This window comes from Artibeus jamaicensis, unplaced genomic scaffold (assembly GCF_021234435.1).
Source record: "Artibeus jamaicensis isolate MK-2021 breed Jamaican fruit bat unplaced genomic scaffold, CSHL_Jam_final contig_387, whole genome shotgun sequence".
In the NCBI taxonomy this organism is placed as follows: Eukaryota; Metazoa; Chordata; class Mammalia; order Chiroptera; family Phyllostomidae; genus Artibeus; species Artibeus jamaicensis.
This window is the reverse complement of record NW_026521812.1, coordinates 7,635,109-8,746,115: the sequence shown is the minus strand read 5'-3', so window position 1 is coordinate 8,746,115 and position 1,111,007 is coordinate 7,635,109. Positions and strand designations below refer to the sequence as shown.

At 36.8% G+C, this 1,111,007-nt stretch overlaps 5 protein-coding genes, 1 non-coding gene and 1 pseudogene across 8 annotated transcripts; 1 reads left to right on the top strand and 6 right to left on the bottom strand.

Moving 5' to 3' along the window:
- Positions 1-70,012: 70,012 nt before the first annotated feature.
- KIAA0408 (KIAA0408 ortholog) lies at positions 70,013-98,988 on the bottom strand. Its single transcript, XM_037139585.2, has 6 exons — positions 98,791-98,988; positions 80,975-81,207; positions 76,607-76,969; positions 76,431-76,510; positions 73,236-74,568; positions 70,013-70,584 (listed from the first exon to the last, which is right to left on the bottom strand). The coding sequence occupies exons 2-6, from the start codon at positions 81,107-81,109 to the stop codon at positions 70,411-70,413; spliced, it is 2,085 nt and encodes a 694-aa protein (XP_036995480.2). The 5' UTR covers positions 81,110-81,207; positions 98,791-98,988; the 3' UTR covers positions 70,013-70,410.
- Positions 98,988-135,157, bottom strand: SOGA3 (SOGA family member 3). Its single transcript, XM_037139584.2, has 6 exons — positions 134,060-135,157; positions 133,407-133,631; positions 131,488-131,646; positions 107,551-107,622; positions 100,573-101,748; positions 98,988-99,099 (listed from the first exon to the last, which is right to left on the bottom strand). The coding sequence occupies exons 1-6, from the start codon at positions 135,155-135,157 to the stop codon at positions 98,989-98,991; spliced, it is 2,841 nt and encodes a 946-aa protein (XP_036995479.2). The 3' UTR covers position 98,988.
- Positions 135,158-177,265: 42,108 nt separating this feature from the next.
- On the top strand, positions 177,266-191,465 carry CUNH6orf58 (chromosome unknown C6orf58 homolog). Its single transcript, XM_037147909.2, has 6 exons — positions 177,266-177,578; positions 181,446-181,532; positions 183,260-183,444; positions 184,359-184,459; positions 188,551-188,789; positions 191,350-191,465. Exons 1-6 carry the CDS (start codon positions 177,278-177,280, stop codon positions 191,463-191,465), a joined length of 1,029 nt encoding a protein of 342 aa, XP_037003804.2. The 5' UTR covers positions 177,266-177,277.
- Positions 191,466-237,445: 45,980 nt separating this feature from the next.
- THEMIS (thymocyte selection associated) lies at positions 237,446-401,181 on the bottom strand. 3 transcript variants are annotated; one of them, XM_053664928.1, is made up of 5 exons: positions 400,881-401,181; positions 355,545-355,703; positions 337,714-338,172; positions 322,389-323,440; positions 237,446-240,687 (listed from the first exon to the last, which is right to left on the bottom strand). In XM_053664928.1, the coding sequence occupies exons 1-5, from the start codon at positions 400,969-400,971 to the stop codon at positions 240,646-240,648; spliced, it is 1,803 nt and encodes a 600-aa protein (XP_053520903.1). In that variant the 5' UTR covers positions 400,972-401,181; the 3' UTR covers positions 237,446-240,645. The 3 variants fall into 3 exon arrangements, with proteins under 3 accessions (XP_053520903.1, XP_053520902.1, XP_037003837.2); XM_053664927.1 differs by lacking the exon at positions 237,446-240,687 and adding an exon at positions 251,468-251,614; XM_037147942.2 differs by lacking the exon at positions 237,446-240,687 and adding an exon at positions 251,468-251,614 and having other exon boundaries at positions 338,026-338,172.
- LOC119051237 (keratin, type I cytoskeletal 18-like) lies at positions 263,332-268,317 on the bottom strand (annotated as a pseudogene).
- Positions 401,182-453,760: 52,579 nt separating the features above from the next.
- On the bottom strand, positions 453,761-952,229 carry PTPRK (protein tyrosine phosphatase receptor type K). The gene is made up of 30 exons (XM_053664761.1): positions 951,909-952,229; positions 834,892-835,014; positions 762,204-762,475; positions 700,360-700,441; positions 697,959-698,074; positions 683,116-683,290; positions 649,025-649,318; positions 568,199-568,501; positions 555,893-556,002; positions 554,710-554,911; positions 550,409-550,514; positions 543,939-544,212; positions 541,220-541,256; positions 494,439-494,577; positions 486,408-486,568; positions 480,289-480,473; positions 478,481-478,568; positions 477,400-477,476; positions 474,624-474,660; positions 472,964-473,061; positions 472,083-472,199; positions 466,928-467,082; positions 464,697-464,832; positions 464,299-464,448; positions 463,266-463,439; positions 461,664-461,795; positions 461,412-461,537; positions 458,652-458,815; positions 457,992-458,127; positions 453,761-455,239 (listed from the first exon to the last, which is right to left on the bottom strand). Exons 1-30 carry the CDS (start codon positions 952,003-952,005, stop codon positions 455,186-455,188), a joined length of 4,320 nt encoding a protein of 1,439 aa, XP_053520736.1. The 5' UTR covers positions 952,006-952,229; the 3' UTR covers positions 453,761-455,185.
- A 65,151-nt stretch (positions 952,230-1,017,380) lies between these two features.
- On the bottom strand, positions 1,017,381-1,017,490 carry LOC119043668 (U6 spliceosomal RNA). Its single transcript, XR_005081467.2, has one exon. It is a non-coding gene; the product is annotated as a U6 spliceosomal RNA (small nuclear RNA).
- Between the last annotated feature and the right edge of the window lie 93,517 nt (positions 1,017,491-1,111,007).

Sequence of the window (1,111,007 nt, the reverse complement as noted above, 5' to 3'; positions counted from 1 at the left end):
GGAAGAGGCCGTGCACACGGGTAGCGTAATGTCCCCAGTAATCTGTGGATTTCTGTCTCGCGGACTAGATTGCCTAACTGCGCGATTATGTAAACCTCTCAGAATTTTGTCACCGACATTAGGGCAAGGCGAAACAACCCTTAAAATCTAAAATATAATTCCACTCCATCCATGAGAACTGGGCTGCCAGAATAGAAGTGAGACTGATTGAAAGAAAAAGAAATTTCTTGCATACCTGTGTTTACAGCTTGAAAGGTATACCCACACCGTGTGCTGCTTTTTGTTTCCTTTGTGAGTGTTTTACATTGTAGTTTTTAATATGAATCATTTCACATATTTTTATTTTCCTTAATGCTTTAGAAAGTATATATTTTGATTTTAAATCTACCATGGTTACTTAAATTTCCCAGGAATGTCTATCAAAGTATTGTTATCTGCTTCTACCAACACAAGGTATAAAATTTGTGTTTACTCATTCCTTTGTAAAATAATTTAGCATTTTTACTTGTTTATCTTCCTTTTTCTTTGTTTTAAATAAATAATCTGGTATTTGAGACACTTTATATTACAAAAACGTTATTTTGTATATTATCACTTATTTCAGTAGTTTTCCAAAGTTGCATTTCATTTTTTAGACCATGTTTAAATGACTTTAGACTTAATTTTATGTTTAAAACCATCATTTGTTTTATATAGCCTATTTCAACCTTTCATTTTAATTAACCTCTTACTTGGTTACAAAGGGGTTTAAAATTATTTTTTTTGTGCACTGAGTGGCTCAATGTGTTGGACATCGTCCCACAAACCAAAAGGATTCCAGTTCAGGGCACATGCCTGGGCTGCAGGCTAGGACCTGGGTTGGGGGTGTGCAGAGTGGCAACTCATCCATGTTTCTCTCACACATTGATGTTTCTCTCCCTGTTTCTCCCTCCATTCCCCTCTCTCTAAAAAATAAATAAATAAAATCTTTAAAATATATTTATTAGTTTTTGTTTGCTTTGTTCATTTTTTCCAAGTACATATATTGTCTGTTTTCAAAGGCCACGCATTGTTTAAACTCTTTTTATTTTTCCACATGAACTTCAATGGCTAGTTATTAATTCTTGACTACAAACTCCCTTTTCTCTGTAGACCTTACTGTCTTTTCAGAGAGACCTGAAGCCACTCTGATATTTGCCTTTTTTATAAGAAATTCTCCCTCTACCTATATGTTTCTGAGACCTTTATACTAAACTTGTAATGCTACAGATTACATTATATTTCATTACAGATCACAAAATATTGTTTAGGTGTGTATCTCTTTTCAATGATTATACATGAGCTAAGTGAACATTATCTCTTATCTATATATACAGTATTTTGTATCTCCCTGAAGAAAGTTTTCTTACTCTTCATCTTCTTATTTCTACAGTAGTAACTTAGTTTAGGTGGGCTTTCTATTTGTGGCTCCCATTTTTCCAGCATTTCTTTGGACCTCATTTATCTTGCATAACAAATTTTGTGCTCCTTGACCAATATCTCCCTACTTCTGCCTCCCCCCCCAGTCCCTAGCAACCACCTTTCTCCCTCCTTTGACTCATTTAGATACCGCATATAAGTGAGATTGCGCAGTGTTTGTCTGTCTGGCTGGCTTTTCACTTAGCATAACGTCCTCCAGGTTCATCCATGTTGTTTCAAATGTCAGTATCTCCTTTTTAAGGCTGCATAATATTCCAAAGGCTTTTTCATAAACTCTTTACTTTTCTCTTGGTTATGTAATGGAATGAAAATTGTATCTTTGCATTTATGATGAGCCTAGGAGTAGACAAAAGTTTGTTGTGTACTTAGCTTTGCATTCAAATTGAGAATGTCTTGAGTTCTCATTTTCTCTTTTCATGCAGGTTTAAAAAACAAATAGAAAATGGCTCTATCCCTGAGAAAAATCCTTATACTAATACTGGTGCATGGGATTTCAAACCAGAACAAAACAGTTTCTATGTAGATTGCTTCTTGAGAGACTGACCAAAAATCATTTACTGAAGAATGCCTTCTGCCACCTTTCTTCTGTGAAAAAATGAATTTCATTTGCCTAGTTTTTGCTATTTTTTCAGTGTAATTTAAGTTTTGCTATTTTTTTCAGTATACACTATCTCAAAATTTAGTTCATAATAAAAGTATGTCTCATCGAATAAGATTTTTAGCAGAATAATGCAAAGTACAATAATGTTCTTGACTTTCCATTCTTCACCTTGTAAAAAATATACTGCCCCCTAGTGGCAGTTTACATATATAACAAACCTAGAAATTTGTGCCCGGTAATAAATATAGTTCATTAAATTGAAATACAATTTTTCCTAAAACTAATACCCTAGAAAGTAGCATAACATGCCCTTTTAAACTTATTTTCATAGGAGTATGGTGGTGTTGTTGCTGCTGCTGCCGTTTTTTGCAATTTTATTTTGCAGGATTCGCTACCTCTTTGGCTTTATTTCTCTGCTACCTGCCTTCTTCCAGTGAATTACTTTTGTTTAATTCACAGCACATTCACAAGGACAATATGCTACTACCTGGAGTATGACGGGCTTTGTTATAAGATAAAATACTATTTTGAAATATAATTTAAAAATTTCATTTTAGAGTACATGCTACATATATGCATAGTTCAAAATTATGTGGGGTTAAAAAGTCTTCTTCCCCTCTCTTCTCTACCTGGTTCTCCATACTGATTCTTTATGTATTTCCAGAGTTTACTATATCTATTTATTAGATATAACACACGCATTTATTAGATCTATTATAATATAGTATGTATGCATGCTTTTTATATACATAAGAGGAAGGACACAGAAAACTCAGAATGTATTTATAAAAGTTGTATATTATTCTTACATGGCTAAACTTCAGTCATCTTTAAAGTACTTTCCATTTGATGCAATATACCTACTGAGACAATTTTTCCACTGCTAAAAATAGTTTTTGAACTTGGCAATTTTGATGCCTTTTTGTGCTTCTAAAAGAAGCATGCTTTTGTATTTCTTTAGTGCTTCTGCCATTTTTTGTTTTATCTCTTCCACATTGACAAAACATTTCCTTTTGAGGTCTTTTTTCATCCGGGGGAACAAAAAAACATTCCCCGGGGCTTGAATGGGGAGGGCGGGAGATAGACGTCGTACTGTATTTTGTCACAAACTGCTGAACACAGCAGGGTGCGGGGAGGTGTGCTTCTAAACTGCCCATCATGAAATTGACAAATGTGTTGAAAGAGTCTTCAAAAAAAACTCACCAAAGCCCAATGCAGCCTCTCACAACACCACCAGCTGGTGCACTGATACACATGGGTTTCTAGAACAGTCACCTAGTGGGGGAAGCCTGTACTACCAGGGCCCACGCTCCAGAAGATAATTCCTTTTTTTGGTGGGTACCCCTCATATATAAATATATGCATTCTAATACATTATAAATACACATTATAAGTAAATATATGACTATGATTATATACATACACACACTTATGGTACATTCATTCAAAGAATATTATGCAGTCTTAAATATAAGAATGAGGCACTACTTTGTACTGATACGGAATAATCAACTTAAAACGGGATATAAACGGAATATAAACTTAAAACGTGTACATAAACATAAAATATTTGTATGTTAATGTGTGTCTTTAGGGGTTGGCAAAAGTAGTTTTAATATTTTTATAGATCTAAAGTGTGCCTACCTGCAATAGTATAGAGTTGGTTCTTGTTTTTTCATCCAATATGACAAACTCTGCCTTTTTATTGGATTGTTTAACTTACTCATATTTAATGTTATTATTGATATACTTGTATCTGCCATTTGAAATTTTGTTTTCTGCGTCTAATCCTTTTTTATCTATTTTCTTCATTTCTTAGTTTGGCAATAATGAATATTTTCTAGTGTTACATTTCCTTTTTTAATTTTTTCTGTATTTTTGGATAATTTTTTAGTGGTTTGCTATATATGTTAGCTTAATTTATCAGAGTCTACTTCAGATTTATACTAGCTTAATTCTAGTAACATATTGAAAAATTACTCCTATGTAGTTTTTGTTTCTGACTTTTGGTACCACTATTGTTACACATATTATATCTATAAATGTTACAAACCTGACATTTTTATAAATATGAATTTATGAGGAGCTGAGAGAAGAGAAGAAAACAAATGTGCAGTTGTAGCATTAGTTATAGTAACCTTTACATTTATTTCTTAGATTTGAGTTATTATCTGCTGTCATATCTTTGCTCCAATTCATCTTTGTTCCCAACAATCTCCTTTGTGCCTGGAGAAATTCTCTTCAAATTTCTTGTTAGTTGGGTTTGCTTATAATCATTATTTTTTAGTTTTTGTTTATCTGACATTGTCTTTATTTCAGCTTAATTTTGCTCTTTGAAATTTTCAATGTAGACAAAAATGTCTGAACATTTTCACTCTGATATTTCTTCATAAAGCTCTCTTTGTGTTTTTCCTACTTGGAGTTTGTTGGACCTCTTGGGTGTTTCTCAGCAAAATTTTGTTTCTCAACAAATATGAGAAATTCTCAATCATTATTTTTAATTAGTTTTTGTGGGGGCCTTTGTTTTTTTGTTTCTTCTCTCCTTCTGGTGAGTTTACTGTTGTCACACATTTCTCTTAGACTCTGTTTATTTTTTTCTTCATTTTTTCCTTTCTGTTTTTTCAGTTGTATAATCTCTATTGACCTTTTTTTAATGAATATGTTTAGATTCACTGATTCTTTCTTCTGCCAGTTCAAACCTATGATTAAGTCCTGTCATGATTTCTTTTGGTATGGAACTTTCAACTTTAGAATTTCTATTTGTTATTCTTTATAACTTTTCTTTATTTTCAATATTGTCTCTTTGAGGAGACATTATTAACATATCTTATTTTAATTATTTAAATATGATTTTCCTGAATTCTTTGAAGATACTTTAATAGCTGCTTAGAAGTCTTATCTGCTATGACCTACAAGTGAACCCCCTCAAAAAAGTTTCTATTGCGTGCTTAAAAAAAAAAAAAAGAAAACAGAAAAAGAAATAAAAAATAAAATAAAAACTCTGTATGAGTCACACTTTCCCATTTCTTTGTATGTCTTGTCATTTCCTTTTTAGCTTTACATTTTAGATAATATATTGTTCCCTCTCTGGATATAATTACCTCCCACTTTTTGGTGCTTATTATTGATGTTTGCCTGTTTATTGTTTAGCTACTGGTGGTGCTGTCTTAGCTTGAAGCCTCCAATGTTTCTCTCCAGAGGGGACACATTCTTGCAACCAGTCGCCGGGGGTGAGAGTGATTTCAGCACGGCTGTCTTCCACTGTCTCTTTCCCTGAGCACACCCAGGGAAAAGTATTAGACTCCTTTCATTGCTGCCCTATCCCCTCTGTTTTTTTCACAATGCCCTTGAGTACAAATCGGTCCAAAGTTTGACACAATTAGATTCGGGCCTCATTTTAGAGGTAGTTTCTGAAGCCAGTGTATGGGGGTTGCTCTGACCTGAGGAATGAGTTTTGAAGGTGGTAGTTCTGTTCCTCATGAACATGCTGGCCAAAGTTCTGGCCTGTCACTCTCACCCCAGCTAATGGGCCCACTGTTTTTAAGAGCATCCTTAGATTTTTATCTTTCCCACCCTGTTTAAAATGAAGTTAGTTCATTTGAGAGAACTTCATAGCTCCCTGTTCTAAAGGCCTGTCTCTCCCCCTGAGAAAAAGTGCCTGAGCCATGGAAATGGAGTGGGGACTTTTCCTATGTATGGTACACTTATTTTAGGAGGAGGGTGCTGGGTGTAGGCAGTAGCCTGTGGTCCTTTTGTCTTTTCTCTCCTATAGTGGATTCTCTACTGGACACATAGCTGGGCTGAGAGAGATTTAGGCTCCAGTCTCTCTCAGCTGACACTTGCAATAGAGTCTCTGGCCTGTAAAGAGAAGCTAGATGCAAGAAGGGAGTCTCTGATCTCTCATGAAGTCACCTAGGTGTTTAGTTTCTGCAAAATATAGATGGAGTTTTTGATAAATGCTAACAGCCTGGTCCTTGCATAGCTGTTAAGGGGAGAGGAAACCCTGGGGTCTGGGCTGCACCTGTCTGGACTGAAGTTTCTTTCATGCGGAGCTGAAACAAGGGGCGGAGGAAACAGGCTGTAATTCAAATGCCCCAGGTTCTCACTGTCCTTACTGACTTGTAGTAGATTTTCTCCAATGATTATTTATTGCATCCCATTTGCCAATCTCCATGTGTATTAAATTGTTGTGATTTTTCAATAGTATATACGTTTTAACCAATTATGCATATTTGCCTTGGGACTGGGTCCATGGAGCTCCCCGGGCTCAGGAGTACCATTCCAGAAGTGGTACTCCTGAAATTCCTCACTTTTGAGACAGAAGCTTCAGTTAAGATAGGAAAAAAGAGAGCAAATGATTAAAAATAATTCAAAGGATAGTAGTGACATGAAGGCAAAGGCTAGGACATTATTCTTTGATGTTTTGATACGAGGCAGGATAGCTATAAAATCATAGAAAAAGTACAAGGAGTGGAGATACTTTCAATAAAGGCAATCTTGAGAGTCTGTGAATTTTAATGTTGAATGTAGGTAAGAACGTTAACAAAGTTTGACAAGTAGAAAAGACTGTTTTTTCCCAAGTGAACAAAGACAGTAGAGTTGAGAGGTCGCTGTATTTTTTTTTTTTTTTGATGAAGGGAAAGGTGTGGTGATGTGTCTTGAGGTAAAAAACAGGAAAACTAAAGTAAATTATGAGTGCTGTCCTTGGTCTTCTGGCTGCAGCTTCGACTTCCAACAGTGTCTGTGAGTAAATTGCGCTGGAATGTCCCAGTGTCCCAGTGTCTTTTTTTGCCTCCCCCAAAGATGACCTGTACCCAAGGGTTCTTTTGCAAGCAGTTGTTGAAAGTGCCAGGAACACAGGCGAAATGACACAGGAAAGCAAAGGAAGCATCACTGAGCACGCTGCAGTGCACAAGTGGAGCCTAATGCTTGGGGAAGCTCTGGAAAACAGTGCAAAATACACGTACAAGAATTGTCCCAGCCAGGGAACAGTGACAACTAGAGTGCCAGTGAGTCATTCATAAGTGTCTCTGGGGATGTCAGTTTACTTCCACTTCTGTCCTGCCGTGATCTCCAGCAAAATGAATGCTGGCAGCCCAAGGGTAGTTCTCCAGCAAAAATGCAACAGCTAGTTGTTAGAAGCCACGATGGTTCACATGGAAATGATGCTTGTGGATGGGGCACTAGGAGTTTTTCAAACAAACCAGTCTGTGCCCTTCTCTTTCCTTCATTTGCTACTCCAAATTCTGATCATCATTGTACACGGCAGTATGGAGAAGAGGTGCATGTAGCAATATCTCCTTCATGTAGTTGCCCCAGTGATTAACAGCTTCAGCTTATTGGTTAAAGACCATAGAAGTTAAATAAGAAAAAATTTCCACCTGGACTGAATGAGTCCATGAGCCTGAGAGACTAGGAAAGATTTAAAAAAAAAAACATTTATTAAGGTCTCTTAGGGCGTTGGGGGAAATGTAATTGTGAGTCCACAACAAAAGAATCAAAAGATTCCTGGGGTTGAGGTGAAATTGCAAGAACTCACATGATCTAGTCGGCACCACATTTGACATAGAAGGGTCTTAGGCATTCTAAGGGCAAGAAACGAAGATTGGGAATATGGGAGTTTTTATGATTTATGAACAGATTTCGTAAGTCAGTGAAAGATGAAAGAATCTGGGGCCTCATAGGTGGTAGATAACAAGGCAGAGCTGAAATAGGAGAGCACAACATTAGGCTAGAGAGGTAGGAGAAGCCAAAAGAGACCCTAATGTACTGAAAGAAGAACACGGAAGAGGCAAGAAAACCAGAGATCCTCTGGCAACAGAGTAAGGGCAACGAATAGGGAGGGAACGGCAGGAGGAAAGGGTGCAACAGAAGTGGAAACGTGGGGTTTAATTTTCGGGGCGGAGCTGTTTAGAGTGTCAGATTGTGGCTGAAGTGAAGTGGAGATAAAAGTTTGGGAAAATGGAGCTTGAGAAATTATGAATCCAAGCTTTCTGAGGAGTCGTTTGTGAATGTAATGGCAGGAAATAACAGGAAAAAGAAAATTATCAGCCTTGTATTAAAGTTTTGAAAGAAGATGATGTGGGAGGATGTTTTATAATAACTGGAAGAAGCTGCAATAAAACTTTGGAAAGAATAACATAATTTTCAAAATTCTGTATCATGTTCAAAGTTATTTTGGTATTTGACACAGATATAATTTGACACAGATATAATTTATTTCTGTATCATGTTCAAAATTATTTTGATATCTGACACAGAGATATAATTTGTCTTATTTCATGCTACCCACAACTTTAGTTTTTCTGATTCATGTGGAAAGAACTCACCTGAGAATAAGCTCTTCTTTAATGTTAAACGTTATTTGAAGATATGCTTATCTGAAAGACAACTTTTTGAATTTGATAAGAAGCTCTCATTCAATAGAATTTGACTGTTACCTAAGGAACGCAGCTGAGACCCGACTGCTCATCTGGTGAGCATTATTTCCATAGAGCATTTGCCCCGATATGAAAACAGCTTGTTCAACCTTTAAAGCATGTTGGGAAGCAGTCTTTAAATTTTGAACTGTACCTATCAACAACCTAATTATTTTATAATTACCAGTTCAGCAATCCCGCTAAAATAGAGCCTGCATTTCAGTATGACCTCGGGACTTTTCATGTCCTAGGAAACCGTGTCAGAGGGTGCCCTGTCTTAGGATGCCGTGTCCTGGGATACTGACCATCTCCCAGGGAACAAGGTAGACATGACTGCAGCTTTCCTGGAGAAGGAGGAGGTGACAAACAAACAATTGTCACAAATGTGATTACTGTTGGGAAAAAAGAAATAAAGATTTTATCCTAAGAACCCTGAAACACCAATCCAAAAGAACCTGTGCACCCCAATGTTCATAGCAGCACAACTTACAATAGCCAAGTGCTGGAAACAGCCTAAATGCCATTGGTAAATGAATGGATAAAAAAAAACTATGGTACATTTACACAATGGAATTGTATGCAGCAGAAAGAAGGAGCTCCTATCCTTTGTGATAACATGGATGGAACTGGAAAACATGCTAAGAAAAATAAGCCAGGCAGTGAAAGACAAATACCATATGATCTCACCTTTAACAGGAACCTAATTAACAAAACAAACAAACAAGCAAAATATAACCAAAGACACTGAAATAGAGAAGAGGCTGACAGTGACCAGAGGGGAGAGCGGAAGAAATTTCGGGGGGAAAGGGGAAGGATTTGCAGGAACAAGTATAAAAGACACATGGACAAAAACAAGGTGGGGTGGCCTGGGATGGGAATAAAAGGCAGAAAATTACTTGAACAACAATTAAAATTTAAAAAGAACTCATTACTCGGCAAAAAAAGAAATAAAGATTATTCCCCCCCATAACTGCTTAGTTTATACTAATTGGCAATAAATAAATGAATACAAAGATTGGGATGAAAAAACAAATCATTCTCATTGCAACATCTACCTGAATTCCAAGTGAATGAACATCACACAGTTTGACTTAATAATTTAAAAATATAATAAACATGCTTTTTGAGAGTACCTACTACGCATCCAAGTGGCTCACATACGTGAACGCTAATGGTGGTAGTGCCAACGTGGGCAAGTGCTGTTTTCTGTGCAAATGTGAGTTTAAGGCCTCACTGCCTCACCCCAACCACCTTTTCACCCCTTAGTCTCTGCTGTGGAGAAACCCTGTAGCACAGTTGAAGGTAGGTATTATTAACTTCATTTTATAAATGAAGAAACAGGTCGATTAAATAAATTGCCAAAGTCCTCACAGCTTAGAAATGCAAAAGATGTGATTTGAACTCAAATCTAGTAGAGATATTTTTCTTTACAGTGTTTCACTGAAGGTTATATTTCTTATTTGTATCTCTACTCAGAATTTAGCTGTATATTAAAAAAATCCCCTCTCCATTTGGTTTCTTATATCATTTTTAGAGCTTCCTCCACTTTATTTTTTTCTTTACTCAGATTTATGTCTGAGTACTTTAAGACAGCCAGCAAACATTTTTAACTGTGTGGCTACGTATCCTGGCTGATACAGAGGTAGGGAGTAGAGAGTTCAAAGCCAATATTCCCAATGTTGGTTAGATATTTCTAATTCCTGTTTTATATTTCCACTGAAGGTCTTGGGCCAGTTTGTCCTCAAACACCATCTTGGTATGTTCTGTTCTGCAAAAGGGTGAACTCCCATGACAGCTGGTTTATTGCCAGTGACCACGACTGGAGAAAAACAGGGGCAGGGGAAGATGAAGGCCATGGCTTTCCTCCAGCTCCTTGCCAGGGTGTCATAATTGGCGGCCAGGTTCTAAAGTGGCTCCAGCTCCGGCTGGATGACCCTGACCCCTGAACTCTGATAATGCCACTTGTGCCTTTTGTTTTTGCAGACTGAGACAGGGAAGGTAATGGTTTCCTGCTGTTGCGAATCTCAAGATCGTTTCACCTGTCCACTCGGCTGGGCTTCTCAGTTTCCATCACCACTACGACTGTCCCGCTGCAGAAAGTCCTGCTATGTTCAATACTCAGCTGTTCTTTGTTTTTCTGATCGGATCTTTACATACATCCGAAACAGTTTATATTTCATTATATAAAGCTCAGTGCATTTGTCAATTTATGTTTAAAAATATCTTCTTAGCCAAACTCCAGGTTTCATAAGGGCAGAGATCTGGCCTACTTTTCCTCACCCTGGTGCTGTGTAGTGCTTGCCAGACGAGGGGTACTTGAAAAAATGAATGAATGAACAAGACATGCAAAAAAGTTTTTCTGTCCTCAAACCATCTCAGTCTCCTCCTCACCTCTTATTGTTATCCTGGAATTATGAGGTAAAATAACAACAGAAAAACCAAAACCGCACTTGTTCTCTACTTGCTGCCACATATATCCTCAGATCATCGAGCCCCAAGAAAAGTCAGTTCACACATACACACCAACAAGTAGCATCTGTCCAGATAATTGAAATAAAAGTGGAATAGTTGAATGCACCAAAGGAGACCAAGGAAACTCTTCATGAAACTAAGTGGAGAAGCTGGCAATGTGGATGCTAAACCTGGTGTAGCATTGAGAACCGGACAAAAATCAAGTGAGCACTGAACACGCTTTATTGTAACTTGAAAGTTGTTCTTTCCTGTCATCTTTTTTCTGTCCAAAGATTTGAATGCATTATATAGGTCACTCAGCATTTTGAAAAGCATTACTATTACTTAATTTAGTGGGGAAAAGGAGAGAATTAATTTTGAAGTTTCAGAAATCTTAAAAGATATGTTAATTTTTAAGAGTGCTCTCTCCCCAGAAGTCACAATTTGGGCAGCCCCTGCAGATTTTTCAGATCTGTTTTATCATGAAAGTGCTCACTGTGTATCTTCCTGACATTTTTGGAAAACCTTCTATCCTTCTTTCTTCTCCTTCTTTCTGAGGATAGCAAGAGGACACTATGGTGGGGGAAAGAAGGGGTTTTCAGTTCAGTCTTTTGTTGCCATGATTGTGGAAAAAGTAACTCAGTTCCTGCAAAAAGAAAGCACAAGAATGCAAAGAAGTACTAAAACTAGGCAACAATCATCTAGTCAGCTCCAAAATGCAATGAGCTGAAAATGATCTCTTTGTGTAAAGAAGTTGCACAACATTATAAATATCCCTTTGGAATCCAAACTCTCTTATATTAGCAACATATCAGAAATGCTACTCTGGGATGTTCTTAAGCTCGACTTAGGATAAGAGACAGAGAAATCCCAGCTGTTGTTTTAATTTAAAATATCCACACAAAATTAAAATAGGTGTCCTGCATGAAGCCTAGAGAACAGTGTATCCCTTGTGTATAGCTAGTTTGGTTCCATTTAGAACAGGAGACATGAGGCGACTGAAGGGCTATAAAAATAAAGTCTGGAATAATATATTTTATACTATACAGCAGTACAGTTCATGCAGAAAACTGGGTATGTAACTCTGTAGCTGAAGTGGGGAAAATACACCCCTGTACCTACCAAACTGCCTGCATTCCTTGATTTTTCTTGATTACAATTTTCGTGGATTTTAGAGTATGATAAATTGCATTATTGACCCTATTCTTCTTCTTACTCAGTTCCCACCTCTTTGCCATGTAAGTGGACATTTCCTTTCTCTAGAGCTGAGCGTCTTCCCCAGCTTTTTACTTTGCTCATGGGATGTGAACAGATGAGAGGCAGGCAGAAAGTTGAAACGCACTTGAGGATGTGGGTTTAACCTACTGCATCTGTGTATTTCTGCCTTTATTATGGGAGACCATCCTTGGAGTAGCTGCAGATGCTGTTGCCTATACAGGAGAATGATCACACAGAGTAGAATCATACAATCTAACCAATAGGTCCAGGAGTAAAATAGATGCTCGTTGCTTTTCCGTCACTGACATTTTCTGGATCTTTGTGGGGAGGGCAGTGTTGTTGCTGACATATTGAGAATGAACACATAACACCTCTTTCTGTTGCCTAATTGTAGAGTTGTTTGAAAGAAAAAGAGGAAGAGGAAAGAGGAATTGGGCAAATAGTGAACAAATGCTATCTTTATTATTAAAATCCTCCTTTGGAAGATGGGGCTTAGTTAGGCGTATTTGAACACTGGCTTTATAACAGCGACTCCTGAACCCCATAGTTCTTCTCTTCAGCTGTGGCAGGACTGGCCAGCAGAGGTGGAGCCGTTCCCCCCGCACCTGAGGGAGGGGCAGAGCAGGAAGGAGGCTGTTTTGGGCAGGCAGGTCCCAAAGGCAGGGGAATGTGGGCAAGGTGAGATATGCACACCTAGTTCCCACTCTCCGGCTTACCTATAAGATCATTCCTGTCTCTAAAGTGGACTAATTAATGCCTACTTTTCAGGGTTCTAGGAGAGTTTAATTAAAATATAAATAAAGTGCCAATATAGTACGTGGTAGAGACTGTACTCAACAAACATCCTTACTGTTTCTCTACTCTAAACTGCCTCTATTTTGTGTCTTATTTATGTTATTCTTTTCATTTCTCTTCTTCCTATTGATTTTTCTCTTGTCTCTCCATCTTTCAAATTCAACTCTAAATTAATGATAATATATACAAGGTTGTATTTTAATCATTTTATGCTCCTTTTCTTAATTTACAAATCCAATGTATTATAGTTTATATTCTTTTATAAATGTCAATCAAATTAAATTAAATGTCTTTAAAATATCAGATTGGCTATTCAATTGATTTTCACTTTTTAGGTCTTTGACTCTTCACAATTCTGTTCTGAGGAACAATGTTCTGTTCCTCAGGATGTTTCTCTCAAATTTTTCATCAGTTTCCTATTTTTACTTGTGACTCTCTGTGGAGAACTTACTCATTCTAACTTAATATTTTTTATTTGCTTGTACTTTTGATTTCAAATAGTTTTAGATAGTTATAAATCAAAGCAATATGTAGATCACTAAACAACACTGTTGTGTTTCAATTTTCATTGCTTACGTGTTTTTGGTGGATTTAAAAAATCAAATTTTGAGGGATTGACACAAGAGAAATTATACAAATGTGCAGCACAGGGCCGTGGTGAAATGGTTACTCAATGGCTGGATGGAAGGAAGGAGGGCATGGGTGAGGGAGGAAGGAATGGAGAAAGAGAAAAAAATCCAAGAGCTGTCACCTGGCTGGATGATGTAAACACGAAAGGGGTGAATAAAGACTAACTGTTCTGTGATATCAAAGGGACAAGCAGTCCCACTTGTCCCTTTGAGCCTGGAGTGACACGGGCAAAGTCAAGGACCGTCTACAGTGTGACAGCAGCATGGGAACAGACAGCCTGAGTCCGCCCACAGGACAGTGTGTGTCAAGGTGATAGATAGAAAACTTCGGAATCCGTCCACGCTGGGCATGTCCAACTTACTTATAACATGAAAAATGATGCAAGGAATGACTGAAATAGTATAAAAACTTTATATACCAAAATACTTTAGAAGGTCAAAATAATAGTCATAGCTGAGCAGCATGAAAATTTCAACAATCAGCATGTACTCCAGCAGCTGTTTATTTGGGTAAAAAATGTCCTAAGATTTGAGGAAAATACATTTTTTCTTCTACAGCTCGTTTCATTAGCCTTAAATGGACAGGGCTCCACTTTTTCCTTTTGCACACACAACCCTACAGAAGGCCTGCAGCACCCAAAGCACTGCAAAAAAGAAAGCAAAACCTCCTTCCCTCAATGGCAATAACATTTGCTTCTTGTAAGGACCTGCTCCTCTGATCCTCCCATATTTAGTAAAGCAGGGAATAGCACAGTGAGAGGCATTAATAACACTGGCAAGTGTGGATGAGATCGGGCACGTTTGAGGTGGTATGGCTGTGAACAGCACTGGCAGGTTTATAGAGCAGCTCCTAAAAGTAAAAAGAAGATGAAGAAAGAAGAAGAAGAAGAAGAAGAAGAAGAAGAAGAAGAAGAAGAAGAAGAAGAAGAAGAAGAAGAAGAAGAAGAAGAAGAAGAAGAAGAAGAAGAAGAAGAAGAAGAAGAAGAAGAAGAAGAAGAAGAAGAAAGAAGAAAGAAGAAAGTGAATATAGTATGCATTTTAGCCAGATGAGATGAAACTTTTGAAACTTTTTTATCCAAACTACTTAGACAGCTTTTTTTGAAGTGTACTCCTGACAGCAGCAAATATTAATTTCCATTGTGTGGGACTAGTGATTTGACCTACAGTCTGTGTGGCAGACTTGGGTTCATTCTGGTGTCCTCAAACAGCCTAGAATTATGAGGTAAGGGCTTTTTTGCCCTTGTCCTGAGCACAGTAAGTGGAGGTAGCGTGCGCCCTGTTTCATTTTAATAAAGCTTCCCATTTCCTCTTGTCCAACTGTGAAGCCTTGTAGCTATCATGCAGAATATCTAGGAAGGGAGCAGAAGCAAACCGAAATGAGTTTAATTATTTTAGTCAACTCACTCGGCAATATCATCGTCGTGCATATCTAATGCACTTTATATTCTTACCCAGCTTCTTCTAGTTCTTGGTAAGAGAGCTAGTCTACAAGGAAGGGCTTTGCTAATACCAGAAGTGGAAACATGATATAGATATTGGTCACCATGTGGAGAAAATATCTTTTTATTTTATTCTCTCAGCAACAATGAATATTGAATTTTGCCTGACTTCTAGTGAGAAAATTATAAATTGTTTCCTTTGATTTATTGATTGAATTAGTTATATGAATATTCTTTCTAATATTAAACCATTTTAGTATCTCTTCATTAAAGCCACTTAAAGTGTATTACTTTTAGTATATGACTAAATTAATTTTGCTTCATTTTAATTTGGGGTTTAATGGTATATGTTATAAGAAAATCATTGTTTTGATTTTTAAGTGCAGATTTAACTTCTTGGATCAAAACATTATAAACTGTCTGACTTAAGTTTTTTGATGTCATATGTTATAATGTAATATTTTTACTACATGGAGACGACTCCATAACTGATAAACACACACACACATAACAACAGCAACACACACACACTGTTCATTGTAAATTTTATCAATTAATGTCTTGATCCTATTAAATAAATTTTTCTTGAATTCCTTTCTTTTTGAAATTGTAATATTTTTACTTATTTTTAAAAAGTATATGAATCTATTAAGTTGTGCATGAAAAACATGTTGGGGTGCTTATACATTTAAATTGATAGTATATTTTTGATGGGAAGAGGCTTAATGTATTGACATTTATTGTTATTCTTGAGACATCTGGTTTTATGCTTTCTTATCAGGCTTTGTTTCTTTTCTTTCTTTCTTTTACTTTATATTTATTCCTTTATTTTTTCTATAGAATATACTTTGAATCTATTAAGTATATGATAGATTCCAATAAATATACTTTCTTAAAATGTCCTTTTTTTAGATGACTTTACTAATATCACTATGAAGGGCTCAAAAATCCATGTAACTGAGTAAATCTTTTGCTGTAATCATCCACACGTTATGAAGGATTCAGAATTGGGAAATAACATCATTCATAAATATCATTCACCGCATCAACCTGTTACCTGGCACTTTAGACTGAATATCCTATCAGCATCTCTTTTGTATAACACTGAGGTGAATGAAAGCAGATTAGAATGGTCTTAGTTCTACTACCTCCAAATACTGAGCCCATATTCCGTAAATCTAAATTTATAAACATTAGCAAATATTAATATGTTCAGAGTATTTAAACAGTATAAATATTACATTTGCATTCAAATATTATTTTGCCATTATGTGTGTTCTTAAGAATAATAGTTTTGGAACTCTCTTTTTAAATAGGTTGTTTACTTCTTAGAGAGGCATACTGAAATATTATATATATGAAATGGTACATATGTGATTTATTTTGAAATATTGTGGAAGACAAGCAAGTTGTTCAGAGTATGGGATGGTATGAAAAAGCAGTGGGAGAATTCGACTTAGCGACTTCTCTGGTAAGTTTCTAGGTAACCTCTATTCCAAATATTAAAGCAGTGTTATCAGATTTTTGGTTTATATTCCAGTGAGCTTAGGCTCTAGAAATAAGTTTAGGTGATCACATATCATATTCCAGAAGAGATGTATTTGCATGAAATATGTATGGCACATTTTTTCTTGCTCTTTCAATCAAATCAGACTTAATAGAAAGAATTCTTACTACTTTACTGTTCCTTTTTAATCCTTAACGCTGATCTAGTATTTCCCCATTAGTTTCTGAAATGATTATTTCTCCCTTAGAAGAACATCCAGAAATACAACACAGAATCTTCTAACAGTATTATGTTGTCCCTGGTTTGATAGGAAGAATTTCTGAGTCGGGGAAACAAATGGTTTTCTTGGTCTAGGTAATACATAATTGCTTTCCCACTCACTGACAGCCAAGCAGCAGTGTCTTGTTCTGTGTAACACAAAGAATGGCTCATCCCAGTGGTTAACAAATTGTGTTTTAGAAACAGATCCTTTTCTTTTTCAGTTTAAATTTTACGTATTTAATCATGAGTCTGTGTGTGTATGCAAACATACATGGATAATCCAAATGGAACTTAATTCACTTCCTGCCTCAGTCAGGCCTTGAAGTGTGGGCTTTAAGCCTAAAATCTTTTTGAAAAAAAAACTGATATGGATATTATGTAGTTCTAACTTCTATCAATTCAGTAAGAACTAAAATATCTTCTATTAGATTTGCGATGCTTATTCCTCCACTTTGAAAACTAGAACATTGTAATGTTAGGTGGTGAAATGTTGATGAAGAAATTTGGAATCCATAGCTATAATGTTTTAAGTAGAGGCGGTAAAAGAAGAGAAAACCGAACAAAAGAAGTGGTGAGACTTCCTGGCAGCACTAACCTTGCAGTCTTGCATTTATGATGTTTACTTTTGGTTAATTATAAATGATTCTTTCAAATCTCTGCTTGACTGAAAGTACACTACATACAAGATTCATGATGTCGGTTAGGGCTGATGCTGCACCTTGTACCTGGTAGGGTTCTTGTTCTCCTAAGTCATAGTACATATTTGCCCTTGTACCTCTAGCCTATTTGGGATCCTGTTCATTCACATGAATGAATTCATTCAATTCATTCACAATACTTTATGTTTTCAAATTCTAACTCATAGGTGTGAAAATATAAACATCTTTGGTGCATTTATAGCCCATTCTTCACCTCCTGTGAATTATCTATTTGTTTTTGTGTTCTTTCCCCATTTTCTATTATTTTCTTCTTTGATTAATTTGTAGGAAAACATTTTACATTCTGAGTATTAACCATTTATGAATTATGTATTGTTAGAAGGTCAGCTGAGCTGGGAGGATGAGCTGAACTACCAGGTGCTAGAGTAATGGATTAAAACAAGAAACCAAAAAATGAGAGGGCCAGGCCTTTAATGACTCACTGCCATGGTGTAAGCAAGAGGCTAAAACTTCAGAAGGTGCCAACTTCCTGCTTCCTTTCACCTCAGTGGAAAGGCATGCCAGTTGAGGGTCAGGTAGGACAGTCCAGACACAGGGCATTGCTGGGGTTTGGGGGGTATTATTTTACTGTGGAGGGACTTTGAATAAAGGGCCCATCAGTGTATAAACCCTGGGATGGGGAGAGGATGAGGGGAAAGGGCTAGGAATAAAAACACGCTAAGTTGGAGGAAGGAAATGATTCAAGGTTTCCCCCTCTTCTGCCAGGTAAGGTCTCAGCAGATAAAGAATGAAAGGGAATATGTATAGACCACCACCCACCAGGGGGCCTCCCTTCAGAGGATGTCACACCAAAAAGCTGGTGAGGGGCAATGGGAGGATGGGGTTCTCCAGCTGACCCTGTCACAGAAAGCATTTGGCAGGGCTGAAAAAATGCCATATTGTGTTTTAACCAGGAGCAGGGCTTCTTATGGTACAAATGTCTTTTCCTGTCTGCTGTTTATTTTTTTAACTCCTTAAATAAGTTAAACTTTTAAATTTATTCAATTCCATCCTAAAGTCATATAGTCTCTTACCATTCCTAAAAGTTGCCCTTTTGCTTGTCATATTTAGGACTTGACTTGATAATGGTTTTTGTGTATGGTATGACATGAATTTATTTTTCTATATTTATGACCAATTATTTAACAGCATTTATTGAATTGCCCACATTCTCATTATTGATTAGCAGTGCCAGTCTGTTTCCAGGCTTACCACTCTGTTCTTTGGTCTTTTGTTTGCTTCTGAACCAACACAATATTGTGTCAATCATTACTGATTTATAGCAAGCACTGGAATTTTTTGTTTTTTTCTTTCTTTCTTTAAATTATTGTTCTATTAAAGTTGTTCTAACTTTCCCCCATTGCTCTTCCCTGCCCCACCCCCACCCCACAGTCAATCCCCACCCTGTTGTCCACGTTCATGGATCATTTATACTTGTTCTTTAGCTAGGTAGGTCCTTCCCCTTCTTTCTTCCCTCATCCCCCACCCCTTTCCCCTCTGGTTCCTGTCAGTCTGTTTTTCATTTCCATGTCTCTGGTTCTATTTTGCTTGTTTGTTTGTTTTGTTGATTAGGTTCCACTTATACGTGAGATTATATGGTACTTGTCTTTCACCCCCGGCTTATTCCACTTAGCATAATATGCTCCCATCCTGTCTATGCTGTCCCGAGGGTAGAAGTGCCTTCTTTCTTTCTGCTGTGTAATGTACCATAGTTTTCTGATCCACTCATTTACTGATGGGCACTTAAGCTGTTTCCAGCACTTGGCTATTGTAAATAGCTATGAACATTGGGGTGTGTAGGTTCTTTTGAATTGGTGTTTCAGGATTCTTAGGGTATAATCCCAGCAGTGGGTCAAAAGGTAGTTCCATTTTCAGTTTTTTGAGGAAATTCCATACTGTTTTCCACAGTGGCTGCACCAGTCTGCATTCCACCAACGGTGCACTAGGGTTCCCTTTTCTCTACAACCTCACCAGCCCTTCCTGTTTGTTGATTTGTTTCATGATAGCCATTCTGAACTGTGTGAGATGATATCTCATTGTAGTTTTAATTTGCATCTCTCTAATGGCTAGTGATGTTGAGTATCCTGTCATATGTCTCTGGGCCCTCTGTATGTCCTCCTTGGAAAATTGTCTGTTCAGGTCCTTTGCCCATTTTTTAATTGGATTTTTTTGTTTTCCTGATGTTGAGTCATATGAATTCTTTATATATTTTGGACACCAAACCCTTGTCCAATAATCATTACTGATTTATACTAAGCACTGGTATTTAATTGAGAAAATCCTTCCATCTTGTTATTCTTTCTCAAAATTGTCTTGGCTGTTCTTATCCATTAGCTGATTTATATACATTTTCAAGCTAGTTTGTCAAGGTGCATAAAACAAGTGGGATTTTGATAGGAGTTCATGTTAAATTTAGAGATTAAGATCTAATAATGAACATCTTTACTATATAGAAGTCTCTTCTGCATATACTTAATTTATTTCTTTAATATCTTCCAATTACATGTTCTTAATTTCCTCACTGGTATTTTTATTTTTGTTGTTACTATGATTGCTATCTTCAAAACTGTTTTAAACAGTTTATATATATGTATATATAATCATATATAATCTTAAGTCTTGTGAAAGATCCTGTTATTGCTCTTTTTCTTTCTTTTATTGTTGTTCAAGTACAATTGTCTGCATTTTCCCTCCATCACTTTTATATTATTAACTAAAATGTTTTCTACAGATTCTTTTTATACAAACATGCTATTTTCATATAATGACTACTTGGTTGATTTTGTCTTTAAGTACATTTTATTTTTCAATTACAATTTATATTCAATATTATTTTATATTAGTTTCAGGTGGATAGGATAGTGGTTAGATTGCACTTTACAAAGTGATTCCTCTAATATTTCAAATACCCACTTAACGCCATAAATTGTTATATATTTATTTATTTTACTTGTTTAACTGCACTGCTATGGGTTACTTTATGATATTCAATATGTTGATGACATAGTAAGCCCTGTTGTCCGACTCTTGATGGTAATGAAAGTCACCTGGCATTTCACCATCAGGCATGGTAATTTTCTGACAGGTTCCCTCTATTGATAAAGTTTTCTTCTATTTTTAATTTGGTATGAATTGCTGTGATAATAAATACTGAATTTTATTAATGTTTTTTCTTTATTTAATTAGATGATCAGATAAATTTTTCCTTCAGTATATTACTAATGTAGTGAACTCTATTAATAGACTTTTTATAATTTTTTAAAATCTTCATTATATTTTTTCTATTATATATAGCCCCATTCTACTCCCCCACCACCAGCAATCACCACGCTGTCATCCATGGCAGTGAGCCCTCTTTCCTCTTTGCTCCATTTTTCCTCTCCTTAACTCGCCCTCAACTAGCTGTCATCTGCTCTCCATCTATGAGTCTGCTCCCATTTTACTTGTTAGTTCAGTTTGTTCATTAGATTCCATATGTGAGTGAAATCATATGGTATTTGTCAGGTCCATCCATGCTGTTGCAAAGGGTAAAACCTTTGTTATGGCCAAATAGTATTTCATTGTATAAATGTCCCATAGTTGTTTTATCCACTCATCTACTGATAGACACTCGGGCTCCTTCCATTCCTGGTGACTGTAAATAGTGCTGCAGTGAACAGGGTACGCCTATGTTCTTTCTAATTAGTGTTTGGGGTTCCCTCGGTTATATTCCCAGTGGGAACACTGACTGGGTCAAAAGGCAGGTCCATTTTTAATTTTCTGTGGTATCACCACACTGCTTTCCACAGTGGCTGCACCAACCTGCATTCCCAGTGCGAAGGGTTCCCCTTCCTCCACATCCTCGTCAGCACTTATTGTTTGTTGATTTATTGATGATGGCCATTCTGACAGGTGTGAGGTGATATCTCATTATGGCTTTAATTTGCATTTCCCTGATAATTAGTGATGTTGAGCATCTTTTCATAAGTGTCTTGGCCATCTTTATGTCTTCTTTGGAGAAGAGTCTATTCAGGTCCATTTCCAAGTTTTAATTGGGTTGTTTATTTTTTTTGGTATTGAGTTTTGTAATTTCTTTATACATTTTGTATATTAACCCCATAACACATATATTGGCAAATATGTTGTTCCTTTCTGTTGGGTTGTCTTTTTATTTTCTTGATGGTTTCCTTTGTTGTGAAAAAAACTTTTGATTTGATGTAGTCCTATTTGTTTATTTTTTCTTTTGTTCCTCTTGCCTGGAGAGATATATCAAAAAAATATTGTCACAAGCAATGTCAATTTTGTTCTCTGTTTTTCTCTATGACTTTTATGGTTTCAGTCTAACATTTAAGTCTTTGATCCACTTTGAATTTATTCTTGTGTGTGGTGTAAGAAGGTGGTCTAATTTTATTTTCTGCATGTACCTGTCTAATTTTCCCAACACCATTTATTGAATAAACTATCTTTAGCCCATTGTATGTGCTTGTTTTCTCTGTCAAATATTAATTGACTATAAATGTGTGGGTTTATTTCTGGGCTCTGTATTGTGTTCCATTGATCTCTGACTATTTTTATGCCAGTAATATGCTGCTTTGATTACTGTGGCCTTAAAGTATTGTTTTATTTTAGGTAGTACAATTCCTCCAACTTTGCTTTTCTTTCTCAGGATTGCAAGCAGAGCAAAAAAAGAAGAAAAATGAATTTTAAAAAATGAGGAGAGCTTAAGAAACATTTTGGACATTATGCATAACAACATCTGCATCATGGGAATACCTGAAGGAAAAGAGAGTGAGTGAGAGACCAAGAACTTATTTGAAGAAATAATAATTGAAAACTCGCCTAATCTGGTGAAGAAAAAAAGATGCAGAAGTCCAGGAAGCTCAGAGAGTTCCAAACAAGTTGGACTCAAAGAGGCGTATATGGAGACAAATCATAATTACAATGACAAGGCTTAAAGACAAGGAGAGAATCTTAAAAGCCACAAGAGAAAAGCAGGGAGTTACCTACAAGGGAGCACCAATTAGACTGTCATCTGATTACTCAACAAAAACATTTCAGGACAGAAGGAAGTTGTATGAAATATTCAAGGTATTGAAAAGGAAGGACCTACAACCAAGACTAATTTACCCAGCAAGGCTATCATTTAATATCAGAAAAGAATTAAGGAGTTTCCCAGACAAGAAAAAGCTAAAGGAGTTTGTTAACACTAAACCAGCATTGCAACAAATGTTTGGGCTTACTTTAAGAAGAAAAAGAAAAGGAGAAAGAAGAAAAAAAAACAGGCAAGTAGTCTAACAATAAAATGGCTCTAAATACATATCTATCAATAATCACCTTAAATGTAAATGGCTTAAATGCTCCAACCAATAGACATAGGGTAGCTCAATGGATAAGAAAACAAGATTCACATATAGGCTGCCTCCAAGAAACCCATCTCAGATTGAAAGATACACACACCCATAGACTTTCAAATGTTAGAGTGTTATTATACTCTTGCTTGGAATTTGATCATGATGCATTATTTTAAAATACACTGTTAATTTAGTTTCCTGAAACTTCGACAATGATTCTTTTATCTATGCCTGTGAAACATCAGATTGCCTTTCTTGTTCTGTGCTTCATTGATTCTCATACTAAATTTTATTATTATCTGCTTTTGTTATGGCTTAATTATGTTCTCCTTCTTTCTGCTTTCTGAATTTCTTTTAGGTTACTGTACTTTTTAAAAATTTCTACTGTTTTTCCCCCATTGGCTTGACAATTATAAATTCTATTTTTCTTAGCTTTTTCTTTATAAATTAAATATGTATATATAACTCTGATTAAATATTGCTATGCAATTGTCTACTTTTTTGTTGTATCTTCTTTTCTTGCTTCCTGAATTAGACATGATGTTGCTATTTTATACAGTCTTTTAAGATAGACTTATCTACCTTTTTATTTTTTTAATTAATTTTTGATCATTTTTTATCTGGAATCATTCATTTATGGGATCATTTTTTTTCTGACATGTAATTTGGAATTTCCTTTGTTAAGGGTTTGTTGAAGGAGAATGACCTTATTGTTGTTCTGAAATGTTTTTATTTATTCACATTTTAAAATAATAGCTTATCCTTATATTTAATTACAGGATAAAACAGGTCTGCATTGGTTTGAAAAATTTATGGTTTACATTTGTAATTTGTGAGGTGTGAGGTCATGTTTGGCCCGGCTTTATTTGCTTGAGTTTTAGACTCCTGAGAGCTTGTATTAAACTTATGCCCAGTAGAGAAAGTGTTTTGCCAGACACTGGGGCTATGCCAATGAGGGCCATTGCATATATATTTCTCAGCTTGGCACTTCTGACACCACCCAGTGGTGTAAATTAAATTCCGGAGACTGACCAAATTATGCCTGTGTTTATAAATTCTCAAGGGAGACTTTATCTCACTTCTAGCTCAAGTTAAGACAGACACATTTTCTGATTGCATAGATTTTGCCCTATTTATCATTTCACAGAAGGCGTGGCCCTTCACAGATCACAGTTTTGTGCAGGGCTGAGAGGCAGGACTCGGTTTTATCTGCCTACCTGGAATGTCCCCACTGCCTTCTTCTTTTTCTGCCCTGTCCTCAAAATGCAGACCTCTAGATAACCCAGGTTAGAAAATACTCTGAAGGTTACTTTAACTCACCATTGTAAAGCACACAGAACAGTAACCTGCAGACAGAAAGCATTATATATAACAACACGTTAAATAAATAGACAGAAAATGTCACATAGAAAATGGTTGATAGGACCAGGAGTCTTTTTTTTTCAATTGTTGTTCAAGTACAGTTGTCTCCATTTTCCCACCACCACTTTCCCCTGCCCCACCCACCCTCAATCTTCCCCCCTTTTGCTTTGTCCATGGGTCCTTTATACACGTTCCTTAATGACCCTCCCCCTCCTCTCCCCTGTTATCCCCCTCCCTCTTTCTCTCTGGTTACTGTCAGTTTGTTCTTTAACTTGGAAAAATTACAACATTTTGTTAGGGTTGGGGTAAGTATACTGTGGTAGTTCTTTCTACTCAACTTCAAATATGTGAAAGTTGAAGATGTTGAAATAGATTTCCTCTAGTGACCTGAATGAACAGGATTAAAATTAATCCATCAATATATGGTAGTAGCCACTGCTGTCTGGAAGTATAAAATATAAAGGACTGAAATACCATCATTAAATTTATTTACAAACTTTGATGGCACATATATAAAACTTTACTTATTTTTTAAAAGTTTAAAATTAAATTATAAAACTTTAATATTAAAGTTTTTATAACATGATTATTGGCTCCACAATATTTCATAATGTGGAAATGGTATGATTTATTTAACCATTCCCTTGTCGTAGAGTTAATTTTTGCTTTTAAGAGTGCTCTGAAAAACATCCATATAAAATATTTTTTTAAATCTCTGGTAAATTCCTTAGATAATTGCTAGAAGAGCCAAAAGGTCATGAATAAGTCTTAAGAGCATTCAATATTTGTTTTCAACTTGTTTCTGAAAAGGTTAGATCAATGTACACTTCCGCCAGCAGCACACGGTCATGCCTGTCTCGTTTCTGTAATTTTCTTCTTGGGCATTTTTACTATAATTTTTAAAGCAGGAACTCATGTTTGCAATCTGTCATACCTAAATTACAGGTGTTACTCATATAATATATACTAGATGTGTCTTGTAACACAGATCCTTAGATATTGCAAAACTGATTGCTTCCGTTTGGTGGCCCTTTTATTTCTTTGTCCTAAAGGAGACTGACTATTCACAGTTCTGTACTCACAGCTTGAAAGTTGTGTTGTTTTAGATGCCAAATGCTACCTCCTTTTGCCACAATAGACATAGAATCTAAAAGTAAATCTATTTTAGATTCCTTCTCATATAACATTTTATCTTTCTACAATAGCATGAAGTCTTTGATATCTAAAAATGATATTTATTAAAGATCAAAGACCATATTCTTTAGAATGATTTTTTTTTACTTGTTAAAATTTGAAGGTTTTGATATTGAAATATAAATTTCACTCAATACATGGATTAGATTGTTATCCATGGTGGTCAAAAAAATTGAAACTGCATTTGCTGCTAATGTATTTCAGTAACTTATTTAAATAAATAAATCAGTAATCCAGAATGTTTGCTTTTGTCCCACACAAAGTTATACTGTGCAAACTTTCCCTGGGCAGAATTGTGGTATGTGACCAAATTATCCCATTAGATCAAAAGTGCATTTTCTACTGGCTTGAGTGAATCAACCTCATTCACTTATACCTTGATGTAATTTTCAAGCAACTCCTAATGTTCCACAGAGTATCTTTTTTTTTTGTTAGCATAGTTGACAAATCAAGTATCAAGAAAAGAGAGGGGAGCCAAACATCTAATTAAGCCTGATTAACTATGAAGGAGCAGCTTCACAGACCCCCCAGAGGACAGACTCATTCTTTGCCAAAGGGATTATTAGCTCTGAAGCAGTCAGGAAATACTGGCTTCCCACTCTGTGGGGAGGGGGCTGTGGACCAGTGAGGGGGGAAATTCCTTTACTGGGCTCATGTGCAGAAGAAGCCAAAATGGCAACCATAAAGGGGAGAAGACTACCCTTGGATAATCTGGAAAAATCATGGTATAGAATAAGGCTGCAAACCCCCTGGAAATTCCAGGGAAGGACCCAGCACAGCCCCAGCAAGAATCAGAAAATAGGTTGGATAATTTGAAAGATAAACTGCTTGTTCCTGAAACCAAGAAAATATACAGAGTATTAGTAGGGACCTCAGAGCAGCTGCTCCTGGAGCCTTCCTGCTTTCTACGTGCCCAAGGGCGTACTATTTCTTTCCAACCCAATGTATCTTGCCACTACACTTAAAATACCCCCATGCCTGTGCCCCAGAATTCTTTTCTTGTGACATCTCAAGAGCCCATTTTCTCTGGCAATAGTTTAAAAGTCTCTTCTTAGAAAGAATGCAAGCTTTCCTCTGTAAAGGCGCGAGGAGTCAGTCTACAGGTGGGCGAATCGTTTGGAGTGACAGACAGCCTTCATGTTATCCCTGAAAGAATGTTGCATAGCAGCCACTGACTGACTCCTCAGACAAGTAAAGCTGCCCTTGACCTCAAATGCTTCTTGACTTCACAGCTGTACCGGATTTAGGCAAATATGCAACTGGAACACAGTTGAGTTTAAAGATCAATATGATGAAACACAAGGCACTTGTTTTCCATACTGCAGTCATCATTTATATTTCACAAATGCTTCCTTTGATATCTTTTAAAGCTGAATTTCAGGAAAGAAAATATAACTGGAAAAAAGCAATTTTTGTAGAGAAAAATGTGTCTGTGCCATCTGTCTTTAAAGTAGTCATCATCTGTTTTTGTCTAGGTGAGTGCAGCAACTCATATTTAAAAGACAGCAAGATACAAACGAAGTGTAACTGGCACCTACTTTGAAAATTAAGTGAAATGTTATTCTTTATGAACTTTCAGAAACAGCCTGAAGTTTAAGACCCTTTTTCAATCAGTCCCCAAGGCTATAGCTCATGTTACATGGCTTCAGAACCCTGACTCTTAACCATTGTGTGTGGTGCAGCTGTCTGCTCTCTTCCCTGGTTCACAGTAGCTCACGATGCCTTGTTCCCTGTTATTCTTCTTAGGGAAACCCTCTTCACTTAAAGACGTATTGCAATTTATAAAAACAAATCCATACAGAGACAAGTCACTGTGAAACTACACAAGACAAAAGACAAAAATCTCTTAACAATTAGCCACAGAGGAAGGAAGAGACACTTGCTCATGATTACGAAGACTTAAATTGTCAGATTCACACAAAACACTGAGATGTCTGTAACATAAGGATGCCCCAAACTGTCAGATCCCATTTCCAGAATCCCTTCACCTCACCAGTATGTACTCAGTTTCAGAGTGCTGAGAGGTGACTATGGGCCAAGTTAGCACAGGAAAGTTACTGTACATTCCTTTCATTCTTTGGTATGCCAGCTGCAGACTGTTTACTATGACCAATCTGGATGGAATAGGTTGCCGTGATAAAACCATCCTTAGCTCTGTAATCTGTACATGCGACCCCTGCATGATCCTCATGTATTTCTTAGTAAATTCTACCAGTCAACATGTACAAGGAGTTCTGTTCAGGGTCAGCCTTGCTTCTTGTGTGTCCGTGTGTCGAGAGGAATGGATTATACACCTACTGCTATTCTTTCTATTCCAAACTGTAAAAGACTATCAGTAAGGTTACAACAAAAATTTCAAGAGCAACAATGAAATCTAGAAAAGATTACTATTGAGAGAAAAATAACTCTGGACTTAGAATTGCATGTTTAGCAAAACCTTTTAAGAAAAAGGGAAAAATATCAGAAAAATAAAAATCAACCTGTCTTTTGACCCAACAATTTCACTGCTAGGATTATATCCTAAGAATCCTAAAACATCAATATCAAAGAACCTATGCACCACAATGTTCACAGCAGCACAATTTACAATAGCCAAGAGTTGGAAGCAACCTAGGTGCCCATCAGTAAATGAATGGATCCAAAAATTGTGGTACATATACACAATGGATTCTATGCAGCAGAGAGAAAGAAGGAGCTACTACCCTTTGCAACAACATGGATGGAACTGGAAAGCATTATGCTGAGTGAAATAAGCCAGGTGTTGAAAGACAAATACCATATGATCTCACCTTTAACAGGAAGCTAAACAACAAAACAAAAAAGCAAGTGGAAAAAAAAACAAAGACACTGAAATAGAGAACAAGGGGACAGTGACCAGAGGGGAGAAGGAAGGGAAGTTAAGGGGAAAAAGGGGGAGGGATTTGGAGGAACAAATAGGAAGGACACAGGGACAAGAACTAAGGGGGGTGGAAATGGGAGGGAGGTGGGGAGCAAGGGGCGGGGGAGGCTGGGATGGGAAAAATAGACAAAAAACTGTACTTGAAAAATAACTAAATAAAATTTTAAAAAAATAAATGAAAAAAAAAGATTTAAACTCAGGCAAGAAGAGCGATTCCCGTGTTTCCTGAGGAAACACCCACGAGCCCAAGATCCCAAAGGTCGTCATTTTTCTTCTAAGAGTTTTACCATCATAACTCGTACTGTTAGGTCTAGTTTTAATTTTGGGCATCTATTTACTTCTTTTTTCATTTCTCCAAATATGTACATTGGACAGATCAATGGAATTATTAAGAAATGTAAACATTGTCATTGTTTTTGATGTGTACTTTAAACTGAATTGTGAGGGAGGTTATACTGACTCATACTATTTAGTGCGGGTTATGGGAACACAAGTTTAACTGAATTCACGGTACCGATGAATGCCGTCTTTCTCTTCTCTCCACCTTCACTGCGAGGTGACTGACACATGTCATTGTGGAAGTTGAAGGTGCACAGCTTGAAGATGGGACACATGTATATTAAAAATGATTAGCACAATAAGATTAGTTGGCGTGTCTTTCACCCCACATAGCTGTCATTTCTAAAACATATTTCCATTTACCAGGAATCTTTCTTCCCAAGGAAGTGAGGAAGACTTGGCTTCTTCATAAACAAATATGTGGAAAGAATGCGATCCCATAAATGACAATGGGCAGATTTCAAATACTTCATCTAACAAGTGAGAATTCAAACAATTAGTCAAAATAAAAGCACTCAGAGAACCACGTCCCAGTTATGGGCAGGCTTTTCTGCACACATTTAGTTATTCAGCAGGAAGTGACTGGCTGCATTAACTACCAAAGATTCGTTCTGTAATGAGAATGTAAATTACATTTTAGAAAACAGTATTATTTCCTCTCAAGGGAAAGAAAAACTGAATTGCATAGATTTTGGTCTTCAAAGACCATCAAAACTTATGATATAGACAAAAGGCTAGGCAAAGAATGAATTTCCCACGTGTTTTTATTTAAAAAATGTTGTTCATGGAATTTCAAGCCAGTAGCTTGTCAACGGCACCAAAGACTCAGAATCCAATGTGAGAAGCAGAGATCCCGGGAGTTTGCACAGCACACAGGCCCCGTCTGGAGAGAATACAGCTTCAGTCAGGCACACGGGGTTAAGTTGTGCTCTGAGATGCTGTGAGGGCGCTGTACGGGTTAGAGAACAGCTTTAACCGCCCTTCATCTTGGTAAAAATGAGAAAAGCAGCACCTGGTCTGGGGAGCCAGCCCACACTCTCTACTCCATCTCCGTTAAACATGGACAAGGTCCCAGAACATCAACAACAGACAAGGCCCTTCTACCACCGTGATGGATCGAAAGGAAAACAAGACTTGTCTACAGTCACTTCTAGCACAAACACAACAGGCTCCATCCGCTCTGCCTGCTCTGCTCCAGCAAGACGTCTGCAGATTGTAGGCTCCAGCGTGAGCCCCCCCCCAAACTTCAGCCTCCCATCTTGGGCCCAAAGAAAAAGTGTGTTCCCGAAACTATCTGTGTCCCAAACTCCAAGGGCGCTGATTTACACAGAGATAAGTCCCTTCCCCTGACCCCTGACCTCCATCCTCCAACAAATAAGATTCCAAATCCTCACGGTTTGATTGGTCAAAAAAAAAAAAAAGAAGAAAGAAAAAGGGAAAAATAAAAATATTATTTACAAATAAAAAACTGGGTTTACTACCTACATACTGTGCAGCATCAAGCAGCCTTTAGAAATGTGCTCCAGAGGAAGTGAGACCATCTCGGGTGGTTTGGGGTGCAAAAGGATTGCTGAACAGAGTGGTAAATTTCATCATGTTATTATGTGAAACTTACATGAATTAATATGAAAATTTTTAAAAAGCAAAAAGAAAAGAAGAAAATCCGACAGAAAGACAAAGGCTACTCTAGGATGCTTCCCTTCAAAAAATTTCAAAGAAGATATTCAGCACCACCGGAGTGAGTGGAAAGCCCAGGATACAGCGGCGGCGCCGGCAGGGGACTGGCGGGCGTTTTCGAGGAGTTTCCAGATGCCCAGTCGCGTTGGCGCAGGGGCTGCGTGGTGAGGCGGAAAGGAGCCTGGGGCGTTGTGGAGGGGCCCTGTGACTGGCGTCTGGCAGTGTGACTTTTAGGCCTTTTTTATATCAGCCCTGTCTCTATGCTGTTTCTAATATCCTCTTAGATCATTGTACTTACACTAGATTGTGGTCATTTATACACTGTCTTTCCTATTATAGTGTGAAGCGCTCTATAGAAATATCTAAGTTGATTTTTGTATTACCAAATACTTAGCAACTCCTGGTGCATAGTCTTTGCTAAAAGCATGCCCACTTAAGGACTAAAATACTTAACATTATGTTCCTTGGCTGCCTCAGATAGATTTAACTGCTTCGTTTGTCTGTGGTCCTGTATAGCCTGTACATATCCCTAACACGACACGTACTTGTTAAAAAATCTTGTCTCTGTTAGACCACTAACCCTCAGAGGATCAGGTTAATCTTTTTATCTCTTATTTCTGTCCCAAGACACTTCCTAAATGCTAGTTTGGTAAACGAATATGAGCCTGCGTGTGCTGGCGCAGCAGGTGAAACCAAAGTGCAGGATGGGTTGAGTTACGTGAGACGCACCCTCCAGGAGCTGAGTCAGTGGCACTGGAGTTCAGTGACACCACTGCATGACAGTCGGTTGATACTCAGAGGCCCTGTGAGCTAGTGGATCGCACATTAGTACCAGGCAACTGATTGTGATAAAAACAATGTACACCATGGAAATCAACAAATGCTACGACAAGGGTGTTTTTTATTTTTGGTTTCCCCAGAAAGCCGATTGTAAACCATTTACCAGCACCCACATTCGGACCCCTTGTCCTTGACTTATGTTTCCACATGTTATATCTTGGAAGGAAAGAAGGAAGACTCTGCGAATAAACAAGTCAGGATCCAGTTTCTCTACAGCTGTCTTAGTACAGACCCAGATCATTCACCAGTCACTTCCCTCTCTCCTTCCTGCCAAACCCGGGCAGTGAGGTCACTGACTCCAATGCTTGGCAAACTGGATTAGCTACGCTACATGCCCACCAACGGATGACTGATTTTCCACAGACTGAGAGGTTCATGCGCGAAGGGTTCTCCCCTCTCCCAGAGATGGAGGAGTGCACCGGAAAGAATAATTTTTTTGACCAGGTGTCTGTAGCTCCTTGCAAGTTATAGTACTTGCTATTTTTGTAAGTTTGTATCATTTTCTTCATTTTTCATGTCTGAAACTCAGTTTCTGAGTAAAGTCATGATCTTATGCTCACATTATGCGCACAGAATGGATTTCGCTGTATAAAATGAAGGAACTGACTTGGGTTTACTAGGAGAAAAAAATTACAAGACAATGTCAATGGAAGCCCTAAAATAAATAAACAAGAAAATAGTATTAGTAGTTATACTGTGAAAGTACAAACTAAACTTACCCAATTTGGCCAAATATATTGTGGTAAGGATGACAAGTTATCTAGATCATTAACTCCTTCGCACGATAAACACTATTGGCACAGCTATGGCATATCAGGCCCGGTGCTACGTGCATAGGATCCACTGGTGCACAGATTTGCAGTGTTTGATCCTTCCATGACATCTAAAATCCTGTGGGGGATCAGACAATGAAACGGACAATTCAAACACAGATGTAGGGAGGGGTCCTGACGAAGTGGTGCATGATCACTGGCTCCAGCTCCCGCCCTAAAGCAGAGAATGTTGATTCTACCATGCACCCTCCAAGGAATGTGTCTTTCTTTAACTTTGAGTCATCTCAATTGTAATATGACTCATCAAATTCTCTTTGTTGGGAGCAATAGGAATCGATTCTGACTATCATAGGCCAAACCAGAGAACTTGTCAGAGACTGTAGAAACATCTCACAAAATCAACAAAGAGATCAGAATACAAGGAGGGAAGGAAGAAGGCAGATTCAGGAATCCAAAAGCAGGAGGCTGTGAATATATTTGTCCAGATTCTCCCTGTCATTTAAGGAACTGAGCTCAACTAATTCTCAAGCTCCCTATCTTTTGATTGATAAGTTTGGCTCTGAAATCCACTCTTAGGTCAAATAACTATGTTGACAATGGTATTTTCTATAGATACAACCCTTAGGAACCCTTACTTCCTACTGTTGGGGTTGGCTACCAGGGAGGGCTGACTTGTGGGTCTCTTAATCACCTCAGAAGGTGACAAAAGTATCAGTTACTAAGAATGTAAATAGGAAAGAAGCACATAAGCAGATAAGAAAAGCTAATAGGCCCTGGCCAATGGCGCAGTTGGTTGGAATGTCATGCTGTGCACCAAAGGGTTTCTGGTTTGATCCCTGGTCAGGGCACATATTTAGGTTGTGTGTTCAATCCCCATTTGGGGCACATAGGAGAGGCAACCAATCAATGTTTCTCTTGCACATCAATTTTTTTCTCTCTCTCCCTCTTTCTTCCCCTCTCTCTAAAAATTAATAAACATAGCCCTCACCAGCATGGTTCAGTTGGTTGAGTGCTGTCCCAAAAAGCAAAGGTCTCTCATTTGATTCCCAGTCAGGGCGTGTTCCTGGGTTGTTGTTCCAGCCCCAGTTGGGCACATGCAAGAGACAACCAATCAATGTTTTTCTCACAAATTGATGTTTCTCTTCCTCTCTTTATCCCTTCTTGCTCCTCTCTCTAAAGATTAATAAAGCTTTTTAAAAATTAAAAAACATATTCTCAAGTGAGGATTGAAAAAAAAGATAAGCTGATAGCCAGAGTAAATGCAGAGAGCTTCTGACTACCATTGTCATTCCTGATCCACCTGGAAGGATCTATTAATTAGCCATGGTCAAGGCCACTGCCACTCAGGACTGGCTTTCTGAAGCTGTTTTTCTAAAGCAAGAAGCAGCAGAAGCTTGTAGAGTTCACCATGTCCTCTTCAAATCAATTCAGTTCATTCAGTCAATTCTGGTTTTTTTGTGTTTTTTTTACACACTACTGTCATTCACACCAGAAAACAAACATTTGAAGAGAAGAAACCTTCTGTAAACATGGGACACATACTAACAGCATCAAATGCCATGGACCCAGGGTGTGAGTATTTGGAGTCTGCTGTAAATTGCTTGTGCTGTAACCCTCCATGGGGCCACGGACCAGCTGACGGCAATTCAGCTAACACCCAACTCCTCTGCATTGCGATAAGGGCCAGGAAAATTCCCCAGACAATCAGGGGTGGTCTAAAATTTTATCTCTTCTTTCTTTCAATACTATTACTATTGCCTATATTTTTCCAGTGGAACTTGGGTTCTATTCTGTCCATTGAAAATATCCCTGGGACTTGCCAAATTGCCTTTGGTGCAACTTTTCCCCTAGGCTTCATTTTCAGTCTTTTAAAAAGAAATGTCATCATATTCCTAGGCAGTTTCATCTATTACCTTAGTTTTAATGTTTATAGACATTTATATTCTTACTTTTATACCTGTAGTTCAGACATTTCTCTGTGGCTCTAAAAAGACTATTAAATATATCTTACTGTTTATTCTCCTTAAAATTTAAATTCAATATTTCCAGGTGAATTTTCTTCTTGCCTTGAAAATTCACTTCTCCTATTTTTGCTATTGAGTGGATATTGTCAGCTGCTGTTGGCCAATTCCTTTAAATACTTTCCTTTGTGTTTGTAGTTCTCACATGTATGTTCTGCCTTCCTAACCTAGAAGCCATTAAGCTTACACCCACAAATGCTGTTGCATCTACAGTACAAGCATAAGAACTGGATTTTATACATTATATATAATAAAAGAAACTTTAGAAACTTCCATAGCGCTGAGTATTCCTTGTTGAAATAGTCAGATATTAGATCTGACTGAGGGGTCAGTTGCACACTATGGCATTTAGTTGGGTCTCCAAAGTCTTTCAATTTCCCTCAGGATGATACGAAGTGTGATCAGAAAGTATCCAGCCATGTGCTGTGAAAACTAGAGACTTCTACTGAAGAAGATACAAGGTACCAGAAACACTGTACATGGGACAATGATGCCTCAGCCTTCTTCAAAGTAGGCACCTTGGGACTTTACATAGTTCTCCCATTTGCCATCAGCTGCCCCATTGTATTTTCCTGAATCTCATCACGGGTCTGAAATTGCTTCCGTTTCAAAAATGATTTCAGTTTTGAGAAAAGCCAGGAGTTGCAGGGTGCCAAATCTGGGCTGTAGTGGGGCTGAGTCACCTGGATGATTTGATGTTCTGCCATAAAACTCTGCCTGAGACGTGATGCATGAGCGAGCATGTTGTCATGAAGCTGCCAATCTCCAGTTGCCAAACCTGCAGCCTTCTGAGTCATCCAGATAGGCTCTTTGGAGGAATGTTTAAGCTTAACTCAAAATTTGATGCAGATTTGTTGCTCTACTTGCTCAGTCATTTTGAATACGATGGCCACACAGTACACATGCTCACTTAATGGTGTCTACTGCCCCCACTGACTGGTGCAGTTAAGTTGTCATTTTTTCATTCATGTGCATTCATGTGCATTTCAGTCTACTCTCCTTGGCTGCCAGGTTACATGGATGCCATGCAAACTGTTCTGTTATATTAACAATGATTGGACTTTTTATGGACAGACCTCATAGATAGTGTCCTTAACATCCTCCTTTATAATTGGTCCTTACTAATCTATATGACTTGGTGTCACATCTGTTCTGTTACCTAGAAGCAGGGAGCTATTACCTTGCTTATAATACTCACATTTTAAACAACATCTCAAAGGACACTACTCAAAGACAATCACCCTTTTAACCTTTTTACAGTTATTAAATTAAATACAGTTACTTTGTTTTGCTTGCATGTCCTGTCCCTTGGGTACAAGTTGGCTATGTTTTGACAGAAAACTGTGAATTGACCATGTGAATTGACCATGTTTCCATATATGTTTTTTATTACATAAGATATTTTTAGATTTATAGACTTTTATTTTTTTATGTTCATTCAATGGATATAAATATAACTTAAAGAGAATTTATTTAATAGTCAAGTTAGTGCTCCACCTGTTGTTCAGGAGATAGAAAGTTTGGGCAAACTTGGATAAAGAACACATTGTGTGGAATGCTAAATGAACAGCTTTTGAATGAGATTTTCACTTAATGAGGCAATCAAGTAGTAAGAAACTGACTTGGTTGAGTTCTTGACTAGAACCAGAATAGCAACAACTTTGCAGGGAAAGCTTCTGAGAATACTGCCAGGAGAGATTCAAACCTACTCTTGTTCTTCTTATCAATGTGCAGCTCTCCATCAGGGCTGTGCAGGTCAGAGAATTCCTGGCTTTGGCTCCATTTGTGAACTGGTACAAAGCAGGTTCTCGAAAAATGGTGACCCCATGTTCCTGGGCTCAACTGCTTGACACTCTGCTTCAAACTAGTTTCTTTTGTGAAGCACTTTGGAAGTGAACAAAAAGTGGGTACAGCTTAGAATGACTTATTATTCTCCTGGATATAGAAATTAAAAGGGACTAGGATACTTCTTTTAACAAAGTCTAAGGCTATTTAGGATGGAGGAGAGGTTGGGAGCTAACATTTACTAATGCCTCGTCTGTGGCTCACTGTGCTAAAAGCTTGACAGGTTACCATGTTAAATCTTCAAAAAGATACTTTCTACATAAAATATTTTTCTATTTCTAAGGTGATGAAACAGGTTCATAGAAGTGGTCATTTTTACCATTGCACAGATGTAGTAAGGAGCAAACTTGGGATCAATTCTACAGATGTCTGATTTTTAAAAATCACGCTCTTTCTAACATGTGCCTTTTTTTTTTACAAAGTTTGTCTTAGTTTTGGGCTCAGTTTCTTACAAAAAATGAAATAGCTCACTTAAAATTAACCACTAAGTTTCATAAATTACTAATTAACTAGTAATTCCCTTGTGAATCAAATAAACATTAATAAAATAATATTTATAAGAGCTGCATGTTGATGTCATTGGCAGCATAAATTATTAAAAAGGGAGAGAAAAATTGAACATGTCTATTTTTTAGATGTTGAAGAAAGAGATATATGGCAGAACATACTCCTAACTTATTAACTATTTCTATTATAAACAATGTACTAACAACACTCCCCTTAGAATTTAATTCAACATCTCAGACAGATTTTGATATTCTGTTCTCTACTAAAACTAGTAAAATAAATGAAATCAAAATGCCTATTGTGAAAAAAGTCCAGAGATAAGCCAGAAATTGTTTTTGAATGAGAACACACACTTTAGAGGGCCAAGAAATCTCTGTACACTTTCACGTGACTGAGTAAGGAACAGAAGGCACTAGAGTGTGGGCTAGAGAGTATCGCACATTTTTGCAATGCTGTAGCTATTTCCATGACTAAAAATATGATGTCTTGGAATCATCACACAGCCAGGAATCTTTCACGTACAGACTAATTGGCAGGACAAGTGTGCACTTCATCGCAGTGACTGCGTGCTAGCAAGCTAGGTGGAATCTGCACAGCAATTGGATTGATCCAGCTCACAGGCAACCCATTCGCCACCCTGTCTCCCCAGGCTCATAATTCCCTTTCAGTGGCTCAATACTGACAAAATCTGAGGCCACATCTGTATATCATCAAGGAATGATTTTGTGAATGTGTAGCATTGCATCAAACATACAGCTTTTTGCCTATGGAATGTCAAGTCGATAAGCATTCATTTATCTTCCCATCCATTGATCACACAAAGTTTTCCTTTCTCATTTGGATGTTTGGTATCATTTAAATGTGATCCAGAACTTATTCAGAAATTAAAAACACTCCTTTCTTACAAAGTTGGAATTGCCAGCATGATATCACCGTTTGTATATAAATAACAGGCATGTCAATTATGCTGTTTCCTCCCTCACACGGAGCAGATGGCAAACTCTGACGCCTTCTTTCCAGGGGAAGCTTGTTTTGGCATTTCCCGTTTATAAAAGACTTAATCGAACACTGTTCTTCTATTTTTACTTTTGCAAAAACTGAACCTCGGAAACATTAGAGCTTTTCAGAGTACGTTAGCTCCGCCGGACCACACTGAGAGGCCTCATCTTCTACGGGAAAGGCCAGCACCCAGTTCCTGACACAGCTTCTTACTTTAGGCCTGGTGGCTCACTAACAGTGTGGCTTCTCTTAGCTCAACTACTGCCAAAGTCACCTTGAGTAAGGTAACACCAACCTCAGGCAACTTTACCCATGGTGTTGTCATTATTAACATTAGCATCACAACATTTTATAGCTATAAGGAAGCTTCTGGATCATTGGAGTTCCTCTCCTTTGTATTAGAAAGGAGGAATCAGAGGCCAGGCAAAGTGCTGGTTTAGATGGAAGGCTATCCCATGAACCAAGGTGAAGTTGTAGGGTGTTGTACAGAACATGCCCGTGAAATTCTTAGACACACGACTCAGAGTAACAGGCAAGGAATGACGAGACAGAGAGAGATGGTCTGCACCATAAAAATCCGTGGAAAGTAAGAATTGTCTTATGCCAAAAGGACAGCAGTTCACACAGTTGCTGCGCAAGAGGGATGCCATTTTTCAGGGGAGGACCTTTCTGCTGGGACCTGGCTGGCTGGTTTTACCTGGTAAATTGAAACTCCCAGGCCTTCTTTCTGGCATTGATTTGAGTTGTTCCTAAGCTTGAGCTAAGAACTCTTTTTCTGCACCCCAGAGAATTTCCATTAAAAAATGACAGTATGCATATGTATATTGATAGTCTATACATTTTGGACGGATAAAATTTTCTAGCTCTCCTTTTCTAAAATGTCTTACTGTTGCCGAGCAGCGAGTGGGATCCTGCTGCCTGGTGCCACCCTCCAGGCAAAATTCCAGAGGCAAAGGTTTGGTGATAAAGGGAAGAATTCTTTAGTCAAAAGCTGCACAATTTGGGAATAACAGCTTTCCACATGCATTAATCACTTATGCCTTTCAATGAAGGCTAAACTTTTTAACACCTGAGTTCCCTGATCATTCCTCCTGTTAGTTTTCAATTACCTTCTTTCTATAGGAATAATGTACAAGCTAAATCAACATAAAATACAAAAGCTACACTGTTTGGAAGAATGGCAGGCTTCTGCCTCACAGCCTGTCCCCTCTACAACACCCAGAGAATAACTCTGCCACACTCTGCCACACCCAGGCCAGCCCAATCCCAGGCTGCACCTGGAGTTTTCTCTCCCACCCAAAATCCTTCCAAAAAACCCTCCTTTGGGGAGCGCAGGCAACTGCAGCATCCAGGCATCCTAGAGAAAGAGAGCCCAGAGCCAGTCTCTGCTCTCTTTTTATTTTAAGTCTTCTGGCCCATAATTCAGTGTGCTCAGGAGGCGGTCAGCTTCTCAGCCAATCCCACTTAGGCTGTTTGCCATTGGCTCCGGAAGCCTCTTCCTATGGCCCCTCCCCCCTCCTTCCCAGGGATCTGATCAGATCTCTGTGTATCATTACCTCCACCCCTCTCTTTGGCTCTTTAATTTTATTCTGCTTTTATCCATTTGTTTGTTTTCTTCATTATTACATTCACTTATTCACATTTGTTTTTTTCTTTTTTGTAAAAAAAAAAGTTTTATTTATTTATTTTTAGAAGGAGGGACAAAGAGATGGAGAGAAACTACAATGTGTGGTTGCCTCTCACACACCCCCTACTGGGGACCTGGCCTGCAGCCCAAGCATGTGCTGTCACTGGGAGCCGAATGGGTAACGCTTTGGTTCACAGGCCAGCGTGCAATCCACCGAGCCACACCAGCCAGGGCTCATTTCACGTTTATTAAATACATGCTTTATATAAATGTGTATTTCACATCCTGGATGAGACATAAAGATGTATATGTTCTTTATTCTGGAGAATTTAATAGTGTCCTGTGCCAGATAGGTTTGTAAACAGATAATGTATAATAGCAGAATACTACAAAAAATACAGAATTGCTGTTGGGACACAGGAGGCAGTATTGCCAAATATACCTGGGGACATCTGAAGCAGAACTTGAAGAGTGAGATAACCTGGCCAGACAGAATGAAGAAAAATTCTTCCTTGCATGGAAGAATTAGCATGGCAATTCGTAATAGCATGGGCAAAAGCACGAGTTATAAAAGGGACTACAGTATTTTGTAAATGATAAACTTTTTCATGGGGCACAGGAAAGAGATGCTTTTGGCGAGATTGGGCGCGTTCAGGGTGGTATGGCCGTAGACAAAGAGATGCTTTTGATGTAACATCAGCAGAAGTTGTATGATTGGGTGGATGTTGGAAAAAAGAAGCTGCAAACTGTCTAGAATAGAAAATAAAATAAACAGTATATAGATGGCAGATGCATCTTTAAGCAAGTCTAGTAAGATAGCTTAGAGTTCAGTTTGGGACACTCGAGAATGGATAGAATCCAGAGGTCATTTGTGAATAGTTATTAGTGTGCTTTTTCAGTAGTTACAAAAACTGTTGTCACTAAAATGGGTGGTCTTGCCTGGTTCTCAGTAATCAGGAGAAAAAAGAACATGTAAGTACAGTAGCAGATAACTAACTTAAAAAATATTTTATTTCTTGCTATGGATAATAAAAGTTGAACCACATTTCTATTGTACTCAGTTCATTAACCCAGGAGACCTAATTAGAAGTGTTGCCCAGATTTCCAGTATTATCAATCTTGTAATTAGTTGAAACAGTTACATACACATTACTTGTGATACTAGTTATTAAGATAATTTGAATTAGAATGAGCGCAGTGAATACAGCTTATACAAAGGTGAAACACACATATTGCAAATAAATTAGATCATGATGGAAGAAATAGAGGAAAATAAAGACATTTTATATATATTGATTTACACCAGTATGTAATATGATTTCCTGCTTACTTGGTGCAAATGTCTATTGTTCTATGATATATCTACATAATCTATTAAAAAGTATTTTGAACCACTGGATTAGAACAATATATTTAATATATGTTCTTTTCTTTTTTCAAAACTTTTTATTTTAAAATGATTTCCAACTTATAGATAAGCTGAAAGAAAAATTTGAATAATGCATATTATCACAGTAGTTATCAAACTCAATAAATGTAGCATTGATATAATAGTTTTATCCAATTTACAATCTTTAGTACAATTTTGACAGTTTTCTTATAATATTTATGTAGCATTTTTCCCTTCAGTAGAAGACAAATCTAGGATCATACAGTGCAGAACGCTTTCTTGTCTCTGTATTCTATCATCTGGCATGGTTTGCTGCCAATGACATTGATATTTTGAAGAATACAGGAAATTCTCTTCTAGAACATTTCTGAATTTGTAGTTGTCCAATGTTTTCTCAGAGTTCGGTCCAGGTTAGAATGCTTCAGAAACGATGTTGTGTCCTTTACAGAGTGACATATTTGGAGGCACGCGTAGTCTACCTACTCCCTCCGTGGTGATATTTGATTCTTTTGCTATACTGTATAATTACTAATTTTCTCATTGGAACCATTAAACGATATTTGGAGGACACACTTTGAAACTATGAAAACACTGTGCTCTTCATCAAACTTATTTTCTACTCCTTACATGGAGATCTATCCTTAGATTATTCTTGTCCAAAGAAAATGGAGGCAAAATGTTGATTTTACACCTTGAGGACTCCTTCCGTGTTTGTCATTTTACTCTTAGGAAGAACCCTTTCCTCTCCTCTGTCAGTCTCCACAGTGGAGTGATGAACTCCTGTTGTGTTCAAGAGATTTCTGTTCTTATTTACATGCGTAATTAAAATGCCTCACGTTGCTAAGGTGGAGACATTTCAGGCCGCCTTCTGTGTTATTTTTTAATGCTTCCATTCTTTTTGTTTTTAGTTGTTTACTTATTTTGGTGAGCACTTCCTTAATTTCTGATACAACAATGTGTTCCAGGCTCATCTTGCACTTTCTTTGCCCCAATTCTGAAATGTGTCACTTTATTTTATCAGCTTTATGGAGTCATTTAAAAGATCTCACTTTTCAACACTTATGCTCTGGTTGGAAGGCTCAGTTGGTTAGAGCATCATCCTACACACCGTAAGGTTGCAGGTTCAGCCCCCACTAGGGGCATGTACTGGAGGCAACCAATCAATGTATCTCTTTATTTCTCTCTCTCTCTCTCTAAAATGGATAAACATGACTTTGGGTAAGGAATATATATATACATTTTTCCCTTTTTCAATGTTTAAAACACAACCCAAAGGTTTATTTTGGCATTCTGGATATATTATATTCTTTGTTATTGCTTGCTGAGTTAATGAGGAAAAATATTAAAATGTTTTTTAAACAAATAAGCAGCTCACTTTAAAAAAATTAATTACACTTCTGTGGATTAAAATTCAACACTAAGAGATCTCTAATAGAACTTGTAAATCAGAGAACACTGAGTTGGATCAGAATATTTTTCTTGGCTTCTAGGGCATGTTAACAAGGACCGAGGTGCTAATCACACAATTAAGTATTGCTGAAGTGATGGGAGCAACTGTAAGTTCTATATTTGTCTGTCTAACATCTGCTGTGTATTAGTTCAGTACATCTATCAGTTCTGGTGACACAGCCCTTCGCATTCTATCACAATTGTCAGCAGTAAAAATTTGCTTTCACCACTGATTTTTAAGCAGTTAGAAAGAGGACACATTATTTTCTTAACATGATATTTTTATTATATAATCCCATAATGACATTCTGCTTTTCGAAATAAAATATTGTATATTCATTGATCAAAAATATTTCACTTAAATTAAATCAGAATACAAAAATGGGGTAAGTTTGGAAATGGATTAAGACATCCTGATTCTGAAGGAGAAGAGGAAGATCAAGAAATTGCAAACTTATTTGAAAAAATACTAGAGAACTTCCCCAATCTGGAAAAGGAAATAAACTTCCAGGAAGTCCAGGAAGCTCAGAGTTCCAAAGAAGTTGGATCCAAGGAAACTCATACCAAGGCACATCATAATTACATTACCCCAAATGAAAGCTAAAGATAGAATCTTAACAGCAGCAAGAGAAAAGGAGACAGTTATCTACAAAGGAGTTCCCGTAAGACTACTAGCTGATTTCTCAAAAGAAACCTTATGGTCAGGAAGGGGCTGGAAAGAATTATTTGAAGTCATGAGAGGCAAGGACTTACATCCAAGATTACTTTATCCAGCAAAACTATCATTTAGAATGGAAGGACAGACAAAGTACTTCCCAGATATGGTCAAGTTAAAGAAGTTCATCATCACCAAACCCTTGTTATATGAAATGTTAAAGGAATGTATCTAAGAAAAAGGTGATCAAAACTATGAATAGTAAATGACAACAACCTTACAACTATCAACAATTGAACCTAAAAAAAACCCTAAGCAAACAACTATACTAGGAACAGAATCAGAGAAATGGACATCACAGGAAGGGTTATCAATGGGGACAAAGGTACAGGGAATAAGAAGCATAAATGGTAGGTACAAAATAGACAGGGGGAGATTAAGAATAGTATGGGAAATGGAGAAGCCAAGGCATTTATATGTACAACCCATGGACATGAACTAAGTGGGGGGAATGCTGGTGGGAGCAAGGTGCAGGGTATAGGGGAAAAAAGGGAGAAAAATGGGACAACTGTAATAGTATAATCAATACAATATACCTTACAAAACACCTTGATTCTAAGACCTTGATTCTAAGACAAGGCATTACACAATGAAATGAAATTGCCATCTGACCAGTTTTGTTTCTGTGGTGCATTATACAAGTTATAGGCATCATACTATAGTACTTTAAGTAACATAGATTATGTAGCTTGGGAGGCACATCTGAAGAAACCCTAATGACATACAAAGGAATGATTTTGCAATGAACGTTGCTGTTTTTTTCTGTGAGTACTGTTTTTCTTCTAGAAGCCTTTTTGTATTTGGGGGACTTTTTGAAAAAAAAGCAAAGACAAAGAAGTATCTTTTTTCCTTTTCAGTATTTTGGCCAGTATTTCTAAAGAAACAAATATAGTACGGTATGGTATGGTATGGTATGGTATGGTATGGTATGGTATGGTATGGTATGGTATGGTATGGTATGGTTGGTGTGGTATAAGAAATATTGTACAACATTTAAGAGCTTTTTCCAAGCTTTTGATGTGGCATCGGCAACTTAGGGGCTAATTTAGAAGACCCAGAGTCTGTGCCTCACCAGCTGAGTGATAAGTAGCATGAGGATCAACCGATTGTATGTAGAGTAGTTTCTGGGGTTGCCTTCCAGATTACTCCAACATATGGGATGCTTGTTCTCTGAGGCAGAGAGACTGCCAGCCTGCTGTGGTCAGACAGCTCAGGCCTGGGAGCCAGCTGGGTCTCTTTTCAAGTTGTGGCCACTTTTAAAGCTGTATAAACTTACACGAGGCCCTTAAACTCACAAATTTCACTTTCCTAGTGTATCAAGTGAAGGATGATAATAACCATTTCACAGGATTATTTTGAAGTTTAATTGAGATAACGTAATGAAAGTGCTCTTAATATTTTGAAGTGTTATATGCGCTTATTATTATCATTAATGTTAACATTACAGGTCTGCTTTCATCTTGTCTGGATGGTGAGTCACTGACTTTGAAGTCAACATGCGTAGACAATGTTAAGTATGTGAAAACTGTCATGAAACTCCTTTACTAAGAATTTTATTACATCAAGTGCTGTCAAAATACTTTTATAAAAGTACTCATTTATTCTGAACGAACACTTATAAATTACCTATAACTTATCACCTATACATTTATCACATAGTCCCATTTTGCAAATGAGAAAAATGAGGAATGGAAATGTTAAATTATGGACCCAAGGTTTTTAATTGGCAAAACTCATATTTGAACTTAGATCTGCCGGACTCCTGTCTTCCATTAATTCCTAACTTCAATGTTAACTTTGTTATACGTCTTATGAACTTTCATTTGCACCCAGAAGAAAGCAGAGACATTAGATGAAGGAAGGATTTTCTATGGGCTCTAATAAACTGTGTGTGGGACTGGGGATGCTCATTGGCAAACTTCATTGCGCACAACTGAAAATATCCTCAGAGATCATCACTGTGAAAGCTGAAAGGTAAAGGAGAACTTAAAAGGTGAACTTTGCTTTCTGTTTTTTCCAGGTGATAGACACCACACAAGAAAATTGGGAGACAAGTCTCTGAAAAGGGTTGTTTTTAAAAGATCAGTAAGAAAGTACAGCTCCTCTTTTTTCAGGTTTGTAAATTAAAACAAAACACATTCACCAATCAACAATGAAGCCTAGAACCAAAACAGTTACCAGTTACTCTAAAAACAAAAAAGGTGGATTAGCTGAAATCTAAGATATATGGTTCTTATTAAGAGACCAAATAACAAAAGTAGATTAGTAGGTTAATTTACAATTTGCTTACTATCCCACACCACGTTGAGTTAAAGCTCTCAAGAGAGACAACATATCAAGGTCTGTCTGGAGAAAGTCCAACCATTGTTAACTACAAGAAAGGTTTGCACAGCATTGATGTAACCTGGCAGCCAAGGAGAGTGGACTGGAATGTGCATGTGTGAACAATGATGACTCTGCTGTACTAGTCAGTGGGGGCAGTAGACTCAATTGAGTGAGCGTGTGTACCGTGTAGCTGTTGCATTCAACATGACTAAGTGAGTGGAGCAATGAATCTGCATCAAATTTTGCATTTAGCTTGAACATTCCACTGTGGAAACTATTCAGATGATTCAGAAGGCTTTCTGGGGAACAAATAATAAAGGAGAACTTCCCCTTTATGGCAAAGGAAAGAGACTTCCAGGAAGTCCAGGAAGCTCAGAGAGCCCCAAAGAAGGTGGACCCAAGGAGGAACACACCAAAGCACATCATAATTACATTACCCAAGATTAAAATGAAGGAGAGAATTCTAGAAGCAGCTAGAGATAAGGGGACAGTCACCTACAAAGGAGTGCCCATCAGACTGTCAACTGATTTCTCAAAAGAGACCTTACAGGCAAGAAGGGTCTGGAAAGAAGTATTCCAAGTCATGAAATGCAAGGACCTGCATCCAAGGTTGCTATATCCAGCAAAGCTTTCATTTAGAATGGAAGGGCAGATTCATTTAGAATGGAAGGGCACTTCTCAGATAAGGTCAAGTTCAAGGAGTTCATCATCACCAAGCCCCTATTATATGAAATGTTAAAGGGACTTATCTAAGAAAAAGAAGATAAAAAATATGAACAATGAAAGGACAGCAAACTCAGTTATTAACAGCCACACCTAAAACAAAAGCAAACTAAGCGGACAGCTAAAACAGGAGTGGAACCATAGAAATGGAGATCACATGGAGGTTTAGCAACAGGGGAGTGGGAGAAAGAGAGAAGGGAAGAAGGTACAGAGAATAAGTAGCATAGATGGTGGGGAGAAAATAGACAGGGGGAGGGCAAGACTAGTATGGGAAATGTAGAAGCTAAAGAACTTATGACACATGGACATGAACTAAAGGGGGGATGTGGGGGAGGGGGTGTGCAGGGTGGAGGGGAATAAAGGGGGGAAATGGGACAACTATAATGGTATAATCAATAAAATATGTTTTTTTTAAAAGAACGCTTTCAGGGATGATGCAATGAGTGCAGTGCAAATAAAAGTGTGGCATAAATGCTTCGAAGATGGTCAAGAATCTGTTGAAAGTGATCCATGTTCTGGAAGGCCTGCAACAAGCAGAACACCTGAGAATGTTGAACATGTATGGACTGCAATCAACAGAGATTGGCAACTGACAGTGCAAGAACTAGAAACTGATCGGGATTCCTTCCAAAAACTACTGTTTCTGAGAATCGATGCAGGATCTTGGCATGAAACTTGTGGCAAAACTTGTCCCGTGGCCTCTGCTACCAGAGCAGAAGTAACATCGTGCTGCAGTTGCTAATCACTTGATTCAAACCACTACCAATGAACCAGACTTTCTCAAGAAGGTCATAACTGGAGACAAATTGTGGGTCTATGACTATGATCCAGAAATGAAGGCCTAATGGTCCCAGTGGAAGTTGCCTGGTTCTCCACACCCAAAGAAGGTAAGGCAAAGTCACAGCAAGATCAAGACGGTGCTTACTGTATTTTTTGATTGGGAAGGTGTTGTGTATCATGAGGACGTCCCTCTAGGCTAAACAGTTAAAAAGGAGTAGTACCTCAATGTTCTCTGTTGGTTGAGAGATACAGGAAGGTGAAAACAGCTGCAACTATGGGCAACTGGTGATTGGCAGCTTCATCCTGACAATGTGCCCACTCATGCATCAGATCTTATGAAGAGTATTTGGGGAAACATCAAATTGCATAGGTGACTCAGGCCCACTACAGCCCAGATTTGGTGCCCTCCAGACTCTGACTTTCCCCAAAAGTAGAATTACCTTTGAAAGTGAAGATATTTCAGAACGTCGATGAGATTCAGGAAACTATGGCAGGGCAGCTGATGATGGTTTCCAAGACAGGATTTTGTAGAGTGTTTTGAACAGTGGGAGAGATGCTGGGAGAGCTATGTGAGGTCCCAAAGTGCCTACTTTGAAGGAGACTGAAGTGTCATTGTCCTATGTACAATGTTTCTTTTATCTTGTATCTTCCTCAGCAAACATCTTCATTTTTCACAGTACATGGCTGGATACTTTCTGGACAGACCTCATACATGGTTGTGGTTGGATTTGCTCTACTTGCTTTTGTTCACTTTTATTTCCTAGCCTTAAAATACTTATTTACTGATTACATTAGTTGGATTTTGCTTCATAGAGAGCCATAGCACAACTTAGCACCATACAGCAACATACATTGATTTTGGGCTCCTGACATTTTGTTTGGGTTCCACTGGTCTGCAGGTCTTTTGAGCGTCTGCAGTCAGCCCAGGTTGGCTGAGGGCTGGTCTGGGAGGCTTCCACCATCTCTTCGCCATGTGGCCTATCATCCTTGTCTCTTCTCTATGTGACCTGTTATACTTGACCTGACTACCCATGTGGGCTTGTTCTCATAGGCAGGCTCCAAGGTGCAGGTGCTTGTTAACCTTCTGCTGCTTGTGTCTCCTTTGCTAATACCCAAGTCAAAGATGCAAAGCAGATCCCACCTTTTGATGGGAAGGTCTGTAAAGTTAAATAGCAATGACATGGGTTCAGAAGGAGAAAGAATTTGTGGCCATTTTTAGAATCCATCACATTGATCTACATTTCAAAATGAACAATATAAAATTATAAATACACTTATAATGGTTATTTAATTTATTTATACATATTCTTTTAGATAAATGCAGATTATAGTTTCCTACTGTTTTGAGTTTTCTTGTATTGAAGCCTCTTTGTACCTCTACCTTGTTTATTATAGAACTTAACTAAGGGAAGAGATTCTACGTCGTGGTAAAGTGAATATGTCAGACATCTGTTATTTTTTTGCAATGTTTCCTTGTCAGTTTTTCTGGTATGTTAATGGCAAACTTGGTCTTCATTTTGGAAATGGTCCCTCTCTCATCCCAAATTCAAAGGGGTGGAGAGCAAGCAATGCATATCATTGAAACTATGCAAACCATCATCTCTTAATAATTTAAATCTGAAGTACTCATTCGTGAACGTAAGACAAGGCCCTAAGATTACCATGCAAGAGTGCCTGTGACTGCAATTCCCAAAGATGCCCTAGTTCCCATAGCTTAGCATCTTATTCAGCATTTCCTTTATTTCTGTGAATTTGTACCTTCAAAATATTTTGCTTTAAATAAATACATATACATTTAACATATGTAAACTTATTATATGTAAATTATATGTAAAGCAGAACACTTATGAAGATGTAAATATATATCTCAAACAAATATGCATGTGTTTAAGTTTAACAAAAGTTTTGTTGGCTATTCTTTTTAGCCAATAATAAATAAATTAAATTAATTTCAAAAAAGATATTACAGGTCCTGAATTTCAAAGCCTTACTCAGTACATTCTTTCTTTCAACAAATGTTCACTGAACATCAGGTCTGTCCAGGTCCTGTTGTTTGTGGTTGGGGTATATCGGTGAACACAGCGAACAGAAATTCCTGACTCCTAGAGTTAATGTTCTGGGAAAAGACCACAGGGCTGCAGTGGCTCCAAGAATTCACAGAAGAGTTGATCACTGGGCTCTGAAATGCTCAGAGCAGGCTTCATGGAGGAAGCAACAGTGAGCTGTGCATTTAACTGAGTAGAACTTAGAAAAAAGAAATAACACAATAGTAAATGTATTTCTGCAATGTGATATGCATTTTTAGAGTTATAATATTAATGTTTTAGTTGTTATTTGTAACAAAGCTTCTGAAATCTGCATTTAAAAGTGCAATTAAGGCCAATCTTGATGTAAAGCCTTCAAAAACTTTCCATTGCTTAGATGGCAATACCCAACATCCTCAGCAGGCTCTTCCAAGATCTGGCGCCAGCATTTCTGTAACACACTTTCTTCGGCCTTTCTTCTTTTTGGTCGATAAACTCTCGCCACAGTGGCCTACTTTCAATTCTCAGAGTTTATGAAGCTTTGTAATAACCTTTATGATCACTTTACTCAGAAGGCAATTTCCCCATTAGGTTGCTTAACTAACTCCTCCTTTTTCTCTACCTTTCAATTAATTGACATTTTCTCAGGGAAGCCTTTCCTGATGCCCTGGACTAGACAAAGACCGCTATTATGTGCTCGCGACATCCTGTATTTGTCCTTATTAGGAAGTTAATAGAATATAATAAACAGTAACCTGTGTAATTACTGGTTTAATATGTGCCTTCCCACTTGATTGTAAATATCTTTGAGGTCATTCAGTATTTGTTGAATAAATTAATACATTACACGATTGAGACCTTTTCTTGCTCCAATGAATGTGCACTGTAGAGATTGCTCATGTCTGGGGACAAATGACACTAAATACCCTCACAGTGAGATTTGCTAAAAAAAAAGAACTTTCCAGCAGAGTGTAACCTCTTCAGTTTCCCTTGTCTAGAACAAGCTAGAAGGTGCAAGAAAGATTGACAGTCTGTCATGAGTGATACTCTCACCTTACAAGCATCCATGCTATAGTCTTTCCTAAAACTTGGCTTTTGTCACAGACAGGAGGCCCAGGCTACCTATGTGGCCACCAGCTCTACAGGCAATACTGACACCAAGGAATAAAAGTGAGTCCACACAGGTGACTATGCTAGTCACTGGGCTTTTATCAATGCAGGCTCAACCAAAATCTATAATAACCCAATAACAAAAATAACCATTCAGAAATAATCAGCAATAATACCACACAAGGGAACTGAGGGATAATGAACCCGAGTCTCAAGATTTCAGATCCAGTCCAAGTCCAGGAGGCAGCCAGGCAAAGTCTGGCAAGGCAGAGTCTACGGTGGCTTCAGAGTCAGCGAGAGCAGGGTCCATCAGAGCAGCGGCCATCTCTTGGCTATCTCAGCTTGTTTAGTCTGTCTCAGTTGTTTGTCAAAGGTCTTTGCTTTCATACTCTTGTACAATGCAATCTTGCATCAGCCTCTGATTAACACATGCTGTTTTGTGCAACCTCGACAGGCACTTGCAGTTTATGTCCCTCTACTGAGCAAGCTGTGAGAGGGTGGTATTGCCCTTCAGAGAAGCATGTGTTGACCATGTGGTTCTGTGGGTGCTCAAGGGATTGCGTCATCCCTCTGAGTCATTGCTCTACTGTACATACTCTAAATATGACTTCTTTCAAGACCAACTTAGCTGACAGGACTAATGCCAGCTTAGTTTAATCCTGCTCTTCACACTGTAAAAATTTTCCTTTCTGTTGTCCCTTCTCACAGGAAGGCAAGCATATCCCTCCTTCATTTACCCACCTAGTTGGAGGCTTGCTGGTTTGCAAGATCTGCTGTTCCACCCTGTGGTTCTGGTGTATACAGAAATCTCTTTAGGGGAAGGTGACATAATGCATATATAGGGAGCAATCAAAAATAAAAACTGAGGTAAAAATCTTAATCATACTCATAGTGGTGAGTGAGATTTCCTGGAACAAATGCAAAAAGTACACAAGGAAGAGCATTGAAAACTGTGAGCCATCTACACTTAAGGGAAGATCAAAGGGAAGACAAGGCAAACTGAAGGATGGAAACCTGAGGTCAGGAAAGAAAGCAGAGAAGCTGCATGTCATGGAGGCCAAAGCAAATCTTTCAAGAAGACAGGCTAAGTTGGTGCTTTAAAGACTTACGCTGCAAAGAGGGGAGTATAACTCGATAACTTTCCATATTATTTCCAGCAAGGAAATTACTGATGGCACTGAGAAAGAATAATTTCACAGGGTTCATACAGATGACTGCCAGAATGATGTATATCAAAGAATGTCTGTGAGACAAAGAAAAGCTGCAGAAATTGTGATTGTGGGAAGAGAAAAGAGAGATGACTTGGGGTGTGTGGCATGTTGAGTTGGGGACGTTTTAAAGAGAGCATATCTAAAGATTCACAGGAAAGAGACTGTAGTGAGGGACAATCTAGGACACAGAAACAAGAGAGGGGACTTTGGATGGAGGAAGTTCCTTCCCAGGGCAGGAGGTACAGGAGCTAGTCTGCCTTTAAGAAGAGGAGGGAGTGGGGGCTGGGTGGCTTGATGTGAGTCTAGAAAGTTGACCGTGTTCTGCAAAATAGCTCTATTTTTTCCTTTCATTTAAACAGGTGAAGCAAACTGTTAAAAACAGGAAGGGCTGTGAAGTAGAGGGTTGGGGAAAACTGGAGGACTGGAATGTCCACAGGGCAGTGGAAGAGGGGTGACTTGGAAACGCCAAAGGGCCAGGCTCTAGGCCCAGGTAAGCTTGATGGTCGTCCTTTGCAGCGACACGCTGACCTTCAGAAGTGTCAGATTTCTTCTGGGTTTCTCAGCAGTCCCAAAAGACAAGAGAGAAGAAACTGCTGAACGGATATAAATCCCAGACTTTTCCGGGTGGACGACGTGGCTACATGCAAATACTTCTCCCTTCTCTTAACGCTTGCTATTTAAATTCACAGAAGAAATTCTAAAATTTAGAAAACAAAGGAAAGAGGAAAGAACACACTTCATCACATCAACAGACACATCAGTAGCATTTCATTATAATTATTTATACCTTTTAATACATACATGTTTTTAAAATGTGAAAATCAATGAATCAATGAGGTACATTTCCTTCAAATTTAAAATAACCGTTTACAATGATTAAATTATGTCTCAGTCATGTAGAAAACTCAGATTTATAATACTTTACTGGAAATGATTGGCAGTTGTCCTGAACCCTGACCTCCTTTTGATAACGTGCAGAAGGACTTATCCTCTTGGTCTCTTATCTGCTGTTGCTGGTTTAATAATTATCAAGTATCTTTTGCCCCAATTTAATGTAGTAAATGCTTTTAACATAGTTTCCCAAATTGCTCTGTTTGGATTGGAATTTTACATATATATATATATATTCTCCATAATCAAAGGCTCAGGCAAACTAAGTGTTCAGGTACTTAGTGCTCAGGCAACCAGCAACTCTTTCAAAAATGTTTATTAGAAGAATTATTTTTACATTATATGGTAAAAAGAGATGAGTCAAAAGGTTTTAAAAGTTTCTTGTGCTTGTTTTTCACTGTGACCTAAGTTAGAAGGAAAAAGCCCGTGAAACTTTTGCTGAATAGATCATGAAAAAAGGCAAACACCCACATGTGTGTATGTATCTATCCTCCAGAAAAAGAATAACAAAGAGGCTAACTCTGTTTAAATTTAAAGATACAAAATTTAAAGACATTAAAAAAATTCAGGGAGAAGGTTTGCCCTGCCTTTCTGACTTAACGTCCACTTGAACACTGATACCAATAGCAATGTTTTTGTTACACTTAGCCACAGTTTGCTGCGGTTCCTGATTTTATCCTTTGCCTCTTAATCTCTTCTCTCCCTGCCTGGAGCTATACACAACATTTCACAGCTCTGGCAGCCGAGTCCTGTATCTCCTCGGTTAAAAGGCCATTGGTGTTGCTCTTTAGTCTCCCACTTGGACAAACAGCGTTCTCTTATAACAGTTAGTCAGCTACTCAACAGTAACAGCTTTTTATTCTCTCTCTCTCTGCTACATCTTTGGCTGCTTGGCCTCCTGGGCTCTGACTTGGCCTGTTCAAAGTTCCCGAGCCTGATGCCTCTATTTTCAGTGGCCCCAGTCACCTCTGTGAGGGTGTTTGTACACTCTACCAAGAAATTTTTTTTGAAGTGCCTCATTACCACTTTCTTAAGGACAATGTGGGGGCAGCAGGGTGGTGTCCTCTTGCCTGTGTGCCTTTGGATGGAAACAGGATTGTGTCCTGGATACAACCCCAGTATTATAACTCTCAGGAAATACCTCTGTCATGAGGGTGGTTTGTATGTGTTTTTCACAGGGTGAAAGGAAGGAGGAGGAGACAGAAAGCAAGCAGATTTCCTGCTTTCTTTTCTCCTTTTACCACTTTAGCTTCTTCCCACTCACTGTTAATCTTGTTCTGCTCTGGGGCCTATGTTGAGAAGGTAAACTGACCCTCAGTCTCTCTGCTTCCCCTGCTGCTCCACGAGAAGTGCAGACCCCACAGAGATACCTCAGCACCTTTCCCCCCAACGCTCTCCTTCTTGTGGGAAGGGAATTCATCTCCCCACCCCTGTGATCAAGCCCCAGGCTCTACATTATGCTCATACACCTAAATATTCTAAATCCCTGGGTTACATTCACACTTTAAGTAATTCAGATTAAAAAGAGAGAGGTTTAAGTCAAGCTAGACTTATCTGAATCTGCTAGCTTTACTTAAATTAGCCAGATAATAATCCAAAGCATTGCTAAGCTTAACCTTGTGGAACCAAGCCCTGGCTGGCATGGCTTAGCGGGCTGGGCATCACCCCATAAGGCTGAAGTTTCTCTGGTTGGATTCCCGATCAGGGCATGTGCCTGGATTGTGGGTTTGGACCTTTGTTGGGGCATGTATGACCCTTTCTTCCTTCTTCCCTCAATCTCTAAAAAAAGAAAGGAAAGAAAAGAAGAAAGAACCTATCTGATAGACTATAAATCACTTTCAGTTACATTTTAAATTCAGGGTTTCAGGGAACTCTGAAGTCCTTGATTTCATAAGCTACTCAATGACTTTAATTTAGAAGGCAATTCTTTCATTATTTCAGGTCTCTGTGAGGAAGAAAGTTTTTCTGAGCCTGGTTTTCTGCGTACTCTGAGATCCTGCCATGCTCCAAGGGGTGCAGGCTCTTCCATTCATGGAGCGGGTATTGACTCAGAGTCCTTCCTGCCTCCATCCACACAGCCTGGTCATCAGGCTCACAGGAACTCCATAGGTAGGGATGAATCAGGGCTCAGCATAGCCAAAGGGGGACTTTGAATCAAAGCCTCAAATCTTGAGCCAGGTTCTTAACCACCCACCCTGGTTTCTGATATGTTCTTCTTCTTTCTATTTGGGGAAAGAACTGAAGGACCGGTGACCCCAAAGAATGCTGTCATCTCCCCGGGCTCAGAAATAAAATGAAAAAGGGTTATCTCATATTAGTTTTAGATTGTTCAGTGTCTAGTCTTAAGCATGGAAATAAATGTGTGCTATATATGTTTTGAAAATCTCAGTGTCTTATTTAATTCAATGTATTTGAAATATTATTATGTCAATATGTAACCAATACAAAATTATTAATGAGACATACATTCATTTTCATGGTGGCAAGTCTTTAAACTGTGTATATTTTATACTTACAGCACATCATTAATGATTTTGTCAAAACGAGGACAAGAAAAATAAATTTAGTGGAATGTATGGTGATTTATTAATATTTGTCTTTATGACTCAACATATCACCAGTCTATAAACAGAATACCAAATGTGTTAATAGTGATTAAATCCAGCCACCTTTGGTATTTTCCAAACTTTCAAGTGATATAAAAAGACCATAGTTTTGTGATTCTGTGGTTTTGAAGGTATGTGACATACAGAATATGGGCCTCTATTTGTACTTTTGCCCCAGGCCCCACCGATGTTAGGGGTAGAACTGATTACTTTCCCCCATACGGCCAGTCCAGGGGAGAGGAGAATCCACAGGCAGCCAGGGGCCCATTCTGTGATAGTACTTACCGCTGAGGTTTGTTATTCCTATATGTCGCCCTACATTCTCTGTATTTCTCCACAGCCTGTCCCTGTCAGCGAGATAAGTATTTGTGGACGAGGTGCATCAATGTGGTTTTGATTCCACAGTCTACAGGGACTTCCCCACGTATCCGTCTACCTGGTGCATGGCACCTCTGCGTGGAAGGTAGTGGCAGGAAAGGAAAGAGGTTGAGAAAGTGTGAAGTGATGATGCAACCATAATTTAAGTTGTCACCCCAGGTTTTCCATTTCAGTTTTGCTCTTTCGCCTTCATTTGATTGCTTCATTTTGGGTATGATTTGGATGAGGAAAAATAGGAGTCAGGAAAGCATTTGAAGTGTGGCAAATAGCATGAACAAGGAAACAGAGCAGAGCTGCTGGGTTTGACTGAAGCTCCCTGTCTGCGTCCAGAAAAAGATGGAAAACGTGAGAAAAAGCAGGGCTGTGTTGATAAAACCTTGCATGTCAGGTTGGGAGTTTGCATTTACCTCTGAGAGTTTTGTGCCATAATTTTTAGAGAATGTAATTGAAGTAAAGAAATCTTATTTTATTAATAAAAATACTGTTTCCTTGCTCTTGAAAGTAAGCTGATTAGTGGGAGCAGTACACCTTGCACCTGCTAATAATAAGCTCTTGAGGCCTACACCTTCCTTTCATTCTCCAGTGTGGGAAGGAAGCAACTAATCCCGACCAGCTGGTTCCTCAGTGTGTACAACTGGTCACTAGGGCGACCGGGAGAGAGAGGGTGTGTGGGTCTGTTCCCACGCTGCCATCATTTTTCAGCCAAATGCTCAAATGAGAAGAAATCTGCCACATTTTTTTTTGTACAAAGGAAAAGGAATTTCTTTTCTCAGTGGATGTCCAGAGGTAGGCAAAAAGTAAGTTACACTTGTAAAGTTTATTCTTACATTATTTATTAATTATTGTAACATTTTTCACATAGATGACTGTAAACCTCCTTCTGCCCATCCTTATATATTAGTTTATGAACTCCGTGTTTTCCAAGGCAAAGAAGAATTTTGTGTTTACAGTTTCTAAAAATTCTCAACCTAGCAGTTCAAGCAGTATCTTTAAAACACATATAAGACCATGTCGTCCATTGATTTAAAGGCCTGTTATGGCTTACTATTTTTCTTAGAGTAGAAACACAAGTCTTTAAACACCTCTGAGGGCCTTACACAACCCAGTTTCTCAATGCACCTTTAGTTCCTTTTTTATTTCTCTCTCTCTCTCTCTCTTGCTCACTCACTCTTATCTAGCCTTTGGCTCCTTTACTGTGCCTCTACTATCTGGACACACTGCTGCCTCAGGACATTTGCACCTGTTATTCCCTCTACCTGGGACGCTCTTTCCCCAGATACCCATGTAGTTCATCCCCTCAGTCCCTATGATCATTGCTCAAATATCACCCCATCTTCTTGGCAAGACCTGCCCACTCATGCTGTTTAAATGGAATCCCTACTTCAGCCTACCTTCTGCTCTTCTATTTCATTTTCCAACATACTACAAGTCATCACATGGAACCCTACATCTTTATTTATATATTTTCTGAGAGACAGGATTTTATCAGTTTTGCTTGTGGCTGCACTTGTCAAGACCTACAACAGTGCCCAGACCATGAAGGTGCTTGGTAGATGTTTGTTGAATGAAATAAATGAGGCTTTTTATTCTTCGATAATGGTACATAGCATTTGGGGGACTTTGGGGCTTGTTAAAGAAACTGTTAATCTTCTTATGGGTTTCTATGCATCTACAGAAATGTCTCCCATCCTTCTGAAAATTTTGAGGAGTGTGTTCATTAGAGACTTTCTTTTTTCAAGACCGACACAGTCAGCAAATTTTAGTCAGATGGAACGAAGATGACCTATTTCTTGTAGGTCATAGAACGGGGCTTGCCAAAGCCTGGGGTCTTAAAAAATTCTCCATGTGCATGCTGGGATGTGGGCACCATCTGTGGTCAGAAATATTGTTACTTAAACTGCCTAACCTGCCATTTCCACTCTGTTTTTTGATATGTTTGTATTTAAACTGTGCTAGTACCATAGTGCTTTATGCTCACAGACTGACAACTCTGGAAATGATTCAAAGACATGTATATTTTTCTCTACTTATATAAAAACATTTTAATATTTGAGAGCAGAAGACCAGGTTTCTAGGATGTCTAAATTGGTTGCGCACAGAGGCTCAATAAATATAGGTTGACTAGGTGCAGTGATGTCTGCCTTTTAATTATGAGAGGCAAATAATGCCAGAGAAATTATAGTCTTTTCCATGGGTATCAATTATATCAAGCTATTGAAAATCTGTATAAGAACAAATAACTATTGCGTGCCCTTAAAATATTAAGAAATTTAGAATCAGAGAATAGGAGAAAAGGAATAAGTGAGAAGATAATTTTCTGTTATATTGCTTCAACATTTATTGCCGATATTTAAGTGTCGAGAACATTTTCACAATATTAATTAATCTTATCCTGGTGTGTCTTGTTTTCATATGCTGTTATAAAAGTATTTGGTGTAGTCATAAGCATAACAAATCCTTAAAACCCATAGATTCTATGGATTCTTCATCAACAGAGAATTTTAGAAGAGGGGCAAAGTTCTATTAGACAAAGTACAAGTGGTATTAGCATTTATTCTGTTGCCTCAGCGTGATGGAAGTTGACTAATTTGGCTCTGAGCTGGAAATAATAGACAAAGGAGCAATGTTTCCTAACCCTAGATGTGAATCTGTTGGTATGGGTGTGTCTCGCAGCCTCGGCCCATTGATTACAAACCACTGGTCACTGTTACACTACTCACTTGCTCTCCCCTATCTCTTCTCAGGTTCATGGGAATCTCAAGGCTTTAGAAAAACTGCACTGTGCTTCAGGAAACTTTCAAAGTCCTCAAGAACAAAAACTATTTATTAGAGATGAAAATTACCCAAATTTCTTATTCAAAAATTATCCCTAGAATCTTTGGATATTGCTACAAAGAAGCATTTGACATCAGTGGATTTCCTTCAGCTACTGTCAACCAGAATGAGAGCATCTGTGATGGGATTGTGATAATTCCAAGACACCGATCATATTTTTGGCCAAACTTAGTGGTCTGAATATCTATTTTGCCATAATATAACATTCTTGAGTTCCTAAAAACAACTTATGAAAAATACTTTTGACTCAAGTACCTTATCGAATGAAGCCTGCTATTGTTTTCTCCAGACATAATGTCACTCCCTTGTTTCAGAATTTTCATTAGTTAAACATTGGTTTACTGAATAAGATATAGACTCTTAGCATTACCATTCCAGACTCACCTGAGACTCCCTTTAGGGCAAACGGGTCTACTTCCCACCCTCCAAATTCCAATAGAAATCTCAAGAAGTCCCATGGCCATGCTCTTGCCCTGGAGGTTGTCTTGTGCCTTACCTGACCTATTCGTCTAGGTCCAGTCAAACCCCACATCTGTCAGGAATGCTCCGCTGATCAGGCCAGGCTCCAGTTCTGACCTTCTAGACATTTAATTGACAAGAACAGTCGGAATCATGAATTCAATGTCACGCTTTACCTTTTACCTTTTACTACCAATGGTGGTAGTAATACCAAATTCACAGAGTTGTTGTGAAGATTAAACTTTGTAAACTCTGACAAGTTACAGAAATAGAAGATATATTGTTATAATTTCTGTTCAATTCCATGTAGGTTTGTATTAGTTACTGTTTTCTGTGTGAATACCTATTTCTCCATCCTAGAATCCTGGAGAGTGCTGCGAAGTTCTTATGCAGGGTGGAGCAAAAGTAGTTGTGAGTACATGAAACACAGGCTTTATTCTTGCAGTATTATTTATTAACTACTAAATTATTTTCCACTTGAACAGTTGTAAATCTACCTTTATCCAACTGTACTTTGTTTCTGCATTATGCCTGGCCATGTATCCTTTCTATTCTATGGGAACAGAAACATGTATCAATTAATGAACTATATTTGATACAATGATGAAATAGTTCTGGAGTATCTCACATTGGATATCTTATTCACTGGTTAGTAATATGTGATGGTAGAACTTAATCAATTTTGTCATCAATTGCAGGGGGTTTAGGAAAATTTAAACTAATCATTGTGGCAAAGATGACTGCACTTTGTACAATAATAAAAATCATATACCCCCACTCTTTGTCTCTCTGCCAGAAAACCAATGCTAACTTTGATCAAACATTACCAGCTATTCCCCATTTTCACTTGAGAAGTTGGAACCCAGGCTCTGACTTCAGTGTGAGTTGTAATTCAACCTCTTGAGGGCTGCGGGTGGATGGAACACAGTGGCTTTAATTAGAGTTTCAAACAGCTGACAGCAGTGGAAACCTGGGGGCAGGGTGGGGAAAGAGAAAAGATGCATTGTTTCAGGGACCTACTTTTTTTATCCCTTGATCGCAGACACCAGTGGCTGCTTCAGAGACTCGGGTCAGGGGAGTCCCCAGGGTTTGCTTTCATTGGGTCTCCAGGGGTAAGCCAAACAGTTTGGAAGAGAGCAAGATAAGTAAGTAATACAGCCAAAGAGAGTATTTTAAAAATCCACCTTTTGGTTATTAATATGTTATACAATCTCTTTCTCTATGTGAGTACAAAATGATCACAAGTGTCCTCTGAGACTTGGAAGTGTGGTGGAAGGCCCCCTGAGACGAGCCCTGCACTTTCTCCTCTCATCTTCCATGGCTGCTGTTGGGTAGCCAGCGCAGGCTCCTGGTGCTTCCAGTGTGGGCGAGGAGGGTGGGGCTGTCCCTGAAAAGAGAGAGAGATAAATTACAGGCCTGGTCTTTGCCGTGACTCCCAGAGGTTTGGGAGCTTTTAGAGTTTTTGATTGCAATGAGAAGAGGAAATCATGAAACTCAATTTAAAAATCACAGACAATCGCCGGAAGGACAAGGCAGAAGGAAACTCTGACAAAATATTGCGTGATTTAGAAAACTAGCTTCTGGCAATTCAGCAACATCTATTAAAATCTTTAAAATGTTTACTTTATTTACTCAGAAATCCTACTGCTAATAATCTTTCAAAATAAAATAATAGCAAATCTGAAGGAAAAAACTTTTATCACCAAGATATTACCAATTATATAAAATTAATCACAAACATTAAAACACTGACATTAAATGTATTTATAACATGGGATGTTGAGAGAAAAGAGTCAGACATAAAATAATGTTTATATTATATGATGAAAACTACTAAAACAAAATGACTTAGAAAATATGCCAAAATATTAATGAAATTATACTCAGGTACATGTCTTTAACTTTTCTATAAAGGCAAATACAATTTACAAATAATATAAGTGCTTTCTTTATTACCTTTTCAGCTGAAAAAATATTGCATTATTAATTAAGTTTTTCCAACAATTTTAAATTTTATAAAATGAGCTTCATTGTGATTACCAAGGAAGATACTTTATCTTATAATTAGCTTCTCTTTTCCTAACTGATGGTTTCTTTATCTTTTTATTAGCAGTTTATAACTCCTTTGTTAGTTTAATTCTACTCTAAGCTATAAATTCCTCTTTGCTCTAAATTCTTTTGACTTGGAAAAATTACAAGAATTCTTTTTACTTGGAAAGGTCGCAAGAATTCTTTTGACTGTCTGTCCCGTTTTCTTCAGAGCTGCATGTTGTAGGATTTCAAGCCTGGAAAATACATGTCAGTACCATCTTACTTCAACAAGGAGCTCCACAAGTATCCCTCGGAGATTAACTTAAAACCTTCCCTGCTTTTCAAAGCAGCCCATTTACTATTAGTTCCTGGTAGCCCTCCCTTCTGTCACCAGAAAGGGACCGGGACTGGAGTGGGTCTACCCCTGCACGGTCTGGAATGTGTGGGTTCTTGCCTTTGTACAGGGATGATTTCACAATCTGAGTCCAGGTGATTTTGAGGGTGCACTTATTAAAGCCAAGGACAGTGAAATGACAGTGTAAGATAGAAGGAGCAAGAGCAGAGCAGCAGGAGGGAGCCTAGCCAGAGCTGCCTTGGCCCTCTGGAAATGTGAGAAACAGTTGAGCCTAAGTGAGGCTGCCTTGGTCCTTTAAAAAAGACATCATAGATGCAGAAGAAGGGAGCCTGCTGGGCTGCAGGGACACAAGAAACAAGTTACAAAGACAAAAGGAGGGTCCTTGGACACAGGTCCAGGGGGTTGGCCCAGGACCAGCTGCTGCAGCCTGTTGATACCCTGGTTGCAAGTCTCCTTAGAAATCCTTGGAAATCCTTAGGCACAGGGGTGTGCAACTCACCCTGCACATGGCCCAGAATGGCTATGAATCTAACCCAACACAAAATTGTAAATTTACTTAAAACCCTGTTTTTTCTTGGTCATCGGTTTTCATTAGTGTTTGTGCATTTCATGTGTGGCCCTAGACAATTCTTCCAGTGTAGCCCAGAGATACCAAAAGGTTGGACACCCCTCCCCAAAACTGAGGCCAAAAGGTTGGACACCCCTCCCCAAAACTGAGCCCAAAAGGTTGGACACGCCTGCTTAGAGCTTAGGAGAAAGAAAGCAACAGTATATGCGGGAGGAGAGGGGAAGAAAGGGGTGCGCATGCTCCAGAGAGAAAGCGCCTGCACTGGGTCTTTTGTCTTAAGAGATTTTAATGTGAATTCTAAAGGCGGGAATTTTAGGGGAGGTCTCAGGAGAGGATCTCAACAGAATATTCCTCATTTAATATGCTGACACATCGAAATAAGTATATAGGAGTCAAGGTCATCCTCTGGTCAGATTCACCTTCAAGGAATGTCACTGGAGAGGGACCAAGATATAAGCAATCCTGTCCAGGTATCTGGAATGTGGAAACCCTGTGCTCCTAAATTGCCTTGGTTAGGGAAATGAGATCATGGGATTTATTAGCTGGATGAAAATTGCTTGGCATTCTAACTATCTCTCAGTTTCCCCATTCCATTTGCCAAAGATTTTCCCTAGCTTTTTATTTACTATTGTGCTTCACTTTGATCTCTGCTTTCCAGTTTTAAAATGCTTCATTTTTCTTTCTTTCCTCGATCCTGTGATGCTCCTTTGAGGAGCATCAAACAAGGAGAAATGTTTTAGTGTAATTCTGTCTCAAATACTGCATTTATCTATCTGTCATCTACTAATATTTGTGTTAACAATTGGTTCAGAGTACAATAAACCACTATGGTGTTTATGAACTGATTGTCGCTTAACTGAAGTTCAAATTTAACTGGACATTCTATGTTTATATGTGAAGATTAGCAACCCTCCTATGTATGGTCATCATAAATATGCTTATTGAAAGTTTTCCTAAAGGATGGTAATTTAATCAGGGTCAGGTAACTCAGAATTTCCTAGTGTATTATTTAAAATAGGTTATAGAGTAAACACAATAGAGCTCATCCTGCTTATGTAATTTAAGTAAACGGAAAGATATTTATTTAAAAGATTAAAACATATTTCCTCGTTCTTTAGGAAAAATTTCATTTTCCTATTAGGACACCAAAATGTAAACATTATTTGTAAGACTAAATTATATTTTGTTTGTATCCTTAAAATTTTTTCTTTTTCTACCTATTTGTTTCTATCACATTGTACATTAGTGATCTTATCTTTTTTGCCATCATAAAACATAGCAACATTTTTTTCCTATAGCCAAAAGAGTAAGTGCCTGTTTGCTATTAAGTCCTCTAGATTCCTCTTCCCCTAGCAGCTGTAGTTCACTGATATAAGGAGAGAGAACTTGGGATGACTGGTGTTGCCAGCTCACTTCCTCCTCTCCTTGGTAGCCAGTTAGACACTGCACCTGAGCTCTGGAAAACCCCCTTTCCAACAAGGCTATGTTATTCCATGACACTGTGAGAAGTTCTCCTTGTTAACCTGTCAAATCAGGTAGCCATTTCCTATTACTATTCCCCTCTTTCTCTATTACTATGGAAAATAATAGTACCCACTACCCAGTTGTAGAAAATGGGGTTCTTTATCTAGCGCCCTTTCCATGACATGCCCTCTGTCCCCCGCTCAGCACGCCTCTGTGGGTTGTGCAGGCTAGAGAGTGGTGTGTGCCTTGCTGTTTTTCCCTGCCTGTCAGTCTCCCCAGGACACCCACTTTCATTCATGCCTCCTGTGGTTAACCTGTGTGCCTGTGCCACCTTGCATGACACGTACTGCCTGAATCTGAAGACAGTAATAGTGAGATAACTTAGAACCACATCTGCCTTTTCGTTATAGCTTATGAGACCTAAAAGGGCCCTGATGCCAGTCTCAGACTGAAGCCAGAAAATCCAGTCGCTTCATGACAACCTTCTGAAAGCCATCTTTTTTTTCCATTCTGGAAATTTCCATTAGCTCTTTATAAATAAATTTCAGAAAGCAGAACTGTTAAGGAAAGTAAATATTTTTAAAAGTTAAGATTTCAATTAGATTTTGCCTCTAATATGTTTTCTCTCCTGAAATGGGTTTGAAATTTAAATAATTACAGAAGCTGTGTTTAATAAGTCATGAGTGTAAATTAAAGAGAAATGTTAGATGAATCAATGTATTTTTTGGCTTCATAAATTTAGGACAACATGGGTTAGAATGCTTAATTAGGGCATAGATATGAAATATAGTCTAAGTAATAGGACTGATTTATTAATCTTCTATTTTTTTTCAGGGGAAAGAGGAGTGATGGATCAATAGAATACTTTTGCGGTGAAAGATTTATTCCTAGTTTTTCTCTGTTATCAAAAATGAGTTAATATTCTGCGTATAATTTGGGTGGATGGGGTGGGGCACAACAAAACCTCTTTATTCTATGCTCTAACAGTTTGAAATTTCTGCCAATTTAAGCTTGTTAATTCTTTTTGTTAATTTACTGAGAACTAAGTAAATGATCATACTACGTTATTCTATTTTGCTCTAAAATATTGGAATAAACAGAAACAATGTTCTATTATTTTTTTGGTCATTTAAGGCCTTCGAAATCAAATGTTGGACTCTAGAATTTGTTCTGCAGAAGCGTTTTGGTTTTTGCCACTAGCCTTTGTGTCCTCTGCTGTGTGTGGCCAGGACTGGGAGGCTGCAGACTGCCTTTCTTAGGCTCCTTTGATACTTACTAGCAGATCAGAATGATACAGTCTCTTTTAAGGAAGAGAAAAGCTCCTAGCTCCTAGCGTATGAAAACTGTGGGTAGTTTTGCATGGTAATGAGGAGAGGTCATTTCAGACTTTACAATATAAATGAAAGCAGTGTTTTCCTGTATGGCATGGTTCTTACTCAGCATTCCAGTTCAGCCACAAAAGAGCTTCCAGTAGTGCAGCATCAAACGTGACCTACCCAGCCAGGAACATCAGCAACACTTAATCCCTAGGTGTTTTCTTTTTCTCCTTGCTCCTGTAGCCCCCATCACCATTTTATTCTTCCAAATATTCCAGTACTTATGTTGTCAATTTCTTATGTGTTTAAATTCCTACCATTTTTCCTGTCCCCCTGATTTAAACCCTAAGTACTGGTAAGAAGCCAGTAGAAACCTTTTACTACAGAGAGTCTATGTCTTTGGCTTCAGACGGCAAAGGCACCTTGAGAATTATCCTTCCTTTTGAAGGTATATAGTTTCACAAAAGTGATGAAGTATATTCATGTTTATGAAGTGGAAATGCAGTTGTGTGCTGTATTATAAACTCAACACAGATTTTTGGAATATAAATTTCACTCGAAGATTGTATTTCTAAAGGCAGTATTTTTTTTCACTCTAGAAAGATTTGGGACAGATAATTTTTCTAGTAAATTCTATTACACCTAAAAAAATTAACACTGATCCTTTACAAACTCTTCAAAAAAACCCTAAAAAATAGAAAGGAGAGAACACTTCACATTTTATTCTGTGAGGCCAGTAATACCCTCATATGAAAGAAAAAAATCTTGGTGATGCCCCCTTGCTGACATTATGGTCAAATATGTTTGGGATTTAAAAAGAAACTGGCCAGGTGGAAAAGATACGCTTAGTGAACGATGCTCCCCAGTTTGAATGCACCAGAAGGATATCCAGGAATGACTGGTTGGGAGAGGAACGCCAATTTTGCTCTTCATTTTAAACTTAAACACTAATAATTTAGCAATTTGATTATTGACCTTTATTAATTTTATACAGATAATTTATAGTAAAATAATCAGTAAATGACTTTTAAAATACATGAGGTATGTTTTTAATAAATGTAAAAACTTGCCCTGTTAGGTCGTGCAGACAGAGCTGCAGAGCTGATGTCAGGGGAAGGTCTCTCTCTGTGAATTGGATGAATCAGCAGCCTGGAGCGGCCCAGCAACCATTCCTCCTCTCACAGTTTGTCTTCATTTACTTTGTGTGCTAATGGGCTGCAAAGAAATGCTGAGTTTTGTTGAAAATTAGAAGAAATAATTATTTGGATGCTTATCTTTATAGATACATTTAAAGAATTCGGAGTTGAAAGTGAAAACTTGGTCTTTGACTTACGTGTATGCTGGCTTAGGCAGAGAAAAATGAAGAACAGATTTTCAATTTAGTGGAATAGCCCTTTTTTAAAATAGGTAGTTGAAAATATTGTAACGCTGGCTAAAACATGGGTTAAAATGATAGACATTTCCTAAGAATCAACAGTTCTCAAATTTGGCTTATTCAGCAAAAACATTTTATGATTGAATTCCTTAAAAAAGCAAGATTGTGAAAGCTTTCACTGGGTGTGATAAGACTGCAGCAGAATTAAAGTGTGAAAATTATGAAGAGTCTACTTCACTGACAATGAAATTTTGGAAGCTTTTAGTTCATTTATGTGATAAAAGTTACTGCACGTATTTGTTTTTCTTCCTTCAAAGGGCTCTTCAACTTATTTTTCCCTTAAGACAATAAAAGACAATATTTCATATGACATGAGTCACTTGATTTTTCAACTAAAAGATGCTTAACAAAACTTTCGAGTGTTCTGATCATTTTGCCTTATGGATTGGATTATGCTTATAAAGTTTTCGAGAAGTAAAAAAATATTCCAACCTGCATGCACATTTTTAAGTGGATTCACATCCTCAAAATATGGGGACACTATGACAAGAAAAGAAATTACTATATAATGTAAATTCAGATTGGCTCAATTTTATAAAATGAGTACATTCAGTTCAGCTGTGATTAAAAAGGAGAGAACATAATTTGTTTTTCTATTATAACATTAAAAATTTTGTCAACTTATTTAACAAATATTTATTGAGCCTACTATCTGCCGGCACTTTTAATCAGTGAACAAAGACAAAAATCCATATTTAAGGACTGTGAAAATCTTCAAATTAAAATTCCCCAAATTTAATGAATTTCAGACACTATTAGAGACTTTTAGATAGTATTTATTTTCTCCGCTATTAGAGAACGTTCCAGAAACACTCAAGAAACACTGATCTAGACGGTTTCTTACTTTCTGTAAATACCTAGGTAGCTAATTTGAGAACAGAAGGATGATTGAGAGTGGAAAAGTGAGGTGATGGAATGAGGTGGCACCTGTGTGCCACAGAACAGTCTGGGGGAACCTATGGCTCTCACAACAGAATGGAATAGTTCTGTGTCCAGACATTTCATGTTCTCAGATCCTACTCTTTTCTACTAGACAGCAATGGATCAACACTAGGTATTCTTGTTCTTGGGGTACCTTTTCCTCCACCCCATGCATCCCATTTCTTTTTCATTCAGACAGAGCTCAGAGCAGTTAAGTCCCACCTTGTTTAGTTATAGTCGCATTTCACTTCTTTTTCTTTGACGCTGTATTTTACTCTCAGATGCAGTTTTTCTCTATCCTTACCTACTTCCTACATACAATTCTGTGGGATATTCTAGGTGGTTCTTCTAAAAACAGACTTACTATTTGATTACGTGCCCATTTTTCTTATTGGAGAAAATAGTGGTTTCAATGTCTGGGGTGTAATTTTGCTCTTATGGTCTATTATATGAAGGTGTAGATGGCTTAATATATTTATCTGATTATATAAAATTTAAGATCCTGGTGATAGTCACAAGAAACTGACAACAGAAATTGAAAAGAGTATCATTCCGTAGCTCATCTTTGCCTGTCTTTTTAAATTCTTCAGAATGAGGTCCTCTGATGGCCTCCTATCAATTCCAGTTCCTAAAGATATCCCAGTGGGAGCTCAAGCTGCACTGACCCTCTGCTTATTTCGGTGTTGTGGTGATTTCACTTGTGTTCCTAAAAATGGGTCCTTCACTTACTAACCTACTCTTCTTCGCTCCCAACTTCAGTAATGATCTGGTGTGCCAGTGAAGACCTCTCCATTTTATTTTGGATAAAAATTTCCCTCTCTACCTCTAGCTGCATCTCTCAATTTCCTTTCATGCTGGTTCCCAGCATTGGGCTTCTAGAGCAAGTATCCTGTTTTTGCCAGTTTACTTCCCAGAACATTTCATTCTTACTCTCTTCCTGGATCAAGTGTCTGGTCTCAGCTGCTTTACAAAGAAGCTCTTCGAGGATGACTAAGTTCTGAGCAGGGTAATCCCTGGAGTCCTTGATGTAGGGCGTTTCCAAGGCCTTTGATTTGCCTGGGAGAGTCTAGCATTGGTTTTTGCTGAGTTAAAGTCACTAGCTTTGATTCCCTGGGCTACACAACCACCAGCTTCCTTTTTAATGGGTGACATGCCTGGTCTCAGCTTCTGTCTCCTGGAATTTCCTAGGAAGAACATATTAGAACCAGTGGTCTACTTTTTGAGAGTACTAACATGTAAAGACTATTGTCCCCTTTCACTCCTACATGTACTTCCTTTAAAAAATACTGTAAATAGCTCTCTGGCTTTCATTGAAGATTATCTATTTCACTCCAGATTTTATTAACTCAAAGAATCATTTGCCAAGTTAATTATAACACAAAATATCTTGCAAATATTGAAGTAAAAATATATTTTAAATAAAGCTAGGTTGAAATGTGCACATTTTGAGCTTAGACTTCATAAAAACTTTCAGCTTTCCTGAGGACCAGTGTAGAAAAGGAGGAAAATCAAAAACTGTGTACAGATGCCACAGCAAATGTTTCCACACCTATTTTATTTAGTAGCTTCCAATGACCAAAGTAGATATCAAGTAGTGGTTTTGTCACAAATGTGCCTAAAATAATTTTTAAAATCTCTGTAGGGAATCAGATTCTCTCTTTTTTAGTTCCAGATGTTTTCTCAGGATGACATGGGTTCTGGCTACATCCTCTATGTAGAAGAAAATCATGTTTTGTGCATGATAATCTGGTCATCTTCATTGTCTATGCAAAAACAAATAAAAGTTACAGATAACTTTTGTTCAAGTGAATTATGCAAACATAAACTAGAGTTTTATATTTGGCTTTGACATAAGACCATGTAGAGAACCCGTGCAAATGTTGTGCACTTGCACACCCATGCCCAAACACACACACAGAAACCCAATCATCCTTCTCTGCTGCACTGTATTCCTTTCTGAGATAACTCATAATATTAGTAATCATCATTTGAAATAACATAAGATTTTCCTTGCAAAAGTCTGCTAGAGAAAACTTTGATTCACACAAGTGTTTCTCATCAAATATTTCTAAAATGTTTACAAATTCCTGAAATCTAGCAGTGATGTCATAATGAAGGGTATGGTGTTGGGAAGAAAATGCCCATCCAAAGGAGGAAAGCACTGGCTAAAAATCCCAACACATCAAAAAATATTTTTCAAAGGTAATTTTCATTCATCTGATAGATTTTTCCACATAAACTTATATGCTAAAATAGAACAGTCACACGATCTTTGTTTTAGTTTCTTCATCTTTACAATCAAGCAGTTTGACTAGATGCTTTTTTTAGCTCTAAAGTTCTATGATTTTAGTCAATGTAAGATGTTAAAATGTGCCCCACTCTTTAAATCAATTGGTAATAGAAAAATGTGGCTTAAAATTATTGAGTTATCTATAACACTTTTAATTTACAGGTCACAAAGGCAAGTTCCAGGGATGTAACATGACTACCCAGTGACACCCAGCCACTTGGGTATCAGTGCCACTTCTTTCACATCTTCCTAATCATCAAATGGTTTGCTTTCAGTTTTGTTCTGTTTCATTAAATACTCCATATTCTTATTCCCCACCCCGGGAAAATCTTTAGTAATCATGGGGTGAAGTCAGTAATCTAATTTTGTAAAAGAGATCCTCAACATTCCGACTTGTCGTTAAAGGTCAGAACCACTGATCCCCATCAGCTATCCGGGACAGAGTGACACAGAGGAACAGGTATGTCACATTGGGCAGGCTCTCCAACTTTACACAACAGCATCTCTACCATGGCCATCACTTTATGCCACAGGCTGCCACCTCCCTAGCATTTTCTCCCTTCCAGGTGCAATGCACATTATATTAATGACCTCATTTAGTGTCTAGGTTCCTTTTCTCTGATAGGCTTCCTATGGAAAAGGATATTCCTGAAAGAAATAAGAATTTTAAAAGTGGATCAATAGCCCTTACTTACCACCTGCTCCAACCTCACATTCTAGTTTAATTCAAGTTCAACTCCTGGGTACTCCCTCATTGAAAAGTGTAAATCTGCCCACCACCATGCAACAGTCTTGAGCCTGTTAAGGCAGTCTGGGATTTGGAAACTATTTACTTGGTGTATTATAAAGTGAATTTCTGTAAATTGTCTGTACAGAGAAGGCTCTTTGGACGCTTTTGTCATAAGAATTTCTTAACCTTTTTGGTAGTAAAGGCAAAGCTTAAATAAACTTAATATCTTAATAACACAGTTGGTTTTATACAGAGCCAATGGAGAGTAAAATTATTTCTAAGAGATTCCATGTGGATTACAAGTACCTCAACATTCACATTTCTGTCAGTTCTCACTTAGATTTTATGTGTTCGCTGTTTGAAAACTGTGGCCAAAATACATATTTCTGCCCCTTACATTACTCTTGGGTACCAAAGTTTACTTTAAGGCTTTTTTTCATGTAGCACACTTAAAGAAACACATAAGAAACATCATTCTTCCTCTTCCTTGTTCACAACTAAGTAAATTATTCCTTTATCTACTGATTCTGAGAAAAAGGAAAAAGTAAATGACTTACCTCTAAACAGGTACGACTCCAAATAAAGTAGCTGAACTAAAACTTACAATTATAACAAAAATAGAATTCAACATAATTTTCTTTTTATATCCCATTTAAAGAATGTTTGTAACTGGATTTGACAAAATAAATTCATTTTAAGTCATGTTGTTTATAAGGCAGTCTCAGGATTCTGGCTCTGAGGACCAAGTATGTTTTTAAAGCTGTAATAGACTACCAAATGATGTATAAAAACTTTCGTGCACATTTTATGTTTGCTTCAGAAGGGTGATCGGTTACACCTGTGACAGTTTTCTTTATTTAAAAGAGTCAAATAGGAGACCAATGGTATTTTCCTTATGTGGGTTAAGAAACTATGAGTTGTCTATAGGGACCTACCAATGTTAGATATGCGTATAACTCTTATTTTTCAATGCAGCTGGGGCCCAGAAAGTGGTTAGTTAACATATGTACCTCAAATGCTTTAAGTGGATACCTATGAAAAGGTATACAAAATATAAATAGTACTGTATATTTTCAAAAATTTAAAATAAACACAAAGAATATATAGGTATACATGTTATAATTTTGAAGTCAACACTAGCACAAAAGTTTTCTTATCTAAATACATACTAGGATACTTCCTATTTCAACACATGCACCTGCAAACACATGGCCATGCACATAACCTTGCTTTCTGCCACTTGCAAGAAAGTTAGAATATACAATATAGTACATTGTTTCCACTTCAATCATATTGGCAAATTAATGAGGATGGCATTAAAAAGTCTGATCTAAGAAATCAACAGACAGGAAGATAAATATTCCATAGGTTAAAAACACTGAAGACTGATGGGAAGTTAAGATTTAAATTGCTCGTCCCACTGATCTTGAAAGACACAGAAGAGACAGGAAGACCTGTGAACCCTCGAGACGCGCTGTTGAAATATCTGAAATCTAGCAAATCCAGGCCAGAGACTCAGAGCACTGGTGCTTCAGATCGCAGAGAAATAGCAGAGCAGTGGGCAGTTCTCCGCAATGCGGGGGGAGCCGATGGAGATCTGGATGCCCATCTGGATGGCAGACGGCGATTTGCTGGTCTAGCGGGTCGGGAAAATCCTTTTCCATGTGAAGATTTCACTGCCATGGATTCCTAAGACAGAAGAAGATGTTCCTCTCACTATACCAGCACCAACAATGGGCTTAATATTTTATGAATCTCAACAACGGTCTTAATGCGTTAGCATATTTATGAGCAAGAAAGAACATCACAAACTAAAAATGTCATCTCATATTTGTGCTCTTGAATATTTTAATCAAGGCAATTTTAATATGTAATATGACATTTAATAATTTCACATTGACAAATTTTAACACAACTGGTCTCTTTTTAGAATTTTAAGTTTATTATTCAGTAGTTCATGTCATAGATAACTTTAATACAATGGAACTGCAGGTGCTTCTTGGTGGTATTTTATAATGTTTTAAGTTTTATTTAAAAACAAAAAGATAATTTATAAAAGAAACCTCCTTTTTCTCTCGGTATTAACATTTTTAAAGGTCATAAGCAAAAAGCACACAAACCATCAAATGATTTGTTTGAAGCTTTTTCCACTACTAAGAAGCAGTGTTACAAGCTCTCAAAAATTCTGCAATTGCTAATAGTTACTATCAACATAGCGCATCATTCATTTGATGGCCATACTTTTTTCCTTCTCTTCCTTTCCTTTTCTTTCATTTCTTCCTTCTGTTCTTTTTATTTTAAAGGGAGATAATCATTTTTAGAACCTTGCGATTAAAAAGCGCATGTAACCCATTTTATACCTTTGGTTGTTCCTGGCCTTTTCAACAAAGCCTTTGCTCTTTTATCTGCGATAGGCAGTAAGGATGGCCCCAATTTCTATGACAGTATCCTTCAGGTTCTTTTTCTTTCTTTGGAATCTTATTTTGCTAGAGGGAAGGGGGGTGAAGAACTGCTTTTAAGGATCCATAGCAGAGGACTCCTCCCAAACCTCCAATCAATGCAAAAATGAGGAATATGTAGTTCATGAGAATTCGGCTGGTTATTGTATGCATGTTTTTTATTTCCCACCTGAAGTTAAAGGACCTTACAGGTATTTATGGTCTCAACTGAAGTGAAAAATACATATACACACCCTCATGTTCACTGCAGCATCATTTACAATAACTAAGCTATGGAAGCAACCCAAGTGCCCCTCAATAGATGAGTGGATAAAAAAGCTGTGGTATATATATATATATATATATATATATATATATATATATATATATATACACACACACACACAATGAAATATTCCTCAACCATAAAAAAAACAAAATCTTACCATTTGCAACAGCATGGATGGACCTAGAGTGCCCTAAGTGAAATAAGTCAGAGAAAGACAAATATCATATGAGTTCACTCATATGTGGAATCCAAAGAACAATATAAATGAACAGAGAAAACAGAAACAGACTCATAGATGCAGAGAACAGTGATGGTTGCCAGAGTGGAGGGGGGTTTTGGGAACTGGGAGTAAAAGGCAAAGGGCTAGAGAAGCACGGATGGGTAGTTACAAAGTAGTCATGGGGATGTAAAACACAGCATAGGAAATAAAGTCATTAACGCTGTAATAACAATGTATGGCACCAGGTGAGTGCTAGAAATGTCTCAGGAGATCACTTTGTAAAGTACATAATTGTCTACCTACTAGGCTGTACATTGGAAACTAATAAAAATAATATTGAATGTAAACTGTAATGGAAAAAATAAAGAAACAAAGGCAAAGTAATTAATTGTGCCTTGTGCAAACTTGCACAAGGTTTCTGATCAAATAGATGAAAACTGATATTTAAGAGTAGGGTTTGAAAGCCACACAAAATATTTTTTTCAAATAAGAAGGAAGTAACCTGCACAACAATACATAGTTGTATTTTGTAAAAACAAGGATTTCTGAAGCATTAGCTAATTTTAACATTAAGTCACTTTTGTGCATTATGTATAATGCACAAGCTTTATGCATTATGTATAATAGGGTACTGTTGGATAGATCTTCATTGTGAACGCCAACCTCTTCCACCTCTTCTCCGCCAATAACTAATATAAAGATTACCCTCTTGAAAATTGTTCGGAACAAAAAAATGGACAACCCCGTTCCAAGTACATTTTTTTTTTGCATTTTCATGCTAAAATTTTATACAAATAAGAATGACCTTGAAATTGTTTAAGCTATAATACCACTTTTTACTGCAATGCACTGCCCATTGGCTCCATAAATAAGAGAGCTTTTTTAAGGAACTATTTCAAATGATGCACTTTACCCATCTTTGCATTTATGTGACTAAACCCATGAGAAAAATCATGAATCAAGTACTGAGAATGACTGAATTATTAATAGTTAATAGCTGAAAAGTACAAATTATTTTTTAAATATTTCCCACACGCTTAAAAATACTTTAAAAGAATTAAATTCTATAAATCAACAAATGTGTATTCAGAATACTTTTTCAATAAGTTACAGCACTTCATCTTCTCGAGGTTCTTAAAGCACACATACTATATTTATGTTATCCTATTTCAGAATTTTAAAATAAAGTGGAAATGTGCTAACCCCTTAACACTCCACTTTAACAAGCTCATGTTAAGTAACAATCATAAGGTTTATAGTTATTCACAAAGTGAAGGGTCAGAAAGTTAAGACATCAAAACATGAGCCTTCTATTTATATGAATGCAAGGGACTAAACTCTGACCCATGGCTGAACATGAAGTTCTACCAAAATACACTAACTTCTTTCTCACCTCGGTTACCTTTTTCCAATCTATTCCTTGCATCACTTGCTGTGCCCCACACATAGCTGTTTTTCCTTGAAGCTCTTGTTCTGTCTGGATTATTTTTAAATGCCGACCCAATGTGGCCCCAACGCTGACATCAGAATTATATTTGGGCCCATCATCCTTGAAGCATGTAGAATTTTGCAGTGCAGACCCTGTGGATGTCTCATAGGTTTTCAGCAGCTTTTCCACAACACCATAATTTGACCTAGGATCTGCTGATCTTGGTCGGCCAGACAAATTGCTGGGTCTCCAGTCATGCTCGTGGAGCACATTCCGATAACTGCTAGGACTCAGGTGTTCCTGCATTTGCCTGAGTAGGGCTGTTGTGGATTTACTGGTGGGATTATCAGGCACATGTTCTCCAGGCACAGGCACGTGGGTACTGGTTTTCAGAATATCAGACATACTGTCATTTTCTGGTACACCGCCTATATGAGTAATTAAGGTATCATAAGGCTTAAGATCTTGAGATGATTCTGAGCAGCTTTGATTTTGCTGTATTGCACGACAATTTCTATCTGTTCTAAATACAGTTCTGTTAAATTCATCAGTCTTTGCTGCCAGCTTTTCATTCCTAGTAGTCCTTTCAAAGCCACAACTGACACTTCTAAGTGGGCCACTGGTCTGTGTCCCTGAGGAGCTATAGTCATTGCTTCCATGAAGGTCAGAATGAGACTTAGCAGGGCAATCTGGGACCATCTTTTCATATTTCAACTTATCGGGGGTAGAGCAGGTTTTCTGAAACCACAGGGCAGAGGGGCTATTTTCTGTGCCTATCACAGGGTTGCATGACCTCATGCTTAATCCAACATTGTCTTTACATGGAGGCTTGTTATCTACTTTGGCTTCTGGTGCCAAAGAAGAAAACATGATACCATTTTTCAAAGTTTTCCCTTCATTTAGACACAGTGCAGGCATCTCATCATGCCTCAGAAGGACATGAGGACTGCAGTTCCTTTTGCCTGGACCCTCTTGGACCACCTGGCTGTTGAGATTTAAACTTTCCTTCAGACTTTCATAGGCTTGTTCAGGGTATGAGCTGGGAAAATTCCGAGATGTGCTTCGTGGAGGAGGCACTGGTGGAGTTTCATTACTTTGCAGATCAATTGTATCAATTCCGCATTTTTTCAAAGAATTCCTTTGAAGCATATCAGCATAGCTCAGATTCTTTCTGTTTTTCTGCTTTTCTTTCTCTAAATTTATTGGAAGAACGCACTGGCCATTGTTGATCCTGCGGTCTCCGTGAGGCATGTTAATTACATTCGGCATTTCCTGGAGAAAAGGATCTGACTTCATCCTAAACAATGATAAAACATGATGTCTTAGCAACAACTTTATTTAGGGTAAGTAATCAAAAAACCATGGCTTAAGCAAGAGATTTTTGCTAGAGGAGTAACTTCTTGCAGCATACTTTCTATGTAAGTCCCCTCGTCAAAACCTCCCAGTCTTTTTTACTGTGGGACTACCTCTCAGCGCTGCATTCTGGGATCTGTATACTCTGATGCAGACATTTCTCCAACTTTGGCTCTCATTTTTTCTATGACCTGAAACCTCACCTACATTCAGACTAGATCATGCATAGTATCTCATGTGTCTGTAATTAGCATTCCCATTTCTACAGGTGTTTTCTAATCATTTCCTTACCTTTGCTCTGCCTACTGAATTCCTATTCATTTTGTCATGTGAGATTAAGTTTCTCCCCTTGAATTTGAAGTACATTCTAACTAATGTAACAGAAGTCTGAATAAAAGTGCAACGAGACATGAGTAATGCCAAATAGAAGGTATCATTTGAAAGAAAAGTAAGAATTTTTTGGATGAGTGGCAAAGTTAACTGTAGTAAAAGCAGTGTTGCTAATTCAGGGAACAGCAAGCACTGTGGCGTGGATGGATCATAAGGCAGAGCGGAGAGGACAATGGCAAATAAGTGAGAAACATCACATAATTGTAATGACTTTGAATTATAGATTAAGAATTTTAAATTTCTTCCTAAAAACCACGAAGTAACAAGGAAAAGTTCTCTTCTCTTGAATTCAATAAAAATAAAAACTGAAATATAGCAACAATGAGGATTCTCAAACTAAAGTTAATTACATTGACAAATATAAGTCACGTTTATATCTTTTCAACTTATAAAATATTATGTGCTAGCTCACCATAAAGTAAAGGTAAATACTCATTAACGAAGAATAGTAGACAAAGGCCAAATGGGCAAGTAGAGGACAATATTATGAAAAAAAGCATAAGTGGATAAGAAAATATACTTTAAGTCAATAAAAATTTCTCTCTGAGCTTCCTAAGAGCTAAAGAAAAATTAGGGTACTTATTAATATAGCTTTCTAAGAGAAGCATTCTGCCTCACTTGGAGATACATGTTGATCCTAAGATAATCCATCTTTACTTAACTTGCAGAAAATTTCAGTTTATTTTTTAATTTGGCTCAAACTTACTTTTACAATTATATAGGTGTCTCTGAGTTGAAACAGTATTTCATAGCATCATACATATGTATGTACACATTTCTCATATGTTGTTCTGAAAATTATGTATGTTTCTATTATCCACATAATAGATGTACAGAAATAAATGACCCTTAGGTATAAAACATTTCAGTAGAACATCATTATGTAATTAAGACACCACATTGTTAAATCTGACATTGTTTAAAGAGGTATTTCACTGGATTAGCTCAGCTGTATATTCTTCTACTGTGTAAATACTCAAAATAGAAAAAAAACCTTCATTAGAATGTATTTGATAACTTATTACAAATGGTATACCTTAAATAAATACCAGAAGAGTAAAGTATTCCTGACAGTCAAATTACAAAGAGAATTAGGAGAAAACAAATAAGATTTGTTTAGTGAGATATGTTTGGGATTTTTTAAAAATTGGCTAGGTGAAAAAGACACACTTAGCAAATGAAGCTCCACAGTTTGAACATACCTGAAAGTACGCTCAAAATAAGAATTATTTTAAAAATTGTTTAAAGAATTAGCAAACAGAAAAATAATCAATTAAAGATTTTATCTCTTATCTAAAAACAGATTTTAATAACTCATTGTTAATTATGACTGAAAGAGTGTAAGGAAGTCACTAACTAAACACAGAACTTTTCTTGATTTTTCCAACACAAAATAATCATAGAAAACCAGCCTACCTTCTGTGGTTAGACCGCTTTTGAATTTCCGCTTGAAAGCTGCATAATTCTTCACTGACTTTGGCAAGTTCTTCAAGAGCCTTTATATACAGATACATATATAAGCAATAATGTGTTAGGACTAGGAAATGTAAATAACTTTTGGAAACATTCTCTGCCAGTCCCGGCTTACTTACTGTGTTGAGGGCGCCGGAGCAGCCCTCGCCCGTTTCCTCAGAAGTCCTCAGGTCAAGCCAGGCCCCACTTTCCTTTTGGTCATCTGTGGCCAAAGGGTCCATAAACGCTACCTTTGATTTTTTGGTTGCTTTTTGTTCCTTACACATTTGATTTCCTTCACTGATTATGCTCTGCTCTGTTTTATGTTCTTTTTCCAGATCATCCCTGTGATTCATCCCTGTAAATTCATGTGGTCCTGAATTGGGGTAATTTGGAAAAGATTCCACCACTCTATCTCGAATGGCCTTCTCACAATCAAGACCAATGACTTTAGCACGTTCACTCATGTTGATTTTCCTCCGAAGCTTTACTTCATGGCAAAGCTGTAAGGAAAACAAAGATAAGAATTTTTACCCCCTTAACTCAGACTGTTAATATTTTTGAAGTTAAGTACACTGTTTCCAGTTCTCTTTGCCATATGACTATATACTACACTGGGATATTATTCATGCTTATGCTTCTGAATAGTAAGTACTTCTAAAATGTGGATTAGCCAGAACAACTTTGATAAACCATAAAGACTACTTTTTATAGATCAAAGCATGGATGACAATTTCAGTCTTTCTGAGTAGAAATCAGCTCAGTCCAAAGTAAAATAAACCTGAATCTACACACAGATATCACTAAGATACAGAAGTACTGACATGAAATTAGAATGACCTGAATCAGTTACTAGCCATGCTCTCTCGTCGCTTTCAGAGAGAAGTAACAGTTTGACTAACATCAAAGCCATATTTTTAAACCATGAGCCCACCTGCACACCAACATTTACTATCAAAAGAGTTGACAATCTCATATAGTCAGTTTATTCTGTCCCCTAAAGTAGACATTTTGAAATCAAAGCATGTTTCTGTTGGAAATTATGTTGGCGAGGGCTGGTTAATACTGAGATTTTCTAATGCCAGGCTATACACATTAAAAAAAAAGTTTTTCGTGCTGATTAAGACAAACGTGACCCTGTCCTATGTGATATAAAAGAACTCGAAGGCTCTGACCATCTATTAGTCTATGTTCAAGTGGAGCCCAAATTTTTTCTTGATGACAATTTAGTTACCCTGCTGGCACTCACTCAGGTCACCTCTCGACAGCAGAAGTGGCTTCCTCTTCTGGCTTGAGTTCTGGGAAAGCTTGTCAAATTTCAAAGGAGGCTATCAAATAACAATCCAAGCAAATGACTACATTTTACAGTCACAGCCTATATTCGTACTACATCTACTATTTAAGGAATAACAGATTTATTGCTGCTCAATTATTTACCTAAATTTCAGGGGAGAGAAACACTATACACAGGTGACACCTGAAAGCTGCACAGTGCATTTACTTCCCTAGATCGCTAAGAGTCTGCGGTTGGACGAAGTCAGGATAGCATCACATTGCAGCCATGGCCCTGGTAAAATTATTTCTACTGAACTGCTCTGTGCATTATGGTTGTTGCTGGCCATGAGGATATTATAAGAACCCTCAAAAGCATCATGTTCAATCTAAGGATGCTGTTGGCCATGTTCTTTTTGAGGAGTCATGGGTTAAAACAAAAGTGCTCTAGTTTCAAAAGTAGAGACAGAAGTACCATGTCGGGACAAGTTTGCTTTTGTTTTCTGAATATTGAGAAATATGTACCTGATAATATTAGTGTTAGTAGAAAGACAGACTTGCTACATACATTTTATGTATGACTCTTCCTCTTGTCTTTATCTCACCTTTCTTTTTGTTTTGTATATGCCACTGCAAGTTCTCTTGGGAATTCAGGTGAGGTATGAGTAAGCAAATTACATAATGTTATTAATGGAAAACAGTTTATTTTGTGTAAGGACATCTGGTACCCAGCCCTTGACAATGGTTACCTAATCATTTGACCAAAGGAGATAAACAGAAAAGACTACAATGTGATAAAAATATTCCAGGCATCTATGTACTCTCTACAGCATTTCTATCTGGAATATAGCAAGTTTTAAATGATATAAGTATGTACATCCTGGTTTTACAATAGCAAATACAATGATCATGGATAGTGGCTGAATAGAGAATCACCAGCATCTTCATATTCAATGCTGGAACCTCTCACTGGAAAATATTATTACTTGGAATCACTAAAGCTATATGTGTGCTCCTAAAATATGTAATTCCCTAATATACAGTTTAATAATTTGCATCTGATTTAATATATAGAACTTAGTAATAAATGTAAACAGTGTATTTCTCTCATGGTATGTCATAGTTTTTCCAAGTATTGACTGACTTTTAATTTTAGTCTGAAATGAATCACCTTGATTTTCTGTGACATGTAAGGATACTTTCTTTCTCTTTTCCTCAATTTTTTCTACCCCCAGCTTTATGGCCTGTAAGAAGTGATGTGTAAAATGTACATTCTTATGGGTTACAAAGCTGGGACTGTAAAAGAAATACGTATTTGAATGATATGGGAAGCACAGCACTGGTGTTCAGGGACTGAAGAGCATCCTCTGTGAATATTCTGGGTCAGCCCATTCTCTAAACGTATTCCCTGGTTGTGGAGCTGTATACTGCAAGCAGCAAGGTGAAGAAACACATTATAGCCCTTCTTTCCCCGTGAAGCAGAAAGGAACAGTGTTTTTAGGGACTATCAGCCTAAGTTTAAAGTATGTTTAATACCCAAACTAAGCAAACAAGCAGAACAGAAACAGAATCACAGATATGGAGAACAGTGGGAGAGTGGCCAGTTTGGGTGAGGGTTCTGGAGGGAATGGGGGAAAAGGTGAAGAGATTAAGTACAAAATGGTAGTTACACAGTAGGCAGAGGGATGTTAAGAACGTGTACAGAAAACAGAGTAGCTGAAGAACTTATATGCATGACCCATGGACATGAACCAAGGAGGGGATTGCCAGAGGGAGTGGGTGGTGCTGGTGGGGGGAGCACAGGTGGGAAAACTGGGAGAACTGTAATAGTATAATCTATAAAAAGTTAAGTATATTTAATGCTTAGTTGATAAGGCTCATATTTACTACAGATGAAATCTACAGAGCTATCAGAATTACGTATTTTACAATGAAAAATTTAGCCAGACAGCATTGTTTTTGTGTGACATGGCTTAACCATTGGCTAGACTAATCATGACTCACTTAGTTATTTTGCTTGGATGCTACAGTTCTCTGAGACTCTTCCTAACCGGACCTTCCAAGCCTTTGGGAGCCACTGACTCAAGACTTTGGGTTTCTGACTGGAGTTGTGGATTCTGATTCGACCCAGATTGTCTTCTGGCTGATCCAACCTGAGTCTCGGGGGGAGGGATTCAGAGAGTGAGCAACACACCTGTTCCGAACACCGCAGGCATGAGCAGTGGGTCCTCCTCGCCACCTCTAATCATACACTACATGCCTGCCTCCTCATCTCCACTTTAGAGGAACGGTTTAATAGCTACTCTTTTTTAATTTTGTCTTGGTGCATGCCAATTTGTATTTTATTCACTACCAATTACATGGCTGTTAATAAAAAAATATTTGTACTACAAACACACAAAGCACCCGCTTTGACTGCCTCTGAATAAAGGCCAAGGAGTCTGCTAAAACAGTCACTTCGGCAATGTGCACAAAGCCATGTAAGTCAATGCCATCAGTGTCACCAGAACAAAGCAAGATAAGCATACATCGTTTTCAGTTGCCACCGGCTTGAATGTACATCCATGTAAATGCTTAAAGGAATATTATAGACTCAGCAGGTGAAGGGAAGGTTAATGGGAATGAAGTGACTATTTGTATCAGAGTCTCGGCATGCCAGTTTTGGTTACCTCTTCTCTAACACAGGTGCCGGCACGTGCGACTCACCGACCAGGGTAGTATCGGGCCCACTGCCATTTTCTGTTTGACAGACGACACTCCTTTTGAGTTTACTGTATTATCTAATATGTAATTTCCTTTGTAGACATTATTCATAAATCTTCTCAGGAAAGATCTGCATTTTAATGCTCAATTGTAATTTTGCTAATTTGTTTTACCAATTATGTTGTTCTTGCATTTTCCTCCTGGACCCAGTATTTGAAAACTCATGAAAAAAATGCATACTTTATTTTTTAACTCCAAGGCACTCTAGTCAGAAAATAATAAACTGATATGCTTTAGAGTGACATTTGAAGTGCTTAATTTTCATGCAAGGCTACAAAATAAGCCTAGTCCCTGTGATAGCACTGGGTAAGGTTACGCTATTTTTGGTGTGGTAAATGTCACCGCGACACGCATCTCTTAAATGAAATAAGGAAAATAAAAATAATTTACAATGGAAGACAAACTTCAACAGCATTTTCACTTTCATTATGAGCGTTACGTTTCCAGTGTATTCAAAACACACCAGCTGGTACCTCCTCTATCTTCTTCTGCATGATCTTCCACTGGGTTTCCCACTCCCGCCTTTCATTGTCAAACTGGTCCAGTAACTCCATCTTCTCCTTGTGCCAGTCGGTCTCTGGGTTCCCCCACTGCTCGTGCAGGTCCATGGCAGTGCGTGAGTGTTAGTGAAGGGGTGCTTCTGCTCGTCTCTGCCTTCTCTTTGTTGTTTTATTTGAAGCAGTCTCACTTGCCTTTAAAATAAAGCCTAATATAAACATAACAAGAGAGTTCCAAATCCATATGCTTTCTAGAAACAATTAATCATTTTGTCAAGAGCCACTGACATAAACAAACTGTAGAGAAATCGGACTCCAAAGAAAAGATAACAATTTTCTTAGAGAAACAAATACAGTAAAAAAGATAAGTATTGTCAAAAGTTTTTCTCTCCCTTTCTAAGATCAGACAGCAAAATTAAAAAAGGAAAAGATGGTTAAATGTACATGTATGATATAAGTATTCCTTTAACCAACCACCTAATCTAAACATAGAATGTTTCACAACTGTCTAAGACTGGAAATCTGAAGTTCAAGTGTCACATCTACACAACCATGGCAGGTTATACTGCAACAGAATCACTCCCTCTGTTCTGATTATGCAACCAGATTGTGTATCTCTGTGACTTAAAGTCTTGAGCCAGCGCTGGACTACAGTCTCAATTTTATATTCCGAGTTCCAGTAGACTCAAAATGTGATTACCGCATTAGTAAGTCCCCAAAGTTGGTAGTCAAGCTGAGACTGGTATATTAGCAAGAGACCAAACTCAATCACAGAACAGTATTTTCATTATTTTGCTTCAGCAAGGAAAATGTAAAAGCAGCAAAACTATCCTAGGAGCCAAATGTTAAAATGTACCCATGGTCTCGTTTCCCTCTCATAGATTATGTACCAGAACCAATTTAGGAGACTGAATACAGAGAATTAAAGAAAACACTGTGCTCAGTTTGGAGGGAAATCTCTGATCACATTAAGCTATACCTAATGTAATTAGATTTCTAGCACTTAGGATTTGTGTATTTAGGGTTTAAAGATGCAATTTAAAATACCAGATTAGACTTCTGCCAAGATGGAGGCGTAGGTAGAAGCACTGTGCCCTCTCACACAACCAAGTTTAAAAACAACGAAGTTTTAGCAACAAAAACGCAGCCATAACACAGAAAATTGAACTACACGGAAGTCTGACAACAATGAACCCTTCAGCCAAACCGGTAAGAGGGGCAGAGCCAGTAGCAGAGCAGGGTCAGGCAGGAAAGATCCACCGGACCAACCCAGGCGTGCACAACCCAGGTGCTCCGGCAGCTGTAGGCGGATCCCAGGTGTGGAGTAGCGGGTGGACCCACCGAGGGCTGACCACAGTCACACATTCGAGTGCAGATTAACTGCTAAAGGAGTGAAGCGGTGAGACAGACCGTGCAGGCCCCAGTGGCAGAGGGGACCGCCATTGTTCCTCTCTGACCCCGCCCCCACCTACAGCGTCACAAACCAGCGACCTGGGTGGCCCCTCTCTGACCCACCCCCATGTATAACATCACAAACCAGCGACCTGCGTGGCCCCGCCCTGGTGAACACCTCCTCCTACTTAACAGGCACGAACAGATCAAAACAGGGCTCAAGAACAACTCGGAGCCCCAGAGCCGATAAGTCTAAGAGGTGAAGAAATAGCTAAACTTCAGGTGCACAGTTCAAAACACTGGTGATCAGGATGCTTACAGAACTGGTTGATTATAGTCACAAATTAGAGGATCATATGAAGGCTAAACTAATTGAAATGAATAGAAATACACAGGAAACCAATAGTAATGGAAAGAAAACTGGGACGCAAATCAAAGGAATGGACTAGAAAGAGGAAAAAAATGACCAAACAGAAAAGGATGAAGAAACAAGAATTCAAAAAAATGAGAAAAGGCTTAGGAACTTCCAGGACATCTTTAAACGCTCCAACATCCGAATTATAGGGGTACCAGAAGGAGAAGAGGAACAGTCACGAGTGGGAACCTTATTTGAACAAATAATAAAGGAGAATTTCCTCAATCTGGCAAAGGAAATAGACTTCCAGGAAATCCAGGAAGCTCAGAGAGTCCCAAAGAAGTTGGACCCAAGAAGGAACACACCAAGGCACATCATAATTACATTAGCCAAGATTCAAATGAAGGAGAGAATCCTACAAGCAGCAAGAGCTAAGGGGACAGTCACCTACAAAGGAGTTCCCATCAGACTGTCAGTTGATTTCTCAAAAGAGACCTTACAGGGAAGAAGGGGCTAGAAAGAGGTATTTCAAGTCATGAAATCCAAAGACCTACATCCAAGATTGCTCTATCCAGCAAAGCTTTCATTTAGAATGGAAGGACAGATAAAGTGCTTCTCAGATAAGATCAAATTCAAGGAGTTCATCATCACCAAGCCCTTATTATATGAAATGTTAAAGGGACTTACCTAAGAAAAAGAAGATAAAAAAGATGAACAGTGAAAGGACAGCAAACTCACAGTTATTAAGAACCACACCTAAAACAAAAGCAAACTAAGAGGACAGCTAGATCAGGAGCAGAACCATAGAAATGAAGATCACATGGAGAGTTAGCAACAGGGGAGTGGGAGAAGGAGAAGGGGGGAGAAGGTACAGAAAATAAGTAGCATAGACGGTAGGTAGAAAATAGATAGGGGGAGGGCAAGAATAGTATGGGAAATATAGAATCTAAAGAACTTGAGACACGAGGTCATAAACTAAAGGGGGGGAATGGTGGGAGAGGGGTGTGCAGGATGGAGGGGAATGAAGGGGGGAAATAGAACTGTAATGGCATAATCAATAAAATATATTTAAAAATAAATAAATAAATAAAATACCAAATTAGTAACTCTAAGTCATCTAAAATTTTTGACATTTAGTTTACTTACATTAAAAGAGGATCAATCACAGTGTTGTTCCAAAGATGAAATGACATATAAAATGCAAAACAGTTTGAGAAATTCAATTTTTTTTCTTATTTTGCTTTAAAAATCTTGCTCCAATTTCCACTGGAAATAATTTTTATTAATAAAATCATATACTCTCTTAATGGGTAGAAAAGTGTGTTTAAAATGTTTGGATCTCCATCTAAGACAATCACACTTATAAGAAATCTAACTCTTCGGGTTTCTATGCCATGACCAAAATGTCTTAACTTAGCAGGTGGCAGTTTATACTCATTACGAGCCAAGTTCCCCAGAGTTACCAGCTGCCAAGGTGCTGGAATTGTGAAACGCAGCTGACAGAGCCAGGCAGATGCCCCACTTTGGGCTACAGAAGGCGGTCCCACATCACAGCCCAAAGAAAAGATAAACATTCAAGACTCGTTTAAACTTTTGTCAGACTGTTCTGAACAAGCATATCTGAGTGGCAGACCATTCCAAACGTATATGTTCTGTGCTACAATCTGGCAATGAATTATAACAGACAAATAACGATTAAAAAGTTAGTTCTACATGCAGGCTCCACCGTCAAAAACACCCTAGTAATACTGGGGTCTGTACTGTTTCTCTTTTCTCAAACAATTTGCTGTAGATACTCGGTTCAGTTTTACCTATTTCATTGGCACTCACGATACTACGACTAATTAAGTCAAGAAATTTCAAATTTAACCATTAACGATGGTGTCATGTCTCATTTTCAGCCATGTTCTTTTCCTCTTCTCATTTCCCACCCTCCCTCATCCCTTATTTTTGGACCCTTGTACACCTATGAGAAAATGACCATAAGTACCCGCCATAGCCAATGCCAGGTTGGCTCCAAAGACATGCATCAATGAAGACCCAACAAAAGGAAGGTAGTAAAGAATATACAGAATTTTGTTTTTTGTTTTGGTGAATCTGTCACTGATCTTGAGTATGTAGTAATCTTTTAGGTTCATTTAATAACTATTCACAGGATATGCAGACAGTAATTACTTTCAGAGACTAGCAGACTGCTTAAGGCTACATGTAATTAACTGTGAGCTGAAACTCTCTCTCTTACTAGCAGGTGCTTAACACTGCAACTTCTTAGGAGAGGAGTGGTTTGAGACGTCAAGAGATGGCTGCAGATTTCACCAAAGGACGTGTAGAAAGGGAATAGACTAATTTCAAAGTACCTGGGAAAGAGGTGTTATAACATTCTCTGTTTCATTCTAATGGTCTTTAAACACTGGAAATGTTCAGAAATCATCATAAAGTGTCTCTTACAGTTAGGTAGCAAGTGGCTCCAATTTTTCCTTATATTCCTAACTTTCCTTGAATCACGTCAAGACCAGGTTAAAAGGTGGCACCCCTTTTGTTTTTCAGGTAACTGAGGGTCATCCAGGCAAACTCTCAATCAGGTTTGCTCCTGGTAATGGGAAGCTACATGAAGATACATGTATCTGGATACATGTTCTCAAAGCAGACAGAATCTTGTGCTTAATTGCAAGGAGCCAAACTTATCACTTAATATGGAGAAAGGCCAACCTACAGAACTTCCCTTTTTCAAGGCCAGAGCAATTCCTAGTGCCAGGAAATGTCATAGTTATGGATCAAAAACAGGCCTTTGAACAAAAATGCCTACAAAGCAAAATCTGTGCCAATTTTGGGGAGAAAGTTTATTTCACCCTCTTAGCATCTCTGTCTTGTCATAAATGTCAAGTGTAATATAGCTGAATTTATTGTTTTCTCCTCCAAAAAATAAAGTGGGGGCCATAGAATTGTTGTGAGGATTAGGTGAGCAAAACAGAGAATGCTGAATAAAAGTGACTAAAAACGTTCTGGGTCATAGTGGAGTTTCATAAATGTCTATTTCTTGGTTTCTTCCTTCTGTCCCTTTCTCCCTTTGTCTTCTCCTTGTCTTCCCTCCCTTGCCTTTCCCTCTCTTCATCTACCCTTCCCTATTTTTTCTAAAATAAAATTAATGCTTTTGATCTTTAATTAGAAAATTGGTAGAAACAAGTCTAATGCGTGAACTTTCATATATTCAATGATTTTTCTTTGCACTCAGTAGTTTTCAAGTATTTCAAGGATACACTGAAAGTAAAATACTTAGGAAAGTTTTTTATTAGTGAATTTTTGAATAAATCAATCACACAGAATTGCTTTTGTTATAATTCTCCTTAAGTATACAACTTCAGAAACTCCAACTACTGAGGCAACTTTATAGGGACATAATGTTCAACAATGGGAAGTTACAGGGTGAAGAGGTTTGCCGGATTCAGAAACTCAGTGTTCCCTACTGAGGCCAACATGAAAGTTCTCTTTGTTCCTGGCTGTCACTCCTTTCACCCACAGATATTGGCATGTATGTGGGAGGGCAGAAAGGATCTCTGCTATGTGTACCCCTCTCATGTCTCTTTGATTCTCCATTTAATTTCATTCCTTTCAGAATTTCACTCAGAATAGAAATTGATCAGAGCAAACGGAAGGGTAGAGTGAGCTGCCCTCCAACTTCCTCCAGCTCTCAGGTAGCACTCTAGCTACATCCTGCTCCCTGAGGCTGGAAGCCAGAGCCGTGCAGTTGTGGGTGGGCCGCCTAAGGATGGCGATGGGAGGGAAATGGTTCTGGTGACCTTCCGGCCCAACTCTGCCAGGAAATTCTAAGGGTAACACAGGAGTCTCACAATAAATCATTTTCATTTTCCTCATCGGTCTCAACGGGTCACGGTAACACTTCTTTGAGGGGTGCCTCATTCTTACTACTCCTGGTCATCACCATTTCAATCTTCCCCAGTGAAAACTGCACTTTAGCCAAACAAATAAAACAGTGTCAGGGAAGTTGACTCCCTTGCTCCTCTATTCTGAGATTTTTTTTCAGCGTATTTGTTTCTTGATTTCTTATTTCCTCTTTCTAAACACATTACTTTTTCATACAGTTGAAGTTTTCATTTAAGAAGTTTACATATTCTGGCAGAACACCACACGCAGTAGGTACTTGTCATCCATCTCACAGTTCCTAGAAGAGTCGTTTGCCCTGGAGGTGCTTTGGTTCCTCCGAACTTTGAGGAACTGGGCGGTCCCATGTTCCCATGACAATATGCATCAGAGCAAGCCCGTTTGCCTTGAAGTTCCCTAGCCCTTCACCAGGCTATTATAAATCACTTGTATCATTTCAACGGGTTGACCAACCTTATTCCTCCCCTATTGTTCACTGGCAAATGCATCTTTCCACAGCCAACCACGATTTGATTTTATTACAGGGCAAAAGGAAATGGTTTTTATTGCTATTTCTTATTATTTCAGCATGTCCCTTATGTTCTGATAAGGTGAAAGAGATAATACCACATGCAATTTTGAAGAAATCAATTTTGCCTTCTCATCTTATTATCTTTTCTCCTTCCTTGTTTTCTCTCCAGTTGTATATTCAAACTACAAAACATCCTAGATGTACTGATTTTCCACCTCTTGTAAAATAAAACTTTGAAACTTTTGGCTTGTATAAAAAAAATCTAAAATTAACCAGCTTTAACAGAAGACGTGGTGGTAAAGGTTCTTACCTAAGCACAAATTAACCCATGAAGAATGGCGCACCCTTTACCTCAAATTACAGAAACATCTATCATGCAGTGAGAAAACCATCATCTTGGATGCAATGACATTTATTTATTATTTTTCATTGCAATTTTCAAATACCAGCAACCTCAAGGGTTGTGAGCTTCACTTTACAAATGCTGAAAATGCCCCACCCTAATCGAGACAGCATTCTAATAAACAGTTAGTGAAATACCACAGTAGGCAAAACCCTGTCTGAACGACTGGGAGGCAGTGTTTGAAAAACAGAGTCAGAGAGCAGATAGCACCGTCAGTCCAGAGTTGAGAAACCCACTCACAGCAGCTGAACCCTCTGCTCCCTGGGAGTCAGTACAATCCGTGACGAGCCCCGCCCCACTCTTGTTAAGACCAGACACAGACACCGACGACGCAGGCAGATGTTGAAATCAGCCTCCACTGAAACAGTTTCTATCGTTTCAATCATCTCAGCAGCAGCCCTTTTACATTTTGCCAGGATTAGTCGCTTGCTTTCAAACTGCCAGAAAGACACATACCTTCTAGCTCTGGGGAGGAATCCCATGGATGTTCGACCACTGGCCAATCTAGCAACGGAAGAACTGCTAGTTGTTTAAAGAGAAAAGTTTCAGCTTGGTGAAGCTTGCTTCTTTGCAAGAAATGCAAATGCAGTATAAGTCCAACCATTCAACAGATCGGTACTGACAAGTCTCTTTGAGACCTTCACCACTTTTCACAAATCAAAAAGCTGCCCAGCTCAGAGTCTCAGCAGCAGCCCGGACTACTGTGACGTCAGTTACTCGGAGGCGGCCTTCAAGCCACCTCTTCCAACCAGAGCTTTGTAACTCTAGAGCAGCTCCTTCTCTGGATAAACAACTCCAGGTCCAGGACATTTTTAGCTTTTATAATGGAGCTCAGTATTTTCAAACTTGCCAAGAGGGCTGGTGGCGATATCACACAATGACAATGGCCAATTTTACATCTTTTATTTGAAAACTCAACTCCCTTTCTTAGAGGCAAGAATTATCTCCCTGCATACCTCTCTCTCCTTTTTGGTTAGTATCAGAATGCACTTTTCCGTGCTTTTAGAGGTTGTGTCTGGATGTGGCAGAACACGTGGAACAATGCTTTATATATGATTTCAAAAGATTTGTGAATTGTATCCAATTTCTATCTTTAAATAAAGTAGAAATGAGACATAGTTAAAGACCAACCTCATACCTTCTCGAGATTCATAGCACCGCTTGCTGCCTGTCTCTACAGCTACAGTGATGTCTCTCTGCTGGAGAATATAAGATCCCATGGAAGAGGATGACGGTTACTACCAGAGGAAAAACGCCAGTGAGATTCCCACGTGCTGGTTTTCCATTGCGGTGGGCTGCAGCCCAAGCACACGGAGAGGCTCCTTCGAGCACGACCACAGGGAGCTCTGCTGGACAGGCCAGGACACTGTGCCTCCCCCAGCAACGCGTCTGGGCTGTGTGAGAACATTCATGCATCTGGTGGAGTTTGGTCTGAGGGACTGAGAGGAAGTGTCTAGGGCCATCTGTGTCTAATTCAGCAAATAAGCAAGGCAACAGTTTAAATGATAAGGTCTTGTCCTCAAGTCTGTGTGGTTGTTCACATTCGCATTATTTTTGCCTGCTTCCAGATAAGTATTTCATGAGGAACTAAAAAGTTTAGTGATAGTAACCTGTTTGCAGGACATACAGGACAACTGAATGAAACCGTACCTTGTGTTTTGAACGTCTGGCATCATAATTTGAAAGGCAGTAACAGCAATAGTTATGACAGTGATTGCCCGTGGAGAGACAGCGCTTGGTGAGGCTCCGCGCTCAGTGCTTTGAATATCTTCCCTTTCGGTCACCCTTCCAGCAACTGCGTCTGTAGATACTATTATCCCCACTTTACCCATAAAACCATGGCTCAGAGAGGTAAGGTACCTTGCCAAAATTCACAGAAATGTGCTCATGTGAAAGAGTTGGCTCTGGAACCAGTTTCTCCAACTGGGGATCCTGCGATTTTGTCACAGAGAGCTTGGTTTCAGTTCTCCTGCCACCACTGATCTGTGTGAACTGAGTGTCAGCCTCCCATACAGGGATAATTATATTTACTTTAGGAGATTGTTGTAAAAACATGAGAGATACGTAAGGGCCAGACATACAAGAAATGTTAGCTCATTTCTCCCTTCACCCTTAGGAAGACAGGAGGAAGATCCTGGTGTGTGGGAGGGGCCCTGAAGCATCTATACTGGATTATCTTGTACCATCATTCCCCCTTATCCACTCTTCCACTCCAGACCTCTTACTTTCCACGTGCCCTTTCTAAATCAAACGGACTGTTTTCTGAATCCTATGAGAAGTCCAGATAACAGGTAGCTAAGTTACAGGAGAAAGTATGTTGGGCTACATACTCTGCTCTATCACTCAGTAGTACCTGTGTCAATGTCCCTTTGCATGGATGCACCAGTCATTATCGACCACAGGTCCTTCACCTGCTTCTTGTCATGGTAAAGCTGACCCTAAACTACATAACATAAAAAAAACTAAGGAAGGACTGTAACAAGAATTTCCCCCCTGGTCCACCACTTGTTACATTTACCAACCCTTTCTGTGATAACTTTTCACCTGTTAGCTACAATTTCCACGGTATATTTCATACTCAAAAGAAACAAAGTCACAACTAGATGATAGGATACAATGGCAATAAATATTCAGCACAGGGTTTTCGAACCTTTCCACTAAAAACTTTAAGAAAACTTCAAGGAAAGTTCCTGCTGCTAGGGACATAAACTTAATGGATTTAAGAGACTGCTGCCGGTATACTCGGCCCGCAGTGATACTCAGCCATCTCCACATGCCTGACATTTTCGGGCTGGTGTCCAAGTGAACAGCTGAAAACCTTTTTGGAAAAATGCAGTATGTTGTATAATCCAGGCTACTCTTAAACCATTGAAATATTTTAGCTTTCAAATAGAAAACTGATCCAAATTTTTGCTCTATGTATTGCAGAAAATTTGGAATAGTCATTCATAACCAATAACATACTGGGTAGGAATGGCGTATTACGAATATGTAAAGAAGTGTATCTAATACCTGATGTAAAGCAAATGTAGCAAAGCCAGCTGCTGGCAAGAAACCAAAAAGAAAATCCTGGGGAGGATTTAAAAACGTTTATATGAATAATGATATTAAGGTACAAACTAAAGTATCCTGGAAAGGGCGAAAGGAGAATACTGAGTACATAAATGTCACTAGCAGGTGTTCCCAGACTTGCAGAATTGTACAACCAGGAAGACCTCTGAAATCATCCAGCCAGCCTTCTCGTTTTACAGCTGAGGAAAGAGGCCCCAGGGTTGAGACATTTGCTCAAGGTCACTAAGCCATTTATTAGCAACGCCAGGAACAGAATCCAGGTCTGTTCACTCCTGGTGGAGTACCTTGAGGTTTAAAATTCCAAGGCATTCAAGAGAAGGGAACAGACACCCAGGATAGAGTTTTGGGTATGAAAGGCTGATTTCTGGCTTGGTCAGATTTTAAATTCAGCTTTCTTCTAAGTCTAAATGAGAAAGGTGATATTCCATTTTTAAGGGTAACAAAGGAATCATAGCAGAGCATTTATTTTGATGACTATTGAAAGAGGCTTTTTCAGATAATATAAATCCTACATCAAAATACAAAAATAAGAGGATTTTAACTTAGTGGTGGGGAAAAATCTGGGAATAAGCACACCACCTTGGCCTCAGCATGCCGGTATACACCTGATTCATAGGTTTTTGTCTGAAAGATGACCGTGAAGCACTGTAAAGCAGGTATTCGTTCAAAGCTTTATGCTATGTCAGCCCTGGCTGGGTGTGAGACTGGGCGACTTCCGAATCCTTGTTTGTATAGCTCTTCAGCCCCTTGCTCCTTTACTCCTTAAACATATTTAGTAGAAGAGGTATCACATTTGTATTTACACTAACAAGGAGACAGGAAAAAATTGGGAAAGGGGCAACTTTGAAAAACTGCACTTGTTTTTATGCATATTAAAATGTAGAGGCTACTCTAGGTGACATATTTAAAATACTCCTTCCTTCTAGAATCATGTACCTTAGGATACATGATCTCAATTGTTTAGTAAAATTCTCTTGAATCTTAAATAAATTATCCTCCATTTCTAGGAAGAGAGGTCTTGGGCACCCCAATTAACATTTCACTTAACAAATAAGCTGTAAGCACCAACTCCGTGCCAGGTGTCGTGTTAGATCCCGAGAACCGGAAGAAGAGAAGTCCTTGCCCTCAGCAAGCTCTGTCAACTCTTGAGGATCCCTCAGGTGTGACTTGTAGCATGACTGCCCACATCCCGAGTAGCCCACTATCTGGGAATCTACTTACAGACTATGGGGAGGGCCTCTCCCGGTGGTCCCCACAGCCGGCTACCAAGGGGACCACGGCTGAGTGTTACTCTCAGCCTTTGCTGCACACCAAGGGGACCACAGCGGAGTGTTACTCTCAGCCTTTGCTGCACACTACAGTCCCTCAGAGAATTATTTAAACGTTGCTAAAGCTGAAACCTTCCCCCACACTTTCTGAATGAGACCATCCAGTGGGTGATGGCTGGGTTTCTCAGTTTCTGTACAGCGTCACACCTGATTCTGCCAAATTTGGCCCTGTGTTATTTGAGCTCTAGAATGACAGAGGTTGGACTCTGTGTTATAAAGTGGCACAATTTTGATACTCGTAAGGATATGGTTGGGTTATAAAATTATGACAGTCATATGCAGAGTGCTCATTATCCATGGAAGTTACACATTTGCAATGCTGGGTTTCAGCGCATGTGCTGGTTTGATTTCGGGATGATTGTGCCGGATGACTTCCCCCTAGAATCGCGGGATGCTGGCTCTCCTTCCCGTGCCGGGGGCTGGCCACAGGTCCACAGTTTTTAGCCAAGCAGATCTGTCATGGGGCTGTGTACAGGAATTTCCAGATGACGGACATATTCAAAAGAAACAGTTTCAAAACTATGTTCTTTTAAAGAACTGGTGTGTATTCTGAAGAAATAAAACATATTAGAAATGTGAGCTATTTAAAGTGAGTTTTTAAAAAGGGTTTTTAAATTTATGTTTAGTATCTCATTATATTACTTCCAGTTTTAAGACTTGGGAGATGTTGACAATATTGACAACAAAATGTAAATAATAAAAGGGACTGTTCTTCAGCTATCTCCAGAAATGAGCCTTGGGAATGACCCTTCACCACAAGAGGGCCACCCTGAGTCACTTCTCTCAGGGCATACTAGCAGTAAAGCAGGGCTAAGAGAGAAGCCATTTAGTGAGTATAAATGGAAAGACGCAGGAATTAATCTCCATTCCCCGTCATTCCCCACCCCCAGGGTTTTCTAGACCACCTATATGTCCTACCAGAAATGTGGGGTTTATCACCATTAGTGACAGCATTTCAGTAATTTTCTAATAAAATGCTACTGACAGAGGAAGTAGCATTTGGCACAGACAAGAATAGTAGCACACAGAAAGGACTGGAAGGAACAAGTCAATATAAGTCAGCTTTGAGTGGAGCTCATGAAGAGAATCTGTTTCATACACAGGGCGTGGAGTGGGGAGAGGGAGGGACAATCAGAATGTGGAACCGTATGAGTGGGTGCCGGATTTCCAGGGTCTCATGCGGCATCACAACGTGAGAAAGCACAGGTGAACGATCTGGAGGTGAGGGTAGAGAAGGGAGGCTCAAAGTCACACTTCAGTGTAGTCTGGGGCCCACTCTGATCGGAGGACCTCAGAGCCCGTCAGACCCATTCTCCACACCCCGGCCTCTTAGCAAATCTCCAACACGATGCCTTAACGGCAGTCTTGGCCCTTACACTATATCTGTCGTTGCCATCAAAATATTTTGAAAAGTAAGATTCCTATAACTTCATTCTTTCTTTTCCAACTATTTTGCATCCACCTGCTACTTGAATTAATCTCTCTACAAATACCAGTACTCCAAACAGTTTCTTACGAATAAACTGTATTCCCTTTAAAGTGAGGAGTGTGGCCAGAGACATGAGTTTCTCCTGGTTTCTCCTCTTGGAGCCTTTCTCACAGGATTGGTGAGGTCCAAAGCTGGGGATGCTCAGCCTCCACCAATGATCTCTTCTGGCTGCTTCACTGTGGTTTTTTTCCACAAATGGAGTCTTAGCAGTTAGGGTAACTTAACACTCTCCATACAGTGGCCCTGGTACCTCTGCAGAAACACATTTCCTTTCACACAAAGGAGCTCAGATTGTTAGGAGTCACCTAAAATGCGGAATAAATTAGTTTTTCTGACTTATGTTTAGCTCTCCCTCTGAAGCTCTAATTTACTGCTCTAGGCTGACACATTGGATGTTCTACTTAAAAAGTCTAACTCTGTTTTATCTGTCCGGGAGTTAATGATAGCAAGGAGTTACATGAATTGTGCAAAAGTTGTCCATGTTTAAAGGGAAAAAGAAAGGAAATTTTAAGCAATGCACCAAACTGAGCTGACTTTAAGAAATAAAAGACTCTCTAACCTATTTTTCTTAAAGCTCTTAAATTCTCTTCCCATACTAACTCATTTGTGGCCAGTGGCAAATTATGAGTTTCTTTCTAACCCTCACACCCTCTAAATTTTCTGTGGCCTAGGTTAAGGCAGGTTCTTTTGACGCGCACTGAAAGAACTGACTTTAAAGCTACATTATGTTGGACAACCTCAGAAAGGTGCAAAGGCTGTTTGCCAGCCTTCAAAAATCACTTATGCATTTTATTTGTTAACACAGATTAGATAAGCAGCTCAACTCATTACACTCAGAAGAGACTACGGAAAGTAAATTTGTAAAGCAACATTTTTGGAACCAGGCACCTCCAGAGCTCCGTCACTGGCGCGTGCTGCACAGGACACCTCTCCAGGAGTCGCACAGTCCTGATCCCGCAGGGCCGCGCTGCCTTCTGGGAGATGAGTCAGTGCTCTGAGCTTTTCTGGATGGTTACATGTTTCAGTTGTGCAGTCCTCCAACTCGCAGTTTATTTAATATATATTTCGGCTTAAGATAAAACTTCCAAATATTTATTTAATAGATCTAAAATGAGCTGACAATTTAAAAGAAAAATAATTTTTAAAAGAGCAAAAATAAACTGAGCTTGAATTATCCCAAACAAGACTTTGGTTTAGACAATATTCCAAGAAACATTCTAATACACAAGTCAATGAAGTTACATGAATATTTTTGAAAAAGCTGAATAATTCATAGAAACCACTGACTATATATTCTCATATCATAAATTTTATAAATTTATAAAATCATGCAATTTTATTTTCAGATATTGGATTTTGATAGTACCCTATTTTGAAAAACAGCTACAGGAAAACTCATACACCCATGAACAACAAAAAAAACCTTTTATAATTGTAATAATAAAACTGAATAACCAAGAAATGTCAATACATTTCAGTTTATTAAACATAAATATCTGAAATAGAAGATGAGGATCTTAGGACAACACAGCTTGGCTCGACAGTGGACAGCGAAACGTGAAGATTTCTAAGGTTTTTCCTCATTTCTCAGAGGCCAGCGTTACGCCTGCTTCCCCTGTTCTCTGGTCAAGTGAACTTGTAACTACTCTACTGAAAAGTTCTTTCTGGAAGTTTTTAAATAATTACCCACAACTTCAGGAGGACAGCAACAGAGTTAATTTAAATCTGCAAATGAATATTTTAGAATGAGTGAGTGTCTAAGCAGAGAATGTACGGACTACAGTGTATTTATGATGTTACACTGAGAGGACCTTTAGAGATTCTATGGTTTTGCACACACTTTCAGAATGCCCCAAATTTAAAATAGCGACCACCATGTCCTCCTGTCCCAGCTGATCAGCACAAAAGTACCATTTAGAAGCATTTAGTAAGTCACCACATTTAATATAGTCACTACAGAGGTTTTCCTGACAAGTCCAGGCCATAAAAGTTTTCTTATTCTGTATGAGTTTCCCACCAGTAGGCCGTTGAGAAGACCAGGACCTACTCAGGAAATGTTACTTTCATCCAAGTGTGTATGCAAATCACTTCATCTCCTACAACCTAAATCAAAATTACGCACAAAATCAAAACTATCTTTCACTAGACCTTTAACTGGTTTTAAGTACAGTTTAAGCAGTTGTATTTTCACAAATACTGTTTCTGAACTGCATCACATTCCAGTAGCTATGGTCAACTTTTCTCACTTTCTGACATTATCCTCTACCACTTTTCTCTTCAATCCTTTCATTGGTTTACGGTATCTGACCCAACAACGCATGACTCTATCAGATGGAAGGTGGGCTGCAGGTCTATAAGCATAGAGCTACGAACACTGCACGAATATTTGAAGTTAAGGCTGAGCTACCAAACTGACATTCCAAACTTCACTGGCAGCCGATTACACATCCGTTTGATGCTCTACCACACAGACTGGAGTGGAGGTTGGGGAATGCAGGCCAATACACATTCCCGGCTTAGCACTGAATTGTCCTTTGTTTTATGAGTTTGTGTTAGTTACGCTTAAAAATAGTCAACTCAATCTTTTTTCTTAAATTAGGTCAAAGCTACCAAAGACACTTCTTCCTATACCCAAGAATGTGTGTGCAAGGGAATTTTCTTCAATAAGGTTGGTTTGAATTTATTTTTAGCATGATGTTTAAATAGCACAGCTTCAAAATTGCAAATAGAAGAGTCTTTGTCTCACTAATTGGGGGATCTTCTCCTCCTGAGGAACAAAGAAGGCTTGGTGTTCTTGTTTTACAACTATCTTTATACAATTAAAGATAATGCAAGTAACAGGATCAAAGAGGAGATGAAATGATGCCGGAAACTCTTTCTGAGGTCCTGGGCACCGTCTTTGTTCACTTCTCTTCCCAAGCCAGTATCCCGTGGTGTAGGGGAGAGAAGTACCCTAAGCCTAGGTGTCTACAGAACAGCCCGAAGTTCCAAGGAGACTAAGGCAAGCGACAAGGTCACTTCATGCCCTCTGTCAGGTCAATTGCTGACATCATCTCCCAGCTACAAGCCCTCAGCAGTCCCCTACAATCCAGGCAGGTCTGGACTCCCTGGTGCGCCACTCAGTGCGCACCACAGTGCAGTAGAGGTATGTGTGCACACGCAGGGACACACTGCTGAATAGACAGAGCATCTACACTCCATTTTCTCATCTCTTGTGTATGCTCTTTACCTTAGTTGGGAGGGTGGAGTCAGTGGGCATCCATCATTTCAGGTGAATTTCAGGGATAGCATACTCTCTTTTCTGATCATTAAGGAAGCTTTGTGGCAGAAGTGGCTATGTAATGACAAAGAGGTGGTCTGTTAAGGTGTGTGTTTGTAGAGGGTCATCTTGAGGCTTTAATTCAGTGTGCACGTGTGCCTGCATCTCCCCGTGTGCATGACCCTGTGCACACGCAATGTTCATTATGGGTCTCCTTTGTGTCATATAGTATTCCTATTCGTCTTCTCTGATTTAGTTGGTTTCAAGAACCTGTATTAACAAAAGGACAGTTTTCTAACACTGTCGCCAGTGTGGAAATGGAACTGCTTTGTCATGGCCAAGACTGGGTGACAAAGGTGGAAATGCTCTAGCTTAAAGCCACACAGGCTGGTGAATGTCCATGATACTAATGAAGTGAACCAGTGCATTGCATAGATTTGCCCACAGGAATAATATTAGCAATTTGGGCAGGATAATTATTTGAAACTCTGATTTCTTTCTTCTAAAAGCCAATAAAGCGCCTCAGTCGTGTGACAACGCACAACATCTCCATATACCATCAGATGTGTCCAGGCAGCAGAGAATCACTGCTTAGCTGACGGGATCTGGCTCCAAAAGCAATAAATATTTCAGATAAATTTCAGATCTCAAACATTTGCTTTTGGTTTTTTGGTTTATGGGGTTTTTTTTTGCCAAAATAGTTTCTTTGGCCTACAGACTTATCAAAGATCCAACAGACAGAGTTTGGTTTTTAAAGTGGCTGCTTTCCTGAGATGAAAATTATAAAAAAGTAAATGTTTGAATAACTGCATAAATATAGCACTTATGTTTTTTCATTCCATTTTGTCATGAAGTTCTACCTAGCCTTTTGAATCTCTGGGTGTGCAGTGACAGATCCCACTTCTGGTTAACCACTTCTCACTCCCTCTCCTCCAAAACAAAATGAAATAGAAACCAAACGGGAAACAACATGGAGATTAAGAGCAGTTATTTTAAACTGAAATCTCGACAACTGTTAAGTGTTTCTCTTTAATAACTTATTACTCAAATGGAGACACTAGGGCATGAGGTCACAAAAGTCTGTTACCAGTCCCAACTTTTGTAGTAGAGCAGAGATTTTCCACATAGTATTCCTTATTCCAAGATGCAAGATACTTCACTACGAATTTTCATATCCTCCAACCAATCTGAGAGTATTTCTGAGTATGTGACTTGAACGACTGCTGTGATTTCTTAATTTTTAATGGCACTGGTGTCAATCTTCAGTGGCACTGGTGCCATCCACCTCTCCATTGGGTAAGTGACCAATGAGATGGACCAATGAGGGGACCTGGTGCACACAGCCCACTTTAGGTAACAGGAGAAGGGGGCTGTGGTTCAACAAAGCAAGTTTGTGTCTAGAGAGTAGTCCCTATTGGAACTACCCACTGGCTGTGGATTGCAACTTATTAAAATTCTAGAGAATGACTATATATTTCCCTATTGAAAACATTTCACATATTGTAATTCTAGCCTATTCTCTGCTCCAGAACCAGTTCTGTATGACAGTGACTTCTAGACGACAGGACTCCAGGCAACCAACCCGATTAGCAACTTAGGGTTCCGAGGTAACAGGTAAATGCAGAAATGCTGGTTTGGTTGCAAGCTGGTCACATGGAGTAGGATGGAAATAATTATTTTTTAAATGAACTAAGGCCTAATCCACTCTCATGCTTCAAAACCCATCTCTTTAGACAGAACACCATTAACATTGCAAACAATTACTTAGTTTCCATGAGGGTCACATTTCATTCATTCACCAAAATTTTCGTAGATATTTATTAGATGTCAAAATTATCCTGTTAGTCTGATGTAACCTAGCAAAAGTAGTTTACACACCTACATATTTTCTGGAAATATAGCCAATTTGCAAATGTCCAGCCTTTGAATTATCAGAATAGGTAACTACTGAGAAACAACTGAGAGATTTAGCCAATTTTTACAGTTGTTCTGCCAATTATTTTTCGAGAGGAGTACAAATTAAGATGTAAAAGACAGAAGCAAAAATTAAAATGATTAAAAAAAGTCACACTTACTTCCTTACCTGAAATATTTTAGTGCTTGGGCTTCTTATTGAATTTGCTAGTGGTAAGATGGGTCTTTTTAAAGAAATTAAGCAGTCTTCAGTGTTTTTATAGCATTGGTTACTACAGAAATTATACTTCTTTTACTTCTTGTCTTGAAGGGTGAACAAAAATAAACAAACTAAAAATACTACAATGAATGGTGAATGATGAAAGATTTACAGTACAAAGAACAGCGTAAAAAGGAAGACAAGTTTAAATATTGTTGTGTAAGAAAGTGATGAAAATAATACAAGAATGAGAATAAGTAAAATGATAGGCTGGAACATCTGGGAAGGTAAATGCAAAGAGAAAAAGAAGAGTTAATTAATAATAATTTTAGAAACTTCATGTCAACTAATCTAAGCATTCATTCAACTTCAGATAAAGCAGAACCCTCTTTTATGCCTCTGTGTACCGAATCTGAAAGCCTATTATTACATCCTTCCTCTCACCCTGCCTCTTTTTCCCCAAGGATCAAATTGAAAAGCCACGTGCTCAAAGTACCTGAAAAACTGCAACAAAGAAACTAATAAAAAATTCTTATTTGATACAATACATAAAAGGAAATAAGCCTCAACATTTAAAAAATTCAACAAGTGTTATCATAAGATTCTTTTTTCTTCCCATAGCAAAGCAGAACAACATGCAAGATCAGTAAGCAATAGGGCCGCAATTCTTCCAGTGGTGACTAACAGGCCAGTTAAATTAATGTCAGTCATGCTTGTGAATATGAACTGATTTCTTAATTTAAACCTGTTGCATATCTTAAAAGCCATGCATGCTGCTGTACTCCACGGGTTCTCCAATGGATACAGGATACCAGGCTTGCCACGGGGGGCGGGGGTGGCACTGCCTGTTCGGGTTTATAAATTGTCTCTTAGGTGGTTAACTCTAACAAAATGCATTGGTCTTTGGCCACCATACCTGGCTAGAGCAGCTCAGTCCAATTCATCGGGTGTGCCTCTACAATTAGGATGAAGGAAAAATGCTGGGTTTCCCTGTTCGGGAATAGTTATTACTGTTCCTCTGAATTAGTGTTGCCTTAAACAATCCTTCCTCAGTCCTGAGATTTTCCACTCTAGAGCTGACAAAGATACTTTTTCAGAAGTAATGATCATGTAACTTCAACTTCAACTTGGGGTAAAGGAGCAGCTTCCACTTATTCCTTTTGGTCCAGCCCTAGACCCAGGATCATCTTTTTCTCTCCCGGTTTCTACGTTTACCAGTGGCTATGCATCAACTTAGAAATTTTTAAAAATTATTTTAAACTCAATTTGAATCTTGGCTCAAAAATTACAAACAACTGAAGATTCTTCTTGCCGTTAGAGCTATTAGAATTTGTGGAATGATACTGAAAATGTTAGATTTTGTAAAGTTCTTTATACATATGACCTAGTTTAATATTCGGAGTAATCTTATGAGTAGATATTTAAAAGTTTAAAAAACCTCGCTCATTAATTAGTAATAGTAAAATAATAAGTAATAACAGTAGTAGTTATAAATCTTAGAAATCCTTTAATCTTTACACAAAAACTGTTGGGCTGGGCAAGGTTTCCCTTTAAAAATAACGGAGGGCAAGCAGTTACTAAGTAATCGGGTGATGAAAACTCAGGCCTGAAGAAGGACAGTGTGAAAAGTTCTGAGCTGGGGCTTCCCTAAAGCGGGGCGTGGGAGTCGGTGCACGGAGACGCCCCACGCGGGACTGCAGCTCCGCTGACCAGCCTCGCCATCGCCGTGGCTCGCAATAGGCAGAACTGTACCTGACTCACGGATATGGGCTCCTCGGTGCCGCGGTCGTCTGTGGACTTGGGCACCTCCAAACGGTCGATGAAAGTCTGCAGCTCTTTGCGAAAGGCCTTCATCTGCGCGTTGATGCGGTACAGCAGCTCATGCTCACGGATGCGACTGCCGTCATCCTCCTCGTCCAGCAGTCCGAACAGGTCCCCGTTGGCCACATAGATGCGCGCCTCCGTGATGATGGTGCTTGTGTCGGCGATGAGCCTGTCGATGGTCTTGCCCAGGCGCTCGGCCTCTGACCGGATGTCCTTCATTTGCTGCCGGTCGGAGAAGCTCTTGGGCCAGGGCCCGGGTGCCGGGTAGAAGGAGCGGGTGGGTGTGAGGCAGCGGATGTTGCGCACCTCCTCGGAGTCGCTCTCCCCGCCAATGGGCCCCTCGCGCTTGCGGTGTGGTGGCCTGGAGTCATCATCACTCTCCTTCTTGCCCGCATCACTCTCAGCGTCACTGTCGCGGGGGCTGCCACGGATGCCCAGGTGCGAGGCCAGGTCGTAGCGCTGCATGTTGGACATGAGCACGCGGTTCTCATACTGCAGCTGCATGACCTTGCCGCTCAGCTCATTGATCTGCAGGCGCGCGGCCTTCAGCTCCTCCTGCAGGGCCTCGGTCTTGGCGCTGTCGTGGTGCCGCGCGCTGTCGTGGGCACCGGACTTGTACTTGTACTTGTTGAGCTCCGCTGTGATGCGCTTGTTCTGCTCCTCCAGGTCGGCCACGTTCCTCCGCAGCAGCTCCGTCTCGTCTTCCACCAGCTGCAGGTGCTGCCGCAGCTCCGACAGGGATTCGCTCTGCTCCCTCATGAGCGGGTTGGCCGAGCCATTGAAATCTTCACCTCTTAGGTCATCCAGTTCCGCCTTTAAGCCTCTGTTCTCCACCTCCAGTTCCACAATTTTCCTGCCCAGGATATTGGCTTCTTCCTCCACCAGCCTCAGCCGCAGCTTGAGCTCAGCCTCCCGGGTGCTGGGAGGCCCCCCGGCTTCTCCTTTGGGCAAAGGACTGTCCAGATCTCCATAAAAGGATCTGTACTTCTGGAGCTCGTGCTCAAATCTGTCTTTTTCTTTATCAATCTTGGCCATTTTCTTTCTCATCAAAGCAGCTTCTTCTTTCACAAACTGCAGCTGGCATTTCAAATCTTCATTGTCCTCCTCATTTAGGAAAAGGAAAAAAGAGGATAGGAGACCATTTTTTAAATGTAAATCAAGAAAACAAACCAAAAGAGGCCACCTGCACAAATTATCTCTTTTTCTTGTAATCAAGATTTAATGAGAGAGAAAAAAAGAGACAGAGGTGTAATGCTTCCTATTTTCTCCAACAATTCAAATTCTTTGGCAAATAAAATATTAGGAGACTATTGCATTTTGACAATAAAACGAGAAAGGAATATAAAAAGAGAAAAATGTGGTCATCATTATTCAGAGCTTATTATATGTTGTTAACCACATGCAACCATTCAGCTGTCATTTCAAAAATGTTCGTTTTGTTTGCTTGGTTTTTTTTTAAGTGGTTTCAATCCTTCTGACTGTAATAAATATGAAACCTGTTTGCCAGAGGGAACATATAGTTAATAGGCACTCACTGCGACTAATTGATCATGGACTCAGTCAAGTTTTATAAAGTTCTTTACACATATGACCTGACTTAATGTTCAGAGTAATCTTATGAGTAGGTACTAAAATGGTTTTAAAATGTTCAGTAACTTGTTCAAGATTATGCAACAAATAAAGCAGCAAACAACAAAGGTGAAATTTGAATTCAGTTTTGCCCGACACTAACACTCAGTCCCACAATCACTCAACCATCCTGAAAGAAAATGACCTCACTCTTTATTTAAGAGAGAATTGTTTTTAAGGGCCTTTAAAGTAAGAGAGTTTAACACTGGAGTGGCCCATCCAAGGAGAAACTGCTAAGTGGTCCATCTAGATCACTTTTAAAATAGGATGTACTCCTGCGAGTCTGGAGTGGATATTGTTGGCTCTGCCTGGTAAAAGGATGAGGGCAAGACCCTATAGAAGTTCTCATACCTTCTTAGACAACAATTAAACCCTGATCATTAACTAAACTAAAAGAAATTACAGAAAAGTTCAAATCAATTCTTTCTTGGAGAGCTAACATCAAAGCAGATTATGTCTAGGACATAGTTCCCAAAATTCTCTACGTATGTGCTTTGGGACAATCATGTAACTTCAGTGGACTTTGGTTGCCTCATTTTTAAAATGGAATGGAAATACCTTCTTTTCAAGCACCAAGTTGGCTGTGTTTGAGATGCCTTCTGGTAAAGAAATAGCAGCCAACGATGGTGAAGGTAAGAAGAACAATGAGTTTCTGACAGAGATGTTCAGGTAATACGAACCAGAGCCTTTGAGGTCGAAGAGATGGAGAGCATGACTCAGGTCTCCCATCCTAATAAAAATGAGTGTGCAAGGGTTTGAGAGCTGCTGGGCGTACAGAGCATGACCGTCACATTCTTCATATCATTACATCCTCACATCAGCCCTGTGAAGGAAGTGACTCTACGCCTATTTTACACATAAGGCAGCTGAGCTTCAGAGAGCTTTATTAACAGGCTACAGCACAAGTTAATAAGCGACAGAGTGTATCTATAAGCAGACCAATTCCATTCAACCCATATTCTGTATGCATTGCTTCCAGAAAAGCAGCACTAGAGAAGAAAAGTAGAATGATGGGTGAAATAAAATAAATCAGATGTGCTGGCTTGTGTACATTCCTTTCTTCAACTAGAAGAAAGGAGAGAAGCTCAGAGAGAACAGAGAACCTCAGGAACACAGTGAGAGAACAGGGTGAGAACAGATGGCACAGATTTGATGCGAGAACGCATTGCACAAGGGGAGAGAGAAGCTGTCCTGCAAGAGACTGCACCGAGGCCCTCAGATTAATTCAGTGATCATGAAAACAAAGACACTTTCAGTGTTTAATAACACATTGAAGTGGAAGAATCAAAGATAACCCCAACATTTTGAGTTGAGAGGCTGTTGGGGTTTTTTTGCATTTAGTTTCTTTCTTTTTTTAGTTTTAGTATTTCTTTCAATTACAGTTTACATTCAATATTATTTTGTATGAGTTTCAGGTGTATTGCATAGTGGTTAGACAACTATATACTTTACAAAGTGATCTCCTCGATATTTTCAGTACCCAAGTGGCACCATACAGAGTTATCACAATATTACAACTCTGTTTCCTATACTGTGCTTTTTTACATCCCCATGACTATACTGTAACCACCAATTTGTACTTTTTAATCCCTTTCACTTTTTATCTAGTGTCCCAACCCCCCTCACCCCTGGCAACCATCAGTCTGTGCGTCTGTTTTTTTTTTTGTTTGTTAATTTATATTGCTCTTTTGATTCCACAGAAACTATGCACTCTTATGTTCATTGCAGAATTATTTATAATAGTCAAGCTATGGAAGCAACCCAAGTGCCCATCAAACACGAGTGAATAAAAAAACTCTGGTACATACATACAATTGAATATTATTTGCCCATAAAAAAGAATGAAACCTTACCATTTGCAACAAAGATGGACCTACAGGATATTAAGCTAAGTGAAATAAGTCAGTCAAAGACAGACAAGTACCGTATTATTTTACTTATACGTAGAATCTAGATGTCTTGATGGGTTGTGCCACCAATAACAGGGATTGAAAATGAACAAAGAGGAGCAAGTTTTACATGAAAAGTATGGGTTTGGGTCTATTAAAATTCTGCCTTTGAGGTGTATCAGTGGAGGGATACCTGTATGACAAGGATTACACTTCTGGTCCTGTAGAGAGCTCAGGTCCAGAGGAGAAGACATCAGCATGAGATGCCCAGAGAGGTGGGGTAAAGCTATTACAATGACTTCAGAGGCACAAAAGGAGGAGAACTAAAGCCAAGGAGACCAATAAGGAATGTTAAAGGTTTGTGCAGAGAGGGGACTGAGAATAAAAGGTTATGTAAGCCAACAACTGAAAACAGTGTTTGAATAGAAAAGTGACCAAGGCTATACATATCAAAAATAATTTTACCTGGGCTAGGTTTTGTTGGGAAGCAAGAGTAGGCAAGCTGGGAAGCTAGACTGGGCTACATGAATGGTAGAAGTCATTAGTTGGATGGAAGACAAAGCCTTGATTGGTTAAAATAAAAAAATGTTGGCAAAATGCTGCAGTTTAAATCTAAGCAGATGTGATATAAGTCACAGACTGAAGCAGAAAAACACTTGACTGGCCTATTTTGAGCAAATATAAAACAGAAGGCTATCTGATTTGTGTTTATGTAAGCTCTTCTACCCCAAAAAATGAAAACAAAAATTTTAAGACTTGAACATATACTGCTTGTAATAAAGTCATTAGGGGAAAGGAGAATGATGGGGATGGTAATCATTTTACTCTTTTAGAAGGAATCTTTTCACAATACGAAGTATGACAGTTTCTGCCATAGCATGAGTTGAATAACGCTGTATGCCAATGTGCCTTGCATCTTCATCTTGCAACCTCACTATGGCAGGCCGCATTTGGAACTGTGCATAGAAATACCATGCGTAAATGTTGAAAATATTAAAGCAGAGATTGCATGGGACGTGCCTTGTTGACAGGCACTGAGCAACTTATGCTTGCTATTTTCACAGTGAATAGTAGGCAAAAAAATTATAATGCTTTGAGATGTGAAGCAAGTTGTTATTTTCATGTACATTAAAGATGTCACTCTCAAGAAGACACAAATGGCATATGAGAAAGGGGAACATAAAGATGAGGAAGGAGAACATAAAGATGATAAAGGGCAAAAAGAAGTGAGCTGAGCCTGGTTTTGACTTGGCTACCACTAGAAGCTAAACTGTACAATAATAAAATATTAACTCATTCGATCTGCACAACAATTGTGTTACAATCCCTGTTTTACAGATGAGGAAAAAAGCATACATGGAGTAATAAGTAACTGATGTAAAGCCATACAGTCTACATGGAAGAGATTGTCTTCTAGGTAAAGCAGCCCTAAAGTTACTATTCTTCATCATTATGTAATACCATTTCTCATTACATAAAGTCACTGTGCTGCTGAGGGAACATGCAGGGTACTCATCAAAGAAGCTGAGGCAAATGAACAAAATGAAATACAAAGCTACACAAAAAATAGAAAGTTGAACCAAATCAAACTGTCATTAGTGTGGGTCAGAATCAATAGCATCTTGGCAATTTCACATGGCTATGTAAAAATGGGGGCATGGGGGTTTTCAAAAGCACATACTGAACATGTTGCAGAGTGCCAGACATTAGACCCCGGGGAGTCAAAGCTGAATAAGGTGGCTCCAGCCCAGAATATGCCCTGGCTGACAATAGAGATGAAGATGTGAACAAGAATTACCATAGAAAGGGATGTTTCCCCTTAACAGAAGTATGTGAATCAAAAGTCCTCAGCCTTGCTTGAGCCATAAAATCATCTACGGACTACTTCATAGTTGAGATCTCTCCCCCAAAACAGTCCCGTTCAATTTGTTGGCGTGGGTTTTTTGGGGGAAAAAAGACAGGTAATAACTCTGAAAATAATTTAATTACAAATGATGGCAGGGATTTGAAACGTCACAACAGCATACTTAGAAATTTCCCCGGACGTTTGTAACCATGGAACAAAAACTGGTGGACTTCAGTGCATCTTGCCTATTGAAACTGATGAAAGCTGTAAATGCTTTTTGCAGAAAAGTGCTCAAATGCATGTGGACTGGGGTCCATAGAGCCAGGAATAAATAGTGAAGAATTCTTGAATCAGACAAGGTTGTCAAAAAGAATACATAAACCTTAACATGGGAAATATAGGAATAAAACAAAAGTGAATTAAAAGAAACTGCTGACTAACGCTGACTTCAGATTTTAGAACAAGGAGCACAGAGCCTCTTCTCACTAAATAAGGTGAAGAGGATTCGTGGCCACATGGGGAATGATTCACAGCAGAATACTTAGTGTGAGGGGGCTAAACTTATGGCAAAGAGTGAGAAAGCTACAGCAACAACATATTTGACTTAACAAGGAAACTGAGAAAAATGTACGCAAAGGAGCAATGATCTTGGTATAAGACTCTGGACTATAAATGTTCTTGTGCAAGTACCAGAAGAAAAATTACCCATGAACAGAGCAGGCAGAGAAAGGAAAAGAGAAAATAAACATTTAATATGATATGCTTTTAAAAATATAACCAAGATAAACTTCTTCAAATTTTGTGTATTTAAAGTTACCATCTAATGAGAAAATCCTGTGAAAGAATAAACAAAAAGGTATAGTCTTCTAGATTCCAAAGTATGCATTTAAGTCAATATCTAGGCAAGTGTTTTTGCAGAGCCATAATGTCATTTCTGCCTCCATGTATTTCCTATTCTAACTTCTCCTTCACTACACCCACCAGTACCTTCTACTCACCCTGAAAGCAGAACTAGTCTTTACTGTGGCCATGTTTCTAAGGTTCTTGACAAGCCAATGTTGAATCCATATTTTAACTTTTATTTTTATAATTTTGTTGTCTTTCTTTTGCTTCTCCAGTCACTGGTATAGAGAATTACTTCAGTCTAGGGCTTAAAACCCTCACAAGCCCTCTCTCCCTTTGCCATCCCTTCCTACCCCACTTCTTTTATTACCCTCCCCTGACTCCATAGGAACAGCCATTCTATTGACCTTACTAATGATGAACGAACAAGATTAGCACCATGGGTACAGTTCTCAAACATAGGGACTCATAAAGTATTAATGACATTCTGCTGTGTGTAAATGCATTAATAACAAGGATGTTAGTGCTAACTTTGTAAGTAAAGGTATGTTTTACACTGCCTGTATCTATAGCTGCATAATCACTATGCATAACTTTGCTTTACAGGGGTATATGAGTATAATGTCTACTTATAGAAGTGGCTTATTAAATACATTTAGAGGTGCTTGGTGTACTAGTTGAAATTTTATTTCTACATACCTCTGTGGGAGTCTGTTGAGTCTTTTTTTCAGATTTTGGCAAATCTTTGCTTCCTCTTCTTTTTAAGGACAGCTGTAACAAAGCATAAATATATTCAGTTTGATAAACAATAATTTTAATTCAATTTTATGTTTTTAAATGTCCTAATCACATGCAACAAAACCAAGCCAAATGAAAAGCATTAAAGGAGAAAAATAACTCAAGCCAGATATATTTACATATATTTTTACTTTGGACTAAGATACACATCACAGTAGAAAAGGAGCTGGCAATTATCTAATTAATTGAGAAATATAGGCAACATTGTGAAAATGCAGAAAAATAACTGGACTAAATTTAAACTGATGATTCAATGTACTAGATATTTCAGAATTTTAGTTGAAAGCAAATTCTTACTAGCATTTATATTGCTAAAGAAAAAATAAGTCAAGTGGTTATGTTTGTAAAGATAAACTTTCAGTGGGTGTATGTGAAATTTGAATAATCTCTTTCCTCACCACACTTCCATTAAACCACACATGACCCAATACACACACACACACACACACATTGTGTAAACAATGGGCAGTGGTAGGGGTTGTGACATGTACAGGAGAGGGCGGACTGGGGATTAGCTTCAACTGACTGGTGTCACACAGGAGTGTGGGCTTCTTCAGGAGAAGCGAGAAATCTGGAATGTTATGTAAAATCTCCCTCATTTTATTGGTTGACTATCATTGAAATTGATACAAACAACAGTTTGTAGATCAAATAACACTCATCGAGTGCCAAATCATTTCATGGACTAGCAGCATATGATCTCTGGTGTTCAGTTCTATTTCTCTAGCACCAATATAACAAGGAGGGCCTCTCTGTATACATAATAACCCCTATGTATGAATGGCTATCACATACCAGACATTGAGCTGCAGCTACCATAAGGAAGCCCACAATTCTGCATGGGAGACAGGGAATCCAACAATTGCAGTGCTTCCATTCAATATGAAACTGAAACTACAGTGCCGAATAAATAGTCCATGTGGTTATTTTCAGTTTCAACAGAATATATTTCCCTATGTTGCTTGAAACAAAAGCTGTGGGGACTGACTCACCAGAACCAAAAGTAATATAGGAACCAATCAGCACAAACAGTCCCAGGAAAACCAAGAACACAGCGAGCTGAACTAGGGAATCCTGGAATATTCTGTGTAGCAGCTACCTACAGAGATGCCCCTGAATTCATTTCCTTATTTATTGAATGCTTTTACTTTCATTTTACTCCATTACATGTTTATTTAGTGTTCACCAATCTACTTCCTGAGGCCCCTGTGATACAACAAGAAAAAACAATATAGTCTCTGTTTTCTATGAGTGTTCCTACTTTATTTGGCAGTTCAGTCTACAATTTAATAGTGATGAAAGCAATGATAATGCAGAAACTATATTAATTGCCACTGATTAAGCACCAATTCATGTCAAACATTCTCAACTAAGTCTTAAAACACCCCTTAGCCTCATTTTTCAGATGGTAAACTAAAGCTTAGAGAGGTTGGATAAATTATATAAAGCAGGGTTCTCAAAGTTCATCCCAAGAACATAATCAGTCTCACTTGGTAACTCATTATAAATGCAAATTTTCAAGACCAACCCCAGAACTCAGAAGCTCTGGAGATGGAGCCCAGAGGGCTATGAATTAACAAGCTCCCTGAGTGATAAATGATGCACAATAAAGTTTGAGAAGCACTGGCCTAAAGTCACTACTTGGGGACTTCTGGCCAAGATGGAGATGCAGGCAGACACACTGTGCCTCCTTGCACAACCAAAATAAGGACAACAACAATTTAGAAACAAAAAACAACCAGTACTGACAGAAAATTGAACTGCACAGAAGTCCAACGACCAAGGAGTTAAAATAAACACATTCATCCAGACCAGTAGGAGGGGCAGAGTCAGGTAGCTGGTGGAGAGGGATTGCGTCAAAAAAAGCAGTGGCTTGTGGACCCCAGGCATGCAAGATGGTTGTGGGCAGACCCTGGGCACTCAGGCGGTGCTGGCAGACCCCGGGCGTGGGGTGGCAGCAGGCAAACCCAGCAAAGCAGCAGATTGTGGATGAGCACCACATGCAAGGTGGCTGGCAGACCAGGTGGTCCCATATTCACATGCAGATAAACTTGGCAAAACTGGGAAGTGAGACAGACTCAGGGTCCCAGTGCCAGGAAATAGAGCCTCAAATCACTGATTGAAAACACCTGTGGGGGTTGAGGTGCCGGGAGAGACTCCCAGCCTAACGGAAGAGTTGGAGAGACCCACAAGGTCCTAGGACATGCACAAACCCACCCACATGGGAATCAGCACCAGAAAGGCCCAGTTTGCTTGAGGGAAGTGGCAGAAGGGACTAAAATCCAGCAGAGAGCAGAGCAAGTACCATTGTTCCCTCTCTGGTCCCACCCCCACATATAGTGTCACAACCCAGCTACTGGGTTGCCCCATCCCAGTGAACACCTAAGGCTCCACCCCTCACAGTTGTATCAAGACAAAAAAAAATTGCCCAAAGGAAAGAACAGACCAAAGTTCCAGAACAAATACAACTAAGTGACGAAGAGATAGCCAACCTATCAGATGCACAATTCAAAGCACTGGTGATCAGGATGCTCACAGAACTGGTTGAATTTGGTTGCAAATTAGATGAAAAAATGAAGGCTACACTAAGTGAAATAAAGGAAAATGCACAGGGAACCAATAGTGATGGGAAGGAAACTGGGACTCAAATCAAGGGAGTGGACCAGAAGGAAGAAAGAAACAGCCAAACAGAAAAGAATGAAGAAACAAGAATTCAAAAAAATGAGGACAGGCTTAGGAACCTCCAGGACATCTTTAAATGTTCCAACATCTGAATTATAGGGGTACCAGAAGGAGAAGAGAAAGAGCAACAAGTAGAAAACTTATTTGAACAAATAATAAAGGAGAACTTCCCCAATCTGGAAAAGGAAAGAGACTTCCCAGGAAGTCCAGGAAGCTCAGAGAGTCCCAAGGAGGAACACACCAAGGCACATCATAATTACATTAGCCAAGATTAAAATGAAGGAGGGAATCCTAGAAACATCAAGAGATAAGGGGACAGTCACCTTCAAAGGAGTTCCCATCAGACTGTCAGCTGATTTCTCAAAAGAGACCTTATGGGCAAGAAGAGGCTAGAAATATTCCAACTCATGTAAGGCAAATACCTACATTCAAGATTGCTCTATCCAGCAAAGCTTTCATTTGGAATGGAAGGGCAGATAAAGTGCTTCTCAGATAAGGTCAAGTTAAAGGAATTCATCATCACCAAGCCCTTATTATATGAAATATTAAAGGGACTTATTTAAGAAAAAGATAAAAACATGTATAGTAAAATGACAGCAAGCTCACAGTTATTAACCACCACACCTAAAACAAAAACAAACTAAGCAAACAACCGGAACAGGAACAGAACCACAGAACCACAGTAATGGAGATCGCATGGAGTGTTAGCAACAGGGAAGTGGGAGGAGAAAAGAGGGGGAAAAGGTACAGAGAATAAGTAGCATAGATGGTAGGTAGAAAATAGACAGATGGAGGACAAGAATAGTATGGGAAATGTAGAAGCTAAAGAACTCATAAGTATGAATCATGGACATGAACTAAAGGGGGGAATGCGGGTGGGAGAGGGTGTGCACGGTAGAGGGGAGTGAAGGGGGGAAACGGGACAACTGTAATAGCACAATCAATAAAATATATTTTAAAAAGTCACTACTTGGTAAGAAGCAGAATCACGTTCTTGACTCAAGTCTTTCTAATCTTTCTGATCTATTAGATCACAAAGGAGAAAGGCTTAATTCCATCTGGAGCTGGAGATGGTAAAGAGAATTAGGGATGATTTCCAGAAAAAAGTAGCACCTTATCTTGAATCTGGTGGATGAGGAGTTATCCAGTAGAAGCTGGGGAGGGGAGGAATGGGACAACAAAGCGTTCCGTGGAGAAAGACCATTTCCGGGACATACAGAAATTCTGTGTGGTTGCACAAAGTGTGAGGAAATGAGTGACGTGGGATTAGGCGTAAGTCAATTTTGATGGCACTGAATAAAGTTTGGGTTTCCTCTCACCAAGGTCAAATTATCATTCTAAGGTAAATTAGGAGTATTAAAGGGTTTGAAGCAAGAAGTGTCCATAATCAGACTTTGCTAGAAGAAATACAGACACAAAGGTGGCAGTTCAAATGGCCAGGGGTAACGGTACGGCACTCGAAGAAAATGAGTAAAAGTATGCTCTAGTTCTGAGAACACTTTTTCTTTTGAGTCATAGCATTTCATTAATTCCAGGATTATCTGTTGAATTCTGTGGATATATGCTACTCTATAACATACAGTTATGACTGAGAAATATTTTATTCTCCCCCCAAGGAGCTACTTGTTTATGCTGATAAATAGATGCAGGTAATTAGCTAAAAAGAGAAGACAGAATTGACTAAGGGCATGAAATGAAGAACAAACAATAATCGAGAGTGCAAAGAAGCATTTGTGACTCCAGACCTGGGGGAACAAATCAGAGAAAATCACCCAGAACAGCTTGTATTTGAAGAGTGCAAAATTTCACTAGAAATAAAAACAAGTAAACAGCAGAAGAAAAGACCTGGGGAATGGATGTCTCACAGGTTCACTGATGTCTGAAATTAAATAATGCGAGTAGATGAACTTTAGAGATGAGGCAGAAGAAGCCACGGAAAGGAATGAGGTCAGGTTGTGGAGCTGAGAAATGTAGACTTTATCCTGTGGGCAATGTTAAAACAAGCCCTCAAATTAATGCAGGAGAAATGCTGAAACTAGGCCAAGCTTTCCTAAGAGGCAGCTTCTATTTCACTTTTATTTCAATATCACTCAGCTGGGTGTCAAACTCAGAGAAAGCTCTGAAAATAAGCTTTTCCCTTGAATAAAGGTATATTGCCTTTAAGGTGCCTCAAGAACTATAAGTACCTTTAAGTATCACATTTAAATGTTCAATACATATTAAATCATCTTTTCATATTCCAGTAAGTTTTTATTAAACTTGACTCTAATGGGAAAAAAGATGAAAGATTCATTTGGGAGAGAATGTTGGAGAAATAATGTAAGTGCAAAGACTCCTTTTTCTGTGAGGACAGAATGTCCTCAGTTCCCCCTTTGTCACCCTGCCCCACCTTCACCCGCAGCCGGAAACCTGCCTAAGGGGAGCAGTCTGGGAGGCTGCAACTGAATCTCAGATTTTCATCTTTATTCCCAAACCGGCACTTCAGATGGTCTCTAGAGAAAATTACTGAAAACATGTCTTGTCTACATCTTCATTCTTTGCATTCTCAGCCTCAACTTGTCCAAAAGAGGTTGCTGTTCTTTTTATCCACATTGAAGGCCAGGAATTAGAGATATTTGCCAAAAATTTGTTTGTATGACAATCATATAAAATGGATTGTTTGTGCTCTAGAAATGTTTTCAGCCTGCCTTTCTTCCTCAATTGAAATTTGGACCACTTCTAAATATGCAGCCTGGTTATGTTTTCAACAATTAAACAACAAAAGACAACCTGTCAAAAATGCTGCTGAAAGACCTATTATGTGTATAAAATTCTTTTATTTTTGATAAAATTAGCGAGAGAGCCATTCATATGACTGAATCAAGAAAGGGCACTAGAATTACTACATCTATGATTTGTTGAGCACATGCCATGCACTTTTCCGAGACCATAATATGTATCCACTCGGGTAATCTTGTAACAGCCTTCTGAGTTTGACACCATTATCTGCAGCACACAGAAGATAAATCACTCAGCCAGTGTTAGAACTGGGATGTTATACAGCTTCAAAGCTCTTATTCTGAACAACTAGATGACGCTCCAAAAAAAGGTAAGTGCAAGGCTATGTTATTTCCAAGTATATCTTTCTCTGAGGGTGTACACCTGGCTGCATGGGTTCGAGGGCACTATTTTACACATATTACATGTGAACTTCTATTAACCCCCTTCAACATAGGGAACAGCGGAAGTTACATACACACTCACTGGTTCTCAGAATCACCCTGTAAATACCGTGACTTCGGGACAACATTGTGGGGAGGGCTCAAGGCTACCGGTGAGGCAGTACCGGTTGACACAAGAAACTCATACATCCCTGTAGAAGCCCTCTTTTAGAGCAGAGTATAGATTGTTAGAGGGGTCTTCAAATGACCAATTATTAGCTGATCCGAAAGCAGGGCCATCTTGCTTGAAAAAGCTAAGGCAACATGATAATAAGTGGCTCTTCAATATTCCTATCATATATTCCACTTGGACAGGAACAATACAAAGGCCTCAGAAAGCTCCACACACACAAAAGGATTTAGGACTAGAAGCTTTCCCAGCGAGTTTTTTTTTTTTTTTACTCAGAGTACCTAGTTAATGACTTTTGAAACAATTATCATTAAAAAATTATTTTACGCCTTAGGTACTTGACCCACAGTAAATGTATTCTTTCTAAGCTATGAATGTCATCAGCAAATACAGACATTTACATTCCCTTCTAACTTGCTCTAGTTAATAAACTGGGTTGTAAGCACCATTGCATTTAGAAAGTAAAATGCATTTAGAAAATTATGGCTAAGCACTGATAGCCATCATTTCTAAGCAGAAATGATCATTTCTAGTGCTTTTTATATTGAGTGTGAACCAGCTTCTACCTTACTAATGCAGTGATATTAACTTGTATCAAGTTCAAAATCTTGTAAGAAATATGTTAAAAGTGCCATTGCAAAATGGCAGATGCCAAGTGGTGGTCATTAACAAAGGTATTTTAAAATTATTCTTTACACAATTATACATTAACATATTAGTGATAAAATTTTAAAGATCAGAATATTCAACAATCCCAAAATGCACCGAAAGGGAACAGAAGCAAGTTTTGAAGGCAATTCCTACATGTGGTTAAGAAGTGATGGCCCCCAACTGTGCTGTACAGTTTTTGGAATTAGTTACCAAATTTTAAAATGTAAGCAACTTACATTTCAAAAATCAAGATTTCCAGTTTCCCATTAACAATTAGAAGACCTGATTAAATTGGGTCTTGGTTACAGTATGGACACCTTGGCTTGGAACTGAATATTGATATATACCGTATTCAATTTGCACCACGGCTCTTAACACAGACAGCTTCAATCATTCATGTAACCTGCCCGGACTCTAGTAAAGGGGAGTGTTCAGACTTGCCTGGGACAGCTAGGGTTATGTATGTGCAAGAAGCTCAAGAAACCCAGACTCCCAGTTAGTGTTGAATCATTTCTGCACCACCTAGATGCTGCCTACTTTTCTCCCAGGAATCATTTCTGCACCACCTAGATGCTGCCTACTTTTCTCCAGGAGCTTGCTTCTATGTAAGGTAGGCAACACAATCCCCTTTATGGAAAACTTTAACACAACCTAAGTTAAAAACCACTTAAAAGTGATTAAAAGAATAAATCTACCTTATCTTTTATATTAAATGCCTCCAAATAATGGAAGCCAGTGGTCTTTTTTTCCAGGGTATATATATTTCCCAGTTCTTTCTGGGATTCATCTAGCGTATCACTTGGTTTCATGTCTAGCTTATGGTCAACTAAACTCCCTAAGCTTTCGGGGGGTGTGTGCATGTGTGTGTGTGTGTGTGTGTGTGTAAATAGCTGTGAATCAAATTGTCAGGCATCATATTTATTCATATTAAACTTCATCATGTTAATTCAGATTTATCACTCTAGTATGGTGACAACACTGTGAGTTTTTTGTTCTGTCCTTGCCTGTATCCTTTTCCATTGCTACTATGGAGAACTTTCCCTAGATATTCTTTTATTAGAGTATGACAGATATTTACTAGTGATATAGTTGAAATAACTTGAAAATAAAAGGCATAAGAAGAGTGAACTAACTTCTTACTGCAGATTTATAAAAACATAAAAACTTTTATGAGTAAACCACCACAATCGCAATCTCTGTGACTTCTATCCATGTATCAAGTAAACACAAGTCATAAATTAAGTGTAATTAGAGAATGTTTTTTCTACAAATCTTAAATGCATTGGAAAAAATCTTGTTTCCATGGTTTTATTTAATCAACTATTCCTAGGAAATTGGACCTTTCCAATTTTGAAAGATAGTGAAAATAGAGATGGACATAATTGGCTTAATAAAAAATTTAGAGGATATTTGAAAAGGCAAAAAACTGAACCCAAGCTTTTAAAACCAAACCACACATCCACAGAGTGTGTTTTGTTTGCACAAGTGTGTGCACTTCCATGAAACAATGATTATGAATGCATGCTTATAAATGTATGTGCATATGTGAGTAAGTATGTATATGTGTTTGAGCATGCTTGTGTATGCACATGCGTGTCTATATGTATGTGTTTTTAGGTCCTGGAAGAAATTTCAGCTCATACTGAAAATTGCTTAGTGAATTCTAAAACACAAGGACAACCAGAATTTCTGTAACCTCTACCCATATATGAAACAGATAACTTAAAATATATTATAGATATCAGAACACATGCTCACTAAAATGTCATAATTTGATTTTACATTACATTAAGAGGTACCTTGATATCCTTTGAAAGTGTACTGTATTTGATCAAATCATTCAGAACATTTCAAAATTATTTTGGAATAGATGGATGAGCACTAAATTTCTGAAACTTTAACCAAACTAGTGTCATATTCTAAGCTAAGTACATTTATGGAGTCCTTTGATATACAATGCTGAAGAACACATACATGAGTACACACACCTTTTTGAGACATAGAAAAACTTAACACTTAATAAATAATAAGTATCTGGGGAACATAAGAAAATGAGACACCACTAGAAGAGAATAAGATTAAATATTCTACATATTGAGGAAGTTACAGTAAGTAATAAAAAATGAAGCAGATTCATTTCCCAAAGTAATATTTTTAAAATAAATTTTACCTTGTTCATATTGTTAATCAAACTGAAAGAATTTTGAGTTAATATGGCACAAAGCTATCACTCTCTCTTACTAAAATATACTTGAAGACAAAAATAAAAATGTAACTACAGTAACACTAGAAAATAAGCTTAAGATTCAAGCATTTGCCAGAATCTGCAAAAAAAATTTCCTATAACAATGGGATCAGTGGAATTCTACCAAGAAACATAATTAGTCCTATATGTAGCCTTTACTGTCTATAGCAGAACAAATGGAGATGTAAACCAATCAAAACTAGATATCCTTATGTGTTAAAATGTTAAACATTTTGAAAATTGTTTAACATAAATTTGTCTTATGACCCAGCAATTCCACTCTTAAGAATGTACTCCAAATAAAATGAAATAAAACTTATATTCACACAAGGACTTATAAAAATATTCTTAGCAACATTATTCATAATAGTCCCAATCTAGAAACAACCCAAATGCCTGTCTGATGAATGGATAGTTAAAATGTGGTATCCATTGAATGGACTATTATTCAACAATAATAAAGAAATAACTACTAATACATGAGATGACATGGAAAAGCCTCAAAAACATGCCAAGTGAAAGAAGCATGAGACCACTTATTATATGATCATGTACAATGTCTAGGAAAGGCAAATCAATAGAAATACAGGGAGTAGATTAGTGGGTGCCTGGAGCCCAAAGGAAGGAAGAAATAGGGTTTAACAGGAAATTGGCATGAGGGATTATGTTTAGGTAACAAAGTGTTCTACAACTGATTTCTCATCATAGTTGCACACCACTGAAAATTCACTAAAAAGAATCACTAATATTGTTCAGTTGGAATGGGTCAATTATATATGTAAAATGTCTCAGTAAAGTTATCATAAAATTAGGCATCCAACACATCTACATTCTAACCCCATTTTCTTCAATACATGCATAAATATCACACAGACACTGCTTTATCACGTGTCTGGAGAAGAGGCCTAGCCCATTTTCAATTGCAGTTCTCCACTTATTAAAACTCCAATACAAGTAGGAAGCAAGCAGGAACTAGATGGTTTATAGTGCAATAAATCATGAGACACAGTCCTACTTTACCCAGGGCTTCTGGGGTAGGTACATAGGCAGAAAAGTCTTGGGAGTACCCATGGTGGGGTTTATTATTTTTCATATGCCTAAGGTAGGTAAAGAGCAATAACATCAGATCAAATTTTCCTCATACCCAGTATGTCTGAGTGCGGCAGTAGCGGTCAGGAACTGGGTCAAGCATATCAAGTTTTACTACAGCTTTGGATCTGAGAGTGGGCAGTAAGAGGGACTACAAAAAAAATTACAGTAGGTATCCTGAGTCAACACTGAATTTAAAAGAAAGTTTGACAATCAGTGATAATGTTTTCTAAAAAGAATGAAAAATAGAAAAGGAGATAAAAGTTCATTGGACTAAGTAAGGCATTTCAATAGGGAAAGAACAGTTTTTCAGCAAATGTTGCAGGGATTAATTGAAGCTCCATATGACAAAAAAAGAATTTAAACACGTAACTCGCACCATATACAAAAATTAATGCAAAATAGATTGCAGGCAAAGAGATTAAGACCTACCACCAGAAAACTCTTACAAAACCACAGTGGAGTGTATTAGATGAGTGGAGTGCAGAGAGTTCTTAGATGTGACATTAAAAGCACATGAAGAACAAATATTTAGAAGTTGGACTTTATCAAAATTAAACATTTTGCACATCCAAAGACACCAGTAAGTTTGTAAAAAGGGTACACCATAGAAGAACACATTGCAAATCACACATCTCATAAGATTTGTGGCTAGACTACATTGAGCTTAAATTAGAATTCAAGAACAAGTAAAAATACTCCAATTAAAAATGGACAAAAGCATAGATATGCATCAAAAATCTGTAGATGAAGAACAGACACATAAAAACACTCAACAATATTACAGAAAAACAAATTACCACAATGATATACCGCTTATACTCAATAGAATAACTATAATTAAAAAAACAAATGTTGGCAAGGATGTTAGTAAGTCGCAGCCCTTATCCACTGCTGGTGAGAATGTAAAATAGTGCAACCACTTTTGAAAACAGTTTGGCAGTTTCTTTAAAAAGTTAAACATAAATTCACTGTATGACCCATAAATCCTACTCTTAGATATTGAATTTCTTTTCTCAAGAGAAATGAATGCCCCGGCTGGTGTAGCTCAGTGGATTGAACGTGGACCTGCGAACCAAAAGATCGCGGTTTGTTTCCAAGTCAGGGCACATGCCTGGGTTGCAGGCTAATTCCTAGCAGGGGCCAGTTCCCAGCAGGGGACACATGAGAGGCAACCATACATTGATATTTCTCTCGCTCTCTCTTTCCCTTCCCTTCTAAAGATAAATAATTTTTAAAAAGAGAAATGAAAATGTGTTCACACACAACATGTTCATAAGAGCATTATTCATAGAAATAAAAAATCCAATGCTCATCAACTGATAAATAGACAAAATGTGGCACATACATACAATCAAATATTATTTCAAAGCAAAAAAGGAGTAAAGTACTGATACGTGGTACAGCTGGGATGATCAAACACTGGCAAACTGAAAGAGGCCAAATGCAAAAGGAAACATATTGTATGATTATAATTGTGTGAAATATTCAGAAATACAAAACTATAGATTCAGAAAATAGGTGCTTGGCTGGGGCTGGGGCTAGGGATGAGAACAGAAGGTGACTACAAATTTTTGAGATGATAGAAATCTTCTAAAGTTTTACTATGGACATTACACAATATTTACTAGTATATTTACTAGAAACCATTAAGTTGTACATTTAAAACAATTGAATTTATGCTATATAAATTATACTTCAATAAAGTTTTAAAATGTTTTGGTCAATAAAAAGAAGTAGTCAGCGAAAGAGAAAGGAAAAAATAAAAATATATGTCCACAAATTATTGACTCTGAAAAACAAAAGGCAGTTTTAAAAAATATTGTATTCTCAATAAAATTGTAAATGCGGTTGCTAGTAACTAAAATTGGTGAGACACAGAGGAAACTAAGCTCTGAAGAACAAGGGACTGTTGGAAATGAGAAAACTCACAAAGGACACCAACATTCAATGCAAGAATTAAATTTTGTACTGGAGTCTTTAAAGGGCATGGCTGACATAACAGAAAATTAATTCAACGATTCTGAGAACAAAGAAGAAATTGTCTAAGGACACAGGTGAAAAGGTTAAGAGGGCTAAAGGATGAGACAACAGCAGTTCAGTAGTACAAAGTAAAGAAAATCCTAGATAGAAAAATAGAGCGCGTGATTACCAATCCTATACTACAAGAAAGCTCCTCTGAGGTAATTAATATATAAATATGAATTTTCGGATAAAGGATCCATGTATTCTGGACATATATGAACAAAGACCATCACCTACGCACATCCTGGCAATATCTTTGAACTGGTTATTCTCCTTTAGCTATCCGAATGCATTCTTCTCTGCTTGCCTGTGTGCTTCAGTGGGCTGATCCCTACGTACTGTCTGACCCAGCCTCCTTCCCCTACTAGCTGTCTTCCAGTTGGGTTTGGCCAATAGAAGGCAATGGTGGAATACTATCGGGTGAAGGATAGGAAAAAAGATAGTTCAGGGTATTTCTGCTCCTTGCTTCCTCACTTTTCAACACCATATCTTAGCAGCTAAGACCCCACCAAGTGAAAACTCTTACTGGCTGTACCTTCTTCCCAGATTCCAGCTTTCACTGGCCCCTATAACACTATCACCACAGCAGTGTCTTTCTCTCTAGAGGTGGTGATGGTTTCCGAGTGGAGGTAATCTCTGAAGGCCTCACCAGCCCAACTTAAGAGTATGTTCCCTTAATCCTGCCCACATCACTGTGAGTAAACCTATCCACTTAATCCATCTAGGGTGAATTTTATTTCCTACTGGAGGACCCTGAATGATACAAAGGGTGAAGAACATACCCGTAAATATATAAAGAGAAAATAGTTTGGCATACAAAGTCAGACTGATCTCACACTTCTCCACTGCAAAACAAATACCAGAAGCTAATGGGACAAAAAGGTATAATGTGAGAAGAAAAAGTTTGACTCAATAATTCTATTCTGCCATTCCTGTGTGAAGTCAATCAAATGTTATTTTCAAAAAGGCAAAGGCTCAAAAAATATATACAAATTTTTCCTGAAAAAAAGTCAAGAACATTATTCAGTCAATTAAGTTATTTAAAATTGAGTTCTCAAAAATGTGTTTAAAATCACTGACAACATTGAAAATGTTTAAATATATAGAATTGTTTATAGGACTATATAATTACATATAAGGCAAAACATATTCTTTAAGTTGAAACTATATACTGTAACAATGAATAATTTAATACTAACAATCTTAGTCTATCATTTCATATTAAATTAACAAAGATCAGAAAGTAATCCAAGGAATTGGACTAACCAAAAGAATTTATAATTCCTTGTTTTATTCTTGATTTTAGTAATTGGGAAAATTGAGAATTGTACATGTATTAAAACAAAAAAAACTTAAAGTCAACACTAGTGGACTTAAAAATAAGATAACTATGTTCCAAATCATTGCAGAACATATTCTAATTTAAATATAGCCACACCTTTAAATAATGAATCCAATAGCTGTATTTCATCCTTGAAAGACAATAATACTTCCCTAAATTCACACAGATGGCTACCAGTTGAGAAACGTTTATGAAAATCTCTTCCTCCATGGACAAGAAGCAGTAGATACAATCACATGCCAACATATTAGTAGCTCACTGTGCACTTAAATACAGTAATCAATTGTGTTTTCTAATTATTTCTACTATTATTCAGGGTCCTTGGCCAATGCAATAGTAAGAACATTACTTTGTGAAGGAAAAATTAATGTACTTCAATTTATTAACCACTTACCGATATGATTTATTGGCTACAAGAACTGGAAATCATTTAGCTAGCCAGTAAATGAATGTAAAATAGTTTGAATTTTTTATCTGAAGTGCTTTTGAGTTCAATCATGCTGAATATAAATTATCCCATTAGGTGTACCATATAAGTATAAAGTGGGAAATGTCAGGAGAGAAACTAAATGGCATCTTTAAATGTCATCTTGGAATATCATTTACCATCTGGATAAAAATCAGTTAAACTGACCCTAAAATGTAAAAATGGAATTTGAACAGAGATATCAAATAAGTGACTGTATTTCCATTAAAATAAAATAGAATCCAAAATCTTCAAGATACAAATAAATTTTCAATTTGGAAAATACTTCCTAAAATACAGTGAAATTGCATGTTATATTTACTCGTATGTAACACAATGTTAGAGAACAAAGGAACCGAGCACCTTGTTTTCAAAGGAGCTAAAGATGAGCTCCTCAGACAAGACAGCAATCATATCTTCTCAACAACGCGTCTGCTGCCCAAGCTTTTATTGATAGTTCTGGCATGTATAACAGCCTCTGCGTGTGAATTAAATCGAAACACGGTTCTTAAAATCAGGAAGCATCAAGTTTAGGCGTGGACTCAATGAAAGGTACAAAACAATCTAAAGTATATTGTGCTTGAATACATTAGTCTTCTTCTCTCTGCTAAAATGTTTAAGAAGAACATTTACAGGGCAGCAAAGGCAGAAGAGACACATTTATCCAGACAAATTGGAATTGCCAGCTGGTCGATGAGAGCGAAGGCGGAGCGTGCAGCTGCGGCGTCCGCACATCCCCAGCCCCAGACGGGAGCAAATGTGAGCCGATGCTGATGCTGGGGGAGCAATAAGAACCAGGGACATGCCTCAGGGAAGAGGGACTAGGGAAAGGGGAACAAGTTACAGTGGATTTACAGTGGAAAATGTAAAGGGGAGTGTCATGGGAAAAGAGAGCAAAAGTGTTTCAAAGGCCTGTATAAAAGAACTGGAGTCCTATATAGATGAAAGTTCAATCTCACGGACTTAAAAATTCTTCCTAGGAGTGAAGTTTTAATCAGCTCCTCCACAGCGCTGTGGTAACAACATTGGATGTCCACATGGTTCCTTACAGTTTACAAAGCACTTTCACATGTATTATCTTAGCAAACAGACTGGATAAAAGAATAACTTTCCTCTAAAAGATGATTAAATAGAAAGTCAGCTATTAAGTGACCTATCTGAGATAACATGAGTTTCTAAATCTGTAAAGAATAGGGACGCGATCAACAGACCTGAACAGGTTTCTCTAGCCCTATGTTTCTAGGTATTTTGTTGTCATTGTTTCCAAAGAGTCTCTCTCTGTGAGATAAAATAGTCTTTCCCTCTGGGCACTTTGGTGGTCTTCTAGCACTGCTTGCTCAGAGCATTCCCTGTACATGTGCTAGAGGTGCAGAACTTGGAGATTCTAGGATCTCTAAGGTCCCTAAAGAGGAAAGGTCACTTGTGGGTCAAGAGGAAGATTCAAGTGGCCATGGAAGCGGCAGCCCCAGTAAAGAGGTTGTGATGCACTGGTCAGTGGAGACTGTGGGCTTGGAGGCAGACAGATGGTTGTGGATCCAGCGTGTTACTCCTGATATTAACCTTTCCCAGCCTCCAATGTTCATCTCTAAAATGAAGCTATTAACAAAATAATTATACATAAAGAAGCTGGCACAGTGCCTGGCTTCTAATTAGCACTTACTTAGCACATGGTTATCAAGCAACTGCAGCCCTGGGGTAATTTTCCATATCTCTTCAGCCAAATTAACTGCTGCATGGACTATCCCAAACACTGAAGATTTAAAACAGATTTAGTTGAATAGCCTTTGGGAGTGACAGCATCTGCAGGCTTCTCTTGTTGTCTAAATATGCATTTCACATTTTCTCAGCAAAGCACACAGAAATTAAACTGCAGACTGGGTACTGGGGTGGCAGAATTGTCCTCTTGTTCTTGAATTCCTATCTTCACTTCCCTTCCCAAAAAGCCTGTAAGAGCTTGATGCAGGGAAGACTTCGTCGCTTCTGGTGAATAACTAGGGTTTGAGAGAAGCAAGGTGGAGGATGGAGGAGGGAGCAAAGTCTCAGGAGACCTCTAATCCAGAAGCAGGGCGAATTCCACATCAGCTTCCTTCTCATTTTGTCTGTACTGCACTAAAGCAGCATGGAAAGAGGCCTGGTGCTGAGTCACGTTTCTTGTTCTCTGTAAAAGACGGCCTGAAATTCCTATCTTAATTTCCACTCATTCTCTTATCCAAAATTATTTGCTGTTTATCAGCTTTGGGTCAACAACCTATGGTTGTTGTGGACACAGTGATGAATAAGACAGACTCAGTCCTTACTCGCAGGGACTTCAGTGCAGAAGGGCAGGGGAGTGTGTGCAAATGAAATATGAAATAGCAGTTGTTACAGTATTACAGAAGAATGTAGTCTAATTACTGTGTCCCCGGCACAGAACTGGATGTTGAGAGTGCCACAGTGATCACACAGGTATGGCCCTGTCCTCATGGAGCTTACTCTCCTGAGGTAATGTGTATCAAAGTACTCGGTGCAGAGATGCTTGAGTGTAACTGCCGTCAAAATACAACCTGTACAAGGCTGTCTGTTCTAGCAAAAAAGTTAATGTGAAGTCAAATACTTTTCTCAGGCTGACATTTACTGTTCATCCTTTATATATACTGTACAAACACACACACACTCAATAAATATTTGCTTTAAAAGTTGGCTAAAATAAAGTCAGATCAAAGTTTTGGGGATTTGGCCTCAAGGAAAAAGCTGAGAAAGAGGGCCAAAGCTATTTTCCGCCACTGCTGAGGGCAAGGACCTTCTCAGGCAGCTGAGGGTGGCCAGGGGAGGGGGAGTGGTAGAGAATAGTTCATTACTGCCCCGAAGCCTACAGGCACCATCCCAGTGCCATCCTCAGAGTCTCTTCAGGAAGAAACTATCAATGGGTTGGTAATTGGGGGCTTTTGTCTGTCTTACACACAAAAGGGTAGCAATTAACAAGTAATTTGCAAGGACAAGTAACCCCTAAGAGATTCCTGTGCTCTTGTAAAGCCTTTCACCTTAACAAAACATCAGAGAAGTGACTGGAGGATGAAAATAAATAAAAAAAATACAACTTTTCAGATGTTTAACGGATAACCAGCAATCATTAACTCAGGTGCCACACCTCCCCCCATGGTGAGAGTCTGGCAGTCAGCCATCCAGGGGTGGAATTCACCCCAAAGAATTATATGGATCACTTCAGACACTTTCTGCACATGTCAGAATGTCTAGGTGCCATCATTCCATAATCTGCTTTATTTATAATTGGAAAAGAAGATGACTTATTTGGTTACCATGAGGTCTTTTGTGGCTTCCTGGGGTGGGATGCTAAGGCTACATCTGAAGTGTGGCTCGGATTATTCAGAAGCTCCACCTGTCCTCAGCCCAGCACACTGAGTCTTCAGTCCCGATTTTTTCTCTGAGCCAGGCCCTGAAGGCTGAGCAGTAGCAACAACCAGAAGCACTGCAGGTCTTAGCTTCTGTGATTCGAAACCGTTCAGCAGTGTCCTCAGCGAATGCAAACTCACTTTAATTCAGCGTTCTGCTGCCTCTCTCTGTGCATCCTCTGTGGCATCTATGGCCATACTGCAACAGGTAATGAATTACTGTTCACTAAATATCTGTCGATTGAAGAAGCTAAAAAATACCTGCAGTGATAAAATAGTAATAATGAAATGGAATGGCATACCTGGCTTTGAATAAAACTTTTAGGGAGTACAGAGATAGTAACTGACAAAGGAAACAAAAAATGACATTTTTACGAGAGCCTCAGAGATCACTCAGTTTAACTATCACATTTATGAACAAAGAAACCAAGGGCAATAAATTTAAAGTTACTTCCTCAATGTCACAGGGAATGAGCACTGAGTCTTCAAAGCCCATTTCCAGACTCCACGACACATGCCCATTCCAAGAAACCACACGCAAATTCACACTCCTGACAAAATACCTTAGTTTTTAACATTCTGCAAAAATTTTAATTCCTAATATTTTGATTACATAGATAAGAACTGACAATGTTTAGAGGCTCAACCATCCCTTGGTTGCCACGTAATAGAGTCTGTTCATATAATTGTCAACGTTTTGCTGTACTATAAATTGATTTTCTTCATGGTTGTTCAGGACGCCTCAATGAAGCTCAGAGGCGTCCTTATATCTGGTCACAGCTAGGAAAGGCTTTCTTTTATTCAATATCTCTCTCCCTGCCTTGATTGCTACTAAACTCGGGGCTATTCATAATAATGCATATTCCTTGGATTAAGATTGCCTTCACCTTCCTAGAATTCTTACTTGACCTAATTTTTAAACCATTATCTCAATGTTTATGATTTATTGTGAACCATTTTACATCCCTTTTTAAGATAGGTTGGATAGAGAAGTAAAAGATGTCTACAACTCTTTAAGTGACGTATTTCCGTGCAGAAATTTAAACACAGGTAAGCTGTGCATGTGTTCAGCCTAGAGCTCTAGACCCTCAGTTAAACCGAGAGAACCCAGGGCTGGAAACTTAACTCCCATGAATACGGTTTCTCAGCAAATTCAACCAACATTTCAGCATACACTGGTTAGATAATTTTTACAAAGCCCATGATGTTTGCAAACATTAAAATCAATGGATATTTCAACTGGAAAGTGTAACTCAATAGGACTTGCTTAACCAGGCAAAATCTTTAGTTTTACAGTGTCTCGCTGTTTCAAAAAGTTCCAAACTCCTGCTCAAAAGGGAACTGGGATCTAATCACTTATGTAGGGTGAGCTATGTTGACATTTTTATGTAAAAAATGCAGAAATTTAAAGTTTATAATAAAAGTTCAATATGCTTCAAAAAACAATCCACCAACAGGGTTCTTCTGATCTATGTACTATTTATTGTCCTTTGCTTTTTCTGGGGACTCAGCATATCAGTAAGAGAGCCACTTACCCAAGACTGAGTCTTGGGAATCACTTCACAGTGCATCTAATTACATATGCAGTCGCAACATTTATAATTCTTAAATAAGTGCATCTTTAAAAATATGTGGTGACCTCCTCAAAGACAAGCCTGTCTGTGCTTACCGGGCACACTATTCCTTGTTTTTAATTTCCATTTTCTTGCCTGTGTTATTTAGGAAACTACTGTCTCTGAGAACAACAGTCCCCAACCGTCTTGGCACCAGGAACCGGTTTCGTGGAAGACAATTTTTCCACAGACGGGGCTGGAGGGGGATGATTTCAGGATGATTCAAGCCCATTCATTTCAAGCTTATCTCCTGCTGTGTGGCCTGGTTCCTAACAGACCCAGAACCTGGGACCCCTGTCTGAGATGACATGACTGCAAGTAATAGTGTTGGATGCTTTTAAAAATATTTATGGCAATTTCATTTAAAAGTGTCAATGACTGTTTCATTTTTTTCAAACTATAAGGAAACTACCACAACTAAGGGGAAATACTTAAAACACCAAAAATGTTGCTCATTAGAACTGTCTCTTGGGCTGCTTCTTTTGCTAATTCATCCCTCAGCACTTCTCCTTTGCACTATATAACTTAGACCAACATGTGCTGTCAAAAGAAAGTATAGTTACAATCAGTTCTTTATTTTATGTATGAAAATAAATAGGTAATTATAATCATACAGCGCAAGCATTTGTCTGTGTTCTGTCTACAAAGGAAGTCTGGGTACAGATATACTCTCTACAGCAGAGGCCCTCCAAGACCCAAAACCCCAGAGACAGAAATGTAGAGCATTCATTATTTTTCAGTTCTAGAATGAAAGTTCATTGTGACAGATAGAAGATATTAACCAAATTCACAGAAAATAAAAGCCCCGAGATATTTGGTGCTATTGTAGTAGGCCAGTTAAGACCCCTCTGGAGCAAAGACCAGGAAAGTTAAGAGACTCTTTTTCTTTTAAGACTTTTGTGGGCCAGGCCAGAGGGGGCTGAGATGATACAGAGTGCAGATTCCGAAATGCAAGAGACCTAATAAACAATTAGCAACATCTGAGTTACTCGACTCTCTATTTTCAAAGGTCCTCTGTTGGTTATTCATCTGCTCAAATACGTGTTATTGACATTTCTGCAAGCACCAGACCTTAAAGGGGATGTGAGAAGACCCTCCCTCCTGAAGAACCCAAGAGTTCCAAAGCTCTGAAAACAAAGGTTTTCCTACAGCAGCAGGACTTCATGAAGAGCATGAACCCTTAATTAAACAAAGCAAAGACTCACCCTTCACAGACCCTCACTTTATGCTCTTTGTGCATTAACCTGTCCTCGAATTCAAAGTGATGGTCGTAGTTTCCATCAGATAATTTTCTATATAATTTTTTTAATGCTGGATGATAGACCATCATTTTCCCCAGGTTACATAAAAGTAAAGGCATTTCTTCTACTGCAAGAAAACATACTGCTAGTAGTGATCAGTGTTTTATAATCAGAGTGAGAATGCTGTTACGATTCCAAAGCAGCATCCAAAGAGCTCCCTCTTGTTTGCTATTGGCAGAACATCAGTTACTTCAATACAAGCAACACACTATAGTAAACTTAACTAATTGTCTCCATCCTGCCTCTAACTCAACTTTTCTTACCCCCAAGTGCTTAATTCATCCTCTCAGAGGAAGAAGATAAGCAGATGGATGTGAGCAGGTGCATAGAACTTTGTACAGCCACCAGCCCTGAGAGCAATTGGTCAACACCCTTGAAGCCAGTTAAACCTTTGGCAAATGGTTCCCAAACTCCAACAGATGGGCTACTGGTCCCCGTTGTGCTGTTCAACATCTACAGGACTGCAGACAAGAAACTAAAATCTGGGAGTTGGAGGGTTATTTCTCTCCAGTATTTTCTATTTCAAATTTTATGATTTTACTCCATAACTAGTGTCTTCTTTTCATAACTGAAAGCTTGGCCTGGTTCTATTTTCTCCACTGGTAGAATGACACAGAGGGATGACAGTTGTGTGGTTAGCACTCACCAAGGACATGAATGTTTTTATTTTACAACCAGCGAAGCAGATGGTTGACTGAAGCTGTTGCAATTATACAGGGACAAGTCAGTCTTCAAACTCACAGCTCCTACCTTACAAAATGAGCCAGATACCACTGTAGCTCAGTTTTAGTATTTATGCTCTCGGAGGGCAACAAAAGCACCATTACCAAAAAACGTTATGTAAATGAAACATTTCTGATTTCTAAGCATACTTTTAAGCTACTTTTTCTATTTCTGATTTTTCTGAACACTATAACGGTCAACCTTATATGAATGATTATGGAACTTTCTTACCAGCATATTTTTCATTTCCCCTATATTACATTTAGAACCCCTCAAATCTTTATCTTCCACTCTCTTGCCCTTCCTCTCTAGTTCTATGTCTGCACTCCTATATTCCCAAGCTGTACATGTTATTTCAGAGGCCATTTTTTAAATAAAAGGTTCCCTTAGAAGAAGGTATACTGCATACCTGTTCCTAAACTCCTTGTACTTTTACTGTTGTCGTCTCTAACCAGGGATTTGAATTTTGCTTTTATAATTCCAAGAAGAGTGCAAATTGCTTCTCTGGCGTGAACATACACACCCACACTACTTGGTGCTGCAAGAGTGTCTTCCCAATTCAGAGTTAGAACTCTGAAGGAGAAAACTGTCATAGGGAAGTGTGAGAGGAAAAGAATCAAAGTAGCGCATCTTTACAATGACTCTCCCGAGGATACTCCCAGGTTCCAGACCTTCTTTCCAGTAGCTAGATGATTTTCAATTTTAAGATGGGAGCAGCCCATCTGAAAATGGGACAGACAGTCCCATAACTAGTGGACAGCCAGTTTATAAATATTTTCCTCTTTTCCAGACATACAATGAAAATCAGAAAGTCCTAATGCTATTCTTATATCCAGGGTTCTAGTAACCAACCTGAAAAACATTTACACGGTACCGAATCATGAGGCGTTTCTCTTTTACCCTTGGTAAACAAATGAAGTTTGCTTTGACTTGAATAGTTTTAATTGTATACACAAAGAACACGAGAGAAGGCAAGTTTGGTATGAACATGGAATGAAGCTCAGTGGAATTGACAATGAACTTTCTCTTTGCTTGCCCATAAGCTGGTATTTGATAGTTACTGTTGTAGGGTTGAATTGTGTCCCCACAATTTGTATTTTGAAGTCCTAATCCCAAGTACCTGAGAATGTGACCTTCTTTGAAGATATGGTCTTTGCTGAGGCAATCAAGCTACAATGAGGTCATCAGAGTGGGCTCTAACCTAATATGATTGGTGTCCTTATAAGAAGGAGAAATTTGGACACTGACAGGTACAGGGAGGATGCCATGTGGATGTGAAGACAGTAATCTAACAAGACTTGGACTTGGACTTCCCTTCATAGCCCTCATAGAAGGGGTCAACCCATCAATAACCTTGATTCTGGACTTCTTGACACCAGAACTGTGAGGAAATAAGATTTCGATTGTTTAAGCTGCCCAGTTTGTGATACTTCATTGTAGCAACCCTAGCCACCCACTTTATTATTTGCCTGGAAATTAAGTTTTCAATTTTTGACAAATTTTAACTGTATGCTACTGTTGAAAAAACACATACTTATGTCTATTCAGTTTCACATTTGATCTCTTAACTTTAGATTTTTTAGAAAATCTATGCTTCTTTTTAATGGTAATGTCCTGGATTTCACAATAACATCTATTATCGCCACAGGAGATGCTGAAAATCCTCGAAAACAACATTTTACAACTGAATAAACAGAAGCAAGTAGATGTCAGAGGACTTTGAGTCACCAGTTAGTTACCGGAAGAGATGGTCACATGGCTCCCAGTCTCTGAGATTTTCTACTGTAGCCTACGGCCTCCCTTGGGTATTAGTCACTAATTACTTATTATTAAAATGTCATGTTAAATCTACTGCAAGTCAACTTGACATAATAAGCAGAAACTTAGATCACAAAAGAGTTTACCCCTCTGAAACAGTTATTACAATTCTTGACACATATTCTTAATCAGACTATTGGTAATTTCACTGGTACATACTCGATACAATGTTACACCATTTTGAAATAAGCACAGCAAATGGAAAACTGCAATATCTAAATTAGTCCATGGGAAGATTAAGATTTTCATTTCAACTCTGCATATTTAAGCAGAGAAAATGTTCAGAGGACCACTTACGTAATTTAGTAATTCTCAATGGTTTTCACAAGTTGTACCTAAATACTCTTAGGTAGTTCTAAAAAAATGTTATTTTATTATTTTAATTCAAGTTCTTATCACAAAGCTAATTGTTTCTTGATAAACCCTTTCTGTTTCTTTTCACTTCCAATTATTTTCTCCGACACTGCTTTTGTTAAGAAGATTTGGGGAAACGTGGTAGGAATCTTGAAATAGCTGATAGAGTAGAGAATTTTGACTCTTCTACCCTAAAGGGTAGAACTAAGATAACTTAGTCAAAGCTGCATTTAAATACGTTTCAACCCAGAACAAAGAAAACCTTTAAGAAGAGGCATGCTGTGATAGAACTTGCTGCTGCAGAACAGCTTTGAAGGGTTAGTCACTGGTGACATTCTAAGCACTAGACCATTTAGAGGCTTTATTCTAAGAAGGATTTGGGCAACAATTAAATTGTATTAGGTGGACTTTATGACCTTTTTCATCCTAAAAGTCCGTGGTTCTATGAACTCATTATTAACATCACAGAACTAGTTCTTCCTCTCTGTTTAAACGGAGGAAGGCTTATTCCTTCATACGCTTGACTCCCTTTGCGTTTGGTATGTGGACTTAATTTATTTTTATGCATTTAGAGTACACAGGTTGAAACATTATTCATGGCTCATATATGCCCAATTAGAGGTAGGGCTGAAGTCAAACTCTCATTTTTTAGACCAAACTCATCTAATCTGTTACTATATTAGATGAGAACAACAAACTGTCTTAAAATCAAGAAAAAATAAAATTATTTTAACATTCATGTTAGTCCTTGGAATTCTTTTCCGAAGAAACAGAAATCATCAGCACACCATGAGATACTCGAATACTAACCTCCTTCATTTTTTCCAATTCATTCTGTAAAGCCTGCTTTGCAATCTCAACTTCTATAAGCTGCTGCCTCAGTTTCTCATTTTCATCTTCTGTTGTTGTTCTCTTTTCTTCCACATTTTCTAATTCATGGTGAAGTCTCACAGATACATCCTTTGCAACCTAAATAAAATGTTTGTAACGATAAAATATAGTTAAAGGCAACAAAACATGTCAGCTACAGTTACATTCACATTAAAAGTATTAAAAGCCAACACTTACATAGTATTTATGATATGCAGGCATCATTCCCAATGTTCTACATATAAACTGTTGACATACCTAAACCATTTAACCCTCACAACAATCCCATGAAATAGGTATGATCATTATTCTTATTTTATAGATGGAAAAACTGAGTGTCAAAGACGTGAAGTAATACACTCAAGGTCACAGAGCTGACACGTGGCCAAGTAGCCTGGCTCTCAACCCTGTTCCCTTAACCTCTACACTATGCTATGGTAATAAATGTTCAATTGTGCTTTATCATGCGTAGAGAAATTTCACCTATCTTCTCTAATTCTATGAGGTAGACATTTCTATTACCACCCATTTTAAAGACCAGAAAACAAAGTTTTGACAAGTGGGGCGTGGGGCATGAATTTTTATCCTGGGCTTCCAGGTACTTTGTTTTAGGAACCACTTTAGTCCTTGAGGTTAAGTTTAAAGACAATAATAATAAAATAACTGTGCATTTCTGTCCCTTGTTCTGAGATTATCCTGGAAATTTTAGGGTTTGGAAAAGTAGCCCAGTCTTGTGTAGTGGCTCAAGACACAGGCTGTGTTTTTCAGACTGGGTGGGGAGCTAGCCTGGCTAACTACTAGCTAAGTTACAGGGCTGGGTGGAGGCTGGGCACCTAACTCCAGTAAAAGGTTCAGTTTAAGCACCTGTTAAATGATGCTGTTAATGATCCCTATTTTATATGTTTTTTTTCCCTTGAGAAATATATGAGAAAATAATATATCTAACAATGCTTGCCACAATGCCCAGTGCTTAGTAAGTGCTACACAAAGGTTTTAAAAAGGAAGAAAAATAATAATACATCACTTTTCATAACACGTTTTCTCATTGCTTCCTTTAAAATAAATATAGGATAATTACATTTGATTTTTCTACCTTGAAGTTAGATGCAATTAAAATTATATATGTTTTTGGTCGTCCAAGGCCATGAAGACAACACCTGACTTACAGTCGAACTGAATTAAACAGACAGACCCCACCTGCTTAAAAATGCACGTCAAAGTTGAAATTTCTCCACTGGGGGATTCTGAAGAACTAACTTCGCATTAAACAAAGAGACCGTGAAGTGTTTCACTCTCCCTGTACTTCCAAAAGGGGTCTTAAGTTGGATAGTTTTCCTGTCTGGGAGTTACAGAAGTGGTAAGCTCAACCACGAAGGGCTCCTGTAAGATAGGGGGTGGGGTCTTGTAGGGAGAAACCTGAACTTCTACCTTCCCGGTGCTGTTCCTATTCAGGGCTTCCACTGTGCTGGAGGAGTCTTCGTGGCAGTGCTCTGGAGTGCCTGATTCTACCTGACCTTCACTTGGAAGACCAGGTGGATTCTAGAGGTCAGACTATGGCCAGAGCCTGTGCTCTGCCACACCCTTGATTGCACCAGGAAGGGAGGCGCCCTATTCCCACTCCTTCCCTTAGAGCCACCGTCACTCCCGGGAGGGCCTACAGAGCTGGCTGACACACTCACTCTACAGATCCACCTGCCTGCCCTTCCCCTCCTTCCAGGACTGACATCTGTGGTCAGAGCTGCGAAACTCCGTGTCCCTAAAGCTCTTTGGCCGTCATCCCTGGCCCAGAGCAAAGAGCCCTGACCCCAGCCCCACCTGCCTCCCATGCCGCGCCCCCCGGCCCCAGCGGTGCCGCAGACCTTGAGGTCCTGCTCCAGGCTGCGCAGAAGCTCCCCGTCGATTTCGCCCGTCTGCGCGTAGCGGAGCCTTTTGCGCTCGGCTTTGCGGAGGCGGTACTGCAGGATCCGGCAGTTTTTGTTGGCTCTCTCCAACTCGTGGCGCATTTCCTGCAGTTGACAGGCATCTTCCTCGAAGAAAGTGTCCCTCATCTCGTCCATCTCGGTCCTTAGCTCGTCAATCTCGTTCTGGGGTGACAGGCCGAGGGGCAAAATCAGCCGCGCCCCCCACCCTTCTGCCATACACCGTGCGCACCCCATCTCAACTCCAAATCCTCCAGGGGACAGGCGTGACACGGAGAAAATGGGAAAAAACGGGCCCTCCTTAGGCTTTCTTTGGCGCTCCTGCTCTATCTAGCTCTTTCTATGAAAACGTGGAGCAAACCACGATAGAAAAAGGAGGGTCCAGATTTAGATTTACATGAAAACCTAACGCTACCAATCTCGGGCTGTTTTAAAGGCGGAAAAGGCCTAGGGACCCCCTCCCCTCATTTCCTGTTCTCCTCCCCCTGCAAGGCTCCCTAACAGGTTAGCAGCCTCTCACGGCCGAGACACGCCCTAGTCCTACGAGGCCCAAACTGCCCCTCCCCCTCCCGAGTCCCCCGCACCCTCCTCACCTTGAGAGTCTCGTTTTCCTCTCGAAGCTTCTCCATCTCCTCCTGCATTTCTTCTTGCTCCTGGAGCTGCTGCGGGTGCGGCTGCGAGGAAGGGGGCGCCGCCGCCTGCATGCCCCCACCGCCCGCGCCGCCCTCTGCGCTCTGCGGGGGACCCTCCGCTGCCGCCGCCATCGGGGAGGAGGAAGGGACTGCAAGAGATTCGCCAATGGCGGGGGCGCCAGAGACCGGGGAGCTGCGGCTGCCGCCGCCGCCGTTCTTAGTGTGTGCGTGAGCCGCGGCCGCCGCAGCTGCCGCCCGCTCTTTCTTGAGGTGGAACTGGATGAGCTCAGACTGCAGACATCCTTCCTTCCAGTAGCTCCCTCCCCCACTGCTGCTGCCCCCCACAACGCCACTTCCGGAGTTCCTAGCGCTGGGGCCCGGGGTTCTGACCGCGGAGGAGGACGGCGAAGGGGAGGCCCCCTCCCCACCGCCGCCGCCTCTGTGCGGAGCGCGCCCGCTTTTCCCTCTCCAGCCCCTGGGCGGCGGCGGAACGCCCCCCTCCCTTTCCCCGGAGCCGCCGCCGGCTCCTCCTCCTTCCCCAACCCCTCCTCCTCCTTCCCCGAGTGGAGGGGGTTCCCCGAGTTTAGAGGACACTGGCTGTAGCTCCCGGGGCTGCTCCTCTGTCGGGCCAGGCCTCCTGCCCACCACCGGAGCCAGGGTCGCCACGGGGGCCGCTTCAGCACCGGCCGCGGGCTGGACAGCTCCCGACACGGCCCCTTTGGCAGCGGGCGGCGCCGCTTTCTCCGCCCCGCCCGCGCTTCCTCGGGTGGCGGCCGGAGTCACCCCGCGGCCCCCGGTCTTGTTGCCTTGCTGCTGCTGCTGTTGCTGCTGCTGCAACTGCTGCTGCCGGACAGAATTGAGTTTAGTGCCTGCCCCCACTGGGGACCGGGTGGCCGTGGTTGTCTGTCGGACAGAATTGTCCCTCAGTCTGGCTGGTGATTGAGCACGCTGCTGCTTTCTGCTGCTGCCCTCCGGGTGCAAACGAGCCTCAGTGGCAGCGGTGGCGCCAGGAGCTGAGGCTGTGGCAGGGGCAGCGCCCCCGGTCGGTGGCTGACTCATGCCTGTCTAGGAAGGATCTGATCTACCAGATGCGATTTAGAATGGTCCATTACCAGATCATTCTCTTTCCTCCTCACTGCCACCAAACTTCTTTTTCAATCTGGAACAGAAATAAACAAAACAACAACAAAAACATACAGCATGTCTGCATATTACAGAGCAAAGGGTGAATTTTGTTATGCAAGAAAAACCCTAGAAAATGATGAGATTTGGAAGGCGCTTAATAGAAGCCTTGACTGGAGGAAGATGCGGAACTGTCAATTCTCCTTTTGCCGGGGGAGGCGCTCTCTCCAACCCACCCCACCTCAATAAAATGACGAGTGAAAGTAGCTGAACCTAACATTCTGAAGGATGAGACATATGAGACACTGAGTCAGAAAAGAATTTAGTGGAGGGAAGGTTAAAAAAAAAAAAGGGTAAAGTCAAGAAGAAGCATCAGAGGAAAAAGGAGATAATCATATGCTATAGTTGTCAATACCTTGATTTTTCAACTATGGTTTTTCTCACCTCAAATCTGGAATTTAAAGCATAGTTTAGTGGAGAGAGTCTTATTTAATATTCTCAGTGTCAGTTACAGAAAAAGGGTTATGAAGGTTCCTGATGAAAATTGCTATGAGTAAATGGCACTTTTCTCAAACAGCTCTCACACTTACTGTTATTCTTAGTTGGAGAAATGCACCCAATTTCCTTTAGACCTGGAGATATATATATATATTCAACTTCAGTTTCAAGAAAATAATGGCATTAGGAATCATCTACATAGTTTAGTCATTAACACTTTAAAGGGATTTTCTTTTATAAGCTTTGGGAAATAATTTTTTAAAATACTTTTAGAAAAGTTTATTGATGGCTCTGCACAATTTCTTAAATTACACATGATGATTTTTTCACTTATTCAAATTTCATACTTCTTGTTATTCATTTTAGTTCTAAGTGTAATTGCTAAAATATTTTATTTTTAAGCATCTTCTCAAATGATATATTGTAAGTAAAGGTATATTTTCCAAGTGTTCAGTCCTTCAAATTCCAAGACAGAATGACCTTACAGCTTGTGCATCTTGACTCATGGTGATAAGACCAATTGCTACTGTGCATTTTTTCACAGATAAAGCCATCACTGGTTTTTACAACCTGGAAAATAGCAAATCATTGCTTTCTGGGCTCTCCATAGTGATCCAGCTAAGCTAGTCATTTAGTCAATTGATTGACTAAATGTGCCTTTTTCTTAGAACTATAATTTTTCTCTAAAGCACTAAAAAGGGCATGACTAGGCAGAAAGTTTTGCTTTTTTCTCTTAAAAATACACCTATTTGGAGAAGAGATGCTTGCCAGTTACTTTACTAACATTATTCTTATTATCGTCTATTTTAAGTATTAAAACCAAGTCAAAGTGCAGTTATGCCTTACTTTATTTTTTAAAAAATACTAGAAAAATTAGCCTCTTCTCCACCCCTTTTCTTTTTTCAGGATCGCCTTCCAACTAAGTTTGAAAAATAATAGTGAACAAAGAAGATATTAGGGGAGAAAAGCAAAGTTTTTTTGTCAACTTATTTTCTATGGGTTCTCTTGGAGCCCCATGCTTCTAGAATATCTGACCTAGTTTGTCGGTGTGGGTCACACTAACGTGATCACCCAAACAAGTTATTTTGCCAGTGTCACCTTATTTTTGTTTTGAATTAGGCAGCATCACTCTGGAGCTGAGAGCCATCAGAGAACGCTTACATTTGGTTCCCACACAGCTCTAAGCCAGGAGGAAGCTTGGCTTCCACAATCAAAGGTAAACTGACTGTTACTGTTTCCAAAGTGACAAGATGCTGTGTCTCTCCAAGCTTTTCCCTATGGAAACCGTCAACCAAGCACCCCTGAACAGCCCAAACCAACATTTTAAACCTCCAATTTCATCTGCCCATTAACCTACCTTATATCTCATCCCCATCCCTTTAGAAATCCAGAATAACTGCTCACTTCTCAGCAGACGCGATGTTTCGAAGTTGATGTTAATCAACGGCGCTTTCCTTTTGATCTTCCGGTGACCTCAGGGTTTATTGTGTCTTTCAGAGATGAGGAAAGTTTAACTTCACAGCATTATATTCTACTTTCTGGCTGAGCACGACTTGGGGCCCACTCGCCCCAGTTCCACGCCCACTGGATTTCTCCAAACAATGGCGTTATCGTGCAGACTCGGTGGCCCCCTGAGCTGGTTACTTCGCGGCAGTCCGCGGCGGGGCTGGAGCTGCCGCTGGAGCCGGCGACCGCGGGAGGTACCAAGCGGTGCCAGACGCTCCCCAGGAAGTGCAGATATTCATGAGCTGACCTCACCGCACTGGGCAGGGGAGGGGGCGGGATTGCAAGGGAGGAGAGGGTAGAAGTAACCAAGGAGAGGCTACTTTCTGGAGGAAAGAGAAGGCGGGGACAGGGTAAGGCGTGAGGGGTGGCCAGAAGACAAAAAGGCCGAAGCCACGCCCGAGATGGAAGATCCGTAGCCAAGCTCAAACTCCTCGCTGCATTCCTGTATCCCGTACTTGGCAGACGATTCCAAAAACGCTCGAAATCGGATGCACTAGTTTTCTGCAAAGCTTTGTCCTCGGCTGGATCAATCTCCACCAATTTTTCACTTGAGCTCTTTTCACAGGCAGAAGGATGCAAACAGCCTTCCGGATGTGACCGAGGTCTCCCGATGCAGCTGCGAGGCGCTGGCGGGCGGCTGCTGGGAGTTCTCTTTGTTCGCTCACTTTAATTCTCAGTCCAGCTCTCCACGCGGTGCACAGTCCCCACCCCCATCCCGGGCGGAGTCACCAGGCGTCGTTTCCACGAGTAGATATGATTGCCAGACTCATGGTCCCACAGACAAAGAGTTCTTGAGATGCCACGACTAATTTAGTGCAAACCAACTAAATACCGGTTTACAGACATCGTTTACAGACAGATTTGACCTCGGCACATTTTCTTCTCTATCAAGTTCTAATTTCCACTGTGAATACTGGACAAATTGCTAGGAACCATGCTCTTTACAGTAATGCATGTGGGTTCATCGAGAGTGAATACAAAAGAGTTTAAGGAATTGGGGAGGGGGGGTTCAGAATAGATGCTTTAAAACGTACACTAATCCATGCGGTTCCACAGTAATAATAACACTTTAAAAATCTGGCTGGAAAAATTCTCTTTTCCCTTCAAGTTTCATTGGGGTGGGGGGGCGTGGAACCTGAAGGTCCCCTCCTACCTCTAAGATTTCCTTAATGAACTGAAAGATGATAATAAAATAAACACTGCATTAGAAAGGTTTTTCAATTAACTTTCTCTTAAATTTCATATAGTGGTTTTGTATCTAGAAGGAGCTCAATGTCTTGAAATAATAGTCGTTTATCTTAACATGAATTTTAATGTTTTATTTACCAAGAGTAACATGTTGAATTAAAATGAAATTGAAACAACTTAGGAGTAGTTTGCATACAAGCAATATTATTACAGCAAAATCAAAAAGATGTTCAACTCCTGGTGAATCATATCTCCAGAAATATACCAGCAAAATCATTCATGTATTCGTCTGCTCCAAAACAGATAAGTGCCCAGTTTATGCCTGGCACTGTCCAAGGTACTGGTTACTCAAAGAGGAAATTAAGAAACAGTCCCTGTTCTGGGAATGCTCAAACCTGCTGATGAGAGTTAGAATAATGTCTCTGTCATCATCTGGATAATTTTGGGTGGTGGAATTGCAATATCTGTGACATTTATAATTAATAGCTGAGACCTTGACCAACAAGGGAAAATAGAGGAATAAAAGGAAAGTAAAATGTAATCACAATTTATTTACCGTTTATATTGTGCAATTTGTCATTATGCAGCCACATTTGAGTCATGATTTTACTGATAAATACCAAGATCTACAGGCATCATTCAATTGAAATAGATACAAATGGATAAAAATATTTTTCACATTAATTTTTAAGAATAAAAATATTATGAACATAGTCTAAGAACAGAGAACATTCCTGCCCTTGTTCTCCAGGAACTTCTACAATGTTCAGACATCTATTTTTCAAATTTTTCCTAAGATAGCATTTATTTTAATGTAATGAGTAACTTTAAAAATAAAATCAAGAATTGATTATTATGCAGTCAATGTACTTAAATGTGTATATTAATAATTTAGTATGCAGTCTCAAGGTTGAAAGCTAAAATAAAACAGAATAAGTGTAAGTGATACTTAAGATGCTTCTTTATTCCAGTAAATATGCTAATAGAACTTTTAAAACGGGAATTTATCTTGCTTATTCCTTTATTTGCTAAAGTTGTATATATCCAATTAAGCAACCTCAGAAATGATAGTTCAGTGATTTGTCAGAATTCAGAAAGGCATCACTGTGTTTTAGAAGTAAACAGGCCAACAAGCTTTTAATGTCTGTAATAATGGATCTTTCCCTTTATAATACAGTAAGATGTGGATCTTCAATGGAGAAGGTTAAAGTCTCGAATTAAAAGCCTTTAAGAAAAACATGTCCTAAAAATCTACCTTTTTATTCTTATGACTTTTACCATATAGTTAGCTGTCTCTCCATCTATATTGCTTTACAGTTTGCAAGGCCCTTCCACTTTGTAAGCTCAAAATACTATAAAGTACATACTGTCTACTACACTTAAAATATGGAGTATTTTTGCTAATTAGAACTTGAACTGTGTCCTTTCTTCCATTAAATCTGTTTTTAATATTCTTCCCACGTGCCTCTTTTTCATGCTGTTAGCAATGCAAGAGAGATGGAGGCAGGAGGAGCCAGATGATCTGATTCAAGTGCCTTTATTTGATGCTGAGCTTACAGGAGGCTGAGTCTGGACACACTGCAGTCCCAGGGGGAGGCAAGAGTGTTGTTTTTTTTAAAGAAAAATCATGGGGCTTATGGAGGGGAGGGGAAGGGTTAGTCTCTTATTCTTCTGTGCAGGTGCCTCAGGGTTTAAGGATGTGAGCCAGAACTATGGGTTAGGTAAAGGGCTGGGCTGTTCCCAGGTACAGGAGGGTCAGTCTGACCACAAGCCATTCGGGCTGGCATCAGATGTCTATAGTGCACACTGGGAGAGAGTTTTGATTAAGGAGCTGGGCTACCAAGCAAGTCAGGATAATTGAGTCATGAGCAGTCCAGTGGGGTGGAAAACTGTCCTGATTGGATCAAGAGCAGTCTGGTGGGCTGGGAAACTGCCCTGATCCTCTCAGATGCCATGATTTACAAATATGTGTCTATAATCCGATTTTTTATCTGTATACTAGTCTGCTCATGTCCCTTTTGCATAGACTATATTTGGAGATAAAACTATCACCTCAGACTCCATATGAAATTTTTCTATCTCCCCCAACTGATATTGATTTTTCTTTTAATGGAGATAAACAGTATATTCTACATATATTTTTATTTTAGTGATATCATCATCTGATATACTTTCCCACTAAACACCGTCTTCTTCATTCCTTAATCTTCTCCCTTCTCTTCTATAGTTATTAAAAATACACACTTTCCAGATTTAGCTTTTCTATTTCCTGTGAAATCACCATAACAATTCATACCCTTATAATTCTATGTTTAGACTACTGCAAGTTCTTTCTTACTAGGTAAATTATTTCTGCCAAATCCACATCATCAAATGCTGCCAGTTTATACCTTTTATTAAACCAAAATTTCTTCATGGCACTCTGCATATGGTGACTACATTATTTTCAAACTCTTCTCCCTAGACTTCAAGAAACTGCACTGTCCCATCCTATACCAAAATGTTCCCGAATACTTCTTCACCACATAAACTCCCTGTCCTGGTTAGATTTATCGTCTCTTTCCTTATAAGCATGCGAGTCTCGTTCTGCTTGTAGGCTTTTCCTCTTGCCATTTTTTGTATTTACCTTGTCCTTCCTTTCCTGTCCAAAAGCCCCCATATTCCACAGCTCAGCTTGTTTCAAATCCTTCTGCCATATGATCTTAGGCAAATTAAACTTTTTGAGCTTCAGTTTTTTCCATTCACTGATTTATTAATTTATCTATACATTTAATATGTATTGTTAAATTCACATTATTAATAGTACCTAATTTATGTGATTATTATTATAAAGTAGTGATGGTAATTCTTCTTACAGTACATGAGACATGCAGTAGTCATAACAAACAATAAGTGATAATTACTATGTTCCCGGCATTATAAACTTTCAGTTAGTGTTAGTTATTATTGTCATTATTCATATTTTAGGACCATTATTACATCAGTTTGCACCAAATGCTACCTTTCCTGAATTTCTAAAGAACAGATAAATAACATCACACTGTTAGAAACACTTGCTTAGTCTTGGATTATTTTATAATTGTTTATTCAGATGGTACATATCTTCAAGTAGTATTCCTGTTTGTATCATTACTTCCAACAGGGAGTTAGACACACAGGGGCTGGCCATTATAGGAGCTGGATTATTTAGTAGACTTTTAGTGACAGAGAAAAAAAACTGACGTTTTTAGATTCATCCTCTTTTTTTAGAGTAATTTAGCTTGGATCTGTGCCATTGCCTTGACCTCCATTGACATATTTATGCAGTTACAAGCTGTATTTGTTCTCTGGATTGTATTTTAGATAATAATTTATGAATCATAAACTGCTTGGGTTGCAAATACCATGATCCATATTTTTTGTCTTGAAGCAGGCTACCTAACCCCTGTTATATGTTGGGTTAGGCCCAATTTTAGGCATCCCAATAAAGTTCATTCCACAATCTCCCAGAGTACATGTACACATTTTTAAAACATAACATTATGACAAAGACTAATGTCTAGTCACTCATTATGGCCAAAGTACTGTTGGATACCTGATTTCAACCCAGCCCATTTTCAATCTTATTTTAGTCTTAGTGGAAAAATTTCACAAGTCTGGTAGATATTATGTAAATGTTGTACATATTTAAGATTACCATTAAATTTCCCCAAATAGCGCTAGTGTCATAATTTAGAATCATCAAAATTTAATAGCAGTGTTTTAATAGTTATTTTAACTACTTGAAATCTTCCATCACCAATAATTAAACTGCTCTAATATGAGTACAGTAGGCTAATTCTCACTATGCCAGATCAGCAAGGATGCCCTAAGAGAACCCTAAGGCAAGGATGCCTTAAAGTACCCTAAGTTACTCTATACTTCACTAAGTATAGAGTAATTTTAATAAAAGGTTTTCATTTCTACTACCTGCTTTCCTTCCACCATGTTGTCTGAAAAAAAGAAGTCTAAGGGTCCCATGTATAGATTTAATCAATCAAAGATCTAATTAACTATAGATAGATCTTTTTATATATAGTTTCTTATATGATTATATACTGAATATTTGTTAAGTGAACTGCAAAGTTAGTATTTTCTATGTAATTGATTCAATTTTAAGAAAAACAACAAAATGGCACCTACATTTTCTATTATAATATTTTATTTTTCTTGTTTTTCGATATCAGTGAAGTTTTAAGCTAATGTCTGGTCACTAAAGTTTTGGATATTATGATATGCTATTAGAGGTCAGAGTACTCTTTTCTCTGACAGGATTCCACACTAGTTTTACTTTATTTTTTACTCAATGATATTTATTGTATATGTGTTCATTCAGGCACACACAATTTAGGATAATTTGAAGAGGGTTTATTTACAATAGGACTATCTATGAAATATAGATCAGATGTAGGGGAAACCACCATGGACACTTCAAAAACTTGAGGTTAACTGAAAAAGAGGATCTGTCACCACACTTTGTTAGAAAAAAGACACTATTGGCAATAGTAGTAAATCATTTTGGGTACAGAGTGGTCATTGGAACACAGAAAAAGAGATATGTATAGAGCATGACACCTTGAAAACAGTGATTTTCTACGGGGTGATATAGTCAGTTGAAAGGGATCTTACCTTCCTCCCTACCTCTGGTCTCCTAGGAACCTCCATTGACTAGTCCAATTAAATCCAGAAGGCTATGAAGATATTTGATGTGATCTACTCAGACCAGCCTCCTGTTTGGAAAGTAGATCTGAAAGAATCAAATATGAGTTATTCAGCACAGTAAACTACAATATTATCAAAAACTCAAAGAATTTAAAATTTCTATGTTCCATACAAACATATCTTTCATGTATGGTGGTGATTTTAAAATTCCTACTTTCAGAAAAAGCGTATACTTTGATTTGTTTTTCCAATAGTAGTAATGAATTTTTCTCTGTGGTTATTTTCAGTGGAATTACATATTAATTGATTGGACAAGCATATTTAGGATTGTTGTGGACCATGCTGCCTGGTTTTAGGAATTGTAACTACCTCCCATGGCTAAGGATGAGCGAGTGACCTCCAAAATGCAAGCCACAGGAGACAAAGCTTGTCTCTGGTAGCAAATGTCAGTTTCCTCTCCCTGCCCCCAAAGCATGGTCTATGTTGTTGATGGGTAAGTCCCCTCAGAGGAGGGGCAATCTAAGCCAGACATGATCACTGGGGAGGCCATCATGGAAGGACTCAGGGGGCTGCAACAAAGAGCAAGCAATAGACCTGTGCCCCCTCGGCTACCTGACAAAGCCGCAGTCCCCATGTCCTCTGGGAGAAGCACTTCCTGACTCTAATCCACTTAAGCCTGAAAACCTGATGGGGAGAGGTGCAGCTCCTTGCCTTGCTAGAGCGGTGGGAGGGGGGGGGGTACTGGCATTGGAAAGAATTCCTAAAAGTCCTGGGAAATCTGCTTTGCTAAGAGTGCTTTCATTCATATGTTAAGGGTCCGAGCAGGAAATGAGTATGTCTCCCGAAGCTTCTGCAACCCCCTTTCCTGACAGGCTCTGACTCAGACTAAGCCCTCAGATTTCTTTGAAATGTTATCTAATGCTTGATCCTTGCCGCCCTGTATTCCTGTGTATTACAACTCAATAAAAGCCTTTGGAGGAAGGGGCTCGAGGCCTTTTCCCCCTGAGAAACTGGCCACTGCTCAAGGCCCTTCCCTTCTGAGGGATTGGACACCTCTCCTCCCCAAGCAGATCATGTCTTGTTTACTTTCATCCATGGCGGATGGGGGACTTTCAGGAAAAATTGCCCCGCACAGGATATTAGTTTTACTTCTACATTAACATCATGTATTTTTAATTTTATTATTTTCATCACCCTTCATGCCCCCTATACCCTCTTCCACCTCCACCCACCTCCTTACTCCAAAATATTGTATATTTTTATTTAATTACACTGTCTTCCTAAATCTCAGTAATTTCTGTCTTTCTGGAAGGTTTATACATCTTTTGTGAGATTCATTCATAGGTATTTCATATTTTTATGCTATTGTTAAAGCACATGTTCTAATTGTTTGTTGTTCATCTATAGAATGGCAGTAGACTTCTGTACAATGATCTTATATGCATACACCTTGCTATATTCTATCATTTCCAATATTTTTTGCGGAATAATTTTTGAGTAGATAATTACATCACATAAAAATAATAATATTCATTTCCTCCTTTCCAGTCCTTTTGCTTTAAGTTTATTTTTCTTGTCTTATGTATGGTACAGGCTAGAAGCTCTGGTAAGATATTGAATAGAAATAGTGGTAATGAATATTACTAAGTGAAAACTTCCTTATCTTAAGATAGTGTATCCACAAAAATTAGCCACAGCAAACAGCATATTTAATGATGATTCATCAAAAACATCCTAGCCCTGGCTGGTGTAGCTCAGTGGATTGAGCATGGGCCTGCGAACCACAGGATCGTGGTTAGATTCCCAGTCAGGGCACATGCCTGGGTTGCAGGCCGGTTCCCTGCAGGCCAGTTCCCAGCAGGGGACGCACAAAAGGCAACCATACATTGATGTTTCTCTCTCTCTCTCCTTCCCCCCCTTCCCCTCTAAAGATAAATAAATAATAAAATATTTGAAAAAAAAACCATCCTATTTAAAATTATGATAAAATGAAGCCATGGAAGACTACTTTCACTACTTTTATTCAATATTGTACTGGAGATTTTACAGTGAAACAATTAAGGAAAAAATAAGATTAAACACTACAGTGGAAGCAAAATGATCATTATTTTAGATGACATGATTATTAACATTATTGACCCTCAAAAAATTCTAAAGAACACAGATAAATTATCAACACTAGAGTAATGAAATTTTGCTCTGTAACCAAAGAGTATCAACTTACAATGCATGATATTATATCTGTAACAAACAGAAAATATCACTTAAAGAGATATTATGTATTATTATACCTACAAAATACATCTACCAATAAATCTAATAAAAATGTATAATATACATTTTTTAAAATAAAAAACTTATTCAGAAAAGTTAAATAAAGCATAGCCAATTAAGAGGTGGATGTTAATAAATGTCAATAAAAAGATAGCATCCTAAACATATACATTTTTCTAATTAATTAATATGAAGTTAATAGTTAATTGATGGTTCAAAGAATACCGTTAAAAATTCCACAGATTTATTTTTTGAACTTTAGCAATTTGGTTCTTGTTTTACATATTAAGTGTCAGAGCCAAGAATAACCATGACAGAAAGTGGGTGAACAATTCCCTCTGAGATATTGTGTTTAAACTTTAATACTTAGTGGTGGCATTACAATCACCATAGCAATGATGGATTATTCAATAAATGATGTGAAGACAAATGGCTAAGTCTATAAAATTGTATGACTGTATTGGATCTTAAACCAAAATCACTTGAAAATGGTTTCATGACTAAATGTGAAAGGTGAAAAGTTAACACTTTATTTGTTTAAAGATTTTCTTTATTTATTTTTATAGTGAGGGGAAAGAAAGATTTTTAGAAAGACAAAAAGGGAGGGAGAAAGAGAGAGAGAGAGAAGCATCCATCAGTTTCCTCTCACAGACCCCCAGCTGGGGACCTGGCTGGAAAGCCAGGCATGTGCCTTGACGGGAATCAAACTGGCAGCCTTCTGGTTAGTAGGCCAGCACTCAATGCGCTGAGCCACACCAGCCAGCACAAAGTCTTAACACTTAAAAGTAAAGATTCGGAGACTGCTTTTTTTTAGTTTGGGATAAGGAAAGATTTTTTTTAAAGATTCTAAAGTGTATAACTCAGGTAGGAAGAATAGTACATTAGACTTTAATAAACATACAAATTTTATTTCCTCAAAGGGTGATATAAAATCATAATGAAAAGATAAGTCACAAACTGGGAGGAGCAGTGTCAAATTTGTAACAACAAAATGTGAATATCCAGAATATTTCAAAACATTCTTAAAGATCAGTGAAAGATTAACAGCTTAATAAGGAAAATGATGGTCAAAAGACACAGATAAGCTATCATAGAAGAACAAACATAAGTGGCCCCATAAATGTAGAAAATATACTCAACTGTGTTAGTAAAACAAAAGCAATATAAATGAACATACCACATCATACTCACCTTATTTTTAAAATATTAAAAGTTTGATACAACTAGTCCTGTCTGGTGTGGCTCAGTGGATTGAGCACCAGCCTGCAAACTGAAAGGTTGCTGGTTCAATTCCCCGTCAGGGCACACGCCTGGGTTGTGGGCCAGGTCCCCAGTTGAGGGTGTGCAAGACACAACTCATTGATATTTCTCTCACATCAGTGATGTTTCTTTCCTTCTCTTTCTCTCCCTTCCCCTCTCTCTGAAAATAAGTAAATAAAACCCTTCGGTAAAAAAAAAACTTTGATATAACTAAATATTGAATTGCAGAAGTCTTAGATATGACTGGTAGGGCTATAAATTGTACAATCATTTTGAGAAACAGTGTAATGTATGCGGAAACGTTGACAGAAAGCAGTTTCTATAACCTGGGGGAGGGGTTGAAGTTCCTTGGGTAGCCGAAAACCTTAGACAGAGAAATAGAAACCAGAGACACTGGGCGTCCCACGGGGCAGCAAAGTATCATATGATCAGCTCTAAAGGAACCCTGCAGGATAGAAAGGTCTACTATGAATTACTTATCTGTCTTATTTATATAAATGATGCCTAAGTATATTATTGTAAGAAGTTTTTTAAATATAGGAGTATGTAGACTAGAAAGTGAAGATCACCTTCAGATCTCTCTGTTCCATTTTCCTACACAAAGGTGATTCTTGCTGACGGTTCAGTGTGTCTTGCTGGCCTCAGTTCATACTTGCTGGTTTTTCTTGTGCATTTGCATTATAAATATATGGAATAAAGAATAAAATGTGATCACATTACGCATGTAATCCTGCTAAATTCTTTATTTTAGCCAAGCAATATGAGTTGGATGCGTTTCCCTCTAAGTTATACAGACTTACTTAATTCTACAATCTGTGCTTCGTATATATACCATACTCTGAATATTACAGTATATTCAAACGTTCATATTGTTTCTAACTCTTTACAAACAATAATGTAAAAACCCGCTTTGGGCATGGGCTCCTGTGCCCCTGTCTTTTCTGTGGAGTAGATGTCCAAAACTGAGCCACTGATTAAAATGTATCTTCCCCACTTCTTTTGAAGATTTTTGCCTTTACTCAGTGTCAGAGTGAGGTCTGAGTCCAGCCACTCTGACTTTGGAATGTACTCTCTTAGCTATTTCACTACTTTTACAGTACCTTAAAGTTCAGTGTAAATAGGTATCTTTTCTGTACTGTCCACTATGTTCATCAATCTACTCTTATGCTAACACACACTGTTTTAATTATTATGAACTCATAGACCATGTTGCTATCTGGTAGGTCATATCCCCTCATTTATTTAAATGTTTTATTGTCCTTTTATTTTCATCATTGTCTTTCATGTGATATTTAGAATTAGCACATCAAGCTTTGCGAAAATCCTGTTGTGATTACCTGACTTTATACATTTATTTGGAAAAATTAATGTCTGTAAAATGTTAGAGTATTTTTTGCATAGGAACATAATCTGTGCATTGAGTTTGATTTTTTAAATGGTACTGAACCATGTTTCTTTTTATTTTGTCAAAGACTTGTATTTTTCTTTTGGTTTTATTTTAAGATATTCTAAAATTTATTTTGATTTTAAAAAGCATATTTTTAACTATATTTTCCAATTATTTACTGCTCTGTGTGAAAACTATAACTAGTTGATTTTTGTCTCTACAATGATCTTATAGCTTCTGTTTTTTCATTTACTGTATTAAATTTCTCTTTGAAATAAAAAATATAAAAGCTTTTTGGATTTCCTTTAGAAATGAAGGATATAAAATTGTTACACAAAATATATAAAATTATTACTTTGAGAAAGGACAAAAAGAAAAAGTATAAAATTCACCAAATGTGCCCATAAAAGTAACTAAGTTTTATATGTATTTTGAGTTAGTCAATGTGGGTGTGAACAATTTTCTTTACTTAGATTATTTTTTCTTTGCTGTATTTTTTTGCTGTTTTTTTCTTTTCCATAAAAAGGTCTAAGAAAAAACATGTCAATTTATATTATTATGATACTCTTAAATCTTGCTTAAGCAACTAAAGAGTTCCTGATTCAAAGTGAAAACATTAGCAATCTATAACAATTTCTTTCATTTTTTTTGTGAATCTCAGCACCTTTGAAAGGCAAAACCTTTATACTATGAATTCCATTGATGGCCTGGGATAATAGTTGTTTGAGAATAAATAGAATATTTGTTTAAAATGTGTGTACACATACACCCCACACAATTCTATACCTGTGAAGTATAAAAAACAAAATCAACAAAGCAATAAACTGTATTTATTTGTAGGTAAAATGCCAGGAGAAGGCAGAACTAGCATAACGACAGGCTTTAGTGGTATATAAAAATATGGTACCTTTATCCGTGATAGTGTTTCCATACATTGTTATTTTAAGACCTTTATCAAAAAGTGATAATGGTTTAAATTTAAAATATTTCAGAGGAAATTAAAATAGCATGCAGTGCCAGATAAAAGGGGTAAGTATTTGAGTAATTCTCTTAAACATTTAGTGGGTTCCTATTTGGGGCTGCAAAATATACATACTAAAAGGAGGACGTTTTCTACTTTGGGGAAAACTCCCTGACCTTCTTCTCACACTCCTTTTTTTCCCAGAAACATTTTAATGTTAAGATATATTATTCAGGTATATTTTATAACTTTTTCACAATATTTATTTAGCGTTTGTAAAGTTCAAAGTAAAGTAAGTAAGATGAAGCTCCTTGCCTTGCAGATTTTCAAGGCCGAGCACGTCGTTCACTGGCGATTTAGGCAGAGGGAAGAAAATCTGTGAAGCTGTGGGAATGCCTTCTGCGCCTTTATTCAAGGGCGGGGCAATTCACACACCCGGAAGCTAGGCAAGCCCTGTGTCGTGCATCGGGATGTCCCAACTCCCTTATATACTAAATGTGCACAAAGCCAGCAGGCTGTCAAGATATGTAACAAAGCATGATTCCGTGCATGCAGGCCCAGTCTCAAGGCTATGGAAATGCTGCTTAGCTTAGTTGCCCAGACATCTGGGTGAAGGAGCCTGACTATATTTCCCCTGCACTCCTGCTTTCAAATTTACATTCTAGATTCTAACTAATGAATACTTTTAAGAAAACAGCAACATAAGTGCACATCAGACTAGTACTGATTTTATGAAGGAGCTGAAACTTCCTGGAGAAGCATTTATTTGGGAAAAAGCATCGTGGAACGGCCAAACCCAGACTGGCCTGAAAGAACCGCAAGTTTGACCCACTTATTGAATTCCCGTGGCAGACACTGATCTCTTTTCACTTTAACTCTGATGTGTCATTCTTTTCATTTAGTGCTCAAATCCCAACCATGAAGTAATGAGCCCACACATTGAACAGGGCCATCCATGTCTTGTTCACACTTCTATCCCTCCTGGGCCTTTGTACCTATTTACTATTCATAAAAATTTGCATATTTGAGTTGCAATGTTATGTTATCACAAATGTATGTGCTACTTTTCTCATAGAGGTTGTTAGGAATGTGTGTGGTCACAACTTCCCTATTTTTACACCCTTCCCCATTTCTAGCACAGGGCTTTGCAAAGTATGAGTGCTTCATACATTTCCTCAATTGCATGAGGTTGGTGTGGTGGGAAGATGACTCTAAGCAAAGGAAATGAGAGGTAAAGATGCAGGCAAGGAAGGAGGCCAAAGTGAAAGACAGCCTCTTTCTGAGGAGTGGTTGGGTATCTTCAGCAGTTTTCTAATATTGGTTAATAGAAAGTCCATTTTTCAGTTGTTTAATTCATAATTCTTGAATTGTCTTTTTCTTCTTATACACCACCTCAAGTAATTAGGTAGTCTTGTCAGCCCTAAATACAAAATAGATTCAGTATTGAGTCGCATCTCATACCTCTCTCACTGCAGTCCACGAGAAAATCACTTACCTGAAAGGATCTCCCTGCTCCTACCCTTGTTATCTTTCCTATGTGAGTAATGTCCAGAGGACCAGAGGGACTGACTTTTTCAATTATAAGCCAAAACATATATTGCCTTCAAATTACTTTGTCCCGAAAAAAAGGACATCACCAAGCCCTTATTATATGAAATGTTAAAGGGACTTATGTAAGAAAAAGAAGATTAAAAAAGATGAACAGTGAAAGGACAGCAAACTCACAGTTATTAACAACCACACCTAAAACAAAAAGCAAACTGAGAGGACAGCTAGATCAGGAGCAAACCATAGAAATGAAGATCACATGAAGGGTTAGCAACAGGGGAGTCGGAGGAGGAGAAGGGAGGAGAAGGTACAGAAAATAAGTAGCATAGACGGTAGGTAGAAAATAAATAGGGGGAGGGCAAGAGTAGTGTGGGAAATATAGAAGCTAAGGAACTTGAGACACATGGTCATAAACTAAAGGGGAGGAGTGGTGAGGGAGGGGTGTGCAGGGTGGTGGTGAATAAAGGGGGGAAAATAGAACAAATGTAATGGCATAATCAATAAAATAAAATTTAAAAAAAAATTTTTAATTACTTTGTCCCGCACTGGCTGGGTAGCTGAGTTGGTTGGAGTGTCTTCTCACACACCAAATGCTGTGTTTGATTCCTGCTCAGGGTACATTCCTAGGTTGTTTGTTCAATCCCTGGTCAGGGTGTGTACAGGAGGCAACCAATCAATGTCTCTCTCACATCAGTGGCTCTCTCTCTCAGCAATAAACAAATCCTCCTGTGAGGATTTTTAAAAATGGCCTGGTCCCTCTTCCAGAGCAAAACCCAAGGATATAGACTCACAAAGCCCTACATGATCTGGTTCTCTCAGTCTGCTCTGTTATCCTCCCATGTCCCCCTTTCACACTGGCCTCCTTGCTGCTCATAAATGATGGCTTTTTAAGTCTTTTATCCATCTTGAGTTTATTTTGGTGTATGGTGTTGAATGATGATTTTTGAAGCATTTATTTCTCCTGATTTAAGAATATTCATCTCCAAAATGGTTCTTCACCTCATCTCCACACTTCTCTGACTACCCAAATAATCTGACTACAGTAATTTGTGTCCATTCAACAATCTCTGTCATTCCTTCTGTGCTTTATGTTTTTCTTTACTGCGCTTATCTCCATCTAACATATTCTGTTAATCGATTTGTTTCCTCTCTGCCTCCCCACTCTAGAATGGGAGCTCCGAGATGGTAGCCATTCATTTTTGTTTCTGCTTTTCTTTTTCATTGCTCTATCCTTTGGATCCAGGACAGAGGATCTCAAAAAGCACTAAAATGTTTTATTCGTTTGAATAAACAAATGAATACATAAATACCAAGTAAATCTAAAAGAATTCCTGCAGGTTTCAAAGGACAAAACAGAGTTTTGGTGTGAAATGAAAGCAACAGAGGTACACTATGGATACCTGAGGTAGAGAAAAGAGGTCACCTGAAGTCACAGGATGTGTCCAAGGGAGACAAAGAGTAAGAATGAAGTTGTTGAAATCCAATCTGAGGTCATTGGAATCTGGTTTAAGAAAATAGTAATGGTAATAAAGAAAAGGGAACTAATTCAGATGGGACAAAAAGTGAATTGGCTGAATTGAATTTGGTGGGTAGAGGAAAGTGACATTTCATAGATACTCCAAATACTATGGTCTTAAAGAACTAGACCCTATTGGGCCAGTCCTAAAATGCAAAAGGTAGAAATTAAGGGTTTTTTTTTCAGAAGAGATGGAGGAAGGGTTATGGCTTGTTGATAATTTCTTTTAATAACTTTTGAAACAATGTAAAAGGGATTAATGAAAGTGAAATGTTTATAGTTGTAAAAGTCTGTTTTCAAGGTATGTTTGACTTTTTTATTTTATATTGTTCCTTCACACATCTAACAGCTATTATTTGACCTGTGCAGTAGTCAACAGAGAAGTGATTTTTACTAGTCTAAACTCATTTAGGGTATACTCTTGCTGGTTTCTCATAGTCACAAAAGTAGTAGAGAAGTCCTCAGGTTCTCTGTGGTCCCGAGTCCCTAGCAGCATCCCCATTTTAGGACTCCGCTTTCATAGATAGTATATTGACATAATGAATTTTAAGATTCTACATCTTTGTACTGAGACAGAGAGAGAGAAAGAAAGAGGAAAAGGGATAGAGAAAAGAGGAGGGAGGGAGGGAAGGAGGGATAGAGATAGAGCAATAGAGAGAGAGAGAGAGAGAGAGAGTTAGTTTATTGCTTTGAGCTTTTGCACTAGAACCCTACTATCTTCTGCTATTTCCTTTATGTTGAATTTTTGAGAATATAAGTACCTGAAAAATACATGTTTATCCCATGGTTTGTAAAGGAGGAATCTAGACCACTATATATTAATGGAATAAAGTCATACCACTCACCTACCCTCCAAAAGTGCTGAAATCTGCAGCAGCGGAAGGTGTGAGAGGGCGGAGCCATCCAGACTTGTAGGACTGAAGTGATGGCTGTCAGAGGGAACACCCATTTGCAAAGTGCTTGGCATTTCTGGGGGTTGTATCCCTTCAAGATGCCACTTAGAACTAATGGGTCACAAGCTTTCTATTTGTTCTCATTTCTGCCTTTTACTCTCTTTGCATTATTTTCTCATTGGTGTTTTTAAATACAATGAGAGTTAGACTTGAAGAGATTATGAGGTAAAGATTTAAGCTGTTGGGCTACAATTTTGAGTGGATAGGATGAGTGACCCCCTGGATTAGTAAGAATTCTGTTGGTTAAAATGATGGAAACCCACATCGAACTAGCTGAGGCAAAAAAAGGAGTATGTATTGGAAGATGCCTTGTTGTCAAATATGATTAAAGACATGTGACTAACGAATCCCTGGAAAGGCAGGACTATCGCAGGCTCCAGGAACTGCTTGAACTGGGGACATCCAGTTGGGACTCCATCTTTTGTAGTTGCTCTTCTGCTTTTCAGCTTCACTTCTCCCTACTTGAGGAGACCAGATTTCTGTCCTACTTGCCCAGCACCTGCAGCTCACACCTAGCTGCTCCCTCTTGCAGAGAAGCCCTGGCTGCATTTCTTAATTGTAGTTGGGAAGAAAAAAAGGGGGAAGGAATCTGAGTCAGTCTTATGACATCCTAGGCTCACCCTTGGTGTATTCAGCTCAGACCAGGAGGCCATGGCGTGAGATCTGACATGAAGACAGAGTCTTTTACTGATTTCACTGATGAGGAAACTGGGGAACAGGGAAGACAACTAACCTGTCCAAGTTGCTCATCTAGTACAATACAATTTGATCAGTGTCTACAGAAGTTATTAAGTAAATATTAGTTATAATGAAACTTGCAATCATTAAAAAGCATCTGGGAAAATTCTGAAACAGAAAACACCAAAAACAAGAGGGATAGACTATATTTAATAGGTTTTACAGTACCACCTAGTGGTGATCTAAAAAATTTCATCATTAATTCATATTTTACTAAGTGAGGAAGTTCTATTTTGTTTAATGTGATCTATAAAAAGCACCACAAAAATATATTTATAACACACTTGCATAGTTTATAGGCCCACTGAAGGACAGATTTAAAGAATCATTTTAATTGATATGTAAGAAACAAGCTTTGTTTGCTGATATTAACAGTAACTTTGAAATTTAAAAAATTTGCTATGAAAATTTTTGCAGAAAAATTTTCTAGTTATTCTGAAACACAGTACAAAATGAGCCAAATATCAAGATTTGCAACTGATAGTGGTAACACAGATGTTCTAAAGGCAGGTGAGCACCAGGGGCCCTTCCTGAGGATGTGCTCACTTATCCCAGAGGCCGCCACTGCAGCTGCTCTGCTCTTTGCTGCAGGGCTGGAGAGGGAGCCGCAGGCTCAGAGCTGCCCACAGCCTGGTTCCGAATTCCCATGTCCACTCCGGTCCCTCCCATTTGGGTGTAATACAGCCATGCTTTTCCCTTTTATAAATGTGTGATTTAAAATAATATGATTCTAGCACTTATTATTTCTATATACTACAGCACAAATTTAATGTATGAAAAATCTGATATTATAATATTGAAATATTGACCTCTTGACTGAATATTTAAAAACTATGTTTTATTGCTTTTAGAGAGAGAAAGAGAGAAATATTCATTTGTTGTTCCACTTTGTTCTACTTATTTATGCATTCCTTGGTTGATTTTGTAAAAAAATGTATTTTCCCATTACCATTTATTTAATGATTGATTCTTGTATGTACCCTGAACAGGGATTGAGCCCACGACTTTGGTGTATCAAGAGGATGCGCTCACCCACTGAGCAACCTGCCCAGGACCTTGACTGAATATTTTTAAGATTATGTTTTGTTGAACAACATTTTGTGTATTTTAGTATAAATTTATATTTCTAATGCAGAAATGATGAGTGCATGTGGTAATAAATTTGTCCCTTGAGCATCAGATGTGTATGTAACAAGAGATTTCACTTATCTGTGGAGAATTCAGTACATCACATAATTCTCTGGGTTTTCATGAGGTCATTTAAATCTTGATATGATACACAAGGGGAAAAATTCATGAGAAAGTACATAATTTGAAAGTGATATTTTTCCATTGAGGTAAGAGGATTTCATAATGTTCAAAAATATCATTCTGTTCTTCCTCCAGGTTAAAAAAAGAAACTGTTATTCCGGCTCTTTTTTGAATTATTGCTAATTAGTTTACTTTTCAATTCTTGCATTAGCTGACAGCATGGAAACAATTGGTAAACTAAGGGCTGATGAATACAATGGATTGAATGGTAAGATTTAAAATGAGATACATTTTGAGTGTAAATTTTATTTGTGTGAAAGAATAAGTTTTTAAATGGAATCTTAAAATATGTAATGTATACCAATAGTCATTTATTTATATGTAATATAATTTACTAAAACACTGGATATTTATTGAAACCCTCTGACTTTCTCATTATTATTTTAAAATGTATCATGTTAACCATAGTTTAAAAATGTTTCACAAGGGATATAGAAAGCAGCATCTTCTGCAATAGTCTCCCCCTTTACATCAACCTTCCCTGTAGAGAAACTCACTGATGAATCAGAAATCTTCTGGGATTCATCAAGAATCAACCTTCATTTATACACTCAGGGCTAGAGATCTTAGGGAGCCTGAAAGATTGAATTTGGTTATTCTTCTCGTTGGGGAAAGTGTACTGGTGAGCCCCTCTGTATCCAAGTAGGATACAGGATTCCTGGTCATCTTTAAAGCATGTTTTATTGTACATGGCACAATAAAAGGGGATGAGCACTATTATTTACCGATTTTTCAAGGCAAGATATAACAACCTCCTCTTGACAGTGACAAGGAACTGTTTTGCAAATTATTTAGTTACACTAAGGGACAGTCAGGTCAGGTGTAGCTATAAAGAATCCAAGCTGCTGTGTTTAAGGGCTAAGGAGTATCTGCTCATTTTCACCATAATGGCAGGGTCCTCCTCCAAGATCTTGTGGAATGGAATTGTTGGTGCCTGGCTTTGCCTCTCACTTGAGTTGAGGTTTAAAAACACAACTGCCTCCAAGATGCTACCTGAAAAAACTGGTACATTTATACAATGGAATGGAACACTATGCAGCAGAAAGAAAGAAGAAGCTCCTACCCTTCCCGACAGCATGGATGGAACTGGAGAGTGTTATGCTAAATGAGATAAGCCAGGTGGTAAAAGACAAATGCCATGTGATCTCACTTACAAGTAGAACCTAGTCAACAAAACAAGCAAAATATAACCAGAGACATGGAAATAAAAAACAAACTGGCAGTGACCAGAGCAGCGGGGTGGGGGTGCGATAATGGGGAGAAGAAGGGGAAGGACTAAGTAGAGGAACATGTATAAAGGACACATGGACAAACACTATGGTGGGGAGGGGGACGGATTGAAAGTGAGAGGGGGTGGGTGGTTATGGCAGAGAAGAGTAAAGGGGGGAAATGGGGACAACTGTAATTGAACAACAAAAATAATTAGTATACACAATTAAAAAATAAAAGGAGAGGATGATTATGCTGAGAGCTAACGCTGACAGGACCCCAGCCTTTGCTGAGTCAGTGTGTGAGGGAAAGCAGATGAAATGGCTTCTGTAACCTTCTTTCCCTAGAACCTCTGTAGTGTAATTCAAAAAGAATGGGGCCCCGAGGAAGGCATGCTTTAGTTCCCTTTGGGAACCAAGTTTCTGGTTCCATGTGGCCTTTTTACTCTCTCCATGTGAGACCCTCCCAAGTGAGTGGACTTCCAGATGGGTCCTTTCTAATTGGGACCCTAATGCTCTGTAGTTTTCCTTGGTTCCTTATATCTACTGATGCAAGTGACTAACATGCAAAAAACAAAACTATTTTGAGCTTCCCTTTTATCTAATAACAAATTGTTTTAAATATTTGAGTCAATTTCTGGTCTTTTTTTCCTGATTCATTTATCTCTTTGTTCTTTAGCCAGCCTCAAGTGTTTTGTTTACTTATCTATTCTCTTTCTTAGGTTTTATCTATTATTTCTCTTATTTTTCTTATATATAGGAAAGTCTTGGATTTTCTATTTTTATTTTAAAAATACATTGCTTTTCTAAACTTTTTTAACTACACTAACAGCTCTTTATTTGGTTATCCTGGATTTTCTAGGTAAATAATCTTATTGCTTATAAATAACAATAAATTTGACTCTTCTTTTTCCATGTCTACCCTGTTGATTTCATTCTCCTTCCATCTCTCTATCCTCCCTTCTTCCTTCCTTCCTTCTTTCCTCCCTCCCTCCCTCCTTCCCTCCCTTTCTTCTTGTGGGAGAGAGGAAATATCCTCCTTCCTCCCTCTAGCTCTTTGGGCTGGTTGAATAATTAAAATGACATAAGACATTAATAAGAATAAATCAATTTTAATTTTATGCACATGGAAACCCAGCATACATAAGAGTGTCAGAGACCCCCAAAATACATGAAAGTTTTAGAGACATAAAGGTAAAATAGCAAACACATGACATCCCGAGCTCATGAATGGGACACAGAGCCTGGGCTTCAAAGGGAAGCGGGCAGTTCAAAGGACTAATGGATTAAAGCAGACATTCAGTAATTAGATGTTTGCTCCACCACATACATAAAAATTTTGTGGTACCACATAGATACCATAAAAACAAAATTTTATTTTTGATAATGACTCTCATTCAGAGAAAGACCCTCTAATTTAGATTCTTCTAGGTGGTTAATGGAAGGGCGGAAGTCTCCCTTGAACCCACAGGATCTTGACTGCCTTGCACTCAGAATAACCCACACACCACAGCAGCACCTTTTGAGGCCACTGGTTCTGAATCCTTACACATTCTTTCTTGATTAAAGCTCTAAACCTGGGTAGCCAGCCTTCTGGTGTCTCTGGGCCACACTGGAAGAAGAAGAGTTGTCTTGGGCCACACATTAAATAAATTGTGACATGTAATTACAAAAACGTCTCATAATGTTTTTAGTAAAATGATGATTTTGTGTTGGGCTGCCTTCATAGCCCCACTGGGCCACATGCGGGCCCATGGGCCACAGGTTGCGGAACAGCAGTAGGCAATGGCTCGGTCTCATTTCGTTTACTTTATATTCTTCATGACTTTAATGTGAACAGCTAGGTTTGTTTTCATTTTGGTTTTCAATCAAGTACAAAGTTTGCTTTTGGCTTCACTTACTGGTGTACATTCTGCTCCAAGTTCAAGACAAGAGTTATGAGAGCCTTGAACCAGCTTCCATGCACCTTCCTCCAGATGCGTGCAGGGCAGGTTGGAAAACCCTCTCCCCTTCCCCCGCTCATCATCAGCCCTGATCTGGCTAGACTTGTCTACATCCCCTGCCCTTTAGAGCCGGACTCTGTTTTCAGATCTCCGAAAACTGTCTATTAGCTTTTTCACGTGAACTAGTGAATTATTGGGTGGTTTGCCATTTTGCAAGTTTAATTTCACCAGTATCATGTCTCCCAGAAATTGTTTGAAGTCATTCTTCTGCTTTCTCTTAATTTTTAGTATTTCTCTAAAAAATCAGTGAGAATTAACTAAGCATATCAGCTCAGCCAACAAACTTGAAATGGTTATGTTTCTTTTAAAAATAATATCTACAATTTTTAACTCTGTGTCAAAACATAAGTGAAATTTCCCGTCAGTAATACAGACAGATGGAAGTAATACATTAAAACCAAGCTGCTCACTACACACCAATGATGATAGCTTCCTTAAAATTATTATCCTGCCTAATATAATTAACCCTGAATTAAGAAAAGTAGTTCCAAAGAGAAAATATAAATACAAGGTGTCTCTTTCCAGAAGAAGTGAAAACTAAGCAAATGTGTTGATAGAGTGTTTTTATTCAAATTATTCCATGAATTATTTTCATTTTTTAAATGTTGGCAAAGAGCCTTCCGAAGGAGGAAAGTTGAATTTTAGATTAACACTGCATATTAATTACGAAAAAACCCTCTCTTATTATTCTCTCTGAATAACAAATATTTTTGAGTAGGGCCATTTTAAGTTTGTGCATAGCAATGGCTGATTTTTCAAAAGACCTACTGCTCTGATCTATGTCTCACAGCACTAGGTCTCACTATGTCTTCCACAGTGAAATGTCATCGAGTCACACTATTGGCAGGATGGCGTTCTGTTTCGTTTCAGCACATCATGGGAGGTTGGAAAGGAGGAGGACAAATATTATTATGAAGTTCATAAATAATATTAATTTTGTTTCGGCATTGAGGAATTTGCCCCTATGTATGTTAGAGCCATAAAAAATTCTGTAATTAAAAAAAATAGTTTCTTGCCACAAAGGGATACCATATAACCCTGAGAAGCTCTTTTCTCAGTAGTTTATATGCTTTTAGATTTAATTCAAAATTCAAAATGGGCGCGATGAGAGCTGCCACCAATTCATGCGTCTGCCCCTATGTTCATTCTCAGACCGATATCCTCAGACACGTTACAGGGTCGTTTTACTCCTTCAGTGGAAAAACACTGCTTCGGTCATACCCCAACCTGTTCTGTCTCTCAGCACACCATTCTCAAGCTCTCTGCTGTTCTTACCCTTTATACTTCACTCCACCAGTCCCCTGATTTCTATGATCCAGTTCCATGATTTGTAAGGTGAAATCTGGCTGATCTGTCAAACTAATTGTGAATCTAGCCATAGCCTTCTTTATTCTCTATGCTGCAATCCCTCCCTGACTTGTTATCATGACTATGTTAAAGATGCGATTATACCCAGAGGCTGCGCAATTTTTCAGGGACTGAATATTTGGTTTGACATGCCTCTGCCCCAAACAGCTGGAATCCTACACTGACTTCCATGCTTTCAATTGTACCGGAGCTGATCTATAACTAAGGTAATTTAAAAAAAAGAATCTGCAAATGTTAGCTCTTTATGGTATATCTTCAGATTCAAGTAACTCAGAATCTTACAGTTCTAGAAAATTTTGAAACAAGAAGTCTTCAATGACACAGAGCATGTTAGTACAATTTTCCAACTTTGTAACTTCTCCTGGTGATGAATTTTTTTTTTCCAAAAAGACAGTTGTGTGCCCCCTGCTGACAGGTTGCCTCTCTGGTGTGGTCACTTGGCTGGTGGAAAGGCCCACGTGTTCCCCAGAACTGTCTCTTCTTCCCTATGGCTGGAACCACCTCTAACTTACACTTGTGATTGGTCCATTGTTGTGGCCCTTTAAATGCATGCCACATTTCTGCAAACAAATGGCCCAAATGAAAATACTGCAATATCTGGGTTCTAGGCCTGCTCCTATTCCTGACTCAATGTGTGCTGTTGGGCAAATCAGTCTCTAGACTAGACCTCAGCTTCTAGCTTCTTAGGACATAAAATGGGTTTTGGATTATGTGATATTTAACGTCACTTCCTGTTCTAAACTTGAAACTCTCGCTCACCTCAAGGTTTCTTCTATATTTGTTTATAACTGGTTAGTATGGTCCGTTGCTGCTGGGAGGAGAAAATGAAGCAGTAGGGTAATCGCCAACTCCAGACTGTGAGGAAATTAAGTCCTAGTCCACATATGGGTTTTATTTTCCTTCTATAGACCATTTAATTTATGTCTACCCAGTGGTTAAAAGTTAAAATAGTAACTGACATTGCTTTTGAGAAGATTTAATAAATCAAACCCAAATGATAAATTTTCTTAGGGAAATGACACTCAGTCTAGGCCATGTTTTCTCACATCACTTCAGACAGTGGCTGGCGTATTTAGATCACAGAGTGATAATCCTCTTATCAATCCAGGTCTGAGTTTTACCAGAAAGTCAGAAAATCCAAAGGGCTAGAAAGTAATAGAAGGAGGCCCTGCTTCTAGAAACTGATGTGAAGACCTTTATAGCTTAAATGACCAGGAATTTTTGGTGGGACTTGGTTTTCAGCTTCTCTGCCCTAGGAAATTTGAAGATATCTAATTCCTGAATGTTCAGATACTATCGGAGGTTGTTTGTTTGTTTGTTTTGTTTTTCTTTAGACTGCGTCATTTTATTAAAGTTAAAATACAGGCTTGGCAAAGTTCATTTAGTTTTTAAAGTTTGGAATGTGCATGCAAGAAGAAAGTAAAATTCCTGATTGTCTGACATTTCCCTCACTTGATCAGTAGGGTTTCTACTTGTTTCCCTTTTTGTCATTTGTCCAGGCTGCTCCTGTGAGCCACTGCACAATCAGGCTGGTGACAGAGTCACTGGGCAGTTCAGGAGCTTCGGTGTGTGAAAGGACGGCCGCATGTAGCACAATGTAAGGCCAAGGAGCTTGACTGGCTGGGAGATGCAGAAGTGGAATACCGATCTCTGCCCTCATTCGAGGGGCCCTTTTATTTGAGTTCATCTGGCCACTTTAAATAAAATCAGTTTACTCAGAAAACAAAAGCTGAAATTAGGCCAGCATTTGGGAATCACTTAAATTCCATACAATTTATCTCAACCAAAAATTTAAAGCAGAGTTACAACTTCTCATTAAAAATAGTATGAACTTCAGTTAATAATGATGCATCAGTGTTGGATCAGTAATTGTATGTATCGACTCACATGAGATATTAACAAGAGGGTGAATGTGGGGGGTGGCATATTTGGGAGTTCTACATGCTATCTTTTCTACTTTTTTGTAAATATAAAACTATTCTTAAACTAAAAGTTTCTTTTAGAAAATCCCTAGATACTGCATTTAACCACAACGAGTTCTAGTATATTAAAGCTGGACAAATATGTATTTTTATTGATTCCTCAGTCAAAGATGATCAACAACTATAAACTCAAGGTAATGAAGTCCAGTGATATATTAGGTCATTACTGGACTTTCTGGGAGATCACTTTCATGATCAAAGAGCGATAGGATGTTTGTCAACACAGTAAGCACAAGTTTATATACTAAAACTACCTTTTGCAGGATCCGAGATTCAATTTTTTAATTTGTATAAACTACAATAAATTTTCCTTTCCTGTCATTAACAGTCTCTCGATTTTAGAGGTCCACTCAGGGAACTTTCTTCAATGGGCCACTTTTTCATGCCTGAACAGGCAAAGAAACTCGGCGTCTGTTTTAATAATGGAGGATCTCTGACATTAGTTTAATAAGAGATTCTATTGAGTAAACCTGTTAGCTTTTCTTTATTTAGATGTCTCTCTACCTTGACACATTTCTGGCCACGTAATTTTTACTGTAGAGGACTGAGGTGTGCATTGCAGGATACTTAGTAACATCCCTGGCCTCTGCCCACTAGATGTTAGTAGTGGGCAGAGTTAGTAGTTAGTTAGACCCTAGAGAGAGGGTCACACCCTCTTTTCTGGGTAGGAGAGCCCAAAATGATTCCAATTGTACCCTGGTCAGCAACATTGCCCCTACTTGAGAATCGCTGGTTTAAATTCACACTGGGTCTGACTTGTTCACCATAGGGCCTCCTGAGCCCGTGTTTTTAAGGGCCTTCTGTTGGTAGTGGCAAGCAACTTAATGACAACGGAGCAATTCTGGGTTGTATCCTATCTAGCAAATCTCTCTGAGTGGCACACAATGACCCTACATGTGACTTTAGAGAAATTTCTAGAGGGAGAAGTGTCTGACACCAGTATTTAGAATATATCACTCAGTGTGGACGTCTCACTCAATTAATGCCTAATCTATTTGTTCTCTATTTTGTTTCTATCTTGTTCCCCATACAGACCATCACTGACTGAAACATGGACCAACTCTCTTTCGCTCTGTGTCATTCCTTGTGTATTAGCTTTGTTATATTTTGCTACCTGTCTTGTGTATGTTAAATGGGGGATCCCTGAACTTGAAAGAGTCAACAATCCCCTGAAGGGAATTGCAATTTCTAATGGATATACTCATTGTAGTTTTATTTTTTTTGCTGACTGGTTTATAATGGCTATTATATTACTATATCATTTTGAAAGAAGAGCAACTGAAGGATTTCTAGAGAAAATATTACTCCCGACATTTAAAATATGTTGATTCTTTTCCAAAAAGCATCTTTACTAAAATTTATGTTACAGATAAAAAGAATTCAACTCTGAGTGAAGTTAATGGCCATGTTCACAATGTTACTATTTAAGAGTTTGTATCAGACCATAGAATAAGACTTGCTAACAGAACTGAAGAGCTTTTAAACAACTTAAAAGTTTCAGTAAGTGGGATAATAAGTGTAAAAAATGTTTAGGTCATACCCTCAAATGTGGTCAATACTTACAAATTAAACTGCATTGATGCTACCCCTTTGATTTTATCATATTTTAAAAATAATTTGAACATAATACTATAGTTTAAGTAAGACATAAAGTAATTTTTTGTAGACACCTAGACAGACAGGCTAACATCCCTTTGGCAAATTTTAAGGTTATAAATATATAAATATATGTGTTTGAGAAAATAAAGTGATAATAGCTAATATCTTTAACAAAGAGGTTGATTCTTGTAATTTATTCAGTATTTTAAAAATATTAACTTATTTCTGTCTTTTTTATGGCCATCTTAATATTCTAGAGGAAACTTCATACACTGAACTCATATATTAGATTCAATAAAGACACAATTATACCAAAAAAATTAATAATCTTTATATTTGTTTAAGTCAACACAATCAAATCTGAAACACTGTACTCCACATTACAGAGAAATTTTTATTACTTAGACCATGTTATATAAGTAGATTTTATAAATTAAGAAAAATAATTAAGGAAATAGATAAAATAGGTAAAAAGAATGAAAGACAATTAAACCAAGATGACAGAAGTGGCTAAAAATCATTTGCAAGGGTTGCTGATTTTGCTAGTATGTATATATAATACAACTAAATATATATAATGTAATTAAAATTTTATTTTATCAGTTAGATTGGCAAAGTCTAAATAAATTCTAATATTATTGCTTACAGCTGTTGGGGTATGCAAATTTACTTAATGAGTTATATATAGTTTAAATTAATACAACTTTCTTCATCTTTCATATGATAATGTCTCTCAAAATTTAAAGTTATACATGTTTTGACCTAAAGAAAAATTTCTTACTGCAGGTACACATTTTTTATTTAGCAAGTATTTGTTGTTAACTATTTTGCATCAAACATTATGTAAAATACTGGAAATAAAATGGTAAATAATATAAAAGTTTATTACCAATTAAAATATCTACGCTATGAGACTGGTGATATGTACTTACAATGTAGCATTATATCAACTTTAGAAAGGATGAAGTAAGTCCATAAGTGTAGGCATTTCTTAAAATTTATAAATGTGTCTGGTAAAATATGATATTAATTTACACATAAAAATAAGTTGAAAAGCTACATTTTTCCATTTTAGTAAAAAGAATTAAAGTATGCATCATAAAGAATATGAAGAATTTTTACCCAAATTTTGCCACTAAATTGTTAATTTGTTGGCAATATAACCATTAGCCTAAATGAATGAATAAGTAATTAAGAAAATAAGTTAATCAGGGTTAGATTGCCAAACATTTAACTACTACTTTTTAAATAATATAATTATTCTTTGCACTTCCCCCCAAATAACATGATTAGAAGACTATTAATGGAAATAATGTTGCATAAAAAGTCACTGTTATTTGTTCTAATAGTCCTTAACGATGATTAAGCCCAAAATACTGGTAATTATTTAATGATTGGTTGTTTTTATTAGGGAGGGTGTGAGACTTCCTGAAAGACCTACAATTAATGGGTCTCTTCCCATTTGTCCTCTCTCGTGGAGCAGTGCCTCTTCTCTTTTGCCACATGGTGGCAGCATCCGAACACTGCCACCCATTTCTTCTGGGGCAAGTACACCTTTTAGGAAGCACGTTGGTCGTGGTGCAGCTGGATCAGAGGGATGAGACTGGCCATGAATGATGTGCTGGGTAACATCTTCCCATGAAAATGTTCTCTGTCACAGAAGAAAGTAACAGGTAACATTCTGTTGCCATTGTGGGGAGAAACTTCCTTCTACCCTCAAAGTCATCACTGCTCATCTAATTAAATCTACGTGAGAACCATTAACAAGGGATAATAACCAAATTTAACACTTAGGTAGGCAAGGAAACCCCACATACATGACAGGATCAGAGACCCCACTTATGTGAGAAGTTCATGGGCAAAGTTAAAATGAGGTATATATGATATTCTGAGCCAAGGAAGGGGTAAGGTGCCTTGGGTCTTCAAAGGATCACTGTAGGATGAAAAACAAAGAAAACTAGTGAAACCCATCATTTCAAAAAATCAATACAATTTATAAATACACAGTTTGATTGATGGAGAGTGGAGCACCAATGACTGATATCAGGGATACGACAGGGCTCATCACTACAAATTTTACCAAGATTTAAGAATAACATGAACAACTTTATGCCAACAAGTTTTAAAACAAAAAAATGCTGATTTCTTGGGAGATTAAAACACAAACTCATAAAAAAAATAAATTGAAAATCTGAACAAATTAAATAAAGAAATTGAAGAAGTAATTTTTTAAAGTCTTTTTTCTAGACCCAATAAGTACTTTTCAGGCCTAAGGAAAAAATAATACAATTTTACACAAACTCTGAAAATAAGAGAGAGTAATTCTCAAGTCATTTATCAGGCCTATATTGTCCTGTTACCATCAATCACCAAAAGCAAGAACAGAAAATTACACACCAATGTGCTCTTTGAAGAGATACAAAATACTAATTGTAATATTAGCTAATTGAATCAAGCCATATATAAAAATCTGTCCTACATTATGAACAAATATGGCTTATCCCAGCATAGAGGTTTAATTTGATCTTTGAAAATTAATCAAAATAATTCACAGGATTTGGGAAAAAAAGCAAGATTATCTCCATAGGTTTAGAAATATTGAATGAAAAAAATTCTACATACTTCCATGTTAAAAATGAGGAGACTAGGAGTAAAAGGGCACTTTCACAAACTGAAAAAACTGCATCTGGGAAAAATCTATGAGTGACACTATACAGTGTGAGGCCAAAGTAGGCCTATAGTTTTTTTGTATGGAAAATGACACAATGATAAATAAATAATAATGCAAGTTTAAACTTGATGTTTCATGTACTCACAACTGTAAACCTACTTTTGCCCTACCCTGTAAGGGTTGCGTTTCACTTAAGAACAGAATCAAAGCAAAATATCCACTCTTACCACTTCTATATTTTATTGGAAGTTTTAGGACTATATAATACAATAAGAAAAATAAAATTGTGCAGACTGGAAATAGAAAATAAACTGTCTTTGTTTTAGACAACATGATTTTATACACAAAGATCATTATAAATATTAAAAAGAAGCTCTTATATAAACTTAGCAAAAGCATTTAATTACATTTTTCTATATAAGCAATGAACAGTTGGGAAGTTAGAAGAATCTGTTTAGATTTCTGTTAATGTATATATTTAAAGAATCTATTTACATTAGTATCGCAGACATAAAATTTTTAGGGTTACATTTACCAAAATAGATGCAAACCATAAATACTGACAATTAGAAATATTGTTGAGAAAATTACAGAAGACATAAGTAAATTAAAAAAAAACATGATTATCAAATGGAATGAAATTTAAGTAGGATTAAAATTTCAAGTCTCCTCAAATTGAATGCAGTCTTAATTAAATTACCAGCGGACTTTTCCTGAAAACTACCAAGAGTCAATTTATTCAAAATTAATATAAATTAATTTATGAGTATAAATATGCACATATTTATAAACAGAGCACCAAAACACATGGAACAAAATGTAACTCCATGAAAGGGGAAAAGGAATAATTCAACAATATAAGTTAGAACTTCAATACCACATTTTCAATAGTAGAAGAACTAGAAAGGAAATGAAGAACAATCCAGACAAATTGATCCACACGATCAAACAATTAAACCTAATGCACTTCTGTAGAACACCACACACAACAACAGACTGCACATTTCATATATGGAACAATGATTATTAGATATAACTAAATCTAATTAAGGTCTAACAAGTAATAAGATGTACCAACTCTGCTAGCTTTGCAACACACCCAGTTTGTGCACATCGACACTTCATAATATACTTCAGGTTGCATATGAACATGGGTTGATTTATTGATGATGGTCATGAAAGCCAGATTGTATAGAACAAATATGAAAACATAAAAGTGAATATGTAAAGCACCCCAGTGGTGGTAAAGTTACTTAAGCTTAAAGAAAAAAAGAACTGTCTATGTAGACATGGAAAGCCTCAGAGAGGAGAATGGATTATGTTGTGTATTGAAACAAGGTCAACATTTAAAAAATGAGAACAGAAAGGAAGCTCAATGCCACACAGAGAAGAGTACCTTAATGAAGAGGTAAGAATTCCTTCCTTCTGCATCTAAAGGTAACAACACAGTGATGAGTTTGATGGAGAGAGATAGTTTCAAAAAGGTTTAAAGCCCCCATGACAGCATTTTTGAATTTAAAACATTGCAGGTAAAGATATTTGATTAAAGGTCTTAAAGTTATCCTACCATTTCATTTAATTGTCTAGTATTATATAAGTAAAACAGCACTATTAATACTCCTTTTATTTAACTCCTTAAGTGTGAATGTGCATACATTTCACTACATAAGCATTGATGTATTTGATTACAGGATTTTGGTTTATATTCTTTTTTGAGGCTGCATAATGCATATATTACTTTTCTAAAAGTAATAAAATTGTAGAGGAGAAGTTCTACATCTTGAATTACTAGAGTGTTTATATCAGTTGTGTGTTGGTAAGCTACAAATCACCCCAAATTTAGCAGCTTATGACAACACTCATTCATGAGCTCACTGTCTGGGTCAGCAGTTTGGGTTAGGTTCAGCTGGGCACTGGCTCACTAATGTGACTTTAGTAATCTGTGGCTGGATTGAAGCTGGATGGTGTAGAATGACCTCGATCTTGGTGGTTGGCTGGCTGTCCTCTGATTCTCACCATATGTCTCTTCAGCAAGCTGGATGCAGCTTGTTTGCATCATGTTTGTTTTTTAAAAGGGCAAGAACAGAAACTGTAAGGCGTCATAAGGCCTATGCTTGGAAATTGCTCAACATTACTTTCACTACATTCTGTTGATAAAAACAATTCTCAAGTCATACCTGTTGAAGAAGTAGAGAGGTAGACTATCCTTTCATAGATGGAGAGGCAAAGATTTTGTGGAGTTTTTAACATTTACCACACTGCTGTCATTCATACAGGATTATGAACCTACATTATCACAGGAGGGAGAGGTGAATGTTCCTCTTTCTACTAGTGTCAAATTCTGAGAATGAGTTTTGATTTTCTTAATGGAATGAATGATAAAAGATGAGGATACACATGACAGGTAACATATCAAGTTGATTACTTCCAAAAAGAAGAATAGTGTTAAAAATCTATAACAATCACCATTAAAGCAAAGAAATGGTGGTAAAAGTGGAGTTCATGATGTTATAAGACCATGTGAATAGGGTGTTTAGTAAGAGTAGCATCCATCTTGGTGGATATACTCTATGATTTATAAGCTATAAGTGAATAAGGATGAGCAAGAGCTACACACCAGGGAAAAATGTGCGTCAACTCCCCCCCCCCAAAAAAACAAGAAAAATCAAACAAAGAAAAATCAAACAAACAAAACAAAACAAAAAGGAGAAGTGTCAGTAAAGACAAAGAAATGGAAATGTAGAGAATGTCTATGAAGAGACTGAGGATTCTATTCATTAGTTATTTAAAGTGGAGCAGAGGGCACAATGGAAAAACTCAAAGAGATGTAGTGTAGTAACAGAAAGTTTACTCAGGGGGAGTTTTGGTTTAGGTATATTGAAGGGAACCATAAATGCTTGAGATGTTTGATATAATCAATAAAAAAGTAATTCACTTTTGCTGACAGTGACATGTTGATTATAACCTAGGGAAAGGACGTGAAGATTTTAGGAAAAATATTTGTTTGGGTAATAAAAAGCAATCAAAATGTCATTGTATATGTTCCTTGATTAAATCAATTTGATGTACTGGTATCCTAGAACTGGCAACTTATTGAAAAGAAACAATTAGTATTTATCTCTGTGCAAAGATAAGTATCATTGACTTCTGACTATTGTAGTTAAGGTCATCTCAGGGCAAGAAAACACAGAAGCTATGAAGAAGGCATGAATTCAAGAATAAAGCAAGAGTGATTTCCATTCAGGGATAACTTTGAAAAGAGTGACATGTTTTCACTACCACTGTATACCCTATGTACTGGTCTTGTGACTGGTACCCCACCTGTGTATCAGGCCAAGCCACACACCTGGGAGTCAGCTTTCACTATCCTTTTTTGTTGTAGATAGCTCTGCTTAGTTTTAGGAATTGTATCTCGATCCCTTGTGGCTAAAGGGGAGAGGGACAATCTCTGAAATTCGAGCTGCAGGAGACAAAGCCTGTCTCTGGTAGCAAATGCTGCCTCAGTTCCTCTCCCTGCCCGTAAAGCTTGGTTGGAAGTCAATGAAGGGTAAGACCCCTCACAGTGGATGGCAACCTAAGCCAGACTCAATCACTTGGAAGGCCAGGACTGGGTTGGGGGGCTGCAATAAAGAGCAATGGACTCTGGAACCCCACCCCCCGGGCTTTGACAAAGCCGAGTCCCCATGTCCTCTGGGAGAAGTGGTTCCTGGATCTCTAATCCCTTTAAGCCTGATGGTGGGGAGGAGAGCAGCTCCTTGCCTTGCTAGAACGTGTCCTGGGGAAAAATCTGGAATCACAAAGACTTGCTGATAAACCTGTGAAATCTGCTCTGCTAAGAGTGCTTTCATTCATATGATAAGGGTCTGAGAGGAAATGAGTATGTCTCCCAAAGTTTCTGCAACTCTCTTCCTGACAGACACTGACTCATACTCTGAAGCCCTCGGATTTCTTTGAAATGCTATCTACTGTTTGATCCTTGCTGCCCTGTATTTCTGTGTATTACAACCCAATAAAAGACTATGGAGGAAGGCGCTCGGGTCCTTTTTCTCCTCGGAGAAACTGGCCGCTGCTGGCCTTTGTCTCCCCCGAGAAACTGGCCACAGCCCAATCCTCCTCCGCTAAGCAGGTCTCAGCATGTTTCGGCCATATTCATTCACTCATGTCTGTGTCACTCAGGGGGACTCGCAAATAAGTTGCCCCCACACTTTTTCCTTTCATTTGATATATATACAGGGGTCTGACACAAATAACACCCCTTTTATTACAAAATCATAAGTATATAATTCTGTAACATAACAATATCACACTCAAACACAACATATGACATTTTAGGTGAAATGTTCAAATTGCTGTCCATCTCATGCAAGACATTCACATATCCTACCAATGACACTCAAGCAGGAGTTACTTCTCCCGGACTATCTATATAGCTTCTTTTTTTGTAAAAAATAGACAGTTTCTTACAGAGAAGATGAGAGAGTCTTGAGAAAGACTTCCCATGATGAAAGCAGGGAGGGGGAATAGCAATTACTAGAAGAGGGACATAAAATTCCTCCTGGACTCCTTTTTCTTATTCTTTTATGGAATGAAAGCCCTAATCTGTGCATGAGGGAATAATAGAGCAACAAAGGGTTACCCTTAGGACACAGGAATAAATCCATTACACCTGGGAGAAGGAAACATAAAAGTCCTCTATATGTGGGGAAGGGCCTAGAATATACGCAGGGAGGCCCAGACCTAGAGCAGGAGGAAGGTAGACAGCACTTGTGCTGGTCACATCCCTGACCAGTGCCTACCAAACATGGGGGCTTCATCCTAACATTAGAGAATGACTCCTGTACCCCCAACCCCACCAGGACAACAGGTATGAAGCAAAGATAAACTTGAAGTACCGCTGGGAGAGCTAATGAGACTGAACTTCCTTGGAGTACAATACAGCAGAAGAAAAATCTGAGATGAAGGTAAAGCAGATATTTTTAGAAATCCTCTGGCAAACCAATCCTCAATATAAAACACAAAGGATCAACAGAAAAATTTGAAGCCTCCGGTTCACTGATTGCAACTATGACAACAAAACAAATATCACATCCTGCTCAACTAGATTAACACAACCCCCCACCCCCACATCCACACAAAGGTCTAACAGAAGGAAAGATGTGCCTATTGCCATGCAAAAGACATACATGTCTTTTTTCCAGCTTCAGTGTTTTCTTGCCCTGAGATAACCTAAATTCCTAGCTTAGAGTTCAGTGTAACCTGTCTTTATACAATGGTAAATTAATATTTATCATTCTTTTAATATGTTGTATGTTAAAAAAATTGGGGGACATAAAAAAGTCAAGGAAATAAATGTACTCCCCAGCTACAAAGAAATTAGCACTAGATTCAGATTATGTTACAGGTGTTGAAACTGTAACAGGGCACAGCCAAGAGGGGGACCCCAGAAAAGGATTTGGGATGGGGTCCAGAGCTCAGGGTGTCCAGGAAATATTAAGATGTCCTCACCCCCCCCCCTCCAGGGGGAAGGAACAAATGGAGCAGGGCCATTGAGAGCTGTTTTGCACAGCAACAGTTTTGCAGCTAACCTCTGGAATGATTATTTAATATATCTATAACCTTTAACTGGTTTCATAGATATGTTAAATAGCTATGGCCAGGTTTTGAGCCAGGGGGAAGAGAGTGGCTTCTACCCAGGATGTAAGTAGGGGCAGGTCCCCTGAGTTACAGTGCCTGCGTGAGAGCTTGGAATTGATTGGCTCCATGCCATGGGGCCATATCTGACAAGACTAATGATGGCAGCCCAGTAAAGCTGGGAGGGTATGAGAGTCCTGGCAGGTGTAACTGATTGTAGGAGGAGTCGGAAATGGGGCTGCTAAGGAGGATGGGCGCAGAAATTTAAACCAAGACCCATGGTAGGAGAGAGCCACGCGGTCTCAGCTGAGTTAAGACCTCCTTTTGCTGAGGTGAAGAGGGGGGGAACCATGAGGTTTTGGCCAGAGTGCAGACCCCTGCAACCAGATGAAAGAGAGAGCCATGCTGTTTCAGCAGAGAAAGGATCCCCTCTTGGCCAGGTGAAGAGAGAGCCGTGTGGTTTCGGCAGAGTGCAGACCCCCTCTTTCCCAGGTAAAAGGGAAAACCACGCAGCTTTGCCAGAATGGAGATCCCTGCAGCCAGATGAAAGGGGAGCCACACGGTTTCAGCAGAGTGAAAGAGTGCCACTCAGCTTTGCCAGAATGGGGACCCCTTTGGCCAGGTGAAGAAGAAAGCCACCCGTGCTTTTGGTCAGAGTGCTGACCCTTGCATCTTTGGTAGAAGAGGCCCACGCGGCTTTGAGGTGCCCCCTTTGGCCACGTGGCCTGGAAAGCAGGAGCGACTTTGACTGGAACTGGGTACAAAGAACTCTTGCCAGTGGACCATGAGAGGGTATCACTCACAGTACTTTGGATTAACTAGAGAGCCTGCCTGACACAGCTGAAGGTGCCAACAGCCTGAAAAAGGGACGTGTGCTCTTTTCCTGATTTACGGTACCCGGAGTTGGGACAAAGGGAGAAGGGATGGGCGCTGTGTGGGTGTAGATGTATACCCTAAAAGACTTTGATATTTTAGTGGAGGCATTAGGCCTGAATAGCATTAAATAAACATTTCATTTCCTTTTCACAAATCTCTGGCATTGAGAGAAGTCTTTCTAATTGGCGGCGGACAGAAGAGCCCAGTAGATATTAGTATTCCATCCTTGGGAGGGGCCCCTGTTCTGCAGCAGTTTTTGGCATCCCTAGGTGGGCCAAATATTGCCCCCCCAGACCTGTTGTTCGGTAACAAAACTATCTCAAATGGAATTTAAGCATCTTGATTAATATGTTAAAGACTCTAATGGAAAAAATGGTTAACATGTAAGATCACATATGTAATTTTAACAATGAGATAGAAATTATAAGAGATAAACAAATAGGAATGATAAAAATCTACATCATGACAGAGATGAAGAGTAGACTATAAAAGGCTCATCAATATAACCATCAGTATACTTTCTTGAGGTGACAACAGAATAAATGGTGAGCTTGAAAACAGGTGAATAGGTGAATAGATATTACCGAAACTTAAATGAACAAAAAAATAAAGAATAGTGAGAATGAACCAAGAAAAGATAATGAGGCAGAAGAAGTCTTTGAAATACTAATTGCCTAGAATTTTCTAAAATTAATGACACATGTAAAAATACAAAGCTATGAATGAAACACAGGAAACATCAAGCAGGATGCATAAATTTTAAAAAAATTGGCATATATTCGAACTGCTAAAAACAAAAGATAAAGAGAAATTCCTACAAGTATCCAGAGGGAAAAAGACTCATTATTTAAGTTACTCTCTAATTCGGTGAAGGAAATAGACATACAGATCCAGGAAACACAGTCCCAAATAAATTGGACCCAAAGAGGACCACACCAAGACACATTATAATTAAAATGCCAAAGTTTAAAGATAAAATCTTAAAAGCAGCAAGACAAAAGCAGATAGTTACTTTCAAAGGAGTTCCCAAAAGACTGTCAACTGATTTCTCAAAAGAAACTTTGCAAGTTGAAGGGACTGATAAGAAGTATTCAGTGATGAAAAGTAAGGACCTATGACCAGATTATCCAGCAAAGCTATCATTTAGAATGGAAGGGCAGATAAAGTGCTTCCCAGACAAGGTGAAACTGAAGGAGTTCATCATCACCAAGCCATTATTTCATGAAATGTTAAAAGAACTTATTTAAGAAAAAGATAAAAAATATGAATGTTAAAATGGCAACAAATTCACAACTATCAACAACTGAATCTGAAAAACAAACTAAGGGAACAACCAGAGCAGGAACATAATCACAGATATAGAGATCCGTGGAGAGTTATCAGCTGGGAATAGGAAGGGGAAGAATGGGGTAAAAGGTTCAGGGATTAAGAAGCATAATTGGTTGGGGCTCCTCCTTTCTCTTTAATCCACAAAAGAAAAAGGCAAACGAAATATAACCAGAGACATTGAAATTAAGAACAATCTAACAATAGCCAGCGGGGAGGTGGGAGGGAACATTAGGGGGAAGAGTTTTCAGGAACTTTTCAAGATTTAAAGGACACATGGATGAAACCAAGCGGGAGGGTGGAAGCAAGGAAGGGAAGTGGGATTGGCTGGGGTGGTGAGGGGAGTGGTGGGGGGAAAATGCAGACAACTGTATTGATCAACAATAAAGTAATTTTTAAAAAGGGAGGCAAACAGAAAAAAAGAAGCATAATTGATAGGTACAAAATAAACAAGAGCCTGTTAAGAATAGTATAGGAAGTAGAAAAGCCAAAGAACTTATATGTTTGAGTCATGGACATGAACTAAGTGGATGGGTGGATTGCTGGAGGGGTGGGGGTGCCAGGCAGAGGGGGGCAAAGGAGGGAAAATTGGGATGATGCTATTAACATAATCAATAAAATATATATATATTTTTTAAAGTAAATGAAATTTCTTGTATCCCCACCCCCATTGGCCTATTCAGAGTATACTCAGAATACATCTTATTTGCTAAAGACGAATAAAATCAAGTGCATTGAAAGGGTGTCTACTGCATTCAAAGCATGGAAGATTTGTGAAGAATAGACTTGAGTTGATATAAAAAGTACACTAGGGTTAAGTGGAGATGAGAAAGAGGAAGATACAATCTAACAGAATGAAAAGAGCAAATAGATTATTCAAAGGTGCAGTGCATTATTTCTCTGAAACAGAAGATAGATGGACAAACTGAAGAAGTTGACGTGACCAGGCTATTGTGGTCTGGACTAGGTTAAGTGAACAACAGGGTTTAATAGTAATTGCAAAATGATAATATTACTTCTTCAATGATTACTTTATAACTAATTTCTCTATCTGTATTAACTTCATTGTATGGTATTTTCAAAGGAAAGTCTAATGATTATAATTATATTGGTTGTGTGAGAGGGTACACATGATATGATATTGAAGGGAATACTCTTAAGGTTGACCCATTAAATATGATGATGGCATTGGTTTTAGAAAAGAATGTCTTTTAATATATATTTGTATATGCACTTTTTCTAAAGATGGAATATGTTTTTTATACCAGAATGTGTGTGTTCTTGATCCAGAATATAACAATTTCTAATTCTTCCCTTTCAGATTAATATGTTTGGGAAGTTGAACACTAAGTGACTAGAAGCCTACTGGGTAAGTCAGATGACAAAGTGAAGCAGCCGAATCCAGCTAAGGGACATTTAATCTGGACCATGCCAGGAATAAACCATGTGCTTGTCCTGCCATGAAACAGATGTTCCTAATGATGCTAGTAATTGGGTTTTCCAGCTGCACTCCTTATTAATAGTGAGGCAATCATTTTAACAATGTATAAGCAAAACCCAAATAGCAATGGTTTAAATAAGATAGAGACTTGTTAATCTCCCCAAGATGAAATCCAGATGTAGAGACTTAAGGATGCCTCATGGCTCCAAGTTATTTAGGATACAGACAGTTTCAAGCTTTGCACTCTACCATCCTCAAGATGGTAGCATCATCCTTACATGTCAAAATGGAAATTTAGCCATCACATCCAAAATCTAAGCCAAATTCTAGTAGGAGGGATAAGAAAGTGGCATGTCCTCATTTTTGTTTTGTTTTTTAAGGGTTATATGGGTATCATTTCCACTTATGTTCCAGTGGCCAGCACTTAGTAACATGGCTGCTTTTGTAAGACATATGGGAAATACAGCTTAAATTCTGGGTGTTCATCTTCCAAGCTAACATCTTAAGGGAGAAGGAAAATTGGGAATTAACCAGGAGTTTTTGCCCACAGATTGGGTTGGTCTATTGCATACACAGGCACACTTCAAGCTTCTTCCTTGCAGCAGAAATTACTATTAAATCAATCTTTTAAAGTACATCTTTATACATTACTCTAACTCCTACTACATCGATTTTCATACTTTCTGTGCACTACATTAAAGGTGTTTTATTTCATGAGGAAGAAATACCCTAATATCATTGGTGATATGTTTTGCAGTCAGTGTAGGTTGGGGCATCCTGGAAGGTGTCTGCTGACAAGTAGTTTACCTGTAATGTTATAGGCCATCCTGACCTGTTCTTTAAGTTTTGACATGGATGGATATCCAAAATTTAACTCTTTTATGTGTCAGCTAATTTATCAATTTCCTCTACATTAACCCCCAAACACTATTTGAAAGCCTTTGTTTTTAAGGGAGCCCATTCCATTATAATGAAATTGTAATCAACATAAATTTCTTTCTGAGTTAGAAATTATATGCCTGAAATTCAAGCCTATTAGACTTTGTCTTTTCTTCTAGAATCTAGAGATGCATGATTCACTACAAGAGCTAGTAGTTTTCATATTCAATAAACATACTAAATGTTTTAAAAGTTTTTTTCTGAGCCTTTTGTGAGAGATAAACTAATGGGTGTCTGTTTTCTCTCAAAGACTCATGTTCAAACATTTTTAAAAGGACTTCCCAGATTCATCATACAGATGTACTTATGGCTAAGATTCTTCACAGTGATGCAGGACAGATTCACAACTAAACCATAAGGAGAAAGACACAGGCAGAACCTGGAGTAATGCATATATAGGTTTCCTTATGCTTTCTTCTTTTAATGAACAGTCACATAGAGCACACTTTCCCCACCTGTAATGACAGTGTAGCAACACATGTGTGATGTTCTTACCCAGAGATGCCCACTAGAGACACAGTGCCCATGCTGCTTATTGATGACTGGTCATGCAGGTTTACTTAGGGAGTTGGTCAATGTACAAAAGTTTAGACTTTACAAGGAAAACGAGTATTTAGCATAAGCCATCTTGATTGCCTAGCCTAGAAACAGTGAATCAACCTTGTCACTTGACTGTAGATTAGGAATTCTGAGAACCAAGTATATAAATGCTAGCTAAGGACCAACTTTGCAAGCAGTGGTTTTTTTTTTCTTAAAGCAGCAACAAGTCTGCTATATAAATTCTTTATTCTTTTCTGTAAAGTAAATGCCCATATGTTTAAATTTCCAGATGAGTAAGGCAAAGATATATGTGCAGGAGTGTACTTAATTTCATAGACATAAAATACAATGTAGATATAATAACTGTTTTCTAAGTGATTAAATATTTATTCAATTAACAATAAATTTTCAATAGCTATGAAACAAATGTCAAACTGTGTTATTACTGTTATTTAACAAATAAAGCATCCTATTTGCGTTGGAAAGACACTCTTAGCACTCTATTGTTGGCAGTGAAAAGAACACTGCCACACAGTGTTCTGTATTGGCAAACACAGGATTAATTTTTTGGCAAACACAAATGAATACAGTAATTCCTTCCTCCATTTCCCAATAAAAAGACGACCACAACCTGTATCCCCAGCTTTGGCACGATGGCTCTCCTGTCTTTTTGGGCCTGCGTTCTAATTGTCTGCTTTTCTCTTTCTTTAGGGGAAGCAGCCAATCTCTCAGATCTGTATCCCCCACTATGGGAGGAGAGTCCTGGTCAGTTCAGTGAGTACAGGGTGGAGAATGGAAAGTCCATTATTAATCCCTGGATATATCCTGAGAGAATGGGGATGTATAAAATTTTACTGACCCAGACAGCCAGGTATTTTGAAAAATTTGCACCAGAAAATGAAAACAATATATTGTGGGGATTGCCTCTGCAACATGGCTGGCAATATAATACAGGTAAGAGTGACTCTTGTTTTCAATCTGATGACCTACCAGTATAACCACATAGTAATTGAGAAGTGGGACTCTATGATTGTCTTTCCATGGTTTTGAAATTGATTGTTTTCTTTTCTCTCCTCCTACATAACCATTATTTTTCTCCTTCTCTTCCATAAATCCTCCTTTAATGTGCTGCCTGTTTTGACTAGAAAATGCAATGAGCACACAGTATAGCCGCCAAACACAAAAAGTGTCATGTCTAATCTATTGAGCATTTGAAAAATATTTATTGAACTTCTACTAGTCCAGAAAGTCCAGACCCATTCTAAGCACTGAGGTGAACAAAACAGTCAAGGGGAGATATATTAAAAACAGAAGGCAACATCAAATTAGTTCGAATTTCTTCGAGTTCTGATTATGATTACCTTTTGGGTGATGGCATGTGGTGACACCTTGTACACAAGGATGTTTCTCTTCAAATGAAGTACATGCCAGGGGTCATGTAGAAGATATGTTTGTGCCAAAGAGTCAGAATCTAACAAATATTTTAGTTTTGGCATACAGAAGGAGCTCATGAAAAAGAGTTGCCTAGGGCATACTGATTAACACCACACAGAAGGAAATGAGTTCAGTTCCTAATGGAAAAAAAAAAACATAGGGAGATCAGTGTTTATCTGAGGTCTAAGCAGGGGTCACATGGAGAAGCTACTGAGGTTGGTGAGCAATCCGTCTTGGTAAGGAGATATCTTGAGACTCAAATCTATTTTTATGTATGCGGGTTCCCTTAGAGTCAGAAAGAGGACAGTTCAGGAGAAATCGTGAACGAATTGTTCACTACAGGAGGTATGTTAGCCTCAGGGGCCTGCAGGCTTGTGGTAGCTGGAAACTGAGTGGACTATAAACTCACCTAGTGATGGGCTCACATGTGCATAGCATTTTCTAAGAGCAGTGGGAGTGTGGGGTGTGGGGTGAAAGTAAATACTTCTGACAGTTTCCCTGACATTAAGAATCTTACAACATCATTGGGATGAAAAAGAAAAATTAAACAGGTAACAATAAATAACAACTCTTGGACAATAGTTAAAAGTGCAGAACAAGAAAGAGTGTGCAGTGAGCTGGAGTAATCACAAAAAATGGATTTGAACTAAGACTTGAAATGCTGACAGAATTTCACTCGAGAAGTAGAAACAAATCTCCTAGGGTATAAAAGACTGACCAAAAGTTGTGGTGTTCAGGTCTGGATGCACACTGAATATTACCGCTTAATTGAAAAATAGGGGGGGGCACACTTTCCATGAAAGGCTGAAGACTGTGCCTGTCTGGCTGAGCTGAAATACCAAGGATGTCCCACCAGAGTAGAGTGAAGGCAACCTGCATGGAGTAGAGCACAGTGAAGCTGACAATAGAGGAGCAGAGTGAGCAAACCTCTGGAAGCGGAGATGCCTAGCCAGAGAGGGGCAGTGCCAAAGAAGGTCTCAGACCCAGAGCTGGTCTGCAGTACTGCTGTTTTCACAGTGGTGCAGTAACACCGTTGAGCTCTGTGCACTGAATGGCATTTCCTTCTTCTCTCCATGCCCACAAAACACAACAACAACAACAAAACAACCCTCCAAAAACCATTGCCTAGGTCCACCATTAGAAATTCTAATCTGACTTAATAATATGAGATGTTAAGCTAAAGGACAGAGCCTGGAAACACCATGGCACAGGTGTATGTGATTGTGTGTAGGGTATGTGTGTGTGTTAAAAAAGAGCCAGGGAAAAAGAGGGAAGACAGAGAAAGGGAGTGAAGGGAAGGATGTTGTTGGAAGGTCAACAATGGAAGATCAAATTAAAGCAACATACTGTATTTCCTGATATGTAGGATTTAATGTTATTGATACATTGGGTAAACTTAGCTTAGGGTTTGGTTTTTCAAGTTTTAAGAGTCATAAAATTTTTTAGGTTCTGGAGCAGATATGTTTTTACTAAAAAAAAATTGCATGAAGCTGGCTGGGTATTTTGGTTTAGATGGATTAAAACAAGGTACTGGTGTGGCTGGGTTGAGATCAGATAGTGCAGAGACAATCCAGCTCTGAAATTAAGAATCTGAATGACTGAATGTTCACAATGACAGCCAGAAAGATTATTCAGAGAGAAAGGACAGGACATGGCTTCAGCTTGGACACAGGGGAAAAAAAAGGAAGAACTAAGGTTCTTGAAATGAAAGAGTACAAAATTGTATTCCTCTGAAAGAAAAAAAGGTATTCGATCTGGCATGGGTATCAAGATCAGTGTACAATTTCAGCCATATTCAGTAGAGGTGAAAACAAATCAAATAGGACATATGCTGAAGTGGGGGTCTAAAGAATATTTGTTACCAACATCAGGTTCATACTTGAAGGTGTTCTACATGGTGAACTCTTGGAGAAAGTAAGTGAGAATAAAAGGGGGGTGGAGTGATGGAAAGAGGAGGCGGGAGAACCCTCAAAGAAATGGAAGAGAAGAGATGGAGGAGGAGAGGTTTACAGACATCTTTAATTCTAGTTTTTCAGTCTGAGGATTACTCATTTAGGAAAAGTCACGCTTCTAATATTCATGTAGCTAATAGCATTGGCAATTCTTGAACAATCATTGCTTTGGGAATTATTAGGTTAAGGAAGGCTGAGTGATAGAGAATAATAAAAAGAAAGAAAAGAACTGAAGCTGTAAATGGAAAAGAGATGAGCGGAACTCATACACACAAAAAGAATGAAGAGGGTGAAAATGTAGAGAAATGAAAGGAGAAGAGAGTGGGTGAGCAGGAGAAAGGCTAGAAACAAAAGATGCTACATAATGGTCAGTAGAGTCATGAAAGCAGTTGAAGTAAATGAGAACAAGTCTTAGGTAGAAGCCAGAGAGAAGTTAGAAAGAGTGGGGAGAATAAGCTGTAGAGTGGTAAGATAATAAAGTAAAACAGTAAAACAAAACGAGACAAAAAACTGTACTGGGAGCAACAGTTGAAAAGGGGGGAAGAAAGTATGGCAGAAAATTTGAAGATGCAAAGGATAAGCATGGGAAAAATAGGACAAAATTAATCTGAAAAGTCAGAGGGGTTGAGAAGATATCAATGGTCATCTGATGAGAAAAAGAATGACTACCCTCATTGAAAAAACACTTTTCATGGGTTTTCTCACTCAACACACAACCATATGACAAAGTTAATATCATTATCCCCATTCTATAACTAAGCTATTAGTGGGAAGTTCTTTGTCAAAGGTGAACTGAGTAAATGACAGGGCAGGATTTGGTTTGCCTGTAGGCCTCTTTTAATCTATGTGCCTATACCTTCTTAATTATGAGGGGAAGAAGGGAAGGAAGTACAAGAGAGAATAATTACACAATTAAATAATATTTAAGACAAATAATTCAAAAGTAGAAATTTGTAGTATTACTCAAGACAGGAAAAAATTTGGTTCTGAGCAGAGAAATGAAGGGCAAAGAGTGAGAAGAAGAAAAATACCAGTGATCAGAAAATAAATGTTTGAACAGTCTGATGGTTGCCAGATGAGAGGGGCTTTGGGAGCTGGATGTAGTGGGTGAAGTGATTAAGAAATACAAATTAGCAGTTAAAAATAGTCACGGGGGCACAGCATAGAGAAAGTACCCAGTAAAGCTGTAATAACTGTGTGATGTCAGCTGGGTACTAGATTTATGGGGAGGATAGCTTCTTAAGTTATATAAATGTCTAACCACTATGCCGTTCATCTGAAATTAATATAGTATTGAGCTCAACTATAATTGAAACATAAAAATAATTTTAAAAATATTTGTGCATTCTTGCAAAATAATACACCCAATTAAGTGACAATTATTACCAGTTTCAAAATGTGCATAATAAATAATCTGTGCATCCCTCACTCCTAGGTCGATTAGCTGATCCCAGCCAGAGGACAGACTGTGGCTATGAATCTGGAGATCGGTTGTGCATCTCTGTGGACAGTTGGTGGGCTGGTAGGTTCATTGAAACAGAAAAGAGATAGTAGCCTTTCTCTCCAAAATGTGTTCAACATTAAGTTCTAGGTGCAGAGACAAAGCTTATGTGGTACTATTCCTTTGTTAAAAGGAATGTACTTCCTCACGCAACTTGTGGCCTTTTTTGTCACATTCTAGGATTTAATAGCCACAATGGCAATGATGATTCCTTAGGACACATTCTGTTTTTAGCAGAAGGACTGAAACGAGGAGCTGCAAAGGATGAAGGCCTCTGACAGACCGGTACTGGCAGTTAGGTAGGAGGTCCCACTAGTGACAGGGAGTCTGAGGGATGAGTGAAAATGAGAAATGAGATAAAAAGAAAATAATACTTTTGCTCGTTTTGCTAAGGGGAAGTGTGTTTAACTTTTAAACAGGTAAACATAGATTAGTCTATCACAAGTTATTTTATCAATCGATAATCTAAGGCTTCAGTCAGATATTAAATACTAAAATAGTCATAAGGCATTTTCTAATTCTCTGAATTTATTTAATTATTTACTAATGAAAGTAATTTACACACAATTTCTTAGGATATTTCTCAATAATTAGGAACAAAATCACTTTAAAGTTCACTTTCTTGGAGTGACACATATCATATACATCTTTACATATTTTTTAATATGATTTGATTGATTCTTCTCAAGCATCAACATACAGTCATGGCCACATCTCTGAAGTCAAATTTCTTCTCCCCTCACCAAATCAATACACTTCTTTTATTTTATCTTTAAAAGATCACAAATAAGTGTCAGCTATCATCTGGAATTTTGCTGTTGCTGTAGCTGGCCCTGAGTTCGACATTTACGTAATTGAAGTCTGTTTGCAGGGTGCCCCTGGTCCCCTTCACAATAACTGTGTGTTCCTTCAAAGCAATGTTGACATTTTTTTGAGTGTCAGCAGCCTGATTGCCAAGAATGGTCTTCATCCTCCCACTAGATGTAGAAAAAAGGGCTAGAATCAAGTTTCTTTATTGTCAGATTGACTTAATAGTTTGGAGTGTCAGCCTGATGCACTGGGGCGTCGGCTGCATTCACAAATGTATGTGTATAAAAATTGTTTGCATTACCACTGGGGGTCAGTATAAGCTCTGAGCCAACTATATTATAATGTCTTAATCTGCTGGAATGGGTAGCTTACATGTAGAGAGAAAAACATTAATTCAGTGTCAATTTAAATATCCAAAAATCTATTGTCAACACTTATCCAAAATTTTGCCTTAAAGACTTAATGTAATACAGGGACTTTGTGATATCATGGTGGCACATTGAACTTGGTTAAATAAAATACAAAATATCAATGCTCTAACCATATATACAATATTTTAGATAAAAATGTCACATCTTATGTTAAAATCTCAATTAGAGGTACAATATTTTTCTGTGCACAAGTAGATGCCTATCTTCCTTTCATACCTAATGGTTTGAAAACATATATATATTACCAAATCCATTAAAATTACTTTTTTGTTTTAAAATATTATAATCAACTACTTTAACTGATATTTATGTATGAGCATAGAGCTATGAATACAAGTATGTTACATTTATATATATAATCCTTACGAAGATTTTTAATTCTTTATAGTGATTATTTTATATATTTCTGGTTCGTGAGTTTTGCGCAATGGTTTACAGATTACTTAAAAATGTCCTTTATCACATTTGTTAGTGCTTGTGGTGATAATATATATTTTACTCTTACAGACATGAACTACTTCCTCTGTGCATTACCCTTCCTTGCTGCGGTTGATTCTGGCATAATGGGAATATCATCAGATCAAGTCATACTCTTGCCACCACCCAAGGATGAGATGAAGTTTTGTGTTAATGTTTCTACTTGCCAGTCATCCATTCCTATAGCAATGAGAAAGTGGAATATCTTCTACAAGGTTCTTTTCTATATTCGTAATTTATTCTTGTAGGAGGTGGTAAGACAATTTCTTTCTGTGCATAATGCTTTGGTTTAGGTTTTTGTGTGTATTATCCAGTATTTTCCTAAGTATAAAAATGTAAGTTTTTATGTAAGCTATATTAATATTGTTACATCGCAGCAGGGCATTACAAGTCATTAACATCCTCTGAACCAATAAAGCATTGACGCAAAATCTATCCACTCAATCTCATAAATAAATTATATGTAAATGTGAGAGCGAGCACCCAGGTTTCTCTCTGAATGAAACTATGCTGGTTAATTGGAACTTCAGGTCAAACACAGGCTAACTCTTGACAGAAATTTGATCATGGAGTTTGTTTGCAAATAGTCCTTTGGCTTATTTAAACTGCATCAATAAATGATCACATATAGGTAGAACTAACTGCTATGGGGCAATGAAAACCAACTATTCAATGACCAAGAAAAGATACATTGGTTAAACATAGACATGGACCAAGATCAATGCCAAAAACATAGATTTTCTAGCTTTATAGTTTTAGTTCCTCAGTATAGATAGGCTTAAATTAAATATTCTAAGACATTTTCTCTTTTCTTAAACTTTAATTTTTGTGATAATTTCAACTGTGACAGCAGAGGAAAAAAATGATAAACAAAAAAGTCCTGATTGTTGGGGAAATATTTGCAGTTCATTTCCTATAGATGCATTCAATATTAATACTAATAATAGATCATTATTATAGTCTTTCCAGAGTGTTAGTCACTGATGACTTACACAAATTAACTTTTAGAAACAAAATTCTCCTATTAAGTAGAAAATTGCTAAATTATCCATTTGAATAAGATTAAATTGTAGGGAGAGAAATTACTATATTCGCTCAAACATGAATAAATTTTCCCATTTCGCAATAGCGTTTGCAGTCACCTTTCAGTAGCTTTGAGGACCTGCTGAAGTACTTATGGGATGCGCATACCCAAACCTTGCATGATGTTTTCAAACTATTTGAACACAGGTAAGCATAGATCCCAAATTACTTTACTTAATATGGCAAATATTTTGAAGGTTTATTTATGCTTTTTTATTCTTCTAATGTGACTGTCAGTCTTCCCATTAAATAATATATCTAATTGCTGAGGTATTTATTGATGAGGTGTAAATATTTTAGTATGATCAGGGTCAGAAAATGTTTTGTGAAGGGGCACAAACTTGGGAAGAAAATCTCTGTCCTCTGTTTCAGTGTCTTTGGTTATATTTTTGCTTGCTTGTTTGTTTTCTTGTTTAGGTTCCTCTTAAAGGTAAGAATAGAGAACAGGCTGAAAGGGACCAGAGGGGAGAGGGGAGGGAATTTCAGGGGAAAAGGGGGAAGGATTCACAGAAACAAGTATAAAGGACACATGGACAAAAACTAAGGGGGTGGAAATGGGAGGGAGGTGGGGAGCACTGGGGGGGGGTGGGCTGGGATGGGAGTAAAAGACAGAAAACTGTACTTGAACAATAATTAAATTAAAAAAAATCTCATACCAACCAATCAACAAGTAAAACATACAACCAATTTCTTTATTTAAAAAGAGAGATTTTATTCATTATTTTGATCATAGACACACAATGTAATAGGTACACACTTGGGGTAAAAAAATCAACCAGCATCTGGGTTGTTAGCACACAAAATAGCCTGGAAAATTACCAAGTCGCTCCACATGTAAACCTGGTAGTATTATGTACCCAGATGTGAAGGTTTAAGAATAATTTGTGTTTAGATTATGAGGACAGTGTATAACTCAGGGTTTCCCAGAGAAATAGACACAGTAGGAAAGAGAGAAAAAGAGTGATGATAAGAAAGTAACTCCTGGTAACTCCTATAATTATGGAGGTTGGCAGATCCATAATCTGCAAAGCCAATGTCCAACTTTAGTTCAAGGCTGGCAACTGCTATAGACCCAGGAAGAACCTGCGCCCCAGTTTAAAAGGCCTCAGCTAAAGGAATTTTCTCTTACTCAGAGTAAGATTAGCAGTTTTTTCTATTTCAACAGTTAACTTATTGAATGCTGCCCATTGACATTGTGGAGGGCAATCTGCTTTTCTCAGTCTACTGATTTAAATATAAATCTCTTCCAAAAACACTCTCACAGAATCACCCAGATTAGCCACAGCTAATCCACAGCTGGCTGTGCTGTGGCACAGCCACCATCACAAATGCTATTTAGAGGTAGAGTTAACCCTAAAAGTGAGGTGGAGGGTAGAAATCTGGGTATGGTAAAAGAAACAAAAAACAAAACAAACAAATAAGAACAACAAAAACAATCAAGGACCATTCATATTTTATAAGTAATTTTGTAGATCCAAGCAGGAATGTTTGAGTATCTCATATTTCACTGGTTGTTTCTCTCGTGGACTTCATCATCCAGTAAAGTAAGTAATTAACCTGATTATCAGACCCACAAAACATTTCCTCCTCTACCCGTTATAATGGCTTGGACAACTTAGTTAACCTGGGCAACAGAGGGGTCTTCTCCCTTGGCAGTGTGAATGATATGACTTGTGGCTGCAGACATCTTAACTGCATTTAAGAACAAAGGCTTTCAATCAATTCGTGTCACTTAAAACTTCAAAAAAAGAGTTCTGCAAAATAGAATTCTTCTGATACCTTATGTTGATGGAAAGTGAATTGTTTAAGGATTTTTAAGATGGAAGATTTCAAATGCTTGCTTATGTCCCTTTTGATTTGTCCTAAAATTTTCTTTGAGTGCTTTTAGACTATTGGTTATTTCTTTAAAAAATGTAACAATGTAGAAGTTAACATCTTGTGCTTTGGAGTCAAACAGATTTGATTCCAGTAGTCTGGGGATCCCAACAGTGTTAAACTCAGTCTCACCACCTTTACACCTGTAATAATAATTTGGCATACCACACAGAATAGTTTTGAGGATTAGTTGAGGAGTCCATGCATCGTGCTTATCATACCTCTGGCACATGAGAAGCACTGAATACAAATTATCTGTTATCATCAAGACAAGAAGTAGTCGAGGGTACTAGAAAAGAATGTAAGCTGTAAAGCCAGATCTTCAGGATTTAAATGTTGGCTCTGCACTTTATTGGGGTGTAGAACTGTATTTCATCCAGTTTTTCTAACAAGAATGTAGTACAACTGATGATCACTAAACCTCAGTGCACTACGCATTTATAGCTCACACATCTGAGGTTAGCTGGACAGCTCTCCTGACATCTCCCGGGCTCACCTCATGTTGGTTGATTTTTGTTGGCTCCACAGGGCTGAGTGGGGAAGCTCAGCTTTGCTCCACTTTTCTCTTATCCTCCATAGGGCAAGCTTAGCTCTTTTCTACAGTGTTGACAAAATGGCAAGAGAGAGAAAGCAAGTTGTGAAAACTTAATTTGAGCATATGCTGTGTCAAGTTGGTTGATATCCTATTGGTTAATTCAAATCATATGGCTGAGCCAATGGTAGGTAACTATGCTGTTCTCCTTCCTCCCCACTTCCCACTGTAGCAGGGAAGGAGAAATGGAAAATTCTATACCAGAACACAGGGACACAGAGAGTGCTGAGAAATTGGGGTCTTAGGTGCAATCTACAAATGCTGGGGCACTTCCTTAATCCCATGTATTACTTTCTTTAAGTAAAAATTATACTAGCATTTTTAATTTACATAAAATATGCTGGACTCTGTGTAGCCTATATAACAAATAAAACTCTGTGGTCTTAGAGTATGAGATTGGCTTAGAGTATGCATATATATATAGTTAAAGTCAAAATTTTAAGATATATTTTTATATTTTTATTTGATCACATCTCAACTGCCATTAGATAAATTATTCAGTTATACAGTCAGTTAAACCATTTGGAAGACTTCTGGTGAATTACACTTCTGCTCATACGATCTCTGTGTCCCAAACTGGGGGTGCTCTCATGTCTTCCTTCACAATTTGTTTAATTTGTTGCTCATAAGGCTTTGAGGCCATGGCTCAGAATCCTTGTGAATTCACATATATTTTTGTTTTTATTTCATAGTCAGCTGTGATCTGACTAAAGATAGTTGACTGTGAATCTAGGCCACAGTTGTCTTTCATCAAGGGTTCACTGACCCCACTCTCTTACTTCTGGATGTTGGGGTCAGGCAGGAGCCCACAAGCATGGGAACCAAACACAGCAAGATTTCACCTGTGGGTTATGTTATAGCCCCTTTAACGTGGGGAAATATAATGTAAGCATTTTCTATTTAATGAACCCAGCATATGGGATTTGGAAACAGAAGTTAGAATATATTTTAATGAGAAAAACAAATTTTAAATATATGAATGACGCAGTACCATGGGAATATTGAAGAGGAGGAAAGCCAATTCTTTCTCAGGTGTGAAAAACCATGAAGGGCGTGACATCAAGGATGACACTTGAAAGAAAATGTAGCTGGTTTGCAAAGCAGAGAGTAGACAATGTTTCTGGAAGAATGAGTCTGTGATAAAAAACACTGCAAGTTGTTCAGCATGTTTAGATAGCTGATGGAGGCAGGAATTATGAATTACATAGTTATAAAATCATTTACCATATACTTATTCTTACCATTGAATAATTTGTCCCCGAAATATGTGAAAGAGTTTGGTTTCCTAGAAGACTTCATCCATGCAGGAAGAGTCTATGTATTTAGAAAATTAGAGAAGAAAAACACACACCTATTTCTCCAGGATGCTCAACATTTTAGGGGCCTCCTGACTTTAGGAGATCAATAGTTACAGAGAGTGCGTGAATCTAGCAAAAATGCTGTCTTGGAAACTTTGACTTTATTCTGTATATTTCTAAACAGTATTACTTATTAATAGTGTAACATCTGCTTATTATATAATATGTAAATACAAACCTTGTTAAGAGTGACAAAAATTCCAAATGTTAACAATTGAGTGGTCCTTTCAAGTTAAAAAAAAATTAACTAACTATACTTGTACTTTCAAAGATAGGACCTCAAGCCATTACATTTTAGAACTACGAATTACATTCTTAGTTTGTTAACCAAGGAGAATGTTTCTCTAGAAAATACTAAGCTAAAATTCTGCATGTGCTAGTTATAATTGTACATATATCCACTATTCTTTTAGGTTGGAATATTATTCTAAACCAGAAGCAGATTTTGAGAGAACATGGCTTGTGGATGTGGACTATATAAGTGCATTAAGGTTACCTACAACCTTGACCAGAATATATGAATTGCAGAAGAGTATGCCCCCACGAATGCTTGTGAATGGGGATAAAGTCCCCTTCATCAGTGACTTTAGCCAACGTCAAAACGTATTTCTGTTTATTCTAAGTCTTGTTCGAGATGTGAATAACTGGACAGGTAAGGATATTTTAAAAATAGGTTAAAGAAAATCAATAGTACATTGAATTTTAAAGGAAGAAATCATGATTATCTCAGAGATATATGTGTATATGTATGTATATATAGATGTTTACAATTATAACACATGCTTTCAAAGAAAGTCATGATTTCCCATGGGCATCTATTTTACACATTTTGATCCTTCCACTCATGGTCTGTATTTTCTCATAGGTTCTTATTGACCCATGAAGCTACCAGACTATGTCAAGTCTATTTTTTAATCTAAAATCTATATGCGTATATATAAATATGTATGTATATATATATACTATTATATCTATGTATATGACTATATGTAGCTATATAGTTGTTATAATATTCTATTTTTATTTACTTATACATGACTCTTAAGTTTAGGAAAATGAAAAGGAATTTCAGAATAAATCCTGCTACAGGTAATAAGGAAACTATCAAATCAATTTAGGTACACAGTCTCCTCCAGCTTTAACTAGTCATGGAAGACAGATTCTGCTCCATTTCCTCAACTGTAGGATTCTCTAGCAGAATGAAAAACTCAGTAATCTGTCATTGTATGTTTGAATAACTACATTATCACAGATTTTCAGATATGCTCTTATGCAGTGAACCAATCTTAAAACATAATTAAAATATTAGTATTTTTTAGATTACTAATATCTGAAAGATATAAAACATCTGAAAGATATAAAAGTGCAGTAAATACAACTACAAAAAGGCAAAAAATCTGAAAGATATAAAAGCACAGTAAATACAATTACATTAAGTGTATTATTTGAAATCTTATTTGCATTATTTCAAGTAACAAATATACCCACATATTTTAGGGGCTTCATGCAATTGAATTTTCTTGCCTGGTGGTGGTCCCATATTTTACTGATAAAGAATTCGGGGCTTTGTAAGTTTAAAAGCTGGTGAATGATCCAGTAGTTTGCATCCTGGAAGTATTCATTTAAAGCCTATCCTTTTTCTCCCTATCAAATCGCCCTGCACCCTGAAATCTGTACTCTAGGATGGTTAAGAATATGGTGTTTCAGCACTTTGCTATTGTTAGGTGTGTCAAGGTAGAACTGATTCAGTGTTATCAAATCTAAACATTTAAACTAACCTAACTAGTCTAGATAAAAAAGAAGAAAAAATAGCTATTCTTGGGTCTTAAGACATTAGTAGATTAGCTCTAGCCAACTGAGAAACATGAAAGAAATGCCCTCATCCACCAATCAGGTAAGATGTTACAACTACATGAGGAAGAGTAAAGGATGTTCATGAAAATTAAAGGGAAATCAAGCATTATCCTCTCATTGTCAGAGTCTAGGAAGGAAAAAATGTAGACCTGGGACCAATTGTTCTGGATATTTCTGAACTGTTACCTCTTGTATATTAACGATATAACCAGAAATGTTTTTTGTTTCAAAAATTGTTTTTAAAACTCTTAGTTATTCTTTACTTAAAACACATTTTAATTGCTGTATTTTTTCCTGATGTATTTAAAAGTATATTTAACACATATAAAGTTTTAAAGTCTAAGTATAAACACATGAAATGAAAATAAATCTTTTTTACCTTCTCCCTTCAATTACATTGTTAGTTGTTCACTCAATTTTTAAAAATCAGTCTTTGGTCAATATTTCTGGAACAATTGTACTTTTATACATAGAATAATGAAAATAAATGAATATATAAAACCTGCGCTGTTAACACAAATGAAATCATACACACGACTGTGGACTGCACATTTTTAACTGAAAAAATTTTAGAGCTTTTTTCTATATCAAGATGTATTAATCCAACTATTTTACTTGAAGTATATATAGTGCTTTATTTGATGACTTTATCATAACTGGAGATCATTTTATGTTATAAGGTATTGGCAATAAAACAAAAACTGCATTTTATGCATACTTTTTGGGCATAATTTATTATGTTAACATAAATTTGTAGAAAGGAAATGAATTAAAATTGGTGGATCATATACTGCACAATGGTACTCAAAAGAGTGTTCAGGAGTTTAAATTTTTTTCATAAAACTATGAATTAAGGTTCCTGTTTTTCTCCAACACCTCTCATATGGACAATTTCTATACTTTGTGCTGGTGTGTTATGTAGAAAATGTTACTTCACTATTATCTGGTGAGCTACCTAATTTTTCTTTTGATATTTATGTGAAGAGCTGGTCAATGAATTTTAAATTTAAAAATCTATGTGTGCATAGACAGGGACAACAGTGTGGTGTAAACCAGAAGGAAAGATGGGTGGGGAGAGGGGCAGGGGGTGAAAGGGAGGAAAAGTGGATACGAAAAGAGACTTTACTCGGAGCAATGGATGTACAATGTAGTATGCAGACTGCGCTTTATTGCGCTGTACTCTTGAAACCTATATGGTTTTGGGAACCAATGTCATCCCAATAAAGTCCATAAAAAATTATGAGTGAATCATCATGGAATGAATATACAATATTTGTTTGCAAAATATATAGAATTTAAATTAAACATTTTAATAGTTGGGCTTATGTTTATATGTAAAAATTTTATAACTTTTTCAGGTTCATTATCTTTGACAATATGGAAATATTTCCTGAAGACACAAAATGCAAGAGTGAAAACTCTAGAGGTCATAGAAACGATTCTTGAAAAGTTTAATTCAGCATCTCCAGAGTAATTAATGAGCTAACAGTACACATTTTTAATTTGTTGGACACAGCAATTTCAAATTTTAACTTGATCATAAGCATATGGTTTTCTTGTTTCTGTTGTTTTAGATTTATGCTCATTTGTTAGGATTTTGAACATGTATTCCTAACTATAAATTCTAATTTTGTTCTGATTATTTTACTCAATTAATAATTCTTGATTTATCAAATAATCAATATATAATTTTGAATATCTAAAGAAGTTTCTATTAAGCTATTATAAATCCTTGATAAAATAATAAACAGACATTAAACCTGCAATGGCTTTTTTGTTGTTATCTTATGTAATCTACTTTCATGACATTTAAAGCAATATTTTTCTAATTTACAACCCAAATCCAGAACATTTAAAAAAATACTGTCAATTAAAATTTTGAAATTCATGAAACTGAACTGACAAGCAGAGTACCTAACTGATCTGTCTTTTTGTGTGGGTGTGCATTTTCACTGCTCACACGTTTCTAGCAATTGTGTACTCTTTCTTCTCCTCAGTCCACATGTGATCATGAATGGTTAAGGGTGAAAGCGGCTCTCTTTCAGGAGACAAATGTACTGGTCAGAAGGGGTGACTCCCAGAGCTGACATAGGAAGGTTTCCCAGAGCTTTATCCCAGGCTAATTCTACCCACTAACTTTTGGGGAAAAATCATATACATTGGTTTAAATAATATGGCACTGGAATAGGAAGGCGTAGTTTAAATCTCAGTTCTATTGTTTTCCACCAGAGTGAACTTGGCCAATTTTTCTAGCTTGCTCCATGCCACAGCTTAGTTATTGTTAAAATGAAGATTATACAACCCAGTTCCAGAATTACTTTGAGAAGCCAAAAAAAAAAAAAAAAACCCCACACAAATCAAGTGACTAGGACTCTTGCCAGTGAATCATATGCATTTACAAAAATTAGCAGTTTTCACAATAACTGTTCTCAGAGAAGGAAGACACCATTGTAAAGTTGAGGAAGTGAAAACATCTTTGATGAACCAAGATGATGAATCAGTTTTTACTGAATGAAAAAGACAATTTTCTGGTCACTGTATGCAGTAAACTTTCTCCCTACATCTTCTTCCTGAATAATGTGAAATAACTACACATCTATGATATGTGTATACAAAACCAAATTCTCAAATTACGTGAAGACAGATGACACTAAAAAAGCAAAAGTGTTCTCAGTAAAAAAAAGATAAAAAATCAATAAACAGCAGTGCCCAGTAATACAGATTTTGACCCCATTCTGGTGTCAGGGAAGAAGGAATTTCAGCCCCCCCACCCTTTAGTTCTCACAGCTGTACTTACTTAATGAAATGATAAATTTAATATGTGTATACAGGAGAATCACAATATGATACAATACTCAGGTCATAAAATAAGGCTCAAAGAAGTGATCAAAGTAGGCTCATTTAAAAAAATTAATAATTTTATTTGTATAGAATCATTCAAAAATACTTAAATTTTCAAAAATTGAAAATGTTAGTTTTATTTATATAGCTTCTTTTTTATTAAATAGTTTACATTTTGTTGTGGTTCAATACAGTTTTCTGCCCTTTTTCCCCCACCACTCCCTGCCACCCCAGCCATTCCCACCTCCTTCCCCTGATTCTACCCACCCTTGTCTTTGTCCATGTGTCCTTTATAGTAGTTCCTGAAAACCCTTCACCCTTTTCCCCATTATTCCCCCCTCCTCCCTGGTTATAGTCCATTTGTTTTTAATTTCAATGTCTCTAGTTATATTTTGCTTGCTTGTTTATTTTGTTGATTAGGTCTGCTCACCCTAAGCCACAGGGGTTAGGTCAATCTCACCTAAGGGTGAGGTTGCTCACCCTTAGCTACAGGGGGTAGAGTTACAATTCCTAGAACCAGGCAGAGCAGTCCACAACATCATATGGTATTTGCCTTTCACCGCCTGGCTTATTTCACTTAGCATAATGATCTCCAGTTCCATCCATGCTGCCACAAAGGGTAGGAGTTTTTTAGACAAGAAAACAATATATATGTGAGTAATTGACAGGACAAAGAGAGTTAGTGCTCATTTGCAAGGAACCTAAGCAAGGCTTGGGCTTAGGTAGTAAATTAGTGAAGGTGTAACAAGGTTTATTTATGCAGGCTTTTCCAATTCTGGATTTATAACTCTTGCAATAATGCCATCTCTCAGCCCATATGAGTGTGGAGGGTACATATCACATGGAGATTTATTTCCTGCATTTCAAGAGACAGAGCAGAGCTGGAGCACTCCTCCTGCTCTGGCAGCTTCTCAAATCATTTTATTTTATTTTTTCACATGTTTTACTGTATTTATTATCTTTTCCAAGAAGTGAAAATGTGCAATCTCTTACATATCTGCCTACAGGGAAGACATGTAAGACATTTCTGTTCCACTAGAAATACCCTTATTGATTTTGAAGGCACCCAAAGACCAGTCTCCCTTCTAGAATTTCACCAGTTAAGGCTTCCCCCCCCTCATCCCTCATCGATTCCAATATCCTTTAGGTGGCATTTTTCTTGGAAGCCAACTTGGTCTTTTTTTTTTTTTTGCCATCTGGCCTGGTGATATCTTTTATTTAATGTTTTTTATTTTTTGGTTTAGTTTATCAGTTTATTTTTATTTTATTTTTTACATTGTTGTTCAATGACAGTTGTCTCCATTTTTCCCCATTACCCTCCCCTGCCCTACCCACCCCCGCTTCCCACAGTCAAACCCCCCCATTGTTTTTGTCCATGAGTCCTAGTCTGAAAGAATCAATGTGCCGGTGGTGGGATATCTTGGGGCAGTTGGCCCTGGGCCCCAAAACCAGCAAGCAAAGGTGACCAAGAAGAACTGTCAGACCCAGCCTGAGCCTGGAGCCGAATCCTGGACTGTCAGCATCACAGGACGTGTGTGGGGGTTGGGGATTAGAGCAAAAATAATGTAACAGCTCCCATTCGAACCATCTGAACAGAGAGGGGAGAGGGTCAGTTCCAGAAAGAAGGATATTTTTGACTCAGAAGTGTGGGCAAATAAGCCATGACTGTACTCTGTATGTGGAGAGGTTTCAAGGGAAATAAAGGTCTATCTATTTCTCTAGAGTTGGTCTACTATATGCTTGAATTTGGGGCATTCCATTTTACTGAGTCATTTTTTTAAAAGTTTAAGGCAGCATCCATATTAAAACAAAACAATTCTCTCCTAGGAAGAATGTGTAGCACCGATAGTTGCCTGCTGACTGTTATTCTATTTCACCCCACTTCCTTGCTGGCAAAAGGTACCTGTCTCCCTAGAAACTGGTAACATTCCCAGAACCTACCACCATTTCTGGTACATGGTCGTCACTCAAGAAATGTTGACTATGGAGTAGCTAACACAAACAAATTGGATGTGTAAAGAGCCCTGGCACAGCACAGTGAGAAAGCTCTTTGATTGGCATTTAAGTCCACATAGTCATCATAGTGTGGAGCAGCAAAGATCTTAGTCCAAGTCTCAGTTCTGCACTTTGGAAAGTTAAAACTCGGAAAACATACATACATACACAGATTTCTTATACAAGTGTCATGCAGAGTGAGTACCTGGAAGATAATTATAATAGCTAACTTATAAAGTGGCAAGGACTTGCCTAAATGCTTAAATATACCTACTCACTAACTTGTTATAACTCTTATGAGCTAGGTAGGTAATTACTATTCTCATTTCATAGATAAGGAAACGAGGTACAGGAAGAATAAGTGACTTGTTTAAGGTCACTCAGTAAGTATAGTATTATTGGATGAGCGCTATGGAAGTCATTACATATATATTAATTATAGTATTAATCTTAATTATAATTAGACTTGCAGTCATTAAGATGCCATTTGGAAAGAACCTGAAAAAAGCAGAACTGCAATGAAAGTTCTGTACAGTAATATACTATAATAGGTGTTATGTACCATCTAGTGGTGGTCTAGAGAATTCCATCATTGTACATATTTCACCCTGTAAAATCTAAGGCAGTTTTATTTTTCCATAATGATCTTTAAACAGCATCATAAAGTCAATGCATTTATAATCACATATTTACAGAGTTTATTAGCCCAGTAAGAGAACAGCACATATTTAAAGGATCATTTAAATTGATAGTCAAGAATACAGCTTTCCAGTGCTGATGTTAATAATAACCCAGATTTTAAAAATTTGGAATAAATTCTGTTGCAGAAAACAATTGTTCATACTCTCAGATGCAGTATGGAACAAGCTAGATGTCGAGGTTTGCAACAGACAGTGGTAAGACAGATGGTCTTCTTGCTGGGGAACAATTGCTTGCTACTACAAATGAAGTAAAAGGCAGGTGAGCACCAAGGGCCCTTCCTGAGGATGTGCTCACTTATCCCAGAGGCCGCCACTACAGCTGCTCTGCTCTTTGCTGCAGGGCTGGAGAGGGAGCCGCAGGCTCAGAGCTGCCCACAGCCTGGTTCCGAATTCACATGTCCACTCCAGTCCCTCCCATTTGGGTGTAATACAGCCATGCTCTTCCCTTTTATAAATGTGTGATGTACAACAGCAAGATTCTAGTATTTATCATTGCCACACAACACAGTATAAAACTTGGTATATAGGACACTGACCATTGACTTTGAATATATTGTTCAACATCATTTCATGAATTTTAGTACAAACATTTTTCTATCACAGAAGTAATATTTTATGGTGCATGTGATCAATCAACTTGCCACTGGAGCACTAGACATGTACCGCAATTTTTTATGGCTCTTTAGAGAATTCATCACATTATGTTCTAGAAGTGTAAAATCTGGCTAATATTCAGAAATCACCATTTACTTCATGGAATCTTTTAAATCTTTATATTATCAGCAAGGACAAAAATTACAAGAATGTTGATAACTTCTACATGAATTTCTCTTATTTTATCCTTCCCTGGTGAAAAAGAGCTACTGCACTAGTTTGTAAAAATTAGCATAATTAACAGTTTCTGTTTTAAATGCCAGTATGAGAACAGATTCTTTTTTGACACAGGTGAATTAAAGGCTAATTAATACAACTGATTAAGTGGTAAGACTTAAAATTTGATACCTTTTGAATATAAATCTCATTTATGTGAAAGGAAAGTTAAATTTTTTAAACTACCTTAAATAATATGTCATTATTATATTTTGGATTTGGTATGAATATGTAGATAATAACACATCTTCTTAAATATTTGTATAATATTAGAGAATTATCTGGCAGCCTTGCAGTCATTTAAAATGTAATACCTTAATAAAAATTTTGAAAATATTTTTTTGGGATACACAAAGCAGCAGCGTCTGAAATATCTTCATCTCTACCTCATTCCCTCCTTCCAAAGAAATTTAGACATGACCATGAAATTGCCTGGGATGATCAAAAATCAACATTCTTGTATACACTCAGGGCTCAAGACCTTGGGGAGCCTGAAAGAGTGGCATTTGGTCATGTTCCTCTGATTCAGGGAAGTGTACTGCTGAGCCTTCCATACCCAAGTAGGATTCGGAATTCTTGATCATCTTATGAACCATAGCCTTGAACATTACAATGAAGTGAACACTATTATTCACTAATTCTTCATGGTAAAAAATACTTAGCCTGCTCTTGGCAGAGACAGGAAGAGTTTTGAAAATTATTCAGAGACCTTGAGAACAAGTATGCTCAGGTGTGGCTAGAACAGGATCCTGGTAGGGATGTTTAAGGGCTGGGGAATGTCTGCTTGTTTTCACCACAGCATCAGGGTCTCCCTCGAAACTCTCATGGAGTGGAATTGAACATGCCTGAGTCAGCTGGTCCTGGCTCTGCCTCTAGAACTAAAGATTTAGAAACACAACTGTCTCCATGTCTTCCATATGAGGACAAGTTCTTCAAAGGATGGGTTGATAGGATGTATTGATAGGATGGGTTGGTAATGATGACAAGACTCCAACTGTCACCTGAGTTGGGATTATGTTGGAAAGGAGACCAGGCAGGAATAAGAGGCCTCTTTCTCCAGACCCTCTCCAGAATAATTCATAGTGGAAGTGGGGGAGGAGATGGGACAGGGATAGGGTATATTTTAATTCATGTTATGAAGTAAGTCTCTGGTTCAACATGGTCTCATTACCCTCTCCATGCAGGTCCATCCCAAGTGAGTGGATTCTCCAAATGAGTGCTTTTTTGAGCACCCTAATCTAAACGAAAGCTCCCCCGTGGATCCTTGTGTATCAGACAACACCAAATTTTTGTGTTCTCCATATCCATTTCCCATGTGTTCCTCAGTACCAGGTTTCCATGCAACCACCACCTTTAGGGAACCTTAAACCTGTACTTTTTGTAAACATCTGCCTAAGTTTCCTGCAGGCACAAAAATTTCTGTTTCATCCCTATCCTCCCTTCCTCTTTTCCTTCTTTTAGGCTCTTGGAAAACTTTCTAAATTTGTCTTCTACCACAAGTTGGAAGACTTTCTCGTGTGGGGCATGCACAACGGAGAGACCAGCCTGTCCACTAACCTGTTGTCTTCATTCTCAGAGCCTGAGATTAATCAGGCTTTGGCGATCTGTCACGGTACATTTTTCCTGTACCCAACATTCTGGCATCGTATAGAAGGCAAACTGAGAATAAAGTTAGCTTCAGGAAATGCAGGGTAAATCAGAGGAAGTGGTGGAGCCCATTTTAGCATAGTAACCCTTAGGATTATAGTAGGACCAACATCTCTAGGAGAACTTGCCACTGTTTTGTTTTGTTTTGTATGCATCTGCTCATACTTACTGCAGGCCCACCATTTTCTATTTTACTTCACTACTTCCTTCCAATATCACCACATATGAGGATTCCTTTCTAAGTGTGGCATTTACCCAGAGAGAGAAAAGAGAAGTAGGCCTAGCTCTTATCCTGCAGAACTATTATTTCTTGCACATTAACTGCCCCAACCTGACATGTCCCTTCTGTTCATCAGCACTCCATGCTATCACTAAGTACTTCAAAAAATTCTCAGTGATACCTAATTCCCTAAAGCTGTAATGTTTATTCATCATCATTTTTATTCTGGAAGGAAAATTTTCCAAAAGTACCCTTGGACCCTAGCCCCACCCCTCATTTCTGTCCCTGCAGATGAAGCAAGGTATCTTTGATGGATGACAACTGGCCAAAGCCCATGTATTAAAAAATTCCCAAGAGTCAAGAATCGTTGTGTTTTTCTCATTTATTCCAATGCTACATTCCCATTATCTTTTTTAAAACTATAGCTACAACTTAAATCTCATATGAGTTATAATGATGACTTTCAGTGAAATGGAAGCTTATAAAAATCTAAAGATGGCCAGAAAGTTACCAAATTTGTGCCCCTCCTGTCAGTGATACATAGATAAAAGACAACTTTCTTAGCCCCAGCCAGCCACTCAAGCAACTCAGTGGTGCCATGTGGATTGTGTAATTCAAAAAAGATTTTTTGCCTTTGGTTCATCTTATATTTTTCAATTTTATTTTGCATTTTTAAAAGGAAATAATATATTTGCATGTGTGGGTATTATGTGTAGAGAGTATAGATGATATGTATGTATAAACCAGTTGCTTATTTCTGGTTTTAGGCATTTAAAATAATATCAAACCTTCTTTTAGGCTAATCATACTGATGGAAGTACCCTAGGGGCCAGAATCATCATTCTCTGTGGAAGAAAGCTTTCTGACATTTGGGTAACTGTCCAAATTCATCATCTAAATTTTTATTTAAAATGTTCTGCCTCTTCACTATTGACAATGAAAATCTGTTCCTCCAAATTTCAGGAAACAGATTTAGGTAGAATAACATCCAAAATTCCAATCAGGTTTTATGACTTTTATTAATTTACCAGCATTTATCAGCTATTCAATTTAATCTACATTGAACAGTAAACATTTTATTTATTATTGATGCTAATTCAACAATGGTCAATTAAATTAATAGCAATAGTAATTCAAAGTTTAAAATAGGAAGCAAAGAAAAAATCATGCAAATATGTAGAAACCAATCTTTAACAACACTTTGCCTTGAGGAATTATCATTGCAGATTCTTGTTTTATTACAGATTTTTAGAAATATTTAATTAAAAGAATGAACAATGAATTCCAATATCTGTAGAAAAGGTTTCTTGCAACTTTTAACTTGATTAAAATTTTTCATACAATGAAAGACAGAGTTTCTAAAAAACAGTAAAGATATCTGAGTTGCAGATAAAATTTTTATTTTCATCCCAATGTTAAAATTATTTTAACATTTCAATTTAACTACTATGAAATTAGCATTAATAAAACATACAATGTTTTGATCTTAATATTATGTTATATCTTTATATTCAAAGTTATATGATACATAGTAATTAAAGAGAATAATGGATATTAGAGAATGAAAACTCAAAAAGTGGTGTCATTATTTACATGTCACACTGTTGCAAATTTAAAAAGTTTGCTGATATTCACTTTGGCATCTATGAAGAGATATGAACCTTATTTTTATTTTTTGAGACATAAATTTTAATAAACAATTTGCATCATTTTTGATTTTGTTTTTGTTTTATTTTGCAAGAATAAGACCTATGGCATACTTTTAAATTGCACTTTGACAATATCTAATCAATGAACTTGTTCCTTGTAAATTAATCTGTCATGATTCCAACAAATTAAGTTATTAAAAGTCAACATTGAATATCATTTTGCATTATCTAAAACAGGGAAGAATATAAATCCACTCAATGGAGAGCTATGGACTAATTTTAGAGAATGATGTGTAGCACTATTTATTGACTTGTTAATATATCAAATATATGGAGTTAGTGAAAAATGTATAGCAACAGCAGTGCCATACATTTAATCACTTTTATCCAAACAACATAGTTTTGTCAAATACTTTATTCCTTTGTTTACATCCACTAATTCAAATATTTTTTTTGCAGGAGTGAGCCCAAAACGTAAAAAACATCAGGCAAGGAATTAAGGTGTGAAGGCCAAGAGACAATGATGAAGAGGGTTTTATTTGCATCTAAGAACTTTCTGTTGCATTTTAATTTTTCAGTGGAGACATATTGAACACATTTAAAAATAAATATAGGGTGGACACTTCATAAAATATCTGATTGTATAACCATTTTGTTGTGTAGCTAAAACTAATGCAGAATAATACTGAATGTAAACTGTACTTGAAAAATAAATAAATAAAATATAGCTATAAAAATAAATCCTGTTAGGAAATGTAAAGAAGAATTTTGCATAGAACAAACATGTCAGAATCAATTGATCAGTCATGTGCCAGAAAGAAAGATACAAAGTCTTGAGCCTAGGACTAAAGAGCTTTTACCTCTATTGACCCATGTTAGGACACTCACGTTTATTTCCAATTGATTTATTTCATGGAAAGCTACTTTCATTAACATCGGAGACCCTTACCCCACCTTTAATTCTCCCCCATGGAAATCTCTGATTGGTGGCTGATCATTGGAGTTTATTCATCAAAAATGTCAAGAGTCAGGAACCACTCTTTTCCCCCCGCGCTGCTCCACACGATCAGGGAGGCAGGGCAGCCATACCAGGAAGCGGTCTGTTCTGCAGGCTAGGCTTTCCCCTGCATGGCTTTGCCAAAGTCTGGTTGAGGTAAATAAATGGCTATCTTTAAAAATGCCAAATAATGGAGACTTGAAGCCCCAGGAATATCAAAGCATAAAGGCTAAAGTATAAGAAATTCAGCTCATTTTCCAGTGTAAAACAAAACTTAAAATTTTCTGATTTCAAAAATGTAGCTGAATCTTAATTTTAAAACTTTAATACATGTTTACTGACTGACTATAAACCAGTTGCTCTAATGTAAAAAGATATATTTATTAATGGCATTTAATTCAAAATTTTAATAATTGAATTAATTAAAAATATCTGCCAAGGTGTTTGGCACAGTTTCTGACTTCTGAACATCAATGGGAGCATGCAATTGCTAGAGAAAGCTAGAAAACAAGGTACCTAGTTTAACTACATTCCAATTTGTTGTTTGCTTTATTTTTTTAAATACGATTTTATTGTAGTCTACAGTACAGAATCCATTCGAAACTCCTTAACAAATCCGAAGTCAATGATTATCCAAATCATTTGATTATCCAAATCGTTTGATTATCCAAATAATCTAGGAACGATACAGAGAAGATTGCCGTGGCCCCTGCTCAAAAACGACACCCAGCCCTGGCTGGCGTAGCTCAGTGGATTGAGCGCGGGCCTGCGAACCAGAGTATCGCGGTTCGATTCCCAGTCAGGGCACATGCCTGGGTTGCAGGCCAGTTCCCGGCAGGGGACGCATGAGAGGCAACCACACATTGATGTTTCTCTCCCACTCTTTCTCCTTCCCTTCCCCTCTGTCGAAAAATAAATAAAGAAAATATTTAAAAAAAAAAAAAACGACACCCATATCCACGAAGCATTCTATATTAAGAAAAAAAACCAAAGTAAAAAACATCTGGTAAACTTCATTTCACTTTTTTATTGCTCTGGAAAGGACGAATGATGGCTAGAAACATTATAACAAAAATTCATCTGATCCTTGAATGGTGGCAGAAATGTGACATCATCTGATGGGATTCCTATTATGCCAGAATCAGTCACAGCAAGGAAGGGTACTGAAGAGAGATAATAATTAAAGTCTGTGTAAACAAAAAATTATTAGTAATATCATTAACACACAAAAGGGGTTGTTTCTGAAGTAAGGAAATCTATCATAATCTTAAACCTGCAGATCTAGACTTGTTATATATCATAAGCAGTAGTTTTGCACACTTCAGAAACTCTCAGAAATTTCCTTTATTGTCTTATGTAATTTAAATATGCTTCTCTTAAAAACCCTATTCTCATCAAGCAGAATGGATTTATGTTGTAGATTCATTCTTTTAAATTATAAAAAGAGAATAATGGCACTGGACTTTAAAAATACTAATGAAATTCTAAAGCACACTAAGTGAAAAAGAAAAATAAGTTACTTATCTACAGAATGCTATACTTCTATGAGTTTTTATTCTAAATTTGCAAATCTGATGCATCTTTAAAATATTTTAAAATATAGCTATATTTTAAAACAAAGTTTTGTTTGTTAACATATCAGAAATTCCTACTTATGTGCTCTATAATTCATCAGATCTGTAGTCCTTTCAAGGTACTAACTCTACCTCGTATGGTAAATCCCTCAAACAACTAGATTCAAAGGCAGCAAGGAAAGAGAGAACAATCACATAGAAGTCAGTCTCTAATGTAGCAGCAGAGAAGTGTCTGTAATCATCAACTGTTTAGTCAAACAGGAGTTAATAAAATGACTATGGTTTAGCCTACATAATTTAGCTAGTTTATCCTCCAAACCATTATGATCAACTTGACTTTAGAAAATGCACAGGACTAGGAGAGCTTAGGGTAATCACAGTCATAGAACTTGGCACATCAGAGACACACTCTGGGTATAGATGCTTGTACCTAGTTCCAACATAGTTCCAAATTATTCATGCTCTATATTTATTTGCTCTTCAAACAGAAAGTATCTAATAAAGTTTGGCAAAGGATGACATGTACTTCAGATTGGGTATATATGTAGATGATACTCAACTATGTTCCTTGTGGTTACTCTGCCTAAATTGAAGAAGTTTTTGGTAAACTATCTTGTTTATCCTCTAAGTTTTTTAGAGATTCATGTTTCTGACTCTCTTTCCAACTAACCTCCAATATATTTTCTTAATTTAAATTTATTACCTTTCTGGTTCTTGATGCCAAATCATTTTTACCAAGTACTCAATATAGTATTTATGCTTCTGATTTTGGACTATTTGTCAAATTCTCTATTCTTGTATTCATCTAGTCTACTGGGACTCTGGCAACTTCTCCTGGGTTATTGCAAAGTCTACTCCTCAGCCAGGCTTTGGCAGTCAGGCATGAATCCATCCTTCCTGTTAGTAAAACACATTTTCCTGCATTCCTTCTTGGCAACTAGAGAAGGAACCACTGATATTTTGATTGTTAATCTAGTGGTTAAGAAGCAGCCAAGGTATTTAGTAATATAAAATACACAGGAATTCCAAGAAATTTTTTTGGTCTTGTAGATGACAAGTTGTTTTCTCACTTTTTGAACCTGAGTGACCTCTTTCAACTTCTTTCTACTTTGAACCTGAATCTTCAAAACTGTATAGTTGATTGTCAATATATACTTTATTTTGGACCATCTATCCTGGGCCTGAAAGAGTATTATTTTCATTGTACTTTTAAATTATTTTATTAAAATGTTCTAAAATTTTAAGTTACATTTGATGTTTAATAATATATTAGTTTCAGCTGTGTAGCATAGTGGTTAGACTTTTATATAACTTACAAAGTGATCACACTGAGAGGTCTTGCTTCCACCTCACACCATATATAGTTATTACAATATTATTGACTACATTTCCTATGCTGTACTTTACATTCCCATGTCTATTTTTTAACTGCCAGTCTGTACCTCTTAATCCTTTATCCTTTTTTTCCTGGTCCTCCAACACCCCTTTCAACTGACAATCATCGGTCTGTTCTCTGTGTCTGGGCTTGACTTGTTTTGTTCTATTTATTTGTTTATGTTGGTTTTTTAGATATCACATATAACTGAAATCATATGGTATTTGTATTTCACTCTCTGACTTATTTCACTTAGCATAATGCCTTTCCAGATCCATCCATGTTGTTGTAAATGATAAGATTTTATTCTCTTTTATGGCTGAGCAATATTTCATTATATGTATGTACCACTTCTTTATCCATTTGCCTTTTGATTAGAGCATTTAATCCATTTACATTTAAAGTAATTAATAATAAGTATAGAGTTAATGACATTTAATTAACTGTTTTCTGATTCTTATTTTTGTAGTTCTCTGTTCCTTTCTTATTCTCTTGCTCTTTTTTCTTGTATGTTGATGATTTTTTGTAGTGTTGTATTTGTATTCCTTTCTCTTTATTTCTTATGAATTTCTCTAGTTTTTTGGGTTGTAGTTACCATATGCTTCATACATGACCAGCTATATTTATAGCAGTCTATTTTATGTTCAATCACACTCTAAAATCACTAGTATTTTTACTCACCCCCTCTGCATTTATGTTTTTGTCATTATTTTACTGCTTTGTGTGTGTGTGTTTGCATGTCTCCCTTAATCTACTGTTGTAATTACACATGATGTTGTAATCTTCCTACTTTTGTGTTTTTACCTTTGTTCTAGCTTTAGTGTTGGTTAACTCACTGCTTTTATTATGTGGTAGCATTCATCAGTGTGGATTTTTCCCTTGTGATATTTATTTATTTATCTTGATTTTTTCCCTCCTTCTCCTTAAAGAAATCCCTTTAATAGTTCTTTTAATACTGGTTTGATGTTCATGAACTTCTTCAGCTTTTTTTTTTTGTCTTGGACAACTTTTATTTTTGAAATGTGCATTTATAAGACATGTTGTTTTTTCAAAATTTTGTCCCTAGTCAATTTACTTTTCTGAGCAAATCATTGAGAAGCAGCATAGATATTAGATATAGTCTATAGTGAAAGTGATCTTTAAGGCCTAAATAAGTTTCAATTATAAATAAAAATTAACAAAGTTTTGCAGATTGGGCTTTAGGGAAGCAAAGTGGTACAGTAATTTAAAAAATGGATTTTCAAGATAGAAAAGTTGGTGTTAAGACTCTACTACTAGCTTTTCTTTTATAGTAAATTATTCAACATCTCTCAGCTTCTATTTGATTATCCATACCGATAATAATATCATGAAAAAATTAAACTATGCTGCCAAAGGGCTTAAGTAAGGTGCTAAGTATGTAATAAATAGCAATTAGTTGGGGAAGGGGCTGGTGGTGTATGGAATAAAAAACAGAATGTCTGAAATACTGAGTATCTTTAAGGATCATCTTCTTTATATTTATCTAGAATTAACAATATGTTGTACATAATTCAGAAGCTCCAGCCTCATAAGCACAGACTGAACTATTAGGAGGCTTTGAAAATCACTCTGCAGAGTAAACAGAATAGGTAAAAAAATCTCTAGGATGAAAGTTTAAACTTTTAATAGACAGTCATGAGAAAGAGGAAAAATACACATATATTCCCCTACGAAAAATGCAAAGAGGGTTATTTCTGTCAGTAATATGGTCCATTCATGGCATTTCATTCACTTTGAGAGCTGGAAGCTTCTCAGAGATGCCAGCTTGTAGAAAACACTCCTGTCTAAGCGAGGCTCACAGAGTGTCTCAATTCTTCTGGTCAGTTGTTTGTTGCTAAATAACAAAAGATGCTTGTAATAATGCAAATGTACAGGAACTATTTTTCTATACAAATGCACCACATGTTAATCCTTGTTTCATTCTCTACTTAGCCTGAGTTTCTTGGAAATTCAGTCACTTCAAGTGAAGACCATATAGAAAAGAATTTCATGAAAATGGAAAGCTAGTTCAGTGAAGGAAGCTTGGTAATAAGAAAATTGATTCAAGGACTAGAAACAGTAAAGTGAAGTAGTGAAACCCTCTGAAACAAGAGGGAAAAAGAAGAGGGACTTTCTAGAGACCCAGAGCTCCAGCTGAAGCATCATATCTCTACTCCAGGTTCCCATCCCATTGCTTCAGTACAAGAAGAGAGTGGTTTAGTTACTAGACCAGATCTTCCTTGTTTTTCATTCTTTTCCTCAACCTGAATCTGACGGTGAGTAGAAAGGAGACTGTGTGTTGAGAGCCATTATTAGATAACTTTTTTTCATTTAGAATTTATGAGACGAAGATCAGGCTTCTAAAGGGGAGAATCTTTCTTACCTTAATTTGTGTGAAACTTCTTCCTGGGTTTCATAGTTGAAAGAAGCTTTTGTCAGAGTTCCTATAATGACCTCTTTCATAAAACAAAGGTGTTTAATAGTACCACTTTCTTTTATATCACACTTTAAGATGGTGATATCTCAAAAATGAAGACCTTGAATCCAGAGAGGGGCATTTCTTTTTCAAGCAGTATGCTTTTGCAGTTCACACAAATTTATTTTAAAAACTGTAATTTTTACCAAAAAGTTCATAAAATGTAAAGAAAAGGTATGCCAAATAATTTTACTAATCAAAATCATTTGATTAGGCCATAAGAAGGTCTGAATATTGGAAGATAATGATTATGTTGATTATATATTCTGTGAGCATTCAGATAGTTACATTTAAACACATTAACTATAATGACAATGATTCTCAGTAATGAAATAAGAAAAAAGCAATCTTCCTTGGAAATAATTAAAATGTACATACCTGTTTGACATAGCCTTCTATAAAATAAGATGAGTGTCCAGAATACATCGCCTGTACTGTTTTGTCCAGACCAAATAAAATATCGGTTTGTTCTTGTTTTAAGGATCTTATACACTTGTAATTGATCAACACATTCCCAGGGATCAATGATTGTTTTATTCTATACTTTCTTCATTAATTTGGTCTCCATAAGGGAGGTAGCTATCATTTTCATCTGTGGCTGAAACTGGATTTTGAACCATTTTCACAGTAAAGAAGCTTGAGAGTAGAAAAGTGGGGAACATCAAAGAAAACCACATCTTCACTGCCCATTGTGCTTAAGGTTAAGTCTCAAACTATAGCAAATTATAGTTGATGAGATTCACATGGTATTTTTCTGCCAATCGGAGAATGACGAATCTCTGAAGAGATGATACTATGACCAACCAGCACCTGCACAGCTAATGATATGTCATGATAATAAATGGGCATCTGCTAATATAGACTTGGCCATTAGAATGATTAATGGCTATTGTGAATGACTCAAGTAAATAACTTCCAAAGATAATTTATTAATGTAGTCAAAGTATATTTTGAAGCTTCACTTTCCTATACGTTCTCAATTTTTTAAACTAATAGCTTAGTTTTATCCCAAATTAATACTTTCATTCTTGCCTAAAAACTGTCTCCCAGCTGATAGTGAACAAAACAAAGAAATACACTTTTTAATTTTATTTTTCCTATTACCATTTAGTCCCCTTACACCCACCCTCACACTTACTTTTATCTTTGGGCCATTTCTTCTCTAATGACATTGTGTTATTTAAAATATGCTTTATTTTATGTGGCTCAGAGAAATTAAGCAGAAGGGAAGAAAGGTAACTAGAATTTATTTCTCTGGTTGTTTCTAGGTTTTGCCTGAGTTATTAGCTCATGCAATTTCAAAATAATTTCATGCTGAAGGCATTATTATTTCTATTTTAAGGATTTGATGACTGAAATTTTTAAAAGAACAGGCTAACATAGGCTGTGATTTGGGATGGAGAGACTCAAAACTTTGGGGTCTTCCTGTATAATCCACTATTTCTAATGCAACAAGTGTTTGGAATTCTGGAGAATTTGACAGTTTCTGATTGGACTCTACATTCAAGAATGGTTTTAACAGGGTACAAATATCTTAGTTCCAATAAATTACTATGAATCCTTCATTAAGTGATTATACTTTGTGTTTCAAATTCTAACATAAACTGAGAAGTCCAGAGGAAAGTAAACATTTGCATCAGATGTTAAAATATCAGTGACATTCTTATTCAAGAGGCAGGAAGATACAGTAGTCCATCTAGTACTGAATATCTAAAGTAGTGAGGAAATCTTTAGCATGGGTTATCTAAAAGTCAATCAGTTTCAATAGACGTTTTCATTTGATACCTTAGTAGACTGAATCAGCAGGCACCATCTACTCCCTATGTACTTCTAAGTGTCCCTGGAGAGGAATTTCCCTCGAGTACCCCTCGTGTGCATCTCCGTATACAATACTGAAGTAGGCAGCTACTTCCGATCTCTCACCCAACTTCAGCCATCAAAGTTACCCTCTTTCCTTTTCTGAATGCATAATTACAGTTGTATTTATAGCACTTCATAGTTTACAATGCAGTCATTTATTCACTAAATATTAATTGTGTACCAATTAATAGGCACTATGGTATTCACCAGCATATTAAGGTAAATGAATTGTCCACAGTGGCCTGAAGTGGACAGAGATATTTATAAACAAACTAATGAAATACAATGATATGTGTGTTAACAAAGAGATATAAAAAGGCTAAATATTTTGGGGTAGGGGTTGGGGAGTTGAAATAGGAAAATTAATTGAAACTGGGTGTTTTTCTAAAATTGAAAGATTAACTAGGAAGAGACAATGCAAACAAGGTATAGGAAATTCAGAGAGATAAAATACTATGCGCGAAAGCATTCAGAAAAACATATGAGCAAAAGAATGTTCTGAAAATGAGGGCCTAGTTGTGAACCATCAGAAATTGGGCTGCTGAGATAAGACATGATCAGATCATGAGAGTTAATTTACTCTAATTTAAGCCATGAAGGCACATTAAGTCACTTTATTCTTGGGAGAGATATTGTTCTTTGCTTTTATTTTAGAAAAAATTTGTATACCTATATTTCTAACTGAATCAAATCTAAGCACATATTTTCTGCCAATATTTTGTTTCATTTTCCTAATGAATGCATGATGATATAAATAAATAATCAGGTGGCTTAATTTAAAGTTAATTTTACAAAGAAGGAAACTTGGATTCTGCCCTCAAGCTCTCTTTCTACTCTCAGTGACCTGGGCAAGTCAATGATGTGTAGTTCCCTTGTTTACATAATCAGACAAAGGACAGTCTACATCTTGTCCAGCTTTAAACATGTATGATTCTAAGCTTCACTGCTTCTAAAACTTTTACCTGACCAGGAACAATTAGTAAGCTTTCAAAAGCATACTAGCAATGTATCAAATCTGCTGGCATGACCACACTCTAGACACTGCTGCCGCACCGTGTCACCACACACAAATGATGCACTGAAACTGCGGTGGCAGCAGCTCTTCTCTCCAAGCCTTCACCCGACTAGAGCCCTGAGATCTTCCTCACCCAAGTGTTCACTGTATTCGAGTCTCCCAAGTGTTTTTGAGCAGACTGTGCTGATTATGTTAGAGTCTAAAACTTAAGAGAGTGCTAAAGAAAATGAAAACACTAGAGTGCCTCACGGCTGCTAAAAATCAAATACTTTAAAAAGTTGCTTATGCTATTACAGTTGTCCCAATTTGGCCCCTTTGTCCTCCTCCTCCAGCCCCTGCTTTTCCCACAGTCAATCCCCGCACTGTTGTTCAGGGGTGATACATGTATGTTCTTTGTCTAATCCATTCACCTTCTTTCAACTAGTCCCAATCTCTCCCCTCCCCTCTTACAGCTGTTAGTCTGTTCCTTGTTTCTGTGCTTCTGATTATATTTTGTTTGTTAGTTTATTTTGTTTCTCAGAGTCTAGTTATAAGTGAGATCATATGGCATTTGCCTTTCATTGCCTGGCTTATTTCACTTAGCATAATAGTCTCCAGTTCTATCCATGCTCTCACAGAAGATAAGAAGTCCTTCTTTTTTTAATGCTGCATGGCATTAAATTCCATGGTGTAAATATATCACAGCTTTTTTATCCGCTCATCCACTGATGGGCACTTAGGCAGTTTCCTAGTCTTGGCTATTGTGAATAACACTGCTATAAACACAGGGGAGCCTACATTCTTTTGAACTGGTGTTTCGGGTTTCTTTGGATATATCCCCAGAAGTAGAATTGCTGGTCAAAAGGCAGCTCCATTTTTCATTTTGTGAGGAAACACCATACTGTTTTCCACAGTGGCTTCGCCAGTCTGCATTCCTACCAGTGGTGCCCCAGGGTTCCCTTTTCTCCACATTCTTGCCAACACTTGTTGTTTATTGAGTTATTAATGATAACCATTCTGACAGGTGTGAGGTGATAGCTCATTGTGGTTTTAATTTGCATCTCTCTGATGGCTAGTGATGTTGAGGATCTTTTTATATGTCTATTCCTTGGAGAAGTGCCTATTCAGGGCCTTTGCCCATTTTTTAATGGATTTTTTTGTCTCCTTGGTGCTGACGTGTATGAGTTCTTCATATATTTTTGATATGAACCCCTTATTAGATGTACCATTGGCAAACATGTTCTCCCATACAGTGCATTCTGTTTTCATTTTGTTGATTTAGCTATGCAGAAGCTTTTTATTTTGATATAGTCCCATTTGTTTATTATTTTCTCTGTTTTCCTTGTTCTAGGAGATATATTGGCAAAAATATTGCTAAGACAGGTATCTAAAATTTTATTGCCTATGTTTTCCTCTAGAATTTTTATGGTATTGTGTGGGGGCAACTTCCATAAGTCCCCCCAAGTGCCGTGGATAAGAATGAATATGACAGAGATATGATGTGAGCTGCTTGGGGAGGAGAAGCGAGCTGTGGCCAGTGTCTCTGGGGAGACAAAGGCCAGCAGTGGCCAGTTTCTCCAAGGAGAAAAAGGCCCCAAGCCCCCTGCTCTATAGCCTTTTATTGGGTTATAATACACAGGAATACAGGGCAGCAAGGATCAGACAGTAGATAACATTTCAAAGAAATCTGAGGGCTTTCCATGAGTCCGAGTCTGTCAGGAACAGATTTTTAGGGTTTCTTGCTGGAACCTTTAATATATGAATGAAAGCACTCTTAGCAGAGCAGATTTCACAGGTTTATCAGCAAGTCTTTGTGATGCCAGATTTTTCCCTAGGACACGTTCTAGCAAGACAAGGAGCTGCACCTCTCCCCATCAGGTTTTCAGGCTTTAGCGGATTAGAGCCAGGAAGTACTTCTCCCAGAGAACATGGGGACTTGGGCTTTGTCAAACATGGGGAAGGGGAGGGGGGTGAGAGTCCATTGCTCTTTGTTGCAGCCCCCCGAGTCCTTTCATGAAGGCCTCCCAAGTGATTGAGTCTGGCTTAGGTTGCCATCAGCTGTGAGGGGTCTTACCCATCAAGGACTTATGACCAAGCTTTGGGGACAGGGAGAGGAACTGAGGCAGCGTTTGCTACCAGAGACAAGCTTTGTCTCCTGCTGCTCAGATTCTAAAGGTAGTCGCTCACTCATCCTTAAGCCACAAGGGGTAGACAGTTACAATTCCTGAAACCAGGCAGAGCGGTCTACAACAGTATCGTAACTTATATTTAAGTCCTTTATCCATCTTGAGTTTATTTTAGTGTATGATGTAAGTTGTTGGTCTAGTTTCATTTTTTTTGGAAGTACCAGTCCAGTTCTCTTCACACCATTTGAGTTTGTCTACAACATACAATGGAGAGACTGTCTTTACTCCATTGTATGTTTTACCTTCTTTATCAAATTTTGACCATAAAGGTGTGGGTTTATTTCCGGGCCCTCTATTCTGTTCCATTGATCTATATGTCTTTTCTTATGCTAGTACCAGGCTGTTTTGATTACTGTAGCCTTATAGTATAGTTTTACATCAGGTATTGTGATCCCTCCAACTTTGTTATTTTTTCTCAAGATAGCTGAGGCTATTCATGGTCTTTTATGATTCCATATAAATGTATGGAATATTGTTCTAGATCTGGGAAATATGCCATGGCATTTTAATAGGAATTTCATTGAATCTGTAGATCATTTTGGGTAGCATGGACATTTTAATGATGCTAATTCTTCCAATCCATGAACAAGGTACTTAATTAAATAATAAATGGATCATTAATAAAATCAAGGAAAAAGTCAAAAGGTACCTGGAAACAAATGAAAATGAACATACAACAACCCAAAACCTATGGGACACAGAAAAATTAGGGCTTAGAGGGAAGTTTATAGCATTACAGGCCTACCTCAAGAAGATAGAGAGATCTCAAATAAGCAACCTCACCCTACACTTGAAAGAACAATAACAAACCCAGCCTAAAGGGAATAGAAGGAAGGAAATGATCAAGATCAGAGTAGGTATAAATAATATAAAGACTAATAAAACAAATTAAATTGCAATGAAACCAGGAGCTCAATTTTTGAAAAGACACACAACTGATAAATTTTTAACCAGACTCAGCAAGAAAAAAGGAGAGAGCACCCAAGTTAATAAAATCAGAAATGAAAGAGGGAAAATAATAATGGATACCACAGGAATACAAAGGATTATAAGAAAATACTATGAACAATTATAGGCCAACAAACTGGGCAACATGGGCAAAATGAATAAATTTTTAGAATCATACAACCTCCCAAGACTGAATCAGGAAGAACAGAACACCTGAATAGACCAATAATGACTAATGATGTTGAAATGGTAATCAAAAAACTCCCAGCAAACAAAAGCCCTGGACTAAATGCCTTCACAGGTGAATTTTACCAATCTTTTAAAGAAGAACTAACACCTCTTTTTTTCAAACTACTCCAGAAAATTCAAAAAGAGGGAAGGCTTCCAAGCTCTTTTTACGAGGCCGGTATTATTCTAATTCCAAAACCAGGTAAAGACACAAGAAAGAAAGAAAACTATAGGCCAATATCCCTGATGACCATCAATGCTAAAATCCTCAATGAAATACTAGCAAACTGGATCCAGAAATACAGTAAAAAGATCATACACCATGATCAATTGGGATTTATCCCTGGATGCAAGGTTGGTACAACATTTGCAAATTAATGAATATGCCACATTGCATAAACAAAATGAAAGATAAAAATCACAGGATCATATAAATTGATGCAGAAAAATCACTTGATAAAATCTAACGGCCATTTATGATAAAAACACTTAGCAAAGTGAGAAAAGAGGGACCATATCTCAACATAATAAAGGCACTATACAAAAAAAACCTACAGCCAACATCATATTCAATAGGTAAAAATCTAAAAGTGTTTTCTCATGATTGAATACTTTTGATGATGTGGTAAATAACTGTAATTCCCTATAAGTTATATAAAGAACTCATGCACATCAGATCTCTATTTGGGGAGGTCATCTTTAAAGATAGAAAGTCCCAGCACCTCACAAGTATTCAATGAATACTTAACAAAGATATACCAAAAATAAAAATAAAGTTATAATGGTTTGAAGGATTTTGTTAACTGAAGATGAAATTATGCATAGGATTATTTTTAAAAGAAAAAATAAGTCTCCTGTTTAAAATAGACCAGAGACATTTGATAGTCCTTTTAATCTGTCTTTAAAGAATTGATGGTGCATCAGAATACCTTAACAATACATAAGTCCCTAAGTCCAAACATTTGGTTCTTTTTTCCCAGATTCTATGTTCATTGAGAAATTTGGTTCCTTCAGTAGATTCCTCTACAAAAATAAAATGCCATGTCCAGACGGCATTCATGTACTACATGTTCACTTCTCTATTGTAAATAGTCTCTTCCTTGTTTGAGTTTCTTTTGCACTTGGTTAAGGGTTGCCAAGTTTCAGCCAGGCTAAGCACAAAAACAAAATTTACTTCCTATGTCTACAAAGATGAATTCCAACCCTTGGCAAGACAATTTAATTTAGGAGCCCATCCATGAGGAATTGACCAGCTTCACCTCCATTACAGTATGGTATAAATGCTTCCCATTCATTGAGTTTTCCGGTAAGTCAGCTGATACTTACTGACAGTTATTAAGAGTTAGGCATTGTGCTGGGCACTTGGACCATAAATTGAAAGACATTTTTTTCTTACTACCTGAAGCTCAGTCTGGTGTAGGAACACTGGTGAGAAGATAAATGGACATGACTTATCTGATGAGTGTTATCATAAGCAGAGTAGGAAAGAAAACTCAATCAGTGCTTCCCATTTTGGATCCACATAGTTTTGCAGACTTCATTCCTTACTTAAAAGCTACTCTTCTCTAGGATGAGGTATAATGGAATTTAGTGCTGGGGGGGACAAGGTGAACCATTAACCACAATGAAAAATAAAGGTCTCATATCCTCATCCTGTTGGTCACTTATATAATTTACAATTTATAAGTGTTTATAACTATCTGAGACTAGGTCTTATTTCTATTACATTTGTAACAGAATAATTTTGGACTTTTAATAGTCACTTAATTATTTAGAAATACCACTGCTAGCTAATTTAAGGGAAGATTTTTATGGTATTTTTTTAGGTGATTGAAAAGGGTTCTGGCCCTGGCTGGTGTGGCTCAGTGCATTGAGTGCTGGCCTGCGAACCAAAAGTGTTCTGGAACTAACTCCAAAAATGCCTGTGTGTAGGGCTACACACACACACACACACACACACACACACACACACACACACACACACACTCATCAGACACCAGCAGGACACTACCTACTAAGAGACAGAATTCGATTCCACAGGTAAAGGGCTTAGTCACACCAAGGTGAGCTCTCCTCCAGACACCAGTCACGAGCTCAGGTGCCTCACACCTATTGGCTACAAATCGGAGGTTCCCACAAACCCCTCCTTAGGTTTGATTAATTTGCTAGAACAGTTTGCAGAACTCAGGAAAATCTATTTACACACTAGGTTACTGATTTATTACAAAGAATAAATCAGTAACCCTTTAATAAGGGCATGAGTGAATAGCTAGATGAAGAGATGTGATACAGAGGGTGAGGTCCTGCATGAAGGGGCTTTTGTCCACCTGGAGACGGGACCCCGGACAGTGGCAGGTGACAGCATTCCGGTTTTCCAGTATGGAAGCTGTCCGGAGCAGGGGTGGCAAGCTGCCCTTCTGAGGATTTAATAAAGGCTTCTTTACACAGTAATGATGGACTCAATCATTGGTCACTGGAAATTAAGTTAATTTAAGCCCACTTGCCCTACCAGGAAATTGGGAGAGAGGAGTGCCTAAACAGTCCAACCCTCTAATCACATGGTTGGCTCCATTAGGCACCAGATCCTCACATTAACATAATAAAAAGCACTTTTATCATTCTCAGCATTTAGGAAATTCTGAGGCCTGTGGGAGCTGTGTGCCAAGAACGGTGGTCAAAGACCAAATATATATATGAGAAATATATTTTGGCATCTGAATGCCCCAACATTTATTTTTTATAAGTCACAGTATCTCTATAATGATTTATCATGTTGAAAAAAATTACATCACTAATGGGAAAATCATTGATTTTTTTTGTATTTCTTCTAGCTTTCCAGTAAAACATACATGTGAGTCTATATTTATAACTCCCATACTTATAGACAAAAGTACCTCAGTTTAATTACGTTTTATAGTATGGTTAAACATTTACATATGAAAATATATTTCATGAGACACAGAGATGAGGGGGGGGGGGGGGGGAGCGGGGGGGGGGGGGGATGGGGATAGTTTAAAAAAATGTGAAAGTAACTTTTTGCTATTTATATCCTTCAAATTCTCTTTTCTAATTTCAATTACAACATCTTTTTAATTTATAGCTTGAATATATTTATAAATATGGTTTATATTTTCTATGACTTTCAATTCCTGAAAACAAAATTTTTATATTAAAGTTGTCTGAGTTTGATATGATTCTTAAAAAAATTAAAAAGAAAAGAAGAAAACCCAATAGGTCTAAGAAAAAAAGGAAGTATATGTAGACTATTTAGAATTTGTGAGACATGAGCTAAAAGATAGGAATCAGGCCATCAGGGATTTGGTTATCACATTAAAGGAGTTTACATTTTTCATAATTACACCGAGTTTATCTGAAGAATGACCTGTATTGTGACTGGTTTCATTCAGCTTTCATTGCTGAATTTATTTTGAATTTTTAATAAAATACATTTTTTCATAAGTGCATTTGATCTTTTGTATAGAGCAGTAATTTATAGTAAATATTTTAATAAAACTGGTTTACTTGTATAAGGTAATTAATACTTTTAGCTATTAGATGCACCATCTGATAAATGTTGTATTTGTTTTGATTTTGCTTTTGTTTATCTGTTCAATATCATGTTGCACATTTTTACTTGTTTTGTTTTGTGGCCTAGATTCCGCAATGTCCACTAAAGGTATAAAGTGTGTAAGCATGATAGGCAATTGGAAAATGCTTTTTGAAATTTAGAGTAACAATGTCTACTTGGGAGTAACTTTTCATAGTTCAAAATTAATATAAATGGCCTCCAAAAATTAGAAAAAACTGTATTCTAAATCAATGGTCAGATACTTTGGTCATTCAAGGCCTTAAAAAATAACTGAAAAGGCCCTCGGAATAGTCTCTATCAAAGACTCTCTAGTACAGTCCAAGTAAACCAGAAACCTTCCTTATTGTACCACTTCTTACTGTATTATCCCCTTCTGTTCTGACGCCTTTTAATGCCTTTTGCTGACCTCCCAGAGAATCTGTTCTTGTCTTAGGTTTTGTCTCAGAAAATGAAAAAATAAAGTATCTCAATAAAACTTCAAGGCCAGAAGTCAGAACTATATAAGGTATATTTGAGCCCTGATTTGTGGTATATCATACTGAAAGTAGAAAAATCCAAATTCATAGATTGAGATTTTCACACTTTTTTCTTCCTCCTAGCTAGAATAAGTAAATTAAAAAAATCCAGATTCATAAGCAATATTTGAACAACAGTAGCTATCAGTTTGATTTGATTGAAATTGATTGAGCACTATACATAAAAATTGCAGAATGCATATAGTTTAAAATTTTTATAAGATTTTATTTGAGCCAGACTGATGACATATGATGAGAAGCAAGATTTCAAATGTTTCAGAGTATGACAGTTTTACAGGTTTTTAAAATTCATTTGAAATTAAGGAGAGAACATCAGGAAGATTCCATGGAAGTGAGAGAAAGCATCTGGGGATCAGATTACAGTGAAGAAAATAATGTGCTATCTTGAGGGTCAGTACCCCATTCGAGGGGTATTACTCTGTTATTTCAAAGGTGTGTTAACCTAGATTCACAAGAACAATGAACAAGGCTGGTTTAAAAGCTTTTACTAAAGAAGTTGTAGGCCTGGAGTGTGACTACCCACCATGACCTTCCCAGTTAGGAATTGATGATCAGAGCATCCTGTTAAGTTACTTTCCCCCTTTTCGATCCCCCCTTTTTTTGATCCACGGATTTCTGACTTTTGGCTACAAATCAGTGCAGAGCATACATTGATGGTGAACTTTTTGGTCAGATAATGTAGTTTCACAGTGCTAGGAAGGCTCATTCCTGGAAAGTTTCAGTATTGACATTATCTTGTTGACCACTGGTACAATACTGTCACCATGAGATCTGAGTTAAGGCCAAATTTTCCCAGAAGGGAAAGGTACATGGAAGGCAGTCAGGTCTATGGCTTTCATTGTGAAAAAAACCATTCTGGATCATTTCTATACATATTTGGAGGTGCTGGGCATCAGGACTTCAAAGTACTAATTTGGAGGGATAAAATTCAACCTATAACAGAGGCCATATCACTTGGCATTCCAACCATGTGACAAGACTCCTAGTTCCTCTGCATCCCCACCGATAATTGATGTTGTCGGTATTGTTTTAGTTATCCTGTGGGTATAGAGGGGTATTCATTGTATTCATTTGTTTAAAAGACTATATTTGACCACTGTATTGGTTTTGTTCTTTTGTCAAAAATCAGTTGGATTTACATTATGAAAAACAGCATGAAGATTCCTAAAAAATTAAAATTAGAGTTACCATATGATCTCATAATTCTACCCATGGGTATTTCTTTAAAGGAAATAAGATCAATAATTTGATCGGATATATGCACCTCCACATTAATGTAGCATTACTTATAATAGTCAAGACATGGAAGACACCTAAGTGTTCATTGACAGCTGAATGGATAAAGAAAATATGGCACACACACACACACACACACACACACACTATGGAACACTGTTCAGCCACAAAAAAAAAAATGTTGACATTTTGTTTGTCTTTTTCCATGAAAATAGACATTTTCACCTTTGCATATGCTGAATAATTTGGGGTGGATCCTCATCATCTTGACTACTGTGTTATGAGACTCAGTTTTATTTCAACTCCATGAAGAAGATTGATGTTTCTGTTTTAGCAGAGAATGTTCCTGGTAAAACTCTGGCCGTGATTTACTACCTATTTTCTGTAGGCTGGGGTTTCAACGTTGGTTAACTTTTTAAAGCCTCTGCAGTGCTCAGTGCTCCTGGATTGTCCCACATGCGCCCTACTCAGTAGTCAGTTTGGGGCCTGGGAAATATGTATTTATTAGTTCAGGTCTCAAAGTCTTTGGTATGCTAATATGAACCAGATCCATGCATAGGCAGGTAGAAATATGACCAGAACTTTTTAAAAATTGAATCTATTAGGGTGACATTGCTTCACAAAACCGCGCAGATTTCAAGTATACAACTCAACAAAACATTGTCTGCACACTGCACTGTGTGTCCATTGCTTAAAACATTGTCTTTCTAGCCTCATTTCCCCCCCTTTGCCCACCTCCACTTCCACCCACTCCCACCCTCTTTCACCACACTGTTATCTGTGTCTGTGTCTATTTTCTATTTTTGGTCAGTCCCTTCACATTCTTTCATCCATCCCCCCCCCACCCTCCTCTCTGGCAGTGGTCAGTCCGTTCCCTGTATCTATGCCTCTGTTCCCATTGTGTTCATCAGTTTATTTTGCCCAAAAGTTTTTAAATGAATTTGCAGACGGCCTTCTGAGCTCTCCCTTCTCCCTGAATCTGGAGCTATAATGTGTGCTAACTGTTGACAGTTGAGGAATGCTCAGGTTCGTTTCTATAATTAAAGACTAAACTGAAACCTTCTTACAAAGAATTTATTCAATGGAGAATACCCTATTGTTAGCAAAAAAAACCAAAAAACAAAAGAAAACCAGCAGGTAAAACGCTTTTTCTAAAAACTGCTGCCATACAGTTTATTTCTTTGTGATAGCACCACCCTGTGGTCTTTATGTCCCAGGAATCAAGTTTTCCTTTAGGATATTTCTTGGATTTCCTGAAAAGAAGTTTGTGGAACCGCACAGGATAACAGGCCCTAGCAGGGTCAGCATTATCAAAAAGGTGCTTAGAACCACAAGCATGTACCTCAGGGATAAAGATGGTGCAGATGAGGAGTTGGTTAATGGTTAGTTAACCTGAATCTAGACTCTAGACTCCATTTTCAGATTAGCCTGTCTTTTATGAACTATTTCAGACCCTAGATTCCTATCTTGAGGCATGGAAACATACAGCTGAGAATTAGCTATGTGTATGTATAGTAAAAACAATTCTGAAATACCAGTGAAAATCGATAGAAAAATAATATATGACTAACCCCCAAATAATGGATGTTTTAAATAGGCTTTTCTTTAAGTGGATGTTTTAAAAATTAAAATTTTGTGAATTTGAAGCTCAGTTATTGCCCTGGCTGGTGTGGCTCAATGAATTGAGTGCTGGCCTGCGATCCAAGGGGCTGCTGGTTCTCTTCCCAGTCAGGAAGGCACATGTCTGGGTTGCAGGCCAGGTCCCCAGTAGGGGGTGCATTGGAGGCAACAGCATACGGATGTTTCTCTCCCTCTCTTTCTCCTTCCCTTCCCCCCTAAAATAAAAAGCTCATTTGTATATCTTTGACAGTGAGGGATACAAAAGATTACTTAATTTTAAGACATAAAACATAAGGAAGCTTTTCTACCATGTTGACTGATTAAATTTAATTAAACACCAATTGCTTAATTTATTAAGATTTCAGAGAACTATAAGAGTTTTAAAATTAGCATGTAATTTCAGTCAGTTGACAAATGAATTCCTTTTAAGTTAATGCCTTCCAGAGTTACCTAATCTATTAAAATTGTTGACATTTATTTAAAATTACAGGTACCTATTCAATTTTGCTTCAGGATAGAAGAGTTACTAATAGAAATATGATAAAATTATGTAATAGATCTTTGAGAGTTTCAGATTGATTCTATTGTCAATCACTGTTTCTATATCAGCTTTTGTATAAATATCTGGATGTAGGCTTTTCCTAAATGATTTATTTATTATTTCAAAAATTATTGGTTTCACATAGAAAAGTTTAAATGGTAATAATAGGTATTACTATTCTTATAACCATGAATTCTTACCTATCTCAATTACACTTTCTTGATGCAGTTGATTCTGACATAATGAGATATTTTTAGACCAACCGACAATTTTGGTTAAGGGATTGGGTAATTTTAGTATGTATAACAAAACAAAATTATACATGTAGTACAATACTATAACAAAAATTAGCTGCCATTTATTCTTCTCAAAAGCAATAAAAATACCCAAATGCATTTAAACTATTGTGTGGATGGAAAAGACAATTTTTTTATATTTAAAAGTAGGTAAGATATTTGGTTTACTGAACTTCATATTTTCCTAAGAATGGAGATAACTATAATGAAAATGTAACATTTTGTAGTAATAATATTACTATAGGGTGATATATCATTATTACCCCTATTCAACAAAGTATTGACTATATTCATTCCTTTCTTCACAAGCTAAGTTAAACATATAGCACAGTTTTTTAAGTGATGAAGAAAGAAGTGTTTAGGTTAATTGAGATTTTAGGTTCTATCAAGGTTCACTCTTTATACAGGTATGATTTGGGAATTTGTTTTTGTAAAATTGACCATAAACAGTTTTGGGGGATTTAAAACTAAATATCTGTTGACCTAAGTAAGGCTTATGAATCATAGAAAGTAGGGTCTAAGTTTGATTGTAGAAAGCATAAGTTTAGCCCTGGCTGGTGTGGCTCAGTGGATTAAGCACTGGCCTGTGAACCAAAGGGTTACAGGTTCAATTCCTAGTTAGGGAAAATGTCTGGGTTGCAGACCAGGTCCCCAGTTGAGGGTGCATAGGACACAACCACACACTGATGTTTCTTCCTTTCTCTCTCCTTTTCCCTCAGTCTAAAAATAAATAAAATCTTTTTTTAAAAAAAGTAAAGCACAGGTTTATTATACTTTTATATAACCATTTTATTTTAGGATGTTAGATTTAATGCAGTATTATTTTCTTAGTTCCCATAAATGTTGTTCTAGCAGGGAAAATATAAACCTGTATTCAAAATCTGGCTCTAGCCATTTTGGATACTTATTACATTGTTTGGAAGCATTTTTGCTTATTTTTCTAGGTGTGTATGTCATACTACTAAAGCTCTTTGAGGATTAAGGGCTTTATATATGGAATGACCATAAAATGGTGTCTTTCTTTCTTTGATAACATTATAAAATGACATGTGCAAATAAAACTGTTTTCAGTGAGAGGAATTTTACTTTTGCCTAAACAGTAGTAAGTCTCCCCCTTTGGTTTAGCATTCACAGGCATCTTCTAGAAATTGTCATGATCTATTGAAGTATGGATGGATTGCAGGTAGCTTGCCCCCTGTAAGTGGCTGGCAACTTGTTTAATGATGAGTACTACTGGATCTTTATATTACTTTAAATCATTATTTCTTATTGATGCATAACATATTTTCTGTCATATATGTATCTCCTAAAATACTAAATTTTGCAATTTACTAGTAAAAGTTGTTGAGGAGAAAAAACCCAGAAAATATTTATCATGTTCAAAAAACAAAATTAGCAGAAAATAATGTGTGAACCAACAATCATGTACCCTCCCTCCAAGATAAAACATAAAAATTATAAGGACTTTTTCGAAGTCAATTTATCACCGATTTCTGCCTATAATTCTTGAAGATACAATGAAAAGTAAATTCTACATACCTGAATATTTTTTTAAGATTTCATTTATTTATATCTTTAGAGGGGAAGGGAGGAGAGAGGGAGAGAAATATCAATGTATGGTTGCCTCTCGTGCGTCCCCAGCTGGGAACTGGCCTGCAACCCGGGCATGTGCCCTGACTGGGAATCGAACCTCGATTCCTTAATTCACAGGCCCGCACTCAATCCACTGAGCTACACCAGCAAGGGCCATACCTGAATATTTTTGATTATGGAACTATACTATTATCAGAACACTCTGGAACATATATACCACTATAATATGACTGACGAGGAAGTACACAAAGGTCAAAGACAGTCACCTACAAGAATATTCCCTAAATACAACATGTAAACACAATACAAAACTGCCTGTTAACAGGTAATAATGTACGTGTACATGCTAGCAAAATGGGGTATTAATAATGACATAACCTAGAGCTAGTGACATAGTTTCAGCTTTCCTGATGGGTAGTTTACCTGGCATACTTGCTGATAGGACATATTCACCCACAAAAGTATCCATATTTGGATGAGAAAATTTTCTCTTCTGACCTTGATGGATCTGAAGAAACAGAGAAAGAAGGTGTTACTGCTCTCATGGATGTATACCTCCAGGGATGCATGTTTGAGGAATATGGGTACATGGGGTTGTCCCTCTCACTGACCTCTTGATTTATATTATTTCACCCCCTCTATATTTTGATAATCCTTCACGACTGACCCTATGATTGTGTGGTAAGAACTTTTAGCTGCTGAGGTTTCTGTGAGATGAACTAGGATTCTAACATCTTCAAGTGCTGTTCCTGTTTCTGACAACTGTTTACCTGAGCCAGGTGTTTCCAGGGTGTGCCTCCACGTTGCCGCTGAGCCTTGATTGCCGTTAGGACACCAGTGGGTGGGACTGACCCTCAGGCTGACTGGCCGTGTGGACTGGCCGTGGCTTCAGCAGACAAGCTGTGGTGCAGAGGCTGATTCCACTGAGTGGCTTTAGCCGGTTTGCCTTGAGGGGGCTGGCGGGGGGGGTGCTCTCCTACCTGCTGAGACCACTTTTGGGTGTGTCCTTTGTGTTGCTAATTAGGTGGTGCTCCCTTGTGGTCTGAAGCGGGCCCCTTGAATCATGCCCTTTGATTGACCTAGAGGTAATACGAAGCCTTTCTATCCTCTCCCCCACCCCAGGGCTCAGTACTTTTACTTCCTCCATTGTGCCTGCAGAGAAAAAAAGTTAAACACAAAAACCTGCCTAATTGAAGCAAAACTTGAAACTGCCTTACCTGAGTTTTGCCTAACACGTTCTTCAGATATCAGACATAATGATTTTTTCCCTCCCAAATCCCAATGTTCTGTTCTAGCCCTTCCCCAACTCCTAGTTATATAGCAAAGGAAGGAGTAGAAGCAACCGATAATTAAAAGTTTAAAAGTTACTCATTTAGTTCTAGAATGAATGTGCCCTGTTGAAATAACTCATAATTGAATTATCTGTAGTCCTTACAGAAAAATTTCTAAATTAGTATGGGTATGAAAGGAGGTTGGGTATCTATTAAAACATTGTACTAAGAATACCTTTTTAAATATCCAGACTGTAATGCAGATTTGAATAGTATAAGCTATCTCTCACTATAAAGAGATTGATAAGGAGATATAAAGAGATCCAGTGAAGAATTACAAGCATTTATAATGTGTTGATAATTTTAGCTTTTTATAACCTACAATTTTACTGAAAGCTAGCATTAGATTAGAAATCGTGTTTGAAAAACATGGGTGACAAAAGGGAAAAAGCAAGTTTTGGAGAAATATGACTGCTGAGATTTATAAACCAGACAACTAGCAACATCTAGTGGTCATTCTCATGACCAACCCCTCTCTATAACCTCACAGTTGCTCAGAATTCAGTCACATGCTGAGAGTTTTGGCAGGTGTAAGTAAGAAAAATAAAAGTAAAATAAAATTAGGAAACAATATAAGAGAAATATAAGCATCAGTGTTAATGTGTGTATACACATACACACACATACATGTACTGTTACAGGACTTAATTCTACCAACATTAATCTTAAAAATTAAGATTTTAAGACTCCTGTTATAGATAATTCTCCATTATTTTAACTGATAGAATTGGCAAGGATTTTGAACAATTACTTATCTTACTCAGCTGTTTGAAATCAGGCACTAAGAACAGCAGGTTTCAGCCCTTGAGTGCTCATAATCTGGCAGTAAGGGCTTGTATACATGTTAAGAAATAATAATAGCTAATAGTTACCTGGAGGCAAAGGAGTTTGCCTGGGTTTTCTATTTTCTATTTTGATAGTCAATTTATAAATAAATAATCCAACACCTGAATACAGATGAAAAATTGTCAGGAAAAGTTTGATTCCTACTAACATAATTTAAATGCTTTAAAAGATCATTTATTTTAAATATTGATAATATAATATTGATTTGACACTGAAAACATAAACATGATTGCATTCCAAAACCAGAGCGAGAAATGGAGAATAGACACTAATGTTTGTAATGGAGTGACAGACACAGGGTGGTGCTTCATCTGCATCTGTCACCATCATTCATCTTCAGGACAATTCTGGAAACAGATGTCATTTGCCACATGCCCCTCCCCACTCCATTTTGTAGACAGAGGAAGAGAGTCTCACTTCTGTGATCACACAGCTGGTAAGTGACAAAGGTGGGTCTGAATTCAGCATTTTGAAATTTTGAAATTAATGTTCTCAGTGCTTATCAACATTATGCATATACACTAAATTTATAATCTGGGCAAAAGTTTTAAATATGATATCAGCATTTATTTTATTTTTAATTATATTTTATTGACTATGCTATTACAGTTGTCCCAATTTTTCCCCCTTGGCTCCCCTCAACCCAGTGTCCCCACTCCCTCAGACAATCCCCACATTTTTTTTCATGTCCACTGGTCTTTTGTTTCAGTTCTTTGGCTATTCCATTTCTTATACTGTATTTTACATCCCCATGAATATTCTGTAACTACAATTTTTACTTCTTAATCCCCTTGCCTCTTCAACCGCTCTCTGAAACCCACTTGCCATCTGTCAACCATCAAAACACTCTCTGTATCCATGATTCTATCTCTGTTCTTCTTGTTTCTTTAGTTTGTTTTTCAGAATCCATTGCTGATAGACATGTATTTATTGCCATTTTATTGTTCATAGGTTTGATCTTCTTCAATAAGTCCCTTTAACATTTCATATAATAATGGTTTGGTGATAATGGACTCCTTTAGTTTTTTCTTGTTTAGGAAGCTCTTTATCTGCTCTTCCATTCTTTTTTTTTTAATACCTAATTTTTTATTTTATATTTTTAAGACTTTATTTATTTATCTTTAGAGGGGAAAGGAAGGAGAGAGGGAGAGAAATACCAATGTGTGGTTGCCTCTCATGCGTCCGCTGCTGGGAACTGGCTCGCAACCCAGGCATGTGCCCTGACTGGGAATCAAACCGCAATCCTCTGGTTCACAGGCCTGTGCTCAATCCACTGAGCTACACCAGCTAGGGCTCTGCTCTTCCATTCTTAATGACAGCTTTGCTGGATAGAGCAATCGTGGCTGTGGTTCCCTACTCTTCATGACTTTAAATGCCAATGCCTTCTAGCTTGCAAAGTTGCTTTGGAGAAATCATCTGACAGTCTTATGGGAACTACCCTGTAAGTAACTAACTCCTTTTCTCTTGCTGTTTTTTAACATTCTCTTTTTATCTTTAACTTTTGGCATTTCAATTATGGTGTGTCTTGCTGTGGACCTCTTTGCATCCATCTTGCTTGGGACTCCGTGTACTTTCTGGACTTGCATGTCTCTTTCCTTCACCAAATTAAGAAAGTGTTCTTTCACTAGTTTTTCAAGCAGATTTCCAATTTCTTGTTCTTTCTCTTCTCCTTCTGGCACTCCTAAGACGTGAATATTGGAATGCTCGAAGTTGTCCCAGAGGCTACTTACACTATCCTTGTATTTTTGGATTCTTTTTTTTATTGTTACTGTTTTAATTGGTTGATTTTTGCTTCCTTATGTTCCAAATCTTTTATTTGATTCTCAGCTTCATCTACTCTATTTTCATCTTCATCTACTCTTCTGTTGTTTCTTTATAATTGTTCTTTATTTCAATTAGTGTATCCTTCATTTCTGACTGGATATTTTTATGCTGTTGAGGCCTCACTAAGGTCCTTGAGCATCCTTACAACCAGGGTTTTGAACTCTGCATCTGATAGATTGCTTATCTCCATTTCATTTAGTTCTTTTACTGGAGTTTTGATCTATTCTTTCATTTGAGCCATATTTCTTTGTCTCCTCACTTTAGTGGGCGGGCTCTCAGTGTTTGTTTCTATGTATTAGGTAAAGCTGCCATGAGTCCCTGTCTTGGTAGCATGGCCTAATCTAGTAGGTATCCTGTAGGGTCCGATGGCACAGACTCTCTTATCATGGAAGCTGGGTTCTCAAGATGTGCCCTCTGTGTGGCCTAAGTACACTCTCTTCTTGTAGTTGAGCCTCTCTATTGCTGTTGGCAGGTCAATGGGAAGGATTTACCTAGGCCAGTCATTTTCAAGGACTGGCTATGACCACTGACCACAAGCCTCTGCCTTCCATGGTAGTATAGTGGTGCTCCAGTGTGGTCTGTAGCTATCCACTGGGTGTGAAGATACTTGGTTTTCCCTGGTGGTACCGGCCAGGGTCAGCCCCAACCTGTGGTCTGCCCAGGGCCAGAGAGCAATCCGAAGATGGCTGCTACTATTGCTGGGCTTAGAGGTTCCCAGGCAAGGCCAAATTGAGAACCTAGGCTGGCTGCTGCTTGTGCCAGGCCTGTGGGCACTTAGCAAGAGTTAATGAGCCCAGGGACCCACTGAGGACAGCTATTGCTTGTTTGAAAGAATTTAGGAAATTGTGAAGCATGAGCCAAGACCAAACATTTATATGGAAAAGCCCCTGTTAATAGCTTGGGTGAGCCCATCATTTGGGTGGGTCAGTACCTCAGGGGATTTCCAGGACAGGGCAAACAGCATTAGCCAAGTTGATGGAGTCTCAGATATGGCAGCTGCCTGTCAGCTCTGTGGTTTTGTGGGAAGAGGGTTCAGAAAAGGGACAATGGCATCTGTCTGCCTTTTTGTCTAGATAAAGCTGTCTCCTAGCTCTTGCTTTGATACCAGACACTTTAGTTCCTCTGCATATGCCATTGGTGGCTTTACTACCCTGTTGCTGGAGCTCGGAAGGAGTGAGTCTGAGTAAGTTTGTGTGTGGGTTCTTGAAGAAGAACTGCTCAGGATTCTGAATGTTTCTTCCACTGACTCAGTCCCTGCTGGTTTTTCCAGCCAGAAGTTATGGGGACTTATCTTACTGGCACTGGAACTCTGGGCTGGGGGTCTGGTGCAGGGTTGGGATTCTTCACTCCCAAGATATCCCCCCCAAATTCTTATCCACCACACATGGATATGGGGCCAGCCTATTCCACATCTTGTATCTCCTGCCCTCCCACCGGTCTGGATAGATGTGGTTTCTTTAATTTCATAATTGAAGGATTTCCATTCAACTTGATTTGTACTGGTTCTGAGTGATGGTTTTTCTTAGTTTAGTTGTAATTTTGATATGGTTGTGCAAACAGGCAACCATATCTGTGTTTACCTATGCTTGACCAGAAGCCTTGACCGGAAGCCTTTTTTTAGTTTCCTCATCTTGCAAGCCCTGTAGCTCCAGAGCCACATGTTGTCTTGAAAGATGCCTCACTGGTTAAATCTGACTTTAATTCAACAATGAACAGTCTTTAATTTCATTTATTCATTCAACTATTATGTAGGTACTCATGGAACTAGAGAAAGCTTAAGATAAAAATCTAGGTTAAAGGCAGCATAGTAAATTAAATTTATATAACATTAGAGATTTACTCATTTAAAAATCATGTTATTATGTGCATACAATGTGTCACTGCTGATATAAAGCCAAATGACACAAATCACTTGAATACCAAGGACTCAGTGAAAATATATGTAAACAGGTACTCACAACATTGAAGATATATTATTGTACTATATGTATTAAATGATAAAAGGAGTTGGGAATGATGTGGTATCTGCTTGAATGAATCTTGCAGAATTCTCGGAGGAGAAGTTTGAACTCTGCAGTTTACTAACTCAACTGAAGTGGGATGAAAGATTATGGTGTGTAATCCAGGAAGGCCATGTAAAAGGCAAGAAAGAGATGGAGAGAAGTAGAGGGATTTGAGGCATATTTAGAAAATAAAAATACATCAGAGGTAAAGACTCCTCATGGCTTTGAATCACGAGAAATATACATCATCACTAAGATGCAGGAGAGTCTGGTGCCATGAGAAAAAACTTTTGACTCTTGCAAGTTAACTGATCTAACAGGACATGATCAATATCTGTCCATCACTGACTGGAAATAGTATGGAGGAAAAGGAACTGTCTGGTTAAACTACTTATGTACAATGTTTACACTTTGTATATTTAGTTAACATACTGTAAATTGAAACTAGAACCGCGTTGTTGGGAGATTGTTGTTATTTACCGAAACCACTGTAACTGCAAATTATGCATATTGGAACCATGCAAGGCAATGACTGTGTACAATACACACATGCAACACTTACCACACCGAGGGTGTAAACAACTGCAAATTTAATACACTGCTGGTTGAAATGAAAAATAGAACAATCTGTGTAAACATTGTGGTTGTTTTTTAAAAGTTAGACACACCTACTACACAACTTGAACATTTTACTTTTAATTACTCAAGAGAAATTAAAGCATGTATCCATAGAAAGACTTATATACAACTATTCATAGCAGCTTTATTTAAAATAGCCCCACACCAGGAATAATACAAATGTCTATCAATGGACAAATGGATAAAAATCTTGTGTACATTTATACAACAAAACACAACTCAGCAAAATTAAGAAGAAAAAATTAATATATACAGTAACATCTATGACTATCAAAATAATCACACTAAGCTAAAGAAGACAGACAAAAAGGTACATACTCCATGATTCTATTTATAAAATCTCTAGAAAAAAGCTAATTTATAGTGATTGAAAGATGGAAACTATTGCCTAGAGACAAGGAGGATGGACAGAAAAAAATAAGAGGAGAAAATACTGAGGGACGGGAAGAAATTTTCCAGCATCATGCAGATATTTATTATGTTTATTGAGGTCATGGGCTTATGGGTATAGATATATATCCAAATTTGTCAAATTTTTCATTGTAAATATACACAACTTATTGTATATCAGCTATATCAGTAAAATTGTTATAAATATAAATATAAAAATATATTTATCCAATTTTTAATCTTTTTACTGTCATTAACTTTGCATTAGCTTAAATATAATATTACTATATATTTGTTCATTGGTAATATAAATTAATTAAAACAAATTTGATTAAAAATTTTAAATTGTTCTGACTTTTCATATCATAAGACAATAATTTTGATTAATTATTGACACAATATGTTAAAAGATCTATGTCATTCTTATTGCCTGGCAAATATCTAAAGATTGTTAGACTTTTTACCTTAATTATGTGGCTAATATGTCTATGTAATTTTATCTTTAAAAGACACATTGCTGCCAGTTTTTAGAAGATGGAGCTAATGAGGCACAGAAACATTTGAAAATAAATGAGCTTTTTTCCCCCACTAAGTTTTTCCAAATAATTACAAAATAAATGAGAATACTTCAAAATATTGATTACAGTTGTTGGATTATTAATTAACATAGAACTATATTTTTAAAAATTTTACTGAAATTCCTATTTTGGATTGGTTTAAATATACTCTGTACAAATAACAAATGATTAATATCCTAAAAAAGAATTTATTGAGCAAAGCATTTGAAACAATATTAAAAAATTATCAGTAAGATTTATATCTGCAGAAATTAGGAGAAATCATAGGCCATTACTTCAGTTTTCAAAACTTATGTTTAAACTTATATTTTGATATAACTAAGCCAAACTTGAATGTGGTCACATGTATAAATCAGAACAGGAGCATGTAGGAGAAAAGTGGTCAAAAGATAATCATTTGTCTTTTCTTGTCGCTGTTGTCATGTTTTGATTGGGTGTCTATGGTCCTGGCTGCTGTTAATGGTGAGGTGTTTTGCAAATAAAATTAAAATGAACAACTTTACATGTATAGTTCACTTCATACAAACTGATAAATGGTGTTTCAGAAAATACCCTGTTTCAGAAGCAAATAGCTCTTGGTTTGGCAATTTGGATATGGGAATCTGTGGAGCACTGTTCCTCTAGGCTGTGGCTTTCTGTAATGAGTTTCACAGAAGTGCAAGGAGAAGTTATGAATGGTGAACACTATGACAAGAGATCAGAAACTATTCTAAAATCTAATATAGCCTAAGCCATATCAATTTCAATGGCAAAACCCAAATCAAGACAACTAGAACAAATATATTCATTATTAAAAATGGAAATGCATCCCTAAGAAACAATACGCACACTAACAACCAATCTAATAATGCAATATTTTCTCTTTCTGGAATATTTGTCTCAAAACAAAGGGCAATTTTATGGACTAGGACAATTCTTTGTGTGCTGTAAAATTTCATTTTAAGAATAATAACTTTTAAATAATAAAAATATTGTATTTCATTTTTATTGATTTTATTTGGTATTTATTTTATTAATATTCTTCTTGTTAATTATTTTCTAACATCAAATTATTTCAAGCAGATGTTATTTTTATATTTTATCATATGTATTATCTCTTAAGAATGATAAACCAAGCATTTATTACCATTCGCTTATTTTTTAACTGAAGACCCCTGAAACTAAAACTGTCACACAACACTGTTCATTTTTTATCATTATGGGCACTCTAGTTTAAAACAGATAAATAAATTATTATTTTAACACAGGAGAAAACCTATGATTTGGAGGTTTTCCATATTGTCAGGAATTGTAACATTCCCAAATCCCCAGTATTAATATCTGTGGGGAACTTAAAAACACCGTTAGCAGTTTTCTTATTCACCACTTAAACTATTTCTGATTTACAGATTTACAGATAAAGTCTAACTTTACCTCTAACTTCCATGGCTAGGGGTATCAAACACAAGTTTATATTGGACTCGCCCATTAGGTTGTTCTAGGACTTTGCAAACCTATGCCCAAAATTTTACCTTCCCATGACTGCTGTGCAAAACATCTGAGCATTTTGAGTACATCCCTCTATGTGTATATCAAAATGAAATGATGTTTACTTGCTTAAACACCATTAAGTAAGTAATGATGTTTAACTTGCTTAAACACCAACCGCAATGACAAAAATTACCAAATGTAGTATAAAACAAAACATATGGTCTAATTTCCAATCTCATAAGGGAGTCTTTATGTAACAAACTCTGATAAAGGGAATTTATATTTTAGAATCTAAATGAGAAATTTAGATATCTATGTATCTATATATAGATAAGTTCACCATATATAGATAAATTTTTCCTTTTAATACCTTTAATACAGAAACCAGTAATCCAGATGAAATTGTTATCAGGTGATTATTTCCATGTAATAAGAGAAAAGAAATGATAAGGCAATTTTTCTCCAATGACATACTACTAGTCTAATTAAGGATATGAGCACTTATAAATATTTTTGCTACTATTTTAGTAATAGTTTATAACTTACAAATAAAAACTCTTCATGTATTTTTTTCATGCATTGGAAGTATTCAACCCAAGTTTGATGTTTCCTCACAATGCACAAAAAATATCAGGCTAATGTCTAAAAGAGTATAAATATTGCATGCATTAGGTCTTTTGATAATACTGACCAGTTTAGCTTTGATTTTGAAATATTGCAACAGGTACGAATTTTCCATAAAATGTAGAAAACATTTATTTTCAACAAAAAAATTCAGAATGTTTAAAGGAACACGCTGGACAAAATTAATTTCTTATTTTTTATTAGTGTGTGGGACAAATACATGAAAATACTTACCAGATTACATCAATGGGAAAATGCATTCTAGCCAAAACAGCACAGCTAAAACATATGCTTAATAATGGTACATATGATAAACTAAAATGCACCCAGAGAATTATAATGTGTATTTTGAGGGAGTTAACTGAATACCCACCCCTTCCTTTGGCCAAGTTAAATAATAGTGTTTTCCTTAAATTATTTTATCGTTTATTTATTGTGAATGAAATATTGCTGCATACAAAAACAACATATCTACAATACCATATGTATATATTACCTAACAATAAAATAAACAGAGACCCACTTGAGAGCATTTTGTGGAAGTAGCTCTTGGAGTAGCAGAGTCCACACCTTTCTTCTCCACCTTCAGTGAATTTCCAGCATTTGGTGGTTTTTCTTCTTTTGATACAGGATTTAATTCCTTTGCTTCCCTGGGGAATGGAGGCCTTTTGTCTTCTTCATGTCTTCTGGTAGTACAGAGTGGGTAACTACAAATTCACGTTGACTTCCACCACAATCATTAACGGCAAAAAAATCACCACCAACAGAATCATTGAAAATGGCCAAAAAGGGGTGGAAGTAGAAGATGGAGACTTAAAGTCGCTGATAATAAATGGAAAAGAGCAGTTGCTTCGAATTTATAAGCAAGTCCAGTCTACATTTAATTTAAAGCACAGAGTGAGAAATAACAGGACATTTTTTGAAGATTGCAAGTGATCTCTACCGTTAAATTGTTACACTCAACAATTTATATACAAACAATACATGCCAATGCTTATTTGTTTTTATTGCTGGGACAGCATGAATAGGACCTCTGCTTGTTTCTCTTTAAATCTACAAATGTTTGCATATACTTTGTTATTTATTAAGCATAATTCTGAGGCAGAAAATAAAATAAAAATAAATCATCTACATACTTACCTACAACCATAAGAAATAAACATTCTTATGCAAATTAAAACCACAATGAACTATCGTCTCACACCTGTCAGCATGGCTATCATCAATAAATCAACAAACAAAAAGTGCTGGAGAGGAGGTGGAAAAAGGGAGAACCCTAGTGCACTGTAGTTGGGAATGCTGTAGTTGGGGATGTAGTTGGGAATGGTGCAGCCACTGTGGAAAACAGTGTGAAATTTTCTCAAGGAAACTAAAAATGGAACTAATTAGAAGGAAAATGGAGACAATTATACTTAAACAACAATAAAAAAGTTAAAGCCAAACAAACAAATAGAAAACTAAGAATGGAACTGCTTTCTAACCCAGCAATCCCACTGCTGGGGTTTGAATATACCCAAATAATCCTGAGACATTAATTCAAAAGAATTTATGTGCCCCCATGTTTATAGCAACACTTTTTTTTTTTTTTTACCACAGCTAAGCTTTGAAAACAGCCTAAGTGTCCATCAGTAGATGAGTGGATTGAAAAAGAAAAAGCTGGTATATTTACACCATGGAATACTACACAACAGAAAGAATGAAGGAATTCCTAACTTTTGTGACAGCACGGATGGAACTGGAGACTATCATGCTACGTGAAATATTCCAGTTGCTGAAAGACAAATACCATATGACCTCACTTATAAGAGACATCTAAATAACAGAATAAACTAATGAGCAAAATAGAACCAGAGGACAGGTTCATGGAATAGACTGACAGCTGTAAGAGGGGAGGTTGAGATGGGCAGTGATTGAAAGAAGGTTAAGGGATTAGTCAATGAACACTTATGAAGGATCCATGGAATTGGAGGGTGGGCTGAATAAAAGGGCAGCAAAAGGGGAAAAAGTGGGACAATTGTAATAGCACAAACAATAAAATATTATAAAAATTAGGAAATAAAGGCACATGCCTTGGCTGGTGTGGCTCAGTGGATTGAGTGTTGGCCTGTGAACCAAAAGGTCGCAGGTTTGATTTCCAGTCAGGCCACAAGCCTGGATTGCTGGTCAGGTTCCTGGTTGGGTACACATGAGAGGAAACCACACATTGATGTTTCTCTCCTACTCTTTCTCCCTCCCTTCCCCTCTCTCTAAAAATAAGTAAAAATTAAAAAATAATAAAGGTACATAATAAGGAAGGAAAGAAGAGAGGAAGGAAGAAAGAAAGAAAAAAAGAAAGAAAGAAAGAAAGAAAGAAAGAAAGAAAGAAAGAAAGAAAGAAAGAAAGAAAGAAAGAAAGAAAGAAAGAAAGAAAGGTTTTTAATGTACCTAAAAGCCCTTAGGCTCTCATTCCAATCTCTCCTCTGACTTGACCCCAGGGATCAGTACTATTCTGAAATTTGTACTTACCCATCATTTCCTTCCTTTATCATATACATCAAGTGCAAAATTCTTTTTTTATAAAAGATTTTATTTATTTATCTTTAGAGGGGAAGGGAAGTAGAGAAGGAGAGAAACATCAATGTATGGTTGCCTTTTGTGAATCCCCTGCTGGGAACTGGCCTGCAGGGCACATGCATGTGCCCTGACTGGGAATTGAACTGCGATTGTCTGGTTCGGAGGCCTGCACTCAATCCACTGAGCTACACCAGCCAGGGCTATCAAGTGCACAATTTTTAAATGTGAAGCCCGATGCTTTTATATTTATGTGTATCTCCATATAGTCAGAACACAGATTACGACATAGAACGTTGCCAGCACCCTAGAAAGCTTCATTGTACCCTGTCCAGTCACTATCAACTCAAATGCAAACAGTATACTTTCTTCTACTAAGTAGTGTTGCATGTTCTTAAATTAACATCAATGCAATCATACAGCCTGTACTATTTTTGTGTCTGCTCCTTTCCTTCAAAATTATCATTATAAAACATATTCATATTGCTGCATGTGTCATTGCCCGCATGATGCTTTGTTGTTTTCTACAACTTACTTGTCTATTGTGCAGCTCATGGGCACGGATGCTTACCGTCTGGAGCTACTCGAACAAGTGTACTACAGACATCTTTGTATATGTTTTATTGGTCAGCGAAGACACTCAGTGTTGTTGGATTTACACATAAGAGTGGAGATTCTGTGTCACAGGGAAGGTGCATACTCAAATTTAGCTTTAGTAGATAACATAGTTTTTGACAATAGATGTATTACATTTAAATTTCAACTAGAAATATGCATGAGTTCTGATTGCCCCACACTTTCTTCAAAACTTGTTCTTGTCACTTAAAAAATTTTTTTAGCCATCTGGTGGATTTGTAATGGTATATGTCATTGTAGCTTTAATTTGCATTTTTCTAAAGATTGCTGTGATTTTGAGCACATTTACATATGCTCATCATCCATTTGACTATCCTTGTATATGAAATGCCTGCTTAAATCCTTCATGCTTTCTTAAAATTAGGTGGTCTATATTTTACTTAATGATTTGTAGGAGTTATTCATGTATTCCAGATACATGTATATATGGCAAATATCTCCATCCATTCTGTGAACTCTTTCAACATTTCTTGTTGATTCACAGGTCTTTATTTCTGGATTTTTCATAGAATACATCCTTTTTGTATTCTTTGTACTGAGAATTCAACTGATTGCACATCCTACCTGTTTTTGTTCATCTTAAAGGTCTTTAAAATTATTTAATTTGGATCATGGTTCTTGAGAGATTTTTCTTCAGCACCCTGGCTGTCTGCTGTTTGCCCATTTGATGCTTCAGTCTTATCTTTGTACCCTTCTTCTCGAATTTCACTATTATATGATGTGCTGAAAAATTACTTTTAGAAAAACCTTTTAAGCCATGCTATCTTTTCTAAATCTGAGCATTAATATTATTAATCAATTCTAAAAACTTCTTAGGTAACATCTTTGAATATTGCCTCACCTCAGCCTTGCACCATTCTCAATTTCTCCCCCTCTAATTCTAATTAAATGAATATTATGTCTTCTTAAATTCATTTCAATGTGTTTTAACATCCCTTTTATATTTTACATTGTCTTATCTTCCTTTGCATTCTGGGTGGTAACTTAAAATCTACCACCTCATTCACTTCCTCTACTGTTGTGCCTCAGCTTTAATAAGGGGTAGAAGAGAGATAGCAAGCACTGTGCAGAGCAAGAAATTGCTGGAGCCTTCAGACACCAGGCACTGTCTGGTGTCTTACATACCCAACCACTGCACTGTTCTCAAGCAACAACCAGAAGATGTTAAGAGTGTGAATCACATCAGCATAAGGAAGCCACAGGGGTTAGGACCTCTTGGCTCAAGTACATTGCTTGTCACCTAAAGGGGTGCGTATCTAGCTCTCATTCTTTAGTATAGCTCCAGTACATTAATGATAGAATATACACCAAACAATTGTGACAGAGTACATGGAGTCCTTAGATTTACCCTTTCATAAATAGTGCATTTCCTCTTAGCATAGGTCAAATATAAGTAGAGTCTTTTGAGCCACCCTCACCTCCCACTGAGTCCACTGGTTTCAGAGACCCTACCAGTAGCCATTTGCACATTTCTTAAGTTATAATCAAAATAGACATATGCACCATCTCTCAGAACCATAGAAATGATTCATTGGTCAGTAGAGAAAGAGCTATTACAGTGAAATGGCCAAGTTGAAATTATCTTCACTTACTTCTGGCCTATGTAGTACACATAAAATAATGATCATATCTCAGGTATATTGGCAGACATTAGTGCCACCCTCAAAGATTTAAGTAGATACACAGTATGATAGATATCATCAATAATTAGGGAGAAAAAATAAGATGGGAATGGAGAAAGGAAGAACCAGGTCAGGTGGAGGGTACAGTTTGTGGTAGTGTGGTCGGAAGGAAGTGAGGGAGGGACCTGGTGGATATATGAGCAAAAACATTTCTGGGTCAGGAGAAAGCAAATGTGCTGCCATGTGTGTGAGCAATGGGGGGGGGGGGGGGGCGGGCAGCATGGCTCATGCATAGTGAGTGGAAGGAGGAGAGGCCAGAGAGATGGCAGGAGTAAATTATGTTGAGTTTGATAGATCATTTTAGGAATTTTGGCTCTTACTCTAATTGAGGTAGAAAACAACTGTAGTGTTGAATAATACAATATGTTTTAATGAGATCATTCTGACTGCTGCAATAGGAATAGATTGATTCGTAGCAAGAGCAGGAATGGAGCACGGTTTCATGGTGAGAACAGTAATCCAAGAAGAGATGATGAAAGCTCAGTGCACAGTGGGAGAAGTGGAAGCAATAAGATGTGGTAAAACGGTGGGAATGTTTTGATGGTGAAACAGAGAGAATGCTTTAATTCTATTAGGTTCAGTTTTGTACTGTAGTCTACTGAGATATGCTTGGATCCCTATTCTGACTCTTCCTTGCCACAAGTTTTAAATGGCAATGGAAAAAAATTCAATATAATAAAAAAATAAAAGCAATGAAAAATACATAGCTTTTTCCTTTTAGAAATAATTTATACTTTAATATTTTTGACAAGCATCTAGAAATTTCACTAATGTTGACTTTGATCTTAAAACAGACATTTTAAAAAAAAGTTAAAGTTATATAAACAACACATCTCAAGAATGTTTTCCTTTATTCCATTTCTCACTCCACGTCCATCCCTTTCCCTTGACTGCTTGACTGGTAAGGCATTAACAACTCGCAGCCTTGGCAGCTTCCTACGCAGCCTGACCATGCTGTGAAATTTGGTCATTGTGTTCAACACTATCGGCCTCTGGTTTGGGATGGGTAGGGGTGGAGAGGATGTCTCTCTTTCTGCCTTCTTTAAAATAGGCAGCTTCCTTCCTAGTAGTGAAGAATTGATTTTGTTTTTAGTTAAGGAACATTGTAACTTACTTGTTATAAAATGATAGTTGTGTCACAGCTAAACATGACAGAGAACACACACACACACACACATGAATTAAAATGAGAAAATTTATTTTCAACCTCCCCAAATCTTCCATCAATGAGCATAAAGTTTATTACACTTTTCAATATCAAAGAACTGAAAGCCCAGCACACAGCAAAATTTATATTAAATTAGAAATGTTTTGTATGATTTCCACTGGAAAGCCCTCCATGATGTAAAACCAAACTAAGAGGGAGAGTATCCTGATTTTTCTAATCAAAGAATTGTACTTACTAAGTGTACACATTTAATTGTTCTCATATACCAAGAAAAATCACAACTAAGTATCCATTATTATTTGAAAAATAACACGAGCTGGCCAAAATTGTTGGGTTGAGAAAGGCCTCCCTGTGTGCTGCAATGACCACATGTGGGGCATCACGTGAAGAGATCTTGCTCTTAGAGGCCGAAACAACCACAGTGTTGTTCTCAGAAGCCATCCCAGAAATTTTCAGAAATTGTACATAATTAATACTATTACCACATCAAATTAATAAACAAGCTTTCAGATATTGTAAATCAGAACTCCTTTCACTTAAAAAGGAAAAAAGATAAGGGACAGTAATCCAAATCGGAGAAGTTATGTGTCACTTAACAGTGGAGTTACGTTCTGAGAAATGCCTCATCAGGAAATCTCATCACTGGGAACATCAGAGACACTCACACAACCCTGGATGGTATGGCCTGCTACACGCTTTGGCTCTGTGGTACAGTGTTGTGAACCTGTACAGCATGTTACTGTGCTGAATACTGTAGACAGCTGTAACACAGTGGTAAGTATTTATATACTTAAACATATCCCAAACATAGAAAAGTACAGTAAAATACAATATAAAACCAGAAATGGTACACCTGTATAGGGCATTCACCATGAATGGAGCTTACAGCACTACAAGTTGCTCTGGGTGAGTCAGGGAGTGAGGAGTGAACTCGAAGGCCCAGGACACTACTGTCTGCTACTGTAGACTTTATAAACACTGTACACCTAGTCTACACTAAATTTATAAAACGGATTTTTCTTTCTTCAGTAATAAATTAACCTTAGCTGACTGTAACTTTTTTTACTACATGTGGCTTTTAATTTTTGAACTCTTCAATTCTTTTGTAATAACATTTAGCTTAATGCACAGGCATATTTTACTGCTGTACAAAAATATTTTTTTCTTTATAGTCTTATTCTATAAGCCTTTTTTCTAATTCTAAAACTTTTTTTGTTACAAATGAAGGTACAAACACACACGTTAGCCCAGACCTGGACAGGGTGAGGCTCATCAACACCACCCTCATCCCACACATAGAGCTGCCATCTCCGTGAGAGCAGCGCCTTCTGGAACACCCCGTGAAGGACCTGCCCGAGGCTCTCCTTGAGGAGGTGCCACTCTTTTCAGAACTATGGCCATGATGGTTTGCTTGGCTCATTTGTGTTTTTCATTACAGATTTGCTTCTAAATAGTTAATGTATTGTGATTATCTTTTGGTATCAAGGGGTCAACATTTTCAAACATTTTGAGGAATTTTTGGAGGTGTGAAAAAGCTTTTGCTAAATGCTCCACTCAGTTTCCTCAGGGGTTCTTCTTCTTCTGCCTTGTTTTCCTTTTCTCTTGCCTAGTCTTCAACTAGTTACAATAACTTGTAAATCAACTGCTAAGGAACAACCTCTAAGAGCATCTCAAAGTCATCCTTATCCACACTCAGGTTAAGGCTGTGTGCCATCTCATCCACGGACTTGTTGATTTTTGCAGCCTTTGTGCAACAATGTTATGGTGGCTATGACATCCCTAGGCAATGGAAGTTTTCAGCTCCATTAGAAACTTATGGAACCACCACTGTATTTGTGGTCCATCATTGCCCACACATGGTCAAGGGATACCTCATGGTGTACCCCTTGTGTAAAACATTGCGTAAAAGATCTCTAACTGTAATTTCCTTTTTCTGTTGAAAAATTGATTCATCATTTGTTGTCATCAGAAATTCTTTGGTACCAAACCAATGAATAATTTCTGTACATAAAATAATGATGAGATAGAAGATGAACTAGTAACTTTTGTAAAGAGTATAACCTATGAATGAAACCAAGTCCTGACATTAACTTCCAATATAACTTCAATGAGAAGTTAACTTCTCTGTCTCTGCATTTTGTTGGATGCAAAATAATATTACCTTTATATACTTAATACATAATAATACATAAATAAAATGGTTTTCCTACAATCCTAATAAACATTAACCTACAGGGTTATCTAATATACACCACATAAAATGATAAGTATATTATCAGCACTTTGCTTATATTGCAGTCATGGACTCTGGTTGTTAGGAAACTCGGGAGAAAGTTATGGCAAAATCACTGTGACTCACCAAGGCTTGAACTGTTAAATCCCCAAACACCCTTATTTACAGAGTATTTCCAAAACAAACTAAAAATGTGAAGTAAAACTCATTTTTACAGTTCTAAGAAAATGAGATAAGAAAGCCAGCTATTTTAAATCACTCTCAGATATAATTTTTTAAAGTTAATTTTAAAGGGAATGATTTTAACACCAGAAAAATGGCAAAAACAACTGTGGAAATAGAAGTAAATACTTGGTGAGATGTCATCCTATTTTGTACCGGTTTTACTCAGGAACTGAAAGTCAAATAATTTTTCAATTGCTTAATAATTGTTAGTGGACATAACCCCCCCCAAAGCACACATTCAATAAATATGTCCTAGTAACAAGGAGATCATACATAAAGATTTTGGTACAACTGGGCAGACTATACGAATTCTTTACATAGGTCTCTTATTTGTTTTATCTCTTAAAACTTTTAAAGTTGTTTTCTTCTTTGCACGGGCAAGTCAAGTTTCTTGGAAAGGTTATTGGGAAGTAGTTGTTTTCAGCCAGAAGGCTATGCTTACTTTTCCATTGTAACATTTGTTCTCATCACCAGTGGCTTCAGTCAACTCTCATTATTTTTGATGTTTTTCATTTTTGAAGATTTCTATAAGTAAAGGAAAAATAAGAGGGATCCATCAGAAACATGTATTGGAAATAGCCAGGAAGAAAACTATTTGCTTTCAAATACCGTCTATAGGACACTCTCATGCGTATATCCTTTTTGAGAACAAATTGGGATAAAAATAAGAAGAGTCAAGAAAGTAAGAAATGTAAACTTTTTCGCTACAAAGTAAATATTTTCATGAGCTGGGAGATAATACTTTAAATTTGTAAAGTGTTTTTTCATTTACAAAGTGCTTTCCTTTGCATTTTTAGTTTACCCTCATAACAACTCTATGATGTAGGTCCTGTAAGGTGAAAAACTGAATTCACAGTGAAGTTAAGAGACTTGCTGCACAAAGAGAAGGAAGTTGGTTGTGCTCTAACATGAATATCTGGCTGCAGACCCACCACTCTGGCCGTGGCAGGGTGCCCATAAAATAGAGCCCAAACCTCATGGAGTTCTGACGGCCACGGAGGAGAAAAAGGTTACCTATAAATGTTAAATTGAAGAAAAGGCAACAGGTCTCAAGTCCAAGCTGCACTATCTAAAGCTTCTGATTAACATATACACAGATTTGCCTTTAACACAGTATTGTATTCATATTCAAGTAAAGAAAGCTACATTGCAAAAAGGAATTCTGTTTGTGTTCAGGCAAGACACTTCATTCTTCTCCAATATGGTCTTGTGTACCTTGGGTGGTGGGGTGGGGCGGTGGGTAAAAAACCCTAGTAGCTTGTAATAGTCAAAAGGTAAAGAAACCAGTCATTCTCTGAGACTCTTGCCCAAGTGCTCGTTAGCCTATGCCTTCCTCCCTCCTTTCCCTTCCCCCCCTTTTCTCTTCATATCATCCTTCCTTCTTTCCTCCTTCCTTTCTCCTTCCCTCACTCTCTTTTCTCTCCTTCGTTTCTGCTTTCTTTCTCTTCTCCCCTCTCTTCCTTTCTCCCTCCCTTTCTTTCCTTCCTTACCTTCCCTCCTTCCTTCCTTCTCCTATTTTCTGCTAAATACCAACTCTATAACCTTAAGAAAGTTATCTAACATTTATGTGTGTCATTTCCATCTTTAAAAAAAGAGGGGGAGCCCTGGCTGGTGTAGCTCAGTGGATTGAGCGCGAACCAGACAATCGCGGTTCGGTTCCCAGTCAGGGCACATACCCAGGTTGCAGGCCGGTTCCCTGCAGGCCAGTTCCCAGCAGGGGATGCATGAAAGGCAACCATACATTGATGTTTCTCTCCCTCTCTCCTTCCCTTCCCCTCTAAAGATAAATAAATAAAATCTTTAAAAAAAAAAAAAAAAGAGGGGGGAGGTATGATACTGCCTATTTTATACAATGTCTATGTGCCTATTAGGAGAAAGATGAAATGAGTAATGAAATGTAAAATGCTTTATATTTTACAGAGAGGAATTTTATTGTCTCACCAGCTGCTAGTTATTTTTATATGTGTGAAATAGAAAGACAAAATACACAGTTTTGTGACCTCTGAGGAGCTCACAGACTAATTGGTAAAGTTTACAAAAAAAGAGATGTCAAAGCAGAAAGGAATAGAATTTCTCCACCCATCATATTAATTCCCTGAACAACCTGAGTTTATTTTCACCGGTCAACATCTCTTCCCAGTGTTAACTTGGGCGAAGGGCTGAGGGCTGGGGGCAGGGTGAGGGTAGTCAGTGGCCGGAGGAGAGAAAGACAGCCCGGGTTCCCTGCTCCAATCAATTTCATTCCCTCTCCTCATCATCCACTTCCCCCAATTGCTGCCCTTCAATATTTTGGTCTTCCTTACATCACAAGCAGCAATGAAGCTGCACACTCCAGCATATCTATTATAGATGAAAGAACACAGGGTTTTTAGGCAGTATGCCCAGATTTTATCCCCAGTAGTATCAGTGGCTATCTTTGTGACTTTATTTGTAAAAAGGGATAACAACAGTATTTCTCCCTCACAGTGTTGCTTTTTTGGAGGGGAGAAAGGGGTTGAGGGCAAATGAAATAGCTATACTGTAGTATAGAAAACAGAATCTGCAGCCTTAGGTATGGTTTCTTGTTCTAAGACTTACTGGCTATGTGTCTTGAGGAATCTCTGAATTCCATTACCTTATTAGTGAATGAGTTTTGATAGTAATAACTAAATCATAGAGTTGAAGAAATATTAAATGAAATAATAGACCTGCAAGTGCTTTGTAAAATGTACAGCGTTACAGAGATATTACCTTCTATTAACATCTTTTATTCATGTAAAACTATTATAAGTCCATAGTTTGAAAGTTTAATCTGTCATCTTGACAGTTATTAGTCTCACTGTCCCTTGTCAATAAACTGATTTAAGATAGTACATAGTTAAGCAGAAAAAAATAGATGAGAGAATTAGAATAATTAGATTATCTCAACATAAAATAATAGGATTTTTAAACCAAAGAAAGGTTTTATTGATTTCTTGCCAAACTCTTTTACAGATAGCCATCCTAAGGTTGCAATTGCCAAATGAGTACAGTTCTGGCATGAATATTGGTTATTTTGTTACAGTAACAAATTACTTGCTCCTTATAATTCTAGAAGAATTTTTTTCTTTTTTTTTGTGCTATTCACAATGTAACAGCTTTGATACAACACCCTTGTAAGTTTAAGAATCATTATTAATATTTTCTCCATCACTTTAAGTTTAAGTAGCAAAAAATAAAATAAGCCAAGCTCTGAACAGTAGCCTTTGCTAATTTCTGTGATATAAACACTAATGCCATGACCAGTTTTCAGGTTATCAATATAAAGTTACTACACAACTGCTTGACAACTAGGAAGCACTAACAAATGTTATATTATTGTTTGTCTTCATATGAGGCTAGAAACTTGCCAACTTCATGGGATTTTTCGTTGCATTTTGTTTTGTTTTGCTTCTCAGGGCCTCTGGTAGGAGTCAGAGGAGTGGATGTGGGATAGATGCTCATCTCCAAAATGTTCCCAGACATTTTCAGGCCCTCCTACTAGACCCAGCTGGGAAAAACACTGTCTGGCTCAGGTGAGGGTGGTGGTGTCTTGGTGGGGAAGGAAGAATTGGGATGGTGGTGTGTTAAAGCTGGCTCATGCTGACTTACCAGAGCCCACTGATACATTTTCAGCAATTTTGTGAACTGGTTGTTAAAAACATAGCCATTATTAAAAATTAATTTTCTTAGATTTATAATTAAAGGAATTACATCACATAAAGGTACTACATACTAAAGCATCACATCTTAATTAATTTATATTTTAAAAACTATCAGTGTTTTTGAGGTTATGTGTACTTTACCTATACAGTGAAAATACCACATAATGGTATAGTGTTGAAAATATTCAGCAAGGGGTCTTACATGTATACTCATGGCAATTGTTTCTGAATACAGAAATTGTTTAATAGGTGCCATATGTTACAGATGGCGTAAGGGAGGTAGGCAATTCCAGTTAGAACTTCAAATAAGGTGGTTATAGAAGGTGTCATGTGACTATAAAAATGCCTGAAAGAGGCAAAGCTGAAAGCCATGTAGATTTTCGGAGGGAAGATTATGGCAATCAGGGAGAACAGCCTACATAAGCATCGAGGATGGAACACCCCTAGAGTTTCTGAGGAACAGTTAGGAGGCCAGTATAGCTAGAACCATGAGGAAGGGGTGGAGGGTAGAAAGACCACCAGAGGACTTTGAGGAAAGGAGTTCCATAATCTGACTAAGGTTTTAACACAATCACTCTGGCTCTCCCTCATTTCTGAGAATGGTCAGTATTGAGCAAGGATAGAAGCAGAGAGACTAGACAGGAAGCCAATACAAGGATCCAGATAAGAAATGGTGATGGCTTGGACTAGACTGATAACAATGACCATGGTTTACAAATAATCATATTTTAGATACTGTTTAAAGATAAATCCAATAGAACTTGTTGATGTAGCAGTTATGATGAGTGAGAAGAAAAGAAGGGTTGTTCACAAGTCTTCTATTGCATTATTTTTAAATGTGTGGTCCAGAGTACCCCTGTACCATACATAATCATCCAAGAAACATGTTGTAATAAATTCCCAGTTCCTACCTGAGAGCTTCTGAATCAGATTCTCTAGAGCAGAGGATAGAAAAATACTACTCTAAGACACCAAGTAAGTATGTTACTTACTTACTTACTTACTTACTTGGTGTTACTTACTCTTTGCATCTGGCCTCTCAAAACCACTCAGTTCTGCTGATAGAGCACGGAAGCAGCCATAGGCAATGTGTAAATGAATGAATGTGGCTGAGTTCCAATAAAACTTTATACACACGTCGAAATTTGAATCACATGTAATTTCCACATGTCAAAATATTTTTCTTCTTTTAATTTTTTCCAACCATTTAAAAATTTTAAAAAATTCCTATCATATAGGTTGTACAAAAGTAGGCAATGGGACAAATGTGATCAACTGCCAAAGTTGGACAACCCTTTTCTAGAGAGCAGATCCCAAGATTAAATAATATTTTTAGCAAAACTAAAAAAGTGGGGCCCTGGCTGGTGTAGCTCAGTGGTTTCAGCACAGGCCTGCAAACCAAACAACCGCAGTTCAATTCCCAGTCAGGGCATATGCCTGGGCTGCAGGCCAGTTCCCAGCAGCAGACTTGAGAGAGGCAACCATACATTGATATTTCTCTCCCTCTCTCCTTCCCTTACCCTCTAAAGATAAATAAATAAAATCTTTAAAAAAAAAGTAAAAAAGTGGCTTTTTATGTTCAAGAATTTAGACACTGAGAAAAATTTTGAAAATGACTTCTTGTGTTCCTTCTTGCTTTGTTTAGTTCCTGGGTCAAAATAAAGACCGGCATCTTGAATAAAATAAGAACTACGATTGGTTCGGGAAAACAAATAAAAGAAACATTTCCTGCCAACAAAAGAAAATGGTGAGAGGAAAATAATAAGATTAAAATTATTCATGAGAAAAATGAAGGAATTAGAGGGAGGCTCCGAAGCCTATTATTTAGTAGTAACCTTCATATTTAAAAAATTGCACTTACCATTAAAAAAGGGGAATCAATGACTTGCACTTAACTCCATAAAAGTCAAAGACAAAGGCCATCAGATAATCTAGGCCCTTGTTCTACCGAAGTTAAGATACTGTCAATGATCCTAAGAAAAACACTATTTTGTTACATGAAAGCAAACTGCCTATCACAAGTTGTACGGCACACACATCTCTGCTTGTAGCAGCCTGTATTGGGTCTCAGTTGTTATGTTTTACAACACAGCATCTCTTCTCTTTTTTATTTTATCATCTAATGCTTCAGTTGTTCTTTCTAATATTAACCTCAAATCATAAAATAACACTGGGAAAATAAGGAAAAGTTAATTCACTTAAATGAACTTATTAATCATAATCATGTTACCGAAACAGTGATCTTTCAGGTTTTAAAATAATTGATTTTGTTTCTTCAACTACCAATTTTCAACCTGATCTCTACTTTGCCATTATGAGCTTGCCTTCTTTGTCTCAAGATTTATCAAAGTTTTATTTCTAAGACCAAATACATTAGGAACTGACAATTTTTATTTTAGATTAAATAATTTTAAAAAACAAACTCAAAGACAGGTTCAAGTTCTAATAGATCTAAAACTATTCACAAAGAATTTGGGGATTTTTAAGAAGAATTTATTGGTGAAAAAATAATATGCTCATAATCTCCTACCAAGCATTATGAAAACTATAAAATGGTGACGAGAAGCTTGAAAAAAATGGGGTTTAAGACAAGGTTTCAAACAGGCTATCTCAGTAATGTTTTAGTCTAACACTCCTAACTCCTAAGGGCTGAAAGATATTTTTCTTCAAATTTCTAATAGATTCCTTCATAAACCAACATGAGACATGGTCAATATTATGCCACAGCAATTAATATGCAGTAAGTGCTAAATAAAGGTGGTTGATTGAGCTCTGTACTGATAGTATTGTAGTGTCTACTCTGTCTCATTTACATACTGTCAAGGGAAGCAAAAGATCTCTCTTCTCATTTTACAATCAGGAAACAAAATCACAGCGAAATGTGACAGTTCAGTCTTGGGTATGCCTGGTTGCAAAGCCTGCACATTTTCCTCTATCCTCCACCATTCCACAGACTCTTTTCCCACTGGTGAATGTCTCTGCCCAGCCACAGATTGAGAAGACAATCAAGTGAAGAGAACAGACAGAGAAGACAAAGTTTCCTTTGCCTAGAGAACTGTTTTTCCCTTTCAACACGGTATATGGTTTTGCTTTTATAATTAACACTCTGCTGATGAGAACTCCCACTGGTGAAGGCTGAGGAGTCAGTTTCCATGAAGAGCAAGCACTGCAGGAAATAAATTAATGTCCAGGGAAGATGAGGGGCAAGGCTGTCAGTACTCACACCACTGCCGAATGGGAAATGGTATTGGGGCTGTTCAAAAAATTAGAATGGCTGTAGGTTTTCCTTCCAGCATATTCTTAAACACGTAAACCTTCTAAGAAGAGGGAAATAGGTTGCTATAAAATGAAGAGCAATATTACAACATTTTACTCCAGGCTGTTCAATAGTTCCAAACTGAGATAGTATTTTCTGGAAATGTAAGGGAAATGCTGCTAGTGTTATGATTTTGTTTGTATTATGAAAATGCTGTATGATATTAAATACGAGAATAAAAAACATATCAGATTTTTGGATCACCAGTTTGAAGTCATCCACTATTTTAAATAAGAGTTTCTCTGGTCTCTGGAGTAAAAACATTAATTGCACTTAAAATTACACACTACTCACAATAACACTAATTGCTGAAGTGTTCTTTTACTAAAATTGAGAGACAAGCCTATATTTTATGCTATCCAAAGTACCTGACTCCTTATAGCATACATTCAGTCTTCAGTCAAGGTCTTTAATATAGAACCCTCATGTCTAATTCTCAAAGTCATCCAGATAAGGAACTGCCTCTGTTTCATTTCCCATCATAGAAGTGCAATCTGAAGTTTAACATTTAGATTAATGTTAAACCTAATATAACGACTTCTTTATATTCCTGTAGATGCATTCTTAATTTCTAGCTTCCAACGTGACCTCTGTGAAGAGTTTTCCCACAGAGCTCTGTCCTCTCCTCCATTTAATTCACCACAGTGTGTTCCTAGATGTGAGCGTCATTTCCATGTGAGTCTCACTGAGAGGTGAGCAGCGGTTGCATCACTGTGTGATATCAGAGTCAACACTTTCAGAATGGAGAGTGTACACCTCCTATTTTGTTGAGGAAACTGTAACCTCACCAAAAGTAAAGTAAAATATTTGGTGGAAGGCTACGTGTCTAGTTTGTGCAGAGCTGGGACTAGACCTTAGGGTACGTGCATTTATTTTCTTGCCTAGGGTTCTCACCACTTCGCAAGTCTAATTTATGGAGGATGACTAATGGGTTTAGCTTAAACGTACAGGGATAATTAGAAGAGCATAGTTGAAGCTTCAAAAGAAAGGAAATTCCATTAGAGAATGTTAATTAGGAGAGTATAAAATTTGTTCAGTAGAGAACACTTATGTAGGGCGAAATCAGTAGGCATATTTTAAAGGGTTATCCTTTCTGGCAAAGATTGCGGTTTCCAGTGAGACACATGGCGGGGGGGGGGAAACAGCCTCCTGTTTAGCCAGTCAGATTACCTGATGCAATCACTGCAATTAGTGAATGATCTACATAATAATCACATCCTCCGAGCAACTAAATGATACTCCTCTGATACCAAAAGCCTGCCCTTGGCTGAAGGAGGGAGCGCACCTTACCTACTGCCACGCCCCTTTCTCAGGGTCATCTGCACCCAATGATTGATTTGTGGGCTATAAAGGCCTGGCCCCCTTACTCCAACAGAAAACAACTCTGCTTTTGTTTCTCTGCCTTACATGTTGTTCCTGAGAACACTTATTGATAAACTTTACCTGCAAATTTGCCCTGGGAACAGGTCATGCAACAAATTGCTTAAAACAAACATTTGATCTTCAGACATGGCACCTACCAAGAAGAGCACTTAAACTTATTAGAAAGGGAACTCTGTGCTCTTCCCACTGCAGAGGTAAGATGGGAAAGGGGTTCGTTAGTGGGATCAGTGCTTCCTTGTCTCTGCACAATTACAGTGTTTTGTGGACTCAGAGGAATCGGTGACTCATCTCCAAAGAATATTTCTAATCACCTTCCATGTCTATAGGATTTATAGAGGTCATGGAATTCCCAAGAGGATATAGTTCTCAAAGCAAGAAAAAAGAGAACAGAAAGAAACTCAAAGATTGCAAGAACCACATGAGGTGGTCATAACCACCACTTCGCAGAATGTACTGCTAGGAAGCAGTTTTCCTTAGCAATCAACTCATAAGGATGCTGAAGTTCATTATAATAGCTATGATTCAATTGGAGTTTATTATGCACTATACCAACTCTAACCTATTTTACCTAATGTAGTTTTTGAAAGAGCCTACGGTGTAGTGTTATTATTAACCCACTTTTACAAATAAAGAGGTAGAGACGTTAACAAATTGTTTGTGGTACACAGCTAGTGAGGACAGACAAGATTTAATCATTCAGACACCAAAGGTTAACCACTTAATCATTCTACTTTCAGGGAACCATCCTTTTAGTAATGTATGAACAAAACAACCTGCAGACCTAATCACAATGTTTCTAAGCTAAAACATGAGCATCACCAAGCAACCAGAGTGAATGAGGGCCCCACAAAAGAAGGTAATCCCTGAGATCTGTGGAATCGCTCCCATCACCATCTGAGGGACAGGGAGCAGGGCCTGGCCCTGAGGTACAGTTTACTGTGCTCCCGGCTGTGGCAGCTGAACTCCTGTTAACAATTATGCATTCACACTGGAACGTCCAGGTTTTACACCCAATTCCAAAACAGAGAATTCCCTTTTGTATAATTATTAGATGCACATTTGAAGTGGATCCACTTCGTCTAATTGAAAGAATGAGATCCGGGTGTCTAGAAGGAACAAAACTAGAGAAACAGCAACGCTGTCTTAATCACATTTTTGTCTGTAACACGCTAGACTGTGACAAAACTGCCACTCTCACCCGAGGAAAGTTTAGACAGTGACTGCCTTATGTCTAAACACTAAAAACAGGGGAAAGCTCAGAAAGGGTATCACTCCCACATCTGAACTCCAAGGTGGTGACTGAATATTCAGAGAAGAGCTATTCCTTCCACATCTGGTACTTGTTCAGCGGCAAGCCAATGGGTCTTTTTTTTTTTTCAAACAAAGGAATATATTCTATATCTCAAGACAAATGAAATTGGAAGAATGACATTTCTGCTTTACTTAACTTTTGTGTTCTTACATACGGAATAGCCGTACAACTCTAATTCGTAATGGAGACAGTACCTGTAATGTATCATAGTTATAAATGGGAAAGTAAATGAAAATATTGCTCAGATGAGCATACTAAATAATTTCTGAAAAAATATGCGTGTTGAAATTATCTAAGCTAAGTAAGATTTTATTTCACTCTCTGGAATAAACTTAGGAGTCTCACTTGCCTAAAATCTCTACTGTAATCCAAGGACCTCTTTCTCCATAACCCATTGCGTAAACCACACAATGTATTGAAAGCAGGTGCTCCCCTTTCTGCAACATACTCTGCACTATTCATTCAGGGGGCAAAGCAGGGCTGCCCTGTGCTGTCCCTGGAAGAGGCTCACACAGTGATGGGTCAGATGACACGTTTTCTTACAATTGAAACAAAAGCTTTGATATCAGGAATTGTGTTATCTGGTACTTTTTAGGATCCATAGCCTTAGGAAAAAATAGTTTCTAATAAATTAATAATGGTTTGAGACTCAACACGCTGCAGCAATTTTTACTGCAGTAGTTGTTTCTTTTATAGTCACACTTGGTTAGCATTTGAAATTTGGAGGAATAGCAATATGCATGGTTTTCAAAGCCCTATCCAGAATTTCATTTTTATCACTCAAAGAGAGTCAATGAAAAGGTAATAAGAAAAGCTCTATGGGATATTTTTATCGGAGTGTCAGAAGCCAGTAAGCTAACTACATGAAAGAACACAGATCGTACAAACAGAGTTTCAGCAGCGACTCTTCAGAGGCTTTATATCTGGTATTGTGACTTTTACATGCCCTTGGAGGAAAAAAGGCTAGCTGCAAAGCCAGATAAGGAGGGGGAAGAAACAAATCATATGCTTAGGAATAATTACAGATTTCATTTTTCCTGCAAACTAAAATACAAAGTTTCAAAGATAAAGTGTAGTAGATACGGAGCTGCTTTGGTGTGTCTAAAATATTGCCCTTGTTAACTCATCCCAGATTTCCACAATATGGATGTTTGTCCGGGTAGTTTAATTGAATGCTATTGACTTCTCCACAAGTCTATTTGATCCTGTTTTCTTTTAGCAGAGATGAAAACTGTCATATCACCTCTCTCTGAACGAAGCTGTCGTAATTCAAGTCTGCATTGGATTACTTATCTGACTCTTGTTTAACAGAACCATCTCAATTATGTTAACTTCTTCTCAAGCCATTAATCCTTCTTGTTAATTCTAACAAAAATTTAAAAATGAAAATTTCACAATAATACAAGTAATCTGAAGTTCTTTGGCCATGAAAACTGTGAGAAAGATCTAATAAAAAACAATGAAAAGACCTATCATTAGCATGAGTGTTTAACATTATGCTACCCTTAAAAGTTTATTACAATGAAAGTTGCAGGTCAGGCAGTCACTCTGACTGGGTTATAAATTCTGCCCCCCACAAAAAAATAGTACACTGTGAATTTTTCCCAGAGGGGTGGCTTAACTGACCTGCGGTTACATCGGTGCCTGCTGTGGCAGTGCCCCACTCTTGCTTCTCTCTTTCTCCAGACTGACCAAAGAATTTTGACAACCAGCTGGGACTTTTGAATCCAGGCCAGCTTGATTGGAGTGCAGTTTCTTGGATATATCTACATGGAGACTCTGAAATGAGACAGGCCAGAGTGATTGATATTATGAGTAAATGATCAGTCCAAAATAAATGCTCCCCAGAGATATGACAAGGATAAACATTTATCATAGGGCAAGTTATTTCTTATATGTGAAACAGAACATTCCACATGTCAAATAGAATTACAAGTTATATTTTCATCAATATATTTTTTTAAATCTAGGTGGGGGATTTTTGTGGCCATCTAAGTGACAAGAATAAGAAGTCATCTCAGACAGAGAACATCATCTCCAAAGGCAATTTGTATATATTACTTTCTTCTTGTGAATCTTATAGAATATTCTTAATTTAGAACATTTTTATTCAGTTTTCATTTCTATAGTAAAAATCCTGCATTTCATTATATAGTTCATGATTACATACTGAATAATGAAGGGATTTCATTTCTTTGTTATTATCATTCTTTATATAAAACAAATCATAACATCAGCCTAAAAATAAATCACACTTGTACCAGTATTATGCAAACTTGACAAAGCTCCTCCAGTCGTTAAAGAATAATAATTCATCATAACCATGAATTATTTAGGTACAACATCAGTAAGCCCTAAAACTCATCTCACATATATGAGATGTCATACAGTCTTTGATGTTGTACTTGTATATTGTATGCTTCAAAAGAATCATCAGATAGGAGCAAAAATTAAGTCCTAAATAAGAAATTGAACTTTCAGCATTATACTTCATACACAAACTCACACTCCAGGTTTTTCAGTTTGAATATGTTTACAAAGTGTTCAGAAATTCATAAAATTAAAGTTAGCTGTTTTTGGCGATCCACATAGCCATTTTATGCTAACCAAAGGATAGCAAAATGAATGACTATCCTGAAATTCCTCCTACAGTTCGTATATAGCTTTAAATTAATTAAGAACTTGACTCAAATGCTTTAAAACTTGGAAAAGACCAATAAGAAAATTAAAGTCTAGTATGATTAAATGATTCACCCAAATTAACAAAATAAACAGTGCTGATTCTGGGGGATATGTCTCCTGACCCTTAGGTGCTCCTCATACCCTTCTATGATCCATTTGTTCATTCTATGATCCATTAGCTCAATGTGGTGGGTTACTTGTCCATATGGCCCCAATTCTTTACCCTCCCCTGGATCTATGTCATATCTATATAATTTTTCAGGGACCTCCTACTCTGACTTTTGACTTGTCTATGTGGATTCATCCAGACCAGCTAAATATTGGCACATGTAATAAAAACAGAGACTTGAAAGATGCTTACACAACTGGTTTTGCTCATTCTTATCCTTCCACTCTGCCATGAGGATATGCCTAGACCAGGCTGCTGGATGTTGACTGGGACAGAGAGCAGGGTCAGGTCATCCCAGTCATCTGAGTTGAGATGAATAACAGCCAGAGGAGCCCCAGACATTTGGGCAAACCCAGCCTAGATTAGCTGAAAATAACTCAGGTCAGCTAACCCCCACAGCCTCATGAACTAAACAAATTTTTTTGGATGCATGTTATTAAGTTCTTCTGGTGAGTTCCCTGAGTCTCCAAACCAGGCTCAAATATTGATTTGCTGTTACATAAAGCTTGCACAAAGCTCTGTTCTTCCCTGCCCAGTTGGACTCCTTTAAGCCTTAATCCTTCTCTCTCATCTCTCTCTTTCTCTCTCCCCACCCACTTATCATCACTCAAATTCTTACACTGTGTCTTCAGAACTTTGCTCCATGGTTTGCAAATTGTACTATCTACTCAACTTCCTTTCAGAACATTACCTTTATCTTTCTAAAATTTCATTCTCTATTGAGGACAGCACTCTGTGAGTAAAGATGGCTGCTTCTTCCTCCACAACCTACAAACCCTCAGGTTGATGATACTCTTGCCCATTGTGCCATTTATTGCATTATTACCTCAGTGCAAAAAAAAATCACCATTGCTCTGATATTTTTGCCATCTAGCTATGCACCATATCCCTCCTTGTTGGTATCCTCTACCTACTAATCTCTAGTAGCAATCCATTCTTCACTTAAAGACTGGATTACTGGATCACCCCACTTAATACCAACTGGATCTCCTTATTACAAATAAACTTTTCATTTCCCCACCTCAGCCTTTCTCTCCCAGAGTCACACTTGAAACCTGTCATAACCTGTCATTCCACTTCCAAAATCACTGAACGTCTTTCCCTTTCATCTGACCACCTGTCCTCGTTCATTGTTTCCACTCCAGCCAAAGCCCTTACCTTCAAGACTGTGGGTTTGTTGTTGCTATTGCTGTTGTTGTTGTTTCCAACCAGAACTATTCTTGGACGTCACTGGGACCTGAGATCCACTGATCTCTTACCTTGTCTACATCCACCAGCCCTCTAGGCTCTTGTCCCTTTCTCCTCTACACAGCTGCCTTCCTAGTTCTAAAGCTGGATGTTAGACTTTACCTTTGTTACCCCTGTGCAGTGTTTGACATCTTGTCACCCACTCCCTTTCCTGGCTCTGGTGTCCCTCCTTCTACTCTGACCACTCATTCTTATTCCCCTTTGCTGGTTTAAGCATTGACTGTTAAGTGTTTCTCAAGGTTTTGTTAACAATCTAGCTTTGTTTAGCCATCCCCGGATAATTTCAGCAATAATAAGATGGCTTAATTTAGCATCTATATGTTTATGACTCAGAGGAGGGACAAGATTTATGAAATAAAATGAGGCAGGAGGTTGTATAATATGATAAGCACTCGGGACTCTAACTAACGTCTTTTGGTTCTACAATCCCACCATTCTTCCTTCCTGACTTAAGTCTTGGCTGTTTTGTTTACCTGGAACAGAGATTTTTATCCTTTCTCACCTCATGGCACACACAAACTAATTACTAAAAGTCTGTGACATGCCAAAAATGTATATATTTTTGCTGATCTAACAAAAATAGGTATAATTTTGACCATTCTCACCAGTTGGCAATTATTGTGTTGGCAACTGTCATTTTTTTATTTGACAGTCTAAGAGAAAAGAGGCCAGTGCCTCTGACTAGTCAGGTGTGGTGTGTTTTAAAAATTCTTGTAGCACATCATTGTACTGTGGCACAACAGGTGAAAATCACTGTCCTAGAACCTTATCACAAACTCTTCCTCCTTAATTTTACTAAGTCTTTAGCTCCTTCAAGTTTTCCCTCACCATGTGGACTTTCGCCAGTACCTTTCTTTTCTAGTCTTTGAGTACCTTGTACTTGCACTGCAAAGCACAGTACCTGGTTTAATGTTTAATGTCTACTCCCCAGTTAAAAATATAAACCAACTAGAATAAGGACTATATATGTCCTATTCACCATCTTCAGTCCTTCTCTCAGTGTTTTAAATATAGTGGATATCAAATAACTACATATTAAATAAATGGAGAAATACATGAATAAAATATAAACTTCATTTTTACAACTTTTTCTTTGGCTAGCATATCAATGGCCACCACATAGTCACACATTCGTATGTTATGAGTGCTATCCAGTCACTCCTAACAGTTATTATTGTCATATAGCTGAAAGCCACATATACAGGGCCCAGCACAAATAATTCCCGTTTTTATTACAAAATCTTTTATTACAAAATCATAAGCATGTAATTCTGTGACATAACACCATCACACTCAAGCACACCATATGACATTATAGGTGAAATTTCCAAATTAAAACTACAAATTAATACAGCCATAGTATTACCCTACCAACCATACTCAAGTAGACCTTACTTCTGCTGGACCCTGTATTTTACCTTATTTCATCCATAAAAATACATATTGCAAATCTTGTGTTTTTATATAAACTCAATGCTATTATTGCAAACATTATAGTTGTGTAATACCTCACACATGTCTTCGGTTCAAGTGAGGACCATAGAATGGCTCTGTGAGGGAAAGTGAGACCCTGAGGACTGAGTGTGTGTGCGCAGTGGCTCTGTGTTCCTGAGGCACAAAACGGGGGCCCCACGGTGGTGAAAGAAAGAAGATTCTCTGTCAGGCACCGCTTCAGTGATGTCAAGCCTTCAACTTGAAGGTCAGCTCCAGAGGAAAATGAGAAAAAATAAAATGTATGCAAAGAGTAAAGAGAAACCAAATTTGAACTGGGATGCATCAGGCCTTTGCCACTGCGCTATAGTGGTACTCACTAAATAAATCCTCTTTTATTTAGTGTAATTTCCATTTAACTTGCCATTAGAAATGAATCACCAGGATCCTGCCTGTTCAGATAAAACAACTATTAAATTATTTCTCATGTTATTCTTGGCTTGTAGTTTGCACACTGCTTTTAGTGTTCCTGCCGAAAGCAACAATTCCGTCACAAGGTACTGAGTTTTTTCTCATGAACAGAGAAAAAGAACAAATAAACATTACCAAAAATAAGACTTCCATGAAAAAAATTAACAATATTTTCAAACCCATCTTTCATCTCATACCTAAAGCAATGTTGTTGGGTAAACATCATCATTTCCCAAACATTCACTGAGATTCCCAGTTCATGATTATACTCACTCGCATCCCCCCTCCCCGGGGGCACAGAAGGCTTGCTTTTCCTTAGAAAGCCACATAGAGCCTGACTTGGCCCAGGGACTAAATATCATTCACATTGAAAACAACATGAAGTATCCCAGATAAAGTCTTCACTTTATACTTTGTAAAAAATCACTCACTCTCCTAATAGACCAAAGAATAACCACCTCCTTCTCTGCTTATGTAGACAACTGTTCTTTCCACTGTCCTAATCTTTTTTTTATCAGAAAAGCAAATTCGAGTAATACCTGGGAAGAAATTTCTCATTAACTTTCTTACTCAGAATTAAATTCTACTTTGACTAAGAACAATAGAAACAGTAATTCAGGGACTACATATTAAAATGAAGAAATAAGATTAAAATCTAATCATAAGAAGTATAGGTTTGCGATGCACATCAAACTATCATTCCAGAAGAACATGTAATTTTCTATGTAATGTGTCTTCTAATGTGTGTGTGTGTGTGTGTGAGAATGTGTGTGAGAGAAAGTGTGTGTGTAGAGTATATGTGTATTTTCTTTTTTGTTTGCTATATGGTTGAATCATCATAATTTATAAGATCATCAAGTGGTTTTTAAAAACTCATAATATTCTCGTCATGTACTATAAATGAAGGCAAAAATGTTTAAACAAGAATATAAAAAGAAAAATGATCTAAACTTGATCATCCATGTAAATATTCTTCTCTTTGAGATAGTTGTCTCATGTTTTATACAACTACCATCTATACTCATAAACTATATCTTCTGCACAGAATGTATTCTTTTTACCCACTGAAAGAACATGCTTTTGAATTTTTCCCCCCAGTCCCAAAGACATGCTGTCATCGACATCATTCCTGTCCTTTGCAGCCTTACATTGTTTGCACAGAGGTTGCCCAGGCCTGTGATTGGCAGGCCTTGTATTCTGGGCCCATCAGAAGCCCATTTCCATCTCTCTCACTTCTCCTAGAACTTCAGACTGTGATCCTCACAAGTGAGAAGCCTTGTGGGCATCACTTAACCTTCCTCAGCTAGTGCACTTCCCCCTCTGATCACCTTTTTCATCAAATGGGACTATGTGGGTGGGTATGAGCTGGCCCTTGATTGGGGGCCTCAGCAGCAATCACAGGTGCATGCATGTGACTTGACACTTAGACACTCCTGGGCCCAACTGAGGTTGGGACAACCCCTTTCTCCCTTACCTGTTCCAATTACCACCAGAAGTTCCAATATATAAGAGTTTGAGTTTTCTATCTACCCTGCCCATTCCCTTGATTTGGAGAGGAGGCAATTGACCCATAGGAAAGAAAGATGCTTGTGTCTACTTCTTAAGTCATCCTAACAAGGGACTACCTTCCCACCTCAATTCTTTAAAGTCCCCCTTTATCAACTGCACTTGCCAGGACCAAGCCTAAGACAACACATCCCTGTCAGAACTATGATTAGAGACTTTAACAAGCAATGTAATGCTTGTTCATAAGATCAAAGATCTTACCATGTTCTTTGGGAAAGAAATCCTTTAGTTATTAGTGAGATGACTTTAAAGCTTTACATTCAAACACATGTTTTAAGAACATATCATGCATTAAAGAAACAAATTAACAGTGCTCATATATTTCAGTTGCATCTTCCTCTGTTTCTCCTACTGCACCTGGAAAGTAGACAATTTAACATCTAGAAGTGTCACCATCCTGATCTGATGCAGGTTTAACCACCTCTTGGAAAAAATCAAATTCTAGCTCTTGGCTGCAAGAAGAACTCAATACAGTCATACACTTTGACCAAAACAAGATGAGGAATTTCATTCCAGAGTACTCATGGTAGAGAAGCTCTTCACACACTTTTGTCAAGCTCAATTCAATCTGCTTTTTGCTACTCTAATCTTTTATGAATTTAGCCAAAAATAAAATGGATGCTTGAGGCAATACTCAACCAATATATTTTGATTTTAAAATGCAGTCAGAATAGACAGCTTATCTGTACAATTGTTATTAAGAATATAAATGAGAAGTCTGGCTGCCCTCAAAAACACTAGCGCTGTCACTCCAGATAATGGACGATGATGCAAAAGTTTGAGATTTTAAAGATGCTGTAACAAGTGCATCCCCTTCAAAATGCCAGGACAGTCTCACTCACAACATTGGTATTGTGAACACTGGAATGGTTCTTTGTGTATGGATCAATCTTCTTTTACTTTATTTTTCCCTCCTGGAAATTTTAAAATTATTAATTTCCATAGTTATTGTTATAACTTCCATAACTTCTATTTTAATTACAAATATCATAACTCTGAGTGTGCGAGGTAATCTGTGGCCAAAGGTCAGGAGAATTAATCTTAGCTTAAATTATAGAAATAGAAATTACAATAACATAAACTATATGACACACTTGCTGTTTAGATTACTTTTTGGTGAAATTAGTTTTGAATCAGTGGACATACGAATAGCATTTGAAAGGTGTCCAGCAGAGCAACTCTGCTGCAGATGGCAGATGGGAACCGCAGTGTACCGTATAATAGTTCTGTATCCAGGAGAAGTATTCTAAATTCAGTGCTTAAAAATTACATTTGAAATCATTTTCACTTTCTGGGTACTAAAACACAGCCATTCACTGTGAGTCTTTGAAAGGTATCCATCTTGGCAACCTGATTTAAACCATTGCTATATTATTATTTGAGCTAGAAAAAATTTTAATGAGCATGATTCATCTCACTCTTTCTCTGAGCATTCATATTATGTGAAGTGTTAAATGGCATTCTTGCCACCAAAATGCTGCTAAAATGAAAAAGCCCATGCTATTGTGAACAAGTGCCCAACATATGTGCAGAATGTAGGCCTTGAAGGCTGCTGCCCACCTACCACCTCAACATTTCTTTGAAACGCTTTCCTGTGAAGGCTGCCCTTCTCACTTGGTCCTGCATGCCCACACTATTCCCCAGCCCCTTATAAAGCATTCTCCAACACGGCCATCCAACACTATCTCTAAACTTCTACAGAACTCAGGCGTGACCTGAGTCGTCTCCAGGGTCCTCCCCTGCAAAGAGGGCATTTACTCATGATACTCTCTTCATCTCATGTTCTTGTCTTTTTTTGTCCCTTTACAAACATGACGTCAGAGGCCCTTAATGTTCACATCTAGTTGAATTTTTTTTTTCTTCTACTCCTTTTTGGCCTGCTGAAAGTACAGTCAGAACTTGGACCTCATTGTCCTTCGGAATTTCTTCGTCATCGAGATCTTGGATTCTGAGACTTTCCTCTGTGCTCACCGTACTTAACACAGCCCTTCCCTCTCAGTCTTCAGGTCAGTTCCGCCTGTCAGCCTCTTCCTTGCCTCACTTGTTTTCCTACTCTCAGTCCTTGGGACCAGCTTGTCAACAGTATTCTCACCACGGTTATAAGATTCTCACTTTCTATTTTATTCTCTTCGCCAGTGCCTAGATCTCACTGTTTTCTCACCTCCCAAAATTAATTCATTGCTGGTAATATAATCAATCATAATAATAATAATAATAATAATAATAATAAATAAAAATGGTCTTGTAATTTGTCTCTGACATAAATTCATGATGCCGGGAGACACCTGGCTCCTCCGACATCCCTCAGTTATCGGAGGATCTCTGCTTTGGTTCCTCGTCCACAGATGATATTTGAAATCTTTTCCTCTTTTGTGTCGCTCACAAAGTATGTAATCACTTAAGTCATTGGGATTGTGTCCATAGATAATCATCTTTGGACCCACCTTCCTTTTTCCTGTTTTAGAATGCACTTGATTTCTTACCTTTCTTACACAATGTCCCATCCTCTTCCTCCGCCTCTGACTGTGACACTTTCCCTCCCGTTTTCCTATTGACTTATGCACTCAGTTACCTTGCCCACTTCTAGAGCATTCTCCAACTCTGCCTCGCCATTGCCTTGTTCACTTTCTGCCAGACTTTAATACGAGTGATCTGTTCTTACTGCTCCTTTGCCTTTCCTCCCACTGACTTACTATATGGGTATCTACTGCGTAGCATCTGGTTTCTGTTCCGACCACTTGACAAAATATTTTCACCAGCAACTGTCTAATCATCGGTTATAAATCCCATGGCTCTTCCTCAGGCCTAGTAGTTCCCGAGCTTTCTGCTGCACGTAACTCTGTTAACCACCTCATCATTTTCAAAACATCCTTTTCTCCTCAGCCTCTACTGACACTGTACCCTCGTCTTTCCTCCGGAACTGCCATTCACTCATCTCCTTTGCTGTCTTATCTCTTTTCTACCAACTTCTAAATCACTGCTTTCTGAACCACTCTGATTATATCTCCTTAACAGTAAAAATTTTAAGCATGAACCATAAATGTGATATGGGTATAGTGCATTAAATTACATACATATGTACTCTACTAACATACATGCAGTAATGTACATTTACTCTACTAAGATATCATGTACATTATGAGACAAGATCAAAGTAGAAATATTAAAATAAATTAAAGTTAAGATAAAATATTTTAAGCAAAATTTTATTTTGAATATTAATAATATTGAGAAAATGGCTGAATGGTTTTTATTACTTTTCAAATCGTGATTTTATTTTTATTTATTTATTTATTTTTTGATACCACAAACATTTATTGAACACATACTACATTCAAGTTACTAGGGTAAGGGTTGTACATATTTCTTTCTTTTTCTTTTTTTAAAATATATTTTATTAATTATGCCATTACAATTGGTCTATTTCCCCCCTTCATTCCCCTCCACCCTGCACACCCCCTCCCCCAACATTCCCCCCTTTAGTTTATGACCACCTGTCTCAAGTTCTTTAGATTCTATATTTCCCATACAATTCTTGCCCTCCCCCTATCTATTTTCTACCTACCATCTATGCTACTTATTTTCTGTACCTTCTCCCCCCTTCTCCTCCTCCCACTTCCCCTGTTGCTAACCCTCCATGTGATCTTCATTTCTATGGTTCTGCTCCTGATCTAGCTGTCCTCTTAGTTTGCTTTTGTTTTAGGTGTGGTTCTTAGTAACTGTGAGTTTGCTGTCCTTTCACTGTTCATCTTTTGTATCTTCTTTTTCTTAGGTAAGTCCCTTTAACATTTCATATAATAAGGGCTTGATGATGATGAACTCCTTGAATTTGATCTTATCTGAGAAGCACTTTATCTGCCCTTCCATTCTAAATGAAAGCTTTACTGGATAGAGCAATCTTGGATGTAGGTTTTTGGATTTCATGACTTGGAATAGTTCTTTCCAGCCCCTTTTGCCTGTAAGGTCTCTTTTGAGAAATCTGCTGACAGCCTGATGGGAACTCCTTTGTAGGTGACTGTCCCCTTATCTCTTGCTGCTTCTAGGATTCTCTCCTTCATTTGAATCTTGGCTAATATAATTATGATGTGCCTTGGTGTGTTCCTTCTTGGGTCCAACTTCTTTGGGACTCTTTGAGCTTCCTGGATTTCCTGGAAGTCTATTTCCTTTGCCAGATTGGGGAAATTCTCCTTTATTATTTGTTCAAATAAGGTTTCCACTTGTGGCGGTTCCTCTTCCCCTTCTGGTACCCCTATAATTCGGATGTTGGAGCGTTTAAAGATGTCGTGAAGGTTCCTAAGCCTCTCCTCATTTTTTTGAATTCTTGTTTCTTCATCCTTTTCTGTTTGGTCATTTTTTCCCTCCTTCTGGTCCACTCCTTTGATTTGAGTCCCAGTTTCCTTTCCATTACTATTGGTTTCCTGTGTATTTCCCTTCATTTCAATTAGTTTAGCCTTCATATGTTCCTCTAATTTGTGACTATAATCAACCAGTTCCGTAAGCATCCTGATCACCAGTGTTTTGAACTGTGCATCTGAAAGTTTGGCTATTTCTTCATCGCTTAGATTTATGGGCTCTGGGGCTCTGAGTTGTTCTTGAGCCATGTTTTGATCTGTTCTTGTCTGTTACATATGAGGAGTGGAGCCTTAGGTGTTCACCAGGGTGGGGCTACCCAGGTTGCTGGTTTGTGACGCTGTATGTGGGGGTGGGGTCAGAGAGGGATGATGGGGGTTCCCTCTGCCTCTTCCTGCCAATGGGGCCTGAGAGGTCCGCAGTCTGTCTCGCTCCCTCCTTCACCGGTGCGAATGTGTGACCGCGATCAGCCCTCAGTGGGTCCACTGCCTTGAGCCCTCAGTGGGTCCACCAGCTTCTCTACACCTGGGATCCGCCCACAGCTGCTGGTGTGCCTGGTCTCAAGCCCGGGTCATTCTGGTGGATCTTTCTTGCCCAACCCTGCTCTGCTGCTGGCTCTACCCTTCTTAACAGTTTGGCTAAAGGGTTCGTAGTTGTCAGACTTCCATGTAGTTCAATTTTCTGTAGTTTGGCTGCATTTTTGTTGCTAAAACTTTGTAGTTTTTAAACCTGGTTGTGCGAGAAGTTGCAGTGCTTCCACCTACACCTCCATCTTGGTGAAAGTCTCAAATCATGATTTTATACTTTATGGTACAGCAATTCAATCATTCACTTTGTAATTCAGTGGACTTATATATTGAATTTTAATAATGTCACCACTAAAACATGCTGCTTCACAAAGATACGTGGACCCAAAAGAAAAAGTATGTTAATTGCTCTAGGTCATGATATGTATATTTCAACAATGTCTACTAATTTTGCAAAGATATTGAAATTGGCTAGAAAATTCCTATCTTCCCTGATGTCAAATGCTTTTTAAAAACAAAACAGATTTAAATTAGTAGTTAATTAATTAGTATTTTAATAATTGCACTTAAAACCCACTAAAAATTCCTCAGAACATTTTAAGAATGGTTAGAAATTCTGCTTCCGAGTTTTTAAAGTGTGCAAGATGAGAGGTTCTATAGGTTGTACCATAGTCACTGGATTGTTTTCAGCAATAAAAAGCATATGACGTTAAAACTATTTCCTAACAATCCGTTTTCCAAAGTTCCATACGGGATGATTCCTTGATCAGTCAGTTTTACTCCTTTTAATTGAAGGGCCAGTCAAGTGTGTATGTCCCTCTAGGCAGCAGATGATTGACAGGCACTTACCATGGGCAAGGTAGACAAATGTAAGCACTCATCTTTTTGTAAAATAAATATTAGTATTAACACATCTTTAAATTTCAAAATGATTTGTCATAATGCAATCAGTAAACCTTTATTTTTTTAATTTTTTAATTTATATTTTTTATCTTTCAATGAACTTTTTATTGGCCTTCTGCCCTGCCAAAGGATGTCCCACTCCACTGCTGTTAATGCCTCAAACCTTTGGTGTCCTTGACCTCAGACACCACTCTGCTGTCCACACTCCTGCAGGTCATGGTCTTTTGGGTAGTTTGTAAGGAGGGGCTCTTGTCCAGGGCATCGACAAGATGGAAGTCCTCCACGTCTTCCAGTAAGCTGCGGTAGGTGGCAGTCTCAGCCTCCAGCTTGACCTTGTTGTTCAGCTGGGCCTCATACTCCTGGGCCTGGTGTTGCCCCTCTGCCCGGGTCTGGGCCAGCTCTCATTCCAGGTGCAGCAGGATCTTGTTGAGTTGTTCCATCTTCACGACATAGCATCTCTTCACCTCCCTCGGGCTGTTCGCCAAACTGACCTTCAGATTCCTCATTGAGTCCAGGTCGATCTCCAATGACTAGACCATACGTTTCAGCTCTGTGAGTGTTGTCTCAGCAGTGCCTATCTCAGTGGTCTGCAAGGTGACCACTGTGGTGCTGTCTTTTATCTGATGGGACCAGTACTTGTCCAGCTCCTCTTGGTTCTCCTGAGCCAACTTGTCATACTGGGCCCAGATGTTTGCCATAATTTTGCCAACGTCCTGAGATTTGGGGGCATCCAACTTCATGGTCAACCCAGACTTGGCAATCTGGTTTTGGAGACCATTTACTTCCTCCTTGTGGTTCTTCTTCATGAAAAGCAGCTCCTCCTTGACAGTCTCTCACTCTGTCTCCAGCTGCAGCCTAGTGATATTGGTGTCATTAATGATCTTTTGGAGCCCATTGATGTCATTCTCCACAGACTGGCACATGCCTAGCTCCGTCTCATACTTGACTCTGAAGTCATCAGCAGCAAGACGGGCACTGTCAATGTGCAAAACGATGTAGGCATTGTCCACAGAATTTGCAGAGATTTGAGCCCTCACATCTTCGATGGTCTTGAAATAATGCCCCCAGTTTCTGATCTGGGGTCCCTTCTTCTCTAAGTTTTCCTGAATTTTGATCTCCAGTCTCCAATTAGCAGCCTCCAGGCTTCTCACCTTCTCCGGGTAGGAGGCCAAGCAGTCATTCGGGCATTGCATAGTCTTCTTCTAGCTCTGGATATGCCCTATGCCCACCAGACCCCTGGCCATTCCTGCAGCCAGGCCCCCAGATCCCCAGCTGCCCTGCAAGCTGGTGGAGCTAGACACAGAGATCAGGGAGCCCCTGGCACCTAAATAGACCCTGGATGCACTGCTGGTCGGCAGGACCTGGTAACTGGGTGACCGCATGGAGCCCAGGGTCTGGTAGCTCGTGGAGAAGCTAGAGCATGTGCTGAAGCTTATTTTGTTCAGGGAGGAAGGTGAGAAGCTGAGACTCAGGTTGAACCTTCAGTAAACCTTTATATGGCACAAAATAATGCCACAATCCCTTCCTGTCTTGACAGTGTCATGAGGACTCTGCATTTTTGTTTTACACTTGTGTTTCTATACACTATTGAAAACATTCTGCAACACTTTATAAACTTCTGGCTACTATTTCTTTGTTGCAAAAACTTGCTTATAATAATTCTGGGACTATATTTCATATATAGATTCATCTATATAGATCCTAAGCTTCCTTGAGGATCACTTTTAAAAATTCTAGACAATGCAGCTGTTATTTCAATAGCTGTACTTAGTTCAGTCTGCCTGTAAAGCAATGCCTTCACTACAGAGTCATTAAAAATAGGATAATGGCTTCTTCAGTGCATTAATTTTTTCATGGATTTCATTATTGAAACATAGTCTCACAAATATAATAAACATATATGTCAGGAAAAAACTGAACTCTTGTGTAACTTTATAGAAAATCTGCCTCACTAGAGTCACTTGTTCATTCGAACTAACAATAGCTAATACTTATGCTGTGCTTACTGTCTTATGTCTGTTTCATGTATAAGCATAATGAAATCTTTTGCATTTTTTTCCTAAACATTTTCCAAGAGTACTTTCAGAAAAAGAAATGGTTTTAATTTGTCAGCACATCATTTCTATTAACTTGCCCATTTTTAGGAAGAAGCAGGGTACTAAAATTATGTAGTTTTTTAAAATTACTGTTTAAAAAATTCAAATGAATTTATGTTAACTTTAGTGACTTTTAAATGTAATGAAGTACTGGATTAAGTATAACATAATTATAAGCAAAACTGAAAAAGCAATAGAAAATTGCTTTCATATTTTTGTTGCTTAACTTTAAAAATACATTGTTGATCACTATGGCTTTATTTTCTCAGTTGCTAAAATCACATAAAACAATATAAAAATATTGCAAAGTTTATTTTCATTTCAAATGTTTGTAAATCTTCATTTCAATCTTCGTAACTTCACATTTTTGGCTGACATCTTGAAGGATATGATTCATCATATTTTTTCCTCCTAATATAACTTATGAAACATTATTAGAAGTGTGAAAGTTGTCAGTTCTACTTTTTTAAAGAAATCACTCAGTTGTCCTTCACTTATATCATAAATACAATATTGTAATAAATTTACTTCCTGAAGAATGTAATGCTTTTAGAAAAATGCACGAGCAATAAGAACAGCTCCATGACTTGATACAAATTGAATGAGCCTATGTAACTACTACCCAGGTCTGGAAATCAAATATTAATACTCCGCTGGCAGCTTCCTCACGCCTAAACACAGTACATTTCCAATCTCTCTTCCTCAAAGCTACCCACTATTCTAACTTCAAAAATCATAATTAGTTCTCTTTCTTATTTGGAAACCTTTATACTTTGAATCCTAATATACATTCTCTTTTGTATCTGGTTTCTTTCTTTTAAAGTATAACTTTATAGAATATTCTGTTCTATGAATATACCAAAACTTACTCATCTCTTTACTACTGAAGAAACAATGTGATTTGTTTCTAATTTTTATCTATTACAAATGATGGTGTTATGAATATTCCTGTATACATCACTTAGTGCACATATATACATTTCTCTTCTGGATACGCACATACAAATGTTTCTGTAGGCATATAATTTTGTGGCCATAGGGTATGTATATGCCCAACTTTACCAAAAGGTTTTCTAGGATATACTCTTAGAAAGAGTATACAAAGTTTCAGTTTCTTCATACTCTTGCAAAGATTTGGCATTGTCAGTCTTTATTTAACCATCCCAGTGATTCTATAATGTTATCTCTCTGTGGTTTTAATTTATGTTTCTCAGATGACTGTTGTGACTGAATAGGTTTCCAACATTATCTTGGTCATCGTGAAGTGCCTATTTTGTGAAGTGACTTTTCAGGAGTTTGCCCATTTTCTCTACTGTGCTGTGTGTATTTTTTAAATGGATCTGTAAAAGTTTTTTGTGTATTTTGAATACAAGTCCTTTTTAGGGTCCTTTGTGCCTTGTCTTTTCACTCTCTTAATGGTGTCTTCAGTAGTATAATCTCTGATTGACAGGTTGAGTGCTTTTTACTTATTTTTTAAATAATCTTTTAAAAATCCTTGTTCATTTTGTTTTGGTTTTCTTTGACTAGAAAATACAATTTTCCAACACGTTGACCAGGTTCATCGAATCTGCAGCTCGGTGCACTTTCTTGCTGCCCCTGCACACCCTCAGCGGACAGCCCAGGCAGGGCCCCGGGCGCAGCTGTCTCTGGACGCAAAATTGAGATCCAGTGGCCAAAATGTTCCTGTGATTTCAGTTAATGGTGATCACCAACAGATGTTAACTTTATTAAATACAAACAAACAAAAAGCAGATGTTATGTACATCATGATAAAAGTAATGCTCACTCTCTGTGGAGCGGTTGTTCAAGAAATCTAAACCTAAATCTATCATGCTTCAAGATTAACTACCAATTCACAGGAAAACAAGTCAGAACACTTAAAAGGATGCCCACTCACAGGGAAAACAACCCTTCATGTACAACGTGAAGACACAAGAAAAAAATATACTTAATTTCAGAAAATATGAGAGTGTCCAGAAAGTATCCAGCCAATTGTGTAATAGGAAAAATAGGCATTTATTGAAGGTACAGAACACAAGCAACTTTGTACATACAACAATGATGCCTCAGTCCCCTCCAAAGCAGGCACCTTGGGACCTCACACAATTCTCCTAATTGCTATCAGCTGCCCCATCCCATTTTCCTGAATCTCATCAACAATCTGAAATCTCTGCCCTTTGAAAGGTGATGTTAGTTTTGGGAAAAGCCAGAAGTCGCAGGGTGCCGAATCTGGGCTGTAGAGGGGCTGAATCTCCTGGGTGATTTTATGTTTCACCAAAATACTCTTTAGGAGACATGATACATGAGTGGGTACTGTCATGACAAAGCTGCCAATCATTAGTTGTCTACAGCTGCAGCCTTCTGAATCACCGAAACAGTTTCCATGGAGGAATGTTCAAGCTTAACACAAAATTTGATGCAGATTTGTTGCTCTACTTGCTCAGTCATTTTGACTGAGACAGCCATATGATACACATACTCACTCAAGGGTCTACCACCCCACTGACTCCTACAGTGAAGTCATCAGTGTCCATGTGTGTGCATTCCAATCCACTCTCCTTGGCTGCCAGGTTACATCAATGTCATGCAAACCATTCTTATTATATTAACAACAGCTGGACTTTTTGTGGGCCGACATGGCAGAATATAGTTTCTTAAATCACCTCATTTGCCTAAAGTTGAGGTTGGGGGTTAGTACTCAGGATGACCTATCTAGGTCTCCTATGGTTTGAGAGAAGGAGAATTTCAGTCTTGACTCTACTCCAGAAGGTACATAGGAAACTGCAATTTGGAAAATGTTGCAGGAAGAGGCTTCGGTGCTCAGGAAGTGAGGTTGCAATTTAACAACGATGAGCACATGAATAACATAGAGTACTTGATGTGTTCAAAGTCAACACCAAGGATCTTGGGAGGTACCAAAAAGAACAACCAGACAGCTTCTGAATCAGGCAACACTATATTAAAGAGGCCCTGGGCTGTAGCCCAAAAACAACCTGCCTCACTTATTGGAGCCTCTGAAAACTTCAAGTGAGTCACCATGTCGGCTCTTCCGATGCACAGGCACTGATAGGTGATGAAGTAATATTGCTCGCATGGCCAATATTACTGTGTTGTCTGCTCTAGGGCATGGGATGTAGAGACTTATTTATTTAATGATGATCAATGTCTCTCCTAAAGAACTTCAGGGAAGTCAGCTGGCTAGTTTGTATTCTTGAAGATCTTGGGGCACTAAGCCTCCAAGCATTAATCAGACTACATACATTCATGGTAAATAAAATCATCAATAAATCCAGTCATTTAGATCTGGACCTGCCTGGAGGGATTTGTTGGTAGACAGTAACACAGACCAGATCCTCCAACATGGCCAAGTTCAACATCCATCATGGTATTTGCTCTTGGTTACTTACAGGGAATAAAGAGAAAAGGGAAGGGTGTTTGGATCCAGATGTCTTTTCCACTTATATATGAAATGCTCACATAATAACAGAAAATTTAGACATGTATTTATTTTGATTTCTTCATAATGCATGTCTAAAGTATTTTGAGAGGAAATTAATTTTATTACATATAGTTTGTATAGGAAGTGGAGAGATCTTAAATTTATACTGAGGAAATATTGACTGAAGTGAAGTTCACACACACATAAACATGCACACCTGCATACATCCATACACACACATACACACCTATATGCCTTCATACAAACATACTCAGCCGCATGCATGCATATGTAACATTCATACATGCATATGTAAGATTTGAAATTCTGCAGAAAATGCTCCAACTCACTCACACATCACTTTGAAGAGAGAGAGTCAGTAGTGAGTAAGAGTGATGATAAGGGATATTTAAGGGCTGAGTATTTATTGACACAGGTTTTATAACACCAGAATCTGGCCCCGGGATCATATAAACACTTTAAACACATTAAAATCTCTACAAAAGTACATGATCTGAATTATCTGCCAAGTTAAAACTCAGCTGGCAGAGGAACTGTAAGAGCCAAAGTTGATTAATCAAACTCAAGTACAAAAGGATTCAACAATATCCTCAAATGCAGACCAGACTGGAGTCTGGCTAAAGGCTCACCACGTTCAGACTGTTCAGATTTATGTTTATTACATGCCATTTTACTCATTCTTCTATATTTGTCTTGACCTCTTAGTGTGGTCAGAATTGTGTCTTACAGTACAGTAATTAGAGGGTTTACCCCATTTCTGAAAACTAGAAAATAACCAGTAGGGAAAACTGAAGGACTAAATAGAATAAAAACAATGTATGGGCTGTCCTGTAAAAGGTAAAACAATAGGAAAAAAACAAGAAGGAACTTGTGAAATAATCACAATATGGCAATTAATTAAAACAGCGTTCAGGGCTGTTTCATTTAAAATATCATGTCTCTCTTGCTTTAGAAATTAGGTAGTAAACAAATATTGGATCAAGCCACGGGAGGTTGTGACTTTATCTTAGTAGTAATTTTATACTGCCACCAGGTGGCAGTCTTCCCTGGCTCTTCACAGCGCCCTTCCAGAGTCTAGCATAGCTATTCACTGCTGAGAAAGCAGCGGCAGGGTATCTATGTCTATGCACTCAGTTCGAAAATGGGAAATCGGCCAGGACTCTGTGGCTCCAGGATTAAATGTCTTTCATTTGAAGAGAGACTTCCATGGGCAGAGGTTTTTATTTTTCAAGTCATCCATTTATCTTCTGGATAAAGGCTATTTACATAAACTCCAGGCTTAAATCGAGCTTCTCAGGATTGCAGTTGGCACCTTTCCTTGATGCTCAGGACTCCAAGGGGCTGGTAACTGCACTGGCGAATGTTTCAGAGTGTTGTGTTTCTTCAAGCAGAGCCAAGTGAGAAGTATTCAAATGCCACACATATCTCCAGTATTCTCATCTAATCTCAGTTCCCAGAGTATTTACTTAAAACATTTTCATTTTCTTGGCATTCGATTGTACCTTTCTTTGAGATATTTATGACTAATGTGTAAAGTTTGAGAATTTTGCTCTCTGAGTACATGTGCACAAATACATCATAAACTAATTCCAGAATAAAAGGCTTACCTCAATGATCAGTGACACATTCAGCAACCACCAGCAACTGAAATTCATCCACTCCCTATTGCTAGAAAACTTCAATGCCTTTTCCAAACTATTTTTAATGTCTACTTCTAAGAAATTTATATCCCCGATAAGGATCAGTATTAGTGGATTACTTTTTCCATAGCGGAATTCACACAACACAAGATGCTATCTATCCTTTATACAGAGAATAAGCTGTGAGCATTCTCACAGGGCACCTGCTCAGGGTAAATGGTGAGGCTTTGGGGAAAGGGACTTCTTAGGTCAGAGCATGATGGTGACTAGGGAGGCACATATGAGGTGGGGCTCTGTCCTTATCACTTGGCTTTCTTTGTTGAATGATGTAGAACACGCCATCCCAAAGCATGACTGTAAGAGTTCAGCCTCTTTGGAATACTAATTATCTTGAGCTGCGGGTACTTGACAAACAGCCAGTGCGGGGAGAGACCACCTCTGAACTCTCCTGATTGACCTAAAGACAGATCCTCCAAAAGGAACTTCATTGTCATAAATCTTCCCTGGAGTTTCATCAACCAGAAGTTTGGGTCTTAGCACAGGAGACGAAGGAAGTCATGACCCAGGCGAACTTGGTCACAACGATCTTACCTCTCACCTATTCTTCTTAGGGCCCCTTTATTCTACCGTTCCTAAAACCATTTACTCTCCCCTAAGAGACATATACAACCCCATCCCTTTCTCTATTAAGATGATATGTCGGCCTAAATTCTAAAGTTACTTCTTTGGGTTATTTAGTTTTCCTGGGTATCTTCCATGTATACTTGAGTTTTACATGTTAAAAAACTTGCTATTTTTCTTCTATTAATCTTTCTTTGATTATATAGGTTTCAGCCAAGAACTCATAAAGGTGGAGAGAAAAATTATTTTTTCCCTACATTACTTACATCTCACAGAAAAGGCATAAGCTATGAACAAAAGTATAAGCAACTTAACCCTGCCCTACATTCTCAAACTTTCCCCTCACCCCCTCCATACAAGGCAGTATGTTGCAAATCTAGAGAATTTCAACTGTTTTTATATGTATAATATAAACATTATTGTATACATACGATACTTGTATAATACAACATATATATAATATGTATAATATAAAAGCATTAAAACTCAGTATAAACAAGTTAAAAAAAATTCTCATTATCCAGAACTACATTCACAGTCAATCACAAAGAATGGGACTGTAATACAGTTAGTTGCGCAATAATGTATCATCTGTGAATACAATCATGCGTAAAAAAGGAAAGTTTTCTATGAATGAGGAATTAAAGACCAAATTATTTAGGCAAACAAGGAACGGCTGTAGTAGTTTCTATTCTAGTGGAAAACGGAGAAAGTTCTATCCTATTTCAATAGCAAGGAGTCATAGGTTTTTCATATACTTATAGTTTTCAACTTAACTTTAATACTTAAAATTTCTCTATAACTCTTATTCTGTAGCCCAAAGGATAAATTCCAGACTAAACTCTGCGACCTCTAAGATATTCAACACCCAATTTCACGCCTCCCCTCCTAGCTTTCCTTCGTACTTCTCCGAGTGTGCCCTGACCTTGCTTATTTTCCGGTGCATCTTGCTACATACTGTGCTCCCGGCAGTCTTCCCACTAGCTCACCTTTCAAATTTTCAGGGAGTCCTCAACACATATTTGATAAGTGAGTTAATCAGTTAAATAACTCACAGTGACTTTTCTGACTAGGCTTTTCTAAAAAATTCCAAAATGCCAGGGAAATATATCTATTCACTCTTCCTTGGGAGGCCCTGGACTACCTGTGGATTATATTAGCTTCCTTGGGCTGCTGTGGCAAATGACCACAAACTAATTAGCTGAACACAGCTGAAATCTATTCTCTAAAAGTTCTGGAGGTCACAAGTTGAAATCAAGTATCAGCAGGGCCATGTTCCCTTCAGGGCCTGGAGGGGAGAGACTTTTTATTTTTATTTGTTTGCCTCTTTCAGCTTCTGGTGGCTCTTGACAGTTCCTTGGTGTCCCTGCCTCCTTGGCTGCCTTACTCCCAGTTCTGCCTCCATCTCCGCATTGCTTTTTTTCTGTATGTTTTTGTGCATCTAAACTCCCTCACTTTCTGTCTCACAAGATATGTGCAATGGCAGTTAGGGTCCAGCAGTTAATCCAGGATCAACTCCTCCTCTCCAGATTCTTAATTTAATCACATCGTTGCCTTATAAGGAAATATCCATTCTTCTGCCATATAAAGTAATAGTCAAATATATCAGGTGATTGAGATGCAGACATCTTGGGGGAGGGGCCATATGCAGCCCACCATAACCTGAGAACAAATAATTAACCTTATGAGAACACGAAATTCAAACTGAGTTCAGGGTTTCTATGACCAACAAAATAGTTCCTGGTTAGACCTAAGCCCAGACGTTTCTATAGCTCTCAAAGGAAAGTTTTACTTACAGTGTCCAAGGAGATGGCTATTGCTAAGTGAACCACAAATAAACCAACACCTAGAAAACTAGAGGGTGCGGAAGACCCAAGCGATGAAAGGGTAACTTGGAGACAGTCTGGATCAGTGCACTCTGGTCCTGCCTATTGGATAGGCCAGTGCTGCAACTGTGCGGGGATGGACGTCCCGGACACACGCAGTCCAGATGAAGCATTTGGAGATAAATTCTAAACGTGGACAAGAAGCTCAAAATAAAAGAGCAATTTTCCCTTCTGAGGATCCAGGAGAGCAAGGGTGAACTGCTGTGGGGCAAAAAATAAATCAAAATCAATTCCACCTACCTCTAAGAGTGAGGAAAAAGGAGGAACCAGCCAGTGGGAAGGAAGAGGTGGAGTGTGAAACAGGGAGGGCCCGGGCAGCCTGCTTAATGCTGTAAACCTAACAAATTATTCCAAGCACATAAACTAAAAAGAAGCTTTGTATGATTCTGCAATCTGCCACTTTACCAACATTCTCGTACTCTAAGATTCTATTGTACTAATAGTTAAAAACATTTTTAGTAGTCATTTTAAAAGTCATTTTAGTAGTATTCATTGAAGGGTTCACATTCAGCTGGTGTGCACTTGTATTGAGCATTGGCCCACAAGCAAGGCACGCCATCACTGGCCAGGGCTCCTCTTGATTTTCTCCGGTATCATCCCTGACTATTTGCATGGGCATGTGAGGACAGGCCTGGAGAAGGAGCCGCTGGAGAGGAGGTCACTAAACCCTGAGGCATAGATTGTCCCCTGATTCCTCCAAAGAAAGAAACAGGAAAATAAGTAGAGCTTTGGCAATAGGAAACTAATTGTTTTTTTCCTGTTCTATGTTTTTTTTTCCTGAGGAGAAGGAAAAATTTTATCACAAAACCATCTAAAGGGGAAGGGATTACAATGTATGAATTGTCAGTTACAAAAACAGTCATGGGAGGGAAAGTACAGCATAGGGAATCTAGTCAATAACCCTGCAGTAAGTATGTATAGTGTCAGATGGTACCACACTGATCCGGTGAATATTTCCTACATTATATAACTGCATAGTCACTATGCTGTACATCTGAAACTAAGATAAAATTGCATGTCAACTTTAACTGAAAAGTTAAAAAATAAATACATAAAAATACAAAGGCCCTCTAAAACCCTTTAAGAACCCATGACATCAAGCGCTGGAAGCTCAGACACCCTCAGCGCCCTGGCAGCAGGGACCACAGAATGAAAAGGAAGGGCCATGTTTGTGATTGACTTCAGAGCTGAGGTTACCAGTTTGTGATGATCCCTGGTTAATGAGAGCATCTCGTCAGACAAGCAGTACTGAAGTTTGGAAGACTCTAGTGGGATTGAACATTGCTAGAAATCTTTATTAGAAATAAAGTTCAATCTTTGCATGGCCATAGCTCAGTGATAGAAAAAATAGAACAAAAATGCTCAATAAAGTGATTTTAATCAAACTCAGTTGCATAGCCAATCCAGTTATTTTCTCAAAAGTACCTCTTAATTGCCCTAAATGCTCCCAATGTCATTAAAATAATGATGATATACAAGGCCAGCCTCACTTTGCTGAGCTGCTACAGAAAGACACGAGAGCATGAACATCTTGATCATTTTTTCCTTTGCTATCTGAAAATAAAGCTAGGGTGTGGTTACATATGATTGTAGAAAATGAGAAGACTTATTTATTGAACAATTCATGATGGACATAGCATTAGACCTCTAAGGAGCATTTGTGAATTACTACCCCAAGATAAAACTATAAACCATTTACCATAAAAGTTTTTCAAGAAAAAGGAAATAAGAACGTATGGGACATAATATATATCATATGGTTTCATGATATATATCATATGATATATATAATATCATATGATACAGGTTATATGACCAATATAATGAATGATATGTATTATATTACCAGCACATATTTTTTATATATAATATTATTATTTTTAAATTTTATTTAATTGTTGTTCAAGTACAGTTTTCTGTCTTTTACTCCCATCCCAGCCTACCCCCTCAGGGCTCCCCACTCCCATTTCCACCCCCCTAGTTGTTGTCCATGTGTCCTTTATACTAGTTCCTGTAAATCCTTCCCTTTTCCCCCTGAAATTCCCTCCCCTCTGGTCACTGTCTGCCTGTTCTCTATTTCAGTGTCTTTGGTCATATTTTGCTTGCTTATTTGTTTTGTTGTTTAGCTTCCTGTTAAAGGTGAGACCATATGGTATTTGCCTTTCACTGCCTGGCCTATTTCACTCAGCATAATGCTTTCTAGTTCCATTCATGCTGTTGCAAAGGGTAGGAGCTCCTTCTTTCTGCTGCATAGAATTCCATTGTGTAAATGTAGCATAGTTTTTGGATTCATTCATTTACTGTTGGGCACCTAGGTTGCTTCTACTCTTGGCTGTTGTAAATTGACCAGCACATGTTTTAACTAAAAATCAAGAGTCTTTTTAATTTGTTGCTTTCATAATCATGCTTGAAGATAGGTCCACCTCTCTCTTCCCCTGGTCATTTATGTAGGGAGACATTTGCACAAGTTTGCTTGCCCACACCTGAAAAGCAATTAAATTTTATTGATACCATTTAAAAACCAATGAAACCCCACAAATATTGTAGCTCTGTAGGATATTCAGTTTTAACTGCTTAAGTTTGCTCTGCAAACTTACCATCTAATTTCATTTTTTAACCAAACATGTGGTTAATAATGTTTGTTATTATTAACAGAAGCAGAGCAAAACATATTGGTTCCCAATACATAAATTATTTTTAAAATTTGAAAGTTTACCATTTCTTTTAAGCTTTGCTCTTAAGTTTCCTGGTGAGTGTTCAGTACTTTTAAGTGTCAAGTAATATCTATGCTGCCTCATTTTTATTTCTCTTGGTGTTTTTTCTGATCCTGAAAAATGTTCCTAGAACAGCATTGTTTGCTGTGGCTTATCAAATTTTATTTGCAATAATATAAACTTAGACTCACAGAAGAAGAATCTGCCAGACATGTGATGCATTGTACTCCATAACAATATAAAAATGCAAAATGAATTGAACAAAGAAAGATAAGCCAACCGAGGACATACAACAGTTCTAGAATTCATTCCTAAGGCTTGAAGAATACAGAAGCCTGAGACACAGCAGAAAGTGCTCAGCTACATGTAATTTGATATTTAGCTTCTCTGTTCCTTCAGTGACCTGTGGAAGTCACTTACGGTTACTATGCTTTTCAGTTAGTCCTGTACTGTAACAACTTATTCTCAGAACAGACCTGCTCATCTAATCAATTTCTTCATCTGTAGAATGAGAATACAGTTACTGGCTGGCTAAGATAATGGGTTGAGACAGCTCAGGCTGGATGGAAGACAGAAAAAATCATCAGAACCCTGATAATTTCCCATGGATGGCATTAGACTCACAAACAAATAATATTTGGCACCAGTAAAAAATGGCAACAGAATTGGTTGTTACAGAATTAAAAAAATAATAACATAAACAAGCTCTTTGCAGGGCAGCTAAGAGCATCATATGAAATCATAGGGGGAAAGAGAATATGGATCATTGAGGAAACAGTATGGTAGTTCTTAAAGAAATTAAACTAGAATTACCATGTAATCTAGCTATGCAATTTTTTTTGTTGTAAGAGGTATGTCTAGAAAGCTGTTTCATATAATGAAGAAGACACAAGATACAAGAAACACTGTATACAGGACAATGATGCCTCAGTCCCCTTCAAAGTAGGTGCCTGGGAACTTCACACGGTTCTCCCAGTATCTCTTTCACTGTTCGAAAACATTTTGCAAAATCCATTGCCAGAATCGCCATCAGCTGCCCCATTGTATTTTCCTGAATCTCATTGATGGTCTGAAATCTCCTGCCTTTCAAGGGTGATTTTAGTTTTGGGAAAAGCCAGAAGTCACAGTGCACCAAATCTGGGTTGTAGTGGGGCTGAGTTAAACATTCTCAAATGTTCTCCTTGTTGCAGGCCTTCCAGAGCATGGATCACTGTCAACAGATTCTCAGCCATCTTTGAAATGTTTGTGCCAACTTTAATTTGCACTGCACTCATTGCATCATCAGATGAAAACCTCCTGAATCATCTGAATAGTTTCCATGGAGGAACGTTCAAACTTAACTCAAAATCTGATGCAGATTAATTATTCTACTTGCTCAGTAATTTTGAATGAGACAGCCACACAGTACATGTGCTCACTCAACAGCCTCCACTGACTAGTACAGTGAAGTCATCATTGCTCATGCATGTGCATTCCAGTCCACTGTCCTTGGCTTCCGGGTAACACTGATGTCGTGCAAACTGTTCTTTTTATATTAACTATGGTTGGACATTTTCCAGACAGACCTTGTATATTCAGAAGAATTGAAATCAGGGATGTAAATGTATATTTGTATGCAAATGCTCATAGGATTTGGTTGCCTTCACCATTGTAACCAAATTGGTTACAATGGTGGAAGCAAATCAGGTGTCCATTGACAGATAAATAAGTAAACAAATGTGAAATATACACACAATGGAATGTTATTCAGCCTTACAAAATGAAATTCTGACACAGTCTACAACATGGATGAACCTTGAAGGCATTATGCTAAGTTAAATATGTCAGACACAAAAGAACAAATAGTGTATGACTTCACTTATATGAGGTACCTAGAGTAGCCATATTCCCAGGGACAGAGAGTAGAATGCTAGCTGCCAGGATGTGGTGGGGGAGGAAATGGGAAGTTACAGTTCAGTGGGTACAGAGTTTCAGATCGGTAAGGTAAAAAGTTCCAGAGATGGATGGTGTTGATGTTCGCACAACAATGTGAATGTTCTCAATGCCACTGAACTGTATGCACTCTTAAATATTGGTTATAATTATTAATATATATATATTTACGACAATAAAAATATAGGAATTTTTCTTCCTAGGTTTTACATAATCATGTCTTAAAATTGTTATATATAAAAGAGCAATTTTCTTAGAAATATTTTACATGTGTAAGGATGAATCATTAAAGGAAGGAGAAAGAGGAAGTGGGCTATTCTTTCGGTCCTTCAGCATGCCAGGTGGGCCAGAGGAGACTAAAAGGCAAAGCGACTCTTCTTCTTTAGATTAAAATAATGATATCTCAGCTCAGGTGATAGTTTTGCATTACTATCCTCTTAATTTCAAGTTTATTACTTGACTGCTCATCATCTGGGCACCCGATTTTCCAGATATGAAGTCTAAGTCTGGCAAAATGTATATTACCCTTTAAAAATTGCTTTTGGCCCATGAAAAAAAACACTATACAGTAAATATAAATAACTGAGATCTGGAAATAAAACCATCATTTAAGCCATTGAAATTGACCAACTTTCCAATATCTGGTATCAGATACAATGATCAGAGTTGCTGCTAGAACAGATGGTCCACTGACTGCTCCAGGCAATTATTCTCCAATAAGTTAGAGAAGCTGCCAGGGTAGTCTGGTCCCTTAGCTCAGCAAGTTGAAGCAGTGGATCCTCTGGAAATTTTCAATGGAAACACAGTTTCTCTTTAGTAGTCTCTTCTTGCTCATTCTCCCTCCTTCGATTCCTCCATCTCCCTTAGTACACTTATGTTACCCCAGATCCTTTTGTATCAAATGTACAATTAAAAAGTAAGAGAGAGAAAAGACTAAGAGAAATGAAACACAGTGGAACTTATGTGGATGGCTCCTGAGCTTTGGAGATACTAAAACAGAATGCCCTAACTTCACGACGCAGTCAGCCAAGGTGACTGAAACCACTCTCACAGTCTAACTCGGGACAGCTTAAATTATTTCCTAACCCTTATGGTAGCAATTTAGAAATTTGTATTAAGAACATAAATATTACTATATTCTTGACCAATAATTCTACTGATGGGGAAATCTGCCTAAGTAACAAATCTTAACGATAAAGTATTTTATAGAGAAAAATTAGAAACAATCATTCAAATGACAATTCAAACTCCAAGTGAAGCAGAATAACTAGTGATATTGTGGTTAATCAATAAGGTAGATTTTATTTTTTTAGTATATTTTATTGATTATGCTATTACAGTTGTCTGATTTTTCCCCTTCATTCCCCTCCACCCTGCCCACCCTCTCCCACCTATATTCCCTCCTTTTAGTTCATGTCCATGTGTCATAAGTTCTTTAGCTTCTACATTTCCTATACTATTCTTGCCCTCCCCCTATCTATTTTCTACCTACCATCTATGCTACTTATTAAGCCATTTAAAAAAATGATCTTTTTAACACATAAATACCTATATGCTATATTGAGAAAAGCAAATAACAGTATGGTATATTATATAATGTATTTGCTCTATATATCAAACTACCATTGCTGGTCTGTTGGTATAAACATTGTATATTAGTATTTTGCCCTGTGGGTGGATTTGGATTCAATTCTAATTCAGCATACTGAATTATGTTCTTTAAAGAAAAAAGTAACTTATTATCTAGACCTATTCTCTTATATTTATAAATATAAATAGAATTTTCAAGGACTGCCCATACTACTAGAATAAGACTTAAACAGCATAAAATGTGTAATGTTGATATTCATACTTAGAACACTGAAACTATTCATTTCAAACTCAGTTGATGTCCAGCTATTTCTCTATTCCTCCCAAGTTATTCTTTCACTCCCTTCTACTCCCAAGCAGTAATATTCTATTAAGTATCATGAGGTTCTCTCTCACTACCATCCTCAAAGTACTGCTTCTTTATCATGGTCAAGAGAGCTGCTGAAGCTCCAGCTGTGCCGTTCACTGCATGGCTGATCTTCAACCTCCTTTTGATACATTTCTTGAAATTTACATATATCCTTTCATGCTCGTATTTTGTTTGCCATCACTTTGTCACATAACCAACCTAGCTGCAAATGAGGCCGAGAAAGAGTGTTATACTGGTAGCCATACTGTACAAATCAGGGATTCCATGTTACAGAGAAGGATGTAGAGAACAGTTAGAAAACAAATTAGCAATCTGTCATATAGCTTTTACTCTTTATTGCATTCCATAGTACCTAGTGCCTGACCAAATAGGTGTACAAGAAATATTTGATTAATAGTATTTTTAAAATCTAATTCAACTAATGTGAAGTTATTCAGTCACAAATTTGGAGAATAATCTAGAAATGCCAATTCTAGTTATTTACATTATGTAATAAATCAAAGATGTGCTTAAAGATTTAACAAGAGTGTATTGTTTATTAAAAGATTTTAATACTACAAAGTGTAAATCATAAATGACCAGTGATATAAGACTGATTATATAAATTATAGTATATCCATATAATATAATGCTATGCATGGAAATGTTGGCCTTATATTAAATGAATTAAAAAGAACAGATTACAAATCAGAGTGAGTAGAATTATAGGCAAGTTTAGGTTTATGATTATCTTGTTTTCAAAATAGTTTTCTACAACAGCATTTATGTACAAAAGACAGCTCACATTGAAGATATTTTTAGATCATATTGGGTTAAGTAATATCAGCATCAAAAGAGCATAGAGCCCATAATTCACACCAAATATTCCTTATACTTTGGTCAAGTGATAATCGAGAGGCACAAGAAAACTCATTGCATTTTTTCTAATGCATGTGTCTCTACTTCCCTCCCATTCTCTCTTAGGCACTTCCTTTTATAATATGCATGCACGCACATACACACATTTGCACTACTGCACACTTGTACAGAAAACAAGCTGGGTATAAATAAAAAATAGAGAAAATAAATTCACAGGGGAAACAAATCAAATTGTAGTAAGCCAAAAAAGAACTAAGAAATGCCACATTATGAAGATAACACATACAAAAAGCAACTTGATATTTCTGCTAGCATTTTCTACAATTAGCATAGCTGTGAGTTGGGGCTAATGTCTGGCAGAGTCTGCTGGTAGTCTTGCCTGTATGGGGTAGATTGTACTTATGTGGATTTATTCACTTGAAGAGTCTGCTTTACCAACACACATAGTCAAGATTTGATGGCCAAATGGAGGTGCTATGAATAGCGCACCAAAATGGGAATGAATAAATAAGATTACCTTGCTAAAGTCACAATTTCTCAGAAACTCAGTTTCCATTTTAACTTATAATAATGAAGTAATATACTATTTATGCCTTACTAAATTAAAATTTGACATTCACACTTCAAATATTTCATGCCTCAAATTATTTCATAATAAAAGTAGCCCTGGATTGAAAGCCAAGAGACATCAGTGTCAGTTCTCAGTCCCACTCTTAACTAGACAGTGCGTTAGGGGCTACCAGTATGCATGTAAATGAGGGAGTGAAATAAGATGAATTCTAAGGTCTCATTCAGTTTAACTTTCCATAATTCTTTGAGCATGGCCTTTATAACAATTTCACATGCCAGAATATCACCATCGGCAAAAATCTCCTCATGTGTAAAACCAGATCCAGCCCTTGAGGATATTATACCTAGCTGAATCTAGAGCTCACTGCAGGGTGAAAGCCATTCTTCTTTGGCTGGAAAAGCACATAATTATTTAGTCTGTGCCCCTCACAGTGTGGGTAACTTCTTTAGTCTCAATTGTTCAGATCTGACAAGAGCATAAAGATATGTGGTGATTATAAACTGCAAGAAGAGTAACTGAACTTGATATTTATTCAAACCCCAGGATTGATGCTCTCTATGTCAAGTTAATGAGGAAGAAAAGTCTTCACGAAACTAGATATGAAGCACCACACATCAGCAGCTTATTTTGAAAGAAGATTTGAAACAGAAAGGAGTGAGTCACATTCATAAAATGGCTCTATCATATTTCCACTTCTCCCTTAGGATTTTTGCTGCATATGCCATATGCTTTCATAGGAACTTGCATCCCTCCTTGCAGCAGTAAATGTACAGGTAAGTCTGAAATAGACGCTATGATAAGACCAGAGAAATTTTAGAGAATCTGTGAAAAAAGGTTAAGACTTCAATTAAGTAATCTTATTCCGTAAGAACCCGGCAAACACTTCCAGGCCATAAGGCTGAATGTTCCTGAAACTTACTAGATTGAAGATGAAATTTAAGCCATAAAATAAGCCTTATACTACCCTAGACATATAGCTGAGCTGGAAGTTTATTAGAGCATAATACATCACAGAGAATTGCAGCCAGCTCCACTGACCACTATAATACTCTGTCATGGGTTTCACAGAATATAGAAACAGATTTAGAGTTTTGAGTAGATCAAAGTATTAATAAAAAGGTGCTTTGCTTGATCTTTCCTGGGACACCAACAAAATGGCATCTTTAAGCTCTGCTCATTTCTTTATGAAATAGGAGCACTACCTCCTCAAGCACTTAGAGATGCTTATGAAAAATGTTTTACATAGAAAAAATGTGTAATGGCTTCATTATAATCATTGTTATTATGGGACATTACCACACTTCTTTCCAGGTGTCAATCAACTAATTCTATTGGACCCAGGTTGTAATGAAATAGCTGTCCTTGTGGGGAAAGAAAAAGTTACTGGTGTCCTACTCTAATTCACAGCATGTTCTAATCACCTTTAGGTGAAAAAATTAGTTTTTACTGGGACAAAAACAAGGAAACATGGTTTATATATTCTTTTGAGGAAAGCAAAATTTTTTGCCATAACATTGGACTATATGAAAAGTATCTCTTCATACATATATTTCAAGTACATATTTTATTTTTTATAGATCTCATTATATTTTGTATGAAATGTGAGGTATATCTAAAAAAGAAAACCCCAAATGACTCATTAATTTAAGTATAATTTTATTCATGTCTAATCACAAATTCTAAACTCAATGGCAATGCATCATTAATGAAAAAGCTATTATCCTAGTAAATGTTTGGATTTGGATTCCCATAACATTTGCACTAAACATAGTCAAACTAGATCTTCTTATTTGATGTGACACAGGAAAAATTGGATTGTCCTAAGATTGGCTAAGTACTGATACAATTTTAAGTTAATGGTTATAATTTATGATAAAATTGAAATCTGATAAAAAGTTGCTTGAAGAGTTCTGGTCAAGTGGAGGCATAGGTAGAAACACTTTGCCTCCTTGCCCAACCAAAAGGAGGGTAATGACCAATTTAAAAACAATAAGTAATCAGAACTGCCAGAAAATCAAATGGCATGGAAATCTGACAACCAAGGAGTTAAAAAATATTCATCCAGACTGGTAGGAGGGGCAGAGACAGGCAGCCAGGTGGGCAGAGAGGAACTGTGGCAAGGCAGAAGGCGCAGGCAAGGTGGGGTTGACTGATGGGGAAACTAAGGATTCAAAACCTCTAGTTTCAAAATACTGTGAGGGTTACAAAGGTGGGGGTGGAAGAAACTTCCAGTGTCACAGGAGAGTTCGTTGGAAAGTGGGACTAGAGCATAGCAAGTGGAATTGTTCCCTCTTTGACTCCTCCCCCACAGACAGTGCCAGAGGCTTACCCTTCTCAAGGGGAATACCTAAGGTTCTGCCCCCTTACAACTTAATAGGTGTGCCAGACAAAGAAATAAGGTCCAATGAAAGAATAGATCAAAACTCCAGAAAAAGAGTAAGTGATGAGGAGCTAGATGCAGAGTTCAAAACACTGGTAATCAGGATGCTCACAAAAGTGGTTGAATATGGTTACAAAATGAAGAAAGAAAATGAAGGCTACACAAAATAAAATAAAGAAAAATACACAGGGAACCAAAAGTGAAGAGAAGGAAACTGGGACTCAAATCAACAACTTGGAACAAAAGGATGAAATAAACATTCAACCAGAACAGAATGAAGAAAAAAGAATTTCAAAAAAATGAGGAGAGACTTAGGAACCTCTGAGAAAACTTTAAGTTCTCCAACATCTGATTCATAGGGGTGCCAGAAGGAGGAGAGGAAGAGCAAGAAACTGAAAACTTATTTGAACCAATAATGAAGGAAAACTTCCCCAATCAGGTGAAGGAAATAGACTTCTAGGAAGTCCAGGAAGCCCAGGTAGTCCCAAAGAAATTGGACCCAAGGAGGAACACATCAAGGCACATCATAATTATATTACCCAAGACTAAATATAAGGAGGGAATCTTAAAAGCAGCAAGGGGAAAGGAGAGAGTTACATACAAAGGAGTCCCCATAAGACTATCAGCTGATTTCTCAAAAGAAACCTTACAGGCAAGAAGGGACTGGAAAGAACTATTCAAAATCATGAAAGGCAAGAACCTACATCCAAGATTACTCTATCCAGCAAAGCTGTCAGATAAGGTAAATTTAAAGGAGTTCATCATCACTAAGCTCTCATTATATGAAATGTTAATGGGACTTACCTAAGAAATAGAAGATCAAATGCTATGAACAATAAAATTACAACAAACTCTCAACTATCAACAACTGAACCTAAAAAAACAAACTAAGCAAACAACAAAAACAGTAACAGAATCACAGAAATGGAGATCATATGGAGGGTTATCAGTGGGGAGGAGGACAGGGAGAATGGGGGAGAAAAGGTAGAGGGAACAAGATGTATAATTGGTAGGCATAAAATAGCTAGGGGGTGGTTAAGAATAATATAGGAAATGGAGAAGCTAAAGAACTAAATATGTATGACTCATGGCCATGAACTAAGGGGGAAGGAGTACTGGAGGATGAGGGGTGCAAGGCAGAGTGAGGATACACAGGAGAAAAAAATGGGAGAGCTATAATAGCATAATCAATAACATATACTTTAAAAAAAAGATGCTGCTTGATATTCATTTCACATTATTTAAATGCTTCACAAGGCATAAATTATACAAGCAGTTCCCGTCCTATATAGGGGTTGTATTCCTATACTTTGGCAAAAGTATTTGAATAATTTTTTTATGAAATCTTTCACAACCATGTGTGTAGGCTTTTGGACACTTTCATAACCGTTGCTTTAATGTTGTTGAAATTTAATACAAATCATATTTCAAGTTGATATTTAAAACATTATTCTTATGATGAAAGGTGTATGTATCTGCAACTCAGGATGCTATGGATAAATAGCATCATCATAGCCCCATATGCTTGGTATCTCTCCACCCTGCCATTCTTAGGGTGTCAGTTCTGCCCACTGGCCATCATCAACAGCAATCAGACTCAGGCAACACAGCCTGTTATTGCTCATGATAGGCACTGAGTCCCAAAACAAAAAGTACCTTGATACTTTTCAAGTTAAATGTTACCATAAGGAATTGGTTAGTTTGCCTTCCCAATATAAGTAAATTTTGGATTTCTGCTGACAGCAATGGAGAGGTCAAAGAATTGTGAGGTTTCCAAAAAATGTTCAACATTTCACATTTTTATCTAAAATATATATTTTTCCCATCACCCTACAGAATTCTGAAAGAAACCATCTGGCATATAAGATACTATTTTTAAAGCTGTTTTTATTTTATTTTGGTATCAACTTACTATAACTTTTAATTGTATGTTGCACAAATATTCTCCACAAAGTAAAAGCATAAAATCAGCAACATTCTCATCTCACATGTCATACTTTAGCAATCAATATTTAACACTAAATCATCCAAATACAGAAAAGAATTCATACTATATAAGCAGGTATGTTGTTTAAAAAATTCTCCCACCACCTTTTTAAAACAGTTGTTATCATTGTCTTTCAAAGTTAAGAATTTCCTCTCAACCTTGTTTAATATAACCTCCTAAATCTACATGTAAAAATATTAGTATGCAAGCAGGTTATCATTTCTATGACTTTAGAAGAACAGCCATATAGAGCTGCTGTCAGATTGAAAAGGTAGTGCACAAACATCTCATTAACTTGTAGATCAATGACAGGAATGTGACTAAAACTTCATAGACAAATTTTATCAAACCTAAGGTTATTACTAATCCATTAAACTTTTTGCAGCAGCAGAAAAGGTAAAAACTATTTATTATATGACATTTTCTAACAGAGTATGTTCATGACCAACTTCAAAAGGCTGTGTCTGTCACCTCTAATGCTACTTTTGATAAGATGAGAATAAAAGTAAAGAGATGAGAATGATCAGTATACGAAAAACATTTCAGAAAACATTCTGGCACTTGTAAATGGGGCTTTTGGTTTTTTGCTTCTGACTTCTCTAGCTGCCAGTCACCTGCATCCTCTAGCATTTTCCACTAATTATTAACTCTTTACTAATATGACATCTCCTTTATTCAGCCAAAGAAATAAAGCCTAGAATGATGGTGTATTTTCTGGTATATTAATATGCTACTCAAATTAATTCAAAAGTGAGTTTTATCAGAGTGGCTCATTGTTTAGCTTTTGTAAGGAAGGGTGCAGTAATTCCACTTTGGGCTCCAAAAACACCCACTCTGCAGTCCAATTATTTATGCCCTAATAAAATATGCCACTACAACGAGTCTTGATTTTTTTCTGCTAAATGGACAATGTATAATCACTTTTTCTTTGTTAGAAGGTTTCTGCCAATTTTTGTGGCAAAAATAATAAAATAGTATCATATTAAAAAATGGTCACCACCTTATTTTCTGAAAGGAATGGTAGTTAATAAAAAATAGCTGTACTGCAGGTTAAAAGAACATTTATTTATTCCATGGTAGAGTTTTCCTTTATAACTTTCTAGGATGATAGAAATATTCCATAGCTGTGCTATTCATTACACTAGCCACTAGCCACATGTCGCTATTTGAGCACTTGAAATGCAACCAGTTGAATTAAGAAACTAGATTTTTAACTTCAACTAATTGAAATGTAAATAGTCCCACATGGATAGTGGCCATATTAGCCATGGTATAATATATTACTGGATTCCACAATTAATGTCAGAGTTTCTGATGATGCATCTAAGCCTTGGATTATATGTATATGTCTATTCTTGAATAGACAAAAATATATTAAAAATATGACCATCTCCAAAGGCACTAATACATGTAGGCACTTTGTATGAATTCAGCATTCTGAGAAGGGTGGCTGACTGGCTGTATTAGCTTAAATTATTTAGTTGCAGTATCAACAATCACCAATTTTTAGTAGGTTACAATAGTATAGTTCATTTCTGATTCCTGTTACCTGCTTTTTTTTCCAGGGTGCAGCTATAGCTAGTCTCTGGGACCAAGTTGGAGTGGTTACTGTTTAGGTCTTAACAATTTTTTGGTAGGAAGAAGAGAACAATGGTGAATCCATACATTGGCTCTTAAAGCTTTGCTCTAAAGTGGCTCATCACATATGTCACATTTTATCAGCCAAGTCAAGATATATGGATATAAGTGTGACATTGGTGGTGCTGAGAATATTATCTTCCTTTAGGCATAGCCTAGTCTGGTAGAGCAGAATCAGATAGAGAAGAGCAGAAAATGTTTTAACAATAATGTAATTTATTCTCTATAGATAAATAGATAGATATACCACAGATATGTATGTATATGCATATACAGGCATACATATGTAGAATATTTAGACATATATACTTTCATGACATAATTTTAAAAGATTTGAATTGTTTGACAGTCTCTCTCTCTTTCTCTCTCTCTCTCTCTCTCTCTCTCTCTCTCTCTATATATATATATATATATATATATATATGAAACTAACAGAATACAAAAAATGAAGAATTGAGAATACAATAAAAATAAGATATAGTAAGAGAAGAGGGAGTAGAAAAATATCAAATCATAGGTCCTTTATTGTTCATAGAGTTACCCTTTTACAATATTTTCTTCACAAAGCCACTGAAAAGAACATTTCCAAATGCAAATTAGATCATGTTGCTTCTCTACTCAATACCCTCTGCTGCCATCTACCTTAGTCAGAAGAGAAATCTAAAGTTTGTGTCATTGCCTACAGGATCTGGCCCCTTGCTAACACTCAAATGCATATCCTACCATTTAGCTCTACTCTAGATAAGACAAGAACAGTCTCATCTCAAGGCCTTTGCATTGTGTGTTCCCTCTGCCTCTGTCTGTTCTCCCAGAAGTAGGCATGGCTGTGCCTCCTCCCAGAAGCGGTTATTCCCTAACCACTCTATCTAATGAATTAAAATAGCTGCCTGCCACCTCCATCATTTGCCGTACCCTATCTGAAGAATTTTCAATACTTATCAGTACTGAAAATTATGTTTAGCCTGAAAAATTGACATTGACTTTCCTTGAGTTTATAATTTCTGTCATCTCTTCTTCATGATCTTTTCTTGGAGCTATTACTTTAAGTATTTCTAGGCTAAATAAACAGATGGAAGTCATTTAGTACTGCCTACTAGTTACCATCTTTCATAAAAATTAAAGAAAAAACTAAGCAATCAGCTCTCTATCTGCACTGGAAAAACAAGGATAGGCAACTTCTAATAATTAGATAATCATAGAGCCTTACAGAAATTTGAAATATCTGGGTTGGAGGAGATGGGCAAAAAAACAAGGGGAATGTTTCCAGCATCCCTTTTTTTTTTCGATCAGTCCCAACATGGCTTTGTTCTTTAACTTATGGAACTGAAATTTAAGAGTTTAAGAAAGACAAGAATTTGCCTTATTTTCGTGAATAACTTGTAAAGGAAAAGTCCATTAGGAAGGAAAGAAAGAGCATTGTCATTTTAGTTTATTTACATGAGCCAATAAACTGTGTAGGTGATTAAAATATTCCTGATCCTTAGTATGCATTATATAATGCTTTATAGTCTGCAGAATGTTTTTATATACCTTTTATCATTGGATTATAAAAATCAAGACCTGTGTTATGGTTGTGATTGGATTAACTCATTAACAAGATCCCAAACAAAAGTTCATTTTAAATACCCAAAAATTGATGACTGTGAGAGTCAGGTGTTTCTGAGCAACACTAGGCTTCTGCATGATAGAATCGGTTATTATTACAAGTAACTTTAAAACAAAAACAAAACAAAATGCATTTGTCCTAGCTTCATTACTCTCTCTACCTACTAAAACCCATAAAAAATTACCTTACCCACTTGCAAATGACTGAAAATACACAATTAGAGATGGCTTCTTTTAGCTTAAAGTTCTGCTCTGTATAGGTCTGCCATACCAATATGTAACTACTGAGCATATGTGGCTACTGAATGCTCAAAGTGTGGCTCATTGGAACTAGGATGTGTGTAAGTATAATAGACACATGAGATTTTTCAAACTAAAAAGAAAGAATATAAATAATCTCATTAATAATTTTCTTTTGAATACATGTAAATCAATGAAATCAATATTTTGTAAATAGAAAGATAAAAATATGTACATCAAATTAACATGATTGGGTTTTTTGTTGTTTTTTTCTTAATATGATTACTAAGAAATTCAAAATTACGTATGTGCCTCACATTTGTGGCTCATATTATATCACTGTTGGACAGATAATTATGAGATAAACTGTAATAGATAAATCTTACACATTCTCAAAAGATGATTTAATTAAGGAAGCATAAATGAGAATACGAAGATACCTACCACCAGTTTAGAAAGACTCAGGAAAGGATGCAATGTAATCTCTATCCTAAAACGGGGCTGATTGAATCCCATACAATTTGTTACATGTACTGAGAGCTTAGTCACTACATGACATTGTACATGTTTTGTCCCATTTAATGCTCATAAAACCCCCCATGAGGTAGGTGCTAAATAAATGCTAAAGCCATTTGCTACATATTTTTCCATGGTCATTTGCCAAGAATTAGTTTGTTTTTCTCTTTCATTGGGTTGAAGTCTGCACACTTGAGACTTTTATTCTAGCTGTTTCCCTTTAAGATAGAATTAATACTTAAGAAATAGTAAAATATTGAAAAATAAAAGGGGTTATAAAATGTATATATGTAGGAGAATTCTGTGATCAACAGGATTATAAAATAAAGTCCTTGTTCAGTGTATACAGAGGTAGACTATCTTCAGAAAGGGCTTAAGTGGGACACTAGTCCTCTAACACCTGCCCTTGACTATGTAAGCCACTATTTCCTGAAATAATGTAGTACTTGGTAAGGATACAGGCCAGGCCATAAGGATGGGCGTTGCTCACTGGCTTTACCCGAAGGCAACAGTGATCATTGGTGATCACACTGTGACTCAATACCAGCTTGTGTATTGTCTTACATTTACATTCTCTCATTCAATTTTTGAATATCTATATGATCTTATTTCTTACTTAAAATTTCTGGAAGCTGTTCCAACTCTGCTTCTCCTGAAGTAATTAACATAAATGTTGTTCATTTTGTTTTCTCACCCTTCTTTCACATTTTAATAAAATTAGACCCCCAACTACAGTAGGAGTTTATGCTTAATTTTATCCTTACATCTCCATTTGTATAGGCCACCACCAGGGAAACCTCATTCACCGTGAATTTCAAAGCTTCATGTAAACTACAAGTGTCCTATTAATCTAATCCTGTTATATGAGACCCTTGATTTCTCAGGGGATACCCCCAGACTGTCAAGAATTCTCAAAGTCAAGGACACTATTATATCCAACAATTTTTTCCTTAAAAATTCAATAATGCAGAATGAAAAAAAATGTAAGTGGTCTCTTCAGACTTAATGGTTCTGCAAACACAAGGCCAAAATCATGTGTATAAAGCTATTTGAGGGATAAGAATCGCTACTTTCTTACATCTCTATATTGCCCACCAATATTATCAGTTGGCTATTTTCTGGGAAATATTTCACAAAGCAACAAAGTTTTCCTCACGTCATGAGTGTAGAAGATGATGAAGAGAGAACAATAAAAGCCCAAATTGAGATGAATTGTCAACTAGGAAAAATGGATGGGGAAGCTTACTATAGCACGCTAGCTAGAAGTATGAGAGAGTCAGTTCTATCTACAATAAATTACAAATTATCACATCCATTGTTTGCAAAATAATAAAGAGAATTTTACTGCCAAATATAAAAAAGTCACTCAAGCAATTTAATCAAAACTGAATTGTATTGTTACCATGGGTAGTTAGCTAATTATTAATAAGGAAGGAAACAAAGGGAATTGGACATTGTTGAGCCTAATGGACTGAGGAGCATAAGCCTGTTTGCTTTGCCAGGAAGTTATACTTCACACACTCCAGAGCATCACAGCATTGTCCAGGTGAGGATTAACACTCATTCTTTTTCCCCTTTGGTTCCAGATTATTGGGGGGTAGGCGGAGCTAAGCACATGCACAGAAGTCAAAAAGACACAGAGGGAGGTGCTTGACCATAGAGGCCTGTCAGTCTAACCTGGGAGAATGCTCTATTGGCTAGGGGGTGGACCCATTGGAAGCCAATATAAGCTTGGGGAATTGATTAGTTATTTAACTTTTTTTTATTTATGGAATTGAGAGAGAGAGATTAAGAGAGAAACACTGATTTCTTTTTTCAATTATTTATGTATTCATTGGTTAATTTTTGTATGTGCTGTAACCTGGGATCAAACCTGCAAACTTGGCATATGGGGGTGATGCTGTAACCAGCTGAGTTACCTGGCCTGGGCTTAATTAGTTATTTTTTAAAAAACTTCTTTGGGTCTTTCCCAAGCCCCAAATAATATAATCCTAAGGAACAATGAAGAGCTCAGCATGGGTCACACATGGGTCAGTGACCCAAGTTTTCTCCATGTACTGGTGCGTATTCTCTCTCCTTAATCACGTGGCCCTAACAGCCATGCAGCCAGCAGCCACGTGGACTCCAAATGCAGGCTCCAGGCAGGGGCCTGGTACAGCAGGAACACAAAGGATTTGTGTTCATGACTTGCATTATAATAGTCCTAAGCTACCTGTATGGGGACTGACACTGCTTAATAGCCAACTGCAGGCTCCAAAGGACTAAGCTTTAATATAAAACAGAAACTCTGCACACTGGCCTTTGTTTTGGCCTTGCTGAAGACACAGCTGGACTTTTTCATGGCAGGATGGATGGAGATGGGATACAGGAGCAGCCCTCCTCCGGAATAAAGCTTGCTGCACCTCAGTCTCCCATGTGTGGGTCCATGAAATGCTTTTCTCAGGATCCCATATGTCTTGCAGCTATTCAAGGCCAGGCGAGTTCACACAGGACTAGGGTAGACAGAAGAAAATTCACAGAGCCATGAGGATGTCTGACATACCTTTACTCTGGGGTGGGGCCATCACACAGCACAAGCTGTGTGTCACCACAGGAAGTCCAGACTCCCTAATATTCTAAGTGTACACAAAGCCGGCAAGGTGCCAATACTGACCGTCAGGTTATACAACAGAACTGCATTCTATGCATGCGGAGGTTATACGAACACTGCTAAGTTATGTTTGCCAGGACGTCCGGGCGAGGGAGCCTGACTGACACCATTTTCCCTGCACCGTGAAAGATCCTCACTTCCACCAGCAACAGTATTAGGTGTATTTGGGTGCTAACTGACCATTAGAGTAATCCTTGTGGAAAAAGCATAACTATTCTTAAATAAATCCTTACCGATACTCAATCTAGTGCAAGACTTTACTGAGTGGCTAATGAAAAGCAAACAGAAATTTAGCAACCCAAATTCAAAGGATTTGTGCTCATGACTTGCATTACAAGGTACACATCTGAAATCACTGTTTAATAGAGAATTCTAAAAAACTTTTTTATCCTCATAGAGAATACTCTTTATTGGTTTTAGAGAGACAGGAAGGAAGAGAGAGAAAAACACTGACATGAGAGAGAAACATTGATTGGCTGCCTCCTGTACACTCCCTGACTGGCAAGTGCCCTGACTGGGAATTGAACCCTCAAGCTTAGGGTGTACATGACAATGCTCCAAACTCTTAATTATCACCCAATGCACCCATTACATTGCAGTCTCACCTCTTCTACTGATTGCTTACTTCTTTGTGATGGCCACCAGGAATCCCTAATGTGAAATTCGTACATCTCATATAGCATTTTTGTCTGTTTGTTGTAGTAACTAGCAATTTTATTGACTGTAGCATGAACTTAAATTTTTGTTTTTATTTTATTTGTATTTTTTAAAGATTTTATTTATTTATTTTTAGAGAGAGGGAAAGGGAAGGAGAAAGAGAGGGAGAGACATATCAATGTGTGGTTGCCCTAGTGGGGACCTGGCTTGCAACCCAGGCATGTGCCCTGACTGGGAATCGAACTGGTGACCCTTTGATTTGCAGGTCCACGCTCAATCCACTGAGCTATACCAGCCAGGGGAAATTTTTGTTTTTAAGATGCTCAATTTAATGATCCTTTTGGTAAAATAGGTGTTTATAAGACAGTTAGACTCTATTCCATTCTACTTCCAGAAAAACAATAATTCCTTTATTCAGATAAGTAAAAAGATGTAAAATATATTCAATAGGTCCAATATAACAATTTGTGATAATTTATTCATGTTTTAGGATAGACCAGCCTCCCCCCAATGTTTTAAGTACATCTTCCCTCTTTCTCTTTTGGTCTCTTTTCTCTGAACTACAGCACACGAGCACACAGTTTTCTCTATTCAGTTCTAAGTTAAGGTATTTAATGATTTTTCAGTCTTACAGGTTGTAAATTGGTGTGAAAGTCCTTCAAAATATAACTGTTTTTTAAAAATTTAGATATAAAGTCATACAATATAATTATCAGTTCAATTATTCATATATTCAGACAATTGCTCAGATCAGAAATTTATCAGTTCCAAAAATATTAAAATGTTTCCAAGAAGTTCCTAAGTTACTCGTTTCTACAAAGTTACATGCCCACAGCCCAGTGACGAAATCTAAAGTGTCACCTTGTATTCCTCATATTGACTTTGCTTTCCACTCACAGGGTCTAATCTTTTTGATAGTCCTGGTCTTAGCTCCTACGGCATGTAGTACATCATTCTCGCTTATCAAGTGGCTAACGCTATAGAATTGTACCCTGAAGCAGCACCACATTGACCTCCATCTAAAATGCAAATAGTACAGTTTTTCAAATACAACATCAGAAAATAGCATGCATTTCAGTTCACTTTGCAGACTTTTCTTTATTAAGCCATTCTCTGAGTTTTGGTCACCCTTTGGCTCTAGTGAGATAGAAACATTAATTACATTTGCAAGAATTAGCTGAGTTCTTAAAGCTACACTCCAAATGAAAGGTTTAATGAGGAAAGAAACAAACTGAAATAAATCTAACATTTTTTAATGTTCCTATTAAATTGGACAACTATTTGAGTTAGTGCTTCTTGGTTTTCTTTAATCAGTAATTAGAACAGCTCTGGGGGTGGGGTTTAGGAGGTGGAAGGATCAGGCAAAAAGAGAAAGGACTCATGGACATGGATATTAGTGTGGGGATTGCGGAGGGGAGAGGGTATAAGGGGGATAAATGGTAATAAAAATACAGTAAAAATGATAATAAAGAATTTGTTTAAACTTTCATGTTATTTGTTTTTTATGAATAAATGAAATAAATACCAATTGTTGAGAACTTAGGTGCTTGGCAGTGTATAAAGTATCACTAAGTCCATACACTCAGGCATTGCTTTCTTCTGCCAATCAGACTTACTTTTCAGACTTAAGAAGATGTCATTTCTGCTTTATAAGCTAAAGAACCATAAAATTACCTTTATTTTCCATAGCAGTCCCTAACCTCACATTGAAAGTTGGAGCTGTGACAGTTTATAATTATTTATGGTTCACCGAAGCATCATTGAAAACCAAATATTGCACCATAATTTTTTCCTATTCCTTTTTTCTGTGTAATTATAAAACATATATACATATAATTAGTTCACTATTTTTCCATCTTCCCTCCACAGGATCACTGGAATCAGCATGGTATGTGTGTATAACACCACATACATGTATATATCATATAGAAATGTATAATTTGTGTATCTTTGGTGATTAAAAGAGTGCTTTATATTTTGTTTTAAACTTGCTTTTTTACTTAATACTATATTTTGGATACTTTATTTTTCAATACTTCTAGATCTGTCTCATTCTTTTAAAAATCTCCATAGTATGGACATTCTTAGTCTGTATAATTATTCCATTATTAATAGACAACTGTATGGTTTCCACATGTTCATTATTTGAAATACTGTCACAAAATTTTCTTATATAAACTCAGGTGTAGCAGGATTTTCTTAGGCAGTGGTAAGTGAAATTGCTAGGTCAAAGATTATTCATACAGTATATGAGAATGTAGCTCCTCATAACCTCTGGTAATTTAATTCTTAATCATTATTTTTCCCTGTTTTTGTCCCTGGTAAATGATCTTCCTTTAAAGTTTGCTTATGATTGATTTCCAGTGAGTTAAGAAGTGTTTCATATACTTCTTGGTCATTTTTAGTTCTGTAAAGTTTCTATTTATATTATTTATTCATTCTTCAGAAAAAGTATTAATTTGTTCACTGGGGGTATTTAAGAAAAAGTCCTTATACCTGAGCTAATAAAATGTTTTCTTTATAACTGCTTAAAGGTTAAGCTCTTGAAATGATCCTCTAGAAAAAAACTTGAATGTAATGTTTCTTTTAGTATTTAAGAATCACTCAACTATCTTCCTATTTCTGTAATTTCATAGACTACACTCCTATCCCCTTTACTAAGGATTGTCACCAACAGATTCTAATTCCTGTGGCCTTTTCCTGGGAAAACAGCAATACCTTTTAAATCTGATGTCATTATGATGTTTCCATTCCTCAAAGAGTCTAAAACCACAAGAAATTCTAGTGCATGATTTAGAAGTTCAATCTTTTCATTTAGGTAGCTCATTAAAAGGGTTGGGGGGACACAGTCTTCAAGGAATTGTTATTGTATCAGAAGTACAATTTGTTTATTAGACTTCTCTTGGCTCTGCCAGTCATAATCTACTTAGCATAAAGATGAAGTGGTTCTATGCCAAGTTGACAGCACCAGATAAGTTTCAGAATTCAATGTGTGTATATGCATAAATATATGCTGATTTAAACTTAAGTACCTATAGCTCCTCAGTTAATTTTTGCATGATTTTGAAGATAAAAAATCATTAAGAAGCTAGAGGTAATCTCAAGATTTTTGCTGACAAGAGAATAGAACTTTGGCCTGAAATGCACTTTCTTGGGAAACATAGAAAAGAATGTAACTTTTAATAACAGTTTCATTAGCTAATGTAGAATCATTGCACTCTATCAGAATGTTTTTAGAGTAGCAACTTATAAAAGAATCACTGTTTCTGATCATCACACATATTCCTGATATATTTCTGCATGACTAGTAAGCCAAATTTTAATGCCAGAAACTTCCAAAAGAAGTATTATATTTTTATAACATATTTGAGCCTCTTTATCCCATTTTCTATCATTAAAATGAATACCATGTTAAAAATACTCAGAGATCTCTTAAAAATACTTTATGTATTTAAAAACATTTTTTCTTGTTACTGATAAGTAGCTACAAATATAAACTTCCATTAAAAGAATTTTGAAAGATTTTTAATGACAACCGGGAGATTATGGATATTTTCATCACATACCTGACATCTGGTATCTTCTTCCTTGCCAAGATCTATATATGGCTTAAACTCTCACTTAACTTTGCAAAAAACACCCTTAGGTAGGAAGTCAAACAACTTAAATAATAATTAATATAGCAACAAATATTTAAGACTCTAATATTGGTGGCTTTGTGCTCAGAGGAAGTTAAGATTAGCTCAGGTTCAAAGATGGAAAATTGAAATTAGCCAATTTATTTATTTTTATTCTACATAATCTTATATTCTTATACGTAGTGGCTTATAACAGTGTCTCAGTTATCAACTCTGCATAACAAATCATCCCAAAACTAACTGGCTTAAAACACTACCATTTTAGGACCTCACAATTCCATGGGTCATTTAGTCCCATCTCCATGGGATGTCCCTAGGTCTGCAGTGTCTGAGGTGGCTCACTACATGCTTGGCACTTTGGTGAAGTTCATGTCAATTGGAGGAAAGCTTTTCTTGATCTGAAGACCATGGAATAAAGAAATAAGCTATATGCCCTAATTTACTCAACATACAATGAGGAGACAGAATCAAGCAAATTCTAATGGGCACTTCAATTTAAAAATGAATAATGGAAGCAACATAAAAGTTACTGGTCTCAAAAAAAAAATCAGATCCAAAAGAGTACAAGTTGCCATTTCCCTTTGAAAAGGAAGAGAATAGGATGAGTAGGACTCAAATATGTTCCCTAGGGGCTTGCTTGGCTGTTGGCCCAAAGCTCTGGACCCTTGACACTACCCCTTGAGTCATATTTTTTTCTTAAGAAAAGGCCTAAATCTGTAGTCAAGTAGTGTTCTGAGTCTGCTGCCAAGTAGTAGGAAGTTTAAGGGCTCAAGGCCTTTCTGTTTCAAAAGGTCTGTTCCTTTCAGTTTAAGCTGGTATAATTCTTTTTAAAACCTATGCATATGTGATGTATAAATTATAATCAAAGTGTTTTGATTATAAAATAAGTTTTTATTAAAAAATTTCTCTTTAAGAACTTAATCAATGTAAAAAAGAAATCAAACTGACAACTAGCTTAAATATATTGTTTGCCAAATGTAAACCTAAATATTAACCAGTTATTTATATTTTATGAAAAAATTGTCAATGGCCAGTGGGTTGTGTGGTGAAAATATTCACTTGCATTATATCCTAAGAACCCTGAAACACCAATTCAAAAGAACCTATGCACCCCAACATTCATAGCAGCACAATTTACAATAGCCAAGTGCTGGAAGCAACCTAAGTCCCATTGGTAAATGAGTGGATAAAAAAATTGTGGTACATTTACACAATAGAATACTATGCAGCAGAGAGAAAAAAAAGGAGCTTCTACCTTTTGGGACAGCATGGATAGAACCGGAGAGCATTATGCTAAGTGAAATAAGCCAGGCAGTGAGAGACAAATACCATATGATCTCACCTTTAATAGGAACCTAATCAATAAAAGAATAAAAGCAAGCAAAATGTAACCAGAGACATTGAAATTAAGAACAATCTGGCAGTAACTAGAGAGGAGGTGGTAGGGGATAATGGGGGGAAAGGTTTTTGGGAAGAACTATAAAGGACACATGAACAAAACCAAGGAGCAGGTAGAAGCAAGAGAGGGAGGTGGATTCGGCTGGGGTGGGGAGGGGAGTGATGGGGAGTAAATGCAAACAACTGTAATTGAACAACAATAAGATAATTTTAAAAAAGAAAAAATAGGAAAGAAAATATTTGTGGAAAAGTGTTTTCAACAAAAATGTTTATGGCAAAATGCTTATAGTGAAAACACCAGACATGATACATTTCATCTCTATTACATGCATCCCTCTGTTGATGGACATTTAGATTGTTTTCATATCTTGGCCACTGAAAATAATGCTGCAGTAAACAGATATCTCTTCAACATCTAGATTTAAATTATTTTGGATATACTTTGTATACCCAAAGTGAGATTGCTTGTAGTTCCATTTTTAACTTTTTAAGAACCTTCCACACAGTTTTCCACAGTGGCTGTACAATTTTATATTCCTATCACAAGGTACAAATACTCCAATTTGTCCACAACTTCAATGCTTATGTTTTGTAAAACAAATAATAGTCATCTCAACAGGCGTGGGCTGATATCTTGTGATTTTGATTGCATTTCCATAATGATTAGTGATGCTGAACACATTTTCTTATACATATTGGCCATTTGTATGTCTTCTTTGGAGAAATGTGTAATCTAATCTTTTGACTACTTTTTAATCAGGTCATATGTGGGTTTGTTGGTTTTTGGTTTTTTTGCTATTAAACCACCCTATTTTCTTATATATTTTGGAAGTTAACCCCTTATGTAATATATGGTTTGCAAATATTTTCTCCAATTTCATAGGTTGCCTTTTAATTCTGCTAATAAGTTTCTTTTCTATGAAGATTCTTTTTAGTTTGGTGTAGTTGCACTTATCTAATTTTCTATTGTTGCCTATGCCTTTGGTATTATACCCCCCAAATTGCTGTCAAGACCAACAATTTCAAGACCAATTGTCAAGAAGCTTTTCCTATATACTTTCTTTTAAGAGTTATATGGTTTTGTATTTTACATTTAAGTCTTTAATCCATCTTGCATTAATTTTTGTGTATGGAGTAATACACAAGTCCAAATCTCATTCTTTTGCATGTAGGGAATATTCAATTTTCCTAGCAACATCTATTAAAGAGTGGGTACCCTTGCCTTGTTCCAGATATTACAGAAAAAGTTTTCAATTTTCACCACTGAGCATGATGTTAGCTGTAGGCTTTTCATACATAACCTTTATTGCATTGAGAAAATGCTTAACTATACTTAATTTGTTGAGTGATTTTATCATGAAAAGGTGTTGAATATTGCCAATGCTTATTCCGCCTCTATTGAAGTGATTATGGGGTTTCTGGTTTTTATTCTGTTAACATGATGTGGTTCATTGATTGAATTGCATATGTTGAACCATCCTTATATTCCAGTAATAAATTTCACTTGGCCATAGTGTGTGATCTTTTAATGTGCTGTTGCATTTGGTGTGCTAATATTTTATTGAGGATATTTGCATCCATATTCATTGGGGGTTTTGGCCAATAATTATCTTCCCTTATGTGTCCAAGATCAATAGTAGAAATGGTATACAAAGACATCTAAAATTTGTCATCCATAAAAGTAATGAACACTGGCAAAACATCAGAATAAATTTTTTTCAGAACTTTACAAATTAACCAAATATTTGCAACAATCCAAGAAGACTTTATTTAAAAAATGACTTAATTTTGATGCAGACTTTGTGGTGTCTTGACTTGTTTAGTCTTACTCCCCATTCCCTAGCTCTATGGTAGCTCCGGAAGCCAGCCTCCTTGAAACCACGGTAGGTGTAAAAAACATCAACCTTGCAGCCACCAGAGGGGCACCCTGGGTTTGGAGCACCTCAAAAAACAGTATGAAGTTTCCTTAAAAATTAAAAACAAAATTACCATAGTATCCAGAAATCACATATCTGGATATTTATCCAATAGAATTAAAATTGGCATCTCAAAGAGATAAGTATACTCATATTTATTGCAGTGCTATTCATGATAGCCAAGATGTGGAAACAAGCTAATAAATAGATAGAAAAAGTGTGGTGTACAGTGGAATACTGTTCAGTCTTTAAAAATAGAAATTCTGCAATATGTTACAACATGGATGAATATTTCAGACCTGATGCTAAATGAATTAAGCCAGTAACAGAAAGAAAATCTTTGCATGATTCTGTTTATGTGCAGTGCCTAAAGTAGTCAAATTCACAAAATAAAAAACTGGAATGGTGGTTGCCAGTCGCCGAATAGAGAGGAAAATTGGAATTACTAATCAATGGGTGTAAAGTTTCAATTAAGCATGATGAGTACATTCTGGAGATCTGCTATGTAACAACTGTACCTATGTCCAACCACATTGTATTGTACACATACATGTTTAAGTGGGTGAAATATTAAGTATGTTTATAATATAACCACTTCTAAAAAGTCTTGTTCTCAGAGTACTGTCACTATGACACCAATCTGTGCAGCTCCTCGGAAAAGCCCCTTTTGTAGGACTTGTCATTACTTGACCTAACTGCACAACCTTTCTGGAAATAGCCCTATCACTAGTAAATTTATTAAAAACATTCATCTTCTGGAAACTGTGATATCAGGTTATCCCATCCATGTTCTAAATTCTTCCAATTTTCTTGTTTCATTTCAATCTGGCCCTCTCTAACACCCTTGCACACACACACACACACATACAGTGTCAGGTGGGTAGATGATAAGATAGGTAAATAAGTAGGTAGACATGTAGATGATAGATGATAGAAAGATAGACAAATAGATAACCTGACAGGACACAGGAAGTTTCTAGATTAGCACCCAGTTTATTATTCACAGACCATCTAGCACTGGCAAGTCTCTGAAAGGCATCACTGTTTAAAATCATCCTGAATAAATGGTGTTAAAATAACTGGTTAATTATTTGAGGACAAATTAAGATTTTGCACATACAATGGGACTGTACCACAGGCTCACAAAATAATGACATTCAGCTCCTTTGGGACATTGGCCCTTCCTCTTCACGGAAGAATAGTCTCTGACTTTAGAATGTAAGTAAGTATCTAGAGAAAAGTCTCTAAATCTATCTGAAGCAACAAAATATCTCTATCTTCCAGGACTGTTTGCTTTCCAGTCATTCATTAGCCAAGTTTGTTAGTGGTCTTTCCTCAGAAAGTTTGGACCATGTGGTACCATGAAAGCATTCAGAGAATTGCCTTCCAACAATCAGATCTTGGGCTTGAAGCTAAAGACTCCAGTGACCTTTCCTGATTTATTCTATAGCTCTTTATTATTGAATAACAAAAGGTTAGGGGACTAATGTAAAGGGGGAAGTAAAATGTTTTCTTCAGCAGTATTGGCATTTTTATTAAAGAAATCAATGATATTCATAATTATTGCCCTAGTCCGAACTATCAGAATGCTTGAGAATAGCCATTTACTGGCAGTAACATGACACTAAAATGTATTTTTAGATTGTGGGATCCTATCTGAAATACATTCTTTTAACATTTTGTCTGTATATAGTTCCCTGAAAAGACAAACAAAAAATTATCATAACAGCAGCTTGTACCTTTTTAGAATCTCTGAATAGGTAATAAACTTTTTTATCTTATAAATTCTGTGAAGACAAGGTTCCATCACTTAATCCTAAGTACTCTTCTGCCCACTTGCCCAGAACCTGACAAACTATTAAACGAATAAAATTGGCTTCATTTACCTTGATGTAGTAAAAAATATGTTCAAATAAATTTTGAAATCAGAACAAAAAGAGCCCTGATTTCTAGACCACACTTTAGAAACAACACTGGCATTCCGAGCATCACTAACGGTAATTGTGCAGGGCCCCCTTACAGCTACAATGACTCTGTCCCAGCAGAAATCCCAGCATGCAGCATGCCACATCTCTGCTCCAGACTCTTTGTGGGCTCTTCATCTCAGTCACAGAAGATCATCAGAGTTCTTTTCAGGGCCTATAAAACACTGCATTGCCTGCCCATCCTGGATAACAGTTGTTCTCTGTTAGCTTCTTTTGTTTTGTTTTGCAATATCTACATATTCCAAATAATGAATTGATGGTTTGACAGACAAATTGAATATAATAGCAGATAGCTTAGAAATAAGTCCTGGAGTTCTTTAGCTTTGCACTGAAACTGGATGACTTCTGTATATAATTCAAATATTTTCTCAGGTGTTTTAAAAATGTATTCTCTTGTTTAACTCCAGACAAAGACTTACTGAGCATCTTTAGGGGATAGTCATATACTCATTCCAAACATGATGTTTGCTGTACAGGATATCCCAGGTGTAACAATTCTGCTTAATGAATGAAGAATATTCAGAGATTTATATTTGTTTTATCTCAGAGGAAGATAAAACAGCCACTTAGTGGCTTAAAGCACCACCATTTTAGGGTCCGATTATCATGATGATTTTATAAGATTAAAAAAGTTGGTAGCAATCCTGGTATACAATCCATGTATACTGGTTTAACCCAGTCTTTGTCCATCTGCTTAGCACACAGAAACACAGATCGGCACAGCTGCAATGAGGAAAGTGATACACAACACCATCTCTCCAACAATTGGTCAGCAACATCATTTTTGTATGAAACAGAAATGTGCTTGCTTCTGAAGTTATGTTACTGATTTCCCTAGTTATACCACCTTTCATCTAAAGGAAATAGCTTTATTTTGCCCTGGCTAGTGTGGCTCAGTAGATTGACTGCTGGCCTGCAAAGCAAAGGAAATAGCTTTATTTCAAATCATAGAATTTGTAAGTAACACAAGAAAAAATTAGCTGTCTATTAGGTAAGCTGTATTAACTCCCTTTGATGTGCTATGATTTTCAGATCCGTTATTTCTTTGGATTTTGTCTTTACAACCACCTTGTGAGAAAGATGCTACTGTGCTGTTTTGCCTAAGATGAAAACAATAAACATGGATCCCATGTAAGAAATAATAGAGCAGGGAAATTGAAAGACACTCATGTACCACCTTTCCAGAAACATCAAGGGACCAACCATACAAAGTGCCTGGGCTTTGTGATCAGAAGAGCAGGAAGAAGGGCCTACCCTACCACTGGCCATGAACCTGGGAATCTTGGGCAAGCGGCTTTAGCTATGCATTGGTGATGATGATACATATATCACAAGGTTGTGTTACAGCATTCAGATGAGATGAAGTAAACAAAATCACTATGTATAATTATTATAGTTTCTAAGAAAGACACAGTTTAAAGAATTTCTAACATATCTGTCAATAACCAATGTTACAAAAATTTTAGAATCAGCATTTTGGTCATGTTTCTGGCTCTCCCTGAATGCTTCTCATTTTGAACTATTTACTGAAAATCCTGTGTTGCCAATCAAAGCTGAATTACTGCTTACCTCTACAGACCACTCTTTTGAAGACTGATTACCTTTTAACCATGATTAGAGATTTAGTTTTCATAATAGGGAGTAACAGCTTCTCAGTGTGGTCTGGCAAGGCTTTATAGAACAGCATCAGTCAGGCTGGCATGAGCTTTTATTACCCATATCTCCTGTAGCTGTACAGACAATGAGAAATCAACTTTGGTGAGCAGCACCGGTTATAACTGAACAGGTACACTTTTCTCTCAGGCCAGTCATGATGTCAAATGTTTGATTAGAAAGGACTCGTGCTTTTAGCTAAATGGGGGTAAATTTCTTTTCATTTGCAAGAACAAGCTCTTCCTTTCTGCCTTTCATACCATAGCTTCTTAGTGCCTCAGTTCTGGTCTTACAGTGCCAAATGGAAGCATAAATATGACACCCTTGAGATGCAGAAAACAATATTGTTGTATTTGTTTGAAAACAAATTGAGTTTGCTTCAGGAAGGCATAGCTGCACCACTGCACAAAATCAGATGCATTGTGTGATGGAGGAAAGAAAAGGGTCAGGTTATACACAAAGAATGGGTTCTGGTGGTGGCAACATGGGGCTGGAGTGGGTAGCCCTGGAAGAGAATGTCAAGAAGAGTCACAGATACAGGGAAACTTTAAGGTAAAACAGACAAAGGAGTGAATGGGACTATTGCCACGTGCATATTGAATGGAGCAACACAACCACCACGAATTGGGTTTTGGAAATGTAGGACCAAAATAGGAGAGGGTGATTCTTAAACAAGGCAGTTCTTGGGAACAACCTCCCAGAAAAGTAAGAAAAGAGAAAAGAGTGGCCAATTTCCTACCAAATGCAGGATTAAGAAGCTGAAACAGGCCCTATTAAATCAAGCATTACAGACGAGGAAAACTCTTCAGGTGCCACAGACAGACAAACAGACAATGTCACCAGGGCGGCCACCATCCCTGCCAAATACCAGAGCTCATTTTTTTTGGTACTTCCTGCTTCTTCTCTTTAACATTGTTCAGCTAGAACAAAGCAACCTTGTTGTTATTTCAAGAGACTCAAGTGAAGATTTTCAATTACTTTTGATTCTTTACTGGCCAATGTATAGATACATTGGCAGAATATTTAGGTTCAAAGAAATAGTACTGATGATTTTACCTTAACCTTATTTTATAGTCAAGAATGCTAAGATTTTCCTAGATACCCTGACAAACTAGTAATGGAGCAAGGACAAAAATCACATTTTCTTAATTTCCATATAATGTTTAATAATGATAAATATATATATATGTATACACAATATTAAAATATTGTAGAAAATGCTACATTTTGAACTACTGATTTAAGACAAGCCAGGTAAATGAAAGAACTCAAGTAAAATTTGAGAAACTGCCTCTCAAACAGATGGGTAAGGAATAGTTTAATAAATATATGGCACTGGAAAAATGTATTAACCATTTTTAAGAGATAAAGGTTTTTTTCATAAAGTATACCATATAAATTCCTTATGGATTAAAGAGATAAATAATAAAATATGAAATGGTTTAAAATAATCATAAATTAATCTGATTTTAAAGTAGGTCAGGCTCACTAAGCTTAAAACTACATAACTAAATAATGAGATTAAGTATTTTGAATATATTATGTAATAATGATTATTATAAAACAAGCAACCAATAAATAAATATGAGCTGATCTTGGATGGAGAAGCACTGATTCTGTGAGATGAAAGACTTGGAGACAATTAAGAGTCAAGGCACTAGTGTGTAGAAATTTCACTTCCTATTCCTAGCTATTCTCACCGGACCTTCAGCAAATTCATTTTTACTCAAAAGTAGATCATTCATAGTACCTTGAAAAATCAATGAGAACAGACTAAATTCATCATTTGAAGCACTAAAGGCCAGAGTAACCTGGACATAGATTACATTTAGAAACCTTTAGATCATGGACATAGTTGGAACACCTATATTGAGATGGTACACAAACATGAAGAGTGAAAGCATTAATAAAGAGGGAAGGAGGGAATTGTAGTAGTGATAGGTATGTTCATGGCATGGACTGTTGATGGTTTCATGGGTGTATACTTCCCACTAAACTCACCAAGTTACACACATTGATTATGTATAGCTTTATTTTTTCTTTTTTTTTTTTATTGATTATGCCATTACATTTGCTCTATTCCCCCCTCCCTTCCCCTCCACCCTGCATACCCCTCCCCCACCATTTCCCCCTTTGGTTCATGAGCATGTGTCTCAAATTCTTTAGATTCTGTATTTCCCCTACTATTCTTACCCTCCCCCCTATCTATTTTCTATCTACTGTCTATACTATTTATTTTCTGTACCTTCTCCCCCCTTCCCCTCCTCCCACTCCCCTGTTGCTAACCCTCCATGAGCTCTTCATTTCTATGGTTCTGCTCCTGATCTAGCTATCCTCTTAGTTTGCTTTTGTTTTAGGTGTGGTTGTTAATAACTGTGAGTTTGCTGTCCTTTCACTGTTCATCTTTTTTATCTTCTTTTTCTTAGGTAAGTCCCTTTAACATTTCATATAGTAAGGGCTTGGTGATGATGAACTCCTTGAATTTGGTCTTATCTGAGAAGCACTTTATCTGTCCTTCCATTCTAAATGAAAGTTTTGCTGAGTAGAGCAATCTTGGTTGTAGATCTTTGGTTTTCATGACTTGGAATACCTCTGTCCAGCCCCTTCTTGCCTGTAAGGTCTCTTTTGAGAAATCAGCTGACAGTCTGATGGGAACTCCTTTGTAGGTGACTGTCCCCTTAGCTCTTGCTGCTTCTAGGATTCTTTCCTTCATTTTAATCTTGGCTAATGTAATTATGATGTGCCTTGGTGTGTTCCTTCTTGGGTCCAACTTCTTTGGGACTCTCTGAGCTTCCTGGATTTCTCGGAAGTCTATTTCCTTTGCCATCTTGGGGAAATTCTCCTTTATTATTTGTTCAAATAATTTTTCAACTGGTGGTTGTGCCTTTCCCCCTTCTGGTACCCCTATAATTCGGATGTTGGAACGTTTAAAGATGTCCTGGAGGTTCCTAAGCTTCTCCTCATTTTTCTGAATTCTTATTTCTTCATTCCTTTCTGTTTGATCATTTTTTTTCTTCCGTCTGGTCCTCTCCCTTGATTTGAGTCCCAATTTTCTTTCCATTACTATTGGTATCTTTTGTATCAGCATTCATTTCAATTAATTTAGCTTCCATATGTTTCTCTAATTTGTGACTAAAATCTACCAGTTCTGTAAGGATCTTTATAACCAGTGTTTTGAACTGTGCATCTGAAAGACTGGCTATTTCTTCATCACTTAGGTCTATCGGTTCTGGGGCTCTAAGTTGTCCTAGAGCCATTTTTGGTCTATTCGTGCTGTTAAGTAAGCGGAGCGAAGCCTTAGTTGTTTACCAGGACAGGGGCGACCCAGGTCGCTGGTTTGTGACGCTGTGTGTGGGGGCGGGGTCAGAGAGGGAGCAATGGCGTTCCTCTCCGCTAGCCCAGCGCTTCCAGTCACTCAAACGCCTCGGGCTTGCTTATCCGATCCTAATTTTGCAAGCCTGCTGCACCGCGCGGGTTTCCCTTCTCACTGGTTTCTCCGCACGTAAATGCGCGCGACCGACCGACCCACCGCGCCTATTCCCTGTGCGCTCGGGCAGCCAGCTCGCTGGGCGATCAGCGCCCTCGGTTGCCTACGCGCACCGCACCGCCCCGGGAATTTTTTCTTGCTAACCTGCTCCGCTGCTGGCCTTGCTCCTCGTACCGGTCCAGCCGAGTATCTAGTTGTCCTTTGGACTCCGTATTGTCGATTTTCCGTGTGGCTTGGTTGTGACTGCTATTAAAAATAGTTGTTCTTAGATTTGGTTGTGCACAGAGGTGAGGTGGATCCTCCACCTACTTCTCCATCTTGGCGGAAGTCTCTATGTAGAGCTTTATATGTCAAAACTATAAAATTAAAAAATGAAATCCAGGAAAAAAGTGAACACAGCAAAGGAGGTCACAGGAGAAAATATAAAGCTCCCACATAAACTTTTAAAAAGAAAAGAGAAAGGCATTGGAATGTCAAAAATTATGTGAAATTGAGGGCTTATTTGATTTTTATTTGGACGTTAAAAAACTTGACGTTCAAAAGGATGACTGGTGATAACTGCATTGTACACACCCACACACAAATACTCACATACAGAAATATGCACACATGAGTGTATACATACACAAAATCTACACATGTACACACTTATAAAGAAGTCATTGAGCAAGTTGAACTTGATGGGATATAAGCAGAAACTAACTTATTCTTTTTCTTTTATACCCCTTCAAATATCTGTTCAAATTCTGTATAAAATCTTGGGGAAATCCCAAAGCTTTTAGTAAACAAATAGTACATTAAAATCCATATTTCTATAATAGTCACTTAATTCTAGGCCATTTTAGTATAAATAACCAAAGCTCAAAGACCTTCCCTACCTTGACTTCTCCCTGTAGTAACTTAAACCCTCCTGAACCTCCCAAATCTGTAGCAGAGAAAATATGGTTACCTTCTTGATTATTAGCTTTCTCCATCTCCTTCCCCTACTCACTAACTTCTCCTTTTTACTTCTCCAGCACAGAGAAAAAGGATAAACACTCTTGGGGTGCTGATGTCGCTGTAATTTGGATGTACAGACATGAAAACTGACCCATTCATTCATGGAATGCTTTTGCAGCATGATTGGAAATCATCCCACCTGGGAAAGACACGGTAGCTTACTTGCCTAAGGCTAACCACTTACAACTCTCACTCTCAGCTCTTGGACATTAGGAAATACATTTATTGGTCACGGTTCCTTCACCTCTAGTCTCCTGAGAACCCATACATTTGCTCTGCCATTGATGAAAGGCCAGTTTACTCTCAATATAGCTTAACCCCTAAGGGGAGAAACTCCAGTAATAGTCTCTTGCCTTTAGACTTTGTAGACATGGGGCAAATACCAGTTTCTATTTTTCTTGAACTCTCACAGCCCAATGTCAAAGGCCCCAAATGAATCATTTGATGGCCTCACCACATAACTTGAAGCGGAGAAGAAAAATCCAAGTTTTCTTTACCCATAGTGTTGGGATAAGAGGAAAATATGGGCACAAAAGTTTCAGATATCCCATGCAGCAATATTTTCACTGATACATCTCCTAGGACAAGGGATATAAAGGAAAGAATAAACAAATGGGACTACATAAAACTAAAAAGCTTCTGCATGGCTAAAGAAAACAGCAAAATGGAAAGGGAACCAACCGTTCAGGAAAACATATTTGCCAATGATACCTTGGACAAGGGTTTGATCTCCAAAATACATAAGAAACTCACCCAAGCCCTGGCGGGTGTGGGTCAGTGAATTGAGTGCCAGCCTGTGAACCAAATGGTCATTGTTTTAATTCCCAGTCAGGATACATGCCTGGGTTGCGGGTCAGGTCCCCAGTGGGGGGTGTGAGAGAGGCAACCACACATTGATGTCTCTCTCCCTCTGGCAATAAATAAATAAATAAATAAATAAATAAATAAATAAATAAAATCTTTTAAAAAAATAAAGAACTCACAGGACTCCACTCCAGAAAGACAAACAATTCAATTTAAAAATGGGCAAAGGTCCTGAACAAACACTTCTCCAAGGAGGCCTGTAGACACATGAAAAGATGGCCAGTATCACTAGCCATCAGAGAGATGCAAATTAAAACCACAATGAAATACCACTTCAACACCAGTCAAAATAGCCATTGTTAATAAACCAACAAACAAGTGCTGGCAAGGTTGTAAAGAAAAGGGAACCCTAGTACACTGTTGGTGGGAATGCAGACTGGTGCAGCCACTGTGGAAAACAGTATGGAATTTCCTCAGAAAACTAAAAATGGAACTGCCTTTTGACTCAGCAATTCCACTGCTGGGACTATACCCTAAGAATTCTGAAAAAACAATTCAAAAGAACCTATGCACCCCAACGTTCATAGCAGCACAATTTACAATAGCCAAGTGCTGGAAGCAACCTAAGTGCCTATCAGTAGATGAGTGGATCAAAAAAGTGTGGTACATTTATATGATGGAATACTACACAGCAGAAAAAAGAAGGAGCTGCTACCCTTTGCAACAGCATGGATGGAACTGCAGAGCATTATGCTAGGTGAAATAAGCCAGGCAGTCAAAGAAAAATATCACATGATCTTAGCTATAAGTGGAATCTAATCAACAAAACAAACAAATGGCCCTGGCTGGTGTAGCTCAGTGGATTGAGTGCGGGCCTGTGAACCACACGATCATGGTTCGATTCCCAGTCAGGGCACATGCCTAGGTTGCAGGCCAGTTCCCAGCAGGGGACTCATGAGAGGCAACCACACATTGATATTTCTCTCCTTCCCTTCCTCTCTAAAGATAAATAAATAAAATATTAAAAAAAACAATAAACAAATGAGCAAAATAGAACCAGACACTTGGTAATAAAGAAGAAACTGACAGGAACCAGAGGGGAGCGGGGAGGGGAATAATGGGGGAAAGAAAGGGAAGGGACAAGTCAAGGAACACAAATAAAGGACTCACGGGCACAGACAATGCAGGGAAGGACTGACTATGGCAGTGCGGGAGCCGGGGCAGGGGAGGGCAATGGGGAAAAAGATAGGATAACTGTAACTAAACAACAATAAAAACAAAGAAATTTCCAGGATACGATTAATACTGAAAAAAAAACTTCTTTCCTCACTTTGTTAACTTCTTAGCCTATTTTTTTTCTTGATCTGAGGTGAGGCAAAATGCCCTAGCAATTAAAGAACACTTGCTTCTGGCTTGCAAGATGCAAGACTGGCTAATGTTCTTGGTGCTGATTGTGGAACCTTCACTTTCCAGGTTCTGCATAGACAGTCTAGCAACTCACTGTGGTGTCACTTTCCCCAGCTGACCCCAGGGTGATCCGCCCTTCTGAGGGAGCTAAGACCATGTTGGGTTGAAGACCTCACTTCATCTAGTGACTAGCAATGGGCAAAGGACTTGCCCACTCCACAGCCTCCATCTGTATTTACTCAACCCTTATCCTGTAGGACAATGAGGTGAAGGTGACTGAGGACAAAATCAATACCCTCATTAAAGCCGCTGGTGTAAATGTTGAACCTTTCTGGCCAGGTTTGTTTGCAGAGGCTCTGGCCAATGTCAACATTGGGAGCCTCATCCACGATGTAGGGGCTGGACCAGCCCCAGCAGCTGGTGCTGCACCATGGTGGGGATGGGCCCTGCCCCCTTCAGCACTGCTGCCCCAGCTGAGGAGGAGAAACTGGAAGCAAAGAAAAAGAATCTGGCACATTTGATGCTGATGTGGGCTTTAGTCTTTCTCACTAAACCTCTTTCATAACACTTTCAATAAAAGCTAAACTAAAAAAGTAAAATAAAAGTAGAGATTAAAGAGTCAAATGTAACCATGTGTTAAACTACACAATGTGTACATATGGGTATATGGCCACATATCACTTACCACACATACAGATACATATAGAATTATACATGTATGTGTGCCTGACTCTATGTTAATGAATAATGAAAATATTTATAGAACAAAATATTAATGTGGTAAGATTACTGGTCATTTCCTTTTATTCTTTCTGTTTTTCTATTTCCTAAAATAATATGCCTTACTCATTAAATCCCTTAAAAAGTGTATGTATAAATAAGTATATAATAATGGATCTTATTTAAAGGTATGCTTTTAGTTCAAAAATAAAATAAAAGATCACTAAAAAAGAATCAACAACTCAGAAACAAACTGTCATATAGAGAAGTATATTATGTGATAAGGCATGAAAAATTGGAAGGAATCACTCAATAAATTGTATTGATATTTTAGAATTACCTTCATAAAATTCAGATGGATTTCGTAGTATATAATACATATATAGCATGTAGATTCACACACATGTATACACATATACACATATTTACCTAGGTATGTTAGCACATTTGTACATATTAAGTACATATATAAATTCAAATTCTAAAAAAATCAAAACAGAATTGATAAACATGTATTGAATCACTGGAACAGGGATAAGTTTAAAAGCAATAAAAATAAATGAAAAGGTTAACAGGTTTAGCTGCATAAAAATTGAATATTCCACACAGAAGTATTACAAACCAGTAGTCTGGAAAATTTATCTAAAAAGGTGACATTTTCAGGCTTTTTTAAATACATGGACTGTAAAGGAATTTATTCAAAGAAAAGTAAAGTTAAATGTCCTTTTTTCCTCCCTTTTTTTCTTTTCTTTCTTCCTTCTTGTTTTTTTATCCTTAACTGAGGACATGCTTACTGATTTTAGAGAAAGGGGGAGACAGAGAGGAAGTTAACTGCCTCAGCCAGGACCAGGACTGAACCTGCAACCCAGGCATGTGCTGTGACCAGGAAACGAACCTGTGACCTTTTGGTTTATGGGACGATGCTCCAACTGGCTGAACTACACTGGCCGAGGCCTTCTCTCCCTTTCTTCCTCCCTATTTCTTTACTTCTTCCCACAAGCATTCATTCATTGTTCTGTAGCAAATACAAATAATACATTCCTAAGCTTAAAGAAGTACAGAGTCCAATTAGTACCATAGATACAAAAAAGAGCCATTAGAGAAACACAAATTAGGAGCACCAAACACAGACTGTGAGCTGGGGGTTGAGAGGCAGAAGAGTGCCAAAGGAATTCTTTTAGAATAGGTAACAATACAGAGTAGTTTAGATAAAGGGTAAAGGACGGTTTAGAATTCTAAGTCTAGCACTTACTGGTGGCTCTCTTCCCTTGGGCAATTATTCCCAGAGCCTCCATTTCCCTGTGTATAAATTAGAACTAATAATAAGACTAATAGGGAAACTGAAAAGATTTAATGAAAATAATTTTGTTTTTTTAGGATTTAGAAAACCCCCAATAAATGTTTGGAATGATTGGGAACTCAGGAGAGAATAAAGTTTGCAAAGGGCAAAAGTAGTATGGCTGAACTACAAATGTAAGGTAAGGTATGAAGTGGAATAAACCTTGAGAAATAAATATGGGACAAATAATAAAAAAATTAAAAGGAAAATACAAAGCATTTTTAGCAAGAGTTCAACAGTAATATTTTCCCTTTAGAATGATGAGTATATCAGTGGTATGAATAATACATCTGAATATAGTATGACCAGAAATAAAAAGACTAGTTAAGAGACATTCTCAATAGTCCATAACAGAAGTCATGAAATCTGAAGTAATGAGGTATATATTCAACAGATGCTAAAGAAGTAGAATTTATAAGATTTAATGATTAATAAGTAGAAAGAGGAAAAAAGGATTGTTTTTAGATGTCTGGTTTAGTAAATCATGGTGGCATTTGCAGAGACAAGAAATACAGGAGGATTAAATGTGATTAATTTTTTGAGACATAGTAGCCCTTATATTGTCAACTAATACCCAGTTTCTCTCTACTTGCAGGTGTTAGGAAGAGTTATACCTTCTCATCACAAATAAACATAGACTACAATTTCTTCTGGCCAATTAAATAAGTGCACTGGATAGAAATAGAGAGAGCAATCCCTCACCAGTGCAGCATTCTCAGTTTATGATTCTCTGCCTCCTTATACCCGCACGATAACAACTGCCCATGTTCCAAAAGAAGGAGCCTATGTCAATATGGGTCCCTAATAGTGGAAGCTACAATTTTTCAGTTGTCAGAAAAATCTCCTTTGACAACTTACAGTCCGATAAAATTTTAAGTTACATACCAACTAATTACATTAATTATTTCCATATTTTTTGTGGAAAAAATAATAAGCATCAATCACCCATGGCTTGAATTTTAATTCTAAAATCATAAATATACTCTATGGTGCACAGTCTATTAAACTAGTGTTCATTAGTTCTACCTAAAAAGTAGTAATTCAGACTTTGGTCTTGAAAAGTTATTCAATGTTGATAAACATTAATTACCTGTACAATAGAGATAATAATTTGAGGACTAATTTCATTAGGTTTTTATAAGGATTAAATGAGTCTACATATGTAAAAAGATTAGAATAGTGAGTAATTCATTTAAGCACTCTGTTAATCATGCTCTCCTATTGCTTATTGTTAGGTTTTTTGTGCACCTCTTTTGTTCCTTGTATTTTAACCCCCTCACAGAAGTCCATCTCTTTTTTTCATGAACCACACACTCCCCAGCGTCTTCTTCCTCCCCCTCAGAACTTTATTTACTAATTACAGTAGTACCCCCACTCATGGTCTCACTTCCCACAGTTCCAGTCACTCGCTGTCACTGAGTCACTGAGACGAGTCTTGATTGCAGACCTTTGGATAGTTTACTGCACACAGGCCACCTGACAACCATGTGAGAGAGAATTTGGCTGGGGAAGAGTCTAATATGGATGGAACATGTAGAAATGATGACAGCTCAGAGAAGAAGCTGGAACCAGAGACAATGAGAAGAAAAATAGCATGGGTAGGGCAATACCCATCCTTGGACAACGGTGACCTTATGTGACTTTGTGTTTTATTCTATTTTATTAAGTGGCAATTGTGTACTTTTGAACATCAGTTAAGATTTGGAAAACATTTGACAGCAACAAACTTCTATTAAGGACCAACAGTATGTATATTTGTGTAATCTAACATAAGCATCATGTCACATATTAAAATTACATTCTTATCTCTTACACTAGAAGAACAGATGTTTTTGTTTTTTACATATTGTGTAACTCCATAATTTTGTAATCAACCCTTTTCAAATTTGTAACCACATCAATAATAGGAGACAATATATAGTTCTGTGGTCTTTAATGTATATATTTATTCTATTTGGCTAGCTTTGTAGTCAGTGGCCTTCTGATTCATAGAATTTCTTCCAATGTTTTTCTTTTCTCATCAGGTTTAAAATTAGCTATGTGGCTGGTTCATGGTAAATGCTTAGACTAAAGGCTTATCTTACAAAATGTTCTATTATAAGTGTATCTTGATGATTAAATAGTGGGTAGAGTTTTCTAAGACACTATAATCATTGAAGTTAGATTCTGGATGAAGTATAAGGGGAAAAAAGTTTAGTGTTGTTAAAGGCTGGCTGAGAGTTTGCCCTTAAATAATATATTGGTATTATCATTTCTGTCTCTATGAATTGTTAGAGTGTTTATGGGCCCTCTGATCTCTTAAATTCAAAGTTCATTTTGACTAACTACTCTTTTCTATTTCAAGGTAACTTTTTTTAAGTTTCCTGCTTTTTTAAATCTGAAAAAAATACTGATTTTTGGAAGCCTATCCTTACGCATACTTTTATAACCATCCCATACTCATTTCCCACCTTAACATTTATCCAGGAAATACAGTTTGGAAGGCAAAGCACACAAATCTGTGAATCTGACATCAATGAAAATACCACCAAAAGATTTAAGAGTAATTGTTGTCCTGCAAGAATCTGGGTAGTTTATCAAAATGTATTTGCTCCAATATACAGCTTATGTCTTACCACTTTATTTTTAGGCAATATTTTTATTCTAAAATAAACTCAAACTGATAAATATAGTAATAAAAAGCTCAGATAAATCTGTTTTGAGAATTAGAAAGCCAGCTGGAACTTCTCTCCTCTAGATTTCTCCAACTACTCTTCAGATTTCTAAAAATTTATAAAATAAAACTTAAGATAGCAAGCTCAAAGAACAGAACTTAAATATCTAGTAAGCCCACATTCAAGTCATTGATTCTAGGCCCTGAAATTTCTACAGGGATTATTGGACGTTGGCAATTCAAGTGCCCTCCCTTCATAAATACTGTGCATTGAACATTCCAAACTGCTGATTCTCCCATCATAATTGGTCATTCTAAACAGGGATTTCTAGGTGATGGACATTTAAGAAAATGAAAACTATTTTAACCCTTGTAAAAGCCAGAAGTCTAAAGTGAAATGATTGACTCCAAATTTCATTCAAACATCTTGGCAATCCATTGGGAAAATATATTTTTTTCTTTTTTTTTTTAAATTATTTATCTTTAGAAGGGAAGGGAAGGAGAGAAGGAGAGAAATATCAATGTATGGTTGCTCCTGGTGCATCCCCTGCTGGGAACTGGCTTGCAACCCAGGCATGTGCCCTGACGTGGAATCAAAGCACGATCGTCTAGTTTGTAGGCCTACACTCAATCCACTGAGCTACGCCAGCCAGGGCTGGGAAAATATATATTTTAATTGCTATATTTTTGCAGCTGAAAAGTAATACTAAGACTGAAAATATGATAATTTCATAGTTGGTGGTATTTTAGTTCTTGTCTCCACAGATGGGAGAAGGAGGTGAAGTACAGTATTAACTCATGTTTTTCATCAGCCCTTACTTACTCCTTAGGTGAGAACATTGTCAGTTGGTTGAAAGCTCAAAGAGGGCCACAAATTTGGTGCATTCAAGCATTTCTAAGTAGAATTTTTCTTCAGTTATCCCATCAGAAAACAATGTTCTTTGGACATAAACTCTCTAGAGAGAATGAGTATTTTATTAATAGTTTGATAAGTGGTTCATTGTTGGAGGTCAGAATTCTCTTAAAATCAGGCAATGTTTTCTAATGCCTTACTTTCACCAATTATTGTTCATTTAAAACTCACTTAAGCCATTCTTTGGCTACCAAGCTAGAAGTATTAATGTACTGCACGTCATAACTGGAGTGAAATTTTAAGTCATGATTCCCACTTCCAGAAACACAAACAGAATTTGTAAATATTCTGTATTTCTCAATGGGTACGGGTTTCTACCTGTGCTCATTGAGAAATACAGAATATCTATCTACCTGGAGGGTTTCAGTTGGAACTATGGTTTGGCTAATTTTCAACTCAGCACTTAATTTATTCATCCTTTGCCTCTCCTCCCATCTCTTTCATTTCCTCTCACTCAGCTATTTACTGGCTCATGTCATTCACTAGAATCCAAACCTCGGCACCTCAAAAATATGTATGTGTCTTGCTTTAAAAACAACTTGAATACTTGCTGAAAATATGCTAACATTATCTCACAGTTGAAATTCCTCAACATTTTAAAGAAAAAATTGTAAGTTCCCTCCATTTACTTATTAATCAGATTTAAAACCCAACTTTTATATTGTGTCTACATTCTACCTTTAAGCCTTCAGTCTTTGAAAATTGCTAAAACATTACTTTTCCTTATTCACAGGAAAATAGGCTTACTGCTTCTATGTTAGATGGAATGCAACCACTAATAGTGGGTCAATACCAGTCTGCAGAAGTTGGATATAAGAGTTGGTTATAAATCCAAATACTCTGTCTTTATACCACATCAGGTTAAAAACATATATAAACAAATCAAACTGTTTGTGTGAAATTTCTAAATTCTATAGATGACAAATGAGTGGGTATAATATTATTCTTTAAAGCAGCAATTTTCAATTGGTGCACCACAAGAATTTATAAAATATGCAATACCTATTTCATCAGGAGCACTGACCACTTTTCCCCTAGATAGTCAAATTAAAAAAAAAGGCAACAGCCAACATAGCAATAGCCATCCAGTGTAAATGAATCAAAATTATAACTACTTTTTTCAGATCAGCAAAAAAATATTTTTTTGGTGTGCCACAGAAGTTTAGTAATTAGTTTATGTGTGCCAGAAGATGAAAAAGGCTGAAAATCACTGCTCTGGAGATCTAGATGCAGCCCAAGAGTGTGGGTTTCTTGAACACTCCTCAGCCTCTCTGTCACATCAGATCACAAGTATGTCCCAGCACCCAGCCGCAGCTGTTGAAGTGTTCTCTGTGCAGCTCCCAGACACTATCGCTTTCCTTCAGCCTTTTCCAGCCCTCACTCCAATTCTGGTCCAGGGTTTGTTTTCTGTTCAATTCATGGTACCTTGCCATTACTGCCTCCCCTGCTCTTGGCCTTAATGTCTCCTATGGGTGTTCTTGCCCAACAGAAATCTAGAAATTCTGGCAGCAAAGTGGACGCTTGGGCATTAAAATGGCCAAACAGTGTTAGTGAAATGCAAGATTTCTGGTCCCAGTTGCAGTCTCTGAAGGAGTGGAATATCTCTCATCTTTCAACCAAAGGTTTGTTTTTCTATCTGGTTATGGGCCCTTTAATCAGAATACAGAAGTTACATTTCTCCTGTGTGGCACTCAGAAGTCATAGCCATATATATCTGCGACAAACACTCTAATGAGTGTATGTTCTTTCAAAGTCTCTGAAACTACTTACTGACATAGAAACTAACCTTTGGAGAAGAAGAGTCTACCCCACAAAATTCCTATTTAGAACACAATTTTAGGCCCAGCCTCATTTATTTAGTCACTTCAAAATATTGTCTTCATCTGATTAAAAGTCATAATGTACATTATGCACTCTATTATAAGCCTAAACATTTTTAAGGGTCCCTTGGTATATTCTCATCCCTTTGTTTAGACCCCACACATTAGTCTCCCAGTTAAGTATTATACTTTTAAAACAGGAATAAAACCCTTCAGCGTAGAACTTACTAGGCCTTGATATGTGCTGTTATCTCTGTTGATATCCACCTGCCTTGCTCAGCTGTCCATGCTAATACCCACAATAAATTCTCAAAGTTCTACTACAGTCCATTTTCTCTTATTTAGGTATTGCTAAAATTTGAGAAAAGCTGACAATATTACCCTGAAAAACAATGATTTCTATTGATCTTAGTTTCTATAACCTGACCATATATATTTTTCATTTCTAAATTTCTTAGATGATCCACAGGAAAAACAAAAGCAAACTTACATAATGAAGCATCTAATAGTCTTCTGTTCATATATAATAGGATATTTTAATGAGTTAAGTGTGTTTGAATATTTAAACTCAAATAACCCTCACAAATTGTTCTCTGAATTTAAAGCAATATTTCACACACAGCCCAAAATGTTAGATGCTTATTTTCAATGGTAGCTTCCTGCCTTTAGAATTAAAAATGAAAATGTTCTATCCAATCACTTCAAAAGCATACATACAATAGCTTTAATGTAGATATCAGAAGAAATATATGGGAGAATGACACTGCAATAATAAGATATAATTGGTTATAATAATTTTCCAGTAGATTATGCAGAAACTGACAGATATCTCATTTATATTAAAAAAGTATCCACTAAGCAGATTTCTATTTTCATGGTAAGAAAAATTGTTGAAAATGAGGAGGTCAGTAAGTCTAAACACATAATTTATAGTCCTCTTGACATTTTAAAGTGATTTCAGGAAAATGAAGCTCTTTACTGCACTAAATTTGATGTAACTATGTAATCATAAACAGAGAATCATAGACACTTTTCCATTGACTGATAAAGTGTCAACCAAGCAGAAATCTCCCGACATCACTCAACCTAGGGCTTCCTAGCTTCTGCTATAATGTTTTGGGGGACAATAAATCTGTTCTAACAATTATATTGAAATTGTCTTTCCTTGACTCTCAAGCAATGTTGTAATGAAAAATAAGAATGTACTCTCATCCTGGCTGGTGTGGCTCAGTGGATTGAACAATGGCCTGTAAACCAAAGAGTCACTGGTTGCATTCTGAATCAGGGCCCATGTTTGGGTTGCAGGCCACGTCCCCAATACGGGGTGTGTGAGAGGCAACCACACACTGATGTTTCTCTCCCTCTCTTCTTCCCTCCTTTTCCATCTGTCTAAAAATAAATAAATACAATCTTTAAAATACATACTTTTGATAGTTCTTTAAATGTGTAAAATAACTAATATTTTATCAAGTACCAAGTCATTCAAGTTTTAACTATTACTCAGTTCCCTCAATATGTTCTCAGATGAAAATGTCTCCAGGACCTTTTAACAATTTAACAAACAACTCTTAACATCTTAAGAAGTTTCAGTTTATCACTATTCTTTAGAAGTAGACTTAGAACTAGACACAATAATACACGTGAGGTTTGACTGCTGAAGAATTAGCTAAAAATTATTAAGCTGATCTAGAACCTCTATCTATAAATTTGGTCTAAGAGAGCATTAGTTTTGTTTTACTAGGTGTAAGATAATAGAAATATTATTTATATATATATGTCTCTGCCTCCAGCTCCTAGTGCAGAGCTCCTAAAATGCTTGTTATAATTAATTCCCTATGTAATACGAGTCCTAGGAGTATTTTTTGTTCTAATATTTCACCTTTGACCCTGGTTCCTGAAACAGGTCTCCTAAATCCTTCAGAATTTCCTGGGTCATAGGAGTATCTTTTGCTCTAAAGAGGAGAATCTGGGTGGGCTTTTAGGTGGCTTCTGGATGAGAGCTGGTCGTCAGAAAGACTAATCCATAAATAGAAGTTTTGAATTTTGAGCCCCAGCCCTCTCCAATTATCCAAAGGAGGAAGAGGGACTGGAAATGGAGTTAATGATTGATCATGCCTATGTGAGGAAGCCTCCACAAAAATCCAAAAAAGTATGAGGTTTGGGGAGCTTCTGGATTGGTGAAAACACCCACGTCCTGGGTGAGTAGCATATCATGACTTAGCTGGGAAGAGAAGCTCCAGACCTTGGGACCCTCTTAGAGCTTGCCTTCTCTGTCTCTTCATCTAACTACTCATCCGTATCCTCTATTATATCCTTTAACAAAATGGTAAATGAAAGTAAGTATTTTCCCTGGGTTCTGTAAGCCACTCTGGCAAAGAGAACCCAAGGAGGGGGTCACGGCAACCTGTGATTTGTAGCCAAGATAGATGAGAGATGTGGGTAACCTGAAGACCTACTACTTGTGAAAGGCATCTGATGTGTGTCTGGTGGGATTGAGCCCGAAGTAACCTGTGAAATCTGACACTGTCTGCAGGTAGATAGTGTCGGAATTAAATTGTAGAATAGCTCGCTGGTGCCTCCGAATCGCTTGGTGTGGGAAAACCTGCTGGTGTTAGAAGTGCTGAGTGTGGTAGTAATGTGAGAGTAAAGGAGAGTCGCAGGCAGAAGGCTGGAGATTTTTCCAAAACAGTAGCCTAGACACACATGGCTGCTTTGTGGATTCCTCTCTTAATAAAACACTTAACTCATTTTCATATGACATTCTGTCAAAAGGCATTTTTAAAAAATTTAATCTCTTTTCCTATAAATGCTTTCTTAGTAGGTTAGAATTTTTTTATTTCTGATTGTGATAGACATCTATTCTTTTGTACCTCCAGATCATCAAATATTGTCCCAGTATCTATTATTTGAGACAACTAGTCCTCATTCCCTTCCCCATTAATCTTGACTATTTTGGGGGCAGCAATGAGTTGACCGAACCAGGAGATGGACAGGTGATTCAAAGTCCTTCTCTTTTCAAACTGTAATCAAACAAAAATATATTCTTCCCTAGTGATGGAATTATGAGCTGCAGTAACTATAAGCAGTAGTGTGCCTGGTATGAATAAAAGTAGCTTATGAAAATAAACTAATTTGTGATGAAAAGTAAGAACCACTCTGGCTATGTTTGAGATCCTACTTCCAATTGGTCCTGGAGCTTAGCTCCAGGTTCTCCAAGGATACATATCTAATAAATTTATTAAAAAGAATGAGCCACTTTGACAACAAAACAAGTTCTAACTTAAATATAGATTTTTTTCTATTAAAGGTTTTTATTTATATCTCCCTCCTAACTTTATGCCCTCTGTTAACTTTCTATTGTTTTTATAACATGAACTGGGTGCCTTATGTGATACAAATTTACATCTGAAAGTTCTGTAAGTCAGAAATCTGACATGACTCTCACTAGCTAAAATCAAGGTGTCAGGACAGCCAAATTCTGCTCTGAAGGCTCTGGGAAAGAAGATTTCTTTGCCTTTTCTAGCTTCTAGGTACCACCTGCTTTCCTTGGCTTAAGGCTCCTTTCCTCCATGTTCAAAGTCAACAACAATGCATTTCTCTGGAGATTCTCCTGTCATCCCATCTCTCTGATCCTGACCTCAACTGAGAAAAGTCTTTTTAGGACTCCTAATTAAATTGGATCTACCTGGATAATCCAGGATAATCTCATTTTAAAGTCCTTAATTTTAAGCACTTGTACAAAGACTCTTTTGCTACCCAATACAACATAGTTTCAGGTTCTTAAGCCTTAGGGATGGAAACCTTGGGGTTGGGAGCACTGGACTGCTTACCAGTAAAACACACCCCAGCATTCCATGCCTCACATCACTCAATTCAGCAATAAACATGCATTTACCAGGAGAAGCCAGATACTCTCTACATGAACAGAAGCATGTTAATCAACATTATTTGGAAACAGTTGTTTAATTCACAATGACTCTTTCAAAATTGTTTTTCTGGGAAAAAATTGGCTGGCTTTATCTTCCTTCTTCTGAAGATGAGTTTGAAGGTCCTTATTGGATTTCTCTAGCATACAATCAGGATGCAATATTTGACATGTGGAATTATAAGTAGTTTCATACCCACATACTTGAAGCCTGAGGCAGCTATTATTCCCGCGTATAGAGAGTAAACACAGCATCTCTCTTTGTATTACTAATGGCTTTGTTTCCCGGAGCTGCTAGCACAACATCTGCCAGGCCGGAATGCACGCTTTCCACATGCCGCCATAGAACCACTGCCGGCCGGATAAACGACCCATGCTTCATGGTGTAAGGACAAATGCTTCCCAGACCCTCCGCAGGCAGTTTTCAAAAGGCAAAAACTTCAGGTAGTAACGAAGCTGCAACCCCTCCCCTGCCAAAAACTTTAGAGTAGTTATGGAGTTGTTGATTCTGTAATGATCTCATACTGCCTGCAATTTTATTGATTTTGTTTTTCAATAGAACTGTTAAAGATTCCAATTCTCAGATAGGCAGAATGTGGGCAGATGCTCATATGCTCATGCATCGTTCTGCCAAGATATTTTTACATCTTTCTGCACTTAAAACAAAATGAAGACGTGTGTTATAGATGCGCGCTACTGGTAACCCACCAGAAGAAGAGAGGTTTTTGTACACTCATTTTCTGGATGAAGTATTGTATTAAAACAACTCTAGCAAAAAAAAAGTGAACAGCTCTTTCAAAATAAAAGAGATTTTCTTCCGAGTAAACTTACCAAACATGCCTAATTACTAAAACCCATTTAAACGGCAATTTGGGTCAGCATATTCCAATGCCATCCCCGCTATTTCTAATTCGACATCAACTTCTTGTCACATTTACTGGGTAAGCACCAAAACATGAAATGCTGCAACAGCTTATGCTCTGTTGATGTTCATTCATCTACTGTGCGTCGAAAAGGCTCATTTCAGATACGGCTTGAAAGAAAGAAAAGTAAGCAAAAAACAAACTCAGAAGAGACTTGAAATAAATTGCCTCAAGAAAAACACTCAAGAAGGAAAAGTGCAAAATCACAGCCTTACCTTGGGGGACTTCGGCAGCCCCACGGTCTTTTCTTCCGCCACGTGTAGCAGAGTTAGCTTTGCTTCTCCCACTGCAGGGTGCTTGGGGGGGCGCGGTGGGGGGTGCGAGAAAGAGCTCTCGTATCTTCGCATCATGTAATACTGTTCTTCTGTGATCTCTTCAATCAGAGTCTTGACTAGAATTGATCCTGTATCCTGAGACGAATTACTATTAACTAACTGCACAGTCATATTCAAGCGACTGACAGGAAACTCCCAGCACTCAGTGGGGTTGGCAAAGTCACTTATGAGCAGGTAAGTGTCCGTGACGGTTTCCTCCAATTGCAGTCCTGGGGTAGCAGCCAAAATGTCTTCTTCGATGAAAAGATCTCGCACAGAGACCTTCACATTGAAGGGCCAGTGGAACCGTGCGCAGAGCTCAGAGATCTGGTACTGTTTCTTGTCATGGATCACCTCCACAAAGCCTCCTTCCATGTACAAAGGGAGCAGCGCTGTCTCGTATGGTTTTTTGAGGATTTTTTCACAGGCCAGAACATTCACCACTGTTTTGATCCCGTCGCAGAGGACTTCAGTCGTCTGTGAGTGATGCACTAGAAACTGGTCCCCGACAGACACGGATGACAACTCATCATGAGGGGGGTGAAAGGCTTTGGTGGCCACCACGTGGAGAGCTTCCTTCTCACTCTTCGCTATCTCCAGGTCATAAGCTGTTGGGAACTCCCGAGGTCGTCGCTTGAACTTGCCTTTATAACTAGTGGGGATTAAAAAGTGTCTTTTAGGAAAATTGCTTCTAATTTCTGAAGCTAAGATCCGAGATGCCTGATACTTTTTGTGAATCACAATGGTTTTCCCAGGCTGTAAAATGCTTCTGGGGAGATGGTTTCCTTGAGGTGCTTCTATGACTTCAGCCACCACGGGGAACTCTTTACTGGTCCTTTCAGAAAGATCCTGTGTAGACAACAGCTGAAGAAACCAGTTGGCATCATAACTGTCAGTAATGTCTTTGACTTCAATATCTAAACTGGGGAGGATGCGGACTATATCCTTTTGGACTGAAAAAAAAGAGTATGACATTTTGTGCATCAAAGTGTTGCTGTGAGGCATTAAAAATAAAATTATTTGTTGTTATTAACAGGATATTATAACAATTTATTTTTGACATCTTCCTACCACAATGTTTTATAGTATTTTCATGACCCAATATCTCCCAGCACCCTCTGTCAATATCTTTTTTTCCTTTTATGCTTTTGAAGATGAATAATGTAGAAGATAGGCCTTCTTTTAAATAAAATGTTACTTATATTATTATATCTTATATTATTAACCATTCATGTAGCATATGAAACCATAACTCTATACTTTGTTTCATATTACCTGCACATTTTGTGTACAAAGTTCTTGAAGAAACAAAATGAAAAAAACTATTATTTCCTTGAATATAAAGAAGAAAAAAATCAAGGCTTGTCTGTAGGCTGAAGGTTGGTAAAATTTGTAAAAATTCTTCATTAATAAAAGAGAGAGGGGCTAAAAGAACATTTCTTATCTTTATCAGTTCATTTTATGGGATTTAGCACGTGCAAACTTTTGAGGTTGGTGCCACAGGCTTCCTGGAGCACCAGGGTAATTCCAGCAACTCTAAAATTTCAGTTATTTAGACCAAAATGAACTAGGTTTAAGAATGGTAGAGCTAGCAACAGACTAGCTCATGACATTTCTCAGTTGAGGGAACAGCTAGACATTGGTGGAATAGACGTTGCTGAGGAATTTCTGGGACTCCCAGACTGATCCATCAGAACATAGACACTCACATGTGAACTGGATCTCAATCTGTGTTTGGGCACATGGTGTGTGCTGAGGGCAAGAAACTGTCTTAATGACTTAGGAAGACTTTCCCGATGCCAGAGAAAGGTTCCAGACCAAGCTATCTGACCTCAGTTAAGTTTTTGCTGTTATTGTTTCCAACTCCTGCCCTGTTTTCAATATTCCCATACCAAAAACACTGACAGTTTGCTAGCCTATCTCATCCTGCTAGATTTATCGGCAGCATTTCCCAGAGTAGATTTCACTTTCTCCTCATTGCATATTTGCCTCATTTACTTCTTTAGCTTACTTATGATTCTTCTCAATTTCTTTTATGGTTTCTTCTGTCATTCTACATACCACCCACTTCTTCCCCACACCTTCACACCTTTTCATGTGTCTTGGTTCTCTTCCTTTCTCTATCCACACTCACGCCTACTGTAATCTTACAGCCTCAAGTCTCTAAGTACCATCTGTATGCCGATGACTCCCCAAAGTATATCTCTAGCCAAATATTTCTCCTGCAGTCCAGATATCTGCTTAGGATCTCTACTTGGATAGCTAAGAGATGTCTCAAAATTAACATGCCCAAACTAAAATTCTCATCTTCCCAACCAAAACCTAGTCTATTTATTGTTTTTATCCTATCTCAGTTATGGAAGACTTCTTTCTCCTTGTTCAGCCCAGAGAGCTCAGAAATATTATTGCCTTTTCTCTTTTTCTAACACCTAACATCCATTACATAGAACTATGCTGACCTAAGCCACATTATTTCTTGTCTAATATATTTCAATGGCTTTCTAAACAGTTTTCTTACAGTCAAATCTGAATAGGCCAGCCAAATTTTTTTCGATGTTAAATTGATCATGTCTCTTTTTGACTTATAGACCCACAAGGGCAGGCCCTTTCATCCAGAATAAAAGTCAATACCCTTTCCATAGTCCGAGGTATCTCTTGGATCTCAACTCACTGCTGCCTCCCTGACCTTGTTTTTCATCAGGACCTTTCTTTGCATGGCATGTTTCACTGACACAAGATAAATCTTTTAGCCAGCTATATTTATGGCACTTGCTCTTGTTCTGCTTCAAGTCTACTTAACTTCATTGTAAATGAGATTTGCTCAGTAAATACTTGCCATAGACTGACCACTTTTGTCCCCTTAAAATTCATAAGTTGAAACCTAATCTCCAAAGTGATTGCTTTGGGAAGTGCTAACTTTGGGAGATGGGTAGGTCATGAGATTAGTACCCTGATAAAAGAGACCTCAGAGACGCTCTTAACCTTATCTCACGTGACGGCACAATGGGAAGATGGCTATGTATGAAACAGGAAGCAGACCTTCACCAGACACCAGATCTTCCAACATCTTGATCTTGAATGCCCCAGTGTCCAGAAGGATAAGAAATAAATTTCTGTTGTTTATAGGCCAGCCAGTCTATGGTGTTTAGTTCTAGCCAATGAATGGACTAATGAAAACTGTAACTGTGTCTGTCCCTTGCCTGCTCTATTTCTTTATTTTCCATGTTACCCTTCACCTTCAATTATTCCATATAATTTGCTTATTAATTAGTACCATTGATTATTGTTTATTTCCCTTGACTGGAACACATGATCCACAGGGACAGGAGTTTTTGATTGTTTTGTCAAACAATCTATCCCCATGTTTAGAATGGTGCCTGGAACATAGTAGGCCCTAAATAAATTGCATGAATAAAAAATAATTGCAAAACAATGTCTGTGATTGAACATTAAAGGATGTGATCCAGTTAACATGTGAAATTTCACTGGAAAGAAATAGTTTCTGTTGCTAAAACTCCTGCTACCATTATAGAATATACTGTATATTTTATATAAAACATGGCCCTTTAGGTTGTAACTTATCTTAATGGCTTATTAACTGCAATAAATAATTTATCATTTGGTTTCTACAAAAAATAATCTAGACATTTTAGAGTATAACAATAATCACGATGCATATGCTTTAAGAGACGATCCAACACAGGGAAATAGCACATACGATGAAAATCAACAGCTCATCTTAGATCCATCAGAGAAGTGAGGTCTGGAGGCAAACCATTACCTCTAAAACTGGAGATGGGTGAACGCAGAGAGTTATGGTATTTTTGGAAACAGAAACCACTGCTGGAGCCATCACTGATAAAGAACGCTTTAAGAGTAATTAACTAATTGTTGGAGACTCAGCATGGACAAGCTTGACAGAGAAAACTTCTAGATGGCCACGCTTAGGGGGATTTCCCCACACTTTGCTGAGTTGGCTCCAAAGAACCGCACCAGGTTCTCAGGGTAGAGTTCAAAGAAAAATCCCCTCATGCTTCAGGCAGCATGAGGGGAAAAGTAAACATTTTGAACTATACCCAGAGCATTTAGTTCTTCTTAAAAATAGAAAACTAACTACCTTGGTTTTTTTCCCCCAGAGTCTAACCCACAAAGGGCTAGGAATTACCCAACTCCAGGCACCTCTCCTTTCTCATTCGGGGAGGGAAATACCCAGATCCAACTTGCAATCCGCATGATCCACTTGATCTCACTAAAGGGGCAAGAGAGTGGTAACTGAGAAGCACTTGTAAAGGTCATAGAATTAGAGGCATAAAACTACTAAAATGACTGAGACCTAATCATAAGATTATAGGATGCTCCTCCTCCGCCACACCTTACTGAACATATCAACAGGGCTTCTATTTAATAATAGGATTACAATATCTTAAAATGGCATTTATGGCTCCATTTAAATAGGAGGTCTGTAGGAAAGAAAACAGAGGAGGCCAAAAACAAGGGGACTACATAAAACTTTTATCTCTGACACCTCAGCCATAGCAAAGAGTGAGCCCAGCCTGATCCCTAGTAAATAAATATAAAACCCCAAACTAAAGGTTTCTTTATCTTGGTTTCTTTTACCTGATAGATCATGTCTAGGTTTCAACAAGAAATTACAAGGTATTTTAAAGGGCAAACAATATAGTCTGAAAAGACAAAGCAAATGTCAAAAGCAGACTTAGATATGGCAGAGATTTTGGAATGATCAGAATGAGAATTTAAAATATGATAATATCCTAAGGGCTCTAAAGGAAAAAATGCAAGAAAAGGTGGATAATGCAAGCATGGAGATGGAAACTCTAGGAAAGAATCAAAAGGGAGTTGTAGAAATTAGAAACACTGTAACAGTGATTAGGAATGACTTCGACGGGTTCATCGGTAGACTAGACACAGCAAAGAAAAAAAAAGTCAGTGAGCTTAAAGACATATCAATAGAAACTTCCAAAACTGAAAAGCGAAAGAAATAATAATGAGAAAAAATTGAATAGAATATCCGAGACCTGTGGGGAAATTACAAAAGGTATAACATACATGCCTGAAAAAAATGGTAATGAAAAGAAAGAAAGGAAGAGAAGCCATATTTTAAGTAATGATGGCTGAACATTTTTCAAAGTTAATGCAGTTTAGACAACAATAAGCAGGATAATTACCAAAAAAAAATCAAGACCTATGCATATCATATGCAAAATACAGAAAGTCAAAAAAAAGAAAACACTTGAAGAAACCAGAAGAAAATAATCTTAACTATCTAAGAAGAATAAGAATTACATTAGACTGCTCTTCAAACCAGGAAAACAGAAAGACAGTGTGCGCTATATTTAAGGTGCTGGAAAAAATACCAACTGAGAATTCTTTATCCAGCGAGATTATCCTGCAAAAGTCAAGGTGGCAAAATATGCCGCCCCAAAATATACCACTTTAGCATAAGGATTATTTTGAGGTAAAAGTACTTGAAAAACAGCAGATGCAAGCAAATCATTCTGATCTCCCCCTTTCTTCTAGAAAAAGGAGATAAAAACTCCCATGTGAAAGATGTCCTCCCCTTACCAATTGCAAAGAAACTATGGAGAGTCAAGAGGGTTCTGTACAGACAGACCTTGTTACAACAATTCTTGCCTTCCTTTAACCTTCCCACAAAGTTTAGCTACTTTTCCACAACTGGACCTCTTTGTTTAACCCTATATAAAAGCAAGCGAGTTTCTTTTTTTCTTTCTTTTTTTTTTTACGATTTTATTTATTTATCTTTAGAGGGGAAGGGAAGGAGAGAGGGAGAAAAACATCAATGTATGGTTGCCTTTCATGCATCCCCTGCTGGGAACTGGCCTGCAGGGAACTGGCCTGCAACCCAGGTATGTGCCCTGACTGGGAATCAAACCGCGATTGTCTGGTTCACAGGCCCGTGCTCAATCTTTTTTTCTTTATTGCCTTATAAGTGCTCCGTGTCACACAAAACAGGTAAATTCGTAGGTAAAATATCTAAATTTGTATGCTTTTCTTCTCTTGCTCTGTTTAATGTCAGTTTAATGCTCAGGCTCAGCAGAAAAATGCTGATAAAGTAAAAACAAAACTTTACCTACCCTACAAAATAAAGGAGAAAGAAAGACTTTCTAATATAAACATAAATTAAGAGCGTTTCTCACCTACCTTGGAAGAAATCTAAAGGAAGTTCTTCAGAGAAAAGAAAAATGATATGGGTCAGAAACTCATATCTACATAAAGGGAGAAAAAGTGTTAGAAAAGGAATAAATGAAGACAAAATATTTTATTTTTCCTACTCTTACTTGATATAACTGATAACAGTTTGTTCAAAATAATAATAGCAATAATATCTTGGATAATTATAGCTCATGAATGATAAAATGAATGACAGTAATGTTATTAGGGCAGGGAGAGAGGAATTAGGAATACTTTCTTTAAGGTATCTGTACTACACAGGAAGTGATGTAGTATTATTTGAAAGTAGACTTAGATTATAAATGTCTATTGCAAACTCTACTACAACTAGTAAAAACATTTTTAAAAAATAAGTGATATGCTGAGAGGAGAGAAAATGGAATCACATAAAAAGCTCATTAAATCCACATTAGGAAGAAAAAGAGTGAAAGAAATAACACATTTAGTTTGGAAATGGAGAAAAAGATTAGATATGAAAGATGCTTCTGTAACATGAGCCATTAAAGATGGGGGGAATTACAAGTCAAGACAAGGAGGCATGAAACAAAGGTTATAATTAACATATAATCCAGTCTCGGCTTAAACTAGCGCATGGGGTCTGGACAGAACCACCGAAGGTAAGTCTATGAAGATGATCAACTCCTTGACTACCAAGCAGAAAAAATAACTATTTCAGGAGGATATCAAAAATTGGAAATTAAGAATGACCAAATTAAATTAAGAATTTGGCAGATTACTTTGACAGCACAATGGGAAGAGACACCAAAATCCAAACATTTGCTTTTCTTCCTCTACGACCTGCTATGAAGCTGCAGATGCCCCGTGTACTCACAACTCCAGCTGCCTGATTATTTTGCATCAATTTCAAATTTTACATACTTTGCTCTCATGTCTGTTAATAAAGTAAAATAAAATCCCTCTTGATTTTTAATACTATTCTATTTACTCTTGCATGTTTTTTGTTCTCTATAGTTGAAAGTTAAAGTAAAAATTTATACTTGTTTAAAATTACCTAGAATTTAGAAATTATACCCTAAGTGTTTAAACTGGAATGGGATTAAGTAATTTTTATGATAAATTGTGCTGTATCTATGTGTCCAAGGGAAAAATGAATAAATCACTTTTTGTTTTGTTTTTCTAATAAAAGAAAATTGTCATGATCATAAAAATATATTTAAAAAACAAGAGGAAAGAAAAACAAGATAAAAGGTTTATAATCTTTTTATCAATTTATCAGCTTTATGTTACCACTGCTTACATTTTAGTATATATAATTCTAGTCATGTGTATGACACATTGTTTAAACAAGGATTTGTGATTTTACAATTGGAAAATGTAATTCTCCCTCCACCTACCCACCTCAGCAAAACAAACAAACAAAAAGAAAAAGAAAAAACAAGCTCTAGAGCATAAGCTAAATTAGAAAATTTCCCCCCAAAATTATCTTGACTTCAAAATGATAAAGAGATAATAAGGCAGCAACTCAAAGGCACTTGGGACCTTCCTGGAGGTGTTTATTACAAAGTTTCCAGTTTCAAACTACCCTCAAGTAAAAATAATATATACTCATGCAACCTTAGTTTAGACTTCCCAATTTTTCTTTCCGGGCGAATGTGAATTGTTGTTGCTTGGGTGTGTTTTCTGGTTATTCAGAGGGAGCTCTTGTGAAACAAGCAAAATGTCCATTCCATTTTCTCAAAAAAGTCTGCACTGGTTTCCTCTTAATGTTGCTGAGTCATTTTACTAAACTTGGCCTTTATGCCTATTCTTTCAGGGAAAGCCCCTTTACAGTTAGGGCTAACGTTAACCATGAGGTGGTGCTTTTTTTTTTGCATTTCCTGCCCCAACAACTCTTTAGCTACCTGTGAATTTTGGGAACCCTACCCCAGTTAAACACTATTTAAAAAAAATAAAGATACACAGGTAAGCTTGGGCAATGTAGGGCAATGTGTGTTTTCTCGGAAAGTTAATATTTAAATCTGGAATATTCTCAGTCTCAACTTAGCATATAAGGACCTATCCTTTGCAATTGCCTCTGAATTCATAGCACAGGGTTGAAAATCTATTGAAGAAATGTTATTCAGGTGTCGAAGGCAAGGTGTTTTCTTCTAAACAAGTTTTATAAATTCTAGCACAGCAGTTCTCTCAGAATGTCCAGTTCTGCCTATATTGTTATTTAACAACAATAATAATTCACGTATTAGGTGGACATTTTCACTTTCTAAGTTTGTCATTTACTTTCCAAAATTGTACTTATTTCTCTCAAAAGTGCTTTGACAAATTCCGTCTCTAGCTCTCAGTTCCTCGGTGAATTTCTTTTGTTTACCTTTGCATCACATTATACTGTTTATGGTGATTATTAGGTGCACTAACAATTTCTGAGCTCTGTCTTATTCTAGAGTTTTAAATTAAATTTTATTTTATACTTCACGCCTTTGGTCTCAATTTTTTATGGCTATTCTGTGAATTTTTTTCTTATTTAGTTTCATTACAATAAGAGAAGCTATCCTGTGAATTCCCATTTTGTTAGATGGTTCTCCTCTGGTTCTACTGCTGTTTGTGTTTAGAAATAGAGAAAGTGCCGGTTGGATTGCTGACACCAGCAGCAGAAAAAAAGAAATCAGCATGACACTGAGAAATTGAGTTATGTAAAATGAATATACTGGCTTTTCATATGGGTCTATTTATAACACTGTTTTGTCTTTTACATTTCATTTGGTTTATAAAAGCTAAGAAAAGTGAATAGCCATTTCCTATACGGGATGATACACTTCAACATGTTTTCCCCACTGATGTTTGTGACGGTGAGTGGGCTATGGTACCTAGTTAGTTAACCAGACAGTAACCTAGGGACAGCATGGAAGAATTTTGTAGATGTGGGTAACATCTAAGTAAATTGACTAACTGACTTTGAGCAAAGGGTGTTCTGTTATCCCTGGTAATGTGCCTGAGCCTCGTCCATTTCATTGAAGTCCTTAGGAGCAAAAAATGAGGTTTCCCAGAGAAGAAGAAATTCTGCCTCAGGACTCAGCATCAGCCTTCCAGCCCATCTTCTAGATGTAAAACTTATTGAACCCATAATTGCATGAGCCAAGTCCTTAAATTAAATAAATTAGTTAATATACAATTATGTATATATATATATATATAATATTAACAATATGTGACATTATATATACTGTTTCTCTGGAAAATCCTGACTGATAAAACATTAATAGTTGGTTGTGTAAAAATAAATAAAGTTATATAGATGGTTAAAAACTATACTGTCCTCTGCTTGCTATTTGATATTCCTATTAGCAATAGCATGGCTGCCTAAACGGGGAAAATCAAATGGAAGCTGACTAGAGTATTCACTGAATCTAAGTATCATGCTAAATCACAGTATTTTTATAGACACATACTAATAAAAATTGAACTTATTATATTAATATAAATAATATCACTTTTGTGCCATGAAGTGAATATTTATGCTCCTTAGATATTAAATTCATGAATATCTCATTGTAATAAAGCAAATCTGGATGTGGTGAGAAAACCTTCTTGTCACCTAAATGAAAACTTTGTACCACACAATGTGTGTATATACAGAAGCAATTATTTTAGTTGCTTCATTCATTGATTCATGTATTTGCTTTATTGAATATTGAATATTGACTTTATCTCAAGCATTGAGAAGCTAAAAATAAATACATAAGAAATTGACTCTAATATTTTTATAAGTTACTGAAAATTATGTTTTATTAAAATTGTTTATAAATTATAATGATCATTTAACAATACTGGTGACCAGTTGTTTTAAGATTATACTAGGTCCAAGTAAAATTGTGGGTTAGGACTAATTTAAACAAGTAGTAAAGTTTATGGGTGAAATATGTTGCCCTCTATCCCTTTTCTCCCCCTAATTTACCAGTAGCAAAAAGGGAGAGAGAGAAAAGGTGCCATGAATCTAAGACATCTGCAACCCTTCAGCTAAATAAAAACGGAACTCAGATGGAAGGATGGTAACTCAGGTGGAAGAATGGTAAATGATTTGGCAGAACAGAAAAAGGGAAACCTAGGAGCCTCAGAAGTCTAATGAAAAGTCAGCTTTTTTCATCCCCCCGAAAGCCCCTTAAGCCTACAAATTGGAGGCATAAGGCCCCTCTGAAGGTAGAAGAGAACCTAGGTGGCAAAAACAAGGAAATTATTTGAAGTCTGAAAAGTGGGTAAAGCCAGGCTCCGACTCTAACCTGGGACCACCGCTTCCACCACTTTCTCTGCAGGAAACAGGAGGCAAAGGGTCCTAGAATCTGGAAACCAGGCAGGAGTGGACAGGGGAGAAGCACCCTGAAAGCCAAGGAGGTGAGGCTAAGTCTGTGGGGGGAGAGTGACCTCCAGATGACAGCACGGACATGCTTCTCCGTTCAAACCAAGTAAGATCCAGAGGAGAGACCCCTAGACATGAGTTTGTGAAAACGTGCCTGCGAGAAAGGTGGCAAAGTGAAAGAAATTCATACACGAAGAGATTGTAGATAAACAGCACATCACTTGTTCATTAAAAAGAGTCTCACATGCAACTACGAACAAATAGCAAAAAATATTTAGGATTTGACAAAAAACATTTAGCAAGAATGACAGACCAACATTTTTTCTTAAAAAGCTCAAAAGAGGCAGGTAAAGTGCAAGAAATGGTGAAAACTTGAAAAAATGTAAAATAGTCGCAGAGAGATAATGTATTGCTACTTTAAAATAAGAACACAATAGCATTTTTAAATTATGTAAGAAATAACTCTTGGAAATTAAAAACATGACTGCTAAAATTAAAAATTCATTAAAACAGTTGGAAACATAGTGAAAGAATTTTCCCTGAAGGTAAACCAAAGACAAGGAGACATAATGCAGAGAAGAAAAAACTCCTCGATCAGCATGGGGGCTTCAACGAGAGATCGGAAGTTACAGAAAAGACAAAAATGGGTAAAGGAAATTATCAAAGAAATAACCCCAGAATTGAAGGACCTAAACTTCCCCACTGAAAACTGCCATCACAGTGAAATAATAGAACCACCCACCACAAAGTTCATTGCTGTGAAACTTTTGAATACTGTGGATAATCTCTTAAGGGCAACACTGGAAGGTAGAACATGAGGGGGCAAAGCTTCCAAAATTCTGAGGAGAATTATTTCACCCTGAAATTCTATAAGTAGCCAAACCATCAATCTTATGTGAGTACAGAATGAAGATTTTTCAAATATTCAGGTCCTTTAATTAAATAATAACTAATCTTCTGTACCTATCTCAGGAAGCAAGCAGGGGATGGGCTTCTCAAAACTGTAATAAAACCAAGAATGTAATTTTTTGATTTCACAAATCACTAGTAGGCACAGAAGCAAGTCCAAGGGAAACCACAGGGATGATTTAAAATGTAAATTTCACCCTGGCTGGTGTAGCTCAGTGGACTGAGCGCAGGCCTGTGAACCAAAGGGTTGCTGGTTCCATTCCCAGTCAGGGCACATGCCTGGGTTGCAGGCCAGGTTCCAGCAGGGGACACATGAGAGGCAACCATACATTGATGTTTCTCTCCCTCTCTTTCTCCTTCCCTTCCCTTCTGTCTAAAAATAAATAAATAAAATATAAAATAAAAATAAAAATAAATACAAATCCCAGAACAGCACTGTTATGGACTAAATGTCTATACCCCTCAATATTCATAGTTTGAAACCCTAAAGCCCTCCCCTCCAATGTGATGGTGTTAGGAGACCAGGCCCTTGGTAGGTGATTAAAATGAAAGGAAGTCGTAGAGTGAAGAAGTCCTTATGAGTGGGATCAGTGACCATAGAAGAATCATGAGAGCGCTTGCTTCCCTTCTCTGTTCTCTGCCGTGTGAGGATCCAATGAGAAGCCAGGAGTCTGCAAGCCAGACTGGTTCCTCACCAGAACTTGACTTTGGGAGTAACCTGGTCTTAGACTTCCAGCCTCCAGAACTGTGAGGAATAGATTGCTGTTGTTGTAAGCCACCCGATTTGGGGTGTTTTTGTAGTAGCAGTCTGTGCAGTATAGGTCTAGAGAGCAACAGGTTCTAATCAGAGCATGAAATTGAAGGGGCCAGGAGGAATACTTGCAGGGAGAAAAATAATAGAAAAAAGTAGATCCCCTGATAGTTTGGTCTCTGTGGAAAACTGCATTGAAAGGTTTTGTTTTTTTTTTCCCCCCAGAGATGTTAAAGAATACTCTAAGACTTAGGAGAGGATTTAAAAAAATTAGCATGAAACAATAAGGTCATCGTTACAGAAAACCAAAGAGTTAGTTAAAGAAAATGGAATTATAGTAATTACCTACATCTTGATTCAGCAGTGTATTGTCACAATAAAGAAAATATTAATTATAATTCATCATATACTGAGAGAATTGGCTAAGGAAAGAGGAAGTAGAAATATAAGAGAATTAAATCTCCATCGCCATGGTAGGTGGTTACTGTTGAAAGTCAAGGTGGCTTGAAAATTAGCAAATTCCCTGTATGATTTGGAAAAGTAAATGGAAATACAGGAAAGCAGGGACCGCGCATTTAAAGGAATTATACTGGAGTAGCAGAATACGGGGGAAATTAGGGGATGATCGAGAGCACAAAGTTTGCTGACAAATTTGTTATGTCTTTTTGACATTATTTGACTTCTTTTTTTTTTATTTTGGTAATGATTGGATTCATTTTTAAAAATAAAATGAGATGGTCTTTCACTCAGAATGTGTTTTCCTGCTCCCAGTTCCACCTGTTATACAATATTCATATGCTTCCTTTCTAACACCACCTTTCTGCTTGTATGTCAGGCTTCTGCTTATAAGTAAATTAACAGGTCATATTTGAGCAAAAACTGTACCCCCAAATTTTGGAAGCCACTGTGTTTTTTCTCTTTAAGGGGAATGCAGCTTCCAACCCTTAAAATTTCAGGGAGGGAAAAAAACATTATTAACCCATACTTCAAAACATAACACCATTAAAAGATTTTAATGATAAAGGCTTCTTTTCTGAAACAAATTTAAGTAACTGATGTAATTTTTCATTTAGAGATATTATGCACTCCATTTCTTATACTAATATGAATTTCATCTTCCTGTAAAATTTAGGGGGTTCCAGGCCTGTAATAAGGAGTATACCCAAGAATTTCCAGGAACAAATATTTCATTTAAACTCCTTTTGCTTCTTTTCTCTTTTAGGAAGCCTATATTTGAACAATAAAACCATCTTTAAAACTAACATCGAGGGTTTGCTTCCCTATCTCCTACTCATCCTCCAGGTCATAGTTTAAATGCCATTTCCTCAGAGAAGCCTTTCTTGAATGATCCCTAATTAAAATTCCTTAAGTGTAACCATCTTGTTCAGATACTTAGGTTGTAGACTGGCCTTTATTTGCAACTGTGTGATAGGAGGTGCCAATGGTTTTAGAAAATTAACAAATTATAAAATGAGAAAATGCTCTAAAAACTATTTATGAATATTGAGGAAAACTCAATTACTAATTTTGATTGCACACTTTGGGATAACTAACAAAACACTAAAGTGAGTCCTGAAATTTTTTGTGACCTCATTTTTTGTTCAATTAAAAAATAATCATGCTGTGTCCTCAATCTCTTATAATATTAAAATAATCAATATTTGAGTGGGATTCCGCATCTATACCATTGGTTCAAATGAATTAATCAACTTGTGGTTAAATATTTGTGTGTAACAAAATTCAATATGTAGTTCTAAAACCTACCCAGATTTTCACATCAACTTTTTGTAATTGTATGGGTGACCAACAATATTATTAGGAGCAGAGTTATATTGAATTTGAGAGAGGAGTACACTTTGACCAAAGATTTTTACATACTACTTAATGTTCTCATCTTTTTCAGTTGCTCTTTTTTTTTCTTCGTTTTTTTGTTTTTCACCAATTTTATTGAAAACGGGGGAGTGCCGACAAACATTGGATTCGTTCCCCTTAGTCAGTTGTTTTCTTCTTTTTATGTAATACATTTCTATATTACATAAAGAACCTGAATAGAATCTTATTTTATTTTCTTTTTTAAAATGTTTATTGATTTAAGAGAGAGAGAGAGAGGGAATGAGAGAAAGAGATATTGATTCACTGCCTCCCATAAGCACTCTGAACAGGGATTGAACCCACAAATTTTTGGTTTACAGGACAGTGCTCTAGCCAACTGAACCACACTGGCAAGGGCTTATTTTATTATCAAAACAACTCCAAGAGGCAGGCAAAGGAACATCATTATACTTTTTGCATAAATACAATTTTTCTGGCTGATCCAAAGCCACCACCTACTAAGTTATTGATCCAAACTTAGAATTCAGGTCTTTTGACTACGAGCTCGGAACTCCTTGCTCCAGACTTGCCCTGATTATGTACTTCATCTTGCAAATTCAAGGTATTATTAATTCCTTTAGAGTAACAATACTCTCTCCAATTATTCCTATTTTAAAATGCAAATACTTCTCTGAAAATTATGTATTTAAGCAGGTCTATGTGTAAATTAATTTGTCACATCACTTCCCTTAAGTCAGAGGAACTTCCAGCTGGTAAGGAAGATTTATCACCAGTGATGGTGGCTGAAGCAAAGGTTGTCACAAAAACAGGAGTAAGGGACACATCAAGACAACTGCATTTTTACCTCTTTTTGACCACTTCCACACAAGAACGTTTCTTTCTAACCCCATCTGTTCTATATTTTAAAGTTGCTTTTTTTTCTGACCATGTAGAACAGTGGTAAAAATGAATGAATATCTGAATCTGTCTGTGGGAGACAGAGCAGCTTACATTTAGTTAGCACCACATAATTTACAATACATGTTTATATACATTATTCAATTTAATCCTTGGAGTGAATATGTTCTTTGCTTATTTGTGTATGGGAATCTAACTCTCAGGGGGCTTAATGGACAAGTCAGGGACAAAGTCCCATTTTTCACTCAAAAGTTTTTCTCTTTTCCAAATCACACAATGCCCCTGCTCATAGAGCATCATTCTCAGTGGATACTTACATTTCATCACACCTTGAATTTCGTAAACGGGCTTGAGTATCAGAGCACCATAAAAGCCTTTAGGGAATGGATTCGTTAAGTCCCACTTATTTGAAAAATCTGTGAGTTTCACAGTTCGCGTTCTGTTCTTGGGGATCTTCCATTCAACGATCTCCTTTAGAGTATAAATATGTTCATCTTCACACTCATAGAATTCTCCTTCTTGTGACAAAGGCAAAGTAAATGAGTGATTTTGATGATTCCTTATCACTCCACAGTTTACCATTATTTCTCCATTGATTTCTTCAACTGAGTTGAGTGTGATTTGCTCACCTTGCTTTATGATGAGATTTTCCAGTTTCATATCTTTCTGATGATAAAAGCAAGGATGCCCCAGTCTACTTGGTCCAATATGAATGGTCCTGGTAATTTCTTCCATAGTAAGGTATGGAGTTTTATCAGCCACAATCTTAAAAAGACCTAAGAACAGAATTGTGTGAATTAAAGACAGTTCTTAAAATGAAAGTTTTCTACAAAAATTGCAGTGAGGGAGTTATAAAACAAGTATAATGTAACTTTTCAAAGTAATGTATCTTTTTAAAAAAAGATTAGATATACTTTTGTGAATCCTAAACTCTTCTAGAAAAATTATAATGAATTGTCTGTAGCTGACTAGACCATCTGATTGAGGCAACATAAACGGAGACCAGAAAAAATTCCGTTGAGAGAGAAAAGGCCCCGTTCTTGGAAATGAGAAATCTGTGTGAGATACTGGCTCTGTGACAGTGAGAATGGCATTTAATCTCTTAAAATAACATGTTTTCATTTTTTTTACATGAGAGGATTGGATTAGACCAACATTCACGTAAATGTAATCTTTAGACAAAACAAAATTAAGAGATATTCTGGAAGGAAACTGTTTTATGGGTAAATTAATGAACAAAACAAACAAATGAGCAAAATAGAAACAGAGGCATGGAAACAGGGAACAGACTGACAGGGACGAGAGCCAGGAGGGGGGAGGGGCATAAGGGAGGAAAGAAGGGGAGGGGCCTAGCTAAAGGACAAGTATAAATGACCCGTGGACAACTGGGCGGGGACTGACCGCGGGAGTGGGGGGGTAAGAGGGGCAGGGGAGGGCAATGGGGGAAATTGGGATAACTCCAATAGAACAACAATAAAATAATTTGGGAGATTAAAAATATAAAAATAAAAATAGTTGAAATTTCTTGTCTAAAAGAAAAACAACAATAAACATAGGTCTAGATAGTGGGGATAGCAGTACAATACTGTGATTGAACTTAAAGACACCAAGTTGTATACTTTGAAACAACAGATTTTAGGCCATGTATATTTTACCACAATAAAAAAATAATTTAGATATTTCAAATTAATTTAACATTTCTCAGAAAATTTAGACATATCGTGACTCACAAGAAGGGAAAACAGCAAAGGTTTTAAAATTTCTTTGTTTAAAGAACTCTTGGTAAAATATCCACTAATAAGTCACAATATAACACACCACACTTTATTAGCACTTCATGTTACTCTCCTTGGAAAATACCAGGTTTGGTAGTTCTGGATTGAATGAATACTCTTATTACATTTCATCCTTTTTTCTCATTCTTTCTGTAATTTTGTCATAGTTTCACCATCTGAAATTTTTTTCTCTAATATTACCAGAATAGTCACTAATACACTGAATTTTTACTATTTAAGGTGCATCTTTTTATGGTTGTGTATTTAAGTGTTTCATTCTTCTCTTTGAATTACTTTGATTTAATGAGAACATCTGCTTTGTAGTTCAGAATTTATTTACAGCATAAATTTTAATAAATTCTAGAGAAAATATGAATAAAGGAAAATTACATAATTGCTTTCTGAACCTGAAAGTAAACTAATGATAATATTATATACTAGCATGCACAAAGAAGACAATGCATTTTTAAAAAACTTAGTGGAATGATATAGCTTGGAAAAGTCATTTATTAGTTTTACTTATATACATTTCAACCAAGTTCATCTCTATATCAAACCACTATTAGCCAAGTTATAATGTCTTTTATGTATATTTTGGTTTACTGTACAAGGACTTATGGTCAGTTAATTTTGTAGTTGATCTTGGCTCAAACAAAAAATATAAGATTTTTGTGATTTTTAGATGTAAACTTTCTGAAAAAGTGTGGGTGACAAAGTCCTGGCAGGAATGAAGAAGGTAGCACGTGAGATCTGTCCTGAAAACCTTTAGAAATTGAAAGCATTCACCCACAGCTAGTGGGCTTGAGGACCCTACGACAAAGAAACATTTACTTTGAAGGAATTTTTTATTTTACTATGTCTTATATCAGGGAAAAATCTAATAAAGTAGTATTCTTGAATTCTTTACAGTAAATGAAATGTGTGTGTGTTCATGTGTGCATATGTATGTCCTCACAACATTTAATCTCATCTGTCTGTGTGTGAAGGTTTATGTCTAAGGGTCCACAATCATTATCAGGGTATAGAAAATTCAGTAGTTTTCATGAAATAAGTTTTTAAAAATCGCTACCTAGAATCTCATAAATACTAGAGAAACACAGCTTGTTTTTGTTTTTCTATCCTAGCTGTATTGATGACATAAGTCACAGAAAATTAATTTAGTATCTTCTTTCTTGGGGAATTGGGTTCACCTAAGGTAATAACAGACCTAAAATGTTATGAAATAGAAAAAGCCTGAAGCCCTGAGGGCTACCATTATTTCAAGTTAATCACACACTTCAGTGCTGTCTTGTTGGACGTCTCTATTGCAAAATATAATCCATCTTTACATCTGAGTGTTTTACCTTAGAAAATGATTAAGTACACAGTTTAGCATAGTAAGTGACAGAGTGCAGAAAAATTGATTAACTTATTTCTTCATATACTATTATAGCCAATCCAAAAGTCCTTTCTTATAAACACTAGGGCATATATCTAGATAGTCATAAAGGAACTTCAATTTCACAATAAACTAAAGCACCATACACCTGATCAGGTTTAAATTAGACCAATACTGAATCTTCTCCACAAAGAATATGGTACTTTTTTACTAAAGAGAATATGATTTGTTATTTTTCCAAAGAAAAACAAAACATTTCAGGAGCTGAATAGTTGTGAAAGTGATTATAAAATAAGCCAATATATAGTCCTCATAAAATAAGTTAAAACACAGAAAATAGATTTCTATTTCCAAATTTTATTGTCACCTATTAAAATGGATGGTATTATTATTATTACATTGCAAGAAATTATTCACAAAGAGCATGTCACTTGAGAAAGAAAAATTATAGGAAACGGCATTAAATTGATCTGTTGAAAATTAGTCAATAAGTGAATTTAATATGTAAGATCTTGACTCTGAATCTTAGATTTTCAGGGAGTTTATATTTTTAACTAATTGTTAATGATCTGCAATCACTGTTAGTAACAGTAACAAATAAAATTAGCTTAGATATTTATGAGTTGGAATGATTGTTTTCATTCACATCCTTTTTCCTCACAATAATTACTTAAGGACAGTAAACAAATGCTGTCACGGAGGGGTCTGAAAGTGGCCACGGTTTTCATATTCAGGGCTCTCAAATAAGAGTTTTATGCTCTTGCCACCAGGCAGGTCACCTTCCTATCACAGGCATGGCTTACAAAGACATTTCTATCGAAACCATATTTACTCCAGCTTACAAAATATGTATGTGTCCTTCTAGAGCTGGTCCTCCCTTTGCATGGACCAGCCTTTTCAGCCCCTCCAGTATGGGAAGGGCAAGAATAATTTCCTAGTTCACTCTCCAAAATTCGTGCTCATCAGCTTTTCTTACACTTTTTCTCAATCTCATCAATTCCCACCCAAGAAGGAGTAATTCTTTAAATTAAAATTCCCAACTGTATATTAGAGTATTATTTAGTATACATAGCATGAGGGCATTATAAAGAATTTATAGTCTTTTCTCCCAGTCTAATCTTTAGCTTGCTTTTCTAGTTCTAAACAAATATAGTCCCTCCATCTTTGAAACAAGTAATCTCAGAGTGAACTTTACCTACTCATCCTCATCTTTCTCTTGTACCATTAATATTTAGAATTATTAAAACATGAGCAACTTACAAATAAAACACAAACATTTCACAGGTGGGCATATGAACGTTTGAAGAGGTGCCATAAATTCTCCATCATCATGTAGATCACAAAGTATGTTTTGTGTCTCTGAAGCTCAAGGGCTTAATCACAGAATTATACATTTCAGCCTTTCACTGGTATCTGAAATCATAAATTGTTTTTTCTAGCCTTTTATTGGCTAAAGGGATGGTTGTAAGGGGGGTGTTTAACATGCTTTTGGATGTAGAATGACTTAAAACTTTTAAAATCTAATAAGAAGGTGAACTGCACTGACATTTAAGATGTTGATGGGCACAAGTCTTATCTGTTCACAGGTCAGGTGGCCACGTGCCTATAGGAGCAGGTGAGGCCACTGAGGAGGCCCTGGGGCCACACAAGGCAAAAGGGTTGCTGGTGCTGCACACACCAGTTTATGTACTTTCAACATGCCATGGGTTACCTGGCCATATTGAAGTGAATTTCTAGAATATATTATCATAGTTTTAAATAAAATAACTCTTACTAATGGATACATGACTTGAAATACTTCCTGCAAGAAAACCATGTATTGGAATTAAAACTGATATAAACACAAGAATGACAAAAACATGGCGGAGTTGACATTTCCACTCCCACTCAAGCTTTTCTTCAGCCACATTGTAAGGTAAAATAATGGCATTCTAGTCTAATAAAAATTCAAGTGGCTGAACCTCCTTTAACAGAAATTTACAAAAATATGGATTCTCATCTACTGCCATTGTAAAGAAATTTTCCCTTGAGATACAAATATATGTCAAATATACACGCACAATTTTAAGTTCATACACATGTATTTGAGAGACATGTTTGAAAATTTTAATGCACTGAGGTATGTGAAGAAGATTTGGAGATAAATCATACTACTCCATATTTCTGATTATGTGTCTTGTCACTCTGCCAATAAAGCAAAGTAGGTATCACTTATTTTTGTGTTTGCTTCATCTCTTAAAAAACTGCAGTTTGTTCTGCAATTGAATTTCTAAACAGCTTTATTACTTTATACTTGCATATATGTATTTCTCATTTCCCATGCTTCTTGTGGTTTTTCTATCATTTTGTTATATTCCCAAGACAATTCTTGGGTCAGCATATCCTACAAAATCATCTTCAAAACTATGCCAAATCCAGTACTTTTACCAGAAATTCTAGCTCAAGCCTCTCTATTCAATTTCATATTGAAATGGAGGTGTGTGAAATAATGTATCAAAGCAAAAACCTCAAAATCTTTGAGCAAAGGATATACAACATATAATAACATGTTACATAATAATGTAATAACAATGTTCACACTATGAGAAAATTGTCCAGATTTCTCAGAGTCAAATATATTATTATTGAACATCATCAACTAATCAGTGATTCCAACAGTCTTCAGGGAAGAGTCTCCAAGATCGGAAATAAGGAATGTGAAGAAACATCAAAGTTCACAATAAGAAAAGTTTACATGGTAACTTAATTGAGTATTTGGGAAGGGAGAAGACATATCAAAGATGGTGACCATTTTTACATGTAAGATGACACAGAGTGAGTCTGTAGAATTTCTATGGTTAAATGTCTTTACGATTATAATGGAATTATGAAGAGTTTTTAATAGTTCTTCTACCTGGAGGTAAAACAAATAAGTCATAAAACCTACCAATTTATTTTTAATTCACAGTCAATTACTGCATTAAAAAATACCACCTTTTCTCAACTAACATAACATTTAAACTCCTTGAAAAAAGTGCTCCTGCAATAGCTAGCACATTTGGGATGTTCAACAAATAATTTACACTAATAATGTTAGGTCTTGAAATCAAATGATGTAGTTTGGTATCGCTGTCTAAATCTCTGTTATAATCATAGTTCATTAATAAAGTTGTCATACTGACTTGTTTATGTTTTGAGCTTTCTCTCCCCCAAGTGATGAGAAGGAGTAATAAACCTAGGATCAGGAGGGAGAATGTAAGAGATTCTTCTCATAAACCTTGGCCGGTGTGCAATCCCTGGACTCCAGTTCTTCAGAGTCTTGTCACTTGGGTTACAGGAAGACACACGGATGCATTGGGCTGGGAAAGAAACCCCACAGACCATACCCCAAATCTCTCACTAGGCTTTGTTAAGAGGACCTTCAAAATACCAGACTTAATACTCCTAGCCCTGGAGACTTTAGGCGATAGAATTTTCAGGGCCAGCGACACACAAACTTCCCAACAGTAAAGTGAAAGGGTTAAAAGTATGAAGTGTTGATTCGGACAGCCTGGGTTTAATTCTGGCCTCAGCCCTTTCCTCACTGTGTAAATCTGAGAACTTAAACTCTCAGGGCTACAGTTTCCTTTTTTGTAAAATGAAAAAAAATGTAGCATATACATCACAAAATCAATGTGATGGTTAAATGAGTTAATAAATGCAACATGCATAGAAACGTATAACATGCACCAAAGAAAGAAAAAAGAAAAAAAGAATGCTTATTATTTTTCCTTATTTAAAAAAAATTCCGGAATTCTAGGCCATTATAGAATGGTTATAAAATCTGAGAGATTAGTACCTCTAAGGCCAAGAGGATGAACTAGACATCCCAGATTGGATCAAATTAGGTAAGATAAACTATATAGAATCCACAATTCAGGGTCTGACACAGACTGAGCAAAAAATTCCAGCAACCATGTCTTCCATAGATTTTGCCAAAGTGTTTGCATATGGAAATGAGTCTCAGGTGACTTTTCTAGGTGGACTGCCTTCGGGGAAACATTTCCAGGTTGCTTTGAAGAGTGTGTCTGACCCCATGCTTTGATTAATTGCTTAGAATTTAACCACCATAATTTTATGCCCATAATAAGCAGATTACAGGGAGATGTAAGCACTTTTAAAATGCAAATATTGTGCTGCTTGTAGGTATTCACAAGGTATGCATTTTACACAGTTGCTGAAGTTCCCTTGAACAAAAGAAACAGCGAAATGCCAAGGCATTTTTGAAAATATGTTTTATTTATGACTCTGAAAGGTAGTGGAAGCCAACTGAGGGAGGAGTATACCCTCCCTCTGTTTTAATGATCTTAATTTTGCTAATGGAATGTTAGTGGAGAGAGTTTGGGAGCCATGTGGTGCTGATTGCGTTGTTCAGTATTGATGTTGCTTGCAAATTAAATGTACCTAAGTAGCCACCTGTTTATGCTTACGATTATGTAAAGCCCCATATGCTTCCCTCTCTACACATGGGAGGTAAATATTGAAAGAATTATTCTGGTGTGAAGGGTGAAAATAGCAGCAATTCCTCTATAACTGTCACACATGCTGCAGCGTTTCCTTCAGTGGCGCTTTGTCTGACATATTTGCTGATTTTTACCATTCTGTATTCAAAAAAATCTGTTACCCATGGTTATGCAAAAACAATTAAGATCAGTTTACATTAAATTCAAATAAGGAAGAGATATAATTTTCCGATGGAGCCGTAGGTTTTAAATAAATTCCAGAGCTTATGATTAAAATAGATTTTGATTTGCATGATGAAGAAAACTTTTTTTGCTAAATTCACCAGCATATAAAAAGGGACATTTTCTTCCTAAAGATATCATTTTGATTTCACATGACTAGGCAGGCAACAAAAGCAACCGCAACAAAAAACAACTAACTTGCATCACAAGAATTTGCAAATCTCACCTATAATCGGTGGCTTTTTAACTGGCTAGCACACCACCTAGTCCACAGGGTTGGCTGCAGAAAGCAGGTTGCTGGACTCCATCTAGAACTGACCTGGTCAGCAAGTGCTCCTGAGCAGTTCTGAGATCAGTTTCCTTAGCTCAATGGAAGATCTGGTACAGCTAACACCTGTGGAGCTACCTCAGGCTATTCAGAGGTTGGTCCTGACAGGGGCTCACAGAAAGACTGGAGACAATGAACTTGCTAATGCTGATTACTTTAGATATTGAAGATAAACGAATGGGAGCTTTATGTAGTTTGAGTCTGTATCAAGAGTGGTTTCAAGAGCAATTGTTTGGCAGTCTAAACATGACAGTTCCTGACTTCCAAATTAATTGTTTGCAAAACAACACACAATATGATAGAAAAAGATGAGAGCTTACCATACCACCAAAAACTATTAGTAGACCAACTGCATCCCACAGACAGAATTTACTTTCATAGTAAGACGGACAGAGCTGAAATGAGAACAGGAGAGTCCTGCAACCCTGGGTCCCATGAAACAGAGGAGCCTCTCTACATTTCCCAAACGTAAAAAGAAGAATTAAAATAAGAGGAATTAAAATCAGTGAGCACTTTTTATAGGCCACATTTTGTAGGAAGCACTTAATGACTGCCTCACTTATTTAATTCTTGGAAGAGTTTTACAAGATAAATAGCATTTGCTTTTTACCAACTTCATAGATAAAGAAATGAATAAACTGGTGTACTAAAATACATCAAAGAGGTCACCCAAGTCTTTTTAAATGTTTGTATTTTTTTCAATCTTGATATATACATATATAGGTATAGATAGAAAGGTTGTCACAACATTTAAAGTATACCAAATACATTCATTTGAATCCCCCTGTTTCACTTAATACTAAACCATGATTACACCTCATGTTTTAAAATATTTTTCACAAATTTGATTTTTTAATAACTGTGCAATACATTGTAAGGAATGTATCATAACATCTTTTTTCTTACTATTGGGTGTTTAAATTGCTTGTATTATTTTGCTAGCATACATGGTTCTAAGAGGCTATTTCCTAAGAGTTTATTCTACTAAGTGGAACCACTGAGTGAAAGCCCCCTCCTTAGCAGACTGCTGGTCTCAGGAGGGCAGGGACCGAGATACGAGTGCACCCCAGTCATCAGCCACTGTCTACACACAGATGAAAGCAGCGGTATTTGCCGATGGACTGGCAGGTGGCTCTGGTGACGTATCGAATTCATTTTTAGAAAGGTTACAACATTCTACATACCCTGCAGGTAGGTTTGAGAGTGACCTCTTGACGCCTTTCTCAACTTCATTAGCATAAGTGTAAAAGCTCCGCTGATAAATATGTAGGAAAGTTGTCATTATTGTTTCAATTTATAGAGTCCAGACTAATTTCTGTGTGGCTATAAGTCATCTAAATTTCTTCTGTCCTTTATTCATTTCCCACTTAGTGTTGTTCTAAGCCATTTGATTTTTCTATCTTACATTTTAGTGATATCTAGCATTTTTGAAATTGTGTCATTTTTGCTGTTGAAATTTTCTTCCTGTTTTTATTTTTGTGATGTAGAGAAAGTTCCTTTATATGTAATTGGATATATTGATTCTTTGTGGCTTTTCATCATATTTATCATCTCAAAGTTGTTTTCAATACAATCATAAAATAATTTTACCTAAAATGTAATTTTTTAATCAACTTCAAGTTTCTTTTGCTATGTAAAATTGATGATGCAATCCCATCTATTGCTTTCTCAATTGATAAGTACACTAATTTAATTTACTAAATAATCTTTTCTTTAATCCCAGATGTATAATACCAACTTTATCAAATAGAAAGTAATAGTCTACATTAAAGACTGTTTATGGTCTATCAGCAAAGGCTTAAATTCAGGAACACTACAGTCAAATTGGAAGCATTGCTCTAATGCTTATATAATAACTGGTACCACTATTACTAACTTACTCAGCTTTTAATTTTCTGCAGCATTCACTATAATTTATTCTAACTTTTTAATGGGTTTTAGTATTGTCATGATAAGTACTTCTTAATGTTATGTTTCTTAAAAATATATTTGCTTCAATATTTTCACTTCTTTATTCTCTAAAATGAACTTTAGAATTACTTTTTATTTACATTATTTTTTAAGGGTATTTTTTTAATTTTTAGAGGGGAAGGGAAGGAGAGAGGGAGAGAAACATCAATGTATGGTTGCCTTTCATGCGTCCCCTGCTGGGAACTGGTCTGCAGGGAACCAGCCTGCAACCCCGGTATGTGCCCTGACTGAGAATCGAACCACAATTGTCTGGTTTGCAGGCCCGCACTCAATCCACTGAGCTACACCAGCCGGGGCTAGAATTACTTTTTAAAGAGACAACATAATAATAATTATGATTATAGTATATGAATTAAGTTTATCACTGTGTTTATCTCATAAATTAATTCATGTACATTTGATATATATAATATTCAGTTTTCTGATTCCAGAACTTAAAATACGTTATTGTTTATTTTAATAAATGAATTTTAATATTATTTTAAAATAAATAAAAAGGGAGTTAGTTTTATAATACTATTACACTGTGTATAAAGATACTAAGCATAGTTGTTTTGTGCTTTTCCATGGCTTTTTAAAATTATATTACCATTATATGTTCTAAATGGTTATAAATGGAAAGTTAGGACTATGTATATTCTCCTGTATATATAAATGTTTGTTTTATTCATGTTTTATGTATATACTCACTAAATATTTTTCTTACATATTTTTATTCTGTCCTCTTAAAAACTAGCATATTACTCATAACACATTAAAAATGTTTGTTTAACTTGATTCCATTGGTTTCTCTGGATGATCCTACTGCAAATAATAATCATTACCTCATTTCTAAAAGCCTTCAAATTCATTTGTTCCTATCCACATTTACTTACTCAAAATTATAGAATAGTGTTCAATGAGAAGGACAGCAAACACCCACACGAGAGTAGTGTTTCTTTTGTCTGCCTTGCTGGGCCTTCCGGCTTGGTGTCCTAACCTGGCTACAGAGAGCCCTGCCTGCTCAGCCAGCGGGGTGACCTCCTGTCACCCTGCTACAGGCCGTTTTGTGGGATTCTGGGGGTTATAAATTCACCTGGCTTTTAAAAAATGATAGAGGGTTACTAAAAATCATGGAATTATAAACTTTAAACAGCTGAATTTTGTGCTATGTAAATTGTATCTCAATACTGCTGTTAAATTTTTTTTTGAAAATTGGGGAAGGGAGAGATGGATAGTAAGTAATAGCTTCAGAAAACAGTTGAAGTGGCCCTCTCATCAGTTCCTGGTGGGAATGTAAATTGCCAGAATATTTATGCAATGTGATTTGTCAATATTGCATCAAAATCTTTCAAAAATTCTAAGTTTTGAAGTCAAAATTTTATATATTTGAAATTATAATAATAATGAGATGTCCAGACCAAACTTCAATTAAAAGCTGCTCAGTATAGCATAAACTGCATAAGTAATCATTTTCAGAATGGACTTAATAAATTGTGATATATGTATATGAGGGACTATTATATAGAAAATATAAAATTGCTTTTTGAGAAATATTTGATAATATAGGCAAACCCTTAGAAATAAGCTTATGTCCCATTATATTAAATGTGTCTACTTGTGTGTGGCTGTATAATGTACTAGAAAACAGTGGAAGAAATGTAACAAATATTCATGGTAGATAGCTCAGCTGAAGGGATTACAGGGAGCTTCAACTTACTTCTCTGCATTTTCTACTGCTTTCTATTTTTCTATGAGATCGTGTGGTATTGAGAAAAATCAATACATTTTATCACTTAAAAAAATTGTGTTTCTTATGTTTTCACTTAAAACCTGCATGTGGATGTTTATAGCAGCTTTACTCATAATTGCAAAAATTGAGAAGCAACCAAGACATCCTTAAGTAGGTATATTGATAAATAAACTGTGGTATGTCCAGACAATAGAATATTATTCAGTGCTAAAAGAAATGAGCTATGAAGCCATGTAAAACCATGGGGTATCTTCAATACATATTACTAAATAAAATAAGCCAATCTGAAAAGGCTACATACTTTCCAAATATATTTTGGAAAAGGCAAAACTAAGAAAACAATAAAAAGATGAGTAGTTGTTAGGGGTTGTGGAGGAAGAGAGATGGACAGGCACAGCACAGAGGACTTTCGCAGCAGTGAAAATACTCTGTATGATACTATAATGGTGGATACACATCATTGTACATTTGTCTATACCCATAAAATGAACAAAACCAAGAATGAACCAATGTTAACCATGAACTTTGGCCATGATGTATCAATGCAGGTCATCAGTTGTAACAAAGTATACCACTCTTGTGGGGAATGCAATAATGAAGGAGACTATGCACAAATGTAAGGGTAGGGGGTAAAGGAGAGATTTCTGGACTTTTCACTCAATTTTACTATAAACCTAAAATAGCTCTTAAAAATAAAGCTTACTAACACAAGCTTTTGTTCCAATGGCAGAACCTCTACATCATTAATATATAATTATGTGTAAATATAATAATGTGCTTTACTAATGTCCAGTTGACAGAACCAAGGAACTAAAGATCTTAGTAGACATATTTTTAAGAAAAATCTGGTTCCGACATGGTGCTGTTGTTGAGGTAACACCATAAAGAAATGTAAAGGAGTTATGCATGTAGGAAAGGGAGTGGTGTGAGCAATATGTGATTAAATAGATTTTAGAAGACATATATAAAATGTTAACACTATGAAAATTTAGAATAGTGACAATTGTGGAAAAGCTGACTTTAGGATGATCTTTCTGGGAGCATGTTGGTCTGAGGCTTAAATGTACATAGGTGGGTGTGAAAAGAACATTTTAACCTAGACTTGAAAGGTCCGTTTATTTTCCAGATACCATACATCTTAGTTATTCAACAATCAAGGATTTAGAGAGACAATCTGATGATGTACTATGAAGCAGAAGAAAAAATAGGCCAGAAAAGGAACTGAGAATTAATGTAAAAGCCTAAACGTTTTGTGCACTTAGACTGCATCACAGATTTTTGCATAGTATATCTAGAATATCTCTTTTTGTCTAGGAAAGTATTTTGTATAATAGACATGGCTGAACTTATTTTGCTTAAGTGAGCACAGTGGGGAAACAATGCCTTAAGAGAAGCTGACCCAGAATAGTTCATGATTCCTTGAATAACAAATCATCCAAAAGGCAGGGAGTCTATTTAGGGATGCTCTGAATCATGTCTTCATAACATCCAGATGGAAAAATAGGAGCAGATTCTGCCTTGTACTTTGCCTCTTTTAACAAAAGTCCTTCAAAAAGCAGGAGCTAAAGAGGTTACTGACTATTAAGCTACTAAATATATTTCACCTAACAATTTTCTTATCAGGTAATTTCTCAAAGGAATTTATAAGCTGATATTGCTGTCAGCTTCTAAAAAATTAGGTATAATTATAAAATGGCTAACCATAAGAGATTTAGTCATTTTAATGGTAGATAAAACATAGAGCAATTAGCAAAAGTAGTTTTACAGTTTTGAGTATGTGAAACATAGATTTTATTCTTGTATTATTATTTATTATTATATATTTTCAATATGAACAACCATAAACCTAAAAGTAGATTTACTATAAAACCTACTTGTAGGTTTACAGTTGTTCAATGACTTTTTAGATATGATTCTAAAAGCAAAATCTACTAGAGAAATAGTTGATAAACTGGTAGGTGAACAATATCTTAAGAGAATGAGAAGACAATCAACAGACCGGTAGAAAATATTTATAAAAACCTATCTGGGAAAGAACCTGTAACCAAAAATGCATAAAGAATTCTTAAAATTCAACAAGAAGAAAACAAACAACCTGGTAAAAAAAGTAGGCAAAAGACCTGAACAGGCACCTTATCAAAAAGATAAGCACATGTCAAATAAATGTATGAAAGTACACCCATTTTCTGTCACTAAGGAATTGAAAGTTAAAACAATGAAGAGATAGCACTGGTGTCTGCATTTAGAAGGATCAGCACCTGAAACTCCAATGACACAAAGTGCTGATGAGGATGTGAGGCACCAGGAACCCTCGTTCTTTGCTGGAAGCAGCACAACATGGTGCAGTCACTTTGGAGGATAGTTTGGCAGTTATTTAAAAACCAAACATACTTTTACCATATGTTCCAGGGATCGTACTCCTTGGTATTTATCCAAAACAAGTGAAAGCTAATATCTACACAAAAACCTGCACATAAATGTTTATGGCAGCTTTATTGGTAATTGTGAAACTTGGAAACTACCAGGTTGTTCTTTAATAGGTGAATGCCTAAATTAACAGTGGCACATCCAGACAGTGCAGTATCATTCAGCGCTAAAAAAGAAGTCAGCTGTAAACCATGAAAACACATTGTGGAACTCTGATGTTGGGGAACCTGCTCATATCTAGAAGTTAAGTAGAATATGGAAAATCTCTGTACCTTCTGCTCGAATTTGTTGTGAAACTAAACTTGTTCTAAAAAATAAATTTTCTTTAAAAAAACAAAGGAAGTAAAATGATACACTAGGAAAGATCTACTGAACACAAAAGAAGGCAATAATGGAGGAGTGGAGAACACAACAGAGCTAAAACATATGGAAAACAAATAGCAAAATGGGAGAAGTAAGTCCTATATTATCAGTATTTGCATTAACTATAGATGAAATGAACACTCTAATTAAAAGGCAAGATTCACAGAATGGATTTTAAATCATCCAACTCTATGCTGTCCATAAGAGAAATGCTTTAAATTCAAAGATACAAATCCTTTAAAAGTTAAATGATAGAAATTAAGCTGGCACATAACAACCCAGAAAGAACAGGAGTGACTGCACTAAGGTCAGAGAAAATAGACTTTAAAACAAACGTTGTTACTAGAGACAAAGAAGAATATTATATAATAATTAAAGGGCTTATGGAGTCACTCCACTAATAAAAGATAACAGTTATGAACACGTTTACACCTTATATCAAAACCCTAAAATATATGAAGCTAGAGCTGCAGCCTTGAAAAGAAAAATAGACAGTTTAATGACAATAGTTTGAAATTTTGACACTCCACTTTCTATATTGGGCAGAGCTAGCAAGGAAATCCACAAAGAAGCAGAAGATTTGACAATACTGTAAATGAACAGACGTGTGTAGTGCACTCCACCGAGCCACAGAATGCACAATCTTCTTAAGTACATGTGAAATATTCTCTGGGAAAAGCTATATGTTCAGCCATAAAATGAATCTCAATACATTTAAAAGAACTGAAATTATATAAAGTATGTCTTCTGACCACAACAGAATAAAATTAGAAATTAGTAACAAATAAATTTGGGGGAAATTCTCAAATAAGAAAGAACATTTAAAAATATATTGAACTTTTAAGTTTAAAATCTAACTGGAACTAAAATTGAAAGGTTTGAGTAGAGGATAATTTTTTTAAATTTCCCTTTTGAAATTTATAAAAAAAAACATTAGTGGCTTTGATTTTTATCTTACTCCCTAGTGCTGATATAGACAAATTTGTGCCTATACCTGAGATTCCTTTTATCATGACCTAGAAGGTTTTTTTTTAACTAAACTATTCCCCAGTCTTCACCAGTCACTTTACTCCTTCATTTTAATCCTTATCATTGCAATAACATTAGGCATATATACATTTTCCAAATTGTTACTCAATCGATACAGGATGATTATGTCAATTGAAAACTGAAGGGGATATTCTAAGTAGCAACTTCCCAAGTTAAATTACTAGTCAAAAGCTAAGTGTTTTGACTACTATAATAAGATATACTCCTTCTACCAGAAAATTCTAGTTATTTTGACTTACTAAATATTTATTATACAGGTCTTCTAAACACTGTTGGGGCTACAGAAATAACTGAAATTCGATTCAGTCCTCAGTAACCTCATGATTTATTCAACAGATGGTGTTCATAAGACAACCACACAAAAGAACTTCCATGACATGCAAAATGTAATGAATGCAATGATTGAGGCATGAAAGCCTATGGCGATTCCAAATGTGATACACCCAGTTAGAGCACTTAGGAAAAGCTTCTTCGGAAGCAGTGGTCTCAACCATGGCTGCTCATTAGTCACACACTCTGGGCTTCAGAAAATTTCGATGACCAAACTTTAGCCCAGACCAAATAAATCAGAATTTCTCAGGCAAGTGGCCTGAGCATCAAGATTTTGTAAGTTCCTTTAGTGATTCCAATATGCAGCCCGGTTTGAGAATCATTGAAATAAAAGATGGGGTGAGGAACAAATAATTAGAACTCGATAATGAGAAAGATTTCCACTGAAAGGGGTGGAATATTGGAGCACTTGGAAGAACCCTCTCCTCATATAGATAACTTATTTTTATTCTCCAAACCTCAGCTTCAGTACAACATTCACTAAAAAGCTTTGCCTGACTCCACCAAGGATAATAACAATTAATAAAGGTAATAAAAGCTGACACATTTTATAGCCCTTGCAAATGATAAGTACCATTCTAGGCACTTTAAATATATTTCAATATTTGATCCTCCCAGCAGGGTTAGGACAGAAATAGCATTAGTATTCTTATTTTATATGAAAGGAGGATAAATAACTTGACAAAGTTCACAGCTGAGAGTGGCAGAGCTGGGATTCAGACATTGCATAAGGACTCAGAAACTCTTCTGAAGCATGACTAAGTGGAGTTAGATGCCCTTATCAAGACTCTCACAGAACCCATGTGATACCACAGATCACATTATAGTATAAATGTTTGCTAGATTTTTCTCTTCTGCGAATCATGCATTCAATAAATGATTATTGAGTGTATTCTCTGTGCCAGAAAATGTGCCTGTTACTAAAAATACAAAGTTTCTTGTTATATTTTATCTGTGGAAGAATTTTAGTTTATAGCAGAGGTTGGCGAACTAAAATTCACAGGCCAAATTCTGCTGGCCACTTGTTTTCATAAATATAATTTTTTGATCCATGCTCATTGGTTTATTATCTACAGTTTTTTTTTATGTTATGACATCAGAAAGGAGTAGTTGTGAGGGTGATGATCTGGCAGCAAAATCTAAAATTTACTGTCTGGTCCTTTGTAGTGAAGGTATTCCATCCCCTGGTCTAGAGAATCATACAAATAAGAAAATCACCAATGATTAAAATAAGGTACACGCCACAGTGCCCAATACACTGTGGGAACATAAAAAGAGAGATGTCTACATTAGGTTGGAGGGTCAGCAAAAGTTTTCCAGAAGACCTGGCTGGTGTGGCTCAGTGGACTGAGCACAGGCCTGTGAATGAAAAGATTGCAGTTCAATTCCCAGTCAGGGCACATGCCTGGGTTGCAGGCCAGTTCCCAGCAGGGGACACATGAGAGGCAACCATACGTAAACATACATTGATATTTCTCTCCCTCTCTCCTTCCCTTCCCCTCTAGAGACAAATAAATAAAATTTTTTTAAAGAAAAAAGTTTTCCAGAAGACATGCTATTTGGTCTAGTTGTGTAAGGCTGAGGAGAAAACCAGCCTTAGACTGGTTTTCTTAGAAAACCTTACACAAAGAAAACCAGCCAGACTTGTCAGCAAGTTCAGGCAGGAAAGTACAGTGGTGATCCAGAAAGCAAGAAAATGGCAGCTGGAATAGAGTTGCTATGTTTCATATATACTAATTAGTGCCACAGAATTTATGAAAATACATTTCATAAATGTATTTGATGAAATGTCTTTGATGTCTTCATTTTCTGCTATGTAGTACTGCTAGTGGTGCTTATAATTGAAACTCATCAAATATTTGTTAACAGAAAATATAAAGTCCTACGCAAAAGATGTTTATTTTAAAAGGGAAGAAAATAGTTACCTTCTATTAGTTCTTAAAATCATTGAACTATAAGAATTATGATTTTTTACCCACTGTGGTAGAGTAAAAAAAAACTACCACTTTTTCATTGTTTTCCATTGTGTGGGTGACTATATCTATTAACGATGCAGTTTTACAAATGCGAAATGGTTGCAATATACTCTACCTGGAAAATTCATAGGCAGTTCAAACGGTTGTGGAGATTCATGACCTTCAATGTGCTCACAAATTTCGGCTATTATTTTTTTAATTTTGAGACCAGTAATTTTAATCACTTCTCCTGTTGACAAACAGCATTCATTTCCAAACATTTCATAAATAGAGCCTGAAAAAAGAAGAATAAAACAGTTCTTAAAGATGAATTAAATCATGAAAAAAAAGATAAGAGTCAAAAACCTCATATTAAGTGTTTTTATTCAGTTCCTCTTGTAGCTACCTACTAAACGGGAATTTAATCAAGCTCAGCAAAATGTACAGCATGTTCCAAGAAAAATATTAGATTTTTTACTTTATCCATTGAGCAAGGTAGAAACAATCTTATTTTTGTTATTTTTATAAATTGAATTTATGGTTTCCTCAGAACCTTTAGTTCATCTTCCAAGGTCAAACTACAAATATGTTCTCCCTTATTGGGATTTATGATCTATTTTTGCAGGGTCACAGAATTAACTTCATGTGAGTCAACAATATTCTAAGTAAATACTGCAAACACAGTTGTGATACAATCCAAATCCAAAGACAGAGGGTCTGCACAGTAGGACTTTATACCAAGAGCATTGTATCTATTTCTTGACCTGGTTCTCTTCATCATTGTGCATGTAAGACTTCTTTTCATTTTCTCTCTTGATTTTTGACACATTTGAAACAATATTTTTATGGCAATAGGGGGCGGACCAGTCCAGATAAACTGAAAAGCTTCATTTTAGTTCAGGATTTCAGTCTCCTTCCTAGCAAACCTTTTATCACAGATGTTAGAGTAAGCCTTTCACTCATTTATTTTCCTTTCTTATCTCCTGGTGGAGGAAGAGCAAGCAGTGAAGTGACAAGAAGATGAGCAACAGAAAAAAGAAGAGGCGAAAATTCTGGATGATCTACCCCTAGTAAAAATGGAACAACCCCAAAACTACATCTTTGGGATATTATCAACTTACAGTTAAACAGTAAATAAACTGGTTTGATGTAAAGAAACATTATAAAACTGTAGCACTTAAGACATATCAATTTTCCCTTACCTTCAAAGATGATATGACAAAGATGATACCACCTTTACCACACTAACATGTGAACAACATAAACGTAAGATTTGAGGTTTGTTTTTGTTTTCCTAATTTTTCTCTATTGGACCCACTCTTCCTAGAATCTTGCCTGATATATAGCAAGCACCTAAAATATTTTTTATAGCATTAATGGTTGTCATAAAAGTTGTGGAGACTGACATACAATCTAGTTTAACTCTTTGATTGTATTAGAATCTCAACAGAAATTGGGGGCACACTCCAAGTAAAACAATTTGAGAAGGTTTTAACAAAGGGGTAATTTACACAGAGGCACAGTCCATTCTAGGCAATGCAAGAAGATAAATACCCTGATCTCACTGTTCTCCCTCCATATGATCCTCTGCCAGGCACCTCACTGGCCAGAATCAGCCAGAAGCCAAGGGACAAGGGAGGGGCTGATGAGCCCACAGGAGAGCGAAATGAAAATCCAGCACACCACACTTAACGTCCATTATTTAATAAAGACCATTTTGGCAGACATGCTGGTGTATCTGTTCCTCAACTTTTAGTATATATTTCCACAGATCCCCTATTTTTTCATAGTCTTCCCTTAACTACATGTGTTCATCCTTTTCATTAACTCTAAGACATAGCCTTGTCAGCCATCACAAACCCTTTGTAGAAAAAGTTGAGATAGCAAAAAATAATAATAAATTCATAGTGACAGTTTCCTCCAGTGAATTCAGAATAGTTCATTTCTATGGTTTTCATTTGGCAATTAATTGCATACTAACATTTTACATCTTCAGTATTATCTCATCCTGTACTTAACTTTTTATGACTTTAGTTTTTGTTACTGCCAATTCAATTTCAAGCTTTATGAAAGGAAATATTGCATTATATTGTTGCATAAATATAACATACCAACTTCCCTTTTTCATTTAAAACCTACTATGTACCAGGCATTGTGATTGACAGTTGGCATCAAAGATAAAATGCACAATCTCCCCCCCCCTCCCAACAGAAGCACTGTGTTGAAGGGAACAGGCAAGTAAGCAAACACTGAAACAGATCATGAGAGAGTTATAATTTAAGGAATACAAGGCATTGTGGGATAATACTGGAGACATTTAATTAAGAAATTACATGAGAAAGAGATTAGAGAAGGATTCCTGGAGGAGAAGACAGCTGAGCTGTTTCAAAGGAAGCCTGACAAGAAGTCAGGGCAGGCAGAGGCAATAATATTTGAAAGGTCACTGAGATGTGATACATTCTGGAAATTTCAAGTAGCTTGTTATGTCTCAAATATAAAGTAGAAAAAGGGACTTGGTAAAAAAAGAAAAAGAAGAAAAAGACAAGCAAAGTTGAGGGCATCTAGATCATGCAGCATCTTTATGAAATCATCAATAAAGTAAAAGGCCAATAAAATCCTGAAGCAATGTCAAAATCAAAGGATCTACATTCTCTGTTACCAGGGTTTAGGAACTAATACCAATTTAATGAGAGGTCATATGTATCAAGGTGCTTGTTATCCAGAGTCTAATCTATAGCATCACATGGGAGCTTGTTAGAATATTGGCCAGACCCCAAACCTGCTGAATCAGAACCTACATTTTTAACAAGGCCCCCAGATGATTCATAAGCACATTAATGTTTGGAAAGCACTGGCCAAGGCAACAAATGTACAACTGAAATAGTCTCTGTTCTGAGGTTGTTGTAGCAATAACTGGATAGGGAAGACCGTGCCCTGTAGAGGAAGCATTCAGTGTCACCGAGGTAAAGGATGTTGAAAATGGAAACAAGAAAAGGGAAAGATTTTACGTAGGTAAGTGATATGGTAAGACTTTTCTTTGTCACATAAAATAGAACATAATGTAACCCAGTTCATTTTAGCTGAAGTCTGTTGGGCTTAATTGCTTAATTTCAATGCAATGAATGTCTAATCGTAGATGTATATCAAGCTGACTGACTTGGAACGTCAACCTTTGCAAAAGCTCCACTGGAAAACTGAAAGATGAATTTATGTGACATTATATAACAAGTCATAGAGAACAGAAGCCAGAGAATTCTATGAGAAAATTCTGGGAGTTTTAGTCAACACACAAAAATCTTCTTACTCTTCAGGTCTCATTCCAAATGTGTTACTCCTTTAGAAAAAAGAAAATCACTTCTTTCAGTCGTAAAATGAATAGAACTTCATTAAAAGACTAATCTTTAACATTGATCAATAATTCTTTGCGGCTCTAATTTTCTCTAACAAAGAAAGCTGTTAATCCACTTTCAATAAAGAGAATGTTAGCCATACCCAATACTAGAAATGCATGTTCATGATAGACAAGAAGAAGACAAGAACATATCCGAACTTGAAGAGGTATTGTACTTTATCATCAACGCAATGCCTCTTAAGATATACTTTTTTTCCTCAGAAAAACTACAAAATGGTTTATTTAAAAAATAGCCAACTTTCATAATCTCAGAACAAGCACATATAATATGTATAAATGCCCTTTAAAAACTTGTCGAGATGAGTGTCCAAACTATTTGTGTGTATACAGATATTAAGCTTGTTTTTATTTCATTTTAACAAGACATGTATTTTGAATATGCAAATCTATTCAATCTTTACAGACTAATTCTTTCCAAGTCAATAGCATAAGTATTCAGGACAGTGCCAAACATCAGAGAGTACTAGAACAAAGCGGCCTGTTGCCAGTGATCAAACATTCTCCCTGAAGACTGTAATGAAAGGCCCACGTGCCTTTGAAATCACCTTCTCTAATGCTACTTTGCACAACAGAAATGACACATTAATACCCTTTTATGAGCTCATCTCTTATTTGACAATTCATATAAGCAATACTGTGATCACATCAGAAGAGCCAAAACAATTGGTTCAATAGATGTTTTTCCATTTCCTCTAAAAGTTAAAAATGTATGGTAGTCAGTGCAGAAGAAACCCATCTCAACCATTCCTAAAGATTCAGCTCATATTCCTGGTCTCTTTTAAACCTTCCTTGACCCCCACACCTAAGTGAGAATTAATTTTCTCTTGTGTGTATGTGTCTCCATCATAGACCTGATGTGATTATTACTGCAGCCCGCTATTAGGGCATTGTTTTCTAACCCTTGATACCATGCATATTTTGGAATTTATTATGAGTTCCTGGAGAAAGCTATTTCTTAACTGTATTTATACTTGTCCTCACATACACACTGCTAGTAACACAGTTTTTGTCACTTAGTAGATTTGTAGTAAATGTTGAATTATATATTAGCTTTACATAAAATGACAGTAAGTAATTTTGAATATAGTAGTAGTCCTTCTACACCAGCAGTTTAAAGCATGGGCAACCCAAAGCTCTAGCATGGGTTATATTTTCATCTGATGTTTCATATCAAATGCACAAGCACATGTGAGAGTAGCTGGCCACCCTCTGAACTACCTATACAAGGACCATTAGGATAGGCAACTCTATATTATGAATCTCTGCTTAAGTTTGCTACTTTACAATTAGGTTTTTATATTTCTGGACTTGGACAAGAAGTGAAGTGATAGAAAGAAATGATCTGATATAGGTTTGGAGGAGTTAAGATTGCATCTGTAAAGTTTGCTGGGTATTGTATTACAGTGTATATAGAACCACATCAGATTGGGTTGCCAGCAGAGATGTATCTTTAATCATCATAGTTAGATATAATTATTCTTTCCAATGTAGTGAAAAAAAACAAGCATGAAACAGCAAGCTTGCAGCTTTCCTAGAGGCTGATTCAACTACTTAGATATTGGAGTTACCACAGAGAGGTATATCTGAACATGGTAGAAGATGATCTTTCAAGGTCATAGACACTCTCTTACTCCACCTCTAAAATATCAATGCAAAAGACAGCAAAACACTGGCCTTAGGTAGTAAGAGAAATGTCCACACTAAGAAGAACTAAGGTATAATCTCTCTTATCTTTAAAAATATAGGGCACTTCTTGTATGTTGGGGATTTAAATGTTATTCAGAAAGTCAAGCTTAAAGACAGAAATGAGCTGGAGACTGCGGTGAATGTTGGTGAGTCTTAAGAAGTCTGAATATGGGGAAGCGATGAAAGCCACAACAAGTTGGAAAGGCTGGAGCCTGAGAGCCAATTAAGCAGCCTAATATAGTAGTGAGTCCAGAAAATAGAAAATGGCCAACTCTTCACTGTGTGAAGTGCATGTCATTTAAATAAGTTGTACTGGTCCAGGAAGAAAGATTCGCAGTTTTATACACCAGCTGAAAGCTTAATGCTCATTTAATGGTGGAATAAATTTAATAGATTGAATAAAACTATGCTAAGTGGGTTTGTAAGTTGGTATTATAGAAGTCATTATCGTGGTTTTTGTGTTAACAATGATCGGAGCGAAGGGAAGTGGGATGTGGGAGTATGAAATGAACATCCTTCCTCCACATCTACGAAACATTTCCTTATGATGGTGGAACAAATCAGTGGTCCTTCATCTCCTGACACTAGTATTGATCAAATGGTCCCCACGTTTCACTCAAATTTGAACCTTCAAAATGCTATCATTAATGATGATAGAATTTCTTATGTGAACAACATTGCATTGGAAGTTGGGCTTATCATTTTAGAAAGGACTTGGTTTCAAGTAATTTTATATACTCTAATATATTTGCCTATTGTTTTATATCCTAAATGCTAAAAAAGCTATTATAGACCTCTACAGGCATTTAAAATAGTAATCTTGGTCTCTACATTTATTAAAGGACTATAGATATACTGGTTGAATTGATTACACAAAGGTTCCAATACACTACAATGCATAAAAAATAAAACATCACCATATTATACATTTTTCCTAAATTCAAGTGTATTGAACACTTCATTAACTATTATGTTTATGAAGCATAGTTTAGAATTTGAAAGGTTTAGAAACATTTATATGAATTTTGAAGTTATTTTATACCCACTGAATTAATAAAATATGCTTGTATTTTGTATATTTTAAATTTTAAATACTATTTTTACAATAATTTATTTCCTTGCCTTTTATTAAAGTACCAGTCAATGATCGATTGAGAAAAGAAAATAAATTGGGCCTTCACCACACAGAGTGTGAATAGCTCTTCCATGAACCATTAATTATAAGTGAAGGACCGACCACACTCAGTGCCGGGAAATAGGATCTAGTTGGAGGGAGTTAGAGTAAAATGTGAACATACTGAAAAAAAAGGAAAGTTCTAACTTAATACATAAAGTTTTAATTGGTATTATTAACTCATCTATCTCAGTGTCACCAGCAGCCTGGGTGCCCTGGCTAAAACACAGGGATTTTAATCAACTTGACAGTAATAGTTCTAATTGCAAATTATTATATTGGCATTCTGATTTGTACACTATGTTCTTCTGAGTTGAATGAGGCAGTGCTTGAGCCTAATTGACCCTGGATGCGTTGAATTGTTAGACACACAAGCTCAAGCCCAAAGCCACAAGCAGGTAGAATCCCCTAGGAAATGAATTCTGTGAGTTCTACCTAACCAGCCTGTCAAGCATTCTCCATGACAGAGACAGCAAATGTCTAGAGAATATTCTAGAATTTCCCACCCCCCATCACTAATCATCCATAGCACATATGCAGCTGAATCCAGATGAGGCCTAATAATCATCTTCAGCATGAAGTTGCAGGTGACCATCCATCAGCTGAAGAGTGCATGTCAGGTATAAATTGCTTCCAGCCCAATCCTATACCATGATTTAGCTTGCATTCTTTACACCCCTTTGGTTGATATTTATTTTTACAGATTTTAACCCTGAGTTTAGGCTAATCTTCTACCCACAACAAGTTAATTAAAAGAAATCTGGCAGAATACAGATTCCCTTGATCCATCATTTTTCCCAGAACAACTATCTAAACTGAGGCATAAAACATCTAACTTGAGAACAACAACTTTATATAGTCTTATGACAGCTGTAGGGTGAATTTCAGTTCCATTTACATCTCTAAGCAAAGTGTCACTAATTTTACTGGTATCTGGAATCACTGAATCTCAGTATCAGACAGGAGCCTAAATATGACCTTATCCTACAAATATACCACAATTTTTGACCAAGTCTCCATACAATGTCTCTACTAAATGACTGTCCAAACTATACTTGAACACTTTCAGTGACAGAATTCCAATTATTCTAAGGTAATCTATCTATTTGTGAGCTACTCTCATTGCGAAAAGTTCTGTATTTTATTAAGTGTAATATGCATTCTTATGGGATATACATATTAGAACTCTTTTAGCCTTTGGAATCACACAAAAAACAACTATTGAACTTTTTCAATAGCAACTGTAAAATGTTGAAAGACAGCTGTCATTAGCTGCTCTTTATAAAAATCAATCTGTCAAACCATTGAAATATGCTCGGGCCCATGGCTTACAGCCCCATCTACCCATCATAAAACTGCCTAAAGCACAACTTCCATAAATGCAGCTGGCATGCTTGGATTTGTGCAACATGGTAAACTGTGCGCCCTTGAGTGTGTTCCAGGGGAGGCTTGAGAGCACCTGCCAGGAATGTTCAAGGGAAGTTTCGTCCTATGAAACTAGAAATCTTCATATGAGAAAAAGTGCAGCTGTCTCATACTAGCAAGATTTAGCTTTGCCAATGAAAGTAAGTCCTGTAGTATAAAAAGATGTTCTAAAACTGAGTAGTAAATTTAAGAAAATAGTATCTCACCAGAAGTTGTATTCTTCCTTTGCATTCCTTTCATCATCAAAGGCAAGACATGAAAATTATTTCCCCAGGAAAGAAGAGAGATTTAGTCATTGTTATTTCTGAGACTCAAAGATTTTTTGAATACTTGGGAGATAGCAATCACGAAAATATAGACTTTATTGGAAGGGGCACATATTTTTTTCACAGTGGTTATAATCTTTTTATGTGAACATAAGAATCAAATGATTAAAGATGATCATATAGTAGATTTCAGACAAGACTCAGTGTATGACATAAAGGAATTTTTGCCTGGCTGCCAAGAAAATTAGGGTTTGTTTTTCATTGCAAAGATGAAAAAAATCAGTATTTTAGTTTCTACTTCAAAAATGGGCTGTTTCTTGTTGAGAGAAGTCAAAACCAGGTCCTAAGGAAGAAGGTAATAAAATTGATACTTTGAAGTCATCTTGTGAAGAGAACACAGACACTCCAGAATATCTTCCAGGAGACCAACTGAAATGGAGAGAGGAGAGTTTAAATGAGTTATCTCAGAGAAGACTAGGTGGGATGGATTTGGAGAAATGATGTGAAAGAAGTATAGAAAGTGCCATAAATAGCCTGTTCAGCATCCTCTATGTTCAAACTCAGGAAGCTGGGACTGCAGTCTGTAACAAATGACCATTCTGATATGTGCTAAATTAATGTGAAAAAACAAGTTCAGTTGTTGTCTGTCAAAGGCCTCCTCCAATGGCTGCCTGAATATGAAGGAGAAAAGATACAGATTAAACCGCAGGTATCAGAGGCCCCCATGCCCACTGTTGGGTTTTACGACTCACTTGAGGGACTCACAGAATTCAGAAAGCTATTTCACTCACACTTACAGTTGATTACAAAGAAATGATACACATTAAAATCAGCAAAGGAAAAAGGTGTGTATGGCAGAGTCTGGGAGACCAGCTTCTTGTTGTCTTCTCCCAGCGGAGTCACATGGACAGAGCTTAAGCCTCCCAGCAATGTCAGATAACAGCATGTACAAACTACTGCCAGTCTGGAAAGCTCACCGGAGCCCTGGAGTCCAAAGTCTTTGTTAAAGGTCAGTGACATAGATACGCAATACCTGTGTCACTGTCCTGAACTACTCAATATTCATCAACCCCTTTAGAAGTCAAACTAACACAGCACGGCTGGCACCCCAGTCGAACCAGAATTGGAATTCACTACAAGTCACATTGTTAACATAATCTGTTTGGGCAGCCCAAGTTCCAAAGTATAAAAAGGTACTCTTATCAGGCCAAATAGTCCAAAGAACCACTCCAAAGGTCAGTCTTTTCTGTAGAATGCACAGAGTTTGAACATCCAAAGCCTGTTGAGTTAACCCTTTCCTACCTACCATATCTCAAGACTATGTCAAAGCTGTCCAAGACTTGTAAAGAGGAAAAAAAAGGTGTCTTTTGAATGAAGAGTTGGGTATTACTTAGCAGACCTTTTGGGAATTACTAATTCTATAGAGTTATGTAGCTTTTAATATATTACATTGACTTATAGAAATTGAGAGGTATAGAAATGATACTTAGCCTTAGCAATGCAAATGGTTATTTTCCATTAAAATAAAAAAAGATTTTTTAGTGCACATACAATCGATGTATATCTTGTAAAAAAGATAACCCTAAACATTACATATTTGAACATGATATCAGGTTTGGAAACAAGAAAATTCATCTGAGCATTTATGAATGTATTTTTGAACTGTGTGTTGGACCTGGTTATAATATTGCACTGGCTCTCTCATTTAATGAGTTAAATGAAATCTTTCATGTGTTCATTTATGCTTACATGACAGTGATGTTTTTAACTTTGTGAAAAGTTTGACTTTATTAATCTCACATTAGTTGTACAACATACCTTTCAATGTTACTAGTTATTTGTAAAAATGGAATTCTTCTTCCCAGAAATGCATAGATAATTCCATAAGGAAAGTGTTCAATATCTATATTTGGGTGGAAATGTTCAATAGTGAAATTTACCTGCCTTACATTTGTGAAATATTGTGTCTGATTTATGCTGTATATTTTCTTCCCCTTTTTTGCCTCATTTTCCCTTTACTTGTTTTCTGATTTAGTGAAGAATTTAAAAAATTGATCTAATGAAGAGAAGAGCAAAGACCTATGTTGTTTTCAAAATACATTAAATGTACTCAAGTCTTTCCATAAAGTACAATATTCATTATAAGTTACTTGCCCAAAATGTCTATAGTTTTATTTAGTAAATAAAAGGTATAAAATAAACACTGATTAACATCATTATACAGTTATGTGATTTCATAGTATGTTTTTGCAGATCAAATTACGTTCTTTTTAAGGATTTTTTAATCAATACAAGTCTGCAGCAGATAAAATTTCAATATCATTTATTTTTAAGAATGATAACTTTTTAAACTTTATTTCAAGAGTCTGACCGAGAAATTTTAAAATACAATAAAGTTCTAAATTGCATTCTAAATATTAAATTGCCCTCTTTGAAAGAGCTCACTCTCCCCATACTTCCACAAAGTTTTGCAAACAATGAGGAAAACTTCACACAAAATTGATCTGACAGTTGTAACATTTACAGAAATTTCAGTACTCACTTTTCAATTAGTTACTATCATCCACTGAGCTCTTCAACAATTTGGAGCACAATACCAGAAACAATCTAAAGATACAAGCAAACAAACAAAAACCAACCAACCAAATAAACAAACAAAACAAAGAATCCTTTTTCTTTGTGGAGTTTGCATTCTAAGTAGCTGGACTTGGGAGGTACACGCTAATGGTAAAGAATAAAATAAGTCAACTAATAGCTACTAATGCCAGGCACAAAGAATTGTAACTAAGCCTACTACAGTTTTTATGATTCTTGATAGATCTGATGGGAAGCATGAAAAAGAACAGTTTTCTGTGCTATAGAAGAGGATATTTGACAACTCCTTTTTGAAGACTATTATTTTCATCTTGCTGGGGAGGGAATCTGAAGAGTTCTTTTCATTATATAAAACACTGTTGTTCTTGAAAAAATGTAGACACAACCATGAGCTTGAATGCAGCTGTGCTTAACCAAGCAATTTCTCTGTAATATTAATTGGTATGTTTGAGTCACAACTCTTTCTCCATTTTGGGAAAAAAATTAATGAATGGTTGTGAACCCATTCCCAAAACCCCAATTCAGATGCTGAAACAAATACCGTAACAACAGTTGCTTAAACAAGAAATATGTTTATTTCTCTTTCAAGTAACAAGTCAATGGTAGCTTGTCAGAATATATATAGAATCTTCATAGCATCCAGCTTTTTTTTTCCATGTTGTTATTCTGGCCTCTTTAGCACGGGACCTTGTTTTATGTTCTAAGTAACTGTTCTAACTCCTACCATGTCATGTCTGAATTTCAGCCAGTAAGAAAGAGAGATGAAGAGGGGACAATGTTCCTTTTGTCTTAGTGGCATGCAATAGAAATCTCACACTTCAAATACTTCCACAACCTATTACCCCAAACTTAATCAAGTGGTAACATTAAGCTTCAAGAGAGCTGTGTAATGTCATCTGTAGCCTGGCAGTTGTGTTCTCAGCTGGAACCCCTGTTACTACAGAAGAAAGAGAGAACAGATACAATTAGAGAAACAGCTAACAGTCCCAGATCCAAAAGGTTAGTGAAAAGGTATGTATATTTCATGGTTTAAATTAGGCATAACAGCGCCTGTAAGTCTTACATTGTCTAATGGGTAGAAATTACATATTTGTGTGTTTGAAACACCACAGACAGGGGTGTTGTTGCTAAAGTTGAGGCTGCCGGATGGAATTTCAGGGCTGATTGTTATCTCCACTGAAGAGACACAGCTGTTAAACTTACTGCATATGTGCACACTTGCACACACACACACTTCCTTTCTGCATTCATTCTTAGGCATTCGTTGAGGTAAAAGTCACATACAAGAATGCCTTTTCTAGATTCAGGTTCATGTCCAGGGTCTACATTTAATAGATGTGTGGCAATAACTTCATTTGTAAAGTAGGAACAGTGCCTCAACTTCCTTATCTTTAAACTGATGATAGTAATATTACCTCAAATAATTATTTTTAGAATAAAAAAAGATAATCAAATTTTAGGCACACGGCCCAGCACCTGGCATCTTCTTAGGGCTTAGTAAATATTAATCATCATTATTATCATCATTATTATTTTACATGATATTGGTTAAGACTGAATAATTTAGTATAATGGTATATTACTGTAAGCTGGTGTGATTTTATTAAGATGAAAGATGTTTCCTCTTATGGATGGGGGAGGGGATTCCCTGAATAAAAAAATTTTTTTTGGTTAAATATATTAAGGAAGAGAAGATTATAGAAGAGAAAATAGGAATTTAAGAGAATGTAAATAAAGATACATTCAAGGTCACTTTTTTCCCAGCTTGTACCAATGAACCTTGTTATGCCACATAGGGGTTATAAGTATGTCAACATGTTGAACTTCCCATTCCTTAAAGTGACCCGCTCAGGTGTGTCTGGGGTGACTACTGGCTTGGGCTGGTAGCCTCTGGCTGCAAGTTGGCTTGCCTGTTTACCCCACATGCCAAAGTAACATTTCTATTGTGTATATGTGTCTGACATAATTTAAAGAGATAGGGAGAATGGTCCATGAGCATTCCTGATACAAAAGATAAGCTGCATTCTTTCATATGGAAGTTAGCTGAGAATTAACTGTTATACTAAGCAAGGCTGCAGCTCTATAGCCATTCAGAAAGAAGCCTTGAAAGATACTTTGCTTATTTACTTATTTATTTTTATCTGTTCAGCAAATTAACTAAATATCTGCTTTCTGCTAAACAAGAGAGCTACGAGAAGTACTGTTACAGGAGAAACTTGGTTCTTTTTGCTGATGCAGTAAAGAATAACAGATTAACAAGCCTATTAGCATGTAAGCAAAGTTTGTTATTGCTAAATTCTTGTGGAAGAGAACAGGCCTAGCTAAGGTGGGGGTGAAAGGGAAGAGCTTGGGTGGTAAAAGCAAGGCTGGCAAGAGGCATCGGGTCCTTTGTTCTGAGGACTTATATAGTTGGTGGGACGCTAGTGAGGGAGTTACATATTGATTGGTGGGTAAAGGTGGTGCCAGCTTCCCCTGAGGGGACATGACTACCCAAACATATGTGTGGGGATTCTTTCCCAGGTAGTGGAAATGGTGCATAGAATGTCAAGGGCTCCCCTCCTGCCTTCTAGGCCTCGGGATGTTTAAAATACCTGTAAATCTTAGTAAGATTGTTACAGAAGCTTACAGAAGCCTAGTCTCAAAGACTGTCCCCTCCTCCTGTACTATGGTAGTTTTGTTTGCATTGTGCCGCATGCCTGGCAATCTCACTGGACCAGGCTCAGGACTGCTGGGTCAAAGGACGAGACATGTGTCCCTTTGCTTCTAGCCTCCTATATTAAGTTCTTTGTTAGATTATAATGGCAGAGGTTCTGCCTTCATTTCCCCTTTGGCCGCTCATTCTTAGCTGATACCTGAGAGTACCACTGATGTAATTAAATGGTGAAGAAATATGTGGTCTCACCTTCATGAAATTTTTTCATACATTGGAATAAAAGATATTAATAAAACATCATACCAATGCATGATTACAAAATGATAATTACTATGAAAAAAATTACATGATATAAGGAGAAAGGGCCCGATCTTCTGGTATTCATGAACAGGGTATTTGTACTATATGTACTGATGAAATCATTCGACACATATTTATTGCCAGTCTCAAGCTCATAGTAAGTCTTATTAAAAGGCTTAAAGACCACTGTTTCTGGGAAAATGGAGTAAGATATATACCATCCTAAGTTCATTTATTCCAGACTTGAAACTGAAGGACCTGGCAATGCCAATGGGTACAGATAAATGTTTTTTAAAGCTCCAACAAAACTTGCTCTTTCTAACAAAGCAAAAGGAATGGTAAAGGAACAGCGTAGTATAAAAGAAAATTTCTGACAATAATCATTCCATTCAAGCTGAATACCACAGACAAAATTTTGGTTCCACAACCACCCACACCAGGAAAGACTGAGTAGAGTCCTTAGAATCCCCTCTTTGATGTGTCAGTAAGATGCTCACCCACCCTTTGCTGAGGTGGTGGCAGAAAGGGCAGGGTGGGGAAATGAGACTTGCATCTCTGTAAGCCATTAATAAGCCTCCACCCCCATCAGGAAAACTAAGTGGGGAGTTTGGACTTCCACCCCTACCCAGACGTACTGAGGTGCCTTTGTCCTCCTCACACTGGGGTGATATCAAAGGATGTCTAGGAAAAAAAATGAGCACTGTTATTACTGAATTGGAGGTCAGTAATGAAGCACGCCTATCCTTCCAAGTGTGGTATTGGTGAAGGCATAGCAAAGAGCCAGTACTCACACTCAAACAAGCAGTTAGAAGGATCCCCTCCCTCTTAGGGGTCAACAGAGGGTGAGGGTAAACTGGACTTCTAACCCCACCTGACAGTAATGAGGTAATACACCCCATCCCCTCCAAGAGAAACAAACACCAGAAACCAAACAGCAAAGATATAATGGCAGACTTCAGCCTTGACATATCAGTAATCATAATAAATGTAAATGGTTTAAATATATCAATAAAAAGATAGTGATTCACAGCGTGAATTTTAAAAAAAGACCCAAATATATGCTATCTACAAGAAACTTGCACCAAACATAACAACATAAGCAGGTTGAAAAGAAATTGGGTGGAGAAAGATATACCGTGCAAATATTTACCAAAGGAAAGCAGAAGGAACTATATTAATATCCTGTAGACTTGAGTAAATTAAACTACTAGAAACAGAGATGTACATTACAGAATGATAAAAAGGCAAATCTACCAAGAAGATGTAGCAAACTTAAATGTGTATATACCAGACAACAGAGGTGGAAAATATATAAAGCAAAATCTGGTGTACCTAGAAGAAGAAACAGATAAATCAACAATCCCAGTTGGAAACGTGGATCTCCATCTCTCAAAAATTGACAGACATACTAGATAGCAAGTGTATAGGAGAACAGTAACACCATTAAACAAAGAATCTAATCTACTTTTATAAAACACTATACCTAACAATAACAAATATACATTGTTTTCAAGTGCCCACCAGGACATATGCCAAGATATCTTGTGCTGTAGAGCAACTCTTAACAGATTTTACAAGTTGAACCATAGTATTTTCTAACTACAATGAATTAAACTAAATATCAGTAACAGGAAGGGAACATAAAATCTTGCAAACACTTGAATACTTAAGCACCATACCTACCTCCAAGTAATCTGTGATTGAAAACTTAAAGAAAATGTATAAAATATATATGAACTGAGTGAAAATGAAAAAAAAAACTATCAAAATTGTGAAGTACAGAACTACTGAGGGTGAAATAATCATTTAGTACTATAATTGAAAAAAGAACAAAAATTTCAAATCAATAATTTAACCTTCTTCATCAAGAACTTGGAAAAAATAGAAAAAATCAATGAAGCAAACAGAAGATTCTTTTAAAAGAGCAATGAAATTGAAAAGCCATTAGCAATTCCGCAAAGAAAAATATGCAAACTATTCATAAGGGGGAGTAAAAATCTGGAATTGGATGTAATTTGACAATTTAGGTTAAATGAACCAATTCTTTCAAGCAAAACCCCCACAATGTATCACAACTCACTTAATATAAAATGAATAAATGGTTCAGTACTAGAACTATTAAGAAAATTGATCATAATTACAGAATATCCAAAAAAGAAATCTCTAGGCCCCTGTTCACTGGAAAATTCTTTCAAAATTCTAAGAAAATATTTTCACCAATTCTATAAAATCCCTTGCAGAAAATAGAAGACACACCAATTTGTTTTTCTGTAGCTAGTATTATCATTATACCAAACCCAGATGAACATTACAAAAAAAGAAAACTGTGGACCAATATCCCTCATCAATATAGACCAAAAAATCCTTCACAAATATTAGAAATAGAATCCACCAGTATATAAAAATAATTATCTACTAAGCCCAAGCATGGTTAATCCCAGAGATAGAAGGTGGTTCCATATCCAAAAAGCAGCTTTGGCTGGCATGGCTCAGTTGGTTGAGCATCGTCCTGTGAAGTGGAAGTTTTCCAGTTCCCAGTCAGGGCACATGCCTGGGTTGCAGGTCTGGTCCCCCTGTGGGGCACAGGTGAGAGGCAACCACATCGATGTTTCTCTCTCACATCAGTGTCTCTCCCCCTTCTTTTCCCCTTCACTCCCCTCTCTCTAAAAATAAATAAAATCTTTAAAAATATATGCAAAACCCAACCAATGTAATCCTCTCAGTGGTGTCCGACCTGTGGCCCACAGGCTGCATGCAGCCCAGGATGGCCATGAATGTGGCCCAACACAAAATCATAAATGTACTTAAAACATAATAAGAATTTGGGGGATTGTGTATAGCAATATATGTAATGTGTGACCCAAGACAACTCTTGTTTTTCCTGTGTGGCTCAGAGATACCAAAAGGTCTAAAGAAGAAAAAAGTGTATAATCAGATAAATTAATACAGAAAAAGTACTTGAGATAGTTAAACACCCTTTCACAATACTAATAATAGCAATACTAATAATAACAATAATAAAAACTTCCTGAAAAACTAGGGAATAGGGTAACTTCCTCAAACTGACACGGAGAATTTGTCAGAAACAACTGCACAGACAATGGTATTCTTAATGGTTAGAGATGAAAGGCTTTCTCCCTAAGACCGTCCATTCTAACCACGGCTATTCACAGGGTCTTGGATGTTCTAGCCAGTGCGATCAGAGAAGAAAGGAAATAGAAGGCATGCATATTGGAAAGGAAGATATAAAACTGCCCCTAATTGTAAATGACATGATTATCTACATAGAAAATTCTACAAAATTGACAAAAAATTTCCTAGAAACTCTCATGTGAATTCATTCAAGTCATAGAATATAAGATAATATACAAAAGTCAATTGTTTGTATAACTGGCAATGAACTTAGGGACATTGAAAATGAAAATACAATTTACAATCTCTTAAAAGTGAAATACTTGTACATCTAACAAGACATGTATAGGACTTATATGGTAAATAGTAAGAAACATTGATGTGAGAAGTGAAAGATCTTTTAAAAATGGAGAGACATACTCTGTTCACGGGTTGGAACACTCGACATAATAAAGATGTTAATTCTCCCCAAATTGGTATCCCTGCTAATGCTCCTCATATGAAACTTTCAAAAAGATCTTTTATAACAATCAACAAGATTTTTCCAAAATGTGTAAGGAAAGGGAAAGGAACTAGAAAGCTAAATTTTGAACAAGAAGAGTAGGGTGGAGGGAACTAGACTACTGGAGTTCAAGATTCATTATACAAGTGCAATGGCCATCACTGTGGTCCTCGCAGAGGCACAGGTAACATGCACCAATGGGACACAGTGAGGTAGTGCCTAGCAACAGTCCCACAGAAATAAGTCCACTTGATTCTTGTCAGAGTTGCAGAAGCAAGTCAGTGGAAGGAAGATGGGCTTTTAAACAAATGGTGCTGGAGCAATTGGATATGCAGAGGCAAAATAAATAAAATGTTTATATAAATAAATAACCTATTACTAAGTCTCACACCATATACACTCAAATGTTGACTCAAAATTGAGCATAAATGTAAATGTGAGATATGAGAAACAAAAAAAACAATGGAAATTTTTAGGACCTTGGGTTAGGCAGAGTTCTTAGAATTGACATCAAAAGTATAATTCATAAAGGAAAACTTGATAAATTGGACTTCATCAAAATTAAACACTTTTGTTCTAGCAAATATGAAAGATGGAAAAGACAAGTACAGATAGAGAAAAAATGTTCATAAACCATATACCTGCCAGAGAAATTATACTTAAAATTTATAAAAAATTCTCAAAGTCAGATATATATTTCTATCAAACAATAATCAGAGAGTGGGCAAAAGACTGAACAATCATTTCACTGCAGAGAATATATACAAATAGCAAATGAACACATTGTTGGCCATTATTCATGAGTACATTAAAACCACAGTGATGTATTACTACATACCTAACAAAATGGCTAAAATAAAAAATAGCGGCAACACCAAATGCTGGTGAGGGTGTAGAGAAACTGGATGACTTGGACATTGTTGGTGGAAATGTAAAATAGTAGAGCCACTTGGAAACACTGCTTGTTAGTTTCTTTAAAAATTAACCAATAAGCACTATCAGCCTTTCATTGACTGGTATTTATCCAGGAGAATAAAAGAAATTCATACAAAAACTTTTATACAAATGTTTATAAGAGATTTGTAATAGCCAAAAAGTGGAAATAGTCCAAATATCTTTCATCATGTGAGTAGTTAAACAAATATTGGTAAAACCATCCTTTGAAGTACCACTCAGCAATAAAAATGGAATGAACTATAAATATATATTAAAAACCTTGGGAGGACTTCCGCCAAGATGGAGGCATAGGTGGAAACACTTTGCTTCCTCGCACAACCAAATTTAAAAACAACACAGTTTTAACAACAATAAATGCAACCAAACCACAGAAAATTGAACAATACGGAGTCCGAAAATAATGAACCCACTCAGCTAAACTGGTGAGAGGGGCGAAGCCAGCAGCGGAGTGGGTCGTGCAAAAAAGATCCCCCAACCCAGGCGGCGTGCAGGCAGCCAAGAGCACGGATCCCAGGTGCAGGGTAGCTACGGGCGGACCCAGGGAAGCCACAGCGCAGCTGGCTGTCTTCGGTCTCACATTTGCTCAAAGATAAAGCAGTGAAGAGACCAGCATTGAGACAGATCATGCAGGCCCTGGCGCAGGGCGGTGGGCTCGCACATTTGTGCTCAGATAAACAGGTGGGGGCAAGTGAAGAGGACCGCCATTGCTCTCTCTCTGAACCCGCCCCCACATACAGCAACACAAACCAGGGACCTGGGTAGCCCCATCCTGGTGAACATCTAAGGTGCCTCTCCTCATACATAACAGGCACGAACAGATAAAAACATGGCTCAAGAACAACTCAGAGCCCCAGAGCCAATAAATCTAAGTGATGAAGAATAGCCAAACTTTCAGATGCACAGTTCAAAACACTGTTTGCTCACAGAACTGGTTGATTTTAGTCACAAATTAGAGGAACATATGAAGGCTAAACTAATTGAAATGAATGGAAATGCACAGGAAACCAATAGTAATGGAAAGGAAACTGGGACTCAAATTAAAGGAGTGGATCAGAAAGAGGAAAAAAATGACCAAACAGAAAAGGATGAAGAAACAAGAATTCAAAAAAATGAGGAGAAGCTTAGGAACCTCCAGGACATCTTTAAACGCTCCAACATCCGAATTATAGGGGTACCAGAAGGGGAAGAGGAACAGTCACGAGGGGAAACCTTATTTGAACAAATAATAAAGGAGAACTTCCCCAATCTGGCAAAGAAAATAGACTTCCAGGAAATCCAGGAAGCTCAGAGAGTCCCAAAGAAGTTGGACCCAAGAAGGAACACACCAAGGCACATCATCATTACATTAGCCAAGATTCAAATGAAGAAGAGAATCCTAGAAGCAGCAAGAGATAAGGGAACAGTCACCTACAAAGGAGTTCCCATCAGACTGTCAGCTGATTTCTCAAAAGAGACCTTACAGGCAAGAAGGGGCTGGAAAGAACTATTCCGAGTTGTAAAAACCAAAGATTGCTCTATCCAGCAAAGCTTTCATTTAGAATGGAAGGGCAAATAAAGTGCTTCTCAGATAAGATCAAATTCAAGGAGTTCATCATCACCAAGCCCTTATTATATGAAACGTTAAAGGGACTTACGTAAGAAAAAGAAGTTAAAAAAAACTTGAACAGTGAAAGGACAGCAAACTCACAGTTATTAACAACCACACCTAAAACAAAAGCAAACTAAGAGGACAGCTAGATCAGGAGTGAACCATAGAAATGAAGATCATGTGGAGGGTTAGCAACAGGGGAGTGGGAGAAGGAAAAGGGGGGAGAAGGTACAGAAAATAAGTAGCATAGACAGTAGATAGAAAATAGATAGGGGGAGGGCAAGAATAGTAGGGGAAATATAGAATCTAAAGAACTTGAGACACGTGTTCATGAAATATAGGGGGGAATGGTGGGGGAGGGGTGTGCTGGGTGGAGGGGAACGGAGGGGGGAAATAGAACAAATGTAATGGCATAATCAATAAAATAAAAAATATATTTTAAAAAAAACCTTGCTTGAATCCCTAGAGAATTATGCCAGGTGAAAAAAGCCATTCCCAAAAGTTTATATGATTTGCTGTATATAACCTTTGTGAAATAACAAAATTATAAAAACACTGAACCGATTGATGGTTGAATCTGATTAAAGGCGTGATGGGGAAGTGAGAAGCGGGATGGGTCAGTATCACTATAACAGGGCAGCATGGATGATGTGAGTCAAGGCCACATTTGCTGCCTTGACTGTACCAGTGTCAGTCACCCGGCTGTGATGGTGTGCCACGGCTGGGTAAGATGTGAAGGTGGAGGTGGACCAGATGAAGGCTACATGGGATCTCTTTGTATCAGTGCTTAGTTGTGTGTAACTTTGCAATCATCTCAAAATAAATAATTCAATTTAAATAAATTGTGCGTGAGCTGCAGTGCAACTTTTCACACTACTGAAAGACTGAAAAAGTTGATTCAAACACAGAAACACGTGTTCAAGGTAATGCAGTACAACAGAAACATCCTGAAGAAAATCTGTAACCACAGAACTGCAGTAACTCCTTAGGAGAGTCATGGCAGAGAAAGGGCAGTAGGTTACACTGTTACTGTAGAAGACATAAACCTCCTCCCAGCTCTGGGACTCCCAGGGACTCTGGAACAACACTGCCCAGTAAAATAGAACTTTGGGCCATAATGGACATATTATAATTTGAGGTGCCCCGACTGCAGCTAACGGCCACATGAGGCCGGTGAACATTTGGAATATAAACTAATGTACCTGAGGAACTCAATTTTTAAATTTACTTGCTTCAGTTAATTTCAATTTAAGTAGTCATATAAAGCTACATAAAGTTATTGTATTGAACAGCCTGTCTGTCTCTCTTTCTTTCTCTCTCTTCCTTCCTTTCTTTTTTTACTAAAAGGAAAAATTGAAGCTTAAATGAGAGCCTACATTTTGCTTGTTCAAGGTGTCTCAGAGCTTTGGTAAATTCAGCATCCTTGAGTCACCTTCATTGTCCTCTCATGCTAATGAAGTCGGCAACAAACAATTTAAGGTGCAATCTCTTACATATGCAGTAGTCGATGTGCGATTGTGGCCAAACAGGGTCAGTCTGGATGGAGAGTTATTAACATTGATGAAAAGGGCATTTCAGAAAGCACAAACACCACTTTGCAAATTTAAACAAATTAACACATGTTAAAGGATTATCTGAAGGCAAGTGTCTTTCCAAGATGATCTAATCACAAAATAAAAAGTCAGTGATTGGAAGAATTTAAGGAAAGTGGATTCAAACTTAAGGCATTATAATGCTATTCTCAGAAAGTTCTAAGAGCAGCTTGCAGCATAAAGAAAGACACTAGGGGAATTGAGGGAGTTTTGCCATGTGCCTCAGTGACACGAGTATGAAGTGAGGACACCGTGGATAGGGTGACAGTTTCAGACACTGAAATGACCCCACGGGAACTGTTGAAAGAAAAGTAGAGACCCAGCGGATGATGGCGTACCCGTATGTGGAGATGCTGAGGAAAAAAACCCACCAAGGTCAGTTCTTGATTTAGTGTTTCTAAAGTTCAATGGTCATCAGGAGGCAGAGATGGTCTTACCCAGTTCCTCCTAAACAACTGTTTGCCAACAGGCTGCACCAGAATTAATGGAGGACAATTTAAAATAAAAATTATTGGGCTATAGTTCAGAAATTCTAAATCAGATTCACCAGAGTGCAACCCAGGAATATATATATATATATATTTAAGTTCCCTAGTAGATTTCAAAATTTACTTATGTTTGGGAACTGTTGGTACAAGTCACTAAATAGAGGAAAGACAGGGCCACATATGTCGACCTGGGAAATCAGGTCAACAAATTTAGAATTAGTTAAAATTATAAGAATAAAAACAAAACAAAAGCATTTCTATGGATAAATCAGCTCCACTAAAAGTGAGAAAAATAGAGCATCTGGGACACATATGAAGATAAATGCCTGATATTAGTAGAATGTGCATGTGATTTTCTTAAAATACTTCAGCACAGATAGCGACATTCATAAGTAGTTTCTTCAACTGTTTTAACCTATAGCCCTGAGAAAGAGATGAAGAAAATGCCAACAGGTACCGTACACTAATCAGAAATATAAACCCAGAATTACTAGTTAACCTGCAACAGATTATTTAGAAGTCTACATATACTCTTAAAACAACTGCTACAAGTGTCCTCTACATTTATTTCCTATTCACACAAAAGTTTTCTTGATTATAATAATGGGTATTAGTAAGGCTGCTTCATTGATGAAGTGAGTGGTGTTCAAAACGTGTTAATTAGTTCCAAACATGACATAGGCACTCCTGTTCTTGCAAAGGGGTATAAGAATATGTTGAGTCCAATATATACCCTATGCTTCACAGTCCTGGTGCTGCTGCTGATTCAAAGCAGATTTGTCACGTAAGTGGAAGGGAAACTGGGTCCTGGGCTGGAACATCGCTGCAGAAGTCTCTAAGGAAACTTTCCTGCAACGTGCTGTTGGAACATCTAAAAAGACAAATTGCTGGGACTATTTCCAGCTGACAAACAGGCCACATATCTGTTTTCATGCCAACTTGCAAATTAATGTTTTACATCTGGCAAAATTTGACCTAAAATTTTCTTTCATTGCATGAGACCATGTACTTTCAAGAATTGAAGTCTCTCTGTGTCTATTAAAAAAAAAACAACAAAGCCTGACAATGGTTAATGACCTAGTCATTTCTGGTCAGTTTGCAACAAAAGTCATTTTCTCACCCTGACTGGTGTGGCTCAGTGGGTTGGGTGTCATCCCACAAACCGATGTATCACCAGTTTGATTCTTGCACATGGGTTATGAGAGGCAGTTGGTTAATGTTTCTCTCCCTCTCTTTCTACCTCCTTTTCTCTTTTTCTAAAAATAATAAAATCTTTTTTAAAAGTCATTTTCTCCAGAAAGCTTGGCATGACTTTTTGTTACTCTTAATAAAAACAATGAGATTAATATTCACCAATGGGTTACCTTAATAAATAGGAGCTTCTGAATTTTACTGACCCAGTGAGACTGGATTTTTAAAAACATGGTGCTTCCTTGGATAAGTCAGCCTTGTTTTACAATGGATTCTGTTTAGAAAAGCCCAGCAATAAAAAAGCAATGCTAAAGGTCACTTGTCAGATGAATGGCATCTATCAGTTATTAATTTCACTGTCACATTTCAATGAGAACTTGTCAATGAATCATTTATTGTTCCAAGTAAGAGAACAGTCTTAATAGTAGAAATCAAAATTTCCATTCGAGTTTTAAGTGGTTTGAAGCACTCATTTAAGCTTCGAAGCATGTGTTACACCAAGTAGTTTGTTAAATGTCAACCTTTAAAAAATCTTTAGAATAATGTTCTTTATACTGAGAAACAAATGTTCTTTCAATTACATTATCTGAAAATTCATACTTGACCGAAAGCTTATCAGTCCAGGAGTGAGTAACCTGTTGTGAGTGTGTTTTTGTGGAGCAGGTCATGATATCTTTGTAAGTGTGATGCCTGCCATCATGAAGAGGCCTTGTCTTCTTTGAGAAGGTCATGGTTATTTAATGATCTTGGTTGCTACAAATTCAGCATACTGCCAAATCACTCACTGTTAACTAAATAAATGGTCATTCTTAAAGATTACTTTGTGCATTCCATTGCTTACCTGCCTCCTTATATTTAAGCATCATAACAACCCAATTAGAACATGGGCAAAGGACCTGAATAGATACTTTTCCAAAGAGGACATACAGATGGCCAACAGACATATGAAAAGATGCTCAATGTCACTAATCATCAGAGAAATGCAAATTAAAAACACAATGAGATACTATCTCACACCTGTCAGAATGGCTACCATCAATAAATTTTAAAAAAAGAAGTGCTGGTAAGGATGTGGAGAAAGGGGAACCCTTCCCAACCCTTGGTGGGAATGCAGACTGGAGCAGCCACTGTAGAAAGCAGTATGGAGACACCTCAAAAAATTAATATGGATCTGCCTTTTAACCCAGCAATCCCATTTCTGGGAATATATCCAAACGAACCCATAACACTCATTCGAAAGAACATAAACACCCCTATATTCATTGCAGTTGTATTTACAATCACCAAGATGTGGAAGCAGTTCAGGTGTCCATCAGGTGATGAGTGGATAAAACAACTATGGAACATTTACACAACGAAATTCTACTCGGCCATAAAAACAAAAGAAAATCTTACCCTTTGCAACAGTATGGATGGACCTGGAGAACATTATGCTGAGTGAAATAAGCCAGTCAGAGAAAGACAAATAATGTGTGATTTCACTCATATGAGGAATCTGATGAACAAACTGAACTAACAAGCAAAACAGAGACAAGACTCATAGATGGGAAACAGATGGCAGCTAGTGAGGGGGAGAGATTGGGGGGTGGAGGGGTTGAGCAAAACAGAAAAAGGACTCATGGAGGTGGACAACAGGGTGGGGACTGCTGAGGGGAGGGGGCAAGGACTAAATGGTAATGGAAAAATACAATAAAGGTTATATATTTTTAAAAAGAGTACACAAAAAAGAAAGATAATTGCTGATCCTGTTTTAGAAAAAATGTTTTAGTCTTCTTTCTATTAATAATCTGTGAATGGAATGATTGCACAAAAATGTGACTTCAAACAGGTCTCTGCCTCCATAAAATGAGGTTACTTTTGTTGATCTAGAATGCTGTGTCATTCTAAAAAGAATAGATTGACTAGAAATGTAGAAAATTACTTTTTAAAACAATGGACAAATTATGCGGGGGCAGGTGTAGGGGGAAAAATGAAAATGGATCCTCAGCGCTGTTAGGGAAACGGATTCCGCTGTCTGGGCTCTATGCGCCTGGAGAGGCCGGGGCTGGTGAGTGCGCGGGGGCGGAGGGAGCAGAGGCTGCGGCACCGCGTCCTTACAGTTTGCTGCGGGTCTTTGTGCTGGAGCTGCGCCTCCGTTTCCGACCGGACGTGTCTCTCTGAGTTGGTCTTCCAGGATTTACAGCCTGCCCTCTCTAGGCAGAAAGCTGTTGCATATTTTACCCACAGGCCCAGGGAGCCGGGCCTGCGTCAATCTCCGTAGGTGGCCCTGATTTAGGCCTTGATTTACACTCGATTCTGGCGCCCACTCCTGCACTGACTTCGCAGCAGGTTTAGCCCAGTCATCAAAGACACAGCGACCTCTTCCCCTTGGTATTTTAAAGCACGTAGTGGGCGTAGAGTTGATCTGGAGTTGTTAGGTGCCATCTCTATTATTACCCTGTTACTTATTTGCCCTTTCTTTGAGTAAAAAAACTTGATGGCAAGTTTGTTTATTTGAACCGCTGCACATGGTGGATACTCCAAGTACATTACTGTGGAAGAGATCTGTAAATGCATCAAATCTCACCTGACTAAAACACAAAACAGAATTATAAGAAGGAAGGGCCGGACTCCGTGTGATCTAAGACAAATTCAAGATTTTATTATTGCCGATTTTATAAACGATTTGAGCATGCTATATCACTGCTAATTAAAATTACTATAAGAAATGCATACAGTCTATTTACATAGAAATATATTTAAAATTAGTAACTGTTCTTAATGTTCAAATTCTGAGTGATCTCTGTTAATGAACAGTTAATTCAAAATTAACAAGATTTTATTTCAGAACTTCTGGAAAAGTTGTTTTTAAATAGGCCTTAAGCTTTTGCTGATTATAATATAGAAGTAAAAAAAATGTACTTTGGTCTGTGGTTAGAATTCACACATCATTTATGGGGCCAGTGTTCCCTTCTTTAACCAATACAGATGCTGACTCATTAAAACCAACTTATACCCTAGAGTAAAACTGGAGACCTAAATTTTCCTTACAAGTATCAGAATATTAAAGAGCTAATTTCATTACATAAATTAAAAGAAAACATGTCTCAAATACTAATAAATTAATTTTATTTAAAATAACAAAATCTTACCAAATTACAACTGTCCATTGCCATTTCCAAAGTATTATTTCACATGAAAAAAATTTATTTCATGTAGGTAAATTTTATCTCATTGCTTTTGCTAGCATCTTAGTTTTTAAAAAGTGTGATGATTCCCAATATTTATTAGGAGTAAAACAAAGTTGATGCCCCAGTCAAACTGTAATGTTTGGTGTGCGGTAAATGCAGACAACTGTAATTGAACAACAATAAAATAATTTTAAAAATATAAATGAATAAAATGTAACAGAAAAACTATCAAGGACTTGAATACTGCATCGAAGATACACATTTCTAAAAATATGTTTTCATATTTTTACACATTATTTAAAGTTGTTTTCAAGTCCTTTTCCCATTTTTTAATTGGGTTGGTTGTCTTCTTAGAGTGGAGTCGTGTAAGTTCTTTGTATATTTTGGAGATTAAACCTTTGTCTGTGGTATCATTGGCAAATACGTTTTGCCATACAGTTGGTTGTCTTTTTAATATAATACTGTTTTCTTTAGCCACACAGAAGCTTTTTATTTTGATGAGATCCCATTTGTTTATTCTTTCCTTTATATTCCTTGCTCTAGGGGACATATCAGTAAAAATGTTGCTGTGTGAAATATCTGAGATTTTCTTGCTGATGTTCTCCTCCAGGACTTTAATGGTGTCACGGCTTATATTTAAGTCTTTTATCCACCTTGAATTTATTTTGGTATATGGTGTAAGTTGGTCAGGATGGCTATCATAAACAAAGCAACAAACAACAAATATTGGAGAGGTTGTGGGGAAAAGGGGTCCTTAGTTCACTGTTGGTGGGATTGCAGACTGCTATAACCATTATGGAAAACAGTATGGAATTTTCTCAGAAAAATAAAAATGGACCTGCCTTTTGACGCAGCAATTCCAGTGCTAGGATTATATCCTAAGAATCCTAAAACATCAATTTCAAAGAACCTATGCACCACAATGTTCATAGCAGCACAATTTACAATAGCCAAGAGTTGGAAGCAACCTAGGTGCCCATCAGTAAATGAATGGATCAAAAAATTGTGGTACATATCACAATGGAATTCTATGCAGCAGAGGGAAAGAAGGACCTACTACCCTCTGCAACATCATGGATGGAACTAGAAAGCATTATGCTGAGTGAAATAGGCCAGGTGTTGAAAGACAAATACCATATGATCTCACTTTTAACGGGAAGCTAAACAACAAAACAAACAAGCAAGCAGAAAAAAAACAAAGACACTGAAATAGAGAACAAGGGGACAGTGACCAGAGAGAGGGGAGAGGGAAGGGAATTTAAGGGGAAAAGGGGGAAGGGATTTGGAGGAACAAATAGGAAGGACACAGGATGAGAACTAAGGGGGGTGGAAATGGGAGGGAGGTGGGGAGCACGGGGCAGGGGAGGCTGGGATGGGAGAAATAGACAGAAAAACTGTACTTGAAAAATAACTAAATAAAATTAAAAAATAAATAAAGTTGTTTTCATTCCCATTTTCAGTGCTTACTCACTAGTCATTTAACAGTGCTTAACAAAATGTATCAATATCATAATATACAGAAAATAAACTACCATACTTAAGGCAAAAGTTTTAATTTTATTTTCCTTTAATAAATGTTGCTCAATATTAAGTAGACGAGCAATAATTTGTACCTGTTAAAATAAATTTAGGCAATTAAAATCCCTAACCAAAATGTCCATTTCACAGCATTGGCAGTCTAGCAGCCAAAAAAAACTACTATTTTTATTTAAATCTTGCTCAGTCTTTTTTTTACATTTATAAAATGAAAAAGTAAGTAATCTATATTTATGTACCTATACAGAATCACATGCCGCACTCCACTTTTTAATCTTGTGTTGCGTAGTTGGGTTGGATACTTGGTGACAGTGAGTTAGAAATGTCTGAGAGTCAGCACCGTGGTGTGGATGTAAAAACTGTGCCCCCTGGTTCAAAACCGTCTGCGTTTTAGGACATCTCCATTTCAGTAAATAACAAAAAGTTTCTGGCAGTCATTTTCTTCTAAAACTTTAGAAAATAATACAGCTGAACTTACTCTTAACTGAGCTTCTTTTGCTTGTTCTTCAAATGCCTATTTCAGGACACTTTCCTAAAATAAGGCCTGCTGGAGCTAAATTTTAGGGTGACAAACTATTTTATTCAAGCACACATAGAGAAATGCACTAAACTTTTAAAAATATTTTGTGTTTTTAAACTTTAAACATTTTTATTCTTATTTCTAAAAATATAATGTTTAATTACATTGAAAGAATCATAGAGCAATGGTTTTTATTGATCTATAGTGTATGGCCTATAGGCAATCTAATAGTCAAATTATACATTAGCTGAAGTATCAAGTCTTAGATAAAAATGATTGCAAAAAAACAACATCATTTCAAACAAGTTTATACCTTAAAAATGTAGCCACAAGTGTAAGTTTTGCATATTACCAAATCAGTATGATTTCGATATATATTTCTTAAATGAACATAAACACAAGTTTTCCAATTTTTATTCTAATATTTATTTTAGTATCTAACCATATGCTAATAACCCTGAGCAAATTTAGATTTATTTAATAAAACATGATCAATTTTAAGTTTGTGGTAAAACAAATTTCACCTAATTTAGAGCTGAGGTATAAAAAGTTTTCAATTTTTAACATTGGTGAACTTGGATTGTCTCAAATATCAGTTGGTGAAACTCAATGGAACATTTTGTAAATGTAGAAAAATTCTACTCTAGAGATTTAATGCTTATTTTTCATAAATCTTATAAATATATGCTCATGTAAAGATATTGCTGTTTTGTTTTGGTTGAAATTTCTTTTTTAAAAGGTGAGAGGCCATACATATTTAATTACACTTTTATATAATTTATTTCCTCTTGAGTCTATATGAACTAATATTAGTATTGTAAGTGCATATTAAAAAGTGAAACTTTTTGCTTTGTATGAATATGTAAAGTATATAAAATATGAGTAAATACGTGTTAAATACAATGCTATAATTTTCAAATTTGTCCTGATTTTACTTCCAGTTCCTAGCTGACTAAATTAAGCCTGAAAAAAACTTAAATTTAGTTAGATATAAAATAATTATGATGGCATTAAAAAGGCATAATTTGTTGCTCTATGAACTTTATATATGCATCAAATCGATAAAAGTCAAGTTCATGTAACACATAATTCACTAAGTATCATTTTTCAATATACTTGTTCAACCAGCTTTAAAGTTAATACTTCAAGGTTACACTTATCAAATTGCAATTGGAACCAGTAATAAGTTATTAAAAGACAAAACAAATGTGTAACTAGTACTAGTTATTTCTTATGCATGTTTATTCTAGCAACCAAATTTGTACTGTCAAAGTGCCATTAGTAAATTGTTATCATATTTCTTAAAACATTGATGGTTCTATAATGATAGAATTCACTATAGAATCTTGTAAACTCTTCAGGTGAGCAGGGCAAGAATAAACTTTAAATTTTATCTCTAGGGCATATGTAGGTGATATGGCAAATAGGTGACCTTAAAAATGGATATAATAATAATCTCACAAGATATGGCCAGGGATTAGGTTTCTTTATAGAAATAATGAATTAAATAATTTAAGTAAGATTAAATACATGTGTACATATACATACTAAATTTTAAGATAGATGAGCATATATAAAGTATTATCTATATATGTTGTTTTAGATATATTCACATATATTTTTATATAGTCATACACATACATAAAATATATTTATGTATACATTATATATGTTTACATACCCAAATATATATACAAAGGGCATGGCAGAGTGCCTGACACATAATAAGTTTTATATACATAGGGCTATAGTCATAGTTAATAATCCATCATAAACAATGTGCTAAAAATATTTAGCCTTGACACTTTCAAAACTTATTGTTCTGTGTCATTTCTTTTTGTCAAACTACCCCACTTTCTCCTGCTTCTCCTCCAAAAGACACCTTTTGTTTTGACAGGCTCCCTCTCTATCCACACCTTCTATCTTGTTCTTTGAGACCTTTGTATTTCTTCTCAAATGGACTACAGGGTCATTCCTGAAATAAGACTTATTTCACCTATTTACAAATATGTTAGAAGTGACAAGTTGATGACTCCTTTTACTTCAGAAGTACGTTTTGGGTGATGTAATGTTCATTTGCACCTGAGTGTCCTATAGGAACTTCAGACTCATTGGGCTGTAACTGAATCATGCCCACATCTCCAAAACCTCTGCTGCTCTGTACTAATAGTTTCAAGTAACGTTTGAACACCCACCACATTTACTTAGTCCAGGGACCTCAGACCTGTGATCAACTCTTTTTTGCTGGATGCTTCTTACAAACTGTGAAGTTCATAAGATTCTACCTAAAAGGCTAGATTCTATCTGTTTCCTTCAGGTGCTATTAGCTCCTTATGGTTCGACTCAAATCCATCCGGTAAACCTGTACTGGAATCTAATCTATTCATCAGAGCTGATTTTTTTTTGTCTTAAACATCTTAAAAATTCTTTGGCTTTTCCTACATTTTAAAAATCATTTACAATGAACACGTTTTAATTTTATAATCAGGAAAACACATTAAAAATAATATTTTTATGGATTCCTATTGATTACAGAATAAATTCAATATCCTCATTAGAATTCAGAAGCCACTTAAAATATGACCACAAACTATGTAATTACCTACTGTTCCCTGGGTTCTTCTTGGGCCATATTTTAAATTTTCAAATGTATATAACCTTTAAACTCTTTTATTTTGAAAAATTTCTTATTTACCTGCTCATCTTTATTCTGCAAGATCCAGCAAAAAAATATATATATATACCTATATATACATATACATATATATGTATATCTGTACCTCTTGTTATGCTGCCTCTGACTTGAGTGGTAAATTGTGTTCTTCCCAGTGTTTTCAGGGTTTACACCTATTGGAGAAACTTTCACTTTCTATCAGACATATAGATTTTAAAATATCTATATCTTTTTACTGTCCTATGGAGTCCTTAAAGGCACAAATCATATTTTATTTATTTTGTAAAAGGAAGAAAGAAATAAGGAAAAATAGAAGAGAGAGACATACAACTTTACAAAATAATTTCCATGATTCTAGTATATTTTGGCAGGAAAAACAAATATATTATTTAATGTATTCAAAACATGGTACTTAAAATCTTACTTTTCACGAAGGGAAACTAATCTTTATGGCATTTAACACCTGGTATAAGATAAACTTTGAGCATTTTATTTATGAACTCATTTCAGCAAAACTGTGGTCTGACTTATGTAAATGTATGTGTGGTTTCATCAAGTATTCCTTTGCTTGATAAACAGTTAAAAGAAATTGCTCATGGTATCTCAATACATAGTGAAGAAAATAATTCTATCATTGTTTTAGCTGTTTTGCTAATTTGATTAGTATCTCCAAGTTTCCAATTCTTTTAAGAGTAAAATTTTGAATGTCCAAAAGTACCGTGTATGGTTCTCTACCATTTTCTCTCTGTAATCATTTCAGATCACTCTTCCCCTCCTTCCAGCCTCACTAGTTTCTCACTTTTTCTTAAACTATATTAACACATTTCTCCTATAACATTTTGGTAAAGATGTTCTATGAGTTTGGAAAGCCATTCACCCAGCTATCTGGGAAACTCCCTCACTTCTCCCAACTAGAAAGTCTTTTCTAACTGATTTGTTCATAGCATGCTTGATAACTGTATAAAGTTAGTTAATTTTTTTCATTACTTGGATTTAAGACTTTAGAAAATTGTGGCTAAGTCAAATGGAAATTAGATCTAAAGGTAAGAGATAAAATTCTTTAAAAAAACTAGGAAGTAAAGGGTTAATTCCATGGGTTTGGGGTGCTCAAACTCTGCATATTCCAAAGCAAGGATTAGGCTTTACAGGCTTCTGAGAGACAGCATCTGAACCCTTAAAATAACCTGTCAGATCAGAGTGTTATCCTATATCCAAAATCTCAGGCCACACCAGATAGTTTATGATAACAATGTTATTAATGGTGAATGTCTGTTTTGTACACCCATGGATCTGAATCACACTGTGTAACTTGACCTCTGGAGGGGTTGGAGACTCTGTGACTAAGAGCAGTTGCACAAATACCCCATGCCTAAGTCACCGTTCCAATAAAGATCGTGGACACCAGGGCAGGAGTGAGCTCCCCTAACTGGAAATACTCTGCCAGTGTTGTGACATGTGGTTTCCAGGAGACTTAGAGAATAACCGGCGACTTGTGCCTCTTTTCTCATGAACTCTGCCATACCTGCCCTTTTCCTTTGTACACTTTAATCCATATCCTCTCTGTGTAAAAAACCATAACTCTAAGTAAAACTACTTTTCTGAGTTCTGTATTTCCTGAAAATCATCAAAACTGGGAGTGATCTAAGAGACCCCCAATGTAAAACATTGGACAAAATTTGTGTGACTTTAATCACAAATATGAGTGCTAAAGAAAAAAATTGATAAATTGGATTTCATCAAAATTTAAAACATTTTGCTTTGAAAGATGTTAGGAAAAATGCATAAAATAAGTCACAGAAGAAAATATTTGCTATCTATATCTGAAAATACTTGTAAATCAAATATTAGAATAGAAATACAGAAATAATTCTCTTATTAACATTCCAATAAAATTTTATTTATAAACAGAGAAATTTAAATTTTGTATAATAATCACTTGTTACAAAATCACATTTTGATTTTTTCAACTATTTGTAAATATTTTAAAAATCATTCTTAGCTCAAGGACTGTATGAAAACGGGAAGTCTTCCATAAACAATAGATCCTAATGATAAAACTGGTGAGCTATGCTTAGTGGAAGCCATTCTCCTTACCTGTAAGTATAGAAGGATCAGTTCTAGGCTAATGCATATAGATTATTTTAGCTGTAGAAAGAACTGGCTCCACCAGGTATAACTCAATAACAAGAAGACAAACAAAGATGGGCAAACAGTATGAAGAGGTTTTTATCAGAAAAGACGTGTAATAAGCACATAAAAATTGTTCAATGTCACTTGTTATTAAAGAAATGCAAATTAAAAACTACAATGTGATACCACTGACCATAATATAAAAATAGAAAATAACAGGTTTTAGTAAGAATTTAGAGAAACTGAAATCCTAATACCCTGTAAGTAGAAATGTAAAATGGTACATTAGTCATAATATATCCAGAGGGAAATAATATGTCCTTTAATTGATATAGATAAACAAAATATAGAGTATTCATATAATAAAATATCATTTGCAATAGAAAAGAACAAAATACTTATGCATGCTACAACATGGATAAAGCTCAAAAACATACTAACTAAAAAAAGCTAAATATAAAAGACATACACTGTATAATTTATTTTACATGAAATGTTCAGAAAAAGATAATTTATAGACAGAAAGCAGATGAATGGTTGGTAGGGGCTGGAAATACCAGTGACGATTATTGGCAAATAGTTCAGGGGACTTCTTTGAGGGATGGAAATGGGCTAAAATTAGTGGTGGTTACACAACCCTATAAACTTGCTAAAAGTCACTGAATTACATATTTATAATGGGTGGACTTTGTGGCTTAGAAAATTATACCTCAATTAAGATGTGAGAAAAATCTGATAGAAGAAGACACAGAAATAAACAATGAATAACTTATATGGCATGGAGGAATGAGATAGGTGTTTGAATTCCAAAACAAAACAGAAGAACATAGTAGAAAGAATAGGGAATACAGGGAGGAAGTGCAAAATTTTTGCAGTATTAGATAGGGTAGTTAGGGTAAGACTTATGTTAAAAAGGAGTTAACCATGTTTGCATTTGGTAAAAGAGCTAGCCAGCTCAAGGGAAGAGACCAAGCAAAGCTTTAATTAAGGCCAGAAGAGTATCCCTCAGTTTGAGGAACAGTGAGGAAGTCAGTGTGGCTGGAAGGAGGATATTAATAAACAATAAACTCAGATAAATAATGGGAGCAAGAAGGGGGAAATAGGGCCTTATCACCCATTGTAAAAAATAGAGAACCACTGGAGGATTTTTAACAGAGAAACAGCATAATCTGATACACAATTTAAAAGCATGATTCTTTATGTCATGTGGAGAACAGATTTGAGGAGTGACAGAGAAGCAGGAAGCCCAGTTAAGTGGCTACTTTGATAATTCTGGCAATAAATTATGATGGCTTGAATCAAGGTGGTAGATGGTGGTTGTGGTGAGTAGTGAGATTCTGGATACAGCAAGGCAAAAAAAATTTTAGCATAAATTTTTCTCTTTTTAAAAGTTAATTCATACTTTCATAAAAAGTAGAAGAGAATACATGAAAATGTTAATAGTATTTCTTTCTGTTTGATGCAGTTTTTGGTAATTCTGTGCTTTTGCATTTCCTAACTTCTCAGCTGTGTCACTGAATTATTCCTATAGAGCAAAAATATTTTTCTCAATATTCAGTTCATTGAACAAGATAATAATGCAAACCAGGTGTTTTTGCCATATTTTTAATTCAACACCAAAATGGTTACATATGTGAATAGTGATGAGTGCTAATATTAGCAATATAAAGAGTATTCAAGGAAGAAATAAGTTCCCTGAATACAGAGTGGTGAATCACTCTTCCATGAACATGTGGTAGCATTATTTCCCAAGGAGCTTCCTTGACATTTCATGACTCTCTCCAGAATAAATCTCATGGCTAATTTTTAAAATTGGTAATAAGTGCATTTCTAGAAGTAATAAATACAACTTGTATCAGTCAGGAAAGTTTCAATTATGCTGAATGAACAAAATACCTCAAGGTCTCACAAAATTAAACAGTGTAGGTATATTTTTCATTCCACCAGGGCAGGGTCTCTAATAACTCTAGTCTCCCAGGAAGCCAGACTGTTTGAGGCTCCATCTTGTAATGGTCTATCAGGATCAAATGCATTAAATTATAAACTGGTTCCTAAAAACATCTGTCCCCAAATGGTACACATTCTTCTGCTCTCATTCAATTGGCCAGTGTAAGTCTTATGGCTGCAGAAGTGTGGGAAAGCACAATCCTATGCTGTACTCAAATGGAGGAAATTGGAATAAATGAACACTGTTTTTAAAAATTCTTCACATTTTTTTCTTAGCTACAAACCATTCTTTCAAAGAATTGAGGGCGATATAATGGCACAGGTCAAGGCAGTTATGTTGTGTATCACAATAATTCATGCATAGATTACATGATCTTTCATGGATTTGTGATACAGTTATGTTGTCTTCCAATGGGGTTCTCTAAAGTGGGTTGCATATTCCATAGTATATTACAAGATGTGAGGTAATAGAAGAAAATATTAGAACTATGACTCATATTTGTTTTTTAAAGATTGTATTTATTTATTTTTAGAGAGAGGAGAAGGGTGTGAGAAAGGGAAACATCAGTGTGTGGTTGCCTCTCACACACCCGCTACCTAGGACCTGGCCTGCATGCAACCCAGGCATGTGCCCTGACTGGGAATCAAACCGGCCAAACCTTTGGTTCGCAGACCAAATCAGACCTTTGGTTCGCAGGCACTCATTCCACTGAGTCACACCAGCCAGGGCCAATTCATATTTGTTTTGACATAAAACAAATACAAAAATTAAACAATGCTACTATTCAATATAAAAGTTTTCTAATATTTAACTTTAATATTTGCTAGTATTTAATAGGCACTTCTATTCCTAGCACAAGTTTTTTATCAGCTGCATATAATCTGAAGAAACTTAAAAATAAGATTTATGAAGGTCACATACAATAGTCACCAACATTAATGATAAATCTGCTCTAAGTATGTGTTATGTATAGTGTGTATATGGTGTTTATTGTGTCTTTATGAAGTACCTTTAAGAGCTATTATTCAAAACAAGTACTTAAATAAAATAGAACCATTTATTTGAATTATTATAGCATGTGGTATTAAATGAACATTTTCATAATATTGAAGTATTCGGTAGTGAAAATATGTTATATATTCCTTTTTTTTAAAGTTCATTTAAAAAAATTTATTTTTAAAGAGGGAAAGGAGGGGGGAAAAGAGGGAGAAAAATATCAATGTGTGGTTTCCTTTCATGCATCCCCCACCGGGGACCCATTCTGCAACCCAGGCATGTGCCCTAGACAGGGAATGGAACCAGTGACCCTTTGGTTCACAGGCCAGCATGCAATCCATTGAGTCAAACCAACCAGGGCTAATATTTTTAATAATTTTCAGTTATATTGCTTTCACTAAAATATATTGATAGTTGATATAATAAAGTTATCTTTTATGAAATAAAATATATTTTAAGAGAAAATTAAAGTTATTTAAAACATTGTTAATTTCATCTTTATCCTCTTACAATTTTTATTATTGTGTATATTTTAGAATGATCATAAAAATCAGTAGAAAAGTTCATACTTATTATTTTTAACTGACAAGGTTTGTGATCATATAAAATCCTGATAAATTATATTATAGATGGGACATTCCAGCCATGACCTTTCTCTGTGGCCAAAACAGACTTTTCAGTTGCCTACTTGAAATCTCCACTCTGATAAATATTTATATTTAACGTGTCAAAACAGAACTTTTGCTTTTCCCACCAGACCTCTTCCTCCCCTGGCCATCGTAACTCTGTCAAATATACAAACACCAATCTAGTGGCTTAGCTCAAATCCTTGCAATTATCCTTTAGTCTCCACCTCTCATGCACACTGAATCCATTACCAGGCTGTGACATTTCTATCTCCAAAGCATACCCTGACTGGTCATTTCTCTGCAGACTAAATCAAGCCACCACAGTCTGTCTTTGGGACTGCTGCATGGTTTCCTGATGGGTCTCATTGTAATTCTGCCCTCTTCTCCCAACAGCAGCCAATGAGTCTCCTAAAGCAGCAGTCAGGCTCTGTCGATCTCTTGCCTCATACTGCTCATTGGCATTTGTCGTAAAATCCAAACTCCTTGAAATGCTCTTGCCTACTCCTTAAACCTCTTCTCCTAAACTCTCTCCTCTCTGTTTTCTTCTGTCTGTACAAGGTACAGGGATATTTTTTCTCTTCCTCAAACAGACTAAATTCTTTTTGGTCTCCATATGTTTGCATGGCTGATTCCTTCCCAGCATTCAGTTCTCTATCCCTAAATCAGCTCTTTAGTGTGACTATATCTTAGAGCCCCCACCTGTTCCCCAGCCCACTCTGTACCAAATTAAGTATTACTTTGGCCTTTGAGTCCTACGCAATCCATACCTCCCCACCACATCCCCAAGCTCATCCCCCACCATCCTTCCCTGCAATTGCAGTGCTTCATTCCCACTGACCTCCTCCTGTTTCCTAATTAGGAAGAATGTTATGTGATTTGTACTTGCTCTGTCCTCAGCATAAATGTTCTTCCAGATATGTGTCAGGCTCATTTCCTCCGTTTATTCTGGCCCCTGCTAAATTTCATCTCATCCAAGGTATCTGCCCTAATTACCCTATCAAAAAATCATTTCTTCCCCTTGCCTCGTTTCACTACCTATTTAGTCCTTCACAACACTTGTACGTATATTAAATTTGTCATTTGTTTCTCATTTGTCCCATTCACAAAAATATAAGTTCCAACAGGGTAAGGGCTTTGCTTTCTTCCCCCACTATAATTCTAGCCCCTTGAAAATGTATTATTGTACTTTATATAAGCTATTCCATGCTCATATTCACTTGATGTTTGTATATAAAAGATGCTGCTTATGATCATTCTTGTATAATCATGATTTTTATTTTTGTAAGTGTATTTTAAGTTAATTTCTAGAGGTCACATATTCGTGCACATGTTATATGAAGATGCATATTTCCCAATTGATATTCTGAAATCTGTAACAGTCTACACACCCAACAACTGTGCTTCTCCTCATTTTAATATACACATGCTTACATTGGGTTTTGTCAATCTTTTTTTTGAGATTTTATTTTTATTTATATTTAGCGAGAGAGGAAGGGAAGGAGAGAAACATCAATGTGTGGTTGCCTCTTGTGTGCCCCCAAGTGGGGGCTTGGCCTGCAAGCCAGGCATGTGCCCTGACTGGGAATCGAACCAGCGACACTTTGGTTTGCAGCCCATGCCCCATCCACTGAGCTACACCAGCTGGGTCTTGGGTTTTGTCAATCTTTTTAAGATCTGTGACCTAAAAAGTGATTAAGTGATTTCTTTTTTATTTGCATCTTATTATTAGTAAACTTGAAAAATTTTATTATGATTCTGACATTTGAACTTCTTTTTTTATATATATTTTCTCATTTTAAAATGTCACATTAATTTTTGTTTATTGTTATTTAATAATGCTTTATACACTTACATATTTACACACTGTCTGATGCATATACTACAAAAATTTTCTCAGTTTGTAGTTTGACTTTCATCTGCATTTATGTATTTTAGTTTGTTTTTTTAATAAGGAAATTTCTCCTTTATAAGTCTAACTTTTTCACTTTTTAAAGCACCTAGTTGAATATTTTTCTATCATTTCTTTTATTGTTAATGTTTTAACTTTTAATACTTTTTCTCCATATTTAATTTATGTTGGTGTATGTAACAATAGTGAAATTCAAATCAGTTGCATTTTACTTTTTGAAAAATGGTTGCTCAGTTTTCCTCGTAATATACCAACATGGTAATCATAATAGTAACACTTAAGATTTACTGCAAGATTCTTAAAGGACAGTCATTCTGCTAAATATTTTACATGCAATAGCTCAATTAATCTTCACCTCAACCTTCAGGGTTATGATGAAGCCCATTTTTCTTGAGAGAGACAAAACAGATTCTGAAGGCTTTAAGTTGACCATGGAATCAGCCCTCATTTATAACAGCCAGGACCCAGAGACCTGGGTTTACAACCCCAGTGCCATGCTTCACATCAACAGGGCAATTTACTAGGTGCTTGAGCAGCATATGATTGATGGCCATGCTGCTTATTATCACTGTGGTTGCAAACTGGGGGTATTCAATCCAGTACCATAGAACCTTACACAACTTGATTTTCTCAATTTCCCTCAAATCTCCTTTCCCCGAAAATCTTCTGTCCTGAAATCATCACCACAGTGTGGGCCAAACCTGGTTCTCTGCTGCCTACACTGATACAACAAGCAGAAAAGATGAAGAACATGCACTTTAAACAAAATGCCAAAAACTTGAAAATAAATGCTTAGAAAAAAATGTTCCAAGAGAAAACTGGATTAGTAACATTATCTAACAACCTAGAACTTAATGAAAAAGTCATATAAAAGAAGAACAATAATAGCAGAGTAAGGTATAGCCCTCATTAACACAAACAGATGCAACAACCTCAAAAATATGACCAAACAAAAAAGCGGAAATAAGGAGTAAACTAGATATATCAACAGCTGTTAAAGGATTTTTTTTTAATAGCCCTCTTAAGAAATGATGATAAAAACCACAAAAAAAAAATAAGCAATGAGAGCAAGATCAGCACAAAGAAACACAAAACTTGGGCAATTTGGTATTTACTGAAAGATGCTATACCAAACAACAAAATATGTGTTTTTTAAAGCACATATGAAATATTTCATTGTAAGATATGGTTCATGCCATCAAGCAAGGGAAGCCTCACTCAATTAGAAAGACACGAGATAATGCAGACTATTGTTCTCTAACAACACACAATAAAATGATCAATTAAAGCAAAAGAATAACTGAAGGAAATCCCATATTATCAGTAAATAAATAACTATCTATTGGATCAAAAATAATGAATTGTATTTGGAACTGAGTAATAGAAAAACTACTACATGGCAAAATTTATGGGTAACAGTTACATATTAAGAGGAAAAATACAGTTTTAAACATTTATCAAAAATCAACGAATGTTTTTTTAAATGATTGCTTGTTTAACCTAGAAAACTAGAAAAGGAGCAAATAGACAGACGCAATAAAATAATAGAGGTCAAGTTAGAAATCAATGAAAGAAACAAAACAAAACTAAAAAATTATAAAATTAAAGAGATCTATATAACTGAAAGGCTACATGAGGTTCATGGATTAGAAAACTTAAAATGGTGGCAATTCTGTCCAACCAAAGCACTGTTAATCAGAATGCCAAGAGGGCTTTTGTAAAAGTTGATGAGTTAATTCTAAAATGTATATGAAAATTCATGCTGCTAAACCTGGGGGGGATAATAAATTGAGAGAACATTATATAATAGTTCTCAAACTAGCAGTTCTCAAATTTGGGTGCATGTCATAATCATCAGGGAGAATTTTAAAAACCTCATGGTAATGCCTTATTTCCTACATAATTAAATTTTTATCTTTTGAGGAGAGACTAGGCATCTCTAGTTTTAATACTTCCCACATATTTCTAATGTGCAACTAAGTTTGGGAAGCATGGCTCTGCCACATATTATTATGTTTAATATAAGTTGTACATTACATTGGTGCAAATCTATATTAATTAAGACAAGGTGAGACTGGACAGCAATTACATAAATGGAACAGAATAGAAGCTATAGAAAGAGTCCCAGTCATGTATGGACACTGTTTATGGCTAACATGACGCAGTTAGAGAGAAGGAAAAAGGCAGTTTGTCCATAAAACTACTGTAACAATTGTCTCCATAGAAGAAAAAAGTAAACATTGATCTCAACTTCAAACCATATCCAAAAACAAAAAAATTTCTAGGTAGATGCAGATCTTAAGGAGAGACTAAAAAACAATGAAAGAAATTATCTTCCACAATAAACAAATGGGACTACATCAAACTAAAAAAGTTTTGCATGGTAAAAGAAACCATGGACAAAACAAAAGGCAACTCGTTGAATGTGAGAAGATCCTTGCTTATAATTAAGGGTTAATATCTAAGATTTATACAGAACTGATACAACTCAACACCAGAAAATCAAACAATCCAATTAAAAATGGACAGAGGACCTGAATAGACACTTCTCCAGAGAGAATGTACAGATGTATGAAAAGATGCTCACTGTCACTGATCATCAGAGAAATGCAAATTAAAACCACAATGAGATATCACCACACACCTGTCAGAATAGCTGTCATTAATAAATCAACAAACAGCGAATGTCAGTGAGGATGTGGAGAAAAGGACACCTTGTGCACTATTGGTAGGAATGCAGATTGGTTTTGTGCAGCCATTATGGAAAACAGTGTGGAGGTTCCTCAAGGAATTGAAAATGGAACTGCCTTGTGACCCAGTGATTGCATTTATGGGTATATATTCGAAGAAACCCAACACATTAATCACTACTTTGAAAGACAATATATACTCTCATGTTCATTGCACCATTGTTTACAATAACCAAGCTATGAAGAGCAACCTAAGTGCCCATCAACAGACAAATGGATAAATAATGGTGAGATTTTGTTTGTATATATATATATATATATATATATATATATATATATATATATATACAACTTGGCCATAATAAAAGAATGAAATCCTACCATTTTCAACAGCATGGCTAGACCTAGAGGGAATTTTGCTGAATCAGACATAGAAAGATAAATACCATATGATTTTACTTATACGTGGAATCCAAAGAGCAAAATAAAAGAACAAACAAAATACGAACAGAGTCGTAGACACTGAGAGCAGACTGATGGCTGCCAGAGGAAAGGAAGGTTGGGAGACTGGGTGAAAAGATGAAGGGACTGAGAAGTACCAATTGGTAGTCACAAAACAGTCATGGGGATATAATCAGTAATACTGCACTAACTAGGCATGGTGCCAGGTGGGTGAATGAAATATGGGAGGACTACTATATAAAGTATATTGTTGTTTAACCACTATGCTGTGTATCTGAAACTAATACAAATAATACTGAATGTAAATTGTAATTGAAAAAAAAAAGAAATTGGAAACTTAAAAAAAGAGAAAATATTCTTATGAATTTGGGGTAAAAAAATTCTTTGACAAGACATAAAAAGAAAGCAATTATAAACTGAATACAATACCATTAAAATTAAAACTTTCATCAAAACACACCATTTAAAAAATGAAATATTAAGGTATAGACTGAGATAGATATCTCAGCATGGATAACAGACAAAGGGTTAGAAATCCCAGTGTATGTGTGTGTGTGTGTGTGTGTGTGTGTGTAGTGCATGTATATAGTGTATATATAGCATGTACATATATATATGTTGGAATATATATATATTCCAATTGATTAAAAAGTTTAGCCCTGGCTGGCGTAGCTCAGTGGATTGAGCGCGGGCCTGTGAACCAGAGTATCACGGTTCGATTCCCAGTCAGGGCACATGCCTGGGTTGCAGGCCAGTTCCCAGCTGGGGAAGCATAAGAGGCAACCATACATTGATATTTCTCTCCCACTCTTTCTCCTTCCCTTCTCCTCTCTCGAAAAATAAATAAATAAAATATTAAAAAAAAAAAAGTTTATAAAGTCCAGTGGAGAAATGGTCAAGAGACATGAACAATGTTTTTATACAACAGCATCTCCAAAAGGCCAGTAAATATATGTGTAAAAAGGTGCTTAATTTCATTAGTCACCAGGCAGGAAGATGCAAACTACCAACACTATACTCAAGAATAACTAAATTATAATGACTGATAACATCAAATGTTGCCAGGGATATAGATTAATCGAAACTCCCATACACTGCTGGTAGCAATGTAAATTGGTATAACTACTAGGGAAACTTGTTTTTCATTATTCACCAAAGCTGAGTATACACATACATATGACATAGAAATTTTGTTAGTTTATATACGTGACTGAATATACATACATGTGTAAGCACATGTACAAAAATGTTCGTGATGACGTTACTGGTAAGAACTCCATACTAGACATAATTCAGATGTCCACTAGCAGTAGAATGCACTAATAAATCGTGTATATTCATTCAATGAAATGTTATACACATTGAAATGAATAAACTATATAGAACATCACTGATTAATTTTTAAAAGATTATGTTGAGCATATATGCCAATTAGGAAATGATACATGCTATAATTTTTTATTTATATAAAGTTCATAAATGAACAAAAGTTATGATACTGATCACCTTTGAGGAGGGTAAAGGAAAAGGATTGAGGGAAAAGCACAAGATGAGATTTCTAGAATACTTGTAATTTTTTATTTCTTGACAGGATGGTGGTTACATAAATGTAGTTCCTTCATAAAAATTCCTCTACGTATATACTTTTCCCCCTTGATTGAAGTATCGCAGAGCAGTAAAGTATTAAAGGATGTAGAGCTCTGCACATATGGGGAGACATACAATATTTTTTTCTAAGACTTAATATCAAAATGTCAAATCTTCCTAAGTCAATATTGGAAAATCAATATAATCCAATACAAATTCTAGTTCAATTTCTTAAGTAACTGACTGGTTTCTTTAAGAACATATTCAAAACCATCTAGAATAGCTAAAGTCAAGTTAAATAAAAGGAGCAAAAGCAGGGATTGGTCTATACATGGACTACGTATTAACACATTTCAGAGCCATAGTTACAAAAATAGGGTGATCTTGGCACAGCTGAGGAAAAAATAGACTAATGGTATATAAGTGATATTTCCAAGACAGATTGTTCCAGATGCAAGTTTAAATATAACGTACAAGCAGCAACACAAATCAAAGGGGAAAGGATGGCTAGCTGGGTAAATGGTACTGGCGGGTCAGGTTTATTTTATGGAAAAAACCTAAAATTGGATCCCTCTGCACCTTAGAGCAAAGTGTCCTCCAAATGAATTAAAAACTGAATGTGAACTACAAAATGGATAAACTGATATAAAATAATGTAGGAAAATATTTTGGTAACCTGGAAATAAAGACCAACTTTTTATATGTGCTGAAAGACAAATACCATATGATCTCACCTTTAACAGGAAGCTAAACAACAAAACAAACAAGTAAGCAGAAAAAAAAAAACAACCCAAAAAACAAAGACACTGAAATAGAGAACAAGGGGATAGTGACCAGAGGGGAGAAGGAAGGGAAGTTAAGGGGAAAAAGGGGGAGGGATTTGGAGGAACAAATAGGAAGGACACAGGGACGAGAACTAAGGGGGGGGGAGGAAATGGGAGTGGGGTGGGGAGCAAGGGGCAGGGGAGGCTGGGATGGGAAAAATAGACAAAAAACTGTACTTGAAAAATAACTAAATAAAATTAAAAAAAAAATAATAATGCTTTTAGGTGCCATAGCACCTAGGTAGCAATTAGGTGCCATATTAATGGTATCATAATTGAAACCTATTTGTTTAATTAAATTACCAGGAAATAAAGGCTATGCGTCACAGTAAAAAAAAAAAAAAAAAAGCCTCAATAGCACAAACTATGAAGCAAAAAAATGACTGGGGGCTAACTTGTAAACAAAGATATATTGCATAATATTGTATACATGGAAAAATGTGTTTTGATTCCATAAAATCAATATACAAGTGAATTAAACAAACCCAATATTAAGCTGATGATAGCTTGCATCAACAGGTGTGTGTGTGTGTGTGTGTTGAATCTGACATTTGTCAATCTTTGTTTTATTTTTATAATATAATATCTAAAACCTTTTTTCTATGACAGGTTTATCTACCAACACTTCTTTAAGTTACTTTCCTAGTAGTTTTACTGTATTTAATTTTGTTACTGCATCAGTTCTACCACCATTATGACAAGAAATACATGTTTGCCTAGAAGACACCTCTTTTTTTTTTTAATCTATCCAAACTAACTGCTTAAAGAATCTCTAGGCCTTAACAGGCTTTTGCTGAATGAACATAGTGAATTACACGAAAACACGTTAACTTACTAGTCAATAATTCACATTAATCCTGACTTTTCAACATGAATTTTTAAAAACTATCCTGTGATTAAAAAACATTAATTTCTATACCTTCAAATAAGGATGGCATCATTTAAAGAATGAGGAGTTTGGCCCCATATAGAAAGGGTGTAAGAAGCACTGACTAAGGCAACACAAAAAGTGGTTAAGAGCTGACTGAGTTTTTCTTTCCAAACACCGCCCTTTTAATAATTATTTTTGTTTTATAAAATGAAATTTTATTCTCTATATTCTAGAAACATAAATATGGATAACTAAACTTTTCGGTCTTGCATTACAACCAATTTCAAAGAAAAGGCAGAAATAACTCACCATTCGAGTTGTACTATTTGGAAGGCTATGAAAACTCAAGAAGTTTCACATAATTCCTGTCCCCTATTTGCCTGAGTCCTATCTATTTCTCTCTTCTCTAATACTCTTGGGTCTTGACCATTACTTTCTCTCTTTTACGATCACCTTTCCTTTAACAGAACTCATACATGTTCTATTAAAATTCTTCCTCAAATTCCCAAGAGTATACACCTTATAAGTACTTGCAGCCAGCCAACAGACAGGAGAGGGTGCTTACCTTCAAAGTAGATGCCTGACTGGACTTCCAGGACCCTGGGCAGAGTCCTGAGGTCAAGGGAGTGGACAAATTCTTCCAGTGACAATGCCATTGCTCCGACTTGGGTCTCTCGCAGACCTCGTACTTACAGAAGCCTGTGGCTTCTGGGTGTCACTTGCCTGTCAGTGCAGACCCTGCTCATGATCCCTCCCTCAGCCAGGCAGGGATATCACATTAGAGCCCAGCTGGGGTGGTGTAGCTAGAAGTGGGGAGGACAGTGAGGGGGGAGGGAGGAGGAGGCAGGGGGCAAAAGGTGTTAGAGCTCTTTTTGTTCTGGTTGTGGCTTCATTTCCTTCTGACGCTGAAGTAAAACAGGATGGGGGTGGGGTGAGCTTGTCTGAACAGACATTGCCCTGAAAGTGAGGTTTGATAAGTAGCTCAGTGACTGTTGCTAATCCAGGTGTGCACCTGCAGTTTGGGGTCAAAGTGCTTGTTGACTCCCTTGACTTATAAGAAAAGAACAGAAATGCAGGACTGAAGTCTAATCTTAAACAAGTCTTGATCTTGATTCTTTATCTCTTTAGTTCATTTCTAAAGTTTGCCTTTATGCCTTATTTGCATACTCAGTGCTTTTATATTAAATTTGGGTCTGAAAGTGCTTTGTGTCAGCAATTTTCAGAAATTTGATACTGTGGAGAAAGGATCGAAACCACTTTTTATTCATCCACAATAAAAATTTTGCTGAATCTTAAAGGAGAGTGGGGCAGGGGTATAATATGCAAAGTGATACAGTAAATTAATTCAGTAAGTTAACATGAATCTCCACACTATAGTGAGAGTATCTAAATTTGTCATGAGCAACCTGGGTTTCCTGAGTTTAGCTCTGCTTTTGATTTACATGTTAGTCAAGCCTTGTCTTTGCTGTTCTTTATTTGTCTCATTTATCAAGTGAAGAACACATAGGAGTCAAATAGATTGTACAATTTCTTTCCAGGCTAAAATTCTGCAATTCTGATCCTATAAAAACAAATCTTAAAAATCCATCCTTTGTATTTAGAGCTAGACTATACAATTCAGAGTGATATTTTCTAAGTCTCTTTAAGGGGGAAGAAGGGAAGACTATTTGGTATAGATAGAAGTGAAGGATGCTAAGAAGCTGCATCTAAACAAACTCTCTGTCTAGCAACTGTTTTATCTTTAGGATGCAGAGAACATGGCCAGAATAGAGAGGGTCAGCTCTCATCACAGCTCTATCATATCCTTCACATAAATGACCTAGTAATAAAATATAGTACTACCTTACTTTGATATAGAGCTTATAAAACTTCTGCAGCTCTTATGAGCACACTCGATACTTGCAATAATCTGCCTGAATTCATTTCTTTTTTCACAAGACTAGAATTTATGGGGTCGTGTCATTAGTTTTTTCACTGGTAGCTTCTATATTCTCACTTGCATTTTTTTTTTTTGCCCTAAAGTCTCCCAAACTTGATTGCTCTGCCTTCTGCACCCCCCTCTCCAAGCTTAGGCTCCTTAATTGCCTGCAAGCACTGGGTAAAGCCTAACAGCGTACGACACACAGTGGAATACAGGAGAAAGGCTCCTGTGCAAGGCTCCTTAAAATCATACATCTGTTAGCACTGGTGCCTCCACAGATTTCATTTGACATCTCATCCATACTGGACTTTACTCAATTTTTTTATATTGATAAGTCAACTTTCTATACTACTAGCTAAAGAAGTCATTTTAAAATATCACCAATCTTTTATAATTATCTATTCTACCCTTGCTTCTGCTCTTTCAACAGATGATCCTTTCTGTTACAATCTGCTTCTCTTATATTCCCAGTCATGGTTAAGGACACTGCCATTCTCTTAGTTTGCCGAGCCAGAAGGCTGCATCATGGGGTGTGCCATCCCCAGCCTCCAAAACCCTCATGCACTGGAGATGGCGATACTCCGTATCTCTCACTCTGCTCTGCATCCCCACCATGCCCACTTCGGTCTTGATCATAATCACTTCTGACACCGTGGGCAAAGAAATGCTGATGTGAACTCCGAGACAAAACTGACAAAGAGGAGTATTGAAAAGGTATTTGAACCACCAGGGGTAAAATGAATCATTAAAATTTAATCATTGAAACTGAAGATTACAGGTATAGCAGTAGTCAGACAAATGCTACTATAGGAAAGGGTGAATTTCCAAAGCAGTAGAAAAACATATTCTATTCCAATAAATCTGATCAATGCTCCTACCAAGGCCAATGTGAAATATGGATAATTTCTTACACATCTGTTTCAAGGAACGAGATAATTATCAGGGCAAACGGAACTTGAGAGATCAATGTCCTGAAAGGTGAGAAAACACAATGAGGGAACACAATATTCTGCACTTCTTTCCCATCAAAACATTTGTGGATTAGAAACTGGAACCACGAGAGAGTCTGAAAAGCAGAGCAAAGGTGAGGGTTAAGGAGGAGGGAAGCTCAGTTGATTTTTTAGCAGTTTCACATAGCTAGAAAGACAAAAATTGGAATTTGGGACCATCAGGCATCCAGGAAAACTCAAAAAATGAATTGTGCAGCACCACTTTTCCCCTTCAGAGGTTTGCCTTTCAAAAGCAGCATGAGGTTGGTTTCGTGAGACATCAGTTAGAAAGTGATCAGTAGTAACTTGAAGAAGCCAAGAAGTGCCTTCTAGCTGTCTCATAGTGCTGGGAAGGCAGGGCCTGCCAAGATGCAGGGAGGAGCTCCTGTAACTGCCTTTTGCTTTCAGCTGGGGCCCCAGAAGTCTGTGTTTCAAAAGAAAACAGTGACTATCAATAGAACCTGCTTTCCCTAGACTAAAATGAGCTTAATCCCTGATTGAGCTAGGGTGCTCTGCTCCATTTTAGCTGCCAGACAAAAGCAATCAGAAATCCTGCCACTGAGAAAAAGGAACCAGAACTTCTATAACTTTTAAAATGCAATGTCTAGAATTTAATAATTAAAGAAACTCAGATATAGAATTATTAGGCATGAAGTTTAAAATAATTTTGATGAACATATTCAAAACCAGAAGAAGGAGAATTTCAGAAGAGAAGTACCATTTATAAAAGTATCATTGAGCCCTGGCTGGTGTGGCTCAGTGGACTGAGCACGGACTGTGAACCAAAGGGTCGCCTGTTTGATTCCTAGTCAAGGCACATGCCTGGGTTACGGGTCAGGTCCCCAGTAGGGGCCCTTGGAAGAGGCAATCACACATTAATGTTTCTCTCCCTCTCTTTCTTCTTCCTTTCTCCTCTTGATAAGAATAAATAAAATCTTCTAAAAAATAAAGTATCAATGAAAATTCTTGAGTTGAAAAATACAATTGAAAATATGACTGAGAATACATATCCAAAGGAACCCAAAACACTAATCTGAAAGAGTATATGCACTCCTATGTTCATTGCAGCATTATTTACAATAGCCAAGCTACAGAGGCAACCCCAGTGTCCATCAATGGACACATGGATAAAGATGCAGTACAACTATATGATAAAATATTACTCAGCTATTAAAAAGAAGATATCTTACCACTTACACCAAGGTGGCTGGGCCTAGAGAGTATAATACAAAGTGAAATAAGCCAGACAGAGAAAAACAAATAACATGTGGTCTCACTTATATGTGGAATCTAAAGAAAAAATAAGCAAAATAGAAACAGACTCATAGAGATATAGAACGGACTGATGGATGCCAGAATTGAGGGGTGGGGGGCAGTGAACAAGGTGATGGGATTAAAAGTACTAATTGTGGGTTACACCATAGACACAAAGATATAATATACAACATAGGAAATATAGTCATTAATATTGCAATAACTGTATGGTATCAGGTAGGTACTGGAAATATCAGTGGAAACATTGTATACATATGATTAGCTAAACATTATGCTGTACATCTTATACTAATACAAAATAACATTGAATATAAACTATAAAAAGAGTATAGAATTTCTTCAAAATATTAAATATAAAACAGCCTTTTATCCAGCAATCCCTTTTCTGGAAATATATTCTAAGAATCCTGAAACACCAATTTAAGAGAATATATGTACTCTTATGTTCATAGCAGCAATATTTACAATCTGAAAACAGCCTAAGTAGCAATCAGTAGATGAATGGATGAAAAAAATGCAGCACATTTACACAATGGACTGCTGCACAGCTGTGAAAAAGGAACTCTTATCTTTTGGGACAGCATGGATGGACCTGAAGATTATTATGTTAAGTGACATAGCTGGTCAGAAAAAGACAAATGCCATACAATATCACTTATATGTATAATTTAATGAACAAAATAAACTGAAAAACAAAATAGAGACAGTGGCATAGATACATGAAACAGACTGACAGCTGTCAGAGAGGAGGGGGGACTGGATGGAAGACATGAAGGGATTAGCCGAAGAGCTTGTATGTACAACTCTTAGACACAGACAACAGTGTGGTGATGGCCAGAGAGAAGGGGAGGCCAGGGCTGGGTGGAGGTGGGCATGGGGGACAAATGGGGACATCTGTAATAATGTAAACAATGAAAATAAAAATATAAATGTCTAAAAATGAAAAATAAGAAAAAATGCAACTGAAATTAAGACTTTAATAATTGGATTTGCAGCTAATTTAGATGTATGATAAAAGAAGACTGCTGAAAAGACAATGAGAGAGTAGAAAATATCTGCTCTCTATCTACAGAGATGAAAAGACCTCAGTATTGAGAAAAGAATGTAGAGGACATTTTAGTCATAGTGAAATAGTCTTTGCTTATGTATTCATTGAACCCTAACATGAGAGGAGAAAGAGAATAGAGGGAGAAACAATATTTCAAGAGATAATGGCTGAAAGACTCTCCAAAGCTGAAAAAGACATCAATTCATAAATTCAGCAATTTCCAAGAAAACCAGGAAGGGTAAATACTAGAAAAGCCTATTGAAGAACATCAGACTGAAACTTTTAAAGCCAAAGTCAAACAGAATATCTTAAATATAATCTGAGAAAGAAAATCATCACCTTAAAGGATAAAAAACAAGACTACTGTATATGTAACTTATTAACAGAAACAATAAGTCAGAATATGATGGAAATAGCATCACCAAAATGCTGAAAGATAATAACCACTCACTTAAAATTCTACATTCAGAAAAAAATTAATATAAGTAAGGACAAAGTAACTATATTTTCAAACAAAGAAAAACTAGAAAACTTGTTCTTAGTAGACCTGCACGAAAGTTGTTTGAAAGGATGGTTTTCAGGGCAAAGGAAAGTGATCCCAGACAGAATGGCAAAAATTCAGAAGTTAGGACAGTAAATTTAAGGGTAAATTGAATATCGACTGTATAAAACAATAATTACAGTGGCTTAAGGAGTTTAAAATATATGTAAATTATATATAGTTCAAACAAAATATTGCAATATGTAATAATAATGAAAAAAAGCTAGTAAATGAATTGAAGTGTTCTCTGGTTCTAACCTTCTAGAGAAGCTATAAAAGTAATCATTAACATTAGATCAAAATAAATAAAAATGTATTTTATAATTTGTAGGCAAACCACCAACTATAGCAAATTAAAAATAAAATTAATTTTTGATTAATCAGAAAAATGGAAGGGAAAAAGCTAGCAAAGAGTAGGATGATAGATAAACTAAAATATATTATTTTTAATTAATTTAAATTAAATAAATACACATGTGACTTTTAAATAATTTCATAGTTCACTATATGTTGCTTACAGAGCAGGCTGACAGTTCTGGGGTAGGGGTTGGGAGCTGGGGGATCAGGCAAAAAAGAAAGCAAAAGAGAAAGAACTCATGGGCACAAGTTCCTTAGGGGGACAGGGGACGAGGGTAGGTAGAGATGGAATAATGTTTAGTGGGGGTAAATGTTAATAAAAAAATAATATTAAAAAAGGTACACCTTAATTATAAATACATAGAAAAATCCAAAAGTAAAAGGGTAGAAAAAGATACACCAAGAAATCGTTAAGCAAAAGAAGCTTATGAAACTCCACCAATATCAGATAAGGCTGATTTAAAGACAAGAGGCATTGTTAGAGTCAAAAATGCTATATTATTTAATAATGAAAATTTGATCACTTCTTGAGGAAGATAGGACAGTTCAAAATCTCTATGGACCACAATAACATGCATAGCTTCAAAGTATCCAATGAACAATTAACCAAATGAAGAGAAGACACAGAATCCATTATCAGACTAAGAAACATTTACATGTATACTCACCATTTGCTAGAACAACCAAATTTAATTTATGAAAGACATACTGTTTAGGGTACAGTTTTAGTCACTCCGCATAATGCAAACTGGTGTGATCTATCCCAAAATGAACTTGATCCAGTAATTTTACCTTTAAACATAATCAGATACACACAAAGATATACCTTTATCTTTTAATTTTTTTTATTAGTTTTAGAAGGAGGAAGAGCGAGAGGGAAACATCAACTTATTGTTCTACTTACCAAGGCATTCATTGGTTGGTTTTTGTATGTGCCTGAGGCAGAGATCAAACCCACAACTCTGGTGTATTGGGACAATGTTCTAATCTACTGAGCTACCCAGTCAGGGTGATATAATCACCTTTAATGGCAAAAAACGAAAAGGTACCTAAAGTGTTAGAATGGAGCTTATTAAATCAATTAGCCACATGATTGTACACTATGCTGCTTCAAAAAGCATGTTGTCAAAGATAAAAAGTGTTGAGAAAACGTTAACAATATTTAAAAATCGAGTCTATCAGAGAAGCATCATAGAAAACAAAATCCAGAATATATACCAAATTATATATTTTTAATGTACTTGAGTGTGTTTTACTTAAAAAAGTTAAAAGATTGAAAGTAAACGAAACATCTTTTTGCTGTTGAACAAATGGAGATTACTTTTCTATTTTTGTAACATCTGGCTCCTTCTTTGAATGGTTTTCACTCACCACCTATTCCCCTATTTCTCTTCATTATGTCTTGTGGACAATTGTTGTTCCTTATCTTCATGTTCATGGCCACATGGACTGGCATATTATCCTTACTTGGCTTCCCTCATTTTTTGTTCTTTTTCTACCTTCTCCTTCTCAATCAAATTTGCAACTCCCTTCTTCTCTGGCTTTTAAATATTGCTGTGTTCACACCAAAAGACATGCGGGAAACTGAAAATGAACTGTCTTTAAAATGAGAACATTTAAATGAGAATGTTTAAAAAGCTAACCATAAATCCCTGCTTCTAAGGCCAGCTTTCCCTGGCTTTCACATTTCAAAGGCCTAATGGTTCAACATTTCCTTGGATTACATAAAATATTATGTTTCTAATACATTTCTCCACTTGCTTAAATTAGCATGAGTCACCTTATCTCATTGGTATCTGAAAGAACCCTAATCACTAAAGTGTCTAGTTGAGGTCCCCATTTCAAGATTCAGTTTTTAAGATTATTCATGGCTCAACTAACTATAGAGGCTCTCTTCCAGGGTAGTCCCTAAGCCCAGTATAGAGAGTGCCTCATCAGTAATCCCAGACTGGCTCTTTAGGTCCCAAAGCACAGACACCCATCATTAAAAATAAATAAATAAACCCATGTATAACATACGCCCTATGAATAGCATTGGATCCTTAAAAAAGGGAGGAGAGCGTGATTCTGCTGGAAGCAGTAGTACTTTTTTAGAGAAATTTGTATCTAGCCTAAGTCTCTGTAATTGACAACTTGAGAGGAGAAAACCATGAGAGTACCAATGATAACTGCAGTGCAGCCATAAAAGTCTTATGTAAGAAAGATTATCCTGCAAAGAGCTCTACCTTTTGATCACAGAGACTGATGCTAAGGATCACTGATGCACAAGGGAATTGGAACTGCCCAGGTCTTCCCTTCCTCTCCCACAGGGAGCCATGCAGGGTCTCTCACCACCACTGGCAGCAAAACAGAACAATGTAAATATAAACCTTGAGCCTTCAGAATGCTTCATTTGTGAATATGGGGTGTCTACAAATGGGGTGGAGCTCTTAAACCTTGATGTGGTTAAACCCAGATTGGACCCGAGTCAGTGTTTCCTGCTATGGTAGCTGAAAGTAACAGAAACTAATTCCAGCTAGATTAACCTGAAGACTCAAATTATTATTAAGGTACAGAATTGTTTAAAGGCAAGCTTGCACCTGGAGATCAAGTAAAACTAGAACTACAAATTGAAGACACCCCTGGAACCTGAAAACTATGTAATTTTATTAACCAATGTCACCCCAATAAATTCAATAAAAAGACATCTGGAACTTAAAGTATTATCTCATCATCTTTTATTTTTATTTTCTCTGCAAATTTTAAAGAGCCCAAGTAACCTTCTCACATTCAACTCAGGTAGTTTATAGTAGAAGCGAAACTTCTGGTTTTGAGCAATTTCTACTTGATTTTACTATGCTTTCAGAGCAACTAAAATCAGCTATGCAAATCTAATTCCTTTCACATCTTAGTAATTGGTAAACTGCACCAAATGAGGTTGATTACTAGGTGCTTGAAGGCCCAGGTATTCCCCCCTCCCTGTGTCTGCTTGTTTTCCAACAGTGTAGTAGACGGAGTCGTCTATCATGGCGTCACTTTGTCCTGATGCTGCACCACACTAGGCAGACCATAAGAAAGTAATTAAAACTCTCCGAGTCTTAGCTTTCTTCCCTTTCAAACAGGATAATAATTGTATCAACCACAGAGTGCTGCTGTGAGGGAGAGAAATAAAAAATCGCATATTCATGACACCAAGAGTGCACCAGAACGTAGCAAACCTTTCTGATGGTACTAGAGCTATTAGTATCAACGATTCCACGTCAGTCCTCCAGACAGCTCTGCAGTCCCATCTCCAGTTCTAAACACAAATTCCACAGCATCCTTGAACATTCTCAAAGCAAAGATGTTGATAAAAAGGCTTTTAATGCCTTCTTTTTTGGTGACAGAATAGGTGAGGCAAACAGATGAATTGGTATTCATGGATGACCTAATCCAAGTGTCACAGTCTGGTTTCCAAAAGAGAAAGACCAGCATTTCCGGGCAGCTCTCAGACCTCCAATTTACACGGGTGCCAACAGCACCTGCTGAATTAACCTGTGGCATTTGCCAAGGCCAACCTCTGCCAAAAGCAAATCTCTCTCCTCCTGGCATGCCGAATAAGACATAGGGGCAGGGATGCATTAAACATTTACTGAGACACCTCAAGATTACCTCAGCAAACAGGAAGTGCTTTGAGATTTATTTAGCATACTTTAAGTGCACGTAAATTAGTAAGATATACACGGGGAATGTTCCTGAGATGTTTTCTATTCCGTAAGCCTCCTCTGTGACTTTTACACTATAATTTATTTTTAAAGAGGCATCATAGTTTTTTGGATGCCATATAAAATGTAAAATAAATGTTTTGCCCAGACAAGCACTATTTAAAAGAGAAGAAAACTGAATTCATTTAAATACATTTGCAAAAGATTGATTTCCCAGGGGAGAGTGTACATATTCTATTTATTTAATTATTCTTGAAGTTTTGCCTATCAACTGACAATTTCCCACAGAAGGGAAGCAAAACAGCCTGCCTTTCCTGACAGCAAAGAGCTACAATAATACTAGAATGAAAACTGGTGTGTCGTTTGCTTTATCTGTTCCAATGTCTGAGTTACTGGGAGTCAGAAATTTAAAACCCACTACTCTAGTAAACATGGTTGCTAAGAATAGATTAAACTAAAAGTTCAGTTCAAAGACAACTTTCTCTAGAGTTGAAGATTAGTATACTCATTAATTCTAACTAGCCAGTAAAATGAGCTACACAAAATTAGAGTCAAACATAGCTGTATTTGGTTTATTTTTCTACTACTGTTCTGCTCTTCTCTAAAGCCTAGAACCCGCCACCTGGCTGTTAACGCAGGGCTTCTGAGCAATGCATTCACGTCTGATTAAACCCTCCCCACCACTTTCACTAAGCCTAAGGCTCCAGCCTCCAATGTCCTTTCTATTCTTTAGAAGCTGTGGTTTCCTTCTTGTCATTCAACTTGGCTTAGTCCTCCTGAACTTGGTCTTCCTTCAGAAGCTGTGATCTCTGTTGAAGAGTCGTGGTAGTTACATCATATGACATTATGAATGTACTTATTGCACAACATTGTGAATTACATACCTAAAATGGTTTATACTTTTATGTTGTATATATTTTATTACACAGGAAAAAGTATTTCTAGATAATAGAAGGGCTTGCTTCCCAGAGGGCCCAGACCTTCTTTTTCAAATAAGTCCACCCTCTGTATCTTTGCATACCAAAGACAAAGGCATTTTGTACAAGTTACAAGTATACAAAATACAACTTAATTTATACTCTTTCCCTTCTCTTTCAAGAGATGGACTGTAATTTCTCTCCCATTGGATCTTTGTGGGCTTCTGTTGGGAACTGCTCTGCCTGGTTTTAGGAGTTGTAACTGCCCCCCATGGCTAAGGCTGAGTGAACAACCCCCAGACTTCGAGCCACTAGGAGACAAAGCTTGTCTCTGGTAGCAGTGCTGCTTCTGCTTCATCCCCTGCCCCTAGTACTTGCTCCATTAGTCAGAGACTGGTAAGACTCCTGGGGGGGGGGGGCACCAACGCAACCTGAGCCAGACACTATCACTTGGGAGGCCCTCAAGGAAGGACTCTGAGGGCTGCAGTGAAAAGGAAGTGATGGACCCTCACCCCTCGGCTATTCTGCATAGCCTGAGTCCCTGTTTCCATCTGGGAGAAGTGCTTCCTGGCTCTAATCCACTTAAGCCTAAAAACATATGACAGGGAGGGCAGTGCATCTCTTTGCCAGCTAGAGCAGGTCCCGGGGTGATTGGGCATAAGAAAGAATTCACAAAGTCCTGTGCCTGCTTTTCTAAGAGTGCTTTCATTCATATGATAAGGGTCCGAGCAGGAAATGAATATGACTCCCAAAGTTTCTGCAGCCCCCTTACCTGACAGACACTCACTCAGACTAAACCCCCAGATTTCTTTGAAATGTTATCTATTGTTTGATCCTTGCCGCCTGACATTGATTGATGAGCTTCACCCCTAGTTCTGTGTATTACAAGCCAATAAAAGCCGTTGAAGAAGAGGTTCTTGGTCCTTCTTCTCTGAGAGACTGACCACCTCTCCTCCCCGAGCAGATCATTTCTTGGTAGTTTCATTTTTATCCGTGGTGGATGGGGGGACTTGCGGACAAAGTTGCCCCCACAGGCTTATGACCAATCAAATGTGGCTGATAAGATGCTCTGCAAATTGTGAGGCTAGATGGTTTAACGGCAATTCATCTTTTCTCTTGCTTGCTCAAACTTTCATGTTGGTTTCCTCCACTACCCTGAGGCCACCATACTGTAGGGAAGTCCCAACAAAACCAAGAAGAGAGACCAATGAATAAGCCATAAAACTACATGGAGAGAGAGATTCATCCCTTAGCTGTTCCACTTTTAGTTACTGACTGCAAGTCCATGAAACTTTAAACCAGAACTACACAGTTAAGCCCTTCCCAAATTCCAGACACACCAAAACTATGAGAGACAATAAAACTAGTCTTGTCCATTTTGATCCATAAATTATGATACAGCAAAAAAAGAAATGAAACAGAATTGGTACCTAAAAAAGGGTGCGTAATAGAAACCAAAGATATGTGGCATTGGGTTTAGGACCATGCAAAAGTTGAAAAAACTTTGAGGAGACTGTTAAGTCTAAAGAGTCTGGAGAAAAATTTAGTTGAATCTTAAAAGAACTGAAGAATGCTACCTATGAAAGTTTAAAGGAAAGTGAGGGACTTACAAGGGGAAGGCAATGAGATCTTTTCATGTAGTGACAGAAAGTTGAGGGAAGTGGTCCTCTGAGGTAACCTGGAAAATAGAAAATATATTCAATGAACTTAGTGATCTAGCTGAGGGGACTTCATGTCTGGGCATTAAGCCTGCTGCCTATTGTCTTCCAGCTGCCCATTATGAAGGGAGAGAAAAGAGGAACTAAAACACAAATTATTCAGGTTTCGAGTTGCATTTGAGGATTTGCAAAGGGCCCAGAATAGACTTTTCAGCTAGCAAAAGCCTCTCAAAATACAAAAGGGTCTCATACCAGAGGGCAAATCCAAAAGGCGACTATCAAGTTATCAGAAAGACCTAAGGCAGTGCCTCTGGTACCTTTCAGGCAGATAAAAAGGCCTCAGAAGATTGTGAGGGCCTGGCTTTCAGATAAACAGAATTTCTAAGAATCTTAAGAGCATTGTCCCTCAGCCCCACAAGTAAACTCAAGGTAGAAAAGAGATGATCTTTAAAAGATCTGTGGGAGTGGCTTTTGTTTAATGAGGCAAATTAGAAATTAATACATGGGAAGCCTATAGCATTTGAAAATAATTGTATTTGAAAATCTGAAAATTAAGAGACCTTTGGATTCTTTAATTTCCAAAGGCAGAAAGCAGAATGACAAATCAAATCAAATGCATATATAGGTTCCAGGATCATCTTGCCTGCTTTTTGCCACAGTCCTAAAATCACTCATTCCCCCAAAGTCCTACTTTCTTTTATTAAAGGATGGTACTAACACCACGACCTAAGTCCTAGGTGTGTTCATGGCTACTGGGACATCACTACTTCTAGGACAAAGTAAAGAAATATATGTGTGTAGTATTCCACATATACACAAATATTTATAAATATATATATATAAACACTTATATCAAGTTAACTTAGAGTCCATAGTGATTCTATAAATGCTAACCTATTATTATTTAATCAATTATTTCCCATTGGAGGTATGGGCTAACAAATCCTATACAGTTTATGTCAAGGTAAGAAATGTTCAGTCCTATAGAGAATTCTTCTAAGAGTTTGAGCCAAACTGGTGACATGCTGGTAAGCAAGATCTCAAATACTCCAAAGAATAAGAGTTTTGGATTTTTAAAAATGCATTTGGAATTAAGGAAGGACTGTAAGGAAGATTATGTGAAAGTGGGAGGAATAAAGGAAGGGAAATCTCTATGATTGGATTATAGGATAGTTAACAAGATTCTGTGCTATTTTGAGGGTGGTCACACCTGAATTGCCAGGGGTCTGGAAAAGAGGTATTTCAAAGGTGTGTCAATCTCCATAGGTGAGAATAACAGGATTTAAGTCATTGATAACCTTTTAGTAGGGAAGTTATAGGCCTGAGGCATGACTATTCACCATGAGCAGTTGAAAATTTATGATCAGCTCACCCTCTGAGGTTAATTTTAATTAGACTGATTGCAGAGCCCCCTTTCTGCCCAGACTCTACATGTGCACTGATACTGAACCACTAAGTAAGTGGATGACTGATTTTAGGACTGAAACAAGAAATACATAAGATGGAAAAAAAAGAAATACATAAGATGAGATGAGCCTATAACATTCAGTAATGTCAGAAAGAAAGTACTCAAAAGCACGAAACAAAACAAGCACACGCACATTAGCATGCACACACATGCTCTCTCTCAATGATGGGGGAGGTCAAAGGGACACTGGAGCCAACTGAAAGTCCCAATGGTCATATCTGGAACAATCTGAAAAAAAATTATAACATAGTATTGAAGTAAAACCCAAAGTACAAAGAACATATTGAAGAGTTCATACCGAAATTAAAAAATGATAAATGAATGGAAGATAATATCAAATATCCTATGAAAAAGAACGCCAAATAATTTTTATAGATGTTCCCCTTCAAGGAGGTAGAGCATAACTCTCCACGATTTAATAACTTCTATTTGGAGATTGCATTTTGGAAAGGAAAGGGCAAGAGATTACCATATTTTTAGGATTATAAAATGTACCAGACCATGAGACGCACCTAAGTTTTAGAGGACAAAAAAAAGAAAAAAATTTTGAAGCAACAAATGTGGTAAAATATTTAATAACCTGTGACCCTGTCCCACTGCCACCCTCCCTCCGTGAGCCAGGTCAGCTACATTCATATTATAAGATGCACCAAATTGGAGATGTGTCGTATAGTCCAAAAAAATATGTAACTTTACAAGTAAGAAACCTAACAGACACTACCTTAACTAGGTAATCAAAGTCAACAACAACACTGGTAATTCATGTTGATAGTATGTACCCTTGCTATGATGTGCCATGAATAGCACATTATCACCAGAGTTTCTTCTCCCCCCAACCCATAAGTCCAATTTAATAATGAGAAAATCAGACAAACCATAATTGAGTCCATTTAAAAAATACCTGACCCATATCCCTCAAAACTGTCAAGGTTATTAAAAACAAGGCCATTCTGAGAAATTACCATGAAGAAGAGGAGTCTAGGGAGACATAAGTAAATGTAACATGATATACTGGTCGGGATCCTGGCACATTAAAAGAATGTTAAGAAACAACTAAGAAAATCTGAATAGAGAATAGTGTTTAGGTAATAATAGTGTTTCAATATTTGTTAATTTTGACAAGTATACATAGTAAAGTTAAATGTTAGTAACAGGGGAAATTGGGCATAAATGAGAATACTTTGCATAATCTTTGTAATTCTTCTATAAATCTAAAACTATTCTAAAATAAAAAAGCTTATTTTTAAAAAGGAATTATGGAAGGAATTGGATCACCCTAAGAGCATCACAGAGTTGTTATATACCAATCCTGGATTACCTGTAGCTGAATTTCTCACTACATCAAGAAAATTTCCGGGTCGTTAAATATTTCTTGATATAATTTTCTAATGCCCCCCGGGAGAGCAAAGCAATGATAAAGGAAGGGTATCCTGTGTCTCGGAGGTGTGAGAGAATGGCAGGACTGAGAAAAGAAAGGACTAAGTTCTTTCAGAAGTAGGACCATTATTGTATAAACTCACGTCAAAATTGTGTGAACAACTATGCTTTTTTTTAATGAAAGAATTATTTGCTTTCCACAGTTGAAGAAAAATCTTTGATCCTGTTAAATTGTATTGTGGGGGAAAATAATAAGAAAACACAGTGGATAGCAGAAACCAGAGACAACCTGAGGTAACAAGTGAAGTTTGGAGGAGACAAGGGAGAACGCCCATGCTGATGGAGTATTTGGGAGAAATGATGAAGATTTGGTGTGGAAGGAGAACAATTGTACATTAAAGGTCATTTCAGCATTGTCAAGAATCCTTGGTGTTACCTGCAACCTTAAAGGATCTTTACACTTTGGCAGTCCTTACCATTTGCAGATCAAAGGAAGGTATAAATCTGGCAGCCCCTTGTTTGTCCTTGACATTGCGTGCATCTGTGAGCGGAAGCTACAGAGGCCCATTTCCTGAGTGAATGTCTCATGAGACCCCCTAGAAAGGGTCTGGGCCCCTCTTGTTAACTGGGTGGTCCAAAGTTAATGTTCAAGTTCAAGAATGCCTCATCCACATCATCAATGAAAGGGACAAAGAGGAAGTAGATTTAGGTTTGAAACCCAGAATCTTGTATTTGAGGGGAAACAAACCAACAAAATAAAAATACAGTGATATCAGAAATAGGAAAGCAGAATGGGATAACCAAGTAAAGGCCATAACCCCAGCAGTGAGAGGACGATGAAGCAGAGGGAAGACCGCCAGTATGAAGGAGCCCCACAAAACAAATCACTGCAAAGATAATTTAATATCTATTTGCTTCTGGTTATAACTCATCCTCTAGAAGCCTCTGAAAGCCATATTTATATCATCCCCACAGGGTTTTAATGGGGTTAGGGAAGAGATGTATAGGTGCAATTGTGGTCTTCAATTTTGACACCCTAGGAATAGAAGCCGTCCTATAGACACACATTGTGTTTTATTTCATTTGTTAGAAAACCTCATGTCTCGTTTCATAAATTAAAAACATGGCATGATATATTTAATTGTAATTTCTTCCTCAGCCTATGCAAAGTTCAATCTGAAACAATTTCAGAGTGCTTCATTTTAATGACTGAAATGTGTCTTCAATTCCTGTAAAAATCCAAAGCTCCATTCTGAATGCAGTTGACATTCTCTAGCACATCATTTAAATTTCTTCTAGTAATCTTCTGCCTTCTGTGAGACAGTGATATTACATTGCCTCAAGGCATTTTGCATATTTTGTTGATTTTAACATTTAAAGTCCTGGTGGTTTTTACTCTCTCATTATGTCTCTGTTCATGCCCCATAATTCCCTCTATTCCTCTCTAGGAAGCAGTGAGAAAGTTGAAATGATTTGTGTGAGTTTAAAAAGCAATTTCTCCGAGATGGAGACTGAGGAGGGTTGGAGACAGAAAAATTGATGAAGATATCAGGAATCAAGGAAGTCTGTTCTGGTTGTGATAGCTATGAAGATAATATAATTGAATCCTTCTACTTACTAGGTAGAAGCCCTCAAAATAAAATGGAAGTTGAGGGCTAGAATTATATTTAGCATTTAGGGAAACAAAAATAAATTTATAAAACCACCATATTACATGAAATTTCTTATGCAGGAGAGTAGGACACTCATTAGGGAAAAATGCCAAAATACTCCAACACTCTGATTTTTCAAAAGTAAATTATTCAGTGGAGAAGAAACACTTGAGCGAAAACAGAAGAGAATAATAAGCTAATCTGACAACAAGGTAATGCCAAGAGTCATTATATCTGTTAACATTTTCCAGATGCCTCCATTCCAATGTATTAGTCTGAAAAGAGAGGGTCTGCCTATTATCTACTTGCTAACATACATACATATTATATATTTTACTTACATATTTTATAATATCTAGACTATGACACATATTCCCAAGTACGTTTAAACTTTTAGTAGCAATAATATTTGTAATATTTTCATTTTTAACCTACATTTACCCCTCATATGTTTTCCATCCATCTACTTTCTTTGGCCTAGATTTTTTTTAATGTATCTGTGCATTAATCAACCCATCAAATACTGAGAAATGCCAGTGAGCCACATTAAAGATGGCCAATGGAGAAATTGGATTCGGGTTAGAAACCCAGATACTCGTTTTGAGGGGAAATAAAACCAATAGAAACACAATGATATCGGAAATAAAAAAGCAAGATGCGGTGAGCAAGTAAAGGCCACAACTCTTGCAATGAGAGTATGATGAAGCAGAGGGGAGACCACTGTCATGAAGGAACCCCCAAAACAAACCACTATAAAGAGGACTTAGTCTTCAAATCTAGATGGGCTCTGCAACTGGTCTGGCCCATTAGAATAACTGATCAAGCCAAGTTAATACTGTTCCAGATTTTGAGGCAGGTTTTAAGAGACTGGGAGCTTCTACTTCCTGTTTCTTAAAATGCTTGTTCTGTGGGAATTCAGTCACCATGCAAGGAGTCCGATGCCCCTGAGTCTACAGGGGTATGAAAAGGCCCAGGCCAGCCACATGCAGGGGCCACAAAGAGAGATGACTTGGACTAGATGACCAACTAGTCCTGGTGACAGACATGTGAGTAAGAGAGTATTTGATGGCCCCAGACACAGGTTATCTGACTGCAGCCATGTGAATGACCTTGAAAAACAACCAACTGAGCTTGTCAAAACCTGGAAGAAACTACATATATCTTACATGTATGCATACATATCTTAAACTTATAAATTAAATTTGAGATTAATTATTACACGGAATGAAATAATTGAACTCACACACTGAGTTCTGGGAAGATATGATGAAAACAGAGGAATAAAGGACTAATTATGGCTAGGATCAGGTTTCATAAAATGTTTATTGTTGAAGTAAGTGAGGTGAATTGGACTGTGTGAATTACTTAAATTCTCTGAACCTCAGTTTCCTTATCTGTAAATCTTATGAAAATTAAATAGGTTAATTATGTGAAAAGCTGTCAAAACGGTCCACAGAAGAATATTAGCAGCTATGATGATGATTGTGACGATCATTATCATCATCATCACTATTATTACCAGCAGTAGTGGCAGTGGCCAACATCTCCATCCCAAGATGTAACTGAAAAAACTGATCCTCCCCGTGAGTTCTGTTGCCGTTGGTGGGAGAGGAGTCAGAGTTATGCTTCTATCTCTCATACTAAGGTTTCTGAGCACCTCTGATCTTCAATATCCATGAAGAAGTTGTGCTGCTGCAAGTCACACTAGTCTGTCTAAAGTCGTTGTTTCTAAATAGTACAGAGCAGGAAAAGATTATGGTGCAATGTTTATGTGTGGGTTCAAATTTTTATCAAATATATACTGGCTGTGTGACTTTCTATGCATCAGTTGTTTATCTTCAAAACTAAATTTAATTATTTATCTATCTGAAAAAGTTGCAGTGAGGATGAAATGGGATAATGCATGTCAAGTTCTTAGCACAAGAGTTGAATAAATGTTGGTTGTTATTGTATTCTTACTATTACTACTGGCACATAATACAGTTCCTATTACATGCTAGCCATTTTTATATATTATTAGTGATCTTAATAACTTTTTATCATAATTATTACCATTTCTATGAGAAAATGAGGTTCAGAGACAAATCACTTTCCCTCCGTCACCTAGCAAGAAACTGATAAAGGCAGACGTTCATCCACATCTGGCTCCTTCATAACCCCATTCCTTTTCTATGTCATTTCTTCTTCAAAAAATAATATTTACCATAAAAGGAATTACACATTCTCACTTTATTAGGGTTGCCAGATTTTAAAAAATAAAATAAAAATATTCATTTTTTTATCTGAAATTTAAATTTTACTGGGTATCTGGCAATCCAATGTTTTTAGATCCTTTTAACAGTTAAATTTCAAAAAAATTTTGATTTTTCCTAACCTTTGAAAACCAGAGCTCTCCCCTTTCACCACTTATGCCTTTATTTGTTAGACAAAATTTAGTTGAGAGAGGGAACCCATTCTTGTATTAGCTATCTCGCACCTTTAGACAGACAAATGTGCTCCTTGGAAAAAGGGACTTTATCTCACTCATGTTTGAGTTGACCAACAGTACATATAACATATATGGACATTCTAAAAATGCTTGTAGAATGAAAACAGCAGTTAAAAGTTCTTAGGGGAGGTTTGGATGGAAGATATGTGTGGCAAGAAAATGTTCAGCAAATGATGTGTGCAGCAAACATGGAACAGAAAAAACTTTGTATACCTGTTTGGCAATGTAAACATTAACATAGTTCTTTCTTCTCCAACCAGAAAAAAGAAACAAAACTTCATTCAAATCCATTTATCCAAGCTGCAGGTAAATATTGGGATGACTTAACTTAGTCATGATGAAGCTCTTCTAAGCAGAGAGAATCATATGATACTAGCATATCTGGACTGCTAAATAATATGGACCAAAGTTTTAATCAAAGATGTATTATAGCAGGAAAGCATCTTCATCATCATTATCATCATCATCATCATCATCATGTCACTGCCACCAGCACACCCCATCGTCCAACACTATTCCACTCAGTGAGACATCAGGAGACTAAGGAAACTCTTTCAAGAGAGTGAGAGAAGCCCCGACTAAGGTTTAGTCACAGGAAAGAACAATGGAATCCCTGAAATAAAGTTATCAGAAGAGACAGAAGCAGTGGGTTGGAATAGAGGAAAAGGAAAAATAAAGTTTTTGATTTGTGAGCCAGAAAACCTGGAAGGAGATCTGACTGAGAACAGACCAGCACTCTGGGGAAATAAATGCACCTGAAGAACCATGGCCCTGACAGTTTGGCCTGATCTGCTATGGAGCAGCTCTTAACATGGTATCTGTGGAGAGGTGGCGTCGTTCCGTCTGCGCGGCCAAAAATCTGCACTCAGCAGCCATTGGAGTTACAAGAGAAGTGGGTAATCCAACCACACCTGTGCAAATTTAACCATAGTGGTGGCACTTATTTACTATGGACAATTATTCTGCCTTAAAGGATCCTGTATAATTTACTTAACATCTTGGTGCCTCTATTTTCTCATCTGTAAAATGGAGTTAATAACCTGTGCAATGTCTGTTGTACAAATTATGTTTAAGGAACAGCAAAATTAATGCTTACTGTTAACATGACCTGTTTTTCACTGTATTTTGCTATGATGATGTTTCATTATAACAAAAAAAAAAACTATAGCTTTGGAAGCCCAGAAGAGTTTTGACGTTCAACTTCTCTGACACCAAACTGATCAAGCACGGGTACTTGTCCTCTTTGAAGGCCCATCTACCCTAGACAGTAGGAGAAGACACTCAATTCTTCCAGCCTTTCCCGATAATTCTGACACCTATTCTTGGGCCTAATGATCCAGCAGAGAGCCAGAGCACCTCCAAAAAACTAACAATATAAGGGGGCAGCTTATTCTCCAATCTCAGAGCATGCACTGGGGGCCAATCCCAGCTCTGAGACCTGGGAGTGACCAGACCTGGGAAACTTGGCCAAGGCTAAAGACACAGGAATTCCTGCACACGTAAGGGAAAGAGGGGGTCCCCGATGAGGGCACACATCTATTTCATCTTAAACATTTAGGCTACCACCTCAAAATATGATACCCCTCACCCAATTAGACAGGCACAGAAAATAGAAAGAAAAAGTCCCCCATTGTTCACAGGGGATACATTCCAAGACCTGAATTCCTGAAACCTGGGAAAGTACCAAAGCTTACATATACTATGTTTTTTCCTATAAGTAATATCTATGGTAAAGTTTAATTCATAAATTACTCACAGTAAGAGATAAATAACCATAACTATTAATAAAATAGAACAATCTTAACTACACTGTATTAAATCTTATGTGAATGTTCTCTCTCTCTCTAAGTATCTCATATTACTGTACTGACCTTTAAACTTAAAGGAAGCACTTCACCATTTCTCTGTGGCATATCCAAATTGCCAGCACCATTACTCCTGTGCTTTGGGGCCATTATTATGTAAACTAAGGGCTCCTTTACCACAACCACCTGGAAAGCACAATGGTTGATCTGAAAATCAAGATGGAAGCTGCTAAGTAACTTGCTTGACAGGCAGGTATGAACTTACAGGGTATGAGTACCTTGTACAAAGGAATGGTTCATGCCTGTAGGGGAACAGCGGGACTTGTTAGATTTCGTCACTACTAAGAAGGACATGCAATTTAAAACTTATGGATTGTTCATATCTGTAATTTCTCATGTCATATTTTCAAACCGTGGTTAACTATATGGGTAATTGAACCTTCAGAAGGTGAAATTGCAAACGATGGGCAGCTACTCTAGCAGCATCAAGTTTTCTATTTGCTGGAAGGAGCACAGGCACCTTTGGGTGAAGGTCAGACAGATGCGCCCTGCTGAGGTGAAGAGAGGAGAACAATACATAGTTGTCGATAGATCAGTGGTGTGAGCGCCTCCTGTGTTTTCCATTTTCATTAAAGAAAAAAGGACACTATTCCTACATCTCCTTTCTCAGCATCTGAACCATTTTCATCTGTTCTAGAAGCTAAAAATATATTATTTTAATTTCATCATTTATGCAGTAGAGCATGTTTTAATTGTCAGTACTTCCTGGATATGGCTGGGTTAAAGTCCTACTGACAGCAGTGTGTGACATTAGTTTGATTAAATTATGGAACATTTCTACAATATATCTTTTGAGTAACTTCATTTGTTTAAAATCCAATAAATGCAAAAACAGAAGAACAGAAATTAATCCTGTAACTGTTTTTTAACATTTTTTCCCTCTGGATGATTCTTCTTATTTTTGATTTGCTGACTCAATATCTGAGTGTTTTGACCCCAAGGCAACTAACTCCTTTTCTAAAATGTTTTTCTAAAATTATTTTTTAAAACTCATATTCTCCTGGTTAAAGCACATTTACAGCTGTTTATTTTCTTCTTTTCTTCTATCACTTCTCAACGTGAATACAGTACTTGCAATTTATAAAATGATAGTATGCACTACTCTCTTCAATACTTTCAGAAATACATTTAGCAGTATGCTTGTGGATAGCAAAATGATGTCAACACATTTATCCATCTGCCTTTCTGTTAAATTGTAGATCAATGCAGAGTGTTTGATGTATACTGTGGATTCTAAGTGCTGTCCTCAACACTTCTGAAAATGGCTTATATCAAAAGCTGTGTGATTCATGATACTTTATTTAGAATTGGAAATCTACAAATCTCAGAATAGCCTATTCCATATTGATTCTCCTGTGAAAGAGATTTAATCTTTGGAGATTATGTTGGATAGAATTTTCTTTCCAAAAAAATAAACGAAGCAAACAAACAAAATACCAAAACCCTTTTTTCCTTCAGATAAGCCCTTGTGAATTTTCCTAATAACAAACAAGCAAGAGGTCATCACGTAGGACTTCTCTTTCTACTTCTGTCTATGATGTGTGTGGATAGATATGTATGCAATTTTGAAGGCTTTGTGGAACTGCAGAAACCTACAGAACTTAAGGATCCACATTCTTTAGCCACCTGTAAGCAGGGCCAATCAGCCTCAGGCCACCACGCTGTAAGAAAGGCCAATCTGGACCATTTGTAGAACTCAGAGAGACTCCAGACTGCCTGAAGAACTGCTACCCAGCTGATCCAGCCTCACATCGCCGTCTGACTACAACTTCATGGAACGCCCTGAGCTGAAACCTTTCCAAAAATTTTACCCGCAGAAATGGGAGAGATAAGAAAGCCATGATTGTCGTTTTAGGCCACATGCACACACACAAGAAGGGAAATGGGAAGCAGATACTTTCCTCAGGGCATTTGCCAATTTTTGGAGCACTGTGAAAGACCAAAATCTGGTCAGGGGCAACTGAAAAGAGGCAGAGAACCCTGAGAATGTTTGAAAATACCATAGTGTGAGAGACAAAACTTGGAGTTCAAGACTGCCAAGAAGCCAGTGTCGATAATTAATGGGTGGTTTTTAAATTATATCAGCTGCCTTTTCCAGATCATACTCACAAAAAAGCTAAATTAAAAAAATTATAATAACAAGTATTTGGGAGCATGTGGAGTGACTCAAACTCAAATGCTGGTAGAGAGAGTTTGAAGCGTTACAGCCACTTTGCAAATCTGCTATTTAGTATCTATTCATGGCAAACGTGCATCTTCTATGCCTAGGTATATACTTAGATATGCACTTACCAGTAATGACTATCTGTGCTCGTGAAAAGATTTGTACTCTAGTGCATAGCAGCCCTGTCCTTAATAGAGAAAAACAGGAGACAATCGAAATGTGCATCACAGTAGAATGGACATGTTCTATTTATACAATAAACAACGATTCAGTCGTGGGAATGAATGTACTACTTCTACACACAATAGCTCAGCTTAACCTTACAAATATTGTGTTAATTAAAATAAAGCCAGACACAAAAGAATTTATTCAGTTTGATCTCATTTATATAAAGTGCAAAAACAGGCCCAACTGACCTGGGCTGTGAGAAGGATAACAGTTACCTTGGAAAGAATAACAACTGGAAGTGGTTGTGAGCTGGACTCTAGGATGCTGGCAATGATCTATTTCTTGATCAGGTTGCTGGTTATGTGGGTATTTCCTCTTGGTGAAAATTTGTTGAGCTATTCTTTTTTCTTTTTCTTTTCATTTGATTCAATCAGCATTGTATGTTTCCATCACCATTAGTCACCTTATACCTCCCTGCCCCCAGCACTTACCACACTGCTGTCCCTGTCCATGAGTCCTTTTTACTATTTTCTCAATCCCCCCACCCCTAACCAACCCCCCACCACTAGCTGTCATCTGCTTTCCTTCTATGAGTCTGTCTTCATTTTCCTTGTTAGTTCAGTTTGTTCATTAGATTCCACATATGAGTGAAATCATATGGTATTTGTCCTTCTCTGACTGGCTTATTTCACTTCTGATTTGTGCATATCTGTATGTAAGCTATACTTCAACACTTAATTACTTCAAAAAAGTAAGCTCTTACCCCCTATACTTTTATGGGTTTTACTTTGGGAACCTGGGTTTTTACTACAAAGAGCTAAGAAATATCTATCCTGGCTCTGGCTGAGGGAGGGAAAATAACTCTTTTGAAATACACCTAGAGAATTCTCTATAACAAAGGCCTACTCTCCAGAGGGGAAGGACTTGACTGTAGCCTTGCTCAGCTCCAGCTCCCTCTCAACTTCCTGGCTCACCTAAGGAGGGAATGAAAACAAAGAAACACTTGTGAAAGTCAAATGCTTATGAAAGACACAAGCCCACTAAATGACTGAGTTGCAGTCATAAGATTATAGCTCACTTTCCCTTCCCCACACCTTACTACCACACTAACAGGTTTCCAGGATAACAACAGATTAGAGCTCAAAGAGCTGCAATGTGTAAAAGACTCTAAGAAGTTCTTAGGGAAGCTCCCCAAACAAGGAGGACACCTGAGGACTCTGAAGTCAGTGGCACCATAGCTGTGGCAAGCATTAAACACAGACCAGCTCCTGGTCAGATTCACACAGAACCTCACCATAAAGGCCTGTTTACCTTAATTTCTATTACCATAAGTCTGACTTTCAACAACAAAATCACGAGGCATGCTAAAAGGTAAAAAAAAGTGGTAAGATTTCCTGGCTGGACTGGTAGATATTTTTTATAAATAGTATAAATTGTCTCTTGAAAAGCTGAATTAATCCACTCAGCTTAAGGTAATTTTTCTTCATTGGGTATAATATTTAGTTACCTATTTGAGTTATAAATTATACAAAACTTTTAGAAATTGCAATACTGAATTTAATTAGTACATTTTCTAACAAGATGAGTAATATTTTCTACCTCAGATCTCTGCTCACTTGTCACCTCATCAGTGAGCCCTTCCATCATTTAAAATAAAAACCCTCCTCCCAATTCCCGAGCCACTCTGCCTGTTTATTTCTCTTCACAGCACTAATCTCTGTCTGACATGTTCTACATCTTACTCTATTGTTTGTTATTTGTCTCCCCTGCTAAAAGTTAAGCTTCATGAGAGCTGTCTGTTCTTTTCATCACTCCTTCCAAAGTGCCTGCAACAGTTAAATGAATAAATATATATTCCATCGATATTTATTTACAGTGAAATAAACATATCAGATTATATGATGGTGGCTAACACTGACTGAATTCTTATACGTGCTAAGATCAATGCTAAACAACTACGAGGATTACGTGCACCCCTTTATTTAATTTCCAAAACTCTCTGTGTAGGTGTTATTGTCTTCTCTCTTTTGCAAACAAGAAAAACAAAGAACAAACCAATGAAGCAAAGTATTCAACATTCCCCACAGATAAACTGGAATTTTTTTAATGTTTTTTTCTATATTTGTGGAATATGTCATTGATATTTTAATAGGGTTGTGTTAAATCTACCAATTGCTTTTGGTAGTATGGAATTAACGTTTTGATGATGTTAATTCTTCCAATTCATGAATGTGATATATGCTTCCATTTCTTTCTGTCTTCCTTAATTTCTTTCTTCAGTGTTGTACAGTTTTCTGAGTACAGGTCTTTTACCTCCTTGGTTAGGTTTATTCCTAGGTACTTCATTTTTCTTATTGCTATAGCAAAGGGAATTTTTTCCTGATTTCATTGTTGGTGTACAAAAATGTCTTTGATTTCTGAATATTGACTTTGAACTCTGCTGCTTTTCCAAATTCACTTAGTAGGTCAAGTAGTTTTTAGGGGAGTCTATAGGTTTTTCTGTGTACACTGTCATGTCATCAGCAAACAATGACAGTTTTACTTTCTCTTTTCCAATTTAGATGCCTTTTATTTCTTTTTCATATCTGACCACTGTGGCTAGGACTTCCAATACTATGTTGAATACAAGTGGTGAAAGCAGACATCCTCTTGTTGTTCCTGATCTTACTGGGGAAGCTCTTAGTTTTTTGCCTTGTTGAGTATAATGATGGCTGGAGGTTTTTCATATATGGACTTTATTATGTTGAGGTGTGCTCCCTCTACTCCCACTTTGCTGAGTGTTTTTATCATAAATGGGTGCTGTATCTTATCAAATGCCTTTTCCACATCTACTGATATGATCATGTGATTTTTGTCTTTCCTTAATTTCATATGGAACCATAAATGACCCTGAATAGCCACAGCAATTTTGCAAAAGAAGAACAAAGTAGGAGGGATCAATACCTGACATCAAGCTATACTGCAAGGTCACTGTAATCAAAACAGTCTGATACTGGAATAAGAACAGACACTTAGATCAGTGGAAGACAATAGAGATCCCAGAAGTAAACCCATGTCTCTGTTGTCAATTAATATTTGACAAAGGGGGCAGAAAGATAAAATGGAGTAAAGATAGCCTCTTCAACAAATGGTGTTGGGAGAACTGGACAGCTACATGCAAAAAACTGAAACTCAACCACCAACTTATACCATACACAAAAATAAACTCAATATAGATAAAAGTTGTATCAAAAAAGTCCTAGAGGAGAATATAGGCAGAAAAATCTCAGATATTCCATGCAGCAATATTTTCACTTATATGTCTCTTAGAATAAGGGACATAGAGGAAAAAATAAACAAATGGAACTTCATCAAAATAAAAAGTTTCTTCACAGCTAAAGAAACATCAGCAAAATAAAAAGGGAACCAAACATATGAGAAAATATATTTGTCAGTGATACCTTGGACAAGGGTTTAATCTCCAAAATATCGTAAGAACTCATACAACTCCACTCCAGAAAGACAAACAATCCAATTAAAAAATAGGCAAAGGTTCAAAATGGACCCAGCCAGACACTTTTCCAAGGAGGACATACAGAGGGCCCAGAGACATATATGAAAGGATGCTCAGCATCACTTGCCATCAGAGAGATGCAAATTAAAACTGCAATGAGATACCACTTTACACTGGTCACAATGGCCATCATAAACAAATCAACAAACAAGAAGTATTGATGAGGTTCTGGAGAAAAGGGGATCCTAGTACATTGTTGGTAGGAGTGCAGACTGGTGCAGCCACTGTGGAAAACATTATGGAATTTCCTCAGGAAACTAAAAATGGAATTGTGTTTTGACCGAGCAATTTCACTGCAGTGATTATACCATAGGAATCCTGAAACAGCAATTCAAAAGAATCTGTGCAAGCTAATGTTCATAGCAGTATAATTCACAATAGCCAAGTGCTGGGAACAGCCTAAGTACCCATCAGTAAATGAAGGGATCAAAAAACAGTGGTACATTTACACAATGGAATACCACACAAAAGAAAGAAAGAAGGAGCTCCTGCCCTTCATGAGGATGGTTAGAACTGGAGAGCATTATGCTAAGTGAAATAAGCCAGGCAGTGAAAGACAAATACCATATGATCCCACCTCTAAGTGGAACAAAGAGATGAATTAGAGATTTGTTTCTCTAATCAACAAAACAAACAAGCACGCAAAATATAACCAGAGACATTGAAATAAAAAGCAAACTGACAGTAACCAGAGTGGGGTGAGGGGAATAGCGGGGTAAAGAAGGGGAAGGGTCATCAAGGAACATATTAAGGACACATGGACAAAGCCAAAGCAGGGTAGAATTAAAGATGGGAGGTGGGGGAGAGTGGTGGCAGGAAAATGAAGAGCACATGTACTTGAACAACAATAAAGAAAAGAAAAAATTCTTATACTGATTCTAATGAGAAGGGAAGGGAGGGAGAAAGAGCGAGAGGAACATCAAAGTGAAAGGGAAACATTGATCAGTTGCCTTCTGTATGCTCCCCAACTGGGGCCCCAACCTGCAGCCTAGGCATGTGCCCTGACTGGGAATTAAACCTGTGGCCTTTAGGTTTGCAGAATGACACTGGACCAACTGAGCCACAATGGCCAGGGTTGGACTTTTTTGATCTCAGAATTTTTACTAAATTACCAACGTTATAAGCCATACATAACAGGAGCCCACTTGGACTAAAGAAGAGCCAATATACACCCCTCTGTAGGACTTTTAGAAGGCACAGCAAACAATTCTACCAACATCAGACCATATATGCCAAACTACATAAAGGGAAGACTAAGAATTTGGAAAGGGTGTTTTAGATGTAATTATCTTTTTAGATATTCATTACTAGATTGAAGGAAAGGGCTGTGGCTCTTCTCATCTTCCTCCTTCCCTTATCCCTTCTCCACTCAAGGTCTATGCTGCCCAGTAAAATAATCCAGAGTGGTGATTTTACTCCCATACTTACTGAGCCTCAGAAACCCACATATCCTCACTAGCTCACTGAACCAAGGTGTGGTGCAGTGAGATACTTCTCAATAGTTTAACCTGTGTCCTTTGGAGTTTGGGAAGATACATTAACATAGAATCGGGTATTTACCTCTCACCTGTATAAAGTTGAAGTTCAATTGATAACAGAAGCAGTTCCTTATGGCAGGGAGCCATTCACAGCCATCAGTCTCCACAGTTTGCTATGACAGAGCTCAGACAAATTCATGTTGAAGATCCCCACTTACGCAGGTGGAGTGCCGGGGCAGGGAAAGCTTAGCAGTGAGAGACAGTGAGTTAAACCTACTGGGTAGAGGAGGTGAGCTGGATATGGCCAGAGGTCAGCCAAAGAGGGAATCGTCGGTGTTGGGAAACCATGCAGTGCAATGCGGAAGCCTCCACAAGTTCTCCAAAGAACAAAATGTAGCACAGGCTGGCCTTTGGGTGTCTGCTCCAGAGCAGGTACTGACCACTTTTCGGTGGCATCCAAAGGAAGATAAATTGCAAGACAAAAGACATAAAAAATAAATAAAAATTTTACACCTTGGCTTTAATCTCTTCTCTCCATCACTGTGCTGTTTTCAGATTTCTTTTGCCAGGTACGAAGGGAGGGAGAATAAATGAGCAGGCCTTCCGCTCATGCAAGGCCACAGTCTCAGGTCAGCTTGAGTTGGGATAGGAAAGGGAGTTGCTTTTCACTTGATTAAGATTTAGGCCATGTTGTGCTCTGCTCTAGAATTTATAACACATACACTCCTTTAACTGTAAATTCTCAGAAAGCTATGGTATCTATTTGTCTGCCCTGGACATCATCGGGGATGAAGAATGCAAATTAAAATTAAACAGGTTGAAAGCAATGGTGAAGAAAAATTTAACTTTATTTCCTGTACCTTAAATTATTCTATAAACAAGTTACAATGATGTATTTGTACTATGTAGAGCCTTAATGTATCAGAAAATAATTAAAAGAAAATACAAAGTAATTTTCCTGATCTCTAAAAACACTGAAATATGGCAAAATCTGGGCTGGGAATTCACTTCTTATTTTGGTAACAAAGGACTAGATTTGTAGTGTTAGTCTTGGCATAGAGGGACTAACACAGATTTCATGCTTTCTCTCAACTATTTTTTTAAAGTTTTATTCTATTTTTATTTTATTTTTTAATATATTTTATCGATTATGCCATTACAGTTGTTCTATTCCCCCTTCATTCCCCTCCACCCTGCACACCCCCTCCCCCATTGTTCCCCCCTTTAGTTTATGACCACGTCTCTCAAGTTATTTAGATTCTATGTCTCCCCCTACTATTCTTGCCCTCCCCCTATCTATTTTCTACCTACCATCTACGCTACTTATTTTCTGTACCTTCTCCCCCCTTCTCCTTCTCCCACTCTCCTGTTGCTAACCCTCCATGTGATCTTCATTTCTATGGTTCTGCTCCTGATCTAGCTATCCTCTTAGTTTGCTTTTGTTTTAGGTGTGGTTGTTAATAACTGTGAGTTTGCTGTCCTTTCACTGTTCATCTTTTGTATCTTCTTTTTCTTAGGTAAGTCCCTTTAACATTTCATATAATAAGGGCTTGGTGATGATGAACTCCTTGAATTTGATCTTATCTGAGAAGCACTTTATCTGCCCTTCCATTCTAAATGAAAGCTTCGCTGGGTAGAGCAACTCTCAACTATTTTGTATCTCCTCCAATAGCCATAAGTGGAGTCTAAAATATTCAGTAAAGACCAGCACAGCTGAGGGGCACTTCTGCCAAGATGGAGGCGTAGGTGGAAGCACTGCAACTTCTTGCACAACCAAGTTTAAAAACAACAAAGTTTTAGCAACAAAAACACAGCCAAACCACAGAAAATTGAACTACACGGAAGTCTGACAACAACGACCCCTTCAGCCAAACCTGTAAGAGGGGCAGAGCCAGCAGCAGAGTGGGGTCCAGCAAGAAAGATCCACCAGACTGAGTGGGGCTCGAGACCTAGGTGTGCCAGCAGCTGTGGGTGGATCCCAGGTGTGGAGAAGCGGGCAGACCCACTGAGGGCGCAAGGCGGTGGACCCACTGAGGGCTGATTGTGGTCACACATTTGCGCACAGATAAACCGGTGAAGGAGTTACCAGTGAGATAGACCGTCCAGGCCCCAGTGGCGGGAAGTGGCAGAGGCGACCGCCATTGTACTTCTCTGACCTGCCCCCACATACAGCGTCACAAACCAGCAACCTGGGTGGCTCCGCCCTGGTGAACATCTAAGGCTCCGCTCCTCATATGTAACAGGCAAGAACAGATCAAAACATGGCTCAAGAACAACTCAGAGCCCCAGAGCCGATAAATCTGAGTGATGAAGAAATACCCAAACTTTCAGATGCACAGTTCAAAACACTGGTGATCAGGATGCTCACAGAACTGGTTGATTTTAATCACAAATTAGAGGAACATATGAAGGCTAAACTAATTGAAATGAATGGAAATGCACAGGAAACCAATAGTGATGGAAAGGAAACTAGGACTCAAATCAAATGAGTGGACCAGGAAAAAAATGACCAAACAGAAAAGGATGAAGAAACAAGAATTCAAAAAAATGAAGAGAGGCTTAGGAACCTTAGGAACCTTCAGGACATCTATAAATGTTCCAACATCCGAATTATAGGGGTACCAGAAGGGGAAAAAATGAGTGGGAAACTTATTTGAACAAATAATAAAGGAGAATTTCCCCAATCTGGCAGAGGAAATAGACTTCCAGGAAATCCAGGTAGCTCAGAAAGTCCCAAAGAAGTTGGACCCAAGAAGAAACACACCGAGGCACATCATGATTACATTAGCCAAGATTAAAATGAAGGAGAGAATCCTAGAAGCAGCAAGAGATAAGGGTACAGTCACCTACAAAGGAGTTCCCATCAGACTGTCAGCTGATTTCTCAAAAGAGACCTTACAGGCAAGAAGGGGCTGAAAAGAAGTATTCCAAGTCATGAAATCCAAAGACCTACATCCAAGATTGCTCTATCCAGCAAAGCTTTCATTTAGAACGGAAGGGCAGATAAAGAGCTTCTCAGATAAGATCAAATTCAAGGAGTTCATCATCACCAAGCCCTTATTATATGAAATATTAAAGGGACTTACCTAAGAAAAAGAAGATACAAAAGATGAACAGTGAAAGGACAGCAAACTCACAGTTATTAACAACCACACCTAAAACAAAAGCAAACTAAGAGGATAGCTAGATCAGGAGCAGAACCATAGAAATGAAGATCACATGGAGGGTTAGCAACAGGAGAGTGGGAGAAGGAGAAGGGGGGAGAAGGTACAGAAAATAAGTAGCGTAGATGGTAGGTAGAAAATAGATAGGGGGAGGGCAAGAATAGTAGGGGAGACATAGAATCTAAATAACTTGAGAGACGTGGTCATAAACTAAAGGGGGGAACAATGGGGGAGGGGGTGTGCAGGGTGGAGGGGAATGAAGGGGGAATAGAACAACTGTAATGGCATAATCGATAAAATATATTAAAAAAAAGAAAAGAAAAAGAACAAAAAAAGACCAGCACAGCTGAGAAAGACACAGTGACATATTCAATCTGCTAAGAGGCCATATAAAATGAAGATTAGATATAAAGAAAGAGCAAAACAACTGCTTAGATAAAATAATAACCATGACAACTGATTGAGTGATGCTAGTCACTACACAAAATACTTTACTAATTCATTTTATTCTCACAATCAGCTCATGAAATAAGTTTGTTATTATTCTCATATATTTGACGTATGAGGCAACCAAGTCACAGAACAATTAAGAAACTAATTTCTTACCCAGCTAATAGGTGGCAGATATTACCTGAACCCAGATAGAATTCAGTCCATGCTTCCTCTAGCATTTATGTACAATAGATACCAAAAGTGGCAAAACAGAACTAGTCGAAATTCTTTAAAATTAGTTATGAAATTATGAGAGTTGTTCCCCTGTGTTTCTTTAAGAACCAAGAAGTATTAATATCAGAGGTGTCAGTTTTGAAAAATTTCCTCTGCCCAAAGTTGATTATAGCATTATTATAAAATTCTCAGTGCTTGTCTCTTCTGGGTCTTCAAACACAGTATGGTGGCAGGAGTTTCTTTAAATTCAAATTTTGCTGGAGGGGGAAAATTAATCATTAAATATGGACTGGCCCCAAAAGGTTTGTTCTTCTGTTCTTTCATCTTTACATTTACTTCTTGCAATACAAATCTTACAAAATTATACAAAGCCTGTCCAGAACATATCCAGCCATGTAACTTGAAAAATGGAGACACTTATTGAAGAAGATACTAGATACAAGAAAAATTGTACAAAGGACAATAACTCCTCAGTCTCCTTCAAAGTAGGCACCTTGGGACCTCACACGGTTCTCCCAATGGGCATCAGCTGCCCAGCCATATTTTCCTGAATCTCATCCATGGTCTAAAATTTCTTCCCTTTCAAAGGTGATTTTAGTTTTGGGAAAAGCCAGAAGTTGCAGGGTACCAAATCTGGGCCATAGTGGGGCTGAGTCACCTGGGTGATTTGATGTTTTGCAAAAAACTCTCCACAAGACAAAACGTCTGAGTGAGCATGTTATCCTGATGAAGCTGCCAATCTCCAGCTGGCCATAGCTATGACCTCCTGAATCATCGGAATACTCTCTGCAGAGGAATGTTTAAGCTTAACATAAACTTAGATGCAGATTCATTGCTGTAATCGCTCAGTCACTTTGAATGTGATGGCCACACAGTACACATGCTCACTCACTGATCTATTGCCCCCACTGACTAGTACAGCGAAGTCATCATTGTTTATGCATGTGCATTCCAGTCCCCCCTCTTTGGCTGTCAGGTTAGATCCATGTGACACAAACCATTCTTGTTATATTAACAGTGGTTGGACATTAGCTGGACAGAGCTCATACATTCTGTATATTTTTAAAGCCTAAATATATATTGGTTTCAGCCCTGGCTGGTGTAGCTCAGTGGATTGAGCACGGGCCTGTGAACCGAAAGATCACGGTTCAATTCCCTGTCAGGGCACATGCCTGGGTTGCAGGCCAGTTCCCAGCAGGGGATGCACCAGAAGCAACTATACATTGATATTCCTCTCCTTCTCTCCTTCCCTTCCCTTCTAAAGATAAATAAATAAATAAATTTTAAAAAAGAAACTACGAAAAAATATATATTGGTTTCATGCATTTGACTATTACTCTTGTAACACTCCAGTAGAAGTAAATGCTAAGTGTTCAGAACTAAAGAACTTATTTCCTCAGCTACCATGAGTGTTGCTGCCATGCCTCCCATCTGACTTGATCTCCAGGAATTGTTCTCAACAGAGAGAAATGCCTTAGTAAATGTTAACACGTTTTCTAGAAAGCTGTTTGAATTTAATGAGTGTTCAAAAGTGTGATTCCCTTGACTCCACGGAGACAAATTTGAAGGATTACCCCAGTTTCAGAAACCTTCTTCAGAAGAAGGTCCACCACTGGCCATGTGGCAATAAGGACCCCATCACTTGCAGTGCAATTCTTAGGCATTTTGACCAGTGCTGAACTGGGGTGAGATACTGGTGGAATGGAATATGTGGCTGCAATATCTTAGGATTTTGGAAACTCTGGAGAAATAGTAATTTTAAGAGAGATGGGATCAGGTCATTATTGCTGGGGCAATAAACATATTGAAAAATGGCAGTGAAAAGCTGAAGGCTATTAATCACCAACATAAGGTATAGTAGTAAAGTTAATGACTTCCTCTGACACCATATACTCTTATTTCCTACAGCTAGAGAGCAGAAAAACCTGAGGATTAGACCTAGGTCTTGCTGTAATTATAAGAGAATCTGCTCCAGAGCAGGTTGAATTCTTAACTCTGGCAGGTCCGATACGCCAAGATCCAGCCATTGATGTAGAAAGAGTAGGCCCCTGAGACTTGAATGGGCACATCTGGGAAAATGTACTAATGGATTCTGAAGATCTAAAGACTTCTGAACCCCTGAGCTTCATAAATATCTCATTCTCCTAAATGATTTAAATTCTCCCTTTATTTGAAGACAAATTACGGGTTTTTGACTTAAAGACAATAGATTACTTGTTTACCATATTTTCTCAGCCCTACTTCCTCTTGTGGTTATGAGAAAAGCTGCTGGAATTGGGTCACAATATAACTGGGTTAGAAGAGTGTTACGCCTACTAAGAGAAGACAGCCTCTAGATACTAAAGGCAATGAAGGACTTAAGCTACATGTGTACATAGGACTTGTGAGAACATATGAGACTGGATCTTGAGGGTGCGCTGACAAGGGGGATGGGATACAAAGTTGGATAAGGACATTTTTATCAGTGTAGAGTCACTATACATCAGCCCAGGATTTAATATATTGGCAAGAACTTGGGAGACAGTGCTATTACACTGTTAGATTGGGTCCAAAATGCTTGGAAAAGTGATGACTCATACTGAGTGAATAGGAAATATCAAGACTATCAGTACAAACGTTAAAAAAAAAGAATTAAAAGGCTCAAAAATGGGCATACTACAGGTGGAGAGTCTACATAAATCCAAGAAAATTACCAGATGACCATAATCTATTGGAAGTCCCAGAGGACACGCTGTTTACTAAAGAATGTGCTTGGGAGATGGGAAATGACATTTTAAGAGTTTAAAGAGGCTGTCATCTGTAGGCTAGAGCTAATGACATGATATGTTGTTAGAAGAGAGAGATCTGGCACACAGAGAGCTGTGAAAGTAGTTAATAAAACATGCTGTTAGCAGAGCAAGATAAATGAACATTCTCCAGCAGTGTTCAATATATGCAACTGAAATAAATCATTGGTTCACTATCAGAAGGCCACTCCAATATCAAGCCATGGTTCACTACCCAGTTTCCAGACCTGAGTTAGTTCCTATATCTGGGAACCCAGTGACTATAGGCAAGGCTGGTTAATAGTCAACCATCAGAAAGGATGGGAGGTATATGGATAATGATTCCCACGACCCTTTCCCAAAGAGAACCATGACATTTGTTACTATACATTGAAAAAAAAGAGGAACACCCAAACAAGCAGAGAACTATTGAAAGCATCCTCATTTTTGGCTAGTGAGGGTCAGATGATAAAAGGAGGTGGGTTCCAAATCCAATTCACAGTGAGTTTCTTAAGTACATGGACACATCCAATGGTCATTTCTCTAGCCTCCAAATCTAGTATCCTGTGCTTTGCCAGAATCTTTAAATTGGTTGCTTGATTTGTGAAGTAAGAGCTATTGTAGCAAAAAACTTAGGGGAATCTCTTGAAACTTCCTCACGAGATGTAAGTTAAGAAACAACATTTCCCAAGTCTGTGAAAATACTAAAAACATTGAGTTGTGCAGTGTAAATTAGTAAATTACATGGTATATTAATTATATCTCAATAAAACCATTAAAAATATTGCGACATTGGGAAATATCGGACATTAGTGCTACTTTTAAACACCTACAGGATTCTCTAGGTAACAATGATTACCAAGCAGTCAATTAAGTAGGAACTTCAGTTATAATGGACATTCCAGGTATATTATCTTAACTAGAACAGATTAACATGCTCATAGAAATGTGATATGGGGCCACTGGCTGGGGAAGTTAGTTTGTTCCATCTCAGTCAGACATAGGGCCACACATGGTTCCCATTCACACGGAATGTGTGGCGGCACCTAGTTACGGTTGAGAGCTACTGTTTTCTACCACCATCTCTCAGAAGATAGTTTGCAAGGACCTAGGCATTGGGGGCATTTTGCAAAAGATTAAATTGGCTCACCATTCAATGAAAAAATGCTAATCACACTTAACGAGAAAGAAGTGATAAGTATATTGTAGGACTTGGTCAAGAATAATAACTCCTGAACGTGGTGGCTAAAATCTACAGAGATTCAGTGACATGCTGCATTTGTAAAGTTTTCAAAGGTCTAGGGCAGGATAAGACATCACAAATTAAGAAATAAGGAATTGTCCAAAGTAGCAAACAAAGATTAGCATCTTTCACTTCCTAAGTTGAAGGAAGGTGAGTGTCTAGAACTCCTCCAGTTCTGGAGACAGAATCCTGCTGCCTGTGGTGGTATCCACAGCAAGATAGGACTCTAAGCAGGTCCAAGTTGCACTTCAAGCATCCCAGCCACTTGCATCCTCAAACCACAGACTCTATTGTATTAAATGTATCTGTGGTAGGAAAGATATTCTTTGGCATTTGGGCTACTTCCTAATAGAAGAATCCTTGCATGGGTTCTGGTGCAACGCCAGCAGAAAACTCATTCAAAACATAGCCCTTTGCTGTCGGACCCTTGTGGAAATTGAGCATCTGACCACAGATATGAAGCAACAAAGGCAACTGAGCTCTCATTCTGAGAAGAGTTTTCTCAAGCCCACCAACTCCTAAGATCAGACAGGCCTAGCGGTAATCAATTCATTATAAGATGGAAGTATCACCTGAAGCAGGCAAAGGAAGACAAGTAAACGACACAGTAAGGTAGTGCAGATGCCATGCCACACGTTACTCTTGCACCAATGCTCTTCTCTCACTGCACGGCTATAGCCGAATGCGAAGTGACCAGCTAAAATGGGGGTGGAGGGGCAAGTTAAGTTAACAAATTGTTTAATTCAGTATATGGGTGCAAGCTGAAAACAGACTTCTATTTCACTACAGCCCCACTTAGTGGTGGCCTTGAAAGACGGTGGTTAGAGAAAATGACGGCACTGAATACAATTTTGAGCAGTGCAACTGGTCATCCACTTCACATGGAAAGAGAAATAATCATGTTTGAATATATACAGATTCATGGACAGTGACAGATGGCTTTCTATTTGTTTGAGGTCTTGGAAGGAGAAAAATGGAATGATTGCGGATAAGGAGATTTGGGGAAAATGTGTGGAGACACATCTACAGAGAGCGCATGGTGTGTGAACATCCTTGTACTGTACATTGGTACTAGGGAGAGTTCACTGCAACCAAGTGGGCAGAACCACACAGCTAATTGTTCCACTGTCTCTCAAGGCCACCACTAAGCAGGGCTGCAGTGGAGGAGCAATCTATGTTCAGTTGCACCCATATACTAAATTAAACAATTTATGAGCTTAAGTTACCCCCCCACCCTCATTTTAGTAGGTCACTTATTTGGCCACTGGCAAATGTTCAACCTGACAGCCACTTAAACAAAGACTGAGCTTCCAGTGTGGTACCAACCCTTGCAGAGATGAACCAGTCACTCGGCCTTGGTGGCAAGTTGAATACTTCTTATTAAATTTCTTCTATGCAGGGTGGGCAAAAGAAGGTCTGCAGTTGTAAGTACATGAAAAATAGAGTGTATTCTTATATTGCTATTTATTAATTATTGTATTACTTTCTATATGAATGACTAAGAACTTACATTTGCCCCACCCTGTACTGTAATAACCAACAATGTATGTTGGCTGGAATCCACAGAGTATGGGTTATCTCTCCCGCATCCGGGGCCTCAACCAGTGACCCGCTACCCAAAGCCTTACAGAGCTCTAGAACCACCAGCATGGGAGTCCACTTAATGACAAAACCAAAGGAAACCTTTGAAAGCAAAATCAGTACAGCAGTGAGCACATAAACATGAGACCCACTCGTCCTGTCACATTTTATATTACTCAGAAACTACCAGCTTGATGGAATAATGGAATAGCTTGTGAATCTGCTGATGAGACACCAGCTTGAGTAATGGACCTGAAGAATGTGACCCATACCCCAAATCAATATTCATTATATTGTTTTGTACCCCCGACATGTACATATATGATTATAGGAACCAAGGGATACAGGTAAGAGTGGCTCTAATTATCCTCGATCTCAGTAACCCCTGAAGTTTTGTTTCCTGTACCCTCAACTCCAGACTCTGTGGCGCCAGATATTCTGTTTCCACAGAGAGAATACTTCTGCCAGAGGACATAGAGTCCCATCAAACTTTAAGTCAAAGTTGACCCCTGGCCACTTCAAACTCCTGATACTCAGAGTTTGGCAGGCAAGCAATGGTGTCACTAATGTGGAAGGTTTCACTGATCCTGATTTTCAGGGGGAGGCAAGGCTGTTGGCACACAATGGTGGTACAGAAGAATTCATTTGGCCAAATAATCCCCTGGGGCACCTGTTGGTTCTCCTGTGCTCATGAGTGACCGTAAACAGTTGAGCACAGCCGCTGGTCTTGGGAAAAGTGTGGATGGGAGTCTGCATCACTCCACTACGTAAGCCATCAATACCAGTAGAGGAACTAGACAAGAACGAGGTATTTCTGGAATGAGAAGTAGAGGTGGAAGATGACAGACAGCTTTGAGATTTAGCTGTAACAGAGGGATCGAAAGTTTGTGCTGTTAACCTCCCTTTCATATTGTTTCTGGAAATAAGAGAAATTTCGTGTGGTTTTTTTGTGTGTGTGTGCTGTTAACCTGCCTCTTGTATTTTTTTTTTGGAAATCCAAGATCTTGGAAGACCTGACTCCAAATGGTGTGAGCTCATTATACAAAATAAATGGATCCAACAAATGGGGTTGGCTGGTGATGAACGCTGTAGTGTACCACCCAGATCGTTCCTCAGATTTTATAAAGCCATCCCCCTGGTGACAGAAGCACTAACTGTTGACAGCTCTAGGAATTGCCCTTGGTTTGTGGAAACTTCCTCACTCCAGAGTTATGTACCCTCCCTCTGGGTAACCTGCAGCCAATGATTGGTCGACGCAAGGACACAAATGCCTGGCCTCTTTGCCTCAGTAGGGGCAACCTGCCACTGTGAAGACCACCCCAGCTCTGCTGCCACCACACTGTGGTAAACCTTCTCCCACTGCCGCATCCTGCTTTCCTCACCCTCATAGCCATTCTCAAAATGCCCCATAAACTGTTCACATGCTAATGTCCACTCCAGGGTGTCTTTTTAGGGAAACAGACCTGCTCCATTTCCTAACTTGTTAGAATGACACTTCTTGTTTTCTTACCCAGCTGCTGCAAGGATATACTAAATCATTTTCTTGATGCTCCTCTTTCTAAGACAATAAGTAGTGCTTTTAAATGTATACTTAAATTTTTTTTCTTGTCTCTTGGAAGCCTGTGTGTCAAATGTCAATTAGAACATTTTTCAGTGCCTTTTTCTCAAGATAAGATTGCAAAAGCTGGGTAACTAAGACACAGCCTAATATTCAAACCGCCATAATCTATTTCCTCTATTTCTACAGGGCTGGCAAAAAGAAAAACTCTGCAACAGCTAGTTTTAATATAAAAAATTCAAACTCATTACCAAAGCCACCAATTTCCTGTATCTTTAAGCCTCCTTGTCTCATTTCAAGAACCACAAAACACAACATTAACAAAAGGCAACACTGTTTCTCAACCTAAATTGAAATTTGATATTTCTGTGTTTGATTACCATAAGAAACAGTTCTAGGAGAGTGTAGTTATGGTTGCCTGGGTAACTTTATTGACAACAAAATAAAGTCCAAACCTCTGGCTCATTGGGCCTGCACACTTGCTTTAAGTTAATCTCCACTGTATGCTCTGTTCCAGCCAAACTGATTGGTATATACTAACATACCTTGTCTTTGGATCCCGCCTCTCTCACCACCCTCGCAACCATTAGTAAAGCCCCGTCTCTCCTGTCATCCCTTTCACAAAGTTTTCAGACCAACAGAGGTCATGGAAATGTTTCTCATTGGTCATGAGAAAAAAACCCTAATCCTTAAGACAGCATGGAAGGACCTGGATTGTACACCTCGCTCCTTGCCCAGCTTAATCTTGCACCTTGCTGTCTAAGTTTCCTTCCAACCGGCATTTTTCTCTTACCATATTCTTCCTCGCAAAGGGTTATTTGCATCCCAGCCTTCGTTCCTGTAACACTTCCTGTTGGCCTGAAAATTTGAGCCTTTTGCCCTATTACTTTTTCAGTTTTTCAGATCTAAGATCAGACTTTACTCCCTCGGGGAAACCTCTGCTGATTCCCCAGAGTACTGAGGATTCCTTTTACTCTCTGCTCTCGCTGGGCAGGTAACTCCAAGTGGCAGCTGTGAGCCACGTGCCAGCCGCCCCGTCCTCGCTGATTCAGTGTTTTTCATGTTGACTCAGGCCAGGTTTAAGGAGAAGGCCAAAAATACCCACTGTAGGTTTTTCCAGGAAGAAGAGAGTAAACATCAGAATTCAGGAAATCACAAAGTGAGGGGTCCTTTGTGATCTCTGCCGGATCTTTGTGGCTATTTCTCTCACCAGAGAATGTTGAGAAGATTCTGGCAAAAACCCCTATTAGCTGCCTGCCAAAGTCCATGAAATTTCTTCACAGTGAGCAAGGGAATAGGACCCTCTGCTTCTTTGCTTTCCCCTAAGCCTCCCATGAGCACCTTCCATTAGTGGGATCTAATCTACTAAGAACTTGGGACAATATGGCTCCCAGGCTTCTAGATAAGAGGTAACATTTTTCACTAAAGGTCCAGATGATAGTCAGTGTTTTAGGCTTTGCTGTTCTAGCATAGAAGGCACCCGAGACACTAAACTTTTGAATCATGGATAATTGTTTGTTTACATGCTAATTGTTTCCAAGCCAATCTGAACTCAGGAGTGGCACAAACAGGTGGTCGGCTGGATCTGGCTCACAGACAGTGGTCTGCCAGCACCTGTTCCAGACCCTGCCATCCAAGGGGAGCGGGAGATGTGCTGCCATGCCAACAGACAATCTGGTACCTAACTATTAAAGCCAAGATGACTTTTGGCATCTCCAAGAGGCCCCGAGTGAGAGTTAGGGAAGAGGGAGTGAGGATGGGGGCAGCTGTCAGCGGGGACAGAGCCACCACACCTGAAATGCAGTTGTGACTTCTTTTTCTGTTTGGTCTTAGTCTCATACATGCCAACCACACTTCAGAATGGAATGCTGCCACATGCCTTATCATTGCTTGGGTCAGGTAAGCCTCAGTTGGTGATGGTAGCCATTCCTAGGGGCCATTTTCATAGTGCTGGTGTTTTGTACCATACTTGGCTGTTCATTTTCTACTAGGGCCACATAGCAAACCCAAAGCAGCTCTACAGATGGAAAATTTTAGTTGGCAGAAAAAGAAATACTACTCCTCCAAACCTCAGGAATCCTCATTGTGATGTTACTATTGCTACATATCTCATCTCTATCTGCTGCAAATTCTTCAAGTGCCACTTGGGCTGCTTGGGGCACAGGTCTCAGTGGCAGGTCAGCTTGTGCGGCAGCCTGGGTCTGCCTCGGGCCCTCTCTTGCTCCACATAATTCTTGGAACAGGGAACCTTACAGGTTACCTGGGAGATGGGCTAGAGCAGGAAACACATATATAATGCCTTAAATATACCAAGTGCTAGGGCTCTTTCTGCCCTGGACTGTGCAAAGTGAGGCAACTTGTCTTACTTAAGAGGCAATATCTTGACATTTTCACACCACTGTTCTCCTGGAAATGTCATAATATCAGAGGTCAGTGAATTTTCACATGTTTCCCTTCCTCGGTCATGCTTTGTCTTCCTAAGGCATCCGGTTGCGAGCTTCTTCTTGATGACAGAGTCAAATTGTTATGTCCTAACATGATACTCCATTGTATATCAAGATGATCAAGGTCCCTCTAGACAGGAATACCAGCGATTTAAGGTACATTTCTGCAACAATAAGATAAACAGCTTGCACCAGACTGTAAATCAATACCCTGTTCCCTCAATAAAAATCCTGCTAAGATAAAAACTGTCAGCTGAACTGAACAGTGCACTTAGTGACATGGTTCACAAGCTGGTGCAAAATCTTTAATTCACTGGTGACAAGAAAGAAGCATAAACCAAAATCCAGTTCACAGATGACACTTTGAGGATCACTGCTTCAGTCTAGACTATAACATGACAGAGATCGGGCTCAGCTTTGATAAAAGGCAGCAGAGGAGTACTGCTGAATGTGGACTGAAGGTGAGATACTGCAGGTTCTATTTACTGGTAGAAACTAAAGGGAAAGCATTTGCCAGGGCAATAGGTGTACATCATATTTCAGAGACAGATTTGTTTTCGAGAAGATACCAGCTATTGCTTGCCTCTGCTTCCCAGGGTCTCATTTTTACCGGGCAAAGAGTCTACAGGCACTCATCACGTCTATGAGTGATTTGATGCACAGTGTCTGTAGGGCCACTTCTGGAACCAATTATTGTATCAATCAAAATTTTGGCAAGGAATTGATGACATACTCAAATAATAAACTGAGGATTTAAAAAAAATAAAGACCATTACAGTGGAGCCAGTGACTTTAGGGATCAATGAAGGTTGGTGAAGCAGCCTGGAAATACGAAGGGCTAAGACTCATCACCATCCCTAGCCCCGAAGGGTAAGAGGATGAAGAAGTGTTATCAGAACCTGGAGTGCTAAAGTCATGAGGTCAGGTCGGTAGAGAAACGTAGCCAGCACAAAAACTGTAGACCAGCAAAGAAAACACCACTTCCCTTTCCTCCTGCCAGCTCCTCTCCCACTGGCATCTTGCCTTGGCAAAGCCCAGGTGATGCGGTCGGTCCCTAGAGGTAAGCTTCCCAGGACACACCCGCGGGCAGAGAAGGGCAGACAGCAGCTCTTAAGAGGCCGGTAGAGAAAAAAGATGCACTTTTTAAAGTCAAATAGAGAATAACATACATTCATCCAGAAGAGAAAATTTTGATAAAACAGCTTAGATCTCTACAATAAAATTAAGCAATTAAAAAAATGAATCAGCTTTCTTATGTAAATGAATCTCAAAAACATAAGTGAAAAACAGAAAGGAGCAGCAGGAGACCCACACCATGGCATTTATATTATATTTAAAAGCAGGTGAAACTACCTTTCATGAGTATACAAGTGTGTGGAGAAAGATGTTCTAGCAGCAACCACTGGGGAGGCGGTTCTGTATACACCACTGTCCCTGGTCGACTATGTCTAAAAATGTCTTCATTCTACCCTCACGCTCGGATCATTCGGCTGAGTGAGTTAGTTACCTACTGCTGCGGGTGGGGGGGCTGAATCGTGTCCTACAAAAAGTACGTTGAAGTCCCAGCCCCATTACCTCAGAATGGGGACTTATTTGGAAATGGTCTCATTGCAGCTGAAATTAATTAAGTTAAAATAAGGACATATTGTAGTCAGGTGGGCCCTTAATTCACTATGACTGGTATCGTGGGAGGAGAAGAGACCCAGGAGGAACACCCCGTAAAGGCGAAGGCAGGGATTGGAGCAGGGAAGTAGCTGCCCAACAAGAAATGCCAAGGTTTGGTGGCCACCCACCAGGAGCTGGAAGATACAGGGAAGGATTCCGCCACAGGTGTCAGAAAGAGTTTGACACTTTGACTTCAAACTTTTAGCTTCCAGCACCGAGACCACCCATTTAAATTGTTGTAAGCCACTCCATTTGTGGTAATTTGTTATGACAGCCCGAAGAATCTAATACAGTCTCAGCGCTGACACTCAGGGTAACAGACATGCTTCTTGACTCTCAGTCCACATTAAGTAGAGCAGAGTGACTCCATCGGTCAGTCAAGGCAGCCTGTTCTTCTCCTGGCTTTGCATGGCTCAGGCCACAGATATGCAGACACGGGTGGTCCATTTCTAAAATTCTGTCGTTTTCAAAAAGTTTATATAAATGGAATCCTACAGCATCCACCCTTTTGGAACTGGTTTTTTAACTTAAAATGATTTCAGGAGCCCGGCACATCTCTCACTGTCAGTCAGCCGTGTGACTTCAGCTTGGCCCTGGTCCTGCCCACCTGTCCCAATACCCCCAGGTTGTACAGCTCAGTTCCCTCCCCCAGCCCCCACTCACTGCTATGAATTTCTGTATGCTGCCTCTCCAATTCTCATTGATGAGATTTTCATTTCTAGTCTTCATAGTAGGCTCTGTATTTCTAAAATATATTTATATATAGCTATCATTTACATGTTTGGACTGGAATGCGAGAAAGGTTTTTCTTACATTCAATCAGTGATATTGAATTGGATGAATTGCTATAGTCCCCTTCGGCCCAGATTTATTTTTTGTTTATCATGGTCTAGAGTCAAATTACTTACTAAAGAGCTCATTGAACCCATGAATACTATAAATGAAATGCCAAAGTGCTTAGGGGAATGAGCTATACAGTGTAACCAAAAAAAAAAGTCATCCTGGAAAGATCCCCAAAGCAGATGCCCGAGGGATTTATTTGTGCGCTTTTTAAGAAGCAGAGGCGCTCTGCAATGTTGTGGAAAATACAGTGGAGAAGAAATAAGCCCAGATTCTAGGTATGGCTTCAATTACATTTAACAAACATTTTTTGAAATTGGCCATGTGCAATGCAATGCAATGCATTGAACTCTACGCAATGTGAGGATGGAGAGAATGAAGCTTCAAGATGAATCATACATCCAAACTGTTGGGTCTGGCTTATTCCATTCAGGTGCTGTGACCACTCTCATTGACCTCACGCTGTACTGCTCTCCTCAGCGTGCTCTACCTCCTGGCCACTTTCTTCTCCTTCTACACATTCCATGTTTGGGGCCTTGGATGGAAAGGATCCTCTCCCTTAATTCTCTGCAAGTATCCAGGTAATGTAACATCATCGGCTATAACCTTCTGCACGTATCATAGCACATATCATTGTCTGTCTTGTTTACTTCCTCCATATATTTCTTTGCCTCTCTGCTTTGTCTCTCTGGTTTCATTCTTTTGGGCTTGGTTTTGGACAAACACAAGATTTGGATTAAAATCCTGTCTCACATTCCCTTTCTTTTGGATGTTTCTAACACTCCAACAGTAAGAAAAGATATATGCTGAAAAGGGTACTGTCTTCATGTGAAAAAGGGATTATAGACTCAGGAGTTAATGACCACCTAATATTTTCCTCTATATTTAATACATGGGGACATGGTTTGGGATTATTTGCCCCTGCAGAGTAGCTGGGATTTTTTGTAATTGTATGTTGCATATGGCCAGGTCACCTGGTCAGCTCAAGTGTGTGCATTAGTGTATCTTTGGTCAATCGACTCTCATTCAAGCTTCATGTTTCAGGGAAGCTTGAATCTGCTTTTCAAAACTGAAGTACAATATCACAACCAGAATGTAGATATTGAAATAACCCGCCGATCTTACACAGATTTATCCAGTCTTCTTTTACTCACTTTTGCCTGCATGTGTGTATATATTTAATTGTATGCAATTTTGTTGCATGTGTAAGTTCATGAATCCACCACCACAGGGAAGATACTTTCATCACAAGGATCCCTTGTGTTGCCCTTTTAAAACCATGCCCACCTTCCATCTCCCATTCACCCACCCCTCCCACATTCCTAATCCATGGCAATAACTAATCGGTTCTCCATAACTAAAATCCTGTCATTTCAAAAGGTTACATAATGGAACCTGACAACATAAACCCTTTGGGGATGGGCTTTTGTTCTATTGTTTTAAACATAGCATAATTCCCTGGAGATTCTTTTGAGCTGTTGCCTATATAATAGTTCGTTCTTTTTTATTGCTGAGTAGTGTTCTATGGCAGAGATGCACTGTAGTTTATTTAACCATTCACCATTTGTAGGACCTCTGGGCTGTTTCCAGTTTGGGGATATTAAAAAGCTGCTGTGAATATTCATGCGCTTTGGTTTTTGTGTGAATACAAGTATTTATTTTTCTAGGAATAAAATTGCTGGATTGTGTGTTATTTTCATGTTTAGTTTGATATAAGAAACTGCCATACTCTTTTCCAGAGTGCCCTTACCATTTTACATTTTATATAAAACTGGGGGGGGGTCTAAATCTTCACTTTCCTAATGGTTAATGGTGTTGACCACCTTTTCATGTGCTTATCTGTCATATGTGTATCATCTTAAGTGAGATGCCTTTTCTTGTGCACATTTTCTAATGGCACTTTTTTAATGTTGGGTTTTGAGTGTTGATATATATTCTAGGTGCTGGTGCTTTCATTGGGCATGTAATTTACAATTTTTTTTCTAATCTTATCCTTTATCTTTTCACAGGTGTTTTCCTGAGCAAAGATTTTAATTGTGATGAGGCCTAAATGATCAATTTTAGTTTTAGGAATCATGCTTTATGGGTCAAATCTAAGAACTCTGCTTATCCCTAAATCCAGAAAATTTTCTATTTTTTAAACAGTGCCACACTCTTCTCATTAGTATAGCAGTATCGAAGACTCAATATTGGATAAAGTGTATTCTTTCACCAACAGCGCACTTTTCAGATGAAGATAGCAATACACAAAGCCTTAATTAATATTGGGTATAATAATCCCTCCTGTTTCTTAATTTTTTGTCAAGATTATTTTAGCTATCCTAAGGTATGTGTTTGGGATTACTGTGATAAGATGGGACCTTAAATCAATTTTGGGAAAAGTGAGTATGAACTATGTGGGATCTTCCAGTCCACAAGCAAATATCTATCTCAATTATCTAGATACACTTTTTTAATCAATATTTTATAATTTTAAACTTATAGATTCTGTACATGTTTTAATAAGTATGTATTTAAGTGTTTCATTTTCTTTGGAGCAATTGTAAATGGCATTAATGCTTTTCAGTTTCATCACTTTATTGTTAATATATACAAAATGCAATTGATACTTTTGTATTGATCTTGTATCCAGTGAACTTACTTAACTCACTTAATGATTCTAGGTCTTTCTTTAAAACTTTTTTTGATTCTTGGGATTTTTCACATGGACAATCATGTCATTTGCAAATAGGGGAAGTTTTTATATTATCCTTCCAATCTGTATGACTTTAGTTTCTTTGTTTTGCTTATTGCTGTGATAGAAATTCCAGCACTCTGATGAATAAAGTAGTGAGAGGATACTGTCTACCTTGTTTCTAGTGTTAAAAAGAAAGCATTTAGTTCTTCACTATTTAGTATGAAGTCAACTGTGAGTTCCTTTAGATGTCAGTAAGCTGGGGAAGTTCCTCTCTAGACTTTACATCATGAACGAGTGTTGGATTTTAGCAAATGCTTTTTCTCAAGTCTATAACATGATCATATCCTTGTTTTCTTTAGATTGTTGATATATCACTATGATATTTTCAAATGTTAATATAGCCTTACATACATGAAAGTAATTTCACTTAGTTTCTTGCATGACTATTTTTACTTTGTTGAATTCAGCTTGCTAATTGTTTGTTGGACATTTTTATGTAAAATTTATGGTCTATATTGCTCTGTAGTTTTTCTTGTTTTTGTTTGGTACCATATTGGTATTTTGTTTGGTATTATGGATTTTTGGTAATATGTTTATATTGCCCTCATAAAGTGAGTTCAAAAGTGCCCCTTTCTCTTTTATTTTCTAGAAGAGATTCATGTAAAATTGTTTAATTCCTTAAATGTTTAATAGAGTTCTCCAGTGAAACCATCTGGGCCTAAATAACTTTTTAAGGAGTTTTAAGTTATGAATTTAACTTCTTTAGCGGCTATAAAAATACTATTCAGAATATCTATTTCATCTTGGTAGAGTTTTAAAAGTTTTTTTTTTCAGGAATAGTCACTTTTTTCCTAAATTGTCCAGTTTGGGAGTATACATTTGTATAATTTTTATTATCTTCTTAATGGCAGCAGTGTCTCTAATGATGCTGTTATGATCCTGATATTGGCAATTTCTATACACTTTTTCACTTTTGTCTGTCTTGTTAGAGGTTAATTATGACTTTTTAGATCAAGATTTTCATTTTACTGATATTCACTAATTTTCTATTTTCATTGCCATTGATTTTTTTGCTCTTTGTTATTTTCTTCCTTCTGCTTGTTTTGGTTTATTTTGTTCTTTTTCTATTTTCTTGATGTAGAAACTTAGGTTATTGTTTTGAGGCCTTGTGTCATTTCAAATGAAATCATTTAGAGCTATAAATTTCCCTCTCACTACTGCTTTAGCTGTATCTTACATATCTTGACATTGTACTTCCTTTTCTTTCAGGTCTGTTTTTAATTTTTATTAAATTTCTTGTCATATAAATTGTTTAGTAGTGTCACTTAATTTACCTGTTTAGAGATGTTTCTGTCTATTACTGAATTCTTTCAGCTGAATGTCTTTATGGTCAAATCATATACACTGTAGAATTAAATTTGTTGAGGTTGTTTTATGGCCCAGCGTGTATAACCTATTTTGGTAATTGTTCCATAAGTACATTCTGCTGTTGTTGGGTAGTGTGTTCTAAATCTTTAAGTTAGACCCTGTCAGTTGATTGTTTTGTTCAGATCTACGTTTTTGCTGATTTTCTGCCTACTAGTTCCATCAATTGCCATGGGCAGGGAGGGGGGAGTAGGGCTTGCAGTTTCAACCTGTCAGTTTCACTCATGCACTTTTGAGGTGTTGCAGTTTGATGTTTCTGCATTTAGCATCATTATGTCTTCTTTGTGGATTGACCCTTTCATCATTATATCATGTCCCTCCCTCTATGTAGCAATTTGATTTGCTTAGAAGTAGACTTTATTAGATGTTGACAGTAGCTACTCATTTTCTACATAGAATATTTGCATGGTGTTACCTTTTTCAATCCTATTATTCTCAGTCTATCTTTCATTGAAAGATGGAGCTTCCTGTGTATGGCATATAGCTATCCTTTTAAAATCCTATGACAATCTGATTTTGTTAGCATACTTAGACACTTTAAAGTAATTATTGACATTAGTTCTAAACTGTCATTTTATTATGTTTTATGTTCTCATTCTTATTTCTGCTTCACTTTCCTTAATCTGCTGTGCATTTATGTGAACATGCTTTAGGATCCCATCCTGATTCATGTAGTGTTTTTGAGACCACTTCTTGCATAGTTTTTTTTTTCAGTGATTTCTCTGGGCATTGAATTATAAATATGTAACTTAATATGGTCTAGTGTTATTATTTTATCACTTTGAGTAAAAGGTGTAAACCTCACTCCGTTTAGATTCTATTCTCCACTCTATAATTTTCTTGAATACCAGATGGTGTTATATTTGTTTCAAATGATCAAATATGGTTTATAAAGCAAATATATGAAGAGAAGTACATTCTATTGTATTTACCCAAAGTTCTGCTCTTACTGCTCTTTCATTCTGTTGCTTGGAAATTTCTTCTTTTATCTCTTTTTTCATTTAAAGAGCTTTCTTTAGCCATTCTTTAAGAATAGGTCTAGCAGCAAAGGAAACAGACACCAATAGCCACAAGGCTTAAATATTTACTATCTGACCCTCCCTTACTGGCAGACACATGACTTCTCTAGGTTTTCATTTCTTAAACTTAACAACAAGGGCATTGGATTTGATCATCTCTAATATCCTTTTAATAGGTATCATTTCATTCAATGAACTTATGTGATCTATTAAGTGAGCATAAATTTATTCTTTCAATGGTACTTTTCAGCTCAGGCAATAAAGAACTTAACACTGGAATGTAAATAATTTAAAAAGTTATTTACTTTATCATGCCAAGAATATAACATGAAGGTGAAAAGAAATCAATTTCAGTCTGCTGACTGTGCTTCAAGTAATTAGATTTATGGAACTGGAGTTCAGGTTCCCACTGTGGGCTGGCAAGAGCTCATACTGTTTTGCACCTGCCATGGAAGTCAGCAGGCGCCGCGCAATCTGGAAGGCTAGAGCTTCTGCAGATACTTTTCTGTACTTGTGACTGAAGCAGTTCAGCCCATCCAATGGCTCACAGAACAAGTGCTCCCCTTTTGAGTTCTTTATACTATTACTTCCAGAAGAATTATTTCTAGTCATCAGTTTTGGGTTGCTTACTAGGTGAAATGTGTGAATTACTTTCTAAAACATGATGTTCTGAATTTAGTCCAGGTAGGCAAGCACAGAAAGACACGTTTTTTGTTTTACATCTGAGAAGTCAAGATTCATCTATACACATTTTTTAAGACAGAAAAATAGAAAAGGTAAATGAGAAACAAAAAATAAGTATGAAAAGTAGTCATGACAGCTATTCAAAGACAACTGAGGTTCAAGTTTCTTTAAAAACATTTTCAAAAGGCCTGTACAGCAAAACAAATTGTTCTCCAGTGGAGTTCACAAACCAGGTGCCTGAAGCTCTTAAGATGACCAGACGAGGCCTCCTGACAGGTTTTGTTCTGCACAGCATCAGTCCAAAGTTTATTTTAGTTTTTGAATTTAATTGCCAACATTCAAAAATTTCGAGTTCACATAAAAATTTACCCTTTTGAGAGTGAGTCCACATTTCCATGCAGGTGGGAGGTAAGTCATGTTCTATTTGGGTGTCACATATGCTTTCAAGTCCAAGTGCGAGCTGGCTTTTCCACGTTGTTCCCTCCAGTCCCCATGTCAAACAAGAGTTGCCATTTATTATCAGTCCCATGCTCATATTTCTTATAGTAAAGCTGAAGATGGCATCAAGTTAGTAACCATTTTTACATTCAGAGTAGGGAAATGCATGAAGCGATATGTGTTTTATTAAGAATGAGGTACATTTTTGTAGAGATGAAAACTGTTCCTACTAGAAAGTGCACAAGCTGAGGATGCCTGACCTGAATGACCATTCTGCAATATACCTGCCCCATTTCCCTCACTCACAGTACCCACGGGCCCTTCTGGCATTTCTTCTTTTTCAACAAACAAGGAGAGGCCATGGTGACCTTGTTTTTCCTTGTTTCCCAGTTTGATTTCATCTCAGACAACACAGCAGGATGGGAATGCCTGGACATTGATAACAGTGTCCCTTTGGTGTTTGTTAGCTTCCGGGTTAGCATCTCAATTCACTTTGGAGGAAGTTGGAAGTTCAGGAGTGTTATGCATCTACCACATTTTCATCGATTTTTGGACAATTAAATGTGAGAAACCACTTACTGCTTACTTAAAGTAGATCCCAAGACAAAGCTTTTCCTTTTAGTTTCAGAGGGATGATATTGTAACACTCCACCGACTGCTTGAACAGATGAGAATTGTAAACAAATTCAGATAATCTCTCTTGCATAACCCTCTGACCATGTGGGGAGACTTTATGAAATAATATGTAAGTAGAAATTGCTATGAGAGGCACAGCCAGCTGTCTTCTAACTTCACTCAGGATAGTGTTTAATAAAACAACATTTTCCCTTATCTTAAGTAGGGGTGTTTACTAAGACACTTAAATGAGTCTAGCGGATTGTGGAGTTTCTGCTTATGGAAATATTTTATAGAGTAAATAATCATCATATTTTACTGGGGTATGGGATATAATGTTAGTTTCTGGCTATTTTGTTATTAAAAAGAAATACTTGCTGAAGTTTACAGACATTAAATATAAATGTACATTTGTCACTCTTCCATAAAACTTAGGTAAATCTCAAAGGTGATCTGATCTTTCAGAGCTAACTGACTATCTCATATTTGCTTGAGCTAAGGACAATCATTTATTTCCTGCATTTTAATATTTAATAATATGATTATTTCTATATTAATAAATATTTTAATATTTATTGTTTTTAAGAAGCTGTGTATGTCTGAATTCCAAGTTTGTTATATGAGTGCCTGCAACCCAAGAGATTCTCAATAAGGTGAATACTGAATAAATACAGCACATCAATATAGAAGTAAACATGTCTCCTCTCCCTCCTCGTCCAAGCAAAAATCTTTCTTTTGTTTATCTTTCAATGTCAAAAATCATTTGCCTGTGACACAGAAACACATCCACGCAAAAGTTTTTTCTTTCTCCAAAGACAAAATATTAGAAAAAGGCTAGGCAGCTTGGTAAAACTTACACATTCTCAGCTGCTTGTGTGTTTCTGCTGACACACTTCCAACATTTCCCTAGTGATAACATATACGAAAGGGATCTATAAAATTCAACTTCATGACAGGAATAAGTGACATAGAGGCAATGGGGCTTTTGAGTATGAAAAATATGGTCACTTTAAAAAAGTTCTGACAGACCATTTCTTGCCCGGGGGGCCGCCGAGGGCCAGGGCCAGGCAGGGGACTCCTCAGGGAGCTCCACCAGGGCACAGAGCACAATGTCCTAAACACGAGTTTTGAGAAAAATGGCCTGAGAACCACTCCCCTCCCAATCCCAGTGAACTGGTCTCTGTGGTGTCCAAACAAAGCAAGCACAACATTTTCATTTCCTGCTGGAGAGAAAGAGAACTTCTTTCGTTCTTTGTTTGAAGTCTGGAGGCCACACGGACCTCCAAGCTTTGTGAATACCGGTGTTCATGGTGACTTTGTTGGTGTGTGAATGCAATGATGTGAGTAGACATGAAGTCAGGGTCATGCAGGAAAGCAGAATCCTCCACAAGGTTAGTACCACTGGGTAAAAAAAATCTTGGGTAAGTTTGCAGTCATTTTGTTAAACACATCCATGTTTAAATGGAACTTAGTCCTTCCAGAAAAAGAAGAAGTCTCTTTATCTCGATTATTACCAATAAAAGTCACAACTGCTCTAATAATGTACAAAGCAAATAGATTTCGAAGATGCCCATAATGGCTAACACTTTATGAGAAAATCAATTAATAAGAAAATATAAGAATGAAGTGCCTAATTTTTGTTGTCACACAACCGGGAAGAGGTGTGGTTAATGAAAGAGAGGAAGCTGATAAATCAGACTCAGATTTGAATCAGCTGACAAATCTTTTATGTTCTCAGTTTTAATTTCATTGGTAAAATAGAGATGATAATTACTATTTGTCAAGTTTGTTACAAGAAAGTAATGAGAAAATATACACTATATAAAATAGTGACATATAACTATAGAAACAAAAAAAGTAACTTGGCCTTTTTTTTCTCCACTCGTATGGACTTTTTGAAATTCAATTTTAAAAAGCAAAATGAAAGAAATTTGTGCCTAGAGATTAGTTTTACTCCTAACAGAATTTTGGTGGTCTACTTTTATCACTGAGAATGGGGTATTTAATTGGGAGTGCAGGCATGGGAATGAGGAGAAAATGATGTGCAAACAATACCTGATATAATTATAAAAGCTTTATTTCACTCTTACTTTAATTAAATCTTTATAAGCACCATGTCATGTACTGGCAACCTAGAACGAGGATACTGGAACACTTCAGTCAATAACAAACTGCAAGCTGATGATGTTCAGTTACAGCTACATGGAGCACATGAACAAGACCACATTTACGAAGGCTCCCTTGAGAATCTTGTGATGCTGCACAAAACAGGAATCTGGCATTCATTTGTTCACACTTTCTATGGTCAGAACCCAAAGCTCGTGCATGTAAACATCAAAAGAAATGTTTTATCCCCTTGACAGTTTACAGTTTGCTAAGACTCGACCCTGAAAGCATAAATGCTGCTATTTTGTTTTCTGCTTGGCCATAGGCTGAAAGGATCAAGTCCTTTAACATTTAAATGATGCTTAAAGGCTATGTTCTACTGCACACGCTACTGGAAAGAATCTTGAATGTGTTCGACTCTCATATGTCATCACCAAACCATTATTTATTTACCTAATGAAACTGTGAAAAATTATACCTTTTCAGCAAAATGTTGTCAGTTGGTCCTATATTAAAAGACCCAATTGCCAAGGTGTTTTACATAAATTTAATTCACAATCATGTTCACAAGAGGACCACTATAAAGAACATTGCTTCTTGGTTTATGAATAAAGAGTTTATCCTCTACTTACACTAAAACATACAAAAAATAATCTACAAAAATTGTTTACGATGAATTTTAGTGAAAGAAAAAGCTTCAGAAAAAAAAAGTGACAGTATGGTGGTAGTACTTTAGCCATCAAAAAAGGAATGTCAGTAACCAATAAATATAATGTGCTTTCTCCATATAGACATATTTACACTTGAGTCTTTGGCTTATGTTTTTTTCTAAAAAGAACTTTAAATGATCCAGCCATCATTGCACATTAAAAGAAAATAAGCCAGTTATATATATTTTTATATTTATATAGAGATCTGCTACACCTGAAACATATATAAAAAATGAACTTTACTATGAATTTGCACAACTTTTCTTTCTTCTTTCTTTAAAGATTTAACCTCTTTTGTCTAAAAAAGGGAGAAAAACACCACATAGAAAGTATTAATTCATGCAACATGTGGTGGCTGCTCTACCAACACCAGGAGAGAAAAGGCTGCATATTCACTGTACAAACACTGATAAGTTCTCATTTGAATCTGGTTCTTATTAAATATAGTATATGTGGCACGAAATGTCGATGCTTTCATACAGTAATAGAAATTCATTGAGTCCTTTTTATTAAGATACACAACTTCATAAGAAAAATACTTTTACCTCTCGAATGTAAAAGTCGCCCACCCCCCACATTAAAATCTTTCTGCACAGGTGTAACAGGTACATCAGCTGCTGGCTCAACAGATGAACAGGTTTCTGTTGCGATGCAGACGTCTCACCCTACTAAGATGATTCCAGATACTCCAAGGCTACATCGTAGCAGAAGCGGTACTGCTCCTGAAAGACATTAGCACAAAAGAGTTGGGGGAAGTTAAGAACAAAGATACTCATGGTGAACAACGGCTACCCCACAAACACTCAGCAAACAATTTAGATTATTCAAGAATGACAAATCATTTTTTCTATATACAAGTTGAATATCTGGGAATACATATTTTACATTTCACTCTAATGGCTGCTGTTTAAGAAAAACAGATGATGTAAAAAGATGTGTTATCTTTGCCTTATAATTTCTATCAAATTAAAAAATGTTATTTTTAAAGTTGATTATAATAGTAATACCTGATCATGACAATTTTTCCAATATAGAAAAATATAAAGATCAATAAGTAGATTTTCTATACTTCTATCATCAGGAAATAGAATTGTTAATATTACTACCTTAGTTTTGCTTCAGTCCTTTTTTATGCATGGTTAAAATAATAATTACTTCAGAACAAATATACTTACATACATATATGAAGATATAATTTTATATTTATTGTCTTTTGTGTAACATTAGGTAAATTTTTCCATGTTAACTTATCTTTTAATACTATATAAAAGATTAATAGGTGGATTGTTTGTCTATTAGATTGCATTTATTTTCCTCTACTATAAAATAATGCTACAGTGAGTATATGCAAATATTCTTCTCCATATTTTAGACATTTCCCTTAGCAAAAAAAGAAAAAAAAAAGAAAAAGACAGTCATTTCAAACTGCCACTTTACAATTTCAAATTCTTAATTTTTGACAGTTTTTGGTCCATCAGGGTATTTAAGTAAGTTTGGTTAGTGGTTCTTAAATTTTTTGAGCTTATTTACATCTGAACATTTATTTCTGCTGCATTGAAATACTTAAGATAATTTTGTTAGCAATAAAAAGTTTGAGTTTAAACTGCCTTTCCTCCAAGTTCATCTATGTGTTGCTTATTCAGAATTAGAAAAAATTCAGAGACTGTATTACTAATTATGACTTACGACACTTAACTCACTAAAAACTTTCCAATTCAATCAAAGTAGATAAATTCAGACTGCAATGGAGAATAATGCAAAACTCATATTCTTCCTAAAGCTAACTTTCAGGTATCTCCAGCAATAAACTAGGGTGATAGAAACTGTCCCCTAGAGCTCTCTATCTACCTTACCCTAATTGTCAAGTAGATGTAATTTAAATTAGTCTACTACTGTAACAAGTGCATCTGAGGAAACAGAAAGTGCTTGAAAGCAATTATGTCCTTTTAATCAATCTCCAGCAATTTGTTTTATACTCTAAATTCCCTTAACCAAACTTGTCAGTACAAGTCAACAGCACATTAAACTAATCATCACCTGTGATGAAACACAAGTCAGAGGGTGGGGGGTTTGTCATGATTCACTGGACAGAAATTAAAAGTAAATGGTAACTTTTTGGACGATTTTAGAATGGAAGAGTTTAACCATAGAATTATTTTCCTAAAGTAATGGTGGAAAATCAAAGTGAAATTTGGAGGTACAATTTGAATTCTGAGGTCAGAAGAAACCCCATTAATAATTTTAAAAAGACTTGGTCAGAAAGATAGAGGCAGAGTTTACATTAAGAAATCTTCAGACTGTAAAGAGTTTAAAGACATAACCATTACCCATTTGCTTTTAAAGGAACCTGAGAGTTCTACCTCAAAAATTCCTCAATCCATCCCCCTCTCTCCACCTCCATTGCCGACACCCCAGTCAAGCCATCATGCCTTGTTTGGACAGCGGCAGTCACCTAAGGGATGCCGGGAGCAGAGGGGGTTGGAGCACTTGTAGAAGGTGAAAAAATCTTGTTATCACTCTTGAAAGTGAAAGAGTATGAATGTAACTCTTCAGATTTAGTCTCAGGAAGCAATGCACCCCTTGTGTGAACAATCCAAGAGCAGGAAGTGGTAACAATGCTTAGAGGTTTATTGAATTGCTCATTTTGGTTATCTGATAATCTTGATAAATGTAGGGCAAGCAACAGTGATGCCTTGGTTTTTCTGGTTGACTTTTCTGTGAACATACACTACACAGGTGCTCCTGACTATCCCACTGTGCACATATGTGTAACCCACAGACATCTCTCCTTAGAAGTGCAACGTGCTAGAGAAGTGTAGCTTGCTTTTTATTCTTCATACAGCTTCACCCAGATATACTCCCCCCCACACATACATATATTTGCTCTTATTTTGTTAAGTTATGTTCTGATTTTATGAGCTCTGGTAGAGTCAGGTAGCATCATATGAACTACACTCTGTAACTGGTAAAAGCTGAAAATGATCAATGATGAGTTTTAAAATTTATACTTTGACCAGAAGTAATGAATTATAAAATTGCAGTTGCCCTTTAAAAACATTGGTACCTAAAGTTCTGATGTATATCCCTCAGATTAGTTTTATCAATAAATTCAATATACTTTAAGAAATTAAAAATAAACAATAATAATGCCTAGATAGCAAATTTATTCTTATTATAGAACCAGTTAACCTAACTTTATTTTAGCAAATGTTTATATCTGTAATAGAAAAGCAAATTCCTATATAATTTCCCAATTTAATGAAAATAGTTTTCTTTATTATTGGCAGCTTATGTAATTTGTGATTAAGTTTCTTTGGGTAGAGGGGCTGCTCTATAGTTCATCAATTACAGAGAAAAGTCCCCACGAAAACAGATTTGCACCTCTCATCCCCAATGTGTGCATGAAACCAATTCACAGGTGGGTAAATGCCTGGCTAGTCTCTATGTTCCCTTCTGTCTCGAGCACAGACTCACCGGGGCTTCCACCATGTTGGGCTTACTGTTCCTCAGTGTCTTGACCGCGTGGAACACATCAACGACGTTTTGCCGTTTCACCATTTCCACAACAATGCCGATGGCACAGAACATGCCACTTCGCCCGCCACCGTTTCTAAAGCCAAGGAAAGCAAAGGCATTTTATGTTGAAGCTTTTGGAGACTATAGGTCACACAAAGATATATCTTTGGAAAATAAAGCATGATCTTTAAAATTTTTTTTCATTAGTGTCTTAATTTTGCTTCAGATGTACACCTGTATGTGTACAGGGCCAAAGGGAAGGGCAACTTGAGGAAGATGTCAACTCAGTAGCTTATGCTTAGGACTGTGCTACAGGCGTAGCTTGCCGACCAAGATCCTCAGAAATTATGATAGATTTCCAAACTGTGTAAATCAGAAAAGTGGCTCAGGGTAGTGTTCACCAGTTTATTTGAAATCATAGAAAAACTATGTAATAGTCAACTTTTAAAAACATCTGAAAATGAAAGTTAGTTAGTAGTTAACTACGGGGTTGTGGGACAGGAAGATCTATGGAGCTGGGACGGACGGCAGCCAGGCCCTCTCCAGCACGGAGGAGGGGAGGGCTAAGGCCCCACGAGCGTCGAGGCTCCCGGGCCGGCCGGCCGCCTCGGTACTCACAGGCAGTGGATGATGGTGCGGCCTTCCCCTTCCTCACATTCCTCCTGCCACTTTTCCACCTGAAGTATCAGCTTCAAAAATGACCGCTTAGAGCCAGGCACTTCTCGATGAGAAGCCCATCCTAGATACTGAAACTGCTGTACCATCAGATAACCTTCCTGTGGCTGTGGAGGAAAAAGTATTTTTATATAAGTAGGGCCTAGAAACTGAACCAAAAAGCAGGAAGTCCATACCAATCAACACCACTATATCAATGGCTGTAAGTCCTAAATATGTTCATGAATGCCAGTGCAGAACACTCTAAGTTACAGCAGCAGGAAACCTCCAAATTATCCTTTACATAGGCTTCTCCCTCAGAGCCCTATCCAATAATCAATTCCTACATGTATACTTCTTAAAAGAACTTTCAAAGTAATCTCTTCTTTATCACCACTGACATCAGTGCCCTCCTGATCACAGGTTATAATAATGAACTCCTTCCTAGTGGATCTCCTGGAATATACTTTGATCTCTTTCCAACTCTTTCTTACTGCAGGCATTACGATTATTTTGAAATGAAAACTTGATCTTGTCATTCTTCTGCATTAATGGTTTCCAAATGATCTTAGCATGAAATTCAAATTACTATCATGGCTTAAAAATCCTTACATGATCTGGCTCCACCTTCTTCTTCAAACTTCCCTTTACTCAAAACAGACCATTCAAGTTCCAGATACATCAGCCTTCTTTTAACCTTGCCTTGGGGACTCTGCACTTATATTCCCTTTGCCCTGAACATTTTCTTCTTGCTTGCCTTTCTCAGTTCCAAATGGTGACCAACTCGTCTTGGGTTTGCCTTGGACTTTTCAGGTCTTAGCACTAAAACTTGTGCATCCGGAAAATCTCTCTAAGCTATTTAAAACAAGATGGTTGGCTATCCCATCCCCAAATAGCTTCTACCAATTCTTCAAATTTTGGCTTAGTTATCAGTGCCTCAAAGAAATCTTCCCTGATTATGCAGCTACATCTGATCACCCATATACTTTGAATTCTATACTTTCTCTATGAAATTATTCATATCTGTAAATAAATGATTACTTAATTAGTTGTTTAATACTTATCTTCCCTGATAAAATATAAATTTTTAAGAATAAGAAAGTTTCTCTCCCCCCTCAAACTCTTTACCACTTGAACCTAACAAAATAATTTCCCGAGTTTTGTTAAATAAGTGAATCAAAACCTTAAACCCTCAAATAATGGTGTGAAGGAAGACTATGCAATTCATGAGTAAGCCATATCATAAAGCCAGATCTGAACCTCTGTTAGGTAAGGAGGGCTCATGCATCTTTTGACAGAACTAGGACATACCTAGTATAGCACCCAACTTCTTGTTGGTGCATGTACTAAATTTTTGATAAAGTGAATGACAGTAGATAATGAGATAGAAAATAGAAAAATAATCCTGCACTTTTAAGACCCAGAATACCAAACATTGGAGAATAAGCAAACAAATATGCCAACAAAAAATGTAACACCGATTTCAGTTCTTGTTACTGGAATATTTTTCATATAAACAGCTCAATTACCAGACGAGTCTTACTGTCTTAGTTTAGCAGCTATGGTTTCCAGCTAAAACATGAGAAGAACCATAATGTAACAGATGTGCAGATATAATGAGATTTCATTTAAATTTACATCTAAGATATCCATGAACATTATGACATGACTGAATTTATCTTTTTCTCCATGAAAATGAGTAATAGAAATGGATAGAATTTTATCTTCTGTCTATAGTTATATACATATAGATTTACCAAGCAGAAACACATACAGCCATTTTGAGATGAAAAACATTGAAATATGATCATCCTAATCACAAGATTAATATAATAGACATAGATATGTAGCTCATGTAGCTCAGTGCTGCTGCTCTGAACTACATAGTGATTTTTCTTAAAAAAAAAAAGAGGGACATTTAATGGAAGTTACGAATGTTTTATTTTCAAATTATGCTTGTTATTTGGTTATATAACTTGTTTTTATTAATACTTTTTTTAAAGGAAAAGACCCAAGACATCCCCCTCCCACCACAAAGCACATGAATAGTCAGGGAAAGTTGCTACTTTGTTCTCGGAAAAGGGCGCAGTGGTAGAGCTGGTTCTATCCACAGATCTGGGCAGAGAGAGATGTTGGGACATTTAGGAAGACACAGCTGTAGGTGGGAGGAGAATCAATGATGACTGTGATTTACCTTCTTCATGCTTTACACATGAAGGGCTCTTCCTTACTTCCTTACAGGACTTGGAATAGTGACATGGAACCTTCTATAATGACTTCTAATGATACAGCCTTTCCTTCGGACATAAACCTTCTTTGTCATTGTTATTATTATATTATTTTTTAACAGCATGTCCTCTCTGAGCTGGATGTCAATACTAGTAAAACATGCAGTCGGCCTGGAGATATGTCTACATGTGCTCAGGAGCCAGGCAGACTAATCAAACTCAATTAAGCCAGTGCATCCAAATCTAGATTTCCAGGTGGAATACTTTAGTCTAGTAATAGACCAGAAACCAGTAGCTTCCAGCATTTCTGCTCTCCTGTTTTCATACTGCTTTTTGTTCATACTAAGGTATATAAGCTGATTTCTATCTTGGGGACTGATTATGTAATGTTTATTAATTCTACTCTCCATATTGTCTGAATGGAATTATACCCCATCATGGTTATGACCCACATATTCTGGATCAACTCAATTAGAGTAATTAAACAATGACTTACTCTGGTTAGATTGCATATTCTAAAAATCCGGTTTATCACATCACAATCCATTGAACACGACATGCATTCCACTTGAATTGGGCCATATCGCAGCATCCCTTCTTCTGGCCAGTACTGAGGGCAGCCCTAAGGATGAGTGTTTTGAAAAAAAAGAGAGTATGATATTTTTCCTAATTAGGGTGTTATAAAGGATTTTATTACTATGCTATTAAGTTCTGTATAAATACACAGAGGCAACCCATAGCCACTAACCTGGGACAAGTCGACTTCATTTAACATCACAATGGAAGTACAGCCATAGTCATACACTAATCTCCAGAAGTCCTTCACAGTGTTTGGCAGAGGGTATTGTGTGACGATGAAAGCAGCTGGTTGCCTGTAGCTCTGTGAAGAAACAATGTAGATGGGAAAACATAAGAACTTAAAATGCATGATCAGTTGTATAAGCAGGTTCAATGCACTTCAATGTAGAACCAGGAAAATGTAACAACTTCACATGGGGATGGAGCCAGATTGTTCTACAAGGCATAGAATAACAGATCTGAAACACTGAAATGGACTAAAACTAGCAATTAGTTGTCTGATGGTAAGACTTTAATGTGTAAACAGCAAATCGAGTAAGGAATTTAAGTTTTATTTTATTGAGAAAAGTAAATGGAAAAATAGAGAAGAAGAAACCAAAGAACTTCTTGAGGTTAAGATCCTCCATGAGGTGCCTATCAGGCTGTTTCAGTTTTCCAAAGGTAGTCAGTTAGCCTGACAGGTTGAAGGCAAGGCCTCTGGGGTGTGTGCATGTAGGTATCTCTCTATCGATCATCTGTCAATCTGTAATACATGTAACTGCTTGCTTCTCCTCCACTCCAAGTAAGAAAATCCACATATGCTCCAGAATCATGTGCTTTTACATTATCTGGATATTATAAGCACATTTTGTACATCTTATAGATAATCATCAGTGTAGAAACCAATCCTTCAAATTCATTGATCCCACTACTATTTGGGAAATGCTGCTAACCATGGCATTTCACTCCATGGAAGACTTGAGGGTAAATGTGAGCAGACGGTTATTCACCTGGCTGCTTCTAAATGACCTCAGTGTTTTACAGAGCTGCACCTGCAGCTGTAGTGAATCCCTCCTAAGAAAGCAAGAAAGTCCCTCCTAAGGAAGAATCAGAAGAAAGCAGGAAGCTTTCCTTTCAATGAAATTCTTCCTCCATGGGAAAGTCGGTCAAACACGCTGATTGCTGTTTGCTCATCTTTTTGAGTCAGTGGAGAGGGGAGATGGATGAAGAAGGAGACAGGGAAGACACCAAAGATTTCCTATTTCTTTCCTCCTTGTGTACAGGAGCACACCTAAGACTTTTAAATCACAGAATCCTTGGCCTTACCTCCTAATCCTTCTCAGGCATGGCAAAAGGGTGTATAACACTAATATTTATTGGAACAGTAAATGTCAGAGATAAAATTTTCCCTAATTAATACATATTCAGAAAGATATGGCATTCTATGATTTTTAAAATTCCTTCTTAACTGTATTTAAAATAGATAACATGGTTTTCTTTTCTGAAAATAATTAAGAAAAAAACTCTCACCTGAAGATATTTCCTGTTCAGAATATAATAATTGACCATCAAGTTCCAGATTTACAATAAAGCCTAAAACTTATCATTTCTAAGAATCTTTACAGAGGAAACTCAAAATCATTCTCACAATTTTGTATTTCATCAAACATTTCCAATTTTCCTTTATAGGCCGTTTTCATTTTCTTAGACAGAAAACGAGCCAGTGTTCATTTTCATGGCACTATGTAGCTTTTCGTGACACTTTGCACTAACAGAGAAAGCAGTGTCTTACATCCATAAGAGCGGCATTGATGTAGTTGCTGCTCTCTCCGTCAATTGTAATTAAAAAAGGCAGGCATCTGTCAGGTGGCAGCATGTCCATGAAGCGGTTCTTGTCATGGTTCCTTGGCAGGCAGGCTATACTGCAGTCTTCAGCCTGTAGTCGAGGGGTGACTGAGTTCAAAGTCTAAAAAGAAAAGGGGAACCCAGGTTAAAAGACAGTGACCCATTTAATAGCACAGCACAGACTCATCAAGTATTTAGGAGGCCAAGTGAAGGATTTGTACAAGGTGATGGCACTTGCCACTATGACAGGCTGATAGACTTTGTAGTCGAAGCTAATGATAGTCTTTCTTTGTAAGAGTGACAAAGAAAAAATACATGTACTGTACACTGTGCCTCTTCTTAAAAGGAAAAGGGAAGCTAGGCAGCACAACTGCCCACAAAACGCAACCAGAGTCTCCCATGACGATAACCCATCATCAACGCTGGAACATCTGGCAGGCTGGATTTAAAGATAGGCTGCAGTATGCCTGCAAGAACACTAGGTAAAGAATTGAAGGATTAAGTCTCTGGAAGTACTTCTGACTTCATTTTCACATCATTGTCACTTTCATGGATGCTTTATGGGAAATAAAAACATTTAGGGCATTTTTAGAAACAATGTTTATTACAAACTTAAGCTATTATTACTAATGTGCTTGATCTCATGTTTTGATTGACACAGGCCAAAATGCATTAGACTGAATTTTTAAAAAGGTTGTAAAAATACACAAATCACTAAAATTGACTTTTATGATACCTTTCCCCCATTCTCTTCCATGAGTCTGAACTCATTTGCTCTTCATGATACAGCAGATATGAGCTCATTAATACAAAAGTGACTGCATAATATGTATAATGAAAGAGACAGTCATTATAGTATATTTAAAATTGGGTCAAAGGTTATAAATTTGACCCAAAAGACCTTCCTTAGAAGAATTAATAATGCCCAAAACAAGTCAAAATAATTTGCTCATAAAAGAGGCCGTAGAAATAGCAAATACCTGGAATTCATCTTTGAGATGTGAAGAGTTAGTCTGGGAATCTATTCTAATCATATCAAAATATGCAGCTTTAAATTCACAGACAGGTATGGCAGTTTCTCCACATAAGCAGGCTTCTAAAATGGCATCATGAATAAAAATGTACTGTTCCTATCAAAAGAAAGAAAAATAAAACCTTTATACCATCTTAATAAAATTTATTTGTCATTAAAGGTACAGAGAATACAGAGAATTTTTCTCCATAAGGAAATATTAATAAAAATACCAATATTAAACATACCAATATTAGTTTGATGAGCTAATACTGATTCTATATAAAAAACATTGATCTGTTTGAAAAATGTTAGAAAAGGCTAAAAATAAAATTGACTAGTGGTAAATCAACAATCAACACATACCTCTGTCTGGACCATATTGATACGACGAGATCTTAAAGCTTTGACACAGTTGTAGATATCAACCACACCCTCCCTTTCAGCCATATCCAGCATGATATCGATCACGATGTAGCAGCCAGTTCGTCCAGCACCAGCACTGAAAAAATTAAACAAAAGAACTGCAGGAATCATGTCTATGCAATCTTATATAAAGATCATTTTGGCTTTCAGACATGTGGGGTTGAATTAATTTAAGAAGGCACAAGGCATAATTTGTACATATCCTATGAACACTTATTAATATACAAAAATCTTCCTGTGGAGTATATAGTTTGGTATAAATTGAAAATGGAAATAAGAGTTCCAAATTAGATGATACAACTTTATAAATAAAAGTTGTTTTTTATAAACCACATTATATTGAAAATAATGTATACATGTTGTTCAAATTCCGTAGCTCTTACATAGTCTTTATTTTATGCAAATCAAATACACATAATTTTAAGTTCATAGAATTATAATTGATCAAGGAATGAACTCAGACTTTAACATTTAACCCCCAGATAAGGACATTAACCCTCAGGTAGTTGTGGGTCCTCTGGAGGAATGCAGACTGCTGGTTCTCTTAGTCAAACAGACTCTGGCAAGCACCAAGGTAAAGAACATTAATCCAAAACCTTTAAATGGGAAATCTGAGAAGCCACAGCACAGGAGAAATTCTCATGAAGAGGGTGGGGGAAAATAGTGGTGATCAGTGGGGAGGAGATCAATAGTAGACAGAATATTTGAAATGGAAATCTGAAGAAAAAATGAAAATGAATTGTTAGGCATAGATATTTAATTAATTACTTGAATTATAATATACTCTTGGTGATTTTACACCTTAGGATAGCTTCTCCAATTTTATGTATAGAAGTCAATGGAGGAAATGAGATATGGTTGGGATTTTTGGAGGAGAAATTCCCTTTGTAGTTTGCTACCTCATTTCCATAAATTCAGAGACACCTGACTCTAAGTAGAAAATGACACTTCTGTTTCAAGAGAGATTCTAAGAATCTTGGAACACTTCTGAAACACACAATTCATGGGAAAATAAACCTCTATGATAAGACAACCCTGAACTGAAAACCTATTTATCTCATTTTCTAAGTGCATAATAGATGATTCCCATTATTTCTTTATTGTCCAGTCACTTCTCTTAATCCCACTGTTCTTTAAGAAATTTAAGTGCAAGATATTGTGAATATCTCTTTCTTTCCCACCCTTTTCTTTCTCTCTCTCCCTCTTTTTTTTGTGTGCCGACTGTCTCTCAATCACGGTTCCCAGGGTTTGAGACAAGAAAGTAATTGAAGAGCACATCAGATTTCTTGAGTAGAACTGAATTAAGATTTTTTTCAGGGTACATAGTATCTGATTCTTATGAGATGACTTACTTTTACTTCGTTGTCTGTGGGTTTTTTCTTCTTTTATATATGGTCATTTAAATTCTGAATAGGTTGGATTTCAGAAAGAAAAATATATGCTTAAGTATAAACTATTATGTGGCTTGGAGGAGTTAGTATTTGAGAATGGTATGTAGCATTTAGGAACAGACACTCAAATTCAGTATATATAGTTTTTGTTCACATCTCAAAATGAGGCCATGTAATTTGCTTTTAGTATTTCTGAATGCTTATTTTAAGAGAAGCTTCTAATCAGAAGAAAGTCTGGATATACTGTTCACGTTTTTCTGGCATGTATTTACTGGATCTCACTGATGCAGTTTTCAAGGTCCTGTGATAGATTTTTTTTAATGTTAAATAGCTGTTTTATAGTAAAAATTCTTGTAATTTAGGCCATTCAGTAACTCTGTATGTCTCAAATTTAGTTTTAAAAGATGGGATTCTATTGGGAATTTACTAGATTGGCAAGACATCTCTATTTCAACTTACCATTCCATAAAATATGGGAATTGCAAAAGCAATAAAAAAAACCAACAAAAACGAAAACACAGATGTTGCCCCTGAAGAGTAGTTTCTACACTCACAATTGTGGACAACACTATACACATTAGAATGAACGTAGTTATTTCTTAAGTTCCTATTTTATATCCTCCTTATGGCTAACTTTTATTTTATTGCTGTTTTACTTAATCTGTAATACATGCAAGCTGGAATTTTGTACACATGCATTAGTTTGTGCTTAAAAGCCTTATGTTTCTACTTTCAAAAAGCTGGCTGTACACAGTCATGGCCATTTGGACCATTACTCACCTGCAATGCACAACGATGGGGCCGGCGCTAGGAGGGTTGGAGAACTTGACTCGCCGGATGAAGGAAAGCAGCCCCGTGGCGTGGTAGGGCACTCCGTGGTCAGGCCAGCCGGTGAAGTGGAACTGCTTAACTTCCCGGATCTCACTGTAGCCCCTCTGTGCAAACATGCAAACAAGTGTTTTTTAGATGGCCCAAGATCCAGTCATAAAACACAGTCAGGAGTACTAGACCTGACAATGAAAAAAATGAATTTACCAAGATCAGGCTTCTTCTGAAAAAGGATGCTGGGCTGTTATGGCTTATGAGTTTATGTTTATCGTCAGACAACTACCAAAGGAAAAAAATTTGAAGGAAGAAAATTAGAAGTCTTGCTCAGTTTTGTAAGTCTGGGTAAATTTCATTTACTCTGACAGTTTGTTCCTTACTGGGAATGGCAACCCATAAAATTAGGGAAAAAGGGAAGAAATGGGAAAGCTAAAAACACTGCCCTATTGACCCAATGTGCTGAGTACTCCAAGTAATGTATCAAAGCAACTTTCTAGCTTCTCACCTCACAAAGAGATTTTAATGCCTCACTTATCCATGTTGAAAATGGTTTTGAAGCATAGCATGTGGAGATTTTCCAGGAGAGTGCTACTCTGGATTGGTTTATAAAAAGATATGGACAGCTAAACTATTCTTTGGGCGGCCTATTTTTCTTAACTCTGTGCAACAATTCAGCACACAGTATTATTTATACTAACAAAAATACAAAATGAAAGAGGTAAAGTATCTATTGTTGTGCCTCTCTCATATTGGGCTAATTTAAGAGATGTCTTTAAATGCACATTTCAAAGCTTTTCCCTTCTTTTTTGTTGAAAGAAGCCCATAGGTTGTGGTAGTGCAGCTTGGAGCATACATGAAGTGCTGCAGAATTTATTTTTCAGAATCCACCTTTGTAGCAAAAATATCCCAAACTGAAAAACAAAACAAAACTAAGCAAACCCCCCACTATCATCTATACAACTCCAACTCTACTGTGACCTCTGTGTCAAATCTCAATCTCGCTGTTCAAAAGACAGGATAGGTAGAACGATTGCATAAAATAAATGAAACAAATTAATGAAGTTTATGTTTACATTCTATCCTATATAGACCAATACGACCCAAACCTTGGAAGCCAGTGATCATGTCTTATTATTTTTAGTTTTAGTTTTTAATATAACAGCCTGCAGAAAGGAAGTCTTAGCAAGTCATTATACTAGTGACAGTGATAAACAGAACCAATGGAGTCATGCAATGGAGAAATCCCTTTTTAAAAAAATAATTTATTTATTCATCTTTAGAGGGGAAGGGAAGGAGAGAGGGAGAGAAATATCAATGTATAGTTGCCTCTCATGTGTCCCCTGCTGGGAACTGGCCTGCAACCCTGGCATGTGCCCTGACTGGGAATCAAACCACAATCGTGTGGTTCTCAGGCCCGTGCTCAATCCATGGAGCTACACCAGCCAGGTATGAGAAATCCCTTTTGTTACCACTTTCAAAGGCAACACTAGTGCTGATTTTAGCTGTTACTTCACCTCCTCTACATTAATCCTTTTACAGTAGTTGCTGTAAGGGTCTTACTCCTTTTAGTAAGTTTTAGTGTCTGGTTCCCTTGTTGCTCTTTTTACTTAATTTTTCCAAAGTAATTTTCAAATATGTGGTTTTCATTAAAAAATCACTCTTTCCAGTTCTAAATACAAGAAAACATTAAAAATAAAAATCCAATGACATTCCGATTAGTATTGCACTGAATCCATACTGTGGTATTAAAAACAAGTATACACAAGTATACTGGGGGCTCATAGCATGTCTCCATTTGTTCACATCTTATGTCTTTCAGTACGTTTCTGCGGTTTTTTTCACCTAGGACTTGTATCTTTCTTGTTGTACTTCTAGAAACTTTTAAAAATTATTATTGTTTATTCCTAGACAATATATTTCTAGATACTTTTTTATTATTGTGAGATACTTTTAATGTCTACCCTCTGTTTATTGCTATCATAAAAGCTAGAATTTATGAATGTTTATTTTGAATTAATCACTTAAATGAGTGATTATTAGTTAATATTTAAAAATATTATTGGTAGTTTTCTTGGTATAAGATCATTTCATTTAAAAATAATTTTGTCTCTTCTAACAGTAATGCAGTTTATTCCTTTTGTCTTATTTCATTTGATAGAGCTTCCTAAAATGTTGAATACTAGTGAGAATAATTATCCACATGACATTTCTGATTATAACAGCAATGCCTTTAATTTTTTACTCCTAAACATGCATGCTCCTAGTTATTGTTGAAACACCTTTATCCTATTTAGGGTCTTTCTTTATTTTCCTAATATAATTAGAGTATTATTATAAATGTCACTTAAATCAAAGTAAGTGCATTACAATGTCTATTAATGAAATCACATAGTTTTGTTCCTTTAATGCACTGTCATAATGAAATATTCTGCCACAGTTTTAATATCTTTGTATTCTTAGAAAATAATCATGACAAATCATGTTATGATCTTTTCTTAATTCACTTCTGGATTCAAATTTTCAGTATTTCATTTTGAAGTTGTTCCAAGCATGTTCTTGAATGTAATTGGTTCACAAGTCGTGGGCATGCACCCTGGAGAGATTGAGATAGAAAAGAGAGGAGCTTCTTTATCTTGTTCTGTTATCACAGGTACACTAGCTTTTAAAATATATTTAGTTGGTTTTAACAGTTTCCTCTGGCCTGAATGGTTTGATTAATATAGGCATTAATAATCCTGTAAATGTTAAAGAAACCTCTACTATGAAACCATAGTGCAATTTTAATGGTAAATTTTAACAATCACTTTATTTTCTTCTACCATTTGTTCAGGTTTCTAACTCTTTCTGTGTTAAATTTAGGAAGGTATTATTTTTTTAGCATATTGGTGTATATGGATGAAAATCTGTATCTCCAAGTTTAAACAAAATATATTTATAACTTTTCTAATAGCAAGCATAACTGCAATTATATCCTTTCTATATTTACTGAAATTGCATATTTTTTAAAAGATTTATTTATTTTGTTTTATTATTTTCTTTTAGAGAGAGCAGGAATGGTGGGTGAGAGGGAGAGAAACATCAATGTGAAGTTGCCTCTTGTGTGCTCCCTATTGGAGACCTGGCCTGCAACTTAGGCATGTGCCCTGGCCGGGGATTGAACCAGAGACCCTTTGGTTTGCAAGCTGGCACTCAGTCTTCTGAGCCTCAGCAGCCCGGGCTAAAGCTGAGTATTTTTTTATTGTTCCTCATTCTGAATCAGTGGTTTAGTTAATCTATTGATCTTTTCAAAGAACCAGCTTTATGATTTTTGTGTGTTTCTGTTTAATAGTTATTTTTATTTTATTGATTCTTTAAAGTTTTCTAGTTTAATGATTTTTCATGTGATCTAGACTATCTTTAAAAATTAAAACAATTTATGGATATATATTATTTATCCATAAATATTTTTTATAAGATACTTGTGGGGAATTTTGGTATAAATCATTGATTACTACCGTATGATTTTAGCTTTGAGGCAATCATTCACTCAGGGATTATCCAGAAGAGGCTCTGGTGATTTCTAAGAGCCTAATTTGTGGAGGCATGGGTTAGTAATTTGTTATTATTTTCTGTTAGATTTTGGAAGCATCTTGAAATTTTTGTTATATATTCACATTTCCTTTATAAGTTCATAATTAATTTTCATTTGCTAATAAGAAAAATGCATATTCTATATTCTCTCTTTCCATTCCATAATCATTAAATCAAACATGATGGCTCTTTTTGAAACCTATATCTTTGCTTATTTTATAGTAGTTGATTTGTCTAAGAAATTTCGATACTTTTTAGAGTTATGATAATCATAATTATGTTATTCTGTATAATGCTACTTTTAATATTCTCCCTATTATTTTAATGTGGGTAGAAATACTTAATATGCTATTTCTAGGCCCTAGACAGGTAGCTCCTATGGTTAGGATGTTGTTCGGATACACTAAGGTTGCAGGTTCAATCTCGGGTCTAGAAACATAGAAGAAACAACCAATTAATGTATAAATAAATAGAATAACAAATCAATGTCTCAATGTCTCTCTCTGTCTCTATTTCCCTCTCTCTGCAGTCAATACATTTTTCACAATGCTATTGCTAGATCATAAATGTATATCTTGCTACTGCTGGACATGTATGGTCATCTAAATTTTCCAAGAGTATACATGAAGTCATTTTATTTTAAATACACACCTTATGATAGATTAATGGAAATAATAAATTCTTGGCCAAAGGACATCAATATATTAACGTTCTGTAGATATACAGAGATACCTATGCAACAATGGTATCTGTAGTTCATTGCTTCTATGTCCCACTTAAATGTCCTTACATTGCCTACTTTGCTTTAGTCTTTCTGATCCTGCTAAAAATAAAAGTCAGATCATGTTACTCCTGGGCTCCTAACCCTTCAGTGACTGCCTACCTTCTTATGATACAAGCTAAAACCATCATAATGGCTCACAAGGCCTCACTTATCTGGCTCTGTGATTTCTCTGACTTCATCTCATATTTCTGTCTCATCTCTGAACACTTTGGACTCTTGGCTATTTCTCATTGTGACAGGAATACTCATGCCTCAGGGTCTCTAAAATGAATCTTCCCTCCCTCAGAAATATTCTTCTCTGGGCTAACTTCCCTGGGATATAGTAGTTAAATCACTCCCTCCCTCCCTTTCCACAGGCCTTTATTTGTAGGTAATTTTCTCAATGAGTCTTTTACTGATTGTCCTTTTAAAACTGTAAACCATTCTTCTACCTTAGCAATATTATCTGTTGTACTTCCATTCCCAACATCATTTTTCTCTGTAGCACCTTTCATAACATATAATGTATTTGCTTTATTAATGTTTATTGCTTATCTCCCCTCAACAGATTATAAATTCCACAGGAGCAGGGATTTAATGTGTTCCAAGGTTTTGAAACATGCCTTGCACACAATATGCACTTAAATAAATATTTGTAAAATAAATGAATAAAATGGATGGATTTATAGCATAGTTGAAATATACCTTAACAGGAATTTTAAGAGAAAAATAAGTTTCAATATTCATTTTTTTAAAATAGAACTTTAGGGTACCTACCCTTTCCAGGGTGAAAGTCCTAACTACATATTCAGCAAGTGGTTCCATTTCTACACAAGTTACTTTGAAGTCGCCATAAACTTCAGTATCATCAGGCCAATACTTGTAGCATTTAACCTAAATGACAAAGAGGAAGACACAGGTTAACCTGAATACCTAATACATAACCAATATGATTTGATTTGAGTGGCAACTCTTCATGTCGCAGATAAAATACAGTTTAAACAATCTAGCATAATATTCTCCAGTTCCTAAGCCAGTCAGAGAAAGGGAAATACCACATGATTTTGCTCATATGCGGAATCTAATGAACAAACTGAAATAACATGCAAAATAGAGACAGATTCACAGATAGAGAGCAGGCTGACAGTTCTACCTGTGGGGGTCTAGAGTGTGGAGGGATCAAGAAAAAAGAAAAAAAGTCACGGACATGGATGATAGTGTGTTGATTGTGGAGAGGGGATTGGAGGGGGTATATGGAGGACAAATAGTAATGGGAAAAATACAATAAAAATATATTTAAGAAATAGTTTGAAAAATCTATAAATGAGACATCATTGTATATATTACACATTAAAGAGAAAGGCTTTGTGTAATGTCACAAAATATATAAGCCTGACAATTAGTTTTCAGTAGAAAATCAAAGCTTATCATTTTATTAATAAATGAGCAATCAAATAATTTCCCAGCCATCCAAGTTTCACTTAGGGAAGCACTCATTTGATAAGCTATGCCTGTAATTTTTGTTAAACAGTTGAATGATATTCTATTTTAAATTTGTTATGGTTTGCTACTCAAATTATACTAATATTTTATAGCCCCCTCTAAAACAAAAACTCAAAGAAACAAACGAAAAAAAAAACAACACATTTTTTTCTTACCCGGCCAACCTCAACGAGATTTGTCACCATCACGATGCAGGCAGACTGTTCTTGCCAGACCATCCTCCAGAAATCATACACCGTTTCATGAACGGGGCCTAGAAAAGAATTAATTTGAATATTATATTATCAGAGACATTTGATAGTTAATAAGATGTTTGGTAAGTTAAAAAGTGACGTAAACTAACTAAATGAAAAGGAAAATTAAAGATCTAACATAAAATGTCATTGAAAGTACTTCAAATGCATTTCCTATCTAAAGTCACACTGTAGGTAAAAATATGGGCATGTGCAAGTTCTTTCTAATTTGCCATCTATATTGTACTTCCCAGTTCACAAAGAAAAATTGGTTTCTAGGGTATTTACATCTAAGTGATGTTAGTACATCTTCAAATATATATGAAGAGGTTTATGCCGTCACCACCCAAAAAGTACATTGCTATACACCGCCAATTAAAATTATATGCATATCACTTATAAACAGTGCATGCTGAGGGGTTAATGAAGAAATGTCATACATACAGGACACATCTTAATCTTAGAGTATAATCTCCAAACTGCAAAAGCATCTGCTGGGCTTTACTTATTATCATAAAACTAGAATATTGTTCACCATGGATGACTTTTCTAAATTTCAATAGTTACACAAACTCAATTACTCCAAAAATATGGGAAAACACTTATAAAATAACCTCTGTCAAAGAGCAACAGAGCTTTTGTTTAACTCTCCTCTTTTATACAATAGATGTGCAGGTTTTTCTTCTAACGACCTGTGGCCAATTTCAAGAGATAACTAAAGCTGTTTTTGTTGATGATGTTAGGATACTTTTATTTCCCAATGTGCCACTTATAACTAATTCCCCCTACTCTTTTCTTATTTCCCATGAAGAAAGACAAGTTTCCCTTTAGTCCTTTGTTTTGTCTCAGTCTTGACTTGCCAAAAAATTGCTGGGAGGTAGTATAACATCTCATGATAACGATACTGGCCTTGGGTACTATCACATTCCGGGCTCACAGACTGCTCCAGAAAACAAGGCACTTTATGTGAGACTGGGCTTCCCTTGCTTTCATCAAAAGTAAGTAATTCCTCCACCAAGCACTACTGCCTCATACTCTGGGACATCAGGATACCAAGAACCCAATCACAAAAACTACCAGTAGCTTTTCTTTCACGTGTAATTAAAAACTGTATTTGAGCCCTGGCTGGTGTAGCTCAGTGGACTGAGCGCAGGCTTTTGAAACAAAGCATCACCAGTTTGAGTCCCAGTGAGGGCACATGCCTGGGTTGCAGGCCACATTCCCAGTGTGGGGTGTGCTAGAGGCAACCACACATTGATGTTTCTCTCCCTCTCATTCTCCTTCCCTTCCTCATCTTTCTAAAATAAATAAATAAAATCTTTTAGAAAAATAAAAAAAAATAAAAACTACTTGAGCAACAATAAAAATGATAAACAAATAAAGTTTATATATACACACACTCACATATATTTTATACAGATAAAACAATTTGTATTATACAAATCAATAAATAATGGTGTTATTTGGAAGGGATGATCATTTATCTAATTAACTGAGATAAAATTGCAAAAAAACCCCCCCACCATATGGATGAGTAAGCAAGTTTGGTTGTTCTACAACACTTAAAAAGGCAAAGTTCTACCTTGAGTTGCAATGTAGTGGCTTGGTCTCTGGTAGCCCTAAAATAGGAGAACAAATTGGTCATAATTTTACATCAATATCAGAAATAAATGATGAAGGCATAAAAAGATGAAGACAACCACCTGTTAAGATTAAGTTACAGTAAAAAGTCCAGAAATGAGTAGTGAACTCATAGTTCACTTCTCAAACCTATGTTATCTGAAAGGTAAAGATAAAAAATATATAAATATTTTAAGGGCTTTGATTAGAATATATATTGCACAGTTAAGATTTGTTTGCTAGGGATTAACCTCATAGATTTTCTTTGGTTTCACTAAAATGTTTATGCCTTCATGTTAATCTTTAATCATTCATTCCTGGCAAAACTGTGTTCAAAAAGACCAGTTCTCATTTTATCATCCAAAAGTGCAACACACTGCATTACAAACGGACAACAACATATTAGAACCATAAAAAAATAACAGGACATTCCAATGTTAGAGCTGGACAATGTATGTGTGCATCAAGTCAAAGTCCTGCAGAGATTTTATAGAGAGTATTCCTATTCTATTCATATATTCAGGAGTCTGCCGAAACTGTTTCATGTGTGCTGATAATAATAATTTACACACACACATATAACTATAGGTACACACATATATAGAAAGAGTTTTAGAATATGTATCTTATCTTTTTTTTAATATGCCAAGACCTCTACGTGGTTAAAGACTTAATATTGTTTCAATAAAAAACATTATTCCTGACCAGGAACAAGTTGTTAGTTGTTATCAATTGGTTTAAATTCCAATGGATCATGAGTAGAAAAAGTATTAATGGTACAATAGGGTTGAGCTTTGGATCTGTTGTGTATTTACAGGGCGCTTTAGTAAAAAAGCCTTGGGTACAGTTTATCCACATTTTGGGTGGGTGACTGAATATAAATACAAGTGCATATAAACAAATCTCCAAACAAAACTTGATAACATGAGCACTAAGCTACTGTAAATTTGGAAGTTCTCTATTTTTAAAATACACCCACATAGCACAGTAGTTTATGAATTTTTTCAAGCTTCAGAAGCATTTCATCTCCTGTTTTTGATGAAAAATTTGGCAATTGCAGGAGACATTATTTAAATATAATAATCTAATGGGAGTGGGAAAATTATAAAATTGTGTAATAATCAGCCCAAATACACTGGGTCTTAACAGAAATGCTGGATAAAACAGTCTCACTGTTAACATGTGAATCACAAAGTAGCATTATAACAAGGCTCCAGTGTATATGTCTTGGCAGAAAACCAAGGTCAAACTAAATTGGTAAGAACAAGTATGAATTTGTCAGAGAACTGTTAATGTGTTTTATTTTTAAAAATAGACCAAGAGCTTAGTTTTCCATGTTAAGGTGTCTAGTAAATTTAAAATATTGAATGAGAGTAAAGTGAGGATCAAAAAATTAATATAATAATAAAATTTATTCCTTCAAAAATATACATAATTACAAGTCACAAAATAACTACAAAACATGAACTTAGTATCATAAAAATATTCTTTATTTTGGTAAATTAGAAAATGTTGGCTCCTAAATTTCTTAATTTTATAGATATAAATGTATGCATATATGCTGTAATACTTGATATTTCTACCCTTTGCCTTCCAAATAATGCATAGTTTGAACTGATTAATTTAAGCACACTGAGATTTAAATTAGTTTAAAAAATAGCTAAAATTAATGAATACTTAATATGTGGGAGGCATTGTGCTAAAGCTCAACATGCATTACTTCCTTTAATTTTCACAAAAAGTGATAAGATTAAAACTATCATACCCCCACTTTAAAGATGAGGAAACTGAGGGTCAGAGAGATGAAATAACATTTCTATGATTTCCAATGTGATTTTGAACAAGAAAATACAAACAAAAAGCCTGTCATTCTTATATATAATATAATATATTGCTCCATAAACATTTTATCTTTCATTAAAAAATTATTTTCCATTAAACAAAGAATTATGTGTAGACGTGTTTTTAACTAAATTGCAACAACAGAACATATGAGTAAAACAAACTTTTTGATTTGTATGATTTGATATATATGTGTGATATGTGTACTTGACAAATGTAATTTGGTAATTATTTTGCCTAAGTAATTTTAATACTTCACAAACCAATACCATATACCACAAAATAGTTTCCCTACCCATTATTCACATCAGAAGTCAAATGTAAAAAGTAAAATTTCAGAAACACTAACACATCATACTATCCAGCTTCTCACATGTGTTTGGGGAAGGGTAGGAATAAAAGCCAGAAACAGAAATCATCAACAAATAAAACTCAAGTACGTAAGAAACTGTCAAGAGCTAAAAATGGTCCTGTTTTTCTAAACATAGATAAGGGAAGGAGATAAAAGAGATCTTAAGACAAGTAAGGAGTTACAAAGAAACGAACATAGATATACTGTATGAGGCTAATTACGTGAAGCATGCAGAGAAAGCTAGTAGTAAGCATTAGTAATAACTGTAATTAAGAGTAGTTACATTAAATATTTATAATAGGATACTGTTATTTACATATAGTGGTACTTACATCCCTGTACAGCCAAATCTACAGCCCAAACCAAAGTCAGGTGTGAAAGAAAGCACAACAACGTCAGTAAGTACTAGGACGTAGAACAAGGAAAAGTGTACAGTTTGTTCTTTATTTTAAAAAGCTAGCAATCACTTTATAGGTAATAACAAGGAAAAGATTCACATATGCAAGCCAACAAATTGGACACACTGAACTATAAAAATACTTACATCTATATAGTTGGCATTAATGTAATCTGAAGATGGATCATCCTCGACAGGTTGCAAAATTACTCTGGAGTGATCATCTGCAATTTTTAAACAATAAAATAACAGCTATTAAATATCCCCCTGTTCTGAGACAATGCCACTGGTAGAGACTTCGAATAATCCAGTATCTAAATTTCCTGAAACTCCAGTCATTTGAAGAAATTCAAGGCCATTGATGACTTTATTACTTATTACAATTGTAATAAGTAATGTTTTACTGACTAACATCTGCATAGTTAGGAAGCTTTTAGAGGACATGATAACTAGTGTCCGGTGAATTATCATTTGAGTCATGGACTTGTCTAAGGAACTAAACTTGCCTTGACTCCTACTTTCACTTCTTAGACATGATATTAAAGGGCTGGGATCTTTCTGCCTGTACTTTATGGCAAATGAGCCAGTGAAGATGGGAATGGATTTTGAACCCCTGCTCTCAACTTATTTCTTAAGCATCAAGATTAGTGTCTGATGCATTCATAAGAACCTTTACAATAATTTAAACTGAAAAAAGAACTGCCGAAGTAAATAAGTAGTTAGTTGCAAGCTAAACTGTGTTACTTCCCTCACCTCTTCTGTGGATTCATATTATGTTATTTATCCATGCACACATATTGGCGAGGTAAGGAGGAGGGAGTCCCTAATGGGATATAACATGGAGCAACTGGAGTTCAGACAGATTCCAAGGGAATAAGTTTGGAGGAGGTCATTTATCACTGAAAAGATTTTTCTCTTCATTATTCTGATATTTTCAGCCATTTAATAACACCCAACGCATTTGTGTGCAAACATAAAATCACACAGAACTACCTCCACAGGGTGAAGAGTGTGAGTCAATTTAATTAACAAGGATGATGACAATTTCAGTGTCATTACCAATAGCCAGCACTGTTTTAATATTAAGTAGATTATTTTATAAGGAGATGTGACACCCTCTGGGATTGTCTTAAAATTTAAAACCATGTAAAGAAGACTTGCAACTTACTATTTATCTTCTATGCACAATATTTACAGTACATTTATCACAAATGCTATGAGAACTTACATGCTATAATGTTTCCATATCGGTTTTTTGCTCTATTTTGGTCTTTTTTAGCTACATCCCATGATGCTGACTGTCCTTCGAAGAAGCTCTAGAAAAATAAAATGAACAAGCAGATTGAATTTAATTCCTTTTCATGAATCAGGTTTGTCTGTTCCGAATACCAAAAAAGTAATTGCCACTGTCTCGGGGAGGGAGTCCTACGGCACTAAAAAGGTTCCATTGTCAGAACAAAGCTTATTTGCTGGACTCCCACTTATTCATCTTGGATTGGACTGATTTCAAATTAAGGACAAGAGACAACTTAAGAAAAAGAAGGACCTTAAAAGTATTTCCAATTTAAGATAGCTATAACTTTTTAAGAAAGAGGTATCAGAAGCATCAAAAACTTCCAAACTACTTTTAATGAGTTACCTTTCAAATGTGCTTCCTTTAGCATATATAATGGGGTGGGGGACTTGTTTTTGCCCATAATCATGCATTAAATCATGTGTAGTATATCACATTTCAGTTTTTTTGAAGATCATGAAAAGGACTGAATCTCTACAACAAGGGACCATATGAGAATTTTTAAAAAGTCATTATCTCCAAGAATCTTGGAACAGATGAATATGTTGACTGTTTTAATTGCCATATGTAGCAATTTAAAACATTGGTATACATTTCTTTTTGCAGAAGAGCTTTAACTTTGCTCAACACAGGAAATAGGGTCTTCAAAGAGTCAATGGTCTTTGAAGTGAGGTACACAGAAATACACATCAAATGAACAAAAAGAACCAGCTCTGGCAGCCTATTATAATTCCTTGCACTGGTTCGTTACCACAGCATAGTGTTTCCGGCAAACATCTAAAACCAACTTTGAAAATTCAAAGATAATTGTATTCACCCCCAAACTGAGTATACAAATAATTGGCAAAGAAAACGTAATGTTTAAAGAATTCTTCATGTAGTTGGATGTATTTTGAATGGTCTTTTAAAGTAAATTATTGCTTGAATTCTTTCACTTTAACTGTGTGTGTCTGGTGGGTCACGTGTGGCGGTGCATGTACGGCAGTGCATGTATGGTGTTACATGTGCGGTGGTAGAAGAGCTGCCTTCTCTGCATCATACTTCTGTTGGTCAGTAAGCAAAGGTGGCAAAGGAACCGTTCCCTTTTTGCTATGCATTGTTTATTGGAATGCTTCATTTAAATCACTTCCCTTGCAGCTTAAATCTTGATATTTTGGTTTGAGTAGGATGGGGAAACAAGGTTGGTGGAATAATTTCTCAATTCCTTCTTTTGGCTTCTGAACATTTGGATTTGCAGTGCTCTGTTTTTTCTTTCCAATCACCCTCAAAACTAAGAGTGACAAATAGCATATTTAGAACACAAGACTTCATCCCATTCCATTTCTTAACAGAGTGTTAACAAGCAAAGAGGCAAAGCAGTGCCAACTGTCTAAGTCACTAGAATGATAAAGCCTGTAGTGATAGAATGGAACCCAAGGATCTTGCCATGGATTTTTGACTGAGGAAATAAAAAGCCTAAGAAAGAGGATTTTAAATAACATAGTGAAGTCAATTACAGAACTCAACATTTTTAAGTTCTTAAAATGTATTTAGAGCCAGATAAAGCTCCAAGAACTACCCTTGTCTTTCAATCTGTCTACTTAATCTCCCCATATACACACTTGATTTTTTTCACTCAAACACAGGATTAGAGTGTCTAGAGAGTATTCAAATCTTCATTATGTTAAAGGAAGGAAATCTGTTAAATTCCACTGAGTATCATGATTAAAAAAAAACATTGAACACAGTACTGAAACTTTCACCTCATATTCCTCTTTGAACCCATAGCTGTCTGATGTCTTCATGAGATTAATGTGCTGCAGTAAGTCGGCCACCCTGATGGCTGGGTGCAGCTGTCCCGTCTGGTAAGGGGATTCTGTCCCCTCACAGAGGTAGCGAGGTACATCAAGAAGACGGCTGGACTCTGCTGTAGCACTGTGGTTCTCATCTGGCATTTTTTCAGATTCAAGAACATTAAAAAAAAGACAAAGTTTATCTTGTTTAATATATATCAATGCAAAAAACATTCTTAAGATCTCAAGCTCTTTCTGACAACAGGAAGAAGGGAAAGAAATATAGCAGAGGCCTAGGGCAGCATCCTCATAAATACAAAGCCTTTCACTTCAGCTCAGGGCATGAGGTCAGAGTACATATTGTGTATTTCACCAAGACAACAGATGCTCTGAGATGTAGAAAATAGCTGATCCACTTTTTTTAAAAGTATAATGGGAGATTTTGCTGGGTTCTTACTTTTTTCTTGTATCTGCATTCACAGAAGTATAGAGTGGGACTAGAAGAGCAGACTGTCAAGTGGAGAGGTATTTCATTGTTGCACTGTTGGTTAAATTGAACAAATTCCTTCCCACCCGCAACCCAACCTCTCTCTGGGCAACCATGCCACAGGGCTACTTGTCTTGCCCTTGTGGCCTTACCATACCCAGATCCCTGAGGCTTCTTACCCTGACACTGCAGACTGGGATTCCACAGAAGCATCCCCTGGACCCTCTAATGTCGGCTAGCCAGGTCACATGTTATTCATACTCAATCTCTACCTCTGGGTTTATTATTATTATTATTATTATTATTATTATTATAGTTGTTGTTTTTATTGCTAATATGTTTGGACTCTTCTGGCTACTGTGTAAAAGAAACCAGTGTATTTCTCTGGGGCAAAGTAAATAGGTCCTTCCTCTGGAATTCTTGCTGGGCCCATCCAGGCAGAGCTACACAGCCTTTCACTTCAGCTCAGGGCATGAGGTCCTGCTTTATGTTCTCATGATCTCCTTGTTCTACATTCATTTCATTTATTTTATATTTTAATAGTTTGTCTCCTGGTCTTTTATCTTCACTAAACTCAACACTTAGAGTGTAGAGACAGAGTCATTTTTTTTTATTCCTAGTCCCTGGTGCAAAGCAGTGAATAAACATTTCAATGAATGAATTGGTTAAAATCAGCTGAATCCCTTACCACCCACATTTAAGTGTAGGCACATCCCAATTGTGTTATATTAGCTTAAAATGAAAAGAAACCTTAAGCATCTTTCTGTCATAGAAGAAAGAAAAAAAACAAGAACATTTTACCTATGAAGAATAAATATTATTTTAATGACCATAGTACTAATCATTACAATGAGAAAAAGCATGCTTATATTTATCACATTTAAACTTACCACTTTAAAAAAGTGTTTTAAGGGGTGTTACTTTGAAAAGCATTATATTGCCACACTCATTAACAGAAGAGAAAGTACACTCTTAGGGGAACTTTTGTTTTTAATGATAATGCATACTGTAGAGAATGATATTTAATTAACAGTGAAACATATTTCAAATGCTGGTACATTTGCCTGTTCTATCACCAACTCTACAAATAGGATATGGCAAAAAATGAATTGTTGTCCCCATGATAAACATTTTTTCTTCCTGGAGAAGGAAAAAAAAAGAACCCCACAATCAGATTTGTGTGCTTCTATAATTTAGCTTGATTGCATTTACTTTACTTTGTCTTACTAAGCTGAATGCATTTTTATTTTTATTTTTTGCATTTCCTTCCAAAATACAACAATGAATCAAAAGCACTCCTGGTGGATTCTGTTCTGATCACCCAAATGAATTAACGCCCTTTATTCAAGTTTTGCCCACCCCTCTATACACAAACATTTTATAGCAAACATAATTCATGAGATTCTCTTCGTATGAGACTATACTTAATTGATCTATCTCTGCTAAAATATTACAACTGATAGACTGACATAAAGCTCTATACATCTCTTGCAGAAAGTCGGTCAAAAGGCACCAATCTGGGCACTACACAGCTTAGGGTGAGAAAAGGACAGGTAAAGTCACTGAGGTGAAGCACAACCACCCAAGAGGCTCTGTGGAGTGGCCCCAGAGCTCACCTGGCACCTGCTGGAGCAGCAGGATGTTCACATTGTAAAAGGCCCAGTGAGAAACACAGAATTCACCCATATTCCAAATCTTACACAATTGTGTCCCAGTATGGAATGCCTTTTGTTTTGCATTAAGCTTTAACACAGTAGTACAATGAGCAGTATTCTTTAAAATTATCACATATGAATTATTAATATAATACATTTTCACCTCATTAAACCACCTAATAATGTGACTACTAGTGAGAGTACATGTACTAATCATTATCCTTATTACACATTTAAGAATAATAACTTTAAGTATTTCCTTGATGGAAAGGTTTTCTACTTGCAATACACTTACCAGTTATAGGGACTTTAACCCAAAGAAGCAGTAAAACACAAAAAAACACAAATATATGAATTACCATGAAAAGTTTCTAAGCTCTTTTTAAATTAGTGAATAGGTATAAATATCAAGCAATATTTGAAATGATTTCAAGATTGCTTTATAAACACAAAATCACTTGGATACAAAACTGTAAACATCATGATTCCAAGAATGATGAAAAATGCAACAAGTGATATGATTAATGAGATTTAGCTTTTAAACAACAATTTTCTTAAAAATTAAAAAAAACCTCAACTTTCAAAATGACATAAACCTCATAATGGTTGTTTATATGGACAGATTTGAGGACTCTATTGTGTTAACTGTAGCCTTCCTCCACATAAATATCCCTTTTCACAGGGAATATGATTATCATAACATTTTAAACTTTATAGTTTTTTAAAACTCACACATCATCTCATTTTCTTTTAACAAAACGTTGTGGAAAAGGCACGGTAGGAGTTGTCATATTGCTTTATAGATGGGAAAGCACAGACAAAAGGTATTTTCATGAGTTTATATTGCAAGTCCACAGCACACCCCAGATGTGACCCCAACTCTACCCACGTCCTTAAAGCACTACTGTCATACAGTTTTAACAATTAAGCAGCTATGGTTTCCTGTGCGTTATTAACATTTTCATTGAATTTTACTTATGAATTGGATGCTAACAGCTTTGTAGGGTGCACAGCAAGGACGATAACTTCAAAGGCATTTGCTGCCTTGGCAAAGATGGCAATTCCTGGCTCCTCCCTAAACGGTCAGGCCGCCCCCTGCCTGAAACCCTCAGTTCGCTCCCGTACCTCTCTGTTGCTGTGGACATTAAAGGAAGAGAGCTGTCAGCAATAGAGAATACCGACTTTCTAATTCTTTTTAGAATATATCATTTTAACTTTAAATAATTATTTTAGTGAAAAAGAGGTGCATTTTGGTTAACCGAGTTAGTGTAACTGTTCCAAAATATGTTGAAAATGGAAATGAACGTTGAATACATGGATAATAAAGCATGCATGAAATGCAAGTTAAAGTTCTATGTTCACAAGAAATTTATACATAAAACATGAAAACTGGGATCTTTTGACACATTTCTGGCAATTTCTACATTTCTTTGGTTAAATCTTAACATTAGAAACACAGGATTAAAACTGATGTGTAACTCGTGAACATATAAGCAAATGGTCATGAATCATTGCTGTAAAATCAGTAAAGAACATGGTACAAACTGAAATAAAACTCATTCCACTCTTAAGTATGTAATTAGATTACCATTTAATGTAATTTTATACCTGAAAAGGACTTATCTATTGCTAGGAATACAGGATGTCTTAGGTGTTATATAGTAACTATAATATCAGGAGAATTTAGGAAATCTCTTTCCATCAAATCTTTACATACAAACAAATTATTCAGGTAGCATTGGTCCCTGAAAGTTGTGCATTTGGGTTCATTCTATTCACCTGCACAGATAAACAGGCATCTTACACCATGGGCCATTGTACTTTTGTCCCAGTCTAACAGAACCAGGAATTAGTGAGCATGTTGCTTTTAGCTGGGCTGACAATGGTTGTTCTCTTTGACAAGGTGATGACTATATATTTTAAATCAAGCTGCTTCCTAAACAGTAAATAATAACTCTGCTTACAAAATTATAACCCATGCAAGGAGGTGTGATCCATGCAAAGGAAAATGATGAAGTAGCAGGGCCTCACCTAACACAGCCGTCGGCACAAGTGGATCATTGGGCACTGTGTGGGAAAACAAAGCTCATGAAGGAATACGTTGCCCTAAAGGAGTATTTGACTCTTTCCCTTTTAAAATACATTTGTGTTTTTTAAGAAATATAATTATTAAACATTCTTTGATGAATGTATCCTGAAAAATTAAAATTCTTTTTCAGCGTGGCTTATCACAAAACGAGAAAGGTATATCTACAATTACAGTTTAGTATTCTGCTCAATTTAAAAAGCCAGGATGATTCAACTTGACATTATTAAGATTATAAAATTATGGGGGGAACCCATGAATTTTAGATCTGTCAAGTGCAAAAAAACCTAGAGAAATAATTACCTCATATACATTCCTAATAAATTTTATTTTAGTTAACTGTGGGAAATAGATTTAGCCCTTTCTCCAAGTTCATGAGTGGGTATGTGTAATACACTACTGAATCCAAACTTCCCAGTAAGGTACAAACCTAGGCAACAGAAAAGTGTGGGGAACAAACATGCTCTCAAATGCTTAACAGATTAACTATTAACTGAAGTTGTTAGAGAGGCAGCACCTCTATATTTTCAGGCAAACTTACTTTCAACTATAATTTTTGTATGCCCTTTTCTATTACTTATCTTACAGTGAAATAAAAAAATAGATCAGAAAGGCCCTATCATGATCAAAATTTTATTCAAAAACAACTATAACCTTTCTAGCAACTTTGGTTAGGAAATAATGGAAAAGTGAAAATAATGGGCTGCATTTAGGAAAATAAATAACAAGGAAAATAATGGGCTGCATTTAGGGCCAGTAACGCCTGAAATTTTCACCAAGCTGAACAAAAGAAAAAAAAATTTCCCTTTCTAAAAAGAAGTAAACGCATACAACCTGCAAACATTTTGTTTTTTCAACCTTATCATAACATACGTTTATAATCTGTATAAGAAATAATACTTTTATGGTCTCATCTTCCCTTATATACATTTTCCAAACTGAAGTAAGCACACCTCCAGTATCTGTGGCAGAATGCCCATATATACAAGGTCAAGGATAAACATGATTTTCTTTTGTCAAGCATCAATTTTATGTGAGGATTTGAAGAAACAGGGTTAGATAACTTAACTTTAAGTAACAAACACGGGTATAGAAAAAATATATCTTTCATCAGAAATTGGAAGATAAACTAATATTGATGATGGGGTAATTATTCAAATTATCTATTAAATAGTACTTCGGTAGAAATATTTTAAAAGCCCTCCTTCGTATATCATCGTTAGGAATTCTTCACATGGACGAAGAGATGGATAAGTTGATAGACAGATGAATGGAAGATTGATGGATTTTACTATTTCATGCTAGTCCCCTAATTCAAGTAAATTTTGGACTTCACACCAGCCACTAAAGAGCATGTAGTTCCTCTTTCCCCTAGTTAATTTTTTGTTACTGAAATTCCCCAGGAGTCTATAGAATATTTAATAGAATAATTTTACCCATGCTAATAATTCTCAGAAAACGTATGGTGTTTCTTATCTCACAAAAAAATTTTATCTTGTACAACAAAGGAAGACGCAAATGGTAAAATAACTACGAATCTGACACAAACTAATTTTATGTAGGCCATCAAGTATATTAAAGCAATGAAATATGATTTGGTCTGAGTGGTATATACGGATATCTCTTATGATGATATAGTAATAAAATTCATGCAGGTTGAAGTTACAGTAAATCTAGTATCAAGACTGAAAATGAGTTCTTATAAATTCCATAATATTATCTATTGCCCTTTTGCTTTTTTCCAGCTATCTCTTCATTCTGTTTTTCTCACTTTCTCTCACTACTCAAAGGATGCGTTGGCCCCAGAGTTCACTAAAAGAGCTTTGAAAATTGTGTACAAAAATTTTAATGAAGAACTTACATCTTGGACTAAAATTATGTTGGTCCATGAAGGTGATGGAGAGAGGATCTTCTGCATGCAGAGTGCTCTGATCAGCATAACTTCGATCCATTGCATTCACCATGTGAGTCATCTCCTGCCGGGTGTTGCCCATAGCATCTTTGCGTTTTTTAGCAAGCTTGCTGCCAAGGCAAATACAAAAGGGAAACCTTAATGTGAAGCTTGGAGGAGAGCTGAGAGCAGTAGTAAGTGGTCCAGGAGTGTCCAAGGGTTATGATACAGATGGGGGTTACAAATAACTTAGGGCATAATTTTTGGAATTAAGTTTGACACTCAAACAATATATGTTGCTTGCTATACAACTAGTTTGCCATTTGGGTATTTCCACATTCAAGCTGTCAACCCCAAACTCTTATTTCTTATATTTTATCATTAAGATAGAGTATTATAAAACATAATTACACTTTATTAAAGCCATAGCTGAATACTTCCTTATTAGAGCTGTTCAAGAAAAATTTTAGATAAAGCTAAATTCTGGTATTCCTCCTGAATGATTAATTCTTTTATCAACTCCCATTCCTCATTGTTTTATTACTTGGTAACAATGGAACATGTGTAGCATGAACATATTTAATAATATATTTATATTGTTATATTTATAACATTAATCTAAGCCTAACCTGGACACTTGTAAAAATCAAGCACAGCCAGATATAATGCAAATACACAGGAATATATGGAAAAATTGTATTCTGTATAAGAAAGTTATATGTATTACACAAATGATTATAATCTTGAATTATAGACATGGTCAAATCCTAAAAGAGTGTTTTAGAACCACATGGCAGAGCATCCCTTATAGAAATGCCTTATAAATTAAACAGGACAAATGACTCAGGGGACTTGCAAATAATGGAAGGTAGACTTTTCAGCTAATCAAATAATGAAATCTTTATCTTACATATCAAAGATTAAGAAATACATTCTGATTCTCTGTGACCATCACACATGAAACATGTAATAAAAAGCTATTAAAGTTATATAAAACATATAACACTAACAAGGCAATTTATGTGATATAAGTAAAGGTACTCTAAAAGCTTATAGTAGCCAGATTATGTTTCTAAATTTATGGCATCAGTTTATGTTGCCTTGGAAATACTCTTTAGCAGTTTTAAGAATACCATTTCTCAGCCAGATTATTAGCTAGGACATATTCTTCTGATTCTCATTAGTATCTACACTAGAGTAAATAGTCTACAAATACTTTTTTAAGGCCTCATTTAATAGTTGTATTTATGTACGAAGGCTGTTCCTTTAAAAGATTATCCTAGCAATGTAAGAGCTACTCCTAAATAGAATTTTTCTCCCTAAGAATCATAATACTTGACTTTAAGGGGTTTTATACCCAACATATGAACACAGCAGATGTGACATCTAAATAAGACAGTGATAAATTAAGGATCAAAACAGCATTACTATTTCTCTTTAGAAATAATGTTAATGATAGTACTAGTAGTAAGAAAACAATGAACAAAGTATAATAAGAATTACCATCACCACCACCATTACTATTACTAACTACACTGTCAGTACCACTACCACCACCACCACCACCACCACCATTTATTAGCAATATTTTCTCTATTCATCAAAAATGAAGAAGTTATCTCTTTTTTTCTAGGCGAGGCAGTAAAACCCCCATAAAAACCTTACAGGTTTCAGACAGAAACTGGAAACACGTGTGGCTGCCGATGGTAGGATGCCGTTTAGGTGGGAATGGGGGGGAACTGGACAGCAGTTCAGGGTGACTTCTCTAGGTGACTGTTGGCATTGGATCCTAGTATTGAGCTTCTGATTTTTAAGTTATATTTAAAGAGAAGCAATGAATCTGAATATTCATGTTAAATTTTTGGATTTTTTCCAACTGCTTTGTTTTTTTTTTTGAAAGAGTGCATGAAGCAAATTAAACACCAGAAAGTCATCTTTTAGTTCATAGACCACTTTTCAAACTTACCTCTGTGGTGTCTTACAGGATATTTGTTCTTTGACCTACAATGTTTGTTTACCTCTAAGATCTGGTTAACTTCTATTGTTTCACCTCAACAGGAAGGCTTCTCTGACTGATTCGAACAACCCTTTTCAGGACAGGTTTCCCTGCTAGGTGTGTTTAAAACACGAGGTTTTTTGCCTCTAATAACACTCATCACATATCATCACAAATGTGCTTTTAATTGTTTTCCCCACTGTGTGTTCCATGAAGGGAAGAACCACCTGCATATTTCTTACATTTAGAGCAGTGTCTGGCACGTAGCAGGTACTCAAATACTTGCTGAATGGATGGATTAGGCCTGTTATATGTTTTGCAGGTTTTCCTTTGCTAATTCAGTTAATTCTCAGACTGACCCGCTGAAAAGGCATGAGAATTCTAATTGTATAGATGAGTTTATTGAGACTCAGACAAGTTAAATAACTTGCCCAAGGTTACTTATCTAATAAGCAGTGAAAAATGACCTGTTTCAGGCCCCATACTCTTTGACTATATTCAGTTGCTGACATTTATTAATGCCGCATTATAAAGTGTACCATGATAAAAGCATCTACTTAATTTACGAGTTAAAAATTAATTGTTACAAATTTGAGAAGAGGAATGTGAAAGCAGCACACATTTTTGACATTTTAAAACTTAAAACAGCAAATTACATCGTTTAAGAAGTAACTCTCAGTCTTTGTTTGCTGGGCAACAAGAAAGAGAAATTCATTTCTCTAAAAATTTATGAGATTGAATTAGATAAAAATAATTACTTGAAATACAAATTAAAATGCTAAAATTTTGAAGATGGGAAGTTCAAAGCAAATACAAAAGACATGTATAAACTTTGAGGCTTTACTTTAAAATCTATAATTTATGCATGTTTCATGAGTAAGGAAAAATATAAAGTAATGGATTTGTCAAATTCACGACAGATGAAAGCTTTCATGGCAATGAAGGATCTTGACTTTTCAGATCTACAAACCTCTCTCAGTTGTCAACTTACAGGGGACTATATGTTTGTTAACATCTGCCAACCAACCATCATCAGCTTTGTTCTAATAACTTAATTCTCACAACAACACTGTGAGGTAGACTTTAATTCAGGTTATTACAAAACAAATAAAAATTAACAACAGAATCAAGTGTTTTGGTTGAGAACTGAAAGTTACTATGATGATGTCAATGAATGTTAGCTCAAAAGTCACATCAGATTTACTTCTAAATTCTAATTTAACGTATTACTGCTTTTATTTTTTAAAAATCCTCTAATTCAGATTAGGTTCACTAGGTATGTTTAAGCAGCTTTTAACAGTATATCTCCATGACATTCTTTCTAATTATGATTAATGATGCCAGTGTTCCTAAGTATTACAATAACAGTATCATAACTTACTACCTAGCATAGAATACTGGAATGTTATCCATCCACTAAAAAGGCAACCCTACGCTAACATTATGAATATAGAGAGTTAAGAGAAAGTTTATTGATATTCTCTTAATAAAATACTTATTGATTTCTGTGTTTGATGCTTTGTCTCCCTCTGAGTAACAAGCTTATATAATGTGCACTTCAGGACAGTTAAGCAATTCATTTTGCAACTACTTGAGTTTGACAGATGTGCAAATGACTTTCATTATCAAAGCAGCCAACAGCATAAACTTCTGCAGGTGGATATATGGGTGGGCTATAAAGAGGGAAAGTGCTCCATCACTGTATGAAATGGTACAGTTAATTACCTTTGGCTTCATCCAACATGATTTAACAAGGATATTATGATTCATCACGATAAGCCAGGAACATTGTTAATTTACACCTGCTTGTTTAGCAGATTTTAAGAAGGCAAATGTTTATAATATTTAAAAACGTTGCCAGAATTCTGCTTTAGTCATTAAGACTCAACAAATTTTGTTGTAAAGCTAGTTTAAATTTACCTAGTGAAACAAATAGCATGGGACTCAAATGTACACAATCGCAATCCTTAGGCCTTAAAACTTGGTGGATCAGTATTGATCAAGCAATGTCCATGAGTACTTTGTTGTCTTGTTCCTTTGGACTGGACAGATATCCTGGCCTCCAAGGTAATGAATTGAAAATGGCTAGTGGACAATAGTCTCAATCTTTATTCAAACTAGTATTTCATACCTAATTACAGAATGAGCTTAGACTTTGGAAGAGCAAAGGACATACGTGACAACACATGTATGTCCTGTGTAGGTAGAAGAGACTCCTCGCCCCATCAGCCATGTTTTTTTTAACATAATAGTCCTATTTAAGTTAAAAATAATAATCTTCTTTTCTAAGGAGGAGTTTTTATTTCTTTGCCACTGCAATATTATTATCTTACCCATGTGTTTTCATAAGAGTATACTGATGGCCTAGACGACTAGACCAAAGGTGTTTATTCTAAGGTTATAGCCCACCTTGGATTTCTGGAATTGTGGAGATGAATGTTTTCACAGTAAGTTCTGACATGAATCCTGTGAAGGCACTTTTGTTTGTTCTTCTATGAACACATCACTTTTATATTTTTATATTTTTTGTCAAATATAATAGTATTACATAAAGATATGGATTAGTGAGCTACAACCACTATCCCTACCACATGAGTGAGGTATCATATTGATAAGTTACAGGTTTGACTTAAGTAAATAAATGATGTTTTGGGTTGTAGACTAAAGCTACCTATGGAAAATTGAAAATTAAAATTAGAAGAAGCTGAATATACATAAATACAATATCCCTTTTTAAAAAGATTAACAAATAATTTTACAGGTAAACTTTATAATTTGAGTCCAGAAAAAAAAACATGTTTTGAAATGTCACTAAAATCACAAACACCGTGTTGGGTTTTCTTATTTTGTCTCATTTTGTTTTGTTTTTGAAAAGGGATATTGCATCTTTAACACATGTAAAGTTGTATATCACCCATTTTCTACTTACAGGTAGTAGGAGTAAGAATAGTAGCTCCTCCTGGCAAGCAAATCACAGACAGTGGAAAAAGAGAAGCAATGGTGAATGAAAAGCGTGACTCCGTCACATTCAATAAAGCAGAAAAATGTGCGTTAAAATTAAGATGAAATAAAATAAAATTAATGTTTTTTTGGTTTTCATTTCAATTTGCTCATGCATTGGTTAGATACCTTTTGCCATGCAATTAGACGAATATGCAATAGAAAAATAAAATTTAAAATACGTAATTTGGGAAAAAATAACATGCTGACATTTCTTTTATAGCCAAAAAAAGAAAAAAAAAGTAAATGGGTTGTGTATCTTTGACATGCAGTTAGGCATATCATCCATCACCATCTAAATGCTATGACAGATGGAACAGCTGTGTATAGAACTTGTACACTAAATTGATTATTTTTCTTTAGATATAAAACATGAAGACCTACTAGGTTAATATAGAATATATACAGAATAACACCTAAAATTTTTATAAACAAGCCATTATATCTTAATGGTACACAGGTACATACATATATTATGTGAATATACATATGCACCACACACTATATACACACAAAATATGTCTACAGTAGATGTATGTGACCATGATATACACAGACATTTACTGTATTGAAACATAATTTCAAATTTATGTTTGGAATTATTAAATTATGCATGCTGTGCATTTAAAATATAATACATAACCAATGAAATAATGGTATACATTTGGAAATAATTCAAAAGCAATTAAATTAAAAAATGGCATTGTGTTTTGAAAGATGCAATATCCCTTTTCTAGGCCTAAAAACTTACTTTATATATACCCTCAGCTGTAGAATTTTACTAAATTGAATTCCAAACCATTTCTTTACACAACAACCAAAAGTGTACAGAATGTTTTTTCAACATGAGAAATATACCTATGTATATTAAAATTCCCAGTGAGGGATAAAATCTTGAGAAATGTAGTAATTTCTCATAAAAATAAAGATAATAAAAGACTAAAGTATTTTGCCTTTCCATTATTTTTATGATACATTTGTGTATTAAAAGGCTAAGTGTATTATATACTGATATTGCTTCCCCAAATTTGATGCTATTCAATATTATTATATCTATGATTTTGTGTATGTATAATAAACATAGTTGTGATTAAATCATACAGGATAAATGTACGGCACACAACATATGCGTAAAAGGCATTAAAAAGTTGCTTAGATACATAAGGGACTCAAGTAATTTAGTTATATATTGTAATGGAATATATCTAAATATGTAACTTTATCTATAAAATTGCAACTTTCCCTAGTCATGGAGGTGATGAGGAAGAGAAACAAAAGCCCTAGCATACTCTCTACCAAAGGCAATCAATTACAGCATAACTATGAACACTACAACATTCAACATTTTAATTAAGGCTCATTTATCCAACCACTTAAAATATGAACCAGAAAAGAATTTCTTACATTATGCAATTATAGCGAGTTGTCAGAGCATATCCCCACCCCAATCATGCTTAGAGATTGTTTTGGTGCTCTTCTTGAGACTTATTTTTCCCTTTTTGGGGTTATTTTTAAAACGAAAACCCCTGGATAAGGAAGACTCCAATAACAAATAACTGTTTTCAAGTACATAATAAAACTGATCATTTAACCCACTTTTAACTCAATGAGAACATAATCAGAGGCTACGTCCAATCTGAAGTGACTGGACTAATTTTAATTGTGAAGCAAAGTTGAATTAACTCTCTAAATTGTTTGGTGTAGGTAACCCTCCAAGTATAAATTTATAGTATAAAGAGAGATAAGATCTGGAGGTTATATTCAATACTTTTATTGATCTTGACTGGCAAATTTGTATTACTAAATACTTAAATCTTCCCTTCTCAAATAGGATGTATTTTCCAACCACAGAGGTAGACAAGAGCGAAAAGAGAAAGCACTATTGGGAAAAGCACGTATGTAGCTAATTTAACACAAAATACTATAATGCATACCTAATGTTTCTAATGCAGATGTGTCTTCTCCAACATATATATCTCCAGGAAATAATTGTAAAGAGGCAATATATTAAAATAAACTCTGATGGAATCATTAAACATGTAGTATGAATTGTATCTATATTGATAATGATTTATTTGGAGTATAAAATAATAATCACAATAGTATATTATATGATTTAATATAATATAATTAATAGCATTTATTATATTATTCAATATAATTCATAAATTACAAACACTTCTATACACAAAACTATTTTGGACTGAAGTCCGCATGTAAAGATGTTTTTTAAGAAGTCCTTCCCAATTGTAGTATTATCTAAAGCATGTGATTGGAAGGATGAGAGAGTTGTATTAGCTTCTAAGACAATGTCTGACAGACAAAGACACAGTATAGAATAAAACAAAGTTCAAATTATAAAAACTGTATACTTTTAAAATGTTTTAGAAGGAGTGTAACTTAACCTCCAAGTTAAAGTTCATTTGAAATTCTAGTGGGTCTTAATATCTGCATATAATTCTGGAAGATGACAAGATTAGTTGATATACTAGAAAAGACTAATGCTCAACTTTAAAAAAATTGACTTTTCATATTAAAATACCAAAATACTCAGTGAATATTTAATATACGACTTCACAAAATGTTTACATTCTTCTTGTATCTTATTTATAGCCAGTATTTAGAAAAGTAGAACACAAAATAATTGATAGATCATAACCCAAATATTATGATAAATTCTTATTTTGTCATTCTAAATAAACAACACTTGATATTCAAGATAAACTGATATCTCAAGTATCTTTGCATTTAAGAAATTCAAATTCATACACTAATTCCAAGGTTAATGTGACACAAACAGATATTTATATCTGAAATTAAACTGCAAATAACCAATAAAAATTTATTTGAGAAGACTGAGAAATAGGCTCAGATGCACACAACATGGTTAAAATGCAATTCTTCTACATTCAATTCTTGGATTTAAAAGAGCTTGAGGAAACAAAAAGGTGGTGGACATCTAGTTAGATAAATAAGTGAATGAAACAGAAAAAATTAGGCCTTACCTCTTTTTTACAATTAATACGACAACTAAGAGGAGGAGGATGAACACCAAAATTCCAGCACTAATTCCTGCTATTTTCACCACTCTGTCTGTCTGCTTTGCTGGGTCTGGAATCACTTCTGGTTCTTCTGTTGCTGCAGCTAAATGAACCAAGAAAAAAAAGTTTACTAAAACCAGCTAATTATCACAGAAAGGAAACTGCAAACCATTACAAAAGGCAACATGTTTATCTGAATAAAAATAGCCTGCGAATATAAATGCAGAAGCATATTAAACTGGTCAAGTTAAGGGAAAAGCTTTCTGAATAGGGATTAACACAAAGAATAAAACAAAAATCTAGACATAACTACCACAGGGAACACTGAATGATTTTTCTCCAAATGTCTTTACAAATGAGAACACAAGATCTTTCACAGTCAGTACATGGGAAAGAGATGGGGTCAGATTTAAAGATTCATTCGTTTATTGTCTCGTTCAGCAAACTCATCTCCACTCCAGTGCAGGGTCCTGTGGGAGTCCCTTTAAGGTTCTGTGAGTGGCACTTGTCTGGCACACAAGTGTTTAAGTTAAATAAATGTCTAATCAAACTGCTGAAAGTGTGAGTTTATAATCTGAAATATAAAACTTGAATCATTGGTTTGGAGAACAGAAAGAATAAGAAAAGTAAAACAGATATACCAAGAAATATTTCACATTCTCATAATAAATAAAACCCAGATAGTAAACTTGGAAAACCAAACTTTGAGAAAATAAAATCTTAAAAAAGAATTTTTTATATATGTTCACTTCCTTTCTTTCTTGAAGTTACCACCATCCCCCATATACACACATACTGGTAATTATAATCTTTAATCAATTTACAAGCTCTCTGAGGACATTTTCCTTTTAAAAATTGGCAAGGGAAGTATTAGTATCTATAATGTACATAAAATATTGAAGCTTAGAGAGATGAAGAGGAATATAAATTGCTCAAAAACAGAGACAAATCTAACATATCTTCTATCTTTTCAAGGAGCAGTTCTCAATATTTCCAGATCCACAGCCCCTCCTGCTAAGATTCTTAGGAATCAGCACATTTGGAAAACTGCCTTAAAGTCCCATTCACAGAGTCAAGGAGTGGTAGCTGCATGAACAAACCAATACATCCCTAAATCTAACCTCCTATCTTTCCAATGAATACTTTGCTAATTCCACCTTTAAAATAATCCATTTTTCTACATTCCAATCCTTTCCTCTTTAGATTCTCTGTCCTGGTTTCTTTACCCCACCCCTCCACTTTTACCCACAGTTCTGCACTTCTAAATACCTGCTCCAGCTTTCCAACCAACTGGTTTCATTTAAAGGGGACTGGCACAAGGATTTAATTTTTCCAGGTAGGACAGTGAAAAGGACTTAACATTATTTCATAAAATGATATTGTAAAGCGAAACCAGTATGAAACATGGTTTTAAGAAAGGGTTAGAGAGAATGGTTCATTTTGCAAAACAATTCATTATAACTGTCTTAATTTATCTTATTTCAACTGGGTAAAATAAAGATTCCACATGGAACACTATTTGGTAACTATTACTCTCAAAGAGGAAAAGCAAGCCTCCAGCTTTTTTTTGTAGTTAGAAAGGGGCTTTTCCTGTCCAATTTGATACTTTCCGCATATACAAGCTTCAGGGAATTTCCAGTCTCATTAATTATGAATAGAGTTAGTTCACTGTTTACCACATTTCTAATTCCACATTATGGTTCAATTCATCAAAACATGTGTTAAGTACATTGGAGATCTCCTTTCCCTAAAGGAACTTTAGAATTATATAGACGAGGTATTATAGCACTGTACATCTGAAACTGATATAATTTTAATAACCAATGTCACACCAATTAACTCAGTAAAAATTTAAAAAATATACACACACATAATAAAGACAGGAAATAGATTTTAAAGTTGCACATGAAGCTAAAAAGAACATTGCTTGTAATTCTCAAAATAAATATGTTTGACACAGTTACCACTTCAAATAGAGAGACAGGATGTTTGATATAGAAATCTCTAGAAAAAAAAACATTAGTCCGGGCAACAAATCTTCATTATTCACTAATTAAAGCTTATTCTCATCAAGTTCTATGTTACACTGAGCTTTCAGAGAGTACTCCCTTCTGAAACTCTTTAAAAGACCAGTTCTTGTTCAATGAGGTAAATGCATATTTAACCTAACATTGTAGTTAAAGAAAATATTCTATAATGGGATACATTTCTAGAGATATTGTTACATAAGCAGCATGTTTTCATAATCTTCAGAACTGCTAAGCTGCATCAAAAGCAAGAAGCCTTCAGGTGCAAACCAACTACCATCATAAAGTGGGAACAGCCAGCCTTAATACTAGCTGGGTCTAATAATTAAATAACCAGATAGACACGAAGGTGATGGGTAAACAATTTCAAATTCAGAGCTTTCAAATTTTTAAAGTTTATTAAATAATATAAATTTGCTAATAAATTAATTTAAAATATTTCTAGGAATGAAAAGCCATATCTAAGAGTAAATTTCTGACCAAAGGTACTGATAACCTTGAAGTTGTATTCAGGGTGTAAGACTCATAATCTATTATGCCAAACTGTTATTACTTTAAGGTCGCAGTCTATGTGTCTTTGTTAAACACTGGGTTTCTATAAATATTTACCCAATGGTTAAAAAAAGGAAATAGAAGGACAAATGCAGAAGCACAATGGTGTGGTGATCCTGGTGGGGAGGGGGACAGGGGGTAAACTGTAACGGAAGAAATACAATAAAATAAATATAAAAAATGATAATTAAAACACCAAGTTCATTCATGTGGGTTGAGTAAGGGTACTTGTGTGTCATACTTTTAACTCTTGCGCAAAGAGTTTTTCATTGATGCTCCAACGTCATTACTAAACTTGAATACAGAAAGCTAGTGCAGCTCTCCCTAGGAACATACTATTGGGTGGCTGTTTCCCCTTGATTTTGAGTCCTCCTCAAATCTTTAGCTGTGAAACGTATTATTATTATTCCTACTACTGGGGGTACTAAGAGCACTTTTATTAAATGTCTGCAAAAATGTATGACTTTAGATACTTTAATCAAACATATTTTTCTAAGTTCTTAGCCTAATAGAACTAAGGAATATAAATATCCTATCTAAAATCATTCAAGCTTAGAAAATTCATTAACAGAAACACAAGCAGTAGTTCCTAAGTGAACATGTTCTGTTTTCTTAAAAAAAAAAAAAGAGCACAGAGCTATTACAGTGACTGCATCCCTGAGTACTGTTCATAATTTGAACACGCAGGCAAAGGCAATGTGGAGCACCTTTTTCAGAAATAATTTCCTTTGCCATAAATCTTTACCTTTTTATCTGTCAGAGAATATTCAGAGTCCCTGGTGTTCTGAAGCCAAGAGCAGCATAATTCATTGGACGGTGGGAAAAACTAATGCAGTATTTCATTTTTGTTGTGCAAATTTTTGAGATGCTTTTTATTTTTGCAAAAATAGCTAAAGCAACTTTATAAACTGTGTTCTTCCTCCCATTACTTAAAAATAATTTACTTAAAATTAGGTAAAAAAAACCCTACATGAATTTCTCATAATTTACTTACAAAGTCAAATTATTTAATAGCTGTAATCATACAAAAACATTCTTCCATTTTTATGAAGGATATATGTGATAGAAGCCTCTAAGTATACTATATTGGGTGATCGCACAGAAGCTTTTGAGATACCATCAACCTGTAAATTCTGCAAATCCTCTGGGTCAGGGGTCCCCAGCCTTAGGGCCATGGACCACTATCAATCCATGGCCTGTGAGGAACTGGACTGCACAGCAGGAGGGGAGTGATAGGTGAGCAAGCAAAGTTTCGTCTGTATTTACAGCCACACCCCATCACTCACATCACCACCTGAGCTCTGCCTCCCCCAGATCAGCCACAGCACTAGATTCTCATAGGAGCATTAACCCTACTGTGAACTAAGCATGTGAAGAACCTAGGCTGTGTGTCCCTTGTGAGAATCCAATGCCTGATGACCTGAGGTGGAGCTGAGGCGGGGATGCTGGCACCGGGGAGTGGCTGCAAATACGGGATTATCATTAGCCGAGAGGTCTGACCGCACAGAGACCACCATCAGTCAATTGACTGCAGACTCACATCAGAACCCTATCAGTGAGTGGGGCAAGTCGCACTTAAGCTGCGTTTGGTGGCGAGCTGTAAAGCCATCCTCCACCTCGCCCCACCCGTCTTGGAAAACTTGTTTTCCATGAAACTGGTCCCTGGTGCCAAAACAGTGAAAGGACAGCAAACTCACAGTTATTAACAACCACACCTAAAACAAAAGCAAATTAAGAAGACAGCTAGATAAGGAGTGAACCATAGAAATGAAGATCATATGAAGTGTTAGCAACAGGGGAGTGGGAGAAGGAAAAGGGGGGAGAAGGTACAGAAAATAAGTAGCATAGACAGTAGGTAGAAAATAGATAGGGGGAGGGTAAGAATAGTAGGGGAAATATAGAATCTAAAGAACTTGAGACACGTGTTCATGAACTAAAGGGGGGAATGGTGGGGGAGGGGTGTGCAGGGTGGAGGGGAATGAAGGGGGGAATAGAACAAATGTAATGGCATAATCAATAAAAAAAGTTAAAAAAAAAAAAGGTTGGGGACTGCAGATCTAGGTCTTTCACTAATGCTTTCTTCCCTTCTCAGTTATAATTAATTCTGAAAAATTGTTTACACTCACTCCCCAATCACTAATTTCTCATCTGTAAAATAAAAATAATGTCAGTGCCTATATCACATAGCTTTCAAGAATACGAAATGACATAATGATGGGAAAAGTTTTTATGAACCGTGAACCATTGGCACCAGAAGCAGTGGTAGCCACTGCTGTCTCGGTGGAGATGGTCTGGGTGTTAGCTACTTGGGTCCATCACATAAAAAGTAAAATTATGGGCAGGAGCTCTGATGTTGCTGAAAAAGAGTTTTCAGAAAAATATTGGCAGTCTATTGAATAAATTATGATGAGAGTTTCATAAAGTACATGTTACTAAGTAGTCTGCCACACTTAGATGACATGGGAGCCCTACAGTCATCTCGAAGCAGCGATCATTTAACTCAGTGATCCTCTGAAGTCATTCTGCTCTTTCATGTCATGTGATCTCATGAAACTTGTCCAGTTTTAGATTGTTGACAATAAAAACAGGGTCTTTTAGCATCTTATATTACTGAAAATAATAACAGCTGTATGTTACATATTTCAACAGTAACTAGAACATAGCTTATCCTTTTTTAATAAAAATGTGAACATTACCTGAAAAATTATGATGCAGAAAACAATAATGCAGAACTGTATAAAATTTTTAACACACTACGAAATAGAAGCATAGATTTATATTGCAAATATTTCAAATTAATTTCATATGGCTTAAGGCATCTCCTTGTGGTCTCAGTTTTTCTCAATTTGTTTTGGTTTTAGAACCACAACTCAAAACTTAACATATGCTCCTGAAAGAAATAATAAAAAGGTGATAACATAACTATCACATTTCAGGAGTGTACCTAAAAGTTAAAAACTTGTGAAATATTATTTTTTGCTCTACAGTAACCTAGTGAAAGGCAAGTATTTTATTTTACATGTGCATTTTTCATCGAGCTTTTCATTCAGTTAGATTTATTCAATTGAGCAAAACAGAGCCTTAGTGTGTTCTCTTACTTCTTAAACACACTTGAGTCTATCTGCTAAGTTATGTCTGAAATCTGTCCTTAATTCCACATTTCATCTTCTTAAGTGAACCTGCTGTTTCACCAAGACTCTCTGTTCCCCACACAGGCCTCCGCAGGTTTATCTCTATTGCCACCAGAAGGAGTTTCCTAAAATGCCAATGCGATTAAATGACTTCCTTAACTGCTCTCCATTCAAAAGTAAAAGCAAAAGTTTTGGGTATAACATACAAGGCTTTTCAAAGCTAGGCTCTAACCTACCTTCTCCATCTCATCTACTGATGATTTTCTTAGGGCATCACATACCCTAATTATCTGAGAGCATCAGCCATCCCCCAAACACTCAAATACTCCTTGATCTATTTCAGGGCTTGGCAAACTGTGGCCCCACGAGTCCTTTCCATTGGATTTTGACTGCAACTATTATATGATTGCAAATGGTCAACTTCACAGGATAATGCTAAACTGCTACCAATTTATACACCCCCTGGTACCATATGTAAACTCCATTTAAATTACATTTTAGCAGTTTGTATTATCAGACTATTACATTTTTTGTCAATTTGTGGTAGAAAATATGCCTAATATGCTTTTGGTTACTGGAATTATCTTTTGAGATACTTATTTAAATATTTATACTAATTTCTTCTCTGAAAATGCTGGGAGCACAGTTTTGAGCCCCTTTTTTCCTATTTGATCTTCACATTTTTCTTATTGGTTTGTAGAAATATTTTACATGTGGTAATAATCCTTCGTCAGTTACATATGTTGTAAATACCTTCTACTGGGTAGCCTTCCTTTCATTTTAATGATGGTATTTTGATGACTAACATTCCTTAAATTTAATGAAGTCAAATATATAAATTAATTATGAGTTTTAATTACAATGTTTTCATTTTTCTCTAAAAGTTTTAAAACTGTACATTTCATATTTAACCCTGGATCCATCTGTAATTGTTTTCTGAGTATGATTTTATATATATAGTAGGAAAATATTCAGCAACCCCCACTTCCCGCCTATTCATGCACAAGTTTCCAACTGATCTGTGACCTTCAAAACCACTTCTGTCTCCAAGTTATATAAATGCCTGAATTCAACTTTTAGATTATCTATTATTTTCCATGAGGAAATATATGTATTATGTTGGTATAACATGATTTTAATTACTAGAGATCTACAATATGTTGTGATACACGAGAGACACATTTCCATGCCTAGTATCTTTCTTCTCGAGCATCTTAGTGCACCTTTGCGTTTTGCTGTGGGTAACTTCTTCAGATTCAAGGCCAGCCAATAAATTATCTCTTTATTTTTGATAAAACCTGCTACTTAGTCTATCCTATGAGTTATTTAAAAAATTTAAACTATTGTACTGTTTTCTTCCCAAAAGTTCCATTTGGTTCTTTGCAAATGGTTCTTTGTTTAGTTATTCCTGAAAGCATCTTGCTAAACTAAGATTTGCACTTTGTTTTTCTGAATACTTTGTTAAAAATATTGTTAAAAATTCAAATTTGTGGGGTTATATTGGTAAATAAAATTATGTAAGTTTCAGGTATACAACTGTAATATATCATCTGTATATTGTATTGTGTGTTCACCACCTCAAGTCAAATCACTGCTGTTGTATTCTGTACCTGACAATCCAAATATCTGTAGTTCTTCAGGGATTTACATCTGCTATTTCAGCTAATTCTCACAGTGAGTTACTTTCATGGATGCTTGGTGACCTTTGTGAGTTAACTGCTTTGTTAAACTGTGGGAATCCCACAGGCCTAAATTGATCATGTTTTGATCTTAAAATTCTGCTACTAACCATACGGTACCACAGGACCCAGACTACCTATGCAACCCCAAGAGCATCACCTCTCCATAGAACCCCCTGTATGACCAGCCTGATGTTGGATCTTCAGCCTCTCCCTTCAGGGGCTTCCGATCCCTCCTGCCTATTCTTGTCCTCAGCTCCAGTCAACTACTTTTGTGGGGGTCAAAGAAGCAGAATGGAAACCTCCCCAGGTGCTGTGAGCCCAGCAATATCTAAAGACATGTCCTATCCAGGTGAAATTGTTCTGCAGAGCTTCTCAGAGCACATTAGCTGTCAGGCTTCCAAAAGTGGAAGTCAGAATGTAAAATTTTATGCTTTTATTTTTCCTAGGACCTTATCCTTAACTACCCTCTTGCCTCTAAAACATGAGTTAATTATCTGTCCATAAACCACGTGTAAAATTGTGTTGCAAATATTTTTCAATAAGCCTCCAACATCTATCAGTTTGATAGTTAATTGAGGGCAGAGATATAATCTCATTCATCTTTTTACATCCAGTGATTTACATAGAGAACAACCATTTACTCTAATGAATAACTGATAAATAAAAAATATTCAACATTTATCAAGTTACACAAATGAAAGCATATATCAGCTACAATATACTGTTTAAAGTTTTAACATTTTGAAACAAAAGACATTAAGTCTGGAGTTAACTGATTTATGGGATCTATAATTATGCTTTAAGAAAAATTTTGTTCTATATAATAGCAATGGGAAAAGAAATCTAACATATGTAGAAAATATATTTACAGAAATTACTCTAATCATGTGGCATTAAATAATTTTATATAACAAAACCTTTAATTTTGAGTGAATTTGAGTTCCAGCTCTGCCACTTACTATGTGACCTTAAGTTATTTAACTTCTATGTTCCTCAGTTTTTGTAGAAGTAAAAGAGAAATGAGGCCGTGGCTGGTATAGCTCAGTGGATTGAGTGCGGGCCTGCGAACAAAACAAACGCAGTTCGATTCCCATTCAGGGCACATGCCTGGGTTGCAGGCCAGTTCCCAGCAGGGGACTCATAAGAGGCAACCATACATTGATATTTCTCTCCCTCTCTCCTTCCCTTCCCCTCTAAAGATAAATAAATACAATCTTTAAAAAAAGAGAGAAATGAGGAAGATATGGTACCTGCCTTCTGGGTTGATTGAAGCTAAGATTAAATGTATTAAAATACATAAAGGGCTTAGGATAACATCTGATACATAATAAGGTCCCACTAAGTATTATTTAAGATATAATTAAGTTCATATAAAATTCTCTTTCCAAATCTAGATGTCTGAGCCATAGCTAATGAGTTCAAATAAACAGCATCAACTAGGCAGAAGTCTAATTTTTAAGAATACAGAGATATTAATGTTACTCTTCATCATCTATCACATATTTATTGAAAACCTCAGGGGTACAAAAGATTTTACTAGGCTAAAAACAAGAAAGATGAACGAATGCTTTTTCTTCAGAGAGTATATAATGTAGAAGCAGAGCTAAGTATTCAAATAACTGTGCTTATTAACAGAATATGGCAACACTAAAAAAGCAGCATAACTAGGGATTTGTACACGGGGAAGAAATTGTATCTGGTTTGTTAACATCTGAAAGCATTTCTTAAAAGTCATTCAACATCAAAGTCCAACTGTGATTTTTAGATAAAGGGCAAGCTCAAGGAGGTAAATGTCTTTATTATGGCCACAGTATTAGTTATTGACACAATTCAAAATATGCCCCATGCTTCCTGACTCCGATCTGGTACCTTAGCTTGAGAGAAATATGATTAGGAGTATTTTCACCACTGTCTTTTCAGAGAGGGAGGGAGGGAGGAGATATAGAGAATGAGAGAGAAAGAGAGAGAGAGAGAGAGAGAGAGAGGATGACCCCTCCATTACTACCTACCATAAAGAAAGAAGTTGTCACATCAAATCCTTTCAGGAAAAAGGCAGATATGGGTGGGTAGAGAGATAGATGGATGAAAGGATGAAATCTGAGTAGTTTGTAGAGAACATTATAAAATATTTTTAAAGAAAAAATATAGCCCTTGCTGGCATGGCTTGGAATTGAGTGACAGCCTGCAAACCAAAGGGTTGCCAGTTCAATTCTCAGTCAGGGCACATGCCTGGGTTGTGAGCCAGGTCCCCAGCAGGGGGCACATTCAGAGGCAACCACACACTGATGTTTCTCTCCCTCTCTTCTCTCTCTCTTCCTCTCTCTAAAAATAAAAAAATAAAATCTTTTAAAAATAACTAAATAAAAAGAAAAATATAAATCCAGGCTCCACCTTAAATCCAGAAAGAAGGTACAGGTTTCCTTCCTTTCATTACTACATTATTTGTTGCCGCTGCTACCAGCCTGGCACATTTCTAGGCTCTGAAGCATCATTGCTGAACAAGACAAAGAAATCTCTGGACTCACACAGTTTACATCTCCTTTTGTAAAGCAGAAGACACACGAGTACAAAAGGATTATATGATAGTGATTAGTTCCCTACTGAGAATTAAAATAGATGAGATCAGGCACAATGGTGACCTCTTTAGATTCAAATGTGAGGGAAAACCTCTCTAAAGAAGACAGGGAGGTGGATGGTTGGCCTTTTTACTGACACGAGGAAGAGTGCATCACATCAATACCAAAATGCTTCCAATGTCTATTTACTATCTTTAACGAGAGTTCAAAGATGATGGAGCTGTCTTATTGTTAAGAAGTATTTTTAATGTCAAGTAATAAAGGAGATCAGAGAATAAAATAGGGTAAAATTAAAAATTAACTTGAAGTAAAAAATGAGACAGTGCCATAACCATAACCCTGGGGAAAATGAGCTGGCCTGCTTTTATGCCAGAAGTGAAAGGCAAGTATAAATAATCAGAAACTACATATCCTCCATATACTGCTTATTATGTGTGGGACATCTGGGGACTAAGGGCCTGTCGAATGTGAAATAGATTTAGCTGAAAATTACTGAGAAATAAAAGGCATAAATTAAATGATGCTGGAACTCATATTCACACGTAATGTTTAAAGCAAAGTAGGCTAAAAACAACTAAATCTGAACCTCAGCGTAAAATGTTTATGAACTGATGAGTGTGAAAATCTAGAGATATTAGGAGAAAAAGCCTCATAATAATGTCAGTGTTTTTTTTTTCTCTCATAAAATACAGGAACAGAAAATTCTCTTCTTCAGGGAACAATCTGGACTATAAAATCCAGGCACTGCGTGTGATTAAAGGGCAAATGCACTTGACATTTTTGTTGGCACAGAACTCAGAATGCCAGATTTGGTCAGTCATCCAAACACGCCATTCAAAACACAAATGAAAACACACACATACACACACATTTGAATTTAATATAATTTGAGATATTACAGAAATATAAACCAAACAAAATCCTTAATAATGCTCAAGTTAATAAGGATGTACTATGACCTAAAATATAAATACGTTTTTACTTATTTTCACTTTCCTTATTTATAAAATGAGGGGTTAAGATTAGCTAGGTTTTTTTTTTTTTGCTGCTTTTAGTCATGAATTCTACTTTTATTTTCAGCAGTTCATTTTCTTCCAAGGCTGGGATAATTCATTAATCTGGCATATCTCAGGAGAACACACAACATGCTTTAAATCATATTAATAGAGGCTGCACTGCAATTTTCACAGGTCTTTGTTTACTAAATTAGAAACTGACTTCATACTGTTCAGAGGAGCCAGATTAAAAAATGATTTTGAGTTCCAGCTTTTCCACAATGATTTAATATAAAGTCTAAATTATTAATAAATGTTTTAAAATTTGAGATTGGTTTTTAATCCTAAAACATCTTTTGGCCTTGAGTGAAAAATGGGAACCATATTTTCAAATGGTTCTTGATAGTCTAAAATTATCTAAGCACTGGCTATATTTCACAATTTCTATGTTTCAAAATACCTAGCCAACATTTACATCCAAGATGATTTAAATGACATTTTATCCACTTCCAGATAACGAACCTTTTGTTTTTATAGTCAAAGACCCCCTCCTTATCTAGACAGGACCCTTTCTGTAAGAAGCATCCATCTCTTCAATGAAGGCTTCTCTAGTTCTTCACTCTCTTTTGAATTGCTATGCGCTTCTTGTTTCTCTTTCTTATCTGCACTCAAAATCACAGCTCCGCAGAGGTCAGCTGGGGCTTTAGGAGGAGCAAGCGTTTCTGGGGTCGGCATTCACTAATTACATGGAGTTTGGGAAGTTTCCTAACTTGTTTGAATGTCAGTTTCTTCACCTATAAAAGTGGGGCAATAATATTCTTTTACACATATTGTAAGAATTAAGTGAGATAATCTTAAAGAACGCTCATAAAGATTTGTTTCCTGGATTTTCCATATCTTTCTTCTTTGTGGGCACACACTGGCATCTCCACTTCCTAGAAGAGAGTAGAGACACAGGACATATTCGATCTCCAAATACTTCCATTATGATAGAAATTTAACCACTGACAACCTGGATGCTGCTGTTTGAAAAACAGAGTTCTACAGTGTAAATGCAAATAGGCTCTTTAACCTTTTGCCTACTATTCCAAAAGCCAGGAGAAGAATGCCCATTACTGAGTGATGCCTTCACATTCTCACACTCTGAGCAGTATCTTTTTCTCCTTCATCACTGCTTCATATTATACTCTGACCAATTTTTAAAACACACTGGGTTTTGTTGTTGTTGTTTTGTCTTTTTGCCATTCCAACTTTTAGTCTCTCACTTTTTTCTCCTAAGATCTAATTCACAGAAGCCTTCAAACAAGTGCCTACATTTTCTTTGACCTGTAGTATCTTTGTTTTTTCAATTACCTCCACACAGTGAATTCACTGTTCACATACTTCTTCCACTTACCATTTTGAATTCCTTAAAACTGGTTTCTAAGCACCTCACTCCAAATGAGTACTGCTACTTTTAAGGGCTCCTAGCTTATGGAGAAAAAGAAAACCCTGCGTTTATTCTGAAAAGATCTCAAGGTACTGTCTTCTGGCATCACCACCATAACCCAGAGCTCGGCTCCCAGTCCTCAGCAATCTCTCCCACAACCTGCCTTTCCTGGATGGTGCCAATCAGCTCCTCCTTCATTAACATCCATGTTAATGGATGTGAACTTGCTTCCTCCTAGGCTCCACTGAGCCTTAGATCTTACAACAATAACTTTTCTCAATCCCCCCAAACCTAATATGGTTTCATATTTTGAGCATATAGAAAGCTAAGCTTTTGAAGGAAAAATGTGCTCTTCTACAAGTACAAGTTACAGGTAGATCAGGTGCTGGATCCTGCCCCGCCTTAGCTACTGGATATCATCACTTTGACAGAGAGATTAAAAACTCACATTGTAAAATGCCATCCTTTTACACTTCTCTGCTTTAAAAATAGGGAACTTTTCTGACCTGCGGTGAACTGGGTAGTAGAACCAGCAGAAGCGAGGGAAAAGGGCAAAAGTGATAAAGCAAGGACTAAAACCAGAGAAACCCAGATGATCTGCAAAGCAGAGATCTGTAAAGATAGCCAATAAATTATTAACAAATTATTAACAAATGCCATGTGTTAATATTAACAGTTATTCCAAAATTCTTAGCTAAGGATTGATTTCTAATTTTCTTTACAAATAAAAGATAAATTTCAAGTGAAGAATCAGGTGAAATCATAAGCTCTACTATATTTTCCTTATTAGTTTTATCAACACAATTCCCCCCATTTCATAAGAATAAAGACTAGTACTTATTCTGATTCTTTCATTTCCTTCAGATGATGTTCATTCTGTTTGCTCCATCTCCTTTTCATTGATTAGATCAAAGACATGTTTCCAAACAACCTGGTCTTGTTTCTGCAGAAAACAAGCCCAGCAGGATGGAGACGTTCCTCACACAGGGTCCCACCTGCGTGCCATGTTGCATCTGTGCTCGCCAAGCTGCTTTCATGCAGGGGCGGGTTAACCGGCAAAATCCCACCCATACCTCTTTCATCAGAAGTGGACCCTCGGTCAAAGTAATTCAGTCCAAACTGGCAGAAGAAACCCGGCCCTGATCCTCTCTGATGGGAAGATGAGCCTACATTGACAATGAGTGATTTTCCTTGTAAACAAGCAGGTCTTGGGGAGCACAGACAGATCCCAATGGTCCTTTGCTCAGGTGTGGACACATTTACCTACTAATGGACAGTAGAAACAGGTAATTTGATTTTCCTAAATGGTGAGGCCAAAAGCAGGCAGATGGGAGACAGAGCCTAGGCTGTGGATTGAACCATTTGGTCTGACGGAACAAGACGAGGCAGGCACAGGGCTGGGAAGGGATGGGCCTGATTCACTTCGTTTTCTTGTGCCTGATTCTAACAGTGGATCAGCAAACCTTGGTTTCTCAACATTTTCAAGAAAAACTATAAGATGAGTGGTACCCTTTTAAATGTTAACAATGAAGAGAAAAACATAAATTTAGTTTCAAGTATTAAAAGTGATAATATTTTCATAGCGTACAAAGCTAGAACTACATTTTAACTAATCTCTGAAAACTGCTAGATTATACCAGTGAATTTACAGGGAATTCTAGGCAGTGCATCACAATAAGAATAAACATTTTTTTATTGTTCTGCATGGCTAAGAAGAGAACCACTTCTTGACAGGAACAGAGAGGGGGCCCAACTTTCACAGTATTCCTATTAAGAATTGAGAGAAAAGCGGAGGACCTCTATGTGAGATCAGAAGTGGCCTGTCTCTTGGAAATCGGTGTGACCTAAACACAGATGTGGAAATCAGTACCAGTCTTTAGAGAGGACCTGCCAAACTCAGGCCTGCACAGCTGTACTGTAGGTAGTCTTTCTCTGCAGGTACCAGCTTCTGACCCTGAAGTTACACCTTTCTGAAGTCAGATTTGACCCACCAAACCTCCCTGGAAGCTAGGTTCATGAGAAAGCCCTTCTGAACTTTCTCTACTCTCCCTTGTTCATAGACCTGATATTGCCACCTTTCCCTTACCACCTGTGGTAATTAATTTTATGTGTCAATTTGGACTGAGCCATGGGTACCTGGGCATCTATTTAAACAATATTCTAGGTGTGTCTGTGCCAGTGAGATTAGCATTTGAATCAATAGATGGAGTAAAGCAGATGGCCCTCCCCCATGTGGATGGGACTCATCCAATCCACTGAAGGCTTTTCTAGAACAAAAATGCTAAAGCAAGGAGAATCCCCTCTACCTGACTGCTGAGGTCAGACATATGTCTTCTTCTGCCCTTGGGCTGAGACTAGAATTTACACTATCAATTTTTCTGGTTCTCAGGCCTTTGGACCGAAGATAGGAGCCACCCTACTGGCTTTTCCGGGTCTCCAGCTTATAGACAATTGTGGGACTTCTCTGCCTACATATTCTTATGAACCAATATTTTTTAAATAATAAATTGTATCTATATCTTCAATTGATTCTGTTTCTCTGCAGAACCTCAACTAATATACATTTCTTTCTATTATCTTCACCAAAGAAATTTCACCCTACACATTTGTATGTTCTATATTTTGTTATGGTTTCTCATTAAGACTTTGCTGGAAAGTATTCTTTTCAAAAATATGATAAAAGTAAAGAAACAAATTCACTCCTCATCTAGTATATTTTAAAACAGAACTATTTGACCTCTTCTTTTTTTAAAATTTATTTATTTCTCCTTAGAGGGGAAGGGAAGGAGAGAGGGAGAGAAACATCAATGTATGGTTGCCCTTTGCGCATCCCCTGCTGGGAACTGGCCTGCAGGGAACTGGCCTGCAACCCAGGCATGTGCCCTGACTGGGAATCAAACCGCGATTGTCTGATTCGAAGGCCCGAGCTCAATCCACTGAGCTACACCAGCCAGGGCCTGACCTCTTCTTTTTACAAATAGAGCACATCATTAGGGCAAGCGGATAATTCACAGATTTTAGTCTCTGTCTACCATATTTCTTTTCAAACAAGTATTTAACTTACTTCTGAAGTTCAAAGTTGCTTAAATAATCCAAGTCATAACAGTAACTCAATCCTTTAACACAACATTTCAACCCACGTAAACACACCTAAAATAACTCCTTGTAAGAGCTGCGTAAACATCTGGACAAATCTTATCCTACCACATCACCGTGTACTTTAGGAACTGAGCTCAGGTCTTCGAGTCACGTGACCACTACAACTTTCACTGTAACAGGCAATGTTCTCAATAGGAGATTATGTTGCAATGGCTTCAGCAAACCATGATCTTATGAATCTTCCTGTTTACAAGAAATATTTTAAGAAAAAAATAGCCGTTCCCTGTCACATCTTTGTATTTATAATACATGTAAATTCAGTATCAGGCATGGGAATGAATAATTTAATATTTTCAGTGTACAAAACCAGAAACACATTTAGCTAATATTCCAAAAACTTATCAGTAGACTTTGCAGCACCCCCACCATATTGTTACAGTTCATTTATATGTATCAATAAGATGAATGAGAAAAAATAAAATGTAATGTGAAATATTTACATTTTCAGTTAAGGTCACCCACAGTGCTAGTTTATTTCATAGCATAATAAGTAAATCTTTGACACAAGTGGAATAAATTCTACAAAGCTAAAGGAATTCACCAGTCCTTTTAAATTAGATTATCTCAAGCTATTTCCAAATCCTCAACAAACTTATAAATTCTGCATGTGTGAACTTGGCAGACTACAAAAATTTGCATTATGACATCCTCTCCCTATGAGGCCAAGTTTTGTTTTTCTTCATTAGTTTCTATGAATTCATATACCAACATTTCTGATTCCAGGACTGTTTTCTCCAACTTTTATTATATCAAGGTTATTTAAGCTGAGCCTCAAAGGGGACAAAACTTATAGAAGAAGAGTAAGTAAACACATTTAGAAGATGAAAATCAATGGTTTGTAGATTAGCAAACCCTGGTTCTATCATTGCTCAAATAAGATAAAATGCTGACTGAACAGCAAAACCTCACAGAAAAGTCATAAAATAATTTTCCATCTGCATATTCATTTCCAATTGCCACTGTAACAAATTTACCACAAACCAAAAGTCCAAAAGCAGTATCACTGGGACAAAGCCAAGGTATCAGTTCAGAGGCTCTAGGGGAGAATAGCTCCTTGCCTCTTCCTGCCTCCACTGGCTGTTAGCATACCTTGATCTAAGGTCACGCCACTGCATAAAATGCTTCTGTAGCACATTGCCTTCTGGTCCTTTGCTTGTCAAATCTTCCTCTGTTGCTCTCTCAGAAAATACATGTGATGGGGTTTAGTGCCCACCTACTTAACCCAGGATAACCTTCCCAAGTTAAAGTCCTTGTGAGGTACCATTTACAGATTCCAAAGATTAGGACTTGATATGTTTGGGTGGTTATTATTCAGCCTGCTAAAATCTATGTACTTTCCAACATGTTTTAAATAGTATTTTTCAAGGTACACGCTTTCAGTATCAAAAGAATCCCGTAGGTGAGAGACCAAAGTGATAGCATTGAGTGGCAAGTATAACAGAAGACAAAGAGTACCATTTATGACACTTCTCAGATTTTGTATCCAGGTCTACTTCTCTTCCTTTCCACAGCTACTTGTTTTTACTGCCAACAGAGCCTCTCCTTATTCTCCACATACTCATACACGCACACGTAGTAGCCGCAGAAGCCTCTGCAATTTGCTTCAAAAATCATTCTTTTTTTTTGCATGTTACAGAAATCATTTTTCTTTTAAATCAGGTAGATAACACAATCCTGTCATACTGCCTCTTTCTCAGTAGCTGAGGGCTACATTTGGGAGGGGCTGAGAATCACGCATATACCCCAACCTTACTTTCACAAAGCCTTCATGATAATTACAGGAATCTAATACCCCAGTTCCTCTGGCTTCGTCACACGTTCCAAGCTTATCTGGATGTCCAGCTCGTAATGGGTTGCTGTCCCTCCCCACCATTCTTCTGCAAGTCCAATCTCCTCTGTTTCTTCAATGTCTACCTCAAATCTATCTTTTCCATGAAGCTGTCACCATTTTCCTGGTAATATGATACTTTATCCCTTCATATGCCAGAATCTCACAATCTTTTAAAAAACAGGCTTGATTATCCCTTGTTTTATACATAGTGAAATATGTGTATATTGTCCTCACTACATTAAGCTCTTTAAAAGCAAAGACTGTCTTACTCAGAAGTGATGTTCTTTGCCCTGATCCCATCCATCGACATCTTGCCAGACAGACTTCCACATAGCTGAGGCTCAACAACTGTTTAATGGATTAAGTTTTTTTCTTTACTTTGGGCAAAGTATTTCTGACTATATGACTTTGCTTCCCTAGTCACATTATAAAGGAGAGAGATTGTCTCCTCTAATTCCTAGTTTAAAAAGAGATAGGTGTAAGACACGATATATATTTATTTTTGAAGACTCTGAATTCCTACAGAGGGACAAACGTTATAATTGAAATCACCACTTGAAATAGATATCCAGCAAAAAAAAAATCATTCTTTCAAGAGGAGAAATAACTATTAAAATACTGCATTATAACATATGCTTTAGACTTTCAAATAATGCCGTTTCGTTGGGTAGTAGGTAGGAATGAGCAGCCAGAAGGTTAATAAAGGAGAGCCCGCGCCACTGTAATCTAACCAAGAACTTAATACAGGAGGCCAAAAGCAAAGGAAGACACATCTCACTTGTTGACCCAGCAGTCCTGAGCCTGGCCCGACAAGAACCTGGCCAGGGATGCCAAACAACACAAGCAAAACTATGACAGTACAAAACAGAGGAGAGTCCTTGAGATGAGGCTTTCTGTAAGCTTCTGTAACAATCTTGCTTGCTTAGACACCAATCTAAGATTGCTGGGTGTCCTGAACATCCCAAGGCTTAAAAGGTGGGGATGTTTCTGGGTACTATTTCCACTATCTGAGACAGAACCCCTACACAGGTACATTTGGGTAGACACATGCCCTCAGGGGAAGCTGGCACCACCTTTACCCACCAACCAATATGTAACTCCCTCGCCCCCATCCTGCCAACTATATAAGTCCTTAGAACAAAGGCCCTGATGCATCTTGCCACCCTTGCTTTCACCCAAGCTCTTGACTTTCACCCCTACACTTCATAAAGGCCTGTTCTCTTCCATGAAAATGCATTACTAATAAACTCTGCTTGAACGCTAATAGCTTGCTGATTTGTAATTCTTTACTGTGTTGGCAAGAAGAACCAAGTTTCTCCCATGCAATAGTTTTGAAAAATCAAAATGATTTCCAAGCATATATTCAAATAGTACACCTTATTCTTAATATTATACTTCAAAAACATACATCAGAGATAAGTTTAATTTTATACAAGCCAAGCAGTATAGATTCATTATTTGTTGAACAAATATTGAGTGCTTTTTGTGTGGAGGGCCCTGGGTAGGTGCTGGGGGGTGTATCTTTTAACTTACAGGGAATAAAGGACAGCAAACAAAGTTTTATAACTAATTTTGATAAATCTTCTGACATAAAGGACAGGGCATTATGAGAACACATAAGAGAAGATTCTCATCTAGTCCTTTTTTTTTTTTTTTTTTTTTTTTTTTTTTTGGGGAATAAGAAAAGTATGTTAGTTTGTTTGGTGTTTCTTTTTTTTTCTATTTTTTTTTGGGGGGGGGGGGGGAAAATGGGGGGTGGTTGGGGTTATTATGCAAAGACTTCAATGGTGTGTGCCAGTGAGACAAAGATGGTAAATGAACACATAGTGCAGTTGCTGGGCTGCAACTCTGAAGACAGGTCTGAATAAGACAGGCAGGTCTGCAGGTCATCCCAGTGGAGCACGTGGTGCAGCCACAGTAAAATCTTACAGCAAAAGCTCACGTAGGGAAAGAGGACCCAGATCCTAGTACTGACCAGTAGTTAAAAATGAAGGCAACAAGGAGGCAAGCATTGGAGACAGCAGCAGAGGACTTCTTGCAACAACTAATTAAAGACATCTTTAGTGTGGCTAAGTAGCTGGAAGCGCCCTAACTTCCAAGGCCACAGTTGGAAGTTAGGGTTACAACCAGATAATGCAGGGCTTTGTAGACCAAACTAAAGATTTTAAACTTTCTGTTAGGGGCCTTTTGAAACCACAACAGTGTTTTAAACATGTGGCATAATCAGATTTGCATTTTTAAATGCTGACGAATCACTAGGAAGAAGGTAATGGCAGGTGTGGGAGGGCCAGCTGCAGTGATAAAGGTGGCCCTAGAAATGCTGGAGGACAGCAGGCAAAGTTAAAAAGTTTAGGCAGTGGAATCAGTCGCGCTTGATGATCGCTTGGACAGCGATGGGAGGGAGAGAGCAGAGGTACTCAGTGAATGGCAATGATACAAATTCAGATAAAGAACACTAAAATAAGAGCAGGGTTCGGGGGAAAGATCAGGATAGCTTTGAAGTTCTTGAGTCTGACAGGCCGGGAAGCACTGGGTACTGCAGTTATAGGGCTGTAACCCTGAAGACGTATCTGATGAACAGGTTTATAGGTCACCCTGGTACAGCACATGGTTGCAGCTATGGAGAAATCTTGCAGAGTGAACATGTGTAAGATGAGAAGAGGCCCAGATCCTGGTTCTGAGAAACTCTAAAGGAGGAGTAACAGCTAGTGAAACACACTAAGAAAGTGTGTATGAAAAAAGGAAAAACCCATGATAGTAGGGTATTATGGAGGAAGCCAAGGAAAGCAAAACTCTTGGTTTAGTCCTATTCTAAGGTTGGATAAACAGAAGTATTTACCCAAAAAGTTATTTTTAATTGTTATTTTTAACTCCAAGAACCAGAGGGCAAAAACATGTTTATTTGGACATTTTCAAATTGTACAAAGGACTTAAGTTCTTTGTTAAGTTTTTGAAACATAATATATAAAATTTCATGCACTGAGTAAGTTACTAAGCACAATATATCTAAAGCCTATAATCCACTTAAAAGTAGCAACTAGAAATTGACACGGGGCATTTTCAGGGGACGAAGTTGATAAAGCATGGACAAATTATCAAAGTTCTCTAAAAGTTTATGGATCAATACAGAGTCATCTATAGATATGCTTTTGTATTATGATGGAAATCCTATATGTCTAGTTTGACTTTTATAAGATCTCTCTTCTAAAGAGCTTAGAGTATGTTTGCAGGTTTGTTTGGCTGTTGTAACAACAGCCAAAGGATCAGAGATCCTTTACAATCTATAAAAAACATTGTTTTACACATCAGACAGCAGGAAAAACCTGAGTCAGGAAAAATTATTGTGTAATCTGAGGCAGGTTATCCTGCTTTTTCTGAGGCCCAGTTTTCTGAACTTTAAAATGGGATAAATAATTCCTGCTCTCTAGGTATGTCTTGAAGATTACTGAATACATATTTAAAGAACCTGAAAGTGCCTGGCACACAGCAAGAACTGATTATTCAGTTAATATTAATTTTAACTTAATATCAGGTAGTAAAAAATTAATGCACCATATTATACAATTTGGCGGGACTACATAATTTTGAAAAATATTATAAGCAATTCTTTTTGTATAGTGTCTCATGAAAATCTTTTTTTCTAGTTTTAAAAATGGAACAAGGAAGAATTCAGTCATAGAGGAGGAGGTTTTTATTCACATTATATTTTTCTTTTCCATCACAGTAAGTAGGCTCATCCTCACCCTGACACTGTGGCTGACCCAACACTGACTAGTGCCACATGTCATTCGCTCGCTTTGTGTCTGTCATTCATTTAACAAATTACATTTGTGCACCTGATATGATAGCTGCCGAGGGCAGATTGAAGTCTGACCCCAGTCCTGGGCTCATGGAGCCTGAAGACTAGAATGGGAGACAGATATTAAACAAAACTTTAAAAAAGCCAATTCACCTCTTTTCCAGACATGACCTATTTCATAGTGACCACAGAATTTCTGGATTCTTAGTGGACCTCATTAATTACCTTGTGCTTTATAATAATCACTTGACTAGCTCCATTAATGTACACAACTAACATACTTTCACTAGCAAGAGAAGAAAATACATAACCATCGCCATGTAATACCTAAAGTATTTTCACTTATTCATCATTTCCTGAAATAGTGAATATATCATTTCTTTTAAAAGCATGCTTTCCACTAGAAAACACTGTGTGTCCCTTTAGTAAATCTGAAATGATTGCCTGGATGTTCACTAGTTTATTCGTTGAAAAAATATGTACAGTGAACAATAACGTAAGTCATTCATAGTTAGCACATGAATACGTATAAGCGAGCACCGGCCTTCAAAAAGTTCAAAGAGTCTTTCAGAAACTTGTATGCCCACAAGTCAAAGTAACCTTTAAATGTCTTCCACAACTTCCTCCGTTGAATAAATGATTATTTAACAGCTTCCTAAATGACAAGTTCTTTTAATATGTTAATTCAATTAGGAGGCTTGTGAGGCAGGCAAGTGCATTTTCTCTTCTAGTAAAGGTGAAGGGCACAGGGGTGCATGGCACCTCTTTCCGAGTCTACCTCCTTCTCTGCCGGCCCATTTCACAGCACTTCCCTCAGGAAGGTGCGGCTCCCAGGACCCCCCCTCTCCGCCCACCTGCAGCTTTCGTGTGCGGTTTTTCTGAAACCAAACTACGATCCCACTGCTGCTCTGTGCAACAGCCCACAAAACTTTATGGGAAATGAAAATGTACATTCAAGTGAAAACACGATTTACAACAGCATTTGAAACAATACAGTAATATGATAAAAGCTCATGATAGAACTAGAAATAATTATAATTGCTGCAAATATGAAAAATATTTATGCAATCATTTGATAAGAAAAAAACAGAAAAGTGATAATAGTTGTTTCAGGATATTGTTTCAAAGTACTTTAAATGTTGTTATATTAACAGTTTTTAAAGCAGATGAGACAAATGAGACCCTAAACCACTGCTGACAGCTTACCCTTGTTGTCAAGATAAAGTTTAACTCCTAGTCTCACAGTCCTTCCATAACTCTGTATCAACATATCTATTAGCCTAATTTCTCACCAATTTCTTTACAAATTCTTCCCTGAACATTCCATTAACTTTCATGCCTACATACCTTTGCTCATTTTGTTCCCTGTGCTTCTGGATTTTTCTACCAGCTGATGTCAAGTGTCATTCTGCATGGAATTGTGTTTTTTGTCTGAGTAGCTCATATCACAATTATTAGTTCATCTGTTGTCAGGCTCTCTCATTATTCATAACTCCTTTGTGGCATGAGCTACACCATATTTATTTTATTTTATTGATGTGCAATATAATTATATTACCTAAATATTCTTATTCAACAAAATTACATGTTAATTTATAGTATAAGTTGAATACTCAAAATTATATTAATTAAATATTATTGTAAAATTTTATGACCAAGAACATTTTTGGTTGATATGATGCTTTGATTGTTTCCAATTTCAGGATAATGTGTTAAAATGGATTCCACTTTGACACCATAACTCCTCTGTTCCCTAATTCTGCCCATTTCCTAAGTCTTCAGTGAGCTCATAATTCAGATTTCAAGTTAGGTAAGAATTGACCTAGACTGATGATGACTTCAATTATTCATATTTCGCTGTGAGGACTGGGCCAAATGAAGATCAAATTTTCTTCCTTTGCCCACTCTTCAATATACTAGTGAGCATCATTCCAGATGTGCCGGAGAATGTGGGTGAAAGATTAAAGATGATGATATTTATGCTCTCAAATATGTATCACTGCCATAGGTTAGGCTCCCTGGAAGCAGAGCTTGAGACAAGGATTCAGATGCGTGTGGTTTATTAAGGACATGCTCTGGGGGAAAGAAAAGCCAGGGACACAGAATAGGATGAGGAAAGGAGGTAACTAAGAATGTGGTCTCAGTGGGTCTTTTGGGGAGCTCTGGAGCATAAATTGCCCCAAAGGTGACCTCATTTGGTATGAGGGGGGCTAGTTTTTTTGTGCCTTCAAGTCAGTCATTCATTGGCTATGAGCTAGTGGGGTTGGGAGGTAGGTGTATAAGGCTCTAGGGGAAGAAAATGCTTTTCAGCTAAACGTGATTCTGAAGAAAAGAGGGGAGATGGGAGATATTAGCAGAACACTCACAGAAACTGGAAAATGGGTCCACAAGCTCAGTTAAAGGGATCTGGTCAGAGCACCAAAACTGACTAGAATTACACAAAAGCACCCCCTTCAAGTGAGAGCATAAAGGGCTCTCAAAAAAAACAATATACAGTGGGAAAAAAAGGCAGCAAGAAAAGCAAGAAACAAGACATTTTGAAGGGCACACATTTATAAGATTTCTAACTTAACCAGCAGTGTTTCCAGCTCAGGCAGCAGCTGTTCATGTATACCTGTGTATCCCATGATCTGAAGAAGGTCCTTAAAACCCGACTCTTCCACTAGGTGATTGTGTCATGGGAGACATGGATGTTTCTTAGCTCCTGTTTCTAGCTGTGACTTTTGAAATTGTTTCCTTGGATTATTTTAATCTTATCGAAACCTTCATATGTGTGACTGAAAATTTTACAAAGTTTTTAAAAGAATTTCTGCAGAATAACTCCTACATGGCTGATCAGATAGCAGCTGGATTACTCTCTAAAAAGCACCTCACTCCTTGCACAAAGCATGTGCACATAGGTTTGCTTTCTATCTCCTTAAGTTGGAAATCAAGTTCAAGAAGAATTGTAAACTGATGTAAAAAGAATTCTCCTCAAGAGTCAAAACTGCCATTGGCTACAGGCTATAGTAAACTTTTCACATGGAAATTGTCGAGGACAGCTGAACACTGCTTGATTGAGTGACTGACTTCATTTCTTCTCCCCCAACAAATATTTATTAGACACTTAGTAAGTCTTCAACTTTGGAAGAGTTTAGGTAACACGATGTCAGTCAAATTTTTCACAGCAGGGGAAAAATTTTAAAAATATATTAAAAAATCCTATGTAGAAGCCCAAGATATAAACTAAATGAGAGAACAGATGTAGCAGCTGAATCAGATAAGGCACCTAAGGCCTCAAAGTGCTGACTTTATCTTTCCAAACATCCTTGAGAACCACTCATTTCATGGTATTTAAACTTTAGGCAATCTAGACACTGGCCAGAGATTTGGCTAAGGCCACACAACTGGTGTGTAGAACCCAGGTGATCTGATTCTGAGCCTGTATACATTCTTCTTCACCTCACAGCTAAAGATATAATTCCTGCCCTCTGAAACTTTGCATCTGGTTGGGAGAGAAAATAAATGTATAAAATTATACAGGTTGTGTAACATTAATGCTATATAAGTGCTACAGAGTAAATGCTGGAAATTTAAAAGAGGGGGAGATATGAAGTTGAAATGTTGAGCTCCCAGAATCATTCTAAGAAATTGATGAAGTAATTGCAATTGTCTGCATAATGTTTCTGAATGTTCTATAGGAAGCTAGACTATGACAATTATCTTTTTTGGAGGGGTCAGTGGTTATGTGTGATAACTAGCAAGAGAATACCAAGTACCAAGACCTCAATTCCATTTTTGAAAAATTATTTATGCCCCTGAGCCCAAATAACTCATCACCCAGCTATTTCCGAAATCGAATTGAATTTGGCCTTGTTTTCTATTTCTTTTTTAAAAAGTCTTTTCTTTATCTCTCAATCTGTAGATTTTGAACTATGTGGGGATAGCTTCGACACTAAAATTTGACATGACAAAGCCGAAAAGATGTATCAATTCCTACTTTTTTTCCTTATAAGAAAAGCACTGTATTGGTCTAGTGACCCATCTGAATCGACACACTCATTCCCATGTCCTGCGTTTCCGCACCCACTCCCAGTATCAGGACTCATCAGGTGTGACCAGCTTCGTAGTTGCACTTATATCAAGGTAGCCACAGTGGGGCAGCAGTCGTGAGAACAAGGACTTCCTTCGGAAGACAGCCATTATTTAAACAGTGCAAGTGTTTCTGGTGTTATGCCGGCTCTGATCTCAAAATTGGTCTGATTCTACCTTCTGGGTGCGGGGGACTGTGGGGGTCCCTCTGGCCTGCTGACTCTCACCTCCGGAGGACATCTAAGCTCTGGCTCCAGACTTCATCTTCCCTTCCAAGTCAGCGGGGGGTTGGTTCCTGCCCCACCCTACCCCCTGCTTCTGGGCTCTGTGCTGTGTTATTCAGTCTCCTGTGGTTTTCCTGCTCTGGCTTCTGGCTTGGCCTGCCAGGTCCTGCTGGTTCTCACAAGCTTAGCCAGTCACCAAATTCAGATCAGTAACAGAACATTCAGTATTTTGTGAAGGCCACAGCTCCAATAGCTTCATCAAGCCAAACTTCTAGGACAGTAATTCTAAACTCATTATAAACCAAGACATTTTCAACCAAAGTATCAGTCATTATATATCTGACTTGTCCATAAGCTGATTGTAACAAGATATTTAAAAAAATCAACTAACCATTAAATATACACATTCAATTAAACCATCAGGGTGAAAACATCCATCTCTTTAAGGGGATGAATAGATGCAATAATACGGGTTTCCAAGAGCTCAAATGTTCTGTGGACTCTACATTTAAAATTTTTTTTCAGCCTGTCCCGTGAAGGAGTCGGTGGCATCTGTTGCAGACGTAGGTCTGCTCCCTGCAGGGCCATGGCAGCGGTGAGGCTCACTGTGCAGACAGAGCACAGCACATGCACGACAGTGTCGTCTGGACCTGACACTAGATCTTAATTCCCGTGGAAGACACATATTTTTAAAAAGACTAACCAGGGTGTGTGGTAAACCATTGTCGAGCTATGTGATTTTCCCAGAGTTTGAAATGTGTGAACAACTGATGGAGTCTTGGTGAGGACACTAATGGACGTTTGGGAAGTTTGGGAAGTGGAGGGGGAACAGAATGAACAATACTTTTTTTTTTTTAGTATTTCTAAACTGTTTCCAGTTGTTCGTAATCCCTGGGGAGTATCTCAGACAAGCACTGCTGATTTGGGTACATAAGGGTAGCACTCGGGGCCTGGCTCCGATGCCAGAGCTCTGCCCTTAATTTGAAAGTGGGCTCTGTGGAGGAATGTGGGCGGATACCGAGGTATAATAAATAAATGTGGTAGAAAGTAGCACTTGTTCAAGTCAGATTTGGAGCATGAGAACCCTGCTGACAAACCTCTTTCCAAAGAGTTTAGGCCCATATTAAAATGTTATGAGGTCATTGCTACCTCTACAATTTATACTTTGCCAGATGTCTGAGGATTTTAGAATCGCATATGTCTGCTATTATTGTATGAGGATAAAGTTGTTTTATTTTACTGACACAGGTTCAGAAGTTAAATGAAATGATGGTTTTATATTTAATGAAAGATTTTCTCTATAAGGCAAAATTAATAACCAGAGGCAATTTCACAAGTCAGGAATAATTTTATACACATAATTGGGTCTGACTGGGGTCCCATGAATATAAGTGTGGATTCGAACCCCTTAGTTACCACACACATCTGTATTAAAGGAACAAATACTCCTTTAGATTTAGGGCCAGCTCCTGGAATACAGACCAGTCCCCCAGTACAAGATACGCCCTGGTCCATAACTGTGTAGACAGAGTCACTAAACTATCTTCAAAATTATGTTATTCATACTATGCTTTTTACACAAAGGGTACTGAACTTTTAAGAAATCAACAGAAAGAAATATTTGCAACAGAAAGAAATATTTGGTACTGCATTTTTAAAAAAATCAACAGAAAAATATTTGCACAGTTAAAGTAATTAAAGTCTAAATGTGCCTCATTAGAGAGAAAAGCAGCTAAGGCACCCAATCAACTTCTCTTTTCTCTTTTCAGAAATAATTCAACTATATATAAGGCAGAAAAACTATAACATGCACTCAAATTGATAATCAATTTTTAATCAGCAGCATTTCAACCATCAAAGTGTTTAGTACAAGCTTCCCTTTGGTAAAGAAAAAGAACCATTAAAATCTTCATCAAAAATACATATTTGCTTGTGGAGATTCTTGTATTTACATGTTTAACAAACAAGCTATACTTATTTACACATTCATTTATTCATGTTGTCTGTACAAAATTATTAAATAAATATGCAGAGTACTGTAAAGTAAATGAGTTGGTGAGGAGACAGATACAAAAGAAAACAAACATGGCTTCTGTGTTTTGTAAAACCTACAGTCTTCGTAGACCTAAAAATAAGGCATCAGAAATGTTTTAACATTTAACAAATGTTAACAGTTTCAACATTTAAAACTGTTAAAGTTTTATATTTTACATTTCCTCTTTGGAGAATGAAGTAGTTATGTCAGATGCTATTTCTGTTTTGCTTTCAACCTAAAGAGAAAGGACTAGGAAATCAGAGATGGATGATCAAGACTTGTTGACTGAGGCATGACCTGGAGTCATATAAAATATTTACATCCTTAATAAATAATTGTAGATTAATTAAATAAAATATTAAATCAAACTGGTATACAGTAAAAATATCTGTTGAAGCAGCATCTAAAGTAATACTGTGTTTGGTAGCTTTGTGAGAAATATAGAACATTAGCAAAGAGAAAGATGCAGGTGAAAGAAACACAAAGATTTTGAAACTATTTAATGTTGTTTGTGCTGATTAAAGAAAATCTAGGAAGTTCTCATTTTCTGCTGCATTCAGCAAGCGGTTTCTGCCAGTGTCATCTGGACACACGAGGGCAACAGTGTCATAACACAGTAAAAGGAATTCAGGTTTCAACTCTATAATCTGCCACTTGAAGATACAGTGACTCAAATACATCATGCCCAACTGTGGCATGTCTCAGTCTGGCAGCTAGTGATTGTTGGAGAATGTAGAAAATGTAGAAATACTTTGGTCGCCCAATAATTAGAGTTAACAATTTATAATATGTAGGTTTAAGGGGACAGGCAGGGCAGGCTGCATTAATAATGGCTGCATTCTGTGATTCTGTATACAGCAACAAATATCAGAGTATTCCTTTTATCTTCTAGTGTGACTGGGTCTAATCATTTAGGAAATTATTTACGTCTTATTTGAAATATTTTCTTTAGCTCCTTTTAAATATTAATGTTAGAACATCTTAATACTACTTTTAAAATTATGTATGTTGGTACAATAAATTTTGTTTCAGGCGTGTGAAGGAGGTCTTACAAAATAGTTGTTCTATTTGAAACCAATAGGGTTGGGGAGTCTCTGTTCCATAAATATGCCTCAGTGTCCGAACAAAAGAGCCTCAGATCAGCAAAGCACAGGGAGTCCAAGGGATGCAGAAGAAAAGAGCTGAACGAAACCACACAGTCCTACCACCCGCATCCACATTCTGGGAGAAGCTACATCTGGGAGATCTTTGAGACAAATACTTAACCTTTCAGGTAACCAAACTGTATAAGGGCTGCTAACAATATAATTATATACAAAAAACTAATTTTATAGGTAAGAAATGATGACCCAAAAAAAAAGGTTTAAGAAAAGCATAGTTATTAGCCATAAACAAAAGAGAGAGGAACCTTTATCAATGGAAAATGATCAGGAGAAAAAAAAGCCATGTCGCGGACAGTAACTAGGATGTGAGTGCCTAAAGGTCAGTGAACAGATCTTTGTCTTTGTACTCTTGAGATTGTTCATACTCAATACCCAGCATATGTACTTGAATAAAATACTGAAATAAATATGGAAAGTAAAAATGAACCCAATAGCAAAAAATAGATACATCACAAAATTATAAGGGATCCTTGAAAAGAAATACCAATCATTCTGAATTTTTTTTTCAAGTAAATGATCCAATGATTCCTTTCAGTCTTCCTCCTAACTCGTCCTCCCAGGTCTGTTTGGAAGTGAATCTTGTTCACAGTGCCACCACTGCCCCCAGCCTTTTATTTTGGACTAATTGGATTTTTCTGTCTTCTTGCAGGAAACAGTTCTGTGCATTTGACCGCTAGGTCTAGGTCTCTACCACGGACAGATCCTCTTTGGGAGAAACAACAGGCATCATCTACTAAGTCATTTAAGTCCTTCCAGATAGAGGTTGAATTAGTTTACACCTCAGGGCAAATTTGAAACTGGGGTCCTCTATCCTGAGGTGCCTCTAAGTCCTGCAGGAAAGTTAATTTAGGTCATTTTCCGACACCCTGCATGATGAGCAACTGTTCCTGTGAATGGATCCAAATAAAAGCAGGATGCAAATGTGGGCAAGTCAGTCCTCCCAGCCAGTGACCGGAGTGGGGCTCTGGGGCCCCCAGCCTCCTGGGACATTCTCCTATCAAGGTGTAAAAATGTGTATCTCAAGCTAATATTATATTTATAAAATCAAGTTTAGATTTCATTACCCCCATGACACCACCACTTTCAGGAAATAAGTGTAGCATAATTAGGATTTCACTACATATTTATTTCAATAAAATCTTTAGATAAAGAAAAGTGGAGAGAAAGCAGTCATGTCTAAAATATCTGCCAAAATCATTTTGGCAAATAAATATACTGTGATCATGATAATAAATTAGGAAGATAAGCACATCACTGGTTATTAGGCCAATTCTAAAACTGAATTCCTTTGAAACTAGAAAAGACGTGATCCAGAGTTTAGAAATACGAAATATTCTACTTTCTCTGCTATATATTTAGATGACTGCACATATGGAGAAATTAACTTTTTCTTTAAGATTTATAAAACAATTATTATATTGAGAGAAAAACAAATGTTTGCTTCACAAAAAAATTTCCACGTAGCTCCAACTGGTGTGCCTTGGTCGGTTGGGTGTTGTCCCATGAAGTGAAATTTCTGGTCAGGGCACATGCCCGGGTTGCAGGTTTGGTCCCCAGTCAGGACACATATAAGGAGTAACAACAGATCAGTGGTTCTCACTGACATCAATGTTTCCCTCCCTCTTTTCTTCCTCCCCTCCCCTCGCTTTAAAAATTAAATACATAAGTACATAAATAATAAAAATTTTCCATGTGGTTTTAGCAATGATTCTCAAACTCATTTGTTCTTTATCAATAAACAAAATATATAGTTTAGACATTTCACAGCAATGTTTCGCAAACGTTATTAACTGAACACAAAAAAGACTTCTATCAAAATATCTGGTAAACAGAAGTCAAACTGAGCTTAATTGGTGCTGTACATAAATTTTTCTAATTTTTGTCAACTTGGTTATGCACCTTAAAAGAGATATAACTTGTTTTTTTTAGGAGAAATTTGAAATATTAGTCTGTGTGAATGTATTAGTATGTATTTTCTATGACTGGTGTGACCATTTCAGCTTGTTCTGCAGAGCATCATGTGAATTTTTCAAATAGCTTCTTTAAACTGCATCTTTTTAAAGTTCTTTTAGCAGTGAAATGAAAATCGCTCTCCACATTTGCTCCTGCCACCTGGCTTACCTACTGAATCCCAGCTTACTCCTCTGCCTACTCATGCTCTCTTCCACCTGGATTATTTTTTGACACTTTTGTTTTTAATGAGTAAAAAGTACAGTTTTCACAACATCTGGGAGGGAATGTTGCCCTACTCAATAGGAGAAAGTCTGAAAAATTCTGCAATTAGAGACTTCTGGTGATTAATAACAGCACATATATCATAAACCAAGATGATTTAGAATCGCTTCAGCTCAGGAAATGTGAAAGAACCACTATGTACCTAAAGATATTCCAAAGCAAACTGAAGTATTTCTAGGCTTTCCCTAAGAGGCAGTCTTCAATAAAAGAGCTTGAATGTTTGCTAATTTTTTTGATTCATCAACTTGAAAGAAAATGTACCACATAAACTGAACAGTTAATTATTCATGTGGTCATCTCTTCATTCTTCATAGAACAGTTATAAAACAAAACCAGAGGTATCATTATGTAAATAATTTAACAACAAAACATAAAATGACAACCATGTTTCTACCTGTTAGGTAAGCCAAATCCTAAAAGGCTGCTATCAATTAGTAGAATAAGAGTATGGATAACCAAGCATTTGAGTATATTGTGCGAAGTGTAAATCTGTATAATTCTTTATGAGTGTAATTTGACTTTAATTATTTTAAAATATATAATAACATATGACTTAGAAATATTGATTTTAGGAGTTTATTCTATCACAGACAATTAACATCTTAGATAAGGATGTTTATTCCATTGCATGAAATTGCAAGACATATGAACAATGTAAGTGCCCCTCAACAGAGGAGGGATTAACATACATTCATACATCACGGAATATCTGTGTCTTCTAACGTGAAAATATATCCAACACATTTTAAGTTAGAGAAAAAAAAGCAAGCTTTAGGCCACTATTTTAGGATGATGGCAACTTTATAAATCTGTGTGTTTTCTGGCAATAAAAATAAAGGTATGTCTCCATAATCACAAAGTTGGGAAATACTTCCTCACCAGGTTGGGTAATTATAATAATTTTTGTATCTACAACATGTAAGATGTTTTATAAAACTGGATCCAAAGCCTATGTAGTTTTTAGACAAGGCTATATTTGTTTCATGGAAGTTATTATTACCAAATCCTAAATTATATTAAATCTATAACATAGACTTTCAATATTCTACCAGAATGAAAAGAGTAGCATTCTGTATCCAAGAATAGATCTTGACAGAGTTGGGAATCTCCATTCAGAGTGTGATATCTCATGATTTAAATGGATGTGTCCAAATGACAATTTTTTTAAAATGTTATTTTATTGATTATGCTATTATAGTTGTCCAAATTTCCCCCCTTTGTCCCCCTCTATCCAGCCTCCCCACTCCCTTAGGCAATCCCCCATCATTGCTCATGTCCATGGGTCATGTGTATAAGTTCTTTGGCTCTTCCTATACTGTACTTTGCATCCTCGTGTCTATTCTGTAGCTATACACTTGTACTTAATCCCCTTACCCTTTCACACATTCCCTTACACCCCATTCTCATCTGGCAACCATCAAAACATTCTCCATATCCATGATTCTTTGTTCTTCTCATTTGCTTAGTTTGTTTTTTAGATTCAATTGTTGATAGGTATGTATTTTATTACCATTTTATTGTTCACAGTATTGATCTTTTTTAAAATAAGTCCCTTTAACATTTTGTGTAATAATGGTTTGATGATGATGAACTTCTTTAGTTTTTTCTTGTCTGGGAAGCTCTTTATTTGCCCTTTGATTCTAAATGATAGCTTTGCTGGATAGAGCAGTCTTGGCTGTAGGTCCCTGCTTTTCATGACTTTGAATGTGTCTTGCCAGTCCCTTCCAGTCTGAAAAGTTTCTTTTGAGAAATCAGCTGACAGTCTTATGGGAACTCCCCTATAGATAAATAACTGCTTTTCTCTTGCTGCTTTTAAGGTTCTGTCTTTATCTTTAACCTTTAAATGTGTCTTGGAGTGGGCCTCTTTACATCCATCTTCTTGGGGCTCTCTGTGTTTCTTAGACTTGTATATTATTTCCTTCACCAAATTAGAGAAGTTTACTTTTATTATTTTTTCAAATAGATTTCTAATTTTTGCTCTTTATCTTCTCCTTCTGGCACCCCTATGATGTAAATTTTGGACCTCTTCAAGTTGTTCCAGAGGCTGGTTTTACTATCCTCATTTTTTTTATTCTTTTTTCTTCTTGTTCTGATTGGTTGTTTTCTTGCTTCTTTATGTTCCAAATCATTGATTTGATTTTCAGCTTCATTCACTTTATTGTTGTTTTTCTGCAAATTGCTCTTCATTTCAATTAGTGAATCCTTCATTTTGGATCTTTTTTAAAAGCTGTTGAGGTTCTCACTAAGTTCTTTGAGCATCCTAATAACCAGTGTTTTGAACTCTGCATCTGATAGATTGCTTATCTCCATTCTGTTTAGTTCTTTCTCCTGAGTTTAATCTATTCTTTCATTTGGGCCATGTTTCTTTGTTCATTTTGGTATCCTCCATGTGTATGTTTCTATGTATTAGGTAGAGCTGCTATGACTCCCTCCCTGTCTTGCTATTGTGGCCTAATGCAGTAAGTGTCCTGTAGGATCCGGTGGCACAGCCATCCCTATCAACCAAGCCAAGTACTTGAGTTGCACCCTTTGTGTGGGCCGAATACATCCTCCTCTTGTAGTCGAGCTTTGGTAGCTGTTGGCAGCTCAATGGGAGGGATTTACCCAGGTCAGTCACTTGCAAGGATTGGCTGTGACCACTTAACAACAACTTCCGCCCTCCCTGGAGGATCATCTGTGCATGGAGGATCATGGTGCTCAATATGGTTTATAGCTCTCCACTGGGTGCACAGGCCCTGGAGTCTCCTGGGTGGTACGGGCCAAAGTTAACCCTGACCTGTGTTTTGCTCAGGTCCATCCTGCCTGAGCTATAGAGCAATATGAGATGGCTGCTACTGTGCTGGGTTTGGAGATTTCCAGGCTAAGCAAATCTGTGAATTTAGGCTGGCTTCTGTTAGTGTAATGCCTGGGGCCATTTAGCAAGAGGTATTCTGATTGGGGTTCACTAAGGCCAGTTGCTGTTGTTTGAAAGTATTTAGGAAGTTGTGAATATGAGCTCAAACCAAGCACTCATATGGAAAACCTACTGATAACAATTGTAACTTGGGTTGGACAGAGCCTCAGGGGAATCTCCAGGGCAGAGCACACAGTGTTAGCCAGATTGATGGAGTCTTAGATATGGTAACCTCCTGCTGGCTCTGTGGGTCTGGCTGATTTTCTGTCTTATGAGAAAGCTGTCTCCCAGCTCTTGCCTTGATGTCAGACACTTCAGATCCCCCCCTGTATGCCACTGTGCCTTTAAAGCTGCTACCCAGGTGCTGGAGCTCAAAGGGAGTGAGTCTGAGTAAGTTTATGTGTGGGTTCTTTGAGAGAAACTGCTTGGGATTCCAGAAGTTTCTCCCATCAACTCAATCCATGCTGGTTTTTTGCATACAGAAGTTGTGGGAACTTATCTTGCCGGCATTGAATCCTGGGCTGGGGGGCCTGGTGTGGGGCTGGGACTCCTCACTCCTGTGAGACCAGCCTTGTTCCCTGGCTCCACCCCTCCCAGTCTGGATGGACGTCGTTTCTTAAATTCCATGGTTGTCACACTTCCAATGAACTCAATTTCTGCATTCTGATGGTTGTTCTATAATTTATTAGTTAAGTTTGATGTGGTTGTTCGAGGAGGTGAGCAGTGTTTAGCTATGTTGCCATCTTGACCAGAAATTGGCCAACGACTATTTCCATTTAAGACCTGCTCTTCATGGTAACTGCATACAGGTGTTATGCCCTCCGCTCCACAGCTGTCTTCCTCGGAGCTCAAAATCTGGCCTAGAGCCTAGCAGGGTGTAAGCAGGCAATGAATACATTCTCAGTGGATGACCAGCCTCCCAATGTTTAGCAGCTGATGGAACAGTTAGATGTAGGGAAACTGAGCAAGGCAAAAAGATATGTTCAAGAGATGACTGCTCTTCACCATGATGATGTAAAATGTATATGTTAAAAAAATCAGACACCAACAATGTAGTTCTGAGAAATGATGCAGCAGGGAAGCCTTGAGAAAAGCCCAAAGTACAGGAGGTGATGTCTTAGCTACACACTCCTTTTATAATGATTTTTAAAGGCATATTGCAAAAGCGTTTTATTTGGTATTTCTCCAATTACCAATTATCCCCCTTATACCCTGTTCACCTCCATAATCATCACACTGCTATCCATGTGCATGGGTCCCTTGTATTTCATTTTACTTTTAATTTATATTCCTTTTATTATAAGTAAGGTTGAATATTTTTTCATATAATGAAGAGTCATTTGTTTCTGAGAACTGTCTTGACAGATTTTCTAAAACTCAAAATGGACTAGAGACCTAAATGTTAGAGTTGAAACCATAAAAATCCTGGAAGAAACCTAGGCAGCAAAATCTCGGACACTTCTCTTAGCAATATTTTATCTGCTATATGTCCTCAGGCAAAGGAAACAAAAGTAAAAAATAAACAAATGGGACTACATCAAACTAGAAAATTTTTGCACGGCAAAAGAAACCACCAACAAAGTTAAAAGACAACCTATGGAATGGGGGAACATATTTGCTGATACATCTGGCAAGTGGTTAATATCCAAAATTTATAAAGAACTTATAAAACTCACACCAAAAAATAAACAAACAATCCAATTAAAAGTAGACAAAGGACCTAATTGACACATCTGCAAAGAGGACATACAGATGGGCAATGGACATATGAAAAGATGCTCAACATCACTAAACATCAAAACAATGCAAATTAAAACCACAATGAGATATCTTCTCACACCTGTCAGAATGGCTATGGTCAATAAATTAACAAACAAGTGTTCACTACATACTGGTATTAGACCTTTTTTGTTCTTCCTTGTCTCTCTACAAAAATGTTCTTATTTGCTGTAGTCTTTAGCATATGGTTAGGCCACCAACAATAAACCACATTTACTTCAATTATCTCTTCTAGTAGCTACTTGTCAGAAAAATAGTAACTGGCCAATACCAGTCAGGTCTTTATAAAATCACACCTGAAATGAAGGTTACCATAGTAAGTAGAAGAAAGTCTTACTAATACAGTGAAACTCTACCTCAAAAACAGCCCAGTGTAATTTTCGTCTGGGAAAAACAGCAGGCAAAGAGCAGATGCAAAGCCAGGTGTTATTTGTAAATAACAGCAGCAGCCAGCAATTAAAACATCATCTTTCTGAATTTACAATATGGAAGACACACCTGCTCACACAAACATCTATCAGGAAGAGTAGCATTGTTTTAAAAGGACAACTTGCACATTTACTTAAGGGTCACTGATACGCAAACTGTGAATGTTCTGCTATTACTAGGGATATAGAAAATTTGGCAAAGATCACTTTATCCCCTCCACTATCATATTTACAAACGTTAATTTCTTCATTTCCTTAAACAATGAAGTGGAAATAGTAATTTCTTTCCCAGTAAATTCAGCAGCTTTTAAAAGAGTAAAAAATACAAGAAGTGAACAAGATTTCAAATTTTGAAGCCAGATTGAGATCTGTGTCAAAAACAGGACATAAAAAATTGAGAACTATTTAGATGTTTGGGTGCTAACATTGACTTATAGTTTTTAAAGTAAAAACACACTGAACTATGGGATGTTTTTGTATTTCATTTTCACAAAATCTGAGAAAATTTTATTTTAAAGTGAATTAGAATTTTCCCAAGATTTTTATAAGTGTAATAGGGAACACATAATTTCCTTGATAAAACTGATCACATAAATACTTTCTAATCTAAATAATGAATGTTAATCTAAAAGTTTTAAACATATTGAACAAATTTAAGGGTATGTAATTTATAATCTTCTTTCAATAGTGATCACTGCTCATTCAAGAAAGATTCAATTAACTTTCTACTTTAATACCATTTATTCAATCATAGCGATAATCTTTAAAGTAACCCATGTTTCATTAAAAACTGAAAAGAATGCAAATGTCAGACACTAAATGAATGGGGATAAAGAACACTTCATCTATTATGGAGCAATAATCATAAACCAATGCTCTATAACACTCAGTGAGTATGTTACAAGGAGGTCAAACTCAGTTTTAATATTTTATCCCTAGAACAGAATAAATAGAGAAATGAGAGACAGAACTCATGATACCATAACATTGCAATAAAAGTAATCCAATATTTTGATGTGTGCATTCACTCTAAAGATGTTTTTTAATTGTTAAGAACAAAAGTACTTTAAGTTTATTTTTTTAATTTAGCATTTGCTGTTTTCAAAATCAAAGGATTAAAATAAGGACTCTGTACTTCCAGTATATAAAGATAATGATATCAACAAATAACATGTATGTGGGTATGTGAATATGCATATATGTAATTTGTGAGTGTGTGTGTTTTAAAAATGCTGCACCTTCAACACTGCTTGAAAACCTGTCCCCTAAATATTTAAGTTCATCATTTATAAATTTTGTTTCCCATGTACCTACAGGATGCAACTCAGCTAAATATGTCACAGCAAACCCCTTTTCTGTATTTTTAAAAAACATGCTCCTCATTTCTTCCTGAGCCCTTACTAGCAGAGACTTTAAAATTCATATTTCTAAGAGTCTGTTAAAGGTAGTTTAGGTTTTTGTATCATGCTCCATGTGCCATTACTTCTTTGAATCTCTTCACTGCCCAATTCCAAAGTCACTTCCATATTTTTAGGTATTTGTTACTGTTGGACTCCACTTTCAGTAACTAATAAAACCTACATTAGTTAATTTTTAAGCTGCAACAAGTTATCATGCATTAGCGAGTTAAATTAATGCAAATTTATTATCTTCAAGTTCTAGAAGTCAAAAATCCTAAATGAATCTTACGGGATTAAAATTGTTTGTGGATTTGTGTTCCTTCTAGAGAATCAAGGGAAAAAATCATTTGTCTTTTCCTGCTTCCTGACCACCCGTCAGGGTGGTCGTCCTTCCAGACCACCCGTCCTCCTTGGCAACTGATCTCGGTATCTTTCCTCAAAGCGCATGCTCACACCAATCCTTACTTCTGTCCTCACATCCGTTCTCCGACTTGAGCCTCCCACATACCACTTATATGAACTCTTACTGAGTGCATCTGTATAATCCAGGATAATTACCTTATGTCAAGATCTTTAAAATATTAGAGAAGTATTTTTTGCCACGTAAAGTAACAGCTACACAGTCTGAAGATTAGAACGTGGACATCAAGGTGGGGGTGCGGTTAGGGAAGTATTATTAAGCCTACCATTATTTATTAAATCTAATATATTTCCCTAGAAATGTGAATAGGCTCAGTGTTGATTGACAGCTTTAAAAAGTGATTTTGAAAAGAGATAAACTTATCACCAAGAATTTAGCATCTTTGCTATGTAAGGGCATGCTATTTCTAACCCTTGCTCAGAAATGTCTATGGAATGATGTATGAGTAGAGGCGTTATTTAATTTTCATTAGTTCCTTAAGGTAATTTCTTAAGAATAATGCAATAGTTTAGACTTTGTTGTTGATATTATTTGAGTGAAACTTAAATTATAAGCTTCTCTCTGATAAACAACTGCCGCCCTCAGTTTGATGTTATCAGTATACACTAACTACCAAATAAAATCTCAGGATTGGCCTTTAACTGCATCAGAGAAAAAATTACTATAGTGGACTTCTGGTAATCACAGTGCCTTAGTTGACATGAAAATGGAAATTTAACACATATTAGTATTCACCTTAATGATTCCAGACAGGCAAAGTGGCATGAGTACAGTATAGTGAAAAAGTACATGAATTGGTTTCTGATTCTATACCTTCATCTATTCTACTTTGGAAAACTCAAATTATCAGTGAACATCAGTTTTCTCATCTGTAAATGAGGGGATGACTTAAAGCAAGGTTACTACAATTTTAGCATATAATCATTTTGCTGAACAAATACTGAGTAAAATATAAGTATTTTATTACTATAAATTTCTATGATCAAATTCACGTATTACCAATTACATTTCCATTATTTATTTTAAAGCCAACTAGTGAAAACATAAGAGCTGGTCAGTGGTAGATCTGAAATCATGGGTTATGAGTAGTAGCTTCAGAATTTAGGAATTTATTTATTTTAACAGGTTTCACATTATCAATACATGTAATCACATGACATGATCAATTTAGTAATTAATGTGAAAATTGATCAATTACATAAAAGCAGAGGTAGAAGTTTTATTTTTCTATCTTTTCAGAAGTAATGGAAACTCTTAGGAAAGGCATCTGTTAATATTCTATATATAAAGATTTGTACATGTAAGCATTGTTCTTGATTTGAAAAAAAAGTTTATTATAAAACGAAACCCTCAATCTCTAAAATATCTGCAAAATGAACTGGTAATATCTTTGTATTATATCATTGCTAAATAAATAAACAAACATAGTAGTAAATACAATTCAACTGGCTTCTTTAAACAGAGATTAGAATTCGTTACTTGCCAGAAATTTCCCATCAGTAGCTTTGTCTTTTTTGAAAACTCTGCATTACATTAGTAGAATACTTATGTAGTCCATATATACTTATATTACATGTAAAACTTCTACTGTATTTGTTTTTAGACTTTAGTTTTCCTCAGGCCTTTATATGTATCATGAATTGCTCAATAAGCTTCTCAAAGTGAAGAGCTACTGTGTCATTTGATCTCTATTTATAGAAATGTAAATAATCTCTCAGCAGGGTTGCTGAGGACAGGACACTGTGGCCATAACTCATTCAAGTCTCCAGTAGTCTGCTGGCTTCATTACAAATAACACACACGCACACACTCTGTACCCAGTAAGGGGGAGGGTAAAATTGTATCATTTCTTATACCCATACTCCTCATGAAAAGAAAAGGTGGAAATCAATAAGAAATAATAAATTAATAACTCAGGCAAAGCTTTTCTTTCTACACTTTTTTTTAAATTCTAAGAGTATAACACAATTTAAATGGACGGTAGTAAGCAAAAGTTAATGGGAATACTAAGAGGCAACGTTTTTAGTCATTAATTTTTTCGCTTTCTGTAAAAATTAAGAAGAAAACAAAAACTTCAAATTATTTCAAAATTATGTAAAAAATAAAGAATAGAAAAAATGTGTACATATTCAATGTTTTAAGAGGAGAACAATTCTGGACAGCAATAGTCTTTCATTCATTCATTCATTCATTCATTCATTCATTCATTCATTTTAAAGAGAATGAGTGCATTTATATTAAATATCAGACATGGACAAAAAATATAAGCAGATTGTCACTCCTCCCCTTATAAACATGACAGTGAATCCAGACACTTCTTCAGCCTATGCAAATTTTGAAAAATAAACAATTTGTACAGTCATTAGCATTTGAATCCAATGTAGAAATATTATGTTTTTAGTCTACTGGAGTTTCACACAAAAGTAAAGGGATATGTTAGTTTTACAAAGAAGTTAAAATATTGACTAGCTTTTTATTTTTCAGCATAATATAGTATAATGAAGAAAATACTTTTTTTATATTAAGGGAAAAATTACAATGAGAAGATCTTTGACAAAACACCAGGAACATTGGTGCTTAACAGAGAATAGTTTCAAGCCGTAAGTGCTGATTTAAGTTTTATTAAAATTGTACCTGTTCCCAGCTTGTTTCCACTTAGACATGCTTTCATTTTCCTCAGTTCAAAAAATAAAAATAAAAAGAGAAAGAAACTCCAAATTAGATTAATTTTTGAAAACTAGGACATAGACTAGTTCCCTTGCAGAAGGAGTGGGAGTACAAACAGGAGAATTTAGGGTTCAGAGGAAAAACACAAAGTTATTCTCACTGATTAAAATTTTTCAGACAACTCGCAGCTTCCTCAAAGCTAATTTCATCCTAGAGATCAAGAAAAGCCACAGCCTTGCCCAAGATTTCTTAATAGCCAGAATAAACTATAACAGTTGACCATAATTTCCACCAGCTTAAAAAAAGGTATATTAGTATCTGAAAATTTATATTTGATGTTTTGCCATTTCCTTCAATGTTGCTCACAAAATATAAAGCATGTTAGTAGACGTCACTCCTGTTTCCAAACCATCCTCCACTGCAGTTTTAAGTTCTGAAAGGGGTAAAAGTCAAAAGTGCCATTTAAGAGCCAATTATTGAGTTGTTTCAAGTTCAAGTTCATCTGTGGTAAATCCGATATAAATGAATTCAGTCAAGTAGCTTCTACACACATGGTGCAACCAAGGGGAGGTTCTACTCTACTGTAACTTCTTGGTTACAGTAACTGTAACCAAGGTTCTACTGTAACTTCTTGACAAACTGTTTTCTTCCCGTATTTGTTATTTTTGAATGTCTGAGCACTAAAAAAGATACTTTTATCCTTCTGCACAGAGAAAAGGACAATGAAAGATTTAACAAAAGCAGCATGAGTCAAAATTAAGATGATAAAAAACCTACTTTTTAAAAATAAACCAATTATCTAGTAATTAAGGAATAGGCAGCAAAGAAGGGATGAAAAGAATAAAGAATAAAAAGAATATTCTTTAATAAAAAATATTAACTTTAATAAAGTAAGAATAAAGACATAAATCAAAGATATCAAAAGAGTAAATAAATGGATATTAGATGAGTGGATGAATGTAGATATGCATGACTTGCAGGGGTGTCCAACCTTCTGGCATCTCTGGGCCACACTGGAAGAAGAAGAGTTGTCTTGGGCCACACTTTAAATACAATGTAACATGTAATCACACACACACACACACAAAATCTCATAATGTTTTAAGTAAATTTACGATTTGTGTTGGGCCACATTGGCATCCATCCTGGGCCTGGGCCACAGGCAGCCTGTGGGCCACAGCTTGGACGTCCCTGCTAGAGTTTGGAATTTCCTTGTTTCCATGGCTTGTGTGTAAGGGCCTCCTTTCCAGGCCTCTTAAGAGCCTGGTTAAGATAAATCCTACTCAAGCACCTAAGCCAAGGCAGCAAATGTGTTCCTGGTGCGCAACACAGATATCTACCAGGAGATTGCCTGTTTTTAAAATGCCATTGGTAAGGATTAGGTTATACAGACTTTAAGTGCTTACTTGCAATTGTTCTGTGATATTTTTATTTTTATTATTAAGGTGGGTAAAAATCTAACATCAGTTCAGAGTTCATTTGCTATAGGTTATACATTACTCACCAGTAGTGGTTTTCATAATAAGAATGTTAATTTTAGCAAATATATATCTGGGGTTAAGAAGTTCCAGCAGTGAGTAGCTCAGCTCATAATAGGCTTATTATTTTCTTTGACTTTCTCCTCTTTTCAGCTAATTTGGCCCTGAATGTCCAAATAACAAACCCTCACAAAATAATGCCCATGATAAGAAGGATGAGTTGGAGATTATTCTTGCCATCTCTCTTTTTATAAATTAGAAAGAAAAAAAAGGACTATTTCTTAGAAGATCAGACAGGAAAGATATTCTTAGATCTCTGCGGCCAAATTGGGTTACAGATAACAACCCTAAACCAGGCATCGGCCTCAGTGCATGGGAGCTATTTACATCAGTAGCTCTCCAAGTGTGGTTACCTGAGTAGCGCCAGCAGATGCAGCAGCAAACTTGCAAGAAATGCCATTCTTGGAACCCTTCCTAGGCCCACTGATTTAGAAACTCTGAAGTTGAGATCAAAGAACCTGTTTTAATAAGGCCTTTATTTTATTCTGACGCAAGCTAAAGTTTGAGAATCAGCAAGGCCAACCTGGCTCACTCCAGGGTCTGAGCCTACTTTCCTTAGCAGCGAAGCACACAGACTCTTCAAGGTCTTTGCAAGCATTCCCTCTGCCTTGAAGGTTCCTTTGTTACACGTTTTCTCCCTCATTCTCTTCACCTGACTAGTGAGTCGGATAATCTTACAGAAAATTGTGATGCCCCAGACACATGCCCCAGTATTCTCTAACCACCCCCCTTACTGTTTTATTTCTCTCCCCAAAATGTACCCTCCATCTGATTATCACGTATTATTTGTTTCTCATCTGTTTCCCACTGGTGGAATTTAAGTTCCATAAAAGCGAAGGCTTTGTCCTATGCATTCACTGCTCTGTCCAAAAGAAATTGCAGAGTCAAAGAATGGTTATTTATAAATGGGTTTTTGGGGTAAAATTCATTCTTCACTTAGAAACTTCAGGGTTTGTCATAATATAGAATATACCCATAGTTCATTAACTTTAAAAACCATCCCTTTCACCTTAAATGCTATGTTCAAATAAATTTGCATATATGACACAGTTTTCTGTTCTATCAAGTTTCATGGCTTTTAACAATAACCATGTCAGATATTTTTAATAGACAGATGTGAACAATGTAGAAACCTCTTTTGAAATTAAATGTTAAGTAAGTGGTTTTCTTTTAAAAAATCGAGAAATTCTTAAAAGGGGGAAATTGGACACAACCAAAATAGTTTCACAATGTAATAAGCTACTTATATAAACAGATTATAATCTTGTCACTATCTTGTATTATTGGTTTTGTTTTTCAGTCTTATTCTAGGGATTGATCCAATATCTTAATTTCTTATCAATGCTTGCTTTATGTTAAGAATAATTTTATGTCAATGAGTACATGGTTTCATAAATGACTAAGAAAATTTTAAATGAGATATATGCTAAATACTATTCAATGAGACAAAACTTTAATTGGCATGTCATCTCTCATTAGTTTAATGCCAATAAAGTATATTTCCATAGAATACTTCTGAAAACATTGAAATAAATTTTGTTACAATTTATATAATATTTGCATGAATCAGCATGTTTAAATGTAAACAAAACTATTACTCATTGAAGTAATTTCCTTAAGAAGAAAAGTAGGCAGTTGCAGCCCACACTCTCTCACGAGGCCCTTCGCTGCCTATTTATAAAGAATCGGTGTGTGTATCCTGATTCAGAGCACTGCCATCAATGCTCTGTGAAAAGACAGACAGCGTCCTGACATCAGCGGGTGGCACTGTGCTCCCACCACACTATACATGAGACTTTCGAGTGATGACAGTTTTTTTAATGTACCACTGAAACCTCTCCTGATACTTATTCTCCTTTTTGCTTCGGAGACCCAAGTGACTAAATTCCTTTTCATATGTTTGTAAAAATTCTGGTTTTGGACATGCTATTCTGTAAAGGGAATAATGTTCATGACATCCGATATAATTTAGACAACCCCTTCCACTCCATTTGGATGTGTATCTTTTCCATGACTTCTTACCTAAATGTGAATCAAACAGTGTAACCTTTGACCTCAACTACAATGACCACAACTCCCAAAATACCCCTTCTCTCATCCTAGAGTATATACTCATGTCACTCTTTATGTAGAAATTGTGATGTTGATTATCTGCTCTCTCTATAAATGGTCAGGCCAACATCGCTATCTTTATGCCTTAGTGCCATCAGGGACAAGTTCCAAGAAGGCAACAATCTATTACAATGAGAATTTTGTAGAACAAGTCTCACGTGTCACAAATTTTTCAAAATGATCATGCTAGTTGTTCTTGTATTTTAAATACTTTCACATCCCACAAATATATTCAGTGCCCTAATCCAATACAGTACACATATTTTAAACAGTTTAATGAATTCTTATGTGCGTTTATATCTGTACAATACTTAGTCATTCCTTGCCCAAAAGGTTTTCTCATGTCTCTTTCCAGTCAGTATGGTTGTGCCGTTTTATCTATTAAGTGTGTCTTCAAAATACCTTGTAGGAAACCTTTTAATTTTCATATTGAAAATTTGTATACCAAAGATGGCCATATTTGGATGGTGTTAGTTCCAAATGAAGTCAGACAATAAGTGAATTTTACCCTAATAAGTGTGGAAAGAAACTAAATGGTCAGGGAAGGAATTATATTAGATCGGGATTAAAACACTAATAATTTGCCCCCCTAAGTGATATGTATCATAAAAATTTAGTTTTGTTTTTGTACACATTCCCTTCATAACTATATAACACAAACTATGTCCTCTGAAGGTACAAAATGATTACAATTATAATGAAAAATTAGTAGTTTACTCATGCTGTAGTCACAATATAGGGCATTATTCAAGTATTTCATATATAAAAACTATTTTAATCCTCACAATAATAATGAGGATCGCATACTCCATTATTTATATTTGGGGAGTGAAGGGTTAAATATGTTGCAAATGCTAAATGATAGTAAGGTGCCAAGTCATGATATGAACCAGATAGTCCAAGGTCAGAGTCCGCTTCTCTTCCTCACTGAACCAAATTGTCAACCCGAGATCCAGAAGTATAGCAGGAATAAATTATTAAATAAAGAAGAAACTACCACAAATGGACTCTTTCTTATTACCTCTGAGTTTCTGGGAAACTATGTGCCACATGGTAAGGTTAATTTTTATAATCTTACCACTCCTGCAGTCTAAATCGCATAGAATATTTTTACTGTAATTTTATTTGTATTAAGGGAGGGATAAAATGACAAATAGCTTGTGTAAATGCAAATACTTAAATAACCAAATAAGAAAAACTTAAATTTTAGAGTCATTTATAGATATCTTTTCTCAGTTATAGAAATACAGCATGACCATATCTAAAAAACTTTTTGGAGGCTGATGCAAGACGCTTTTACATTTCTGGCTTTATTTTAAATGTGGAAAAACAGAGATGATATATATACATAATTGCTTTCTGCCATTATCTTCTAAAAATCTACTCTAACTCTTGATCCATAAGCTTTTTGTAAAATAAAACAAGTTCTTGTATATTAGATGCCTTTGTGTGTATTTTCTCTTTCCTTCCATTAAGGGTTACTTTTTTCATCTCATGAAGAATCTTAGTATGAGAATCAAAAAGTGCATTTTTTCTCTTTTGTGAAGCTTTTTTTTATTACTTTTCATGAGTCAAAAAAAAAGTTTTTGCTGTCTTCACAAACCAGAGTACAACGCAAATGCTCAACCAAGCAGATGGATGATGGACGAGACCAACGGTGGAAGGAGTGATCCTTCCAGCACACACAGAAGAACGTGGCCATTCATTTTCGCCCCAACGGAATCAGCTCCTGCTCATGAATGCGGGTCTAACACTAATTCTGGCAGAAAACCATCCAGAGCGCCAACTCTCCGCAGAGCCCCAGGACTGCACGCAGACAGCTTTCTCTTGTTCCTCCTGTTACAGTCCACCAATCCCTCTCCCTCCCTTGTTGGCACAATCACTTAAGTCTTAACTGAAGATAAACACAGTGAATGCTGGAGATTTTCTCCCACTCTAAACTCTAAATACTCATTCAAAGATGAAAATGTTTTCTCCTAAAGAAACCAGACAACAAAACTATGCTGTGAAATGTCAGCAGGAATTGCCCTGGCCACTGGCCATCACGGATCTAATTTCTTGGCATCAGATGGATTAAAAAAATTAGGTTGAAAAAAAAAAGTAAAGCATCTTCAATGAAACTGCACTACTGATGAAGATGAGTCTCCACACCTATACTCTTCCATATGCATGGACTAGCTTGGCTTTTTTTTACCTTTGTCTACCACAGAAAGTAAGAGGTTTTTAAATAAGCACCTTGCGATTTTGAACTAATGTTGCTGAGCTTTTCCCAATACGTTGGTTGATCAGCAACACAAGACCTTTCTGATACTTAATGGCAGAAATAAGCCTTTCTAAGGGTTTCTCAATCCTTCCTATTCTCCTAACAAGATTCTTCCAGTCAATTACTATAGGATGGAAACCAGCACCCCATTATGTGTTGAAAGACACCCAAGTGAGCCAGAGGACTTGACTGGCAGTTTAACTGGGCCCCACTACAAATGCCCTGTAATAGAAGTGCCACGTGTAATTAGCCTTGAAGCAGGGAACAAAGCCCTTTCATTTTAGAAAGCAGGAGAATGAAATTTGAAAAAAAAAATAAAAAAGCAAACCTCTTACCTTTTGTAGCAATTCGAACACACTGTGTTTTGGTTTCCTGATGGGGTGAAAATGAAAGAAAATAGTCAGTGTATACATGTTTCCTGTTTCATAAACTATAACTACTATGAATATCAATCTGGGAGTATAAAATAGGTTTATAACGAATCGAGTTGCAGTATTAAGGAAGCTTTAATGTTTTTATATGTATTCTCAGATATCTTTTATTTTTAAATATAAAATAAGAACTTAAAAATTTTCAACATTGTTTCCTAAAGATTTAGGTGTCCTTTCTCATCTTGTAATGAAACAGGCTATCCTGTCTAGGACCAGTATAATGTCATTCTATTTGCATTTTTGTACTTTATGAACAATCAAGGAAAACAAGTGTTTGTAAAGCTAATATAAATCGGACCCCAACAGAGACTTCACTTCCTCCTCATGGCTGTACACTTTGACTAAAGCTGGGTGCACCATGCTCTCTCTTGGAACCTGGCATGATAGAGCACTAAATGACAGCAGTTAGAAAGATCTTCAAGAAATCACATCACAGTTGCAACATAATTTATCCTTTTTTTCTTTTTAATTTAGCTGTTTGGGGATAAATCTTTCCTGGTGATTATTTCCCCCCTCTTGCTAGACAGATGGGGTTGAGGAAATAGTAGAAATAGAAAGGAACAAGTTATTTCGGATTCTATTTTTTATCTTTTCTTTTCTTTTTCCTTTTTTAAAAAATGCTGTGGGTGGCACTAGGAGGGCAATGCACTTTTATGGGTACAACCCTTAGACTTACTTCATTCAGTTTATGTCTTTGAACACACAAGAGGTGGGAAAAGATGTTAAAGCCAGTGAACAAAACAGAGGCTCTTAGTTTTTAAGATGCATTAATAATTTCATCCGAGTAGCTTTATATATTGATAAACCAAGAGTTTATTATTTTCTCTTAAGCATGTGTTATTTTTAATTGAGTAAAATAAAGCATTGAGGGATAAACAGTAATTAAAAATGAAAGTATGCAATTCTATTCCTTAATTGTGACCTAAGGCCTTCATAATAAACTGTAAGAAATTATTTAACTTTCCCATAAAGCCTCAGGGGGATTTTGATTTCCTAAAAGCAACTGCTGGTAACTCTATGGGGATTACCAGACTCTGCTGGTAGGGACAATGTCAATTTTAAAACTCTTTGCCAGTGTAACTGTGAAATGTATTGTTGCTACTCTGTACTTTGATTATACCACATGGAGAGACAGTAACAATTAGAAGAGAAAATTCGTAAGGATGCTTTTAAAGAATGCCAGAGAAAATCCTACATAAGTAACATGCATTTATTAATACTCTTCTCATACCATACACCAAATGACAAAAGTTAATTTGCAATCTTTCAGCTCTGTAAAAATGAACATCCAAACACAGAACTATGCTTTCTGCCACGATGTAAGCTTCATGTCCAGAATGGAATATTAACTCCTATAGTCCTCTCTTTTTAGAGTAGCCAGTGGTAGAGAATGATGTGTAGGTGAGGAGTGGGCAGCTGACTTGCGCTTAAAGACTCCCTTTTATGAGGAAATATAACAGAAAATGACAAGAGCATTTGCAACCATGAGTAGTCTCTGGCTTTGGAGTACATTTTAAAAGATGCTATGGCATTTTTCTCTGCCATAGTCTGTAAGCCAACCATTTAGGGCCAGGAGAAAAATAAAGTTTTCATCAAAAGCAACTGGTCAATACTCTGAGTTCCCATGGTCCCTGAAGAAATGTAAATGGATAGCTGTGTCTTCCACTTAAGCTATTCCAAGACATAACATGACCATGGCAACTAGATATCAAGTCCTCACTTCAGGGACTCAAGTACCCAAACCCAGCAATCTCCTATAAAGTTACAAGTAAACAAAAATATCCTTCTCCTATTGGATTTCAAATTGTGGGCATTTTCTCTTCTCAACTTTTTATTTTCTGTCTCTCTCTGAAGAAAAAAATTAAGTAAGTTGCAGGAAAGAAAATCCTTCACGGAGAACAGCACGAAGCATGAAAGGCCAGGCTATTTCCCCACATAAGGAACCACTGGTTGTTTCTAACTTCCTGTTGTGTTTTCCTTTGCAGTATTCATCTGGGATCAGCGGCAGTCCTCAAAAACAACTGTGTCCAAAATGGGAAAAGGAGGGGCGACCCGGGAAAGGGAAAACAGGCTCCCCGAACGGCACAGCACTCGGCCGTCTCCAGGCAGCCTTGTGTTTAGGTTCAGTCAGATATACCACAGGCGTCCGTGTTGTAATCAGAGGATTGTTACTTGTTATTTACTATTTGGCTTGTACCCCCTGAAAGTTTATAAGGGTTTATTAGCCTGCTGTGGAGCACGCTTTCTGTTTATCCTGCAGTAAACTTAATCTTCTGAAGTGTGCCACTATGAGCAAAGACAGAACAATTCCCGGTATTTCCTGGGGCTCGAGTGTCAGCAGCACACCCACCTTTTCAAATCAGCGTGCTCACAATTGCCCACGTGGGCTTTCCTGAAGAAGGCTCGGGTAGAAGCCTTTACTAGGAGACTGGAATCCTGTGCACACAGGAATCCTGTGCAAGGTAACACATGGAGCCGGAGCTCAAAACTGGGCACGACAGCCCCCAACACACACCAAATTTCCCTCCTTTGTTTAACTGATAAATGCTACTGAGTATTTATAACATTCAGCTCTAGCATTTCCTCGGGGCAGCAAAAAAAGCACATCCTGGAGAAAGCTTACCTTCTCTACACTGCTCATTGCTTGGAAATAGATGTTGTATCCTTTGCGTGGAGCCAAAGGGGGGTTCCAAAAGCCTTGATAGGTCCTATTGTCACCCACGGTGAATGGGGCAGGTTCAGGAAGATTCCCCGGGGGTAGCTCAGCAGCAAAGTAGTAGGGTGCACCCCCACTCATGGCACTCTGGTATGTGACAGGAACCTGGTAGCATTCCATCGCTCCTGCTTCTCGCTTGGTTCGGTGAGGATGCAACTCCTCCACAACAATCTGATAAGCGCTTTTTGGAAAAAGAAAATACAGCACACATTTAGAGGTTCTGGATACTAGGATTTCTCAAAAGACAAAACAATCATTTAACAGTAACATGAAACATTTAAAAGTCTTTAAGGTCACTCTTAACACCCTGCATTCTTGCTTTCAGCAATTTTGCAATAAAATAGAATTTCACATGGATTCCAATCCCAATGCAATTATCACAAAACTGAAACAAAAAAGTTAAAAATATCAGCATAGAACTCTACTCATGTTTAACTGTTGAGAAATGAGCCACCTTAGTAAGGAACCTGACATTAACCAGAGACACATACGTTTTTTGTTTGGTATTTTTAAATGTTTAAAGTTCATATTTTCCTTTGAAAAGATAGTATCGAAGGTCCAGGTAGCTCCAAGTCCCAACAGAATGGCTGCCTTGGGGCAGAGCTCAAGGCACCAGTTCACAGTTGTCACAACGTTAGAGACAGAGAGTGCTGACAGGCAGTCCCCACCTCTTGACCTTGCCCTGGCATCAATTCTGGCTCACAGCTATGCAGAGCTAAAGCACAAGTGACATGCTGCACCAGGAGCACAGATGGACAGAAATCTGTCCTCACCACCAAAATAGAGCTGCCTGCTTCTTCTAGAGTTGTTAATAACAAAGTGTTGCAAATTGTAGAACAGATGGCATTTGGCCTATTAAAGCTCAAATCTAACTAAAACTTTCAATACCTTTCTTAAATGTCTTAAACTTTTCTATAACAGCTATTATTTACAGACAAAAGGAAAAAACTGCAACTTTACAATAAAGATCTGCCTGGGCACTGGTAATGTATTTGATTAATTTATGAAACTGGTATATTAATGCTATTCTTCCTTGGTAAGGAATTCTTTAGGCAAAAATTTTTAGGAAATGTATACCCAAGAAAGTTGACTTTATTAACATATTTATTATATTATATATATTCAACATGTATTAATATATTTAATGTTAACATATTTGTTAATATATTATTAACAAATTTTAAAATTGCATTTCAAAATTCTTGGAAATTATGAGAATGTGCTGCGGTCACAGGTAAATTGCTTATAAATGAGCTATGGGTAGAGCTACATGTCTGACTCCGAGCCTCCAGGAAATTATGCTCATTAGATGCAGGGCAAATTGTTGCTATTGAATGGATCTCCAGTGGAAACAGAATGTTTTCTTTAGTAAACTTCTATGAAAAGGAATAGAAAGAGAGGGTGGAGGGACACACACAGAGAAAGAAAGAGAGAGAGAGAGACAGAATCTGCCTCTACGACAATTAAAAATTAAATTTTATACAGCTTAGAACCTGGTGTAAAATTCTAATTTAATATAAACTGTGTTATCCCTATAAACAGAAGACCTTTCTGTGGTTAAGAAAGGAGTTTTATAAATCAAATATTTTACTCTTTAATTATTCAAGTTCCATTTCCCATAAAAATAATGCAAAACAATTGGTAGGTTGATATCCATCTTCTTTCCCTTAGAAATAGTGTAAAAATTGCATTAATGTCAGAATTTCAGATTTAGATTAGTAACTAAAGTAGTTACTTTAATAACTAATAACTAAAGTAGTTACTTTAATAAGGAAGTCTATGTTATTTGAAATTACATGTACTTCATCATGCTCTCTTTCTCTCTCAGGTTGAGTTTGTAAGTTCTTAGAAACACTATTAAAATGATACATGTTCTCTGAGTGGTCGGTCCATGGAGGAGCTACTGGTTAATTTTACTTTATTTTGGTATAATTTATTTTTATTGTATTTTTCCATTACCATTTAGTCCCCGCAGACCCCCATCCCATGCATTTAAAACTATTGGAAACACATAAGCATAGCCCTTCCAGAGAAAAAAACAGAAGATCACAGCTGATATGTTCCATGTTAAGCACATCTAGTATTTTTTTCTATTCACTTGCAATTTAGAATCTGTATCTGTATGATGTATGTTTGCATGACCTCCTGAAATATACATATATAGAGAAAATTTGTAGATAAACTCATACATGCATACATTCCATCTTGACTAATTCTATTAAATTGACATAGTTGTATATTGCAAATTAAGAAATTCCACACAAAATAGCTCATCTCTTCAAATCCACGAGGGGCAAAGCAAAATGCTGATGTTGGAGGGAAGGGAAGGAAGAAAAAGTGAAATCTATTCTTGGGGAGAGATCTCGTTGAACTTGAGATAGGCCTAAACTCAAAGTTGTTACATTCATTTTTAAAATAATACATATTTCCCTTCATTGTTGAATTTGTCTGAACAATCTGTTCCCAAACCTATTCTTTCACTTATTTTGAACTGTTCTTTTCCCTTGCTACTTTTTTATTTATCAATATAAATTAAATAAAGCACAGAAAAGAAGGAAAGAGAAATCAAATTAGAACTGATTTGACTGATTACATGAAATGGGCCTGTGCTTTTTCATCCTTCTGGTTGTCTAATTTCATAATGGCACTTACTTCTAGCTAGATCTAAATATTATGTGAGCTCAGCACTCTAGCAATTTAAAATATTCCAAAGTCACCTGAAGAGTTTATTTGCTCCACCCATATTTCATATAGTCCCCCTCTTCCTTTTAATTACATTTTAAAAATATTTCTACAATTAAGTTAAAATCAATATTCTGGCATTATGAATCTTCACTCAATACTCAAAATATAATTTCCTTATATTAAAAAACCAAGAATGATTTTGCTATACTATAATCTAATGTTATTAAACCTGGAATGTAGTCATTCTTATTTTCTGTGAGGTCAAATAATGACATCTCATCATACAATTTCTCTTCGCTTTATACATCTGTAAGAAAATATACAAAGGGATTTTGACATTAGCGCCAAAAGTGATATGATACATTTCACAGATGCTTTTCTTGATGTAATGCTTAAAATGTTGAGGCTCAATCCAAAATTACCTGCCATGGATTTTCAACTACTAGTAATGGAAATCTGTGAATCCAACTATAGTTTCAGCCTTTACACCTCCTTAATAATATCAAATAACAAATGTTATACAGTTTACACTTCTTCATTTTTTGATCTAAAATGTCTCTTTAAAGCTTCAGGAGAAATTCCCCAGCACCAATATTTTACTATTTCTCTAGTGAACAGACTTCCCAAGATCTCAGACCCCATTGCTCGTACTGCCCCATTGCCAGCATTTGAAGATCCAGAATAAAGGTTTTAAATATCATTTTGGTTAGCATCACATTTACTGCTCTTCATTTCTGAATAACAAGGCTCAAAATCCTGGCACTGGACTTTAACAAGGTCGATTTTTTAACCATGGTTTACCTCCCTTGTAATTAACCACTTGGGGACACACACTAAACTGCCTCGTGTGGATTTCTATTCCAAGTATCCAGCTCAGCTCCCGGCACACAGTGGATCTTACCGGATGAGTGAATTTATAGAAACCACTGACAGACAAACTCTACCCAACAAGGAATTCACAGGTGCTACGACGGAGGCTTTCAGAATTGCAGTTTGTTTGACATTAGGAAGACCAGAGCAGAAAGAATTAGGTATTTCACTGGAGCTGGGACAAATACAGGGTGAAATGCAGTCTGGCAGAGGCTAGTTATGCTGTCAAGTCAGGTAAGATAGAACCTGGTATGTCGAGCCCATGATAGCAAACAAAGCTAACAGATGGATGCTCTCAGGAGGTTTGGCTAGGTGGTATGTAAGTATGGCTTTCATTGGGAGGGGAGGAGATGGGTCAGAGACGAAGTGGAAAAGTCAACAAGCATTAGCACAGAAGAGATTCTGATAGGCTGACATAAATAGAGAAGAAATTGGATGGAAAGTAAAAGTGTTTCAAGAACCTAGAATAGTAATGAGGATCCAATAAAAAATTTGAAGTACTAAACCATAAATACAGTGCTTTGAAAATAGATTACATAAAGTTGGGTTCTTATTTAAAAAAAATAGAGCACCAGACAAGATAAACTGCAGGATGAGGCTCCAGTTAGCAATACTGAAGGTAGTAACCTGGTCAGAGGAAAGGACACAGGACTACCCGACTGGAGGATTCGAAAAGCAAAGGAGGCAAGGCTCATCCGAGGTCAGGCTGCCTGACTAGACCAGTCCAGTTCTGCCACCTTGCCCTGACTTTGGGGTGATACCAGATACCTGTGCAAATCATTATAAAAAATTAAAAGTGGAAAAGATGGAATAAGATTATCAGTTGGAAGACAGCTTTTTTCCCCTGGTAGTAACATTCTTTTAAAATATTTTTAATTTGTTTATATATCATTTAATTATTTTTTCATGTTACTACATGAAGAAATCCATAATACTTTACAGATTTTAAATGTATCTGAACCCTAAGCTCCAAAGTATAAAGCTGGGAGTTCTGAGACACTGAGTTCAGTCTCAAAAAGGTCAAATGTCTTTCCAATAGATACAAAGAGGTACAACTCTGTGGCAAAGAGCGAGAATGTATGGTTATCAAGGATTGTTTTTACACTACCATAAATTCAGATTATGTGGGTTTTTAGCAATTAAAAATTTGTGTTACAAAAAAGTAGAAGAAAGACATTTGACTTAAAAATGTGTGATTGATAACATGCTCATTAATTCAACACATTTTTTTGAATACCAGATATAAGCAAGGTATTTACCAAGCTGCCGGCAGCTCTAATCACCTGTGACAAACGTAGACACAGGCTCCGTGTTTTGTAGTGATCGTTCTCTTTGATTTACAACGCCTAGCACAGCCCCTAACGCATAATCCACGGCCAGTCAATGTTTGTGTAATACATTGGTCAAATGAATACAGAGTGAGTATTATAGCAGTGTAGAAAAATTACACACTGTGTTTTCAACTTACATTAAGTAAAGTTGAATTCACTCAAATATCTAACTCATAAATAAATGCAAGTACCTAGCAGCTCATATAAAAAGCAGTAATGGAATTGAACATCTACAAAGTAAATTTTATCACAGGTAGGGACATGTCCTGATTTCTTGTCACTAGGAAAAGATTCTGAATGCAGGGCTTTCCTCTTTCTCCTTTAGATCTGCAATCAGACGCACAGATCATTGACTCACGAATAGCACTGCATACTTATTTTGCACTTTCAAGTAGGAATGTTTTCTAAGTGTTTATATTACAATACGGTTTATATGACTGTGTTCAGTCATCTCTTTTTTCCTTTGGTGTAGTAATCCCATGGATTTTAGCCTGACAGACTTAAGAGAATTTCCTTTATAAACTCAAGGTCTTCTATTAATATATTTTTTAATTCACAGTGTTTCTTCCTTTGTAGTTATATAGAATTATCTGAATGGTTAGTATGTGCTCATAAGGTCAAATGCATTTATTTTACACATAAAATAAAGACTAATTTTATTTTTAATGAATGTGTAAACAACTTGAGATGACCTAATTATGAATTACCTGCACTGATTTTTGTGCTTAAATTTATTTCTCAGTAGAAATATGAAAACAAAAGTATCCACAAAAAGCCACAAATTTCTAATAGAAACTTGCATCAGTTTTAAATATGTATCTAAAATGGTTGGAATAATTTGACTCAATTCCTAAAAACATAGCTTATAATTTTATGCAAGATGAAGAAAATACGGCAGCTTTTAATGTTGAAACAATAAAGAAAATACAACATGAATTTTAATATTTACTATGGAATTTCTGATAAGTGATAATTCAGGAATTAAAAGGTTACAAGCTACATTCATTATAAATATTCTACTTGTATTTCTTTAAAGCCTCCTGTTTTTCAATCATTCATATGAAATTATTCATAACGATTTAATGCGTTCGATAGGAGGTATTTTCTCATTCTATTTATGACAAATACCTTCAAAGCTCATAAACCATAGATATCAGCAGAGGAAGTGAAATGAAATGGGACTAGAGAAAAAAAAACAAAAGAGCAATGCTTTTAAATCCAACAGCACAGAGAGGTGAATGATTGAGTTCATGAATATCTCAACAAACCCCTTAGAGTTCTTCTCTTAACTATAAGTCTATCCTTAGGCTTAGTCCAAATGAAAAGCAAAGACAAAACCAAAGTGAAATAAAAGCTTCTGGTAGTAATTTTTTAAATGATTCCCTACAGAAATGACCCACTCAGTATACTGGCTTCTAAGCAACTATGAGAATACATCCCTCTTATTGGCTGTATTTTCCTTTAGCTACTGTGTTTTTCCCCACCTCTTACCTGATAGGTGCCCCTTTGGCTTGTGCTGGTCTCAACAATACGGTTATTGTGGTGGCAGTTTCATTGAGAGAGGCATCAACTCCTTCATAGTCAGGCAAAGTTGGAGCTGATGAGTGATTAACGACAAAAAAACCGTTTCAATCAATTAACAGGAATAAATCTTAATTCAGGTTAATAAATGATGGTGAATGAGGAAAAAATCAACTTAATACTTGTTTTGATGAATAGCATATACCAGTGAACACAAACCCCGGAAACCTAAAGCAGCAAAAGAAGCCAAGGGCTGTAGCAATTTAAATAATACTTTGGCAACTTGTGACACACTCCAAACACTTGGGGAAGATGCTTTCAGTTTTAGTTTCCCGAGACTTTGAAATAAGGAATGATGGGATGGGATGAGATGAGGGTGGTAACGGTGGAAACTCTGGGGAATGTCTTGGTTATGGAATTATAAATGGAGCTGTGGAGAAAGGAATGGCAGGAACTGAGGTAATGGCTGCCCGAGAGGAGATGCCCTTTATGATCTAATGGTTGAGGCACGACCCTGTATTAGTATCTGAGCCTATTTCACCATTCTGGTCACAATGGAAACATATCAAGGAAGTGTGATGAAGGAGAATGGAACATTAGTTTTTATTGACCTCATACTGATAGATTCTTGAAAAGAAGACATACACAATTTTGAAAATGATCCTTTTGTGGGGAGAGAGGGAATTCCTTATTAAACTGTTGAAAAAGTAGCCTCAGTGGCTTTCAATAATTTTTATGTAGAAAGATGTTTAAGAGAGTATGTAATCTCTGAAATGTGTACATTATCATAAAAACATAACAAGTGCCATCTAATAAATGTTTTAAGTATTTCATTCATTTAGTGAACATTTACTGAATACTATATATATAAAGGAAAAAAGCATGGTCTCTTTTATAGAATTAAATGGAAGGTATCATCGTTTATAAAAAATGAGAGACATAAAAAATTAATAGCAAGATATTAGGTGACCAGAAGAGGAACACAATTTACCAAAACAGTGTTTACTGAAGTAGTAAGATTAGAAGTACCCGGGAGGCTTCTTAAAACACAAATTGATGTCCTTCTCCCCTAATTCGGTGGGTCTGGGGAGGGGCCTGATGATGTGCTTTTCTAGAGAGTTTCCACGTGACCTTGATGGGGTTGGTCTGGGCCCACACTTGGACAACCACTACTCTAAACTAGTGTTGGGAGTTGGGCACATGAAACAGGGAAGACTTCGAGATTTAGGTAATCCTTAAGCTGAATGTTAAAAGAGTAAAAACTCATCAGAATGAGAAAGCATAGAACAAAATTGCAGAGAGAGAGAAAACAGTACATTTGAAGACACCTAACGTGGAATGACAAGATGTGTTCTAACAACTATAAGCAGTTCATTTTACCTGGAACTTTGTGTCATGAGTGGGAGCAGAGAATGAATGGAAAGAGCTATACAACGAACAGCCACAAATGCCAGCCATGCATGGATTTGGGGTTTTATCCCAGTAGATGCAATATATTGCATTTTGGAAGAAAAACTTAAGAAGGAAATATATTGTATAAAAACCAATCTAAAAATACATTGAAGCAATGTAAGTCTGAGGGCAAAGATACCGATTCACAAGATGATCTGTTTCCAAGGATCTGTTTAAAATATAGCCCTTATTATATGAAACGTTAAAGGGACTTACCTAAGAAAAAGAAGATAAAAAAGATGAACAGTGAAAGGACAGCAAACTCACAGTTATTAACAACCAAAAGGGCAGCTAGATCAGGAGCGGAAACATAGAAATGAAGATCTCATGGAGTGTTAGCAACAGGGAAGTGGCAGGAGGAAAAGGGAGGAGGAGGTACAGAAAATAAGTAGCATAGACAGTAGGTAGAAAATAGATAGGGGGAGGGCAAGAATAGTATGGGAAATATAGAATCTAAAGAACTTGAGACACATGGTCATAAACTAAAGGGGGGGATGGTGGAAGAGGGGGGTGCAAGGTGGAGGGGAATGAAGGGGGGATAGAACAACTGTAATGGCATAATCAATCAAATAAAAATTAAAAAACAGCCCTGGCTGGTGTAGCTCAGTGGATTGAGCGCGGGCCTGTGAACCAGACAATTGCGGTTCGATTCCCAGTCAGGGCACATGCCTGGGTTGCAGGCTGGTTCCCTGCAGGCCAGTTCCCAGCAGGGGACACACAAAAGGCAACCATACATTGATGTTTCTCTCCCTCTCTCCTTCCCTTCCCCTCTAAAGATAAATAAATAAAATCTTAAAAAAAAAATTAAAAAACAACAACAAAAAGTAAAATATGGCTCAGATAGAAAGACAGGAATAGTGATATTACAAAAGGGGAAATTATCTGACAGTCATTTAGGAAATAAAATCAATAGATATTATATGTGATGTATATATATATAGTATTATACATATATACATATATAATCATATCTCTAAGCACCATTCCTCTAATAACTTGATTTCATGTTTATTTAGGCTACTTTTAAAACACTTAGGAAAAGAATGACTGTACTCAATGGATAAATAACAAGTTCAACTGATTCTTAGAACCACAAACATACATTTTACCAGCATGAGCTTGATTACTATGTATTGGTAAGATACAATGATTGCACCAAGTTTTTAAAGTTTGGATCCTAGAACCCATGAACATAGGTTATTTTAAGTGAAAGAGCAAATAATTTGAAAAAAATGGTAAATGGGTGTTTGGTCTTTAATTATAAATTTTCTATTCAATAAAGTACATGTCAAAACCAAAAGAAATTATGACTCAATAATGCCCATTTGTTCACTGCTATCAGCTTTATAAGTTTATGGAAATTTTGTAGATATCTCTGTTGAAAGATCTCATGCCTTCACAACACCAGTACTAGTTCTAGAAAACCTTTCTCATTATATCATATCATCAGGCCACATTTTCTAGCAAAGTGACAACAAATAAATGCTCTTAAAATTTGTTTTAAGCCTGGCTGGTGTAGCTCAGTGGATTGAGCACGGGCCTGCGAACCAGACAATCGTGGTTCGATTCCCAGTCAGGGCACATGCCTGGGTTGCAGCCCGGTTCCCTGCAGGCCAGTCCCAGCAGGGGATGCACCAGAAGCAACCATACATTGATGTTTCTCCTCCTCTCTCCTTCCCTTCCCCTCTAAAGATGAATAAAAATCTTTTAAAAATTACTTAAAAAATAAATAAAAAAATTTTTAAATTTATTTTTAGACAGATGGGAAGGGAGGGAGGAATAGAGGGAGGGAAATATCAATGTGTGGTTGCCTCTCACTCACCCCCTACTGGGAACTTGCCTGCAACCCAGGCGTGTGCCCTGACTGGGAATCCAACTGGCAACCCTTTGGTCCACAGGACTGCATTCAATCCATTGAACCACACAAGCCAGGGCAAAAATAAATATTTTAAAGAAACCATCACTCATACTGGAATAGCTAATTTTTCATGATATAAATTTTTAAAGTTTTATATTATATTTAAAACCTTTCCAAATACAATTTTGGTCTTAAATTTAAAATTAGTATTTTACTATATTAAGTGAAAGATGTTTAGCAATTTTAACTCCAGTTACATGTATATGATCATTTTACTAATCATAGACAAATAATATATAGCATTACATAAGCTGAAGTAGATTTGGGACATTTTACAATGCTAATTCCTGGCAAAAAAATTTTTTTAAGGTTTAATTGGCAACTTGATTGAAGTAGTCACATCTACAATTAATCTAGTCAAATGCAAGCAATGAAATTATGAGCATAACAAAATAAAATTTTAATTGTATTTGTTTATCAAACTAACACTGCCATTGTGAAATGCAGATGAATTTATGTGAGATTGCTAAGAAAAATAAAAAGTCGTATTTGTTTAAAATTATCAGAATGTCAGTAAAAATGAAACAGAAAGACAAGCTATGTAGTACTAAAATAGTAGAGCACAGATCATCTACCATTCTTTGATAAAATCATTTACAGTAAAGATCTGATACCATAATAATTATCAACTCCTCAAAATTATCATAAGCCCATTAGCATATCCAATGAGCTTTGAAAGATTTCTAATAAAGATATAATACAATTTTTAAAAAGACCACTGTCAATTAAAACTGCCTTTGGACATATAATCAAGAGTAAATTTATTCAAATAATTATTTCAAGTGCCTTCAATCATGAATAACTACATTAAAGATTCAGTAAGTGAAACAAACTATACTCAATGTATTTGTGATTCTCTATGACATACTAACACAATCCAATTCCATATTCATTTGCATACCCGAGATATTGGTTGTCACATTGATGCCCGTGGCTGGCCCAAAGCCCTTGATGGTGCTGGCTCTTATGAAAAATTGGTATGTGGTTCCGGGATGAAGATGCATGAAGACATGGTGTGTACTGTTCCATAAATTTGATACAGTCTGTGGAGGTCCAGCCACTGGAACCGCAGGATCAAAAGATCTGATGCTACTGTAGCTAACCTGTTTTAGGAAATACATTACATATCAAACACAAGTCATAACAAATTTTAAATAGACATTTTAAAATAAGATAGAATTCAGGAGCATCTCTATAGAGGGAATCCCATTTTCTTTCACCTCTTTTCCTTTTCATTTTCATATGGTTATACTCATATATGTATCTACTATCTATTTGACTGGACTAATGTATATCCATGTTCTTTTATCAAAATTAATATACTTGATATGAATACATAATCTTATGGTTATATATTTTAATTCATATGAAATACAGACATGTTCAACCCAAAGTGCTTTAAATTAACTTAATCTATACTTTGTTCGAGTTACATAAATTATATATAACTAGTATTCAAGTATGCTAATATAGTCACAGACTGTGCAATTGCACTTGTGATTCCCATTCCCAGGATGCACTCTGTAGCCACTAGCAATTCAAGTTTTTTATGCTTTCATCAACACTGACTATATAAGAATATAACTACCCATTAGTATAATTAAAATGATCCTTTCCTTTCTTCTTTAAAAATACTGTACTTAAAAATAAGATAATAATTTATTTTCCAAGTTCAAATATAGTCAATGGGATATAAGATTTTGGTTTTTCTTATTAATCTGTTACTATGAACTGACAATCAATGGCCTTCCCTAAATCACAGTCTGAAATAATTTTCTCAATTTTATAAAAATTCATGCTTCACAACCATCAAGTCTGCTTGAAAAACACAATCCTGCTTTTATAAAACAACCACACAAAAAAACCCCATACATTTACTTTAAGCATTTGAAAATTTTAGGTGCCATATAATATTTGCTCTGATGCTAAATTTTGAAATCAAGAAACGCCAAATTAAAACAGGAGAAATAATAACTATTTTAGTCCCTTAATACTTGCTCCCCCCCCCCTTATTTCCCTCTAACAATTTCCTTTGACTTTCCCTCTAATCCTCATTTCAATGAACTTTCTTGTTCTCCCAGTACCTCATATTGAGTGATGATTCCATTTGGATCCAAAGGCTCCTTCCAGTTCAAGAAAATCTTATTCTCAAAGGATGTTCCTTGCAGAGAATTGACCGGTACAGGGCCAGGCACTACAAATACATATATTTTATTTATAGGACTTCTTAGCTCAGAAACAGAAAAGGTAAATTATGTGAGCCAGACAATCAAATTAAAAATACATTAAAATAAATAAAAACATGTCCTTAAAAGAAAATATATGACCAGTTTTCTGACTTTAATATAAGGAAATTTAAAGAAAGTCTATAAGGTTCTAACACAGAAAATATACAACCAAAGTTATTTTTATTCAAAGAATATTGTAATTACCCAAGAGAGTTGAATAAACTGCACAGTATAGTTTACCCTGTTATATACCTCTAATAACATGAAAATCTTACTGGTTATTTGTTTCATGAACAGAGCTGTATTTCCCTGAAAGATATTGTGAAAATTATCATCCCCAAAAGAGTCTCTATAAACTAAGTGCATAAAATAATGAAACATAATAGATAATGCTTCTTAGACTGGAAAGTAAAACCACATAGTGGCATTAAGCTTTTTGACAGGTCAGAAAACAGAAGCACAGGGAAGTGACCTCACCTGTCTGAAGCCAGATAACTAGAAGACAAGACAATCATGACTTAAACTCAGGTCCATAGGGTACTCTGTACTCTTCATAAAGCTGCCAAATTGTAAGGCTATTGCCAAAGTTCCTGGACTATCAAGTCCATCACAAGGAAAGAGAAATGGGATAAAATGGGATTGTGTAGGGTATGGTCAGTTGACTATTCATCACCCCTGAAAAGTATCCCAATTCTGCTCAACTATCCATCCATCTTTCACACAATACATGTGACTAAGGAAATTTATGACTTTCTCATTCTGAGTATAGATTCTGATTATTCAAAACAAATCAAGGAATGGCACTTTCTTGGTGATTCTAACTGATCACAGAATGGGCATATACTCTAAAATGGCTCAACCACATTAAATGAAAGCATTCATATTTAAGGAAGACATCTTCTCCTTGCTATCTCCCTTCTCCCCCTCACCTCTCTCTCTCTCTCTCTCTCTCTCTCTCTCTCTCTCTCTCTCTTTTTCTCCTAATGCATGAAATACAGGACATAGCTTTCCCCAGTTTTGATGGACAGTTATGTTGTAACCAGAAGAAGCCTGAAGATGAACAATGCATGGACTGGCTGTCACAGATACTAAGACAACCTGGCTTCTTTAATAGTTCTGAGCCATGGAATCACTCAACTCTGAAGCTTACCCTACATGTGGATTTATATAAGATAATAAGTGTTCTACTTACTTTTTTAAAAACAGACATGCCCACTAACAGTCAATCTGACCTTTATAGCTATATTGATTTCTATAGTTAAAAGACACATTCATTGTGTTTTTAAAAACTGCTAATATAAACAGGTCAAAATATTATTATTTCAGTCTTTTAAATAAAATTCACTTTTTCAAAGCCAAGACTCAAATCATTTTATAACATCACATTTTTTTAGAAGTCATCAATTGACATGACCAGTTTTGAAGTATCCCCAGGTATGACAAGATTTGAAGAACCTTCATTCCTGTCCTTATTTGCAAATGTCATTTTTTAACAATACCCAATGGCAGCAATAAATGATGTGTCAGCTTCTATTGACAAAGTATGATGCAAGATACTTTTGATATTGTCTATATATATTCTTTCTATGTATTTATTTGAATATATAGTTACTATTTATTCATATATTCAGTTTCTTATTCTGCTTATATTTAAAACTATATTCTCTCCATTCTATTTCACGTAATAGTGTATTTTGTTTGAAAATATTGACCTACTATGGGCAAGTTTGGCTTTTTAATTAATATTTTCCTTAATATAAAATTTCAGTGAATTTCACACATGACATTATCTTGAAATGTACTTTTGGAGTATAAATCAGTTTTGTAAGGATTGAAATAAATTTAAAATAACTGGATCAAAAGAAATGCATTGCATTGTGGCTGGCAGCATCAAGAAATTCTAAATGATACGTCAAAAGAGTCAGATTTATTTTAACCTACAAGGAGATGATGAATGGTGCTATGACCTCTGGGACAGCAAACATAATTTAGCACATTAATAATAAATTCATAAAGGAAAGGAACCCACGGTAAACAGAAACGATGCCACTACTGAACTTCAGATGATCTGTTCAGGTACCTGTCAGCTGAAGGCTCAGGGAGAAGTTAGCGAAGGTGTTGAGCAGCTCCCCACAACACCCCAGGCACAGCGTTGGCACAGCTACGTCACTGACCGAGGCCGAAGGCCCCTATGTGCAATCTGTAGCATCCACTGAAGCTGCCATGGACATTTGTTTATTTTTCAGGAAGAGTACCTGCTGTTTCCATTCTACTCAAATGATACAAGCTCATGACCGTAATTAAGGAAAAAATGTCTTCACCTTTCCTTACCTCTTATGTAGAGAATGTGGTTGTTGGGGGAAGGAGGAGACAAAAGACCAATTCATGACTATATTTTGATATGGTATTATGTGATGAGTATCCCTGTTCACCAAACACAATTTGGTCCATAAATACCATAAAATGCCATAGATGTTATTTCAAAATGTTTACCAATAGGGATAGATTTAAATGTTTGCATAATTCTGCATTGAAAGGGGGTTGAATTGGAGAAAAGTCTCTCTAGAATGCATGTATTTCTCCACTCTCTTTAAGCTTGTTCTACTTTATCAGTTGGATTTACTTCAAGAACTTAAGGTCCTGTTTGTAAGAGGGAAAAGTCTGTGGGACAATTATGGCTAAGAGAGTGCCATACTACTGAGCCTGCATGGGACACGTATAGTGACAAAAGAAAGAACTACAAGAGCAATAGGCAAATTACATCCAATAACTTTCTACTATTGAAGGAGGACAATGTCTTCCCATATACATATGTCTAGATGTACCTAAAATTTGTATAAATACAACAGAGTTACAAAGACCGTCATCATGGCAGTCTGCAAACTGCCGCAATGCCACTTCATATTTCCACATCAACAACTTTTAATGGAGAGAGAATGCTGACTTTTATTCCCCTGCTTGTGATTTACTTGAGAGCTGTTTCAGCTAAATTTTTTGCATGTAAGAAAATCCTTTAAAGTATAACTCTCAAAATGGAAAGGAGAAAGAATAATAAATGTGGTTGGGTCCAGTTTATATTAAATAAGTGTTACAACCTTTAAAATATACTAAACGTACACTTAAAAATAGCTTTGTATTAGCAAAACAAACAAACAAAAAAACCCTGTCCCTAAACCAGGCTTTTCTGCTGAGCCAACTTTTTAGTATTGATTTTAATCAATGCAGGAAAAAAATGAAAACAAAATCTCATACAAAAAAACTTCTACCCATGGATTAAAAAATGTGTGCAATAAATTAAATATAAATTCTACCTTAGGGTCCTGGTGGGAAATCATTCTAGCTTTGCTGTCATGATTTATGGATGTCCCCAGAATTATTTTCATGAAATTACATTCTTTCATTAGACGGTTGATAATTTACTCTTTTTCTATGTATATAGGGCAGCAATAATTTAGTAAGACAGACTTAATTATATCATCAGAATCCATCGATCTTCACAACAACAGATTACAGTGTAGATATTCTGTCCCCACCTCAGGAACTCTGAGACACATCAAGCACTGTGTGTAGGAACTGCAACTTACACGGGCAGATCTGAACGAAGCTACTTGCAAATATGTCACATAAAGTTTGTATTTCAAGCATTATCATTTAGTCTTATAGATAAAGCAAAGGGAACAAGACAACCTGAAGGTACAAGAAATTACTTCTTGACCATACTCTGAAGTAATAATATGCAATTCAAAATCACTAAAACCAATTAAAAAATGCTTCAAAGCACAAGTTAATATAAAATTTGGGTAGAAAATATTATTGAAACTGCATCAAATAATGCCATTTTGCTTTTATAAAACTTTTTCTGGATAAAAAATAATATACAGATATGAGTTGATCAATTTAGAACATAATTTAAAATTTTACAATTCACTTCGTGATTATTAATCTAGTCAAATGTATATTTAAAGTACATATAAAAATTTTTTAAGTATGACAAACATTATGTAGATCTAAAGAACATTTAAAATTTTTTTATAAAGTATGAAAAACATTATATAAGCCTGACTGCATTATTTGATTTGTGGGAAAGAAAGGTAAGTTAAAAAAAAGACATACCAAAGGATACCATCAAAATGAATTATAATGAAGAGAGTGAATCACGAAGGAACATAGAACTCACGTAATTTGGCTTAAAATGACCAATTAAGGAATCATTTTTTAAAAAATTTTATGGGTAGGCAATAAAACATGTGAGTCTATTCTTATCACTAAAAATATGGGTTACAAAATATCTAGTATAATACAGACTTTTTAATATTAATCCTACCTTATGAAAGGAGATATTTTTCAAGACTTTGGAATCTATGCTTAGATTCCCTATTTTGCACCTATAACACCTACTATACTAGCCATTCTTTCTTGCATAAGCATGTGTTGAGGTGTGTTGTGTATGTATATGGGGGAGTGATATGAAGGTTGGTGTGTTTTTATATTAGAGCAGGGTTTGTTGTTTAAAATATTGTAAATGCTTCAATTAGGTCCAAATTTAGCTATCAAACATGATAGTTAAGGCTTCAAAAATGCAAAAAGTATATTTATTCTTAAGTTTGAGGTTTACTTTTTGATGTTTCAGGACTATGAGAATAACCCAAATCATAACTTTTGGACAATATTAATTGTTTCCTTCAAAGTCTGAACAAATGAGGTTAAAGGGCTCTTATTTGCCTTTATTACAACAAAAATAAATAGGACAAACCAGGGCCATTTTAAGTTTTAAAGAGTTATAAGGAAGGTATCTAGAAATTATGGTATATTGACACATTACACATCAATCTCATACTTAGTAGTATGACACATTACACATCAATCTCATACCTGAAGCCTAAATTTCAGAAATTGAGGGGAATTGGTACCACTGGGGTATAAATTTACTATATAGTAATTTATCCCCTTACACAATTTTTTTCATAAAAGTTTTTAAAATGAAATGTCTTACATTAGAAGACTATATTAGGGAGAGGAATGATGGCGGCTAGGTAAGAGGGAGCAGATTCCACTTCCCCATACACGTGGGAGGAAAGCTTGGCCGATCTACAGAGGAACTGAGCAGACACCAACCGGTGCCTCAGCATATATGAAAACAGGAGATCAAAAATTGTAGTGGACATTGAAAAACCAGATGGTAAGGAGAGTGCTTCAGGACAATAAGGGCCCAGGGATCAGCCCCAGGCCCAGCACCCGCTGGGCCAGCCATAGCGCTCTTGACAGAGAGCTGAGTCTGTGCTTTCTTCCCAGACACACAGGGCTTGAGCATCACTGGGAAAGACCTGGTTGCTTGAAGTTGCAAAGAGGGGAATAAGGACTAAGTGGCAAACACTCGAGGGCTGTAAGTACCCACACATAGCCCTGGAAAAAGTGTGCACCCGAGCCTGTGCGCCTGAGCCTGTGTTCCATTAGCACACCACTGAAGGTCTTATACTCCCTATTCTCGTTATCTAGATCCCATAGATTCTGTCATATGATTGTTGCTCTAATATTATTGTAAATAATAGCTGTTCCATATTATTGTAAACACTACACAATATCCCTACCAGATCGTAGTCCACTTCATGGTTTCCTGAACTCTATTACCATAGTGGTTAACTCTATTCTCTCATACACTACACTTATTTACAATCCTTTACTCTCACCTTACTGCAGAATGTGACCACCCACCACCTCACTGCTTTCTAGATCCAACTCATAATCCTTCCCTCCCCAACAAGAGTCTTACCTTCTTTCCATCCTTTCTAAAAGGTGGCTGATTAGGCAGAAGATCACAGTTAACACTATACATAGCCAAAGGACTTCCTATCTCTTCTCTATTGGCTGCTACTGTAAATAGCACAGAATACTCTCTTGCTGTCTTAAACCATTTTGCCTTACCCCTCCAACTGATCACAAAAAATAGTAGATGGAAGTGGTGAACACCAGGATACCCAAAGGAGACTGCACGAACCACTGAATCTCACAGGTATTCTACCACAGAAGTTCACACCTTAAACCCAGGGAGTCAGAACAGATCAATTTAGGAAGCTGAGGCTAACAAGAAGAGTCCCACAACCAATGGGAAGACAAAGAAACAATCCCCAAATGAAAGTAAAGGAGGAAGCCTCAGAAAGAATGCTAAATGAACTAGAGGCAACTCACCTATCAGATATTGAAGTCAAAGCAATGGTTATCAGGAAGCTCCATGAGCTCACAGCAAATTACCAGAAACTACAGAGAAACTACAATGAACTCACTGTAAACTACATCAACATGAAAAAGGAAATAGAAACTGTCAGCAAGGGCCAAGAGGAAATGAAGAATACAATTTCTGAAGAGAAGAACACAGTGGAAAGAATCAAAAGCAGGATCAGTGAAGCAGAAGATCATCAGATCAGTGAGCTGGAGGACAAAGTAGAAAAAAAAAAAAACCACCCAGAAAGAGCACGAAAAGGAAAAGAGGCTCAGAAAAATGAAACGGGATTAAGAGAAATAAAACCCAATATGAAACATAATAACATCAGAATAATAGGGATACCAGAAAGAGAAGAAAAAGAGCAAGGAATAGAAAACCTACTTGAAAAAGTAATGATGGACAATTTCCCTAATTTGATGAGAAAAAGTCACACAAATCCAGGAAACAGAGAGAGTCCCAATCAAAAGGAACCCAAAGAGGCCCACTTCAAGACACATCATCATTAAGATGGCAAAATTCCAAGACAAAGAGAGAATCTTAAAGGCAGCAAGGGAGAAAAAGGAAATAACATACAATGGAGCCCTGTTGTATGTTATTACATACAGCAGATTTCTCAATGGAAATGCTCCAAGCCAGAAGAGAATGGCAAGAAATATTCCAAGTATTGAGAATCAGAGGTCTGCAACCAAGACTATTTTACCAGCAAGGCTCTCGATCTAGATAGAAGGTCAAATAAGGAGCTGTCCAAACAAAAGAAGTCTAAAAGAATACACCTCGACCAAACCAGCTCTGCAAGATATGTTAAAGGGACTGCTTTAAGGAAAGAAAGAAAAAGAAAGACAGAGGAACACAGGTACAAAAATGAAAATGAATATGTATCTATCAATAACCCCAAATGTAAATGGATTAAATGCTTCAATCAAAAGACTTGGAATAGTTGAATGGATAAGAAAGCATGACCCACACATATGCTGCCTACAAGAGACCCACCTCAGGACAAAAGACCTACATAGACTAAAAGTGAAGGGCTGGAAACAAATTTTCCAAGCAATCAGGGAAAAGAAGGTGGGGTAGCAATATTCATATCAGACAAAATAGACTTCAAAAAAAAGGGCCATAAAGAGAGATGCAGAAGGACACTTCATAATTCTCAAGGGAAGAACCCACAAAGAACACATAAACATTGTAAATATATATGCATCCAATGTAGGAGCACCCAAATACATAAAGAAATTTGTAGAGGACTTCAAGAAAAATATTGACAGCAACACAGTTATAGTAGGAAATTTTAACACCCCACTGTCAAAAATGGACAGATCTTCCAAACAAAATATCAACAAAGATATTGTGGCATTGAACAAAGCCCAAGATGAAATGGACTTAACTAATATAGAGCCCTTCATAAGCTAAATACACATTCTTTTCAACTGCACATGGAACATTTTCAAAGTCAGACCACATGACAGGACACAAAACAAGCCTCAACAAATTAAAAAAAAATTGAAAGCCTAATAAGCATTTCTCTGACCATAAGGAACTGAAACTAGAAACCAAACCCAAGGGAAAAAACCCAAAACACTCAAAATCATAATGATTGAATAACATGGTATTAAAAAATGAATGAGTCAAGAATGAAATTAGAGAGGAAATCAAAAAGTTTCTGGAAACAAATGAAAATGAACTCGCAACAACTCAAAATTTACGGGACACAGCAAAGGCAGTCCTGAGAGGGAAGTTCATAGCAATACAGGCCTACCTGAAAAAGATACAAACATTTCAACCAAACGACCTAACCCTATGCCTACAAGAACTCGAGGAACAACAACGACAGCCCAGAGCTAGTAGAAGGAAGAAAATAAGCAAGACCAGAGCAGAATTAAACGACATAGAGATGAAAAGCACAATTCTAAGCATCAATGAATCCAGAAGCTGGTTCTTTGAAAAGATAAACAAAATTGACAAGGGGATAGTGACCAGAGGGGAGAAGGAAGGGAAGTTAAGGGGCAAAAGGGGGAGGGATTTGGAGGAACAAATAGGAAGGACACAGGGACGAGAACTAAGGGGGGTGGAAAAGGGAGGGAGGTGGGGAGCAAGGGGCGGGGGAGGCTGGGATGGGAAAAATAGACAAAAAACTGTACTTGAAAAATAACTAAATAAAAAAAAAATTAAATAAAAAAAAAACACAAAATTGACAAACCTTTAAGCAGGCTCATCAAGAAAAAAAGAGAGAGGACTCAAATTAACACAATCAGAAATGAAAGAGGAGAGATTACAACTGACACCACAGAAACACAAAGGATTGTAAGAATTTACTATGAAGAACAGTATGCCAAGAAATTTGAAAACCTAGGTGAAATGGACAAATTTCTAGAAAAATATAATCTCCCTAAACTCAATGAAGAAGAAGCGGAAAGAAAGCCTGAATAGACCAGTAACAGGAGATGAAATTAAAGCAGCAATCAAAAACTGACACACAAAAGCCCTGAACCAGATGGTTTCACAGGAGAATTCTACAAAACATTTAAGGAAGAGCTAACTCCTACTCTTCACAGACTCTTTTACTCTAAAAAATTCAAAATAACAGAAGACTCCCAAACTCTTTTTATGATGCCAACATCATCCTAATCCTAAAACCAGACAAGACACAGCAAAGAAAGAAAACTTCAGGCCAATATCACTGATGAACATAAATGCTAAAATCCTCAACAAAATACTGGCAAACTGCATGCAACAATACATTAAAAAGATCATACCCCATGACCAAGTAGGATTCACCCCAGGGATACAAGGATGGTTCAACATTTTCAAATCAATAAATGTAATACACCACATAAATGAAAGCAAAGACAAAAAACACATGATGATATCAATAGATGCAGAAAAAGCATTTGATAGGTACAGCACCCATTTGTGATAAAAATACTCAGCAAAGTGGGAATAGAGGGAGCATTCCTCAACGTAATAAAGGTCACATATGAGAGACCTACAGCCAACATCATACTCAATGGGCAAAAACTTAAAGCTTTTCCACTAAAACTAGGAACAAGACAAGCTTGTGCACTTTCATCACTTCTATTTAATATAGTATTGGAAGTCTTAGCCACAGCAATCAGACAAGAAAAGAAAATAAATGGCATCCAAATCAGAAAGGAGTAAACAAAACTGTTATTGTTTGCAGATGACATGATAGTGTACATAGAAAATCCTATACACTCCACCCCAAAACTGCTCATCCTAATAAATAAATTTGGAAGAACAGTGGGATACGAAGTCAATATCCAGAAACCAAAGGCATTTTCATATATCAAGAATGAAACAGCAGAGGCAGAAATCAAGAAAAAAATCCCATTTGATATAGCAAAAAGAAAAACAAAATATCTTGGAATAAACCTAACCAAGGAGGTAAGACCTGTATGCATAAAAGTACACAACACTGAAGAATGAAATCAAGAAAGACACAAACAAATGGAAACATATACCATGTTCATGGATCAGAAGAACTAACATCTTCAAAATGTCCATACTACTCAAAGCAATTTACAGATTCAATGCAATACCTATGAAGTACAAATGGTATACTTCACAGACATAGATCAAACACTTCAAAAATTTATACAGAACCATAAACAAGCCCAAATAGCTGCTGCAATTTTGAGAAAGAGAGCAAAGTAGGAGGGATCACAATACCTGATACCAAACTGTATTACAAGGCCACTGTAATTAAAACAGTCTGGTACTGGCATAAAACAGACACATGGACAGTGGAACAGAACAGAGCTCAGAAATAAAACCAAGTCTCTATGGTTAATGAATATTCAACAAAGGGAGCAGCAACATAAAATGGAGTAAAAATAGCCTCTTCAACAAACGGTGTTTGGGAGAAATGACAGCTATGTGCAAAAAAAAAAGGAAACTCGAGGACTAACTTACACCATACACAAAAATAAATTCAAGCTAGATAAAAGACTTAAATATAAACTGTGACACCATTAAAGTCCTAGAGGAGAACATAGGTAGGAAAATCTCAGATATTTCACACAGCAACATTTTTACTGATATGTCTTCTAGAGCAAGGGACATAAAGGAAAGAATAAACAAATGGGATCTCATCAAAATAAAAAGCTTCTGCACAGCTCAAGAAAACAGTACTAAAGTAAAAAGAGAACCAACCGTATGTGAAAACATATTTGTCAATGATACCTCAGAGAAGGGTTTAATCTCCAAAATATGTAAAGAATTTACATGACCCCAGTCTAAGAAGACAAGCAACCCAAATAAAAATGGGCAAAGGGCTTCAACAGACGCTTCTCCAAGGAGGATATACAGAGGATCCAGAGACACATGAAAAGATGCTCAATATCACTAGCTATCAGAGACATGCAAATTAAAACCACAATGAGATGCCACTTTACAGCGGTCAGAATGGCCATCATAAACAAAGCAACAGACAACAAGTGTTGGAGAGGTTGTGGAGAAAAGGGAACTCTAGTATACTGTTGGTGGGAATGCAGACTAGTATAACCACTATGGAAAACAATATGGAATTTTCTTAGAAAACTAAAAATGGATCTGCCTTTTGACCCAGCAATTCCACTGCTAGGATTATACCCTAAGAACCCTGAAACACAAATCCAAAAGAACCTATGCACCCCAATGTTCATAGCAGCACAATTTACAATGGCCAGGTGCTGGAAGCAACCTAGGCACCTATCAGTAAATGAATAGATCAAAAACTATGGTACATTTACACAGTGGAATTCTGTGGAGCAGAAACAAAAGAAGGAGCTCCTACCCTTTGTAACACCATGAATGGAACTGGAAAGCATTATGCTGAGTGAAATAAGCCAGGCAGTGAAAGACAAATACCATATGATCTCACCTTTAACAGGAACCGAAACAACAAAACAAAAAAGAAGTAAAATAAAACCAAACACACTGAAACAGAGAACAGGCTGACAGTGTCCACAGGGGAGAGGGTAGGGAATTTTAGGGGAAAAGGAGAAGGGTTTACAGGAACAAGTATAAAAGACACATGAATAAAAATGGGGGGAGGGGATGGGAAGGATTGGGGGAGGGCTGGGTGGGTGGGTTCAGATGAGAATAAAAGACAGAAACTACTTGAACAACACTGACAATTAAAAAATTAAAAAAGACTATATTCTTCTTATTAGAATATTATCATTTGTTATAATTTTTCTATGGGATATATTTTTGTTTTATAAGAAATTGCATTCATATTCTCACTGATATGTTATAGTGCTACATCAGGTGTGTGTACATATTATAATAATATGTTCCTATTATTTAAAAATTCAGAAGTAACACAGAAATTGGGTTAGATTTATTTCCATTACTCGGGTGGTAATAAGATAGATAAAAGATGATAGTTTGCAAATGTCTGGTTAGGGTATTTATTTAGACTTAAAGCTATGAACTTTAGCCTTCTTTTACATCCAGACTTTCATAATGCCATGTACAAAGGAAAGGAATGGGTAAAAGGGCTCCTTTCAAATGTTAAGGAAAACACTCTTGCTGTTTGCTTGTCAAATGCAAAAAACTACATTGCTAATTAAATGTATTTTACCAATAGGTAATTGCTATATTGCTATGAACAGTGAAAACTATTTTTGAACTTTGATAAAGAAAAATTTATTTACACTGTTAGTGCAGTTGCCAATTTATTAATACTGTATGGAAACAGAACACCATAGAGTGAAATACTAAATGAAATACTACATTTCATCTAGTATTTGATGCTACACTGAAGAATACTAAGCCCTTGTGTTAAGGGCAGACTCCTTCCAAAGTTAACCTTATTAAAAGTATTTAGAAGATTTCAGAATTTAATTCAGTTTTTGACTACTCTAGGAAAAAACTGTAAGCATTTATGTAATTCGTCTTATATAATCCCCCTTTTAAAAAATAGCAAAATATGAGCATACCATCTTCATCAGTTTGAATAATTGTCTCTTCACTCTCCTTCCTGCCTTCTGGATTGGTTAGGATCATCTTGAGGCTGACGTTTGTGTAAGGTGGCAGATGGTTCACAACATGCTGAGGGGCTTTGGGGTCCATGTCCAAACAATCTGCCTTGCTCTCGTTGTGACCACGGAAGTAATGGTAGCAGATAGTGACATTAAAGGTATGGCAACGAGTAATGTTGTAACCCAAGGATTCCCAGTCCACAGCAATGCGTCTTGCTTGTATCTCAGCAATCTTCAATGTCTTTGGGGTTCGCATAGGTTCTGAAGAACAAACCAGAAACATAGAGAGTTGTCAACTTTATAATAATCTTGGAAAAATAAAACACTGATCATGACATAATGTGTAAACCAGGAAAATCTAGAACTCATCTTTTACTCTCATTTTCTTTGTTTACTCATGATTTTATACTTAAAGACTTTGGTCAAGGGCTATAATTTACCAAAGGAAAATAGGCGAAATGTAAAATGTCAACAATCCATGGTACTCAGGAACATAATGCAACATAAAAATCTGAAAATGTAGCCAAGATGCCTTTATAGTTGCTGCTGTTGTTACTTCCCAATTCCCCATCTTTTCTTGTGTCATTATTGAGCGAGTGAATTAGCTAATATATCATCATGGATAAAAGTCAACATGTTCTGCTCTATGATTTGTCATGTCACCAAGCTATGCTGTATCCTAATTACTCTAATTGTAACATAAACTACCACTTACAAAAAATGACACAGATATTAATTAACATTTATTACTTGGGTAATGATATTGTTCATCAAAGCAGAAAAATATCTGAAAAAAATTTCAAGAACACATGTGGATATTCACATTGTCATCTTTCCTTCTTGATCTCTGTGTTTTTCTAGGAAACACTCAGGTCGAACAATCCATCCATTGTCATCCAACTAAACTGGAAGGTGAATATTCACTCAACTGGAAAATGCTGGCAGAACTAAACACTCTAGCGACGGGAGTCCATCCATCACTGCTTCCCAAGTGTATTCTTTCCTTATGCAAGACTAACTTTAATTGTCTAACTTAATCAAAATAATTACTCTATGAAATCATGGCCATTGCAAAGTCTACACCCTAAACAAACCAGTACACAGCACACTTTATTGCAGTGACTTGACAAGGAGATTAAAGTCGAGGCCAAGGTCAAGGTCTTGTTGGGACCTCACTTAATTCATCAAAGATATTCACTGCTCTTGCTAAATGGAAATCAGTAGGGGAAAAAGAAAAAAAAAGTAATTAGAAAAAGCCTTATTTGGTGCTTTTATATATTTTGACTTTGGAGGTTAAAATGTTAGTTATGTAAAAATAATCAGCATAGTACACAAATGGCAAGTGCCAATTGAACTTTTAGTTCAATATATTTAATGTGTCATCTGCAATGCACTGTGGAGGCCACTTAATTAAAAACCTGAAGTTTACCAAAATACATACGTTTATACATGCAAACTAACTTTGGTAGAATCTAAATGCTTAGGGTTTTTTGTATCATAACTTTTATTTTATTTTTAATAATGTTATAACATAATGTCCAACAATTAAATTGTTCTCTTGAACAAGGATTTATCTATAAAAACTACAGAAATATAAGAAAAATTACTTCCTATATCTCAATAAATGTATTGATAGAATAGAATTTAATAAAATTATATCAGTCACTGGAGATATGAAGACATATGACATGTTTCCTCTTTTTAAGTAATTCACAAAATATTAAAGGAGATTCATGAAAAAGCAGATCATTTTTATTTTACTGACTGATTGTTGTTCTGTTTCCCACCTTTCCCCCCATTGACATGCTTAAGTAAAATGCTATTTTCTAGTTTTCTGATGGTTCACAGTATTGTCTTCCTATTTCATTACTTTTGTTGCATGTGTTTTACCTCAAACACTGTAACTAGGTTGGAATAAAGATGTGTCTCTTTAAGAAATTTCTTTATATGTTTAGCTCTGTGATAACACTTGTTTTACCAGGCACAAGGGATATTTTCAGTTTAGCATAGTTAGACCAAGCAGTCTTCAGCACCATTGGCTGGCTTCCAGCTGACCAGGCAACCATAGTTAGGGTCACCCTAAGATTCCCAGGTAGACCGATTTTGATGCCTGCAGGGCAACAAGCAAATACAATGTAGTGGCCATGCTTAAGCTAGGCCAACTTTGCTCTAAAAGTTATGTATAATGAGAAAGTGAGATTTTCCCCAGAAAATACGTGGAATACATGAATGAAGATCACCCATACAGCAGGAAATATTTGCCCCTCTGTTCAATTTTTTTTGAATTAGTATTAATTTACTTCCTTTCACTCCTCGTTTTGATTCTGACATTTCCCCTCTTTATAAATTTTTCTTTTCCCAAGTAATCATTCTCTCATTCACCTTTTCACTTACTCCCACAGTTCCATTTCCACTTACCTGCATTCTCATACAACTCCAAAAGCACTCCTAGATGGCTTTCGGTCTGTGAAGATAGACCAGCTCTGTACCTTTAATTCTTACTTTTTAAAGGGTTTTCAAAAGACATATTTACTATATATTTTGTAAAAAATGCACAGGGTTTACCTGGTGCACAAATTTTGATCTTGTGTATTTAAATGTTGCTTACTTTAACAATCATAAATTATACTAAAAATTCTCATTTCAAAATCAGGAGAAGATAGCTTTATAAATCCTATACATATGTGTATAAATCACCATAATAATTTTAGTAACAAATACTTTATGAAGTGATACAGAAAAATACAGATGTGTGGAAAGAAGTGGTTGTCTGTTAGGCAAAAAATCATTCTACAAAGTCAATATGGTATTTAAAGTCTGTATTTTCTCAGTGCATGAAATAAATGCTGAAAACTCTCATTATTTCAAAAATGTGACTTAAATATATAATTTCACTCTCACCTTAGGGCAGTATTTAGAAACATATACACAAAATAAACACACACATATAACATAAACATATGCACTCATTAACACATACATATGATAGGCGCTGTGCTATGCAATTCCTCCGAATTCTGTTAGGTCTCAGATGAGCTGACAACTACCTGAACTCAAATTTTTATATCAGAATATTCATAAAAAGCAGAGACCTGAGATCGTTCTGTTATTAAGAAATTCATTTTAAAAATTCTATCAGAGTTTGAAGATAAAATTACCTAAATTTCTTACTCTGATGCAGTATTTCTTGTGCTTCACCAATAATTACATTGTATTTGTGAGATAATGCATAAATTAAAAAATGTAACTTTCTACGTTGAAATAATTACTTAAATTGTCATAGAATACCCGGAAGCAGAAGCATATTGCTTGGAACCCACCATCTTCTATACAAGAGAGGGGGGCAGAAGTGCTGTTTTAAGGATAAAAAAATTTAAAGAGATGACCCAGCATGGTTAATGTTACACAGAGGCACAATAGTAGACAGTATTTATAACCGACACCATTAATAAACATGAGGAAGGTAAAGAAATTGAGATCAATGTACTATCCATCGAGTGTTTTTGAAACATACTCAATATTCTTTCATTTTCCTCGTATTTGACTTTCTATATGCAAATTTTCACTAGGTATTCTATATATGTAATTTTGTAAAAACGGTTCTCTCTTATTCTTTGCTTTCTTGGTAAAAGGAAAATTGGGAAAAAATAAGTAATTAAAAAAACTTTTGATGCAAAGTTTTGGCAAAATTTTGGGAAGAAATATAGCCAGAAAGTAAGTTTTATGTAGTAAAGGATCATATTAAAATATTTTGAAGCCCTGGCCAGAGTGGCTCTGTTGGTTGGAGCATCCGCCAGTGGGTTGAAAGGTCATGAGTTCAATTCCCAGTAGGGGATTGTGTGCGAGGTCAACTGATTAATGTTTCTCCCTCACGTTGTTTCTCTCCCTTCTCTTCTCTCTTTCTGTCTCAAAGAAATGAAAATGTCCTTGAGTGAGGATACAAAATTTTTAATTAAAAATATTTTGAATGATCTATTAAGAAACAGGAATACATTACTTATTATATAAATTGTATAATACCAGGCACAGTACTAATGTGAACAAAACAATGACAGACCTCAAGGAGCTTCACATTTATTCAGTAAAAATGATGTCATGAAAAATACGAAAGCAATTAAGCAGTATGATATAAGTGCTATATAAGTGGAATAACATAGTATAACAATTCAAGAGGAAGAAATGACCTCCAGTTGTGAAAGGGAGGAGACATTTGCATTATATCTCAATGGATAAAGGCAAGATAGATAAACATCGTTTGGATACGCATTGCACAAGCAGGAGAAACAGAGTGAATAAATATGCAGAACACCACTGGGAAAAATATGTAGTCCCATTTGGTTGCTGTACCAGTTATTTAGTAGATTATGTAGAAAAGGAAAGACTATTGGGAAAACTTTGGATATCAGGGTAAGAAATTTAACTTGATGTAATAATAGGTTATGGAAAGTCACTTAGCAGATAATTAACATAATTTTAGATTAGGGAAGGGGGAACGGGAGAGAGGGACATTAAAAACCAGGTAAAAACTGGTACTACAAGAAAAATGTCATTCTTTTCTCATTCTACCCTTTAAATGATTAATCATAACCGCCCTTGTTAAATGTCTGTCCTGTGTATAGATGTACACTGAAACTGGTGTAAAGTTCTTATTCATTCATTCCTAATAAATCCTAGGAAAACACCTGTTAATTAAAAAAAGCACATGCAATGAGAAATGTCAGTATTAGCTGATTTCATTCTCCTTGACAAATGTTGTTCAGGCAGGCCTACTAACTTTTCCCATTCCATTTTCCTTTTATTTTTCACCTATTTCCTAGTTGTTATAGTGAAAAAGGCTCCCTAAAGTTGAGGTGAAATAACAGAAAATGGCAGAAAATTCACATATCAAATCTATGACCAGTATTATACAAGTAGCAGTAAATTAAAAAGTAACATAGCATTGCCCTTAAATTCTAAATAGATAGAGCCATGGGGGTTATGTCTGTAGTAATTTATGTGTTAAATATCTAGATCAACTTAACAGGATAACATAAAGAACTACTTGATAATTCTCTTAAGGTTAAGAAAAATAAAGGCAACATGAACAGACAAAACCTGTTGACTTTGAGTCCCCTCTGAAGAGCAAGATGATTTGTCAGTGGTTCTAGACAATAGATAAAGGGGAATTCAAGCTTTTGGTATTCACTAGACAACATGTGACATGGCAGGTCAACATCCATATCCTTTTGTAGTGACAATCTCTTGCTACTCTGAAAGAATTGTGAAAACAAAAGCTTTAGCAGCTACAAGAGAATCGAGGGCAGGGATCCTATTTCCCTAGAATCAGTTTTTAATGATAAAACTTATTATCCAGCTGTCAGTCAGAGAAAAACAGAAGATGTCCCAAACCTCATGCCAAGAAAGAAAAAAAAAGAAAGATCTTGTCAAAGATGTGCACAAACTGAGAACACTGAATCATGACAGGCGCTGCGTGCCTCTGGCTGCCTTTTCATCAGAAATCTGAGAAGCTGACTGCAAAGCACAATTTCCATTCCATTTATCAAAACAAATACAAGGAAAGTGAATTTCCTGACTGCCAGAGAAAATATTTGTTAGTGTGAAACAAAAAATAATTGAGGTAAGATTTCTGAACACAGGTAAATTTTTACAAAGTAAAAAGGAAGAAAATATTGGCATTCCTTGGGGGATGAAAAACGTCTTTGGAAGATATTTTCTTACTTTTCCCTATTGATGCTTTGTATTTTTATTATTTGGCCCATGGTAAGAATTGAGAATAATTGCACTGCACATCTTTTCAATCTTATAATATCATTAGTCTTGCCAAAGAGATTGCATCTCTGCTGCCATGGGTCAGATTGCGTTAATGATAAGTTGGTGAGATGACTTCATTAATACTATAACATGAGGGAGCCTCGGGTCCAGGAATAATCACAAGCCAACTGTCAGCTCTTCTGGCTTTATGGCGATGTTGTTCAAATGACATGCTTGGGCTCAGAGGATACAAAGTGACAGAGGGGGCAAGGCTCACTCAGCTCTCCTGCGGCCACAGTAACATCTAGCCAGTACCATGAGAACAAATACTAAGCGCATGAAAAATGAAAGCAAAACATGTCATCTTCACTGCTCTCAAGAGTCTTACTGAAGTTCATCAAATGATTCTAATAAATTTAACATTTGCAGACTCTCTCCTATAATGCCAAGAAAGTGAATTGAGTTTTAAACAACAATAATACCAAAGTGACAAGAAAAAAAAGATAGTCATTCTTTTTCTAAAAATTAAATCCCACTGAATGTCATCTTATCATGAAATCTACTTCTTAGTATAACAAGCAGTTGAAAATTTGGGGACACTTTGATAGTTTTTCATTTAAGTTTTTATGTAATAATATTAGGCTTGTCAGAAACATATAATCAGTGAACCACTTCAGTTCCTCTTTGATATTGGATATCCCACTCATGTTTTTTTTAGCAGATTATTTTCTAGTCCACATACTTTATTCCCCTACACATTGTTAAAACTAATGCTCTTTATTGAGCACAGTGAATAATTTACATGATTAGGTCAAGATGATTTTTTATTGTTTTGTTGCTTTATTTATCTTAAAAGAAAGCATGTAGGTCTCACTTATGTTTTTAAAACTTAAATAAAAAATAAAAAGTAAAATATTCTCTATGGATAATTGCATACATTTGTATAAAACATATAATAAAAAAGACATTTTTAAAATTATGAAAATAAAGACCATAATCTACTTTTTCTGTTTAAAAAAGTATTGTTTTTTATATGAAAAATAGCAAAGCACTAATCAGATGCAAAAAAATGTAATGATTTGTACAGAATGCTAGTAAAAATATGGGAAGTAGCACTCCCATATATGTATTTAATAAGGTGACTTTGGAGGAGTTGTATATAGCAATTAAAAAATTCTAGAGGGGATTTTTCAATACCTTATTTATCCCTAAATAGAAGATAAATGATCTACTTAGATTGTTCTAATAAAAGAGGTAAATATTTTGTATGCCAAGCATAGTCATTGATTCATAATATATTCCTAGAAATTTTTATTTTCTGAACAATAAAGCAAATAATTTTAAAAATGTTTTAAACTCAAGAGCTAATGAATTAGAACCAAAGGACCCAATTCTATGTGGTAGTTACAATGTAATTAATTCTTCATCTTCCCTTCTGTTCCCAGTTTGTCATGTGACTAATTCCTCACACCAAAAATAGTGGGGTTTCACCCTGGCTGTTGTAACTCAGTGGACTGAGCGCAGGCCTGAGAATCAGAGGATGGCGGTTCAATTCCCAGTCAGGGCACATGCCTGGGTTGCAGGCCAGTTTCCGGTAGGGGACACACGAGAGGCAACCATACACTGATATTTCTCTCCCTTTCTCCTTCCCTTCTCCTCTAAAGATAAATAAATAAAATCTTTAAAAAGTGGGATTTCTTTCCTCATCCTTTAATTCTGGGTTTCCTTTGCGACTTGCTTTGGTCAAATGAATGAGGCACAGTGATGGTGTGCTACTTCTCAGAGTGTAATGTATCTCAAAGGCTGGTGCGCTCCTGCTGGCTCTTACACCTCCGCCATCAGTTCTAGAATGAGATACCTGTGAGTCGGAGCTGAGCTGTCCCGGTTGTAACAGCAAAGGTCGGCACAGTTCAGTCCATGCAGTCTACAGGCAGACCTGTGAGTCACCTAGATTGGAGGGCCCCGCCCGACCATTCCAGGGTGAGAGCTATAGTACATGCTCGCTTTATGCTACTGGTGGGCTTCTGGGGCTAGTGTTTGCTCAGAATTTTGATATAATCTCTATTCTTAACCTCTTCATTTATAAACTGCATTAGTATTTGTGCGAAAGCGAGATCAGTGATCTCTTCACAGAACAATACAAATTTTATTTCTCCATTAACAGGTTGTGCTGAGCCACGACATGCTTATTTAGTATTATGTAAATGCTGGACATGTGCCAGATACTGTGCTAACACAGCATATACTTTAAAAATGATCAAGTGATTTTGGTTGTGTCTTATGTCCTATATGCTCTCTGAGGGCAGGTTTAATTGTTGTAGTAATATATCAAAGGTTGAACTAATAACTCTGTGAGTGATAAGACATGTGAGTCCTTTATTCAAATCTATAAAAATTAAAATAGCAGGTTTTAGTGTCCTGCTCTATCACTGTAAGGCATTTATTAAAATAATTTAATTGTTTACATTAATATGACTTTGTAGGTACACATAAGATTGAGTCTGTAATATAGTCTAAATTTCTTTATTTTTGAGATGATAGGCCTGACAGAAAAGATGCATTTACACACACAGGAGTGGGCAACCGTGGGTTTACAGCTGTTTGGATGGAAAAGGACATGCAGGTTATGATTATTATAGTAGTTTTATTAGCTCAAAAGAATGCACCACTACTTTTGTCTATCCCTGTATACTTTCCAAATTCCTGTAACACTTTTTAGTACCTTTTCCTCAGCTACATAACTCTGTTGTGAAAATCTTACACCTGACCTTGAATGAATTAGTCAACTCTACTTAGGAAAATTATTACAAAGTGTATTTACTTACCGAAATGTTAAGAAGACCCATTTTAAGTGAGGCTATCTTATGACATAAAGTCCCACCCTACCCTCCAACACAAAAAATACCATAACTATACTTTAGTGACATCTCAAGTATGTATAGCTCATTTTCCTCTTTACAAATCCTATGAGTTTAATACTTCTACTTAGGTCCTTTTATTCCTACTGGAAATTTAAGGAGAATAATTTGTTAAGAAAAAAGAAAAATCTCTAGGTAATAAAAGTAAAAAGCTGTAGTATGCAGACTTCAAAAGTGATGCAGGCAATCGACATACCTTGACACACATTTGATTTTATAAAACGCAAGTGTCTGGGAACATGCTTGCTTCAGGGCAATGGAAAGATAAGGGCTGCCAGGTTGCGGATTATTTGTCCATTTCCTTTCCAGCAGCCACCATTTATTCCATGCTTTCATGCATGAGTAACAGCTTGCAGATCCTTCACATGTAATCAATAGTTGTGAAGTTTTATATTAGGTTTAGAGATTAGACAGCCTTGATTATAAATTTTATCGATTTGTACAGCTTAGCTGCAGAAATCCCTGTACATTTTTCAGAGATTAAATTAAAAGGAGATATATGGCCCACACACACTGGAACTGCCAGTGTGATTGTAAGGTGCAGCCTTTTTTATGCTCATTCCTCTAGGTGAATAAAACCTATCTGGCACAGTAAAGCATGAATCAGCACGTCAACAGGCATCAGGCTGAGAAAGCAAACACAGTGAAAATGTGACAAAAAGAATTACAAAACCTCAAGGAAACCTGTCTGAGGCTATAATTAATATAGGAGACTTGAAAGGATTAATTGCTTCAGCTCATTTGTAAATTAGGAAATTGACAGAGATAAGATTAATGAACTCTTTAACTTCTACCTGGAAAATCTGAGCCTATATTAAACTGAAGACTCATGATCTATTTTAAGATAAAGGAAAAGGGACTATTTTTTAATTACTACAAAAATATTATCATTTAAAGCTAGTAAATAACCTAGTGACAATGAAATTCACAACTAAATCTATTTAAGAATAGATAGTTCTTGAATAGAATGCTCTCACCTTGAAATATTTTAATGCACTGCTGCATATTTTATGGTCACTCTTTCAAGGTCTGAGGATGTCCAGAAAAAGATTAATGAACATTTATAAACTTAAGTAACATAAATAGATTATTATTTTCCAAACTTAAAATCTTAACTTTCTTTTTTTATGTTCTATTATGGTTTTCTGAATATTATATCATTGGTCCTTTGCAAAACATTTCTCACTATTTTAACTGAGTATGTTCAAGATCTGCATAAGTCCTATATATGATAACACATAAGACAGAAATTTTTAAAAAGGTGATTCATATTGACACACACTCTGAAGAACTCATTTCTTCAGCTTTAGAAAGGTCTTCAACAATTAGGTTTAGAGCTTGTTCTGCCTGCGCCAGTCTAAAGAGTTAGACCATGTTCAAGTGCATTTGTATTGGCCTTCAAAGTCAATGAAAGCCACTTAAATTACACAAATAAAAAATTACATATCTATCATTGAGTATTTTATGCAAGATATTTGATCAAGATATTTCTATAAAAATCTTTTTTAGTACCTTCAAATGATCCACTGAAAAGCATAAAATGATAATACTAGGAATGAGGATGACCTGGAAGATTACTTTCCTTTCTGCTAGTAAATGCTATTAATCTCCAGCTTGATCCCTCTCTAATCTTCAGATTCATATACCAAATTGCCTATCAAATACCTCAACTTGGTAGCTCGAAAATAGAGCTAATGCTACTTTATAGCCTATTCTTGTTGTAGTCTCTCCTCTCTCAATGAAAATCGCTCTAACAAGCCAGGCTAAGAATCTTGGAGTCATCCAAAGACCTTCCTCCTTTTAAACCTCACATCCATTTCATTTTCAATTCCATCTGTACTCTCGCGAATGTATGTTTAAAATCTGACCACTCAGCCCTACTTGCACCACTGCTATTTCATTGACCTTAGCCACTAACACCCAGGGTGAAATTTGTGAAAATGTAATGAATACCTGCTCCCTTTTTTCCCCTCCGTCACATAAGTTGTCAGTGGGACCCTGCTAAATCCTCCAGTGACTGCTCACCTCAGTCAAAGGAAGAGTGAAAGTCATCAAAATGGGTTACTATGTCCTGCCCTTTCTATTACCACCTGCCCAACCCACATAATTCCTTGCCTGCCCTCATGTAGCACCTTCACACTTGCTATTCTCTCTTCCTGGAATATTCTTCCAGACATGCACTTGCCTCTCCCTCTCCTTCACCTTATTTAAATGTCCATGTCATTTGCTGTTCATTTCTCTCCTTAGCACTACTGCCATCTAATATTACTTATATTTTACTTAGTTACCTTTATTATTTTCTGTCTTCTCATAATAAAATGTTTGGTACATAATCGTTGTTTAATAAATATCTCAGTTGATGAATGAATGAATGAACATACATATGAATTAATAAACATCTGTATCTTCTGCAGTCTAAAGTTCTTGACACACAATAAATGAGCTATAGTTTTTCCTGAATGAAGCTCATTTTTAATAACAAAAGAGCCACCATTAAAATTCTATCTGAATTTAGTTATACAATGAAATCTAAACTACTGACCATATCAACCCTCTAGAAATAGCCTTAACATGTAACATGTTTATACTTAAGAAGCAAATAAAGATTTCCATTTGAGCAAAATTCAAATTATTAGGAGAAGTTAGTGAAGAGGAAGGAAAAAATGCTATTGTAGAACACTGAAAAACTAATGTGGAGAAATTTTCACAGAAGGAAATATACATTTAATGTTGGAAATTTGATGAATATCTTAAGAGTTTTATCCATCATGAATATCAGCCTATATTAATGACATACATTTGGAACTGTCCTTTATTGTTGTGTTTTTTTGATCTTTTGAGTATTTTTTTTAACTTTCTCAAATAGAGAGCAAGTTTCTCCAGGGCAAGAGACGTATTTACTACTTCACTGCTTAGTGCTAAGCATAGAGTAAGAAAGCGACAAATACATTTAATTTAAGCAATTTTACCCTAAAGGAGTTAGAAAATTTATAGCCTTTGAACATAAAATATAAAAATAAACTTCATCAAGATAGAGGGAAAAATTCCTTGCAATCAATGATTGTCATTTTCAAAGCACAGGAATAATAGACTTTAGGTATTTTAAATTATTTTGTTATTCCAGCTTAAAAATTAGATGTTCTATAGAAACAATCGACTTCATTTTAGGTTACACTAAAGAACAGATGGCATCATTAAAGGCACATTAAACTTCTTTTCCATTCACATGGGATCTAAAGAACTGGTTCTTTAACTGGAGCCTGCATCAGTACTATTTACCATGGCTTTACTGGCAATCACACTCCGATTCCTGAAGTGAAGTTCCTTTGCTCGCTGTTTTTATTTTATACTAGCACGTTTGTTATTGTGGCCTAGAACAAGTTTGGTGAGAATATTTCTAAGCCTCTGTGTGTTTCCACATCTGATATACATCTTAAATGACTGAATGTAGCCCTAATAGGAAGGCAGAAACCTCCATTCGTGAAAAGATCATATATATATGTGTGTGTGTGTGTGTGAATACATATACATATATATGTATATGTGTATACACACACACACACACACACACATATATATATATATGGGCTGTGGAATGGGACTTCTGGTTACTTAAGTGCAAGTTGCTAACATCCATATGCATCATTGCCAAATGCATAAAATGAGAAAAATTAAATCTACCTCAAAGAATTATAATAAGGATAAAATAAGATACTACATAAAAAGTGACTGAAAAAAATACCTCATTTATTTGATGACTAAACGAGGCTGTTAACTTTATTCTAATTACATATATATTAGTGGTCTAGTAGTATTATCACTTATAAGAATTAAGTCCTGGAAAATTATGGCAGAGTTCTCCCCCACCCCCTCCACAGAAACCTCATCACACATGTGGCTATTTGTCTATCTTTTATGCTCTATGCAGAAAATAAAATCATTTGTTTATAATTCTCAAAATGTCAGATTAAGTAATTTTTAGAAAAAAAAAATGCCAGATTTATGGACCACTCTGCCATTTTCTAGTCTATGAAGAATATGTTTGTAAGTTAGGGAATCTATCTAACTTCAAATAAAAACAAGATTAGAATCTAGCAGAAATCTAACAGATAGAAAAGTTTATAGAAAGAATAGAATACGCTGCCGAGCATAAAACTTTTCTAAACTGAACCCCTTGGGCCAGCCCACTCGTTTTCTCACATGAATGCAAACTCTTTTTCTCTACAAGTGAAGTTCTCAATGTCATTAAAGACTGGCACGGAAATTGTCAAAAATAGTCGCTTTGAATGTAAAGCTATAGAGAGAGTTGTTTGAAAGCTTTTGTTTTTTATTTATCTTCTAAATAAAAGCAAATGGCTGCTCAAGGGCATTTCTGGAAACTAAAGGTCATAATCAAACAGTAGATATTTATAATATTTTAAAATACTCTAATGCTTTCTTGGAACCTGTTTGTATTTTTTTTACAAATGTAAAAAAGAATTTGATAAGTCAGATGACCTGAACACTTCAAAGAAGTTATTTTACTATGAGTTCTACAAAATTCAAATTAAATAAATATCTAAGTAGGTCATTTTTGGATCTTGTATACTGATTTATCCTAAACACAGGAAAGTACATCCAGATATTGACTAAAAAATCTTTGTAAGCAAATCAAATAGAAAAATTCAAATAACTGTATTTCAACAACTAAGGTGACTTATCTCTCACTGCCACACGGGACTTTTGTTTGTTTTTTAAAAGTTTTGCATCATCAGTGGAGACCCGTCAGCAAATCATTACAATGGAGGACGGCAGTCCCGTCGCTGTCCCGTCTTGAGGTACATGCTCTGGGAATTCATTTTTGTCAGCATTCCCTAAAGTGTAGCTCATTTTTCTGTTTCATGCAGGGATAAAATACATCAGAAATATGTATTTTAATGACGTTTGAGACATTTCCTTACAACATTCAGTGTGATTATTGTAACCATTAAAAAAACTTTTTTAAAGCAACCATACTTTCCCGATATCTTAAACACTGTCTATTAAAAATATTAACCAAAACCATTATTTAAGCTCATGCTCATTGCTGTGGTATCACTCTCCTAGTAACTTTAATATTCTCTAATTTTAATACTTGTTAGGCTGTTAGAATGGTGCATTTTATGAAGACAGAAATTATGCCATATTTTCTTTGCATCCATCAAGGATCCCTGCATAATGTCACATAGTAGATACTTAATTAAAATTAACATATTGAATAAAAGAATGAATAGCTTCAGTAATTCCCAGTAAATAAACACATTAAATCTGTATTATTTGAAAACAGCCACCTTATTTTTTTAAATGATGTTCCCTCAGTGAGCAGAAGCATATAGGTCCTCTAGCCCAAAGCAACAGAATGCACCCACTGACGGAAAAATAACTAGTTATTTATTCAACGTCTCTACCTGTTATGTTCAAGTAAAATCATATATAATTTTAAATAAATGTACCAACAATTTTTAATAAAAACTGAAACAGAAAAGTGTTAATAGTAAGTCATACCTTAACTTGCTATATCACCATTTTTTTAATGTAACAAAAAATAAGCATGTTAAATAACATTTGTCACAATTTACAAAATGAGGATTTTAGGTTTCCCGGGGAATTCCTGATTCTCCCCTTGTGGCTCCGCATCATGGGGCAAGGTCTCACTATTAGAGGCTTAATTAAGATGGCACCTCCTGCTGAGTAAGACAGCAGTCCCCTTGTAGGTCAAGGGCCCTACAGTTGAGAGGCCTCCACTTTTTCTTTGACATGACTGTATTTTTTTTCACTTATCAACCACCTCATCATTGAAATTCTCTGTTAATTTTATATGAAGGTGGTCTCTGAACTGCTTCATTATGTCACCAGGTCATGTGGAAACTAAACCAAAGCCCTAAAGAGGGGAAGGAAACACACACACACACACACACACACACACACACACACACACACACACCAGTCAAAACTAGTTGTTTCTAAGAGTCAACAGTTTTAGTGCCAATTTTGAATTGCTTAAAAATTATACTAAGCTTGTTGCCTCCTCAATATGATGTTGTACGATAACAAGCTAATGTAGTCAATTTAGTAAATAAAATGTAGCTCAAAAAAGTAAGTCTTGTCAATAAAATACCGTAAGAAGCAAAACAAAATTTTAAATTTTTGATGTGATGTATTTCACCCCTTCAATTTTAGGAAAAATACTGAGGTTAGAAGGGCACTGAGTAGTTTACAACTGGTATTTAATTCTGACAGACTCAAAAACCATAGTGTATGAGAATTCATATTAATAAATCTGGAAAAAGTAAAGAATAATTACAGGCAAAGTTTTCCACAGAAAAGTATTATAATTTAGTAGAAGACATAAAAACATTTTAAACAGCTATTATATGCCTTTAATAGCTCACATTTATGCTGTTGTGACCATAGCTTTTTCAGTATGTGAGTATCTAAATGCCAATGAACTGCCACGTCAACCATCTAAGTAAGCCCCATCCTCCCCACCCGGGCCTTTTTCCCATGTTTCAGAAGTTTGAAATGTAAGATTAATTATGATTTGTAACGTAACCTACTTAAATTCCTAGTAATGGTTACATTATAATGGTGTACAGCTGACATAAGGCTGTGCTGGTCCAGCTGTCCCATCTAACTTACTTTCAAGCCATGTCTGCTATTATTTACACATGTTGAAATTGCTTTTCATTTTTATTAATTTTTTATTTTTAAATTTTGTATCTTCTTCTATTACCATTTAGTCCCTTATAGCCCCATCCACCAGCATTCATCACATTGTTGTCCAAGAGTCCTTTTTTCCTTTCTGCTCAATGCCCTGCCCCGCTATCACCCCCTTAGCTGTCATTCTGTTACCTATGAGTCTGTTTGCTTGTTGGTTCAGTTTGTTTGTTAGATTCCTCATCTGAGTGAAATTACATGGTACTTGTTCTTCTCCGACTGCTTTATTTCACTTAGCATAATGTACTCCAACTCCCTCCACACTGTTGCAAAGGATTAAACTTCCCGCTTTCCTATGGCCGAGTAGTGTTCCACTTCGTAAATATCCTATGATTATCTTACCCACTTATCTATTGATGGACACTTGGGCTGCTTCCATATCTTGGCGATTGTAAATAATGCTGCAGTGAACATAGGGGTGCTTATGTTCTTCCTTTGGGTTCCTTTAGATGTATTTCCAGAAGTGGAATTGCTGGGTTGAAATGCAGATCCAATTTTAATTTTTTGAGGTATCTCCATACTGCTTCCCACAGTGACTGCACCAACCTGCATTCCCATCAACACTGCAAAAGAGTTTCCCCTTTCTCCATCTCCTTGCCAGCACCTGTTGTTTGTTGATTTATTGATGATAGCCATTCTGACCAGTGTGAGGTGAACTTTCATTGTGGTTTTAATTTGCACTTATCTAATGATTAGTGACATTGAGCATCTTTCCATATTTTTATTGGTCATCTGTATATTCTCTTTGGAGAAATATTTGTTCAGGTCATTTGACCATCTTTTAATTGGGTTGTTTGTTTTTTTTTTTATTTTTTGTGTTGAGTTTTGTAAGTTCTTGATAAATTTTGCATATTAACCCCTTATCAGATGTCTTGACAAACATGTCCTTCCATTCTGTGGGTTTTCTTTTTATTTTGTTGTTTTCCTTTGTTGTGCAAAACCTTTTTAATTGCTACTTTTTTCCTGTTGCTCTATGATAACAATTAAAAATGTATCAGTGTCTCAGATTTGGTTCATTAAAGCCTAAAAACAGTGACAAACAAACCCAGGTCCTTAAAGAGTAAACGAGAGTCAAATGTCAAAATATAATGTGAATATTTGTGCTAGGACAGGCAGTGATAAAATGGACCGAAATATACTTACAGAAACACAAAGCGAAACTTTAGTACCTGAAACCTAGGTTTTCTTATACTGGGGATCCATTAATCTCTATATTATCTGATAATAAAATATTATCAAACAGTATCTTACACTTACTGACACTTCCTCATCATTCCCCAAAGGAACTCAGTACCACTGTACGAAACCAAAGAAGTTTTCACAGAATGAGAGCAAAAAGTTTTCCATGATGAAATTTACAATTTTATTCACCAAAGATGAGAAGGGACCAAATGCCAACTTCAAATTGATTCTCCTGGAGACAAAAACAAGAAAATTCACACTCTCTCTGAAAGGCTTGTAATGCCACTGAGAAAATTAATAATAAATACTATACTCTCAAAAATCAGTAAAAGCTACTGGAAAAATGTCTACACCAATGAACACTGTTGTCAGGTATCACATACTGTCAACCTGGAGGAGCAAGTCTGACTCTTGGATGCAGTTCCATTTAACAGCTGAACCAGTCACTGGCCTGCCCAGGAGACGCTCTTCATGGATGTGTGGAATAAAGTTGAGGAGACAATACTCCATAAATTTTGGAACCAGTAATTCCTGAAAACCAGGAATATGCAAAGATGCAGGAACAAGACAGTGGATTCAACACACGCAGGACACAGCTATGGATGCACAGGGGAAAGCTGGCACTTTGAAGTGAAAGGACAGCAAACTCACAGTTGTTAACAACCACACCTAAAACAAAAGCAAACTAAAAGGACAGCTAGATCGGGAGCAGAAACATAGAAATGAAGATCTCAAGGAGGGTTAGCAATAGGGGAGTGGGAGGAGGAGAAGGGAAGAGAAGGTACAGAAAATAAGTAGCCTAGACAGTAGATAGAGAGAAGGTACAGAAAATTAAAGTAGCATAGATGGTAGACAGAAAGTAGATGGGGGGCAAGAATAGTATGGGAAATATAGAATCTAAAGAACTTGAGACACATGGTCATAAACTAAAGGGGGGGTAATGGTGGGGACGGGGGGTAAGGTGGAGGTGAATGAAGGGGGGAATAGAACAACTGTAATAGCATAATCAATAAAAAATAAATTGAAAAAAAAAGAAAAGAATTAAATAAAGCTCAATGTCTATACAGGTATTTTATTCACTGAGAACACCAAAGAGTTAAGCATAATGCTACCTGATCTTGTTTCAGTATTGAAGGAAATAATAAAACTGTATATAATCGCCTTGTATTTCCCACCTATGCAGTGAAATGGGCAATGAATACAAGACTGCCTAGCCATACTATGGTGTGCTGACTACTGAGTGGAAAAAAGTTCACATGGGTTTCCAAAATCCAAAATAAAGGATGTGATATGCACATTTCTTCCTGACACTGACCATGCTATTAAAAGACATTTTCAATGACTTCAAGTGGCATGCCTAAATAAGCCAATTTCAGAATATAATCAATTTATTAAATTACCTACATCCATCATGGTGGGGCTAGAATAATATTTAATTATAAGCACCAGAAAGATTCTTTGAAATGACTGAATCATGATGCAAATAACACAGCCACTACAAGCTTAATCTAATTCAACACATAATTGTTTTCTATATTTTTAGAAAAAGAGATTGCTGTCTTAGTGTTAGGTACATTTAAAACCATATCCAATGCTGCACCAAAACATGAAGAAATAATTTCTAGTCCTTGATTCAATAAAAGGGTATATTCAAATCAATTTGACATTACATCCTATCTAACACGTAACTTCCTAACTTCTAAGTAGGATATGCTTGCCAATGTAGACCTTGATGGTTTGCCAAAAAGAACTTTCCAATAATGTATCTAACTATTCATCACTTCTGGTTCCATATTACATCCAAACATCCAGAACTGATGGTCTCCAAGCACTTGCTAGAGTTCATTGGCATTGACTTATAATTATGAGTTAGTACTTAAACTAAGCTGCAACAAAGAAAAGTTTAAATACAGACTGGATATAAAACTTAAGATGTTTCTGAAGAATATTCATCTTAAATCTACAAACAAGTAACAATGAAAATTGAAATTAATAACTTTTAATGAAATGAAACAAATATCACTTTTAATTTAAAATAGTTTTCATTTTACTTAAAAATGTACCGATAGTAAAGTTTTCCAAGTTGCAATAAAACCCTTTATGTCACCTGTAGGTACCAAAGTTGTGAATAATACTGATCTATTGGGTGAAGTCCAAATTCCTTCACAATGTATATAATATCCTCATTGATCCAGGCTCTGCTTACCCCAATCTGCCCGCCATAGTCTCCCTCTTCATGTTTCTGGAACACCAAGCTATCTGTAGTTCTTCATATCCACACGCATTTTCTTCCCTATATGATGCCGTTTTTGCTCTTTCCTCTGATCTATTTCTCTTTCTGAGAGCTGCTTGCTCATTCTATGGTTTCATCTGCTAAATCTTCTCAGCCACCTGTGAGTACCTCTTAGTTAAGATCTTCTCCAGGAACCCTACCTACCCGGATCCCACATCTTCTCCTTGCTCAGAAAGATGCCTTTATAATGGTTTTTGATACAAATATCAAGAGACTTATGCTTTTAAATTCTCTGTTTACATGCTTATTTCTACTGCTGGAATGTTAACATCTCTTTTTCATTTTTATATTGCCAGAACCTAGCATGATGTCTAATACACAGCAGGTGTATCCATAAATGATTAATGACTGAATCACTCGTGAAGTTTCACCTGTGAAGATGGACGAGATGGTACTGATAAAGGTTTTATAGCTTTAATACATTTATTCCTTAAATTACTGCTCTCATGATCCAGTTTTGAAAGGATTTTATTTATTTATTTTTGGACATTGAGGAGGGGAGAGAGAAAGGAGGGAGAGAAATATCAGTATATGATTGCCTCTTGCGTGCCCCCTACTGGGGGCCTGGCCTGCAACCCAGCCATGTGCCCTGACTGGTAATCTAACCGGCAACCCTGTGGTTCACAGGCTGGAACTCAATTCATTGAGCCACACCAGGCAGGGCTTTTATAGTCAATTTTTTAACACAGCGAAGTAAATCTTGAAGAATCATACAAAAGGGGTAGTTATAAATTTGCTTAGCAAAGAAATAATTTTTAGAAATTAAACTTACTATGCAAACTTTTTGATATACCACTTTTTATCTGTATTTTATTACAGTGACACCAAGTCCTTGCTTTTTGCACTTGGTTTGATTCACATTGAAGAAAAATTTAATGAAGTTTAAAGGATGAAAAAAGTAACTGCTTTTAAGACTATTATATGATAAAGTTTGTTGAAGTATATGTCATAATTTTCTTGAGTGAAAACAAAGGAAAAAGAAAAACAAGCTATTAAAGGACTAGTGCTTTTTAAGTTAATATGAGATCTTGGCATCTAATTTTATGACATGGAAAGTAAATTACAATAAATGTACATGGGTTTAGCAAAGGGAAAACATTTGTTTATAAAAGCTGTGGTTCACTAGAAGCACGGGACAGTCGACAAACACAAGTTTATCACAGGTTGAAAGCTTAGGGAGAGTTCTTGGCAGGTTAGCTGGGCGGGCATCCCCCTTGCCTTGGAAAGATCACTTTCAAAACATAGCAGACAAATGCTTCTGTGCACTTAAAAGAATTCTCCAGGGGAAGAGGAGCCATAATCTCCCTTAATAATTCGTTAAGACTCCTTTAAACATAGTATCTAAATATAGTTTAGCAAATAGAGTTGAGACCATATATTTTTCCTTTCCTTTTAGTAGTGAATTAGAACAGCCTACTTCACTGGGTAAATGCAGTTGGATTTCTTCCATGCAACTCAAATCCATGTTAGTACCAGTCGTGTTCTTTCCCTATCTCCCTTTTCTGAACTGGTTTCCTTCTATAGCTGCCCACCCACTTACTCAAACCTGAGCCATCCTGGATACACCAGGATTTCCCGCACTTCTCTACACTTAGCAAATCAAGCTACAACTTCTTACTGCTCTGAAGTGACTCACAATAGTATCCTAACAAATCTCTTTACCTCCACAGTTCTGGCTTCCCCTCATTTATGATTACACAGGAGAAAATTCTAATATGATAGTTATTAAAAGATGGACACGAAATGTACCTACGGTGTTGTTCCAGTTAACTACACTCAGATACAATATACACAGAGATAGGAGAAAAGAGTCTCTTTTTATCAATAACATGGGAATATTAACCCCTATCTCACAGTAGCTCCCAAGGTGGATACATAATTGTAATTGAAGTAATATATAGAAATGGTTTTGAAAAACAGGTCTACAGGTATATATTATTATTAGATTTGAGCTTAGAATTAAAAATCTGATTGTTTACACACTCTTACATTGCACAAGTCTTACTTGAAAGGTACTAGAGATGGGAAATAATTGAATTTGCCATGCAATGCTTATATGTTTTTTACTCTTCCATCCTTAATGTACTAGTCACAAACTTGCAAGTGTATTTTTATTGCAAAAACAAATACATAGAATGGTAAGGAATTGATTAGGTAATACTGTTAAAAAGATTATAATATTTTAGTTTTACAGACTTTCAAATTTTAGAAGGAAGTATCTCAATTTAATTTTAAGTTTGACTGCAAACAGAAATAGGTATATCCCAAAGATGTCATTTTACAATCAGCTATATTTACAGACTGCCATGTTCTCTATCAATTAAGAGCTATACTTTAAATAAATATTGTCTAGTTTTTAGGATATAAGCATTTATATTGTAATAAAGATTCTTGTATTTTATAACTAAGCTATTTATCTGAGATTGAGTAAGTACATTCCAAGAGCCAACACATTTACGGGCACCACAAGGAGGTTGTCTCAGTGTGAAAAGCAGAAGGAATCACCCATCAAACAAAAGTTTTTCAACTACAACAATGTTCATAGGCAAACAAACAATGTTAATAAATAATAGAGTGATGCACAGTTCAAAAAAACTCCAGCTTTCCAAAAAAAGGGACCAATGACTTCAATTGCATCAAAAGGAAGTAAACTATGGCCTCTGGACTTGCATTGTGCCATGTCTCTTTTGCACAAATACCATGGCACTACTGCCAGCTGTCCAGTCCCAATTGTGGAAGTAACTATGCAAAGAAGTAAAACAAAACAAACAGTTCTGTTCTAAATACAGTTTTGGTATGTATATAAATTTTTCTCTAATACATTTCTTTAATATGGAGATTTCTTTTGATGCACATAGGTTATACAATTCAGAAAAGCAAGAAAAAAGCTAAATTTTACATCACTTATTCTCTTGTGTTAACAATAAAGCTTGAAGTTTTCCTGGGTCAATTTTCTTTGTGTCAATTACATGCAACTATAGGACAGTCAAATGTAGGGAATTATCTCTCTCTATGAATGTTTGTAAATGCAATTTTTCTTTTTAGCTGTGTTCTTAATTTTTGCCTGCATTTACTGTAAATTAAATGATGACACTAGCAAAACTTCTCTAGTTTGTCTTCCAAATCATTAACAGATTTAATACCATCAGTATTCAAATTGATCCTGAGGACACCCCCTATTAACTTCTTTCCACTTGAGAAAACAGCTATTTATTTCTGGGCATGCTTTTATCCATTCCACAGTTTTATAGGGGAAATTTTCCTGTCAGCCCTTTGTCATTAGCTTTCTTTAGTTCTGTCTTATAAAGAGCCTTCTCAGAAATTTTACACCACAATAAGCATTTCCTTTCCTCATACATAACTTTTGCCAATTCACTTCATTGAGTGAATTTCTCTCAGAGAAAGGTCTCTTTAGCCTTCAACAGAATAGCTAGAAACATTATTAAAGTGTTCTAACAATATAAATCAGCCACTTTGAAAAAGTCAAGCAAACAAGTTAGAGTGACGTGAGTAATTTTAAATTTCACCCATCTACTAGACATGACCCATTAATTAACTGAAATCTACTATGTTGGTAAAGCAGGCTTGATTTTCTCCAGTAATGAAATCATATTTCAAAATATCACTAAACAAAAATTGTAACTTTGTTAAAAAACTTATACTTTATTATGATACTCTGTTTTAGATGGTTAATTATCACTTTTATTCTCCAAATGAAAAATAACAAGTCTCTTAAAATATGAGGTTTTAATATTTACCTTCTTGCTGAAATACAATTCAGAAAACATTTAGGTATATTTAAAAACCCAGAACTATATAGTAGTTGCTTGAAAATATTTTCTCAAAGGATTTATTTCAAATAGTAGTGCTGATTTGGCAGTTATTTTCAAGAAGTAGCTAAAGCTATTTAAAAAATAATAGCTAAAAAAGTAAATTTGCTCAAGGATGAACTTGAGTTTATCCCAAAAAAGGAACACTTCAGCTTTCCCCAGGTTTCTCATTCATGATTTTTCCCAGTTCCACATTAACTTCACAACACCATGATGAACCTAAGCACAATGGAAAACCAGTAACTGCAGTGCTTATGAGACAGGCTTTGTAGGCATCTAATACATTGATGTTAGACCTGACCACCTTTAAACTGAACTAATAAAAAAATTTTACAATTATTACTGGCAGCATGTGGTAGGCAATAACTGTAGGTAGGCCAGGCACTTAAATGCTTTACATGTACATTTCTGTTAATTCCAACAATATGAAATTCTTCTGTTGTTTTTTTTTTGCTTCCAAACTTTTTTATAACAAACATTGATTTTTTAAAAAATGAAAACCAATTTGGACTTCTTATTGAACATTAAATGAGACTGTTCTTATGGTTATCTCCATACTAGAAATAGGATTAAATATTTTGTCTAATGGCACTGTATTTCAGGAAGAACTCTGACTCTTCAGAATTTAATCCAATAAAATCTGAAAAAAAGTAACTAAAATAAATGTTCTTACCTAGTTTACAAGAAAATTTTCATTTTTATATTATTTTGTTCTCATAATTTTATATTTAACTTTGCTTTCCAAGACAACTAGTATTACTTTTTTTTGTATATCACTTCTAGTCTTTTTGTATGCAAATCTCTTTTCTTAGATGTGGTTTCTTTTTAAAATTCATTTGTTTTTATTGTTGTTCAATTACAGTTGTCCCCATTTTCCTGTCATTACTCTGCCCTGCCCACCCCACTTCTCACGTTCAATCTCCGCCCTTGTTGTCTTTGTCCATGGGTCCTTTATACACATTCCTTGACTTGATCCTTCCCCTTTTGAGATTATATTCTTAAAAATGACTTTGGTAGTTAGACCATAATTTTAAGAAGTATTTGAAATTATTATTCCTAAAGGTCTTCTATGTGGAAGATTTTTTACATTCTGAAACTCCTCCTTTTTTTTTCTTTTAAATTTCCAGACCAGAAACTTCTGAGCTGTTTCCAATTTAAAACAAGAGTGTCACTGAAGATCAAATTTTTACCTCAATTTCAAGTCGCTTCTTTTGAATACAGTAATTTCACTCATCAAAATCTACTAAAAAGACAACTGGGTGCACATGGCCACATGGGTGGAGTGGCAATTTTTAAAGCTACACATGACTAAACACACAACCTAGAAACCAGGTAAGAGTGGAGGGTGTGCTGCTGCTGATGATTGTATTTTATGTGTGTGGAAAATTTATTCTACTTATTGAGTAGTCTCCATGATCAAGACAGAAAAGTATAATTTCTTACCTATACACAAAAATATGAAAATTATTAAGGTTTGTTTGGAGAATAACTGACAACAGATGTCAAAACCCCTATTTTTTAGCTTAACTGTTTTTAGGAAAAGTATACATGTACTTGATTATATCTATTATATAGGGAGTACAATACTAAAGAAAAATCATAACATATTTCAATAAAATAACATTTAAATTACTAAAACTTTTCATTAAAAAGAAAAAAGTACTATAACATAATACACATTTTCCCCCATTACAATCTGTCTCTGTATATTAGTTGGACAAGTTTACCATTTTAAAAGTATGTTAACAAACAATATACTTTAAAGTACTGAATTAAATAATGTTTTTTTTCCTTTTAGAAAACAACTCCATTGTATTTTTCTTCTACAGAATTGAAAGAGAAGAAATATAGTAAAAATAGTTATATAAAATAGGCTTTATCAATCAAAATTATTTATTGAGAAATAACTACTATCTAGCAATAAATAAGATACTTGTGAGTCATAGGGACATTCAATATCATAAAAATAGTTGTGAAACTACTATTTTATAAAAACACAAAAAACAAAAATTAAAATCATGACTTAAAAAAATTATGGTGATGCTAAATACAGCTCAATTCAAAGATTCAACTCAAAATTACAAAATCAAATTAAATCTGTACATAAAAATTTGATGTTGTAGTTGAGTAGAAGATAGAAAGGAGTGAGGAAATCTTCCCATTTTAATCAGACATTAAGGATCTTTTCCAGGGGGGACTTGAGACTTAATACTTTCTTGGTCTAATGCTGTAATAGATATGTTAAAGTAACAAATGTTTATTCTTCCCAATACAGAAATCAAATTGAAGTGATAATACACAAATTACCTATAATTTGTGTATATTTGGCTATCTATGTTTTCAAATATTTCTGGTCAAAGTGATTAAAACATGAAAAATTATTTTAATGCTTTCTTCTTATGCTAAAATAATTAATTTTCTTCGTATTCTAATATAATAATCCTTGAGGCTATAAAGAAAAATACACAAACTTATCTACATTGAAACTTTTTCTTGAAAATGGTATTACAATACTGTTTTCCATAAGAAGCTCAGGTAATTTTAAAAAACTCAAAGGAATTCTTCATAACAGCTGCTTCCTCTTCCCCAAATGATTGACTTTTTGGACTTTGTGCCTTCCAAGTGTTGAGTGAATTTAAATGTCTTTTTAATGTTCAGGGCTTTTTTTTCTCCTCCCAGCAATCAACGTTAAGATTGCACCACACCTGTTCTACTGTTTAAGTTCCACTTTTTCTGAACTTAGCACTAGACTCCAAGAACTGAATTTAGCTTCCTGACTCATGTCTGAAAAATGAGCCAATAGAATGTTTGCTAATTTGAGGCTATCAGTCATTTAACTATGCCTTACTAGTCTTCGGAGATATCTCATTTCATGATAGAAGGGCAGTTAACACCTGTAAGGTAATTATATCTACCAAATGTCGTTGGCCAGGAATATGAATATATAATTGTTCCTGCCATCTGCTAATTGTTCTATTTAAATCACTTACTTCATTATATACATTTACTTAGTAGCTGCATATTTTACTAGCCTCTAGAAATGCTACATTAGCTTGTAGTAAAGTTTATAAGCCTTTATATTATTAAGAGAATTTTTAAGACTTTCTGTTTAAACACAAATTAAATGGATAAAAAGGCATGTGTGTGCAAACACCAGGGGAATAGGCAGGAACTTATTCTACTAATAGGAAAGTAAAATATTTCAGGGTGAAAAATAGCAATTTAAATAGAGAAGGTAAGAATTGATTGGAGGAGAGCTGGATAATTGAGATGGAATCTTATCTGATCCTGTACCATTAAAAAGGCACAACCAATCTCTGTCACAAGGAACCCCCAGCCACACAGACTGATAAATCTTCACCTCAAGCACCTGAAAAATATTCAATGCCTGCCACCACCCCAAGGCTTTAAGCCTTAAAGTGGAATCCTGAGGTTCGACAGAGGGATTTGGGACTTCTACAAAATGTGTGATATGCATTTTATTTGCAACATTTTAACTGTCATAAATGCTATTACCACAGGTCTAAAATGTACAAGAGCTCTGTGACTTCGGGCAAGTTTCTTCACTACTTGGGGGCTCAGATTCATCACCTATAAACCAAGAATAACTGAAATATGAAGCTTACAAGTTCTATAGGTAGAGCACTCACATCAGTGCCTAACATATACTGAAAGATCAACAATTATTAATTTTTATTTTTATAATAAATTTTGACAATTCTAATATTTGACAGACCACTATCATGTTCATTTGTCCAGCTAATTATTTTCCTGCAGGATTTATTTATTTTGCCATGTTTTTGCCATGTATCTTATGTATACAGCATGATGTAAGTAGGTTGAATAGCGGTCTCTGAATACCTGGAACTTCAGAATGGGCAGAAGAAAGATCTTTGAAGAAGTAATTAAGGTAATCTCAAAATAAAACCACCCTAGATTAGGTGCCATAAATTTTTTAAAAGATTTTATTTATTTATATTTAGAGGGCAAAGGAAGGAAAGAGGGAGAGAAATGTGTCCCCTGCTGGGAACTGGCCTGCAGGAATGTGCCCTGACTGGGAATCGAACCGTGGTTGCTTGGTTCCCAGGCCCGCGTTCAATCCACTGAGCTACACCAGCCAGGGCAGGTGCCATAAATTTAATAAGTGTCTTATAAGAGACAAAAAGGGAAAATAAAACCATAAGGGAAAGCTATGTGAAGACAGAGGCGGAGGTCGGAGTTTGGAGCTAAGCATCTACAAGTCAAAGAACTGCAAGGAGAGCCAGGACACCGCCCGCAACTGGGAGGGGCAAAAAAGCGTTCTCCCTTAGAACGTTCAGAGATGAGTGAGGTCCTGTTGACACTTTGATTTTGGGTTTTTGGCCTCCAGAACTGTATGAGAGTAAACTTCTGCTGTTTCAAGCTACCCATTTCATGGTAATTCATTAAGGGAGCCCTGGGAAATCAATACTCATGGTTAAGAGGTACACTGTTTGCCCTGTTCTTTTCCCGGCCCGTGTACTGCAATAACAGTTTCCAGGCATGGGCCGTGCTCTCTCTCTCATAGTTGTGTACTTACAGAAAAATTGCAAATATAGTACTGAGTTTCCCTATAATCAACATGCAGTTTCCCCTGTAAATAAATGTCTTACCTCGATAGTGTACCTTAGTCAAAATTAGTGCAGCAATATTGATACATTATTAATAACTAAACTGCTTACTTTATTCAGACTTAGATCTATGGCTTTATACTAATATCCCCTTTAAGTCTGAGGTTCCCATCCAAGATGCCACGTTAGATTTATTTATTATGTCTCCTTGGTCTCTTCAAGTCTGTGATAGTTTCTCCCTTTCCTTGTTTTTGATGACATTGACAGTTTTGAGAAATATTGACCTAATATTTTGAAAAATGGTCCTCTACTGGGCTTTGTCTGATGTTTTTCTCAGGCTGAGAGGGCTTTTGGGCAGGAGACCAGAGAGGTGAAGTGCCAATCTCTTTATATCATATCCAGGGCACAGGGTATCAACATGACTGACCATGATGGATGCTGACAATCACCTGGCTGAAGTAGTGTCTGTCTAGATTGCCCACTATAATGCCATTCATTTCCCCTACTTCGCATACTTTAATCTTCTGAAAGAAGTCACTTATGTGTATTTCAGCCTCAAAGAGTGGGAAAGTTATGCTGGAACTCGTTAAAGGCAGAAATAACTACATTATCTTGGGTTTGCTAAATAAACTAGTAAAGTATATTTTTCAATTATATAAATTATCTACACAGATCAAGATTTTCCAGACACCATGCAATCAAAAGAAAATACAAAAAAAATCACGTGGATGTGGAGGCCAAGAAGATGGTAGCTGTCATCTAAAGCCAACAAAGTCAACTTTTGCTTTTATCAAAATACTCTTGTTTTCACTGATTGGCTTGTAAGGAAAGTTCATAAATTGCTGAAATAAACATGTTTAAAGAAGTATCTGTTAGGCTTTCACATTGATTTCATTAAAAAAATGGCTTTACCTGCTAAAGATTCACTGAAGACCAAATTCCTTAGGTTGCATTTCAGGCTAAAAACAGTTGTCTGTGTGTGTCTTCCCATCTTCGTCTTTAGTTACTCTCATCCCAACTTCCAGCCACACCGCATACACAATGGTAGGTCCCTTCTTTCAGACTGGATGGTCTCCCTTTCTTAGTTTTCTCAGGCTACTGAAAGGACACCTTTCCTTCAAAGCCCAAGTGAAAATTCCCCTTCAAGTTGATACAGGCCCAGCCATCATCTCCCTTCCTAGGACACCCACAGCACTCCAAGGAAACATCATCTCCTAACTTTATGGTAAAGTCCTTATGAGCAACATCTTATACTATGTTTTTGAAATGGGGGTATGTGTGTGTCCACAGAAGACACAAGGAACTACAAATTAACAATGATTACTCCTCCCGAGGGACAGGAGAAACCTCAAGTTTACTAGGACCAGCCTTCCCTGGATTCCAAAGATTTGAGGGAGAAACTTCATTAAAATGACAACAATGAATGCAAAATTTACATGAATATTTACGATCTAGCCAAACTTCCAAACAAACTGTCCTGCTGAAGAGCAAGAAATCAGGCTATACCCATAATTCTCCCAACAGTTCAGCCCTTCTTTCCCAACAGTAGAGTTAGATGAGGAAGTCTGACAGGCTAAGTCATTTTGTACATTCACAAACTAACATAAAGTACCAAAAATATGTTCATGGAGCAGATGATAAGTGAGAGCTAAATAAGCCACAGAAATGACATGAGCCAAAACTTCCATGAATCGTAAGAGGTATTCTTTCCATTCAAGATGTTACTGGTTTCCAGCCTCATTTTAAAAAGTGAGGCTAAAGGGGCCAATTGATTTCATCAGGACATATTGTCCCCAGTCTCTTGACTCATGATCTGTGGAACTAGAAATCTTGGTTTTGTATGGGTCCTCTTTCTTGCTTTGAAAATTGTACAATTTGCCTTTATCCGTGATTTACCCTTTACCTGTCTCAGCTGGCTTGTGACTTTGCCTACACCTATTTGTTTTAATTCTGACTACTCTCCAAACTGAAGCTCAATGTCTCCTCAAATGATTTCTTTGCATACTTCTCAGAGTAAGCCATCTCACTATTACTGTCCAAGATGGAAAACTCACCACTATTATTCATGGGCAGTACATGTTCTTACCAATAAATTGGCTTGTATGAAAAAATTATCTCTTCCCATATTGTACTAAAATCTGTTCCTTCATTGTAACACTTATTCCCCACCTTCAATCACCAATTAGCTTTGAGCACCAGAAATTAAGTATTTGCCTAAACTGATGCTCTCATACTTTTCTCTCCCTTTTTGTTACATTCATAGAAGAGGTAGTTTCACAGCACCTTAAACAGATAAATTACTCAATAAATGTTTGCTAAATTGAACTGAAGGGAATAAAAAATGCCATCGCTTTTCTGAGATACAGGAATCAAGACAAAAGGAAAGTGATCTATCACTGCTAACAAAAATGGTGCACACACATAAATATAAAAACATAATAGCAGAGTCAACCCACTTAGAAGTTAAACATCATTACTTTCAGGAAAATAGAAAACTAATAATATCTAGGAAAAATTAAGGCAGTGCATTTTATTAGGCATGTCTCTATTCCCATTTTGTATGCTTTATTGTCATTTCATGACTAGATGTCATCCTGTCAGTTGAGAACATTAATCTTGCTTAGACTCAGAGAGAGAAAAAGTCGTCCTAGGAAGGCAATGAAGCATTTCTCTCTATCTTTTATGTTTAAAGGCTTTCTGAGTATCATCAGATAATGTCACATTCAAACACTCATCTGAACAGTTCTGAAGGTACAAGTGTGCTCCTATTGCTGGACAAGCAGATTTAAGAACACAGTAAGAGTTACAACTGGCAGTATTTTGTCCAAATCAAATAACATTTCCAAATAATAGCAATGCAGCAATTAACTAATCACCTAGGTCAAAAGATTAAGGTATCTTAATGTGGAATATAATTTCTGCTAATTATTCTAGCTATAATTTTCCCTATCATATTTTTAAATTCAATTTCCTCACACAGCTAAAATACCAATCTATTTCTATAAACATTACATTCCCCCCCCTCCAAGAATGTGTTCTGAATAATACGTCTTACAATGTACAGGTTGACTTGCTTTTCTCTAAAGCAAGAACAATTGTTCCACTTTGTTGCCAGGACATATACGAATGTCAAAATATATAGCCATCTTGGTGAATGATACCGTGAACTACTGAGTCTCTGCGAGAGCTAAGAGTCTGGCTCACCTTCCTTCCATATTCCTCTCTCTCTAAACCCTATTAATTTTTCCTTCTGCATCTTTTGAATCTATGTAATTCTTCTAGCTACATGTTAATCCAAGAGGAGATAAAAAATAGATATAGCAGAGTAAAAAAAAAGGTTAAGATTAGGTTTAGGAAACACTGGGTTAAACAAATCAAATAAGGCTATTTGTTAAAAGACTTATTGAGCATTGAACATGGTCATTGTCATTGTGTCTTGCCAAATCACATTTTAAAAATTCATTTGGCAATTACAGCAAAAGATTGGAGACTATCTGAACAAACGGTAAGCTATTTTCCACAAACAAAAGGTGGTATTGGTGTGGAAAGTATATGAAAATGGAGAGATTTCATCTCTAACTTAGATAACCAAGACTCTGGAAAGAGACACATGAACAAATAAGGAAACACTTGATAAGAAACACATTCAGAGAAGTGAATAATTGAATTATATTTTAAGGAACATGGTTTAAAAGCTATAAGGTTCTGAGGTCAGCTTCTCCACTCCAGAACGAAAGAATCTACTGTTGCATGAGAGAGCAATTATTGCCTTTTGTCTTATAATTTCCATCCATTTCATATCCTTATGGGATTTAAACGCCTACTTTCTGCTCCTCTTCCCAAACACCCTGTGCAGTGTATTTTTTTTTCTTTTTTCCATTTTAGGGGAAGAGAATTGAGGGGAGGATGGTACACCGAAATGAAAAATCAATTCCCAAAGAAGCAGTAAAAACCAGAACTGAAATTATATACCGCAGATTGTTCAGGGTCAGAGTTTTGAGCATTCAATTCATGTTGTGTCTTTCTTTCAAAGTCACGGGAAGATAAAGCAGCAATGGTGACTCTGGCAATCTTCCAATTCTCAGCCATGGGCAGCTCAAAAAACTAATTCTGTGGCAGCAAAACATGGGTGATCAGGTAGGGGCTGACCAAAGGGCACATGACATAATAAAAATCTATGGGAAACCACGTCAGGTGAGAGACCACCACTAAGAAAGCACTAGTCTGCGTCCGCTGGTGGGGAGATGGGAGGCGAGCATTTGGACCCAGGAAGCCCATGAACTACTGCTCACCAGTAAACTGAGCTCTTTTCTGTGCCCAGGCATCTCAGCATCGCAGTATAGAACAGACAGCCAACTCTCACGGCAGTTTTGGCTAAAACTCTTCCAATGCCACTCCAGCCAGAAGTGAAATCAGGACACCTGCAGAATGAAATGTTCTTCTTCAAGTCAAGCACAGTCGTACAGTAGCGTTATTATTTTTCTCTTGGTGAGGCTGAGTTTTAAAAGGAATATCCCCAAACTACCATCTCTTAGTTTGTCAGGGAAGCATGATTAACTATTCAGGGATTATTTTTTAACTACATTTATTTAATAATGTCAAATCAGAGTTAATAATGCTGTGATAAAAACTGCAACTGAGTCATTAACATTTTTATTTTAGCTCTGATCTTCCCTAGAGAAAAATATTAGAATGATTAATAATTGGTATATAAGATATTTAAATTATTGTCATTGATGTGCAGAAATTATGGCTTCAAAGACCAAATAAACTTTTCACAAAATAATTATAAAGCACTGTACTGCAAAAACACTCTATACTTGTACTCAAAGCAAAGAAATAAAATACACACCAAAAATACTGTTTAAGATAAAGGTCAATAAGAGAAAAAGTACAGGCTTTACTTTTTCTAAGATAAGTGTGACCATTATAGTTGCTTCCTGTAATTCTCTCTTTCCCAACCAAGGCCCACTCTGGAGACCATCAGTAATATCCAGCTTTATCATAGATCTTTCCTGAATCACAGAGATGACACCATTTCTAATGCAAATCAAATACATGACAATAAAGTTATGCCATGCTTGATTATCACTTTGTATATGACTATCATACTCACTTTGCCCTCCATAAAACATTCCCCACCACACACAACCTGAGTTCTATGGGTGCTACTGCACCTCTAACTGATAACACGGCCAACAGGGACAGCCATCCTCCTGCCACTTTGTAAAGCACTGATACCGTGTACACTGGAGAAGAGCTGCAGTTTCCCCATCCCTGGGTCTGAACGCCTGGGCGTGTCGGTGTCTTCCATTCCAGTAGGAGCAGCTCTTCACAGAAGGATCGCAAAAGCTACTGAGACTGTCAGACTTACACACATTGTCACAGCAGTCACTAAAAGAAGCTGAATTGATACATTCTAACAATGTGTCATTAGTGAAAAATGTTCTAACAGTGTCAATACTATGCTCCAGTCCTGCATTGGGAGTGATGTAATTTTAATTTATTACATTTCACAAACCTTTTATAGTCACTGGAGATGGGTAATTTTTTGCTTGTAGTGTCCCATTTGTGGGAATTATACTCTGCAGGGTGTGAATTATAACCACAAATCCTCTCCTCCATATCTTTTATTTTCTCAGTTACTTTTCTGAATAGATTTTAAAACTGATAGGTAGGTAATTGAATATGGGGTTTCCACTGAAAAGAAAAATGTCTATAAGTATATGAGCAGTTGACCAGTGTTTCATTTTGAGGAAAGCTTTTATTTTAAGCCAGGTTCAATATGGCTTTTACTTCTTGTTACAAAGTGAGCTTAATTAGCTCTATTTTCAGAAGCCTAGCACCAGTAACCCACCAATTCTATTTTAAAATCTAGGTCTAACAATAGAGATATGAATATATGTATGTGTGACAAAACAAGGAGAATAAAATGATAATAGTAAAATCTAGGTGGTGGGTGCTCAGATGTTAACTATAAAATAATTTCAACTGCTACATTCTTAAAATTTTATGCACCCAAACATAGAAAAAAAAAGAAAAAAGAACAAAATTCCTCCCAAATTCTGGCAGTAAGTTGATCATCATTCTATGTTCTCCATACTGTGAATTATCTTTTTTCCGGGTCTTCATAGCCCATTTGGTGAGAAGTTTAGGGATGTTATGACCAGGGATGCTAGCCAAATACCATTTAAAATAGAAACTCAGTATCTCTTACCAGTAGCAAATAGTTATTTACTGAATCCAAATAGCATCCAAGATACTCTTTCTGAAGCAATGGGAGGCTCACAATTTAATGAAAAACAGCTAAAGCAATTATACTAGATGCTCCCACAAGCTAAAGTAATAGTATAATGCAAAATTTAGTAAACCATATGAAACTGTCCTAACAGTGAATGCAAAGATTATACATCCTTTATATATTATTTCAAAAAAATACACCCTATTAATCAAGAAAAACAAATGAGAATCATTCTCCCAAATTTGTGTTCTCCATGTTAGGTTTTTCTTACCCATATGGAATATAAAAATGTGCTGCATATTCATTAAGCAACAGATATTCCATTTTGAAACTATATAGCTTTATAAAAATAAAGGTGTATTATTAATGGGAAGATGTAAATATGAATATGTGACAAATTACTTTTCTTTAAAAGAGCTAACAAATACTCAGTTCCCAAACTGTTTAAAAATGGAGTCCTCTACATGTTCATGTTCAGATATTAAGAAATATTAAAGAGACTGGTCAGAACAGTGTTTTCATCTTATCTAGTGGAGATTATTTTTTGGATAGCCCTGGATAAATATACAGTTACACAAACCATGTGATTAACTCTTTCCCTTTCCCTTTTCATGCTCTCTTCCTTTTCACCCGGGAAAAATGGGTACACGATCCAGGTGCAGCTTCCTGAATCATGATCAACAAGGATGGGAGACATCCTGTGATCTCACTGATTTGTTCGACATTTCCTTAACTTCACTTCTTATTCAAAATGGTTCTGCGATTCTGTTACCTCTTAGAAATCGCTGTCCAACTGACTTAGACAAAACTTCCCAAATGCTCTTTGGTGATTTCACCAATTTGATTTTTTAAAAAAGACTTTCTTAACCTATACTCCTTCGATTAAGTTCAATCCTTCTTGTTTTTCTTTATCATTTGATTTGCTAACTTTGATACTGAAACAATCATTTCTTCCCCCATTATTCAGGGGTCCAGGGAACTAGGCATCCTGTCTTTGAAGCCTCAGCAATCCTGAGCCTCTCAGACCCTCTGTTTAGCTGTCAGAGTGGCAGCATAATGGGATATGAAGTAAGGGTCTTGTACTGGGGAAACTTAATGGACATGGTGCATAACCACTTGAGTGCTTTCTCTGCAGACAGCACTCCTCATCACCACAGTAAAGTGGGAAATACAAAAGGCATGTCAAGGCTTTCTCCCCATCTCCCCAAGAGACTTCAATCACAAGGATATTCAGCTAAGTAACACATGCAGAGGGGTCTGGATCCCAAAGTTCAGTGCAAGAGAGAACAGCATGAGGTGGGGCAGCCTGGAGAAGTCAGTGTGAGCAAACCCTGGGTTAGGGGACAGTGACAGTCCCTGGAGTGGGAGTTGAGGTTTTGGTCAGAGATTAGCAAAAGATTACATTGAACAGAGGAGGGCCACGTTATAAAGAATCTTAAAGATTAGATGAGGAATCTGGACGTCCTGCAAATAGCAATAAGCTTTTGCAAATTGTGAACTCAGGCACCAAGTATGTTTAAAGCAGAGTAAGAGAAAGATAAATCTGCTGGTGTGTGAAACTGGTTATTTCAGAACTGGTTATTTTCTATGAGACTCTGGGAAAAATAGGTTGTTTTGAAGCAGCTGCAGCGGGCCCTGTGTGAAGTGATGAGGGCCCTCATAGCTTTATACTGTAGTTATCTTAGACATTTGGAGAAAAAAGGGCACAGAAAAGACATGTCACTAATGTATAAAATGGGGAATTACATGAAAGTTTAGTTTACAGAGCTCCTCTCTTTTTTGCTTCCAAAGGTCCTTTATTGAGATCATCATAGTTATGAAAATAGGCTTTAACACTAACAAAAAATAGGAAACTTTGTGGAAGGTCTTCTGAATGATGCAGTTTTCTTTTTATCAGAGTTAATGCAGTCAATATATCCTTCTGTCCTCTCTCCCCTGCCCTGACTAAAATCCAAGAAGCTTTAGAAAATAAAGTCTTTGACTTTAAAATTCTTGCATCTCATTTTAGCCTTGGGTCTCCGATACCTTTTCCTTTTTCATGTACTGGATATGTTTTAACAATCTTTTGAATCCTTACTTCATTGAAGCCAGAAGGAAAACGTTTAAATGATTTCCTAGTGTTACATTTGGTTTCATATTATACAACTGTTCTTTTTTTTCCTCAAAGCCAGTAGTGTAATATATTGCTCATCGAAATTCAGATCAATTTTTATTCCTTCCAAGTATCAAATTCTGATAAGCAATAATCAGAACTTATTCCATACTCCTTAAGTAACCAAAACTACATTAAGATATGTTATTAATGTGTACATATATGCATTGCATAAAATGTATGGGAGTGCATACATAAAGACTACATACATGAAGTGCAGCCACTGTAAATGACACATGAACTTGCTTTCCACTCGTAAGTCATGACCCAAGAACCACAGAGCAGGCATAGCTCAGAACATGGGCTCCACAAGTAACATAAACTCATTCATTTTTACTTTAAAATTCAAATTGAGAAGCCTGCAGAGAAGCTGATAAGCTGTCTAGTAGAGTATAACATCTACCACAGGCCTTAAGATCTCACATGGGTGGATTATGTGTAATGAAGTAAAAGGAGTAAATATCATCTAAGGTGAGTAAGTCCATCACGAGCCTCACCCAGGCAAGCAAACATGGGGAGTACACTGAAAGTATGAATTAACATTCCACTGGAAGCTACAAATATAAAGACCACGGTGTATATATATATATATATATATATATATATATATATACACACACAATATATATTGCTTTCAAAGACATGTGCCTTCCAAATGCAAATATATTTCTCTTTTTTCAGTTGACAATAATAATCTTTATTTATTGAGTCCTTGCCTTTTATTTTGCACACATTATTTCTTTTCTTCATAACAGTCCTGAAAGGCAGGCACTAGTACCTTTGTTTTACCAACAAGGAAATTGAAGCTTGAATGGATTATGTAACTTGCTCATGTTGGACTGCCAGGCGTTAGACAAGGTCTAACTCATGACAACTTACATTTTCATGACTCCTTTCTTTAGGGGACATGAGGCTGCCTCCTTGCTAATGGCCAGAGTACTTTTCAAACTCAAATGGCTCACCAATCTGTTCTATTCCACCCTGGCCACAAATATATTCAGTGAGCCAACCAGTATTTTAAATGTAGGGACAATTGACAGAAAAAAAATGGGCCTATTATCCATTTTTTCTTTTTAAATTTCAGTTTACATTTTTATATTAGTTTAAGGTGTACATCTCAGTGATTAGACATTACACAACTTACTAAGTGATCATCCTGGTAAATCTTACACCCAAGCAACACCATATGTAGCTATTAGAATACTATGGACTGTATTCCCTCTGCTGTACTTTACACTGTCAAGACTATGTTAACAACCAATCTGTACTTCTTAATCTCTTCACCCTCTCACCCATCCCCACAACTGCCCTCCCTACGGACAGTTTTCTCTATTTATGAGTCTGCTTCTGTTCTGCTTATTCTTATTTTTTAGATTCAATTGATAAATATGTACTTACTGTTATTTTCTTGTTCATGTTTTTATCCTTCTTAAAGAAGGATCTAAATATTTTATATAATACTGGTTTGGTGGTGATGAACTCCTTAGCTTTTTCTTGTCTGGAGGGCTCTTTGTCTTTTGATTCTAAATGATAGTTTTGCTAGTTAGAGTAATCTTGGCTGTGGGGCCTTTTTTTTTTGTCACTTTGAATATTTCTTGCCAATCCCTTCAACCCTACAAAGTTAAAGTTTAGAAATCAGCTGACAGTCTATGGGAGTTGCATTGTAGGTAACTAATGGCTTTTCTCTTGCTGCTTTTAAGATTCTCTCTTTGTCTTTAACATTTTACTTATGATATGTTTCAGTGTGGGCCTCTTTGGGTTTATCTTGTTTGGGACTCCCTGCACTTCCTGAACTTCTACTCTATTTTCCTCACCTAGTTAGGAAAGCCTGCTGTCTTTATTTTTTTCAAACAGATTTTCAATTTCTTGCCATCTCCAAGGCTTCTTAGAGGGACCTAACGTAGCAGGTGTTCTGTAGGGCCCTGTGGCAGAGCCCCCCAAATCTCCCAAGATGAGGAGCACCCCATATATGGGCTGTGTACACCTCGTCTTGTATTTGAGTCTTCCTTGCTGTTGGCATGTCAGTGGGAGGAATTTACCCCCAGGCCAATCAGATGCAAGGACTGGCTATGACCATTGACACCAAACTCATGCCACTGTGGAGGATCAGTCCCTCTACCAAGCTGTGGAGACACAGCAGCACTACCTAATAAGCAGAAACAAATGTAGAGAGGCTGCCAAAATGAGGAGACAAAGAAACATGGCCCAAATGAACACACCAAAACTTATGTCACTTACGGAGGTGTTTGGATGGTGGTACTTCAACATAATCTGAACTCGTCTACTGAGTACATTAACTTGGGAGTTGCAGGCCAAGGTAAGCTGATGCCTGTGTTCTGTCCAGCACTGGCCGGCATGAGCTATAAAACGATCTGCCAATGGTTGCTATGTGTGCTGGGTTTGGAGATGTTCAAGCGAAGCCAAGCTGCAAACAAGACTGGCTGTTGCTATTGACAGGTTTGAGACCCCTAGGTAAGATACATGAGACATGCTGAAGCCAGATGCTTCTTGTTTGAGAGATTTTAGGAAAGTATGAATGAGACAATACAGCATAAGACCATACAGGCCATTTGTTTGGAAAAGCCACTGGAATCAGTTTAAGTAGACTTGAAAGTTGGGTGGAGCAAGGTCTCAGGCAATCACCAGAGTAGGGCAAAGAGTGTGAGCCAGGTGGATGGAAACTCACATATGGCACCTGCCTGCTGGCTCTGTGGAAGGAGGGCTAATCAAAGGAACAATGGCCTGTGCCAGCAATTCTGTCTGGGAGAACACTCCCCTGCCTCAGTTCTTGCTCTGAGTCTGGACGCTTCAGTTCCTTCCTTATGTCTCCAGTGACTTTTAAGCTGCTGCGTCAATGCTGGACCTCAGAGGATGTAAGTTTGAGCTAGTCCTGTGTGAGTGCTTTAAGAGGTACTGCCTTGGAATCCAGAAGCCCTGTCTCACTTAGCCTTTATCCCTACTGATTTTTCTAGTCAGAAGTTATAGGGACTTCTCTTCCTGGTACTGGAACCCTATACTCTGAGGCCTGGGGTGGGGATGGAACTTTTTACTCCTCAGAGGGTACCTCTGAAGTCAAGATATCTCTCTAGGTTTATATCTGCCACAAACAGGTGGGGGACCAGCCAGGTCCATATCTCCCCATCCTGCCTTTCTCAATGTGGCTTCTTTAATTGCCTAGTTATAGGACTTCCATTCAGCCAGATTTCAAGTGGTTCTAATTGATAATTTTCTGTAGTTGTCATTTTGATATGGTTGTGGAAGGAGGCAAGTATTGTGTTTTGCAAATACATTTCTTATAGATGGTAGTGTAGAAGAAAATGTTGAAGTGCTTTATTTATGGAAAACCAGATTCAAGAAAATTAGAATATTTCAATAAAAATTAAATCCTAGTTTTCAACAAAAAGAAGAATAAATTTATAATAAGGCGCAATGCTCTTATATTTATACAATGCCTCATCATTTAGTATCATAATATCATACACTTAAATGCATTTTTTTCAGACAGGAAAGTTTTGGTACTATTATATAATATATAGATAGGCTATAGTGTAAGGCTCAGCCAAACATAAACAACTTGGTACATCACTTCTTAATGAATTTTATGTTATTATGACTATTCATGATATTTATGGTCTCTGTGTAAAATACTGATCTACTTTTCAAAATGTTAAAGGAATCAGTATCATTTTTGCAAAGTAGATTGATCCTGCAATGTATTACATTTCCCCGCTTTTACTGCTATAAGGCAGATCCCTCCACTATCAGTGCTTCCCATGCACCTCCCAGACACAGAGGAGTTAAAGCAAATGGCTAGAGCTTGGTGTTGAGATACAGGATAGCAGACACTAATACAACAACCTGGTTCCTAACTCACTCTTTACTTCCTCCCAGTAAGTTGATTCAGTGCTGAACACAGAACACAGCTGACCTCTCCCCAGACAGAAGTGGAAGGGAACTATATATTCACAGATGAAAAGCATTTGATGAAAATCTTTTAAATTATTTTATTTGAAACATTAAATGTCATTAGAACACAAGTATTTTATCTTTAGATAAAGTGACTGACTTTATCTAAAACATAGTGTGTAAATGCTGTGCTGTCCTGTGTAAATCTGAAAGTGAGGCTCTATTAGTAATTTAACATATAACCACAATCATGGTGACCTCTTTCCCACCTCAATCAATACCAGTAATTACAACCTTTCCAAAACACCAACTGGGGCATCCCTCTCATTGACTTACTGTCCTCATAGCCCACTGGCCCAATTATCTTTTCACTGACCATCATCCTTTTATGTCCTGTCTTCCCTCCTTTCAGGCACATCAGTATAATCACATCCTTTCAACTCTTTTGTTCCTGTAATAACTGCCTGGAGAAACCCGTGCCATCGGTGAAGTCCTAGCTCTGCCTGCTCTGCACGTGCAATGAAGCAGCGGAAAGTTGTTGAAGAAAATAGTATAACCAGTGATGACTGGTGTCACGTTAAATATTTGACCACAAATCTCAGGTAGGGATTTTGCAGAGCCAAGCAACAACCAGCACTGCTTCTCATATTTCTCTTCTCTCTATACCCAGTATCACTCTTAGCTGCTCAGCTTGATTCTTTTTCAGTCAGAAGACAAATCCTCACTGTCCTACAGGTTCTGGGAAATATGAGGTCCTCCCTCCTAACTCACAACAGTGGGTCCCCCTTTTCTCCCTCTCACAAAGGGCTTCTCAAATTATCTGTGGTGAAGGACAAGTTCCTATACCCCAGTCTAGTGTGAACCTAAACTTGTAAAATATAATAAAAAATAATTAATAATGAAAGAAGAGAGTAGACACGCACCATGTATCAAATATCACATACAACATACCCAGCCAATTACCACACCGAATTTCTTAAAAGTTTCTTCCCAGTTTCCCTATCTTGTTGCCCATCATTGACAAATACCTTGTCCTAGCCACCAGCCCAGGGAGCCCACCTTGAATAGCACTGCCCTTTCCAGTGCCTAGCTCTGGTTGTTCCCTTTGCTGGAATATTCTTCCTGCAAAGAGCCACATGTCTTCCCTTTACTTATTCACTTCATTTCGAATGTTACCACCCAAGAGAGGAGTTAGGTCCCTGACTCCATGCCTGAGGTCTGTTAACTATCAAAATAAAGCCCTGCCATCACTTTCCATCCCTTGTGTTATTTTTCCTTCTAGTTGTTGTCATTTACTTGGCATTTCTATATAACTATTTTTATTGTTTGTCCTCCTAATACAAGTTTAATTTCATGAAGTCAATCACTTTAGTTTTTTGCAACTGAGTTTCCATATTTTTTAAAATATATTTTATTGATTATGCCATTACAGTTGTTTTATTCCCCCCTTTTATTCCCCTCCAACCTGCACACCCTTCCCCCCTTTAGTTTATGAGCACGTGTCTCAAATTCTTTAGATTCTATATTTCCCATACTATTCTTGCCCTCCCCCTATTTTCTACCTACCATCTACGCTACTTCTTTTCTGCAACTTCTCCCCCCTTCTCCTTCTCCCACTCCCCTGTTGCTAACCCTCCATGAGATCTTCATGTCTATGATTCTGCTCCTGATCTAGCTGTCCCCTTAGTTTGCTTTTGTTTTAGGTGTGGTTGTTAATAACTGTGAGTTTGCTGTCCTTTCACTGTTCATCTTTTTTATCGTCTTTTTCTTCGGTAAGTCCCTTTAACATTTCATATAATAATGGCTTGGTGATGATGAACTCCTTGAATTTGATCTTATCTGAGAAGCTCTTTATCTGTCCTTTCATTCTAAATGAAAGCTTTGCTGGATAGAGCAATCTTGGTTGTAGGTCTTTGGATTTCATGACTTGGAATACTTCTTTCCAGCCCCTTCTTGCCCTGTAAGGTCTCTTTTGAGAAATCCACTGATTGCCTGATGGGAACTCCTTTGTAGGTGACTGTCCCCTTATCTCTTGCTGCTTCTAGGATTCTCTCCTTCATTTGAATCTTGGCTTAATGTAATGATGATGTGACTTCTTGGGTCCAACTTCTTTGGGACTCTCTGAGCTTCCTGGATTTCCTGGAAGTCTATTTCCTTTGCCAGATTGGGGAAGTGTTCTCCTTTATTATTTGTTCAAAGAAGTGTTCCACTCGTGGCTGTTCCTCTTCCCCTTCTGGTACTCCTATAATTCGTATGTTGGAGAGTTTAAAGATGCCCTGGAGGTTCCTAAGCCTCTTCTCATTTTTTTGAATTCTTGTTTCTACATTCTTTTCTGCTTGGTGATTTTTTCCTCTTTCTGGTCCACTCCTTTGATTTGAGTTCTAGTTTCCTTTCCATTACTATTGGTTTCTTGTGCATTTCCATTCATTTCAATTAGTTTAGCCTTCATATGTTCCTCTAATTTGCGACTAAAATCAACCAGTTCTGTGAGCATCCTGATCACCAGTGTTTTGAACTGTACATATGAAAGTTTGGCTATTTCTTCATTGCTTAGATTTATCGGCTCTGGAACTCTGAGTTGTTCTTGAGCCATGTTTTGATCTTTTGGGGTAATAGAATCTTTTATATCTTGATTAGGGTAGCAGTTTGTAATTACTCATAGAAGTATATACTGAAAAGGACAAATTATACTCTATATAAATTGTACCTCAATAAACTGGCTTTAAAACTTTTAAAAATCAAATATACTGTTTTACATAATTTTTTAGTAACTGGAGTAGTGTTTTAACATATTGTGTGTGTGGGAAAATGGTTTTCTTTTGCATTCTAATTTGCAAATATAACAGGCCATGACAAGGTATTAAAATTAATACTTTAATATCATTTTGTGGAGCAGTATGTGATACTCAACAATTTCATATCTCGTTTGCACAATCTATAAACATCATATAACGGTCTCGATTAGGAATATATATTAATAAAAGTGAATTGCTTGAAAACACAGGCGCTCAAGAACTAAAATGGGAACACTTCTTCTATTCCAATCTAATTAGCTCGTTCGTCTATCTCGGTTTGCCCTCCTGTTATCTTCTAGGGTATTTTATTTCTCTTGCATAAAGGGAATATTACATCCATTTTTTAATGCTTTGTTTAAGTAGTAAGTATATTGTTATTCACCATATATAAAAATGAATGCTGTACAAACATGCAGTTGATTTATGCAAGAGATGCGGGAAACACTTATGATTAAAGATGTCAACATTATAAATGCTTAAATATCTACTAAAATAATATGTTTAAGGCTAAATAGTTATAGTTTTTCTATAGTTTTTGTATTTAACATGATCAGAAACCAGAGGCACAATATGGTTTCAGAGCAACTACTCATCCTTTGTCAGTACATGAGAAAAAAACCCAAAAAACAAAACCTGGCACTTTTTTCCAGGACAGAATTCCAGATATTTATCATCAGTATCTCTCAAGTGAAAAGCTATTTCCAAAAATCTCTGAATTTCTGGAATCCTGTGACTATACGATTGACAAAAATATAACATCACTAGGAATCAAGGCCAACCCTGAAGAAGAAAATGGATGCAATGAGTAAATGTCAATAGTTATCAATATTCATACAGAAAAATCCTCTCTGATGGTGGAGGCTCAAAACAAAGGCCCATCGTTATGTTTTTAAAATTCTCATTTGAATAAATGTGTGGGTGCCTGGGTTCCACAAGAGTTCACAGAAACAAGACACGCCACACCAACAAAAGAAAACAAACAATAAACCCTGAGAGTGAGAAAGTGCCCTGCATAAGAAAATGTCTGATAGACCAAAAATAATTAACATGAGCTTGCAGTCTTTTGCCTCCTTCTATCCACTAAAGCAAAGGCTTTCCTGCCTGCTAAATTTTCCATTTCACTGCTCTTACAATAAATAAATTCTTGCTATGGTAGAGAATGTTAAAAGGTCAATTTATATAATAATAACATGTTGGAGAGAACAAACACATAAAATGCACAGAAATTTGAGTTGACTGCTAAACTTTAACCAAGAAATGGCTGCCCAAATTTGCCATGTAATCCTGCGGACCAGAAAAAGGAAGACAAAAACCCATCCCATCTACTACTGGTTGAAGCACTGCAGAGGAGTTTGGCTCTCCATGGCATATTTGAAGAGGGCCACTGATGAACTTGTTTGAATAACAAATATCTGCAGGGCAATCATGGTGAAAGAATTAGGGTTTTGTTATTTAGCGCTGAAAGATCAATGAGAATACATTTAATTTAGGTAGATTCTGTTTAAAATTGAAAGGGTTGCTTTTGTGGGTTAGAAAAACCTGATTATTGAACTTTTAAAATATGTATTCAAAAATTTCATTAGCATATATTATGCAGAAGGCTACACAAAACAGTAGAGAATTACAGTTAGTAATAATAACAAAAAGCTTCATTAAAAAAATTTCTACAACATCAGTGATGACAGGTAGCAATAATTCCTATGTCAGATAACTATAAGAGGCAATTCTCCCTAGGTAGAGAAAATATACAAGTGTTTCTCTATAAACATCTCCAAGTTAAATGGTTAATGCTGACCATCAACATTTTATTATTTGCATTCTGAGGAGACTTGATATTCCTTAACAGGTAATATATTTTATTAGCATTTCTTCAATGTAACAATCAGAGTAGAAACCAAGAATTGGCAGGTATGTGCAGAAATAATGCACTAGCCTCTCTTTTATATTTTTGAATATCTTCAAAAACAATTTAGAGTTATCAATAATTTTGACAAATTTCTGCTTAAAATTTTTATACTGATTTATTTAGAACAATCACTAGCATGTCAAAAATATTTGCATGTTAATGAACTTTGGGGGATTGAGACCTGGTTTACTCTAAGATTATATGATGTCTTTCCAGGAAAAGATCAAAGCCTAGGTTTGGGAAAATAACAGAATTTAATTACCTGTTCCCATGATTTCAAGGGGAATTCATCTACCATATTTTACATAAATGACTGATGCATTTTAATCAAAAGGAAACATGCACTGAATCAGCCTGCTTGACATTGCAGGGTCCGCTGCCACCAATATCAAACAAAATCTTCACGGTGCAGCCTAACTAACGAAAATTCATTGATGATGATAATAACAACACTAAAATACAATAAATAAATGGGATATGCTGTAATGATGTTAAAGATTTGTCTGACTTAAGAACAATATTTTAATTTTTGAATAGTTATATTGCAACAGTCACATAGTGCTACACACACAGTAGAGTGTCTTTGAATCTGTTCCCTCTCTATCTATGTACTCAGCGTGACATTTACCTAATCTCATTCAGGCTGTGCATTCATTTATTTTAGATGGGGTTCATACTACCTACATCATACGGTAGTTGTGAGAATTAAAATAGAGATAGCATGCAAATTCCTCCGTAAGGAACACAGCACTTGGTGGAGTCTCAATAAACAGGGCCAAAGTCTCAATAAACAGAAACTGTGTATAATGCTGGTATTATGATTTTCTATTAAAGACACTGAAACCCAAGTGTTACTCTCCCCATTCTTCCCCACCTCCCTACTTGTTTCTGCCTAAACTAAATCAGCTTTGGATTTGTTTGCAAATAAATGACAAGTAAGGAAGAAATAATGATTCTGAATGCCTTTCAAACAGAGATCACTTTTGGCTAAATGCAGATGTTCACTATGTGGAGTGGTGTTCTGGGAGCCAAACATGCCAGGGTTTCATAAGAATTATGGGATGTTCATCAGTGACCCTAAGTGAGTCATCATTCCACTGGGTGAAAGACACAGGATGTTTGTTCCTGGGCTTCAAGCAGGATGTAGTCTAAAGACATTCATTAGTTTTAATTTGGACTACCAAGGGATGTAGGGAATGCCAAGGAGTTCAGTGGATTTGGCTGAATTTTTGCTACAACTAGTATAAGAGCAAGCCAAAAAACAACCCCTCAAAGAGAGGTATGAAGAAGAAGGAACCAACCCGTAATCACTGTACTCGGCTCAGTCCTGCTCTTTTAAGCTTTCAGAAAATCATTTCTGATTTGGCTCCTTTTGACTTACATAAATACGTACAAGGCAATAGGCCAGATAAACTGCATAACCCCACTCCCTTTAAAAATACTGTATGTGAGACAGGAGCTACATTGTGAGGCAAATAAGGCAAATGATCAGAAACAACTAAATCGGTGTATATCTTATATTCTGGGCTCACTGGACTCGGAAAGGTCTGCACTTTGCACTCACCCTCTCCTCCCTGGGGAATATGTTCCCCCCGCCTGCCTCATCTTTCCAGAGGCATCCCAAATGCTCCTCCTTCTGTCCCACCTTCCTGCTTCAGTGCAACTTTCCAACGGTTGACTGCTATCCATGCCTTGAAAATGTGCCCTATTATCACATTACACAAACATCTGTTCTTTTACCCCTTCCTTCCTTGATCTCGTGTTTTTCCTGAGGAGTCACAAATTAATAAATATACAAATATGAGAAGGAGGAAATGCGAGCCTATATAAAAGAGATTTACGTCAAACCCTGATGGTACCTGTACAATCTGGGAGAAGTTAGTTCAACTTTCCATGTTCACTCTTCATTACAGAGCAACAACGTCAGACTTTCGGGTTTGTGTCAAGAACCAGACATAAGATATGCCAGAGGACTGGGCGTAGCATTTGGCAAAGAAAATTAGGTTTTAAAATATCATTATTATAAATTGTGTCAGTAACTCAAATATGGAATATCATGTGACATGTAATATAGTTTAAAAAATTAAAATGCTGCCCTAGCTGGTGTAGCTCAGTGGACTGAGCAAAGGCCTGCAAACCAAAGGGTCTCTGGATCGATTCCCAGTCAGGGCACATTCCTGGGTTGTAGGCCAGGTCCCCAGTAGTGGGTGCACGAGTGGGTAGGAAGAGTTCTATTTTTACTCCATTTTATGGATTTTGGCTTTTCTCTTGTTCATTTGTAAGGTATTCTGAACTAGAGCAAGTCAAGAAAATCCTGTAAGATTACTATAGTATTGTATTTTATGGATGTAGACAGCCATAAAAAATTAAGCAAAAGGGGGAGTGGAAAGAGAGAAAACAAATTAAGGCATTGTTAAAGAAAGGCTGTTCTTCATCTTAATGTTTAATTTTAGGCATCAATTGACAAGATTATTTTGTTATATTGGATACGACAAGGTAAATTACCCAGCCAGAGAACAACATGCATCCAATGAGCCACGATAAGTAGTACAAAGACCAATTCATCATAGAAGAAAAATCTTAGGTCAAATAATTCTTTGAAAACCATGTGTGTGTCTATTCAGATATACCCTAAGTGAGTATAGTGTATATTGTATAAATATATGCTTATTGTATTTTACATAAACATTTTTGCTATAGTGAGGGTAATACCTAAGAGGAATGACTTTGGTTTGCCTCTTAGAAAGTTATTACAAACTTCTAAATGAGTTTGCAATTTTAATGGAGTGGTCAAAGGAAACAAATGATTAATGAGTAAGTAAATACTTTAGGGAAAGAAACCGCAGCATAAACAAGTCAATTCTGTTGATACTTTAATTAATGCAAGAAATAAAAGGACAAAGCAAAAAGAGGGAAAAATGCAGTAAAAATTAAGTGTTCTTTTCCTTTGATAAAGTGATTGAAGAACATGAATATTGGTAGGTTGTTTGGAAGAAGCGGCATAAAGAATAAACAGAAATACATCAGATCAATTTCTTGAGGAAAAAGGTCTCTGGAAAGACAAGCAGCTGAGATTGAGCAACTTCTCCAGGAAGGTATATTGTTATACCTGAAAGGGACAAAGGATACACTGGCCAGAGGGTGAGGAAGAAGGTCCATGGGAGTAAATTCTGAAAAAAATGTTTTGTTGAGGAAAGTAAAAGAAGAAAGAGTAATGGTGGAGTTGAGATCAGATGGCTTTGATTTTTCTCACTACAATGGAAGGTAAGATTTTTGACTGAGAGTTAAGAAAGCAGTTAGATGTTTGAAAGGAAGATACATTATTAGTGATACCATCAGTTGCTCTCATAAATAAGGACACAAGGAAATGAATGAAAGTACTGATGATGGTAACCATCTGGGCTTATAGCCTAGTCTTGTGGCATCCCAGAGGGAGGGGATGCTTATTCAAGGATGAGGTCTGGCAAGAGGGAAGGGCAACCTAGCCAGAGTAAGTACAGTGATACAGTAAGTCAAGAAACTGAATTTTTGCAGGGGCAGACAGAGGGAAGCAGAGGGAATTGGAGTTTATAATGGAATGAGAGGAAGAGGTTGAATCTAACCTAATCAACAAAGCAAACAAAACACAACCAAATTAAGGACAAACTGACAGTAACCAGAGGGGAGGTGGGTGGGGATAATGGGAGGAAAAGGGGGAAGGATTGTCGAGGAACATGTATAAAGGACACATGAACAAAGCCAAAGGTGGGTAGGATTCAGGGTGGGAGGTGGGGATGGCTGGGGTGGGGGGGAATGGAGACAACTGTACTTGAACAACAATAAAAATATTTTAAAAATAAGTTTAATCCTAGAAATCAAAGGATCTTAGAAACCTATGAATGATCATTAAAAAAGAAATAGTCCAAGAAATGAGTATCTGCTTGGCTAGTTAAAGTCACCTAACATGGGTGCAGAGTGAAAAGTAAGAGGGAAAACTATGATCTAGATGGAATCAAAACATCCACCGAGTCAGCAGATCAGGATAACAGGGAGTAGCATTTGTTTGTATGTGCACCTCGGGAAAGAGGGACAGGCAATGGCATCATGAACAGGCATCACTTAGGTCTCGGGGGCCAGGTCAGGCCTAAAATCTGAAGAACTGACCCCACAACACCACTTGTTCATTTTAAAATTCAGTAATTCAATCACAGTAGAATTTGTCACGTGTGCTTGCCATGTCTTGAAAACTGAATAAAAAAATGATATCTGGCACAGAAGAGCTTTTGATTTCAAAGAGCACAGACTGTGTTTGGGAAGAAAACTAAAATATGTGAAGTAATTAGTTGATTAGCAAAACAAAAATATAAATAACTGGTGTGAATTACATGTGAAACCAAAATCCAAAGAAGATTAGACATGAAAGAACCAGAATTTCAATGAGTTGAAATGGGAAAGGTGAAAAATGGCGAGACAATGAAGGGTGTACGGTAGGTAACAGGAGACACTTTACCCAGGAAGGTATATAGATAGCACAAGGTACTGCAGCCACCAGGACACAGCTGAGAAAGCTGTAAATATACAGTAGAAAAAATAATTAAGTCTATTTAATTGTGTTCATCTTTCCCAAGCATGTGAGTTCCTATTACTGTGTATTATGTATTTGCTAGCACAAGAAACAAAATGTGTGCTCCAGAATTTGCTTTCAATTACTTGAATGTGAACCTGTATTATCAGGTGACTAGACCAATCAAATTACAATTAGCATTATATTTTCCACAACAGTTCAACAGATTGAAATCCATCTTTCAGGGTACAATGATTAAAAGTAAATGCATTATCCTCCTCTTTAGGAATCGGCCACTTTAGAAAGAATTTAGATAAAGGCATTGCATTGCTATTCTGACAGACAATGACAACATTTTGGATACAATGCCTATTAAATGAAAAATATGAAATTCAGCAAGGCCTTATTAATCATTTCATTTGATAGAAAATGTATTCAATGAACATACCCATGGAAAGAAATGTCCATTTCCTTTGAAATATTAAAATAGCTACAAAGGGTGTATGACAATCACTGGAAAGGTGTAGTTAGGACCTGCATTTATCAAAATAAGCTTCACTATCTATGATCCCAGGAAAAAAGTGAAACTCCATAAATTTATCAATAATGATGATGGAAGATTAGGAATTCATAAGCATGTATAATTTAGCAAAGATGTGATTTATGGCTGGAGCAGGCTATGAGTATGATTTAAAAGATTCTGTAAGAGAGGGAAAGCAGTCAGGGTCATTGGCTAAAACTTAACACAGGGGTCACAACTTTCTATATAATTTAGTGATCTCATTTGCATATCACATCTCTTATTATTAGTAGTACTCTTATTATTTGTTAATAGTACTCAATAGCAGTAGTAATTAAGATATTATACTTTGACAAGAGACATTTCAATTCTTAATAAATGTTTGTTAACTGAGGGATATTTATGTATTGGAGACTAAAATATCAGAATATCAACAGCAAAAATGTTAGAAAAAAACTAAAAAAATTCATTTTTATTGATAATTCTATCATTACTATCTCTAAAAGATCACTATATCCAAAAATGATATATCTGACCCATAAAGTAATGATGAGAAAATTTAAATCATGGTTAAATGCCATATTTTAAGTGAATGCCTACGTTCAAGAATCCACATGTCTGTTTAAAAAATTATCATTTACTTGTTTAATGAGGAAAAACTTTGTCTCTGAAGAGACATAAATTGTACTACTTCATTTTCTGACCACAATGTATTACAGATAATTAAAACTAAATGGAGATTTGGAATAAAAAGTGATGCCTCTAAGGAATTATTTCAAAGTAAAAATAAAGATGCAATTAGAGATGATTTCAAAAATAGTCATAATAGTATAGATACTCATAATGTTACTTGGGTTGCAATACAAGATCATAATAGAATTAAATGCACAAAGCTATATTTTATTTTTGTTTATTATGGAAAATACTAAACATAGAATTTAACAAACCCTCACATATTCAATAATTGTTGTTCAATAATTATTAATTTATTTGTTCAGATAGTAATTTAAGCAATGTTTACACATTACATTTGACTGATATGTCTTTTAAGTCCTTTGTACTCTATACACTTTCTGTCTCTCATGTTGCATTTTAGTAATTAAAGAAAGTAGGTCACTCATCCCATGTAGTTTTCTAAACTCCAGATTTTTATCCCTATATATGCTTAGTAAAACTTACACATCAGTCAATGCCCAGAATTTCTTGTAAACTGGTAGTTATCTACAGAAGCTCGGTTAGATTCAGGCTTCAATTTTTTAGCATGAATATTTTATAGGTTTGATGTATGTCTATCAGAAACAAAGGATATTCATAGATCTCTTTTTTAGTATTATTAATAGCCATTAATGATCATCAACTAAGTCCAATCTTTGAGTTTTATAAAGTGAAAATATAATTTTACTATTTTTATTTATTCTTTGGATTAATTCTATAAAAAGAGATTTGAGTTAGTTACACTGAGTTTATAGGAAAGACAGACTAGGTGTTTGATTTTTTCTATATTTACAAGTTTTCAGAGTATTATGTCAACTTCTTAGCATGAATCAAAAATTGAAAATGATATCCATTTTAAGTATTATGAATTTATAAATTTTAACATATTTCATATGATCCAATTTGACACAGTTTATTCTTTACCTTCCTTCCTACTTTTCTTTTTTTTTTCTCAAAATATCCCAATTTTGGCCAATGGGAACTGGTTCTTCAGTCGTTGTGACATAGCACTAGTAACCTTTGATAGCCTCCTTAGTTTCTGGAGTCACACGATGTTTCAGGCTCAACCTTTACATTTCCTGTTTTTGATGATGTATTAGCCATTTCTCCAAAAGATCACAAAAGTATGGATGAATTAAAAAGTGCAATACCAGTAACATGTTACTACAGACAACCTAAATATTACAAAGCAATCCTAAGTGCTGAGCTGGACATCGGCAAGCATAATTCAATTGTCAGTTTTTCTCTCTTGATGGGAACACCAAGTTGAAAAACTGTAAGTTCAATGCCTATGTAGCAATTATCATAAAGTCTTAAATTGTACAAGTTTGATTAAGTTTTCTTTTCTTGATTTCTGTGAGTGTTTTGTGTTTGGTCATCTATGTATTTTCATCTAATGTATCACAAAGTTGCAATTCCTAGTATAAGTTAATAATTTACAAATTGTATCTAATATAAAAATACCAAACATGGAATTTCCAGAAAGCCAGACTAAATATATAAGATATATACAAGTTTCAGTAGCAATTATTAATATAGAAATAATATAGAAGTAGTTAATATACACTAACAACAAAATTAAATACAAAATGTTATTATAATACAGACTCCATTTAAAACAATCACATAAATTTCTAGAATTTTCAGAACCCACTTCTAAACTGTCCTTAATGAGCTGCTTTCTTACAGGTAGTATCTCTATTGGTACCCTGTACGCATGCGTGACTGTATGCCAAAAAGGCAGCATGGAAGCCCTGCTCCAAATACGGGTTGTGGAGCCAGCTTGCCTCTGACTCAAAAGAAGTCACCTAATTCTTCTTTGTTTCAGGTTACTGTGCCTTTGAAGTGGGGGTGATATAAATTAATTAATTAGTTAATTAATTAAATGTGGATGATAGTATCTCATCCTGTTATCGTAAAAATTTAAATGAAATGCAGGCTTGTACTCATTTATCCACATTCTCACCTACAAAGCAGTTTAGGATTTTTTATTTTTCCCTTTGGTTTTTCTGCAGGAGGTATTAATGTGGATGATTACTGAATGCTACTCTAGACCCCAATGGAGAATTCTTATGTTTTCATACCTAAGCATAAAATATTGATTTTCCTAGTCTCCTTAAATCTCTTGAATATTATTGCATCCTTTCAATACCTTCTATCACTTTTTCTTTTTAAATGAAAAAAGTACTTCGTGATTTGTCAGGATTATCTTATTTCTTAAAGCATATAAATTAAACCAATTTTTAAATTCATTGATACATGTTGTATTATATATAAAGTAAAAATATGAAGTATATCACATTTGACTAAAAAATGAAAAAGCACTGCAAAAATGATATTTCTATGACATCAGTAACCTATATACTTACTATTATACTTGTGAGTGGTCAAAAACATTCAACAGTAATTTGAATATTTAATTTTATCTTTCATTAAATGTAAATACTCAACAAAAAGAGTTTTTAAAGAATCCATGATAAAAATAATGACAACTTTCTTAAATGAATGGCCGCTCTGTCTAGTGCCGTGGGACTGCATGGTGCTCCCCGTGGGAGTGAACGAGGCGCACACTTAAGGGCAGAGGAACCAGGCTGCCGAGGAGAGTCCGAGAGCCTTCTCCACACCACACAGATGTTGTAAAATGAATCACCAGGAAATAAATCACACAAGTCTATATAAAATTCCCAGTTTCTATCTCCCATGTATTATTTTTTAATTCTAAGTCCACACACGGCACTAGTGCTCTCAAATACTTGACTCTTTTAAGTAATAATTCAAAATATTTGCACAGTGCCCATTCAGATTTCTCTTTTCTCTTACCAGACCTTTAGTAAACAGTCATTATCATAGATTTTTTCTCTTCCTCCATTTAAACTGGAAACCTGATTAATTCTTCTATTTCATTCAGTTAGAAATATACAATTCTATCCTTTTTTACTACATGTACCTGGAAAATGTAATAGTTGGCAAAAGTCTCCCCTCCAAAATAATAATTTCTTTGTAATAAGTAATAATTTCAAAGTAATAAGTCCCTTTGTACTCCACAGGACTAACATACATTAATATCATTGGGGGGGGTCAAATGCCCTGTCCTGTTTAACTAACAACATTCCTTTTAATTTCTGAAACAAATAAGGGGTCATTAGCGAGATGAAAATTAGGTTTGGGTGTCAACAGAAACTAATGAAATGCCTTTCTTAGTTCTGAAGGGTTGTGAAATTGAGTACACAACAAAAAAAAACTTTCACAAAAAACAAGTGGAGATTGCTACAGAATGAAGAAATTCTAAAAACCTAAGTTTGTTGTTTTTATCTATACAAATAATTGAGTATTGAGGCTATCTCCAAAGAGGTATGAAATGTCTTATTATGATTCAACTTTTCATTTTGTTAATTCAATAAATGGAATGAAAGGCCCAGTCTGTTTCCACTGACGACACACAGAAATGCCAAATGACGTCTCTGTTTTACTTTCCCAGTGTCAGAAACTACCAATGAGGACTAATTCTAACTGCTGTATTTTTGCACAGCATACTAAAGGTTTGTTTACATATAATTTTTATGGTTGAGAAACACTGAATAACCAACCACTTTAGCTAAGGAAAGGAGTCAGGGACAAAATGGAGTGACCACAAGTCATGGAAATTTAACTCAGAAAGGAAACAAGGAGTTCAGAACGGATCACAGAAGAGACAGTTCAGTGGAAAAGAGTTCAATCAGAAAACTTTTAAGATATGTTACTGGTCAACATTTCATTAGATATGTGTCTTGTCCACACTACTTAAACCCTTTCTGAACTTCACTATCCTAAGTCTACATGGAGCTCATCACTATCCAAGCTCATCAGATTGTTGAAATGAATGCTATAATGTAAATGAGTACTTGGTGCAGAAAGTATTTAGTACAGAGAGACAGAGAGAGACTGGGACAGAGAGAGAGAGAGGATACGTAATTAGAGAGAGAGGATATGTAATTAAGTGCATTAAAATAATTTATACAACCTATCAGATGCATAGTTCAAAACACTGGTGATCAGGATGCTTACAGAACTGGTTGATTTTAGTCACAAATTAGAGGAATATATGAAGGCTAAACTAAGTGAAATGAAGGGAAATGCACAGGAAACCAATAGTGATGGAAAGGAAACTGGGACTCAAATCAAGGGAGTGGACCAGAAGGAAGAAAAAAATGACCAAACAGAAAAACACGAAGAAACAAGAATTAAAAAAAAATGAGGAGAGGCTAAGGAACCTCCAGGACATCTTTAAACGTTCCAACATATGAATTATAGGGGTACCACAGGAGGAAGAAGAACAGCCACCAGTGAAAAACTTATTTGAACAAATAATAAAGCAGAACACTTCCCCAATCTGGCAAAGGAAATAGACTTCCAGGAAATCCAGGAAGCTCAAAGAGTCCCAAATCAGTTGGACCCAAGAAGGAACATGCCAAGGCACATCATAATTACATTACCCAAAATTAAAATGAAGGAGAGAATTCTAGAAGCAGCAAGAGATAAGGGGACAGTCACCTACAAAGGAGTTCCCATCAGACTGTCAGCGGATTTCTCCAAAGAGACCTTACAGGCAAGAAGGGGCTGGAAAGAAGTATTCCAAGTCATGAAAGGCAAGGACCTCCATCCAAGATTGCTCTATCCAGCAAAGCTTTCATTTAGAATGGAAGGACAGATAAAGTGCTTCAGATAAGGTCAAATTCAAGGAGTTCATCATCACCAAGCCCTTATTATATAAAATGTTAAAGGGACTTTTATCAAAGAAAAAGAAGATAAAAAATATGAATAGTGAAAGGACAGCAAACTCACAGTTATTAACAACCACACCTAAAACAAAGCCAACTACAGCTAGATCAGGAGCGGAACCGTAGAAATGAAGATCACATGGAGGGTTAGCAACAGGGGAGTGGGAGGAGGAGAAAGGGGGAGAAGGTACAGAGAATAAGTAGCATAGACAGTAGGTAGAAAATAGATGGGGGAGGGCAAGAATAGTATGGGAATTATATAATCTAAATAACTTGAGACACATGGACATAAACAAAAGGGGGGGAATGGTAGGGAAGGGGGTGTGCAGGGTGGAGGGGAATGAAGGGAGGGGAAATGGGACAACTGTAATGGCATTATCAATAAAATATATTTAAATAAATAATACATGGTATTAAATAAATAAGAACACAGTTTAACAAATTTATATTGACCAAGGTAAATACTAAGGTGATTGATTGTCTTCAAAAGCTTAGAAAATGGCCTCAGAAGATGAATTTAAGTTTAAATGGTTTGAATATGAGTCCCTTAACAATCAGAGTGATGAAATTCAAAAATGAGTTCCCAAAGGAAACTTTAGAACCTATATTTCTATAAACTTGCAGGTGACTACACCTCCATCTGTTCGAGATGGTTTACACATTCAAGAGCCTTAAGGAGGGGAGCTAGACAGATGGTCTTGAATTCCCTTCCACCTCCATTATTTTCAAGCCTCAAATAGTACTTGTTAAATATGCCGGTTTAAAATCATATATAATGGAAATAATGGGAAGTATAAAATTCTAGCCCATGTTGAAAAGACACAATAGTTTACATCTTGAAACAATTTGTCTATCCGGTGAAATTATGTCAAAAGTAAGAAATGATGGTTGCATTCATAATTAACAGTTCCAGGGCTGGTTGGAATATAAATCAGAAATAAACAATATTTGATTAATACATTACTGAAAGTTCATGTTCTGGTAGCCCTATGTGAATTGTCAGTGTGCATTCCACAGCTCATTATGATTTATCTTCATCAGCCATAGGCCAAAATTACCAGACTCCAATTATTTTCCTTCCCAGTGTCAAGGGAGAGGGAGAGAAATTATGTCAGTCTACGACAGGAGATGGCTTAAAATGCCCGAGGTAAAGAAAGTAATCTACTGTTCTCTGACATTCACCGCCTGAAAGTCACTCACATTAACAACCATTCAAACTTGTTTAGTGCAAGCCAATTGCTTCTACTTCCCTCCTGTCAGTTACACTGGCTTCCATACAAATTTACCTCTTATAAAATTAAGGAATAAAACTCTCGGAAAGTCTGACAAGGGCATATATGGGTCCTGGCAGAACATAATGCTTCAGAGTTTACCAACTTTAATATAATAATCTTCGGATTCCAATTTTCGCAAAGAACACTGTACCCTTTAGATTTATGCTCATTTCATTCTAGTATTTCCCCTCTAATCCAGGGTGTGATGAAGGGCAAATAAATATGTTTAACAAGATTTTAAAAAACGAAAATCCTTCACACTAAATACAGTGTTCAGCAGAAAAGAAAAACAAATGTCCTTAATTTCAACTGAGACTGTCATTATTTATGATTATGAGATAAAGTTACATTTAAAACTGCATGATATAATCTAATATTCTTTCACTATGAACTATTATAGTCATATAACAGACCATTAACTTCCAAACATTGTAAAGCTCACAAGGTTCACATCAGCACTACAAAAAGGAAATGGGGATGACATTTAAATAACAGTAAGTGCCAATGCACTATTATACAACCTAATATAGATATTAGTTTTAATGTTTATCTATTATGTAGTAATAGAAGACTTAGGGTTGACAGCAGATTAAATAATTTTTGATATTATTCAAAACATAGATCTCACAAGTATAAATAGGAATGTATGATACCTATTACAACTACCAATGAATTGAATCTTACCAGGTGTTCTGCTTTTACTCTATATTGTTTTCCTCTCTATGTGTGTGGGTGTGTTTGTAAAAGAGAGGAATGACTTTAGGCTAGGTATTTCCGAGTTTCACGGAGGCTGTATGCGGTGGGAAAAGCCAAAAGGTGGGCATGGCTAATCCACTCACTAAAATCCTCATAAACACTCACGAACATGGAAAGAGCTTGAGATAAAAGCGATAGATCCAATTATATTAGGAAATAATTGTCAAATTCTGGGTGAAGGCTGCATTTCAGTTCAGGAATGAGTCAAATACCTTTTAATGTGTTCAATCAATAAAAGGATGCGCAGACTCCAGTTAACTCTATCTGGGTGAGTTCTACTAATGAAACTTGAGCAGTGAAACAAACTGCAGGAAGCTGCAAATATTGACAAAATCTGCACAGTATGCTTCTCAGAGATGGTGATCAGGATTTCAAAAAAAAGACACATAATGTCTACATCAACACTCACAGGCTTTTCTGTTTTCTAATCTATATGATTTGTATATTTTTAGGTGTCATCTGTTTATCACTGTACCAATTGTTCTTAGAATTATTTCAAACCATCAAAATAAAACCTAAGACTGTTCAGGAATAGAATTTGTAATGTTTCTAGCTCATCTTTATAAAAATAACATCTTTTTTCTTGTGAGAAATTTTTGTAAATGGAGTTTTCATTCTGCCTTTTCTTTGCTCTGATGTTTTGATTGTCTGTGAGGTGAAAGAAACATAAATAAATTACCAGTTTTCCCCCATTACATATGGTACAATTACTTCATAAAAAGATGACAGCATGATTTAACAGCTTATCAGTAGAAAAAATATTTCTTAACTTCCCTGAGAACTTTATGCTTGATGGCAGAGAAAAATGGAAAGATATCACCATATTTAAAAAGAAGGTTAAGAGCTAGCCGAATTAGCTTACCTCTTACGGAAAAGGTTCCTATAATATTTTAGGCCAAAGCTCTCTTTGGCAGTCTATTGAAGTCCTTTTATGAGAATAAGGTTTACAAAGGCGTAAAATGCAGAGATAGCAGTGAATCCAGTTAGAATACGTAACAGCTATAAATTTCCTTTTAAATATGTGATATAACAATAGATGTGTTAATTTCCATTTTTATTGATTGATTTTTTAGAGAGAGAGAGAGAGAGCCATCAATTTGTTGTCCCACTTATTTACATATTCATTTGTTGATTCCTGTTTGTGCCCTAACTAGGGATCGAACCTGCTACCTTGGTGTACTGGGATGATGCTGTAACAAACTAAGATACCCAGGCAAAGCAAGATGTATTAATTCAGTAACACAATGAATAAAAAGAGGCAGGTCTAATAACTACTGTATGTTTAAAATAGTGATGCATAAATGCTATTTCAAAGTATTTACAATATATGTAATGTGCTATGAAAATATGTCATGATTGTTAGAAATAAAATCAACTTACTATCAGAGGTTGTGGCATTTATTCACAAGGAAATACTAAATTTAGAGATTTGTGGAAATACAAGTAATTTATTCTCACGTCCAAATTCTCCAATGACCTCAGTTTATTTCTAGAACAGGCTAAAAACCCCTTTCTCCTCCTTTTCCTGTCTCACTGTCACGTTCCCTTACAGCTCACTCCCGGCACACACACACACGTCACCCACGCGTCACCATGGTCTGGAGGACACCCCACAACCGACTCTAGTTATTCTCTCCCAGTAACAGCCATCACTGAAGCTATTTTATGGCAACCCTTACATACCTGTATAAACATCCACGTCTAAATAAAAGTATTTGCAAGGGAGCCCTGATGAGAAATCAGAGAAAAAGGTGACATGCTGAGATGATGTTCAAATTGGGAGATGCAACCCTCATCATGGAGAAAGTTAGCAACAGTTCTTATATGAAGCATGATCCTATAATCTTAGTTAGATCACAGTCATGGCTCTATGTTTATCTCTCAGCTTTTTTCTCCAGAAGAGAAACTCTTCACCCACTGCTTATATATTATTACTAATGGTTTTTCTTTAATGGGGTTTTGTATATGACATTACTATAAAATTGTGTGTCCAGGATATCAAGTTTTCCTGGTGAAAACAGAACTCTCCAATACTTCAAACTTTTGATTTAAAAAAGTGTGTGTGAGTCTGCTCGGACAACAGTAACACAGAATTAATACCTCCATCTTTAAAGAGTTGTTAAATACAAAACTGGGTCTTAAGTTAATTTTTGCATTCCAATCACCAGCTGGAGTGAATTGGTTTGTTCAACTGTATAGTATAAACACCGCTTTAAAAAGCATGAAATAAAAATACAGTTGGGGATTGTGGAAGACTAAAAATATTTAACAAATTATTAAAAATGAGAGGAAGGCCAGCCAGAGGAAAAGGAAATTTGTGAAAAGGCAGACAACATATTGATACATAAAAACAAAATTAGCTGAAGAAGACAGAGAGACAAGTGTTTTTCATATTTTTAAATACATTTCAGTAATAAAAATAATTTAATTGTAAACAATAAAGTTTAAAAAAGGGAGTATAAATCAAAAGAAGATGAAAACCATGTTCCTAAAATTCACTTAGAAGGAAACCAAAACAACCAATGACTATATGTGATGGTCAATCTTCAAATAAAAACAAATAAATACACTACACATAAATAGAAACCCCAATTTTAGGTTTGCATTCAGGCTGTTGATAGAGAAAGCCGGACAATATCAACTATTAGTGATGAAATATAGAAACTGAGACTCTACTAATCAATGAAGAGGATATTGTCAAATATGAAACTTCAGAATATAATTTCATAATTTCTGATAAAAGTGAATACTGATATACCATATCACCATACTAATCCAATTTTAGCCACATACCACAGGAAAAACCTGTACATGTTTATAAGAAGACATATATAAATACATATACAAATAGTGTTTATAACATCATTGTTCAGCATCTTAAAAAAACTGGAAGTAATTTAATATCATCAATAGAAAGATGATATTAAATGACAAGTCACAGAGTGGGATATTTTTTCAGCCATGAACTTAATATTCGATTGAGATGTTTCAACATGGATAAATATCGAAGTCTAAAAGTAAGAAAAATTGTTATCTAATATATATGCTTATATGTTTAATACACTTAAAATATCATGAAAATGCTACATTCTTTTAATAATCTATTGGAAAAAATTTAGTGAAAAAGAATATATCAAAGAATACAGTGTTAGATAAATCCTTGTAAGACACTAAGTATAAGAAACTTAAATGTAGAACTAGGATTAGAGAAAAGTGAGTATTATGGCTATAAACTGGAAGACAAATGTTATACTTGTATAACATCACAAAGTAAAATGACACAGCTGTAATATATCATTAATACCAATGTATTATTTTGGCTTGCTACCAATTAATAAGAATTAATTGATAGAAAAACATCAAGAGTAACCAACTAAAATAACAATGAATTTCAAAATATAGTCATTTTGACCCCTTAATAATTACTATTTTAATTTTTTAATCTTTTAACTGATTATTCTTGATTTCTTTTTTATTGTTATTCAAGTACGTTGGTCCCCATTTTCACCCGTCTACCACTCCCTGACCCCTACCTCCCTGCCTCCCACCCTCCAGCCTACCCCCTTTGGCTTTGTTCATAGGTCCTTCGCACATGTTCCTTGAATAATTAATTTTCTAAACTTATGCAATATTTAAAATATACCTCACTTTATTGACTAGTTTTTTCACATTATAAAAAACATAACACTCCCTCATAAAAATCTCACAGATGAGATTCTATATAGGTTTGCATGGATACACACATACATACATATACATATATATATACACACACACACACACACACACATACATACATATAATCTGACAGAAGTGAGGCCTGCTTGAGTGTGGTTGCTAGGGTAATAATATGGGTGTAATAATTCATCATTTTAATTTGAACATTTCACCTAAAATGTCATATGCTGTGTTTGAGTGTGATATTGTTATCTTATAGAATTACATGTTTATGATTTTGTAATAAAAGATTTTGTAATAGAAAACAGGTGTTATTTGTGCCAGACTCTAAATTTATATATCTTATTAATTCTATGTGTGAAAGGTTATGTTTAGAAAGTTTTCCCCAGGACTAATTTTGCACATTGCATTAAACAAATTTGAAGGTAGGAAAGAACCAAAGAAATAAAAAAAAGAATTAAGAAATATTTGTGCTGGGAAAATTTTACCTAGCTGACAGTCATAATCTCAGTGATACCTATTTTGTTATTATTATTCAGTTTCCTATTTTATTGTTATATAAAATTGATTAAATAATTGTTAATAACTAGTACATATGAAAAACATTTCACAAAGTATTTTATCCAACCATTAATCCTTCCTCTCTCTTTTTCCTCTTTATACACATACACATAGAAAGAGATGTATAAAATGAAGTTCCTTGAAAGTTAATAATATTTTTTTCTGTATGATAGAACTTTTAGGTGATTTTGGTTTTTTTTCCCTTTCTACACTTGTTTCAACATTTAAAACTATAATAGAAATGCAACAGAAAAATCTAACTTCATGGACACAAAAGTAATTATATGTGAACCTTATTTTTAAAAATATTTACATACATAAAGTAATAAAATACAGATCTGAAATATACAGAAAGATAGGAAGGTTAAATAACTGATATTTTCATAGTGATGACATGATTTTTAAAATTTCTAACACTGCCTTTACTAAGACAAATTTTCAAAAGTCTCTGCCTTAGTTAAATCAGTAATAAAGTTTAATATAAATTCATATGGTAATATAAATGAATATTTAATCATTGACTAAAAATCGATGCAGGTAAAACCTAAACTCCTGTCTTTGTAAAAGTTTATATATAGAAGAATTGTAGTTCAATAGGTAGGTAAAAGTTGATAGAAAAGTAAAACAGATATGAAAAACATTTTAAACTACTTAAAATAGCATTGAATATTTAACAAGATTCTGTATGGCAGAAGAATTTCTAAACTAAGCTTTCAGTTATAAGAGTATTTTTTCTGGATCTTGATGTATTTTTATTTTTCCAGGTCTTGATCGGGACAAAGTTACTAAAGTTGTAAGCATCAAGTCTTCCTATTGACTTAAATATTAACTGTTCATAGGAGACACAGCGCTTAGAAAAATCAATGTCCTCATAGCCTCGGGACTAAATATTTTGGTAGCATCTAAGAGCAAAGAGGTGTTCATAAGGATTGCCAGAAGGATGTGCATGACAGACATTTCTCTAGACATTGCCATTTATTTTTGAAGTAGGCCTGAGTACCTCAGAAAGTATTTTTCCTTATCCTTAGAATTTAAAAAAGGTATATTTTCCTGAAACAACTGATTAATTTTATCTTATAAAATCTGTGACTCCTGTGGATAAGAGTATTGATTTTGGAGTCAGAAGTGTTTAGATTCACATCCCAGCTCAACCGGTTAATAATAGGGTGACCTTGGACAAAACACTTCAATTCCCTGGGATGCTTTTCTTCATATGGAAAATACAACAAATTATCACTTTGGAGGACCATTGCACTGATAAATAAAAAATCATGTGCCAAATACTGAGCACAGTTCTTAGAATGCTATAGTGATGGATAAACATTAACTCTTGATTATAAACAATAATGAACATCATAGTTATTGATTGATGCAGATTTTGCTTTTACTACTAATAAACTCAAAACCAAATATATGGTCTCTAATAACACCAGAGTCTATGACAACAAAATGTTTGCCTGCTCTCCAAATATATTTAATTTAGTATTCTTCTTTCTCCCCAAGGTGCTTAATATTCTACTATTGAATGTTGTATCTTCTAGTAGACCATCTCAAATCATTCTTGAAATTAATAAGGTGGTAAATAACATTTATTCTTAAGCAAATATATAAACAATCTACTAAAGGCTTCAAATAATGTTTTATATCCTATTAAATTAACCTGTGTGTTATGTTTTCTGCTACATAAATTCACTTGGGTTATCAATATCATCAGGAAACAAGTAGGAATAAAATATAACCACTCAAGACAAAATATTCAGCTTCTCCAAAGTTAATCAACAATGACAACAAAACCATTTTTGGGATCAGTTCAATGTCTTAACTGAGGAATAGCCAGAACTATGCCCTACACATAAATACATATGTAAAAAAACAAAATTATCATGACGTGGTTGGTGAGAAAAGCAAAATGGTACAGAAATATATACCAAAAATAATTTTATTTTAATAGTAAATATTATATTAGCATATTCTTTGCCAGCAACCACTGACAAATAAATCTTAAATATACAAATTTAAACTAAAAATTATATCAAAAGATTTTTTAAGTTTATTGCATTACTATTTTACGTAAAAAAGGCAGTGATGATTCATTTCTAAATTGAATAAATTAGTATTCTATTTGTTATTGTAGTGTCTTTTTCATTTGAGACATTTGACACTGACTTTATTTTCCATACTAGTCTTGCATCCCCAAGAGGTAAAATTTATTTTACATTACATGATTCTATCCAAAGGTAAATGGGTTTTAACAAAATTTTCTATAAAAACTTATTCCTATGTGAATAAATTTAAAATTCCTATGTGAATAAATTTATGTGAATTCAAATAAATTAAAAATTGAAAAGTAGAATGGACATTTCATAAATTTGATTCTCATGATATACTTATTAATTCCCTTTTTAAGTACTATGTGTCTTCCCCCAAACTCAATTTAGGACCTATTCTACCTGCTGCACCTCGCCTAGCATTCTATAAGGTTAAATACTAAATAAAAATGTGTCAATGCAGTTACTGTCACTAACAACCTATCTTTAAGAAAAAGAAAACTAACTTCTACTACAGGGCCAACCATTTGGTTTTGAGATTTTGAAGAATCTGATTTAAAACAACACTCTAAAATGAAAGCAGAGAGCTATGTTTTATACCTGAAAAATGAAAACAGCACTCAGCGGTTGAAATCCTTTTCCGACTTAGTTGTTGGAATGAAAATGGTGCTGAGCGACCCGTGAGTGCTGGAAAATGTGTTCTAGAGAAGCACAATGCTAGGAGTGAATCTTGTGACATCTCCCAATCAGTAACAGTTCAATTTCACTCTTTCGTACCTTTTTAAAAAAGATTTTATTTATTTTTAGACAGAGGGGAAGGGAGGAAGAGAGACAGGGAGAGAAACAATGTGTGGTTGCCTCTCTTGCGCCCCAATCTGGGGACCTGGCCCGCAACCCAGGCATGCAACTTTGACTGGGAATCAAACTAACAACCCTTTGGTTCATAGGCCAGTGCTCAGTCCACTGAGTCCCACAAGCCAGGGCTGTTCTTTCATACATTTTGACTGAAAATGGAAAAAATAGATTTTGTTACAAATAAAATCAGCCCAAATCTAAATTAATTGCGTTTTTCAAAGTGCATGATTTTATGAAATGCTCAATTACACCTATTTACAGATATGTCTATGTTAAATGTATACTGAAATAAGTTTCCAGTGTTAACTTGCAATGTCATTAGGATATTTAGTCCTCAAATAGACCCTTTTTAATATTTTCATTCATCCTAACTTTAAAGATTTGGAAATGAAAGTCAGAAAGTTTAAGATAACATGAACTAGTTAAATTTGTGTCTACAGCTAAAGATTAGTCTCCTATTTCTACTTTCTTTTTTGGGTAAATTTTCTTCTACAACAAACATTTAATTATATAACTTGATAGCTTTAAATAATGTTAGGAAATAAGAAATAAGAAAACTATATATAATGTTATTACCTGATTTTTATTCTTATTTAATCATACCTTGACTTTCTTATTTAACATTATCTTATATTCAAATTAAAACTTTACACACATTTAAATGTCTATAAAACATTTAATACAGATTTGTAATTTATAAGATCTTTCCCTTATGTTGAACATTTACTTTCCAATTTCTAAAACTATATGCCATTTTAGTTTAAAAAATACACATTTATATATGCATTGTTTTAAGACTAATATGATTGAGGTAATATAAACATTTTTATAACAATTTCATGTACTTTTCAAAACAATATATATGAGAAAAGAATTTACATTTGATTTGAAACACAAAAATAAATCAGCAGTGGCAAAATAAATGCTAAAATCTGAGTGAATGAATATTTTAAAGTTATAGTAGGTTTTCTTTCTTTTAATTGCTTTGTTATGCAAAATTTATTTAATAAGACAAATTTTAACTAGCAAAATACGTTTCTTGAAGAAAATCAAAATTCTAATTATTGTATAAATTCATTAGAAATTTGATTTTAAATAAGACTAATGAAATATAATTAGGAAGTTCACGCCACAACTACAAAGTACACAAGGCTGTTCCTGAGGGCGGCCTGGAGGAGCTGGGGTGCACCTGGGGAGAAAGAAACTCCCCCGCAGGCCACAAACAGGTGAGTGAGTGGGCAGACAGACCTGGGCATCTTCACTATCTATGTGCACACTTTATTTGTATGTGTCCATATCTATAACAACATCTCTAACTATTTCTATGCTCTTACTCGGCAGAGCCTAGTCTACGGACAGGGAATGAAACAGACTGAAGACGTGGGCAGTTCCTTTACATCCTGCTTGTGAATTATGAAGAACTATTAATTTTAGTCTGCATTTTTTAAGATTATATTTTCTTACTCAATTACTTTTAACTGGAAACAGATCTTACCTGACATATTAAGTTACCAAAGAAATGACCTCTTTGTCAGCAGTGCCACTTTGGGAGTTAGCGGTGACAGTGCATGAGTCATCTTTTAACATAATAATGCAATAAACCTTTCATTCCAATTCCATGAGAGATACAGATGGAACAACTAAAGAAGGAAAAAAATGAAACAGCTACACCTGAACCACACACAAGTGCAAAGGGCATCTTAGGAGAACAAAACTGTAACTACAAAAGTATAAAATTAAAGGCAAAGTGTTCATATTTCATACCAACTGACCGATTATGAATGACTTTAAGAGTCTAGGGCAGAGATTTCTAACCAGCGTGCCACACGAATACTACAACATGCTGTACCGGCCTATTTAGTCAGAGACACCAACCTCTTTTCCCTTAGGTTAATCAAACAACAGAAAAAATGACAACACTACAATAGCCATCCTGAGTGAATGATTTTGTCAGAGAGGCAAAAAATATTTTTGGTATGTTGCAGAACTTTAGTAATTAGTTTGTATGCTATGAGATGAAAAACTTTGAAAATCACTGGTCTAGGGTTACAAACACTGTACAATACCAACATAGTTTGTTATTGTTGTTGTTGCCGTTTTTTAGAAAAAGAGCCCCCCATAAGAGAGCAAAAAGTTCTAAATTGCTTAAATTGTGCACTAGCGTGCATGGATACAGGCACACACATAAGTGAGAAAACAATAAAACAAAGAAGCAAACTACACTCTTCCAAGGAAAGCTACCTTTCCTGGGTGAAGAAACATTTCCTGGTATGATACAGCTTATCAAGAAACAGGGAAGTAAGCTGAATCTGAACTCAGGGCAAAGGGAGGGTACGGTGAGGCTGGGAGAGAAGGGAAATAAAAGAAAGATAACACCTTCCACGAAATTTTACTTTCCTCAATACAGTTAATCCAAAGTCCTTTCAGCTAGCACGTCACCAGCTACTCATACACCAACTGGGTTTGAGTGATGGAAATTTGCCCAGATGGAAGTGATGCAGTATTTGGCAAAAAGATTGAATGGCACTTTCATATTAGCGCTAGGAAGGAAAAAAAAAGACAGTGATGCTTATTGCCCTAAGCACCAGTAGGTGTTTAGGGGTAATGTGAGCACCTTAACAGTAGATAGCAATAGAAAATGTCTCTCTCTTTTTTCCTTTCAAGGTAGGCACTTGTGATATGCCTTGTTACACTGCCAAAAGATTTCTCACTCCAAAGTCCTTAATATCACCTGTCCAAGCCAGGAATACATATTGTAACTGAAGATATATGTACTGTTTCTTGCTAAAAACCACAATATAACAAATGCTTTACTAGTACCATGAAAATTAAAGTATTATGTACTGTTTGCAATATAGAAGCTCTATTCTACTGTTCTGCTTACAGACAAGAACACATGTATTTCTCTATTATTCAGATGTTTGATGACAGGTATATAAAAGGACTGTGATTACATTCTCTTATTTTTTAAAAGACTATTTCTAACTCTAACAGAATTTCTTCCTCAAATCAATTCTGGATCTTAAATTCAAGATAATAGTAACATTACTCAATTTTAACTTTATTCTTAAAAAGATACGTATATACCTTTGTGTCAAAACATATATCCAGGAGCTTAGTAGATTTCCAAATCTGACACTTTGTCTCAGAGCCAATATAATACTATGAGGTGATACTAACTCATCTCATTAAAAAAATAGTAATGGAACTGATCAACCAATTTGTGAGCTCATGTTGATCATCTTTTCATTGAAATTGTAAACAACAAAATAACTGATTACACTAAACACAGATTTTTTAAAAGATTCCTGATTATTTACAAAATTACAATCATAAAAATACTGTAACTGAGAGAAAAAGTTATCAGCTAAAAAAGTAGAAGCCCAAGTAATCTAGCCAATTTACTTGCATTTTACTTAAAGACTAAGGGACAGTTGAAGGAATAAATCACTAAAAATTCTTCCTGTTTTTTGTTTTAATAAGTTAGTTGTAGATCATTTCATTAAGATGATATTAGGACTGTTATGTTATAATACAAACCCAGTCTTGCTGATCTAGTTTTTTGTTTATGAGAACACTCCACCAAAATCGGACAGAGTGCAACCATTTATTGTCTGCTCTTCACTTAAGCACACAGGTGCTTTTGATCCTTTGCTTTGGTGGATATCTTTGGAAAGTCTACATACTTAAGTTTGTTTTACAAACTCTTCTGATTTGAGGGTGTAATCAAACTAATTATTTGCACTCAACTGTAGAACTTAATACAAATTGAAAGAAAAATAAGTTTTTTATACTTCAAAGTTCCAGTAAGATATCAACATTTTCTGTCTCATAGTATCATCCCAAAGAATGAGCACACCCGCCATGCTGTTAATCCCACGAACATGCAATCATGATCCTCTCCTGCCATGGTTTAAAGATACCTGTAGGGTGCCCATTGTGCGTAAGAGCAGCATGAATCTGTGAGGTGAGGGTGAGGTACCACAGCAGTTCAGAAGACAACTCGAGAATAAAGATAGAAGCACACTCTACAGCATTAGCCTATCTGTGAGTTCGCCTAGGATCAGCTGGAGAAAACCAACACTAAACCACACTTTGATTCTGCCCTTATTTTTGTGCTGTTACCTGCTCATTATGGGGAACATTTAAGATGCACAAATGGATGTCACAATTCAACAAACTAATCAGTTTTTATAAAGCATGCCCCGAATGTGTTTAATGCATTTGTCAATATAAAACAGCCATTATATATTTTAAAGTTGTTTCTATGTAAAAACAAGAACAATTCCAGTCATCTGTATAATTAATGCAATAAGATACTAATATGTACAGTATCATTCCACCCCCCAGGGAAAAAAGAGAGTAATATTTTAAACGTGGTTGAATAAGATTTACATAAATTTCTAATTCAAGGACAGCATACCCATGACTCCCGTGACACAGTGACATGGTGACGGCACCCAGATCTGTGCACTCTGTTCTCTACAGTCTCTACTGAAGTGAAAAGAACCGAAGTATTAACTGCCTGCCAAATACTTCATTTGTAACACTAAACAAAGCTACTTCACTTTTAATGCTTTCCCCAATGTTTTACTCTTTCAACTTAAAACCTGGCACTATACCTTAAATATTCTAAGCCAGAATTCACTTACAATGTGTCACCAAATTCTATTGATTGCACCACTCAAATCTCTTTCAACTCAGTCACCTCATTGGAATTCTTGTCTCCACTGCCTCACTTCAAGCACTGATCAATTTTTGCTCAGACTGATGCAGCCACCTTCTAATCTCCCTGAAATCTTTCAATCCTTTCCCTAAACTACCACTACAAAATCACCTCTAAAAACAAATCGTTCTAAACATTTTAATAAAAATATTTCAAACTAATTATCCTTTAAAATTCACTCCATTAAACAAAATATTTAATATATTATATAAAAAGTTAACATGGAATGATGGATGAATAAAAGGTGAATTAGGTGAATAGGTATGTGACATAGCAAATACAGCAAAAGGAAACATGACAGAGGTAGGCTTATGGGTGGGTCACAGCATCACTTTTTTAGATTTTCTTCATTTCAGTAATTTTGAGAATATCAAAATAAATATTTTTAATGAAATGGCATGTGATGCAGTAACGGCTAATATTTGTTGTGGCGTATATGCTAAGGAAGCATTTTGCATGCATTATCTCCAGTGGTGTGCAGGAATGCGTAACACATTTAGAATGCTTTTGGCTCTCAAAAAAACAGGGAAGGTGGTAAGGTGAAGAAAGAGGCCCGGGTTTGTAGCATTTACCAATTTCCATGCTGTAATACTCCCAAAACATAATTAGAAGAAATAAACATTAGTTTGTGATACAGTATCTTCAATATACAGATAAAATAGACATAAATAGCCTCAAGAACATAGACAATGATGCAAATATATTGAAATAATAAGAAAGTTTTTAGTACCTACTACTTTTGTTTAAAATATAACTGATATTATTGTTTGTATATTTATTTTTTAATAATAATTTAACAACCCGCTGGAAAATTCCTGAAAATTTAACAACTAATTATCAGCTTTAGCACATCAAGAATTATCTTACAAATACCAAGCCTGCAAGTTCAATTATTGATCATTATTTTACAGATGACAATATGAAACATTAGAGAGATTATGGTATTGGCTCAGTAGCAAAGTATGAGAGTATGTTACTTGCCTTGTACGTTACTTGCCCAGCAGTAAGTATGATTTTACTGACTCATGAACCTTAATTTATCACTACTAATTAGCGTGATCTGCTGCTTCATGAAATTCTCATACTTCAAGGCTTATTTGTGTTCCCATAGAGCCCAAAGCACAATGTATTGTACCACTACTGGTCTAGTTATTTACTTACATGCCCCTCTTCTAACCTCTCTAGGCAGCTCAGCGTAAAAATGCACTCAGACAGCCTGGATTTGAGGCTAAGCGCTAGTGCCTGGCACGAAGTAAGTACTCAATACATGGGAACTGCAATGGTTCTCTGGACACTGAGTGGCCGCACAGCAGAGTCTTCAGCTCAGAATACCCAGCGTGGAGGCAGCACCTGCCACATAGGAGATACTCACGTAAAGGAAAACAGAAAATGCAGTGTGAGTGAGTCTTGATTTTCTCATCAATAAATTGTTTGATACTGATCACATTATTTCTCTACTGAGAACAAGTGCCCAACATGGTGATAAATGGGAGAGTCGGATTTGATTATGAAGCACTTTCTTACAGTAAAACTACATGACTTCATGCATGTCTTTGCTGATGCCAGGAAGAGATGGCAGTGGAATATTATTTGTCAAGAAATTTTCAACCATGTACAAAATAATGACACATGCATGATCCTCACTGAAGCATTTAAAATAACTGATTCATTGGAGGTAGTCCAAACTTTTAGTAATAGAAGAATGGTTCAGTACACTCTAGTGCTACATTTGCCCAGTATGATATTAAGCAATCATTAAAGGTGAGTGTTAGAATGTCCTGTAGAAACACAGGAAATGATATGATGGCAAGCACAGTAAGAGGAATACAATATTGCATATATCTGATTTTTACAACTTAAAGAATAAAACCACAGGTACTGAAAAGATGACAGGACACTGACAAAAAAAATGGTGATAGTTGTATAGACATTTACTGTAGTAAGTGCTTTTTAAAAAAATTCAATTTGATGCTGGCTGGCGTAGCTCAGTGGATTGATCACAGGCTGTGAACCAAAGTGTCATAGGTTCGATTTCTAGTCAGGCACATGCCTGGGTTGTGGGCCAGGTCTCCAGTGGGGGCCACACGAGAGGCAACCACACACTGATGTTTCTCTCCCTCTCTTTCTCCTTCCTATCCCATCTCTAAAAATAAATAAATAAATAAATTTAAAAAAAATTTCAATTTGTTAAGTTCGATGTAATGTTTCTTATGCATAATTTACAAAAATGACTTGGGTATGTAAATTCTAACGAGCTGTTTATAAAGTCTGGGATTTCAATCAAGGGACTTCTATCTTAGACATAGTTAGTGCAACCCGGTGCATTTTCTCATCCTAAGTGGAGCAAAGCTCCACTAAGTGGAGCAGAGCACAATACACTCAACACATACGACACAGCATTCACCAGAGACGGATGGAAGAACATGAAAGGGAACTCTGAAACAACGATTCTGCTTTTTAGTATTCCTCAGTAATACAATGTTAAGGTGATATCCAGACTGCCAATATTGATTATAAACTTTTAAAAGAAAACCCAAATTGGTTTAATTAAGCTGAAATATCAAGTGTTAATTTAATCCAAAGAGCTGACTTTTTGTTCAAAGTAGCTAGATCATTCATGGAACATAGCCTTAAAAATGAATTTTCCCTCTGTGGATAGTAAACCAGAGTGAAGCAGAAGCCGAAGTTAGAGGATTATCTGAATCAGATGGAAGGAGGACTCAGAGCAGAAGTCCTCTCCACATTGCTTTGAAAATCAAGCAGCATTCTGTATTCTACTGATACAATTTAGGTGGGGTGGAAATAAGTTAAAAAGATTATTTAAGTAAAATTAAACAGAATGATGATTCAGTCTCAACATTCCGTCACTTGTTAGGAGGGGATCTACGTATTAGTTACCTGTTAATTTTACTTTTAAAAACAAGATAAATAAGAAAAATACTATCTTATCTCTACCACCTTAGAATCTGATAAGAATTCAAACTTCATTGACTAAATAAGGAAAACAGGACCAATGGCCCAACCCACTAGAGAGCCTGTGCTCGAAATCAACAGGTGGTTTTTGTTGAAAAAGAGGAAGGCTTCATTCTCTACGGCATATTTTCCATGATGGTCCATGAAGGGGTTCATCTGGTGAGAGAACGGCTATTGTTATCTTCATTTTGTAATTTTGAAAATAGCAGAGAGAACTTTACTATCTTTCTTCAAAAATCACAAATTCATCAATATACTGATTTGTGCTTTAAAATGTCATCAGATAAAGGGGATAAAATGAGGGAAAGTTTAAGATATCATTGTTTAGTCCTGGAGAAACTGAACCTTGAAAGCATGTTCCTAAATTTTCTACACTATAATAATTTACTGGATGGCAAAAAACAAGTTAAAAATTAATGCAGTGTGTAACAAGCAAAGATTACTGCCATTTATATTTCAAAACTAGACACCAATTTCTTTATCCATGTGTAATATCTATAGTAGAGAAGAAAACACTTCTTGCAATGAAATGCGTTATGGTTTCCAGTACACATTATCCTGAATCATGAGCAAGCACGTCCGGTGCTCGTCATGTATAGAAATACCTAAAAATTGGAACAGAAATAACTTCATTTCCTTCCAGAATTACTATTAAAAGGAAACCATGTAATTTATTTTATGCATATATAAAATAAAACCTTGTTTTAACAATAAAGTATTATAGATTCACATGTAACAGTAGGATAAAAAATATGATGTTTGTATAGTTTCAGGGGTGGATATAACAGTACCAGCTTAAAAATACAGTAATAAGATAAACTTTTTTCTGATTGTATGTTATTCCTCTATTGTGAAGGACCACAGATGTGAGAAATAATAACAAAGCCAGAGAATGACAGGTGAGCTATTTGAACTCAAACTTTGCCCAGATGATCTGTCTGAGACAATTAAAATGGACATCACTCAGTGATTTTTAGGCCATGTCATACATAGTGACAGCTGAATTTGTGCAGATCTTTCTTTGGGTGACAAAAAAGGCATGGATTTCTGTCATTTTGGAGTTTTTATGGAGATTACAATGTTTACTATAACAGAAGAAATAACATAAGAGCTCACACCTTATCTTTTGCCATGGAATATGTTTTTTTTTCTCTGTAGTTTCTATACAGGTTGGTAGAAAAGAAAAACAGAAAGGCATCCCTATAGCATTTGTTGGTTATAATAAGGCTGTATCTTGGAGAAAGACAGTGAAGACTAGAAAGTGAGACTCTGGGGATGATAATCTAATCTTCAGATTTAATTAAGAGTCAAGTTAAATAACGAAAATAAGATACATCTTTATAAACTCATTTTTTCCATTTGAGAAACTGTTGGTAGAGTGACCAACATTCTCCAAAAATGCTGATTATAACTAAGATGGATCTGGATAAGTGAGTTCAAGAATAATCAGGAATCTATACTGCTGCCCAAGAAAATGTGACTGCATTTTTTTTTTTGCCAGAGCCTGAATAAGACCATTTTTTTTCTTATTCTGAAGCAAAGAAAACAAATTATAATTTAAGTTAGGAGGAAAAATCAGGGAGTGACAACTGAAGACAAAGGTAGATTATCTGGGTAAAAAGGAAGAAAATTAAGGGCCAGTATGCACCCGTGGAAGCACAACTGGGTCTGACACTCACGGGTTCAGTGTCTTGAATGCATCTCACATTCAGCGCATCCATTAGTGTTCAACATCTGGTTCCATAGCTTTTTAATTCTATCTAGGTCATTTTCTACTTCAGATGCTCTTGTGTTATTATCATTTGAGATATTAAAATATCATTTTACTTTTATTTCTACTTCCTAATATAAAAAGAGACATAGGGCCAGAGGGAAAATCTGGGATATTTAATGGAACTGATGCCGTTATTCAAATCATTTCCACCTGTCAGCTTTATTGTAGTATGCAAAATTCAATAAAAACAAATGAAGCCAATAAAAAGAGTACTTAATGATATCGTTAACAGACTCAGCATGTAGTTAAGTACGACAGATAAATAAAATAGTGTCGTTTTTACTGGTTACCAAATGCTTTCTTAGCAGCAAAGTAAGTTAGAAGACAATTCTGAGCTCGAAGTAACCCAACTCTACTTGGTAAAGTTAATTACGCAGTTACTAAAGATGTTCCCCATAAGAAAATGTTCCATGAACTGTATGTATGGTTAACCATACAACCCATGCCAGAGGTGAAAGACCAAAAAAGGTAGGAGAAAAGATGATTTTCATATTAGTTCCCATTTCATGAGTCTTATGCTGGGAGATCCTAGCATTACAGACCATTGGCAGAGTTAATAGAAATTGAATATATTCTAAGTATATCTCCCCCCACCCACTGGACATGTAGAATGTATGTGCTCTATGCAACTTAAAATAACATTTCTATAATCCACAGGCCCTAGAGAATTCAAGTAAACCAAACAAATTATTTGGATGATTTAAATTAAAAGATGAATTATATTTTCCACTGAATGCCACCATCTGGCATATAGTTTACCTAAGTGTTGGTAGAAAGGAAAGAAAGAAGGTGTCATCCTTGCTGTGACAAGTGGTTAAACATTGTTTTCTGCATCACATCACAGTTGAGGAACTAGGAGGCTGCATATGCTGTTACCCAGCTCCATTCAGAAAACAAAGGTTAATATTGTGCTCAAACGTATCACTTGAGAAAAAATTAACTTTTGGTCAGAAATTATTCTTCTTTACCCTGGATTTCTAAAGCACTTTTTATCTTTGTTACATCATTTATTGTTTCTGTTGTTATTACAGTTTCTAACACTAGAGTGTCAGTTCCTGAAGGGGGGGCGGATCTTGTATTACTAATGTTGTATCTTCTGCTTCCTAAGTGTGGCAAAGTGTACAACTTGGACACTCAATATAATTTATAAAATAAATTTTAAGTATCTTATCGAATACAGAGTAGCTCTTGAACTTCACTTCAATCTTTCATAACTGTCTCCTCTAAAATGTGTTGTATTAGAGTTTTGCATATTTGTTTATCACTCTGGGAAACATACTTTTTTAAAAGAGAAGTAAATCAAACAATGAAATAAGTTAGATCACCTATAAAATATCTTTAAGATCCCTGATGATAGAAACTAGTTTGCTTATTAGGAAAGACAATACTTTCCAAGAATTTACAAATTTTGTGTTCCTCCCTGAAAATGAGACATGCTGTACAGGAAGAGATAGCATGTTTTATAAAATTACCCTAAGCATGTTTTCAGTCTTTGCTCCTAGTCTTTCCTGAACTCAAACTCATCTTCCTCAGAAATGGGATGACTGGTTTAAATAGCAAACCTAGTCATGTTAGTGTGTTTCTGAAAAACAGGAGAAGAGCAGCCTGGGCCGTGTGAGACCTGGCCACGCTCCACCGCGGCCCGGCTCTCCCATGGCACAGAGACAGCCAGTGAATGCCCCATCTGTTTCCAAACCCCAAACCATCAGCAATGTTTACTGCTGGGTTAAACATGTGTTCCCCTCTGTTTATTTTCTATACTTGTCTGCCTTAAAAACTTGCTGTTAGGTTTTAAGATACAGCTTACAAGCCATGCTTTTCTGGGTACAGCTTATCTAAAACACCCCCTTAAAGAAGAACAGCTTCTTCCTCCCAATTTCTATCACTTTGTATTTTCACTCTTTATTTACAGGTGTGTCTCTGGTGTTTACCAGGGACCTGAGGGGAGAGCACTGCTTGTATGACTTGGAAGACCTGGCACTTAACCCGGTGCTGTTAACAAGGAAGCCAATAAATGTTTTTCTCAGTAAATATATGTATTTCAAGCTGCAATATTTGTGATAGAATCTGAAAAACAAAATTGGATTATTACAAAAAAGAAACGAAAATTTACAGAATTTTACTTTCCCAGGTTTTCTTCAAAAATCAAAAACCTGCTTTTTATTACTTTTCTTATAGCCTTTTACCTTTGTTATTTTTAATTTCTAAATAATACCATTGCCTTCTAAAATCCTGGCTTGGAAACAATAAAAAAGCCACATGAACTTCATATATAAGAAAATACATTTCAAAAATGTTAAAACAAGTATTGATATAAGCCTTCAATTTAAAACAGAGCTGTCACCCTTCCACTGGTGTTCTTCACCACTGTTCACCCTTCAGTTCTTACAGAAGTGGTTGCTTTTCTTTTCACCTCCAGGCTCAGTTTCTGCGATACCTCGTCTCTGTGATAGATAACTATCTGGGACCACAGTAAAAACCAATACATGGCTCCCTTTTGCTGATGAAGTTGTAGCCATAAGGCCAAAATTTAATTTGTCACCTTTTGGTTTCTGGTGTATGATGGAGTTTTGTTTTGACTTTTCCTTCCAGTTTCAATTTGGGAGAGAAAAAATGTATTTTTAGTAAATGTTTATGTGTAAAATAAGATACTCTCCCTTTCACTGCTTCATAGATCTACATGTTGCACTGAAAATTGCCAAGAGCATCGAACTTCAATATAAGAGTAGAAAGTACTTTTTGCAACTGTATAAATATATTCTATTCTGGACATCCTGAACTCTTCACCTTTTCTATGAGGGGAATACTACGAAAATGTCAGTTAATCATAAAGCAGAGCTGCAATGGGTTGCCCGGAAGGAGAAGGCAATTTAAAAGAGCAATTTTAACATGCAATTGCCAAAGTATGTGATGCAGACAATTTCTGAGGATGGCATATTTTATTTCCATTTAATAGGAGAAAGGGAAACTGTATTTTCGTAGCTTCAATACCAGATGGTATACCCAGAGGAAGCAGACACATGGAAAAAAAAAAAGAGCATACTTTCTTTGATTGTTCACTGAAGTTTTTGAATTATTTCTCATTTTTAAGACAACTTCATATTTACACTTTTTAAAAATTTATCAAATGCCTGAAGAAGCATTATGGGAACAAAAACATGGGTCAGGCTGTGAGCAGAGAGTGAAATAACCGATCCCCTCAGGTGCACAGGGAAGCATGAGGCTCGCACAGGCTGCTACAGCCACGAGAGACTGTAATTACCGCCTCTCTGAACCTGCGAGACCCTGAAGCAGGTAATTTCCCTTACCAGATGATTTTAATACACTTCACAGAGGAAGAAAAGAAAACAGCAAAAAAGAGCTTTGGCAACTAGGTAGGACATTTTCAGATAAGATAAATTAGAAGATTTTATTTACGCTTCTTTCACTGAGTAAAATGTTTTAACACAGAGAAGGTACTTGAGTGAATAAAAGTGAAGTTGCAAACATCAAACTATGATTTTTTCAGGGAATCCACACAGATATTCTTTATAAAAAAGTAAATCCCTCTCAGATTCTATCTACTGTACACTCATGAAAGGAAAAAGATCACCTAAAAGGTCACCTATGGTGGCAGAAAGAAGGGAAAGAATTCAGACTTTTTAAGTGAAACCCCACTTCCCAAAAATGCATTTGAGCCATAGCTGCCAAGTTGTCTCACATTAGGCAAGTCTTGTTTTGTTTTGCTTTTCCTGAGTCTTAGGTTCACAAGCTGCAAAATAGGCAAAATATACCTAATTCACAGGATTGGTGTGAAAAGAAAATACCATGATAAATTCACTTCATATGCTGATTATAAAGTTATGTTAACCAATACTTAACCATGAAAATCTACACTGCATGTTGAAATACAAAATTGTATCACTGATGCACATAAATACATAAAACCATTTCTTTAACTTGCTATAAAATTATTTATAGACAGATTATGCAAGAAATAAAATTTCAATGGCTTAAATACATTAAAATAGAATATTTAACATGGAATTATAACTAATATACTTTTTAATTGGTATGTAATATCAAAATTGTTCCCCTCTGATACACCAAAATAAAATCAGAATTTCTCAGAGGCAGAAAATTATCATCATTCCTTTTTTACTTATAAGAACTTCATATAACATTTATATCAGATACAAACACAGCAAAGAAGTTTTTATACTTGTTTTTAAGGCTTCCTGGTGGTCTACGAGGCAGGGTCTCTTAAAATAGCTACAGTGAAATAATCAACATTTTCAGCACCATGACATTAATGGCAAAACACCACAACTACAGGGCGCACTCTCCCAGCCCCAGTTAAAATGGAAGGGGTTACAGAGCCAGTGCTCAGGGCTTGCCCAGCTTAATACAGTTACATTGACCCTGCTCCGGAAGACCATGTTGGAGACTTCAAAGGGTCATTTCCCCAGATTAGGAAGCGTTTCATTCTTTTGCTTTTCAAAAGTAGTTTCAACTTTAAAGTAATCCATGTTTCTTTAATAAAAATACATAGATTCATTACTAATAATTAAGAGCAACAGTAATGCCTAAGTGTTAATGAACACTTCCTACATGCCAGCCCTTGTGAAAAGAGCTTACGACAATGCAATGGAAGCACAATCATTTTGGGAGAATTTTTAAGCTTCTGAAATCTATACTAAATACTAGATAATGTCATAGTTAGCACACATTGTGTTCTATTTTGTTGTTCTGGGACCCCGGGATGAGACCAGTGACAGCACTGGTAGAGTGTGAGGGCCCTTGTATTGGGTGAAAGGTAGGTGGGACTTGAAGAAGGGAAGTTGATGGACCATGTAATTTTAACCGAGACTGACTCCGTATTTAGATATTCAAGGTATATCGGTTATTCAACTTCGGATGGTCAAAGATAGTTTAATAACTAACACAATATATTCTTTTATAAGCTTTCCCTCCCTTTCTAACAACAGGGCATGATTAGTATAGACATTCCTAGTAAAACAGTAACCCCAGTTTCTTTCAAATCTATAATGTAATTACTAAATCTAGTCTATAAGCACCTTTTTTTTTACCATGAAAATCTATATCAAACACAACTTATGAGGACATTAATAAATTAATAAACATGAGAACAAGACTTACCACATGTGAAAGACATTTAAAAACCAATAAACTTTCTACAGTTGAAATGAAAACGATGAGTGAGCCAGATACTGCTCTGTGCTACAAAGTCCACAAATTAAATGTTTCTTCTCAAATAAAGAATTAGAGGAAAAGACCAATATAATTCCAAAAGGTCAAGACATTTATAAATTTGAAAGCAGCTATGAATATATGTTATTTTTATTCTACCCCCTCCCACACAAGTGAGACGATTCTTAAAATACCTCCAAGCACTTTCTAGTCACATTTTTGTGACATTGCATTTCAATGTGTATTTTAACTGCACTTCAGTATGGATTTTAAGGGCATTCAATGAGGATAAATGAATGCTTATGGACATGTTGTTTCCATCCATAATGGATGAAATGTTTTTATCCATATCATCATGTAGTACAGCATACCCAGCTTTAAAACATCACCCCACTCACTTTCAACATCCATGAGCCCTCACACCAATAACCTACATCAAGTAATTTCTAAATTAAATAAAAAGTACATATTTACTAGCAATATATTCTGTTAATTTTTAATTGTTTATTTTGATGAACTAAAAATAAGAAAGCAGTTTTGATATTTAAAGAAGTCTGGACACAGGAAATCAAAAGGGGGAATGCTGGAATAGCAAAATTACCACTATTATTCTAATTTGTATATTAATTATAAAAATTAAATGTAGAAAAGAAGTAATTTTTACTTGAAAATGTATATGCAATATCCTCTGTAAAATGAATCCCACTGTTCATTTTCTGTTATCATGGGATATTAATTTTGGAAGACAGAATGAGCTACTTCTCAGCTTTCAAACTGTCTCCTTTCTAAATTATCCCTCCAACTAGATGAGGCTGTGACATGAACTTATCTCTCTCCACTACAATCAGAACAACTTGCCACATAACATCGATCAGCACATTAGTAGAATTTCTATTTCTAAATCTCAGATTAAGGATTGAGACTAATGACTGAGCAGATAAACTTCCTGTTTCTGAAAATCTTTCCATATTAGTATGACATGCTAATATATGAATTAGTATGTAAATATTAATATATAACATTAAGCCAGATTAAAATATTTTAAGATGAGAGTATATAAACAAATTTCATAGGTTCTGTTTCAACCTTAAATCAGTATTCTTTGTGAGTAGCCACAAAATACTGTAAATGCTAAACAGATGTTCAAGAAACAAAAGACATTTTATAGGCATTTACACTTTCATAGATCCCCACAGTCTTCGTTTTCAATTTCCAAAACCTAGATCATTAAATGTTCACGATGCACAAATCCATGGCTTAATTCTGCAGGTGTTTCAGTATAATGCTTGACGAATTAAAAAAATGTCTTTTCAACAAAACTATTTTCAATAACAAAATAAAGAGTGCACTAAAACAAGCACTGTTAATAACCTAGATGATTAAACTTTTCAGTGGCTTCTAACAAATAGCTAACCATTTCTTCCCTTATAACAATATGTTAGAAAAGGAACTAAGATGTATGTTTATACATTAATTTCTATTTCACTTTTGATGATTTCTTTGTTTTTCTCCTTATGTTTTTATCTTCACCAGTCCGTTTCAGACATGGGGAAGGCAATAACAAGGCTTTGAAACAAAAGGCAAGCCTCCCTGTGTTCTACAGCTAGCTGTCACCCTGTTGACTTGGTTCTCAACCACTGGGTTTCCTGAACAGCAGAGCTGCCTCACTGAGGTTTGATTCAGAGTAACATTTCATATGTGATCAGATACGGTCTCTGCGATGGTCAAGGAAGACAGTTTTCACATACTAGAAAGGTATTCAGTGCTTGCTTGGATTGCCAAGGTTTGCTCTCAATACTTTCACCTGTGTCTATCAGAGATTTGGGGATGAATACAGGCAAGCTGACCAAAATTAACATACAAGAAAAGAGTATGGATATAAAATAAATACTGAAGAGTAATAGTGAAAGACTCACGATGCACCTAAAGTAGTCCAATTATGACATATCCAAGGGTACAATTTACCAAATTCACTGAAACACTTAGAATAGTGTGCATGATATAATCAATCACTTACATCATGCATCTAATAACTGGAATGTTCAATACTGTATGTATAGTATGTGTCTTATGCTCAAATTTGTCACTACACAGAGCGGCTTGCTATTCAGTCTTACCTGCACATTTGGTTCTGGTGATCAGCGGTGGTCCTGGGAGCCCCGTCCCACCTTCACCAGGCCTTGTAAGTAGAACACGGATCTCGTATTCAGTATCTGGATCCAAATGCCATAATTTGTAAGTTGGAGCATTGACTGCATGGGTCTCTGTCCAGGAACCTGACGTCATTCGGTACTCCACTTCTTTCAGGATAATGGGACCATCGCCAATGATGGAGTTGGCATTTAGCTGAATCAGCAAATATGTAGGCCCAACGCCGAGCAACTGGGGAGGAGCAATGGGTCTTGGTGGTTCTAGGAAAAATTAATATACAACCTAATTAGTTAAAAGGCCAAAAGACTATAATACATAGAAATATATTAATGGATCTCAAAGCCTAAAGGCTTAATAAATAATTTATTTAGGAGTATATAATAAACACATACAAGAAAACTGGGGCATGAGTGGTCCTGCAACTGTACTTTTAAAGGTCAAATATTTTCACACATGGGCTATAATCCATTATGGTAAGTTTTCCTCTTATTAAATTCATGCTTCTCCAGGAAACAAAATTGTAAAATGATTGTAAATAAGTAAAATAAAGAGAAATATTTAGAAATGGATAGCTCTGATTAGCTACTAACAGAGTGCAGTTTGCCTTTGACCTTCCTGAGGTCTTATGACCTTTACAAATCTTCAATACTGCTATCACTTGTCATTCAGTTCATGAAAGATGGCTGTGTGGTGTTTTTTCTTTGCTGTATTTTTTACTTCTGCAGAGTTCCTGCTGATGAAATAAGAAGAAAGGCATAAAGCAGAAATCAGAAGCTAATCCCAGGTACTGACTCATTTCCACATCCCCATCTCAGAGTATAAGAAATTAAAATTAACACTAAGGCAAAATCTCAACTCACTGCATATCACTGACCTTTGGGAGCACCACGGATTAAGGCAATGCATCAAATATTAAACTCAAATGTCAAAGGTATACCACAATTTAATTTTGGACAGCTTAGATATTTAGCTTGAAAAAAAACCTCAGGAAACATTATTTCAACACTTGAACTTATAGAAATGACGAGTGATGAATTAAAGCACTTCTTCCTTATTTGACAACAGTGTAGCTGAAATTCAGTGCTGGGCTTTATGAAGGTCTCCACAGTGCTAACTCTGTCCATGCTATGTCACAGAGACATGCTAACTACTACTTTGTGACCAGGTGAGGTCTTCTCTTAATGTCCAAAAGAATATTTCCAGGGGCCAAAAGACTTTAAAGCAGGGATGTCCAACCTGTGGCAAGTGGGCCATATGTGGTTCGAGATGGCTATGAATGCGGCCCAACACAAAATCAAAAATTTCCTTAAAACATTATGAGATTTTTTTTCTGATTACATGTTTCAATGTATTTAATGTGTGGCCCAAGACAACTCTTCTTCCTTCAGTGTGGCCCAGAGATGCCAAAAGACTGGATACCCCTGCAAGGAAGGTGTTACTCTTATAAAATTGTGACTGCCTTGACATTGTTTTAAAGGTTATTTTTTAAAGAATGAATATAAATCTAGAATACCTCTGGAACTCTTTTGACTTAATAAAAGACAAGCAACCCAAGGAAAAAACGGGCAAAGGATCTGAACAGCTATTTCTCCCAAGAAGAGGGACATGGCCAACAACCACAAGAAAAGATGCTTAACATCACTGGACACAAAGAAAAAAAGTCAGATAATAACAAGTGCTGACAAGGACATGAAAAAGACTGGAGGGACTAAAATGGTGCAGTCACTGTGGAAAGCAGATAGCTCCCCAAATGTGAAACTTAGGGTAACCTCACAACTCAGCAATTCCACACTCAGGTGTGTGGCCAGGAGAAATGGAAACTTGTACCTGCAATAATATACATGAATATCCATAGCAGCCTTTTTTGCAGTAAACAACAACAAAACAAATACCTGTCAACATTTGGAATTGTTGGATAAACAAAAGCCGGTGCCATATGTACAATGCAATGCTACTCAGCCATAAAAAGAAATGAGATTCTGACACATGCTAAAAAATAGATGAACTTTGGTTACAAGCTGAAAGAAGCCAGTCACAAAAGGCCACATATTGTGTGATTTCATTCATATGAAATCTATGGAACAAACAAATCTATGTAGAGAGTAGATGGTGACCACCAGGGGCTGGGCAATGAGGGGAATGGAGACTGACTGCTAATGGGCATGAGGTTTCTTTTCAGAGCGATGAGCATGTTCTAAAACTGATTGTGGTGATGGGTGCACAACTCTTAACATACTAGAAACCACCAAATTATTAAATATGCTAGAAATCACTTAGGGAGAATCTTGTAGTATGTGGATTTTCTCTCAATAAAGCTAAGATTTTTTTTAAGTAAAAGCAATTATATAAAGAAAAACTATCAAATCTAACTGCACAAGGTGTGTCCCCTGCCCTTGCAGAAGTAAATTTGAGAAGATTCGAAGGAAAGTTAAGGAGAGCCAGAATAGTGCAAAATGGATTTTCTGTCTTGATGACAATGCATGCTTGGAATACAACACAATGCAAAAAAACCACAACGAAAAACTATAGATAGGTTTAACCTTCTGATGCAGATTAGTATGAAGTAAGGGTTTCCTCTTACAGCCCAGGATTTGCCTTTAAACCCTGATTGTATAAAAATATAGTTTCCATCTTATGTAACTCTGAGTCACAAACAACCTTAACCTAAAAGATAACACTAGCTGGCCTAGATCTCTACACAGGCTAAAGTGTTTTTCAAGATTATTTTTAAAAATTCATTATTTAAAATTGAGATGCTGTCATAAAGAATAAATGATTGGAGGGAGTATCTAGAGAGTAACACTAAATTTTTAAAATAAAAAAATCTATTGAAAAATGTTAAGTTAGTCCCATCATTAATTCTGGCTCATTACTTTCAAACTAGTTATCAGTAGTACCATATGAACTTGTCCTTCACTTTGCTCATGTTTAAAGTGAAAACAAAACTAACATCCAGTGACATATGTGCTATACTGTTGGGAACCACCCTGCCTGGTTTCTGGAGCTGTAAACCCCCCATGGCTAAGGCCGAGCGAGTGACCTTTGGACCATACGCCGCTAAGGAGACAAAGCTTATCTCCCTGGCAGGAGCTTCGATCCTGCTCCTTTTTTTCATAACTGACCCCCAATGCTTGATCAGTTAGTGAATGATGAGTAAGATTCCCCAAGGGGGGGACGACCTAAGACAGGCATGATCATGTGGAGGCCCCAGGGAAGGACTTGGGGGGCTATGGAGAAAGAGGGTGATGGACCCTTGCCCCTTGGCTTTGGCTGAGCCTGATTCCCCTGAGTCCCCAAGAAGTCTCCAAAAATTCCTTGGCTATCTGCCTCCTCTGACTGACTTAATCCTGAAACAATGACAGAGGGCAGTACAGCCCTGTGTTGGAAAGGGCAGGCTCCCCTGATAACCTGATAAGCAGGCCTGAGAAAGGATATGTGAAATCCTGTGAAGCCTGCTTTGCTAAGAATGCTCTTAGTTAAATGATAAAGGTCCAAGCAGGAAATGAGTTTGTTTCCCAAAGTTTTGTAGCCTTTTAGCTGATAGACCCTGACTCAGAAGAAGCCCCAATAGTTCTTCGTACACTATCTACTGTTTACTACCTGACAATGATTAATAAGCTGTACCTGAACTCCTGTGCATAAGAAACAATAAAAGCCTGTCTAGGTAAGGGTCGGGGTGCTCTCCCCTTGAGAGGGTGGCCAGGCCATTCTGAGGCTCTCCCCACTTGAGGGAGTAGCTGTGCAGTCTCTTTTCCTCCACAGGACTCGGTAGTCTGTGTGAATTTGTCTCATGTCTCATCCGTGACGCTGTGGGCACTGAGGGCAGGTGTCTGTGTCACTATATAAGCTGTTTATATTTAGAATTACTTTTATTGGTTTGGAAAAGAAGTTTTTAACACCGATTTATAAAATTTAACTACAAAATTTGTACCTTATGGATTAAAGGATATTTCAACAAATATAATCAAAATTGTGTAAATGGTAAATGATATCCAATTTCACAACCAACTTCAATTGATGTTACAAAATAAAAAGATTAAATATAACCAAAATACTTTAGAATTGTAATTTATTAGCTAAAGAACAATAGAGCTAGATATTTCATATAATGAAATTTTACGAGCGTAGCATTTTTCGACTTATAGTATACGTAAGTTTTGGTAGAGAGAGAAATATAACGTTGATAAATTTTCTAAACTTTTAACTGGAATGAAACTGCACAGAGAAAAAAACATAATAGAAAAAATACAAATATCTTGCCGGACTATCTAAATGTGGTACATATTTTAAGCAGTCTCTATTTTACAAACTGAGTTTCTCATGTGCAATATTTGTTTTCATTTCACATTGCTTACACACCCACTAATATAAGTAGAAAATGATGCTAAATACACAGCTTCCTGGAGTTCTACCCCAGAACAGCAATGCCTCACTCACATTACAGCTGAACAACACAAAGACACCTGGTATTAACATGATAAAATGATTTGTCCAATTAAGTAATTAACAGCAAACCTTGGTGAATCTATAAACTTATGGGTATTCTGAAACCTGACCTAATGAGTATACACTGAATGTTTAATCTTATCCATCACAGCTCTGCACAGCACTGCCATAGAAAACAGGAAAACAAAACAGGAAGGAGAGAATGAAGGGACAAAGCTATAACAAAACATTGCAAAGAAGTGAAAAACTAAAGCATAATATTTCTTCTGTCATTTCTATCTTTAAGGAAATGGCACACAAAACATCATGAATTTAAAGTCAGGAGATCTAGTTTCAAAAAATGCATACACTAATAGCTGGGTAAACCTGAATATTTTATTTGACTTCTTGGTATTACCATTCGTTCATTGGTAAACTAGGGTTGTTTTAAGAATTTTTGAAGACCCCACATTCATAAATATGTCCCCAAATCCTATATTTCATGCTATTTTGCTTTGTTTTTTCTTCAGATAGCATATAAATATTAACACCCAAAATTAACATTCAATACTAGTGGTTCTATGTGTATGAAGAAATGAGTTTGAAGTAATCAGTTCTTGGCCTGAATTATGGAAACAACTCACTCTGATCAGTCCTACTTCTCATTTGTTAGCGTCAAGCCAACCAAGGAGCCAGTCCAGTAGTCAAAGCAGTACTTCATACTGGGAACTGTGGCAATGTTCGGAGAGGCTTAGAAGCGTATACCTTGATTTACAGCATGATTATAAGAAGTGAACTCTAGCATTAATGAGACTAATATACCACTACATATTAAATTTTTTATGTTGGAGGTAAAAAAAGTAGACTCATATTAGCATATATATTTTGGTTTTTGGCCCTTGAGAACACGGAGGCTTATTTATAAAATCTCTATTCATTTCAATAAATTATGCATGAATTTTAATCAGTTAGCAAATGAACAAGTAATTGTTCTGCAGCAATATTAATATTCTTCATAACTTAATACACTATCAGACCCAGAGGTGTGTGAATAAATCCCAAATGCACAATAGGTGTCAACTGAAGCATGCAATACCCAAAATACAAGATAAACCATGCCGATGTTACCAATTAACTTTCGATTAATAACTTATATTCATTATTCTTGAGCTAAACCTATTATAAAACCATAATTATGCATTCAAAATGCTTGTTTTTATGTTTCAAATGATTTTAAAAATTGTCTTGAAATCACAGTAAGTCATTATGAAAGTATATCCTTATCCCATTATTTCCATTACAAATGCTATTTTACAAACATATGTGTCACATCTCAAAATGTAGTTAATTACTTAAACACAAAACAGAAATAGAAGCCACAAAGCCAGAAAAGTTCAGTTAATGAAGCAAATATGAAGGACGATGACAGGTCTACATTCCTCTTTCCAAATAAATAAATGAAATGCCTCTTGATTCTATCTTCTTCCAACTTGTTTTATTTCCTTGGCAAAGACTCCTTAACAAAGGAACTATCTCAAGATTAACTTCCCCACTGTAGGAGCAACAGTATTGGGTTTGTTTCCTATGGCTACGACAACAAAGTAACATAAATTTGCTTTAAAAACAACAGAAATGTATTCCCTCAACGTTCTGGAGTCTGGATGTTCTGCTCATACTTGCCCCAAACACTCTGAGTCAGCTTCTCGCCACTGCCAGTGTCTCATGGCCACTGCTGTTCCTTACTTGGTTCCTTACTTGGTCTCTATCTCATGGCTCACCCTGCCTTCTCCCCTTCTCAGATTTCCCCTTCCTCTCACCCCCAATGATTGTATTCAGGGCCCACATCGATATCCCAAGATACTCTCCTTCTCTCAAGACCCTTAACTTAAATCCACCAAATCCATTCTTCCAGATAAAGTAATATGCATAGGTTCTAGGGATGGAGACCTCATAGTTGGGTGGCCATTTTCCCCACCACAGACATCAACTATGATATCATCCTCCTTCTGAAAAACATCTTGGATGTACTTTTTCTTCAGTTAGTTGTGAGCTTGTGAGGAAAAAACAATATTTCACCTAGGAAAGTTTCTTAGCTAGGTTCAGAGTAATGGAAATGATAAAAGACCTAATCATTTATCTTTCTGCACTCTTTTTTTGGAGGGGAGGGTGAAAATAGAGATTAAGAATGATTAATCAACATGGCTACAGAAGTCAATGTTCCCTAACCATGCCTCAATTCCTACAAAAAAAGAAAAGAGAAACCTCAAAAACAATGAACAACTTTAAACAATTGCCCTGGAGAAAGGTATTTCCTTATTTGCTGTCACCTGTTTACATAAATGAATGGATTACTTCAAAACTAATGTTATTCTGTTTCTTTAGCATTCCTCTCACTACAATTCTGACCCAGCTCCAGGCAAAAAGGAAACATTGCTAGTTCACATCCACGTTGTTTCATGTTTTCCCCTCGTCACCTACGAAGTGCTGAGGTGAACGGGAATTGACACTGAGACTGAGAGAAGCAAGGACACTGTGAGCCAAATAATTCAAGCATTTGCTTATTGGCTAACCTAAAATAATTTTAAATGACTATAAATTATGTCTCAAAAAGATAATAACATTTAAAGGTACTTGAGTGTTCCAAGAAATTAGAAATAATAGCACTGAGGAGGGAGAAGATGATCTTTCCTCCCGTAAGAAATGGAAGACAAGTCACAGATTAGAAGCACTTTCTGGGCCATTTAATATCATATGTGTGACCACACAATGTTGCGTTTTTACTTAGAAGATAAAACAAAATACACATTTTTATTTTATTTATTTATTTTTAGAGAGAGAGAGGAAGGGAGGGAGAAACGGAGAGAAACATCAGTGTGTGGTTGCCTCTCACGTGGCCCCCCCTGGGGGACTTGGCCCACAACCCAGGCATGTGCCCTGACTGGGAATTGAACTGGCGACCCTTTGGTTTGCAGCCCACACTCAATCCACTGAGCTGTATCAGCCAGGGCACAAAATACACATTTTAAACCTTTTAGATTTACTTAACAAGGTTCCTACGGCACCCGCATTTTATGAACTGTAATGCATATACATCAATGAGAGGAGTAATAGTACTTTCGTGCTTTTCGCTGTCATTTTTCTGCTACTTCTGATTTCCAGTCCTGTCAAATGTCCTACTCACTTGTGAACCTCTCCATTCAGTCTCTGGTTACCTTCTCATAACTTTTTCTCATATCAGTAATGTACTTGGTAAATCCCATACATAATCTTTCAGACAAATCTGTATTTTAATTATGTTTACACATCTGTGTATTAATAGATTTTTTAATTAAATAGTTTTTATTTCATATATTAAAATCTCTTTTTAAATCCTATGATGTAATTGGTAGATACCCTTTTAAAATCACGTCATTCACGTGGTTCAATAAAGTTCACTACTAAGACTGTCAGAAGTCTGGGCGTTGTTAGACCCGAGGCTCCCACGCCAGCACATACACAGTTTGTTGCTTATTATCAAATCCATGAAAATCAGAGCCCTGTTAGGATAGCGTTTTATAGACTATTGAGAGAGTGTACACAGTATTCCACTGCCGACACTCACAGCCATGTTACACACACACCAAACCTCTGAGAAACATAAGAGGAGCATGCATGCTTTCACAGCTGCAAGTGGGGAGAAAAACTAGAAGTAAAAGAACCTGCAATTGAATAACAAAAGCTTCATGGCATACATCATATTCATGTTTGTTTACACTATGTATTTTTATCACTGTGACTTATATTCAGCTAGACAATAGATTCTTTTTCACTCCCTTCTGGTGGTTGTCCACTGAGGACGGACACACTTACGACCCAGGAGTTCCACTGGCCGTTAGCAGGCCGGGCACTGGCTAACTAAAGGTCATGAAATCCAGGGTATCTCACATCATAAAAAATTCTCCAGCCTAAAACACCAATAGATTTCTCTGGAGAAACCCCACAACAATATTAAAAATAACTGCCCTTCCATAATCCAAGGCTTATGGTCACCTAAAATTACATCACATACACGTCCATTTCTCAAAAGAGCACTGGAGCAGAATTGGATGAAGATAAGATCATTTATTCACACGAACTGACCATGGCTAATGAGGCATACATGGGCATTTGAGTATATAGTTTGCTCACAGGCGAGTGAATTGATTAGGTTTTTGGAATAAAGTCATTAATATGTATCAAAAAAATCAGTGAGCCCTGTGCACCTGGCCAGTTAGTTTTCATTCTGCTGCTTCTCCGGTAAAGGAAAGTATCATGTCCATTTTACTTAGTCTTCTCCTGAGAACTGGATCCTTGTTTGCTACATCTTGCCAGGCTGATTTCGTTTCCATGGAGAAAAGCTTAGAATAATAAAGGGACTTCCAGTCCCGATGGATGGAGGCATAGGTAAACACGGCTCACCTCCTCGCACAACCACAGCGGAAATTACAACTGAACTATAACACAACCATCGCCTGCAATCAGAAAACTGAACTGTATGAAAGTCCAACAGCCAAGGAATTAAAGAAGTCACATTCATCCAGATGGGTAGTAGGGACGGGGACATGAAGACATGGACACAAACAGGCAGTACCACACCCACATTTGGGGGATAAGAATTGGGAGGGTACCTCAAAAGCAAGGGATCACAACCCCACACCAAAACACCCAGCCCAGGGTTCCAGTACCAGGAAAATGAGTCCCCATAACTTCTGGCTGTAGAAACCAGTGGGGGTTGGGGTGGTGGGAGAAAGTGTGGGATTCTCAGGCATCTCCTCTTAAAGGTCCAACAATAGACTTAGGACTTACACAGACTCACTCCCTGTGGGGTCCAGCAGTGAGGCAGCACCTGGAAGGGTATCAGTGGCATGCAGAGAAAAACTGAAGTGTCTAGCATCAGGTAGAACACTGGGGGACAGCTTCCTCTTGGACAAAACCCCAGAGGCCAGACAGTGGCCACTGTCCCTTTTCTGAATCGTCTTCCAGACAGAGCCACAGAGCAGCAACACCGTATCTGACACTCCATCAAACTGGTTCACACAGGGTACTCCACCCCGGCAACTACCTAAGGATCTGCCCCATCCAACTTACAGGTGCGTTTTTCTCCAGTAGGTAATGCTACTAAGACACAGAGTCAAAGCATCTCTATCTAATACACAGAAACAAACACAGGGAGGCTGCCAATGAGGAGAAAAGAAACATGGCCCAACTTAAGGAACAGAACAAAACTCTAGAACCACAAAGAAGAACAAGAAGAAAAAGGAATCCACGAAAAATGAGGAGAGGCTGAGGAGCCTCTGGGACAACTTCAAAAATACCAACGTTCGAATTGTAGGGGTGCCAGGAGGAGAAGTGAAAGAGTGAGAACTGAAGAGTTACTTGAAAAAATAATAAAAGAAAACTTCCCTAATTTGGTGAAGAAAATAGATGTACAAATCCAGGAAGCACAGAGAATCCCAAAAAGATGAACACAAAGAGGACGACACCAAGATACATCATAATTAAAATGTCCAAAGTTAAATATAAAGAGAGACTCTTAAAAGCAGCAAGAGATAAACAGATAGTTACCTACAAAGGAGTTCCCATTAAGACTGTCAGCAAATTTCTCAGAAGAAAGTTTGCAGGCTAGAAGGGGATGTCAAAAAATATTCAAAGTGATGAAAAAAAGATCTACAACCTAGATTATTCTATCCAGCAAAGCTATCCTTTAGAATGGAAGGACAGATAAAGTGCATCCCAGACAAGGTAAAGCTAAAACAGTTCATCATCACCAACCCATTGTTATACAAAATGTTCAAGTGACTTATTAAAGAAAAAGAAGATCAAAACTATAAACAATTAAAATGCCAATAAATTCACAACCATCAACAGTTGAATCTAAAAAAAAAACAAACCTAGCAAACAAGCAGAACAGATTCAAAATATTCAAAGTAAAAAATGGTGATCCAAATTGTGATATAGTATTCAACGGAATTTCACACACAGTTCCAGACCTCAAGCTGTGAAGATTATAAAATAAAAGTCAGAGGATGTTTAAAATTATTAGAACTTTCATTTAAAAAACACATAAGAAAAACACACAAAACCCACATACAACCACCATCAGGAAAAAATATACCAAAAAGTTAACAGCAGTAACTGAAGATCTGGGAGATCATGAGTGCTTTGCTTTCATTTGCATGTTTTCCAATAAAATTTGTAATGTGTTCATAAAATTTCTCATCATTACATTCTTAGTAGCTATCAGAGTGCCTGACAAAGTTCAAGAATATTGTACGGGAATAAATGACTGGTTCAACAACACCTAAAGTAATGATAAAATGTTATTTGTGCCACTGCAGGAAAAAAGCATCTACATAAATTATACCTACACCATACAGGAAAAAGTAGGCTGCGACTTCAGTGTGACAACCAACATTTAGAAATGGCATTACTAAAACTTGTGTGTGTATTTATTAATTTACCTTCAAACACAGAAATTAGGTCCTCAAATACGAGATTTATCACCTCTTGCTTTGAACCATGTACCGAGCCAATGGCTCTGACATTGATACACAGCACCTACAAAATGCTACTATTTAATTAAAGGAGTTAGTTGACTGGAACCAAAGAACACTTTCTAGGCAATTGCTTACTGACCAAGTGGCATCAAATGATTTATACAGCTTGTAAAAAAAAGTTACAGCTGCAAACATATAATAATTCCTTTTTGTCTGAGTTTGCCAACTTGACCCCTGGGTTGTGCTGACTCACTGTAATACAACACGGGATAAGCATATGTTCATTATGAATATGCACTTTGTGATTATGCCAACACACTTTAGAATGATGGGTGAAGTTTTTATGTATAGGAACAGATGGCCATTTTCCAGGGTAAGGACTTCATCAGGAATGGAGGGAAAGGATACGACTTTGCTTCCTCCCTGCTTTCCAGGCTCATAAAATCCAAGACAGTGTTTACCTCAAGTTAATCAGGAGAACTATTATTTATCTGCAATTTTTACATCGCTCTGGAAAGTACAGAGTAACAACTTGCGGGGCAGGGTGTAGGCATATCTCTCTCTATATAAAAGGACTACATTTATTTTTTTATGAAAATAAATTGTGATGACACAGAAAAACAATTGAACATGACTTCAATCGTGTAGATAACTCCTTTAGATAATAGGCTTTATGTATGCACTATTAACTCCAGAACAGTCATATTTTAGGATGCTTTTCAATTCAAAAGGCATAAATCTTCAGAGACTTTAAAAATCTTTATAGAAAAAAAAACTGTGTCATTAGCTTATAAAGATCCAGCTCGGTGTTATAATGTGAAGATTCCCCATATATACTCATTTCAAAAAACAAATGATACAAATTAGCAATTATAGAACATTTCCTTAATTTTGAGATGAAAGAAAACACGAAAACAATTATGTCTTCTCTTGGGTTAGATGAGCGTGATAAAACCAAGGCTGTTTCTGAGGTGTACCCTTTTATAATAAAAAGGTGATCTAGTAAGTAAAATGTTTGTCTGAGTTCTGTGGGCCACTCTAGCAAATCACTCAAATCAAAGGAAGAAGGGTTTGTGGGGCACAGAAACCTCTGATTTATAGCCACAAGGTCAGTAGTACAGGTAATAACCTAGACTTGTGACTAGCATCTAAAGAAGGGGATTCTATGGAACCTGCAATTCACAGCCAACCAGTAGAAGCACTGTACTGTGACTGGCATCTGGAAGGAGGGTGGGGAAGGCCAGATCAGTCTTTCAGGACAGAACCCTTAACCCGTGGAGTCTGATGCTGTCTCCGAATAGATGGTGTCAACTGAAGTTGAATTTAGGACACCCAGTGGATATCCAAATAAATGCTTGCTGGTGTGGGGGAACACCTTCCCTCCCCACTCACATTGAAATTGGTGCCAGATACTATTGATCATTTCCGCCAAGATGGAGGAATAGGTGGAAACATTGTGCCTTCTCACACACCCAAGTCTAAAGACAACAAAGTTTTAGCAATAAAAAAACGCAGCCGAACCACAGAAAATTGAACAATACGTGAGTCTGACAACAACGAACCACTCAGCCAGACTGATAAGAGGGGCGGAGCCAGCAGCGAAGCCAGTGGGGCAAAAAAGATCCCCGACCCAGGCACGCAGGTAGCCAAGGGCAGATCCCAGGTGCGGGGTAGTGACGGGCAAACCCACTGAGGGCGCAGGGAGGCAGGCTGACCATGGTCACACATTTGTGCGCAGATAAACCAGCGAAGGAGTGAACAGTGAGACAGACCGGGCAGGCTCCAGCCGCGGGAAGCAGCAGAGGGAACCACTATAGCCCTTCTTTGACCCCGCCCCCACGTACAGCATCACAAACCAGCGACCTGGGGGGCCCGCCCTGGTGAACAACTAAGGCTCCACTCTTCATAAGTAACAGGCACGAACAGATCAAAACATGGCTCAAGAAGAACTCAGAGCCCCAGAGCCCATAAATCTAAGTGAACAAGAAATTGCCAACCTATCAGAGGCACAGTTCAAAACACTGGTGATCAGGATGCTCACAGAACTGGCTGATTTTAGCCACAAATTAGAGGAACATATGAAGGCTAAACTAATTGAAATGAAGAGAAATGCACAGGAAAGCAACAGTGATGGAAAGGAAACAGGGACTCAAATTAAGGGAGCAGACCAAAAGGAAGAAAAAAATTACCAAAGAGAAAAATATGAAGAAACATGAATTCCACAAAATGAGGAAGGCTTAGGAACCTCCAGGACATCTTTAAATGCTCCAACATCCGAATTATAGGGGTACCACAGTGGGAAGAGGAACGACCACAAGTGGAAAACTTATTTGAACAAATAATAAAGGAGAACTTCCCCAATCTGGCAAAGGAAACAGACTTCCAGGAAATCCAGGAAGCTCAAAGAGTCCCAAAGAAGTTGGACCCAAGAAGGAACACACCAAGGCACATCATCATTACATTAAGCCAAGATTCAAATGAAGGAGAGAATCCTAGAAGCAGCAAGAGCTAAGGGGACAGTCACCTACAAAGGAGTTCCCATCAGACTATCAGCGGATTTCTCAAAAGAGATCTTACAGGCAAGAAGGGGCTGGAAATAAGTATTCCAAGTCATGAAATCCAAAGACCTACATCCAAGATTGATCTATCCAGCAAAGCTTTCATCTAGAATGGAAGAATAGATAAACTGCTTCTCAGATAGGATCAAATTCAAGGAGTTCATCATCACCAAGCCCTTATTATATGAAATGTTAAAGGGACTTACCTAAGAAAAAGAAGAAGATAAAAAGATGAACAGTGAAAGGACAGCAAACTCACAGTTATTAAGAACCAACCTAAAACAAAAACAAACTAAGAGGATAGCTAGATCAGGAGCGAACCATAGAAATGAAGATCACATGAAGGGTTAGCAACAGAGGAGTGGGAGGAAGAGAAGGGGGGAGAAGGTACAGAAAATAAGTAGCATAGATAGTAGGTAGAAAATAGATAGGGGGAGGGCAAGAATAGTAGGGAAATATAGAGTCTAAAGAACTTGAGACAAGTGGTCATAAACTAAAGGGGGGGGGGGTGGAGGGGAATGAAGGGGGGAAATAGAACAACCGTAATGGCATAATCAATAAAATATATTTAAAAAAACAGAAAATACTAGAATATGGCCCTCGTGATCCACCTGATAAAGGGTGTCAAGACCACAGCAATGTAATTACATGGCTGAGAGGCTGGGCTCTTCTTTCACAGCTATTGTTAAGTGATGAGAAACCTCTACTTTGATAAATATCATGCCTTTGAAAAATAAGAATGTGGAACGGCTACAGCCAGACCATTCAAATATTCTTTGAACTTCAAACTTCCCATTTTGCTGCAACTTTAGCCAGATCAACTGAAAAATTTGTTAAGGAAAAAAAACATACGTAAAATATACTAACATTTTCATGGGCACTAAACAATCTTGTAAGCAGTACCTCCATCAGTGGACTTAAGGTGAAGAAAAACTGGATAGAAAAACCTACTATTTTAATATTTTATTTCTTATTTTATTTTTAGAGAGAGGGGAAGGGAAGGAGAAAAAGAGGGAGAGAAACATCAATGTGTGGTTGCCTCTCACATGACCCCCACTGGGGACCAGGCCCGCAACCTAGGCATGTGCCCTGACTGGGAATCCAACTGTGACCCTTTTGTTCACAGCCACACTCAATCCACTGAGCTACACCAGCCAGGGCGGAAAACCTATTATTTTAAACAGAATAAGGAGGAGACAAAAATATCCTATGTTTTTCAGGTATGAATTTTTGTAAAATGACCACACTTATGAAAGTAGAGAGCTAAGAGATCTCCCCATTGTAACTGAAGTGTTCCATTTCTTTTTCCAAAGCCACACACTTATATTTTTCAAAAGTATATATCTATAACTACATTGAAATTCTAAATTAAGAGCCTAACATTAGACAAAGATCAGGAAAGCTAGTTTGGAAATTCATTTTGGAGGTATGTCAGACGTATAAAATGCCTATGAAGTACAATGATATGTTTAAAGTGTAAAGGCACTGCTTTGTGCCTGAATATTTTTACTTGCTTCAAAAGTTATTCCACTTTAATATAAATTAAAATATATTGAATTAATACATTACTCATTGTAAATTTAAATTTTTCTATTTATAGGCTCCAGCAGAAGTGACACCTGAATGAGTGTGGTTGGTTCGGTAATGATGAGTGTATTTAATTTATAATTTTAATTTGAACATTTCATCTAAAATGTCATAAGGTGTGCTTGAGTGTGACATTGTTATGTTACAGAATTACATGCCTATGATTTTGTAATAAAAAGGGGCGTTATTTTTGCCAGACCCCCAGTGTAAAATAAAATGTCAGCTAGGTGATGAAGAAGAGGTCAAAGGTCAAGCCTGTGCTCTCAATATTCCGTGGTGCCATATGGATGGTATTCACACTATAGGCAGAATAGCAGGGATGGTGGTGGGGGGCTAGATAATTTTTGTGATTGTCACAGTATTATATGTAACACAAAAAATGCAAAAAGACAACATAACATAGTTACTGCAGTGGTTTGAAAACATGATTACAAATTCTCTGAGAGTCTTCTCCTTAAGAGGTTGGGTCCACGTTCTCCCCTCTGGACTCTGGGTGACCTTGGACCTGCCTTGCCTGAATTATGTGCAGATACATGCAGTGCAGAGGAAGTAATGGAATGAGACTTTGAGGCTAGATCACAAAAGACCACGCAGCTTCCCTCTCTTCCCTGAAACCTGGAACACTTGCCTTTGGAGTGGTGCGCCACCAAGCAAAAAGTTCAATTAGCTGGTGGAGTTACCCAATCCCGGTGCCAGACAAATACATGAAGTTCCCAAATAATCCTTGCCTCCAGGAGTCTGAGTCACCCTCAGCTCTCCAATTTCAGCACTGTTGGCTGAGGACTGAAATGCCCTGGGGCAGAGAAAAATCATTCCCGCTGTTCCTCCCTGAAGTTTTAGCCCACAGAAGCTGTGCATTACGAAATGATTACTGATTTATGCCAGTAAGTTTTGGGGTATTTATTGTGCAATAGTTAATAAATGGTCCATTATGTTTTATTAAGAAGTCGAAGGTAAACTTTGATGACAGATGCATATTTCCTAACATAAAATACACTGTTCTCTCATTATCTGTCCCTTTCTTACCTATCAAGTCTCCCGTCTTACCAGGGTCTAAATTTCCAGACCCTGGTCTGTATATATAACAACTTGCATTTTCTATGGGAAAATCTTCTCTTATATTCATCCACCATTACCCTTTATATACTTCCCGAAGTGCCCCTTCATCATTTATAAACTTGGCAAAATCATTCATCTTCAAATTTTGGCTTACTTATCATGGCCTCTGCAAGCCTTCCTCAGCTCACCTTCTCCAGCCTGAAATAAATACACTGATTTCTTGTAAGAGATTTATCTCTATTTTCTCTCTCTCTGTGTATTCAGTTACTGAGGTCCTTGAAAGGCAAAGCTTTATATTATTTGTCTTTGGGTTTGTGCCTTCAGTGTTTAACATGTTAAGAAATCAAGCAACGAGTGCTGTATGAATGCCTTTATAAACAAACTAAAGAAGAAACATAAGAAAGCAATTTTAAATGGAAGGCAGGATAACAACCTGGTGTTGGAGGACATGGAGTTTTCACACAACAAGCTGGATTATAAATTGATACAACAAATTTGTATAACTTTTCCAGGACCTACTAAACTTGAACATAAGCACGCCTGGCAATTCCACTTGTAGGTATGGGCTTCCCCAAATTAGTTCGTCTGTTCCACAAAGCTTACACAAGAATATTCAGATACCATTATGATGAAACAGCTCAGTGAAAATAAATACCTATCATCAATGAAATAGACAGATTGTGGCCAGTCACAACAATGATGTCAAAATGATCGAAAGCTACTTGTGACAATATGAATAAATTGTGCAAACTTAATATTAGAGAAAGAAGCCAAGAGAAAAAGTATGAACTACAGAATTCCATTTACTAATGTTATTCACTACTGTACGAAGCCAGGGACAGTGGTTACCATGGGGAAGGGGGGTCAGTGCCTGTGAAAGAGTGAGGAAGGAGGGCTTCGGGAGTGCTGATAATATTCTATTTTTATATGGATTATAAGTATATTTAGGTTCTGAAAATTCATCAAGCTATACATTTCTTAAGTTATATATTTATTTAATGGACAATTTTCTATGCCATACTTAAATAAGAAATTTAAAAGTATCTAATTAGAGCCAGACTCCTGCCCATAAACTCCCTACACAAAACTCAAGAACCACAAACACAATCAGAATCCCATCCTACCTGATATTTAACATTGAAAGTCAGCATTTGAAATAAAAATTTAATGCAGTCAAAATGTACCTTGAAAATTCCTAAAACACACAAAATCTAGGTTATGGGTTTTTCCTTATACACTTGATCGCAACAGCTCTTTTGACTCGAAAGATATGAGAATCTCTGAGAAAGAAATGGGAGGCATGGTCACTCTTCAAGTTTCAGCATTGAAATATTTCTTCAATTAAGATGGGTCAAGTTCACCTTGGAGAGAGCACTTCAGTACGACAGTCACCTTGGTACATTAAATATATTATGAGGTGGTTATATCATACAAAACCACTGCATAGACTTTTTTCCTGCTTTGAAACCATGAGTCTTTGGGAATCATTTATTTGGATTCATCCATGTATGATCAAATATTTTTACACAGGTCATTCCTTTGCCATAGCTCCTATTATAATTTCCTTTTATTTAGTATTATTCTGGAATCATGTCAACATTCAGTCATTAGTGTCTGGCGCTATTTGAACTTTGCACTGCCACTATTCCTCCACAGAGAACTTCAAAGAAACTCTGAGAACCCATCGCATACCATCTCCAGATTTTTACCCAGGCAGCAAACACAGAAATGGAGCCACCCCGCGAGTGAGTCACTTGAAGAAAAGAGGCTCATGATTTCCCTTTCAATGTGAAGAGTTACTCAGAGTACATCCCTACCTGAAATATAAAAACAGATAAAGTAGAAAACTTCCTCCAGAGTATACATTAAAACTTTTCTAACCCTATTTGACCAAGCTAAACAAATAAAACAAAACAATAAAGGTGGTAGCATAGAAACAAAGAGAAAAAAGGCAGAGGGAAGAGAGGAGGGAGAGGGAAGAGAGGGAGGAGAAGGTGGGGCGGGCAGAGGGAGAGAAAGGGGCCAGGAAGCCTAGGATTCTCACCAGACTTGATTAAAGGGGACCAGACCATAGAAAAAAGCAGGCTGTAAAAAATTTTAATATTCATATAAAATCAAGGATAATTACAGGTGTATTTTTATTGATTACTAAAAACTGTTATTTCAGAAAGAGGACAGGCTATTGAATTCTAAATTATTTACTTTTTCCACAATCAAGGAAGCTTTGAAATCCAAACCAACCTTATATTAAGTTAGAAACATGTAAAATATTTCCCAAATTTTCATAGACCTGCAAAAACAATTCATAAATCTTAGCACAAAGTCCAAGAAGAATGTTCAGGAAAGAGGTTAAGAAGAATGCAGGTGGAATATCAGAATAGTTTCTTAGCTTTTGATAAGCCCATGTGCTATATTCTGCCTAGATTCAATCAAAGCTTCCTAGACTTTTTGTAATCTGAGTCTAGTGAGAACATATATGAGCTTAAGTGTATGCAGGTACATGCACCAGTCTACATAAGTACATCAGAATCTGGGAAAGGAACATGTGTGATGATGACCACTTTTTAAATACCCAATATATTTGATTTAAAGAGGATGATGCTGTCTCCTGCTCACTCTATTGGAAACCTTTGCTATAAAAAGGTGGGCTCCAGTTACAATGTCAGCTGTAAGAACAGGATATAGTAAAAAGCAGTAGCCAAGCAACTCTCAGTAAATGCATTACTTCTAAAGTAACAATAAAGTGATGATAGTTGCATAGTAGTTAAAATCATTAAAATTTAAGAGAAAAAATACAAATCTATTTCTTATCATTATTTATTTAAATACTGCTTCAAGTAGCTTTTTTCCAGTGCCATTATATAAATGACATAAGTTTATGTATAGCACATTTTGACCATCGTGTGGTAAGAAGAGTATGAGTTCTGGAGTCAGCCTTAGGTTACAGTCCGGAGCCTACCCCTTAGAGCCGACACTGAGCAGTGTTACCTGTCAGCCTCAGGTTCCCTGTGGGCAAACTGGGGATAATAAGAGTTGCCACGAAATTAGAGAAATAATGTTACACACATTATCTATCTATTGTTAACCATCTATCACAGAACCTGGCACACTGTAAATGCATTACAGCCCTGGCCCACGTGCTCAGTGGTTGGAACGTCATCCAGCTCACCAAAAGTCAGCAGTTTGATTACTGGTCAGGGCACATGCCTGGACTGCAGGTTCAGTCCCCACTCAGGGAGGTGTGGAAGGCAACAGATCTATGATTCTCTCTCTCTCTCTCTTCTCTCTCACTTTCTCTCTTGCTCGCACTCTCTCAAACCAGTGAAGAATATATATTTGGGCGAAGATTTAAAAATGCATTATAAGTGGGTGTTTTATTGCAAATTATATTAAACATTTGTATTATGTTTTATTAAATTCATATTTACTAGAAAGAAGAATAGATGGCCTAATGATATCCATATTCCATTACATCAAACAGTTACTAAAATAAGCTTGAGTTGGAGCTAAGCAACCTTCATCACCGATATACATAGAAAGTGAACAAATATGAAGCACAAAGATTCAACAAGAAACAAGCCCTAAAGGACATGCCCTGCTTATTGACATATTTCATTAAAATGGTCACATTCTCAGATATCTTTTTATTGTCCCTATATTCATTATTAACTGAATTTAAGACAATTTCTTTAGTTGGAAATAAAAATGAAAAAGCATAAACAGAAAGTTTATTGGCCCCTTGGATCTTCAAGGACAGAAACCAGAGGAGAGGAAGGAATTACAGTATCAAGTGCAAAAAAGAAATTATAATTTAAAGAAATGATAATTCCCATAGCTGGTCCCTTTTATTAGCAACAAATACAATGCTTCACCTATGACAAGGATCAAACATCTTAATCAAATTAATGACTAAATTAAGAATGCTTTTGTTTATAATAAAATGTTAAAGTAAATTGAAGAGATGCAAGAGAGAAAGGATCAAAGTGATGATATTTCAAACAAATGTCATTTCATTTGGGTATTTCAGAGATGTTCTCTTTTAAGAATCAAAGAAAACACGCACATCAGCAAGAGGGCACACTTCCATCCCCCAGCAGAAAATATGTGCTTCCCATGATAAAAGGTGTTCATAAAAGCCATTTCAATTATATCTGTGCCATTCCTAACTGTTCAATCAGGGCCTCTGAAACAACAAAATACTTTCAGTATCAAAAGAAGGTTATTAGTATAAACTGCTTAAATTCATTGTTGATAAACAAGATAGTTTAAAGTTAGGCAAGTAAAGCAAGAAAAGAGAAAATTTAGGGTGTGGGAGAATTTAAAAAGTAACTGTGATAAAATTTTTGCAATCACTTAACAGTAGTTTTGTGAAACACCACAGGTTCAAGGTGATAAAAGGTCATTAATATATTGCCAAATGCATTTTTATGAGACAGATTCAATTATAATTGCTGCCACTATCCCAGACACAATTTAGACATAGAATCCAATTATCCATTTCATTTTCATTTATACTTCATGGGCTAGATCATTTATCATGTTTCATGATAATGATCAGAAGACACATGGAAAGTGATTTCTGAAGGTAACAAATTACCTTCCATATTAGCATAGCTTACAAGATCCTGTCAACAAGTACTATGCATAAACATGAGGTAATTAAATTTACAATGTGCAGGAGTGTTTGATATGCTACTTGCTTCCTTCACAGCTGCCAAAAATCTGGGTTGCTAAATGCAGCAAACCCATTGGTTGCAAATTAGAAATCATTATGCCCCAGAACTCCAACAGGTAGCCAGTATGCAGTGCCTGAAGATGCTGAGATGCATCTTTCATCATCTGGTATTATTACTTCTTGCCACCGAGCCATCCATCATTACTGCAGAGACAGCTGGGAATGATAGTCCTGGACCCTCACATTACTGCTCCTTGAACTCTGTCTCATCCGTCTTTTATATCATTCCTTATTCACAGCTAAGTACACTTTGTGGCTGCAAAACCAAGTGTGAACTTGTAATGCCTTTAACCTCCAGTGCCTCTCTAATAGTAAATGATTTCTCCTTATCATGGAGCCACGGTTCAGAAAAGAACATGCTTGCTGATGCTAAGAGATTATGTATAAAAGACGTCAGTGATAAAAAACCCAAAAGTTTTACAGAAATACAATGTTTTTATTTGGTTTTTGCAACTGAATATTCAGAACTGCATTAGTATTTCAATTTTAATATGTATTCATAAAACTCAGAAACACAAACTGCACCCAGACATCAATGCCTCTGAGTGCAAAGGTACACACAACAAAAAAGAAAAGGCAGTCTCTAACTGTATACAAATGCAAAACTTCAACCTAGAATCTATTAGAGTTTTGAATATGTTTCATAGTACAAATAAAAATTTGAGGTAGTTAGCATATTGAAATTGCAAATCGTAATGAGTTTATCCTTGACACAGTGTAAACAGAAGAAATTTAAACTTAGATGCAAGGATATTCTTGAAAAAAAATGCCATTTAAAAGAAACATCTTATGCTTCCATTTTTTACTTTTTCAGTGATCGCTAAGAGGATTTTCAAAAATGACACCAGTTACATAGTGGTTGATGTACCACAAACTATCCAAGACCAAAGGGTCTTAATTCCATTCCATCCGGATGCTGTTATAAAAGTTTAATAAATCAAAATGATCAAAATGTTCCCAGTGGCAGATTGGGATTCAGTTTCTAATTCAAATTCTCTTTAATGTATGGTTTCTCTGACACCTAGCGTTCCTGCTATTCATGTTGAATCCCAAACACCCGGCTTTTCGTCATTACCATGCATCAACCCGCCCCGTCATGGTAACTACTTTTTAACAATCTGGCACAAGAAAAAGAAATGTCAAACCTACTGGGAGTTTTAACACAGGAACTTTATGGCAGGTGGGAACTCTTTATCTACCCTTAAGTAAACATTTTTAAACCACCCACCACAGTGAATGGCATTCTTTGAGGACTGAGACACATCTAGGAGCATTATTATCAGTAGCAATGAAATTCTGAAGAGCAGAGAAAGTGAAGAGTCTTTAGAGAATTCACCTCATTTCTATGAAGTAAAAAGTTTAGACAAAAAACAGGAAAAAAATTTTCACTTAATAGTCTCAAATTCAACCAGGAATGTACATAAAGCATCAGAAAGATATTTACACATTATATATCTTCGATGTGGTTTTATATCTGCATAATGTCAGCAAGAAAGGAAAAAAGAATCCTGACTGATGTGGCTCAGTGGATTGAGGGTGGGCCTGTGAACCAAGGAGTTGCTGGTTCGATTCCCAGTCAGGTCATGGGACTGGGTTGTGGGCCAGGCCCCCAGCTGGGGGTACACAAGAGGCAACTACACGTTGATGTTTCTCTCCCTCTCTTTCTCTTCCCCTTCTCCTCTCTCTAAAAATAGTAAAATAAAATAAAATAAAGTCTTTAAAAAGAAAAACAGAAAAAGCCCTGGCAAGTGTAGCTTATTGGATTGAGTGTGGGCTGTGAACTGGAGGGTTGCTGGTTCGATTCCCAGTCAGGGTACATGCCTGGGTTGCAGGCAGGTCCCCAGTAGGGGGTGAGCGAGAGGCAACCACACATTGGTGTTTCTCTCCTTTTCTTTCCCCTTCTCTTCCCCTCTCTCTAAAAATGAATGAATAAAATCTTTTTTAAAAAAGACATTTAACTCTGTCAGAGTCCCCTTTTTTAAAATTCCACTTACATGAACACATAAATTTTCATGCTAAGTTTAACAAAATAAAAAATTCTAACAATATTAGCTAAATTTTATGAAATGAAAGCTTACAAAATATAAAACTGTTCTATGCATTACCTATTGTTTAATTTATCTTGTGTTGAGTCCCTATTTAACACCCTACAGTTAATCGAAGCCTTTCTCACAGGCCTCCAGACTTTAAACCCATCTTCAGCAGCCTAATCAAGAGTTCACAACTGGAATGACCATCTATGTGCTCAGTCAGGTTCTTCTCTAGGTCTGCAGAATTTCTCTCCATGACACCATATTGCACCTACTACTGCAGGCTTCTTTCATCCCACATGTTCTTGACGGTGTTGCCACCACCATATTCTCTCTCCTTCTGCCTGCTCCTTCCACCACAACCCCATCAAGAACACCTCCCCATCTCAAGCTTTTATAATTTTTAGAGCATTTTATTCACTGAAAACTCTTTTACCAAATCATGTCCCATCCCAGTTTTCTGATATACGAAGACAAGAGTAACTACTGCAAAATTCCCAGAAATTCCTAAATGAACAGACACAATAAATGTAAACAGGTTCCTCCTGCTTTTCAAAAGTTTGCATTACACCACTTCACTTTCTTCAATATATACTTTTCCAGCTTTATTAAGATAGAACTGATGCAACATCTTGTAAGTTTAAGTACACTACTTCACTTTTATGGAAGACATACATTACTACCTGTTTTTGCCTACTCAAAGAAATCACAAGAGGATTTTTACTTTTACAAAACAGGGCAAAAAGCAAAAATAGGATTCAGTGTTTGTTTTTGCAGAGAGCAGTTATTACAGGCAGCAGAAACTCAAGCAGCCAGAGTGGCCTTGCCGAGCTCCTTCCCTGGTAACCACACTTAATGTTTTAGCCCCAAGCTGGAGTAGCCGGTGAGCATCTGTGCTCTGTCTCAATTTATGTTGTGCATCCGCTAACAAGATGAGTCCTAAGGTATCTGAAAAGGTTGTAAAGGTGTTATGCTTGGTATAAAACTGGACATAATTAAGCATTTTGATCATAATGAAGGAAATAAAGACATTTGTGCATGTGTTGAATTTTCATTCTGGGAATGATGAAAAATTTTCCTTGCAAATTAATAGTAATTGCTTCCCCACTTTACACCGTTTTGGCACAGGCACATTTCCATAGAAATGCTCTATTTTCAGATAGCACTGGGGGCCCCTGTATTCCACAGCCTGGCATTCAAACTGCTCCACAGTCAGGCCTCAAAGTACACCTTAGATTCTTCTCAGTCTCCCCTGGAAACCACTGAGTTACAGTCAACATTTAATTCTAGTCCACAAGAACATATGCTTGCGTACACCAAGCCTTCTGCTTGGAATGCCCTTTACTTTTCTTCAACTACTCAAATCCTACCCATGCGTCAATGGTAAGATAAAACTTTACCTTCTCTTCAACACAACCCCTGGTCACCCTAGACAGCAATGAGTCTATCCTCTGCTCTACACAGTAAGTCCATGCCATTCATATGGCACTTTACAATCCATGCTAGCTTTGTTTCTTTAGCAACAATTACTTAATTATAGTTGCGGGATGCTGGCCGGGGGGGGCTGACTACAGAGACACAACAGTAACGAGCAAAAGGGAACAGTCACTGCCTTGTCAATATAATGGAAGAGGCAGATGGAAGAAATGCAGTATGATTTTTAAGACAGGTGAACAAACACGACAGGCAGGAAACGCTTGAGTCCCTAAGGGAAAAGAGAGTGAGTGCTTTAAATCAAGGGAAAGGAAGCCAGTGTCACTGGAGTCAGGTGGGCAAAGAAGGGACAAGAACAAGGAGAGGGTCACCTGCACAAAAGCAGTGGCAGTGAACATGAGACAAAAGAGCCGGGCACCCTGAGGATGTGCAATAAAACTCAGACTAAGGAAGGATGAGATTAATTAATACGCATTTCTATTTGTTGCATCTCACCAAACAACACAAAAATATGTGATGCCACTGTCTTGTACAGATACTGCTCTGCACACACTAATAGCAGCCACTACACAAAGAGCTTTAAAAAACTGAGAGCTAAATAACTAGAGAAAAACTGTATTTAAAAAAATCAATAAATTCTCTTGTATAATAGAAAATAAGTATTACTTGATTTTCAGGTATTTTGGAAAAATTTGAGGAAACCTGAATGAAATAATCTGAAAGCATGCAAGTATTTCAGGGGAAAAAAAGGTGTTTGTTTGGGTGGAGGAAATAGCGATTGTGAAGGCCCTAGGAGAGGAGTGTATGCTTGGGAGAGAGTTGGCGCATGCGCCATGGGTTCAAAGAAATGAGACCAGTATAAAGGACAAACGGACAAAACCAAGGTAGGGTGGAAGCAGGAGAGGGAGGTGGGGGGAGTGGTGGGAGGTAAATGCAGACAACTGTACTTGAACAACAATAAAATAATTTTTTTAAAGAAATGTTAAGGATATCCAGAGGAAATTTCATCAAAGGCCTTTTGGTCCAGAAAAGGGCTTTGATTTTTATTTTCCTTAATGTGAAGGGAAGCTAGTGGAGGAGGAACATGGGAACATGACAGCAGCAATGGTTTCCTCTATATGTGTATAAAGATGAAACAAAATGCCAATGGCAATTAAGAAGATGTAAATAACCATGTGGGCACAACTTCCTCTCAACAGGGTATAGATAATTATCCATTCGTTGTTTCTTTGTTTAAACACAAGAACAGATTCTGTGACATCACAAACAAATCTGTTTCCAAATGCAATACAGCAGAAAGATAACAAATATTAGTTTAAGGCTCAGAAAGTAGAAATGGAGAGCAAAACAAAGTTAACTTCCAAATTAAACCCTGAACTCAGAAGTAATTCTGTCCCTGTTCCTGGTAAGAGATGAGAGCACACTGGTAGGCCACGATTTTTTCAGAAACAAGTATCAAACTAAGACAAAGCTGAACAAAGAAAAGTGGTTGTGAATACACATAGATAAAACCCTTGTGTATTTTTCCACAATAATTTAATCTCTGTCCAATCCACACTTTTACTCCCCAATTCCTCACTTTTCACACTAAAATAGTAAAATTTCTCCTTTTTTCCTAAAAAGGGATAACTGTGAAGTAAACACAATCCATGCTGAGAACTAACAATATATAAATATCTATTATACTTATCTGCGTATGCTTTATGATTGTTTTTATTTCCACTCGACTAAATGTTTCTTAGAAAAGGAAATAGCATGAATTATATTAACTAAGTTGGGGGGTGCTTCTTTCAGGGGTAACATGACAAATATTGTTGAAAAAGTTGATTTTGACTGATTTACTCTTGACTTCTGACTAACACTTCATGAGTGTTTTCTGGTTTTTGTGAAAGTCTTAATGTGTACTCCTAGTAAGTCAAGTTTTTGATGATATTATACTAGTAAGTGGAAAGTGGGTTAGCAGGCTTTTAAAAAGACGTAACCATCTATGTGGCAAATAGTGTGTGCTAACTGCAAAAAGCCAAATATCAAAGCTATCTGTCAGTCATATGCTAATAAGGAAGCACGCTATTACTGACTCTTTAGAAGATGAAGTGGTAGGAGAATGGGAGAAACTCAAGAACTACATACAACCAGTGAAATACTGACCCTCCACAAGGCATACCGTCCCCTTTGCTCACTGCACCACTGAGTAAACACTGTGAATTAAAACTCTCTATCTTGCTGAGTTTAGTTAGATGTAGAACTTCTGTTTAACCTTCTATAATGATCTCACAGTATAACATTATTTATAAAATGAATGCATAATAAAAGATTTTAATAGAATAGATCCTTTGGTAGGTATTTCTATTTTATGAAATTAAAAATTTACCAAAATCAAGTCAAAACTCCGTGCTGCAAATTCAGTAACTCTACATTTTCCTATACAATAAAGTTATAAAGTGCTTGAGACCTGAGACTATGCCTGCCCTTTCTTTGTAATTTCCTAGTGCCTATTACTTGGCATTTTAAGTATTCAATAAAGGCTGATAGCTGATTTTTCCAATGAAGTTGTAAATCAAGTTCATTATTTCCTTAATGGATTGGGGTAAGGGAAAAAATAGTAAACAGGGAGGGACAAATAAATTACAAAAACACTGTTAGTTTGAGAAGTTGATATGTCTTCTGGAAGAAGTGGACACAAATTCCATTTATCACAACCTCCAAGAGAACAGAACTGAGAGATTCCAAAGGAAAGTAAGGACCTAGTGTCCATGTACTGAAATCAAATTCCTGAGAGTTCAACAGAAAGAACTATTTGGCACACAAATCATTATCCTTCCATTTTGATCCTTCTCACATTTTTAAGAAAGCTCCAACAAAAGCAAACTCCCCAAAGATTCACTCCAAAAGCAGGGCCCGGCACCTGAAATGCTAAATATTATGTAGAGGTCTACATGCGAATCGTCTACGTAAATGTAACCAGATATCCTTTCGGAAAGAACTCTTGCTACGTCTTTAGTTTTCAAACAAACAAGAGAATACATAAGATGAAAATAACCACTTGGGCTAAATGCGTGCTGCATTCTACCATTTTTGTAAAGCAGCATAAGGAAATTCAGAGGAGGAAAACATATTAGGAAAAGGTATTTGGAATGATGAGGTACACAAGTGGATAGAACAGAGTTGCAGTAATAAGGCACATCTAGTATCCTTCAGCTCATTGAGAAGTTAAAAATGTACCAGACATTTCCTACATTGAATCACCTGAATTACAAGTAGTTATGATGAATGAAATGTGAGGAGACTCCAAATGTTTCTCTTATCATACTCAAGGACAGAAAAGTAAAATTTTTAGATATGCAACATTTGGAGTCTCCTCCAAATTGTCGACATTTGATATCGCCTGACCAATGGGACGTGCTTTGCTAATTGTAAATGGGGAGTTGGAGAAAATCACTATGTGGTTTATCCATGTGTTCTTATACTTTCACAATGGCTCAGATTTTGTAAAATACAGGGGTTTAAACTGAATTCTCCCAGATAATACCATATTTTCTGTCGAGTTGACTAGTTTTCACAATATAGGCAGAGAAAAGTTATCAAGTCAGTATTTTTTTAAAGATTTTATTTATTTTCAGACACAGGAGAAGGAAAGGATAAAGAGACAGACATGTGCCCTGACTGGGAATTGAACCAGCAACCTTTTGGTTCGCAGACCTGGGCTCAATCCACTGAGCTACACCAGCCAGGGCCTCAAGTCACTATTAAGAAAGAGGATCTTTATGTGGATGCATGAGTCTAACAGCTGTGCCATAAAAATGAGTGAAAATCAACAGAGTGTGTTTTTGAGCAGACTGCTGAAGGTCTCAAACATGGGCTCTAACCACTAACTAACAAAAGTGTTAGTAAAGTATGCCATCCTTACCACTTCTTGTATGTCCTTACTTCTAATATAAAAATGTTAAAATCAAGTATTCAGACCAAATTTTTAACTGGCGCATACAGAAAGACTAGACTATAACATACTGATTAAATCACAATTATTTTACAAGTGGAACAAGTTTTAATGCTAAATTCAAGTAACCATTTCTAGTTCATACTAAAAATGAAAGAGAATACATGAAAACAATTGTTATCTTTTCCTGTATGTGGCAATCCTCACACTATCTGTAGGTGAGAAGGTTATGTGGTTCATCATCCATTCCCTACATCTTTCAGGGTCAGCCTCACTGTTCTGCCTTCAACTAAACAACTTTATTAATTTTTAGAAAAGCATAAGTGTCTTTTATTTTTAAGATTTTGTTATTTATTTTAGAGAGAAGGGAAGGGAGGAAGAGAAATATCAATATGTGGTTGACTCTCGCACTCTCCCTACTGGGGACCTGGCCCACAACCCTTGCCATGTGCCCTGGCTGGAGATCAAACCGGTGACCCTTTGGTTTGCAGCCCATGATCGATCCACCGAGCCACACTAGCCAGGGTGAAAAGCATCAATGTTTTTATGTCAAGTTGTACTAGGTGATGAAGCCAACAAAAATGAACTAGATAGGCTCTGATGGAACGTAAACTATAAGTAATTACAATAAGAACACAATCTAAAATGTTCAAATGCCAAACTACTGTTAGTTTGGACTTCTTCCCCATTTCACATACATGTGTAGTGAGTAACTGGTACAGGCAACTGAATCCATTACCCCTCAACTTTCATCAAATATGCCATGATCCTACTCCACACTGTTACCTGACTTATAGTAACACCCTTCTCATACATCACCAAATTCCAAACTCTGTTTGTCTTTCCAGGCTAAGTTGTACCTTCTTATGAAATACTCACTCAGTTCCTATCTTACCTGACAAGACTTAATAACACCCTCTAAATAACATCACCCATGCCCTTAAGTCCCATGTACAAAAATTCTCTACAGGACATTCTAGTTGTCACTCAGTATGCAACCATGCAATTTTTTGAAACTCATGAGGAGCAATAACCTCTCTAAATCCAAGTGGATGTGGCCAAGGAATCATATCCATATTGCTACCCTATGACCATAACCCTGGCTTAGGAAAGGAGGCAAAACCATGGACTGCTGAGCAAAAAACTGGGAAGAATCTAGCTCTTTCATGACTAAATGAACCAACACTGAAGCCTGTTTCTGCACTTTCAGTTACAAAAGTCAGTAAACGCCCTTATTTTTTTTCAGCAGGATGGCAGTGTCTTACAAAAGTGTGTGTCAACAACAATTCAATTCTTCATTATCTTAAACACCAAACATGTTTTACAGATCCAGCCACACCGAGTTAGGCTGGTTAAATGAAGTGGCATTTACTTTACAGCTAAAGGTCATGGATACTTATTAAAATACATAAAAATATTAACGATGCTTCTGTACAGAGCATCTTGACAACGGCTAATAGCTGCCACTAAAATTTAAAAATCAAACCAGCAACAAAGCCAAACAAAAAAACTGTGCCTTCGACATTAAATGATCTAAAGTGTAATTAGAATTTTCCAGATAAAAATAATAGATATAAAGCATAACTAACAAACGTAAATAAAAATTGTCTATTGTAGCAATCAGAGAATTTTATGGAAGCTTATTGTGGTTCAGCTGGTTAGAAATGCAAGCAGGTCTTTGTCTTTAATTCAGACAGGTGAAAAAGAAAAGAGAGGAGTGCAAATGAGGTAGAAAATGAGAATCCATAACATAATTTAGACTATAAAGCCGGTACTTTTGGTTTAAAGCTGGTAAACAGCATTTTAACCTGTATTTCACATTTTTACACTTCAATTTTCTAGGAACATCAAGCAAAAACATCTGTCATCTCATTTCTGTAAAAACTTTTTTGTCAATAAAGATTGGCTTCCACAAGCTGAAGACATTATCATTACTCACAATGATCTGGAAGCAGCAATGCTAAAGTCATGGCCAGGTACATTCCATTTCAGCATACTTTTCTTTTCCTTCCTCTAGTTGTGGGAACACAGATCAATACTCTTCAACATGAGAATTTTGCAGTAAAATTTTCATTTGTAACAAACACCAATAAAAAAGCCTTAAGCGTGCTCTGTCACTTTAGTTTAGGAGAAAATGCACTAATAAATCTTGCCCTTGGGTCATCTTTGACAAGAGGCAATCCTATGCCAGCTCTTATTAAAGACTATTCATATCACTGCTCCAAAAATTTCCCTTAAAATTACCATCTTTTTTATCCATGTAACAGGATGTCAGTTTTGAAAGTGCCAATGAGATACAGGACTAGTCACCAGAGTAAATTTTCAGCATTATTTCAACACCAGGACAGCTAACCCCTGAAGGGTATGTGGGCTAGCAATATTTATTTGGTGTTTATCTGGACAAAGAAGAAAATTTATTGCTGTATATTAGTTTCCAAATACAACAGCAACCAAAGTATCACCTGTAAATATTAGATATATGACAAAATAAAATATATTGAGAAGAAAAATAAAACAGCCAAAACCATCAAAGTGTGTTTCTAAACTGTTACAGCAGATTCTGGATAGCACACCCGAAGTACTGCCACACTTTAATCCAACAGGCAAAATATGAAACCTAAGTAAAATATATGTTAAATGGTAGAACTTTCTTTACAAAAATAAAAATAAAGAAAAAAAGCCAAAATTCTCTATGATGATCAAAATGCTCCACTTATAAATTACTTTTAAGTTTTTATTTATTTATTTTTTAGAGGGGCAAAGAAGGAGAAAGAGAGGGAGAGAAACATCAGTGTGTAGTTGCCTTTTGAGTGCACCCCCTACTGGGAACCTGGCCTGCAACCCAGGCATGTGCCCTGACTGGGAATTGAACTAGAGACCCTTGGTTCACAGGTCAGCACTCAATCCACTGAGCCATATCAGCCAGGGATCCACTTATAAATTTTATAGGAAAAAAAAAAAAACATTAATTCCACAAGTAACATTCTTCAAATAGCCACAAGGTAGTTCCAGGTTTTAAAAACAAACGTAGAATCTACTTACAGATTTAGATAAACAAGGAATGACAAAATAAATGTCTAAAAATAAACAGCATATAAAAAAGAAATTATATTAACAAAGGGTGCACCTGGATAAAAACTGTAATCTCTGCCTTCTATAAGTTGTTTAATACATTACAGGGTCATTTCTTCAAAAACCAATTACATGTGTGTATAACAGTAAGGTATTCAAAAGCACTCTATCTGCACTATTAAAAACCATCATCTCCTTCAGCGGCTGCTTAGTACATGAACGTATAGTGCCATGTGGTTATAATGAGAATAATGAAACAAGAACACACACCCCTTCCCACATCCCCAGCATATTAAACACTGAGACAACGGCCTGGGGATGGCCAGAGGGAAGGGGGGAGCCGGAGGGGGTGGAGGCAGGCAAAGGGTGGGGGATGGGACTTCTGGATCAGTGTCAACAGTAAAAAGGAAAAAAAAGAGTACGCTCAGGTGAGACAGACGCTGGAATGAAGCCCAATAAAGATGAATATGCAAGCACGCATGAGCAGAAGATAAACATTTTTCTACATTTTCTACATAAACCCTGGAGTTGAAAATTATCAGATTTTCTTATTCAGTTAATTGGGACTGTGATTTCATAAATTTCAAGCAGGTGATTTGAGCTGACTCTGCAAACAGGAGAGAAGTTACACTGAAAACAGGAGTCATATCAACCTGCAAAGATCAAGTTTTTATTGATGAGCTGTAGGATCCGCCAGGGCAAACACATTATAAGAGGCTAATAGCATTATTTTATAATGTAAATGTTAGCTAAAGCTGAGGTGGGAGAGAATGCGCTCAGCATCAGGGGTCTGGAAAGGTGGGGTTAAACCCTGGCATGGTCCATTATTAGGTCGCTGTGGCTCTCTGCAATTATGAAATAGTCTGAACCACATTTTTCCCTTCTAAAAGTATTAAAGTTAAGACATTAAAATCAAGTAAATCTTGAAATGAAATAATGTATGTAAAGTCATTTGGTGTCAAGCATTATAAAGTATATTAACTTGAATATAGATGTTTCTCATTCTCCTTTCGGCCCTGGGGCTTTGACACATGCCTTGCTGTCTGCCTGAGGACACTTCTTTCCCTTCATCCGGTGCCCGCAGCCACACCCTTTACTAGAACAGCCCTGTCTCAACTTGCAGATCCAATTTCAAAGAAAACTTCCTTGCAAGGGCCTTCCCTGGTGCCCCTGATAAATCTCAGTCCAGTTTGGATATTTTGTTGGTATCTGGCAAACTTCTCCCTGAAGTGACTTACATAATCTACATTTTCATTTACATCATTACTGATTGATGCTTGAACAAAGCTGCATTACCTCTGAAGTTTCACATGAGAGACATCCTCATTGTTTACAGTTTTATCTGCGTCGTCACCTAAGAGGCCTTACAGATCTCTTTAACTAAAATACAAATCCTTGTCATTTTATACGCTTATTTTTCTTTGTAACACATACCACGATACTACACTTTGATACCTTTTTATACTATGTACCTAACATAACTCAATGCTAAATTTGATATGGGTATGGACTTTGTATTTTGTTTACAATTCCAGATCTACTGCCTAGAACAGTATGTGGAATAAAAATGGAGTCAGTAAATTTTGAATGAATGTGATAACACATTAGTACTTGTAATTATTTCTCCAGTATTCACTTCTGAGATATACGCATTTGTCGTAATTCCTCGCAATCTCTCTAGCAATCTTGGTATTCAAGAATATTACTGAGGACCTCGGAGCAAGTCTAACTCTCGGAGACTATAGGAGTCTGGAATTAGTGAGCATCAAGCACTGTGTTTTGATACCAGTAAAATTTACAGGTCTACATAGGATAGAAAGTTTGAGGTTGACCTAATGGCCACAAGGTCTTGATGAACAAATGTAGTATCCATGTAACTGTTTAAAAAAGGAAATATGATCCACCCCGATCAGTAAATGAGTGGATAAAAAACTGTCGTACATTTACACAATGGAATACCACCCAGAAGAAAGAAAGAAGGAGCTCCTACCCTTCTCAAAAACATGATGGGACTAAAGAGCATTATGCTAAGTGAAATAAGGCAGGCAATGAAAGACAAATACCATATGATCTCACCTATAAATAGAACCTAATCAACTAAACAAATAAGCAAGCAAAATATAACCAGAGACTTTGAAATAAAAAACAAACTAATAGTAACTAGAGGGGTGAGTGCAGGGGGATAACAAGGAAAAAAGGGTGTCTTCAAGGAAGATGTATAAAGGGCCCATGAACAAAGCCAAAGGCGAGTAGGATGGAGAGTGTGAGGTGGGGATGGGTGGGGCAGGGAGGAGTGGGTGGGGCATAAAGACAACTGTACTAGAACAACAATAATAAATACATAAATAAGAACAGAAGTCTATGAAACTGCAAGAAGAAAAGAAAATATGCATCTAAAGTAAAATGCAAAGCAGACGATGGTAATATTATAGAATAAAATGTTTATATGGCTAGCCCTATTACCGCATTTTTAAAGGAGATTCCATTCAATGAAAAGAAAACACTTACTGAAAACTTGTTGAAAAACTGTAGAACTACAGTCTTAATTTTATCTTAAGACATTACCAGAACTTCTATAACAATATAATTTTATAGTAACTTGAGATGAAGAGAACGAGGTGTCAAAATCAATCCAAATATTTACATTGTCACTTTTGTTCTAATAAAACCGTGCAGTGTCATACAGTGAAAACATTTTACCTTACCTCTCACAATAAGCTGAGCAAAATTGGACACACCAGAGCCTAGTTCTGATTGAGTTATGCAGCGATACAAATCCTGGTCCGTTTTGGTCACTTCCTGCAGTCTAAAGGAAGCAGCAAATCTTCTGTGATTGATGTTCTTGGTCTGGGCTACTGGGATATCCTCTCCATTTCGTCTCTGCAAACAGAAACCGATCTTTAAAAACAGGTTCTTAGCATTTCCATTAATCTAAAGCATCTTAGCAACCAATCTCTGTGATGAATTATTCTTGTGGCTAAATTAGCGGAAAATGTCTGTGTGGTCCCCACAAACTTTTACCAGGTTTGATGACACAGAATCCAGCAGTATTTCTTTTATACTGAACCAAATCTGCTGTTTTTATTGGTATATGTCTAGCCCAACAAATTCTGGTTTGTTGTTGAGCCTTAATTAATGCATTGCACCAAAGGAAAAACATAATCTACTATATCAGACATTGTTTTATTTATTCAACTTCCAGCATGCATTACAGTTAAATATAGCAGTTGATGACATGTACAGAAGTCAAAAATAATAAGTGTTTCTTTTATTATGGAAAATAATGGGTCTTTGCCTTGCTACAAGCTATCATTTTAGTAGAGTGGGCAGGTCTATGAAGAAGGCAATAACAGCTAATGGTATATTTTTCTTTTTTTAAAATATTTTATTTATTTATTTTTCGAGAGAGGGGAAGGGAAGGAGAAAGAGTGGGAGAGAAATATCAATGCATGGTTGCCTCTCATGCGTCCTCCGCTGGGAACTGGCCTGGAACCCAGGCATGTGCCCTGACTGGGAATCGAACCGTGATACTCTGGTTCGCAGGCCCGCGCTCAATCCACTGAGCTATGCCAGCCAGGGCCTAATGGTACATTTTTCTTATGCAGCAATGTTTGCATATAGTTTTCTGCCTTCATTTATTTATTTTTCAATTCCAGGTTCCTTATCCTGCTTTGAGATTTTATATGATTTTTCCATTCCAAATAACCCTAACTCTGAGAAATGCTGAAAAATAAATAAAAAACAATTAAATGAATGCACGGATTACAACCTATCACTTCCTTTTTCTATTCCTCTTCCCCATGCCCAGATCCTTGCCATGCTTTCTCATATACTCTGTCTACAGTGCAGGTTGTAGAGACTTCTCACTCACCAAGTGTCCCCTCCCAAATCCTTGTATTCCCTAAGTATTATCAACTCTCTGTTAAACCAGCTAAGCTTCATCATGTGGGAGGCATTTGGTGTTTATTTGACTAGTCCAATTCCTGGCATAAAGCAGTCTAGTGATATTGGTTAATTCTCAACATCTATAGTAACGAGGTTATTCACCCAGCCCTTTTTGCTACTCACAATGTGGTCTACAGACCAGTAGCACTTGGATCCCCTCTCAGGTTATTACAAAGTCTATAGGTCCCTCTAGACCTCCTAAATCTAAATCTGCATTTTAACAAGATCCCTAGGTTATGTGTTGAGGTATTATAGCCCTAGGCATATTGATTGAAAACGATCACGGTGGTCCTATTTTCAGTAGCAGTGACAGGTCTAAAAATGGGTGTGCACCCTGATTCTGTTCAATGACAGTCTGAAATGCTGTCAACAATTCCTAGAATCCCCTTTTTGCCCAGACTGTTAAGTGGTGTAAATGTACTCATTTTCTATTACTTTCAACAAGAAATCCTAAAAGGTAATACGGTACAGTTAGAATTCAGTACAGTTTCTTTCATCTTTTCAAAGGTTGAGAAATAAATTAATAAAATTTAATTTTAAATGAAATAATGTGGCACTTAGAACACTTCCAGAGATTATTTCACTCTATTGACTTGAAGGCAAACTAAAGTTATGTTTATTGTTTTATTTATTTTTTACTGCTTTTCCTGGGCACATGAGGATCTATAACTCTTTTGTCCTCTTAGAGTTGGAGAGACTGGAGACTGGTTTTCTATGATTGGTATTTAGGTTCCTGCCTAATAGCACTAAGGGGAGGGCACATGATTTGTCAGTACTTGTCATTTCTTTCTAAAAGTAACCCCAAAGTAAATTTGAACACATAATTAACTGAGATTGAAGTGAATCATATACTAATCTAGCCAAATTAATCCCAAGGACATATGGGCTCCTCCCAGGGCTTGTCTGCCAGGTGGATTTTTTTGTTCTCTTTCCCAGAGATGACACAGCTATCATCACCACCACCATCATCATCATCAAATAATTAAACTGAAGCACTTTAGAAACATGAAATAGTATCGTGGCAAACTTAAGATTAGAAACCTTATGCTGTTTCTTGGAGAAAAGCACTCATTTCTATCTGCTAGCAATGGTATTTTTTTTTTTCAGTAGAACCACACTAAACAAGAAAATGGCATTCCTCGATGAATAATTACACCAAACTGCTAACAGGAAGTTCACCAATGTATTTACTATATGGCAATGGAATGACTGAATGGGGTGAATAACACCTGACAGGGAAAAAGAAAGGTGGCAATTACTATAATTCTGATACAAAGCAGGATAGACATGTGCTGGGGACAGCAAATTAGTAGACTCAGGATCGTAAGTGACAAAAATAAAGTCAGCGATTAAACAAGAAAAGAAGTTTTATCTGAGAAGCACTTTATCTGTCCTTCCATTCTAAATGAAAATTTTGCTGGATAGAGCAATCTTGGTTGTAGGTCTTTGGATTTCATGACTTGGGATACCTCTTTCCAGCCCCTTCTTGCCTGTAAGGTCTCTTTTGAGAAATCTGCTGACAGTCTGATAGGAACTCCTTTGTAGGTGACTGTCCCCTTAGCTCTTGATCTCAAGGAGGGTTAGCAATAGGGGAGTGGGAGGAGGAGAAGGGGAGAGAAGGTACAGAAAATAAGTAGCATAGACAGTAGATAGAAAATTGATGGGGGGGCAAGAATAGTATGGGAAATATAGAATCTAAAGAACTTGAGACACATGGTCATAAACTAAAGGGGGGGTAATGGCGGGGACGGGGGGGTAGGGTGGAGGGGAATGAAGGGGGAATAGAACAACTGTAATGGCATAATCAATAAAAATAAATTTAAAAAAAGAAGTACAAATAGGTAGTTACATAATAGTCATGGGGATATAAAGTACAGCATAGGAAATGGAGTAGCCAAAGAACCTACATGTGACCCATGGACATGAACAAAGGTGGGGAGATTACCTGAGGGACTGGGGAATGCTGAGTGGAGGGGGGCAAAGGTGGAAAAATTGGGACAACTATAACAGTATAATCAAGAAAATATAATTCTTTAAAAAAAAAAGGAAAAAGAAAAGAAGTTTTAACCTAAGAAGCACAGTTACCTTTGCAGTATTGGGAGCAGGTGACCCATGTGAGGGGTCACGCAGAGAGCACGGGTGGGACACTGACCCTTGCCTCGTTGGGACGACCCTTTCTTTCCTAGGATCTCGTCCTAAATTGACCATTGATTAGCTTCGCAATTCTCATTATAGTCGTCCCTCCCAAATTAAAAGGGGTCATGTTTTAAGACCCCCGAGGCATGTATACTATACATATATTCCTATGATAAATTTTCATTTATAAATTAAGCACAGTGAGAGATTAACAATAATTAATTTAAAACAATTATGACAATATACTGTAATGAAAATTATGTAAATGTGGTCTCTTTCTCTATCCATATTTTTAATGTTTTTTCAGTTCTAATCTATACCTGAATCTGTGCAACCATCCCTCACTTACAGTAAATGGCCTGATGTCATTCTTTTCCGGGGACTCTGCCCAAGTCTTCCTATAGGCCCAATGCTTTCTGCCTTGACTGGCTGCCGTCAGTTGTAACACATTTTCTGTTCATGCTCCTCACAAGTTTAGGGCTCTTTCCATCTTAATGAGCACTCACCATGGACTGTGGCTACCACTTGTACAGTGTAAGCAAGGTGGGACAGCAAAACTAGCACAAAATTCCTTTCCCGTCCTCACAATTTCATGGATAGAAGATTGAGTCTTAGCATACCCACATCTTAGCAACCTCAGCATATGACTTTTTTCCTTTCTACATAAAGTACAGAACTTTCACTGACTCTCTTAAAGGAAGTACTCTGTGTCTTCTCTTTGGCATACTGAAGCGTCACTACCATCTAAGCATCTCTACTCTTGCACTTCTGGACCACTATTAAGTAAAATAAGGGCACTGTGGTGCTGTTAATGTCAATCTGGCAATCAGCATTGCTACTAAGAGACATGGGTGGGCAGCATAGCCATGTGGACATGCTGGACAAAGGGATAATTCGCATCCTAGAAAGAATGGGGAAGGCTGTCCAAGATTCCATAATGCTACTCAGAAAGGCACGAATTGGTTACTTCTAAAGGTTTCCATTTAATATTTCCAAACCTCAGCCTACCGTTGGTAACTGAAGACACAGAAAGCAAACTTGTAAGGGGGGGAGTACTATACTTCTCAAATCTTCACACCTTTTCATCTAAAAATGGGAACAGCAATTTGTACCTGCTTATTCAACAGACAGATTGAGAGTATTTGTTGTCTTGTGCAAAAGCTCTAACACCAACATCATAAAGATAATCAAAACACTATCTAAACCAAAAATACGTTTGATAACTATGATGGTCTTTGATGTAAGAACTTAGCTAGGCTAGTCTCATTAGTCAATCAAACACTAAACTAAATGCACTCTGATGGTATTCTGAAGATGGGATTAAAGTCTGTAACTGATTAACACTAAGAAAAGGTAATTATCCTCAAAGGAGATTATAGATAATCTGGGTAAACTTGATTCAATCAGACAAAAAGTGTTTAGAGTAGAGCTGAGGCTTCCCTGAAGTAGAGGAAGTAGATGAAGCAGATGAAGCTGAAGAAAATTAACCTGCGAATAGCATCAGTCTGTGCCTGACTACTCCAGCTTGCCCTCTGTGCCCGCTGTAATCACACCAAGGGCCACCTTTAGCATTGCTAAAGGCTCAGACTTGACTCTGCATCTTTTCCCGATTTTTAGGAAATTCAGAAGAACGTGAGGAACTGAAGAGGACAATTGTAAGCAATCAATGAAGCACAGATTCTGCAAAACTACCACTTGAGTAGCCTGGATTCCCCAACAGATAACCTGCAAAGAAAAGAAATAGATAGAGGACAAGCCCAAAGATTTAAAAAGACGTTAATACATAGTTCTTAAAATAGGTAAGACTCATAATCTATACCAGCTATGGACATATATATATAAGTGAAAAAGAACAATAATTTTTTTAAACAATAAGGGACATGAGGGCTAAAATTCACAGTAACGGTTATGTGTAGGGGTTGGGAGAGGAGTCGGCTGGGACTGGGATGCAGCTCTTGGGAAGAGCCTCCCGGAGGCCGGGCTGACCTGTGTGCTCCTTCCCGACCTGTGTGCTCTGTACCTTACAAACATTCATTGAACCATAGGTTTAATCTTGTGCTGTTTTCTCTATCTGTTGTACTTCATAATGAAGTGATGTTTCACAATGAAGATGATGTTACATCTTTATGTTAAACCCCTTTCATGAAGAAGGAACCTGGCCCGCTGTCAGAGCCCCCACGCAGTTATACTCATCACAGGAGCTCAGTGGAAAGTGTGAAGTGCAGGGCGTAACAAGCACCCTGAGAGCAGGCTGGAAGGGCAGCCTGAGGAGCTACAGGAGAGGGCATTATTCTGCACAGAAAAAGTAGTAAATGGTAATTTATGGGTATCGATAAGAAGGAATCCTTGAGCTTTTATGACTGCCTAGCTTTTACAGAATACTCCAGGGATAGATAAGGAAGATGAAGAATATTCCATACATTACTCATTTATAAATCGATTATGTAATCTGTAGACTATGAACTTAGAGTTTTTAAATTATGGAAGAAAAAAGAATGCACTATATCTTTAAGGCACTGAACTCTTTATAGTAGAAAGCCACATAAGGCCAATCTGAGGAACAAGTAATAATCCCATCAATTAAATATGTTTAAAATATCTGATGCTCATTGTTACATATGTACATACCCCAAATGCTGAAAAGTTAAAGAAAAAAACATTAAAATCCATGCTCCTTGGTTGATCATTTGACTTTAAGATCAATGACCACAATTCCTTATAGAAAGCCATCAAGGAAAAATAGAATGCCATGAGCTGAAATAAACCAATGTCCTGGGGAAACAGCAGGACTGACAAGAGTAATAGCAATTAGCTACCAAATAGAACATGGTCTCTTAAGTGGAGCAGAATTAATTGTAAATTAGCATACACACAGAAAAAATCACTAGTGCTTAAATGAAGGATAAACAGAGAAAATTAGAGTTAAATAGCAGGCTAGTGCTCATCTACCAGCTGAAGTCTAGAACAGTCTACATGTCAGGAAAGCACAATGGGCATGGCTAACACTGGTCTCTGACGTGACCCCTGTTCCCTGAGCCACAAGGCCTAGAGAGGCCACAGCCGAGAGCACCATGAGCCAGCCCGTATTGGATTCTCCTAAGTGACACCAGGACAAACAACCCTGAGGTTTATCGGGCCACAGCTTCGGACTGCCTTGTTAAACTTTTACTAGGTTTAAAAGAACCCAAAGGGATGGAAATGTCTCCTCATTTTTCACTTCCATTTAAGGTAACTTCTGTGTAGTTATGAAGGTAGGGGAGAAAAATGTAACCCAGTGGATCTAACAGATAAATCAGTTCCAAGAGAGAAAAATGAGAAGCCAAATTCATTGTCTGGCTGTAAAAAAAATAAACTATTGAGGATATTCGGAAAGAAAGCTGTTTTTATTATGTCTCTCTCACATATTTCCAAATTCTGTCAACCAGTACCAAGTAGACCTAAAGCTCTATTGCCTTCTTTCATCTGCCCCCCCTTCCTCTCTACCCACAAATTTTCCATCTCCTTTGACACTGTCCAATCGAAGGCCTTGGTTACTCACTGTCTGTACTGCTAATAGTAGTTTCCTTCCTGCTTTTGCCTGCATATCACCGCATAGCCCTAGCCGTCATAAATTATATTCATTTCTACTTCCCATTTTGACATTCCACTCCAATAAGATCTTCCTCCTTATGTTCCTATACCACCCATATACACATACACTATTTTTCAGAAATAACTATGCCCACTTACCCTTTGGTCATTCAAGGCCTACATGTCCTTCAATGACTTGGTCAAATTTTTCATTCCAGTTTATGTTGCTGTCTGTCAACTCTGAAATATTGCAGTGCTTAGATACTATACAGTTTTTTTCTTAGTTATAGAAGCATTTCTCAGGGCTGAAAGGATCTTAAAAAAGTATTCAGTCTCAAATTACATCTTCAGCAAGGACTTACCCAGACTATGTTTGGATACTTTTACTAACTGTAATTTTACTACCTTCTGGAGTAGCTCATTGTAGATTTCAACAGACCTATCATTAGAAAGTTCTCCCTTATAATCAGCATATCACTCTTACCATAAAGCTTTAAAGCACTAGTTATTATTGTACTATAGTCTCTACAGAGAACGAATTAAATCCCTCTTGTGTATTTCCAATATTTTAAGATTTTAAGAAATATCTTTAGTCTCCCACAAATCTCAAGATTTATGTATACCATACCACTTTAGCAATACTGATATTGTTTCTTCAACTCTAGTCACTGTCCTGGCAATTACATGCTTCCTTTCCTTAGTCTAGTATTTCAGATGTGAGTCAGCCATTCTTAGGGACAATGACCTGGAAAATGTCAGAGTTTTCACCAAGCCTAGGCAGGACCATTTCTACTGTATCTCATCCCTTTGTTTCTTTCTCCATGATACTCAGTGAGAGCTTATGACATATTGCATGTTTAGTCACTTTGGCTTTGAGATGTTTCTCTCAATTTCAATGAACTGCCCATTGTAGATTGACAATTATGGTCTAAGCACAGATTAATTTCTTAGGCACAGATTAATTTCTTCCAAGGACTTATCATCATTATAATAAATGCAAAAGTACTAAATTTTGTTATCAAAAAGTAATAGCAGCAGGAATAATAAAATATCCCATGGAAATTAAATATGCTACAAACGTCCTGGCACTTTATATGACAGTAGAAATGTCATGGAAAAATACTATACCATGGGACCCCCAGAAGGAGCTACATGGGTGATTAGGTGGATAAAAGTTGACATAGTAGAGTGATCTATATCACCAGTTAAAATGTTGTACTCATTTTTCTTAAATCATACTTCTGACTCCCATGGTTTCAGTGCCAGTGTTCGTGTGTAATACAGGAACAAGGCTATGACATCTGCCCGGACAGATAAAACACTGTGTGGCCGGATAATTCTGACCAACTATTTTCACTGACCCTCGGCTGACACCAGGTGTTACTGCAAGCGATCCGCCTCCCTCTCTACGGCTGTTTTGAACAGCCATTTGCATCTTATTTTACTAATTTTACTCTCCAACTATTACTCTCAATCCATCACTTAAATGATCTATCGCTTCGTAAGGAATGACATTTCCTTTGGCTGAGAAAGTGGCCATATCACACTACATTAGTCATGACAAAGCTCACCAAGGGCAAAGCGATGGCAGACTGTCCTGTTCTGGCAGGCCCGCTGTGGTGGCACAGGGCCAGCACCCGTGGCGCTTCCTGACAAATTGGCCCAGTCGCCACAGCTTTGATGGCACTCTGCATGGGATTACCAATCACACGTTAAACAGCCCCATTTCAATTTCACGGAAACAAATGGTGCCACCAAATCTACCCACACAATTCCCTACTATCAACAACTCCATGGTCAAATTTCCCTGTCCAATGCAATGATGCATGCCCACAAAGATCTGTAATGATGGATGAGGTCATTAGCATTTTTGTTTCTACACTGAACCTGAAGCCAAAGCATATGGTCTGACAGATGTTCCAGCAATGGGCTCTATTTGACTCCCTATGTGAGTGTCCACTTATACTGGACCTTCATGAAAGAATACTAATTTATACGTTTCAGTCTTTCCATTCTTTCACATCCTCAAAAGTTGTAACATGTTCTGAAAACAGAACACTCAGGCAGGCTTTATTTTATATTTCAGCTACACTAACACAAAAATTAACATTAAACCTAACCAAATCACTGCAACTGGACAAGATGGATAAAAATGTGTCAGCTACACTAACACAAAAATTAACATTAAACCTAACCAAATCACTGCAACTGGACAAGATGGATAAAAATGTAAGATGGATAAAAATGCAGGCTACTAACATATCTGACTTGATTAGTACTGATAATGATTTAGGAATTTGATAAACTGTATCATATACTCACTTTTCCTACACTCATAATTTATTGAGGTAAGCTATGTATACAGTGAGCTGGACGGATCTAAAGTTCTGACAAATGGATATACACACATAGACCCAACACATCATTAAAGAAATAAGATGTTTACATTATTCCTGAAATTTTCCCCCTGCCCACTTCCAGTCAATCCTCACCCCCCAGAAGCAAATATTATTAGACTTCTACCATCCAAATTAGTTTTATCTTTTCTAGAGCTTAATATAAATGGATCATTCAGTGTGCGTTGTTTTGTGTATCTGTTCTCCTTCTGAAAACACAAAGTTACTGACATTTATCCACACTGGTGATAAGTCAGTACTTCATTCTTTGTTACACTGAGTGACATTCCATTGCCTTGAATGAACCACAATTTGTTGATCAATTCTCTTGTTAAAAGACATTTGAGATCTTTACAATGACTGGTTATTATAAACACTCTTGCTCACGTCTTTTTGTGAACATCTGCCTTTATTTATCTTGGGTAGATACTTAGAAGTGGACTTTCTGTGTCATGTTTGTTGTTGGCTTCTATATTCATTTTTCTTGCCATCACATTACTATTCATATTAGTAAGAGTTGAAATAAAAAGGACATAATTAAAACTACCAACCTATAAAAATGTCTAACCTAAGTTTGCTGTGAGAAAATTCACTGATATTTCTCAGTAATATAACAAGATGATTTGATTATTTTACTCAGAAATAGAACCAGTATAAATTATTCATTAAAATTTTATTGTGATCTTATTTTCTAAAATCTGTGTTTTACACTAAGCTTTAATGTAAGATCCACGAATACTGTACTACAGGGGACCCCTAAGGAACACAACATGGCTTATTTCTAAAACTTGTTGTAAGAGTTGACCACGGTGAAAAAAATTACAAATCATACATGTGATGTTTATATCTAAATATATGCTACTTCATTGAGCTTTATTACTACAGGAATTAGAAAGTCTCTAAAAGAGACTAAAGACTATATTCTAAGTTACTAACTACTGGGTTGGCAAAAAGTCCTTTTAGTTTTTTCTGTGAAGCAAAAGGCACATTTTTCATGTTCACCAATAACTTCACTGATTTGGATACTTTGAGCATGTCAGCTATCTCTCACATGGTATACACTGACTGCTCTCAATTAATGTCTCAATTTGATTGCTCCCAATGTCAGCTAGCAGACTGTAGAGCATTATCCAGAGAGAAATCTCCAGTGAGAGACCTCGCAAACCACCTGTGATTCATTCAATCTGTCACAGCACCTTCTCCATACACTGCAAAAACTTTTTCTTTTGCATTTCAGTTGGGTTTTTGCCTGTCTTGAAATACATCAAAATGTTGCACGTTTTCTTCCATCTTCAATGGTAAAATGGAAACACAAAAATTTACTGATTTTGCCCTTGCTGGTGTGCCTCAGTGGACTGAGTGCCAGCCTGTGAACCAAAGGGTCACTGGTTTGATTCCCAGTCAGGGTCCATTCCTGGATTGCAGGTCAGGTCCCTGGTATGAGGTAAGGGAGAGGCAACCACACGTTGCTGTTTCTCTCCCTCTCTTTCCCTCTCCCTTCCCCTCTCTCTAAAAATAAATAAATATATCTTTTAAAAAATTCACTGATTTTGATAAGTTTTTTTTAGCATGCTGCTATGACAGTTGTTACAATACAATCTAACAAAATTATTTCAAATGAAGTCCAAGACAACTAAGCACCAACAGAGCCATCTTAATGGGAAGAAAACAAATAAACTTTCTGCCAGTCCCATAAATTGATTGACCTCAATTTGGAAAACTATGTTGCAGAAAGCATCATGATTTCTATTTATAGCTCATCAACCTTCTAAAAACATTCATATGTGTTGCTCTATGTATTACTAGACTGCTCAGCATACACAAGGAGGTTCATTCAAATTACATGTTTTGTCATTGTTTACTAACTGTTCAGAATACATGACCTACTTCTAAGGGTCTATAATTATATAATATGGCATCTTACAGGAAACAACACTCCCTAGAGAGACATCCAGAACCACTATGATAAGATTTATGGATTATTCTAGATTAGCTCATGTTTTGTTCTCCATTTTATAATTTACCTAATTTCTATATCATCTTAAACAATAGAATTGGTTACAATATGAATTATAATCTAAAGATAATTAACAAGTGAGAGAATTTATTCTGTATATGTATTTCCATACATAAACTACTCTAAATATCAAACAGTAGCAGACAGTATCAGTATCTTTCATAAAAGTTATATTATTATTTCTCCTTTAAAATAGAAAATTCATTGCTTTTTTGTTTATGTTTTTGTTATTCTATCCCATATTCAGACAACATTTTAATAAGTGAAGCACCATGATATATATGATGTAAGTCATTTGGAGAAACTGATCGCAATTTTTAATTACACCTGACCATGGCTACTCCATTCCATTACTCTTTTGATAGGAAGTGGTAACCTTTCATTGAATTCCTTTAAATGCATTCATTCTCAATACTATAAGCAGATATTTTAAGCAGTTGTCCTCATAATGATACTTAATTTAAGAGATATTTCCCCCCAAAGTCCAATAACATAAAAATTTGACATTCTTCCACCAATAAAAAGGTAGTCAAGGTAATGTTTCAGGGCATCAAAAATACTATAAAGGGCTACAGTTTAGCATTTTTTTGCTGGAAGAGATTTTAGTCTCTATCCAACAACTTGTTTTATACATTAGAGTAAGAAAATTGAGGTCCAGAATAGTTTAAGAAACTCTTTAAGCCTACACAATTAACTAGGTAATCAGACTTAAAGGGTTGGAATTCAGGTTAGAATCAAGAACTAGACTTCCTGGTCCTGGCTGGTGTAGCTCAGTGGATTGAGCACAGGCTTGCGAACCAAAGCATCGCCGGTTTGATTCCTAGTCAGGGCACATGCCTGGGTTTCAGGCCATATTCCCAGTATGGGGTGTGCTAGAGGCAACCACACATTGATGTTTCATTCCCTCTCTTTCTCCCCCTCCCTTCCCCATCTCTCTAAAATAAATAAATGAAAATCTTAAAAAAAAGAACTAGACTTCCTGATTTCTAGGAAGTGGTTCTACATCAAGCATAACTGACTTGACATACGTTTGTGCTGAATGGCTTGAAGATTCAGTGTGGAACCAAGTTTCTTTCTGCTTTATCATGTTTTTACTATATTAACAAAAGGGCAATAAGTTTTTTAAGATACTGGTCACTTTCTAATCAACTCGTTTTCTGCAGGTACAATAGCTAGTCTTATTAACTTGAAAACATCCCTAAACTAAGTAATTGATAGTTTTGTTTTCTCTTCAAAGTACTTTTCAACTTTCCCTTAAGGTACTTGTTGACTATTGGTCTCTTGCCACCTCTTAAAGGTTTCACACTCCCATGAACTCTCTCTTCAATAATTGATAGTTTTCAATACATATTAAACATGGAGAAGAATATTTAAGTGAATAAATTAAGGTAGCTTAGGTAAGGAAAGTTTTTTTATTAATAAATAAGGTGAATATGCAGACTGCTGATGAATTGGGCAATCCCAATATCAAAATAGAAGAGAAATACACAAAAACATCTCAGTGAATGAGAAGAAAATGAAGAGAAAAAAGCAAAACAGAAGTCTCACAGAGCCCTGGCTGGTGTAGCTCAGTGGATTGAGCGCAGGCCTGCGAACCAGAGTATCGCGGTTCGATTCCCAGTCAGGGCACATGCCTGGGTTGCAGGCCAGGTCCCCACTGGGGGACACATGAGAGGCAACCACACATTGATATTTCTTTCCCACTCTTTCTCCTTCCCTTCCCCTCTCTCTAAAAATAAATAAATATTAAAAAAAAAAGAAGTCTCACAGAATATTTTTATCTCTCATTTTAGTTTGAAAACATGGCAAGAACTATAATGAAATAAATCAATCTACAAGGTAGCAAACAAACAAAAAAAGCAGTATTTTGACCACAACCCACTCAGACCAGTAGGGCCAGGAATGGGTTGCCAGAAGGCAACGGGTATCTCAGTTTATAAAACCCTTTCATTTCAATGTCACATTAAATCCTGGAGCATGAAACCAGGGGCAGACTGCAGAGCCTCTAGTTTCCCAAGGAAGACTCTCTGGATCACAGCTGAAAAGCAAATGCCAACTTTATTTATCTTACCTATAAATAAAAAATAATTAGCAAAATAATTAATGAAATACATTTACAAGTATTTTTTAAACTGTTATTTAGGCTGAGAGGGAGAAAGTAAGGCAGACTCTGACTTAAGGTTTAGATAATAAAGCAAGTTCCATATTATTTAATTTGCTGTCCAGGAATAATTATATTTTAATTATTCTATCTGGGAAATTAGCATAATCAGAAAAAAAGGAGCTTCATCTCCTTTTCACATATTCAGTATGGTATCTTTATACCTGCAAATCAGAAAAATTATGAAAGTAGTAATAATTAGATTTATATGAAGAACATCTGTTAACCAATTTTATTGTGAGAATCAGGTGAAATAATACATTTAAAACACCTAGTACAATATCAAGCATTATACTAGGTATGATTTTACAAATCACTTATTATAAACATTAGCCAAACCACCTGCAAACTAATGATTATCCTCAACACTAATTTCACCTCTCTAAAGATATACTAAAATAAATCCTGATGTCTATGTTCTAGAAACTAAGCTAGTCCTACATTAATTTCTCTTTTTCATCACTATTGGCATTCTAAGGAATTTAAAATTCAAACTGATTAAATTTCTTTCCTCATTCTGATGCAAATAGAAACAAAACAATAATAAATGTGCTCAGAGAATATTATTACTTACATTACTTCAAATATTTTTCAGGAGGCTTTGGAACTGCTCTTACCTAGCTCCTTCCCACCCTCACTGCCCCAGGACTGACAAAGAATTCTCAGAAAACAGGGTACAGTCCTTAGTCTATTGTTTTGGTTCTTCTAAAATTCTTTATATACATGATTTATGTTTCTCTAACATGTATGCTAAATTGCAGCTCATTAAATACACGCTTATTGAAGATTTAATATTTTCAAGGCAATTGTCAACCTAAGTCTATGATTAAACTTTACACACAAAAATTCTGAAAAAAAAATTGGTTGTCTTCCAATTCACATTTCCAGAATACCAAAGTTTCTTCAAATACTCTTTATACATGTATCTGAGTATGACAGTTTGTACTTAAGTACAATGCTCTGTTTAGTTGAGTTTTTGAAATATTAAACAAGGAAATTTTTATTTTGGTCCTATACAACGGGTCTAGAAAAATTGTTTTTACAGTTTGCATGAAATGCATGAAACATTAAAGAATCACTAAGTTTCCTTAGACACTAATCCAAATACTTTTTAACTGTATACTGTTATATTTTATTAATATTTCAAAAATAAAAATACCTGAAATAGATGTGCAACTAATTAAATCAAATGGAAGAGAGCATCTCTCTTTCTGTCTCTCTTTCTGTCTGTCTGTCTCTCTCAGAAAAGAATAACAGCACAATCAGTACATCTTTTTAAAATATCAAGTGCACCCTTTGGCTTAGCTGCCAGCTTGGGCTTACCTGCAGCCATAACTTGTTACGCACAGCATCTCTCCCTGTAGCGATACACTGAAATGTCGCATTCTGCCCTGCATTGACTTCTACATCCCCCAGACGGAGGAAATGAGGAGATTTATCTGTGAAGACAAGAAAAAAAATTGTTGTTTTAACATGAAGAAAATAGGGAATATTACTTTTTCCCAAGAGAATAATGTTATTAATATTTTACCTTTGGTCAAGACTTATATGGAACAAAATTGAGCTTTCTTTGCACTGAAAGACACCCCCTCTCTTTCACAGTCCTTTTTCTCAATAGCTCTGTCACTTACTGCTCCATAATTACTAGAGCACTGTTCTACAGACTGAGCACTCAACGTGTAGCATAGAGGACCGACCGTCATAGACTTTTACATATGGGTACCAACAAAATACTTTCAAGTCCGACAAGCAAAAGAGATCAAATAGGCATAAAACAGAGCATAATGAAAAAATGATAAAAATATATAATGACTTCTAAAGCAGTCAGATCTTTCAAATTTCAATAGTTACAGCCCTCTAATATTTCAAAGAGCAAGGGAATATCTGTGTTTCTATCAAATAGAATATTAGCTCAACTACTGTTATATCCACTTCCTCTTCTTTGATATTCCAAAGAAAGTTATCCAAAAGAAATATTAGAGCAACAACAACTGATGAGTGCAGTCAAAATATACTAGACATATATGACTGTCAAAATCATGTTCTCTGCAATTCCCTTTTAAGACAGAAACTTACTTGTTTTCAGTGAAAGAAAATATAAACAAAAAAGCCCAGCCTCAGTGAGCAAAGAATTCTCAGAGAAAACTGTATCACAATGAAGCTGCTGTTCTACTCAGTTCATAGTTTATTATTTTACTCATGAAAGCTTTTCTTTAACATCTCTCTTTCAAGAAGTATAAATGAACAGTAGGTAGAAACATCATTTTCATATACTAATGGACTGAAAGAATTTAGTAAGCCAACTTGAATTTTGAATGTGATAATTTTATTCTCCTTTTTCTTAAAACTTGTATAAATCATTTGATCCTCATCTGCTATCCCTTTTTCCAGTGTTGTGTTTCAGTAGGTACTTCAGAAAGAAGGAATGCTTGAACTAGAATAGCAGTTCTCAAATTGTGAACTCCAGGCCAGCAGCAGCAGCGTCACCTGGGAACCTATCAGAAATACAAATTCTGAGGTTCCAGCAGCCCTACAAATTAGAACAAGGAAGGGGCCCACAATGTGGGATCTGCCATCCTCCACAGGGGCCTCTCCTGCAAACTAGGGTTTTGCAACCACTCGCCAGAAGCATAAACCGTGACCCCTGACACACTGCCCCCTGTGCAGGCTGCATCTGATGTGCTAGAGAAGTTCCACCAGGAGGATTACTCAACATACTCTCTAGAATTTATGGACCTTCATAAATGCTGTTGTTGGGAAATACAGGGAAAGTTCGAGTTTTTGCCAGCTATTTCATGCCTGGCTGTGGGGACGCAAGCGGTAATTGTCTTTCAGGGAATGTAATGTAAACACAAATTTAGCATATTTTGCTGCATATAATGTGCACCTTTTTTGCCCAAATTTTTGAGGGGAAAAATAAGGATGTGCCTTATACCTGGGTAGTAGTTGAAATACCTTGTTCTTGTGTTTGTGATGATTCATTACATAAAATTCCTTGTACCATAATACATTAAAAAATAAATGCTAAAATTCCTTTATAATGCAAGAAACAAGTATGTAAATACAAATAAATAATTGAATTAAAAATTTGAAATGAGAGATTTTTCTCCTGAAAATTTGGGCCAAAAACGTGGGTGTGCATTATACACACCAAAATACAGAAGTTACACACATTGACTGAACAACCGCTGTGTGTAATATAACAAAGCCACGTGTTTGAAAACTGAGTTTTTTTTTGTTTTACTGGGTTTCCATTTTGTTTTTTTAATATAGATAAACCAGATATCTATGATGGCATTTTGGAATAGGGTAAACTAATTCATTCTTTTCACTTTACTTCAAATTTTAACTTGGCAGATTAAATAAGTTAACAAGGTTTCTTTATATTTTTCTTTCAGATAATCTCTGATTTGTTATTTTTCTATGATTTCCAAGAAAATCCAATACCAAATGATTGAACAAGCCTACTTACAGTTACATTTGCATTTGGTTCTCAGTAATTAATTAGAAGACTTCTTTAATATATGTATAATTAACTGCAGGTTTGAAAAATCTTTGATTTAAAAACTCTACAAATATATCAGTGCTTTTAAAAAACTGAACAGAAGGCCAGGAATAATAACAACAGAAGAGACAGCAGTGATCAAGTGTTAAACAATCAACAGTCACAGCCAATATAAGTGTTGAAAGGACACAGAAAAATACAATTTTTAATCAAACCTACCACACGGATAACTCAATACTTGGATGTCATCAATGGCAATATAACCACTTCTCCCTCCTGAGACTTCGGCTTCAAATATTACCTGTCAGGAAAAACAGAAAACATTTACAACAATCGTTTATAAAAACTTTGCCGAGCAGAAGAAGAATAGCTATAAAAAGCTTAAGAAATTTGACTTTTTGTCCTATAAGAAATAAAATTTTATCTTACAGAGTAATTTTCTAACCTTTCTACAAGTAAATGAAAGATTTTTTTGAAGAGCCATTAAATTACTGAGGTCCAGCAGTTCTCACTAGGTGTTCTGAGCAACCTATTGAGTGTTGTCAGATTTCCTGACCGGTCAATACATACGCAAAAGGGACAGGCAGATCCAACAAATCCCATATCCTTAAACTTTCACTTACTGATTTTTCTCTATTTTTCTTATTTATTTAACATACTTTGAGCACTTGCAATATGCCAAGCAGTAAGCTGCCCAGTGAAGATATCAAATGATCTAAACTTTTTAAATAGCTGAATTTTCAGACACCTCATCAGAGAGATTAGTGACGTTCTAGGCAAAGGGGACAATATAAAAGACTAATACCAAGAACTAATATGGTACCAAAGGCTAACAGCTGACAAGCAGTTGTCAGGAATGCACCCTAGCTAGCCTACCTCTGCTGTGCATTCTCCCATCAACTGCACTGCACGGCCTCTCTCAAGATAAAGCAGCAAGCACAGTGAGAACGTTTCCTTTAAACAGGCTTTAAATTTCCTTTTGAAGTTTAAATTTTAAAAATTGATGTCATTCAACTGGCATTCTAACTAGGTATTACACTGACCAAATAGCAGTATCATCAGTATGCCAGCTTTCCCATCCTAACGCTACACTTCTAGAACCACCCAGAAGCCAAGGACAACAGTACTCAGGCAGGAGGCTGGGTGGCCTATTCATTTCCCACCCATCCACTCTCACCATAAGCTTTTCTCCTATGTTTCTTTCCCACTTCAAGTTTGTCCTTTGTGATTATTGATTTCACTAGAATAAATTAAAGCTGAGAAGTAGGAGAACGAAGTCTTTAGGGGAAGAGAAATGAATGCTTCATGACGAAAGGACAGTTGATCTAGGAACACAGAAACATATGTATGTCTGTGTATACACAGCATTTACACTTCATCTAAATGTGTCTGATATGAAAACAACCACCATGTTACTCTTTAAATACTGAAACAAAGGCTTAGCAAGAAATAGAGGAAGAGATCAGACTTTAAAATATAGATATGACGTGGTCTCATTACAATATTCATAAGGATTAAATAGTACCATATGCAAAAGTGCTATCTAAACAAAATGTAAGGTTATCACCATTCTTTTTATGTAAGATTGGTGTAAGTGTATCTAAGAAAAATATTGTATTTGCTTGAATGTAGTTCATGGAAAGAGACGGCATTGAAAGAAAAAATGAAAAACCCATTTTTGAAAAACAGAACATCCTTATGAATGTACCATATAGTTGTATAATTAGTCAGTTTTGTTTTAGTCAGCAGTACTTAAGTTATTCTCATTCCTAGGCTTATTTTAGTTTTATTTGCTTGAATTGTTTAACTTCCATTGCTCCTTACAAGTGATAACTTTAAACGTAATGACTACACCCTTGAGAAAAAAGTCTATTTGTTCTTCTAAATTGAGCTTTATTCTGGACAATAAATTTAGGCCTTGATTCAAAAGAATTGGTTCTTTATTAAAGAAAAAAATTCTCTTTTTAGTCACCTCATTTTCCCTCCTAAGTGCTGTCTTTGCCTCATTAATGAGAACTAGAGGAAATTTCTAAGATCAGATTCCTTTACTGCAAAGGATCTAATCAGTGGTATCACTTCGACAGAGCCCTCACCTTGTAAGGCTCTTTTGTCCAGTCAGGGGAAACAAATCCAAATAGCTTAATTACGCAGAGCTTGCTTGAGCTAATGCTCAGGTCAGATCTAAAGCTTGGTGTCAAGTAGTCTACCAGGGCTTCCCAGAAGAAAAGAGCAATGAAAGCTATACCAAACATCAACTTGAACCCATACAGGAGGCCATCCCAGGAAGAGAATAGATGGGCTCTGCTTTTTATGCTGCTTTCACTCCACTCCATTACCTGAAATACTGAAGGTGAGGATTCTCATCAAGTTTTTGCTACTCTAGCAACATTCTTGGATTATTAACTAAATAACTGAAGTTAAATTAAAGTAGGGAGGGGAATACAGACCCATAAGACAAAGATAACTTTATCCTTTGGTAAAGTGACTTAACACAGAGGAAGTACCTCATATAATGGAAAGCTGAACTCAAAATCAGTAAGCCTGCGATCTAGCTGTTGGTCCACTACCACATGTAATCCAAGTAGTTTCTTTAACTCTGTTCTTTGTACCTTCATCTAGGTATTACTGGCCTTGCCTATATCACACACTTCTTGTGAAGACTGAATGGTATATGTGAAATGAGTAACTTATACATGAAGTATTATATAGTAAAAGATATAGGTATTTTAAAAATCTGGACAAAATTGCACTGCATTTTCTTTCACTGTATACTGATGTCAAACTAGTGTTGCCTCCGAAGTCAGGCAAACATTTAGTTCACATTCTATAAGTGAATTTTAACTTATGGAAAAATGCATGTAAAATTACTCATGTGGCTTCATGTAAAATTGACACCTATTTAAAATGACCTTAACTTTTTTCATTTAAATTTTAGTCTTTAAAAGAAAATTTAAAGCCTATTTAAAGGATTTTTGAGGGTACATGAGAGGGAAGTGATAACTACTAGTATTAGATAAACAAGTAGAATAGCCAAAGCATCGGTCATAGGAGGAGGGGCTCTATATTTTTTTGTAATGAGGAAAAAAGGAGAGTATAAATGAAGATAGGAGTAAATTTGGAGGGTTGCTAGATAAGGGAGTTTCTGTTGTATGGCTTCAATTTTCTCAGTGATGAAGGAGAGACTGGTAAGAAGGAGGAGTGGTGGGAGTTGGTGAGTCAGAGGCAGTGATACAAAAGGGAGAAGGAGCAAGGAAAACGACACAGAAAACTGCAGCAGTACATCCAAGAGCATAGTGAGCACAACTGAATCGGCGCCTGCGGATTTATCATCCTGATCTATCATGAACAGTGGTTTCTTTTAAACATAGTGTAATGTACTTGGTTTTAAACTTATAAAAAGTAGACAGGAAAAAAAAACAAGCAAAACTTATATGGAAACAGGAAATGTAATGAGAAAAAGAACAATGAAATCAAGTTTTAATATGGTAAGCAAGTTGATGAACTGACAAAAGACAAAATGTTTGATGGACTGGTGATCCCCATGAGGTTGACGAATGATCTCAGTAACATGAGTTGAATAGAAGAGAATGAGTTTATGTTATGGTCAGACAGTGAGATGCTCACATGTAAATTGAGAACACTGGTGAAATATTAATATTATAGGATCTGTTTAACCAGTGCATCGGGTTAAAATAAGGTAGGTGATTTGGGGAATTAAGGTAAAATAAAGGAAGGTGATTTCTGGGGATTAGACAAAACAAGAAAGGTGATTTAGGGGAAAGGGGAGGGGAAGAAAACTAACGGGAGTTTCCCCAAAGACACTGAAGTCATCAGGATGGTGGTGAGCCTTGGAAGTGGGGACAGCAGCGAGTACTGAAGTTTGGAATGAGCAGCAGAAAATAACTATGTGATACGAGTGGATTCTAGTTCACAGTTTTGCCTTAGGAGAAAGTATGGGATAAAATATTTAGTTCATCTTTACGTAACTGGTATAACTCTGCTGACATAATAAAATAACTCTCCCTTGAGAAAGTTCCAGATTATTTTCCCAAGCTAACTTAGCAATCATGAAAATAAAATCACTTCCCTTGAATAGTTAAAACCTGTAAGGGATACATTTCTGCTTAGAGCTCCCAGAAGAGCTTGTACCGAATAAGTCAAATATAACGGTGCATAACGATTCAAAAATCAGTTATTTTTCTTATGACATCCTAACACTAAACAGGGCCACTTCCTTAGGACTGGTCCTGTCAAGACTTAACCTTAGGACTCTGCAGTTTCCAGGGAGTAATTAGGGTTCCAGGATTCCAAAACCACACCCTGTTACCTGAGTGCACACAGGCTTTGTGCATGGCTACAAGGTCTGCTGCTCAACGCAAGCTGCTGTTGAGAGGCTTTCTGTCTCAGACAACACACACACACACACACACACACACACACAGTCCTATCTATCCACACAATTATAACAATATACTAGTAAATGAAGTTGATTTTAGCATGCAAATTCTATGTATAGTATAGCCAAGTATTCTTGAATAAAATATCAATGTTGCAAAAAATATCCTGAGGTTTAGCATTACCAACTGCCTAAGTGATGAAAGGGACTGCTGCATGACCTAACACAGGTGACAACATTAGTTATGACAAGAACGCACTTGCATGGACACGACAACACCCATCTGACCACAGACCTTTTCAGTGATACTGAGTTTACCTGGCAAACAACAGAACATCAGCCAAAGCACACCTCCAATGTCTGGTAAAACAGTGAAAATTCAGGATTACAGATCAAAAGGGGAAAATGAAATTTAGGGGACTTCAAAGTAGACTGGATTTTTTTTTAAAAAGCCCAAAGAAGGTGTTTTTCAGAAGACTCTACACCGCAATAAAAATGCAAGCATAGTACGTTCCTATACTTCCAGTTAGTCCAGGGAGTTAACTATCTCTAAAGCAATTGTCAAAATTATGTAGAAGATCTAAATAAAGGGACTAACAATAGTTATTTTTAAAGCCTGTGCTAGAATATTTAAGTTCACAACAATAGTCCATCAGCTATTTAAATTAATTTTCATTCCCCAAATCTTGCACTTGCAAAACATTGTCAAGTCTTTTTAATTTAAATAGATATTGGTATCAATATGTATAAAAACAGGACTCTATAATGTGGCAAAGAGAGTCCCAGACAAACTTTTTATCTCTGAAAAAAACTCAAAACTTGAACCAAGAATAAATAATATTCACAAAATGAATGTCACAGGGGTGTTTGTGTTCTGTGCATGTCATCCATAGCACTGAGGTTCCTTTGGGAGGGCGGACGTGGGCAAACATAGACTGCTCTCTCAAACAGGTTTTAGTGTGAGTCCTTTCTGAAAAGGGAGATAGACCCACACATGAGCATGCACACACACCCGCACCACAGACAAGTGTACCCTGGGTCACAGGACTCAATTCAAATCTTTTCTCTGGGGTCCGTGAGGATTAAAAGGGGTTATACACAACTTAGGTGGTTCTCCACAAATGTTAACTCCCTTTCATGTCTTTCTCCAGGGACTATTTCATCATAACCAGTGCCTTTGACCCAGCCAGTGACAATAGGACCAGCAGCTCCATGTGGCCGTGATACTGAAGACCACAAGGAAAGACTGCTTGACCCTCAGACTGCAACAGACTCAGCACCAGACACTCACTAGGTTCCTCATTCTTCATTTGTAATGCAAAAACAATAATAATACAAAGGCTTGGAACCATGTGACATGCACATCACTGAAGGACCATTACATGATTCCTTTTTTCATTTCAATTCAATGGCTAAATGTGAAGATGGCCACAGTATAATGTGCCCAACCCCTTGAGCTGCATCCACAGTGCTGACATAGGCAGACAGAGCATAATACTACATTCTAAACACCTTTAAATATGTATTCAGAAAAAAATTGAAATAGGACCCACTATTCATTCATTAGTAGAGACTAATTTATGTTAGAGTATGAATTTAGTAAAAGAGAGGAAAAGTCAAAAAGGCAATTGGAAGAGGGAAATGAAACAAAAGTTAACTGAAATAACCCAAAATCTAAAAATGCTATTCAATACATTTTTCATCCTGTGGGCCCACCCTAAAATATACAAACAAGAAACTTACACCATAAAAGATGTGGTGTAACACTGAAAGTGGAGAAGCAAAGGGTAGCAAATTCGTCAGCAAAATGTCATTTCTGTATCTTTACTATCATAGCTCCACCATCTGGGTTATATTTTATGGTTAGTTGTCTGAGCCAAAAATAAATGATGACTGGTTAAGGTTGCTATTTCTATCAACGTGACACTGAATTACAGGACTATTTCTCCTCACTTCTAGAGATGTGCCATTTGTCTTCCTGCAATCCACAGCCAGAACCTTTTAAATTTTAGCACCAACAGTCCAATCTTACACATAGCAGATCACTTGCACAACCACATATGAAAAAAAGGCTTTCAAACTAACACAGTAAATCTGTTTCTTAGCAAAGTTTAGTGAATCTCAAGGGGTTTAATTTATGATCATGCAGCTCAATTACAGAAATTAAAATTAGTAATGCAATCTATATGTACCATCACACAAAATAACTACTAACATATGAAATCTGCTGATAGTATGTACTTATAGATAAAAACAAGCTTTAAATGAACCAGGTGATTAATTGTTATTGAACAGGCAGCATAACTAGATCTGTGTATATCAAGGCCAAGTTCAACTAAACTTGAGCTCCTCCATCACAAATGCAAACATATTAAGTAATGACTTTATTAAGACCACATGTAAAAGAGAATGCTTTATTTTCATCATGTTGGTTTAACAATTTAACAACTGAATAATTTCAAAAGTACCATAACCTTTCCCTCTTGAATAAATAGGTTAGGGTTAGAATTAAGGTAGAAAGACATTTGTACACAAAATTAGAGTCATCAATGTATGTACTCCTAGTTGAATTTAGGGATGAAAATCTCCATGAACTTTTTATTCTTATTTCACAAGTAAACAGACAAGTAATATTTTTGCTATAAGGACTGAATGGTGAAAATATATCTAGCTATTACTATATACTTTAAGATGTTAGTGCTTATAGCCAGTAAAAAGTTAGTGAAAATTTGTATTTACTAGGGGGAGTACTGGAAAATATATTTAATAGTCAGCTTTCACAAGGAGAAAAATAATAGAAAACTTTAGAAAATACCCTAAGAGTACAATAGAGCTAGACATCCTAGCACTGTTAAAAAAACTATAAATATAAATACACACATGTACTTGCTTTGACTTTTTTCCTAATGCATACATTTAATTTGCATATATTTAATTTGATTGTTTGCAAAATAACAACTCAAACATTTGTTGATATATTTAGTAAAAAGTTTGTGTACCATAAATCAGCAAAAAATACAAACTTACTTTTAGAGTCTTTCTTGATAAACTTTTAAGAAAAATTGCTATCTACAATATTCAGAGATCTGAAATTAGCTGGAACTGAAGCCTGAAATCTCAGTCCAAATATATTAAAGGAAAAAACATTAGAAAATGGCATGCTTTTCCATATCATAAAGTCAACATTGTTTCAGAAGAATAGTCATTACCCCACTGGTATCTGGCAATCTATCAAAATGGGTTATTTGAGGCAGATAATTTTAGAAATTGCAGTACTGATAAGAAAGGAATCCTTGGAACTCTATACAATCAAAAAGTCTGAAACTGCATTAAAAATGTGATTGATTCATAAACCATTGTTTTTTGTTACCCAGACAATACAAAAGAAATCGAATAAAACTGGGTGCTAAAGGAGAATGCAGAAAGATAAAGTACAGGGTCCAGCACAAATAATGCCCTCTTTTTAACTACAAAATCTTTTATTATGAAATCATTAGCATGTAATTCTGTAACATAACAATATCACATGCAAGCACACCTTATGACATTTTAGGTGAAATGTTCAAATCAAAACTATAAATCATTACACCCGTAACATTACCCTACTAAACCACATTCAAGCAGACATTACTTCTGCCAGACCCTGTACCTTCGCTGAGAACAGGCAATGAAAAAAGAGGAAAAGCCTTTATTTTCAGTGACAGTATTTACTGAAAGGTGAGGGAAAGTGATGGACACTGTAATGACAAATTGCTTTCTTTAATGAATATATTAAAGAATAGAAACAAACTGAAATGACCTGAAAGACCCAGTGAAATGAATCTAGAAATATTTAAGCTACTTGAATTTGCACTGCTTCTACATATTGGCATTAAAGCATTAACAAATCAACAGATGTTGAAGGCTGCAAAATACTACCTTAGAGAGACCAGGGCAGTTAAGGGTTCGTGTTCTCCAGGCACCAGTAGAATCAGCAACATCTGGGGACTAGTAGAAATGCATATACATAGCCCCTTAGGTGATTCTGATGCAGGGTAAAGTTTGAGAACCGCTCACCTAAGCTTACCTACCTTAGTTTAAAGATAAGCTGAGCCAGACATCTTTGTCTTAGTTTTACAGTTAGCAATGGAAGAGCTGGTTTTAAGAATCAATTTTCTTGCTTCAGTATCTTTTCCTTCACATGGAAAATCAAATCACAGCCAATTCATGGGTTTCCTTTTTCAGAAAGAATACTAACTTTAAAAAGTTTAAGCAATTGGCCACTCATTCATTCATTCCTTTAAAAAACGTATATTACGAGTCTAATATTCACTGGGCACTAGAAAAAGAGATATACCTAATTTTTAAACCTTGTCCTCAAAAGAGTTACAATGTGGCAGAAGAGACAGAGGTGACAGGAAATGACTATAACACAGTTATTTGTGATAAAGCAGAATTAGAGATATGAGAGAGTTCAGGGGACAAAGAAAATTACTCCACCTGGGGGAAGACCAAAAAATATCAGAGAAAGCAATCTCTGCGTGATCCTCCGGTCAAAGAAATCATCCTTCATTTCCCAAGCACTTAGTGAGCACCCACTAAATATCCTAGCTGCCATGGATGCAAAGGATTGATAAAAGGCAGAACCACATACCATCAAAAACCCAGTAATGATTTACTGAATAAATCCAATTCGGAGTTCCAACTCTCAAAGATCAGAGGGTGCTCTGATTTGTAAACAGGCGTAAACTGTTCTGGTGATTAGCTTACAACAAGTCTTGGTGGAAAGAAAAGTAGCCAACAAATATTTAATTCAGAAGTCAATTACAACTACTGGAAATTATTTAAATACGCTATTTTGAGCAAGTACAAAGAGAGGACTGCAATGGAAATAAATTATTTTTGCCTAAACTACAGTTTTATTCATTTAAAAAATAACACTAATTTAGCTGTGTCTATATTGTTTATATACTTTTTTGTATATTTTTCTTTTGTAAAACAGAAAAGAGAGGTTATGTGAAATCTCTGAAATTATCAGAAGACCATTACATAATATTAAACAAGCAAAGTAATAATTAAAACTTTAATATCATTATGTTAAAATGATCAAAATATTTTATACAACCAATGATAGCACAAAGTTAATCCATGTATACCTTAGTTGACTGGTAGGTTAACTAGGTCTTGATTTTTAGATTTCCCTTTAAAGCTTCCTGAAAGGCCCATGCTGATAACAGAGAAAATGGTTCAGAAAAATCCAAAGCGATGGGAGAAAAAAGGAAGTAAATGAGATATATATGTGGAATAAAAATATGAATCTCATTATCTACTGACCCTAGTAGCACAGTACAATACATGTGTTTCTTCATCAAATAGTTATTTGACATCTAATATGTTCAAGAAATGAATAGCACAGAAGAAGCTAGTGCTTTCATAAAACACATCGTATGGGAGAAAGACAGTGAGCACACACGCAGGGTGATCAAGTGTTCCAGAGGCGCAGAGTAGAGAACAAAGGCGTTGAGACACAGTCCGTGACCAGGGAAATCTCTGTGCAGGTAAACTATGAACAGACACCTGAAAGTGAAGATGGAGGGAATACTGATCCAGGCAGAAGAAGTAACAACACAAAGACTTTGAGATAGGAAAAATCTTGGAACATTCCAGAAGCATAGGTCAAAGTGAAGAAGGCAGAGAGCAGCAGCCAACTTCGTGTGCCATTAGCCAGAAGTAAGATCTATGGTATGAAATTTAGATTCCATTCTAAGTGCCTTGAGAAGCCAGGAGAAGATTTTGGATAGAATCCTTCATATCTGATATGTGTTTTCAAAAGATCGGTCGGCAGTGAGTGGAAGAGCCTACCAGTGCCAAGAAGGGAAGCTGGGAGATCTGTTGGGAAGCAGATGTTTGCAAAAGAAGGGTGGGAGTCTGGACTTCAGCAGTACCTCACCCTACATTTTCCCACTGTGAACAAATTAGCCACAACAACAAAAAGGCCAGGAAAATTATAACATCTGTAGGGCTTCTCAGAGTAAATGGACAAAATAGGCTATGCATAACTTGAGTCTGAAGTCTATAGGTGAAGTTGCCCCTATAACAAACCCATCTCTAAATTGGAAGGAAGGAAGGAAGGGAAGGGGGGGAAGGGGGGGGGGGGAGGGGGGGGGAAGGAAGGAAGGAAGGGAAGGAAGGAAGGAAGGAAGGAAGGAAGGAGGGAGGGAGGGAGGGAGGGAGGGAGGGAGGGAGGGAGGGAGGGAGGGAGGGAGGGAGGGAGGAAGGTTGGTTAAGAAATGGTTTAAGTTGGTTTCTTACAATGTAGACTAATGGTATTAACAAGCAAAAGTGACATGATTAAATCTAAACCCTTATACCAGGAGTTACTCAGCCTGAGAAAAGTCTCTTCATGAGTGCAAATGACAGAAATGATGAAGGGTGTTTTATTTGGATCCTACAATGCTGTTTTCACTATTACAGTCAAATATTACTTTCCAAGTTTGGATTTTGTCCCAATTTTATAAATGACAAACTAAGCAACATGATGAAGTTATACTACAATGCAAATTTGTTGATATACCAATACTGATGTCCAGCTTTAAACACATTTTCTCCCTTGACTCAAACAGGGTGGGACAAACTGAAAGTTAAATTATTGAAACCAATTAAGTTCATACAGTGAAAATACATATAAACTATACAGTCTCAAAAGGAGATTTTTATCCTAAGTGAATTATATTGAGAGTCTTAATCTTATATTAAAATACAAATATTGACCAATATCAGCATCTTAAAATCCTAAAATTTGGCCTTTTTTTCTTAAAGTGCAGGAGTGAATTATTTTGAACTGTTAAACTCTCAACCTAAAAAGAGAATATTGACTTGTCAAGAAAATAGAAATTCAGTTACCTTTATAAAAGCCAAGCCCTAAGCTAGCCCCGAATATAAGCTTGGTCTGGGATGCCAGGTCATCACATAGTGCGTGGCTCTGGGAACGTTACATAAGCCTCCCATGTCCCTTCCACATTCTGTGAAACACAGGGCTGATTTGAAGGGGTCATGTGATAACTTGTGAACTATTGCAACATGGAGTTGGCATTCAATACATTCATTTTCTATCAAGAGTCCTGCTGAGAAAGGTCGTGGCTTCATTGAGGCTTCCTACATACTAAAGCTCTCAGTGAAGTCATCCAGTCTGTGGGCCAGAAAGAGTTACCCTGATCTACTTCAGGAATCTCTTGAATCACTCATGTAACCCCCAGGAACAGAACCATGCCTCGGAGCCATGAATCCTGTTTCTTACACAAAGTCACTAACAACAACACCTCAAACCTACTGACCCGCCTGACACACACACTCCAACCAAATTTATGAAGATGATGGAAAACATGAGATGGAAAAATACAAAAACTGCTGTTCACTGAGCGCTTATCTGCCAGACAATACCTTAGGCAATTTTGAACAAATCTGAAGCCTAGACACAGCAAATAAATTGTACAAGGAAAGAGATAACAAGTGATTCAGCTGGGATTTTATTATAACTGGATTTGATCCTATAGCCCATGCTCTTTAAAACTGTGTAACGCTTCTTCCAATATTTAGCTACTACTCAGAATTTACAAAACTGCTTCCTCAGAAAAGGTTATACTAAAGAATTGATCAAACACCCCACAGGTCTCCCCAGTTAACAATAACATCTAAAATTCCCCTCTCTGCGTGTGGTCTTGGAAACTCTGTCTACGCTCAGAACTTGAAATAGCGAGTACAATGTTCACCTTTAGCTTAAATATGCTAACAGCGTGCATCTACACATATAAGAACATATACCAAAATTATCAGTAGAAATAAAAATACGTGTCTAAGTTGAAGATTTATGACAGGGGCAGATCTGGTAAGTCTAATTGGAAAGGGCATGAACCAAAGAGCTCAAGAAAAATCTATTTTTTATTACACCAAGTTGTTTGGCTAATGGACCATTTTGATTTCCTAAGGATTATAAGTAAATGTACAGCTCAGGTGGAATATGTACAGAACCATCATAGAAACGCCAGCATCATAATTTACCGCAAGAGAAAAATCATTCCTCTTTCAGACTCACTGAGGAGTGGGTAAACTGGGGTAGCAGGAAGACTGGAATGGAAGCACTCGCATAAAAAACAGCCATTAAGTCCAAGGACTAGGAGCATTCTTGCACACCTTTCCTGTGTTTGAGCCCTGGAGGTGGGTGATTAGCTTATAGTTATTGCTATTCTTCACAGAAACACATTTTGCTCCTCAACATAGTTTTTTTCAAAGTGAAAAACATATTACCCAAGAAGCTTGTTAAATTGATGATGATGACTTAACCAACATTTGCCACTGAATTCCAGGGGTCATCCATTACTGAGGACAAAAAGGCCTATTTTCTACATAAAAGGAAAGAAAATTTAAAGCAAGTAAGAGAACCATAATTAAAATTTATATCAAGAAGACAGATAACTGTGAGAAGCCTTTTTTGGGAACAGGGTCCATACTCAGGAACGAAGCATCAAAGGAAGGCAAAAAAGAAATTATTCTGCAATAATCACTGTGCCTCAGTGAACAGTAAAATTATTTTTAACAATTCATTTGTTTTACAATCTCTAGAACACAATGGCTTTAGTAAAATTACTGTACAGAAATCTGATCATCTAAATTTAAATCAATCCTTTTCTGTAGGACTAAGCCTCTTTAAATGAGAATGTCACCTGTAGTAATGTAGTTTCAATATATTGAACTCACTCTTACTATTTGAATTTTGCCAGCTATATATTCTCTTAAGACAAAATAAAATAAAGTGTTTCTCCATGAGTCTATGAACAACTGCAGAGGATTTAATATATTGCTCTGAAAGATATTTTCCAGTTTCTTTTCTTACCTTGCTAAGAAAGAGAGAATTATATTTTAACATTCCTTAAGGGAATCACCATTAGTTTTATCACTTGCTTTCCACCAAAAAAATGTAAATATGAAATCTTAATGAAGATGACTTGTGAGTGTTCATCTAGTATATGATCTTCTTCAGTCATTTCCTGTACTATTATCCTCATCAAAAGAAATGATCCAGGTGAAATAATAAGCAACAAGCTGTCACTCTGATGTCACACACAGAAAGAAAGACGACATCAATCAGTAATAACCTTGTCAAGTTAAAATCAGACAGGAGAACAATGTGATAATAAGTGTCTCATATCTCACACGCTAAGGGCTAATTAGTTCCAGAAAAGTCCCAGAGGGCAGGAATTTACTCTCTCTGATAAGAAAAAGGAAGTGTAATACAAATGTCCTCTAAAATTTAGCTCTAAAATTCAAGAGTTTATCAATTTTATGAGAAAAATGGAATCTAATTGTCCTGCAAAAAAATGTAACTATTTCATTCATTAAATGCACTAGCTCCTTTATTATTAAAATAAGAATTCAATTGGTTTGTTGTAAGGTGACTACTACAAGTAAATTCTGTGAATGTGTCATTTAACATACATAAATAAAAATGAAACTTCCACAACTACATATATAAAAAGTATTATTATATATGAAGCAGCAAAACTAACAATGTTCTGAACATGTAAATTATCTGTGAAACAAAGTCACTAGATAGTATATGTAAGTGCTAATCAAGAATATATAAGTACTAATACAGAGAGAAGGGTTCAGGGGGCAAATCTTCATTTTAGCACCTAATGTGCCCAGCACAGTGCAAGCCAACACGGAGAAAGAGGTTAAAGGAGAACAGATGGATCTTGTCCTCAGTAGCAGAGACACTATTTTGAAAAACGCATCTATATGTGTTAGGCATGGGCTAGACCTGCAAAAATCTACTGAAACACAGAGGAGAATCTAAATGTCAGGTGAAGCTGGAGAGGCCCAAAAGAAGGTTACGTTCCATCTAACATGAAGGCTGATAAGAGAGGCCAGACAAATGGTTTTGGCTCCCCAAAATCAGTTCGCAGGATGCCCGAAGGTTGGGTATTGATGCCCAGGGGGCCAGTTAATCAGGATAATGGCACACGGAAATCTAGGTCATGGCCGGAATAATGTTACCCAGATACGGAACACATTACAAGATAATGTAACTCATCAACTGACTTTATCATAAAAAAATAAGATATGGTTTGGGTTGTGATAAAGGTTGAGTCAGTTCCAGCTACAAAGTTTTCAGCCAGAGAGATTCTGAGCACAATGTGTTACTGATAGAAATACAGAAAGGGAGACAGAGTTGGAGTATAAGGAGTAAATACATATAAACAGTACATGTTTAAAGTATTAAGATCTACATACATAAAATATTCTTATACAGGTATTCTTAGAGAAAAAAATCTTTCTTCAGTTACACACATTAGTCCTAAGGAAAAGAACTGACAAATAGTAAATTTGGGATAGTTGTTCTCATTTCTTGAAATCATTGGCATAGTATATAGAAAGTAATACATTCTCTAAAAGCAACTTCTAGATAATGAATGTGCTGCAATTTTTCCATGTAATAAGGCAAAATCAATTTAACATTCTCTGTGTCTGCAAGAAAGTCTTTAAACCAATTAAATTAACTTTCCCTTCTGCTGATTGTACTTTGCTAGTCGATTATGCTTAACCCAGAGCAGAATGTCCTTACTTTTGAGCCATGATAGTTTCCTAGAAATGACATTTTACAGCTGTAAAGGGGATTATACTTTCCCATAGGAATGATGTTATAATTTGGGTAGAGCTTTTGACATCAATAAATTATGAAGTTGTCAATCACGCATTATTAAAACAGAAGAGAAATGCAAATATATATTCATGCACAACGATATTCATTTGAAAGAGTAAAATGATGTTCAAAGTCAGCTCCTAGAATTTTAGTACCGAGGAAACCTTAGAAAGTATCTAAATTGCAACGTCCTATTTCCTCAGATAAGAAAAGAGACACTCATAACTTAAATTGGATTCCAAAACCTTTCAGTATATTAGAGATGGAAACAGGACTTTAACTGAATTCAACTGATCAAAGGTCAAGGTACTTAACATTCTATTACACGTCATCCCCCAACTTTACAAAGCTGCATACAATGGTCATGGATAATCAGCACTGGCTACAAGGAGAGCCCATGTACTTAAAGGTAAAGATAGTCCACGTGAATGGCAACTCTACCATATTCAAGTCTTTGTATTTTCACATATAATACAGATACTGGAAATCTTAGAAAAATCACCCATACTTGTTTCTTTGGAGAGCATATAATATACAGCATTTAATAGCCTTAACTTTTAGGATGGACTTTTGGAGATTATTTAGATACTATACATGTATTTGTTCACCAGAAAAGAACAAATAAAACCATCTTAGGAGTTATGCTGTTCAAATGTAGCCCATGTATCATCTGTCATGGAGGATTCAGTGAACTGCTCAGGCATCAAGAGACCAAAATTCCAAATTCTGCTTTGTTATTAATATGTACAGATATGCTATATAAAATGAGATGGCAAAGCAGAGCTGGGCAGCTCATTCTTTTTAAAATTTTAATGAGCTATGACTCTGACTTCAATTGTCAGCTTTTGGTGAGGAAGACTTGCTATATTCAGGTCTTTAAGGTCCAGGGCAGTCCTGAAGGAATAAAGAAGGACAGAGAGAAGCTGCATGAGAGCTGTGATCTATTGGAGGGAGGGGAGAAGGGGGTGACCCTCTGCCCTGATAATAGCGGGAGAAACACAAACTTCAAACACTGAGGTCTTCTGTACTCAATCCAAGGTAACTGAGGTGGTTGGCAGAGGACCAGATGCCGAAGAAGACACAGCAGCTGCCAAGTTAAAAAGCAAAGGAAACGTGGTATCCTGCTGCCCCAGTGTTAGAGTAGTGATTACTAGTTAAGTGCTCTAAACTTCGACAGGGATGGAAAGGGGACCTACCAGGTGTCCACAGTGTAGACATGGTCCTCCCAAGTTCTTAACAAATCAAGATGAAAGCTCCACAGGGGAGTTGGAAGCAGATGATTTCATGCACCCCCACCCTGTTATCAGCTTTATAAGAGCTTTAGCTGGAAAATGGCTGATAAAACCCAATGTAGTAATCTCTCCTGCTATGCTTTGATCTGCTTTTCTGGCAGAAGTAGCTATTATCTACTCAAAAAAAAGGAAAGGTCTGATCAGGTGCAAATCTCTCCTGGCACCCTGGCCTAAATTCAGAAGCCCCCCTCCTCGATCAAAGGTTAAGCCTTCACAAAACACTAGCACACTGGTGTTCTAAAACTTTGAAGAAATCATTACTCAGACTTGGCAGACCGTGATTATAATATCTCTGGTTCTCTTCCAAGACCATTGATGCATAATCTCTGAACAATGCTTTTAGTTCTCGGCAAATTTGACTCATTTATGTACTTCATTTGGAAGAGCTGGAACAAATACACTTAAAATTAATATCAATCCCAATGATTTAATGTGAAGTTCATCAGGAAAACAAGTACTATATTGATAACACTCATCAATATACTAACAATTTAATTTCCTAAAACAAGAACCTTGATATCAACTGTAATGTTTTGCATATGTTGATAACACTGGATTTGTCCACATTTAAATTAGCTATTAAAACACAAGGTAAAGAAAATATCAAGTGCTTAGAGAAAGCATTGACATTTATATTTTGTGAAGTCCTAGAACACATTTTATTAAAACTCTAGATCCTCCACCCTAAAGGAGTGTATGAAACTGAGTTTACAAGCCTAGAAATTTAAAACTGAACAACCTAGTGATCCACAGATCCCGGACGATAAATTTAAATTTCCCAAACTCCTTCAAACGTACAGACTAAGATTCACGTCTTCTGCTGTCATCACTTCAAGACTGAACTCCAGACTGAAACATGTCTTGGTGTCATGGACCAACAATCCTTCTATGCCCAGAGTAATACCCCTTGAGTACACACATGGAAATCCCAGTTAAGAAGTATTTGACTACAGGAAATATGCTATATTAGTCAAGGAAGAAATAGCATTTTATTACTGTAATATCAAAAGCATCATAATAATATGAATTTCACAAGCTTTCTTCTATCAAAATCAAATAGTTGTTCAAGTGAATAAAATAAAAACTATCATTATAAATGTATACCCCCCCATTCTCCAAATACAAAGCCAGGGTTGCCTTTTCATTATTAGTGAACACTGTTCCCTGAATTTATTATAGTGACAGTGAAACCCACAGAAACTACTATACCAACAATACTGAAAAATAAATGTTCCATTATGCAGTGTTCAAACCTCCTCTCTTCAAACTGTTTTAAATTGCACTTTTATCATATAATTATAATAAAAAATGTTCCAATAGAATAGCAAGTGTAATTAATGACTCCTATAACACTAAATATTAGTGTTTTTGTTACTGTTTTTAATTTACTGGAGGAACTGAATTTCTATGATGTAGGACAGAGGGTTCACTTCCCTGCCCAAACTTTGTCTCTCATAAACCATATTACATTTACTAGTTCTTAAAAAAGCTGACATTCTCTGAAACTCAAAAAAGTACAACTATAATCCAGTCTTCGGCTATTACAGTGGGCGTATAAAGATAACTTAGTAAATATTAAAAACATAATTTGAATATACTTTTTAGAGCATTTTATAAGTTTCATAATAAACTGCTTCCTGGGAGTTACAATTCTTCTAAATAAATTCAGTACAGCATCACAGTCCCATGCGCAAATACATCTGCAGTAGCGATTCATAGGGCTCATATTCGGATAAAAAAAAAAAAAAAAGCCCAGATTGTTCCACTGGCCACCACAGAAAGACACTTGAAAGCCTTTTTATTTTGGGTCCAGATAAATGATTCAGAAATATCTCCTAAAAGTTACAAGCAGGTTTCCTCATGATTTACTTTGTAGACCAGTTCACAGAATAGTATGAACTGAAAGAGCCTGATTTAGGTAAAATGAATGTCTGCATTATTTTAGATTATCACAGAACAAAATCAAAGAGCAAATTTCTGGTTAAGGCTAACCAATAGTACAATATGAATGAACATGACCTTTTTTTTATTGCTGGTGAGGTCTGACAACTAAAATTATTCAATAATATCATGTATGAAAGCGCCTTGCAATACCATCAATTCAGTAATACCATAAGCCAAATTATGCTCCTTTTTCCAAAGTGAAGAAAAGGGAAAACTGTGTGATTGCAGTGAATGGCACTAGCATGAAATTACTAAGAATATTATCTTGTGCTTCAAGAACACTGTGCAATATATAAAAATGCTTATTCAATTCATAACACATTCATGATGTATTGTAATTATTTCAAGGATGAAGACACTAAGCTTCATAGATGTTAACATACTTGACCAATCTCAAATGTTTCCAAAGCAAGTGCTCCTGTTTTTCCCGCAGTGCTGCAATATGGTTCCTGTGTGTGTTTGTTTACTTTTTTTAGGGTGGAGCTGAGTGTTCAGAGCCCAGAGATGGCTAAATCTACACTTTTTTGTTTGTTCATGGGTGGGGTTTTTTTTTGTTTAATTATAACCAACAAGCCAACTGCATAATGTTTCCTGGAAAGTGTAAATAAAGTGTTCAAAGACCTATATACAACCCCCTGTGGCTGTATTTGGCTATAAAGAGAAAACAAGATAATAAATTACTAAGTGAGTGCAGTGCAACTGAATTTTAGAGTGGTCACAATAATGAGGGACGAAAAGGAGAACAGTACCAAACCAGGATTTGAAGACCCTGACGGCAATTGTTAGGAATAAGGATTGGACTGCTCAACTCCATCTCGAGTTTTGCACGGGATTAGCATAGTCCCAATGAGTGCACTTTACATGGAGATTTAACATTTATTTGAGTGCTCTGGAATTAGAATGGGATATGACAGCAGGAGACACGACATAATACAAAGAGAGCTGCACTGGTGACTAAGAGACATGACTCAAAGCCCCACTGTCAGTAACGGATTATATAAGACCACCTAAGTGATAAATTCAAGACCCCACTTGTTTCACCCCTTCAATGAGAAGGCTGTACAAATTGTTTCCTAAAGTCCCTTTTAGTATCAGCATTGGAGGAGGCTAAAAAGACATCTTGTTGCAATGGATGAATTATAAGTAACTCTTCATTTTCTTTCAAAATTAGGTATATTGCTTTGCTTTGTCACATGAGATATACATGCATACATACATACATACATATGTACACATATTAACACATACACGAGGGGGGCCACAAAAACCTGGAGTTATCTTCTGGAGGGCAGTCCCCTTATAGTACTGGTTTTCCCCACTAGGTGAGTGTTCTAGGAACCCATCTCTATCAGTGCACCAGCTGGTGTTGTTGTGAGAGGCTGTGTTGACTTCAGTGAATTTTTGTTGAAGATTCTTTCAACACATTTGCCCATTTCATGATGAGTGATTTGCGAGCGCACCTGCCCACACTGTGCTGAGTGTTCAGCAGGTTTTGACCAAAAAAGGCAATGATCCCCATGCTTCATCCGCCCTACTCACCTGATCTTGCCCCTGTCTGGAACAACTTTTTGTTTGTTTGTTTCCCTGATGAAAACACTCCTCAAAGGGAAAAGTTTCATTGATGTGGAAGAGGTGAATCAAAAAATGGCAGAAGCACGAATAGGCATGAAATCAGCAAGTTCAAAAAACTGCTTTGAGCAGTGAAAAAAAGTCTTGATAACTGTATTACATCAAGTGGAGAGTACTTTAAAAGTCAATGAAGTTTAAAGATGTAAAAGTAAACACACAATTTTTTATAAATAAATTCTGGGTATTTTGGATTCCCTCTCATACACATGCAAGTGAAAACCCAATCAAGCCTTTAAAATGGGGGAGGGGTTATATAGAAACAATGTTTACTATGTAGAATTAATCAGCATGATGGGACATCTAAACCTTTATAAAGTGTTTAAATATGCATATTAGACAATATTACATATTTAATTAAAGATTAAATGCTTAGACATTAAAATAATTTGTTAATATAAGATAGTATCTCTTAATTATAAATGTCCATGTATTAAATCATTAAATAAATAAGAGCATAACATTCTGCTCAAGGTAACATATGTACAGTTTTATGATATCTCTAAGTAATTTAAACACAAATTTCTTTATGTCAAATAATACTGTTTTCCAGGACATCTTAAGATAGCAAAAATATTATCTGTAACCACGAACAGAAGTTCAAAAGAAGTTCAAAAGGAAAACAAATTTATTCCTTTCCTAATTATTATTTTTGCTTACAGATGTTTTGTATTTGTTTATTTAGATTCTGCCTCTTTTCTAGGAAAGACTAGTGTCAGCTGAAAGGATGCATTAACCACAAGAAAATTCTATGAGCATAAAATCAGAGGAAAAGAAGGGGAAAATGAGAACGAAGACATCAGTTACCATCAGAAATAAAGCTCAAATAAGTTTACCATAAACATTTATATGCTTCATATTAGGGAGCCATAAATTGGCCCTAAGCTTTCTAGCAATAAACATAGCACACAGCTCCTGGAGTAATTTGATCAGTAAAACAATTCCACTGAGAGGCAAACTGATATGTTTCCACGTGCCAATGTCCACAGATACAGTTTGATTTGGGGATCAATTTTAAACAACATGGGAAACCTAGAGAAAAAAAGAATTGCATATCTTTCAAGCAATCCTCCCCAAATATTGTTTCTCTAAACTACGGGTGCCTGGAAAGGTCTATGACAAGGGTCCCCAACCACTGGGCTGCAGACTGATGGTGGTCCCTGGCCTGCTAGGAATCAGACCTCGAGGACAGCTTGCCTGAGCTCAGCTTCTGGTCTCTGCCCCTCCATCACCCCCCCACCCCCCCACCCAACAACAGGATGTGAGCAGATGTGAGCAGGTAAAGCTAGCCTGAGTTCCACCTCTTGCCGCCGACCCCCCAGCAGGTCAGCACAAAAACTGGGCTCTGGATATGAAAAGGTTGGGGACTGCTGGTCTAGGGCATCCCACTGACCAATGAAACCATTTAAATGCATGCATTCCAAACAACTCTAAAGTTGAAGAAATTATGTATATAGAGTTCACATACTCTTATGAGAATTAGGAAAACTAGCCTTAAAAAGACTTAAGCATGTCCAAAAGGGTGTTCGTCCTTTGTTGAACGTAGTATCGAGAAATATATACTTCCTTAGAAAGGTTTTTCTAAAACTTCTCTAACTGCAACATGATGCATGACCTGCTGCCTAGAAAGTGGACTCTTCACAGCCTGGCATAACAATGTGAATGTGAAAAAAAGTCTTCAGTAATGTGAAAACAGCTCTCTGCTTGGTTTGATTATTTTTTTAAAAAGCATTCAATAAAACACACAGTGAATGTTTAACCAGGAGCTAAGCTTAAAAATACTACCTGCGAGGTATAAACCAAAGTCATTTGGCTGGGTATTGTAAATAAAAGTCAGTCACAGTACATTGACAAAATAAAATAACACATTTTGTAGGGGCAGTTATCTTTTTATACCCCTTTTAGATTAAGATAACAGAACTATGAAACTGTCTATAAGAAAATGGTTATCTTTTGTCCCCTATTAGTGAGTAGACATGCAAAACTCTGAGAATCAATTTAAAGAGAAGAGAGGTCAGGATACAATCATATATTACCCTGATGAAATATGTGACCTGTTCTCTCCAAACAGCGTTTCTGCTGACCCTCACTCTTGATAGTTACACAGAGACAGACTTTGAAACGAGATCAATAACTGGGGGTGGCCAGTCTGTGTTGAGCTCTGGCAGCCTAGCTCATAAAAGACTCTTGACAAAAATAGTAAAGGTTAAGGAAAGGACAGACATCAGTTTTGTGTGGTTACAATAACATTATAGCATGATTTATGAAATGACCTCAGCCAATCACTTAAGCTGAAATGAATAGCCATCTTGAATTAATTCCAATCTCTTGGTCCAAACAAATTATATCCTAAGGATGGAGAAAACCTGCACAACTACCTGGTCCCCTTTCCAGTACTGAAAACTGTATGTTGAATGGATGGATGACCGAACGATTCAAAGTGCAATTTGCTAATACAGAGAATAAAAACACACATGATATGTGAACATGGAAACAAATACAGTTCCATTATTTTTAAAAAACAAGTAAAATTTTTGTTTAAAAACTGTACAAAGCAATGTTTCCAAATTCCCAGTGAAATTCTATTAGTAGTTTAAATCAATATTTTCTGAGTATTGTCAAAGAAAAGCTAGAAATAGCAGACTAATAAAGGAAAAGATGCAATTCTTAATTTGGCCATATTCCAACAAAGCATTTGGCAAAATATCTCACACTCTTCTATTGTGAGATGCAGGATGCAGGATGTGAGGGGCAAGATGCAGGAAAGAGACATGGGTAATAACATCGTTAAGTCTCTTTCTGCCTGGTCTAACCTCTATGCTGAAAAAAGAACTGACCAAGACATTGCTGTCAACCAGGTAGAAGCCGTTCTGCATAAGACCACAGGGCTTGACCTGCAGCGTTAGTCTATTCATCATCAGTGTGAAAACACACAAAAGAGAACATAAGTAGCTAATACACAGCAAACACAAAAGACTGTTAAGAGTACTTAATGCCCTGGTTGAGAAAATTAGGATAAAAAATTCTTAACAGGCTGTGATAATGAAATATACCTAATAACAACAAAAACAAAAGAAGGTATTAGGGACAAAGTACAATCTTTGGTTCAAATACAATTCTCCTGATGTCTCAGGTCATGGCTTTTGTTATACTCCAATCCCAGTCATACACAGCAAAGATTGGAAACTTCTAATACCGATGAAGAATGGAGAAGCAAGGAGGCTTGGGCCAAGAGGCCAGGGATGGAAATAGCTTCAGACTGCTAAGTTCTGTTCTTCAGGCCACAAAGTGCTGTGTTTACCACCCTGGGGTATGACTTAAGCACTTATTTAGACTAGAAGTAATTTACACTATGACCCATTATAAATTGAACGTAACAGAATTTAGAACTGGAAATCATATAAATTCTCCCAGATTTCAACCAAGGGCAGATTTTTTTTTTTAAATGTGCCTGGAAAACTCAGTGCTTAGGTCTGTCCTTTGAATTTGTTACAGCCTAATTCTAATTAACAACAACAACAAAAATGAACAGATATCAGACCCTGGATTAAGAAAACTTAAAAAGAATTGATTTTTGAAGTTTTGGAAAATGGGAAAGCAAGGAGCACTCCAGCATTAGACACCTTTAATTAAAAACACAAAGTAAATTGACTCATTTCTCAATGAGTGGTTTTCCTTAGCAGACTACAGAACTGCTTGTCAGGTAAATCTGTTACAGCAACAGCCATTTCCATAGGAATCAATGCACTTAGAAGCCAAGTAGATAAGTACCCTGGTGGTGAGCCAAATAGCTATTTGTACTCCCCACCCCCAAACGCTTTTTTTAAAGGGAAAATACTGAAAAAATTATTCATAAAGTTTATTTTTAAACATTTCAGATAGTTAGGTATATGCATAAAAACAAATGCAGAAAAGCATCCCAGTGACTACTAAAATATTTACTGTAATTTGTTTTTAATCCTCACCCAAGGATATGTTTATTGATTTATTTGTAAGAGACAGAGAAAGAAACATCAATCCATTGCCTCATGTGCACTCCTCACGCAGATGGAACCCTCAGCGTAGGCATGTCCCCTGACCTGGACGGAGCCCGCCCCGTTTGGTGTATGGACCAAATGAGCCAGCCAGCCAGGCCTCACAATTTTGACAAATAGAGTTATAAGTAATTGTTGTTACTGTTTTCTCCCAAATTTTACTTGGTGGGTAAATAAAAATATATGGATAAGTAAAAGCTAAAGCCATTTAAAGTATGAACCTATGAAAACTATCCAGTTTTGTTTTTCTTTTAAATCAATTTCATCTCCTTCTTTTAAGTCAGTCTCCTCTGGGCTCACAGGGTTAGGGACGTAGGGACAGGGCTCTGCAGACGCATCCCTGGGGGCCTGGCACTCAGCACCGTGATGAGTCTGCTGGAGCTTCTCAATGTCAGTGAGAACAATTTAAGTGCTGTTTCTGCAGGACTTTAGTGGCCATAAAACTGTCACTGGTCTCCTGTTTGTGAATACTCTGTCAGGAAATTTCATCAAAGGAGAAAATAATACTCCCTAATAAAACAGAAGTTTAAAAAATTACTTGTGGTGGCACAATACTTTTAGAAAGTAACTTCACAATACAGCTCATGAACCATCCTTTCTGAGTTCAAATGCTATCCTTGGGGAATTCGAGTCTAAGGAAATAAGATGAGAAAATACAAAGTTTATACGTAAAACTGAAGAGAAAAAACATGGAATCAACAGGATAACTAAGTCAATGATAACATTTTCTCAAGCATGTTTTCCAGTGTGAAAACTACAATCATGAAAATAATGTCAAAATGAGGAGGTATGACTATTTTATATTCAGACATTTAAATTTTTAAACAGGATATAATAGTGTACTTCCACTATGATTACAACTATATAAACACAAACTTATAAAAATCAGAAAATGCAAATAGAGTAATTGTAGTTATGCAACATGTTTCGAACTTAAATCATCGTAAAATCTATTTCCCATACCTTTTGTAGAAAATTACTGGAATTAATTCTTTTCTAAAAAAATAATTTGCTACTTAAGCAAATCAAACTTTGGGGGAAAAGCCTAGGTCATAGTGAGTTCATGTTGTGACCCTTTGAGAGGATTAAAGGAAGTAAAAGAAATCCGTACTCGCAAACATTTGGTCATATTACGGCAGAAAGCAACAATTGTCTGTCCACGTGAATACAGAAAATAACTGGACATCACAGTGACCCCACCAACATGGTCTGACCCGCAGAACCCTGCTGAGCTGGTCAGGAATCATCCTGGCCCATTTGAAGCCAACAGGCTGAGGGGGCTGCAGCTGAGGGGCTGAGGGGACCACAGGGCACGCTCCAAGTGATTTCTCTAAACAAAGCAAAGGACTAAGCTTTAGGATCAAATGGCAAAGAAAACAATTCATAGTCTTTTGTCTATTCAAAAATAATCTTAGGCATATTTAGTAAGAAATATGACCTCTCCCCTCAAATATTTCCTCCAAATGCATGTTAAAGAAAGTTTAGGAAACCAAAAGAAAAGCCCTCTGATGCTAAAATGATGATAAATTACTTTTCCATTAATGTCACTTTTATCACCCTACTCTCCCTCTTAAAATCTTCCAGAACCCCCCCCCCCCAATGCCTGGCACTTGAGTGATCCGGAATCAGGGACTTACGTATTATTGAAGTCCTTCCCAAGAAAGAACACATTATGTCAGTGACCACAGAACACCTCCTGTTATCCTGGAGCCCATGTGACTACAAATTAAAACTTTTTTTTTTAGTTTTTTTTTTAATTTATTTTTTTATTGATTATGCTGTTACAGTTGTTCTATTCCCCCTTTATTCCCCTCCACCCTACCCCTCATCCCCACCATTACCCCCCTTTAGTTTATGACCATGTGTCTCAAGTCCTTTAGATTTTATATTTCCCATGCTATTCTTGCCCCCCCCCCATCTATTTTCTATCTACTGTCTATGCTACTTACTTTCTGTACCTTCTCCCCCTTTCCCCTCCTCCCACTCCCCTGTTGCTAACCCTCCTTGAGATCTTCATTTCTATGTTTCCACTCCTGATCTAGCTGTCCTTTTAGTTTGCTTTCGTTTTAGGTGTGGTTGTTAATAACTGAGTTTGTTGTCCTTTCATTGTTCATGTTTAACTTCTTTTTCTTAGATAAGTATCTCTGCAATTATCATCCCACCAGTTCCAAACCCACCAGGCATCCCTCACTATTGTATCCCAGTGAGAGAGAGAGAGATGCAGAGCAGCGGCCAGAACTTATATACAAAACTCAGTATTCTTACAACCCCAGAGCTTTTCTGGTACACCCAGCAATCCCTATCAGAATTCATCTGCTACCTTTGAGTGTTTAGACGGAATCAGGATCTAAGAACAACACTTTCCTCCTAATTCAATAGCCACAAGAAATAGGAGGAGTGGGGTGTAAGGCAACCTGCAGATATTGAGCAAAGAGAAAGGAAAGACCTTCCCCTCCTGCCTTCTCCTTCTACCCATCACTCCTTTGCTATTTTCCCAGTAAGTCCATATGACTTGGAATGGGGAACACTAATGCACCTTAGGACTACACCTTGCTTTCCCTTAAACAGTAGAGTGCCTGCCCTTCAGGGGACAAGTCTTTAGAATATTTTGTTTGTTTTTGATAGCAGGGTAGTCCCAATCCCAAAGAACCACATCTAACTATAAAAGCTTAAACACTTGTCTGGGTTTTAATAAATATTATATCAACAAAGTTCTAATGATGCAAGTCAACTAAGGTATTATATACATGTACTATGAGTCACACACATGCCAGAAGAGCTTGCTGTAATTTGTAAACAATGCTATCAAAAGTCTGGTTTTGTCGTATGCTGGAATCCTAGTTCAGTAGCTCACTGACCCCTCATTCAGTAGCTCAATGACTCCCCTATGGGCAAGACAAAGGGAATAACCTTCTCACAGAAGTTTAGTGTGTGGACCTAGAAGAATTCTTTGAACAGCAGAAGTTGATAGAGCATGTTTTACAACTGCAATTCTATGCTATAAGGCATGTCCATATTTTTATCAAGGGATTCAGTTTACATCAATCTCTACAAATGTATGTTCTCAGTATAGAAAAGTTTAAGATATTAATAATCCTCTATCATAACAGACAGCAAATTGTGTGAAGAGAACCCTCTTAAGCCCTACCTATCTGCCTCATAGGGATTCTGTAAAGATTAATTAGTAGATACCTCTAAAAAGTACTATGGGTTCTTTTCCAAAAATATCTTACAAACACCATGTGTTTATTATACCAGAAAGGGGAAAAGAGGCAATAATATAGCAATGAGAATTTTCAGAAATGGCTATTGACATAGAAATAAATGATGTAACTGCTGAAAGAGATTACAGGAGATACTAAATATAAGAAATATGGGTATAGTCGTCCTGTGACTATAACAAAAGCTGGTTCTTCCCAGGCACTCAACAAACCAGCCCACCACAAGGGGTTAAAACTGCGCCTGACTCCTGGTGGGAGGCAAGTACCACCAAAAACCAGCTTGCCTTTGACTTGCATTCATCTCTAGACTCCCTCCCCACCTGTCCTGGCTACAGAGTCCTGAACGTGTAAATGTCTACCATAGATGATTTTCTCCAGTAGCGTGCCTATCAACATAGAAAATGACGAGGGTGATGCGAGCCACATGGGAAAAGTGCTGTTGTAGAGCCCGATCTGGTCAACAGAGTCAGAAATCTATATGAACCTACGAGTAAAGAAGAATTTCAGGTACCTAACCTATAGAAGACAGTCCTTCCCTGTCCTGTCAGCAATATTGCTTTTGTGTTGGTGGCAGGGGTGTGGGGGGAAGAGAGGAATGGATCCCATTTTAAAAAGCTTGCAGTTTGATATAAAAATCATTACTATATCCTTGCAAATTCATAAACATTTCCTGGTAGGTTAAATAATTGTCAATGCTCTACTTCATAAATTAATCATTCCTAAGTGATCATTTTCAGATACAGGAATATAGACTAAATATAGCATATTTATACTAAAGTTAAAATCAATAGCATTCATTAGGGGAGATATACTAAACAATTATGGAAATGACTAAATTGCCATTGAAGGAAACAGCAAAGCAGCAACTTTAAAGATTACTCACTTTGTTAAACAGTATAAGCAATTCCTAACAATAGCTCTGGTATCCACTCTTCACTTTTCTTACACACTGTATTTCACTCTTACAGGCCATTAGCACATTATACCTAGACTACTACAACAGTCCGCAAATAAGTCTACCTAACTCTTGAGTCACCTGTGGCCTACATGTGCCAAGATTACATTTTCCTAAAGAAAGACTCTGAAGCTATTCATTACAGGTAAACCTTCAGTGGCGTTCTCTATTATACTGCTCAAAAGTGGTAGCCTGGCAGTCACAGCTCTTCACAACCTGGCCCCATTCAGCCTGTTATGTTATCACTCTCTGTTGCAAAACTAATCTTAAATTCTATTTAGTTTGGATTTCTACAGTTCACTGAAAATGCCTACTTGTCAACTCCCAAAACACTTTTTTTCAAATGCTACTCTGTTCCTAGGGGTAAACCCTAACAATTCACATGCCTCCTTATCCTCAAAATCCTTTCCACATCATGGTGATTAGATGCCCATAACTACACTCCACCTCCCTCCCCTTCACAGTCAGAGCAAATATCGTGCACAAATAACATGACACTTCTCATTTCATATACTGATTGGACTGTAAATACTGACCCATGTGTGTTTGTTCAGAAAAGATGAAAACTTTGCTTCCCACAATTTTGGGCCTCACGGGGGCCCTGCTTAAACTGTTCATTCAATGAACAGTCGAATGTAACAATGAATGCTTCGACTTTTCAACGAAACTTCTAAAGCTTATTCTCAATTTAACTAGAGTTTGGAAGGACAAAAACACAACGGCCTACTTTCTAAAATCTGCATATTTATGGAAAAGATGCATCCATTTTATAAAGTACATGAAGTACATGTACTTTATAAAATGTACTTTATAAAGTACATGATGTTTTATAATCATTGTTCGTAATACATATAAAGTAGGTCAGAAGCATCATTTTCCCTTTCAAGTTAAGGAAAGCAGAATGCAAACAGTATTCTCGTAAGTCTCAACCATACGATGATTTGACAGAACTTCAGGCTATTGTTATTGTGCTTGGCTGATAGATATGTGAGGTTTGTTTTAGATTTTTCTTAATCTCAATTTATTTCTGGTATTAAAGAATTGCCACCTATGAAAATGGCATGGGAAGTACATTAAATAATATCTTTCTAGGTCCTAAGTTATGGGCCAGGTATTGTGCTACTCAATGAGAATATACACTTGGGTATATAGACAAATAAATGTGCTACTTTATTGTGAGCTTACATACCAATACTTTCTATTCGTACTCAATACTACAAAGATAGTCCTCTTCTCTCTACCAAAATTTTGTAAAAAAACACCTAAAATTTCACTGTTGCCATGCCTTTGCAAATTCTGTAGCAAACCACATCACTGTCCTGAGGGCATATTTGTCACTGTCTGAGAATCTAAGCCAGTTCTAGCATGAAAATGTCATAAACCAAAATGAAGAACATTGAGGCTATTCATTACAATCCTGGTAATCCTCAAGCACCAGGAGGTTCCTCTTAGTTTTCATTGTTCTTTCTAGTCAATCTCAGTGACTGCCACCACCCTCCAAGCAAACTAACAAAATGAAACAACAAAACCCCACCTGTTCTGCCCACAGAGGATCCTGCTATTGTTAAATTTCCCTTGTGGAACCCAGAATCGTCCACCTTTTGAATGCTGCTGGCTCTCAAGCCATCACAGGGTGAAGACTGGGCTCCCGCCCAGCCTCTGTTGTGCACACCTCCCCCTAGAGCAGAAAGTGAGGGCTGTACCTTTTTCCTCTGACTGCTTCTACAAGTTTCTCTTTCTTACTGGTATTTAGCTGCTTTATTACAATGTACCTTGGTGCAGTTTAATTTACATTCAACCTGCTTGAATTAATTGTGCTCTTGGATCTGTAGGTTTATCATTTTCATCATATTTGAAAAATATTTAGCCATTATTCTCCAAATATTTGCCTGCTCTCCCTGTCTTGTTGGGCGTTCGATTTCACGTGTTAGACTTGTTGATGCTGAATACTCACAGCTCACTGAGACTCTTTTTGTTCACATTTTTTGTTTCTTTTTTTTAAACTTTTTTTTAAATTGATTGATTTTTAGTGAGAGGAAGGAAGAGAGAAATTGATTTGTTGCTCCAGTTGTTTATTCATTCACTGGTTGATTCTTCTATATGCCCTGACTAGGGGTCAAAGTCACAATCTTGGGAGATAGGACACACTATAGCCACCTGAGCTAGGAGGCCAGGCAGGGCCTCTGCTTCACTTTTGTTAGTAGAAATAACCCTAGAACTTCCATTTGGTTTATTTCTGTATCTCCCATTTTTTTATCATGCTCATATTTTCTTCTGTGTCTGGAACAGATGGCACATATGCATATAATAGCTGTTTAACATCTTTGTTTGCAAATCTCATCATCTCTTTCTTTCCCAGTAATGTTTCTATTGATTATTGTTTCCAACTACTAGTTATAGTTCCTATTTTCCTGCTTCTTTTGACATTCAAGGTAATTTCTTATTGGATGTTAAACATTATGGATTTTACATTGTTTCATGCTGGATTTTGTTGTATCCCTTTATAGAGTATTGAGCTCTTTTAGGGGCACTATTATTTGTGAGTCAATATACCATGATCATCTGAAGGGCTGGTTTTAAGCTGAGTTCTGATGGGCCCAAGAGTAGCCTTTAAAACAAGGCCAATTTATTCTTTTTAATAGAGCAATATCATTCTGAGGACTCTACTCAATGCTCTATGTAGTTGGAAGGCTCTCTGTCCTGGTTGATGACAATGAAATTAGTTCCAGCTCAGAGTGAATTCTGATAATTATTTCTCCCTCTGCTTTCCCGTGGTTCTTTATCCTGCCTGTTACAGAGTCTCACCCATGCGTAGTCTGTTTTGAAAAGACCTTCTGCAAAAAGCTATACATTTCTATGTTTCTTCACTGTTGTTACTCCTTTCCATCATTCTGGGAAGATGAGCTGACCTTGTCTTTTCGTGGCCAACTTGATGGCTTTGACTACTTGTTTTCCTGGATCTCATTCCATCATCAGTTTCCTCTGTACCTTTCACATTTCCTTTCCGTTTGCTCCTTTCCACCAGCCTTTTTATAAATGTGATCAAGTATCTCCTTTCCTTTTTAAAAGCCTGGATTTGGTCATGGTTATCTTGTGGCTACTGTCCAAACATACTCTTTTCACCAAACTTTCTACCCTCTATTTACTTCCTGAATTTATAACATCCACCTAAGTTAACAACCTACTAAATTTGGCTTCTTTGCCCAAAACTCACTAGAGCCTTTCTCCTCAAAGCAGACTATCTAATTATTAAATGCACAGGTCACTCTTCAGCTGTCTGACCCGGTGACAGCATGCTTCTCGACGCCTGACTATACTGGCTTCCAAGACGCTGAAAGTTTCTAGTTCTCTGTGTACTCATTGGCTGCTCTCATTTTGGAGTTTTTTTTGGTGATAAATGAAGACATTAATAAATTGTCTATTTTAAGTAATACTCTTTCAAAGAAATGTTATAAATCAAATTTATACAATCTATGTCCCTTCTAAATTCAAAAGATTGTGATAAGCTACGTAGACTAAATAGTTTAAATTACACAAGAGTTCAAAGTACTTCAATGATGCACTTGATTTCTCTATGCAATGACACTGAACTTCTTTAAAATTCATTTTTTAAAGACATTTGCTTTTGTAGGGCTACATGTTTTAACAATTTACTTGAAGGTTTTAATGAGAATTGTCTGAGGTCTTTTTCCTCCCTTTAGAGTATCAGTCTCTTACCACTCTTACCACGTAGATAAATACAGAAAATTTGACCTGGGCCAACCTGGCATACCTTATGGAGATGAAATGTGTTTTGGAAACTTCCTGCAGGATTCTATATCAAAGGAAATTTGACTTTAAATGTGGCACAAATTGTTAGGTATTTTATAGTATCATAACTCAAGGACAATTTCAAGGATGTGTCAAACAACATTATTAATTTAACAGTTTATTTTTCATGCATAAGTGTCATGTTGCAAAATAACAACATTATGTTTAGAAACTCAAGACAGTATTATTATAAGACACTTGATTTGTGAAGCACTAACACAATCAGTTGGAGAACAATTCAATTTTATTATTTTTACAAGTGAGAAAGAGCCTGCTAAACTAAGTAAAAGAAAATAGGGGGAAAAAACCAAAATATCAGTATGAAATCTTGATCAGACACTCTTTCTTGGGTGGAAAGGCACAGATTTTTGATACCTACTCTGTGCTTATAATTTGCTTCACTTCAAACAAAAATGTTTTAGAGAGCAGATCTGCATTCTGCTATAAAGAAAAATGCTAATGCATTTTCATTAAAACTTAGCACTTTTCACCCAGATATTTTCAGTATTCGGGGAACTAGAAGCCAAAACAAAACAAAAACAAAAGCACACAGATACATTTAACTGCACATGGAAAGAAAGCAAAATTAACCCCATTTTTATGGTTATTTCTAGAGCACTGATTTCTCTATACATAATTTTAGACCAATGATATTCATTGTCTCCTGGGACCTAGAGAAAAATGCCAGTTCTTGGGTCAGAAACTCTGGGGATCGGGCCCAGGAATGTCAGTTTCCCAAACCCTCCAGGTATTCTGATGGCTGCTCATGGAAAAGAACCCCAGTGAACAGTGCAGTGGACCAGGAGCACTGGGATAAAGGACAGAGAGTAAGAAGATGCTTTAAAGAATTCTACATATGCGTGATTTAATTTTTTGAACTTTAAAATTTTCTAACTTATTTAAGCCCCTCGATATGTATTAGTATAGAAACTACACATCTGAAACTTCTTTTTCTTTATTTTTATTGTTGACACTGATACAGATGTCCTCATGCCCCGCCCCTTTGCCCAGCTGCACCCAGAGACCCCGCCCCACTCCCCTCTGGCCATCACCACACTGTCGTCTGCATCTCTGGCTTACGCATATACATTCTTTGACTAATTCCTTCATCTCTTTTTATCCAACTTCCCCCTTTCTCCTCCCCTCTGAAAGCTATCTACCAGAGAATACCTCTCACAGTTGACTTTAGAAATATCAGGCACAATAAGAAAGAAATTGAGAGTATAATAGGAAAGGCAGTGCAGGAAACAAATAACATCAGATACACCACTTACTGAATTCCTTCCATATACAAGGTATAAATGCAAGGCATTTGATACATTTTCATTTTTTGCTGTTAATCTTCATAACAGTCTCACTTTACAAATGAAGAAACAAAACAAAAGGTAAGTGTACTAGCCAGAATAATGAACCCCCAAAAGAAATATCTACATATTAATGCCTGGAACCTGTGCATCTGCCGTTACATGGCAAAGAGAAATTAAGGTTGCAGATGTAGATAAGATTGATGATAAACTGAACTTGAGGTGAGAAGATTACATAGAGTCCTTAAAACTGGAAGAGTGAGACTATTACCAACGAGGTGAGAGGGCTAGAACTCAGGAAGGGTTTAACCTGCCATTGCTGATTCTGCAGATGGAAGAGGCCATAAGCTAAAGAATAGGATGAACGGCCTCTTGAAGCTGGAAAAAGCAAGAAAACATTCTCTCCTAGAGCTGCTGGAAAGGAACACACCCCTGAATACACCTTGATTTTGGATCAGTGAGACTATATGAGACTTCTGACCTCAGAACCATAAGAATATAAACTTGGTAGTTTTAAGGCACTAAATTTGTAGCAGCAATAGAAAACTAATGTAGTAAGTAATGTGCTCAAGGACACAATGCTACGAAGGGGATGAGCCACATACTTTAAATTCAGATACTTGCCAGGGGGCATGTTGTTCTCCCATCAAAACCATTGCCGTCTAGCATTTAATCGCTCTTACGGCAGACTGATATTTCTAGTGCCACCCTAGTTTCAATCACCCTTTCACAGATGGGATTGCCTGTCAGCAGTCCCTTACCTCAATTAGGCTTGCAGATATGCTGTTTTACTCCCATGGTGTTTACAAAAATGCTCATTAGTTCTTTGGTCCTGTTGTTTTTCATTTTCTTGCAATTGGCCCAGTTTACACATTTAGGCTACCAGCATGGCCCGGTTGGCACTTGTATTTGCGATTCTTGTTGTAGATAAAACAAAAAGTTCTCTTACCGGAACTTTTAACTAACTCCCTTGAATACTTGGAAACATATCTGTGGCTTTGGAAGTTCATACCAGTGCAATATAGCACGGAAGATAAATAAAATACAGCACTGTTAGAAAACAAACTATATGGCATTCTTTGAGATGGTATCATCGGCTACCAATAAAATAGTAAAAAAAGAATGAATTAAATAAATTGATTGGTCAGATGTTCATGGGGAAGATTACTATATATTTTATACACTTGCAGAGAATATACAGTAAGAAAAGCACTGATACACACTATGTGAGAAATGTATTTGTTGAATAATTTGAATAATATAATTCACAAAAAACAAAACAAAGATTAGTAACATAAATATAAATATGTTTTTGGTAATTTTGTGTTGCTGACCTCTATGATTATAATCTATACATTTCTCTCTTGGAATTATGCCATATATTTTTCAACAGAAATATTTTAATGTAATTTATTTAGAGAAAAAAATCTACAGATGCATTTTTTAAAAGACTTTTTGAAAAATACTGGTTTATATAAAGACCAGACATTTTAAAACTTACCAAGTAATATTCCTCTTGGTATTCTAATTACATTTTTATCAAAACTAAAAGTTAGTATCTGTATAAGTAAGAACATATCTTTCTCTTTTGAAACACTGACTTCTCTGTCACATGGTCTGGTATTTTTCCCCAGGCTCCAGACACAACGAAATATAATCCCTAAAACATTTCTTTCACAGCTCTAGATTTATATGTGTTGTACTCTCTGTCTGTTGTAAACTTCCCCCTTTTCCCTAAAACAGAATGCGATGCTACATTCAGGAGACAGTGCTTCTGCACTGTGAATTCTTCTTTTACAAATCTCAGGCAACAGGTAATCCTCCCCTTGTCCCCTAGCGTAATGACATACATTTATTACAGCACTTGAACTTTAATATAATTGTTTGTTGATTCCTCTGCATGCGTCATAAGACTACTCACGGAGGCGACTCTCAGTTAACAGCAGCGGGTCCTTTCTATCTCTATCCCAACGTCCACAGGAATGCCTGTCTTTCAGAAGCAATCCCAATAACCTTTGTTAAAGAAACAGCAATGTCTTGCTTGTCAAACAACAACCAACGTAGTGAGACACTTTAGAGTTCAACACATACCTGACATTTCCTAGTTTGTGGCCCTGGTTAAGGAAACTTCACCAAGTCTTTAATAAACTAGTTTATAAAAAGTTTATGTAACTTTTATATAACTATATAAGCTAGACATAATATTTCACTTCATAAAGTTGTGAAAGTCAGGGTAGATAATGCAAGTAAAGATATAAGACAGGATAAGTAAAAGTAGCTGTTAATACAACAATGTGTTCCAGACTTTCCTAAGTCTTTACTTTCTTTCACTTGGTTGAGATTTCTGAAGCTGTGCCAGAAATACCAAACATCACTTACCAGCCTATCTCATGACAGAAGTGAAGTTCCTAATAAAAATTTAGGGAAAGCAAAATTCAGAACTTTTTCCATTGTACTATATCAGGTCTAAATATTTTCCAGAAATTATTTGAGCTATAAGCTGTTGGGTATACTAAACGTAAATAACAACAATAATAAAACAATATAAGAAGAGGTACCCCACTGACTGAAGCAGAATCCAATTCATTTCAGCAATCTTTTCTGTGAGTGCCTAGCATGGGTAACTCAAGTGCAAAACATCCAGGGGAGATGCATCAACAGGAGGTAGAGTGAATTCCCTGCCCACACACTGTGGTCAGATGGACTCAAGCAGACAATGCAACTGGCAGAATCTGAGAAAGTCTGCTTGTTACCCCAGTGATAGGGCCTTTGTGAGTGTAGGTGTGGATGTTTCTTTTTTTTTTTAATTCTAGCTTTTACATGTTTCTCAGTCTCTACCTTATGTCCTTACATATTTCCCACAAGGACAATTACAAAACTATTTAGCACATTAGTATATTTTGTGGATGATTGAAAAAGCTACTTAATGCATTAGTAAATTAACTACATTCCTTAAATTTATGGTATTTTGGCACTTTTAGTTTATTTTACAAAATTTAGGTATATGAAAACAAATATTTTAAGAAGGGACAATCAATAAACATTTGCTGTGCAAGCTACACAAGTGCAAGCTACCCAAGCTAAGCATTATGTTCTTCCTAACCCTGGTGGCTAATATTCAACCTTTCTAGGGTTTCCACTAATGATTAATGACACCCTTCCCCTCAAGACACAGTGTTGAAAATAACCTGAAATATACCTGTGGTAACCAACAAAATTTTAGCACGTGGCTACGCATCACGTTGGCTAAGCACCCAATTTTTGCTTATCCACTATGATGGCTTAGTACATGTTGTGTAGCATTTACATAAATTTGTACAATATATATCAGCCCCTGCTATATCTTAAATTCAATTAAGTTTTATTAAATAATATGTAGAAATTATTATGATTTCGCATATATGAATAGATGACATAGAGCTGATTAACTCAAAAAGAAATCACAGACCTTTGGGAACAAAGCCAGATTCATTAAAACATATGGTATATTTGTATGGAATTAAAGTATGAAATAAGAAATATAAAATACCCTACATAAGCAGGTACATAATTGCTTATGTAATTATTTATATTATATGGAAACTGCTGTTATTGAATGTTCTTTCACAAGTTAACCATGATTAGTTTACTTTGAGAGATACTCCAACCAACTGTGTGTCACCATGTAAATACTTTTGGACTATTGTTCTTCAAATTTAAAATAATTTAATAAAAATTTTAATAGCCAAGTTGTATTTAATGTTTCAAAAGATGGAAGTCCAGGAAGAATTGAGATGGTTTAGAAAAATGAAATGTAAAATATCATTAAGGTGAATAATTATTCAATCCCACAGTCATTTCCATAATCAATTAATACATTTCTGCAAAGGCACTGAAGTCACAGTATAAACAGGAGCACACAAAAAGTTTTATGTAGGAAAAAGAGTAGAAAAGGGAGAATGAATATTTCCATATTAAAATACAATCAATGATATGTTCAGAGTACAAGAAATAGCCTGCATTCACTTTTAAGATTCAATATGCTTGGACTAGTTCTGCTAATTGAACAAGGCATCTTGAGCTTCATTCAGAGACAACCATCTCCATCCCCCTTCTTCAACATCAGGTAACACAGGACAGGAAAGATAAGCTAAGGCAGACGATAAGTTCGAAAAGGACCACTTTAGGGGAACGCTTCTACAGTGTGGTCAGTCTGCGGCCTGGCCACATCTAGATCACCCCCGCACAGGATGCAGCCTTGAGCCTCACCCCACACTGATGGCATCTGAACCTCTGGGGGTGATGCCTGGGAACATCGGTTTGAACAGCCTCAGGGTTTCCCACAGCCAAGTTTTAGAAGCACGTTCTAGGACAGAAATCAACAAACATTTTCCTAAAGTGCTTGATAGAAAATCCCGATGGCTTTGCAGGCCATATGCTCTTTGTCGCAATTACTCAGCTCTGCCCTTGTAGCACAAGTGCATCACAGGCAACAGGCAAAGCAGCGAGCATGGCCATGGGCCGCTGAAGCCTTAGTCATGGATAGTGATATTTGACTTTCATGTAATTTTCATGTCATGAAATATTCTTCTTTTCTTTTTTTTTACCAAACCACTTTAAAGTACAAAAACTATATTAAATTACAATGTGAAAAAACAGGCACAGGCCATAATTTGGTCCTAATTTGCTGACCTCTGCTGTAGGATATGGAAAATCTATAGAGTAGGAATAGGTTATAAATATCTACCAAGATGCATATAAAGTAAGAATTATTTGGGAAATTGGTCCAGAGGGGGACAAAAAGATTGATTTCTACCTAGTAACTAACAGGAAAGATCTAGTAGTAAAAGCCATGATATACTCACACCTAGACAAAGAGATGTGTAAAAGATCTCTTTCGATAACAGATCTTTTTGTCTAAAAAGATGTGTAAAAGAGTAATATAATTTAAGTAGGAATTGGCTTGAATTAGAAAAAAAAAAAGCACTGAGTACAAATATAGGGGTGGCCAAAAGGTGTGTTTACAGTTGTGAGTGACATTATTTTAAATTAATAAAGCTATTGTAAAATTACATTCTGCATGTCTTTATCCATACAAACAACAGTAAACCTACTTCTGCCCACCCACCTCTGTATAAACAAAGTAGGAAGGTTTTAGTTCTTCCTTCTCAACCCAAATCTTACTACTAGCTCTAGCAAATACAACAGAATAATCTTAGGTAAATTATTCTCCACATCTATAAATTAAGAAGATTATGTAAAGCAAATCTTAATTTTCCAAATTAAACTTTTAGGGTTTTGAAAATGAGGCACATGCAAAGCCAATATAACTTAAACTTTAGGAGCCTCTAAAGCTCCAGGGCAATTTCACATGTGTGCCATAGACTACACTGTAGCAACTATTTATAGAACACTGTTATTAACTTTAAAATGTTTGAAATTACAATCTTATACTGTATGAAGTTGGACCCCCAACAAAAGGAATTACTCTCTGGAGGGTGGGTCCCTTGTAGTACAGGCTTCCTCCACTAGGTGGGTGTTCTAGGAACCTGTCTGTATCAGTGCCCCAGCTGGCATTGTTGTGAGAGGCTGCATTGGGCTTCAGTGAATTTTGCTGAAGACTCTTTTCAAAGCGTTTGCCCATTTCATGATGGATGATTTATGAGCACACCTGCCTACACCTTGCTGAGTGTTCAGCAGTTCTGGACTAAAAATAGCATGAGCCCTGTGCCCCACCCTCCCTGTTCACCCAATTTTGCCCGAAGGGACTTTTCTTTGTGTTGCCCTGGATTTAAAAAAGTCCTTAAAGAGAACCAATGTGCAGACGTGGAAGAAGTGAAACAAAAAACGGCAGAAGCAGCCCTGGCTGGTGTAGCTCAGTGGATTGAGCACAGGCCTGTGAACCACACAATCCCAGTCAGGGCACATGCCTGGGCTGCAGGCCAGTTCCCAACAGGGGACTCACAAGAGGCAACCATACATTGATGTTTCTTTCCTTCTCTCCTTCCCTTCCCCTCCAAAGATAAATAAATAAAACCTTAAAAAAAACTGGCAGAAGCATTAAAGGCATGAAAATCAACACTAAAAAACTTTTGAGCAGTGGAAACAATGTCTCAGTAGGTATACTGCATTAAATGGGGAATATTTGGAAGGTAGATAAAGTTTAAACATGTATGAATAAATACATAGTTTTTTATACATTAATTATGTTTGTTGAGGAGTCCCCCTCATATGGGTTAAAGAACACTAGAAACAATTAAATTCATCAAAATCAAATCTCTCCTCTCCTCAGAAGTTTTCAATGAATCTCCATGCTCTCTGAGTTAGAGTCAAGTCCTTCCAAGGCACTAGGAGTTTTTAAGTGACTGGATCCAACACCTTTCTCAGCCTCTCACCTCGTTTTCTTCCCCCATCCCCACCCTAGCCTCACTTCCCTCCAGCCACAGTGGTTACTCCTGGACACACTGGCATAGGACCTTTGCCCTGAGCTCTTCCCTCACCTGAAGTGCTCTTCTGGCAGATCTCCGCCTGCTTGTACCCTCATCTTCTACACATCTTTACCCAAGAGCCTGCTCAGTGGAAACTACCCAGACTATTCCATGTACAATTACAACCTGCCCCTGCCCATCAACTTTCAACACCTCCTTCCACAATTCTGCTCTATTTTCTTTTCCATAGTTCTTACTAGCTTCTAGTCTTACATATCACGTTACCTGTTTATTGTTAGTCTCCTGTGACACCCCACCCAACACAAAAGCTTCTTCAGAGTAGCGATTTGTCTCTTTTATTCACCAGTACATTTTAAGTACCCAGAACAGTGCCTGGCATTAAAAAGGCCCTTTAATTCATTTATTCAACAACTATTTTTCATGTTTGCCTTATTAAAAGGTAAACACTACTACTTTTTAAATACAGGCATTGGTACAAATATTAAAATGTTTAGCATCACTTTTGAGATCAATGTTCCCCCAAGTAACAATATTTTTACTTACACTATCTTTCTTAGACTTTTTTCATTGTTTTTCCTTTTTTATTGTTGTTCAAGTACAGTTAAAATCAGAAATTTTCATGTTAATTTTTATCAGATGCCCTGATGCTTCACTCTAAGTACAGTAACCAAAATAGTATTTTTATCACTCTCCAATATTTTAAATATTTTGAATGAAAGCATGTATCACATTCAAGTGTAGGTAAATGGTGTGTGTTGTCGCTTGCTTTAAAAGATAAGATAAAATATAAGTAAAGACAAATGTTAAATACAAAAGTACATTATGATTTCAAGCATATAGTATATACATTTTCTAATACTAATTTATTTAAACATTAAAAGCAGTCTTTAATCTTCTTTTCAGAAGAAAGCACGATTCTAAAATGCACATCAAACCCTTATAAATACTGCTCATATAATTTTGTTTTAATAAACAAATTGTTTGTGTCTACCTTAGAGTTAGAGTCATAATTGCTGATATATTGTCTGATATCTAAGCTGCCTTGTCTCTACTGCCAGAAAACTATATTATTTTATTATTTTTAAGGATAAGGATATTATCTCAATGATTTATGTTCTAGATTTATCTAAGCTAAATAAAATAATGTATATTCATTCTCTTGCCTGTTACGGGTAGGTTATTTTGTAACATATTCAAAAAATGTCTACTAAGAACAGCACATAATACCAAAAAGCAAACAGAAATAAAACAATACAATCATCATTTTTATAGAAAGCCTGGAAAAACAGAGAACATGCTTTGCGCCAGAACTATCTGTCTGACTTCTGCTCTAGCCCCGACTTGTCTGCCAGGGCATACATTCCAAAAGCCCCAGTAGATGCCTGGCACTTTGCATAGTACTAGACCCTGCATACTATGTTTTTCCTATACACACACACATACCTATGATAAAGTTTAATTTATAAATTAGCAGTAAGAGATTAACAATAATAACTGAAAATAATAAAATAGAAACTTTATAATGACATACTATGTAAAAGTTATATTCGAGTGGAATCTGTCTTACTCAGAATTGTACTATATTTACCTTTTCACTTCAAGGCAACATTTTATACTTCTCTCTGCCATGTCTGGATGACCAGCATCACCACTCTTGCGTGTTGGGGCCATTATTCAGTTAAATCAGGGCTGCTTTAACACAAGCCCTGCCATCCTGCTACAGTGGATCTGATAACCTAGATGGCAGCTACTACCTGACCAATGGACGAGGAGTATGTATGCAGTGTTGATACGCTGGACAAAGGGATGCGGCATGGTGGGGGTGGGAGGGACCAAGTGATAATTTCATTACAGTACTCGAATGAGACTACTGCATCTTTTTGTTTACTGAAAACATGTATTTGAAAAAGATAAAACTAAAGTTGTCCATCCTAATTTAATAGACCTCATTTCTTTTATCATCTTTGAGATTTCCATAGGATTTCTTATTCTTATCCATTTCCTTCCTGAAATGTTCTCTTCCCTTAAATTTCCTATCACTCAATTTCATGGCTTTCCCTTAATTTTTTGTATCACTCTCTCTGTTTCCATTGTAAGGTCAACTTTCTGGACTCCTCTACAGATTACCATAAATGCTAGTGTCCAAGAGACCATCTTCTCACTCTGTTATCCTCCCAGGTTAATATCACCTTCCTCTGATTTCTTTCAGCATCTTTATGCTGATGACTTCCAAATCTGGTTCTCCAGTTAAGATCTTTCTCCTGATATTAAAGATATCCAAACTAGAAGTCAACTCTACGTAGACGGCACACTGTCACTAAAACCAGCATCTTCCAACCTTACAATTCCTAGTGTGCACAAACAACACACACACACTGCCTTCTCTCAAATAACCCACATGTGAACAAATAGCATCACACTGTACCACTTGTACAATTAGAAAATAGGGCATCACCTCTGCCTTCTTTCTCTAATCTGACATCCAAATCAGCCTTCAGTCCCTATCTATCCATGTCCAAATAATTTCTACAATCAATTAATTTCATTCAAGTCTGCACAATCAGTGGCCTATTTCATGCTCTCCGTTCTTTAAAGGTGACCTAAACTACTAATACATGAGTCTCCTGAATCAGCAGGCTAATTCCAGTACTGCATATTAGCTCTCTGCATTCCTAACTAGATCTTCCAAAAGTAGCCCTCTTTTGGGGGTCCACTGAGCTCTGCCTTCAGATGCGTTGGAGCATCAGAGCTTATTACTCTGGATCACTATTACTGGTGCTCCTTTAGGGAGCAGATGACTGCAGGTGTATAGGAAGGTACCCCTGGTGGATGTGGGGGGAGGGGGATATGTGAAGGAGTTCCCATGGCCAAAAAGAGTGGGCCAGAGAATAAATATTTGAAGATTATATCCATGAGTGTATTCATCCCACGAGACTTCTCATCGTCTTCCATGCCATTGCCTGGGTGACTTTGTAGTGATGCGATTCAACATTGGTCAGATACCATTCAATGGTCACTCATGTTATTCTATAGAAAAGACTCTCTACTACCTTAAGAGGTAAACCTAATCTCTCCTGTAACTGATTTTCTTAAGCTAGAAAACTTCAGTTAAAGCTCTAGCATGAAGATTCGTTACTTAATTTTACTCAATTAAAGTCAATTGTTCAAGCAAATTCCTCTTCATAAAATGAAAATGTTTCTCTTTAAAGCACATAAAATACTTTTACATAAAGTTTAGAGAGCACAAGATTTCCATTATTATTGTAGTTCCAAGAGTCAATTGTCTCCATTACAACACTCATTTAATAATTATTTGAAGTCTAGATACCTGTTTAAACAGCAGAGACATTTACCATCAGAAAACAAAAGCAGCACTGTAGTCAGACTAAAGCCCAGTCATGGAAGATCCTATCACAGCCCAGACTTATGCAACTCCGGAGCAATATAATTACTATGAAATGTGTTTCATATTTTGCCTGTGGCTTACTTAAAAAGACCAAGTACTGCCAATACCTTTTGCTCTTCAGTGGTAAATTAGAGGTGATGTAAGAGCTCTTGCTACATAATCTTGCCAACAATACCAAAGTATAACACTAAGAAAGAAGAACATGCTCTGTTTATGAAAAAAAGTGTTTAAAATAATCCTCGAAGTATTAAGCTTTATCAAATTCGTATCACTACTAAAGAAAGCATTCAACATCAGGAAAGCAAAATGCTACCATATATATTTCATTTAAGGACCCATGATTTGTTATATTCTATAAAGCAAATAACTGCAATAGGAGCGAATACAAACATCCTTTTGTTTGAGGTTAAGGAGAAAAAGAGTTATTTGATTGTGAAATTCATAAAGTAGCTAAGTTATCTTGAAAACAGTTGGAGAGGAAGGACATCCCAGCCACTCAGACACCTCTCTGCATGTGACACACACACAAATTGCACCGCCTCCGTGAACCTCCCAAATCCGAGGGCTAGATGAAATGGCCACCAAAGCCTTCCAACTGAAACCTACGCAACTCTCTCAGTTAGTCAGTTTAAAGGCTCTCTTTACCTGTATTAGAAATGTGTCTGGGCAAAACAAACAAAAAAAACTTTTTCAAAATGTATTTACTCATTATAATGAAAAAGAATATTAAATCCCCAGGGAACTCTTTTTAACATAAAATCAGTGTGTCCCCTAGTCCTGCTTAAAGGATAGTAATGGGCCAATAATCCAGAGGGGAAAAGGCAAAAAATACATGTTTTATAAACAAAAATTATGATAAACAATTTGTTCTAACTCACATAGCAGTTTAAGAAATGGATTAAACAGCATAACTCTGTGCCTATTTGGTTATTTCTGTATTTTTCTTTCCTTAAATAAAATTGTTTCTGAACATAAAAACAGCTCTTTATTCTACTTATATGTTGAGTATTCTCTTTTTGATTGTCATGAAGGAGACCAAGAGTAAGTTAAAAATTAAAAAGGTGTATATGCCTTTTAGTAGATTTCTCGGAAAGCCCCTTTCAAAGCCATCCTTTCGTTGGTTTCTCAGTGCCATCCTGGGACAGACTAATCAACAACTGAAATAAAGTTGACTATGGGGAAGCCTAAACTGGATTTTCCCTTTGCTTTAATTTTTTTCTACCTTGTATGAGTCACCCAAGAACAATGGGTTCACCTTCTACATCATTACTGTCTTAGAGAATTTCAAGTGTCTTCTCTCCACTCTATGTCTTGAGTAGTCAGTGGAGGCATTTTCACTATTACTTGATCTGTTTATACAAAATGAAAAGGAAAGAAAATAAGTCCATTACAATGGGGAAATATTATTTCTATAGACATATTAAGAAAGTAAAAAAAGATACAGAAAAGAGAAAAATCAAGAAAAAAGAGAGATTAACAACTTACAATTAGAATAAATATTACATGTAAGTTAGAAAGGAAAGATTCTCCACTGAAATTTTTTTAAAAAATGAATCTTGCCCTGGCTGGTGTAGCTCAGTGGATTGAGCACAGGCCTGAGAACCAAAGGTTCGAGGTTCGATTCCCAGTCAGGGCACATGCCTGGGTTGCAGGCCAGTTCCCAGCAGAAGATGCATAAGAGGCAACCACACATTGATATTTCTCTTCCTTTCTCCTTCCTTTCCCCTCTAAAGATAAATAAATAAAATCTAAAAATAATAAATAAATAAATAAATAAATCTCGTAGGAAAAAATATAGAATATGTCGAATATAATTCCCTTTCATAAAGTTAATATGCCTCTGTAAATCAATTGACTAATATGTGTTATCTATGTTTGCACTGAGTATAGTGATAGGTGATACAGAGAATATAAAAATGTAAGAACTGGGACCTTCAGTTCAACAAAAACCCTCAGGAAATTTCTAACTCAATGAACCATGAACGTCAGATGAAAGACAGGAGGGCTTTGACTTAGATTTACCAAGAAGTAGAACACTGGCTACAATGGAATAAGTAATAATAAATAAAATCAAAAAGCACAAGATGATTTAAAGAGAACTTAGTTTAGAAGAAGAGATATTTTATAGTAAAAGATAAAGTAAAGCAGAGTTGGGGCCAGAAATGAACTGAAGAAAGAACCTTAAGGACTATACACCAGCATGAAAACATTTAAAAATAAACACAGGTATTTTATTTGAGAAATCAAAGTTTTACTTTAGGAAAATTAGTATTAATATGGTCCCAGCAGCCATGATCAGTGTGGGAAAAACAGAGACGCTAGCTGTCTACTCGCCATATGACGGAGATCGGAGGTGTAGGTCAGAAGGGATGAAATGGGACAGTGGCAGGAATAACTCTAAAATTCATCTCAAATTCAGCACTAAAAGAATTCAGGGGCTAATTAAATGTGAGGGTGAGGGTTGGGAAAGAATGGGAAAATTTAAATTTCGTATGTGAGTTTAAGGTGATATGTATCAACATGGAAAGTTCTAGCAGTCAGTTGGAAAAAGGACTCAAAGCACACAAAGGAAATATGTACACAAAATGCAGATATATGTTAAATACGCACACATACAGAGAGAGAATGCACGCAAATGAGTCCAGCCCTGAGGAAGATACTTATAAAATGCCCTACTTCATACCATATATAAAATCTAGTTCGAGGTCATTAAATAACTAAGGTTGGAAGGTAAATCATTGCAATTTTAAAATAAATACAGAATAAAACAACTACAGAGTCAGAAAGTGTTCTTAAAACTTTAAAAAATCTCTGACTAAAACAAAAAATTTAAAAATCATGAGCATTATAATGAAAACTTTGTCCAAAGAATTATAACTGAAGTAAAAAAATAAGCCCAGACCTGAAACAAACGCATCACACTGTCCAGTGATTAAAAGACAAGATAAAGACTGTCTACCAATTAGTAAGGAAGAGATAAACCAAAAGGAAAATGAGCTCAAGACATGAATGAGCTAAAGGCACTTAAAAAAGTAGAAACGCAAATAACAAACACCTGAAAATACACTCAACCTCAACAGTAGAGAAATTCAAAGAGTCAAAAAAAGACAAATTTTGATTATGATTTTACACCCATGCAATTTTTTTAAAATCTGAAAAGTCTAAAAGTACCAGTGTGGAGAACCTGAAAATCTATTAATACAAATATTATCACAATTAATGAGAACATGTAACAATAGAAATGCTTATATAATGCTGGTTGAAATGCCAATTGTTTGATTATATTGGCAAACAACTTATGTGTTGTCAAGTCAAAATATTTATATATACTTAAAGTCATGTGTACAAGGATTTGTATACATACACAACATTGTTTTTTAATGGAACAGTTAAAAAATCCAGAAATAACCCAAATATCCATAGGCAGAAGACTGGGTATTTAATATTCCACAATAGAATACTACACAACAGTGTAGTATTATGGGCACATGTATATTTGCTCCATTTTTCTTTATATCTTGTACACAGTCACATATCTATAAAATATCATATTTTACATAAATTATGTAAATTTTATATTTTACAACTTAATAATAATTTATATAAAATGTATATAAATTTATGGTTATATTTCATTGATTGCATATAAAATGGATATTTACAGAGGAAAAATAACTATGTACTCAGATGTGCTTATATATACATATAGGAATGAAAAAGAAAAAAATCAACAAAAAACAAGGATAAATTTGTAAATTGGTCATAAAAAATTGAGGACATCATGGACTTTTAGAAGGAAAAGGGGCTCCAGTAACATGAAAGTGATACAGAAGTCCAGGGGAATGAGGCCTTGGAAAAAATTAGAGACATGTTATCACCCTGAGACAGGAATTGTCAGATGCATGAATAGGGTACCAGCCAAGCTATAAGATGTAAGAGAACAATTTGAGAGAAACTAGAGGAAGTAAAAACCACCCTTGGGAGAAACAGGTGTGCACAAAAGTAGGGTGCCAAATTTCTTCCTACTGGATGAAACCTTCCCATGTTTGCAGAGAGAGAGGTCTGCATCAGTGGGCACGTGGCATCTATGGGGGTGGGCCTGGAGAGAAAGACCGACAGCGCAGGAGGGAAAAAACTATAGAGATCATTTGTCACTTTTAAACAAATAAAATTATAGTCTTGGGCATTAAAAATGATAAGGTTGCTATTCCCTGGATTAAATATCTCATTCAACAGTCAGAAAGCTATAAATTACAACTCAGCTATAGGACAGCTTCTTCATTCAAAGAGTTCACCTTTCCCATTTATTTTAACATCTGACAAAGTCTAGTCTAATTAAGCATTCATGAACTTTTTAAAAGAGTCTTATTAAAGGGAATGCTAGAGGCACCACCTCTGTCTCTCCCCAACTCTCCTGGCAGCTGGTCTAAGGAAAAATTCTCTCCTCAGAGGGGCAATGTTCCCCTGGGGACAGGAGTGGGAAGTATAAATGGGGCCTCCAGGAGAAAGGCAGAAAGCAGAGAGGGGTGGGGAATTCAGAGTCCAGGATCAGTCATTAGTCTTTAGGAACCTTCCAAACAGTAATGGAAGTTGCCCGAAGCAGGTGCAGCAGTCCTGGTCTGGAAGCAAGGCTCAGAAGCTACACAAAGCAACAGCAATACCATGAATATAAAGGCCTGCTCCATAAATCGGCTTGGCCCTCCTCTCTCCAGAGTTACTGCTCCCAAAGTCTTCTGTCACATCAGAAGTTGTCATTAAATTTTCATAGGTCTTACAACTTTGTATTGCTGAAGCAGAGAACTGTAATAATGTTTAGAATTAAAGTATTTTTTGTAGTGTGGTTATGATAAAAAGTACAAATTTCTCTCTAATGTATATGTTCCAAATGATTCCCTGAAAATTAAAATATTCATAATTTTAAATAATTTATCTTTCTTTTCAAAGATAATAAATATCATCTTAATAGAAAATTTCCAATTCTTACAGCAATACCAGTTCACTCTCTCCAAGCAATATAATCACAAATTATAGTTTGGTTTAAGAAATATCCCTTATCCACTGTCTTTCTAGTAGCAGAAATAAGATTGAAAAATAAAAAGTTCCAGTCCCTGATTCTATAAACCTGCCATGCATTTATTTGATGACTCATCAGAAATGCAAAAGTACTGAACAACCCAGTTTCTTTCCTTTTTCCTTTTTTCCCCTCCCCTCCCCTTCCCTTTCCAAGCTTACTGATCTATGTACCCTGTCTTGGCCTAAAAATCAACGTGTTTTACTAAGTTAGTTGTAGATAACTGTATAGCCTTAACTTGGAGAAGAGAAACAGTCCCTTTCCTTCTGATTCCCAATTAAACCATAATGTAGCAGCTGAAAGATAGATATACCGGTACATAATCTCATGGGGTGTAGAGATGATTTGTTGGAAGGTTTGCGTGATTGAGGTGAGGATTGTTTCTGCAACAGTAGCTCTCTGTGAAATACAATAGGGTTCAAGGTTGAAATTCAACCTGGAGCATAACCTCTTAACAAGTTAGCTGAGTGAATTAAAGCCTGTACAGAGATAACTCAGAGCAGTGGATAACTTTGCCTCCTGGATTTTTTGTTTGACTCTTTTCCAAAAAGAACCCTCACAAAGACCCAAATACAAATGCATTTCAAATTTCTGTGCCTTACAACTCAGGCCCATGACTAAATAACTCAACTGGTTCCAAACTGAGAAGCAAATGGCAATGAGAAAAGCAGAAAAGGACCTTTTGTTCCATTACAAAGGCAGCACACTGACGATTTACAGGGGCTAGAAATCCCGCAAAAGGAAATCTCAATGTGAGCAAGGAGCTTCCTGCTGCCAATCAATAGGGCACTCCTGGTTGTACAGGGAGCGAATGCCATTTACTAACTGGGTTGCATTAAAACTGGCAAGTCCATTTGTGAACAGCAACCCACTTTATTTTCCAGGAGATCGTGGGGCACAGCATGCCCTTTAATGACACAAGGAAACTTACTTGGCATATGCGATGAAGAACTTGTCTGACTTGGAACCACTGGCACATAAAGCAAATAAAAGATTTAAAGCCACCCAGGTGTAGGAGATTAAGGATTTAACAGGCACATGAAAAAGAAGAGCATCATCTGGACATCCTTCATCCTTCACAATACGGGAAAGTTCCCCAGCGATCCCAGCAGAAAGAATAAGCTTAAATGAACAAAATTTAGCAATTCTGTTGACAAAGGCAGAATCCTTGAATAGACTTTTTCTTTTAAATATGAGTTTGTCTGCCAAAACCTGATTACCTTTCATAACAAATAAATGTCTTCTAAGCAAAAATCTCTTCTAAGTAGCAAAAATATGCCTTGCCCCCCCACAGGTCATCATCCAAAAATGGTGAACGTCACAACTTTAAGAGTCCATTTGAACAGATGGGGCTTGAATAATAGCAGCGTGGAGAAGGCCAGCAAATGCTGAGTTAAAGGGCCACCTTCCATCTGCTGAGCCAAGATAGAAAAGAATGACTTTCAAAAATCATCACCGTCATCACACTCCTCAGTTCACTAGATGCTTCTGTGCGGTCCAAAAGGATGTAGGAATCACAATAAATTGTTTGTTTTCTTCTTTATATATTCTTATGTTTATTTTTATTTTTATACTTTATTTAATATTTCTTTTCAAGCCCTTGACATGGATTTGGAAATCTCTCAGTCATAGGGTCCAATCTGTTCAACATATTTTATCATTATCACTCACTTCAAACCCTCCCCCTCCTCAGACCTGTATGAAGTCCCATCACCCAGAGTGATCATTCTCATTTCTGCGCAGTGTGGACACTCTCTACACCTTGGAACAATGAAACCTAAACCGCTTTTACTCCCCACTTCACATACTCAGATTCACCTCCACCCCGAGCCTGTGCGTTGCTTCCTTCCTGGAGCTCCTTTCATAGTACAGATTTCTCTAGTCCGGTGGACACTGAGTTAAATAACAACACAAAACAACCAATATGAATAGTTCATCTCCCTCGGGTAACTGTTTTCCCATCTTTCATCACAGCATTTTCAAACATATAAAATTAGAGACATAAAATTATCTGAAGTATGACAGGCTAAATACCTGAATAGCAATGTAAGCAATGCAAATACATAAAGTGATGTGCCTAGCAAAGGCTTCATAGAGAAGTGGGCATAAAGCTGAGTCTTAAAAGATAAATGGAACATAGGCAAGAGAAAGGAAGAAACAAGGACATTTTGGAAAGTAGATATATCATATGTAAACCCAGTCACACACACACACACAATGTCCAAACTGTTCAAAGAACAATTAGAGAGAGCAACTTTCAGTTTGACTAAATCAGAGGGTGTCTGTAAAAAATAATGGTAGAGAGACTGGAGCTGTTGACTGAGGCTAAGTTATGAAGGACCTCAAATGAAAGCTAATCATTTTGACTACAAAGGAAGTATTGACAAAATCAGAGAAGCTCAATATTAGTAAATTAGCACCCCAAAAGAGTGATCAATTTATAACAATTTAAGTTAAGAGAAAACAGGAAACTGTTGTTAGCATTATCAAGATGGTGCACACTTAGAGCTGAGACTAGAGAGTAAGCAGTGTGATGACTCAAAAGGAATATAAATTTGAAAATGTGTAAGATGAAGCCAAGAATAGGTAAATAGGACCCCTTGATAGAAATCTTAAAGTGTGCAAACTCTTCACTTGGATTACAAAGCTCCACATAACTAGAATATAACCATCTCATCTTCAAAAGGTCCCCCCTTTGACCATTATGCCTGTCTTCATAGCTCCACCATGTTAATCTCCTTCCAGATTCAGGGCCTTGGATTAGCTCTTTGCTCTGTCTCTAATGTATTTCCCCAATAAAGATCAGGAAAATTATTGGTCCTGCGTCCTTTTCACCATTTAGATCTCCAGGTGAACATTACCTTCTCTAATAACTCCTCTTTAACCACCTAGTCCAAGGTGGTTTCCAAGACATTTAACTCTCACATTATTTTAACTACCTGCTTAGTTAGCACTTATTGTATTCTGATCTTTCTCTCATTTGTTTATCTGTTTTCCCCCTTCCACTCTTACACTGCAATTCCTGGGAGAACAGGAACCTTGAGACATAACTCAGAATTATAGATCTCCAACAGCAAGAATAGTACCCAGTACAGATTAGGTTGCTGGATAAATATTTGTGTAATGGATACATTAAAGGAGTCATTCATAGTCAACCTTCAGAGAGAAAGTAATGTCCTCAGGACTACCCTGGACCCCAGGTCTTCTTCAGTCTTGGATATTCCAGTTTCCTTAACTTGTATGAGAGAATGCCGAATCTCAATTCTGCCTCTTTCCAACTTTGCTAGCTTTAGTCGGTTTCTTTACTTGTAAATTAGAACTTTACATATTCTACTTTGCAGTTTTCATTACTTCCTTTGAACTTCATAAAAAACATGTGTAATAAGTGACTGGCTATCATTCAGTCTAGCAGGGACTGAAACTCAAAGGGCCCACAAACAGTCACTCAAAGAACAGAGGCATTCACCACTGGCCCTGGGATTGAACATAGACCAAAGGGCATCTTAGTTGAAGCATAGTTGAAACAATAAATAACATAGTGTCGATGTTACTGTCTGTCAACTCTATATTCTCTATGTAGGAATGAGATCTTCCACACCTCTCTCATGCAGCATGTCACAGTACCCAATGTAATAAAGTCACTAGGTTATATGTCTATTGTTCTGCTTACCAATGCCCTGCCAAAAACAGAGGGGGTTAAAAACAAATAGAAGGAATTTAAAACATGAAAGAAAACAAACAGCAAAAAGACATTTACCCTGGCATTTACGGGTCACCCTGACTTCATCCCCATGTAGGCCTACATTACTGAAGTTCACAAACAAGCCACAAATGACTTTTAATAAAAATTAACCCAAGAGATGCTGTGTCTATTTACAAGCATTACATTAGTGCTGTTGTTGCAGAACACCTGGATCTAAAGATGTTTAAGTTTGAAACAAATTTTGATCCCTAGGTGCTGAAAGTTTTCCACTCTTTATTACTTTATTGAATTATTACTTGATATAAATTTGTGACTATAGACCTTATTTTTTAACATAAAATAAATTTACTGTTTACAGAAAGCTGAAGAAAATTATTTTTTAAAAGATCATTCAAAGAATATTGAGAATACAAATCTCATCAGGGAATTCCAGAGGTGTGTACAATAGTTATTTATATAACTAAATGCAGAAATAAGATGTAGCAGCAAGTTTTATAACAGGTTTTAGAAACATCTTTTGAGCACTGGCTCGTGTAGCTCAGTGGATTAAGTGTTGGCCTGTGAACCAAAAGGTCACTGGCTTGATTCCCAGTCAGGGAACACACCTGGGTTGCAGGCCAGGCCCCCTGTAGGGGGCACAAGAGAGGCAACTACACACTGATGTTTCTCGCCCTCTCTTTCTCCCTCCCACTCCCTCTCTAAAAATAAATAAATACAAACATTTTTTAAAAGCTTTTGAAAAGTATGACAGATAAAATTAACCATAAATTGTCTTCTAGATGAGATAAGTGGGTATTTTATTTTCAGTGTTCAAAGTTTGTTTTCCTTTGTATTACTAACAACAGAATTAGATTACATACAATATTATCTAAAGAAATAGTAAAATAGTTATAGACTACACATTTGTTCGACATCTCCCTTATATTTTGTTTACTACATCCCCTCAATTAAAAAACTAAAATAGATAATTACATCCTTTTATTACTCATATAAATTGTTCTAAGTATTGAAACAAATTACCACAGCATAAAAGTTAAGATTTACATAAAAAATGTCACTCAGTGTTGTTTTGCCCATGAAGACCCAATATTTTGTCCACATACCAACCACAGGCAGCCTAAAATGAAAAAAAAAATTAGTCTTTAAAATGGAAATGAACACAGAGGTCACACCGAAATTCAAGGTACAGAAACTCAAAAGAACTCCAAAAAAGACCAATTCTAATTAACTATCCAAGTCAATGGACAAAATAACTGAGAAAATTGATTTTTAATTATTATCTATATTTTTCTTATATGACATGGTATTGTACTAATAAATGGCACAGCATTGTCAGAAACATCATTAAACTGGTAAGAAAGGAATTCTTTCATTTTTTAAGATTTTAATTTAGTTATCTTTAGAAGGGAAGGGAAGTAGAGAGGGAGAGAAATATCAATGTATGGTTGCCTCTCATGTGTCCCCTGCTGGGAACTGGCCTGCAACCCAGGCATGTGCCCTGACTGGGAATCGCACCACGGTCGTGTGGTTCTCAGGCCCACACTCAGTCCACTGAGCTACACCAGCTGGGCAGGGTTCTTTCATTTTTTTGTATTTGACTATAAACTCTGCCCCAGTAAAATGCACTTTTTTCTAATCTTAATACATGAAAATCAGCCTGTTAAAGGAATGTGAAATAACTTCTACAAAGATACAGGAGGCCCTGGCTGGTGTAGCTCAGTGGATTGAGCGCGGGCCTGCGAACCAGACAATCGCAGTTCGAATCCCAGTCAGGGCACAGACCGGGGTTGCAGGCCGGTTCCCTGCAGGCCAGTTCCCAGCAGGGGACGCACAAAAGGCAACCATACATTGATGTTTCTCTCCCTCTCTCCTTCCCTTCCCCTCTAAAGATAAATAAATAAAATTTTTAAAAAAAAGTAATTAAAAAAAAAAGATACAGGAAACAAGGAATCAGAAGTGCATTAACTCAGGTTCAACACAGGAGGCCGAATGAAAGTGAGTGAGCAAGCAAATTTCTTCTGCTACTCTCGGATCAGGCCTATTCCCTAGCCTCCTTGGACAAAACAACCTCTTAAGAGAAAAACACTACCTAAGTCTCCTTACCAGTCATGAATTTTTAACTGCTATTAAAAGGAAAATGAATTCATTTTATAGATGTATTTCTCAAAAGAATGAGTAAAGGGCACTTAGCAGCTGTTGCTACACTAAATAAAAACAGGTGTGACTTAGTAGAAAACAAGAGACTGCTGTCATATACTTGCAATGATTATCGTGTTCACTAGAAAGACCCTCCTCTTCATTTCTTTACATTCATTTACAAACTATAAATTTTATCAGTGAATCAATGCAAATGGACTCTAACAGAAAAGTTAAGCTGATGCTTTATAAAAAAAAAAAAAGCAAATCACCATCAGGAACCAGAGAGAAGTCACCCTCGCATGGTTATGTTTTAAGAAAGTGATGACTATAACAACCTGGGAGTTTTCCCAAATCCTTTTGGAGTACTTTAAATGAAACAACTAGGGAATCATTAAGATGAAAAATCAGCAGCAAGAGGCTGCTTCCCTAATGACAAGCATTTTGCCAGAATAAAAATGAAGCCAAGGGTCCGTGCTAGGGAATGAAGGTTGCCATAACTAAAATCAGCCTATCTAGTTGTGACTAACTTCAGAAGTCACTCATATGGCGAAAGTCCAAACATGGAACAGCCAGATCAAATCACTAAAGAAGAGAAAGGGGAGTAATATGGGCCACAAAATTGTCAGCAACTTAGTCCATGCAACAGATAAGAAACTTTCACTTAACAATTCAACTTAGAAATGTTCAGGACTATACAGGTATTTTGTGAGTTTATTAAAAAACTGACAATACCAGGACACAAGATCTCAAAAACTCCCCAGAAATGACAGTTCTGCAATTTGCTTTATACATTTAGTATCACAGAGGGAATGTAAAGAAGATTACAAGAAGGGAGGAAAAAACAAGGCAGAGATCAGATTACATGGTAATTATCATATTTTGCCATGTATAATGCACTCTCGTGTATAATGTGCACCCATAATTTTGGCCCAAACCTTCAGGTAAAAAATCATTTGTTATAATTTTTAATGCAATTTTTTATATTTGTATTTACAAACAAAATGAATTACTGTATTCCAGGGTATGAATTTGCACTGGATATTGTTACAGCTTTCTAGAGTTATACTTTTAGTGCATAAGCATAAATAAAAGAATTACAAACATTTATATAGATACAGAATTAGTACTACCCATGTATTAACACACATCCTTATTTTTCCCTCAAAAATTTGGGCAAAAAATTGCACATAATACATGACAAAATACAGTAACAAAATTATGTGCCCTAGAGGATGGTCAGGCTTCCAAGGGGTCTGAAAAGGAAGCATTTCAAAGGTATGATAACCTAGATGGACAAAATAATGGACAAGGCTTGCTTAAGGCCAAGATAAACTTTTACAAAAGTTACGGGCCTGAGGCATGACTACCCTGTTAGGAATTTATGATCAAATCACCCTCTGAAGTTACTTTCAGTTAGATTTATTACAGAGCCCTTTTTTCACCCACACACTTGATTTCCACATTTTGCCATGTATAATACATGCATTTTGGCTCAAAACTTTTGGGAGAAAACAAGAATGGGCATTATACATGGGTAGAACTAAGGATGTGCACTACATGTGGGTGACACTTAAAAGCATGGGTGCACATTATACACGGTGAAATGCAGCAACTATTAAAGCCAGACAAGGCAACAAACGTGACGTGTCCAGCTCAGTGTCTTACACGTGGTAGACTCCTGGCAGGTGACCTTTCCTTCCTTTCTTTCTGCTTCCTTCAGTCACTGATCTATTGTCTGACAGACCTATTGATAGTTTCAAGTATCTTTTCTCTACACCTGAGCTGAAAACCATGAACTGTTTCATTCAAAGATAGATACGAATACTTTTAATTTCCCCGTGTGTCTCACGTGTTTCATCTGTAAATGATGTGGTGATAAGTATGATGACTCGAAAGTTCAAAACAGATGCAACATGGTACTGTAGGATGCTTTTGGCTGTACAGAAAATACCCATGTAAAAGTGGTTTAAAATTTGTTTATTATTATTATTTTTTATTATTTGACCTGAGAGTAAGACCCTGGATACTTCTCCTTCCATACTTTCTTCTGTCGCCCTGAAGTTTGTTATCTCCTACCTCACAGTTACATGGTCGCTGCAGTAGCTCCAAGCAGCATAATCTCAGGTAACACCATGCCCTGTCTTTTTATCTGGGAGGAACATCTTTCCGCCCCGTAACTCTCTGGCCAGACCTGTGTCACACGGCCACCTTCATCTGCAAAGGAAGCTGTGAAAGTAAGCGACGTGGGCGGGACTCCGGCCAATGAGGAAGGGGGAAGAATGACTATTGAAAAAAAAATTAATAAAATCTGTAACAGTGTTATACAACATAATGAGCCAGCGTCATTTATAATGTTTATAAATGAAGAGGTTACAGCAATCAGCTATACCTAGTGTCGATGACTCCATTGTATCCTCCCTGTCTCCCCCACAAAAAAGAAAAACTCATGTGTTGAAACCCTAATCCCCAATGAAACGATATTTGGAGACAGGACCTTTGGGAGGTAAAGTTAAATGAGGTCGTAAAGATGGGATGCTAATCTGATAGGCCTGGTGCCCTTCCCTTATAAGAGGAACAAGAGACTCCAGAGTTTATGTGACCACACCAAGTGAGGACACAGTGGGAAGGGGCCATCTGCAAGCCAGGAAGAGACCTCTTGCCAGAAACCAGAAAGGTCACCCTCCTGATGTTTGGGCTTTCCAGTCCGAGCGAAATAAAGTTCTCTTGTCTAAGCCGCCCAGTCTTTACTATTTGGTTATGGCCCCTCGCAGTCTAACCCATTTAAGAATGGAAAGCAGAGTGAGCCTCCTTCCTTCACTGGGGCTCGGCATGGCTGAGTGACGACCTGTGGAAACTGAAGAGTTCGAAGAGCTATGGCACCGGAGTGATACCCACTTTTCCTCACATTTTGCACGGATGGTTCATGAGCATGTTCTTACTTCAGCTCCTATCTCCAAGGATCAATCTTTTACAGATTTTTTTAATTTTAGCTAAACAGTCCCTTGATTTAAGTCCCAGTCTTCTTAGATTCCAAGCCAGCAGTATCTCTGGAGTGTAAAAATCATCCCACTGCCAAAATATCAGTGCAGTGCATGTTAACATAAACCTTTAAAAAGGAAACAAAAACAGAAAATCCCGTGCCTATACAGTTCTTACAGTTTTTTTTTTCAAACCAATTAAAAATGTTAAGAAAACGGGTTGCTAAAGTTCAGTGTTTGTTTCTCAGTGAATTCAGAGGTTTAAAAATGAAACAAAAAAAACCCACCCACATTCTGCTGTATTATCACTTTCTAATCTCTGGCCAAACCCCTGTGGTTTTCATCACGCATCATTTTTGTGATTAATGATGTGCACCCAGTTAATGGAAAACTGCAGATTAGGTTTTCACTAATAGTTCTAGAAGTTACGTCTGCTGCCTCATTTGGTAACACCCTCACTGTTCAGTAAGAAACTAATGGGTTTAATCCCAAAGCAGAACTTAGTTTTATAAATACAAGACAGGTCAGATTTCCAGAGAGGAGAAAATTACACTTTCAGAAGAGTGCTGATCTTCCACTGAAATTTAACACCGAGATAATGCCTCATAATGTTTTTTTTTCCTTTTCACTTCTACTTATTAATCAATTTTAAATGTTACAGCACTTATTTGAAGCCTAGACAACTAGGCAAAAACTAGCACCTTGTGACCATGGCAAATAAAGCAACTATAATATGATACTTTTTCTAATTCCTATACTGAAAAAAAGAGACATCTCTTGTTTTGAAGACACAGGTGAGAAACAGCTCCAAATATTAGTGTTTCACTGCAGTGCTTACTTCGCAAAATTTACATTCCCTGTTTTTGTTTCACTGCAGAAAGTGTTAGCTCCAAATAACTGTGGTTTAAGAAAACCAAAGTGGTACAGTGGGAAGCATAGTAATCAAAACAGAAGAATCAAGAGGCAAGAATTCTAGTCCTATTTCTACCTCAAATTACTTTGGAAACAAATCTACACTTTGTTTTCATTTCCCCCGCTACATTTTATACCTCTCTTAAGTCACTTAACAATTGCTATACTATTTCAAAGTTAATCTATTTATGTTTCACATTTCCCATCTGGACCAGGCTCCTTAAGGCTAGACCCCCACACATCTGATTTACATTATGATCTCCTACAGGGCCAACCCAGAATATAAGGTTATGAGAAGAGGGACTTTGCCTGTATCCTCAGGGGTTTAGCATAGTTTGACCTTATGCTAATAAGGTGCCAAGTATGTTAAAATTAAAAAGAAAAAAAATGGGAAGAACAGCATGAAGAGGGAGGGAAGGATAGGTGGAGCACAGAGGGTTTTCTGGGCAGTGGAAAAACTGAATGAAACTATAATGATGAACACAAGTCATACATTTGTCAGTCTCTTAGAATGTACAACACCAGGAGTGAACCTTAAAATTAACTATGGACTCTGAGTGATTCTGATGTCAATATAGGTTCATCAGTTGAGTATACCAGCCACCCTGGTGGCAGACGCACATTATAGGGGAGGCTCTGCATGTGTGGGGGTGGGGAGCAGATGGTAAATCTCTGTACTTTCAGTTTTGCTGTGAACCTGAAACTGCTCAAAAAAATAATAAAGTCTTGTTTTTTAAATTGCATGATTTCGAAACAGAAGAAAATTCTCAGCACATATATATATATATATATATATATATATATATATATATATATATACATACACACACACATACATATATATTCATGTGATATTATAATCCAATGAGTAGAAACTACTGTTATTTTCCATTTTCGGAGGAGGAAACTACAGTCAAAGAGATCAAAGACTATGTCCAATTCTGCAGGGCTGAGAAATAAGAGTCAAAATTCACCCCAGAAGACAAGCCCCAAAGTTCATGAGCCTCATCCTGATCTGCCAGGCAACCAAATTCATTATTTAGAAAATCATTTTTGCTTTTATTTCACCATTTTACGTATATGATTTTTTTGAAGTCAGAGGTTAAATTTCTTAGGGTTAAAAACTAGTATCTCCTCATTATTGAATAATGCCCATCATAAGTAATTAAACTACCATGTTAGTCTCCCGTTCAGGCCTCTGGGAAGACAGACTCACTGGGACGCACGAGTGGCAGCACTGATACACTAGAGCTGTTTCAGATTCTTAGTTCAACAGAAAAATGGAAAAGAGAACAGCAGGTGTATGTGAACTAGGAGCTCTGTCATGCAAAATGAGGGGATCCCCCCACTTCCAGGAGTATACTCTACACAAAAATTAGTCCAAGTTAATTAAAAGTAGTGGCACTCTGGGACTATTTTCTTTTTGACAGTTTTATTGCTGTAAAATTTGTGTGAGAGGAGGTTGATTAGAGGAGTGGTCAGATAAGGAATGGCTCAAGCAAAGAAAATATAGGCTGCCCCTCTAGAAATACAAAAAATAAAAATTAAAAAATCAGAGTATTAAAAATGTTTAATAAGTTTGGAGAGTGTAAATTCTCTGGAGAAGAGAAATTGACTAAACAATGGAAAAAAGGAGAATAATTTTTACTTAACCTAGAGTCTGGGAAAAAACTTTAATTATCCAATTTTTCTTAAGAATTAAAATAAATAAACAGCTAACATGACACACTGCGATGGGAATATTTTAATTTTTTTAAATCCATAAAGATTCTTCATTAAGCAACGGTCGAAAGTGTTTCATGCTATTTCCTAATAGGAAAAAGGCTACATTAATTACAGTTTATGTCGAGCTGCCTATTTCTAATAACTGACATACAGGTACAAGTATGTATCTAAATGACAGAATCGATGAAAACATCAACCAAATAATTTACGGAGCACTACGCACATGAAAAATGTTCTGCTCTGCTATTTGTTTTCATTGATTGTTAAGTTTTGCAAGTTAAGTAAAAATATGTGGAAGCAAAGCAATCACTTAAAAAGTGATCTATGGCTCAAATTTCAATCAGCAACAAAGAGACATTAACCCATGGGTTCTTTTGTTTCATTATCTTGTTCCCTGACAAGAGATCTGCAGAAAGATCTTACTGGCCAGGCTGAAACTCTCCCAGAAACTTCTTTCACTGCTTGCTTATTAATCATACTGTAGATCCATGTAAACTAGAGGGCTTAGTCCTGCCAGTGGGACTGAACAAAGAAGCGCCCATCCAGTTCTAGGTACTATAACTTAACATTAATACTGCAGAATCTGTGCCATCAAAAAAGTTATTAATGTCGCCCTGACTGGGTGGCTCAGTGGATTGAGCAGTGGCCTGTGAACTAAAAGGCTGGCAGCATGGTTCCCTGTCAGCACACGTGCCTGGGCTGCAGGCCAGGTCTCCAGCTGGGGGTGTGCAAGAGGCAAAGACTGATGTTTCTCCCTCTCTTTCCCTCTCCCTGAAAATAAATTTTTAAAAAAATTTTTAAAAGTTATTACTATCAATGGTTCAAAGATAAGAGCTTAGGAAAAATAAGGAAGAAGTGATCAATGTGTATCATTTCTTTGCCACCAAGGAACAGAAGTATAGTAGCAAACATATTATTTGTTGGGTTTATCAAACTCTACTTCTATGTTTTATTTTGAGGTGTAACAGTTTGATTCCTCATCTACACAGGCAGCAAAGAGCAAATAGGGTTCCATATAAGCAATACGACTCGGGAACCCAAATTTTTAACCATTTTGCTTTGTAATTAGATTTGTAAAACATGGATTTGTAAGGTTAAGGAGTCTGAATACATTGACAGTTTTATTTTGCTGAATCGTGGGGCTTTTCTTTTTAGTGCTAAGCTCCAATGACAGATTCCCTGTGACGTCAGTATGACTGACAGTGCAACGGCAGTCATGAACCCACTGTTCTCAGAGATGTGCCCACTGAGCTTTCCTGCAGTATTTGAGCATTAGTTCCACTCACTTTCACCAATCCAGCTACCATGCACACAGCCCTTCCAAAGCTTTGGACCCCCCAAAGCAGATGGCTCTCCCAGACGGAATAAAAACATCTTTCTATTCTGGAATAATGGAATCAACTGTTACCTAATGAAAACCCACTGAACTCTCAATGACACATAACCCTGACTGGAGGGCTTTACCTGTGAAATGGTATCTACGAAGTGAAAGGCTTTTAACAAATAGAGAATCAACTCAGATTAAAGCAATTAAAACAATGCATTGAATCTTTCCCTTCCTTGGAAGTAAAGACTAATATAACCTGAAGAAAGAGTTAAATTTTTTAATAACAGAAATAAAACTGTTCTTAATTTATACATTACTCATTGCATATAAAATACACTATTGTACAGCCACATTCTAATTAGGCTCTCTAATAAGCTACAAATAAGAAGTCATATAAATTAAATTACAAATTCTAACACAAAAGTGAACTTTAAAAAGAGGTAACTTTGTTTCCAGGAACTGAATCTCATACATAGTGAGGATTACTGAATAACTCTTTGATATGTTAAATGAACTTTTTTGTTAAACCACATAAACTCAGTCACACAAAATATAAGCTAGGTATTAACACTACTTATTGCCTGACTTAAATGTAATTATATCAAGCATTTGGTGGTGGTGGGGATGTCCAAAAATAGCTTTTCTTCTTTTTTTGTTTGCTCCATTTTATACTTCATGTAACTAACAAAAATTATTCAAAATGCCTCTTTCTTAAATAACATTTTATGAAACACTATTTCATATTTATTTTCCAAATGTTATTTTCAAGAACTGAGTAAACCAATCACTTGCAAATACTGCACTGCAATCAGAAACGCTATTTCTTCCTGAACAGAGACCCAGAACAGAAATATATCTGTCAATAAGGAAGTAGCTTTCTGCCAAACAACCAACAAATTCTGTACCTAAACTATTTTTTCTCTATATGAAAAATTATTTTTCTCTCTTTTTGAAAATTATATGCCAAGGTATTTAAACATTTGCTCAAGGGCAGGGTTGTGGGGAGTTAGAGTATCTCACATTCCTGTGTGGCTAATGTTTACCTCTACGTATTACAATACACAGTGAGATTCGATGACATCGAAGCGTTAACCAGAAAAGAAAGCATGATTACCTGATATTCATTAGGCCAAAAGGTGCTCACTGCTAGCTCAGCCCGAAGCCAATCTCTACCGGTGAATCCAGTCACATTCCAAATTGGATTAGCAAGAGGTCCCTTATTTACCCTAACTAGTATGTTCAAGGTGCCAGGGTTCAACCCTTTCTGGCTATATAACAGGTAACTGAAATCAATACAGTGAGTGTCATTCTCCTTCATGGTAGGCAGCTGAAGTCTGGCTTTTTCTCCGGGGTCATGATTTGAAGAGTCCACTATCATATAGGAACCTGAAATGACATTACGTGTAATAAAGTTAAATAAATATATAAGCAAAAAGGAGTATATAATAGAAAGAACACTAAAAACAGTATCAATCTATTCTGAGTGTTAAATTGAACTCAGAACTATGTCTTTCAGAACAGAGGCATAAAAAGATATCAAACCTGTAAATAAACTAAATTACTATAGGTGACAGACATTGTTCAAAGCACATAACATGTATTAACACATTTGCTCTCCGCAAGAACCTGTTTTTATTCCTATTTCAAAAAGTAGAAAATTGAGAAATTATTCGTAACTTCAAAGCCAAATACCCTTTGATTATTTACATGGTCAAACAGGTAGGGCCTGGATTAAATCCAGATCCCACTCTAAAAGATATCTAGTATTACTAAGCAAGCGTCTTTTAATATTGAACAAAGCAGTACCCAATAGGCCTGGTTTACATCCAGTGTGCAGCTATCCTTTTCCGTATCTATAACACGACATAGGAAAATGGACTCAGGGTACAGACACTGAAATAATTTCTTTCCAATGCCAAGATTATCAGTCATAAAAGCTGTGTGACCTTTCACAGTATACTAGCCATGCTAAACTTCAGGTAAGGGAAAAAAGGATGCTTTGCAGTGTAATTTTGAGGACTGAAATCTAGAATGTCAAAACCTCTAGACTGAGAATCTGATACAGAACAGACTCACCAGTCCAGCACCTCACCCATGAAGCTGTCAGCTGTACCCTGGGGCCATTAGGCCTAATTCTGCAATAGTCCCCACGTTGCTCTATAGCTGCCAGAAACCGCATTTGGCAATAACTAATCTACTTTACTTCCTTTGATTTAGTAAATATTTATTGGCTATTTATCATGGGAAGGCACAAAACTACAGAGGCTTACCCTCATAATACCTCACAGTGCCACCCTCAAACGTAGTCTGTTCTGCAGGTAAATCATAAAGTGCTAAGCACAAAAATGATACCTGAACATTAGCTGCCTGTATTAGCCCAAGGTCATCTCCAGATAAAGTGTTTTTCATGTTACTGTGCATTTTAACAAAGATCCATATGGAAAAATGGGTATATATTTATCACATTTGAAGTAGGACACCAATTTTATTATACAATATTTTCTCCCTAGGATATAAATTTAACCTAAATGTAATAGGTGTAGCGTTACAGAACCCTGTGTTACTAGGCTGCATTTGGGCCCATCTTTCTAATCATTTTGTAGAATTAATCAACCCTCTGGATTTTCTCTCCAAAACATGGTAACTTTTACCCACAACACTACATGTTCATTGACTGCTGATCTAATTAGTCCAATTAACCTGCCAAAACTTACTCAAATCACGGAAGATAAGAGGACTTCTACTGTAGAAGAAATAAAAATTTTTAATCTGACCAGTGCCCTTTTGGGGGTGCCATGATTCAGAGCTTGTGGGAAGACTTCATAGGACAACACAACCAGGCCCAGTACGGACTAATCTTAGTACAGAGATAAGTTACACATATTACTTCTGCTTCATTTTTCCCAGTTCTCATCTTCTTTCGTGACCTGGAATTCCTTTTCTGTCTTTCTTCTTGATTCTTATAGATGTCACACTAACAAATAAATTGGCCATGTATATTTTTGGATAACTTATACTCTCTTTTTTTTAAATTGGGTATCCTGGATCCCAATCCAACTTATAGAAGCAGGATGTATCTGTTTTGGGTTATATTCACATTCACATGCATGTATAACTGAAGAAATACAAAGAATATATAGCAAAATGTCAGTTGTATTATAAGGGAGCTGTGATAGTCTTCTGTGTTTTCTTATTTTTGTTCATGTACATTCGCCAAATGTTCTACCTGATTATACAATGGATTTGTAATTTTATAAAAAGAGAAAATACATGAATACTATTTTACAAGAGGATCAAATAAATAATGACAAATACTTAGAAAATAAAGACAAGTATTTTGCCTTTAAAAGTAAATCTAATTTGCTTTCTGCAGATTAAGAGCATCCTGGCTTTCTTTCAACAACAAAAAATATACAAAAATCAGAAACTTCATACTGTAATTAATTTAAAAAGAGAGAGAAGCAGAGAGTACTTAGACTAATTACAATTTTATTATAAAAAAATAGCCAGAGACAAGGCCCATGTTCATAAACACCAGTCTAAGATCTAGATGAATAATGTCCTATGAACTGTATATCTTAATAAAATTTTTATCTTTAAGCCAGAAAAAGAATTAATGACAAAAAAATAATGAATATAAAATAAGTTGCCATACTTCATCTGAAAATTCCTTTTATTTATGTGTATGTGTCTTTATATATATATATATATACACATATATACATGCATACACACACACACACACACACACACACACACACATCTATAGATCAACACCAACATATTTTTATTGCCGGTTTTTAAAAATATTTTATTAGTTTATTTTAGAGAGAGAGGGGAAGAAAAGGAGAAAGAAAGGAAGAGAAACACACCAGTGTGTGGTTGCCTCTCACAGCTCCCCCACTGGGGACGACCTGGACCGCAACCCAGGCATGTGCCCTGACTAGGAATCGAACTGGCAACCCTTTGGTTCACAGCCCATGCTCAATCCACTGAGCTACACCATCCAGGGCTTAGTGCCAGTTCTTATTCAGAATGTGTAGAATGTGCCCTATAAACTAAATGAAGAGAAATCCCCCTGTTTCTGTCTTAGTACTGACAACCCTCCATAATTTGGTCACAAAGTAATTTTACCACTTTACCTCGCACCCCTGCTCCTTACAAACCACCTTCTCCAACCCGACAGAACCCTCAGTGTCTCTGTACACAGCATTCCCATTTTCTTCTCCAGTTGGGTGCCTGTTCTTGGAAAGAAGTCTCCCCTCATCTAAAGCCCTAGCCAATTTTTACCCACAATTCTTCCTCAGCTCCAGCCCATTTCGGGCTTTCCCTATTTAATGCCTTTGATGATAATTTCTGCCTTTATGGTTCTGGCTTTTAATTATGCACTGCTTTTTTACACACTTTAAATTATATATATAGGGACCCTATATAGGGTTTATAGGGGTCCACCTTGCTGTGGACCCACCTTGCTGTGGGTCCACCTATATATGATTTAAATCATATATATAGGGACCAGAGCTGCAGCTGCAAGCTCACTGGGGGACTGCAGGCACCGGGCACGTCACCGGGCAACTTTCAGCTCTGCCGTACCAGCAAGAGGAAACTAAAATAGAAGCATAACCCAACCAGTAGAAGCTCCTTCCTACGAAGATGCCCCTTCAGCACCCTGTACTGACAAAGCTTAACACTGTGAAAGCTACAGAGAAGAAATGCTGAAAGAATCAAGCTCCACTATCACAGGGCAGGTAACAAAGAGCAGATTTTGAGCAGCAAAAACATGAATTGATAATTGGCACAGCACCTAGCAAAGGCCTTGTATAGAGAAGTTCAATAAATCTTGCTAGTTTCAGTTGGGTAATCAAATGGCTGAATGAGTAAGAGGAAAATAGAATAGCTCTTAGAATGTAACAACATATAACTGTTCAAGCAGTACCAACTTGTAAAATAAGTTATCAGAAAATATCAAAACAACAAGAGATTTGCAAATCTCTTTAAGATACCTAGATTCTCATTTGTGTTCTTCATCCAATCTAATGTGATACAATACGTTGTGTAGCCTCTGGGAAATTCTAGTATAAGCGTACAAGAAAATGAGAGAAAACAGAAAAAACTTTATCTTCGGCTTTTTATGATAATAGCTTTGACCTCAAGAATCCCAGAAGGGTCGTGGGGACCCACAGTGGTCCCGGACTACACATGGAGACACTATATTATAATATACACAATTCTTTTCATCTTCATGCGCTAAGAAGAAAATTATGAGTGCTTTCATTTCTATTGAGTCTATTTCCCTCATACAGTCTTTGCAGTATATAAAAATATACTCCATAAAACAAAAGTTTTTACTGGGATACTAGATATGTGGAGAATGAAAATAGAAAAAGCTGAATACTTTTACACCAGTATAAATTTACAGAGTGTATTATTTAGAGTTCATCAAAGAAACAGAATAGGATAGGTACACGTATGCATTCACACATTCATACATGCACATGTATACACACACCTGTTTCTTTGGTTGACTAATGACAACTAAAATCATGATTTGGATCCCTGCTCATCCAGGTTAAATTTTTTATTGTTTTTACTGTTTAAGCATTTCTGTTACACCAATGCCACTGATCTTTCTCTTTTTTATTTTTTATATCTTTCAACTTCTCATTTCCTTTCTTTAAGTTTTTTCCTCTAACCCCTTTATTCTTCATCCAATCAGGTGACAACATAATTTACCAAGGTACTAAAACTAAGAACTTAGGAATCAATGTGCTTTCCCCCTTCCCTCCCACTTCTCTTGTAATATCTAATTCTAAACTATCTCCTTAATTTGTCCTCTTCTCTTCATCTTCACTAGTTTTATCAAGCTCCTGTCACCTCTCAGGACAACCAGAATAAGCTTCTAACAGGTTTCATAATTTCCACATTAGCAGCCCTAAAATAGTTTTCTACAGACAGCCAGATTGCTTTTAAAACATACAATTAATTTTCTCTCACCCCAACACTGCAATGAAAATAAAATGCAATCTCTTCCTAGCCTACCAGGTTCAATAAAACCTGGACTTTCTCATTATCTTCTAGCATTTTCTTCCCTTTCTCAGATATAGTAGGCTTCCTTCTGCCCTTTGAAAACCCAAACTCACACCTGCCTCTGCATTTTTACTGGATTTCCCCCTGTTTGGAATGCTCTTTACTCAGCTGGTTCATTTTCATCATTCAGGTCTTGGCTCTAATGTTATCTATTAGTGAAGCATCCCTTGGTGCTTTAACTAAAGAAGTTCCTCCTAAGGTTCTTTCTAACATGTCCTTCTTTGTTAATTCCTTCATAGCACTTGCCTCAAACTGATTTTAATTTATTTGTTTACTTGATTGAAAAACTCCAGTGAAAGTCTAGATTTCATCTATCTTGTTCATCAAAAAACCTAGACCAATGTCTGGAATATTCAGCATGGAACAGCATGATCATTAAAACTAAATAGGACAACTACTCCCTATTTGTATTACCTGCTCTGCATGTCCATAGCACTTCTATAATGATCTCCAATGTGCCAAACACAGCACACCCATCTGTGCACCTGCCAGACTAGCACAAGCATTTGAAGATCAGAGACAGCATTTTCCTCTAGCATCGAACAGATTTTTGCACCTGTAAACTCCTGGTGAACTCAACTGAAGGAAATCAAAAGTATGTAATTATAGAAATAATAACAATATTGTTTTTTTCAGAGAGACTAAAAAGCTGTGAAATCTGAAAGGACTAAAAATGTTCTCAATCTTGACAGCTCCCCCAGTGACTCCATTATCTGCATAAGGTTGAAATAGGTGCCCTCACATTTTTGCATGCTCTATTATTAATTCCTGAAACTTTTACTTTCTATTATCTCTAAGATAATGCTTCCCTTCTAAAGGAGTTCACCCTGTACACCATGCCATTTGCTCCTAAAAGACAGAATGCAGCACCCATTATAAAATGTCAGATTGGAAAAAGTAAACTTGTCCCTCAAGCTCCAATTCAAAAGGACTGAACATGCATCCGCACAGTGTTCTATTTCCAACATACCATGCTTCCTAAAATATTCTTCCCTTTGCTTTAGAAAAATATAAATCTGTGTTACTGACATTCTGCAGGACTAAAATTTCTCATATTCCCTGAGTAAATCTTTGTATTTGTTCTAGAGAGCCAACTTATATTTGAAAATTTAAAAAGTCTTGATTTTAGAGAACAACTTCTTAAATTTTCAGAGAATACATTTCAGGTAAAATTAGAACAATACTTCTTCTTGGAGCACCAGCCTCCTCAGGGAGCTTAACTGCTACATGTTAAGTAAGATTTAGGAACTGGGCCAAACATTATGCTATTGTTCCCCTGCAACATCATAGAAAGCAGAAGCATGAATCTATGTGGTCCTTACTCTGACCACTAAAATTTTCATTAAGTCTGCTGTCAAGACTAAATGAGCTTGTCTTTAAGTGTTACAGCATGCTGATTGAGTAGGTTCTTAGTATTTGCTTTTTTTTAGACATAGTCATTCTTTTCTCTATTAAATAGTAGTGAGAATCTAGCTGGAAAATGTATAAAAACATTCCAAAGCTAAAATTGAGATGACATTGTTAAAAATTAGTACACTTAATGGTTTCCAAACTTTCCCCACAACCTCCCTCAAGCCTTTACAACTCTACCTAACACCATTCGTTCCAGTGTGTCAACAACCCTCCCTCCCAGCTCTTTCCTTTCTCTTCCTTTCTTTATTTTTTCTCTATTTACATTTAGAGAGAGGATAGGGAGGATGAAAGAGGGAGAGAAACATCAATGTACCAGAGAAACACTGAATGGCTGCCTCTCACATCCTCCCAATCGGGCACCTGGCCTGCAACCCAGGCAGGTGCCCTGATCAGGAATTGAGCCTGTGACCTTCCAGTTTCTGGGATAGTGCCCAATCCACTGAGCCACACCAATTAAAGCCCTCCCTATTCCTTTCCAACCCTCTTTTCCAGAAAGTTCTTTCTTTCTTTAAAACTCAATGTAAATATAGAACACTCTCTGGAAACACACATACAGAGAAAACTTCACCGACAACAGTAAAGGACTCACAGATGTAAGTTTAAGATCTATGATTTCTTCTTCCATTTCTGAAACTGCATCACTCTTCCCCATGGCTCCCCAACCTGCACACCTTTTCTCTGATGTGATACTGAAATGTCTTGAGAAGCAGCTGCTAAAATAAAAAGCAACTTGAAAGAGAATAATCATTCTCTTATATTATGAAGGCAAGAGAGTCTGTGTCCTACAGCTAATTTTGTAAGTCATCACCTGTCTTTTCAAAGGAATGAAGATTGGAAAGAGCAAGAGAAGACAGTACAACCTGAGCCTCTGGAGACAGCAAAAAGGCTAAATACCAGACTAACAATTCCAGCCTATTGTCTAGGTGTACTTTAACTCTTAGTAACAGAAGACAAGGACATAAGGTCAATAGAGAATGTGTATGGTGCTTCCGTATCTCCATATAAATGGATGTTCCTAAAGTTAAAATATTTTACTCAGTTGTTGTAGTATGTCTGAAAGAACCAAAAATCTATATTAATATATTAGAAGAATTATGCTTTATTCGGACTCGAACTTTATAATAAATAGAGTCAACAACTACAACTGAAAAAGAAAATGGTAATGACCAATTAGAAACAAACTTGGGCTGGGCAAGATTTCTCAACTGAGTTCTCAGACTCAGGAGTGATCAGGCTACAGGAACGGTTTCATGGCCAACCAAGGAAACTGCACTCTTTATTCAGCAATGAAAGTTCTAAATTATAATCATAGATATTTTATAAAAGCTTCAAAAGGAAGAAATGGCATTTTTCCATTGTTGTCCAAATAAAATTATATTCTTATCTATGAAATGGTTAAAAATTCAGGTCTGAAGTCAGAAACCTGATTATGCTACCTAACTCTGACACTACCTACCCCAACCATCCAACTCTCCTCTAGTATTTTGGAGACAAATATCTGAGGCTTAGAAAAGGTAAGTGTCTTAGATACAATAAAATTACTGCTTGAAAGCAGTGTTGTGGAGAATTACAGAAATGGAAACTATCAAAGTAAAAACTTTTTTCTTATTTACAAGTATTATCTAAACCAAAAATCAATCTGTCTGCTTGTTTTTTGAAAACACCATCTGTATTACAAGGCATATGTCAAACAAAGGGGGGTAGCAAAAGGAATTGATAGTAGGTAGAGTATTCAAGATAGAGAAATGAAGAAAAGAATCCAAGCGAGAGGGCTAAAAGAAAATAAATGAGCAACTGAACTTGAAGACAGAAAAAAAGAGGAAAAACAGGGTGATTGAGAAAATGGAATTATATTTCTTTTCTGTCTGTCCAAGTAACTTCATGACCCATACAAAAATGACAAAAGAAACTGTGGTCCAGAAATAAAAAAGCAAATGAGGATGGTACCATCACCTCAAATGCTGAGATTACTGGTTTTGGACACAAGGAGTTTAATCATCTATATTCAAATATTAAATATAAAAATTATTTAAATGACATATTTCTGTAAATCTCCTGAGCCTACATTAATTTAAGATAGCTCTAGTGGAGTTAGTGGTGCCCAATACTGTAGCAAAGTCTAATACTGAATCATACCACTGTTCTCTAGGATAATCTATGCATGTCCAGGGCTGCCAAGTCAGCTGTTATTTTCTTGAAAATCACTAAAACACACTTGGTCAATTGTGAAGAGCAATACTGACCAATAGTGAGTAAAGAAAGAGCATGAAAATACTTTCCTGACTGCTGGCATGCAATTAAGTCAACTTCCTCTTAGGAAAAACAATCACCCCAGGATATTCATCCAACAAAACATGCCTTTTAAATTTCACCCAAAAAGCCTGCATGAGGCAAGTGACCTCCATTCCGATAGTGCTCTCATTGCCCTGAGAGCAACTGGAAATTGTACTTTAATGTTTTCATAAATGTTAACTTAAGGCCCAATGGGAGAACACAAACATTGAGAAATTGTAGAATTTCACTTTTCATACTAACTTTGTAAAGCTTTATTCTGGGGTGTACTGTAGAACATAAAATGAAAATAGTTTTATCCAAAACAAGTAACAGTTGGGCAAGTAACTCTGACTAACAATCAAGCACAGGTGTTGCCCCACCTCCACCCAAAGGCACAGCAGCCTTCTTTTATGGAAGAAATGAGGAAATGTTTAGTAATTTAAAAAGTTTGACTTTCAGATTTTTCAATCTACTGAGAGAGATTTTCAAGATCTCAGTAATATTCATGAGATAAACAGAAACACCTTACACACACAGAATAGGATCGAACTACACACCTGGAGAATAACAGAAACAAAGATAGGTCTCCAACAGTACTGTCCTCTAACTATAATATTATCAAGTATCTCCCTAGGAACTGTTTATATGACTTTAAAAAAGTGACTGCTGTTAAGTGGTCCTACAAGCAGTGACTAAACTCCACAATCATGATAAACTAGCAATGATTGCTCCAATCATGTTGATATACATCCATTAGATTCAGTATGATTCCACTGGTTAAACAAATCAAGTGCATGTCCAGGAGATAATACCATACATATAATACTCAAGATCCTCTCAAGTCTGGGCCATAGAAACTCTGCAATGCTTATATGTTATAAATCACCAGCATAAACTCATAGTTCACACACAATTCATAATGACACAATAGGCATTTTTGGCCTTTTTTACCCTTCATTTTGCTTTGAAGGCTTGTTTACTTTTTTTCTCCCTTACGGAGCTCAAATTGGCAATCTCCTTAAATTCCTTTCATTGATCATATAACTCTGTACGTTATTAACAAATCTGACATTTCCAACTTTGCAGTGTTAAAATGTACAGAACTTTCCAAAATTAATAGCAAACTTCTCAGGGGCTATTGCCACTGATGAACCCTTTCTACACCGTGATCAACACATAGCAAATATCTCCTTAACAGAAATGATGATGGAGCCTAACTAGAATGTATTAAGAATATAACTACTTAAAAGAGTAAAAATATTTTATTAATGCAAACTTCTAGTGAGAAAGATACTTAATATGTAAAACACTAACCATTATACCGAAGGATGTGAGGTTTAGGAAAATTTAGATTCAGTCCAGAACTGAACGTAATAAAAAAACTATTATTTTTCAGCTCCTGTATTATGCTCTTATCAAGGTGCTCTTACAAAGAAATATCATAATTTATTTTTTAAAATTGCAGGGAAACCTAGTGAGCATAAACTTAAAGTGCTCCAGAAAATATCATTTCAGTATTTTCCCTTCATGGGGCCTTGGTTTACACCTTGGCCCCAAGCCCAGCATAAGAAGCAGCCACGTAAGGATTGTTCTGTAGCTAATTCCCAATGAATCCAGGCAAGATGCAGCCAGCACCTGATCTTGACCTGCACCTCCTGAAGACCTCAGAGCCAGCACATTCAGTGGAGAGTTTCAGACCACCTCAAAGACAACCTCCACTAGTAACACACTGAAGGAGCGGACTCATCAGGCACCCGAGTGTCACTGAGGCACATTTCACTCCGTGGTGTTGGCCACCACACAACAAACCCCCCACTGTATTCACAACCAGTCCTCAGAGACAATCAGCCTGGGGTAAATCCTTCCCACTGCCGTGCCAACAGCAATCAAGGCTCAACTAAATAGGGGGTGGGCATAACGCAAATAGGGGGTGCACCTGGAATGCTCAGCTCAAGTAACAAAGGAGGCCATGCCACTGAGCTCTACAGAGTACACTTACAATATCAGACCACTCTACCAAGACTGGAAGAAGTACTGGCTCAACCTAATACATAGAAACAAACAGCCAGAATGAGGAGACAGAAACAGATCCCAAATGAAAGAACAGAATGAAATTCCAGAACAAGAACCAAATAAAATGGAGACAAGCACTCCACCAGATACAGAGCTCAAAATACTGGTTTATAACAATACTCAGTGAACTCAGGTGAAGAGTAGATGAACTTAGTGAGAACTTCAACAAAGAGACAGAAAACATAAAAATGAACCAGTCGGATATAAAGAATACAATAACTGAAATAAACAATACATTACAGGGGATTGGCGGTAGGGTAAATGACACAGAGGATCAAACCAGCTATTTGAAATATGAGGAAACAGACAACACCCAATCAGAACACCAAAAATAAAAAAAATTTTAATTAGGGTAGTTTAAGAAGCCTCTAGGACAACTCCAATACCAATATGTGCATTATAGAGTCCCAGGAGGAGGAAACAGACAGCAAGAGATTGAAGATGTATCTGAAAACATAACAACAGGAGACTTCTGTAGCCTGGTGAAGGAAACAGACACCCAAGTTCAGGAAGTGTAGATAGTCCCAAACAAGATGAACCCAAAGAGGCCCATACCAAGACACATCATCATTATAATGCCACAGATTAAAGACAATATAGAATTCTAAAAGCCGCCAAAGAAAGAGTTATCTACAAAGGAGCTCCCATAAAATTTCTCAACAGAAACTTTGCAAGCCTGATGGGATTTGCACAAAATTTCCGAAGTGATGAAAAGCAAGGATCTACAATCAAGATTACTCTACCCAGCAAAGCTATCACATAGAATTGAAGGACAGATAAAAAGCATCCCAGAGAAGAAAAAGCCAAAGCAGTTCATCAGCACCAAAACAGTATCATTCAATACAAGAAATATTAAAGGGTCTTTTTGATGAAAGTGAAAAAGAAGGTTAAAAACAGAAATAATAAAATGGCAATGCATAGGTCTAGATCAACTACTTTAAATGGATCATATGCTCCAATCAAAAAATGTAGGGAGGCTGAATGGATAACAAAATAAGGCCCTTACATATGCTATCTATAAGAGACTCACTTCAGATCAAAAGATAGATACAGACTCTAAGTAAAGGTTAGAAAATATATTTCATGAAAATAGAAACAAACAAAAAAACTGGGGTAGCAATACTTACACTAGAAAGATAAACTTCTTAAAACAAAGGCTATAACAAGAGACAACAGAGAACCCAACAATTCCACTTCTGGGAATTTATCCAAAGAATTCAAAACACTAAATTGAAAAGACATATATATCTATATGTTCACTGCAGCATTATTTATAATATGCAATATATGGAAGCAAGCTAAGTATCCATGAATAGATGAATAAAGAAGTAGGGATGTATATACGATGACGTAAGACTCAACCATTAAAAAAAAGAATAAAATCTTGCCATCTGCAACAACACAGATGGACCTTGAGTGTTTTGTAATGAGTGAAATGTCAAAGAAAGACAAATGACACATGGTTTCACTTATACTTCGAATCTAAAAAACAAAGTGAACAAACAAGCAAACCAGAAACAGACTCATAGGTACAGAGAACATTTTGACCACTGCCAGATGGGAAGGAGGTTGTACAAATGTAGTTACAGATTAGTCACAGGGATGTAAAGTACAGTGGAGGGAGTACAGTCAATAATATTTTAATAATTATGTATGGTTTCAGATGGGTACTAGATTTATCAAGATCTACTCCCTGGGTTGTACACTTGAAACTAATATAATATTCTATGTCAACTACAATTGAAAGACATTTTAAGTATGTTAAAAAACCAAAACAGTGGTAAGCTCTTTAAAGGAGAAATTGGCTATGGGCTCACATATGGGAAGATTTGATCCCATCTTTTTTCCTGAGAAAATGAGGTTGGAGCTATTATCTGAAGAGGGAGTCATCATAGCTGAGGAGAAGAAAGATCACCTGAGGCAGTAGAAACCACTTGTGCCAAGGACCTAGAGCAGAGGTCCTTATAAGGCATAAGACCTATTGAACATTAGGCCAGATAAGAATAGAAGAGATAAGCATGGAGAAGCAGGAAGTATACAGACCAAGAAGGCCTGTAGAGAAAGATACAAAGTTTTGGCTTAATCTTACATTTTATAGAAATATACCGAACAGATTGAAGCTGGGGAGGCAGAGGTTGCTGTCCTAATTTAGATGAACACGTTGGAAAATCACCATGGCTACAGTGCAGAGAATAGATGGGTAAGGAGGTAAGGAGCAGAGTGGTTAAGGAAGACCAGTTACAAAATAGTTATAGCATTCAGGTAGTGAAAAACTCTACTTAATTATGGTAGTACATGATAGAAATGATGGGAAGCAACCATTCAAAACTTATATCAGGTAAAAATCAACAAGAATTGATGCCGCATGAGACATTTAAGGCATTGTTTGGGTGTTAGAAAGCCTGAACAATGACTTAAATGTAACTCAAGACACCTCCAGTGGAGACACACTGCTGGGAAGAGGCAACACTGCTTCCTGTGCTGCCCTTGTAGATCTATGCTTCCACCCTTTGCAAAAGGAAATCCTCAGTCTGTAGTTAATAGCTTCCTAAGTCAGAGTTTATCTGGGTCTGAATGACGGAGATTTGGTCACCTGTCAGTATCCTATCTGTGAGGGTAGTTGAAAGGTGTTTGACTTTTCTCAGACCTTGAGAATTCAGAAGGAAATAAAGTAAACAAATATAGAAAAGCCTGACAAAAATAATAAATTATCTAAGAAAGAATGGGCATTAATTTTGTTGAAACATATTAGAGAAGATATCAAGTAGGCAATTGGATACATGATTCTGTATTTAATTGGAGGAAAGATTTTAACTATAAACATTTGTGAAACATTTGCGAATCATCTGCACGTATATTACACATACAAATTCCATAATGCCACTACTTTTCACTGTTTGTAAACTCTTTAACAAAATCTTACATGTTTTACAAGCATGCCAGGGTAAATTTAATGAAATTATTGCCCCGCCATGTACTTTTTGTATCCACTCTGAGACATGGACTGCCACAACCTGGTTACAAAACTTTTTATCACTAGTAGGGACAGAAATACTACAGAAGGTCGGAGAGAAATTCATTCTAAATTTCTAACTCACGTGGCTAGTTCTGATAACTAACAATGTTCTTAACATCTTGTACCAAAGTATTATTTCAATAGCGATGAACAATTTAGGTAATTTCCAAGACCCCACATGAAAATCTGTCTGTGGCTGGACAAAAGCAACTTAACCTTGCACTCAACTCATAAGTACACATAACTAATTTGTCTTGAGTATATTCATCTCTTGACTCTCACTAACCACATCTTTGAATCTGAACAACCATTTCCTGGTTTATTCTTTCAAATCCAAACCAAACTTCCTGACTATGTTATATGTTTATACTGACCAGCATTCAATTAAAAGGATGTGTTCTGAGGGGGAAGAAAAAAAACTCAAGAAGACACTAAAACAGACATGTATATTTAGAGAGAATAAAACTGAAACTAATTGATTGAATCCCCATTTTGATTATCCTCTCCACAGTAGTTAAATCGCTTCCTGGAACACAGAAAAACACATAAATATCCTTCGATACCTGAAAAATACAATAAATGAATGAGAATCTAACAAGATCATGAGGATAAATTAGGTGTGCATACAGAAATTCACACTGATGTCAACAACGAACTTCTAGAAAGGACTTCAGGCTAAGGATGTCCTTCCACTTAGAAAAGATCTCGCAAGGGGCACTAGTCATACCACAATGCCTCTGATTATTCTTCTTTTTAAAAATTTTGTAACTAAATTGGGTTCTGTCATTTGATCAGAAGTATATCCCCGATTCTTTCTTTATAGGTAGTAATGGCCTCACTATCAAGTTTCTTAGGGTAGTAATGGAAAATGAGGTCTTGCCACCTTTCTATTGCCCAGAATTATATTTGGGGTAAAATCTGCAGGTCAAAATTGCTACCATAATCTCCCTCCAAAACAAAACCAGGTAAGACGAGCAGTGGGAGAGCTGCAAGCTGTGAAGGTGCTAAGCCAAAAAAAAAAAAAGATGCAGAAGCATAAGGAACCTAAATCTTAGACAAATTCAATAGATTTGTTCAGATGACCTACTAAAAGAATAAGATTTCTCCAAAGCCTACAATGTCTTCTTCCTAAAATAAGTCATTTTATCTAAGTATAAACTCTTTCTTGGGTCTCTATCAAAGAAGTAAAAACAGCTGAATTCCATGGCCTGTCAGAGTAAAACCATATGGCTCATAACATAAACATGACAACCAGACAGGGTTTCAAGGATTTTCCTCTGTTGATGAGCATTTGTTTCAGGCATCAGTCAATTTTCTTAAGGAATCCCCTCATTCTAGCAGATCCAGTAAGTAAACATTACTACTTTTACCTTAAAAACCTCCAAATGTGCAACAAAGCGTGCTCTGTTGAATCCCTAGGAGCATTAAACCCTTTAAGAGTAAACCCCTGATTCAGTGTTTTCTCAAACATGACCGATCTTTTGAAAAGGAAAACTTGCTCACTGGCCTCAGTGTTAACTTCAACTATTCACAGACAAATTTGAGTATTATAAGAGTTTACTCATACAAATAAATGTATAAATCAATCCAATGAAATTAACATTTATTTAACATAATAAATTATGTTTGGCAGAATCAATACTACAAATGTTACATTTAATAGGGAAAGTATATACTTTTTTATATACTAGATTTTATTTCTGGGTCTGAGTTTTTCAATTTTGATCACAATGAAACATCATTTGAGTCAATGTTATTATAATCTATTTTTGTTTCATAAAAATTTTAGCCACTTATTTATGTTTTTATTGACCAATAAATTTAATAATGCATTCCAAAATACAAAAATAAGGAAACTTAAATCCACTTATTAAAAAGCACTTTCTGATTATTTACTATATTTTAATAAGGTTTTCTAAGGTAATATGTAGAAATCCAGAAGTTGCACAAATATATATGATAAAAAATAGGATGACATCAGCTAACATAAAGTCACAACTTACGTGTTTCTCACGTTCATGGCATGTATATCTGCCCCAGAATGACCGGAATTCTCCCCAGAGTCACTGGAATTCTCCCATCACTTTTCTCTATGTGAAATACTGTTAAACCTTCATTTGTGCACTAAACTGTGGTGCAATTTATACTTTAACTTAGCAAAAATGTAAATAAAGCATCAACACAAATGCAAATAATGCCTCAGCATTAGTTTTTAATCATCTGATGAGACCATCTTAATTATAAGATGTGTATGTAAATATTAATTTATACTCATAAAAATAAAAATATATAATTTTTTAACTTTCATAGAACTTAGAGAATATGCTGGTAGATCATAATTTAAGAAGCACTTCCCTAGCTCAATATACTCAGCATCAAAAGAACTTCATCATCTACAATCACAGATAACTATAGAGTAAAAAAAAAAGAGCACAAAAACTACACTGGAACAAAATTATGTCTATCCACCCTAAATTCATTTTCTTGGAAGAAACTGTATTAACTTTAATTTTTTGAAGAAAAAATATTTTTAAAAAGATACACAGAGGGGATTCAATCCCTTAAAATAAGATCTGCCACTTTATGTTCTATGCCCTCCTCTTTACCCTTAAACATAGGGACCAGAGGGGAGGGAATTTCAGGGGAGAAGGGGAAGGATTTACAGGAACAAGTATAAAGGACACACGGACAAAAACTAAGGGGGGGTGAAAATGGGAGGGAGGTGGGGAGCAGTGGGGGGAGTGGACTGGGATGAGAGTAGAAGAAAACTGTACTTGAACAATAATTAAAATAAATAAATTTAAATTTGTTTCAAAAAAGAATTCAATACAAGGAAAGGCTTTGCTTTCTCTTAACACAGTAAAGAAAAAAGTAACTAATGATGTGCTTCCTTTGGAGTTGGTGCTAGGAACCTTATATCTTAATTTGAGTCTCAAGCAAAACTAGCAATGTAGGTGTCAATGGCTATAAAATTTAGGTTTATTTGCCATGAACTGGATTTTATAATCATGCTTGCATTATTACTTATCTGGATTTTCTTTTCCTTATTTACCCTTGCATTTGGGTAACTGTCTTAGAAATAGACACTTTAAATTATTTGTGTAATGATGAAAGAAATAAGTATATAAATTAAATAAGGAATGATTAGGAAATGAAGAAAGCCTCCAATTCTTATGAAGACCAAGGTTTCTATTAAGTGCCTACACCACCATGCCAAAAGCTCTCAAAGCCAATTCTACATAATATTGTGATGAAGAAGATAGTCAACTGTGATTGCCTGCTAAGCTGTATCTAAGAAGAATTAAAACCATTTACTTTGTACTGATCTCAACATTAAAAACTGTTGTCATATATACAACATCTGTCCAGAAAAAGTCCAGCCATTGTCAATATAATGAGAGAGGTTTGTGTGACATTGATGTAAGCCAAGGAGAGTGGACTGGAATGCACATGTGTGAACAATGACTACTTCACTGTACTAGTCAGTGGGAGCAGTAGACACCATTGAGTGAGCATGTGTACTGTATGGCCACTGCATTCAAAGCGACTAAGCAGAGCAACAAAACTAACATCAAATTTTGTGTTAAACTTGAACATCCCTCCACAGAAACTATTTGGGTGGTTCCTAAGGCAGCAGCTATTGGCAACCAGTGATTGGCAGCATCATCATGACAACATGCCCACATGCTTAACATATTGTGCAGAGACTTTGGGGGAAACATCCAATCACCCAGGTGACTCAGCCCCCCTACAGCCCAGATTTGGAGCCCTACAACTTCTGGCTTTTCCCAAACGTAAAATCACCTTTGAAATGAAGAGATTTCAGACCTTCAGTGAGATTCAGGAAAATATGATGGGAAAGCTGATGGTGACTAGGAGAACTGTGTGAGATCTCAAAGTTCCTACTTTCAAGGAGACTGAGGAGCCATTGTCCTATGTACAATGTTTCTTGTGTCTTGTATCTTCTTCAATAAATGTCTCTATTTTTCATATTACATGGCTGAATACCTTCTGGATAGACCTTGTACAATAGCTTCTATCAGCCAAAAGAAAAGCTGAAATACTGCCATTTGCAACAACTTGGAGGGACCTCAAGAGTGTCATGCTAACTGAAATATGTCAGACAATAAAGGACACATATTGCATCATTTAACTCACATCTGAGATATAAAATAGAAAGCAACAAATGAACACAAAAAACAAAAAACTCACAGACACAGACAAAAAAAAGTATTGCAATTAGCAGAGGGGAAGCCGAGTAGGGAGACCGAAAAGTGTAAAGGGGATCAGATACATGGTGATTGAAGGAGACTTAACAAATAAACAAAAAATCCCCACGCATAGTTATGTCAAGAAAAAATGGCCCATTATGCCGTTACATTGTCCACATGCCACTTCATCTTCATTAAATAGCCGTGTGCTGGCTGTAGAATAGAATATTATAAAGTGTATAAAAATGTATTATGAGTTATAAATTAATTCTGACTTTTAGAACAAAAAGAAAATCCAAACTATAAACAAAATTAAAATGGTAGAGCCACAGGAAGAATATCAACTTAGAGAGGGCTTTTAAAAATCTTTTTACTTAAAAAATTTCCTTATAGCAAATTATAAAGAATAAATCATTTTATTAGAAGTCTGTTATTTTGAAAAAGTATAGGTATCAAAACTTATATAATTCATTTCATTTGTGAAAAATCAGGAATGCAATAAAGATGTCCTCTCTCTCTCTCTCTTGAACATAATTTTGGATATCCTGAACAATGTAGTAAGACAGATGATACAAAAACCTATAATTTCTTAAAATCAATAGTTTGTTATCATTAATAAAAGTAATAAATATTTTCTAACATTCCAAGTATTGAAATGAAGAAATAGAAGATGACTTGATTTATATACACATATTATTCATCAGTTAATTCTGTAGTCCCGTAAAACTTCTATAAACAAATTCCCCTAAAACAAAAATTTAGATAGAAATTCAGCTGCTAAATGCTTTATCCAAAAACATTTCATAAGTTATGTGAAGCAGAGCTGTTTGCATTTTTAGCTGCTTGAAGAAATATACAAGGGCAAAGTTCTTATTTCTCACAAGTCCAGTTGAAATAAACAGGATACCTCTTAAACTAAGAAACATCTGCAATTTTGTCTATTTTTCTAAGCGTATAGTTAAGAGAATGAACTCTGGAGTCAGATCAAACTTAGTTCAAGTCCTGGCTCTATCACATGAAAGCTAAGCGACTTTCACAACTTCTTTCCCCGTTTACTGAGTTGGAGCCTTTATCTGCAAAAGAGAGAGAATACCATGTGCCTTATGGAAGTTTGGAGAGACATATATGGAATATATTTATACCTTAAATGTTTATTGCATAAGAAAAGTTTCTGAAATTTGATTTCTTACATCAAAAAATACTTCTCCTTCTTCTTGCCCAAAGAGAAGCCCAACTCCCTCACATGGATGCCCTATTGCAACAAGTCAGTAACTGCACCCTCACCCACAGTACTAGGTAATGGTTTCTCATGTTATCCCCTCTGTTCCACTAACTCTGCTCCTTCTCTTAGAAACCTTCCCACCACCACCATTTAGCCAAAGAAATTACACTTATCTCTCAAAACTAACTCAATTTACATCAGGATCCCTATCCTGAATTTGCTAACAATTAAGCAATCTGCATTTGCCAAAATACTGCAAAACATGGTGGCTGGCATACTGCAATGTAGGGTGTGTGCAGCCAGACTCAATCAAAATTCTGAATTAAATTATGATTATTCAGTCTTTTTTTTTTCACTCTCTCCAATCACCTCTTATGTCTATGGAAGACTTGTGTTTAAGCTTCTTTCGTACAGGTAGACTAAAGGGGAGAAGTTCTGAATTAATCTAGACAGATTTGTTTATTTAATATAGGGCAGACAGTTACCTGGAAAATAGAAAAGTAGTGTCAATGTAGAAGAATGACAAATGGGGGAGAATTTAGGTCTCTAAATATAAAGGCAAGTGATTATTTTTGGAGAGATGCACAAAATTAGAGCCACCACTACACGGTGCAGAATTTTGAGGAATCATATAAAAAGGTTTTTCTTTTTCTTAGCAGCTTTTCCACTTATTGTGATATATATGGTTCACACCCACAAACACCCTGATACACACATACATATGCATGAATCAGCAGGTTCTGTGAATGCATGCTATTGTAAACACTTTGTGGTCTTGAATATATGCTTCTCCTGAGTGACACCAAACAGAATTGAGCCTTTAAGTATGGGTAAGAAGATGTTCCCATTATATACATGAAACACTTAACTCTAAATTTGGCACCAAATAGGTATTGAGTGAATGGTAGCTGCTCCGTCCTGTTGTCTATTCTTTAATTATTCCATGTATTTGCCATCTCCTCAAGAAGGCAAACCATCATGCTGATGACAATACTCCATATTAAAGCCAGGGAATCTGGCACTGTATTAAAAAGAGGTCAGGAATCATGAAGTATCAGCTAATGGAATCACTGACATTTGAGAAAATCCCAACATCTGAGAACACAAATAATTAAGTTATGATTTGAGAAGCTCAGCTTCAGAAGCAATAATTTTTTCCAATTTATTTCTCTTCCAAAACTATCTAGGATTCCTCTTCAGTACTTAAGACAGACTGGAAAGACTATATATATATATATATATATATATATATATATATATGCCATCATGTAAAGGAACTACGCATTACTTGCATTTGTATCCCTTCTTAGTAACACATTTTCTTACCACAAAGGTGCCCTGTGATACCAAGTGCTCTGAGATAATGAATCCAAATGTATAAGCTGTATTTTCATTACAATTATATATTTATCTAATCCTTTAAGTAGAATCACTCAATTTCAACTACAAAGGAAAGTGGTGGGTGTTTTTTCTTAATACCCACTGTATCTATTTTTCAAGTTACATTTTAAAAGGATGTATATCTCAGGCAATAAATGTCTTTTTTATCTACTTTCACCTTAGTGAAAAGCAAGACGAAATGCACTTTAGCATTAGTATACACCCGCTGTCTCAAAAATGTTCCAATGAATAACAATCAGAAGCAACAAAGGACAGAGAAATACAAGGGTATTATATCCCTGATGTCTCCCCGTTAGCCTCTAAGGGGTTGCAATCTCACAAAATTCTCTGGGTTTTAGGAATTTAGCCATCATTCATTTGCTACATGTTTTATAGATTAAAAATCTGAAAGACACTAAATCTAAGCAACATATATAAATAGCAAGTATTTTAAATGTTCAAGGAAGCAAAGGGAACTAGAAAGATGAAAACTGAGAAAGTCTTTTGTTTTCGCCTGAGAGTAAATAATCCCATCATTTTAAAAGTTAAAAATCTTAGCCAATTTTATGATACCTCCTATAGTAAAATGAAGCTTCAATTAATTAATTCCCTGAGTACTGCGATTTTATTAATAGCCTGCTATAAAATCCCAATTTAAAACACTTCATAAATTTTGTGAAATAGAATTGTTTTCCTTTTTGGCTGTCTGAAAAAGAAATCCAGTACAGATTCTATTTCTCTCAATAAACACATCTTAGGGAATGATAAAAACACTTACAAACTCTTAATTGTCCCCAATAATATGAATGGGATCAGACTAACACAGTTTGATACACAGTAAATGTGTGACCTTGAACATCTTATTTCCCTTTTTGAAGACACGGGTCCTTCAACTAGCAAATAAGGATAACAGCCTGCCTCATAGGATGGAATGAAGAGGACACTGGGAAGTATTGTGAAAGCAATCAGCAAGAAGCTTGGTTCATAGTGAGTCTATAACAAATGATAACCCCATGCTTGCTATTCCTGCAACAATAGGAAAGGAATGAAAAACTCTGTTAATTATATAAAACAATACTCTGACCTAAAGTGATAATACTTTGACTCTTAAGAACACTAAAAAACTGTAAATAAGTTTCCTAACAACTGACTATTACAATGTTATCTCACTAGAAAGCATAATATAAATTAATATTTTAATCTTTGATCGAAATCTTACTCATTCACCATCAAGGGTGGTGGGGCAGTAGGAGCTCTGGGAATTGGTGAGAAGACAGATCATTTAGGGCAAGGCGGCTTGTATGCTCAGTCAGAGGGAAACCTGATTTTGTCCCTTCAGGACAACGAGAACATCATCCAAGAACTGCTTACACCCGCTCCTTTCAAAATGGTACAATAAACATGTTGCCAATTCAGGAAACTGAAAGATGGACTAAATTCATTACAGAGCCATTATCTACTATTCTGAGGAATCTCTAAACTTGCAGAACTGGTCAATGTAATATGCTGAGACTATTTTTTCATTTGCTTATATGTTTTTAAGAAGAACAAAGGCAAGCCTATAGGGTGGACCTTTAAGTTTTTCAGTTTACCTGTACGGGAGTCTATATGTGAGGGGAAGAGACAGCAGGTGCATGCAAAGGTATCTCAGACATTTCTTAAGCTTAATTACCGTTGTCATCCTCATACAAAATACAGTTAACGTGCATGTATACTAACATGTAAACATTACAGATTTAGATAGGGTACTTCATTATCTGGACATACACTGTAAGAAATCTAAGTTTCCTACATTTTATGTACTTAATAACACTTCAATCTCTACACTGTAATTTAAAAGTACAACACAGACTCAAAACATAGTATCTATGAATTAGCAACACATATTAGCTGTTTTCATTTTTACTCAAAAAGCTTATTCTAAGTTCTTAAATCCTGTTTTGTCAGACAGAGGGTACCCACAGAAATTAGATAAGTCAGCAACTCAAAGATTATGACAAAAAATAATGCATGACTTTCAACACAGATAATCTATTGTAGATTTTGCAGAGATGCTTTAATAAAAAACTGTGGAAAATAGTAATATTCAAAAGTCATCATCATTACTAGTATGAAAACATGAAATAAAATGTTATTCCCAAATATGTATTTATTGACATAATTTCCAAATAAATTTTCCAATCAAATCATTATATCAAAATAATGTAATATTAACTAATACATCTATTAAATGAAGCTCCAAATTGTGAAACTGTGCCAAAAATTACTTACAATAGATGGAGTTTTAAACTCAATACCTACCACATCCAGGTCAGTGAAAAAGTATCTTCTACTTGCAAATAACATGTTAATTATATTAATATAATAAAACCTTCCCCCAAATCTTTAAATCATAAATGCATTGTAGACCTATGTTTATTGTATTTTATTCACAATGAATTATTAAAGCCATTATTAACAATACATAAAAATTACCTGTGAGAATTACAATCCAAATGCCCCCCTTGTAAGTTGAAACAGTTCAGTTTATTCTAATGAAATATATAATCTTTTTTTAAATTTCTCCAACTTCCATTATGTGAGAAGATTTACTAGAAATATAATCCTAATAGTCAAATTGAAGAGAACTACTTTTCTGTTAGTTATGAAGTATTTTTAGCTGTGTCTTTAATAAGTCATGTGTGAGAACTTCGAAGCTTTGTAACAAGTTGTTGAACTTCTAAATTGGAGGTAGAGCAAATCAAACATCCTGTTGAACGCTGATAAGGAAAATAATAACTAGTTTGGCTACTGATGAATAAAACTATTTGGAAACCAAAGGAGAGGAATGACTGTGTCCTTATTAAATAAGAAAGTAAATGAAAAGCCACCTATCTAAGAATGCTAGTAATTGCTATGGGCTTTTGCAAACAGAGATTTCTGTACCATACCTTCCCTCCTGTATACTACACAAGAAGGCAATTATAGGTTAAGGGAAAAAAATGAGCATACATGAGAAATCATGAAAAGAGGTATGAATAAGGCATGAGAAAAAATTCTCATGAGACTCCCAAAGAATTCAAGTGTGAGATCCAGAAAAATGACCCAAAATCCACCGCCAATCAAGGGCAATGAAAAGTACTATATAGCAAACCTATACTCATGTTACTCTCTGGCACACCTCCTAGGCTCATTTACCTAATCAAATGAAAGAAGAAAACAAAATGCAGAAATAAATTTGCCTATAAATACTCCCTAGTGGATTTTTTCCGAGATTTAAATCTCTTGGATAATGGTTTATAATTGAATATACAACTGCAGATGAATGAGAGATTTTATCAACAGAAAAATATAAAAATTTATTCTAGCTTTATGCTTTCATGATCTCTGCCTTCTTATATTTTTATTGCATCAAAAATAAATAAATAAACCCTGGCTGGTGTAGCTCAGTGGATTGAGCGCGAGCCTGCGAACCAAAGGATCTCACGGTTTGATTCCCAGTCAGGGCACATGCCTGGGTTGCAGGCCAGTTCCCAGCAGGGGTCGCACGAGAAGCAACCACACATTGATATTTCTCTCCCTCTCTCCTTCCCTTTCCCTCTAAAGGTAAATAAATAGAAATCTTCAAAAGAAATACCTAAAAAATAAATAGATAAAGTGTATCTTGGTTTTCACATATAAATAAATAAATAAATAAATAAATAAATAAATAGATAGACAGTGAGATGTATTGGCCATTGCGACAATTTAGATAAAGAGCTTCTGCTGTTTTACTGCCTTAGTTAACATCAAATGAGCATATATATTTAGAAGGTGATATAGCTAAGAGGGAAAGAAAGATAATACAATTTTATTCACTCGATCTAATAGCGTGCATCACAGGCTTTACTTGGAAAATACATGCAAATTTTTAATAAAAGTAAGTACTGTTAAGTGGATGTATGGGTTATATTCTGTTTTGTTTTACTTGAGTAATCATACATTTTTGTGCATGTGGAATCCAACACAGTTTGGAGTTTGGGCTAGGGTCCCGACAATGGAAACTCAGTGATGGACGCAGGAGAAAAGGCCTGGAGATAGAGTGACCATATGCACCTTCCTCTAAACCAGAACCCTGAGTGAAATGGGACACCACTACTAATGAAGCCCAGGCAGCAGGTATAAACAAGGAGAGACAGGAAAATCAAGACATGTGAGCAATCTACTCCCAGTTTCAGAACATGGAGCACAGTGTTTGTTCTGTGGCCAGTCCTGAGAGAAGACATGTACCGAGTCCATGCACATGGACCCACCCGAGCCATCCACTCGATGGGGAAAGCCGAAAGGGGAAATTTAAAACTCCAAGAAAGAGGACAGGAGCCAGAAATAATAAGCCGCATGGATAAGTTAGATGAACAAATACACTAAATTTATATAGTGAACCTATGAAGTAGCTCACAGCCAAGGTAGAAGGCAATGGTGGTACAAATTAGGGTCAGATACAAAAATGTTCTTAAACTTCAAAATTTTCAGTTTGTTGTAAAAAGTAACTCTGCAGATATCCTATGTGCCAGGGTACAGAGACAGAGGATGCAAAGGAAGCTAACTTTTTTGTTCAATTCAAAGACAAGTACACTTATCAATAGCATCAAAAAGCTCTTAGAGAAAAAAGGATGCAGGGTAAAAATGAGCATGCGAAAAGATATCAGTTAAACTAACATTGATACAAGCCAGCACTGTGTACACTTGACCAAGATTTTCTAAGAGATATGTTAGAAATGTTTTGTTTGGATTGCAGAGTGTTTTATAAACATTTGAGCAAATATGTGTAAAAGGAAACTTAAAACATTTAAACTTTAAATGGAAAAATCACTGAGTCAGCTTTTATTACCTATTGGCTTAGCACAGTGGTTTCCAGCCTTTTTCATCTCATGGTACACATAAGCTAATTACTACTAACATTCTGCAGTACACCAAAAAAGATATTTTATTATATGTATTACATATTTTGCCAATATGACCCCCCAAAAAGTATAATTTTGATTTGTCCACACCGGATGGCTATTGTTGTCATCGTTTTAGTTGACAGTCTAAGGGAAAACAGGACAGTGCCCCTGACTAAATGGTCAGAAATTGCAAGTTTTTAAAATCTTGTGGCATACCAGTTTGAAAATTGCTAGTCTAACATAGCTCTGAATTTGCAAACCACATTAATTCATTCTAAGCCAGAAAGCTAGACTTTTATTTCCAGTTTCATGTGGAACCTTTCACCTCTAACTCTCCAACCTAGAAGTTAAAAACAAAAAAGCAACCAAAAAATTGGTTTCAGCTCTGTCTACTTCTTCTGCTCTAACTTCTTCTAAGCATCTCAGCATACAAATGCATGGGAGGCTTTGCTAGGTGTTGAATCAGGTGTTGAATACCAGTGAGGTAAATCCTGAATTTAGCCAGGAGTTGAAAAGAGAGAGCATCATGTCTGTGGTTGAAAGATGACTCATTCAATTTTGGAGTTGTACTGTCTACCACAACCCACTAGTTCAAGCTCAAGGGCCTCAAGAGTAAGGGATTTAATCAAGAAATAGGAATTTAAGCACTTCAAGGAAAGAAAAAATGGCATCACTTTGTCAAAACACACACACACACACACACACACACACACACACACACACGGTCCAGAACAAATAATGCCCCTTTTTTATTACAAAAGAATGAGCACGTAATTCTGTAATATAACACTCAAACACACCCAATGACGTGTTAGGTGAAATGTTCAAATTAAAACAATAAATTATTACACCCATATTATTATCATATCAACCACACTCAAGCAGGCCTTAACTTCTTACAGATTGTGTGTGTGTCTGTGTGTGCGTATATATATATATACTTGTCTACACACAGCATGTTCAGACAAGTAGGATAGAAAGAAAGCATCACTATAATTTCTTAAACGCCTGAAAGAACATTTGGTAGATAACTGTAATGAACATGGGAACTTAACTTCAAAAATAAAATACATCTCTGAGGATAGATCACCAGTTTCTCACATAATTTTCACAAGTCAAATTGATTAAAGGAAAGTTCCTGATAGTTCATTTTCTCTCCTAGTTCCTACTTTAAAAAAAATGTACTCCAGAGTTTAAATCCCCCTTCTCTAAATTAGAATTTACCAAACTGAACTCCTAAAGCCCTAAGGGTAAAAGGACTTTCAAACATTTTGTTCACTGAGAATTTTTGTAAAAATAAAATCATGCAGTAAAAGTTACACAAAACAGGTAAAATCTAAAATGCCGTTGTTAAAACGGTAAGGGGTCTCCTTGCAATGCGCTCTAGACTACAAGGGACACCTGTAGGCCATGTCTGGGGAGATGGAATTCAGACCTGGTTGTATGTAGGCAGGGGAAAGTAAGGTGGTGCTTTGATCCACCCCAATTTAAAGCAGATAAAGTGCTTCTCAGATAAGATCAAATTCAAGGAGTTCATCATCACCAAGCCCTTATTATATGAAATGTTAAAGGGACTTACCTAAGAAAAAGAAGATAAAAAAGATGAACAGTGAAAGGACAGCAAAGTCACAGTAACAACCACACCTAAAACAAAAGCAAACTAAGAGGACAGCTAGATCAGGAGTGGAACCATAGAAATGAAGATCACATGGAGGGTTAGCAACAGGGGAGTGGGAGGAAGAGAAGGGGGGAGAAGGTACAGAAGATAAGTAGCATAGACAGTAGATAGAAAATAGATAGGGGGAGGGTAAGAATAGCAGGGGAAATACAGAATCTAAAGAATTTGAGACACGTGTTCATGAACTAAAGGGGGAAATGGTGGGGGAGGGGTATGCAGGATGGAGGGGAATGGAGGGGGGGAATAGAACAAATGTAATGGCATAATCAATAAAAAAGTTAAAAAAAAATAAAGCAGAGTAGCTCAACTTCGATCTGCTTTACATTTTGGTATTAATGTCATGGGTTACTACATAGTCATTTGAAACATCCTGCTAATAAAAAATAATCTAGTCAAACACCAAAACAAACACTAACACAAAAACCTATTTTAATGTAAAACAGTTCTATAAAGTATTAAATGCTCCAGTTGCATTGTCCTACAGTTCAATGCCTACACTGCAGTCAGGGGGATCTCTGGGAATGGCACATTTAACTGGGCTCTCTCTTGGCCACTGTGTAATGACCATGTGTCTTTGTTAGGTACCAGCCAGGAATGAATGGCCAGGAGGGAAATAAAGCAGGGCCACTACCCAGGGCCACCTAATGAAGAACTTAAAACAGGAGGCAAGAAACAAAAGGGAGGCATGTCACACCCACTGATTCAGCCACACTGAGCCTGGTCCAGTAAGACTGCCAGGTGTTACAGACATCACAAGCAAAACTACGACAGTGTAAGAGGAGGGGAGCTGTTGAAATTCTGTGTATAACAATTTCACTAGCTGAGGAGGAGGAGTCCCTAAAAGCTGGCTGAAGTATAAAACCCCTGAATTCCAACAGGGCACTCAGATTAGCTTGGTGCCCACTTGCAGCTTCGGGCTCAAGTGTACAGAAAAAACTTACCAAAACACTTATTAACAACTATTTCTTCTATACGTGGGGCATTCAGATTAGCTGGGTGCTTGCCTGTAGTTTCATCTCAAGAGTATTTCATAAATAAACTTGTTATCTCATTTCCACTATACATGCTGTCTCTTGCCTCAATTCTCTTGTGAGCAAGGCAAGAACCAAAGAGGGCGGAGCTCCCTAACTCCAATCTCCCCCGTAACACCTTGACATTGATCACATCTTCATGACCTTGCCTCTCCCATCTTTGCAGTTGCTCGACTGCCTTTCTTGCACTCCAACTTCCAGCCACAATGAACTTCTTTTCTTTCCTCTTATGTGCCGTGCTGTCTCGGACCCCCAAGTCTTTGCGTACGCAGTTTCCGCACCCTGGAAGATGGCCCTCTCACCTGTCTTTGCCTGAATAGCTCCTATTGCTTGTGCTCCTATTCCTCAGATTTCCACTGAGACATTATTCTCAACACTTTGTACTTCCACAGCATCATGTACATCCCTAGCAAAGCACCTCTCACCTTCCATAATGACTACAGTCCTCTCATTGGTCAGCAGTATGGGACTGTAAAAATGAACATGCAAGCTGAAGCTGTGCAAACAAACTTTTAAAATCAATGAGAAAATGTATAATTGTTCAAGGTCCTTAAAAATTTTCTGTTGAAATCCCAAAAGCCCTCTTATATTCAGTCAAAAGTTAATAGGAAAATTAAAAAGGTGTGAAACTAATAATTATTTCATACACTGAAATATAAAATATTAGAAATATTGAGAAAGCAATAGAATAAACACTTAAAAACAACACTTAAAAACAACAATAAAATGAGATTTGGGCAAAAAAATAGTTCACTGAAGACAGTTCAAAGATGGCAAACTGGCACACGAAAAAGTTATTCAATATTATTAACGATGAGATAAATGTTAATTAAAACCACAGTGAACCTTGGCTGGTGTGGTTCAGTGGAATGTGTACCGGCCTGTGAATCAAAATGTCACTGGTTCAATTCCAGTCAGGACACATGCCTGGGTTGCTGGCCAGGTCCCCAGTTGGGAGCGTGGGAGGTGCAATTGGTCAATGTAACTCTTACTCATCCATGTTTCTCTCCCTCTCTTTCTCCCTCCCTCTCCCTCTCTCTAAAAAGTAAATAAATAAAAATAAATAAATAAAGCTACAATGAGATCACCAAACAACTATCAGGATGGCTAAAATAAAATAAAAATTAGTGCTAACACCCAGTGCTGGAGAAGATGCTGAGAAAATCCACCACTCATACAACCACGGGTAAGAATGTAAAATGGCTAGGCCACTTTGTAAAACAGATGGACAAACTTTAATAAAACTAAATAAGCATTTACCATATTATACAGTAATTTTACTCTTGGGCACTTATTCAAAAAAGTTAAACTTTATGCTCACCCATGTACAGCTGTTTATAGCAGCTTTCTTCATAAAAAATATCAAAAGTCATTTGAACAGCATTTGTCTTTTTGTCTCCACAAAACTTACAGTATGAAGCTGGCATGTATTCTATGCCTCAGCAAATTTTCACATCCCTTTCTAAATCTGCATTAGCTTCCAACAATTTCCCCTTTGCATTTCTTAACTACAAGAATTCCTTTAATGTGAATACTTTGCCCATGTCACTTCCCCCTGCACAACTTTTCCTTTTTGTCAAACCATGCTCCTCAGTTACGCCGATCAGTAACTTTCTCTGGCTAGAGTCCCTTGCATAGCAGCAGGGGACTCAGGAAGGTCAACATGCCCACAGTCACCAATTTCTTCTAAAACCCCAGTTTGGTTTGATTCAAACTTTACTTCCAGTGTTATCATTTTTGTTTCTTCACTACACTTCCATCTTTGCCCACCAATCCCCTCTTTAAATTACTCTATTTTATTCAATGTCATGTAGGTTTACTGCTGGGAGACAAGGTAAACGCCAGTTGTCTGCTTCAACTGAGTGACAGATGAGCAGCCTCCACTCACCAACAGACTTTGAAAGAAGGGCCAGGACGAGTCACTGATCACGATGCACATTTGTTTCTCCTGCAGTGATCTGTGAGCTGAAGACCTCGTGGTAAAGTCTGTGCTCCAGGCAATTACTCACAGTTAACAGACCATGGTAACTGAAATTCGGGCAGTGCTGGGGGACTAGTGAACAGCAGTGCAAGTGAAGGCTGCTTGCGTTTGTCCAATGTGCCAACTGGTACATGATCCTATTTTCTCTCCTAGGGGCTCATACAATACTATACATTTGGCATTCTGACCCCAAACTCCCTTATCCTAGACTTTATTTTCTCATTATATAAATATCTAAAGAGGCTTTGATGAATGTTCCCAATAAACATGAGCTCTCGTGACTAGTATAACAAAAAAGCCTGAATACAAGCCACATACATAGTAATAACCATGTTAACACCAAACTCTAATGAAAGAACACTACACAAATTCTGCAGCCTGAAGTCCGCTTATGATTATCTAGTCTTAAAGTAAGAAACAAAAAGCCTCCAGAAATAATTTATACATGGTTTGGTGATTTTTTTTGTTTTAATTGTAGTCTTCTGTAGACAACAATTTTCGTGCTAAAATGCTGGTTTTCACCCCTTGAACACCCACTGATGTTAGGATGAGCTATCTAAAAAGTGTGTTGCAGGATGGCAAAAGAATCTTACCCCAGGATGAAAAATCTTCTAAAATCACCCACTTAATTACTATGCTCATTGATTAATTTCAGAAAGTGCTTTGATTTCTTAGAGGAGCACTGAATCCAAAAATAAGTACACTTACCTTGTTAAATATCTCATATTTAAAATGATCTGTATTATTTCATAACATTTGTTATAGATTTTTTACAAAAGTAACATATATATCCCTCATAGAAATTATGGAAAAATGCAAAAAAAAGTTAAAATTAAAAGCTTACTCATAATCATACATCCAGAGATAATGTTTACATTTAAGGTCATTTGTTTTCTGTATGTATGGAAATACTTTTCCATCCAAGAAAATTATATTCCTAGGATAGTCACTCATCCTTATAAATCATTTCTTTATAAAATATATCCCAACCTGGCTGGTGTAGCTCAGTGGATTGAGCGCAGGTCTGTGAACCAGAGTACAGCAGTTTGATTCCCAAGTCAGGGCACATGCCTGGGTTGCAGGCCAGTTCCCAGCGGGGGACACACACAAGAGGCAACCATACATTGCTTTTTCTCTCCTTCTCTCCTTCCTTCCCCCTTTAAAGATAAATAAATAAAATCTTTTAAAAAATTAAAAATAAAAAAATAATAAAACATATCCCAAATGTTGTATTTTTATTCCATTTTATTTTACTACCTAACATGGGAATCAATATAAACAGCAATAAAATTTTTTGGCATCATTAAAAAGGGCAGGGCAGGTGGTGAAGGCCGAGGGATGGGGGGAAGTTTGGTGGAAAGAGAAAAAGGTGGGGGGGGGGGGGGGGGGAGACATCTGTAATAGTGTCAACAGTAAAAAAAATTTAAGAGTAGGGCAAAATGATAAGCATTTTGTAAGTGTTAATTATTCAATTCTTATGACAGTGTGAAGGCAGTTTTATTATTCCTGCTTTATATAGAATGTGAGCCTAGAGAGTTTAAAGAAACTTGCTTAAGATCACACAGTTAATACACGGTAAAGCTCAGATTCAAGTGCAGGCCATTTTATCTAGAATGTCATTTAATCACATGCTTTTGGTTTCGGATGGTCAGCCCTTACCCATTTAAGGTCAGTCTGAATTAATTAGGTCCAAATTATAGCATGTTTTAAAATAGTGTTATTTCGCTGGCAAATATTTAATGGAAATCTAGTAACTAAACATAGCATAAAAGATGTTTTCATAATTTTAACACTTTACTGGAGTATAAGGATTATTGTTACAGACATAAAAAGCTGTTTTTTCCTTATGGTAACAGCTAACTCTGAAGTTCAAAGTTCTATTTTTTTAAATATTCACTCGAGAATATCTTTATTGATTTTGGAGACAGAAAGGCAGGGGGAGGGAGGAAGCAGGGAAGGGAGAGAGGGAAGGAGAAACTTGGATGTGAGAAAGAAACAGCAAGGAGGTGTTTTCCATATGGCGCCCCACAGGGAATCAAACCCACAACCTAGTATGTGCCCTGACCAGGAATTGAACCTGCAACCTTCTGGTATACAGGACAACACTCCAACCATCTGAGCCATTCAGCCAGGGCAACTCTGAAGTTCTTAAAGGTATATTGTCTTTGTTATGGTATAACTTTTAAACACTCTCTCTTTAGAGTTTATGGTCTGAATATTATGCTGTGAAGATGAACAAGGTTTCCTACACCTATGTGCAGAACAGTTCATTTCAGTAAGTTACACCATGTCCAAAATTGGGAGAATATAGGAGGAAGCTGCTTAACAAACCATTTTATGAAATTGTACAGAAAAGTACATTTCTATCCATGATGCTCACATTATTTTCAATGTAAAACAGCAGACTTGAAATACTTATGACTTGATACTAATTCAATCTTTTAATTTTCCTTTCCTTTCTTAGCTAGAGGAAGGAGATTTTTAACACTTTTAACAAGGCACATTCTAAACACACTGAGGGCCTGGGATTGGAGGATACCTTCCTTTACCAGTAGTACTTGTGTGTGTGTGTGTGTCATACTGTAAAATTCTAGCAACTCTAGAGCAATGAAAATGATTCAAGTAGATTTTTAAAAATATTTTCTCCAAAGTTCCCAATTTTTCTACACATAAATATTCTTCACTGAAATTTCTTAATTTGAGAATGTTGATGAATGCAGTTTTTCCCTAGTCATACTTTAAAAATCCTTCTCTGATGTTGTTAAAACTCAGCCAATTAAAAGGCAAATAGCTTTGGGAAAAGTAAATAAACCTAAAATCAGTCCACACAATGTCAAATGACTTGGTAAAATAGAGAAATGCCCAAGCCATCCTGTTCAAGACCAAACCTTCCTTCTTTCTAAGTGCAGGGTCCCCCCCCCCATCAGTTAACCCCTTTCTCTCCTTTTTAATGTTGGCCTTCTGACTCATCTAGCCTCAAATACACTCTCCTCCATCTTAACAACTAAAGTCCCTCATTTGGCCAAGGTTCCTGTCTGTCTGTCATTCTTCCTTCCTCCACCCAAGCTTTTGACGGCTTAATCAATGAATGGGGTTTCTCATGGGTACAGCAAGCCCTTTTCATGGCAATTTTGCTCTTGTCCCTTTCTAAGGGTCAAACTGGTCCCTCCAAAATCACCGTGAGTCCTTAATTAATGGATCATTTAGGTGGTTTTCATTTCTCATCTCAGGATGTATTTGTATAGCAACATGACCTGTTCACTATTCTGCCTTCTTAAAACTCTCACCCTCATGCACTTCCACACAAAACTGCTACTATTTGTCTTGCTACCTCTCTCATGACCCTCCTCAGTTTTCTTATAATGTCATTTCTCTGCTGACCCCTCAATGAAAAGTTTTCATCTGGGCTTCTTTCTTCTTTCTCCACGTTGCAACCCACAATGTTCCATGGGCAATCTTCCACCACACCTACGGTGTTAGCCATCAGTTTGTGTTGATGATGCACAAATCTGTATTTCTACTTCAGATCATGTTCCAAACCTGTATCTGAACAATGGAGGTCTGGAAATACTTTAATTTTTTCTACATCACACCGATAACCAGGAGCAGATTTGAAATTATAAGCCTTCTGAGTCTAAGCCTTTAGTCCCGTGCTTTTCATACATGGTAACTAACTCCTTTACTTCTACAAGGTGGGAAATGCTACCCTTCAAAAAAGCAGTAAGAGAAGGCTGGGCTTAAAAATCAAGAAGGTTTAAAATTTCTAGACACAGTTTAAGAATGAAATAGAGCCTGGGAGGTTTGGGAGATTTCTGCTTGCTGTATTTTCAATGACAGAATAAAGCAATGCAAGGTAGCTGCTACCATGCTATTAAATCCGAGCTTTAAGCATGGTCATTCTGTAGCTATAACTTAAAAACCATTTAATCAAGTTATGAATCAGAGTTCACATTTTAATAGTCTGTATAATATAATATATTATATTAAGCAATAGGAAAGAGGCAAAGATGAAAATCATGGACCTCTGATGAGTCTTTGGCTTTTACAAGTTGTACAGAATGACCTAGGAAATAGTCACTTCCCTTAGAGGGCAAGAAAGGCAGGGGAACAGGGCAGACATATGGACAGGAGAGTGATCTTCCAGGGCCTAGGTGGGGAGTCAGTTCCAGATATCTAGTTACATGGTGAGTGTTAAGAATTCAGCATTTCTGGCCACTTTCACAGTACACATCATTCCAAGCCTCAATATACTTATATTTATAGAATAGTTAGCTCTCTGTAGTCAAAAGAGAACATTACCCAAATAAATACAAATATTCAAACTTATATGGATAATCATACTTATTCATAGTAATAAATTAAATTATAAATATTCAAAAGAACTGTCTTTGTATTTTAAAATTATAGCAAAAAATACAATATTTCCATTTTAAGGTCTCTACTACAATTACCTTATTATTGACCATATTATGTCTTATTATACTGCAACAATTACTTATGTCTGTCTGCCTAACTTGACTGCAAACATTTTTAATCAGTGCATACATTTCAAGAAATTTAAGAGACAGCATCACATTTATGAACTGATGAAGTATTGATATATTTTAACAATAACTAGTAGTGATATTACCCATTCTTCTATATTCAATAACATATCCTTACCATCCATACATTCTTATGACATTTCTATGAAATACATGAATAATTATAAAAAATAGGTCCAAAGAGCTGTGTTAATTAAGACTTTATTTCAAACTTGCTACTTTATCTCAAAGTTAAATTCAATGTATTTTTATAATGATAATACATAAATACATCAAAACAGGTTTACTTACTCAAAAGCTAAGTGGTAGGAGCCATCAAATGATATTCTAAGTTGTAATAAAGCAGAAACCAAATTCCACTTGATCCACAATAATCACCACTCAATATAATGGTCCTCAGCCCTGAAGGAAGGGGTATATATGGGCCAGAATCTACAATCCCTCTAAGATACCATCATTGGACACTGCTAGCCGTGGTCACTCACACCTTTGTGTGCAAGGTGGCCACTGTGCTCATGGCTTCTGGGACAACTAAAGAGTTAAATGCCTGCTAACTTTTCAGAACAAACCAGCTGTGTGCAGCCAAATGAAAACACTCCAACCACAGAGAAACATTCACAGAGGGGGCTGTACATCCCTAAGTTTCGGTCACATCAGAGGATGAGAAAAAGAAAGAGGGAATCTTGAGCAGAGCTCTCAATCATTTTACAAAGACCAGGAGGTTTAGTCTACCAAAAATTCTGCTGGACAGTGGCATGATTCCATGATCCACGCTGTCCTCAGGAGCAGATTACCTGGAAGTAAACGCCTCGCTAACTCTGATGTGTTAAAGCAAATAATTATCCTGATAAACCATGCAAATAGAACTGTGGTTCAGCTGAATGACAAAAATATCCAGTGCATGATCGTAGCATATGGGTAGGCAGAAAAATACAAAACGAGATGCTTGTTTCAATTTTTAACTGTCTGCAGGCAGCCGCTGAAAAGCAGCAATGTATTTAAGTTAGGAGGAGTATCTCCTGAAGTTGTAATAGACTGTCCAGATTTGAAGGCAGGAGGAGAAGAGTGGGGACACTGATATACATACGGATAAAAGTCTTCACCTATGTGACAGTTAATGCTCACGGTTTCCATCACGTGACCAAGTTAGAAAAGATGTGCAATGTGGACAATAACCCATCCAGCCTTGTGTTCACTAAGATACAGGCTCGCCCGGAACATTGGCACTCACCTGTGACCATAGGAGTCCATGGGAGGGCAACCACACACCCCAATTGTTGCTCATTAAGTACAAGTTCTGGGTGCCACCCGCCTGATTTTTAGGCCTTTTAATAAGAACCCAGAGAAAGTCAGAAGTACAGGGTTTTTTGGTCACACTGTGAGAAAGTGGCATGATTCCTAGAACTCTGTGACTCTTCCATCTCTGGCTGCCTAAGAAAACAAATGATGCATAACTAAAGAAAGCTTTAGGGAAGTTTATCAATTAAGAAACAGTTGATTTTACAATGGTTCCCATTATCCAGTTTGATAACCACATTATATTATTTCATTTATTTTATGAATGCATTTTGTGCCTCATAAATTGCTATATTATACTGAATTTTATAGATAGGATTAAGTATCTGAGAATCATGCATTTCAATTGCCTGCAAATATTCTTGTTTTAAATTGCATTAGTAGTCATACCCTGCAAGTTTACTTATATTTTCATTTTATTCAATTTCAAAGAGTATTCTCCATCTTTGAGTACAAACAAGTATTATTCTTTATATAATGGTATAATTCAATTTTTATGACACTTACTAGCAATCCAAAAGTGAAAATTATTTTTCTTTGGTGTTCGCACTTCAACAGAAAGTTGGTAACACATCTGGAAGTGAGTGTCTGTCTACCAGCTCAATTGATAAGTGAAGAATTAGCCATAGGCTACACAGCAATATTCCAGAGAATGCTCATCGGACATTATCCTGCAGTCTAGAGTCAGAGGAAAGCTGCTCTCTTTCACAGACATTTTCCACTGTTATAGTTCAATTCACTGCTTCCTGAGTAACACAAGTTAGGAAAGGGTCTTTGTCATGGATACACATGTATGCAAAATAAAAGAGAAAGTTCTTATTTCTTTTCAAATATAAGCATGTTCTCATCCATTGTTGTTCAAGGTTAGAGCCTACAAAGTTTTTGTCATTCAAATAGTTGTTTGGGACAGTGCATGATCTTTAGGGAATTACAAAGCTTAAGGGAACATCTCAAAACATTCCATCATTTTAGCATAATCTAAGAAAGTTTAAGAAACTTAAACTTCTCTTATTTCCCAGGGCTTGTTCACTTTACTATCAGAAAAAAACAAGCAACTATTATTTATCTACTTACATGTATTAGGCCAGAGTGCTAAACCATGACATATATTATTTCACTTAATCCTCATTCAATCCCACGTTTCAGATGAGGTAGTGATGGTCTTAAAGTCACAGGCCAGTAAGTGGCGCTGGCAGGACTCTAAAACTTGGCCCTGTTCAACACCATCTCATTGAAATTTCATCAACCAGAGGCAGAGAAGTAGCAGAGAAAGAGAACATTGAGATGTGATGACAGCTGCCCTCGCATAATGTCAAGGTGAGTCATTAATTAGCACTTGAGAAACATCTCTGGAGTATTGACCTAATATGCACGACCAGTGTGAAGCGAGTATAATGTGCCTCTGTACTCGTTCTTCTGTGTCTTCTACTTCCCTTGGCAGAACTCATAGACTAATTCTCCAAAATGAACATAATCAGAGGATCCCAGGTGACTCCCTTCACATTGATTGGAGCAGTGATAAAATTTTAATGTGCTTTAATATGCTTTTAGTTGAAACTAATAGCTGGGAAACTAAGTAGAGCTGGATAGCAATGTTATTCCACACCCCTTACAACCAAATTAGAATGAGCTTGTTTTCAACATAACATCACTGCACTAATTTTTATTTTAGTTTTGGATACCTTAATACTGCCAATCCAGAGCTTCTGAGTAACACGAACAACTTATGTCACAATTATAAAATAATATAATCAATGAAAGAAGTTTGATGCTTCAAAAGCACAATTCTACATATACAAGGTTTTTGAAATATTGAAAATGGGACACAAGACACCCACTGCCTCACTCACAGCTTTCCTACACTTACAAACTCATAGTACACTGAGCATTGTTAACTACTTGAAATGAATACAAGTGTCAAGTACCCAAAACCAAAAGGACTAGCTTTTCAGTTATTTAGAATGTTTGTAATTAGCACAGTATGTAGTAATTCAATTTATAAACTCTACTCTTAGGTAGCTCTGGGTAAAACCTATACATAAAATTAGTACTCCCAAAAGAATAATAATTTACCTCAGAAAATCTCCGTTTGTGCTATGAATGATTACCTGTTTTCTTGTGTGAAACTAAGTCTCTATTTCTCCATGAAAAAAAATAAAAACCAGGTACTTTTTGCTATTATGCCTTATATTTCTTTCTTTCACTTATTTGTTTGTTTATTTGTTTGTCTGTTTCATAGTACAGATGTGACCATGCAGTCCCTTGAGCACACTGCATGATCCTTTAACTTATGAGCAGGGATCCTGAAAAAACAGAATTTACTTATAAAAAATTGATTAAACTTCAGTGACCTTCAAAGTACTCTCTGTTTGATGCAATACAGGGCACAATGTTCCCAGTGACTTTGCTACGGACAGGCACCATAAGTGAGAAATAAATTGTTGTTGTCCCTAAATGCCACAGTGAATTAGGAACTACCACATAGTCTATTGTAGGCTCAACTAAAAGAACTCCCAGAGTCAGAGATGGTCAAAACAATGGTCTGTTCTAGACAACCTGGTACAATAGTAGGTGCTTCCTGCACATCGGGAAGCCTTCTTTGTGCCACTGTATTTTATCTCATGAAGTGCCCTCTCACTAAAAAATAGGCATAAACATTGCATTTCTTTACCTGGAGATCAGTTTACTCATCATTTGTTACTGATTTATCTCTTTTACCACTAACGGGTAATCAAATCAAATCATGACAAAGTAAAAATTTTGCAAAAATAAATCAAAGTCCCAAAAAGCCCATTGAAGAGGAAGGCCCTCCTTTTTAACTGTCTGGAAAATTTTCTGCGTGTTTCTTTTAGGTCCAGAATTTAAGTACCTCATACAGTCTTTTTTCACGCTGCTTTTGGTAAACCACCACCTTCCAAATCACATTTCCAAAGTCCCATTCATGGTCAGTTGTCTTATCAAAGTTGTAGCATTTCAGGTGCAGAGGAAACATGTTATAAAGTCAGTCCCCATCCAATGTCTATCTAGATCAAACCAAAGCCCTCGGATATAGTAATCAGCAGAGCAAGAGTCCGGACTTTTTGGTGTTGGTCTAACATCCAAGTCAGATAGCTGGTGACTTATGTAAACAGATCACACACAAAATTTACAGTCTGTTACATAACTATAGTACTCAGAAATATTATAATGTGTTATATAATAAATGTCTCACATACTGTGATTCTGAGTCATGATGATTTCTTCAAGGCTTCCTTTTTCTTAAACATTCTCAATGTTGTTTCATATTTTAAATATATTTCTTGGAAGCAAATGACGTTCAAACAATTATATTTTATTTCCTCTCCTAGTATGGGGACCAAATGATCCATACTTAAACTTGCCAGATAATTATAGAAGTTTGCATTGTTTTTACTTAATTCCATACCTAGTATGTTAATACAGAAAAACTATAAAAACATATCATTAGAAACACATAATTGATTTGTCATCTTCATGAAAACAGGTTCAATTTATCATCATGAATATCTCTCACATCTTGATAAGTAACTGGCAACATTTGGAAGAGAAAAGTGAAGGTATTAGTAAGTAAATTTTTCAAAAAAGTCAATAATTATTATTGATTTTTTAAAAAATTAAGCCAATAATCTCTAAAGTAGTAGTGCTTAAATATTTGAAAGTATATGGATAATGAGTTAACTCATCTGTCGATTTCACTCTGCCAGCACTGATTAAAGGTACACATTTTCATTTATATGTAGTAACAGTCACATCCAATGCACTGCATGCATTCTTTGTATTAGGGTGGCCCACGGGCCTATAAAGTCTTTAATATTTTTAATCAATTAAAAAGCCCTCTTTTTGTTGTACCCCTTGTATCCAAATCCAAGTTTATTAAATAGACTGCTATGGTGGAATTACTCACTTTGTATTTTCCTAGTTATGGTGTGATTCTGCTGAGCTGTATTTCTGTACTGTCAGTGACAAATTTGAGAACAGGTTATTTTAAATATATTGTATCTGTGTGTGTGTGTGTGTGTGTGTGTGTGTACACATGCATGCTTTAGATGTATTCTGTAAGTGGCCAGAAATGTCTAATAAACACTGGGATTCAAAAGTCCTACAAAATCTAGTACAATATACTACATGAAGCAGACACAAACAAGAATAAAAAATTTTAAGCCTTGCTAATGTGATGGTTGCTAATTCTAGCAACCATCAGTCACCATTCAAACTTAGTATACTCGAAACTAATGTAACTATCATAATATTGTTAATATTATCAGCTACACTTAAATACAACTTTTTTACAAATGTGTACCACAGACCAAATTCAAGCTCTAGTCAGGGTTGTAATCCACATGCTCAATTTTTCTCCTGAACAATCTTACCTACAGCTTCATAGCCAGGAACACAGATATCTTACTCAGTTTACAAATTATTTGTGGGCTTAAAGTTTAAGGACCTGATATGTCATTTGAAACTTCGTTTCATTTGAATAGAGGTAAAGGTTAAGAAGAAAAGGGAGGTGATATTTATCCAAGATCTTTATTGGCCAAATGAAAACACTTCCAGAGGATCACAAATTAAATTATAAAAGTCCTTTGAGAGCCTTTCATAACTGACCTGAAGTGGAACTGGTACTTCTTCTAGCCAGTGGCCATTCACACCCACATGCTGAAGAATTTAACCAACAGCCATGGTGCTGGTAGCAGGCTACTGGTAGCAGTTTGGCGTTTTGGGACTGTATTTATAAGTCTGTTATATAATTGTCCATATCAGTCCCGTAGAACAGAGAGAACAGGTCCATTTCCTCGTTTTAGGGCTAGATCGTTCCCAACTGTTTCTGTAATGTTTAAGTTAAAAACAGGGAAAAACCAGAGAACTAATCAGGTTTGATATCCAAATGCTAAGCCATTCTTGAGTACTTTCAAAGAAACTACCCACAGGGCTGTAATTGTGAGACCTGTCTGTCACCCACTTCCCAAGCCACAGAGAGGAGTGTTTTCCTAGTCTCTGAATCTTTTTGCAAACCTTGTGGAAGTACTGAGCCAGGAGAGTTCATCCATGTTCAAATAAGTTGGAAGAAATGAGTTATTTGAGTGTAAGACAGAAGCCTTTCCATAGAGTACACCTGACAGACTAGCCCTCATCATTAGAAAAACCTGCCAGTGCAGAGGTCAAACCTAGAAGCCCACAGTAAGCACAGAAATGAAATGGACCCCAGATGTTTCTGGAAGCAGTTTATCACTCTAACTAGCTTTTTAGCTACAAAACTGCAGATGTCAGAGCATTATGTTGGATGTCTGCAAAGAACGAAACTTGAATCACTTAGACAAAAAAATTGTAGCCATCCAAAGCACTTTTAACTTAACAGATTCAGTTAAAGAAATTAAACCTTGGACTAAAAAATTTACAGGAAGTATGTCTCACACCTCTTTTATTAAGGTATGTTAAAGCTCTTACAAGTTCCATATTTTCTTTAATTTTAAGTTTAAACAAAAACTCTTGTCCCTTTCCCTAATAACGCAAACATTCCTGTTCACTAAGCTTCTCTATACATCAAGTGCTGGGCTAAGAGCTTTACGTGTGCCAGACCTGCACAAAGTCCCTATAAACTGAGTAGCATTTTTCAACTTTCAATTCTCTTTAAAATTATATGAAATCAGGTGTGTGGGGGTTCCAGAAGCAGAAAGGAGGGTGAATTAGAACCGTGGTGGCAGTTTGCCTTCTTCTTGTAGACGTTCTGAACATGATGTGAGACAACAAACATGGACCTGCAAGTCCCTTCATATATACTGCCCCCTCTCTCCTGCTTCTCACACTGTCAGCCTTTGCAGAGGCCGAAGATGACTCTGGTCTCAGCAGATAGGGCTCTTCAGGGCAGTGGCCTTCTAACACCAAGCAAACTACTATCTGAGGCTCCAACGGTCCGACACTTGGGGACAAAACAGGAACTGTGTTAGACCTGCTGTACAGGAAGGCCCTGACCACTATGTGGCCTCTTCCTCAAAGATCTAAACTCCATAGGGGCCGAATGTTTTTGCATTTGTTTACTTTTCTAACCCATGTGCCTGAAACATAGCTGACCCTCAATAAATGTGTTGATGTACGATGAAATTATACATAATTCTAATGTACGCAATACTCCCTGCTAGTTTTCCAACACAGCCATAGGTGATACTGAATTGTCCGGGTCCCCCCACAGTACCGACTGCACATTAATTCTGCCTAGTTTGATGACATGTATTTAAAAATGATTACCAATGTCACATGGTTCTACACTTTTACATAAAGTTACATAAAGATACATAAAGTATCTTTACATAAAGATACATAAAGTATCTTTACATAAAGATACATAAATATACATAAAGTTACTCAATAGAATACCCACGTGGGTCCCAAATAGTAGACTTCTCAAATCCAAACTTGCCAAGTTAGCCTCCACCATGACAGACCTTGGAGGACTTTTAAAAATACCAATATTCTGGTCCTATTCCTGGAGAGTTCAATGTAATTAGTGGGACCAGCACAGGCACTTTCCCAAGCTCCCGTAGAGGCTAAGTGGTGAGGTTTGATCACCACTGCCCTTTGCTGCATTTCTGAGTTGTGCTGACAGAAGGCCCATATAAAAATGAATGATAATAGTAAGTACAGCAATAAAGAGGGTCTTCTCTTCTAAGGTGTCTCATACATAAATCAAACTCCTAACTTGGGCCTCATTAATATGAGGTCCCTCCATCAAGCACAGGTCTCTTAGCACATAATAGCAGTGCTAAAATGGAAACCATTAACTACCCTAAAAAAAATTTACAAAGTAATGTCCTACTTGAGAGTCTGAGAGAACCTTGGGGAAAAAATATTCTCACTTTAATGAGTTACAGTGTTATTTCAATTTTATAAAGCAATTAAATGAAGTGAATCCAGCACCTAATTTTTAAGATTTGACTTTCTAATGTGAGTACATGGCCTTCCCACATCCACAATCCAAAATAATGCATAGATGTCATCTCATTCCAGAATTTCTGAGTTTGCATTAGAAATCATTGGGGTTAAATCTACAGATGTCAGGAAACTATAAAATTGTTCTCGCTGAAATTAGCCATGAACAAAGGAAGGGTGTTGAGGGTAGGCAGGGAAAACAGGAAGCAGAGACTGAAGATAACTCAATTCAGTGACAGAGAGCAGAGAAAAACTGAGAAAGGACCTGAGATAAAAAGAAAGCAACAGGGCCAAGATCTGCACTTTATCTAAACAAACAATAACAACAATAAAGTCAATTAATGTAAGAGCAATTCCAATAAAAGGTGAGGTGCCTTAACACTTAACTTTTCTGTTTAAAAAAAAAATCTGCAGGCAAATCTGTGACAAGACCAATGAGCAAAGTCCTGTCTTTACCAGTTGCTTCCTCTGACGAGGTGCAGCTTCCTTTGAGTAATCCCGATTCCACCCCAATGGAGCTTTACCATTCTTTTCAAGCTGTTCCAATTTATTTATAACACAATAAGTGCTACTGACCCAAGATTGCTATTAACTGGAATGGGAGTATCCGAGTCATTTTCCTTAACTCTTTAGAATCACAGGACCAGAGTAAGGGAAAAGCCATCTGGATTGTAACCGAAGTCTAAGTAATAGCTCTGTGCTCTTCACCAAGCAACTACTTAAAATTCTCTGACAGCGAGTTTTTCTCTCTGCAAAGTAAGGCATCGGGCTAGGTTCCTAAAATACTCTTCAGAACCAATATACTATAAGATTACAGACTACAATAATGTTTTTTAAATTCAGGTGTCAGAAAGTCTTTCCATTATTCAGAGAATACATAAGAATGAAATGCCTCACTTCTTCCCCCAAAAGCAAGAATCCCCCAAGAGCTAAACTGCACAGTGGATCTGATTTACTTTCTTTTAAAGAGCTTTGACTTTGCATGCAATTTAAAGTCCACCAACACTTCACAAAGTCAAGCTTTCTCACTTTAAGATATCGTTGGCATTTCACCAAAGAAAAAAAGTTATCCTGAAAGTACATTTATATGTACTCACTATCCCACCACTTTAACCAGTTTCACTGCATCGTTTCCTACTTCTACATTCCTGAAGAAGGGATGCAGCTTTCAGAAGTGCAATAATAACGATTTCAGAGAGTAGGCTTTTTTCCAAAGTACAGTTTAGCTTCAAAGAGCTCTGAAGAGAAAAATGAAATGGTTCCACATGTAAATAAGTTTCAAAGGCTGAACATGCTAAGTAAAAATTCGAGGAGGTAATCACAGTGTAACTAGACATTTTATAAGACATTCAAAATATATCAGATCTTGGCCTGATAAATCTAAATTTAATTTTGCCCTTCCTCAGGTGAAATAAAACATTATGGGTGAAAATGGACTATTCTTCATCCTTAAATACTTGACATAGATACTTGAAGAAAACAGAGTGGCATTCGTTGCCCAAATAATTAGATTTATTATATTAACTTATACTTAACCTATTACTATCTTACAAACTCAATGCACACTGATTGAGAGATTGGACAGATTATAAAATGTATTAAATTTTGAAAACTTTGGAAATTCTTTTAGTGTTATTTGGTTCGTATCTCTTCTCTCACATTTTAGTATACACCTAGTGTGGCATGTGCCCAACAGATGTGGACGTCATGTTTCTGAAGATTCCTTATGGCTAGTCTTGTGAGGAAATCTATTCCAGGACTGATTCTGATGATGTGAGATAAGCAGAAAGCAGTGAATACTGTTCCTTTCTTTTAAAGCTAACAGATGATAGAGAAATAAAACACTTAACGTTGGGGGGTACCTCGGAATAAAACAAAAAGCACATAGGACACTGAAAATTTGAGGGGAGAGCACGCAGTTTATTCATAAGGAACTAACAGTAAAGGAAAATAAAATTTAGACCTCTTGTTCAAAACAAAAGGCCCTCCTAATTCAGTTCCACTCCCCTGTACATGCACACAGTTGGTGGCTTCATAATTATAAGACAACTCTATGTCATTCATATTTATAGTCTAAATGAATGCTGCTGATTAGTCCCACACAGAGGTTTGAAAGTAGGCCTTGAGTGGACAGGATACAATAATAAGTAACAAGTGGACACTGCATTTCACGGTCTCAGATTTTACCAGGGAGACATGTCATTTGGTCCCTTGCACCTAACAGACCAAACATGAATACTTTTTAAACAAACATTTGTTTTAAATAAAACAAGTAGCTAGATGATAACTGTGTGGGTTCACATCATAGTACTCGCGTTATAACCTACAGAACTTAATGAACTAAATAAAGATAATCACCTACTAGGACAACTCTATTATTCATGTAGCTGGAAATTATTACTCATTCTTTAGCCAAATGAGGAAAAGGCTTTGAAGGTTAAATTTGTTGCTCACGGCTATGGAGGCTATGGAGCTAACGGTAAAACAGGGAATAGAACTCAGGGATCCCAAAGCTATTGTTCCGGATTTTTTTTTCATTATCTAAATAAAATACTTCTCTTGTGTAGGTCTTCAGGGATCTTAGGTAGTTTTGCAGGGCAATATTCATGATGCAGTGTGTCTTTAATATCAAGGTAATTCATCATATCAAATTTGCATTTTTCTATTTTAAACCTAGCTAACTGGACATTATTTTCTGATGAAAAATTTCTGAAAACTTTTAAGTTTGAAATGCAAAATTATCTCTTAGACACTCCACATTTCTATACAAAAGTCCCAACAGAAAAAGAATCATCACTTTGTGAATTAGCTTTATACTTTCATTACAGTTTTAATAAAAAATAATCAATTGATCTCATTAAAAAGTAACTTTTAACTTACTACTTTAAGAATCAGTACCTCCTGATTTATTACCAAAAAAGTCAATATTAAATTGAAGTTTGTTTGCCTTGAAAATAATATAAATATTTGGTTCCAAGCAATAGCACCAACATTACTAAATAAAAATTGTGTTTTAGCATTTTGCCCTTTGTTATCATGGTCAATAATAACTTTACGATGTCCTATGGCTATTGTTTCCGTATAATTGAATTTTTAGAAGCCTTCATTGCATCAAATATTTCAAGAGTACAATATGAAAATGTCCATTATAATCAAACAACTCAGTGAATTGAAACTGAATAAACAGAAATACTGGAATTTGTCTATGAATTATACCCTGCCTTGCCACAGTCTACCACTTTCACTATTCCCATCAGCAAGAAACTCAAAATACTTCCTCACTTCATCTTTGATTCTTCCTGTTCACAATTATTACCCTGCCAACTAATTTATTAATACATCTGTTTAATTAGTTTTGAATCTATCTGTTGTGTAGAATGGAGTTAGTAAAACTACATGGCTACTTCAGTATCAATCACATAACAATTATTGCAAAGCACTTCTAACCCAAACTGAATAGCTTAACTATCATACATTTTATACATGTTAACTTTATACATTCTCATATGTGTCTGAAAGATACTATAACAACTTGAAAAACTTCAAAATACATTACAATCTCCTGCTGTCCTCTCATACCTCATGAGCACATTTCAACCCTAGTGCATTTTTTTGGCTAAAACAGCCTCCTTCCTTCTAAAGAAAAGTCAAAATAGGATACTGGGAGCAGCCTAACCACTGACTTGCCCAACTAACCATCAGCCTTTGCTTCTCTCAGTAACAAGTAAATGTATATTCAACCTCAAGAAAGAGAGGCCATTCCCAATTTCATTCTTTATCCTCAGTTTTTCAAAGATTCTGATTAAGCTGTGAGTTCAAGGGCATTTTACCTGGAGGAAAACTCCTCAGAGATTAAAAATTCTTCAGGTACACAGCTGCACGGAATGAACACTGGCCCAGTTGTCCAAGATTTGACCCTATATTTGGGAGCTATTAAGTTAGCACTCATTCCCTCACATAAATTTAGATGGTCTACCAAGATGTAACCCTGTGTCTTATCTATTCCAAGTTCTAAGCATATGACCTTAATCCTAAACTATCAAATAAGATGTTCTAGGAACAGCTCTGCTAACAGTTGCCTATGTCACAGCAAAGAGATGGACTTCAGAGGCATGGCACATGGATAAAAGAAATTAGAAACGAAGAAGTAAAATTGGAGGACAATCTATGGGAAAAAAAGGATTTTCTAATGCTTTGGATGTGGTGGTTAAAACCATGTTGATCCACAAGATCTTCCAAAAACGAAGCCAAGCATTAGGCTTCAATCCATTCCAACATTAAATGCATCCAGGAAGTAGGCACATCCTATAGACTGTTCATTTACTCTTTGAAAAGAGTTTCAAAAGAGTGGAAACGTAAGCCAAAAACTTAAGGACTAATAGCAGCTACCTGTCATTGGACTTTCCTACTTGATTTTAAGTACTTGTGGATGGACAATGAGATAAGGACAGACAATTTTAGTCAGGCTCACACATGACACTGATGAGCAAGAAGGACCAGTATGAGTGACATGGACATTCTATTTATGGGGCATCAAATAAGACCACCCTGCTCTCAAAACATTTTGTCTAACTTCTCAATACATTACAAATACATTCCTGGTATGACAGTGTCCTGAATTCTCACATTCCCTCTTGCCAAATTTTGAACAGAAAGACAGAATGGGGAAATGGAACAGAAAAGACTCTGGTATGTATGTACATATGAATTGGGGTGTGTATATAACACCATATGGATGCAATGTATGCTGCAAATTTTGGAAAATAATAAGAGAGGTAATTACCAGACAGAAATTGTGACCTAAGACTGGAAATATTCCAATATATTTTAATTAGTGTTTCCAAGTAAAAGCAAGGTGTACATGGCAGGTGTACTTATCCTGCCATGAATAAGTTCATATCCAAGATTTTGTACTAAGACTGTTATTCCACCAACTTGATTTATTCCCAGTGTTCACCTGTTATTTTTAACTTTTTTCACCAACGATGGTAGGCTTAAATACAATTTCACATTGTAAGCCTTGGCCTGTATTCCTTGCAAAGCTGTACTAATTCACATTTTGATGATCAGTACAAATGCATTGACCAGGCACTAATGTGTATTCAGAACAAATGTTAAAAAAAAAACCAGGATGACCTACTGGAACACAAAGTGGTAGAAATGGCTTACACAAAACATACACAATTTCCTTGCTTTCCATCCTATTATTTCAGTGTTGATTACTTTAACCATGCACATTAGAATCACCTGTGGGACTTTAACTAAATATAGATGGCCTCACTCTAACTCAAAACAATTTAAAAAATTTCTGTGAGTGTGGCATTGGTCCTTTCTAACAAATCCCCATTCTAACATGCTGCTAGTTTTGAGAACTAGTACTCCATAATTTCCTTAAAATATTGTCTAAATGTTATTTGAAATTATCTTTCCCTCTAGACCTACTTTCTCTCCTTCTAGACCTACTGTTGTAATTTTCCATTATGTTAATTAATAAGATAACATTACAAATTATTAAAGGCAATTCTATAATAAATATGCATCCAGATATAATGGCCTAGAATGTTGGCTTTTCCATCACCCATCCATTCTGTGTTAGTGGTCATTCCAAAAGTGTTTATGCAACAAATCTTTGGCCTGCTTATGAGTATTAAAGTAACTGTCATTCTCTTGAGTGACAAAATTGTTTCACAGTGTGTGTGATTATCTTTTATTATATGTTGCAATTAATTTACTTAATTTTTTCACTTGCTATATAAAAAAGAAAACAACCCCAGAAAAAAATGTCACCCCAATCTTTCAAGTTTCTAGGAGTACTCCAGTGTACTTTTTAAAAAAATTGTTTCAAAAATCAATATTCAAATCCTTGTTTCAAATTATTTTTTTCTCTCACTGTATTCAAAGTAGAAATATTTTTGATAGTTCTATTCTACTCTAAGTTCACCTGCACCATTTCCGAAATTTGTGTCTATATTTCTCAATGTGGTACATATTCCTACAATAGCACAAGCCACACTACTACTACTTAGATTCCTTTGTATATTACTCCTCACTTTTGATCTCTGACCTCTGGAGTGATGCTGGGTTCATTCCTTGGAACTCTTCAGTTCTCTGTTTATACCGAACTTTGTGATCTCATCTAATTTCATGGTTACCAATAATATTTATATACTAAAGCCTCTCAAATAGTCTCTTCCCCTGAATATAAGACTTGGATATAAAAAGTAATTAACATCTCTAAAATTTATTCTCCAAATATCTTCCCCTCCCACACTCAGCTCCATCTCAGTTCATACCTATTCCATTGTCCCAGGTGTTAAAGCCAAAACACTATTCATACTTGACACCACAAATGCAGTCTGTCACCCAACACCATTAATTGTAATGTTTAATCACCTCCTTTGATTATATCTTGGCCTCAGGTCACAACCTTCTGTTACTCAGATTATCACAAAAGGCTCCTAACTAGTTTCCCATTTCTAGTCTTGCTCTATCTCAATATCTTTTCTTTATATTCTGCAATCAGTTCGATCCCATCAAGATGTAAGTCAGATTATGTTACTCCACTTCAAACCCTGCACTGTCCTGTTGACAGCTCTATAAACTACTATTACCACCCTGACCTCTCATTCTACAGATCCTCACAATCACTCTCCTTTGGCCAAACTGGCCATGCTGCTGTTGCTCACAGATCAGGAGTACTCCTCCTTTGGGGACTTCTCATTTACTAAGCCCTCTGCCTAAAATGCATTTCCCCTAAATATATGCATGGCTAGCTTCCTCGCGGTTTTTTTAAGTCCTTAGTTTTCTCCACTGCACTCAGAAACACTTTAATTTACTTATTTTTACTATCTTGTTTCCTATCAAAATATAAGCTGTTTGAGAACAAGGAATTTTGTCTTCTTTGCTCATGAATTTATCCCATGTGCTTGGAAAAGTACCTAACACATACAATAATAAATGTTTGTCATTGAATGAATAAATGAATAATAAGTAAAAAACGACTATTCATCATAGTACTTTGACTTGTCATTCAAATTTTGGAAGAAAGCAAAAAGAGATCTGAAAGTGATAAACTTTATTAAAGCAAGAAGAAGGGCCCGAAAAAGAATCAAAGTTTATCCTAAACAAAGAGAATGTACTTAGCTCCAAGACAAATGAAAAAATGTCCTAATTAACATGGAAGGTCAACTAAAATGAGAACTACATGCAATTTTCATTCACTCTACAGATTTTAATCAACCTCAGAACTGTTGTAAGCATATAAATTAGACTGTGTTTTAAACACATTAAAATTCTTCTTTTCTTAATGTGAACAAAGGACTTATTTCTTGCTCTAACTCCAGAGTAGTCAGGAATCACACTTCTGATGTGATCTGTGGACTCAGTATGCTTTTTAGGGGTCTGCAGCCTCACAAATCTCTACAGAAATCAGACAAATTAACTACACATATAGAGTGAAAATTATATCTTAATAAATAAAAATTAGAAGGTATTTTCATTTACACTTTAAAAATTTTTATATTTATGTACTGAAGAGTAAATATAATAAAGTAAGATAAATAGAACATAAGTTATGCTCTGCCTCAGGCCAAGACTGAGAAGTTCCTATTTAGACAATCCTCTGAAAGATAATAATTATAAACTATAGAAGTGTTGGATATTTACTGCAGCATTAGTGACAGAAAAAAACGTATGTGCCTAATCTACAGAAATATTTAAAAATGTATTACTCTCAAATAAACAATCTTTATGTTACCCATCCCAAAATTATCTTAGATGATGATGAAATATCAATAATGTATTAGATAACAAAAATGAAAATAATGTTACATGCTACATGCCATAATTTTATATATAAATATACACAGATATACATACATATATATGCACATAGGTATACACGTAAACACTCTATATACATAAACTCTCACAGGAGGGAAGATATCAAAATGCTGACAATGGTTTTCTCTTAGTTATGAGACACACAATTTTTAAAGTTTTCTGATTTATTTAAACTTTTGTACTTGTACTGTTTTTGATATCAGAAGAAAATAAGCAAGACAAAAAATTACCACTGAATGTACAAATAAAGTAAATCTTGAGAAAAAGGATCTTTTAGGAATCCAAAAACAAAAACTAGACTCCCAAATAATTACTATTCATGCATCAGTAGAATCTCTTTTTTAAAGAAGCCCAAAGAATTCCATGTGAAAGATGCTCTATAACCAGAAACATCATATATTTCACTTTGGTGGGAATTTTCCAGAGCAGAAATCTGTTACTTCTTGGTGTTACCTATTTTCTTTTTGAAAATGCTATTTTTACTTATAATAATTTTCTTCCACCTTCCTTCCATTCCAGGATCATTGTTACACTACATAAAGTTCAAACAAGACTGAAAGTAACAGAATGAAATGATCGTTTATTTGTTACAGCCAAAATGTCCTAATTATCACAGCAGAGCCCTACTGTGGACACTAGTAGGGAAGAAAAAAAGAGTGAAACATACCACCTAATTATTAACCGCCTGCCTCGTCTCCTGATATTCAAGTCAGTTTAGTTTCTGACTAAAAGCTCTACCCTGCTCTTTCTGAAACTTGGTCAACTCCTATTTCTGCCACTTTATTTCCACATACTCCAGTTACCTGCTTCTTGCTCCCTACTCTCTGCCTATACTCTGCCACTGCTACCTACTGTCATAAGACAACACGAATCAAATAATTTTTATACAATGCACTGCTGTGAAACAGACGATTAATTCTCTTCTTTGAAGTACCTGGAAGTGAAATGACCTGAAATAATTAAAGATACAAGGTCCAATCCTTTCACATTATCTGCATGATACACTTGATACTTATTGGGTTTTTTATGTGTACTTGCACTGTTTTCAAACTATGTTCACACCATGTATTACAACTACTATCTGGAAAATAAAAGGCAAATATTAATGTCCTGATTTTATATTTAAAGAGAAGACCATTCGTTTAAATCACATGAATTTGTGTTAAAGTCTAAAGTGTTAGAATCTAGAGTCTGAGTCTTGTAAAATAATAAGCTCTAACTAAAAAATGCTTCAGTCACTTTCTTTTGTTCAAAAAACACATCTACCAAAAATATCAAATCCTTTACAGGTTGTAGATATTCTCAGACTCTTGGGAAATTCTAAGTAAGTTGCCTGTTCCTCTCTAACACTAGTTGGCTAGACCAGGGAGAAAAAGATTTGGCATTCCAGGGTATTCATTTTATAGAGTGGACAGCAAACTGCACCAGTGTTTATTTTGTTGTTTAACAATGTTTGCTACTTTAATATTTTGTTGTCTACTGATGCTTTTGTGTTTGTGTATTTTATTTATTTTTGCTTATGGCTTTATGTGGAATAATCAACAAGTTGCAGGAAATGGAGCACACAATGAAGCACAGAGTAATGTATCTAAGATCTCCCATGGACAGTAGGTAAGCATACAGAATGGGAAGCAGAAAAGAAGCTTCCTAAATCCTGTTCCTCCTGGATGTAAACCACTGCCAAAACGGACGTAGTACCAACACGGCATAGCAAGAACATCCAACAATGGGTTCATCTAATACTAGAAATAAACTACATTATGTTCTTGGGAGGAAAATAAATTCAGAGAAAAATTCTTTAAAAACAAAAGATGTTAAATCATTTAAACTTGATTATGATTAACTCTGAAGAAGTGGAGATGAAATTAACCAAATGTAGGGGAGACTTACAGAAAGACATCATCCTTGATAAGGTCAGTGTACAATATCAGACCGGAAGATGCATGAAGCAAGTGTTTTGTCTCCTACTATAAATTCAGCCTTCCACTAAGGACTTTATTTGGGAGAACTGTACAAATTTTGGAATCTAAAAAATATTCCACTATTCTGTGTGATTTTTCTGATATTCAACGTCTAATATTCCCTAGGAAATTACATGCACACTTACACACAAAAAATACAAATACACATATATAATATTACAATTTAAAGGGTTCATACCCCCGTAAATATTCACTATTAACACAATATGTAGATGAGACATAGGGAAACAAACAAATGAACTTGACCTTCTCTCATTCTTCAAGAAATGGAAGGAAGTCTTGAGAAGAGCCAATGTAATCTGTTTCCCAATTAGAACAAAAACTTCCAATTAGCCACCTGGACCTATCTCTAAAGTATGATTAAAGAATAAAAGTTTTTCCAAATATGTACATGCTAACATGTACTTGTGTTAAAGTTCAACTTTAAGCTTCAAATACCAAAATCAGTTTGCATGATAAAAAAAATCCAGATTAAAAAAAAAGAAGAAGCCATATCAGACAGATTCAGATTCATTCTTCCATTTGTGCTGGCCTACAGATATTTGTATAATAACAGACACTCAACTTCTACAGTGAGAGATACTTTAAATTTTTTCCCAGTTTCTCAATGTTTTATTTCTTCTTCCTATGCCCTTATGACAGTACAGGCTGCACTTTCATTTAACATTAAGTAAAGTCCAAAGAAAAATGATGCATTTAACTTTTTAAATGTGAAAATAGGAATGATTACAAAGCAATTCAGTAAGTCAAATAGGAAAATAATTATGTAAAAACAGCTTTCAAGGGTTGAGAAATAATAAACCTCTTTTCAAACTATTTCCATGTCTTAAATATCCTCTCTTCTCCAAGAATAATATTTGAAAAGTTTAAGTTGCCCTCCAATACTCACCATGGAAATCATTTTCAGATGTCATTATGTGTCAAAGTGCAAAGCACTCTCATTCAGTGAACAATTATGTAGGAAAGGTAATTTTCTGCACTGGACGTAAAATAATTCCTAATGAGCTGCTGAAAAATTATAATGGGGAAATGTAATTTATCCCTTGTTAAGAAAAAGTAAATGAAAGAAATTCAAATCAATTTCTTACAAATTAATGAGATTAATAACCAGCCATGTCATCTCGGGCCAGAGGGAAGGAGAAAAATAATGTTAGGCATCGACTGCATACCAGATGCGACCAGATGCTCACAAATACCATATCCTTTCTTGATACAACAAAACAGAGACACAGATCTTATTCCTAATTTACTGATAGGAAAACAGAAGCTCAGAAAGGTGAATGTCATGACCAAATTGCAAGTAATAGAATCTGGACTTAAATTCAGGTTCCTGTGGTTCCTGTACATCTACACCATTGTATTTGTAAAATGAAAGGTTACACTAGAAATGACCTCTAAGGTCTCTTTTAGATTAATGGAAACTTGTTTTGATGATGCTATGGGTGCTATTCTTGTACTACCAAAACAGGTTATATAATATACTGAATTGGGGAAATTCAAGTATCAAAAGACAAGGAAAATTCAGCACAAAGAAACCTATCTTCCATTAGGTTTGGTACACTATCATTATGGTACACTATCATTACTATACTATAGTAGTATTACTGGCTATGGTCAAGGAAATAAAAATATTGGAAAATAGGAAAAAATAAAAAATAGGACATTTTTAAAGCATGAAGAAAACCTATCTAAAAATTACAGAATGTTTTTGTTGACCACTCATTTCTCTTTACTCACTGCAAGATATCTAATGATATTTTGGAGCCTAAGGCGTCCAATTACTAAACACAAAAACGAAGCATTTAAAATTCCAAATAACTTTTGTACCACTGCCACTGAAACAGCAAAAAAAAATTGTTTAGCCTGAATAAATAAGAGAATAACATGAAAGCTGTCTTATTTTTTTTCAATGGCGTTCAGCACAAAGAGTCGATATAAACACTGTGCCTTGAGAGAAACCTGGACTTCATACAGGGGCATATGACATATAACAGCACCAGTCCGCTCTTTCCACAGGCTTATTGTGTTCATTGATTTTAGTTCTGAGTAAAAAAAGAAGAAATATTCAGCTCCACCAAGCTAAGGAGACTATTATTTGGCTTCATTGGCAATGAATCTATTTGAGTAATCCAGTGGGGGTGAGGGGATCAAAAATCAGTGCCTGTCACATATAGCAAGGCTTTACTGTCACAATTATATTCTCAATAGACAAGTTAAACTGTAAAATGCAACATGACCTATCTTCCAACACTGCTGCAAAGACCTACAGTTTTTAAGATTCTACATAGCATTCAGAAAAAGCATAAACACAAACAATACTAGTAGAGTGTTAACCACTAGAAACTGTATAGTAATACAAAGTGAAACGAGAAAGTATTAGAGATTGGGGGAAACACAAAGGGTTGTAATTAAACTCATTTAAACCATCCTTAGTAGACACACCCTATTCATTTACATGGAAATACTTAAAAAGACCAATTTAGCAACAGCAGATAAATTTACAGCAGTCGATAATTTAAACGATTGTCTAAAACCATCCCTACTGCCTTCTTCATCAATATTATTATTTCACCTATTTATTCATTCAAAAATAATTTAAATTCCAAGATAATTAGTATATGCATTCAAGAATAAATTTGAAAATGCTCAGTCACATTTTAAAAGATTTTGAGTTATTCAACAACTATGTATTGCATGTCTATGTGCCAAGCAGTGTTAAATGATGGTTTTGTTTCACATTATTCTTAATTTTAAGTATCAGTTTCTTGATGCTATTTTTCAATAACAGTATCATTTTATGAACACTAGCAAACCCTTTAGCAACATTTAAAAAATCATTGTTATAAACAACAAACGTGGTAAATCAAAATCAGTGACTAACATAATAAGTTAGTCACATTTAGTCTTATCAGCAAGTCATTTCTGTATTCCTCCCATACTTTAGCTGAGGGCTCTGCTATAGAGTCTAGAAATTAGGTCCTTAACTAATGACCTTAGTGGAAAGTACTGAACCAGATACTCCAAGGACTAGCTTCAGGAGTACCGCCTCCGGGTACAGGCTTTGGTACTGCTATCATTTAGACATCAGCCAGACTATATCAGGATGCAGAGCAAGAGTTTCCAAGTCTCATAATTTTTTTATGGAAAAAAATATTTTTCATAAAATTCTAAGTATTTCTTAGCAGTATATAGAGTAGATTACAACTCCACATCCTGGGAAAAATAATATAGCCAATGCTTCTTAGTCTTAATACTCAATTTATTTCTTAAACATTTCAGAGAAAGATAGTCTCTTTGTTGTAGTAGCTACTAATTTAAGAAGTATAGTCATACCCTAATAGGCTTGCTACTTACCAACAATTAAACCACAAATGTCATATTAACTTCTTGCTTTTTAAAAAAAATTACTCATTTTTCATTGAAGAATAACTTTGTCTTGACAACTGGTTGCAGGTGAACCTGTAATTGATACATTCCACACATAGGCATATCCTGTAAAATGCTTTCCTTGTTAACATTTTTATAAATAGAAAGATTTTTTAAATTTAATACCCAACTTAATAGAGATATCACTCCATACAAAGACTTTAGGGCAATATTTTTTGAGAATATATTTTTACTTATGATTCAAAGACTCAATATAGTATACAGGGTCTGGAAGAAGTGACTCCTGCTTGAGTGCAGTTGGTGGAGTACGTCAATGTCTTACACGAGGTGGTCAGCAATTTGAATGTTTCACCTCAAATATCATATGGTGTGCTTGAGTGTGAAATTGGTATGTTAGAGAATCATATGCTTACGACTTTGTAATGAAAGATTTTATAATAAAAGGGGGCATTATTTGTGCCTGACCCTATATAAATAAAATTATGCATAGAAAGCTTTGTGAGTTACACTCAAACTGTTAGTAAAACATCAGAATTGTGTAAATATTCTTGAAAAACTCATGATTACAAATGGTCTATGTGCAATATAGAATAAATACATAGCACCTCTGTAATAAATTTAATTATTTAGATAAATATTAATTGTTTGGATCATGAAAAATGTTTTAAGGATTATACCACCTACTTCGATAACAGATTATGTACGCTGTACTTTAGCTACATTTTAACTATTTGGGCATTATATTTATCAATCTAACACAATTCATTTTTGTTTCATTTAATGAAGATGAAAGTTGAAGATGCCTGGATATCAAGCGATGTCCTATTTTATGCCTAGAAAAAGAGAGTAATTTTGACCTGGAGAGGTGGGATGATTAGTTTGGAATGTGGAAGAAATTTGTCAAAGACAACACTTCAATGGATATAAGAAATTGCAATATATTTGCAGAGAAAATTTTATTTATCTTGGAGTATAATACATGCAAATAATGTCTTGAAAAGAAGCAGTGAACTGTGCTAAAACTTGTTAAAGTTGGCTCAGTTTTAATAGGCTTTTTAAAAAAATTTCCAAAATCTTTTACTGCCAAATATTATATTAATGCCAGACTGGAATTATGTTTTCTTTCTATTAAAATAACAAATTGATCTCAGTAATTTCAATCTTCTCAACAGGAGGTTATAAAAATCATTCCTAACCTTCTGTTTAATTTAAGCAGAGATTCTGCATCTCTCCAGAACAATTTTTCGTGCATTAAGTTGATTTTATTATGGTCTAATTATTAAAAACATAACTTCACTACTTATGGAAGAACTAAGTTTTCTTTTAACTGTGTTACCTCCTATTTTATTTAATTGATTTTTTAAGAGAGAGGAGAGTTAGAGAGAGAGAGAGAGAGAGAGAGAGAAGCACTGATTTATGGTTCCACTTATTTATGCATTCATTGGTTGATTCTTCCATGTGCCTTGACCGAAGATCAAACCCTCAACTTTAGTGCACAGGGACGATGATTTAACCAACTAAGCAACCTGGCCAGCACCCTTCTATTTTATTTCTAAGTACTAAATATTAATTGCAATTAATACTACCATTTTAATAAACATTAGTATTAGTTCTATTAAAATATTTCAGTTCTCAGGCATCGATGCTACTTGATCAAGTGATCAATCTCATGCAATAAAAATTTTAGATCTTGCCTGACTGATAAGACTCTAAATTCAGAAAAATAAAAATTTCAAGAAGTCTCCTTATAAAATCTGCAGAATTTTCTATAGGGTTTTCAATAACTACAAGGATTTGTTCCCTTAATTTATGAGACTAGGAAAACTAAAAATAATGAAGTTTGGTTTGTTCCATATATTTTAACCAGTTCAACATCATTGTGCAGGTTGCACAGGTAGGGCTTCCAATCAGAAAAATCCAAGCTTTTGTGAATTCACTTTCTTCAGATAAATGTAATTAAAATAAAATATGTGCCCAAGATATGTCAAGTTACAGGAAGAACTTAAAATTCATCAATATTCTCACTGCCCATATAGCCTTAACTTCAAGAGAATAACAATAATCAAATCTTCATGAAATAGGTAAACTCAAGGCCCTGATAAATTTTCTTCTCTTGGATGTTGTTGGTTAACATAATAAGTTAGTCACATTTAGTCTTATGAGCAAGTCATTTCTGTATTCCTCCCATACTTTACCTGAGGGCTCTACTATAGAGTCTAGAAATTAGATCCCTAACTAATGAATGACTTTAGTGAAAAGGACTGAGCCAGATACTCTAAGGACTAGCGTCAGGAGTACGGGCTCCGGGTACAGGCTTTGGTACTCATATCATTTACTCATCAGCCAGACTGTATCAGGACTCGGTGCAAAAGTTTCCAAAGCAGATGACTTCCTGAAACAGATTGCAATCCAAAAATTCAAGAGGACTACAAATGACCGTATTTTTGGCCTGTATAATGCAAACACACATTTTTGGCCCAAACTTTCAGGAAAAAAAATTTAAATTTTTAAATTTGATTTTTTAATTTATTTATATTTAAAAACAAAACTGATTATCTTATTTTAGGGTATTATTTTGCATAGGGATACTGTCATTGCTGTCTAGAATTTCACTTTTAAAATATAAGAATAAATATAAGAATTGAAAATATTTATATAGATATAGAATTAGTACTATACATATATAATGCACATCCTTACTTTTCTCTCAAAACTTTGGGCAAAAAGGGTGCATTATACACAGCAAAATATGGTAGTTAAGTATAACTTAATGAATAATGAGGGAAATCTAATTGGAATTCTTTGTTTGGAAGACTATTGATATTTTTTAATGTTCTATTTTCTGATTAGTATATGATAAAGCTCTTCATCCTTCTTGATATCTAATCCATACTTTAATAGGAACTTAAATGATATCTTGTTCCCACTGACCCCTCAAAATTCAATACTACATTTTTTTTGTTGTTACTTTTAATGGCAAAGTAGTTAATAGGATAAGTACTAGAAGAATCTGTCATTATTTATACCAGAATGTGATTTGTCAAACCAAACCATTTGGATTTTACAGAGTGTTATGTTTAAATCAACTTTTACTGAAATGTTAAATGGTAAGCCTTTCAAAGGGGAAACGGCTATACTTCAGTTCATATGTGGCCCAACACCTATACAACTCTCTCAGTATTCAGATCTGTTCCTCGGTCAAGTATAGGCTTCCAGCATGAGAAGAAGGTGACTTCCTGACAGGCTAGGCATCTCGGCTGATTTGGAAGACATACAAGAGAAAGGCAATGACTCACTTTCATAGGTACTTCAGGTGATACCTTCTGTAGATGAGTAATTTGAGTTGAATTTCTAAGCTTCTAAATAGGAAGAAAAAGACTGTTTTTTAATTTGTAGAATAATAGAAGCTATTTCAGAAACCTGGCTAGGCCCTGACCAGTGTGTCCCACAAAGCAAAAGGTCACTCTGGTTCAATTCCTGGTCAGAAAACATGCTAAAGTTGTGGGTTGGGTCCCCAGTAGGTGCACATACAAGAAGCAACCACACTCTTTCTCCCTCCCTTTCCCTCTCCCCAAAATAAACAAATAGATTAATTACTTAAAAGATTAAAAACTAGCCTAAATTTTTTTCTTTAAAAATTATATTTTATTGATTATACTATTACAGTTCTCCCAATTTTCCCCCTTTGCCCCCTCCACCCAGTACCCCCCAATCCCTCGGACAATCCCCTCACCACTGTTCATGTCCATGGGTCATGCATAGGTTCTTTGGCTGCTCCATTTCCCACACTGTACTTTACATCCCCATGGCTACTCTGTAACTTCCTATTTGTACTTCTTTTCTTTAATATATTTTATTGATTATGCCATTATAGTTCTATTTCCCCCCTTCATTCCCCTCCACCCTGCACACCCCTCCCCCACCACTCCCCCCTTTAGTTTATGACCACGTGTCTCAAGTTCTTTAGATTCTATAATTCCCATACTATTCTTACCCTCCCCCTATCTATTTTCTACCTACCATCTATGCTACTTATTTTCTGTACCTTCTCCCCCCTTCTTCTCCCACTCCCCTGTTGCTAAACCTCCATGTGATCTTCATTTCTATGGTTCTGCTCCTGATCTAGCTGTCCTCTTAGCTTGCTTTTGTTTTAGGTGTGGTTGTTAATAACTGTGAGTTTGCTGTCCTTTCACTGTTCATGTTTCTTTATCTTCTTTTTCTTAGATAAGTCCCTTTAACATTTCATATAATAGGGCTTGGTGATGATGAACTCCTTGAATTTGATCTTATCTGAGAAGCACTTTATCTGTCCTTCCATTCTAAATGAAAGCTTTGCTGGATAGAGCAATCTTGGTTGTAGGTCTTTGGATTTCATGACATGGAATATTTCTTTCCAGCCCCTTCTTGCCTGTAAGGTCTCTTTTGAGAAATCCGCTGACAGTCTGATGGAAACTCCTTTGTAGGTGACTGTACCCTTATTATCTCTTGCTGCTTCTAGGATTCTCTCTTTCATTTTAATCTTGGCTAATTAATATAATTATGATGTGCCTTGGTGTGTTTCTTCTTGAATCCAACTTCTTTGGGACTCTCTGAGCTTCCTGGATTTCCTGGAAGTCTATTGCCTTTGCCAGATTGGGGAAATTGTCCTTTATTATTTGTTCAAATAAGTGTTCCACTCATGGCTGTTCCTCTGCCCCTCTGGTACCCCTATAATTCGGATGTTGGAACATTTAAAGATGTCCTGGAGGTTCCTAAGCCTCTCCTCATTTTTTGAATTCTTGTTTCTTCATCCTTTTCTGTTTGGTCATTTTTTCCCTCTTTCTGGTCCACTCCTTTGAGTCCCAGTTTCCTTTCCATTACTATTGGTTTCCTGTGCATTTCCATTCATTTCAATTAGTTTAGCCTTCATATGTTCCTCTAATTTGTGGCTAAAATCAACCAGTTCTGTGAGCATCCTGATCACCAGTGTTTTGAACTGTGCCTCTGATAGGCTGGCAATTTCTTGTTTGCTTAGATTTATGGGCTCTGGGGCTCTGAGTTGTTCTTGAGCCATGTTTTGATCTGTTTGTGCCTGTTACTTACGAGGAGGTGTTCACCAGGGTGGGGCCACCCAGGTTGCCGGGTTGTGATGCTGTATGTGGGCGTGGGGTCAGAGAGGGACAATGGCGGTCCCCTCTGCCACTTTCTGCCACTGGGGCCTGCACTAGGGTCTGTCTCACTGCTTCGCTCCTTCACCAGTTTATCTGCGCTCAAATGTGTGACTGTGGTCAGCCCTCAGTGGGTCCACCGCCTTGCGCCCTCAGTGGGTCTGCCCACTACTCCACACCTGGGATCTGTCTACGGCTGCCGGTGCGCCTGGGTTGGTGCCCCGGTCGGTCCAGTTGATCTTTCCTGCCCGACCCCACTCTGCTGCTGGCTCTGCCCCTCTTACAGGTTTTGCTGAAGGGTTCATTGTTGTCAGACTTCCATGTACTTAAATTTTCTGTGGTTTGGCTGCGTTTTTGTTGCTAAAACTTTGTTGTTTTTAAACTTGGTTGTGTGAGAAGGTGCAGTGCTTCCACCTACACCTCCATCTTGGTGGAAGTCCCCAAAAACTAGCCTAAATTTTTAATAAAATCTCCAAACAGAAGTTAATTTTCTGAACTTACTAGTTGGTTAATACTGTATGGCACTATATATTTGATCCTACTACAATGATTATATTTATTAATAAATACTTCTTGGTGTACCTATGTAAATGAATCAGGGCAAAACAAAATGAAACCACCTTTTTTGATTGTTTTAAACAAAAAGTGTCCTTAGAGATTATTTATCATTGTAAGGGGAAATCTTAGAGGAAAAACTTATAACTAGACAAAAGAATAACTGAATATTCTTTATCCGAGGATTAGCCAATTCTTTAAGAGTATATACCTATGCTGGAATGGCTATTTATTGTCAAGATATTTTATAAATCTATGAGAGGAGACGTTCATTTGGGAAATAACTTATGGTAATAAAAATGGTACTTATATGATAATAATATAAATAAACTGTCTTGTACAGAAGCAAATGACCTTTGTCTGGTAGTAAATAATACCTCAAAGGTTTTCATTTTATTGCCAATATTCTATTTAATATAAAATCAGGACTCTTATTCCAGTATTCTTTCTTTCAGTGACTATAAATGCTTCTCCTGTTCCTATAATCTTTTGAACTAGCCTACCACCCTGCTGACTCCCTCATTAATGAATTAAATGTACCTTTGGCATATGTTCACCCACATATATAACATGACTTATTTTTAGGTTTTGAGTTTTTTAGAAGGCATATTACCTTATTTCTTTCATGTCCTAAAACTGAGGAAGAAAACGAGAGAATACAAAACTTCTCAATGGTAAAAATTGCAAGTTATAAAGCTAAAATAAATGTATTAAGGACAGAAAGATTTCCACTTTCAAGTTACAGATCCTGTGAGTACTTTAAAGCAAAGGAAAAACTAGTAACACTAGGCTGAGAATGCAGTCAAGAACACAATGCTTCTCTAACAATCGCTTTGTCTACTCTTCTAAATTCTACTATCTACCAAATAGACCTATGCTACCATATACTCATCAAATAGTTCTATAACAGGCATTGCTGTCTTCCTTCCCCACACCCACCCCTTTCCTTACTGCAATACAGTCTGGTTGCTCATGGAAGCCCCAGCCTCAGCCCCAGCTCCAACTGAGGCAGGAGGGTGGGCCTGGAAGGATAAGCCAAACCTTGTCTTATTCTCTCCATTACTGGTAGTTTTAGTCATAGATATGTGACAATTATGGTAAATTATACAAGAAGATAAATCTCTTGATGGTAACCTGAGAAAAGTTCTTTGCTTATTTAAAAGAGAAACAGGCATTATGAAGAAATGAGCACTTTTTCTTCATGTCTAAATGTAATAATTATTAGCAGCTGCAGATCTTACATCCATGAGATAACTGGCCTGAGGTAAAAAGATAACCTTTCAGAAGAGAGGAACAGACAAAAGAACCTGTTTCCTTGGGAACATCAATGAGCCACGTCATTAGCCAATCCCGGACCTCTTGATTTGTGAAAGCAGCTGTCCTTATGGTTTAAAGGCGTTTTGGTTTGGGGTGCCCATTACTTGTAGCTGGATAAAGCATGAGAGAAACAAATTTTGCCACACTCCCAAGTCACCCCATAGCTTGTTTGTTTTTCCCTGAAGACTATAAAGAAGTATTTTGACTTATACTTGTTTATACAGACTTCCAAAGCCAGACCTTTCTCCTATATTTCTATAAGCTCAGATTCCTAACCTTGACTCTCCCAAGACAGGAAACCTCTGGCAATGTACTTAACCTCCCTGAACTTCAGTCTCCTCATCGATAGCATGAGGTGAACACGTATTTCCAGGGCTTTTATGAGAATTCAATGAAATGACACATAAAAATGTTTGAGATTAGGTAACAGTGGTAATAAAGGCATTTAAAAATATATCCTGTAAGCATAACCTGCCTAAAATAAACATCAGACATTTAAAATATAATTTCTGAATAGCCAAATTTGCCACTGCACTTTCCCACTTAACAGACCAACTGTTTAAAACTGGTGGTAATGGAGGAGGTACAGAAATACATAACTGACTTGAACTTGTGGACCTGTCTCCTTCGATTTTATTCTCAAAAACTGCAAAACACAAGGAGAAGATTTTATGATGCTGTTGGCATTTCTAAGTTGTCAGGTGCTCTAAATATGTAAAACATTCACTTTTTATTGAAAAGTATGTCTCAATAATTTCCTTTTTGGGGGAGGGAGAAGAGGCCTGTAAACATATCATACTACTTATTAGATTTGAAAGATGGCCTTCTTCCAAGATTTTCAAAGCATTTTTATGTAATGATAATAAAATACATAAGCATAACTGCATTTTTCATAATATTAATTATATGAAATTATTATATCACATATTTTAAAATAATCCCTAATTTAATCACTTGCCTTTCATTCCTTTTCTGTATATTTTTTTTCCTGGCAGTCTTCTTGTATTTAAAAGACAATAAACTTTTAAATTGCAACTGTCTGAGTTGCTCAGCCATCATCGGGTAAGTTTATTTTTGGAGATGAACAGTATAAGGTCATAACTGTACTTTCTCTCACACTCCCCACAACAAAAAGTTAATTCTGTTCCTTTGGATTATGTATTGATTTTTAAGATACCTGTTAAAGGTGACTATACAGGCTTTGAAATCACTCTGTCTCCTTATCCGTAATTCATTTAGGAAGTTGGAAGTTCTCTAGCACTGGCACCAATATGTTGTTTTCTTTTTTTAATACTAGGCTGTATTTTTGGTATATACCCTAAAATTTATTGGTATATTATCTACTTAGACACAATATGTCCCTGAAATGTCAAGAAAATACTCCTGTCTTAGCATGCCGTTTCTGTCCATTGTAATTCAGACATTTTTTATGCTACATGTATGTCCAACAAGGGTAAGAGACCTTACTCTAAAAACCAGCCCTCATGAAGTGTCTTACCTTACACATGGTTCATTACAGCCTTTCACTCTCTGACCCTGCAAAGCCTCCAGTTCCCACTGGTTTTAATAAGCAACTCAAATGTGGTAAACTACCTTCTCTGTGCTGAGGGCAGAGGCACCAACAGACACATGATAACACAGTTTGGAAAAACACAGGGAAATAAGCCCATAATTCCAGTCCTAAAATACCCCCATTGCAAACAAAGTCTTAAAATTCTTTTCAAACCCTAAACTTTAGTCTGAGTCCTTTAGTCCGTGAGTTTTTCTTCTCCCCAGCATGCTCTAATGAGACACCAGATAATATATGTGTTCTCTAAGGGTTTGCTTAAACAGACATGTGGCAAGTGTTCATCAAATAACCAAAAATAGCAGACAGGTAAATGAAAAGAAGGACAAAGCATCTTCCTGGGGGTAAGAATATTACAGAGGAAACAATGAAGGGCAGCACAAATTCCAAACAACAGCGAGTCTGAAATTCCATTTCATGTGGCATTCAAGAGACAGTCATTTACAGCTTGAAAGAGCTTTACTAGAGATTTCAAAATAAAGAATATTTTAAAGTAAAGTTATATTATATTATATTATATTATATTATATTACTTAATATTATAAAGTAAAAAATCACTGTGAATTGAATTTAATATATAGCTGATTGAATAGTGAATTTAAATGTCCATGATCAAGGCAAGGAAATTTGTCAACTATACGGTAATTACAAAGCTGGATGGTATTATGGCAAGGGTAATTTTCATATTAGACAGAAAGACCAAAGTTCAAATCCTGTTCCTGGCTGGCTTTAATGAAATTATTCACTCTACTCTCTAAAATTTCACTAATTTTGTGAGGTTCACGATTTTACACAGTATTTACTACTGAGAAATACTGCTTTGCAGAAAAAAAAAGAATTCTGTTGTTTAAAAGAACAAAATCTTAATGCATAGCATTCCATCTTCAAACTGAGATTTTTCTGGTTGTGTCACGTTCTTAGAATCTAACACCCGTCCCCAATACTTCAGAAGTTTTACAGCCGTGTTAATGAACTCTCTCTCCCCCTCTCCTTCTTGTCTCCCTTCCCCAACCCTGACTTGGTTCTCCCCAGGCAAACTGCACAGATTCATGCACACACTCTCTTTGGCCATTTTAACAAACAGAGGTAACTAGATGACAAAAAGAAAATAAATCCCCATTTCAACCTGATAAGCTTCGTCCTTTAACACAAACAAAAGTGGCCATACTATTATAATGCACTATCTCTTTACCAACACCGTACACACAGAACTTTATTCTGCCTCTCTCTGTCATGTTTGCCTCTGATATATTTGCTGTCAAATAATTCTATTAGTTCAAACATGTGAGATTTCGGCACTTATGACCTTGTAGAAACATATGTCTTCCATTGTCTGTAAGAGGGTGATGAAAATGTTACACAAAGTGATCCACTCACTTTACTGAGTGATCAAGGTTCCCAGAGAGATTGACTATAGGTTAGAAATGGTAAGTCACCAAAAATACTCCCTTGAAATTAATCCTCATAGGTATTAAAATGTGATACATTGCACACATAATATCATTTACCACATGATGACTAAGTCTTCCCTTATAAAATTAAGACACGAGTATCATTACATAGAAATCTTAGCTAAAACTGTGTTACCTAAGAAATGTTACCACATGACTCAAATGTGGACACCAAAGTTTTATCTGATTTCACTACATCACGCCGTCAGAAGAAAACTGGGCACAAAAATCGTGACACTTGCGTGGCTCCCACTGGACACACAAAAACACATTTAGTCTCTCTAAAAAAATATTTGTAGAAGGCAAGCCTTACTTTAACAATCCGGCTAATCATCCTGAGATATAAATCAAAAAGAGAATACACAGTTCTAAAAGCAACATTTTAACAGAAAGGAACATTTCTTAACAGTACAGTTCACTTCTCATCCTTCTCTTTGTAATGTCACTTGCTGTCTCCATTGGTTTAGGAGCTGACAAGGGGCAGAACTGGAATCCAGCAGGGCCTTAAACCACTGAATCCCACCTCACTAAGTCTTATTTGAGAGGAGGAATAGTCTCAAATTAACTTAATATCAGAGGACTTTAATTTTTTACCATAAAATAGTGTACATGTGTGTGTGCATTTTACAGAAGAAACACGGCCTGGTGATTTATATTGTGTTCAGTAAAACATACTAGATTGGAAGTGGGATAGAATGTAGTCATGACCTTAAATACTGTCAAACAGGTACTCCAGGGGCTCTGAACTAAAACTCAATTAGTCATTTTACAAAAACCTCTTAAAAAGAAAAAGCAGTTATAATTACAGTAGAAGATAAATGTATTGAGATGTCAATCATGATTCCTACTTTCAGATCTGAGACAGAACATAGAGCAAAATGGTCAAATGAATTTGTTTCAAGAGGTCATAGAGATAAAAGAATGTGTGACAAACAAGGTCACGGACACAGATGTATTCAAGATGAAAAATAATTCCTAGTTCCATGTAACATCTCTCATTCTCTGTGGCTTTGTTTATTTATATACCAGACTTTTGAGGAGTAGAAAATTTTAATTAATTTCACAAACAAAAGACAGAGACACACAAACACAAGGTGAGTGACAGAGAGAGAGAGATCCTAAAGGGAGCTTCTTCTTTGTAGTATTAGTAACATTTAAAATTGTAGCCACAAGAAAAGGGGTCCCTAGTTCACTGTTGGTGGGAATGCAGACTGGAACAACCACTATGGAAAACAGTAAGGAATTTTCTAAAAAAAAAAAAAAACCTAAAAATGGACCTGCCTTATGACCCAGCAATTCCATTGCTGGGACTATATCCTAAGAATCCTAAGATACCAATCCAAAAGAACCTATGCACCCCAATGTTCATAGCAGCACAATTTACAATAGCCAAGAGCTGGAAGCAACGTAGGTGCCCATCAGTAAATGAATGGATCAAAAAATTATGGTACATATACACAATGGAATTCTAAACAGCAGAAAGAAAGAAGGAGCTCATACCCTTTGCAACAGCTTGGATGGAACTGGAAAGCATTATGCTGAGTGAAATAAGCCAGGCGTTGAAAGACAAATACCATATGATCTCACCATTAACAGGAAGCTAAATAACAAAAGAAAGAAGCAAGCAGAATAAAAATGACACTGAAATCGAGAACAGGGAAACAGTGACTGGAGGGGAGAGGGGAGGCAATTACAAGGGGAAAAATGGATGGATTTACAGGAACTAGCGTGAAGGACACATGGACAACTACTAAGGGGAGTGGAAAGGACAGGGAGGTGGGGGGCACGGGGGGTGGGCTGGGAAGGGAGTAAAAGAAAGAATATTGTAGTTGAAAAATAATTTTAAAATAAAAAATGTTGAATAAATAAATAAATAAAATTGTACCCACAATAAATAGGTAAAAGCATTTATATAGTAAAAGCCAAATATTAATAATTCTGTGAAGGTTTTTTAATTACTTTAAAATTGGAACTGAATGTAATGCCTGGGAAATGGGGAAATTTATTCTTCAATTAATTTTCTAAAAAGAGGAAAACCATTTTGATTTATTACTTGATCAAACTATTTTAACTCACATTATGTAAGTTGACATTTTTGCTCGAGTAAAATGAACTAGTGTCTCGTGGGAAATCAAAGATGAAAAATATAGTTTATGCTCAGGAGGACATTACAGCTTAGTGGGGAGAAGGACATAAATAATGATACTGTAATAGCTGCAGTTGAAATATGTACAACTGGCAACATATTTGGATATGAGGATTAAAGGAAAAATGAGTTCCAAGCCAGTCAAGAAAATCTTCCCGACACAGATGAAACTTAACTAGACACAGTAAGAAGGGATGAGAGTTTGGTGAGTAGATAAAGCCATGGAGAATTGTCTAAGCAGAGAAAAGAGAACATTCAAAAGATGTCAAAAAACCATGTATCTTGGTGGATAAAAGGTTTGGGGCCCATTTAGGTCTCCTAATACTGTATTTTACTCTAATCTGGAACATTTTTAATTATTAGTTTTATTTCCATAGCATACCTATAAACACTGGTTTTATTCTACTTTATTTTTTGACAATTATTATAAGCAAGACACACATTAAAAAGTTCACAAGTCACAACTGCACAGCTCAGTGACTTCTTGTACAGCTTGAGCATAACTGTGCGAACGATACCCAGGTCGAGAAACAGAGTGTTACTAACATCCAAAAGCTACATTCATGCCACCTTCCAAGCACTAACCATCCCCACCTCTGCCAGCCCCTTCTGCAGGTAAACAATACCCTAACATCTACTAGCATCAGTTAATTTTGCTTGTGTTTGAAATGTATATAAAAGAAATACAGTACCTACTCTTTTGGGTCTAGTTTCTTTCCCTCAAGATTATGTTTGTGATCTTTACTGATATCATATATAGTAATAATTTGTTCATTTACATTGTAATGTAATATTCCATTATATGGATATGTCAGTATTCATTCACTGCACTGTTGATATGCATTTACATTGATTTTAGTTTGGGGCTATTTTGAATATCGTTGCTGTAAATATTCTTGCACATGTTTGGAAAACGTGTGTACTCAGTTCCCCTGGGCTTATATCAAAGAACGGACGTGCTGGCTCACTAGGTTGCACAGAGTGGTTGTACACATTTGCACTGGGAGTATATGAGAGCTATGCTGACTCCATACTTTCACCAACATTTCCAATTGGAATCTTCATGTTCTTCCGAGTATGTAGTAGTTTCTCATGGTGGCTTTAATCTGCATTTCCTTGATGACTCAGTTGAGTATTTGCTCACATTTTCATATGTTTTTGGCCATTAGGATATAGTATTTTTGGCTTGCTATTCTAAAAGTTCTCAGCAGGCCTTTCACCCACCCTCATTGTCACCTGACAAAGCTAGTGTGGGGAGAAGGAAATTCTTGAAAAACACTGTTTTACTACAATATTATATTATACTGTTAAATATTACTATATTTTCTCACAATGCCAAATATTGATGGCATTATGTCTTCAAACAAGGACAGATCATTTTCTTCTTTTCTCTATTCTTCTACCCATCTTCATTTTTCTTTTATTCTAATCTATTTATTGACCCTGTCTTTCTTCCTCTCTTCTGTTTTTCCAGTCCAAAAAGGTCAATAAAATGAAGTCAATTAACAATGTCCAACTACTTTATAGAGAGTTCAGTAGTTCAAGAACAACATTGCATCGGAGACCCAACCTTTGTACTTTGGGATTGCCAAACATTTAAAAAATGAATGTTAAAAGGAAGCATGCCTGACAATTTATTTAAAAACAAATGAAGCATTCATTAAATTTTAATGATAAATCTAAATATCTCCTTTTATCTCAAATTATGAACAGATAATGTCCAGTGAGCATTTTAGAGAAATATCAGAAAGAAAATGGGGGAGGGGGTGGTATATACTGTAAAAAGAAGCCAGTGAAAGAAGAATATGTGGGTGCTGTCTTTCGCCTTCTCTAAGACTAAACATAAGTTACATTTGGCAAAAATAAAGTGGCTGTGACCTTTTTGCCTCCTCTGCATGATTAATTACTTAATGTCCTACTAATTGGAAGATGTGGCTGAATTTCAAATACTTTCATTTTCTGAGCTTATCATCCTGTCCTGTAAACCACCTATTAAGCTGTTCATCAGAGGTGAGCCACCAAGGTCATCTGAGCAGCATCTCTTCAGCTACTCATCACCCATCTTCAATGGTAATTAACAATGGTAACATTTCCATAAATCAACATATTTCTGATTATTTCCTGATGATAAACAGTCAGAATGTGTGCATCCCAGCCCACCCCTTTTAATTTTATTTTAAAAATTCAGTCTAAATATACCTCAGAGAAAACACGGGTGAAATATTACAGTAGTTCCTTTAATTAACATGGACCAGGAAAATAAGGTTATGTACCTTTGAAGAAAAAAAACACAAACCTATGCACAAAACTAAATGAGTCTGCTGACAACCCAGGGGTCAAACATAAGAAGCAAAGGATGTCAGCCACCTAGCACCAATTTGTTCCTATGGCCCAAAAATTAAGATTCAGTTCAGCTTCAAAAATAACTATTTGCCTACTCAGCCAAGGAAAGTGACAATTTAGAACAGAAAGTAGACTTACTTCACCATACTCTCAAAGAATACATCACCAGGTATATGAACTAATTAAAGAACGTTCCTAAGGGTATATTCATTTATAAACCATACTTTGGAAATGTAACATTGTGGTTTTATTTTCTTTGTGTACTTGTGCTGTGTTATTGTTTATTGTCCATGTTTTCACTTTTGTGTTTTTTTAATATCATAGTATTTAGCAAGTTCAATCACCAGGTTGACATTTTCATTTCCATTCCATTGGCTATGTCTAAAATTCTCATACCTAAAATTCACACTCAGTTTAAAGACTTTTCTGAATCTAGAAAATGTATAAAGATCAAAGTATTTTAAAGTAATCACAGTAAAAATACTGAAAATGTGTTTTAAAACTGAAATTATTATAATAGCCAATCAGCCCATTAATTATGCATCATTCTATACTATAATCAATGTTGATATATTATATAGTACACTGTTATACTACACTGTTAAATATTACTATATTTTCTCATGGGGGTTCAGAACAAGTTGCCCCAAGATGTGCCTCTGTGGTATACAAACTGTTTGGAGCTAACAGCAACTTTAGCCTCAGGCTCTAGGTAAACTTATGCCCCTCCCTTAACTACCTAGAACTTCCCCATAATAAGAGATTATTAGAGATAACCTCTTGCTGACCTTTTTATAGGGCAACACAAACTTCATTTATTAAGCATCAGCTCTTCTGAACATCCCAAAATGACCCTCTGAAGCCCTCAAAGCACCTCACTTCATCCCTAACTCAGGATGTCTTACATTCCCAGGTAACTTTTCTAACCCCAAAGCTCTCATGCACATGGGGCCTCGGGCTGTGTCATATATGTGGCATTGCCACACACACGCAAGTATTAAATTTGGTTATTTTCTCTTGCTAATCTGTCTCATGGCTATTTGATTGTTAGAGCAGCCAGAAAGAACCTTCAGGATAGAGGAAAGTTTATTCCTCCTCAACAACATATTATATATGCATATGGCTGTATAGAGTATATGATTATAGCACATCTGTTTATTTCTGCATATTGGAAGGAAACGGTTTATTCTCTTTGGCAACACATTTTCAAATTACTGTTTGCATTTTCAATTTTGACAATTAATTTTGTTAAATATATATGCATAGAATTTAGAATGAGTTCCAAATTACTATGCAGAATTGGAGGTACAAATATTAGTCTGATAGTGTGTAAAATAGTATGTATACATTTATGTCCCATATTAGTCAAGAGAAAACACAACTCAAACTGCTTTAAATATGAGACCAGGTAGAATTTCACAAAACCAATATCCTAAGGGTTTAACAAGGTCTGGGTAAGGAATGGTCAGAACTCAGCCTTATTTTTCTACAATCACTCAGAAAAGACCTTCTCTAGTTGACAGTCTGATGCCCAGGCTGCCTTTCTTCAGCACCACTGGCACGGTCCTGACCAGAGGGACAACGGGACAAGCAATCTCCCATCTTGGACTAAAAGGCTTCCCTTTGGTTTGATCAGGTGAAACCTGTACTGGTACTAAGTGAGCTGATCTCATGTTTTAGGTTATTTTGAATGAATTTTGTTTCCTCTTCATTGTATTTATTTTTTTATTTCTTGGTTTCATTTACATTTGGCTTTTTATTAAATAAAAATAAAAAAATAATATATTTTCAACATCAGAAATAATAAAGATATAATGAACTACTGAACAAAAACAGAAAGTTACTGAGGGAAAAACAAGGACTATATTAAGGCTCTTAGATGTGGTCAAGAACCTTGATCACAGAAGTTTATGGTTAACAATGAAACTATTATTAGTCTACATCTAAAATAAGAAAATGCTACATATTCCGAAGTGATTCCCTCAAGACTGGGTAAAACAGAATGATTCTCACCTTGAGGCATATCAGGTGGCAGGTAATGAGGTTCTTGAGCACTAACATGTACCCATTCAAAGTCGTCATACAGATCCTGGTGGTAATCACAGGCCCCTGGACCATCATCAAAAGTGCAGCCACCTAGAAGGGGGAAGATAACATTAGATCGCTACATGCTACACAGGAGTGCTAACACCAGACAACGTGCTGGAGAGGGAAGCATTACACTGCAGTGTGTGAATGTGGTACTCATAACTTTACTAATAAATGGTACTCCTGCTTATCACCATTCCTGCTACAGTTTCACCCCAAATGAAATTTCTATTAGTATTTTGTCTGAATAAGAAACCAAAGGAACCTCAGATGGAAGTCTGGGCACAGACTTTAAAATAGGAAAAATCATATTAGATATGTTTAGTATTACATATATGTTTTTTAAAAGATTTTATTTATTATTAGACAGAGGGGAGGGGAGGGAGAGAAACACTGACATGAGAGAGAAGCTGCAATCAGCTGCCTCCAATCAGCAGGCCCACAACCCCGGCATGTGCCCTGACTGGGAATCAAACTGGTGACCTTTCATTTTGAGGGGCAACACCCAAAAACAGGCTGGCTAGGGCATGTTAGATGCACATTTAGTGAGGATTTCCTAAAATGCAGGAACCACACAGAATCTTAATAATTTTTAACACCTTTATTGTTTATAAGGGGAGAAAGGCAAAGAGTGAAAACCATCTTTTTCCATAATGCAAGTTCAAAAAGGTGAAGTTAGTACTTAAGTCGTATTAAGTTCCTTGCTTTAAAGGAACACTTTGGAAGGTACATATAATATCAAATGAACCAGTTAAAAAACTTCATAGGGTCTAAAATGTTTGAGGTCAGTGATACACTCCAGTACTTTATTTAGATTACCTTCATAAACAATTATAACTTATTAGGAGGGGAAAAACTAAAGCATAAAACCAATCAGATTAGCCTATAATCACACTCACCACTTCCATTTCATTTAATAATTGCTTTAAGAAATGGAGGTAGGCTTTCTCCATTTTACCAGTCATTTTTCCTGGCTTTATTTTCAAGGGAAATGTTATGACAGTGATAGAATTAAATTAGCTTCTCACCCCACATAGATACAGGCATGAACAGCTCAACATGTTTAGTTTATTCAATTCGTGAAAATAAGAATTGGCCTATATGTCTAATGTTGAAAGAAAATGAATTAGTACTAATGAAAATCCAGCAGTAGGTTTAACAAGAAAAACCAATAACCTGTCTCCTTTTAAGTAGCTTATTTGTTTAGTTTCCATGGTGAATCTTTGGAAAGAAACTCAGTGAATTCTGTAACCAAACACCAGACTACAGAGTGGTAAACTTCACCCCTACTAGTTCTGCTCTGTAAACAAGGAATTCATTTTCCTCATCAAAACTGTGTCAATTTGAATATCAATAAGTTATATACCCAAGCCAGCATCACAGGCAAAGAAGGCAAGACCAGCTATGTCCCGAAGACACAGCCCTAATGACCTTTTAAAAAGCATGTATGTGGGAATCCTTGAATCACACACATAAGTACATCATCCTTTAAAATAAGTCAACTTCACGAGCTTAAAAGCTTCATATTCTCCATTAAATATGCTTAAAGCGGACTTTCTATAAATGCTCTCATAAAAAATAATGTATTTTTAATTTAAAATTGCCCAGTGAAAGAGGTTGCAAGGACATGCATCTTCACATAGCATGGGGAAAGTTTTTCTCAAAATATAATTTGCTCTCAACCCATAAATGACTTACTGCTTTCCATCACATGCTCTGAGGACCCCCATTGCCCTTTATAATAGTGAGTGCCCTCAGTACATAAATTTAAACTACCAGTGCAACCTGCATTAGCTCACTTGGAGACAAATGGCCTTAACTGCTGTCCTTCATAGCAATTGTTAATTTGAGACTGGATCCAGGGTTCTCATTAGCAGTAACAACTAGGAGCTGCACAAAACCAACCCTGACTGTCTGTTGCACATCACAGCCATATCAATCACGGGACATGAAAATAGTTCCCGGTGAACTTGACTTTGGTGGTAAGAATATTTTTAAGATTTTCTTATTTTGGAGTTTAAAATAAAGTATATTTTGTTGATGATTTTTTTTGCTGTGCAAAAACTTTTTAGTTTGGTGTCCCATTTGTTTGTTTGTTTGTTTCCCCTGCCTGGGGAGATACATCCAATAAAATATTGCTATGAGCAATGTCTGGGGTTTTACTGCCTATGATTTCTTCTACAGTTTTTATAGTTTTTCATAAGTCTTTGATCCATTTTGAATTTATTCTTGTGTGTGGTATAAAACGGTGGTCTAGTTTCATTTTTCAGCACATAGCTGCCCAATTTTCCCAACGCCATTTATTGAATAAACTGTCCTTTTAGCCTGTTGTATATGTTTCCTTCCTGTCAAATATTCATTGACTATAAAAGTGTGAGTTTATTTCTGAACTCTCTATTCCGTTCCATGGATCTATGTGTTTTGCTTTTTAAATTTTTATGCCAGTACCATGTTGTTTTGATTATTATGGCCTTATAGTTTGATATTAGGAGCATGATTCCCACTTTGTTCTTCTTTCTCAGGATTCCCTGTTGCTATGCAGGGCCTTTTGTGGTTCCATGTAAATTTTTGAAATATTTGTGCTAGTTCTGTGAACTACATCTTTGGAATCTCAATAGGAATTGCACTGAATCTATAGATTGCTTATGGTCTAGTGTGGACATTTTGGTATGTTAATTCTTCCTATCCATAAACACAGAATGTGTTTCCACTTATTTGTATCTTCAATTTCTTTCTTCAGTGTCTCATACTTTTCCAACTACAGGTCTTTTACATCTTTGCTTAGGTTTATTCCTAGGTATTTGGTTATTTTTGTAGCAGTTATGAATGGGATTATCTTCTAATTTCCCTTTTTGTTAGCTCATTATTGGCATATAAAAATGCAACTGATTTCTGTGTATTAATTTTGAATCCTGCCACTTCGCTGAATTCATTTATCAGTTCTAGTAGTTGCTTGGTGGAATCTTTGGGGTTCTCCATGTACAGTGTCATTATCTCTATGTACATTTGCATTATCTGCAAATAATGACAATTTTGCTTCTTCCTTTCCAATTTGGATGCCTTTTATTTCTTCTTCCTGTCCAATTGCTGTGGCTAGGACTTCCAGTACTATGTTGAATAAGAGTGGTGAAAGTACACATCTTGGTCTTGTTCCCAATTTAAAGGGAACACTTGTAGTTTCTGCACACTGAGTATGATGCTGGCAGTGGGTTTGTCATACATGGATGGCCTTTATTGTGTTTAGGTATGTTTCTCTAATCCCACTTTGCTGAGAGTTTTTATCATAAATGGGTGCTATATTTTATCAAATGTTTTTTCTGCATCTATTGATATGATCATGTGGTTTTTATCCCTCATTCTGCGTATGTGCTGAATCAAATTTACTGCTTTCTGAATGCTGTACCAACTCTGAATTCCCAGAATAAATCCCACCTAATCACGGTGGTGTGATCTTTTTGATACACTGCTATATTCAGTTGGGAGGCCATATTCACCGATACATCTGATATGGGATTAGTATCCAAACTTTATCAAAAACTTACAAAACTCAATACCAAAAACACAAACGACCCAATTTAAAAATAGGCAAAGGAACTGAATAAACACTTCTTCAAAGAGGACATAGAAATGACTAATATATATACATATGGAAAGATGATCAATGTTAATCATCAGAGAAAAGCAAATTAGAACCATAAATATCTTCTCACACCTGTCACAATGGCTATCATGAATAAATCAACAAACAACACGCGCTGGTGAAAATGTAGAGAAAGGGGAACCTTCTTGCACTACTGGTGGGGATGCAGATCAGTGCAACTATTGTAGAAAGCAGTTTGGAGATATCTCAATTAAAAATGGATCTGCCTTTTGACCCAGCTATGCCACTTCTGGGAATATATCTGAAGGAACCCCAAAACACTAATTTGTAAGAACATAGACATTTCTATGTTCATTGCAGTGTTATTTACAATCACCAAGATATGGAAGCAGCCCAAGTGTCCATCAATAGGTGAGTGAATAAAATAACTATGGGGCATTTACACAATGGAATACTACTCAGCTATTAAAAAAAAGGAAGAAACATGTATACTTTGTGACAGTATGAATAGACCTAGAGGACATTATACTAAGTGAAATAAGCCAGTCAGGGAAAGAAAAATACCATACACTTTCACTCATATGTGAAAGAAATCTAATGAACAAATTGAAGTAACAAGAAAAACAGAGACAGACTCATAGATGTAGAGCAGATGACAGCCAGTGGGGAGGGAGATTAGGGGGTGGAGGGACTGAGCAAAAAGGAAAAAGGACTCATGGACATGGACAACAGAGTGTTGATTGCTGGGGTGAGGGCGGTATAAGGAGAATAAATGGTAATGGGAAAATATAATAAAGATTAAATAAAATAAATATATGAATAAGTAAATAAAATTATAATCTAAGAGGTTCTATATATCTATTTACCACATATAGACTATATCAATAAATCTTTAGTGACAGTTTTTAGAAATCTTTTTGTGAACTATTTTGCATTTCAAGGTTAAGGATTAGTACAATGTAATGACCTAAATGATAGAAAATACAGAAAACTCTTCCTGTCCTGTGTAATGGCATTGACAGGCATGGGTGGGTGGTGCAGTAGGGCATAGGTACAGATACATATACATCCTGTACATGCACATTAATTGCAATGTGTAATAAGGAATCGTAATGGTACAGCCGAAGTCACAAAGAATAAAAGTGACAAATGAATTGGTTACATATACCTGGCTTGATTAGAGAAGGCTTCATGCACTGGTTAGGCCCATGGAGATGAGTGAGGATACACCAGGCCAGAACGCAAACAAAACGTAAATTAGAGAAAACGCAAGAGCAAAGGCACAGAAATCTAAGGAAACATGATATGTAGGAGAAACTCAAATTTCCCCCAAACGTTTGTGCAATGAATATGATAAGAATGTAGGCAACAAGACCCAAAGAAAACTAAATGGGTAAGATTTTAGATATGATAAAATTTTAGATTTTATTCTAGTTGTAGTGAAGCCATTAAAGGATTTTAACCAGGGGTATGATGCAATCCAAGCCACAAGTTTAAAAATAATAATAATAGTAATAGTAATAATAATCATAAGAATTCTAGCAGCCATAGAGAGTTTAAAGTAGAATTGACTGGGATGGGTAGAGAATTTGATCTAACCTTACAGCAGATACCTCAAAATATATCTTGAGGTAATTCCATTATACACAATACCTGCTCACCGTTTAAGGACAACTAGAAAGCTTTAGACACAAAGTCTTCTATAATAGACAATCTTTATACATATCCCTGAGTTCAAGACATCTTTATATATAGTATTATAATCTGTTTTAGAGAAATATCTTAATGACATTCTAATTCTTAAATTAAAACTTTGTTAATTTTATATAAAATCTTTAAGAAATTTAAAGTCTCACTGAGTTAAATGGCAGAACAAAAGAAGACAATACTGAAATAATGTTGAGGCACAAAGGATGAAAAATCAGTAAGGAAACATCTTACATCCCCGGTTGTTGTATTTGCTACTAGTAATAAGACTACAGACAGTACCTGCAAATCACGTCAGAGAAATGGCTACAAGTTCCTGGATTCTTAGAGGAAAATTACTTCTGAATAGCCATTTCACAGATTGCTAATTCCTCTGTGCCCATCAGCCAAGCGGCTGATCTGTCTGGGAATAAACTATATTAACTCAGATTATAAATGGAATTACACTTAAGATATTCATTATAAGTTTCTTTTTGTTCTTTTGAATTCTTTTTTTTTTTTGTGAAATGTGTTGGTTTCTTTGTAATGAGTTTTGGGGATTATACCTGTAAACTTATTATAGTTTCTCATTAGCATAGATAAAGTAGACCTTTTCAAAGTTAGTTTAATTCAGTATTGCATATGTCCTGAAGTGACATGTATTAATTTTTCTTTGTGTCCTTAACAGAGAAAAGACAATTCCAAAGTTGGTGTCACTTAAGTGAGAAAATTTGTGCATCCCAGCTTAATTCATAATTAGAAAAAATTAATTTGTCATAAACAACTGTGACATATTATTTTTGCCAAAATATGTTGTCTAAGGCTTTCTTTTTACTTTTTCAAACTATATGTTCCAAATGACTTTAAAAATTAAAAAGAAATATTGTGTGTTTTTTACAAACAGCAAAGAACCAGGAAAGATAACTCTGTGTGGTTCTTGCTACTATACTCAGTCAAAAAATTAAGACTGGGTCGATGTTCAGGAGGGGTAAAAGTTGAAGATTCTAGTACAACATATTTTTTTTAAATAACCTTCACAAAATGTTCAGAGCTGTCCAGAGCCATACTTCCTTTTTATTTTAATCTACTGGGAGATTATATATGTATACATAATCCCCCCTTCAACCCCATTATTCTGGAAATACTGAAAGTACAAAATGAAACTGACATATTGTGATCAGTGTTCGCAGAGTTTCCATCTGCTCTAAGGATGGGCAACACCTCTCTCAACTGAAGCACTGGAATTCAAACAGGAAAAAATATCCCAAGTAGATGCAAAGGACTAATGCCTTTGAAGGCATGGTATGAATCACTGGTCATAATACACTGCTCTGGTTCAGTACCAAAGAGGAACAATCAAAGAAAAATAAGAAAAGTTATAAATAAGAGTATGCTAAGTGAAATAAGGCAGGCAGTGAAAGACAAATACCATATGATCTCACCTACATGTGGAACCTAATAAAAAAATTAAGCAAGCAAAATATAGCCAGAGACATTAAAATTAAGAACAAATTGACAGTAACCAGAGGGAAGGTGGAAGGGGATAAGGAGGGTGAAAAGGGGGAAGGATTTTCAGGAACATTTATAAAGGGACAAAACCCAAGGGAGGTATGATCAAGGGTGGGAAGTGGGGATGGCTGTGGAGGAGGAGAGTGGTGGGGAAAAATGGAGACAACTGTACTTCAACAATAATAAAAAGAAGTTAAAAAAAAAAAGAAAAATAATTCCTTAAAAATATAATCATTTCAGATCCAGGAACAAATCCTTTGTCCTGCTTGTAGTTAATTAGTATGTGAAAATATTATGTGAACCTAGCTTTTTTATTCAAAAAAAAGGAACTTGAAACGCATTGTGGAAATCTAAACCTATCATTTATTGATAGATACAAATGACTCTTAATGATGAGAGAACTCATTTCAAACACACCCACAAATTAACTGACTATTCACCCCCTAGAGTTCCATTGCCAGCCAAGAATGTATGTTTAATATATATAATCCACGATTATTTAGCTTGTAAGACTTCTGTTCAAATTGTCTATGAATCAAAGAAAATGCTATACTCCAATTGACAGAATACTCTTCCTTCAATAGGACTAAATTAAACAGAATGGGATAATAAGCCCAATTTCCCTACATCTGTGCTGAGAAACACGATTAAAATCTTGTAACTTCAATTAATAAGACTTAAGGAATTTTAAGGAACTGGCAGGGCTTAGATGGTAGAAGACAGTGTTTCTAGACACAGCGTGGAGTGGTGACTAAGTATTTACACAGCTTTGTTACTCTACTGCTTTGGGCTTCAATCTCCCCTCCCCCTCCGACCAGTGAAATCAAGTAATAATAGCTGTGGCATAGTGGTATGAAGATTAGTGAAAATACTTGTAAATCCTCTAACACTCAACAAGTTTGTTTTCAAAGCACCCTTTTTTTCAGATCCAATTCTTTACAGATTGTTCTGTATATGAGGAGGTCTATCCAGAAAGTACCCAGACATGTAACATGAAAAACAGAGACATTTATTGAAGAAGATAAAAGATATAAGAAACACTGTACATAGGGCAGTGACACCTCAGTCCCCTTCAAAGTAGGCACCTTGGGACCTCACACAGTTCTCTCAATCATCATCAGCTGCCCTGTCATATTTTCCTGAATCTCATCAACAGTCCGAAATCTCTTCCCTTTCAAAGGTGATTCTGTTTGGGAAAAAGCCAGGAGTTGTAGGGCCCCAAATCTCAGCTACAGGGGGATGAGTCATCTGGGTGATTTTATGTTTTGCCAAAAAACTCTGCATGCGATGTGATGCAAGAATGAGCACGCTGTTATGATGAAGCTGCCGGTCACCAGTTGCCCATAGCTGTGGCCTTCTGAATCATGTGAATAGTTTCCACCACACAGTACACATGGTCGCTCAACGGACTCTACCACCCCCAGTGACTAGCACAGTGAAGTCATCTTTGTTCAGGCAGGCGCATTTCAGTCCACTCTCCTTGGCTGCCAGGTTACATGAATGTCTCGCAAATTGTTCTTGTTATATTAACAATGGCTGGACTTTTTCTGGAGAGAAATCAATATGCTATACAGATGAAATCCTATGCACATATTAAACAGCTAAAGCCTAATAAGAAAGAAACTTATGGTTTCCATATAACTCATCTAGAAAGACTAAACAGAATTTCCATAAGGGCAATGTTACCATATTACTGTAACCACTTTTCCCTGAACAATCACCAGATATGCTTTCAGTTAGGAAAAGACCTTCCTTTAGATCAGAGGTCAGCAAACTTTATCTGCAGAAAACCAGTTAACGAATGTTTTAGGTTTTGTAGGTCATACCATTTCTATTGAAACTATATAAGTATGTCATTGTAGCGAGAAAATAGCCACAGAGAATATGTAACAATGGATATGGCTGAATTTAAATAAAACTTTCATTTACCAAAACAGGTGGCAGGCTGCTTTTGGCCTGTGACCATAGATCACCAACCCCTGACTTAAATCACTGTGATCTCAAGAATTCTGAAAATTACAGGTAGTGCACAGCCAGGTTGAAAGTTCACCACCACTGGTGGCAGTGCTTTCATGCACTTTTGCATCTTTGATCTAGGCATCACCTCTGTATTACTCAATTTTCTTTGCTATATATAAACATGAGTAGCAACAGACCACACCCAGGAAACTGTGAGAGAAATGGAATTGCAATAACATATTTGAAAAGAAATCAGATTATCTGGCTGGACAGAGGGGTAAGTCTAAAAGTAAAAACATAAGGAGAGCTAAAGACACTTTCAAGGTCTTCTATTCTGAGCTTCAAACTTTTAAGACCACCAAGGGTGAATATTTAATATTGTGTCCCAGCATACGTGTGCATCCATGAATGTAAATATTTATATACACACTGTGTGGGAACACACATATACATTTATTCACTCATGTTGAAGGAGGTCATTGAGAGGATGAATACCAGTTGACCCAGGAAGTGGACCCAGGCAACAGGACTCGCCCCAATGTCCTTGGGATGTATGCTCCACCCACTGACACAGCCTTCAGAAAGAAGTGTGCTGTTGAGCCCATCTGGGTGGTACTCATGGCTGAATCCTGTTAAGGACTCTATATAAGCTTTTACAATTCTGGCGGGAAGGTATAGAGGTATACCCATCTTGTGACCACTCCATGACAAGCCTCATAGATAAATTCCCCTGTTTCTTAATCCTGAGTCTCTTCTCACCTCCATGTACAGAGGCCAGTTTCAAATTTCACCCAGGGAATTCCCAAGGTTACAAACCAACAACGCAATCATTTATTATCCTCTACTACAGGTCACTAGTCCTGAGCTCTTTCTATAACTGAAATAAAATAAAGCAGATGTATTAAATGGAGAAGTAAATATTAAAAAATGAAAAGAAGCCAGCAATCCTTGGCCTCAAGTACATCTAAGAAGAATATGTCTATCATGGGAGGGGACCTAGAAGACAGGTGTGAGCAACCCACCTCTCTATCTATACATACTTTTCAGGCGTCAGGCCAAGTTAAAGTTCAAAACTAAGCCCGGGTGACCTGGTTAGCCCTGATAGCACATATATGTAACTCTATCCAACCCCATTATGGACTTGATGAATAATTACATGCCAAACAGCCATAGAAATGATGGCACAGATGAAAAGTGACTTGTTAAAATATAAAAGGAACTATCAATGAAAAGTATCTCAGAAGAAAAAAATGAAAATTACCCAGGGTCACAGAACAAGAAAGTTATCAAGAGCCAAGATCTGAACCCAGGCACAGTGGGCTCTTTACTCTTAACCACTACACGAAATGGACTGACCTCACAGAAGGCCAAACTCGGCCAGTGCAGCTGCCTCCAACCAGCATTACCTCGAGCTGTTACTATACACAGAAAACATTGCCCACCCCATCCACTTAATGAAACGGCGGGGCTGCATTCTTTAAGGATAAAATGTGGTAAACTTTGAATCACATCACATAGCAAAGTCTTTCAGGGCTGATGCCACAGACAGGAGAGCGTCATTCAAAGAGACAGCTATAAAAGCCTCACTGATAACTAGCAGCATCATCAGCAAAGAATTTTATTCATACAGGTTGACTTTAGACTAAGAAATTGTGTGGTCATGATACTGTCCTGTGACTCCGGGTTGACAACCTTCAAAATTCACCTATTCTCTGCTAAATTATATATGAACAAGAAGCTTTTCTAGCTTTGAAACATGATAAATTAAAAGCAGTTTTGTTCTGCCAACTTCTGCAGTAGCCCTCACATTAATCCTGGGATAAGAAATTAGGTGTGTCTCCAAAGATCATTAATGTATAACCCAAGTTTCCCTTCCTATTTTTTTATTCTTTTATCTACTCCAGTAAAATCTCATCTTTTTTTTTTTTTTGCTTAGTGTTAGATACACAATCTAGAGAAAGCCACTGAACAATGTAATAGAAAGTAAATGTACTGAAAAATAAAATCTCCAGCTGAAGCCATATTTACATTTTGGTAAAATTGGAAACTACTCAGGCTCACATTTAAACATTCTTTTTTGGTTTTGTTTTATTTTGTTTCTCATGGAGGGATTTCTGGTGGGCTCTATCACACACATTCTGGCTTACTTTAGCAGTTGCTCCTGACTCAACCCAAGCATGATGGGTAATAGATTATTTTTCATAAATGAAGGGAGTTCTGTGAAATGTTGAAGCCATAAAATGAAATGTAAAATGGAATTCCATAACCCAGCCTCCTAGACGAAGAGCAAAAGACTGCCTTGAGACTTTGAATTTAAAGTTTTATATCAGATTGGCAAAGGAATCTTAAATGTACTTGGCCACGTTTTAAGAAGGTCAACAATTTAATTTAATAATTTTTGTGAGACTCTGAAGTACATATCACTAAAATTTTTAAAAATGTATATCATTTTCACGAATAGGAAGTCCCTTTTCTATGAAAATGTTGGACTTGGTGCAATAAAGGCTATCTATCATTCAGGTTTTTCATGGTTCTTAAAATATATCCTTAAAAGTAAGAAAGTATGGTTCTTTCTGTCAATTTCTTTATTTAGGAAAAGAAAGTTGGATACCATTCATCGACACAGACAGTTTGCCCAGGTCCACAGCTAACAAGCTGCTCACACAAACCCAAGAAAATTGTACACAAACACGAAAAAATCGTTTAGTGGAGAGTTAAGTGATGTCAGAAACCTTGCTGTCAAGGACCTTTGCCCTTCTTCTCATAAAGGAAGCACTCTGGGCTTTAACCACATTTTAGTGAGACTTAAAATAGCCTTTGAAAGCGTCAACTTCTAACCAAGTCAGTGCTGACTCCTAACTCACAATAACTTTCTCTTCTCAAGTTTCCTTTCTCAGAAGAGTACATGTGGTTACCATTTAGTAAGACTGTCCCGTAAAATAAAGATTTCTCAAGCAGCAAAAAACACTGTTATATACTGACATTTAAATGACATGTGAGTCAACAAGGGCCATTCGAACCTAAGGGAGAATCTTATCTGGGAGAACCGGTGAAGAAGGTCTTATACAGGCCCTCGCCAAGATTCAAGTTTGTCCGCGTCTTCATTTTCTCATTTCTATCCCAACCAAAACAAAACTTTTTGGCTTTATTTTCTCATGTCTACTTCTACCTATTACACAAGAGCTCTGTGCCAATTAATTTCAAAATCTTCTCTACAATATCCTATGATTATTAAATCTATGTGCTTTGCATATTTAAAAATCAGCCTTCAATTAAGATTTTAGTTAAGAAAATATGTAAGTGAGATCCTTATTACTGATTTATATTTACATGGAATTTAAGTAACATGACCAATAATTTGGAGGGTTGAAAAGGGAAAATAAGCTTACAACACTAGCCCATCATTTGCAAAAAAAAAAGAGAGAAAAAGCTATATGATTATAAATTCAGTTATGTTAGAAATGCATGCTACCACTGATGTTCCTCCCCAGTAGAACTCTAAAATGTAACTAGCACACATCAACTATTCCTGCATGATAAAATATTTTAAAGATGTTGACTCTGCCTAGATTAGAATTTCATATGAAATTCAAGAATATGAAAAATGCTTCCATGCAGAAAGCACATCTGAGCTTGGAAAAATAATTTAATAGAGATAGAAGTTAACTTTTCTTTGCCACAAACTCCATGCAAATCAGGGGCTCATAGTTCCCAAGAACAGTAGGTATACAAATATAGAAAGACTTTGAAATATCCTTCTCATCAAATTCAATGACTGACTGAAGCATTATACCCCATTTATTTAACCTTCTTACTTTATTTAATATTCCCTCCAGTTCTTGCTCTAAAACATAATGACCAAATTTAAATCTCTCAAGCTTCACGGTTTACTGATAAAAGGCAAACAATTTTTCAGAATTAAGTTTAAAAATCTGCACATTTTTAATTTCAAATATGAGGGGATGCGAAGCTGACAAATCAGGTTTGAGTAACAGATGAAAAGCAGCATCGTGAAGCGAGCCCATGAGGTCTGGAGTCCGCCGGGCGGCGGGACAGCTTTCCTGCCTGACCTCTCACCCCACGCCATAGCTTCAAGGCTGAAGTTGTCAAATCTCTAAAAATAGGTAAATTAAAAGACATTATTATAACGTGGTGCTGACAAGGCCATCTTAGCAAATAACTAGTGAAAACTAGTTGTCTTAATTGATATCCCTATAAAGTTAAGAAAAGTCTGTCTTTCTTGCTATTCCAGTAAAGGCAAATTGAAAAAAAAAGGAGAATTTTTATCCGTATCACTTGCAAAATTTCAAAGGACTAATAATATATCCAGTGGTGACCACAGATGGGGCAGCAGTAAGAGAGCAGTTGCCACTTTCTTTTTTAGAGAGCAATTTGTTTTTATTTATTAATGTTTTATCATACTTGCCCTTTAATCCAGCAATTGCACCTCTACAATTCTACTCAACATAAATGCTCACATATGTGCAGTCCTGAGCCCTACACATACAAACTAGGGCTACCAACCCTCCAAAAAATAAAAATGAAATTATTGTGGATCATTTTAATGACACCAAAAGACAACAGGACTACCTTTTCAAGCTTGAAGGGTACTTACAGCAAAATTGCTTGCAAATATAATCACAAACTTTGGGTTAATGATCACTGGTAAAGTATTTTAATACAATAGTTAATGCTCACGGGGAACCTAAATGTTCAGTGTTATCAATTGGTGAAGGGGAAGACAATGCATATTTCAAGGGTCAATGTAGAATCTAGCAATTATTTGGCAAATGTCGAGACAATAAAAAAGACCTACACATATTACAGAGGTAAAGGGAAAGTTGCTCAAGTGTACAAATGAAAGAAGGATCAATAACAACACAAAAAATAGTATCCCTCCTTAGCCACCAGTTCTTTCAAGTGGCTATTTCAGCAGATTGAGAAAACAAAGGGAAACTACTTATAAGAAGTAACATTTTAATAAACGATTCAAGATGAGATTAATGACACCAACAGCATTGTAAGTCAGCCCGAAACAAAATTATCTGAAAGAATGACTTTGAGTGTAACTTCCTAGTACTCTACCAACATGACACAGCCTAATTCCTCTCCACTTATCACTTCAGTAACTTCAGACTGAATCTGAAGGTACAATCAGAATGCAAAGGCCTAATACAGAACTAAACACATCAAAACCATTTCTGTTGCTGACTTGTCTGCAAGAAATGGATTTATAATTTTGTCAGAGAATGCATACGTATTTCCATATGAAATGTTTGAACATATTTCCATAGTCATGATTGTGACTATGTAACTGCTATTCATAACATTATTTAATGCTACATTTTCTAGTAAGCTGATGTTAGTAATGCAAAATCTACTCCTGGAAATAGCATTTTCAATAAGTGGAGTAGAAATCAATCAACCAGTGAAATCACCTATTAAAATTATTAGGGGACATAGGAAAATACCTTCCAACTCAAGTCCCTTCCTAGTCCCTCTTCCTTACCTCTCAGTTTTGTGTTTAATATTAGTGTACAATTTGGACATTAACACAGAGTTTTCTTAGAAGATGATGAACAGAGAATGTAGAGCTGAAGAAACCAAGACATGAAAATCATGGTACAGAGTAAGCAATCAGCTGATATTCCAAGTAGTTGTATTTCATTAAGATTCTTCCAGAACATACTTGGCAGAGTGGATAGTAACAGGGAGAAAGGCTGTTGGGTTGGAGCAAGTAGGAAAGAGACCCAGGGGAGTGAAAGCTGGTGTTGGAAAAGGAGAAGAAGGGACTTGGGCAGAGACTGGGGAGCTGTGCTGAAGATGAAGACTAAGAGCTCGAAGGGTTCAAAGGGGTGGAGGATGGGGATATAGAGACCACTGAGGTGAGACTTAGATGACATAATAGTTGCAAGTCCATGATCTACTCGATCTAAGCAACAAAGCCAGAATTCAGGTATACCTGGCAGGCCACTCAGGATACCAGGAATTGTACAAAGTTCTTTCTCTTTAAGAACTGCCTGTATACAAACAAAAGGATTTTAGATAAGGAACAGGCACTCAGATTCTTGTTCAATAGGTTTTAAACTTCAAGCTGCTAAGGGCTCCCTCGTCTAAAAGGAAATGTGTGAGGTTAAAAACCTTTCCCCTGCTGTGATCACATCTACAAGCAAATATCCCCACCAGCTGAGAATCACCCACGTACAGGATTCTGCAACCTACAGCCACCCCTCCCTCCCCTTAGTAAGTCTTAAATGGCACTGACTATGCTTCATAGAAAGATTTGTTTTTCTTGTGTTCAAAACATTTTGTAAAGCAGACAAAAATACTTAAGTTTGCTGTGGACATACTGGCAATCATGTGGTGATGTTTTGGGGGGAAAATGTCTACCAAAACATTAACAGTCATTAAAAGTTAGTGACCAGTCACGTGGCCCTGGGCCAGGCTGCGGCCATGTGTACAAAATGCAGACATCCCCTTGAATGGGGATGTCTATGATTTCTTTTAAGACCACAAATGCTTGGTGAGTGTAAGGCAACTGAATCTGACTCAATGGCATTAATTACACCTCCAAGGGTGAAATGAGAGTTCTGAGTCAGAGAATAAAATTTTATAGTACTATAAAACACTAGTCTAGAAATCTCAGGGGAGAAGTGCCTGGGAAGTAATTGAAGACAGGAGGACTGACTTCCTGCCCAACACTGACTTGGCTGAGCCTTCAGTGGTGGAACTTTTTTTCCCAGCCTTAAATTTAAAATCACGGTAACAACCAAAGCCTCCAAAGGAAACCAAATGAACACATTCCTCTCTTTAAACATTTAAGGTGCAGAGTATATATTTCCAAGGACCCAGAATGTCAGACACACATTTTTCACATCTTAATGTTATCATGGAGAAAAATCAGATCTAAACCAATCAACATTACTGTATACATTATATACAGAACATATAAACATGTATTTTTACACAGAGGAGTTTTTTATGGTTCTAGTCCAGAATTGAGAGAAATTTTATTTCAATCCTATGATCAAAACTGTTCTCTACATATCAACAGTGTCAAGCAGATACAAGGAACAGCAAAATACAATATGTGCTATTTGGTATGCAGTTGTGCAATTAAAATCTTTAGATGCATTAGAATTCACAAACAAAACTCACAAAGGCTTTATGGATCTCAAAGGGAATTAATGAAAATATTTGATCACAATGCAAAGTGTAAAACCAACAGATACAAAAATATTTAACACTGTCCATAACACCTAGCACGTACTAAATAAACATTAGTTACTTTCATGCTAAAATTTTAAAAAATCACATATTTCCAAATAACCAGAGATAATAATTATTATTTTGGTGAGTATTTTTTCTAGGCTTTCCAACTTCGTATTTCCTTACTACTTGTTGCTGATACTTAGGAAAGCCACCAACTTTTTAAAAATTTAGTACTCAGCCCTTTTGCTAGTTCTGTGAATGTAATAATATTACTGTTGATGCTATTGGGACTTCTGTGTACAAACTCATAATCTCTAAATAATGCTGACTGTTTCCCTCTGTGTGTATATCTATGTGTAGTTATTTTAGTCGATAGAATTTCTAAAACAATATTATAATGATAGTATTGAACACCTGTTAATTTATTAGTGCTCTTTCCTATTAGCTAGAGTGTTACTTTTTTTCGGGCAGATTAGCAACTCTCTTCACTCATTTTCAATGCTGCTCTTATAGGCACAAGGTTAAGAGTAGTAGTAGAATTTCTAACAGTGTCAGAAGTAGTAACAGAAATATGTGTCAGTATAGTAGCAATTGAAATTGCAGCAGCAGCCTCAAAAGCAATAGCAAGAGCAGCTAATAACTACTGAGTGGCTACTCCGTGCTGTTCTAAGTACTTCAAATGAAGTAATTCATGTAATCCTCGCAACAACCTAAACAGATGGGTACTGTTATTTCTTTTTCAGATGAAGAATCTAAGGTAAGCTTTTTACCTCAGCTTAAGTGAGTTGTTCAAGGTCCTATCGCTAACAAAGGCACCCACGCAGGAGCTAAATCCAAGCAAAGCGAACATTTCAAAACTTTTTTAAATGAATGAAAATAAGCACTTCAAAGAACAGAAGCATCAAACTTTAGGAGAAAGACAACAGGAAAGCCAGATATTACCATGTCAAAAATCCAGACTAAACAAGCAGCCACAAACCATAGGCCAGATACCACGGGTATTCCTACAAGTCCAGGAAAGACCACTTGAAAGAGATACGTGTTTCTACAAAGTATGGCCAATTGCAAAAGTTCCCTAGGAAGAGCAGATTTCATGCTCCAAACGCCCCTATGTAGTCGAGTAATGGCTTCCTCTAGGCCCAAGAATCTCATATATTTCACAAGCCAGTGAATTTTAAGTAGCTCTTGGCACTTCACTTCTTTCTCCCTGCTTCTTCTCTCCGAGAAGGGGAAGGAGACACAGCCTCATTTTAGCAGCTGTGTGACTCAGCTGTCTACATGCCTGTACCAAGAATTTGGACATCCCTTCAGAGATGCCATTTACACGTGGGAAACCATTGGGAGTGCAAGGATATGTGCCTCTTTCAGTTATCATCTCTTGTGTAATCAATATTTTTAACCCAGCTTACTTCAGGACCTACAATCCACACATTTCCTCAGTAGTAGAGGGCATTTAATTTACTTACTAGCTATTTGAGGGCAATGACTGTAGTTTAAGCCCACCCACAGATCGCTAAAGCACAACAAGGCAATGCCATTCTAACCTGACTCCTGACAGAGATCAAAGCAATCCCATGGAGAAAGAGAAGCACAGTATCATGGGTATCTAGCAAGTGTTTATCCGCACAGATGCTGCTCAGACTAGTGTACAAAAGAGCATTCATTTGTCCCTTATCTCAGTGAAGTCCATCCTGGCTTTCTGGGAAAATGCAGGGCTATGCTTGTTCTAAGGATGCATTTATTTAGGATGAAGGAATTTGAAATTGTCAGGAGTTGCAAAAGGCCTTCAAGGACATCAAGAGCCATTCTCCACCCAACATAAGAATGTCCACTAGAGTCTCAGGACAGATGGCCTCCCTGCAGCTGCTTGAATATTTTCAAGCCTCATCTTAAGGCATGAACCCCTGTGGTATCAATGGTATTTCACCATGATGGCTTTGAAATCATTTGACAGTTCAGATGGAATGATGTGACACTGTTGAGAAATTTGACCTCCCCAAAGACTACACCCTGTTGAGTGTAAAATAACCATTAGAATTCGGAATTGGAAAGGACTTTAAGTATCATTATTTGTGTTAACCTTAGACCATAACCGAGGTTTAGTTAAGCAGTAGCTTTACAGGTACATATATTGGGAGGCTAACTATAACAATCACTATGAGAACTGCCCTCCTATATTGAGCCAACTTTTCAAAACAAAGGCTTCCTGTCTGTTGACATTTTATCCAAATGATATCCACTTAATTTTTCTTTTTGTCTTATTTAATTGACCTTAAAAACCCTGGTTACAAAAAAAGACTAATAAAATTTAACAGGTCACTCAAAGAAGCAGAAACCACAGTGCGGGGGTTCCAATGTCTCATGGGTCACAACCCGGAAACAAAAACAAAACTGGATTCCGTCGGCCCTTAAGAGGGATTGTATAGAGAAATAAATTCTACGTGACGTGCCCCCAGAACTCTAAGGCACAAGTCTATTAATAATAAATATATTTATAATATTAAGTAAAATAAGTGCTCATTAAAAAAAGCCATTTTCTCCAACTACTATAGGTAAGTATCAGAACTCAAAAAGCTATCAGGATTTTTTAACCTGAATCAGCTTTCCAACTCCAGGTAGGAAAGGTACAGTAGGCTCCTTTTACACTAGTGATTCTCTAGGTTAACTGACTCTCCCAAACTCAGTAGCTGATGAGAGAAAGACTATCCCGGGCTCATCTGTCCCAGCACGGCAGTTCTGTGTAACCTGCTACACACCACCCCCACAGTTTGCATTGTCCCTCTGCAAGCCATCAGCCAATTTAATTTTTAATTTTTTTGCAAGTATACACAGATTACATTTCCTCAGAGTGGAAGATTTTTTTTTAAGATGGCAAATATTGTCTGTCATTCATCTAATTTTTAAGAAATGATTCAAACAGACAAGAAGTTGGATTGCTTCACCACTACTTATTTTCAAAACCTCATCTTCTGGAGATTAGTCCTTTTATTGCTCTGCCCAGTTGATCTAACGAAATAAAGCCATTCCAAAGCTTTTCTAAATATGGTTCAGAATAAGAGAAAACAATCACTTCAAAAAAAAAAAAAGATGAAACCTTTTCAAGTGAAAGTAACCTAAGTGTTTCTTACAAATTACATTTTATTTATCAGACACTGTAGGTGTCTTTCAATTTAATATTTACAAACAGCCCCTTTAATTTTATATAATTTAACCTTTACAAATGTTAATTTCCATAATTTTTCATTTAATAGGTGTATTTAGTTTTACTTGACATTTACCAATAGAGTCAGTGAAAACATTCTCATTTTACAGACCACAAAACTAAGGTAGGAAACAGTTCATTGATTTGGCTAAGATCACATAACCATTATTTGACAAACTGAAACCTGTATACGTATCTCTGATTCAAAAGCTCGTGTACTTTTCAACCTGTCTGAAAAAGTAAAGTAACTGAGGTCTAGAAGACATCCATACAGCCCAACGAGGAAATGGCAGGGACTCATTATGAACCCACAGTCTAGATTAGGTAAGGGTTACTAAATCAGGTAATTTTAGTTTCTCTTTGACAAAATTTATTTCATTTCTGCTCACTTGCTCATGTGGCAAAGCTATTCTCTATATTTCACCTTTCAAACCCACCCCCCAACAACTTCAGAATTCTCCAATGCAAAGGCTTCTGTGCAAACAAATAAAAGAAAAAGAGACTTTGCTCTAAAAATTGTGACTTTTAATTCTTGAGAAAAAGCTGAATAAGGCATCATATGAAAACTTAACTTGTGCTTAGCACCCAAGGCCACAGGACAATGGACACAATTAATTTTTTAATTTTAATAAATGAATAACCAGCCATGGTATGAAAATATTAAATGGAAAGTTTTAGAAATAAACAATTCAGCCCTGGCTGGTGTAGCTCAGTGGATTGAGCACGGGCCTGTGAAGCAAAGGGTTGCTGGTTTGATTCCCAGTCAGGGCACATGCCTGGGTTGCAGGCCACGTCCCCAGTGGGGAACATGTGAGAGGCAACCACACACTGATGTTTCTCTCCCACTCTTTCTCCTTCCCTTCCCCTCTCTCTAAAAATAAATAAATGAAATATTAAAAAAACAATTCATAAATTTGAAACTGCACGCTGTTCTGAGTGGTGTAATAAAATGGAGTCATCTTGCCCTATCCCGCGGAGCATCAAAACTGTGGGAGCACGTTGGCCAGTGTAGCTCAGTTGGTTGGGCATCATCCTGCAAATCAGAAGGTCATTGGTTTGATTCCCGGTTAGGCACATGTCTGGGTTGTGGGGTCTGTCCTGGTCAGGGAGTGTGTGATAGGCAAACAATTGATGTTTCTCTCCCTCCCTTTTTACTTCCCTTCTTTCCTCCCTTCCCTTTGCTCTAAGAATAAATAAATGAAATCTTAAATGAAAAAATGTGTGGGTAGAAGACAACAGTAAATGTGGTCCAGCTGACAGCAGTATGTTGTATCAGAAAGCACTGAGTCCACACAAAGACTTCTGCAGAGTCCCCTGAAACAAATGACATGGAGCCATTTACTACAAATAAGGGACAGTTACTGTAAGATGTCTTGAGAGAGTGACGACATTCACTAATTCTTAATACAGTATATTGTGATGATTGTTCTATTTTATTAGTTATTGTCATTAATCTCTTACTGTGCCTAATGTATGACTTAAACTGTATCATATGTAGGTGTGTATATATAGAAAAAGCAGAGTATCCATAAAGTTCAGTACTATCTGAGCTCTCAGGCATCCAATAGGGTCTTGGAATGATACATATGCCCCTCGGATAAGAACGGGGATGAAGGACATTACTGTATTCTTGTTGCAGTAAAGAAAAGGGTATCATTAGGGATGTGTTTGGAAAGAGAAAAGAACATGATTTTCACAAATTACTCTGACAAACCACTTCAACTGTTACCTTCCAGGTAAGGGTTTAAAACAGCTGTAGAGAGATGTTTTCCTTTTTACAAATAATTAGGGAAAATAATATAAAACTGTACATTTATGAGTTACTTTTGTAATTAAAAAGTTTACACATTCAATGTCTTGACTTTCCTTTAAAATTGAAGTTAGAGGGGAATACATGGACATACAAAACATCCATGTGTATGCATACGTGTGCATGCACACAAAAAAGACTGAAAAGGTAAGTCAGAATAATGGTAGTATTTCTTTCAGGCTACTGCGCTTAAACACTTCTTTATATTTTCTAACTTCCTTAATATAAATACTTCTTTTATCTAAAAATTAAGGTGTTATATTTTTCCACTTTTCCAACTAGCGAAAAAACTTTTGAAAATAAATGGGAGAATGTTCACATATTTTAGTAGATATTTACTACGTAAGACAAATCATACTGTATCTAATCTCCTAATAAAGCAGAAAAAATGTACCTAAAATTCTTGTTTTCTTTCTTTCGTTTTTTTTTAAATAATACCCAGCAAGCAATGAAAAAGTAATTCCATTTTTTCTTAGGTTAATGTTTCCACTTTCAGAATATGAATCAGCTGGGTTTCACAAATGGTCCAGGATAAAAGATATGTGGTGCGTGGAAAGGGCAGGGACTAGGCGGTAAAATGCTCAAACCAGATGAGGGCTCCTAAAGGCCATGCACAGGAAGACAATAGAGAGTTACGTTAATTTCATATTGCTCTATGGATAATACAATTCGCCCTGCAGCCTGATACAAGGATAGGCCATTAAACAGCACCTCCAAAGACAATTTTATATACTACTCATACATAGAAAAAATATAACGGTTAATAATGCAAATTCACAAAACAATAATGCTCTAATGGAAAGCATGGGAGTCATCGAAGGAGCACAGATCATGTTAATACAAGAAAAGTAATTTGTTGCGTATCATTAGAGATGCTTTCTTGATCTATTGCTATTATAAATCATTCCTACTTCACGAAGAAACAAGAATTTTAAAATTAGACAATGCCACTGAAACTTGCATCTTGATTTACTTAATATCCCCAAAATTTCTTTGGTCATAGCAGTATTTTTGTCATTCATTTCCTCCTCCTTAATTTTCTCATTCCTAATAATATTGCCATGAATTAAGAGCTCACCTTTAATCCCTGAGAAACAAACAGCATTTCACAGTAAATCGATTTACCTAATGTGAGGGGGAAAAAAAAAGAACATGCTCTTTTTCATCTAATTCCCAGAGATATTCTCTGCAATTCTTCTCCCACTCTTCACAGTCTGAGGTAACAAAGTGCATTACTTCCTACCCACGCCCACCAGATAAAAGGGGAAATAAAATGGTTCAGGTGCAAGGAGGTCTGTTTGTTTTCTAATTATTTTAAAAACCACAAAGACATATTCCAATATTCTATATATACCATATCTAGTCACCAAAAAAAGAACATTTTTGCAAATACCAGCTTTTATGAATTCTATTTCTTACAAAGTTATGACCATTTAAAACCCATTTACTTGTCATTTCCTTAACATAGTCATAGTTCCTGAAAACTCCTCCCTTAAAATTCCAAATATGCCAAATGACATTTTTTACTTGTAGGAAGAAATGTGGTTCGAATGAACCAGAGTTCATGGTCCTTAGAGAAACATTTTTCTGCATATACTGAAGCATGCATACAAGCGTATGTCCACGGGACCCATGTCTGGCAAAGGTGCCCCTGAGAACTAGCCTGTTTCCTCCTCAGTACCAGAACTGCAGTGAAAAGAAATAACAGGGAAATGATCGTACATGGCATAGCTCTGCCAAATGTTACATGTCGCGTAGAGTGTCTGACTTTTTCATCAAACCACCTTCTTGCCTGCCCCATCCCCTTTCCTATTCCTGTTTTTCATGCCTCCAGCTCCCACGTTATCTTAATGACGCTCTAGCTCTGTAAAACCCTCTCATGTCAGGAATCCACACCACTCACTGAATCCACTCAATCAATCACATGAAGGCTTTTCCCTCCTTCCCTTCTAAAATTCTTATCAGGACTTCATGGAGAACTTCCCAAATACCTATAATTAACTAGTACCCAATAATCCCAAATAAAGATCAAATACTTCTTTTCTGATCATAGTACATGAAGCTCAGAAAACATATGAGGGCAAAACACATCTTAGGGCAGGGGGCCTTTATTCGAAAAATAAGACTGAGTCTATTCAATTTGTGTATTAACACAAAGGAAGGAAGAAGATGGAAGCTAAAAGGCATAGATGGGACTTTTAGTTGCCTCTTTCAAATAATGGAAAGTGAAAAAAGAGAGAATCGGAATTCAGTAGGAAAACAACCTGAGAACCTGTTGAAGACTTAAATTTCAAATCAGCTTGCTGCCTCAGGAGCCTCGAGACCAGAGGCGGAGGAGCCCAGACCAGAAGGGTCACACGCTCCTTGTGTTCTCAACAAAGAGCTCTTAACGCAGAAATGATGAGAAAAACATCTGTTCCTCCAAAGCTATCCCCCAGAAAAGAAAGTACTAAGGAATCCAGAAACCCTGCTTCGATCTCTTGCTGGTGGAAATAGGATTCTTCCACCAAGTCGCAAGGAAAGCATTTAAGAAAGCATTTCAGGACCCCAGCATGCACAGGAGGATATGAGCCACTGTGGTAAGGTTTGCTGAGCGAAAACAAACCACTGCCCCCAGGTGCCCAATGTCTCTTTCATGGGCAGGTGGCTCAGGTCCATCTCAGCTGCAGAAGTCCACCTCTGGGGCCACAAGCCAACACTTGTCCTCACCAAGCTCAGGAGGACCAGGGCCCAGAACAGTTGTGCCGTTACCTGGGCACAACCACCTTATTCTGTCCCTCATCTGGCTAGCTCAGTCTCAGTTCCCATCCAACCACCAATTTGGGCCCCCCTGGCTGCCACACCCAGGCCCACGTGGCTGCTACAATGAGGGAACGGCACACAAAAAGAAAAAAATGAACAAAACCAGGGCCTTTGTTAAGCTTTGATTATATTATCTCGGGCTTGGGAAACAGCGGGCTTTCCTTCAAACTAACCAATCTCCTTCCCAGCTCCGCGGGGGTTTGTGCTGGGAGCTCCCCTTCCCCTGTGCCATCTTGGCTTCTACTGCACATGCACCTAGCAGAGGAATTAAGGAGTTTCTCCTTTAACTGGGGAGTGGTTCTTCCCTTTCCTCTACCCCTACAATCTTCAGGAGTGGACTGGTTGTTCCCTGGGGAGATGGGAAAGCTGATTTTCCTGCTGCCCAGGGATTAAGTCTCCACTGGCAGAGAATGATGCTGTCCCTGGGGCGTCTAAAGCTGTAACTTCCAGACTTAATCATGCTTAAGTTTAAGTTTAGCTACCTTTGTTCTCTTTTTTGTTAATATCTAGCTACTGTAATACAACCTTCTCAAGGTCGAGCTTTTCCTTCCTCTTGTGGAAACTCAGAAGGTTGGTTAGTTACTGGTATGAAATCCTTCATAATAGCTGCTCAGTACTGAAGCTTATTTATACAGAGGAATAACATGTCAGTGACCATGTATAAGATCTATTTGGCTTGAGTTTATGCCATTACATTTCCAAACTTAGTTCGAGTATACAGTATATCCTCACTTATGCCATCAATGGGTTCTTGGAAACTACAACGTTAAGGAAAAGTACTTATAACAAAACAAATTTAACCCTAAACTAATATATAATCAAAGATTACATTCTTAGGGCACATTTGTGGTCACAAAAACATCGCCAAACTTCTAAATAAAGACTGAAACCACTTCTAATATGAAATATTCAGTAAATGTGAGCCATGTATATATTTAATAAGTTTTAATAAAACACAGGTAAGATAATCACTTTCCAATCAGGTTATTTCAGTTTAGGGTCCAGGGTGGCCACAGCCCCTCCTATGGCACAAAGTGGGAACCAACCGTGGACAGGAGCCCTTCCACACACTCCCACTCAGACTGGGGCAAGGTGGCCACGCCAGTCCATCCCATGTACATGTCTTTGGCTATGGGAGTAACCTGAGCACGGGAAGAACACCCAGGCGGACGTGGGGAAAACGTGCCAGCTCCACACAGCAGTGGCCCCTGCTGGAAATCCTTCTGTGTTTTTTTCTCCTCAATGTTCTAATGAAATGATGTTGAACTAAATGACATTATTTGAGAACCTGCTAAAATCAGGTCCTACCTTCCACATTGCTTAAAATATAGCTGTTCACTCTCCCAGAAGAAGAAAGGAAACTGGCATTAGCTGTGGGGTTTATAGGAAAAAACCGCCATCTCAAATAAGTCATCAAATGGAAAGAAACAAATATATTGTCTCAGTGAGGTTGAAATTCTAGAAATAGTCTTTTTCCTACACATACTGAAAGTAATGACTTAAAGTAAACCTAAGGCGTTAAACTGAATTATTGGAACAATATTGCCTTAAAGTCTTCCTAGTGAAAAAGCTAAACTATATATTTTTTATCTTTGATCTATCAATCAACTGTTCATTTTAGGTGAATAAACATTGAATTGGACCTTTTGACTGCCCTTAGAGAGATTATCCTGGACATGAATAAAAAAACGAATCCAAACAACAACAACAAAAAGCAATCTATAGTAATTACAACAGAAAGTGCAAGCAAAATTAAGTGCTTAGAAGAAAGCAGGAACACAGGCATTTGCCCCTTACGGTCAGGAAGGTTTCGCGGAAATGGTTGCACTGTGACTGAGCCATAAAACCTTCACCAGCTGGAACTGAAAGAGAACATTCACATTGGGCAAACCACATAGGATGGACACGGGGTATGTTTGGGGAGCAGTGCTTCCTGTAGCTTGATTTTTAATAAAAAATAAAAAGTAGGAAATAATGATAGAACTTAGACAATTGTTCTTAGTATAATCACCTTTGACTCTGGGCAAAAATGACAGCATCCAGTTTTGGTCTTTGGAAGACACCTTCTGTGCCCAGGCAAGACACTTAACTTTCTCCCTCAGTGGTTTGTGTGCCTCTCAAACTTCATCCTTTTTTCTACGTAAGTCTCTAGTTGCTTATATACAATACAATCATTCATTTCCAGATTCTTTAAAATTATATTTCTATATCTGACAGGTCTATTTTTCCTACTGCCATTTTTTTAAAACAAATGAAAGTTTTCCATATTTTTAGTACATTAACTGGTAAAAAAAAAAAACTATTAAAATACTTTGTCTTAAAACGATAAAGCAACAAAGTTTTAGAGGGAAATATCTTACTACATAGAATAAAAGTGGACAATACAATCTTTTAGTGAATGAGTTGGGGAAGGTGGGAGCAAAACGGGGTGTAAAAACAGATGAGGCAGCCCTGGCTGGTGTGGCTTAGTTGGCTGGGTGTCAATCTGTAATAACAAAAAGGTCACAGGTTCAATTCCTGGTCAGGGCACATGTCTACGTTGTGGGTTTGGTCCTCAGTAGGGATAAGTATAAGAGGCAACTGATCAATGTTTCTCTCTCACATGGATGTTCCTTTCCCTCTCTCTCTCCCTCCCTTTTATTTCTCTAAAATCAGTAAGTATGTCCTCCAATGACGATTTTTTTTAAAAATGCACTTCCATGGGTCTCATTCCATACCTTTCAGAATCTGCATTTTTTTTAAAAAAAGGCAAAACAGAGGAAACAGACTGGTAGTCAGAAATAATCCTGTAAGTATTTCAAAGAACACTGAAGTTCCTGGCAGAAAATACTAGTCAGACTTTTTTTCTAAAAAGGTGAGACGAAGGTAACAGTGGGGAGATAAAAAAAAAGGGCTCATGGTTTGGTTGTATTTCTCCTCCTCCCCCTCCCACTCCTCTTCTTCCCTCTTCAAATCTAACAAAAACACTTGTCTGGCAGAGACTCAGATAAACAGTAAGAACAAGATTTTTCACAAAGCAGTCAGGACTATCTTCACAGGTATCCACGCTTGCAGAGTTACAGTCCCTTTATGGAAAGAAGGACCCTGTTTCCCACCTCACACAATATACTCAAAATGAATTGCTAAATAGATGAATTAGTACTATTGTTCTTCTTTAGCTGGAATCACAAATATCTGCATATAAAAAGCAGAGAGTTACAGAGATTGATTATAATGATAGAATTATCGAATAATGTATTTCTTTAAGCTCCACAATAAATCTCAGAAGCTAAACTGTTCTCAAAATCCTTCTGGTATAAAAAGGGTCTGGGTTTGGTTACTGTTTTGGCAGGCTTGTAAGAACACCTTACTCTTGTAAAGCAACAGTTCATGATTCATGAGGCTTGATCCATTCAAACAAAACACACACACACACACACACACACACACACACACACACATTGCTAAGCAACATACAAAGGCTCACACACCTCTGAGCCCAAGCCAGCAGCCAGGAGCCAACAGAGCTGCTTTGTACTTCCACTCAAAGTTCCCCCTGCCTACAAACCCTGCTGTAGATTTTCTAATTGTGCTGACAAAAGGTCACATTTAATTTTTTGTGGTACATTATTTTTCCCCATGCACACATTTTTAATGTTATTTTGGGTATGTATTTAATGACGTAGTTCATGCATGTGCATATATGTGTGAACACACTGATTCTGATACCTTAGAATCCCTCTAAAATAAAAACGCACTGCTCTCCACTTTCTCCCAATGAATTTAACTATTTCTGTGCCACTACAACAATTCTTCCACATACAATTACTCTTAATTTATTCAGAAAATTTCAAATCGAGTATCATGTGCAAGGCACTGTGAGGGCAGTGGCACCACAAACGCCCCTGGCAGCTCTGCCCAGCACCTGTCTCCAGGTGCTTTGGCCGCGGCCTTGCCCCTCATCGACATGCGTATTCAGGGAGCTGCAGTGCCACCTCCACAGACCTTGTTCCCTAACCCTAGTAACTTGGCACCAGGGTGGGGCCCAAGCCAACACATCAGAATTCCCTGCCTCAAATCTGGGACTTGGTGAAGCCTCACTCCACTGACAGAAATTGGAGGACAGTAATTGGAAAATTCTTAATCGTTGCAATATTGTGTGAAGGAAAAGGGTGTACCTTGAAGCAAGAAAACTGAAGCCAACACACAAAGAAAAGCAGAGACACAGAGAAGAGAGAACCCTGAGGGGCTCTGCACCCCAGTTCTACCTGTTCCAGAAGCCAGACTGCTTTTCCGACCTCCCCATCATTGGTTGTTTACTAACCAGTTTATCCTTATACTTCATTAGATTGCCCTGCAACTTTCTACTGTTTTCCTTTCCCCCTTCAACCAGTCTATAATCAAAAGATTCTTCACTGACATATTATTGGTCCCATTTTTTATAGCAGTAGGAAAATGTGTTTTCCCCCCTAGAACTCAAAATAAAAAGTTCCACAAATGTTTTAAAAAAATAAACTGAGCACTTCTGCTCTTTAGAAATATTAGAAAAACAAAAAGAGAGGTTAAGAGGTTGAAATGACTGGCACAGTAACCTGGCCAATCAGTACAATGCTAAATGTAAAATTTTCATATTTAGTCTTCTCTGTCCCCTAATCTACATGGTTAAAAGATGAGCACAGTCACCTAAAAACAGATTCGGCTACTTCTGACAATTAATAACCCTTTGATGAGTACACTGGGGTGTAGTCTTTTCTAAGCACCTAAGATCAACTTTAAAATGTATGTCTAACAAGCCTGGGAAGTCCAGCTTTTCTGATTTAAAAAGAGGAAGTTATTTGTGATTATTTTTCTTTTTGAACACAGGATCTGACCATAGGTTAATAATAACAGCTGTGACTAAAATGAATTAAAACTATTTTCAGATCTTCCCATGACCTAGGCACATTATCAACCTAAAAATAAAACAAGGAAAAAGAAAAGCTTAATATTTTTTATAAAGAAACTAAAACTCTGTCAATCCACCATTATAGAGAAGTTTGGGGACATTTTATGGTTTATTTTTTCCCCCATGAAGGTGGCCAGAGTAGAAGAATAAGAAGAAAAAAATATGATCATGTGTTTCATGATAAACATTTATGAAGGCCTGTATATGAAGTCAAACAATGTATTTCAGATCAATTTTAAAAATATATATTAAATAAACCTTATGCTCTTTCATAATTTGCTGGATCAATATCTCTGTTTTGGAGGACTGGTTTCTGTCTTCAATAAATATTTGTTGGGATTTTTAGACTATAAGAATAGACTGCCAGGTATGAACACAAATCTTAATTTAAATCTTTTAAGAAGTAACATTAAATTACTCTTAGAACTATAACAAACTGTGGCACAAAGTATTTTATTTTTTCAGCTAGAAGTAAAGATCTACTGGAGAGAGAGAACGGGAACCTTTGAAAATTCATCTGAAGCAGGGAGCCTGATTACCTTGTCCAACTGATACCTAGAAGATCAAGGGTAGGGTCCACATCTCTCAGCAAAACAGCATTTTACATAAAGTCACACTATTTGTAGTAGTTGGGTAAAATAGGAATTAGTAAGTAAATAAGTCAGTGAGGTCCTGTGGAAGTTCAGAAGGATTTCCTCCCTGTTATAGATAGCTCAAAAAAGCCCATGGCACAACGCATGAGGAAATCCTGGTTCTGATGATGCTCAGTCACTCTCTTCCTCTGAATCAAATCCACATTTCCTCTGGCCCACAGGACTGGAGGATACTCTTCCAGTACCCCCTCTTCCCAAAAAGTAGAGAACATCAGACTGTTAGAAATTGCTGAGCCCCAAATTACTCTTTGACTTATTTCTTTACATACAAGGATCCATGAGAACATGAGGTTTTAACAAATTTGAGTTTATATACCACTAAGAATGAAGGGCACCAGCAATTAAATGACTAAATGCTAAAATGCTTACTGATTTCAGAGAGAGAGGTGTGTGTGTGTGTGTGTGTGTGTGTGTGTGTGTGTGTGTGTGTGTTTGGGGGGAGAGGGCTTAAAAAGTCTCTAGTCTACCTCAAAATTGCCCCAACCACCTGACATCAAAAAACTGATAGCTCTACTTTCACAATTTTCCTGCAAACCGCTCCTCACCTTACTGCCATAACCACCTCAAGTCAGACCTACATGACCTCAAACTCAGTCTGCTGAAAAGGATTTATTACTGGACGCCCCTCCATAAATCTCTTCCCAGTCTCCAATCCAACCCACCTCTGCACAGTCTCCAGATGAGCTCTTCTAAAGGGTGAACCGGGTCACAAGAAAGCTTCACTTTGATATCCAGACCTTCCACCACCCTGGCTCAACCCACCTTTATGGACCAACATTTTCCAATAAGCATCTGCAAGGAATGGTATCATAGCACTTCTGAGCATTTTACTCAAAAAGAGGGTTTCATGATGAACTACACTTCTCTATACATTTTTAATAGGAGACTTCTCTGAGTCTGTAGTGTTTGAAGGTTTCCAGGAGGTGTATATGGCTTCCAAAGTCTCCTGAACTAATTTCACCATAGAAATCTCTTTGTGTGTGTTATCTCTTGAGATAAGTATTCTTGGCAAAACACACTATGACTTACAGCTTCTCATAATTATTCCTCTGATTTCTCTCTGTAGTCCTTACACATTCTAGACCCTTTGCCAGAGATGCATTTTCCCCTCAATGGCTTCCCACGTGTACTGGTATTTATTGGCATTTATCAGTTCAAGGCCAGTTCAAACACCAGTTCATATTTAAAGCTCTCCCTGGGATCCACAGCTGGAAGTAATACCTCACAGAGCATAGTGAATTTGCTTTTCTTTCAGTATCTACCACCTTCTACTTTTTACTAAAGCTATTTTTCTAGTATTTCATTCAATTCCTATAATCCCTTTGAAAGCAGAATTTGGGCCTTATTCGTCTTTTTATTCTTCACAGCACCCAACGGTGGGTTTTAATTATTTCTTAAGTGAAAAATTCAAATGTGGCATAATCCTTATAACTTCTTACAACTCCCTATGACCCCTATCGCACAGCATGCTCCTGCAAGTGCCCTCTGCTTTGTGAAAAAGGAATGAAAAACTCAGCATTTCCAACACTCACCACATCTTTAAAATCATGTAGGAACAAAATCTGACATTTTCAAAAGAAAAGAATGTAGTTTTAAAGTTTTACTGAACATCCTTTCACTTTATGTTGACACGTGTAACAAAAACATAAACTGAAGGCCCATGTTTGGGGGAGGAAGTGAAAACAGAAGACTGTTTGTTCCTGTGTAAGATAACCTTATACAGTCATTTGTGTTGGTTTACCTGGAATTAAAAACACAATGGTCCTATTTGACTGTAACTGTCGAGGAGATATTTTGCATTCTTTTTTGTTTTAATAAACTGATAACACTCTGAAGATTTCAGAGCTTTGACTTCTGCTGGTATTCATCAAATTCAACGTCCCCCAGGGAGCCCTCCCCCTTGCCAGTAATGCAGCTAGTGAGGCAAGAGATCTCCTTTCAAAACAGAAAACGCCAGTAACTGGAAAGATTATGGCCATCCCTTACATTCTGGGTCTGGCACATATAACACTTTTTATTACAAAATCATAAGCATGAAATTCTGTAACAACAATATCACACTCAAGCACACCATATGACATTTTAGGTGAAATGTTAAAATTAAAACCATAAATTATTACACCCATATTATTGCCCTACCAACCATACTCAAGCAGGCACCACTTCTGCTGAGCCCTGTATTTCCCAATGATGTATTCTGATGGGCACCACTACTGAACAGGCACATATTAAAGGTACAAAGCTAGACTCTGATTCTATTAATAACAGCAACAGCAACTAACACTTACTGTCACTTACCATGTGCCAGAGAATGCTAGGTGCTTTTACACCCTTTATCTTATTAAACCCTCAGTAAAGAAATCATTACTATAATCATCTCCACAAAAGAAAACCTGAGGTGTTTCATAATTCATCCAAGTTCACACAGGTAGTAATGACAGTTCCAGGATTTTAACTGAGGTAGTCTGACACCAGAGCCCAAATTCTTAGTCACCATCCTACCCTTCCAGCCTCCCATTAAGGCACCAAGAAACACTGTGCAATTACATCACGGCTGGAAAGCCACTCCTCTCAGCCAGCACACTCCTTGCCGTTACCAAGTCTGAAGACACAATGTCAAAATACTGGAAAGTAGTAATGTCTGTACCGCTTCCTACATAAGGAAGTATGTCCTCTAGGAAGAAGACACAGTGTGAAACATAAGCGCGCCTTACAAAAATCTCGTGATATAATTAATAGAGGTATAGATTCATTATAGACTTAGTTTGTTAGTTACCTAATAAAGACAAGAGAATATTTCAAAAAGACAAGGCCACGTCTGAAAAAGGAGATATTAACTCAGTAAGTATTGATTAAGCAGCCTAGTGTGTGCCAGGTCCAGAGCTGGTACCAAACATGCCTCAGCAGAGGCCTAGAGATGTGGATGTACATGGTGTCTCCCGGAAAAAACAAGTGCATGCTGTATACCCCCTCCCCGCTGCCCACCCCACACTTCCACATAACAATACATATGAATCGACACAGTGATTTTGAAACATTCTTAATTATTGTACAAATGTGCAGGTTTGGTGTTGTGTTGAAAATGTTCTCTGGAGAAGTTCTTTATACATTTTAAATAAGCATACAGTCTTAAAACTCAGGTGTCTTTTATATCTAAAACATATTTTGAAAAAAAATACAAACTACCTTTGCAAGTAAGCCAAGCAATTTGAAAAATATATATTTTTTAAATTATTATTTATTTATCTTTAGAGGGGAAGGGGGAAGAAGAGAGGGAGAGAAACATCAATGTATGGTTGCCTTTTGTAAGTCCCCTGCTGGGAACTGGCCTGCAACCCAGGCATGTGCCCTGACTGGGAATCGAACCGCGATCGTGTGGTTCGCAGGCCCACGCTCAATCCACTGATGAAAAAAATATTTTATATAATGAATAACAAACACACCACACTACGAGCTTTCCAGCTCCATTAGTGGTCATAGCTGATGATGTTAAAATGAAATCATTTTTTAAATATGCTTTTAAAATTTACCAAATGTTACAAATAATGCATATCAACTAAAATGAATTGTCATTAGTTAGGGCAAGCTCATTATGAAGCGGAACAGCTCAAGATATATTCATGTAAAACCATCAGGGAGTCCAGCATTCTACTGATCCTAATTGCTTGCTTTTCTGTCTTTTTTAATGAAGCAACAGTCTTATAAAACCTCATTTAGGTGCACAGGACACACTACAGCTTAACATAAGTTTTCATTTTCTACTTTTTAAATTGTATGTATTTATTTATTTGAGAGAGAGGGAAACAGAGACAGAGAGACACAAATATTAATTTGATTTTTCCACTTTTTAATGCATTCATTGGCTGATTCTTGTATGTGCCCTGACCAGGATTGAGCCTGTGACTTTGGAGTATCAGGACAATGATCTAATCAAATGAGCTACCCAGCCAGGACCATGAGATTTCCTTTGAAATCACGGAGACCTAACAATAAAACTGCTTTTTTGTAAAGCCAACAGTAATACTCAAATGAATAAGACTTGGCCTAAGGACCAGGTGGAGTTATCATGGTACCCTTATATTTTCATTTAAAAAAACTCACTATTTTTTACATCCATGTGTGAGAGATACATCTACCAGTTGCCCCTCACATGCACCCAACCAGGGACCTGGCCCACAGCCCAGGCATGTGCTATGACTGGGAATAGAACCCGTGACCCTTTGGTTCACAGGCTAGTGCTCAATCCACTGAGCTGCACCAGCCAGGGCTATTTCCTTATGTCTGATGGTGGAAAGGAGGAAGGGAGGGAGAGAGGCAATTGAAAGCACAGCTCCTTGCCCTGAGCAGTGTGGCTCGGATGGCTGGGCACTGTTCCCCAAAGCATAAGGCAGCAGGTTCCATTCCCAGTCGGGCACATGCCTGGGTTGTTGTGTCCCATCCCTGGTAGGTGCACACATAGATGTTTCTCTCTTACATCGATGTTTCTCTCCCCCTCCTCCCCTCCCTCTAAAAATAAATAAAATATTTTTTAAAAAAAGAAAACATAGCTCCTTACTTTTTATTTAATACACCACAGATCACAACCTTTGTAATTGCTATTCCAAAGAATTTTGTTCTACCAAAAAGTAAACACTGCTTCTCACTCCCAAAATAGGTAAATCATGAATATCCTGGAATATTCTTAAAAAACTCAGCTTTTTGAAAAAGTCGACATACACTAAACCTTTGAAGAGTTGCTACTGTAATATATAAAATAAAAGTGTACCTTTGGTGCATTTGCAAATGCAATAATGTAACTGAAAGCTGAGATAAAGGTCGGAACAAATGCAATTTACTATTATATAACTGTCTACTTATTGTTATGTAGCAATGGGCCTTGAAAATTTATCACACTTTATATAAGACTGTAGAACCATTTAGACACATTATAAACCATTAAAATGACCAGACCTCTGAACCATACAAAAATATGCCTGTGTTTCCATTAATTCCAAAATGAAACTATTTCAGGGTGAGTGATTAATTAATATTTTCAAAGTCTAATTAATATTCTCACAAAGAGCTCAGTCAAGTCATGTGACCAAAATGCCATAAAAATGAGATCAGTCTACACCAGCAATTTTCAACATTTTTCATCTGGGGCACACATAAAGTAATTACTAAAATTCTGTGGCACACCAAAAAACAAACAACTATATATGTATAGCCAACTGACAAAAATAGGTATAATTAAGATTCATTCATATTGGATAGCTATTATTGTATTGGATGTTGAAGGGGTTTTTTTTACAGTCTAAGGGAAAAAAGGTCAGTGCCCCTGACCAAACAGTGAGGTACTGCATGCTTTAAAACTTCTTGCAGCTCACTGGCTGAAAATGTCTGGTCTCAACAAATGTTACCTCTAGCATATAGGTATGCCATACACACACAACTCAATGCAATTTATTCCATTTTATTTCTATATTTTCTATACACTTGCATTTAGTACTTATCTTGTTACTTAAATTCTTATTCCATTTGCATTCACCTAACTGTCTTCTGATTTTGTGACTTTATTTTACCCTGATTACAGTATTATTTAAAATACTGTATTATTTATTCTTTATTTAACTCCATAGCATCTTCTAAGCAGTTTTTTTTCTTTAATTGCGAAGTAACTTTTACCTTCTTTTGAAAAGAAACAAGGAAGGCACTTGAGCTTACCAGATAAAGTCAAAGGAATGCAATTCATAAACCATAACAGAGAAGACAGGGCATCTTTCTTTTAAACGACTTTTTAAAAAGAGGCCTGCGTCCCAAATTAGAGATCTCTTAGGCAATTTTAAAGATATTTGATCCTGACCATCATTAGCTAGCTGTGGCTGGCAGGCATATTTTTTATCCACTTAGACAACAGTCTAAGAAATACCACATGGGTCAAATCACCCCTCAGGAGGATGACAAACCAGCCTAGAAAGGACCCCAGACAAACTGAAGCCACAATACTGTCCTGTCTCTGGGATAGTTTGCAACCTCTCTGCGGAGGCTGGTACACGTACTAAAAAATACAGTCTCAAAGACCAATTAGAGGATCGTGGCTTTTCTCCTCAACAAACTGACCTTCTTCAATAGACAGGAAGACCCTATGGGACTGTCTTTAATAAGCCTTTTTACTTAGTTTCAAAACAAGTCATACTAGAACATACCTAACTATTCCTGAACCTCCCTTCCACCTTCCTTGGAGGGATGCACAATACATAGGGAGGCAGACCACAGTTGTGAACAGCAGAGTAAATCCATCATGTAATAGTTAATGGCCTTGTGCAAATCCAAACCTCCTGAAATCTCAACTTATTTGCCTGCTCTATGAGTCAGGCAGAGAACTTGCCATATCCATACATATATATAATGAGATCGTGCATGTAGAACAAGACTGGCACTTTAAAAACTCAATAAATGTTAACTAGCTGGGGAAAAAAATAACCTCTGAGGTAATGGAGTCTCTTATGCGGGCCCATTCCAAAATAAACTCAGATAAACAGAATTATTTCATATCAAGAAAGGAAACTAAATATTTCTCATGTGTAAACCTTGCCAGTGTACTATCTTTATTTTTTTGGTTTTCTTTTTTATATATTTTATTGATTATGCTATTACAGTTGTTGCATTCTTCCCCCTTCATTCCCCTCCACCCTGCACACCCTCTCCTGCCCACATTCCCCCACTTTAGTTCATGTCCATGGGTCATAATTAGAAGTTCTTTAGCTTCTACATTTCTCCTACTATTCTTGCCCTCCCACATGTCTATTTTCTACCTACCATCTATGCTACTTATTTTCTGTACCTTTTTGCCCTCTCTCCTCCTCCCACGCCCCTGTTGCTAACCCTCCACATGATCTCTATTTCTGTGGTTCTGTTCCTGTTCTACTGTTTGCTTAGTTTGTTTTTGTTTTAGGTGTGGTTGTTAGTAATTGTGAGTTTGCTGTCATTTTACTATAAACGTTTTTTATCTTCTTTTTCTTAGATAAGTCCTTTTAACATTTCATAAAATAAGGGCTTGGTGATGATGAACTGCTTTAACTCAACCTTATCTGAGGAGCACTATTTATCTGCCCTACCATTCTAAATGAAAGCTTTGCTGGATAGAGCAATCTTGGATGTAGGTCTTTGGTTTTCATTACCTGGAATATTTCTTTCAAATCCCTTCTTGCCTGCAAGGTTTTTTTCGTTTTGTTTTGTTTTGTTTTGTTTTGTTTTGTTTTGTTTTGTTTTGTTTTGTTTTGAAAAATCAGCTGACAGTCTGATGGAAACTCCTCAGTAAGTTACTACTGTCTCTTTCTCTCTTGCTGCTTCTAGGATTCTCTCCTTCATTTTAATCTTGGCCAATGTAATTATCATATGCCTTGGTGCGTTCCTCCTTGGGTCCATCTTCTTTGGGACTTTCTGAGCTTCCTGGGCTTCTGGGAAGTCTATTTCCTTTGCTAGAATGGGGAAGTTCTCCTTTATTATTTGTTCAAATAAGTTTTCCACTTCTTGCTCTTCCTCTTTCCCTTCTGGTACCCCTATAATTTGGATGTTGGAATGTTTAAAGATGTCCTGGAGGTTCTTAAGCCTCTCCCCATTTTTTTTGAATTCTTGTTTCTTCATTCTTCTGTTTGGTCATTTCTTTCTTCCTTCTGGGCCACTCCATTGATCTGAGTCCCAGTTTTCTTCCCATCACTACTGGTTCCCTATGCATTTTCCTTCATTTTACTTAGCGTAGCCTTCATTTTTTCATCTAATTTGTGACCAAATTTAACCAATTCTGTGAGCATCCTGGTCACCAGTGCTTTGAACTGTGCATCTGATAGGTTTGCTATCTGTTCTTCGCTTAGTTGTATTTGCTCTGGAGCTTTGATCTATTCTTCTGTTTGGGCCATTTTTTTCATCTTGTCACACCTGTTACATGTGAGGGGCAGAGCCTTAGGTGTTCACCAGGGCAGGGCAACCCAGTTGTTAGGTTGTGATGCTATATGTAGGGGTGGGGTCAGAGAGAGAACAATGCTACTTGCTCAATTCTCTGCCAGTTTTCAGTCACTTTCACCACCACTCACAAACAAACTGGGCTCTTCTGATGCTGGTTCCCAGGTGAGTGGGCTTGTGTACGTTCTAGGACCCTGTGTGTCTCTCTAACAAACTCTCCTGTGAGGCTTGGAGTCTGTCCTGGCACCTCAACCCCCACAGGTGTTTTCAATAAGTGTTTTGAGGTTTTATTTCCTGGCACTGGGACCCTGGGATTTGGAAGTTGGTCTCACTGCCCAGTTTTGCCTGGTTTATCTGCATGCCAATGTAGGGCCGCCAGGTCAGCCAGCCGCCTTGTGCACCATGCCCGGCTTCACTTTCGCCACCTGGCTGAGTCTGCTCATTGCTGCCCGGAGCATGGGGTCCGCCCACTGCTGACTTACACAGCAGTACCACCACTTTTTTTTCCCACCACCCATCTTCGCTGGGCCACCGGACTCCACCCCTCCTACTGGTCCAGATGAATGTGTCTATTTCAACTCCTTGGCTGTCAGACTTCCATACAGTTCAATTTTCTGTCAGCTCTGGTTGCTGTTTTGTTTCTAAATAGTTGTTGTCCTTATTTTGGTTGTGCGAGGAGGCACAGTGTGTCTACCTATGCCTCCATGTTATCTGGAAGTCTATATTTATTATAAAAATCATGAGAATGCCTATGATTAAAATCCTAAATAGGATTTTGACCTAAATAGGTTCTACAGTTGTTTGGACCAATTTCAGAGCTTAAAATCTTCCGAAAGCTTGGCTTGCAATGGCCATGCTGACAAGGTCTAATATTTTGAGTGCCACAAAAATGTAAGTAACTGGCTTCTCCTAAATTAGTTTGTCTTTTGAAAATGAAGAGTTTGAGTGGCGGTATATTGTACATCTAATAGTGTGGGACTTTAAAAAAACACCTTTTTGATGTAGAATGACCTCAACACAACAAGCCAAAGGCTTAGATCTGAATTCCCTACAGTATCTGGGGAGAAGCTATGCAAAGACCAAGAGTCTCACAGAACAGCTTGGGTCTGTGACGTCAAGGAGAAGAAAATGATCGTTTTCTATCTTGCTGGTGCGTAATTTTAAAGCAGTTTCGTACCTGTTACTTGAAAGAGAGGTGCTGACCCCAACAATCATTAGCAGGCTACTCTTAAGGGACAAGTCATAATGGTTGAGGAGAGCAATCATGACCGTCTGTGAAGAAGTAAACTCCTTTAGGAGTCTAGAAAATAAAGCCCTCCAGTATTAGAGTAGCTTGGCCACAGTGTGACGTGCGGAAAAAAATTTTCAGAAGAACCAGTACTCAGAAACTCTAATGAAAACAACCTGCTATGTGCTTTGTAGTCATCAAAAGTATTCTAATGAAAATTGAGCTCTCACATAATCACACTAGAAATAAACATTTTGGCATTATGACTAAATGCAGTTTAAGAACAGAATCCAACTAATTGGCTTCCCATGCCTGCCCCCCAAAAAAGACAATACAAAAGGCAAGAATTATATTTCTTACAGGTTTTGGAGCCTCACAGGCAAAGTGAGAAAGGATACCCTTAGGCCGTATACAAAAAATTAATTTCTACATTGCTCTTTGGGGTCTCGACCAACGTTTTTCCAAAACACAATTTAAAATAACGATTAGTTTCCCATGATAGCCTCCTAAGTATTTGTAAGCAGTTTAAATCTGGTTTTTATGGGGTAGGTTTTAAATTCTGTATTTAAATTGGAAAATGACAGAAAATAAAGAAGTAGTAATACTAGCAGTTAAAACAGTACAATGATCCAACTGAAGGAATTATTTTAAAATATATCACACCTGTTAGAGCTTAAAAAAGAAAATTTGAAAATTTGTAGAGGAAAATGTTTAAAGATATATGAAGTCTGAAGACAACTTTTGACATCTTGCTCACTTCAGAAGTTGATGTAAAGCTACTTTGAAACTAGCGTTCTCCAAAACACCTTTTCCTTACCAGGCGTTGAGTACACACCGATTCTAATTTCACCAGCTGAGATTATTTACGGCACATGAATGAAAGGGCAGAGTGTAGCTAAGCAATAAAAACTACCTACTATTGAGTAACTTTTTCACATAAAATGATATGCTGGGAACTCATAATATTTTATTTTAGCCTCAATACAACCCTGCATGCAAAGTAGGTATTATTTTTCCCACTTTTAGGAAGCAAGGGCACAGAGCTCAAGCTAACTTGCCCAAGATCATCAGGTAGAAGATTCACGCATGCATGCAGTTCGATTCCACAGCCTTCACCATTACAGTACATTGCTTTTGTCAGAAGGTTTTCCTGATTTATCTGGCCAAAAGTGGGAGGAGAAAAAAGAATGGAGATAAGTTCTTGATAGAAAGAAATGTAATGAGATAAAAAATGAAATGAGTGCCAAGGGTAGAAATAATGAAGGCACACCCCACAAGTAAGAGTAAGGCAGTACTATCTATATCTACCCCTGTTGGGTATGAGGGGTGGGAGAGAAGCAAAGCAGTGTGGCTTATGGGCTTTCAGGAGAGGGAGTTGAACTTGGAAGACAGCTACCATCACTGGCCAGAAGGTGTCACTTATTCCTAGAGGCACGATGTGCAATGGAGTGTGTACATTAGGGCTAATTTAATGTATTGAACCACTTATCAACAGGAGTTTCAAAAAAGAGGCTTCTCTGCGAGTGAGCCACAATAATACTTTCACCTCTGCTCCCGAGCGAGGGAATAAATTTGAGGGAAGATTTGGCACGCTGCTTTTAAATGGGTGCCAATCCCTGGCTCTTCACTCTGCCTACTCTTACACCACATTAACACTAAACCATAACTATTCTACTGTAAGTCTCTTCTCCATTCAAATGGCAATTGCCAGCAGGAATTTTTCTAAGAAGAATGTGCTCTAAGATTGCCAGGGCACAGAGAATTTGATTTAAGAAACCAGCAGGCTGCTTGTCACAGGCAGGGAACGGAGAAAAGAAAAAAATCAGGCAGCCTTCATCTCTCTACTTCTGTCTAACTAACTTCCTTCTAGCTCTCTTCATCTGCCTTCATCTTTCATCCTTTGATTTAGGGATCAAATCGAAGAACTGATGCTCCCCCTCGGATGCCAAGTATTATCAACTTAGAGAGAGAGATGGATGTTGACCTAGAGTTGCCCCAGGTGCCAAGGTAGATTGAGAAAAGCCTAAAGCAAAAGAAGACAACGCTCTAAGACTCAAACACATTCAGCTCTTACTGATCAGCAGCTTCTGAATGAATCACCAAATGATGGCTAGCATTCACACAGCTCCTACTGTGTGCCAGGTACACAATAGATGCCTCCAATCTTTTGTCAGCTCTGGGGGTTGAATTTGCTTTCCCACTAAAAACTGAAGATCAAAGAGAATATATTAAATATGGTTATACAATTATTAAGTAATGGATCAGTAGTCTAATCAGATTTCCAAATCCCTGTTCTATTATACAAAGATATATTTCCAATACAAGGACACACCGAGAATTGTGTCCTTGTAGCAATACTTTGTAGCAATCAAGAAACTACTTTTAAAAATAGGAAAAATTTCTTAGTAGATCAAGATTCAAATAAATGTTGATAAATTTCTTCACTAAATGGGAATTGAAGCAACAATAGGAAAGAAACAACAGTTTAACAATTATGCATCTTTTCCAATTCCTTCTACTTCCCAACATTTTTCAATGAAATTAGGGCTTTGGCAGGGAGAGGGGGAGGAAGAATGAATGAACAAAGTAAACAGCATCTTTACTTATAAGATTACAGATTCAAGTGAAGGTAAAACTTTAAAACACTGATTCACCGGTGAACTCTCAGAGCCATAAATGCTGGCCTGTGACAAGTAATCAATATACTGGTTTAACAAAACAATTAATTAATTAATTAATTAATTAAAATAATACTCACACTAATATGTGAATCGACCAGTCTTAGTTCATAGGATTTATTTAACTTTAAAAGAATTACAGTAGGTGCATGATCATTCAAATCTCCTTTAACATATTATCCTCATTAGTACTGCTATGATTTTCGAATTCTGAAATATATGCTTTAGGGTAAAGAGAAGGATTGAAAACAACTGGCCAAACATCAAGGGGTAAAGTCCACACTGAACGATAGGGTCGATGACCCTGCAAATGATTCCATGCTGTTCCTAATTAGTCTTCCAAATGTTAGAGAAATTAGTTTGAAAGTGAGAACTCAGTTACAATCAGACGCAGATTTCTAAATGTTAGTAAGGTTTCCAGAGTACATGATTAAATATATTTCGCCCATCATACACCTCAATCACATGCTAATTCTAAGCATTACCTTAAACTCTGACTCTGAATCAGAAAGAAATCCCAATTTGTACAAGGAACAAGAGAATGTATAGGAAGAAGAATGTTCCCATCTTATGTTTTGTTTTGCTTGGAGGTTTTGGCTGCAGGCAAAATTTCAAAGTAGTTTCAGTTAGCTTTGGTGTCCTTTCACCTCCATGTTCTTGCAAAGCTCCTACTGCCTAACTGTCAGATTTCTTAAGGACTCCTGATGGAGCGTCCCTGTGTAGGATTTGGCCGGTGCGCCCTGCCTTGCCTAAGGACTCGAGGCTCTGAAAATTGCTAAATTACTCCCTCCTTCCAGTAAGAACTCTTCCCCCACCTCAGGGCAACTGATTTTAGATAAGTGTTAAGAGGGAAACATTGTGATTAAATTAATTCGTACTAAAGTATTGGTTTTTTTTAACTTAATTTTCAAAATATGATATATTTGCATGTTCAAAAATCTAAACATTTCAATGTGAAAATTCCCCCTTCCACAGATAACTGCTGCTATTAGCAACTAGCAGATTGCTTCTAATTTTTTTATGTATATACGTGTGCATACGAGCAAGAAGAAATACACTTTATTTTCTCTGCTGTTTAATAGAAGTTAGAACACTATACATGTAGTAAGCACCTTTTCTATCTTTAATAAAATGACCTGAAAATACTTCGATATCAATATATAAGGACTGCCTCATTTTATTTTGTTGAAAAGCTGGGGAGTTTCCTACTGTATGATTGGATTATAACTGATTTAAATAGTTCCCTATTAGTGGACATTTAGTTCTTTTTTAACCTTTTGCTATTAAAAACAACACTGCAGTGAACCTCTTGTACATAAATATTTTGAATAAATTATCAGAGGAGGTGTTATTGCATATACCCATCTGTACTTGAGAGATGTTGCCAATTTGGTGTGTAAGTTGGAGCTATACAGTATGAGCTCCAACAGAAAGAGAACTTCTGCTTCCAAAACCTTTGCTAACAGAAGTGTTATCAAACTTTTTCATATTTGCCAATCTGATAAGTCAAAAATGAAATTTCTGTCATATTAATTTGCATTTCTTTATTAAAAGGGTAAGTGAGCATCTTTTCATCTGTTGAAAAGTTTGTGTTTCCTTTCCTGCAAATAGCGTTTTGTATCCTACCTGCAGTATGAACTTTGGGTAGCCAGGTAAACACGTGAGAAGCACTGGACATTTTTTAAGAAGGCTTCATCACGCCAATTAGCCTGTAAAAGTAAATAGTGGTGCTATTTCATAAAACGTAAAAATGTGAAATGAAAACTATAAGCTGTTTCTCCTGGTGTTTCTATCCGATGTTTCTCCAGGAAAAATGGGTTTCTTTATGCAGGAAAAGCCAAAAAACTGCAGTTCGGGACATGGTAGCAAACCATTTGCAAACCCAGAGAAATGGAAGGCGTGCTCTTTTAATGGACTTGAAGGAGCTGTTGCAAAGAAACCACTGGAGGCAACTAAGTTCGAAGCATGGTGACTTTTCATTGGCTGAGTTATGGAGGAATCTTCTCCTGCCGAGGTAGAAAAGTGGGATCACTTCCTGTAAGAGCTGCAGCGAAGGTCTCTTCCTGTTGGGGTCAGTAGCATGGGGAGAGTGCCCTGTTGGGGCAGTCTCTCTTTTAGACTCCAAGCTCCATTTTAAATGAGGTTTCTATTTATTAGTTGTCACAGGCAGTGCTGACAGAATATGTTATTGATCAGAAGTAATCAACAAAGAGCTAGGGCAGCCTGGCCTAGGTGTTTTTTTTTAATGCTCTTTTAAGAATAAGAAAACCAAAGATTATAAAATTAAGCCAACTGACAAAGGGCATTTGTTTTCATGCCAGTGAGGCCTGAGTTTACTCTCAGCGCTCCTCTCCTAACAACCAGTCCTTACCAACTGACATTATTCTTCTCTAGACAACTTAAAAAAGCACTAGTCTATGTAAGGTTGGAAGTGAGACAGATCCATCTTCTGTAAAAAAAAAAAAAAAAAAAAAAGACAAAGTAGTAAAAGGTATAAGGCAGTCAATTCCAAAAAAGGATTAAGAAGACAGATTCACGAAATTGACCCCTAAGAAGTAATGGCAGATTAGCATTTTAAGCAGACATGTACAGGATGGATACATATGAAAAGCTGGGCAGCTGGTGTTATTCACTACTACAGTAATTTTAAAAAGGTTAGGAAAGTACAGCTAGTCCATACCCGCCTCCTTAAGAGAGGCCATGAAAAAAGAAAACTTAGAAACAGTTCAGAAGGGATCACTGCCACCACAAACACTCAATAGCTACAGTAAGTCCCACAACTAAAGAACAAGCATTACTAACCTTCAGAAGCCCTCAGACTTCTGAACCCAGACCCACCAAGGACTCATCGAAGGTCAGGTCTCAGCTACTGAATGGATATATGAATAAATATCAAATAGGACAGGCAAAGATGAATACTAGTGGACATGTCCTCAAAACACTTCAGAACACTATTTACTTACAACTCTGCATAGAGATGAATTTGTAAAAGTTTAAATATGCAATAGTTCTGCAACCATAAATAAATTAAGCAGGTGGAGTTTTGCTCCCTGAATTCTCTCTACTCTGACAGGTAAAATCCATCTTTCTAACCCTACCACCAGAATAATTTTGTCATTCTGGATGCCGCCTATCCCCTTGTGTTCTATATCTTTTTCCCACTTCTATTATTTCATCACTGTCCATATTCTCTTCCTTTTATTCAACACTAGTGTAACCAAGTACATTAGGAAAATATGATCTAACATCCCTCCTACCCCCTTTTCTCAGGCTCCAAAAATCTCCTCAAGTAAACTCCATTCCAAGTAAATATTTGCTTGCTATCAAATTTAGCTTCAAAACAAGCCCCTTGGCCCCCTGCCCACACTACGTGGCTACCCATAAAACTCTCTATAGAAAACTGAGTCACCAATGCCTATACTAGTTTCTGACCACAGACATTGTACCCTACCAATTACCTATGTCATATCTCCCCCACAGTGGTCAGTTTCCAAAGAATAACAATATGTCTTCATATCTGGCAGAACATATATTCAAACTGAAAGTGTGCAAAAATGGTTGGGCAGCCCTGGCTGGTGTGGCTCAGTGGACTGAGTGCCAGCCCACAAATTGGAGGGTCACTGGTTCAATTCCGTCAGGGCACGTGCCTAGGTTGCAGGTCAGGTCCCCAGTCGGGAGGGGGGGCGGGAGTGTAGGAAGCAACCGCACATTGATGTTTCTCTCACTCCCTTCCTCACTTCACTTCTCTCTAAAAATAAATAAATAAAAATCTTTAAAGAAATGGTAGAGCAGTCTCCATTAGCCTACCCCACCTAAGTACTGAGGACAGTCACAGGCACTTAAAGGGTTAATGGAAAAGCTCTAACTCATTCATTGATTGACTCTTGCATTTACATGGCTCTAATTAGTGTAACCAGAACATTAATTCAGTATCAGTTAAGTAACTACCCAGGAGCCTTAATAACTAATTGAGAAGAAAAATCAAGATTTATTGTCAAAGCTATTCAAATTCTGATAGCATTGGTGAGTAGCACACACATGTGTAATTTTAGCAGAACTGTAAAGCTCAAAATATTAGAAGTTGGTTGCCATTTTAAAAACTGGCAAATAAATTATAATAACAATGTATAAGAGAGGCTATGTTTTTCACCAAGGAAAAAATACATAAAATGAGGAGATTAATTTCTTTACAATGGAGGCAAAGAAAACATTCTGGTCATTCTTTTTTTAAAAAACAGGTAATTTTACACTGTCTTTAAATAAGCTTAGTCTAAATCATTAATAAGCACCAAAGTTTACTTAAACATATGAGTCTTTATCACTCCAATTTACAGCTACTGGAAAAGGGAAAAAAGGTGAGAAGGAGATGAGAGAGGCTTCAGGAAGAAAGAGAACTGGAAAAGAAGAAAGAAGGAAGGGGATCAGGGACAAGTACAGGAGAGAAATAAAGGAGAAAAGGAAAGAAAAAGTGGAGGAGAAGGAGCCAAAAGGAAGGGTTGGGGCAAGTGAAATGATCATAATTACAACTCAAAGGTATAGGATCAATGAACAATGAATCTGAGGGAACTCTGAATAAATTAGGGAGCAAACATAGTAGTCTAGGTAGCACAGACTAAAATGATGAGGTTGGGCCAAACATCATGAAGTATTAGAAAGGCCTGATTACAGACTAGGTCGAGCTTAATGCTTGAAAGAGAGGCATGAGAGAGGAAGACATTAAAAATGACTCCTGGGCTTCAGCGAAAAGGAGAAAGGACTCACAGACATGGACAGCAGGAGGGTGATTGTGAGGGTGCTGAGGAAGGAGAGTATAAAAGGACTAAATAGTAATAAAAATATAATAAAAATTTTTATAAAAAACTAACTCCTAGGCTAGTGATAGTAACCATGGAGTCAAGGCTAACAGGGAGGGCTGGAGGAGCAAAGTACAGATTGATGCAGGAATTTGATTATCTCGATGTGCTATGCATAGGAAATAACCAAGTGGAGATGTGGAGTGAGTTTAAAACAAACAAACAAACAAAAAATTCTGTGGCTTAATAAAGATTATCTCCTTCATTAAATTTTAGACAAGATCCTCTAAGCTCTATTCTCATCTAGACCCCATAGTTTACCAGACTTCTACAACCTGATTTTAGCAAAATCCAGCTAAGTCACTGTTGCAAGAATTCCTTTCCCCTGAAATCTGGTCAATCTCAATGCATGGCCAAATATCTCGTCTCCCACCATCCTTCCCCCTGGTGATATCTGGTCACCCCTTCAGCAAAAGTACTGTCACCTTAATTCAACCAGAATCTCTCCTCCCTCTTATGTTTCCACTTAGGAAGTTTCTGTCCATGGACAGCCACCCTGCTCCTGGCCGTGAATCGCTACCTACCTGTGCTATATTTAAAGCTTAGCAGAGTTCTCACACTGAGGGCTCTTTTCCCCTATTGCAATAGTCCCCAAGTAAAATCTACTTTTACCACTTTAATGCCCAGCTCTAGTTTTCTCTAATAGGCTCAGCAGAAAGGTCAGGACGGAAGTAATAAAGGGTAATAAATGGGTTTATAGATGGTACTAGTAGCTATACTATTAAACTATCAAGGAGTGGGTAGCATAAAAAACAGGGCCATTGGCAAGCACGAAGGACAGCAAACTAAAACTGAAAGTTTCAGCCAAGCAGGAGTGGCCAAAAATGTAGGAGAAAAAAAATGAGATTATGAAAAACAAGTAACTTTTTAAGGAGCTTGTCACCAAAACAGCATTGTCCAAAGAAAAAGAGAATTTTCCTCCAAAGCCAGAATTTTCACATACAATTTCAATGGGCAGGTAATTGTTATCAGAAAAAGGTAAGAGCTTGAACCTTTCACATATAAAGAATACTCTATAATAATCATGTACGTATAATTTCTGGCACATGCTAATGCTCAAAAAATAAGAGCTGCATGAGAATAAAAATGCACAGAATGAGGGTACATATATTTACAGTACACATCTTTTCTTTCAAACTACAACCATTGGTACGAACCGATAGCAATGGTAGTAGGTATACATCATTTGTATATCCTGATTTTTTTAACTGCTTTGAGATTTTAGATTTTCTTGGAAATGTGTATTGATGTTTACTATAGCTGTAAGGCCTCAGTAAGGAAAACCATATTAATAAGATTGTTAATTCTAATTTGAGAATCCCCCAAATAATGCTTCATGAATGGATAATACACTGCTCACAGTGCTCAATTCGTTAGCTCCCTTCCTCCGTGTTTTTAAATCTGAGCAGCAATTAACCTTGGCACAGTTGCCAAAACCTCTGTGTGTAGACAGGCCTAACAAGTCCCATCTTGACTAGGTGAAGACTGGGCTGGTTTTCTTTGCTTAGAATCCTAGGCTGGCTGCTCACCAAAAACGCACGCTAACTGAAAGATCAGACCAAATCAAAAAAAAAGAAAAGAAAAAAAAAAAAGAAAGAGTATGCAGATTTCCTAAGTAATGGTGATAAACTCAAGTATGACTTTGCAACCTGCAATTTCTCACTAATGTTGAGATGTCTGGCTGGATAAGTGATTTCCAGATAAACAAGAGAAAGGGTAAAACCTCTTTCAGAAAACTCCCTCAATTAGCAATCACCTTCATTTAGCAGCAGCACCTCCACTATGCCAGCTGCAGGGGAAATTAATTAAATTTAATAGAAGCCACGGGGGAAGTAATTAAATTTAATAGAAGCCATGGATTCCAAATGAAGACAAACTGTATTTGTAATCAGACCTACTGTGTCACTTAGTCCCAGGTTTGTAAAAGCATGCGCCAAGTGTGAGCCACCTTCCCGGGAACACCAAGTTACCTGGAATCACTCCCTCAGTCCCACTGCAAATGGTAAAATGGTTGATGCATCCCTAATTTTTTAAATTCTTTTTTCAAAATAAAAAATCTGCACCACCGTAACATGTTGATTATGCGTAAACGAGCAGATCAGAATAGCACAGAAGCCATAGCACAGACAAGTAATGAAAGGGTGGCATGTTTGCTTTGGGAAGGAAAACGAGCGGCCCATTCATCTAAACGCAGTTATGTTTCAATTTAACAAAATTACAAGGTTGGAAATTAGCAATGCTTCCAGCACTCTGGGCTACCGGTCCCACCAGAACACTTCATCTTTAATACCTGCTCCAGCTTGCAAATAAAACTAAGAAAAACAGTAGGGGAAAATGCTCAAAACATCTTTTTTTTTTAAACAAAGGCCTTTTCTAACAACTGAAAGCTTATGATTTTTGCCCCTTGGAAAATGTAAAGCTTAAAGGAGACAGAGTTAAGTAATACTTGATCCTTTTTTTCCTATCTGCAGTTATTTAACTATCTATCTTATCATGATAAAGTGTAAGTGTTTTAGGGACAAAGATAATTTCAAGTCTCTTATTTCTAAAAAAACTCAGCCCCATGCTGGTACACGGCAAAGGTTTAGAAAATATTAATTACCCCACATCCCACTTTTAATAGGAAAGTATTGGACAGAACTGCTCTCCATGAAGTCATTACCAGAACTGGTGTGAGCAGGCATGTGTCTCTTGGTCATACAGAGCCAAGTAAAAAAGTATTTCCACCTGAGCTTTGAAATAAGAAAAAAATTCTATTTTGGAGTTATTTTGAAGACTAGCTGCTATGTGGTTTATTGATGCTGTTTAAGTTAAAAATAATAACTAGCTTATAAATCAAGCATCTGCCATGTGCCAGGCACCATGCTAAGTACTTTACATAGATTATTTCACTGAAAGGTCACCAAAACCCTAGGGGTTAGCTACTGTTTGTATCTCTCATTTACAGTCGAAGAAAGTACAGTTTAGAGCAGTTACATAACCGATTCAAGAACCTAAGAGCTAATTAGTTTTGGGACCTCGGTTTTGAACCAAGCTTAACCTCCATGAGTACGTGAAGGCAGTGGGAAACCTTGGCCATTTTCCAGTGTGTGGAATCAAAACCATGCTCCTTCATCATAAGAAGTATGTGCAATACAAAAAGCAAAGGGCTCCTTTTTATTTAGAAATATTGGTACCAAGCACACAGGAAAGTATTCCATGATTTAGTAAACATTCTTCTTTATATTGTGACAAACACAAATGTCTTGCTGATCTGGCCAGCCACTGTGTGTGTCAATTTTGGGGCACTTAAAACAATCATTGTAAGTATGTGTCTCTCTCACTAGACTACAGCCCGATTCATGATAAGAACCACGTTGCTCGTGCCAGCATCACCAGGGGCTGGGCCTGCCACACAACAGATGCTATAGATGCTTCATAAATGTTTTGTGGCTAAAAAAAGAACTATCAATTATTTATAACCTTGTTTCCACAGTTCTAGAGAATCAATAAATGATCACTACTTAAAATTATTAACTCATCTGAGTACCTGTAATTCCCAGGTCACATGTTCTACAAATGCTTGTCTGGTCTTTTTCAATTCACATACTCCCTGCTCCATTAATTTAAACTTTAACCGAGTCCTCTGTATATATATATAATTTAAACTTTAACCGAGTCCTCTGTATATAAACTCTCCTGAGCCCTCTGTAGACCTCAGAACACATTCCCCTCACTTACATTCTGCAGTGTCTCCCTGTGTCAAACTATAAAAACTTATCTTACTCCTGTTTTGTATTTAGCACCAAGCACAGAGCGTGGCATATGTGAGGCACTAACTGATTACTGGAAACAAATTATGAATGTGTGCATGTCTTTATGATGCTTGCTAGCTCTTTGCTATCAGAGTCAAACTCGTTTTACTGTATATATTTAGAGTACATAGCAAGAGCAAGAAATTAGCAATACCATTTACAATTTAAACAATTATTAACTTAGAAATATATAGTACAGAAAAATATATGTATATGTAATATTTAGAAGTGGCCCCCTAACAAAATATCTTGGCTTGTCAACATAGCAAAGATTACATCGATTTCTCATGTTTGTTCTTATACCATCCCAGTTTTACAAAATAGGTTTAAATCTTTGTACTCAAGTAATTTTTAAACATAAACATGCACATGAAGGAAGAAGAGACTTCACAAAATCTCATAGTTGAAAACAAGCTCCTTTAAAACCCTTTAACAATCTATTCCTTTGTCTACATAACTTTGCATTATTTAAAACATAGACTAATACCTGCATTTTATAATTTTATTCGAATTTACTATTTTCTTCACTCCTGGCGTGGATATTTATAGAACTGTTTTAAGTTCGTAATGCAACTGTAGAACTTGTAAAGAAAATGCACTGCAGGCATTATTATTGTCAGGACCCCTCTCTCATGGTTCTAAGACTTAACTGTTGCTTCTCCCTACTCCACACCCACCCCCACCCCCACCAGAGGAAATCGGGGGGGGAAAGCCAAAAAATTCTAGAAAGACATACTCTGATCTCTATTCCCCGCAAGGTACTTTTTTTTTGGTTAATTGACCATTAACCAAAATTAGGAGTAAATATTTAGTAGCTGTATGTATAATAGACCTTGTTGAATTCAATAAACTAAGAGTCCACCACATTTACCCTTAAGTTATTTTGCCCATATACTTACTGTGTGAGATGGAACAGAAGTAGCATGAGAATCAAACCTAAAACCCTATAGATAAATGACAGAATTACTTTGACAGTGGAGAAGCATGTCACCTGCTCAAACCATATTTGCTTCTGAGGATGCATACGTAGTTATAATGATGAGTGTGATTGCTATTAAGAAATTCACTGTGAGGTGATGTTGTACTTAATTTATTTGAAAATTAAAAACAAATTATCTACTTCTCTGTAATAACAATTTAACTTTTTTCAAGCTGTTAATGAACCAATTAAATAAAACTGTTTATTCTAATGCATGGAAAAATTATACTGTGATAAATACACACCAATGTAATACTTCTTTACATATACGAGCAATTTTTTTATCTTTTTATTTTAATTGTTGTTCAAGTACCGTTTTCTGTCTTTTACTCCCACCTGCCCTTAATGCGAGCAATTGTTTTACATGACTACATAACAACCACTCAGCTAAGCCAATGATATTCAAAATGTGAGTTCTCTGGGACCCTTCTAGGAATTGTGGGGTAAAAACTATTTTCATAATGATGCTAAGATATTCTTGTATTTTCACTGATGGTGCAAAAGCCAATGCTGCATCAAGCTGATGGTGCCATTACCACGAATGAACGCAGGGGCAGCAGATTTTGCTAGTTGTCATTTTACTCTTCACTGACATGCAATCACAGTGAAATAAATGCAGTTTCACTTAAGAATACCTTTGATGTGCCCATAAAATAAATTTCAAAAATCACAACCTTGGAGTACATGCCATTTTACTATCTTAAGTGAAAAAGAAAGGAGAAACTATGCATAATGCATTTCTGCTGCATATCAGCACAGGACGGGTCTGGTCTCAAGGAAAAGCACTGAAGAGACTGAGATATGAGGGGAACTAGCCACTCTTCATGAAACACTATTTTTTACTTGACTGAATGGCTGAAGACAAACTATTCAGAATTGGGTATGACTGACATTTTCGGAAAAGGAAGAAGTGAGACTGTCACTTCAAGAAAAATAACTGACAGTAGCTGTTGCCAATGATAGAAATTGAACTTTTAAGTGAGAATTAGTATCTTGGAAGTTTTATTCATCATCCTGAGCCTGACAGCTATAGAACACTTAAAACATTTCTCTGATGTTAAGAAATGTGTTTGATATTATATAATGAAGTGTGTCAACATTTGGAGATCTGCATAACTTAGTGAAACTGTTATTTTCTAATTGACCAAGGCATGATGTTACAAAATCATGTTCAGGTAAAAAGATCTACACGAGATACAAAAAAATGCAACAAAGGAGAAAATGTTAATTGAAAAGTTTTTGATTCCTCATTGAAAGTTTTAAGAAACTACCATCTATAAGGTTTTATTGTGTCAAAGGAGAATAGCTACAATTATTTAGAAAGTCTAAATACCTCCCTTTTCTTTCATATATTCCACCAAAGACCTAATACAAGAGATTGGATACAGAGGCAGGTTTAAAAAAGCAAACACCTGCTCTCATCTATTAAACTAGAAATTAAAGAGAATTGTAAAATATGTAAAGAAATGCGAGTTTTCCTATTTTTATCAAAATGTAGGGGTTCCCCCCACAAAAAAAAAAACATGTTTCATGTTAACACGTAATGGATTTTTTAATTGTTGGGTTTTTTTGAACTTTTCAGTTTTAATTTGTTATAGGGTAAATATCAAAAGACAGAATCCACAAACACAAAAGTTCTTTAGGGTCCTTAACAATGTTTAAAAATTGTAAATGAAGTTAGCTGAGAACCATGGACCTAAATTAAAAGCTTGTTATCTAAGCTCCAACTGGGTAGTTCAGGTGGTTAGAGCACCATCCCAATAGCCAGTGCTTTTTCAATGGAATTTTTACCAAACCCATAATGAAATTAAAACATGCTTTTTCTATGCACACTTAAAAAAACCTATAAAATTGTCAAGCACCATGTTAATTCCTTAGGACACAAGATGAAAGCGCTCGGGTTTTGCCCTCATGCCCTAGTCAAGCCAGACTATCTGGGGACAGGGTATGTGGCAGCCTGAACACTCCAAATCTGCACCACTGTTCTACCAGTTCAGAGGGCTTGTCACTAGTGCAAGGGCCACCCTCGATCTCTGCTTTTATTTCCTACAGGGGTTTTTGTTTGTTTTGGTCTCCTTCCACTTTCTCTGGATTTCCCAACTCCCACACTGAAGGTCCCACCTTTTAAATAAACAAGGCTATCCATCTGAGATCTCCCTCCTTCTCACTTAAAGTATATACAAGTGAGTTTGGTATAACCTTTAGGTCACTTTTTTTCTTTGCCTGAGTTAATGTTTTTGCAGATTACTGATTGTGTCTTCATTACCAAAGAGTGTTGTAGGAATTCAGTGTATCTTTTTAATGAGCTTTTAGATTTTAAAAACTTTAGAAAAGGTAACATTACATACCTATAAAACCTAAGATTTCATCTGGAGAAAATAATACAAGCTTTCTTAAGTTCAAATTTCTATGTCTACCTTGAAGTATACCACACAAAAACAAGATACAATACTGAGTGCCCATTTCCAACACCTACTAAAAAAATTACAGCTCATCATGATTAGTCAAGACCTTATTCCTTCACTGATGATTAACACTGGGGAGTAACTGAAAAAAAAAAAATGAAACAGACTACAGAGAAATGACCAAGTTCTGTCACAGAGAAAATTAATTGGAGCATACTCTCTGACTTATGTTGTTCATTGCCACGTAGGTCTTCTGCACTTGTTGAGAAACAACCTTAAATCCCTACAGGAGAAGGTTACATGCTGCTCTCCAAAGCACTCTTAGTTGCTATTAACTTTTCCTCTTCCTACTCAGCACAATGTGGGGAAGAATGAAGACTGCAATCACAAGAGCTTTGGCTCAAAGTTCGCTGTGTGACATGGAGCGCTTGACTTCCTTAATCTTATTTCCTCAGACAGTGAAAAAAGAAGAGCTCATTACAACTAACCTGCAGATTTTATGACTAAATGATACCATAAAGGTTAAGTAACCGCATTTTAACTGTTTGGAAAACACTAGTTATAATGGTCTAATCAAAATTCTAATTATTACATACAACTGTACACATGTTCATTTTCCTATGACAGGATCTACAGATTGAAAACACGATCTTTCCATTTCTTTGCCTCAGAATGAAAGTAGGAAAACCCCACATGAAGGATATGATTAGACACATGAAATGACCTACTCTGACAGGAGCAGAGGACAGAATCCTCTGCACAGGCTCTGGGTCTCCCAACTGTCTGCACCCTTTGCTGATCTCATAACCTTGGACAAGTGGGTAAATTTCAGCTTCCGATTCCCTCTCCATTGCATGAAAAATTAGATTATCTCCTTCACTGGGTGTTATGAGCATCACAGGAGCTAATTTTGTATAGGCCTAAGTGCAAAGCCAGGCAAAGAATAGCCCCAAATAAATGTTAGCTAGTGTGCTATGGTTTTCAGGTTGCCCTTAGATGATTTCGTCTATGGTCAATTTACTTTCCGTTTATAATTTAATGAAAATAAGCAAGCACCTCGCAGAACACTCCTGCATAAATTGCTTTGAATGAAATCCATATACTGTGATAAAGCTTAGCAAAGGAATATATCATGTGTAAAAACAATAGCTGTCTTATAAAATCCATTTTATAATAAATAAGTAATAAAACCTTTTATGTTTGAGGTGTATTTGAGCTCTAGTTTGGTGCTTCTCCGCGTAAGTATTACCTGAAGAGATTTTTTAAAGTACAATGCACACAGAGGATCCAACCTAACATGCTGAAAACTGATACATAAGGAAGAGCATTATCCCACCTTCCCACTATGAACTGTATTTCAAGGTAACCAAATAGCCCTATAAGGTAAAAAGACCTGCTTCTATATAAAACAATTCTAGATAATATATGGAAAAGGAAGAATACAATTAGGAAATCTTCATTTTGCAACTATTAGAGTAAGACAATGGTCATGAATGAATGACAAAACCTTTAGGTCTAAAGTTGATGAGGAATCCTATGATAAAACAATTCAGCTTTCACCAGGCACAGCCAGTGGTCAGTGTTAACCACTGAATATGATTCCTTGAGACACGATGCAAGAAAAGGAGAGGTGGGGGATGAGAACGGAGAAGGTTTGGGAGAAAAGGAGGGAAGACAAAGGAGGAGAGGGAGAAAGGAGAGAAAGAGAAGGAAGGAGAAGGGAAAGAGACGAAAGGCCTGAGGAAGAAAGAGGGAAGGAGCAGAGGACAGGACAGGACCTGGGGATGGGAGGAAAGAAAGCGTATGATTGAAGCAGAGAAGGCAAAGAAAGTACAGTTCCTGACCCTCGCTGATCCTGAAACTCGCCACATTCCTTAGCAGCAAGGCACCCAATTTCCTTGTAATAAGTTCTGTTTGTTCAAGACAGCTGATGCCAGTTCTACTATTTAAAAGCTTCAGAGTTTGAATTACAAATAGAATTCAGAGAACAGAAAAGACATCTACTGTATTCCTAAATTAAAACTCGGCAATAGTCAATTAAATGAACTATTTCAGATTGGTTATTGATAGATATTCCAAATCACAAAGCATTAGAAAATGAATGTAATCAATAATTTACCACATTATGAAAAGATTCAAAAACGACTGGAATTGTTTTTTCAAAAAAAAAACCACAAATTTTAAATAACTACCAAAAAAATAAAAAGCAGACAATGTGTTTAAAACAAACACATTCTCTGGATATTTCAGAACTATAAGTCAGGATTGATAGATGGATAGAAGGTGAGGGAGGGAGGGAAAGAGGGAAGAATGGGAAAGGAAGGGAGTATGGATAAGAGGAGGGTGGGAACACACAAATTCAGACACTGCTAAACAAATATTGATAATTCAAAAAGGACTGCCTAAACAGCACAGATTTGTGCAGTGGTAATAAAATGCCTCGAACGAAACGGGTTCTGTAGACCAGGCTCCGACTAGCCAGCCACGTTGTCCTGAAGAAATCATTCCACGGTTCTCTCTTCCCATCAGATGAACTATCAGATGAACTAGTCTTGGGGAAACAGGGGTTCTAGTGAGGATTAAACATGGCATTGTACATGAAGGACTTTCTCAAAGAACTGATCTCTGTGTAGAGAGCATTAAAGTATTTCAAAACTCCATAGTGTAAACAAGATCGAAGACAGAGCACTAATGTAAAATAAAGTATTCTAGTAAGCAACTGCGCTTCGTTTTCTCCCTTCCTAATTGATAGGCTAATTATATCAGGAAAATACAAACTTAATTTGTATAAAATTGTTCAGTGATTCAGACTTGGTTAATTCAGGCAGGTGTCGCCCACAACTCATCTATATCAGCAAGTTTTTACTGCAATGCTATTAGGCTTCATGGGGAAAAATTAAATGAATCCAAAATGGGCATATCTGCTCATTTGAAATCTCATTACAATTTCTTATCATTAAGTCTACTCATTTTCTTTTGTGCTTCATGCCAACTCCCTGCTTCTGTGACCTTGAAAGCAGGAGTGCCACAGGTAGGAAAATACCATTCCCACTTCAGCTCAACATAAAAATTAAGACATAAGGAGCATATCACACCTTTTAGAAAAAGAAGAACTGTCAGTCTTTTTAGGAGCCCAGAATCAAATTCCAGCCACCCCACTGATTTCAGGATGTGATCTGAGGCAAGTTGTTGCACACTGCTGAACTTGCCCTCTCTGTTACATGGGGAGAATAGAGGAGTTGTCTCCTAGGACTATTCAGACTATTTGAATTGGGCAGGGTGCGGTGCATGTAAAGCACTAAGCCCAATGTCAGGCACAGAGTCGCTACTGACATGCACCGTAGGCATCATCACGGTCCCAAGTGCGCTCTCAGGAAGGTTAGAACTTGAGTGTGGATAAGCAAAACTATTACAAGTTTACTCACTCTTGCATGAAGTAATGACCAAAGGAAGAGCAAAGATATGCAAGTCATTTGAGGAAAAGAAAAATGTAATTATTGGGGGTTGTATGGTGAGAGTTCTCCAAAGAAATAGCCAAAGGGGTGTATTGTGCATATTATATACAGTGTATATTACACTATACGATATATTATATGTCACATATAGTATATGATATATACTGCATATAACCACAGGATAAATACATATACGTGGGATAAATACATGTGTATATGAAATACATACATATACAAACTTAGAGGAATTGGGTTACACAATTACGGAAGCCAAAACGTCCCCTAATCTGCCACCCACCAGGTTGGGAAGCCAGTAGTAGTACACTTGAGTCCAAGTTCGAAAGGCCAGAGAACAAGGGGGGCTAATGGTGTAAATTACAGCCTTGGATTTCAGGCTCAGAAATTAGGGTCAAGGGTGTAAGTCCTGGAATGAGTCAGAAGGCTCAAGAACCAGGAGCTCCCATGTCTGAAAACAGGAGAAGACGGATGCCTCAGCTCAAGCAGAGCAAATGTGCCCTTCCTGTGCCTTTCTGTTCCATCAGAACCTAAAGACACAGGCCAGCACCAGGGAGAACGGTCTTCTACATCCCGTACACTAATTCCACATGCTATTCTCATCTGGAAACACCCTCACAGACACACCCAGAAATGCTTTACCAGCTATTGGGGTGTACCCTTTGCTCAGCCGGTAGACAAATGAAACGAACCATCACAGGGGTGTTTGACCAGTATAGTACACAGTGGGAGAAATCTTTCATCCTGGAGATGGGTATCAGGTACCTGGACAGAAATGTCCAGAGACAATTTACACAGCAACCGAAACACTATTTAACATTTAATTTCCCAAACTGTAGGGCTGGTTCACTCAGGAGCCATCAAATCTGTAACATAATCCTTTGCATGCAGTTGTTCTTCAAAGGAAGTTACATCATAAGTCTGGGGGTTGTTTTTTTTTTTTTTTTTTTCCAGTTTGTTCTTGATGAAGCAGTCTCTTAAAAACAGGTAAAACCAAATTCTTATTGAGTTATTGGGGTGACATTGGTTAATAAAATTATATAGGTTTCAGGTGTATAATTCTATAATACATCTTCTGCATATTGTATTGTGTGTTCACCATATCAAGTTGGTCTCATTACCATCATTTATTCCTCCTATACCTTCTTCTCCCTTCCCTTTCCCCTTTTTCCTTCCAGTAATTATTATAGTGTTGTCTGTGCCTATGAGGACTTTTATTTTTTTATTTTTGCTTAATCCCTTCATATTTTCACCCAGCCCCACAACCCTCCTCCCCTCTGACAGCTCTCAGTCTGTTCTCTGAATCTGTGAGTCTGTTTCTATTTTGTCTGTTAGTTTATTTTGTTCATCAGATTTCACATGAGCGATATGGTATTTGTCTTTCTCTGAGTGGCTTATTTCACTTAGCATAATGTTCCCCAGGTCCACCCATGCTGTCACACAGGGCAAGATTTCCTTCTTTTTAATGACCAAGTATTATTCCAGTGTGTAAATTTACCACAGCTTTTTAGCAACTCATCTACTGATGGGCACTTGGGCTGCTTCCCAATCTTGGCTGTTGTGAATAATGCTTCAATTAACATAAGAGTGAATATTCTTTTGAATTAGTGTTTCAGGTAAAACCAAAATTTAATCCTACAAAACTTAAGATCCAAAACTTAAAACTTAAGATTCTCAGAACCATCAATGTTCTGAGAATCTGCAATGCCCCAACAATCTATCAGGTCACATGTATTTATCAACAAGCGGATTCAAAGTACCCACTGTATGCCAGACACTGAGAGTATAAAGACGACATCCCTGCCTTCACTATCTAGTTAGAGAGGCAGAATCCCAAATAAACTTTAATATAATGTGAACAGCCTTGTGACAAGTTAATACAAAGGACTACGGAATAAAGAAGTAACTTTAGGTTCAATAAAAGTTTGTTCATAAGAATCTGTTTCCCCTGAGAGTGAGCAATAAAACACTGATAGAATTGTATCTGGAATAAGCAATAGAATATAAAATACTCTTCACTGGGTCACATAACACAAGAATAAAGGCAATGCTTCTGGCTGGTGTAGCTCAGTGGATTGAGCGTGGGCCCTCAAACCAGAGTATCAAGGTTTGATTCCCAGTCAGGGCACATGCCTGGGTTGCAGGCCAGTTCCCAGCAAGGGGACTTATGAAAGGCAACCATACATTGATATTTCTCTCCCTCTCTCCTTCCCTTCCCCTCTAAAGATAAATAAATTTTAAAAAAGAATAAAGGCAATGCACCACAAAATCTTTGAAGCTATGCCATCCCTATATTATGGAGGATCAACTGTAATTATGATACCCTAAACCAAAGAGAGATTATGTCATTTAAAGTTGAGGTACCATACACTGAGAATTTATATACATTTCTTAACTAAAAGTAAGAGGTGCTGGACTTTTACTATTCTGTACTACTGCCGAATGCCTGAGTCTTACCTATGTTTTTGAGTGAGCATTAAATCAGATTCACATACTTACTTGCAATTGTCACAAAGAGCAAATGCTCTTCATGATGTCTTGTATCTATAGAAAGGTAGACTATTCATAGACTTTATTACAGTTTTATATTTTCTCTCCTAAAGTAAACTTAATTTTTTTAAAAAGAAACTTAAAATTAATTTCCCAAGATATTTTTCTACTTCTCTTTCTTAAAGACCTGTGCTGCAATAAGAACTCCCAGCCCACCCCTGTAATCCAAATTCTATTTGGCCCTGCAGTAAAGTCAAATATAAGATCCTGACATCAATTTGTTGCCATGGAAATAATTGAGATGTCAGTGTTTCTGTATTATGACTGTACCATAGAGCAGATGGTATGACAAGGGGGGAAATCTTTGTAAATATGTTCTTAACAATTAACCAAGTATCATATTATTTTAAATTTACATTATTATCAAAAGTTGAGTTCTATCAATTTGGACAGCACAAAATACTAGCCAATTTCAACTTCTGAATTTTCTTTAAGAAAACATTTTCAATTATATAAACAAAAGAGCTTGTCATATTCTTTTATCCATTTGATCATGTTTTCTAGCTTGTTGCATCACTTTGTGCTGCATATATACATATATAAATGTGAATATATATATATATCTTCAAGTTCAAAATAAATCAGAGTTGACCAAAGCAAACTCTACCCACTCAGACAAGCAGTGACAATGTTAGATGAGTGAACACACTCAGTCCTTTATCTTTCTTCTATCTCCTGACTGAAAATATTTGCTTGAATTTGGCTAAATAACTCGCATGGCTAATCATTTATAATATACTTTTATTATTAAAATGTTTATCGGGCCCTATATTTGCCACTGTAGTATGAATTTGTTCCAGAAAAAAATGGTTGAGTACAAAGACAAAATTTGTTCCTGAAACCTCCATAGTACTTAGCCATTTCTCTTTAACTATGCTGATTAAGTCATTTGTGCATTCACTCACAGGGATTTTTCCCCCTAAGAGTAACCAGGGTCAGTACACTTAAATAAAATAGGCGGGAGATCATGTATATGTGCACGTATTCACCATATATGCCTCTGCCCTGAGGCACAGGACTGTCACCAGATCTCCATAAGATATTTTCATTTGTAACCTCTTACTCTACCACCCACTGTGAGCTCTTTTTTATCCGAGTGAAAAAGTTGTTCTTCCTCACCGTGGGCTAATTACACCATCTGTTTAGCCACATTGCTATCAATGTTAACTCCTTAACATCCTTACTTGTACTGACCTTAAACACCTTGTCCTGTCAAGTGTACAAGTGGTAAGCAAGGCAAGAAACCAGTCTCTTGACTCAAATTCGCAACTTTCTCTACTGAGCCAACACTATGGGCTCCACAAGGACTTACGCATTTGGGTATTTCCCCTCCACGTGTGAGATGCAGTATCGACAACAACAACAGCCACAACAATCAATCCCTTCCTGCAACCAAAACCGCTAATTAGAAAAGATGTAAATGTTTTGGGGAACAGATGGCAACAAAGCCAGGAAAGGGAAGGGAAGAATAAATCCTCTGACAGACATGGCTTATCCTTAAAATTAAGCCAACCAGTTTATTTTTTATTATAAAATAAAAACAAATCTAGTTCACACAAAGAGTCAAAGCTCCTTACAGAGTAGAGGGTATGTAGGCATATTCCCACAGACTGATGGACAGCTAACCCTACTAAGATATTTAAAATATAACATGGAAAAGATCATATAACAGATATCTGAATGTTGATAAAAATAAATGGATACCTCATTTAATAAGAAACAATACTGTTTGAAAGGACAAGAGTCTTTTTAAATGTAATTATTTATTAGACATATGGAAGAAATCCACTGCGCTCATCTTCTTTTCATTGTTCTCTACACCCATCTTAGTCACCACAGAATTCCAGAAATACGTGCATTAATCTTAGTATCATACACAAATAAAAAGCCAACCTTATAGCTTGGGCACTAGAAATTTAAAGGTGAGTTAAAATGATCACAAGTGAATTATTAAAGAACAAAGAGTTAACATTAACTGTGTTGAGATTTTTGGTAGAATCCTCCGGAAAATGAGGAAAAATTTCATTATCTCTATGTTCCTTTAAGCTGTAATACCCAATAAATCAAAGTATCTCCTCATAGATGATCACATTAATTACTAGACCCAGTTTCTGCAAAGGTCAGTCAGGCATGGTAACAAAACTTGGCAAAGTTCATCACATCCTACAGCGTTTAATCTCACAGATACAACGGGACAGACGAAAAAGGGAAGGCGGGAAACCCACAGCCTTGATCCCTGTCCCGTCTCACCAAGTTCTTTCCACCCACACTGGAGGCAAACCATACAGGTCATCCTCACACCATCTGAGTCCTGTCCGCAGACTCTGAAAAGGTGATTTTGATACTGTGTTCTCAGAGCGGCTTATTAAAAGACAAAGCCACACCACACCCACAGTAACAAAGGGAGTCGTTGGGACCAATGAAAAAGCACAGGCCCTCAGTTTGGCCCCACCCTCTTCAGGACTACAAGACCTTGCTAGTATGTTACCATCATTCTTTAAATTCCTCCAAATAATAAACCTTTAATAAATGGGCCAATAATAGTACCAATCTTTCATACTAACATTATTTTGAAGATAATAGTAATATCTCAGTGTATTCAGGGTGCTGAAACAAAATACCATATACAGACTAGGAAGCTTGTAAATGACAGAAATTTATTTCTCATTGTTCGGTAGGCTGGGAAGTGCAGAATCAAGGCACCAGCAGATATGGTATCTGGTGAGGGTCCCCCTTCCTGCTTCATAGGTGATGGTCTTTTGGTTGTGTCCTCATATGGCAGAATGGGGTAAGAGAGCTGTCTGGGGCCTCCTTTAAAAAGGCAATAAAAGCAATGATCCAAATCATGAGAGGTCCTTTCACCTTCAGGACCTCCTACCTCACAAAGACCCTACATTCAAAAATACCATCACATTGGGGATTAGGTATCAACATATGAATGTTAGGGGGATACCAACATTGGGTCTACAGCAAGTCGTCTACAGTCAATGGGGAACAATGCAAAGAGGTGAAGAGTCTTAACATAGTACTGGTTAAATACTTGTGACATGACTTAACGGTAACTCGAAAATCATGAAAAATGTCTTTTTCCTTAGAAAAGAAGTAATCATTAGGGTGAATTGGGGGCTTCCTTGCCTATCAGTTCCAGTTCCAGTGATTACAAAGTTCTTGACTTAGGAGAAGAAACAATACACATCTTATTTAATGAAAACACAACTTCAGTTGATGGAAAAGATGCAAGAAAATTTCTATAGAAGATGATAAACTTTTATATGAAATGATAAAACCATTAAACTTTAATTTCTCCAATTTTCCTCAAATGTCAAATGAAGCAAAGGGGCAGGAAACAGCTGTCAAAGTTTATGTCAATTTAGAACTATTTCCCTACATATTTACTTTTAAGGTTAGGAAAGTAAGCCCCTCAAAATGAAGGAGAGATATAAAATAATAAAACAAAGAAATGTAAATACAAAAATATTTTCTTAAAATACTGCAACTTTTAGCCACCTTTAAAGAAAAATGGTAAAAGACAAAATGCATCCAGAAAAAAAACTGTTTCTAAAAATTTTTCCATACTAATCTTTTTTCATTTCTTCTAATGGACCAACTTTATCAAAATGGTTCTCTTCAGCACGGAGACCTGGGTATTGTTTGGAGTTGTTAGAAAAAAAATACATATTTATGCACTTGTAGTATAAATAGATATATGTAACCAGCTCAGAAAGAAAAAAAGATTTTCTCTTTTGTTATTCTTTTTTTATATATAGGAAATCCACATATCCTAATGAAAAACCACAATTCATCAGATGTTGGGACATCATGGAGGTATAAAGGAATAAATAAAGCTACAAAAACTCATTAAACTGACACTTAAATACATTTGCCTAACAAGTCTGCTTAGGGAGAAACTGCATTAAAATAAATGTGCATATACACCAATTTTAAAACGGGATTATAATGGCCTATGAAAGTTCCTACATACATTGACCAATTTTTTCATGTTTTAAGATGAAAGCAACTGACCACGACTAACACGATTAAGAACAGACACAAATACCAAGAAGAGTAAATGATTAGTAAAGGGTAAGTCATATTTGTCCTAAGAAGCAGGAAAAGGGGAGCAGACAACCAAGCAACATCGACCCAAGACACTTCAATGTGATGAGAATAGTCTAACATTCACTGTTTTAACAGCTGTAAGGAAATATAATTCATATACCATAAAATTCACCTTTTAAAAGTGTACAATTCGGTGGTTTTTAATATATTGAGAGTTAAGCAACAGTTACCACTGTCTGATTTTACATGTCATCTCAAAAACAAAAACAAAACCCTAGAACCAACCAGCAGTCACTCCTAGCAAGTCCAGTCCCCACTGTACCACCCCTCTAGGTAAGTACTTGCCCACTGCCTGTCTCTATAGCTTTACCCATTCTAGGCCTTGCATATAATCGAGGTCACATGGCATATGTTCTACTACGACTGGCCTCATTCACGTAGCATGTGTTGGGTTCCTCCATGTGGTAGCATGTATGAGTACTTCATGCTTTGTTATTCTGCATATTCCAACTAACATTTATTTTTAAAGACAGTTTCAAGATATTTGCCACTTTTCTAATTTCTGGCCTCTGTAAAAATGAGGTGGAGGGGGATGAGAATAAAATAGGAAAGAGTGTCCTAAGTGAATTACTACAAAAAATCAATAAAAGAATCTATAACAGCACTCTCCAAAGGAAATATAATTAGATCCATCTATGTCATTCTCAATTTTCTAGTTAGCTGCATTTTAAAAAGTGAAACCCAGGTAATACTAACTGTAATATTTTATGTAATTCCAAATATTATCAACCTCGATGTGCAATCAACATAAAAAACTGAAGATATTTTACATTCTTTTCCTCATATCATGTTTACTATATAACTTGCATTTTTCACAGACCTCAATTTGAACTACCATATTTTAAAGACTCAAAATACACATGTGGTTAGTTGCTGCCATTTGGACGGCACAGATTGAGAGAGTGAAATAGCAGGAGTGAAACATCAGAGAAAAGAATGGTTAGAAAGGATAAGGAATACAAAGTAAAAAAGAGTGGAGAATGGAGGAATGTCAGGAGGAAAAACAGATTTCAATCTATCAAATATTTTTTGAGTCTCAAATCCAAGGTACTACCTACCTATCACACATAGTAGAATTCACTGAATAACTGAGTCACTGAGGCGACCATAAGGAAACGTACCATATTTGTCTGTCTTGACAGTGTTCCTCTAGTATCCTCTAGCATGCTATTTCCAGGGGTAATAATTAAGTTATGACCTAGAGCTCTGCTTACTTAATGCTGTATATCTGTGATCCCCTTATTCGTGGGGGATTCATTCCAAAACCCCTAGTGGATACCCGAAACCTCAAATAACACTGAATCTTACATATACTGTGCTTTTTCCTATATAGGCACACCTGTAATAAAGGACAATTTATAACTTAGGCACAGCAGTAAAAGTAAAATAATTATAACAATATCCTATCAAAAAGTTATATGAATTTTGTTTCTCAAATACTTGTGTTCACTTTTCACCGAAAGGAAGCACTTTACAACTTCATTTGGAGTATCCAAATAGCTAGGATCACTATGGCACCTTCTCTGAGTAAAATAAGCACTGCAATACTCCAACAGTCAATCAATCGGACAAAACTACTGAGTGGCTAAAAGGGTGGGTAGTGTATACAGGGCAGATAAACTGGGCAATGGGATGATTCATGTCCTGGGCAGAGTAGAGCAGGAGAGTGGGAGATGTCATCATAACACTCAGAACGATGTACAATTTGAAACTTACAAATTGTCCATTTAATATCTTCAGACTGGGGGTAAATGAAACTGCAGAAAGCAAAACCATGAAATCGGGGAGGACTACTCTACACTCACTTCTTCACACTACTACGACCACATGTATCTATGAACTGCACTTTCATGCCCTATGTAGCCAACATCCACCAACCAGCGTAGATCTCTTATTAATATGCAGTTCTGCATCATTAATATTATAGCTGAAGTAATATTACATAAAACAAATGTACACTTTAAGTTAAATAATGTGCTCTTATAGATAACTACAACATAAAACTAAGGTAGCTCTTAGAATGTATAAAACAATTGAAGCACTTTAATTCAAATTTTATCATAGTTCCTTCAAAATAATTTAGCTTTCCCTAGAAAAGTCAAACTTTACTTTTAAATAAATGATTTCACCATTGAATTTTAAGACAAACTAAATTAGGCTTGGAATGCAACACCTATTCATTATTGCAAGATATTTTAGGCAAAGAGCCAAATTACAATAACAACAGCTTTATATGTCTCTATATAGCTAAACAGTTGCTTCAACTGTGAAATCATTTAAAAAGTCCCAAATTCAACTATTAAGTCAGAGGGGCAGTCTGACTTCTAGATGGAAATAAAATGCTAAATCATAAAGTAGAAAAATACTGTATAGAAGCCAAAGTAAATTCCTTAAGATTCCTTAGGACTTTTGAGAAATAAAGGAGTGCATTAATAATCCAAAATATCCATTTGTGTCATCTGCCTTAGCAGACATTAAAGAAAACTAAAAGTAAATTTGGATAAAATCAACAAAGTACCTTCAATAGATCTCCGATATATCAAAAAAGTGGTGATATAACTCTAAATCAAAAGTAATACATTAGCAATCTTTGAACATCTCTTTATTACATATTTCACAAAGAGCCCTTGAGAAACTTTATTTTAGTTTTTAAGCAAATAGGACAGATGGCCACCTCAAGGTTCATTTCATTCTCCAGTGAGTGCCTGTAACAGCAACTTGGTCAACTCTTCCAACTCACGACAAAGAAGAAAACTTGAATAGCAACAGCGATAGTATCTTTTAATTAAGAAAAAAAGACAGCGTGTTTTTTTAATTTTTAAAAAAGATAACAAAGACAACCTAAACATTGTCAGTTTCTGGGAGTGGATATAACAGAGGTCACAAAAGTTATGGATGGGAAGATTAAATCCAGTTTGTTCTCTCTTCCGTTTGGGTTTGGTTTTTATGGTTTAAAGGTTTGAGAATTTGTCATGAGCAGGCCTACAGTACTCATATGAATTAAAAGGACTTGTGAGATGCATATATGACCTTCAATAAAACAATCAAACAAAATTTGTTTTTTCCAACTAAATTAGTTTGGCACCAAGTCAACTGAGAGTGAAAGAAGGCCCAAAATGCACCGTGGGGGCAGACTGAGGTAGTGCTGGTGTAGAAAACCTCAACTGAGAAATCTCTCCAAATCCTGACTGGTAGCTCAGTTGGTTAGAGCATTGTGCCGATATGTGAGGGTTGCAGGTTCAATCCCCAGTCAAGATACATGCAAAAAATCAACTACTGAGTGAATAAATAAACGGGAAAACAAATTGATATTTTTCTTTCTCTTTCCCTTCCTCTCTCTACAATGAATATTTAAAAAATGTCTCCAAATACTGTCATTAAATGAAATTACAATAAAGACTATGAAACAAGAGTTTTTATTAATATCAAGCAGTTTATTTAACAGTGAAATGTAAAAACAATTGAACAATAATTGTTATTAATTTTGTAAAGTCATATTTTAAATTCAAATTTTGTGTGTTACTACTGTGAAGGTACAAAAGGCCCATTTTAATAGAAAGGAAATTAAAAAACTAATAACCAGTATGACCTGTGGAATGACAGCTGCTATTATGAAATACTTGGGTTTAACCACAATCAAATCCATTCATATACCATGTTCCATAACAATTATAAAAATTTTACAAACTTTTAAAATCCTATTTTTAATTTTATTGTTGTTCAAGAACAGTTGTCTGCATTACCCCCCGCCAGCCATCCCCACCTCCCTCCCGATTCCGCTTGTTATTATTCATGTGTCCTTTACAGTTGTTCCTGAAATCCCTTCCTCCTTTGCCCCCATTATCCCCTCCCACCTCCCCTCTGGTTACTGTCAGATTGTTCTTAATTTCAATGTCTCTGATTATATTTTGCTTGCTTGTTTGTTTTGTTGAATAGGTTCCTACATGCCTATCAATAAGTGAATGGATCAAAAACTGTGGTACATTTACACAATGGAATACTATGCAGCTGAAAGAAAGAAGGAGCTCCTACCATTTATTTATGACAGCATGGATCAATCCTATTTCTAATAATACAATCAACAGGCTGCAAAGATAAATATCTGTTCCTGGACACTATTTCATATTAACAATTGTCAGGGTCAAAAACATAATGTGACCAAAGCAAAATAAAAATTCAAGACTCTTGTTGAAAAACCAGAACAAACTATTTTACCCTTCTTTCTTCTGCCATGGTTCAACCTGTCATAATTCTTATTTGCCAATGTCCAGCTCTCTTGGATATGGGTATACTCATAGCATAATTACAGACCTGCACACATGAGTGGGTCCCTATACTTGAACTCAGTAAGCAGGAGGCACACACTAGATCCAACCAGCCTCACACCAGCACCCAAGCTCCCTCCATGGGCAGAGGTCAAAGTCACTGTGTTGGGCAGAGGTCAAAGTCACTGTGTTGGGCAGAGGTCAAAGTCACTGTGTTGGGCAGGGACAGGAGAGTGGGTGGCCAAGAACCCAATACAAGGGGTGGAGGGGGCAGGCAATGGATGGTGGACCACATGTGAGCTGGGGGTTCAAGTCTGAATCTCTTTCTCTGGTGTCCCATGGGGAATTCATTTACAAGGTATAATAAAAGATAATATTAATAAGAATTTTAAGACAGAATCACAAGGCATTAAGCCCCAAATGTGTGCAGCCTTCTGAATTTGAAGCCTTGTGTGACTAGGCTGGGTGCCTGCCCATGAAGCAAGCCCTGATAACTGTGACTCAGACTACAAGAAAAGTATCACTGAACTTTCTCTTTATCATCTACTGCCAGTTTACTTGATTAAATCCATCTTTATAATATCTACCTACAAGTCTTTGTCAATGCTATAGTTGCAAACAGGAGAAATCTAACAAGAAGAAAAATACGCTGGATATACAAGGGCTATTAATTCGTGTCAGACAATCCATATGAATCACAATGCAAGTTATTCCTGACTTTTAAAGAAGATAATAGTATGCACGAAAATGGCCAAGATATATACTAACAAATAAGCTTTTTTTTTTAAACTTACGAAATATTGCCCTGGATGGTATGGCTCACATTCTTGACTCCACCTTCTTTCCCATTCCCCCCATTCAATCCATCACCAAATCTTGAGTTTTATCTTCCTCTCTCTCAAATCCATCCCTTCCTCTCCATATGCTCCACAGTAACCAAGTTACCAACTTCTCTCACCTGGACAACTGCAGTCTCAATTCATCTTCCTGTCCACTCGGCTTCCACTCTGCTTTCTACACTATAACCAAAATAATCTTTGAAGCAGAAATGCAATTTTACCACCACCACCTTCCTTGTTTCAACCTTTTACTGACTTTTCTTTAGAAGAAATGCAGGGTCTCTATTATAATCAGTATTATTTTTGAAGTTAAGTTCATTCAGAAAAACATTTGGTTTTTAATGACTTAGTCCACAGATGCATGCCTGATGCTGTTAAAGTGCACAAAATACACATCTTGGGGAAAAGCATGGCACTCCTGGCTGCAAAACTGAGAAGTACCTAGGACGTGTACTAATTTCTGGAGCAGAGGGTGCAATCGCCCACAGAGGCCTGAGGTAGCGCTGCCTGCTCTCAGCAACCCTTCTAGACGGCCACTCCAAGAGGTGGCTGGGGAGAGTCTGCTTGCTCCCCGCGCCCCATGACAGTGCTGCCTACCAAGTCTGCATCTCCAAATGCCAGGATCAGTGCATACCAACATCTCAGAGATTAAGAAATACCAGATCTGAGGACACAGTACCTTCGGGGTTCGACCGCCAGCTTCTGCCAAGTCAATGAGATGGCAAAGTGAACACTGCCTTTAGAATGTAAAAAGCACTATGCTTTTTTTCCCCCTTAGGGAAGACCACAAGGTCGGTCTGACGAGGTCTGCAATCACTTACCAGTCAGCAGGCAGCCATGGGTTTGATAATGACATCAGAGAGGCCGTGGTGTGCACACTGCTCACTGCCGGCCTGCAGCGTGAACACCACTGCTGGCAAGTGGGGCAGTTAGGGATGCAGCCTCTCCAAAACCATCTGCTCGGGAAGATTTTAACGTCTGAGTAAAAGAGCCCTCTGGCTTCTCAGAAAAGCAGGAACTACAGCCATGAGCCAGAAAGCCTTCTAGGTCAGCTGTGGGCAGGAAACACACGCAGACAGCGGGACCATCTGATGTGTCCAAGAGCATGTGGGCCCAGGCAAACGTGCTCTCAGGCAGGACATTTTCTAGGCAGTCGGACTAAGTGACAAACGAGTTTTTCTAATTCAGATGGAATGTGGTGTTTCTACCTTTCCCTAGGAAGACAAAGGGCAGGTTTTCATCCGGTCTTTCTACGCACTCAATGTTCTTATACTGGAGTGTTCTGTGATTAGTTATGGTCAGTGATCACTTCGAGAATCCAAAACTTCTAGAGCTGTTTGTAATGACCCCCTACAGTCTGCGCTCAACCTGGAAATCAATTCCTCTCCATCCTCTTCTCTCTCAAAACATTCTACCACTCTGTACTCTATGAATGCCAGCTCCTTCAGCCACAGCCTTTGAAATGTTCTCTCAAGCTAGAATGCTTTGCCTTCCCCCAATTCCTATTTCTTCACTTTATTAATTTCTAGTTATCCTCAGATTAGAATTCACCATTTGGGAGAATCTGTTCCAGATCCTCACAGCAGCGTTTACCTTACTGTTGAGTGATTAATTAATATGCATCTTCCTCATTAGATTATAAACTCCATGAGGTCAGGAAGTAAGTTTGCTTGTGTTCAGTACCCTATACCTATCATCTAGCATAACTCCTGGCAATTAGTAGACACTGAAATCCTACTTAACATTGGACAAGACTTTTTTATTTGTGATTGAGTCATCAGGACAAACTAATTTGGGGATAGTAACAGGATGATATTTGTATGTTTACTAACTTTACACACACACACACACACACACAATCTTGGACAACATTTCAGTCTGGCAGCATTGTGCAAATTTTTAATTTCAAGGTTTTCTTAACATGGAAAATTTATCTGTAAGTAGTAGTATAATCTGTCTCTATTTAGAAGGACTCCTTTTCAGTACTTGGGTTTATATTACTGTTGAACCTACTGTTTTTGTACAAAGTTTCCTGAGTAAAGTTGTTCTGGAATAGATTTAGAGAAAAGGACCCCCCCAAAAATCTACCAATGATTCCATGACTCCCATGAGCAGGATACAAATCTCCTCATTGGCCATCCACTTATACACATGTCAACACTTTATCTCCTACCCTCACCCCCAAAACAGATCGCTACTAGTTCCGTTTTCTTTTCTCTTAATTATCTTCACCTAACTACCATTTAGTACTTTCCTTGAATCAGAGATTTTTTTCCAACACTTTGAAAAGTTGGAATGATTATACTTCAATCGGAAATAATTTTCTAAAATCTTTGTACCAAATAGAAGCACTGCCTCGGGCCAGGGTAATTTAACATACAAGTTAAACACCTTTTCCAAAAAGAGAAAGTCTTAATGCATCTGATTTTACCAACACAGTGTAAGTTCCTTTCCCGCGGAAGTTCCCTTTGATAAATAAATCTGGCAACTTTGAAACAAGGTAGTTAGTAGATAGCAATGACAAATGTACTTTTCGCATTTGTACAAAAATAAAATCACAATATCCATGGCAAGATGAACAAAACTAGATCAGTATCTAACCTTGAAAAAACAGAAATGACACTATAAATGAGTGCCTTCCTCTGCTTATTTTATCTAGCTAGAAAGCATATATTATGCTATCAAGAAACAAAAGGTTATCTTTTGTACTTAGCTGTAGATGTATGCCAAGGGAAATTGCTGTTACAAATTAATAAGGTAAGAATACACACAAGGTGTATTTACTCCTGTCTGATCTACTCAACTTCCAATAACTTGAAAATGCCTCCAAAATAATTTATATTCTGACCAGGAAAGCCACTTCAAATCTAATAAAACAAAATGCTGGCCATTTCTCATAGTGTAGTTATTTATTCATGCCCTGCACTGCTTTAAGAAGATGTTCTAACACCAGGGTTGAGGACAGGGGAAGAAAGGGGAACATTTAACTACCAAATAAAACCTATCTTTGTGTCCAAGCGTGCATGCAGATGGTCATATATTTTTTTAACATGAGTATTCAAATTAGTGCTTGTGATAGAAGAGAATAATGTACCCCAACAACAAAAGTATTCTAAACCCCGAATTCTGTATATATGTTAAATTAGATGAGCAGTAATTTAGGTTGCAGAAGGAATGGAGGTGGCTGCTCTGCTGACCTGGAGATGGGGAGATTATCCTGGACTACCCTGGTAAACCCTTGTAATCACTGGGAGGAAGCTGAAGAGGAGAACCACAGAGATCCCAGCATGTCAAGGGCTTGGCCTGACTCTTGCTAGCTTTAAAGATGGAGAGAAGGAACCAAGAAGCAAGTTAGGCCACTTCCAGAAGATGAAAAAGGCCAGCAGCTGAATCCTCCCCTAGAGCCTCCAGTAGGGGCGCAGCCCTGCCATGCTCTACCCACTGAGACCCACTGGGACCCACCTCACCTCCGACCTCCAGAAACACGTTGTGTTAAACTGATAGCGTTTGAAGCCACTAACTTTGCTGTAATTCGTTGCAGTTTCCATAGAAAACTAATATAATAAATACCTCACAGCTAACAAAAAAAGGTACATCCTGTTACTTCTAAATATAATAAACTCACCATTTTAATTTTATATACATTATTTTTTTAATAAATCATGGTCTACTTCAGACCTCACTGAAACAGTTAAGTTCCTTCTCCTGGGGTCTCAGTTTCATTATTTTTAATATAATGGAGTTTCTTGGAATGTTCTGAGGTTCCTTTGAGCTCTGAAGTTCTTTGTGTCCTTGTCTCATGAATACTAATTTTGAGGTATTGCTTGAGCTTTGGCTTTTTCTATAAAATCATTCCATTAACCTCTAATGAGCTTTGAACAAAAGCAGTCATGTTAAAATACATCTGATATAAATCCATAAAATCATTCACAGTAACCTACCACTTTTTCCTTTAGGTCTCTAACAGATATTTTGCTCTGCAATGGCACTTCTGTCTTCTTAGAAAAAGACAAAGTTGAAATAAAAAAAATGCTTTGGTGAGTAACTACATGCGGCTTTTTTGTTCTTACTGTAGAAGAGGCAAGGCAAGAAAAAAATCAATACAGGGCAGAATTTTGCTTTTCAATAAGTCCTAACACAGAGGTCTTCAGAGGTTCAATAAAGCATTACCTAGAGAAGACAAAATATATTTATTTTTTTAATGCTAAAAATCCTTTCCTATAAACTACTACAGGTCCAGGTTCTATTGCTCAATATGTACAGTTTAAAAAATACTGATTTTTGCCCAGGCTGGTGTGGCTCATTGGATTGAGTGATGGCCTGCGAGCTGAGGGGTGATCGGTTTGATTCCCAGTCAGAGCACATGCCTGGGTAACGGGCCGGGTCCCCAGTGGGGGGGCATGTGAGAGGCAACCACACACTGATGTTTCTCTCCCTCTCTTTCTCCCTCCATTCCCCTCTCTCTAAAAATAAATAAATAAAATCTTTTAAAAATACTTATTTTTACTACATTTAACCACACCGAGAATTTATTTCTCTTAAGGAAAACAGAGAATGTGTCACCCAACTGAAAAGAAACCAGACAAGGAAAGTTACAGACACGTGAAAGGCCAGTTCAGTCTCCCTTAAGCTGGAGAGTCAAAATACCTTCAGAATAAATGATAGTGCCTTCAAAAACTATATATGAAGGACATCATTTAAAAGGAAATTTTTTTTGCCACAATGTGCTCTTGGCCTTAAGTGAAGTTAGTGAGCCTGAGAGTAACTGACACCAAGGGCAGTGGCTGAAAACGTTCAGCACACATACGTGCAACCTTTTACAACTGCTGTAATAAATATGCCAAAGAGTAAAGGCATTTTCTAGGGTATCCGGTTTTCCGATAACTGTGACAGTTCTGTGAAAACTTTTCGTGAACAAAATAAATGTTTCATTTTCAATACATCTAAACACAGAAACTGAGGCAGGAAATGAACATGAAAAGGAAAAAGACAATAAGCACAGAATTCTAGATATTACAGAAGATGAGCTAAATGAAATAAGCCAGACAGTGAAAGACGAATACTGTATGATAACACATATATGTGATTTTTTTTAAGTCAAAGGCATAGAACCAGAGAATACCACAGTGATTTTCAGAGGCTGAGGGAATGGAGGGAATGGAGGATGCTGGCCAGTTCCGCAGATCTCATATACTGCCTGGAGATTACAGTTAAAGCACAACATTTTACACTTGAACTTGGCATAAAGTAGATCTTAAGTATTATCACTACATACATACACACAAAATGGTAACTCTGTAAGATGATGGATATATAATCATTTCACAATGTCTTTGTGCATTAAATTATCACATTGTGCACCTTTAAAAATAAAAGACACTGTTGTACAGACAGAAAAACAAAGTTGTCCGAAAGAGTTTGAAGCAAAGTGCAAACAGGACAAAAGAGATTCACTGAGGGACAGTATTAGTGAGGAAAAGTGAGGTCCTAAATAAAGGAAAAGAACTACGATAAGTGAAAAATGGAGCTAAGAAATGTGTTGAATAAATACAAAACAACCTCCAACACTCGGAGGCCAATCAATAAGGACAAAGTGGCCTGTCTGAAATGGCCACTGAACTCACAGGTAAACCACATTCCTCCCTATTTGTAACACAAGGTTGAGGTCCAGCAGGTACATGTGAGAGTGTGCGTGGTTAACAGCAGGTATGTCCATACTGCAGTTTCCATGCGTTGCTTCAAGTGATTTGAACACAAGCTGGGCAGGTTACAACTGCTCTACAAGGATTTAAACTGAGTTAATGTATAACAGGCATGTATCAGAAGCAAATCTAGATGCTATCTCATGAGAGGGAGTTGAAGAGCAGAAGGGAAGGAAAAGACTGAAAAAAAGGCCAACAACAGAAACAATGGAAATGGGGGAGGGAGAAGGGCAGGGAAGAAGCTGATTGATTCTGAGGAGCATAAAGAAGGCAGAGCAAGAGCTGGCAGCCGCTCCATCTCGCCTTCTCCCCAAGGCTGTGCCTCCAAACATAAAAGCCAAGTGAAACAGGAGGTTCTGCTGAGCCTTTTGTTCCTAATTCTGTTCTTGTTTCTTTTCTATCATGAAGCTTGCCTTTTATTTGAATAGTCCCTCAGAAGCCTGTTTTTGTAGCTTCTGTTTATTCACATGGTTCTCTATGTCACAGATGGTACAACACAGGCAAATGCAATGAGTGGGGGGGTGCATGTGTGTGTTCTTTGCTTGCTTGCTTCTATTTCCACATTTAATATAGGAATCTCTCTTTAATTTACTTTTTTTTTACTTTGAAATAATTTCAAACCTACAGAAAAGTTGTAAGAATAATACGAAGAATTCCTGGCTACCCTTTATTATTCAAATTTTCACCGATTTCCAACATTTTGACACAGTTGTTTTCTCTTTCTTTTTCCACATATGTAACACTTTTTCTATACAGTTCTGTACACTCTATTTACATCCTGAAAACAATTTGATAGTAGCTTGCATACAACATTCCCTTTACCTCTCAATATTTCCATGGTGTACATTTCCAAACCACAAGAATATTCTCTCAATATCCACAATACTGTTACCAATCATAAACTTGAACACTGACACAATATAATTGCATAAGGCAGGGTTCTGCAAACCTGTGGGCCAAACCTGACCCGCCACTGACTCTGCATGGGAAACCTCACTGGCACCCAGCCGTGCCCATCACTTTCTGCACTGTCCACAGCAACGGCATGAACAGTAGAGCCCAGGTAGCTGTTGCAAGAGACAGTATGGCCAGCAAAGCCTCAAAATATTTACTATTTGGTTATTTTAAAAAAAGATCCCAGTGCACTCCACTGTTAATTGTGTCAGTAACATCCATTTTCACTATATCCTCCATCGATGATTCAATCCAGAGTCAAGCATTGCATTTAATTGCCACACTTCTGAGTCTCCTTTCACCCAGAACAGTTGGTTCCCCAGCCTTTCTTTTTCTGTCTTCCATGAAATTGCCATTCTGAAGCAGAACACAAGCTTAGGTGTTCTTTTAGATGATCCTTCATTTGGGTTTATCAGGTGTTTCCTCACGGTTAGATTCGGGTAATGCACTGGCTGTCTGAGCATCGCAGACGTAGTGCCACACCCAGACGCACGTGACATACGTGTGCCCCTCCTTAATAACACTGACCTCGGTGTTCCACTGTGCCAGTAGATAGTTACTTTTTTTTGTCTTTGCAATGAATAAAAATCTGTAGGCAGATGTTTTAAGACCATGGAAAAGTTCTGTTCTCCATCACACTTCTCCTGCCTCCCAGTTTAACATCTAGTGCCAGTGCTCTCCCAAATCAATTTTTACTATTATAGACACACAGTGGTAATTTCCCAAGTTCACTTGCAATATCACAACACCTAAGATAGTATGGACAGAACTCAGATATTCAGAAGTATTAAATGTTTCATCAGTTGCTAGTTATTTTTCAAGGATCCCTTAGGGAACTTTGAACTTTTAAAACCCTTGAACAACAATGGTCCTAACGTTTCTCAAGCCATAAAAGGCCAATTAGACAAATGTTTTCAAGACTCAAATAAGAGATCTCTTGCACACCAGTATACAAAGCCTATATTTTGAAGCTACAACTTATATATTATAAAGCTACATTTCTTTAACTTCTATTGTTTTTACCAAAGGTTGAAGATTCATTTCTACAGTACAAATATCAATAGAAAAGAAACATGCAAGGCAAAATAATACAAAAATAAAACCTAATATATTTTGTATAAGCTCAATTGTGAGCCTGCCCACAAATCATGCCTTTCCACTTACACTACAATGTCACAGATGTGGTTCAGTAACCACTTTCTTTAGCTTGAGGAAATAAGGTGCAGTTTGAGGCTATCTGTTTGCAGTGGCCAGGACACACTACCACAGCCTGGTTACTGAGAACACACTACCAGGCTGTGGTACAGAAATTTATTTACTAACAATTCTGGAGGCTCTGAGTCCAAGATCAGGGTGTGACAGATTTGGTACTTTGCTGAGGCCTCTCTCCTTTGCTTCCAGATGGCCACTGTCTCATTGTGCCCTCACATGGTTTTCTTTTCATACTTGTCTTATGTGCTAATCTCTTTTTATAAAAACACTACTCACATTGGATTAAGGCCGACGCATACCACCTCATTTCATTTTAAGTATCTCTCTCAGGACCTGTCTCCAAATACTGTCACATTCTGAGGTACAGGAGATCAGGACTTTAACACGTGAATTTTGGGGCAACACAATTCAGCTCATAACATGGACCAGTAATGCACTTCTATTAAAGATAACTGCCACTAACTTTCTAGGTAATGTTAAAGATCTACTAATACACTTTAATTCAAAGTTTTCTAATTCAAAGTGGAACAAAGTCATATTACAGCAGGAAACAATATTTTTAAAGGAAAGGTAACATATGATGGTTGTTATCAAATAGACAAAAGGTTCTCGCATGGAGGTTGCATTATAGAATTGTCTTTCATCATCTGCAAGTTGTAATGATGACTAGAAAATACTTTTCAATGGAAAAATGGTCTTTCTAACTTATTTAACAATAGAAGGGAAATTGATGATCTCAGAAGATAAAATAAATGCTTAGACTAAACTGTGGATTGAAATAATGGCAAGAAGTTGGCAAAATGAGGGTGTATATTTGTATGTTTCTTTTTCTCAAATCAAAACTTAACTTTTAAGACTGCAAGTTTTCAATGACTCTGTCCATCAGAATGTTAGTTTGCTGAACTTCTCCAACACTGAAAGCTCATGATTGCCTCAGGCAGGAGCAAAAAGTGAAATATCTTCTTCCCAAGGCTCAGCGTCATTATATTTTTCTCTGGAGCAAAATCTATGCCCCAAACTGTTAACAACACAAGGGCAGGGAAAGACACTGATAGAAAATATGTATATATACATATCCTGGGTGAGCACTGCAAATACATGTCCATTTAAAAATGCCTAATGACTCAACTAGAAGTGAAGTCATCCGACATACCTACTAGTTTGAAAACAATTAGTACTTATAACAGCTCTCAGGCCAAGAACCATTCATTGCCTTTCAACATTAATTTTATACCATAAATTTAAAAACAATCACCTTTAGGAGCATCGTAGCACAGTGTTTACAAACAGGGGGTCTAGCATCAGTCTCCCTGACTCAAATCCTAGTCCTGTTATTACCAGTTACATAACCATGGACCAGCTACTTAATATCTCTATGTCTGTTTCCTCATTTGTAAGGCAAAGACGAGAACCTCAGTTACTTGCTAGGAAGATTCTACAAGATAAAAAAATGCCTCATACATGGAAACAATTTTAAGAGGTAAAGCCATATTTTGTTAGGTATAGGGAGGCGGTGAACATTTAAGACGGGACTAAGGTGATCATAATTTTGTTTCAGATAAATCAGTTTGAGAATATAGTGAGAAATGAGTTGGTTGAAGGAGGTCATGTGTGCAAAGCAGAAGACCAGATATAAAGAAGCTGCAATAGTTCGGTAAAGATGTTTACCGAACATCTTTACCGAAGGTCTTTACAAAAGCAGTATTAGAGGGTCTTTACAAAAGCAGTATTAGATTGGGAACTGTTAATGAGATAGCACAGGATTCAGTGTCAGAAAGGGATGAGGAGGAATCCGCTGAGTAACTGGACCTCTGATGGACTTGTATGAACATACTCGAGATCAAATAATACAACTGCTGCTCCCGTGAGTTATTGCCTTGAGCAGGAGCACAAGGAGAGGACTGAGCTGGTATACCATTTTGATTGAGAGTCAACCCTATTCCACCGATGAGAAAAATATTTTAAATGTATTTTAAAGAAGAAATAGATGGCACTTCTTCATAAAAGATGGAGTTTTACAGCCACATCCCAGTATAATGTTCAGCATCAAGTATTTTTGTACAGTATTTTATGCTTATATTGAAGTCATTCCACCAACATTACTTCAATTCTTCAAAATCAGCCCTGGAGTTGACAGACCAAGTGCTTTTTCTTAAAAATTTAGGAAGAAGGCTTTACCAACACGTGCCTTATGTTAAGTTGCACCCACTATTTCATTCTCTAATTTCCAAGAGAGGACATTCATAGTGTAAATCTAATTCTGCAGCCCCAGAACTACACTTCCCATAGCAATCCCTGTGTGTTCACTAGCAACTTCTCCTCTCATACCAAGAGGTGATCTGGATTTTACTAAACAAATCCTTGAAAACATCCCTCAGAATAGCATGGTCATCAATATGCTCAGCATATCCTGTGCATTGGGGAACATCTTTTTGTCTGAGGTCAACTGTCTGCCGATCCAAAACCACGTAAGCAGTGCTGTCAGTCAGCTCCATGTGAGTCTCCGGGTTAAAATGTGTGTGAATAATACACTGCAGGGCCATGCGCATCATGTTAATAAAGAGATTTCATTTAATAAGCATGTAAAAAATGTAAACCTAATTCTATTTCAACACTCTTTACTATGATTTGGTAGTCTTTTTAAATAATTTAGTTTCATTCATGGTTAAGAAAGCATCATTTCCCTTTGGTTTCATTAAACTACTACATACTTGTAGGGTTATGGTTTATCACTTATTTAAAACCTGAAAACCTACAAATAATCCCTGGGGAATTCAAATTATGTGATATCAAGTCCTAGATGGTGATTAATGTCAAGAAATGTGTATCATTTCTAAACTAATTTTTAAGGCAATCTTGAGACTGAAAAAATTCAAATTTTACCATGTTATTGCCAACACTATGTAAAATAAAGCTGCAGCCATGTGTTTATTTTCCCAAACACTTAATAAAAAAGCAATAAGAAGTTAAAATGTGATTCCCAATTTTATGAAGAATTCAGAATAATCAAGAAAGCGAGAAAGAATAAAAATGTTTGCCCATTTTGGTGTGAAATTACCCTGAACTAAACTCTAGAAAAAAGTAACATACTTACGACAAATAAAACAAGCCAATTTTATTTCAGAAAGCTAACAAATTCTCTTAAAGAAAACACACACAGTTACACTGAGGAATCTAGCAGGTGTATTATATCCATGAGAAAGAGAACTAAAGGTAGTAATATTATTTTCATGGTCGCATCCAAAGATTATCACAAAGTTGCAATCTTCTTTCTGTAACCTATAAATCAAATTCTAAAAGCTAAAATTCAAGAGAAATAACCACGATAAATGAATTAATAATATTTAAAAGCACTAAAGAAAAGATTGAACTTACCTAGTTTTTCCTAAACACTCAGAAAGGAAACACTCTTTTGTATAAAAAGCAGCTGATGTTTATGATGGAAAACTGATACAGATAGTATATATTCAAATACATGTTAGACACTGACAACTTTTTCCCATTAAGAACAGAGCAGCCCTGGCCAGCTGGCTCAGTTGGTTGGAGCACCATCCTGTACGCCACAAGGTTGTGGGTTTGATCCCAGTCAGGGAACACACCTAGGCTGCGGGTTCATATCCCTGGTCAGAGTGCCCATGGGAGACAACCAATGAATGCTTCTCTCACTTTGATGCATATCTATCTATCTCCTCTCTCTCTCATGTCAATCAATATATCCCTGGGAAAGAATGAAGAATAGAAATTTAAAAAGAAGGGAGCAAAGTTGATAATAATAAAGTTCCTATTTAAAAACCACCTTGTTTTCACAGGTGTGAGAAAACAGGAACAGGTCACTTCTGAGGCATTTACGGCTCCTCTACGACCATTGTCTTCCACTTGCCATGGCCACGGAATTAAAGGGCCTAGAGAAAGAACATTAAAGGCACCTGCAAGTAAAGGGGCGTTTTAGCATCACCTTACTTAGGGCAAATGTGTTGACATCACTTAACACTCACTGAAAGAAGGGGCGTGGCACCCCTCCCTAATTGAAATTAATGAATGCAGGCAATCTTGGGAGACACTGGTTTGATATCGGTGTTCAGTTAGAGAGAGAGAGAGAGAAAGAGAGAGAGACAAAGATCAAAGCGTTAAGAACTGGTCCAGTTTTGCTCGTGGTTCATGGACTTCTTCCCACCTTACCCACATCTCTCCTCCCCACGCCATTGTTTTCTGACAGTAATACCAGCATATACACAAGCCCTTCACTTTTCCCCTCCTCGCTGGATCCAGCCCAGAGCCCCTGCTTCTGAGCATTCGTGATTGAAATGGGACTCCTCCGCCTGCCCGTGGCAGGCAGATGCTTGTGGTGGATTCCCCCACCACATGGACTGTTTCATACCTGAAGTACTGCTTGGTACTCTCATTCACACACGTGTGCTGGGATTGCTCTCACAATCCTTGGTCATCTGTCTCCTCTGGAAAGTGGAATACATGTATTCAGGGAACCCTAACATGCCCTCTACACTGACAAAGTCAAACAAAATGTACTACAAAATGTGTCAATGCAGGTCATTTTGCATTTTAATGATGCTTTTGCCACTCTAAGAGAGAAATGGTCTCAAATAAATGTGGGGTTTTGTTTGTTTTTTTTTTAGAAAAAGGAAAGAGAACCATGCCTTGGATATCTGTTACTTAGCAGATCATTTTCATAGTTGCTTTGCTTTTCATCTGCCCACATCAAAGGAAAGCAGCATTATATCTAGAAAAAGATAGTAAAACAGTACTTTAAGTTTTGCTAATTTGCATGCACATAAAAAAATGCCTTCTGTTGTAGGCTAAGTTACATTGTTAGGAATAGATTTCCTAGGATACAGAATTCAGCAGCCATTCCTTATAGCACTTCCTCACCCAGCCTCTGCTGGCTTAATCGTCCTCACACAAGGTTCCCCTTCCTTCATTGGGAACTACAGAGAAAACCAGATGTGCCCAGTGGGTCAGAGGGGTGGTGGGTCTCAGGCTGAGGTAAAGCCTCAGCAAACACTGAGTTTACCAGCGTGGGCCTGGGATCGCTCTACCTGACAATGTCTACTCAGTGACGAGCCACACTCTTTAAGACCCGCAACGATGTTAGTGGGGTGGTTGGGGCGCTCACCAGTGCTTGATGCCCTCAGTTTCAGTACAACTGGCACAGCAAGGATGAGGTGTCTCAGATGCACAAAAATGCCTGCATTTCACTTCTGAAAGGATTATGGCACTGAAAATAGGAGTTAAACTCCTAATTTTCAGCTTGGCCTTCCCCGGGTAGATGTTTCTCACTGTAACATCTAGCTTCAAGTTCTTATTTACAAACTAAACAAGAGTCACTCCTGTATTGACTTAATGGCCCTGTCCAAATTCCACTGTGACAAAATCCACCTTCACACATAGGGAGTGTTTACTGAAGGGGGTGATCAAACCGAGCTGTCCCCGGACTGGGAGGGGCTGTGCTCACATCTTTAATCTCGGTAATTGTAAAAGAGGAGTTTTTTTCACACTTCGGTTTTTCTCTCTCTGCCTTCCTGCAAAGGACAGCGCTTTGTTTTTGGTAGATGGCAGTGCAGATGAGGTAGGGTCTGAGGGAGGAATTAGAAAGGACTGTTAATTGCTCACTGAATACAGAACTAAGGTGGTGTGGTACTGTTTCCTTTCTCTTGGCACACTACTGAATTGTCTCCAATTTTACTTAATATTATTTATTTTCCTAGAGCACAGAACTTCTATGCTCTGTCTTGTGGTTAACATTGGGAGTGTATTCTTCTAATTTCCACTTCTTCCAGAAAATTCTTTCTTACACATCAACATTTTAGAAATAGTCCAAGGAAACTACCTGAGGCCATCTACTATCTCATAACCAAACTCACTGGCTTGCTCAACCCTCTCAGGCCCCCTTGGCTTTCTCTGATTTCTCTAACTTATTTTTGCCTCACTTCCACACTGTTGAGTATGAATTACATGAAGGGCTTCCTCCCATCCTCTAGGCCGATGCTTTCTCTGCCCCTTCCTTTCTCAAAGAGCTGGTTCACTTTCGATTTAGAAGACCGCCTGTGGCACTACACCAGGCTTGACCTCCCCCATTCCCTTCTCCCTCCGGATGCCCGCAGGATATGTCATTTAGATGTCAACTAAAACTTGACACGTGAAAGCCTAACCTCATCTTCTTCTCCCAACAATAAGCAAGTGTTTGCAAAATTTCCTGTAACTGTCAATGTTAACTTTGTCCTCAAAATCCCCTAGGCTCAAAAATTTTAAGTTATTTTTGACTCCCTCTTCTTCATCCTCAACATTCAACCTGTCTGCAAACTGCCATTTCCCTCTCTACCCCATCTCCCTGATCTATGCTTTCCTCTTCATTCTTGTGTCAACCCCAAGCCCTTACTCCTCATTCATGCATGGTAAGTCCCAGCTCATCCACCCATCTTCAAGTTTTTCTACAGTGAAATGTTAGATTAACCTGCACAAAATACAGAACGCTAACACTCTCATTTAGACCAGTCTACGCTTTCATTTTTGCAGATGAAAACAAAGGCTTACATACCTAAGTTGGAGGTGGAGTCCAGGCTACAAAACACAGAGCTCAGGACTTCCCCTCCAGTGCCCCACCCACTTTTCAGGGAGCTTTCTAATATCACATCCACCACCATGGCCAAGGGCCATTCTGAGCCTTCATACACCACACCATACAAGGCCTAAATCTGATAGTGTACCATTCAAGCCTAAAGTCTTATACTGTACCATTCAAGCCCTTAGTACTTTAAGTGCTTCTCCACATTCATTTCTTGTCACTATTACACCCCTCTTCCCTAAGTCACTCTAGTTGTCATGCCCATACCAACATAACTTTGAACATCACTGCAAGATTGGTGTACAAACATCACCTTTAAAAAGACAGTCCTCTATTTTTAATGGGTAGGTAAGTCCTGACACCAGTTTTAAGACAAATATGGGAGTCAAATAGGCTAGCATTTCCAATTTAAATTTCAAAGAGCAAAAAATTTATTTAAAAGCTCCCATTATACCTTATCTTTCAAAGTAATTTGGAAAATGTATTTTCATAATCTCTTACATATTCTTTAACTTTGTTCCATAATTAAAACTTAAGTATAGCCAATTACTTATGTTCAGATTGGTAACTGGTTACTTACCTCAGTGACCAGTGGTTTTTTCATGATTTAGACCATGAAATCCTTTATCTTTTTAAATATTTACAATTTTGCACAACAAATGCTTGGGTTTTTTTGTTTTTGTTTTTGTTTTTTGCTTATGCAGTACAGGATGCTTACAGTATACAACAATCCTCAAGAGACTAGCCAATCCAGACCATGCAAAAGTGAGCTAAGCTAAATGAACGAGACACACTTATAAAGGGATGAATTAATTTATCATTTTCCTGACTACCCCATGCAACCTCTGCAATAATGCAGTGATTGTGGTATCAAAGGGTTTTCTTTACTAAGAAACCCTTTCATTCCTTTTTCTCCTCCAATTCAAAATCTATCTCCTTCTTTCTTGACCTGATTCCATAATCATCCCTCAGTCACCTTAGAGTGATCACATAACACCTCATCAGTTAATTTGTTTTCAATAGTAATATTAGTCATTAACTTAGTGACAGCTACTCCTCGGTTTCTACTAAGACTCTTTAAAAATCTATATTTCAAAAGTCTCCAATAAGATTTACATACTTAGAGGAACTGGGTATTCCAGGTCCTTTAGCTCTCCCGACACTATATAGCATACCTTTTTCCAGACAATAAGTACAAAATAAACACTGGCTAACTCACTCAAGAGGGGTTCTAAAATGGACCATCTGGCTGCTATGCATTTTTGTCTCAAAATTTAATTTTGTTCTAATTGAATCAGTCAAAAAATGAAACATAAAAATAAATGATTATATTAATCCTGCGTGCATGAATGCCAGGCATTAACACAAATTTGCATTTTACAGGGTTTCTTTTACGTCATTTATTTGCTTGTTTTTAACACTCACCCCTAATGGCAGGGAATACATTCTTGCTTTCTTCAAACAAAAATAACTGACCCAAGAACCCTAATAAGAACCCTTCTGGATAATGCTGAACACTATTCCCCAACCCTATGAAGAGGTAAAGTACCAAATGAAACCCTTAGAATTATACTATCCACCCCAGCCTATAAGTAAGATTGAAAATATATTCCTAGTAATAGTAAAAACAAAAATAAATGAATGGGACTACATCAAACTGAAACACTTCTGCCCCCCCCCAAAGAAACCATCAACAAAACAAAAAGGCAACAAACTGAATGGGAGAGGATATTTGAAAATGATACCCCCAATAAGGGGCTGATATCCAAAATATATAATGAATTCCAACAACTCAGCAATAAAAAAAACAAACCAATTAAAAATGGGTAGAGGACCTGAAGAGACTCTTTTCCCAATTAAACATACAGATGGCCAACAGGTATAAAAAGATGCTCAACTTCACTAGCTATAATGGAAATAAATGCAAATCAAAACCACAATGAGATACCACCTCACACCTATTCAAATGGCTGTTATCAATAAGACAGTAAATGACAAGGGTTGGAGAAGATGTGGAGTAAAGGGAACTCTCACACACTGCTGGTGAGAATGTAAACTGGTGCAGCATCTTGAAAAAATAGTTTGGAGGTTCCTCAAAAAATTAAGACAAGCAACCCCTCTTCTGGGTATTTACCGCCCCCCAAAATTGAGAACACTTATTTGTAAAGATACTCCTATGTTCAATACAGCACTATTTACAATAGCCAAGACATAGACACAGTCTAAGTGTCCTTCAGTGGATGATGGGACAGACAAGAGGTGGTATGCATATACAATGGAATACTACTCAGCCATAAAAAATAATAAAATCTTGTCATTTGCTACAACAACATGGATGGATCTTGAGAGCATTATGCTAAATAAAGTGAGAGAGAAAAGGTCAAGAACCTTATGATTTCACTCACATGCAGGATATAAAACAGAAAACAACCAACTAACAAAACAAATAAACAAACTTATTGGTACAGACAATAGTGGGATAGTTAACAGAGAGGAAAGGGGAAGATGGAAGATGAAGAAGGTAAAGGGGGTCATATATACGCTGATGGAAGGAGACTGGAGTGAGTGGTGAGCACGCGATGCCCCATGAAGATGATGTATGTATTATAAAGCTGTACGCCAGAGTGCATATTAACCAAAATTACCCCCAGTAAATTAAATTTAACAAAAAAAGAAAATAAATTCCTGTGACCTGGCTCCATCTACCTTTTCTCAAAGTTCATAGTGCACTCTATTGCATTTCTTTAGTCAGGATAAATGGCTTTTTCTACTCCAGTATGGAAACAGATCTAAAGAAAAGTCTAATTGTGAATTATGTGTGGACACAGCATGAAACATAGAAGGAGATGGAGAAAGAGAAGGAGGACTAGATGCGAAGGACATTTGAAAGAAAAGGTATATATCAGAAGAGTCAACCAGAAACACACTGAGGGAGATAGGGGCAATAGAAATGCTACCAGTGAACTAGCCATGAGGCCATTTTTAGGTACTTAGTGGTCACATCAAAGTAATAAAGAACAGCCAAATCACAGACAAGCTGCATCTTCTCAAAAGCCAGCAACGTGCCGTTCCGCTACCGACGGACACACAAGGACACAGAAAGCAAGGTGTGAGAGAACACAGAGAATTCCCTACTGTCTGCAATCCACAAGACAGCAATTGTTCTTGGTCGAATGGTTTATTCTGGAAATTCTTCTGACAGTAGGGATCAGATAGCATCTGTCTCTTACAAGTAAAGGCATTAAGCCAATGAACAGTTCTCATTATCACAGACAACAACAAGTGAAGTCAGAGCAAGGAGGAACCAGGTGGTATCCTGCTCGCAAAACGACCTGATACATCAACGTCAGGCATTTTTCTTGGCTGAGCCCTCTTAGGGCCAACTTGCTCAGAGGCATGATTTAATAAAACTTTACTCACCTGTCTAATTATTAAGTATCATGACACGGGCTCTTAATAGTATCCTCATGCCATCAACACTGGACCCAGCTAAGGCCCTCTCCATTTTTAAACGTTTAAGCAACATACAGTATTATACCACCAAGGCCTACAAGAGCAGAGTCTTTTTCTACCGATGCATTTTTATCCTATTGATGCCTTTACATCTTGTTTTTCACCACTCTAAAGTTGAAAAGGAAAAAGACAGCATGTCTTTCCTGACAATAATATAATTCAAAAGTAATAATTCTGATTGTTTACTTCATCTTCCTTTCTGTCTTCTTTATCTGGAATATTATGAATTGGTATGGTTTAAGTGTAGTAACATTGAGCTTGACTCTCTTCTGAGTGACTACTTATTCATAAAGATGAACAAGGGAACCGAAAACAAATTAGTAAGAGAAAGCCAATGTCCTAAAGGAACTCACGCATTTCCTTAATGTCCAAATCACAGAAACACACTGCTGTACATTCAAGGTCACTTTGCACACAATCATAGCTATTGCTTGACAGGAAGATCCAGTCCCAAATAAAATCTCTGTACTTTATCATCATCAGGTAGTCAGTGCCTACAGCTAGTTTAGAATTATACTATAATTAAACTGAAGCTCTGATTAAGAAGTACGAGGCTAATGTGGTATGAAATGTCCTTTATCATCACAGGCCAATTATGCTGCTGCTTGCCATTGTCCTCTGGTATGTATAGATTTTATCTTTTTATAAAAATAACAGAACACAGATCTGGTAATGACATCCTGGGCAGGATGTCCTGATATTTCGCAGGGTCAGTCATTTCCTTTTCAGTCTATCCTGCCACCGGCTTCATGGTTCCTTACACATCCCCAGTGTCCCCTGATTCTGCAGAGACATATCCTAACTACTGACCAAAGTGTCCTTCAAGTGTAGTAACCGATGAATGCTAGATACACGGGTACAACTGCCATGTTTATCAAGCAAAATAAAAGAAAACAAAAGTCTGATGTTAGTTATTTCCAAGGGAGTATAAAATAGGTTTAATAAGCAGTAATTTTTAGCAGTTTTTTTTTTAAGAGTAGTAGGTTTCAGTTCCACTAACTCTTCTTTCTAATTCACTTTATAGAAGCCTTAACAGTAAGTGACTAGCAAAATTTTAAACTCCTAACATTAAAATTACCTAATTCTTTTGGAAAAGTTATGGATTCTAGAGGTTATTTTCAATCATGTTTATAATCTTAGTTAAATTTTCAAGTGATCTGTTGACCTTCAATGATTATCTGCCTTCAAGTTTTAACAAGCAATCTAATGCTAACTTCTACAAATGTGAGTAAGGCTGAGTCTGTGATACTAACTTCATTGCTGTTGAGACTATTACCACGTTTGTTCCCATAGTTAGAAATAAACGAGGGAAGAAAATATTTCTTGTCTAGTCCATTATAAAGTAAACTTTCAAATTGCAAATAAATCACTTATCAATAACTTTGTTAATGACCTATCTAAAAAACAAAGTGTTAAGAAAATATTGAGTTATATACTTGAGAAATGCAGAAAAAAAGCAATGGAAAATTATCCTCATTTATAATTTTCTACTAAAAGTAGCCTCAAAAATAAATTTAATTAGCATAATTTGTTCAAAGCAAATCACATTTTTAAAATCAACAGCTTCCTTCCTTTCAGAAAATACAAATCAAATCCACAACCCTGTATGTGTTTCCTTCAAAACACATACAAACTTCACAGAAATTAAATTTCCATTTTTAACAGACCAGCTCAACAGGATGCTCACAGCATCAAAAAACATTACAATGGAGTCTTGGATGCCACAGTAAAAAGGAGGAATGAGCTACATATAACAATGTCAACTTTGTGACATTATAATGCTACCCAGAAATAAATACAAGGTATATAATCGCAATTCAACTATATGATTAGGAAAATTGTCAGAAACACCTAGTCATCTATAAAAATGTTAATCTATGGTTTTGTTGCCATCAACCCATAATGACGTTCTTTAAATAACTGAAGCAATGACATTCTACACACAGAACAATGATGTATTACTAGCGCACACTATTGTTAGGTTCTAACCAAGTAACCAGTGCTCAGGCTGTTTAGTCTTGCTAGGAATTGCTAGGAGCTTGGTGTTGCCATCAAGTCCTAGCAATTCCCTTCAATGGAAAAATATAAAATTACAAAGGGAAAAAACTACCTAGCATCTGATAACAATGTAACTTTATAAAGATCCGTATCATAAAAATGCTTTATCTAGCAAATCATTCATTGAAAATTTGTAGAGATGACTAATACTGTTAGGAAACACTGGAAATACACTGAGTCGATTTCAGGCGCACTCATCATACACAAAATGTTAACTGTGTGAGGTGATATGTTAATTAGCTAAACTATAGTAATCACTTCACTACGTGTACCAAATCATCACTGTAAATATATACAACTTTATTTTAAAATATATCAACAAGGGGGGAAGGTACACACTCCCATGCACACACAGACAATGCCTACCATATGACGGAATGCTATTCCAGAGACACAGAGATAACTTATGTTATATGTTTTACTACAATAAATAAAATGAAGTAAAACAAAAAGAGAAAGAAAAGAAGAAGGGACTATCTGGGCTACAGTTTTTGTCACATGATGAATGCTAGTGAACAAAAGAAGACCCCAAGGAGCAGCCTTACGAGGGGACCAAGACCAGACAGAAAGAATATAGACGCACTGGAGGGTGGCTGGCAGGTTCACAAATGGACAGAATGGTGCTTCTACTGCAAACATGTTTCCACAGAGTAAATTAATAATAATCAGGTAAGCAGTGATGGGAAAAACCCTTCCAGAAATGAGAAATAAATAGCAGTTTTGAGTGAAAAACTACTTTTTAAAATTCTAGGTAACATTTTTTCATTTAATATTTAATGTTATAACAGCCAGAAAACATGTGGTATTATTATTATTATTATTAACCACATTTTGGACCAAACAGAAGTTAAACAATGGTTTAACTAATGTAATTTAGCGACTACCAGCATTTGGATTTGTATTCAGTTTTATTTGAGCTCCAATGTCCATGCTCAGCCCATTATTCTGAATTCTGTGACAAGATCTATAAGCACCTGTCCCCACCTCCAACCATGCTAAGCCACCCATTTGGCTTTTTCTCTAAAAATCATCATGGTGACCAAGCCCACCTAATGTATGTACCATTTTTGTATGTTTACTGAAGCATAAGTATCCACCAAAAATACGATCCTATTTTAAAGACTATTATAAAGCATATAACATATAGAACATATTCTTAAATAATTAAAAGTACTCAATCAGACAAGTCTCAGGCATTAACAGAAATACTTGAATTCAAACTACTTATTTTTTCTCCTTTTCTTCTTCCGCTCCTTTCCCAGACATTATTTTCCAAAACATGGCAGTCAGCAACATACTATGGAAGCAGCATTTAACAAAACTGCGACTGAGGCTGGGAAAAATTGAAGGTGAGTTTTGCTACTATTTGAAAGTTAATGCATGACAAGAAAAATGTAACAGTGTCTGCTGACCCTGCTCATTTTGAACCATGAAATTGCTTGAGCCACTGCAAATAACTAACCATGATAAGAGTAAGGGATTCTGCAGGTGTGTTATTGCCATTCAGTGCAGCCCAAAGTGAGCACCATGGACGTCACTAGAGAGCAGGGGGGCCGTCGAGGAAAGGAGGGAAGGGAAAACGCTAGAGGCAGGATATTATCACACCATCCAGGCCCAGATAGTGAGAAGCTCTACCTACAAGTGAACCAGCACAGCATAGTGGTTAACTGCATTGATAATATAATCACACTTTCCAAGTGTGAATCCTGGCCCTGTCATTGTCAAAATGCGTGGCCTTGACCCAGCTGCTTAATCTCTCCGTACCTCCATTTCTCCATGTGCAAAGAAACATGTATGTATTAATCCGTTATGGCTGCCACAGCAAAAGAGCACTGAGTGGCTTAAACAGCAAATTCATTTTCTCACAACTTCAGAGGCTAGAAGTCCAAGACCAAGGTGCTGCCTTCTCCCTGTGTCCTGACACAGGCCTTTTCTCTGCATATTTGCGTCCCTGGTCTCTCTCTTTTATTTTGAGACTGGTCCTATTGGATTAGAGCCTCACCCTTATGACCTCATTTAACCTTCATTATCTCATTAATGACCTTAATCTTCAAATAAAGTCACATTAGGGGTTATGGCTTCAACCTAAGAACTTAGGGGGGGCACAATTCAGTCTGTAAGATTGCACGACGATACCTACCTCAGATGATTATGGTAAAGATTAATGTGTTAATTTATATAAAGTGTCTGGCAAGTGGGAAGTGCTACTGGAAGTGCTTGCTAATAAGCTATAAGCATCATTAAATGTACATTTCTAACAAGTAGCCACAGATTATAGCATCAGGTAGATAAAAACAGACATCTATGGCCTGTGTTTGAAATTTCTTGTGTTTGAATGGTGACATCTTTGGGGAGAAGGTAGGCTACATCTTGCTGAAAACATTTACCCGCATTCAAAACTGGGGTGATTAATACAGAAATGTTAGTGATTCCTAACCAGGAGCAAAGCCAATATATAGGTTTGATTTTCTCGCATTCCCCGTGGGACACAAAGGCTTTTTGTACCTCAGGATCATGTGCTGATAAAGAATGCGGAAAGAGTGTTTATGAGGAAGCAGACAAAAAAACAGCCTGGCTCCCGTGTACCCACACTTGGCAGCTGTAATGTCGTTTGGGTTATACCCATAATTTCCAATTATTTAACCTGCGGTCTGTCAGTTCCTGAGCTGGAAAATTGTGATGAACGTCAGATTAATTTAGACCCCAGTACTCACATAAGCACCAAAACAAACATTAGGTTTACATTAATACATGTTTTCTTTCTCCTGTTACTTTTTCCATCACCCTTTATAATTCCAGCAGGAGCTCTGTGTTCCACAAACACAACAGATGCAGATGAGAACAGCAGCAAAAACAGGGGTAGGAAAAATCGCTACCATCGCAGGGCACAGAAAGCCCAGCCTTCTAGGTAACTGAAGACCAAGCAAGCATTAAGGCGGAATCAGTTCCAGCTGCTGAAGCTTTTGCTGGAAACAGATTCACCAATGTTCCCAATTTTTAAAATAAACAGGTTACAATTTAACCTAATAGTGGAAGCCCGATTCCATCACCGCCCTGCCTAAAATCCTTCAGTGTCCTCAGGTCGCCTCCAAGGTATCCCACATTCCATGGCACAGGACCCAAGGTTTCATGACCTATCCCCCCAAAACCTGCTTTAATTCTGAGTCCTTCACAGGCTGCTCGCTTTATCTACCTAGAAATTCCTCGCTGGCTCCCTCTTACCCTTCTAATTCCTACACATCTGTAGGTCTCAGAGTTGGTATCACTTTCTAGGTAAACTCCATCCATCCACCCCCAACTGAGTCATTTGCCTCTTCGGTGCGTCCCCACAATACAAAGCCTAACGCTATTACCCAGCTGCCCATCCTGTATTTATATCCTGTATTTAAGCCACTCCCCTGCTCTTCATTTGGAAACTTCAAGGGTAAGACTTAACGCCGCTGCCCACCTCATCTCCGAGGCTTCACCCAGATTTTCCAGGTAGATCAGTTCCTCCTCATCTGCCTCATCTCCGAACTTAATTACTAAGAGAGTGACAACATTTACCAACATGTCCATTTCTCGGAACGGACTGAGGCTGCTGAAGAGCAAAGTCAAAACAGAACCTAACGTGGCCCTCGGCTTCCATGTGGCTGAACACATTTTGCAGTTATTCTTCTTGGTGAATGAATAGAGTAGCTACTGGAACCGGTGATTTGGTGAATTTTCTTGAGGTTTTATGTGGACGAATACCATAATTAATTTTCAAAAGGATACAATAATTAGATTTTATACAAAAAATAAAATAAAATCAACTGTACCCCGTAGGTTCTGACAAAGATTTCCCTTGAAAATATACCCCTTAAGACTCATACACTCCAGGTGAGACCGAGGACGTTTTTGGACCAGCCGGAATCACGGTGCGCACACACGGCCCAACTCTGGAACTGCGGCCCAACAGCAGGGGCGCACGGTAGGAGCCCCGGAGTAAGAAAATGCTTTTGTTTCCCTGGAAGGCGGGTGGGAAGGGAAGGTCGGAGCTAAACACAATGGTACAACAGAAACAACAAAATGGGGAAAGTGTTTACAGGCTTTATCTTGACTCTTCAGGAGAGAAAATAAAGTATTGCAAGCCTTCAATCGAAGCGGCCCCATGCTGTCATGCAATCCAAAAGCATTTTAAACCCTGCCCGTGTTTGCTAGTAAACATTTCCGAAAGAGGCTAAAACTCGATTTTTGTGCGTGAAAGGGAATTAGAGCACGCCTCCCACACTTTACAACTCACGTTAAATCTGTCATAATGTCCTGAAAGTATGTGGAGGAAATAAGAACTGAATTCCTATTTTTCTGACTTTAGTAAGCAGACAAATGGTAAAATATCTGTAATTCCCCCAAAAGATCATCAGTTCTTTACCTTCTAGCATGTGTCCATCTTCTAAGACAAACCATTAAAGAATACAGGTTTTAATTTTTTCTTCCTTCCCCCATGTTGTATTACACACCAACTCTGTTCTGTCTTTTAAAAGAAACTGTGTAGATGGGTGGGCACATACATACACTTATACATGTACTTACACATATTCCAGAGAAGAGAAATTAACAAGGGAAGAACTTCAACATTCATAAAGCTTAGCATTCATTCAAGAAAGCTCAAGTATAAAGGAGAGAGCAGCAATACAGAGAGGTGCCAGGGGTTAAGGACCCAGTTATTTAGAACTGAAATGGATAATTTTAAAAGACTAATAAGTTGTTAAAAAAAACAAACATGCATACTTACAAAGATAACAGACCTTAAATAATAATAGAAAGGGAAACAATGTGAAAAATAAGAATATTTCATCATGATGTCCGGAACAAATTTATGCAAGGAAAAAGTAATATACAAATTTGTTTTTAAGTTTTCACAGAGGCAAGGGCCCACCAAACCTATCTTTAATGTTCCTTGTTTGGGTAACTGTTGGAGTTCAAACCATGCGCTTGGGCAGCATCTCTCATCCTTTCCTCCCAGAAGCCCCCACAAACCCATCAGCCAGCCCTGTCATTCTTACCTTCAAAATCCCCCTCGTGCTCTCCCATCAGACCCTCCTCAGGACTGTCAGTCATCCCTCACTTAGATCACAAGGATGCCCTCCCTGTCTCACCAAAACCCATGGTTTTCACACTATGCTGGCAGCCATCCTGATAGAACGAAAACATAGTTGTGTCTTTCTCTCTCTTTGGTCCCACTTGTTCCTTATAGAAAAAAGTTCTCAAAATTGCTTACAGCTGAGCTCCTGACAATCTGCACTCCAACCACCATGGACTTCTGACCATTGCCACACTCCACCGTGTTTTTTTCTGTCTCCATGCCCTCCTCACACAGGTTGTGCTCTTTGCCAACAATCTTCTGTCCAATTTCCTTCCCACGCTGTTCAGTCTTCAGTTCTCAATGACGTCAAGCAATCTTCCTGTGAGACATTCTCCTATCTCCCTGTTGTTTTGTTACAGTACTTCACAAACTCAGGGATTCTTCATTATTTGTAGTTATCTGTTTAACATCTGTATACCCTGCATTTAGGACCATGGTGGAAGGTCCCTGATGAAAAGGAGCATGTCCTCAGTCCCTAGAGCGTGCCGCAGGGAAGGTACTTGGTGCACATTTAAAGACTGAGTGTCCTCCAAAATCCTGGGAGATGAAACAGGCCTCATGAGGAAGTCTCATCTTAAATTCCAACAATGTGTGAGTTTGGAAAAAATGTGACAGGCAGGAAAAAAAAACACTTTCCTAAATCCTGAGGTAGAAAAGTGGAACAGAGAAGGGGCTAGTCCTAAGACTCTGTCCAGTAAAGTGGAAAATAGAAAGTATTAATTATAAAATTCAACCTATGATTGTTATATAGTTCATCTACTAGGGAATTTATTATACTCACAGTTTTAAGCTAGCTAATGGCCACTTGTAACATAAAATATTAAGCCAAAACAAAGTAACTTAAATTTAATTCAGGATCTTGGTATTTGAGACCAGGTCCAAACTTAATTCTTACCTGGTATGATCAGAAAGACAGCAGTTTTTGAAATAGTGTAACTTGTTTCATTTTGACCATTAGTAACAACATATACAGTCTTTAAAGATTATTATCATCCTGTGGAATTTATCTTCTAAACAAATACATACCATCTACACCAACTCTACCTGCATCTCGATTTACAGCTGAGCTCCCTCACGATCTCCACTCCAACCACCATGGACCTCTGCCCATTGCACAAAAGTCACACAGCGTGGTAATGAACTAATAAAGATCACACATGACATTTTCAGGTGTGGCTCATAAAACTGTTCTCAATTTATAATAAAATTCTTTTATTTAAACAGAAGACTGTAAGTTCCTTCAGAAAATTTCACTCAAAAGATGTTTACTGTGCTTGGCATCACAGTAAACTGGTAAGGCCAAGGTGGTTCTGAAGTCAGTAAAACATTGTAAGTAGCAAACATTAGGTTATTTATAAACTAAAATGGATTATTACACCCAAAAACAATACCAAAGTAACACCCGATGTAACTCTACCACATACATGGGAGCATGTGGTTTTTATCACTTATAAAATTGCCTTATATCAATTGTCAAAATTGGAGATGACGATAGTCCACACTACCAGCAGTTCATTAAGTTCTCACTTAAGAGACACAGAATAAGCATGTGTCAGTCAGTAGCAGAACACAAACCTTAATATTACTAGTTTTAAGATGCCAGAGAATTAAAAGACAGAAAACTGTACTTGAACAATTAAATTTTTTTAAAAAATGCCAGAGAATTGAGGTAAAGAAACAACATTAAAATAAGCTCTTTTTAAAAAAATATTTTAAATTTAATTATCCCTAGCTATATACTGAAAAAATAATTTAAAAAAAAACTAGACAGAAATAAAAATCCTCAAAATATTTGAGATTTTTATTGTGTTTTGAAATGAGTAAATGTAGAAGTTCACACTTAATTAATAAACATCAAATGATAGTCATATATTTACATACCACAGCTTTCTTGTTTTGACTAAATTCTTCCCATTTCCCCTTTTATTTCTTACCTCATATCTCTTAACCGTTCTCTCCAACTATTAAAGCCTTGTTCTCTTAGTTCGGATCCAAAGTTTAAGTGATTATCACTTATCAGAATGCATTATTTTTCCCTTTCTATTAGATGTAGCTGAAATAGGAACAGTAAAACCTCATTAACTAAGGCGAACTGTGATGATTTGTGAGTCACTTTAAAATCTGAATTGCAGAACACTTTAAAAGAACTTTTTTTTATGCTTTGAAGTATTTTTCAACAATGAGTGTTCTTTAACACGTTGACTGACATAAGTCCTCTAGAGACTTTTTCTCATGAATTGGTACGGATGCTTTGGCTATTAGCATACTGTTTATAACCGAAGTGTGAAAACGTAAGACAATTCATTCTCTCAGGAACTGTAAATAAATCCCCCTAAAACTGCAGCCACCCTGCTTCCCTAATGCTCCTTTTTCTGTCGAGTTGTTAAAAAGATAAATCACAGCCCAGCTTCCACTCCAAGGAAGTGGATTCCTTCCAAACAATGGGCTGTCCCCAGTGGCCAAACAGGTAGTTTTTCAACCTGAGCTCCAGGAGGGGAAATGGTCCTCAGGCCCTCCCCTCCCTGCAGGGGCCCAGGGAATCTACACTTGGATATTTCTTTGAGAAACCTGCGTCCTAGAAAGATGGCAGGCTCTTCCTGCTACTTAAACTTAGCAGCTCCCTCTGACCCAGCGGGGAGACAGTTCCTCAGTTCAATAAACAACACTTGGCACAGGGCCTTCCTCCGCCTAATTTGCATCCCAATATCCTCCTCTGCTTTTAGTAAGACTAGACTAAGGAGCTGCTGGCGCACAGAGGCATCAATGCACCTCTGTCCAGATAACTGCGCTGTTCCTCTAAATGTTGAGAGACATGTTTAAACATGAAAATGTTCATAACTCTGAGCCTTCAGGTAGTATACTGAATTAAGGTTATGCCAATACTCACATACAAAATGCAAAATATCTGTACTTTTATTATACCCTAGAAGTCTGGCAACATGGCCACTTAGAGCGACAAATGACTATGAGAAAGAATGACAGAAAAACAGGAGACAGGCAGCAGACAGCTACTTTGCTGGATACGTTTATTTATTGAAATGTCCAAAGCACATTTGTCTTCAGTTGTTTTGTCAACGAAATAGGAAAAGTAAGTATAAGTAAAAATCATAGCTTCTTTATCCACAACATCCTGTTATAAACAAGAAACAATATACTATAAAAAGTACTCAACAGAAGAGATGTCCATTCAAGAAACACTGAATTGTAGAGTTCTGAGTTTGAGAAATACAAGGCACTAAATCTAACCATCTCTAGTAATACATGCTTGTCAATTAGTCTTTTAAGAACAAATGAACAAAGTCACTTTTACAATGTTACATTCCCATAGCTCCTTCAAGGTCAGTAAAGCTTATTCACATTAGTTACCTTATCTGATCCAACAAATGGTTGGTAGTGGCATTTTACCCAGGCTGAGGAAAAAGAAACAGGCCCAAGTAAGTTAAATCACCTATTTACCGAAACAAGCCAGCCCTGTGCTCTTTATAACCTACACGAAATGGCAAACCATAACATTTGAAGAGTTATACTGGAGTTTATAACTGTGTGACCTTGAACATATCACAGACCTCAGGTTACGTCGTAAGACTGTAGTGAACATGACATAAAAAAGTGTGGTGGCTCTCCTGCCTTTTTGGTGCACAGGGACATAAAGACAGACAGACAGACAGACAGATAGATAGATAGATAGATAGATAGATAGATAGATAGATAGATAGATAGATAACTAGCTATAGATAGATGATATAGATATATATAGATAGAAATAGATATTTATTCAAAACCAAGGTTTCATGACATAATCCTCCCTTTACAAGAGGCATGATTACTTTTTTATTGTGATATTCTCTTCTGTTTCATGTTTCTAAAGCTGGTTGCTACTCATTGAATTGAATTCCATACCCACAAAACAGGCGGTTACATGCAATGTGAAAATACTGTGCCGATGCTCGGACAGTACTTAGCTCAGTGCTAGACCCAGTGACCACTAAAATGTCACCCACTGAAAATAACAAAGTAAAGTCACTATAGGTTAGTAGGCCTAAAACATTAAAAAGTGATTTATTTTACCCATGAGATGACAATCCAGACCAAACATGCAAAAGCCCAGAGAAATATATTCCAATGGCTTCAGGGTTCGATCCAGAACAGGGTTAAATCCTGATGCAATGCTGTGTCATGTAATCAGACTTCAATGAAGAAGGGACTAAACAGATTGAGAAATCAATTATAGATCTATATTAGGCCCTGATAAATAAACAGTGTTGGTATACAAAGTCATGCAAAACCAGATACTCTGAAATGGGTCGTCCTGGGTAATATAATCACATGATTACCTCAGAATTAGGGGTGAGAGGGTCCTTTCATTTCAATCACTGTGGCCACTACTGGTACATTTTCCAGCCCCATGAATTACCCAATATACATAGCATAATTAAGTCTCTGATGACGCTTAGTGAACCCATCATTCTTAAATCAATTAATTGCTATAGTATTTACAGGCATCAAAGTAAGAGACTCTACACTCAGTCTACTAATCCCAGTCATACAGTAGAAACTACTAGTTTCCTGAGAGTTCGTATTAACATAGGTCTCTTCCTACAACCATGTTTAAGTGTAGAAAAACAAAATGTCCAGTCAATTTAGTACTATGCCTTTAATACAAGGTAATATTTGTCTTATCTCTTCTCCCACTTTGTTTCAGGAGAGATCAGTAATTCAAAAGAATTAAAATCTGTATTTTGTTTTGAACAGACTGGGTAAATTTTGTTATAGAAGCTAGTTTTAAGTTGTAAAATTTGGAATGCTTCCAAATTATTGAAATTGTTCTTATATGAGGAAAGATCATTTTTCCCAGATATTAGATGAAAGATTTTATGTAAAAGATACATAGAAAAATCATAGAGAAATCTATTTTATCAAAATAAGTGACTTGAGGACTTGTCAACACTTGGTCATATGCTATTCAGTTCAATTAATACACACACACACACGCACAAATATACAGGCTGTTACCAAAAGGAAAAAATGCATATACAACATACTAACAACCCACCAGTTTCAAAAATATCTTACAATATACACTGAAGTATAAGTATCTTACTTTTAAGTAATGACTTCCTTGTAGGCAGAGCCTTACAAAGGCATTGGAGCACAGGAGTTGTTATTTAGCACTGCAAGATTAACCCACAGGACATTCTTTAATGCACAGAAGCTTTTTGTCTTATAGATATACATGCCCCAGGAGCATGTGATAAAAAGAACTTTCCACTTGTATGTGACATTGATAGAAATTAAATTATAAACTAAAATTACATCTGCTTTTTTTGCTTAAAAAAAGTAAAAAAATCAGATGTAATTTTAGTTAACAACTGATAATTCTGTGGAAAAGATTAAACCAAGAGCTCAAATTAATTTGTAAGAAATACGTTTATTTTTTTGGACTCCTTTGTGGTCTAGTGGCTAGGATAAAAAATGTTTATTTTAAAATGTAGATTTCTTTTATAAATGTTAATGCCATAAACGCAAAAAACATTCAAGAAAGCCACAATATATAGCAGAATGGAATGCAAAAGTGTTCACTTTCACTGGCAACGTTTGTCTTCCAATAGTTCTGAATAACTTGCAGTGTTCTTGCAGACCACAACTGGTGTGTTATTACAAGGATTAAATAATAACTTTTGAGCTGTATTGGCTGGAAACACACTTCCTATGGTGTAATATTCTGGAAAAGATGGTGCTTAGCATGAAAAGGTACATAATTCAAAGTCGTTTAAAAGCTTACTCTTTAAGTACACTTAGCGGGGATCTAAGTAAACAGTCCGTAAGGAGAGCTTAACTACTTACATCAACACCTAAGACCAAAGACATTTGTCCTGTGCAGTGGAGAAACTGGAGCAGAAAGGTAGTCTTCTTTGGACTTTTCCTAAGATTAGGTTCTGTAATGGATGCTTCAAAAGCCTTCTGATGTCTGCATTTTATATCGATGAACCTAAATCTTTTTGAGAACTGAATCCTCCCTGATGAGTTTCAACATGGACCAGCCTTTCCCACACTAGACTCTGCTCTACTGGGACAGCGCTATCGAAGGGCCTAGAAATAAATAAAATTTGCTCCCTGGACCCCTCAGACCCATAGCCAAAATTATAATGCATTCAGTGGCATGCTGGAGCCAGCTCATACCAGCTCCTGACAATTTTTTAAATTTTCAGCAATTTTACAAAGCCAGTTGTTAATCACAACCTGTTTTTAAAAATAAAATTAGAGAAAATAACATTTGAATTAATTATACTTAAAATAGCTAGTAACTCAGCCCTGGCTGGTGTAGCTCAGTGGATTGAGCACAGGCTGTGAACCAAAGGGTTGCTGGTTGGATTCCCAGTCAGGGCACATGCCTGGGTTGCACAGGCCAGGTTCCCAGTGGGGGCCACGTGAGAGGCAACCACACACTGATGTTTCTCTAACTCTCTCCTTCCCTTTCCCTCTCTCTAAAATAAATAAATAAAATCTTTAAAAATAAAAAGGTCATTGAGGTCATTTACTTCTCTCTTGTCTGCGTGGTGGGAACACTGTGACCTGCGTGGTACGGGATGACACCTGTCCTCCAGCTCTGCTCCGGATGTCACGCTGACGACTGGAAATCAGCCGCAGTGGGAGGACTTACATGGTGGACACTGACAAATGCTCAGACCTGAACTTCGGTGTTTGTTTTTTTAAAATTCCCTTGCTAAACATGTCCCATCATCACTGTTACTTCCTCATTTTTCCAAGCGCGCTCACTGTGTGCCCATTCTTGGGAATTTTGTGGTTTCTTTTTAATTACATCGCTACACATGCCTCGCCACCACCATTACTTCCTCATTTTTCCAAGTGCACTGTGTGCCCATTCTTGGGAATTTTGTGGTTCATGGTCTTCTCATCCAGAAAGGACTAAGTCATCACTCAAGGACTGAGAGATTATCCTTTCCCCGCCTGCTGATGGTACTTCCTTCTTGTACCTCCCACTCTGAATTATAACTTATTTATTTCTCCATTCCCCCAACTAGTCTGTGATGTCCATGACTGCAGGGACTTAGTCAATTGCATCTTTTTGCCCTCTGTGTTAAACACAATGCCTGGCAGAAAATGGACATCCATTAAATACAGACATACTTTGGAGATACTGCAGATTCAGTTCCAGACCGCCACAGCAAAGCAAGTATCGCAATAAATGGAGTCGTAAACTCTTTGCTGCTGGAGGGTCCCGCCTTCTATTTGTTAAAAACCCAACATGTACAAAGCACAAAACAGCAAAGTGTGCCTGCTGCACTTGGTGAACTTAACCAAATCCACATGAACGGAGTGAGATAAGCTCTGTCACACACATCTTACTGAATGAAGAGGCCACTGGCCCACCAGCCTAACAGGGACCTTAATCAATCACATGTACGCACAAATCAATGTTGCCTGCCCCAACAAGGTACTGCCAAAAAGAAAGTGCTAATAATTTACAATGGTATAACCTAACAAGCTTCAAAGGATATTAGATCTGACATGCTATCATTAAAGTTCAAGTCTATTTCCATAATGTACAGAACATTCTTTTTGTGGCTGCTCACATAAAAAAAAAAAAGAAAGAAAACAGCCCTGGCTGGTGTGGCTCAGTGGATTGAGTGCGGGCCTGCAAACCAAGAGATTCCAGGTTCAATTTCCAGTCAGGGCACATGCCGGGGCTGAGGGTTAGGTCCTCAGTTGCAAGTGTGTGAGAAGCAACTGATTGATGTTTCTCTCATACATCAATGTTTCTCTCCCTTTCTTTCTCCCTCCCTACCTCTCTCTCTAAAAATAAACAAATAAAATCTTTTTTAAATGCTCGATGTAGTTGTGATCCCAACAGTAGATGGGGCGCCAATAACAATAAAAGTCTCCACCTCAAAAAAAAATAAATAAATCCTCAGTTTTCAAGGCATGGTTTTCAAGGCACTGGTACCTAAAAAGGCAGATGGTGACATGACATTCTGCCCCCTTTCCCCCCCTTCCTAGACTATATTTGATAGCAACAAGAGACACTGAATAAAATTGTATACTGTTCTAAATGTGTAGGCAAGCGGGGAAGTCTGTGCATAATAATGACTGAGTGATGGGGGTGGACTGCGTGCTTCTGTCTACTGACGCTAAACCGCTGAGAGGCTCGGGAAGATCTTAAATGAATACGTAAGTGAACAGCATGTACCTGAGGGAAATTCCAATACATGCCCATGGACTCCTGTTTCTAAAACAAAGAAGTGAACACAGCCCTGAAAGCAATTCCCGGGCCTCACCTGGGATCTGCATTCCTGATAAGAATGGGCCAGTAAAGGACACAGTCTACTCTGCTCAATCCAAGAGACTGCCTTAAAAGCAAGGAGTTGAGCCCCCTGGGTTCTTCTGAAGCTATCAGCTGTACCGTTTGCTGGCTCATAGATCCCCCATCTCCTTCATGAAAAATGACTGGAAGCCACAGGCTGAACCACACCAGTTAGAAGTCATAGTTCCTGTACCTACTATTTAATTTCTCAGTGTAAGAAATGTCCAAACCTGTAAAGAATTTAAGAGTTTGAGCCAAAACTGACAACTGCCAGGAAGCAAGATCTCAAATGCTCCCAAGAGTAACAGTTTTGCAGTTTCTCCTCTGCATTTGAAATTAAGGAGGGAGTTAAGGAAGATTACATGGAGGTGGAGGAAAGGTGGGGACTGGATTACAAGGTTATACACTTTCTTAGGGTGGTTACCCCTTGCATGTGTATTACTCCTGGCATTTCAAAGGCGTGTTAACCTAGCTGCACAAGAACAATGGACGGGGCTGGCTTAAAACCTTTCAGTAAAGAAGTTACAGGTCTGGACCATGCCTATCCACCATGATCTGCCCCGTTAGGAATTTATGATTTATTACAGTAATCCTGTTTCCCCGGCAAAGTATACTGTCTATTATACAGTGTTTTCATTCCATACCTAGATCTAACATCATTTTTTTCCTGCTGCCTCACCCTTTAGATATTTGTTGTGACACATAAAAGATGATTCCACATTCAAAATAATAACTGGACCATGATTCTGGAGCCCGGTATAAACAGTCCAGAGATGCAGCCCCCTTTTTCAAATGGTTCCATCTTTAAGTTTACACTTGCTATAGGAGTTTATTTAATTATTTTCATTAAGAATATAAACCTGGACAGATAACGCTGCAGTGAGCAGAACGTGCCACCCCAAAATATGGGTCTTAGGGATACTGATTATTTTAGGCTGGTTAATTCTAAGAAATAGCAGACCTGGGACAAGCTCTGGGAAAACCAAGTAGAAGTGCCACTTGTAAAAGGATATTTACATTTGTAAGGGTGCTTCCCTCACAGTACCAGGCCTGTCCCCAAAGAAGGCAGGGGCTCATATGTGCCTAAGAATCTTACCTTGGTTTTCTGTGCTTTTCCTGGTCACCTCCCCTAACTGACTCTCCATCCCCCAATATCATCTGTTGTCTTTAACTGAAAGTGGTATTTGAGGTGATGGCTTTCATCGTTTTGGTGAGTACTCAGTGTTCCCAGGTCACATCCAAGGATACAGGAGTTACATATGTTACTAAACTTTAGTTTTCTTTCTCCTCCTAACCTGTCTCCCATTACTTTGATTATTAGTTCAGTCAGAAGGATCTTGAAGGGCAGAGGATGCTCTTTATCTTCCCAGGCAGGGTGCCCAAAGGACATCTTTAGAAACTTTTTAAATAGAGAAGAACTTAGGAAGACACCTGCTGCCGCCACAGCCGGTAGGACCTACACAGAGGTGAGCAAGAGTGGGTTTGCAGCTGTTCGCATGGCAGAAGACATGCACTTCGATATTACAATAGCTTTATTAACTCAAAAGAATGTCATAAATCAACCACAACCTGCTTTGCCACCCTGTATTAGGAGCGTGTAGCCAGGACACAAAACTGCATTATGGTGGTAAATTGAATATTACAAGACCACTTATTTTGGCGAGATTCAAACCTACAGTGCAAAGAGCTTCTCTAATAAGAAAGCTCATAATGATAACTGGAGAGCAAAGATTTTCATTAAGTACAATACATGGGAAAGGGAAGATTGTTTCAATCACAGCTGGAGGAGAGAGAGTAGGCAGGTGAAAGAGTACAGGAAATCTGAAACTTGAACCGCCCGTGAAGTCTCGGTGAAGTTTAGGGAGGCTTTTCCTTTGCAGTGACTGGCCAGAGAGCAAATCTGGGCTTCAGCTCACAGTCGAGGAAGGTTTCACCAGCCCCAGGCTCCCCAGCAGACTTTACCCTGTTGACAGTGGCGTGGGGATTAAATGGATTTGAAGCTGCCAGGGCTAACAAAGATTAAATAATATCAACAGCAAACTTTATCAAAGAAATTGAAAACGCTACCTAGAATTCGGAGGTAAACAAAGTTCCCGATGGTACTAATGCATTTACTTAGCATGTGTCACATGCAAAGAGAGTGATACGGATATCCTTTCTCACTCCGTCACCTTTGGGAAACCGCATTCTTCGGGAGCTAAGGAGGCCCCTCTCCCCTCTGCTGCTGCATTCCACCAGAGGCATTTGGAAATCTGAGCTCTGCTCCCAGACAGGACGTTAGTCTCACTAGGACGGGATAGGCAGGACATCTCTAGAACTAAGACAGATCTCACTCTTCAACTTTCTGGTCAATTCCCATTTTGGTCCTACACCCAAATTAGAGCTTTTCTATTTTAGCTGAGATTCCGTCTCCCCAGGGGGTAAGCAGGTTCATGAACGCCCAAAATCTCACACCTCCTCCAACCTGCCCACGACCGAATGAACTGTATTAGTGTGCTAGGCACTCTTTAAAGCCCTTCATTCGGCATTCCTCAGAACACACACCCAAGAGAGATACGTGAATTTATCCTAGTATACAGACGTAGAAAGTGAAGCAATGTGGTTAGATCACGTAGCAAGAAAACGCTGGAACCAATAGTCACACTCAGGCAATCGGGATCCAGAGCCTGGGATCTTAATCTCATGCTGTACTTTCTATGAGTGTCCTCTGCTTAAAGACAAAATGAGCACAAAAGGTTACTGACTCAACTAAAACAAAATCGTTTTTCTAAAGTTCTGTTTCTGAAGTTTGGTCATTCTGCTTAGAAAAAATGGGCACATGTCCCAAATTAAAGTTTCTTTCTAACTCACACTGAAAGTCTTGTGGGCCTCCTTTAAATACTGATGTTCAAAATCTCCATTTCCTGGCAGGGCAATGGGTGTATTTAAATGACAATACTGTTGCCCCCCCCCCCTTCAGAATGAATAACCAAAGCGCAGGAATGGAATTTGCTCTGCTTCCTGGTGCAGGTGCGGGTGCAGGTGCCTGCCCAGATGCAGGGGCAGTTAGGGAAGGTCAAGGTCTGCTCGGGTTCCTGGTAGCCAGTTCTCTCTGCAGGCCTCTGGCCTCCCTGTCGAGCAGTGGCCCACGACTTTGGACAACCCACACTACTGCAGCAGCAGAGAAAAGGCTGATGAGAGTCGGGACAACAGCGGCAGCTGAGAAGCATCTGCAGGTCTCAGAAATAAGAATCTGCAGCCCAACAGCCAGGGGCTCTGCCTACAAATATTCACGTTGTGAATGCCCATTAACAAATGTCGTCCTCTCTGTGGAGCACACCCCAAACTTCCAGATTTTGTTTCCAGAAGAAGAGTAAATGACTGAGCCTCCAGAAAGCAAGTGTGCTCTCCCCTCCACCAGACTTGTTTGCTCTGATTACTCAACTTTGGGGAAATTCCAGTTGGTGGAATGTTACTATCGTTGTGGAAAATTTTTGCATAATTCTTTTTTTGGTAGGCTTCAAGTTTTTTGTGTGTAAATTCAAGGGTATGGAAAAGCTAGTGATGCCTGTATTGATCCAGGCAAGTTCTAAAGTGGACCAACAATTGCCAGAGACTGACTGTGCTTTGACTTGCCAAGAAGACACAGGGGTGAGATCGTTACAAAACAGCCCAGTTCACCAGTTAATCATTAGATGCGGAGCTGCACAAAGATAACCCCTCCACACACAGTCATAAAGTCACACGTGCTCCCAAAGCAAAGGGACCATACCTGGCTTATTTGCCTGCATACCCAGGGCCTGGCACAGCAATGACAGGTCACAGGTGCTCAAAGACGCATGGAGCAGAAGAATAAATAAAGGGATACAATCCTGATCAGAATCATTCTCTCACCAACGAGGCAAACCAGCTCAAACAGCAAGGGCATTTTCAATCTCTTCATAAAATTGTTCAAGAATAAAAATTATACATATAACTGGCCATATATTATCACAGTCCTTAGAGTGTATGTTGAGAATTTTTCAGTGAAAATACTTTCTCATCCCGTAATCTTTATTAACAGATCTGGTTAAAATACAAAAACTATTTTGTAGCATTACAGAGTAAAATTTATGGACATAGGCAATATGTAACGGGAAATGAATTTGGGGGCTACATGTTATAGTACATAATCCAATTACTCATTGTTCACAAGACGTTCACTCCTTTATCACACCACTTTCCCCAAAACTCAGCTATGTAAACAACTTAGATGTGCAGTGTACAACTTAGATATACAAACACAGAAAGCATCTACGGTTCTCATTTCCATTCTTTAGCATATACTCTGTACCTTCAACAATGTTCTTATTATTAAAATTTACATTCCCGACAAAAATATTTACATTTTTATGGTAGTCTCCAATTAATTGTAAAAAGTACTTTCACATATAATTACTTTTATTTTTAGAGAGAGAGGAAGGGAAGGAGAAAGAGAGGGAGAGAAACACCAGTGTGTGGTTGCCTCTCACGTGGCCCTCACTGGGGACCCTGCCTGCAACCCAGGCATGTGCCCTGACTGGGAATCGAACCACGACCCTTTGATTCATAGCCAGCGCTCAATCTCTGAGCTACACCAGCCAGGGCACACAGATAATTACTCATTTTACCTTTAAAAATGTCCTACTGAGCAACTAGAGAAGAGATTAAAATCACTTTCATTGCAATATTTCCACTTTAGTGATAAAGAAATTAAAGTGAAAGCAGAAAGGAATAACCTCTAGATCACAGAGCTGGCAAGTGACAGCTAAAACTGGAAGGGTCTTAGAACGAGCCCAGTGCTCTGTGCATGAAAATGGTCTTGTTCATAGATCTCCAAAGAAGCCCTTTGCACTCTCTGAAGCTGCCAACCCCTTCACTGTGTGCATCTCCGAAGTATTTAAATGTGAGTTTAGATGAAGAAGCAACAATGAGTCAACACTAGATATCACTCTGCAACAACCTGCCAGGATGTTAGACAAATTATTACAAACTTTATCACATTCAGGAGTCACAGTCATCACACCTGATAAGACTATAACATGAGGTTAAAAAAAGAGAAAGTAGGCAATACAGAGGGGAAAGTAATACTCTATTGATTTCTTTAAGATAATAGACACAGGGGTGTGAAAATAAACCTCCCGTGACAGAAGGAAGCATATGCTTAAGCCAAGAAGCCTTTCTCCACGACCACAGACTTCTGCTCCCGTGTACCAGGCCAGCTGCTCTGGCCAGAGAAGGGCCATTAGCAGCTCTGGCGGTGCCCGGGGTGAAACGCTGCTCTCAGCTGGCACGGCCACATTTGGGCCCCTGGTCCTCTGGTCGCACCCAGCTTTGGGCCACTAGCACAGACCAGCCCCTGACACAGGCCCAGTAAATCTCTCCTGGGGAAGGGCCCTGGGCCAACAGCTGCTGCTTCTCTCTGTTTTATTCATTATTCAGTACCTTCTGACAGCCATGCTTTCAAATACCCCATGTTGTTCAGACATGCATTATGAAGTCGGGCAGAAGAGAAAGCTGAGATCACAATTATAAACAAGTTCACCTCTTCCTCCTGAGTTTTTCAAAATTAAGTTTCCAAAGTAAACAGTTACTAGGATTTATTTCTGTATCAATTAATGTCATTGATCACAGCTTAGCTTACCCTCTGACGTCCAGTAAAAATAGATAAATGTGTACATGTAAACAGCTATTTGTGCACGTATGTACACTTAAATCCTGCAGGACACCTGGAAACCAAGCAGCTAAGATGGTCTTTTACAGGCATATTAATTATTAGCGCCTGATATGTGGATTACTGTTCTAATCAAAGCCAATCATTACATCAGGATTGCATCTGGAAACATTGTTTTAGAAATTCAGAATACAAACTGAAACAATTAATCAAAGACTGTAAATAATAATCTATATCAATTACCATTAAGCAAAACAATGTGCATGTTCATAGCAACAGTGACCTGTAAATCAAAACTTGAGTTTGACCTCAAGTTCTTCCAAGCTGTATGACTTCCAGCAAATTATATCAAATGGAGAGATACTAATTTATAAGGTCCCTCAGCACTCAAAGTTCTGTCGGGTTTTAATGTCGGGCTTATTCAATACTGAGGCAATAAAAATAATAAAATTTGTAGTTTAAAGCAGGGTTCAAAGGGAAAACCAAAAAGAAACACTCCCTAAATTACGAACAGCTGAGCTGTAATACCCACACAAACCTGCCATGCAATTTGCCTCTTGCTTCCTCCTCCCCCTTCCCCTTGGAGACTAAGGCTCGGGCCGCCATGTCTTCCTGATGTTTCCACCTAGTGGTCCAGAGCTGGGGACTACCTGACCCGACGTCGTTTCCCCACCACCTCCTTTCTTCTTCTCAGAAGGTGCCAATTCCCTCTTTCTTTGCTTTTACTGCTCACACATTATTTAACAACCAGGCTATAGTTTGGATGACTTTCCACAACCGAGTTGCCTATATGTTGACAGCTGACAGTTTGATCCACCGTCCCACGACTGCCTCCCCCTATTCTCCCCCCACCCTTTGCCTCAGTCCATATGACCTGGTCGAGAACCCAGAACCCCAGCAAACAAAGCCAATCAGCACCCTTTCTTTCCCTCAGGACACATGATTCACTAGACCCAACCACAGTGAACCTCGGGACCCTTTCAGGTGCAACCAGCACTTAAGTTCACGTTTTCCTACCAGACTGGAATGTAAGATCTTCTGCCGTGGGAGCTGTCGGACTTGCTCTCTCCATTTGGGCCCTGAGAACAAAGCTGCTGGAGCAGGCAGAGAGAGCATATCCCAGAGGAATTACATGAACTCCTAAGTCCAGCTCTACCTTAACTGCAATAAACTGCCCTTTTGTTGCAACCAGCCAGGGTTGCATTTTCTGCCAATGTGCAACCCCCCAAAAAAGGTCCAATTGCTACACATGTGTGTATGTTCAATAACGAATCTGGCTCTACTAGTTCCTCATACTGTCACCTGAGACAAGCTTATTGAGACTTAGCCTCCGTTGTCCTCAGTTTGCAAAATGAAGATGATTCCAATCTCAAAGGATTATCGTGAGAATTTAAAATTACGTAAAAACATTGATCGTGAGAACTGGTGGGTCATAGGAACTCAGAAAACGACAACTTCTATTGTTTCTGCCATTGCTTTAGGGCAATCTCTCCTCTGCCGTGTGTAAGAGGATACATAAACCTACTTATTGCTGAAAATAATAAAAGTAGAACTAATACAACAAGCAAGTTCTAGAATTCAAAGAAGTAGAATTAGAAAAATTAGAAAAAGCAACAAGTCATTGCCTTCAGACTCTAGAGCTCTTCAAAATGTGTGGGAAGTCCCTCTCACTCAGAGCTTCTTTCCATTACTAAGTTCTCTAAGTTCTCTAACAATGAATCTGTCTACAATGAAACCTCCTCCTATAAACACCAGTGTCTAACACAGGTAAGTGTAACAACCCTGATCTGTAGTTTACTCATTAATCCAGAGCTATTGTTTTTGTCTTTGAAACAATACCGGTTAAGCAGGCTTTTATTTACAGTATCAAATAGGTAAGAGAATTCTGCTGTGTATTACCCTGAACTCCAGCTCCCGAGATCAAAATACAACCAACTACAATGGGTTAACATTAATTTATACTTCTTGTTCTTCTTGAGTCTCATAACCATGTCATTATGCCAGTATTTTCTGAATTGCTAGTGAAAGGCAAAAACAAATACAGCAGTTGTGATTTAATCAGAGACTTCACTGTTGAAACAACCAGCAAAAGTAGACACATTTAGAATAGTAAATGGTAACAAAACACACAGGCTCATTAATAAGAAGGCAATTAGGTCTTCTGGGAGAATTCATCTTCTAAAAGAATGCTAAAGCAAGCTACGAAATGCAAGTGAAATTGTGTTTTGACATGAATAGTGTGCACTGTCTATTACATCATCATTTTTCTCTTGAGAAAACTGACAAGAAGCTCTTTTCTTAAATATGAGCAAGAAAGATAGCAAAAAGAACACCAGGAATAGTTCATGTATTCTACCTAACTCTCATTCATGATATTTGACTGTCCTAAAAATGAGCTCCTTATTATAAAGATCCTTAAATTACCCTTAGGAGAAAACGAGAAATATAAAATACGAAACTGCTACTACTAGAAATGTCAGAGGGAATACAATTTCCTGAATCAACATATCAATAGACTAAAATGATTAGCATATATCATGTTTGGTTCCTCAGATAATATGTTTACCTTTAAATATTCTTATACAATAGGTTTATAACCCAAACCATATTGCTTTATTTTTGTTCTCTTACAAAAATATTTCTTTCAAAATTGCCTGACTATTCTTTAAGAACCTGGATGGTGTAATTGTTTTCATGTGTTTCGGGTGTTAAATTATAATTAAGTAAATACTGATCAGACATAAAATTCCAGAGAAATTTGTTTCATGTTGTAATTAATCCTTTCAAAATACTCTTACAATTCTACAGTAAAGTGCATGTAGCAATTATTTTCAAGCTGAGCTTTTTTTTTTTTTTTGTCCTACAGCAGTGTTTCTCAAAATTAAACGTTCAAGCAAATCTCCTGGAGATTTTATTAAATGGCAGAGTCTGGGTCGGCTCTGACACGCAATCACGAGACCATCACAAGTTCCCAGGTGATGCAGAAACTGCTGGCCCAGGAAGCACACAATTCAAGCATCAAAATTCTGGGGTGTCTTGCAACTGTGGGATCCAATGACCACGAAGGAATCAGCTCTCAACCACAAGATGGGCAGTGAGGGTGCTAAAGTAGGCTTCCTCTCCACTCTTGAATTTGCTGACTGACCTTAGGTGAATCACATCAAAGAGCTGTGACCGGTCGGCCACTTACAAAAGCTGTTAAGCCACCAACCACCAAACAAGGATTAGGGGTATTTCTGTCGCTGGTCAGCTGCTGCCCTGCCTGGTCAGGGTTGGGAGAATCAGCCTATATCCCACCAGTTAAGGAGCCGGCTGCCTGGGGAGGGGCTTATATAAATAGATATCAATCTGGAAGAAGATTTATTATGTTTTCCTTCAAAGTATGGCATAGTAAAATATATCATATACAATGTAGTTAATTTATTTTCCATTTCAGTGTTTTCACCTATGAAATAGAAACAATAATTATCTATGCTCAATATTATTCTCAATAATCTGTGTATAGGGGCTTGACCCCATCCCTAGATGTCCTACACTTCCTTGTAACCTGAACCTTTGGACAATGAGGTTCTATCACCGGTAAGATGTGTGTATGCATGTATGTGTATAAATACATATTTACATCTTTCAGCTTTCCCAACAATAAATTCAACTGCGAACGAGCTTATTTGGCTTTCTTTCTGCATTCCACGTGTTGAAATAATTTCTAGAATGGCACCTGTGGCAGGATCCAGCCAGCACGGTCCATTCGTCTTTTTTATTAACCGAGCTCTACAATCTTATAAGTGGAAACATGGGTTATTTCATCAAGGACTACTTAATTTGCTCCTAAAACAACTGCAGTGACAAAATAAGCCATTTGTAATTTTTACGGATTATCCACACACAGAGGAGAATGCCAAACATTCAGTCCATTTTAAGTGCGGAAATGGTGGGGTTCCACAATGGAACTGACACGGCCCTTCCACCCCAAACCTGCCAATTTCCTGGGGCCTTCCTTGGCCATCTGACAACCCTCACAAAACTAAAGTTTTTTAAAAAATTGTGTAAGTTGTTTTATTACTAGAATATTAACTAAAATTAAAAGAATTCCCACAAGAATACCAGAGGAAAGTAAACATACCTCTCACAACAGAATCTTTGAGGAACTAATAAAACCTTTTATGGGAAACTGTATTTTTTAAGAACATTTTTCCTAAAACATTTCCACTAAGATGGAGTTTGAAGTTTATAAACTATCTACCTCCAGAGTTTGCATTGCTATCAAACATTCAAACATAATTTTTAAAAAGTTTTCCAAAGCATAGCTGTAGGTAACTTATCTCATGTATTTCAAAGTGTCAGGCAATATGGCACTTAAAATCCCTGTTCCCATTTACAAAACAGTTCTTAAAGTTTCTCTTCTGTTCGGCGATACGTAGGCAAAGACAAATGAATCTTTTGTAGCATTAAAAGATTATCTCATGTATGTGTAAGTTCATTTTTGGTTCCAATAGAAATGAAAATTATCCTGATTGATGTACTTATTCACTTACTTTGTCATCAAATACCAGTTTAAAACATATTATAACTTGATAAAACACCATTATTTGGTAACTATGACACTTGACATGAGTTTTGATGAAAAAACAAGTCAAAAGCAATTATAACCTTTTTAGGCAAAAACAAACACTGCAGGCTCATGAACACAAACCAACTGTATTCGATCAAAGGGTGGAGTCGGATAGGAATCCAGAGGGCAGTTTTTAGACATGAATGTGTTTGGACCAGTAAATAAGTCAAAATAGGGTTTCTTTTCTTCTTTAGCAAATTAAATACAACATCAAACACACACACACACACTCCCAGCATTCTTTGTTTCTTCTTTCAGAACAACCTGTAAACAACCTGCTTGATGTTTTCTGCCCTCAGTCTTCCAGAATTCCTGACATCCTGCCCTGCATGAGGAGCAAGTAGGGGAAATGGAAAGAGCATGGGACAGGTGAGAACAGCATTTTCTGTGCCCCTGAGAAGCAAATGCACATTTAACGCAACTGACACTGTCTTCGGTACCACTTGAGCAGACCTAGAACACTGCACTTCAAAAGCATTAGAAGGCAGCAACACAATTTCTCTAGAGAGGACCACATTACATGAATTAAAAATTTAAGGCCATAACAATGTGTAGTAAACCATCACTGATAGAAATATGACATCTGGTAGGAGGACTGGCATTTGCTCTGGGTAGCAATTGAGTCACATTTCCAGTTTCAAGAACACGCAGCACTGGACGATATTTGGTGAAAACATAAAGGCGTGATTTTGCGCATGTGTGTGTGGAGTTCTGTTATTGCTAGAGCGGAGCGGGAAGGGGTGAGTGTGGAGGCGGTGGCGCGACAGAGGACCTGGTCTATTTCTCAAATTCACCATTATGAACACAAAGAGAAGAGCTGTGGGCAGTGCACATGCCACGGCCCCAGTGCAGCCAGAGCTGCCTCTTTTCATCTGGGCAGGCCAGACACAAAAGGACATCTTGCCATCTAGGAAAATCAACAGGGCAGAGTGTAAAGGACCCAAGTGAGACAAAAACCAGTCCTGGAAATATCCCTTCACACATCATTACTAGTGATCGGAATTTGGAGTTTTAATGAATTAAGAGACTGATGGATGCTGGCCAATCAAAACCAGAAAACTAAAGGGCCAACCTGAAAACAAGCTATCCCTGATGTAATGTCCTGGTAGGAAGTGAGTGTAGGGGAAATTAATCTCTCATACAAAGACATCAAGGAGTCAGACCCTAGGACAGTGGCACTGCTTAGAGGTAGAGTACTGAGGAATCAAGTGAGGGCTGCTTACAAGTATAATGTGCTGTGCCAGAGACTATACTCCAAGCAGGGTCTGGAGCTGCACTCAAGTCCTACTAGAGACAATAGTCCCTCTCTAGGTCATTGATAAGACTGCATCTAAGAGGCTGCCTAGTTTTCTCTACACTGAGATGAAAATGCTGAACAGCCAACAGTTAGTTGAACAAATAGCTAAGGAAAATCACGTATAATATATTCTTGTGTAGCTAGAACACTAGGGATGTTAATAATGACTCTTCCACAGATCTAGCTCAAATGAAGATTTATATGAGGTAAGTCAAAATAAAAAAGCATAATTCTCTCACTGTGCTGATGAAATTATGATCTGGCCAATCTAGGATGTTAATGTTTAATAATGATTAAAACAAATGACTGGCTGACTGGTAGACATACACACACCACCCTGAACAGCCTGTACTCACTAGGAGATAGTGCAGGAGTAAGTAGAGACGGAAGTCAAGGCACTTAGTACCTTAATGTATGATGATTACACCCTAGACAGCTGCATAATGCTTTACAATTGACAGTGTCAGTTCACATAAATTATTTTATATGATTCTCATCTAAACCACGATATTATTGCCCCCATTTTACAGAGGAGAAGGTTGATTTTCTCAGTGACTTCATCTGTGACTGGCTTTGGCAGCCATCTGCGTCCTAGCACAGAAAACTTTCTTACCCTATGCATGACAGAAATCGAGACATAACAGCTACACAACCCAGTGAAGAACTTCAATACATCTTTGTGCTTCTACACCTCAGTCTCCCCAGGTGTGACATATGACACTGGTGTCATTTTCAGTGAGAGATTAAACTGAAAAATATAAGCTGATAGTTATACGACATTCTAGTTTGAAAGAGGCTCACATTAACGTTTTTATACTTTAAAAGCTAAGGCACCAGTCATGATGATTAAAATATTCTTAAATTTGCAGTTAAACAAAGTAGACTGGATAATACTTTGTATCAAAGATCCAACAAGCCTCAGTTTTTCAAAATTTGCTTTTGAAGCTTACTATGTTCGGAGTCACATGATAATATCTAAGACGGATACATTGGCCTCTGTGGGTATGATTTAAAAGACATGTAAAAGGGAACTAAAATTCTCAACACATATTTTAGATTTTAAAGCACTTTTATTTAAATTTCTCAAGAATAAAAGTTCACTTAAAGAATAATATCATAAGAAGATCAGCAAGAAAGAACACACCGCCAATCTCTAAATCTGTCTTTGGAACAAATCTGACTGCCAAAAAAGCTGGTGACAAAAGAACGCTGAATGATTTAGCCAGAAAAATTGGACATTTTTACAAAACAAACTTTTAATTCTTGAAGAAAGGAAGATCCACAACCTGACTTTAAACTGTGGTAATAAAAGGCACTCATTTCTAGGCATATATGTAAATCCTAAAGAGCAAAGTTTTGAGATATAATTTTGGGAAAATTGCAAATTAAGATTGCACATTCTTTTATTTAACTGTAATATAAAGTCAAATGCTTTTGCCTGGTCAGTATAGAAAAGCCAGGCATATTTAGTCAAATTAATTGAACTGTATGTCAAAGAACACAATTGTTCATTAGAGAGAGCTGAACTCCAGGGACCAGAAAAGCTCATCTCCTCATTCAGAGGTGGAGGAAATTTAATATTTACCCGCTCATTAAAGAGTAAGTGATATTTGAAAAGAGAAAAAGACAGGTTTCTTTACTGCTGAACATATAGCCATCAGCTATTGAGACATAAACAGTTTTAGCCTTTGAATACACGTAAGTTTTAATCATGCAACTGGTAGAATTCAAACTTTCAATTAACAAACTACATGCCTTTCCGAGCACAGGCTCTCCCTGCAGTGATAAACACTGTGAAGAAATCAATACTCACTCCAACTTGCCTGCAGAGAATGACTTACATCAAGCACAGTTCCAATACTAATAGGCGTTATATGTCACAGATGCATGCAGTGATGCTTACTCCAGAAAGAATCAGATTAAGCCATGGGATCATTCACTGTATAGGGCTGCTGTTGTCCTTTGCACACATCACCGACACCCATAGCTTTTCCTCTAGACTCTGCATTTCTTAATCTGCCTGAGTGAACAACACATGCTGCCACCTGAATCTGTTGTCCAACTCCTTTTACAGAGAGTTCTAAAGAGGGGAGAGGGGAAGGGAAATACGCTTTACTCCGGATCACAACAATTTGAGTGTATTTCCTGGAAACCCTGCAGCCAAAACAATGAGGGAAACGGACTTGTGCAAAGTTAAGTTCTTTCTCCGCGTCCTTCGGCCTCAGCCAGGAAGGTGGCGGTCGCTTCCCTGGTCTTCTCCAGCACCGCTCGGCCACCTCTGCGTCTCCCTCTGCACCGAGAATGCAGGCGGCAGAGGTGCTCGGCGGCTACGCTGGGCTGGCGGTTTGGCCAGAAAAGTTGTTAGGATCCGCGGCAGGCAGACGAGCGCCCGGTAGCCCGCTCCCCAGCGTCCACCTGGTGAAACTCCAGAGCCCCCAGAGGAGAGAACGAAAGAAGCAGCCAACGGAAAGGACAACAAAACTGGAAGGAAACAACAGGACGGGACCGGGAGAGAGCGGGTTTCAAGGACTTCACTAAGTGGCTTTACCTAGAACCCAAAGGGATAATACGGGAGACCGCGCCACACGCCTCCTTTATCCTTTAGGGTTCTCCTGGCGGGCGGCAATCGTTTGCAGCCCCCAGCACCCAGACCCGCTCCGGGAGTAGCTGGGCTCCAACCCCGGGACCAGGCTTCCCGGACCCGGCTCCCCGGACCCGGCTCCCAGCCATCGCTGCCCAGGACCCCTCGGTTTGGATCCTTAGCATCCGATTTCAGAACAAGAAACGCGCGAACGGAACCCACTCCACTCGGTACCCTAACCCACAGGGCAAAGCCGGGAGCAGCCCGACGCTGTGGGAGGAGAAAGGGGCTGTGGGAGGGACGGGGAAGTAGTTGGACAATAGTCAGGGGAGGTTATTCCCGGGACAAAAAGCACCTGGCAAAGCGCGCCGAGTTCAGTCCAGTCCCCGAGAGTCTCCACGTTTCTGACAATGGCTTCCCGGGGAAAATTTTTTTGAACACTCTAGTGGCAGACAGCAACAACCTTGCACCACGAGCAACAGAGTCGTCCCCAGAGTCGTAACTACTTTTTCCTTCTCTCTTCCCCAGCTCCGTGCAGCCTGCGCTGGGCACCGAGGCTCCCAGTTTCCCACGAGAAGCAATGTCTCACTCACTCCCGCACAGCGCAGCCAGCCCGCGCCCGGGGCGAACCTCAGAGGGGAACAATGGGTCCCAAAGACGAAAGTTACCTGCCCCGAGTGGCGCCCAGCCCCGGGTCCCGCGTCCCACCTGGCACAAACTCCTGGGACCTCACTCCGCCCTGCCCCCCACCCCGGGCTGCGAAAGCTTCCCCTAAGCCCTAGCCCCCGGCCCTAACGAGGATCCACTCCACCCCTCGGGATCCCAGGATCGGGAAGCCGTCGGGGCCACTCACCTGCGGAGAACTGGCCTTGGGCCGACCCCAGCAGAGGCCAAGGAGACAGGAGCAAAAACGCCAGAAGAGCAGGCAGCGCCGCTGCCGCCGTATCCATGTCGACTTTGGGAGAAGTTTCAAGCAGCTTTGCAAAGAGCTGCCCGGAGGATCGCAGAGAAATCCACAACTGAGCAGCCGGCCGGGCCTCGCGGGGCGAGAGCGGGACGCCCACGGCCACCCGCCGGCACTTTTTCCTTCTTAGCGGTCGCCGAACTACCTCTGGGGCGCCAGCGTCGCTCGCGTGGCCGCTCGGCCGCGGCGGCAGCTCTCCATGGCTCGGCGGAGGCTGCTCCTGTTCGCCAAGAGTTACTTTGCTCGGGGAGGGACGGGGGCGGAGCCGGGGGTGACGTCGCCCCGCGGGCTCCGGGAGCTTCGCAGGAATGCGGCTCGGGCGCGGCGCCGCCGCTGCCTCCTGCCGGAGAGACGCGCGCTAGCCCCGGCCGCGCGCCCCGTGCCCCGCGCCGCCTTTGTTCGCCGCCGGGGCCCCGCCGCCCGCGGCCGCTCCGGGAGAGCGGTGGCGGGAAAGGGGACTCGGCGCCATTCCCAGCCCTTTTCCGGAAACCGGAGTTCGAGACGCTAGAGTTCGGTGAGCGGTGTGGCCAGACCTTTGAGGACGGGCGCAGGCACACCCCCGCCGCCCGAGCAGAGGTGCGCCGGGGTCGGGTCCCCAGGGTGGAGGGTGCCCCGGGCTCGGGTCCCCAGGCCGAGCGGCTGCGGGGAGCGGGAGCGCGGAGTGTGCGAGCGCCCCGCGGAGGCGTCTACCTGCGCCGATAGCTCCCCGCTTCTTACTCCTGAAATCGGGACCCAGACACCCCTCCCCCACTGAAAACTTATTGTTCCGTAGTCACGTAAAAATAAAACTTGAGCCAAAATAAACGTCCGGTAACTTTCCAGTGTGAACAGCTGGCATGTCTCCTTCCTGGTTTATTTGTCATTTGCCGAATATTTGGATTTACTCTCTGCTTCACTGGCTGCGCCCGTTGCTCGGAAACCTCGCGGCCTCTTTGCACGTCCGCCCCCGGGAAGAACCTGCCTGGGGCTTCCCGCGCCTTCCCTTCGCACCGGTCTGCGGGGCGGCCGGAGGGTTTGGTTTTGGTGTAACATCTAATAGCTGCTGAAGACGTAAGCGTTTAACAAAAGGACTTCACACCGACAATGAAACAGCCGGGGATGATTTCATCCGCAGGAAAAGAATGCTGGACGCCTATTACGACAGCGAAGTCTTTCAGTTTGCTACTTCTCCCCCAGCCGCTGCACCGTACGCCGCACTCACTGGCTCCTGAAAAGACCATGTAGTGCATAGTTTATTCGTTCTTTGTAACATAGCCAGTAAAATAGTTGTGGTCACAACTGAATAAACAGTTTCCATTCAAAATATTGATGTCATACATACAATTTCTAAAACACGATCTATTGATTGACACCTGCCAGTTACTCGGACATTTTATCTTAGCTTTTGTAAATCGATACAATGTAATATTCAATTTGATATAATTTGCCAAGATAGATATTCCTTTATTCAAATTAAACACATTATATTAAAGACCAGGATTATGATAAAACTGGAAGAATATATATAACAAAGATACAGGGTCTGACACAAATGATGCCCCTTTTTAATTACAAAATCCTAAGCATGTAACTGTCGTGTAACGATATCATAGTCAAGCACATCATATGACAATTTCGGTGAAATGTTCAAGTGGCTGTTCATCAGGTGTGAGACATTCATGTACCCTACCAACCACACTTAACAGGCATTACTTCTGCCGGACCCTGTATACAGGCATATATATAATTAGGAAGGAAAAGACTTTTTGAAAAAAATTGGTAAGAATAGAGGCTTGATTGAACACAATCTGGAGTCTTATAGCTGGCTCATTACCACACTAACTAGCCAAATAATTCAATTCAGCATAGTTAAGTTCATTTTTTTCTTAGGATGCACCATAGAAGTTTTAAAAGTTAATTAGCCTATAACTTTTAGCACATCACTGTTCTTATTTCTTTGATTGGGGACCATTCCTAAATCCTAGATGAAAAATAACAGCAGGATATATATTTTCTTTTTGAAGGACTTAGCAGAATTTGTCAAATTTAGCAGCAATATGCTTCAGGAAAAACAAAAACCCACCATCTATATACTAATTAATCTGTTCTATAATTGAAAGAAAAATTAAGTTCATGACTTGGTAGATATGTTTCATTAAACACACCAAAAGCTTGTTTAAAAATTGACATACAGCCCTTACCAGGTAACTCAGTTGGTTAGAGCATCATCCAGTATGCCAAGGCTGCAGGTTTGATCCCCAGTCAGGGCACATACAAGAATCAACCAATAAATGTATCAGTAAGTGGAACAACAAATCTCTCTCTCATTCTTTCTCTGTCTCATCAATAAATAAATTGATTAAATTCTAAAAATTGACATGTTAGGGTAAAGCGCACACAGTTCTTACCTTGTCCATTCCTTGGGTCAACTGATACATGATTTACCTCACTTTCTCTGTCCTAGAAATAGTAACAGTAACAAGTAATATTTATAGAGTCCTCACAATTTGCTAAGTACTGACAAGATACACGATGTATCATGTAGACATCAAGATATACAATGTCTCCTTGAGATTGGACAATTCCATGACTTTCTTAACAATCATTACTCCCATTTGACAAATGAAGAAACAGGGTAATGTGCCCAACAGCTTGCCTATGGGTGAGAAGTGAGAGAGAGGAAACAGTAAGGGAAAAAGAAATTCTCAAAAGGAATCAGCAATCTAGCAAGGATATCTTATAACCGAAAGTCAAAGGAATGCAAGAACACTTTTAGACAAGTAAATCAATCTTGTTGTCCTTAGTTGTCACTAATGCTGGCCATAATAATTAATGCTGCCAGAGTGGATTAAGATTAAAATAATTTGAGTAGATAATATGTGTGTCTGACACAAATTACCTGGCAAATATTAGGAACTTACTAAGTTTTTATTTGAAAGAATAAATAATTCAATTAATCAATAGAAATATAAATTGGGTATAACAAAAATTAACATACATTTAAAATTCACTAAAATGTTCCTATTCTTTATTTACCAGATAATCCAAAGATATAACCCACAATGTGGAAAGTGCTACATACACAATGATATTGATCATTTATAAAAAAGAAAAATGGAAATTATATAAATGTCCAACAATAGGCAGATTCATGAGCATTATCTGGATAGAATATCTCACAGCCACTAGAAATGAAGGTTATTAGAAAAGAAAGTTGCAATGTGGGAAAATGTTTATGAGAAAATGTTGGGTAAAAAAGTTCAGAAAACAGTACAAAGTTTCAGTGTGGGAAGGTGAAAAGGTTCTACAGATGGATGGTCGTGATGGCTGCACAACAGTGAAATTGCTTTTAATGCCGCTGCAGTGTGTACTTAGAAGGGTTAAAACAGTAATTTTTAGCTCTGGCCAGGTGGCTCATCTGGTTGAATTGTCTTCCGTACACCAAAAGGTTGCAGGTTTGATTCCTGGGAGGCAACTGTCGATATTTCTCTGTCATATCAATGTTTCTCTAGCTATCTGTCTATCTCTCCCTTTTCATCTCTCTCTCTAAAAGCAATGAAAAAATGTGCTGGGTGAGGATTTTTTTAAAGGTAATCTACATTATGCATATCTTACTAAAGAAAAAATAAGTCAAAAGTCAAAACGTAACATGATTAGAACTAAGAAAAGAAGACTAGAAAAGGAACCCCATAAACTGTAACATTGATGTAATTATTAATATACACAGAATAATAAAATTGCATAAATGTCCTTTAGATTCCTGCCATTTTCGATATACCATTGGAGTATATTTTGTTAAAAGAGGATTTGTATTCTGAGGGCAGTTTTTTCACGTAGTAACTCCAGTCATGAATTTAGATCTGCATTTGGCAAAGCGACTTCTGTAGAATTCTATTAACATTTAGTCCGTGTCACTGGAAAATAGGGTCTCCACATCAAACAAGTTTGGAAAACTCTGAATTGAACATTGAACAGTTTCCTTAACTACAGCAGGCTTCTTTACTAGAAGACTTTTCCGTGGTTATCAGTGTGGTATTGCATTCTGTGAATAAGTTGGAAGAGGAGGAAATGCATTCTTTCTCAGTTTTGACCATAGAACTGTTTCAGAGAGAACTAAGTCTTAGGATTGGGGTTCTTTTAGGGAACAGAATTTAGAAAGTACTGCTTTAAGCAACACTTAATATCTCTGTTTTTCTCTTTTTATATGACAATGAGGCTAATGAATCAGATTTTCCAAAGAATTAAATGAAATATATATTTCAGTATGTATTTTCCTATAGATATAAATTTACTTACAGGTATAGATATGAAAAGGCCTGGGTGATAATAACCCCTGAGTAAATGTTTTTCCCTTTACTGTTTCACTAAAGGATGATGTGCACACTAGTTCCAGGCAGAGGCAAAGTTTTATTCACCCAGTGACTGACCCTGAGCGTGGCCACAGCATATATTTATAACCAATTCTAGAATATTCTCAACTTGTTAATAATAACTAATTGCTTATATTATGCTCTTCGGTTTGTAATGCCTGTTCACCCACGTGATCTCAATCCATCCTCATTGCAACCCAGTGAAGGAGGCAGGTGGTATTATTAATTTCACTTAACTGATGAAAGAAACAAAAGCTGAGAGAGATTACACTACCTGGCCAAGGTAATACCACTGCTCAATAGCAGAGCTGTCCTCTGACCTGCATGTTGTGATTCTGAATCTCATTTCCCCCATCTGCCTAGTACCTACGAACCTAATTATCTTTAAAATATTTCCTATTTGTTCAATTACTCTCCCCTGCTCTACCCATACCCCCCTCCCACATTCTATCCATGCCCCCGCCCCTGGTGTCCTCGTCCATGGGTCCTTTATACACGTTGTTTAACTTGACCCTTTCCCTTCATTCCTGCATTATCCCACTTCCCACTCCTCTTTGGTCACTGTCAGTTTATTCTTTATTTCTATCTCTCTGGTTCTATTTTGCTCATTTGTTTGTTTTGTTGATTATGCTCCACTTATGGGTGAGATCATATGGTATTTGTGTTTCACCGCCTGGCTTATTTCACTCAGCATAATGCTCTCCAGTCCCATCCATGCTGTTGCAAAGGGTAAAAGTTCCTTCTTTCTTTCTGCTGCATTGTATTCCACTGTGTAAATGTGCCATAGTTTTTTGATCCACCCATTTACTGATGGGCACTTAGGCTGTTTCCAGTACTTGGCTACTGTAAATAATACTGCTATGAACATTGGGGTGCATAGGTTCCTTGGAATTGGTGTTTCGGAATTCTTAAAGTATACTCCTAGCCGTGGAATTGCCAGTCAAAAGGCAGTTCCATTTTTAGTTTTCTGAGGAAATTCCACATTGTTTTCCACAGTGGCTGCACCAGTCTGCATTCCCACCAACAGTGGACTAGGGTTCCTTTTTCTTATCTCTTAAAAAGTTTTATTTATGTTAGAGGTCAAAATCCTCAAGGCCAATCTATCAGACAGAGCCTCTTGGGTGGGTTGGTGAAAATTGGCTTGTATTTTTCTCGTTGAAAATAGAAAAAAAGAAGAAGAAAAATAAAAACACTTTCTTATAGTAATTGTGTTGCATGAGTATGTATGATTTTAGTAAACTCAATCCTCCAGAAAAGGAGGAACAGGGAATTTCTGACAACATAGCCCTTGAGCAGAACAGAGACTTACAGAAAAGGGGGGGAAAGTGCCTTTTATGCCTTTAAAAGTCGTCCTGGATGAGTGTTTGAATCTTCTACTGGAGGGCAAAGCCCAATCACTCCCTGGAGCAGTGCTGGGACCTGGCCAATTACTACTTAGATCTCATCTAGGAACAAGTGAAATAGTGACCGCAGTGTGCTCAAGTCCCTGAGAAAATTCTCCTCTCTATAATTTCTAGGCGATTTTGAATTGAATGGAAAGAAGTGCATTGTACTTAAAACTGGAATTATTTTGTAAGTCCCCTGAACCCCTAAAATATCCCTAACTGGGGACTAGTTCAGAAACACTAGTCAAAAAACTGCATGCTCCAAAGGTTTTATCCAGGGAAGAAAAAAATGTGAGCAGCTTGAGAGCTCAGTGTTGCCAATTTGAAAGACCAATTTTCCTACAGCTGGATATAATTAACAGGCATGGGTCAAAAAGGAAGCCAATCATAAAAGTGTAAATTGGATTGAGATGGAGGGATGAGACAGTGACAGTCACTTCCAGAACTGGTATATTCTGCCTTCAGAGTCTCACCCCATTTTCAAAGAACCTAGTCTAATGATGTTAATAAAAGACTAAACTGTAATGGAAAATAAATGTTTGGTCTTCACAGTACCCTCATAAGTGTTTCATAAATTAACTTCTCTGGGACACTATATGGTGCCTTATTCATCTTTTATACTCACGAGTAATTTTCATGCCCCTCCAAAAGTTAATCCCCCCTCCCAGTTCACTAGAGGGGAAAAAAAAGGTATAAAAGCACCAGTTATGTAGCTTCTCATTGATCCTGTTTGAATTCTTTTGGTCTGGATGGACAAATCATCCTGAAGCTGTTTTTTAGTTTTGTTTTCTTTTGTTTTTGTTTATTATTTTAGCAAAAAACAGAAAAGAGGATAACTCTTAAATCTAATTAAATGCATCATGTATTCAGTAACACAATTTGCAGGGTTAAGAGCTCATATGCAAAGTTGCAGCCTGAGGACGCACAGCACAGCTGAATGAAAAAATTGCCTAATAATTATGCTCCGTCCTCCCTCCTACTCCTGAAAGGGGCTGTGGGGGGCTTCATGTGTGGAACCCTGTGGATCTTGCCATCTTTCTCTTCTGCTTATTCTGGCCTCAAGATACAATAAAATAGAATTCTGAACGCAGAATGTGGTGCCTCCTAGGCTCTGCAGATTTTTTTTTAATCCTTCAAGTGCTCTCCCCTCCCTTTACACTGTTGGCGCTGCGGTGAGGTGGGTAACCAGGGGGAGTCTGACAAGAAAATGAACCATTAAAACCTATGCACAAACATAGGGGCTGGTCTCCATTCTGAAGTCCTCTTTAACCAAAGCGAAGAATTCGTTTTGTCATTTGCAAACATGTATTAAGTGTACAACACAGTGCTTGTTACCCTACGGGGGACATGAGAATTAGTAGGTTACATTTAGCAGGCAAAAAACAAGAGACAACAAACCAAGAGTGTGTGCACGCCTGTGTGTGTTTTATCCTAAATGCGAAAGCAAAGTATCAGGTCCTGGTGAATTCTGTTGAGAGTAAAAGTTTTGCAGGATCACCAGTTTTGAGCTAGATCTTAAAGGAAGTAGTGGCTGTGACAGGCAGAAAAAAGAAAGACTGAGGTGTTAACTTTTGGAGCCTGAACTTCTTGAACAAACTTTCTGTGAAGTAAAATTTGCTCTTGATAACTGACCGAAACGTACCTCTCGTTGACTGCGATACCTGCCTGCCCTAGAGATGAGTTCTCATTTTATTGTTGAATGTTTTTAAATCACCTTAGGAGACTTATTGAAAACCACATAAAATACAGATTTCTTGTAACATCAGTTTATACACTTTTAAAGCTGCACAACTGCCTAAACTAAATAAGCTCAGAAAACAGTTCATTAAGAAATAGCCATATGAGCACAGTAGACTATTAAAATCACATACAATTTCTTTGGGGCCATAATGAAATAGTCAATTAGCTCATTTACTTGTTGACAACTACAGCTGATATAAACTAATGGTCCACAGATCTCAGCAGAAAGTCAAAGGATGACAAGCTGCAATCGTCTGGGGAAAGAATCAGAGGCTCAGTTGATCAAAATCTAGTTTTATTTAAACATGTGCATGATGTAAAGAGGCTACTTAACTAATTTATATAAACTTTAGAGAAGCGTGGTGAGCAATGTAAATGTAAGAAATAATACTAGCTGATTTAAAAAAAACACTTTAAGTGTTTTTTTAGGCAGAATAATGGAGTGGTAGGCAGAACAATGACAACCTAAACCCCCTCCCTCAAAGAAATGTATGTCTATGGAAATTATGAACATGTAAATATGTTTCCTTACCTGATATAAAGACTGCAGACATGCTTAAGTTCAGGATTTTGACATAACAGTATTGTCCAAGAATATCTGTGTAGGCTCAAAGTAATCTACAAAGTCCTTATGAGAGAGAGGCAATAGAGATATCCAAGTTGGAAACAAAGAAGTAAAGTTGGAGAGGACTTCTAAGTGCCTCCAAGCCAGGCCCCCAACTCCATGAAGACAGACACACCTTTGTTCAGGACATTGCCCTATGTCACTTCACCTGGCTGTTGGTTGAATTAAGAAATATTATCAGCATAAGCTGACTTTTGCTCAAGGTGGAAGCATAGGTAAATATGCTTCGCCTTCTCATACAACTGCAGCAAAAAGTACAACTTGACTGCAAAACAAAGATCACCCAGAATCATCAGAAAATTGAGCTAACTGGAAGTCTGACAACCAAGGAGTTAAGGAAGGCACATTTATCCAGACAAGTAGGAGGAGCTGGAAGGCACAGAGAGGCCCCAAAATGTAGAATGGGTGGTCCCACATTCACGCGTGGTGGGTAAAAATCAAGAGGGATACCTCAAGAGTAAAGCATCCCAGTGCCACACCAGACCACTCAGCCTTTGGTTCCAGTGTCAGGAAGGTAAGTCCCCACAACTTCTGGCTGTAAAAACCAGTTGGGGTTGGGATGGCAGAAGAAACTGCAGAATTTTCAAGATACTCCTCTTTAGAGGGCCCACAATGGTCTTGGGAATTATGTAGAACCATCCCCTCTGGGATTCAGCACCAAGACAACAGCCGAAAGGGCACCAGCTGTTGCCAGTGAAGAGACTGGCAACAGGGCGAGTGCCAGGGGACAGCTTCCTTCCAGGAAAATCTCAAGAGGCCAGGCAATGGCATTTTCCCCTCTCTGAGCCCTTTCTCATGCAGATCCCAGAGAGGTGATACAGGTTGCCCTGCCCGGGAGATTACCTATGGCTTCACCCCATATAAGTCAGAGGCGTACTCTTCTACAATAGGCCGTGCTACTAAAACGGAGTCAAAGCAGCTCTACCTAATACGCAGAAACTAACACACAGAGGCTGCCAAATTTAGGAGACAAATAAATATGGCCCAAATGAAATAACAGAATAAAATGCCAGAAAAAGAACTAAAGAAAATGAAGATAAGCAGCCTATCAGATGCACAGTTCAAAACACGGGTTATTAGGATACTCAAAGAAATCACTGGGTACTGCAATAACATAAAAAAGACCCATTAGAAATGAAGGTTACATTAAGTGAAATACAGAAAAACCTAAAGGGAATCAACAGTGAAGATGATGAAGCTGAGAATCAAATCAATGATTTGGAACATAAGGAAGAAAAAGGCATTCAATCAGAACAAGAAGGAAAAAAATCCAAAAACAAGGATAGATTAAGGAGCTTCTGGGACATCTCAAAATGCACCAATACCTAAATCATAGGGGTGTCAGAAGGAGAAGCAGAAGAGCAAGAAATTAAATATTCAAACTTATTTGAATAATGAAAGAAAACTTTTCTAATTTGGTGAAGGAAATAGACATACAAGTCCAAGAAGCACAGAGAATACCAAACCAGTCGGGCCCAAAAAGGACTACACTAAGACACATAATGAGTAAAATGCCAAAGGTTAAAATAAAAAGAGAATCTTAAAAGCAACAAGAGAAAAGCAGAGAGTTACCTACAAAGGAGTTCTCATAAGACTGTCAGCTGATTTCTCAAAAGAAACTTTGCAGGCTAGAAAGGAATGGCAAGAAATATTCAAAGTGATGAAAAGCAAGGACATATAACTGAAATCACTCTATCCAGCAAAGCCATCATTTAGAATTGAAGGGCAGATAAAGTACTTCCCACACAAGGTGAAATTAAAGGAGTTCATCATCACCAAGCCATCATTATACAAAATGCTAAAGGAAACTATATAAGAAAAAGAAGATGAATATTAAAAGAAATGATAAACATTAAAATGGCAATAAATTCACAACTATCAACAACTGAGTCTAAAAAACAACTAAGCAAACAAGCAGAACAGAAAAAGAATGGTAGATATGCAGGTCATTGGAGGGTTATCAGCTGGAAGGGGGAAGGGGAAGAATGGGGGTGAAAATGTACAGGGATTAAGAAGTACAAATTGGGAGGTACAGAATAACTATGGGGATACAATGTGCAGTATAGGAAATGGAGTTGCCAAAGAACTTATATGCATGACCCATGGACAGAAACTAAGGGGGCAGGGGTTGCCAGAGGCAATGGGGGTATTGGGCAGGGGAGGGCAAAAGGGGAAAAACTGGGACAACTGTAATAGCATACCCAACAAAATACATTTTTTAAAAAGAAGTAAAATTGGCATTATTTGCAGATAACATGATGTTATACATATAGAAAGCTCTAAAGTTGCCACCAAAAATCTATTAGAATTAGTAAATAATTTCAATAATACTGCAAGATAAAATATTAATATTCAGAAAATTGTTGCATTTCTACACACTAATAATGAACTGTCAGAAATCAATATTAATAAAACAATTTCACTTAAAATTGCATAAAAAAGAATAAAGTACTTAAAAGTTAATTTAACCAAGGAGGTAAAACACCTATACTCCAAAATCTATGACATTGATGAAAAATATTGAAGGCACAAATAAATTAAAGGACGGACTCTGCTCATAGATTGGAAAAATTAATATCATTACAACTGTAATCTATCCAAAGCGATCTACAAATTTAATGAAATCCTTGTCAAACTACCAAAGACATTTTTCACAAAACTAAGAAGTAATCCTATAATGTGCATGAAACCATGAAAGACTCTGAATAGCCACAGCAATTCTGAGGAAAAAGATTATAGTTAGAGGTATTACACTTCCTGATTTCAAATTATGCGACAAAACTAAAGTAATCCAAAAAAGCATGGTTCTGGCACAAAAACAAACATAAATTAAAGGAACAGAAAAGAGAGCCCAGAAATAAACCAAAGCTGAGATGGTCAACTAATCTCCTATAAAGGAGGCTAGAATAGACAACAGAGAAAAGATAGCCTCTTCAAAATGCTGAGAGGGAAACTGGACGGATACATATAAAAATGTAATTAGACCACTTTTTTTTTTACCATATAGCAAAGGCAACCCAAAATAAATTAATGACTTAAATGTAAGGCCTGAAATTGTTAAACACCTGGAAGAAAAAATTAGGCCGTAAACCCTTTTCCACTGGTCTTAGCAATATTGTTTTGGATATACCTCTTTGAGCAAAGGCAACAAAAGCAAAAATAAACTAGTAGAGGACTATATCAAATTAAAAAGCTTTCACAAAAGGAAGGAAGCTATCAGCAAGATGAACAGGCAACCTACTGAATGAAAGAAGATATTTGCAAATGGCATATTCAATAGGGTTTACTGTACAAATATACAAAGAATGCATACAATTCAATATCTGGAAAACAATCAAATTTAAAAATAGGCAGAAGATATCGATAGACATTTCTCCAAAGAATACATGCAGGTGGCAAACAGACACATGAAAAGAGGCTTCACATCACTAATCAGAGAAATGCAGATCAAACCACAGTGACATATGACCTCGCACCTGTCAGAGTAGCTATAACCAAAAACACAACAAGTAACAGGGGCTGGTGAGGCTGTGGAAAAAAGAAACACTTGTGCACTGTTGGTGGGATTGTAAGCCAGGGCAGCCACTGTGGGAAACAGTACAAAGATTCCTCAAAAAAGTGAAAATGGAACTACTGTAGGACCCAGCAATTCAAATTTCAGGTATGTATTCAAAGAAAACAAAAATGGAAAAAGCTATATGCACCCCTGTGTTCATTGTAGCATTGTTTACAATAGCCAAGATAAGGAAGTTACCCAGCTGTCTATCTGTCAATTGACAAATTGGTAAAGAAAATGTGATATGTATCTATATCTATATCTATGCCTACATTTATATCTATATCATCTATGTCTATGTCTACATCTGTATTTATATCTATGTCAATGTCTATGTCAATGTTGATACCTGTGTCTATACCTATATCTATGTCTATGTTGATGTTGATGTTTATGTCTATGTCTATATCTATATCTATGTTTATATCTATAGGTATATATACATACACACACATATACACAGAGTGGGACAAAAGTAGGTTTACAGTTGTGAGTACACAAAACACAGAGTTTATGCTGGTATTATGTATCAATTATTGTATATTTTCCATATGAACAACTACAAACCTACTTTTGCCACAACCTATGTTCAAGGGAATATAACTCAGCCATAAAAAGATTCTATATTGTCATTTACAACAACATAGATAGGTCTGGAGGATATTATGTTAAATAAAATAAGTCAGATAGAGAATGACAAGTACCATACTATTTCACTTACATGAGGAATCCAAAAACAAAAAGCAAACAAACAAAATGAAACAAAAACAAACTCATAAACGCAGAGAACTAACTAGTGGTTGGCAAAGGGAAGGGTGTTTTGGGGAATGAATAGAAAAGGGGAAGGGGACTGAGAAGTAAAGATACAGAGTTATAAAATAGGTCGCAGTCATGTAAATTACGGCATAGGGAATACAGTCAATAATACTGCAATTACTACATACAGTGACAGATGGTTACTAGACTTATTCTGATGATTACTTTGTGAGGTGTATACATGTTAAATCACTCCTGAAACTAATATGATATTGTACATTAACTATAATTTAAAATATTTTTTAGAATAAGAGGAAACAGAATGAGGAAAAGAAGATGTGGAAGCAGGGATCAGAGTGCAAAAAGAATGTTACATTGTTAGTCTTGAAATCTATTCCAGACTCCTGACCTCCAGAACTGTGAAATGATAAGTCTGTGTCATTTTAAGCAGCTGTTTGTAATACTTTTATAGCAGCAATAGGAAATTACTACACATGGGTTACCTCATTTGATCCTTAAAGACAGTATACCCATTCTGCATGCTCAAATGAAAAATGAGGAAACTGATGCTCAAATAGTTTAAGCAATTTGCTCAAGTAAGCAGTGGAGCTAACGTGCAAATCTAGACACTCAGACTTCAGTGTTTGCACTGTTGAGAAATATGCTGTTTCCAAACATTAGTGTAGAATGGCAATAATATATTAAATGGCCATGGAATTCCACTTTATAATTGAAAATTTTTTAAAGAAATATATTTTATTTGCATTTTTTATGTATTTGCAATGAATATAGTTCTTAACATCCTCTCACAATTCCTTTGCTCTAAACACTAGCAATCACATTCTAGTCTGGTGTACTGTTTAGTCAGCAGCACATCTGAACAAGGAGGTGGCCTTGTCAGTAGTAATCTTGAAGATTATTTTTTATATCTGGTATATTTCTTATCATAACTATCATTATATTGCCTTCTATACATTGCAAGCTATTGAAGGGGCTGAGACTATACTTCCTCCCACCCACTTGCTTAAATCTTTTATGTATGAATCAGTTGGTCATTAATTCTGGAGATCATTGACTCCTTAGGAACCAAATTTATAGGTCATTGGTGCATAGGCTGCCTCTGTAATTTCCTGTAAGTCAAGTATTGCATATTGTTTATCACTGTATCTCTACCCACAGATTAGTTACTGTCACATAGTTGCTCAATTAATGATAATGGAAGAGTAAACAAACAGAAGAACAAATGAATGAAAAGACTTTTCATGGCCTGGCAGGAAATGGTGTCAAATTCTGAGATAATGGAAGAACAACCCCCTGGACAGAGGGTTTAAGAATACTAGAGCAGAGTAAGGAAATTTCAAGTTTGAAAGTATCTTTCTCGTGCAAGATCTCGAAGCCTCTTTTTTCTTGTATTCAATTTCTATTTTTTGTTTATAGCCACGATATTGTTCAAGAATGCAGGCTTATTAGTTTTTTTATGTGTTTATTTTTCTTGTTGATGAAACATTTTCTTTCGTGCATAATAAACATCTATCAACATCCCTTCTTCACACTCAGAGATATTGAAGATTTATAGTCACAACTCACTGTGTCCTACTCAGAACTCAGTTCCTGTTGCAATAATGAGAGCTGTGAATTGAAATTCAAGGCATCTTGGATCAAGTGAGATTGCATCCTAAAATAGTTGAGGGCTGTTTAAGTCATCTCAGATCTGAATGTTTGAGGTTTCCCCCCTTTCTAGATAGCTTCTAGAAGGGAAAGCTAAGTTCATACCTCTAATTCAGAATAGCGTCTTCAATTGTAAAATGCCTCAGTGAACAGATTGTGTTCAGGTTAGGAGTCAGGTGCTGTTTTTTTACACCCTTAATTCTGGGTGGTTTGACAAAGGTACCCCTCCTGCCAGTCTTTCCCACACAACCTTTTTTTTTTAATTAAATTTTGTTCATTTATTGACTTCTTTTAGAGACAGAGAGAGGAAGAGAGAGAAACATTGATTTGTTGTTCCACTTACCACATTTGCTGGTTGACCAGGGGTTGAACCAACAGGCTAGTGTACTGGGATGATGTTCTAAACCACTGACTTACCAGCCAGAGCCATACAACCTGTTTTTTTCTTTATTCACTCAATAAGTATTCATTGTTTTGCCTCAGTGTGCTGGGTGGTAGTCTAGGTAGTGCTTATACAGAAGGGTAAAAAGTAGAAGGAAATCCCTGCTCTGTGTTTATGTTCTAGCAGAAGGAGAAGGATGATAAACAAATAAGTAGAACTTACAAATGGCCTAGAACGAACAACAGCTATCATTCAAATCAGTACTGAAAAATGTCATGGCTTTCATTGTATGTTACCTTTAAAACCAAAGCTACGTTCAACATAGTAATGTTACCAAAGTCAAATTTTGACTCAGTATAGGAAAAGAATGTATGATCAATAGGCCAGTTTTCCCTTCAAAACCATGTGTATTTATATTTTATGACAATTTGTGTAACTATCAGGGTTTCTATTTTTACTTTGGCTGCCAGGACACTCAGAGCTAACTTTGTAGTCACATTCGGTGTGACTTAGCCTGGGCCGAATGGGCTAAATTTCCAGGAGTCTTATATGACAGTTCTACCCTTATTTTCCTTTCGTCTTAATTTTTTTGCTCATTTATATTTCAATGCACTTGTTTTATTTTTCTAAATGAAGAGGTAAGCCTAGCAACAAACAAGTAAAACAAACAAACAAAACAGCCCCAGGAGAATGGCTGCCTAAGGTTTGCAGATTCATAAGAAGGTGAAGAGGTTCTACTTTCCTGCTTCTTAAAGCTTTTTTAGATGAAAAATGCGAAGTCACAGAATGTGAGGGCACCTTACCCAAGCTTTTATTGTGCCTTCTCAAGCATGTGCTAATTAACCACTTGTCAGGGTGAAAAGGCGACTGGAAGCGGTTTCTACATTAAGAAAGTATATCAGTTAGAGTGTAACTTAGAAGGTTATGCATCTCTAAATTACAGAAATTTTACATTTCTATCTCCTCTGTGACATTCTGCCATTTATCCTTGGATTGTGGTGAGAAAAAGAGATTAGGATGACCTACCAGGTCCTCCAGGTTTTTCACAAAACTGTCAAGAAAAATACATCTTAGCAGGGAATCTATAAATCCTTGCAAAAGGACATGTTTGAGGAGACTAGGTAAGATATTAGAAATGCCTTTAAATTACTGCAGCCTAGGCCTGCATGAAGAAGAAATATTTTGTGATTCAGATCCAAAGATGTGACTTCTCAATGAAGAAAAATGACACGTGAGTTGGTCAGTGACAAGACCCATCACGAAGCTGTTTTGTCCAGTAGTGATGCAGCTGCTGATCAGTTTACTAAGGAGCCCAAGGGCACATTAATTATTTAGCAGTGGAATAAATCGAAAAGTTGGTCCTAACCACTTCAATACAAATTGAAACACCAGACTCTGCAAAACTCTCAGGAAAAATCACAGAGGATGCAAGTGAATTTGAAACTAGGTTTTGCAATTGGTGCATTATCTCCATCTCCTTTTTCATTCCTCTTAACCCTCAACTTCCATTCCCCCCACTCCAGCCCATCCAGTTACATCCCCTTCACACCTAGATGCCCACTTCATTCTAAGCTATACCTCGCTAATGCTAACGGGGCAACTCCTCCCTGCAGCTTTCCCTCCCTCTGTCCCTCTCCCTTCCTTCTTATGTGGAGTGCTCTGTCCTGGGCATTAAAGGGCCCAGACAGAGATGGAGCAAAGGGACCTGTAACTCCAAAAGCATACGTTACCATCAGTGGTGACTGTGGATGCATGAAGAATGACATGTAAAAAAAAAAGAAATTCAGGCAAAAAACGATAGACAAACAACCTGCTGTGAAAACAGAGATGAAGAAGCAATTAATTTTTGTCATTTCTAGCAAGGATGGGTGACAAATATCTTCACTCTGCTTATTCCCCTTCCATCTGTTTCTCTCACTTCTAATGGGGACAATTTAGGATGTGGGTTGTCAGTTTCTGCTACTAAAATGTGAAATTAAAGGATGAAATTTATTCTGATGTCAACCACAGAAGAGGCTGTATTTAACTTAATATATATAGTCAGAGAGCTGTTTGGTGACCAAATGTCTACAAGAAGTGAGGTCCGGCTTCAAGACCTGCAATAATAGTTGTTGCAGTCCTATTTTCTCATTTCTCCCTCTCTCCCCCAACTGCCTGATGCCTTCCTAGGACTCCCCGGGGTTTTGCCTCACTAGTTCCTGCACGAGACTTTTTCAGCTGCCATATAGTTCAAATACAGACCAGTCTATATGCCAGGGAGACCTGACTGCCTATGTGTTCTGAACTTAGAGACACCTTCCAGAGTGCCTTATGCCAGTATTTTATGTGTCTTATAAAACACTGACATGTTCCTGTGAGGGCAGAGAAGGTGTAGCAGTCATTTATACCTTCACTTGAATTATTTTATCATATCATTTTTTTGTAGAAAACCACTAGATATGAGCTACCTTCAGGACACTAAGTCATTCATTCAACCACTACATATTTAGCATCTTCATTTAACTTGTTACAAAAATACATATGGCTTGTCTGACTCATATGCCAGTTGGGGAAAGAAACACACAATAATTTTAACAAATAAAAATTGTATGGAGAAAGCACCCACATTACCTTGGGAATTGGGTGCAGGCTTCAGAGAGTAAAGGCCGGGATGGAGACTTCCAGCAACCAGAAGTATCATAAGACATTGTGCACAGGGGAGGAGATTTAGATTCAGAATTTGGGTAACAATCCCATACGGAGTCGGGGAAGATTATAAGACAGTCTGTGACTGTTTTAAATTTTTTCCATTGAGGGCTTGTTTTAAGAGGCAAAGAAAGAAGGCAGTTGGGGTTTGGGATAATTTGGAATCAGAATGCAAATAATAGAACTGGCTGCACATGCATCATCATTCCTTTTGATCAGTCTTTCTCCCAGTCACCTAGGACCTGTATTGTTTGGTACACAAAAACATGATGAAGACCACAAGAGTCCTGGTCCAGCATTAACTGCTTGCTAGGTCCCCACACTCCCAGGGATGCATTTCTTCACATTTTCACTGGAAGGCACAGGAAAAGATGATCCTTAAGATCTTGTTCCATTCTAAAGGCTATGATTATTTTTAGGTCTTGCAAGAATTGCGCTTGGTATTGCACTTTCTAAATAGACACAATCTCCTGCTTAGAGCATAAGTGTTACCAGAACATTGGCATCAAAAAGCTCAGGGTTTTATTATTTTAAATTCTAAAAAATGGAAAGAAGAAAATTGCAGAGCATCACAACTTCAACCCACTCAGACACACTACAGCTGATATTTAGTATATGGCCTTACTGAGAATACTATTATTTAATGTAGACCATATTCAGTTAACAGTGAATTATTCTCTACTAGAAAAAGCTGCTTAATTGCTTTTTCTAGAGGCAAAAGATTGTCACACAGATAACTATTGAACATGCATGGGACTCAACAAAATCCAGGCAGATTTTGTTCTACCTAGAAATTCAATCAACATACATTAAGTAAAAACTAATAGAATCACAACCAGAAGAACCCTTCCCCATGATTTTAGATTAGCGCTTCCTTAAAGTCTTTTCAGCAAACACACTCAAACCTTATTAGGAGTTATGATGTGTGGTGTATGTAGCATGGGTCAAGCACTGCACAGGTACTTCCTCTGTGCTATCTTTAAACCTCAGAGTAAACACTTGAGGGCAGGTCTTTTGATCATAGTTTTACAGATAAGATTTCACAGCCTTGGAAAGGTTAATTGATGTCATTACAACCACATTGCTAGCACAAAACTGAGCTAAGATTTGGACCCCAAACTGTGAGGTCCCAAATGTCATCTTCTTGTCACAACAGCATTGAATAAACTGTTCTCCCAATAATACCAGAGTCCAGTGAGAGAACAAGAGTGTTCCATGAAAGACACTTTTATTGTCAACTGTGTTTGAAAAACACACTGCAGGAAGAACCACTTAACTTAATTTAATGCTCAGTTTCCTAATCTTATTTGGTGGAACACATATATTTTTCACTGACAGACCTACAGTCAAAGACAAAGAGGAGAAATAGAGAGTGAGGAAACCCGGGAATCATTCACTGATCCAGGGTTTTCCCCCATTCATTACACTTTAAACAGCACTGCTTATTCGGAACATTTCATCCAAGTTCAGGGAACCCCTAAATGATAGAGTATAAAAATACCAAAACCCTTTACTGTCTTCAAAGTCTCAAGTACAAACAAACTGATTTAAAATGAAGTAATGAAGCTTCATCTGAAAGTCTTTAATTCATGGACACCTTCCAAAACTCTCGAAGGTCCCTAAATATGTATTTATAAAATCATCAGCTTTTTCTAAATTTTGAGGAAAAAAAGACATGTACCTGAAATTGGTTCTTTTTGTATTTCCTTTTCAGGGTGCCTTCTGCCATGTTTTGTCCCACTGAACAGTGGACATTTTTGGTATTCACCTAACTAGATGGGTTCATAGTGTTGTTAAATTTGTCTAACACAATGAATCTCAACTGGATGTGGCTTTTGCTGCCCAGAAGACATTCAGCAATTTCTAAACAAATATTTAGATATCCCAACTGGGGTGGGGAGGGGGGACGTGTTGGCATATGGAGTCCAGAGAAGCTGCCAAATACCTGGAATTCACAAAATGCCCCTTTCTCTTGCCGGCTGGGGTGTACTGGGCCTAACTGGGTCAGCAGAGCCATGGCTGAGAAATCCTGGTTCAGTGAAGTATAACTTTGTGGTTTGCAACCATTTTCATGTATAGTTAAGTTATTTCTGTTGTACTGGTATAGAAATGGCTTCTTCCATGAATATTCTGAGCTGACTTACCCAGGGTCGTGATATGAATAGAGAAGACAGCAATTGTATCACTAAATGGGCTCTACAGTAATTGACAGTACAAGTAAATAGGTGGTGGAGGAGAGAGTTATAATCCATGGAGCCAGAAGCTAGTCTGATAATTTTTAAAACCATCGAATACTTAGAAGTAAGGGGAAGATACCCGTTCAAGCAGAAGTTCTCTTCTATTAGAAACATACTCAATAACGCAACATGTACAGTTAAATTTATTTCATTTTTTAAGAATAATGCAAATGAAGTTTATAGAACCCCTCAGACTGTAGGGCACACAACGAAAGCAGTTCTACAAACACTGTGTATGTGTGCTTTAACATCCCCTATTTTGTGCATCCCAGCATAGGGACATAACCAGTCACAAATTGTGAAGCTGAACTAAAGCTTTTAACCTATTGTGAATGTAAAGCCCATTGATCAACTGTGCTATAAGACAGACGGTATTATCTTTCCACTCCATCTGTAGAGAATATAGATAGGGACTCTCGCATAGAGAGGTGCTAGAGAAAAAAAGTACTACATAGATACATAAGGCATTTAATTAATAAAAATGTTGTGTTTTTCTTGATTTTTAAAAATGTTTATTTATCAGCCTTTAAGAAGAAATAATTTATTATGATTTTAAGTCATTTAAAATATTCACTTTTGACTTCAATTCTGAAGTTATCACTTTAACTTCTTTCTCTAAAATGCGTCCATGAAGTTTTGTTAAATTTTTGGGCCCACGGAACCTAGATATTTTCCTATTACACATTTCATTTTGATATAAAATTGGTATTTCTTTAAAGACAATATTTGCTTCCTGCTCACAGCTCATTTCAGAAAGGATCCCCGCTGTGAAGCCCATTTTTTTCTCTTATTTTGTCCTGTCTTACTGGGACCGAAACACTCTCTTCTATTTCCCTTACTTAATGGAAAGTGAAGATGCAAAAAAAAACCAACAATCCCCCCAAAACCCCTTTCCTCTGTGAAAACTGCTGCCCTGAAGTCACAAATATAATTTATGGATTCTAGTCATGCTTGCATTCCTTGCCGTGCCAATAAAGTTTATTGAAATTGGAACTGGATTTAAAAAGCTTAAACCAACATACTAGTTCAAGGGTGGAAAAATGCATACAATGCAGGTTATACCCAAATAAGAATGTTGCTCTACATGTGGCCAGACTGTAATGCAAGTTAGCAAAAGCCAGTCTGTTTTATTCTTTAACCCAAGTTTATCATGTTAACACTGAGAAAAACTTTTATTTTTGTTTAATATTTTGTGATCTAAGACTTGTCATTTCATATTAGAATGAGGAGTCCTAATCCAAGAAAAAGAGGATTTTTGCCTTATGGTTGAGAGTTCTAGGACTTTAAGATTTAGAAAGAAAGTGACAAATCTGTGGTGAGGCTAAAATTACTAGCCAGAGTGAACATTATAAAAATGTAAGTAGAAATGAATGCAAAAGCCATATGAGTACATTGGTTGAAACGTAAAATCCCACAGAGAAGTATTTGTGGATGGCTATAGGAAATCTACATTAAAGTACATTATTTCATGCAGAGAAAACCTTACTGAAATTATAAAGTGCTCTGATGGCAAAAAGGAAAGAATAATCCACAGCTTTAGAGCAGCAGTCAGGGAAAGAGCATACATCTCGGAAAAAATCCCTCATACTTTCAGAGGGATAACTCCTGCTAATCAAATGTCTCAAAACATCTGGCCAGTACCCGACCTTGCCTGAACATTCTGGCCAAAGGGACAGAAATGTAGGTGGCAATAGGGCATAATAATATTTTAGAGATGCTGCTATTGAAGCATTTTCAATTTGGTTCAGTCTTAGAATGTTCCAGGCTAATAGGGAGACATAGAGATGACAGACGTCAGGAGCCCTAGAGGACATACGAAGGAACATTTGAAGCTAAAAACACTTAGTAGGCTAGATATAATTAAGCGTTTGAGCTCTCGATTCAATTTTTTTTATCTTCTATTTTGAGTATCTCTGGAGTAACTAGAGACTTTGGGGGAGAATCCGTATGTTTTGATGTTTTAGTGGGAGAATTTAGTTGTGAATTCTATCAAAATCCTGACATTAAGGAAAAGATCTATTTGGCTTTATAGACTTAATCTTCTGCATAGTCAGGAAAAAAGAGTTCCATACACTGAAAAGGTTACTTCTGTAGATTGCCAAGAAAATGTGCACAATAGTGACCTGGGTAAATCTCTTCACCTTGTCTGTAAAATATATAATAGCAGACATTTGAGGTGTTGTGATGTATGCTGCATAGCAGCGTACGTCAGATACTTCACACCGGACCAGTGGTTTTGTTGTATTTTCTTTCTCTTCATTTATTCAAGGACAACTACATTTATGCTATCATGTTTAAGAGACAGCTATTTGTCTATTATATTTTGAAATTTGTCATAATCATTTTATTCCTTATACAGGTAAATATTTTGAACTGCAAAGGAGCGAGTGTTAATAAAATTATGAGAAAGGCTCATAAAGTGATTCACATTATAACACTGGAGTTTGTATTTACTGAGGAGTGGGAATGGAGGCATGAGTTTTAACAGTATCTTACCTCTCTAAGTACTCAAACTTCTTTGTACACTCAGAATTTCTTTTCAATTTATCAACCAAGTTGATACTTTTGAAATACAAATTTCTTTAAAAAATTAATCTGATCTGAATTTTTTAATCTGAATTTTTTTAAAAATCAAGTTTCTAAAAACCAGTATTATATGTGAAAATCACGTTGAAATTAAGTGCAAAATTAAATGTGAGCAGGAACTGGAGGTCACATTTTTTTTTACCATCACCTGTGGAAATATCTATATATTTTCCACCAGAATGAAATACACTTGGATTTCTTCCTTCCTTCCTTCTTTCCCTTTATTAAAAAGTTTCAGATGAAATAGACATCAGTCACACCTCACAGTATCAATGTGTTGTACTGTAAGGTTGTTCTACATAGATCCTGATGATAGTGTCATAAAGAGGTTCCAATGTAAAAGGAACATAATCTACTATCTTAAATTTAGGTACAAATAAATCATGTATTAAGTATACTGTCTTAACCATGATACCTCCCAATTTTTACGGTTTTGCATACCACATCACCATTCATAATTCTTAAGTTTTTTCCTTTAAAAATAACATCGGTTTCATGAGATTCATAGCCATACTTTTCAGAAACTACATGACCATTCTGTTAAAACTTGGAAAAACAAATTTGAAGTACAACAGTTGAAATATATCTATATTTTCAACACTTGGAAAAGTAATGGGAATCTGTTCAAATGTGTCTATTTTTTTCATACTTGAGGTCATTTTCTCTAATTTTTCTCTTTTTCTTTTAATTTAATTTTGATTGTATTTTTCCTACATTACCACTGGTCCCTTTAGTTCTCTCTCCCCCAGTCAATCATTAGTTTTATACCACAATGTGCTCCTCTTGTTTTCAACATATTGGAATCACAGGTCCATATGCCTTATCTGCAAATCTGAAATCCAAAATAATTTGAATACCAAAAGGTGTTTCTAAGCTTCTGTAACGGCCACAACTGGCTGACCATGAAGGCATTTATGGTCTCCATTTCACACAGTTTTGGATATGAACATGTTTCCCGGCAGGAATGGCTGAGTCTCTGATTACAGTGCTCCCACCGACCCCACTGGTATACACACGACATCCCCGTTCTAACGTGCTCACATTTTTAATTTTGAACACATCTTGCTCCAAGGATTTCAGGAAAGAGATTGCAGACCTAGATTTCTTTCTGGATTGGTCTTGTGGTTTTGACTCTTAACTTTTCTTTATTTCTATTTTGTTTAAATCAATAAACTTGGATTACATTAAAGGTCAGCTGTATTTAGAAATTGATCAGGTGTTAATATTCAGGACTTCTTTGATGAGTTATTAAAAGTGGAATTAAAATTGTTATTAGAGAACAAGAGAGAACACTGGTTGTCAAACAGGAGTGTCCATTAGAAAACAAACAAAAAGGTATGATTCCTCATTGTGGAGGGAAATAAAATGCTAAATCCTAGGTAACCTTATTTAAATGTAAAAGTTTCATTGTAGCAACAATTTCCAGAAGCAGATGGCTGGCACTATATATCAACTGCTAAGAGCCCTGTGATTTTTCTGCCATAATCCAGCTGTTTTCAAAGGTTTTGATAGATGGCCCTAGTGCTCTGCCACCCTGCTCTGTGAATCATGTAATTGTTTACCGTGCTGGTCCATTTCACTCCCATCTAGTTCCATATCTCATACATACCTAGAGTACCTATATTTCCTTTCCTTGATGATTAAAAAATAAACATTGTGTGTTTTCTGTATATGGAGTTTCAGAAGTTATTAATGAAAAAAAATTTCCTTCACCTATACTGTCTCTCCCTCCCTTCCTTCCTTCCTTCCTTCCTTCCTTCCTTCCTTCCTTCCTTCCTTCCTTTCTTCCTTCTTTTCCTCTCATTCACCCTTCCTTCCTTCAAATGAATGTTGTCTTTAGGGAGCTTTGATGCTTGTGGAGCTCTTCACTTAAAATATAATGTTTTTTCCCATGTAAAATTTAACACATAAATATTACCCTATTGAAAACAATAGTAGTGAGCATTTGTCTTTATTATGAAAATGTTATTACACAGGACTTGGTCAAGGGATAATATGTTAATGACTTTTGGTCTGGATAGAAAAATAGGAATTTGAAAGTAAAATTTCCTAACTTGACAAAGTTTCAAAGTTAACTCAGAAGGATAAAAATATCATGCAATAAACCATATATACTTAAAGTATGCAATTTGACTTATTTCAATATATGTATATACTAATGAAAACATCAATACAGTCCAGGTAATGAACATATCCCTTATCTCCAGAAGTTTCTTCAAGATCCTTTGTCACTCTTTCCTTCTACTTCTGGCCCTCTCTCCCATTTTGTACTCAAACAACCACTAGATTAATTTTTGTCACTGTGGTGTAATTCACCAGTGAAGTCATCTATGACCAGACTTTGTGGGGAAGTTTTGAGCTTAGAATTCACTTGCTAAGGTAAATATACAGTGATTCAAGGAGGTGAATAAAATTTGAATAGGTAAAATCTGAAACAATTCAAAGTCATGTCAACACCAAACTTCTAAAAAAACTAATGGCAAAGAAAACCTCTAGAAAGCAGAAAGAGAGAAATGACTCTTTTCCCATCGAGAGAAAATTCAAATGACAGTGGATTTCTCAGCGGACACCATGAAGACCACAAAGAAGTGGGGGAACATTTTTCCAGTGATTAAAGTACAGAACTATCAATCCAGGATTCTATATCCAGAAAAAAAACATCCTTCAAGAATGAAATGGAGCCCTGGCTGGTGTGGCTCAGTGAACTGGGTGCTGGCCTGTGAACTGAAAGGTCGCTGGGTCAATTCCCAGTCAGGGTACATGCTTGGGTTGCAGGCCAGGTCTCCGACTGGGAGCAGATAAGAGGAAAGCAATCAATGTTTCTCTTTCTTTCTTTCCCCCCTCCTTTCCGCTCTCTAAAAATAAATTTAAAAACTTTAAAAGAATGAAGTGGAAATCAAGAAATGTGCAGATGAAAAAAAACAAAGAGACTTTGACACCAGTCAAAGTGGGCAGACCTATCTGCTCATGATGGCTAAATGAAGTTTTCTAAAAGTGAGAAAATAATGAAAGAGTGTATCTTGAAACAGTAGGTAGAAAGAAAGAAAAAATGGAAAGGTAAAAATATTTAATTACAATAATTTTTTCTTCTCCTCTTGAGTTTTTTAATTGAATTTGATGATAGAATAAAAAATTGTAATGCTATCTTATATAGTTTGAAATATATAGAGAGAAAATATTTAAGGCAATTGTATTATAAATAAGTAAAGAACTGTTAGGGAGCTGAGGTTTCCACACTTCACTTGATCTTGTGAAATATGAAATTTAGTACACGGTGACAAGTTATGTGTATGTAATGTGATAACTAGCATGGCCACTAAGAGAGATGTACAGAGATTCATGTACAAACACTAGAGATAAAACAAAATGAAACTCTAAAATAATGTCCAAGTAACCCTCAGGAAAATAGGAAAAATAAGACAAATGAAAAAAGAGAGTGAACAAACAAAACAAAAGATAAAATAGCACACTTTAAGTTATTAACAAGTACACTAAATGTAAATTTTTATATCTAAATTTTATAAATACACAATTAAAAGACAGAGTAGATAAAATTATATAGAGTAAATTATATAGATAAATTTTTATCTACAATTCACAGAGTAGATAAAAATATATAGTCTAACCATATATTATTTAGAAGATATATAGGGAGGTTAAAATTTTAAAAAGGGTAGTAAAAGTTGTACCACAAAAACCTTAATGAAAAGAATATAGAGTGCCAATATTAATCAAACTAAGCAGGCTGCAGAGCAGAGAAATTACTAAAGATAGAGAAGGATATTACATAATGGTAAATGGTTAATCCACAAAGCAGTCAAAAACCTAAATGTAAATTCACTGAACAATAAGTTGCAAAGTATGTAAAGCAAAAACTGATGAAATAATAGGTGAAATAGACATGTCCATATTATATTTGAAGATATGAATCTCCCTCTGTCAAAAATTAATATAAAAATAAGACAGGATTTCAAAGAGCTCAACAATGTCAACCAGAAGATCTAACTGAGATTTATTGAACATTCTATCCAACAACAGAATACTACTGATAAGTACCATAGAACATATACCAAGATAGGTTCTATCTTGGGCCATAAAACAAACACAGCAAATTAAAAAGCATTGAAATCATACAGAGTATATTCTCTGATGAGAATGGAATCAAACTGGGAATCAACAACAAAAAAGATACCAAGAAAACCTCCAAACACTTGGATACTGTGCCACACACACTTCCAAATAATTCATGGGTGAAAAAAGTCTCAAGAAAAATAATAAATATATTGAACAGAATGTTTCTATTAAAAATAATAAATATATTAAACAGGATGATGTTCAGCATAATTAGCCATTAGGGGAAGAAAAATTAACCTCAAGATGAGATATCACTTTACATATATTAAAATAGCTAAAATTAAAAATAGTTACAATACCTACTGATCACGAGGATGTGGAGAAACTTAGTCTCTCATATTGCTAGTGGGAATACAAAATGTTATGGCCACTCTGGAAAATAGTTTGTCAGCTTCTTTTAAAAAAAATTACATACATTTAACTTATATTCTAGTAATGGCACTCTTGAGCATTTTTCCCAGAGAGATTAAAATTTATATGCACACAAAAAGTTGTGCCTGATTGTTCATAGCAGCTTTATTTGTAATATTCTTAAATTGGAAACAACTGAAATGTCTCTCAATAGTTGAATGTTTTTTCAAAAGTATAACCGTTTTATAGAATACTACTCAGCAATAAAAATAAATGAATTATTGATATATGAGACAATATGGGTGGATCTCAAAATCATGTTGCCATATTTAAAGAGCCAAACTCAAAGGTCACATAATATATGATTCCACTTTTATACACATAGTGTGTGTGAACTCACAAATTTACTCATGTTCAAGAAGGGCATTGAGAGAACATGACCATTGCTTGGCCCATCAACTGGACTGTGGCAATAGGAGGCTCCTTATACCCTCCTCTGTCTTTGGAATGTTTGATCTGCCCACTGTACCCGTATTAGGAGCTACTTCAGGAATGCAACCTTGAGAGTGTAATATTTTGTTGAGACTACCTGGATTGAATACTTGACTGAGTCTCCTCAGGGCCTCTTTTTAAATTTTTAAGATTCTGGGAGCAGGTGTGGTGACCTCCTCTTTTGACCACCCAAGAAAAGACTCAAGTCTCCTTGCTTATTTAAAGTGCCACCCACCAATCTGGAGTTTTCTGCCTTTCTTCAGTCTTTCTTTTCTCTCTGTGTGTGTATGTGTGTGTGTGTGTGTGTGTGTGTGTATGTGTAACGCAGGGGTGTTCCAGAGTCTGCACACCAACAGTTGGTTCCCAGACACAAGTCTGCCTGTCCCACTACTGTGAGCCTCAGTGTTCCAAGCCTTTCTGGGTGCTGAGGGGTGAAACAGTTAGCAAATTTTTTTAAAAGATTTTATTTATTTATCTTTAGAGGGGAAGGGAAGGAGAGAGGGAGAGAAACATCAATGTATGGTTGCCTTTCATGCGTCCCCTGCTGGGAACTGGCCTGCGGGGAACTGGCCTGCCACCCAGGCATGTGCCCTGACTGGGAATCGAACTGCGATCGTATGGTTCACAGGCCCAAGCTCAATCCACTGAGCTACACCAGCCAGGGCTAGTTAGCAAATTTTTAATATTTTCATTGGCAGGCCTTAGATTTCATCTTCATTTCCTTTTGCCTATTTGATTACTCTCCATCTGCTTTTCATTTTCTAAAAATTTATTCATATTTCTCACCCATGGTTGTCTTCTAAGACAACCTTCTGTTGTCTTGTTCTGGCATATTTATTATTTTTTTAAAGATTTTATTTATTTATTTTTAGTGAGAAAAGAAGGGAGGGAGAAAGAAAGACAGAAATATCAATGTGTGGTTGCCTCCCACACGCCCCCTGCTGAGGAACTGGCCTGCAACCTATGCATGTGCCCTGACTGGGAATCGAACAGGAGACCCTTTGGTTTGCAAGCCTTTGCTCAATCTACTGAGCTACACCAGCCAGCCAAGGCTGGAATATTTATTCTTTTATCAGCATTACCTCCCTTTCTTTTACTTCTAAACGGAATAGAAATAAACATGACTTTAATCTAAGGTGTTTAAGTGAAAACTGTTTCCTAAAATTACCATAAGAAATGCACCTTACTTAAACTTTAAAAGGTTACTTTAAGTAATTAGCATTGAATTGACAGGTAAAACATCCCATCTCTACAATTCTATGATTCTTTAAACATGAATCCCAAGCAGAGCAAATTGGATGTTTTATGATGTCCACATCCCATATATTCAATAGAGCCCTATCAAGTATACTTTTACCATTCTGTTTTCATTGCTAGATTGACATTCAATTTGTAATTAGCCAAACCATTGTTTATCTTTGATGTAGGATTACTGCATGCAGGATGGGGTTTTGTATATGAAAGTACTCTCATCTCACTATGATGGAAAACTTCAGGGTTAGATTCAGAGAATATTTGTTTAATTCGTGTTTTTTTTTTAAGTCTCAGTTGTGAGGAATTTAAGAAAGAAACAATTTATTAACAGCATTAGAAATGTAAAAATGACACATAATCACTAGCAGCTCCAAGAAAAAGTTAATTGGAATAAAAATAGCAATAAGTCCTTTCTCATCCTGTATAGAATATTATTGATTTGTTGGCTTGGATTGACTTTCAAGAGGTTTCCTATAAAATTTGAAAATAAAAATTAAGTTTCACCAGTGTCATCTGATGTGTAAATATCTACCTTATACATGTGTTTGTCAATTTATATCTCTTCATGGATTATAACACAGTAGTTTTAAAGAGATGCTTTATCTTTTCTGCTCTATAATTGTTTTCATTTCCATTAAAAGAGAAAGGCACAATAATAGAAAGAATGAAAGCCTGCAATCTATGTTATGTCAGTAAATCCTTGATGTCTATTAAAACTCCAACTAAACTTGCAATTTCTTTGACAGAGCACGTAGGAAGGCCTTTCTCTAGCTGCTGTTTTTGCTGATGAGATGCCAAATGTCTTTACAGACACATCACAAAAAAAGGGGGTTGGGGGGCCAGGAGACAGAGAATCAGAGTGCAATTACAGGAGCTCTGCTCTTAAAAGAAGTGGTTTAGAAAGGTGAGTGGTTTTGTACTTACTAGATCACCACACAGGATGATTGCAAAAGATGTTCATTAACAATAAAAGATAATTCTATCTGATTTTTAAATGTTCATTTATATCTGATCAATAATGTATGAAGTGTTCATCAACTCCCTTTCAAAACTGTGGAGTTTCATCCTATCATAATTTTTCATTTAAGAATCTTCCAGAATTTGAACTTTGACTATTGCTTTCATTTACCCAGAATCCAGTTTATTTTTGCCCATCAGTCCTCTCGAGCCACATTCTTCGGCCTTGTCACACCATGATGACCGTGGAGGCAATCAATGTGCAAAATTATTTATTTTTATTCATATCTTGTTTTTATATAAATAATAAACAAAGGACTAGCCTTGATGTTGTAAATATAAACTCTGTAATCTGAAACAAAAGTTTCAAGAATTTCCTGTATTTACTAAAAAAGAAAGCAATACATATCCATATAGTTTCCATCACTCCTGCTTCTCTCACCATCCATCTTCTAGAGAGCTTGTTCTTTGGATACAGGAGGTGCTGGTGTGGATGAATATTTTTATTTGTGAACACGTTATTGGCATTAATTGTCTTCCATGAGGATCAGTACAACATTAAAATTTCAAATTGTAAACTTGGCATTTCAGAAATATTGATTGTTTGCTTATTATTATGTTCTTTAGGAGTGTACAGTCAGGATTATAACTTGATACTGTTATAACCCAGTAAACAAACAAAAATCAGAAAGTAATAATAAAAAAGTAAAACGAAATAACAAAACTCCACCCATCTCTACCCACCCCCAGTATTTCTCTTCCTTTCCTTCCGTCCTCCTTCTCACCCTCCCTTCTGCTGCTTCTTCTTTTAAATAGTAAACGTAGCAAACTGAGTTCATGGCTATTTGAGATTGGATGGTATTTCTTGATCATCACTTTCTAAGTTAGATTGCACATCTATTCTTTAAAGCATCAAATTGATACAAAAGGGTATAGGAAAAAGAAAACTGCCTTTGAGGACAAGTGATATATTTTGAGTGTTCTTGAGTATAGGTGTAAATTAAAATGGAATAAAACAAGCGAGCGGGAACAGGGTAAGAATTAAAAACGCTCTATCTTTGGTCTTTCATTTCCTTTACTACAGAGTGCAATCAATACTTTACAACAGGGTTAATACACTCTCTTCGAACATGCTATTATTCTTTCACAAGAGCACACTAACTTTATGAGTTATGCTGTCTGCTACCTTTCCAAAGCGACAAAACTATGCGGGTGGGTAGATCAAGCAAGTCTTGGTGCCATCTGGCAAGTATGTTCAGGGGACACCAACAATAGTGGCAAGAACCATACAGTTGCAGATAATTTTACTGGTGGAAGTTTTCATTTTAATCAGCATAATCAACTGAAACAACAACTTAAGAGAAATGGAGGTTTACTTTTGTGCTTGGGAGTCACTGAGTATTCAGATCTCACATCTGCTCTCTGTCCTAGCCAAGCCCACTGGCATTACTTTGTTTCAAAGTGTTCTTAGTTTTAGTTCATATAAAGATGACATCTCAACTTACGCCTGGACATGTTAGAACAGAGCAGTGCTATTTTTATGTTTCTTTGTGTGGTTGTTTCTAAATATATATGAACAATAAAATAAAAAGTATTATTTGAGCAACATATAAGGTATCGAGTAACATATTACTAAACCTTACACTTCAACCTGTGTTTTACAGAAGAAGCAGACTTCTTTTCTTGTGATAGTTTTCTTATTACCATTAACACAAAAATAATTAATAATGGAAGACTTTATAAGAAATAAAAACTAAATAATATACCTTAAACATCTACAGACTATGTAACATCCTATTTGATAACTCATCACTCTGATTTTAAATGGGGAAAACATGGAAAGATATCCGTTATGAGTTGAATTGCGTTACCAAAAAGAAAAAATGTCAAAGTCCTAAGCCAGTATCTATGAATGCAAGGTCACATGAAAATGGGATCTTTACAGATGTAATCGAGTTAAGATGAGGTCATACCGGATTAAAGTGGATCCTAATCCAGTGGTGGGGGTTCTTATAAGAGAAAACAGAGACATGGAGACACCCTCAGGAAGAAGGCAGGTGAAGACAGGTAGAGTTGGAGCTATTTGGCCACAAACCAAGGAAGACCAAGGATTGCCAGCAAGAATCTAGAAAGAGACAAGGGAGGGTACCATCTTCTAGAGCCTTCAGAGAGAGTGAGAGAGCAGATGTTCATGCTGACATCTCGATTTCAGACTTTCAGTCTTCAGAACTATGAGAGAACAGCTTTCTGTTATTTTAAGCCTCACAGGTTGTGGCACTTTCTTACAGTAGCCCTAGGAATCTAACTCCGGCCAAATGAGATTACTCCTCATCAAGGAGATTCTGTTACGCATTAAGGACCTCAAAGCCCTACATGCTACACAATTTAGCGGGAGTGCAGTTGATGTTGAGAGGATACTTTGTAGAAGAGGAAGACATAGTATAAACTGTTTTTGTGCACAATCATGCAAGGACAATTACCCACATGTAACTGATAAAGCCAACATGCTCTTCTACAATAATAGGACGTTCCGAAACTCTTCAGATACAGAAATTCTGAGAAGGGAATGTGTAGTATGTGCACCACCACTTCATCAACTACTTGACACCGCTGATGTTCTCTTTACAAACACTTTTAAGCAACTATAAAGTGGAGAATTGTCAAAGATAAAACAGACTAATGGATGTAAGATTCAAATAATTTTAGGCCCAGAAGTCCTAGCACTAATACTGTCAACTTATTACTCTGTTCAGCTGCTTTTCCCAGCCCTTACTCTTCCCTGTTTTGGCCTTGACCTATTGCAACCCAGCACTGACTTGCAATATTATTTGCAAATAATAGGAATTTCTAATACTGGGAGAACAAAACATAGACGATCCAGAGAGGACAGTGTGTGAGACTGAGAGAAGAAAAGAGAAAAATAGAAATAGAACTTTCATAGATGCACTGGACACAAACTCTTTAAAAGATGGCACATTATATCAAGGAGGGGTAATAAACATTGAAAAGAAAACAGGGGAAAGGAAGAATCAGAAACAGACATTACCCTGGAAAAACAAGGAAGGCTGAAGTAGTGTTAGAGGCAGAAACACAAAGATATCCGAAATTGCATTAGAGAGCAATATTGGAGAATAATGTATAGGATTATAACTTTATAAAAACTTTCTAAAATGATAATTTGATTAAAATGTATAAATATTATGTAAATATAGTTTATTTTAATCAAATATGCTATTGGAGAAGCTTATAGGAGATTTGTCAGAGCTATAGCAGATAGTAGATATGCAGAGTTCATACTTCTTAAGTTTGTGTTCTGCATACTTGTCAAAAAATCTCGGAACTGGTAGGTTCACTGTGTCCTTTCCATTTAGATTTTAGTCATCGGAGCTTCTATGATATTTCATTAGTGTTTATAAAATATTTAAATCATTTTCCTAAAATGTAATATAAAATATTATCAGAGTTTTGCATATGTGTTTTATGTGTGAGTGCATGTGTGTGATGGTATCCATCAATAAACAACGCAACACCTTTCTTCAGAAAACCTTATCTGCTCCAGTAATGTTCACGCTCAATTACTCGGATGATGAGAGCAAGCTCATCTGCTGCTGTGAACAGATAAGAGGCACAAGGTATCTACAAAGAGAAGAGGCCAGAGTGGAAGACACATTTTACAATTAGTCAAGATCTGCTGTCACTGAGTTATTAAAAAATGTAAACATTATTATTATAAGGTCATTCCATCCTGTTTGCTTTTCTACTATCTATGCTATTTTCCCCATTGTTCCAATTATTTCCTGTTTTCTATGCTTTGACTGTTACCCTAGCCTTCAAAATAATTGTTTCCAAAGTGCTGTTCGCCTGGAAAGTGTACATTCTTACCACCCACATTAATTTAAACTACCTCATCTCTCTCTTTAAGTCATTTTTATGTCCTTTCTATTGCCTAGAAAATGGTCCATCATTTCAAAATTCTCTGCACTACTCACTACTTATAATTCCGTAAGAGTAAGGGTGGGGGTGAGGAGTGATAAACACAAGGTTTAATTCAAATCTGCTATATTTCCTTTAGACTATGGAAATATAAAATATTCCTTTGGGAGGGGAAAGCCCATGTATATTTCTCTACAGAACACATACATGCATACACAGTTTTTTTCAAGGTGTGAATTTAAGGATCTAAGGCAGAGTGGTGTTTTTGGCTTCTATGCTCCCAGTCACTTCTTTGAACATCCACTGCTAGATGCCTCTGTCTAGTTGTCTAGAAGGACCTGTATAAGTGTTATCAGTTTAAATGCAGAACACAATCACCTATTATTAACTAACATTTTTTTAAAGATTTTATTTCTTTTCAGAGGGAGGGGTAGGGAGGGAGAAAGAGGGAGAGAAACATAAATGTGTGGTTGCCTCTCAAGCGCCCCCAGCTGGGGACCTGGCCTGCAACCCAGGCATGTGCCCTGGCTGGGAATTGAACTAGTGACCTTTTGGTTTGTAGGTCAGTGCTCAATCCACTGAGCCAAACCAGTTAGGGCTATTAGCTCACATTTGAATGGAGATTATCCTTGATCATCCAATGACAGACCCTGGAGAAAGGAGATGGGGCTCTTAGAAAGCAGAGAAGCTGGGAAGCTCAAGGACTCAAAGGGAAGGAGGGTGAGGTGAGAGCAGCTAAGAACAAAGGGCTCCTTATTTTGTTGCCCTTGCCAGTCAAAAGTACTACAGCTATTCCCTTGACCAAGACTTTGGTACAATTTCTTGAATATTCAAAATCTAATTTTCCTGTGTTACTATAATTTAGAGTTTATATACATTAGATTTGAAAGCACGAGCAGATTTCCCTGTTTAATATCCTCCCAGGTACTTTTTCTCTGACACCATCAACAGTCTGGATTTGTTTTGTGTTCAGTTGCATTAAAAAAGTTTGCTTATTGGAACCATAATATGAAAAACTTTTCATAAATACTTGTGTCTTCCATTTGGATTTTATTATGGTTTGACTTCTTTTTTCTAAAAGACTTTTCTGACTTCAATTATCATCTCTGTAGCATGATCCTCAATTCGGTTAAATCAATAACTTTCACACAGTGACTTTAATTTACTAACATGTCATTTGGTTACTTGTTTCTATTTTTTTCCCTTCTTTGACTAATGTCTCAGGCCTTGGCAACCACCATTCTACTCTCTGTTTCCAAGACTTTGGCTTTTTTTTTTAAGATTCTACATATAAATGTTATATACTATTTGTTGTTCTCTGGCTTATTTCCCTTATAATGCCCTCAAAATTCATCTACGTTGTTGCAAATGGCAGGGTTTCCTCCTTTCTTATGGCTGAATAAGATTCCACTGCATGTATTTATACCACGTCTTCTTTATCCACTCATCTACTGTATTGTTTCGTACTTTGACTATTGTGAATAATGCAGTAATAAATGTTTTTGAGCTTATTTTTCTTTCCTTCACTAAGCTCTATTATTTACATCTTTCAATAAGATGTTCGAAGTCACTCCAGTCAATCCAACAGCAACCTTTGCTGCTGTTGTCCATCCCTCTTTTTCGAACTCCCTGTAATCCACTCTGCTTTTCTCTTCAGCCTGTGCTGATACCTACAAGCTCCATGGCAAAATAATTTTCTTCTTGTATAAACTGAGACATTTGTTCAATTTACCTCCACATTAGGAAGGTATATGCTTTATATGTGAGATCCTTCAAATTCCTTTGCCACAGCCTAAACTTTCCTTTAAATGCACCTGTTACTGAATGAGTTTCGATAATTAATGATATGAGTGAGTGTGTATTTTTAAAATATGATTAGTCTAAAGAAAATTGGCAGAAATTTACAAACATAAAGTGGAAAATTGAGAAAATAATTCAGAAATTGTTGCCAATCTACAACAAGCTCCACTTGTTCGTTCAGTCCGAGGTAAGGTCACAAAGAGCCCTTGTTCAAGCCACAGTGGTGATGGGATTGGAGCAGCTTGGCTGTGAGAATGGGATGAACCTCACTTACTTACACAAATCTGTCAGGCATTGACTGCAATTTCATTGTGTATCTGCATTCACTCCTATGTGGTATGAACAAGGTGTGCCTAAAAAAATGACTCATACCTTACAGAAATGATTTAGTTGCTTTAATTTTGTGCTTCTTGTATTATTGTACTTCCTTTTTGCCTAAAAGCTATTATTTCCTAAATTAGGATTATCTGGGCTACAGAATAAATGTTCTGGTTACTTACTATCTTATACTATTTTCATAGGAACTATTGATTATTTCTTCTAACATTTGTCCAGTTTCATTATTGCCCTACTTTAGTTTGAGTCTTCTTTGATAATTAACTAACTAATTATATTAGCTAGGTAACTAACTAGTCCTCTTGCCTCCTCTCTGTCTCTGCCTCTTTCTCTCTTCATCTATCCAACCATCATTTGTCCACTTGTCCAATAATTGTCTGCTATTTGTGTTATTCCTAACTAATCTTTGGTGATACTAGGGTGATACAAATTAGTGCCTCCTTTAAGAAATCGACAGCCTAGTCTAGATCACTGTTTGGTTGCATCTTGTATTTCCCTTCCTTAAAAAATTCTTTAAAATCTCCCAGTTCAACATTTATCAGTCATCACAAGACCCGTTCCATTTTGGCACAATATACTGTTATTTAGGGAGAATGGGAGGAAGTAGCTATGATGAATGTCCTGCACTGTGAGAGGCAGTCCAATGAAACAAGGAATTATGCAGCTAAGCAGCTTGGATGACCTGAGAATACCCATAAGGTGTTCGAAGCCTCATCTGAAGCCAGAGCCAGCTCTGCTTCTTATTATGTACAAAGCTTTTGTATTATTTAATTTGGGGGGAATGATTTTAATATACACTGATTTTGATGCTAATTTCCTCTTTTATTTAAAAGGAAAAATTTTCCTTTTTCAACCTTCAGGAACCAGAAGAGGAAAAGGAACACTGAGAGAACCCTGAGATATTACCTTTCTCTTGCCCTCCTGGCAATTGTGTGTGTGTGTGTGTGTGTGTGTGTGTGTGTGTGTGTGTGTGTGTGTGTAGATGGTTTAAACCTGAGATAGGGTGCAGCCCAATAGGGCAATTAGAGGATAAAATAGAAAGGGAAGAGCTGGAGTTCTCTTCTTGCTCCTCCTTCCCATTTTCTTGAGACAAAGGGCAAGTGCTCGTAATTTTGCTCAGAACCCTCGTCCCAGTGTCCTCAAGAGTAAATTTTGGGCACTGAAGCAATTCCTTCCTGCTGAGGTTTTTAGAAAAACAGGTGAAGACCATGTGACCTCAGGCAATGTCTCCACCCCTCATTCTCCAAATTCTTGGCACAAAGTTGTTCAATCTTAGGCACACGATAGAATTATCTATGACCTTTAAAATGTACTGACTGGGTCCCACCCTTAACAGTTGAGAATTTAATTTGTTAGGAGGTGGCCTGGTGATTCTGAAGTGATTCTCTATATAGTTTAGTGTATATAATTGCACTTCACTAAATATGTTAGTGAATTCTTCAAAGGGGGAGCAGCAGCAGAAATATTTGAAGAAATAATGGTTCTAAATTTTTCACATTTGATGAAACCTATGAACAAGTAGATCAAAAAAGATTCTGATTGGGAGATCACGATTTAGTCCACTACACACACACACACACACACACATATTTTTTTTCAACCTGTATATTTTAATATAGGTTGAAATATATTGATGGAGAATCACAATTTAGTCCACAACAACACACACACACATATATACACGCATATATTTAAAAATTTTTTCCACCTATATATTTAAATTTATTCTATAACCTATGAAAAAGCACACATTGATACAATTTTGGGTTTTCCCTCGTTTTTCAAACCTTGATACTACTCCTGGAGGATAATTATATAATTTCTTCATAGAGTCTTGTTTTGTAGTTTGTTTGCTTATTTATTTCTTCTCATTTCATCCCTACTTTCCCCAAACCAGTACAAGGGAAAACTTCAAGTTCTTAGTACCAGTGTCTCATATGTGCCTTAACAGGCTATCAGGAAATGAGATGCATTTTCAGTGATGACATTTTTTGTCTCATTCCATACCACAAAATAAGAAATTATTTTGACTCCACATTTATAAAGCTCAGGGAAATTTCAAGGGTGTCATATTTCCCTTTTTTCTCCCCCACAAACTTTGTAATTCATTTTCACTTGTCATCCTTATTTCAATTAAAGTTACATGCCCCTTTCTCTTATCATATAAGATTGGTGTGTTTACTTATGGTATTAATTTTCTACTACTGCTGTAACAAATTACCACAAACATAGTGGCTTAAAACAACAAAAATTCCTTATTCTACAGCTCTATACATCGGAAATATCACGGCTAAAATCGAGACTTTGACAGGACAAAGTTCCTTTCTGGAGGCTGTGGTGGTAAATACTTGTCGTCTCTAGTTCAGTTTCTAAAGGTTGCTAGCATTCCTGACTTAACTGCCTCTCTATGTTCACAGCTTGCAAAGACTAGCAAAGGTGAGCGGGGCCTTCTCACATCACATCACTCTGGCTTTGCTTCCATGTCCACAACTTTCTCTGACCTTGATTTTCTCTCTTCCACTTTTAATGACCTTCATGAGTATATTTAATGCCCTTCATGACTCCTAAATAATCCGAAGACAATCTTCCTATCTTAAAGGTAGCCAATTAGCAATCTTAATTTCCTCTACTCAAATTTATCTTTGTCATGTAACATAATATAAATACTTCATATGTATATAAACTTACGTCTCAGGGATTAGGACATGGACATCTTGCAGGGGTGAGGGAAGGTATTCTTCTGCCTACCACAGTTTTTGTACTAGTGTTTATGCATGTTTCTGCTTTCATTTCCCTATTTACACAGAATAAATTCACATCACCCTACTTGTCATAAATCATATCTTATTTATTTCAGGTGGGTACAAGTATCTGACAATTTCATTATGTCTTCTGGTGCACTTGTGCCCAAGTCTTTACAAGTTAAAATGTAAGTTATTTTATAAAAAACGTGCCTTCCTTCCTTTGTTCATTTCTTCCTTCCTTCCCTCTTCCTTTTTTAAAATTACATGTGCTAACAGGTTATATTACTTATGAGTTTCATTTCAGGATTATAAACAGAGTGTAACAAAATAATAATAATAATAATAATAATAATAATAAATGAGGCTTGGATATCATAAAATTGAGAGTCACTGTATTACAAGTAGGAAATTGACACCTTGAATGATATATAGAAACCTCTTGAAGGCTAAGTGCTCTATAAAAAGAGACTACATGAACATCAGTTACCCTGAAATATACCTTTAAATACTTTGGATATTCAGGCAGATCTAGAGCCACTATCAGTAGAAATATTGATAGTACTTTGCTAAAGCATTCACAAAGCAATAGCAGAAGATTAAGCAAATTAACTGAACATTTTAAATCATAAATGGGCTAGTTTTAAATTTTCTCTAGATAAAATAAAAAATGTGTCAATTTTATGTTGGCTACCAAATAATAATGTGCACAGATTTTCAAAATTAAAAAAATTATATTCTTCTTTGTGAAACTTTTAATTTCTCTTAATATGATTTGTAATAGAATTCTCTACTTGAAGTGTCCTTAACTTACATTAAACTAGAAAGTTTTAGTTTGGTTTTTAATTCTTTACATTTTCCGATGAAGTAAATCTCATCTCTGATGTTACCAGGTAAACCCAATCTAGCAGATTTCTTTGACTACCTTCAGAAAAAACAACAGAGCAACTTAATATTCCGCTTTAGCGTTTTTCTCAAGCCTTTCCCCTTCTCTAGCTATATAGTAATGGGGTGGGGGATGATGGTAGGATATGGTTGAGCACAAAGTCCTGAAAATCCTGTTCCTCTCATGACTATTTCATAGTTGGTCCTTCCCAGGATGTACTGTAGAAAGAAGACACAAAATCCAGAAGAGTTTGGGTAGAGATAACTTGTGGAAATCCTCACCCTTGAATACCTTGAGTCTAGAGTGTATGTGTACTTTCTGATCAAATTGTGGTCAAGCAGATGGTGGACTTTTGCTTCTAAGAAACAGCCAATCAACAATTCAAAACACCTTCACTTCCCACGAGTGTATATGCAGTTCCAGTAAGTACCTACCTGGTTGGGTTTACTCACCTACCTTATCTCCTTGTCTGGCTTCCTGGCTGATAAAACTGTAATAACGAATACCTTTTGAGTTTTTGCTGTTGGTGTTGTTGTCATTGTTAGACACAGTACTCTTTACTCTCATTTTATTTAATGCTCAAAACACCTCTACATGATTAGACACATTACTATTTTATAGAGAAAGGATATCGGTAGCTGTTTAGGGAGGGAAATACCTCCTCAAGATTATACAATAAGTAAATCGCAAGGCTGATAAATGAACCACGGTTGCTTAACACCAGTTCACGCAATTCATTCATGCAACAGAATATGTGAGTACTCAATGTATGTCAAGCAGAAAACTTGGAATTGAGAATGTAATAATTAACAAAACAGAAGAGAAGGTACTTGCCCCTTTGGAAATATAAATTCTGAGGGAAATGGATGCTAGCAAATAGATAAAGTAGTTACAACTTGCAAAACTTTTGATGAAGAAAACACAAAATAAACTCAAGTAGGAAAGAAAAGTATTGCACGTAAGAGGTTCAGGGAAGGTGTCTCTAAGCTAAGTCTTTATGAAGACAAGGGCTGGGAAACCAAGAGAGTAACAGCAGCAACAGCTTTCTGGGTCCCCACACAAGGGGGTGTGGAAGAGGTGAGTTGCATGCAGTTTGGGTAAGACTGGAGAAGTACTTTTTTAGTGTAATTTGTTGCTATCTGACCACATTTTTAAATACATTTTAAATTTGCTTAGGTGAAGTACTTTCTTTTCTTATAGGCTCAAAAAGAATTCTTGTGTATGTGAACTAAGGTAGTCAAACTGGGAAAAATTTTTCCCTACTCTAAGGTAAAGAAGATATACAAGATCTCAGGTTGTTGTTACTGTTTTTCCTTTTCCTTTTCTGTTCTCTGGGCTCTAAGTTATAACACCGTGTTTCGGATTTTTTTTCCTTCTCTGCAGGCGGTCACTGATAAAGATCTTTCCTGGAATAGTAATAGGAAAAATAACGCACAGCAAAGCTGACACACCACATGCTGGGCTGTGTTGAAGGCGCAATCATAACTTTTAATAAAAAAGTTTATTTTGGTAAAGCAATATCTTTCCAGCTGTCCTAAGAGACACCAGTGAGAACTGCCCTCCACGGACAGGGTGGTGGTGGGAAGCCATCCCAAATCCAAGGAGCGGTGGGGGAGGGGGTGGGGGGCCTTGGGCCTGGGGCGGAGTCCCAGAGCACGCTCAGGGAGTAGTGGTGAGATTGCAGTGATACCAGTCCAACCTGCTCGGTAGGAGTGCACCACGCTAGACTTTTATTTGTGCTTTTGTTTTTCTGTAAATCACGTTCGAGTTCCTGTTTCTCAAGTCTGGAAACAGCAGGTGTGCAATTTGGGCAGAACCTTTTTCAGTGAGCTTCTTGTTGTTTTATTGTTTATTTGGAGTGTGGGGGTGAGTAATAATGAGACTGGTGTCCCAGGTGAAGACTGGGCAAATTTTGTTTTGTAGCTCTGCCACTTTCCACATTTTAGGCAAAAAGGTTGAAAATAAAGAGAGGGTGATCGAGTGACCCCTTCACCTACTGGTTGTGTCATTGAGGTAACATCATTCTGCTTACTTCTGGCTGTGGAAACCTGAGCTTCTCACAGCTGAAAGTGACTTCTATTGCAAGAGTAGCCCTTGTCCAGCTCAGTGTATGTGGCATGAATTACATGAGATTAACCAGGGTAGGCTGATAAACATGATCTAATTCCTGCTTCAAAACATATTTCCTGTTGCCTTGTTTCTTATGCTTTTTGCATGCTCTTTAATGTTCAGCATAATTGGGCATCAGTATATTTAGTTCTATTAAAAATTCTCCAGGTCTCCAGATCACGTGATCATTTTGTTTAAACTGTGAAATGTAATTACATGGAGTTTAACCCATTTCCTTCTTTTCATTCTTCTTTCTTTTCTTCCACATTCATTTGGTGTCTATATACTATTCCAGATTATCTTGCTATCATATATATTAGAAAAATAAAGTCAAACAAGAATCCATATCCTAATAAACTCAGAGTATAATGTGTTGGTGAGATAATTAGAAATAATCATATTATACTATGGATGAATATCTTGATACAAATATACATTGGCAGCTGCTATAAAATAATACATGATAACATTAGTGTACTCTCATGTATTCATATGCACAGAAAATATACCCAAACCAAAAAAACCCTCCAAACAAAAAAACCTAATTGTAAGTAGCAAAGCTACCCAGAGAGGAAAATCTGGACTAATCTATACTATTAACCTTGATGCACATTGGTATAACTTAGTTGTTTTTAGTTTTATCGGAAATGAACCTCACATACAATTATTGGTAGTACAGGAAAATAGGTAGACTGGATTAAATACTTTTTTTAAAAAGGGGGCTTAATCTTATTTTTTCTCTTTGAATTATAAGCTGCATTATAGTATGGGGCATATTTGTTTTTATTTGAGTTGTCTATATTTTATGACACATGTTAGATTCTTGATTAAATAGGTGGAAAAAAGTAAATACCACAACTTAAAAATGTAATGATTGCTTTGAGAAAGTGTATTTATGAAACATTACGAACCTTAGTAAAAACGATCTTGAATATGACATTGTTTCTTTAAGAGTTCAGAGTCACTTTTGTGAGCAATAATCACTGACTTGAACTTTAGGTACCCATGTAGATAGAGATACAGCATATAGGGACAAATGGATATCAGTACGAGGAGGGAGATCGCCTTCCCTTTCTCGAAAAGATCCAAACATCACTGAGTGCTTGCTTTCCATTGATTTGTTTTCTTTCTCACATATGTGAATGAAAACCTATGTGTTGCTTGGCCCCAAGGGACATGTAATATGGCTGTTCTTTCCCAATGTAAATCATGAAATAAAAGTACACAGTCTTCTCTCAAATGATTTTATTACCCTCTAGAAATTTCTTTATTCTCATTGCTAGTTTATTTCCCAGTAGCACACAAACCATTATCTCTTTTTTTCAACCTGTCACTATTAGCATACAAACATTCATATACTTTCCTCTATATTATATTAGTATTGATTGAGCACCTCCTGTTTTTCTTCCTGTTCTAGAAATTCAAGATACACTATGGAACAAAACAGTCAGAATCCTAAACCTCATGAAATTTCAAATCCAAAACGAATAACTGAAGTGTCTCTCTCCCTAGTTTAAGAATTCACATTACTGTAATTGGGACAAGAACATCTATTCATTAAATATTTTATAATATTCTATAGTTCAAGAAGCTCTTTTAGAAAATACAATGTCATTGGCATTTTACAGGTAAGACAGGTAGATGTTATTACTGGTGTTCGCAATGTACCGACACTGAATTTGGGCCCAGACAGTAAATTATTTCTCAAGGTCAGCTCCTTGCATCTAGAATACTTAAATATTCCAGAACTGCCTCAGTACTTTTTAATTTTATAAATTACTTTTACATTTACTATTTAATTTGCTTTTTACAATGATCTATGTGGTGCTTACTGATTTCTCTCTAATTTTGGTGACATATTATGGAATTGTTCAGTTATCTATCTCTCTGTCTAAGGTCACCTAGCTGGTAATGGTAGTGAGAGTCCAACCATGTTCACCAAAATATACAGCTGTATGCCAAACACCAGACTGATATTTACTTACTTATTTTTAGAGAGAGGTAAAGTGAGGGAGAAAGTGAGGGAGAGGCACATTAATGTGAGAGAGATACATCAAAATGTTGCCTCTTGCATGCCCCAACTGGGGACCAGGCCCTCAACCTAGGCATGTACTCTGACTGGGAATTGAACCAGTGACCCTTCAGTTCACAAGCCAACACTTAATCTACTGAGCCACGCCAACCAGGGTTTTTTTTCCACATGATATTTACTTTAATCTCTTTTTATTCTTTTAGGAAAACAGTTATAAAAATTCATCATAAATATGATAGAAATTTCAGAATGCTATATGAATTACTATCCCATTAAATCAAATTTTCCTTCAACATTATGTATTCTGAACAACCCAGGTATACAGGTTGAGTACTGAGGTGACAGTGGCAGGCAGCAGAATCACAAAACTATTACATGACACATTTTGCTTTTCGGCATATATTCTACAATTTTCTTAGGTAAACCTATCATTAGACAAAGCTTTTAAATAGTGCACTGCAGGTGCCAAAATCAGGTTAAAACAACCAGAAAAACAAGACAAAATTCTAGCCCTGACCGACGTGGCTTAGTGGGTTGAGCACCATCCCACAAAGTGAAAGGTCGCTAGTTCAGTTCCTAGTGAGAGCACGTGCCTGCTTTGCATGCCAAGCCACAGATTAATGCTTCTCTTGCACATCTATGCTCCTCTCCCTAATCTTTCCCCTCCCTTCCCCTCTCTCTAAATATAAATGAAATTTTAAAAAAAGAAAAAATTCTAGCCACATATCCTCTAACACATACCTTGTATTAATAAATAGACAACCAAAATGCATGTTATTTTTAATGGATGGAATTTACAATAGTGCAAGTTTTTACTACATAAAAGACAGCAGGACTGGTATATGCAAAATCTGTTAAGGTACCCTTTTTCTTCTTAAGCTCAGCTATTTGAAACTGTTACTGGAGTAAATTGGACTACAATTTTACCAGCTTTGTAGAAGTATTCCAGGAGATGGTGTTCATAAATGGATCTCAAAATGGCACATAATTTTCCAGTAGCTTCATCGGTTGATGACTTACTTTCCATGGCCACACTTAATCCTTTGGTTGCATGTCCCACTGTCAAATGTAAAAGCTGCTTGTCAGGTGAGACATAAAGGGCTTCTGCCTTGTTAATAGGAAACGCTTTGTATACTGTTCTGGTTTCCATGGGACTGATTGTTGTCCTTCTTGTATACTCCTGAATGTTGCCCTGGTTTCCCTGGATAGTATTATGGTTTCCTTTGCCAGTAGACACCCCAGTGGAGGGCCCCTTGCCCAGTACTGTTTGGAGTACTCTCAAAATGACAATCCCTCCAGTACAGCAATGGCATTGAGTTTTGCAGGTCAATGGAACTCAGACTGCCCTCCTCCAAGAAGGGCTAAACAACCCGATAAAATGCCGCTATTTTGTATTTTGTGCTGAGAGGCTGCGGAAGTATCTAGGGGAAAGGCAGGAAATCATCGTATATGAAGTATCTAATAGCCATCCGGCACTGTGAGGTTCTTTCCACGTGCTACCTTATTTATCACAGCAGAAAAATCCCTCTGTAAATTACACACCATCCTCATTTTACAGATGAGAAATCTGGTACTCAGTAAAGCTAAGTAGCTTGTCAGTGTTAAACAGCAGGTGGGATTTCAAACTCAGATTTATGTCACCCCCAAAATGATGCTTTCTCTTTGCCATTTGGTTTACTGGACTTAATTTGCCCTTAGTCTTTATGAAAGTGAAATAATTTCTCTTACATAGGCAAAGTGACGAATTAAATTATTTTTCTTGAATTTAAGAGTCTTTTACTTTTCATGGCTCTACTTTTCTTTGGTGTTGGCAAACATTGACCGTATCTAGGCAGAAGTAAGTTTGGTTAAGGTGGAGTTTCATGAGTTGAATGGGAAGAAGACTGACCAATTGGTTTTGCTCACTTTTTGTGTCTGTAGGTAGGGTCTACTCAGTCTAGATATCTGCATGTGACAATAGGTTAGAAAGATTCTTTTACTTGAGACTTTATGAAGTTAGTCAAAAGAACTAAGAATGAATAACTACACTCAGAATGGAGACTACATTCATTTTCTGTATTGGTAAGTTAAGTCTAACTAGAGTGACCATTTCATTTTCTAGATACTTTGTATCCTTTGATGCTTTGGGAGATTTAGAACTCTACTACCTGGAATTTGCTGATACTTTATTTCAAAACCCTTACTAACAAGATCTTGGTCCTTGAATCTATAAGTAGCCAAAGTCCACTTTAAGTAGAATGTTTATGCCCTGGCTGGTATGGGTTTGATTCCCAGTCAGGGCACCTGCTTAAGTAGGGGTTCCATTCCCAGTAAGGGTATGTATGAGAGGCAACCTATTAATAATTCTCTTATACATGGATGTTTCTCTCCTCTTTCTCCCTCCCTTCCCTGCTCTCTAAAGTCGACAAAAATTTTTTAAAAATCAGTAGATTTTGATAGACTCTTTGCCTACATTCAGTATTCTTGCTGTTTGATGTATTGATTGGCTCTGGGCCTTTCTTGCCTTTGTCTTTATTTAGATAGGAAATGTTTTTTTTTCTTTTGATTCATTTGCTTGTTTTATTTTTGGTTGAAGTAATAAAGTCTTAATCAAACTGCTTTAAAAGTTAAAAGTGATTAGTTCACTCCTGTAATTGAAGGTTACAATGATAGTGTTGACTTCAGGTTCTGTTCAATGATGAGTTTTGCTCCATTTTCCTGTTATCCTCTTGGCTCTCATCACCTGCAATTTTACCTTCAGCCTCAACCTGGCTCGCCTTAGGGATGGTTATGAGATGCCTGCCAGCACCTTCTGGAGTGACCTGTTTGTCCACTCAGGTTTGTAGAAAAGAAAGAAAACATTACTTCTCAAACCATTGAAACTTTTCCCTGAACAAACCATCGTGAATGCTCAGGGGGAGTGAGTTTAACCTAATGGAATCATTCTAATCAGGGTTCATCAAGGGGAGGTCAATTGCACCAAAAATGCATGGTTTCTATAGACTGAAGAATGACAACTTCGTAGGAGGTAATACAGATAGATGCCCAACATACTGCATGAACCTAAACATTAAATTTGTCTTTTATTTTTGCTGTTGTTTGATTTGCTGCTAACATCAGAGCAAAGAAAGGAGGAGAAGGGTCATTAGGATCTTTGTGATCAGAAAGTCACATTCTCAGTGGTAACTGATGAGAAGAGATGTTCTCCTTCACATGAGTTCTGAGACAGTGTTGTCAACTGCTTTCAGCAGGAGGTGTTAGTCTAACCAAGTGGTTCCCAAGGTGCGGTTCCCGGAGTCGAAACATCAGCATCTCCTGGGAATGTTCAGAAACACAAATATGGAGACAGGAACTGTGGGACTGGGGCAAATCTGAGTTTTAAGAGACTCTGCGGTTGATTCTGATTGCATTAACATTTGAGAACAACTGCTATAAAAACTAGTTCAGCTGTCGCTTGGTTTCCATGTTTACTTGAGAGATTCATTTAATTTCATTTAGTTGCTGTTGGAGACTGGGGTGTACCAGATAACTGAGGCCCAGACAAATGATTTTTTTAATATTTTGGTACCTACCAATAAAATTTTGAATTCAACAAAAATTGTACAATCAATTCTGCTATAATGATTGGTTGTAAAAATGTGGATTTGTTCTGATGCAACAATATAATTAAAAACAAGCTTAACATAAAACAACAGTTTTGCATTTGCTTATGTGTTACAGTCCTGTCCCACTTAATGATGGAAATATGTTCCAAGAAATACGTCATTAGGCCATTTCCTTGAGAAAACCTCATGGAGTACTTACACAAATCTGGTTGGTAGAACCTACTTATATACCAGGGCTATCCGGTATAACCTACTGTTCCTAGACTACAAGCCTGTACAGCATGTCTCTGTACAAAACAATACAAGATTAAATCAAGCACAAGAGAAATGATGCAACAAGAGTCACTGTAAGCATGGCATATCGCTTTACAACACACTTTTCAAAAGGGAAAAAGTGGACCAAGTATACTCTAATGGTAAAAGGATTGTATGGTAAATACATAAATCAGAAACATAGGCATTTATTACCATTATCAAGTATTATGTGCTGTACATAATTGTGCTATACTTTTATATGACTGGAAGTGCAGTAGGTTTGTTTACACCAGCATCACCACAAATATGTAAGTAATGCTTTGTACTATGACCTTGTGACAGCTACTGACGGCACTGGGCGATAGGAATTTTTTAACTCCATTACAATCTTTTGGGACCATCATTGAATCTGTGGTCCCTCATCCACCCAAACTTTGTCATGTGGAGCGTTATTGTATTGTCATCTGTTAGAAACATTAGGTGAATGCAGGAGACTGTGCACAGCTGAGTCGAGCCTCATAGGAATGCAAAATGCATGACACAAAACATACACCCGAGCATCCCAAGGACAATCACAGCCCACATGCGCCCACAGCTGGCGTCACAAGCTCCTGTGGACTCGGAAGACCTTCCTTCCACCCCGGATCCAGGGGCGCAAGCTGCAACTCTGCCACAAGCCTCAGACGATTTTCATGCTAAGTTGCCCAATTTGCTGTAGTATTTAACAAGTATAAAACTCCACTACCATTATTATTATTTCTTGATTTTTAAAAATGTTCCACAGAGAAATGTTTTTAGTGTCATGCCCGAATCCCTATGGTTTTTGTGTTGTTTTGCACAGTGTAGAGATTTTTAGAAACACATATGTTGCACTGAAGTAGAACTGAAAGTAATTTGAGCAAAACTCAGCAACTTAAAACTGGTATAATCTTTATTTCAGGTCAGGGCCAACTTTTTTTTATAGCCATAATTATTTTGTTTCCTCATTAGTAAGCACAAAGTACTGAACTTTTTTTTACCATCACAGAGTGACAGTCTGTAAAATATTTACCAGTTTTTATATTGATACATTTTATTCAAATCTAACATTGCAGGCTTTAGATACGAAAATATGCTAGCCTATATTTAAAAAATTCAAGCAAAGTAATAGCATTTCTCTTTACTTTCTTCTCTTTTTGATAACTAGTTATTACTGGAACATACAAATACCTGAAAATGCCCAAATTGTCATTCTCTTCTTGGAATAAAGATTCATTGATATAAGACAAAAGATTTTACAATAACATTAGAAGTTTGGCATCCCATTAGGAAGATTTAATAACCAAGGATGCTTATTATAATTATTTTCTTGAATATATGTTTCTTTGCCCTATTTCCTTTTTTCAAAAGATTTGTATTCCTATATTTTAAATCAACTCTTTAAGAATGAAAAAAAATGATTGTCAATTATAGTCACCACTTACTATATGAAGCAGGGAGGTACTATAGTAATTAGCTGTATGTATGTTATATGCTCTTAAAACAATTGGCTTAGCCCTGACTGGCATGGCTCAGTTTGTTGGCCATTGTCCCATAAAGGGAAAGGTTGCAGGTTCCATTCCCGGTCAGAGCACATGCCTAGGTCCCTTTGGGATGGATATGAGAGACAACTGATCGATGTTTCTCTCCCTCCCTTCCCTTCTTCCTAAAAATAAATACATTTTAAAAGATGACTTAAATGCTGTACAGAAATTACTTTTTGGACTTATTTTCCATGGTGTTCCCCACTCCCCTTGCCTCTTATCCAGTGACACAGTGCTAGAGAAGTAGGATTTCTGGAATAATGAAAGGGCAGTGTGGAAATAATAGCACCCAATGGCCCCTTAAAGTACTTAACCATTAAACATGAGTTGTCCAAAATGCATTTACCCTGAACAGAAATACAGTGAAAATAGTTTTATTTTTGTGATTATTCATTGCTTATTTTTTTGGTTGTTTTCATGCCCTCTATGTTGTCCACATCAGAGTTGTCTGTTTTAGATTACAATCTGTCTCAGCCTAGACTTTGTTTCTAAATTGCTCAGTGCAATTAAATGCTTAGTGATTGTGATAAAAAACATCATTATAACTGTTCGACTAGAGGTCTACATACAAGACCGTATCCCACGGAGAGCAGCTTCTGTCACTGAGCAACGGCTGGGCACGCTCCGGATAGGGGCAGGACTGGCGATTTCTCGGTTTAGAACAATCGCTTAGAACACCAGGTCAGTGTGTGCGTGTGTATGTCTGTGTAATTCACTTCTGAATCTATATCAAAGGAATACCATTTACATTGGGATACATAGCAAGATAAATTTATAATTTTGTTCATTTGTTGATCTCCTACAGTTTGATCTCATAAATCTGTATCCTCTATTATTTTCACTACTGACTCCCAGTAAGTGGTGAGGCATTTCCATGTATAAATGTGTTTTAAATGATCAGACTTTGTACTTTGTACAATAAAAAAGACGCAGGCTATGGTCTCAAATAACTTCCAGTAATATTTGCTTACTGTCTGATAAACATTAGATATAGGATCCTACATAATCATCAAAATACTCTTTTCCAAAATTAAATCAACAGTATTTGCAAAAATGTTCACATTAAAAAAAATTCAACACAGTTACACAATGGATGAGAGGCAATTTCTGGAAATACAAATTTGTGACTCCTTTAAACAGTCTATAAAACCACCCAAAGAAATATGAATACTCATTAACTTCTTTATTTTTAAAAGGTTTTTTTTCTTCACTAAATCTTTGGTCTTCTACTTGTTAACAAATTCCAACTGGACTTAAAAATGGAAGGAAAAAACAGGAAAGAATGTCAATCATGCGTGTAAACTTTAGGCTTTGCATAATGAAGTACCCTTAAATTCTTGATGAATAAACATCTTGAACGTCAAATGGATTTTCGGGGGATATACAAACTGATAAACATTTCTAAAGTCAATCTCCAAATTTTAAGTTATTCCTTCATAATATATAAAACCCTTTAGGCTTGAACAGGAGGTATTTTTTAATTAAAAAAAAAACCCTGAAGTTTGAAAATAAAAGCTTATATTTTAAAGAGTTAGTGCGGAAACACCCCATTTGAGACTGCTTTTATTAATATAAATTGCTGGGAAAAATAAGATTTTTAAAAGACAATGAATGTATTCTGATCTCAACATGATTTAGTGCTGATGAATATATCCCACACTGGAGGATTCTGTTTTCTAGTTCTGACTTGTTTACTAACTCAAGGTTTGGCCTGGGGCAGAGTCTTTCTTCTCTTAAAGCTTTTTGTTTAAGTCCAGAAGAAAGAGCATTGTCTGTGAAATCTTTAAAGTTCTTCTATTTTTAAAATTGTATTAAATTATTATTTACCTACAATGGCATATTTTTAAAATTATGTAAATGTTTCAGAAATATATTTTGAATGCCCATGGCATACTGAGCTACTAAGTTGAAAGAGTCTAAAAAGTCTTAGAGGTGTCACGTAAGTGCACTGTTGCTCCGATGAATGACCACTGCTTTTTAGAGGGTGAAATTTGTCTCTTAAAGTAGTTTATTAGTAGCGTTGGTTGGGTGTTTCAGTTTGTTAGAGTGCTGTCCTGATATGCCGAGTTTGTGGGTTTGATCCCCAGTCAGGGCACATATGAGATCAACCAAGGAATGCATGAACAGGTAGAACAACAAATTGATGTTTTTCTCTCTTTCCCTCCTCTTCTTCTCTTTCTAAAATCAATGAATCAATTTAAAAAATACTTGTTCATTTACTTCAAATACTGATGCAGGTAAAATATACCTCAATGTCTGTTGTACAAACACAGACAGTTAGATCTAATTTTTCATCAGAGATCTGTAGGTGACATGGACCATTACCTACAATATTACTTTAATGTTTTAATACCCTCTAGTGATCAAATAAGTGTATGGAGCCCCTCATTTGTCTATATATGTTTATCTTGAATAAGGTTGATTTCAAAGTTCAGTGCCCCTGAGTTAGTCTTGAAAAGGTCAGAGCTCTTAAATCAGTCCTATGTATGTCAACTAAAAGCCTCAAAACTAGTTATATTTCTCATTAGAGCATTTTAATTGCAAGGTACAGGGAGGGTGAAGGGGGAGGGAGATAGTCAGAGAAACCACAAGGCAGGTATTATTCTACCATTGTTCAGTTTAGTGAATGTTGGACTAGTAAACCATTAAAACTGAATATAAAAACATTGCAAATACATATTTTCTATGTTTGTTTTTGTGTTGTCTGTCACGCTGACAACTAAGGAGAAAATAATGCATTTGTACAAGTAGGTAATCTTTGTGTCTCTGAGATTCCTGGGCCTGAAATAATTGGCAGCGTGAATCTGAAATGCAGACACAGAAAGTCACCCCAGGTTTGATGCGGTCTTTGGCTTTTCATGTTTTTGTTTTGGTGCATTTTTTTCTGATATCAAATATTACCTTGGTGCTGAAAAAGCAAGAGGGGAAAATGCAGGCAGAAAAATGAGAAAAATCAGCTCATTACTCCTTTCCTGTGGATGATTGGGCTTCTGTGATTGGTGCATTAGACTTTGTAGTGTCATTTCACACCTTTCTCTGTAGACATCAATACTAGCAAATGAAAAGCAAACTTCTGAAATGTGAGGAAAAGCACCAATTATTTATATATGTGCATAGTTTCTGAGGCTTTCTAACTATTGATCTTCAAGTAAGTGTCTAGGTGGAAGCAGATTTAAGTGTATTTTTACATTTATTGTAATTAATATTTGAGGCAGGAAGGAAAAGACAAATTATAATTCTGTTTCCCATTTGCCTCTGCAAAATTGGGAGAGAAGAGGGGATAGTTTTCTCTCTACTTGAAATACATTTAAAATATAACAAACTCAAAAATTCTTAGGCATTTTCCTCAAAGTTTCCTTCAGCGAAAATTGATATGAATCAAAAATTTATATTACAAAGAAATGGCAGGGCCAATGCTTCTCGCAGAGTTATCTGAATGGTTTGCTAGGTCAAGCAATCTGTCAACTATTTTCCTCTCAATCATAGGATTAGTTTATCAGGCCAGATTCTTATCCTGTATAATGTGAAGCAAAGTTATTTTTGGAATCTGACAGAGTATATAATTTGACACTCCTAAAGGAGACATTCTGAGATTTTACTTACAAAAACTGAGTGGATATTATAGTAAAATATAATCCCTATGCTAAAGTACAGCTGTAGAAGTGAAAATGCAGTTTGAATACATTCAGAGTGAGTCTTCAGTGCTTTCTCCATTAAATAAAGAGATTGCAAATTAAAAGTACTAAAAAATTGCAGTTGACATTCAGAAACTCATTAGCTTCATTCTTTTTCCAAAATCACCATAGCAATTAGTCTAAACTTTAATTGCTCAAAATTATTCATCATTAAAACACGACTTTTAAAAGACTATTTTTTTTTCTGCCTTGGACTTAAAGTTTTTAGAATTTTAAATCCATTCCTCTACCAGTTTCGGAAATGATCAAGCATGTTTGCATTTGCATTTTATCTGTCCAGATAGTCCCTTTCTAAACATCCCCTTTCTGGAACTCTCACACTGACTTCTTCTGCTTGGTCAGATATCTGTAAGCATTCTGTGCCAATCAGCTATAGATTGTATGCCAATCCAGATTTCCCAAGAAAAATGGGGGGAAATGTATATAAGGATCTAATTAATATTTAGAAATTTCAGACAGAGTGCTCTCTCCATCTCAACAGTTTTATCATAATACAACCTTTACATTTTCTTTTTAAAGACTGTATTTATTTATTTTTAGACAGAGGGGAAGGGAGGGAGAAAGAGAGGGAGAGAAACATCACTGGGTGGTTGCCTCTTGTGCTCCCCACACCCAGGAACCTGGCCTGCAACCCAGGCATGGACCCTGACTGGGAATCAAACCAGAGACCCTCTGCTTTGTAGTCCATCACTCAATCCACTGAGCCATACAAGCCAGGGTAACATTTTCATCTCAATTTAGCATCTTCAGCTTAAAATACTGCTTTTTTCCCTCCTCCCTCAAAACTTATATTATTTTTAGTTGTTTCATTGCTTAAGTTTGCTTGTTTTGTTTTTTTCCAAATCAATATATGCCATTTTAAAGACAGAAAGTCCCTCTATCTTCACAGTAGCCTTGTTTCTGTCCCATCTCCTGTTTAAAGATTCTAGGGTTTTGCATGCAAAACTTAATGTTTTGATGAATCACTGGGAAGACCATTTTATTTTTAATTGAATTTATTGGGATGACGTTTGTTAATAAAATTACATAGTTTTCAGGTATACAATTCTATGATATATCATCTGTATATTGTATTGTGTGTTCAGCGCCCCAAGTCAAGTCTCCTTCCATCACCTCATCCCTCTACACTGTCTTCTACACACACCCCTCACCCCTTTCCTGTTAACCCATCTCTGTTAATTTAATGATTAGCCCAGCTAGAAGAATACAGAAAGAGAAAGAAAAAAGTATTAATTTTTGTAGCTCCTACATGCATTATATTCCATGTAGATAGAAATAATTTGTCGTCTTGTGTGCTATAGAGAGGCTCACTTTTCTTCCTAAAGAGCACATGCTAAGAAAAAACAGGACATACAGAATGGAGAGAACTGCAAAACTGGGTGATGATTTCAAGTCATATCCGTGGCTCACGGTTGAGCTGAAAGAAGCACATACAAGACTGCCGAGCAGCATGGACGGTCCAGCTGAAGAAGTGAGCATAGACTTTTAGTAGCAGCAGCCACACATTTTTATATGCTTTCTTTTCTCTAATGTTATCAGAACCTGGGTGTAGTCCACAAAAGGAAGTGAACCTATGCAAGACAGGATTAAAAGGGAGGAGCTGAAGAGCTGGAGGTCAAAATACATGGAAATGATTCGGGTAAAAGGAGCCTAAAACTGGGATGGTATGAAACTGTATTCCAAGGAAGAATGAGGTGAGTAAGGGGGAAACCCAGACTTAGGGCAAATCATTCGAAAGAACTGCCATTTGAAAAAGAGCATAGAGAAAAAGACCACCAATAAATAACCAGGGTTCCTTGTGCAGAAGGAAGAACAGTGAAGAGAGCTACCCAGGGAATGTGTTTTTGAGAAGCAGGGCCAACTTAGCGTGTCTTTGCTGTATCATTACATTCTTGGGGATGACATTTCTTGGATAAATAAAACTTCCACCTCATCAAGCTATCTGGAGGTGATAAACCACCTACGATGAAGTTGACCTTATCCAGGTTTCTACCTTGGCACCAAATTAACACCTTAGTCCTTTTTAGCAAGGTTATTTTTTGTTTATGTTTTTGATTTCCTCTGCAGTTCAGTGATAGTTGTCTGAGCCCACAGTCCCTGCTGCAGAAAGCTTTTATTTTTAGGTCTCTCTATTCAGAATGAGTAGTCCCTGTTTAGGGATTTCACTGTCATTCTAAGCTTACCATTGAGCTACGACCCTGTAGCTTTCTAAAAATTCAAGTCACTGGGGAGGCCTTTTGAAATGCTGAAAAGACAAGACAACATTTTGTACAAAGGAGAAAAAGCAACCAAAAGACATTCCAGAACCAAGTAGGAACCATGAAAAGGATGGGGAAGTAGAAGCAGTGACAGGATCCAGAAGGACAAAAGACAGTACATCCAACCTTCATGAGCCAGCCAGAAACACCAAGACTCATGGGCAATTTGCAGTTAGAGGTTTGCAAACATAAAAGGAAATGCTCACTTTGATAATTCCCAAAGAACCACCCAAGGTCCGACAGGTCATATAAATACTTCCTAATATTAAAATAAGGAAGTCATTTTCTGGTCTACAATATTAGTGAACTAATTAGGTTTTGAGGGCTCTCCTTAAAATTCTTTCAGGAATAGATTTTTTAAAAGTAAGTACATTATTTCAGTGAAATTAATTTATTCTGAACCTATCTTTTAAAAGAGGAATAACATGGTTAAATAATATGCCTAGATAATAAAAATATACTTATTTAAGTATAGCCATATTTTATAAAAGATGTGAGAATCCCTTTCTTAGCTTTGATGCAAGAGACTGATAGATATGCTGTAAAGTAATTGCAATAAAATATAGAGGTATAATTCAGGGCACACATAATGTGCCTTTAAACATGGATGACATAATTTTGAACAGGATAAGAAAAATAACACTTCTTTCCTTAGTCTTATTATAGAGCTTGTTAGATAGAAGTACTCATTGTGTATTAACTCATGGTGATGATTGAAAATGTGTAAGGAATTATCAAGATTTAGATCAAATTTTAGAGGTGCTTTCTTTAAACACATGCTTGGTTCCCCAAAGTTTTCTGTATCTTTAAGAATCTCTTTAACTCTAGCAAAACATATCGGTATCTGCTGTGGCCAGCATGGCTCAATTGCTTGAGTGTTGTCCCACAAAGTGAAAAGCCACAATTAGATCCCTGGTCAGGGCCCATGCGTGGATTGCAGTGTGGTCCCCAGGTGGACTGCATTCGAGGGGCAACTGATGGATGTTTCTCTCTTGCTTCTATGTTTCTCTCACTCTTTTCTAGCCCCCCTTTCCCTCTCTCTAAAAAAAACAATCTTTAAAAACATATCGGTATCCTTCATTGATGGTATCATTCCCTAGAATGTCTGCATCTGTGCTCCTGGCATTCCTAATAGTCTATCGTCACAGGTTCCACCTGATGTGACTGACATTCCTTGCCTAATGAGATGCTATCTTTCTGTCCTGTGACTCACCTACCAGAGGTGTGTCTCTCAAAGTTTACCATCTGACCTTATGAACCACTTGGAAAGGTTTATTCCCGAACACGGCAACACCTCTCTCTCTGGCTGAGTCCTTCATACCTCATCACAGAAGACCAGCAGGAAGCAAGGTCAGAGGAAAACGGCACCCACCTCTTTTATTACGTCTGTCTTTTCCTCATTATAATGAGCCTTGTAATCCTTAAATTAGGATGCCTTACGTTGCCCTGTCCCTAGAGAGTTATTCCTTGGCTCTCACAGCACTTGGCCACTTGTGTAATTGGTTTTAATCACAGCATGTCACCTTTTCAAAACTCGAAGCTTTACGAAAAAAAAAATGTTTGTACCTCCTGACTACCACTCTGTTCCCTGTTCCTAGCAGAGGATCCACAGTGTTACAAAGTGTCCAGGAGCTTGCAGTCTAGAGCTAGGCTGTGTGGTTCAATTTATGGCTTCATCCTTACTCACTGTCTGTGTAGATTAAATTATTTCTACTTTAGTTGACTTACCTGAAAAATAGGTATTTTAATAAGGACCTTGATCTGTTATGGAAGATTAAACATGTTAATTTGCATAAGTACTTAGTGCTTGGCACAGAGCAAATAGCTGTTAAAGTAGATGTTCAATAAATATTTGATGGATTAATGAATGCCACAGTAGGTCCAACCATCAGCATTCTGCAGACATCATTTAATCAGTCTAACAAGTCCAGCTGCTGCGAGAGCCTTTTGATTTTTTTCACGCATGTTTTTCATTTACTGCCTCTTGGGCTTCATTGTATTTGTGTCAAAACCACTTGTCTAAACATTTAAGAGAGCAAGACAGTGTTGCATAGTTTTATAAACACTTATTGTTTGCCTCTTTGGGTTTCTAAAACTTCATATACAAAATGCTTCATCGCCTCATCTCAGGTTTTAAATGCTGATCAAATCCAGTCATTTAATAGATAATGTAGTCATGTGGTGTGTAGTGAGTCAAGGCGGAGGAAGACTAGATTGATGTGTGTGTGGTCAGGTGCACTTGTTTGTATGTGTGTGTGTATATGTGTGGGGGGTGGAGTTGGCAATGCGAAAAAGGAACAAGATGAAGTTTCTGCTCTATGGAATCTTGAAATGTAATAAAGATAAGCACGCACACAACTAACTCAATCACACGGCTCAGTCCTCTGGGAGCCTGTGAAGAGCTGCACCCTGCTCTGGGAAAGCACAGTCTCTCTTTGTGGCTTAGTTTTACCCAGGCCAGCCTCTGAGTTAGAGTGTAGGCTCCTAATGTTTCCCTTTATCAGTCTGTGCAACGCCCCACGTCTCTACACCGAAACCAAGTGTTGCTATTAGCACAATGTGAAAAGAATTTTGTTCCCTGAAAGGGACAAAAGAGGGGCCGTGAAGCTATAGAAAAAGGCAAGTCTCTCAGTAAAAAAGCTTTTCTTAAAAGGACTACCTAAGGAACATTTCAAACCATGTGAATAAACAGACAAACAAACAAATAAACCGTGCTGAGTAGAGTTTAAATCTGTGCCTCTCCCATATTCTTTCATCCTGGTTCTTTCGACTTTTTGAATCACTTCTTTGGATTATTTATTTCCCTCTCCATTTTGTTGTAATACTGAGAATTCCCAGAGGGGAGACTATAGAAGTCTGCCAGCAGCAGGGTCTATTCTGGCAGGAAAACTATGCCATAAAAGAAAAAAAAAGAATTTTCTTTCCCCATAGTTCAATATTTTCTTCCTCTAGATGTCGGCTAAATTCCTCCATCCTATTTCCTCACAAATGTCAGGGTAGAGTTGCACCACTCTCAGACAGCTCTCTTCATTATGATTATCAGTGTTAATGCCATGTCATTAATCCTCATGGGTATACAGAGGCCTCACACTGAATGAATGGGGAAGGTCACCATGGAAACATTTGTCTCCATAGCTGACTCACTGCAACCCCCATAACTGATGAACCACATTCTGTCTGCCATCTGAATTGCACTGGATGAAGCCGCAGATTTGGCATCTCCTATAGGACCATTTTCTTTTTAAAAGCTATTAAAAATCTACGCCAGGAAAATGTTCCTCCAAATGTTCCTCAGACTCATGGTAATAATGCCAACTCGTTGTTAACACCTTTTCATAAACACACACGGTAAACATTACCTGTGGTTTTCCAGCTCCCAGAGACCGCATGGTCTCATGGCCCCTGGAGATGCGCACTGGCAAGGGAAGAAGCGCCCATGTAGAAAACAAGCATGACACCTGCACTCTCACATTTCGGGAAGGGACCTCCTCAGGGGCTGGTGCGATCTATCAACCTGCGGCACAGTGAGGTGGAGGGGAATGAAATGGTCCTCGGTGGATTTTTGTGTTGTCTGTTTCAGTGTAAAATGCAAGCGAGATAACCTATGTAGAAAAATTACATTGGAGGACTGCAGACTTCTCACTTAGCCTCATCACAGGAAGGCAGGAGACCAGCATTTCCTAGATGAGAAATCAGGTCTATGCTGGGAGATACCAGGCTTAAGTAAAATCACCTGAGAACTGCAGCGTACATCCCAGCCACCTCGGCACCAGGTAAACAGAACAATCTGTCTAGGCTTGCTGTGTTCGGAGCTGGCAGTAATTAGACAAACCTGGGCCCAGCAGGAGGGGCAGGCATGGGAGTGAAAAAGGGAATGGGCTGTTTCCCAAGCTGTGCATATTCGCTGGATCTTCCGAGGCAGGTAGGTCCTCATATCTGGTTTATACGTTGGATTCCAGACGAAGTCTTTAACTAAAGTGATAATAATACAGCTCTTGCTGAAACATATGCCACCCTGTACATGTATTAGCTCATTTGCTTCTCTAAATTACCCTGTGTGGTAGGTAGTATTCTTTACTTTATTTGACAGGTTATGACTCTGAGGCATGGAGCAGTTTAGTGATTTCCCCACGTTCACAGAGCTCTTCAGTGAGTGAGTTGGGACATAAACCAAGGCAGGTGGCCTCGACAGTTTATTTACTTAAATATTAAGCCAAATATTTGCCTCTTGTGTAGTCATATTTATTTATTCTCCTCTGTCTTCCTGTCTCCCCCTCTTTTCCCACCCCTCTCTCTCTCTGTGCCCTCTCCCATTGATTGCTCTTTATCTCTCTCACCTTTTTCTTACTATTTATTATCTTCCCATTGCCTCCCATGTGCCCCTGAGCACCTGTTCCCACTTCCACTTTCTTGTACCTTCCTCCATCTCTATGACTGGAAGTGGACAGCTTGTGGACCACATCTGGTACACCAGCTGGTTGCAGGACAAAGGAGTTTGGTCTCTTCCAGATTCCTCCTCCCATCAACCCTTTTTAGTCCCCCTTTATCTGCTTCTTTTCGATAGACTTCCAGTTCTTTTGAACCCTTTTCCCTATGAAAGTTTTTTTTGGAAAGGATATCTTAAATTTATATAGTAAATTTAATCTCTTTATGTTAAAGTGCTCCCATTTACAGTCATTTGCTTCTTCTTTCTCTCTCTTTTTAAACTCTGCTGTTGAAGTATGGCCTATATAGGTGGCTATAGACTGAACTGTTCACCCCCCAAATTTATGTGTTGACCCTTAATGTGACTGTGTTTGGAGATAAGGCTTTTAAGAAGGCAATTATAGTCAAACGAGGTTATAAAGATGGGACCTTATTCCAGTATGACTGGTGTCGAAATAAGAAGGTAGACACCAGGGATGCGCATGTGCAGAGAAAAGGACACATGTGGATACAGACAGAGACGGTCATTCGTAAGCCAAGGAAATAGTCCTCAGGAGAACATTGTTGGCACCTTATATTTTGGACTTCTAGTCACCAGAACTGCAAAAAAATAAATTTCAGTTGTTTATGCCTCCTAGTTTGTGGTATTTTGTTATAGCAGCCTTACCAGATTAATATATGTGGAAAGGTATATAAATCTTAAGTGTACAACTTGATAGATATTTATATATTTACATGTTGGTACTTAAACAGTCTTTATGGATCAAGAAATAGAACATTTCAAGTACCCAAGAAGGGGTCTTGTGCCCCTTCCCACTCACGTTACAAACTCCTGCGGTATTTTCAGAGCTGCCTGCCTGCCGAGAGGGCGTTCTTAGCCCTACGCCTGTCCTGTGCAGGGCTCTCCTCTGCCGGCGCCAAACATGCCAGTGTGTGGATGAATGAACAAGGCGCTTGACTTGAGCGTTAAAGCCACATCTTCAAACTGTTTCACAAATGGTAAATATGACGTTATAATCTTCATCCAATTGATGAATATTTCTCAGTTGTTTATTTCTCAATTGTTTCGGAGGTGTGGAGGGAAAAGGGTACCATTAGCTCCTTAAAACCTAACATCTTAGTGTTTGACTGAGACCCAGTTTAGAATTTAAAAAAATACCTTCCACTTTTATCATGAAATATTTGAAACATTTAAAAATACGTGTTTTAATATAAAGAACCTACCTCCTGGTTTCAATAAATTAAAATTATTTACCACTGGAAAAGAATTTTAATTTAAACTACTGTAGCATATCACAGAGATTCTTGAACTCTGAAGGCTCTAGGTGCTACAAAGACTGCCTCTAACAGAATCAAGTCTAGCACACGACACAAAACTCCCATAATTGCCTATCCCATTTTTACCTAATGTATTTCCCCTAATGCTGCATATCATCTGCCAATCTAATGAAGTGCCCCAAAGCTCAAACTGTTAAATTTTAAAAATTCCCCTTCCTTTGATATGTGATTGAGGATCCCATCGTGATTTGATGAAGGAGCAGGGGCACTGGGAGTTTAAGCAGATTTAGGACTTGCCTGCGTGGCTAATGTGATTTACCTCATTCCCAGGCTCCAGCCAGGAATAGCCTTGGATTCCATTTACTTACCTTGCACTCCAATTGTACTTATAGAAGGGGCGAGTGGTGAGCCACCCCCGGAAGATGGGGAAGCAACATCATAGGGTTACAGAAAATCTGAACAAAGTTGAGAGGGAAAATGCATCATAAACTCTTCAAAGAATTGCTGAATGGGTTTAGAAGTAACAAAGCAATTACTGTCAGATAGTCAGCGTGAAGAGTCCTATGTCCTGAGGTGGAACATGCTCAAAAAAATGAGGAAATTGAGACTTTAAGGGAAGACAGACAAAACTGAAACATATTAAAGGCAAGCCAGGCAGGAGATTATATTCGGGGCAGAGTTTGTTATTGTTTTGATAGGATTGTCAGTTCTAGGGTGGTGAAGGTAATCCATAGACAATTTCGAACATAAAAAAACTCATTGCCTTCATGTACTTACCTCAGAGATCTCAGGACCATGTTTGAAAAATAAGTGGACAAGCCTCTTGGTGAGAGAGAGAGAGGGAGAGATACTGATTGGAATTATGGCATCAAGAAATTGAAAAGAAATTAGTCAGGGAAAGGTTGTAAATGGTGAAAGTCCCCATAAGGTAAAGAAGAAAAGGGACCAGTTTAAGAAACAGGTCAAACCGTTTACCAGTGTGTGCCTCGGTTTTCTTGTGTGATCATCTGTTAACTCTTTGGACTTACCAATGTCAATGAGTGACCACATGCATTGAAGTAATAAAGTTGCAGGCCATGGCTGCTGAGATGCTCAAAACTCATCCTTAGTGTCTAAGGGAGATGCTTCTGCCAGAACTCAACAGTAATTGTAGAAGAATAAGTATGGGCTTTAATTTCTTTGAAAAAAATGAACTCACAAGGGGAAGATTTTATGTGCCAACTTGGTTAGTGCCCTGAGACCTGGTAAAATATTATTTCTGAGTAGGTCTCTGAGGGTGTCTCCAGAAGAGATGGACTTTTGAATCAGTAGACTGAGGTAAGGAAATCATACTCATTAATAATAATTAATAACAATTAATTGGGTAGTCATCTTCCAATCAGTGAACACCTAAACAGAATGAAGAGGTGGAGATAGGGCAAATTTGCTCTCTCTGCTTGAGCGGAGACATCCATCAGCCCTCCAGGTTCTCAAGTTTTTTGACTCATAACTGGAATTACATCATTTACCCCAAGGTTTTCAGGCTTTTAAATTTGGACTGAATTACACTACCATCTTTCCTGGTTCTTCATGCTTGCAGATGGCAGACTATGGATCTTCTTGGCCTTTATAATCAAATGAGCCAATTCCTATGACAAATCTCATAATAAATTTCTGTTTATTGAAAAATATATATCTTACTATCTATTGATTCTTTTTCTCTGGAGAACCTTCACTAATGCATGGCCTGAACTCAGGATGGATACTCTTAACTTATAACACACTGAACTTTTATTAAAACAAATTTGGCTCTGAACTTCCTAGAAAGTAGAGCTGTTGTTATCACTTACTTTTTATTTTCCTTTTTTTATATTAGAATATATTACCAGGAAAATGAATGATTAAATGATCTCTTAGGACATTCTGCAAAAGTATACTCAAAAAGTTTTTCCCAATTCGCCTGCCATTAACAGTGTACAAGCGTGCAGTTTTAATTCACATTGTCAGACTAGTCCATTATACTTTTTTACATTTTATTTTGGCCAGAATAGGTTATGTCATTCTCAGTGAGCTACAACAACTTGGGTTTTTATCTTGCACAAACTACATTATCTTCTATGGGATGGATAAACAGCCTGCTATGTGTCATCCTCTCTCTGGAAGGTTTTACATCAGTAACTAGCTTATTCTGTTCTAAAAGGGGAAAATATCACTTCTATTCCCAACCCCATAGACTAGAGTAATGGCTTCACCCAATCACAGGTTGCCCAGGAAATGCCAATCTACCACAGACTAATAAGGAAAATGGCTAGAATATACTTTGGGATGAGCCCTAGAATTATTGTAAGTTTTACCAAATTCTATAGTTGAAAAATGACAACTTCAATTATTTTGCATTCATATTATGAAAGAGGTTGATCAATTTCTCCTTTTTATGGTCTTGTTTATTAAACTGAGTATGTAAAAAAAGTTGTTTAGAATTTAAGCTCTCAAGTTATCAGTAAGGGTTTGCCATCACCCTCCCTCCTCAGGAAGTTCCATATAGGGAAATATTCTGCAGGTAATGAGTACCTGATTTGCAAACACACTATAAGCAACACATATAGAGTTGTTCGATAGGGGCATTGATTATTAACAATGTTTGGTAACCTCTAATTGGTTCATAGTTACACCGAGATAACATTAGTCAGCCTACCTAACCTATTCTGCCAAAGGTAACTATTTTTCTTAGGTACATTTGTTAGGCCTCTTTCAATTGGAAGTGACAGAATTCTAATTCAGACTAGTTTAATTAAGCAAAAATGTATGGTCTCAAGTAGAAACTACAAGGATTCCCTTGATTTTTAGGTGTGTTGGAAATCTGGTCATCTAATATTATCAGAAACCTCTCTCCTTCTCTCCATTTCTCATTTTTGTTTCCTCATGTTGACACTTGACAGTTCTTCTCCACATGGCTGTGAAGAGAACCTTTGTAGTTTATAGGTAATCAACTCTATGTTAACCTTGGAGTTAGGAATGTCAGAGAATAGGGTATGACCTTTGTTTTTCCCTATTTTTATCTATCCTCAAGAAGACATCATTCAACCTTGAGTGAAAATATACCCCCTAAGTATCTCTATTTAGGGGCAAGGGATAAATATATATAATATTAATCAGAAATTGGCCAGCTTTATTTTCTCCAATTTTATTCATTAAAATTTTACCCCTTAGTACCTCAGAGTGTGACTATATATCTTGGGGTAGATTCTTTAAGGTGGTAATTAAGTTAAAATGAGGTCACCAAGGAGGCACTAATTCAACATGATTGATATCCTTATAAGAAGAGGAAATCTAGACGCAGACATATACAAGAGGAGAAGATCATGTGAAGACACAAGGAGATGATGGCCACCTACAAGTCAAGAAGTGAGGCCTCAGAAGAAACCAACACTGCCAACACTTTTGTCTTGAACTTTTAACGCTGGGAGCTATGAGAAAATAAATTTCTATTGTTTAAGCCAGCCAGTTTTTGGTACCGTGTCATGACAGCCCTAGCACACTGACATGTATTCCCAGTCCTATAGCAGGATGGGATAGATGTGGTCCTTGGGTGGCCCACGCAACCACCAGCTCCAGAATGGGAGGCAGGACACCTTTGGGGGAAAAGGAGAGGTTCCATAACTTGAAGAAGGAGGGTGTGATGCTGGAGACACCATGATTGCTGGTGCCACACAGACAGAGAGCAACCAGTCTGCCTTGGGCAAAGGTCATGATTTCACAGCACCATTCCGGAAAGAGCATCAATTATTTATGATAAATGTTTCATCAGAATTGTTCAAAACATTTTGAACCTCAGCTCTAACCATTACAAGTTTCATATAGTGGGTCTGACAGCTGAGCATAGTGTTTGCAAGGCTCCTGGGTCAGTTAGGTCTGGATTTGGATCCTGAATCTGTCCATCTATTACTGAGATTACCTGAGAAGTTATTGGAGTCTTTGTTTCCTCCTTTATAAAATGGGGATAATGGAAGCACTTTTATCCTACAGTTGTTTTGAAAATTCTTTAAGTTAATTCACATAAAATTATTAACACATTTTTAATCCAGTAACAGAAATGTACATACCACCTGCTTTTGTTCTTATTATACTTACTCTTACTATGATTCTTGTTATGCATAGATTGCCCAACATATCCAAATGACCTATTGCGTATGTTATTCAAAGCCTTGAATTTTTGCTTAACTATTATTGTTAGACCTTGTCATTGGCACCCAAATAAAGATGATAGATATAAAAGGTTTAGAATATGTCCTAAAGCGTATTTCAGAAAGAGGATAAAATTTGGACCTGCTGCATTCCACACATCTCAGTGCTGACTATGAAATGCCTGCATGGTAACAAAGTGTAGGTGTCCAGTCTGTAGCTAGAGCTCTGATAATATACCTAAGAACAGAGGTCAGGATAGTAGATATTAATTGAAGAATCATTTGTTTATGTCAGAGGCTAAATACTAAAGAATTGGAGGAGGGGATTGTTCTTTTTCTTCTGAAACAGATTTTGACATATAAGTAGGCTACCATTTAATTAATATGGTGTATAAAAATTAGCTTTTCTTAGTAAATCAAGTGATGTGGGCCTATTGCTTAGCATTTTCATATGGCAAATAGTGAAGGGCACTGAAGAGTAGCCTCTCCTTTTGGCCATGAATCCAACTCTTCACTTAGAATATGCACGGGCAAATATCCCCCGTTCATCTGGGCTACCTCCCTGTTCCATGGGGGCATTTGAGTGAGAGCCTTGATGAAGCTGATTGTTAGGGACAGTGATGTAGCAGACGTTGCTCTCTGGGAGAAGAAAAGGGCATCCGTTATGAAAGTGGGAGAAGAAAGAGGAGTCATTCAAGGCAAAGAGGAGAATTAGTTGGTAAGAATACCAAGGAGGGCGTTGTCCTCACCCTCAGAATGGAGAGTGGTGTTAATTGAAGGGAGATGGTCCAATGACATCATGTTGCCCAAACAAAACCCCTGGTAGGCTGAATGAAAGCAATCTATCAGTTTTGTTAGTTAGAGACTTGCTCATGGCATGCCATCACAAAAGTAGTTTTATTCTTATGGTTACACAGAAATCTATAATGGACAGAAGAGCAAGAAGTCCCTTGTTTTTTCTTTTTCTTTTTAAAAATATTTTGTTTAACAGAGAGCTATGTGAGGTTTTATGAGATAGTGGCATTTTTTATGCAATAAAAAAATGTTTATTGACCAACTGGGGAAAAAGTAGAAGTAAAAGATTCTGCAAATAGAGCAAAGAGACAGAAAGAATTCTAGCCAGCTGAGACTGAACAAATTATTTTTTTTAAATATGGAACAGTTCATGAATTTGCATGTTATCTTTGCACAGAGCCCATGTTAATCTGCTACATGTCATTTCAGTTGTGGTATATGTGCTTTCGAAGCGAGTAGAACAAAATTTTAATCACACTCTATGTGTGAATTTTAAGACTTGCTAGACTTAATGTGAATGTCTCATAATTTTCTGAAGCTCAAAAAGTTTAAAATTAATTTCATTAATTAATTCTACCTATCCTCCAGCATATATCTATTCCTATATTCTCTCTCTTAGGTACCCAGTCTCCAAATGAGAAGTCTGGGAGTCCATTTTATATTTCTTCTTTTTTACTATCAGTCTATCACTGCAACCTTTCCTCCCATCCAATCAGATACAAAGCCCTAATAATTCTTCTCTTAAGTCTGTCTGTCATCTATTTTATTTCTTAAACAAGTTTCTCTTCCTTGTGATTCCCACTGAACTGGAAGTTTTTCAAGGATGAAGCTTGTTATTAACGTTTTTCCTAATTTCAACAACCAAAGGTGCATAATAAAAAATATTCAGTAAGTTTTGTGGCAGTGAACTAAATGATCTGGTCCTTGGTCTTCCAGATTTGTTCCCTACTTGCCTGTATCCTGCACTCCAGTCACACTGTACAACCTACTCTTCCACTAATACCCTGGGTAATTGCATGTTTTCTTGTATTTACATAGCTATTACTTCACCCAGGAGTGCTCTTTACAATGCGTTGTCCTCCTGGAAATTGGACATTGACTTGGAAAAGTAAATAGAGGAATTAATACCCCTGTAAAATGTACCTTTATTCCTCTATTAGTGTGTAGACCTTGCTGCAGATACATTTCTTTTTCTTTCTGGCACACAACAAAACATTTCTCAACCTCATTGGCTGTTTGAAATGGCTATAGAATGTGAGTGGAAACCATGTATGTACTCTTATATGTGGCCACAAATTCTTCCCAGTTGTCATTTTTCATACTATTTTCCACTATCAGATGGCTGGTTTAGAGAACCCCTCAAAGGAGATCTCAGGAGCTATGTATGGAAGACAGCACTGCAGTCGTGTGCTGCTAAACCTGGGATAGCTTCTCAGAAATCTGTCATTAAGTGAATTTGTTGTTGTGAGAACCTCACAGAACACCCTGCCACAAACCTAGGTGTTGAAGCCTACTTCTCTAACCAACGGAAGGGCTGGTTGCCAGCCGCTACAAAAGCCAGTACTCAGAGGCAATACTCGGGTGCTGATGTGAAAGAAGGTGGTTTATTTTCATGTGCTAGCCACTGGAAAGATGGAGGACTCATGTCTCAGAACACTTTCCCTGGGAAGATGGGGGACTCATCACAAAGCTCATCTCCACACCTCAGTGGAGGCAGAGGCTTTTATAAGGAGGGAGAAGGGAACAGAACAAACAGATCCAGGAAGGGGGGTTGAAAAGTTCTGTATGTGCAGGTGGGCACAGTCCCTTCAGATAAGGCAAGCGATAGCCTGGTGTGTGTCATCCTGGTTTAGCCATCCTGGATTCATATCATCACAACTTCACGTCATCCTGGTTCCATGGTCGAAAGTCCACAAATCTCCCAGACCTGAGATGCCTGAAGATCAAGGTCTGTATCTTTTAAAGTTAGTTCCTAGGATTCTTGTACAAACATGCTGTTCATTTACAAGCTGCATGTTAGAGTCAGCACTTGAAGAAACAATGTCAAAAGAATAGTGAGGTGGGTTGCAACTTCTCACCTTTACAGTTCTCCACTCTTACAGTGCTGTAATTTTATGTGCTATATGCTTTTATCAACTGGCAGTGCAATAGGTTTGTTTATACCCACAACACCGCAAACACCTGAGTAATTGTAGTGTAGGCCCTGACAGTTGGCTTTCCTTCTTGTAACGTGAATGCCTGCCTTAAGCTTTGATTGCCTAGGCATCCCTTTCTAGGCTGGCATCCATTTCACAGAAGCATCTGCTTTCATTCAGGAAAGCCACTGCGAATGAATAAATGCATTGCCAGCCACATGGCTAGAGAAGGAGCCAGGCAGCCTCCTCACCATGGATGCTCCTTTTTGTTATAGATCTTGGTTGATTAAGATAACTGAAAAATTTGGAGTGCTTGCTTTTTTTTCTTTCTATGCCTTGAATTCTCAGCCTTTCATTTTAAATTTACCAGTAAAGAGTGTAATCACAAGGCCTACACCCCTACCCTCAAACCAATAAAAGCAGAACCTCAGGCCTGAACATGAGCAAATTGATGGCAGGGACTCGCTCCCTCTCTCTGTGTCTCTCTCTTTCTCTCTCTGTCTTTCTCCATGGGGCCTAGTTGTGTGCCCTTGGCTGTGCCTTGTACTGTCCAGGGCCTGTAGGTAATAACCTCTTAATTTTTCTTCAAAGTTTCTTAGTGGTTATCATGGAAGGACATCTTGCAATCATAGTAAGAGCCACAAGAGTCAGTCCAATAATAGCATTGACTTAGAAAGGGGATGTGTCTGGGGGAAGTGCCAGCCCGGTTGAGTGCCCCCAGGCCTTTTTAGCTGATAACCTTGCTATATATGGGTAGACTGAGTGGGCACAAAACATCGATATGTTGCCCTGTGACCTTACTGCAGCTATGACATCACTGGGCAACAGAAATTTTTCTGCTCCATTAAAATCTTATGGGACCACTATGGTATATGTGGACCGTCACTGACTGAAAGATTGTTGTTCAGTGCATGACTATATTGGAAAAACGAACCAGGTCCCCAAGTCATTGCTTAGAAAAGAACTGCTCAACCATCAGCTCCTGCCTGGGGCCACTGTAAGGGTAAGAAACAAACCTTCACGATGTTAAATCTCAACTCAGATTTTGGACTTTATCCATTTATAGCCATTAGTGTAATTTTAACTAATACAGCTCTCATTGCATCTTGTAACCCCATTATAACTCACAACAGTTTTTAATCATTGATAAATATGTCTATCATTCTACTAGACATGCGTATTTTGGAAACTTTATCAGTCCTCCCAGTATCTGGCACAATATAGGTGTTGTTTTACAAACATAAATTCTAAATTTAATGGGGGCCACAGTGTAATATATTGATTTTTTTCTCAAATTATTTTTTGAGGATGACAGTTCACAAAAAACCAGTCTCTTCATGCATGAAATTCTGTCACTGGAAACACACGAGACGTCAGCGGTCCTATTTTTACCCAGTTACACAGGCCGTTCCTTCTACTCTGGGTAATGAGTGATAGGAGACATGTTTTCAAATTCCAATGTCGTTCTCGAGTGTGTAATTTGTTATCTGTATTTTCATCAGTGGCAAGTATAATGGTAGCTTGTGCAAATTAGTGCTCACAGTATGAGTGTTTTAGTACTATTGAATAATCACAGTATGCACTTTGAAGTCCATCATGGCAAGCTTCCTGACCAAAACAAACAAACAAACAAACAAACAAACAAGCCAATGGCCTGACCATTATAAAATTTGCAGTCATTGTTAGAAATGGTGAGTTTATTGAATAATAAATACAGTAGTCGCTTGGCCTTTAAGAATGAAGCTTTGAATTGGTGGTAAAAAGAGGTAGTTGCATACACTTCTTTCATTACCTGTATCTTCTCTTCTTCCCAAGATTATGAAACCCTGGATTGGAAGTAAGTGTGAGCTGTGAGGAGAGCAAAAAAGGGGAATGGTTGTTAAGTCAGAATTATAGCTCTTTTAGTATTTTTTCTAAGCTTTTTATTTTATTCTGGGCTAAGTAAGATATTTTCAAGCCATCTGAATTATAATGAGTCATTGTTAAATTTGTAGAGAATAAAAAATGCCTTTGCTATTCAGGATTGCCCTGGAAAATAATTAGTACAAATAGATTTTGGAAGTTCTAGTTATTAGTCCAATATAAGTATATTTTAGTTTATATTTTATCTTCAAAGTAAGGTATCATTAATTTGAATTGAGACCTATTTAGAATTTATAATAAATCAATCATTTTAGTTTGAAGGTTGTTTTGCTTTAAGATTTTGATGGTAAAAATAAAATTTCAGAACAGTTTGTTAATTTATTTACAGCATTTAAAGGATTGGAAAAAAGCATAGAACTGTTTATGAGATTAATGCCAATTATAATCTAATAATAGCTATTTACCAAAGTAAATGAAACAGGATTTTGATTTTTCAACAATTGAGTTTATGTTATTACTATTGGTATAGATGCAACTACATTTCTCTTAAAATATCTTAGAATCTTAGTTTTCTGTATTTTGATCATATACATATTTCATTAAGCAATAAGAAATAAACAGAGATGAAATCTTTGCTGTTGTGGAAAAAAATTGTACTATCAGGTTAGTGTGCAAAGATCGAAAACAGGACATTCTTGGAACACAGTGACCTGAATTGGATGGTCTTACTTTCCAGTACCTACTCCATCCAAACTGTCTTTTCTAAGGGAAATGGCTGCTAGAAGACATGGAATGAATAGCATGGTGGAAAAGAAGCCATTTCTCCTCCTCCTTAGTGGGGCAAGTGCCTGGGACCACCAAAGGAGCCTTGAGCTGGATTATAGTCATTGGAATCCATGGAGCACTTAACCCTAGAAATTAGGGGAAACCCAGTGGAAGATCAATATCTTTGTGGGCCTGATTTCATTGGCTTCCAAAGCAAAATTAACTTTTTTAATAATAGAAAGACAATTGTATCCTTCTCAAACTTTCCCCCTGTGCTCAAGCCTAGAAGAGAATGGCAGGTGAGTTACAAAGACTTCTACCCCCCTGGGGGGCCAACAGCGTGTGCACCCCTTTTGTTGCTTTTGGTGCCTAGCCCTTAGTTCCACTGAGCAGAAACCCCGAAACCAAACCACAATCATTTAAAAGGGCCCAGCGGCCACAGAGAAGATCAGTCAGAACAAACAAAATAAATGCAAATAAAATTGAAATTCTGGATGAGATAGACAATAATTTAACATGAAATATAGGGTGCTCATGGAGATTCGAGTAGTCCTCAAGAAGTCTTTTGGAAGTAAAAGAAACAAACAAACAAAAAATCCACCTTCTTCTTCCCCAAAAAGAAAAAAAATTATTTCCTTAGTAAAGGATTTGCAATAAAAATGGAAGGAGCGCAGTCTTTGGTAAGGTAACATAGACTGCTGTGTATTCTATAAACCCTCACTCCTGGTTGTCCTGAGCATGTAGGTAAGATGACAGTCCCCAGATCCTTTTGCACTTTTGAATATTCATGCAGTTGAATTCTTGCTAATGGAATGTTAGTAGAAGTAATGTGCACCAATTCCAAAACTGACATACACACTTCCAGTGGTGATCCTCCACCCTCTCCCCATTTGCTGGCTGGACATTAGATTCCCAAGGTGACCTGGAAAGCTCTATGTTGAAGATGACAAGTCTCCATCCGACTAGGTTGACTGAGTAGAGGCAACTCCCCTAACTTTTACCATTGACATTTTATGTGATCAAGAAATTCACTGCAACTGTGTTAAACAACTGAATTTATCTGCTATGCCTTAAGTATACTTTAATTAATACAGTGAACTGAAAATTAATGACCCCCCAAAAATCTAAGAAAATAAATATCTTAGTGGGAAATATTATGAAATTAGATGTAAGGTCATTATAGTGGGAGAGATAGAAAGTCTACACCCTAGATCATTCTCTTTCTCAGCTAGAATTATAGAATTGTAATCCATTTCAAATCTGTTTAAAGTTTCTCTTAATACAAACCATTTCACATCCTGGTTTGTTACTAGGAGAGCCAAGATCCAACAAGGGCTATGTCATTTAATCCTTATCTGTTACTAAACTAGAACAAAATAGAGTAATTAACTAGTAATTATTGCCTCAAAGGTACGGAGATAGGGTTAAAAGGAAATGGTGATATTTGTCACCAAGTAAATTATATCTGAGGTGATACACAGACTAATATAGAAAAGATGAACTTCTAACTGTGGTCAACTTTCACAATACATTGCAATCACACAGAGCACTTTAAAAAATACCGATGCCCATCTCTCCTCTCATGTAATTGTTCTGGGCACAGGGATTGTAAAAGGTGCCCTGGTGTACTGAAATATGCCCCCAAATTTGTTTGCATAGAGGTACGAAGATCTTTGAGACAGGTATCATTCCATTTGCTAATTCATTACTTCAGGCATTCAACTTAGTCATTCTTTCCATTACATTCAATTCACTCAATATTTATTAAGCATCTACTGTATACTTTCCAGTGAATTAGGGGCAATATGATTCACTCATTTACTAGTTGATAGCTAAAACACAAATTTGTTCACTAATTTCTTCTTGTGCCTGGGGCTTCTGTATCACTTATTCTGACTCTGGCTCTGTCTGAAAGAGAAGCCAGTTTTGCCTTGCCTTATCTTGCCTTGCTTCCCTTCCCTTCCCTTCCCTCCCCTCCCCTCCCTTCCCTTCCCTTCCTTTTTGTTCCCTTTCCTTGCATCTTATTTTGTTTCAGCAAAGTGGAGTGGTTACAGACTAGGAAAGAAAAAGATCAGGAAACTTTTACTGAGGACTTACTCTATGTTTAGCAAAGGTTAGCAGCATTTCACAGTTGGAATCTCACAGATCTGTTAAGGAGGTATTATTAATAACTTCAACTTTCAAATTAGGATACAGAGATTCAAAAAGTTTCTGTAACTTGTTCAAGATCAAAGCTAGGATATAAACTGCAAAGCTCTTCCCTCAAAACTTTCATTTACAGTTTCTCTAAAACCAGAGAAGTGTCAAATTATGTCCCTACTTCACACTTCATGTTGAAGCATGTACGAGTATTTGGGGAGTGTCTGGGGAGGTAGTTTTCTTTGAAGTGTCTTCTTATGTCTTTGAAATTTATTGAATTTTAATTTCATCCCCTGTAAGTTAGTTAAAATGTAAACATTGCATTTAATTTACTATTAGGAAAAATAATCTTACATTTCTGAATTAACGGATGCAGTTGCCTTGAGTTAATCAATTTCAGAAGATTGTGCTCAAGACAACTGACTCTACATATAAGCCCCAGTGTCCTGAAAATTTCTCTGCTTTGCCCTGTAATCAGTACATTTCAGGAATCCACGCTAACCCAAATCTGGGGATACAATTGGCAACACTCTTTTCCCTGTGCTTCTGAGTCTCTGACAAGTCTTGCTGAAAAGAGACTCTGAAAAGCTGCCAGGCTTGAGAAGGTCTCTGCAGCCACTGGCCAGTCTCCCTCGCTCACTGATGCTGATTTTTATTTTCCTGTAATGGTGTGATTTTCATCTCATGAGTCAAGAATCTCAAGTGACATAGACTGTAGTCCCTTTATTAACTCTTTTTATCCAATTAAGAGTTAATTTTCTGTGTAGTGATCATATATGTATTTTAACCAGTCAGTTTGCAAAGCTTAGCACCCTTGTAATTATTTATTCAAATCCTGTAATTTTCTGTTTAATTTGTATAGTTCCTGCTGGTATAAGCTGTCTTTTCAACTAATGTATGCCCCGCACCTAACATTAAGCATGGTACATGTCATGCCTTTAGCATTTTTTGAATGATTACAGTGTATGACTTTCCCAGTGATTTAATCCTAAAATATAATTGTTACTAGCTATGTTTCCATGACCTTGGAAAAATCTGAAGTAATTTTTAATTTCATTGGTTGTGCTTTTTCATATTATTCTATCAATTGTTTCTTTTTAGATGAAAACATTCTAAAAAGCCCTTGGCAGATTTGTTTAAAATATTTCTATAAAAATGATGATTTTTAATTATTGCCTAGGACTATTTTTAAAAAATTTCATCCAGTATTTGGGGTTTTTACCTTTATGATAAAAAATTAAAGTGTATATAAGCAACAATGGTCATCAACACTCTTAGTATTGATAGTTTCTATGTGCCATAAATTCACCAGTTTAGATCAGGAAAATATCCTTTGATTGTTCCTTTGATCAGATTACCTCAAGGACACATCAGGGACATCTGTGGGACACCTGGCTTAATGATATCAGGTTGCTATGCATTTCTTTGTTTATGTTTAAAAATATAAACAATAATTTCAAACCTGTTTTCAAATTATTGGCTTTTAAATCCCTCTTGATATTGCCAGTTGAAGATATAATTTTAAACTTATTTCCTTTTTGAAAGTAAATGGAAAAGATGGTCAATTTTCTTACCTGTCCCCAATTATGAGAATTCTCATGTAATTGAGGAGCTCAGAATACTGGGCATTAGAGTGGTGTCAGACTTGCCCTGTGCAAACTCTATCTCCAGTAAGTAGATATATGCAATCACTGAACTTCTTTTATGATATGTATTCTCTCTCTATAAAACATCAAATTATGTAGTTCTATCACACATATATATATAGTATTTTTAGTGACACATGACAATTTTATATTATCATATTATATTATGGTACCCTCACATGAACAGGGGAAATATTTGTTATTCTTTCAAAGTAAAACAAACAATAGAAAATAGCTGAGGATATTGATATTAAGTATTGATCAAAGTCACACAAGCCTATATAGAGCTGGAACCCGTTACAGATCTGCTTTTCTTCTGGTGCCATCCACGGTGATTTCAAAGCAGAGGCTGTCTTTTACTCTTTTCTATTTGAATTTTAGAGTTCTGGCAGAATGGAAGAAGTATAGAGAATGGTCCATTGCTTCCTCTGGTCTACACTTTATCTTGCGAGGATTTATGGTGGGTGGTACTTGAGAACCGGCGCCTGCACGGTCATTCCTGCTGCATTTTTGCTGCTGGATATCACGCCACTTCCTTATTTGCCACACTGTGAGTCAGCTTTGCAAATAGCCACTCATGCAGGGAGAACACTTTAGGCTGGATGGAGAGTACTTTCCAATCTTGTATGTGGTTCAGTAACCTATATCTGCTAAATATACCACACATTCTTATTATTGTCATGTCCAAGCCATAATTATTATCAATAGACAAGTGGTGATCAAGGTAAGTCTCAAAACTCTTTGGGCAAAGAAATCATGCTCTGGTAGCACCACTTTGTTAAGCAGGGTGTACATGGGTAATTAATAATTTTAGCTTATCTAAATAGTTGTTCTATGGAAGTAAACCCTCACCAGAAATTTGCAAACAAACAAATAAATAAATAAGCAGTGTAGTGTAGCAGTAAGATGTTGCTAAAAAAGAACTTTGGCAGAAGAAAGAACAGGCACAAAATACAAACTGGGAGTTCTTTTCAGGAAAAGTTTTGAGCTGATCCAACTGAGAATAAAGTAGAGCTTCATGCCCAGGGTCAGACTCTACAGAGAGCATTGACTGTATGTGTGTTTATGGTTTTTCAAAGCTAGCACCAGCTCCTGTGCCTACGGCTTTTACAGCTTCAGATGGCTGGGAAACAGCAGGAGTCAGGAGGGAGCATTGGACTAGCCAGCGGGCACTCCAGTTCTATCTAAAGAGCTGACTGGCCTGTTGCCTGGGACAGAGAAGCTGCAGTTGGCCTAGATCAAAGTCCTGGGGAGGGACTAAGCAGGTGGTTTGATCTGAAAGACAAACTGGCATGAACTCAACTAGGTCAGACAGGTGGGGCAGAGGCAAGCATGGCAAGAGCTCCTTGAACTTGTGGCTTTGAGGGGAGGATACAACTGGCCTCTTAAGGTCTTTTTGGCTAAGGGCTGCTATACTCTTCTTTACCTTTTCTGCTCCCCCATGGGGTGAAATTCTCAAGTCTAATAGATTTAAAATATTGGGGAAAAGCCTCGAGGCCTTAAAGAATTATCACCTCTTTAGTCCCCCAGGTAAAGTTTTTGTGTCCTGAATTACAGCTTGATATCGATCTTAGTCCTCAGTGGTAAACTCATTCGCTGGGAGGAAAAGGGAAGTGTATGCTGGGAAAGGGGGAATCTTGAAGCCAAAAATATATCTGTGCTGAGGCAGTAAAATCCTAACCTGAGAGGATCAGTAAAATCTGCAGCTCTCCTTACTTTGCCCTTGACTCTGTCAGTTCCTTTACTTAAACAAAACAAAACAAAACAAAACAAAACAATGTGGGGCAGGCTGATAAGTTCCCTCGAGTGTATCCATCCTCTCTTCAACCTGACTGTGGGTTGACAGTTTATGTAACACTAACTCCGAATATGTGCAACTGCCAGTTGTCAAATTAATATTTATATAGCATTTGTTCTGTATGCAGAACCAGTCAGGTTCACGTTTTGAAGCAGTGGACACTGGTTTCGCAGTTCCTGATGCTTTAAATACCCTCCCTGTAGGACTGAGTCTTACCTTGGCATTGAAGTGAGGTAGCGTGAGTGAGTGCTGGGCCACTTTTTACGCACAATAATTGAGTGTCTCCCGCAAGATAACTTTATTAATTTTCTTCAGCATAACCATAAGACTTTCAAAACCATTCTTTTTCTTTCCTTTCTAACTCCAGTCACAAACTTTCAAAGAAAGGAATGTTAACTAAATTTTCATTTTTGTTGTGGCTTTGGTACAACTTCCTCAAAGCTTCAGCATTTGGAATAGGCCCAACAGTTTCCTTTAAGGACATTCACTGACTAAAATCTGTTTTCTCTACATTTGTAAAGCAGATAATACATGTATGACATCATTACACCGAGAACTTGCTGAAAATATATACACAATTAAAAGGCATATACATAAAAGCCATTTAGATATGTCTGAGGAAGGGCCCTGTCACCTGAAAATATTATGGAAAACAATCATTTTTATAACAGTTCCTAATGATTGTTGAATGGTCAGAGCCAATCTCGGTATGGGGAATCATGGCGATGTTTGAGAAATAAGGCTTTGGTCAGTGGATAGCTACTTGACAATTTCTGAGCAGGGGAGTAAGTAAGACTAGGGGAATCAAGAAAGGGAATGTAATAAAATGAGAAAAGAAATCTGTCACTTCCCCATCAGACATTTTTATTACCCTATATATTTTCCCTTATGACACTTGGTAAGTTTAGAATTGTGTATATTTAAGTGAATCTTTGAGTAATGCCTATTTTCCCAAATAAACTATAAAACCTACAAGAGCAGGAACCTTGCTGGGTTTTCTCACCTTGAATCCCCATATATTATACATGATACTCAGCAGAGCTGGCCTTGGATAATAGACTAAAGGTTCCACGCTCTGCGCTCTGATTTACAGCCTGTTGCGCACCAGCGGCCTGAGTGCCAAGGTGTTGATCATGGCTAGAAGCATTGTGAGACCTGGAGGTGACTCTTTTCTCTGATTGTGTTGGTGGCAGCAAAGATGTTATCTTTCCCTGGATTCTGATTACACATTGTATACAGCAATTGTGTAACAGGCCCGGTGAGAAGTAAACAAATGCCGTTTTCATTTGTTTAACTCCCTGTGCAATTCTTTAGCATTAGGGATGGTAAGCAACTTTGGCAGAGAGCCAGATGTTTTAAACATATTTTCAGGGTGGTCATGAACACATCGTTACTGTAATTCTTCAGATGTCTTGGTGATGTTTAATTGTATGTGCAGTAGGAACAAATACAAGCTGAATTCTCTAAGAATTGTTGCATGTAACAATAATTATATAACTAATAATGGTTGTATAATAATTAATACACATGATAAAAATATTAAAAGACCAACTTAGCTAATAATAACAAGCTTATCTTCCTTAAGTGGGCTAAATTGTCTCTAAAATGATTTTCAATATAATGTACTTGGGCTAGTTTGCCTTTACCAAATTTCTTTATGTACTATCTACTAAAAGTAATTTATCTGCTTTTCTTAATAGGCTTATAAATTTGAGTTTTAGAGCCAATTAAAGAGAAAATCATGAAATGAACTAAACATAATTTACTTTATAGAGTAAAAATAGGAAATTTTATATCTTATTTTGTCTTCAATGACTTTCATTTTAGTCCTTTAGATTTCAGTGCCCCTGTTACATAATCTGAAGACTGGGGTTAGTCACTTAATGGTTATCCTCTGAATGTTACAGAGGTCTACCATTATGAGCTAGGAGTTTCTCTAAAGAATAGCAAACATAAAATATTCAAAACAAATCTTTGTGTTGAAGAATTTGTTTACTGTGTCAGATTCAATAAAAATATCTCTATGATTTCAGAAAATGTTTATTCAAATATTAGGCTCAATATTGGGGGTAGATGAAAAATGTAAGTTTTGTCCTCAAGAAGCTCACTGTCTAGGAAGAAAAATAGTTTTAAAAAAGCAAAAACCTGAGCACTACATTCCAGTGGGATGAATCATATAATAGAGAATTTCTCCTAATATTTAAAGATGAGAGCAAAGAGTTAGAGGAATTTTTATCTAAAAATTGATTGTGATGTTCAAGAAGATTTTCTAAAGGCTGCTTCACTTGATGGGTTTCTTAAAGGAAGAGAAGGTAAGATAGCAGTTAGGAGAAAACCTGTGTGTGTGAGGAAATTCATGTGTGTGCATAGGGGCCTACAGTTTGGGAATTCCAAGTACAGGAAAGAGCATCTGAACAGATCTTGTCATTAAATAGCTCCTGATCACTTGTAGTCCATGTACTGGTAATGTCTAGTAAACACTGATGAAAAGTTAGGGGAATAAACCAGAGCCAGGTCATTGAGACCCTTGTAAAATATGCTAAACAAGTGGCTTTTTATTCTAAGGATAATGTGGACCCATAGGAGAATTTTACACAGTATTTTTTTTCTTAAAATACATGCTGTCTTTGAATATACGTTAGAAGAATATGGCCCCCTTTAAAATATTTTGAGGTTCAAAATAGAAATCATTACCAAAACCAGAAAAATTAGAATCTTTAGTAAAATCTTTCAAGTTACTTTTTTAAAATATGATTTGTTTAATTCAAGAGATCTTTCTTCTTTCACCCTACTTCTTCCTCGACAACTAGATGGGATTAAATAACTTTCTTCTATAGTCACTCAGTTAAGAATTATAGCTTTAGGGTCCGTGTACAATATAGGTAGAAAAGTTTTCGAATAAACTGGGATACCTGTTAGGAAGCTATTGGGTATTGTAGGTAAGAAATGATCAGGGTCTGAGCTGAAGCAGCAGTGATAGAAACTGAGGGAATGGGGCTGGTCTGAGAAATACTAAGGAGGTTAGATCAACAGGAGTGCACGAGAGAGGAAGTGGGGCTGGAAAATACAGAATGATTAAAGTTGACTGCTCAATTTCTGGCTCAACCTGGTAGTTAGATGGTAACCCACATCAGAGTATTTTGAAGGGGTGGGTATTAAAAAAAAGGTAGAAAAAATGATGAGTTCAGTTAGGGATCTATTGATTTAGAGATGAATGATGTATAATAGACATATGGACATATGTGAGTTTTAGCTCAGAAGAGAGATCTGAGAGGCAAATATAGATTTGAAGCTCATTGCTGAACAGATGGTAGTTGAGATTATAGTTTGGCTAAGATGCTCCAGGAAAAGGGTTAACTGGAATCAAAAGAGTGCAAAGAAGAAACTGTGGGAAAAACCCATATTTACAGAGAGGAGAGGAAAGATAAAACTTAAAAGGGATTGAGAGAGAGTACTACAAAATTAGTAATAAAACCAAGACATAACAGAATCTTGGGAGATGATGGAAGAAATAATTTCGAGGTAGAAGAGTCACTGTGTCAAAAGCGACTGAGAGGTCAGATAAGATAAGGACCTACTAGTGTCCATTTAATTTGGGAGTTAAAAGTCATCGGTGGCCTGATTGCCTTATTTGTGAAAATTCAGGTGGCAAAGAATTTCTCTTGGAAGGATAAAACGAACCAATCAAAAACATTCTGATACCATGAAGTATTTTTGTTACTTTAAAAAAAAATTACAAGACCCTTTTATTATTTAGTTTTTAAAAACTGGAGGGAAGTCGTTAATTATGCTGCATTCACATCATAATTAGTTCAGTTAATTGTTTATTTTAGAAAATCCATATAGTAATCAAAACAACAGAATTGGCCTCTCCGATTCTATTTATTTCTTTTCATATTATTTATATTTATTTTAGTAATTTAAATAACAGTTCTTAATTTCCTGTTTTAGATCAGCAATAATGGTTCTAAATTAATAATGTAGGCATTATGAAGTGATTTTTCTAGCTTTATTAAGATATAATTGACGTAACATTGTATAAGTTTAATGTATATTGTGTCATGGTTTGATCTGCATGGTGTGAATTGATCACCACAATAAGGTTAGTTTACTCACCCCTCATCGCACACAGTGGCCATTCTTTTTTTTTCTCTAATTTTCTGGTGAGAACTTTTACGGTCTACTTTGTTAGCTACTTTCATGTATATAGTACAGTATCGTTAACTCTAACTGCCATGCTGTTTGTTAGATCCTGAGAAGTTATTCATGTTATTACTGAAAGTTTGTGCCCTCTCACCATGCTTACCATTTCCCCCACCCCCTTCACCCTTGGCAACCACCAGTCTACTCTCTGTTTCTATGCATTTGGGCTTTTTAAAAAATATTCTTTGTATGAGTGATATAGAATATTTGCCTTTTTCTGACTGACTTGTTTCGCTTAACATAATGCTCTTGAGGTTTATTCATGTTGAAAATGGAAGGATTTCCTTCATTTTTATGGCTAAATAATATTAAATTTTATATACACCCCATTTTTGTTATCTGCTCACCCATTGACAAATACTTGGGTTGTTTCCATGTCTTGGCTGTTGTAAATGCTGAATTGAACATGGGGAATGGACATTTCTTCGGTATATTGATTTTATTTCACTTGATTATTTACCTAGAAGTGAGATTGCTGGATTATGTTGTAGTTCTCTCTTTAATTTTTTGAGGAATCTTCACTCTGTTTTCCAATGCACAAATTTAAATTCCCACCAACAGTGTATGAGGGTTTCCTCCAACAAGCTTACCAGCATTTGTTATCTGTTGCCTGTTTGATAATAGCCATTTTAACAGAAGTGAGATTATATATACATACATACATGCACACTTTAATATAAACTTTGGATGAAGCTAAGACAGAATTTAATTTTTTGACTTCACAGGATGTCTCAGGAAGAGTGGCTTCCCAAGTCAATTAGTAAATTTAAAACATTAAGGATTTTTTTTCCCAGAGCCAGATTTCTTTCCCAGAGCCAGCTAATTCACGTTTTCCAGTTTAGTCCTTAAATATGGAAAACACTGTACATGAAGTTTGGATCTGGCAACAATGAAGATAGGAAGCTGGAGAGAAATGCAGAGACTTACCCACATTAAAAATATCATAAGCAGCAGTACCAATTTCTACTTCAAGGTAAACTGATTGCAAAAGTTTAAATTAGTCTTGGGCAATACAGGAGAGCAGAGAAAGCAGTGAACTAAATGCCAAATGTAAAATCTCATGAGCGAAAACAGGAGAAGGAATGGCAGCAGGAGTAACATTTTGAACCCAGGAAGGGCTGGGATGTTACTAAGAGGCTGCCCACTCCTTGAAACAGGATTGTGCGATTATGTGTCCTAGATACATAGCGCCTGCAATGGGAGTGAGTAGGAATTTGGGAGAACTGACCATGTGTTTCATTTCAGGTTAATGCAAACATTTTTCAATAAATAGAAGAGCTCTACAATTAACAAGGAAAAGTCCCAGAAAATGTAGCACTGCCTACGTTGGTGAGTAAGTAGATCTGTTCCTACTTCTGTGATCTGTTGTTCAACCAAGGGGCAAAGACAAGGCTGATGCAAAGAATTGCTATTCTCTCAATAAATGAAGCAGAGCAGCATTATGCCCACCTGTGTGGGGACTATTAATTTTTTGTTGCCACATAGTATTTACTCTTGTTAATATAGCTTCTTTATTATATTTTTTTATTGCTGGGTCCTAGAATGATCACGTCCCAGTCTGGGAAGAGCAGGGAGCATTTAAGAGTTTATTTATGGAGACCAAAGCTGCTACCATTTCAAGGACACCTTATTCCTGAACCTTTAATTAACTATTTAGTTTGTCTTTGATCTTTGGCCTTTGCATCCTTCCAACTCCTGAAAGTCATTTTGCTTTTTGCTTTGGCCCCCATTTTAGAACTTCAGCTTTGTGTGTTTTGGGTCCCAGGTGCCTCTTGGCTTCCCAGTCCTGCCTCTCGGGAACTCATAACCCGGCCAAGATTGTGTATGATTGTCTTGGGACGTTTTTATTGGATTAAAGGGAGAAGCTGGTAGGAAAATGACACAGAAGAAAATAAATTTGACTGCTTTCAAGTATTAGCTAAGTTTATATGGACATCATCACATAGCTTACGCTGCTGCCTTTGTCCCCAAATTTGCCCCACGGTAGTTCCTCTGCCCTGGTCCTGAAGTCTTCTTAGGGATCCTCTGCTTTTGCAATGGTGCCTGAAGAGATCATATGCAGTTTGGAACATTCAAACTTGAGCGTTTATTTTCTGATTCCACACTGAGTATAATTTCTGGTATTCACAAATAAAAATTCACAGTCAAGTAAAACTGATTGATTGTTTTAAATTTGAAGGACATGAGAATTTATTTTCATGGAATTTCAAGAGTAAAGGAGAGGAAGTGTCAGAAAGCAGTATTTTGACCCCCAATGCCCCTGATTTTATATGTTTATAAGGATGTAGGGCCCTGACCATTGTGACTAAGTTGGTTGTGCATTGTCTCATAAAGTGAAAGGTCCCAGTTTTGATTCCCCATCAGGGCACCTACCTGAGTTATAGGTTCAGTCCTTGGGCAGGTTGCAGTTGGGTCCCTGGCGAGGGTACATGAGAGAGAGAACTGATTGGTGCTTCTCCCTCACATTAATGTTTCTCTCCTTCTCTCTCTCCCTCTTTTCCCTTCTCTCTATCTCCAAAAAAAAAGATGTGGGAAAAGTTAAGATATTCTGAGATAAACTCTATTATTAAACTTCTAGGAAGTAAAAAAATATGAGAAAAAGTCTTCAAAATAAGTTAGTAAGACAGTAAAAATATATATTAAAATTATTACATATGCTTGGAAAGTGATATCTTTAACATTAATTAACTTTATTTGCATTAACAATAGACTTAATTAAATTTGAAATAATTTCTAAAGCAAATTATAAAATTAGTTGTATACTACAGATTTCTTTAATCTAGATCTTTTATTATTAAAAGTGAAATCCTAATATTATACAACTATAAATGTTAGAGCTTGGGTTAGAAATATAAGGCTACATTCTATTCACCATGATGAAAGATGAACTACCTAAGCTTAAAGAAAAACACGTATGTTTTTCCATGTATGTTATATGTGTATGTGTATTTGAGAGGGGGGCAGAGGGAGAGGGAGGGAGAAGGGGGAGAGAGAGAGAGAGATAAAGAGAGAGAAATACCAAAAAGCCTGATTTTGAGTTTGGTTGTTCTTTCTATAATTATTAGTGTGCTGATTTAAAAGTCCTTTCCAAATTGTACCTAAGGATATTTTTTGAGTTGTATTAGCTGTAGCTGCTACTGACAAGTCTTAAAGATATTGACAGTTACCTTCAGAGCAGATAAATTTAGAGTTCTAGGCAAATCTGAGTACAGATTCCCTTGGGGTAGCTGGACTAGGCAGAATTTTTGTGAGGTTAATACTCTGTAGAAGAGGATTTGTTTCTTCTTGTTTAAATCACAAGTTTAAACAAGACCCAGGTTAGAAAATTTCAAACCAAACCAAAAGTGAATGAAGAAGATTCTGAAAAAAAAAAAAAAAAGGAAATCCATTTTAACAGCTATCTAGAGGAAGCAATTGGGCCAATAATAAGGATATATTACAAAGTCAACATTAGCAGTTAAAAAAAAAAAACAAAGCCAGGTGACTAAATCAAGGTCAACTATGACAATGGTCATGAATCAGCAAAAATAATCATAGCACCAAAGTTTAAGAAGAGTTCGGCCATAAATAGAAGAGTAAGGCCCAAGTTGAATGCATTGGGTATGTTACTTAAGTCTCTCTCTATCCTTTCTTCTTTCCTTCCTTCCAGTCTTCCTTCTTCTCTCTCCTTCCCTTTTTTCCTTAACGTCTTCCCCCTTTTCCACTCCATTTACAAAAATAATGCCTACTATGTATACCATAATAAATGCTTATTAGACCAATGAAAGATTTAGCTCTTGTCTAAACAGAGTTCCCAGACTATGTGTGTTGAGATCATAAGATTAATATGTCTTTATCTAATACATCTTGAGTAATCATCATTTGCAGTGTTTGTGCACAATTTAAAATATGAATCTGGTGTTGAACACATGTCTTGATCTGCAGCCTTGTGCTGATGAGTAGAAACCCCATCCCTGACCTTCAAACTGAAATGACTTTCCTAATTGATGTAATGTGTATAGCTCATGATGTTATACAGTAGAATTCACTTGGAATAGTGGTACTGAGTCTTACATAATGGTAAGAGACTTAGATGCATGTAGACAGTGATAAAATGAGAAAAATATAAGAGGACATAGTTATTATTGCAGTACAGCTGAATCCTTTCTATTATAAGAGAGTGATATTTTATAAAAATTCTACAAAACATATTGAACCACTGTTGCAATAGTATGAAGTACAACTTCAAACTTATACTTGGACAGAATACACACTTAGGCTTAAAATATATTGTATTTCAAGTTGAACTTCATGGTAGCTGAATAAGGGATATAATATTGCCTTTTAATGAGCTAATTCCTTCTCAATTTTGAGAGTGATAAAAGGTCACCCTTTTGAATTGCACAGCATAGACTTGCAGGAAACCTGTGTAAATCACCTCTATATTCAAGTGCAAGACAACTATAACATAAGTCCATGTATTAAACCAAAAGTGCCTTTCAAAATAGAGGAGAGAGAAACAAATGTTCATAGTGACAATATGGTGAATGCCTTATTAAATAAAAAAATTATCCTTTATCATTTTGCAATGGATGAGGCTTGCATAAAACAGGACGTTATTCCTTAGAGAATACCAAGCCACATAAAAACACTTCTCAGATAGAGGAGAATGTATGTGCCCTCGGTTCAGTTCTGGGTGTCAGGTCTTTCTGCCCTGTCCCCAAATGTCAGAATATGCAAACGATGTGCAGCACGGCTTTCAATGATGTGGATGAGAGAGGGGTTGTGTGAGCACTGGGGAATTCCCGCATGTTCAGTTTCGAATTGGAAAAGAGCAAATGCCACACCTGGAAGCAGTACAGAACTGGGAGCAGGCAGTTGGTGTTGGCAGGTGGCCAGAACATGGGATCCACCCCAAGCTTCAAAGGGAAGTTAGGGGTGTATTTTTAACAAAACCATAATTAAAAGTGGCTGACGATGGGGTTATAAATTGGTATAAACTTTCCAAGTGTCAAGTTATCATGAAAAATTAGCTAGAGTTCGTTAGTATTTTCTACATGTCATGCAACTATAATGTAATTTACATATAGCTTTATTTACTAGGTATCAAGAGTCTTAAAGTGTTAATTTTCTTGACTCAGTATTTTTACATCTAGGAACTTACACTATATCAGTAATCAATGATCCATATAAAAATTATGCACTAAGATATTTGCTGCAGCATTATTTATATAGCACAGAACCTGAAATAAGTGTCCAACGATCGAGAATGAAGAGGTAAAGTTACATAATAGGACATAATGCACTCATTGGAGTCATTTGCGAAGAAAACCTAATAAAATTGGAAAATGATCTTTATGCAATGTTAAATGAAAAATAAAGTAGAATACAAAAATAATGTGTTTACCATAACTTTAATATTATAATAAACCATAAACCAGTACTTTTATAAAAAGATTCCAAGGTAATACAACAAACATTAATTATGGTTTTATCTGAGTGATGACTAGAAATAATTTTAGTAAGTCTTTAAAAATGTATTCTGTACTTTTCAAATTTGCCACAAGTTTACATTAAGCTTATAAATAGGAAAATAAGCTTAGAACATTTTCTGACAACATAATTTCTGGCTTCTTCATGGATGATCCCTTTTACCCTCAGCCCCTAATTTCAAACTTGGATTTAAACTGAAGACTTGTGTAAGAACCCACTGTTGTAGGAAACAAGGTTTGCCCAAATCCCTAAGTTGCTTGTTGAAATTGAATCTTGTGTTTCCTAAAGATCTCTTGGAAGCAGTCTATGAACTCAGGGCGTGAAACATTTTTGATTTATTTGGTAATCAATATACTTGTTTTTCATACATGACTCAAACTACCTTGTCCACGGGACCTGCTACTCACCTCATAATTCCTTGGGGTAGTTTTTAGATTTCTTGGTTAGCGTAATTTTCTTCTGGACTTTGAGTTCTTAGTTTCCTCTCTGTTAAGAAATTACTACCCCAGGATAGAGTATTGATTATAGTGCCTCCTTTGATGAGGGGATCCTCAGGTTGAAATGCTAAACTATTCCATTCCATGTAAGTCACTGATACCCTGGTTGGCTTTGTGCTTTAGCGAAAGTACCCTAGTGGGACTTCTAGGAATACAATGAGTTTCTAAAAAAGCAGTTGAAATTTCAGTTCGGCATATCTAGCAGTCCTCAGCTCTCATAGGCTTGGCTGTAACTCTCTATACACCTGTCTGTCTAGTTTGAAGACTTTACTCGCAAGACAAGCTACAGGGATGTTTTCATGAAAGTCCCTAGGAATCCTGGGTAAGTTAAGGGTAAAGGACTTAGAGATTATAAGTCAGTGACTTTCACAGACCTTGAAGAATCATGGAAACTCAAGAAAAATAAGATAACAGAAGAAATACCAAGGGAGATAAAGATAGCCTTTAATATAATAAATATTTTTATTAATCAAAAGAATAAAAATTATTGTTCAGAGAGTATGTAGAAGGTAGAGAAGACAAGACATATATGGAGGTAAGAAAATCATTCTGTGCTAGGGGAACAAATGTACTATCTTGTGACAAATAGTCAGGATTGATAGGAAAATTGAGAGAATAATATAGGGAGATATATAAATGAACATCAAGATACTTGATATCAATTCTTCAATAAAGCGATTGTTAATTGTTTCTTTTAGGGATTCAAAGAGGTGAAATTACTCATGGCCTAGACCTTCTATAGATGACTCCTAGTAGATTGAATAATGGCCACCAAAGATATCAAATTCTAATCTCTGGAATGTGTAAATTTACTCTTTTGGAAAAAAAATGTCTTTGCATATAAGTAGATTAAGGATCTTGAGATAAAGAGATTACTGTGGATTATCCTTTGGGTCTTGAATACCATCCCAAGTGTCCTTATAATCGATGCAGAGGGAGATTCCACACAGACTCAGAGGGAAGATTTACAGAAGAAGAGGAAGTAATGGAACCGCGGAGGCAAAGATCAGAGAGCTGCCGGCATAACTCAAGAAAATGGGTGGAGCTGCCAGGAGGTGGAAGAGGCAAGGAAGAATATACCCCTAGGGCTTGTGGAAGGAATGCAGTCCTACTGGGAACTTAATTTCAGGCTAAGGGCCTTCAAACAGGGATTTAATTCCTGTTGTGCCTCATTTGACTCCACTAAATTTGTGGTATTTTGTTACTGCAGCCCTAGGAAACACAAACACAAAATAACGTACGTTAGAGAACATCCTCACTATGATTGTCAATTTTAGAGAGGTGGTAGGGGTATAGAAGTATGTAGGATTCCAGTGGCAGCTATAACTTCAGTGGTTGTAAGAGAATTGGAGGGCGAAGGGGTGGATGGTAGGAGGGAAAGGGCTTACTCTTGAGCACCAGTCTCCCTTTTAGTTGAAATTAAGTCTAAACACCTGGATGACAGGAAGTTGTTCTAGTTACAATACAGGTGGGAAGTGGAGCCACTTCCTCTGGGGGGTTGTTTACCCAAATCCTGGATTATTCTTTAAAATCGCATAGGATCTCTGCTACAGTTTATCAACAGAAAAACCAGTGGAAGGTAAATTGCCTGACTCATTTTCCTGGATGTGAAGAACAGCTCTTTAAAAAAAAAACAAAAGGTTTAAATTACTGGTTCAAAACAAAGCAAAACAAAAACAACTGCTGCCTCAAAACTCCAACCAGATCCACTCCAAAGCATTCTTTCCTCAAAACTACCCTGTGGGTGCCAGCACTAGTAAATTTGCATTTGACAGACAATAGGAAAGTTTTCATGTTACACAAAGGCAACATTATAATCTAGCTGTCAGGCCTCAGCTCCCTCCATGCACGGAGATGTGGGGCAGATGGAGATAATTCAGGGAATCCAGCTGCAGCGACAGTCTCAGGGAGCCCTCCCTCAGTTAGCTGAAATCCCAAACGCTTATCACAAAAGCGAGAGAAATTTGATAACAACCTGGCCATGGTGAGCAGACTCATTCTTGCTAGAACAAGAACGTGATATTCAGAGATTGACATACTCTTAAAACGATCAAAAGAGCAATGCAGGGGTTTTCTTTTCAGAGGTTCAAGTCATACTGCGTTTGGTCAGATAGTGTGAGGGGCCCCGTCAAGTCACTTGTTAGAGTATGTGAACTAAAGCTGAGAAAGAAAGGAAGCACTTGAAAAGAACGGAGTATTTATTTACTAAAAGGACCAATGAAATCAATGCCCTGAGTGTAATATGAGGAAGGCAGGAAACTCTGCTATGCATTTAAAATGTGTGGACAGGATTATTAGCAGAGGACCCTTAGTGAGTATCTGCCATGGTATGTACCAAAGCTAAGAGAATTCTGTTATGCCAATTGCCACAAAATAACGGATCAAAAAACCGATACTTATTTTTTATAAAGGTAATATATATCATTACTAAAACAAAAACAAGAGCCGTTATATAAGTATACCACATGGAGGATGACATACCCATGGATAGTCACTCTGAAGTCAGCTACAGTTCACAGGTTGGTGTACAAAATTATAGCAGTTAGAGCTCTAAACTTATAGATGTCGTCTAGTTCAATTTGCATATTTTACAGTGGAGTAAGATGAGGTAAAAATAAAGCTACTGAGATGTTGAAGTTTGTGCAGCTAATTAGTAAAATTCTTGGTCTGCTCTTACATTACCTAAAGGTACGGATGCTTTTATTTTTACCTAATTTTTATACCTGGTTTTTCTCTTGAGGTACTAGGAACATACGTCCTAGATATTCTTAACCTTCTACAAGGCTGACTCAGAGCAAGGAAGGAAATTAAAAAAGTAGCTGAAGGCAGCTAAAGAGAGTTACCTAAAGTAATCATATGAAGAGGTGGTTTGTGACTGAATCATTACTTTCAGAAAATTGAAGAGGGTTCTATTCTTATTTTCAAGCTTGAGGAAAAAACATGATAACAATAGAGTATTTACCAATCTCCAGAACTTTCTTTAATATCAGAATATATTTTTAGCTCTTTCTCTAGGAAATCAACCTTCAGTCTGAACCACTCTGGCCACTTCAACATCCTCCTAATCCTCTCTAGGACCTCTTAAAGCTGCTTATTTTGTGGTCGATCACATGAGAGACTATTTGAATTTTCCCTGAGATAGCTCGAATTTCACTGAATACTGATGGTTTTTTCTAAAATAATATGAATGTATGCCCCCTTTTTATTTCTATAGCTTATAAAAAACATTGAATATTTAAACTTTTTAAAGAAGATTTTTTTCCTGCCCTATGAAAATTGCAGAAAACTGATTAAAATCATTTTACATATTCTTATGCTTTTTTCCCCATATAGAACCTGGTACAGTTATCAAAGTATCCTAAGATATTTGTATGAGTAATATACTATGTATATTCACATTCTGTATACATGTATTAATAAATACAGGGTTCACAAATTTTCAAATATGAAAGGAGATTGGACTTTGAGTCCTGTAAATCTGGGATCAAATGTTGGCTCCCCCACCTGCTGGTTGTATGATTTGGAGCAAGTTCCTTAGCTTCTGAACCTTATTTCTTCACTTATAAAATGAAGATTGAAATGACTATCTTGAAGTATTGTCACTTGGCTTAAGTAAAATAAAGAAATAAAGGGCCCAATACAAAGCCTGGCGTCTCACAGGGGTAAAAAAATGGCAGTCACTATTATTATTTTCTCATAAATAACACAACATTTGGAAAGGACTAAACAGTATCGCCTAAAAATAGTCCTTTCTGTACCAATTCTGTCCTTTATAAAATGCTGCTTCGTTGGAGATCGTTTGCAGATTGCTGCTTTACTCAGACTTTCTCAAACTTACATTTTCTCCTCTGCTCCATCTCTGACAGTGAGTGATAGCTGGTCTGCTATTATCACTTTCTGGCTCTTCTCTGTGTTCATGCATTGTTGCAGATTGAATTGTAACATGTCTTGGAACCATTTCAGGAATTCTGCCCTCTTGTGCAATTGCCTTCAAATCCACTTCTCCCACAATTGATTGTCACTTGTTACATTTTTATCAGTTGACCAGAATGCCTAGTTGAGCATAGATTAGGTTGTCATGCTTGTCTGGAGTGCTCGGAGTTCAGAACTTTTTACTGGACACTTTCTCTTGTCACCTGATGCTAAGAGGAACATGTCAACAGTGAAACTTATCTGAAAGCTCAATACGATGTTACTGATAGATTTAGGTGTCACATTATATAGTAGACAGTAGTGTTGCTTGATAGAACATTGTTTGATTTTGTGCCAAAAGCACATTTAGTTCACCATAGCTGTCTCATTCTTGGCATATCAGTATGTCATTTGCTAGCATGCTAAAAAGCTAGCAAGAGGCCAGGATTATTTTAAGTCGGAAAAGCTTCATTTACTTCATATAGGCTAAATAGATCTTTAATGAATAACTTCTTTAATTTAGCCTTGTTTTTAACACATTTAAAGGGAATAAATATTCAGTGATTTGAATGATGGGTTCTCTGTAACAATGAAATATTCAAACACTTTTGCCAGGGGCATTAATCTACCATAATGTTTCTTTTGACAACCACATGTATTTTCTATTAAGTGAGAGTAATCTTTTTAAAGCTAAACATAAATTCACAAACATGGAGAGCTTTCGTTTTGCACTTTTAATACCTAGAAGTGAGCCTTTATTCAGATTGCTCACAGAGGTGTTTTTCTTAACTGTTGCAGGCATAAACATTTTCTTCTAAATTATCATTAGTTTTATAATTAATTTTAAAACAGCTAAATTTTGGTCACTGGCATAAAATGTTTCTTGGAGCAAGAAATGGGAATTTATTTTCCCTAAGTACTAAGTCCCTCATCATTTCCCATCTGATACAAAATGCCATATTTTCAATAATCTAAAATTATGCATAATGTACAAAACATTTCAACTCTATTGTTATCACATTAACAATGGTAGACTTTGTGCAGTAATGCATGCCCGCTGATAAGGAATCTGCTGAGATGAACTGAAGTCTGGGAGAGATACGGGCCCGTGGAGGATTCTTCTGCCCGGAGAGAAAGAACCGCGGAGATGGTTCATTTATTTGACTAAAGTTTTGAGTTTACACTCATGTAGTAAACTACTTTTCTCCATTTCCTCTAAAAAATTGTGTAGCAAGAGACAAACAGTATTTTCAAGTAGTTTCTCATAGTATATATATCAAGGTAACAATAGCCTTTCTATTTTCCATACAAGTGGCCCTTGAGGTAGACAATTTCTTAATACAACCCCCGAGCTGCAACTTCACTAGAACTGAAATCGAGGGTGATTTTTTTGTTGTTGTTTGTTTTTCAATTTTTTAAATTTTATAAAGGACTATTTTTCAATCACTTTCTGGCTGTTTCAAATTTCTGACATTTTTCTGTATTGGTAGGTTTCAGTCAGAAAATCAGAAGCCACCCTAGGCAATCAGAAAAGGGTTGACATGGGAATTACAGATCTAACCACTGCTAGGATAGGGGAGTGAGGGTTAGAAAGTCAACCTGGTGGTCTCAGTGGCCAGTAGCCTTAGAGAAGCCTCTCAAGATTGCTTGTGGAAGCTGCCGCAAATCTTAAGTGTCTCCAAGTGACTACTATTATTCCTGTAGGCCAAGGCACCCAAAGTGGATGATTAGGAGGACTTCTCCCACAGAATCTTACATCAACCAGTGAATATTCCTTTATTGCTGCCTGAAAAAAAAAGAAAAAAAAGAAGCTTTTCTCTTCTTTGTTACTTCCTGCATCTTAATGCTTGTTATTTGCAGACTAATGCAGAACATTCAGTTAAAGGGGGTTTGGAAATGGAGTTTCAGGTTCTTCTCCTTTGAAGCAGAAAAATGTAAGACGCTGTTTTAGTCAGATGGGCATGCTGTAACAAAAGTACCACAGACTCGGTGAGTTAAACAAAAAAAAAAGCATTTATTTCTCACATTTTGGGAGCCTGGAAAAGTTCCAGATGAAGGCGCCAGTGGATCCTGTGTCTGGTGGGGGAACACTTCCTAGTGTACAGAGGCCGTCTTTCCACTGTGTCCTCATGCGGGGGTGGGAGACATCTATGCCTCTTACCCTTTTCATAGGGGCATTTGTCTTTTTATGAGGGTTGCATTGTCATGACCCAGTCTCACTCTAATTATTTCCCCAAAGCCCCAGCTCTAAATACCATCACCTGGGGATGAGGGCTTCAATACCTACATTTTAGGTGGACATACATGTTCGAAGTTGAACACACATCTGGGGTCATTCACCCTTTGTGAACTCAGAGTCCACGTGCTCCCTTCCACCCATATTTTAACTTCACAAGCAGCAACCACCCAACTTTTTATTCTTCCATATAATGTGATGTAACAATGTCTTATATGTTCTTTGGCTAATCTGTTCCAGTACCCCTGCCCCACTCCCCTCTGAGAGCTGTCAGTCTGTTCCATGTACCCATGCATCTGGTTTTATTTTATTCATCCGTTTTTTTTTTGCTACTTGACTTTCTGCCCTGCAACTTCACTGTATTTATTTATTATTTCTAATAATACTTTTGGTGGAATCTTTAGGGTTTTCTATATTCAGAGTCATGTCATCTGCAAAAAGTGACACTTTTGCTTCTTCGTTCCCAATTTGTATATCTTTTATTTCTTTCTCTTGCCTGATTGCTCTGGATAGAACTCACCCAATAAGAGAGGTGAGTGGGCGTCCTTGTCTGGTTCCTGATTTTAGAGGGAAAGCTTTCATTTTTTTACTACCGACCATATTAGCTGAGGGTTTGTTATACATGGCCTTTATTGTGTTGGGGTACTTTTCCTCCATATCCATTTTATTGGGTGTTTTAATCATAAATGGATGTTTTCTCTTATCAAATGTGTTTTCTTTATCTATTTATAAGATTATATGATTTTTATCCTTTGATTTGTTAATGTGCTGTATTACATTAATCAATTTGGGTATGTTGAACCATCCTTGTGTCCCTGGAATGAACTCCACTTCTTTATGATATATTGTTTTTTAATGTAGTGTTGTATTTGACTTGCTACTGTTTTGTTTAGGATTTTTGCATCTGTGTTCATAGAGATGCTGGTCTGTAGTTTGCTTTTTTCATGTTATCCTTGCCAGGTTTTTGCATCAGGGTTATGTTGGCTTTATAAAATATCTTAGAAAGTATTGCTTCTTCTTTAATTTTTTGGAAGTGTTTGAGAAGGACGGGTATTAAATCATCTTTAAATGTTTGGTGGAGTTCACACTTTGTACATTGGCATGTCTTTTTAAAAAGTGAGAGAAAAGAATGAATTTATTTATTTAGAAAATTCATCAATTTTTGTATAATTCGATAAATTTAGGCAGATGTACATACTGTGACCTCTTCAAAGCAATGCTTCCTCCATCCAAAAAGCACCCTTTTTGTAGTCCAAACCTCCAATTACTCATCTTCCCAAACAAACACTGATTGGATTTCTACCACTATAGATTAATTCTAAAATGTGCAGTCTTTAATGCCTGGATTTATTTTACAGTATAATATTTCTGAAATCTATCTATGTTGCTGCATGTATCAGTAGTTTGGTTTCACTGCTGAGTGATATTTCATTGTGTGAATATGCCACAATTTGTTTACCAGGAACTATGATGGATATTCATGTACACGTCTTTCTGAAAACACATGTTATTAATTCTCATGGGTAAATGCTTAGGAATGGAATTAATGGTTCAGATGTTATGAGTATGTTTCACCTTATAAGGAACTCTCAAAATGGTTTATGAGTGGTAGAAAAATATCCTATCCTTGCCAACAATATATGTGAGTTCCCATTGCTTCACATTCTTGTCAATACTTTGTGTTGTCAGACTTGCATGTCCCCAGTCTGGGGACTGCCTCTTGTATGTTCCCAATATGGGGACTGAACTCGCAACCTAGGCATGTATCCTGACTGGGAATCAAACTGGTGATCCCTTGCCCTACAGGACAATGCCCCACGAACTGAGCCACAGTGGGCAGGACATGTGTGTCCTAAGATGTCTTTGCATATTCTGGCTGCAGGTCCTTTGTCAGATACATATATTATGAATGCTCTTTTCTAATAGTTTGTGGCTTGCCTTTTTATTTTTGTAAAGTTCTCTCAAAAAGCAATCATTTTTCATCTTGATGAAGTACAAGTATCATTTTAAAAATTTTTCATGTTTTTATGCACTACCTAAAATAGTACACAAAAACACTAAAAATAATGCCCTGAAGTTACAAAGATTTTCTCATATATTTCATTCTAAACATTTTGTAATTTTAACTTTTACACTTAGGGTTATGATCTACTTCAAGTAAATTTTTATGCATGATTTGAAGTATGGATTGAGGCTTATTTGTAGTCTTCATCTCTAGTTTTTGACTTAGGTCTTCTCAATGTCATCCATGTCTCTGTAGGAGCTGAAGTGAATGTTCAATCTTTCCATTAGCTTCTTGAAAACGAGCATAGCACTGCAATGACTGTTTTAATGTTTTCACTTATACATTTTCTTTTCTTCATAATTTGGGGTTAGTTACTGTTGATTTATTTTTCTTCTCATTGTCTTTTATGTTTTGGAAGACAGATTTTTTGAATTTTATCATGTTCATTGCTGAATATTTTTGTATTGCTATAAGTGCTTTTCAGCTTTGTTCTAGGACACAGTTAAGTTACTTGGAAACAGATTGGTTTTGAGTTTAATTATTGTTAGGTGGTATCAGAGCAGCTAATTTTGCCTAATAAAACTACTAAGGAAACTATCATTGTGCATATTTTACCCAAGGTCATACTGTTTGCTGTTATCCGTGAGCAGAAGAATTATTCCTGGCACTGTGAATATTTTGCAAATTTTCTCTTCTAATTCTTTTGGGTCATTCTTTTTGTTGTTGTTTCCAGAGACTTTCCTCACAGATATGCACTGGTCAGGATGCAGCCAAAGCTTCAAGGAAAGAGAGATCTCCTCAAGATTTTTGAATCTCTCTCTGTGCATAACTCTCTCATCTCTGATACTCAGACCAGCAAAATGTAGCCTTCTGCAGAGACCTGAGCAATTTGTCAGGCATTCAAGTGTATTGGCTCTGACATGATATTAACTGTTGGGGGAAATAAAAGGCTATCGGAGCTGATGGGATTATATCATAGGAATCCCAAAACACCAATTTGAAATAATTTATGCATCACTATGTTCATAGCAGCATTATTTATAATGCCTGGAAATAGCTCAAGTGTCCATCAGTAGATGAATAGACAAAAAATTTATGGTACATTTACACGATGGAATACTATGTGGCCATGCAAATGAAGGAACTTTTACCTTTTGTGACAGCATAGATGGACCTGGAGAGTATTACGCTAAGTGAAATAAGCCAGTAGGTAAAAGACGAATACCATATGATCTCTCTTATGTGTTGAGTCTAATGAACAAAATAAACTGACAAACAAAATAGAAACGGAGGCATGGATACATGGAACAGACAGCTGTCACGGGGGAGTGGAAGGGGGACTGGATGAAAGAAGGTGAAGGGATTAGCCAAAGAATTATATGTATAACCCACAGACATAGACTACAGTGTGGTGAAGGCCAGAGGGAAGGGAAGGCAAGGGCAAGGGGTGTGGAGGTGGGCAAAGAGGGAAAGGAAATAGAGACATCTGTAATAGTGTAAACAGTAAAAATAAAGTAAAAGTACTGCTATTGTAGCTATCCAGATGGATTTTAGAATTAGGAAATACCTTCTATAAGGCAAGAGACTTCATGTCAGCTGACAAGAAATCCTCTTCTCTGGACAATGTTGAAAACTCCCCTAGGAATCTGGCCCTGTCTCCTGCTTCCGTGCCTCATGCTTGATAAACCCTCTTTCTTCGGTGATAGTTTTGTGGCTCTCTTGTTCCTAGTCACATTGCAGTCTTGCTAATTAAGCATCTGGCTTGGGGTTTCCAAAACTCTTTATTCACATTTCTGATAGTCACAGGAGTCATTCCTAAAAATGAGGAATTCAGTAATTCTGTGCTGATTTTCACCAGTTTTACTTTCAGAGATCAATTCTATTGTAAAAATTGTGAATAAAATCATTGTAAATTAAGAATATTTGAATGTATTACCAAATTTAAAGCATTTTTATTGGGGGCTTTTATCTTATTTGTCTGAGTTCTTTTTGTGACCTAGATTTTTAGGGGGTAGCATTATTTTCTACTTTACTCTTGCCTTCTTAATTTTAGTTGTAATCTTACATAGCAAAAATTGTTCACCTTTATATTTATTGTTCCTTCTCTCATGTGAATGCATATAAATAAATTAGTCTCTAATGGAGAGACCTAGTGATCATTAAATTTTATTTTCTGATAGACTTTTGAATATTTATATTTGCCGATATTTTGGAGTGCTGTTTTATTGCACATACTTCCCTCTTTATATGAAGCTAGTCTTTTCTTCCTGACTGTTCTCAGCTCTGTCATCTGGTTGTTCCATAGCATCAGGGGGTGGGTCCATGAAAGCCATGTTGACACAATCTGATTCTTCTTTGTTGATGACAATTTATTGTAACACAGTGGACATCTGAACCAAGGGGCCTAATTAGCATTATTTTCCTGGGATTTAAATCTGGGCTGTGAAACTTAATTGAAAACAAAGAGAGCCACTTGAATGAATAAGATGTACTCTTAGTTAAAGTGGTTTATTACATTAATAAATCGGCATATTTTCAACTATCCTTGTGATCCTGGAATGAACCCTCCTTGATCATAATGCATTATCTTTTATTGTATTGTTGTATTCAATTAGCTAGTATTTTGTTTAGGTTTTTGCATCTGTCTTCATCAGAGATATCAGTTTGTAGTTTTCTTTTCTTGTGTTACCCTTGCCAAGTTTTTGCATCAGGCTTATGGTGGCCAAGAAGTGGAAATAATTAAAATGTCCTTTGCTAGATGACTGGATAGAGAAGATGTGATATATGTATCACATTTTAATGGCTGAGTGGAATGCTACTCAGCCATTAAAAACAATAAAATATTGCCATTTGTGACAACATGAATGAATCTTGAGAATATCATGCTAGGCAAAATAAGTCAGAAAGAAAAAGTTAAAAACCATAAGGTTTCACTCCTGTGAGGGATATGAAACTGAAAGCAACAAATGAACAAACAAGAAAGATAAACAAAAAGTCACAGATCACAGACAACAGTATGGTGGTTACAAGAAAGAAGGGGTCATGGGTGGGTAATTAAGGATAAAAGGGATCAAATCTATAGCAATGGGATATTTGACTTTGGGTGATGGGCACACAATGTCCTGTAGAGATGACATATAGATTTGTACACTCAAAACCTATATAAACTTATTAACCATGTTACCCCAATAAATTTAAAGTAAAAATAAAATTTAAAAAGATGTAATCTTAGGATGCTGTAGGATAGGCATCTTTGTTCATTGTATTTCTTAGGCCTCCAGAGAAAGATGAATGGATAAAGTTTGTGCTTAGCAAGAAGAACAAGAGGGAAGAAAAAAAAGGGAATTTTCTGGGTTTTTGATGTTTTCCACTTTTCTAGTTCCATTTTTCCCTAAAATCAGCCTATGTTCTTGTCCTTAAGCATTAATGAAACATACCTATATCCTTACAATACATTCATTCTCTCTGTTGTTTTGCGTCTCTCTTGCTTAAACTAACAAAATTTCATTCGTAGTGCTTAAAACTGAGAGTGCCAAATAGTAAAGTGTTCAACACATTTATCTTTTTGGAAATAATTGGTATAAGCTGTCAGATGAGGTATCCAAGTCCACCCTAAGAGTAGAGACTATATAAACTATGTACTATCATTTGGGTAGCATATGAAGGCAATTTGCAAAAGAAGGAAGGATGTTAAGGTCAAGTCAGAGGCTGGTTGTGTAAATATCTATTAGATTCTATAATTTCAAAGAAAAAGATTAGATTGAACTGGGTTAAAATAAAATTTGTGTGGGGAGTTCAAGAGTCAGTGCTGAGTTGGAGGTGGGTGGGGCAGAAACAAAAATGGAAGTTTGATAGAAGCTTGGAGGTAACATTTAGTACAACAAAGTGATCCATGCAAAATCAACTTGGGATGAATGTCAAAGATAAGGAATTTGCTTAAACATTTTTTCTTTCATTCAGCAAATACAGATACAAAAGTCATTGGAAATTTAGCAGAAACCAAGGCAGAAACCCTTGTGGAGCTCATATTCCTGTGAGGTTGGAGTAGAAAGACATTAAGCAATTAATTACACATTTATTTACTTCCTCATTACTGTGATGAATACTGTTCAGGTGAGCCAGCAAAAAAAGGAACTTGACCAATTCTAAATGACAAAGAATGATTCTTTGGGAAAGCGAAACAAGGTATTTTTGTATATTTTCTAACTCAGATGTTAAAACAGGGAGGACAATAAAATATATTTTTAAAAAATTAAAAAATAAAAACATTTTATAATTACCTGTAACAAAAAAATTGGCAGAAATATATAAGTTTTGGGGCCAAAACTTCTTAGTTCTTTTTTATGACTTTGGTATTAATTTTCTTCTTGAAGTATTAGCTTTGTGACTTAAAATGCAGAGAATAATGCATATTGTCTAGCTTTGTCAGAAGGAAGCAGCGAGGGCAAGGAATTATCCTGCCCAAGAAATCTACCATTCCTTATCCTTAGAAATCTACTGTTTTCCTCATCAATTCAGTCCTATCTAAACCCCCAACAGAAGCGAGCTTTCCCAGCAAGGCTGTGATGGACCTTCGGAATTTGTGCATAGGCTTCAGGGGTTCAGCAAACATGTACATGTTGTATGCACAATTGCGTGTCCATTTTGGAGGGAAAATTAAATAAATTCATCATGTTTACCAGCTTTAAAGGAAAAGGGTGAATTAAAATTAGCTGGATTTGCTAAAATATCCCGCCTTGTCACGTGAAAACTCTAGCCTACATTGATCTCGCTCTGGAAGCAGCTCTGAGACACTTAGTGCACTTAAACATAAACTGGTCCACCTGGTGCTCACTGCTTCGTGAAATGAGTGTCTTCTCTTACAGATCAGATAAAAGGTTTCCAGGGACATAGTTCTTTTATGCCTTTTGTATCTCCCCTTAGCTTCTAGTACAGGGGTTTAATCTTAAAGGGTAATTAGAAATTCTTTTTAACAAACAGCATAAATCATTCTCATTAAAATTATGAAAAAATTGAATGCATTGTGAAAATTCATCTACTATCATATGTTTTTATAGTTTACAATTTGTTTATTGTTCACAGAAAATATTTTACTTGTATAAACAATAAAATACTTTAGTGTAATAAATAATACATGTACAATTACATAATATCATTAGGGTATTTTGAAAAGGGATTTTGTAAATATCAATCCTTTTTTATTATGCCTAATTTTTAAAAATGCTATAGTTGACAGATTAAGTAATATTGTTTATCCACTCAGTATATGATAAGCAGAGTAACAGCTCCTCCCCACAATGATACCCATCTGCTACACCTCAAATCTGTGACTAAATTATATTGGCATGATTTCCTAACAAGGAGGAAAGAGGTTGCAGATAAAATTAAGACTGCTAATCAACAGACTATATTTATTTATTTTTCAGCATTTTTATTTATATATTTTTTCAATTTATTTAAAATAAAAGATAGAAAAACAGACTTTAGAATAAAAAAATTATCTGGAAATTTTGGGTGGCTGTAGTGTAATCACAAAGTCTCTTTAAATGTAGAAAAGGAAGGCAGAAAGATCAGAGTCAGTATGATGTGATGCTAAAAACTCACCAGTCTATTGCTGGCAATGAAAGGGGGCCAGGAGCCAAGGCGTACAGGAGGACTCTAAATGCTGGCAACGGCCAGAAAACAGATTTCCCCTGGAGCTTTCAGATGGAATGCAGCCCTGATAACATCTTGATTTTAGCCTAGTGAGACTCATTTTGAACTTTTGATCTCCATAACAGTCAAATAATAAATTTGTATGGTTTTAAGTCACTTAACTTGTGGTAATTTGTTACAGTAACAACAGGAAACTTTGTGCACACTGTCAGGTAGGACTAATAACATTAGATTATGTTATTGCCCACATAACTGTGCATGGAGAAAGTAATTAAATACTTTACAGACTTTTTAAATGTTCTCACACAACCTTATGAATTAGCCTTTTATAGCAAAAGGCAGAAGGAAGCTCTGAAGCTCTGTCTTACTCTAGGGCCGACGGTCTGAACCACTGTCACACAGCTTTCTCTTTATCCGTCATTGAATGAATGATTGATGTATGTAACACCAAGCCAAGCATATAGTACATACAGAGCTCTTATGAGGTGCGTAGGGAATTCTTATGAATAATTCATAATATAATTATAAGTCAAACTTTTTATTAGAAACCAATTTTTGATACCAAAGAGCAGCATTTTGGTCAGTGGGAATATTCAGGAGGCTGAAGTTATTCTACTTTCCTGGATAGTGGCTAGAGCAACTTTGAGCTTGGCTACCTCTATTTTAGCCATTCACTACATCTGCCATTTGAGAGATACTCAAGGATTTGAGAGTACATTTCTTATAATTATGAGAATAAGAAGGTATATGAACCTCCTAGCATACCCTGGTTAATCATCTTAATCTGGGTGTATCCCTCAAGGTGTTCCAAGCAGACATTTTTTTAATAGTTTGAGAAAGTGAAAGCATATTGAACCTCAGGTCAGGTTATAGATTCATTCTCTAAAGATAAATATCATATAAAATGACCATTCATTTATTCTTCAAATTTACAAATTTACTTTTATCCATTTCCTTTAGATGTTTTCTCTCTAACTCTGTGTAGTCCCCGATTCTCCCTATGGTACTTGCTTTGCATTAAATTCCTATTGATTTTCAGTTATGTATCCTCAGTGCTGCTCAAACACAAACTGCAAATACCAGACTTAAAAAAGTTCTGAACTATGCCTGTTTCATCTTGATGGCAGAACACTATATCATGAACATTATCTGTGGCTTCTCTTTAAAAAATGCACTTAAAGGCAGTTATGACATGTAGGGTCAAGTCTAACCAAGAGATAATGTATATAAATTGCCATAGGAAGAAATTTGGTATCTGGGGCTGAGGGATATTCAAGTAGAAAGAATAGACTGGAATGGTTAAAGATGAGTTTCTGAAGATACAGCATTACAAAAAAGTGGAGAATGTAGCATTACAGAAAGTAAAGTATAAATTATGAAAAGAAAGATACTAAAAGATGAGAAGCACCCTGGCTGGTGTGGCTCAGTGGATTGAGTGCCAGCCTATGAACCAAAGGGTTGCTGGGTTGATTCCCAGTCAGGGCACATGCCTGGGTTGTGGGCCTGGTCTCCAGCAGGGGGCACATCAGATGCAACCACACACTGATGTTTCCCTCCTTCCCTTTCCCTCTCAAAAATAAATAAATAAAATATTTTTTAAAAAACAAGATGAGAAAAGTGATAAAGGTGGGTAAAGAGGAAATACAGAGCAGGTTGAGATGACATCTAAAAAGATGTCCAGTTTTTTGAGATAAATGAAGTTTTAAGTTATTTTAACTTAATATAGTTAATAATGCCTCTAACATTTAAAAAATGTCAAACTTGTTTTGCTTTAGAATCTCAAACAGTAGCAGTGCTTTGAAATCTGAGAGACTTGAATATAGATAATGGAGAAAATATTTAATTTTTTTATTAGTTCCAGTTATGTCATCTATAAAATGAAAACAATAAATATTAATTCACAGAGTTATTTAATGGTTTTTCTACTAGTAAAAGCCTAATAAATTGCTTTGTAACTTACATAGTTAGAAAGTAATACAAATAATCAGTATCCATATGTATATTGAAAGTTGATTGAAGTGAAAAACAGTAAATGTATTAGAAAAGACTAGCCATAAGTAAAATTAACTGAAATAAACAAGTAAAAACACATTTATTTTTTAAAATTATTTGAAAGGTTTTAGCTGAAGTCCACAGTGTTGATTAAATGTATATCTCCATTGTAGAACAGAAGAAATAAATAAGCTAAAGAGATTGGTGGTAGAGATAAGTTTTTTTGAAGTTGATGCACTATAGAAATGATCTTAAATTTTAAAAAATTTGGAAGGTTTTATATTATAACTGATGTTTCAGGAGTTTGTGAATGATTGCATTGACCTAAAACTGAAATTAAGGATATTTTTTCTGTATTAAATAAATAAAAGGTAATTTTCTGTATTAAATAAATAAAAGGCCATTTTCTACAATTTCTACATTGTATTCCACTTTTATGTGTTATTTTTAGAAACAGAGCTAAGTTATAGAAAAAATGTTCAAATTTCTAAAAAAATGTTTACATAGCAGACCTGTTTCATGAAGAACATTCAGACAATATTCATATCCATGAACATGATCCTCCTCTGAAGCTTCTTTCTTTTGAGAGCAAGGGAATAAATAAAGTCATATTATGGAGGAAAGATAAGCTGTCTGTTAGGTCTTAGCTTTATGTCTTCTGTCTAATATTTATACGAATAAAAATATTCTAGTTACCTTTTACTAGTTAATTACTTGAAACACTATTTTGTTATCTTTTTACCATATATTTTTTCATTTTTGATTGTTTTTCAAGTATAGTTGTCTCTATTTTCCCACCACCACTTCCCCCATCCCACCCATCCCCATTTCCCACTCTCAATCCTACCCCCATTTTGCTTTGTCCATGGGTCTTTTGTACATGTTCCTTGATGATTCTTCCCCTTTCCGCCCCCACTATCCCCTCCCACCTACCTTCTGGTTACTGTCAGTATGCTCTTCATTTTAATGTCTCTGGTTATATTTTGCTTGCTTGTTTTGTTGATTAGGTTCCACTTACATGTGAGATCACAAGATTTTGAAGAGTTCAAAATTCTAAATTAAGAAGCTTAGTTACTGTGCATTTTATATTGATCTCGTTTCTTTTATTCCCATCAAAAGGTTCTTATAAATATTTCAAGTGCAGGAAATAACCTTTGATGGTTTTCTCCTTTAGACTGGTTGAGCTGGAGCTGAGTTGGGCTCAGTATGTTACTGAAATATAATTGATAGAATGACTTTTTCTTGCAGAATGACTTCTTGAACCATGAATTAACTTGTAAAAAATTAAATTTTCCTAGCCCAACAGTATGCTTCAAACAAATGAAGTATTCCTTACATAATCATTAAAAAAAGAAAAGAAAAAGAGTGTCTATTGAATGCCTACTTCCTCAATCTAACCCTTTCCTTAGGGATATCCTCTTGGTTGGGGCAAATATTGCCTCTTAATAAATTTTTTTACGTAGGTATAGTGTTGAAGGCCTCTTCTGGCCCATAGTTCAGTCCTTGAAGTCACCATGTTTCCTGACTGGGGAGGAAAAAGACCAGGCTTTCAAATGTCCTGGAAGAGAGGCTGGATGCATCACCACCTGTGGTATCCACTTATGTGATTAGGGTTCAGATCTTTTAAAAGGAATTTTCTTTAATATGACTTCTCAATGCAACCTTTCCTGATAACTGATGTTCCTTTCACAATACTGTTACTTTTCTGATGAGGGATTAGGATGAGATTTGTGTGCATGTGCCAGGATGACATAATTCTTATTGGCTTATTTCCTCATAATTTAGTCAAAGGAGTGTATACAGTAACACCATTCTAACTACTATGTTTTATCTACCTTTCCTGTCTTTGGGAAAAAAGATGAAGAAATCAAGACATTCTGTTGCGTTCTATTTACCGCAGTTATGTTTGAATCTTCCTAATTTAGAACCAAAACACACTCTTTGAATACTGTAATTGAATGTATTTTTAGCTTCTATATTCCAAGGTGAGAAAAACCAAAGAGGAAAATTACCACTTGCAGCCTATCTCATTTATCAACCTTCAAGGCTGTATCACTTAGCCAAAATTTAAGAAATATCTCCTACACTGGCAAAAAATACTCCTGATTCTGATTGCACTTCATATTGGGTTATTCCCACATCATCAGTTCCAGATTGGGAAAGCACATAGTTATAGCAATTGAATTTATTCCTCTTTCCAACGTATTTCATTTTTAGAGAGATAAACCTTGGCTCTTTTCCTACACTCCTAATGTCAACCCTTTGTGTTAGAAATTCAAGGTGAGAGTAGACACATCACCATATATCCAACATTTTTTAGTGCCTCCTTTGAGCAATCATGCCACACTTAGCAAAAATTTTAATGGTAAAAGAAACTAGTTCCAGGAGTAGGAATAGAACAATAAGACATATAGCCATCAGTCCCTCAAGATGTATTTATGTTTGCTTCAGTCAACCTTTTCTGTGTTTCAGGCAGACCAGTGATAATTTTAAGGTGAAGAAGGAAAAAGAATCAGAGATGATTGAAAAAGAATGTTAAGAAAGTTGATTGCAGAATCAATATTTTACAAAGTGTTTGGTATGCTAGCAATATAACTTTCATTACCAGCTTCAAAAATTAGCTTCCATGTTTTAATGGTAAGAAGGTGACCCAGACTTGAGCTTGAAGGAGGATGTTCAGCTAGCTATTGAACCAGTAGGCTGCAGACATCGTTTGGAAAGTGGCTACATTCTTCAGTGAAGGACGTCTCTCCAAAAACTCTGCCTTCAGTTCTCAACCTGAATTCCTCTTTGAACCTGTTTTCTCTTATTTGCCTCTACTCTTTCCATTCTATGGCTCTCCCTATTTCCCCCTTTTTGCTGAATCTCTATGTATTAATGGTTTAGACCGATGTCTGACTGGACATTCAACTTTTCCCTGAATGTTGCTTCTCAAATGACTCATTTAGTTTTTAAAAACTTCATCTCAAGTCTTGTTCTCTTCTTGGGCTCTGAGAACACCATATTCTAGTATGTGACCAGATACTCAGAACCTACTTGACTGAACAGGAGAGTGAGTTATGTAATTTGATGTTTAATGGCGTCTGATGAGGAGAGACTGAAACACCCATCTTCAGGAAATTCCTGTTACTAAGATTAAAAAGGTCACGTCTCTGCACCATCACTCCTAGTAATTTTCTCTGAGACACTTCTTTTCCTAGGATCACAGTCTTAACAATCTTCTCCGTTTGCAGACCATTTTTTAAAGTGCAGTAAAACCTTCAGTAAAGTGACTGTCAAAATTGGCCATCTTTAAAATAATTCTCTTTTAGTTAACTTCTATTGCTTTGCTTGAAACAGTTATGTGTTGCCCCTTAGTTAGTCTCAGGTGGCAGTTTTTTCTTCTTATTTCCAAAATCTTGACGGGAAACCTCACTACTATTCATGTATTATCACTCACAATATTTACGCTATATACTAATAATTAAATATGGGTTCTGTGTATAGAAAACACCATTCTATATTCATTGTTAAGGAGATGATTGGAGATTCCATTGTATGTTGAGCATTAAAATTATTTGCTAATTTATTCAATCTTATTAATTCCTTTAATGCATACTGTATTAATTAAGCATGTGCTACTAGTGCTATTGACCTAGTACTAGAACTATAATAGAAGCTCAATATTCCAAAATGAATAAGTTGGTATTGTGTCTACCTTCAAAGTGCTTATAGAACACTTGAGAAATCAAGTGAACAATAATTGCAATAGTGCTGGTCAAAGAAAACAGAGAAAGTAATAGGGTCTTATGAAAACAATGATGCATAAATATAGTGGCTTTTATATTTTAAATTTTAGTGGCAATGCAATTTGAACAAAATTTACAAAATGACCCTAATAGATGAAGTAGGAAATTAAAATATTAGTTAATAACAAAAGAATTAAATAATTTAAATCTTCTGATTAAAATTGCTGGGCTGAAAATTTTGTTCAGTCTTTTTGAAAGAAAGGAGAAAAAACTTTAATCTAGGTTTGTTCCCTAAGAAAAGAAAAACCAAAATCCAACAACAATCTGAGAAACAGAAAATCAATCAAGAATAGGCCTGCAAATTATAACATTGATCAGTAAAATTAGAAATGTGGAAATCAATAGCAGTTTGGCAGAAAGACAAATATAAAAGATTATAACCTTCAACAGAAATAAAAGAAGCTTAGATTTTCATGAAACAAAGGCTTAAAGGGAAAAAAGTTAATGTTACAAAATCACAGAAAAGCCTGAAAGCTTAGAATGTTCTGATCCCTGAAGAAATAAAGATAACATCCCACAGATTTTATGGAGCCCTTTATTTTAACAATAGTTGATACTGAATGTTATTTTTTTCCCCAAAGAGAGTCTACCATATAACAACTTGTAAAATAGCAAAAACAACAGGTAAAATTGGATAAAAGACTCAAGCTTATAGCAGTCCAGCACTTTACCCTGTAATTTGTCTTTATGTTTTTTGCTTAGCCTGTTCCTGAGAGTCTCATAGAGCGATTGGTTTGCAGATTATCCCATCAGTGAGTAGTTTGACTGTCCCTGAATCATAGGCTGGGAATGCTTATAGGGAGTCTATTTTCCTGACTCCAGGCCCAGAAGCATTCAAGCTAACCTAAAAACATCACTCTTTTGGTTCTTAAAAATCTTTTGTGAAGGAGAGGCCATGATCTTTCCTTTAAAGCTCTGTGGAAAGCAACTAATTGGTAAGCTATTTTTAGATGGATTTTTCAAAGATTATGCTTTTGCCAAGACTTTTCTTTATACAGTGCTAGCACATATGCCAACAGTCCATGTTATTATCCCACCATTCTAGCTCTTTAAAGAGCTGCTCCCCAAGGGGGAGTAGAATCAGTTTATTTACTTTTTTGAAATATCTAAATTACTTTTCTTAATTTAATCCAGGAACAACCAAGTCATAAGCTGTGCCTGACCTTTTCAGAAAGGTAGCAGCTATTCTTTCTGGACAGTCAAAAATGCTCCATTGATTATGAAACAATAGTGTTTTGAATCATGGTAAACATCAATACTAGCTACTTCTGTATACATAACTTAATCATTAAAATGACCAAGTAACAGGAGAGCCCATCATTTGGACTATGAAGAATTGAAATAATATGGTATGAAATATGCTTAGTTTTAATTTAGTAAGAAGTCAGTATTTTAAGAAAAAAGGTAAAGCCTATCTTATGAACAAGTTCCTATTTTTTTGGTTGGCAGATGGGAGTAGGCAAATATTATTATAAGAAACTGAAAAAAGTAGGTTGTTATTACATGTCCTGGAAGTTACCATTGTAATACAGGTGTACACACACAAAAAAAGAATGGGGATTGGAAGAATGTAAAATATACAGGCAAAGTAATAGGGGCCATCTACAAAAAACTTAGCTAATGTCATGTTCAGTGATGACACAATGGATTCCCCCACCAAAAGCAGTAACAAAGTAAGGATGTCCTGTCTCACTTCTCTTATTCACCACTGTATTGGTCCCCTAGCTACCTCACTAAGACAAAAAAAAAAAGAAAGAAAAAGCATGCAAAGTAGGAAGAAAGAAAAAAAACCAACTTTATTCATAGATGATAGTATTATCTCTAAAGAAAATCCCTCAAAAATCAATGAAAACTAATAAATGAATCTTAGAAAAGCAGAGCAGTAAACAAGGTACAAAAGAAAATCTTATTCTTGTGTACTAGCAATGAACAATAGCAATTTAAAAGAAAAAATACATCATTTACAATAACGCTAAGATTTTTTAAAGGAATACTTCAGTATAAAGCTTATAGTATGTTAGACGCAAAAACAAACATTTGAAATCAGAGAAGATCTAATTAATTGGCAATATATACTGCATTCATGGATTCAAGTGTAAATTTATATAGAGAGATTAAGTTTTTCATTCGTATTCTACTTAGCTTTTTCTCTTTGGCTTTAGGCAAGTTTTAAAAAATTAATGAGGAAGAATATTTAAAACGGCAGAAGAGTTGAAGTTGAACAAGAGATTGGGGCTGGGTGTGAAAGGCGTGAGTAGATAGTTGCTGAAACAAGAGGAAAATTGGTACTTTGTCTTTAGAGGAGTTTTCTTGGAAAAGCAATCTAGAGTCTTGGTCAGAGAACATTCTGGACTCCTTCTCCAGGGAACATCAGTTCAGATGGGTACAAGACTTTGAATACAGCTGTGATTACCTTAATTTGTAAATTGATATATCTATTATTTTCTACTCTCCTTAGGAAGTTAACATTATATTTTAAAATACTAATTTGAATATATTTGCTACTGGATAGCTGCTATCTTTGTCTGCAAAAGCCTCCCTGACAGAACCATCCCCCACTTCCTCATTGTGAAAACTATCTGGCTCTCATATTCAGGGCTTGTATTTTCAAACAGATGAAGCACTGACATGAATCCGGATGCCGCAGTGGTCCATGCCTAGGCAATGGGCTTATTCAATTCCTTTGTTTATAGCACATGGTTGATGGTGGGGAGGAGGGGGGAACCACACTTTTCAGAGCACTCTTAGGGTCAAACTGTTGCAAAGAAGGAGCTCTTTCTACCACCATTGCTGAAAGTAGAAGACATAGGCCTGCCATGTCTCAGCTCCGTGATAAACTTGACTGGATAAAGCCCATACAGAGAAGAGCAGACTCGAGAGAAGACAGATTGTATCTTTATTGATGAAATTTGAGCCACTGGATCTAGTACCTTCAAAATGTTGTTTTCTATGTATATAGATTATCCTCCCCCCACACCTACCTTATTCTTCATAAGACACCATGATTTGCATTTTTTAGTAACTCATAACTAGAACAGTCCTAGTAGTAAAATGTATTTTGTGTCTACACCCATAGAAGGGCTTGGGAACTCCCATATTTCAAATGCTGAGAATTCAACATTAAATCCTCTTCCATTCTGAAGAGAGGACAGCAAAGGCAGGCATGAGTGGCCTACCAGCCAGGCACACTGCAGACATGGCTGCCATGGGTTTCATCTCTTAGGCTAATAGCGTAATAATCACTACTTCCCTCTTTTGTTAGGGACCAAAATGGATTTGCCTTCATCTAGAATTTTGTTTGTAGCAAACAGCAGTGCAAAGCTAATGTTTTAAAAGAGAGATCATTAGCAACATTAGGATGCTATAAGAAGAAAAGTATGAAATGACAGTGCAGCTCTCTACGATGCCCCAGTAGAATCCTGCCGCTGAAATTGTTGCCCCGAAGCCTCTGCAAACTCTCCAGCAAGGCTCACGTCTCAGAGGATCACGAACATTAGTCTCTTGTTCTTGCTAACCTTGAAAGAGTCGATAAGAGAAAGACATGACACAGAAATGGACTATGTTTTCCGCAGTTCAGTTCTTGCCCTAGAGGAGAGTGTTATTATGAGATGTTGAAATTTTATAATGCTATTCTGGTGGTTTAAAGATTCATAACACTAGGTATTAATTATATTAGATGTCATACATCATTTGTAATACTAGGATAGAGAAAAGTCTTATTTTCTTTATTAATTTTCAAGTTGATATATTACTTTTTCCTTCTCAGGACATGTGAAGTCCATATCTATACTGGCATGGTAGAGAATGTCAAGTTGATGAGGCTCTAAGGCATTTGACACTAGGGGAAGTGTTGGATTTTTAACTTGGCAGCAGATTTTATTTCATTATTTTTAGAAAACTTAAATATAAATATATTACATAACTTGAAAATAGCACAGATTGTAAGTGAGTAACTTGATGAATTCTCACAAAGTGAACATGCCAGCATAACAAACATGCAAATCAAGAGTCACAACATAACCAGCATCCCCAAATCTTCCACTCAGCCACTGTCTGGCCCCTTCTTCTCCAAAGGTAACTGCCATCCTGACTTCCAATACTGTAGATTTACTTATTGACAGATTTGGAAAGGCAGACTATCTCACTGAAATATGAAGAAAGTTTCACTGATGGGTTTGAACCTGAAATTGTATGAGTGAGTACCTTTTTACAATAGTACCTATTTTCTATCAGTTCACATAAGAACCCACCCATGCCAATTCCACATTACCTGTGGAGGACTTTTTATAGTAAGTTTTAAATCTTGATGGAAGAGGCTTTGGTATAAAGAGTAATAAAACGCTGAATGAGGTTACCATGGGAGTATCTCTCTCAAAGAAGCTCCTATAACAGTCTCTGGAGAAAGGCCTGTGGTAGAGGCAGGCTATCTTTTCCTCCTCACTCTTGCCCCGCTCCAAAATCACCACAGTTTAAATAAAAGTAAGGGGGGGGAAAAACGTTATTTGAAAGGTTTCAATTTATGGCTCTTGATTCATTCTTAAACCCTGCTTAATCTCTCATGATTTTGATTTTAAGGAGTAGAAATCTCTCCTGGTGTGTTCTACAATCCCTTCCTTCCAAGGTACCAAAACTTGACATAAGCAAACAATTTAAGAAATAGTCCAGCAGTGCTGGTCAGTGTGTGCCCTGTCTGTTTGGGTTAAGTAAAATGAAAAGGTGACTTGCATTGGAAGAATAATGGTCATTTCAATATACTACTGGTTATTCTTGGTTTCAGACTGTGATAGTCTATGTCAGGTAAACTAATTTGCCAGCTATTTGCCAAAGAAAATGCTAAATGTTTAAGGGAACCTAATAAAAATGCAGGTGAACTCTCCCCAAACTAATAGGTGTTTCTCCACATGCCGGGATAGCAGGGAGGTTTGACTTTTAGAAGCATAGAAAAATGATTTAGTTTAAAACCAGAGATGCTAATTACTCATAGCATTAAGCAATTTCAGAATTAAAAGAACGTGCCTTAAATTAAATTGTATTTGCTCCACTGAGCAATAATCTCAGTAACACTGACAGTGAAGATCTATGAATTTAGCAATTTTCAGAGCAGTCATTTTTAAATTGTATTTAAAAGGGATATTATACTATATAAAACCCTCCAAATATTTTTATGTAGTAGTGCTCTGGTTGATTATGTAGAACTCATTTAAAGACACAAATGAAACATATTGTTACACTAGCTTCTTATATGTTATACATATTTCTTCTTGCAGAGAGTAATTATTGAGAAATAGTAAGAACTGTTGAGATGGTGATTTTAAGAGTTTAACAAAGAAAGTCTCTACCCTTAGAGCCTGCAGTCTTCTTGAAGATAATGATTCTGAGTCTGTGCTTGGGCTGCTACTCTTGCCTGGAATAGTGTGTGAAAGACAACAAGAACTGGAAATAGCAGAGTGTATTTGGGGGGTGCGGAAGCATAGACAGGTCAGAACAACTGAATGTTCTGTGTGTGTGTTGTGTCTAAGAGAACCAAGAGTAAAATAAAGTAACAATCATAAAATTGGGCGTATAATAGTCTTGCATAGTAATGGACACGATTGCACTCAATAAAGTTGAATGAATGAATGAGAGTCTTGAATGCCTACAGAAAGATCTGAGTCCTTCATGCTGTAGATCCAAAGGAGATACCATGAGTACAAGGTATTTCTCTTTTTGTAACTAAAAATGTTAAAGTTCCATCTCTTCTTGGCCTTTTGGCTAAGATCAAGTGTAGATATGTTAAAGTTCCTCTGATAGGGCAAAATTGCAAGTTCTTAGATGGACAACTGAAACAACATTTAACTTTAAAGAGAAAATTCTACCAGACAATATACATATTTAAATTCATGTGAAGTTACCCATATGTAGTGGAATAAGTTAGTGAAATAAATGATAAAAAAACTTCAAAATATCTTGTACTTGGATATAAATTTGATGGTCAGTATCCTATCAACCATAACCGATCCATCTTTCCCAGGCCTAATAACACTTTTTTTCTGTGACATTAAAAGGCTTTAAAGTATACAAGCAAGAGTTCCAACAGTGTCAACTGCTTCTAGTGATAAAACCAAAATGCCATATATATGTTCATACAAATATATGTACATATAGACACCAAAATTATATATATAGCTGTACATATAAATGCTATACACATGGATGTACACTTATTAACTATGTTTCAAACATCCCATCAGACAAAATTTTAAGAATTAAAAAAATATATTAGTGTGTTAATGTTTCTGATAAGAATCCAAATTTTGTAAGTATTTTTTCAAAGTCAGATTTATGATTTTTTAAAATATAAACCGATTTATGTTATTTTTATTTGTTTTATCATGATTTTCTTTTAAAATGAGTTCTAACAAAGTGTGCTCCCGGCACAGCTAATGTTACACACCACCAGCCAGCTGTAGATGACATGTCTGGATGTCCAATCCTGTTACTACACTGTTCTCATCAACATGGTTACCAAACGTAAAACGGACACTGTAAGTCAATTATTTTCTGATCATTATAATCTGCATAATTTAGTTATCCCCTTGATACAAACTTCGCAAATAGTGTTGGGTTGTAGGAACTAGGTTTGGCAGGGTATATGGGGAAACATGTAGCTGTCTTACTCAAGTTTATAACAGATCCTAGTATAAGAGGATTTGTTAGTTTCTGTGGCCAGCATAATATTTTGCTTATAAGTTTCCAACATAATATAACCCTTAAAATAGGTGAGAAAAATTAAGCTTTAGCAATGTTTCAGCTTGTTATTTTGGGGAACAAATGAAAGACTCTGGTCATTTCATTTGGCATCTTTAGATTATTATAATGGATTATTAAATTCCAGATGGGTATTAGCATATTGGTAGGGCATGGTCAGTTTTTTTTAAAAAGCAACAGCTACTGGATTGGCTTAAACTGTTTCCTTAAAATGACAGATTAGTTTTACGAGTGGTGTTTTTAATACAGCTTCACAGCAAAGCAGATTTGTGTAATTTGGGCCACCTGCTATAAACATCAATTTTAATCAATCACATATATCGTTGCCAATAGAGTTTATCAGTGGTAAAACATTAGAAGATTTGGAAATATATTTCATGATAAAATGAAGCAGCCATCTGGAATTATTAAATATAGTTTTTGAAATGATTTCAAGGCACACATATGAAATGTTGTATAGAGAGAGTATCCATATACAAGCGTGCATGTATTTTGTCCCTGTATCCCATGCTGTTTGTGAGGACATTTTATTTGAGCAATACAGAAAATCCACCTGCTTAACAAGGCTGGTAAATGCCATGGGCTGAAAGATATGTGAGCTCTGCGGGTCTCTCCTGTGGGCTTAGATGACCTCTCTGCTCTGCCCAGGGTCTCAGGACGATGATCCAATCTCCCTAGCCGTCCAGTCAATGTAAAGGTATTGCAAACACAGAATAAGCTTTCTGACATTGATTTCACATGATGTGTGCCTTGATTATGTGCCTCCATTCCAAATGCAATCTATGGGAAGATGGTAAATGTATCCTGCACATGCAACTTCGATCCACCCCCGCCCCTCCTCTAGTGTCTGTAGCAGGAACTTTCCAAACTGTTCAGAAAAGGCAAGTTAAAAAAACTTGCATAAAGGGCGTATTACATATTATTACTCTGGATCTGTGAAACTCAAGATATTGACTAGTTAAATCAGTAATAATTTCTGCATTTAATGCCTCAATCAACTCATTTTCAGGGACATGGCTTACTGTGTATTTTCTTATTTTAGGCTTCTTTTATGTTTAATGATTTATTCATCACCAGTGGTAGGGAATGTGGGGGTTGGTTAGCATATTTTTTTCATCTCTTTTTTATACTACTTTTATTACTCATTTAAATCAGGGGAGGGAAAGGAATTTCAGGGGAAAAGGGGAAGGGTTTGCAGGAATAAGTATAAAGGTCACATGAACAATAACAAGGGGGCGTGGGAATGGGAGGGAGGTGAGGAGGCCTGGGGGGATGGGCTGGGCTGGGTTAAAAGGCAGAAAACTGTACTTGAACAACAATTAAAATAAAAATTAAAAAAATAAATAAATGTGCCACATGTGGGGGTTTCTCCTTGAAGTAACTGGAGTAACTTCTCCAAAGAAGAACACATTTCATTATTTTATATTTTATCCTATCTTTAACTCATAATCATAGGTCCCAAAAAGACTGAATAAAAAATTAAAAATATAAACTCTGACCAAAAATATTTTTATATGAGGTTGCCAATAAAAAATGTATTATTAGCTCTTAAAAAAAGTATTTTGAACCCTTTAGGGATGACAAGTTATACTTTTAATTTCTGTGACATTATTGTCAATGTATGAGATATGGATTGTGTACTTCATAGACATTAACTTTGAATACACAAATGCTGTGACTCATTTACGCACTCATGCATTCTTTTTTAAAATTTCACTTAAAAGTAAAATATTTTATAGCAGGTTATCTCCTCATATAGAAAGAAGTGAAAGTTTTTATTACCCATTTAGGAGAACACATCATGGGCAGGGTACTTACCTACATCATCTCATGTAAAAACACTGTGAGGTATCTTAAAGCGAGTTTAGATACCACACTGTAATCCATATTCTGCAGTACCCCACACGTAAACAAATATTCACGTCCCAATTTGACGCATGGTATAATAATTATGAATTAATATCGGTTTGGGAAACAAAAGAAGAAGCAACTTGCCCTTCCTTGAATAGTAGGAAATGATTTCACAGAGGCAGTAACATTTATTTTGGGCCTTAAAGGATGCATAAGAGTTTACCAAGAAGTGAGGAGTGTTCTAACTGGAAAAATCAAAGAGTATAGTGGAATACGAGGGGGTTGAGAAGTTGAAACCCACAGAGCTGAGTAGTTGGGTAATGGAACTGGGTGGTGGGGAAGTAGGATAAGGGCTTAGAAGTCCTCAAAAGTCAGGGTAAATTAAGGGTATTTTGTTGTCATGATAAAGAATTATTCTGTAGGCATGGACAGCTGGCCATTTTAAGGAAGACTGACAAAAATTAAATGATGTTGATAAAGAGATAGAAAGTGATAGTGTGAAAGCTGTACAAAACATAAACAGACTACCAGCAGAGCCAATTAGTCAGCAAAGGGAGTGATTTGAGATTTTTTTTTCAACAGAAAATAAAACCATGTTTTTTTTCTAGTTAGAAATACAAGAAATTTGCTATTTTCCCATATGTTACATACTAACATTGGTTTTACTGCTAGATTATAATAAATATATAAATATTAAAGAATACTGTGCACACTTAATTTTAAAAATTATTATCCTATGATCATTTTGAGCATCTTGGTAGTTTTTCAAGTTTTATGAACATTCCAAATGTCCAAGTTAATATTACCTTTGTTGGTTGAGAGGCTGATGAATTCAACAGGTTGATGAATTAAGTCTATTATAACCCCCAAAATTGTTTTTTTAAAAACAAACAATTTTTCTTTATCAATATTTTGCAAATACTCAAGTGCACAAGCAACTGGTTTGTGTTTTATCTCCTTTAATGGAGTCTTCTTCAAAAGTAGACATAATGTAATCTGTTAGATAATATGCAAAAGATGGCTGGCTGGAGGGAAAAGGAAAAGAAAGTATGTAAATATGGAACACACCAAAAGACAATTTAATTCTTGTATAACTGTAAGTTGAAAAGATAAGATGTCATGGGCTTTGGAAAGTAGGAATTCTTGTGTGAAGGTAACTATTGTTATTGATATACATGATGTCTTTATTTTTTACTCTATTATTTGCACCGTTCAAAATTCCTGCTGTATTAGGTTAAAAAAAGGATTCACATGCCTGGGATGTTTGTCAATGTCAAGTGTTATTTGATGGCTTTGACTTGATTTGACAGGTCAGGTCAATCAAAACAATGAAACAAGCTCTATAGTATATCCAGTTTAATTATACTGTCAATATGTAGACATTTGGTAACAGTAAAGCATATTAATTGTTTGCTGCAAGGAGTTTAGGTCCTTAGCTACCCTTCTAGCATATAAAATGTTGTTCTCTTCAGCAAACATGTAAAGGAATAGATGGATTAAATTTTGAGCAAAGCAATTTATTTCCTTACTTAATGCAAGACTAGTACTAATGATTCTTGTAACAATTGTCATAAAGATGATTCATATTTTTCTATGTGGTTTTATAAATGCACCATCTAGTATAAGATAGAAGATTCTAGTTTAATTGCTAACATTTATCTTTTGGATCTCATTTTCCCCCTGGAGTAACATTTCTAGATACGGTAAAAAAAATAAATCATTACTTAAAAGATTGGGCTTTAAAAATGAAATTCAAGGTTATTAGATGAAAGTTTTTTATGGGTACTAGGGGTGGCATATGTATTATTCTAGTATATACATGTATATATATATATTTTTTCTGCTAGTCCACTGGTATAATTAAAGACTTAATTGTTATAATTATCTTTTGAGGGTCAAAGTTGAGATAAAAAATGTAAGAGCAGTAGAAATTTGCTTTAAGTTTATCCTTGTAAACAATTCCCTAAATGAGCATCTCCTTCTAAGTTGTTCTCCGTCTCCTTCCCTCTGCCTCCCCTCACCTCCATTAATTCCTCCTTACTTTTTTCCCTCTTACAAGTATTTAATGAGCACTTACTGAGTGAGTATAAAATATGTTAATGTAATGCCAAATATATCGCTGTACAAATGAGTGCAAAGATTTATTAGATTAAAAATACTGTTACAATTAGTCTTAAGCAACGTTTGAAGAAGGCGAAATTTACACTATTGGAGGGATGATATCTCCAGTGGGCAGTGACAATATCAGGACAAAATTGGCTATTTATGACCAAGTTCAACAGTCCAGTTAAGTAGAAGGGGCCTTGCATGCACTGTAGGTCTAGCAGGCAAGAGGTCATGTTCCAGCTAGCAGAGAGGCCGGTTCTATTAGACAATGACTTAGGTAAAGACATAACAAATTACAATTTTACATGGCCTTTGTGCAAACCCTTACAGAAGGCGTGCATAGGGAGGCAGGAGGACGGAGGCACAAGTAGTGGCTTGGACCATAAAAAAAAAGAATTCATTATTCAAGAAACCAAATCCAGTCATCTTCATAGCTGGATCATTGTGGAGGTGGCTGAATAGGGTGAACCTGTTCAAAAATATTAACTTGATAGATTTTTTCTTATTCTTTTCTTAAGGTGGGGTGTGGAGATTATAGAACAAAATGATATCTAAGGAAGATAATTTCAGAGAACATGGTGATTAAGGGCATGTACTTTAGATTCAGCCTGAATTCAAATTTCACCTTCACTACATATGAACTATGTGACTTGGGGGAAAATTGTTTAATCTCTTTGTGCCCCAGTATTCAGCCATAAAGAAGAAAAAATTTTTACCCTTTGTAGCAGCATGGATGGACTGAAGAACATTATGGTGAGTGAAAGAAGACAGCCAGAGAAAGACAAATAACATATGACCTTACTCATATGTGTAATCTAATGAACAAACTGAACTAACAAGCAATATTTAGACAAACTCATAGATAGAAAGCAGGCTGATAGCTCTGGGGGTGGGGGTTAGGGACTGGAGGGATTAAGCAAAAATGAAAAAAGGATTCATGGACATGGACAACCCTGTGGTAAGATTACATGGCCTTTTAGCAATGGGCCATGTAATTACCACACTGGAAAGGGGAGGGAGGTGTAAGGAGGATAAATGGTCATGGAAAAATACAATTAAATAAAAAAAATAAAAAGAGGAAAATAACAGTACGCACATCACAGATTTGGACTGAGGATGAATTGAAGTAACACTTGCAAAAGGCTTAGAGTAATACCTGGCCAACAGTTGTTAAATACATTTTATGAATTAGATAAAGCCCGTATGCATGAATAGCTCATAACAGAAATGACAAATACTACCATTACAGAAAAAAAGTGCCGGGGTGAGGAAATGAGAGTTTGGACTGCAAGTGTGGCTTGTGGTACGTGAAAAAAGCCATGAATCTACCTTTTATTTCCTCCAGTTTTACAAGGCCAATTCAGTTCTTGCTCAGACATGTCAAGTTAGCCCAGATGGCTTATAAGATCAGTCATGTAAGTATTAGATGAATCTAAGATTTTACGTTGTTATTTGAGGAGACAAAAGCTGTTCAGACCCCAAATCCATTCTCGAGTTAGCAAAGTTTGAACCAAACTTCTCTTTCTAGGAGACTTAATAATCTTAAGGCCTAGGAACCTTGAGACTTCTAAGAAAACCATGCCACCAGTCCACACGAATCCACAAACTGAATGAACAAGTCAAACACAAGAGCTGAAAGGATTTTAGAGCTGGTTCAGAGGCTGTTCCACATATCTGGCTCTTTAATAAATAGCTGGTTCTTGTCATTTATAGAGTTGGTGGGTGTAGTGGAGGTATCACCTGAGACTTCTTGAGATTTAGAGTCTTATTCAACATTTCAGTCCATAAAGTACCTATCTGAAGAGTCCTAAAAATGTGAAGATATTTGGTAGAAGCTGGAGGATAATACTGACTAAGAAATGGTTAATTGTCCTATAGAAAGGTTGATTCCTATTTTCTATTATTCTAAGAGAAATTTCTATCAGATGCCAAACATGTGAATTTCTTTCTATGTTACTTGGTGCAGTCTGTGGAAGAACAAAGGATTATGCTTTGCAGTACATTTTGTAATGATTTGTCCAAGCTAATTTTGTATTCCATATTGCTCTTGGGTTTTTCTCACCACATTTCCCCCTAGTGGATTATTTATGTTTTTAACAAAATGATGAATGGTTTTTTGTATATTCTAACTGTGTTTATTTCCTCTGGAGAATCTGAGTGAAACAAGTACATTCTTGTAGAAGAATCCTAATACGGTTACCTATTCCTTTGAAATTGGCTTTATCTACAAATTGAATGCTGTACATGAAAAAGCTACAATATTTCCTGTTTTAGTAGCAGAGATAGGATAAGAGAGAAGGGATTTTAGGTTTTTTTTTGAGAGAGGAGTGTTTCATGACATGAAAGAAATCCATTTAGGAATTTAAATAAGTATTTTCATTACATGTTACTATGAAAATTAAAGACATGAAATTATTTTTCTCCTTTTTAGAGATCATTTCTCTCTGCGTCATTTCCTTCTCTGGCCCCCGTCACATTTTTATTTTGGCACTTATGCATTTTGCTACAATTTTGACTTAAAGAAATGTATCTTGTTTGGTTTTCGATTGCAGACACAGGCACGGCACGTGAGGATGGGTTTTGGAGAGGAAAGAGTGAGGCACAGTGAAGACTCGGGGCCAGTAAGGCACAGTATTCTTCAGAGAACAGCTGTGTTTTTTTCTTTCCTATACAATCAAAGTATTATCAAAAATTATATTTACATCATTTGACTTTCTCAAATTAGAATGGTATTAAATATGATTTGAGATGTAAAAGATGTGGTTATGCACACATGTATTACGAATTAATTGTACAGTGGGGAGTATGATTAAAATATATAGGCTTAGTTGTCTTGCTGAAAATAGTTTATGAGATGGACTTCAATAAACTACACATTTTTAAGTTTTTTAAAGTTTTAAGCTCTAATCAATACATTGTGGTACGTACATAGGGATATACAGGTTTGTGCCATGCTTCGTACTCTGCAGGGGCTAATAATTTAGTTGAAAAGATTAAAAAAAACATTGAAATCATGAAGATACAAGCTAGTCTGTGAGTGGCACAGGAGACTGAAAGTATTTTTTACTTCTTTGGAGAATCGTGGGCAGATGTGAATATACACAGTTGTCTCTATAAAGAATTTGTACATTCCATTACTTTCTCCTTATACTTTAAAACCGTAGCTGTGCTCACTATTGGGGCATCATTTGGAATAATAGGGGAGAATCTCTTGGAGGAAGTGAGATAACTTGAGCCTGAACTTTGTAAGCTGCCTACCTGTGGAAACAAATGCAGAGAAAAGAGGGAGCGTTCTCGGAGAAGTCATGGGTGTGAGTGGGTGACAGAAGGCAGGAAAGTGTAAAGTAAATTTGTTCAGAAATGATGCACAGGCAGCCTGTGCTGAATTAGAGCTGCATTAAGTGGGGCCAAATTATAAAAGGCTTTGAATTGCAATTAAGACATTATTGGTAGAATGGGGACTTTGGGGGGTTTAAATGTTGAAATTGACTTTGGTGTATAAAATAGACTGGGAATTGAAAAGAGATGAATTCAGAGTTAGGTTTTCTTTTTTTACATGTATAAATACATAGGAGATTTAACAAGGGAAAGGAAAAAAAGAAACAAGAATGAAAGAAAACGGTGAGAAAAACACAAAGGTCTTTGCAACTAGATGTGTGGATACAGAAGCTCTGGGTAAATTCGTTCCCTGCAGCCCAACAAAAAGTGACTGAGTGTCTATACCATGAGCCAGGCACTCCTGCAGGGTCTTGAACTATATCAGTAAAGCAGGAAAAGTTACTGTTCCTGAAGTATTTACACTCTAGGAGATGCATTAAAAATCCTTAGTAAATAAGACAGTTACGGGGGCCCGAAATGCTAGTTCTGAAAGGAGAAATGGTTACAAAATATGGAGCTGTTTCTAAATTTTAATGCAAAGACAGTAGACAAAATATTTACTTATTGGAATTTTAAAGAGATAATATTATTTGCCGTTACTATTCCATTTAAACTGAAGTATAAAGTAACTAAAGATAATGTATATTGACCATTTATTTGATAAAAATCGTACACATTATTTCTTTGGATGCTATACAATATTCTGATAGAAAAATGAAAGAAAGAAGAGAAAGAAAAAGCTGGAAAAAGAAATGGAAAAAATCTAAAGTGTTTTGTGTAGTCAAAGAGCAGCATTGAATTCACTGGGTAGTAAACATACAAAAACAGGCTTCAGTATATGGGCCTCCCCATTCAAATCTGTAATAGTGAGATTGAACTCTGACAAATATGTTTCCCTCAAGGACATTTCTGTTAACAGGGCAGACTAGTTGTAGTCATAGTAAGCACTAAGAAAGGATTGAAATTAAGGTACTATAATTCACACGAGACACTAGGTCTGTAGTGATATTATAAATATTCTTTGCTTGGTATAGATTAATGTTCAATTCAAAATTTTAATCTAGCAAAAATTTAGTAAGTACTTTCTATGTTTGAATCACTATAAAAAGCAAGAGAAATTAAAAAGCAAAAATAAATATTATCCATATTCAAGAATTCACCATCCAAAAAGAAAACAAGCATGTCAAAGAGCCAAAACAAACCAAAGTGGAATTATGCTAAAACATAGTTAAAAGACTAAATGAGTTATTAATCCATTATAAAATGTGGAGGAAGCTTACATGTATTTTACTGAGTGAGAAAAGTCAGTCTGAAAAGTCTGCTTACTATATGACTCCAACTATATGACATTCCAGAAAAGATCACTGGCTGTGGGGTAGGGGGGCGAGGAATAGGCAGGGCAAAGATGACTTTAGGACAGTGAAAATACTCCATTTGATACTATAGTGGTGGATACGAGTCATTATGCACTTGTCCAATCTCATAGCATGTAAACCACCACTTTGATGGGGAATGTCAATAATGGGGGAAGCCATGTGCTTGTGAGGCCTGGGTTATATGGAAAATCTCTTCTCTTTCTTTTCAATTTTGCTGTGATTAAAAAAAAAAACTGCTTCAAAATGCCTATTAAAACAACAATAAAATTTTTTGAGATAAAGAAAGAGAAAAACCTAGTTAAAGGAGCTTAGAAAAAGAGTGCTTAATTTTGCATGGGCCTAGCTGGCAAACTAGCCAGCTACATGTCTGAAGATCTCAAGGTAAGGTCCAAAGCTAGACCAGAATGGAAGTGGTATTTCAAACAGAGGAAACTGTACAAGGACATGTACTGAAGAGGTATAAAGTAGAGAATATTAAGGAAATTGAAAACTGAATGGTAGAATGCCTCTGGAGCTGTTCAAAGTCATGACATTACCCTGGGGTGTAGCCAAGGTCAGCCCCCGGAAGGCCTTATAACAGCACAGCATGTATTATAACCCTCCGAAGTGGACTCCTTCAAACCCCGAATGTAAGGAGAAATAATATTGTCATTATACTCCCTTAACACAATATGTCAAGCAATAATGCAAATGTGTAAAGTGTTGTGAAATAGGATGGTGTCGTTTAATAGATTTTATTAATTTAATATAGTTTAATGCAAGTGGTCATTGTTGCGAGAGGAATCTAGAATCTCTGGGGTAGAGGAAAATCAGACCGTAAATAGATATAGGAGGTTTAATGAGTTTCTAAAGGGCAATTTTCATCTTGTCAGACTGTAGAAGAGAGTCACAAAAATAACAGCACTAATTTATTAATTTGTCCAATAAGTCTTTATTAACTGCCCATAACATATCATGGTGGAAGTTGAGAGTCTTGCCGGTGAGGAGCTTATCAGTGACCACAACATCCTGATCCTGATTCTGAAGAACTAAAGTAATAGAATCTGCTGAGTGATGTTGTGGCTGCTTCCTGCCCCCAGGTATCTTGAGTGAATTATGTTCCTGATCTTCAAAGATTTGGAAGGTTAATGGACAATCGCATTTCTTAATGTGCTTGTAAGTGCTTCTTTTGTGAAATGAATGTAGCCTATTTATAAGACATCCCGCAAAGTGGTCTGGTGGGAACTCTTTAAGCTGGTGCTACAAAATTGGGGTTGTGGAAAGCAAAACAAATAAGTCAGTATTTTAAGTAATTAATGAAAGTAGGAGAAAAAGGAATGCCCGCGTAGAACAAAGAGATTGTATTAGCGAGCGTGACAGACAGAGCGGGTTGGTGGCCTGCACACAAACATTCGCTGCTTTCGTTCATGCTCTGTCTGTTGAGGGACGATGAGCATCGGGAGAATTTGGCTTCTTTTCCAACTCCAGGGGTGAAGCTTGATTAGTCTGAGCCAATTATGGTAATTCCATTCTCCTGCCAACTGATTCATTCTGGCATGGACATGTGACAGAATTTTGGCACGTGAGATGTGAAGGGAAGTCAGTTGGACAGCTCCTAGGAAGTTTTAGCACTCCTAAGGATGTAAGGAAGGGAATTTAAGCGAATGTGCTTTCTATCCATCCTGGCTTTTGGATACTGATGTGTGGAAATACAGTGTTGAAGCTACTACTGCCATCTTGCTACCATGAAAAGAGAAGCTTGAGGACATATGCCCACACTCAGAGGACGGCAGCGTGGAAGAGATGGGAACAACCTGGGTGCCTCCTGGTAGAACGATGACATGTTACCCACTCACCATTCCTGTCCTCTGTGAACTCTTGTGTGACATACCAAACGTCTTTATAGAGGCCAATTTTGTTTTAACAGCTTTTCTATTTCTTGCAGCCAAAAGTGTTCCTGGTATAAAAACCCCTTTTCCTACCCTCTTCATATCAGTGTTTGAGAAGCTGTGAATTAAACTGACAAATGCCAGATTAACAGGAGAAAAGATGTTAATATTTTTAGGTACACCCAGGCCTCATACAAAAAAGCAGTGAAAACACAGGGAGACAGCTAGACCGCGGGGCCATGTATACCGTTTTGGCAATGGGCAATAAATTGTGGAGAAGAGACTAGACAAAGGAAAAAAAGGGGGGGTGAGGTCCTATAGGCAGTAAAACTGTCGGAAGATGACCAGGAAATATACGATACCTAAGTGTTGTTGAGTACACTTATGCAGATAAGTGTTGTTTTTCTTGTCTTGGAGAAGAGAAGACATTTACAAATGAAAATTTATGACACCTTTACAAAGGGGAATTTGTGCTCTGCCTTTTAGGCAAAAAGGAAGAGAGCAGAAAATTCTTCCTGAATCTGCTGCTTCTCATTTGCCTTCAGCTCAAAATAATATTCATGTCAAGTGACCTATTTGGGGGCATTATATTCTTTTTAAATTTTTTAAAAAATTTAAAAGATTTTATTTATTTCCAGACAGAGGAGAAGGAAAGGAGAAAGAGAGAGAGAGAAACATCAGTGTGTGGTTGCCTCTCACACACCCCCGACCGGGGACCTGGCCCACAACCCAGGCATGTGTCCTGACTGGGAACCAAACTGGTGACTATATGGTTTGCAGTACTCGCGCTGCAACCCACTGAGCCACACCAGCCAGGGCGTATCTGGGGGCGTTATATTCTGATCCTGTTCAGCGCCATGCTTGACATGGCAGTTACTCCATGTTGTGCACTGAATGTTTGTCCCCCCCCAGCAAATTCATATGTGGAAACCACATCCCCCCAAGTGATGGTATTCGAAGGTGGGCACTTAGGGCAGTAATTAGGATTAGATGGGTTCCTTGAAGGTAGAGCTCTTATGAGTGGGATTCGCGCCTTTATAAGAATCACCAGAGGGACGGCTCCCCTTTCTGCTCTCTCCCGTGTGAGGATACAACAGAGGAGTTGACAAGGTGCAGTCCCGGAGAGGGCCCTCACCAGACCCCAAACGTGCTGGCACCCTCATCTCACACTTCCAGCATCCAATCCTGCGAGAAAAACTTTCGCTTGTTTAAAAGCCACCCAGAGTATGGAATTTTGTATAGCAACTTGTACGAAGAGATATCCTGCTCTTATGTTCCCAGAGGCTGAGCTTGAGCCTTTTGTTCAGGTTGGAGAGAACATTTTGTGCTTTCTAGGGGCTAACGCAAATTGGATGGGCTTTAGTTTTGATGTTACACATACTTAGACATTGTGCTTTTTGCGTTTATAGTGAAACCAAATCTTAAGCATCATTACATTGAAGCTGTAGGTGATAAGTGAGTTCAGAAATTTAAAAAAATTAAAATTGTTTACAAAAAATTCAAAAGCAGATTTTAAACTTAGGCTTTAATAGTTTATAATTAGACACTTTTCTTATTTTTGTGACTGCTGTGAGTAAAAACAGAAAGACCAAAAGCAGGTAATCAAGAATGAGTGATTGATTGGACAGACAGCTGTTTCTCCAGTGTGAAATAAATCCAGTTTTGTAGGGAAGTTAAAGGAAGTGGATGACCCCAACTGTCCCTTAAAACAGATATAAAAGGGAGAGAAAATGTAACTCTTAATAAATAAAGCTTGGAGTAAGGAAATCCAGGGATTTGTATCATATGATCAATAAAAATGTCTCATTTCCACTATCAATACCATTTGTGTAGGGGTCTGAATGACAATTTAAAAACCCCCTGGTTACATGAAATTGAATTTCAATGAAAGTAGACTATTTTGTGAAGTATATGACTTAACAATTTTTCTTTCAGAAGATATTGTTTTAATTAGCATATTTGAAGCTTGAGTGGTTAGCTTTATCCTTTTGAAGTAGTGATTTTCTTCACAAACTTTAGTTTTATGTTATATATTACTTATCTTTAAAGCTACTGTTTTCCCTTCTTAAATTGGAGAACTGTATTCCTGATGGAGAATGTCATTTTGACCCTTGAGGTGTGGTAGAAATCTTTGGGAAGTATTAATTTTTCTAATTCACAAATTGCAATTTTTTTATCATTTGCATTTCTCACATTTAAACATAAGAGCTTGGTGTCCACATAAAATATGAGGCAGGACTTGTAAAAGACTCTTCACATAATTTAGGAAATTTAGTACCCAGCTGATAGCAATTACTGGCAAAGTTAACATATTGATAAGAAATGTCAGAGTTCAAAAGGCCACTGTGGGTGTTTGGCCACTTTTTACTTTACTTGCTGCTCTGTGATACTGGCTGAAGGAGTCTGTCTGTTTGTCTGTCTGTCTCTCAAGGAACATCGTGTTGTCACATGGATTGATATGCAGTAGTCATGGCTTTTATTACATGTGTCATGATTCCAAACCAAGAGAAAATTATTCACTCACTTAGAAAATGTTGTAAGTACAGGATGTGATATCCTGAAATTCATCAATGGTTTACTGCTGGGTGGTCTGTCTAAAATAAGTGATCATAGCATTCTAGTGGCTTCCTGAACTGCATGGAGAAAAATTTCATTTTTTCAGCCATTTATTGGATACCACTACAGGACAGATGCCTGTATTAAGTCTTTATGGCCATAGATAATTAAGAATCTGCAGTCTAGTAGAAGGAAATAAATGTGTACCTGCAGAGAGATCTAAGTGTAACAAAGAGCTGTGCAGGTGATATAGTTGAAGTAAAATTAGCTGAAGGAAGAGATATTAAGTACCATTTGATGAAAAATAAACCATTCATCTGTTTATGCAACAGGTGTTTTCGAACATCTCTAAGGCTCCAGAGACTGGACTTTGTGCAGGAGTTACTATGGTGAACAAAATGGACTTGTGGAACTCACTCTTAAATAGTAAAAAAGTAATTAAAATGTTTTATTATATTTAATTACCAATGAGGTTAAGTATTGTGGCTGAAATGTGCAGCTAGCCCAGGGTTAGAGTATGTACAGGGTAGAGAATTTAACTTCTATGTTTTTTTAGTGAGCTGGCAACCATGAGATATGTTATATACTTAGACTTAGCCGTGTGACCCTTTGGGGCTTCAGGAGAAATTACATTTCTCTGATCTCACAGAGCAAATTAACATAAATGAAGGAGCCTTCAAAACTGAAAAGCATTACACAGATGTAAGTCATATAGTGTTACAGGATAATAGCTAAAATTACTGTGTCCCGAAACAAGGTCTTTATAGAAAATTAACTATGGTAAGGTCTATAAATGGATTTTTTTGTTACAAGTATTTCACAAAAACATCTTGCAGTAGGTAGTTGCTGGTTTTCGAGAACACAGTCAGAAAAGCTAGATGAGGAAACAGGCTGCAGCAGTTCCCGAGGAAAAAACCGAGAGGTGGAGACACAAGGCGGGAATAGGAAGTCCGGATTTGCTTTCTTTACCAGAGGCACAGGGCGGTGCAAATATCCCAGTTTAAAGCTCCGATCAGCTTCCTCGGAGAAAAATTCTTCCCCCTCAGCTCCCTAGGTTAACAATGTCATCTCTCCAGTGAGTATTTATGACCTTGTGAGGTCATAGGGACAGACCTATGGGCCCATGTCTGGGTTCCTTATAGGAAGGTTTTGCTCCTTTTATTTTTTAAAAGATTATAGTTTTATCTAGTCCTTCATACTTTCCTGATTTACATGGTCCACACATTGTTCTAAAGCTAAGCCTTTAAAGATTAAACCCTGTGAATCTTGAGCATCCTTCAACCTGACTCCATGGCACACTGAAGCCAGATTTGATATTGCGTATTTCTGATCTTTTCGAGGTAGGCATCAGAGGAACCTAACAGCAAAAGAATAATGAATCAATAGGAGAGGCAGTCTATGACTTTTTCTCATTCTCAAGCCATTCGAAATTATAATATATTTCAAAAAGACCCCCCCAGAACTCCCTGTTATCTTCTTTGATGCCAGATAAATAAGCTTCTGATGTTCTAGGTTTTTAGGTAATATATCACATGGAACTGATCAGTTCTTCTGATAGAATTGCCAACTGTGATATTTATTTCATACCTACACACCACTCTCAGCAGGTCAAAGATGACTGTCTCATGAACCTGGTCCTTCCATATGTCTAAGGAGACAGCAGCACTCTGAGAAGCGCCACTCCTGCTCTGTGGCTGTATTGGTGATTTGGCCTTGCATCTGTCAGTCCACTGATTGCTAAGGAATAATTGGCTGAATCTTTGTTTCCTGGTTATCTCTTTTCTCCTCCATGATTCCATTACTGTCCTTCACCAGGTTGCATTTGGGACAGTTTAAAGGTGTCTTTCAAGGTAGAGAAAGGTTTTCATCAAAAATATGAAAATCAAGTACATAAATATAACATTACTTCAGTGCAGTTTCCAAAACAGAAAGCATCATTGGGCATAAGGAAACCTTTTTGTACCCAACAGCACTTCCAACTGAGGAATATTCCCTCAGATGTCTAATGGCAGTTTGCTCTGTGCCTCACTGTAAGGTGCGGGGAGCTCAGGCTGGGGGCTGGGGGCAGGGGCGCGACAATGAGAACAAGGGCAGAACCACACCAGGAGACACTTTCCAGACCTTTTCATTCCTTATCATCTGGCTGTCTTTCTATTCAAACATGAAAATATGTTTTAAATCTTGTTGGGGGAGGAGCATTCTGTCGTCAAATAGCACAGGCTGTTTTCTCCTCTGTACTCAGAACAATCTTCTTCCACAGTTGGCAGTGCCCGGCTTGTTTCCTAATGGTTTCCCTCCTGGCATATCCCCGACTCTTTTCTGTTCTCAGGACCATTTTCCTTTCCAGGGAAAATTGGAAGAAAGTACAGTGCAGTGACCCTTTATTATCTGTGCTCTGTATTATATCTTACAATTTTTATCTTCTTTTTATGCTGCTTTAAAAAACACACGAAAAACTTTATTCATTCTTGTCCCTCTCTTACTAATACCTTTTGTCTTTCTTGTCGTAAGTAGCTTAGAAAAATGCTAAGTTTTCTAAGTTTTCCTAAAGATATTTTTTAAAAGAAGTCCATTAGTTTGTTTTGTATAAAGGTTCTCTTCATGCCTCGGGTCATCCCACCTTACGTATATATATATGTGACTTTAAAGTGATCACTTGCCCAAACAACTAGAATAAACATTGCTACTATTTCTGCACAGATCACACAGTATAAAAAGACTCTGTCCTTGTAATTCTCATCTGAAAACATGTGTACGTATTGCAATTCATGTTTAAGTGCCGCAAACTGTACACACAGCCTATCTCAGCAGTAATGCTTATTCACTCTAATTCTCTATTTGAGTAGGGAATCCATCTTGCAACTCCTCTCAGGGCTTGGAGACATTGGAAGACTAATTGTTTACATGTCTGCTGGAGAAAAATAGTGAGGCAGCAAGTGTTGACATTTGGATTTCTGAAGAAGGCACTTCATTTTCATCAGAGGGTGGTGGTGCCAATTAAGATTTTATGATGCATTATTTCATTTTCACAAATACAAAGTCAGAGGAAAGCTCAGAATTAAAGGTCTTGGTGACAGTGATCAGATGGTAAAACTTGGAATCTATAAAAGAGATGAGGCAACCAAAAATTAAAGGAAAAAAAGAAAGCTGAATTTAGTACTATTCCAAATTTTACCCTGGGAGTGGAAAAAATTAAGCGGAGGAGAAATAGTTTTAACTATTCCAACTCCAAACAGCTTATTGAAAAGTACTCCTTTTTTAAGACTTTTTATTTATTTATTTTTAGTCAGAGGGGAAGGGAAGGAGAGAGGGAGAGAAACATCAATGTGTGGTTGCCTCTTGCATGACTCCCGACTGGCTATGTGCCCCATAAGCCAGGCCTGTGTCCCCACTGGGAATAGACCTGGTGATCCTTTGCCTCAAAGGCCAGAGCTCAATCCACTGAGCCACACCAGCCAGGGCATGAAAGTACTCTTTATTAGATATTTACTAATCTTGATATAATGATGCCACTGTACATTTTACATCAATTCTAGCAGCATTGTCATCACTGTGTTCATCAACATTATAATTATTACCATTGAATACTCATCCATACAAAGTAAGATGCCATATATTTGTGTTGTAAACAGACATTAGACAACAGCTTTAATCACAAGGACACTATAATCTAGAAATAGGGACAGTATATATACTTATCCATGAAAAATGCTAATCAAAATTATGGGACATTTAAAGAAACCCCCAAATTTGCCCTAATTGAAATTTTTTCCTTTATGCTTTTATATATAATTATTCTAACCTTTTTAAAAATTATTTAAATTTTTTTATTTTTAATTACATTTGGCATTCAATATTATTTTGTATTAGTTTCAGGTTCACAGCATAGTAGTCAGATAATCATGCCCTCTACAAAGTGTGCCCCCTGATATTTCCAGTACCTACCAGGCACTGTACATGTAATAATTATTGCAATGTTATTGACTGTATTCCCCATGCTGCACTTTACATCCCCATGACTGTTCTTTTTAAATTTTTTTATTTATTTACTTTTAATTTTTGTTCAATTACAGTTGTCCCACATTTTTCCCAGTTGCTCTCCCCTACCCCCCCCTACACCCACCCCCTGCTTCCACAGTCAATCTCCACCCCATTGTCCTCATCCAAGGTCCTTTTTTAAGGACCTTGTTCCTTAACTTACCCCTTCCCCTTCTTTGACCTATTATCCCCCAGTCTGCTCCCCTTTGGTTATTGTCAGTTTGTTCTCTATTTCCATGTCTCTGTTTCTATTTGCTTGCTTGTTTGTTTTGTTGATTAGGTTCTACTTATAGGTGAGATCATATGGTATTTGTCTTTCACTGCCTGGCTTGTTTCACTTAGCATAATGCTCTTCAGTTCTATCCATGCTGTTGGTAAGGGTAGGAGTTCTTTCTTTCTGATGCATAGTATCCCATTGTGTAAATGTAGCAGTTTTTTATTCATTCATTTACTGATAGACATTTAGGCCGTTTTCAGCACTTGGCTATTGTAAATAATGCTGCTATGAGCATTGGGGTTCATTAGTTCTTTTGAATTGGTGTTTGGGATTCTTAGGGTATAATCCCGGCAGTGGAATCACTGGATCAAAAGGCAGATCCATTTTTAGTTTTTTTAAGGAAATCCCATACTGCTTTCCACCGTGGCTGCACCAGTCTGCAGTCCCACCAACAGTGCACTAAGGTCCCCTTTTCTCCACAGCCTCTCCAGCCCTTGTTTGTTGATTTGTTAGTAATGGCCATTCTGAACAGTATGGATGTGAAATAGGTACCGTATTTTCACATGTTTTACCACACTTTTTGCTTCAAAAAAATTCTTTTCTTATTTTCCTTCTCTAAAACCTGGATGCATCTTAGGCCCGCACCATAAGACTAGTTAGTTAGATGTTGGGTAATGAAAACCATTACCCAAAGAAAGAGCATAGAAAATGAGTAAAAAGATTTAAAGAATGGTTTTAAAATCGAGGGACCAAGAAGGAATGAAACCTGGTGTGACATAGAATTTTACTTTTTATATATTTTTAAAATTTTATTTATTTATCTTTAGAAGGGAAGGGAAGGGAAGGAGAGGAGAGAAATATCAATGTATGGTTGCTTCTGGTGCATCCCCTGCTGGGAGCTGGCCTGCAGGGAACTGGCCTGCAACCCAGGCATGTGCCCTGATTGGGAATCAAACCATGATCTTTTGGTTTCGCAGGCCCGTGCGTGCTCAATCCACTGAGCTACACCAGCCAGGGCTGTGACATAGAATTTTAATCACCTCTTAATACCCATTCTTTTTCTTCTTTTATGACAAAATTCTGATATACTGTCCAGCCAAAAGGCTATTTTGTACCCTTTCTTGTAGTCAAGTATGACTATATGACTAATTTCTTTCCATGGATATGTAAGTGGAAACAGTACGTGGGATTTCTACAAAGTCTCCTTAAAAAGAGGACGTATGTACTTTATCTTCTTTTTTCTTTCTTTTCTTCTTTTTTTGAACAAACCAGAGTTGACCTGCAGTAGGAGAAGCATGCACTAGGGTGGTAGAGAAAGAAGACAAAAGTCTGTGTTTCTCAAAGCTCTGACTGCCGCCTTCTCAGAGTTCTTTCACCTGCAGGATAATTGTATCTCTATTTGTTCAAGCCACCGTTAATTTTTGTTTTCTGTGCCATGCAGCTGGTCCAAATCCTAGAGAGTAAACCGAGGAATAACTACATTTAACACAAATGGCTCCGTGGAACGCTGAGATTTGATACTTTGTACCTCTATTTCTTTCCAGATAAGCATTAGAATTTTGTGATAACAATAGCACAAAATAGTCCCTAGAAAATGTGACCTTTCACTTTCTGTCACCATCAAACCACTCCAAATTATAAACTGTTTTAGCAAGAGCATTAGAAAAAAGAAACTTCTACAGCTTTCTATTAACTTCTTTTCTGTAAGATAAGTAAGGTGTTGACTTTCTAGATGTTTAAGGAGTCAATGTCTTTGGAGAATTGCTCCGGCCCGCGGAGCAATCAACTGGGGCTCGACCACCTACCTAGAACAAATGAGTTGGGGGGACAAGAGGCGCGAAGAATGGCAGCAAGACAAAAGATTCTGATCAAGCTGCAAACTTTATTTTTCCGAACTGGGTATATATAGGGGGGAGGGAGAGGAAGGAGATTAGGTTGCTTGCTATTGGCTAGCTTGAGACAAAGAAGGGCCCGCTTATTGATTACTTGGGTGCAACTGGTACTCGTGGACACCTCATGTGCCTGTAGCCGATTGGCTTGGGGAGCGCATGCACACCTCATGTACCTGTAGCCGATTGGCTTGGGGGAGCGCATGCACACCTCATTTACCTGTAGCCGATTGGCTTTGTGGAGCGCACAGGTTCCTGTAATCAATGCAATGTTTTTAGCTAGAAGCCAGGTGTAAGGTTCCCAACATCTGCTCCCCTTTTTATTACTTTGAGGGCGAGGAGAATGTAGGTAGGGTAGACTTTAACCGGCTGGGGGAGGCAGAGGCCTGACTCCTCCTGGGCTCATTCTGAGCTTTAGGGTACCTTTTGGGAGGAGAGGAGTTGGGTACCAACCTCTTTGCAAGTCAGCTTACCTCTCAGGAGACTCGAAGTGGCCGTATGTACAGGCCTCTCCTTGCAGTGCTTTGCCTTGCACCCAGCGGTGTCTATCACAGCTACTTGGCTGTGAAGCATACCTTCGAGGGTTATGCTGCTCCCCGCAGGAGGGGAACCTGGCAGGAATCGTGGGCTAGCACCCCAGCGGCTGTACGGCTCAGAGTCCGCTCCATGTTCCAGCATTTCTAATTGTTGATAGTGCACCTGAATAGGTCTTCCTAGTACACTGTTAAGTTGGTCTTTGACTAAGTTGGTTACACGTCTAAGAATCCAGGGGGCAAAGGAGAGGATGAGGGTGATAGAAACTAAAGGTCCTAAGAGGCCGAGAGATAGGGGAGAATTCCGTTGAGTCCACCCCAAAGGGGGTGTTTGGAGAGTTCCTTTCTTCTTTTTTCTAAGTCTTCTTGTAACTGTTTTATCTTGTCTCGGACGATGCCTGATTTGTTGGCATAGAAGCAGCAGTGTTCCTGTAAAGCCAAACAGATACCTCCCTGTTCTGCAGTAAGTAAATCTAGACCTCGTCTGTTTTGAAGGACAACTTCTGCTAGGGAGTCTACTTGGTCTTGGATGTCACTAATGGTACTGGACAGAGCCTGGACATCATCAATTAGTTGTTTAGAGAGCTTTGTGTATGAATGGATTGCGACTCCCAATCCTGCAGTCCCTGAGGCAACTGCTCCAGAGACACCTAATCCAACTAATAAGGGTATGAATGTTAATGCTCTTTTTTGTTGCCCCGCAATATGGTCTAAGCTGGGAATGGGGACAGGCTCGTCTCCGGGGAGAACCTCTATATCTGGTAGTAAGGTAGCCAAGACACATAGCCCGGTCCAGTTAGCAGGCAAGGCTGAAAAAGGCCAGGTTGTTTCCACAAACGAATATTTGTCCATGACCTGGGCAAAGGGGGTTAGTATAATTGGTTATGCTTCTACAACTAGTAAACTCTACAAAGCCGACGGGAATGTCGAAGCTATTATTTTGAGCTATGCCTTGTAAGCACGGGGAGGGTGGAAATATTGTAGGTTGGACTCTAAAAGGTAAACTAGGGTTACATTGTAGCTGTGATTTATTAAGGGTGGATATATTGACAGGAATAGCTAAAGGCATGGGGGTGCCTAGGCTCATACATAACCAGCAATCCTCGGCTAGGTGAGGGTTAGATATGTTAAGAGCTTGATGTGTGACTATTAAAATGTCAGCACTCTGGGTATCTAGGTCTACTCCCCACGGTTTGGGGAAAGCGAGTAATTCAGTGGGGGTGGATACAGTCAAATCAGTGAATTCTTTAGCCACGGCCTTGATTTCTTGAATGAGAATTAATGCTTCTTGAATGGAGGTTTTTTGAAGAAGGGGTTTTTGGTGGATTGTTGGTGGCTCGGGGTTGTTTAGAATGGGGGCTAGAATACGGGTGGCTGCGGGCGGTAGGTTTGAGGGTGCATAGGGGGCGGCCGAAAAGCTGGGAGATCTTTAAGTAAGGGGGCAGAAGAGAGAGGAGGCCAGTCAAGGTTATTGTAAGAAGCTGCCTCTTTTTCGAGTTCGGCCTCTTCTGCTGGGTTTAATTTGTCGGCATGGTTATTTGAGGAATTACGGGAAGGGTTAGGGTTTTTTTTTTTAATCTCTTCCTCTATGTTAATAGAAATTGAGGGGCAAATTGAGGGGGCCCTCAAAGGGGGCCGAGATTGATTTTTTGAAATTTCTTGTCCCTCTTTACAGAGATTTTGGGCTGAAGGGGCCCTCGAGGGGGGGCCGGGATTGATTTTTTAGAACTTCTTTTCCCTCTTTACAGAGGCTCTGGACATCCAGAGAATGCCCATGAGTGACTAAGATTTCTTTAATAAGATTAAAATAACTGAAGGCCTGGGGGCCAAAGACTCGATAATAGTCGTTAAGGCAATCTCCGACCCGGTTCCAACGCTGCGGGTCAATCGTCCCCTCTTAGGGGAACCAGGGGCACATTTTGAATATAAAGTCAAAAAATAAAACTAAATCCTTTTTCTTAACTCGAGTTCCTCGCACCTTGAGAGTTTGCTTTAATCTACTTATAAAAATATCACTTTGTGAACATGCTTGTCCCATGATTGGGGGCCTTACCTGGCCGAGTTCGCCGTCGAGGGGAGGGGGCTCCTGGATCTGTCTCGCGGTGAGTAGTCGCGGCGATCCAATCTGTGCGGGGAAGTCACTGGCGGGGACGGCGCTTTGTTCCGGCGGCTATCGGGCCTCCACGTTGGGCGCCACTTGCTCCGGCCCGCGGAGCAATCAACTGGGGCTCGACCACCTACCTAGAACAAATGAGTTGGGGGGACAAGAGGCGCGAAGAATGGCAGCAAGACAAAAGATTCTGATCAAGCTGCAAACTTTATTTTTCCGAACTGGGTATATATAGGGGGGGAGGGAGAGGAAGGAGATTAGGTTGCTTGCTATTGGCTAGCTTGAGACAAAGAAGGGCCCGCTTATTGATTACTTGGGTGCAACTGGTACTCGTGGACACCTCATGTGCCTGTAGCCGATTGGCTTGGGGAGCGCATGCACACCTCATGTACCTGTAGCCGATTGGCTTGGGGAGCGCATGCACACCTCATTTACCTGTAGCCGATTGGCTTTGTGGAGCGCACAGGTTCCTGTAATCAATGCAATGTTTTTAGCTAGAAGCCAGGTGTAAGGTTCCCAACAGAGAATAACAATTCAAGAAAATAGAAATGGCTCTGTTTATAGGTCCCTATGTCTACATGAAATATACAGGAACTATGGAAGGTGAAATAAAAAGAATATGTGTTAATATAAAAAAACTTTCATGATGATTTTGGCAAACTTGTTCTTCTTATAAGCTGTTAAAATATGAAATCTTAGATAATTTAGACAATTTAGAGGCCAATGGAATCAATGAGCAAATAAATAACATGATCTTATAAAGGATAAGTCACGTTGAGATTGATGGCTTCGTGTAGAATTATCAGCTTTGAAAATGGAGGAAAGGCAGTAGATACAATATGTTCTCCCCAGAATTTAATAAACCATTAAAAGTACCTGAAGAACTATGTGAAAACTTAATTTGAGTCTGCACTGTCATTTTGGTTGAGCAATGAGTGGCAGTGAATGAACTGAAAACTGTCTGAGGGTGATAAACCCGTGGTGGGGTTGATGGCGTTGTGCTGAGTTATCATAGGGCCGCCCTGAAACAACTCCGTTTTTATGACGATTCTTTTTCTCTCTTGCTCTCAGTACGTTTTTATTAGTCTTCTGAAAGAATACTATTATATGGCATTATAGCCCATTGATAAATAAACCTATATTGCATGTTAGAGTGTTATGCTCAAGAATTTTGATTAATTAAGATGAAGTAAATGAATCAATCTTATATTGGTTGTTTTGTTTATTTTAATATCTTTGCTTTTCATGAAGGTGTATCTCACAAGCCTGGTGGTTGCAAGGTGCTCGTACAGACTCCCAATATACACTGTTTTCTTTATTCTTAAATTTTTTTGGAAAGGGTACAACTTTCTTCTAGCAAGTCTTTCTTGCTCTATTTCTGGAATGCTTTTCCCTCACCCACTGTTTATCCTTTGCCACTTTATCATTGGCTTCAATGCTCTCACTAAGATATTAAATTATGTGTTAAATAATGTAAGTGAGTAATAAGATAATTAGGATTGGGAGGTACACAAAGGTTGCTCTTCAGAGTTCGGTCTGGTTTGAAATGACTACTCAAATTAGTTAAGTAATCTTGGGCAATTTACTTAACGGCTTTGGGCATGAATTTTTCTTTATAAAAACTGGTGTATAAATACATATGCTAGAGTCATGCTGTGAGGATTAAATGATAAGACACCTATAAAAATAGGTAACAGGTGGATCCTATAGAGTAGGTAGGTAATAAAGAAAGTTCTGTATTTTTTCTTTCATCCATCATACTAGCTCTCTTTTTTTCCTTTCATCTCTTCAAAATAAAATATTTGTACTTTAACAGAGGCAATGGTATCTTAACCTAAGGTCTAATTTTAGTATAACTCAAGCCACACTTTGCCAAAATTGTATTCAATCAACAGAGACTCAGATAACTCTGCAAGAGAACAAAGGAGCAAACACAGTGTCTCTGACAGAAGTATTTTCATTCTGGCATATTCAGTGTGAACTTAGGGGAAATGTGAGCGTTGGTTGCTTTCTGTATCATTTTAAAAGCACTTGCTCCTTCCAGTCTTGATTTCACACACCCACACATTGTGATTGCCACAGTGGTGGCAAGCATGTAGATGACTAGAAATGCATAAATAGCAAAAGAATGGCTGTTTCAGGGCAGCATTTGGAAGTGGCTCTTTATGTGGGGATTAACCACACTTCTGCTGGCGGAGTTCTAGACTTCCCTGATAGTAGTTCAGAGTCATGCCACAAGTGAGAAAATAACAGCATTGACAATAATCGCTCCTAACTATACTCTCTGCTACAGAGGAACTCCTGGTACTTCCCCATCATGATCCTTCCTTTCCCCCGCCTCCCGTCACACTGAGCGGACAGAGCGGACACCCTTTATCTGAAATGGTGACTGCTGACTCAGTTCATCTCTCACCACTCATTCTCTTTCCTTCTTCCTAAATGTTTCCTGCATTGTAGCACCAAACTATTAAGCAGCTAATGGATACAATTTACAAACTGATGACATAGTTTGTATTTTCTTAAGTAGTAGAACTATTGTAGGTTGACTTATTACGGGGAAGTAAATACTACTCAGAAGAAGGCTACTTATGATGGTAGAAATTGGGTGTTTAGTGAGAAGCTGACACTTAAATGACCGCTTTGAAAAAAAGGCACAAATGGTCGACACTCCAAAGGAAACACAGATTCATTTGTGCAGCCGGAGATGTCATTTTAAATAACCGTGTTAATGGGTGACTTGTGCAAACACAAACACACATCCATTCCTGGTATGGAATTAAAAGGACAAGCAATTTGTTTTCCAAAATCCATGAATATATGCTATCATTCAAAAGAAACAGAAAAGTCACAAACACAACACTGATGGAAATATGCAAAACTTTTGAGAGTTGACTTCTGAAGGCATTATAAAATATGACAGAACATAATCAATTTCGTGTCATTTTATTTTCCAAGGGACATGCTAGGTTTGCAAACCCCAGGATATCATCAAACTATGTTTTGAAATTCATTTCTTTTTGAGCTAGAATTTGAAAACATTACATATTTTCTTGAAGAAAATGTTCATCCAGTTACTAATAATAATACCAAAGGTATGAAAATGTAATTTCTAGAAGTCACCACTTTTTAAAGTTTTATTGCTCATGAACCGGAATACTGAAGATTGAAGTTGATTTAATATTTAGTGGAAAGAAGAGAGTTTATTATTTATATCTCTGATATTAGAAAAATACATTTCATAAAATGATTCTTAAATCACGTTTGAGAGTGAAAAAAAAAACAGGTACTGAAAAGAATTAGATCTTTAACACTGTAGCTGACCTAAATACCTTAAAGTTCTGTGGTAATTTTGTTTCATTTTCCCATCAATAAAGACAGTGAGAGTAATAATTAATTATTTATTGCACAGGAGTCCTGCAATAATTAATTAATGCCTTAAACACTTTGAAGATGAAGATAATTTTATAGGCCTCATTATTAAAGGTGCAATTTTATGATAAATATTAACCAACCACAATCATGCATTTAGTCTCCTCGACATACTTTTTACATTTCACTTGGATCCTTATGTTAATTAAGAATTTTAATACAACACATGAAAAAGACATGGAATCCTTCTCCGAATTTTGATATTTACACTGTGAAATCATGGACACCTTGTTTTTCTGAATTTTGTTTTTCTCAGTCATAGGCCTCTCATATTCCAGCAGGTGGACCGAATATTCCTCCGAGCTCTGTATTACGAGAATAGATTTACCATGTTAGAGCCTATTTGGTTCATCTTCCTCTAAAAACCTTTATTCGGTACGAAGACAGATTGTGGCTATGTAATGGCAATTCTGCTATGGAAAAGGCAAGATTTTATTCATTTAAAAGCACTTATCAAGGGTATATGATACCCCCCAAAAAAACCTGGTGCTGTCACCAGGTTCACCGGGGAAGATGAAAATGCCCTCCTTCTCAAGGCCTTTTCCTTATTTTTCTAAGATTTTATTTATTTATCTTTAGAGGGGAAGGGAAGGAGAGAGGGAGAGAAACATCAATGTATGGTTGCCTTTCTTGCATCCCCTGCTGGGAACTGGCCTGCAACCCAGGTATGTGCCCTGAATGGGAATCCAACCGTGGTTGTTTGGTTAGCAGGCCCGCGCTCAATCCACTGAGCTACACCAGACAGGGAGATGGCCTTTTCAACTAAGAAAAGAATTGAAGAATTCAAGTAATTAAATTCTTTCCACTTTCAGTAGAAAGTGACAAGGGCTATATAGAAATTTAAAAGTGAGAATTACAATGGCTGAGAAAAGGGAAGCATCGTATACAGTTTCAGGAAACACACAATCTATGTAAATGTAGCATCTTAAAGGTTCATTTATATTTAATAGAAAAAACATAGAAGTGATATTCTAGAACACTGATTCTCAATGGAGAGCCACACCCATCCTTATCCCCTGGGGACATTTAACAATGTCGGAAGATATTTTTGTTGTCACAGCTGGAGAAGTGCTTCTGGTATCTAACAGGATACTGGTAAACATCCTGCAATCCACAGGAGAGCCCCACCATGAAGCACGGTCTGGCCGAATATCAGTTGGGCCAGTCTTGAGAAATTCTGTTCTTGATAGAGAACACAGGGCTATGAAAGCAACCACATGGGGAAAGTGGATGTGCATCAGGAATGGTTTGGCAGGAGTAAAGAAACAGATGTAGGTAGTATTGAAAGTGTTACTAGGAGAGCCTTCAACTTAGGTTAGAGCTGATTCACTTCACTCACTCACTCACTCACTCACTCACTCACTCACTCACTCACTCAGTAAATCCTTATATCTCAGGCAATGGGAACACAGATATGAAAGGCACAGTTCTTGCTCTTAAGTTTACAACATAGTTGGAGAGAGTCAGGTAAACCAGACGCTGTTGTACATCTAGTGCACCTTGGTCCCATCATTTCTGTGAAAACCAGTTCTACCAAGTGTCTTTAAAAACTATTGATTAAAAGGGAAATTTAAAAAACACTACACATCATATATTCTCTCATATCCTGGGACTATGTAAAACATATATAGATGGATATAATCTGTATCTACTAGGCTTTATTTCGGTCAGCAGTTACTTTGTCAATTACCAGTCCTTTCATGTAATGACTATTACTAACCTATGATGGGTTAAATAGTTTTCACTGTGGGCTCCCCCAGATTCACGCGCTACTTCTCTCCACACTTCCATGCTGGGAGGCTGTTCTTTATTGATTTCATGCTCTAGCGCCCTGTGTTTGAGTTTGGTTCCATTTGGCCCAACTGGAACACGTGCGCTCCAAGGAGAGGTGAACGAGAGGAGAGAGCATTTGCACACATTCTCTGACTCCCTCTTCGAAGTAATGAAGTCCCGCAGATTTGCTGCATTTCTCAGCCAAAGACCACAACTTCTTTCAGATGGCTTTTCTCATGGAGCAGCAGTCTAGTGCTAGCAATGCTCCTCACTTGCTGAAAATCTCAGGATTCGACACTCTTTCTCCATGAGCCTGTCTGCACATTTAGAAAATGTCTTTTATTTAGCTCTCCTCAAATACCCCTCTAGGACCTCATTGTTATGTATGGAACACGTGACTTGGGAAATGCTGAGATGGAGCTGCTTAAAGAAAGAGTTTTTTATAGAAAGAGATCCAGAAAAGTTTAGATTTCATATTACGATCCATGAGGATCTATTGAAGAATTTATCTGTTACCTTATTTATTGGTTTGTTTATTTTTATTCTTTTTGGTTTATTTTTATTTAGATTTTATTTATTTTTAGAGAGAGGGGAAGGGAGAGAGAAAGAGAGGGAGAGAAACATAGACGTGTGAGAGATATATTGATGGGTTGCCTCTCACACGCTCTCCACTGGACCTGGCCCATAACCCAGACATGTGTCCTGACTGAGAATCCAACCAGCAAACTTTCAGTTCACAGGTTGGCACTCAATCCACAGAGCCACACCAGCCAAGGCTGATTTGTTTATTTTTAAATATGGCACACCTCAGAGGTTTGGTTGTTTCTCAGAACCATTTTGGTATTTTCTGTGTAATTCCACTTCTGGTACATTTGATTTCAGGGCAGACAATGTTTTGGAAAAGTGATGTGGGTCACAAACAGCTGTGCTGTCTTCTACCAGATGCATCGCAAAGAAGGGAAGGAGGCAATGAGGCAAAGAAACCAAGAGAGATGTGTAGTCAATACTGAGTAATCAGTATTTTATTAATAAATATAGAAAAGTGATTTGAGAAATCACTATTGCAGCACCAATATAATATCGGATATTCAGGCAGGACCATCAGTGGAAGCTCAAATCTTTGGCTAACAGATTGTTGGGAGTAATCAACGTCTCACAGTGATAAAATATCACTACATAGATTGCTTACTGATTTCAAAGGGTAAAATGTACCTTTGGTGTAAAAACATCTGGCAGTCACTGTCCAGACCAGGAAGGTTAATCATAGTAGTTACTAATGATAGGATGAGCTGACAGCTGTGTGTCATCTGCTGTGCAATATAAAATCTATAAATCATTACCAATAAAGTGGTTTTGCCAATAATGTTTATTCTGAATACAGTATCTGCCCAACCTGTATTTTACAAGAAGTATGATAATTAGAGAAACAAGTTAAATGGCACCATTGCGAATCAATCGGACAATTCATAATTTGAAACCAGGACTTCTCAAATCAGGACTTTTCAAAAAGTCAAAGTCGAGAAAAAAAGAAATAATACTCTCTAAAGAGTAGGAAGACTCTAGATTAAGGGCAATTTTTCAGACACAATATTTCTTGCAATAATATGATTCTTTGAATGGATATTCAAATTTTTAAAAAACTATAAATATATTTTGAACATAACTGAGGAAATTTGAGTAACAACTCAATTCAATGACATTATAAAATTATTATTCATATTTTCTGTTGTGATAGTGATGATATATCTGTGTAGAAACATGTCCTTATTAGGATACATGTGCTAAAATGTTGTAGATTTCAATTGCTGCAAGTCTTCCTGTGGATTTAAAATATTTAAAGTGTCAGCTACTCGTCCTCATTGTACTATCTAGAGTTCAAACATGAGTCATGAGTTCATACTATCAAAAAAATTAAAGAAAGCATTGTCTTCATTACTAACAAAGTAGTTATGTGTGTGTGTGTGTGTAAATATGTATATATGTGGATTACAAATATTGGGTGTCCTGATACAACTGTGTTAAGTGTGTGCCAGTGTGGCACACATTCTTTTAAACACAAGATTCCTCCTAACAGACATGTCTAAGCAGGAGTAACAGAGGTTAGCCATTTCCTACCACTTAAATGGCATTAGGTAGAAGTCAATAAAATAAAAATGTGTTCAATAGTCTACTATTATAACTTATTTTAAAACGTTTATTAAAAATATGTATATATGTATATAGATACAAACATATGAGTATATATGTCCGAATGCTGTCTTTCTTAAAGATTGTATATTTTATATAATAGGAATATATAGCATATATAATATATTACTGCATTATTATAGAAGAATATGGTCTGCAAAACTATTTTCTTGAATTTGTTAAAACATTCTTTGCCATTTTGTACTTAATACGCATTGTAAGAATTTCATGGAAAAGGGCCCTGGCCGGTGTAGCTCAGTGGATTGAGTGCCAGCCTGTGAACCAAAGCATCTCCCATTCAATTCCCAGTCAGGGCACATGCCTGGGTTGCAGGCCGTGTCTCCAGTAGAGGGTGTGCAAGAGGCAACCACACATTAATATTTCACTCCCTCTCTTCCCCTCTCTGTAAAAATAAATATATAAATAAATAAATAAAATCTTTAAAAAAAAAGAATTTCACAGACATATAAAATAATGTATATTGTCTAGAGTAACTCTTTCTCTTCCACCTTAAGTCTAATATCTCATTTGCAAAAAAAAAAGTGATTAACTGATGGTGAGAAGTTGAGGTATAACCATTGCTTAGTGTTGTTGGCTGTTACCTTAGTCTCCCATTTGACTTCCATCCTTGTAACTCACTATGTTGTTAAAGCTAGGATTCTGCTTCCAGCTGGCTGGGCAGGGTTTGTCTGTTCCCAGAGAACGGAACTGTCTTTCAGTGCAGAGTATCAAGGTCTATACTTAGAGGAGCACCAGGAAACCCAGAGAGTTACAGGTTTAAACCCTTTCCTCCAACCTGGTACTGTTGACCGTGAACATGGTATTTTGATATCCATCTCTTTGACACCTGTTTCAGTTTCTGAATTGTTTAGGACTTGAAGAGGGAGCCAAAGTTCAGTTTAGTGCCCACCTCCTAATGTCCAATATTTAGAAATGCAGAGATATTATATGTTTTTAGTATGCATGGTGGTAGCCAAAAGAACCCAGAATGGTGCTGTTTGTTTGCGTTTTAATTTGACTATGGTATTGTTTAAGCCCTCTGGTCAATACTAATTGAAAGCACTCTCAGTAGACATTGTTTCCTTCCCCTCATGCTTTACAACCCCAAATATTAAACTATTCTATTAATTACTTTAAAGTACATATTCTGTAGGATGATTTTTTAGCTTAATGGAAGCTTAGGAAAAAGACACAAATGAGAGCGATATGGTGGTTAAAGAAGCAGTTCCACAGGGTAAAGACGGTGGGTTTAAATTCCAGCTCTGCCTTACGATAACTGTGTAACAGGTTAAAACTACTTATTCTCTCTGTACTTCAGTTTCCTTATGTGTAAAATAAGAACAATGATAGTGTGTAACTCAGAGCATAGTTGGGAAAATTAAATGAACTAAGACTTGTGCAGTGCTTACTATGGCGCCTCCCACATAATCCTTAAAATTTAGCTCTTATTGTCACACTCGGCTGATATAGAAGAATTAGGTGAGAAAGCCAGAAATTCATTCTGTCCATAATCACAGTGAATGGTGGTCCATTTTTACAGATTGTGAAGAAAGCCGAGGCTACACTTATTCTAAAATAGGAAAATGACCATGATCTTTGTCCTAGAAATTTGAAAACAAGTGAGACCTACACTCAACAACAACAACAACAACAACGATGATGAAATCAAATGATCTGAGGAGGGAGGAGAGAAAAACAACAGGCAAATTACCATTTATGTGGCAAGGGACCCAAGAAAAAATCTCCAAGAAAGGGACTAAAGGAATACAAAGGTGATTATTCTGAATTGATCCACCTGTGATCAGGTTAATCAAAAAGGATCTATGAGATTGCCAGGTGAAGCATGTATATTTTCCTAACAATTATCCACATAGATGCTTTCTCTTCTTGTGACTACAATAAACAACAGGGAAATGTCACTTCCCCAGCATACCTAGTTGGATTGTCCTTATCTTTCATGGTGAAAGATTTGTCTATGTAGAAACTACATATTTATCTGAGATATCAAACTGATAAAAGAGGTAAGATATGCACATACTTCGGAGTTTGTAGTTTTCTTTCTTGCTTTTTTTTTTGGTTGATACTTTATAGATTTGGAGAGAATTTTGGTGAGGGAAACCTTAGTGTTAATGTACTTTAAGAATCAGCTGTTACCTTTTACTATAACAAGAATTCTCTTTGTGAATTACATTCTTACAGGTGTGATCTCTTGCACCTATAGAATCTTAATGGTACTTAAAGGTCTTGAAGCCTGACAGTTCACTTGGAAAAATGCAATGAACACTGATTTCCAAGAAACTAATAAAAAGTAATTTAAGTAACAGATTAGCTTGATTTAGTTTACAATAACCTAATGTTTTGAAAATATTTATTTACATACTATAATGACATTTCTTAGAATAACATGCTAAGACTTACAGACTTTCAGAGACTTATAAAGCTGCAGTACATATAATTTTGTATGATATGCATAACGCTTCAATAGACTTAACATTGGGCATTTAAGCACTTTCTTTTAGAATTTAAATTTGTATTTTCACTCTGTGGCAATATAACTTTGAGATGTGTGTGAGAAATATAGAGTGGATAGCAAAATAGAATGCTATGGTGTAAAGGGGAAATTTAATGAAAATATAATTGATTCAAAGATTTTTGCTGAACAAATGAAACCGAAGATTTTCCCCCCAGCATCATGAACTAATTGCATTTCTTCTGATTTCCTTGGAGATACATATAGAATAAAATGTAATAAATACAGTACTTGTGTGTTTACTTACCAGAATGTTCTTTTCAGAAAAAGTAATGATACCCTTTCATTGACATCATCCAAGAGATAATACACTTTTGTTTCTGTCATTGGAGTAATAATAACCTTTCAACCGTATCACTGCACAGTGCTTCTTTCTTTTATTGTACATAATGCATAAAAATAAAAAGGCTGTATTATTTTTTAAGGAAAAAGGTTGTTATTTAAATAAATTTACAGACATCTGAAAACCACAGTTCCTTGTTAATGTGTACTAAAATTTCTATGGATACTTGTAACTTTGTACAAAAGTTTAATTTTAAAATTCTTTCAATTGTCATACTTAACTACAGGCCTCTCCACGTCTCAGAAATATGACTTAAAATTGGTTTTAGTTGCTTATATCACAATTATAAGGAATTAGGGTTTTTTTGTTTTTTATTTTTTCTAAATACTTCTTATACTGCTTCAAAGTCAGGTTTGTATAATTTATTACCAGTAGATAAATTGTATGTTGCTCAAGGACAGATATAAGGGGAAACCCCTCAAAACTTGGAATATATTTGCCAAAAATTATGTTTTTATTCTTACACGTTTAAACTTCAGTCACCTTCAAAATTCTTTTCATTTGATATAATACACGTATTGAAACATTTGTTCTACTGCTCAAAACAGTTTTTGAACTTGTCAATATTGATGTCTTTTAGTGTTTCTGCCACATTTTATTTTACGTTTTCTGAACTGACAAAACATTTCTTTTTGATAACTTTTTCATCAAGGGAAAAAACAACAAAAAAAGAGTTGCTTGGGGCACAACCAGGTGAATAGGCAGGGTGAGGAGTGAGGTTCATGCCATTTTTTGTCAAAAACAGCTGAACACTCAGCTAGGTGTGGGCAGGTGCACTCCTAAGTCACCCATCATGACATGGGCAAACATTGAAAGAGTCTTAAAAAACGCTGAAGCCGAATGCAGCCTCTCCCAACAACATTAGTTGGCACACTGGTACAGGTGGGTTCCTGGAACACTCACCTAACAAGAGAAGCCTGTACTACAAGGGCCCCGCTCCCCAGAAGATAATTGTTTTGTATTTTTAGCTCCCCATTGTAGGTCCAAGTTTATGTTGATGGGTGATTTTAATATAATTCAGTAAAAGTTGACACTACTCAACGTGAAAATTTATTTCAAATTATTTTAATCACTTCAGTTAACTCACAGCTTTAATGTAAAATACTGACATGTATTCAATAGAGTCCATTATAAATTGCTTTTTCTCATAGTAAATTATATACAGTGTGGGGAAAAATTACTTTGATATTTTTACTTACTATCTCTTAAGAATTAAGACTGGAAGTTCTTTTTGTATTTTGCTTATTAAATTTGCTTTACTTCATTATAAATTAGAAAACTATAATTTTTGCTAGGTGAAATAAATCCAAATAGCAATGTTCTATATAATAAGAAAAGTGTTCTAAATATCTTCACTATTTAAAATAAAGAACTAATGGTAACAGTAATAAACTAATCAGAAAGTTTCCGAACACAGGCATGAATCTCAGGAAATAGGCTAGAGGAATTTTGTAGCAATGGATTAGAAAATTTTATACCCTTTAAATATAGATTTGTTAAATAGATGTCTGTTTTTAGTCTTAGTCCATGCCCCAAAGTGCAGCATGGGAGCTGAACAACATTGGGTAACATTTGTTTGGATGCACTTCATGTACATATTCTTTTCATATGTACATTCTACAATTTATTTATCCCTTCATCAGTTAAAAGGCATTGGGGTTATTTCTACTCATTGGTTATTATGAATGATGCTGCTATGAACATTCTCATGTAAGTTTTTAAGTGAGTATACATTTTTACTCTTCTAAAGTATATGCCTAGAAGTTGATCATATGATAACTTTATGAATAATCATTTGAGTAACTGCTAGACTGTTTTCCAAAGAGGTTGTGCCATTTTACATTTCCACCAGTGGTATGTGGGCATTCCGATTTCTATACAACCTTGTCAACACTTGTTATTATCTTTTTGATTATAGCTTCCAGTGGGGATAAGGTGCTATTTCATTTCATTTGTACTTCCCTGATAGTATCTTTTCAAGTGCTAATTGGCCATTTGTATATCTTCTAGGAAAAATATTTATTCAGATATTTTGCCCATTTAAACAATTATTTGTTTTATTATTATAAAAGTTCTTCATATATTATTTTTATCAGTTTTGCTTTGTATGGTTCAATGAACTAAAAGCCTTCAGTGTATGTATGTGTCTATAATAAATATAATTATTAACAAAACATTAAATCAATCAAATATAATTGTTGGTCCACCTGACATATGGAAACTAATTTGACTTAATTTTTCTTTCAACAATTATAGAGTTCACTTGACTACCAAACTTTGCGAATTTTAATGTCACCCAGGGCACAGCTTATACAACAAAATGTGTTTGTTATTTTTTCAAAGTAGTATTTAAAATTTTAGCATCCGAGAAGTCATCTTCTTTTACATTTTTCTTCTATTCCTTTTATCGTACATATTTTTCTTTTAGGTTATAAATTACACCTAAAAGCATAAATGGTTTTACATATCAACAAAAAGAATCACCTACACTACCCACTCTCTTCTCTTCAGTTGAATGAGTGAGGGAAAGTGTAAAAAATAATGGTTGCCCCTTGGTGTCATTAGACTGGCCCATTTTCCAGGTGCAGTGTGGCAGAGATATAAGCCTAGTTTACATGGAATAACACTTAAGAAAAATCAATGCTTGTGCAGGAAACCAGCTACTATTAAAACATCAAAGTATGAAGTATTTCTGCATAGGTGATGGAAGTAAAGGGAGGTGACAGAGAACTCATGATCAGGTCCAAGTTCCCTGACATTTAAAAAAAGGGTAAGAAGTGTTAATGGTCCTTTCCTTTGCGTCTTCTTCCTTGGGTCAAAGACATAGTATGAAAGCCTTCTTAAGTAACTGGACAGACAGAATGTGTAGCTCAACAAAAACCTGGCCTCCCTTTTCTGAAAGGAAGAAATTATCGGATATACAACTGAAAATTATCATCCTATCTTGCAAACTCACTGGGCAATATGATTTTCTTTTAGGACTCCTAATACATTTTGGCAAGACACTAAGACTTAACCATGAAAACAAAAACAAAATGGACTAAAAAAGTAAACAGAATGAACTTGGTCTCATTCATTCATTCATTCATTCACTCATTTATTATTGCAGTTCAGGTACAGTTGTCTCCATTTTCCTGCCACCACTTTCCCCTCCCCCACTCACCCCCACCTTCCACTCTCAATCCCTTTTCATTTTGCTGATGTTTTCTTTAGCTGTGCAGATGCTTTTTATTTTTATGAAGTTTCATTTGTTTACTCTTTCCTTTATGTCCCTTGCTCTAAGGGACATATCGGTGAAAATATTGCTGTGTGGAATATCTGAGATTTTCCTGCCTGTGTTCTCCTCTAGGACTTGTATGGTATCATGATTTATATTTAAGTCTTTTATTCATCTTGAGTTTATTTTGGGGTATGTGGTAAGTTGGTGGCTGAGTTTTATTTTTTCTGCATGTGGCTGTCCAGATCTCCCAACACCATTCGTTGAAGAAGCTATTATTATTCCATTTTATAATTCTGCTCCCTTTGTATAATTGAGAGCCCAGAAATAAACCTATGTCTCTATGGTCAGTTAATATTGGACTTTGTTTTAAATTTGAAAATTTGGATAAACATGAGGAATCAGCATTTAAAATACAATCCCCATTTTAGATGCTCTTTGAAATAGAGGATTACATGAATGTATGGTATAACTTTAAGATAAGTTAAATTCACAAATAGGTAAAAATTTATAAATTTACTTGAATACTTATTTAAAAGCACACTCAATTATTGCCCACACACAGATGAAATCCTAAATATTGGCAAGTTACTCCTAATAAGATGATACAGAATGTTGTCATAATTCAAAACCCAGACCTAGTGATAACTCTGTTGTCTCATTTGAGTGATAGCTTCTTACACCAGGTGACAGAAGCATCATCATCTGAGCTTCTCGTTCTATGACTACCCTTCTTTATTTTCGATCACAGACATGCACTTGGAAAGTTTTCATTTAACAATCAAGCTCTGTGACAGGATAAGTAACAGTCTAGTAATGGGAATATCAAGATGAGTATGTGTGAGGCCAGGAGAGATGAGAATTGTCCACATGGAAGAGAAAAAAGGAAAAGAAAGTAAGAGAGAAGGAACATTAAAAGAAATGAAGCCCTCAAGCAAGAATTTTGTGCTTACAACTATGTTTTTATTTTTATTTTTTAGCACTAGCTTCTGTGAGTACTTGTTTTTTGTGGTCTCAGTAAATCAAGGCTGCTTAACTACAAGTTTAAAGCTTTTACATTACCAACAGCCAATCCCCCAAAACTTATATGCACAAAAAGATGTAAAAGGAAAATAAAGCAATGAAGAAAATTTCCTATTTAAAATTTAATGCTGATATGATTAAAAACATATATCAACAGCATTAGGGAATTAGACTTCATAATCTAGGAATAGGCTTGTTATAATAAAAACAGCTTTCATTGTCTATATCTGGGATCAGGTTTAATTTTACATATATGTTTTTTAAGCTGAAAATGGTAGATGAATAAATGAATAAATGATTCATTTATTTGGATTTAAAACTCATCTGAGTCAGAGTTAATAGCACCTGAAAGTAAAGTATCATTTAAGAAGACTTGAGGGTATGCCTGAAGCTTTTTACTTTTATATTATTTGCTAATAAGCTAGTCACTTAGAAGATATTAAATTAAAATATTTTATTTTGCTAAGATTACAAAGAAATATTGTACCCATACTTAATATTTTATACAGAAAGCTTCCATTACACTCAGCAAAGTTCTTTTTAAATCCACTGTAATGGTTTGTTTGAGGTGATGCTTTTACAAAGCTTCAAACTTAGAACTATGCCTCCTTAAAGAGTTTCATAAATATTGGTGCTGTATGAATTCAGTGGTATGTGCTAAGTTCCCAAAAGCCTGCATCTGAAAGATAAATGGTTATACTCTAAGCATTTTTCCCCTGACTCTAATGGGAAAATAAGTGTAAAATAGGAAATGTGTGAGGATATTAGTGAACCATTCAGGAAAAAACTAAAATTGAGAAAAAATAGTTAGAAGTGAGAGACAGGGCATGACCAGCCCTGGAATTAGTGTGTATTTGGTAAGTATTATACGTTGTTTAGAGTAATTTTTTAATATTTGATTATCTGATTATTTTAATTTTTTAAAACTCTTCTCTCTTCTCCTTTTTTATTTGTTTCTTTCCTCCTTTTTTTCACCAAAGTTATTTTCTGCTATAAAACAAGGTATGTTTCCATTCTGGGAACTTTAGAATGCTAATGTCCTTCCATTTATTTTTTAATTTTTAAATTAATCTTTATTGTATGTTTTTCCATTATGTGTGTGAGTGTTTGTATACATTAGATAGCTTTTAATCTAAGAAAAATTTTTTTTTAATTATTTATTTATTTATGTTTAGAGGGGAAGGAGAGAGGGAGAGATTGGTTGTGGGGGGGGTTGCAGGTCTGGGGAATTGAACTGGATCCTCTGGTTACAGATGGGGGAGGGCTTAGAAATTTTTAATATTAATTTAAATTTATTAGCTTTCTCATTGCCTAAAAATTATACAAATTCTGCATAGTTTTAGAAACAAACTATAGTAAATAATGCAGAATCTCCATGGTCATATTCTTTCCTTAAAGTTTCTTACTTATATGAAATGTTTATATTGACTTATTTTAACTTGAAATATAGTCACAACTGGATTTCTCTATAATATTTCTCTTATGGTTCCAACTATCAAACTGCAAATATGAAAATATCACACCTTATTTCTTAAACTACTTTTTAAACACAGTCTTCAAAGACCAAGTTCTTTACTCAGTAAGTCAATCATTGATCTGTCAATGCGATTTAAAATTTTTTTCTTATAAAATCATCATTTTAAAAAATTGGAAATAATTTTCCTCTGCAGGAATACTAAAAGACTGGTACTTGGTCCAAGAATCACCCCCAAATTGATTTTTTAAAATTTCATAATAAAGCTGATGTTCAGAAATCTAGAATCTAACTTCACTGCATTATTCACGTGGCGGGGGGCGGGGAATAGGATGAAGCAAACTCTCGATTTTCTAAGTGAACAGGATTTTCTTCTACCAATGTATTTGATTTTTATGCCTGGCTGCATAAGTCCATAAGGAGAGCACGAGGAATCTCAGAGCTGACTCACCGAGTTGTTAGGCTAATTTTAAGGGAACCCATACCGGGCCCTCCACACACCTCACCCTTTTAAATCTCTTACTAGTTCTTTAACAAAATATTCAGAAGAGTAGCTGCCGCGTGTATTTGTTGACTTTCCTCTTATCTTTCCAATTCCATATCCCCTTCTTCCTCAAGTTTCATTCTTACTCCTCATTAAATCATTATTTTTCCTATTTATTTAAAGATTCAGGGCACTTTCTGTCCTCCTCGGCTTGGCAATTCGCGAATTCTCCAATTTTAGAGAACAAGATGTTTCTGCTATAAAGCCAAGCTGTCTCTTTGTCCTTGACCTAGCTCTTTCTGTTCTATAAGGGATGTCATTCTCACAGATATTGTTTTTCCAGTCTAGAATCTCACATCCTGCTCAGCTTACACATTTATTTTCATACCCCACTGTACCTACTGCACTTTCTTTCTTTTTGTTTCTTGCCAAACATCTTTAGTGCCCTTCAGCTCTCCCCATGTGGTTTTAAATTCAATTAATTCTTTTGTATTCTTTCTCATTCTACTGAAACTACCCTCTCAAGATCTACACATTGTGGCCTGTAATAGTCATTTATTCACTCTCAGTCTTCTCGATTCTTTAATGCATCTTACTCCTTAAAATTTCTTCTCCTTCACTTCTGGGAAAGTGAGTTCCATTGCTCTGAACTACTCAAATCATTCTTCTCTCCCTACCTCCTAATGCTCAGTCCTTTTCAATATTCCTCTTCAGTTCTCTGTTGCTCTTTACTAAACCCTATACCTTAGTGATCTCATTTCCCCCAGGCCTACAACTGTCCCTTCCATTAGAAAAATCATAAAATAGCAATGGTTTTCTGTTTTCAAACAGTTTTTCCTCACATAATTATATTTAATCTTTAATAAGAAGAGGTAGATACAATTATACTCACTTTTACAGACTCCTAAATTCATATTTTCAGCCTCCAGCTATCTGGCTACTTGTCAAAAGTCTACTAGATATGTATTGTAGGCATTCAATATAGCACAGCAACACCCAAAATTAAATCTACAATTGATTTTATGTCCCACCAGTGTTCTTTTCTGATTTCCAATGGGGCTTAATAATACAACTATTAGCCAAGTATGTGCTTCACAATCTTTGCATTAAGTTTGATTTCAAACAGAAGAGGCTTCCAATAGATTAAATTGGATCATCATTTCTTGATGCTACTATGATCTGTTTCTACCCACAGCATTTCTGACATCAAAACTGTGGGTTTCCCACACCAAGAAATTCCCAGTTTTCTGTGGACACCAACCTATGTCCTACAATTTAATCTACTTCCTACATTAACTATCCGGGGTTGAAACAGACCTTGCAGTTTAAGGGCTCACTCTCAAGTTACTGCCCCTCACTTTCGATACCAATCACATGTAGTGGGTCCCCAGGTTACCCACCCTTTTATCCAATTTGGCTACAAAGCAGAAGTTCCCATGATCCCCTTCTCAGGTTGCTATAATGTCTCACAAACCTCAGGGAAACACTTCACTTCCTATTAAGGGTATTACATACATATATATACATATATATGTATAAATATGTTAAAAAGAGTACAAATGAGCAGCCAGATGAAGAGACACATAGGGCAAGGTCCGAAAGGGTCCTTGGCACAGAAGCTTCTGTCTGGGGTGCACCACCCTCTTGGCACATGGTTGCGTTCACCGAGCTGGAAGCCCTCCAAACCTCTTTGTGTAGGGTTTTTGTGAAGGTCCCACTGCAGAGGCATGATCGATTAAACCATTGACCATTGGTGAGTCACTCAGCCTCTAGCACCTCACTCCTGCTGAGAGGTTAGGTAATGAAGTGGGGCTTAGAGTTCAACCCTTCAACCCTCTGTATGGGGCCTCTGGCAACAACGCCCACCTTGAAGCTACCTGGGGCCCATCAAGAATCACCTTCTTAACATAAACTCAGATATTGTTGAAAGGGGCTTTTTATCAATAATAAAAGACACTCTCTTCATTCAGAAAATCCAAGGGTTTTAGAAGCTCTGTGGGAAGAATAGGGATGAAGACTAAATGTACATAGTTCTTTCTCTGTCACAATATCACAGCGACCCTCTCCATTACCTGCTGACTCTTCCTTTAAATGACATTCAACAGTTCACTCCTTCGCAGACTCTTTGCCTGACCCCAGTGTTTCCGGGAACTTTCTCACAGCTCCCTGCTCCTGCAGCCCACGTTTGCCCTCCTGGTACTGCTGACCGGAGTTGTGCTCAGAGCTCAGGCGCTTTTGTCAGGCAGGCCTGTGCTCTCATCTTCCTGTTGCCACTTACAAGGTGAATAACTTGTTACAAGTCACATTCCTTTCTGAAGCTTTTTCACTTTTTCAGTGGAAAACAATGTCAAACATAATGATGCCTAATTTGTGGAATGCTTCAAAAGAGTAAATGAGATCATAATGGGCATAGCTGGAACATAGTAAGTGTTCAAAAATGACTGGCTAACTCACCTCCTAAAGCATAATGTTGGGAAAAGTGCGCAGAACCTGGAGTTGGAAGATGCACTGCCCAGTTTTGGGTTTTGGCTTTGTAGGACTGTGACCTGGTCGGAACGCACAAATTCTTAGTCCTTTTATTATCTCTGCTATACCAGGGGATGAATTAGAATTCAAAAGTGTATTTGTGGGATGAGAATTATTTCTGTAAAAGATGTTCGGACACTGTAAGATTCTTGGTAAAATGTAAACAATGATTACAATCAAGCACTTGAGCAAAGGACTTAGGTTTTTTACATTTTTGCATTTTTCATTAGAAGAACAATCCTAAATCACATGAACAAACGTGTAACAGTGGCTTATATATAAAAAGCATCTGAGGATTGGTTGGTTGAATTTACCTTTCTATCAATTCTCTGTGGGAGCGGCTACTTCGAGAGGTCCCCCCGGTGCCACGGACACGTGTGAATGAGTAAATATGGCCGAGACAAGATGAGATCTGTTTGGGGATGGAGGAGTGGGCTGTAGCCAGTTTCTCTGGGGAGAAAGAGGCCAGCAGTGGCCAGTTTCTCCAAGGAGAAAAAGGCCCTGAGCACCCTCTTCCCTAGCCTTTCATTGGGTGGTAATACACAGGAATGCAGGGTGGCAAGGATCAAACAGTAGATAACATTACAAAGAAATCTGAGGGCTTACTATGAGTCAGTGTCTGTCAGGAAGAGAGTTGCAGAAACTTTGGGAGACATACTCATTTCCTCTTGGACCCTTATCATATGAATGAAAGCACTCTTAGCAGAGCAGATTTTACAAGTTAATCAGCAAGCCTTTGTGGTGCCAGATTTTTCCCCAGGGCACACTCTGGCCAGGCAAGGAGCTACACCTCTCCCCATCAGGTATTCAGGCTTAAAGAGATTAGAGCCAGGAAGCACTTCTCCCAGAGAACATGGGGACTCAGGCTTTGACAAAGCTAGGGGGCGAGAGTCCTTTTGCTCTCTGTTGCAGCCCCCTGAGTCCTTCCATGAAGGCCTCCCAGGTGATTGAGTCTGGCTTAGGTTGCCCCCTGCTGTGAGGGGTCTTACCCATCATTGACTTTCGACCAAGCTCTGGGGGCAGGGAGAGGAACTGAGGCAGCGTTTGCTACCAGAGACAGGCTTTGTCTCCTGTGGCTGGCATTCCAAAGGTCGTCTCTTGCCCTTAGGCACAAGGGGGAGAGATACAATTCCTAAAACTAGGCAGAGCGGTCTACAACAATTCTCCATTTCTCCTTTACAGACACTTTCCAAATTCTTTTGATTAAAAACAAACAAACAAAAAAACCCCAAAACCCCATTTTACCTTATTGCTCCCCGCCAACCTAAAGCTACTCTCCTACTTAGGTTCCAATTTTCTTTGAAGGCAGCTATAAATACCATGTACTTGACTTCAGAGTTTAGTTCTACTAATCCATGTATTACAATGATGTGGAGTGATCCTCTTTAAACCTCATCTGAACATACCACTCCCTTGTTCAGGACCTTCAATGACTTGCATTTTCCTAGCATAACAAACCTAAACTTCTTCCTTGAATTTTAAAATCTTCTATCTGTTTCTACTCTTCATAGGCAATATTAGTTTTCATTATTTCTTAACAAGCTTCCTCTGCCCTACCAAGACAGGTATATTTTTTGTCTTATAAACTAGGCCCCAAAGATAAAAATTTGCACAAAATATGCAGTAGCATGTTCTTTATTTTCCTCTCACCTTCTCTGCTTCTACACATCCTGTTTAAGTCTCCCGGAATGTCTTCTTCTCGCCAAAACTCCATGACCTATGCATTTGTCTTCCAGTTTTCATGAACTCCTTCCATTGGAAACATCATACCATCTTTTAGCATAGTCTAAATAGATGATTTAGTCACATAGTATAAGATTCAGAAGGCACCATGGGACATGTCCCGCCTCTGCCCCTCAGAAGGCAGTGGTTAGAGCAAAGAGCAGTGGTCTTTGATGTGACTCTGTATACACGCAGACTCTCCAGAAGGTACTTGGACTCATAGGTGAAGGGAACAAATTTCTATATCATTATTATCCATATGGACTCCAAGTATGCTTTTCTCATTTTTGTTTTCACAATTGCCTTTTTCTCTTTTATAAAAAAGCCGTAGACCTCATTCAGGCATCCTGAATGACTCCATCAGTGAATTGTACCAGTGTGTAAAGAACCACCAGCGTGCCCAACAAAGAGCAGTTGGAAATATTGATGTTGGTGTTGAGAAAATGATGCCTAATGACTGGGTAACAATCCGCTTATAGATCAGGGGATGTCTTTTTCACGGCACTAAATAAAATTTCAGAAGAACCTGATATAATATCCATTGATAAATCATTAAAAATAATTTTAAAAGAAACATCACTAGGTAATTTTTATTATATAACCAATAATGAACTCAAAGAATTGAATGACATTGCCATGTCTGAACTCCTTCTAGGACCAGTTATTAATTTATATGAACAAGCTTTCTAGCACTTATATCTATAAAAATAAAAATAGGAATATTTAAGCAATAATAACATTTATCAATGAATATGTGAATTAATAAGAATAAATAGAAAAAAACAGAAAAGCTCCAGTCCCATCTGTGTCACTAAGAAGTGCATTTTCAATTAAATTTTATATTTTATGATTGATAATTATCAAAGTTTTTGACATTTGTTATTTAAATCAACTGAAAACAAGTAATTATAATAATTCAATAAAAAAGCCAACACAAAAAATTATAGTCCAAAATATTAAACATTAAGCTTACAGGCATAGGGTTTTTTTTGCGGAAAATATTAAAGGGTAATAAATAGGTCTGGCTGGTGTGGCTCAGCGGATTGATCACAGGACTATGAAGCAAAGGGTTGCTGGTTCGATTCCCAGACAGAGCACATGCCTGGGTTGCAGGCCAGGTCCCCAGTAGGAGAGACATGAGAGGCAACCACACATTGATGTTTCTCTCCCACTCTTTAAAAAAATAAAAAATTAAAATTAAAATTAAAAAAAGGATAATAAATAAAAAATTGCTAAAGCATAAAAACATGTATCACCTTGGCATAGAATTTTATGGGGTCAAGTGAAACATAAAAAAGAAAAAAGAAATAATGTAAATTTTATACTTAATACTTATAAAAGCTTTTTTAGAGAAATGAATTGTGGTGACTGTCAAATCATTCTGGCATTGAGATTCCACTAGATACATTTTTAAATTATAGCATTATTTTCTTTATAAGTCATATATTTATAATTTACAGAAAACTTTATTTTTGCTACTTAAATTTATTTTAAAAATTTTAGTTTTTCAACCTAACATTTATTTACAGATACGAAAGCATTATGTGGTACTACTGAAAAAATAACAATGTAATGTGTAAATGATATTTCAATCAAATACATTCCTATGGAAATACATAAATATAATTCTTGAACACCTTTCTTCTAGGGAGAAGACTCACCTCTGAAATTTGTGCTGCTAAGTTCTGGAAAGATTTTCTTCATTCACAAAGTAAGTTAATGTTGCAATTTAAAAAAAAACCTCAACAATTGCCTGATTTTTATAGCACACAGGTTAAGAGCACAGATTTTGAATTTGAACCCTTGATTGGCCACTTGCTTTCTTTGTGATATGGACGAGTAGCATACAGATTGGTGCCTCAATTTTTTCATCTGGAAAGTAGGTGAAATTATGGTACCTATCTAAAACATTGTTACAAAAATCTCTATAAACCCAAAGGACATGGGGAAATAGGTCCTAATTGGGTAGCTCAGTTGGCTGTCCGGTACACCAAGGTACACCAAGGTGACAGGTTTGATCACAAGTCAGGGCACTTATAAGAACCAACCAATGAATGCATAACTAAGTGGAATAACAAATCAGTGTTTCTCTCTCTCTTACTCTAAAAATCAGTCAATTGAGTGATTGTCGATCAATAAATAAATAAACCCAAAGGGCTTGGGAAAATAGTTTAAAGCACCCCAACAAATACAAAATTTCTTCAAAGTTTCATTTTAATCTCTATAGTCAAACATTGATTAATTTAATTTCATAACATGTTTATTATAAAGTTATGGCTTCAACTAGGGAATAAGATGAATTATTTCACCAAATCTTTATAAACTTGATTCTCCATCTCCAAAAAGACGTGTTCTGTTAATACCATCACTTTGCATGCTTCCTCGCACACCACCTGCCATGGCACAGCATTTACTACTTAACTCCCATGTGCATATGGGTTTGGAGTGTCTATGTGTATTTGAACAGGGCATAATTTTGTACTATAATTTGGGAAGAAGAGATCGCCTTCCCAACGTTTCTAAGGAGCCTGTTCTGCTTACTTGTAGGAGTTGTATATAAAGGAAAGCAACATATGTGCCTAGGCTCCTTCTTAGGATTCTGTACACTCTCGAAAGCTGAATTTCAAAGAAGCCATTCCAGTGTCTTATGGAAGGCATTTTATTGTGCAGCTTTGAAAAGAAATGGAAGTTCCCAGAGAGTGCTAATGTTCTGCTAGAATGAACATCAGTAGGCAGGTAAATCAGTTGTACAAAATGAAATTATATATGCACCTATTAAAGATTACCTTCTTGCTAAATAAATGAAAAAAATTATGAGATGTATTGCTTGTAATTGAAAGTCCTTGACTGAGGAGTATAATGGCAAAAGAAATTCTATGCAACTTGTTTGAATGAATTCTTTTTACAAAATATATTGAAAATGCAGATTTAAAAATGGGTATTTTACTTTTTTCCAAATGTTTGAAAAAATAAAAGGAATAAAATAAATCATTTAGTCATAAGTCATCTTAGAGGATAAGATCTTTTATTGTTGTTGTTGATACAAATGTAACCAAGCAAACCCGGGCTGGGCCATATGGCACCTTGATACATGACCCAACAATCAAGTGTTGAAAGAAACAGGTTTTTATGAACAGGGTTCTAACCTTGTGGTTGCTGACAGCACTTCTGCTCAGAGCTCTCCTCTTCTGTAAGAACCGGTACTTCACTTACTCCTCAAAAGGCTACAAACCAAAAACATGCCCAGAAGTTCACTATTTCCTTCTCTGCCCTTAACCCACCAGCACAGACCGGCCTCCAGCCCCTCTGGAAGGTGTCCTCAGCCTCCATGCAGTGGTTCAGAAAAACATGTGCCGTGTTACACTGGGTCACGGTGGGGTCCGGGGAGGCACAGTTCCAAGAGAGTGACTTCTCTGTACGTCCTTCAGAGAGGCCGAAATCCTGTACTCAGGATTCTTAGTCACGGGTCAGCTCCCAGCATCTCCCACGGATCCGTGCTTTGTTAGGCCGGCCCCCGAAACTCCATCAGCTCTGCCGTGGTCTTTTCTAGTCTGACCTTCTCCAGACCTCGTGGTGGTGCACTCTCGTGTCTCTGTCACTCACTCTGGACCTCTTCTGTCTGTGGTGGGCTCTCTCCCCTACATCCTTTCAGCCCACCCTCATTTAAATGCTCTGCCTAGAACTTATATGACCTCATATCCAGCCCCTCCTATGGTGTGTTAGTGTCAGCCATTTCTGTCAGTTCCTCAGTATCTTTTACCTTCTTTCTGCTGTCATCTTTAGTTAGGGCAAGAGTTCCCAGTGACACAGGGGCATCCGGGATGGGCGCCTGCCTCCCCCTGCTATGTCAGGAGTCACTGTATACTCTTAAAGTCAGTACACTTTTCACTCTGGGCGGCATTCCTCTTCCCTTCAGGAAAGCACAGCTATTAACTTGTGCAAAGTATCTTAAATTGTTATGCAAAGTATCTTTGTTATGCAAAGCATTTTAAATTTCTATGCAAAGTATCTTAAATTCCATATCATCTACTTCCTCCTCCCAATCAAGGATGGTAGGGAATACATTCTGCTATTTTCAGGGGACCCCTGCTCATTATATAAATACAGTTTGTTCAAAGAAGTGCCTTAAATAATTTAGCATGTGTGATCTAAATAATTTACAGTTATAAGTTAGATAACAGATGTTTACTAGGAACCATTTATGTGAAACAAAAAAGGGATATTTTTCTTGGTAAAGGTGAAAGGGTAAAATCAGAGGATATAAGAGTAAAATAAAAGGAAAATCTACCTGGACAAAATTCAGGGATTTCAGTAAGGCTTGGAGGTTTAAAATGATTAGTAGAAATTGTTCACAGGTAGAACTGGCGCTTACAGTCCTAGCTATGAAGGTCTCACCAAGCAAAAGACTCGCTTTTTATGGATTCATTTGAACAAAGCAAAAAAAAAAAAAAGAATCTGCATCCTAAAAACAAAATATGTTGTATTGGGAATGGGTG

What these genes read in the sequence shown, in the direction of transcription:
- KIAA0408 (XM_037139585.2), bottom strand. Translation starts at nt 81,109, where the DNA reads ATGGACCTGCACGAGCAGTGGGGGAACCCAGAGACCGACTGGCACAAG. An exon ending in GCTCCGGCGCCCTCAACACA is followed by an intron (nt 76,511 to 76,606) that starts GTAAGTAAGCCG and finishes CTGTATATAAAG; the next exon opens with GCTCTTGAAGAACTTGCCAA. An exon ending in ATTGGAAAAAGGTAACCGAG is followed by an intron (nt 70,585 to 73,235) that starts GTGAGAAAGAAG and finishes CTTCTGTCTTAG; the next exon opens with GAATCCATGGCAGTGAAATC.
- SOGA3 (XM_037139584.2), bottom strand. Translation starts at nt 135,157, where the DNA reads ATGAGTCAGCCACCGACCGGGGGCGCTGCCCCTGCCACAGCCTCAGCT. An exon ending in AGGAAAACGAGACTCTCAAG is followed by an intron (nt 133,632 to 134,059) that starts GTGAGGAGGGTG and finishes CTGTCACCCCAG; the next exon opens with AACGAGATTGACGAGCTAAG. An exon ending in AGCCCATATCCGTGAGTCAG is followed by an intron (nt 99,100 to 100,572) that starts GTACAGTTCTGC and finishes TTACCTTCCCAG; the next exon opens with ATGTTCCAGCCTATCATTTT.
- CUNH6orf58 (XM_037147909.2), top strand. Translation starts at nt 177,278, where the DNA reads ATGGCTCTCCTGTCTTTTTGGGCCTGCGTTCTAATTGTCTGCTTTTCT. An exon ending in AGTGGAATATCTTCTACAAG is followed by an intron (nt 183,445 to 184,358) that starts GTTCTTTTCTAT and finishes ATTTCGCAATAG; the next exon opens with CGTTTGCAGTCACCTTTCAG. An exon ending in AGATGTGAATAACTGGACAG is followed by an intron (nt 188,790 to 191,349) that starts GTAAGGATATTT and finishes TAACTTTTTCAG; the next exon opens with GTTCATTATCTTTGACAATA.
- THEMIS (XM_053664927.1), bottom strand. Translation starts at nt 400,971, where the DNA reads ATGGCATTGTCACTGGAAGAATTTGTCCACTCCCTTGACCTCAGGACT. An exon ending in AATTCAAGGTGTGATGAAAT is followed by an intron (nt 323,441 to 337,713) that starts GTAAGTATCCAC and finishes CTTTTTTTTCAG; the next exon opens with TCCAAAAGGATATAGTCCGC. An exon ending in GGCTGCCGAAGTCCCCCAAG is followed by an intron (nt 251,615 to 322,388) that starts GTAAGGCTGTGA and finishes GTCTCATTTCAG; the next exon opens with AGTCTCCATGTAGATATATC.
- PTPRK (XM_053664761.1), bottom strand. Translation starts at nt 952,005, where the DNA reads ATGGATACGGCGGCAGCGGCGCTGCCTGCTCTTCTGGCGTTTTTGCTC. An exon ending in GCCACCTGATATGCCTCAAG is followed by an intron (nt 762,476 to 834,891) that starts GTGAGAATCATT and finishes ATGTCATTTCAG; the next exon opens with GTTCCTATATGATAGTGGAC. An exon ending in CCCATCGTTGTGCATTGCAG is followed by an intron (nt 464,833 to 466,927) that starts GTGAGTAATGGT and finishes TAATTTTTTCAG; the next exon opens with TGCTGGTGCTGGACGAACTG.